A 1,153,433-nucleotide genomic window follows, 5' to 3' on the forward strand; every position below is an offset into this window, starting at 1 on the left:
ATGTACTTTCAGTATTCACTGCAGAATTTAAGCAACAAGTGGCAGGAATACAATAGTCAGTGCTTTACAGATGACAAAATTAAATAGGCTTAATGTATGCTAGACCATCAGTGGCAAAGGTCTTCCATTTTTTTGGACAATGCCAGCACAAAAGTTGAGTAATTGTGGAATGATTACTCTGGGAGACCTATGAAAATGTTTCTCCCAGTACTGGATATGGAAAAGCCTAGCATTCAGAATTACCCAGGTGTAAAACCTCTCTGATGTCTATGAAGTACAAGATAAGGATGAACAGGTATGACAACATATACTATTGTAATTACTTCATTTTTCCCATTTGTTTTCTAAATAGCAATATTAGGGCACTCTTCACTATTGCACCAATAGAATGCTACTCCTCCCGCAAATGTGACTCCTCCCGCAAATTTGCATATCACAGCCACTGGCTTTGAAAAAAGAAAGTGCAGGTAATCACATCCTTACATCTATACAGTATGTTGGCTACAAAATAACCATTATAAATTCTGTAGGCATTTTATAAGCTTACTTATACCCCTTTTACACCAGAGCAAAAACCTGGGTTTTTGCTGGGTCTACCCAGGTCGCAGCTCAGTGGAAAAGGGTCCCTGAAAAATAACCTGGGTCAAGTGACCCAGCAATTCAACCCAGGTAGCTACCAGGGTTAGACCCAGGATGGACCCAGGTAATGATGCAGTGTAAACGGTGCAACCCGGGTTGTCTGACCTGGATCATGCCTAAAATGAGCGGATTGGTGGTTGTCGAGCATTCACCTCCCACTTTTTATGACCTCACAGGTTTAGCAGGGTAGACCTGAATTCAGTGTGAACAGGGCTGACCTGGGAGTAACCCAGATCAAAGGTGCAGTGTAAATGGGTTTGACCTGGGTCTGACCAGGGTTGGAACCATGTCCAAAAACCCAGGTCGGACCTGGGTTTTTGGTGGAAAAGAGGTATTATTTGTTACTCTGGAAGTTGTGCTGTACTGCAGCTTGCCAAATGTAATCTATACAGAGTTTTTACATGATTTTATTTTTATGTGTATAAGGCTGGGTACACACCTAAAGATTTTCTGTCCAACCACCCAACTAGTTGATTGGTTGGAATGAAAATCTGGTAAGGTATGAAAGCAAATGACAATCAGCAATTTGCTCCCAAATGCCGGAAAATGGACAAAAACTGTTGTTTGAACAAATTGTTTAGATCAAACATTTAACAAACTTGTCTGACGATATGTTTTCTGGCATTTAGGAGCAAATTACTGATCATCATTTACTCCCATACGTTACCAGATTTTCATTTAAAACCAATCGACTAGTTGGATGGTTGGACAGAAAATCTTTACGTGTGTACCCAGCCTAACAGTTTACATCACTACTGGGTAAATTACTTTGCTGGACTGACCCTGTTCTCCAATGAGTAAATACTGTATTTTATGTATCTCTTCCATTATTTATTTCTTGAAATCCTTCACTACATACTGGAAAGAGAAATCTGTACCATAAAGATTTTGTAGCAAATTTCTCACCGCACTTCTTATATTTTCTCAGTCAGTTGCAAAACGTCCGAGTATATAAGAAGTACTTGTAGAGCGTATGTGCTCCCTGGAATGCTGTTAGGGTTGATAAATGTCAGTATAATGACTCTTCAGCTCTAGAAGAGCGTGATCCGTTTAAGCCCTACTTTTTTCTGCTGCCAAATTAGACTATGATTTTGCCATTAATATTTTCTTCTGGCTTTAGCTCAAGAAATAAGAAAATGAAAAGATGTTAGTTTAAGTTCTGCTGCATAATTTGCCATGCAATCCATAATACTGCTTCATTATTCTGTGTGATACTTTATTCTTATGCATGTGAGCAACTATTCATAGCTTTATTTTGTTTTCAAAGTAAGAGGTGATGCATATTATCATCTGATTGGTTATCACCCCGTGATCATTTTGGGGCTCATTCGCACGCAAAGAGGCGGCCAGATTTACTACCTTATGCTAATGGGGGTGCTAATGCAGGGTGTTTGTGCATCTCCATGCAGAAACCCATGCCACCCACTGATTTTACCCCAGCTGCCGCAACCGTCATCATTAATATCGGCACCAGCACCATGTTTGGTGCAAGAGATCATCATAAACAGCATTATTGCCCAGAGCTTTTCATACACGCAATGGAAGGGATGCAAATACTTTTTTTTGCCCTTCAAAGTATTTATTACATAGTATAAAATAAAGTCCCTGGTAGGCGTCTGGCTATTGGTTTGGGCTAATCTTGAGAACACTGGACAGATTTTGATGCAGTTGTCACTATTCTGTAGAGCATTTGTGGAGGAATGGGTGTATGACACATTAATGTATGACAAAAGGGAGCAGAGCAGTGACGATTTTAGTGAAGCAAGTCAATGATAAAACGGACGTCCGAGCGCTTTCGCTCCCTAAACCGTTAGCGATATATCACAATGATGGCACTTTATTTTATCCCATGTAGATACTGATACATATTATCCGGTTTCTCCATAAAAATTGATGTAAGCCCTGTTTACTGTCGAAGCTGGAATTTTGCGAATGACCGCCTAAGCGCCATTTTAGATAAACTCACACTTTAGTACATGTGGCGATATTACTATTAGCATCATTCGATTGCATCTGTGACCATCGCCATAAGTTACGGTGATTCATTAAAAAGCCCATTTCATGACTTTATGTAGTTTGGGTGCTCTGGATAAGGTGTGTATATTATTATAATTCCCCTAAAGGATATATTTCAGAAATGGCTGTACAGTATGTCAAAATTGGATTGCATTAGCTAAACAGAGCAAATGGCCATGTGACAACTAGTCTGTGAAGACAAGCTTCATGGACATAACGTCTGCTCTCACTCCAGGTGGCCCTGCTCGAATACAGCAAGAGGGTCGTTTGTAGCACCTTACATTAGCAGGCTTCCTACAATAAAATACCTTCAAAGCCAAGAGTGTTATCTGAGGTTTGGGTCTTGTAGCTGTGCTAATTTGCATTTACACAAGAACCTGGGAGAACAAAGGACTGTACTTTTGAGCCTGGGAAGGGTGGGGGCTGCCAAGAGAGGGGGGCTTGTGGAACTATAATGCTCAGCATTCCACACTGCTAGGTGTTCTCATACACACATTAATACGCACAATTGCGCTGTTAACTAGTCACATATTAGCGAATGCATAAGATCCTGTATGAAAATGCTGTTTACTAGCTTCATGCGCACGCAACTGCCCCAAGTTAACTAGTGTCTTTACATCACACCCGCATACTTACACATTACATATTCACATAAAATGTTTAATAAGCTTTAAAGTATAAGATTTAAGTTTGTTAATTTAGCATAAATGCTGTGAAATAAAGATTATTTGGTAACTAAGGTTTTATACATGATAAGTAAGCCGTGATTGGTATTGTACTGATGAATACTCTTTCCACAGTATTCCAGTACCATCGGTGTGGAGATCGCATCATGCATTCTCAACTTATGGACCGCAGATACTTCAAGCAACAAAATGTACATAATATGAACAACTGTTAGGATGTTGCATGAGGCAGGAAACCAGAGACCCCCAGTTGTTAGAGGCTGGGTTGTGTCTATTTGAATCAACCTGTTAAATGCCTTGTAACATATGTCCTCTCCTTTAGGACCAATGGTATTAGCAACAAACTTCTCTATTGTGTTGTTTATTCCTGGGGGGTATAAATATGTGTGCTCTGATCCTGGGTTCCTAGTCTTTGTGCTGAATGCTGATTGATGAGGGGTTTCTTGCTGAAGCCTAACATCTGGACCAGAGAGCGCTGCGTATGTATAATTGTACTTGGGTCTGTATAATCTCTTTGCGCTAAGATTATATGAGGATCATAGCGTGTAACTGCTGTACTTTTACTTGAATAATACTTTGTGCTTTGGAACCACATGTTCTAGGTCTGGAGTCTTTATTTACTGGATGACTGCATACAAAAATTAGCGTCATCCTTAGAGGTTTATATGTAGGATATTAGAAGGTAGAGACAGGGGTATATAGAGGTTCAAAGGCAGAATCCTTAGTTGGGGGCTCAACGTTAAGTCACTTGCCTACTCACACGGGACATACGGTTATCGATATCTCAGCAAAGGGTGGAGTGGTCACATGCAGGGTTTACCTGCAACCGCTTTGTGCTGAAAGATCGCTATCCATTTTCGTGTGAGACAAGGAAGCTGACTAGAATCCAGGGACAAGAGAGGAAAAAGTTTGTTTTCCTTTGTTGATAGAACCTAACATTTAAAGGGGTGACGCAGTATTGAACACGCGGCTGAGTCGCAGTTTTGCGTACAGTAAAGACGCACTTTTGAGTACGCAGCAAAAATGTTGTCATACAGTTGTGTGGTAGTCGCATTATTGTGTATGTGACTGGTCACACAATAGCGTAAACGTACTTCCGGTTGTGCTGCCACGTGTTTAAATAAAGCCGTTGAGGTTTACATTTTTCAATTGTTATCAATATCTGGGTTACCGTGTATTTTTCTGCACAGGAAAAAGTGTGTAACAGTGAGTATTTGTTGGTAGGGGTAACTTGTTCCCTACAGTTAGAGGTACCGTATGACCTTTAAGGGCTAAGCGCTAGTCGCTCGGTAAGCAGCTTACCGTTCTATACACAGTAGCAGGTGTACATGTTGTCTTTGTTGTAGAGAGGTGCGTGGAATTAGCCTACTTAAACTTCCATAGGTGTGGAAGTTGCCTTCTAAATCTTATCCGGGTGTGGAAGTTGCCTTTTTCAAATCTTATCCAGGTGTGTGGGCGCTGCCGTTTAAATCGTCCACAGGTAAGTGAAAGTATCTTGATTGTCTTTCATCAGTTTAAATCTTTATTGAAAAGCATAGGAGTTGTCTCAGAATGGGAGCCATGCAAACAATAGAGATGTTAGACAATGATGTGCTGCTAATGGAAGCGCCGTTTGGATCGGCCCATCGTATTATGCATACTAAGTATGGTACTTATGCGATAAGGTATTGTGATGTATGGTTTAAAATTACGATGAAGAGTGTTAGACCGTTTCCCAGAATTGGTAGTTTTCCTAAAATTGAACTAGATAATGTCCGGGATCACATCAGTCTGATGCGCTCCCGAGAGAAAAAGGTCAAATATTATGAATGTTTAAAGTTGTGGCAGCATGAAGAGGATGCGTGGCTTAAAAATGCGCAAGCAACGCAAACTAGCGTTGCGAGCGCATTGCCAGAGAATACATACGCGATGCTGAATTGTAATACGGGCGAACCGTAAAATGGCGTGCACGTGCAGCAAGGTAGCTTTGTGGAGAGTATTGCCAGCAGTTCACGCTCACCACCCCCACCTTATGTGGATGGAGGTGCTAGTACAGTTACCAAAAATACCCATAAAAATGTAACAAGCAATTTGTACCCTCTCCTAAGCAACCATAAAGAAAATGTTTATGATGTGGATGATGAGCCTATTGTAATGTCTGACATTTCCCATGCTGTGCAAATGATAGATGCTGCATCACCACAATCACGAGTGGTGCCGCCATCTTCATTGGTAACAGCAAGGGAAGTGCTAACACCCTCTGCACCCGTAGAGGAAGTTGTTAATACCATACGTAGCAGCAACAGATTAAACCCCTAGCCAGGTAACAAGGTCAAAGGTAGCAGCGCTGCCGGTCTGCATCCCATTCAGACAATAACCGCTCTGAATGGAAATGCAGATGCAAACGGTGTAGTGCCCATGAGGGAAGTAGTAATGCATTGTCCCTGGACAAGAGCAGAACTAAATTCCATCATAAATGATTTCCCCGATCCCAAAAAGGAACTAGCCAAATTTAAAAGATTTTTGAGAAATTTGGGTAGTTCTCATGAGCCAACTAATAAAGATTGGCGTGTGGTGTTAAGGGCCTGTCTACCACGCAATACCGACGTGACAAAATTTATCACGGATTGTGTATTGGATGGTGACGTTCCCTTAACAGACCAAGTAAACCAAGGTAACATTCCCCGCATTGTAACTCAATTGGGTATATATTTTCCGGTAGTAGTTAACTGGAACAAAATTTTCACCATTAAGCAAAAAGAGAGTGAATCTGCAGAAGATTATTGCGACCGGGCTCTGCAGGCTATCACCCAGTACACTGGGTTAGAAGATATTACAGATAGCACTCACCACAGGGGAATGATAGTCACGGTACTCATGGACGGTCTGAAAGAGAATTTAAAGACTCGGGTTCAGACCTCACAACCTGGCTGGAGGGGAGTCACAATAGATACCCTCATAGAATCTGCCATAGAACATGATAAAAAAATCTCAAAGAAGAGAGAGACCCAGACCGAAAAACTAATGGCTGTCAGTATACAAGCTCTGGAGGGAAAGACTGTAACATCACAGCCAACAGACGCACTCGCATCTGCACTCACACTTACACCTGAACAGTTATATGCCCTCACTAACCCCATGCAACAACAAACACAGCTCTATTCCACAAACCCTATACAACCACAGGTCAAATACTACTCACAAACCTCATATCCCCCACAATACCCTTACCCTCCCTATCCTTACCCATATCCACCACCTTTACCCTCTGCTCAAACTTCACAACAACACGTGTCTTCACCCGATCCACGAACATGTTTTAATTGTAAACAAACAGGATACTTAAGCAGAAACTGTACAGAAAAAAGAGTAGGAACCCCAAATCAGGGAAGACCTGGACATCCCCATAAGGGATATGCACAGAGACCAGCAAATGTCCAGCAGGCACCAGCTCCAATTGTGGCCGTAAATGCTTTATTGGAGAATGGTAGCCAACGCTAGGGGTCAGGTCATACCTGTAGTCTACAGATAGTCAGGTTAACGGGAAGTACTAGGGAAGAACCGGTCATGATGGTTGATGTAGCTGGTACTGAATATCCTTTTCTTGTAGACATAGGGGCGACCAGGTCAGTGATAAAATCTCCCGTTAATTTACAGGTGACCAACGAGACAGTACCAACAATGGGTGTAACAGGTAAAGTGGAACATTATCCTCTAACAAAGTCCACAGAGGTTACTATTGGGCCATTGCATACCAGGCATTCTTTCCTTCTAGCTGCTGCGACTCCTACTAACCTGCTGGGTAGAGACTTGTTATGTAAGATGGGATGTGTTATATATTGCACCCCTGATGGTGTATTTTAAGATACCCCAGAGAGAGTTGCACATGAGGTATGGGATATGTTGGACACTCCCCAAAGGATAATGTATCATTCTACAAGTTTAAATGAAAATCCATCTCAGGTAGATGAAATGTTGTCCCAAATTCCAGATTCCCTTTGGACTAAGGATGGACAGGACACTGGATTAATGGCAAATGCAATCCCTGTAATGGTAAATTTAAAAAGCGGTAGGCAAGCTCCAAAAATTCCCCAGTACCCACTAAAACAGGAGGTAGAATTAGGGGTTTTTCCAATAATTGAGCGATTATTGCAACAGGGAATTTTAGTTCGTACAGCTAGTGTAGCCAACAGTCCCATCTTCCCGGTGAAGAAGAGTGGTGGGAAGGGTTATAGGCTGGTACAAGACCTTAGAGGTGTTAATAAGGTAGTAGAGAGCCAATTCCCTGTAGTGCCAAATCCAGCTGTCATCCTGATGCAGATCCCACCAAATGCAAACCATTTCACTGTCATTGACCTTTACAGGAATTAGTCTCTTCCTCAAAGCCCAGTCGTGTCATACACACAGAGGAAACAGAGCAGGCTTTTCTTAATCTTAAAGATAGTCTGAAAAAAGCTCCTGCATTGGGAAAACCTGATTATGAAAAACCTTTTGATTTGTATTGTACGGAAGCCGATGGTTGTGCTGCAGGTGTCCTTACACAAAAACATGGTGATGCCAGTAGGCCCCTAGCATACCACAGTGCCCAATTGGACACTGTGGCAAGATCACTCCCCACTTGTTTGAGAAGTGTAGCAGCTACCACTTTGTTGGTGAGTAAAAGTGAGGACGTAGTATTGGGTCATGATATGATTGTCTACACTCCCCATGCTGTATCTGCTCTGTTGAACTCAGCTCAAACCAGACACGTCTCTTCAGCTAGGTTTAGTAAATGGGAACTAGCTCTAATTGCACCCGCAAACATCACTGTTAAACGTTGCGGCATGCTGAATCCAGCAACGTATTTACCATACGTACAACATGATGTACAAAGGGTGGAAGGAGGTGAGTTGCTGGTGGGAGGTGAGTTCAGCGGACATAATGATACACACGATTGTATGGAATATCTGAATCAGACCTTTACTGCTAGACCTGACATACACGACACACCTTTAGAGAATGTGGATGGGAGTTGTCATAGACAAACAGACACAGGTGAATTATGTATAGGTTATGCTGTTGTAAATGACACAGACATCATAGAAGCTAAACCTCTTGGTCCTCCTCACTCAGCCCAGGTGGCAGAGTTAGTAGCACTAACTAGAGCGTGTGAACTGGCAGCAGGCAAATCTGCTAACATTTACACTGACTCGAGGTACACGTTCAGGGTGTTGCACGATTTTGGGGCTCTATGGCGTCTGAGAAATTTTATGACAGCAGCAGGCACACCAATTGCACATTCCCGACACATAAAACATCTTTTAGAAGCAATCCAACTGCCCAAAGTGGTGGCAGTAATTAAATGTAAAGCCCATACATGTGGGGATGATCCGGTGTCACTGGGCAACAACAGAGCCGATGAAGCTGCAAAATGGGCAGCAGGGTTAAAAATGTTTTCTCCAACTAAAAAAATTGTCTTTCCAAACAATTGACATGCTGAAATTAATTGAGATGCAAAATTTGTGTTTAATGCAGGAAAAATCCATTTGGAAGTCCAAGGGATGTGGGCAAGAGTCCTCCGGGCTCTGGAGGGACGGACAAGGTAAACCAGTAGCCCCCAAGGCATATTACCCCAGCCTGACTGAGGAAGCACACGGTCTGACTCATCTGGGAAAACAAGGTATGTGCAAGTTGGTGAGATCATACTGGTGCGCACCAGGTTTTTCTTCACAAGCAGAAAAGATAGCAATGTCCTGTCTGACCTGCTTGAGGAAGAACATAGGGAAAGCGATCCCTACCGAACCGTCCCACATTCCACCGACTGATGGACCTTTCCAGGTGGTACAAATTGATTTCATCCAATTACTACTCTGCAGGAATCTTAAGTATGTATTAGTGTGCACTGATGTATTTTCTAATTGGGTTGAGGCCTACCCAGAGGCCACTAATACTGCTGCATTTACTGCCAAGAAAATAGTTCAGGAATTTGTATGCAGGTACGGTATCCCTAAAATCATTGAGAGTGACAGGGGTACTCATTTCACAGGTGATGTTCTTCAAAATATGTGTAAGCTGATGGGTATTAATAGCCGACTTCACACCCCCTACCGACTGCAAGCAAGTGCCAAGGTAGAGAGGATGAACGGGACTATTAAAAATAAGTTAAGTAAAATCATGGCAGAGACTGGACTAGGATGGCCAGAAGCATTACCTTTGGTCCTACATAGCATAAGGGTCACTCCTAGACCCCCTCTAAATCTGTCCCCATTTGAAATACTATTCGGTAGACAACCTCATTTGATTATAAGTCCCCAGGAAGACTTGAAGGGTAACAACAAGGTAACTGTAAAGTATCTTATATCAATGAGTAAGCAGTTAAAGAAACAGCAGCAGAAACTGAAATTGTTGTCCCATGATATGCCTGAAACTAACTGTCATGATGTTGAACCAGGAGAATATGTTATGATCAGAAATTTCTTGCGTTCAGGTTGTTTGACTGATCTGTGGGAAGGTCCGTACCAGGTGCTGCTGACAAGTCATCTTTGAAGGTGGCTGAGAGAGATACCTGGGTCCATTCCACTCACTGCAAAAAGGTCAATCAACCGGTGGAGAAACAAGTCGGAGACAAAGCTGATAGCTTAGACCTGTCGCTCGCAAGCTTGTTCCGGGAGGATTGAAAAGGTCGTAGTGAGATACCTGAACTAAGAGAAATTGCAGGTCTTGTTGTGACGGGCCTGCTGTGTTCATTTTCATATTCTCTTTTAGAGTGTTCACCATCCTGGTCGGTTCGGGAATATCCAGTTTCTGTGATGGGAGACCGATTGAGGAAATGGGAGCTGATGGCAGTGCTGATGGAGTGGAGTCAGGAGGAGTGCAATGCCAATCAGGGGAGTGTCTGACCAATCTTAGTACTGTTATTGTTAAGAGAGCTGTCATTCCGGATACTCGGGGACGGTGTGGAGGTTTATCATCTGAAGATACCTGTATTTGTGAGCTTTGAGGGTCCCTAGTTGATGAGAACTGTATCCAACGGTGCCAACTAAATATAACCCGTACTGGGGTGGGTATCCTTTAGAGGATTATCATAGCATGGTAGGCAAAGTGTTAATTCAAACTGATTGCTGGGTGTGTTCACATGTACCACAGGGACAGCATAATGTAGGGTTGGGGCCATTTCCACTGAATATCACGGAAATTTTAGAATTACAGAAAGGGAAAACATTGGATGGAAAATTTCTCTCATCTAAACCACCTCATTTCAAACTATATCAATTCCAAGTAGATAGATCACCTTTGTGTTTAAACATAACCAACTCCAATAAACTCAGGAGTTGGGAAGTAATGGGGAATAATCAGACGATGACCTCACAAAGAGCTGATAATGAGTCCATAAACCATGATCTGTTACGCTCAATTAAATCTAGTGGGAAACATTTTAGGTATCGGTATACATTGAGTTCCACCAAAGAAATTATTGGTAAAGTGCCAGATGGTTATTGTGCTAAAATAATACAGCCAGAAACTTGCATGTACCAGATGGAAGACCCAGAAATAGGATTGTTTGCAAGGGAAATGTGCTTAATGATAATGATGCATACCATTCCTTAAACTTTAGATATATTCAGGAACTTGCTAAGTTGATAGATAATATCACCGAGATGTACGATGACACATCCAGGTATACAGGCAGAGAATTGCAAGCGTACAAGAAAGAACTGGTGCAACACAGGCTAGTGTTAAATTATTTAACTGCTGTTACTGGAGGGTATTGCGTAATGTTGGCCACCTAATTTGGAGTAAAATGTTGCACCTATGTCACCAATGACACCAGCGACCCCAAGGAGATGATAGACCGGAAGATGGATGAAATTCTGCAGCTAAAATGGGAGTTTCGTAAGAACCATAACGCTTCAGTGGCTGAAGTAGGGGAGAAGATAAAAGGATGGGTTTCATGGCTGAACCCAGTGAAATGGTTCTCAGATCTAGGGGAATGGGTCCAGGAAATGATCGCCAGTATAGGCAAATTCTTAATCATTATACTGATTGTCATCAGAATAATTGGCATATGTGTCCGGTGTGTTCCTATTGTGTTGAAGTGTGGAAAATATAAAAATAGAGTAAAACGAAGGAACAAAATTATGATGGTGGTCAGTATGAATACCAAGGTAAATACAGAACTGCATTACAACCCTGAACTAGGAAATACCATCATTTAATGTATTATATTTAGACATGCATAGAATGTATTAGTGAAATGTTTTTTTTAAAGACACCTCAGATAATGTAAAGTCTCAATTCCCCGTCAAGACTGCCTTTATAGGACTGGTGTATCCCCACACCTTTCACATGATCTTCGAAGATCAGCGGTGTGCGTATAATAGTAGTTTTATGTCCCCACTCAGAGACACATTATTGATGGATTAAGAACCACCATGTGCCATCCCATAATAATACTAAATAGTATATAAATGTAAGCCTAAATTATATTTTAAAATCAGATTGTGATAGCATGTTGTTCGCTATCAAAGGGTGGACTGTCGAAGCTGGAATTTTGCGAATGGCTGCCTAAGCGCCATTTTATATAAACTCACACTTTAGTACATGCGGCGATATTACTATTAGCATCATGCGATTGCATCTGTGACCATCGCCATAAGTTACGGTGATTCATCAAAAGCCCATTTCATGACTTTATGTAGTTTGGGTGCTGTGGATAAGGTGTGTATATTATTATAATTCCCCTAAAGGATATATTTCAGAAATGGCTGTACAGTATGTCAAAATTGGATTGCATTAGCTAAACAGAGCAAATGGCCATGTGACAACTAGTCTGTGAAGACAAGCTTCATGGACATAATGTCTGCTCTCACTCCAGGTGGCCCTGCTCGAATACAGCAAGAGGGTCATTTGTAGCACCTTACATTAGCAGGCTTCCTACAATAAAATACCTTCAAAGCCAAGAGTGTTATCTGAGGTTTGGGTCTTGTAGCTGTGCTAATTTGCATTTACACAAGAACCTGGGAGAACAAAGGACTGTACTTTTGAGCCTGGGAAGGGTGGCGGCTGCTGAGAGAGGGGGGCGTGTGGAACTATAATGCTCAGCATTCCACACTGCTAGGTGTTCTCATACACACATTAATATGCACAATTGCGCTGTTAACTAGTCACATATTAGCGAATGCATAAGATCCTGTAAGAAAACGCTGTTTATTAGCTTCATGCGTATGCAACTGCCCCAAGTTAACTAGCGTATTTACATCACACCCCGCATACTTACACATTACATATTCACATAAAAGGTTTAATAAGCCTTAAAGTATAAGATTTAAGTTTGTTCATTTAGCATAAATGCTGTGAAATAAAGATTATTTGGTAACTAAGGTTTTATACATGATAAGTAAGCCGTGATTGGTATTGTTCTGATGCATACTCTTTCCACAGTATTCCAGTACCATCGGTGTGGAGATCGCATCATGCATTCTCAACTTATGGACCGCAGATACTTCAAGCAACAAAATGTACATAATATGAACAACTGTTAGGATGTTGCATGAGGCAGGAAACCAGAGACCCCCAGTTGTTAGAGGCTGGGTTGTGTCTATTTGAATCAACCTGTTAAATGCCTTGTAACATATGCTCTCTCCTTTAGGACCAATGGTATTAGCAACAAACTTCTCTATTGTGTTGTTTATTTCTGGGGGGTATAAATATGTGTGCTCTGACCCTGGGTTCCTAGTCTTTGTGCTGAATGCTGATTGACGAGGGGTTTCTTGCTGATGCCTAACATCTGGACCAGAGAGCGCTGCGCATGTATAATTGTACTTGGGTCTGTATAATCTCTTTGCGCTAAGATTATATGAGGATCATAGCGTGTAACTGCTGTACTTTTACTTGAATAATACTTTGTGCTTTGGAACCACATGTTCTAGGTCTGGAGTCTTTATTTACTGGATGACTGCGTACGCAAATTAGCGTCATCCTTAGAGGTTTATAGGTTGGATATTAGAAGGTATAGACCGGGGTATATAGAGGTTCAAAGGCAGAATCCTTATTACTGATACAAAATGTCAGTTTTTCCTTTTTTTTTACTGTTTCTATTTCATTCATATAAAAAACAATTCTTTAATTTCAAAGAAGAGCCTGCTTTGGCGTGACAATAAATAAAGCACAGGAAAAGACACTTTACGTGACTAGAGTTGCCCTAAGTGCAGACTGTTTTGCTCATGGACAACTTCACTTGGCCCTTTTTTGTGTCATGTCAAAGCTAAATCTTGTTGACGTCAGGAGGAAAAACTACTAATGTCGTCTGCAATGCATTCATATAAGACCTCGGTTAAAAAAAAGAGTATAGCCGTAAACTCAAAATTGCTACAATGTGAAGTTCGCTAGTTACGAGATATATACCAGTAAATTGTTTACAATATGCAGTAACCACACAAATTATAATGTGCCTTTTCAAAAAATACCTTTATTGTGAAAGGGAACTAAAACAGGAAAAATGTGGATTCCGCAATAAAAATAACAACATGATAATGCATTTTTTAATTGTTGGTTTGCATTGTCATTGACATCCAGAACATCATGTATAGAAATAATGTAGGTAGTCTAGGAAGACATACTGTTTTAAAAACTAGACTACCTGCTGCATCAAATAAGGGCCCTTTTGAAATCAGGAATTGTAAACCCCAGCCATCCCATGTTCACACTACTGTACTTTGTTTCCTATAATGCAGGGTATTTTTGTCCACCATTTAATAATTACTAAGGGGGCATATGGTTTGAAATGTGGGACGGCTGTCTTTCAAATGAGGAGTCCTCAAATTTCTAGGTACCAGGATGGAGGCGATCTGTGTATTACAACTCCCCAACCCCTTCCCTGGGCTGCAGTTGTGATCACCAAACAATATAACTACTAAAGGACCACATAATTTGAAGAGTGGACTCCCCTCTTTAAAATGAGTGTATTCAAGAGGAAATCCAACCGCATCCCTGGCTTTCTTTGTGTTTTCTGTAGCATCTTAATATCTGGTGATCATCAGGACAATAACATCTAAGTGGCCAAATTGTTTGAAAGTGAAATTGGGGACTCCACTAATAACTGACGTGGTCCGTTTTGTTGCAAATGCAGCCATCTGTACTTCAGCTGACAAGGTGCGACCACACCCCTCGGCTGTGTTTTTGAAGAGAAAATTTGTTCTACACATGTGCAGAACAGATCTTTTCTGACTACCTGGACTTTCCTGGGGACCAGGCAATTTCTGACCGGTTTTGCTGGAAAAATCGTCAGTTAAGTGGTTAAACAAGAGTGTCGCTGAACCCACTGCCCACTCTCTGCCCCTGTCCCTGCCCCTGCTGCACCACAGGATACCCCACTCTCTGCCATTCTCCGTGCTGCAGAAGTGATCACTCTCTTCCCCTGTCTCTACTGCAGGAGTACTCACTCTCTGTCCCTGAATCTGCAGGAGTCCCCACTCTCTGCCCTTGCTTCACTCTCTGCCACTCTCTAACTCTGTCTCTGCTGCAGGAGTGCCCACTCTCTGCCCCTGTTCCTGATCTGGCTCTCAGCTTCCAAAGTCTCTCCAGATTCTTCACTAATTGTCTATAAGCTATAACTATTCCTACGCCCCTGTTCATTACCCATCTATCTGTCTAGGGCCTTAACTAGGGGTGTGTGAGCGGCGGGGCACTGAGATGGGGGTGAATGTATTCTAATAACCTGGGCTTGTTGTGGGGACTCGGGTCCACCCCTCCTCCATAACACAGTCTCTCTCACCAGCACATGCTGCTGTGTGCTGGACTCTGGAGAGTCCAAGGAGGCTGCGTCTGGCTGAGGGGGTGGCCACACCTCCACTGTTAGGCATGCCTCCTCCAGTACCCAGGCCTGACCTTGCTCTATACTGCCCTGAGCGATACTGTCACCCAGGACGCAGGAACCTGGGTGCGGCACCTTTGCTGTTCCACAGCACCTGCATCCGGCTCGCACTATGCCTGGAGTGGCACCCTGAATATAGTTACACTGCTGCAGAGCTGCCAGGAGCATCCTTTGGACGCTTTAGGCACACACCCTGCAGTCTGTAGAGTCAGTGCTCCGGGCAGTGCTGTCCTCCCTGGTGCTGGTGACACACCATGACATCAGTATTTGGGGGTGGGGCCAGCACAGGGAGCCAAATTATCCTGCTCCATCACTGTATCTATCTTTTTATATGCTCATAGAAGTAGCAGGACAGCATACAGAAGGCGATGCCCTCTATGGCACATAGAACAGATATCCGAAGTTAAACTAGTACACAGTATATAATAATGTGCATGCTGTGTGGTTATATAGATAAACCACAGTTCGGCTAGGCCTTGTAAATGACTGCAACTTTAAAAAAACGATCGAGATCAGTCAAAATCCCGCACCACTGGCTGACTCGATCTCCTTTACATCCCACCCTAAATATCTTTAGGTTCAGCTTGTCCAGACATACAGTACATTCTTTGTCTATTGTCCACGTTTTCCTCCTGGCTATATGTTTTCTTGTTTGCTACACACGGTAATGACCGCTATATCGTATCTCTTTCCTTTTTGTTTGTTTCCTTTATCAGACAAACTTTCTTCCCCATAAAAATGAAAAGAAAATCAAGATCAAATTTTGGTCTCACCCCAGGCACCATACTTCCTTTATAAAGCCCGGATTACATCATAATAAATCTATAAATAAATTGCATCCTATGCAAAAGTTTGAGTCTCCCATATCTACATATTCCAAAATTCGGAATATTCCGAACAAGGGATTTTTTGAGCATGAGATAGTGAAACATTTGCTTTCTGATGGTTCGATGCACACAAACTTTCTGTAAGGCACAAATTATTAAAGATTGAATAAAATTATCTTCAGTCTGTGTGCATAAGGTGTACATGAAACATAAATGCTTTCTGTGTTTAGATTTGGGACCCATCCCCTAGTTATCTCATGATGGTAAGCAAATATTCCAAAATACGGAAAAATCCGATATCCAAAATACTTCCGGTCCTAAGCATTTTGGATATGGGAGATTCAACCTGTACATTGAATATGTTCACAAGTGGAAATAAATATTTCAAATAATTTCATCGCTCTTTTGTCCCTGCCAGTCAGCTCTGACATACCGACAGATTAGCGGTTAGACCACGTGTCTTCCACTCTTCCGCTGCTGGAGTCTTTTATAGCTGACTTCTACACCACCGCTGACGGACTACCGTGGATTATACCTGTGAGCCCACAGTGTGGCTGACAGGCCGTGCACCTGCTGCCACACCACTATCAGTGTCTCTGTAGCTGCCATTTGGGACTTTGATAAGTCACCACTTATTATTACACCAGCAGGAGGATGCATATAATTTATTTCTAACAGAATCTGCCAGCATTGCTATTTACTTATATTTATTTATAGGAGCAAAGCTAAAAGCTTTGGACTAATACCTTACAACTGGCATTTGGAAGTGGAAATTGCTACAGCTGTTAACAACTTTTACCATGATTGCTGCTTTTTCCAAACCTGCAGCCATATATTATTTTCTTACAATTAAACGGACAGCAGCGGTTTGACAGGCACCTGCAATACTAAGTTTTGCTCCAGTTCCACACTGTACAGTCTGATACTTTGTTTCAAATATTAACAATATTTTAGCTACATTGATATATTGACTAGTAGCTTGTTTTCCCTTGATTTTAATTGTATTTTTATTTGGATTTTCAAATTAGCATTACATAAACATAAAAATCAAGGAAAATAAATACAAAGACATTGATGACAAATGCTAATGTAGATAAGGAAGGAAAGGGGTAAGGAAAGAAGAGGTAAGGGGGGAATTTGCCTAGGGTCAACAGAGAAAAGTGGGGTATCAAAGTGAAGGAAATGACAGAGCTCTAACCTTCTATGTGGACATACAGCATGTGAGTTCTATGAGGGAGAGGAGTAATTAAACGAGAAGATCCATAATACTTCTGGGAGCAGCATTAATGGGGGGGGGGGGGGGAAGCTGATTTACAGTGAACCAAGGACTCCAAATTTGGATAAATCTGGATGATTTGTTATGAAGATAGCTGCTATATTCTGTATTTTGTTGATAACTGCTTGTATGGAGGGAGGGTCAAAAACCTTCCAATGAGAAGCTATATGGCATCAAGTTACATTAAGATTTTGGGAAACTCTGTGATTTGATGGATCTCTGACAATTATTGAGTGAATCACTTTACTCGCTAGGGCCGCCACCGCATCCCAGAAAACGGAACTCTTTGGGCATGTCCACCAGATATGTATGAAGGTGTCGGTCTCTCCTCAACCTTTCTAACAAAACGGAGCTGTAAATCGGAATATCTTATTCATGCTGGCGGGTATCATATACCAACAGTAATAAACCTTATAGGCATTTTCTTTACTTTGTGTAGAGATGGATGATCGATAGACCTTTCTCAGATTGTGGACCATGAATCCTCCTCTGAAAGATCCACATAAACAACCTCCTATTGTAACTCATATTTTGGAATTGGGGGTTCAGTAGAATGCAATAGCAGGGTGTATAAAAACAGAATCCTACCTGTCATGAGGGAATTATTTAAACATAATCATTCCAACAAGGTCATAGCGTGAGAGTGTACCAAACAGTGGAGGAATGTAACAAAGTGCTTCAGCTGGAGATAAGTAAAAACATATACATCTGGGAAAGAAAACATAAACTGTAAGTCACCATGGCTAATGCAAATGCTGTTTTCCACCACATCTGCCACAAACTTGATACCTCTAGCAATCCAAGGCACAGGGAGAAAACAATGGGTTGCCCCAAAGAGGGGAGGGGGTGGAAAGAAGTTTAAACTGGAGCGTATAATGCTCCCAAATAGTGCAAGTAAAGTTAACTGTTGGGTGAGAATAGACAGACAGTGGGTGGTGTTTTGAGGAGACTCTAACAGAGATAGGAGAAACGAGCTTACAAACAGCAGACTCCAATTCCATCTCAGAGAGGCAGTAGGAGCAAACCATGTCACGGCGTGACTGAGATGTGTAGCCCAATAATATAATTTAATGTCCGGGAACCCTCGGCCACCACTGAAAGTCTCTCTTTGTAAATTAACTAACTGGTCCGAAGGATCTTTTTTTTTTTCCAAACAAACTGAACAAACCATTTGTGGAGTTGGGAGAGGACATTCGTGATTCGCAGAAGGAGATTCATATTAATAGCTATTATTTCACCAAACTAGGAGATAAAGTAAGATTGCCACCTGATTACTGTAGTCTGATTTTATAGATGGATAACGGTGGGTTTCGTTCTGATCGAAATGAAATATTTACACATGTGACCAAAATGAGTGATGTACAAATGAACACACTTTAATTACAAGTAACAAACAAACAACATACAAAGTATACAGTATACTCAACTTTTGTCTATGTATTCAGATGACACCGGTAATTCATCATCTTCAACATAAGATATACCTCATCTTCATCCAGGGAGCCCTCGTTTCACAACGCCCAGGTAGTTCAATTTACATTGCAGGCATCCTAACTGCAGTCTTAAGGTGCCCACACATATAGCGACATTTTACACGATTTGGCCGATTTCGATGAATCGTGACGACAAATCGGGTAAAAAAAGTACAAATCGTGAGTTTATACTCACGAGCACGATGCCGATGCGCGTCCCCACTCGTCGTATATCGCATCTTCTGATCTGCCGTGCTGTAGGGCAGATTAGCCAACCATGAACACGATGGAAGCCAATCGTGAGGGTTTTTTTCATCACAATGAATCGTACGATTCATCACACAATGCGGAATTTGACTGACAGAAGCCTGGACACGCCCCATCGCCATCTTGTGCAGCATCGTGTATGGAGCAAGACAGTCGCACATTGAGGAGCCTGCACACTGGATTCTTGTTTTGGACAAGTTTTGGTGAGTATTGGTACAGTTTAAATACAACCACACTGACCACCAATATGTGCTCCCCACTGCCCACTAATGTGTGCCCCCAGGTAATAAATGCATGACCCAGCCACCGCCCGCCGTATTGAAGCGGGCGGTGGCTGGGTCATGCATTAAGCTCCCACTGCCCACCAATGTGTGCCCTCAGGTAATAAATGCATGACCCAGCCACCGCCCGCCGTATTGAGGTGGGCGGTAGCTGGGTCATGCATTAAGCTTCCACTGCCCATCAATGTGTGCCCTCAGATAATAAATGCATGACCCAGCCACCGCCCGCCGTATTGAGGCGGGCGGTGGCTGGGTCATGCATTAAGCTCCCACTGCCCACCAGTGTGTGCCCTCAGGTAATAAATGCATGACCCAGCCACCGCCTGCCGTATTGAGGCGGGCGGTGGCTGGGTCATGCATTAAGCTCCCCCACTGCCCACCAATGTGTGTAATATATCAAAAAAATAAATAAATAAACACGTATTTTACAAAAAAAATCACCATACATTACATTTAATAACACACATTATTTAAAGTTGGGGGTCTTCTATCTTTCGGTCTCCAGCTGTTGTGGAACTACAGATCCCAGGATGACCTGCCACCCACCTTTGAAACTGTTTTTAGGGCATCCTGGGATCTGTAGTTCTACCACAACGACAGGCCCAAAGGTGGAAAACCCATACTGTCAAACAAAGAAAAACATTATATTACCAAGCAATAAACACATAACATTCCTGTAAAAGAAAACATGATTAGAATACCATAACAAACCTTTAAAAACCTGTAAAAAAGAAAATATTAAAACATTAAAAATGTGAACTATAACAACATTACATTTAACAAAACTATATACACAAATATTTAAATGTCCTTTTTTTTCTTATTCATAGATAATGTCCATGGATTCTGAACGTGAATTCGTTACAGGATTCATTGAAATCCTGCACTCGAAAGAGTGTCTGTGGAAGATCAGTTCTCGGAAGTACCACAATAAGTTGCACAAGTTGGCCGCACTAGAGGAACTGTTGGTGTATTCGAAAAAATACATATCTGATGCAGACCTGAAAACTGTACGGCAAAAGATTCAAAATCTCAGGACAGTGTATATCAAAGAAAAAAAGAAGGTGGATGACTCCAAAAAATCAGGAGCGGCTACAGATGAAATATATACTCCTGCGCTGTGGTACTACCAAATGATGTCATTCATCAGTGAACAAGAGCCTCAAAGGGAATCAATCATCTTGATGTCTGAGCGTGAGGGAGATGAGGAGGTTGCAGAAGTCTTGGTAAGTAGTGACACAGTTTAAACCAAAATCCTTAATGTTTTTGTTGTTAAATCCCAAATGTCCAATTTAGTCAGTAGTTCACAGACAGTCCTCCTGCCATGGTACAGCACCTGGTCCATTGAAATAGGTCATGTACTCCTCCCTCACTTCTTTGGCACGTGTGGTGGATGTTGTTGTAGTTGGTGGTGCAGACACAGATGTCAAATGTTCAATGTCCTCCAGGAGTCCTACATCTTCTGGTGTAGCTGGGACTGGTCCTCATTGAGTAGATTTTCTTCGCAGAAAGTTGTGCAGCACACAGCACGCCATCACGACCCATTCTATCTTCTCCACATGTAGATTGATGGTGGTGTGGAAAATGCGGAAGCGGTTGCTCATTATTCCAAACGCATTTTCCACAATGCGCCGTACCCGGGATAGACGGTAGTTGTATATCCTTTTCTCTCTGGTCAGGCCCCTGTGTGCAAATGGCTTCATCACATGTTCATGTAATGCAAAAGCCTCGTCTGCAACGAAAACGTAATTTAGGCCATGCTTTGTCTGGTCCAGTGAGGGCAGGTTGAGGGTTTTGTTGGCGAGTCTCTGGTAGAAAGCCGTCTTTTTGAAGGACCCACCATCCAAAGCACGGCCATTCTTGCCGACATCCACAAACAGAAATTCGTAGTTGGCATTCACCACTGCCGTGAGAATGATGCTGAAGAATCCTTTGTTGTCGTAGTAGTATGATCCGGTGTTGGCAGGTGGGTTGATGTGGATGTGTTTCCCATCGATGGCTCCTCCGCAGTTAGGGAAATTCCAACGTTGTTCAAAATCTTCCGCGATGCTGGTCCACTCCTCCATGGTGTTAGGAAACTGTAAAAATTGTAAAAAAGATGTTAAAACATGACTATAATATTTTTTAGATCTTTTTTTCCCTATATAGACTCCCACCCAAGACCCTGATTTAGCATCCACACCGGACCTCAGTCTGCTCGGTGGTGATAGTGATCCGGAGAATAACACAGAAGTGGAAACTCAACTTCCACCTGGACCCTCATCTTCTCAACAACCCCAAAAAAAGAAAAAAAAACAAGGCAGAAAGGAGAATTTTACTGAACGTGAGGACCATTTTTTACAAAACGCAGAACGGCTGCTGCAGAAACCCCCAGATGCAATAGATGATTTCACAGCTCATGTGAACAGCACATTGAGAAATCTGGATACAGATATCCAAAGAAATTTTTTAAGGTTAAACTACGACCTCATGAGTCGCTGTATGAGCAAAAATATCTCAAATTCTACATACATTGCAAATCCAATGCTATTTTCCCCTGCCCCAAATAGGTATGTCCGCCCCCCCTGCCCAGTTAGATATTACTCCCCCACCAAGCACCCCAAGCACCAGCACCACCTTGTATAATGCTCTGCTGGATGCAGCAGATGAGTCGCCCCAATATACAGAGATGTAAATTTTTTCTTGCTTTTAATATCACCAAATTTTATGAGTTCAGACTGGCGTCTGACCCACCCTATCACATACAGCCAGCTACCTATTGGGATTCATAAAATTTGGTGATATTTAATTTGGTTGTTTTTTTTGTCTTGCTTTTAATGTCACCAAATTTTATGAATTCTATTAGGTGCTTGCTGCATGGGATAGGGTGGTGATGACGCCATTTGGACAAGGTCACTACGCACATGGCACAAGTACACATTGCTGGAAGCCGGGGCCACAATGTGTACTTGTGCCATATGTGTATTGGCCTGTTCAAACTGGCGTCTGACCCACCCTATCACATACAGCCAGCTACCTATTGGGATTCATAAAATTTGGTGATATTTAATTTGGTTGTTTTTTTGTCTTGCTTTTAATGTCACCAAATTTTATGAATTCTATTAGGTGCTTGCTGCATGGGATAGGGTGGTGATGACACCATTTGGACAAGGTCACTACGCACATGGCACAAGTACACATTGCTGGAAGCCGGGGGGCCACAATGAGTACTTGTGCCATATGTGTTTTGGCCTGTTCAAACTGGCATCTGACCCACCCTATCACATACAGCCGGCTACCTATTGGGATTCATAAAATTTGGTGATAATGTTCTTTTGTAAAGTTGTTATAAACAAAGTATTTTGCACACAGTTTAGTGCACACTTTCAGTTGCCTGCAGGTCAGTGCACATTGTACTAAAAGAAGGATATTTTTTTCTTTGTTTTAGAAAAAAAAAATTTTTTTCTTTACACAAGAAAACAATGTGTGGTGTTTTTTTTTAACTTACCTTGCAATAATGGTACTGTAGCACTTTTACGATGGCTTTGCAGGTCTCCGGAATGATGATGCCCAAGGACTGAGGTGAGATGAGTGTCCCAAACTTCAGGTCTTCCAGTGACCTTCCTGTAGCCAGGTACCTTAGGGTAGCCACCAGTCTGTCTTCAGCAGGGATTGCCTTCCGCCACCTTGTGTCCTGTCTCTTGATGTGGGGGGTCACCAGATGCAGCAATTCTTGGAAGCTGGCGTCATCCATGCGCAGGTAGTTCCCATAGTCGTCCGGGTTGTTCTCCTTGATCTCCATCAGCAGGGACATGTGAGAGCGGGTATCCCTTTGTAGCAGCCACTCCTTAGTCCAGCATGCTCTCGTCCTTCTTCGCTGGGCCCTATTCCTAATCTCCCGGACCCCAGCTTCAGCGACCAACACTCTATACTGATAGGGACGCATCAGTACAGAATTCAGGAACAGGATAGAATGCAGGTAGGTAGCACACACTTGCAGGTAGAATAAACTTTGTATAAGGCAAGCCAAATACAAAGAGCACAGTAGCAATGTACAGGATTCAGCAGGACACACCTAGCCTCATCTAGTAGCAGAGCAGAATGTACACAGAGTTTAAAGGGTTCCTGCTGTTTATACTCCCTAGATAGCCCCTCCCATTGTTATGGCTATTTAAATTTCCCACCAATAGTCAAGAGCCTGATTTATTTATTTTTTCAACTCACGATTATGACCAATCTCAGGATGCGTACGATCCGATAGATCGTGAGATCGTAAGACAGATTGTGTGTCTTTTTTCCAAAATCGTGATCACGACGGCAAGGGAGCTCCCGTGAAAGTTCATGAGGAAATTGGCCATAAAATCGTATCGTGAGCACATTGGCATATGTGTGGGCACCTTTAGCATCATGCACGAGCTAAGAGCCTTTGTCTACCTCTGATTTATATACCCTAGTCTGGGGTGGTGGCTGTCCGGATATTAAGCCCATATTAGTTACATACTGGGTACTGTTCCAAGCACTGATTGGTTCAGGCATAGCATTGACCAACCTTATCTCTCTTGCACATGCTCTATAAGCACTAACATATTACCAGACAAAGACATACAGTAATGACGTATCCTAATGTCTGGAGATAAACTCTATTTCAAAGCTCCTTTGTGTAGAATATGGACAACACTAATAGTTACCCACAATACTTAGCTTCTCTACACATCTTACAATGGAATATGGCTCACTGTCTGCTGATAGTAATGGCAGGTACAAGCTAGGCCCCTCAAATTATGTCTTGTTTGACCTCAAAAGGTTATATCTAACCAGTATGTGCAGACTGCAGCAATATGAATACAATGATCTTCTTCACACCTCAATGGGGCCTAGCAAGGCTTGTGTGTTACAAACTTATATGCCTATGTAGAAATTAATTATTTAACCTACTAGTTACAATAGAGGAGAGGATTTTAGGAATAACACTGTGACTTTTATTGTATTTTACTCCCTTTCATTTATCTGTCAGCTGGCATTTTTTATTTATCATATGTTCTTTGTGACTCAAATTTTTGTCAATATAATTAAGATTTTTTTTATAATTTTCCAGTTTTAATTTAACTGCATTTATATATATGACTTAATTTACCGAAGGATCTGTAACCGATGCTGTGTCTTTGTACACAGCACTTGGATTTGCCATGCCGCCAGTGGTCACCTCAATACAAATCCCGTAGGCTGCAAAATGTTCATTTTCTGCACAGTCTCTGTGTACAATGACGCAGTAGCGGCGGCATTAGCATTCACTCTGAATTAGGCCCTTTAATAAGCATAAGAAGAAAAAAATAAAGTTGGTGAAAATAGTGTAATGATGTTATGATTACAGACATATTCTAAAACCTGATATACAGTACACTTAAACAGATTGTTGCTACTTATACGAGGGTTGTTCAAAAAGTAGTGCCTAAAGGTGCCCACACACATACCGATGTCCTCACGATATGATTTTATGGCCAATTTCCTCATGAACTTTCGCGGGAGCTCCCTTGCCGTCGTGATCACGATTTGGAGTTAAAAATGTCCAATCTGACTAAAGATCTATCTTGCAACCAATGCATTGTATCCCAGATTGGCTAATCTGCCCTACAGCACGGCAGATCAGAAGATGCAATGTACGACGAGCGGGGACGCGCATCGGCATCGTGCTCGTGAGTATAAACTCACGATTTGAACTTTTTTTACCCGATTCGTCGTCACGATTCGTCGAAATCGGCCAAATCGTTTAAAATGTCGCTATGTGTGTGGGCACCTTAAATGCGCACAACTCAAATTTTATTATAGATACAGATTTGAAAATTTGCAGTAAAATACTTTGAGTCTTAGTAACAGAATGACTCTACTCAAAATATTCACCATCTGCCCTCAAACATTTTCTCCACCTCTCAACCCAAGCTGTGAATCCACTTTGGAAAAATTCCAGTGGTTGGTGTTTGACCTAGGAACATATGACGATTTTAACAGCCTCTATGTCTTCAAAATGTTGACCCCGGAGACAGTATTTGAGAGGGCCAAACAGATGAAAGTCAGAAAGGGCCAAATCAGGACTCTATGGTGGATGTGGCATTATTGCCCACCCCATTTTGGCAATGGCCGCAGATGTTGCCATCGAAGTGTGAGGTCTGGCATTGTCATGGTGTAAGATGACATTTGAAAGTGGAATTGTTGACCTTTTTTTGCGGATGGCTGCTTTCAGCTTCTTAAGTGTAATAATGTATTGATCACTGTTGATTGATTGGTTTGGTTCCAAGTAATCGATGAGAATAACACCTCGGCAATCCTAGAAGAATGTGGCCATAACTTTGTTTACGGATTGCTATTATTTAAACTTTTTTGGCCTAGGCGAACTTGGGTGTTTCCATTGTTTTGATTGGGCCTTTGTTTCTGGGTCATAAAGGAATACTCAGGTCTCATCTCCTGTAATGACATTTTCCAAAAATGTCTCAGGGATGGCTTCAAAGTTGATCAAAAGGTCATTGCACACTTCCACCCTCTGGGCCTTATGATCCCTGGTTAATTGCTTTGGAACCCATTTAGCACACACTTTACAATATCCCAAATCATTGATTAGTGTTTCTACAGTGCTATGGCTACTTTCAAGTTCATCACTGATATATCTGATGGTCACACGACAGTCTTTCTGAATCATGGCATCGACTTTGTGTTGGTTCTCTGCTGTCACTGCAGTTGATGGTCTGCCACCACGAGGTTTGTCGCACATGGACGATTCTCCCGATTGAAATAACTTCATCCACCTTCTGACATTGCTATAGTCAATTGTACGCTCACCATACACTTTTTTCAGTCTTCTGTGGATTTCTGTAGCACTGCAGCCTTTTTTTTCCAGAAATTCTATAATGGCTCTTTGTTTCCTCTTGGATTCCATGGTATTTTTTGGACTACCTAAACAAAAATACATATATAGCTAGCAGACATATTAAACTACAAACTGACAAAGTTTCAAATAAATGTTGCATATTGTTTTAGAGTTATGAGTATTTTGGCATTACTTTTTGGACAACCCTCGTATTTACATTTCCATGACACTGATGTCAGTAACACTTACATTTTGAGAAGTTTCATTTTCATAATTAAATTGCTGTCTTCGTGTCTCACAACTGGTGACCTACAGTAATGAGGAATTGATGGTTTGGTGTCACAAGGGCACCATTGAGCACTGCATTTTGTAGTATTCTGAAGCTGTTAAAGGGACACAGAGACTGGCACAGAGTTAGGTGCAAAATGGGTGGAAATTACTCAAAAAAAAAGCACATGTTAAAACAGAGGATTTTCGCCACTATGCCAATATCTCTAATTGTGTCCAGCTCCATATTTGCAGTGCATGTGCCCGGGTTATGCCAAGTCACCATCATTACTGGTGTCTGCTAACAAGTGCAAAGGACACGCCTCCTATCAGTGCCTAGTGGGTCTGCACGAACACGCCTTTACTAGCCTTTGTATTGGCACGGGAGACGGTTACCTCTCGCTGTGGAGAAAGGGATTGTTGACACTTATCGGGCAATCTTACTGGAAAAGATGTGAGTACACATTCGCACGATAATACTTGCAGGGATGACAGGTAAAAAGTACAGGAGAAAATGGTGAAATCAGCCTGTACCCCCCGAAAAAGAAAACTAATATAGGATAACTTTATAAATGACTTTTAGTGGCCATAATCAAGAGGTTTGGGGTTCTTAAATTGTGTCAAATTGCTGTTATATTAATTTTTCTCTAACCGTGAAAAAATTATAGAAAGCCATATTTTTCGCCAAAATAAATGCTGTCGTTAAATTAGGGTTACATAAAAATGGGTGTATTTATATTTTTAAGTAATTTTACGGCACTTTTAAAAATTTTCAAAATACGCATGTCACTTGCATCTGCAATGTTTAAAACACCTGGCACATCCATACAGGCCCCAATATAAATAGAAAATGAAAGTGTAAAATATATTCCAAGTGGAAATATAAAAACTGTATATGAGCCATCAATTTAGAGTCATATACCTAATGAATAAATGGGCAATAATATGGGAGAAGAATAACAAAAGCCTTGAACTGTGAAGTAAAATGGGTCTACAGCTTACATAAAGTATCTAGCATAAATGCGAAGTCAACTATAAAACAAAAAAAAAATAAAAAAAATATATAGTAAGGGATAGGGAGGAGTGATAGGAGTGGGGATTGAAGCCTATCTCCAACAGAAAATATTGGTGCCGTCCCTGACTTCACTTAGAATATAACTTGCTCAATACATTTATTAAAAGATGCATGGTGGACATCCTGTTAAATTGACCATAAATACCCTAACTAATTAGCTTTTAGCCAATCATCGAATCTACATAACCCTTACGTCTGTATATCTAAACATGTCTCTATAGTGTCCCATGTAAAAGTTCTCCCCATCCATAGTCCTGGCATCCAATTTTGCAGCGAACATCCCGTTACGTCACCCGGAAGGAACGTCATCCGGCTTCGTCCACATCTCCGCATCACCGGAATTGATGCGGGTATCCTCCGCCAGGTGGTGATCCGGAAGTCCAGCATCTTCTATTCCTCCCTGTGTCCTGTTCAAACAGGTTCCGCTTGTAAACACTGAGGACCTCATTCAGAGTTGGTCGTTACGGTCGTACGCCGCCTATGTTTGCTATACTGCGCATGCGCAAAGTTTGCAATGCGTGTGCGCAAACTAGCCGCTATGATCAGAAATTTCTCTCTCCTTGAACACAGCCAGGTCGGTAGTTTGAGTGACAGATGGAGGCGTTTGTGGGTGGTAACAGGGGAAGGTGCTTGAAAACGGGGGAGTGGAGATCCGAACCCAGGCATGCCTCATTATGCGAACGGCGTTTTATGGGAGTGCATACGGATTATGGGAGTGCATAATTAACAAAGTAGCGTCATGGCACATGTGACATGGGAGGTTTTTACACTGACATGATCGTAGAGCTTAAGAGAGGGTATGGTCAACCTTAAGCTCTACGACCAGTGCCGATGGTTCCCGATGGTCTCGATTAATCCTTATATGCCCGGAGATGACGTGCAATGCGTACGTGAAGGGGGCGTATTTTTTTGTCTTCCGACCGCTTCCTCCCCTTGGTCGGCCAACTACCGATCCGAACTTAGGGACGCAACTTGCGAGGGAATCATTTGAATATCCGGCCCCTTTTTCCGTACGACCGTGCGGCCGCTTCGACCGACTCTGAATGAGGTCCTGTGTCTCTTAAATCATCTTCCTCAAACAGGAAGTGGTAGAGAACCATCTTTAAGAAGTCCAAAAGTCCATCATATTAAACACAAGACTCTAAATGGATAGGTAAAAACTCTGGGTCATAATCAAAATAAAAGAATCACAAATATATAAGGGGCAATCAAAATGATCTAAAATACATGATATAAAATACTTTATATAAAACCTAGGTAAAATTTATAAAAACCGCTTGCTCTCAAAATATTGTGAATTAATATTTTGTTTGCTGGATGATTTTGATTCCATCACTTGGAAAATACATAGAATACAATAAAATAAGAGAGAGGTTACAAAAACAATTACACTTATTTATAGAGGTTCGAAACTTACTTTATAGGTGACGGTTATGCTATTTACACCACCTCAAGCCACAGGCATAAGCAGCCTCTTAGAGCAGGGTAGAGACTCCTCTAAAGGGTCCAAGCAGTCATCTGTATCATCGGTGCCCCTGCTTAGCGATTGCCCTAGTTACCAAGAAGCAGGGAAAACAGTAAAGGAATTTCGCTGGAACCCTCTGCTCCTTGCAGTGCTCAAAATCACAACAGTGGGAAGATGCAATGATATACAACCCATACTTACCAACTCTCCCTGATTATCAGAGAGACTTCCTGAAATAGTAGCAATCTCCCTGTCTCCCTGAAGAGTCTAGTAATCTCCCTGATTGCACCTGAGCCCCATTATGTAGCTGTTATATAAAAAAAATGAGAGATATATATACATTCAAATAGGATCATTAGTATAATTTCTCTGCAATGGTTATAATAAGACACAATGATCCCTATGGTTACATGCATATTCTAAAAAGTATCAGTGTGTTTTCATCAACAAGTAGATCTTACTAACTGCTTTAGGGCTCATATACATTTGAAAATAAGTCAATGTTATCACACGTTTCTCAGATGTAGCAGTACACGCCCACTTTACCGCCGCACTCATAGGTGCTGCTTTCACAATTGCCCTGAAATGCTTTTACAAAAGTAGGGAAGTATGATACAACTTTGTTATCTACCTCCCTGGAAGTTCCTGTGTTGTCGGCCATTTTAGGCTCACACCGATTTCCTGAAACGTTATTTCTTACAAGAAGTCTGATGACCAATCAGAAATATTTCTTACCATGAGCAAAGCCTCAAATATCCTTTATTCTAATAATATCCTGAAACCTTTACATCTGTTGTGCAAACTGTATTGGCAGCATTTTATATAAAGCACTTTGTATTTTGTGACTACAGGTGGAATAAGCTGCAGTATATTAATTTCACTAGATGTATCAAACAAAGCGGGAATCTTGCATGAGTCGATGCTCCATAGCCTGATATAATGGGCAAGAGCGCAGATCAGAAGATGTCATGATTAGGACACAGTGAGGCATTGTCCTCCATCTGGGGATCTAATGGTTGGTGGTATTTGCTATCAGTTTGTATCGGTGAGCAGTAATATCGCTGCTCTGTGAGAAATGAATACATCACTCAGGGCTCATGCATGCTGTGCAAGCTTTCAGTTCATTAACAATTCTCATAAATTAATCATTTCACCCACATAACCACCGTGATATTTGCTTTCAGTTGTTTTCCTAACCACATTTTGCTTTTGAAAGTAATCCCGCAGCAACAATATTTCATACAGCAGCATGTTAGAAACAGATGTTTGTGTTTGCAAAAAGAAAATTGGCCTCTGTCTTGTGTGAAATGAGAAGGTAAATGTTTCAGGATCAGAGAACACCCAGGGGTTTGTCTGGATAACTAAATCACGCAGTCTGGTCAGCAGGTAGCCTATACAGAGGTAAATGGAGTCATTGGGTGTCCAGATTTTTGCACCTGCTTTTCATATGTGACTACAGTGTAATCAGAAAGATCCATTCATTAAGAACCCATGCACAGCAATTGTGGATTAATTTGTTATAAACAACTGATGCATTGTGACCATCTCCATAGGATGTGCTCAGCAGTCCTCAAAATATAGCTTTCATAGTGCCAAGGGTCTACTTTCTTCAACTTTCTTATAGTTCACTTAACTTAACATCAAGTTAACAAAAACTGAGCTCTTAGGGGTAGAGTTACTAAGCTTTAGAGAGAGATAAAGTGCCAACCATTCAGCTCCTGTAATTTTTCAAACACAGCCCGTAAAGTGACAGTGACAGGAGCTGATTAGTTGGTACTTTGGGGTATATTTACTAAAGTGCATGTTTTTAGAAGTGGAGATGTTGTCCATAGGAACCAATCACATTCTAGCTATTACCTTCTATAAGGTGCTAGATAAATGTTATGGAGAATCTGATTGGTTGCTATGGGCAACATTTCTACTTCTAAAAACCCGCACTTTAGTAAATATACCCCTTTATCTCCATCCACTTTATCTCTCTCCATCGCTTAGTACATAGACCATTTAGAGCCAAATCACTGCATTTTCTAGGGTACAATAATGTCTTTTCACATGAGCATATATTGTATAATAGGTTTTAGATGTTATTAGCCTATCTTCTGCAAATGACAAGGTCTTCTTGACAAATACTTTAAAATAAAGGTAAGGTATTGTTATTATGATTCTAGCTTGTAGAGGCATTCCTAAAGGACTGGAGAGTGCGCTGTAAGTGTACTAGACCAGTGATTCTCAACCATTAAGTACACAACAACAGGCTGTGTTTTGAGGATTTCTGTCTGTAGAAGCAGGTGGGATAATTCCTGACCCAGCAAAATAGATTAACTGATCTGTGCATGATTAAAGAAATCCTCAAAATATGACCTGTTGGAGGTACTTGAGGACTGGAGTTGAGAACCCCTGTACTAGACAGTCCAAGTACTGAAGATGAAGTGGAGCTAAACTAAAACCATTTGTAGATTATGTCCACTATCAGCATATTTCCATATATGAATCAGCCCTGACCACAGATGTAAAAGCACATATCTGTGCTGTAGCACTCTCACTTGCAGTATTGCAGTAATTCAGTGAACTGCATCTTCTGAAAAGCAGTCTATGCACTGCCATAGTAGCTCCATCCCTGGCCTCTGAGGGGTTGAAACTACTCCGTCCCTCAGACAGAGGGAACATTTTACTGATAGACAACTAAATAATATCCAGGGATACCCCTTTGCCACCAAAATCCTGAGTCTGACCCGAGATTTGGAACACGCTTCCTGTCATGTACGCGCTATGGTGATTCTCTGCCACAGGGTTGGAAGACGTGAACTTAGGTTGAGGAGGGAACAGGAGTTCCAGTCACAATGCTGGCACAGGAGATCAACACTAGGAGATAGTACACACTCGATGACTTCAGACGCAGATCTGGCACTGAAGGATGATATTAAACGATGGTACTTGGATGATGTAATAAGTACACCCACTGTGGCTTCAGACGCAGCACTGACACAGGAGAATGGTATCACGAGATGGTACTTGGATGATGTACTGTACTAAGTACATCCGTTGTGGCTTCAGACGCAGCACTGACACAGGAGAATGGTATCACGAGATTGTACTTGGATGATGTACTAAGTACACACGCTGATGATCCAGCCATGGAGCTAATACTGGAGAAGACTCTAACTGATTGTACTCAGAAGATGTTCTGAGTACACACACTGTGGAATCACTAGGAACAAGTCACTAGAAGGAACAGAGCTTGGAACCTGGAACGTTGCAACGGCAAGTTTACACTGGAAGTAACAACTTTTTACAGGCAACTTCCTGTTGTCCAGAGATCAGTTATATACCCTAAGGTAGCAGTCCATTGGAGGACACTGTCAGCTAACAGCAACCAATGCTACCATTGGGTAAAAGGTTAGTCGGGTGAAAACAGACTATTATGGCTGCGTCCATGACGGTAACCGCAGAAACCACATCATGGAACGAGCACATGGATGTCCTAGCAGACCCCAGGTATAATCCTCAGCGCGTCACTCGCCACCTCACCTGGCGTCTGACCACTCTAGATGTTAGGGGAAACTGGCCGATCATAGGCCGCAACCTGACACTTCCAAACCGGGTCAGATCCCTTTCACACCATGGCGCTGACCCAGGTTATCATCTCCAAGCGCAGGGAAATCCGGACCTCCCCATACTGTAAAAGGGACCTGCATCGTCCCACTCAGGTTACCTTTTTACACTGCCCCTTAACCTGGGTCCTTCCCGTGTCCAACCCTGATCACTACCCGGGTTAGATTCCCAGATCACTGGATCTGGGTTATGCAACTCGGGTAGACACAGCAATAACCCACATTATTACGGCAGTGGAAAAGGGGTATTAGTTAGACTCACTGTAAACCTAATAGAGCACCGGAAAACAGTCCTAATGGAACTTGATATGTGGAAACTATAATTACAATTTGTATACTTTTGTATATGAGGTTAAAACTGATTTCAAAGTTAATAGAGAGACAATCAAATTAACTTAGAGGGATAAATTATTTAAAAAACTATATATTATTGTACCAGCAAGTGAGCACATTATTATGTTATATTGTATGCATTACAATGTTAGCATATAAAAGCTTTTTTTCATAAGCCATGTTTATCTAGAACATTATCTGGTAATTTGTAATATATATATATTTTAGGTACTGCACTTATATCACATATTTTTAATGTTTCATGTGAATATATATATGCATGTGTATGTATGTGTGTGTGTGTGTGTATATATATATATATATATATATATATATATATATATATATTATAATATATACACACACAACTTTTATTGATAGGGGCCCCCTCACGTTTGTTGCCCAGGGGCCCCCACAGACCTTAATCTGGGTCTGCCTCGCACAGTGCACGTGCATCAGGCCTGTGTATGTACGGAACAGGCCCCAGTTCTGCTCTTTTAAGAACATAGCAAGGGCCTTAGATGGGTGACCCAGCATTGCCTGGCCAGACTCACCTCTGTGCCCCATTGTAGCCATACCCTCTACTGATACACTCTATGAATACTGCAGGCATATGAAAAGGACCCAGGAGTGGCTAACTGTAGGCACTTTTAATAGTCCTAAAGACAGGAAACATGGTATCCTCATGTCACATATTATAATTTGTGAGGTGTCACTGAGGAATATTTCATAGATATGTAATTGTAAATGTCACTATAAGTTGCCTTATGTAATGCAGCAATTGAGCTGTAGTGGCCCTTTAAGTCTGGTGGTCGCCATGGCAACGTCAGTTTATTTTCAAACTGGCCGTGAGCTCTGAACCCTGATGGTGGCTGATGGTGACGCATCTACCACTGAGGAGCTGCACTACCTGGCTAATTATCTCCATTTATTACTATATTTATATACTTCTCTTATCTATTTTTACATTTTATTATATATTTTTATTACACAACTAATTATTAATATATAATTTGTATATAATATATATAGCTGTTTAGTGGGGTATAACAGTGTAAATCAATTAAAAATACTGAGCTTTACACTGTATTTGTTGATTTTAAATTTACTTCTCTGTTTATTGTTAATTGTTACCTAAACCTTTTTTTTAATACAATTCTTCTATTTGGAGTCGTCCTCTGTTAGGTGTGAGGGAGGACAGTAGCAGAGCACTGGACAGCAGGTGAGTGCAATAAGCCAGTCACTACATATACAGTAGTAGGTTATAGGGTTATAGGAAGAGTTGTGGAGAGGGTAACGCGTGTAAGGGGCTGTCTGTTTACTAAGCCTTGGATGGAGATAAAGTGAAGGGAGATAAAGTACCAGCCAACCAGCTCCTAACTGTCATTTTTCAGACGCAGCCTGTGACATGGAAGTTAGGAGCTGATTGGCTGGTACTTTACTGTATCTCTGTTCATTGTATCTCAATCCAAGGCTTAGTAAATAGACTCAATATATCACTAACTAGGGAAATATAGGATCCGATTCCGAGATTTACGCAATGCCGATATTTAGGTAGATTGACCATAGAGGATTCACTCACAAAGTCAGTGATAGGAAGTCAGCTTTTGGGGGAGGTAATGGAGGTGACTAGGCAAATGCAGATGTGTCAGGAGCGTTTACACTCCGTTTCATGGGCATGCATAAATTAGCAATTGCGATCTCCTTCACAGCACACATTCCCCCCTCCCCAGTACTTACTCCCACACATAGGGATTACAGGTGTCCCAGGCCAGCTCCCCTCCGCTCCATAGTCCATACAATGACATACGCCGCGTTGTCCTCCTACCTGCACACCCCCACTTCCGGCTGGTCAGGGTCGTGGCCAGCTGTTACTCTATGTGACGGCGGCCCGCAGCCAGTAAAAGCAGCAGAGCACAGAGGAGGAGCCCCGCTGATGCTAATCAGCGCTTTGCTCGACCGCTCCTCTGTTACAGTAGGAACAGGGGACAGTGGAGGAGATGTCCCCTTTGAGGCAGGGGGTAGTGTGGGTGGTTAGAGGGGGGGCGCTGTAGAAGTGAGCGGCCTCCCCCTTTCTGCAGAGTGTCCGGGCCCGGGACTGCAGTACCGGCAAGTCCCCCCCCTGTTGGCAGCCCTGTCTGTTCCTATGATGTGTAAAAGTAAAGTGATTGCAAATGGAACCTTCTCCTGATACATTTTTCTGAAAATGTTTTTTAATTTCCCAAGGAGATGTCCCGCAAATATTCTTTGATAAATAGGCCCCTTATTATATACCAGCATCATGCTCCGAATGTCTATAGGGCAGGGCCGTAACTAGGGTAGTGCGACCAGTGCCATGGCACAGGGCAGGGGACGCTGTTTGGGCCTGTCAATTTTCCTGTTTATTATCATTCTTACTTGTAGCTTCCTCTTCTTTTATCCCCAGCATCTCCTGGCCTCCCCTATCTCTTTCCTGGCCCTTCCCCATGAGGACATGGCCCTTTTTCAGGCGCACTATCTTATGTCCCTATTTAAAATATGGGGGGAGAGGGGGGGCAATGCTCTTTCTGGCACACAGCACCAAAAAGTTTAGTTACTGCTCTGCTATAGGGTAAAGCATTGGCTCGCAGGGCTGGGCATATTGTCACTGGGGAATAGGTCACACTTGTGTCAGTGAGGTTACATGTAAAAGGGAACATTTTCCTTATTATACATGGTAACCATTTCCCAGCATTTCCCTGTTGCCAGTAGGAACTATTGCAGAGCGCTGGTGCTGAGCATTTCTAGCTGATAACTCAGGTGTCACATTGTTCTGCAGAAGATGACACTTTGTCACCCGGGTATAGACTATCAGTTTTGTCAGCGTGTTTAAGAAAAATTTATTCCCACATGAGATGGGGAGTTATGTCTGCAGAGAGAGATTAGCAGTGTTACTGATGTCTGTGATGGGTGTGGTATGGAGGTATGATAGATCTACCATCATAATGTTATCATTAATCATGTCAGCACGAGAATGTCGACATGGTCATAATGTCAGCATCGGCAATGTCAATGACAGTTCAACAATGTTGACATGATAACCGTTGCCATTGTGGTGTCGATACTCAGAATGTCGACATTGTAAATGTCAACCTATACTGACTACATCCCCTCTGTGACATATGCTATATCTCAGGCTCTGGTATGGGTAGAAATAGAAATATGTTACTTTTGCAAATGCACTTTATAATAGCAACACTCTAATTTTGTAGCAAACTCTGCATAAGCCCCAGGCAATCATATCTGGCAGTCAGGGGACTGAAAACAGATTCTGGGCCCCACAAGATGTGTATCATTATTCTAGAGCATCTAACAAACTGTGAGCTGATTATGACCCTCAGAATCACTTGTGTGGTCTCATCTAAAATACAGGTTTTTTTTTATAATAGGTGATGAGAGACGACAGTCATCCTGCATGGATAAGAGAGCGAAATATCCACCATGGCTGGGCGATAAGACAATATCCTGGGCGTCCAATCCCAGCTTGTCATCTGTGTGATCCTCCTCAGCAGCCTGGAGTCCCCTCCTGCTCACTGCTCTAAAGCTGCTACATCCAGAGGAGGAAGAAACATCCTAAGAGCAACACGGAGAGAAGTAGACTGTGACGGGTAGAGGCACAGGGTGGCAGGGGGTGACAATCAGTGGCAGCTAGTGGCAGGGGAACAGGGAAAGGCAGAGGGTGACAGGTAGAGGAAGAGGGTGGCAGGGAGAGTCAGAGAGTTGTAGTGAGAGGCAGAGGTTGACAGGTAGAGGTAGAGAGTGGCAGTGAGAGGCAGAGGGTGACAGGTAGAGGAAGAGGGTGGCAGAGAGAGTCAGAGAGTGGCAGTGAGAGTCAGTGGGTGGTAGGGAGATGTAGAGGATAACAGGGAGAGGTGGAGGGTGGTAGGGAGAGACTATAAGTAGCAGGGAGAGGGTGACAGGGAATGGCAGTGGGTGACATGGAGAGGAAGAGGGTGGCAGGGAGAGTTTGGGAGAGGCAGCGGGTGACAGGGAGAGGTAGAGGATGACAGGGAGATGTAGAGGATGACAGGGAGAGGTAGAGGGTGACAGGGAGAGGCAGTGGGTGATTACTATGTCTTTGTTGCCTTGTGTGTCTCATTTCCCCCTTGTCTATCTTACTCGGGGACTAGCTACTTGCCGCTGTTGGCAGCGGAAGTCTGGAGGGATTTGGCCTTTTTGCCTGAACTGATGGACTTAATTTGGCTAATTGGCAATAATAATTAGAATTGTTTTGTCCCCCAGCAGGTTTTTGGTTTTACCTCTGGTCGAGTTTACTTGTGTTATCCTTACTATTCTCTCATCCCCACCCCTCCCCCACTCTCCTACTCTTTTCTCCTCCTGATTCCTCTTTTACCCTCATGTCTCTTTATGTTGCTTCTAATTGGTACTGAAGCTTGTCTTGATTCGGGTTGGAATTTAATTCCACAAATTTTTATTTTTTTTGGCAGACAATCCTTTTTATTAAGTTTTAATTTCAAATTAATTTAAAGTTTTATTATTTCTCTTTATTCATATGTCGTCTGTTGTGTAGTCAATTGTTGGAGTGGCAGATTCTGGACATCATTTCTTTGCATCCATTGTTTCTATCATTTAAGCTTATTTAAATGGTATGTAGTTATGTGACTGCCGCGCGGGATGCCGGCGGTCAAAATCCCGGCGTCGGAATCCCGACCGTGGCCAGAATACCGGTGCTGGAATCCCGACGTCAGTTGAGATGACGATGCCCGAATCCCGACAAACGGCATCCCGAACGTAAGTATAGCGGGTCGCGTTAGCTGTTAGCTATGGGGGAGGGGTTTAAGTTCAGGCACCACGAGGAGTTAGGGTTAGGCTGCGGGAGGGGGAAGGTTAGGGTTAGGCTGTGGACAGGGGGGGTTAGGTTTAGGCACCACCAGGGATGAGATTAGGGTTAGGCACTAAGGGGGGAGGGTTAGATTTAGGCACTAAGGGGGGAGGGTTAGATTTAGGCACTAAGGGGAAATGGTTAGGTTTAGGCACTAATGGGGAGTTTTATGGTTAGGATGCAGGAAGGGAGGGTTATGGTTAGGGGATGAAGGGGGGAGGGTTAGAATATTTACTCAGCCTCTGTCGGGGATTCTGAGTATTGGGATTCCGCTAGACATTTTGACAGTCATCATCCCGACTGTCGGTCTCCCGTACCCAACCAACTTCAATATTAATTATATGTGTTTAATAAATAGCTAACAAATTATTCTGCCAAATTTATGTCTTTATTTCTATTATGGTTTACTTTAGAATGCTTTATAATTATATGGTGTATGCATAGGACACCCCTTAGATGATTGAAGGGTTATAAGAATTCAGGTGGTAAAACAGAATGTCATGTGAGTGGACAAGACCCTTGTTTGTTCATAGTGGGGTCTCGAGAACAATGCAGAATAACTGCTAATGAGTCATTCTTTAGACAGATCCCATATCAAAGCTATTTTGGGCAGAGAAAATTTCTAATCAAGCACCTAATAATTTTGCTTTGAAAAATGTGTTCATACTGTTAGCGTAGATTGGATGTAGAATCTGCCACCAGGTCTTGCAGTAAGATTATATAGACAGTCTGATCTGGAGTCTGATCTCCCGAGGATTGGACAAGTGTGTACCCAGCTTTAGAAGCTGTCAGTAACACTTCATTACACTACTCTGGTTATCTCGCTATAATGCAGGGATGGCCAACCCGGAGATCCCAGATCCATATTCTGGATCGACAATATCATGGGAATAATATTTATATTTTTAAAACCATGATATTAATGCAGTGATATTACCGCCCAGCCTATGCAGGACCTAACTAACGCTGGTTTGTCAACATTATGGACTTGATCTTAATCTTGAGATTTAATCAATGATCAATTTATAAGCAAATGAATTGGTCCATGCATTTCTGATGTGTATAATCTACAGGAACTGACTGAATTATTTTGGAGTTTTGCACTATAAAAGTTAAAGGCAATTAATTAGCAATAGCTGCAATAAATACCTAAAGCATGACGGGCATCTTTACAAAGGAATCAATCTTTTCTCCATCATAAATATTATTTGCAATAGTAGATTAAGAAAGGACAATCTGCATCAGGATGTGAATTTGCACAAATAAAATATACATTGTTTATTCACAATCCACAGAACCATCACCCATAACATAAGACACCTTGGTAATAAACTGTAAACATAATAGATTTAACACATTACAGAAACAGGGTTAATTTATTTTGGAAGACAAAACAGGACAAATTGCAATATGCAACAAGCGTGATGCGCATCCAATTCAGCTATTCCAAACCACCACTGAGGCAATGGTCATTTGTGTATGAATATACAAGCTTGATACATGTGTATAGAAATGTTTTAAATGTCTCATACAGTACAGACATTTAAACATATTATATTAGCATGTGTTTAGTTTATCGCCAAAGTAAATGTAACAGCTGACAGTAAATTCCTTATTTATTTCAATAGTGAAAATTTGTGTTGTTTCATTACACCACAGGTTCTCAAACTCGGTCCTCAGGACCCCACACGGTGCATATTTTCCAGGTCTCTTCACAATCACAAGTGAAATAATTAGCTTCAGCTGTGGATCTTTCAAAATGTGTCAGTGAGTAATTACTACACCTGTGCACCTGCTGGGTGACCTGGAAAACGTGACCTGTGTGGGGTCCTGAGGACCAAGTTTGAGAACCACTGCATTACACCATTTAACAGGATTCCGCATTAATTTTCATTTTGCTAAATATCTATGTTTAATGACATGTAAGTTTTACTTATTAAACTTTGAATGCAGAAAGAGTTAATATTAGAAAAAAAAAGTGATGTGGGGTTATTTTCATAGCCAGTCCTGGTTGTGTAAGTTCAGGGAAAAAATTGCATACTTAGCACAACCACCATCAGGCTCTGAGCCGGTCCTGGTTCTGGAGTTACAGGGGTAAAAATATGTAGGGATCCCCTGTGATTTACATAACCAGCACCGGACCCTCTCTAGCAGGGGGGGGGGGGGGTAATGTCACAGCCCGGGAAACCCTATCACCAAACAATACTCCTGTCAGCTAGTCAGCCCAGGCCGGTAAGATACAGTAAGATACATGCAGGCATCTCACTGCTGTATACACATATATCTGTATCAAATCGAACTGATCATGCTGAAAACGAATGCATGACGTTCTATTCATTTGGGAATATGCAGTCCGAGTTTGAGTTCGTTTTTTATTCGATTTATAAATCAAATGTTAGTACTGTAAATGAAGGGAGCCTATTGTCCTCTATGTGAAAACATCAATGTTTTTCAGAAATTCAATTTAATTTCAAATTCCTTTTTCTGTTCGATTTGACATTTGATTTTGCCTTTTTGTAAATCCTTTCATAAAAAAATCAAACCAAAATCGCATGCAAAATCGAACAGAAAACAAAATCGAACTTTAGTAAATTTACCCCCTGGAGTGGCAACTCTAAAGCTGGGTACACACTACACAATATTGTTAACAATTTGGCCAATTCCGACGCATTGGAATGACAAATCGTTAATATCATGCAATGTGTATTCACCGTACATCGTGCAGTGCGCGCTCCCGCAGGCTCGTCAGTCGCATCGTCTGATCTTTTGTACATGCAGTCAAATCAGGTGATGCGGCTGATGATCCCATGCAGCGCTATGCATGGAGGTCGGCCTATTGGACGGTCGGGCACCAGATCGCTCAGTGTGTACGGATCGTCCAATATGTCGGTCCGCCGTTGGGGGGTCGCGTGTCGCATTGATGGGTACACACGTTGGTTAGTGTGTACCCAACTTAACTGTAGTATTAAAGGTCCCTTAAAATTCAGTTTCATTGTATTAAAATAGTAACAATATGTAAATAAAGCACACACATTTATTCAGTGCCATAGCAAGGCGCTAATACGCCATGGGCCTATCATTACTAATGTGACATAAAACCAAATACAGATGCCAGAAGTGCAGCTTTGCGCCATGAACGGCGGTATCGCACGCACACCTCTAGTTACGGCTTTGGCTTCTTAAATCAACTTTATGTACTGTAATTAAATACTTTCTCAAATCCGCTTAATTGTCACTTTAACAATTATAAAATAACTGTGTTTGTATGGCATAGGGATAGGATCTTAATTTTCTTAAAATATGGTAGCCTGCAGTGAGTAATAGTAATTGTTTTTTTGAGTAAACAAAGCTGCTGTGGGATCCCTGGAATCGCTATGCAGTCCATTTAACCCTATTGCAATCCTAAAATATTTTATTAAGTCTACTTCCTATATTTAAAGAGACCTAAAATACATGTATACCTGTTTAAATAGTAACCTATAGTATGATTATTACATGGAATTTTTGTGACATGTCGCAATGCATCAGTCCTGCCTTGAAGAATGTAATTTCACGGGCTAATGCACTTAATTCCCTTATGTGGAATATCTGTTATTTAAACCCCTCGTGGGTACAAAGTGGACGCACCAATAATCTAAATTAAATGTAAGCTTGTTATAGACTTGATATTAACCGAGTGCTGTTTCTTAACAGTTTGCCTTTTCAGATTTTATAATATAACAATTATACATATTTATATTATTTATTAGTATGGTATATAAATACACGTTTTATTGTATGGGGAAGATATTATTGTAATGAGTGCTTATTTTTTGTTTAGTTTTTTGTTTTTATGAAAAATTAAGCAGTTCATAAAAATTTCCCAAAAAATGCAGTTATGAAGTTCCTTTGGCTTATTACATCACAAAACAGGTTATGTAATGGAAAACCTGTCATGCGAAGTGTGGCACACCATACATGGCATTTGCATATTGCTATGTCTGATCATAAATAGGACTTATACCCTAATATTATACATTTATTACATCATTTTCCGGTTGTCTCTAGAATCACCATACTCTGCTGTGTTGCTATTACTTGCGCTGTGCTTTCGCAACATGTTGAGTTGAATAAGACTTCACAGGGCTCCAATGAGCTCTTACATGTTAGTAACTGACGGTATGCAGCTATGATATAGATAATCATTATATGGATGCCCTATGTGTCAGAGCCACATTCCCTGTACCACTATACCAGCAATGTTAAATATGCTATTTTAACGATGTTGCTATAGTAGAACTTTAAAATTGCTGCTTTTACAGCATGTTTAAGGTTATATTAGCAACACCATTATATTGCTTTAAGTAGCATTTTTACATTGGGCCTTATTCAGAGATGTAGGTTAATGACATCACAGCTGTGATCCCGTGCGCAGCTGCTATGCAAAATTATACAACAGTCACAGACGGAGAGGAATGTATTCAGGCGCCCACCCGTGGCTTTGGACAATCCAAGTATCTGCATATAAGGTAATTCGATTATCGCAGTTCTGTGTAACCCTGTGGTTAATCAGAATGGCCCAGGGAACTGAGACTACAGATACATTTTGATGTGTATGTGATCGAAGACGCAGGCTGTGACACCCTGAAACCGGTGACAACAAACCTGAGTTCATTGCCAACACTCCCCATTACCTCCCACAAATGCTCACTGACTGTCAATCACACTGCAAGTAAAAAGTCGCTGCAAGCAACTACAGTAATGGACCCATGGCCAATTGTGCAATAGCTATCTGGGAGGTATGCAGTGGTGGGCTGTCTCCTGCACCACCTAGCTCTGTGCCCCTGCTCTGACATTCTCTTTTCCATGTCATAAAGCAGACCATAATACTGAACAGGAGCAGCCAGATGATGTGTCACGTGATCGCCTCTGCAAAACCCATGCAGAAAAACAGATTAGGAGTCGTAGTAATACAGCAATGACTTTACCTCCTTCCTCTGCTGTCTCGGGCTGTAAGGGTAAGTGGAGGGTTTGGAATACATGTGGCCTTAGAGGCATGTGAGGTATGTGCCCATGAGGCACTTTGCAGCAAGAGGGAGTCATGTTGGGGGAATTGTGGATCAAGTAGGAAGTCTGATTGGCATATGGGGCGAGCAGAATGGCATGTTGGGAGGTACTGTAGCACATGGGAGAGATTCGGAATACATTTGGCATCTGAAGGCATATGGGATCTGTGCATGTGGTGGGGTTTTGTAGCAAGTGGGAGTCTGAAAGCATATGGGGAAATCTGTAGCCAGTGAAGGGCACAAGGGGATCAGTGATGTGGCAGTGCGGAGGTCCTTTTGTAGGTCTGTTATTTCTTTACTGAAATGAAGGGTAATGAGCTGCCCTGCTGAAGGTGGCTCTGGAAGTATATTAGTTTGCCCATCATTGTTCTAGTCCAAATAGCATCACATTGGGAACATCGCTGTTCTAGTCCAAACGCCATCACATCGGGAACATCGCTGTTCTAGTCCAAATAGCATCACATTGGGAACATCATTGTTCTAGTCCAAACGCTATCACATTGGGAACATCGCTGTTCTAGTCCATACGCCATCACATCGGGAACATCGCTGTTCTAGTCAAAATAGCATCACATTGGGAACATCATTGTTCTAGTCCAAATAGCATCACATTGGGAACATCGCTGTTCTAGTCCATATGCCATCACATTGGGAACATTGCTGTTCTAGTCCAAACGGCATCACATTGGGAACATCGCTGTTCTAGTCCAAATGCCATCACGTTGGGAACATCGCTGTTCTAGTCCAAACGCCATCACATTGGGAACATCCCTGTTCTAGTTGAAAGTTCAAACGCCATCACATTGGGAACATCGCTGTTCTAGTTCAAATGCCATCACTTTGGGAACATCACTGTTCTAATCCAAACGCCATCACATTGGGAACATCGCTGTTCTAGTCCAAACGCCATCACATTGGGAACATCGCTGTTTTAGTTCAAACGCCATCACATTGGTAACACAGCTGGCCTACAGAATATAGCCCTTCTAATTGTTATGTACAATGTTATACAAATTATTGGATGCCCTCAGGTTTTGTCTAATTAAACCGCTTGGAGCTCCTTTAAATATCTACTAAATTGCCATAAAATCTCATTATTGTGCTGCATCTGGTGCATATGAATTCCTGTGATGTAGGAGGTGTTTCCATTGCCTGGCAATGAGTACCATCCCCTGAGGAGGCACAAAACCTACTAATTATTACATAGTAGCCCTTAGCTACTATTATCTCAGAGGACATATATAATGGTATGGGTCTGTATCTGGATGAGCACTACCTTTCATTAGATCATCCTCCCATTTAGTAATGCGGGAATAGTTCTGTTACAATTCTTCTCAGTATGCTGGCTGAAGCCCCAGAGGCAAAGATAAAAGGGAGGAGTAGGACTAAAGTCACATGACTTATATCATAGAGCAGAGGCTCCCAAACTCATTAGCACGGGTGACTTAATTAGTACCTCAGTCAATTTGTTTTAACCATCAGGACTCAAGCATGGATATCCTCAATGGCCAGTTTGGGAATGACACATGGGGAGGTACTGTAGCACATGGGAGAGATTTGGAATACATTTGGCATCTGAAGGCATATGGGATCTGTGCATGTGGTGGGGTTTTGTAGCAAGTGGGAGTCTGAAAGCATATGGGGAAATCTGTAGCCAGTGAAGGGCACAAGGGGATCAGTGATGTGGCAGTGCGGAGGTCCTTTTGTAGGTCTGTTATTTCTTTACTGAAATGAAGGGTAATGAGCTGCCCTGCTGAAGGTGGCTCTGGAAGTATATTAGTTTGCCCATCATTGTTCTAGTCCAAATAGCATCACATTGGGAACATTGCTGTTCTAGTCCAAACGCCATCACATCGGGAACATCGCTGTTCTAGTCCAAATAGCATCACATTGGGAACATCATTGTTCTAGTCCAAATAGCATCACATTGGGAACATCGCTGTTCTAGTCCAAACGCCATCACATCGGGAACATCGCTGTTCTAGTCCAAATAGCATCACATTGGGAACATCATTGTTCTAGTCCAAACACTATCACATTGGGAACATCGCTGTTCTAGTCCATACGCCATCACATTGGAACATCGCTGTTCTAGTCCAAATAGCATCACATTGGGAACATCATTGTTCTAGTCCAAATAGCATCACATTGGGAACATCGCTGTCCTGGTTCATATGCCATCACATTGGGAACATTGCTGTTCTAGTCCAAACGGCATCACACTGGGAACATCGCTGTTCTAGTCCAAATGCCATCACATTGGGAACATCGCTGTTCTAGTCCAAACGCCATCACATTGGGAACATCCCTGTTCTAGTTCAAACGCCATCACATTGGGAACATCCCTGTTCTAGTTCAAATGCCATCACATTGGGAACATCTTTGTTGTAGTGCAAACGCCATCACATTGGGAACATCGCTGTTCTAGTTCAAACGCCATCACATTGGGAACATCGCTGTTCTAGTTCAAATGCCATCACATTGGGAACATCGCTGTTCTAGTCCAAACGCCATCACATTGGGAACATCGCTGTTTTAGTTCAAACGCCATCACATTGGGAACACAGCTGGCCTACAGAATATAGCCCTTCTAATTGTTATGTACAATGTTATTCAAATTATTGGATGCCCTCAGGTTTTGTCTAATTAAACCGCTTGGAGCTCCTTTAAATATCTACTAAATTGCCATAAAATCTCATTATTGTGCTGCATCTGGTGCATATGAATTCCTGTGATGTAGGAGGTGTTTATATTGCCTGGCAATGAGTACCATCCCCTGAGGAGGCACAAAACCTACTAAATATTACATAGTAGCCCTTAGCTACTATTAACTCAGAGGACATATATAATGGTATGGGTCTGTATCTGGATGAGCACTACCTTTCATTAGATCATCCTCCCATTTAGTAATGCGGGAATAGTTCTGTTACAATTCTTCTCAGTATGCTGGTTGTAGCACCAGAGGCAAAGATAAAAGGGAGGAGTAGGACTAAAGTCACATGACTTATATCATAGAGCAGAGGCTCCCAAACTCATTAGCATGGGTGACTTAATTAGTACCTCAGTCAATTGTTTTAACCATCAGGACTCAAGCATGGATATCCTCAATGGCAGAGTTTGGGAACCTCTGTCATAAAGTAAATCATCCTGTCTGTGCCACCAGTCTACAAGATGATGTATAACTTGTCTGGGGCTCATGGACATGGGGGCAAGAAGAGATGATGTTTCTGAAGTTACAGCCTAATCCAGGAACCACTTAAGGGTGCTCCACTAATCCCACAACTGGGGCTTTCATATGATCAGGATTTCTCAAGACAGGTCCTATTCTTCTACAAGAATGGTTTAATGCACAATGCTTATTTCCCTACATCTCATTCATTAAACTTGGAGAATGTTTAGCTTATTTGGCATCTATAAGGAAGTATGGGTGGATTTAGAACTTGAGCTAATTTTAGGTGACATGGGCAATTTGTGTTTTTATTTTTCATTTCAAAATGTTGGGATCTTAACTCTTAACCTATCCGTGTGAGAGACTGAATCATAGTGACGCAGTTTAGGAACAAAAGTACCATTGTAGATGTTCCCTTCTTCATCCAGGTGGCAAGGTGTTGGAGTGAAGGATGCTGTAATGAAAGACCATACAGAACTATAATGGTGACAGGCATTGGATGCAGGAAGCATTGATTTACAGTACACAGGCTACAGGGCATCAGAACTACATAATTTATTGCTTGTTAGGAACTCCATATCCATCAAAGTTACTTAATATTCCTATTTATACACTTTAATACAAATTTAAAGGAAATACATTTCTCACATTAGGCAACTTTATTGTTCTTATCGAAAAAGACATTGTGATATATTTTTATACCTGTATATTCATTTAGACTTATGCCTAAGCCATTAATAAACATAAGTAAATTACATTAACATTCAGAGGGTGCGTGTAGTCAGATTCAGCAATGAATAGTTAGCATAAGCTTAATCATCAGGGGGTTTTAAGATTAAATGCTGGCTTTTGCTTGTTTAAGTACAAGATACCGCAGGAATGTGTGAAATTAAGATTGTAGCATAAGAACGTTCCAAAAATGACCATCAAATTCTATTCTCTTACATTTCCGATACTAGACTTCTAAATTTCCACTTTGATCACTAGACTTACCTTATGGCGGTCTGCTCTGTCCACGGGTCGGTTGTATCACTGTTTGCCAAAGTTGTAGCTAGTTCCAGTCCCCTGTTCTAATAACCACTACCCATGGCAGGAGGAGGAACCTATGTTTGTCCTTAGAGGTGAAGAATAATTACTTTATAGAAGTCCATGTAGTTCTCATATTAATGCTATATTCATATGTCATTTATAACTACAGTATTTTAAATGTATATGTTTGAATTTATATTGAAACTATACCTGCCCTATCTTTGCTTCTTACTGTAAAACAAAAGTCTTTCCCATAAAAGTATTAATTTATTGGAGTCTCCCACAGCTGGGGTATTTCATCTCCGGGTCAGGGTCAGTGATGCTATTATCACGTGACCTGAGGAGTACCCGGTTATAAGGGAACCAGAAAACATAATTTACTGTACCTCTGTCAGCAGAATATGTGCATGATCTAATTATATTATTATTAATCACATACTTGTCTTCAATGTGTGCTTAGGGCCTGATTCAGAGCTGAACGCTTTGACCAGAGCGCTCGCTCTGAATCAGTGCCCTCCTCCATGAAAATGGAGCGGCCTCCTGGCCGCTCGTATAGCTGTGGGTGACCATCCACAGCATATGCGAGCAGCCAAAAAGATGGTCGTGATGGTCTTGACTATCGCGACCATCGGACTTGCGACGGTGACCCTGCGGTAGGGTCTCCCTGCCACAAGCCCTGGAGTGATTTTGGCTCTATCAGAGCCAAAATAACTCCCACTGACATCACTAGTGATGTCAGTGGGGCCGGCTTCAGACGGTAGGCGTTCCCATGGGAACGCCTCCGTCTGGCAGGCACGCCCCGGCACGCCCACCAAAGGGGGCGTGCTGTCAATCAACATCGACAGCACGCCCCCTTTGGTGCGAGACCTGGAGCAATGGAAAGCCCGTCGCTCCCCGGGTCTCGCGCATGCGCAGTGGGGAACATCGACCCGCTTGCGAGCGTACTGATGCTCACGAGCGGGTCTGAATGACCCCCTTAGTTAGCATTAGCAGGACATTCAGTTTACATTATGAAAATAAACAACTAGAATTGCTTACTGGCAAAAAATAATATTAGTGAATAGTTTTCCATTAAAATGTAGAGTTGCTAATTTTCAGGGAGAAGTAAATATGGTTATTATTTATTATGAGTATATTACAATAACTCTGTTTGGGCTGAATACTATCATCTGTCTTCATTTAACTTCTAAAATATAATGAAGTACAATCAGGAATTACATTTAGAAAATAGATTTTAATAAACTGCCTCTGTCATTGCTATGCTGTATATTGCTGTGGATGACTACACATAGGCAAACGCAGGGGGGGGTTCTGTCTGCCTGGAAACCCCCCTCCCCAGCAGATACCATGACCACAGTAGAAATAGTAATATAATAGAATTTTACTAGTGCTACCTGTGGATCTTTTAACATGTATCAGCCAGTAATAAATAACCTGTGCACCAACTAGGTGATCTGGAAAAAATGCACTGTTAGGGATGCACTGCTATAGAGCCCAATATGTACATATATGTCCAGGGAAGTGCAAGGTTCTTCTGCTGCTGCTCCAGGCTCCCGGACTTGCTCTAATGCTCTGGAATAGTGCCCACATCTAAAATAAAAATATTCAGCTCAGGCAGGATGGCCCTACTGCCGCATCTAATGGCTTACTGTGATCCTGTATATGCTGGAATTATGACACACAATACACTTTGTATGACGCATATTAAAGCTGGATAAGTACTAATTCTGCCCTCTTCATGGACTGGCCACACTTGCTCTAAAATCAAGCATTTAGAAACCCCCCTCTAGAAATCCTGCATTTGCCACTGCTGCACCTACTGTAGCTTGCTGTATTTAAGGGACCATTAACTCCAAAACTTACAGTTTCAGTTATGAACCAATGAGGTAATATGCATTGTTCAGTGCCTACCTGACATTACTCTGCACCTCTGATAAGAAGTAAATTATTACCTCCCCACTCATTTACTGTACAAACAGATAGAACTACTCTTACAGCTATAGGACCATGTCCTAATGTGATCTGGGGTCAAAAGGCAGAGACAGTCTGCAGTCATCCGAGTTGCTGTGACATCACTGGCACTGTATGAATGAACCAAACTACAATGAATTTCTACAGAACAGTCTACAAGCCTGACAGTTATTATCTGCTGATTGGTAGAGAAGCACCTCCCCCAAATATGAACCGTGAATGTAAAATACATTGCTAAGGGGCCTATTAATCATCACTTATGTTTCACAAAAGCATGTGAAAATTAACATTTTCACATACTTTAGTAAAAAATAAGTCTCAGGGCCATTCATCAAGTTCCGAAAAAGCATTTTTTTGGAACTTGATGGTGTTACTGAACGCCACTCTGAGATGCTGTTCAGACCCTGATAATCTTCACAGGTTGCTGTTTACACAGCAGCCTTTGAGGATTTACATGGCAGCCACAGCAGAGGCTATTCAGATCCCTCCCTGCTGTGCCTGCACTGCCGAGCAGCTCCAGGGCAGTGCAGACACGTGGCCCGGGCTTACCGAAAGACAGGAGGAGATGCGGCGGCAGGGTGGGACACCCACGGGGGCGTGGAATCAGACACCTGAGGGGGTGGGCCGAATCATACACTCGTGGGGGGGGCGGATCATAGTCCTGAGGGGGAGACGGAGTGTACACCTGCTGGAGGGTGGGGGGGGGGGAAGTGAAGTCTGAAGCCTGTCTTCAAGCTGCGCATGCTTAGTGAAGACAGGCAGTGAAAACTTACCATGTGCAGGAGAACAGTCTTTCACTTCTAAAACTGCTTCGTAGAAACAGCAGTTTTTTGGAAGTGATAGTTTAGGGCAGGAGGCATGATGAATGCCTCCTAAACTGTGTTTGAACTCACATGTGATAATTATGTTTTGATGAATAGGCGCCTTAGTGTCTTCTAGAGATGTGCGCCGACCCTCGTAACGAAACTGGATCAGAACCTCTATATACCCCTGCCTATACCTTCTAAAATCCTTCCTATAAACCTCTAAGAGTAACGCTAATTTGCGTGCGCAGTCTGACCGCAAATAAAGACAGGAGTGGAATCTGTGGTTCCAAAGCACAAGTATTATTCAGGTAAAAGTACAGTCAGTTACACGCAATTGATACATACACAATTTAGGCGTAAAAGGAAATAATACAGACCCAAGTACAGTATACATACGCTGCGCCTCCGGACCCAGAGATAGGCCTCAGAATAGAGACCCTCAGTTCATACAGCATTCAGCATGGACTAAAAAAAACAGTATTCAGGCACACATATTTATCCCCCTCAGACTAAAACAGGACAATGGGGAAGTTTCTTGCTGATGTCATTGGTTCCCAGAGGAGAAGCATATGTTACAGCACATTTAACAGGCTGGTTCAAATAGACTCCCCTGCCTCTAACAGCAGGGGAATCTTTCTAGTAACGCCTTCTGTACATTCCAACAGTTAAACATTTTGTTGCTTGTAAGTTCTGCGATCCATAACTTAAGTTTGCATGATGCGATCTCTCCACCGATAACACTGAAATGCTGCAAAAAGCGTACGCATCAGAACAAAACCAAACACAACTTGCGTATCATGTATAGTACCTCAGTTATCAAAAACCTTTATTTCTCAGCATTTAAACTAACTTAACCAACTTAAATCATACATTTTGATGCTTATTGAACCTTATGTGTGAATATGAAATGTGTGGGTATTCAGGGTTTGATATAAGGACGCTAGTTAACTTGGGGCAGATGCGTGCGCATAAAGCTAATAAAACAGCAGTTTCATACAAAGTCTTATGCATTCGCTAATATGCGACTAGTTAATAGCGCTCTTGTGAGTATTATTGTGTGTATGAAACATGATGAAGGAAGCGATCGCATAGTGCTAATATAAATATCGCCACATGTACTAAAATGTGAGTTTACCTAAAATGGCGCTTAGGCGGCCATTCGCAAAATGGCGTCTTGCGATCCCATTTCTAAAATGGAGTCTTGCGGCCATTCGCAAGATAGCGTCGCTGCGATTAAATTTTAAACTGAACTTGTCTCAGCCAATTATTCAGCTTTGACAGTCCACCCTTTGATAGCAAACATGCTATCACAATCTGCTATTAAAATTTATTTTATTTTTTTAGACCTACATTTACATATTATTTAGTGTTATTATGGGATGGCACAAGGTGGTTCTTAATCCATCAATAATGTGTCTCTGGGTGGGGACATAACACTACTATTATACGCACACTGCGGATCTTGGAAGATCATGTGACAGATGTGGGAATGCTCCAGTCTTATAACAGCAGTCTTGAAGGGGAATTTGAGACTTTACATTGTCTGAGGTGTTCTATAAATAACATTTCAATAATATCTTCTATGCATGTCTAAATATTATACATTTAAATGATGGTACTTCCTAGCTCAGGGTTGTAATGCAGTTCTGTATCTACCTCGGTATACATATTATCATTTCTGACCACCATCATAGTTTCATTCTTTCGTTTCACTCTATTTTTACATTTTCCACACTTCAACACAATAGGAACACACCAGATGCATATGCCAATTACTATGATGACAATTAGTATAAGGATCAAGAATTTGCCTATGCTGTCGATCACTTCCTGGACCCATTCCCCTAGACCTGAGAACCATTTCACTGGGTTCAGCCATGACACCCATCCTTCTATCTTTTCCCCTGCTTCAGCCACTGATGCGTTATGGTTCTTATGAAATTCCCACTTTAGTTGCAGAATCTCATCCATCTTCTGGTCTATCACCTCCTTAGGGTCACTGGTATCATTGGTGACATAAGTGCAACATTTTACTCCAAATTGGGTGGCTAACATTACACAGTACCCTCCAGTAACAGCAGTTAAATAATTCAACACTAGCCTGTGTGGCACTAGTTCTTTTTTGTACGTTTGCAATTCTCTCCCCGTGTACCTGAATGTGTCATCGTACATCTCGGTGATATTATCTATTAATTTAGCAAGTTCCTGGATATATCTAAAATTTAATGTACCCCTAGCAATCCTGGTGGGATCCAGGGCGACTAAAACTTGGAAGCCAGTTGTCTCACTGATTAACTGAGCGGCTTTATGCATATCACCAGGTATCATATTTCTCTTGCCTCTGTGTTCATATTGTGTGTGAAGATATGGTGACGGTGTGTTTTTATGTATTCCCAGCATTTCAACATGTGTGAGGGTCATAACTTCTGGTACTACTCTTCCCAGATAACACAAACCTTCGGAACTCGGGGAGAGCCATTTATACGCTTTTCTTCCACATATAAAATATACATTATCATGGAGAACTTAAGGAATGGTATGCTTCATTATCATTAAACACATTTCCCTTGCAAACAATCCTATCTCAGGCTCTTCCATCTGGTATATACAAGTTTCTGGTTGTATTATTTTAGCACAATAACCATCTGGTACTTTACCAATAATTTCTTTGGTGGAACTCAATGTATACCTGTACCTAAAATGTTTCCCACTTGATTTAATTGAGCGTAACAGATCATAGTTTATAGACGGTCATCGTCTGATTATTCCCCGTCACTTCCCAACCTCCGGGTTTATTGGGGTTGGTTATGTTTAAACACAAAAGTGATCTATCTACTTGGAATTGATAGAGTTTGAAATGAATAAATAATTTGGATGAGAGGTTTGGATGAGAGGAATTTTCCATCCAATGTTTTCCCTTTTTGCAATTCTAAAATTTCCGTGATATTCAGCGGAAATTGCACCAAACCTACATTATGCTGTCCCTGTGGCACATGTGAACACACCCAGCAATCAGTTTGATTTAACACTTTGCCTACCATGCTATGATAATCCTCTAAAGGATATCCTCCCCAGTACGGGTTATATTTAGGTTGGCACTGTTGGATACAGTTCTCATCAACTAGGGACCCACAAAATTCACAAATACAGGAATCTTCAGACGATAAACCTCCACACCTTCCCCGAGTATCCGGAATGACAGCTCTCTTAATAATAACAGTACTAAGATTGGTCAGACACTCCCCTGATCAGCACTGCCATCAGCTCCCGTTTCCTCAATTGGTCCCCCATCACAGATACTGAATATTCCTGAACTGACAAGGATGGTGAACACTCTAAAAGAGAATATGAGAATGAACACAGCAGGCCCGTCCATTTTAACAACAAATCCTGCTAAATTTCTCTCGGTTCAGGTATCTCACTATGACCTTTTCAATCCTCTCGGAACAAGCTCGCGAGCGACAGGTCCACACTATAAGCCTTGTCTCCGCCTTGTTTCTCCACCGGTTGATTGACCAGTTTGCAGTGAGTGGAATGGACCCAGGTATCTCTCTTGGCTACCTTCAAAGATGTAGTACTCGTCAGCAGCACCTGGTATGGACCTTCCCACCGATCAGTCAAACAACCTGAACGCAAGAAATTTCTGATCATTACATATTCTCCTGGTTCAACATCATGACAGTTAGTTTCAGGCATATCATTAGACAACAATTTCAGTTTCTGCTGCTGTTGCTTTAACTGCCTACTCATTGATATAAGATACTTTACAGTTACCTTGTTGTTACCCTTCAAGTCTTCCTGGGGACTTATAATCAAATGAGGTTGTCTGCCGAATAGTATTTCAAATGGGGACAGATTCAGAGGAAGTCTAGGAGTGGTCCTTATGCTATGTAGGACCAAAGGTAATGCTTCTGGCCATCCTAGTCCAGTTTCTGCCATAATTTTACTTAATTTATTTTTAATAGTCCCGTTCATCCTCTCCACCTTGGCACTGGCTTGCGGTCGGTAGGGGGTATGAAGTTGGCTATTAATACCCATCAGCTTACACATATTTTGGAACACATCACCTGTGAAATGAGTACCCCTATCACTCTCGATGATCTTAGGGATACCGTACCTGCATACAAATTCCTGGACTATTTTCTTGGCAGTAAACGCAGCAGTATTAGTGGCCGCTGGGTAGGCCTCAACCCAGTTGGAAAATACGTCTGTGCACACTAGTACATACTTAAGGTTCCTGCAGGGTGGTAATTGGATGAAATCAATTTGTATCACCTGGAAAGGTCCATCAGTAGGTGGAATGTGGGACGGTTCGGTAGGGATTGCTTTCCCTATGTTCTTTCTCAAGCAGGTCAGACAAGACATTGCCATCTTCTCTGCTTGTGAAGAAAAACCTGGTGCGCACCAGTATGCCCTCACCAACTTGCACATACCCTGTTTACCTAGGTGAGTTAGACCGTGTGCTGCCTCAGCCAGGCTGGGGTAATATGCCTTGGGGGCTACTGGCTTACCATGTCCGTCCCTCCAGAGCCCAGAGGACTCTGGCCCACATCCCTTGGACTTCCAAATGGATTTTTCCTGAATTGAACACAAACTTTGCATCTCAATTAATTTCAGCATATTAATGGTTTGGAATGACATAATTGTTTCAATTGGGGAAGACATTTTTAACCCTGATGCCCATTTTGCAGCTTCATCAGCTCTGTTGTTGCCCAGTGACACCGGGTCATCATCACATGTGTGGGCTTTGCATTTAATTACTGCCACTGCTTTGGGCAGTTGGATTGCTTCTAAAAGATGTTTTATGTGTCGGGAATGTGCAACTGGTGTGCCTGCTGCTGTCATAAAATTTCTCAGATGCCATAGAGTACCTCGAGTCAGTGTAAATGTTAGCAGATTTGCCTGCTGCCAGTTCACATGCTCTAGTCAGTGCTACTAACTCTGCCACCTGGGCTGAGTGAGGAGGACTGAGAGGTTTAGCTTCCATGATGTCTGTGTCATTTACAACAGCATAACCTGTACATCATTCACCTGTGTCTGTTTGTCTATGACAACTCCCATCCGTATAGAAAGTTACATCCACATTCTCTAAAGGTGTGTCATGTATGTCAGGTCTAGCAGTAAAGGTCTGATTCAGATATGTCATACAATCGTGAGTATCATCATGTCTGCCGAACTCACCTCCCGCCAGCAACTCCTCTCCTTCCACCCTTTGTACATCATGTTGTACATATGGTAGGTATGTTGCTGGATTCAGCGTACTGCAATGTTTGACAGTAATATTTGCAGGAGCGATTAGAGCTAGTTCCTATTTGGTGAACCTAGCTGAGGAGACGTGTTTGGTTTGAGCTGAGTTCAACAGAGCAGATACAGCATGGGGAGTGTAGACAATCATATCATGGCCCAATACTACGTCCTCACTTTTACTCACCAATAAAGCGGTAGCTGCTACACTTCTCAAACAGGTGGGGAGTGATCTTGCTACCATGTCCAATTGGGCACTGTAGTATGCTACGGGCCTACTGGCATCACCATGTTTTTGTGTAAGGACACCTGCAGCACAACCATCTTCTTCCGTACAATATAAATCAAAAGGTTTTTCATAATCGGGTATTCCCAATGCAGGAGCTTTTGTCAGACTATCCTTAAGATTAAGAAAAGCCTGTTCTGATTCCTCAGTGTGTATGACGCGATCGGGCTTTGAGGAAGAGACTAGTTCCTGTAAAGGCAAGGCCAAAATAGAAAAACCTGGGATCCACAATCTGCAGTATCCACACATTCCCAAGAAGGTATGAATTTGCTGTTGATCCTGTGGCAGTGTCATGTTTTGTATGGCCTGGATTCTATCATTTGTAAGATGTCGTAACCCCTGGGTTAGGCAGTGTCCCAAATATTTTACTCTGGATTGGCACGGTTGTAACTTGTCCTTAGCCACTTTGTGTCCTGTATGCGAGAGATGAAGTAACAAAAGTTTAGTATCATTCAAACATGACATAAACGAGTCAGAACATAGCAATAATTCGTCCACATATTGAATTAGAACTGATCCATTGGCAGGTTGAAAAGCTTGTAAACAGTCATGCAATGCCTGGGAGAAAATACTGGGGCTGTCTATGAAACCTTGGGGCAATCGTGTCCATGTATATTGCACACTTCTGTATGTGAATGCGAATAGGTACTGACAGTCAGGGTGGAGAGGCACAGAGAAGAAAGCAGAACAGAGGTCAATGACAGTGAAATGGGTTTCATTTGGTGGGATCTGCATCAGGATGACAGCTGGATTTGGCACAACAGGGAATTGGCTCTCTACTACCTTATTAACACCTCTAAGGTCTTGCACCAGCCTATAACCCCTCCCACCACTCTTCTTTACTGGAAAGATGGGACTGTTGGCTACACTAGCTGTACGAACTAAAATTCTTTGTTGCAATAATCGCTCAATTATTGGAAACACCCCTAGTTCTACTTCCTGTTTTAGTGGGTACTGGGGAATTTTTGGAGCTTGCCTACCGCCTTTTAAGTTTACCATTACTGGACTGACGTTTGCCATTAATCCAGTGTCCTGTCCATCTTTTGTCCAAAGGGAATCTGGAATTTGGGACAACATTTCATCTACTTGTGATGGATTTTCTTTTAAAACGGTAGAGTGATACATTATCCTTTGAGGAGTGTCTAACATATCCCGCACCTTGTATACCATTCTCTCTGGGATATCTAAATATACACCATCAGGGGTGCAATATATAACACATCCCATTTTACATAACAAGTCTCTGCGCAGCAGGTTAGTAGGAGCCGCGGCAGCCAGTAGAAAAGAATGTCTGGTATGCAACGGCCCAATACTAACCTCTGCAGACTTTGTTATAGGATAATGTTCCACTTTACCTGTCACACCCATTGTTGGTATTGTCTCGTTGGTCACCTGTAAATTAACGGGAGATTTCATCACTGACTTGGTTGCCCCTGTGTCTACAAGAAAAGGATATTCAGTACCAGCTACATCAACCATCAAGACCGGTTCTTCTCTAGTACTTCCAGTTAACCTGACTATCTGTAGACCACAGGTATGACCTGACCCCTAGCGTTGGCTACCATTCTCCAATAAAGCATTTACGGCTACAATTGGAGCTGGTGCTTGCTGAACATTTGCTGGTCTCTGTGCATATCCCTTATGGGGGTATCCAGGTTTCCCTTGATGTGGGGTCCATACTCTTTTCACTGTACAGTTTCTACTTAAGTGTCCTGTTTGTTTACAATTAAAACATGTCCGTGATTCAGGTGAAAGCATGTGTTGTTGTGAAGTTTGAGCAGAGGGTAAGGGTGGTGGATATGGGTAAGGATAGGGAGGGTAAGGGTATTGTGGGGGATAAGAAGTAGGTGGATAGCCTGGGACCTGTGGTTGCATTGGGTTAGTGGGATAGAGTTGTGTTTGTTGTTGAGTGGGGTTAGTGAGAGCACATACTTGTTCTGACATGAGTGTGTGTGCAAGTGCAAGCGTGTCTGTTGGCTGTGATGTTACCGTCATTCCCTCCAGAGCTTGTATACTGACAGCCATTAATTTTTTGCTCTGGGTCTCCCTCTTTTTTGAGATGTTTTTGTCATGTTCTATGGCAGACTCTATGAGGTTATCTATTGTAAGTCCCCTCCATCCAGGCTGTGAGGTCTGAACCCGAGTTTTTAAATTCTCTTTTAAACCGTCCATCAATATCGTGACTATCATTCCCCTGTGGTGAGTGCTATCTTTAATATCTTCTATCCCAGTGTACTGGGTGATAGCCTGCAGAGCCCGGTCGCAAAAGTCTTCTGCAGTTTCACTCTCTTTTTGTTTGATTGTGAAGATTTTGTTCCAGTTAACTACTACTGGAAAATATACACCCAATTGAGTCACAATGCGGGAAATGTTACCTTGGTTTACTTGGTCTGTTAAGGGAACGTCGCCATCCAATACACAATCCGTGATAAATTTTGTCACGTCGGTATTGCGTGGTAGACAGGCCCTTAACACTACACGCCAATCTTTATTAGTGGGCTCATGAGAACTACCCAAATTTCTAAAAAATCTTTGATATTTGGCTAATTCCTTTTTGGGATCAGGGAAATCATTTATGATGGAATTTAGTTCTGCTCTTGTCCATGGACAATGCATTACTACTTCCCTCGTGGGCACTACACCGTTTGCATCCGCATTTCCATTCGGAACAGTTATTGTCCGAATGGGATGCAGACCGACAGCTTTGCTACCTCTGACCTGGTTACCTGGCTGGGGGTTTAATCTGCTGCTGCTACGTATGGTATTAACAGCTTCCTCAATGGGTGCAGAGTGTGTTAACACTTCCCTTGCTGTTACCGATGGAGATGGCGGCACCACCCGTGATTGTGGTGATGCAGCATCTATCATTTGCACAGCATGGGAAATGGCAGACATTACAATAGGCTCATCATCTACATCATAAACATTTTCTTTATGGTTACTTAAGAGGGGGTACAAATTGCTTGTTACATTTTTATTTGTATTTTTGGTAACTGTACTTGCACTTCCATCCACATAAGGTGGGGGAGGTGAGCGTGAACTGCTGGCAATACTCTCAACGATGCAACCTTGCCGCACATGCACGCCAATTTGTGGCTCGCCAGTATTGCAACTCAGCGTCTTGGATGTATTTTCTGGCAATGCGTTCGCAACGCTAGTTTGCGTCGTTTGCACATTTTTAAGCCACGCATCCCCTTCATGCTGCCATAGTTTTAAACATTCAGAATACTTAATATTTTTCTCTCGGGATCGCACCATACTGATGTGATCCTGGACATTGTCTAACACATTTTTGTCAAAACTACCAATTCTGGGAAACGGTCTAACACTCTTCCTCGTCATATTAAACCATAAATCACAATACCTTATTGCATAAGTACCATACTTAGTATGCATAATACGACAGGCCAATCCAATCGGAGCCTCCATTAGCAGCACATCATTGCCTAACATCTCTACTGTTTGCGTGGCTCCCATTCTGAGACAACTCCTACGCTTTTCAATAAAAATTTAAATGGTGAAAGACAATCAAGATACTTTCACTTACCAGTGGACGATTTAAGTCGGCGGCGCCTACACACCTGGATAAGATTTAGTAAGGCAACTTCCACACCAAGATAAGATTTGAAACAGGCAACTTCCACACCCGGATAAGTTTTAGTAAGGCAACTTCCAAACCTATGAGAGTTTATATGTCGGCTACTCTCACGCACCTCTATACAACAAAGACAACATGTACACCTGCTACTGTGTATAGAACGGTAAAGCTGCTTACCGAGCGACTAGGCTAACCCTTGCACCTAGCCCTTAAGGATCATACGATAACCTTAACTTTGTTCAACAAGTATTCACTGTTACACACTTTTTTTCCTGCGCAGAAAAATACACGTTTAAACCAGATATTGGTAATAGAAAAAAATGTAAACCTCAATGGCTTTGTTCAAACAAGTGGCAGCAGAACTGGAAGTGCGTATACGCAATTGTGCGACCATCCGCATACACATTAATGCGACTACCACACAACCGTATAATGACTTTTTAACTGCGTATGCAAAAATGTGTTTTAGCTGCGTACGCAATACTGCGGCACCCCTCTAAACGCAAGGTTCTATCAACAGAGGGAAACAAACTTTTTCCTCTCTTGTCCCTGGATTCTAGTCAGCTTCCTTAATTCACACGGAGACGGATAGCGATATTTCAGCACAAAGTGGTTGCAGGCAAACCCTGCATGTGGCCACTCCACCCTTTGCTGAAATATCGATGACCGTATGTACCGTGTGAGCAGGTAAGTGACTTCTTTACGAGCCCCCAACTAACGAAACTGGATCAGAACCTCTATATACCCCTGCCTATACCTTCTTAAATCCTTCCTATAAACCTCTAAGAATAACGCTAATTTGCGTACGCAGTCTGACCGCAAATAAAGACAGGAGTGGAATCTGTGGTTCCAACGCACAAGTATTATTCAGGTAAAAGTACAGTCAGTTACACGCTATGATCTGTTTACAATAAGCGCAAATAAATACAATGAGAGAGACAGAGACAGAGAGAGAGACAGAGAGAGAGAGAGAGACAAAGAGAGAGACAGAGAGACACAGAGAGAGAGAGAGACAAAGAGAGAGACACACTTTAGGTGCAAAAGGAAATTATACAGACCCCAAGTAACAGTATACATACCCAGAGATAGACCTCAGACTAGAAACCCTCAGTTCATACAACCTTCAGCATGGACTCCTAAACCAGTATATGGGCACATGTATTTATTCCCCCAAGACTAAAGCAGGACAAAGGGAAATTTCCTGCTGATATCATTGGTTCCAAGAGGAGAAGCATATGTTACGGCACATTTAACAGGTTGTTTCAAATAGACTTTCCCTGCCTCTAACAGCCGAAGTCTTTCTGGTAACGCCTCCTGTAACATTTCATCAGCTAAACATTTTGGTGCTTGTAAGTTCTGCGATCCGTAACTTGAGTTTGCATGATGCGATCTCTCCACCGATAACACCGGGATGCTGTAAAAAGCATATGCATCAGAATGAGACCAAACACACCTTGCTTATCATGTATAATACCTTAGTTATCAAAAACCTTTATTTCTTAGCATTTAAACTAACTTAACCAACTTGAATCATACATTTTGATGCTTATGGAACCTTATGTGTGAATATGAAATGTGTGTTTATTCGGGGTTTGATATAAAGACATATTTAATGTGTGTGTGAGGATAAGTGCCTTGTCTCTAACATTTTAGCATGCTGGGCCAGATAGTTCTACATCTCCTGTCAGCAGGCCCTCCCACCTTTCCTGTGTCATTGCAGGAAACTTGCTTATTTATTCTAGCCAGACCACCCGTAGTGAACAAACACTATGCAGGAAACTTATCTACCCAAGCCAGTTGTCACCTGGCCACTTGCTTCATATGATAATGGTCACAGATGCCTTCGCATGATGCTAATGGTATTATCACCACATGTACTAAAATGTGAGTTTATCTAAAATGGCGCTTAGGCGGCCATTCGCAAAATGGCGTCTTGCGATTGCATTTCTAAAATGGAGTCTTGCGGCCAGTCGCAAGATGGCGTCGCTGTGATTGAATTTTAAACTGAACTTGTCTTACTAAATTATTCAGCTTCGACACAACTGATTGCCAATGCTGTGCTCTTAACAGTGTCATATTAGTACCATAAGAACATCCTTAAGTAGAGACACGTAAAGGTGCCCATTCATCTGTAAAAGGATTGTCGCGATGTAGCAATGCGATCGGAAATGCTGATCTTCTGTGTGGAAACACCGACCACCCACCATCGATGTTCAGCGATCGGTCGCAGGATCACTGAATTTTTACATGTTAAATGTCCCGATTAGACAATCACGATCATTTTTTGATTGCGATAGTCAAATCAGGAAAACCGAACATGTTGGATTTCTGCGATCCTGAGATGCCGGGTTACAGCATCGCAGGATCGCGACAATCCATCGCTGATGTATAGGGCCCTTCAAGCATTTGTGCTACATGGCCCTCAATTTAAAGGATGTGTTTCTGTGCCAATCAGACCCGTGCTTTCATTGTCTAACTTCAACTAGACAGATAAAAGATAATTGCCAATTGGTTCCAATGGTTTCATACAAATTAGCACCTAAATGCAGTGTTGGTATATAACTATCATAAAGTAGTAAAAGTCTGATTATCTGCCAACATGAGGCTGTGCGCTTTTGTTTGTTTATTTATACTGACAGACTGAAGAAGGGTTAAACAGGGTAATTCAGTTGCCAGACCACCCGCCTACTCATTACATTCGGAATTCAACACATAAAAGGAATACAAGTTTATATTGCTTACAAGGCTGAATGATGAGAAACAAAGAAACAGACAAACAGTTTGCCAGGCATAAAGTAAAATTCCAGGCTTGACAGAAAGCCACTCTTCTCAGCTAAATAGAATTGAGGATTGCAGGCCTCAGAGGGAGCCGTGCTGTTATCGCAAGTCTCCTTCCTATTCATTAGGCTTAGTGCGTCTTCCACTGAATGCCTTGCGCTAAGCCGCCTTAGACACAATAGACAGAAAAATAGGAGCATCCTATTACTGAACTGAACATCAGAGAAACAAAGGCCTTAGAGTGTGATGAGAACACTTGTTACTAACATCCAGAATCTTCATGCATACAATACCTGAAATATAATTGAACACGCAGATGGGACATCATCCAGTGCTGTACTTTATTTAGATTAGGAAGGTTTACTAAATAGCACAGTTGGCATAAGTGGTTTAACATATCAAACAAGGGTTTACATAAACATGACATTTCCGAGCCTCAATGGATAAACCGTTATTGATTTTACTGGGAAAAAGTGGATGATAATTATAATAAATTAAAAAGCAAAAAAAAAAGGAGAAAAGTAAATGAAATGAAATAGTACTAGGTAAAGTCTTTATACTCTCTATACACCAATGTTTCTCCTAAGGTTGCCCATAATGATAAGGCAAAATGGAGAGAATCCCTGTTTCCTTTGGACTGTTCTCACCAATGACAGTCTAGTTAGAATGTCAATTACCTTAGTCCTTGGGCCATGGATAAGCTTGTTAATGAAAACACTATTAGAACAAAACAGATACCATGTACTGTATACTGTATAAAAGTTCCATAGTTAAAAATTCAGAGGAACCAACAGTGACAACCAAGAAGTGCAGCGTCAACTTTGTGACGTGAGCAGAATTGTCGGCAGCTGGGCTCTAAACCACAGGCGCAAATTATTTTCACTAGAAACTTAAAAAATTCTCTCCATACAGAATAATAACTTTCTGCCACATATTTTGAAAAAATAAAATAGTTGCGCTAAACTTCACACACACAAAAACATAATATGTGCCCGAGTGACAAAGACATCAGCCATTGGTGCAAGTGGAGCGTTTGCAAACCACCAATCACAAGAAATTCGCTGCTGCTGGGAACCATCATCATCATTTGTTATTTGCACCTTGCCCTGATCACCCTCAAATAATATGCTCTTAATATATTAGGTCAATGTGTAGAACGCCCCTGACCCACCTATCCAGCACAAGTAGGCATAACCGCAAGATTCCTGTATATCTGGATGGGAGTAAAATGCAAGCTCCAGGGAAGGCTCAAAGGGCGGGCGGTTTGGAAGGGCTATTGTCTTGGGCACTGCAGCCTAGGAGGCACTGCTGAGGCCGCTGACCACCTTCTAGATGATGCCTGCGATGGCCGCGGGTCTTATTTGCCTCAGCCGCTGCTATCTCAACACTTCTCCCCACTCTCGGCCACAAGAGCACTTGTAGGTTGCAGCTCCTTCTGAGTCCCATCCCCCTCCCTCCTAGCCCAGAAGGCAGAAGCTCTGCCTCCTAGACGAGGAGCTGGCATCTGCTGCTGAGAGAATGGTGGCTCACAGAGTGGGGCTCTGTGTGCATGTGTCCTGCCCTGCCCCTCCACCCCCCAAGAGCAAGAAGCCACCCTCAGTCACCATTTGTGGGGAACTGCCCTGTAGTAGGTATGGACATCGAATATCGAGGGTTGCTAACCATCAATGTTTTTGTTCCGATGGTAGTGGTTTTACTATTCGATGGTGGCCATTCGATGTTTGCCACCATTGAATGGTAATCATTGGATGGTAATCATTGATGGTGCCTCAGAAACGTGACCCTCAGTCCCTCTCTCCCCTCTCTAAGCTGCTACTAGGTAACCAGGCATATTGCTAGCTCTGATTGGCTCTCTGAGACAGTGAGAGCCAATCAGTGTGCAGTGCTCACCCTGCAGTAGCAGCAGCAGAAGTCACTCACACAGGTGCATAGACACACACACTCTCACATGAGTACTGGGTGCTGCTGATGCAAAGTGTCAGCTGTGACACAGCAGCAGCACAACAGTGGCAGTATCTCTCTGTCCTCTGAGACCTCGCTGCCTAGCTCAGCTGGATGTAATGTTACACACTGACTGGACTGACTCACTTCAGCATTGAGCAGGCGTCCATTCCCTGCAGCACAGTGTGGCAGCAGCACTGCTACATAGAGATTCCAGTCACAGTGACAGCAGCATGTATGTTTTTGCTCCAGCGTGGGTCCTGCCCCTAGCCACACCCCTGATCTTGCCCTTAGCCACACCCCTGATCCTGCCCCTAACCACACCCCCAATCCCACCACTTGTTAACCGCACTGCCAGGGAATTTTTCAAATAAATAGTTTTTACATCAAATTCTTTTGATGCAATGGTTAGTTCTAGGATCGGAACAGTTCCGGGGATGCGAAAAGGGATCCCTCCACCGCCTCCGCACTACCTCCCAAGCGACTGTGCGCATGCGTGACCTGGGACGATGGTGAGGAGGTAAGTAACACAGCTACTTCTAGTAGCTGCGATACTAACCGAGGGGACAGCTGCTTCTCGGAACAGCTGTCCCCGCACCTGAGCAATGATGAATTTCTCCGGTGTAATCTATCCCCCGCTGCAATTTGGTTAGTTAAGTATCCCTCACAGCGAGTTCAATACTTCATCATCGGAGGCCATATGGCCTTCGATGATAAATAGACCCCTTCTATTTTAATGCATTAGTTTATTATTATCATCATCATCACCTCTACCAATTATTTGTCATCAGTCATGTGTGGTGTACAGGTATTGTCAGCACACACTGTTTGCCCCATCTGATACAGTAGTCCTGTACATCCAATGACCTACAGAAAAGCAATGTAAGGCCCCTTGATATCCCTAGATCCATAAGAGACCTCCTGTTAGGATTTGCAGTTAGCAAATCATCTTGGTGGCAGTTCCCAGTCATAGTTGTTACTGGGATACTGCATCATGTCCTGTCCTTGTTCTGGCTTTTTGCAGAAAGCTGGAAATCTGTCTTGTCTGTGTCAATTCATAAGACAAAAAAAACTGTAGGAAGAATACATCTGCACACATTGTATGTAGCTGAAAAGAACCCCATAATTGATACATATGATTTATATTTAGATTGGGGGTGCTGCCATCTGACAAATAATAATATTACAAAGATACTTGGAAAGAGAGAAAAAGGATTTGTCCTAATACATGGCACACATGAAGTTTTTAATGTAATGTAAAAAAAATAAATACTTTATTAGATATGCATTAAAAAGTTGGTGCGAATGGCGCCAGGTTCAGCGAAATATTAATAAAAATTAGAAGTGATATAGTGTAGTGTGAAAAAATTTGAAAAATAATTAATGAAAATATTTTTGATATCTCTTTTGTTTTTAACAAAATCAAGAATAATAAATGAATTCCCGCCGTGTGTCTCAATTTGTTGGTCTGTTATATCTTTTGTTCTGGTATATAATCAGATAGAGCAATCATATAGTCACAATATCAGCAGTGGCGTATCTAGGGCAGGGCGGGCGGGTGCGTGCCCTGGGCGCTGTTGGACCGGCCCGCCCGCCCTAGTTAGCCAGTGTAGCGCCAACCACAATGAGTGCGGTCAGCGCTACACATTTACACAGGACCGGCGCTAGGCTTCCAGCGCCGGTCCTGTGCTGCATGCCTGAGCCCATTCCCTCCCCCTGAGCGCTTGCCCAATAGCGCCAGGAGGCGGGCTCAGGCTGTGCATAACACATGCATCGCCGCCAGCGCTGGCGGCGAAGCGTGTGTTAAACAGCAGCCAATGAGAGTCAGATAGACTCTCATTGACTGCTGCAGCACCCACTGCAAGAGCCGGACTTCCGTCCGGCTCCTGCAGTGGGTAATGGAACTGACGTCATGACGTCTGTCCCATAATGCTGAGCGCGCCCGCCCGGGCGGGAGCGGCGTTGCGAGCAGGACCAGGACCAGGAGCAGAGATTCAGGTAAGTATATTTTTATAGATATATATATATATATATTTTTTTTTTACCTATCTGCACAACGGGGGAGGGGGGTGGCTACTACTGGGGGGACCTCTACTGGGGGAGGGGTGGCTACTACTGGGTGGACCTCTACTGGGGGGGTGGCTACTACTGGGGGGACCTCTACTGGGGGAGGGGTGGCTACTACTGGGGGCGCCATTGGGAGGACCTACTCTACTGGGGACTACTACTTGGGGGGAACTACCACTGGGGGCATTATAAAAGGGGCCTACTAGAGGCACTGCACTCGGGGGACCACTACTGGGGGCAATAATAGGAAGGGCCACTACAGGGGGCACTGGATAGGGGGGATCACTACAGGGTGCCTGCATAAGGGGACCACTACTGGGAAAACTGCATGGGGGGTGGGACTACTGCTGGGGGCACTATATAAAGGGCACTGCATAGGGGAGGACTACTACTGGGGGCACCATATAAAGGGTACTGCATAAGGGGATACTGCTTCTGGGCGCACTGCATTGTGGGGACTGCTACTGGGGGCACTGCATAAGGGGGGACACTGCGTGGGGCACTGCATTTGGGGGGCCACTACTGGGGGTACTGAGTAAGGGGAACTAATTGGGGGCTGTATAAGGGGGACCACTACTGGGGATACTGTATAAGGGGCACTACTATGGGCCTGCATAAGAGGGACCACAACTGCATACTGGGGGTACTGTATAAGGGGTACTACTGGGGTTAAGGTGCATATGGATAGGAATGTTCAGCGTGAAAATAAAGGGGTGTGTCAGGTTGACACGCCCCATTTTTAAGTGACCACGCCCATTTTTTTTCCACGCACACACATATCGGTATGTTGGGGGGGGGGGCTCCATTTTCAAATTTGCCCTGGGCTCCAAATACCCTAGTTACGCCACTGAATATCAGTGAATAGAGCTCTACATGAAAGAAAGGGGGAAGGGGGGAGAAAAAGACATCAAAAAATGATAATAAACCCACAGTATATACATATTTCAAGAGATAATTTGGCGTATCATTATGATAATAACCTTGGATGAAGGGGGTACCCTTCTTCCCAATAATATCACACGTATTATTGCTGTTGCAATTATTGATCTGAGTATTTAAATTAGTGTGGTTTACCATAGTTGGTCTTCGATTAACCCTTAATATGAACCTAATCTATCTCACATTTTATTATTATATTATTGATTCATTAGATCAATAAATCATACCAGAGAATATATATAACCTCCTATTGGTTTAATACACCATTGTTATGTTGCAGTAATAAATCATTATATATCATTTATCAACAGAATATTAATCTTATGATGTCTTGTCCACAAATATGTTAGGGGAACAATATTTGATATTTACGGCACAGCGTTAAAACAGTGCACAGGCAACTGTTATTTACAATTACTTTATTGTATAATATCTTATCCCTTGGTGAAATTTACTATTCAGGAATTATTGTTTCACCCCCCATTCCTTAGTGCTGCGCTATGATGGTTAAATCTGTCACCTTGGTAATTAGTTCAATCCTCTAAACTTGAATACATAGGATAGATATTAGCAGGTGGTTGTAGATAATGAGAATTCTCTATATTATGGTTGGTATAACATTAGCTATATTAGTAGCATAACACGTGTACAGGTTGCAACACTGTTGCTATTTCAAGGTTTGTGAGATCACTGAGTTCACTCATACTGCCACATCCTGTCAAAAAGCAGGTTTCTCTTTATGATAATATTAATGGCACAAAACAACAGGTTTAAACATATTGATATAATTTAGACATAGGGCACACATAGTGGGCGTGCCAACGCGCATTTCGCTGTGTGCTTTTCAAAGGCAAGCTGATTGCAAGCATTGCCCAGGCTATATTCATGTAAGCAGACCAATCAGATCGCTTTCTTTGGTCACATGATAACTGGACCAATCATGAGTCATTTAACACTCGCACACTAAGCTCCGTATCTCTTCAATGGAGTGACTAGTCTCTCACACCCTGAACAAGGGGTGTGTTGTTATTAGCCAATCGGATTCTCTTCTTTGATGATTGTATCCTCACGTTAATCTAATCCCTGCAACTGATGTGATATTATACGTTAAAGGTAATGACTGTTTTTTAATACTTTAACAATGCCTCTCCATCTTAGACTAATTTATCAATAATATAAATTAAATATTAAGAATAACAATAGATGGGAATGATTTAGAATAAAGAGATATATAAGAAAAAATATATAATTAAAGAGATAGTAGATTACAATTATTTGGAATAGGAAAACATAAATGGACATTTGGAATACAAGGTTTGAATCACTAATATTTAGGTGAGATATTAATATACACTTTACCTTGTCAAAATTAACCTATTATATTGGTGTAATACATATGATTATTGCATGTTCCACCTAATAACTAAAGAAATATTATATGGGACTTCCTTATAGAAAATACTAATTTCATAAGCTATACTAATAAAATAAAATATAATAATAACCTTATAAATGAGAGTGATATTGTTTGTATAAATATTAGTAATGAATTGATATATACGTAAGTGAGCTTATGAAACAATAATCGTATGATGTGTTGTGAATAAATTTATAATGTATGAAAAAATTAAAAAGATGTGTGAGGAAAAATACGTGAAAAAGGTGAAAAATTTATGTAAATAAAAATAATTGTAAAATAGTGAATAATTTCTCATATTATAAAGTGTTAAAATATATTAAGGACATCATAGGCTTGAAGCTGTAAATAACCAGATTCTGTGTGTACTATGAAACCATATGCATACTTAAATATATACCTGTATATATGTATATATTGAAACAATGTTCACATTCCCTCCTACATTCTAATAAAGTTTTATACCATATTTATTAAACTTCATCATCCAAGACCTATCTAGAAGAATAGTAAGTATAATTTGATTATATAATTTTTTTAGGGCAATCATCATGTTCCTTCTTATATTTTAATTGTATATCACAATTACACGAACATCATGTTCAAAAATGATCCACAGGGATAATAATTATGTTTACATGTAATATAATGTATTTCAATATCTAGTGTTGTATTACAAATACAATTTAATTTAGATCTTCAGAAATAAAAATTCATATTATATTATATGTAAATTACTCTTATCGTTAATAAGTCACAAGGTAATCAATATTCTAATCTCTATATTCTCTTTTTAATTATTATTTAGATTGTCAATTATCATTATTAGAAATTTTCAAAAAAGAAGCTACACAAAGATGTTTATTGTTCCTATCTTCCTATGGACTGAGAGATTATCAGTAATTTCTCAATGTCCTCACATTCTCTCAGAGGAAGAGAGTATAGCTGTTCTTTTCATTAAGCCTTGGGATATAAACTATCCATCAGGAAGATCATTTTGGTTTCTTCTTTCAGAAGTTCTTCATCAAGATTGCCTCCCCTAATCCCCAACTGAATGTGTTTCATTCCAAATGCTCTCAAAGTATGGAAATTGCTCTGATGATATTTAAGAAAGTGTCTAGCAACTGTAGTGAGGGGCTTAAACTTTGCCATATCTTGACTGGCATTGTGGATTGTTCCGACATGCTCAAGTATCCTTACTTTAAGTGGCCTTGATGTCTTACCTACATACCTCTTTCCACAAGGGCATTCAAGGTGATATATTGTCCCTACTGTGGTGCAGGTAATATAGTTTTGAATGGTCCATTTTTTATGGTATTTACAGGCTTTGCAATGTCCGCATCCAAAAGAACCTTTTTGTTGTACATTGGTTTAGCCACCGCAGTTAAATGACTATGTACTAGTCTATCTTTAAGATTGTGAGATCTTCTCCAACTTGTTTGTATTTTCTGTGGCAAAATCAGAGCCAAATCAGTGTCATTTTGCAAAACTGACCAATGCTTCTGAAGAATATTATTTATTTATTTCCAATGTACATTGAAGGTTCCAATGAATCTGATTTTATCCTTCTCCTGTGTTTTTATTTTTGGTTTCAACAAGGCTTCCCTTGGGTATCTTTTAGTTTCCCTTATTGTTTTTCTGATTAGCCTCTTTCTGTATCCCCTATTTTGGAGTCTCTCACTAAGGTCCTGATTCAGAGCCGCTCATAAGCTGCTGCTCGTTCGCTCCGAGCGATGTTCGCACATCTGCGCGTGCGTATGGGTCGTAATGAGTATGCGCCAACCAGTCATTGCGGTTGGAAATCGAGCGCTCACAAAATAGCGAGTGCCTGCTAATTTGAGTGACAGGATGAGGCGTTTGTGGGTGGTAACAGGGGAAGGTTCTTGAAAACGGGGAGTGGTGATCCAAACGCAGGCATGCCAAACGGTCAAAACGGGCGTTTTAAGAGTGTGCATAATTAACAAAGCAGCGTCATCGACCACGTCACTTGGTTGTTTCTTAGCCTGAACTGTTCGCATGATTGCGGTAGGAAAATCCTACCACAAGCACTGCGAGCAGTTCAGATGCCTTTCGATGTACTCAATTAAGCAAATAAATAGCGGAGATGACGTAGGATGCGAGCGGCCAGGGGGCGTCTTTACAAAATAGTGAGCACATGTTTTGTTCGCTCTCTCAGACATAGAGGCGTCAACAGACCGCAAAGAGTGAGTGCTCAATTTAAATAGCCGGCCCCTTTTTCTGAACGAGCGAGCGCAAATAGCGTCCGGCTCTGAATCAAGCCCTAAGTTCCTACTGTCTAATTGCAAATGATTGTGGAGTAGAGCAATTTCTTTTAGTCCGTAATAGTTCACCCTTCGGAATTGCTCGGATGGTAGTAGGTAAGTGGGAGCTGTTTGTGTGCAGAATGCTATTTGTAGTTGTACTTTTCTGGAACATATCATTGTTGATTTGGCCTCCTTCCTCAATCCGTTAGATCCAGGAAGTTGATCTCATTCTGGCTCATGACATGGGTCAATTTTAAATTTAAATCATTAGTATTTAAAGTCAGGGTGAATTCTTCCCATGTCTCCTGGTCACCATCCCATAGTATAAGAATATCATCAATGTATCTGAGATACAATAAGATCTTGTTAGTGTACTGATCATAGCATTCTTGAAAGACCACCTCCTTCTCCCACCACCCCAGGTAGAGGTTGGCATAAGTGGGGGCACAAGCTGTCCCCATTGCCATCCCTCTATCCTGGAGGTAGTGGCTTTCTTTGCATACAAAATAATTTTTGGTTAGAATGAAATTTAATAAGGTGATCACAAAATCGTTGAAATCATTTGATATTTCCATATTAAGGAAATATTTTACTGCTTGTACACCATTTTGATGGTTTATAATGGTGTATAGGTTTTCCACATCACAAGATATTAACCACACTCCAGGGCTTGTGCAAAGATTCTGTAATTTATTGAGTACATCCATCATATCTCTTACATACGATTGTAAAGATAGTACATGTTTGTGTAGATGTTTGGTCCACGAAGATACTAGCTTTCTCTGTTAGATTGCCTACTCCTGAAACGATAGGCCTCTCTGGTGGGGCCCTTTCGTTTTTATGTATCTTAGGATGGACATACAGTGTAGCTGTTTTTGGTTTGTCAATTTGCAGAAAATCAAGGTCACATTTCTTTATTATCCCTTTGTTGAAAGCTGTAGTGATTACGTTTTTGTACTGTATAAGAAAATTTGATGTTGAGTTGAATATAAGTCTTTAATTATATATTTTTACTTATATATCTCTTTATTCTAAATCATTCCCATCTATTGTTATTCTTAATATTTAATTTATATTATTGATAAATTATTCTAAGATGGAGAGGCATTGTTAAAGTATTACAAAACACAGTCATTACCTTTAACATATAATATCACATCAGTTACAGGGATTAGATTAATGTGAGGACACAATCATCAAAGAAGAGAATCCAACTGGCTAACAACAACACACCCCTTGTTCAGGGTGTGAGAGACTAGTCACTCCATTGAAAGAGATACGGAGTTTGGTGTGCGAGTGTTAAATGACTCATGATTAGTCCGGTTGTCACGTGGCCAAAGAAAGCGATCTGATTGGTCTGCTTACATGAATATAGCCTGGGCAATGCTTGCAATCGGCTTGCCTTGAAAAACCACACAGCGAAATGCGCGTCGGCACGCCCGCTTTGTGTGCCCTATGTCTAAATTATATCAATATGTTTAAACCTGTTGTTTTGTGCCATTAATATTATCAAACAGAGAAGCTTTTTGACAGGATGTGGCAGTATGAGTGAACTCAGTGATCTCACAAACCTTGAAATAGCAACAGTGTTGCAACCTGTACACGTGTTATGCTACTAATATAGCTAATGTTATACCAACCATAATATAGAGAATTCTCATTATCTACAACCACCTGCTAATATCTATCCTATGTATTCAAATTTAGAGGATTGAACTAATTACCAAGGTGATTGATTTAACCATCATAGCGCAGCACTAAGGAATGGGGGGTGAAACAATAATTCCTGAATAGTAAATTTCACCAAGGGATAAGATATTATACAATAAAGTAATTGTAAATAACAGTTGCCTGTGCACTGTTTTAACGCTGTGCCATAAATATCAAATATTGTTCCCCTAACATATCTGTGGATAAGACACTATAAGGGCACACCTGCTATGTGTGCTCTATGTCTGAATTGTATTAATATATTTAAACCTGCTGCAATGTGCCATTAATATTATCAACTAGAGAAACCTGCTTCTTGACAGGATGTAGTAGTATGAGAGAACTCAGTGATTTCATAAACCTTCAAACAGCAACAGTGTTGCAACCTGTACACGTGTAATGCTACTATTGTAGTTAATGTTATACCAACCCTAATACAGAGAACTTTCATTATCTGCAACTACCTGCTAATATTTATCCTACTTATTTAAGTTTAGGGGATTGAATAAATTACCAATGTGATTGATTTAACCATCATAGCAAAGCACCAAGGAATGGGGGGTGAAACAATAATTCCTGAATAGTAAATATCACTAAGGGATAAGATATTACACAATCAATATCCCATAGACGAATTACACTGTCAGATAAAGTGATTATCAATAGCAGATGCATGTACACCGTTTTCATGCTGTGCCATAAATACCAAACATTGTTCCCCTAACATATTTGTGGACAAGACATCATAAGATTAATATTCTGTTGATAAATGGTGTATAATGAATTATTACTGCTACATAACAATGGTGTATTAAACCAATAGGAGGTTATTATATTCTGAGGTATGATTTATTGATCTAATGAATCAATAATATAATAATAAAATGTGAGATAGATTAAGTTCATATTAAGGGTTAATCAAAGACCAACTATGGTAAACCACACTAATTTAATTACTCAGGAGATCATATATTGGCAACAGCAATAATACGTGTGATATTATTGGGTAGAAGGGTACCCCCTTCATCCAAGGTTATTATCATAATGATACGCCAAATTATCTCTTGAAATATGTATATACTGTAGGTTTATTATCATTTTTTGAAGTCTTTTTCTCCCGCCCCCCCCTTTAATCATGTAGAGCTCTATTCACTGATATTGTGACTATATGATTGCTCTATCTGATTATATACCAGAACAACAGATATAACAGACCAACAAATTGGGACAAATGGCAGGAATTCGTTTATTATTCTTGATTTTATTAAAAACAAAAAAGATATCAAAAATATTTTCACAATTATTTTTCAAATTTTTTCACACTATATCACTTCTCATTTTTATTAATATTTCGCTGAAACTGGTTCCATTCGCACCAACTTTTTAATGCATATCTAATAAAGTATTTATTCTTTTTACATTAAAATTAAAAACTTCATGTGCGCCATGTATTAGGACAAATCCTTTTTCTTTCTTTCCAAGTATCTCTGTGTCAATTCATACCGTTATTCATGTCTGTCTGTGTGTGTTGTTTCATGTGTTCACTAGTTAATTAGTTAATTAGTGTTCACTAATTAACTAGCTGTCTCTCTGCAGAGCAGGTACACACATGCCTTTGTTTAGGAATAACTCTCCAGGAATTGTTTCTGATTGGACCCTGCTTCCTTTAAGTTTCAGCCAGCCTTTCACTCCATGCCGGTTATACTGTGTGACAACCAGTGTATGCATGTTTCTCTGAAGTCTGAACTTTTGCCGGTCTTCTCAAGTTCCACAGTTCCAGTGTCCTGTACCTATCTATCTGTTTAGTATTAGCCTGTGGAATATACCCTGCTTCTGCCTGTGGCACTTTTCATTCCAGAGTCCAGCCAAGCCATGTCCGTCTGCTTCCTGCCTGTGTTCCTGGCGTGCCAGAGTTCACCTGTCTGCCATATTGCTCCAGACACACCTCAGCCTGCATCTCATCTCGGCTGTTATAGCTGCACCATGGCCAGCAAGGCCGCATCATAGCCTGCATCTCATCTCGGCTGTTATAGCCGCACCACGGCCCACAAGGCCGCATCATAGCCTGCATCTCATCTCAGCTGTCATAGCCGCACCTCAGCCCGTAGGCTGCTTCCTAGCCAAGTATTACCTGGCTCTCAAAGCCACATCTCAGCCCAAAGGCTGCAACTCAGTAAAGTGTCACCCTGCTCTCAAAGCCGCATCCTGGCTGTCTAAATCACCCCACGCCCTCAAGGTCATCTAGTACCTTGTATCTATTTTGTTGTGTCAGTCTAGTTCTTGTCTGTTTTTTGTCAGTCTTGTCATAGTCTATTCTTGTCTTGTCCAGTCCAGTCCAGGCTTGTCTGTTATCCTGCTACATATCAGTCCAGGTCGCTCCTGCCCTGCAGCAATTAGTATTGTCGTGCCACTCATTCCCTGACTACCCAGCTGTACCACTGTCCCTGGACATTCCTGAGACCCATTATCTGTCACTGCTGGTGTATCCTGTCCATTACACCTGTTTCCATACCATTACCTGCAGCCTCACTCCAGTTTGCCAGTTGTGGAAGGACTGCCACATCACCGTCCTGTCTTGTTCTAGTCAGCAGTCCTGCAGTCTCTCGCCAGTTGTGTAAGCCTCCACTGCTAGAGGCATAAATCCAGGTGGCCACCTAAGTACTGGTGTGTAAATAATTCACTAAGGGAACAGCGGGTGGCTGTTATTGGTGGAAGATCCTCTCCCTGGCTCTAGAGGTCTTACACAACCGTGTGTGAACCGTAATACCTCCGCTGTATTAAATGAGGAGATGTGCTGTAGGTTCTAGGCTGCAAGCCTGTATTTATAATAGAAGTACAACGCTCTCTATGAAGTTCTGAACTGGCATAGTGACAGCTGCTTGAGGCAAGCACATTTTATAGTATGTGATACTGCCATGATTGGTCCAAAAACGCTGTCACATGGTATAGCCGGTCTAGTGTGTACCCTGTCTTACTCATATATTTTGTGAGGAATGTCAGACCTGTAATTCATTGCACAATAGCTCAGAATCTGGAGCAGCTAAGAAGGCTGTCATTGTTAGTGATGTCAAAATACCCTGAGCTTTTCCTGAGACATGCAAACTTTCTTTAGAACTGTCAGAATTGTGAGCATTGATCTAGTGCAGGATACAGCACCGGGTCTCTGCTTTGATGTGCCAACAGCAGAAGAAAAGTTATAGAAAGTGTTTCATGTAGTTATTCTGTGTTTGTTATTTAAACTTTGTGTTCTTCTGTTTTTTTACATGACTACTAAAGGGTGTGTACTCGTATGTTTAGAAATACTTTAACTATTGAAAGACGTTAAAGGGCAACTTAAATAAAATATAATGCTGCTGAATTAAAATGATAAAGCTACTTCAGCTTATTGTTATAGGTCATGATACTTTACATAGAGCTCTGGCAGCAACTGCGCATGCTTTCAGGCATATGTCTTCTCTGCGATATCAGGAGATATTCCTCTAAGTTGTAGTATCCAGTCATTTAAACTACGTGATAAAGTTAACATTATGTTCTGTATGTTCGGCTGCCATCTTGTAATATCGGCAGCCATCTTGTACCATTTTGTGCTAGATGTTATTCATGAACCTTTTATTTTTATTAACTTACCTTTGTTACAAGAGAACAGTCTTGACTTCATATTTTTAAGGGGGAAATTTATCAAACTTTCTAAAGAGGACAAGTGGAGGTGTTACCCATAGCAACCAATCAGATTATAGCTATCATTTATCTAATACTTTATATAAAATGAGAGCTATAGTCTGATTGGTTGCTACGGCAACAACTCCACTTGTACTCTTTAGAAGGTACTGTATGATATGTCTCCCCCTGAATGGTAAGGAAGTGTCAATCTTCCTTCTTAAGTACTTCTGCCTCAGGGCGGACAGCGCTACTACATTGCTAAGAATTACCACTGATACTGGCATCTGCCGGCATCACCAATGCTACTACACAATGCAAATAGGAGTTTTCAGATGTCATGCCAGCTCTTCTCTCCTGCAGGCATAGGGCATGTAGTCAGCATGCCGGTGTGCGGGATGCCGACAGCCGAAATACTAGAGTTGAAATCCCGTCAGTATTGGGATCCCGGCACCAGAATCTCGACACAGGCATTCCGAAGGTAGGTATTGTGTGGTAAGGGGAGGGTTAGGCTATAGGGTTAGGCATTAGGGGGAGGATTAGGGTATGGGGTTAGGCATTAGGGGGAGGGTTAGGTTTAGGGTGTGGGGAGGGGGAGGTTAGGTTTAGGCACTAGGGGGGAGGTTAGGTTTAGGCACCGGAGAGGGAGTGTTAGGTTTAGAGTGCGGGGAGGGGAAGGTTAGATTTAGGCACTAGGGGGGTGGTTAGGGTTAGGCACCAGGGCGGGAAGGGTAGGGGTTAGTCTTACCTTGTTTCCTTATGGGTGTCGGGATTCTGACTGTTGGGATGCTGCAGTCAATATTCTGACCAGCGGCATCCCGACCGCCAGGATCTCATACCCAACCCGGTCTGTATAGCTTTCCACAAATTCAGGTTTGAATATAAACAAAATCAAGATAAAATATTACTATTCAAATAAAACTGTTTGTTACAATAGACATGTTTTTAAACTTTTTTTTCCATATATTTTTATTGGTACTTTTAATACCATAGCACATATTGTTGGATACTAGCATATTAGTGAATTCAAAGCATGTTAGAATGTTAACACATTTATGCCTCCAGATATACACAGAAGGTCAAATTGTACTCACTGTACTTTGAGATTCATTTCCATGCTGTATATTGTGTTCGGTGGTGTCCTTGGGTCTAGACCTTGCCACCGCTCACCCTGGTAAAAAACATAAGGGTATACCTTGGCTGTTTGCCAAATAGCCCTATAAAGTAGCCGACTATGGGCCTGATTCAGACACGTTTGCTAGATGTGGCCGCTCGCTCCCTGCGTATGCAAATTCAACTATGTGTCGTCAAGGCAGGCGATCGCACACCAAGGCATAAGCACGCCCACTATGTCTTGGCGAGTGATCACTTTGTGTTTATAGATGCCCACCAGCCTGTATTTAGCCGCCCACTAGAGCAAGTAATCTCCGGGAAGTATATACATCCATCGGTACATCGGGTTTCATCGGATCTGACTGCAGCGCTTGCGGTTGCCTTAACCCTACTGCAAGCACTGCGAACATTCCAGTGTAAAAATCAGCCAGGTGACGTGTACTCTGATGCTGCCTGTTAATTATGCACGCCTCTGAAACTCCAATCCCCCGTTACTACAGCCCTGCCCCTGTTACCACCCACAAACGGCCTCTCCTGTCACTCATTCCACTGGGCTGTCTTTACTGCGCGAGCGAGCGCTTCCCGATCGCTCAAACTAGTTTGTGCATGCGCACTGCGATGCATATGCATGTGCAAATGCGGGTCTGAATGGGCTCCTATGTCTGTGTGTGGCTCTGTGTCCATGTAGATGGATAAATCTTAATCCTTCTGTTTCTCTCTGCTACATTTGATATCATAGTCCATGGGATTCTAATTGAGCGCCTGAAAAATGTCTATGAATGGGATGGCACAGTCCTTAGCTGGTTCAAATAATTCTTATTGGCAGGTAACAGAGAGTGTCTTCATAAGTATAATCATCTAAACCATTTCCACTAGTATGCAGTGATCCAGAGGGTTCTTCTAACCTATCTGCCATGCTATTTCCAGTATACTGGGTGAACATACATCATGGTCTGTTTTACCACTGTTATACAAATTATACTCCACCTGTAACTGTCCTTTGCTTCAGGTATTGAGAATTTAATATCAATTTTAAATGGCTTTCTAGCTGATCTCCAGGAGTGGACGATTGCCAACTGGCTGCAAGTACATCCTGATAAAACAGAGGCTCTTATGATAGGAGTTCACCATCAAATGACAAGACTGTAGCTGTACCAACCAACTGAACCAACAATTAAAGGGTTCAGAGCTGCAAAACACTGACCATGTGTGGTATATAGTGTTGTTCTGGATTGTGGCTAAATACCTAGCAGTCAGCCATTATCAAATCTTCATTATTCCATCTGAGGATCATCTCCAGAATCAAGCACTTGAGTCCCTCAGACAATCTTTTTGCACACATGCAGTTGTAGCCTCATGTCTGGACTACTGAATTGCACTCTACATGGGTCTCTCAGCAAATGAAGTGCACGGTGCAGTGCTTGCATTCTGTACAAAATGCAGCAGCCATGCTGTTAACTAACCAGTCCCATTCCTGCCACATAACACCCATCCTCAAACTCCCATGGGCTGCCTATAAGATGGTGAATCTTGGCTTACAGATTTTCAAAGTCCTAAATAATCAGGGTATTTGGAGCAGCTTCTGATTTCTTACACCCCACTCACTTACTGTAATCTGCAGATGAAGGTCTATTAGTAGTACCTACATTCTCCCATTCCTCATTTAGGGTTGAGATTTTACTTTTGCGGTTCCAACTCTCTGGAAATCACTTCTAAGCATCTCAAGTAACCTAGAATGAAACCACTACTGCAATGCATTGAATAATGTATAAAACAAGATTTATTTCCTACAGGTATTTGTTTCCTTTCTTTTTATTTTTTATTTTAATTATTTATTTTTATTAGTCAGGAAGGAAATAGAAAAAAATTACACATAAATCATGCAATGTAGTAACCAGTGGGTTAAATAATTAATTTCTATATAGGCATATAAATTGTAACACACAACCTGTGCTAGGCCCTATTGAGGTTTGAAAAAGGAGATTGTATTCATGCAGTCTATGCATAGACTGGTCAGATCACCTTGGGGTCAAGACCTAAATTGAGGGGCCAACTTGTACCTATCATTAGTAGTAGATGTATAATGAGCCATTCATAGCTTATCAGTAGACAGTGAGCCACATTCCAGTGGGGTGACCATCATAAGATGTGTACAGATGCTAAGCATTATGGGTTATTCTACACAAAGGAGCTTTGACAGTTCATCTCCAAACATTAGGACACGTCATTACTGTATTTCTATGTCTGGTTGTATATGTTAGTGCTTACAGAGCATGGGCAGGACATAAGAATGGTCCATGGTATGTTGTACCATCAGTGCTTGATACCCAGTTTGTAACTAATATGGGCTTAATATCCGGAAAGCCAACACCAATACTATGGTATATAAATCAAGAGTTAGATAAGGCTCTTCGGCTTGTGCATGGACCTGAGACTGCAGTAGGGTGTCTGCAATGTAAATTGAACTACCTGGGGGTTATTGAAAGGAGTGCTCCCCAGAAGAAGATGAACTACATCTTATGTTGAAGATAATGAATCAGTGGTGTCATCTGAATACATAGACCAAAGTTGAGTATACTGTTTACTTTGTATGTTAATTGTTTGCTTATTGTTTGTTTGTTACTAGTAAATAAAGTGTGTTCATTTGTACTCACTCAAATGGTCATGTGTGTGTTACTAATAATTTCGATCAGAATGAAACCCATCATTATGCAAATGTCTAGTATAACCTGGGTGAAAAATACAACATTTGGTATATCGGCAAAATTATAGAATGTAAGATATAAAAAGAAAATAAGGTACACAGTACCAAGACCAACAGTGTTTGCGCTTCAAACAATAAAAGAGGAAAATAAATTACAAAAAAAAGGGAAACATTAATTTCTAACCATTGTTGTAATGTGTAAGGAGTCCCTGAAGAAATCCCAAGGGTGGGCATGGCTTAATTTTTTTTTATGATTTTCCAGCCAAAGGGAGAAACTGTATCTTAAGAGCCCCACCAACTACTAGTGATGTTTGACCAGTTAAGTGCCAAATTTCTTCAAGGACTTGTATACTATAAGAGATTTAGGCCCTCATTCAGAGCCGTACGCTCTGAGCAGAGCGCACGCTCTGAATGAGGGCCGTCCTCCATAACTATGGAGCGTCCTCCTGGACGCTCGTATAGCTGTGGGTCACCACCCACAGCCTATACGAGCGTGCAGTTTGATGGCCGCGATGGTCGTGACCATCGTGACCATCGAAACTGCGTACAAAAGCCTGTGGTTGAGTTTTTCAACCACAAGGCTCGGAGTGATTTTGGCTCTATCAGAGCCAAAATCACTCCCACTGACATCACTAGTGATGTCAGTGGGCCGGATTCTGACGGGAGGCGTCAGGGAGGCACGCCCCCGGCACGCCCACCAAAGGGGGCGTGCTGTCAGTCAACATCGACAGCACGCCCCCTTTGAAGAGACACTACGAGCGAAGTAAAAACCTTCGCTCGTCGCGTCTGGCGCATGCGCACGACGGAGCTCCCTCCGTCGTGCGCATGCTCAGTGCAGAACATCGACCCACTTGCGAGCGGACAGCCGCTCGCGAGTGGGTCTGAATCAGGCCCTTAGTTGGAAATTTCTGCCAGAACTTGCACTGGTCCTCCACTGGGTCTATTGGGTACTTACCAAATGTCTAGCAGATGGTCCCAAGCCTAGGCAATACTTTGCAAATATATTACTGAAGTTGTCTCTTCAGCTTATCTTTATATAGTAGATTTCCTTTTAGTCTTTAAAAGCAAACAAAAGAAACTGGCACCCCCTGCTACAGTCATAGATACCAGTACTGTTTCACACACTTAGGTCTTTTGAGCAAAACATCTGTGTGTGAACAACCTTTCTACCAGTGGCTGATATGCTTGCATGCAGTGACTACTCTGATTGTGAGGGTTCCTATGACAACGAGTAGTCACATAGAAATCTAAACTAGAGGAGAAATTGTAGTCAGCCATCTTAATTATTGTGGACTCTAGGGATCCTTAAGACTGCATAATAAAGGGAGTGCTGTTAATATTATGAGTAAAATATTACTTCTGGCTGTGCACCTTTCTCTTTAATATGACCTTGACTCCCATTTGATTAGGTTGCTGCGTTCTGGAAGACTGAGCCTAAATTGCTGGCAATTGGATAAGTCTACAGAAGCTGCCTATATATTGCTACTGTATGTAGAGATAATCCAGAACTCCAGTATTTATAGTGCACTGATACAGTATATCTGTGTATGTGGATATATTCCCATAATGAATAAATGTGCTGCATTTAAAGTATTAATGCAGTCTTCAGCTTGGTATGTGACTGAACTTCAAAGACTCTATATATGTCTTGGATAATTAATAGCCTCTTGGATAATTATCCACCACCTGTATATTTAAAATCCTTATGGCTAAAACTGCTATGAATGTAGTATAATACCACTTTCAGACATACAGCAAAAACCCAGGTTTTTGGCTTTGAACGTGCATCAACCCAGGTTTTTGCTATGTGTGAACAGAAATGGCCCGGGTTGAAATCCTGGGTCTACGACCCTGCTCTGTACCAGGGTTTTTCCCGGGTTGCCTCTAGTGTGAACGCATCCAAACTGGGTTTTTAGACCCGGGTTTTTCTCATTGGCTGTTTGGTGCTCCTGCAGATGACATCAACTGCAGGCACCCGGACCACATTACTGGGAAGCAAATACATTTAAGTCTGTATTATTTTCTGTTCAACTTTGTTATGTTTAAATGTTGTTTTTGTATAGGCCGCAACTTTCTAGAAACGATATATTTATAATTTTCTTATATTGTAAGGTAAAAAATATATTTTTTTTTCAATAAAAAAAACATTGGAAACAAAGAAACTTTGTGGTCATTACTCCAAAAATGCTAATTTGTATATTACAGTATGTCATTACTATGAACAAAAAACAAAGCATCCCCTTCAGGTCCGGCTCTAGGCATGTTCCACCTGAGCGGCCTTACAAGGGCACCACCCAGAGTGGGCGCGCTGATTTACTGCTGCCATTTTCTCTCTCTGACAGGCCCTTTAAAGATTTAACTGTCTGTCTGAATCTCCGCTGGCCTGCTCCACCTTCCCCCGCAGGGCACCCCGCTTTCAGGCTTGTGCACATACCCACCAACCTACTGTCAGCCAACCAGGATTGAACAGCGCTGAGCGTGCCAAGCGTGTCGTGACCCCTTAGGAGACAGCGTGTGACATCACACACTATTCCTGCCCGTGCCGTTTCTGACTCCACTCGGGCTATGGCAGGAGCAGTTACTATATTACAATCGGCGGCAGGGTGCGGCCCGCGGTGTCGGGGCCAACGCAGGACTGTGGATAGAGGACACCGTCACCGGTGAGTAGTAGTACTAGCCTCAGCTACACACGATAGGCGGCAGACCGTGGGACTCATACCCTCCTCCTGCTCCTAAAGCAGAGCCGCAGCAAACCGCCTGACCCGAATCCCGATACAGTCCCTTCTCTGTCCCCTCTGTTGCTGGGGCCGATCCCCGTCGCAACGGTCAGGCAGCGATGCGGATGACTCAGATGACATCATCATAACGCTGCTGTCAATGCCATCTGACACAAATGTGCAGTGGCGCCCCAGCTGCTGTACTGTACCTGGTGGAGCGGCAGCGCGAAGGAGCACAACAGTGCAGAGAAAGACTGGTAACCGAGGGGGGACGACAATGTGAGACAGATGGCACTGGCAGAGGGGAGAGGACATTTCAGGACAAAGGACAGGAAGGAGGTAACAATGCAAGAAAGAGGGGAGAGGACAGTGCCAGGCAGAGGGCAGGGGGAGGGACATTGCAAGACAGAGGGCCTGGGGAAGGAGACAATACAAGATATAGAGGGTAAGGGTGGGAGAAGTAGGGTTGCCACTCATTCTGTATTATACACAGGCTTGCCATTATAGCCCTTTAGTCTGGGTCACCTATGATTTACACAGATTCTGATTTATACCAAGTGAAATCCAAGCTTGAATTTATCTAGCTACAGTACCTGTGTAATTCATATGTGTCCCGGATTAAAGGGATATTATGGCAAACCTATGCATATTGCTACATGCAGTATCACTGTCACTAAGAGAGTCACCCTGCATGGCCGTGTAGCAGCAGCGTGCAGGCAAAGGCTGAGGACAGAGCATCTATGCAGCAGCAGCATTACACAACCCCCATGGATGGATGGATCCCTGGCTGCAATAAAGGTGGGATTTGGAGGCTGGGGTGGCAGGAGTCTGGAGTGGCAGAATGCAGTAGAGAGGACACAGGGATAAGGAGGCTGGATAGACATGGGGCAGGAGGCTGCGGAGACAGAAAGGGCAGGAGACTGGAGAGTCACAGGGCGGGAGGATGGAGAGACACAGGAGGCTGGAGAGACACAGGGCAAGAGGCTTGAAAGACAGAGAGCAGGAGGCTGGAGAGACAGGGTCAGGAGGCTGGACAGGACACAGGGGGAACAAGTCAGCAAGTCTTCTTGAACCTCTGCCATATGATAATGACAATGGTTATATTCCTACACAAACAGGTATCTGCCAGACCATGGGATCTCCTACATGAATAGTGATTACCAACTGAAGTCATGGTCTGCTCAGGAAGGATTAATTTCTTCAGAGGTCCCCCATGGCAGAGAAACCACCAGATAGGTAAGATGTATTTTTATTTAGTACACACTAGACCAGAGTTTTCCAAACTCCTCTATTTTAGTCCAGGTTTTAAGGATATGCATGCTTGAGCACAAGTGGCTTAATTAGTTCCTCAGTCAGTTTGATTTAACCATCTGGAATCAAGCATGGATATCCTTAAAACCTGAACTGTTATGGAGTTTGGGAAACTTTTATAGACTTTTTAACACTCCTTGGGTTTTCGAAGGGCCCGGCCGGGGCCTTGGTCAATTGCTGAGGGGGACATTGGCTGCAGCACGCAGTGTCCCCAGCACATTTTAGGCCATACATATGGGGAGACAGACAGCACAATGTAGGACATGCATATGGGGAGATGGACAGCACAATGCAGGACACACATATGGGCAGATGGACAACACAATGCAGGTCGTACATATGGGGAGAAGGACAGCACAATGCAGGACATACATATGGGGAGATGGACAACACAATGCAGGACGTACATATGGGGAAAAGGACAGCACAATGCAGGACACACATATGGGGAGAAGTACAGCACAATGCAGGACATACATATGGTGAGATGGACAGCACAATGCAGACAGACATATGGGGAGATGGACAACACAATGCAGGACGTACATATGGGGAGAAGGACAGCACAATGCAGGACACACATATGGGGAGACAGACAACACAATGCAGGACACACATATGGGGAGACAGACAACACAATGTAGGACACACATATGGGGAGACAGACAACACAATGCAGGACACACATATGGGGAGAAGGACAGCACAATACAGGACAGTGGGATGGGGCAGATAGCACAATGCAGGGTATACATATAGTTGGACCTACAGCACAATGCAGCACATACAGATAGGGAGAGGCAGATAGCACAATTTAGGCTATACAGATGCGTAGGGGGCAGACAGCACAATGCAGTACATACATATGGGGGCACAGAAGGCAAAATGTAGGAGTCATAGGACATACAGATGGGTGGGTAGGCACAATGCCAGACATACAAATGAAAAGGTGAAAGGCAAAGTACAGAATACACAGGTGAGGGATAGCACAATACATAAATATAGGGAGGAGGCTTAGTACAACAAAATCAAGATTTGTCATACTAGGGTCACATCAACAAGGGGTGCTTCCCTTGTTCATTGATAGACTCTCACATTCATCTATTGATATAAGTGCTAGCTGTGCTCTTCACAGTGCTAGCCACACCCCACACTCCCTGTCAGTGGCGTAACTAGGGTATTTGGAGCCCAGGGCAAATTTGAAAAGGGAGCCCCACCCCCCATGTGCGCGTGCCAAAGGCGCGCGTGGCAAAAAAATGGGCGTGGTCACTTAAAAATGGGGCGTGTCAACATGACACACCCCTTTATTTTCAAACTGAACATTCCTATCCATATGCACCTTAACCCCAGTAGTACCCCTTATACAGTACCCCCAGTATGCAGTTGTGGTCCCTCTCATGCAGGCCCATAGTAGTGCCCCTTATACAGTATCCCCAGTAGTGGTCCCTCTTATACAGCCCCCAATTAGTTCCCCTTACTCAGTACCCCCAGTAGTGGCCCCCCCAAATGCAGTGCCCCACGTAGTGTTCCCCCTTATGCAGTGCCCCCAGTAGCAGTCCCCACAATGCAGTGCGCCCAGTAGCGGTATCCCCTTATGCAGTGCCCTTTTATATAGTGCCCCCAGCAGTAGTCCCCCCATGCAGTTTTCCCAGTAGTAGTCCCCTTATGCAGGCACCCTGTAGTGATCCCCCCAATCTAGTGCCCCCTGTAGTGGTCCCCGCAGTGCCCCTAGCAGTAGTGTCCCCCCCTCCCATGCAGTGCCCCCAGTAGTGGTCCCCCTGATACAGGCTCCCAGTAGTGACCCCCCCCCATCCAGTGGTCCCTGTAGTGGCCCTTCCTATTATTGCCCCCATTAGTGGTCCCCCGAGTGCAGTGCCTCTAGTAATACTAGGCCCCTTTTAGAATGCCCCCAGTGGTAGTCCCCCCCCAAGTAGTAGTCCCCAGTAGAGTAGACCCCCCCAGTAGAGGTCCTCCCAATGGCACCCCCAGTAGATGTCCCCCCCAGTAGTAGCCAACCCCTCCCCCGTTGTGCAGATAGGTTTAAAAATAAATAAATGTATATAAAAATATACTTACCTGATTCCACGCTGCTCCTGTCCGCGATGCCGCTCCCACCCTCCAGTCCGGCCGGGCTGGCGCACTCAGCATTATGGGACTGACGTCATGACGTCATGACGTCAGTCCCATTACCCACTGCAGGAGCCGGACGGAAGTCCGGCTCTTGCAGTGGGTGCTGCAGCAGTCAATGAGAGTCTATCTGGATTGATATAATGTGGTGTGGGGGTGTATTAAGTTATAGGATGCATATTAATTATAGCTTGGGGGGGGGAATATTTAACTTTGTGGTAGGGAGTTGTGTATGTGGTACCGTAGTAATGCCACGTGGCAGCTGATGTAGGGACATTAACGAGCACCCTTGTGTAGTATATGTGAAATGATGAATGATTTACTTTATCAATTTCAGGTACATGAGAGATGTTAGAAGCTGGCATATCAGGTGTCACGGCCAGGGTATTTCAGCATGGCGCTAGGCGGGTGTTACCTGTGAGGTCATTGTGGCGCGGGCTGTCTGGTGGCGGAGCTGGTGTCTGGCGGAGGGATTTGGCTGCGCGCATTGTTGTGCGGGCCTGTTGTCACTCTGCGCTGGTGAGGCCTGGGCGCTGCCATCTTGCCTTCTGGCCATGTGATGCAGCTGGCCAATCATCTTGAGTCACATGTTCCCTCCGGCCAGTAACAGCATGGCATGGAGTATTTAGGAAGGGTCAGTGCCTTCCTTCTTTGCCAGTGCAACGTGTATCTCACCCTAGCTGAGAGGGAGTTCTCTGTGCTTATCCTGTTCCTGTGAATTCGCTGTCTGCCAGTCTGCCTGTCAGCTCCTAGATTCCGCTGGACTACCCCGCTTCCTCCATCACCCTTGCCCATACCTGAGTGCCTGAGCCTGCTGACATCCTGCTCATTTTCTTAGTTCACTACCAGCATACCTGGCTATTATTTTCCTGCATCACTACCTGCATACCTGGTTGATTATTTTCAGTCTCACTACCTGCACACCTGGACAGCTCTAATTGTTTCTACTTGGACATTAACCCATTACTCCAACCACAGAACTCTTGTGCACATTTATATATTCCTGGACTTTTATTTACTGCCATATTTTATGTCTTCTCAAGCACTTATTAAAAAACCTAGTTTTTTATTCAAATCCGCTTCTGTGATCGCTCCTGCTACCACCCCGGGTCCACAAACAACCCAGAGCATAACATCAGGGAAACAAGTCAGTTTAAAGTCGGTGCCAATGCCCCATTTCCTGAACAGAGTCCCAGCTTTACAGAGCATTTAAGTGCGCTTGAAGTGCCTTCACTGGTCGACGACATCACTAGTCTGCATGTCCTAATGGAGGTTGCCACAGGGGACTCAGTTCAGGAAACGGAGTGTTTGGTGCTGATTTCATACAGGCCTAATATGCTAGCTTTTATTATCTCTGATGTACAGTACCTGCAATTGATAAAGTAAATCTTTAATTGTTTTAAAAGGACTACACTATCTACGCCCTCTATCCTTTTTTGTTTGAGATTATCAATTTGTTGCCCTTGAGGAAGGGTAAAGTGAGGTGCTGCAATTGGTGTTATTAATATCTTTTTTGACATAACACTATTGACATTCTTTTGTGTTATGATATATATATATATATATATATATATATTACACACAATCATATAGCCCGGGACTCTCATTCATTAGCAATGTAGCTTACTGTGGTGCCCTCCTGGGGTTAATATACCCAATGCATAGTTAGTTTACCCAATGCACCACCATCATCAGGGAACAGTGGGCCTGAATCAGCATGGATCGCAACCCTGCGTGAGTTAATTGTTTAATGTATAGATCGTATGTAGCTATTTTGCTTTGTAGTCATATTATATGCTTCACCTGATTATGAGTAGCAATCATGTACAGACAAATATTTGGATGTATATACTAAATTGAAACTTGTTTGATATAGGCATTCAAAATAAATCATAAAAATGAAGGTCCAAGTGCCAAGCCCAATGTAATATAGAGAACAAAAAATCGACGGCACTCTAGAACAGTTGCACTGACAAAGCGTGTTTATTGTGCAAGTCAGCAACGTTTCAGGCACAATTGGCCCTTTCACACGCTGTAACAGCTTTGTCAGTTCAAATGTTCTAGAGTGCGTCGATTTTTGCTCATCATTTCCTGTGTATAGGAAGCATGCACTCTGTGGGGGCCAATGTGTTTTTTGTTACTGGGGAGTGTGTGTGTGTGTAGGGGGGTAGTTTCACTCTGTGTTGGGGAAAGGGGCGCTCCACAAATTCTATCACAGGGTGCTAGTAGACCTGGGGCCAGCCCTGATCCCCTTTAAATCCACAGTAAATTCCAGGGCAGACTCAGGATCAGTGTGAACATATCTGACCCTGAAACTTCCCGGGTTTATGGTGTACTGTGAAGCCTGTGATAGACCCAGGGCATACTCATGTGTTTCCTGGGTCTTCTGTCTATAAGGGGTATTAATGGGTTTTTTTTTTTATGTTTTTACGTTCTGCAATATGTGTTCTTCTTTAAGGTGTGTAAAGATTGTTTTAATATGTTTTTTTATGTTACACATTCTCATATGGAGAAGTTTGACATAGCCATGAGTGATCATATTAATGTGCCTTTTTTTTTTGCTTTTCAGATTATTATGTAACTTGTTGTACACTGTACTTACTGCGTATAGAAGGAGATTCCCATAGCTACTGTGTGAATGATCATAAAACATCTAAGATTTCTAGATCTAAAGCTTACATGTTTACCTCATAGTTGCTGACTTTCTGGCTGCCCCATCCGGGTTGGCAAAGCAGGGGGCATGGTGGCGGCATAGGTGGTGTAATCGCGTCATCCTGACCTGCCACCACTATACAATGCTGAAATTACTGGCAACGTAAAGCAGAGGGCAGGGCTATGATGGCGAGTTTCAGCGTGAATCGCATCATCAGCACCCTCTGCCCACTTTTGCCAGGTAAGTGGGGGGAAGTGGGGCATTGTGGTAGGGTGGTGGGCAGTCCTGGAGACTTGCCTTCTCTTCTGGGTGACTGAGAGTGCCACACGATTTTTGGGAGCTTCCTGGTCTTTCCGGGAGTCAGATCAGCAGTTATGTACATGATAAATAGTCACTTTGCTCCATCCACAGTATGTCTCACAGGGATGCAGTCATGATGCCGGTGGATGGGATCCCGACATCAGTATACCGACGCCAGAATCCAGATGCCCATCGGAATGCCGACGCCGGAATTCTGAGGAGCTCAAGATACAGACATTGGCATCCCAACGGCCAGCATCCCGAAGCATAGCGTTAGTCCAGGGATAGAGGGGTTGGGTTTAGGGACCTCTCGGGGTGGGTTAGGGTTAGGCACTGATGGGAGGGTTAGGGTTAGGCTGTGGGGAGGGCGCCACCGGGGGGAGGTTAGGCACTACCCTGGGAGGGTTAGGTTTAGGGTGAGGGAAGGGGGGTTAGGGTTAGGCACCACCGGGGGGAGGTTAGGGTTAGGCACCACCAGGGGGAGGTTAAGGTTAGGCTCCACCGCAGGAGGGTTAGGGTAAGGGGGGTAGAGGGGGAGGGTAAGTGTACTTACCGGCCCCTGTCGGGATATTGTTGATTAGGATACCACTGTTGGTCTTTTGACCGCTGGTATCCCGTCTGCCAGCCATTCATACTGATTCCGCCTTACATTGGGTCTAAGCCCCTTACATCCCACCTTTATTCCAGTCTGCCATTAGCCGGACTCAGAAGGGATGCTCGGACTATGATACTTTGTACCAGTTTCCACCCCTTGGAGCAATTCTTGGTACAGTATGTCTAGTTTCTAGGTTTCATACTCATGAATAGATCGAGCTATAGCCCATAGAAAAAGATTGCATGGTTTTATTAGCACAACACTCACACACATCTCAAGTAGCCTTGAAAGAAACCACCTCTGCAATGCATTGAATAATGTATAAAACAAGATTTATTTCCTATTTGCAGGTCTATATACACTTTTACATATTCTTCATGCTTAAGTCCAGTGCTCAGCATTCTAGTCTTTATCAGTTTAAATAATAAACAAGCAGCATTAGTGTATAAAATATTTTATTACTATCAGAAATAATATTAAACTTTTTTTTTCTTCATTTTAACAAATATTATTTGTGCTTGTAAAAAATACCAGCTTGGAAATCGGACATACTGTACATCTATTTATTGAGACATTCAGAAACAGGCGACGCAACATATGGCTCCAGCGAGCTCCTTTTGCAGAACACAGTAATTGCAGCACACCAGGATGCACATTGCCCAATGTTTTCAGGGTGTCCACAAATTAGATTTGACACTCGGAAAATAGCCACAGAAAATGTATTACAAAGATGGCAAACGTCATTTATGGCAAAATAGACAAATCACATTTAAAAGCACATTCAGAATGATTTCACCCACACCCTGTATAACCTCTGCTGGTCTGCAAATCTTATTCTTGTCAAGGGGTTAGTTAATATAATATTTCAAAAAGAACACATGCTGTAACCTGTAGTAACTATACTGGTTTTCATTAGTCTGACTTTATTACACTGGTGAAAGCTGATTGGTCGATATAGGTTAAACTATAGTTCTTCACACCACTAAGTGAAATCAACTTACTTTACTTTTAGTGCATCAGGGTCAAATGAAAATCTAACATGCATAAGAAATTGTCAGTGGTAGTCGGAGAATGCCATGGCCAGGGGGTTCTGGCAATAGCTATCACCGATGTGAGGGCATTTTAAATAAGGAGACAAATTAGGTGTTATCTCCCTATAATGAATATACAATTGAGTCACAATCAGTGCTGAGATGTCATTAAACTGATAATGATGTAATAGAATGTTTATGGATAGACCCATGGTATGACACAGTGTCTGAAAAGTTTTTTAATACTAGCCTAGCTACTTTAAATGCAGTCCCATCACCACCTTTTTTTGAAGTCCACTAATCCCTATTCTGAAATCGTGCTTACTATTTCACTAAGAGTCAGCAGCACTTTATCTATACCTCATCGCAGGGATATGAAATCTAGCAATTTAAATATTATAAATGATACTATAAAAATGTGAAACTACACAGAGTTGGTAAAAATTATGTGATGGATAAACTCAATATTTGCAATTCCTTACTGACTAGAACTTAAAGTTACAAAAGCTGTTGTTTTTGGACTTGTGTGTTGTGGCTGGTTGTATGTTTAACCTATCTTCCTCTATAGCACACATTTATTTAGAAAGTTTTATTTGTGTTGAAAAAAATAATAATAATTTGCTTGATCTTTACATTTCCTGGGTCACTAATGTGAGATTTTAGAGATCTATTTATCATTATTGCGCCAGTGGGTTGCATTCTTTGTTGCAGCAAAACAGAACACAATTTCACAGCAATTTATTAATCAGGGATCCCCATCCTAAGTGGAATTTCTCCCCCTCAGCAGTAACATTAGCGAAGGTCCTAGCAGTATGCACAATGAGATTTGACAAGGAAGGGATCCAGCAATAATTTGAGCCACTTTGCAGACCCGATAGAAGGCTATGAAGACTACACAAGACCATTAAGTAATACTGCGATAATAGAGCGGCCTAAAGAATAAGTGATTTTAACCATTGGTTCCCTCTCATTAAATCGGGAGAAGCAGTAGCAACCCTGCAAAAAAGTGGTTATCACTGCTAGATAAATAGACCCCTAATCCTTTAGGATAGTTCTAGACTTCTGTACAGCTGCATCTCTGATATTACAAAACATGTTTCACTTCATCAATCTCCAGAGGTTTCATCACCTTCAATAGAACTCTATTTTCTCTTTGAGGAGGAAGTAAGCTGCCATCTCAGCCTCTCTGTCTTCAGCAGCCCCCTCACCAATACTTACACCATCCAGCAGCAGCATCTGATTACTGTTTTGCTTTTTCCTTGCCCTTCTGGATTGTAAGCTCATGAGTTAGGCTTTCCTTACAATTTGTTTTGCTTAGTACCTCAACCCAGGACAATAATTAAGTATCAAATACCTCCATATACCACTAGAGGAGATGGATCCCCCAACCCCAGCTGCAGATTTTGGATCAATGTCTGGTCATCTTCTACTTTATGAATTCACCAGAACACACCAAGATCTGCCCAAACCAAGCTTACCGGGGGTGAGATGTCGCACTTTCCTGCCAGGCCCACCTGCCTATTAATATTGAAAATTGTGACTGTTGACAGAAACGGTTTGAACGCTATGGGGTATTTTATCAAACAGTGACAATAAAAAAACATTTTTTATCTCAGTTAATCTCAGCAGCAGGACATCACCTGTTACTGCAATTTTTAAATAATATTTCCTGGGACAGCAGTGTGGTGCTCAGCTCACCAGTCATACTGACGGGCAGCAGTAGAGGATTCTTACCAGTTTGTCAGTTGGTCTTGTGACTTTGTAGCCTCCATGTGCGGTGGAGCTGGAAACCCAGCATGGATAAGTTATTGCCGGAGAGCCTGAAAATACGGCTACCAGTGGTGATACATAGTGATAGCCTCTGCCAGCAATTGCCTTAAATAAATTGGAAAAAACACTCTCTCCATAGAAAAACAGCAGTCTCCGTCAGTGATAAGGCTTGAAATAAAGCCTCTCATAAATAAGCTTTATTTAATATGCTTATGGGGTGTTCCCAAAGCCAGATTAAGACTTCATGGAGCCATAGGCAACATACTGCTTTGGGCCCCCTTCCCAGCTCCATTTCAGAGCGGTAGCACACATGATGTCATGTTCCCCTTACACCCCTAGTTATGGCCATGCTTCATTTGTCAAAAAACAACATAAAAATGGCTGATCTGGGCCCCTCAAAGCCCACACGGTCCTAGGTAGCAGCAGTTGGGACACCTTATGGATGATCCGGCTATGGAGGTTCTACTCACATCTGAAGGGGGATTTAGAAATAAAACCTTACTATCAGAATATAATTAGTGATGTTAAGTAATGTTAGTTAAATTAAAGTGGCAGCATCTTCAAAGCATAACCGTTCCAAATACCAAATAAAATAATCAGTGTAAGAGACAGCTCTCAAGGTGCCGTCATTTTTCCAAGTGTTTTGTCATCTTTTTTTCTAAATAACTTTTACTGCAGGCGCTGACTGTAAGTAGTGAAACTGTTTTTTCAAGAGCTCTGTAGATGAATCACAGACGTGAACCCATCACTCACTAAGAATCTTAAGGCCAAATGCTGCTTTTTTATTGTAAAGTCTTTCTGCAGATGCTAATTTATGATCAGAAGAAAAGCACAATGCTATATTATAGCAGTAAGAACAAAACAATACAATGGATCTTATTTCATGATTCAAAATTTTCTCAGATATTTCTACTAAATTATTAAATTTTCCCAAACCTAATTAAGAGTAAACAAGAGTAATTAATAAAATCCTGTATTAAGGCCTTTGTAGTAGCCTGAAAGTGGCAAACAGGTTAGTTTGCCTGTAAATAAATGTTGCTTTAAACATATGGGCAGGCTTACACGAGTCGCGCCCATGTTTGCAATTTGCAGGCTATTACATAAGAAACAAAAGGAAAAAGAATTGTTGTTGTTCGATGCACTTAAATTAAAACATAGGGCCTGATTCAGAGCGGACGCTCTGACCAGAGCGCTCGCTCTGAATCAGGGCCCTCCTCCATTAAAATGGAGCGTCCTCCTGGACGCTCGTATAGCTGTGGGTCACCACCCACAGCATATACAAGCATCCAAAAAGATGGTCACGATGGTCTTGACCATCGCGACCATCGGACTTGCGACGGAGACCCTGCGGTAGGGTCTCCCTGCCACAAGCCCTGGAGTGATTTTGGCTCTATCAGAGCCAAAATCACTCCCACTGACATCACTAGTGATGTCAGTGGGGCCGGCTTCAGATGGTAGGCGTTCCCATGGGAACGCCTCCATCTGGCCGCCACGCCCCCAGGACGCCCACCAAAGGGGGCGTGCTGTCAATCAACATCGACAGCATGCCCCCTTTGGTGCGAGACCCGGAGCGACAGCTTGGCTGTCGCAGTCCGGGTCTCGCGCATGCGCACGACGGAGCTCCCTCCGTCGTGCGCATGCGCAGTGGGGAACATCGACCCACTTGCGAGCGTAGTGCTGCTTGCAAGTGGGTCTGAATGACCCCCATAATCTTTATTGCTCATAGAATAAAGCTAACTCAGTGTAACGTGCGTCGGCTTATACCGGCCGCACGGGGCTCCACCTAAACCGATGCTTAATATATGAAATAGTTCTTGAAATGTATGTATATGTGAATGACTAGCGGGACTGTGTATGAGACAAATGACTTGTAATGAGGGATATTAATATAGAAATCCCCATATGAATAATACCTTGTGCCTCGAGAACAGTGAGAAGCAGGACTGTGTGGGTGACAAGCAGCTTGCAATGAGGGATCGTAGCACAGTAGTCCCCGTGTGATATGCGCCGTGTCCCAATGACAGTGAGAAACAGCCAGCTTTAGGTGGTGCCTTTCTTGCCCTGGGTCTCTGCAGGTGATAGGTTTTCTACTACTGTCTCTCTGACACTTGCAACGTGTGGAGAGATAGCCGGATACAAGTTATTCCAGTTAAGCAAACGGCATTGTTATAATAAGGATGTAGGGTAGATAGCTGGACCCAAGCTACTCCAATTAAGCAGTGATCGCAAATGCCAATATTTATTAAACAGGCCCCTGAGTTTAATCAACGTTATCCCGGAATTATAACATGTATATCAGGAGATTTACCAGCAATATAGTTAGTACAACCACTAGTATGAAAGTGGATGAGATAATATAATTATAGCAGAGCACCTCTGTATTTACAGTGGATGAACGTACAGTTACTCAGAAATATATATAAGAGCCTCTCTTTATTATCCTGCTAAGTCCCATGTGTAATGCTTCACAATGTTGATGGAAAAATCATATTACAACCGAAGCTAACAAAACAATGTCTCTATGTTAAACAATCACTTGATGAATGATTTGATACTATATTCCTGTTAATAATTCAATATAAAGGACACAAAGTGTCAATTTTTTGATACCCTTGATACTCTGTTTTCTATGCAAATAGTATCTGTGAGGAATATTACTATAGAGAAACAGTATTAAGTATTTTAATTATAATTGAAATAAAAACATTTATACAGGACCACTCAGTTAAAATATATGTTAATTCATCACTGTGGAACATTAAGAACATTATAATTAACAGCAATACAGGTTAACAAGTGAGGCTCCAAACGGCCGGAAGTTATATATAATTTTATTTACACAAATTTCTTTCTATAAACACTATTCTATCCTTTTATACTTCACTGTTTTAATTAAATAATTACCGATATTTTTATTTTATTATATGAGCATTAAAGGTTATGTTTTAATTTGTGTGTCGAACAACAATTCTTTTTTCCTTTTGTTTCTTATATAATTCATCTTTTGTTGAAATATAGCACCCCCCGTCCCTTAATTGAGTATATCTAAATAAATGAAGTGATTTGATATATAAGGGGATAATTAGTATATACACAATTTATTGATCTTTATGAGAACAAGCACCTGTGCGGATGATGTAATTTTTCACACTATTGAATAATGCTATTACATAAGCCTCTTAGGGGTATATTTACTAAAATGCGGATTTTTAAAAATGTAGATGTTGTCCATAGCAACCAATCAAATTCTAGATATCTTCTAGAAGGTGTTAGATAAATGATAAGTAGCATCTGATTGGTTGCTATGGGCAACATCTCCACTTCTAAAAACCTGCACAGTAAATATACCCTTTAGAGTCAGGGGCAATGGAGTCATCTTACATTACTTTATTGCTACTGCATATCTGTTTTCCTAATATTATTGTTAAAGTATAGCGGTCACCTACACAGTGGAGGCAGACATGTTGAGGGCTTACCTGGTGTATTTATGGGAATCTGAATCAATATTTACAATGAAACAGTTACAACAGCGATACACAAAAGTCATGAGAACGTAGCCTATTAATGTAGTAAATTCATAGACTGCATTCTAATAAATCTTAATTTAGCCCACAATATGGCAGCTTCTACTTTATGTTGGTAATGGGTGCATTGTAACATTCAATTTAAATTGTATCTCAAGAGTGTGTGATTTTGAGAGGCAGTATATATTACTGTACTTACTCTGGGTTTGGTGGTGTCGCTGTCAGCTGCACCCCAAAATAATAATTGAAAAAAATATCAATTCTCCTTTTATAATTTAATTTAAATTGTATTTCAATAGTGTGTTATTTTGAGAGGCAGCATATATTACTGTACTTACTGGATAGGGCAGCACAGACGGTGTAATGGTAGCATTACTGCCTCACAGCACTGAGGTTGTGGGTTCAATTCCCACCACGGCCCTAACTGTGTGGAGTTTGTATATTCTCCCTGTGCTTGCGTGGGTTTCCTCCGGGTGCTCCGGTTTCCTCCCACACTCCAAAAATATACTGGTAGGTTAATTGGCTCCCAACAAAAATTAACCCTAGTGTGTATGTGTGTGAGCATGTGGTAGGGAACATAGATTGTAAGCTCCACTGGGGCAGGGACTGATGTGAATGGCCAACTATTCTCTGTAAAGTGCTGCGGAATATGTGTGCGCTATATAAATAACTGGTAATAAAATAAAATAAAATATGTTCATGCACCTCAAAATAAGTGCAAAAAAGTATTTTTTTTCTGGTGTCTAAAGAAATCTCAAGTCTTTTAATAAAATGGTAAAGGTAACAGTTTCACATTTCTATCTCATTGTATGTTCACTTGTTGCGGTAGCAGTTCGGTTCAACTACAGTAGTTTTACTCCTGTCCTGGTGTAAAAAATAAAATCAATTATGTATCAGGCTATAGAACAACAGGAGCAACCCAGTACTAGTGCTGGCAGTCATACTACTTCTTCAACATTTACTTTTAAAGATTTACAAGGTGTAAGAAAAAGATATAAAAAAGGGCACTCCAAATTTAAACAATGTTTGAAAATCTTTAAGAAAACATCACCTCTAACTATGAAGGGAAAAGTTCCTGCCGAAAACGTAAACTCACTAATATGCCAAACACCACACGCGTTGGCAAGGAAAGTCTCAGACCATGACCTTTCTTTGTGAATATGATCCTGCTACTGCTCTTTCATGCACTAGAATGTCTATTGCAGAAGCCACGGCCAAACGCAGTCAGGCATCTTCAATAACCTTGCATGCACCACCTTCTCGCTCTGAGTCTAGATGTGTAGAGCCAAAATCACTCCAGGGCTTGTGGCAGCGAGACCCTACTGCAGGGTCTCCGTCGCAAGCCCGATGGTCGCGATGGTCAAGACCATCGCGTCCATGAGGACGCTCCAAAAAAAGGTAGGAGGGCCCTAATTCAGAGCGAGCGCTCTGGTCAGAGCATTCAGCTCTGAATCAGTCCCAATGTCAGCTCATTCACAGACAGGATACTCTATATCACTGGCTTCACTGAGAAGCATACCGGTACCAATCTGTTAGACAAACTCAGGGATGTGATAGCAAAACGACTTACCCTGCTGAGACTTTCCACAGTATTTATAAAGTCCGAATACAGGGCCTGATTTACAATGGATCGGTAATCTGCTTATACACACGCAACGCAGTTGCTAATATCAGCAGTGATATTTAAATGTTTGCATTCGCATTGCAGTCGCAGCCTGACATAAGGACGCCCACTTTCCCATACTCACATCCGTATACTTGGCCAACATAGAGAAACAATCGGTAACATTGGACCCATACACACAGTTAATGAAGCCCTGACCTCACTCAGGAATTTCTTACTTCTTTGCATGCTATGAGTCTTTAGGCGGTGTCTAGTTTTGCAGTGGCTAATTTATGCATGCCCGCGTTCGCCCGACCACCCCCCCATCACCACCCACAAATGGCACTTCCTGTCAATCACTCTGCCATGGGTCTGCGTAACCTCTGCGATCACAGTCCCGAGCGCAGTGACTAGTTGGCACACGTGCACTGCAATGCATGCGCAGTACACAACAATCAACCGATTGCATGCGTATCAGCAACTGTGGGACTGATTCAGACCCACTCACAAGTGCTATGTGCTCGCAAGCGGGTCGATGGTGGGGCACTGCGCACACGTGGCGTGTGCAATGCGCTTGCATGAGCCCCGGAGCGGGTAAGAAATTCACTCGCTCTGGGGCTCACTACAAATGGGGTGGCTGTCGATGTTGATCGACAGCTCACCCCATTTTGTAGGCGGGGAGGGGGTGGTGGCTGGTCAAACAGAGCATTCCTGAAGGAACGCCTGCCATTTGAGGGCACCATACTGACATCACTTGTGATGTCAGTAGTGGAGCTTCCTGCTCTATTACAGCAGGAAGCTCACTGGGGCTTGCGGGAACAAGACCCTACCACAAGGGTCTCATCACAAGCCTGATGGTCATGACCATCACCTGGCTGCTCGCAAAAGCAGTGGGTGGTCACCCACAGCTTAGCGAGTGGACAGGAGGCCGGCTAAAAAAAAAAAGTGTCCGCCCTGATTCAGAGCGAGCGCTCGCTTTTTGCGAGCGCCTCTGAATCAGGCCCAGTGTTCCTTGCTGAATCAGGTCCACAGAGATAACATTGTACAAGCACTACGACTGAGTGAATTTGGACACATATCATCTTTTGCACTAACAATAAACTTGGTGGTTCAGAATATATTTAAAAATGACTGGTCCATGCAGGAGATGCTGGCTATGGCCCTTAAAATTTCTGGATGTTTTTGGCATTCAGCAACCACATATAGAAGATTGTAGCAGCTGCAAAAAACATTATATTTACCATTCCACCAATTGAAGCAAGAGCTACAGTAGTAACCAGGTGGAATTCCACTTTTTATATGCTTTAGCAACTGGAGGAACCACCCAAATGAACATATGAGAGAGGAGGGGGGTCCTGTTACCTTATTGCAGCACACTGGAGAATACGCTTGTTTTTATGAAAGCTACTGAAACCTTTTAATATAGTAACCAATGAAGTGAGTTCAGACACTGCCAGTCTGAGTCAGGTCATACCCTTAATTAAACTACTTGAAAAGCTGAGGAAGAGATGAAATGATTCAATTAAGTAAGGACCAAAGGGTTTGCAACATCTTGCAAATGGATCACTACATTTTAGCAACCATGCTAGATCCTAGATTTAAATCCAATGCATTGTCTTTCTTTCAAACTGACACAGATCTTGAGATGCAAAGAGCTATTTTCAAGCAAGCTATTAGTTCAGTGGCAGGACATTTACTGCTTCAGTTTCACCTGCAAATGCTGCTGCTAGGAAAAAAATGGCCTTATCCAAGAGAAATATCCATTGGTGATAATGAGACAACTCAGCGCACCAGAGGGAAACATTATGACATCTGGTCAGACTTAAAAGAAATTCCCACATATATTGATACCTTTACCAGGACTCAATCTGATACAGTAGAATGGTGGACTATTACTTTAATGATCATTTATAAATTAGCATCTCACACAGTCCCTTTGAATATTGGGAGGAAAGAATGAAATGCAAGTTGGAGCTCCTTGTACAAACTATCTATGGTGTATTTTAGCACCACCCTCCAGTGTATACTCGGAAAGAGTCTTTGGTACAGACAGAAACCTTGTCACTGATCGGTATAGGAAGTTTCTTCTAAAAAAGTTTAAAAACTGATGTTCATCAAAATGAACTGTTAAATTATATGAGGAAGACCCTTGCTGCCAATTACAACAGAGACTGTAATGGTGGATTCCAGTGGGGATGAGCTAATAATGTGTGATAATTATATTAATAAGAGTGATGAGGGTGATGATGAGAATAATGACATCTTCCAACTGTAAGGATGATTAGCACTGTTAGCCTTAACCCATTAGTAGTTTGGTTTAACCAAACCACCAAGATGTTTTCTTTTGTGTGGGCCCAAACAAACCAAGCACTTTAGCCAGTTCCTGTTGCTGAAGTACTTGGTTTGTTAGACTGTGCATGTACTTTTTAATATACAACATATGGGTGGGTGGGAGGGCCCAAGGACAAATCCATATTGCATCATTTTTCATTATGGTCTTTGCCAAGATTGGGTTTGTTTGCCAGGCTGAATATATTTTTGCAATTTACTGGGTGTTTTTTTGCTCTAAATCAAAAATCTAGTAAAACAAATCAAACTTCTGTCTGCATGTAGACAGGGTTACAAGTGCCCATGCGATTATCACCACTATGCTACTGTACAATGAATGCTAATAGTGATGGTGACAGATATTCATGAAATACTAATAGGTGCCCTCTGGTAATAAGTACAGATCGTCCAAGATGCTAATTTCAACTTTTTCTCCTTCAGTAGATGTTAAAGTATCAGCTTCCACTTGTCAACTCTCTTCTAGAGGTAACGGCAATAGCATACATCTAGTTCTGGACAGTCACTATTCACAGGCATTGATGTCCTGCATATTGTATCTGTATCTTGTATCCGTATGATTTGATTTGGCCTGTGATTTGCTGGTTATAAAAGTTTGTTTTTGACTTATTAATTATCAGTTTTTACAATGATCAATTTCTATTACCTGAGTCCTGTGATTTCCTAATATATTGTGGGCCTATTCATCATTACTTATTTTTCACAAAAGCATGTGAAAATTAAAATTTTTCGGAACTTGATGGTTTTACTGAACACCACTCTGAGATGGTGTTCAGCACCCGATAATCTTCACAGGCTGCTCTGATTTACAGGGCAGCCACAGCAGCAGACCAGGTGTATCTCTCTCCTTACCTGCCCCAAGCAGGTCCATCCTCTTGTGCTGCAGCTTCTCCTGCTGGGGCGCCAGGGGACTGTGGTGGCAGGGAAGGGGGACGGGTTACATGCAGCGGCAGTCAGTGGGACGGAGAGACCTCTGGCGGAGAAGGGGAAGAGTGGTGAGTGGCTATCATCTGGCAGGGGAAGGGCGGCTGTGGGGGGACAGACACGAGGGTGGGATGGACACCGGCAAGGATGGGGGAGAGTGGTAGTAACATCAGGCAAAGGAAGGATGGCTGCGGGTGAACAGACACCGGGGGAGGATTTACATACAGTGGTGGCCACGGGTGGAGGGGGTTTTGAGCTGGGATGAACACTGGCTGTGGAACGGGGAAAGTGGCTAGAACAGCAGGGGCGATCGGCGGGGTAAGGGTGGCTGCCGGTGGGCTGGGACAGGCGGCAGAGGTCGGGGTGTCTGAGGGGAGACACAGGGCTGTGGCTGTGGTTTGGGAGAGGGAAGAAATAGGGCAGGGGATGCAGGCAGGAAGCGGAGGCAGCATAGCTAAAAGGAGGAAAGTATCACAATTCCAAAAAACTGACTCCGCAAAAAGAGCAGTTTTTCGGAAGTGATAATTTAGGTAATGAGGCATGATGAATGCCTCCAAACTGTTCTTTGAACTCGCAGCGAGATCAAAACATAATTATCACAAGTAATAACTATGTAATAATGAATATGTTGTATTGTAATAGGCTTTTACTTTGAGGCTATTAGTTCTTGTTTAATGAAAACATTGTATAGTTTGTTTAACTGCCATCCTGTCTGGCACTGCTGTGCCATGTTTTATTGATGTGCTATATTCACTGTGTTTGTGTTGTGCTGCTGCTCTGTTGCTTAGTTTAGCCAGTCAGCTCGCTGCAGCCTTTGGCAATATAGGTGAAAACTATTTTGTGAGCTGTGAGGAGGTCAGAATTGGCTGGAAATAACTGGGAATTTATGTTATTGATGTTAATAATACTATAGCAATAAAAGCAGGTCCAAATTACACGATTGAAGCTGTTTTTATCAAATTTTAAAGAATCCAAAGCCAAGCAATTGAGGGTGGTTTTGCCAAAACCAAAACTAAAACACAACAATGATTTAGATCCAAAACACAGGGGTCTGTGTAAAGCTCCAATAGTAATGTTATCACATTAGCATTACGTTTATTAACAGATATTTTAGGATACAGATTTTAGATCTCTTGAACCACTGAGTGTTTCTTGATGGACTTTAGAGTATGACCTGTCAGTGTTTTCCCATCTCCAGTCATTAGGGAACCCTAACAGTGCATGTTTTCTATATCTATTTGAGTATTTATTACTGACTTCCACATTTTAAAAGATTTACTAATTATTTCTCTGATGATTCTGTGAGGAGATCTGCAAACCCTGCACTGTAATTGTGCCATGAAGACAGGAAGTGAGAAACACTGACCTACGTTACTGAGAATTGACCAGCTCAAGCGTATCACTTCCACTCCCTTGGTGTAAAGCTCACCGATACCTACAGTATTAAGCAATTTGTGTTGCAAATTTGAATAAAAGGCAGCAGCATATTATCTATACTTCATCAAAGGGATTTAAAAAATCAAACTAGTAATTTAAATAACATATACTAGTACAAAGAGTTGGTATAAATCCTTTACAGCATTAATTCAATTTACAGCATACAATAAATTAATGACCAGAACTTACATTGAACAAATCTGTTGTTTCTGGATTTGTGTGTTGTGGCTGATTGTGTTGAAAAAAACTGTCTGAACCCTTTGTTGGTTTTGTATCTGTCTCCGATTCCTCTTAACTTTGTACTTATTATAAATAGGTGTTTTATAACCACCGGTCCAATCTGCACAGGCTATACCATAATCTGCTCTAGCTATGCGTATCTGGGGGATAATTTAACTGAGTTGGCTACAGATTTTAAACAAAACAAAGCAATTAAATTCCAAATATCAGAAATGGAAAATAAAATGATACAGTAGGTGTAAGAGACAGCTCTCAAAGTGCCGTCATTTTTTCAAGTGTTCTGACATATTTTTTCCTAAATAACTTTTACTGCAGGCGCTGACTGTAAGTAGTGAAACAGTTTTTTTTAGAACTCTGTAGATCAGGCATGTCAAACATGCAACCCGAATAAACATTTTATGAGGCCCGACAGTGTGGGCCCACATATATATATTATGTGGCCCACACCCCTGCACGATTGCCCTTCTGCCCTTTCTGTCCTCCCTGAGCTCGCCTTAGGATCGCTTCAGAGGCCAGCGTTCCCAGTGATGCAGCATGCGGGTGACATCATGACTTCACCCGCGACGAGAAGAGCCTGCTCCTGCCTCTCTGGATCTGATTAGATCCAGTCAGCGGCAGCATGTACGCGGGACAGTGGGAGTGAAGACTGCGCAGACTGTAGCGGTGCCCAGCGGCCATCGTGAAGAAAGGTAAGTACTGCACAGGTGAGGGGGCACAGCATAACGGGCATTACTGGAGGCACAACATAAGGGGCATTACTGGGGGCACTACTAGGGACATTACTGGGGGCTCTGCATAAGGGGCATTTCTGGGGGCACTACTAGGGACATTACTGGGGGCTCTGCATAAGGGACATTACTGGGGCTCTGAATAAGGGGCATTATTGGGGGCTCTGCATAAGGGACATTACTGGGGGTTCTGCATACGGGCCATTTCTGAGGGCACTACTAGGGACATTACTGGGGGCTCTGCATAAGAGGCATTACTAGGGGCTCTGCATAAGGGGCACTACTAAGGACATTACTGGGGGCTCTGCCTAAGGGGCATTTCTGGGGGCACTACTAGGGACATTACTGGGGGCTCTGCATAAGGGACATTACTGGGAGCTCTGAATAAGGGGCACTACTGGGGGCTCTGCATAAAGGGCATTACTGGGGCTCTGTATAAGGGGTATTACTGGGGGCTCTGCATAAGGGGCATTACATAAGGGGCATTACTGGGGGCTCTGCATTAGGGGCAGTACTAGGGACATTACTGGGGGCTCTGCATTAGGGGCATTACTGGGGACTCTATATAAGGGGCATTACATAAGAGGCAGTACTGGGGGCACTGCATAAGGGGCACTACTAGGGACATTACTGGAGCACTGCATAATGGGCACTACTAGGGCATTGTATAAAGGGCATTGCATAATGGGCACAACTTCAGGGGGCATTGAATAAGGGGCTAAGGGCCACTACTACAGGGGGCACTGCATTGATTTTTATTAATAATAAACCTTTCAAAATTGCATTTAGACTTTTTTTTTTGTTGCGGCCCGCACACTCTTAAGACCTTGAATATTTGGCCCGGTTTTATATTTTGAGTTTGACATGCCTGCTGTAGATGAATCACAGACGTGAACCCACCACTCACTAAGAATCTTAACTCCCAAATGCTGCTTTTTTATTGCAAAAGTCTGTCTTCCAATGCAAATTTATGATATAAAAAAATATATTTTAATTGCCATTTCTTAATTTACTTTAGACATCTCCACCACATACTTGCCTACTTTTGAAAAAGCAATTCAGGGAGATTGTGAAATCAGCACCTATGAGTGCAGCTGTAAAGTGGGCGTGTACTGCTACATCTGACAGGTGTCTCAAAAAAACTGACTTACATTGAAATGTAAATGGGGCCTCAAAGCAGTTAGTAAGATCTACTTGTTGATGAAAACACACTGATACTTTTAAGAAAATGTATGTAGCCATAGGGATCATTGGCCCTCATTCAGAGCCGTACGCTCTGAGCAGAGCGCACGCTCTGAATGAGGGCCGGGCTCCATTTTCATGGAGCGTCCTCCTGGACGCTCGTATAGCTGTGGGTCACCGCCCACAGGCTATACGAGCGTGCATTTTGATGGCCACGATGGTCGTGACCATCGCGACCATCGAAATTGCAAGCCGGAGCCTGCGGTTGAGGTTTTCAACCGCAAGCTCCGGAGTGATTTTGGCTCTATCACAGCCAAAATCACTCCCACTGACATCACTAGTGATGTCAGTGGGCCGGCTTCTGACGGGAGGCGTTCCCGTGGGAACGCCCCCGTCAGGGAGGCACGCCCCCGGCACGCCCACCAAAGGGGGCGTGCTGTCAATCAACATTGACAGCACGCCCCCTTTGATCGGACACAACGAGCGAAGGAAAGTCCTTCGCTCGTCGTGTCTGGCGCATGCGCACGACGGAGCTCCCTCCGTCGTGCGCATGCTCAGTGCAGACCATCGACCCACTTGCGAGCGGACAGCCGCTCGCGAGTGGGTCTGAATCAGGCCCATTGTGTCTTATAACCAACACAGGGAAATTATACTAATGATCCAATTTAAATGTATATATCTCTCTATTTTTTTAATATATAACAGCTACATAATGGGGGTAAGGTGCAATCAGGAGGATTACTAGACTTTTCAGAGGGACAGGGAGATTGCTACTATTTCAGGGAGTCTGCCTGACAATCAGGGAGAGTTGGCAAGTATGCTCCACTATATTATTTAATTACAAAACGAATTAATACAATCCTGTCTAGTTGGAGTGTTGAGTATAGGGTGACTGACTGTAGTAGAGTCAGGAGTCATATAGCCCCTTATGGTCCGGGCCATATAGTCCTACACTATTTTATTGCTACTGTATATCTGTTTTTCTAAAAGTATAGCAGTCAACTACGCGGTGGAGGCTGCCATGAAGGGGGCTAAACCAATGTATTTTTGAGATTCTCTACATTAGTATTCTTAATGAAAACTGTGACATCGCTTAGGCACAACAGTCATGAGACAGAAGGCATTTCATATGCCTGGCAGAGTTTAATCTACTAGGCTGTGTCAGAATACATTTAGGAGCAGTGGTTAAAAATGCAAGTGGTGCCCCCATTCTAGGGTGTGATTGTGTAGTCCTATTAAAGTCAAGGGGTGTAGTTTTGGGGCTGAGTTGCTGGTTTATAATAGTGATTTCTTGGGTGCCTCTTTAGGTTACCACCCAACCCACTTGCATATTGTGATTGTCAGATTTATAGTTTTGTGGGAAAGAACGGTAACAGTGGCTGTCTAGCTGTAGGCCCTGAAGTGCTCTCCTTGCCAATGCAAGGGTTCTTCCCTCCTGGGGTTAGCAACACCATCGGTCCCGGTGGACCTTTTTGTGTGTCATTGTCAGGGGAGTTTGGATACCCCGAGTTGTTGGTGATGAGCTGGCAGTTGGCATCTAAAGCTGGGCATACTTTATACAATTATCTGGCTGATCCATCATATATCGGCAGATCTGCCAGATAATTGTACAGTGTATTTGCGTGACTGACCACAAATTATCAGTCTGTCTGACATGTCAAATCGTCTGGCATGTTGGAAAGATCCAATAAGTTGTGAGCTGCTAAATTGGTCATATCTGCAAGTGTATGCACTGCCACGTCCAAGCAACTAACATTTCACCTATTCCTTCACAGGGTAGGAACAAAGAAATGTCTCCTCCCCAGGGGAGGAACACAGATATGATTTAAAGAATCACATTCTGCCATTTGTCTAGTGCAGTTTAAAAATATAACAATGAGCATGATTAATTGATATGGGCAATGCTTTTATTTTGGGCCAGTTTTTATGTCATCCTAAACCTATGTTAAACCTATGACCTTTGTCATCCTAAACCTATGTTAATAAAAACTCTTACACTAGGGGCACTTTGTTAGAGCTGCCACTTATAATCTCTATTTGACCACCTAGCATTATCTTCCCGGTCCTTTCAGCTACCCCCAGAGACTCACTCTTCCTACTAATTTAGGACTATCCCCTTTATTCATTTAAACTTTGACATTTTTCATAATACACAGCTTGGTTTAGCCTCATTGATGTCTAAAATTAACCATGAGCGTTAGTTTTTTTCTTTACATGTGCTACTTTTGTGCATATAAAGATTCTTATTACATTGATCGTAGTGAGCATAGAAATGTGCTTTTCCACAGAAGTGCATCTGGAAGGCGCAAACTGCGGACCATTATAAATAAGGGCACAGGACCTGATCTCCTGCACCTCAGAGGTGGTAAAGTCTTTTACTGTGAACCATTCCTCAATGCAGGGAATTCTCTAGCAGGAAACTCTAGTGATGATTCAACAGTCCCTTGCCAGTGTCTTCTGTGTCTTGTCACAGAATGGGATGATAGGAAGCAATTTGGGTATTCAGAACAAGGACACCCTTCCCATTGGATGCCAAATTATTCCTTGCTCTTTAATGCCTTTAATTATGGTCACTAACAGTGATTAACCACTTGCCTCCTGCTAGCTGTGTATTTACTTCCTGTCTGATGGTGACATCACCTGACAGGACTTTTGTGAACGACCTGCCTGACCAGCGCTGAGATGGGAACCTATTTATCTGGTTTCCAGTAGGGATTGGACATAGCCCTCAATGGTTTTGCAAACAGCAACGTTTTGAGGCCGAGTTCTGATGTATTTGACATTGATGGTGAGAGGTCAATATTTCCCCACCAATATTTGTTCATATTCAACTTTTTTACTTCCTGGCTCCTGCTGTGCTCTGTTTGTCTATGTATCTCCATAATAGATTACTGTTAATGCTGACAATGCTAGCTGGCAAGCTATTACTTGCAATATATCACCGATCTAAATAATTTAACAAGTCAGACATAGGTCAAGCCACTTCTGCAATTGTGTGTGTGTCCTTTCCATTCATTATTTACCAGCCCATCCTGAATGTAATAATCTATGGTTGATAGGCATTAATGAGAAGATATCACACAGAATTAAATTAACCAAAATCTACATCCTCCCAAATTTTTGTCTGTCCACCCCTGGCCCTACTTTCCCTTACTCTCACCCCTCAGATTATTGCACAGTAATGGTGGGATAGCATGGTGAGTGGATAGAGACCACAGGAACAGCACCAAGCAAAGACCATTATTCCATGGCTGTGCAAAAGATAAATGGCAAGGACCCATAGCCTCCCAGGCAGACAGATGGGAGAACTGCCAAGGGCCTAGGAAAAAGCAAGTGGCTATGACATGCTGACTAATACATTAGCGATTAAATTAAAACAGAGGAGGGGCTGGGATGGGAGGGGGTTTCAGGGCTTCGGTCATCCAAGGTCTATTGCTAGAAATCTAATGCTGGACCCCCAGTCCTGGTGGGCCAAGCCTTGGTCAAATACTCCATTTACCCCCATATTAAAACAACCTTACTTGCTCACATGCATCCATCTTTGGTTATTTGAAATGCTGTGAGGTGCATTAGCGATAAGATTAAGGAAATGATAACACTTTTGTGAATTGCTGGAGTGACATTAAAATGAATTAATTTGCAGCAGAACCGCAGTTTTCCCGACATGAATTGCCAAACGTCATACTATTTACAGCTATGCAGATACCTTTAAATTCAATCTGCAAAGACAAAACCCAACATTACACAAACAGGAACAAGAGGAAATCTACAAATGTGATATATTCAAGTCTTGTCATCATCAATTAAAAAGACATATGCAAATGTTCTGTGAAAATTAAATACATGTTGCAAGCTGTTTCGACAGCACAATACATTTTTGTTTGGTATTTGACAAAAAGCCACTTAAAGTACCTGCACTAAAAATGGCATATTGCAAGCTTGGGCGCTCCAGAACCTCAATAAAATGATCTCTTGCTCACATAGATCTGTAGCCATACACATAATAGTATATACAGTCTTTACAATAGGTTTATTCTTTAATAGTGCTGTAACAAAATATTTTCAGGCACAGTGAGTCCCTGCTCCTTAGAGCTTACAATCTAATATTTGGTGCCTGATGCACAGTAATATAAAGTGACTCAACTAAGGTCACAGAATGCCTAAGAGAAATCAACAAACTCTCCTGCTTTCAATTCACTGATGCTTTTGGTATCTTCACTAAATGATCATCTTGTATATTAGGAAAATCGGATACCCCGTCTGAAGAACGGAGATTTGCTCCTGAGCCACAGCTTTCTAAATAGTACTAATGTTGATTATTCTAAATATCTATTTCAAATAATGTGAAAAGTAACATATATTACCTATAAAGAGAGAAGTATAGAGAGTGTGGGACTGGAAGAGAGATGAAAATATAGATAGAGGTAGTGATAAGAGAAACAGAGAGTGAGGGAATGATAAAGAGATAGAGCATAGAGAGAGGGTGAGGGAGAGACAGTTATAAAGAGAGACATACAGAAGATACAGTAGAAGACATAGGGGCCTATTTATTACATCTATCACTCCTGCAACTGCAGTTTCCTCATGTTTTATCTATCCCCACTATGTGCCAAAAGCAGAACACAGGAGATATCACAGATATATCCTGCATTCAGGTAAGTTCTGCAGGACACTGTAGTCTTAATTTTGTTTGTTAGTTTGAACCCTGATGGCTAACACAATCTGTAATGGTGAGATAGTGTCAGTCACTACAGCCTATGGACTACAACGTAGATTTTTTAGCTGTTTGGTACACTACGTTTGCCCATGATCAGACTGGTGCCCGCTCCTGCAAATACTGCTGGATCTTCTTGCCAGTAGTGCTAGGCGGTCGGTGAGGGGAAGAAACAACTTATTTTCACAGGGATTCTGCTTAGAAGAGACCTGGATGGGTTATAGATGAGAAAAACAATCCAAATCACCACTACATGAAATGTTAATTCACGGGGATGCAACACCAATCTTAATAAATATACCCCATAGAGAGATTGACATGCAGGGATAAAAAGAGATAGAGGATAGAGAAACAATGGAGTGAGAGAGAGACTGAGAGAAGGAATAATAAAGAGAGATAGAAGACAGAAAGTGTGATAAAGAGAAACAGGATGTCAGAGTGAAGATGGTGAGATAGAGGGAGTAACAATGAGAGACAAAGGATGCAAAGTGAGGATGGTGAGATAGAGGGAGTAACAACGAGAGACAAAGGATGCAAAGTGAGGATGGTGAGATAGAGGGAGTAACAATGAGAGACAGAGGATGCAAAGTGAGGATGGTGAGATAGAGGGAGTAACAATGAGAGACAGAGGATGCAAAGTGAGGATGGTGAGATAGAGGGAGTAACAATGAGAGACAGAGGATGCAAAGTGAGGATGGTGAGATAGAGGGAGTAACAACGAGAGACAGAGGATGCAAAGTGAGGATGGTGAGATAGAGGGAGTAACAACGAGAGACAGAGGATGCAAAGTGAGGATGGTGAGATAGAGGGAGTAACAATGAGAGACAGAGGATGCAAAGTAAGGATGGTGAGATAGAGGGAGTAACAACGAGAGACAAAGAATGCAAAGTGAGGATGGTGAGATAGAGGGAGTAACAATGAGAGACAGAGGATGCAAAGTGAGGATGGTGAGATAGAGGGAGTAACAATGAGAGACAAAGGATGCAAAGTGAGGATGGTGAGATAGAGGGAGTAACAACGAGAGACAGAGGATGCAAAGTGAGGATGGTGAGATAGAGGGAGTAACAATGAGAGACAGAGGATGCAAAGTGAGGATGGTGAGATAGAGGGAGTAACAACGAGAGACAAAGGATGCAAAGTGAGGATGGTGAGATAGAGGGAGTAACAACGAGAGACAAAGGATGCAAAGTGAGGATGGTGAGATAGAGGGAGTAACAATGAGAGACAAAGGATGCAAAGTGAGGATGGTGAGATAGAGGGAGTAACAACGAGAGACAAAGGATGCAAAGTGAGGATGGTGAGATAGAGGGAGTAACAACGAGAGACAAAGGATGCAAAGTGAGGATGGTGAGATAGAGGGAGTAACAACGAGAGACAAAGGATGCAAAGTGAGGATGGTGAGATAGAGGGAGTAACAACGAGAGACAGAGGATGGAAAGTGAGGATGGTGAGATAGAGGGAGTAACAACGAGAGACAGAGGATGGAAAGTGAGGATGGTGAGATAGAGGGAGTAACAACGAGAGACAGAGGATGCAAAGTGAGGATGGTGAGATAGAGGGAGTAACAACGAGAGACAGAGGATGCAAAGTGAGGCTGGTGAGATAGAGGGAGTAACAACGAGAGACAGAGGATGCAAAGTGAGGATGGTGAGATAGAGGGAGTAACAACGAGAGACAAAGGATGCAAAGTGAGGATGGTGACATAGAGGGAGTAACAATGAGAGACAGAGGATGCAAAGTGAGGATGGTGAGATAGAGGGAGTAACAACGAGAGACAAAGGATGCAAAGTGAGGATGGTGAAGGATGCAAAGTGAGGATGGTGAGATAGAGGGAGTAACAACGAGAGACAAAGGATGCAAAGTGAGGATGGTGAAGGATGCAAAGTGAGGATGGTGAGATAGAGGGAGTAACAATGAGAGACAAAGGATGCAAAGTGAGGATGGTGAGATAGAGGGAGTAACAATGAGAGACAAAGGATGCAAAGTGAGGATGGTGAGATAGAGGGAGTAACAACGAGAGACAGAGGATGCAAAGTGAGGATGGTGAGATAGAGGGAGTAACAATGAGAGACAAAGGATGCAAAGTGAGGATGGTGAGATAGAGGGAGTAACAACGAGAGACAAAGGATGCAAAGTGAGGATGGTGAAGGATGCAAAGTGAGGATGGTGAGATAGAGGGAGTAACAACGAGAGACAAAGGATGCAAAGTGAGGATGGTGAAGGACGCAAAGTGAGGATGGTGAGATAGAGGGAGTAACAACGAGAGACAAAGGATGCAAAGTGAGGATGGTGAGATAGAGGGAGTAACAATGAGAGACAAAGAATGCAAAGTGAGAATGGTGAGATAGAGGGAGTAACAATGAAAGACAGAGGATGCAAAGTGAGGATGGTGAGATAGAGGGAGTAACAATGAAAGACAGAGGATGCAAAGTGAGGATGGTGAGATAGAGGGAGTAACAATGAGAGACAAAGGATGCAAAGTGAGGATGGTGAGATAGAGGGAGTAACACTGAGAAACAAAGAATGCAAAGTGAGGATGGTGAGATAGAGGGAGTAACAATGAAAGACAGAGGATGCAAAGTGAGGATGGTGAGATAGAGGGAGTAACAATGAAAGACAGAGGATGCAAAGTGAGGCTGGTGAGATAGAGGGAGTAACAACGAGAGACAAAGGATGCAAAGTGAGGATGGTGAGATAGAGGGAGTAACAATGAGAGACAAAGGATGCAAAGTGAGGATGGTGAAGGATGCAAAGTGAGGATGGTGAGATAGAGGGAGTAACAACGAGAGACAAAGGATGCAAAGTGAGGATGGTGAAGGATGCAAAGTGAGGATGGTGAGATAGAGGGAGTAACAATGAGAGACAAAGGATGCAAAGTGAGGATGGTGAGATAGAGGGAGTAACAATGAGAGACAAAGGATGCAAAGTGAGGATGGTGAAGGATGCAAAGTGAGGATGGTGAGATAGAGGGAGTAACAACGAGAGACAAAGGATGCAAAGTGAGGATGGTGAAGGATGCAAAGTGAGGATGGTGAGATAGAGGGAGTATCAATGAAAGACAGAGGATGCAAAGTGAGGATGGTGAGATAGAGGGAGTAACAATGAGAGACAAATAATGCAAAGTGAGGATGGTGAGATAGAGGGAGTAACAATGAGAGACAAAGGATGCAAAGTGAGGATGGTGAAGGATGCAAAGTGAGGATGGTGAGATAGAGGGAGTAACAACGAGAGACAAAGGATGCAAAGTGAGGATGGTGAAGGACGCAAAGTGAGGATGGTGAGATAGAGGGAGTAACAACGAGAGACAAAGGATGCAAAGTGAGGATGGTGAGATAGAGGGAGTAACAATGAGAGACAAAGAATGCAAAGTGAGAATGGTGAGATAGAGGGAGTAACAATGAGAGACAAAGGATGCAAAGTGAGGATGGTGAAGGATGCAAAGTGAGGATGGTGAGATAGAGGGAGTAACAATGAGAGACAAAGGATGCAAAGTGAGGATGGTGAAGGATGCAAAGTGAGGATGGTGAGATAGAGGGAGTATCAATGAAAGACAGAGGATGCAAAGTGAGGATGGTGAGATAGAGGGTGTAACAATGAGAGACAAATAATGCAAAGTGAGGATGGTGAGATAGAGGGAGTAACAATGAGAGACAAAGGATGCAAAGTGAGGATGGTGAAGGATGCAAAGTGAGGATGGTGAGATAGAGGGAGTATCAATGAGAGACAGAGGATGCAAAGTGAGGATGGTGAGATAGAGGGAGTATCAATGAAAGACAGAGGATGCAAAGTGAGGATGGTGAGATAGAGGGAGTAACAATGAGAGACAAATAATGCAAAGTGAGGATGGTGAGATAGAGGGAGTAACAATGAGAGACAAAGGATGCAAAGTGAGGATGGTGAAGGATGCAAAGTGAGGATGGTGAGATAGAGGGAGTATCAATGAGAGACAGAGGATGCAAAGTGAGGATGGTGAGATAGAGGGAGTATCAATGAAAGACAGAGGATGCAAAGTGAGGATGGTGAGATAGAGGGAGTAACAATGAGAGACAAATAATGCAAAGTGAGGATGGTGAGATAGAGGGAGTAACAATGAGAGACAAAGGATGCAAAGTGAGGATGGTGAAGGATGCAAAGTGAGGATGGTGAGATAGAGGGAGTATCAATGAGAGACAGAGGATGCAAAGTGAGGATGGTGAGATAGAGGGAGTAACAATGAGAGACAGAGGATGCAAAGTGAGGATGGTGAGAAAGAGGGAGTAACAACGAAAGACAGAGGATGCAAAGTGAGGATGGTGAGATAGAGGGAGTAACAATGAGAGACAAAGGATGCAAAGTGAGGATGGTGAGATAGAGGGAGTAACACTGAGAAACAAAGAATGCAAAGTGAGGATGGTGAGATAGAGGGAGTAACAATGAAAGACAGAGGATGCAAAGTGAGGCTGGTGAGATAGAGGGAGTAACAACGAGAGACAAGGGATGCAAAGTGAGGATGGTGAGATAGAGGGAGTAACAATGAGAGACAAAGGATGCAAAGTGAGGATGGTGAAGGATGCAAAGTGAGGATGGTGAGATAGAGGGAGTAACAATGAGAGACAAAGGATGCAAAGTGAGGATGGTGAAGGATGCAAAGTGAGGATGGTGAGATAGAGGGAGTAACAATGAGAGACAAAGGATACAAAGTGAGGATGGTGAAGGATGCAAAGTGAGGATGGTGAGATAGAGGGAGTATCAATGAAAGACAGAGGATGCAAAGTGAGGATGGTGAGATAGAGGGAGTAACAATGAGAGACAAATAATGCAAAGTGAGGATGGTGAGATAGAGAGAGTAACAATGAGAGACAACGGATGCAAAGTGAGGATGGTGAAGGATGCAAAGTGAGGATGGTGAGATAGAGGGAGTATCAATGAGAGACAGAGGATGCAAAGTGAGGATGGTGAGATAGAGGGAGTAACAATGAGAGACAAATAATGCAAAGTGAGGATGGTGAGATAGAGGGAGTAACAATGAGAGACAAAGGATGCAAAGTGAGGTTGATGAGATAGAGGGGGTAACAACGAGAGACAGAGGATGCAAAGTGAGGATGGTGAGATAGAGGGAGTAACAACGAGAGACAGAGGATGCAAAGTGAGGATGGTGAGATAGAGGGAGTAACAAGGAGAGACAGAGGATGCAGAGTGAGGCTGGTGAGATAGAGGGAGTAACAACGAGAGACAGAGGATGCAAAGTGAGGATGGTGAGATAGAGGGAGTAACAACGAGAGACAGAGGATGCAGAGTGAGGCTGGTGAGATAGAGGGAATAAAAATGAGAGACAGAGGATACCAGTTACATGCGGTGAGGTCAATGGCTGGGGAGGCACACATGGAGATGGGTCTGAGTGCCCAGAGCCTGTCTCACCCTTACTCACTGTAACTATCCCCTCACTACACTAACCTTCAGTGTCCATTGATTCTCCTACAGTACCTGCATCACTGCTGCTGAAGTCCGATCTCTAAACACTGCAGTGCACTTCCTGGTCACATGACACATACAAGGTGTCCATCAGTGCCCAAGGCACACCTCCCATACTCAGAGGCATGCCTCTATTAGCTCTCTTTCTATGCAGCTTACTGCCCGTGGTGTGGCCCCACTCCCAGCTCTGCAAGCAGAGTCTGACTATACAAAAGCGAGGCAGAGCTGTTGCTGCCTCATCTCCCTGCAGTCCCAGAGAGCTCCACAAATGTTTATAAATTATAAATATAATCTTTGTATTATTCTAATCATTTTTAGATCAAATCTCAGGAGTATGACAGGGGAGGCTAAGCCTCCCCTACCTACCGTGACTCCATATCCCTGGAGGATGCAGAGTGAGGATAGTGAGGTAGAGTATCAACGAGACACAGGGGATGCAGAGTGAAGATGAAGAGGGACTACAACAATAGAGAGAGACAGGAGAGAGAAGATGCAGAGTGAGGATGGAGTAATAACAAGAGATAGAAAATGAAGAGGGAGGACTGTAATAAAGAAAGTCAGTAGGGAGTAGAGAGAGGATGGAGAAAGACACCAAGAAGAAATGAAAGAAACAGCCTTTTTTCCACTAACTTCCTTTGATTTACACCTGCATCCTGGTATATGTCCACCTTCAACCACTGTCCTCTATTTCTGATACTTTATTGGAATTAAATACATTGTATACATTTACTTGCATTATCTCCTAACACCATTTATACCAGAAAGAAAATAAATCCTAATAGATAAATGAAATAACTAAATATAAAAAAGAAATAAATCTGTTTGGCAGCAAGCCTTTATGAAACCCCATCCGGAATAATAAAAGAGAAAGATATGCCTGAATGTACTTGAGCAATTACAGAGTATGGTAAAAGCAGATTGGAATGTGCCGAGGAAAGTTGCTCAGGACAGCATGTGACAGAGCATACCATTGGCTGATAGGAATGTACTTCTTCTGGAGAGAGAAGAGAAAACACAAAATGGCATTCTGGAGAGGAAAACAGCATATGCCAAAGAAAAGTAATTCCATTGATTGAAAGCTAAAGGGAAAAGCTTCTCTTCCCCAGTAAAAGAAAACCACTTGCCAAACACAATAAGGCTCAACATTTGTCGTGTCATTCTTCAATCCCTGAAGCTGTATCGGACAGTGGAAATAATTTATAAAGGGAGGACTTTCTTTCCCCAGTTACCATCTTACTATTCGTCACATCATGCTGTCAGGTCAAATGATTAAAACCTTACAGTACTAGCTACTTTCATCTGTGCAAAACATTTTATATCCCTGAAAGTAAATTCTCCAGAATTATAGGTTATTATTTTTTTCTATAAAGTGAAATATATTTTACTATGGTTTTAAATATATATATATATATATATATATATACATACACACACACAAACCAGTTGGGCTCGATACTGTAACATTGAAAAATAGCATTATGATCTATTATGATGTGAGGATGATATGCTATATATTTATATTATACATATAACTAAATATTTCAATTTCCAAATGACAAATATAGACAGATCTTGAAACAAACTAAACAATTAAACTAAATTATTTCAGGTGCATTTAACTAAGAAACATAACATATCAAAATATAGGTATCTTTTCAGAAAAGTTTATGCAGATGTATCATAAAAATATACCCTGAATGTCACAATATTTTACATGTTTAAAAGTCTGGGTTTGATCCAAACGATATTAAATATTATACATTTGGGTTATTTAAGTGCAAAGTTACAAATATGCAACAACCCAGAGCAACCAATCAGACACATTTCCACAGCAACCAATCAGATGCAATAGATGAATCAAAGCCCAATGGTGATTGGTGGTTGTAGGTTATTATATCTATGCAGTAAATAGCACTCTGTATGTCTTTACAGTTAAGCTTAGGAGCACCCAAAATCATACTTACTAATTCAAAGGGACCAAATTAGTGGTACAAATGCAGGACCTATTGGAAGACTCATCAGATACAGTGTAATGTTATATGAACACTTTCAGTATCAATATGTAGCAAATAATAGTTATTAATTGGGATAGGTCAACTCCCGGATTCTGGGCAGGGTTTATAAATGTTTATGAAATGGTAAAATTAGTTTCATGTGACAATTGTGACAGAGAAAGGGAACATTTGTTTTAAAATATTAAAGCTTGCATGTGCATATATTGTAAGCTCTTCTTTCGGTATGCAGATGGCTGTGGGGGAGATGTACTAAGCCTTGGACAGAGATAAAGTGGAGAGAGATAAAGTGCCAATGAATCAGCTCCTAACTGTCACTTTAAAGGCTGTGTTTGAAAAATGACAGTTAGGAGCTGATTGGTTGGTACTTTATATATCTCCACTTTATCTCTCTCCAAGGCTTTGTACATATACCCTATGTATGCTATTGCTGTCTATGATCTTAGGCTGCAAATAAACTTCACCATAGACAAAAGAGCTGCATCTGCATGCTGCAAGAAGGCAGGGCACCTAAAGTTATTCAAAATGTTTGCAGTTTTAGCTATAACTGTTAATTAGATTTTTTCCACTATAAACAACAGGAACTTTATAAAATATAGTTTTGTATAATCTAGAGTGATACTTCCAGTTTTATCTTACATCTCCATATTTATTTTAGGAGTCCCCCCACAATTTTACTTATATATTGTGACATTCAGTAGGTGGCTTTGCAAGCTTACTAGAAAGGCCGCAGCAATGAAAGTTGTTTCATACAGTTTTGCTTTCTTGTCCATCCCTCATACTGGACAAGCGGGAAAAACAGTTACATAAGGCATGCTGTTGGGAAGAAATTTTACAAAACGACTTCCCAATATTCTGAAATAAAGGTGCACCAGCCCCTCTCTTCTCCAGTCATTGGTTGGAGAAACGTTTTCACCATCGAATATGTCTCCTCTTCCTCAGAGCTTCAAATTGTATGTGTGTGAATATACTTTGAAATATAAGCCACATAAAACCTGTATTCAGTGAGCACACCTTTAAATATTACAGCAAGTCAGTGAGAAATAGGATGTTCCATCAGGTCACTGAGATACAGAATGTTCCAGCAGGTCACTGAGATAGAGGACGTTCCATCAGGTCACTTAGACACAGGACATCTAGCAGGTCACTGAGATACAGGATGTTCCATCAGGCCACTGAGATGCAGGACATCCAGCAGGTCATTGAGATACAGGACATCCAGCAGGTCACTGAGATACAGGATGTTCCATCAGGTCACTGAGATACCGGACTTCCAGCAGGTCACTGAGATACAGGATGTGCCATCAGGTCATTGAGATACAGGACATGATGTTCCATCAGATCACTGAGATGAACCTATGTAAACTGTTTCATAACTGTATCATGGTTTACAGAGCCCACTTTGGAGACACAGTCTATGCTTGCCCATAATTAATGAACATGCAGATCTTGTATAATGGTGATAACATCATTAAACATAAAGCAGAGCAGAACACTGTGCTTAAAAGGTGAAGAACTGGGCTCTTGGTTCCTCTACAATTATTTTTCTATCTTCAGACTGTTTAACTGGATCCAAATATGTCCCTTTCTGATTCAGGAGACTGGGGCCGTGATATTTCAAATATTTCTTGGGGCGTCTGGGAGCACCTTCTTGAAGCTAATATTCTTAGTATCTCAGCAAGTTGTTTTTCTAAATTTGTCATTTTTGAGTTCAAGGCTTTAATATCTTCTTTTAACTCATGCTTCACCTCTAACACAGTAGCTTGGAGAGTCTGTTCTGGAATGGGATAAAAAGTGTGTTTAACTTCTGCCTGCACAGGACTTCGATCCTGGGGGCTCCTAGTCTCCCCAACACTGTCTAAACGTAAATCACTTTTTGTTATGCCACTGTCACAGGAATCTGTCTTCTTTAAAGTAGCCTCCCCTGAGGGTTTAGTTCTGTCTGGTAATATTTCCATAGATTCTGCTTTAGATACTTTGTTCCAATCCTCCCCTTTCCCACATGCATCTCTAAACCTGGCCCACCCTTTCCTTTTCACAAACTCCCCAGCCACTTTACCTCCAGCGGTTTCGGATACTGGAGCGTGGAGCTTAGCTCGGTCTGACACGCCAGAGGTTGATGCCGCCTGGAAAGATAATGGCGTGGCGGGACTTTCTGTGACCGTGACGAGGCTAGCTTTTATTGTGTTGCGAGCAGAATGTTCCACCAGTATGTTGCCTTTCTCTATGTCACGGTCGTTGGGGTCTCTTCCTCTCTCGGCTGCCAGTCGTGCCTCTTTCTGCTGTCTAAATCTCTGAAATAGTCGTCGAACAGGATGGTCGGGTGGGAGGATCAGTGGAGCCTCATTTTTACTTTTCATCCACTCCTCTTCCTCCCTTTTCACGTCACTGATCTTTCGGAACACTATCTGGAAGAAAATCAGAAGAGGTTGATCAGTTTCAAAGTCTATTACGTTCCCATAACGATCTAGGAAGGACCTCCATCAACATCACTTATTTACTGTACATTTTATCATTCTGAAATTAACCAAAAAGGAAGGATTTTTAATCCGGCATATGTTATAATGAAACTAGCCTTATGGATGGCGATATAAGAGATACTCCACACAGATTTTTTCCACTATCCTATCTCCCTGTCCATAAGAAGGGCTGTAACCTCAAACATGCTATGTGCGCCTTGCATAAGGGAATGTATATAAGCCTATACCCGGGCTATGAGGAAATGCTGGAGGCTTCGTCTAAAGTAAAAAAAGAACAAAACAGAAAGAACCATTGACTCTCTACTGAATGGTTAAACTTTAATATTTATAGATGAAATAGAAAATAAAAAATAGCACATTTAAGCTACAGAACGTTGGACTTTCCCCACCATTATTTTTACCTTCTTCTGGACATTTGTAGTGGTCATTTTATAAAGATAAATGTTCATCTTATTTATGGTTGTTTCTGTTCAAAACTACACTGAAGTCAATGGAAAAGTGCTTTAGGGGTGTCACACGAGTGTATCTAAATTCTAAACAGATAAATATGCTGAAAAACAAATGCCTATCTGGGAATAACTTTATTATGGAACAGTGCTGACTACAGTTCTCCCAGGGTCATAAATATAAGCTATCCTGAAAAGGAAGGTGGGATAGAGTGAACACCAAAAAAAATATGACCAAGATAATGAAAATGGTTTTATTTGCTGGCACTACTTGCTATTAACCACTTAACTGACAATTTCCTCCTTTAGACAAAGGTGATCCGGAGAAATAGCACTAATGTATGAGATTTAATAAAGATTGATTTTGGATTCTGTTCGATTTGCCATTCGATTTTGACATTGGATATTTACTAAAGCCAAAATTGAATTTCAAATCGAACCTAAAACCGAATTTCACTCAAAATCGAATATAGGCAAAACATCAATGTTTTCCCATAGTCGAAAATAGGATCCTTTCATTTACTAACATCGATTTGCAAGTGGAACGTAACTCGAACTTCAACTCCCCAAATGAATAGAATAATCAGAGAGATGATTTGAGTTTCTAAACTACATTCTATTGGCTGGAAAGTGATTGTTATGCCTTTAAAAGTTCCCAAAAGCATGCGGGGCAGTCTGGCTGTAGGAATAATGGCTGCTCAAGGCTATGCTATGTTGTGCACCTACCTGTGGTATGCAAATCACCACCTGACTGAGAGAACCCAGGAGCATACTGGCTGCTGGTGAGGTCATACAGATGTTCCGCCTCTCACGTTCCAACATCATGAAGCTGTATGACCTCATCAAGACTCAACTTGAGCCAGACACTGCACGGTCACATGACGCATCAGGCCTGCACAAGCTGCTGTGTGCTTTACTTTTTTTTTTGCTACTGGCTCCTTTTAGTCAGTTTCAGGTAGAGTGCTAGGTATTTCCTAGCTTTCCTATAGCAGGCAGCTGACCCAAGTCATGCGGGCATTGATCCCCCTCTGCAACACCTACATCTGCTTTCCCAATCAGGAGTCAAACTGGCACAAACTTAAGGTAGCTTTCTATAGTCACTCAGGCATGCCTAATGTTCTGTGAGCTATAGATTGCCCACACATTGGGCTGAGACCACCCAGGAATACTGCACATGTCTATATCAACAGACATCATACATGTTCCATGAATGTACAGATGGTCTGTGATGCAAAACTAAAAATTTGTGTTGGGACTGGCTATCCTGGTTCATGCCATGATACCTACATCCTCAGCAATTCATCCATCTCTGCAAATGCCAGAGGGATGGTTGTAGGGTAAGTTACTTGTATGTGTTAATTAAGCAGCTAATACTACGGGGCATATTCAATAGGTTGCGAGATTAGCAAAAAACCCGCACCTGCGAGGATTTCCTGCAGGTGCGGGTTTTTTGCTATTCTATTAGGTGCGTATTTTGTTTTAAAACATGCACCGGGAGGATTATTTTTACGCACCTCCTGAGCAAGCATGATTTTTCCTAAAATTGTTGATTTTAGGAGAAATCACCGGGACTTGCTCTGGCACCCTGGTGGCACCCTCCCTGAGGACTAATTAAGCAATTGGAAGTATCCAATTAGCTTAATTAGTCCTTAATTACTTACCTTCTGCAGCATTATCTTCTGCATCTTCTTCATCCAGCATTGGGAGCCGGGTCTTCTGCAGCAGCAGTGAGCATGTCAGTGTGTGTGCTGTATGTGTGTATGAGTGTGTGTGTGTATTAGTGTTGTGTGTGTCCCGATGTCAGTGTGCTCCCCCTGTCTCACTGTGGTCCCTCCAGGATTGGGCGCTGGGAGAACTACATCTCCCAGCAGCCCTTGCCCCTCCCACCATTTCCCAGGACTCCCAGCAGCCCCCTCTCCAGTAAGAAGAGGGGAAGCCACCAGGAGCCGTGGAGAAAGTAGGTAAGTGATTTTTTTTTAATAATTAATTTTCCGCAGCGCGAGGTTTTCAATAATGAAAACCCCGCATCTGCTATTTTTTAAATTGAATCCCACAGGTATCGGGAGCGCGCATACCAGCGGAATTCTGAAATTGGGCGCGAGGGGCACAAGGATTTAGCCTTGCTAATCTTCGCACCCAATTGAATAAGCCCCTACATGTTTATATTGTTCTAATTTTGTTTATTTTCACCCAACAGGTGATTTAGGCTATGGCTGTTACTCCTGGCTTCTGACTCCATTGTCAAATCTGCAAACTCCTGCTGAGCATAAATATAACAAGACACATATAGCTAGCATGTAGTCACCCGATCTGTGATAGAACACACCTTTGGGCTAATAAAAACAAGGTTCAGGTGTATTGATAAATCGGGAGGCATATTATTATATCATCTGGCAAAAGTGTTCGATATTGTGTTTTACTGCTGTATATTGCATAATCTCACATTATTTCATAATCTGGGGGGAGTGGTTGATTTAGACAGTGAGCAGGCAGAGGTTTTGTTACCAACAACTGACTATGTGAGCACAGAAAGTGGAAGGCAGATTAGGGCTACACTTATTGCCAACAATTTCAGCTGTAAGTATCTGTTTTTGTAAATTAAATACAACAAATTCAGATTGTTGGTCCTCAGTCTCCTCCTGATTAGATGCAGCAAGTGCAGGACACTCTCTTCCACCCCCCTCTGCTGCCTTCCCCTACTTATAACAGCTGCCATACTCAGAAATGCTGAAAAACTTGGATACAGCACTCTCTGCACTATGCCATACCTGACAACACCCTTTCCCTTTTCTAGAGTGTGCACATGTTTCCAATTTTTTCCCCTATTAATTAGTGTGCATGTCATACATTTGGCCCAATAGGAAGTAATGAGGAAGTTGAGTTCGATTTTCAATTCGATTTTAATGGGGATTTGAGATTTGATTTTGGAAGGGATTTCATAAACTGAATGCAAAATCCCTTCTTAAAATCAACCAAAATCGAATTCGATTTGAAAATCGAATGCAAATCGAATATTAGTAAATGAGGGATTTGTTAAGGGATTTTGCAGTTTGATTTAAATTCAATTTCAGTTGATATTATCAAAAATTGAGTACCAAATCGAACTTGAGTAAATTTACCCCCTGGTCAGGTAATGCACTCTTGGGTGCGATCACATCTCATGCGTTAGTGCCAGGCAAGGGGTTAAAGGAGAGGTGTCCACAACAACAGTTTAGTGTAGCCAGACATTTACTGTTTTGAATACAATGTTATGTAAAACAATTTAGATAAAAGTTTTGAATTCATCTAACACAGCAAAAATAGAGGGATTGCCAATACAGCCCACTCTTTATCTAATATAATTGTGCTGATATAATCCAATTACTTATGAGCAATCCACGGTCCAGTCGTGCATTAGAATAACTGGTGACATAGGCTTTTACACCGGGGAAACTGATTAATGTTTTCACTTTTAGACAAACTGCTTTACTTATCATATGCAGGACATGAAGTAGCAAGCCAGAGAACCATAGGGATGTATGCTGTTTAATAGGAAATTGTACCGAAGACTTTATTTCCCAAAAGGCCTAGCAAATGGCCATTCGTGGGCACATTTAATGAGTTTCTTCAATCGTTAGGTTACAATGCTTGTCCTATGTTTCCCATAAGAGATATATGCCAGATCAGACTGAGCTGCATTGCAGCTGTCTTAGAATCACAGCACATGCAGTTATCTGCATTATCTATGTGATAACATAGCCATAATTACAGCGTATATCCCAGATTGTGCCGGACAGTAATTCAATTATTCCCATAATGTAATACAGCTATGTGCTTCATAAATGATCCTTCAGAAATGACACATTAAAATAAACATCAGCTGTGCTGACACCATGTTTCACTAACACATTATTAAAACATTAGGAATGAGGGGGTTTATTTGCGAAGTAAAACCCGATACTTTTGTCCGTGTTCATGCCCCATATTTAAAAGGACAGTGCTTTTACTAGCCATATCTTGCTAATAAAAGCACTGCCCTTTTAAATATCGGGCATAAAAGCGAATACACCCAACACTTAAGCTGGGTACACACTACACGATATGTTGTCCTATTTGGCGTTTCAGACCGACATATCGGGCACATTGTCTAGTGTGAACCCACTAAGTCATTGATGATGCACACTCCTGCGGGTCGTCAGTGACATCCTCTGTCGGCCCTACATGCAGTGCTGATGGAAGATATCATTAGCGAGGGCCATGCTGCCGAAATGCAGCATGGGCCCTGCCATTGCTCCATTGCTGTACTTGCCGATGCCGACTCCTCCACCAGGTCATCACTGCCAATGTCAGGCTGGGTACACATCGTCTAGTTTGTACCCAGCCTTAGTAAATAAACCCCAAGAAGTCTTTTGTGAGTCACTTTGCAATGTTAGATGAATAGTTCTATTTCATTCAAATACTTTTTTTTATACGTATGACGTTATTTAAAACAGTTTGTTGTTGTTTAGAATTTGTTGCCAAAATAGTATGATTTGTTTTAGAAATTCCCTTGGTTTTTCTTCTGTCTTAAGGCGGGTATCCACTAATAGATATACAAAACGAGAGCACGATTACGACATTGCAATCGTGCTCTCGTTTGTACATCTAGTGATGTGCCCAGACTGAACGTTCACTATTTCAGTCCAGGCACATCCATCATACCCAAACATGCTGAACCTGACGAGATCGTCAGGTTGACCAGCATGTACGGGCGATGTCGGATGTTGGAAGCGACCAGCACATCGCTGGTCGCTTCCGACCAAAACATGCCATATGCATGCGCGATTTGCAAGCGATTGCATGATAACGACGTCGTTATCGTGCAATCGCTTGGTTAAATCGCTAAGTGGATACCCCCCTTTACTGTAGAAGCTTAATATTTGATAAACATTTAATGAGGAAAGTAATCTCAGGTTCCATCATTTGATGCTACTCCTGTTTTAGAGAAATATAGAACAGCGCAACTTTATACACTGCTATAACTTCCTTATAAATGATGTTCTTCAGATTATCCCTCACACATATGCCAACCTTAGTTTAGACCACTTAACTTGATTTCATGCTCTTTACTGTTGAGAAGAAAAAGTACTTGACAAGTGTACTCTGCACCATGAGACCATCCGAGACTCAGCTGCTTTTAAGCAGTAGACTGCTGTGCTGTCACCATAGGATTAATGATTTTATTTCTACATAAGTTTTAGAACCTGTGTCGGGCCCCATTGAGGTTTGAAAATTAGATTTTATTCATGCAGTTTTACTATGCATATTTTCAGAGTATGGTTAACTTAACCTTTAGGGTCAGACAAGACATATATTGAGAGGCCTATATTCCTGTGTCTGCTAGTACCTAAACCTGTCAGTGGGCTCCTTAAGAGATAGTTAGTACTATCTTATATGGTGTGTTGTGCCACATTACATATGAATGAGCATTATGAGGTTGTAGAGACGCTAAGCAGGTATGTGACTTTTCCCCCATATTCTCTAGACAAAGGGGCTTTGGCAGATAGTGTAACTCTAGACATTCCAGGGCACGTCATTACTGTATATCTGTGAATTGGTTATATGTAACTGCTTGCTGCGTATGTGTAAGAGATAAGAATTGGTATGCTATGTTGTACCAGCCTAGCACTGGCACCAGGCATAGGCATTCTAAGCAAATGCCTAGGGCATCTGGAATGCCTTGGAGGCATCCCACGGCTCTGCAGCTCCCCGCCGCTGCGGTGATCGGAGCTCAGCTCCGATCAGGCAGCACTGCACAGTGGTCAATTGACAGCAGGGGCGGATTTGTGCCATCTGAAGATCTAGAGTATATGTTGCGATTGGCATGTGGCTGTGAATAGGGCTGCATGGGCTTATAATGGTGCTTTACGGAGGCTGGTGGCTCCCCTGAGACTGCCCACCATATCACATGTGATGCTGATCAGCCACAGGCAGCCCTGAGCTCAGGCTGAGCTGTCCTTCCCCTGCTGCACCACGCCCCCTTGGTTCTCTCCCCGACCTGGCTTTGATTTCTACCTCACACGGAACTGAGGAGGAAAGGGACTGGCTGACGGCTATCATATATTTGGTAAGGGCTCAATTTACTTAGTTTATAAACCTTTCTTTGTTTATATTAAAATTGTTAAAAAACCTGGAAGAGAGGGGGAGGGGCGGGGCATCTATAGTGTGTAATGCAGGAGCTGTGCAGACTCTTGTGACAGTGCACTGCCCCTGCCTCCTTCATAGTGCCCCCTCCCCTGTACAAGCCATGGCAGTACCTGCTTCTCAGCCTACAGAGACATTTAGCAACAGGTAACTGGAGGTTATGTGTGTGTGATGTGTGATGTATGTGTGTGTGTAATGTGTGATGTATATGTGATGTATGTGTGTGATGTATGTCTGTATGTGTGTGTGTGTGTGTGATGTATGTATGTATGTGTGATGTATGTGTGTGTGTGATGTATGTCTGTATGTATGTATGTATGTGTGATGTATGTCTGTATGTGTGTGATGTATGTCTGTGTGTGTGTGTGCGATGTCTGTATGTACAGTATGTATGTGTGTGTGTGATGTATGTCTCTGTGTGTGTGTAATGTATGTCTGTGTGTGTGTGTGTGTGTGTGTGATGTATGTCTGTGTGTGTGTGTGTGTGTGTGTGATGTATGTATGTATGTGTGTGATGTATGTCTGTGTGTGTGTGATATATGTATGTATGTGTGTGTGTGATGTATGTCTGTGTGTGTGTGATGTATGTATGTATGTGTGTGTGTGTGTGTGTGTGTGTGTGTGATGTATGTCTGTGTGTGTGTGTGTGTGTGTGTGATGTATGTATGTATGTGTGTGATGTATGTCTCTGTGTGTGTGTGTGATATATGTAAGTATGTGTGTGTGATGTATGTCTGTGTGTGTGTGTGTGTGTGTGTGTGTGTGTGTGTGTGTGTTTGTGTGTGTGTGTGTGATGTATGTATGTGTGTGATGTATGTCTCTGTGTGTGTGTGTGATATATGTATGTGTGTGTGTGTGATGTATGTCTGTGTGTGTGTGTGTGATATATGTATGTATGTGTGTGTGTGTGATGTATGTCTGTGTGTGTGTGTGTGTGTGTGATAATTGGTAAACTTCTGGTACATTTTGTGCTCTAATATTTAAATGCATGCAAACATATGGGGTTACTTTCATTATTTACATTCTGTGGTAACTTTATTAGAATACCAGAGCAACTTTGTCGTTACTCATTTGTTTTAAACCCTTAATTTATCCTGTAAATTCAAAAAATTATAATGAAAATAACTTATCTATAACTGTTAAATCTGCAGCTATTTTTAAATTGCTATAATAGTTCTACAATGTAAAATATATATAGAATTTGTTTAAAAAAACAAAACAAAAAAAAAACCTATGCGTTACTAAATAAGGTTGATCTTTGTATAGTCATCACATCCAGACCAGCTACATCAACAGCAATTGCTGACTTCCCCCTTCCTGTATCTCTCTAAAGGCGGGATGTGCTAAGCATCGCTTCCGCGATGCGGTACTTCCCCCGTGACTTTGAGTACATACTGTGGTTCATTACCACGGTATGTACCAAGAAATTTGCAAAGGACAGCTCTCCTGATAAGAGTGGTCCTTTGCGATGCTGCCGGGCAGAGGGACTTCCGGGGTTAACTTCCAGAAGTCCTTCTGCGCATCATGTGAGGGATCCAATCGAATCCCGCCCAGCCAGGAGCGTTCCGATAAGAAGCCCATAGGCTTCTATTGGGTAATACCACCCGAAGGTGGTGTTACCTAGCAGGGCGAAGCATTGGAATGCAGCGCATTCCAGGTGCTTAGTACAGCATTTTCGGGGGTTTTACCACATTTTTACCTTTAGTACATCCCGCCCTCACTCCCTGGATCACTGTTATCTGTCCCCAACTTAATGTAATTCTTATAACCCCCAATACTTATACCTCTTCCACTTATCATGTACTGTATCGGGGAGGATGGAGGGGCCCAAAAACATTGCAATACTAGGCCCCAAGATTTTCTGTCGCCAGCCCTGACTGCATCATATAGTTAAGCGAAAGTCAGATTTAACATATAGAGAGAGATAAAAAGAAATAGGGGACGCAGATAGTGTAGTATGTTAAAAGCACAATGGGTTACTTAGGATAAATCACGTACATCACAAAAGTTAAAAACTGGCATATCAGGGGTAAACAAGCCTGTTTGTAGAAAGTGCGTCCAGAGGATAAAAGCTGGTTTATGGTTTGAAAACTAAGTGACAGCAATTTCTACTAACAGGTTTGTGTGCCCTGATATGCCACTTATTTAGTTTTCTGATATAGGTGTGATTTATCCTAAGTTACCCATTGTGCTTTTAACATACTACATTATCTGCGGCCCCTATTTCTTTTTGCCTTTGATATTATAGATGCGGCCTTTGAGGAAGGGTAAAGAGAAGAGCTGTGGTTGACATTGTTATTGGACATTATACTGAAAAATATTAATAAATTGTGTCGAATTAACACTGCCTTGATCGAGCAGTTTTGTTACCTGTTTATATAATATCCCTGGCGTTGACATATAAATAAAGTTGAGAATACACTAAACGGTGTGTGTACCCAGCATTGCGATATATGACCCCCCTGCCGATGGGCCATGATATTGGCTGGTCCGTACTGGCCAATATGCCAGCCCCCGTTGCATAGCACTGCATGGGATCATAGGCCGCAAGTCCTTATTGGACTGCATGTACAAAAGATCAGGAAATGCGGCTGATGACCCCACGGGTCATGATATAATGCATACACACTGGACGATTTTAACGATATGTCGCTTTGATGCGTCGGAATCGGCAAAATCGTTAACAAAATCGTCTAGTGTGTAGGGGAGTTAAGATTGGAGGTGGGATTATATGCTAGGGGGCACCATCTAAAATCTTGCCTATGGCACCAAATTGGCTAGGGCCGGCTCTGACCCCGCTTGTAACTAATATGGGGTTAACATCCATCAGTCAATACCCAGATTCTAGTATATGTGCAGGGTCCCTACGCAATAGCCCTCAGCTCATGGCAGAACTGATGGACTGCGGTATCGGTACCTGCTTGTAAATTGATTGAACCAGGTGTGAGGAATGAGGGCTCCCTGGATATATTACATTTTATGAAGATGATTAAGTGGTGTTTTCAGAATGCATAAAGTATTGGTAAGTTGAGTATATACTCTGTTTGTTGTTTATTTGTTACTTATAACAAAGTGTAAGTTGATTTGTACTCACTTCATTGGTCACGTGTATAACTAATCACTTCGATACTGATAAAAGAAAGCCCCACTGTATACATGTGCATTGGCTTGTACTAAGTGTGGACACAAGTTGTGATCACATCAGAATGCATTCACATTTTGTAGACATTTTCCTCACATATACTGTGTATATAATATATATATATATATATATATATATATACACACACAGTATATACACGTATATACAAATGCTGTGTATATATATATATATATATATATATACACAGTATATATTTTGTGTGTATATATATATATATATATATATATATATATACACACACACATATATATATATAAAATACTTTAAAAGTCTAACATTTTTATTTTAGCAATCACATCAGGCACTGAAAAATAGCATGCGTACCAACAATGGTGGTTAGTCCACTGCAGGTTAACAAGTGTAATGGATTTCTGCAGTAAAGCACCAAGTTCTTCCACAGAGTCTCAGAGACCAGGAACGTCACCACTCCAAGCCACGGCCCTACGTGTTTCGTCACATGGACTTCGTCAGAGGGCTGGCATGACATCATCCAGAGACCTTATTTATAGGTCACAAGTAAATGTAGCGTCCAATCAAAAAATTTACGAATTAATCTCTAAATATGAACTAATCAGCTGCTAGCATGTTATATCAAAATGAAAATAAATCACACGAATAAAGAAGCAGTAGTAAAAAACAATGTGATGAATACACATATATAAAAAACCATAAAAAACAAGGAATGGCATAGTTTTATCAGCATATTACATAAGGTACAGTGACTTTCATCATGCTACAAAAGAATATTATTCCTGATCATAAAATGACTGAATACTTTACTTATGGAGTTTTATACAGAATCCTTCGCTAATTAAGGAACTAACAACATACAGCATTTAGAAACACTCACATGTGTCGCCAAATTGCTGGAGACAAAGCAGTGAAGATTTAGGTAAACAAAGGGGTAATCTCAGAACCTTCGTTTAACCCATTTGGGTATAACATATTCAGAGTTACAATCCAAAATGTTTCTCTCCTGCCCAGCCGATTAAGTCTATTTCTTCCCCTTTTATCAACAGGTACATGTTCAAGACCCATACATTTCGGAGTTGTGATTACAAGCATGACATTGTTTAAAATGTTGGGGAACACTGTGATTTTCTACCATATTTTTAATTTTTCTTAAGTGTTCCCAAATTCGAAGTTTTAAGGCTATTTTTGTTTTTCCCACATATCTCTTACCGCATCCACATTCTAACAGGTACATTATATGGGTTATATTACAATTATCCCCTTTATTTTAAATTCTTTTTCAGGTTCTTTTTCACTGCTGAAGGATTTAGTCCCTTTTAAACCATAAGGACACACTTTGCATTTACCACATGTAAAAAACCCATCTGTTTTTCCTAAAGGGAAACCAATATTCATGTTTTCACTTTTACCTAATAATAGACTGGGTGCTAAATATGATTTTAGTGTTTTGGCTCTCCTAAAGACTATGGGGTAAATGTAATAGGTCACGATTTTAAGTAAAATGCCAATTTGCACCTTCTCTCATTGTTTGAAGGTGTGAGTTGGTGCTAGGACTCTCAAATGTAATAGCCTGCAAACTTTTCAGTTCAAGACTGCTACACTATGCGAATCTATGCGAGTATTTATCTATGTAAACTAACACCTTTTAATGCGACTATCATTAAAAGGTGCAAGTTATACAGAAGCCTCCACAGATCAGTGAGATCCGTGAAGGCTTCTGTCTTTGTGTTAAAAAAAAAGACATGCAGCCCTTACCCAGAAGCATAACCATCCCTGGGCTCTGTACAGCCTGTGCTGGTTCTAAAAACACAGGGGCCAAAATGCATAAGGGGTCCCTGTATATTAAGTACCAGCACAGGGCTTATCTGAGCTGGTCCTGGTTGTGGAAAAACGGGACAAAACAAGTAGGGGTCCCCTGTAATTTCCATAACCAGCACTGGACTCTTTCTAGCGGGGAGCTAATGCCACATCCATGGAAACCCTTTCACCGGGTTCCATGGCCCAGCATTACCCCTGCCCACTAGTCAGCCCAGGCCAGGGATCCACAGGCCTAGGCTGATAGCCCGGGGCTATCTCCGGCACCCCTGGCCGTTAGGCGCCGGGTTGATAGTGTTGTGTTCTGTAAAAATTAGAAGTTAAAATATTGTCTTTAACTGTATTACTACACGTCCCAGCTAACCTCCCCCACATGCTGGTACTTGGAAAACCACAAGTACTTGTAGTTCCACAGCCAAAGAAATATTTAAATAAAGACAAGACACACCGTGAAAGTACAATTTTATTTAAATGCACACTCACACTAACTGACACACATACTCACCTAGTATCCCTGATGACATCATGTCCCCTTGTCCAGTAGGATTCCATAGGGGTACCTGTAATGAAAAAATGCAAAACCCCGAAACCATGCCGGACAGGAGGAAAAGTATGTGTTTACAGTGTATCTAATGATGTAACCACAAGGTTCACCTCAAGTAACCTTGTGGTTACATCATTGGATACAATGTAGCGGTTCCCACCATAGACTTCAATGGAGATTTCACAACATTGAAGTCTATGGAGGAGACAGGCTGACCGCACACAGCAAATCGGCGAGCAGCTACGACGGAGACGCCCGCTGATTGGCTGGCGGCTCCTGCAATGATTGGGCACACGTGTGCCCCAGTCATTCGAAAGGGGGAAAGGTATGTGTAAACACATAGACCCAAAAGATTGTTGGATTGCGCTTCAGAGTGAAGCTTAATAAAGTTTACTACAATGTAATAACCACTTGACTTTGAAACAAAATATTTAGACAAGGCTTCTCTTAGTAAAATATAACAAATTTAATATACATAATCAAAATTAGCAATTATGACACATGAGATATATCAAATCTACCACATAATAAAACATAAATGTATAAAATAGTATCCCTTGGACTTAAATCGGTCCTTGTATAAAACGATGTAAAATATAAAACCAGGTAACTTGAGTATAAATTCTCACTAATGAAATGCAATTAGTCACAGTCTCCTGTATAGTTTAGTTGCATATATAAAGTGTGCAATGCTCACCAGCAAGTTGAAAAGCACAAATTGGGATTCCTGTAGCTTGAGCGTATGGGATCCAGAGGAAATGCAATGTTAGTGTCTACCTCCCCGTATAACTTGTGGAGGATGGCGGCAGTGCGTCTCCACTGTATGGCTCTCCTCCTGAGTCTGGGGAACCACAATATCTCTACAGCGGCTGGTGTGGTATCCCAGCACTGATCAAACCGGGTCCTCCCCGTGGGGATCACTTGCCTTTGGTTACAGCCGGTAATAGCCACTTGATACTGGATGCACACGGATGGACCATGGTAAAATTAAAGTCATCCAAATAGTACAGGTCCACACAATGTGACAGGGCAGGTATATCTGGATTGCCTGGATGCAGTTTGTAGGCACTATTATCCTTTTGTAAGACGCATTTTGGCCCCTGTATTTTTAGAACCAGGACATGCTGTACAGAGCCCGGGGCTGGTTATGCTTCTGGGGAGTGGGTGCACGTCTTTTTTATTTAAATTTTAAAAGTGTTTTTATATGTACACACAGAAACATGCACGTATCTCATGGATATGTGCATGTTTCTGTGTTACTCTGACTTGCTCAGGATAAACTCGCTATCCTGAAGCTGGTCTATTATTTTTGCGAGTTCTCAGGCAGTAATATGTGCGAGTGAAGCACTCGCACTCTATTACATTGCCCGAGTTCTATCCAGAGAATGGAAAAACATCTGGATGCGCGAAGTTTGTTATAGTAAAGCCCAAAAATTGCGTGTTTTACTATAGTCGCATCCTATTACATTTGCGAATGAGTAAAAAATGCGAGTTTAGCACAAAACTCGCATTTTTAACAAATTCGCAACCTACTACATTTACCCCTATATCTGGTTATGCAGCAACATGTTCAAATAAAACTGGGTCCATCTGAATAATATGCCAGTACTGCATTAAAGTTTTCTGTATTTCACTATTAGAACAATTATATTGGTTTACAATTATTATTTACCTTATCTTTTCTATTAAATTCGGTGTTTTATATTTGATTAATTGTTTCTGTCTAATTTCTCGGCTTTATCAATCGCTGCATTCATTAACAATAAAGGATATCCTTTTTCACGAAATCTCTTTTTGTAAATTTCTGCTTGTTCTTCAAACTTTTTCACTGAAGTGCAATTCCGTCTGAGCCTGAATAATTGTGAAAATGGTAGATTTTTCTTTCACTTTTTATGATGACAGCTATCAAAATCCAAGTAATTATTGCTGTCAACTTCCTTAAAAAATGTGTATTTCTCTATATTCTTATTATCCTCCTGACAATTATTTGCACTAAGCACTAAATCTAAAAATTAAATTTCTTCTTGTTGGAAGTTAAATGTAAATGATAAGTTAGTCATTCATATTCAAATATTTAACAAATGTTTTAAACAGTTTTTTTGTGTCATGCCATATGACCAATATGTCATCTATGTAACGCTTAAAAAGTACAACATTTGCTGCAAAGGGGTTACATATTTACTCCCCCATATATAAATTTGCAATTCTGGATGCACAAATTGTCCCCATAGCATCTCCACAGATTTGAAGGAAAAATTCTTCCAAGAAGATGAAATAATTATGTTCTAACACAAATCTAAGGGGCATATCCAATTAGCTGCAGAGTTTCACCATCGGCTAATTTTCGGGCTAAAGTTCCGTGATGCGGGGATTAGCTATTCAATAAAATAGCTTTTTCCCAGCGTCAAAAAAACAGGACTTCCACGTGAGGACACACTGATTCAGCGAGAACTGTGGAATCAGTGTGTTATTCGCGCTCGTGCGAGGCCGAATAGGGCGGCCTCACGCAGATTTTACCTCGCACCTACATGAGGTGCGAGGTGAAGCCTGACAGTGGGGAATCGTGCGCAGGGTCTCGGGGATACCAGCGCGTGAAGTCCCCGCTAATTGAGTCCTGACCTGCGCGATAATTAGCCGTGGGGTAAACCCCGCGGCTAATTGGATATGCCCCTGAGACTATCAAAAACATAATTTTATGTGAATACATCTCAGGATCATCAGCAAGCACACTGTCTATACATTGTAACCCCTTATTATGTGGGATAGAGGTATACAGAGACTGCACATCAATAGTCCCCTAACATAGGCCCTCATTCAGAGCCGTACGCTCTGAGCAGAGCGCACGCTCTGAATGAGGGCCGTCCTCCATAACTATGGAGCGTCCTCCTGGACGCTCGTATAGCTGTGGGTCACCACCCACAGCCTATACGAGCGTGCAGTTTGATGGCCCCGATGGTCTTGACCATCGCGACCATCGAAACTGCGAGCCGGAGCCTGCGGTTGAGGTTTTCAACCGCAAGGCCCGGAGTGATTTTGGCTCTATCAGAGCCAAAATCACTCCCACTGACATCACTAGTGATGTCAGTGGGCCGGCTTCTGATGGGAGGCGTTCCCTTAGGAACGCCCCCGTCAGGGAGGCACGCCCACCAAAGGGGGCGTGCTGTCAATCAACATCGACAGCACGCCCCCTTTGATCAGACACAACGAGCGAAGGACTTTCCTTCGCTCGTCGCGTCTGGCGCATGCGCACGACGGAGCTCCCTCCGTCGTGCGCATGCTCAGTGCAGAACATCGACCCACTTGCGAGCGGACAGCCGCTCGCGAGTGGGTCTGAATCAGGCCCATAATTCCTTATCCCAAGTAAAAGTTTCCAATAATTGTAAAACGTGTGTTGAGAATATCACATATGTATCTAACAATGGAACATATTTTTTAAAAAACACATCTGTATATTCAGAAATTCTTGCTGTCAAGGAATCGATGCCTGATACAATCGGATGGCCTGGCGGCTGGTTCCGATTTTTATCTATCTTAGCTAGATAATATATATTGTAGCCACTCTTGGATGTTCATTACACAAATAGCTTTTTCTTTATTTCCTAATAACATTAAATCTCTGAGACTTTGTGGAGGAACTTGGTGCTTTGCTGGAGAAATCCATTATACTTATTAACCTATGGTGGACTAACCGCCATTGTTGGTACGCATGCTATTTTTCAGTGCCTGATGTGATTGCTAAAATAAAAATGTTATACATTAATGCACTATGTGGCGCCCCCTTTATTCAGCTGCTTAGAAATCTTTTCCTGGTTGGATTCGGGTACATTGGGGAGGACGAGAACTGATAACAAGCAGTGTGCAAGCAGACTGAAACTTTTTTTTTTGTTCCTGTGGATGTGGATTGCAGCCTGCAAATGAATTGAGCAATCTATTATTGGACTTGTAGTTCCACAAGGACATTCTGTAAGAAACTGCACTTACGCTCAAGCATATTCCTTTTATTATATATATATATATTTATTACACAATACACTGGCTGCTCACTGTGTCCAGCAGTGATCGGGACAGAGGTGGAGCTTGAACAAGGAGGGGGTATGGATGCCACTGGCTGCTGCAGCACACGGAGCACTGACAGCAGCGCTGGGAGGAGGAGGTGGCAGGCCCGGGGACGCAGAAGCAGCCGCTGCCGGGAAGAGGGAGGAGGTGGCCAGCCCAGGAAGGCAGTAGCAGCCGCCGTGCTGGGAGGAGGTGGCAGGCCCTGGGACGCAGAAGCAGCTGCCACCGCGCTGGGACGAGGAGGGAGGATGTGTCCAGCCCGGGGACGCAGAAGCCGTTGCCGCGCTGGGAGGAGGAGGTAGGAGGTGGCTGGCCTGGGGATGCAGAAGCAGCCGAAGCTGGCAGCTGCGCCAGGAGCAGATGATGCGGCGCTTGCTGCCCGTGGGGAATAGCAGGAGCAGCAGGTCCTGCTTACAACTACTAGGGAGGAGGGTCACGCATGCTGACTGATCACTGCTTGCCACAGTGATCGGGATACACTGGAGCCTGCAGTAGCACCAGGAGGGGGGTGCTGCCAGATGCCTGATCACTGTGGACACGCTGGTGGGGCAGCCACAGTTGCCGGTCCCTCTGATGTAGGCAGCTGCTGGAAGATTAGTTTCCCGCAGCCGCCTAGTGGGCACTTCTGACTGGTTGCATCAGATGCTACCATGTCAGGGAAAGCCCAGCCTGGTGTGGTCGCATCTGATGCGACCATGCCAGGCAAGTGGTTAAGCAAAGGATCATTTATAAAACCATCTCAGACATTTGTCCCATTCTTTGTGACTATATAGCTGGTGTCTCTTAGTGCTGCTGGAGGGCCCACAGAGAAGGAGATCTCCATGTACCTCAGGAGGAGAACAAGCCTGTTATACAGTCAGGTCCATAAATATTGGGACATTGACTGAATTTTCATATTTTGGCCTCTATTCACCACCACAATGGCTTTGAAATGAAACAAACAAGATGTGATTTAACTGCAGACTTTCAGATTTAATTTGAGGGTAATTACATCCAAATCAGGTGAACGGTGTAGGAATTACAACGGTTTCTATATGTGCCTCCCACTTTTTAAGTGGCCAAAAGTAATGGGACAAACTAAACAATCCTAAATCTAACTTTCACTTTTTAATACTTTATTGCAAATCCTTTGCAGGCAATTACAGTCTGAAGTCTGGAACGCATAGACATCACCAGACGCTGTTCTTGGGGCATTTTCCCTTCAGTTTTGTCTTCATCAAGTGAAATGCATGCTCAATCGGATTCAGGTCAGGGAATTGACTTGGCCATTGCATAACATTCCACTTTTTAGCCTTAAAAAACTCTTTGGTTGGTTTTGCAGTATGCTTCGGGTCATTGTCCATCTGCACTGTGAAGCGCCGTCCAATGAGTTCTGAAGTATTTGACTGAATATGAGCATATAATATTGCCCGAAACACTGCTTTTGTCAGCAGTCACATCATCAATAAATACAAGGGAACCAGTTCCATTGGCAGCCATACATGCCCACGCCATGACACTACCACCACCATGCTTCACTGATGAGGTGGTATGTTTTGGATCATGAGCAGTTCCTTTCCTTCTCTTCTCTTCCCATCATTCTGGTACAAGTTGATCTTTGTCTCATCTATCCATAGAATGTTGTTCCAGAACTGTAATGGCTTTTTTAGATGTTGTTTGGCAAACTCTAATCTGGTCTTCCTGTTTTTGTGGCTCACCAATGGTTTGCATCTTGTGGTGAATCCTCTATATTCACTCTTGTGAAGTCTTCTCTTGATTGTTGACTTTGACACATATACATCTACCTCCTGGAGAGTGTTCTTGATTTGGCCAACTGTTGTGAAGGGGTTTTTCTTCACCAGGGAAATAACTCTTTTGTCATCCACCACAGTTGTTTTCCGTGGTGTTCCGGGTCTTTTGGTGTTGCTGAGCTCTCCGGTGCGTTCTTTCTTTTTAAGAATGTTCCAAACAGTTGATTTGACCACACCTAATGTTTTTGCTATCTCTCTGATGGGTTTGTTTTGATTTTTCAGCCTAATGATGGCTTGCTTCACTGATAGTGACAGCTCTTTGGATCTCATATTGAGAGTCGACAGCAACTGATTCCAAATGCAAATGTCACACTTAGAATCAACTCCAGTCCTTTTACCTGCTTAATTGATAATGAAATAACGAGGGAATAGCCCACACCTGTCCATGAAATAGCTTTTGAGTTGATAGTCCCATTACTTTTGGCGCCTTAAAAAGTGGGAGGCACATATTGAAACTGTTGTAATTCCTACACCGTTCACCCGATTTGGATGTAATTACCCTCAAATTAAATCTGAAAGTCTGCAGTTAAAGCACATCTTGTTTGTTTCATTTCAAAACCATTGTGGTGGTGAATAGAGGCCAAAATATGAAATTCTGTCAATGTCCCAATATTTATGGACCTGACTGTATATTTATTGCCTTATTCTCACAATGTAAATGTAAGGTGGATTTCCCCTCACGGTGTAGGTTGCTATAGGTCCGTGGCCAGAGAACTTGACTCTGGGCTCCACAATAAAGATAATTTCATAGGGAGTGATTAAATATTTTTTGGGGTACCCAAAGACAATGGGCGCCCAATGAAGCAATTCAATTGTTGTTCCATTTGGGCGCCGGTGCCATGTGTGTGTGCCCAAAAGCACGGGGTCTAGCCGCATATAGCCACTAACCCCTGGTTTGGGTGCCCAAACTGAAGACTTATCGCACATTTCTGCTCGCCACCTCAGGAGACTGCGAGCAGAAACTTGTCTAACCGCAGCTAATTGGGTGCCCATTAGTTTAGGCATCCTATAAAACAACTGAATCACCCCCATAGTGTCACAAAACTCCAGTGTGACCTTATCTACTCTTGTAATCTATAGTACGTATATCATTTGTTTACTCTTTATATCCTACCACTATAATTGTGCCTACATTACTGTACAGTATACATTTTCCAATAAAGGGAAGATCAGCTTGTCAGGGCATCCTGAGTTATTGTTCTCTACGTACAGCCATGAGGGCAATAAAAACACAAAGGGACATAATGTATCTCAGTATATGTTCACACATGTTTCTAGTATGGTGCACATTACAGCTACTCATTTTGCTAGGTAGTTAATTTTCTATTTCATTTGAGGAAAGAACCTAATACCGATCCAAGGAATCAGCGTAGCATTCAAGGATGTAATGTACTTTGTGAGGTCTAGTTAAGCTTAAAACCAGTTTATAGCCTTAATTGAAAATGAACAAAACCAGCTTTATGACACTAATGAAATAAAGCATTAGCCGTGTTTTGGAACAACACTCTCGGGGAATAGCTGGTAAAGCACTTTACCATGTAATATGTAGCAAATACCTTGTATTGATGTGTTTCATGCTGTGCAACAAATTCCACAGGAAAAGTATCACAAAATATATTTCTAGGAAAGGCTTCTTTCCGCTACTAAGATCATGGTGTGCCATCTCACCAGGCTTCATCAATTCAGTGGTATATCAACAAACAGCACAGCCCACTGATTAATGTCCGGTCGGGCTAATTGCCTAACCATAGCGGTTGTGGGGAACAGGGGGTAAATTTACTAAAGTGTGGGTTGTTAGAAGTGGAGTTGTTGCCCAGTGGCAGAACTAGAGAGTGGTGGGCCCAGGTGCAAGAATATGCTTTGGGCCCCCCTATGCAGTGCTCCACGTAGTGGTACCCCTATGCAGTGCCCCTTATATAGTGCCCCCAGTAGTACTCCCCCGCTATGTGCAGTGCCCCAAGTAGTAGTCCCCCCTATGTGCAGTGCCCCCAGTAGTAAACCCCCCTATGTGCAGTGCCCCCAGTAGTAGTCCCCCCTATGTGTAGTGCCCCCAGTAGTAGTCCTTCCTATGTACAGTGCCCCCAGTAGTAGTCCCCACTATGTGCAGTGCCCCCAGTAGTAGTCCCCCTATGTGCAGTGCCCCCAGTAGTAGTCCCCCCTATGTGTAGTGCCCCCAGTAGTAGTCCTTCCTATGTGCAGTGCCCCAGTAGTAGTCCCCACTATGTGCAGTGCCCCCAGTAGTAGTCCCCCCTATGTGCAGTGCCCCCAGTAGTAGTCCCTGTTATGTGCAGTGCCCCCAGTAGTAGTCCCCGCTATGTGCAGTGCCCCCAGTAGTAGCCCGCCTATAGAACAAACACAAACTTACCTGAATCCCTGCTCCTGCGCCCGCTGTTGTCTGCTCCTTCATCCTCCCGACCCGCTCTCGCTCTGCACTATGGGAGAGACGTCATGATGTCTCTCCCATCACCCACTGCGGGAGTCGGAAGGCGGAGCTCAGGAGGTAGCCTGCCCGGCTCCCTCCGTGGATGTAGATGCCAATGAGAGTCTGTCTGACAGATTGGCTGCCAAAACAAACACACCGTGGCCCGGTAGTACGAGTGTATTACCCAGGGCCAGCGGCGGTGGTTGCTATGTAGTGCAGACCGCACTCACCGCGGTCCGCACTACACTGTGGGGCCCAGGGGACACTGGTGGCGGGTGCAGCGGCACTGTTGGCTGCAGGGGTTATGGGCCCCTGCACCACAGCTGGCCCCAGTGCAAGCCACCAGCTGCACCGCCGCTAGTTCCGCCACTGTTGTTGCCCATAGCAACCAATCAGATTCTACTTATGATTTAGCTACCATCTTCTATAAGATAATAGCTAAAATCTGATTGGTTGCTATGGGTAACAACTCCATTCTAAAAACTTGCACTTTAGTAAATATACCCCCAGCTCTTTATAGTTTTACAAGTTGGAAAGGAGGAATTAACAAGAACACAAAGTAAAATGTGAATTTAGGAAATTAAATAAATACTAGTGTCAAAGGAGAGACTGTGGAAAGAATATTTGGTAGTAAAAATATATACAGTATATTTTTATATTTTAGTGAGCTAAAGCAGCTTTTTTTTTTTAACTGATGCACTGCTTGCTATGGGTAACTTCTCTGCTTGATACATATTCCCCTATATCTCAGTGTTCCATTATTCTAGGAGCTTAAATGTCTGCCTCCATCTCAGTGTTTCATTATTCTGGGAGCTTACATGCAGGCACGCACACAGGGGGGGTTTCCGAGTACCTATTAACCCCCCCTGGCCCAGTGTCAGGCTGGGCTGGGGGGCAGGGTGCCTTGTGCCCCCCGGGCTGCTCAATAGCTGAGCCGCAGATTGAATGCGGCCTAGCCGTCTGCATGGAATCTGCTGAAAATACTCTCCAAAAATGGCCGCAGCCTAATAGGAGACAGTCGCTAGAGGTGCTACTTGACCTCTAGTGTCTGTCAGGGAACACAGAGTGCATATCAGTCGGGAGATGATGCAGAAAGCTGCATCTTCTCCCGTATAACCCCTGGCAACAAGCATGAGGTCCCTGGCAATGAGCATGAGGCCCATGACAACGAGCATGAGGCCCCTGGCGACGAGCATGAACCCCTTGGCAACGAGCATGAAACCCCTGGCAATGAGCATGAGACCCCTGGCAATGAGAAGGTACTAGAAAAGTAATTTGAAGCCTTACTATGGGGAATAAAATGGTGTTAGGGGCATAACTATATGTGGCATAATGTAATGGGCTGTACAGTGTGTAGCATAATGTGTAATGGGAATTACTATAAATTGGAAAAATTATATAAACTGTCTGTGGGGGATGGAGGCGCATTTTTAACTGTTCGCACTAGGAGACATAGGAGCCAAATTGCCTACAAATGGCCCTGCACTAGTATTATCAAAATGCCATGGGGGGAGGGCGCCAAAAACTTTATTTTTGCAGTTGGCGAGCAAAATGTATAGTTACGCCACTGCACTGCTGTGTTCTGACTTTGACTAGTTAGGCACAGTTTCTCCATCTAAACATGACCTCTGTAGCTGCGGCTATCTGAGAACACAGCAGCTCTCACTGATGACCTCACAACACTCCCATAACATGCACATGAGACACACTTTTTGTGTTCACTTCAGGTCACCGCCCAGGAACTCCCATTACTCTGCCGCACCATTTTCAATACCATCTGATCCGATCGCTACAGTGTGTGTACACTCAGGGTAACACATTTGCAGTACTGGCTTTCTGAAGTTTTCGCACATGCGCAGTTGCTAAAAATCACATTGTGCAAGTTTTATGCCCAGATGCCTTGTTATTTATATTACTTATTGTTATTTATATTAAAACACCTGAAGTACACAATAAAGTGTATGTTGCAGGCTTATTCAGGTTAGACTTTTTTGTCATTGGCTCTGTAAGCAATTATTTGGAAACTCCCCTTTCAAAATCCTACATGCCACTGACATGTCACCCTATATCTCAGTGTTCCATTATTCAGGGAGCCTACATGTCACCCTATATCACAGTGGGCCAGATTCAGAGCCAGACGCTATTTGCGCTCGCTCGGTCAGAAAAAGGGGCCGGCTATTTAAATTGAGCGCTCGCTCTTTGCGGTCTGTTGACGCCTCTATGTCTGAGCGAGCGAACGAAACATGCGCTTGCTATTTTGTAAAGACGCCCCCTGGCCGCTCGCATCATACGTCATCTCCGCTATTTATTTGATTAATCGAGTACATTGAAAGGCATCTGAACTGCTCGCAGTGCTTGTGGTAGGTTTATCCTACCGCAATCATGCGAACAGTTCAGGCTAAAAGACAACCAAGTGACGTGGTCGATGACGCTGCTTTGTTAATTATGCACACCCTTAAAACGCCCGTTTTGACCATTTGGCACGCCTGCGTTCGGATCTCCACTCCCCGTTTTCAAGCACCTTCCCCTGTTACCACCCACAAACACCTCATCCTGTCACTCAAATTAGCAGGCACTCGCTATTTGGCGAGCGCTCGATTTCCGATCGCACTGACTGGTTGGCGCATGCGCATTACGACCCATACGCATGCGCAGTTGTGTGAACATTGCTCGGAGCGAACGAGCGGCCGCTTACGAGCGGCTCTGAATCAGGCCCAGTGTTCCATTATTCAGGGAGGTTACATGTCACCCTATAGCTCAGTGTTCCATTATTCTGGGAGTTTACATGTCACCCTGTATCTCAGTGTTTCATTATTCTGGGAGCTTACATGTCACCCTGTATTTCAGTGTTCAATTATTCTGGGAGCCTACATGTCACCTAATATCTCAGTGTTCCATTATTCTGGGAGCTTACATGTCACCCTATATCTCAGTGTTCCATTATTCTGGGAGCTTACATATCTGCCTACATCTCAGTGTTCCATTATTCTGGGAGCTTACATGTCACCCTGTATCTCAGTGTTCCATTATTCTGGGAGCCTACCTGCCACCTAATATCTCAGTGTTCCATTATTCTGGGAGCTTACATGTCACCCTATATCTCAGTGTTCCATTATTCTGGGAGCTTACATGTCTGCCTACATCTCAGTGTTCCATTATTCTGGGAGCCTACATGTCACCCTGTATTTCAGTGTTCCATTATTCTGGGAGCCTACATGTCACCTAATATCTCAGTGTTCCATTATTCTGGGAGCCTACATGTCACCCTATATCACAGTGTTCCATTACTCAGGGAGCTTATATGTCACCTAATATCTCAGTGTTCCATTATTCTGGGATCCTACATGTCACCTAATATCTCAGTGTTCCATTATTCTGGGAACTTACATGTCAACCTATATCTCAGTGTTCCATTATTCTGGGAGCCTACATGTCACCTAATATCTCAGTGTTCCATTATTCTGGGAGCTTACATGTCACCCTATATCTCAGTGTTCCATTATTCTAGGAGCCTACATGTCACCTAATATCTCAGTGTTCCATTATTCTGGGATCCTACATGTCACCTAATATCTCAGTGTTCCATTATTCTGGGAGCTTACATGTCACCCTGTATTTCAGTGTTCCATTATTCTGGGAGCCTACATGTCACCTAATATCTCAGTGTTCCATTATTCTGGGAGCTTACATGTCACCCTGTATCTCAGTGTTCCATTATCCTGGGATTTTACATGTCACCTAATATCTCAGTGTTCCATTATTCTGGGAGCTTACATGTCACCCTATATCTCAGTGTTACATTATTCTGGGAGCGTACATGTCTGCCTACATCTCAGTGTTCCATTATTCTGGGAGCTTACATGTCATCCTATATCACAGTGTTCCATTATTCAGGGAGCTTACATGTCACCCTGTATCTCAGTGTTCCATTATTCTGGGAGCCTACATGTTACCCTATATCACATTGTTCCATTACTCAGGGAGCTTATATGTCACCCTGTATCTCAGTGTTCCATTATTCTGGGAGCCTACATGTCAACCTATATCTCAGTGTTCCATTATTCTGGGAGCCTACATGTCACCCTATATCTCAGTGTTCCATTATTCTGGGAACTTACATGTCACCCTATATCTCAGTGTTCCATTATTCTGGGAGCCTACATGTCACCCTATATCTCAGTGTTCCATTATTCTGGGAGCTTACATGTCACCCTATATCTCAGTGTTCCATTATTCTGGGAACTTACATGTCACCCTATATCTCAGTGTTCCATTATTCTGGGAACTTACATGTCACCCTATATCTCAGTGTTCCATTATTCTGGGAGCCTACATGTCACCCTATATCTCAGTGTTCCATTATTCTGGGAGCCTACATGTCACCCTATATCTCTGGGTCCCATTATTCAGGGAGGTTACATGTCAGTGTATTTTGGGACCTAATAAGAAGTGTTCACCTCTAGAATGTGTCACATTTTTTGCAGTCAGGGTATCAATTCTAATGTACTGTGTATTACAAATAGATGTACAGGGCGGAATTCAATTGTTTTCGCGGCCCGCATCTCCTGTCTAAAGTGACAGGAGTTCGCGGGCCGCTATGCAATTGTTCCAGAATTTCGTGCTGATCGCGTCCAAAGTGGTCGGGTTTAGCCGCGTAAAGCAGCTAAACCTGACCAAATTGCTGGGCGCGATCGTGAAAAGTGATGTTTGGGCGCCCAAACATATCACTTTTCGCACATTTCAGCTCTCACCCCCCTGGGGCTGCGAGCTGAACTGTAGCGCTGTCAGCTGATCGTGCCCGACAGGAGCAAGAATTGAATAGCTCCGTCGGGCGCGATGGGGGCAGGAATCAATTGAATTCCGCCCACTGTAACTGTTGTAACTGACTAGATACTTGTTTGTGCTTAAATTGTTTCCTGCCTCTGCTTTGTGTGTGATGTCACTGACATTAGGAGACCATTAGACCAATAAGATACAGGAAGGAAACAGCTTAATAAATACAAATCTACACCTTTCTAGAACAACTGAACATGATGATGTACAGTATGGTTAGTTTTTTATTCCCAATTGAATAATAATAATAATAATAATAAAAAAAGCCATGATGTTATGATGCCAGGTCTCATTTAATAGATACCATATGCACTAACTTCACTATACTTCTGTGCTCATATTTTCTTCCTAGCATGCAGTATTGTGTACTTAAGAAAGCTATGAAGACATATTGATAATGAAATATAATTTTGCCACTGTGAAGTGTCAATGTCTTAACTAGTTATGCAGGAGAAGAAAGTAAATTGGTCGCTGGGACAACATCAGGCTAATTTTGAAGTAAGGTCGCTTTAGTGTTTGCCAGCTAATAATCTAATAACTACTGCTGATGCGGTTCTTCATTGTCTGGGCTACAAAAACACAATCACATCCATAATAGGCTTTATTCCCAGAAGGCACAGAGAAAGAATAACTGCATGTAACAAGCACTCTCCTGCTCCACAATTACTGGGTTGATGTTGCTTTTGCTGATAATAGGTCAGTGGTGCAATCTTTATTGCCTCACATTACCAATTAATGAGTTTTTGGCAGCAGAACGGGAGAGAAAAGATTTATTCATCTTAAACAGATGAGCAAAGATGGCATATGATATAAAACAAAGGAAAAGGTGCAGAAGTTTTTTGTTATTTAACCAGAGTGTTACACAAGCAAACCCACTAAGCACATCAATCATATATCACCATATTCTGGTGGTTTATTTATATAATAACTGTAGAATTTCTGCTCCATTTCCTCAATGCACGTGTAATGGAAGACTGGGCGTACATCTCAACGGATCCCACTGAGAGAGAGACAGGATAGACCTACTCGCTGTTAGGTATATACAGGGCCGGTGCTACCATTAGGCAGATTTAGGCGGCTGCCTAGGGGCGCTGGTCACTGGAGGGCGCCACTGAGTCCACAATAAAAAAGAAGGATGTCTCTTTCCATCACAGACAGGTTGGTTTAGTGTGTGCGGAGTGGTTTTATTGAGTGCTGACAGGGTTAGTGTATGTGTGTGTGGGTTTAATGAGTGCTGGCAGGGTGAGTGTGTGTATGGGGGTAATGGGTACTGACATATATTGGAGCACAGATGTGTGGCATAAATATCTTGAGGTATGGATGTTTGGCATAATGTATTGGGGCACAGCTGCCTGTATGGCATATAAAGAATCTGGGGCATATGTGTGGCATATGTTCTAGGGGCATTTTTTGGCATAATTCATGGGTATACAATAACTTTGGTGCACGGCTATGTGGCATATGTATTGGGGGCACAAAGTGTGTCACAATTTGTATTGGGGGCATAAACATGTGGCATATTATGCATTAGAGGCACTGATGTATAGCATAATGGGATAAAGCTGTGTGGAATATAATGAATTGAGGAACATAACATATTATTAATTGGGGCAGTGTTATGAGGCACTGTATGATTTTGGGTCTCTGTTGTGTGGCATATTATAAATTAGCGTCACTAATATGTGGCAAAGTATGAATAGGAGGGAGCAGGGGCGGTGGGTGAAAGGTTGCCTAGGGCGGCCATATATCTTGCACCGGCCCCGGGTATATATGGGATCTAGCTGTGGTGGGGGAAGGAGGGAGCTACAGAACATCACAGGGGATGGACGGGGCGGTGTGGTAGTTGGGGGTGGGAGGGGCAGGTTAAAGAATGGTGGGGGGGCACAGGAGTCAGAGCAGAAGAGAGGGGGCAGGGCTGGACAAGGTGGGGGGTGGGGCTGCTGGGCGGTGGCAAGGACTGAAGTGACCCGGCATAGGTCGAGTCCAATAAACTAGTCCATATATTAATTAATTTAAGGTCTGTCCTGTCTCCGTCATGCCCAATGGGACAGCATGCCAAAGACGCATCCACGTCCGAAAAACAGATGTCGGTGGCCATGGGTCCATTGCAGGACCAGGCAAATGACGGGTCAAAAACACATACTTGTGGAGCACTCTATCCATGATTAGTAAGTTATGTGTGTTGTTTTGTTGTGCGTTCCAGTGTGAAGCGCATAATGCAAAACCTAGGCCAGAGTGGAGATGACTTGGCTTTCAGTTTCGTCGGAAATTTCATACATGCTTTGTGCTGAGCCCTGGATTCAACTTTTTATACACCTGTTTGGAATTTAAATATTATTTGTAGATGAAAAGTGTTAGCCTAAATATTGAGGATAGGCAAAGTATATTATATTTTAGGGAAGGTGGATGTGTGATAGGACTTCCTGGGTCTACTAACTGACCCAACTATATTATAAGGGTTTTTATTGTATGGATGTGCTTTCACTGTGCCACTTACAGTATGTAAGAGGAGGTGTTGAAGGACTGAATGTTGAAGCAAGGGACGTGATATTTGTTGAATAAATTATAAATATGAAATTAAGTATTACCCTCTATTTTTTTAATTACATTTGGTGGCTGGATGTCATTCCACACTGAGGATTGTAGCACGCCAGTGGGCTAGATTTTCCTTGATGTGAGTGCATACATTCAATATATATACAATACTGTGCAAAAATTTTAGGCAGGTGTAGAAAATTGGCGGGAGCTGCGCACCTGCAGACGGGGCCTGCCTGTGAGCAGTCTCCCAGATCACAGCAGCAGCAGCTGGATCAGGAGCAGAGATGGAGGCCAAGGAGCTGCTCAGGAGGCTGCTGTGTGGTCACAGAGGAGATGGCGCTGGGGGGCACAACGTAGAAGGCACTGGAGAGACACAGGGCTGTTGCTGGAGAGACACACAGGGAGGGCTGGTGCTGGAGAGGCACATGGGGGATGGCTGGTGCTGGAGACACACGGGGATGGTGCTGGAGAGGTGGTATGGTGGTATTAGAAGGCTAAATTAAGACTTCATCTGTGGGTGTGGTTATAGTCCCTCCTCCAAGGGGCAGCCAATGACACTAAATTGGAAGGCCCCTTTATTAGCATGGGTTATTGCAGGGTCCTAGAAACAAGACACCTGTGGTCAGGGAGTAACTGAAATTTTGGGAACCCCAAAAAAGCATTTTGATGGGGCCTCAAAGGTTTCTAGGGAGTAGCATCTAAATTGTGAATAAAAGAAGTAGTCTTTAATTGGTAGTAAGCAGGACTTCAGAGAGAGTTTTAAAATTAACAAAGAAAATCACCATGTGCACTTTTAAGTTTTAATACATAAAATATAGCAGTATTTTACTTATATTAAACTACATTTGGATGCACATATTTTGTGTAAACTAAATACTCCCTTCCTGCTTCTAGAGACTGACAATTTTCATGGGAACACTGCTATGGCCATCTTATTATACTATGCCAATGTAATGTGTGTCTGAAATGGTTCATTTGCTTCCTAATATATAGTATAATATCACATCAAATGTGTCACATTTATATCAAATGTTGCTGGTTGCTTCACTTATACCAAAGAATGATTCCTATTTTATTCCAGTATGTTAATGGAGGCCGCTGACCCTTAATAACTTTACTTGTAAAGAGGGCCAAGGAGTAAAATCAGATAACTGCTTAGGTCTAGGAATGAAATCAAATAATTGCTTGGCACATATCCCCCTTCACCTCCCTCCACCCCACAGGCATCCATTCTAACCCAGATCAATGTAAACAGATTGTCAAATATAACAACACTGTGTGTAGCAGGGGAGGTAGTACAACACTTGTCTGAACATTTTTTGAAAATATGAAGTATGATATCCGCCAGAAAAGTGGGAGCTTTGCAATTGGTCTTGTTTCAATGTGACTCCTTTTAGTAATAATAATAATAATAATAATAATAATTTTGTTTATATAGCGCTTTTCTCCTAAAGGACTCAAAGTGCTTTACATTTGCAGTACAAAATAAAAAATAAGCTTAAACAAGGGACATTAGTGAAATGCTTTGGGTGAATAGGTGAGTCTTGAGACTATATTTAAAGGATTCTAGAGTGGAGGCCTCTCGAACTGTGCGGGGAAGTGAGTTCGAAAAGGTTGGAGCCACAAAACTGAAAGCTCGACCCCCAGATGAATTTCCGTGATAATAGTCCTTCGTCAACGGAATGCAGTAATCTAGAGGGACGGTAAGGAATCAGAAGCTGCTTCAGGTACCCTGGGTCATGGTCATGTAGGGCTTTGTAAGTTAGTAAGCCAATTTTGAAAACAATTCGCTATCTGACAGGCAGCCAGTGAAGGGAGTAGAGAGTGGGTTTTATGTGGCTGGAACGGGGCTGGTTGGTTAATACCCTGGCAGCTGCGTTTTGTACCATCTACAAGTGGTGCAATTCTTTTGCTGGGAGTCCAAGGTAGAGGGCGTTGCAGTAGTCTAGGCGTGATTATATAAATGCATGTATGAATTTAGGCAGATCTTCTGAGGGAAGTAAGTGCTTGATTCTGGCTATGTTCCCCAGATGAAAGAATGAGGATTTGATTGCGGCTGATACCTGATGTTTAAGTGTCAAGCCACTATCCAGGACAACACCAAGATTCCGCACATGTTTAGTGTTTTGTAATTCTAAACCCCAAGCGTAAGTCCTGTTGGTTGGCTATGCTGTAGCCCTGACTTGTGACCTATCATAAGGACCTCTGTTTTATCAGGGTTCAGTCGCAGCCAACTGGCACTCATCCACTCCTGAAGCTCAGCTAGGCAGCCATTTAGGGTTGTTATTGGGTCCTTTGTACCTGGAGCAAAGGACAGGTACAGTTGTGTATCATCTGCATAGCAGTGGTAGACCAGGCCATGACGTCTGATTATTTCACCCAATGGTAGCATGTATACTGCAAAAAGCATGAGAGATAGTATAGAACCCTGTGGGACACCGCATGGAAGTGGCACTGGTGATGAAGAGTTTACTCCAGAAGAAACTCTCTGTGACCTGCCAGTGAGAAATTATTTGAACCAGCTAAGGACTGTGCCATCCAGTCCACAGAAATTTTTCAGGCGTTCAATTAGAATCCCATGGTCCACGGTATCAAATGCTGCTGAGAGATCCAGAAGGATTAAGATTGAACAATCCTTATTTTATATTAAAAAAATTATTAAAAAGTGATCATTTATGCAATTTCCCTTTAAAAGATATACAAACTTTATTTGCCTTTTGTCTAAAAACATTTAAGCATAAGTATAGGGGGCTACACTGCACTGAGAATAGTCAGGATAGTGCCAGATATATTTATATAAGGTAAATTCTATGAAATGTTGGTAAATACTATGAAATGTGGAATTGCCCCATACAGAATGGTGCAGCAAAAGTGAATGAGCAGATTGTAGTGTCGGGACTTCGCACCTGTCCAGAAATGGGCGTCTGTCTAGCTGTTTATTTGCGTGAAATTTTACAGCAACTGTACTTATCTCTAGTCGCTTGCAATGCTCCTCTATGCCAATCCACACAATCTGTTGCCTGCACACAGCATTTCTGTTACCTAGGAGACTTAGAGATACATTTACTTAAAAGCGGTTTGTAAAAGCTGCCAAATATCGGTGGCTTTGACCAATAGATTTAAAACGGCATTTATTTCTACTGCCATTTTAAAAGTATTGGACAAAGTCGGTGGCAATAACCCGATTAGTATACTTTATCTACTGCTTAGGGTCACTAGAATCTGGAACTGCACTTCACCACAGATATACTGTAGGCAGGAAAGTTCCAATTTGGTGGCTCCATCCCACTATCCAGATCGTAATAGCTTATCGGAGCTATCATGCTCTGCCTCTGTCACACGTTTGTCGCATTTCCTATTTTGAAAAGCTGGGAGGTACTGTATGCTTAATGACCAGCCTCCTCAGTCAATGCCTGATAGCAGGAGAGCTATGAGATAGTTTTGTGCATGGCTGAGACACCCAAGGTGGGACCTCGGAGAGGTAAGTATTAGAAAATATGGATGCAGAGTGTGCGGTCGGGGCCTCCCCCTGGACCCAGGGACCCATGTGCACCGCACACCCTGCACCCATTATAGATATGCCCCTGGTCCCAACATATGATGTGTCACAAAATATGGATGCAATGTTTCAAATCCAAATGAGTCTCCTTTAATGATGTAGCAAAAAAAATTGTCCTCCAATGTCACATAAAATAAAAATATAAAGACAACTGTGTAATACCAGTATTGTCTCAAATGTTACACCCGTGTGTATATAATTGATGTGATGATAGATGAATCCCAGTAGTAATGTAGACCCCAAGTCACCCAGATGAGAGGAAGGATGGGACAAAATAGAAGAGAATGCTTATATAAATGGTGACATAGACATCACAGGTGACAAACTCATAAAGGTTTCGTTAGCAATTCTCCCATCTCTGGGGACTGGACTCTTGAGGATGAAATTTCTTTCCAGAAATAAACATAATGGCCACAATGTAATATATAAAAATACACCATACATTTATTTATTCAAATATAAAGGTACTCGGCACAGTATCTGTACCAGATTAGGTGGTGTCTTACAACACCCAGGCACTCAAACATTTCACATAGTAACAGTTCAGATGTCAACATTACAAACATGTCAACATTCTGAGGATGCCGACATAGAGAATTCAATTGTTTCTAGCCCCCTTCTCGTCCAACGGAGCTATTCAATTGTTGCTCCTGTCGGGCGCGATTAGCTGCCAGCGCCTCATTTCAGCTCGCAGCCCCAGGGGGGTGTGAGCTGAAATCGGCGAAAAGTGACCTGTTTGGGCGCCCAAACGACAATTGTTGCGATCGCGCACAGCACTTTGGTCGGGGGCAGACGATTTACGTGGCTAAACCTGACCACTTTGGGTGTGAGCAGCATGAAAAGCAGTAACAACTGAATAGCGCCCCGCGATCTCCCGTCACTTTATACAGGAGATCCGGACCGCGAAAACAGTTGAATACTGCCCATAGTGTATGTCGACAGTTTTAATCATGTCGACATTGTGGTGTCAACAGAATGAATGTCGATATGGTCAATGTCGACTTTCTGACCAGATACTGGGGAGAGAGGTGGTAGTGTGGCAGGGTGCTCGGGATGTAAGAGTGCAATATGTTTTTTTATTAGAACTTGATTTTATTATAAATATTATTCTTGGTATTACCTTTTTTCTTTTCATCTTTACTATTGTACTTTATGGGACATCCTCACTTTTTTTCAGTGTATATGGCCTGTGCCTCCCTGTGTCCATTTTTCCTTATTTTTTTTTGGTTGTGGATAATGTTGCGATGTTGTTAGTGGTTGATTTCCAGGAATGTCTGTGGTGTTTGATGAATGAGTGTGGGAACTAGCAGAAGATTTTTGAGGCTGCAGGTGTTATGCTGGGACTCCCTGGAAGTGACATTACTGACATAGGTGGGAGGAATCAGAGGGTTCGATTCAGACCCGCTTGCTAGATGAGTTCGCACGCACCCAGCGTATGCAAATCCGGCAAAGGCAGGCGATCGCACGGCAAGGCATTAGCATGTCCACTATGTCTTGGCTTACGATCGCTGTGTGTATGCAGATGCCCACTAGCCCATCTTAAGACGCCCACTTATGCACGTCATCTCTAGGAAGTGTGTGCAGCCATCGGTACCATCAAGTACCATCGGATGCGATCGCAGCACTTGTGATTGACCATACGCTACCTCAAGCACTGCGAGTGCTTTAGTATGAAATTCAACCAAGTGACATGTACTATGAGCCCTGTCATAAGTATGCACGCTTCTGAAACGGCATTGAGACGCTCAGGTATGTCTGCGTGCGCACCACCAATCCCTCATTTTAATTGACCAACCCCTGTTACCATCCACAAACGGCTTGTCCTGTCACTCAGTCTAGCGAGCAGTCTTTGCTTAAGGGGCAATTGCTTCGTGATCGCATAGACTGGTTTGCACACTGCGATGTGTACGCATGCGGAGATTGCAAACATCGGCTGGCTGCGTGCAAACGCATCCTAGTGAGTGGGTCTGAATCAGGCCCAGAGTTCATAGATAGTTGTCATTATCTGTCAAAGTGATTACTTCATTTTTTATCAGCAATTGACTTTATTATATAGATTTGTGAATGTGTGTTCCTATATACTGGATCAACTTGAACTTTAGCTAAGGGTTTTATTTTAGAAAAAGATGTGTCCTTTGTAAGGATTCAAGGTTATAGGAGAAAAACACTTATCTGAAGATATCTGCTCCAGACTATTATATCGTCTACTGATAATATTTTTGAGCATATCAAATGTCGAGTACATTGTGCCATGGATTAAATGTTTAATCTGAAGTGTTCATTGAGCCTGGTTATCAAAAAGAATTTTAGCTGATAAGATTGAACACACAGAAAGATGAAAAATAAGATTTGAAACATTTAAGTAGAGTTGATACATTTTCTAACAGACATTTCTTGCTATAGATTTTATTTTACACAATATGACAAATTAAAATTATATATCTATTACATGTTAATGTACATATGTAAAGTAACCAGCTTTTTTGAACTTCCACTGAACTTATCTGATACTTGGAATAAAAGACTCAAACAATTGTCAGTTTTGAAGGGCAGGTTTGAAGAATTTTTTGTTGAAAATATAAAATAGAAAGAGTACAAATGGGACCTGTAACTGCATACTATAGGGGACAGATCAAAGTGCTTCAACGGCATTATGGGTACAGCACTTGAAAATGTATTTAAAAAAGTAATTAGGGAGTCACAATGGAGGGAATTAATAAAGTGTAGTGGGATATTTCTGAATTCTTTGTGTAATCTCAAAGAAATAAAAGTTTCTGATGCTGAATTTGAATGCATTTGGAGGCAAAACATTTATGAAAAATGTAGTATACAGTATGTGCCAGATTAGTCCTTCTAGCTGCGAGTGTGACTGTACGGCTTATAGCGGTTGAAGCTAAGCAGTTTTGATTGGACTAGACCTATAGTGGTAAAAAAATTGAATGCGAGGCTCTGAGGCTGGGTTATAAAAGGGGCATGGCAAGGCTGAGGGGGCTTTGAGGCTGGTATATAAAGGGACATAGCATGGCTCTGAGGCTTGTATTTAAAGGGGAATAGCATGGCTAAGGGAGTACTAAAGCTGGCATAAAAAGGGACATGGCATGACTAAGGGGTCTCTGAGGCTGGCATATAAATAGGCTTGACTGAGGGGACTCTAAGGCTGGCATATAAAGGGGCATGACTGGAGGGCACTTACGGCTAACGTATAAAGGGGCTTGACCGAGAGTGCTCTGAGGCTGGCATAAAAAGGAGCATGAGGATGCTCTGAGCCAGATAATGGTGCTCTGATGTAGCATGTAATGGCATGAGCAGGCACTGAGGCATATATAGGGGCATGAGGGGTTCTTTATCAGAGTGGAAAACATGTCCTAAAAGCTAACTTATAAAATGTCTGTAACCCTAATGTGGTCTTGGTCACAACCCCCTGTCCAGGAATCTGAAAATGTAAATGTGATAACCCTACCACTCAGCCACATAGCACTCAGCCACATAGTTTGAAGAGCTCAAACCCCGTCCCACGACACCACCCAGGTGAGGGGACTTGTACAATAATACAGCAGTGAACTGTGTCCATTCATTAAGCACCTGCTGCTTAATCTGATTCAAGCATGGTATTGTTAAAATATAACCGTTTGTAGCAGGTCAACATTAGGACTGACGTATAGCCAGAGCAGAATAGGAGAGAATAGACTGTCAGAGATGATTTCTCTTCCAATAGAGGTTTGCTCACTATCTGTATCTCACCCCCTGTCTTCCCAATTTGTATTTATCTATGTACTGTATGTTCAGAACTCTTCCCTTTTTATGTGTATGTGTATCTTGATATGTCTCTATGTCTGTTTTCCCTTCCCCTTGCATTTATGCATCCATTAAGTTTACTTACCTATCCCCCGATGCAACACGGCGATCAGGTGACCAAGCTTCAGAGGCGAAACGTGCGTCCTACTATTCGGACTGCTGCTGTTTAATAGCTAAACTCACACACCATTCAGATATACTTGATCCAAGGACTGTGGACCGGAAGTATTTCCTTTCCCTCTCAATAGCGCTCTCTCATCTGGGCTAGGTCTGTGCTCTCTCCTGCAATGCCCACTCTGGCAACAGTGAAGATGCACAACTAGGTGCCCAGACAGCAGAAGCGCACTCACTGTTGTTTCCTCTTGGTACTGTGGGCCTGATTCAGCAAGGAACGCAGGCTAGCAGACGCACGCACCCAGCTGCTGCGAGAATATGCTAATCAATGCATACACACGGAGACCACATCACAAGAAGCAGACACCCAGCAAAACATAAAGCCGCCCACCTATGCCGTGATTGACAGCGTAAACATCGGGAACATCAAGTGCCATCGAAGACGCGGGCAGGCTAAGGGTAGACCTGACCCTGCAGCAGGACTTGAGAGATTCCTGCACAGAGAGAGGCGCCCGGCTGCGTGCGGCACTGCTGAGATTAATTTATGCACGCCCCTGTAACGGCGTGTGAACGCACAGGCACGCCTGCGTTCGGCTGATCACCCCCCTGTCACCACACACATACGGCACTTCCTGTTAATCAACATCGAATGTCTCTGTGGGCTCCCTGCGTACTCTGAGACAGCCATTACCATACCATACTGTTCGCGCACGCGCAGTGTGATGCATACGCATGCGCAGATCGCAAACATTGGCTCTCACTTGCGTTGCTTGCTGAATCAGGCCCTGTGTTTCCCCCACTCTCTCATCCCTGTTCAATTTTTCAGATAGGAGAAAGCAGAAGTAGATTAACACTTTTTTTACCCAGGGCTTTTCTTCCTTCTATCAAATCCATTCCTCACTGACATCTATTATTTTGGAATTATGTCTAAACTAGTTAAATACAATGTATACATGGAGATACTGCATAGACATTTTGTGTGCTCAGTGATTATATGAGATACCTATATTGCAGCATTATAAATTGTGGTACTTATTTTATTGATCAAATGGTATATGGCTGTAGTACTCCAATCTAAGAAGAGAGAATATTGTAGATTAATCCTGTTACATGTCTGCAATTTATACTGTATTTCTATCTCCTGAAATGTGGATATTCTGAATAATAGGAGACTTAGGCCCTCATTCAGAGCCACTCGCAAACAGCAGTACGCTCGTTGCGTTCCGATGTTGACTAACCACGCATGCGTCGGTGTTACACTGCGCATGTGCGTACGGCAGATTGCGAGCTTTTTATCTGTCGTTCCTAAAATAGCGTACAGGAAGTGACATGTCAAATGTGATTGACAGAACAGGGCGTTTTTGGGTGTTGACGGGGGTGGAGATGGAAAATGTGTTCGGACCGTCACATACGTCACTGGAACATCCTCTTTCCCTTCAAAATGCTCGCACAGTTTAGGGTCTGGATTACTCTACCACATTGGCGATGGCCTTCTCCTCCGTCCCGGGACTCCACGATGTTGCTGCGATTAATCGCGGGTGGTCACAAAAGCAATTAGTGTTGTATTGAAAACCGGCTTGGTATGTGTTTGGAAAGCAGTTTATTGGGATAGCACAAAACCGTACGCAGGTGGAAATCATACCTGCTAATGTCAGGATTACACAATCAATTGGCGTACATTTTTGGGGGGGGTTTTTTGCCTCAATTTGTTGTTTATGGCCTATTGTGACAATAATGTCATCATGTTTTAATTAGCTCCCCCTTTTTTTTTTTAATGTGCAATTTGCATCGTTATGTGTTTTTTTAAACGTTCCTTCAAGAGGCCTTTTTTTTAGACAAATTAAATGGTTTTTGGTGTCCTTTTTTGCCTTTAGGGCCAGGATTAAATGTAACCCATTTGTCCAATAATGTCACAATACAATGTCAGATTTTTGGCATAAATTTATTGTTTAAACACAAACCAATTGGCATAATTTTTTTTTTAGTTTTTCTGCCAAAGATACTTTTTATCCAAAAAAACAAAACAATAACTGATAACATAAACGTACAAAAATAACTTAAAAACATTTCACAAGAAAGGAGAGGGAAGTTTTGACCAGAAAGGAATATGAGCCAAGCACAGAAGGAGTGTGGGAAAAGTCGCCATTGCTGTCACCGTTTTTTCGCCCGTTTGGATGGGGGAGGGTGGGCGCCAGACCGGGTCCGGGATGCCATCGGGCTGGCCTGTCCAGAGGCAGATGTTGTGGCCTCTGGACTAGGCACAGGGCTAGGCACATTTGGAGGATTGGCTGATGTTGTGCCAGAGGTGGAGGATCCTGATGTTCCGGCAGGAAGGGAGGTCGGCTCCACCATGTGCTGGCGAACGAGCTGCTCCAGGGCATCGGCGATGCGGATGTTGGCCCTGGTATTTTCCGCCAGGGCCTGACCAATGGTCACGTTGGCCGCAGCATTTTGCTCCAGGGCCTCAGCCACCCGTAGCAGACTGGCGTCCATCCTCTGCAGAATCTCCGTATGGAAATCCGATTTGAAATTGAGTTCTGTGAGGAGGCCCACTGCCTGCGAGGGGGCACGCCCTGGACTGGCTTCTGCAGGGTCCTCAGCCGGATGTACTGGTTCCTCCCCTGCAGAGCCAGCAGAAATTCTGCGGCCAAGGCTTCCCTCTGGAGCAGACTCATCCGCCTGTGTCTCTGTTTGAAAAATGAGAAAAGAGTCAGATTAGAATCTACATATTGGCACAATAGCATTTCAGAGTTGGTGACATCACAATACTTACCTGGGCCAACATGAGGAGCCGCAAAGTCTGGCATGTCCGTATCCATGTTGGACACGCCAAACACCTCCACAGGCTGCACACACCCCTGTGCCAGCTCTTCTAAATCGGTCAACTCCAATGACACAGGGGTGGGACCCCCACCTGTCCCCCTTGCATGCCTAGCCCTGTCCGCGAGTTTTTGCTTTAGGCGATATTTGAAGTCGCCCCATCTGTGGGGAAAAATGGAAGCCATTATCCTTTGGTTTAAAATGGGGTTTGTTTTTAGGGGGGGCAAGGGTTTACTTACCGCCGTTTGACATCCCGGGCTAGACGGACATAATCACCCACCGTATTGACAGCAACGGCTACCTCTTCCCACATTCTCCACTTCTGGCTTAGACTCATATTCCTGTCTGCCTGTGGCAGGATGTCCACACACTTCTGGATCAAAACCTCCATCTCCTTTCTTGTGAAATGTGGCTGCCTTTTTTTTTTGCCCGCTTTGGCCGGAATACTGGGCCCAGCAGCCTCTTCCATGTCATCCTCCTCACCTATTTGTGTAAAATTACAGAATTCACAAAATCACAACTTGCCTCATCTTATGGTTCAAATTAATCGTTGATAGAAAATGCATGAAAGACTTACCGCCTGACTCTTGGGCATTTTTTCCCTGGTCTGTCGCCATGTCTGCGGTCCAAACAAGAAATACACCAGAATTTGAATGTGTTTTCGTGACGTATTTATACATGCGTCCTTATTTTGCGGCCGCATCATTGATTGTGCGGCCCTATGATCCCTCCTTAATTTGTGCGGGAAACGAAACACTATTTATGGCTTGGTGTGTCTCAAGTCGAGGTGGCGTTTTTGGATTGTTGGAGGTTATCTTGGCTGGAGTGTATTGATTGTGTAGAAAGGAGTTGGAGGTTGTTGAATCGTTTGTTGGTTAGATTTGCGGTTTTTTTCCCGTTATCTTTGTTGGTTTATATTTTTGGGACCTCGTTTGTTGATTTGGTAAGTTTTGTGAAGTCTAACTTTTGTTCAATTGTTGTTTCATTGTGTTTCGTATATTTTGTAATTTTTGGATACCTAATTTATTCTATTTTAGATTTTGTTTTTTTTCGACCCCAAAGACCTTTTGATTTTGCATCTTAGATATTTGCTCTTGGTAAGTCCATTTTTTATCTTGTATTAGCGAACTAATTAGCGCATTTTTAGTAGTTACTCTTGGGACTTGTATTAGCGAACTATTTAGCGCATTTTTAGTAGTTACTCTTGGGACTTGTATTAGCGAACTAATTAGCGCATTTTTAGTAGTTACTCTTGGGACTTGTATTAGCGAACTAATTAGCGCATTTTTAGTAGTTACTCTTGGGACTTGTATTAGCAATCTAATTAGCGCATTTTTAGTAGTTACTCTTGGGACTTGTATTAGCGAACTAATTAGCGCATTTTTAGTAGTTACTCTTGGGACTTGTATTAGCGAACTAATTAGCGCATTTTTAGTAGTTACTCTTGGGACTTGTATTAGCGAACTAATTAGCGCATTTTTAGTAGTTACTCTTGGGACTTGTATTAGCGAACTAATTAGCGCATTTTTAGTAGTTACTCTTGGGACTTGTATTAGCGAACTAATTAGCACATTTTAAACAGCTTAATAATCATTCTAACTTTTGGATGGTTTAGCTTTCGCATTTTTAAGCCAACATTTCGACCCGTTTTGATGTACTGTGTTAAATGTCGCTTTGCGGTTTTGCTAAATGGGTGTTTGGCATATTTGAACTTTGGTCTAGCACAAAATGTATCCACAAAAATGCACAGAGTGAAATGTGTCAAGTAATTTTGTTGTTTATTTTCAGTTTGGACGTATCATGACAATACCCCGGCATGTAAGCAGCAATGGATGCTATCATCAAGCTAAGTTGTTTTAATATAGTTTTGGGGTGGGTCAAAAGCCTTACTTTAACATTTTGGATTTTCAGGTTGATCTGGGGAGGATTGTTCTGGCCATGCTCCCGGAAGCCGACCAACCTCAATCTCATCCCAGGCGTAGGCATCGTAGGCATGCAAGGCCCCAGATATTTCGAACACGTGTCACCCTTTTTGGAATGCCCGATGATGAGGTTTTAAGACGCTACCGTCTACCTCCCAAAATCATCATAGACACTCTCTCATTAATAGAAAGTGATCTTGAGCGGCAAATTGACAATCCAACAGCAATACCACCACTGACGCAATTTATGGCGGTGTTACATTTCTGTGCCTCAGGATCGTTTCAAACAACGGTTGGAATAGTGGCGGGCATCTCCCAATCCTCCTTTTGCCGGATCCTGAGGGCAGTGATGGAGGCACTTTTCAAGCACCTCCATCATTTTATTCAAATGCCTTTGGATATGGGTGCCCTTAGTGTGGCCAAGGCCAATTTTTACCAAATAGCTGGCTTCCCACACATCATAGGGGTTGTGGATGGTACTCACATACCACTTCAGCCTCCAGCACGGCTGGAGGCAATATTTAGAAACAGGAAACACTATCACTCCCTGAATGTAATGGTGGTATGTGATGCCTCCCTCCAGATCCTGTCCCTGAATGCTAAGTTACCAGGAAGTGCACATGACTCCTTCGTCATCCGGCAATCAGGGATATGGCAGAAATTAACCAACCTACAAGCTGGTGATGCGTGGCTTCTGGGTAAGTGGAGACCTTTAGTACATAACAATGTTAAGCTTGATACACAGTGTTCCTGATGTTGTCTCTTATTTTCCACAGGAGACAGTGGATACCCTTGCATGTCCTGGCTGCTCACTCCTTATTTGGCTCCCACACCAGGCCCACAAAGTGAGTATAATTCCGCACTTACAGCCACCAGGCAAGTGGTGGAGCGCTGTATCGGCCTTTTAAAAGGCCGATTCAGATGCCTCCACCGCTCTGGTGGCGAGCTCATGTATTTGCCGGATATGGTGTCGAAAATTGTGGTCCTGTGTGGGATATTTCACAACATCGCCATAAGGAGTGGTGTCCCAATGCAGCCAGAGGATGCCTTACCTGAGGATGGCCCCCCCGAGGTTGGTCGGAGGTCAGTATGTGGGGGGGCCATACGCGATGATGTGGTGGCCAGATTTTTTAGGTAAGTTTGACCCAAACTACAGTGTTTATACCGAATGTGTTTGTGTTTGTTTGCGAACATCTAATTTATTTTTATTTTTGCACCATCTTCTGTTTGTTCACATAATCTTTGCCACTCCAACGCTCACTACTTCCTGCTACCCTTACCAAACCTGGATCTGGTGATTTTGGCCATATATTCTGGAACCCATATCGCAACGCCATGTTTGTGGAATCATGTTGGCATGGTCCTTCGTCAACCAGTTCTTGATTGTTTTTTTAAATTAAATATTTTATTTGTATGTGTTGGATTTGAGATTATCAGTGTTTTTTGGTTTTGGGACTGACCACTTTGATTTCTCATTTAAGTTGTGAATAAATGTTTGGAGAGTGAAATGGTCTTCCTTTTTTTGGACGTTAACAGCAAGTGTAACCAGGTTAACACACCTTACAATTGACTAAGGGGTAATCCAGTACTGACACCAGTTGATGTAAACTGAAATATGTTTGCAGGTTCCCAACCCACACCAAAAGGAAGCCTGTCCAAACCTTTGGATTTTGAAGATTGGCCTAAGCAGCTTGCACACCAACTAGGAACCTGTAAAATGGCGAAAGATCTAATTGACACTACACCCAAAAAGGGAAATGACATTGTTACTGTTATGTGTTTCTTGTGGCTGTTTAACATACAAATACAAAATACAATCTAACTTTTAAAAAATGGAAATCCGTGCAGGAACAGTCTACTTATGTCAGGGAAAACTATTTGTGTTTTCGAAAAAAAGAATGAGCCAGAACGTATATTAGAACTACAAAATTTATTTACAAAACGAATCCAAAAAAAAAAAACTACTGGCGAAGGATGCCAGACAGCCGGTCAAGGGCCACAAGAAGGCCAATTACATGTTGCCGCATCTGGCCAACACAAGCCTCCACCTCTTGACGACGCCTCTGTTCCTCTGTGGGTGAGAAAAGTGTGTGGATTAATAAAACAATAGGGAATCCACATTAAAAAAACAAAAACACAACGAAATCACTCCTAAACCGAAAAAATAAAATCCAAAACAAAAAGGGGGTGCTGGCAAAAATACAAGGCCTATGTACAAATTCACACAGGTGTGATATGTGTATGTTGAAATCAGCAGGAAGAGGTAAAGGCAAACTGCTAAATCAACAAAAGTAAACCAAACAAGCACGAATAAAGGCACGACACATGATTACATACAAACAGTTTGTGGTTAAAAAAAATGAGAAAGAAAAACATACCGGGAGCCAAAACGGGAGCTCCGGAAGTCCATCCATGTTCCTCCTCGGAGGAGCCTTCATTCCCCAAAGAACGGGGAGGGGTAATGATGGACTCCGGGGAGGGGGTAATTGGAAGAGGGGTGGGTGGAGGAGAGGGGGAAGTGGGACGGAGGGGAAGGAGGCCCGCCAGTTCCGGGAGAGGGTCTGGGAAGGCTGGGGAGGAGTGGGGTATAGGGGAAATATTTGGGGTGGAGTGTTGGCTGGGGGTTGGGGATAGTGGCCGGGAACGCCGTCTGGCCGGACGGTGACAGCGTAGTCTTGGCTGTCCTCCTAAAATATGTAATACAAATTGAGGTTAGTTTCTGGGCAAATCCGGGGCCCAAATTTAAAAAAAAAAAACAGCAACAAAAAACATGCAAAAAGGAGTAGAATGAAAAAGACAGAAATAGAGGGAAAACATGCACACGCAGATATGAGGACAAATAATTAATAGGACAGACAGGAAAACATGCAGACGCAGATATGAGGACAAATAATTAATAGGACAGACAGGAAAACATGCACACGCAGATATGAGGACAAATAATTAATAGGACAGACAGGAAAACATGCACACGCAGATATGAGGACAAATAATTAATAGGACAGACAGGAAAACATGCACACGCAGATATGAGGACAAATAATTAATAGGACAGACAGGAAAACATGCACACGCAGATATGAGGACAAATAATTAATAGGACAGACAGGAAAACATGCAGACGCAGATATGCGGACAAATAATTAATAGGACAGACAGGAAAACATGCACACGCAGTTTGCCCCACAAACACAAACATGAAAACCACAATACATAACACTTACTTTCCAGGATCTGCATGCGAAAGCATGCCAGCAAGCGGGGCGTTCGCCGTTGCAGGTCTGACCACCTGCGCTCAAGCTGCCCGATGTTGCGGCGTGAACCCATCGACCACAGGCGGGACCGTGCCTCCGCATACGCGGAGCGCTTCTGCCGGTTGGTGATGGGTGGAGGCTGGCTGGTGATCCGCCTATCCATCACCTCCGTAAGCACCAGCAGCTCGCGCCTGGTGAATGCGGAGGCTCTCATGATGGCAATGGAGTTTTTCATACAAAACATTTTTGATAAAGTGTGGCCCAAATTTCTGATTGGCTAATGTATTTTGGAAATTAACAGGAGCAATTTTATTGGTTAGTGTATGAGTCATGTGTTCAACAGGGCCAGAAATCTCTGGAGAGTTATGATAGGCTTGATGCAGTGACATGCGTTTGCAAATTTAAATAAAGAAATGAACCCCGGAAAATATGCGGGGATCCACAGCAATAGAACAATTGTTTAATTGTGGTTCACATGTTTTTGGAACAATAAAAGCGAATGTTCCATCCGTACGTATTCTGCGGGTAAACACAAACACGGACAAGAGTAAAGTTTCTTGCATTTTGTTGAAAAAAAAAAAAAATGAGCTAATTGATACATTGATTGGCATGATACGATTGAGGGAGGTAGGCAGAATAAAGGAGCAGGTAATCGACATCTGACAAGGCCACTTCCGGTTTCACTTGTGCGTGCGTTCCCTTCAAGCCATTTCGGGGATGTACGCTCGCTATTTCGCACGCTCGTTAGTTAGAGGAGGGGTCGCCTGAGTTTAGGGAGGAATTTTAGATGCGAACGAAAATACGAGCGAGCCATTGAATTTAAATAATTTTGTACGTACGCCTAACGTACGTGCGCCCGCTTGCGAGTGGGTCTGAATGAGGGCCTTAATTAGCTAATTAGCTGATCCTATGCCATCTTTACATAAATTAACGACTTTGAACTGTTGAATTTCAGCATTTGAAATTAAGTAATATGTGTAACACCAATTAGTATCGATATCCTCATTTGTGTGCGCTTTATATTTTTCTATCTATTTTTACTAGGATATACTTAAGGGCATAGCTATATACAAATTAATTCAATGACATTTTTTATGTTATGCTCTCCGGTTCCTCTATATACTTTGTGGTTCATACTCATGCACTAATTTGGCTTCTGGAATAGGATAATGGTGTGTGTCATTTTCCCTGCAAGACATTGACTATTGAATGTGCCAATCAGGGATATATACTGTATGATATATTCTTGCAGAGAAATCTGCATCTATGAGGTGATTTGAGACATGCAAACAAAAAGTATGGTGGTCGCTCACATCAGTTTAATGACATAGCACAGGTGCTTGTAAAGGACGGGGTTTACACTGAACCACAGAAAAAAAGGGATATTCCCTCTAGCACACTGCAGCAATATCAACAAAAATACTTGAATCCTACATGATAATAGAAATTCAAAGGTATTGGTTACATACATTTGCAAATATATGAATAAGCACTGGGGCCAGCGCCAAGGCTCCTCTATACCGGCGTCCATAACATTAAGGGGTTTACGTCCGAGGCGCAGGGTACCCCAAAAGAATCCGGCGCTTATTCATATATTTGCAAATGTATGTAACCAATACCTCTGAATTTCTATTATCATGTAGGATTCAAGTATTTTTTTTGATATTGCTGCAGTGATTTGAGACATGTAAGAATTTAATTGTTTAATTGTGATTTGAAACATATAAGCATTTATTTATTTGTTTGTTTGTAATTGGAGTATACCACTTTCTACTCCTTTTTTAAGGTGTTTTCATTAAAAGTAAAATTTTATTCAACATCCATTCATTACATCAGCTTATTATAACATCAGAATCAAAGAGTGCCCCAAAAAACAAATGTTGTCTTTGTTTGCCTTTATGCAATAAAATATATATGTCTATCACACAATTCTTTTGGGAGCACCACCAACATAGGGTCATCTAATATATCTTTGGACTGATAGACCATCACGTTGGTTCTTGTGAAATTTCCTCTTTTTCCCAAAAAATGTTTTACTAGTGCGGACTCATTATCTATATCATAAACGCCGTACCGTCATCATTATTATCTGTGCTTGCAACAACCAGCCGCATGCTAGGTGCAAGAGATCCATCAGTAACAGGGTCCCCTTCTCCGTACGTATCACTCAGAACTGCACAGTGATTTTACATGTGGTTACATGGGATCGCATTGTCACCGCCCAGCTGCCACACTGAGACGCTCTATTTTACATAAAGAGAGATCCAGCAAAGTTCCCTCTGACTAAGGACAGTATGGAAATACACAAAGATGCGTAAATTCGCTTCTGCATATGCGCTGTAAAGAACCATTTGCTGTGTGTCCCCGTGCTAATAGATCCATCCATCCAACAGAATAAGGCCCATAGACTCCACATGGGCATTATTCTCTGTAGTCTTGTATAGAAAACGAAGGTATCATGAAAAAAAATTATATTTTATTAAAATGAATAGTTCTCAAAACCCTGCATTACCAATCGTTCTCCTCTTCAGTCTCCCAACTTTTAATCCACATGGGAAAGTAAAACAAAGCACATAGATGGGGTAAACTGCCTCTCATGTGGGGTACACACCTGGCCGACACAGCGGGCAGACGACCATCCAGCAGGCCCAGTGACTGATTTGGTAAGCAAATACATAAATCGGCTGCTCGATATACTGTATCTTTCCTGACATCACAGCTTTGCTGGCATTTAAATTTGCCCACCAAGTTGTGATGCCATTGTCGGCAGTTCCTGCGCCCATCATAATGGGTAGGTCGGTCACCCATTCACACCGGCAGATGCACATGATATATATGTAAGATACTGTATATCACATCTGCCATGCTGCACGGCAGACAAGGTATATCTGGGGACAATGGGCCTGATTCAGCAAGGAACGCACGGATGCAGACTCATGCACCCATCCGCTGCGAGAGTATGCTAATCAATGCATACGCACGGAGACCGCAGCACAAGTTGCAGATGCCCAGTCCCATACTAAGCAGCCCATCTCCCTTTACTCACAGCCTGATCAGCACGCAAGATAGCGTATACATCAGTAACATCGGAATCATTAGCATAATAGTCGTTGACCTGACCAGCCACAGGATTTTGCCCACTTCCTGTGTACAGCTTACAGTATGGCTATGTATGCCGCCGCACTGCCTTAATTATGCACGTCCCTAAACTGACATTAAGACGCCTGCGTTCGTCTGACCACCCCCCATCACCACCCACAAATGGCACTACCTGTCAATCAATTTCGGAAGTGTCTGCGTACACACTGCGTGTAGTCTGCGTACCATAACATGATCGCACTGGCAAGTTCGCGCACGCGCAGTGCAATGCATGCGCAGTACAAAAACATCGGCCAAGTGCGTGCGTTCTCTCCTTTCCATTCCTTGCTGAATCAGGCCAATGTCATCCAGAGTGCCATTGCTCTGAATAATCAGAACATGAGAAAGCATCTCTGATTGGTTAGTATCCATCTTGTGGGCTATACTGAAATCAGGGGCGCCAAAGAGGAGGGGGGACAGGTACTAAATTAGCCAGGCCAGTGCTTGTTGGCCTGGTCCGCTACCCCCCCTTCTTAACTCTCAGCAGCAGCAACCTCTCTAATCAGCCAGGCACACCCTGCTGTGTGCTGGGCAGCAGTGAGTCCAGAGAGGCTGCATTATGTGCAGGAGGGGGGGAAGCAATCGCACTGTTCTTCTCCCCCCCATATCTGCCTGTGTGCAGCGCTCGACGCAGCGATACTGTTTTTTTCCATCTTTTTATAAGGACCGTGACCACGCCTCCAGGGTTAGGCCACGCCCCCTACAGTACCTGGGCCCACTCTCTACGACCCTGACTAAAATAAAAGAATGAAAACTATACAATCATAAAGAGCTTATGACATCACTGGGGCATTTATGAACCTGTATTCTTGAAATGCAACAACCTAGGAACATCAGTGAGGCATGAGGCACTTTTTTACAGCATCCTAGTGAATTTATGGCCTGCAGCATTCTCTAGAATACTGGTTCAGCCCACAAAATAGCCATCTATAATTCTGTGTAAGGGACAGAGGCAATTTAAAAGATACATTTATTATTTTCACATCGGAAACATTTTACAGAGGACTATTTGCATTCAGCAGGCAGTCAAGGACATCAGGGCTATGAGCAATTACTGGCCATACGGAGTCTGCTGCTAAGAAATATGCCTGATGCACGCTGAAATTGTTCCCTACACTGTCAGTAAAAGTGTCTCCCATTAGCAATGATTTCCAAACTTCAGCTATAAGTGTTTATTAATGTGATGGTCAGTAGAGTGAGAAAATGGGACATTTTAACAGGCTTCCCAACATAATGCAACAATTCTGCTGCTTCCCAGTTATCAGAGATGTGTCACGACTGCATTCATATTAGCATCAACAAAATGGGAGCCCCTACTGTCAAGGCCATTACACGTTGCTCTGGGTAATTGTCTCTTAAAATATTCCTTCTCTTCTGAAACTATTTGGCAAAGTGTTAAGAAGGGTCCCGATTATGTATTCTCTGCAGGAATGTGCCCACGATAAATTGTACTTATCCTTTACATGTTTCCCTAGATGACAGTGGATATGTTCAACAGAGCCGTAACTAGACTTTTTGGTGCCATGTGCCAGAAAGAGCATTGGCGTCCTCCTCATTTTTCAAAGGGACATAATGCACCCAAAAAAGGGTCATGGCTTCACGGGGAAGGGCAAGGGAATAGAAAGGAGAGGCCAGGTCATGTTGGGGATGAAATAAGAGGAACCTACAAGCAAGAATGATAATAAATAGAAATTTGACAGGCCCAAACAGCGCCCCCTGACCTGTGGTGCCCTGTGTGATGGCACCGGCCGCACTACCCTAGCTACGGCCCTGATCAATAGAAATGTCACAGTTTTGGCCATCAGTTTGGAAATATACAGTACAAGGGAGCAGTTATATTTCTTTTTCAAACTACAAGTAAGATCATTTCTGGCTCATCAGCAATAATGGATGGATCTGGCTTTGTGGAGGATTTCTGCGCTGCATTTTCTGACACACACACACACACACACCTACCCTCCCGGGACCTGCTGGAGGCTCCCGATTTTTCAGGTAACACCCCGCACCCCTGGAAGAGTAGGCACTTTTCCGGTATTCTACCCACTTCCTAGTGAAGTGGGCAGAATGAGGAGAATTACTTTGGGATTGGCGGGTCCTTGAGTAGGGGGCGGGACTTAATGACGTGTTCTATGAGAATCGCATCATTTGGCCACACCCCCTAGTCAAATATGCGTGACTCCCGGCATTTTACTGTGAGGGGGTGGCAGGGTCGTTTCTAGAGAGGAGGGGGCCCGTGTGCAGTCTCCGACACGGGCCCCCTCCTCTCCACCGGGCGGCCGGCAGCGCACTGAGCTGTGCGCGGCCAGCGCCGGACTTATAGACTCTGGGCACTAAAGTGTGCCCAGAGTCTATAATGTATGCACAGATCCCTGGGAAAATGACCGTGGCGGGCATTTTCCCTGTACTGCGCGAATGCGCCGACATGGGACTCCGGAGAGGTAAGTAATATTATGGGTGCAGGGTGTGCGGTGCGGGCCCCCCCTGGTGTTCCCCGCACACCCTGCACCCATTATAGATACGCCCCTGGGGGGTGAGGCTTAATGACGTGGCTATTCTGAATGTCAGTAAGTAACACACACATACACTTTGCTAGTCCAGTCTCAGCCCTTATGCACGTGTGACCCAGGTAGCTGGTACAGTGCAGTGAAACGAAAAGCCCAGACTTGGGATTTCTTTTCTACCTAGTGAACTAAAAAATAAGAAAAAAATAAGAAAACTTTTAATATTGTAAATTAAAAGTAGATTGAAATATTTTTACACATCAAAAAAATGGTATGCGTTCACAATGTCAGCGTTCACAATGTCGACAATCACAATGTTGACAATGATGATGTCAACAAGGTAAAAATATCGACATAATTAATGTCAACACTTGCAAAATGTCAACATTGTCAAAATGCAGACACTTCCAGGTGTTTTAGAGATAGGGTTAGGGTGGCTGTTAAGGTTAGGGCTGCTCAGATTGTCCTTAAGGTTAGGGTTAGGAACAGAGGAGCTCATTCAGACCCGTTTGCTAGATGCGTTCGCTCGCACCAAGTGCATGCAAATCCTGCGCACGCCCAGCAAGGCATTAGCACGCCCACTATATCTTGGCGAGCGATCACTTAGTGTATGCAGATACCCACCAGCCATTCATAAGATGCACACTTGCGCACGTCATCTCCTGGAAGTGCTTTAAACCATTGGTACATCGAGCACCATCGGATGCGATCGCAGCGCTTGAGGTTGACTATACCCTGCCGCATGCACTGCGATCACTTCAGTGTGAAATACAACCAGGTGACTTGTACTATGAGTCTGCCTGTTAATTATGCATGCCTCTGAAACGGCGTTGTAACACTCAGGCACGCCTGCGTTCGCACCTCCACTCCCCCGTTTCTAGCGGCCTGCCCCTGTTTCCACCCACACACGGTATCTCCTGTCACTCATTAAGTTGGGCTGTCTATGCGCAGCGAGTGAATGCTTCCCGATCTCTCGCACTGGTTCGCGCACTGCGATGCATACACATGCGCAGATTGCGAAAATTGGCCAGCTACGAGCAAACGCATCTTAACGAGCAGGTCTGAATCAGCTCCAGAATTAGACGAAAACTACCATGATGAAATGGTAACAATGTCATTATATTATCAGTATTGACATCCTGAATGTCCACATGGTCAATGTTGACATTATGAACATGTTGACATGTTCAGTGATCATACTGCGACCATGTCAGCATTCTCATGTCAACATGATGAAAGTTGACATTGTCGACCAGATACACCACACCCAGAAAAGATGCTTACTGAGATTACAATAACAACGCATGGATTGTGGCAGTAATTGTTCCGTTCCGTGAATTTGTTAAATAGGCTGCACTGTACTTTGCTGCCAAAACCTGGTGAATCTCATCATTTACCAGTGTTATCACCACTTGATGTATAGGGCAAAGCTATACAGTATCACCGGCAAAAACGGGCCATCGGGACGGAGCCATACTGAGAGTGTTGTGACAGTGGCAGTGCAGCTCCCTTGGAACAAAGCCGAGGGTTTGCCACAGCTAACCATTGTTTGCACCAGTCATAAATGGCTGCCCTGAAGTAGTGGCTACCTGTGCTCTGAGAGACAGGGCACGTGACATTATCACATCACAACACTGCAGAGGAGCCACTGTAGAATATGAAGAGCAGATGTAAGTAAATTACCAAAAACCTGGGGTGGGGGGATAAGTACGAGGGCTGGGACGTGCCAGCCACACTCAGGGCACAAAACTTCCCAGGCAAGGTTCTTTGATAAATTGCCCCCTCAACCCTGCTCGTCTGAGCTCTAGCTAAACAACTAGAATTCTTACTATACCACTGATTCCTGAAGGGTACCCATGTACCAAACAACTATTACCAAACATTCTGTTTGTAGCCCCAACCCCTTTGTCTGACATATCCAGATCTTCTCCTCACACAGTCCTCTTACAACCACCTCTTTATTTGCCTGTTACCTAGGCCGTCAGCCAAGGGTGCTGGGGGTGTCTGGCCAGGGAGGTGTAACCATACCCCCTTTATTGCATACACTTTCTCCAAGACGCACCCAATGGAGCATAGCTGCACCTACATCTATCATAGGGGCCTTTTGAAGTTCTCGGCCCTGTAACCGGCTTGAAACTTGTAGTAGGCTATGGATTGTGTAACACCCTGTACTCTTCTCTTATCAAACTCCAATACCTTTTATTCAGCTAATGTGAAAGCTAATTTAACAGAAGTGTCTAAGAATATATATGGTGTATCTTACCCAGCAACACTAAAATTCATATTTCCCTACTACAGGCACACAAATACATCACATTGAATACAAAATATACAATAATAGACATGAAAATTATTTAACAATGTTATTTATTTGCTAAGACATGCAGAACAGCGAAGAAACTGGTAATAAGGTTATTTGCATATGTTTGTTGAGAACATACATCTGTGTCAGGAAAACAGTCTTCCATGTATTCCATGTGGATTACATTACAGGGTGGCACTGTTTCACTGCATATTTTACATATGAACTAAACCTTTGGGTGGCAATGTTCCATTGGTCTATGCTGATAATGTGTCATTCTATGTTGGCATATGACAGCTCCCAAGGGGTAGGGTTAGGGTTGGGGGAGGAGAGGGCAGGGTTATAATACTTACCAGCCCCAGTCGGGATATCCTCCTGTCGGGCTTGTGCAGTGACAACACAGCAAAAAAAGTTTTAATATCAAGTTAGTTTAGAACAGTGATTTTGAACAATATTTCTGAAATTGTACGGCGCAATATTCCACCTATTGGCAACTTTATGCACAAATTTGTTTTTACACGGAATCCTGCTTCCCATTTCCTAATTAGTCTCCCAACCAAATTTGGTGACAATCTGGTTGTTAGATCGAGCTACGGACGGCTCTGGATAGGAGAAGTGTTATTATGGCATGTAAGCAGCATTTCATTAAATACATAGGATAAAATCTGATGGAGTCGGTAGTCTGATGACTAGCATGGAAACCAATCTGTGATCTACAAATCCATCATCTGGGCGAGAATGTACAATCCTGATTTGTTCTGTAGACAAAGCTCAGAAGCATTGAGAGAGAGAGGTGGGGGGGGGGGGGGTAGATTATGTGACACCACTGGCTTTTATTAGTTAACACCCCATGATTTACTATACATTGCTTCAGCCGTTTCTCCTCACTCCTTGATTTATTTATAGTCTGAGAAGAGGAAACAGTATCTGACTTGGTATGACAGCTCCCACTTGTCACTGATTTACCATTATTTTAGAAACCAAGCACTGAAAACAACTGTTTGTGAGAGCAGAGTCTGGGATGCGCTCCCTGTAAATGCTGACTTAGAGAAGAGAAAATGGCAGAGACATTAAGGAGCTGTGGGGCATATCTTGCGTGTTGTCTCACTGCGCATGCCCCGCAACCAAGAGAACGCAGATACAGACGATGCAGAGTTGTACTGTACTGTACATCTGTTGTCTCACTGTGCATGCCCCGCAACCAAGAGAACGCAGATGCAGAGTTGTACTGTACTGTACATCTATTGTCTCACTGCGCATGCCCCGCAACCAAGAGAACGCAGGTACATACGATGCAGAGTTGTACTGTACTGTACATCTGTTGTCTCACTGTGCATGCCCCGCAACCAAGAGAACGCAGATGCAGAGTTGTACTGTACTGTACATCTGTTCTCTCACTGTGCATGCCCCTCAACCAAGAGAACGCAGATGCAGAGTTGTACTGTACTGTACATCTGTTGTCACACTGTGCATGCCCCGCAACCAAGAGAACGCAGATGCAGAGTTGTACTGTACTGTACATCTGTTGTCTCACTGTGCATGCCCCACAACCAAGAGAATGCAGGTACAGACGACGCAGAGTTGTACTGTACTGTACATCTGTTGTCTCACTGTGCATGCCCCACAACCAAGAGAACGCAGATGCAGAGTTGTACTGTACTGTACATCTGTTGTCTCACTGTGCATGCCCCACAACCAAGAGAACGCAGATGCAGAGTTGTACTGTACTGTACATTTGTTGTCTCACTGTGCATGCCCCGCAACCAAGAGAACGCAGATGCAGAGTTGTACTGTACTGTACATCTGTTGTCTCACTGTGCATGCCCCCCAACCAATAGAACGCAGATGCAGAGTTGTACTGTACTGTACATCTGTTGTCTCACTGTGCATGCCCCACAACCAAGAGAACGCAGATGCAGAGTTGTACTGTACTGTACATCTGTTGTCTCACTGTGCATGCCCCGCAACCAAGAGAACGCAGATGCAGAGTTGTACTGTACTGTACATCTGTTGTCTCACTGTGCATGCCCCGCAACCAAGAGAATGCAGGTACAGACGATGCAGAGTTGTACTGTACTGTACATCTGTTGTCTCACTGCGCATGCCCCGCAACCAAGAGAACGCAGATACAGACGATGCAGAGTTGTACTGTACTGTACATCTGTTGTCTCACTGCGTATGCCCCGCAACCAAAAGAATGCAGGCACAGATGATGCAGAGTTGTACTGTACTGTACATCTGTTGTCTCACTGCGCATGCCCCGCAACCAAGAGAATGCAGGCACAGATGATGCAGAGTTGTACTGTACTGTACATCTGTTGTCTCACTGCGCATGCCCCGAAACCAAGAGAATGCAGGTACAGATGATGCAGAGTTGTACTGTACTGTACATCTGTTGTCTCACTGCACATGCCCCGCAGCCAAGAGAATGCAGGTACCGATGATGCAGAGTTGTACTGTACTGTACATCTGTGGTCTAACTGCACATGCCCTGGAACCAAGAGAACGCAGGTACATACGATGCAGAGTTCTACTGTACATCTGTTGTCTCACTGCGCATGCCCCGCAACCAAGAGAACGCAAGTACAGACGATGCAGAGTTGTACTGTACACCTGTTATGTCACTGCGCATGCCCCGCAACCAAGAGAACACAGGTACATACGATGCAGAGTTGTACTGTACATCTGTTGTCTCACTGCGCATGCCCCGCAACCAAGAGAACGCAGGTGCAGACTATGCAGAGTTGTACTGTACTGTACATCTGTTCTCACTGCACATGCCCTGGAACCAAGAGAACACAGGTACAGACGATGCAGAGTTGTACTGTACTGTACATCTGTTATCTCACTGCACATGCCCTGGAACCAAGAGAACACAGGTACAGACAATGCAGAGTTGTACTGTACTGTACATCTGTTATCTCACTGCACATGCCCTGGAACCAAGAGAACACAGGTACATACGATGCAGAGTTGTACTGTACATCTGTTGTCTCACTGCACATGCCCCGCAACCAAGAGAACGCAGGTACAGACTATGCAGAGTTGTACTGTACTGTACATCTGTTCTCACTGCACATGCCCTGGAACCAAGAGAACACAGGTACAGACAATGTAGAGTTGTACTGTACATCTGTTATCTCACTGCACATGCCCTGGAACCAAGAGAACACAGGTACAGACGATGCAGAGTTGTACTGTACTGTACATCTGTTATGTCACTGCACATGCCCCGCAACCAAGAGAACACAGGTACAGACGATGCAGAGTTGTACTGTACTGTACATCTGTTATGTCACTGCACATGCCCCGCAACCAAGAGAACACAGGTACAGACGATGCAGAGTTGTACTGTACTCTACATCTGTTATGTCACTGCACATGCCCCGCAACCAAGAGCACACAGATACATACGATGCAGAGTTGTACTGTACTGTACATCTGTTGTTTCACTGCGCATGGCCCGCAACCTAGAGAACGCAAGTACAGACGATGCAGAGTTGTACTGTACTGTACATCTGTTTTCAGCTGTATCTCCTGCACAAACTTTTATTTCCTGCCCCTTCCTAATTTCTAAATGGAGTTACTCCAGTATGTTGTGCTGGAAAATGGGGAAGGTGTTTGCGTTATCTTATTTTGTATTTCATTACAGCACCTGACATGTCACATCTCACTCCCTTTTCTTACCTTCCATTGCCTAACACTTGTCAGGTTATCTGTCTGTCTGTTTGTCTATCCATTTATTTATCATAAACATTTAATAAAACTTGCCCATACAGTAGTTTCCCTTACAATGTATAATGACTATGAAAACTATAAGCCACAGGTTTTCCCTTTCGGAGCTTGGCCCTGTAACTAAGGTCCAGGAGGCAATACCGCTGGAGAGGGATCTTCTGATCCCTCCCTGGCAGCCTTCATCTTCCTCCCTCTGGCCGTTGTCGCAAACTGATGGCCGCATGAGACAGGCAGGGAAGTGATAGCTCTCGCTGTACTGCCAAGCTCTTCGCTGCGGCAGCCCCTTATCAGAATGCTGCTCCTGCAATCAGTCTTCTAATAAATTGGAACAAAAAATTATTCTGTAGTGCCAATAGTTGCAGTGATAAGTAATTTTAGTTAAAAGCGCCTATTTTTGAAAAGTGATAAATAGTCCCCCTGGTCTCCTCTCCCCCTCATCCTACAAGAAGTCTGAAAAATGTGAAGCTCCAGCGTCTGTTTGTGTTGCTGTGTGATGATAAATGACAGAACCAGTTCCCAGTACAAGCACGGTTCCACCTGGAAAACCCGCAGCTCTCCTAAAGATATTCAAGGATTTTATGCTGCACCCGGAACACACGCCTCTACTCATTTTTTGCTTGTCTGTCTTTTGCATTTTCCAACCTATTAACTTCTATCAGACATCGTGAATCTGTCTGAGCAACTGAATTGTTTAACTTCTCCCAGTCTTCCATCGTTCATATTGTCATCATTAGATGAAGTGAAAACCCCCTCCGACAGCTCCATGCAGGTTTACTGCTGTTACATTACCTGGTTATTAGTAGGCACAGTACCCATGAATGAAGAAGTCGTTGGGCTTCTCTGTGTTTGTTACGAAGCACTTTGATAAACAACAGCGCAATGTTACAGTCGCTGACATTTCTACAGAATTTCCGCTGAGCCAAAACATCACACAGTACAGGCCAGACACGGGCCTGAGATAGACGCAATGGCTATTTTTACGCAGATCGAGAGATTGTTTGCCATTGCGTATGCATATAAGCCACACTGTGCAAGCGCTGTGATTGTCTTGCAATTCCGCATGCACTGAGGAGCCATTGGCAAAGTGAGTGACAGGTAGTCAGAGTGAGGGAGAGGTAACAGGGAGGGTGGGCAGAAACCGCAGGTGCGTCGGACCTTTTAAACGGCGTTACATGGGTGTTCATAAAATAGCCATTGCGATTACATACACAGCATGAGAGTTCTCTACGAGTCAGCAGAGCTGCAGTGTTTGCTGCTGGTCAGACCTGCCGCAAGGCCAAGATGGCCGCTCGATGTGCGTCAATGTTACAGATATTTACGCAGGTAAGCAACGTCATACGCAGATGAGAATGCAGCGGTGGGCGACCCTATGCTCGGGTAAGCTTTGGAACTATTAGCATATCTTCGCAGCTGCGTTCCGTGCGAAATTGCAGCTGCAATTCTATTAGCGTCCATCTCTGAATCAGGCCCACAGTTTAGAGCAAAACTACATGCCATTCACTAAACGTGATTTTACAAAATAAGCATGGAAACAGTTGAAGATAATAAACTATATGGTGTGGGATTGTTATCAATTGCAGTAACAATTAGCATAGGGCCTGATTCAGAGCTGGGAATAGAGAGAGATCTCTCTCTCACCTGATCATCTTGGTGAAACCATGCTGCACTGCAGATGGGGCAGATATAAAATGTGCAGAGAGATTTAGATTTGGGAGGGAGGTGTCCAAACTGACATCTACATTGTAAACATGGTTTGTTCAGGTTCACAGTTGAGAGATATCTCACTCTATTCCCAACTCTGAATCAGGCCCATAGTTCTATCTTGGATAATTATGGCATGGTAGTCTGGATTAATGGAAAGGCGTGGGTGGGTTAAGTTTATAGTGTTAGCCAATAGGATACCAGGGGGGAGGTGGTTAGCATTGGTTAGATATTTAGGGGGGAGATTTATCAAAGCGAGATAAAGTACCAACCAATCACCTCCTGTCATTTTTTAAACACAGCCTGTAAAATGACAGAAGCTGATTAGTACTGATTACTAGTACTTTATCTCTCTCCACTTTATTCCAAGCTTTGATAAATCTCCCCCTTAGGAGGGAATCCAATTGCGGGTGAGCATTAACAAATAAAAAACCACGGGGCTTTGCTATTCAATTAGTTGACTGTAATTGATGTAGTGATTTCTATAGAAATCACAGGTCTTATTTCTCGTACCTCCAGAGCAAGTATGATTTTACCTAAAATCAGGAATTTTAGGAAAAATCAGCGGGACTTGCTCTGGAACCCTCCGCCCTGAGAATTAATTAAGCTATCGGAAGTTTCCAAATAACTTAATTAGTCCTTAATTACTCACCTTCTGAAGCTGTGTCTTCTGCATTGAACATCGGGAGCCGACTCTTCTGCAGCAGGGGGAGTATGTGTTAGTGGTCGTGAGTGTTTACAAGTGTGCATGAGTGAGTGTGTGTGTGTGAGTGACCACCGGTGTGAGTAACCCCCCCCCCCCCCCCGGTGCCCTGAAGACCCCCGGACAGGTGAGTATGATTTTTTTTTTACATTTTTATATACACTGCAGGGTTTTCAGCTCTGGGTCAAGTGAGTGGTAGTCAGGGGTACCAAGAGTGGGGGGGGGGAGTGGGTGCTAATTACCCAGGCCCGGGCTTGCTGGAGGGGCCCGGCAGGGGCCCGTGTCCGGCACCGCACCCCCCCCTCTTACATCACAGCAGCCCAGCACATGATGGTGTGTGCTGGGCTGCACTGGGAGACAGCTCGTGGCTGCTAAGAAGCAGCCACAGCAGTCTCCTATGCCTGTGGGGGGAGCGATGAAGATGATCGCGCCCCCCACTGGTTATGCACTGGTCTGAGGGGGCTCACTGTGCTCCCCTTGCCAGCAAGCTGGAAAATTTTTCTTTGTCACCTAAGGGGGCGTGACCACACCTCCCGTGATTAGGGCATGCCCCTTCTTTTTACCGGGGCCCGGCGCGGCTCTTGGCGGGCCTGGTGGTAGTGGTACTGGCACCGTAGAATGTGTCACTTATCAGTGCAGCTGACGCATAAATGATTTTGTTGCCACCTTTTTCTCATCAGCCCCTTTTCCAATTTATTTTAAATAAATAATTTTCACCAAATACTACTGGGGTTTGCGTGCGTTTACCTAGTGTTGCCATGCGGGGAAAAGGCTAATTAATTGAATAGCTTTTCCCCATGCATCACGATCAATTAGCTGTGGGGTATATCCCGCGGCTAATTTAATTCCCCTTGTGTGTTTATTTGTAGGTTAAGTCATACCTCCTAACATTGCTGAATGCCAGATCGGGATTGTACACGCGTGCCGAAGGTGTGCATAGTATCGTTCCCACTAGGCCATGCCCCCTGGAGTATGCCATTTTGGGGGTGTACCCGCATGTCATACCCCCATTTCATGTCACGCTGGGGTTGAGCTCAGGCTCTGCCTGGCACTAAATTGACAATGCGCGCATATGCCACGGGTGGGACAGTGCCCAAAAAACGGGATTGTTTTGCTGTCCCACTGAAATTGGGGGGTTGAGAGGTGTGTTAAGTGATTACTAGTATAAGGGGTATATTTACTAAAGTGCAGGGTTTTAGAAGAGGAGATGTTATCCTCTAGATGGTGCTATATAAATAAGTAGAATTTGATTGGTTGCTATTGTGCAACATCTCCACATCTAAAACCCCGCACTTTAGTAAATATACCCCTAAGTGTATAATATTACTGCAAAAGTGCAAATTATAAAAATCCTCAACCAAAAGCTGGCTTATGCCATTTGTTTGAATTTTAAAGACTAATCTTTGATACATATCAAGTTATAAGACCAGGGGGCCTATTCATCATCACTTAATTTTCACAAAAGTAGGTGAAAAAGCACATTTTCACCTGCAATTGTGAAAATTAAATTATCGGGTCATTCATTAAGAAGGTAAAGCAGGAGATATCACAGATGTCTCCTACTTACTTCTATTTGCGGAATGGCCCGCTGTCCCCATACACTAGTATGGGGACAGAATTCATCAATCTCCGAAAATATAATATTTTTGGAGCTTGACTGCCTGAGCATTCGCCATCTTCAGATGGCGAATACCCCCGCTTGTGGATCGCTACCCGCTCTTCCCTATGGGAAGAGAGTCCGGGTTGCGAGAAGGGATCCTTTCGGATCCCTCCGCCCCTGTCCGGCTCCTTCTGCCGAACGTCGGGGCTCTTGTACGCATATGTGACCTGTAGGTCGCGCATGCGCACCGCTGTAGTGAAAAGATTCACTGCTCCAAAAGGAGCAGTGAAGCCGTTTGCGGGGGCAGCTGATTTCACATCAGCTGCCACCGCGCCAGAGCAATGCTGAATTGCTTCGGGGGCCGCGGCAAGTTAGAATGTTAATTATCGGGGTCTGTTCGGACCCCGATAATTAACATCATGAATAGGCCCCCAGGAGTGTAAGAATATATGAAACTGGTGTTGGACAGTATAGAGGGACATTTTTAGTGACAGCTTTAAAAGCTGGGACTGTCCCTGGAAAAGAGAGACAGTTTTTAGTAACAGCCACATAACATCAGCTTCTCCACTCTTTTTATATTTTTATTAGCTCCTTCTATTTCCTAGGATAAAATTGTAAGCACTATTCATAGCATACAAATCCACCCACAGTTGTACCCAGGGGTGCTGAGAGGGTGGGGGAGCAGATATTTATGATACCTTGGCCTGTGCCTCTGTAGGGGCACAGGAGTGGAGCGTTAGCATAACTATGACCTTCCATAACCACCCTCCTTGTGAGGTCATGCCCATGCTCCCATACACTAGCATGCCCAAAAGTCTCTGTAGGGCTGGAGATGTACCCCAACCATCATTTCCAACCACTCTTCCATAAGCTACTCCATGCCACCTCTCTTGTTACCCTTTTCACAGTCACTCTTCTGTGATTTCAGAGCTGCCCCTTTCTCTGGAAATATCTTCATGATTATAACTATATAATTGTGCCATAATCCTGCGAAAACTGATTTTTCCTGGTATACTTTACAATCTTTAATAAATAGGCCCCTGATTCACTAGAATAAACAGGTCACTGCCCCTTACAAGATTAGAACACTGTTGTCCTGAAATACTCTGTGTTGCTCTGCACATTCCAGTGATTGCCCACAGGTTTTTCCACACCAGGATAACTTTAGGACAACTTTCACAAATGTACAGTATATAGATGAAGATCAGGATTTATGACAAAGGTCTGACACTTCTCTAACGTACCTTAAGGGACTGTTTTATGTGTTACAGCAACTTCACAGCAGACAGATATATATTTAGTTTTTTCAACCACTGCTAGGAAGCTATAAAATGGGAAACAGTTGGGAAGCCGGTGGACGGAATCCCAACCTGTATTGGTTTTTACTTTTCTTAGAGTTACAGTAAAATGACTTGTAGTATACTTGTCTAAATTCCCTTACTGTAGTATATGATAAACCATGCATTTTATATTTAAAATAGACCTGCATTTAATAGTATCAAACAAGATCTGTATAGTTCATTGCCTACCTCCCAAGTGTCCCCAATATCTACAGGATAATATTGTACAGCTGCTGGCAATGGTGGGAGGTGTCTTTACAGAAGGTGGATTGAGAGCAGCCCAGCAATCCATAAACTTCAGACACTTTCTGCCTGTAACGCCACAGGGCCAATTTTGGGAGATATGTCATTTGTTTTCATTTATCTTACAATCCTGTCTCCAATATAACACAATAATGGCAAAGGTTAGCTGTCTTTTCACACAACTAGAATTTAGACAATGTTGCAGAATCAGTCACCCCTCATTTACATGGGTTATGGATGTGAGTAAAGCTGGGTACACACCTGAATAACGATGCATCCCAGCGATGTAATGGTACATTGCATGCGCCGTACACACTGCACAATCTGGCATACTGTGGCGTGATGTATCGTTAAATGCTGCACCGTCCCATCTGTTGTGCGATAATAGAACGTCCGGAACGACAGATTGGGCATATAAACCATACAATGTGTACGATATATAACTCTGGTTGGAACGATATATATAGTAAGATACATTTTATATTGTGTACCCAGCTTTAGATAGTTAAAATGCGTCACACAAAATTGGGACCCTGTGAGGTAGAACCGGCATGGCAACATGTTTATAATTCCATTGAAACCAGTTTAACAGTGTTAACAGAGCATGACGGTAAAACATGATGGTAGAGCATGATGGTAGAACATGACAGTAAAGCATGATGGTAAAACATGATGGTAAAACATGATGGTAAAGCATGATGGTAGAGCATGATGGTAAAGCATGATGGTAAAGCATGATGGTAGAGCATGATGGTAAAACATAATGGTAAAACATGACAGTAAAGCATGATGGTAAAGCATGATGGTAGAGCATGATGGTAAAGCATAACAGTAGAACATGATGGTAGAGCATGATGGTAGAACATGATGGTAGAGCATGATGGTAGAACATGATGGTAGAGCATGATGGTAAAACATAATGGTAAAACATGCTGGTAAAGCATGATGGTAGAACATGATGGTAAAACATGATGGTAAAGCATGATGGTAGAGCATGATGGTAAAGCATGATGGTAGAGCATGATGGTAAAGCATGATGGTAGAGCATGATTGTAGAACATGATGGTAGAGCATGATTGTAGAACATGATGGTAGAGCATGATGGTAGAGCATGATTGTAGAACATGATGGTAGAGCATGATGGTAGAGCATGATGGTAAAACATGATGGTAAAACATGATGGTAGAGCATGATGGTAGAGCATGATGGTAGAGCATGATTGTAGAACATGATGGTAGAGCATGATGGTAAAACATGATGGTAAAGCATTATGGTAGAGCATGATGGTAAAACATGATGGTAAAACATGATTGTAAAGCATGATGGTAAAGCATGATGGTAAAGCATGATGGTAAAGCATGATGGTAGAGCATGATGGTAAAACATAATGGTAAAACATGACAGTAAAGCATGATGGTAGAGCATGATGGTAAAGCATAACAGTAGAACATGATGGTAGAGCATGATGGTAGAACATGATGGTAGAGCATGATGGTAGAACATGATGGTAGAGCATGATGGTAAAACATAATGGTAAAACATGATGGTAAAGCATGATGGTAGAGCATGATGGTAAAGCATGATGGTAGAGCATGATGGTAGAGCATGATGGTAGAGCATGATTGTAGAGCATGATGGTAGAGCATGATGGTAGAGCATGATTGTAGAACATGATGGTAGAGCATGATGGTAGAGCATGATTGTAGAACATGATGGTAGAGCATGATGGTAGAGCATGATGGTAAAACATGATGGTAAAACATGATGGTAAAGCATGATGGTAGAGCATGATGGTAGAGCATGATGGTAGAGCATGATGGTAAAACATGATGGTAAAGCATTATGGTAGAGCATGATGGTAAAACATGATGGTAAAGCATGATGGTAGAGCATGATGGTAAAGCATGATGGTAAAGCATGATGGTTGAGCATGATGTTAAAGCATGATGGTAGAGCATGATGGTAGAACATGATGGTAGAGCATGATGGCAAACATCATGTTTGAAGTTAATTCTCACTGTTAAAATGCTTTAAATCACACTAATAACATATCGGCATGCCAGGTTCGGCCTCACAGTGTCCTCGTTGTGAGTATCGACATATTAACTCTCTAAGGAGTCTATTCCATCATCACTTCCTTTCTACAAAAGCAGGGCCATTCATCAAGAAGGTAAAGCAGGAGACATCACAGATATCTCCTGCTTACTTTCCTCTCGCGGATTGGCCCACTGTCCCCATACACTAGTATGGGGACAGAATTCATCAAGCACCGAAAATACAATATTTTTGGAGCTTGATTGCGGGAGCATTTTCCATCTTTAGATGGCGAGTGCTCCCACTACTCGCTCCTTCCCTATGGGAAGGAGTCCCGGGTCATGAAGGAGTCCAGGAACCCTCTGCCCCTGCTTGGCTCCTTCCACTGGGGCAATTGTGCGCATGTGTGACCTGTAGGTCACGCATGCACACTTGTCTCACTGCTCCGAAAGGAGCAGTGAAGCCGCTTGCGGAGACAGCTGATTTTCGGACCCCAATAATTAACATCATGAATAGACCCTTAAGACACCACTACATACTTATTTACATACCTGAGCCACTTGCAACAAGTGGTAAATAACAGTAAAAGTTTGAAGTCACAAATTCACAAAAGAGGAATAAAAAAAACATGCTGAGCTTTTGAATCAGAAAATTTTAATTCATAGCATGAGTTGCTTTCAAGACACAATTACAATTTTGCATTTCTTTGTGATAAAACGTAAATGGAAAATAGTGTGTGTGATCATCGTCATTATATGTGAATCAGTATTTATGAAAGGGAGCCCCTAGAAGTAGCTTGCAGGCATTTTGTGCCCTGTGACTGACATTTATGAATACATTATCCTGCAAACCTTCGGGTGTCCAATGTGATCAAAGGGAGACGATATTTGTATTCACCCCTAATATCTACAAAGGCAAAATGCATGTCTTCTCTGATCAATTGCTTTGCCAACTCTTAATCGAGTGCTGTGTGAAACCATGCATTAAATTAGCAAAATAACTTGTTTGACCAATGCACAAAACTGTATTTGTGCCTCTTAACTGGGATGTCACCTGTTAATAGAAGGAGATACAAATATTCCTTCACTCTCTTACCACTACAGATGGGGCTATAGATTTTGCTACATATAAATTACCAATTTTATATGGAGAATACAGAGGAAGTTACTAATATGTAATAGTATCCATTTTATTAACTTTTTGTAAAAATAAGTGTTAGAATGACACCAGCGTTAAGAGGCCCATACATCAGCAATGAATTGCCGCAATTTCCCAACCTGCAGATGTCTGTTGGGTTTCCCTGATTTGCTGACCCCGACCAAAATATGATCAGGATTAGCAAATTGAGGAATTTTAACATGCAGAATTTCCCCAAATCTCTGATGGATCACTGATCATTGATGCCCGGCGATGGGCGGTTTTGAACGCCGATCGACAGATCGGATCGATGTCTGGGGATTAGGAAATTGTGGCGCTAATGTACTGTATGGCCCTCATTACACCAGCTCCGCACCATGCAGTTGTCACAAAGCCGGGACTTGGTCATACTTTCCTTTTCTGGCGGTGCTTTATTAAGGTGGGCCATTCTGTTCCAGTGCCTGTCATTGTCCTACTGAGGATCATGGGCACACCCATATTGATTCTAATCAGGTGAACGCTAGTATCCAGTCTCTACCTGTCTGCTGCGCTCACATGACTGCCTCCTTATATCCCTTACAAGAGTGCCCTATTAAAGACTGCACCTGCCACTAGAACATTGTGCTCAATCACCAGTGTGTTTATGCTACCTCCAATCCACTGGCTGAACCCTTTCTGATGCCTGCTGCATTTCCACAAGCCGCTGCTGCTTCATCCACTCTGCAATCCTGCGCTGTGACCAGTCTTCAGTCTGCAACTTTACCAGCCTGTGCTCAAGCTACTGTTATATTCTCTTCCCATTCCGGTTAAATTTCTGTTACCTCCGATACGAGTCTGGTTCAAGCCTCCGATCCAAGTCTGGTTCAAGCCTCCAGTCCCAATCTGGATCAAGCCTCCAGTCCCAATCTGGTTCAAGCCTCCAATTCCAGTCCGGTTCTATTGCCGTTACCTCCGGTCTCAGTCTGGTTCAAGCCTCCAGTTCCAGTTTGTTTCTCTTGTTGCTTACTTCTGATCTCAATCCAATCATTTAATTTGCCTGTGTCTTCCATTCTGGTTCCACCCTGTGCAGTAGTCTGAAGTATCCTGAGAGTTTCATAGAATATCCTAGTGCTTCAAGTGCCAAGTCTTCTGCCTACAAGCAAGTCTTCTGCTTCAAGCAAGTCCTCTGAGTACAACTCTCCTTCTTATTGCAGGTTCAAAAGGACTTACCTGGATTGCGCTTCAGATTACTTTACAGCTCAGCAAGTGTATTGCTCATTCTCAGCATCGCAGCTCCTAACTTGATTTTGGGACTCTGTACTCACCACACCATTGGTACCATTATCGATGGTGGTTGTTGCTCTGTGGGTCCTTTTTTTGAGTGTTAGGGTTCGTGCTGAGTCTCTGCTTCATTGTTCACTCCAGTTGCTGGGGACTGGGTACTGGATCTAGATTCCTCTTTGACGGTGTAGGCTCCCATCACCCAGTTCTGATAATCAGTTTGCAGAATCTGCTAGCAGATTCCAGATGGGCTACCAATTAACTGTATTACTCACTGCTCTGTCCCCGGAGTTCTCAAACACTGGTTCCAGCCCTATATTCCTGTATTCAGGGTGAGGGGTTGAGTTCCACTCATTTGATTCCAGGGGCAGACTGGGAGCCTTCCAGGTTTCACTGACCTCTTTCAAGGCACCAGGCATTTACCACATTGGTCACCCCCATGAGTAGACTCCTGATACTGTGCAACCACAATTCCATTACAACACATCAGCCCAGTCCAAGGGCCCTAACTCAAATCTGAAAACCCATAATGTGACAGTAGTCTAATAACCCTACTGGAGAACCTTCTTGCTGTAGGGGTTCTGCACATAATGGTAATGACTACTAAATCACTATGAGACAAACCCTTCAGGTTTAGTGGCCTATGCCCCTGATGACAACATTTGGTGACTATAATCACCAGGTCACACAGATGCCGATAGGATCAGTAGATGACCGCTAGGGAAAGCAGAAGCTTAGACAGAGGGGTACTATAGGAGGCCTCAAATCTCTGGGAGGATGGACAGCAGGAAGACACAGATTACCATTGGTGGCAGAGAATTGTCTCTGGCCTGAATTTTTTACCAGTGGACGTATTGCCCATAGCAACCAATCAGATTTTAGCTACAGTAAATGTGGGTGGTAAGGTGGGGGCTTTGGCTGAGAATTAGTTTGTGGAACTACTATACCCAGGAAATCTTGGTATATTGTGTAGTTATGCTGTACATAATTATGTAATTATTGCAAGTACTGTGCTGGAGAGGAAGCCTAAGGAATGTAATTGTAAGTAATAATTCATTGTTTGTGATATGGTCTAGGTTCCATTTTACTCTGACACCTGTTTGCATTGCATCACCACCATGCCACCTTTTTGTTACCATATGAAGGTTGCTGTAATACCCACATGAGCATAATCCCTGTGGTCACGTATGTCCATACCCAAGAGATTTAGTGGGTTTGGTACAGGATGCTGGATCCCGGCGGTCAGAATCCTGACACCAGCATCCCGACAGGGTTAGATTACCGACACCTGTCGGTCAGTATCCTAACCCTCCCCCTCTCCCTACCTCTACAGGTGTCGAGATTCTGGCGCCACCATTCTAAGCTCCAGCATCCCAACTGTCGGTAGTATGACTACATCCCTTGTAAGTTGTCCAAAGGTGATAACCTCGTTAATCCTGATTCAAAAAAAAGAACTACTTAACTATGTAAGGAATTATACTGTATAAATGCCTTAGCAGATTTAGGGGGAAGGGGGTGCGCAAGGCTTGCTTCTTCCCTGCCTAGAAGGGAGCCCACAGCAAGTTGCTGATTCTTGCAGATGTCTGCCTGTGAATAATGGATTCAGGGTATGTAGTGCACCCTTTGCTTAAAGGTGCCCTTACATCAACAATCTAAAAAAAAAATCACAGATTCTGTGAATTTTCCCCCGATTCAAAGATTCCCCAATCTGCGCCAATACATTGCAGATATTTTTTTGTGATTTGCAGATCATTTTCAGCAAATCACAGATCTGCCAATCTTGAAAGGCCCATCCTTTTACTAGTAACGTTCTGGAAATTAATTGATTGTCTCTTTACACTACCAATTTATAGCGTAGATTGATCACTGAACTTCAACATGGACAACCTGATTTAGAGATTCCAATCACTTTTTGTTTGGAATCGGCAATCGGCGAACCCCATACAATGCAGATTTTTGGGGAAATCATCTACAAAACCTCAAACTGCCACAATTAATTGCAGATGTATGGGGACCTTTACTTACCTCCTGTGACTGTCCGCCGCATGCGTACTAGCGCCATATTTCTGAAGACTGTACTGGAAATACAGTATGCGCATGTACAGAAGATTTTGGTGCAGTGGTAAAGCCTCTCATAGTTTGCGCATGCGTCAGCACCAGATTTCTATCCCAGATGTCCACACAGCGCTCCGGTCTTAATATTCTTGGTCTGCATTGATTGTTTCTTCAGCATATGCTGTCATAATAGTGAGTGAGTTCAGTCTCTGAGTATATTTAATAAAATTGCATTCATCTTTAGGCACCAGTGCAAGCACATGATTATAAATGAACCAGCAGTACAAAGCATTTGAACTTCCAGACCTAAAAAGTTGAATACTGTATTGGTAGAGAGGCAAAGTCACATTTTACAGAAAAACTGTCACACCTTTTCAGAGGGGCCTAGGTTTAAGGCTCAGCAGCAGCAGAGGCATCACTGGGTCTGGTAACACCCGGTGTGCACTTTGATTAACTGCGCGCTGGAGGCATGCCCCGATCCCCAAAATGGGGTGTGGTCTAAAATAAAAGGGCGTGGTCTCGTGGGGAATCCCCATGACTTTTTAGTCCGGTGGCAGTCCAGAGAGTGGGCTGTCAGCACTGTCGGCTCCTCTTCTATGACAGGAGCCGAGTGCTGCAAGAGAATGTCACACTGCAGCACCCGGCTCCTGTCACTGCAAGGAGCCAGCATAGACAGGAAAGTCTAAAGCATCTTGGATGAAGCAAAGGTTCTTTCTAATGAGGAATTATTGTTTCCCTGTAAGCAATCCTTAAATGCAGTGGTGAAAGTAGCAGGATGAAATGTAACAGCTGCCAAGGCCGTTCATGTGACCGGCTGACATCATACACAGCCTTTGTGATGTCACTTAGCTCTGGTATAAAATTCAGTGCTGGTAATAGAAAAGTCAGTTATCAGTGTGAGCTGGTAATTATTCATAGATGAATAGAGTATACTGTATATATATATAAGGGGATATGTACTAAGCCTTGGAGAGAATTGGAGAAGTTACCCAAAGCAGCCAATCATATGCTGTCATTTCATAGACTGTGCCAGATAAATGACAGAAGCTGATTCATACTTGCCTACTCTCCCGGAACCAGCAGGAGGCGCCCTATTTTTCGGGTAGCCCCTCGCACCCCCAGAAGAGTAGGCACTCCTCTTACATCCCGCCCACGGAGAAACTTTCTTGGAATCGGAGGATCCGCGAGGAGGAGGTGGGGCCTAATGACGTGATTCTATGTTAATTGCGTCATTTGGCCCCACCCCCTATATAAAGGTGCACGAATTGTGGCATTTTGCCACAAGGGGCGAGGCTTAATGACTCAAGTCGCCCGGCCCTGCCCCCATGACCTCCCATTGGCTTCTCCTCATCGGGTAGGTAAGTATGAGCGCATTGGTTGTTTTGTGTAACTTCTCCACTATATCTCACTCCATGGCTTGATAAAACTCCCCCAGAGAGTGTTGAATTAATGCATATTTCTTTAAATGTCTGGCTGATATGATGTCTCACAGTAAAAGGTTATCTAATTTTATCCAATATGTGATAAGATAATAATATTTCAATTTGGCTACTGATTATGTTTCATTAGCAAAAACTGTTTAACAATGAAGACATTCTTGAAAATTTATTATAAATTGTGCTAATGGGGGAGATGTGTCAAGCCTTGGAGAGAGATAAAGTACCAACCAGTCAGCTCCTAACTATCATTTTTCAAACACAGCCTATAAAATGACAGTCAGAAGCTGATTGGTTGGTACTTTATTTCTCTACACTTTATCTCTCTCCAAGGCTTGATACATCTCCCCCAATGTGTGTTAAGACTAAAAGCTGATTTATAGGCCAGTGATGTTATAATAAAATTATCTGGATGGCTTTTGTATTTTATTTGTACTGTGTATCTTTGAAGTAAATAAAGAAAATGAACATTTTGTCATGAAATCTATAAATCTTTGTGCCTGAAGTATATTTTCTTGTTTTAAAAACTATATTTTGATTGTTTTGCTGAAAAATAAATTTGTTTCCAGCACACTGTTCAGACTTTTTCTTTTCCCTCCCACCAAACATCATAAATTATGGACGTGATGGAAAATATAGGAGTCGGTCAATATGTTTTCCAACTTGTAGGAGATGAGGACAACTACAAATTGGACTTAGAAATTTGTCCTTTGGGAACCTTATTGATGATGTCTCTCACGTTGTTAGTTCCTGTTGCAGAGACTATGCAGCTTTCTGTATTGTATATTAGTCTCTACATGTCACCTATAAATCTATGTCAAAACAAGCACAGGGTGCTGCAAAATGAGAGGGGTTCTAATAGATCGAAAATACTCATGTGTACACATAGGAACACTTTTGACTATTCCTCATCTTGCACAATAGACTTCACGATAAAGCATGGGGAAGCCTATTTATCATGGACAGCGTCTGTACAAGTACTACTGCTGTAGTCTGATTGCTAGTACCATCTCCTCAGGATACCATAAGTGGTGCTCAAAGGAAAAATAATTTTTTAGGGTTTTTGTTTTAAAAAGATAAATAAATTTTTTTCAGGTTTTTTTTTTAAGAAATGGAAAATTTTATTTATTTATGTTTTTTATTTGAATCTCGACCTGGAAGTAAAAGTCAGGCTTCCAGTTCCAGAGGGAGCCTTTAAGTTCTGACAGACAAGTTACTGGCCAGGCAAGTGGTAAAGCTACTCTTACCGCTGTCGCCTAGTGTCGTAGACGCGCTGAGCATTGTGCAGCTGCCCCAGTGACTTTTTGATAAATTGGCTAAATGAATATTTTCTATCGCTGACATGAGAAGTAGTAGAAAATCTTTCTTTTTGAGGGGGTATTAATAAATAGACCCCTAAGTGTTTTTTTTCTCCACCAATGTGGAACAGTGAAGTGTCCAGGAGTCTGGATTTATAGGAGCTTTCACCCTCCCATCATAACTTACCTAGAGGCAATTTCTAGTACTTTAAAAAGCAATTTAGACTTCATGATTAACAACACTGTATGACAAATCTTATACTCATGAATTTGCAGCATGTAAACTTTTCTAAATGCTACCAATGCAAAGTATCATTGTATAACTAAATAATATATTTAATTTAACTGAAAACATTGCTTTGTAGTAATATATATAAATATATAAAGATGTCTGCACTAATCAATACAGTATATAAAGATTCATGCATTAAACATATGCAAGGCATTTTTCTGTCTAGCACTGTGTCCCTGCATATTAATTACTTATAGTACCACGGCATTAAAAAACAATGCTAGTTAAAAGTGTAGAAAAAACCATGGACTAAAGTTATTGGATCTTCTAAAGGGGTTAGGTCGTCCTTTCAGTATTTAACAAACAACGCTAAGCTTAGCTTATTGCTGTTTGTCAATGTACCGCTTATGTGTGATTCGGTCCCCATTGCACATACCCCCATTTCGTCCATTGTGTGTATATAATAGGGGCCCCCACATGTTTGTTGCCCAGGGTTCCCCACAGACTTTAATCCGGCCCTGCTCCTTGGAACGTAATTCATAAAGGGGAGGGAAGTATGAAACCTTCGAAAGAGTAGTGGGGAAGTTGCTTGGTTGCTATGAGTTGGTCATGAATAGCAAAACACTCTGGTCACCATGTGGTTAATAAAGAAATACTGTATAGTTTTAGCTAACTCCATCACTTCTTATATTACTAATATATTTTTGACTGATAAGATTATTTTTAACACTTCGGTGTGTGTTCCCATTTTAATGATCACACTTCTAGTGGTAAAGATCTTTAAAGCATTTATACTGAAACCTCTGTATATTTTATTCACTACTTTATACTCTTGAAGTTCTATTATTACTTCTTCACAAAACACTTCAGCTGATCTGTATTTGGATTTTTGATGTACAGTTTCTTTCCCACTTGCTATACTTAGTAATTATTGCAGAGCTTTGCAACCTTGTGGCGCCCTGAGGATTTTGTCTGTCTTCAGGGCTAAAGAATTTTGCGCTTCATTGAAAAGGCTCCCTTTAAAGTGGAAAGTTATATGTCTGCATTGAAGCAGTAAAGCTGTTAATTAAGACCTATTGGGATGATTTTCTTAGGATCATTGATTTCATAACCATTTCAAGTTACATGTCAACTCCTACATCAATGAAAGCCAGGTTAGACTCTGAAATAAAACTGAAATCAGTCTGCATAGTTACACTTGAACAATTCTCATGACCTTAAATATTGCCTGTAAAGATCAGAAGAAACACAATGGGCCTCATTCATGTTCCGCATCTGATGCACTCCGTAGAATAAACCTTTGGTTGCACATGGATGGTCCGATCAGCACACTTCAAGTTCTGCTCCTGCTCTCTATTGACCGGAGCAGATTCTTCTTAGTGAAAGTGTGTCTCAATGTTCTAAAATTTAGCAGAATCTTTAGGAGGTGCACTGAAAACATCACATACAAGTTCCATCTAACAGAACCCTTCAGTACCACACTTTTTAACTGATGAAACGTTTATTTCTAAAATACTGCTCAGTTTAGCCTTAGTTATGCCAATTATTTTACATGATCTTTTTATGGCCTTATGAGACATACTGTAAGCACTGTCTTTTTTAGACTAGTTACTTTTGAGTGTGCATTGTTTATTTTTATTTCATTGCTACTGGAGGCATATAAGAAAATCCCACAAAAATAACAACATATGCAATATTCAAATAATGAAGAACGATAATAGAATAAAATAATCTCCGAAGCCCTTTCTCACCCATTGTAGTCCACAAAACAAGGCACATACTTTATTTAAAAATGTAAGACATGGTTCAGGTTAGTACAAGCAAGTTGAATGAGATAGAAAAATCATTGCTTTAAGGAATTATATGAAATGATAATGAGTCCATTGTAAACTAGTTATGGTCAACAACTTATCTCCTTAATTTCTAAATTCTCTTGTTGTGAACTGGCAGTTCCTTATCTTTGCCCAACATTAGCAACAGCCCTTCATCAAGTGGTTCCAGTCACTGTTTACTCTCATGTGTGACTACGATCTCAGCTGTGGCAAGCTAAAGAAATGTGTTGCGTGCAAATACTTTCTCTAGACAGTGACAAATAATACTTCCTCTCTCTCATCTCCACTCAGGCTTCTGTCCTCAAGCACTGCTTTAATGCATGTTAATCTAATTTCAACTCTTCCAAATCAACTCATTGACCACAATCAATGCCAATCTTCTTGCTTACTACATTAAGGACAATATTGAGAAGATCTGACGTAACATGGGTTCCACAGGTTATTTGATTGGATGGTCTACACTATATGTATTCCTCTCATTTTTTCGAGTGTACCTTATGAGAGGAGAGACCAAATTTTGAGACATAATATCCTCAGCACAGAGGAGAACTGAAGTTTGGATAAAGTTGTTGTTTCATTGAGAACTATTGATACTGGATGAGGACATTTGTGCTCTATCGATCTTAAGAGAACTGTTTCCGGTATTTCATTCTAATTTTAGTAGTGGCCTTTAGTACCGTGAAGGTTTTTATTATTTTCGTATTTGCGTGTCGTGTTATTGGTTGGGTACCTATAGAAAATCGTTCTGGCTGCTAATCTGACATAAAATGGTATCTCCTTCTCCAAGTAACCACCTGTTAATTTCCTTTCCTATACTCTCACTGTCTACACCAAAGGTGGGCAATAAGTGGCCCACCAAGGAAAATAAAGTATATACCCTCTTCTCCCCCCACACTACAATCTGACTAATTTGCAATGGTATAGGGTCAAGTCAACAATCACTGCTTCTGTACTCATCTTAGTGTTAACCAAAATCTGTACTCTTTCTCTCTCCACTGGTAGCATGTGCTTATTGCCCCTATTCTAACCAATACTCTCTCAGATTACTGTCCCATATCTCAAACCTACTGCCCCACCAACTTTTTGGGAGACATAACTGCACTCTCTACTGGACCCATTTTAAGTCAGGCTTTTTTTTTCCAACACTCCTCAGAGACTGCACTGACTAAGGTGGTCTATGATTTGATCACTGCTAAATCTAAAGTCCACTACTCATTCTACAGTAAGTCTCCTGGAGCTCTCTGCTGCATTTAACACTATTCACATCTAATGCAAATGCTGCATTCTCTACTCCTCCAGGACACTGTCCTATCTTGGTTCTCATCCTACTTATGGGCATAACTACTATAGGTGCAAGGGGTGCAGCTGCTATGAGACCCAGAGCTGAGGGGGCCCCCATCTTCCTTGTCAAAATTACATGTGTTCTATCAGAGATTCCCAAACCTGGACTGTTAGGGTGCCTTAAAGACTGAATTTGGGAACCTCTGTGTTATATACATTTTTCACAATTGGGTGGTACATAGGGGCTCCTACAAACTTTTGCTATGAGGCCTTCAAATACCTAGTTATGCCCCTGATCCTACTTATCACATTGTTACTTCACTGTTAATTTCTCTGGATCCATGTTTTTCTCCTCTTCCTCTATCTGCTGAAGTACCACAGTCAGGAGTAGTAACTTAAAGAGTGGATAAACTATAATCTCACTACTATCACTACTTCTCAGGCTTCATCATCATGAGATCATTCCCTGATGCAGTTGTCTGTCTCTCACTGTGGTAATTAGCCTGAGTGAGGAAATATGATAGGTCACACATGCTTTATATAATGATCTGTGACATTCACAGGTGCCTGGTTATCATGTTCAGATTACTCTGTTTACTACTGCCCCAACCATATTTTTTTTTGGGTCCTTACTCGTTGCAGCAGTGAGATCATCGCCCTCAAGACCTTTATATCACAGATTCAGTACAGTAAGGTTATCTCCCTAAAGACTGTGATGTCACAGACTGTTTAGTGATGGTTACTGTATCTCCCTAGTAACTCTGATGACACAGACTGAGCACAGTAGTGGTTATCTTCTCAGTGCTGTGATGTCACAGACTGAGCATAGTCAGCATCATCTCCATATTGACCCTGATGTCATGGAATGAGCTTCGTGATTTTATGTCACTGGTGACTCTGATGTCACATGCAGCCAGGGCCCGATTAAGGTTTGTGAGGGCCCCAGGGCAACTAAGTTGTTGGGGACCCCACCAATAAAATTCATGCTGACCGCCCCCACTATTATGCTCCTACTAATTAAACAGATCAGTTGGTACATTGGTGGGCAGTGGGACCTCCGGGGAGGGTGGCCTCTGGGCATCCAGGTGCCACCTTGTAGTGCCTGGTTGCCGGCTGAAGCCCCACATCACAGCTGCTGTCATTGCCATGGGCAGGGGGAGGGTAGAGTGTGCACACACACACAGGAGGGGGCCAGGAATTGGGCACGGGTGCATTAATTGTCAGGACCCCAGTGATGGTGATTGGGGAGGATCATGCACTCTGCCGCCAACTTGCTTCTGCTGGAGGTGTTGTCACCGGCAGCAGCAGCCTGGTCTGGGCGAGCAGGGAGCCAGGTGAGCGAACCAAGTGCCTATCACATTCATTTCACACCAGCCAAGGGAAATACGGAAACAGTGAGTGGACTGGAAGGTAAGGAAGTGGGAGGGCTTTTGCAGTTGGGTAGACTGCAATGCTGCCGGCCAGGCGGGGGCAGATAGGGCTGGGTAAGGGCCCCCAATGTGTGGGGGCCCTGGGCAAAGTCCCAATCTAACATGCCTTGTATGCAGCACAGTAGCATTGTCTCACTAGTAATGCTGATGTCACATACTGAGCAGTAACGGTTGTCTCCCCAGTGATGCTTGTGTCACAGACTGAGCACAGTGGGGGTTGTCACAGACTGAGCACAGTGGGGGGTATCTCTCTAGTGATGTTAATGTCACAGTCTGAGCACTGTGGGGGTTATCTCTCTAATGACGCTGATGTAATTTACCATCCCTTTATTATATTCTATCCTACTACCACCCCTGTACACATTTACAATTATTATTTTTCTATAGTAAACAACCCTCTTGCCCTGAAACCAACATTAATGGATCAAATTGTCCCACTAAGCACCACTGCAATCTGACTGAGCTCATATGCACTATGTGGCACTAAACCTTTTATTTTCTTGTAGACTGTAAGGTTGCAAACAGAGCCCTCTTACCTCTTTATCTGTGTGTTAATACCCAGTCTTGTTTTATTACTGTATTTGTTCCCAATTGTAATGTTCTACAGAACATTCTGATGCTTCATAAATAAATGTTAATAATAATAATAATAATAATTGTCAGTGGACTATTGCTGGTTTCAAGCAAGTCCAGGCTGTGTGGGTATGGGTAGGATGGCACAGAAATGCCAAGGGTGGAGGCAGCCAAAAAGGGGCAGTGGTTAGGGTGACCCTAATGCTGTCCCTGTCCCTCACCTTAACTACACCAATTATTCTTTTTATACTGTATATACACTTTCCCTACAATACTGCATACACTCCAACATTGGAGGCCTCTGAAGCAGGACACGACATGCTGTCGGCCACATTTTCTCTAAGGGGCCTATTCATCATCACTAAAATGGCCCGTTACACATACGGAAACACTAGTTTCTGCATATTTAAGGTAACAGGCCAGTCATTAGGGTTCAATAGGAACACCTGATATTCAGCAAACTCTGAAAACGTAAAGAACAAACGCTTGTTTTCGAAGCCCTGATCCTTCCTATGGGAAGGAGTTCCGGGGATGCGAAGAGGGATCTGAGCGGATCCCTCCGCCACCTCCTCACTGCATGACTATCAGCTCTGTGCATGTATGACCTCAGGTTTTTCTAAGCTTTTAGGAGCAGCTGTCCCCACACCGGAGTACTGATGAATTGCACCGGTTAGAAGTATCACCCGTGGCGAAGTGGATACTTCATTATCAATGGCCATACGGCCTCCGATGATGAATGGACCCCTTAGCATGAGACAGTGCAACACTGCCACTTCCCTAAAACATCTGTAAGAAGGTCTGGAAAGTTGGTGAGTATAGTACTGCCAGCCAGGGGTGTAGAGAGCCCAGCTGGGCCCAGGTGAAGAGGGGGCGTGGCCTAATTGCGGGAGGCATGGTCACGCCCCCTTAAGCTTATAAAAAAGTTAACACTTTTGCAGTGGCACTGCGCACTGGTGAGGGGGGCGGTGTGAGCCCCCCAGCCCGATGCAAAGCCAGAGGGGAGGGCGATCAGTATGATCACTCTCCCCCACAGGCATAGGAGACTGCTGCGGCTGCAATCTATTAAAATAAAGAAAAACCCTATTAGAAGTAAGCACTAGTAGACTTGACTGATTCATTTGATAAAGTTATGTTGATTACTTTGATAAAGTAATATTTTTTTTTAGCAGCACTTGTCATTAACTGCAGTACAATATAAGGGTGACACTGAACAACCTATTTTATATTCCCAGTTGATATTGAAAATGCCAGTTGTGTGGTTTAGTGCTATTTAGTGTGTTATTATTATATACCTAAAGAGCTAAACATTTCACTGTAACAATAAGATTTGTATGAAACACGTCACCTGGGTGTTGCTGATTGCCCATTGATTGATATTGATTGTTTATGGATATTCTTACAATAAAGTAGGCATGTCTATGCTATGTTGCTGCAATTTTGTCAATGCAATTAACTTGAAAGGTATGTCTGTAATGATTGCATTTTTCTCTTTCATGTCATTCTGCATGTCACTGTAACTTATGGCTAGTGATTCCACTGTAATACAATACTTATTTCTCCAGGGACAATCCAATTCTATCCATGCCATTTTCTAAGTCAACCACTCAGTTTTACTGCCTATTAATCTGTTTTATGGTTAGGCCTCGTGCACACAAAACAGACAATTCCAGCATAACAATGGCCCTCATTCAGAGCCGTACGCTCTGAGCAGAGCGCACGCTCTGCATGAGGGCCGGGCTCCTTTTTCATGGAGCGTCCTCCTGGACGCTCGTATAGCCTGTGGGTCACCACCCACAGGCTATACGAGCGTGCATTTTGATGGCCGCGATGGTCGTGACCATCGCGACCATCGAAATTGCGAGCCGGAGCCTGCGGTTGAGGTTTTCAACCGCAAGCTCCGGAGTGATTTTGGCTCTATCAGAGCCAAAATCACTCCCACTGACATCACTAGTGATGTCAGTGGGCCGGCTTCTGACGGGAGGCGTTCCCGTTGGAACGCCCCCGTCAGGGAGGCACGCCCCCGGCACGCCCACCAAAGGGGGCGTGCTGTCAATCAACATTGACAGCACGCCCCCTTTGATCGGACACAACGAGCGAAGGAAAGTCCTTCGCTCGTCGTGTCTGGCGCATGTGCACGACGGAGCTCCCTCCGTCGTGCGCATGCTCAGTGCAGACCATCGACCCACTTGCGAGCGTACAGCCGCTCGCGAGTGGGTCTGAATCAGGCCCATTATCTTTTTGCTCCTTAGGGAACTGAAATGAACAAAAACCCAAATATTACAGTACATATATTTTATTAGTACATCGAGGGAGATCGTTTTTTGCCCCTTGCAGATCTATTACACGAGTATGAGAACACTTACTGCCATGGTCAGAATGTTACTAATACCCCTTTTCCACCTAAATTCCGGGTCTGACCCGGAGTTGGAACTAAGTTCCTATCCGGATCAGACCCGGAATTTTGCCGGCGCCGACTCGGGATATTCCCGAGTCAGCGCCACTCACACTGCAGTCGGGTCTGCATAGACCCAGCTTTTGCGGAGTGAAAGTGGTCGTTTGGAGCTGACGTCATCTCCAAGCGCCACTGAAGCCGGACCAATCGGCTAGTTACCTGGGTTGGATTGCCGGGTCACTCGACCTGGCAATCCAACTCTCTCCCCTTTTACACCAGGGAGCTGCCCGGGTTAACCCTTCAAAAACCTGGGTTTTGGCTCGGTGTAAAAGGGGTATAAGCTAGTAATCAGTTTTCAGTCTTCACTAGATTCTCTGTATTACTGAATCAGAAAATTGTGACTAAAATAAATAATATATGTTTGCAGGGGATGTATTCAGCATCCCGGCGTGGTAAGTATCCAGAGTTAGGGGGAGTGTTAGGGTGCAGGTTTAGGGTTAGGCTTTAGGGGGAGGGTTAGGCACTAGGGGGGAGGGTTAGGTTTAGGGTGTGGGGAGAGGGAGGTTAGGTTTAGGCACTAGGGGGAAAGGTTAGGTATAGGCACTGTGGAGGGAGTGTTAGGTTTAGGGTGCGGGGAGGGGGTGGTTAGGTTTAGGCACAAGGGGGGAGATTAGAGTTAGGCACCAGGGAGGGTGGGTTAGGGGTAAGGGTTAGTCTTACCTTCTTTCCTTATGAGTGTTGGGATTCTGACTGTTGGGATGCCACTGTCGGTATTCTGACCAGCGGCATCCTGACCGCCGGGATCTCACACCCAACCCATTTGCAGAATATAGGAGAAGAGTGAAAGGGGTAAATTTACTAAGATTCGAGATGGTCCCGATTTTCAAAGTGATTTATCTTGCTGGAACTTGCCAAAATCGGATGATTTAATCCCTTTTATTTTACCAAATTTACCAATAGGCGATTTGAGGTTAAACGAGCTTGCCGATGGTGAAGCAGAACGAGATATCTCTCCCGAGTAACTCGTTTTGCAGGAGATTAGTCACCCGAGATTGCAGTGTTCTCTCTCTGCAAATCTCTCCCGAGCTAGCAGCCAGCACATATCAGTGAGATATGTGCTGGCTGCTTCTGTGTTAAGACTTGTAAAAAATAGATAAATGTTTTTTTAAAAATATGACGTGAGGTCCCCCCCAAAAGTCTAATCAGCCTCGGGCTTGCAGCCTGTCCTGGTTCTTAATTTACAGGGAAAAAAATGTGTAGGGTTCCACTGTAAATTACGATCCAGCAACAGGCAGCAGGGACAGAGCTGGTTTTAAATATATGGAGCAAAAAATTGACGTGAGGTCCCCTGTATATTTAAAACCAGCCCCGGACCCTTTCTAACAGGGAACTGATGCCACAGCCAGGGGTGTCCTTTCACCGGGCCCCCCAGCCGCAGCATCAGCCCTGACCGTTAGTCAGCCCAGGCCAGGGATCCCTGGAGAGTTGGTGACCCCCCCCACTAAATGGATCACCCTCTCTAGGGCACCCCTGGCCTAGGCTGATAGCCTGGGGCTATCCCCGCCATCCCTGGGTGGTGGGTGGCGGGTTGATAGTGTAAGGTGTAGTGTAAAAATTTGATTTTTCATCATTGTCTTTACAGTGGAACTACTGGTCCCAGCAAGCCTCCCCCGCAAGCTGGTACTTGGAGAACCACAAGTAGTTCACCTGTAAAGAAATGGTTAAAAAGACACACAACACACCGTGATAATAAAGCTTTTAATGCATCCATAAACACACTTACACATACTCACCTGTTTCCAGATGTTCATGTCCCCTTGTCAACGTAAATTATCCATACGAATTACCTGTAAAAAAACATCCAATACTAACCTTTATGTGCCTCGATGTTCTCCGCAGAAATCCAATACGTGGGCCGGATACAGTGTAACAACATGTTTCTGCATGCTGTTACACTGCGCTAATGACAGCTCGTGGGAAAGAGTTCACTTCAGTCCCGGACCGCCAGCCAATCAGCGGCAGCTAACATTAGTGGCCGCCCATTGGCTGGGACCCACGTGGGCTTAGCTAATGAGCGGCTCCTCCATGTGGGTGACCCATTTATTGGGGGGGGTCACCAACTCCCCAGGGATCCCTGACCTGGGCTGACTGTCAGGGCTGATGCTGCGGCTGGGGGGCCGGTGAAAGGGCACTCCTGGCTGTGGCAACAGTCCCCCGTTAGAAAGGGTCCAGGGCTGGTTTTAAATATACGGGGGACCTCACGTAATTTTTTCTCTCTGTATATTTAAAACCAGCTCTGTCCCTGCTGCCTGTTGCTGGTTCGTAATTTACAGTGGAAACCTACATATTTTTTCCCTGTAAATTAAAAACCAGCACAGGCTGGCAAGCCCGAGGCTGGTTAGTCTTTTGTGGGAGGACCTCACGTCATTTTTTAAAGTAAATTAACCATATTTCATCCATTTACAGAAAGAAACATACACTAATCACAATGATTTGTGTATGTTTCTGACCATCTCGCAGCTCAGGGGGTGAGAGTTTGAAAAGTGATTTGACAGAGAGTTGCTCCTATCTCTCCCGAGCTTGTCATCCCGATTTTTGGTAAATTTGAGAGATGTATGTTTTAGGTGAAAAGTACTTCCGATTTGGCCCAATGGTGATAAGATTCGAGATTGCTATCTCACCCGAGTTTTACGAGTGAGATGAGAGAAATCTCTCTCTAACTCACCCGACTTTGCCTTTAGTAAATTTGCAAGCTGGAAAAAAATCAATAAATCACCCGAGATGGTCATCTCGACCTATTTCGATTGTTAGTAAATTTACCCCTAAGATAGTAATAAATATTAATTAAAGAAATTAACTTGTTCAGCATAGAGAACCTTTTTGTTTTGCATATTTGCAGTTAAACACTTAAGAGCCAGCTCTCGTGCTTTAAGAAGTGAAACATCATCCATAGATTCCAAAGACCTATTGTTGTAGAGGCCAGTTTGTCCTATAATAATGGTGAGAACCAGACAGCATCCAGATTGGCCAGGAGCCTGCTGAAGTGGAAATGATGCTCTGGGTAGCACCTCACAAGCCACAACCACTTCATATATGGCATGTTGGTATTTTCACATGATTTTTAAATAAGTAAGCTACAGATGTGTCCACATACATCTTACTTCCTTTGCACGTTAAACAGCCCTTCTAGTCGCACCAAGCTGAGGCGCAACTCGGTAGCATCGAGCGTCTTTCGTGAGACTTTTCCCCTTTAAATGTGTCTTATTGGCAAAGTGATGCACAAGCAGATTCTGCCTATATTCTGTGTGCGCTTGTGGCTGTATCTGCATGGGAAATGCTACCATGCAGCTGACACTGTACTGTAGCATATCTCATGCATGCAGATACAGGTAAAGTCGCCCGAAAAGACGCTCAGCGCTACCGAGTCACACAGCGTTCACACGTTATGTGTAGCGCGACTTGTAGAGCACGGAGGATAGATGTATGTGGATACATCTGTATAAACATAGGAGTATCAGAGATATCTCTGGAGTTAGGAAGGGTTGTGCTGCGGACACCATTTTTCCCATTGCTTGCATGTACATAACTGTGTATATTATATTATGTACCATTTAGTAGAGTTGCACATATCTTGAGGTGCCCCCAACCTATATATGCATACTTAGTTTCCAAACAGTAATCATCACCAGTGCACACTTGCACAAGGCCTATATTAGGCGTAAAAGGTCCTACTCTGTATAGCCCGCAGTTCCTTCCTCACTCTGCCTATATGAAAGTAAGTAAAGGCAGTATTTGACAGTAATATATACTGTATATATATATCAAAGGCTGTGTATAATTGTTCAGTTTACATCTGCTCAGGGGCAGAACTATGGGAGACAATGGAGGCGCCTGCCGCCGGGCTCCAGCACTGAAGGGGCACATCCTCCATTGTCCACAACATATTCACCTCACTTAGGGCTGTAACTATGTACCCGGAGTGTACCGTCACAGCCACCCAATACATGGCACCCCTTCCCGACACCTATGAAGCCACCATACACTAGTGGAGAGCTCCATGTCAGACTGTCAGTTCTGCCTTCGTCTATCTATAGCCTGCATAGTCTGCATACGATTTGCTACATTACAGTGTTGGTGGCTGTGATGGGATAGGGGGGGGCAAAAAATTAGAACTTGCCTCCGGGCATCAGGGATGAACTTATGCCACTGCACCAGCTTGTTAATGGAGATTTCTACCCACCCAAGTTATGTAGCAGAAACTCAACGCATAAAAGAATGTAGCCCTGGGGGAGAGGGAGAGATACGACTGCTCACATCATTCTGCTGTATATAAGCTCTGTTTTACGTTTCAGTCAGCAGAGATGTATCATGCCTCCAGCTTCTGTACCCAGAACCACACAACAGAATTCATGACAATGAACTATCCTTTCAAGACTGTATATTCCCCAAACTTTCTTTGTCACCCCTGTGATATCCATAAATTAGTTGCTTTTACGGCAGGCCCAGCCAATTGATGCTGAAAATATCTCATGTAAAGCACATTCCTACTGTTCGCCCAGTGAATTACAGTATAACATAAAATAGGTATATGTGATATATATCTTGCTGTGGAAAAAGCTATTTATTCAGGTATTCTAGATAAGGTTAAACGTAGACGGCTGCGGAGAAGCTATCATTTTTTTTATAACATGCCGCCATATTCTCAAGTGCTGTTTACTACTAAAAATTGCAATAAAAATAGAATAATAACACAAGTTCATGATGTCATAATTAAACGTGAGCAACATTTTGAAAACTGGTTTGCTAAACATACAGTACATCTAATTCAACATTTTTTTAAAAAACAGAATGACCTTAAATGCATTTGTGAAGCATTTACCGTAATTATTTTGTTCTGGTTGGGGTTAATCCTTGTCGGTATTGTCCCACAGCTTCTGCTTCATGACGTATAATGTTTTGCTGGGGTAATATCTGAACAATGCTTTAAAGGGCTCATGTTAGAAGGCTGCATTAAACAGAGAGGAAGACAGAGACTGAAAATTGGAGTGAGGGGACTGGAGAATAATTGTTCTGCAGAAAGTGATTAAAGTGGCCCATTTATGAGAGGTATCACCAGTACTAGTGCTAATTGCTGCATTGGCCTTTACATTAAAGAGAAGGGGGTACTACCTGGGCCTGGACCTGTGGGAGAGGCACAGCGGAGGCCCAGGCAAGCTGCTGAGTGGGTATAATACTACTTTACAATGATTGTTTTTGGAGGTGGTGGATCCACAACTTCCAGACTTGGCTATGCCCCCTTCGTACTCTGGCCCCGTGGATGTCTCAACTGCCCTGCTGATGACTGGTGTTGATAATCCCACTAGTGGTACATTTTGACTGTAAACCGGCGATGGCTGCCCAAGTGTTTTACAAACAATCATGCTTATTCTATAAATACTACTAAGTACTGGAATTCATACTAGTCAGTGGTCATTGTTTTAAATTATTAAATTATTATTGTAGCCTTCTACTAATGTTACACCAGTCCCTGTGCAACTCCACTTATTCTACGCCAGTCCTACCACAATAGCTTCACAGAGCAAATAAAGGTTATACATGGTGAAATGTAAATTTATAAAAGAATGCAAAATGGCTCTACCCAAAACAAAGCAAAAGTGGATTATGATGACTGTATTAAGGGAAATTCACTTTTACTCTGCTTATCTCTGTTGATAAGCCTGGGCTTTCCAATAGGTAGTCTGTACCTTAAATGAGAACCTCCAATCCAATTTTGTGCCTTCCAGCTTTCTCAAGAACCTCTATATACTGTTATAGTACATAATTTGTTCATGGGATATAGATATAAGATATAAATCAGTTACTGGGTGGTTGATCATGGAACGGTTTGTATGGCAGCCAAAGCTTTTGACAGCTGACTTGACACATACCAAAGACTCCACACTTACTTTGAAACTTCAGGCTGCCATTATAGACACTAGAAAGGATAAGTAACTTCCAAACTAAGTGGTTCTTGGACATTGGACTCTTCACAACAACACAGTACCCACCAGCAGAAAGTATAACTGGAGTTAAATGGCAATGACTCCCGCTCCAAATCTGTGCTTACAGTAGCAAGATACATATTAGATTTCTAGCCCTAGGCAAATCTCAGAGTAAATAATATTATAGCTTATTTAAGCAAAATTCATTCACCAGTAGAGCTATAACTCTTTCATAAACATGTGCTTAGTCATTCTATACAATAGTACCAATCCCTTATCTTCTCTGATAATGATAAATTGTGTTCTCCTTCCTGGATTAACCCTGTACAGCTATTTTGGGTCTGTTGGAGTTGTGGAACGACCGTCAGCTCCAGTACACCATAGCCGACTGCTAAAGCACAAAGTCCTCGTAATTAGAGTCTGACAGATATATCTGCAGATGATGGTCATTCATACACACTGAACGGCCATCATCTGCTTGTGTCCTCGGGTCCCGGCGGCCAGTGGGCGGGTTGGGGGCGGGTGGGGCGGGTCCCGCCCCCCTTCTCTCCTCTGCCGACTGCCCATACACACCTGCCGATGGACAGAAATGTCTGCAGACATATCTGTCCATCGGCTGTGCAGCACAGTCAATGCGATATGTCAAAAAAGTATAAAAACTGGTTATGTCCTTGTACCTCTCTGTCCAACTGCTACACTGGATAGAGAGGTACAAGGACATAACCAGTTTTTATACTTTTTAGATCATTGAATCGACTATTAAAAGATCAGACATTAATTACAAATACCGCAATACACACATCAGTTGTGAGGTTGTACATTACTTGATTTAGAGAATCGTCTAGATTACAGTCAAACCATGACTACATGTATATACACCGATTTTGAGATTTACCCCTGAAGAAGTCTCGGAATGAGACAAAATGCGTAGGGTTTATGTGAAAGGTGGACATTACACTTAAGCATTCCCTCATTTGGAAGGTGTAGAAAAATCAATTTTTATCTTTAAAGTGGATGTTGATATACTACCAAATCTGTGTAAGATTTTTTCTCCATCTGATACTTTGTCATATTTTAATAAAGGCATATTTTAATATTTATGAAATTTCTATTAATGTTGGCCTTGGGCCTATTTCTTGGGTGTTTTCTGGTACGAGGGTATCTTTTGTAGAGCCTCGAGGAAGATTAAGAACAAGCTCAATCTTATGGACTAATTGATCAATATTGTGAACAAGCAGGAATATCGGCGAAATTGCCTTTTCAAAAGAAAAGAATCGGAACCTATAAGCCTCTGAGGGACTATATCATATCGCATAAGGAATATATGTTCCTATTTCAACTTATAATTGGGCCAAATTGAAGTGCCCTATCAGTAAACAGCTTGTTTAATTTCTAGATCAGTCCTACTAACAGAGGACTTACTGAAGGGTACAGCTGTGTTTAATATGAATAGCGCAGATTAAGTGTTTTCTGTGTTATATATATATATATATATCTATTTCAGTTAATGACTGTGTTTCAACCTACAAATGAAAATGATGACCATTATCACCTGTTAGGTATGATTGGTTAATCATACACCTGACTATAATCCTACAAAATACCTGACTTAGTGCAAGTGCACCTAGAAAAATTGATGCTGTTTTGAAGGCAAAGGTTGGTCACACCAAATATTGATTTGATTTAGATTCCTCATCTGTTCATTCATTTTGTATTTTGTTAATTGATAAAAATAAACTATTAACACTTCTATTTTTAAAAGCATTCTTACTTTGCAGCATTTTTCCACACCTGCCTAAAACAGTTGGCTACAACAAAATAAACTGTAGAGGTAAATCTATCAGGTGATCTCCTGCGTTTTATTAAGGGAAGGTCATCTTGAAAAATCTCTTGGGTCTATTTACCTACTGATGAGTCATGTGTTTGAGCTCGACCTCAACAAATCCTTTTATGCCAATGTCAGTCCATTATTGGTACAATGCTTCCTTTTAATTGAAAGTCAAATCAAATTAAATGTGAAAGACGTTGCTTGCAGTCTCAGTTTACTTTCAACAATGCATTAAGTAGCTCTACAGAATGAACATTAGTTTTATAAGAAACAAAACATGTACGCACATTTATATACACAGTATATCCATATGTGTGTTGATGTTTGTGTATATATATATATATATATATTGTGATAGAAGTACTGGAAAAGTGCTGGATGGCATATATGTGTGTCCCAGATTCTTATCATATGTATTTTAAACCCCCAGGAGAAGTCTGTTCTGCTAGGCAGAATGGGGTGTCGGCTTTTGGAAAAGCCGGATAAAGGGTCCTGGGGGTGTGGATGTGAGAAGAGAAGGGAGGGCTCCATTCACAGGGCCGTTCCAGGTCTTGGGCCTTTCAGCCTGAGAGCAGGCTGATTAGTAATTGCACCTGGAAGTGGCTCATATAAGCTGTGTCAAGGTATGGCTAATCGTCTTATACACCTGGGGAGAACAGGCAGTGAGGTTTGTTCAGAGACACTGTGATATACTGGGAAGTGCTGTGTTTGTGCCTACATTTTGTGGGGAGGCAGAAGACCCTGCCACTTTGAGAGAGGGAGTAATTTGTTTAGTTAGTGCCCAAATGGGCTAGGATTTATTTTTATGTTTTGTTTATTTTATTTATATTGCAGAATAAAAACTGGTTCCGAGCACGACTAGCTTGCACGAAAACCCTGGACTGGTGTGCTGTTTCCTGGCTGCTGTGTGTAAGGAGGTGTCCATCTACCCCAGGAGATGGACCCCCTACCCCGATCGTATCACTAAATATATATATATATATATATATATATATATTGTGATATGTATGTATGTATGTATCTTGAGTTCTCAAAATGTACCCAGACAACAAACCTGAATCCTGTTATTAGAATACAATGTGGCGATTCTTTATAGGGCAGCCAAGGGTGCCGGATTTTCCATTAGGCAACCTAGGCGCCTGCCTAGGGCCCGGCGGGTCCTATGGGGCCTGCGTAGGGGCCCACCAAAATCTGGCCCTGATCATCTGGGAAGCTCAGTTGCAGACATATCAGCGGTGCTCGCCGTGCTTGCTGCAATGACAACAGTGATAATAATGAGTCATTATAAAGGAGGATGCGGTCCGGCATGCCTCTTCTCCTCCCCTATCGTCTCTTCTCCTTCTCTTACCTCATCCTCTCTGCAGTGAGGCGGCTGGTGTCTGAGAGGTGGAAGCTTTAGAGGCCAAGGGCTGTGGGATCTGAGCCCATTCCTCCTCCACCACCGCCCATACCACCCAGGGGTCCGACGTCACAATCTAGTGATCGTCCTCATCATGAAAACCAGAGGAGAGGAGTGCTACAGCAACTACACTACAGACAGACTGAGCGAAAGTAAATTTCTTCACTCACATATCTCTCTCTCCTCAATTTACCCCTTCTATCCTTTGCCTATCACACACTGCTTCATCCAACACACTCTCTCTCTCCATCACCCACTGCCCATCACCCTCTGCCTCTCTATCTCCCTTTCACCCACTCTCTGTCACCGTCTTTGTCTCCATTACCCTCTCCCTGTAACACACTGCTTCTCCCTATCACCCTCTGGTTATCACCCCCTCCCTGTCACCCTCTTCCTCTACCTGTCCCCCTCTCCCTGTTACCCACTGCTTCTCCTTTTCACCCTCTCCCATCACCCATTGCCCCTCACCCTCTTTCTTTCACCTACTCTCAGTCACCCTTACTCTCTCTGTCACCCACTGCTTCTCCCTATCGCCCTCTGCTTGTCATCCTCTCCCCGTTACCCACTGCTTCTCACTATCACCCTCTGCTTGTCACCCTTTCCATGTCACCCTCTGCCTATCCGTCACGGTCTCCCTGTCCCCCTCTCTCCGTCACCCTCTGCCTCTCTGATACCCTCTCTCTCTCTCTCCATCACCCTCTCCCTGTCACCCTCTGCCTCTCCGTCACTCTATGCCTTCCCCGTCACCCTCTACCTCCCCCTGTCACCCATAGCAGTGGGGCATATTGTGAAATATATATATTATCCTTCATTTCCACGAGGTTTCCACAGAGCCTAACAAATTACATGAATTGGGAGGGTGGGCCCCAAACCGGTATCTTGCCTAGGCCCCATGATGTCTAAATCTGGCTTTGGGGCAGCCAGTGCATGGACTGCAACTAGCTCACTGGAGGTCGTGGATTTTACTGGGGGGTGGGGTGGGGGGGGCAACTGTAGCCCTTAGGTAAAATATGCCACTGGAAAGAATAATCCCAAAAGAAGAGCAGAGACAATATGAGACTTCTTTATTAACATGGCATGATGATGCCCGTTAGAGCAGAGCAGGAGTCCGGTAACCGGGGGAGACCCTGGATAGTGCCACCTCCAGGTAACAGGGCTTCCCCCGGTATTTTTTCACATTTTATTTTTAGTAACACTCAGGCAGATCGCATTTCCCATTACTATTACGGGAAATGCGATCTGTTTACTAAAATTATGTGATAATTAAGGCTTGGAGTAGAATTTTACGAATTCTACTCCAAACAGAAAAAATGTGAAAACACTTTTTCACTTTATTTTAGTAAAAATAATGTTAATAAATAGAGCTCTAAAACTCTTGCTGCAGGATCACCCTTTCTTGGATATCAGATTTTGTCAATGCCAGTTTGGATACTGTTATTGTATAAGTTTGAGTAAAGAAAATGTGTAGCCAAAAGGAGTTCCTTCCAACACATACAGGGGGTCATTCAGACCCGGTCGTTAGCGCCGATGCGCTTGGACCGGGTCGATGGCCCCCCACAGAGCATGCGCACGACGGCGCCGTCGTGCGCATGCGTGAGACCCGCTACGACTGACAGCGCTGGTCGTAGCGGGTCTCGATCCAAAGGGGGCGAGCTGTTGATGTTGATTGACAGCTCGCCCCGTTTGGAAGGCGGGCCAGGGGGGTGGCAGCCCAAACGGGGGCGTTCCCATGGGAACGCCTACCGTTTGGGGGCGGCCCCACTGACATCACTAGTGATGTCAGTGGAGAGCTTCCGGCTCAGACAGAGCCGAAAGCTCTCCGGGGCTTACGACAAAGTGACCCTACCCTAGGGTCTCGTCGTAAGCCCCGATGGTCGCGATGGTCAAAACCATCGCGACCATCACCTTAGGCGGTCGTAAGGCTGTGGGTGTTAACCCACAGCCTTACCACTGCAAAGGAGGATGTCTTGAAAATTCAAGAGGTCCTCCCCTCATTCAGACCGACCGCACGCTCTGTGCGACCGGCTCTGAATGAGGTCCACAGTAGTTACAGAAATAACATATGCATTATCAATAATAACAAATGTCATCAATCAGATCCACTATTGTATCAAAAGGATCAGCATGTTTCAGGTCACTGTAAGCTGCATTACCACCCAATGACCCTTAATTGCCCTTTTTCTGATAAAAAAAAGATTTTCAAGCAATGATAACAAAAATCGTAATTTCGGAGGGGTCTTATTAAATAGAACCCTTAGTATCATTATACACTTAATGTATATTTAATGTTGCTTCTTATCCTGAGCAGACTGGAAATCACTATCTGTTTGTCATTTGAATTTATGTACTAGTGAAAAACCCACTTTTTGGGCCTGATTCATTACAGATTGCAACTGCGAATGCAATAGTGATTACGCACGCAGTTCAACTGCGATAGTATGCTAATCCATTTTGATTGATATGCCGTCGCTGCACTACATGAGGACGCCCACTTTACCTTACACACATATATAATGTTTAGCAAGACTGTGAAACCATTGGTAACATCGATTACCATCGCAGCCTCATACACACTTACACAAGCTCTGACCTTATTCAGAAGTTGCTAACTTCATCGCACGCTATGTGTCCTCAGGCTGCGTAGGGCATCGCAGTGGATAATTTATGCACGCCCCTGCAACGGCGTTAGCACGCCTGCATTTTTACGTCACCACCCACAAATGGCTCTTCCTGTCAATCACTCTGCGATGGGCCTGTGTAGTCACTGCGATCACAGTGGCCCGGGTCGTGCACGCTCACTGCGATGCGTACGCAGACTGCAACAATCAGTCGAATGTGTGAGTATTAGCAACTGCGGTCCTTGCTGAATCAGGCCCTATATCCGCAAACAATCCCATATTCAGTACTTTACCTGTAAATGTCTTTACTTTGGCACAGAATGTTTGTTTTCTTTGTTTCAGACACAACACCAACATGTTTAATACTGAGATCATCTTTGTAAAGGCATCAGCTGCTGAGTGTCCTCATTACAGTGTCTCAGCATCATGCATAATGCAGCAGAGAGAATATGAATACTTGTACACAAGTTACAGTAACCATATGTATAAACAATCACACAGCTGAAAGCAGGCCAAAGAGTTTTGTTAACTGACCACAGGTAAGAGGTCATGAATTGTTGATGTGTTGAGAGGAAAGAGCGGAAGAATGTTTATGGGGTAGGTTCTAAATGGAATGTAGTAAAAAGGTTGGCAAGTCATAATGCTGACACTTGATAACACAATGTCAACATTGTTAAAATGTCAGACAATGTGTTGACATTGCCAGAATGCCAACATGTGAAGTGTCGACATTGTCAGAATGCCGTCATTAGGGTTAGGCTGGGGGCAGGAAGGTTAGGCTTAGAGGGGGGGGGTAGTTAGGGTTAAGCAGAGAGGGGGGTTAGGGTTAGGCTGAGAGGGGGGAGAGTAGGGTTAAACTGAGATGGGGGGGAGGTTAGGGTTAGGTAAAAAAGGGATAGAAGAGAAATGCCCACCCGATGAGGCACAGGGGGAGATGTACTAATTCTTGGAGAGAGATAAAAGAGATGATGAATGTACATCTCCGATGGTTAGGGGTCTGCGCCTGCGCAAGTGCAGAACAAGTCCTGTGAATACACTCGCAGACCCCCCTAAGCGGCTGCATGATTGACGTGCTATGGCATTTGGGGTGTTGAGCCGGAGCGTGGCTAGTCATTGTTTCTGGAAACAGGGATGTGTCGTCCCTGTTTTCCAGGAGGGACAAGGCCAGGGTCTGCACCGACGGACGCAGATTACTGGCCTATGCAGTGAGCAGCACTCAGTCAGGCTGCCACCACCTTCTGCATTTGCATTAAGATGGACGGAATTGCACAGCTGCTTGTGTGCAGCTCTGCAATTCCGTCCATCTCTGCATCAGGCCCAAAGTACCAACTAATCAGTTCCTGTCAGTTTACAGGCTGTGTTTAAAAAATAAGTTAGGAGCTGATTGGTTGGTACTTTATCTCTCTCCAAGGCATCTACCCCCAAACTGAAAAAGAATCCAAAGGAAAGGAGCTGATTTATTAAATGCAGAACCGCCCTACTGCTGGTGAAACTGGTGTTCTCGTCGGCTATTGTTTTATCTTGCTTCACCCTAAACAACAAAGGATTATTGTTGATGATAACACTACTATACAAGCTAGCCAGCCCACACAATCACATACTTATGCTGGCCATACACGCTGCAATTATCGGGACGATCCGCCCGATAATTGTAGCGTGGGGGGGGCGACCGAGGGTTAAATATTGCTCGGTCGGGCATGCTGGATTGTCCAGCATGCCCGTCCGATGCGATATTTACCCGGTAACTGTCGGCCGCATCGGGCAGTGTATGCCCAGCGCGGCCGACAGACAGACATTTCCTGTGTTCCTTCCTACGGAAGGAACAGGGAAATGTCTCCTCCCCCGGGGGCGGAGCGCGGATGTCGGGCTATACACTGTGAGATTTCTCTCACAGTGTATGCCGCAGACATCTGAGGCTGGCAGCCGGCCAGATAAAATATCTGTCGGTCTGACAGACATTTTATCTTGCCGTGTATGCCCAGCATTACTGAGGCTGGCTCAGAGAAGCGGCAAAGTACCCTTAACGCTTCCGGCTGGTATCCCCAGACAAGTTGAGTATTAATAATAATAATAATAATAATAATAATAATAATAATAATAATAATAGTAATAAAAAAAAAATCATCCTTATCGCCTGAGAAAGAATACTATTTATAAATCAGATCATTAGATAGAAGTGAGTGATTAGGAGTGTGAGGGACAGGAATGAGCAGATAGGAACAGCACTTATAAATGAGTAGTGAGTGTTAGTGACAATGGAAAACCAATGGAGCATTAGGAATAAAAGAGGAATAAGGATTTATAAATGAGGGATGATGGACAAGGATTAAGGATGAAAGGAATTCTCTTTATGAATGAGCTAAAGGGATGAGAAGGTTAGTATGATGGTAAGGAACAAGGGGTGGGACATTACATTTGAAGGATGAGGGATATCGATTTTAGAATGAGGGGTGAACGATAAGGATTAAACGACACATGAGGGAAGAATGAGGTTTGAGGAGTGAGGAAAGTTTAGGGAAACAAGGTTAATGAAAGTAGTTGTCATCAAACATAATGCTCCCATTAATCACATGATTGTATCCAATTCTAAAAAGGATAAAACAGACTTAATAAGAAATCAACTTTCTAATTTGACAATTTCATTCAATTAATACTAAGCACTTGATTGAAAATGGGTAACTATTGCAAAGACTTCATGGCAAATACCCAGAAGGAATATGTTCAGAAAAGTTCATCTAAGCAAACTTAATGAGAGCAGTTTATTTTTTTAATGATACTCATCATGCATTTTTCCCTAGTACTAAATCTACATTAAATTATAATAACTCACATCTAATAGTAATTATGCAAACATGAGATTTTAAATGTACCTAAACGTCAGAGCACATGAAATTCAGTCACTCTGAATATAAAGTAGGGATAAGACACAGAGCAGTAAGTTCTTTTTATTTATTTTGGGAATTGTAACAGTAGCTACTGGTGAATCTTTCCAACAAGGCGGTATTCCTAGCATTGTGATTAAATGGCTACTACTGTATATGTAAAATACATATTGCCTTATACAAAAAAAAAATACACTAATAACATTCATAAATATATTGTTTTTCCGAGATGCATTTGGCATCCCGGCAAACACAATGCCGGCAGTCAGAATCCCATTCCATACTTAATATTTGCGGGTATCCCCCGAAAACGGGTGTTTACGGAGAATACACACCAAATATTAAATAATAAATGGGCTCCTTTATCTCTCTCCACTTTATCTCTCTCCAGGGCTTGGTACATCTCCCCCATAATCCGCTAACGCACACACGCATGCACACACAAACACGCACACACACACACTAGTGTCCAACTTCTCACTCATGACTACAGTCTGTGAGGTAGCAATACTAATCAATGTGACACTGTGTTACTATGTTAAGAAAAGATGTGGACATTAAAAATAAGAAAAGGCTAAACAATAATATCAGTGCTGCTAAACCAATGCAAAATGAAGAATGTGTTAAAAAAAAAGACTAGGAAACTACTGTATGTATTACAATATATAAACATTCTGTTTATAACAACTGTACGGAAGAGACAGAATCTCACATAGGGCTCTATTTATTAACATTATTTTTACTAAATTAAAGTGAAAAAGGGTGTTTTCACACCCTTTTCACATTATTTTAGTATCACCTAAAGTTACTAAAGGGCAGTTGGAGTAGAATTCATAAAATTCTACTCCAAGCCCTAATTATCACTTATTTTTTAGTAATCAGATCGCATTTCCCATAATTGTAATGGGAAATGCAATCTGTGTGCAAGTTACTAAAAATAAATTGTGAAAAAATACAGAGGAAAGCCCTGTGATAATAATGCCACCTGGAGGTGGTGTTATCCAGGGTCTACCTCGGTTACGGGACTCCTTAACCTAAGCCTAAACCTAAATCCCCCGGGTGGGGTGCCTAACCCTAACCTCCCCCCGGGGGGTAGCTAACCCTCCCTTCCCCCAGCCTAAACCTAACTACCCCTCGGGAGCCCCTAACCTATCCCCCCCGCACCGCTGTCCTCACCCGGAGCCCGGGTTACCTTCGATCGGTAAGCCGGGTGCCGAGCTCCCGGCTTAGGTCTAATGACAGGTGTCGGGATTTCGACGCCTGTCATTAGTGCCTTGCGGGGATTAGACAGTCGGGATTACGTCCGTCGGCTTCACGACTGCTTCCCTCTTGGGAGCAGTGATCTCTGCTGCAGGTTACACAGACATCTTTCCAAGGTGAATGATAGAGCAGAGACAGAGGAATAAGGAAAGCCCACATGTATTACTTTCCTGTGACACTGTTATAGAAGGCACAGAAACAAATCACAGATGCACAACTTCAAATTACTGATTATATAAATACATTATGCAATTAAATTTTGCAATAAAGGACAGCCTCGTAAAACTGCATCAGTGTCTGTGTAAGCCTCCCACTTTAGCTGGCAGAAATGGAAGAGAAATTACATTCATTAACACCAAAAGCTGCTTATACTCAACCAGATGCATGATTATTGACACAGTGCAAATGTGGCAGATTTGGCCAGTCACACTTTGCATCCTGTCCCAATTGCTCATTCCTGCTACAATATCAACCTCATTTGGCCAAATTGCCTGACATCACCTGTGCATGTTTTGCCACCAAACGGAAATGTTTTTCAAACTGAAATGTTTCAATGAAGAATTTAAAGGTCACTGCTTTGCATGCATTAATATTTTATGTTCTTCGAGACATTTGTACCTACACATTAACACTATGTAAGAGTTCTGCCTACTCCATTGTGATTGTTCAAGGTGTGCTACAACAGACTGTGCTCTTCTTGCAGCTGCTTCTCTCAATCATCTAGAACTGACTAATACCCCTTTGGTAGACAGATCCCACTTGGATGCAACCCTGGTCAAGTACTGTTTACACTGCATCTTCGACCCGGGTTATTCCCAGGTCGGTCCCGTTCACACGGAACCTGGGCCAGTATTGCAAAACCTATGGATCTCATCAAAGATGGTCTTTTTCTGTCTCACAAAGCTCCAATCAGTGACGATTTCTGAGTCCCGGGTTGGATCCATTCATACTACACCATAATCCAGGTTGACCCTTGTCCAACCCTAGGTCGCTTTTAGACTACCGCTTTTACACAAATGTCCCGGGTCTGACACGGTATGTGGAACAAGGTTCCAAACCAGGTCAGACCCGGGGCATACCCCCTTCAGCCCGTGGAGCCAACTCACAGGTGCAGTGGAACTGGTCTGCTGGTACACGGAATTGACATCATCTCCAAGCGCTAGAAAATCCGGAACTCTCTATCCTGTAAACGGGACCCGTTTACACTGCAGGGTTACATAGGTCGTTCCAGTGTTAAACCATGCAAACTACCTGGTTGGATTACTGGGTCACTTGATTCAGGAATCCAACCCTGGCTCCTTTTACACCTAGCAGCAACCCAGGTTAACCTAGCAATAACCCGGGTTTTAGCTGCGGTGTAAAAGGGGTATTAGCAAAATCCCAGGGTGATGCACGTTCACATGAAATAACCCGGGATTTTGCTAATCTTGAAGGGGTATAAATCAACATCTTAACAAATGACTGATCTCCTCACTATTGAAGTGCAGTATCCAGGACGGGAGGGAAGGGAGTGGTATGGCTGCTGAATGAAATTTAATTATAAATTACAGAATTATATGCAAAAAGTACGTGAAGAAATGAAAAGAGTACAGTTCTTAAAGCTGTTTTTTAAATGCAAATAATAATAATTATATAAGTTTCAGGTTGTCATTTTTATTTGCACAACAGTATACATATTGATGGGAAAACAATAGTTTTCAAGTGGCTTGCTTAAATCAGGATTGGTTTACTTAATGCCAATCTTAAAGGGAACCTGCACTTACGCAATGGACAATATTTTTGAAAGTGGTGGAAAGAAAAAGTCTGACGTTGCACACAGCAACCAATCAGATTCTGTCTTCTGTCATAATTAAAACAAACTCATTGCTTTGGCCATACCTCAACTGTCCCAATTTTGTCAGGACAGTCATGATTTGTGGATCTTAAGGGGTCTATTCATCATCACTTAATTTCTACAAAAGCAGGTCAAAATTAACATTTTCACCTACTTTTGTAGAAATTAAGTTTTGGGGCCATTCATCAAAAAAGTAAAGCAGGAGATACCACAGATATCTCCTGCTTACCTTTCACTCCCGATGTGGCCCGATTTTCAGGACCAGCTGTCTACGCACTGGAGCAATGATGAATTGCTCCTGCACTTGGTGCGAGTTAGAATGATAATTATTAATGGTCCGTCCGGAACTTGATAATTAATTAACATAATGAATATGGCCCTAAAAGATGTAAAGTTTCACCCAAAAGTAGGAATTCTCGGCATATCAAAGGTTGGGCTTATTTTGTCCCGATTTTGCAAGTCTAATGCTGGGTACACACTGCAAAGACATATCTGCAGATGATTGTTGTTCATTCACACTGAACGGCCATCATCTGCTTCTGGCCGCGGGTCCTGCCGGCCAAGGGGTGGGTCGGGGGCATGTCCACCACCGTCCTCGCAGCCTCCGCTGCATGCGCAGCAGATATATCTGCCATCGGCTCTGCAGCTCAGCAGACGCGATATGTCTGTCAACGACGTCGTTCACAGACATATCACTGGTACACACTGGCCAAGGGGCACTAGATATATTGGCCGATCAATTGATTGCCCAATATATCTGTATGTGTGTACCCAGCTTAAGGCAGAGGTAGGTAACCTGGGACGCTCCAGCTGCTGTGGAGCTACACATTGATTTGATGTGACCAGTAGTGCGTAGGGTGGTTCAGACCAGTATGGTGTACTATTAAGAAATTGGTAGCTGGCATGCCATACCTACCCTACCACCATACCATTGCCATTAGCTGCGCTCAGAGCCGGCCCTAGGCATAGGCATTCTAAGCAAATGCCTAGGGCGACTGTAATGCCTAGAAGCATTATACGGCTCTGCAGCTCCCCAACACCATCTACTCACTGCTGCCGCGATCGGAGCTGAGCTCCGATCGGGCAGCGCATCAGTTAGCCTATCAGGCTGCTGCCTGCCGGCCAGGACTGGGAGGAAGATCTAGTAGTAGCTGTTAACAGCTGCAGGCCAGCTGCTCCTTCCGGACTGGTCCCAAAATGTGTCTCCTGTAGATTACACGCGCGCGTGATGTGATGATGTCACGTCATGCGCATTCTGTGTGGCCATGTCTGAGAACGAAGAGCCAAGCATGGGGGAGCAGGAACACCAGCAATCACGTGGCCAGGAACAGGAGTACCAGACACTGATTCACCTGAGGAGGAAGAAGAGCAGGTAGGCAGTGTTCAAGTGACACAAGCGGCAGGACCCACGAGGCTGGAGGGGGACCCAGGTGTCTGTAAGGGACCAAGGAGGCTGGAGGGGACCCAGGAAGCTGGTGGGGATCCAGGAGGCTGGAGGGGACCCAAGAAGATTGAAGGGACCCAGGAGGCTGTGAAGAACCCAGGAGGCTGGGAGGAACCCAGACAGCAGGTACCCAGGAGGCTGGAGGGGACCCAGGAGGTTGGAGCGGACCCAGGAGGATGGAGGGGGCCCAGGAGGATGGAAGGGACCCAAGAGGCTGGACATATGTATATATATATATATATATATATATATATATACACATACATACTAGGGGGGGCCGCACCAGCCATAATTTTGCCTAGGGCACCGAATTGGCTAGGGATGGCTCTGGCTGCGCTGCCAATTGTTTGGCAGTGAGCCGTAGTCCAGGCTGGCTCATGTGAGTGACCGGGGCTTGGGGGCAGCCCAGCAGCTCCTGGAGCACTGGGCATGCCCACAGAGGGCAGAGAAAGAGAGGCGTGTCAAGAGGACACGTCCGTGATGCATGGCCACGCCCCTTGTGACATGACCATGCCCATTTTTGCGCGCATGTCCCTTCCTCTTAAAACAATTATCGACTTGCACCACTGGATGTGACACAATCCAGACAATGAGTAAAGGAATTTTTTCTGATATTGAGCAGTGGAGACCAGTTGAAATTACCCTCTTTCCTGCACTGATATCTCGGACAAGTAGCTCTTACCAAATGTCCAGATCTTATCCTCATAGCCTGCTATGTTGACTGTGCGTGGTACTGGTCAATTAACAAGATGGCATTACTTACAGTATATCGGAAATGGGACCAGCAAACCCAGGCAGCAAGGCTTTGCTTGGTCCCTGCTGAATTTAATTACTACAGTATGCACATGTGTGGCAGGTATGCAGGCCAGCTGGCGGCATGCACATTACACAGGAATGCCTTCTGAGGAAACCGGGAGTTTTGTCTTTACCCGGATAAACGCGTCAAGGATCCACCCCATGCTGCACTAAGATCGTCCACTGCTCACCGGTTATTGCAGAGTCACAGACCTATTCATACACCCAGGCATCTGTGAGCCGCATATCTACTTTACCGGCACACAGCCGAGCATCCGGTGCCTTGCGGGACAGAGAGTGCCAAACCATAAGGGAGTGCGCACTGGACTGGAGCGGAGGTGTCCGAGCCATCCAACGGAGCGTCTCCTTACAGCGGAGAGACGGTCCCTTCATCTGTACGCCGACACACATCTACCGGCTAATTTCTAATAGCCCTTTGGAGAGGCGTTAAATGGACCTCCTGCTGCTAATTCCTGCTGCTAATTCTTCTATTGATATCTCATCCCCGCAAGTATTACTCTCCAGTAACCAGTATTGTTCACTCTTACACTCTCTGATATAATGACATTTACTATGATCAATGAGCAACTATTTTTGGAAACATCTGGATGTCCATTTCTACTCTAGCAATATTGCCATAATATATCGTCAGGGCCGGATTAAAGGGGGGGCGACAGGGGCGATCGTCCCTGGGCCCCAACACCTGAAGGGCTCCCATACCCAGCCATCGGGGTTAAAGTGAACCGGAGGAGACGGAACCAGTTCCGCCTCCTCCGAACACCTAACCCCGGCACCGCAGGGAGGCACCATTGGCCAGGCACCCACTGAGATTGTAACCAGCGGGTGCCCGGCTCCCTCCCCGCAGTGGCAGGCGGGGCTGGAGGCTAGAGCTCACTCGTGAGCTCCGGCTTCCGGCTCAGGCAGTGCACTATGGGAGAGACGTCATAACGTAAGTACGACTTTTTTTTCTTTTTAGTGCAAGCGGCTGTTCCACTGAGGGCATTGCTAGGGGGGCATTACTACTGGGGGGCATTACTACAGGGGGCATTACTCGGCATTACTACAGGGGGCATTACTCGGGAAGGGGCATTACAACTAGGGGCACCATTTCTGGGGGCATTACTATTGGGGACTACCTGAATATAGGACATTACTACTGGGGCACTGGTACAGAGGGAGCATTACTATTAGGGGCACTAATACAGGGGCATTTATACAGAGGGTACTACTACAGGGGGCATTACTACTGGTGCCACTCCCACAGGGGGCATGACTACTGGGGGCACAACTACAAGGGTATTACTACTGAGGGCATTTATACAGGGGACATTACTATTGGGGACACTAGTACAGGGGCATAACTACTGGGGGCATTGCATAGGGTGCATTGCATAAGGGGCAACACTCCTGGGGGCACTACTACTGGGTGCACTGCATAATGGGCACCACTACCGTGGGCTCTGCATATGGGGCACTACCACTGTGGGCACTGACATTACTGGGGTCCCCATTGTGCATACCCCCAGTTCGTCACATTTAATAGGGGCCCCCACATGTTTGTTGCCCAGGGGCCCCCACAGACCTTAATCCGACCCTGTATATCGTGGACTAATTTATGTTATACAGTGCAGCTAATCATTGACTTGCATTTTTATTTTTTAATACCATTTTACAGGAATATATTGGTTCAATTTATTGCGGACCGCTATACTAACAGCGTATTCTACCAGTGACCTGTATTGCAAACTATCCTATAAGAATTTATCTCTCTGACATATTTTTAATGGTTTTTATATATGTCTACATAAGTTCTTAGTAATTGATACAGTCTGTATAATCACATCTTGTTATATTTATCCTTATGCTATTATAGAAATACTATGTATTAATAAATTATTTACTGAATTCTACATGGCGCTTCACTTCTCCTCTTTTTCTGTTCATTTGCCCTTCTGCTCCACAGGAGGTTTCTGTCCTCCCAGAGCTCGCCTTAGGACACCTGCGTTACGGTTTGACAGGTGTACCGCCCCAGCTTAGTGTTGCAGATGAAGTTGAGAAAACCCTTGCAGAGGTGCGGGATTCGGAGCACCGGATTAGTGAAATACAGAGCTACTAAGGTATTACATCTATTTAGATAAATTATATTTCCCTCATTGATAAGCCACTCTCACCTAAGTACATCTACTAACTTCTCTGGTAAAGTTTCCAGGCAACCAGAACACTGTGAACCCCTGACAGCCGCCAGTTTTAGAGCCCATTGAATAATAAAAGGATTATATTAGCTCATCTTTAATGGGATTATGAACCTAAAATAAACTATTTAAAATGATTAAAAAAAAAGATTATCTCCCGCCAAGCTTTATGACAGAGAACTAGTCTAACAAAATGGAAAGCTTATAGCTCCCTGAAAAGTTTATCTCTGATTTTCCTCTGCTGGAATCTATAAAAGGTTTGCACGACAATTCCTGGGCCCTGACTGACCCAGAGAGACTAATCTGCTGTCTGAAAAACCACTGAGACGCAGTTATCAATACTATGGAATTTAATACACTGCCACGTCTATTGTGTGCAGCCACACGCTCAGATGCAGTATGCCATGTAAGCATGATTTGTATTTACAGTGGTCTACAAGCAGTGGAGACAGCCATATTGTGTGCTGAAATGATATTCAGAATGATATCTCAGCAATCTTACATATTACTAGAGAACTAGTGACAGTCTCATAAATATTTTCTTCAGACAACAAAATGATAGTCTGCAGGTTTAATAGGTCACACCTGGGGGTGGACTGGTTAAAGGAATCACCGGAAGCTTTCGCTTTCGCTGTGGGCGGGCAGTTATGGGGCCACTGAAAGCATTTTCTGGTATGTTTCATCTTTTAAAAATACCTTTTTTTTTAACTTAAATGTGTTAGGTGTTAACCAGGACAGGACCCGGCATTTAGAGGACGGCCCGATATCTGGCTTGTTTCATTGGGCTGGTCTCCTTCCCAGGGACCAGCCATCTTGTTAGGCATACATAGCACCTAGCCTTCCTATCCTCACCTAAGCACAGCCCCGTGGTAGCCAGCTCTCAGGCAGAAAGGATCCGACACCTCCCCATATCACCATAGCAGGGTGATATTCTGCCCTTGGCCAGCCCTTCCCCCCAAACATATGCCACTGGGTCCCGGAAGGAGCTCAGTGCCTGGAGAGTCCATTGCCCACCCCTATTTACAGCTCTGCCTCTCCCCGTGTTGTGCGCATCATACAGCAGGGGTATTCAACATGCGGCCCTCAAGCTGTTGTGGACGTACACATCCCAGCAAGCGCTTGCGCATTTTTGCTATTAAAGCATACTAAATGAGAATGTTAACATGGTCATAATATCAACTTCGACCATGTCGACACTCATCATGTAGATGTTAGAATGTCAACATATCGTCCCTGGTGGCCCGGCGGTGACTTACCTGCTCCCAACGGCTGCAGCTGCATTTTCTGGGTACCGGCGATCATGTGACTGACTTCCAGGTAAAACCTCCAATCCTCAGGCGTTAGGGGTATTTCTCCCCTAACCCTTACCCCTCTCTCTAGTACCTAACACAAATCTCCCCCCCGTAGCCTAACCTTAACCTCCCACTGCAGCCTAACCCTAACCTCCCACTGCAGTCTAACCTCCCACTGCAGCCTAACCCATACTTGCCTACTCTCCCAGTAGTAGCGGGAGGCTCGCGATTTTTTGGGGAACCCCCCGCACTCCTGAAATAGTAGGCAAATTTCCCGCATCCCGCCCACTTCCATAGTTAGGCTCTGCCCCCCGAAGATGAGATCAGCAGGTCCTCTCCGGCTGCTCCCGGATAGCTGCAGCGAAAAGTCGGTAAGTATGGCCTAACCCTAACCTCCCACTGCAGCCTAACCCTAACCTCCCACTGCAGCCTAACCCCAACTTCCCACTGCAGCCTAACCCTAACCTCCCGTGCAGCCTAACCTCCCGTGCAGCCTAACCTCCCACTGCAGCCAAACCCTAACCTCCCACTGCAGCCTAACCATAACTTCTCATTGCAGCCTAACCCTAACCTCCCACTGCAGCCTAAGCCTATTGTTGACATTCTTACAATGCCTAGTATCAACATTTTAAAAATGTCGACATCATAACAGGCAACATTGTGTTGTCAACATTATGAATGTCAATATTATTGTTGACCTTTTGACTACATCCCAGGGTATTCAACAGCTGTTGTGGAACTTCACTTCCCAGCATGCCCTGCCACAGTTTCGCTATTAGGGCATGATAAAACTGTGGCAAAGCATGCTGGGATGGATAGTCCTGCAACAGCCGGAGGACCGCATGTTGAATACCCCTGACATACAGCATCCAACTCTCCGCCACCTTGTTATGTGTGCAGCATCCAAATCATGATGTGCGCACACAGCCTTCAACTGATAAGTCAGCATCCACAAGTGACCAACCCCAAGGACCCTTGAAATCAGCTGGGGAGACATGCTCCTGCACATAGGCCCTCAATCAGACCCGCTCGCAAGCGCTATGTGCTCGCAAGCAGGTCGATAGTGGGGCTTTGCGCACACACCGCGTACGCAAGCACCGGAGTGAGAGAGAAATTTTCTCGCTCTGGGGGTCGCTACAAATGGGGCGGCTTTTTGCGAGCGGCTCTGAGTGAGGGCCATAGTCCGCTCCGCACCATGCAGATACACAATGAAGGGGTTAAGGTACAGGTTCCCAAAATCGGTCCGCAAGGAACCCTTACAGTTCAGGTTTTAAGGATATTAATGCTTGACCCCAGGTGACTTAATTAGTGCATCAGTCAATTTGATTTAACCACCGGTGCTCAATCATGGATATCTCTATTTCTCAGCACTGTGGGGCATTCCCAACTCTCTGGGAGCAGCTGGGCTGCCCCCAGTCACTCACAGGCCAGGATACGTCTCACCACCGAGCAGTGGCGTAACTAGGGCAGGGCGAGTGGGGTGCGTGCCCTGGGCACCGTTGGACCGGCGGCGCGGGGGGGCGCCGCCGGCCACGGTACCGGCCCGCCCTTGTTAGCCAGTGTAGCGCCGACCGCAATGAGTGCGGTCAGCGCTACACATGACCGGCGCTAGGCTTCCAGCGCCGGTCCTGTGCTTCACACCTGAGCCCGTTCCCTCCCCCTGAGCGCTTGCCAAATAGCGCTAGGAGGCGGGCTCAGGCTGTGCATAACACCTGCATCGCCGCCAGCGCTGGCGGCGATGCGTGTGTTAAACAGCAGCCAATGAGAGTCAGATAGACTCTCATTGACTGCTGCAGCACCCACTGCAAGAGCCGGACTTCCGTCCGGCTCCTGCAGTGGGTAATGGGACTGACGTCATGACATCTGTCCCATAATGCTGAGCGCGCCAGCCCAGGCGGGAGCGGCGTCGCGAGCAGGACCAGGAGCAGAGATTCAGGTAAGTATATTTTTATGTATCTATATATCTTTTTTTAACCTATCTGCACAATGGGGGAGGGGGGTGGCTACTACTGGGGGGACCTCTACTGGGGGACGGGTGGCTACTACTGGGGGTGCCATTGGGAGGACCTCTACTGGGGGGGGCTACTCTACTGGGGACTACTACTTGGGGGGAACTACCACTGGGGGCATTATAAAAGGGGCCTACTACTAGAGGCACTGCACTCGGGGGACCACTACTGGGGGCAATAATAGGAAGGGCCACTACAGGGGGCACTGGATAGGGGGGATCACTACAGGGTGCCTGCATAAGGGGACCACTACTGGGAAAACTGCATGGGGGGACCTACTCCTGGGGGCACTATATAAAGGGCACTGCATAGGGGGGGGACTACTACTGGGGGCACCATATAAAGGGCACTGCATAAGGGGATACCGCTACTGGGTGCACTGCATTGTGGGGACTGCTACTGGGGGCACTGCATAAGGGGGAACACTACGTGGGGCACTGCATTTGGGGGTGCCACTACTGGGGGTACTGAGTAAGGGGAACTAATTGGGGGCTTTATAAGGGGGACCACTACTGGGGATACTGTATAAGGGGCACTACTATGGGCCAGCATAAGAGGGACCACAACTGCATACTGGGGGTACTGTATAAGGGGTACTACTGGGGTTAAAGTGCATATGGATAGGAATGTTCAGCGTGAAAATAAAGGTGTGTCATGTTGACACGCCCCATTTTTAAGTGACCACGCCCATTTTTTTTCAGCGCGCACACATCTTGGGATTTTAGGGGGGGGCTCCCTTTTCAAAATTTGCCCTGGGCTCCAAATACCCTAGTTACGCCACTGCCACCGAGCACTGTGGCGTGCAGCTAATGACGGCAGTAAGGTGGTCGGGCAGTACGGCCAACCAGTTACTAATTTCTTAATGGTTCGCCGTACCGGCCCAAACCACCTTACTTGCACTACTAGGCATTGCCATCTATAGACAGCATTACCTATTGTACAGAATCTCCAAAGAGTTTAGCTTTCTGGAGCTTGCTTCATAGCGGTACATCGCAGAATTCTATGGGAACTGCTGTGCCGCATGTCCGCAGTGGATTTTTCTAGTTGAATGCTGATCCTTTAAATACATATGGCGGTAAACCTCAGAAAATGACAGTTTTCTGAGATTTTACTGCATTTTTAACTTTTATAAATCCCACCCTGTTGCTAGTGGCAACAAGCACTAGACACCCAGATCATTTGAAGACTAGTAGAAAAATGCTGTCTCTTATATACTGTAATGTATTCTGCAACCATCATGGCAGAAAAAAATAAGCCATATAATACACTAGCTGGGATACCCGGCGTTGCCCGGGTTGAAGACTGGACCCTGAACACCTGCAGCCTATGTTTACATTGTCCTCATCTATAACCTCATTCCATTAATCCAGAAAAGGACCCCACTGCTTGCTAACATGCATGCAAACAGTAGCATAACTACTGTGAGTGCAAGGGGTGTGGCTACTATGGTCCCAAGCTGCCTCTGTAGCCTGCTGCTCCCCCTGCACCCAGTCACGCACACAAGGTGGGCTGGTCCCGTCAGGGCCATCAAGGAGGGCCCTGGTCCCAGTGATGTTGATTTGGTGTCGGCCTGCCAGCTGATTACAGCTGGCGCACTGGCAGGCAGTCATGGAGAGACAGTGTCGCCAGTCACGAGGCAATCAGAGCTTGCGCACCGGTAGCAGGTCAGCAGTGGCAGCTCCTGATTGGCTGCCAGTCCACGGATTCAAATTGCACCGGCGCTGTCTGTCCATGTCCCCCGCACTTGCCGGTGTGCCAGCTGTAATTAGCTAGAGGCCTGGTCACAATTCGACACCTGCTGGCTGCTGATGGCACACAGAGGGAGGTGAGAGGCTGCTGGAGGGCATAATGTGTAAGGGGCACTACTATTATGTGGAATAATGTTATATGGGGCACTATTACTATGTGGCATAATCTGTAAAGGGCATTACTGTGTGGTATAATGTGTAAGGGGAATTACTGTGCAGTGTAAGGGGCATTACTGTATGGTATAATGTATAAGGGGCACAATTACTGCTTGGCATAATGTGTACAAGGGGTACGACTGTGTGGCATAACCTGAAAGGGCTCTGTGTGGCTTAAAATGAATGGGGTCTATGTGTTTAAACATGAATGGGCTCTGTGTGGGCAAATGTATGTGTGAATTTTTTACCTCTGTGGGGCCCTTTTATAATCTTGCTATGTGGCCCACGAAGTTCTAGTTATGCCCATGCATGCAAACACAGAGGCTTCGGATTTAATGTGATCTTGCATGAGTCATTAAGTTTGCTCAGACAGGTTAAAATTGTGCTTTTGTAGCTTTTTCACAGGTTTTTGGCAGACTGCCAATTTCCACTGGAGCCAGCCTCAGAACCTGTATAATTTAGGAGTGTCCCCATTTTAAGGGATTGTGTGACAGTGTGTGGCCCTGACAATGTTCAAACCTAGGCAAAAACCTAATCCTGGTCAAACTACACCCCCATGCCAAATTTGTAGCACATGGAATCTGTGTGTACCATGGGATAGATGAGGTAAATGCACAAGACACGAGAAGGCCTAGGAAGGCAAATGCATTACCAGGCTCTGGATCTCAGATATGGTATGGCAACGTAAGTTTGTATTAGTGTTACTTGTAACTTTGTACCATATGCATTATAGGATTAACCCAACACAGTAAACTTGGTTTTGGCACCAGGTCCAGAATCTTAGAGCATGTAGCAATACCCAGCTAATATATAATCTTTGTCTTCTAATTTAACAAGGCATAAAAATTACAATGTTTTGCCTCACTATGCTGCTTCAAGGTGCCCAACCAATTCCCTCCTCCTCATGACCATAGTTCCATCACATCTCATCTGTATAAAAGAAGTTCAAGAAATTTACCACAGATGTTACTTACACAGGCAGGCATACATAAGAAAACAATATATAATGATTAAACATTAAGGCAGGGCCCTGTTTTGCTGACAAATCTTGCACCCTTGGCCTGTACTTGTCTTGGCTTTCCACAATCTCTACATACACAGAACATAGGGTTCTGCGAAGAAAATATCGGTGCCTTGACTAGGGCAACTAATCTTGGCTATCATTTTTAATTACCCTTATAGCCCTGAAACTATACAGCGATCTTAGAAAAACATCTCAGGACAGGGCTGGATTAAGAGCCACATGGGCCTGGGGCTGAAAATGTTCAAAAGAGCTATGACCAGTGCTGTGTGGGTGTGGCCAGAACAACGTGGGTGAGCACAGCCCTACACTCAGCCCATAATGTCTCCCTAAATACTTAAAAATAGATAAATGAAATTATTTTGTGAGAAAAGTAGAAAAACCTTTTTAATACTTATGATTTAATGCTGAGAGTGTGGCCAGCTGGGGATATGGTCATCATCACGCTGCAATGATGATGGGCCTATTTATATGTGGAAGCCTGGAGCTGTAGCTCCATCTGCCCCATTATTAATCTGGCCCTGTCTAGAGAGCAAAGCATTTTTAACTTTTTAAGCATAAACTATCTAGTTCCTCTTAAATTACAATTCATTTCAGAGAAGTAAAATCGGTGCTGAAAACCCAACTCTCATTATCTCCCTGAAAGATGTTAATAATATTGAGAAGCGGATAGGAGCTGAAATTAATTCCAGGGCATTTCAGGGGCTACACCAATCCTGTCTCCCGGCTACAGACGTATAAATACTAATAGCCTCGGAGACCTCTGCATTATATTATCTTGTTAATTTTTCATATCAGAAAGTTTAACATCTCATTAACCTGCTTCATGGGTTCAGTTACCACTTGATGGGTTTAATAAGCAATTAGTTTAGGTAAATTTATTTTAAATACATTTTCAGCTCTTCAGCTAAATCAGCATATTCTGTAGTTATTGTTCAATATATACAATTTGCTATTGATTGAATGTTAATGCTGTATAACGTAGCACTTATTTCTAAATATATACAATGAGATGAGCCTCAAACAAATCAAGACACATTAAAAATCCATTATGCCCTACCTGTTGGTGTGCTATTCTTATCTCTTACATTGGCCTTGAAAAATATGAGTCTATGCTCCATGTATGGTGGCCTGATGCCTGTTGTGGGACAAAACAGGAATAGCAACTGCACCACGACTCATGGCATCTATAGAGGGTGCAGGGTATGCAGTACACATGGGCCCCTTGGTCTATGAGGGCCCACACCACACACTCTGCACCCATGTTTAATTCTTACCTCTCCGGAGTCCGTGTAGGCACTGCAGAACAGCACAAAGTCTCTGGGAAAATGTCCGCCAGGCCACTTTTCCGGACTTGCGCCCCATGTTACTGGAGACCTGTGCATGCGCAGAGGGCTCTAGCACAATGCAAGGGTCTACTGCACAGCAGAGAAGAGGGGGCCCACACGGAGTATGCACTGGGGCCTCCTCTCTTAAACAGCCCCTGGCTCATGAGACATATGGCCCCTCTGTGAAGTAAAAGGCCGTGCGTGCTTGAGGCTGCCTTGCTCCTTCTTTCTATTTGTGACAGCAGAAAGACCAGTACAGTTTGTGTAGCATTTATTGAAGGGCCCATGAATCAGGAGCACCATGCAATAACATACATTGCTTGTATGAGAATACAGGACATCTGCTTTATGTTTTTAACAGGCCATGCGGGTGTTACACTCTGTAACCCCACAACATCCCTATTATAAACACACAAATCTGCACAGGAAAAGATACGTGTAGCTGGTTTTCTAGGTATTCACAGAAGAACGTTAATCAGTGAGTGCTGATGTAACTTAGTATGGTGTTACCCTTGTTTATGCCAAGTGACTGGTCAGTATATTATAACATAAATTGATACATTATGAAGGAAACCCTTTATTGTGGATTCATTACTTCTATACAGTTGTATAGGGATTTCTGGCGTGGTTTTCAGATGAGATATTTATCATATGCATGATATTATATATATTTTTTAGTATTATTGAGACTGTGTTTTTTATAATTGTACTTTGAACATATTATTGGCGTCTTGGTGTTTATTTCTGTCATGTCAAGGTATAACTTTTTTTATGTGATTCTATTATTAGCGCAACATCACTCCAGTGAATTATAGTCACTTTCACGACTATCTTTGGATAGTTTATGTTTAGTGGTTTACACCAACCTACAGGTGTGTGCTGCTATTTAGTGTATTGATTTTTTTCTTGATTAGCACCCAGCTCAAATTTTGTTGTGGTTGGTATTTATTAATACAGCTAAACTAATCCAGTTTCTGTTCTAAGACTCACTAATGAGAAGACTGGACTAGTTGAAATTCAGGAAAGGGATTAATAGATGATACTTGCTCGTCTATATAACATTATTAAAATATATCAAGAACTTCAAAGGCAATACATTAAAATAAACTTTAATTAAGAAAAGCACAATAAAATCAGGGGAGTACAAATAATTCATTTAAAATGGAACGACCTGATAAAGACAAACATCAAATACATTATTTCCTTGAGAGCACTTTCTATAATAGTACATTTAGGATTTCTTAACTAGAATAGAAAGATATATATATATAATATGTAAGGACTGTATTCAATTCTGACTCTGCAATTACATTTTTAGAAACTCAAAATAATTTTACACAAATATTTAAAACCCAATTAGCTACTCTATATAAACAGCAATAAAAACTGAAATATTTAAGGATGAGGAGGAAAAAAAAAGCTATTCATGTAAAATAAAGGCAGCTGGTGATTTGAGTAAAATTCAAGTCTGTTCTGCAATAGTCACTTGGGGCTCTATTTACTACAATCCGCGTTTGTAATGCAGATTGTAGTGTGATATTATCGACTGAATTCGCATTGCGAATTCAGGCAATATCACAGGGATTTACAACAAATCCCTGGCAGGGACAGAGCTTGCAATAAAGCTCTGTCCATGCAAATCCCCTCCGCACACTAGTCACGGTATTTTCGGAAAAAAAAAAAACGTGACAAAGTACCCGCGCATGCGTTGACCGGCCGCTGCTGCTACCCCCCCGGCGCTCAGCCCCGCCCCATCATTAAGCCCCACCCCTGTTAAGCCCCGCCCATGCGATCGCAGACCCGCCCGCGACCCCCCCTCCCTTAATAGCACTTACCTGCAGTCATCACTGCTCCGGTGATGTCTTCCATGCCTCCGGTCAGCTGATATCCCATACTGCACTGGGACCCGATCACCTGATGACCGGGCCCCAGTGCACCATGGGAGACCAGTCGACCGGAGGGGAGTCATCACCGGAGCCTTGATCACCGGTCAGGTAAGTGAATTTTTTTGTTTACTTTTTTTTTTTTTTTTTTTAGCAGAGATCAGCTTGCGGTCTGTTTAGACCACACAGCTGATCACTGGGACTGGCTCCGGGCTGTGCTCTGCCTTCTAGAGCAGAGTAGGAGTCCAGTAACTGGGGGATACCCTGGATAACGCCACCTCCAGGTGGCATTATTATCACAGGGCTTTCCCCGATATTTTTTTACAATTTATTTTTAGTAACTTTGGCCAGATCACATTTCTCATTACAATTATGGGAAATGCGATCTGCTTACTAAAAATAAGTGATACTTAGGGGTTGGAGTATAATTTTACGAATTCTACTCCAATTGCCCTGTAATAACTATAGGTGATACTAAAATAATGTGAAAAGGGTGTGAAAACACCCTTTTTCACTTTATTTTAGTAAAAATAATAAATAGAGCCCTTGGGGAGATCTGACTTCCTGATATGTAAGTCATTATCAGTTTGTCTTATTATGGCATTAAAAAGCACAGTTTATGTTTTCAATTTATATTGAATATGATAAATCATAGTTTTTGACCCGTAAAGCTGCCCATCCACTACACGACAAGATGATTACAAGATTGTAATTGTGCTGTCGTTTCTATGTCTGTGACGTGCCTACACTGAACGTTCAGTCGTTCAGTGCAGGCTCATCAGTTATCTGGCAACATGCTGAACCTGACGTTATCGTCAGGGTGACCAGCTTGTTTGCCCCATGATAGATGTCCAATACGACCAGCGGGAGCGCGCATCGCTGGTAGTATTAGACATTAAACTGCACGATTTGCGGGCGAATACCAAGCGATTGAGCGATAACTATGGTCGTTATCGCTCAATCACTAGGTTTAATGGCCTAGTGGATGGGCAGCATTAGTATTCTCTAATATAGTCACGATTTGTAGTGATGATATATTAAGCAACAGATCAATTTAACAATAAACTGTTACTGGGCAAGTGGCTCGGATAGCAGGCTGCCCCAGCTATTACTATACTTCCTGTTGCCTCCCAGTCTACCTACTGCACATGCATGGCTATCAGGCAGTGTATGCGCATACAAATTTTAAACACAGAAGGGAAAAAAAAGAGTAGCCTACCAGGGGAGGAATTATCCAGTCTGACTTTCCCTATAGTTCAAAACTCGCTAATGTCATATTTAGCTAAGCTTTTTGAAGCTTGTTAAATAGCCCCATACTGTATCTCCGTCCCCATAGGTAGTCATTGAAACTTTCGTGAACACAGAAACCTCCGCCATTACAGTAGTCATACTGTAATTAAGGCCAATATTTAAGTTTGCCAAAATCATGGCTTAAAATTAAAAGTAGGCTACTATTTGCTTAAGTTGGTCTTTTGTTTTACCATAAGGTAAAGGCACAACGTTTCTAGTGATATACATATATTGCATTGAAAACTGGTAATTTACACATTTTACTTAGAAAATGCCATTTGCTTTTACATAACTCCTCGTTAGTTGGGTAGCACATAATAGCGGAGGAACTGTCCCTGGTGACATCACATGACTGGTTAGCATAGGTGCTGGCAATGATGTCACTTTGCAAGTGGAATGCTGATCATTACTAAAGATGCGTTATTAATGCCCTCTATCCAGCTAATGTCACATGGAGTGAACAAGTTCCTCTTTCCTAGTTGGGGGATATGGATCACATAATTGAGACCACATTTTTTTGGCATGTTTGAAGGGTTGTAATTAAAAATGTTAAAAGCAAGTGTTCATATGATTTTGTATTTATCTATTTTTTGGTGGAGTTTCCACCCTTCATTAGCATTTATATAGCCACACCTGAAAGCAAGGACAGCTCTGATGACCTTTAATTGCAGGTGTCATGCAGTTCTTAATATATAGCAAAAAGGTTTCCTGACCTGTGAGCTACTCAGAAAAGGTGCAATAGGTCACAGCGTTTCATGTGGTTTATGTCAGGATCCCTCTCACAGTCCTCCAAGTTCTTGTACTGATACTAGTATAAGAACAAGGAATCTAGCTGTTTTAAACATTTGCCAGTTTTCCAAAGAAATGGAAAAAAAAAAAAATAATAATTTGAAAATTCCTATAAAAGGTGGATATTTAAATTCAAATAACAAATTAATATTTTAGCCTGATAAAAGCACCCTTGTTATAGAAAATGATACCATATTTACCATAAAAGAAGCACATATTTTATTCCACACAGGCAACCCTGTTAAACCATGATAAATATGTACTGTGTATGTCACGTACCTACGCTCCACTGATCCTTTCTCCTGCGTAGAGAGGTCTTTAATGAAATTGATAGCACCACTGTCAGGGTGCACTGTCCCCCATTCTTTGGGGGAGTGCAGTAATATTTTCAAAGTTTACATATTTCACCTTTCACATAAAATATTTAGTTTTGGGTGGTATTCTCTTTAATATTTTTATTAATAAAATATTTTTTTTTATTTACTAGCTCAAGTACCCGGTGTTGCCCAGGTTTAAATCTTTAAAGTTATTATGTTTTATTATGTGATGTTGTCCAAATCCATCCAGTGGAAGACCCAGAACAGGCTCCCCAGGTCAAAGTTTTGTCCAGTGTACACCAATGGGAGGTCCAACCAGGACTTCAACCCCCTAGTATGTCTTCTGTGATCCAATGTTACCACTCTATGAAGTTTTTGTCCAAATCCATCCAGTGGAAGGCTGAGAACAGGCTCCCCGGGGCAAAGGTCTGCCCAGCGTACACCAACGGGAGGTCCAACCGGGACCCTAACCTCATAAAACCTGGCCAGGATCCAATTGGACCACCTCGCATTGGTTTTATCTCAATTAGTGCAGGAGTGTCCGAATGCATAACCGGACAGCCAAACAAACAGACCAATTAATTTTGTCAACAAACACACAAACAAACTTCTGGATTCAATGATTTCATGATACTAGGACCGCCCCTTTTATTTGGAAACTCTGACTTCCCTTTGCGGTTAAATGTCATGTCGGTATCATTTCTAGTCCTATTTTGTGGCAATCTGGGCTCTCTCCAGTTTTCCCTTTCTCCTCTATATGGGGTGTTAATTTGAGGTTGCCCCCTATATCTTTTCTGGTCCCGTTTAATGTGCCATGTCCTAACCTCATTTCTTTCATAATCATTCTTATCCCTGAGATGTTTACTTAATTTAGTTTCAACAACTTTTTCTTCTATGTTGATAACTTTTTTTTATCTAACTCATCACTGTATACATCAATTCCACATGAGAAGGGTATAAAATAAATACAATTAGAAATGTCCTAAAAAAAGATCATATGATTACATGTCCATGCAAACATATATACATTGGTAAAACGAAAAGAATATTAAAACTCTGCATAATGCAACATGTCCGTAATATAAAAAATGGAGTACTAAATCATAGTCTACCCCATCACTTTAAATGATGTCATAACAGTAACCCTGCAGGACTCACATTTAAAGGCATAGAATTAGTAGCTAAACCGGCCAGGGGGGGGAGATAGAGAGAGAATTGACAAAGAGAGAAACTTTCTGGATCATTACCTTGAATACTATAGTACCTAAAGTGTTAAACGAGGGGTATGAAATTACACCCTTTATAGAGTAATGTAACCTTGTGGAACTTCATCCCTACCTTATATGATATAACCTACTATGGCTGTGAAGCAGATGTAGTGTCAGTAATTTAGAGTTTATTATGCTTATACTAGTTATAAATAGAATATTGTTTTTTCTTAAATTGTTATAACCACATAAATTATGGGTTGTAAATGAGAGGTTTTTATATATAGTTAGGTTTTATATTTCAACTCATTTCAGAGATTTTAGAAATGTACATATACTAATGTGTGAATATACATGTATAAACTTGTGTCTGAACAACACTGATTTGGTACCTAATAGAGACAGACATGCAGGGACGAGGTCTCTGTTTACTTATGTAAATGATTTTGGTGAGCTCAACAGTGATTGGCTGTGGACAACGTTGTAGTTTAGTCAGAGCGTCGGTCAGGCCAGCCCTCTGACGAAGCATCATACGAAATGCGTTAGAGCGGGGTCTGACTGACGCATTGTTCACACCCCCCAGGGTACTCCTTGTCGGCGTGGAGCTCCGCTGGTTCACCCAATCGCGGCTTACAGTGCGGTGTGGAGACCTGGGAGACCAGCGGTGAGACGGAGATAGCGCCGGTGTGGTGCAGTATTTCATGTGGTATCCAGCCCACAGAGCTTTATAATCTGGTACAAGTATACTTATCTCGGTACCTGGAGATGTATGTTTTTACTCTATGTGTCAATTAAACTGATTCATGCACGATAGAGCACCCCCTTTTCCTCTTTATATTCTCCATATATATATATATATATATATGACAATAGGGGTCTATAGATCGATAGAAAAATGGTCAACAATATCTAGATAGTCACCAGATGTTAGACAATCAATAGGTCGACAGGGACAAAAGGTCAACAGGGACAAAAGGTCAACACACTAAAGGTCGATATGTCAGGAGGTTGACAGGAACAAATGGGCGACATGGACAAAATGTCGACACAAAAATGGTAGACACTTCTTTTAGAGTTAGGGTTAGGCACTTACCAGATGGTTAGGCACTTACCCCGACGGTTAGGGTTAGGCACCAGGAAGGGAGGGTTAGGCACTGGAAGGGACGTTTAGGGTCAGAAACCTACCCCGACAGTTAGGGTTAGGCACCAAGGGGAGGGTTAAGGTTAGGGTGAAGATTTGGGTTAGAAAAAAATATGTGTCAACCATTTTACGTCAACATTTTGACCCTGTCCACCTTCTTACATGTCGGCCTTTAGTGTGTCAACCTATTGAGTGTCTAACATCTGGTGTCTATCTAGACATTGTCAACCTTTTTACTGTCTATCCACACCCCAAGAAGAGTAGTATATGAAATGTTTAACAAATGCTGTAGCTGCTGTATAAAGTTCTTGTGCCAAGATGTTTCCTCCCATTATACACTATAAAAGATCACCATGCATTCTCTCCTGTATTTTACAACATATGCTTACAGATTAGTGCATTAATCTTCAAACTTTCATTCAAAAGATGAAAACTCCAGGCAGAAAATAAAATATGGATCCATGCAGAGTAACAAAACCGAGTGTCAAATAAACTGTGCCGCAGAGATTTATTGAAACTCAAGAAAAGATAAATATTGGAAGCGATTTGCACAATGTAACTTGGATTGATATGTCTAAAGATTAATATTAATTTTAATGCACAGCTAAAACCAGGCTTCTGCATTGTAGAATTACAGGAAACCAGAGTGGTAATGTGTCAGTGACTACAGTGATGTACAGATCAATACATCTCTCTATTGATGACAGATTGATTTTGAAACTCAATGGTGATTATTTTCACAAATCTGCATGAGTCACCTTGACAATATTATGTTTGTTGACCTCATGACCTCATGTCAGTGTCGTCCTTTTGGGTGTCGACATTTTGACCATAGTGACATTATGACATTTTGATATCGACCGTATTATTGTCTGTATTTCAATATTTTACAATATGACATCATTCCGCAGCAGCTATTGATAACAACAGAGTGGGGGGGTCTGACAATTGTTCTTAAATCGGCCCTAACACTGCTCTCTGCAGGGGGCCCAGTGTTTATGCAATGAAGCAACAATTGGGCCTTCAAAGACAGAATGTTGGCTTACTGTGTATGCCGCGGCCCCAGCTCATGCTCCAAAGAACATCGCCTAACCAAAAAGATGTTGCTATGGGGCCTGGTGATTATGAGTCACGTCTGTGTATAATATTGTCAGATTGTTACTGCATATCAGAAAGGATTGCTCTGTAAATGTAAGGTGGGCTTGCTACACACGTCACTCTGTTTATCTGCCTTAACTGCCAAATGACTGCCAAGTACATGGAGGATGAAACTGGACAGATCTGGTGAGTTGTAAAGATTCTATAGACTGGTCAGCGGTGACCCAAACAGGAGACCATGTTGTGCATCTTACTTTGTGCAAGGGATTCTATTTGTTTGCCAAGTTCATTACATAGGTACGCACCCACATACCGGTAATACTTAGGGGAACTGCCCATTGCAAAATGTCCCTGAAAATGTTTGAAACGCTGGCAACTAAACTATGGACAGCCTGAGACTCCAGAGAGCAAGTCAGGAACAAATGTTTCCAGGACATATGATCACACTTTGGCAAAAGACATATTTCCGTATATATTATAAACCCTGCTGATCACATGTCGATTGCTTGCACCCTACAGAAATACGAGAGAATAAAAAAAAGACTTCAGACAAAGTGTGAAAAAAACAACCTAACCTCTAGACCAGTGATTCCCAACCACGGTTCTCAAGGCACACTAACAGTCCAGGTTTTAAGGATAGTCATAGTTGAGCACAGGTGACTTAATTAGTACCTCAGTTATTTTGATTTAACCATCTGTGCTGAAGCATGGATATCACTAAAACCAGAACTGTTAGTGTGCCTTGAGGACCGAGGTTGGGAATCACTGCTCTAGACATTATCCCTTTCCCAAAACTAGATGGGAATTTTGGATCTAAATCACAGTTGTGTTTTGGTAAAACTACCCTCAAATGTTTTGGTTTTGGATTTCCTTAAACATAGAAAAAAAACAGCTAAACTCATGTGCTTTGGACCTGTTTTTGTTCCTACAGTATTATAAACATCAATAATATTAAATTTTCAGTCATTTCCAGTCAATTTTTACCATCTCACAATATTGTTTTCATCAATATTGGTGAAAGGCTGGCAGTGTCTGAACTCACTTCATTGGTTACAATTTCAAACGATTTCAGTAGCTTCCATAAAACCGAGAGTATTCTCCAGTTTGCTGCAGTAAGGTAACATGCCCCCCTCTCTCCTTTCAGCTGCTGCTGAAGGCGATACACCCACCCAGTGGGCTTTCACAGTTATGTTATCTTTAGCTTGACCAGTACAGCCCATCCACATATCTGTAGTTAAGATTATAGTCAGTACAATGGCATTTTCTATGCAAAGAATAACTTTTTTGTTTAATGTCCTGGTAATGGTGATAAATCACTGTTCTTATAGAATAGAATCGAGATGGAATTTGGTAGCGTGGACACGACCTAAATTAAATATCTAAAACCTGATGCACTGATGGCTGATATTGTACACAGATATAATGCTAACATAGCTGTTATTCTGTAATTCGCTGTGCAACATGGTGGTGGATGTCATACTTGGTTTCTCTTGCAAATAATTGTTTCACAGAGAATTGTTGTGTGAAACTACTGATCTTCTTGGTCCCCTCCTGTGATGAAGATTCACCCCCAGCAGCAGCCCTAGCGCGCTACAATTTGTCTTGGGTTTTGTGGATAGAGAAGTCAGTTTGACTTTGCAAACTGCATGCAGGACTACCTCCGATCATTAATGAGGTTGATGAAGATGTTGGCCGTGGAGATTTCATGTGCTGCAATCTATCTATGCTGCTGGTAGCTGATGCAGGACTGCTTCTTAATATTTTATATGATTTTCCAGGTTTTGATAAATAATTTAAATGAACTTGCTTCAAATGACGTAACGAGGAGGTGCCTATATAGTTAATGTCCCTAGCTTTATGAGGGTACAGATGCCTTGACAAATGCTGTCAGGATTTGGGTAAAAATAATTCCACATGGAAGAGGTGGTTTATTTGGTCTTTTTCCCAAGCATGAGAATCCACTTTATTTTATCCCTGGCAAGAACTGCAGCCACTGGTGGCTGACTTACTTTGACAAAAACAACATCATCCTCCAGAATTTTATCAACTTGTTCTTCTCTAAAATATTCCTCATCAACATCCTCATTAGTATCAGATACACAATTATCCCCCTCCTGCTGTTGCACTTCTAAGGTAGCATCCTCAATTTCTATGTCTAAAGCATCATCATTATTACTTCTACTACTACTCATTCTCACATTTGCAGAGGGTTCAGAAATGGTGGAAGGAGGCTTCTCTAGTATTGCAATGTCAGAATCAGAAATGTCAGACTCACACATAGCACTTGTGTATATCCTTAGACCTTCCTCAGGAATCTGTGAAGTTTGTGAATACACAATTTGTTCATTAGCCTTAATGTACTATTTGTGCACCGAATTGCCTGTTTTAGAAGTGACACATCTAAGGGTAAATTTACTAAAGTGAGAGTTTTTAGAAGTGAGTTTTAGAAATGATGTTGCCCATAGCAACCATTCAGATTCTACTTAACATTTAACTAGCACCCTCTAGAAGATAATAGCTAGAATCAGATTGGTTGCTATGGGTAACATCACTTTTAAACCTCACTTCTAAAAACTCTCACTTCAATTTACCCCCTAGACTCAGAGAGAAAAAATGGTGCATGCGAGTTTACAGAAGATGCCTGACTGTGTTTGGCCCTGGTTTCCAAAATAGGCATTCAACTGCATGAAAGAGAAGTAGCAGGACCATAGTCTAAGCCTTTCCTTACCACTGAATGTGGTGCATGACATGTTGGCAATTTACGTTTTTCGGCAGTAACTTTTCCCTTCCTAGTTAGAGATGATGTTTTCTTAAAGACTGTCAAACATTGTGTAGATTTGGAGTGCCCTTTCTTACACCTTCTTCTTATCCCTTGACCTTCATTAAAAATAACTGTTGTAGCACCATGACTGCCAGCACTATTACTGGGATTTTTCTGCTCTTCTATAGACTGATTCATGATTGATTTACACTAGGACAGGAGTAAAGCTACTGTAGCTGAACTTAACTGCCACCACACCAAGGGGACTATTCATCATCACTTAATTTATACAAAAGCACATGAAAATTAACACTTTCACATACTTTTGTATAAATTAAGTGTCAGGGCCATTCATCGAGTTCTGAAAAAAATATATTTTTTCAGAACTTGATATTACTGTATGCCATCCTCAGATGGCATTCAGCCCCCGATAATCTTCACAGGCTGCCGAACACAAGGCAGCCTGTGAATATTTACAAGGCAGCCGTATCAGCAAGCAGAGGGATCTATTCAGATCCCTCCCTGCTGTGCGTCACTTCGGGAACTGAGAGCTCCGTGACACCGCAGGGCTGTCTGCGACTCACCTGCTTGCAGTCCTCCTCCCGTCTAGGCTCCACTGCGCCGCTTCAAGAAGAGAGGAGACAGGTGAAGACAGGTGAGTGGAAGTGGTTGGGGGAGGGGGGGGGGGGCAAGGATAGACCGGACACTGGGGAAAGCTAAAAGGAAAACAGCAGGAAGGGAGAGAGGAGGAAGAGATACTTTAGGCATTGAGGCATGATTAATGCTTCCAAACAGTTTTTTTAAACTCGCAGCAAGTTCAAAGCATAATTATCACAAGCGATAATTATGCAATGATGAACAGAACCCCAAGTGAGCGTACAATAAGATAGGGAAATGAGGAACTCGTACCTTTACCATACAGACTTGACATTTTTTTGGACACCAGAAATGATTTTTTTTGCACTTTTATTATTTTGGGGTGCAGTTGGCAGGGACACGACAGTAATATACAGTCCCTCTTAAAATATACACTCTTGAAATATGATTTAAATTAATTATAAAATATATCAGATAATTTTTAACAGGAAAAATGTATTCTATGGGGTACTCACTCAGACACAGCACAGTATGTCACAAGTGACAATATACAGTATACTGCAATGTAGATAGCTATCCTTGTGAAAAACAATAGTAAGTGCAGCTCACTTGTTCAAGTTCACTTCTTCTGCACTAGATTGCAGGTGCTACTAGTAGCCTGTTTGCAGTTTGCTGCACTGGATTACAATTGCTATCTAACAAACACATAAATAGTGACAAAGATACCTGTAGTCTTGTTACACCCACTCCATCTACCTAACACTCTCTCTAATTAGTATTAGTATTGCTAATTGCAGCACAACTACAGCCCACACCCTCACCTTGCATTCTCCTGTGTGAAATGGCACCTGATCACAGGGGAGGGACTCATATGCAATCCAAAACACCCGAGATCCAAGTTTTTCCAGAAAATTACATTTTGCCTCGTTTTGTTTTTCAGATTTCTGCAAAATCAAACTCATCTGTACCCAAAACTTCTGTGTACTACATGTTTACTATTAAAATAAACTTCAAAAATAGAACAGATGTTGAACAGGGGTCAACTTATTCATATATAATTTCACAAGTGTCAGATGTCAGGATACTAGAGGCAAGGTTAGTGCCAGTCGCTGAACCCAGTGATGTTAGGTACATTCTTTCCCTTGAGCATTGTTTGCTTGTCATATCTTCAGTTATATTTAGCCAGATTCCAGGGTACTGGAATGCCTTTCACTATTCGGCTTTGGTTTCAAAATCTATACATGCAATTTAGCAATCTGACAATGGAAACCTCAGATCAATCGGGGCTGCTGGATGTAATTCACTGTCTGTCTCTGTCTCTGTGACAGGTGGACTATTCTGTTGAGGAGTTTAGCCTGCCTTCCATGGGAGGTCTCTCAATATTCCAGGAATCTCCTGGTAAATAAGTGAGGGTAGGCATCTATATATCACAGGCTTCTAGTGAATTGATGGGTGCACATTACAGCAATTGGGATTCTTAATATGTAAGAAATATATATTTTGCCTCTGTAAAAAAACAACATATTTAGAACTCATATGTGAAGGAGGTCAGAATAAGCATTATTCTGAATTAATTAGAATTAGTGCCTAAAATATGCCCAATTGGATCAGGCTTTCTGTGTGATAAATGTACAAATTGCAATCCTTTTTCTAGAGCTTCTGTCTAAATCATTTACACTACATGTACTCTATACACTAAAAGACATCTGCTTAGCAGTTCCATAGTGAAAGGATTTGTATAGAAGCTATGTGATATTATTGCTGGGAAATGCTGTCTTTAACACAGAGGTGACAATAGCTGAACTACAGCAGGCAAAAACAACAGAAGAGCAAACTGAAACATATTCCATTACTGCGTGGAATACACAAGATTTATCTGAAATGTAGCGCTGCTGTGTCATTTTATTTATCAGTAGGTGTCCATCCAGTTTCAGTGATCACTATATTTACACTCCACAATATTTCATACACATTTATATATCACAACTACAGTACCAAGATGAAATAATTTTATCCATGTCCTTTTTCATTGTCCTCTCAAATACCATTCTGTAATGTCTATTTCTGTCAGTAATGTCTGTAATTACCATTAATTTGGTAATTAATGTTAGATACCAGAGACGTGTGAACCATCCAGTGTTTTGATTTTTTTTGTCTTTGTTTCTAAGGGGTCTATTTACTAAGCAGTGTTAGGAGACAGAGTGAAAAGTGATAAGAAAGTGATAAGGTGCCAACCAATCAGCTCCCAACTGTCATCTTTCAGATACAGGCTGTGAGATGACAGTTGGAAGCTGATTGGCTGGCACCTTATCACTTTCTTATCACTTTTTACTCTGTCTCCTAACACTGCTTAGTAAATAGATGCCTAAAACCATGCAGTGTTAAGTTGTCCTTAGTTCTTACATTAGTGATTATATTATTTAAATCTATTTTATAATGATCACCTCACAATTAGACACAATATGAGCTGAAGCAAGCTGGCAGGTTGAATATGTAATCTACACCCAATATTTAAATACTTGAATAAAAGATTGGTGAGAAGCGAGATTGATCTATGCATTCTACACACTGACCTAGTATTTCTTCGCATTTGTTTTCAGACAACATTATTTTACACATAAACGGGTATTTTTTGCTGAAGAGCAAAAAAAAAGGAAACAGACAAATTTTGCCTATTCTGGGGCACTCTTGACATAAATATAAAGTATGTGAATGAGATAATGGATAAGTAAGTTAAAACTTAACATTTAATAAAGAACCTTTAAAAAATTGGTAGAATATTCTCCCAAAAGGCAGAGTATTCAAAATTCATGAAAAAGACAAATTTACATGTAAATCTAAAAATGGTGCATATTCAAATCATATATAGCACATGGTCATGTGCAATTTCTTGAATAAATGTATAATATAATAGATTATAAAAGATATTATACACAAAATAGTAATATATCAAAAAGGTGATCTAAATTGATATAGCAATCAATTATAATCCACAATAATTAGCACGGGTCAGATGTATGATGCATTCATATCAAAAGTAGAAGAGTATTCATCTGACCATTTCACAAATGGCGAAAATATATTTGTACAAATATGGCACACACCCAAATCCCAATAAGTAAGAGTATAGTTATATCAATTATTTGGGAAACACACCGCTTTCAAATATACACCTAGGTGCAGATGATATTCTGCAAATTTAGATAATAAGTTATTTCCCAAAAATATGAGAACTAAAAAATGATGTTGGATGGACCATTGAAGGAAGAAAAGTCCTGGGATATAATTACGAACACTCACTTCTGCTGTCGCCCATCTACATCAAATGGGGGATGAGAGAGTGAGTGATTTGTTAGTCCCAGGTGAAAATATGCAGCAATGCTTCTGCTTTCTGGGATATCATGTACGTCTCTCCCCTGTTGTTATAAACATTGCAGGAGGATATCGTAGAAAGAGAACCCAGATGAGAGAGCTTGATAGAAGTAAAGAGATATAAAAAATGGAGTGAAAATATATATTATTTGAGATGATAAGAAATAGTGTGATAAACTATATAAAAAGGCCCAAAGTATAATACTTTAATAATATAATAGAGATGGACACATATGGGGAACTAATATCCCTTAATAAAGAGAAAGTAATATGCAATGGATAGCTGTTGATAGTATAAAATACTTTGTGTGTGAAAAATGAAAACAAAGTCTGTTATTCTGTGTCGCAGAAATCCTCCTGACTACCTCTGTCTGTATAAGACAGAGGATCAGTGAGTGATGGTGCCGCGAGAATGACAGAGGAAAATAAAGAGCAGTGCTGCTGTGAACGGAGAAGTCAGCTACAGCTCTCCTCTGTTACCAACCGGCATAGCAGAGGGAGCCGCTCACCAAGGGACTCAGCCAGAGCAGTCTGATAGGAGAAAAAAGAAAAGTACTTGGGTCCGTGGTCCAAGAGAGAGGTGTCTGTGCAGCGGGTGACGTGCAGGATGCAAGAGAGAGGTGTCTGTGGGGCGGGTGACGTGCAGGATGCAAATAGCGGCAACACAGGACGTGCGTTTCGCTGGGGAGCTTGATCACCTGATCGCTATCTCTCCCCTGTCTCTCCTTCCTTTTAATGTGCCGACAGTCCAATCGAAAAGGTGAATTTATGAGTGGCTGACAATGTGGCCAATGAGAAAGCTCTCTCCACAGTCTGCAATAATAGCAGCTGCTGGAGAGGAAGTGTGCTAATGAGAGAGTCATTAGCATAAGTAAACAAAGACACAAGCATGAATGAAAGCGAGATTAATTAATATCTACAGGTGGAATAATATTGAAAGTGATACTGATATCACTGCATGAGCAAAAGAGAAAAGGAAAATAATTGTATAAAAAGTGATAATAGTAGGGCTGAATAAATCCCTAGTGAGGAAATTTTTTTTTTTTTAAATTAATACGTGTGGGGTGAAGTTCCAGTTGTGACAGATATAAATAAATAGAGTGCTTTTAGGATGTGTTGAGTCAATAGGACAGTGAAAAAATAAAGCTAGAAAAAGAAGGGGAATATAATATTAAGTGCAAGAGTAAAAAAATATAATAAATAAATAAATAGTAAAAAATAAAATTTGCTTATATGTGAAAAATAAAAAATGATAAAGTGGATGATTAATAATGTAGTGATGAATAACAAAAGTAGATACATAATGAAAGTTGATAAATAATAAAGTAAAAAAGATAATAAAATAATAAAAATATATAATAAGGTTAATGCAATGTGGTATAGTGATCTATGAAGGTATGATCATATAAGGACTGTTATAAATATACAGTTAATCAATGTAGTAAAAATTATGTGAAATAAAAGAACATCTGTGAAAATGAGATGAAGTGATGATTATCAAATGTGAAAACTGAGTGAAAAGTGAAATGTAATAAAAAGTAACCAAGAGAGTTATGATCTGAAATAAATTAGATAGCTGAGAACACTAAGTATAGTGAGTGAAAGATGTGACATGGTGTAATATTGGGGAAATAAGAAATTGTGCACATACATATATATACACATATACGTACGCACATACGTATATATACATATATACACGCATATACACATGCAGATCCATAAGGAAAAAATGGGAGAATGTAAATAGGAAAATGTCTAGAAATCCTTGGATTAAAAGGAGAAAATGAATCCTGAAAACCTCAGGAGGAGATAATAAGATGTAATGGGATAATAGTAAAAAAGAAAGAAATATAGAAGGTCCAAACGGGTGTCATATGTAATTGTCCAAAAGTCTAGAAGATCTGGTTCTAAAGTATATGTTGAGTCTGGGATCAATCTGTAAGGAATACACTGTAATTAATATTCTCATTTAGACCATCAGGCATGATTGTGCCTAACTTAAAAATCCACTCACTTTCTTTTCTCTGAAGGGCATTATTAAGGTCACCACCTCTGAGGCCTAATTGAATCTTTTCAAGGCCAAAAACCTTAAGATCTTGTACCTGTCCAAAATGTTTGTGTTTGAAATGTCTGGCTACAGACGTCAGTTGTTTCATTCTCTGTGTGTCCATATCCGCATTACGTATATTGCCCAGATGTTCAAGAATTCTAATCTTCATCATTCTTGAGGTCATACCTATATATTTTTTATCACAGGTACAGACAATACAATAGATGACGTTTGTAGTTTTACAGTTAAAGAAATCCTTAATTTTGATTTCTTGACCAAATTTATCTTTGATTGTATTGATATTAATTATATGTGAGCAGATTTTACACCCCCCACATGAATAACTTCCAAGTAAGGGAGAGGTTTTCTTGACTTTGGGAATGAAATGACTTTTCACCAACTGATCTTTAAGGTTAGGTGCCCTACGCCAGCTCATATTGACCTTCTCATCCAAGTTCCTGGCCAAATCATTATCTGATTTTAAAATGTGCCAGTATTTCTGTATTATATCCCTCGCTTCTTTCCAGTTGCCACAGAAATCCCCAATAAATCTAATAGTATTGGTTTTCTCTTTTTTAAGTTTGTTACCAAAAATAAGGGAATCTCTATTAGTTTTGAGGACTTCATTTTTAGCACTTTTAATCAGACGTTTACTGTACCCGCGTTCTTGTAATCTGAGGGTTAGGTCTTTGCTCTGAATCTCAAATGATTCTTCCCCTGAACAGTTACGTCGAAGTCTGAGGAATTCTCCTTTAGGGATGTTTTTCACGGTTGGAGGAAAATGGGAGCTGTTGTAGTGAAGTAGACTGTTAGTAGATGTCTCCTTTCTATATATTTCAGTGTGTAATTTATTATTTTCTCCTCTGAAAATCCTGAGGTCCAGAAAAGCGATACTGGTACTACTGAAGTTGTAAGTTAATTTTAGATTGATATCATTGTCATTAAGATGCGTGACAAAGGTATCCAATTCTTGCTGTGAACCATCCCAAATCATCAAGATATCATCTATGTATCACATCCAAGCAATTACATGATGAGTATGAATATCATTGGATTCATGGAAGATGTGTTCTCTCTCCCACCATCCTAGAAAGAGGTTAGTGTATGTGGGTGCGCAGGCCGCCCCCATCGCTGTTCCTCTTATCTGGATGTGGAAACGATTGTTAAATAGAAAATAGTTATGATGTAACACAAAATCCAGAAGTTCAAGAAGAAAGAATTGAAAGTCACCCATTCCTTCCATAGTGAGACAGTACCTGACGGCTTTAATCCCCAATTCATGAATAATAGATGTGTATAGGGATTCTACATCTAGGCTAACGAGAATATGAGTATTCTTAAGTACCACATTGTGTATTTTTTTAAGTACGTCGGTAGTATCTCTGGTATATGACGGAAGACTGAGAACATGGTGTTGTAAGTGAATGTCCAGAAAGCAACTAGCCTTTTCCAGAAGTCCCCCATTCCCTGACATTATTGGTCTACCTGGTGGATTGGTCAGATCTTTGTGGACCTTGGGTAGAAGATAAAGGGTTGGAGTTTTGGGGTGTGATACCCAAAGATAATCATATTCTGTTTTCGTTATTATGCCTTTATAAAAAGCTGCATCAATAATTCTGGAATACCTGGTTTTAAAGTTCTCAGAGGGATCAAAGAGAGTGGTTGTGTAGCATGAAGTATCTCGTAATTGTCTATTGGCTTCCTTAAGATATAAATGGATTGGCCATATGACAATATTGCCACCCTTGTCTGATGGTTTAATAACCACATCGACCCAGTCTTTAATTTCTTTAATTGCTCTTCTCTGTAATGAATTGAGGTTGCCCCCATATTTATGGTGCTTCTGTCGTTTGTGCAAGTCATCAAAATCACGTGATACAAGTTTGAGAAACACACCTACTTCCGGACATATGTTGTCTGGTGGAAAGAAGGTAGAACGCTTTTTACAGGAGGGTCTCTGGTGAGTAGATTGTATGTCAGTGTCAAGGGCCAATTCTTCCAGTGCTGACAGGGCATCTTGTTCCAACTGGGAAAAATTCTCCTCCTGGGGCATATAGTCCATACCCTCCCATTTAGAACTATGGAATTTTGTTAAAAGAAGTTTCCTACCAAACAATTTCAAATTAGTTTCCCATTTAAATCTGTTGACGTAATGGGTTGGTGAGAAAGATAATCCTTTACTCAAAACTTCTGTTTGTACCGTATTAAGGACATGCTCTGATAAATTAATGATTTTAAGAGTAGTGGTAGGTGTTTCTACCTCTTGTTGGTTCTGGTTAGATAATGGTTTGGTGATTGAGTTTCCCATCTTTCTCTTCTTCCTGCCCCCCCGCCTCGTTTGGTGTTTGCGGGGCGTCCACGGGTACCCCTGGTTCCTTCTAAAAAAGTAGTGGGAAAATGTAGGGGGTTATCACTTCTTTGAACCAGTTGGTTTTTAGAATGGAAATTATAATCACCAGGTTCTGCAGTATCTGATATCTCTGCCTCAGATGAAGAGGGTGTATTATCATTAAATCCTGTATTTCTCCTTCTTTTTGTGAATGAGATAATGGATAAGTAAGTTAAAACTTAACATTTAATAAAGAACCTTTAAAAAATTAGTAGAATATTCTCCCAAATGGCAAAGTATTCAAAATTCATGAACAAGACAAATTTACATGTAAATCTAAAATGGTGCATATTCAAATCATATATAGCACATGGTCATGTGTAATTTCTTGAATAAATGTATAATATAATAGATTATAAAAGATATTATACTATTTCTTATCATCTCAAATAATATATGTTTTCACTCCATTTTTTATATCTCTTTACTTCTATCAAGCTCTCTCATCTGGGTTCTCTTTCTACAATATCCTCCTGCAATGCTTATAACAACAGGGGAGAGACGTACATGATATCCCAGAAAGCAGAAGCATTGCTGCATATTTCTAATCAAACATGATAATTTGGTTTTAGAAGAATGCACTAGAGAGGTAGAGAAGCTAGGTCAAACCCTTGAACAATGGGAACAGAATCCCACTTTTCAATCCTCTTTCAATAAAATAAAAAAAGAATTAGAGGAATTTGATAAGATTATAATTGAACGAAAGCGTAATGAATTTATAAGGGACAAACAAGATTGTACTTTAGGAAATATTTTCCGCTGGAATAAACCTCAAAGAAGGAGAAATACAGGATTTAATGATAATACACCCTCTTGCTACACAACCACTCTCTTTGATCCCTCTGAGAACTTTAAAACCAGGTATTCCAGAATTATTGATGCAGCTTTTTGTAAAGGCATAATAACGAAAACAGAACACGATTATCTTTGGGTATCACACCCCAAAACTCCAACCCTTTATCTTCTACCCAAGGTCCACAAAGATCTGACCAATCCACCAGGTAGACCAATAATGTCAGGGAATGGGGGACTTCTGGAAAAGGCTAGTTGCTTTCTGGACATTCACTTACGACACCATGTTCTCAGTCTTCCGTCATATACCAGAGATACTACCAACGTACTAAAAAAAATACACAATGTGGTACTTGAGAATACTCATATTCTCGTTAGCCTAGATGTAGAATCCCTATACACATCTATTATTCACGAATTGGGGATTAAAGCCGTCAAGTACTATCTCACTATGGAAGGAATGGGTGACTTTCAAGTCTTCTTGAACTTCTGGATTTTGTGTTACATCATAACTATTTTCTGTTTAACAACCGTTTCCACATCCAGATAAGAGGAACAGCGATGGGGGCAGCCTGCGCACCCACATACGCTAACCTCTTTCTAGGATGGTGGGAGAGAGAACACGTCTTCCATGAATCCAATGATATTCATACTCATCATGTAATTGCTTGGATGCGATACATAGATGATATCTTGATGATTTGAGATGGTTCACAGCAAGAATTGGATACCTTTGTCACGCATCTTAATGACAATGATATCAATCTAAAATTAACTTACAACTTCAGTAGTACCAGTATCGCTTTTCTGGACCTCAGGATTTTCAGAGGAGAAAATAATAAAATACACACTGAAATATATAGAAAGGAGACATCTACTAACAGTCTACTTCACTACAACAGCTCCCATTTTCCTCCAACCATGAAAAACATCCCTAAAGGAGAATTCCTCAGACTTCGACGTAACTGTTCAGGGGAAGAATCATTTGAGATTCAGAGCAAAGACATAACCCTCAGATTACAAGAACGCGGGTACAGTAAACGTCTGATTAAAAGTGCTAAAAATGAAGTCCTCAAAACTAATAGAGATTCCCTTATTTTTGGTAACAAACTTAAAAAAGAGAAAACCAATACTATTAGATTTATTGGGGATTTCTGTGGCAACTGGAAAGAAGTGAGGGATATAATACAGAAATACTGGCACATTTTAAGATCAGATAATGATTTGGCCAGGAACTTGGATGAGAAGGTCAATATGAGCTGGCGTAGGGCACCTAACCTTAAAGATCAGTTGGTGAAAAGTCATTTCATTCCCAAAGTCAAGAAAACCTCTCCCTTACTTGGAAGTTATTCATGTGGGGGGTGTAAAATCTGCTCACATATAATTAATATCAATACAATCAAAGATAACTTTGGTCAAGAAATCAAAATTAAGGATTTCTTTAACTGTAAAACTACAAACGTCATCTATTGTATTGTCTGTACCTGTGATAAAAAATATATAGGTATGACCTCAAGAATGATGAAGATTAGAATTCTTGAACATCTGGGCAATATACGTAATGCGGATATGGACACACAGAGAATGAAACAACTGATGCCTGTAGCCAGACATTTCAAACACAAACATTTTGGACGGGTACAAGATCTTAAGGTTTTTGGCCTTGAAAAGATTCAATTAGGCCTCAGAGGTGGTGACCTTAATAATGCCCTTCAGAGAAAAGAAAGTGAGTGGATTTTTAAGTTAGGCACAATCATGCCTGATGGTCTAAATGAGAATATTAATTACAGTGTATTCCTTACAGATTGATCCCAGACTCAACATATACTTTAGAACCAGATCTTCTAGACTTTTGGATAATTACATATGACACCCGTTTTGACCTTCTATATTTCTTTCTTTTTTTACTATTATCCCATTACATCTTATTATCTCCTCCTGAGGTTTTCAGGATTCATTTTCTCCTTTTAATCCAAGGATTTCTAGACATTTTCCTATTTACGTTCTCCCATTTTTTCCTTATGGATCTGCATGTGTATATGCGTGTATATATGTATATATACGTATGTGCGTACGTATATGTGTATGTATATATATATATATGTATGTGCACAATTTCTTATTTCCCCAATATTACACCATGTCACATCTTTCACTCACTATACTTAGTGTTCTCAGCTATCTAATTTATTTCAGATCATAACTCTCTTGGTTACTTTTTATTGCATTTCACTTTTCACTCAGTTTTCACATTTGATAATCATCACTTCATCTCATTTTCACAGATGTTCTTTTATTTCACATAATTTTTACTACATAGATTAACTGTGTATTTATTACAGTCCTTATATGATCATACCTTCATAGATCACTATACCACATTGCATTAACCTTATTATATATTTTTATTATTTTATTATCTTTTTTACTTTATTATTTATCAACTTTCATTATGTATCTACTTTTGTTATTCATCACTACATTATTAATCATCCACATTATCATTTTTTATTTTTCACATATAAACAAATTTTCTTTTTTACTATTTATTTATTATATTTTTTTACTCTTGCACTTAATATTATATTCCCCTTCTTTTTCTAGCTTTATTTTTTCACTGTCCTATTGACTCAACACATCCTAAAAGCACTCTATTTATTTATATCTGTCACAACTGGAACTTCACCTCAAACGTATTAACTGTTTTATTTTTTTTTCTCACTAGGGATTTATTCAGCCCTACTATTATTACTTTTTATACAATTATTTTCCTTTTCTCTTTTGCTCATGCAGTGATATCAGTATCACTTTCAATATTATTCCTCCTGTAGATATTAATTAATCTCGCTTTCATTCATGCTTGTGTCTTTGTTTACTTATGCTAATGACTCTCTCATTAGCACACTTCCTCTCCAGCAGCTGCTATTATTGCAGACTGTGGAGAGAGCTTTCTCATTGGCCACATTGTCAGCCACTCATAAATTCACCTTTTCGATTGGACTGTCAGCACGTTAAAAGGAAGGAGAGACAGGGGAGAGATAGCGATCAGGTGATCAAGCTCCCCAGCGAAACGTGCGTCCTGTGTTGCCGCTATTTGCATCCTGCACGTCACCCGCTCCACACCCGCTGCACAGACACCTCTCTCTTGGACCATGGACCCAGGTACTTTTCTTTTTTCTCCTATCAGACTGCTCTGGCTGAGTCCCTCGGCGAGCGGCTCCCTCTGCTATGCCGGTTGGTAACAGAGGAGAGCTGTAGCTGACTTCTCCGTTCACAGCAATGCTGCTCTTTATTTTCCTCTGTCATTCTCGCGGCACCAACACTCACTGATCCTCTGTCTTATACAGACAGAGGTAGTCAGGAGGATTTCTGCGACACAGAATAACAGACTTTGTTTTCATCCTTCACACACAAAGTATTTTATACTATCAACAGCTATCCATTACATATTACTTTCTCTTTATTATGGGGTATTAGTTCCCCATATGTGTCCATCTCTATTATATTATTAAAGAATTATACTTTGGGCCTTTTTATATCGTTTATCACACTATTTCTTATCATCTCAAATAATATATATTTTCACTCCATTTTTTATATATCTTTACTTCTATCAAGCTCTCTCATCTGGGTTCTCTTTCTGCGATATCCTCCTGCAATGTTTATAACAACAGGGGAGAGACGTACATGATATCCCAGAAAGCAGAAGCATTGCTGCATATTTTCACCTGGGACTAACGAATCACTCACTCTCTCATCCCCCATTTGATGTAGATGGGCGACAGCAGAAGTGAGTGTTCGTAATTATATCCCAGGACTTTTCTTCCTTCAATGGTCCATCCAACATCATTTTTTAGTTCTCATATTTTTGGGAAATAACTTATCTAAATTTGCAGAATATCATCTGCACCTAGGTGTATATTTGAAAGCGGTGTGTTTCCCAAATAATTGATATAACTATACTCTTACTTATTGGGAATTGGGTGTGTGCCATATTTGTACAAATATATTTTCGCCATTTGTGAAATGGTCAGATGAATACTCTTCTAATTTTGATATGAATGCATCATACATCTGACCCGTGCTAATTATTGTGGATTATAATTGATTGCTATATCAATTTAGATCACCTTTTTGATACATTACTATTTTGTGTATAATATCTTTTATAATCTATTATATTATACATTTATTCAAGAAATTGCACATGACCATGTGCTATATATGATTTGAATATGCACCATTTTTAGATTTACATGTAAATTTGTCTTTTTCATGAATTTTGAGTACTCTGCCATTCGGGAGAATATTCTACCAATTTTTTAAAGGTTCTTTATTAAATGTTAAGTTTTAACTTACTTATCCATTATCTCATTCACATACTTTATATTTATGTCAAGAGTGCCCCAGAATAGGCAAAATTTGTCTTTTTACTTTTTTTTGCTCTTCAGCAAAAAATACACGTTTATGTGTATAGCACAAATTTTATGGGTGCACCACCAACCAATGGTTATTCAAAAAAAATTTCTAAGTAATAACTTTATATGTTGGTCTTCATAATTAACTTAATTATCTTAATATTAGATTAATGACTAGTGCGGACTCACCTCCCTCCTTATATCTAAACATTATTTTACATTAAGGTAGTTTTATGTCTGCCTGCTAATAAGAGAAGGCATTGGACATAAATGAAACAGTGGCTGTGTGGAGTTTGTATATTCTCCCTGTGCTTGCGTGGGTTTCCTCTGGGTACTCCGGTTTCCTCCCACACTTCAAAAATATACTGGTAGGTTAATTGACTTCCCACAAATTTGACCATAGTGTGTATGTGTGTGAGCATGTGGTAGGGAATATAGATTGTAAGCTCCACTGGGGCAGGGCCAGATGTGAATGGTAAGATATTCTCTGTACAGCGCTGCGGAATATGTGTGCGCTATATAAATAACTGGTAATAAATACAAATAAATAAGTGGTCGGATGGCAGTATAAGATACATTTCCTACTAGTATAACAAGATGGCATTGGATGCAAATAAATGACAGTAACAGCAGCTGCCAACAAGATGGAAGTTTAATAAAAGATACAGATACAGGTGGGTAAAACCTTGCATTCCTTAATAGCACAAGAAGATTGCACTGGACGTAAATGAAACAAATGAAAAGAACAAATACATAAATACATACTGTATGTGTAGACAGATGATAGTGCGCAGGAGATATGAAAACCTAGACTTGAGCTTTCAGGGCCCTTATATAAAAAAACAAAACTGTGTATGTGATGAGTACACATGAATGCTTTGATTGTTATACATGAGAAGGCTTTTCAATGCTAGAAAATAGCTCTACGTTCTATAGCAAGTATAGTTATTTTCATGGGTCATTTTTAAAGCAAGGAAGTCATCTATGAGACTTCAAATAACTATTGCTTTATTGTATCTCAGTGTAACATATATATCACATCTCACTGAACACTCGTACATTGGTACCCCAGCACAACTATATTCATGCTCACTCTTTCTTTATTCCGTTGTCTGGAAAGGTCATACTTCTTCTAGCTGAAGTATGAAAATCAATCAGCTTGTGCTTAGACACCAATAAATGCTGACACTTCTCAAACATATATCAGTTGACTGATGGTGATAAAGCATAAAAAATTAAGTCAGGGTTATTGGTTCACCTGCAAACAGCTAATTCTGCAATAAGGCACATTATCTTATGTACATAGCACAAAACAGGGAACGTCAGCTACTAAGATTACAAACATTGGCTTTCTTGTCTGAGTAACAGTAGTGATTAAACTGGTAATTGGTTGCAGTGGTTTACTGCAAATATTGCACAAAGGGCCGTATTCAATTAGTTTTGCCTGGCAGACATTTTGCCTACATCGCGTATTTTAGCCACGGACACTTATCTTGCGCGTACCCACGATTCGCCCTATTCAATTCCAAAATATGCAAAAACGGAGACACACGAAGTCAGAACAGGCGAAAAGTGGTGTCAGAATTGGGGAAATCGTTTTGAACCCCCCAAACAGATGCAGAACCATAGGGAAACAATGTAGTAGTTCCCAATTAGCCCTAATTAAACTGTTAGGTGTACTTAAGTTGGTACAATTGCCTCTAATTAGCGTCTTTGTACAAGTGGTGAAAAATAACATTAAGCAGTTTTTTGGGGAGAAAATAAGTAGTCCTGGCAAATTTGGGGTACTTGAAAATGGGTGTAAGCATATTTAAAAATTGCTAAAGTGAAGTTATAAAAAATGCACCTTAAGCAAACACCTGCAATAAAAAAACACCTACCTCATACTTGCAGACCCCCAAAAAGGTTTTTTTCGCTACTTTTTGTTTGTACCCCCACTTTGTATTTTTTTGCCCAAAAAAATTCTAACTAATTTTTAGGGGTGTTCCTTACTTTTTTTTTAGTTTTTCTTTTAACGCAGTTGTCCTTTAGGTGCTGTTCCAAGGGTTCTGAGTGGTTTCCCGACCTTTGCACTCCTAAATAAAAAATTAGCACTTCTTTTCTCCTGCTATTCAGAGGCGAATCTTTTTCGCCTATTACATTGCATTGCGTTCTGCATACGTGAAAAGCGGATGGAATCGTATACGGAGATAAGTTTCCATCTGGCGAACAGTCGCAATCGGCTATACTTTTTTGCGAATCTCGGCTTTTTCGCTTCTAATTGCATACGGTCCTTAATTGTCATGTTAGTAAACAGCCTTCAATGGCCATTGCAATGGCTGGCTTTTTGAACTTGTATTTACATTATTACCCAATTGGCAAATAGCTTGTGGACTGTGGGGCTGATTCAGCATTGGACGCAAGTGCAACGCTGAATGCAGATTCCTGATTATCAGGAATCTGCACATGCACAGGACCCATTCTGAAAGTGTGCGGAATGGGTCCTGCATAATCACACGCAGCCCCTTCTATGCCTCTGCCTGATTGATTTAAGGGGCGGTGTGGGGGCGGGGTTGGCCGGCGTTCCCAAAAACGGGGTGATGTTACCAGCCTGCAACCTCAGTCGCAGTGCTGGGATCGCAAATGCACCAGGGGGTGTCGTACACCTCCTGCTGCATTTGCATATTTGCAAGGATGGAATTGCAAAACTGCCTGCGATGCTGAATTACCCCCTGTGTGTTGTGTAGCGCCATTTGTGGGGTAAGAACAGTACTACTGAGAATGGTACAAAGTATTAAAGTTAATGCCTTCTCTCAATATGGGCTAATGGGTTACAAGTGCAGTCCCTACTGACAACCTCATTCACTAAAACAATTAACACTTGAAAACAGTATACAGTGACCTTCTTTCACATTACAGTACTAAAAGTCTTGCCATTTATATTGGTCAGCGTTACTGAATGTCTTTCTGCCATTTGATCTTGGATGTCATCTTGGCACCTCAAACTTAATCTTTCCAAAACAGAGGGCCTGATTCAGAGACGGACGCTCTGAATCAGGGCGTTTTTTGTTTTTTTTGTGTGGCCTCCTTGCCGCTCGCTTAGCTGTGGGTGACCACCCACGGCTATTGCGACCAGCTATTGTGGTAGGGTCTCGTGGCCGCAAGCCCCAGAAAGCTTCCGGCTCTAATAGAGCCGGAAACTCTCCCACTGACATCACTGGTGATGTCAGTGGGGCCGCCCACAAACGTCAGGCGTTCGCTTGGGAACGCCTCCGTTTGTGAAACCACCCCCTCGCCACGCCTACAAAATGGGCAAGCTGTTGATCAACATCACAGCCGCCCCTTTTGTAGTGAGCCACGGAGCTTGCGCACGCGCAGTGCGGCCGCTGAGCGTGCGCAGAGCCCACCATCGACCCGCTTTCGAACGCTCAAGTGCTTGCAAGCAGGTCTGAATCAGGCCCAGAATTACTTATATTTCCACCGGCCAATAGTAGTTACCAACCTGATAACTTGACAATCAACCCCACCCCACAAGCTCGCAGCCTAGATGTAATCATAGACTCTTAAATGTCCTTTGTTGCCCACATACAATCTGTTTCAAGTCCTATTACATATATCTAAAAAACATATCCAGAATACAACTATATCTTACACAAGACACTGTAAATACTTAAATTCATGCTCTCATTACTGATTACTACTGTAGTCCTAACTGGCCTTCCCCAAAAAAGATTTTCACCACAGCAATCCATTTTGAATGCAGCTGCGAGACTGATCTTCCTCGCTAAACGTTCATCATGTGCTGCTCTTCTCTGTCAGTCCCTCCAGTGGTTACCTGTATTCTATCGAATTCAATATAAAACACTTCTACTTACACATAAGGCTATTAGCCAAACTACACCGACATACAATACATCTCTTCACTAATCTTAAAATATCTCTCAGCTTGACCTCTGATGTGGGAGAGTGGGTGTGCAAAGTGTGCCCAGTAATGGAGAGGGGTGCAACATGTGCCCAGTAAGGGAGGGGTGTGCTAAGTGTGCCCAGTAAGGGAGGGGTGGTGCTAAGTGTGCCCAGTTAGGGTGGGGTGGTGCTTAGTGTGCCCAGCTAGGGATGGGTGGTGTTAAGTGTGCCCAGTAAGGGAGGGGGGTGCTAAGTGTGCCAAGTAAGAGAGGGGGTGCTAACTGTGCCCAATAAGGGAGGGTGCGAAGGGGGCAATGACTGTGTGTGAGGCTATGGGAGCAGCATGTGTGTGAGGCTTTGGGTCAGCATGTGTGTGTGTGAGGCTATGGGGCAGAATGTGTGTGTGAGGCTATCTGGGCAGCATGTGTGTGCGAGCCAAAGGAGGCAGTGTGTGTGAGGCTATGGGGGCAGGATGGGGGGCAACAAAGGAAATTCTCACCCTATGTTCTAATTGGTCTAGAACCGGCCCTGCATACTGCCCACCAAGATCCTTTGCAATCTAGCTGGACCAATATGCAATATGTAGCACGTATCTTTGTGTATCAATGACTATTACCCTGTGTTTGAAAAATTATAGTTGGGAGCTGATTGGCTGGCACCTTATCACTTTTCACTCTGTCTCCTAACACTGCTTAGTAAATAGACCCCTCAGTCTTGTTTTATTACTATTTTGTTCCCAATTGTAAAGCACAACTGAATATGCTGACACTATATAAGTACCTGTTAATTAATTAATTAATAAATAAATAAAAGAATAAATAAAAATGTTGCTTTTTAATTGCAACTGGAAAGAAAAGAGTGGGAAACACAGCCCTGCCTATGAGGTCAGAGGAGAGGGGCAGGCAGGCCGGATGGGTGCCGAGCTCCGTGATTAACATCATCGTAGCTGTAAAGTGGTCTGTGTGCAAATCACCACAGGACTCTGGAAAGCTGCAGAAGTGCGACTTTACTCACTACAGTCTTTCTGAACGAAGGCTGCCAAGTCACTTTATGTATAACACTTCCTGTACAACAAACACTTACTGCATAACAAGTGGATGCATACAGCATGTATATACATCATCCTATTTCAACATACAGTAAATAATAATAAATAGGTGTGTGGGTGTAAGACAGTGTGACAGCTGTTGGATGTGGGATAGTGTACAACGAAGAACAAACAAAAAGTGAAACAATGGGAGATTGAATCCTAGAATTTTGGATTAGGCCTGAAAATTCTCCCAGACCTGGTGACAAAGAATGGAGCTAGTGTTGTGTCTGGTGTCTGAATAGGCTCACTACTGGGCATGGCCATGGGAACGTCCTCCACTACAACAGGTGCTTCTTCAGGGGACTCATTGTCCATGATGATGGGTGTTTTGACACCCTCTATTGGAGTCAAGTGAGGTGGAGGTGTTGGCACACAACAACCTAGGAGGTGGTGCCTGTTCTGCTCATACAAAACACTAACAGATTTTACCACATACTGTAGCTGTTGGGCCTGTTGGAAGACCACTGCACAGTCCCAACAGGGGTCTGGATGTAGTTAGTCTGTCTGGGGGGCAACAGTCATAAGCGATATGATTATTTATCATGAGTGGCTTCGAGCTTCTGGTCTAAGGACCTGATTCATTAAGGATCGCTACTACTATCGCAGCTCCGTAATCGCACGCAGATCTGCTGTGAAAATATGCTAATGATTGCTATCCCAATTCCGTTGCACTGCCAGCATATAGACGCCCACTGCCTTCCACTACTGCTATCTCACATCCGTAATACCTTGCAAACCTCCATAAACATCGATAACGAGTACCATCAGGCCCTCACGCAGAATTACAGCAGACCTGACCTTACTTAGAAATTGCTAACCTCATTGCACGCAGTGGATACTCAAGCTGCTTATACAGTCACAATGGCTAATTTATGCACACCCATGCAATGGCGTTCAAACAGACATGCCTACGTTTCTCCGACCATCCCACTGTCATCAGCCCCAAATGCTCTCTGCCTGTCAATCACTCTGAGATGGCTCTGCGTGGTCTGCTTGATCGCAGTGGTGCCTTTGTGATGCATACACATGCGCAGTACTAACAATCGCCCAACTGCGAGCACTGTTGCAGCTGTAATCCTTAATGAATCAGGTTTCTAAGTTTGAACTTAGTGATAAGAATGAAGGTGCAGGTGCGCCTGGTCAGAAGGCATTAAGCAGGTGAGGGAAGTCCATCTCTCAGTATTTCTCAAGTTGAGGAGCACAATAAACATGTCAGAACCATCTCTATAACTTGTCTAACAGGTGCGTCGCAGAATGTACTGCCTTTTCTGCTAGTCCATTGGACTGTGTATAGCAAGGGCTGCTGGTAACATGTGAGATGTCCCATTCATTGGTGAAAGTCTGGAACTCACCACTCATGAACTGCATGGCCTTGTCAGTGAGTAGCTTGTGTGGTATGCTATGTGCAGAAAAGTGTCTTTTCGTTTCGTTGATAACTGTGGCACTTGTCAGTCTGGGAAGATAATCTATCTCAAACCAACCAGAATATGAATCCAGTAACACAAGGTGCTCCTTCCCCCTCCTTTCAAAGCAATTATGGACCAAGGGAAGTAAGGAACTTCATGTAGAGTGAGCAGCTCCTAGGCATGATGGGCCCATAAAGCATTGCAGGGGGCACAGGTAGAGACAACCCGCTCAATGTCAGCTGCCATAGACGGGCAAAACAGGGCATCCTTAGTCCACTGTTTGGTGGTTTCATGCCTGAGAATGCCCCTAGTTTGCCTGCTGAGCACAGAAACCTTGAAGGGAATAAGGTATCATGAAACACTGACCACACAGAAGGATGCAATTTTAGAGGGTTAATACATCGCAGAAGGCGAAGAAAGACTTGGGGTCACAAGACAGTTCTCTGGAGGACAAATAATTTTTATATCCATTTGCATCGAGAGGAGCACTGTGTCCCCATCATTCTCTAATACTTCTCAATAAAACCACTTCTTTGCATCTTACTAGATATGCGTATATTTACCTATTAGGGTGTTAAAACAAGCATTTTGGTTAGACCATCCAGTTCTTAATAACTCATGACCAGTTTATAGCCAACCACAGGCACAAACCTTCCAGTTTAATAGTTAAGAAAGGAGATTTGGATTATCTCTTTAGTGCCCGCTGCTAGCGTTTTCCACACAGGAGTAAGCGCAGGTTCACTATCATCCATATAGCTCTGGAGGATCAAGGTCAGCTATACAAGACAACATGAGACAACCGTTGACAGAGGTCATCCCTGAGTGTCACCTTATGGAGCTCCTCCATGTGCCTGGAGGAGAGGACATCAAACGCCATAACATCCAGGTCATCATCAGCAACACCTAAATCTGTGAGGTGAGCACTTGATAAGACATCAGCAATATGAAAGTGCTTTCCATGTTTGTACACCACATCCAGATGGTACCTTTGAAGCTTGAACATTAAATGTTGAATTTGTGCTGAAGCAGTATGCAAGGGTTTGCAAAGAATAGTAATAAGGGTTTGGTGGTCTGTCTCAACCACCACTGGATGCCCATAGACGAACTTGTAAAACTTTGGCAAGCAAAGACTAGAGACAACAGTTACTTTTCCGAGTTTAAAGCGACTTAGTTTCAGTAAGGGCTTTCGAAGCAAAACTGATGGTTCTGCTGCGTTGCAGGCAGACAGCAGCAAGACTATGCTGGGACGCATTGGCAGAGATCACAACAAGAACATGCTCATTAAAAAATTGGAGCACCGGGCTGCAAGTGAGCATAGGCTTGAGGCAAGAAATAGCAGCAGCATAGCAGTCCAACCAACACCATTCAACGTCATTGTGCAAAAGCTGGCAAAGAGGGACTGCTGCCTCACTGTAGTGTGGCAGAAAGTAGTTTGTCATACCCATGTAAAATGCTGACATTCACAAATGTTGATGTGTTCATGTTGACATTAAACATATCAACACCAGAATGTTGACATACAGAGTTTTGCTTATTTAAGCCTAAGCCCTAAACTCTAACCCTAAAAATAATACATAAATATACTGTTAACATTCTGGTGTCTACAAGTTAAATATCAACATACAGTATGAACATGTTGCCATTTTAAGTCAATCTGATGTACATATCGACATTCTGACTGTCAACATTCAGAACCTGTCGACATTCTGAATGTAACCTAAATGTTATAGTCTGCATACTGCAGGCATCAGCGGAAACCATCATCATAGGGGAAGGGGGGAGACCATTGATGGTTTGTAACCCATCAATGAACTTCCTGCTGTGGGGAATGGTAGTCAGCTAAGCTCCATTACCTCTGTATCGAGGGGCGGAAACAATAGCACCCTGTCCATGACTGATGGTGGAGAACCATTGTAATGGTGGTAAACCATCAATGGTTGTTAACTAATGATAGTCAATGGCCATCCCTAGTCTGGAGCACATTAAAATTAATAGGGCATTGGCCTGCCTCCAGAACATAATATAAATTTCACATTAGGAGGGGGAAAGAAATATTATACACTAGAGTGCAAAACTTTGGAATCAGTAAGAAGTTTCTCAGCTTTTGAAGAATTGATACTTTTTATGAAGGTATCATCAAAATGACAATGTCATAACTTATTTTTTTTATTTCATATGAAATTTCTATTGATCAAACTTTGCATTCATCAAAGAATCCTCTATTTGGAGCAATGACAGCGTTGCAGATGTTGGGCATTCTAGCTGTCAATTTTTGAAGATATTCAGGGGCCCTTTGTAAACCCAGAATTGAACCTTGGAAATGCCAGTACAGTACTGGAGCTTGCAACTCAAGGTAAGATAAATTACTTTCTCTATTGAACAGAATAATAGGTTAGCTGTACTAACACAATTACAATGGTTTTACTAATAACAAATTAACATTTAAACATGATTAATTAAGGATGACCTATGAGAGTTTGCCATTAGCACCCTGGAGTAAAGGCTGCTGAAAACGGGGCTTTGCAGTCATATCCAGAAGCTCCACCTCTTTTAAACATCATGAATAACTAACAAAGGTAACAAAAAACCCAGCTATATGCTGTATCTAATCATTAGATGGCAGAATATTCTCAATTAACCATACATGTATGAAAAAAACTACAAATAAAATTTTGGGGGAAAGTACAGTTTGATCTATTAGTCACAGGTCTCCTTTTTTAACTGTAAGGACAAAACACTAGTTAGGACTAGAACTAGGATACATCATAGGATAGGGGGCCTCATTCAGAGGCGGTCATTGGATGCAAGCGGTCGCTTTGAATCAGGACGGCCGCTTGCATCCTGAACGGCCGCCTCCTTGTCGATCGTTAAGCTGTGGGTGTTAACGACCGACATGGGTGATGGTCGCGATGGTCAAGACCATCGCGACCATCGGGGCTTACGACCAGACCCTAGGGTAGGATCTGGGCACTTGTAAGCCCCAGGGAGCTTCCTGCTCTGTTTGAGCAGGAAGTTCCACACTGAGATTAGCAATAATGTCAATCGGGCCCGCCCCCAAACGGCAAGCGTTCCGACTGGAACGCTTACGTTTGGCCGGGCACGCCTCCGGCCCGCCCAGCAAACGGGTCGAGCTGTCACTCAATATCAACAGCTCGCCCCATCTGCTACAAGACCCCTAACGACGGAACGCCCGTCGTTCGCCGGGCCTTGCGCATGCGCATGACGAAGCCGGCTCCGTCGTGCGCATGCGCTGTGGGGCAACATTGAGACGGTTGTGAGTGCTCAGCGCTCACGACCGACTCTGAATGAGCTCCAGGGTTTGTACTGTAAGCCATCTACTGTACATCTGAATTGCTGATAATGAAATGTTTAGATTATGATGCAATGTTTTTTGTTGGTTTTTCTTTAAAGAAACTGAACCATTATTTGAATTCTTAAAGCAGAACAAAGCAATTTAAAATGTCTAAATACATATAAACCTAAAATAATAATAAATAAAAAAAGTTCCTAACAATGCACTGACTTATATGGTTGTCATGTTAATGGCATTACACAGAATTACATTCTATTTTTGGATTTAGTATAAAAAAACAAACAAAACAAAACATACATTATTAGCTTTTCTCATTACTTAAGTGACTCCCCTGTCAATAAAAAAAGAATAGAGCTCAATGCTTTCAACTGAAATGTAGTAAATAAATCATCAAATAACAGTCATATCATTGTATGAATTAGAAAAGTAAGCAACGATTAGAATCAGTGAAGAGTAACATAGACTGTTATTGACAGGGTCATTTTAATGTAAGACGGCTGCTAGCATGCTTGCTGGTAGCTGAGCCTTCATCCCTGAACCTGCTGGAGATTGCTGACTCTTCAAATGCTATCACAGATCAATCCATAATGGAATAATACTGAGCTGACCTAAATGGAGGCCACAGTGCATTAGCCATTGCCCACTAGTGATTGGGGTGAAGAGTGTATTGTTATTTGTAGCAAGTCCCTTCTGGAGATCATGAGCTTCTTTTGATTGCATAGTTAGTTTTATTGATTTCCCTTGTAGCTAAAAACATTCCTTCCACCAGGACTAAAGAAACATGCGATTATATATTACGGTATACATTATATATATATATATATATATATATATATATATATATATACGATTTTATACTATGATGTAATATCCTGGGTCAAAATGTATTTTCCATTGGTTAGGTTTTATTTTAAAGTCCCTTTTGAGTGCCTTCTTTTCTAAATACTATATATATGTATATATAAATATGTAAATATACAAATATATAATTGTTTTTCTATAACTCCACCCACAGTTCCTTAACCTATTTTTCCAGAAAAATAGCCCTGTGTATATATATATATATATATATATATATATATATATATTTATAATTTATTTATTACTTATACAGTATATATATGTCTAAGATCCTACTTTAGCAAATGGTCAAGTATATATTATTTTATACAACGTAATATAAATTATTTATTTTACATCTAAAACAACTTTTACGGTTTTTTAATAAATAAGATATTACTCGGTAAAGTCTTTTATACTCATAGAATAACTAGACTTCAAATTGTGGCTAGAGATCTTCATGAAACTGCATAGTCAGAATTCCACAGACAGTTTTGTATAGGAGGTTTTTTCTTAACCAAAGTGTGATTAATATCATCTTTGCTTTTGAGATATTAAGCTATGACCAAATTAAAAAAATAGAATAAAGATCCTATTAGCTTTTTAATTGTGTGATCAATTTTGAAAATGGAAGTTCCTGCTTAACTGGTTTTGTTTATTAGAAGCTCACTAGCAGAATGCTTTTGACATTAGCTGCTGCAGAGGAATCATTCTTTACAGGGGAAGTGAATGTACACAGCCCTCATCTGCTGACACAAAGGTTTGAAATTCACAAGATTAAAACCTGTTCACACCAGTGATTCCAGAACTGCTGTGGTCGGCCAATGATGTGATGGTGGGGCCTGTGTTGAGGCAAGGGTAGTTGCAATGTTTGGGGAGGACAGGTTGGTATAATCTCATGGGCATACGGTATTACACAATATGTGTGTGTCAGCCTGATATACACTCGTTAAATGTGGGTACATGCTGAAAAACTTTGTGGGAACACAGGACAGGCTGGTACAATGTTACAGATACAGACAGGTATAATGCAGTGCACAGGCTTCTCCAACATGTACTGTAAGTGTACAGGTGGGTATAATTTAATGAGGATACTGGTAAAGTGTTGTAGAATACAGACTGGTATAATAATATAGTCACACACTGATACAATGTGTGGCTGCACAGGCAGGAATACTATGATTAATATGGATTGGTAATTGGTACGTTCTATACAATGTTTAGTGTACAGATTGCTACAATGGTCAAGAAATGATTCACAGGTTGCACAATATGTGGTGGAACAGGCAGATGTCATGAAGCACAGACTGGTACAATGTGTGAATGCATAGGCTAGTACAATGTATGGAGGCACTAGCTAGTACAATATGTGGAAACACTGGTTAGTACAATGTATAGAGGCAGTGACTAGTACAATGTGTGGATGCACTGACTAGTACACTGTGTGGAGGCACTGGCTAGTACAATGTGTGGAGGCAATTGCTACTACAATATACTGTATGGAGGAACTGGCAGGTACAATGTGTGGAGGCACTGGCTAGTACACTGTGTGGAGGCACTGGCTAGTACAATGTATGGAGGCACTAGCTAGTACAATATGTGGAAGCACTGGTTAGTACAATGTATAGAGGCAGTGACTAGTACAATGTGTGGATGCACTGACTAGTACACTGTGTGGAGGCACTGGCTAGTACAATGTGTGGAGGCAAAGGCTACTACAATATACTGTATGGAGGAACTGGCAGGTACAATGTGTGGAGGCACAGGCTGTAACAATGTGTGGAGGCAAAGGCTGTAACAATGTGTGGAGGCATAGAAAGATATAGAAGGAACAGAAATATACAATGTGTGGAGGAACAGGTTAGTACAATGTGTAGGATACAGGTAGTTACAATCAATGTTTTCATTTTATTTCTACTCCTTACCCTGTCCAATTCCCCCCTCAGCCTGTACATACCTGCTCTTTGCAAACACCCCAAACTCCATCTCGCACTTTGACAGACTAAAAGCCAGGCTACCGAAACATTGGGAGGCCCAGGTGCAAGGGAATAGTGGTCCTCCAAATGTCCAGGCCCGTGTAATTTGTGCCCATTCCCCCTCCCTGCCCGCATACAGTACCCTGTCTAGAAACAATACTTATGCTGCCCATCCACTAGGCGATTTTGACAGGCGATTGCACGATAACGACGTCGTTATCGCGCAATCGCTTGCAAATCGTCCGCAAATCGGATGCACGTGCCCACTGGTCGTTTTTAACATCTATCATCGCCCGAACAGAGTGGTCAACCTGACGACCACCGTCAGGTTGCCATGTTCGGGGATGATTGATCTGCATACACTGAACGTCGTAATCGTGCCGTCGTCCCCGCATCTTGTAGTGGATGGGCAGCTTAATTTTGCACAGCGCATCAGTCTTTCTTACTTTCTATACTATATATAGTGTACTGAAATAGGCTGCACATGTTATATAAGTGCTGGTCCGCAAGTTATTTTCTGTCAGACACCAAATTTCTACCTTTTTCAATAAACTGTATATTCTTAAACAAGAATTATTTTTTTTGTTAGAAATTACATTTTTTTTAACAGTTTTATTTGTGATGTAGCGTATCGTGCGCAGGCAAAAGATGATTCTCCGTCTCTACTTTAACTGAACTACAACTCTCAGCATGGTAATATACTGACACAGCAATCAGAGCATGCTGAGAGATTTTCTTTCTATCTCTGCTTGAGTTAAAACTGAATGAGTAATAAGTCTATAATGTTTATAATGTGTGCAACGTGTTATTTTATGCTGCATATACGATCGTTTTTACATGAATAATCCAGATTAGGTGAGCACTTTTCAAATCCACTTGTGTGCCTAATATCATAAAATCTAGGCATGTGGCAGCGAAAGGCATGAATAATGCATTTTATTTCAATATATATGACATCTGCAAGTTGACAGGAATGAGAATATTTCACCAATGATTAAACAAGAGCAGGGATACATACAGAGGTTGGGAGCAGACACAGATCCACTGGCCTGGCAGAGCAGTCTAGGTGCACTTGGCTGCCCTCAGGGATGGATATATAATTAGAACACATACTAAGCTCCCGGAAAACAAAGACACTAGATAAATTGGGCACTTACATCTCCTGATTTTTTTTTACAATAATTTTAGAATGCTTATTCACAGAATTCAGATTCTTGATATATCTTAGTTACAGTAACAGGATCAACTGTACGCTGATTATGTGCATTTGGTAGCTGTCAAAGTATAGGTAACTTTTTGTACTTCGCATACTGTACTTCATTTCTAAAAGCTACTGTAACTGGCCTTTCTGAGATTATTTATCATTATAGTTATTACACACACTTTGTAGATTTTTATGCATTTTATAAGTTTAGCTGTAAAATTCAAATGACTCCTCTTCCAACTGGAATTTGGTTTTGGCAAAACTGTCCTTGCGTGGTTTGGTTTTGGATCTGTATTTTTTTCTAAAAAATCATAAAAACAGCTAAAATCACATAATTTGGGCCTGTTTTTGTTCCTACAGTATTATTAACCTCAATAACATTAATTTCCACTTGTTTCCAGTCAATTTTGACCACCTCACAATATTGTTTCCAACCAGTTTAAGCCCATAATTTGCACCAAGGTAGCTGGCTGACTAAGCTAAGTGGCAGCAGTGGGTGGCACAAACAAGCGTGGCAGTTCAACTTCAAACATGGCACATAAGGAAACATATGCTTTCATTAATCAAGAGGCCTGAGTAAGATGGAGTATGTATGTTGTTGAAGGCAGGGAAAGGAAGGGCTGATTCATAGTAAATTTAATTTAAGTTTTTGATCCCAAAGCAAATTTATGAGATAAGGAGGCGGAGAGTCATTTTCAAAGAATATTTGCCTTATTCACATCAGTCCTTGTTCCAGTTGAGCTCTTTTGGTGGTCCAATATTTTTTTTTAAAAATGAAAGGGGCATGCAGGAGATGCTGTCTGTGGCAGCACACAAAATGGAAGCTCTGAAAAGGAAGGGGACAGAGGGATTTTTTAAAGTCTGGCACTAAACATCTCTTTTTATTGTGTTCTGGGATTATGGATGGGAAGGCTGGGAGGGAAGAAGAGAGAACATCTCCAGATACCATCACAAAATAGCCCTTCCATTTAATGTTTAGGTTGCATCTGACCAAACATGGCTGTTATGATCAAGGAAAACCAAGGAAAACCAAGCCCACCAGGGTGGTATCTACAAATCAAGGTTGAAAAATGGCATAAGAGTATTTTGCAAGTATACCTATTTGTGATTTTAGTTTAAATAAATACAGTATGAAACTATAAATAAAAAAGTAAATGTCAGAGCAGCAGAACAAAAGCACGGCAGTTTAAAAAAATAGAGGACACCTGTTAAACTTTTGCAACACAACAGTGGCAGGCAGGATGGCAGTTCATAAACTATAAAATGTCAGGCAGCAATGCCCCAAACAGCACATAATGCAAAGAAAAGATGTGCAAGATGGAATTGTCCTTGGGCCCTTCCACCCTTATGTTGGTTAACAAATCAATCACTTCAGTGACAGGGACTGCCAATTGTGGCCGAAGCGATTGGTTTGTTTGGGCCCCCACAAAACAAGCTACCAACGGGCAGCTGACATTGCTGGCAAAGATCTCTCCGTGCACAAACTGGCTTTACAGAGGCAAGATGTTGTCACCATCATCATCTGATTCCTCACCTCATCAGTATGTACATCATCTTCACACAATATTAATTTGTCCCCGCTGGAATCCACCATTACAGCCACAGGTGCCTCTGTAATTTTCTGTAAAGCCAGTTTGTGCAAGGACCTCCAAATTGCCTTTTTTCCTGCCAGTAATGAAACGGAATGTATTGCTCTGATTGGAAGATCCTGACAACCCTTAGATCCTGGCAAAGTGAATAAAGGACTTGATCTACAAGTCTGACAGGCTTAGCGGAATCGCTTCATTTCAGCTACTCCTTCAGTTTCTCATGCTGCTTTTCCAACACTAATGAGGGGAATTACCTGACTCAAGCTGGCAGTGTTAGAGTCTGTGTTTGTCGTGGACCCGGGGTGGTAACAGGAGAAAACACCGGAACAGGTTTAAACTGAAAGGTGGGTTGTTTAATGTGAATGTTGGTAGACATGAACAATAAGATAAACTAAAGTCCAGTAATAAACAAACTAATATATGTGGCAGGAGGGAACTGTAGTGAGTGGGAATAAACGAATGTCCAGATCAGTGACAGAGATGAATGAGGTGAATCCAGATAGACTATCAGAGTGAAGTGGAAATCCTGGTATGCTGAATAGTGGCTGAGCGGGATATCCGGTAATGCTGTGATGATGGCTGAAAGGGAAATCCAGTAATGCTGTGATGATGGCTGAAAGAAGAATCCGGTAATGCTGTGATGATAGCTGAAAGGAGAATCCGGTAATACTGGGAAGATGGCTGCGCAGGAATGGGTTAACTGAGGAGACAGGTTCAGGCAGGAGTGGGTCTGGTGGAAGGTGCAGAGCTGATCACCAGCAGAGTGCAAGGCAAGGCAGAGTGGTGCAGGCTATGCATGGAGCCAGAAGCTGACAAAGAGCTAGGGCAAGCACCGGAGCACAAGACAAAGGTTCAGGAGCACAGAGAACTCTCTCTCACAGCTGACGCAGTGAACACATTGAACTGGCAATTACAGGGCACTCCGAACACCCTTAAGTACCCAGTATGGAACGTGATAGGCCAGAAAAATCAGGTGACCCACAGATGATTGGCCTGCTATATCACATGGCCAAAGACAACATGGTGGCGCCCAGATAGCCATGACGCGGAGATGCCACTAGACTTACCCTTGGCATGACGGCCCAATGCTGGCAGACCTCAGCGTACACGCAATGCCAGTCTTCACACGCCAGCTCCCCCACCAGAACGGCCGCACCACAGCGCCCTCACTGGTAAGGACCGCAAACCTCCACGTCGCGAAACCCGGGTCATGACATGCAGTGTCTGAACTCACTTCACAGGTGACTACTTTGAAGTGAGTCAGCACTCTGCACAACATGGAAAGTATTTTCCACTGAGCTTGAGTAAGGTACAGTCCCCCTCCTCTTCCTCTGTCATACTTCGTTGTGTATCTTTGGATGGCTTTTTGCTGTTCCTCTATCTGCTCAAGCATATAAATGGTGGAGTTCCACCTCGTAAGTACCTCTTGCTTCAGCTGGAGAAGGGCAAAGTCAACATTTCTTGCAGGTGCTGCAATCTTCTACATGCACCTGCTGACTTGCGAAAATGGCCAGAAATTTTGCGGGCCACGGACAGCATCTCCTGCACTGCCCTGTCATTTTTTTTAAAAAATCTGCACCACCAAGTTAATAGTGTGAGCAAAACATGGGATGTGTTGGAATTCACCCAGCTGTAATGCTCTCACAATATTGGTGGCATTGTCAGAAATCACAAATCCCGAGAAGAGTCCAAGCGGGGTAAGCCATTTTGCAATGACTTCCTTGAGTTTTTCTAAGAGGTTGTCAGCAGTATGCCTCTTAGTAAAACTGGTTATACACAGAGTAGCCTGCCTCTGAATAAGCTGCTTTTTTTAGATGCTGCTGCTGCTGCTGCTGCTGTTGGTGCCACTGAAGGTGATACACCCACCCAGTGGGCTGTTACAGTCATGTAATCTTACGTTTGCACTGTTCCACTTGTCCACATATCTGTGGTTAAGTGGAGAGTGGGTAAAACAGCATTTTGGAGGACACTAATTAAGTTTTTTTTAAAGTCCCTGTACAGGCTGGGAATTGCTTTTCTAGTGAAGTGGAACCTACTGTAGATGGGATTTGGTAGGAGGGACAGATGACCTCAATTAACTGTCTAATGGCGGATATCGGACGCACATCTAATACCAGCATAGATGTTATGGCGTCAGTGATCTGCTGTACAACTGCGTGACTGCTGTCATACTTGCTCCCCCTTGCAAAGGATTGTTTAACAGTCAATTGTTTTTTAGAACTACTACTAGTAGTCTTCCTGGTCCCCTTCTGGGATGAAGATCCACTCCCAGCAGCAGAAGGCGTAGTGCTCAAGGATTCTTCTAAGGAATCCAGGATAGGGGAGGACTGAGTTAGCCTTATCAAATTGGATGCAGGACTACTTCCGATCATGATTGAGGATATTGTTGATGAAGGTGTTGGTGGTAAAGATGCCAGGTGCTTTGATCTAACAGAGAGAAGGGAGCTAGTTGATTCTGGACTGCTTGTTGTTACTTTTTAGCCAAAGTTTCTGAATTTTGCAAACACTTTTGATGGATGCACTGCAGATGACGTAACAGGGAGGAGGTTCCAAGATGTTTAAGGTTCCTTACTCTGGTGTGACAATGGATACAGATGGCTTGACAATTGTTGTCCGGATTTGGGTAGAAATTATTCCACACATAAGAAGTGGATTTTTTTGTTTTATGCCCAGAAATGACAATGGGCTTTACCTTATCATGGGCAACAACTGTTTCCACTGGGGCCTGATTTACACAAACAACATCCTCATCAACAATATCCTCATCTTCACCATCCTCATCATCAACATCCTTATTAGTGTCAGCTACACAAATATCCTCCTCATCCTGGTGAACTTCCACAGAAGCATTCTCAATTTCTATGTCAGCATGTTATTTGTGCTGCTTATCCCCACTTTTGCAGAGGACACACAAGTTGTGGAAGGAGGCTCCTCTTCGAGTACAGTTTTGGAAAGATCCAGCTCACACATGGCACCCACTGATACACAAAAGGAGCCTATCCATTAGGCGACCTGAAAGTCTGAACATCTGGCGTTCATACCTTCAGGTCGCCTTCAGGTATGGTACCAACACTGAACAGCGCTCACTGAATGTCATTCAGTGCAGGAGCCCGACCTCCTATCTCTAAACATGCCAAACCTGATGAGAGTCGTCAGGTTGACGGGCATGTTCAGCAGATAGTCAGGTACGGCAAGGACCCAGCGTGCACACGCATCACTGGTGCTTGCCGACTATCCATTACGTGACTTTGTGAACAATGCAACCAAAACCTCCTGGTTTTTGTCGGATTGTTTACAAAGTCGGGTTATGGATAGGCCCTTTTAGACTCTCCTCAGGGATTTGTAACATTTCTGAGCGTACAGTTGGTTCCTGTGTCTTAATGATTTTAATTTCTTTTAAACATCTACACGGAGAAGGGCATACATCATCATAAGAGGCAGAACCACCAGTCATAAATAAAGGCCATGGCCTTAGCCTTTCCTTGCCACTTCGTGTGGTGAAAAACATATTGCCAATTTTATATCTTTCTGCAGCTAACTTTCCCTTTGATGTTTTTTTCTTTACCAATGTAAAAGGTTGTTTCTTTGATTTTAGATGCCCTGACTTAAGCCGTGTATGCCCTTGGGCATCGGCTTTAATAGATGACGTAGACGGACTAGTAACGTCATGACTGGTGGCGCTGGCAGCAGCTCCAGCCCTAGTATGTGGTTCCTGCTCTCCTCTTAACTGATCATTCTCCATATCAACAAACACGAATGAAGTGGGGTACAGCACACCTGTCAATTTGTACCAATTTTAAATATTACACTGCGGTATCAATGACCTACAGTGCCACAATATTTTTTATGAATAAGAAAAGAATAACACACTGCACTAACACTTACAGAGTCACAAGATTTTTTATGAAGAAAAGAATAACACACTGCACTACCACTTAGTGTCACAAGATTTTTCATGAGTAAAACACTGCGCTACCACTTACAGTGTCACAAGATTTTTTATGAGTAAAACACTGCGCTATCACTTACAGTGTCACAAACACTGCGCTACCACTTACAGGGTCACAAGATTTTTTATGAATAAGAAAAGAATAACACACTGCGCTACCATTTACAGTGTCACAAGATTTTTTATGAATAAAACACTGCGCTACCATTTACAGTGTTAAAAGATTATGTAAAATGTTTCTCAAAATTTTAAAGTGGGAGGATAATGGGTTCATAGTTAAAAATTATTTTAAAGCAAGGTAGTTTATTCAAAAAAGCCTGGTGTATTACAAGTAGTAATAGGTAATAATATAATTAATTGGATTTAAAAGTAGGCCCTGATTTTTTCAAATGTAGTGCCTACTCCTGTTTAAAATTATTTTTAACTATGAACCCATTATCCTCCCACTTTTAAATTTTGAAAAAACATTTAACATTAGTATAGACTATTTCCAGAATTTTTTTTTACTTTTTTGTCGATGCACTTTTTGAGATAATCATGATCAAAAATTTAAATTTGAATATGGAAAAAGTTTTTCCTCACAAAGCCTATTGTGTTGTATATCATCGGAAAGGGCATGCAAAACACAGTAAAATGACACCACTTTCCACTCCTCTAGCTTAATTAAGAGAGTTGCTATGGCGATTTGAAAATATACTGGTTGTGCGTTTTTGACAGATTTTTGAAATCTTTACATAGCCATGTTTTGGAAATGGCGTGAGATATTTAAATAAAATTTTGTATTTTTCTTAGACTACTGTACATATATACTCCCCGTATACTAGAGCTGCTGAGGTAATATTTGAACAAGAAGTGTGTTGATCTGACACGGAATGGCCCATACGTGGATGATGAACTACATTCTGGCTGGCACAGTCACCAAACAATAATAGTGTAGCTAGCACACACAAAAAAAAAATGAAAACATATCTTTTTTTTTTTTGTGGAATGCTAATTTAATTTAACTTTTATTTTTTTTACACTGGGGAAAAGCAACCCTGGATGAAGCAGCAGCCCCTTGATGAACAACACAGCACCCCTTTATGCACAACAAATCACCCCTGCGGAGTGCAGATGGACCACCTGCAAAGTCACAAATATGTGGATGATAAACTGCGGTCTGGCCGGCAGTGTCACTGAACAATAATAGCGTAGCTAACACACACACACAAAAAAGATAATTTCTTTTTTTATTTTTTGTGGAATGATAATTATTCATTTTAATTAACTTTTTATTTTTTTACACAGGGGAAGAGCACCCCTGGATTGACAGAGCACCCCTGGATGACACAGCACCCCTTTATGTACTGCAGCCCTAGCCCCTTGATGGACAGGACAACACCTCAGCACCCCTTTATGTACTGCAGCCCCAGGCCCTTTATGGACAACACAGCAGCAGCCCTTTATGTGCTGCAGCCCCTTCATTGGCAGAACAGTGACACAGCAGAACCCCCCCCCCTTTTATGTACTGCAACCCAGACCCTTTATGGACAACACAGCAGCAGCCCTTTTTTTACTGCAGCCGCCCCAGCCCCTTGATTGACAGGACAACAGTAACACAGCAACACCCCCCATTTATGTACTGCAGCCAGAGCCTGACAACACTGCACCAATGAAATGACAGAGCAGCACAGAGCACATCTGTTCTCTGTACACTATCCACAGCTGGACTGAAAATGGCGCAGATCACTGGGACCTTTATAGAATCCAAAACCCATGAGAATCCGACAGCGAGATGATGATGTTTTGCCACGTTTTGGATTTCAAGTTAGGCAGGAAAACCCAAGCCGGACTCGGATCCTACTCGGATCCCCCATGTTTGGGTGGGTTCGGTTCTCTAATTGTGTGTCATCACTACAGCCACTGGATTTACACTGTATTTGGCAGTTACACCTGGATAACACTGGTACAACAGGATCAGTACCCCTACATTATCATACGGGGCAAATCAGATATATCATACCCCTTCCCCATGAGGCGTTGACCCTTTTTCAGGCACGCGTCTTATGTCCCTATTTGATAAATGAAGGGGGGGGCGGCGCTGTCTGCGCCTGCTTTATGCTAGGAAAAATTATTTGTATATGCGCCTGCTCTATGCTAGGAGAATACTTTAGTATATGCGTCTGCTTTATCCCAGGAGAATATTGTAGTATATACACCCGGTTTATGCAGGTAGAAAACAGCATCCACGCCAGATTCACACCAGGAGATCATATGCCAGCAGTAACAAAAGCGTAGATGTGTGGCTAGTGTATAGTACGTACTAAAGTCATGTTAACCAATTTGTACACAATATAATAATGTAATGATGTGTCATATACTTATGATATAATAGTGTCTGGACTCAGTGGCATCACAAAGGGGGTGCGGGCCACACCCGGGTGTCACCTGCCGAGGGGTGACACCAAGGTGCAGACTGACACTCCCCCACAGTGGCAGGAGCCGGGTGTTGCAGCACTGTGAGGGAGCCGATACTGAAACACAAGCAGTCAGCACCCCCTGCACCCCCCCCAGCAATATTAAAAATGGGACCACGGGGGATTGTGATCGGGCCGCGAGGTTACGCCCCCTTCCCACAAGGCCACGCCCATTAGCACGAGGCCACATCCCTTTTTCAGGGGACGCGCGGCTTCGCCGCGCTCAAAACTCCCCTCCCCACACCAGGTGACACCGTGGGGAGGGACGCCACTTTCTGGACTGTTATAAATAAATGAGAAAGTTGCATTTACAGTTTAAAATAGAATTAATTACAGACACAAATACAAAATAAAAGAACAAAGTAAATTAAATACAAACACCTGTTGTAGTCACATTTACAAATTAAATTGGAATGTTCTTAATGGTCTGATAGCAAACATAAATTCAGGGACTGATTCAGAGATGTAGACTAATGCGGCAGCTGCGAATTTGTACGCAGCGGCTGAGTGAAAATATAAAAATGTCGCAGCCACCGTGTTTTGTATTGAGACGCCAACCAGTGGCTTTGCAAATCCGCAGATCAGTCGATTATGGACCTCTGAGTAAGCCTATGGCTGCACAGAATGGCCGCTGGTAAGGATGGGATCGCAGTCACATGCCCCGAAAACGGTAACAACACTCCTTTGTTTGAGACGCTACTGCCCCGTTTGCTGCCGACAAACAGTCCCTACCTGTCATTTAATTTGAAAACAAATCCTCACTGCAAGCAACATCGCCAATGAAACTTGATGCATGCGCAACTGTAACCTGGGAACACCTAAATGAGCAGGGAATGAACACTAGGTAAAAGGGTGCACTGACACTAGTCAAACATGGGGTAATATTTGATTCTTTGCCAAAATAAAAAAAAAAAAATAACCTGCCAATTGCATCACTATACTGTAGGCATAGTTATTTCTTTGAAGAACATTCATGTTCCTTTCATGCACAAAATCCCTGAAAAAATGTTGCTGACATGAGAGTATAGCGTGGCATTATCAACTAATATCTGAAATAATGTTTCTCTTCATCTAGCCTTAATTTAATTAATCGGGTCATGTGACTGACATCAGAAACAAACCAGTGCTTGGCTTTGTCAGTATTCAGGTGCCTGAGAGCAAGTGTGCCTCTACAATATTTATGTCACTGTATTTTGTAGATTTGATATCACAGAGTCTAAGGCAAGCTTAAATATTTGATTGAAAATCCTGCAGCCCCATAACAGGGCGCCGGTGCACCCTGTGTCTGAGTGGTGCCCATACTGTCATAACCCCGCACCCTGGAGGGTGGGTGTACTGGGAGCCACTGCACCAGGTAACCAGGGTGCTGCTCGGACCGTTCAAAGGATGGTCTGAGCTACAGTACAGATCCCACCCCACTGTGACATCTCTCCCCACACAGTGTGGTAGCTGGGAAGAAGAAGCAGCGGAAGGTTAGTATGGCCGGTACCTCCGCCAGGGCATCTCGCCCTATGCGACGACACGGTCTGCAGCGCCTTCCTTACGGCCCTGAAATACTGTATACCACTGAGTTACTTATGCTTTACAAAGTATTTGATAATAGTATTAAAAATGAATTGATGATATATTTTGAAGTTTTAACTGTTTATAATTAAAATATTGTACTTTTTTTTTCAAATTGATTGCCGTTCCCTGAATCCAATGTGTTTTATATTAATACTATTTGTAATGTATCAAAAAGGAATAATTAGCAACTTTTTCCAAGCCTAATAACATGTAAATAAGTGATTGGTCTTAAAATAATGAGTGTAGACAGACAATCAGGAATTGAAATAAACTAAGAAAGGGGAACAAAATGGTTTTAAAAGTGAGATTTATTCACAAATCTAAGGTAATAAATAATAATAAATAATAACTGACTTGTATTTATAGCTAAAATGTCATCACTTATAGAGCTACTAAATCTTAGTTCTAGCACTCAAATAAATCCATAAGTGATGCAATATTATCTATTATATAGAAATCAGTTAAAAGTTATTTTTTAGGATACATCTCAATTTTAAAAACTGCCCCTCCCCTTAATTTCTTATTTAATGGACTTCGAACTAATATGCTATATGGTGGAAGATCAGTATTAGGCAATCTATACTGAAGAGTAATGAAGGAGAACATGTGAAGGGACCCGATATATATCATATCTTCTGGTGAATTTAGATAAACTGATCTTAGTTACCAACTAGTGTTTTTCCTTAGGTATATCACTCGTCATTTCGATATAAAAATTGTTTTCCTTCCAAACAATGTCTGTCTGGAGTGTGTGTCAGTATTGTGTATGCTTAGTAAGTTTATACTTGCCTTCTCTGCTGGAATGTCCAGTAGACTCCAGAATGTCAGAAGAGGCAGAAAATGGAATTCTACCAATTCCCGCTCACTTCACTAGTGACAGGACCACGATTGTGTGAGTTGCATTGTCACTCCCTGGCACTCCCCACTTGAGTTATCTACTTTATTTTTTGTTATAATGCTTTACTCATCTGCAGTGAGATAAGTACATTGTTTGTACCAAGTTCTGTTGGCGGAGGGATCTTTAAAACAATTGTCATTTTTGCTAACTCATATCTGCATGGAGCCATCTACTGTAAAATGGAAACTAATACAACCCTAATCCTGTACCCCAACCAAACCCCCATATTACCTTCAGTTATGCTACCGCACTTTCACCCACCTTCTTCCTGTTTGGTGAAGGCAATACAAGTACAATAGGATCCATAAATTTAACCACTAATTGCAGCCCCCAAAAAAGACACAATGATCTATTTATTAACTTGTCTATTCATACAAAATAATCAGATCTCAAATGTATTGTTCTTTTACAATACAGATCCCTATTCTCTGATCTCTATACAGTGCAGCCTCCTCAAATTCCAGGTGGCTTTATAGTGTAGACACCAGATTTCAGCAGTTGACTTACCCGTCCTCAGTAGAGGAAGTGCCAGGAAGCTGTTGCACTTCGTAGATAACTCCCAGAATTGGTTAGTGAACAGGGCCAGTGATGCACCAATCAGAGACTGTCTAGTGGTCATCTGTCAGCCTGATTAGTGGCCAGTGCTATTAACCAGATTCTCCATCCTGGCAACACCCGACTTAATAGAACAGCCCTGTTCCCGCACCGGTGTACACATCTAAATCCAACCTGGGACATCACATTGTTATGGAATAAGCAATAACTACATCACTTTTGTTGTTATAAATACATACAGTATGAACAGGATGTTCCTGTAGAGCTGAGGTAATTGGAACCAACAATAAGAGGGAATTCATAAGAATGTCTAGAATGTGGCTTCGACACGTGGCCTTTCAATAGCGTGTAGGGATGCATGGTGATCTTTGTCACAAATGGTTGACATTGAATTCATTCTCTCTACAGAGGTAATCCCTGTAATGATTTCATAAAAGAAATGACAAGAAGCCTCTAACTCTCTCTGGATTGACAGAGAATTATAAGATCTGAACTTCATGCCACCTATGTCCTTTCCAGAACTGCAAGCCATGCACAGCTCACAGCTTCTGTACTGACAGATTTCAACTCCTCACAGTCCTCAAGTTTAAAGGCATAAATCTCACAGAGGCCTCTGACTCATTCACTAACCCCAAGCACAAGTTCAGAATTGCTCTCCTGGCATCCTATTAGTGACACAAATGCCATCATTTCTCTTGTTGGCTAAAAATAACGCAAAATAAAAATGTCACCTTTAAAACAATGAACACAATATACATCAGTGAGTCATGGGAAAATCAAAATTCAGTTACTTGTGATAGCTGCATCAAAAAAATATATACAGTATATATAATATATAAATGATAGGCATAAATCTAAAACTCCAGTGATAATTAAGCATATAATTATACATTTACAAACACATTTTATTTTCTTTCTTCATCACTTTGTAATGACACGTTTGGTTTCTTTTACTGGTTCTATCATCAAGTTAGCTGGATATTATACTGGTTTCCCCCCACCACTCGGAAGCTATGCTCCTCCCAGACTTTGAAGCAGTGCCCTCACCCCGCTGCTTCTTATCATGACAGGTGGGAGATGGCCGGGAGGTTAGTTCTTGGTTATGATATCATAGTCACGTTCCGCACTTAAGGCCTGATACAGCTTGGATCGCAGTTGTTAATAGGCACGCAATCAGCCGATTGTTGCATACTGTGCATGCGTATGCATTGCGGTGCGCATGCGCGAACTAGCCATTGCGATCAGGACTGCGAATGCAGCGGCTACACAGACCCATTGCAGAGTGATTGACAGGAAGTGACGCATCTTCGCATAGTAGAAGCTGCTAACTGCTTCTCCTTGATGTTAGTGGCAGCCACTCCATATGGGAGTGGGGTGGGGGCATAAAAATCACTCAGGGGGAGATGTATCAAGCTTTGGAGAGAGCTAAAGTGAATAAGTTGTGCAGAGCAACCAATCAGCTTCTGTCATTTATCTAGCACAGTCTTTGAAATGACAGTTAGACCCTGATTGGTTGCTTTGGGAAAGTACACCACTTGTCTCTTACCAAGACTTGACATATCTCCCCCTATAATAAGTGACATTATGTACAACTTTAACAATACTCTATTGCAAAGTAATACAGCCAGTAGTTAAAATTGCATATTTAGAAGTAAAAATTATTTATATATTTGGACCATTCAATAGTGATAAAATATTGTGAAATATTCCATGGTAAATGCTAATAATCTGTAAAGAAGGAGGCTTAGAATTCTGCTCACCCGTTTCCGCAGGTTATAGGTCAGGATCAGGTTTCGGGAAAAGGAGTGTGAAAAGGCAGTGTAGAACTCCAGCACTTTCTGTAAGGCATCCCTCTTAATGACATGAAGATCACAGTAAGTCAAAGCTCTAACATTCGCACAGGATGGAGCAAGAGTGGTTTCCTTCCAAAATATGTCTCCGAAAACGTCACCTTTACCTGCAAGGACAACAAAACGCATGTTATTTTCAGCAAAAAGGAGGCAGCCATTTTGTGGTCTGAACTAACAAGAGCTTCAGCAATGTCATTATTTCCTAGGGAGTTAATAGGCTGCATTGTATTACGATAAATATACCAAATGCGAGATAGAATAGAGGGAGAATCGAGCTTTTTCCAATCCGAAGCTAACTGACATTTCTTTGCATTAACAATATGGCATCAATTTGTTTTGGTGCCTAGTCAGCGTAGGAAGGTCTAAAGGGAGAAGAAGGATCATAAGGGATAGGTATAGGGAGTAGACGTTTACAAGGCCAATGACTTCCTTCCAAAGACCTGCTATCTTAGGACAAGTCCACCAGATGTGGAGAAAGGTGCCCTCAGCAGAAAAAAACCTCTCCAACACCTATCTGACGTGCCAGGATACATTTTGCTCAATTCGAGAGGGAACATAGTACCATCTATATAATAGCGTGTGTGTATTCTCTTTGATCTTAACATAAATTGAGCCAGAGGCAGCATTATCCCAAACCTTTGTCTATTCCTCATCATCTAAATCCACCTCCCAAGCCTTTTAATGAGAATCATGTTGTGGAGACAACTCCTCAACAAGCATTGTATATACTGTGGGGATGAAATGAAACCTCTGGTTGAGGAGCATCTCAAGCATAAAGCCTTGAAGTTGGAAAGGGGTCTATTAGAAGGTGTTTCACTTTAGAGTTTAAATGCCTAGATTGGAAAAAAGACTTAGAGGGAAGAGCTATATCCACCTGGATCTAAGAGAATTGGTGAAAAGTCGAATCTCTAGTGATATCGTTTAAAGAGAAAATGTTCCTCTTTCCATGGATAAAAAAAAGTATTTTTGTTATCCAATATGAGAGAGAGAGAGAGATCATTGAGGTTGTTGTGGAACACAACAGTGTTATTTTAGATTCCACAGGCATAACTAGGTATTTGAAGGTCCCATAGTAGAAGTTTGTAAGTGTCCCTATGTACACCCAATGGTGCAAAATGAATATAACGCATTTAACTTTGACAAGGAAAATGCCCCCCCTAAGATCTGGGCCCCATAGTATCTGCACCCCTTTCATCTATGATAGTTACGCCCATGCAGACCTTCTGGGAGATTGAGAGAGAGCCCTGAGAGTACTTTAAAAGGTGGACATTTCAATGTAGTCCTTTACCTGAGAGAGAGTCTCTAAGTATGAATGAATTGCATGTGAGCATAGAGGACTGCGAGCAAGAAGACAGCTGGTTTGGATTGTTGTTGGCTAGCTTATCCACACTTCCCTTGCTACAAGACAAATACGTTTTGTATTTCATTTCATACCCTCAGAGCTTGTGTGCACACTACAGACTTGGCTGCTGTTAGTTTATATAAGCTACAACTGTGAGCTGGTTTGGCATACACATACTATTTCAAGCAAACTTATTCCATTTATATCCTGTTTAGAATGCAGATTGTTTGTAGTAGTTCAGCTATAAAGTTCACCAATATCGAAACGGCATCATCTGTAATAATATAAGTTAAATGACCACGATTCACTAATCAGCATGTCCTAATTTATTATCATTCTGATATATTGTCACTTTTTCAAGCAATCATATGTGTGACTGCATGTGAGGCTGAAATACTTTGTAAATCAATACATATAAAATTAAAACCTTGTATGCAATTTTAAAATCTTTGGCAATTTCAACTTAGACGTATAATTTATAGGGTACTTAAAGCCTGTACTGTATTGTTTGTATGCTCTGCATATGGGTGAATGGATGCCATGTGCATACTGTACATCCCTCCCTAAGATACAAGTCTACATTGACATATCTGGTGGCAGCAGGGGATTAGGCATTGACAAAAAGAGGCAAGAAGAGTTATAGCAACTTTCTGGTGCAATTCTAGTCAGTGGTGCAAAAATGGGGGTTTAACCCTTGACGGCAGGAGGAAAGAAGAAGAAGAAGAAGAAGAAGACTATAGTAATACTACTAATAACAAGATAGTAATACTAATTATTGCAAAATGTGAAAATGTGTATATTCCTTCTAATGATGCAACTAATAGAGTGGACGCGGTGTTTACACAGTAAAGCCATCTAGAATGCCAACAGAAACCTGTATAAGCGGTGTGTGCTTGTTCCCAAGCTGTACCTTTGAGGGATGGCACTTGTAGTTTAGTGTTCGCTGAATTATAATTGTACTACATTAGAGAGAGGCAATCACTTCAGCCATGCATTACTACTTACTACATTTCTATAATGACAGCTAGATATTCTTGTTAAATATAATCATAATATTTGTTTTTCATTTATAGTAAATGTAGATATATATATATATATATATATATATATCTACAGCTGTTCTCTCCCATATTGCATGCACAATATAAATGCAGATATTTGCCCACATACTGAGTTATACACAGAGTTATCTGTATGCTTGGTTTCATAGCTGTTACCTTTAATAATGTGGACTTGCACCAGCCTTATCCTGGGTGCAAAAGATACATCTAAAATAAGCGTAATTATCAGTATGAACAACTCTACAAAGTCTGCAATTCTGTCAGCATTCCCTCGCTAAGTTTGTAATTATCTGTAATTGAATAAACAGAGGAGTCCGCACTAGTGGTGAGAGAAATGGTAGTGAATAACGCCTAATACAATTAGATTAGATCAAAAATGAGAAAAACAATGTAATGATCTATCACACATTTTAACAAAAAATTCTGGATGACTCTAATGTTGGTGGTGCACCCATAGGATTTGTGGAATACACATATAATAAATAGTTATGCAAAGAGCAAAAACTAGAAAAAAGACAAATAAGCCTTTGTTGGGGCACTCTTAGAAAGGAAAAGTTTTAATTTCATATAAAAGTTAAGTTTTAATTTCATATAATTCTGTTCATTCATTTTCATGACATTTCCTTTCTAAGAGTGTCCCAACAAAGGCTTATTTGTCTTTTTTCTAGTTTTTGCTCTTTGCATAACTATTTATTATACCTATCTGTAATTGCCCTGTTACCACCCAGTCACGCACCTTCAACCACAAGTGGTGATGCAACTGACTTGCATACAACTAAGCATTGCCCATAGTTGCACAAGCTGGGCGCTGATCAAAAAACAAAGATGACTTGCGCTCAACTCTGCATCAGCTCCTGTGTGTGCATACAAAAGCACCCTTTGGTTCTAACTAGAGATGAGTGCAGACCCTGTCTTTTAGTTTTGGTTCTAAATCATCATCGTGTTTTGGTTTTGTCAAAACCACTCTCAATTATTTTGGTTTTGGATTATTTAAAAATGAAAAAAAAAACACATCTAAATCATGTAATTTGGACCTGTTATTGTTCCTACAGTATTAACATTAATAACATTAATTTCCAGTCATTTCCAGTCAAATTTGATCACCTCGCAGCTCAAAAATATTGTTTTCACCAGTATTAGCCAAAGGCTGCAGTGAGCTGGCTGCCTAAAGTAAGAGACAGAGCAGTGGCACAAACACATGGCAGTTTAAAATAATATAGCATATCTATGAAACATAGGGGCACAGCAGTAGCAGACAGGATGGCAGTTTCATAATTTATACAATTCTATAGAATATTTAATTAAGGCCTAGTAGAAAATATAATATATTACCAACATACTTCTCCAAAAGGCAAATTACAGGCCTCAGGCCAGTACAGGTGATTGCTGCTGGAGTAACATTTAGTAGAAAACTAGATCCCCATCAAACTTGCTTAAAACAACAGTAACTCAAACTTACTCAAAACAGAGTATTTAGTGGAAGATAAAGCATTTATTACTATAAGGAAAAATAAATCTGAAACATACTATTAAAAACCAAGCTTTTAAATGCTAGTTTCAAATGCAAACTGAATCCAAACCGCAAATAACAGGCCTCAAGCAAATACAGGCAATTTAAACCAGAGCATCAGCCTAGTTGAAAAGATAATAAACTTATCCACAACAATTTACAGGCCTCAAGCCAGTACAGGTAAATGGAGATAAAGTAAAAGACTAGCAGTCTTTACACAAATACAGCAAGGAGGGCAAATGAAAGTGGTTCACAATGAAATGGTCTGTGGGTCCTCCCATCCACCAACCCTTAAGTTGTATATTTGTATATTGCAAAGGACATGCACAGTTTAACAAACCAAGCACTTCAGCAACATGGACTGCCACTTTTGTGGCTGACTTTCTTATTTTGTTTGGGTCCTCAGAAAAGAAAACATTTTGGTAGTTAAACCAAGTTACCAATGGGCTTAAGGCTAACTGTGTTAGTCACCCTCAAAGTTGGAAGATGTCATCATCCTCATCATCACCCTCATCACTATTGTTAATATCATCATCACACAATATTAGCTCAATCCCACTGGAATCCACCATTATAGCCTCTGTTTGTAATTTGCAGCAAACGTATTCCTCATAGAATTTGTAATTCATTTCGACGAACACCAGTTTTCCACATTTTTTGGAAATAACACCCTACACCGATCACTCACATGGTTCCCAGGTTTGCTAAACACTTTTTCCGAGTACACATTGGAGGGTGAGCAGTTTAAGTAAACCATAGTTAGTTTGTACAAAAGGCTCCATATTGCTTTTTTTCCACCCATTATTCAAAGGGACTGTGCGAGATTCTAATTTGTACATTATCATTAAAGTAATCTGCCACCATTCTATTGATGCCTACTGTATCATATTGAGCCACGGCAGATGTGTCAATATATGTGTGCATTTCTTTTAAGCCTGACCAGATGTCATAATATTTCACTCTGATGTGCTGAGTTGACTAATCATCATCAGTGGGCCTCTTGAAAAGGTCCGGTTTTTTTCATGGCAGTAGCATTTGCAGTAAAAACTGAGGGCCTGATTCAGACCCACTCGCAAGCGGCTGTCCGCTCGCAAGTGGGTCGATGTTGTGCACTGCGCATGCACACGACGATGGGAGCTCCGTCGTGCGCATGCGCCAGACGCGACGAGCGAAGGACTTTCCTTCGCTCGTTGTGTCTGATCAAAGGGGGCGTGCTGTCAATGTTGATTGACAGCACGCCCCCTTTGGTGGGCGTGCCGGGGGCGTGCCTCCCTGACGGGGGCGTTCCCAAGGGAACGCCTACCATCAGAAGCCAGCCCACTGACATCACTAGTGATGTCAGTGGGAGTGATTTTGGCTCTGATAGAGCCAAAATCACTCCGGGCCTTGCGGTTGAAAACCTCAACCACAGGCTCCGGCTCGCAGTGGCGATGGTCGCGATGGTCAAGACCATCGCGGCCATCAAACTGCATGCTCGTATAGGCTGTGGGTGGTGACCCACAGCTATACGAGCGTCCAGGAGGACGCTCCATAATTATGGAGGGCGGCCCTCATTCAGAGCGTGCGCTCTGCTCAGAGCGTACGGCTCTGAATGAGGGCCTGAAGCAGGAGATGTGTCATGTGCCACTTGAGATGACAACTTGCTTGCAGTTGTAATAAGTAAGACAACACATAGGACTTAAACCTAGGATCAAGCATGATTGCCAAAATATACTGATCCATTTGCAAGATGTTGTAAACCCTTTGGTTCCTGGTAAAGCACATAAAGAACTTAAGCTGAATACTTAGTTTTATCTCTTCCATCAGCTTCTCTAACTGCTTTTCTAGTAGTTTAATTAAGGGTATGACCTGCTGGCAGTGTATCTATAACACATTTTGTTTATAAAACAAAACATTTTGTTCTAGTTTCATGGAAATTGTATTTGTTTCATTTGGAATGTTGTTGTTTTTAAGGTTGACAATTGAGCTCATAAGAATGTCTACAACTCCTACTTTAATTAGAGACCATTACTAACATAGCCAAATACCACTACTAATCTTCTAATGCATGCATTAACTTTTTTTTTTGTCTGTGGCCACAGAATTTAATGTTGGTTGATGTATGCTTGTTTCTTAACAGTATTCCAGATTACATGTCATACTACTTTACATTAATTATTTTTATTAATATTGTGAAAATAAAAAAATGCAATTATATGCCCAGCATCTCAGTAGCAGTGCTCTTATCATTCTCTTTGCTTTATCTTTTTTTTTTTTTTTTAGTAAGATTCCAGGTCATGCTGTTGTAAGTGCAGCAGCTGTGTGCTGTTTATGATAGTCATTGTACATAGCACCCATTCACTTTATCATATATATGGGAGGGGTATCCAGACATTCAGAAGGATGGCAGCCAGAAAGTTGACATGGTCATTAGGTTGACATTCAATATGTAGACATGCATTTAGTTCGACATGATTAAAATGTTGACATGTTCAGAATGTTGACATTTTGTTTGCTGATTTTTAGGGTTAGGTTTAGGGTTATGGTTAGGTTTAGGGTTAGGCTAATGGCATCCTGAAAGTGTCAACATTTTAACCATGTCGACCATAATACATGTCTACATTCGATTGTCAACCTAATAACTGTGTAGACATTTTGGCTGTCGATCTTCTGAATGTTGACAAGTAATACCACACCCCACAGGAGCAGCCTGTATTGCAGATTGCTTGCTACATTGTCTGGACACCCCCAGACACACAGATTAAGGTTCCCCAAAATTTGGTTCTGTCAGATTTCTCATAATACAAAGCACTCATCTCTAGTAATAACACTGGAGATCTATAGGAAAATTCAATTATAGATGTAGATTTACATTTAAACATTTAAAAAGGAAAACCTGATATACAATAATTATCACAGTGGGGATATGTGACTATTGACAGCCTTGACCTTTGTTACAATCCATTCTGTTCACATCTAAATAGCTTCCATCCAAACTGATGCAACAAATCTGGATGCCTGGTTGTACTCCCTAGAAAAGTTTACTGATACTTCGGTTACCTCCCATAATGCACTACATGAAGCTGTGATATGTCAGACAACAGAATTCAAACATCTGCATAGTCAGCTATATGACCTTGATAATAGAGGGAGGGGAAGTTTCTTGAGGAACAGAGGCATTTCTGAGGACATCTGCCAAAGGGCCTCAGACCTTCTCACCAGAATCTTTAACAAAATCTAGACCAATATCCAAGTTCTATACTTTGCACCCACACTGTGCAGCATTTCTTTTATGTGGTAACCACAAACCACAAATCACAAGAGACAATAAAAACAGAATTAAGAAACAGCACAACTCTATGAAGGTATTTTATGTGTCCTCCACCCAATCTTTTGTTGCCGCTCAGAGTATAAATATGGACACATTCAGAATAATCATCCAACCATCAGGTGGCCTCAAAAAAGAAGACATTTTTTCATGTGTAGATAAATGGGAGATATAGAATAAATGTTCTACTCCTACTCACATCAAAGGTATTTGTAGGTCAGCAGAATGTCATCTCCAGGTCCCGTTATATCTAATATACTGAGACATGTAACCTCCAGGGAAGATTAAAAACAGAAATATCCCATAGCGTAATACAGTAACATTTAATCATAAATACCACAAACACATGCAAAGGCTTAAAAACTGTGTACCGACTAAGGCCTTAGAGAAGGCACTATAAGTGAAGAGTCCCGGGCACAAACCCTTCCTCCAGTGCAAATGAAAAAACTTCTTCAGGTCCCAGGTAGGCAGCAGTAGTAGATACACACCAATGCATTTATAGCTAAGTCTTTATCAAGGTGTGTCTCCAAGAGCCACTGACAGGCATTATATACCCTAATAGTCTCTCCTACCCTCTGACCTCATAGTCGGGGTGAGTATTAAAGAATCCCTATGTGGTATCTTTTTTATGTCCTGAAATAACTATATAGTATCCCATCCGCAGAGGAACCTATATAGATTTGCATACAATACCTTTAAGAAATATTTAAAAAACCTTCCATTGGAAGTGAGGTAGCGTTTGTTTATCACTTTCGGATGCTCGCCGTGCCAATCCCCCGCATGCGCACTTCTTTCTAAACAGAGATCATGGAACAATGACTGTTTTTCCTGGCTCTACTTTCACTTGGCGTTCACGTGCGATCTTCTTAGAGGGGGATATCTATACGCATGTATGGCTTATTTGTCTCATAGGTAGGTATCAAATATTAACAAAAGAGGGAATATTCTTTCCTTTTTCTTGGGGATAATTAAATACCACAAAAATCTGATAAAACCTCACAATGTTACATTAGGAGAGACTATTAGGGTATATAATGCCTGTCATTGGCTCTTGGAGACACACCTCGATAAAGACTTACAAGGGTTTTCAATTTGGAGCGAAAATTTCGGAATCGGTGATAAATTATCGCTGATGACGTAATTTTCGCCAATTTCAATTATCCCCATATTCAATTTCAAAGACTTTTCGCAGGTTCGAAAAGTCTTTGAAAAAAAACGGGGATAACTTTTCACCACTGAATAGGTGGCGAAAAAAAGTGCAGAATTGGGGTTTAGGGGTGCAGGGTTAAACAAAATAGCCTGCACCCCTGGGAATTAAATTTTAAAAATAACTGTGTCAAGAAAAGTTTTTAAAAAAAAAAAAAAATAGGGACACCCCAAAAAATTAATAAAAAAATTGGGGTGAAAAAAAAAATGGAAAAAAGTGTTTAAAAATAGGGAAATAAGTTCAGGGCTATTCTGCAAGTATGCGGCAGGTGTTTTCTAGAATAGGCTATTAGCAGCTGGTGCATTTTTGCAGAATTTTTTAAAAATGACTTTAGGGACATAAATATATACTAGTACCCATTTTCATGTACCCCAAATTTGATGGAACCACTTAAAAAAACTAAAAAAATTACCTAAGTGCTCTTTTGCATCATTTCTTCAATGTCGGAAAAAAAACACCTGCCGCGGCTATTTAAAACCCCGACTTTCATTTGCCGGCTAAAACGGGGGTACCCATAGTGATCCCCCATGTTTTGACAGCTTTAGGGGGGGTCCTACAATTTATTCCAGGTAAATCCCGTTTTTTTTCGCCGATCCTATTTCGCCGGCTCCAATTTTCGTAGCTTCTTAATTGAATATGCGGATAAAGCGAGCGCGCGCACGTCCGATACTTTATCACAGGAAAAGCTCAGATGTGGAGCGAAAAGTCCAGCATGGACTTTTCGCTCCCATATTGAATACCCCTGTTATATTGAAATGCATTGGTGTGTGTCTACTACTGCTGCCTATCTGGGAGAAGTTTTTTCATCTGCACTTGAGGAAGGGTTCGTGCCCGAGACTCTTCACTTATAGTGTCTTCTCTAAGGCCTTAGTCGGTACACAGTTTTTAAGCCTTTGCATGTGTGTTTGTGGTATTTATGATTAAATGTTACTGTATTATGCTATGAGAGGTTTCTGGTTTTAATCTTCCCTGGAGGTTACGTGTCTCAGTATATTGAATATAATGGGACCTGGACATGACATTCTGCTGACCTACAAATACCTTCAATGTGAGGAGGAGTAGAAAATGTATTCTATATCTTCCTACACATGACAACATTCTTCTTTTTTGAGGCTACCTGATAGTTGGATTAAGACTCTGAATGTGTCCACATGTATGCTCAGAACGACAAAAAAACACTGGGTCGAGGACGTTTAAAATACTCTGATAGAGTTGCGCTGTTTCTTAATTCTGTTTTTATTTTCTGAGGGATGTGACTTGTCATTTGCATTACTACACCCAGAAAGAGGGCATTCCCCACAATGTCCATCACCAGGAAGGCATTGATATAACTGCAGAGCCTTACAGCCTCTGACTGTGGAGTTGTGCAAGTCAAGTATCAAATACAGATGGGGATTACTGTTCAGTCTATAGGCCTCCTATAATAGCAAAATGTCTACACTTAAGGAGCTCAGTGATCTCCCCTTCTTCTGCACTGATATGGGCATCCCTCTGGCGGTCCTTCCAGACCAGTGAGACCCTCTACTCATTTCCATTCCATCTATCCTTACTTCTGGTGAGAAGGACTGGCAGCTTCTGGATAGGGGCCCGAAACTTCCTACAGGCCTGTGGAACCTGTTGAAATCCATGCCACTGTGAAAGGATTGCACATTGCTTATTGACTCTTGCCCCTATTCCTGGTACCTCTGATTATCTGATAACATATTTGTGTCCCAATGTGCCTTTCCATGGGTATGGGTCTCCCCAGAACTTCTGACATTTGCTCGAAGCCTTGTGAGTATGTTATGCTGTACAGGGGTTGGGGGGTGTTAATAGCAGTGGAAATGGGTATTATGTCTACCACCTTATGAAGATACCAGAGAGTATATAAACAGGCGGGGTGGTCCCAAAAGCCAAACGGATACATGCACAGAAACACACATAGGTGTGACAAGTGCTTCTAAAGCGGGACACACACCACATGACATCACAGTGTATTACAAGGTCTATGACATTACATTTTATTAAGTAATTGTTTTGACCTACAGTACACTTATAACAGACAAACATAGAGAAGAAAGGACAAACAAAGTCCTAGTGAGTTATCACAATGAGTAAATTAATTAATATAGATATTGACAGTAATCTCAGTATAACCTTGGGCTAGTTGTTCAATTGGTATAATCAAAAAGATTCTCTAAAAGCCAGAACAATCTGACATTATGAGATATGTGAAAGACAGCAGAAATATAGGAGAAGGAAATAAGAATATATATAGAAAGTCAAGGGACGCTCAGATTAAAAGAAAAGACACCTACTCACGAATGGCACAATATATATCAAAATTAGCACGTAATCTCTCTCTTGTTCAATGATTGTGTAATATATTTACAAATTAATGATACTAGGGGGTAAATTTACTAAGGTGAGAGTTTTTAGAAGTGGAGATGTTGCCTATAGCAACCAATCAGATTCTAGCTATTATCTTCTAGAAGGTGCTAGTTAAATCATACTTGCCTACTTTAGTTTTTTCCTCCTGGAAGAAGCATGGGGAGAAGTGGGTGGCGATGTCTGCGTAATTAAGCCCCACCCCCTCATGGTAAATTGCCATGATTGGTGCAAATTTAAATAGAGACGGGGCCAAATGACGTGATTCTTGCAGAATCACGTCATTAAGCCCCGCCCCCTACATGGGAATCCGCAATTGCCTTGGAAATTCTCCCCCATTCTGCCTACTTCACTAAGAGGAGGGCAGGAATGCGGAATAAGTGCCTACTCTACCGGGGGTGTGGGAATTTACCCGAAAAATCGGGAGCCTCCTGCGACTTCCGGGAGAGTAGGCATGTATGAGTTAAATGTTAAGTAGAATTTGATTGGTTGCTATGGGCAACTTCTAAAAACTGTCACCTTAGTACATTTACCCCTAGGTATCAAATGAGCACAAACAAAAAAAATATCTGTGTTAAACACTGTCTTAAGCTGGCCACACACTAGACCAACTTACATCCAACCAGCCAACTGGATGATTGGTTGGAATGAAAATCTGGTAAGGTATGAAAGCAAATGACAATCAGCAATTTGCTCCCAAACGCCGGAAACTGGACAAAAATTGTTGTTTGAACAAATTGTTTAGATCAAACATTTAGGAAGTAAAAAACTATTGCATCTCTATAGCGCTCCCTATAGAACAAATTCACATGAAGAAAAAACACCCTGTGAATGTAACACACAAAATGGGATATAATCACCTAAATAGACATATAAGAGTCCCCAATGGTGGAACTACTATGGTAACTTGTCACTCCTTTGGACCTGGATCCATCGATCCAATATACATGTACAGGAGAGAAAAAAATATAATAGTGTAGTAGCCCTTTAAATGTTAGAAGGTTTAATAGTGGTTACACTTACAAACATAGAAGAAATAAAAGCATGTCATTGTATCTCCCAAGGCATATAGCAGGTCCGTGAGTCTTGAAAGCCAGATGGTAAACAGATTAGGTCTCCGGATACCCAGTCTGGATAGGCAAAAAGACAACCACGATCCTCCAATTCCTTGGGACAGCAGAAAGATGGATCCAGGTCCAAAGGAGTGACAAGTTACCATAGTAGTTCCACCATTGGGGACTCTTATATGTCTATTTAGGTGATTATATCCCATTTTGTGTGTTACATTCACAGGGTGTTTTTTCTTCATGTGAATTTGTTCTATAGGGAGCGCTATAGAGATGCAATAGTTTTTCACTTTCTGTTTTGTCTTTATTTGAGTACCATTTGGGTGTGTACTTTCTTTTGCACCTCAGCTGCACCTTATTGTTATTGCGCATTCATTATTGAATTTTTACTTTGTAGATCAAACATTTAACAAACTTGTCTGACGACCAATTTCATCTGTTTTCTGGCATTTAGGAACAAATTGCTGATCATCATTTACTCCCATACGTTACCAGATTTTCATTCCAACCAATCAACTAGTTGGATGGTTGGATGAAAGTTGGTCTAGTGTGTGGCCAGCTTTAGTCTATAAGGTTTAGGTTGTTCAATAAATTACATAAGAACATTAATTAGCAGTGAGGGGTCATCAATAAATTTACAGGTAAACCACATAGGTTCATATTTTGCGAATAAAGCAGGTAATCAGTATATCCCAGGTTTAAGAATACCATATTTAGTCCTCTGAATCATCGGAAAATCATATGTATTCAGTATATGTAAGCATACCATATTACATCATGTGAATCATAAAAGAATCACAGGAAACCAGATGTTGCAGGTACAGTATGTATACTGTATATTCCAGGCTTAAGCATACCAAAGAATAGCCTGTAATGAGGGTCTATATCAAAATGGAGTGCTTATTAGGTACTGCTAAACCACAAAGGACCGAATGTATGCAAATAAAGCATATGTTCAGTATATTCCACGTTTGCTTACCATATTCAATTGTGAGTGACAGGTAAATCCTAATCACAGGAGCATACACATTTTTCAAAGATTTGTCGTTCCGATGTGTTGGAATCAGCCAAATCGTAGTGTGTAGGGGCTTTAATTGTGATCTTACCATCACTCTGTGGAGAGAAGCCCAGGTGGGTATGTGTGTAGATAGATAGATAGATAGATAGATAGATGGATGTTAGGATGTGGGAGATCTGGGCATAGTGTTGGGTGTTATCAAATCATACCCCTGGATTCCAGACACCCGTTAATGTGGGAAACTGTGTTACTGAATGGCCGAGAACTCCCAGCTATTATATACTCAGGGAGTAAACTAACCCTGATCTCAGAGGCTGTCCTGCCCAGGGCGGTGGGAAAGGTGCCAGGGTTAGTTGAAGTACTCTGCATTCATGGATCCACAGAAAACTTATCCCGAGTGAGAGTGAGCCTCACCATAAAGGGGCGCACTTATGAGGTGGTCGTGCGGTTTGTCCTAAGCTCCCAATTCCTATCATATCATTATGAAATTTAGCAAGATTTGTTTAGCTCTTAAAGGAACTACAGGGACAACGCCAATGTAGAGTCTCCAAGACCTCCGAAAAGGGAGAAGAGTGGAAAAGTACGGCCAGTCCTCTTTGGAGAGGGAACATCTGTGCAATTAATGTCTGAGGAAAGAAATCCGCAACACTTTGCCCGGTTACGGCCAGACAAAAATATTGGCAGAGATGTCATGCCCAATACAGATGTTGCCATGGATGTGCTAGAAACCACCACCCCTCAGGTTCCTGGGGGCCGATCTAGTTCGCTTTGCCCTACAGAAGATCTGCTGGCGAACACCTTGTCAGCAAAACAATGAAAAGAAGTGGAAGCCTTAGTTCGCAATAATCAGGATGTGTTTTCTTCTCTTTAGAGGGAGGTGTGTAGAATCCGCACAGGAAAAAAATTATATAAATCTAATATCTAGCCCAGCCTTTGATATTATTCTATTAATAGTCTACATGTGTGTTTTCTGTTCAATCTTACTAATGGCTGGTGGTGCACCATGGGAAAAATCAATATACAACTATATTGGGTGTAGAATCATATAGAAATGATTCAAAAGCAGAAAGTTTTCCCTTTTTGGTGCACTCATTGGTTGACAATAAATTGTCTAAAATATAACTTTTAATAGATATTTATTTCAAATTATTATATGGACTGAATAATACAAACAAACAAAGAACATTCAATAGTACAAACAAGGAGAGAGCTTATACGCAGTCAATTTAAACCATATACATTGCTGCAATATTGTTCTCTCTTGTAATCAGTTAAAAGCTCTGTTATTGAATACACCTGTAACCATGGCAGAATGCCCAACATACAATGATTTATGACTCAAATAGTCTTTCTTAGTTACACATGGTGTAATGAAGCAAAAAAGTAAACTAGTATATTATTATATTAGGTAACCTATAACCCAACTATGCAATTTGCTAAATATTTTACAAGATATATTTACTGTACATATCCTGCTTGGGGTAGGTTATTATGCTGCATAAATCACACCTACATTATTTACCCCATGTTAGCACTTGACTTCAGGCATATTGAATAATAATGTCTCTTAATGTAATCTCCATCAATTCAATTTCAATACTCAATTTTGCATATACATATTAGGAATACATTTCAGCCAACTCCATCAATACCATTTCAATATTCAATTGTACATATACATATTAGATATACATTTCAGCCAGCAATCATACTTTTAACCAGTCATATATTTTGAAGATAGAAATAGATCGTGGGAACCTCTCAATTGGGGTACCCCTATGACTGGTATCTTAAATTTTATAAGACAATGTGTTAGCACATTTGTAGAAATGCAATTTCTAAAAAATCAGTTCATATATCATTGGATACAATATACATATAGAACCTTCTCCTGTAAATGGCCATTTCCTGAGAAGGTTCTATATGTATATTGTATCCAATGATCACGGATCACGCACCTCTGAGGTGGATGCACCTCAACAAAGAAGTTAACCCGCTGCTTCTTAACCATCCAGCAGTACAAGTTTGTCGTACAGCATCGCCCGGGAGCTCAACATAGAAATGCGGACGTGTTGTCCCGGAAGTTTGAGAAAGCTGAGTGGAGTCGGCTGTCGCGAAAGAAAATGTGCGCTTCCCCAAGCTTGGAAAAGCGAAAGGGGGGATGTGCGGTGAGAGGTATTGTCTCTCACTGAATCACCCACATACTGGTGGAGTGAGATCTGTGCTTTAAATACCCCTTGTTACTATATATATATATATATATATATATATATATATATACAGTCAGGTCCATAAATATTGGGACATTGACAGAATTTTTAGATTTTGGCCTCTATTCACCACCACAATGGCTTTGAAATGAAACAAACAAGATGTGCTTTAACTGCAGACTTTCAGATTTAATTTGAGGGTAATTACATCCAAATCAGGTGAACGGTGTAGGAATTACAACGGTTTCTATATGTGCCTCCCACTTTTTAAGGGGCCAAAAGTAGTGGGACAAACTAAACAATCCTAAATCTAACTTTCACTTTTTAATACTTTGTTGCAAATCCTTTGCAGGCAATTACAGCCTGAAGTCTGGAATGCATAGACATCACCAGACGCTGGGTTTCATCCCTGGTGATGCTCTGCCAGGCCTCTACTGCAAATGTCTTCAGTTCCTGCTTGTTCTTGGGGCATTTTCCCTTCAGTTTTGTCTACTTCAAGGGAAATGCATGCTCAATCAGATTCAGGACAGGGAATTGACTTGGCCATTGCATAACATTCCACTTTTTAGCCTTAAAAAACTCTTTGGTTGCTTTTGCAGTATGCTTCGGGTCATTGTCCATCTGCACTGTGAAGTGCCGTCCAATGAGTTCTGAAGCATTTGACTGAATATGAGCATATAATATTGCCCGAAACACTTCAGAATTCATTCTGCTGCTTTTGTCAGCAGTCACATCATCAATAAATACAAGGGAACCAGTTCCACTGGCAGCCATACATGCCCACGCCATGACACTACCACCACCATGCTTCACTGATGAGGTGGTATGTTTTGGATCATGAGCAGTTCCTTTCCTTCTCCATACTCTTCTCTTCCCATCACTCTGGTACAAGTTGATCTTTGTCTCATCTGTCCATAGGATGTTGTTCCAGAACTGTAATGGCTTTTTTAGATGTTGTTTGGCAAACTCTAATCTGGTCTTCCTGTTTTTGTGGCTCACCAATGGTTTGCATCTTGTAGTGAACCCTCTATATTCACTCTTGTGAAGTCTTCTCTTGATTATTGACTTTGACACATATACACCTACCTCCTGGAGAGTGTTCTTGATTTGGCCAACTGTTGTGAAGGAATTTTTCTTCACCAGGGAAATAATTCTTCTGTCATCCACCACAGTTGTTTTCCGTGGTCTTCCGGGTCTTTTGGTGTTGCTGAGCTCTCCGGTACGTTCTTTCTTTTTAAGAATGTTCCAAACAGTTGATTTGGCCACACCTAATGTTTTGCTATCTCTCTGATGGGTTTGTTTTGATTTTTCAGCCTAATGATGGCTTACTTCACTGATAGTGACAGCTCTTTGGATCTCATATTGAGAGTCGACAGCAACTGATGCCAAATGCAAATGTCACACCTAGAATCAACTCCAGACCTTTTACCTGCTTAATTGATAATGAAATAACGAGGGAATAGCCCACACCTGTCCATGAAATAGCTTTTGAGTTGATAGTCCCATTACTTTTGGCCCCTTAAAAAGTGGGAGGCACATATTGAAACTGTTGTAATTCCTACATCGTTCACCCAATTTGGATGTAATTACCCTCAAATTAAATCTGAAAGTCTGCAGTTAAAGCGCATCTTGTTTGTTTAATTTCAAAGCCATTGTGGTGGTGAATAGAAGCCAAAATCTGAAAATTCTGTCAATGTCCCAATATTTATGCACCTGACTGTATATATATATATATATATATATAAATATTTTTTATATCACACATACATTTTTATTGCATAGTTACTCTTCTGTTTTATATGTAAATATTTTACAAAACCACAGGAAAATAACACTAAATGAAATTTTTTTATTATGTGATTAGGTAAGTGAAAAACAATAAAGGCTACATATAATGCAGGTATATATATATATATATATATATATATATATTAAAAACATCTAGTTACAATGAGGTTAAAGTTTAACAGATAATCATTTAATATCCATATATACAATTTCAATAAAAGAGAACCTCCAAAGTATTGGGCGTTAGACTTACAGGAGGCTTTCAAGAGAAAAGAAAACTGACACATTAACGTGGAAGGCCCCATTATCACAGTCTGTGTCCATTTCAATGTGATAATTACCTGTAAGTAACATGAACGTAATCTCCACGCAGAGCAATAGCCGCTCTAGCTAACCACAGAATGCTATCTCCATGCACCAGTCAGTGCCACCCACAAGACAGTATGTTTCCATAGCAACTCTGGGCCTGATTCATTATGAATTACAACTGCAATTATGCAGGGCTTCTCTGAACGAGACTTTAAAGTGAATAAAAACATAGAAGAGTTTGAACAGTCCCTAATACAACAAAAGGAAAATAAACGGAGTCGCGATAAAATAGATTATGAAAGAGGGCACATTAGACACTTCAATAGAGTAAGGAGGGAAGTATCTAGATACCAGTTTAGAGATAATTCTCGGGGTATACCAGTAATAAGAGACAGACAAAAAGATAATAAGTATCAATCTAGACGTGAATCTAATAGGAGGGTCAGCTTCAGGAAAATAATTATAATAATTATCCTCAAAAGCTGGAGACAACAAGATGAGTATTTGGAGAGATTTACTCATAAAAATATTTTTGAACCTCTTAATGAATATGATTGACCGCAAAGTCAGTATGAGACACCAGATTAGAGAACTAATCCTAGAATTCAAACTGAGCAGAGAGTTTTTAGCCCGATAGCAAGAAAAAGTTTTTTTAGGGACAGACACAGATTCCGAGATCACCCGAGGGGAAACCCAGTACAAAATTGGCCCCCGAAAAGGGGAAGAGAAAGAGAAGGAGAGAAACTAGAGGAGGGAGGTCTAAATCCAAACAAAAACCAATGGATGGAATAGGTGAAAAAGGAATATATAATTTATCATCAAATGTACTTAGTAATGCTGATTTGAAACTTCTAAGTAAAGGGATGAATTTCACTCCAGCTTCAAAGCCCAATATGTTTAACCTCTTTGTGGACCTTAATCGCTGTTCGAACCCTGAGTAGGAAAAGATTTTTTGCTATTAAAAAGATAAAAAAACATAACCCGAATGGATCACCCATCATTCTGGATCAGGATGATGAGGGAGTCCTAGATATTTTGGAATCTTTGGACTCTGAATCTAGTTCCCTGGATGAGGGTCTGGACCAAATACAGGTGTTTGATATAAATGGTGAAAATCTTAAAACTACAAATAAATTAAAACAGAGATCAGATTTTTATCCCCTACAATTCAGAGGCCCATACATCAAAAGCTTCTATAAATCTACTTTAGAAGAATTTAGAATCCTCTGTGAAAAGGTAGAAAATGAACAACTAAGAGATAACTTCTCATGGGAAGAACATAAAGCGATGAAGGTCCTGAGATCTGATCCCTGCATCATTATAAAACCTGCTGATAAAGGCGGTGGCATCGTCATACTCAACACGGTTGACTATATTCAAGAAGTCCGTAGGCAACTAAAAAACACAGTACAATATACCGTGTTCGGTGGCAATCCCACCCCCTATTCCAGACTAAGTTAAATGAGCTGTTGTGCAATGCACTGAGTGAAGGGGTGATTAATAAAGACACTTTTAAATTTCTGTTCACTGTGCACCCCTTAGTTCCCACATTTTAGATCCTCCTCAAAATTCACAAGACACTGCACTTTCCACCTGGTAGACCTATTATTTCGGGTGTTGGGTCACAAATAATTTGTCTTATTTTGTTGATACTTTCCTACAAACTCATGATCAGACACTGCGGTCTTATATAAAGGACACAACGCACTTTTTTAAATTTGATTAAAGATATAAAATGGAAAAGTAGTTATCTGTTTGCAACAAACGATGTTGAGTCACTTTATTCAACTATCCCCCATGAGGGTGGAATAAAAGCTGTCAAACATTATCTTAGGAATGATCAGAGTATCACAGAATCACAAGGTAATTTTACTTTATCATCTATTCACTTTATTTTGAAGCACAATTATTTCACGTTTGATTCACGGTTTTACTTGGAAGCACTAGGGACTGCCATGGGAACCAGGTTTGCCCCAAGTTTTGCCACCCTCTATATTGGGAGATTCAGGGAACAACATATATGGAATCGAGAACTCTAAGCAAACCTGGTCCTATATGGCAGGTATATAGATGATCTTTTTTGTGTGGGATGGGGATCTAGTTTCACTTCAAATATTTTTAGATGGTTTTAATCACAATTCTTTTGAGTTGAAGTTTACCAGCACTATTAGTTCAAGTTCTATCAACTATCTTGACATTACACTAAATGTAGAGGCAGATAGTGATGTTGTCAACAAAAAAATATATCAAAGAAGTTGACCAGAGTAAGTATTTCAACTATAAAAGTAATCACTTAAAAATATGTAAAGAAAATATGCCTAAAGGACAGTTCCTTTGGCTAAAAAGGAACTGCTCCAGATCAGAGGATTACGAGAGACAAGCCATGGCACTCTATACATCCTTTTTGGAACAGGGATATCCTGAAAATACACTAAAACTAGCATATAGAGAGATGAGCAGGCTAGATAGGGCAACTGTGATGCAGGGTAAGGGAGGGTCTAATAAGGCGAATGATAGAACTATGGCTTTTGTTACCACCTGTAATTCATACACAAAGGATATACTGTAAGAAGAATCAAGAAAAATCTTCCTTTACTACAATTGGATGCCCACATAGGTCCTTTAGTGGTACCAGAGAAATCGGTGTTCTTTAGAAAATTGGATAACCTAAAGAGAAACCTAGACCCCTGTCACTTTAGAAGAGAAGAGACTAAACAACCCAGTACCCTCAACTGGCTCCCCCCAAAACATCAGGTTACCATAAATGTGGTGCAAATAATCGCACCAAATGTAAACACACTAAAAGGAAAACAACTAATTTTAGGTCCACTGTCTCTAATGAAATTAAGGATTTTTTGAATTGTAGGTCATCGTATGTCATATATATGATGGAATGTGGGTGCAGTCTGCAGTATGTGGGCCGCAAACCATTAGACCTCTGTACATCAGATTTATGGAGCACAGAAGAAATTTCCTAAAAAAAACTAAGAACACATTGACTTTCTAAACATGTAGCTATTTGTCAGGGAGAAACATTGGATAAGGTCACAATAAAATTTATAGACTTTATCAAACCTGCAAAGAGAGGAGGCAATAGGTTTAATGCCCTTTGCAAATGTGAGGCATATTGGATCTTTCAGGATATAGAAAATATGTACAGTGCTTAGTGGTGCTCAGAAATACAAGAGAAATATAATCAAAATCAGAATAGTTTATTGCATATAAAATTGTATCCACTTTGTATATAACTCCCGGGAGTATGTGAATCAATAATAATTGAATAATCTACATATAAGTGGTAAATAAAAATGATAAAAATGAACATAAATAAAATATATAAACAAACAGATCCTTCAGAGAGACAGAGATTACACTAATTAAGCTAGTTGAATAGATACTTCGTAGAGAAGCTCAAAATGAGCCAAAATAGACAAGGTGGCACAGTCATTTGTATCAATCTGGAAGCATACTTAGAATCAGCAGTTACTTAATGTTCCAAGGTGTTTAAAGATATATAAGTGACACAATGTTGCCTTATTTTGTAGAGAAGTTCAATATAAACAAAGTAGCAAAATCTCTTTTGCACATTTTTTCTGTATCCCAATTTTTATGTGTGGAGATTGGCATTCTTCACGCGGTTTGTGCTGGTTGGCTGCTAGAGATACCTGATCAATAACAAAGACAGGTGTCTCATCTAGCGCGAGGTTATTTGTTCTCCTTTTTTAATATTGGAGCTTTCGGCTAAAACCCATGGTCCTACAATGTCTTAATTACACAGTGGAACTTAATAATATAGGCTAAACAAAGTATACTATATTGCCTCCCCTGCTCTGCTAGATACTAAATAGTATCTTGTGTGTGTATATATATATATATATATATATATATATATATAATTTTTTCCCTCTTGTTTCTCTTATAATTTAGACTTACAACAAGTAAATCACAACATAAAAATGCATAAAAAACGTTAATATACTTTTACTGATCATCCACTTTAAAACTTCCTGTATGTCCCTTTGCATGAGATGAAATAAAACAATGGCCACTTGTGTATATATATCACTCCTACTAGAAGATGTAAGTTATTCACTTTAAGAAACACCTCTCATGCACCAATTTACTTTACGTGATTTACTTGTTGTAAGTCTAAATGTATTTTTAGGACAATCATTTATAAAGTAATTTTTATTCCAAAAACTGGCACCTTGCTTATTCTTTCTACCATATCCAATTATAGGTGTAGGAGTAAAAAGATTGTTTATTTAATCTGAAATTCATTTGTAAGGTTAAGAGCGCAAAACTATTGTCTGTAAAATTTCATGTTGGTTTATTAGAGCTGGCCCAAGCTCTTTTTTGTTTTGCTGCTAGTTATGTTTTTTCAATTAATTAGCGCCTCCCCTTTTTTTCACAATACATTCTGAGGAAGCCGTCGACGGGCTGGAAGAGGCGGAGAAACGTGTACACTAATGCCCAGGTGTGGAGAAGCCTGAATACATACGGCTAGTGCTGGATAGTGTGGCTCCCTGTTCCTTTTCTCTGGACACAGTTAAAACATTGCTGCCGGCTAAAGCACATCGTGAACCGTTAAAATATTTGTGATCCTTGATCTAAGATGTCTTATTACCAGGGATGCCACTAGGGATTGAGTTTTGGACTATAAAACCACTATGCATGCAGCTAAATTAAACTCTCCCTAAAACATCCACACCTAATACATTTTTGCTATTTTAAAAGCCTGGATTACCAATTCATATGTTTGGACTGCTTTTTGCTACAAGCCATTTAAACAGCTCATTACTTTTGCTTACAAAAAAGCCTGTCTAAAATTCTTTGGGCTCAAAGATACTTTCCGGTACTTGTGTACTTTACGGACTCATTGCAGAGAGAACCCAAGTGTCCTACGCTCATTATTATTATCCATCATGATGTCTAAATCCCCTTCACGGAGAAGACCCTGACATCATTAGCCAGTGTCCAGCGTCATTCCCTACCATCCAAGTGGACATAGACGGGGAATACAACCTTGTGGCGATAGACGGGGAATATAACCTTGTGGCGAGCCCGCGATGGGAAAACTTTCTTCTTTAGGTGGGGACAACTTTTGGTACTTGTGTACGTAAAGTACACAAATACCATTTAAAACATTTATTTGGGTCTCTCTGCAATGAGTCTGTAAAGTACACAAATCTATGGGAATTCTATGTTCTCTATACAACAGGATACTAATTATAGAAGGAATTTTGCACTTGAATTATTTTACTGTGGCATCGAGCTTTAAGGACATGCTTTTATTCTTTCTATTATGTAGAGTGTATGTTGTTGGATTTTAATTATATTACTGTTTAGTAGAAATATTGTTTCTGTTAAACTGTGGTTGTGCTGATAATTACATTCTAAGATCATCATCTCTTGCATTATGTTGGTGCAATATAATTGTTTTTAATATATTTATTTTATTTTGTATGTTATGATAAATATTTTTACATTTTTCTTCTTTTTTATGTTATTAAAGATTTTTTATTACTGAGCAGCACCTTAAGATTTTATTTCTTACACACACAATCGGCTGATTGTTGCATTCTGCGCATGCGTATGCATCGCAGTGCGCTTGAACGAACCAGCCACTGAGATCGGGACTGCGATCGCAGTGACTACACAGACTTATCGCAGAGAGATTAACAGGAAGTGCAGTTTGTGGGAGGTGACGGGAGGGTGGTCGGCGAAACGCAGGCGTGCCAGTGCGTTTGAACGCTGTTGCATGGGCGTGCATAAATGATCCACTGCGATGCCATGCGCATCTTGAGTACTCACTGCGTGCAACGAGGTTAGCAATTCCTGAGTAAGGTCAGAGCTTGTGCAAATGTGTGTGAGGCTGCGATTGTACTGCACTCGATGTTAGCGATGGTTTTGCAGTCTTGCTAAGGATTACGGATGTGTGTAAGGTAAAGTAAGCATCTTTTATGTTGTGCTGCGATGGCACAGCGATCGTAGTGGATTATCATACTAACGCAGTTAGACTGCGTGCGTATTCGTTAGTGCAATCGCAGTTGCAATCCATAATGAATCAGGCCCTTTAAGCGCAAATAAATAAACATACATCTCTTTGAGTTTGGTGACTTATAAATTGAAAACAAACTAACAATCGACAAACTTAGGGCCTGATTCAGAGCCGCTCGTTCGCTCCGAGCGATGTTTGCCCAACTGCACATGCGTACGGATTTTAATACGCATGCGCGAACCAGTCAGTGCGGCCGAAAATCGTTTGTTCGCTAAATAGCGAATGCCTGCTAATTTGAGTGACAGAATGAGGCGTATGTGGGTGGTAACAGGGGAAGGTGCTTGAAAACGGGGAGTGGAGATCCGAACGCAGGCGTGCTTAAAGGTCAAAACGGGCGTTTTATGGGTGTGCATAATTAATACAGCAGCATCATTGACCACATCACTGGGTTATTTTATAGCCAGAACTGCTCGCAAGATTGTGGTAGCAAAAACCAACCACAAGAATAGCGAGCAGTTCATATGCTGGTCGATGTACTCGATTAATCTAATAAATAGCGGACATGACGTAGGATGCGAGCGGCCAGGGGACGTAGTTATCCAAAAAACGAGTTTTTGTTCGATCGTTCAGACATAGAGGCGTGAACAGACCGCAAAGAGCGAACGGTTCATTTGAATAGCCACCCCCTTTTCCTGAACGACCGTCCGCAAATTGCGTCTGGCTCTGCATCAGGCCCTTAGTAAGATGCTGGAAAATTATTAATAAAAACATTACAAGTATATTTCAGAAATTATATGGTTGCAGACTATAGACAAAGGGCCTGATTCAGACCCACTCGCAAGCGGCTGTCCGCTCGCAAGTGGGTCGATGTTGTGCACTGCGCATGTGCACGACGGCGGGAGCTCCGTCGTGCGCATGCGCCAGACGCGACGAGCGAAGGACTTTCCTTCGCTCGTTGTGTCTGATCAAAGGGGGCGTGCTGTCGATATTGATTGACAGCATGCCCCCTTTGGTGGGCGTGCCGGGGGTGTGCCTCCCTGACGGGGGCGTTCCCAAGGGAACGCCTACCGTCAGAAGCCGGCCCACTGACATCACTAGTGATGTCAGTGGGAGTGATTTTGGCTCTGATAGAGCCAAAATCACTCCGGGCCTTGCGGTTGAAAAAGTCAACCGCAGGCTCCGGCTCACAGTGGCGATGGTTGCGATGGTCAAGACCATCGCGGCCATCAAACTGCACGCTCGTATAGGCTGTGGGTGGTGACCCACAGCTAGATGAGCGTCCAGGAGGACGCTCCATAATTATGGAGGGCGGCCCTCATTCAGAGCGTGCGCTCTGCTCAGAGCGTACGGCTCTGAATGAGGGCCAAAGTGCTGTAAATAGTATCACAATAATCAATGCAATATATAAAGCATGGAAAAAAAATCTTCATGAAATTGTTGCTAAATACCGACATAACTAGCCAATAACACAGCTAAAGATGCCAGTTGCTCTATATTTTGTCCAAGCTGGATATCATGTGGGGTAACCATGACAAAATCCTACTATTGAGTGACACACAATGGATCCACCGCTTCAGTATTCTATCACCAGATGGGCTGAATGATGGATTCAGCTTGACAAGCTATTTATAATACATTTGATATTTACCAATGGTAATTGTGTTGATGTATTGATTATTGAAGAGATAGAATGAAGACTTTAGCCGGTGAGGCTAAGGGTCCTCTCAGCAATTCATTGCTGACATTAATGTATTGGTTTTCCCTATAATCAACTTTATGCAGAAAACACATGTTCATTGCTCTTCCATTACATTCATTGAATAATGTGATACAATTATTTACAGCATTTGTCATTAGTGAAATATAGTATAATGTAATTTAATATAATATATACTGTAGCCAGCCACATCATTTCCGTAATATGATTTGTTTCTGTATACTTTGTAATCTTTCAGCATCTTCCTTGTCTGTCAGTTCTTGCTTTATTATTTTTTGGTTTATATGTGTTTACGTGACATGTATGTTTATGTAATCCCACTTGCATTACTATGGAAACATTTATGCATATGTCGGCACATCACTGACGGCAGGCTCATAGCCTTGGGGACAGCACTAACTGCTTATTAGTGGTGAGCTACGCAGGATGGAGCTGCCTTAGTGACCCGCTTGTCTTCCTTGCATGGAAATAGTAATTTCCCAAGAGCTCCATCATGATTCTGCCCAGTCTCTACCAAAGGGAACACCTGAATCTAAACATAATTTGTAACAAATAAATGGTATTGGCAATGGAGCTTCTCTTTACCACTATGGGGCCTATTTATCAATAAATAATTGCAGGATAATCCCCAAACACAGCCACTTTGGGAGGATACCAAGAAATCACCCGAATGTACCATTGAGGGATATCCAATATCTGCTGTTGTCTCTCCATTTTCGGCAGCAGCCGAAGCCCCTATAGGTTTCCATGGGGGCTCTGAAGCTGTCAGATTTACCAAGATTGACCCCGATAGGTAGGTTATCCTACAGTAGCCACATGGGCTACAATTTGCAAAACTTATCAAGAGAGAGACCCCTCCTCGATAATAGCCGCTTCACTTGCGTGGTCTGCAGATCGCACAGGCGCAGTAGTCCTGATAGAGGTGTGCAGAGACTACTTCACTCCGCACACATTGCAGGGACGAGCTCTTTTAGTTGCCCCCCTCCTCGTTGAACCCGACAATTGATAGATATGCCCCTATATGCACAGAGGTGTTATTAAACCAATACCTCAAAGTGGTACATTGTAATTTCAGCTTGTATAAGTGTAATTATCCTTATATTCACTTATTCTCAGTCATATATTCATATGTCTTTATATAGAATCGTTTTTTGGAATGAAAGGGTTGTAACTATATTATTGCACTTAATAAAAAAGGAATTATAGTGTTAGCCATTGTGATATCGATGAACTAACACCAGTTTATGTATTCTTGGACATAGCAGCAGGGCCATAGAGAGCTGGCCTGGGCACAGGGGAAGGGGACGTGGCCTAATCGTGGGACAGGTGGCCACGTCCCCTTAGAGGAAAATAAAATATCTTTTTTTCAGCGACACCAAGTGGCACCGGGGGGGGGGGGAAAGCAAGCCCTTCAGCCCAGGTGCAAATTCAGTGTGATCACTCCCCGCTCACAGGCAGAAGAGACTCCCACTGCAGCATGTGCTGGGCCGCTGAGAGGTAGGCGGGAGGGGGAGGGCTGGCGTTGGACCCGGGCCCCCATCAGGCCCTTCCAGTAAGCCTGGGCCCGGGTAATTAGTACCCGCTCCCCCCCATTTCGGGGCCCCTGCATAGTAGTATAGGGTAGCACCCCATAGCCAATTCTCCTCCTTGTATGGTTGATTGAGCCAGTGCTTGGTGACAGTGATAGGCTGAGGCTGACACCACTTTGGTGCCATTTGCGCTCTTTAAGCAGAACACTTTAGTATTGGATTATAGGCGTATCATGGCCCTTGATAAAGGTGACGGATTAGTTACTGTAATCTGCAGACTGGCATTTAATGTAACATGTCTGAAATTAATACATTATAGACATTTTACTCACTATTCATTATGTTAATTAAGTAACATTCTGTCTTGCCGCGAGCGCCAGAACAATTCATCATTGCTCTGGTGCGAAGACAACTCTCTCCACAAATCTTTTCATTTTCATAGCAGTGAAAATGAGCTCTGTTGAGTCTGACTCGGCAGTGCTAGTGAGCCTGCATGCTGAACTGGGCCAATTCACACAGGTGGACAAAGCTTCGGCGTCCGTCGGAAGGAGATAGGCAGTGACGAATAGAGCCGAATGTATCCCTCTTTGAAACCCAGGACGCGGAAGCAAACTGCATCTGCAGATGGCGAATGTTCTCGCAGTCAGCTCAGAAAATAATGTTTTTGGAGCTTGATGAATACAGGTCCCCATACACCAGGTCAGCTAGGGAGTGAACGGTAAGCAGGAGATATCTGTAATATCTTATGTTACCTTTATGATGAATGGCCTTGATCCTTAACTTCTACAAAAGTAGATGAAAATTTTAATTTTCACCTATTTTTGTAAAAATTAAGTGATAATGACCCTTAATGTGTGCTGGCTCCCTGGTTTCTGGGACTCCGTTAACAAGTTGGGGCTCATATGCACATAAAATACTGCAGGCTTGCATACACTCCCGATTTTGGCAGGCAAGCCTCCCGGCGGGGCCAAAATGACGCGATTGCGTGGCCACTCCCACAAATGCCCGCCACCCGCCTGACCATTCCTCCTTGTCCCGGGCACGCCCCCCCGCCCGTCTTACTGATCTGACTGCTCCCTCCCAGAAGGAGCAGCCAGAAAGTCAGCAAGTATGAAATACTGGCATGTAAGGGAGTATCTGCTCAGATGGCTTCAGCGTTATCATGAAGAAACTTAGAAAGAATGGTGATTTGTTTAGGATATCCCATTATGGAATAACAATGTGTTTCAGAATGCTAGTTTCTTTTTTAGGTATACTTACAGTGTACAGAGACAAGCTTTAAATATAGCAGTGCTGCAATCAATTTCATTAATAATAATTACTAAAGTGAATCAAACTATAATAAAAGACATGTATAATAGCATTAAATGTACATTAACAAAATTTTATAAAAATATCTCATGTCAGAGAATACATAAAATATGTCCATCAGTATTTATAAATAAACATGAAAACATATTTAATCAATATATTTAATATACTAGAGTACCAGTATGTGAGATAAAATATATGGCCTGATTTAAGAGCAATTAAAAAAAGGAGCAATTTGTACCTTGGCAAAACCATTTTGCACTGCAGGTGGGATAAATTTAAAATGTGCACAATTAAGGGGGGAATTCAATTAGATGCAAAAAGCCGCAATTTTGCGATAGGTTTTCACATGTGCACATTTTTTGCACCAAAATGCGTATCGTGCAATCCTATTCCCGGAGTGCATAAACTCCATAGACAAAAACCAGGGAAAAGTTTTCACCATCTCAGAGCAGGTGAAAAAATTTGCAAAATCCCTATTTTTAGCTAAATATATGGTGACTTGGTTCAGACCCTTTGGACACCCCCCTAATGACTTATTAGGCAAAAATATTTTTTTAAATAATTAATACAAATTTTTAATTAGCTTAATTCCCCCTAATAATGACATGTCATTTTTGGGGTGAAATTTTAAAAAGTGTTGGAAAATGGGTTTCAAGTACTGGGTCAGGTATTTTGGGGGCTGTATGGATGGTACAGGGTTTTTTTTTAGGATTGTAGGGGGTATATTCACTAAAGTGAGAGTTTTTAGAAATGGAGATGTTGCCCATAGCAACCAATCAGATTCTACTTAATATTTTTATATAGCACCTTCTAAAAAAATAATAGCTAGAATCTGATTGGTTGCTATGGGCAACATCTCCATTTCTAAAAACTCTCACTTTAGTAAATATACCCCCAGGTGGCTAGAGCAGGTGTATTTTTAACCTGTTTTAAAACTGCACTTTATAGACACAAAAATATATTAGCACCCATGTTAATGTACCTCCATTTTAACTACAGCAATTATTTTCTCCTAAAAATATTGTTTTTTATAATTTTTCAACACTGATGCAAATATAACAGCCATTTGATAATTTAAGAACCCAATTTATTAGGCTATTAATATACTTCTATATGGATTTCCAATGTCAGACTTTTTATGGGGTACAGACTGATTTCCCAAAAATGTGCTGTACTTTTCACTGGTTTCACCATGCTGCTAACTCTGAATCAGGCCCATAATTTCTAATGAACAGTATAACGAGTGCATGCAATCATTAGCATATGCCAGCAGATGAGATAAAGGCATAAGAGAGGAAAAGGTCAAAGAGGTAAATGAAAACACATTCTCAGAAGGCAGATACAAGCCTTCATTTAAATCCTCAGGGGATGTTGCAGCTTAAAAATCCAATAAGACTCTCCCTGACATAGGTCCTGATTCAGAGAAGGTTGGTAATGCTGCCACGCTCGCAGACGCTCTCATAATAGCGGTTGTGGAAATATGCAAATGCTTATTTCAGCCTTACTTCTGTGCGTGATGCTATGGTGGAGTCTACAGGCAGCCAGACGCCCATTTTCAGGCTGCGTGATCTGTGCATTTGCCATGGAAATTGTAAACACTGAAACATCACAAAACCCACGGTATACTTACATACTCACCTGGAGGTTTCGGGAGGCTCCTAAATTTTTTGGTTTCTACAGCTTATTTATATATGATATACAGTGTGTGTGTGTGTGTATATATATATATATATATATATATATATATATATATATATATTATAAAAACAGAATTGTGCAACACCCAGTGGTGTTAGATTGTGGTTATGTGTAAATTAACCACGCATGTAAGCTCTTTCATGCAGGGCCCTCTACCCTCTTGTGCTTCTCGCTGCTGTAATTTAATTTATCTCTTACTCCCCACTAGGGCAACTAACACTTGGCTGCTTATGTGGGTGTAAAGGTCACTAATATAACAATGTTTATTATAAATGTCCATGTCCTACATTGTATTGCAGTGTAAGTCACTGGTTACTTTTTTGTTTATGTACTTTGTAAGGCGCTGCGGAACACTTGTGGCACCATATAAATAAATGATTATGATGATGATAATAATAATAATAATAATAATAATAATAATTATCTATATAAAAAAGTTTAGATAAAGTATCAGCCACTAGATATAATTAATAATATTTAAAACAGATCTACTCTCAGTTTAATAAATTGCCGCTCCTACACAGTACCTCTGAACAGTACTTATATCGTAACACAAAAATAGGAGATATACACCTTTAAGGAGTGCAACAATTTAGAATAAGAATATACAATTTATTTATAAAGCAGAAAAAAATATAAATATACATGTATACAACCAACATTCAATGAGTTAGTTAAAAAATGTAATCAATAATCTCTGATTAGGAAAACTAATCACTTAAATACAACACTCACTTTTGATATCGCATGACACATAGTATAACATAACATACCATGAGAAAAATAGGCACTAGGATCCGGTGTTTTAGTGGAACTTTGTAAAAGTCCTTTGTTATTACAATAGTCATTTGAGGATTACAGCTGTAAAGTCCGCAAGGTATTGCTCTACAAATCGCTTTGAAAATGGCCATTGCGGCCATTTTCCCGGCGTTTTACGCAGAGAGGAGATCACGGGGAAAATGGCTGCCGGCAGCCGGGCGGAGAGTAGGGGGCACAGGACGCAGACTACACACAGGCCCCTTCCTCTGATAATATGCCCCTGCTTCTTCCCCATGAAAAAAGGGAGATTTGCAGTATAGGTGTTGTTCCTCTAGTATATAAAGTACACTGTAGTCTCCATCATGTAGGGCCTTTTTTTTAGGTAATAGAAAACTTTTTATTTTTCTTTAACTCATTTTAGGGCATCAGAAGGTAATGTATTGGAATAGCCTTTGTTAGAGCTTTTGTATCAAAATTCAAAATAGACAAAGAGATATTCCTAATTCTACTAAAATTTGCAAATGGAATATTCTTGTGCCAGAGAAAATGATGCATGTTGTTGCATGTAGAAAACGAATGCTTGTGACGGTTTGAAGTATGTACAGGTGTTCATCATCTGTCCTCTCATCCTCATTAACATTAGACAGAGAAAATTAATAATTGTCTCTTGTCCTTCTTTGATGTTTGCCCTTTTAAGTTAATGGAATTACATGTTGAATACAGAGAAGGGTCATTATTTGGATGAACAAATTCAGACCGGACACACAGAATTATACCCATATAAAGATTATGCAGCTTTTTCTAATGGGAACAAAACCAACATACTACCAAATTTGAGACTATAATTATTATAATGAAAAGAAAAAGACAATCGTCAGTGCTTGTCCTCCTGAAACTGAAAGTATGAGGTATTCGTTCATATTTTGATCAAAACCTTTTAGTTTGCAGCCCACAGCCCATGTCACCGGTCATCAAAATCATTCAAGTCCTATACTACCATCATGCTTAAGATTTTGTTGAGTAATACAGATTTGCAAAAGTAAATACAAGTCCACACATCAATTGTCTTTTTGTTTTGTATCCAATAGATTTGTATTGTAATTATTATCATTTATATACTGGTTGAGTCTCCCATATCTGACTGAGATAGTGATGTACACAAACATTGTTCACTGCACAAAATTATTAAAAATATTGTATAAAATAAACCTTCAGGCAGGCTGTGTGTATAAGGTGTAGATGAAACATAAATGCACTCTGTGTTTAGACTTGGGTCCCATTTCCAAGATCTCATTAAGATATGCAAATATCCAAAAAATCTGATATCTAAAACACTTCTGGTCCCAAGCATTTTGGATATGGGAGACTCAACCTGTATTAGGCACTACAATGTGTACACAGCGCTGTTATTCAGAGGTGTCCTCATACACTATTGCCGCAGTCGACTCTTCATGCGCAGAGCATGTTTCTTGCATCTTTTTTTCACTTAAATGAGCGTCTCAAGCGCACATCGATGTGTCAAACCACTTCATAAGTAGGACTGCACTGATTAACTTCACATGCAACACAAAGTGCTGCAATGCAGCGTCCACAGCTTTTTTTCACGCTAAGTTCCATTGAGCTTCGTATACAGATTCAGACTCAATTGCACACGGATATACAAGTGTCACATATCAAATTAATCAGTGCAGTCTAATGAAGCAGTTTTTGCGTGTTGCGACTTAGACGCACATTCAAGTGAAAAAGTCACTACACCACTCAGCATGGCTCACTTGCACCAGGCGATTTTGCGATGCATGATGTCATGAGGCTAGATGTATGAGGACACATCTATAATTTGCCATGCAACTGTATCATCTATAATATAGTATGTACCCTCTTGTATAGTGCTACAGAACCTTTGCGGTGTCTTATAAATAAAACTTAATAATAATAATAATGATAAGAGTTTTACGACATGCAACATGGACTCCAACTTGCCAGAGAGTAATATATAATGATCTTAACCACTCATATATACACCAAGCTCAGCAAATGATGGTCTACAAATACATACAACCTAAATCCAACTACATTATAGGTATTCATCCAGTGCTTCTAATTTAGTAACCTATAATAAACAACACATTGCTATGTGTAATAGCTCAACCTCTTTTGCTTTGAATTTTTCCCGATGTAATTCCACCTAAGGGCTGTATTCAATTAGTGGCGTTAAAACTGCAGTTTTTTTCGCCATTGGCGAAAACGGATGTTTTTGCCAAAAAAAATGCGAAATTTTCACCAAAAGACAGGCGAACACGGCAACAGGCGAAAAAAAACTGGAGAACAGTTTTCTCCATCCCAGACCAGATGGAAAAAATGCAAAATCCCTATTTTTGGCTAAAAATGTGAGGATTTCTTTCAGAACCCTTTGGACACTCCCCCTAATGATAAATTACCGGACATTTTTTTTCTTAAGTTGCATACTTTGGCGAAAAACGACTGCACAAATTTTGGTCAAAATAAAAAAAAATGTTGAAAATGGTTTTAACGTATTGGGGCTGATTTTTCGATGGGTGGTATGGATGCATCAAGTGTCTTAAATATCGCACGCAGTCATAGCAGGTGTTTTTTTAACGTTTTTTTAAATTGAGTTTTTACGACACGAAAATATACTTGCACAGATTTTCATGTACCCCCAATTTACGTGGAACAGTAATTTCCCGGAAAAAAATCGCTTTCTATCTTTTTTCAACAGTTTTTTTTTTTTGGCCAAAATATGCGCGGTTGGTTTTTGCCAAAGTACGCAACTTACAATTTTTTTTCCCACTAATTTATCATTAGCAGGGGGTGTCCAAAGGGTTCTGAAAGAAATCCCCACATTTTTTGTAAAAAATAGGGCTTTTGCATTTTTTTTTGCCTGGTCTGGGATGGAGAAAACTTTTTGTTCAGTTTTTTTTTTCAGTTATTGCCATCTTCGCCTGTTTTTTGGCGAATATTTCGCTGTTTTTAGTTGCAAAAACATCTGTTTTTGCCGCTAAACAAATACGGCCCTAAGTCTTTCAAATCTGATTTGTCAGACCACATTTTTTTATTGTAGGAAAATACTGTACAGTATGTTCTGATATGTAATGATTACAACTTTGTTTTTAGATCTAACACATTTTTACCCAAAAGACTTCTCCTGCAAACAAACTGGAAGGAAAAGAGAGAATTGCCAAGACCACCAAGCGGGGACCTGTGAGGGTTTCAAAGACAGCAAAAGAAAAGCCTACAAAAAAGATATGTGAATAATAAAAATATATTTTTAAATCATGATCTATTTGTTGAACTAAAGAGGAAACCTCTGCAACCACTAGACCCAATCTCTTTGAGATGTTTAATGTTTTTTTTTATTATTATTTTTTATCGATATACCAGGAAATTTAGTTTCAAAAGTTGTTCATGTATATGGAATTGGAAAGGAATGAGATATCCCCTTTAAACAGGGGTGATTGCATCTTTTTGAATATTTCACATGCGTTACGTTATAAAAATAATGACATTTTTCTACATGCTTAATGAAAACCAGAATTTTCTACACTAATATAGCTTCAATTCTGCTTAAATAAATTAGGTCTGCAGATATAAACTTCTCAGTGTCTCTGTATAAGCCTGAATCTAGTTATTGTCATGTAAACTCTAAAAGGTCTTTATGTTGAGGCTTTTTACCAATATGGCCTTAAATCTACTAAAATCCTAAAAGCTTCAAGTTGACTGATTTAGAAAGTAAAAGAAATTAAACAAACAACTATTTGATGATACAAACAAACAGATATCTCTAAGTATCAGAATATTTAACAGAGAAATTTACTTTAGAAAGACCAAAACACCCTGCATATTACTAATCACCGTGGGGGACCAATCATTTCAGGATTAGATTCCACTACATTAAATATCTGCTAGTCTGTTCATCTTTACTTGCAACTGATAAGACCCATGAATCTTATTTAAGGGATAAGGAATCTTATTTGAAGGATACTACTCAGTTTCTATCCATTAATGGTGAGACTGATAGAAAATCTGGTTACCTTTGGATTAGCTGTGATATACAATAACTGTATACATACATTAAACACAATTTTATTCCTCCTTATAAACCCCATACCTCATTCCCTTCATTTCTTTTTTATTTTATCAGGTGTCTATAATTTTTTCAATTTTAATTCTGTTTACTACTGTACAGTGCTGTGGCACAACGATGGGCTTCTGATTGCATCACATTCTGCTATTTCACATTTCAGTGGTTAAATTCATAACATCTAGGCCAATTGCCATTTGGCATTAACTTGGTGCTATATTGCTGTTGCCTAAGGGCTCTAATTTGCTATTACTGCCAAAGGACCAAAAACAACCATTATCTTTTTAGATCTATGTTAACCAGGGTGGCATGGTATTTGATCACCTGTGCATACTTCAAACATGTCACATGCAATAATCATTTATTCTAAGGCAAAAATATTGCATTTAGTCAGTTTAGTAGAATTAAGATGACTTCTTCCTCTGTCTTGGATGTTTATAACCAGATGGGATGTTTAGGCAAAGATTATTCTAGATATTTACATATTTTAGCGCTGAGTGGTAAATATATACAAATATATACATACATACATGGGTGATAGAGTAGGAATACATTATAATGTAAAGTAAGGCATGGCAATCCACAGTACAGAAAAGTGTTTATGAGGCTTATGCCGTAATATCCAAGAGGTCATCCTGATCTCTTGGCTGTTGTGCTGTAAGCTTAATAAATACTTTGGAGTACCATGCCTTCCTTTACTCTCTCTATATGTAGTATTTGTATTGTGAAACTGCTGTGTTGTGTGCCACAATATACAGTAAGATTTCTTTCAATTGGAGGTAGCTGAATACCAGCTGGGGGCAAGAGCTTATAGTCACATTTATCTTCTGAAGAAACTTAAGGTCGCATAAACGCATCAAGACTGTGAGAACATTATCTTACCAATATTCTCAGTGGCTGATTTTTTATACACAGCCACATAGAGCAACAAATGTCCTCCTTGTGGAGCTTACACCACCACATGGGCTTTCTACACATCAGCCAAGGCTACTATTCATTCTGTAACAGACAGAAGTTATCATCATCCCGTGCGGAGGCTGAACATACCGTATTCGGATCAGCTTTGTGGAGTTGGTATCACCCTGGAATTATACCCATATTGGCTGACCTCAAGGTGCGTATCCACTAGAGCAGTGATTCCCAAACTGTGCAGGACACTTGCAGGGGCGCCTCAGGTTGGTGGTCCAGCACCAAATCAAATTATTTATGGTCATTGTAATGTAAATATGTGGACAAACAGAAGCTGAAACCTGTCCACAACCACATAACTGACCCTAAGGATGACTGGTCAGCACAATTTAGTTCACTTTACTACTCTGCTAAAAAATTTCACAAACGTTTTGGGGATGAGGGAGGGTGCATGCACTGAATGACATATCGTTCAATGTGGGCACATTAATCACTACACAGGATGAAGAACGATTGCACGATTACAATGTTGTAATCCTACAGTCGTTCCACTCTCGTCTAGTGGATTTATTCCCACTTCATTTACATCTAATTGCTACCACTGTTTATATCTAACTGGTAATACTCTCATTACAGAGACACTATGTTTGTTCTCATTTACAAGCTAATAATTAAGAGGGTCTTATGTATAGTTCCGCAAATATTAGCCTGTAAACTTTATTAAATTCTAATTATCCCAATCTTTTATTACACAGTGTTTAATGCTTTCATGTTGTAGTCAACATGCATGCATGCAATGCATATTTATAATGGTATTGAATCTGTACTGTTCCTTATCCTGTGTCCACTATCTATGTGCTGCAGACAATGTTTGCTCAATTTAATGATATTGAATTGAAATTATAAAAAATGTATTTGATAGCATTTGCTTGGCCATATTAATGTTTTCCAATCCGCTCAGTGTTACAAGTTTTTGTGTTTTTCAGCATATATTGGGAGAGATACTAAACTAATGTTTAAAAGAGCTAATACAATGATATACCCTTAGGAGATACCTATAAAGTCTCCTTTCCGAATCAACTAACCAAAGGTTGTTGTAAATGTGGACGTGATATACAGTATGCCTCCCATGTGGACATAGATGGAATAAGCTCCCAACAGTCAGCTCTAACATCAATAATTCAATACATTCTATCCATAGTCACATAAATTGTAATACCACATTTGTCATTTATGTTCTGGATTGCTATTACAGTCTTCAGCACTACTAAGAGCCTTAAGTCGTGTTTTCTTGAACAGTGCAGAATTGTCCGGAAGGTACAGAATATCTTGTTTAATCAGTGCAGATCCAATTTCAATGTATATTTGATAGGGCTGATGTACTGCCCCACACTAAGGACCTCATTCAGAGCCGGTCGCACAGAGCGTGCGGTTGGTCTGAATGAGGGGAGGACGTCTTCAATTTTCAAGACGTCCTCCTTTGCGGTGGTAAGGCTGTGGGTTACACCCACAGCCTTACGACTGCCTAAGGTGATGGTCGCGATGGTCAAGACCATCGCGACCATCGGGGCTTACGACGAGACCCTAGGGTAGGGTCTCCCTTGTCGTAAGCCCCGGAGAGCTTTCGGCTCTGTCTGAGGCAGAAGCTCTCCACTGACATCACTAGTGATGTCAGTGGGGCCGCCCCCAAATGGCAGGCGTTCCCATGGGAACGCCCCCGTTTGGGCTGCCACCCCACCCGGCCCGCCTTCCAAACGGGGCGAGCTGTCAATCAACATCGACAGCTCGCCCCCTTTGGATCGAGACCCGCTACGACCGGCGCTGTCGGTCATAGCGGGTCTCACGCATGCGCACGACGGCGCCGGCGCCGTCATGCGCATGCTCTGTGGGGGGCCATCGACCCGGTCCGAGTGCATCGGCGCTAACGACCGGGTCTGAATGACCCCCTAAGTGTCTGACAAATTTGGAGCAGCCAGCATAACCAATACTCTTCCAATAATCCAGTCAGATGTGATCTGAAGAACTGAGTTTATTGTTCAATAGAGGAACTTGCGTAGAAATGATAAGTAATGATAAGTGATGATATGACAAGTGATGTGGTAAAACATCGGATGCTGTACCAGGTTGAGCATATGTAATGATGACTGTCTGGGACCATGTGAAAAGGAAAATGGCTGCTTACAGCTCCTTTAGCCCAGAATGCATTGCTAGACTGCTATGGAATGTTAAGAAGGTCAAAATGGATCAGATTTAAACTGCTGCTGTCCTGACCACTAGGTGGGGCTGCTAATGTGATTTGTGCAACATAACAAACCCTATGCTGCAGGCATGACAACTGGATTAACCATTAAGCAAACTAAGCACATGGTTAGGGCATTAAGGGAAGAGGGGAGCACAGAAATTTTCCATTGCCAGATTTATCACGGACCACATGGTACAAGACTGCAAATGGTGCAGCTTAACCAGGTTCCACAAAAAGGGGCTATATAAAATAATAAAAATAATAAAATATTAATAATAGAGGTTAATGATATACTGTATATTAATATTGGGAATGCAAGCAACAAAATTAGAATCTGGTAACTGGTAAACTGCCACATGGACCACAGAGGCTCATGTTATCATTCTTGTCTTGGGCATGTAGGCTGTCCTGTTCAGTAGCTTACTGAGAGTGAGAGCAGTGGCCAGATGGGACGGGGGTGTCCAAATTTTGAGATTTTTAAAGGCCTTGGTGAGAATTTCGTAGATAACTTCTCTGTGGGGAGCAAAATGTATGTGGGAGCACCAAAATCTTTTAATTGCCAAAGGCCTGTAAACCTCTTAATCCGTCCCTGATATCTGACCAATGCATATTATGCCATATTTGACCAATTCTGAATAGATAGCAAATGTGTCTCTCCCCTTCCCTCCCCCTGCATACAACAGGAGCAGATGTGCAAGGAAAACAGGAAGCGTGGATTCAATCTACAAAAAATGGACAAAAACACAGTACCCAATACAGGGACATAACAATAACTGGCAGGAAAATGTAGACAGGTAAAGTTGTTCAAAAACAACTGAACTTCTTAAATCTATTTTAAATAAAAATGTTCTTTCAAAGGATATTTTATGGAATGATATAGTATAACTTCCTATAAAAGATTACAGCTCGCTGCTTCTTGTGCCATTTGTGGGGTGATGAAAGTTTCCAAAGGGAGAAATAATATCAGGAATAAATAATCAGCACTCTTCAGCACATAAAGAAGAATAAAGGCTCAGCATTATTTCTCGAGGTCATACGACCTTGAGAAAGGACTATTGTTAGAACCAAAACTTCAAAAGAAAGGCCAAGTGTTATCACCTTCAATCTTGAAGAATGCTGATCATTTATTCTAAGTTTAAGATGATGTAAAATAGTACTTTATGTATAAAATAATTGTGAAGTAAGCCATTATCAGACCAGTTTCAAAAACATAAATCCTAAAATATCAAAGTAATATTAAATCTAAAGTTCATGAAGCTCAGTGCGGTGGACTCTTGCATGTATTGTATAACAATAAGGGGAGGAACGAAGACCATCAGAAGCAATGATCCCTAAGTGGCATTTATCAGAGACGTGTGATAAGTTTGCATTTGCTGAATGCCAGGAATGACTGGATGTGTGATGTTACAACAGATGGAGAGACACAGGTTATTTTAGCTGGCTATAACTAGCAGTAAGGATTAAATAAATAAAATAACCTGAAATTCATTGCAACGCCCGTAAATAACCCTGATGCAGTTTATTTGTCACCATATTGCTGATGGTTCAATTACGGCAAACTTTAATGTGACAATCCCATGGAGCAAAGTGTAGATTATAGTCCTTAGTCAGCAGATCCTGCAATCTGGTTTTATGCAATAATATAAGGCTGCACATTTATTGAGTTTTTGATGAGTCTTACTGTGCAGTGAGGAATGCTAAGGTCAGAGTAAGGCTGAAACACGTCTATGACTTGATTTTATTATCAAGGAATAGAAGCGCTACAAAATTGACTCTGTAAATTCAAATGTTCTAATGTCATCCTACAGTGCTTGCGTGTTATAAATATATATATATATATATATATATAACAAACATGAGTGCAGCACTCAGAGCTATAGAAACCACAGAAACTACAACACAGCGGGTTGCATACAACGTTTCAATCTTTAAGATTTTCGTCAGGTATATACAGAACATACAAAAAACACCTTACCTTATACTTTATCATACAACAAGTGACACCCAGTGCATCGCGCTCCCGCCCAGAGCGGGTCTCTAAACATGCAATAAGCTCATCAATCTGCTGGATCGCCAATTCCTTCCTACTATTTATCCTCATCAGTCTTATCATCTGAGAGTACGGAATACCCAGTTTTAGACCTCTCGGATGGCAACTACTCGCATGCAAGTAAGTATTGCGATCAGTGTCCTTCCGGAACACCGTGGTCTCCAATACAGTATTGATTAAATTCATCCTAACATCCAAAAACGAGGTGTTACCAGTTGCGTGCCTTAACTAACTGCCTGATGTCCTAAGCATATAAATTTTCAGTGGTACTGCAGTATGCTTTATATTACATTTATTATCTATATGTGCGATATATTTATATATATGTTTGGGGATTTATTTAGTATTATATTGGTATGCGATGCTATTAGTTAGTGCATGGCACTGTTATCTTGATATATTGATTGTTTTTGACTACCGAGGATACATGTATTATGCTGCTTTCAATTGTACTGTTTGTGTATATCTCCATGGTGATGGTCGTGGAAAGCTCCGAAAGCAGCTCTGAGCTCCATGTGTGCGCTGTGCAGGTTGCTGTTGATGCTGCCACTATGAAGGATAAGGTGATGTTAACACGTCCATATCCTCATTGTGCCAGGCAGCGATTCTGATACAGTATGTTGAACATACATATGATTTCGACATCTATAAACTTGTGATTTGAAAGACACTAGTCTTGAAAAAGGTCATAAATTGGACCGAAACGTCAACACAACCAAATATGGTGTCTGACTTTAACGTCTAAAAGTTTTTTGAAGAAAAATGTCTCAATAAAATCAATAATTTTTAAGTGAGTGCCTTCATCTGAGAAATTCACAGATATTTCTTATATTTTGGAACCCAAGGGTTTGGAGAGCACCCTGAACATATAACTTTTTAAGGTGTGAGTGCAGTATATTGGACTATATAATATATATATATATATATATATATATATATATATATATATTGGGCATTCTGTATGATTTACCGCCGGCCGACAGAGGAGGAAATCCCGATCGTCCTAAAGGTAAGTATAAACTAACCTAATTCTACCCCCTAACCCTAACCCTCCTTTAGGGTGCCTAACCCTAATTCCCCCTCTGTGCCTAAACCTAACCCCCCCTTCCCTGCCATCTAAACCTAAGTCCCCTGGGGGGGTGCCTAACCCTAACCTCCCCCTGGGGGTGCCTAACCTTAAATCCCCCTTCCCCTAGCCCGACCCTAACCTCCCGGGGGGGTGCCTAACCCTAAGTCCCCCTGGGAGCCCTACACGAAGTGTCCTTGACTCTTTTTCATTGAGAAATCCCATGAGTGCCGCCTTACTGCTTCTGTGTATATATATATATATATATATATACTTGCTTTGTAGGTCGGCACTCCAAATGCTTAAATCGCCAGCTGCGTCAGGTGCCCTCCTTGTGTGTACCACTGCATCCAGGGCCACAATGTAACAAACAACAGGTAAGTAGGTGGCACTCAGATGACTTGTACAAAATCCACGAAGCCCAGTTCAAATATCAACGTTTCAGAACCTTTATTTGTTCTTTCGTCAGGATAAAGTAAAACCTAACAAAAACATCCCTTATATACTAAACACCAAGTGACAAAACCGGATGTCCATGTGCAACACAGACAAACGGCATTAATTAATTAAAGTGCACCAACACCACCACCAATGAAATTAAAAGAGCACAGCTGTTGATTAAATAGGTAAATCTCCAAATAACATCTAAACATCGTAACACAATAATCTATCACAAATTTAGCAATAAATTAACTCCTAAGTAGTACTGATGCAATACAGCTTAATCAGAACAGCCACTGCATAGTATGATACCTACATTTTCAAAAACCCTTGAATATAATTCCGTCTATGGAACGCTATTCATGGATAACTGCAAGTCCCATCGATGTATATCTAACACATGAAACAAACCAACACACTGTAAACCATTAAAGGAATGCATGTAATCCTAAAGTTTCAATAAGCCCTAACGGAGCCATAGTACCCAAACGAAAAATCCATTCTTGTAATTGACAAGGAGTACAGGAGCTGTCACCCGTGCTCATTGAAACAGGGGCTACCGTACTCTCAATTTCTGCGGCTGCGGCCGCAGAAATTGAGATATATATATTAGGGGTGTGCACCGGCCACTTTTCGTGTTTTGTGTTTTGGTTTTGGATCTGGATCTTTCTTCGTGTTTTGGATCTGGATTGGTTTTGCCAAAACCACCCTTCCGTGTTTTGGGTTCTGGGTTTTGTGTTTTGGATCTGTATTTTTTTTTTAAAAAGCATAAAAACAGCTAAAATAACAGAATTTGTTGGTTTCTCTGCTCCTATGCTATTATTAACCTCAATAACCTTAATTTCCACTCATTTCCAGTCTATTCTGAACACCTCACACCTCACAATAGTGTTTTCATGTCCAAAAGGTTGCACCGAGGTAGCTGGATGACTATGCTAAGCGACACGAGTGGGCGGCACAAACACGTGACCCATCTAGGAGTGACACTGCAGTGGCAGACAGGATGGCAGTTAGAAAAACTAGGCCCCAAACTGTACATAATGCAAAGAAAAAAAAGAAGTGCAAGATGGAATTGTCCTTGGGCCCTCCCACCCACCCTTATGTTGTATAAACAGGACATGCACACTTTAACAAATCAATCATTTCAGCGCCAGGGTCTGCCACACAACTGTGGCTGAAATGATTGGTTCGTTTGGGCCCCCACAAAACAAGCTGGCAATTAATGTGTCCCTGCACAAACTGGCTCTACGGAGGCAAGATGTCATCCTCATCCTCCTCATCCACCGATTCCTCACCCTCTTCAGTGTGTACATCCTCATCCTCACAAAGTATTAACTCGTCCCCACTTGAATCCACCACCACAGGTCCCTCTGTACCTTCTGGAGGCTGGTCTCCCTGGAAGAGCTGATAATTCATTTTGATGAACATCATCTTCTCCACATTCTGTGGAAGCAACCTCCTACGCCTTTCGCTGACAAGGTTCCCGGCTGCACTAAACACTCTTTCGGAGTACACACTGGAGGGGGGGCAACTCAGGTAAAATAGAGCCAGCTTGTACAGGGGCCTCCAAATTGCCTCTTTTTCCTGCCAGTACAGGTATGGACTGTCTGACATGCCTACTTGGATGCTGTCACCGATGTAATCCTCCACCATTCTGTCAATGGTGACAGTATCATATGCAGTGACAGTAGACATGTCAGAAATTGTTGCCAGGTCCTTCAGTCCGGACCAGATGTCCAAACTTGGTCCTGCCTGCCCTGCATCACCGCCAGCGGGTTGCTTAGGATACCTAAGTTTTTTCCTGGCAGCCCCAGTTGCGGGAGAAAATGAAGAAGGAGCCGTTGACGTGTCACGTTCCGCTTCAGCTGACAGTGTGTTCACCAGCAGGTCTTTGCACCTCTGCAGGCTTGTGTCGGCCGGAAAGAGAGACACCACATAGGCTTTAAACCTAGGATCAAGCACGGTGGCCAAAATGTAGTGGTCTGATTTCAACAGATTGACCACCCTGGAATCCTGGCAAAGCGAATGAAGGGCTTCATCCACAAGTCCCACATGCCGAGCGGAATCGCTCTGTCTTAGCTCCTCCTTCACTTTCTCCAGCTGCTTCTGCAAAAGCCTGATGAGGGGAATGACCTGACTCAAGCTGGCTGTGTCTGAACTGACTTCACGTGTGGCAAGTTCGAAGGGCTGGAGAACCTTGCACAACACGGAAATCATTCTCCACTGCGCTTGAGTCAGGTGCATACCCCCTCCTTTGCCTATGTCATAGGTGGATGTATAGGCTTGTATGGCCTTTTGCTGCTCCTCCATCCTCTGAAGCATATAGAGGGTTGAGTTCCACCGCGTCACAACCTCTTGCTTCAGGTGATGGCGGGGCAGGTTCAAGAGTGTTTGCTGGCGCTCCAGTCTTCGGCACGCAGTCGCTGAATGGCGAAAGTGGCCAGAAATTTTTCGGGCCACCCAAAGCGTCTCCTGCACGCCCCTGTCGCTTTTCAGAAAATTCTGCACCACCAAGTTTATTGTGTGAGCAAAACATGTCCCATGTGCTGGAATTTGCCCAGATGTAATGCCCGCACAATATTGGTGGCGTTGTCAGATATCACAAATCCCCAGGAGAGTCTAAGTGGGGTAAGCCACCTGGCGATGATTTCCCTCAGTTTCTCTAAGAGGTTGTCGGTGGTGTGCCTCTTACTGAAACCGGTGATACACAGAGTAGCCTGCCTTGTAACGAGCTGGCGTTTCTGAGATGCTGCTACTGGTGACGCTGCTGCTGTTGCTGCGTAAGGTGATACATCTACCCAGTGGGCTGTCACAGTCATATAGTCCTTAGTCTGCCCTGTTCCACTTGTCCACATGTCCGTGGTTAAGTGGACATTGTGTACAACGGCATTTTTCAGGACACTGAGTACACTTTTTCTGACGTTTCTGTACAGTCTCGGTATCGCCTGCCTAGTGAAGTGGAATCTAGATGGGATTTGGAACCGGGGACACACTACCTCCATCAATTGTCTAAATCCCACTGCACTAATGGCGGATACCGGACGCACGTCTAACACCAACATAGCAGTCAAGGCCTCAGTTATACGTTTTGCTTCAGGATGACTGCTGTCGTACTTCATCCTCCTCGCTAAGGACTGTTGGAGGGTCAATTGTTTAGTAAAAGTAGTGGTGTTCCTACTTCCTCTCTGGGATGATGAACGACTCCCAGCAGCAGCAACAGCAGCAGCGGCAGCAGTAGGCGTAGCAATGCAGGATCCTCCAGAGGAATCCCGGATAGGAGAGTCAGTCATGCCAGTGACATGGCCTGCAGGACTACTTCCGATCCTGACTAAGGAGGAAATTGACAAGGAGGGAGTTGACGGTGTGGTTTGCAGGCGCTTGGATACAACAGGACAACGGGATTTAGGTGTCCCTGGACTGCTTACGGTCTTAGCCAAAGTTTCTGAACTTGACAGTAACTTTTTATGAACGCGCTGCAGGTGCCGTATAAGGGAGGATGTTCCTAGGTGGTTGACGTCCCTACCCCTACTTATTTCACCTTTACATATGGTACATATGGCAAGACAGTTGTTGTCCGGATTTGGATAGAAATATTGCCAGACCAAAGAGGTGGAATGTTTGGTCTTCTGCCCAGGCATGACCGTGATGGGCTTTTTCATCCCACGGACAACAACTGTCTCCCCCGGAGCCTGATTTAAACAAACCACATCACCATCAGAATCCTCCTCGCCAACTTCCTCCTCAGCGCCAGCTACACCAGTATCCTCATCCTGTTGTACTTCAACAGTGACATCTTCAATTTGCATATCAGCAAGTGGACTGTGGGTGCTCCTTTCAGCACTTGCAGGGGGCGTGCAAATGGTGGAAAGAGCCACCTCTTCCCATCCAGTGCTGGGAAGGTCAGGCATCGCAACCACCACCACACTTGGACTCTCCTTGGGGATTTGTGATATCTTCTTAGAAAGCACAGTTCTTCGCTGTGCTTTTGCCAGCTTAACTCTTTTGATTTTTTTAGTGGGAGGAGGGCTTCCATCGTCATGTGAAGCTGAACCACTAGTCATGAACATACTAGGGATCGACCTTAGCCGTTCCTTGCCACTCCGTGTCGTAAATGGCATATTGGCAAGTTTACGTTTCTCTTCAGCTGATTTAAATGTCTTTTTCAAGGTCATTTTCCTGAACTTTGCCATTTGGGATTGTATGTGCCCTCTACTATGACATTGGGCATCGGCCTTGGCAGACGACGTTGATGGCATGTTATCGTCTATGTCATGACTAGTGGCAGCAGCTTCAGCACTAGGAGGAAGTGGTTCTTGATCTTTCTCTATTTTATTTTTATCGGAGAAAGTTTGGTCCTCCATTATGTTATATCGATTTGATATATACGTGCGGCTAAACACAGAAAATAATTTTTTTTTTGGTTTGGACTGGAGTGTACTTTGTGGGTTACAGCACCCTTTAACGGTCAAGCCAGCCGGCCCTTTACTTATGACACAGGCGCACTCTTGGCACTACTTTGTTGATGCACGTGCGGCTACTGCGCACACAATTCACAAACACAGAAAATAATTTTTTTTTGGTTTGGACTGGAGTGTACTTTCGGGGGTTACAGCACCCTTTAATGGTCAAGCCAGCCGGCCCTTTACTTATGACACAGGCGCACGCTTGGCACTACTTTGTTGATGCACGTGCGGCTACTGCGCACACAATTCACAAACACAGAAAATAATTTTTTTTTTGGTTTGGACTTGAGTGTACTTTGGGGGTTACAGCACCCTTTAACGGTCAAGCCAGCCGGCCCTTTACTTATGACACAGGCGCACGCTTGGCACTACTTTGTTGATGCACGTGCGGCTACTGCGCACACAATTCACAAACACAGAAAATATTTTTTTTTTGGTTTGGACTGGAGTGTACTTTCGGGGGTTACAGCACCCTTTAACGGTCAAGCCAGCCGGCCCTTTACTTATGACACAGGCGCACGCTTGGCACTACTTTGTTGATGCACGTGCGGCTACTGCGCACACAATTCACAAACACAGAAAATAATTTTTTTTTTGGTTTGGACTGGAGTGTACTTTGGGGGTTACAGCACCCTTTAACGGTCAAGCCAGCCGGCCCTTTACTTATGACACAGGCGCACGCTTGGCACTACTTTGTTGATGCACGTGCGGCTACTGCGCACACAATTCACAAACACAGAAAATAATTTTTTTTTTGGTTTGGACTGGAGTGTACTTTCGGGGGTTACAGCACCCTTAATGGTCAAGCCAGCCGGCCCTTTACTTATGACACAGGTGCACGCTTGGCACTACTTTGTTGATGCACGTGCGGCTACTGCGCACACAATTCACAAACACAGAAAATAATTTTTTTTTTGGTTTGGACTGGAGTGTACTTTCGGGGGTTACAGCACCCTTAACGGTCAAGCCAGCCGGCCCTTTACTTATGACACAGGCGCACGCTTGGCACTACTTTGTTGATGCACGTGCGGCTACTGCGCACACAATTCACAAACACAGAAAATAATTTTTTTTTTGGTTTGGACTGGAGTGTACTTTCGGGGGTTACAGCACCCTTAACGGTCAAGCCAGCCGGCCCTTTACTTATGACACAGGCGCACGCTTGGCACTACTTTGTTGATGCACGTGCGGCTACTGCGCACACAATTCACAAACACAGAAAATAATTTTTTTTTGGTTTGGACTGGAGTGTACTTTCGGGGGTTACAGCACCCTTTAACGGTCAAGCCAGCCGGCCCTTTACTTATGACACAGGCGCACGCTTGGCACTACTTTGTTGATGCACGTGCGGCTACTGCGCACACAATTCACAAACACAGAAAATAATTTTTTTTTTGGTTTGGACTGGAGTGTACTTTGGGGGTTACAGCACCCTTTAACGGTCAAGCCAGCCGGCCCTTTACTTATGACACAGGCGCACGCTTGGCACTACTTTGTTGATGCATGTGCGGCTACTGCGCACACAATTCACAAACACAGAAAATAATTTTTTTTTTGGTTTGGACTGGAGTGTACTTTGGGGGTTACAGCACCCTTTAACGGTCAAGCCAGCCGGCCCTTTACTTATGACACAGGCGCACGCTTGGCACTACTTTGTTGATGCACGTGCGGCTACTGCGCACACAATTCACAAACACAGAAAATCATTTTTTTTTTGGTTTGGACTGGAGTGTACTTTGGGGGTTACAGCACCCTTTAACGGTCAAGCCAGCCAGCCCTTTACTTATGACACAGGCGCACGCTTGGCACTACTTTGTTGATGCACGTGCGGCTACTGCGCACACAATTCACAAACACAGAAAATATATTATTTTTTTAGCACTTGGGGGGAGCACCCCTGATGGACAGAGCACCCCCTGGACAACACTACAGCACTCCTTTAGGACTGGGACACTGCACAGGACTTTGGAGTGGACACAGCCCCTATGGAGAACTGACTGCACAACACAGTCCAGCCAGCCCCTATGGACTTTGAAGTAGTGGACACAGCCCCTATTAACAACAGCAGCACAGCACAACACAGCCAGCCCCTATGGACTTTGAAGTAGTGGACAACAGCAGCACTACACTACACTACACTACACAGCCCTAACTCCCACCCTCCCTCTTCACTGTCCACAGCCGAGTGAGAAAATGGCGCCGACGCGGGTACCTTATATAGGATCCAAAACCCGCGAGACCCGGAAGGCGGGATGATGACGTTTTGCCTCGATTTCAGATCCGAGTCAGGCGGGAAAAGTCGAGCCTGACTCGGATCGGACTCGGATCGGGGGGGCTCGGGGGGGTTCGGATTTCAGAAATCCGAACCCGCTCACCCCTAATATATATATATATGTATATATATATATAAAAAAACAGAATTTTGCAACACCCAGTGGTGCTAGACCGTGGTTATGTATATTCAATACCTCACCCTTGCGCTCCTGGATAAATATACACACACACACATATACATATATATGTATATATATATATATATATATATATATATTAGATGGCTTCCAAGCACTAGCTAAACACACCACCCCTACTTTATCGCTCGTCTGCTAATCAGGGTCGGAAGCATCGCCCACTGGATCCTACAGTCCTTTATACCTTTCACACAACAAATCAGTCACACCCAAGTAGTGCAGCTGTGTGTGAAACCTTTCCTGCAGTAATAAGCAGCATTCTTAATCCTATCTGCTCCTTTTTTGGGGAAATGAGTTCTGTACTGGACATCAGAACTTGGCAAAGTACCCTCACCACATAATATATATACAGATGTAGCCTTGCTCATTGTTGCTATGATCATGCCATACAGGCAGCCTAGTCGTGCCATAAAAATAGAGCAGGTTGGCAAGCTAAGGCGCACTAAGGCGCAAGAGAATCCACAGCATGCAATTACATAGCTTCACCATATTGGTGGTGATTGCTCTATTAATGGAAACTAGTGGTATCGTTGATGATTGCCATACCCTTTCCCAAGGGAAACCCATTCCCGCTAAGGTCGCTTTTGTGTACAGCTTTTAAAAACTTTGCAGAATTCTGCTCTGTTATTCATTTTAAACTTCAATCTGTTATTCATTTTACACTTCAATGTACATACAGTACTGTACAGTATGATTTACACTGTAATCCTAATATTATTACAACTACTGTCCAGGCGCTGAGCGACATTTTCAGCAGTGCGCTCATACAATGCCGGGACCCCAGATCGATTTATTAGGTCCTCAGCACCCAAATTAACAATATGAACTTCAAATAAAAAGTACTTGCACTCAGTTGTCTGTGTTTAAAAAAACCACGGTGTAAAAAAAAACTAAACAAACAACTTAAAAAAAAAACAACCTTGCCGTTCACTGACATCACCATGTCACTGCAGGTGATGAGCACCAGCTTCTGTGGCTAACATAGCCTAGTGGTAGCACCGATGTTTGCCATGCCCTAACCCGAGGGTTCGATCCCTGCGAAGATCTTTTTTTTTGTACATTTTTTAAAAACCATGCAGATTTATTGCACCCATACTGTACTGTTAGTACAGGCGCTGAATGTCATTTTCTGCAGTGCGCTCAAACAATCCTGAGTCCCCCGATCGCTTTCTATAGTCCTCAGCACCCAAATTAACAATATGAACTTCAAATAAAAAATACTTGCACCTTGTGTGCCTTCAGTTGTCCCTTCCCCCAACATTCATTTACTGTCAGTACAAAAGACCACCTGGGGGTAAATTTACTAAAGGTCGATTTGCAGCTCGATTTGAGGAGTGATTTAGCACTTCTCAAATAGAATGCAGTGAAAACCGTTTTTTCACTGCATTTACTATGATTCGATTTGTTTTGCGATTTGCAAAACAAATTAGATTTGAGTCGGTTTTGAAGAGTGATTTGCAGTTCGATTTGACATGTTTCATGTCCAAATCGAACGGCAAATCACCCTTCAAAATGAACTGCAAATCCCCGACACAAGAACTGCTTCATGCTTTCACTTTCAGCATGAGCAGTTCGTTCTCACACAGATACATTCAGACATCAGTGAGACGCCTGTATGTATCTGCATTGAAAAAGTGTTTTAAAGAGTTAAAATTAAAAAAAAATTAAAAAATGTGAGGTCACCCCCTAAATCAGAACCCAGTTCTGGTTGACTAAGTACAGGGAAAAAATGACGTAGGGTTTCCCTGTACTCAGTACAACCAGCACTGGGCTATGGGAAGCAGGGCTGGTTCTGGATTTACAGGGAAAAATTTGCGTAGGGTTCCCCCTGTAAGATCCAGAACCAGCCCTGGACCCTTTCTAACGGGGGACCAATGCCACAGCCAGGGGAGCCCTATCACCGGGCCCCCCAGCCGCAGCATCATCCCTGACCATTAGTCAGCCCAGGCCAGGGATCCCTGGGGAGTTGGAGACCCCTTCAAAAAAAGGGGTCTCCCTCTCCAGGGCAGGGATGATGAACTGCAGGTCCCAGCAAGCCTCCCCCGCATGCTGGTACTTGGAGAACCACAAGTACCAGCATGTGGGGCATTAAGGGCCCACTAACAGACGCAGTGCGAATCGAATACGTTATCACACTATACGCCATAACGAAGATAGATGAGCATGGCTACATCTGTATAGTACAAATAGTCCTCTTTGTGCACCAACAATTGTTCAAGGTCTTGTAAAAAATGTTTTTGTTCAGCACCATCTTTCACCTCTATGCAATGTAGTACTCCTCTTTCCCCCTCCCCAGGGGCAGTGTCTACTTCCGGAGACAAGAATACAGGATGCACACAACGGTGATGGTAATAAAAAAGTAACAGTTTACTTGTAATATAAAAACTAACATGAAGTTTAAAACACCCTGCCTGGAGATCTGTATTGTAAAAAGCATTCACTCGGTGATGGCTGAACACGCCGCTTAGCTCCCGTTCCGGGTTGCGTTCCAAGCCTCACTCTTTGGGGTATATTTACTAAAGTGAGAGGTTTTAGAATTGGAGATGTTGACCATAGCAACCAATCAAATTCTACTTAACAATTAATTAGCACCTTCTAGAAGATAATAGCTAGAAACTCATTGATTGCTATGGGCAACATCTCCACTTCTAAACACTCTCACTTTAGTAAATTGATCCCTTGGAGGCTTGGACCGTGACTTCACAAAAACTCATTATTGACTTGTAGTTTTGTAATTGGGATTTTCCGTGTAGATTTTGCAGTTTGCATTTGTGCCTAGAGTTTTTTGTTCTCAAGTTGCCAAGAACTCAGAACCTCATTCAGAGTCGGTCATTGCGGCCGCTCGGTTGTTCGCCACCGATGTTCGCTAAACTGTGCATGCGTAAAATTCGCAATGCGCGTGCGCAAACTAGCTAATCCGATCAGAAATTGCTCTCTCCTTGAACACAGCCAGGTCGTTAGTTTGAGTGACAGGATGAGGCGTTTGTGGGTGGTAACAGGGGAAGATGCTTGTGAACGGGGGAGTGGAGATCCGAATGCAGGCGTGCCTGACTATGCAAACGGCGTTTTATGGGAGTGCATAATTAACTAAGTAGTGTCATGGCACATGTGACATGGGAGATTTTTACACGGACATGATCGTAGTGCTTAAGAGAGGGTATGGTCAACCTTAAGCTCTACGACCAGCTCCGATGGTCTCGATTAATCCTTATATGCCCGAGGAGATGACGTGTAATGCGAACAAGAAGGGGGCGTATTTTTAGTCTTACGGCCGCATCCTCCCCTCGCTCGTCCAGCTAACAATCCCATCTTAACGACGCAACTTGCGAGTGCTTCATTTGCATATCCGGCCCCTTTTACCTTACGACAGAACGGCCGCAACGACCGACTATGAATGAGGTCCTCAATTCTTTGATATATCAATTGTACAGAGAAAAACAAAACAAATGACAATGAGTCTGGTTTATGATGTAGTGCCTGTGTAATATACTGCTTTTGGCAGATCTACAAAGCAGAAGTATGTAGCTGTTTATATAGTTTTAGTAGTTGTAATTATAAAAGATAACAACTTAGTAGGTATGTTATGTAATATATCATTTATTGTAGTTTACATGCACTATTGCCATTTTTTATTTTTATGTGAGACATCTAATGCCGTCATGTGCGTACATACAGTCTAGACAGCCCCAGAACACTGCTATCCTGATCATTGTATGTGTACTGAATTTGTGTGTGTGTGTATGTATATATGTATGTGTATATATATATATATATATGTATGTGTATAAACATACATACATACACACACGCACAAACACACACATTAAATATTTAGAAAATATTGCCTTTTCGTTCTGTCATGAGTATACACCCCCAGGTTTAAATAATCTCCAGTGAGAAATCTTTAAAACCTGGGGGTATACTTATGACAGAACAAAAATACAAAAGTAACAAAATGTTAAATATAAATAGATAAAAAGATAGATAGATATCCACAAAATATACCTTTACCCTGGGCATATACGGTAGGTACAAGTCAGCTGCTCCTCTCTGGGAGACCCCTGTTAGTGAGGGCCTACCGAAATAACATTCACAAGCAAACCACTAGAAGGTGAGTATACAATAAACTAAAACTGGCATTCTCTGTTTCCTAATGCTGGGCTTACACAGCCAGATAAAATGTCTGTTAGACCGACAGACATTTTATCTGGCCGGCTGCCAGCCGCAGATGTTCGCCGGCATACACTGTGAGAGAAATCTCACAGTGTATAGCCCGACATCTGCGCTCCGCCCCCGGGGGAGGAGACATTTCCCTGTTCCTTCCGTAGGAAGGAACACAGGAAATGTCTGTCTGTCGGCCGCGCTGGGCATACACTGCCCGATGCGGCCGATAGTTACTGGGTAAATATCGCATCGGACGGGCATGCTGGACAATCCTGCATGCCCGACCAAGCAATATTTAACCCTCGGTCGCCCGCACACACGCTACAATTATCGGGGCGATCCGCCGATATCAGGCGGTACGCCCCGATAATTGTAGCGTGTATGGCCAGCATAAGTGATTATCTGAAGATTTTCTGGTGACTGACAAGGATTAACTTGTTCTAGGGAGCATCTAGTATCTGGAAGTTACAAATCTGCCCCAGCAAACAAGAATACCAAATGTATTTGTATAAAAAACACTTTTCATAATACAAATTACCTCACAATTAGCTGCAGACATTCCACTCTCAAGGTGTAAGATTTTTCCACCCATATTCTAGGGAGTTCGATTGTGTATCCTTATCAGTGGCGCATTTTTCTTAGGAGCTGCATCGCTGCAGCCCCCCCCCAGTAAAATCAGTCCGTGACTGCACTGGCTACACTGACTGTGACTGGAGTTGGCTTCCCATCGGAAGCGCCACTTGCCAGTCACGCACAGGACAGGCAGCACCAGGGGGAGGTGTCTCCTCCCCCTGAGACTGCCAGTCCGGGCAGCGATCAGCAGAGAGCCGCTGCTCTGCCTTTCGGGCAGCCCTACATGGCTTCTCTGGGCTTCAGTCAATGCAGCCCCCAGAAGCCAGTGTTATGAGGTCCCGTCGCTTGCCAGATCTATTGCGCCAGACTAGCCAGGAGCAGTGCCAGCCCCCCTCAGGTAAGAGGGCAGGAGCCGCTGCTGATCCTCATAGTGGATCTCAGAGCCTCTTTACCCTACGCGTATTGTCTCCTTATGAGACTTCATCAGTGGTCTCTATATAGGTGTGTTTGCAACTTGAGCCCATCCCATGTTATGACTGAGAAAAGTATCTTACACCCGGTAACTTTACCACTTGTCACTGTGTTCAAAGTTGTGACTCTGTAAGCTCTTGGAAAAGTGTTATACACACACACACACGCACACGCTATGCAGGTCCACAGATCACCTGAGAATGGCCAGAATCATTAGATTAATCCTTGCCGCACTGGACTTACAGGGATAGATAAGTATATATATTTGCTATAGCTATTTTTACGCCCCTGCTGCTCTACCTGTCAATCGCTAAATACAAAAAAGTAAGTCTGCTAAAAACCTATTCTATACACTATTCTCTTACACTAGTAGTATATTGACCAATACAGCTTGGTTCCATATTGTGACATTACAAAAATCCTGCATGCTTGAAACATAAAAACAAAATTGCAAAAGTAGAATAAAAATACATTTTGTATGAAGCAGAAAAGTGCAGACAAAATTAAATCAGCGGGAATGTTCCAGTGCTCAGCAACCGGCCCACAGAGATGCATAATAGCTGCGATTGTCACAGGAGAGAAAATGGTTCAGTGTTAGATCTGATCATTGCTGGGAGGCTATAATGTTTTACCGTCATGTACAATAGACACATTGTGCACATGATTATAAGGTTCCAAAATACCTGCTCGTCAAGTGTGCTGAATAACTAAGTAAAGATACAAACATATCAATGAGTTTACCAGCCAAATGTAAAGATAAATATGTGCAGATAAAATGTTTGACCTCACCTGATGTTTTATTATAGGAAAATATCCAACCATTGCTGGAGTGAACAATTCAATTAATTATTCTGACAATCTGGTTGAGTTGGATCAGTTTCTAAATTTGCTATGGGCTACAATGGACATCTCCAGCTGGTTGGTGCCGAGGTTACACAACTGGATCACATGAGAAGCTGTTGGTACAGTCAGCAGATGGTCACACACAGAAGCAGACTGAGTCACCGGCTGAATGGATTTACAAGCATGCACAAAACGAATCCTATTTCAGTTCAATGCGGCACAATATTTGGACATACGGCTCCTTCTTGCTCCCAAAGTTTCACTTACTGTGCCTGATATTTTGCTCAATATAATGGGAATGCCTACATGCCAGACCTCGCGTGAAAGAGCAAAGTTTGGTGAGCACAAACATTTTGAGTAGTTGTGATCAACTATGCGCAGCGCTGATTCTTCAGCTGTTTTTGCCGCAGTCTTCTGCCAGCTATTGTGAAGCAAATGCACTAAACGCCAGTGAATGCTGGGACATGTGGTTCCAAAAAACTAAATGAAAATAAAAATTAAATTTAATTGAATAATACACCCCCATACCCATGTTCACCAATTTCTATATACTGTAACAACATTTCTCTTTTCATTCTTTATTGTTATCTAATTGGATCTGTTTCTGTCTTTCTAATCCAATGTCATAATCACACATCAGAACTGAATGCTATTAACTGCACCTAAGTCAGGCAGGCCCCATGCATGCTCAGAAGAGTAGGGTTGGGGCCTAACACACTTGTAATTAATGTGTCCCCTCGCCAGGGCTGTCGATACATCTGGTGGGCCCTGTTGCTAGAGTGTTGCGTGCCCTGAAGAAGATTAAATACAAAGGTTCTTTAGCCTCCATGGCTAGCCCAAGCTCCCGCTAAGCAAGACAAGTCCAGGCCTGAGTAATCAGTACCCATCCCACCTCCCTCTTGGTGCCACTTCCCCCCTCTACTAGGTTCCAAAGTCGCCACACTCATGCAACAGTGGTGGTTCCATAAACTGTGACAAAAAGTGCACCACCACAAAAGTGTGGTCGTGTCATGTTGGAGTGTGTCACATCCCCCAGCAGCATATTTACTGCTTCTAAAGCAGCGGTTCTCAAACTCGGCCCTCGGGAGCCCAAACAGGTCATGTTTTCCGGGTCACCCAGCAGGTGCACAGGTGTATTAATTTCTCACTGAGACATGTTAAAAGATCCACAGATGGAGCTACTTATTTCACTGCGATTCTGTGAGGAGACCTGGAAAACATGCATCGTTTGGGTTCCTGAGGACCGAGTTTGAGAACCTGTGTTCTAAAACAATAAACACGCTTCACTAAAAATAATCCTGCATTTCTGCATGCAGCCGCTACCCCCTTACATTCCCAACAGTAAGAACAATATGACGGTCTCACAAAATTAGGACGATCTTGCCAAACAGTTTTTAGATATGTGATAGATACTCTGTTTTCCCCTAGGCACTTTTATATTCCTCTCCCTCTCCCCAGTATCGTGAAATGCACATAGCGTACAGGGCAGAGGGCCAGGACACATTTTGCATTTGGTGTTACCGCAACGCTAAAGACTACAAGTATTACAAGCTTAATGGCTAATGTGGAAATTTTCTATTAAATGGATATTAAAAAAGCCTAAATGAATTACATGTTGTAGATAGGGTGCGACTGGGGAGGCACTGTGGAAACTTGCTTTGTTTATTTAGAGAGCTGCCATATTTATGTAAAAGTCCCTCCCAGCTTCTAGCCCCTGACTTTGACCAAGCAATGAATAAGTATGCAGCAATGGACACTACTGTAGATATTTTACAGCAAACCCTATATACAGTATTACTATATAAATCTCATCGTAATGTTCAACCCTCATTACAGCTCTGTTTGAGAGAGATCATCAATGCAACACTGAGATGCAAATGTCAGTGTTATGGTAAATACATACTTGTCACATTCATATACAGTATGTGTATGTACAGTACACAGAAAGCATTTTGTGTTATTTGATTATTTTAGGTTTTTTTGCTATTAACTCAACTTTATTTATATGAACAATCCCTCTAAAGTTGGCCGTAGTTATACCGTATTGCGTGCGTGGAACTAAATGTACATTGCCCATATGCAGTATGCAGAGTGTGACTGTAACACCTCTATCAGCACACTTGGGGCCTGATTCAGATCCGTTCGCGAGCGCATAGCTGTGCGAGTGGCCTGGAGGCCGGAATTAAAAAAAATAGGGATGCCCTGATTCAAAGCGACCGTACGCCTCTGAATCAGGCCCTTGGTTTCATATTCATTATTATCATTATCATTGCGCCCAGGTTACAGCCTATCCTGGAGCTTAGAGACCCATCTGAAAACAAATATATTTACGCATATGCACAATATGGGGGGCGGTACTGATTACCCAGGCTTGTTGGAGGGGCCCAACGTTGGCTCAGGTTCGCCGCTCCCCAGCTCTCTTACCTGTCAGTGCCACTGAGCTTAGCAGTGCAGCAGTCTCCTCTACTTGCACTTGATGTGCAGGGGGGGAGGATCTCCCCCTGGAGCTGCCCCGGGCTGAGGTGACTACGGCACCCCCCTGGTGGAGTGCACCAACATTTCCTGACACCACACTTATTATTTTCTAATACTTTTTCTGTAGGAGGCATTTCCACATCCTCTTGATTAGGCCACACCCCCTACAGTACCGGAGCACGGCAGCAGTCTCTACAGCCCTGGTCATCGACATACCCTCAACACACTCTCGCAGAACTTTATCTACGTGCAAATTCCCCATTACCACTCAGTTACACCACTACAAGTGGAAATATGTTGTGTATAACTAAGCATCACCTGTAGTTGTGCGCGCTCGGCTCCTGAGTATGCGCAATGCGAGAACACGCAAGATCTGTCCACAAAACTGACTTGTCTGGCTGATGTACTTAGTTATACGAGTGACAGGCTTATTGTTCAATTTCACCACACACATGGGCTGACACAAACCAGAATACATGCAGCAGCGGGCCGTTGTTGCTTCCAGGAGATGGCCACGCGGACTGACGGAAAATAGTATTTTGTCACCACCTTTCCTGCCATGTCTAATAGGATCATCATGCAGAACGGGGCCACAAATATTGCTCTGTAGGGCTAATAGCTTTGTAATAAGTTTTGATACCACAGTGTGTCTCTTTAAAATTAGTATATAAAGACTATAGTTGTAGTATGTTTAGAAATAGACACTGTTCAATAGCAGAGCAATTACAGTTTGCCAGTGTCTTAACATTTATAGCAGCTAATAAGATAATGCAGTGATTGCAGTTGAACCGTTAATGATATAATGATAGTGAATTGTTTGGTTATATTAATTAATGTGCCTGCAGTTAATGAACATATGAAGTATGACAGTTGGGAGATGACAAATATCCAGCTAGGAATTGAGTAAAGTTTGTTATTTTGAGTGAGCCATGAAAAAGATTCTAGTGACAGAAGTAGTAAGTACCGTACAGTGACTGTCTTAATGTATTTCACAAGTGATGCAGCATCACTAATTAATGCAGTCCTCGGTTCTCAGATGCCTACAGTCATCTAGTGCACCACTTAGTTCTGGACGGACTCCAGCTCAAGCATTTTATAAATCAACCTCATATATTAAAACAAGTGGATTTGTTTGAAAGCTTACGAGCTTTCAAACAAGATCAATTTGGCTCAATCACGTTATCCCATCCACTCAGCAGATTTACGTTATGGGGCAGCACCTCTGCACGGAACATGCAACCTATGTATGGTTGTCCTTGACATTATAACGGTAATTCAGTGGAAGTTTAATGCTGAATTAACACCTCAAGTGAATCTATATGTCATACTGTACAGATATGGACTGATGTGACGGTATTTGCATTCTTCTCTTCATATGGTAAGCTGCCCAGAATAAACAGGCACAAGTCATTTACAAATCAGATACTTGTAGGCCCATGGTGCAAATGACATTTACTTAAATTATCTTTGTGCAAATCGACTTATTTTTATTAGGAAGTGCAGAGATTAAAGGATCAAGAACGGAGGAGGTGCAAAATTTAACAACTTATTTGGTGAGCAAGAGGGCAAAATGTCAGATAGGGCCCTTTTACACTTTCTCCTTCACAGAAGGCATAATATTCAGGATGAGCTAAAACAAGAGCAATTCTGTCAATGTAATAAAAACACTCACAGTACAGTACAGTACAATACCACATAAAGTAAAGACAAGTCTTGGCGGCATATGCAATTAGGTGCAAGGCTGCACACATTTCCTGTTATTATGGTAAATAACATATTGCTTATATTTGCATGCATCTATATGGGACAGGAGGAAAATTAAGTGATGTTTTCCTACCCTAATATTACGAGAAGTGGCGATAGGTGTCCAGCAGAACCTTGCTGCTCAGTGAAACTGCCCCAAGATATGACTTGATGTCCGCAGTGTTTGAGGTGAAGAATGGAAAGATTGAAATGAAGAGGGTGGTACTAAGTGATAACAGGAAAACGATATTTGTGCTCGTTTTTTGTTCACCATTTTCACATGGACCCTAATGGTGAAAACATTTAACATGGGCAGTTAAAAAAAGCTGTATATGTGATGCATGTCCATATTTTTTTCTTTTTGATAAATGGGGCAGATGGGACTACAGCCCTAGGCCTTCAAATAAAAATAGGTCCATCAACATGACAGCATGATGACCAGCAGCAGTGGCGTAAGTTCATGCCAAGTGCCCAGAGGCAAAATAGATGTGTGTCTCTAGCTCCAGCGATCCCCAGTATCTCTCCAGTCAGCTCCATTCTGTCTCTCCAGCCAGCCCCCTTCAGTTTCTAGCCAGCCCCCTTCAGTCTCTAGCCAGCCCCCTGTCAGGAACCGTATAGAAGAAAGCCAGGGGATTAGGGTGGCTAGGGAACAAGCAGGTGAGTGACAGTGCTAGGTCTCCCTATTGCAACTAAATCCAGGTTTGGCTAGACCTGCCCAGAGCCGCGGAGTCTAACTCACTTGGTGGTCTTCACCAGTGACCCCTGCAGTTGGTATATGGGTTTCGCTGCACCAAGTAAGCAGGTCGCGGCCCTCTGGACAGGTACCTGGGAGTGGCAGGAAGACCGGAACTATATTAGAATGAATTAGCACTGGGAACCTAAGAATGTAATAACACTATAGGCCAGTGTGAAAACTGAATAGCTAGGACACAAAGGATCAGTTAGGACTGAATACTTGAACACAGGAGACCGGTGTATAAACTGAATACTTGAACACAGGAGATCAGCGTGAACTGAATACTTGAACACAGTTATCAGCATATGAACAGAATACTTGAACACAGAAGATCGGCAAATTAATGGAATACTTGAGCACAGGAGATCAAGGTATGAACTGAATACTTGAAAACAGGAGATCAGCAATGAACTGAAAACTTGAGCAAAGGGGATCCAGGTGCTGACTTGCACAGAGAAACACAGAGAAATGTGTATGCAGGCACGTACTGGGAATTACTACAGATCCAGATGAGAGCTAACTAGAAATTAGCATGAAAGTTGACATCACAGGAACACAGGGAGGCAGTTAGAGAGCTGAGCAGCACACTTAAAGACAACAAAGAGCTTTACAAGAAACACTGGAGTTCTGTGAGAGAGCTGAAGTAACACGCTGGGAATTAGCATGGGAGCTAACACAAGTAACACTGGTGGTCAGCGTGAGGGCTGAAACAACACACTGTAGATACTTTGATAAAAAACACCGGAAAGCATAACAATCACTGGAACAGCAAAGTTGAACAGCAGTTTCCTGTTCCTGGAGTCAGACTTAAATAGCCCTGGGTAGCTGGTCATTGGATCAGCTGAGTGACCACAGGACTACCATTGGGAGAGACTAGTCTTGACCAACATGGCTGCGCCTATGCCCGGCACCCTGGAAACCAGGACGCATGTACGGAAGCCCTAACAGACCCTGGGGAGAATACTCAGTCACCACTCACCTCCACTCCCAGCGACTGAACACCTAAGCTCAAGGACGCCGGCACGGAGGTGAGTAGCGGCCGATCCCAGGCAACATCCAGATACCACCGCTATCTCACCTGCCAGCCCCCCTTTCATTGCCTTTTCAGCCAGCCCCCACTGTCTCTCCTGCCAGCCCCCCTCTCTTTGTTTCTCCAGCCAGCCTCCATTGTGTCTCCAGCCAGTACCAGTTGTGTCTCCAGCCAGCCCTATTGTGTCACCTGCCAGCCCCCCTCTCTCTCTGTCTCCAGCCTGCTCCCATAGTGTCTCCAGCCAGCCCCCACTGTCTCTGCAGCTAGCCCCAGGCTCCACTTACCTTCTCCTGGGTCTTCTGGCTGCATCGTCCAGCTTCTCTACATGCCACGGCTCCTCTGACTGCTGCAATGCATATCTGGAGGCACCGCCGGTGACTGGTTCAATAAAGTTTCCTCTATTTACTGTAACTCGCAATAAACATAAAAAACTATATTGTACTGCCACCATACACAGCTACCTGAAGAGGAGACAGCGGCTCTACTGATGGACCCCACAAATAGATCCATCTATAATCACTGGCAGAGGTTATAGATGAATTTATCTGTGTGGTTCTGGTGCCCTGCTGACAGCTGGCGCCCGGAGGCCAGTGACTCCACTGCCTCCGAGACATCTGCCTAGCTAGCCACACAGTTGACCATAAAATATTAATTTCAAGTTGTGTTAATATTTTCCTCACAAGAATATGCAATTTCTTATACTTTTACAGATTTAGGTAGACATTGGAGTAACGCACCCGGTGTATTACGTTTAGCACAATAGCTCCAGTACACATTGCTTTCATGCCACACATGGTAATTATTATCAGACACCACTACACACTATGGTCCTGATTCAGAGATGTACGCTAACCCGATGTTTTCCGGGAGGGACGAGGTCAGGCTCTGCATGGGTGCACACAGACTTCCTCGCCTCGCAAGCTGCCAGGACCTGGTCAGTCTGCGGTAATCTTCAGCTATCACAGCCTGGCCGAAGGTGATCCCAGGCTGCGGTCACGCAGATGAAGCAAGGAGGTGTCTGACACCTACTTCTGCATTTGCATTTTAAATGGACGGAATTGCACAGCCGCTTGTGTGCCGCTTTGCAAATCCATCCATCTCTGAATCAGGCCCTATGCTGTGCTGGTCACATCCAGAAGAGGAAGACAAGCTCAGGCTTCACCATTATAATGACCAAAAACTCACAACAACAAAAACGTTCTTATAAAAAAAAAACAGATTTCAGTAAGATATAAATATCTGCACATTTAAGTTTGGAAATACTATAGGATAGTATTTCCCAAAGTCATTCCTCAGGGAGCACTAACAGTGCATGTTTTCCAGGTCTCCTCACAGAATCACAAGTGAAATAATTAGCTCCACCTGTGGATCTTTTAAAATGTGTCAGGCAGTAATGACTACACCTGTGCACCAACTAGGAAAATGGAAACCATGCACTGTTAGTGCTTCCTGAGGAATTAATTTAGGAAACACTACTTCGGAGGTGTCAATTGTATATTTTGTGAGTTGCCAATATGGTCAAAAACTAAAACCAATATGCAGTTTCCCTAAACTTTGTGCAGTGCATTCAGTGTCCCCCGTTCCTGCGCCTAAGAGCATACAAGCCTCCAGATGAAGAGACACACTTCATCTTACTTAGACTTGTGTAACTGAACAATTGGAAATTGTTAGGCTTTGGTTTTATGTATAAAAATAAAAGGCTGTGGAAATGGAATGCTACACACAAATACTGTATAAAATATTTGTCCCTCCTTTGTCACAATGCGTCCCCTGCCAATTCGCCCCTGGCTGTTCTGGCACAGAAGCACTGCTGATGAAAGTTTTTGCATGTGCCCTATTTTCGCTTTTAGGTGTCTACCCTCAATAAAATGAGCTTAGCTTTTACCTAAACAAATATTATTAGAAATAGAGTACACCAACAAGTAATCCAAGGCAGCCGTTTGAAGTAGGGAAAGGGAGGTGCTGATGATTACACAAGAGAGATGGTTTCAAGGATGGCCCAGCTGCAAGACATAGGGGTCTATTCATATAGATGTGCAGCGGTAAATTGCTACTTGCTACTATAGATCGCATCAGTTCGATGCGATCTATAGCTTAGATAAGTAACAATTCATGTAAACTAGGGATGTGCAGGCTCGGATAGGTTCGAGTTTGCACGTGGAGTTCGGATTTTTCCCTCCAAAAAAACGGAACTCAGAAAGAGGCAAAACGTCATCTTACATGGACAAACATCATCATTCCTGGACTTTTGTCCAGGAATGATGATGTTCGTCCATGTAAGATGACGTTTTGCCTCTTTCTGAGTTCCGTTTTTTTGGAGGGAAAAATCCGAACTCCACGTGCAAACTCGAACCTATCCGAGCCTGCACATCCCTAATCTAAACTAGCCTGTTTGGAGAAGCGATGCGGTAAATCCAAGTGCAGCGATCCCATCTTTTTTTTTTTCAGTGACTTTTTGTTTATTTTCCCTTGTACTGCGCATGCGCTGGATCATCTTTATGGCTGTGTGTGTGGGGGGGATTAGGTAGGGGCAGGACGAGGGGGCACTGGCTGAGGCAGCCAGGAGCCATGCCGGGTCACCTGGCGATGGGTACTGTGGGAGGGGGCGCATGGCAGGAGGAAGTGACCAGCCGAATCACCTTACTGATAATAGTGGCTGGGTAGGGGCAGAGAGTGGATGGTTGTGGAGGCAGCGAGGACACCGAGCGGGCAGCAGTGTGAAGTGACCCGGCATATGCTGTGTTACTTCACTATTCTATGCACATAGCGTGGGGGTAGGGCAGAGTGGCTGGATTTGGAGGCAGCAGGGTGCAGAGCGGGCAGCAGTGTGGAGTGCCTGGCATATGCCGGGTCACTTCATTACTCTATATACAGTGCGGCGGGGATGGAGACCGGCCGTGGAGGTAGCAGGGGCAGCAGTGTGAAGTGACCAGGCATATTCATTAATCTATACAGCTAGTATGGCGGCAGGGGAAGGGGCAGCGTGGCTGGTCTTGGGGGCACCAGGCAGACAGCAGTATTTTTCTCCCTGGGCCCCTGTGATTGGCTAGCTGTCAGTGAAGAGGGCAGGGAGAGCAGGGAGGAGGCGGGGAGACAGCAGTCTTCCCTGCTCTTCTCCCCTCAGGAAGCTGTTAACGCTATCCTGAGATGGAAATTTTTTTTCTTAGAAGCGAAACGGAAAACTGAGCTTTCTGTGCTTCTATGAATTGCTCTCCCCATACTACTGTATGGGGAAGCGATGTCTAAACTACTCATGGGAACCGCTGGAGAAATCTCAAGTTTCTCCACGGTGACCTCTTCTATGAATAGGAGAAAGCACTGAAAAGCCCTTTAGCACTGATTAAGGATCTTTCACTGCTACATGAATAGACCCCATAGACAGCAGGATCTTCAAAACTGCTAATGTTTGTTACATTACATTAAATTTTTTGCTGACATATTAAACACCTAACATGTTTGTGCAGATATCGCATTTAAAAGTCAGCAGCCCTAAGCATTGCAGAGTAAGAAATAAATAATATACACATAACATAGTGCAGTGATTCCCAACATCGGTCCTCAGGGCACATCAACAGTCTTACTGATATCCAGCCTTGAGTACAGATGGTTAAATCAAAATGTCTGAGGTGCTAATTAAGTCACCTGTACTCAAGTATGGCTATCCTTAAAACCTGGACTGTGTCCTAGCATAGCGGACAAGATTCAATTAAAACATTTGACACTAAAAGAAACCATAACTTTTTGGCAAATAGTGATGCAAAATGTGTAATATTGGCATCATCGAGTGTTACCGGAGAAGACAAGGGGTAACGGCAGCACACAATTGTAACTTAACAATCAATGAAAACAGGTAAAACAGCACTGAGCACATACAGTACTAGAATAAAGAAGCTTTTTTGACAAAAATATTACAAGACGCAAAACATTTCACCTACTCTCAAACTGAGAGAAGAGTATGCAAAGTAGGGATGAGCGGGTTCGGATTTCTGAAATCCGAACCCCCCTGAGCCCCCCTGATCCGAGTCGTATCCGTGTCAGGCTCGACTTTTCCCACCTGACTCGGATCTGAAATTGAGGCAAAACGTCATCATCCCGCCTTCCGGAACTCGCGGGTTTTGGATTCTATTAAAAGTCCCCGCTTCGGCGCCATTTCTCACTCCGGCTGTGGACAGTGAAGAGGGAGGGTGGGAGCTAGGGCTGGCTGGGCTGTGTTGTGCTGCTGTTGTCCATAGGGGCTGTGACTACTCAGTTCATAGGGGCTGACTGGGCTGTGATGTGCTGCTGTTGTCCATAGGGGCTGGCTGGGCTGTGTTGTGCAGTCAGTTGTCCATAGGGTCTGTGTCCACTCCAAAGTCTATAGCGGCTGGCTGGACTGTGTTGTGCAGTGTCTCGTAAAGGCTGTAGTCCTAGAGGGGCGCTGTAGTGTTGTTCAGGGGGTGATCTGTGCATCAGGGGTGCTCCCCCAAAGTGCACTCCAAAAAAAATTATTTTTTTTTTCTGTGTTTGTGAATTGTGTGCGCAGTAGCCACACGTGCATCAACAAAGAAGCGCCAAGCGTGTGCCTGTGTCATAAATCAAGGGCCGGCTGGCTTGTCTGTTAAAGGGTGCTGTAAAGTGCACTCCAAAAAAAATATATATATTTTTTTTTGTGTTTGTGAATTGTGTGCGCAGTAACCGCACGTGCATCAACAAAGTAGCGCCAAGCGTGCGCCTGTGTCATAAGTAAAGGGCCAGTTGGCTCATCTGTTAAATGGTGCTGTAACCCCCAAAGTGCACTCCAAACAAAATAAAAAATAATTTTCTGTGTTTGTGAATTGTGTGCACTGTGGCTGCAGTCCACGTGCGTCTGTCTGTTAAAGAGTGGTGTAACCCCCAAAGCGTGCGTCTGTCTGTTATAGAGTGGTATAACCCCAAAGTGCGCTCCAACAGAATAAAATAATCTTCTTTTTTTCTGTGTTTGTGTGTGAAATGTATGCGCAGTAGCCGTACCTGCATCCTCAAAGCAGCAGCGCCAAGCGTGCATCTGTCTGTTAAAGGGTGGTGTAACCCCCAAAGTGTGCTCCACAAAAAATAAAAAATTCTTTTTTTCCTGTCTTTGTGAATTGTGTGGGCTGTAGCCGCACCTGCATCCTCAAAGCAGCAGCGCCAAGCGTGCGCCTGTCTGTTAAAGGGTGGTGTAACCCCCAAAGTGCGCTCCAACAAAATAAAATACTCTTCTTTTTTTCTGTGTTTGTGTGTGAAATGTATGCGCATTAGCCGCACCTGCATCCTCAAAGCAGCAGCGCCATGCGTGCGTCTGTCTGTTTTTAGGGTGGTGTAACCCCCAAAGTGCGCTCCACAAAAAATAAAACATTTTCTTCTGTGTTTGTGAATTGTGTGCACTGTACGTGCATCAACAAAGGAGCAGCGCCAAGCGTGCGCCTGTGTCCCATAAGTCTGTTAAAGGGTGGTGTACCCCCAAAGTGCGCTCCACAAAAAAGAAACAATTCTTTTTTTTTTGTGTTTGTGTGCAAAATGTATGCGCAGTAGCCGCACGTGCATCAACACAGCAGCAGCGCCAAGCGTGCATCTGTGTCATAAGTCAAGGGTCGGTTTGGACATCTGATCCGGACTGAAGGACGTGCCAACAATTTCTGACATGTCTGCTGTCACTGCATATGATACTGTCACCATTGACAGAATGGTGGAGGATTACATTGGTAACAGCATCCAAGTAGGCATGTCAGACAGTCCGTACCTGTACTGGCAGGAAAAAGAGGCAATTTGGAGGCCCCTGTACAAACTGACTCTATTTTACCTGAGTTGCCCCCCCTCCAGTGTGTACTCCGAAAGAGTGTTTAGTGCAGCCGGGAACCTTGTCAGCGAAAGGCGTAGGAGGTTGCTTCCACAAAATGTGGAGAAGATGATGTTCATAAAAATGAATTATCAACTCTTCCAGGGAGACCAGCCTCCAGAATGTACAGAGGGACCTGTGGTGGTGGATTCCAGCGGGGACGAATTAATACTCTGTGAGGATGAGGTTGTACACAACACTGAAGAGGGTGAGGAATCGGTGGATGAGGAGGATGAGGACGACATCTTGCCTCCGTAGAGCCAGTTTGTACAGGGACAGATTAATTGCCAGCTTGTTTTGTGGGGGCCCAAATGAACCAATCATTTCAGCCACAGTCATGTGGCAGACCCTGGCGCTGAAATGATTGGTTTGTTAAAGTGTGCATGTCCTGTTTATACAACATAAGGGTGGGTGGGAGGGCCCAAGGACAATTCCATCTTGCACCTCTTTTTTTCTTTGCAATATGTATTGTTTGGGGCCTAGTTTTTCAAACTGCCATCCTGTCTGCCACTGCAATGTCACTCCTAGATGGGCCACGTGTTTGTGCTGCCCACTCGTGTCACTTAACATAGTCATCCAGTTACCTCGGTGCAACCTTGTGGACATAAAAACACTATTGTGAGGTGTGAGGTGTTCAGAATAGACTGGAAATGAGTGGAAATTAAGGTTATTGAGGTTAATAATAGCATAGGAGCAGAAAAACCCACAAATTCTGTGATTTTAGCTGTTCTTATGCTTTTTTTCAAAAAAATACATATCCAAAACACAAAACCCAGAACCCACAACACGGAAGGGTGGTTTTGGCAAAACCAATCCAGATCCAAAACACGAAGAAAGATCCAGATCCAAAACCAAAACACGAAAAGTGGCCGGTGCACACCTATAATGCAAAGAAATCATTTTCGGCACAATCCAACAATATTTGACAACTGAACTGTCCCTTAGCAACCATTGCCATGGTGCTGTAGTCAGCACTGTCCCTTTATAATATATCCAGTTGCCAGCACTTTCTTTTAGCAACCATTGCCAGATTGCTGTTGTCAGCACGGCCTCTATGTATCCATTGTCATGGTGCAGTTGTCAGCACTTTCTTTTTGCAACCATTTCTGTGGTGCAGTTGTCAGCACTGTTCCTTAACTACCATTAATATGGTGAAGTTGACAGTATTGTTCTTAAGCAACCATTGTCATGGTACAGTTGTCTGCACTGCACCTTAGCAACCATTGCCATGGTGCAGTTACCAGCACCTCCCCCTTCCTGAATACACTATGGGCCTGATTCAGACCCGCTCGCGAGCGCATAGTGCTCGGAAGCGGGTCGATGGCCGGGCAGTGCGAACGCGTGGCGTGCGCAAGCCCCGGAGCGAGCGAGAAATCACTCGCCCCGCCCCGTTTTGTAGGCGGGGAAGGGGGGGTGGCTGGCCAAATGGAGGCGTTCCGAAGAAACGCCTGCCGTTTCAGAGCGGCCCTACTGACATCACCAGTGATGTCAGTAGTGAGCTTCCTGCTCTATTAGAGCCGGAAGCTCACTGGGGCTTGAGGCAGACGAGACCCTACCACAAGGGTCTCGTCGCAAGCCCAATGGTTGCGACCATTTCGACCATCACCTGGCCGCTCGCAAAAGCTGTGGGTGGCCACCCACAGTATAGCGAGTGGCCAGAAGGCCAGTCCTAAAAAAAAAAAAAAAAAAACGCCCTTCAGACCTGCGAGCCGCCTCCGGCAGCGAGCGGGTCTGAATCAGGGCCTATGTCAACTGGCTGTCAGAATGTCAACCTACTGCATTCCATAAAAATATTACATCACAGTGAGACATTTTGCAGTAAAAATAAACTGCCCATATTCAAAAAGATAAATAGTGAACTCCTTATTGGTCGCTGTAGATACATTCATGTGTAGTTTAGTCTGTTGCCAATGTGATGTAGACACTCAGCTGCTATAAATTCTGAATAACTTATTTCATTTACATTTTTGCTGTTCCATTCCTTGACCAACTCTAAGAAAAGAGACTTGAGATAAATATATATCTTCCAGCAAAGTCTATTTGAAATCTCAACTGAATAGTACACCGGAGGACCAGAAACTTTTGGCCAACTGCCAAGGTAACACCTGTGAATGTCCCAATATATATCGCGTGCCATCCTATGGTTACCGTTAGCTGCCTATGATGAGGTTGTTTGTTTTGTCCATTAATGTTAAATGTAAAGTAGAATGTAAACTAGATGCAAACATAAGATTTAGATTATAGATGTAATTTGCTTGCATATTTTTGACCAAATATGCTCAAATGTGTTATAAATCCTGCCGAAGCATAGTGCAAAACCCACCAATATACATTATAACGAGGAAGGACTGGTCATAAGTGGTACTAATGCTTACAATTAGCATCTATAAATCATACTAAACAAGGCAGTGATTGACAGTCTGCTGCCATTTCTGAGCGGGGAGGTGGCAGTGACGGCCTCTGTTTCCCAAAACGGAGCCCTGTCACTGCTGCTGGGGAGGAGTGGACAGGCCAGAATCTCCATTGGCTGATGGAGATCTCCTGTTTTACTCATCTGCAGCGGCCAGCTTGCGAGACCCTATGGGTCACTTAGCTGGCCAATGGGATCACAGATGATCCGATGCTGCATCCAAGGATGCAGCTCAGATCAGTAATGCATGCAGGAGGTGTGACGCCTGCTGCTGCATTACCATATTAGTGCTTTTGCAGCTGCTAACATGTTGCGAAAGCCTATTCTTCCGCAGCAGAATCACCTCCTAAGTTCACTCTCTATTGGTGGCCCGCATCTGTATAACAATAAGTCGCTTGGGGTAGTTCTTTTTTGCCCGTCTAAGCAACCATTCCCTTTGTGATTACAAAATTCAACAAAAGAGAGTAAAACAACCATTAGACTTACCCAAAATAGCAACAACTTCATCATCCTGGATAACCTCCAAAGAGCCAGACACCACAAAGCAGAGTGTGTCTATGCTCTCCCCTGCGTGGTATATTAAATCCCCAGGGGCACAGTGCACAGTCTGGAACTCCATGGCGAGCGCCCTCAGGCAACCATCACTAGCTAAGCGGAATGCCGGATGTTCCTTAAAAACTTTCCGGTTAAGGTGGACACAGATATCCGCTCGCATGTCTTTAGGGCAAATCTGCAGAACCTGAAAGGGAAAAAAATGGTCATATAAGTGTATGTTACAAGGGTATTGTAACTTCTAATCAGCCCAGCATTCTTAATATGGTCATGTATCACTTTCAAAACATAGGGCCTGTTTCAGATCTGGATGCAATTGCCGATGTTTATGCAGACTAAGCAATTGTTTTGCCATTGCGCATGCCGCAAAAGCCATGCTGCCCGTGCACAGCGATTGAATTACGATTGGACAGTTAGTCATCGTTTGGGGAAGGTAACGGGGGGTGGCTTGTGTAATGCAAGCGTGTCGCTAGCGTTTAAACACTGTTTCTGGGCATGCATAAATTAGCCACTGCATACTTGCTCGCAGCAGGAGAGCCCTCTGCGTGTTTGAAGACCCGCTCTGACGGCTGATGGCTGCCAGATCTGCGTTCAATGTTTCTGGTTTTGTGCGTGAGCGGTGGATGTGAGATGCTGTCAGTGGATGTCTCTAAGCACTGGACGGCAAGTCATTAGCATATTTTCGCAATTGCGATCCGTGAGAGATGACAATTGCATGCAGATCCGAATCAGGCCCATATTGCGTTGTATTTGGCAGTATTCCTTGTACTCTGGCTGTGGAGATGGGATCTAACATTGCAAAAATTGCAATACTTTTATTTTCTGCAGGAAATGTTCCAATTCCTCTAATGATGAAACTGATATTATATTGCAAATTTAGCTATGTTTGTTATTCAATTGATTAAGTTGAATGCTATATCAATAAAAGGAAATTGTTAAAATTGACAGTTTGGAAAGTTTCAAAATTCACCCGCATATCGCTGACTCTCAGGATCCAAACAGATCCACCGAAATGACCACCGTTCATTAAAATATTTATATATTTATTTTTAAATTTTTTGGCAATTAAAAAATGAACACTGACAAACAGGAGTGAAGTGATAAATCAATCCCACAACATTGTCACATTATAAAAACAGATATAAATGTTGTTCAACTTTTTGTTTTTATAGTATCATAACTAGACAGAAATATACAGTAACAACTTAGGAGCAATAATGTTTAGGAAGGTGTCAGTTGTACAAGTACGTTATAGCCTTCAGGGTATAATGGTTTTTGTTGTTTCTTTACTTTAGTTAGAAAAAACTTTTTTCATCAACAAACTGCCTTTGGGTTCAGACATGTGAAGCAAGTAATAAACAACATATATTAGTACAATATTATGCAATGCTACAGTACTTTCTAACACTCTGTGATTACACCTTGTGTTTTCTTAAAGTTTTATAGTCCAAATAATAGAAAAGGGCTGCCTGGACTTTATTATTTATTTGTCTAGACAATGCTGTGAAAGATGAGTTGGCAACTGTGTTAGGAAAATACTGCAGACATACATAGGGGCATATCCAATCAGCCGCGGGGTTTCACCAGCGGCTAATTCTCCTGCAAAAGTCCCGCGACGCAGGAATTAGCTATTCAATTAAATAGCTTTTTCCCCGCGTCATTAGAACGGGACTCTTGCACGAGAACACACTGAGGGCCTGATTCAGAGCCGGACGCTATTTGCGAACGGTCGTTCAGAAAAAGGGGCCGGCTATTTAAATTGAGCTCTCGCTCTTTGCGTTCTGTTGACGCCTCTATGTCTGAGCGAGCGAACGAAACATGCGCTTGCTATTTTGTAAAGACGCCCCCTGGCTGTTCGCATCATATGTCATCTCCGCTATTTATTAGATTAATCGAGTACATCGAAAGGCGTCTGAACTGCTCGCAGTGCTTGTGGTAGGTTTTACTTCCCGCAATCACTGCGAGCAGTTCAGGCTAAAAGACAACCAAGTGACGTGGTCGATGACGCTGCTTTGTTAATTATGCACACCCATTAAACGCCCGTTCTGACCGTTTGGCACGCCTGCGTTCGGATCTCCACTCCCCGTTTTCAAGCACCTTCCCCTGTTACCACCCACAAACGCTTCATTCTGTCACTCAAATTAGCAGGCCCTCGCTGTTTTGCGAGCGCACGATTTCTGACCGCAATGACTGGTTGGCGAACGAGCGGCTGCTTACGAGCGGCTCTGAATCAGGCCCTGATTCCGCGAGAACTGTGGAATCAGCGTGTTATTCTCTGTCGAACGAGGCCGAACAGGGCGGCTTTACGCTGATTTTACCTCGCACCTACAGCGGGGACTCGCGGACACCCCGGAATCCCCGCTAATTGAATCCCAACCAGTGCGATAATTGGATATGCTCCATAGAATTATGGGGAAATGGCTAGAAAAGGAACCTGCAATTCTCAAAGCAATAAATACAAGATCTGATAGCAGGGACTGGCCATGAATTACAGACCAAATGCAACATCTCTGTAGTGTACGGAAATTATTGGATACTGAACACAAAACATGCACTACTGTAGTAGGTTATAAATGACTACACAGCAAAGCTACAAGTGAATGTTATCACATATGAAGAGACCTGAAGAGATGGGTAAATCTTTTTCCATGCTACATTTATTTCTTTATTAACAGTTTCTTATATAGTGCAAAATATTCCGTTGTGCTTCACAATTGGAAACATTAATAGAAGAAAATTGGGTAATAACAGATAGACAGAGGTAGGAAGGCCCTGCTCGCAAGCTTACAATATATAGGGAGATATAGGTGCTATATATTGCATTTTGGTCCAGCCAGATTGCAGAGTTTCTTGGTGGGCTATATGATCCAGTCACACAGGAATGTTGGCCAAAGGTAAGGAGGATGTGAAAGAAAGACAATGGACCTGATTCAGACCCGTTCACTAGATGCGGCCACTCGCTCCCAGCATATGGAAATTCAGCTAAGTGATGTCAAGGCAGGCGATCGCACGGCAAGGCATTAGCACCCCCACTATGTCTTGGCAAGCGATCACTTTGTTTTTATAGACGACCACCAGCCTGTCTGTAGCTGCCCACTAGCGCATGTCATCTCCAGGAAGTATATACAACCATCGGTACATCGGGTTCCATCGGATCTGACCGCAGTGCTTGCGGTTGCCTTTACCCTACCGCAAGCACTGCGAGCATTTCAGTGTAAAAACCAGCCAGGTGATGTGTGCCTGTTAATTATGCATGCCTCTGAAACGGCATTGAAACAATCAGGCACGCCTGCGTTCTCAACTCCACCCCCCCCTTACTACTGCCATACCCCTGTTACCACCCACAAACGGCCTCTCCTGTCACTCATTCCACTGGGCTGTCTTTGCTGGGTGAGTGAGCGCTTCCCGATTGCTCAAACTAGTTCGCACATGCGCACTGCGATGTATACGCATGCACAAATGCATAACATTGGCTGCGAGCGAGCGGCCGCTTACGAGAGGGTCTGAATCAGGCCCTATGTATGAGGCTATATGTGGACTGTGAAAGGGGATGTAATTGGATATGGAAGCTAGAAAGGTTATGTGGGCGGTTCTGGAGTCTAATAAGCTTGTCTGAAGAGGTGAGTTTGCGTCATACGTGTCAATGGAATGTCTACCCTGTCTCCATCTTGTTTGACAACACTACACTCACCCCTGTTCCCCAAATCCGCTGCCCTCACCTCAACTTCATGCCACACATCCACACACCATTGCGCTGTCTTATCACCTACAGTTCAAAATATTGCCCGAATACACCCCTTTCTCCCTCAGGAAGTTATTCACTCTCTTAATATCTCCCATCTTGACTACCAGAACCTTCTACTGTCTGACCATACTGCACATTTCTATATGCTACAATTCATTCTGAAAAGACTGATAGTCCACTCTTGCTGCTCTACAAACAGTACACCACTCATCACGAGATATAAAGCTACTCACCTTTCATTTGTCCCAGACATCTTCCACTTCTCCACTCTGATAACAACTTCTACTACCTCAAAGAGGTCTCTCATGCTGCTCACCTCTTACAGAACTCTACCCTGCCTAACCAGACTCTGCACGGGATGCACTAAGCATCACATTATGGATGCAGTGCATCCCGCCACTGGTCACATGCATAGCAACATTCAGTAATGCCATATGCATGTACATTTCAGCAAAGGACAACCCGGAGGACCCTGGGAAGGATCCAATTGGATCCCTCTCTGGAAAGTCTCCCATAAGAAGCCCATAGGCTTCTAATAGGCAACACCATCTATAGGTGGTGTTGCCTATTCGCAACAAGCTACGGGGAGTTTTGCTTTCCAGAGTGCTTTCAAGCACTCTTCATTATAGATTATCCCACTCCCATCTGAAACTACTCCTATGCATGATATTACAGCTACATTCCCATGTCTGTTCCGAGTTCCACAAGCTTCTATTGTCTTAACATTGCCGTCTAGCTCTAGATTGCAACGAGCAGGGCCCTCCACCCTCTGTCTCAAGCCTGAACCTTCTTTGTCTACCTTAAATGTATTATTTATTTTTGTGTGTGACATGTATTTTGCAGAATTTGTTACTCTGGGTGACCGGAGCTGTGGAGTTTTGCAGCACCTTACAAATAATTAATGATGATACACATTTCTGGATTTTAGACATTCCCTGTGAATCAGAACAAAGTTACGGGATAAGACATCTACTGTAATGTAAGTGACTTATTTACATATTGGCTCTTATAAGTAGCTTAAAAATTTCCACAACCTTTTCATTGTTACCTTTGTTTTTATAGAGTATCATATGCTTAACAGAAAGCCAGTGGCAAACACAGGATTTCTAGAGAGGGGTTTCCAATGCTTGATTTTAGAATGAAGAGGGCATAATTCGCACTTAACCAGCTTTAATATGTCATACAAAATGTATTGTGTGTTATAATTCCAGCATATATAGGGAGCAGCGATCACAGTAAGCCATAAAATGCAGCAGTAGGGCCATTCTGCCTGAGCTGAATGATTTTATTTCAGATGTGGGTACCTTTCCAGAGCATTGGAGCAAGTCTGGGAGTCTGGGGGAGGAGCAGAAGAACCTAGCACTGCCTTGAACGGAATCGGTATGAAGTAAAGATGGACGGGATGACGGCTGTTAGTACACTGACAGCGGCATCCCGATGGTTCAAATCCCGACAGGGGAATGGTAAGTAATGTTCCCCTGTCCTATTTACCCTCTAACCCTACTTTCCTGCACCCTTATACTAACCCTACCTACCCTGCACCCTAGCCCTCGCGGTAAGTACCTAAACCTAACCCTCCCCCCTTAGTGCCTAACCCTAACCCTCCCCCTTAGTGCCTAACACCCCCTGCCCGGAGCCTAGCCTTAACCTCCCCAATCCCGCAGTCTAACCCTAAGTCCCCCCGGGCTGCCTCAACATAAACACCCCCCCCCCTGTTGCTGATATCTTTCCTATCTCCGGTCTCCTTACGAACAGGATGCCGTCTGCCGGGATTCCGGCATCTGCAACCCCAGTCATGTCAGGATTTCGGCACCAGTGTTGTCTCGGCCATCGGGATTCCAGTGCCGGGGTATCCGGCAGACGGTATCCCGGTTGTCAGGTTCTTAACCGCATCCGGCCTTGGACATATATCTACATATTATTGGTCTCTTATGCACTGGATAGTGTATTATTCTAAGATATTAATAATTAACCCTATTGATGGTCTATAACAATGCAGTTCTAGTAAACTTCTATATTACTATTTCTGTTGTGGTCATGGTGTGGGCTGGGAGGAGGGGTTTCCAGGCAACCGGAAACGGCCCCTGCGTTTCCCTAAACTCTGCTGATGAGTAAATACTGTATGAGGGTGAAACAGTTTCTACGCATTTACTCACAAGGCTGCTAAATAATTGACATTTCCAAGAAGTATGTTTCCTAGTAGTGGTTTATTTGCAGATTGCCACTAGATAATAACTTATATCCAACAAAAAATTGTGCAAATTACACCTTTTAGTAAAAAAGTACAAAAATAATATTTACTCCAAAAAAATACAAATGCTTTTAACTATAGGCAGAACCTATTATGTCGATAGGTGTCAGTGATTTGCGACACACAGCAACAACTTAACCAGGCTTATTGGTTTATTAACAAGCATATACTGTAAATGGATGCAGTGTAACACAGGATTAATGCAGGTATTCACATACAACAGATATAAACATAATCCAGACAGGAGCTTAGGGGGTTAATGCAGGTGATGTTGGCAGATGGAGTAGCACACACCTGTATATATACATTAGGCGGTTGCAGTGGCCCTTTAACAGTGAGCGGTGGTGACACAGTGGTATTTGTAGGGCTTCTGCTGTATGATACAGTCTATGTATGAAAAACAATCAGGGGCACTTCCTCTACAAATGGATGACAGAGAGATAAGATGCACGAAGACGCTGTACACGAGCAGTAGAGCATTTGGGTAGGAGGTCGCGATGTGACGTTAGTGCACCTCCATCTAAGATACGGAATCCGAGACTTGGCACTAGGGGGAGAGACAGCGCTGACCGCACTCCCCTCCTAACATTAACAACTCAGGTAAAAATACAGCTACACTGATAGTGGCAACATTATAATTCATACCATTAATTATGAAAATTCTCCATCATTTTCAATTGTGTGTAATAGATACAACAAAACTTAGATAAAATGTCCCTACATTGATTGCGATGGCTCTTCCTTGCTCAAATTTTATATTACATGGTGAGGTGGTGGACATGTCCTGATGTCCTGTTAATGGCCTAAGTGTTATCTACATGTAGACTTGAAGGCCATTTTGACAGTCCTGTACAGTATAGGGAGGGATGGATAGTGCACCGGTATTAGTCCGCAGCTTTAGAGACTCCCTCTGCTTTGGCACGGGGGCCAGCGCTCGTTCAGTACAGCTGCAATTGGCTTGCCAGGCCTCACACATGTTCAGAAGAGCAGAATGATGGCCTTGTACTAGGTAGAATAAACCCCCTCAGCTCTGGATCCCATAGCAACCGCACTCATGATTATTTTTTTATTCAGTAACATGACCACTTGTCCTGTTGTGGCTTCATGAAACAGTAACGTGAAGATTCTCTGGAAGTAAACAAAACCTTACTCCATACCTCCCAACATGACTCTCTCCAGGACGGACTCATTGCCCCGGGCCTGGACTTCCCTGGTAAGAGGTGGGGCTGCAGCACACTTCAAAATTCAAATGGAGGAACCAACTGTCATTTGACAGGCTGCCAAACACCACTGGCTGGGACTCACTGGCAGTTGGTGTGACTCCCCTATTTGAATTTTGTACTGTACTGCAGCCACATCTCTGGAGCCTCCACCAATCATAAATTACCAGGGAAGTCCAGGACCAGAGCATTGTGTCCCTCCTGGAGAGGGTCGTGTTGGGAGGTATGTTACCCTGAGATTATATTCGGTACATATGTATTAGGGACATCATTCACTGCTGAGAGCAATAACTTACGTTAAATGGTAGAAACGTCACATGGTAAATAGCTTGCGGAATATAAATAACAGAGGACTTTCTAAGAATAATTTATTTTACAGCAAGCCATAATCCAAATGAATTATTTATCCATTAAGAGTCACAGATAGAGTGACATATTCCAAGAGTCACTCTATGTAATGCAGTTATCCCAGGGGCTGTAACTAATGTGCTTATCAAAGGAGCAATCAATATACTACCTCCTCTGGAGAGCAGATATTATTGATTGCCTAATGTATTACCCTTAAAAATAAATAAATAAACTATTGGATTCCTGGAAGAAGGGGATCATCTGAATAATGCTAGGAACACCTCTCACCTTAGCAAAGGATAAACATGTATGCTGCAGGCAATTTACCGAAACAGCCACATTACTTCCCATCCAAGAAGCAAACTCATTATTCAAGTCAGTGGCATGAAAACATCCAGCGTACACCTATCTACGTTCTGTGCGCTCCATACAAAACGAGGAGCAATTTGATACATTAAGTGCTTTACTCAAATGTTCGTGACTTGTAAAAGAAAGTGGAGACAGCCCGCTGCTGCCTAATGCTGGCGGAAAAACTAGATTTAGAGAAATGCATAACACCCATCGGCCTGACACATTAATATTTAAGGGAAACTGCTATACATACAGGAAATGACCACGGTTCTCATGTCTATACTTTTCTTCTGACATTTTTACAATTACTTGGTATTTGCTAGCAAGGTCAATGAAATAAATCTGCTAATTGAAGCCATATTGTCAAGGCAGCCACTTGTGTGTGCCTAACCATGTCCATTTATGACTATGTATAAAAAAGTTAATGTCCAAAAGGGCAACCTTTTAATATCTCCCTGCTCTCTCATTTAATATTCTCCTTTTTTTTGTAATGTTTCCCGATGCCTCTTGTCTACCTAGTATATTTATAGTCTCTGCCCCCCAGCTCCATCCCGTCCCACCCTCCACTTTGTCAGGTACCGCCTCCCTCTCTGCTGTTCTGACCCCCACTGCTCTGTCCCAACCAACACCCCCTTCATTCTGTAAATCAACCACCCTCGCCCTTGTCGCCCTGTTCCTCCGCCTCCTTCAACCCCGGCTCTCATAGTTTCCCTTTCACTGTGGATGGTCCTCCTCTCCGAAATCTATGCCATCTACTTCGCTATCGGAGCTGTTGGTGTTTGTGCCCAGACCACCACTGCATGAGCATTGAGGAAGCGGGACAGACCTCACCTTACACAATTATTATGTGCTTACACACACATACAGATGTGTCCACATACATCTTACCTCCGTGCGCTACATGTCGCACTATTATGTGTGAGTGCCGTGTGACTTGGTAGCGCAGTGCATCTTTTTGTCTGACTTTTTACCTTCAAATGTGTCTTATTCGCAAAGCAATGTGAATAGAACACACAAGCAGCTTCTGCTGATTAAAATGATATGCGGCATGTCTATATTCTGTGTGCAACTGCGGGTGTATCTGCATGCAAAATATTACATTACAGTGTCAGCACCTGTGATACTGTAATGTAGCATTTTGCATGCACATACACCCACAGTTGCACACAGAATATAGGCATGCAGCATATCATTTTAATCAGCAGACGCTGCTCGTGCATCCTATTCACATCACTTTAAGAATAAGACACATTTGAAAGTAAAAAGTCACACAAAAAGATGCTTAGCGCTAACGAGTCATGCCACGACATGGTGCAACTAGAAGAGATGTTTAACGCGCAAGTAAGTAAGATGTATGTGGAGTGGGACAGAGCATCGCCAGACTACTGTAACTGGTCTTGTGGGGTGTACTCGGTATGCAGAAAAAGAAGGCCAACCGGTGAACTGGCGACAAGGTCATGGGCACCGAAAGGGTTATTGATGTACGTGGGGAGTATAGGATAGCCAGTCTGGTCCAATCCCACAAAAGAGCTAGTGTAGCACAAATTGATATAGAAAAAGAGAGATAGTTGTATGGAGCACCAATCACATTTATATGAACTCATAAAATATAACTTTTATTAATTCTTAAATAAAAACTTATTCCAAAAAATTTGATGAAATATTTGTATTACTGTTTTAAATCTTATATATAAAAGACCTATCAAGAGGTTTGTGTATTCAATCCCCCAGAGATTGAAAATTATATGTTGCAGTAATTTCATGTATCATAACATTACTATCTACTACTGCACAGATACTCAAAAGATATTCTCTGTGGCTAAAGCCATCCCATGGCGACATTCAAAATGCTGAAATCACAATGTCAACAGTTATGATACCAACATTGTTGAAATGTTGACTTTGTCCATTTCGGCACTTGCAGAATGTCGTCATGTTCACAACCGGGATAGGCTATGGGATGGGAGGTTTAGGGATAGGCATTAGGGGGAGGGTCAGGGTTAGGCTACTGGAGGGGAGGTTAGGGTAAGGCACTATGGGGATGGTCAGGGTTAGGCTATGAGAGGGGAGGTTAGGGTTAGGCACTAAGGGGAGGGTCTGGGTTAGGCTACGGGAGAGGCGGTTTAGGGTTTGGCAATAGGGGGAGGTTTAGGCTACGCGAGGTGAGGTTAGGGTAAGGCACTAGGGAGAGGGTTGAGGCATAGGATTAGCAATACTCACCACCAGAATCAGGGCTGGATAAATTAGAAGTCATCAGGATGTGATTGCTGGACCAGGAAGACATTGCTGGAGCCGCCATATCAGATAATTCACCACTAGACCACCAGGGTCATTTTGTTGGCATTCTACTATGGACCTGATTCAGCAAGGAACGCAGCTGTTTATATGCACGCAATCGGACAATTGTTGTGCTCTGTGTATGCGTATGCATCAGACCTTCCTTAACTGAGCGTATGGGTCTGATAGTACTCGATTGTACTGATGTTTACTGATGTCACCTATAGTCAATGAGACCTGGCCAGGTTAATCTGCTGGTGTCTCAGGTCCCAGGAAGTAGATGCAGGGAGACTTGGCTCCCTGTATACATTAATTTAAATTATACACATTTTGGATGCACTGTAGTGTTGAATACTATGTATTGGGGGCACTAAGGTGTGGCATTCTATGTATTGGAGGCACTACGGTGTGGCAAACTATGTATTGGGTCACTACAATTTGGCATACTCTGTATTGGGGGCACTACAGTGTAGCAAACTATATATTGGGGAACTGTGTGGCATACTATGTATTGGGTGGCGGCACTGTCATGTGTCATACTATGTATTGGAAGCACTGTATTGTGGCATGCTATGAATTTGGGGCATTACGATATGGCATACTATGAATTGGGGGCATACTATGAATTGGACAAAGGATACGGTCATACATTGAAGTTTGATGGCATATGGAGAAAACCTAAAGCTGGGTACACATGATGCATTCAGCAACATGGCCCCTGCTGATGATATCACCCATCTGACCTGCAACATCACTGACGACGCTCGGGAGCATGCATTGTCAGCAACATAGTGGGTACACACTGCCCGATATGGACAATATATATTGTCTGATCTGCCGGATCAGATGAAATATGGTCTAGTGTGTACCTGGCATTAGAAGCATGAGTTGTCTGCTATAGAAGTTTTCATAAATTTTGGTCACACACTACGGTCTGGCTTCTAAACAGATTTTTGAAAAATTTGTCGACCACTGCCTTATGTTACAGAACATGCAAAGTCACATTAACAATATGTTACAGCCAACAAGTCAATTGTATAGTTAAACCTTACCTTTTCAGTGTCAATACCTCGAGACATGGACCAGGTGGACACAATATAATCCATGACACGCTCGCTCAGACCCTTGGGCACTTGGTAAAGTTTAAGAAAATCTCTCACGCTATTCAACATTTCATGATAACGGTTAGTGTTGGCGTACATTTGTTGGAAGATTGTTGTCACATTACCAAAAATTGTTGCATATAGAAGGGCTGGAAGAAAAAAAAAAGAAACATTTTTATTTATTCTTTTATAAATTTTTACCTTAACATCATAGCAAATTATACATTTCATGTTATTAGCTCCAGACAATTCAGAATGGGGCAAAAACAAGTAATGTACAACAATACAGAGGGAAAATGATTTAGGAAAAACAGCAGTTTTGAAAATGCCTATTGCACTTGATAAATTAGCAAAATGATGAATAGGCAAAATTAATTTGTCTATTGTACTTCAGCAGATTTTTGTAAATGATGATTATCGGGAATCTGCGCATGCGCAGGATCCATTCTGTGGGTGTACAGAATGGATCCTGCGTAGTTGCACGTAGACCCTTGAATGCCTCTGCCTGATTGACAGGCAGAGGCATTTAAGGGGCGGCGTGGGGGGACCGGTTTTTCCCTGAAACGGGGCGTCTCCGCCCAGTTTTCCGGGAGTTGCCGGCCCAGGTTCTGTGTTGATCAACGCAGTGTCCTGGGCTCACAAGCCGGAGGCCCGGCCCTGTCCACCATCGCGACCTTCGACCACCGATGGTCGCGATGGTGCTACCAGCCTGTGATCTCCATCGCAGTGCTGGGATCGGAAATGCAGCAGGGGGTGTCATACACATCCTGCTGCATTTGCATAATAGCAAGGATCGCAATTGCAAAGCTGCCCGCGTGCACCATACTATACTAAACCAGGGCCCGATTCATTATGGATCACTATTGCAATTGCAGCTGCAATTACGCACGCAGATCTGCTGCGAAAATATGCTAATGGATGCAATCGAAAAGCCATTGCGCAGCCAGCATAGAGACGCCCACTACCGCTATCTCACATCCGTCATACCTTGTAGTCCTGTGTATACATCGGGAACATCGAGTAACATCGGCCCCTCACATACAATTACAACAGGTCTGACCTTATTCAGAAATTGTTAACATCATCGCACGCAGTGAGTACACAAGCTGCATATGCCGTCGCAGTGGCTAATTTAAGCACGGCCATGCAATGGCTTTCAACTGGACGGGCACGCCTGAGTTTCTCCGACTACTCCCCCGTCACCACCCCCAAACGCTGACGTCCCGTCTCTCGGTCTGCGATGACTTTGTATCTGCGTTGTTGATCACAGTGTGATCGCAATGCTAACTCACGCACGTGCACATGCATGCGCAGTACGCAGGCGCAGTATGCACCATCGCCTCATCTGCGTATTCTGTAGCAGTTGCGATCCGTAGTGAATCAGGCCCAAAGTCCTAAGTGCACAACTATTCGTGTTTATAAGTTTAGCAATACAAAGCAGGAAACTACAACAAAGCCCATCCGAATCATGAATAGTGGGTGCCCGCCAGGCGCTGTGGACGATGGACAACCTAATTCGTATTAATCCTTCACATGCTAATGTGCATATAAGGATTGATGTGACAGGTACACACAGTATTTAATGTCAGATTCCTATAGAAAAGTACTGAGGATGCGGGCCAGGAACTCATAGGATTTGGGACCTTTAGAAAGCAATTAAAATGTTATTACATAATCGTCCAAGTGGAACAATCTTTAGACCAGGTCTGACAGCTGGCCCATTTCCCAGGCCACTTGTTTAATTGCAAACAGAAAAGTCTGACTAGAGGAAGGAAGTTAGAGATGTCTCTTGCCAACAATTGTAATCTCCCCGGCATCTATAAAGTTTCACGATACATAGTAACAAACCAACAGTATTTTATTATATAGATGGTACAGACAGGTGCTCTCTTGTCTTAAGCTGCATCTCCCATCTAAGGGCCTGATTCAGATCCACTCGCAAGCGGCTGTCCGCTCGCAAGTGGGTCGATGGTGTGCACTGAGCATGCGCACGATGGAGGGAGCTCCGTCGTGCGCATGCGCCAGACGCGACGAGCGAAGGAAAGTCCTTCGCTCGTTGTGTCTGATCAAAGGGGGCGTGCTGTCGATGTTGATTGACAGCACGCCCCCTTTGGTAGGCGTGCCTCCCTGACGGGGGCGTTCCCACGGGAACGCCTCCCGTCAGAAGCCGGCCCACTGACATCACTAGTGATGTCAGTGGGAGTGATTTTGGCTCTGATAGAGCCAAAATCACTCCGGAGCTTGCGGTTGAAAACCTCAACCGCAGGCTCTGGCTCGCAGTTTCAATGGTCGCGATGGTCAAGACCATCGCGGCCATCAAACTGCACGCTCGTATAGCCTGTGGGTGGTGACCCACAGCTATACGAGCGTCCAGGAGGACGCTCCATTTTCATGGAGGGCGGCCCTCATTCAGAGCGTGCGCTCTGCTCAGAGCGTACGGCTCTGAATCAGGCCCTAAATACTGTATATCCCATTTCAATTACATTACATTTCAAAAGTACTCTTGTTTCTGTGGGTGTAATGTAGAAAAGTCTAGACAAATGCAGACACCTTCAACTAAGCTTTTATAGGAAAATACTGCAATATTGTGAATATTAGAAGAGCATACATTTCATAAGGATTCAGTGAACCATTTTCCTCATTCTACATTAAGGCACAGACATTTGCACATTCCTTCTCTGAACTTTATACATTCAATTCCTCCTATAATTCTTATACTGTCCCGATTTCTTCCTCATTATATACCAACCACGCCACAGAGCAGAATTAATTGATATCATTATTGCCCCACCTTTGTGAAAGCAGAATATACACATGCTTGCTAAAGCAGGCCATACACGGTGCGATAAAAAGACGAACAATATGTCTTATAAGATTTCCCTTGAAATATTCCCTTGAAATTTTACATACGATGTGTTCCAAAGGGTGTACGATTTTTCATACGATCCGATGCTTCATTTCACGATTACAAATCGTAAACAAGTGATCGGTTGTGCACATAACCATTACGATGAATCTGCTGGAATGTACTGAGTGCCACGATGTATACTCACTTCACCACACACACGCTGCGATGCGATGCTGCTTCTTGGAATGCCATCTCTCATTACAAATTGGAGGAGGGGAGTAGCTAGGGATTGTTATACACCTCTTAATCAGACATCGGATCGTATTACCTGCCAAAAGTGATACGATGTGTGTCACATCGCGGTAAGAAAGGTCACTCTCATACTGTTTTCCAATATGAGAGGCGATCCAATTATACGACTGCGGGGACGCGCATCGCCATCGTATGTACACCAAAACAACATATGATGTGTACGATCACTCGTTACTATCAATCAAAATTGTACACATCGTATAAAAAAATCTTACCGTGTATGGCCGCCCTAATTCTCTCAGAAAGTACAGGATAGTCCTGAATTTCAGGGGGCTCTCTCGTACTCCAGAAAGAATGGGCCAGTCTCCCGCATACTGGGCCTGAATCAGAGCCGGACGCTATTTGCGCTCGCTCATTCAGAAAAAGGGGCCGGATATTTAAATAGAGCGCTCGCTGTTTGCGGTCTGTTGACGCCTCTATGTCTGAACGAGCGAACGAAACATGTGCTCACTATTTATTTTAAAACGCCCCCTGGCCGCTCGCATCCTACGTCATCTCCGCTATTTATTAGATTAATCGAGTACATCGAAAGGCGTTTGAACTGCTCGCACTGCTTGTGGTTGGATTTTCCTACCAGTTGTGCGAACATCGCTCGGAGCGAACGAGCGGCCGTTTACGAGCGGCTCTGAATCAGGCCCACTGTCCAATGCCAAGTGGACAGCCAGGGAGATTTAATGGCTCAATTTGCATTGAAATGCATCATGGCCACACCCCCTGCTGTTAAATTCCACAAATTTGGACAGCTGGGGGGCGAGCCATGATGCACACAATTGCTATGTCACGTCCATCCCTTTCACACCTTGGACATGGAGAGTCCCAGTGGGGTCTTGCCATAATTCAGCAAGTGTGAATTTACAACTACGATGCGGAATTCCAATCTGTGGAATGGCCTTTCAGAACAGAAATGTAATCTATGGCCTGAAAACCAAATCTCTTCAAAACAGCCTGCAACATTGCGAAATTCGATTTATATGAAAAAATGCCGCAACTTCGCTCATCTGCAGTGTGAATGATTCCTTGTGAGTTATCACAAATGTAACACAAATTTACCCATGACATGCTTTAAAAGGACAATAACAGCTAGACTCGGGGGTCCATTTACTATGCCTTGGATGGAGATAAAGTCAACAAAGATAAGGTGCCAGCCAATCAGCTCCTAACTGTCATTTTTCAAACACAGCCTGTGACATTTCAGCTAGGAGCTAATTGGCTGCTACCTTATCTCCTTTCAGTTTATCTCCATCCAAGGCTTAGTAAATAGGGTTTTGCAAGTTGCTGCTTCTTGGCAGTTTTCACTCTGAACAGCAATAATATTAAATGCAAAACCAGTGTGAATCAGTAGCTTGTAAATGTCGCCACTTGGTAAATCTCGCCAGTCACTCCAAAACTGCAGGTATAAATTTAGACAGTATTTTGTCACTGTAGTTGACTACCTTGCCCTCTAGATGTGCCAATCTCACTGATAAATAATCCATAAATCACTGTATTTTAATAAATTGGGAGGATTGACTTTGACTAAAACTGCACTATTACCGTGATGAATATTTATCTAATAATGTATATACTTATAAAAATATTAAATATATTAATAACTGAAATGGTACGATATTCTAAATTCCATGATTATCATTTGCCCAGTATATTCAGTAAGAATGATACATTAACCTTCAGCTAGTAGAAAACAATAAACAAAATTAATCAGCACAAAGCATTGATGTAATTATGCCCATTAATGTATTTGTTCCTTCACTTCTAATTATAGTTAGTGGTACAAAATAAACATGAAACAAGAAGTTACATTTATCTTAGATATTAAAGGATAATTCCACTTTCCAACAAATGGCTCCTATTACATATATATTAGCCCTAAGCTTACATATTTATACAACAAGGTACTTGTGAGATACAGTACAGTTTAGAAGACCCAGAAATATTTTGCCTCCTGTACAGTAATATTAATGCATACGAATACTTAATTAAGTTTGAGGATAGATAAGCACCCTGTTTGATATTTAAAATTTGTTAGTTAGTTAAGGGTTAAGGCTGGGTAAGGTGTGGTTAGGTAGTGGTCAGTTGATGTGATAAGCCTATCATAGGATTTGTGGGAGGTTACAAATTACCCATATATATTCCTTGGTAAGAGGAGCCATTTTCCTCTTTTCCAGTTTCTTCAAACCAGGCTGGCTAAGTGACCCATAGTATCTGCATAGCTGTATATCTTTGTTTAAATTCTTTCTCTTTTATTTCACATCCTACCTATCTCTTTTATTCTCATCTTTCTCTCACCCCTTTCCTTCCAGCTCCTTCTATCCAGCCCCCCCTTTTTTTGTGTTTAACATCCCATCCACCTGCTGTTTCCAGCCCCCCCCCTCCCTCTGTCCTCTGATTTTACTGCCCCCCCCCTCATTCCTGTTTCATAATGCCCAGACCCCGCCGCTCAGCGCCCCCCCCCCCGCCGATTGATGGAGGCTTCCAGGCCCCTTACATCTGCGGCTCCCCCTCCATCCAGACACTGGCCGCACCACGCTGCAGGCCGTGAGCATGTTTCCGCCCGCGTTCCCGCGAGGGCACCCCCCGCCGGCTCCCGCTCCCTCACCTCCCCCGCTGCCTCTCCGCAATTGATGGCCGCCTGGCTCTCCGGCGGTGCCGCGAGCAGCACGGGCGGCCGTAGCCCAGCGCCTCTCCCCACACTTGCCTCGGCCAGCCCGCGCCCTGTGCCCTCAGTTGGCCCCGCCCACAGGGTCGCGGCGGCCATTTTAAGCCAGGATCCAGCACAGGGGGCCCTATGCATTTCGGCATCCCCCCCTTCAGCCCCCTCTACCCCTGGAGCGAGGGGGCCCCCTCCTCCTCAGCCCTCACCTCTATTATTCAGCCACCAGGGTTCCCCCTGCAGCGTGGCATCAGTTGCAGGGTCCATCAGGACTGGTACCCTAAGTGCCCCCCCCAGCTTGTTATTGCCCATCGCCACCCCCGCACCTATGGGTGGCGGTTACAACATGCAGCAACCCCCCCTTGCATTCAACCCTTTACCAGCGCAGGAGCCCAGCTGGTCACCATATTTCACCGGCCCCTACGCCCCACCCCATTTTTCAAATGCAGCACCTTACTTTTCTGCCCCCATCGGGCTCCACCAGGCCCTGCCCCCCACTATGTTCCAGTACGCCCTCCCTGCGTTAACCCCCGGGCCCGCCCCCCTTCCGCAAGGGTTCGGCCCGTATTACCATGCCCTGCCGCCACCTTTTGCCCTTCCTCCGGCCACTTCTGCAGCATATGCCCAGCCCATGCATATCCCACCCCCCCTTGCCGATAGATGCTTGCCGATGGGATGTTCCATCTCGTGTTCCTTTTTTGAATGTTTTAGCTCCTTTTTGCAATGGTGCTTACAGGCGGGCACAGGGCAAGCGGTGGTTACCCACTACCTAGATGATTTTCTGTTGGTGGGGCCAGCGGATACCCAGGTTTGTGAGGAATTGCTTTTTTCCTTGCAGGCCTTGTTCACAGTGGTAGGCGTTCCTGTTGCCAGGGACAAGACGGAGGGTCCGGTTACACGTTTGACGTATTTGGGCATAGAAATAGATACTGTGCTAGGGTTATGCCGTTTGCCGATTGAAAAGGTGCGACGTTTGGGGGAGTTGCTTGAAGCGTTTGTTTTGTCAAAGAAAGTCTCGCTGAAGCAGATGCAGTCGTTGCTAGGGCTCCTTAACTTTACTTGTAGAGTCATTCCCATGGGTCGGGTTTTTTGTAGGCGGCTTGAAAGAGCCACGGCGGGTTTCAAGAAGCCCCATCACCTCGTTCGAATATCCCAAGATTTGAGGGAAGACCTTCGAGTTTGGTTGCTTTTCCTGCGCGAGTTTAACGGTGTTCAGATATGGCTCCGGGCCCCAGTAGATAATTCAGAGCTTCAGCTATTTACTGACGCGTCCGGTTCCATCGGTTTCGGCGCCTTTTTTGAAGGAGATTGGTGCGTGGAGCCTTGGCCAGAAGTTTGGGGAGTTTTGGGCCTTACGAAGAACATACTGCTCTTAGAACTTTTCCCCATCGTAGTGGCAGTTGAGTTATGGGCTTACAGGCTTTGTAATAGGAGGATCCTTTTTTGGTGCGATAATTTGGGTGTTGTTCAGGCAGTAAATAATCAGAGGGCGGAGTCTCCGTTGGCTTTGAAGTTGTTGAGGCACTTGACGCTTCTTTGCTTACGGAGGAACATTGAGTTTAGCATGTTCCGGGAGTGTCTAATGAGATAGCAGATGCCTTATCTCGTTTGCAGTGGGACAGGTTTCGTTCTCTCACTCCTTACGCTTCTATTCATGGTTTAAACTGCCCCTCCCATGTATGACAGATTGTCGTACCGGCATCAAAGGCCTCGCAATGAAGTCTCTGGCCCCTAGCACGTTAAGGACCTACACGGCAGCTTGGGACAATTGGCAGGGTTTCTTGGCTTCCACACGTGAGGGAGGTAAGACGGTTGACGACCGTATGGCAGAGTTTGTTTGGAACTGGCACGAAAGGGGTCGTTCTAAGGCTGCTATGTCTGCGGCGCTGTCTGGTATCACTTACTTTTCTAAACTACATGGCGTTGAAGATCCCACAAAATCGTTTCTGCTATCCAAAGCGATGAAGGGGTGGGCGAAGGAACACCCTAGCATAGGCGACACGCGTAGACCAATTGACCCGGCTTTGCTTAAAGATCTGATTGTGGCTGTATCAGGGGTTGCTTTAGGCGAGTACGAATCGGCCCTTTTTAGTTTAGCTTTTTCATTGGCATATTTCGGGGCGTTTAGAATCGGCGAGCTTGTAGCGTCTAGTAAGAGTTCCGCGACATCGGGTTTATTGTTTAAACACGTGGTAGTTAAGAAGGAATTGAAACTGTGTAAAATTCATAGGTCCAAGACTGACCAACTTGGCAGGGGTCGTTGGATTTCTATAAAAGAACACTCAGACGCTGTTATCTGCCCAGTTGCCTTGGCGCGGCGTTTTAATGCTCTTCGCCCTCCAAGTGGCGTGCAGTGGCTTGTACATGTTAATCTTACACCTTTATCTAAGTTTCAGTTCCTAAAGCTGTTTCAAAATTGCCTTATAGCCTTAGGCCTGCCCACAGACCAGTTCGGGACACATTCATTTAGGATAGGGGCAGCAACCTGCGCAGCGGTTGATGGTGCTTCGGTCGACACCTTACAAAAGTTGGGTTGATGGAAGTCATCAGCTTATAAAACTTATTTAAGGGAGGATAAGTTGCTTAAGTAGCTGCGCTCCTTGCGAGTTTGTTGGGAAACCCAGGGGCCTTATGCCTACTGCCGCTTTGGAGTTTGAGGGGCTTTTCAGTTTTGCCCTCAAAGAGGTTTTATGTTTTTCACCTTCAGCTGGGTCACCCAACTATTGTTTTCCCTTCCTTAAGATGCATTTATTTGTTATATTGTGATTCAGTTTCTGACTAGGTAACTTTTCTTGCAGGGTTACCCAGGAATGCTAACGGTCGGGTGTGGTTTGTAGGACACTCATTTATATTTTGGGCTGGTCGGCACCCCTTAGCTTTGCAGGCCCCCCTTTTGTTAGGTGCAGATGACGTCCGTTGGTTAGGTTTCCGCGGTATGCGCTGGAAGCGACTACTGGAAGCCTTATGGACCGCAGAGGATAAGTTCGGGGCCCCGGACTGGGTGGTCATTCACTTAGGGGGGAACGATTTGGGCACTTGCAAAGGCATCGAGCTAATACATGCTGTTAGGAATGACTTGCAAGTGCTAGTTAACCGTTGGCCCAATGTGCGCATCGCTTGGTCGGACATTGTTCCACGGCGAGTTTGGCGAGGACCCCAGGGTGGTAAGGCACTAGACGGAGTTCGTCGTAAGGTCAATATGGCAGTTGGCCGTTTTGTCCTCAGTGTGGGTGGCCGCGTCATACGGCATCCACGTTTACGTTATGAAGAAGAGAGCTTCTATAGGCCTGATGGGGTACACCTAACGGGAGTAGGGTTAGAGCTGTTTATCAGTGACTTATGTAGTTTCCTTTAGGTATTGGAGGGTCACAGTTTGGTGGCGGGCCTGGTTCTATGAACCGGGCTTTGGCGGGAAGCAGTGCTCCTGGGCGGCCTATTATTTAGCGCAGGAGTGCCTGGGTAGCATCTTTCCTTTGAGAGCGGCAAGTTGGTCACCGCCCATAAGGGGGGACCTGGTCCCTGTCCAAGGGAAGGGCCGAAGGCTGTGCCAATTAAGGGGGGATGGTACTACCTCAGGCCAGTCTGCGCGGGGCGGGAATCCGCTTCCGTTTATTTATTATTGTTTCCAGCAAGGCTGTGGCCTCGGAGCACTGCTTTTGTCCTGCCACCCATTACCAATTCAAATTCGATCAATAAATTATGGCTGTGACCTCTTTAATTGCATTTCATGTGTCAGTGTGTTCATTTCTAGGCTTAGGTTAAGATAAGTTAACAAATAGAATGATAAAACGAATGGGTGACTTATTTAGTTTGGTTTATATTTGTAACAAATGCTATTTGGCAGCATTGAGACTGTCTGTGTTACCTTCTCCACAGATGTTATCGCTCAGGATTCAAACACTTACTGATACATAGATTGCTCCAAAACTGTCTGACAGTAAAGGTGGGTACACACCAGAGCTGCTCTGTTATTTTGGTGTCACTCCCTCGGATAGTGTCACCGAGCAATGGGCACTGCTCATGGATGATGTGCCTCTGCGTACTGTACGTCATTCATTACACCCCCCTGTGGCCGGAGACGTGACGTGAACAGGGGTGTGATGTGCAGTTTGGCCCCCAAAACCGCACAGAACAGGAGGCATGGCCTTCCACTGCGCCCCCCATAGTGCACGAGCGCGACTTTGGCGCACTCAAGGGATTCATAGTGCCACACCGGGTAGCGCCACACCTGGTGATGCCACTGATAAGTGTATATGCACCAGGAATGCATATTACTCACCCACTCTCACATGCGTTCCGTTTCAGGGCATACGCTGTGTGATGCAGGTAAACCGCATAATACGCCACACAAACAGGCGTACATTCAAGTCTGCATCAACTTCATACTGATTAGTGCTACTGTAGTGTAGACTTGCAGTGGATGATGGGAAGTATAGTGTATTCAGTGGGGTAATAATGGCCCCTGTAGACCCCGCAGTGGCTTTGGGGTCGTTGCTAAGCCACTGCAACTGCGAACGCGGGCCTCTGAAGTGATCAGATGCTAAGGAAGTCTCTGATCACTTCAGAGGCCAGCGTTTCCAGTGATGCAGTGTGCAGGTGACGTCATGTTGTGACCCGCGTTGTGAGGAGCCTGCGCGGCCGCGCTTCTTGAATCAAGTTAGATCCAGTCAGTGCGGCAGTGACAACACAGACGGCGGTTGTGTGGAGTCAGCAATGCCCAGCGTGGACAGGTAAGTACTGGTGTCAGGTAAGTAGTGGGGGCACTATTTTTAGAGGCACTACATAAGGGGTTAAAACTACAGGGGGCACTGCATATGGGCACAACTATAGGGGCACTGCACATGGGAACAACTAAGGGGGCACTGCATATGGGCACAACTATAGGGGCACTGCACATGGGAACAACTAAGGGGGCACTACATATGGGCACAACTATAGGGGCACTGCACATGGGAATAACTACAGGGGCACTGCATATAGGCACAACTACAGGGGCACTGCACATGGGAACAACTACAGGGGGCACAGCATATGGGCTCAACTACAGGGGGCACTGCATATGGGCACAACTATAGGGGAACTGCATATGGACATAACTACAGGGGCACTGCATATGGGTACAACCACAGGGGCACTACATATAGGCACAACTACAGGGGGCCCTGCATATGGGCTCAACTACAGGGGGCACTGCATATGGGCACAACTATAAGGGCACTGCACATGGGAACAACTACAGGGCACTGCATATAGGCACAACTACAGGGGAACTGCATATGGGTATAACTACAGGGGAACTGCACATGGGAACAACTACAGGGGCACTGCATATAGGCACAACTACAGGGGCACTGCATATGGGCATAACTACAGGGGCACTGCGTATGGGCACAACTACAGGGGCACTACATATAGGCACAACTACAGGGGGCCCTGCATATGGGCTCAACTACAGGGGGCAATGCATATGGGCACAACTAAAGGGGGCATTGCATAATGGGTACTGCTACAGGGGGCATTGCATAAGGGACACTAACTTGATACACATAATTTACAGGTTATAAACTATGTTCCCAATAATCTGGTTCTACATGGACATAGAAACTGTGCAACTTGTCTTGAGCTGAGGTGACAGACTGGCGGGAGCAGAAAGGAGAGTTGGTCAGGTAGATCTTCCAGGGTGGGATGTAATAGACAATACTGTGTGGCATAATGTGTAACAGACATTACTGTGTGGCACAATGTGCTATTAGGGGTATTACTTAGTGTGGCATACTGTGTAATAAAGGGCATTACTGTGTGGCATTAAAGTATGTGTTATAAGGGGCATTTTTGTGTGGCATAATGTGTAAGGGGCATTACGGTGTGGCATAATGTGTTATAAGGGGCGTTACTGTATCACGAAACCACACACCTTTTTCGGGAGTGCACATGCCAGAGGCGCAAGCAGAAAAAAAAACTTCATCTTTGGGGCGTTTCCTTTTTTGGGCGGGGTTGGATGAGGGGGCTGGGCGCCAGAAACTTTTTTGGCATGGGAGAGCAAAATTTATAGTTATGTCACTGAGTGTATTGTCACTATCATTGCTCAAGTTCAGGTGCATTGTGAAACAAAGCCAGAAAACAGCTACAGGTACCATGATTCACAGAAACTCCTACAAAAGGTATTTTTGGGAGTCACAATAATGAAACAAAAATACATTTCTCTGGCAAATGTTAGCCTTAATATAGATATTTTGAGTCTGCCTACATCTGTTATACTTGGGAAATGTATTTATCGCTGCTCTATGGAAATATGTGAAGGAGTCCAGTCCCTCAATTGTGAGCTTCCTTGTTTCCAGCAATACAGTATACAGTTATTCGGTAAGTAAATCATTATGTCGACATTCATAAAGTTGATTCCAAAATATCGACATGTTCTGAATGTTGACATTCAGGGCCTTATTCAGAGGCGGTCGGAGGATGCAAGCGGTCGCTCAGAAACTGGGCGGCCGCTTGCATCATGACCGCCCACCTCTGTTTCGGTCGTTAGGCTGTGGGTTTACACCCACAGCTCTAACGACCGCTAGGGTGATGGTCGCGATGGTCAGAGACCATCGCGACCATCGGGGCTTACGACGAGACCCAAGGGTAGGGTCTCACTTGTCGTAAGCCCCGGAGAGCTTCTGGCTCTGTCAGAGCCGGAAGCTCTCCACTGAGATCACTAGTGATGTCAGTGGGGCCTCCCCCAAACGGTAGACGTTCCCATGGGAGCGCCTCCGTTTGGGCTGCCACCCCCCCGGCCCACCTTCCAAACGGGGCGAGCTGTCAATCAACATCGACAGCTCGCCCCCTTTGGAAAGAGACCCGCTACGACCGGCGCTGTCGGTCATAGTGGGTCTCACGCATGCGCACGAAGGAGCCGGCTCCCTCGTGCGCATGTGCACTTGACAAACATCGAGGCGGCCGTGCGGTCGTGGACCGTACGGCCGCCTCTGAATGAAGGCCTCAGCTTGTTGACATATTAAGTTGACAGTAAACAAGTTGACATTTACAAGCATTTAAGTATGGGAGTTGATTCAATTAGACTTATCCTGAGCGTGTAAGTGCGACTATATGTGTGACTATATGCCGCAATTATACAAGATCCAGACTCGCTGACTTCTGTTTGCAGCCCCACAGGGCTGTGTAGGTAAAATCCACAAGGGGTGAGAATGGGCTGCGAGGGGGGCAAAATGAGGTGCCATTGCTGGTTTTACAATGGTTAACTCGCTCCCTACGCAGCTAATTGAATCGACCCTATAGAACTAATAGATGGTAAGTGTACTTACAATGGAACTAATAGATGCTAAGAATGACTAGGGGGTAATTCTGACAAGGCAACACATGATTTCAAGAATACATTTCCTGTGCCATACTTTTTCATCCCTTCAAGTAACTGTCAACGTGATTTATTGTATCTTGGATCAGTCCTAAGGTTTTACCTGATTGCTATGATGCAATTTACTGAAGGGGAGAATGTCGGTAAAGCACCAAATCTGGACTATTTTGGAAGCCACAATTGGTTAGAATTATATAACCTCCCACACCCTTCTGCCTTTCTCTGGGGTCTGTTCATCATCACTTAATTTCTACAAAAACAAGTAAAAATGTAAATTTTCACCTGCAATTGTAGAAATGTAAGTTTTTGGACCATTCATCAAGGAAGTAAAGCAGGAGATACAGTAGCTTACCTTTCTCTCTCGGAATGGCCCACTGTCCCCATACACTAGTATGGGGATAGAATTCATCTAGCTCAGATACAATATTTATTATTTTCGGAGCTTGATTGCAGGATCATTCACCATCTTCAGATGGCGAGTGCTCCCATCACCCACTCCTTCCCCATAGGAAGAAGCCCTGGGTCACGAAAAGGGATCCTTTCAGATACCTCCGCCCCTCTCCGGCTCCTTCCGCAGTACGTTGGGGCCCTTGTGCGCATGGGTGACCTGTAGGTCACGCAGGCACACTAGCTTCACTGCTCCTTTCCGATCAGCTGTCTCCGCACCGGAACAATGATGAATTGCTCCAGCGCTCACGGCGAGTTAGTATGTTAATGATCTGGGTGGTAACAGGGGAAGGTGCTTGAAAACGGGGAGTGGAGATCAGAACGCAGGCGTGCTTAAAGGTCAAAACGGGCGTTTTATGGGTGTGCATATTTAAAACAGCAGCGTCATTGACCACGTCACTGGGTTATTTTATAACCAGAATTGCTCGCAAAATTGTGGTAGCAAAAACCAACCACAAGAATAGCAAGCAGTTCATACCCTGTTCGATGTACTCGATTAATCTAATAAATAGCGGACATGACGTAGGATGCGAGCGGCCAGGGGGCGTAGTTTCCCAAAAAACGACCACAAGTTTTGTTCGCTCGTTCAGACCTAGAGGCGTGAACAGACCGCAAACAGCGAACGGTTCATTTGAATAGCCACCCCTATTTTCTGGACGAGCGAGCGCAAATAGCGACCGGCTCTGAATCAGGCCCTTAGTCTGTGGCGCCTTTCATCTCAGTCAGGCGGCCGCCCTCAGCCAGCCCGGCAGCCTGCTCCTCGTCTTCTCCAAAGGAAGAGGAGGAAATAAGGGGAGGAGAGATCTGGCAGTGGGCGGGTACCATGCTTGTAAACAGCGCATGTCAGTGCTGAAAGTCCGGTTGGACGATGCACAGACCTCGCACTGGCAGTGACCAGTGTAGTGAGGTCATGTGTGTGGGTGACAGAAAGCTGCTGCTGATTAGACCCGGCGGCAGCTGCTGTCAGCACACTGTACAGAAAGGATGTCTTTACTCTTTAGCTTTAAGTTTGACGGGCTCTGGCTCAGCAGCACCCCCCAGTGGCCGGCACCATAGGCACATGCCTAAAGCTGCCTAATGATGGTGCCGCCACTGGATCTATCTATTTAGAAATTCATCAACCTTATACTACATCTCCTGCAGATCTCTCCTACGGGGACTCTCTGCCACAGACGGACCTGGTGACACTCAAAGTAAAAGAAGTATGAAATGATCCTACTCTCTCCATGCTGCACCTTCTGAGTCATACCCCCCAGAACTCTCCCTCTTATTCTCTTACTTTAAAGTCCACACTATCCTTCTATTCTCCACCTTACTGTTGTTGTCATTTGTCACTCCCTATTGTTTTCTTATTCTTTAATCTACCTTTTCTCATACTAGGCAATTTAAACATTAATCGGAGAGAGCTGTCCTTTGCGATTTTGTAAGTACATACTCATTTTTCAAACACAGCCTGTGAGATGGCAGTTAGGAGCTGACTGGCTGACACCTTATCACTTTTCACTCTGTCTCCTAACACTGCTTAGTAAATAGACCCCTCCAGGGGCGTCTTAAGAGAGGAGGGGGCCCGTGTGCACTCCCCGTGTAGGGCCCTCTCCTCTCTCCCCGGTGGCTGACAGCCGACTGACGCGGCTGGCCAGCCACCGGAGCCTTAGTAGACTGGCGGCCATTTTCCGGTGTTCAGTGAATGCGCAGTAGACTTTGGGCACTAGAGTGTGCCCGGAGTCTACTGCGCATGGGCAGAGCATTGGAAAAATGGCCACGGCGGCCATTTTCCGGTGTTCTGAGCAGCGCTGACCCAGGGGCCCGTGTGCCCCGCACACACTGCACCCATTATAGATACACCACTGGACCCCTCAGTGACCGGAGCCAGGTGCTGCAGTGTGACAGTATCCTGCAGCACTCGGCCCCTGTCACAGAGGAGGATCCGGCAGTCCAGCCACAGTCTCCGGGGTACAGGACAGCCCAGCATCTCCCATTTATTATAGGCCATGCTTCTTTTCAGGCTTTTACAGAGTGCCCCTGGTGTCAACACACCTGGTGACGCCTCTGAGTACATCCCGTGGTAACGGTCAGAACTATGGGAGACAATGGAGGTGCCTGCCATTGGGCTCCAGCTCTGAAGGGGCACCTCTTCCATTGTCCACAACATATTCACCCCACTTAGGGCTGTAATTATATACCAACACGGCTGTCCAATACATGGCACCCCTTCCCGGCACCTGAGAAGCCACCATACACTAGAGAGCTCCATGTCAGACAATCAGCTGCCGCCTTCTTCCATCTATAGCCTGTTTGCATGAGAATTGCTACATTACAGTGTCAGCGGCTGTGAAGAGGGGGCAACAAATTATAACTTGCCTCCGGGCGTCTGGGATGAACTTACATGAACTTACACCACTGCGTGGTAATCAACCACTGTATGTACCCGATAAGAGACAGGATGTACTGCATTGCGGAATGGTAGCTTAGTACATCCTGCCCTTTCTCTCCTCTGCTCTCACACAGAAGTGATCAATGATCAGCCTTCAGCAAAGTCTGAGTCACTTCTCCATATTCATCATCATGGAACTCTTTGCTGCTTTCAACAGAGCTGTTCACCCACTTCTCCTGCATTTCATCACTCAATTGACTTTGTGACATCCTTCACTCCAATCACTATTTTATGGGATCCCTCTGGGCTCTGCTTTTCCATCTTTTCTTGCTCATTCCATCTACCGTGCAAACTTTACACTAATGACACCAAAATCTACCTCTTCTCCACTGACCTCTCCCCTTATGTACTACTCCATTATACCAACTGTCTCTCTGCTACTGTATATACATAATAATACCCCAATGTTATCTAAAGCTCAACATGTCCAAAACAGAACTTCTCATCTTTCCTTCCAACAGAGGGCTTGATTCATTACAGATCGCAACTGTGATTACGCACGCAGATCCACTGCAAAATTATCTGAAATATTTGCATTCGCAATGCCGTCGCAGCCTAACATAAGGACGCCGAATTCTCCTTACTCACATCGTAATATGTAGCAAAACAGCGAAACAATTGGTAACATCGAGTACCATCGGAGCCTCACGCACAATTGCACAAGGTCAGACCTCACTCAGAAATTGCTAACCTCATCGCACGCAGTGGGAGCTCAAGCTGCCTATACCATCGCAGTCGCTAATTTATGCATGCCCCTGTAACGGCGTTCAGGAGCACTGACATGCCTGCATTTCACCGACCACCCCCCCCCCCTCACCACCCCCAAATGTGCACTTCCTGTCAATCACTCTGCGCTGGGTCTGAATAGTGTCTGCGATCGCAGTGTGATCACATTGAGACATTCGCGCACTGTGATGCATGTGCAGAACGCAATAATCGTCCATCTGCGCGCGTAATTGCAGCTGCGATCGGTAATTAATCAGGCCCAGAGTCCCCTCCACACCATTGTAAACAACACCACAAGTCTTCAGTCTCACAAACCCACTGTCTTGGTATCACAATTGACTCTGGGCCTGATTCAGCAAGGATCGCTATTCTGCTTATACGCACTCAACGCAGTTGCTAATATTAGCGGTGATATGTAAATGTTTGCATTCGCATTGCGATTGCAGCCTAACATAAAGACGCCCACTTCCCTTAAATCGAGTAACATCAGACCCATAAAGTCAGACCTCACTCAGGAATTGCTTACTTCACCGCATGCTATGAGTCCTCAGGCTATGTATGGTATCGCAGTGGCTAATTTATGCCTGCCTATGCAACGGCGTTGAAACACCCACAAATGGCACTTCCTGTCAATCACTCTGCCATGGGTCTGCGTAGCCTCTCCGATCACAGGGCCTGATTCAGACCCGCTCACGATTGCACAGCGCTCGCAAGCGGGTCGATGGTCCCCCACTGCACATGCGCACGCCGGAGTCCACTCCGGCGTGCGCACGCGCGAGCCCCAGCAACCGACGGCAGCTCCATCGCTCCTGGGCTCACTACAAGAGGGGGCGGCTGTCGATATTGATTGACAGCTCGCCCCGTTTTGTAGGCAAAGAGGGGGGGTGGCTGTGCAAACGGAGGCGTTCTCGAAGGAACGCCTGCCGTTTGGGGGCAGCCCCTCTGACATCACGAGTGATGTCAGTGGTGAGCTTCCGGCTCTATTAGAGCCGGAAGCTCACTGTGGCTTGCGGCAGTCGAGACCCTACCACAAGGGTCTCGTCGCAAGCCCGATGGTCGCGTTCATCGCGACCATCACCTAGCCACTCGTAAAAGCTGTGGGTTGTCACCCACAGCTTAGCGAGCAGCCAGGAGGCCGGCTCCAATAAAAAAAAAAAATGCCCTGATTCAGACCGAGCGCTCTGAAAGAGTGTCCGGCTCTGAATCAGGGCCACAGTCCCAATCGCAGCGTCTCCTTTGCGCACTGCGATGCATACGCCTGCCCAGTGTGAATTAATCGGCCAATTGCGTGCGTATAAGCAACTGCGTTCCTTGCTGAATCAGGCCCTATTTCCTCTCTTGACTCTGCTTTATTCCTCATGTCCAGTATCTCTACAGTCCTGCCACTTCCACATTCAAAATATTACCAGAACTCCTTTCCATGTACTCATTATACCCTGTCTCTGTATAACTTCCTCCAACCTGGCATTCCCCAATCCAATAATGTCACCTTCAGTCTATTTTAAATGCCATGGCCAGACTTATCTTCCCCAGTGCATGTCTGTGGAGGTGCGAAATGTAGCATTTTAGATGGAAGGAGTTGGGTGGATGGTGCTTTTCTTGATAAATGTAGTCTAGGAGAACAAATTCCCTTGTACCCACATGTGGGACTAGACATTTTTAAAGAGGTTTGAGGGCTGGTTTACTGCTTAGTAGATGACCTGAAAACAAGCATTGACCTGTGTTTTCACCTTCCAGGTATACTTTATATGGGATTTATAGGCAGTGGCACACATTGATTAATATAATAAAAGCATTTAAACACACAAAATGGACACATGTAATAAAGGGTATATGGTCATAATCCTGACAGCTGGGATTCCGGTACTCATAATGCTGGCGCCGGAATCCCGAGACCTGCCAGAATCCCGGCGCTGGCATCTTGACCGCCAGAATCCCAAAGGTAGGTACAGGTTGAATCTCCCATATCCAAATATTCCGAAATACGGAATATTTTTAGCATGACTGAGATAATGAAACCTTTGATTTTTGATGGTTCAATGTACACAAACTTTGTCTAAGGCACAAATTATTAAAAATATTGTATAAAATTACCTTCAGGCTGTGTGTATAAGGTGTATATGAAACATAAATGAATTTCATGTATGTACACAAATTTTGTTTGAGCCACAAAATTATTGAAAATATAGTATAAAATTACCTGCAGGCTGTGTGTATAAGGTGTATATAACATACAAATGCATTCTGTGTGTATATTTGGGTCCCATTCCTAAGATATTTCATTATGATATGTAATTATTCCAAAATACGGAATATTCCATTATCCAAAATACCCTTGGTCCCAAGCATTTTGGATATCGGAGACTCAACCTGTAGCAGGGTTAGAGGGACAGTTAGGCTTAGGCACTAAGGTGTGGGTAGGTTTAGGGTGCGGGGAGGGGGAGGTTAGGTTTAGGCTCTAGGGGGGGAGATTAGGTTCAGGCACCGGGAAGGGAGGGTTAGGATACCTACCGACAGGTGTCGGTATCCTTACCCTGTCGGGATGCCAGCATTGGGATTATGACCACCGGATCCCGTACCCAACCCGTAATAAAGATAGTGCTGCTGTAACCTGTGAAAATACTGATCTGTAATTACAGCTTCTTTGTAAGTGAGGACAGTAGGACAAGAACTCAGTAGTCTACATAGGATAATCATAACATGACTTATGTAGCACACCCAAACCAAGGGACAACAGGGAGCATGCACACTGGGACAAGAATGTGAAACCACAGGGTTACAGGCAACATGCAAGCTCACATTGCCAATCAAACATTGCAGAAATCAGTTATACACAGAGCCATACTGGCCAAGGCAACTGCCAGAAGGGCCGATGGTCTGATGGACCGGCCTGGTCTGAAAGCCTGGCCGAGCAGCTCCACCTCCCGGCGCTCTGCTCGGCCGAGATACTGAGAGACGGGGGCGTGCAGTGATGCCAGGCCCTTTTATGTAAGCGTGCGCTCCCTGGTTATACAGTATGTAACTAAGACTTTAGATGCAGTGGAATGATATGTTTGTGTAACTAATAGTGCCTGTCAGCAGCATGAGAATTATTCCACAAATGTAATCTTCTTCATAAATTACCTATCCCACTCTCCGACTAGTGTCTTGGCCAATCCAATCTACAATCATAGTCCCAGTTGTACAATATAACGAAGCTTAATAGTGCCATTGTCATATAATTCTATCAAGTGGTGGTAGTTCAAATCAATTTGTTTAGTAAGTATGTTTATTTTATCTGGGACTATTTTATAAATTCTTGATAGTCGTCCAGAATAGGGATGGGTTACTGCACTTTTATTTCCAAATACATGAAGACTTAACGTAACCAGATAGCTTCTGGGTAAGCTTGACACAGCCGTATTTTCAGCTTCAGTTGATAAAAAAATCGACAATAGCGTTCATTTTCTATTGACCAGTCTGCACTTACATAACCAGGTAACTTTGTCATAGACATCACAGTGAAGTAGAGTGGAGCTTCGTGTACAGTTTTGTGTGTACTCTGAGCTAATCACAGCTTCACAGAAGCATGTGCTAGGGGTGGACTTCGTAAACCCAGCATCGACTGGTTGCCAAGCTTCGAACATCAAATCGAGCGATTGGAATAACCATCGATTGGTTATACTATGTGCATCCACTTCTGCGTATCCGCAACTGCACAGAACAGGTTAGCCATCGGATGGGCATCAGAAAACTGCATTGATGGCTAGCAATCATCAAATACTAGCAATTTGATGGAAAAAGTACATTGATGGATGCTAACAGGGGCGTAGCTAGACCTATGGGGGTCTACAGCAAGCCCCCCCCCCCCTTCCCCGTGCAAATTATTTAGCAGTTTAACCATTGTGATTGTAAATGATCTAATATTTACTAGAGATGAGCAGGTTTGGACTTCTGAGATCCGAACCCCCCCCTATCCGAGCCGGATCCGAGTCAGGTTCGAGTTTTCCCGCCTGACTCGGATCTGAAATCGAGGCAAAACGTCAAAAATCCTGCTGTCGGATTCTTGCGGGTTTTGGATTCTATAAAAGGTTCCCGCGACGGCGCCATTTTTCACTTCGGCTGTGGACAGTGAAGAGGGAGGGTGGGAGTTGTGCTGCTGTTGTCCCACTATGCTTCTGACGAAGGATAATTATATCCGAAACGCGTTAAGCAAGTGGGACGGTGATCATAGGGACGTTGGTATTGGGAGAACGGTGTATCCTGCAAAGCGGTGTTTGGTATCCGGAACCTCTAACACTGCACCTTATTCCATCCAGGATCCTACTGGTATTTCCTATACAACCTACCCTAAGAGTGCATCCAATAGGTGATGCTATATGACTGCTTTGTATTTGTCAAATGTGAGTGTATCAGTTTGGAATAAAAATTGTGTTTTATATGTGGAACATATTGCACTATTTTTTGTTCCTTTCTTTGAGAATCTGATTTTGAAGTGATGAAGAAAGATTGAAATATATTGAACTTTGGGAATACTTCATGTTTTGAATACCTCATCAGAACCTTTGATGTAAGAGTCTTTCCTTTATATTATTTTTTGACAGCGCTGGACTGAAACCCTATATATTTTTGTATTGTTTGCTACTAAGAGACATGTAGGGAGTCTCTATAGGTATCAGTGACTGCAGCGTCTATTGCGCAGATTTGAGAACCATTCTTTGTATACATATATATTTTTCTGTTTGTGACTTGTGTACACTGTAGCCGCACGTGCATCAACAAAGTAGCACCAAGCGTGCGCCTGTGTCATAAGTAAAGGGCCAGCTGGCTCGTCTGTTGAAGGGTGTTGTAACCGCCAAAGTGCCTGAAAAAAAATATTTTTTTTTCTGTTTGTGACTTGTGTGTTTGCTGTAGCAGCACGTGCATCAACAAAGTAGCAGCGCCAAGCGAGCGCCTGTGTCATAAGTCAAGGGCCGGCTGGCGCGTCTGTTGAAGGGTGGTATAACCCCCAAAGTGCTCCAAAGAATAAAAAATAAATATTTTTCTGTGTTTGTGTGCACCTTAGCCACACGTATATCAATATCACAAAAATGGAGGACAAAAATTTGTCCGATAAAAATAAAATAGGGAAAGATCAAGAACCACTTCCTCCTAGAGCTGAAGCTGCTGCCACTAGTCATGACATAGACAATGAAATGGCATCAACGTCGTCTGCCAAGGCCGATGCCCAATGTCATAGTAGAGGGCATATAACATCCGAAATGGCAAAGTTCAGGAAAATGACCTTAAAAAATTAATTTAAATCATCTGAGTAGAAACGTAAACCTGTCAATATGCCATTTACGACACGGAGTGGCAAGGAAGGGCTAAGGTCCTCCCCTATGTTCATGACTAGTGGTTCAGCTTCACATGACAATGGAAGCCATCCTCCCGATAGAAAAATGAAATGAGTTAAGCTGGCAAAAGCACAGCAAAGAACTGTGCATTCTAATTCTAAGAAGATATCACAAATCTCCATGGAGAGTCCAAGTGTGGCGATGGTTGCGATGCCTGCCCTTCCCAACACTGGACGGGAAGAGGTGGCTCTTTTCACCATTTGCACGTCCTCTGCAAGTGCTGGAAGGAGCACCCACAGTCCACTTGCTGATATTCAAATTGAAGATGTCACTGTTGAAGTGCAACATGATGAGGATATTGGTGTAACTGGCGCTGAGGAGGAAGTTGACGAGGAGGATTCTGATGGTGAGGTGGTTTGTTTTAATCAGGCACCGGGGGAGACAGTTGTTGTCCGTGGGATGAAAAATCACATCACGGTCATGCCTAGGCAGAAGACCAAACATTCCACCTCTTTGGTCTGGAAATATTTCTATCCAAATCCGGGCAACAACTGTCTTGCCATATGTACCATATGTAAAGGTGGAATAAGTAGGGGTAGGGACGTTAACCACTTAGGAACAACCTCCCCTATACGTCACCTGCAGCACGTTCATAAAAAGTTATTGTCAAGTTCAGAAACTGTGGCTAAGACCGTAAGCAGTCCAGGGACACCTAAATCCCTTTGTCCTGTTGTATCCAAGCGCCTGCAAACCACACCGTCAACTCCTCGTCAATTTCCTCCTCACTCAACATCGGAAGTAGTCCTGCAGGCTATGTCACTGGCATTACTGACTCTCCTATCCGGGATTCCTCTGGAGGATCCTGCATTGCTACGCCTACTGCTGCCGCTGCTGCTGCTGGGAGTCGTTCACCATCCCAAAGAGGAAGTAAGAACACCACTACTTCTTTTACTAAGCAACTGACCCTCCAACAGTTCTTAGCAAGGAGGATGAAGTACGACAGCATTCATCCTGAAGCAAAGCGGATAACTGAGGCCTTGACAGCTATGTTGGTGTTAGACGTGTGTCCGGTATCCGCCATTCGTGCAGTGGGATTTAGACAATTGATGGAGGTAGTGTGTCCCCGGTACCAAATCCCATCTAGATTCCACTTCACTAGGCAGGCAATACAGAGAATGTACGGAGACGTCAGAAAAAGTGTCCTCAGTGTCCTAAAAATGCGGTTGTACCCAATGTCCACTTAACCACGGACATGTGGACAAGTGGAACAGGGCAGACTAAGGACTATATGACTGTGACAGCCCACTGGGTAGATGTATCGCCTTATGCAGAAACAACAGCAGCGTCACCAGTAGCAGCATCTCAGAAACGCCAGCTCGTTTCAAGGCAGGTTACGCTGTGTATCACCGGTTTCAGTAAGAGGCACACCATCGACAACCTCAGAGAGAAACTGAGGGAAATCATTGCCCAATGGCTTATCCCACAGACTCTCCTGGGAATTTGTGATATCTGACAATGCCACTAATATTGTGCGGGCATTACATCTGGGCAAATTCCAGCACGTCCCATGTTTTGCTCACACAATAAATTTGGTGGTGCAGAATTTTCTGAAAAACGACAGAGGCGTGTGGGAGACGCTTTGGGTGGCCCAAAAAATTTCAGGCGACATTAGCCATTCAGCAACTGCGTGCCGAAGACTGGAGCATCAGCAAACACTCTTGAACCTGCCCTGCCATCACCTGAACCAAGAGATTGTGACGCGGTGGAACTCAACCCTCTATATGCTTCAGAGGATGGAGGAGCAGCAAAAGGCCATTCAAGCCATCCACCTATGACATAGGCAAAGGACCCCCTCCTTTGCCTATGTCATAGGTGGATGGCTTGACTCAAGTGCAGTGGAGAATGATTTCCGTGTTGTGCAAGGTTCTCCAGCCCTTCGAACTTGCCACACGTGAAGTCAGTTCAGACACTGCCAGCTTGAGTCAGGTCATTCCCCTCATCAGGCTTTTGCAGAAGCAGCTGGAGAAAGTAAAGGAGGAGCTAAGACAGAGCGATTCCGCTCGGTATGTGGGATTTGTGGATGAAGCCCTTCAATTGCTTTGCCAGGATTTGAGGGTGGTCAATCTGTTGAATTCAGACCACTACATTTTGGCCACCGTGCTCGCTCCCAGGTTTAAAGCCTATGTGGTGTCTCTCTTTCTGGCGGACACAAGCCTGCAGAGGTGCAAAGACCTGCTCGTGAAAATACTGTCAGCTTAAGCGGAATGTGACATGTCAAAAGCTTCTTCTTCATTTTCTCCTGCAACTGGGTCTGCCAGGAAACAACTTAAGTATTAAGTATCCTAAGCAACCCGCTGGCGGTGATCCAGGGCAGACAGGACCAAGTTTGGACATGTGGACATCCAGACGTCTGGAATGAAGGACCTGCCAACAATTTCTGACATGTCTACTGTCACTGCATATGATACTGTCACCATTGACAGAATGGTGGAGGATTACATCGGTGACAGCATCCAAGTAAGCATGTCAGACAGTCCTTCCCTTTACTGGCAGGAAAAAGAGCCAATTTGGAGGCCCCTGTACAAACTGGCTCTATTTTACCTAAGTTGCCCTCCCTCCTGTGTGTACTTCGAAAGAGTGTTTAGTGCAGCCGGGAACCTTGTCAGCGAAAGGCGTAGGAGGTTGCTTTCACAAAATGTGGAGAAGATGATGTTCATCAAAATGAATTATCAATTCTTCCAGGGAGACCAGCCTCCAGAAAGTACAGAGGGACCTGTCGTGGTGGATTCCAGCGAGGACAAATTAATACTCTGTGAGGATGAGGATGTACACAACACTGAAGAGGGTGAGGAATCGGTGGATGAGGAGGATGAGGACGACATCTTGCCTCCGTAGAGCCAGATTGTGCAGGGACAGATTAATTGCCAGCTTGTTTTGTAGGGGCCCAAACGAACCAATCATTTCAGCCACAGTCGTGTGACAGACCCTGGTGCTGAAATGATTGGTTTGTTAAAGTGTGCATGTCCTGTTTATACAACATAAGGGTGGGTGGGAGAGCCCAAGGACAATTCCATCTTGCACCTCTTTTTTTCTTTGCATTATGTATTGTTTGGGGACTAGTTTTTCAAACTCCCATCCTTGCTGCCACTGCAGTGTCACTCCTAGATGGGCCACGTGTTTGTGCCACCCACTTGTGTCGCTTAGCATAGTCATACAGCTACCTCGGTGCAACCTTTTGGCCTAAAAACAATATTGTGAGATGTTCAGAATAGACTGGAAATTAGTGGAAATTAATGTTATTGAGGTTAATAATAGCATAGGAGCAGAAAAACCCACAAATTCTGTGATTTTAGCTGTTTTTATGTTTTTTTCCAAAAAAATACAGATCCAAAACCCAGAACCCAAAACACGGGAAGGGTGGTTTTGGCAAAACCAATCCAGGTCCAAAACATGAAGAAAGATCCAGATCCAAAACACAAAAGGTGGCCGGTGCACACCCCTAATAGTTACACTATCTGCCTACTTAGTTGACCTGCAGAATTAAATAAATGTTGATTACCATATAGTAAGTATTATAAACCTAAAGTATATTTTCTAAAACTATATATTTTTAGTTTCCATAATCCTAAATGTTTATGATATAATATGGTATATGAGAAGGCTATGATTCACTAATAAATCAGTTAGCTATGAAAGACAGAGGAGGAGCCGTCTGGACCAGTGACAGCAGACACATTGCAGCAGCATCCAGACGCAGTCTGGGTCTGGGACATGTTGCAGCCCCATTCTCTGCACCTACTGTCTGAGATCTGCTGCAAAATTGGACAGGTGTGTAGGCATATATTGGGTGTTGAATTTGATTCCAGGTCTCCAGTAGGATTGTGTCAACAATCTGGTCTGGAGTTGGATTCTCAGAGGATTAAGCCGCGAATCAACTACACAATAAAAGGAACGATAACAACATCGTTATCATTCAATTGTCCGCAATATCGTGCTGTGGATATGCCGTCAACGACCAGCGATGCGCGCTCCCGCTTGTCGTTGACACCTTCGTTCATCGCCCAAACCTGCTGTCCAACCTGACGATATCAGGTTGTGCAGGTTCGGGGACGAGGTAGGGTGCCGGGACTGAACCATATATCATTCAGTGTGGACTCCCTGTCCACTGAACAATATAATGAACGATTGAACGATAACGATGTTGTTATCGTTCAATCGTTCATTTAATCGTGTAGTGGATACGCGGCTTTAGACAAGTGTGTACCCATCTTAAGTCATGCAGCGTCATATCAGATTAATGATTTGCTTAATCCATTGTTTATAAATTAGCAACTGCAGATAAAATGGTGGGAGGTGTCTGAAGGGGTAAGGGTGACAGGCCAAAATTTGTATTATAGTCCTTACCTGAAGATGTTATTCAGATTCTTTTTTTTGAAGATGTTGGTGTTCAGGACCTTTTTGGAAGATGTAGTCCAAAGTCGATATAAGTTGTAGTTATCCAAAGTCGCTTTAAATAATCAGGAACTATTCAGAGAGTATCAAGGTAGGACAAAATGTCACCATAAAATGGCTGCCAGTAGCTGGGCATCCTTTATATAGGGCTGTGACCTGCATTGTGACATCACAATGCATGCAGGCAGCAGCGTGAGGTGGCTGTAGCACTGGTGAGATTAGATGGAAGTGTAATATGGTGCAGGGAGAGGTCCGGGCCTCAGAGTCGGCCTGGGCCCCATACCAGCGGCACACTCTGCACCTACTATAGCTATGCCCTTGGTTGCTAACCATCAGCTGCCGATGTCCATCCCTAGCATGTTCTATGTTCCTCCAAGCAAGGTTCAGCACATTTTCCCCTGACCTCTCCTGATCAGCAGCCTAGAAGTGAGGCTGAGAGATACTGACAAAACTGGGCAGGAGGCCTGACCCATGCAGCAGTGAGATGGATACATGCAAAAAGGGCCATAACTAGGGTAGTGCGACCTGTGCCATGGCACAGGGCAGGTGGCACTGTCTGGGCCTGTCAATTTTTGTGTTTATTATCATTCTCACTTGTAGCTTCCTCTTATTTTATCCCCAGCATCTCCTGGCCTCCCCTATCTCTTCCCTGGCCTTTCCCCATGAGGTCATGGCCTTTTTTGGGGGTATTATCTCCCTATTTAAAAAATAGGGGGGGCACCAGTTAGGAGGTGATGTGTTGCTGTCAGTGAGGCGGTGATGTGCTGCAGTCAGTGAGGAGGTGATGTGCTGCTGTCAGTGAGATGGTGATGTGCTGCCGTCAGTTAGGAGGTGATGTGTTGCTGTCAGTGAGATGGTGATGTGCTGCCGTCAGTTAGGAGGTGATGTGCTGCTGTCAGTGAGATGGTGGTGTGCTGCCGTCAGTTAGGAGGTGATGTGCTGCCGTCAGTTAGGAGGTGATGTGCTGCCGTCAGTTAGGAGGTTATGTGCTGCTGTCAGTTAGGAGGTGCTGTGCTGCCGTCAGTTAGGAGGTGATGTGTTGCTGTCAGGAGGCGGTGATGTGCTGCAGTCAGTGAGGAGGTTATGTGCTGCTGTCAGTGAGATGGTGATGTGCTGCCGTCAGTTAGGAGGTGATGTGCTGCTATCAGTGAGGAGGTGATGTGCTGCTGTCAGTTAGGAGGTGGTGTGCTGCTGTCAGTGAGGAGGTGATGTGCTGCTGTCAGTTAGGAGGTGATGTGTTGCTGTCAGTGAGGCGGTGATGTGCTGCTGTCAGTGAGATGGTGATGTGCTGCCGTCAGTTAGGAGGTGATGTGCTGCTGTCAGTGAGGAGGTGATGTGCTGCTGTCAGTTAGGAGGTGATGTGCTGCTGTCAGTGAGGCGGTGATGTGCTGCTGAAAGTGAGGCGGTGATGTGCTGCCGTCAGTTAGGAGGTGATGTGCTGCTGTCAGTGAGGAGGTGATGTGCTGCTGTCAGTGAGGAGGTGATGTGCTGCTGTCAGTTAGGAGGTGATGTGTTGCCGTCAGTGAGGCGGTGATGTGCTGCTGTCAGTGAGTTGGTGACGTGCTGCAGTCAGTAATTCATGATGTGCTGCCGTCAGTTAGGAGCTGATGTGCTGCTGTCAGTTAGGAGGTGATGTGCTGCTGTCAGTGAGGCGGTCATGTGCTGCAGTCAGTGAGGAGGTGATGTGCTGCTGTCAGTGAGACAGTGAGATGGTGATGTGCTGCCTTCAGTTAGGAGGTGATGTGCTGCTGTCAGTGAGGAGGTGATGTGCTGCCGTCAGTTAGGAGGTGATGTGCTGCCGTCAAGTTAAGAGGTGATGTGCTGCCATAAGTTAGGAGGTGATGTGCTGCTGTCAATGAGGCGAAGATGTGCTGCAGTCAGTGAGGAGGTGATGTGTTGCCATCAGTGAGGAGGTGATGTGCTGCCGTCAGTGAGGAGGTGATGTGCTGCTGTCAGTGAGGAGGTGATGTGCTGCCGTCAGTTAGGAGGTGATGTGCTGCTGTCAGGAGGCGGTGATGTGTTGCCGTCAGTGAGATGGTGATGTGCTGCCGTCAGTTAGGAGGTGATGTGCTGCTGTCAGTGAGGCGAAGATGTGCTGCAGTCAGTGAGGAGGTGATGTGTTGCTGTCAGTGAGGAGGTGATGTGCTGCAGTCAGTGAGTCGGTGACGTGCTGCAGACAGTGAGTCGGTGATGTGCTACCATCAGTTAGGCGGTGATGTGCTGCCGTCAGTGAGGAGGTGATGTGCTGCCGTCAGTGAGGAGGTGATGTGCTACCGTCAGTTAGGAGGTGCTGTGCTACTGTCAGTGAGATGGTGATGTGCTGCCGTCAGTAAGGAGGTGATGTGCTGCCGTCAGTTAGGAAGTGATGTGATGCCGTCAGTGAGGAGGTGCTGTGCTGCCGTCAGTTAGGAGGTGATGTGCTGCCGTCAGTTAGGAGGTGATGTGCTCCCGTCATTGAGGAGGTGATGTGCTGCCGTCAGTTAGGAGGTGCTGTGCTGCCGTCAGTGAGATGGTGATGTGCTGCTGTCAGTTAGGAGGTGATGTGCTGCTGTCAGTTAGGAAGTGATGTGATGCCGTCAGTTAGGAGGTGCTGTGCTGCCGTCAGTTAGGAGGTGATGTGCTGCCGTCAGTTATGAGGTGATGTGCTGCCGTCAGTTAGGATGTTATGTGCTGCTGTCAGTTAGGAGGTGCTGTGCTGCCGTCAGTTAGGAGGTGATGTGTTGCTGTCAGGAGGCGGTGATGTGCTGCAGTCAGTGAGGAGGTGATGTGCTGCTGAAAGTGAGGCGGTGATGTGCTGCCGTCAGTTAGGAGGTGATGTGCTGCTGTCAGTGAGGAGGTGATGTGCTCCTGTCAGTGAGGAGGTGATGTGCTGCTGTCAGTTAGGAGGTGATGTGTTGCCGTCAGTGAGGCGGTGATGTGCTGCTGTCAGTGAGTTGGTGACGTGCTGCAGTCAGTAATTCATGATGTGCTGCCGTCAGTTAGGAGCTGATGTGCTGCTGTCAGTTAGGAGGTGATGTGCTGCTGTCAGTGAGGCGGTCATGTGCTGCAGTCAGTGAGGAGGTGATGTGCTGCTGTCAGTGAGACAGTGAGATGGTGATGTGCTGCCTTCAGTTAGGAGGTGATGTGCTGCTGTCAGTGAGGAGGTGATGTGCTGCCGTCAGTTAGGAGGTGATGTGCTGCTGTCAGGAGGCGGTGATGTGTTGCCGTCAGTGAGATGGTGATGTGCTGCCGTCAGTTAGGAGGTGATGTGCTGCCGTCAAGTTAAGAGGTGATGTGCTGCCATAAGTTAGGAGGTGATGTGCTGCTGTCAATGAGGCGAAGATGTGCTGCAGTCAGTGAGGAGGTGATGTGTTGCCATCAGTGAGGAGGTGATGTGCTGCCGTCAGTGAGGAGGTGATGTGCTGCTGTCAGTGAGGAGGTGATGTGCTGCCGTCAGTTAGGAGGTGATGTGCTGCTGTCAGGAGGCGGTGATGTGTTGCCGTCAGTGAGATGGTGATGTGCTGCCGTCAGTTAGGAGGTGATGTGCTGCTGTCAGTGAGGCGAAGATGTGCTGCAGTCAGTGAGGAGGTGATGTGTTGCTGTCAGTGAGGAGGTGATGTGCTGCCGTCAGTGAGTCGGTGACGTGCTGCAGACAGTGAGTCGGTGATGTGCTACCATCAGTTAGGCGGTGATGTGCTGCCGTCAGTGAGGAGGTGATGTGCTGCCGTCAGTGAGGAGGTGATGTGCTACCGTCAGTTAGGAGGTGCTGTGCTACTGTCAGTGAGATGGTGATGTGCTGCCGTCAGTAAGGAGGTGATGTGCTGCCGTCAGTTAGGAAGTGATGTGATGCCGTCAGTGAGGAGGTGCTGTGCTGCCGTCAGTTAGGAGGTGATGTGCTGCCGTCAGTTAGGAGGTGATGTGCTCCCGTCATTGAGGAGGTGATGTGCTGCCGTCAGTTAGGAGGTGCTGTGCTGCCGTCAGTGAGATGGTGATGTGCTGCTGTCAGTTAGGAGGTGATGTGCTGCCGTCAGTTAGGAGGTGATGTGTTGCTGTCAGGAGGCGGTGATGTGCTGCAGTCAGTGAGGAGGTGATGTGCTGCTGTCAGTGAGATGGTGATGTGCTGCCGCCAGTTAGGAGGTGATGTGCTGCTATCAGTGAGGAGGTGATGTGCTGCTGTCAGTTAGGAGGTGGTGTGCTGCTGTCAGTGAGGAGGTGATGTGCTGCTGTCAGTGAGGAGGTAATGTGCTGCTGTCAGTGAGATGGTGATGTGCTGCTGTCAGTGAGATGGTGATGTGCTGCCGTCAGTTAGGAGGTGATGTGCTGCTGTCAGTGAGGAGGTGATGTGCTGCTGTCAGTTAGGAGGTGTTGTGCTGCTGTCAGTGAGGCGGTGATGTGCTGCTGAAAGTGAGGCGGTGATGTGCTGCCGTCAGTTAGGAGGTGATGTGCTGCTGTCAGTGAGGAGGTGATGTGCTGCTGTCAGTGAGGAGGTGATGTGCTGCCGTCAGTTAGGAGGTGATGTGTTGCCGTCAGTGAGGCGGTGATGTGCTGCTGTCAGTGAGTTGGTGACGTGCTGCAGTCAGTAATTCGTGATGTGCTGCCGTCAGTTAGGAGCTGATGTGCTGCTGTCAGTTAGGAGGTGATGTGCTGCTGTCAGTGAGGCGGTCATGTGCTGCAGTCAGTGAGGAGGTGATGTGCTGCTGTCAGTGAGACAGTGAGATGGTGATGTGCTGCCTTCAGTTAGGAGGTGATGTGCTGCTGTCAGTGAGGAGGTGATGTGCTGCCGTCAGTGAGGAGGTGATGTGCTGCTGTCAGGAGGCGGTGATGTGTTGCCGTCAGTGAGATGGTGATGTGCTGCCGTCAGTTAGGAGGTGATGTGCTGCCGTCAAGTTAAGAGGTGATGTGCTGCCATAAGTTAGGAGGTGATGTGCTGCTGTCAATGAGGCGAAGATGTGCTGCAGTCAGTGAGGAGGTGATGTGTTGCCATCAGTGAGGAGGTGATGTGCTGCCTTCAGTGAGGAGGTGATGTGCTGCTGTCAGTGAGGAGGTGATGTGCTGCCGTCAGTGAGGAGGTGATGTGCTGCTGTCAGGAGGCGGTGATGTGTTGCCGTCAGTGAGATGGTGATGTGCTGCCGTCAGTTAGGAGGTGATGTGCTGCCGTCAGTGAGAAGGTGATGTGTTGCCGTCAGTGAGATGGTGATGTGCTGCCGTCAGTTAGGAGGTGATGTGCTGCTGTCAGTGAGGCGAAGATGTGCTGCAGTCAGTGAGGAGGTGATGTGTTGCTGTCAGTGAGGAGGTGATGTGCTGCAGTCAGTGAGTCGGTGACGTGCTGCAGTCAGTGAGTCGGTGATGTGCTACCATCAGTTAGGCAGTGATGTGCTGCCGTCAGTTAGGAGGTGCTGTGCTGCCGTCAGTGAGATGGTGATGTGCTGCTGTCAGTTAGGAGGTGATGTGCTGCTGTCAGTTAGGAAGTGATGTGATGCCGTCAGTTAGGAGGTGCTGTGCTGCCGTCAGTTAGGAGGTGATGTGCTGTCATCAGTTTGGAGGTGATGTGTTGCCGTCAGTTAGGAGGTGATGTGCTGGGTGATGTGCTGCCATCAGTTAGGAGGTGAAGTGCTGCTGTCAGTTAGGAGGTGATGTGCTGCTGTCAGTGAGATGGTGATGTGCTGCCGTCACTTAGGAGGTGATGTGCTGCCGTCAGTGAGATGGTGATGTGCTGCCGTCAGTGAGATGGTGATGTGCTGCCGTCAGTTAGGAGGTGATGTGCTGCCGTCAGTTAGGAGGTGATGTGCTGCTGTCAGTTAGGAGGTGATGTGCTGCCGTCAGCTAGGAAGTGATGTGATGCCGTCAGTTAGGAGGTGATGTGCTGCCGTCAGTTAAGCGGTGATGTGCTGTCGTCAGTTAGGAGATGATGTGCTGCCGTCAGTTAGGATGTGATGTGCTGCCGTCAGTTAGGAGATGATGTGCTGCCGTCAGTTAGGAGGTGATGTGCTGCCGTCAGTTAGGAGGTGATGTGCTGCCGTCAGTGAGATGGTGATGTGCTGCCGTCAGTTAGGAGGTGATGTGCTGCCGTCAGTGAGATAGTGATGTGCTGCCGTCAGTTAGGAGGTGATGTGCTGCCGTCAGTTAGGAGGTGATGTGCTGCCGTCAGTGAGGAGGTGATGTGTTGCTGTCAGGAGGCGGTGATGTGCTGCAGTCAGTGAGGAGGTGATGTGCTGCTGTCAGTGAGATGGTGATGTGCTGCCGTCAGTTTGGAGGTGATGTGCTGCTGTCAGTGAGGCGGTGATGTGCTGCTGTCAGTGAGGAGGTGATGTGCTGCCATCAGTGAGGAGGTGATGTGCTGCTGTCAGTTAGGAGGTGATGTGCTGCTGTCAGTGAGATGGTGATGAGCTGCCGTCAGTTAGGAGGTGATGTGCTGCCGTCAGTGAGGAGGTGATGTGTTGCTGTCAGGAGGCGGTGATGTGCTGCAGTCAGTGAGGAGGTGATGTGCTGCTGTCAGTGAGATGGTGATGTGCTGCCGTCAGTTTGGAGGTGATGTGCTGCTGTCAGTGAGGCGGTGATGTGCTGCTGTCAGTGAGGAGGTGATGTGCTGCCATCAGTGAGGAGGTGATGTGCTGCTGTCAGTTAGGAGGTGATGTGCTGCTGTCAGTGAGATGGTGATGAGCTGCCGTCAGTTAGGAGGTGATGTGCTGCCGTCAGTGAGATGGTGATGTGCTGCCGTCAGTTAGGAGGTGATGTGCTGCCATCAGTGAGATGGTGATGTGCTGACGTCAGTTAGGAGGTGATGTGCTGCCGTCAGTTAGGAGGTGATGTGCTGCTGTCAGTGCTGCTGTCAGTTAGGAGGTGATGTGATGCCGTCAGTTAGGAGGTGCTGTGCTGCCGTCAGTTAGGAGGTGATGTGCTGCTCTCAGTTAGGAGGTGATGTGCTGCCGTCAGTGAGATGGTGATGTGCTGCTGTCAGTTAGGAAGTGATGTGATGCCGTCAGTTAGGAGGTGATGTGCTGGGTGATGTGCTGCCGTCAGTTAGGAGGTGATGTGCTGCTGTCAGTTAGGAGGTGATGTGCTGCTGTCAGTGAGATGGTTATGTGCTGCCGTCAGTTAGGAGGTGATGTGCTGCCGTCAGTGAGATGGTGATGTGCTGCCGTCAGTTAGGAGGTGATGTGCTGCCGTCAGTGAGGAGGTGATGTGCTGCTGTCAGTTAGGAGGTGATGTGCTGCTGTCAGTGAGGCGGTGATGTGCTGCTGAAAGTGAGGCGGTGATGTGCTGCCGTCAGTTAGGAGGTGATGTGCTGCTGTCAGTGAGGAGGTGATGTGCTGCTATCAGTGAGGAGGTGATGTGCTGCTGTCAGTTAGGAGGTGATGTGTTGCCGTCAGTGAGGCGGTGATGTGCTGCTGTCAGTGAGTTGGTGATGTGCTGCAGTCAGTAATTCATGATGTGCTGCCGTCAGTTAGGAGCTGATGTGCTGCTGTCAGTTAGGAGGTGATGTGCTGCTGTCAGTGAGGCGGTCATGTGCTGCAGTCAGTGAGGAGGTGATGTGCTGCTGTCAGTGAGACAGTGAGATGGTGATGTGCTGCCTTCAGTTAGGAGGTGATGTGCTGCTGTCAGTGAGGAGGTGATGTGCTGCCGTCAGTTAGGAGGTGATGTGCTGCTGTCAGGAGGCGGTGATGTGTTGCCGTCAGTGAGATGGTGATGTGCTGCCGTCAGTTAGGAGGTGATGTGCTGCCGTCAAGTTAAGAGGTGATGTGCTGCCATAAGTTAGGAGGTGATGTGCTGCTGTCAATGAGGCGAAGATGTGCTGCAGTCAGTGAGGAGGTGATGTGTTGCCATCAGTGAGGAGGTGATGTGCTGCCGTCAGTGAGGAGGTGATGTGCTGCTGTCAGTGAGGAGGTGATGTGCTGCCGTCAGTTAGGAGGTGATGTGCTACTGTCAGGAGGCGGTGATGTGTTGCCGTCAGTGAGACGGTGATGTGCTGCCGTCAGTTAGGAGGTGATGTGCTGCTGTCAGTGAGGCGAAGATGTGCTGCAGTCAGTGAGGAGGTGATGTGTTGCTGTCAGTGAGGAGGTGATGTGCTGCAGTCAGTGAGTCGGTGACGTGCTGCAGACAGTGAGTCGGTGATGTGCTACCATCAGTTAGGCGGTGATGTGCTGCCGTCAGTGAGGAGGTGATGTGCTGCCGTCAGTGAGGAGGTGATGTGCTACCGTCAGTTAGGAGGTGCTGTGCTACTGTCAGTGAGATGGTGATGTGCTGCCGTCAGTAAGGAGGTGATGTGCTGCCGTCAGTTAGGAAGTGATGTGATGCCGTCAGTGAGGAGGTGCTGTGCTCCCGTCATTGAGGAGGTGATGTGCTGCCGTCAGTTAGGAGGTGCTGTGCTGCCGTCAGTGAGATGGTGATGTGCTGCTGTCAGTTAGGAGGTGATGTGCTGCTGTCAGTTAGGAAGTGATGTGATGCCGTCAGTTAGGAGGTGCTGTGCTGCCGTCAGTTAGGAGGTGATGTGCTGCCGTCAGTTAGGAGGTGATGTGCTGCCGTCAGTTAGGAGGTTATGTGCTGCTGTCAGTTAGGAGGTGCTGTGCTGCCGTCAGTTAGGAGGTGATGTGTTGCTGTCAGGAGGCGGTGATGTGCTGCAGTCAGTGAGGAGGTGATATGCTGCTGAAAGTGAGGCGGTGATGTGCTGCCGTCAGTTAGGAGGTGATGTGCTGCTGTCAGTGAGGAGGTAATGTGCTGTGTCAGTGAGGAGGTGATGTGCTGCTGTCAGTTAGGAGGTGATGTGTTGCCGTCAGTGAGGCGGTGATGTGCTGCTGTCAGTGAGTTGGTGACGTGCTGCAGTCAGTAATTCATGATGTGCTGCCGTCAGTTAGGAGCTGATGTGCTGCTGTCAGTTAGGAGGTGATGTGCTGCTGTCAGTGAGGCGGTCATGTGCTGCAGTCAGTGAGGAGGTGATGTGCTGCTGTCAGTGAGACAGTGAGATGGTGATGTGCTGCCTTCAGTTAGGAGGTGATGTGCTGCTGTCAGTGAGGAGGTGATGTGCTGCCGTCAGTTAGGAGGTGATGTGCTGCTGTCAGGAGGCGGTGATGTGTTGCCGTCAGTGAGATGGTGATGTGCTGCCGTCAGTTAGGAGGTGATGTGCTGCCGTCAAGTTAAGAGGTGATGTGCTGCCATAAGTTAGGAGGTGATGTGCTGCTGTCAATGAGGCGAAGATGTGCTGCAGTCAGTGAGGAGGTGATGTGTTGCCATCAGTGAGGAGATGATGTGCTGCCGTCAGTGAGGAGGTGATGTGCTGCTGTCAGTGAGGAGGTGATGTGCTGCCGTCAGTTAGGAGGTGATGTGCTGCTGTCAGGAGGCGGTGATGTGTTGCCGTCAGTGAGATGGTGATGTGCTGCCGTCAGTTAGGAGGTGATGTGCTGCTGTCAGTGAGGCGAAGATGTGCTGCAGTCAGTGAGGAGGTGATGTGTTGCTGTCAGTGAGGAGGTGATGTGCTGCAGTCAGTGAGTCGGTGACGTGCTGCAGACAGTGAGTCGGTGATGTGCTACCATCAGTTAGGCGGTGATGTGCTGCTGTCAGTGAGGAGGTGCTGTGCTGCCGTCAGTTAGGAGGTGATGTGCTGCCGTCAGTTAGGAGGTGATGTGCTCCCGTCATTGAGGAGGTGATGTGCTGCCGTCAGTTAGGAGGTGCTGTGCTGCCGTCAGTGAGATGGTGATGTGCTGCTGTCAGTTAGGAGGTGATGTGCTGCTGTCAGTTAGGAAGTGATGTGATGCCGTCAGTTAGGAGGTGCTGTGCTGCCGTCAGTTAGGAGATGATGTGCTGCCGTCAGTTAGGAGGTGATGTGCTGCCGTCAGTTAGGAGGTTATGTGCTGCTGTCAGTTAGGAGGTGCTGTGCTGCCGTCAGTTAGGAGGTGATGTGTTGCTGTCAGGAGGCGGTGATGTGCTGCAGTCAGTGAGGAGGTGATGTGCTGCTGTCAGTGAGATGGTGATGTGCTGCCGTCAGTTAGGAGGTGATGTACTGCTATCAGTGAGGAGGTGATGTGCTGCTGTCAGTTAGGAGGTGGTGTGCTGCTGTCAGTGAGGAGGTGATGTGCTGCTGTCAGTGAGGAGGTGATGTGTTGCTGTCAGTGAGGCGGTGATGTGCTGCTGTCAGTGAGATGGTGATGTGCTGCCGTCAGTTAGGAGGTGATGTGCTGCTGTCAGTGAGGAGGTGATGTGCTGCTGTCAGTTAGGAGGTGTTGTGCTGCTGTCAGTGAGGCGGTGATGTGCTGCTGAAAGTGAGGCGGTGATGTGCTGCCGTCAGTTAGGAGGTGATGTGCTGCTGTCAGTGAGGAGGTGATGTGCTGCTGTCAGTGAGGAGGTGATGTGCTGCCGTCAGTTAGGAGGTGATGTGTTGCCGTCAGTGAGGCGGTGATGTGCTGCTGTCAGTGAGTTGGTGACGTGCTGCAGTCAGTAATTCGTGATGTGCTGCCGTCAGTTAGGAGCTGATGTGCTGCTGTCAGTTAGGAGGTGATGTGCTGCTGTCAGTGAGGCGGTCATGTGCTGCAGTCAGTGAGGAGGTGATGTGCTGCTGTCAGTGAGACAGTGAGATGGTGATGTGCTGCCTTCAGTTAGGAGGTGATGTGCTGCTGTCAGTGAGGAGGTGATGTGCTGCCGTCAGTTAGGAGGTGATGTGCTGCTGTCAGGAGGCGGTGATGTGTTGCCGTCAGTGAGATGGTGATGTGCTGCCGTCAGTTAGGAGGTGATGTGCTGCCGTCAAGTTAAGAGGTGATGTGCTGCCATAAGTTAGGAGGTGATGTGCTGCTGTCAATGAGGCGAAGATGTGCTGCAGTCAGTGAGGAGGTGATGTGTTGCCATCAGTGAGGAGGTGATGTGCTGCCTTCAGTGAGGAGGTGATGTGCTGCTGTCAGTGAGGAGGTGATGTGCTGCCGTCAGTTAGGAGGTGATGTGCTGCTGTCAGGAGGCGGTGATGTGTTGCCGTCAGTGAGATGGTGATGTGCTGCCGTCAGTAATAGGTGATGTGCTGCTGTCAGTGAGGCGAAGATGTGCTGCAGTCAGTGAGGAGGTGATGTGTTGCTGTCAGTGAGGAGGTGATGTGCTGCAGTCAGTGAGTCGGTGACGTGCTGCAGTCAGTGAGTCGGTGATGTGCTACCATCAGTTAGGCGGTGATGTGCTGCCGTCAGTTAGGAGGTGATGTGCTCCCGTCATTGAGGAGGTGATGTGCTGCCGTCAGTTAGGAGGTGCTGTGCTGCCGTCAGTGAGATGGTGATGTGCTGCTGTCAGTTAGGAGGTGATGTGCTGCTGTCAGTTAGGAAGTGATGTGATGCCGTCAGTTAGGAGGTGCTGTGCTGCCGTCAGTTAGGAGGTGATGTGCTGTCGTCAGTTTGGAGGTGATGTGTTGCCGTCAGTTAGGAGGTGATGTGCTGGGTGATGTGCTGCCATCAGTTAGGAGGTGAAGTGCTGCTGTCAGTTAGGAGGTGATGTGCTGCTGTCAGTGAGATGGTGATGTGCTGCCGTCACTTAGGAGGTGATGTGCTGCCGTCAGTGAGATGGTGATGTGCTGCCGTCAGTGAGATGGTGATGTGCTGCCGTCAGTTAGGAGGTGATGTGCTGCCGTCAGTTAGGAGGTGATGTGCTGCCGTCAGTTAGGAGGTGATGTGCTGCTGTCAGTTAGGAGGTGATGTGCTGCCGTCAGTTAGGAAGTGATGTGATGCCGTCAGTTAGGAGGTGATGTGCTGCCGTCAGTTAAGCGGTGATGTGCTGTCGTCAGTTAGGAGATGATGTGCTGCCGTCAGTTAGGATGTGATGTGCTGCCGTCAGTTAGGAGATGATGTGCTGCCGTCAGTTAGGAGGTGATGTGCTGCCGTCAGTTAGGAGGTGATGTGCTGCCGTCAGTGAGATGGTGATGTGCTGCCGTCAGTTAGGAGGTGATGTGCTGCCGTCAGTGAGATAGTGATGTGCTGCCGTCAGTTAGGAGGTGATGTGCTGCCGTCAGTTAGGAGGTGATGTGCTGCCGTCAGTGAGGAGGTGATGTGTTGCTGTCAGGAGGCGGTGATGTGCTGCAGTCAGTGAGGAGGTGATGTGCTGCTGTCAGTGAGATGGTGATGTGCTGCCGTCAGTTTGGAGGTGATGTGCTGCTGTCAGTGAGGCGGTGATGTGCTGCTGTCAGTGAGGAGGTGATGTGCTGCCATCAGTGAGGAGGTGATGTGCTGCTGTCAGTTAGGAGGTGATGTGCTGCTGTCAGTGAGATGGTGATGAGCTGCCGTCAGTTAGGAGGTGATGTGCTGCCGTCAGTGAGGAGGTGATGTGTTGCTGTCAGGAGGCGGTGATGTGCTGCAGTCAGTGAGGAGGTGATGTGCTGCTGTCAGTGAGATGGTGATGTGCTGCCGTCAGTTTGGAGGTGATGTGCTGCTGTCAGTGAGGCGGTGATGTGCTGCTGTCAGTGAGGAGGTGATGTGCTGCCATCAGTGAGGAGGTGATGTGCTGCTGTCAGTTAGGAGGTGATGTGCTGCTGTCAGTGAGATGGTGATGAGCTGCCGTCAGTTAGGAGGTGATGTGCTGCCGTCAGTGAGATGGTGATGTGCTGCCGTCAGTTAGGAGGTGATGTGCTGCCATCAGTGAGATGGTGATGTGCTGACGTCAGTTAGGAGGTGATGTGCTGCCGTCAGTTAGGAGGTGATGTGCTGCTGTCAGTGCTGCTGTCAGTTAGGAGGTGATGTGATGCCGTCAGTTAGGAGGTGCTGTGCTGCCGTCAGTTAGGAGGTGATGTGCTGCTCTCAGTTAGGAGGTGATGTGCTGCCGTCAGTGAGATGGTGATGTGCTGCTGTCAGTTAGGAAGTGATGTGATGCCGTCAGTTAGGAGGTGATGTGCTGGGTGATGTGCTGCCGTCAGTTAGGAGGTGATGTGCTGCTGTCAGTTAGGAGGTGATGTGCTGCTGTCAGTGAGATGGTTATGTGCTGCCGTCAGTTAGGAGGTGATGTGCTGCCGTCAGTGAGATGGTGATGTGCTGCCGTCAGTTAGGAGGTGATGTGCTGCCGTCAGTGAGGAGGTGATGTGCTGCTGTCAGTTAGGAGGTGATGTGCTGCTGTCAGTGAGGCGGTGATGTGCTGCTGAAAGTGAGGCGGTGATGTGCTGCCGTCAGTTAGGAGGTGATGTGCTGCTGTCAGTGAGGAGGTGATGTGCTGCTGTCAGTGAGGAGGTGATGTGCTGCTGTCAGTTAGGAGGTGATGTGTTGCCGTCAGTGAGGCGGTGATGTGCTGCTGTCAGTGAGTTGGTGATGTGCTGCAGTCAGTAATTCATGATGTGTTGCCGTCAGTTAGGAGCTGATGTGCTGCTGTCAGTTAGGAGGTGATGTGCTGCTGTCAGTGAGGCGGTCATGTGCTGCAGTCAGTGAGGAGGTGATGTGCTGCTGTCAGTGAGACAGTGAGATGGTGATGTGCTGCCTTCAGTTAGGAGGTGATGTGCTGCTGTCAGTGAGGAGGTGATGTGCTGCCGTCAGTTAGGAGGTGATGTGCTGCTGTCAGGAGGCGGTGATGTGTTGCCGTCAGTGAGATGGTGATGTGCTGCCGTCAGTTAGGAGGTGATGTGCTGCCGTCAAGTTAAGAGGTGATGTGCTGCCATAAGTTAGGAGGTGATGTGCTGCTGTCAATGAGGCGAAGATGTGCTGCAGTCAGTGAGGAGGTGATGTGTTGCCATCAGTGAGGAGGTGATGTGCTGCCGTCAGTGAGGAGGTGATGTGCTGCTGTCAGTGAGGAGGTGATGTGCTGCCGTCAGTTAGGAGGTGATGTGCTGCTGTCAGGAGGCGGTGATGTGTTGCCGTCAGTGAGATGGTGATGTGCTGCCGTCAGTTAGGAGGTGATGTGCTGCTGTCAGTGAGGCGAAGATGTGCTGCAGTCAGTGAGGAGGTGATGTGTTGCTGTCAGTGAGGAGGTGATGTGCTGCAGTCAGTGAGTCGGTGACGTGCTGCAGACAGTGAGTCGGTGATGTGCTACCATCAGTTAGGCGGTGATGTGCTGCCGTCAGTGAGGAGGTGATGTGCTGCCGTCAGTGAGGAGGTGATGTGCTACCGTCAGTTAGGAGGTGCTGTGCTACTGTCAGTGAGATGGTGATGTGCTGCCGTCAGTAAGGAGGTGATGTGCTGCCGTCAGTTAGGAAGTGATGTGATGCCGTCAGTGAGGAGGTGCTGTGCTCCCGTCATTGAGGAGGTGATGTGCTGCCGTCAGTTAGGAGGTGCTGTGCTGCCGTCAGTGAGATGGTGATGTGCTGCTGTCAGTTAGGAGGTGATGTGCTGCTGTCAGTTAGGAAGTGATGTGATGCCGTCAGTTAGGAGGTGCTGTGCTGCCGTCAGTTAGGAGGTGATGTGCTGCCGTCAGTTAGGAGGTGATGTGCTGCCGTCAGTTAGGAGGTTATGTGCTGCTGTCAGTTAGGAGGTGCTGTGCTGCCGTCAGTTAGGAGGTGATGTGTTGCTGTCAGGAGGCGGTGATGTGCTGCAGTCAGTGAGGAGGTGATGTGCTGCTGAAAGTGAGGCGGTGATGTGCTGCCGTCAGTTAGGAGGTGATGTGCTGCTGTCAGTGAGGAGGTAATGTGCTGTGTCAGTGAGGAGGTGATGTGCTGCTGTCAGTTAGGAGGTGATGTGTTGCCGTCAGTGAGGCGGTGATGTGCTGCTGTCAGTGAGTTGGTGACGTGCTGCAGTCAGTAATTCATGATGTGCTGCCGTCAGTTAGGAGCTGATGTGCTGCTGTCAGTTAGGAGGTGATGTGCTGCTGTCAGTGAGGCGGTCATGTGCTGCAGTCAGTGAGGAGGTGATGTGCTGCTGTCAGTGAGACAGTGAGATGGTGATGTGCTGCCTTCAGTTAGGAGGTGATGTGCTGCTGTCAGTGAGGAGGTGATGTGCTGCCGTCAGTTAGGAGGTGATGTGCTGCTGTCAGGAGGCGGTGATGTGTTGCCGTCAGTGAGATGGTGATGTGCTGCCGTCAGTTAGGAGGTGATGTGCTGCCGTCAAGTTAAGAGGTGATGTGCTGCCATAAGTTAGGAGGTGATGTGCTGCTGTCAATGAGGCGAAGATGTGCTGCAGTCAGTGAGGAGGTGATGTGTTGCCATCAGTGAGGAGGTGATGTGCTGCCGTCAGTGAGGAGGTGATGTGCTGCTGTCAGTGAGGAGGTGATGTGCTGCCGTCAGTTAGGAGGTGATGTGCTGCTGTCAGGAGGCGGTGATGTGTTGCCGTCAGTGAGATGGTGATGTGCTGCCGTCAGTTAGGAGGTGATGTGCTGCTGTCAGTGAGGCGAAGATGTGCTGCAGTCAGTGAGGAGGTGATGTGTTGCTGTCAGTGAGGAGGTGATGTGCTGCAGTCAGTGAGTCGGTGACGTGCTGCAGACAGTGAGTCGGTGATGTGCTACCATCAGTTAGGCGGTGATGTGCTGCTGTCAGTGAGGAGGTGCTGTGCTGCCGTCAGTTAGGAGGTGATGTGCTGCCGTCAGTTAGGAGGTGATGTGCTCCCGTCATTGAGGAGGTGATGTGCTGCCGTCAGTTAGGAGGTGCTGTGCTGCCGTCAGTGAGATGGTGATGTGCTGCTGTCAGTTAGGAGGTGATGTGCTGCTGTCAGTTAGGAAGTGATGTGATGCCGTCAGTTAGGAGGTGCTGTGCTGCCGTCAGTTAGGAGGTGATGTGCTGCCGTCAGTTAGGAGGTGATGTGCTGCCGTCAGTTAGGAGGTTATGTGCTGCTGTCAGTTAGGAGGTGCTGTGCTGCCGTCAGTTAGGAGGTGATGTGTTGCTGTCAGGAGGCGGTGATGTGCTGCAGTCAGTGAGGAGGTGATGTGCTGCTGTCAGTGAGATGGTGATGTGCTGCCGTCAGTTAGGAGGTGATGTGCTGCTATCAGTGAGGAGGTGATGTGCTGCTGTCAGTGAGGAGGTGGTGTGCTGCTGTCAGTGAGGAGGTGATGTGCTGCTGTCAGTGAGGAGGTGATGTGTTGCTGTCAGTGAGGCGGTGATGTGCTGCTGTCAGTGAGATGGTGATGTGCTGCCGTCAGTTAGGAGGTGATGTGCTGCTGTCAGTGAGGAGGTGATGTGCTGCTGTCAGTTAGGAGGTGTTGTGCTGCTGTCAGTGAGGCGGTGATGTGCTGCTGAAAGTGAGGCGGTGATGTGCTGCCGTCAGTTAGGAGGTGATGTGCTGCTGTCAGTGAGGAGGTGATGTGCTGCTGTCAGTGAGGAGGTGATGTGCTGCCGTCAGTTAGGAGGTGATGTGTTGCCGTCAGTGAGGCGGTGATGTGCTGCTGTCAGTGAGTTGGTGACGTGCTGCAGTCAGTAATTCGTGATGTGCTGCCGTCAGTTAGGAGCTGATGTGCTGCTGTCAGTTAGGAGGTGATGTGCTGCTGTCTGTGAGGCAGTCATGTGCTGCAGTCAGTGAGAAGGTGATGTGCTGCTGTCAGTGAGACAGTGAGATGGTGATGTGCTGCCTTCAGTTAGGAGGTGATGTGCTGCTGTCAGTGAGGAGGTGATGTGCTGCCGTCAGTTAGGAGGTGATGTGCTGCTGTCAGGAGGCGGTGATGTGTTGCCGTCAGTGAGATGGTGATGTGCTGCCGTCAGTTTGGAGGTGATGTGCTGCCGTCAAGTTAAGAGGTGATGTGCTGCCATAAGTTAGGAGGTGATGTGCTGCTGTCAATGAGGCGAAGATGTGCTGCAGTCAGTGAGGAGGTGATGTGTTGCCATCAGTGAGGAGGTGATGTGCTGCCTTCAGTGAGGAGGTGATGTGCTGCTGTCAGTGAGGAGGTGATGTGCTGCCGTCAGTTAGGAGGTGATGTGCTGCTGTCAGGAGGCGGTGATGTGTTGCCGTCAGTGAGATGGTGATGTGCTGCCGTCAGTAATAGGTGATGGGCTGCTGTCAGTGAGGCGAAGATGTGCTGCAGTCAGTGAGGAGGTGATGTGTTGCTGTCAGTGAGGAGGTGATGTGCTGCAGTCAGTGAGTCGGTGACGTGCTGCAGTCAGTGAGTCGGTGATGTGCTACCATCAGTTAGGCGGTGATGTGCTGCCGTCAGTTAGGAGGTGATGTGCTCCCGTCATTGAGGAGGTGATGTGCTGCCGTCAGTTAGGAGGTGCTGTGCTGCCGTCATTGAGATGGTGATGTGCTGCTGTCAGTTAGGAGGTGATGTGCTGCTGTCAGTTAGGAAGTGATGTGATGCCGTCAGTTAGGAGGTGCTGTGCTGCCGTCAGTTAGGAGGTGATGTGCTGTCGTCAGTTTGGAGGTGATGTGTTGCCGTCAGTTAGGAGGTGATGTGCTGGGTGATGTGCTGCCATCAGTTAGGAGGTGAAGTGCTGCTGTCAGTTAGGAGGTGATGTGCTGCTGTCAGTGAGATGGTGATGTGCTGCCGTCACTTAGAAGGTGATGTGCTGCCGTCAGTGAGATGGTGATGTGCTGCCGTCAGTGAGATGGTGATGTGCTGCCGTCAGTTAGGAGGTGATGTGCTGCCGTCAGTTAGGAGGTGATGTGCTGCTGTCAGTTAGGAGGTGATGTGCTGCCATCAGTTAGGAAGTGATGTGATGCCGTCAGTTAGGAGGTGATGTGCTGCCGTCAGTTAAGCGGTGATGTGCTGTCGTCAGTTAGGAGATGATGTGCTGCCGTCAGTTAGGATGTGATGTGCTGCCGTCAGTTAGGAGATGATGTGCTGCCGTCAGTTAGGAGGTGATGTGCTGCCGTCAGTTAGGAGGTGATGTGCTGCCGTCAGTGAGATGGTGATGTGCTGCCGTCAGTTAGGAGGTGATGTGCTGCCGTCAGTGAGATAGTGATGTGCTGCCGTCAGTTAGGAGGTGATGTGCTGCCGTCAGTTAGGAGGTGATGTGCTGCCGTCAGTGAGGAGGTGATGTGTTGCTGTCAGGAGGCGGTGATGTGCTGCAGTCAGTGAGGAGGTGATGTGCTGCTGTCAGTGAGATGGTGATGTGCTGCCGTCAGTTTGGAGGTGATGTGCTGCTGTCAGTGAGGCGGTGATGTGCTGCTGTCAGTGAGGAGGTGATGTGCTGCCGTCAGTGAGGAGGTGATGTGCTGCTGTCAGTTAGGAGGTGATGTGCTGCTGTCAGTGAGATGGTGATGAGCTGCCGTCAGTTAGGAGGTGATGTGCTGCCGTCAGTGAGATGGTGATGTGCTGCCGTCAGTTAGGAGGTGATGTGCTGCCGTCAGTGAGATGGTGATGTGCTGCCGTCAGTTAGGAGGTGATGTGCTGCAGTCAGTTAGGAGGTGATGTGCTGCTGTCAGTGCTGCTGTCAGTTAGGAGGTGATGTGATGCCGTCAGTTAGGAGGTGCTGTGCTGCCGTCAGTTAGGAGGTGATGTGCTGCTCTCAGTTAGGAGGTGATGTGCTGCCGTCAGTGAGATGGTGATGTGCTGCTGTCAGTTAGGAGGTGATGTGCTGCTGTCAGTTAGGAAGTGATGTGATGCCGTCAGTTAGGAGGTGATGTGCTGGGTGATGTGCTGCCGTCAGTTAGGAGGTGATGTGCTGCTGTCAGTTAGGAGGTGATGTGCTGCTGTCAGTGAGATGGTTATGTGCTGCCGTCAGTTAGGAGGTGATGTGCTGCCGTCAGTGAGATGGTGATGTGCTGCCGTCAGTTAGGAGGTGATGTGCTGCCGTCAGTTAGGAGGTGATGTGCTGCCGTCAGTTAGGAGGTGATGTGCTGCCGTCAGTTAGGAAGTGATGTGATGCCGTCAGTTAGGAGGTGATGTGCTGCCGTCAGTGAGGAGGTGATGTTTTGCTGTCAGGAGGCGGTGATGTGCTGCTGTCAGTTAGGAGGTGATGTGCTGCTGTCAGTGAGATGGTGATGTGCTGCCGTCAGTTAGGAGGTGATGTGCTGCCGTCAGTGAGATGGTGATGTGCTGCCGTCAGTTAGGAGGTGATGTGCTGCCATCAGTTAGGAGGTGATGTGCTGCTGTCAGTTAGGAGGTGATGTGCTGCTGTCAGTTAGGAGGTGATGTGCTGCCGTCAGTTAGAAGGTAATGTGCTGCCGTCAGTGAGATGGTGATGTGCTGCCGTTTATTAGGAGGTGATGTGCTGCCGTCAGTTAGGAGGTGATGTGCTGCCGTCAGTGAGATGGTGATGTGCTGCCGTCAGTGAGATGGTGATGTGCTGCCGTCAGTGAGATGGTGATGTGCTGCCGTCAGTTAGGAGGTGATGTGCTGCCGTCAGTTAGGAGGTGATGTGCTGCCGTCAGTGATGAGGTGATGTGTTGCTGTCAGGAGGCGGTGATGTGCTGCAGTCAGTGAGGAGGTGATGTGCTGCCGTCAGTGAGATGGTGATGTGCTGCCGTCAGTTAGGAGGTGATGTGCTGCTGTCAGTGAGGCGGTGATGTGCTGCCGTCAGTGAGGAGGTGATGTGCTGCCGTCAGTGAGGAGGTGATGTGCTGCTGTCAGTTAGGAGGTGATGTGCAGCCGTCAGTGAGATGGTGATGTGCTGCCGTCAGTTAGGAGGTGATGTGCTGCCGTCAGTGAGATGGTGATGTGCTGCCGTCAGTTAGGAGGTGATGTGCTGCCGTCAGTTAGGAGGTGATGTGCTGCCGTCAGTTAGGAGGTGATGTGCTGCCGTCAGTGATGAGGTGATGTGTTGCTGTCAGGAGGCGGTGATGTGCTGCCGTCAGTGAGGAGGTGATGTGCTGCCGTCAGTGAGATGGTGATGTGCTGCCGTCAGTTAGGAGGTGATGTGCTGCCGTCAGTTAGGAGGTGATGTGCTGCTGTCAGTTAGGAGGTGATGTGCTGCTGTCAGTTAGGAAGTGATGTGATGCCGTCAGTTAGGAGGTGCTGTGCTGCAGTCAGTTAGGAGGTGATGTGCTGCCGTCAGTTAGGAGGTGATGTGCTGCCGTCAGTGAGATGGTGATGTGCTGCCGTTTGTTAGGAGCTGATGTGCTGCTGTCAGTTAGGAGGTGATGTGCTGCTGTCAGTGAGGCGGTCATGTGCTGCAGTCAGTGAGGAGGTGATGTGCTGCTGTCAGTGAGACAGTGAGATGGTGATGTGCTGCCTTCAGTTAGGAGGTGATGTGCTGCTGTCAGTGAGGAGGTGATGTGTTGCTGTCAGTGAGGAGGTGATGTGCTGCTGTCAGTTAGGAGGTGATGTGCTGCTGTCAGGAGGCGGTGATGTGTTGCTGTCAGTGAGATGGTGATGTGCTGCCGTCAAGTTAAGAGGTGATGTGCTGCCATAAATTAGGAGGTGATGTGCTGCTGTCAATGAGGCGAAGATGTGCTGCAGTCAGTGAGGAGGTGGTGTGTTTCCATCAGTGAGGAGGTGATGTGCTGCCGTCAGTGAGGAGGTGATGTGCTGCTGTCAGTGAGGAGGTGATGTGCTGCCGTCAGTGAGGAGGTGATGTGCTGCTGTCAGGAGGCGGTGATGTGTTGCCGTCAGTGAGATGGTGATGTGCTGCCGTCAGTTAGGAGGTGATGTGCTGTCGTCAGTTAGGAGGTGATGTGCTGCTGTCAGTGAGGCGAAGATGTGCTGCAGTCAGTGAGGAGGTGATGTGTTGCTGTCAGTGAGGAGGTGATGTGCTGCAGTCAGTGAGTGGGTGACGTGCTGCAGTCAGTGAGTCGGTGATGTGCTACCATCAGTTAGGAGGTGATGTGCTGCTGTCAGTGAGGCGGTGATGTGCTGCCGTCAGTGAGGAGGTGATGTGCTGCCGTCAGTTAGGAGGTGATGTGCTGCTGTCAGTTAGGAGGTGATGTGCAGCCGTCAGTGAGATGGTGATGTGCTGCCGTCAGTTAGGAGGTGATGTGCTGCCGTCAGTGAGATGGTGATGTGCTGCCGTCAGTTAGGAGGTGATGTGCTGCCGTCAGTTAGGAGGTGATGTGCTGCCGTCAGTGAGGAGGTGATGTGTTGCTGTCAGGAGGCGGTGATGTGCTGCCGTCAGTGAGGAGGTGATGTGCTGCCGTCAGTGAGATGGTGATGTGCTGCCGTCAGTTAGGAGGTGATGTGCTGCCGTCAGTTAGGAGGTGATGTGCTGCTGTCAGTTAGGAGGTGATGTGCTGCTGTCAGTTAGGGATTGATGTGATGCCGTCAGTTAGGAGGTGCTGTGCTGCCGTCAGTTAGGAGGTGATGTGCTGCCGTCAGTTAGGAGGTGATGTGCTGCCGTCAGTGAGATGGTGATGTGCTGCCGTTTGTTAGGAGCTGAAGTGCTGCTGTCAGTTAGGAGGTGATGTGCTGCTGTCAGTGAGGCGGTCATGTGCTGCAGTCAGTGAGGAGGTGATGTGCTGCTGTCAGTGAGACAGTGAGATGGTGATGTGCTGCCTTCAGTTAGGAGGTGATGTGCTGCTGTCAGTGAGGAGGTGATGTGTTGCTGTCAGTGAGGAGGTGATGTGCTGCTGTCAGTTAGGAGGTGATGTGCTGCTGTCAGGAGGCGTTGATGTGTTGCTGTCAGTGAGATGGTGATGTGCTGCCGTCAAGTTAAGAGGTGATGTGCTGCCATAAATTAGGAGGTGATGTGCTGCTGTCAATGAGGCGAAGATGTGCTGCAGTCAGTGAGGAGGTGATGTGTTTCCATCAGTGAGGAGGTGATGTGCTGCCGTCAGTGAGGAGGTGATGTGCTGCTGTCAGTGAGGAGGTGATGTGCTGCCGTCAGTGAGGAGGTGATGTGCTGCTGTCAGGAGGCGGTGATGTGTTGCCGTCAGTGAGATGGTGATGTGCTGCCGTCAGTTAGGAGGTGATGTGCTGTCATCAGTTAGGAGGTGATGTGCTGCTGTCAGTGAGGCGAAGATGTGCTGCAGTCAGTGAGGAGGTGATGTGTTGCTGTCAGTGAGGAGGTGATGTGCTGCAGTCAGTGAGTCGGTGACGTGCTGCAGTCAGTGAGTCGGTGATGTGCTACCATCAGTTAGGAGGTGATGTGCTGCTGTCAGTTAGGAGGTGATGTGCTGCCGTCAGTTAGGAAGTGATGTGATGCCGTCAGTTAGGAGGTGATGTGCTGCCGTCAGTTAAGCGGTGATGTGCTGCCGTCAGTTAGGAGATGATGTGCTGCCGTCAGTTAGGAGGTGATGTGCTGTCGTCAGTTAGGAGGTGATGTGCTGCTGTCAGTGAGGCGAAGATGTGCTGCAGTCAGTGAGGAGGTGATGTGTTGCTGTCAGTGAGGAGGTGATGTGCTGCAGTCAGTGAGGAGGTGATGTGCTGCAGTCAGTGAGTCGGTGATGTGCTACCATCAGTTAGGCGGTGATGTGCTGCCGTCAGTTAGGAGGTGATGTGCTCCCGTCATTGAGGAGGTGATGTGCTGCCGTCAGTTAGGAGGTGCTGTGCTGCCGTCAGTGAGATGGTGATGTGCTGCTGTCAGTTAGGAGGTGATGTGCTGCTGTCAGTTAGGAAGTGATGTGATGCCGTCAGTTAGGAGGTGCTGTGCTGCCGTCAGTTAGGAGGTGATGTGCTGTCGTCAGTTTGGAGGTGATGTGTTGCCGTCAGTTAGGAGGTGATGTGCTGGGTGATGTGCTGCCATCAGTTAGGAGGTGAAGTGCTGCTGTCAGTTAGGAGGTGATGTGCTGCCGTCAGTGAGATGGTGATGTGCTGCCGTCAGTTAGGAGGTGATGTGCTGCCGTCAGTTAGGAGGTGATGTGCTGCCGTCAGTTAGGAAGTGATGTGATGCCGTCAGTTAGGAGGTGCTGTGCTGCCGTCAGTTAGGAGGTGATGTGCTGCCGTCAGTTAGGAGGTGATGTGCTGCCGTCAGTTAGGAAGTGATGTGATGCCGTCAGTTAGGAGGTGCTGTGCTGCCGTCAGTTAGGATTTGATGTGCTGCCGTCATTGAGGAGGTGATGTGCTGCCGTCAGTTAGGAGGTGCTGTGCTGCTGTCAGTGAGATGGTGATGTGCTGCTGTCAGTTAGGAGGTTATGTGCTGCTGTCAGTTAGGAAGTGATGTGATGCCGTCAGTTAGGAGGTGATGTGCTGGGTGATGTGCTGCCGTCAGTTAGGAGGTGATGTGCTGCTGTCAGTTAGGACGTGATGTGCTGCCGTCAGTGAGATGGTGATGTGCTGCCGTCAGTTTGGAGGTGATGTGCTGCTGTCAGTTAGGAAGTGATGTGATGCCGTCAGTTAGGAGGTGCTGTGCTGCCGTCAGTTAGGAGGTGATGTGCTGCTCTCAGTTAGGAGGTGATGTGCTCCCGTCATTGAGGAGGTGATGTGCTGCCGTCAGTTAGGAGGTGCTGTGCTGCTGTCAGTGAGATGGTGATGTGCTTCTGTCAGTTAGGAGGTGATGTGCTGCTGTCAGTTAGGAAGTGATGTGATGCCGTCAGTTAGGAGTTGATGTGCTGGGTGATGTGCTGCCGTCAGTTAGGAGGTGATGTGCTGCCGTCAGTTAGGAGGTGATGTGCTGCCGTCAGTTAGGAGATGATGTGCTGCCGTCAGTTAGGAAGTGATGTGATGCCGTCAGTTAGGAGGTGCTGTGCTGCCGTCAGTGAGGAGGTGATGTGCTGCTCTCAGTTAGGAGGTGATGTGCTCCCGTCATTGAGGAGGTGATGTGCTGCCGTCAGTTAGGAGGTGCTGTGCTGCTGTCAGTGAGATGGTGATGTGCTGCTGTCAGTTAGGAGGTGATGTGCTGCTGTCAGTTAGGAAGTGATGTGATGCCGTCAGTTAGGAGGTGATGTGCTGGGTGATGTGCTGCCGTCAGTTAGGAGGTGATGTGCTGCTGTCAGTTAGGAGGTGATGTGCTGCCGTCAGTGAGATGGTGATGTGCTGCCGTCAGTTTGGAGGTGATGTGCTGCCGTCAGTGAGATGGTGATGTGCTGCCGTCAGTTAGGAGTTGATGTGCTGCCGTCAGTTAGGAGGTGATGTGCTGCTGTCAGTTAGGAGGTGATGTGCTGCCGTCAGTTAGGAAGTGATGTGTTGCCGTCAGTTAGGAGGTGATGTGCTGCCGTCAGTTAAGCGGTGATGTGCTGCCGTCAGTTAGGAGATGATGTGCTGCCGTCAATTAGGAGGTGATGTGCTGCCGTCAGTTAGGAATTGATGTGCTGCCGTCAGTTAGGAGGTGATGTGCTGCCGTCAGTAAGGAGGTGATGTGCTGCCGTCAGTGAGGAGGTGATGTGTTGCCGTCAGTGAGGAGGTGATGTGCTGCCGTCAGTGAGATGGTGATGTGCTGCCGTCAGTTAGGAGGTGATGTGCTGCCGTCAGTTAGGAGGTGATGTGCTGCCGTCAGTGAGATGGTGATGTGCTGCCGTCAGTTAGGAGGTGATGTGCTGCCGTCAGTTAGGAGGTGATGTGCTGCCGTCAGTGAGCAGGTGATGTGTTGCTGTCAGGAGGAGGTGATGTGCTGCAGTCAGTGAGGAGGTGATGTGCTGCTGTCAGTGAGATGGTGATGTGCTGCCGTCAGTTAGGAGGTGATGTGCTGCTGTCAGTGAGGCGGTGATGTGCTGCCGTCAGTTAGGAGTTGATGTGCTGCCGTCAGTTAGGAGGTGATGTGCTGCTGTCAGTTAGGAGGTGATGTGCTGCTGTCAGTGAGATGGTGATGTGCTGCCGTCAGTTAGGAGGTGATGTGCTGCCGTCAGTGAGATGGTGATGTGCTGCAGTCAGTGAGGAGGTGATGTGCTGCAGTCAGTGAGGAGGTGATGTGCTGCCGTCAGTGAGATGGTGATGTGCTGCCGTCAGTTAGGAGGTGATGTGCTGCCGTCAGTTAGGAGGTGATGTGCTGCCGTCAGTTAGGAGGTGATGTGATGCCGTCAGTTAGGAGGTGCTGTGATGCCGTCAGTTAGGAGGTGATGTGCTGCCGTCAGTTAGGAGGTGATGTGCTGCCGTCAGTGAGGAGGTGATGTGCTGCCGTCAGTGAGGAGGTGATGTGCTGCCGTCAGGGAGGAGGTGATGTGCTGCCGTCAGAGAGGAGGTGATGTGCTGCCGTCAGTGAGGAGGTGCTGTGCTGCTGTCAGTGAGATGGTGATGTGCTGCCGTCAGTTAGGAGGTGATGTGCTGCCGTCAGTGAGATGGTGATGTGTTCCCGTCAGTTAGGAGGAGATGTGCTGCCGTCAGTTAGGAGGTGATGTGCTGCTGTCAGTTAGGAGGTGATGTGCTGCTGTCAGTTAGGAAGTGATGTGATGCCGTCAGTTAGGAAGTGCTGTGCTGCCGTCAGTTAGGAGGTGATGTGCTTCCGTCAGTTAGGAGGTGATGTGCTGCCGTCAGTTAGGAGGTGATGTGCTGCCGTCAGTGAGATGGTGATGTGCTGCCGTCTGTTAGGAGGTGATGTGCTGCCGTCAGTTAGGAGGTGATGTGCTGCCGTCAGTTAGGAGGTGATGTGCTGCAGTCAGTGAGGAGGTGATGTGTTGCTGTCAGGAGGCGGTGATGTGCTGCAGTCAGTGAGGAGGTGATGTGCTGCCGTCAGTGAGATGGTGATGTGCTGCCGTCAGTTAGGAGGTGATGTGCTGCCGTCAGTGAGGCGGTGATGTGCTGCCGTCAGTGAGGAGGTGATGTGCTGCCGTCAGTGAGGAGGTGATGTGCTGCCGTCAGTGAGATGGTGATGTGCTGCCGTCAGTTAGGAGGTGATGTGCTGCCGTCAGTTAGGAAGTGCTGTGCTGCCGTCAGTTAGGAGGTGATGTGCTGCTCTCAGTTAGGAGGTGATGTGCTCCCCTCATTGAGGAGGTGATGTGCTGCCGTCAGTTAGGAGGTGCTGTGCTGCTGTCAGTGAGATGCTGATGTGCTGCTGTCAGTTAGGAGGTGATGTGCTGCTGTCAGTTAGGAAGTGATGTGATGCCGTCAGTTAGGAGGTGATGTGCTGGGTGATGTGCTGCCGTCAGTTAGGAGGTGATGTGCTGCTGTCAGTTAGGAGGTGATGTGCTGCTGTCAGTGAGATGGTGATGTGCTGCCGTCAGTTAGGAGGTGATGTGCTGCCGTCAGTGAGATGGTGATGTGCTGCCGTCAGTTAGGAGGTGATGTGCTGCCATCAGTGAGATGGTGATGTGCTGCCGTCAGTTAGGAGGTGATGTGCTGCCGTCAGTTAGGAGGTGATGTGGTGCCTTCAGTTAGGAGGTGATGTGCTGCCGTCAGTTAGGAGATGATGTGCTGCCGTCAGTTAGGAGGGGATGTGCTGCCGTCAGTTAGGAGGTGATGTGCTGCCATCAGTTAGGAGGTGATGTGCTGCCGTCAGTTAGGAGATGATGTGCTGCTGTCAGTTAGGAAGTGATGTGATGCCGTCAGTTAGGAGGTGCTGTGCTGCCGTCAGTGAGGAGGTGATGTGTTGCTGTCAGGAGGAGGTGATGTGCTGCCGTCAGTGAGACGGTTATGTGCTGCCGTCAGTTAGGAGGTGATGTGCTGCTGTCAGTGAGGCGGTGATGTGCTGCCGTCAGTTAGGAGGTGATGTGCTGCCGTCAGTTAGGAGGTGATGTGCTGCCATCAGTTAGGAAGTGATGTGATGCCGTCAGTTAGGAGGTGCTGTGCTGCCGTCAGTTAGGAGGTGCTGTGCTGCCGTCAGTTAGGAGGTGATGTGCTGCCGTCAGTGAGGAGGTGATGTGCTGCCATCAGTGAGATGGTGATGTGCTGCTCTCAGTTAGGAGGTGATGTGCTGCTGTCAGTTAGGAAGTGATGTGCTGCCGTCAGTGAGGAGGTGATGTGCTGCCGTCAGTTAGGAGGTGCTGTGCTGCTGTCAGTGAGATGGTGATGTGCTGCCGTCAGTTAGGAGGTGATGTGCTGCTGTCAGTTAGGAAGTGATGTGATGCCGTCAGTTAGGAGGTGATGTGCTGGGTGATGTGCTGCCGTCAGTTAGGAGTTGATGTGCTGCCGTCAGTTAGGAGGTGATGTGCTGCCGTCAGTTAGGAGATGATGTGCTGCTGTCAGTTAGGAAGTGATGTGATGCCGTCAGTTAGGAGGTGCTGTGCTGCCGTCAGTTAGGAGGTGATGTGCTGCTCTCAGTTAGGAGGTGATGTGCTCCCGTCATTGAGGAGGTGATGTGCTGCCGTCAGTGAGGAGGTGATGTGCTGCCGTCAGTGAGATGGTGATGTGCTGCCGTCAGTTAGGAGGAGATGTGCTGCCGTCAGTTAGGAGGTGATGTGTTGCTGTCAGGAGGCGGTGATGTGCTGCAGTCAGTGAGGAGGTGATGTGCTGCCGTCAGTGAGATGGTGATGTGCTGCCGTCAGTTAGGAGGTGATGTGCTGCCGTCAGTGAGGCGGTGATGTGCTGCCGTCAGTGAGGAGGTGATGTGCTGCCGTCAGTGAGGTGGTGATGTGCTGCCGTCAGTGAGATGGTGATGTGCTGCCGTCAGTTAGGAGGTGATGTGCTGCCGTCAGTTAGGAAGTGCTGTGCTGCCGTCAGTTAGGAGGTGATGTGCTGCTTTCAGTTAGGAGGTGATGTGCTCCCGTCATTGAGGAGGTGATGTGCTGCCGTCAGTTAGGAGGTGCTGTGCTGCTGTCAGTGAGATGCTGATGTGCTGCTGTCAGTTAGGAGGTGATGTGCTGCTGTCAGTTAGGAAGTGATGTGATGCCGTCAGTTAGGAGGTGATGTGCTGGGTGATGTGCTGCCGTCAGTTAGGAGGTGATGTGCTGCTGTCAGTTAGGAGGTGATGTGCTGCTGTCAGTGAGATGGTGATGTGCTGCCGTCAGTTAGGAGGTGATGTGCTGCCGTCAGTGAGATGGTGATGTGCTGCCGTCAGTTAGGAGGTGATGTGCTGCCGTCAGTTAGGAGGTGATGTGCTGCCGTCAGTTAGGAGGTGATGTGCTGCCGTCAGTTAGGAAGTGATGTGATGCTGTCAGTTAGGAGGTGATGTGCTGCCGTCAGTTAAGCGGTGATGTGCTGCCGTCAGTTAGGAGATGATGTGCTGCCGTCAGTTAGGAAGTGATGTGATGCCGTCAGTTAGGAGGTGATGTGCTGCCGTGAGTTAAGCGGTGATGTGCTGCGGTCAGTTAGGAGGTGATGTGCTGCCGTCAGTTAGGAGGTGATGTGCTGCCGTCAGTTAGGAGGTGATGTGCTGCCGTCAGTTAGGAGGTGATGTGCTGCCGTCAGTGAGATGGTGATGTGCTGCCGTCAGTTAGGAGGTGATGTGCTGCCGTCAGTGAGATGGTGATGTGCTGCCGTCAGTTAGGAGGTGATGTGCTGCCGTCAGTTAGGAGGTGATGTGCTGCCATCAGTGAGGAGGTGATGTGTTGCTGTCAGGAGGTGGTGATGTGCTGCTGTCAGTTAGGAGGTGATGTGCTGCTGTCAGTGAGATGGTGATGTGCTGCTGTCAGTTAGGAGGTGATGTGCTGCCGTCAGTGAGATGGTGATGTGCTGCTGTCAGTTAGGAGGTGATGTGCTGCTGTCAGTTAGGAGGTGATGTGCTGCTGTCAGTTAGGAAGTGATGTGATGCCGTCAGTTAGGAGGTGCTGTGCTGCTGTCAGTTAGGAGGTGATGTGCTGCCGTCAGTTAGGAGGTGATGTGCTGCCGTCAGTTAGGAGGTGATGTGCTGCCGTCAGTGAGATGGTGATGTGCTGCCGTTTGTTAGGAGGTGATGTGCTGCAGTCAGTTAGGAGGTGATGTGCTGCCGTCAGTTAGGTGATGTGCTGCCGTCAGTGAGAAGTTGATGTGCTGCTGTCAGTTAGGAGGTGATGTGCTGCAGTCAGTTAGGAGGTGATGTGATGCCGTCAGTTAGGAGGTGCTGTGCTGCCGTCAGTTAGGAGGTGATGTGCTGCCGTCAGTTAGGAGGTGATGTACTGCCGTCAGTTAGGAAGTGATGTGATGCCGTCAGTTAGGAGGTGCTGTGCTGCTGTCAGTTAGGATTTGATGTGCTGCCGTCAGTTAGGAGGTGATGTGCTGCCGTCAGTGAGGAGGTGATGTGCTGCCGTCAGTGAGGAGGTGCTGTGCTGCTGTCAGTGAGATGGTGATGTGCTGCCGTCAGTTAGGAGGTGATGTGCTGCCGTCAGTTAGGAAGTGATGTGCTGCCGTCAGTGAGGAGGTGATGTGCTGCCGTCAGTGAGGAGGTGCTGTGCTGCCGTCAGTGAGATGGTGATGTGCTGCCGTCAGTTAGGAGGTGATGTGCTGCCGTCAGTTAAGCGGTGATGTGCTGCCGTCAGTTAGGAGGTGATGTGCTGCCGTCAGTTAGGAGATGATGTGCTGCCGTCAGTTAGGAGGTGATGTGCTGCCGTCAGTTAGGAGGTGATGTGCTGCCGTCAGTTAGGAGGTGATGTGCTGCCGTCAGTTAGGAGGTGATGTGCTGCCGTCAGTTAGGAGATGATGTGCTGCTGTCAGTTAGGAAGTGATGTGATGCCGTCAGTTAGGAGGTGCTGTGCGGCCGTCAGTTAGGAGGTGATGTGCTGCCGTCAATTAGGAGGTGATGTGCTGCCGTGAGTTAGGAGGTGATGTGATGCCGTCAGTTAGGAGGTGCTGTGCTGCTGTCAGTTAGGATTTGATGTGCTGCCGTCAGTTAGGAGGTGATGTGCTGCCGTCAGTGAGGAGGTGATGTGTTGCCGTCAGTTAGGAGGTGCTGTGCTGCTGTCAGTGAGATGGTGATGTGCTGCCGTCAGTTAGGAGGTGATGTGCTGCCGTCAGTTAGGAAGTGATGTGCTGCCGTCAGTGAGGAGGTGATGTGCTGCCGTCAGTTAGGAGGTGCTGTGCTGCTGTCAGTGAGATGGTGATGTGCTGCCGTCAGTTAGGAGGTGATGTGCTGCCGTCAGTTAAGCGGTGATGTGCTGCCGTCAGTTAGGAGGTGATGTGCTGCCGTCAGTTAGGAGGTGATGTGCTGCCGTCAGTTAGGAGATGATGTGCTGCCGTCAGTTAGGAGGTGATGTGCTGCCGTCAGTTAGGAGGTGATGTGCTGCCGTCAGTTAGGAGATGATGTGCTGCCGTCAGTTAGGAGGTGATGTGCTGCCGTCAGTTAGGAGGTGATGTGCTGCTGTCAGTTAGGAGATGATGTGCTGCTGTCAGTTAGGAAGTGATGTGATGCCGTCAGTTAGGAGGTGCTGTGCTGCCGTCAGTTAGGAGGTGATGTGCTGCTGTCAGTGAGATGGTGATGTGCTGCCGTCAGTTAGGAGTTGATGTGCTGCCGTCAGTTAGGAGGTGATGTGCTGCTGTCAGTTAGGAGGTGATGTGCTGCCGTCAGTTAGGAAGTGATGTGATGCCGTCAGTTAGGAGGTGATGTGCAGCCGCCAGTTAAGCGGTTATGTGCTGCCGTCAGTTAGGAGATGATGTGCTGCCGACAATTAGGAGGTGATGTGCTGCCGTCAGTAAGGAGGTGATGTGCTGCTGTCAGTGAGATGGTGATGTGCTGCCGTCAGTTAGGAGGTGATGTGCTGCCGTCAGTGAGATGGTGATGTGCTGCCGTGAGTTAGGAGGTGAATTGCTGCCGTCAGTTAGGAGGTGATGTGCTGCCGTCAGTTAGGAGGTGATGTGCTGCCGTCAGTAAGGAGGTGATGTGCTGCTGTCAGTGAGATGGTGATGTGCTGCCGTCAGTTAGGAGGTGATGTGCTGCCGTCAGTGAGATGGTGATGTGCTGCCGTCAGTTAGGAGGTGATGTGCTGCCGTCAGTGAGATGGTGATGTGCTGCCGTCAGTTAGGAGGTGATGTGCTGCCGTCAGTTAGGAGGTGATTTGCTGCCGTCAGTGAGGAGGTGATGTGTTGCTGTCAGGAGGCGGTGATGTGCTGCTGTCAGTGAGATGGTGATGTGCTGCCGTCAGTTAGGAGGTGATGTGCTGCCGTCAGTGAGATGGTGATGTGCTGCCGTCAGTTAGGAGGTGATGTGCTGCCGTCAGTGAGATGGTGATGTGCTGCCGTCAGTTAGGAGGTGATGTGCTGCTGTCAGTTAGGAAGTGATGTGATGCCGTCAGTTAGGAGGTGCTGTGCTGCCGTCAGTTAGGAGTTGATGTGCTGCCGTCAGTTAGGAGGTGATGTGCTGCCGTCAGTTAGGAGATGATGTGCTGCCATCAGTTAGGAGGTGATGTGCTGCAGTCAGTGAGGAGGTGATGTGCTGTCAGTGAGATGGTGATGTACTGCCGTCAGTTAGGAGGTGATGTGCTGCCGTCAGTTAGGAGATGATGTGCTGCCGTCAGTTAGGAGGTGATGTGCTGCTGTCAGTTAGGAGGTGATGTGCTGCTGTCAGTGAGATGGTGATGTGCTGCCGTCAGTTAGGAGGTGATGTGCTGCCGTCAGTGAGATTGTGATGTGCTGCCGTCAGTTAGGAGGTGATGTGCTGCCGTCAGTGAGATGGTGATGTGCTGCCGTTTGTTAGGAGGTGATGTGCTGCCGTCAGTTAGGAGGTGATGTGCTGCCGTCAGTTAGGTGATGTGCTGCCGTCAGTGAGGAGGTGATGTGCTGCCGTCAGTTAGGAGGTGCTGTGCTGCTGTCAGTGAGATGGTGATGTGCTGCTGTCAGTTAGGAGGTGATGTGCTGCTGTCAGTTAGGAAGTGATGTGATGCCGTCAGTTAGGAGGTGCTGTGCTGCCGTCAGTTAGGAGTTGATGTGCTGCCGTCAGTTAGGAGGTGATGTGCTGCCGTCAGTTAGGAGATGATGTGCTGCCATCAGTTAGGAGGTGATGTGCTGCAGTCAGTGAGGAGGTGATGTGCTGTCAGTGAGATGGTGATGTACTGCCGTCAGTTAGGAGGTGATGTGCTGCCGTCAGTTAGGAGATGATGTGCTGCCGTCAGTTAGGAGGTGATGTGCTGCCATCAGTTAGGAGGTGATGTGCTGCAGTCAGTGAGGAGGTGATGTGCTGCTATCAGGAGGCGGTGATGTGCTGCAGTCAGTGAGGAGGTGATGTGCTGCTGTCAGGAGGCGGTGATGTGCTGCAGTCAGGGAGGAGGTGATGTGTTGCTGTCAGATGGCGGTGATGTGCTGCAGTCAGTGAGATGGTGATGTGCTGCTGTCAGTTAGGAGGTTATGTGCTGCCGTCAGTTAGGAGGTGATGTGCTGCTGTCAGTGAGGAGGTGATGTGCTGCCGTTAGTGAGGAGGTGATGTGCTGCTGTCAGGAGGCGGTGATGTGTTGCTGTCAGGAGGCGGTGATGTGTTGCTGTCAGTTAGGAGGTTATGTGCTGCCGTCAGTTAGGAGGTGATGTGCTGCTGTCAGTGAGGAGGTGATGTGCTGCCGTTAGTGAGGAGGTGATGTGTTGCTTTTCTGTGAGGCGATGATGTTCTGCTCTCAGTGAAGCTGTGCTGTGCTGCAGTCAATGAGGTGGCGCTGTGCTGCAGTCAGTGAGGTGGTTGGTGAATCAGACGCAAATGTAGCTGAGTATGGGCGTGTTATTGGGGTTAACAACGTGTTGCTGAAAGTGCTTTCATAAAGAGATGCTGAATCGTACCAAGATGTATAACAGCATCTGTAGATGCTAAAAGTGGGTATACTCAATCCTTGCACATTCAGACACATGGCTGTGCATCATGCAAAGAGTTTTTAGCAACATTAGCATAAGGTTCCAGATGCAACTGCGGCAAAGGATGCAGAGACGAGTGCTGCAGCATCCCACGCAGAATCAGGCCCTATGATAAAATACTAAATAAAATGATTCCCTTAGTCTAATATAGATCTTTAAGGCGCTGCTTAATTCTTGATTTCTGCAAAGCAATATCAATATTATAAATGTGTTGGGCGTTCCTGGGCGGTTACAAGTGGTTGCTCATCAGACGCGCCATTTTCCAGGCGCCCTGCGCATGTGCAGTAGACTCTGAACATACTCTAGTGCCCAGAGTCTACTGATGCTGCGGTGGCCAGTCAGCCGTGTCAGTTGGCTGCCGGCTGCCGGGGAGAGAGGAAGGAGCCCCGGATGGGGAATGCACACGGGCCCCCTCCTCTCTTAAGACGCCCCTGAGGAAATAAATATGCTCTACATATTTTTTGTGACTGATGACATACCAGTAGCAGAAGCTACAGTGGAAATTGTGGCCGGCCCTACTGTGTAGCAGCTCCTACCTGTATCAGGCCTTATGTGTTTGACACATGCAGTGTTATTAAGTGAGGCAATTACAACAGGACAGTTGTATTTTGAACGTTCATTAGTAGAACCTTAATAGAAATTAAAAATAATATTGATGAGACCTGTATATACTGAACAGCGGTGCCTAACCCTAACCTCCCCCGGGCGTGCCTAACCCTAACCCTAACACCCCCTTCCGCATCTTAAACCTAACCCTCCCCAGTTGGTGCCTAACCTCCCCCCAGGTGGTGTATAACCCTAACCCACCCTCCCTGCAGCGTAACCCTAACCCACCACGGTGGGTGCCTAACCAGCCCTGGGGGGGCCCCAAATCCTAACCTCCCCATCCCCAGCCCAATATTAACTTTTCCCCACATGCTTACCTTCGGAATGCCGACGTCGGTATCTTCATCCTTTCGTGATGGCGGCGTCAACTTCTTGATGGGCGTCGGGATTCTGGCGTCAGTATACCGACGTCCGGCATCCCGTCCACCGGCATCTTCACTGCATCCCCTCTCTTGGACACTTGTATGGAACACCTTATAAAACACTATACATGAGCAAGCCCTGAAAAGTATCAATGTGCTTTCATCAACAGATAGATCTTACTAACTGCTTTGGGGCTCATTTACATTTAGATGAAAGTCAGTGTTATGACACGCCTCTAATTTGTATCAGTACACGCCCACTTTACCGCATGCTCATAGGTGCCGTTTTCACAATCTCCCTGAAATGTTTTTTCAAAAGTAGGCAAGTATGTATTGCTATGTGTATACAGTAGTAATCAGTGTATGTATGTATATCAGGTGTGTGACATCAGTGTGACTTGTATGTATCAGGTATATGATGTCAATGTGACCTGTGTACATAATGTTCAGTGTGTGTAGGGTAGAAAAAATAAAGTGGTATCCATGGGCATAACTACCATAGGTTCAAGGGGTGCAGCTGCTATAGGGCCCAGAACGTAGGGGGTCCCATCTTCCTTGTCAAAGTTACATGTGTTATGTACTTTTTTTCACCATTGGGTGACACATAGAGGCCCTTACAAACTGTTGCTGTGGGGCCTTCAAATACCTAGTTACACCAAGTGGCGCAGAGAGTGAGGGGGGTATCTTGCCTACATCCCCATGAAGTCTTAACCCAGTTGTGCTATGTGGGAGCTGTAGTGTGGCATAATGATGTGATATGGTGGCACTGTAGCATAGTGTGGCATAATGTTGTGCTATGGGGATGCTGTAGTGTGGCATAATGCTGTAATATTGGGTACTGTAATGTGACATATGGGGCACTACAGTAGGGCAGAATTTTGTGATATTGGGGCACTGCAGTGCAGGGCCGTAACTAGGGTGGTGTGACCAGTGCCATGGCACAGGGCACCGCAGGGCAGGGGGCGCTGTTTGGGCCTATCAATTTTCCTGTTTATTATCATTCTTCCTATTCTTTTATCCCCAGCATCTCCTGGCCTCCCCTATCTCTTCCCTGGTATTTTCCCATGAGGACATGGCCCTTTTTCAGGTGCACTATCTTATGTCCCTATTTAAAAATGGGGGGGGGTGCACCAGTGTGACATAAGGTTGGGGGATGTGGGTACAAAGTGGCATAATGTGAACCGAGAGAACATTATTTTAAAATCTTATATTGGTCTTTTTCGTAACAACTAATACTTTTTAGAGAAAAACTTCCTGAATGAGTATGTGTGGTAGATCACTGTCAGCTTTGACACTTGAAAGTAGATTACAACCTTTTTGAAGTTGGTCATGCCTGGCATAGTCCATATTTTATTTGCAGTGCTCCGCTCTGTAGAAAGTATATGAGCTGTGTATTCAAATGAATAACAATTATAACAATAATAATGTGTGCAGCACCAAAGGAAGAATTAATGTGCAGAAAGATAGCGGCTCTCTGCTTTGTAACTGTAATGTTTCATTACAAAAGTGAATTAAGCAGTGACTGCTTAATCATAAATGTAGCATCAAAGGACTATATTTACTGCATGAAAGAATAGAAATCTGACCTGAAAACAAATTCTAACACTCGCTTCCCAGTGTTGTACAATTTATATCCAAACTTCTAAGTGATTAAATTATAATTTCACATATAAAGGACCATTAATTGCCTGTAGCTATGTCTGTTTCCAATGAACTATGAGAGTTGAGTAAAGGTTAAATATGTAATCGACGCTCTGGAACGATAGAGTAAAAATATCAATAATGAGAGGGTTACTGAGCCGTTTCACAAATAAAACAGTAAATTACTTATATGTGTCACATTAAGGGGAATATTAATCGTAGCGTAAAAAAAACCCTGGTCAATGAAGAGAAGTATTTTGACCGACAGTAGTAAAATACCCTATATACTAAGTTATCACCATTCCAAGATAGCAATAACAGAAGAAAATTCAGAAAAGAAAATGTTTTATTCTGTGATTTATTTCAATTATTAATTATATATATATATATATATATATATATATATATATATATATATATATACAGTGCATCCGGAAAGTATTCACAACGCTTCACTTTTTCCACATTTTCTTATGTTACAGCCTTATTCCAAAATGGAATTAATTAATTTTTGTCCTCAAAATTCTACACAAAATACCCCATAATGACAACGTGTAAAAAGTTACAAATAAAATTTGCAAAAATCTCAAAAAAACTTTTTGCACATTGTCATTATGGGGTATTGTGTGTAGAATTTTGAGGACAAAAATGTATTTATTCCATTTTGGAATAAGCCTGTAACATAACAAAATGTGGAAACAATGAAGTGTTGTGAATACTTTCCAGAAGAGAGAGAGAGAGAGAGAGAGAGAGAAAGAGAGAGGAGAGAGAGAGACAGAGAGAGAGAGAGAGACTGCTCCTGTCAAGGAGGACACCATCCATCCAAAAGGGACCATCCACATAAGAAAAGAGTAGGGCACTATCCAGTCTTACATTGGCAGGGCACTCACCATTCTTGCAAAAGAGTTTAAAGTGATCCATTTATTAAAGTTCAATAAACCATCACAGGCAGTATAGCCAACGTTTTAATCCTCACTGTGACCTTATTCATGGCACAAATGTATGCCTGCTGCTATTTTGGGATACAAGATTTGCCTGATAGAACTATGGCAGTTGGCCATACATTCCCTAAAGGTACATGTTATCATCCCAATGTAGGCCAATTTTTTTATAATTATTATTTTTTACATTTGTTTTGCTTTTATCTGGAACCATTTTCCAGTGCCTATTTTTACTATTTCCATAAGGAGCAATGCTCAGAGGAGTCACCATGTGTGGTGACATCCGATGCGGCACTCACAGGCCTCTTTCACTCAAAAGTGGCGTGGCCTCGTCTCGGCCTTTATGTTTTTTTGGCTCCAAATGTGGTCACGCCCCATCTTCGTCACCCTGGGGGCTTGCCCCAACCTCTCCGGACACAGGGGTGTGTGGAGTAGTTGTGCTATTTTGGTGTCACTCAATCAAGTGGTGTCACCAGGTGTGGCCCGCACCCCCCTAGTGACGCCACTGGCAATCCTAAACAATTTAAATAGATGGAGAATGGCAGAAGCGGCGTTCTCATAAAATGACTGGCAAAATCTTTATCGGGAAACCTATATGTCCCTCCTATACATTCCAGATAATAGATCCCACACCAATATATTCAAATTAGAGATGTGCGCCAACCCCCGTGTTTTGGTTTTGGTTCTAATTCATCATCGGGTTTTGGTTTTGCCAAAACTATCCTCCAGTTTTTTGGTTTTGTTTTTTTATTTTTGTTTTATAAAAACAGCTAAAATCACATAATTTGGGCCTGTTTTTGTTCTTGCAGTATTCTCAATAACATTTAACTTCCAGTCAATTTTGACCACCTCACAGCGTGTTTACAGAAGCCTGCACAGATCAGTGTGATCTGTGCATTGCTTCTGTGAGTGTAAAAGTAAATATAGTGTTACAAATTAGAAAAAAAATTTATGCCTCCCCCAAAACACAACCGGAACTGGGCTTTTTTGAGCCGATCCTGGTTGTGAAATTATAGGGGGGTTGTCCGTTTTTTACACAACCATCACCAGGTTCCTGAGCTTGTCCTGGTTGTGAAAATATGGGGGGAAAAATTACATAGGGGTCCCAGGCTCTTTCTAGCAGGGGTGTAATGCCAAAGCATGGGGACACACTTCACTGGGTCCTCCTGCCAAAGCATTCAGTACCCTCTACTAGTCAGCCATGGCCAGGGATTCCTCTGGAAGTGGGGACCCCCCCAATAAAGAGGTCCCCCTCCTGGGGGACACCCTAGCCCCAGGCTACACTCACACTACTCACTTTGTCCCTGCTGATCGTCCCTCTTCTACATGTAGGCATCCAAGGGTTTGTATGGCTGCCTGCTAATCAGCAGCCTCTATGATGATAACAGGCCGCTGGTTGGCTAAGAATGGCTGTCACTCAGCCAGCCAGCGCTTCCCCATAGATTTCAATGGGCCCATTGCAGTCTATGGGGATGCTTTGATTGGCTGAGAGACAGCCATTCTCAGCCAACCAGTGGCCTGTTACCATTGTAGCAGCCGCTGGTTAGATCCGATAGTCTGCAACCCGGATTCGAAACACGGGCCGATCCGACACCACGAGGATGGTGTTTTTCCCTGTTTTTGGATCTGGAGCTGGCAAGAAGATCCGAGCTGGGACCAGGAACGATTTGGAACAGGTATGTTCGGGCGGGTTCGTTTTCCAGGAAACCGAACCTGCTCATCTCTAATTCAAATGGATATCTCTTCTTTATATGATAGAGAAGCCCTGTAAGTAGATATTTGTCTTTAACCATATGACTTTCCAACCGAATTAACTTACACTTATTGAATTGCGTCATTTATAATAGATCTTATATGATTAATTCATCCCAGGCTAACTCACAACAACAACTCAGATGGCCTCTATGGGCATTTTAGACCAAACTAGCCTTAAATCACTACATGTATGGGTTCACAACGATTGGGATTAAAGAGAAGTCAACCGGAACGGCTGATGACAGTGTTCTGACAATGTGGGCAGTAATTGGCTTACGCTTGAGAACATGAATCCGCCACTGCTTGGATATCATCAATGATACGCACGGCCGCAGATAAATATCGTCTAGAATAATTTATGTTGACAATTATTATAGTGCCTGAAGGGACAGGAGCATAATGTTTTGTTAATAGTCCTCAGTGGGTTTCTTGGAGTGACCTCTCATTGCCCAGAGCTGAATTGTTAAAGGGGCAAGTAATAGGTTATCACCTCTTTATCTATAGTACCAATAAGTGAAAATGCCTTTTTTTTCCTAGTTCTGGCAGGATTACGTGTTCAAATGAGGGAAGATGTCAAACAAAACACAATATGAACCCAATTCGAGGGACTTTGTGACCTTTCATCAAATCTGGACCTGGGTATTTCATACTAAGATCATGGATATCTTGTAATAAAATACAATACATAAATCAGCAGTTGATCTGTTTAAACAAACACATGGGGCCAAATGTAATAGGGTGAGAGTTTAGAAAGAGTGAGAGTTTAGCAGTAATCTCTCACATTGGTTGAATCAAAATGGGAAAAAATGTTTGTGTACATCTCTCAATGAGGCCCACAGATTGCAATTGCATGCAGAACCATTCCACTCTGATAAGCATTCCTGGGCGATGTCATGGCGGGAAGGGGGGGTGTCATCAGCGGAAGACGCCGTTCCACTAACACCTGAGGCCAAATCCCTTCAGACTTTCTAAGCAATCATAGGGTTGCTCAGAAGTTTGATGGTATGGCCGATGTTCGACCAATGGTGCAACTTTTTGTAACCACGGTGGATTAGAGCAGCAGCCAGTGGGTGTCTCAGTAGGCTGCCCATTAGGTGGAGCATTAGCATAATTTGTTGCAGCCGCTACTACTATAGCATCAACGCACTATGGGCCTGATTCAGAGATGGACGCTAATGAGATCGCAGCTGCGATTTTGTACGCAATGCAGCTGCAAAAATATGCTAATGGGTGCAAAGATGACCCGAGCGTAGGGACACCCACTGCTGCCTTCTCATCTGCGTACAGCATCACTTACCTGCGTAAATATCGATAACATCAACGCACATCGAGCAGCCATCTTGTCCTTAAAGAGAATCTGACCATCCCAAATATTGCAGCTCTCCTCACATGCTGAGAGCTCTCATGCTGTGAATGAAATCATTATGGCTGATTTATCAACGCCCATGAAACAGCATCGAAATGGTCAGATACGTCTGCATTTTTCTAACCCCCCCCCCCCCCGTAACCACCCCCAAATGCTGACTACCTGTCACTCACTTTGCGATTGGATCCTCTATTAGAACGTAATCGCAACGCAATCACGGCACGGGCACAATGCAATTTGCATCACTCGCTCTGCATAAATTTTGCCATTGTGTCAGTCTCTGAATCAGGCCCTATGCTCATGTACTATGCTTTTTGTGTCTTGAGGTCTGACCTTTATTTGAAATTAATCTTGTCTGTTTATGCTCTGTTCACTAACCAAACTTTTTAATCAAAAATTGGTCCACGTGCAGCTCCAGCCAATGAAAGGTCACCCACGGAATATAAGGTTCATTATTGTCGTATATTGTGGCAATAAGGAATCCTTTTTCTCTGGAACGTTTAAAATAACACTCGCCGGGACTTGGGCTCCGATAAGAGCCCGCTCTGACGATCACTAAGAAGGAAAGTGATCACAGCACAGCTACTGCATGATGACTGTGTTATGCGCAACTGGGGAGGGGTGACATTAGCTATGGGCAAAAGAAGTAGCTCAGCATGTTGGAACCAGATAAGGGTCTGCATATTAGCCTGGCACCAGACATATTAGATATGGCACTGCAAGTAACCTTGGCACCAAACAATGAGTCTGCGTTTTAGTCTGGGTACCATATATGGCTGAATTTATCATAACCGTCACAAATCTATTTCTGCATTAAGAAAGTTGGCACCAGATACAGGTCAGTATATTGACCATGGCACCAGATATGAATCATATCTCTCTTGTCTCCTTTCCACCATTCTCACTGTTTGTTTCTGTACTTTTTCCTTACCACTCTTGTTTTTTGACTAACCACACTAATTTTGTTTTGTATATGTTTTATTGTATGCCTTCTATTTCACGTTATACATTTTGTGTTATGTACAGTATTTTGTTAACACTTGTAACCACACTTAATTTTGACTTCTCCTGTACAAACTGTATTGTTAAGCCTAGTGTGCATATAGAGTCACAAAAGCAAATAATAATACACCAGATATATAGTTCAGCGTATTACATTTGTGACCAGACATGGCTCAGCATGCAGTCACTTTTACCTATTGGAGGAATTGTTGAGACCTGCTCATATTTTAAAGGGCAAAGGGCATGATTCAGCAAGGAGCTCTATTCTGCTTATACGCACGCAACGCAATTGCTAATATCAGCGGTGATATGTAAATGTTTGATTCGCATTGCAATCACAGCCTAACATAAGGACGCCCACTTCCCCTTACTCACATCCGTAAACTTTGGCAACATAGCAAAATAGTCGGTAACATCGAGTAACATCGGACCCATACGCACAGTTAAGGCAGGTCAGATCTCACTCAGGAACTGCTAACTTCAGCGCACGCCATGAGACCTCAGGCTGCGTATGGTATAGCAGTGGATAATTTATGCACGCCCATGCAACAGCGTTCAAACATACTGGCACGCCTGCGTTCGCCCGACCCCCCCATCACTACCCACAAACGGCACTTCCTGTCAATCACTCGGCTATGGGTCTGCATAGTCACTGCGATCGCGGTTCTGATCGCAGTGGCTAGTTTGCACACTTGCGCTGCGATGCATACGCATGTGCAGTGCAAAATAATCGGCTGACTGCATGCGTATTAGCAACTGCGTTCTTTGCTGTATCAGGCCCAAAGTTACAATTTACAACTGAAAAAGTGGACTGCAATAATTGTATATTTCCACTTGTGTGCAGAACATGAGATTCATTCTGGTAAAGAGCAGCATTTGCATCAGGTTTATGTCAGGGACACTTAACAAACACTTCCTTCCCACTCGAGCCTTTACAAAACATTTATTATTTAAAACAAACACATTCACTAATAGGCATCACACTATTCTATGCCTGAGGGACAAATAAATCACCATTTGGTGTCAGTGGAGCATTTGCAAACAGCCAATCACAAGCAATTTGCTAGTTCTAGTGACCATCATCATTATCATCCGCTATTTCCACTTTCTCTGACAACCCAGACATAATACGGCTTTCCCAGGCGTATATGCATCTACTTTCTGGTCTGCATGTGTTTGAAATTACATGACCAAGCATTTACACCTGATGGCATTCACTGTCCTAACTACAGGAAAGTGGAAAGGCTGTTTAAGGAGCGGATGGCCCTCCACAGGTCGGTAATACGTGCCGCACTGGAAACAGGACATAGTGACCAGCCGGTTGCCAGGCACTGTCCTTCTGTCCTTTAATCAAGCATGGGGTAGATAGCATTAGATCCAAGATCATTGACCATATACCAGTCCATATTGGGGGAGGGGAAACCGAGCAAAAAATTATTACAGCATTACAGTAGATGGATTTTTAAATTAAATACACTAGCCCCTAGGGGTTCGAATGAGACATTGGGTTTGCAATGTTATCTTTGTTAAAGTTCCTATGAATATATATTTTTATTCTGTAATGAATATGGGGTATTTTTGTGTTCTATTGATTGTAATTTTGTTGATTACGTAACCCATATTTTTACTTTAAGTTGGTGTTTTGTTTAGTCTTTTGGTTATTAAGTCTGGTTGCTACGGCAATGTACAATGTGATTCTCTGATTGGCTCTACGTGGCTGGATGAATTCATCGGTAGTCTCACACTGAGCTCCGGCAGCGTGTGAGCCCGTGGACGTCCAATGGCAGTGGTGCCCAGGTGTGTAACATCAGACAATCACTAAGTCAAATTCCGTATGTATGAATAGTTGTATGGTTGTTTGTAGTTTGTTATCCTTGATGAAGGGTTTGGTCCCGAAACATCAAAGTAATAAACAAGTGTTTGAGTGCCGCCATCCTGTTGCTGCATATATAATAAATATGTGTGTGTATATGCACAATCTACGTATACTTATTATTTTAAAAAACAAATATTAGTTTTAAAGTTTTAAAGATCCACAAGTCATACACACATTACAGTGCATCACAGCATTGACAGACAATTGAAAGAACTGTACCAGTGGCCTACACATAGCGAAAGTAGTAAATCTATGTTATGTACCATTATATATGGAGGACATAGGGCTGTCTCAGCAAAGAGATCAGAAAACCCTATATTTATTATGGACCTGGAATAAATAGTCTCACACCAACATATCAAATGCAGTTTAGGCATCAAATGAGAGGAGCATTGTGGGAGAATGGTGATAGTTTGCATGGACAGCCAATGATACTGTAGCGTTCATCTTACATTGTGTACCATGAATAAAGCCTTCTTGGTCTTTATGAATTACGGAAGGTAAGAGGGGGCTAAACAGTTTGCAAGTATTTTGGTGAAAACTTTAATGTCTGTGTTTATCAAAGAAATCTGTCTGCACCTGGCCACTGTTAAGTGGGTCTCTCCACTGCTTCCATATTATAAACAGAAGCGTCCCTGACCAATTTGCTGCCCTAGGCAAGATTTTAGCTGGTGCCCCCTAAAATGCTAACATTTACAGAGAACCGCTTTTCCTGTCCCCAGCTATTATCCCCCTCAGTTCACATGTTTAGGCCACACATTACTGTCCCCACTTGACGCAGACGTGAACTCTCCCAGCAGCGGCGTTACAGTCAGTGCAGTATGACAATGCCAAAAAAACTACAGCTGAAACGTCATGTCTGCTGGCAGCTCCTTCGGTCAGTGTGTGCTGGACGATGTGTGGATGGGCTGCTGTGTCTGATAGACGTCCCCCTGGAGCAATGGCCCCCAATGCCCAGGGTAACCACTGATCACAACTATGGGCCGGATTCAATTAGAGGCGAAAAGTCGCGATCGGTGAAAAAATTTTCGCCAATTGACGCTTTTTGCGTCTTACGAATTCAATTCCAGGACCAATTCGCCAAAGCGGAAACTCAATGCACTGAAACAGGCGGAAAAGTTTCACCAGTGAATGGCAGGCAGAAAAAAGTGCAAAATCTCTATTTTGGGGTGCAAATGTGGGGAATTGATTCAGAACCCTTTGGACCCCCCAAAGGACAAATCAGCCAAAAAAAATACATTAGAACACCCCAAAAACGACATGTAATTTTTGGGGCAAAAATGAAAAAAAGTGGGGGGACAAGGATAAAAAGTAGCAAAATAGGTTTCTTGGGGAGCTGTATGGATGGGTCAGGTGTTTTTAGGATTGCAGGTGCATGCAGCAGGTGGATTTTTCAATTTTTTTAAAAGTGCACTTTATGACACAAAAATATGCTAGCACCCATTTTCAAGCTCCCCAAATTTGAGTGGACTATTTATTTTCCTCAAAAAATATTGTTTTCTATAATTCTTCACTTTATGCTTCTAGAAAGCTTTTAACACAACTTAAGGACACAAAGTACTTTTATTAGGGCTAATAGTACACATCTGTAATGACTTTCAGAGGTAAATTTACTAAGATTCATGTTACCCCAAGATTGCTATCTCAGGTGAAAATATCACTTTTTTGCTCATAAGGAATTTACTATCATTAAACTCGGGTGATTTTTTTAATCTTTTGGGGGTGAAATCGGGTGAGTTAATGCTGCAAATTCGGCCATTTTTATCATTAGAAGTGAATTCACCATCGGCTCAAATCGGAAATACTTTTAATTCATTTCTGCCTAAGGCCCGTATTCAATTTGAGGCGAAAGGCCAGAATCCACGGAAAAGTTTCGCCGATGACGTAATTTTGCCAGGTGGAAAAGTATCACCGTATTCAATTTGAATTTCCAGAACTGGGGTTTTGGGGTGCAACATTGCGGGCACCCCCGTGCAGCCTTCAGACAGTCCCCCAAAGGTAAACTGTGTACATTTAAAAAAAAAAAACACTTTAAGAACACCCCAATAAATCACTTTGAATTTAGGGGTGAAAAAAACCGATTTATTTTACAGTGGGGGTACTGGTGCCGGCCGCCTGCTGGCACTTGTAGTTCCACAATTGCCAAAGGGCAGGCATGCTGGCACCTGTAGTTCCACTGTAAAATACAATAGTTTAATACTATTTAACACTTCATTACCCCCGTACACACTGCACCAGGGGTGTGGGAAGAGCCCCAGGCTTCAGACCAAGCCTGGGGTTTCGGGAGAGGGGGGACCCCTGTTTTGGGAGGTCCCCACCTCCCCTGAGATCCTGGGCTTGGTCTGACCGGCTTGGGGTAAGAATGCTTTGGCCATGGAGACCCGGTTGGTTTGGGTCCCGTGCTGGTTTTAAATATTGGGGGACCCCTACGCATTTTTTCCCCCCTATATTTAAAACCAGCATTGGCCCTGCAGCCAGGTGCTGGTTCTTAAATGACAGTGGTACCCTCCACGTTTTGTTCCCCGTAATTTTCGGAACCAGGACTGGCTGACCAGTCCGGGGCTGGTTAGCCTTTTGGGGGGGACCCCATGTCAGTTTTTCCCTAAAAATTTACCATTAACATATAAAAAAACTAACAAGCAGCCTGCACATATTTTACTGATATGTGCAGGCTGCTTGTTCGAGAGAAAAAGTCGGTCAGGGAACTCGGGGCTTCAACATGGACAGGATCGATCAAATAAACCATCAAACAAAACGATCCTGTCAAAACCGAGAGCTTGGTAACTTCCCGATTTTTAAAGTGAAAAAAACGTCCGTTTTAGATCGATCCTATCCAAGTTGAAAAATGGGACAAATCGGGACCAATACGAATCTTAGTAAATTTACCCCCCAGTGTCAGAGCATCTTATTATGGGAAAAAGACTGATTCCCCCAATCTATTCAGTACTTTACGATTGTGATGCATTCGCTTATTTGCGTTTTCGCCTGTTCTGTAATTGAATAGGGCAAATCGCGGGGATGTGCATGCCACGATTTTGCATCTCAAACAGGTGAATATGGCGGAAAATACAATAGGCGAAAAGTTTCAGCCTTTTAGCGTCTAATTGAATATGGGCCTATGTGAGCTATGAACCAATTCTGACAAGAAATACAACCTTTCTGTGTATGAATGTACTATGAATTAAACAAAAGAAGTAAGTGTTGGGTTAAGTCCTAAGTCAGTGGTTCCCAAACTGTGCAACACAGCACCCTGGGGTGCCTCGGGACACTTGCAGGGGTGCCTCAGGATCAAATCAAATTCTTTTATGATCAATGTAATGTAAATATGTGGATAAACAGCAGCACAAACCTGTCCACCACTATATAACCAAACCTAAGGATGACAGGTAAGCACAATTTACTTCACTGTACTACTTCACTACATTTTTTCTGAATGTTTCAGTAACAAACTTTTGGCTTAGGGGTGCCGTGAAAACAATGCTGATGCACTAGGGCGCCGTGATTCAAAAAAGTTTGGCAACCACTGCCTAAGTAAAGGATACAGTTATAAAAAAAAGGTCAGGCCCGAGGAGCTTGTTACCTCTTAAGGATCACAGAATTAAGTGAATCTCTTAAATGAGCCACCTCCAGAAAAAGGAGCCTATTTATTAACCTAATCCCCCCCTAAATTCATGCAGAAACATTACTTTCCGAATGATTTAAGTAACTAACCAATTTAACAATGCCTGAATGAAGTAGATATCAGGGATATCTCCTGTGTTGGAATACTAAGCTGCTGACCACAGTGCCCATTTTTTTCAAGTATTAACTAAGGAGAATTCCCTTTTCCTGGGAATTGAATAATGTTAATAAAACAAAATCATGCTCTAACCACGTTTTATTAGGGAGTATAATGTCCCACACTCCAGCCGTTACTCAATCATCAGGCACTCTTCACTTGTAGAGTGCCCCATTTATAAGGCACTGTCACATACAGATGTGTCCACATACATCTATCCTCCGTTCGTTACAAGTCGCGCTATACATAACGCGGGAGCTCCGTGTGGCTCGGTAGCACTGAGCATCTTTTCGTGCGTCTTTTTACCTTCAAATGTGTCTTATTCGCACAGCGATGCAAATATTTAGCACAAGCAGCTTCTGCTAATTAAAATGATATGCAGCATGCCACTGACACTGTAACGTAGCGTTTCGCATGTAGATACACCTGCAGTCGCTCACAGAATATAGGCATGCTGCATATCATTTTAATCAGCAGAAGCTGTTTGTGCTAAATTTTCGCATTAATGTGTGAATAAGACCCATTTGAAGGTTTAAAGTTGAACGAAAAGACGCTGGGCGCTACCAAGTCATGTCACGGCATGACGCGACTAGAAGGGCTGTTAAGCACGCAAGGAAGCAAGATGTATGAGGACATCTGTAGTAGTGCTTTTGAGGAGCTACCACAGGCCCCATCCAAGTTGATTCTCCACTTCATGGTTCCCTATTATTTCATCAACATTATTAAGAATGTCTCTTTATAAGAGACCTATTCATCATCAGGGGCCTTAGGTCCCCGATGATTAAGTATCCAGCTTGCAGCATTGCGGCTGTGATATTTAATTAACGGAGCAGTTCAGTATTGATCCGCTGCGGTGACAGCTGCCCTGAAAAGCAGCTGTCTCTATGATCAGCAACGTTGCTACCGAATTAGCAGTGATACTTACCGGTGCTCTTCCGGCTGATTGAGCATGTGTGTGTCAATGCAGAAGCAGTGGTGGGATCTGCATTAATAGAAAGGAGCAGGGCTCTGGTTATCAATGCCATCTGAAGATCGCGTTAAAGATGGCATTAGTTCCCGCAAACAAACTCAGAAAACTTTCAGTTTTCAGAGTTTGCTGAATAGTGAATGGGTCTGTTACTTAAAACATGCGCAAACTAGCGTTTCTGCATGTGTAACGGGCCATTAGTGATGATGAATAGACCCCTAAATACCACATCTCTTTTTACTAAATACTTTGGAGCATAATTACCTGAAGAAGGTAGACTGGCCTTTAACTTCTTCCACAAACAAAAAACACTTGTGTTCATAGACACACTTCTCTAGTTTTTCCTAAGGCTTCAGGTTCTCACCTTCAAAAGTTTATTGTCAGGTACTAGATTGAAGGCTTACAGGACTTCAAAGCATAACAGAGTGAATATTGTTACCTCAAAACCAATACTATATCCATATATCCGAAGGCTTTGTCACCTTGATGTCCCTTTTCTCCACTAACACCAACCAGATTCTGTCCATCCTTAAAGATTTCACTAAAACATGTTCACACAGGCAATACTAATACTCTTTTAAGAGTAGGTGGCGTGGCTAGCGGGGCCCGCACGCTGGATTAGAGGGGGCACCGAGGAGACGGTCAGAGACCATACTGGCCCCAGAGGGTTGCCCGGGTGGCAGCAGGTGTGGATTTGGAGCTGTACACCCATACCGGCAGATAGCAACCTGCAGCACTTGAGAGACACAGCACCGCTCTCCTACTAATGTGGTGCCAGTCGTGAGCAGTGGCTGCTGGTCTGCGAGTTCCGATTGGCTCGTGACCAGTGCCAGATTCGAATGACAGTGGCACTGTGTCAATGAAGGGCTACGGATGGTTGCCTGCTGCTGCCGGCATGCGGCTCCAAATCCACACCTGTTGATGCAGGCAAGAGGTTGCTGGAGGGACACAGGGGGCATAATGTGAATGGGGCATTACTGTGTGTGGCATAATATGTAAGGGGCATTACTGTGTGTGACATATTGTTTTAAGGGGCATTACTGTGTGTGGCATAATGTTATAAGGGACTTGACATCACACGCGCTGAAGAACAGGGGTAGAGACACAGGCTGCTGCAGTAATACTGGGAGGGGGGCACAACCTGCTGTTTCTGCAAGGACAGAGGGCCTGATTCAGCAAGGAATGCAGTTACTTATATGCACGCAATTGGTCGATTGTTGCATACTGCGCATGAGTATGCATCACGGTGCATGTGCGCAAACTAGCCACTGCACTCGGGACTGCGATAGAGGATACCCAGACCCATGGCAGAGCGAATGACAGGAAGTGCCATTTGTGGATGGTGACAGGGGAGGGGGGGTAGTCGGGCTAACGCAAGCATGCCAGTGCGGTTTAACGGTGCTGCAGGGGCATGCATAAATTAGCCACTGCGATTCCAGAGGCTGTCTAAGGCCTCATAGCGTGCACTGAAGTAAGCAAATCCTGAGTAAGGTCAGGGCTTCATTAACTGTCCAAATGTTACTCGATGTTACCGATTGTTTCTCTATGTTGGCCAAGTATATGAACGTGAGTATGGGGAAGTGGGCATCCTTATATCAGGCTGCGATTGCACTGCAAATGCAAACATTTAAATATCACTGCTGATATTAGCAACTGTGTTGCGTGCGTATAAGCAGAATAGCGACTCCATAGTGAATCAGGCCCAGAATCTATAGTTATGGCGGGCAGGATGCGAAATTACGGCCTTGCCCAGGTGACAAAAATCCTAGTTTCAGCCCTGACCTCATCCCAGACAATAGACTGATAGAACTACTACCCTCTTTAAGCCACACCTCAAAGCCTAATTTATTTAAACAGTTTCTTCCTGTACTTTAACTGTGACATTTATTTCCTCCTTTACTCAAAAATTAATACACTAGAATTGACTTGAGGCAATCATCAATCCTCAGCATCCATCCAATGCTATTTCATTTGCAGGCATCAAGGTTCCCAATTTCCCCAGACTGTGGATATTGCATAAATTCGTATTTGCATATCCTAGAGCCAAATCATCTCTTACATTTTTCTAACCTGTCTACAATACCTGACAATACTTCCTCTACCACACACTTGTGAAGACAGTTTCCATAAAAGAATGCAAAACTACTAAAAGGAAATTAGAGAAACAAATAACAGATCTAGACAGCTTCAATAAGGCATTTCCACCCAAATCTGGTTAATCTAAATTAGCCTAAGTAAGGGACAGATTTCAGACCACCTACAGTACATGACTTAAACAGAAAGTGCATTCGCTACTCTTTGTCACACTTTCTATTACAGATGAGCGGTTTGATTTTATTCGGATATACTCTGATATGTTCGGATCTCAAAAACGGCCTCATATTGGCTATCTGGCTCTCACGTGTTTTGGATCTCCAATCAGATAAATCCGAACTTGCGCTAACTTGGCGATAAGAACTGAATAAAACCGACCCACACATCTCTACTTTCTATACAACAGGTTTAGGAGCTAATAAAGTGCACTGGTCCTTCAGCGTGACCTCAAGACACATCTGTGAAGGATATAAAGCCAGTAAGAGCAGGGCCGAAACTAGGACTTCTGTCACCTGGGGCAAGAAAGTAATTTGCCCACCCCCACAATAAAAATGAAAAAAAACAGCACAAAAGGATGTGTGGTTTTGTGACACAGTAGTGCCCCTTGCACCACATTATACCTTATACTACAGTAATGCCCTTTACAACACATTATGTCACAGTAATGCCCCTTACTACAGATTATGCCACAGTAATGCCCTTTACAACAAATTATGCCACAGTAATGCCCCTTAAGGGTACACATTATGTCACAGTAATGCCCCTTACTACACATTATGTCACAGTAAGGCCCCTTACACATTATGCCACAGTAATGCCCTCCAGTGACAGCAGCCCCTCCCCCAGAACTGACAGATGAAACACTATTAAAATCGTTCTTTCACATTACAATGGGATCTCCCAGTAAGCCAGCTCTGTCCTTTTACCTACCGGGCTGCGTGGTGGGTGAGCTCGGCCGGCGCAGGATGGGACGGAGATGCCACATGCCAGGGATCAGTCAGCGCCACTCATTCTAATGTGGTGCTGGTCACGGACTGATTGTAGCTCGCGGACCGGCAGCCACTGCTGATTGGCTGCTGGTCCGCAAGCTCTGATTGGCTTGTGACCGGCGTCACATTAGACTGATGGCTGCACTGTGTCTCTCAAGGCCAGGGTGCAGGTCGCTGCCTGCAGGTCCCGGCGTGCGGTCCACACCCACACGTGCAACTACCTGGGGCCACCCCACCTTGGCAGCCTCTGCTCGCCACCCCCTCAAGTCCAGCGGCCAGGGCACGTGCCCCCTTAGCCCTCCCATAGTTGCGGCCATGGTAAGAGAAGGGATGAATTTACAGCTTAGAAATATCTAAAAGTGACTGTGTTCATTAAGATAACCTTTAATCTAACTACTGATAACAAACGCTCTAATAGTGTGACTTCAATAGACAGCTGTGATGTACACAAAGCCGGCAATAGACGAGATGAATTTACAACCTAGAAGCATCTAAAAGTGGATGTGTGCACATTCAGCTCAGTGAATAAAGTAGAGATTGTGCAGCAAATGGGGAATTATATAATATTCATAACTAATAGACTTGTGTTTCAGCAAGCCACATTATACTATAGCATATATATAATTGCATATGGTATAAGAGTAATTTCTCTAACACTAAGGGCCATATTCAATTTTGGAGCGAAAAGACAGTGCTGCACTTTTCACTCCACATTGGAGGTTTTTGCAGGGATAAAGTATGGGGCGCTTGCCCGCTTATCCCCGCATTCAATTTGGAGCCGGCAAAAACGGGACCCGGCGGAAAGGTAAGTATTGGGAAATTTGAATACGGGGATAATTAAAACAAGCTAAAAGGACGCTATCGGCAACAGGTTTTCACCTCAAATTGAATACGGCCCTAAGGCTGATATGCACAAGCACAACTAGACCAATAGGGAACAAAAGTTACATTGTTTGCAAAAACCGCTACTAAGATACTATGCAGTTACTAAATTGCAACAATACTGTGACTATAAAAGGAACAGCAAAAACAAATACTATGATTACAAATTGAATGATTCCAGTTGATATAACAGAAAGGAAATAAATTATAACAAATTAATATCACACATTCAATTATTGGAGAATAGAAAAGTATACTGTACAGGTGGATAATAGATTTTATATTCTTATTCACACTGTTTCTAATATCACTACTATATTTTATCAATTCACTGCTTTATATTTTAGAGTATATAATAAAAGTTGATCTATATTAAATTCAAATACACCATAATGTTATAATAAAAGTTACGTTTTATATTAAATTCAAAGACACCATCATGTTGTAATTGGATAATTACAAGAGATAATACTGTATGGCAATAGGAGTAAAGTAATTTGATTCTTCCTATCAGGCTTTGTTTTCCTATGGAGCCATGTTATTTTCAGCATTAATCATGGAATAAAATTTTTTATATGCTATACATTTTTTAATATCAGCAGAATTTGCAAAATTTATAATGCTGGCAGGATAAGATGTTAATTCAGCCATAGGGGCTCTTGGTCATGAACACAACGTGGTTGAGTGACGCTTGTTCATTGACTCCTCAAAAGTCAGGTTAAAAGCGACCTTCATAACAGAAATACATATCCTATTGAACACGCTGCAGACATGAAAGAGTCATATGCCAACATGAAGTTGCTTTTAGAAAAGGTTCAGTATCAGAAATATAAGTGGAGAAGTAAAGGTCAGTGCACCTTCACTAGGATTGCAGCTAGGTTACACCAAGTACTGTTGTCTTTATACAGTATGAGTGTGACAGTAGGAACAAGCAAAACCAGTTCACTTGAGGACCCTGATAAGCACAGGCCGAAATTTCCGAAGGGAGTTGAGCCAGCCAAATATTATTAATATATATTTATGCCTACATATTTACTATATGGGAGAGTGCTTTGAGAGTAAATTATGTCCAATTTGTGCATAAATTAAAACACCACCGTTTTGCTGTACACCATTTTCACCCATAGCCATTCTTACATACTCAATTTGACTATTTGATCAGTAAACAGCGTATATTGGCTCTGATTACAGGTACAAAATAAAATTCCCATGGTGCTTGGTCCCACAGCCAGAACCAAAATGACACTGCTATTCCTTTGATAAAAGTGTCACACAGAAACGTGTCAGGAGAGGAGGTTAGTCTCCTCACTGCTCGCTGGTACTCTCTTTGCAAGCCCGTGGACTTTCACATATTTGATACACAGGAGACACTCAGATGCTCCTCCCCTAGGGGCCTATTCATCATAACTACAATTCTCTGGAGGTAAGTAGGTTTAGGACTCGCCAGGATTTCTACCTAATTACCGGAGGAATTCATCATTCCTAATCTCCATAACTATCTACTTTGAAAAGCTGTCATTTTTGCGATGACAGCTTTTCAGGAAATAGATAGTTTTCCCTGCCTGCTTTAACTTACCGCAGCTGGAATCGGGGGGGTCCGGCGCTGCAAAACGAGTGGAAAATGGCTGCTGTGGCCATTTTCCCGGTGGCCTGTGCATACACTATAGACTCTGGGCACACTCTAGTGCCCAGAGTCTATAACTCCGGCGCTGGCCGTGCACAGCTCAGTGTCTGCCGGCCGCCGGGCGGAGAGGAGGGGGCCCATGTCGGAGACTGCACATGGGCCCCCTCCTCTCTAGAAACGCCCCTGTATATATATATATATATATATATATACTGTATATAATTCATCTACCTGCCTCTTTAAAAGGGTCTCCCTGTCTGAAGTGCATAGCCTTAATTGGGTTGCGTATGGGATTGTCAGAATACAGACATATTTTTGTACGTAGTATAACCCTCCCCCTAACCCTCCCGTCCCACAGCCAAACCCTAACTCTCCCCTCTCGCAGCCTATCCTCAACCCTCCCCCTAGTGCCTAACCCTAAGTCTCCCCCTGATCCTAATACTTACCTCCGCAATCTGTAGAGATTCTGACAGTTGGTATGCCGCTGTCTGTATTGTGACCATTGGCATCCTGACTGTCGGGATGCTGACTACATCTCTCTTAACAGGGATGGACTGGGGCTCCTAATCAGCCCTGGCAGTCCCACTGAGCGCGCATCTGAAGATGGCGCTTGTTCTCGAAGGCATCCTCTGAAAAATGTCAACTTTTCAGTGCTGAATATCAGGTGGTCCTATTCCTATTCCACATGGCCCATTTTTCGTATGATGAATAGGCCCCTAAAGCACAGGTCTATATTACTAGCAAGAAACAAAATGGATTAAAAAGGCAAATGAAGATTTGAAGGTGATTAATTTTTAAAATAAAATATGTAATGTGGAATTTTAAATAGATTATACTTCTAATTAATATGTTCCCAAGCAAAGAAATTCATAAAATATTACCTGTTGGAGGTATATGAGGAAAGGTTAGAGATCTGCAGTGTTAATGAAACCAGTTAAAATTTCAAGTGTTGTTTTATTTTGTCTCAGTTTTCTATCGTGTTCATTTGATTTATATACTATACAAAATTTAATATAGCTTGGCGATGTCCTTGGCTCTATTTAATTCTCTTCCAGCCAGAAAAAAGCGGTGTCTTCTGAAATCAGGAAAATATTAATGAGCTCAGATTAAAGTTTACTAAAGCTTCCAGACGCTTCCTCTAGGATTTAAACAAACAATTATTTCTTCCCTGCCATTTGTAGTGACGCACCGGAGAACTAGAGACTTTATTTTTTAATTAGACTCTTCCAACATAATATTTTACATTTAAAAGTACTGTGTAAATCTGTAGGCTTGGCTGCTTCCTTACACCGACCAACTGTAATGTGTGTGTGGTTTGCGTCAGAGCAAACACATCACTAACTTCAGTGAACTGTAAGACTTTGTTAATTAAATATAGGAAATTTGACCCAGTTTTATGTGAACTAGTAAAACATGTTCTTTTGTCATTAATGGCTATAAGTGCTCCCAAAAGTGATAGTTCAGCTTTTGGTGAAATTCCAGAAATTAAACATTAATTGAGAATCATTATTTATTGGGTCTGGCCTTCCATGATTAATCCAGTGATGATCTTCTTGCTTCTGCCAACTATTGACAACAGAATGGAAAAAAGTCAGGAGCTGGGACAGCATCGCAGAACCATGCCAGACATTGGGGGAGACGCTGAATTGGGTGGAATCACCAATCCCAGATAAGTAATATTCTGGATTAATGTTTTATTTATGGACTGCTACCCAAACCTTATAAGTTCATCATTTATAATGGATGAGCAGGAGCTGGTGTCAGACATAAGATTGAGCATCTGGGTTTCACATCTAGCTGGCACCTTGATAAGCGGCATTGGCTATAAAATGTGCATCACACTATACAAAACCTTTGAAACTTCCCTGGTTCTGCATTTAACTGAATCAATCTGATTCAACCTGACAAAGTGGGCCTTGATTTAGACCCGCTCGCAAGCGCATAGCGCTCGCAAGCGTGTCGATGGTGGGCCAGTGCGCAAGCGCGGTGTGCGAGCCCCGGAGCGAGCGCAAAAAGCACTCGCTCAGGTGCTCGCAACAAACGGGACGGCTGTCGATGTTGATCGACAGCTCGCCCATTTTGTAGGCGGGGAGGGGGTGTGGCTTGGCAAACGGAGGCATTCCTACAGGAACGCCTGCCATTTGTGGGCGGCCCTACTGACATCACTCGTGATGTCAGTAGGTGGACTTCCTGCTCTATTAAAGCAGGAAGTCCACTGGGGCTTCTGGCCACGAGACCCTACTGTAAGGGTCTCTTCGCAAGCCCGATGGTCACGATGGTCTTGACCATCGCAACCATCACCTGGCCGCTCGCATAAGCTATGGGTGGTCACCCACAGCTATGTGAGCGGCCAGGAGGCCGCAACTTAAAAAACGAGCGCCCGCCCTGATTCAGAGCGAGCGCTCGCTTTTTGCGAGCAGCTCTGAATGAGGCCCTCTGTCCCTTCGAGGCAAGCACTTGATAATACCAAATGCAGAATTGATATCATTCACCACATAAATGGACATAAACTACCCTCGGTAGTGCTTGCTGTGGATGCGGAGAAAGCCTTTGATAGGGTCTCTTGGCCGTTCATGACTCAGACTCTTCATTCATTCGGCTTTCAGGGTAAATTCCTACAGGCAATTTGTGCCCTTTACCACAACCCCTTTACTGCAGTCCTTTCTGGATCCTTCCCCTCAGGCTTCTGTATGGAACCACCCTGTTTGCACTGGGTTCAGCTCCCCATGGTACTTGCTTGGACTGCTGCAGGCTTAACCTGTTTCTGATATATACAGTATTAGCTAAATTTGACCCATAGGATTTTGCTGATATTCAAGAGAGGCATTGTGTTACCCACTCGCTTTATCAATACATTCAAATTCAACACTTTGCACACTCTTCATTGGCTTTTACGCCCCTCACATTTAAACACCTTGGTATAGATAGGCCCAAAATAAAAGCACCATTTCCAACTCTATACTAACCTTAGTGGCAGCATCACTAACTGCTCATGAATTGACCTCAGAGTTGGACTTGGGTTACCCTCTGGGGGATGATACATGGGATACAAGCTTATGTGTCTAATGGGGGTATTCAATTAGGTGCGTAAAGTCAGTGTCTGCGGAAAAGTTTTGCCGACGACGTCATTTTGCCAGGTGAAAACTTATCCCCGTATTCAATTCCAAAGACTTTTCGCCGGTGCGAAACCTGTGAAAAAAAGTGCAGAATTGGGGTATTGGGGTGCAAACTTGCAGGAACCACCCAACACCCTTGGGACAATCCTCCAAAGGTAAACTGTGTCAAAAAAAAGTTTTAAAAAAACTGAACACCCCAAAAAAGTACTTTCATTTTGGGGGCGAAAAAAAAAACAAAGTTGGGGACAAACTTAAAAACTAGCGAAAGTGGATTTTTTATGTTTTTTAAAACTTCACATTAGCAACTTTAAAATATGCTAGCCCCCATTTTCATATACCCCAAATTTGCCAGGACTACTTATTTTCTCCAAAAAAACTGCTAAATGCTGTTCTTCACCACTTCTGAAAAGACGCTAATTAGCAGCTATTGAGAGCATTTAAGTACCCCAAATACCTTCATCAGACCTATTCGGGGGTATCTATAGTGATCCCCAATGTCAGTGCTTCTTTTGGGGGGTGTCAGGCTGATTTCCCCAAATCTGACAGGACTTTTTGCTGGTTTCAAATTCACCAGGTTCCGTTTTCTCTGATTTGGAATTGAATACGGGGATAAACGGGGACGAGCACGATACTTTTCCGTATGGAAAACCAGCGATGTCGGCGGAAACTCCGTTGTGGGAAAAGTCCGGGACTTTTAGCACCTAATTGAATACCCCCCTAAATATTCTATCAGCATGGCTATTAGGGAGAATTCTTATAAAATTCCCACCAGGTCAAACACTCAGGACCTCATTCAGAGTCGGTCGTTGCGGCCGCTCGGTCGTAAGGGAAAAGGGTCCGGATATGCAAATGATGCGCTCGCAAGTTGCGTCGTTAAGATGGGATCGTTAGCTGGTCGAGCGAGGGGAGGATGCGGCCGTAAGACTAAAAACACGTCCCCTTCTCGTTCGCAATACACGTCATCTCCGGGCATATAAGGTTTAATCGAGACCATCGGAGTTGGTCATAGAGCTTAAGGTTGACCATACCCTCTCTTAAGCACTACGATCAAGTCAGTGTAAAAACCTCCCATGTCACGTGCCATGACACTACTTAGTTAATTATGCACTCCCATAAAATGCCGTTTGCATAGTCAGGCACGCCTGCGTTCGGATCTCCAGTCCCCCGTTCACAAGCACCTTCCCCTGTTACCACCCACAAACGGCTCAATCTGTCACTCAAACTAACGACCTGGCTGTGTTCATGGAGAGAGCAATTTCTGATTGTAACAGCTAGTTTGCGCATGCGCATTGCGAATTTTACACATGCGCAGTTTAGCGAACATCGTTTGCATACGACCGAGCGGCCGCAATGACCGACTCTGAATGAGGTCTCTCTGTGCCTCCACTAGATCTACCATGGTACCTCTGGAACTGTTTTGGAGACACTGCAGACACACTAGTATGGTGGAGCTGCCCAACAATTATCCAATATTGGAACATGGTTCAGCTGCTCATCACCTCTGTGATGACCCTTGACTCCCCTCTGTCACCTGTCAGTCTGCTCCTTTGTGTCCCTGTTTGTCAGACCACCAACATGTTAGTGTCCATATCTATTGTGCTGCCAAATACAGTATCAGTTGGCTCATCATTGGTAAAGATCTGATGCTCCTGTTCAGGAGCTTTTGAATAGGCTCTAGTTTGTAGATAGAATAGAATATAGAACTAGCCTTATCAACAATACAGTGGACACATTTCACTGTGTTTAGTGCCCACAGAACCCGTAGCACAATGCGACTTCCTGGCCTTGAGTATTTCTTTATTAGTATTGCATCTTTCCCTCAGTTCACTTACATCCACATCCACCCCTCCTACTTCCTTCACCCCCAATCCCCTGCCCCTTATTCCTATCTTCAAAGTATTTACTCTTCTTATTTCTCTAAACAATTATCTCACAAATGTTCCCATTTCTGTAGGGTTACATGACCCAATGTTTACCCCGCCTTATTATTTTCTTGTTGTTTACTTTCTATGCATTTTTCTTACTGTTAGGGACAAAGGGCCTGATTCAGACCCGCTCGCTAGATGCGTTCGCTCGCAGCAGTCAGCTGCCAAAGTATGCAAATCCCGTGATCGCACGGCAAGGCATTAGCACGCCCTCTATGTTTTGGCATGCGAACGCGGTGTGTATTTAGATGCCCACCAGCCTATCTTAAGATGCCCACTTTCCCTTAGTAACTCACGTCATCTCCAGGAACTGTATGTAACATTCGGTAACATCGAGCACCATCGGAACCCATACGCAGCACTTGTGGCTGACTATCACCTACCGCAAGCACTGCGAGTGCTGCTGTGTGTAATTCAGCCATGTGACGTGCATTATGATGCTCCATCTTAATTATGCACGCCTCTGAAATGGCGTTCAGGCGCACAGACACGTATGCATTCGCAACCCACCGTTTCCATCGACTAACCCCTGTCACCACCCACAAACGGCTCGTCCTGTCACTCATTCTAGCGAGGCGTCAATGTACAAGGGGCGAACGCTTTGCGATCGCATGGACTGATTTGTGCACACGCACTGCATCTTATATGCATGCGCAGATTGCAAACATTGGCAGGCTACGTGCAGACTAGACCTAGCGAACTGGTCTGAATCAAGCCCAAAGTTTCTTACAACCTGAGGTTTAAACTAGGTGTACATCATACGATGTGTGACCCAGCGTCAGTATGATGTGATGTAATGGTACATCACACTCGCCGTGCACACTGCACGATCTAGTGTATGACGGTGCAATGTGTCGTTACATGCTGCCTCTAACAGCACTGCACCGCTCACTGCATCATCCCATCTGCTGTGCACAACAGCAGATAGGACAATGCGATGAATGACCGTCCTGAACGACGGATCGTGCGTACACACTATCATATATCGTATAGTGTGTACCCAACTTTGCTTTCTAATTATTGATGTTTGGATAATTGATATCTCTTAATCTATTCCACATACACCTCTTTTACTCATTCCTATTTTATTATTTACTATTGACATTTGTTGTTACTTTCATGTGGTGCAAACTCCAATAAAATAAAATTGTTTTTTTTTAAAAAAACACGTCATAAATAATAATACTTCTTAATAAGCAGTAATTAGTTACTGTTGTCCACCACACATTTTATTGCCACCATACTAAATCAGATTTCATGTGTACTGTGCAGAATAAAAGCCCCTCACTTTTATTAATATTTGAGAGCAAGGGGTAAATTTACTAAAGTGAGAGTTTTTAGAAGTGAGTTTTAGCTATTATCTTCTAGAAGGTGCTAGTTAAATGTTAAGTAGAATGTGATTGGTTGCTATGGGCAACATCACTTCTAAAATTCACTTCTAAAAACTCTCACTTTAGTAAATTTACCCCCAAGGGGCATATTCAAAGAAAAGTCGGAAAGAATTTGCCTGCCATACTTTTGCTGACTTTGCGTGTTTTGGAGGCAAAATTTTTTAGTGCGCAGCCCCGCTTTTCGCCATATTCAATTCCAAAGGACGTGAAAACGGAACCCATCGAAACTCAGTGAAAAGTGCTGTCAGATTTGGGGAAATCAACCTGACACCCCCAAAAGATGCACTAACATTGGGGATCAATGTAGTTGCCCCCGACTTGCCCTGCTGAAGCTATTTGGGGTACTTAGATACTCTCAATAGCTGCTAATTAGCATCTTTGCACAAGTGGTGAAGAACAGCATTTAGCAGCTTTTTTTGGAGAAAATAACTAGTTCCAGCAAATTTGGGGTACATGAAAATGGGTGCAAGAATGGTTAAAAATTGCAAAAGTGAAATATGAAAAAACTTTAAAAATGCACCTTCAGCAAGCACCAGCAATCGAAAACACACCTCCCCCATACTTGCAGACCCCCAAAAAGCTTAGGCCCTCATTCAGAGCCGTACGCTCTGAGCAGAGCGCACGCTCTGAATGAGGGCCGTCCTCAATAACTATGGAGCGTCCTCCTGGACGCTCGTATAGCTGTGGGTCACCACCCACAGCCTATACGAGCGTGCAGTTTGATGGGCGCGATGGTCGTGACCATCGCGACCATCGAAACTGCGTACAAAAGCCTGTGGTTGAGTTTTTCAACCACAAGGCTCAGAGTGATTTTGGCTCTATCAGAGCCAAAATCACTCCCACTGACATCACTAGTGATGTCAGTGGGCCGGCTTCTGACGGGAGGCGTTCCCGTGGGAACGCCCCCGTCAGGGAGGCACGCCCCCGGCACGCCCACCAAAGGGGGCGTGCTGTCAGTCAACATCGACAGCACGCCCCCTTTGAAGAGACACTACGAGCGAAGGAAAATCCTTCGCTCGTCGCGTCTGGCGCATGCGCATGACGGAGCTCCCTCCGTCGTGCGCATGCTCAGTGCAGAACATCGACCCACTTGCGAGCGGACAGCCGCTCGCGAGTGGGTCTGAATCAGGCCCTTATTTCGCTAGTTTGTACCCCCCAGGTGTTCGTTCCCTTTTTCAAAGTCATTTTTGGGGTGTTCTTCAATTTTTTGGTGTTTTTTTATGCAGTTAACCTTTGGGGGCCTGTCCCAAGGGTACAGGGTGGTTTCCCCACCTTTGCACCCCAAAACCGCAATTCTGCACTTTTTTCAGCCTGCTTTCATAGGCAAATCTTTTTCACCTATACCAATGCAGTAACTTTCCGCTTAGGCAAAATGTCTTTGGAATTGTATACGAGGATAAGTTTTTGCCTGGTGAAATGATGTCGAAAATGGCTTTCACTGCTAATTGAATATGCCCCAAAGAGTAATATATAAAATACATTGTAGCCATACTCTTTTGTAGGGGCTTATTTAACAAAAAATGACATACAGCCCCAAAAATTAACAATTCTCATTGCAGCATATGGTGGAAAAAAGGTGAGTGTTTTAGTGGCTATGTAACAAAAATCTCTTGTTAGAGGCTGTCCAGCTATCATTATCACTGCTTTTTCTCACACTGCGCATGCAGTTTCTACATGATCTAATTAAAAAGGGGCCAAATAAATAGGCTCCATAATAGCATAATACGCAGTGTTCATGGCTGCCATGGGATCTATAGGTCCCTGGTCTCGCTTCACATGCAGCCCCACGCACTGACTGGGCACAGTGACAAAAGTTACAGTTATATAAGAATGCAGAGCTGGTTTGTGTTAGTCTCTTACATTTGGATGAGTGAGGTTTAGGCAGAATTAGTGATTGTGACAGCTTCATTTTTCTATACTCAAAGTAATCACGTTAGAATCCACTAGACTACTGCTATGTCCTCTGATATTCATTCTGAGCTCCAGCACAAAGAGCAACATTTTTACAAATTGCAGAGTACACAAAACCAGCACAACGTTGTAGAGCTCTTCATATACCCATGAAAACAGGCATTGGTATATTGTAAATAATGTATGTAACCAGCACCGGGAAGTACAGCACAGCCCATAGCTTCCTTAGGCCACTCCGGGAGGCTGTACAAGCTGCAGGGTGCATGCCCAAAGTGTCCAAAGAACAGGAGTGCTGGCTTCAGGATGACATTTCAGGCACCCTGCAAGCCAAATTCAGGGGCCATGGGGAAGCAACTTCACCGTACCCAGGGCCTTGCTCCCAGGGCAATGGCACCGCTTGCACCCCCTAGTTACAGCCCTGCATTTAATCAAATAACAGTGAAAGAAAACAGTGGGCAGACTAGGCCAAAATTGAACATAAGTGCCTAATGGGGGACACCAGGAACCTAAGATTCCCAGGGGAAATGGGGAGAGGGAAATAGCTGATTTTGGCTGGCAGTCTCCGTTCTCCATTCCCTGCCAGGCATAACCAAGGGTTCCAGGGAGGAGCAAATGGTGTAGGATCTCAAACCCCCCCCTTCAATGAAGGAGATAAAAAGGCATTGGCGAATCTATAATAGGTGCGGTGCACACAGGGTCCTGGAGAACCTACACTAAATACCTTGCATCCATAGATGATACTCACCTGTCCATCGGCACTGCAGAAATCACTGGGGAAATTGTGTGGGCGTCATGTTCCCGGAGAAAAGCACATGCGCAATAGACAGTGCCAGAGTCTACTCGGTGCATGCCCGGCGCGAGAAGGGGGCGTGGTCCGCATGGAGGCTGCTCTCTTAATCTGCCCCTGTCAAAAGATGGGGGTGAGGGTCTGCCTCTATGGCGAGCATAAATTTATCAAAGTTAAATAAAAGCTGCGACCGTTTTTGCCATACAAAATTGTTGTGTTTTTCTTTACAAGGGTTTTTCATGTCTTTTTGTATTTGACTTCTTCATCCAGGCCGAAGTTGCCTACCCGCCCGCATTTTGCGGGAGCCTCCCGAATTAAGGTGGGAGCTCCTGCCACCCCACAAAGTAGGTGCATTGCAACTGCCCCGGATAAAAAGCCGGACTGTGCATGCGCAAGTCCGGAGGTGAAGAGGCGGGGCATGACTGCGTGTAGAGGCAGGGGCATACTCACCAAGCGTGCAGTTGCTACTGGCCCGGAGGTCTCTTGGGCCCGCCTTCCCCTGCACACGGACTGCTGGGAGAGACTGATGCTCCCAGCATTCCCTGGCCAGCCTGTAAACGGAGGAGGAGCCAATGCCGGAGGATTGAAGAGCTGCATGAGACTGTGGGGCCCATTTATCAAAGTGAATTTGAGGTCAATTTCCCGAAAACACATGTTGTCGGGGGTTTACCTCAAATTCTTAGTATCCCCCGAATGTATGAAGGAGGGACCACAGCAGCTATCTCCGATACCTGCTGCGATCCCTCCATTGCCGCCGGCAGCCGCATCCCCCATAGGTTTCTATGGGGGATGCGATGCTGCAAAATGTATCAATATCAGGAATGCTTCGCATTCCCGATATTGGCCCCATCAGCTAACGCTATCTAAACATATCGTTAGCCGCTTGAGTCTATGTGGACTCACCGCATATCAGCCGGCGGAGGGATCTACAAGATCCCTCCGCCGGCAATGGGCGACGCTCATGTGCAGTCCGCGGGACTGCGCATGCGCAGAAGCCCCGACCGCCCTCCAGAGACATCGCAGGGACGGGCTCTTTTCGGAGCCCGTCTCCCTGCATATCCCGGATAATACATCCGGCAGATAGGATCGCATTTTGCAATGCGATCAGGGGCGGTACTGCATGCCCTGATCGCATTGCAAAATGCGATCATTAATAAATGGGCCCCTGTGAGTGTTGCTCACTGTAGCTCCTGCCAAATCTATTCATGTCATGTTGCTGCACAAGAGGAGAGGGGGAGGGTGTGGGGAGATTTATTTGTGTGCGTGACTGTGTGTGTATGTATATTAATGTGAGTGTGTGTGCGCAAGTGACTGTGTGTGAATCTATTCGTGTAAATGTGTGTGTGTGTGTGTATGTATGTGTGTGACTATGTGAATCTATTAATGTACAGTAAATGTGTGTATGTGTGTGTGTGACTGTGAATCTATTCATGTACAATAAATGTGTGTGTGTGTGACTGTATGTGAATCTATTCATGTAAATGTGTGTGTATGTGTGCGTGTGTGTGACTGTATGTGAATCTATTCATGTACAGTAAATGTGTGTGTGGAGAGGATCTATTAGTGTGAATGTGGGGGGAGGATCTATTAATGTAAATGTGGGGGGATCTATTAGTGTCTCATAATGTGGTACCTCCACTATCTATTAATGGGCTAAAATTATGTCTCCACAGGTGCACACTATAGATGAGGGGAAGCAGCCCCACCCCTCCCCCTCAGAACTCTTAGGGGTCTATGTACCAAGGGGAGATAAGGGGGCCAAATGAAAAAGACAGAAAAAATCCCTGTACATATCTCTTCTTAATATGTACTAAAGGGTCTTCTTTCTTCTGCCTGCTAGCGATAACAGCAGGCTAGAATATCGTGCTGCAACCAACGAAAAAGTAATGAAGGTAGCGCTAGTGTCTTAAAGTCGAATGAGATGCTGCCTATGAGGAAGAAATAATTAGGGGCTCACCTTCCCTAAATAGTTAGATAGAAAACAAAACCTCTGGCGCTTCTCATATCAACTATATGTACAAATCAAAATCACAAAATAAGTGAAATAAAAAGATTTAATATGTAAATGAACGATAATTCATATATAGCATAAAACTGGTAAATACCGGTACAAACAAACAACATATAACATAAGACAGTGCAATTCTAATATGATAGAGTATACCAGATACGCCTCTGAGCGTTTTACTCTGTATACCTTGATAAAATGTTGCTATTAATCATATGCTAATGATAGAGTAATCATCTTCAAATGAATAGACTCATCTGGGGTCTAATCCGCTTCCAATGATACTTAATCGTCAGTGAAAAAAAGGAACGGTTTCACCGTTCTGGACTGAGTCCGGTGATGGTTCCGTTGATGGAGGTAGTTTGCTGGCAAACTTTGGGGACCAATGACGCACTGCAAGCATTTCTTCTCCCCCTCTCACGATCATCTACGCGTTTCACCTATGTAAATAGGCTTCCTCAGGATGGTGAGTGTATGATGCCTCCATCTCTTTTATACCTTTAAGTCCGGTCACGTGTGCGCTGTTTCACCCTCCGGACTCGTGACTTCCGCTTCCGGTCATGAGCATGCGGATGTCATCGTGTGTACTGTTTCAGTTGCCGGACTCGTGCCTTCCGCTTCCGGTCACGGGCGCACGGATGTGTGCCGTCCGTCTCTGCAGAAACCACTTCCGCCAATCTCTCTTGCCCGGTCTTGATATTCTTCCGGTACTGGTGGAAAAGTGGGCGTATCCCGAATCCAGTGCCTACACATGTAAAGTCACTATTCCCGTATAGGCAACCACACTTTCAACAAGTACTATGTGGAATTAGTAAGAGTAAAAAATAGAATAAATATTGGTTTAGTTATTAACTCTATATCCACTCGATTGGCTGCATATAAAATATTAAAGAAATATATAAGTGGTGTTGACATACAAAGGACACAACATATAAAAAACTCAAAAATTGCTCAATAAAGATATTCCCTAAAAAAACATAAAAGGAAATAATAATGACTATATCTCTATATTGAAAGAATGAATCAACTTTTAATATCAAGGAGGTTACGTTCTGAGAAATGGTGCCAGTTCAAAGTCGATATTTAGACCTCTTGGTTGCAATGTTCTTAACTCGAATATCATTCTAGTTTCCTCCTTCAGTAAATCATCCTCAAGATTTCCCCCTCTCCATGATGCTTTAACCTGTTTCAATCCCACAAAAGACAGTTTGGATGGATCACTCTTGTGTTTTTCCTGAAAATGTCTGGGTACACTGTGGTTATCTTTATTATTTTTGATATTATTAAGATGTTCATTTATACGTATGGATAATTTTCGTATTGTTTTCCCTACGTATTGGTATCCACGGGGACATGAAAGCATATAAATGATTCCTTTTGAATTGCATGTTATCTTTTGTTTGATTTAAAAAAAAAATTTTTTAGTGGTGAATGATGTAATACTTGATATAGGTTTAGTCGTATGGCTGTTAGTTTTCTTGCATGTAATACATCCTCCACATTTATAAAAGCCAGGGTTATCATTATGTAGCCATGTTTTGATTCGGTTTTCTTCTCCTCTAAGATGACTTTTAACCAGAGTATTTCCTATAGTTGGAGCTCTTCTATAGATAATTCTAGGCTTCTTAGGTATTATGTTACAAAGTTCTTCATCAGCCATTAGTATATACCAGTGTTTTTTCAGGGATTTTTCCAATAATTTGTTATGTCCCGAGAACTCTGTAATAAAAGGAACTTCTTCCTCCTGTTTTTTCAGATTTTTATCTTTATACTTCAAAAGGGTTTCTCTCCTCAGTGAGTTCACTTCTTCCAGATCTTTCTCTAATTTGTCCTTATCATAATGTTTCTGTTCAAAATGGCGAATTAATAGTCTCGATTGTTCCTCCCAATCTTCTTTTTTGGAGCAATTTCTTTTGATTCGCTTTAGTTGTCCCTTCGGTATGTTTGCTATCCATTGATGATGATGGTTACTTTTTGCATCCAAGTAGCTGTTACAGTCTACTGGTTTTGAGTATGTTTTCGTCTCTATCCTGTTGTTTTCTACAAAAATTGTGAGGTCGAGGAAGTTAATTGATGTTTCACTAATCTCACTCGTGAACTCCAAGTTGTCCTCATTCTGATTAATGTAGGAGATAAAATGTTGTAACTCAGTTTTTTTCCCATTCCATATAATGATAACGTCATCAATGTATCGGGCCCAAAGTATTAAATTCTCTTGATAACTATTATTCGTCCAAATCCTCTCCTTCTCCCACTGCGCCAAAAAAAGATTGGCATAGGAGGGTGCAAATGTCGTGCCCATAGCTGTTCCTCTTTTTTGGACATAAAATTTATGGTTAAACCAAAAGAAATTGTGCGTCAAGATAAAAGAGATTCCCTCTAGAATATATTCAATTTGTTGTTTATTCAATCCTGAATCATGCTCCAAAATTCTTTTTACATTCCTACACCCTTTTTCATGGTCTATACATGTGTATAAAGATTTTATATCACAGGTTGCTAGTATATATGTTTCCTGCCAATTTATTGTGCTGATAATTTCTAGGACCTGCGTAGTGTCTTTCAAATATCCACGTTGTGCTTTCACTATTGGTTGCAGGAACTGATCAATATATTTTGACAGACCAGACGTAAGAGAATGAATTCCTGCTACTATCGGTCTGCCCGGTGGATTACTCCGATCTTTATGAAGTTTGGGGATATGGTAGAAGACCGGTATTTTTGGATTTTTTGGGTATAGGAAGTTGAATTCCTTTTTTGTCAATATGTTATTATCTTTGCCCTTTATCAGCATTTCAAGTAGTTCTTTGGTGAATTTACAGGTGGGATCATTTTCAAGGAGTTCATATGTTCCTTCCTCCTGTAGTAGTTTCTCTGCTTCTCTAATATATACTTCTTTATCTAGAACTACTAGTCCCCCTCCTTTGTCTGCTGGTTTCAGAACTATTTTGTCATTCTTTTTAAGTTCTCGTAGAGCTTTTCTCTCATTAAAAGATACATTTGGTTTCCGTGTTTTTCTGGTATGTTCTGGCATGTTCCTAATATCTTCTTCCACCAACTTCTGGAATGTATTAATTTGGTTACCCTTGATATGTTGCGGAAAGAAGACAGATTTTTCTTTCAATGTTGTAAGTATAAACATGTCCTCTTTAGGTTGTTCTATCTTTTGATTTTCTTTCCGATTAAAAACTTTTTGAGCGTAATCTTCCTAGTAAACTTATGGAGGTCTATAAAGGTATTGAACTTATTACTTTTGTTAGTGGGAGTGAATTTTAGCCCCTTGTCGAGTAGTACTAATTCAGCAGGGGTTAGAATATGATGACTTAGGTTGAATACCCCCTGCGTATCCTCTTTTTTGTTACTTTCCTCCTTTCTTTTTTTCCTAGCGACCTTGATTCTAATCTGGCGTCCTCCTCGCTTACCACGCTTGGAGATGTGGAGCCTCTTTTCCTCCGCTCCCTTTTCCTGTTCAAAAGAGTTCCCTCTGTGGTTATTTGTGATAGCCCTATATTGCTGGTGTCTTGGTTCTGATGTACCAGGTCTAAAAAAGCATCCAGAAAACCTTCAGTTTCTTCCATTTGTTCTGTATCCCTTTCATGAGTGTTGCTGCTTCTTCCACCATGTGCTGTATTGAGACGGGTCATAAGGGTTCTTGCTGAAACATTCAGGATTTCTTGCTGGTCTTCCCTTCCACTATTGAAACTTTTAACTAATGTTCTGGTATCTGGATATTCCCTTTTTCGCTGTCCAGAGCTTGGCTCTCTGTACTGATGATGTGGAATCTGTCTTTGTTGTTTTCTGGGAGTTTTCCTTGCTTTGTATTGTTGTTTCATGTGTATACCTTCTTTGTCCCATATTCGGGTATCATCATACCTATTTGATTCTTGTTCTTCTCCCTGTTGGTATTTGGCTAGTTGTTCTTTCTCTCTAACATCTCGTTTTCTATAATCCTCTTTAGTCTCTCGTTGCATACTTCTTCCATGTGATCTCCATGGTATCTCATAATTGTTTTTCTTCCTTTTCGCTTCATTCCAATTTCTATAGTCTCCCCTATAGTCTTCTTCATCTCGTATAAATTTTAATTTCTTTTGTTCTATAATATCATTCTCCATCCTTCTGAGTTTATTCTTAGTCAACTCCTCCAGATTCCTGAAGTCTTGTATTTTTTCTATAGGTTTCAGCTTTCTTCTTATATTTATAATTTCTTGTTCCAAATTTCTCAAGGATATTCCTCTCTCCTCAATAATAAGTCTCATTAATCTAATGGAACATGTATCAAGGATATCGTTCCATTGTTTAGAAAAGAGTTCATTTCTGGATGTGAAGGATGCTTTTTTAATGATTCTCAAACCTCTTGGAATCATACCTTTCTCAATATATTTCGTCAAGGTGGTACTTTCCCACCATTGTCTGATCTCAATGCTCTCTAGCTTCTCCAATTTCGTGTACAGATCACTGAAAGTTTCTTCCGATACTACTGTGTATAGCTCCAATTGTTTGAGACGCTCTTCTCTAGTGTAGGCCATCTATTTATCTGTATAAGGCACAGCTGCTTACCCTTCAGTGGTGATCTTATATAGACTGTTTTGCAACCAAAGAAAAAGTAATGAAGGTAGCGCTAGTGTCTTAAAGTCGAATGAGATGCTGCCTATGAGGAAGAAATAATTAGGGGCTCACCTTCCCTAAATAGATAGATAGAAAACAAAACCTTTGGCGCTTCTCATATCAACTATATGTACAAATCAAAATCACAAAATAAGTGAAATAAAAAGATTTAATATGTAAATGAATGATAATTCATATATAGCATAAAACTGGTAAATACCGGTACAAACAAACAACATATAACATAAGACAGTGCAATTCTAATATGATAGAGTATACCAGATACGCCTCTGAGCATTTTACTCTGTATACCTTGATAAAATGTTGCTATTAATCATATGCTAATGATAGAGTAATCATCTTCAAATGAATAGACTCATCTGTGGTCTAATCCACTTCCAATGATACTTAATCGTCAGTGAAAAAAAGGAATGGTCTCACCGTTCTGGACTGAGTCCAGTGATGGTTCCGTTGATGGAGGTAGTTTGCCGGCAAACTTTGGGGACCAATGACGCACTGCAAGCGTTTCTTCTCCCCCTCTCACGATCATCTACGCGTTTCACCTATGTAAATAGGCTTCCTCAGGATGGTGAGTGTATGATGCCTCCATCTCTTTTATACCTTTAAGTCCGGTCACGTGTGCGCTGTTTCACCCTCCGGACTCGTGACTTCCACTTCCGGTCATGAGCATGCGGATGTCGTCGTGTGTACTGTTTCAGTTGCCGGACTCATGCCTTCCGCTTCCGGTCACGGGCGCACGGATGTGTGCCGTCCGTCTCTGCAGAAACCACTTCCGCCAATCTCTCTTGCCCGGTCTTGATATCCTTCCGGTACTGGTGGAAAAGTGGGCGTATCCCGAATCCAGTGCCTACACATGTAAAGTCACTATTCCCGTATAGGCAACCGCACTTTCATCAAAGTACTATGTGGAATTGGTATACACATGTATAGACCATGAAAAAGGGTGTAGGAATGTAAAAAGAATTTTGGAGCATGATTCAGGATTGAATAAACAACAAATTGAGTATATTCTAGAGGGAATCTCTTTTATCTTGACGCACAATTTCTTTTGGTTTAACCATACATTTTATGTCCAAAAAAGAGGAACAGCTATGGGCATGACATTTGCACCCTCCTATGCCAATCTTTTTTTGGCGCAGTGGGAGAAGGAGAGGATTTGGACGAATAATAGTTATCAAGAGAATTTAATACTTTGGGCCCGATACATTGATGACGTTATCATTATATGGAATGGGAAAAAAACTGAGTTACAACATTTTATCTCCTACATTAATCAGAATGAGGACAACTTGGAGTTCACGAGTGAGATTAGTGAAACATCAATTAACTTCCTCGACCTCACAATTTTTGTAGAAAACAACAGGATAGAGACGAAAACATACTCAAAACCAGTAGACTGTAACAGCTACTTGGATGCAAAAAGTAACCATCATCATCAATGGATAGCAAACATACCGAAGGGACAACTTAAGCGAATCAAAAGAAATTGCTCCAAAAAAGAAGATTGGGAGGAACAATCGAGACTATTGATTCGCCATTTTGAACAGAAACATTATGATAAGGACAAATTAGAGAAAGATCTGGAAGAAGTGAACTCACTGAGGAGAGAAACCCTTTTGAAGTATAAAGATAAAAATCTGAAAAAACAGGAGGAAGAAGTTCCTTTTATTACAGAGTTCTCAGGACATAACAAATTATTGGAAAAATCCCTGAAAAAACACTGGCATATACTAATGGCTGATGAAGAACTTTGTAACGTAATACCTAAGAAGCCTAGAATTATCTATAGAAGAGCTCCAACAATAGGAAATACTCTGGTTAAAAGTCATTTTAGAGGAGAAGAAAACCGAATCAAAACATGGCTACATAATGATAACCCTGGCTTTTATAAATGTGGAGGATGTATTGCATGCAAGAAAACTAACAGCCATACGACTAAACCTATATCAAGTATTACATCATTCACCACTAAAAAAAATTTTTTTTTAAATCAAACAAAAGATAACATGCAATTCAAAAGGAATCATTTATATGCTTTCATGTCCCTGTGGATACCAATACGTAGGGAAAACAATACAAAAATTATCCATACGTATAAATGAACATCTTAATAATATCAAAAATAATAAAGATAACCACAGTGTACCCAGACATTTTCAGGAAAAACACAAGAGTGATCCATCCAAACTGTCTTTTGTGGGATTGAAACAGGTTAAAGCATCATGGAGAGGGGGAAATCTTGAGGATGATTTACTGAAGGAGGAAACTAGAATGATATTCGAGTTAAGAACATTGCAACCAAGAGGTCTAAATATCGACTTTGAACTGGCACCATTTCTCAGAACCTTGATATTAAAAGTTGATTCATTCTTTCAATATAGAGATATAGTCATTATTATTTCCTTTTATGTTTTTTTAGGGAATATCTTTATTGAGCAATTTTTGAGATTTTTATATGTTGTGTCCTTTGTATGTCAACACCACTTATATATTTCTTTAATATTTTATATGCAGCCAATCGAGTGGATATAGAGTTAATAACTAAACCAATATTTATTCTATTTTTTACTCTATCTACTAATTCCACATAGTACTTTGATGAAAGTGTGGTTGCCTATACGGGAATAGTGACTTTAAATGTGTAGGCACTGGATTCGGGATCCGCCCACTTTTCCACCAGTACCGGAAGAATATCAAGACCGGGCAAGAGAGATTGGCGGAAGTGGTTTATGCAGAGGGTGAAACAGCGCACAAGTGACCGGACTTAAAGGTATAAAAGAGATGGAGGCATCATACACTCACCATCCTGAGGAAGCCTATTTACATAGGTGAAACGCGTAGATGATCGTGAGAGGGGGAGAAGAAACGCTTGCAGTGCGTCATTGGTCCCCAAAGTTTGCCGGCAAACTACCTCCATCAACGGAACCATCACCGGACTCAGTCCAGAACAGTGAGACCGTTCCTTTTTTTCACTGATGATTAAGTATCATTGGAAGCGGATTAGACCCCAGATGAGTCTATTCATTTGAAGATGATTACTCTGTCATTAGCATATGATTAATAGCAACATTTTATCAAGGTATACAGAGTAAAACGCTCAGAGGCGTATCTGGTATACTCTATCATATTAGAATTGCACTGTCTTATGTTATATGTTGTTTGTTTGTACCGGTATTTACCAGTTTTATGCTATATATGAATTATCGTTCATTTACATATTAAATCTTTTTATTTCACTTATTTTGTGATTTTGATTTGTACATATAGTTGATATGAGAAGCGCCAGAGGTTTTGTTTTCTAGAATATCGTGCTGCCACAGGCATTTATGGCAGCGTTAAGCATAGTTGCCGACTTTTAGCTGTTGGGCGTCCTCAGCAGGAGGTGTGTTGCATCAAAAGGGGGCATGGCCCAGAACATGACACGTCAATGGGGGTGGAGCATGGGCTGGACAGTGCGATCAGGTCATCGCAGCCCCACCCCCTCTTCACAATGCCGAGATTAATGGCATTTTGAAGCAGGGGGTGGGGTCACTCCCTACCCCCCCTCTGCCAGGGATCATACTGTGGGGGAACGGGAGGCTTGACTGCCTTTCTGGGGGGCCGGGAGTGGCACCCGATTTTCGGGAGACTCCTGGCCGAATCGGGAGAGTAGGCAAGTATGGTGCTAAGTGACCCAGCTATTAATAAGGAGATAGGTCGCTTACTGTCAGCTGTCTTCTCCAGCTCTGGCTTTGTCACCTCCAGCTGCTAGTATCTGCTTCTGTGCACGTGAAGACCAGTGAGAAGCAGGAACTACCAGGAAGTGAGCTCAGTCACTTTTGTCCAGCTCTTAATAAAGTTGTAAAAAAAAATTCTCACTGCTGAATTGAAGCTGCACGGGACGGGTCACAGGACACAAGAGGGGAGATGTATGAACCGCCGAACTGGCATCAGCACATGTTATACCGCTGATACCACTTCTCCCCCATGTATGATTGGGGGGTTGGGTGGTAAATGACATTATCGGTTTTGCTATCTACAAAACAGCAGTGCCGTTAGACAGGGCAATGTACGAACGGTCAGTTCGCCTGACCTTTCCGCCAGCTGCAGCTTTTGATATCGACAGCTGCAGCTTGGCGATGCCCTATTCCCATAGCAGGGACAGCGCTGTCACTGCTGCAGCGGCTGCCCGCTCCGGAGTTGCACGCGGGATCTCGTGATGCTTGCGAGATCGCGCACATGCTCAGTGGAGCCGGCCGGGACTGAGACATAATGCATCGGCACTAGGCTCATGCACTGTGGACTCTAGCGGGGATAACCAGAGGGGGGAGTTATCTCTCCCCAGCTCCGGTCGATGAGATGTTAATACATCTCATCGTTATTGCTTCCTGCTTCGCTTTGGTAAAGCAGGAAGAGTTATTACGGCACGATACATACATCTGCCCCAAGAGGTGACAGTGAGAGGTCACAGTGTCAAGTCATGCGAAGCATCTCTACTGACACCACCAAGGGGGTGACTTTACATTCACTCTCCTCGGCATGGCTAGTTTTAGTGCACATCGCGGTAGCGGTCTCCTGCTTCGCAATGATAACAAGCAAAGCAGGAGCGGCTTTTTCTCCATTATAAGTGGAGTGCTGCTCTTAGGTAGGGCCCATCCCACCTGCCTCTGCCAACATTGCTCCGCCTGCACCCCACCCACAACACACTCTAGTTGAGCATAGCAGGCCCAGTAAAAAGGTAAGAAAAATACAGAAACAGTAATAAAAAGGGAAGAGGGGGAGGAATAGGTGGAGACGGAAGGAATAGGAGAAGACAGGAGGAATGGGGAGGGAATAGGGGAAGACTGGAGGAGTAGGATGAAGAATAGCTGGAGGGATGGTGGAAGGAGTAGGGAAAGACAAGCAAAATACGAGACTCAAGGAATAGGGGGAGACAAGAGAAATAGGGGCAAGAATAGGGGGTGATGGGAGGAATAGGGGGAGATGGGAGAAACAGGGGCAAGAATAGGGGAAGACGAGATGATTAGGGGAAGAAGTAGGGGAAGATGGGAGAAATAGGTGGAATGGGAGGAATAGGGGGAAATGGGAGGAATAAAGGTGAGAATAAGGGGACATGGGAGGAATAAGGGGAGAGAGATGGGAAGGTGGGGGATGAGATAGGAAAATAAACCCTAAACAATAAGCTAGTGACCCGGCAATGCTGGTTCCAACATCTAGTTTACCATAACGGGATTTCACTGTGATCCCTTACAAAAAAAGAAATAAAAAAAACTCTCATATGCAAAGGCAATGATTAATCTGGGTTGGTAAATCTTCAAAATCTAAATTGTCTTGGCTAATTATACAGAAGAGTTGATGAGAAAATCACCATTTGTTTATGATGTTTATGAAAAATATAAAAACAAATAAATGGAGAAATCTTGAGAGAAGTAAAAGTGGTTCAGCAAATGACAATATGCAGCACACAGAGGCTCCATCACCCGAGGCCCAGAGCTGAGCTGTGCTGTGTGCATGCAGCATTCCAGGCACGTTGGAGAGGTGCAGTGGTATAGGGAATAATTATCCCAGAGCTTGCTGCAGTTTCAGTGCATGCAGTCATGGGCACAGTATAACTGAAACGAATGAACAGACTGAACAGCAAAAGTAGTGCCTAAGACATGTACAGTATGGTACAGGAAGGGGGAGCAGAGTATTACAGATTTGTGTGTTAAGGGAGTTTTCAAAACCAATTTTATATTATTAGAGATATTTGTCTCAGTTTTCTTTTTCCCTTTCTTACAATTATTTATCCCCCTAATAAATTATCTCTACTGTATGAAAAACTAACCCAATAATATTGAGCTACTATCCTTTAGCTAACATTTGGATGTATTAATAGAAAACTTATTAATAGAAACCTAACAAAGTACCAACTGTAAGTAGGCTTCTCTCTCTACAGAAATACATTGTTCTTATATAGGGGTTGTAAGTTCAAGTCCTCCACTAAAAACAAAAACTCATTAGGGGAAATGTAATAGGTTGTGATTTTGCAAAAATTGTGATTTCTGGGCAAGATTGTAGTTGCTGCATGTAAGAGAACTAACTCACCAGAATCATGACCCCACCATTTTCAGCACGACACAATCGGCCCCCTAGATGTTTCTAATGTCATGGGATGTAATAGTGTATGAGTTGTAAATAGCTGACATCGTGCAAGAATAACAAGTCACAGAAAAATACACAGCCAAGAGGGCTGCTAGTGCCGCTGTCTCGCTGTGCTGTACATATTTAAATACAATAATAAAATGGGGAAAAAAAGTGTGCGTTCCTCACCAAAGGCTTAACCAGCTCTAGCCCTTCTCCAAGGCTGGTGTAGGAAAATGTGGGGTCCTACCGATTTCTCCTATGCCAGCACTAGGCTTGACCAGCCAGGGCTATTAGAGCTAGGGATGAGCGGGTTTGGTTCCCTGAGAACCGAACCCACCTGAAATTCGGCGATCCGGGGCATCCCTCGGATCTCTCCTCCTGCCCCGGATACCTAATCAAGGCAAAACCTCTCAATCCTCTGTGTCGGATCTCGAGGCTTAGCCTCGAGCGGCCATTTTTAAAAATGCCTTTGCCCTCAATGGGCAAAGCGCAGATTGGCTGACAGAGCCGTCTGTCACGGCTCTCAGACAATCAGCGTTATGGTGCCCATTAGCATGTAGTACGGACCCGGGAGATCCGTGCTACATGCATCTGTGTGATTGACACAGAGCACAGATGGGTCAGTGAGACCCGTCTGTGCTGCTGTGTATTTCAATTACATAGATGCACGCACGGACCAGGAGATCTGTGCTACTTGCATCTGTGTTATTGACTCAGAGCACTGACGGGTCCGTGAGACCAGTCTGTGCTGCCGCGGTAAAAAAAAACCTGTGTAAAAAAAAAAAGAAAAAAATGCCGTGCCCCCCCCCCAAAAAAAGAGCAACCAGCCCTGGCCATTAGTCACTCAGTGCTGGGTGTGCTTAAATACAGGGGACAAATGACGTAGGGGTCCCACGTACTTAAGCACCAGCAGCACCGGGCTAGTCAGAAACAGCCCTGGTTGCCAAAATACGGGGGACAAATGACGTAGGGGTCCCCCGTATTCTGCGCAACCAGCACTGGGCTCTGATCCAGTCCTGGTTCTGGAAATACAGGGGAAAAAGATGAGTAGGGTTCCCTTGTATCTTCCAGAACCAGCACCAAACTATTTATAGCGAGGGGGCTGATGCCACAGCCAGGGGAGTCATATTTGCATCACTTTGTGAATAAGACACATTTCAAGGTTAAGAGTCACATGATTTGTAGCACCTGGAGGTAAAATGTATGTTGAAACATCTGTATATTATTTGTACCTGCTGCTGCACTACTACTGCTGTCTAATCCCTGTGAAGCAATAAAAAAGCATTATGTTGAGTATCTGAATATTTAACATTCCTCTACTTAATGGAACAATTGTGGTCAAAATAAGTGCACTTTCAGAATAATGTCCTATTAAGTTAATCCTGTAAAATCATATAATAATGCTAGGTGTAAAAACATGTTTTAGACAGCTACTGTATTCAAATAACAAGAAGCAGAAATCATGTATCAGTCAGTTGATGTAATTATGGGTCTCGATTACAGATTATAGTGATGATTACGAGTCAGCAACAAATCTTATGTGTAACATATCCTTCGATCTGAGCTGAAGTGAATTTATAAGAAGATTTCTTATGCTAAATAGCAATGGATTGGAGCTGTAATGATGCCACATATTGCTCATTACAGACACATTATTGATTGTTTTTTTTTTTTCTGGGAATGTCTAATTTATTATTGAGTGTTTTTCTACATATCCCTTTCCTGGTACTTCTTGTGAAGTGTAGCCTATAGGCTGCTGTCCCCTGTAGTTACATTCAGAGGATCAGGGTCGGTACTACCACTAGACAACTTTAGGTAGCAGCCTAGGGTGCCAACCTCTGGAGGGCACCGCTGAGTCTATTAAACAAAATAAAGGAGGATGTCTTTGAAAGAGACATTTCTCTTTTACACTGCACTGCTAGGTGGCCCGACACCACGGGGAACCATCACCACATGACCCATCCTCAATGCCGCAGCCAGACTACTGGCAAGTCTCTGCCACGACCACCTGGGTTGTCATCCTCAGCGCTGATGTGTTGTGTGTATAAGAGCGCCTGCCCCGGCCCTATCTCCTCCCCTTCTCTCCCCTCCCCTTCCTTTACAGAAGAGGAGGAGCGAATTATAATGGAACTAGTGATGGAAAATCTAGTTCATTTTGGTGATCAGTTCATTATGATCTAGTTCACTCAAAAGATTAGTACAAAAGAATAATTTATGTAATTCATATAGTTCATTATTTCACTGGCTCTGAAACACTGCAGAGAGCAATGATTGGAAACATAGAACTAGGTATTTCTACTACTAGCACATCGGATGAGTTATTGGGGCCTATTCATCATCACTAATTTTTCACAAAAGCATGTGAAAATTAACATTTTCACATGCTTTTGTGAAAAATAAGTGTTCGGGCTATTCATCATGTTCCAAAAAAGGGGGTTGGACACCTGCAGGGGGGGCCGGATCGTACACCCGCGGGAGGGTTGGGGGGGCAGAATGGATTGTACACCTGAGGGGGGTGGTGGGGGTGTCCGGATCATACACCCGGTTGGGCAGTGAAGTCTGCAGCCTGTCGCGCAGTCCGGATCATACACCCGGTTGGGCAGTGAAGTCTGCAGCCTGTCGCGCAGTCCGGATCATACACCCGGTTGGGCAGTGAAGTCTGCAGCCTGTCGCGCAGTCCGGATCATACACCCGGTTGGGCAGTGAAGTCTGCAGCCTGTCGCGCAGTCTGGATCATTCACCCGGTTGGGCAGTGAAGTCTGCAGCTTGTCGCGCAGTCCGGATCATACACCCGGTTGGGCAGTGAAGTCTGCAGCCTGTCGCGCAGTCCGGATCATACACCCGGTTGGGCAGTGAAGTCTGCAGCCTGTCGCGCAGTCCGGATCATACACCCAGTTGGGCAGTGAAGTCTGCAGCTTGTCGCGCAGTCCGGATCATACACCCGGTTGGGCAGAGAAGTCTGCAGCAGTCGCGCAGTCCGGATCATACACCCGGTTGGGCAGTGAAGTCTGCAGCTTGTCGTGCAGTCCGGATCATACACCCGGTTGGGCAGTGAAGTCTGCAGCAGTCGCGCAGTCCGGATCATACACCTGGTTGGGCAGTGAAGTCTGCAGCAGTCGCGCAGCTTGAAGACAGGCAGGGAAAAGTTTCTCACTTACAAAAAACTGTTTAACAGAAACAGCAGTTTTTCGGAAGTGGTAGTTTAGGACAGGAGGCATGATGAATGCCTCATAAACTGTGTTTGAACTCGCAGCGAGTTCAAACCATAATTATCACATGTGATAATTATGTTTTGATGTACAGGCCCCTCTGTCATTTATCTAGCACAGTCCATAAAATGACAGAAGCTCATTGGTTGCTATGGCCAACTTTTCCACTAGATCTCTCTGGAATGTTTGATATATCTCCCCCTATGTCTTGCGGAGTAAACTGAATATAGTATATACAGATGTGTCCTTTCTGATATAGCCTCAATATGCCACATAACATGATATGTCTGGCATGAATAAACTGTCAGATCTCGTGCGGCGTGCGGCGAGCGTCACCAGGAGACTGTGCTGATTAATTTGATATGTGACACTTGTATATCTGTGTGCAGCTAAGACTGAAAACAGAACTTGGTGTGGAATAAAGCTGCGATCGTTGCATCTTAGCAGTTCGTATAATGATTGAGAGACTTAGGCCCGTATTCAATTTGAGGCGAAAAGCCGGAATCCGCGGAAAAGTTTCGCCGATGACGTAATTTCGCCAGGCGGAAAAGTATCACCGTATTCAATTTGAAAGACTTAACACAATGTAATAGGTGGAAAAGTTTTGCCTATGAATAGCAGGCGGAAAATAGTGCAGAATTGGGGTTTTGGGGTGCAATGTTGCGGGAACCCCTATGCAGCCTTCAGACAGTCCCCCAAAGGTAAACTAAGTAATTAAAAAAAAAAAACACTTAGGGACACCCCAAAAAATCACTTTGAATTTGGGGGCGAAAAAAAAATGCTGGGGGACAAAGTTAAAAACTAGCGAACTAGACTCTGGGGGGTTCCCAAGTATGCCCCATGTGTTTTTTTCATTGCAGGAGTTTGCGGCAGGTGGATTTTTCACGATTTTTTCAACTTAACTTTAGCAACTTTAAAATATGCTGACCCCCATTTTCAAGTACCCCAAATTTGCTGGGATAACTTATTTTCTGCAAAAAATACTCCTGAATACTAGTCTACACCACTTATACAAAAACGCTATTAAGCAGCTATTGAGCCCGTTTAAAAATACCAAATACCTTCAGCAAGCCAAATTGGGGGTAACCATATCTAACCCCCATGTCAGAGAATCTTTTGAGGGGTGTCAGGCTGATTTCCCCAAATCTGACAGTCCTTTCCGCCTGATCAAGTTTCGTCGGGTCCCGTCTTCGTGTACTTTCAAATTGATTACGCGCGATACTTTTCCGCCTACAAACCACGCGATGTAGGCGAAAAGTTCGGGAGGTGGAAAAGTATCACGGGTCCGCTCAAATACAATACGGCTCTAAGTTGCACACAGATATACAAGTGTCACATATCAAATTAATCAACACAGTCTCCTGGTGCGTCCTAGTTGCATCACATTGCTACTTAGATGCATTTCGGCAAAAAAAGACACAAAAACAGACGCCCGGTGCAGAGGCTCACAGGACCAATTGGCACACTGCAGCAAAGAGGACACATCTGTACCATGCAGCACCCAGCACTGTGTCTTGAGCTGATAGGGAGTGGATCTTGTTAACTAATTTACTAGAATGAATCATGACAATATACTGTAGTTCAGTTCCATGCATTGCATATGTCTGAGCGCAGCAGTGCCACATATGGTAGTTTAGAGGTACTAACTCATGATGAATGTATGAGAGAGCTGATGGGAAACAAATGCATCATGTAACTTGTGATTTAAATGAGCCACTCAACTAAATGAGCCAGTGAACTATATGCCAGGAGAATGACTCATCGTGACCATCTAATTCAATCAGCTCCAACAGCGGCTCCTGCCCGCTTACCTGAGGGAGGCTGCTGCTGACTGGCCATGGGCGTCCTGGTCCTGACACCTGTGCAATAGATCTGGCAGGTGCCGGCACCAGCGCATGAGCAGTGGTGGCGTCGTGCATACGCATGACACCGGGTTCTGGGGGCTACTTTCGCTGCAGCCCGAGAAGCCATGTAGGGCTGCCCGAAAGGCTAATTGCAGTCCAGACTGGCAGTGCCAGGGGGAGAAGACAATTCCCCCTGGGGCTGCCTGTTCTGTGCATTGACTGGCAGGTCGCGCTTCCAATGGGAAGCCACCTCCTGTCACAATGCAGCCAGTTCAGTCACGGACTGCACTGGCTCACTGAAGTGGTTGATTTTACTCGCTAGGCTGCAGCCCTAGGTAAAATTGGCCACTGATCAGCTCCACGGAGTCTTCACAATGTCTGAGCATAGCAGAGCCACCTGTGGCAGTTTAGAAGCACTGACTCACGGAATCCCGACGGCGGAAGGCCGCCCTGGGACTAAAGATAGGCATCGAAATGCCGACGCCTATCTTAAGCCCCATGCGGAAATCCCGAAGCCTGGCATTCCGAGCGAGGTATGCCAGGGATAGTTAGGTTGTAGCCGTGGGGGGGCAGGCTAGGTTTAGACACTCCTGGAGGCTAGGGGAAGGGGGGGTTAGAGAGGCACCCCTGGGGGGAGGTTACGGTTAGGCACCCCCCTCCTTGGAGGGTTAAGTTTAGGGTGCGGGAAGGGGGGGTTAGGTTTAGGCACCCATGGGGGGGACTTAGGTTTATGCACCACTGGGGGGAGGTTAGGGTTAGGCACCCCTAAGGGAGGGTTAGGGGAGGGTTAGGTTACAGTACTTACCAGCTGCTGTCGGGATGTCCTCCCTTCCGGCTTCTGGTGTCGGTATGAGAACCGGCGGCTAGTCAGCCGCCTGTATTTCATACATATTCCCATGTAAGAGCTGAAAAGCAGTGCAGCTGTAGTAGCACCAACAAACCTAGTATAAGATTTAGCACAGCAGGTAGGTTCAGGACCAAGTACCAGGACCAGCAGCAAGTGTTCGCACCAGGGTCATAGCAAAACCTATGGGTATCCCATAGCAAAATTTCCACAGGGCCCCCTCTGTGCAAACAATTTTGCAGTTTATCCAATTTGATTGTAAATGATCAAATGTTTGTACAATCTGCCTGCTGTCAGGATTATATGAATGGTGATTAGCATATAGTATTATAAAAGAAAAAATATATTTTCTAAAAAATAAAGAAATCTCTCTAATTCTAAATGTTTATGATATCACGAGTTATATATGAAGGCCATAATTCACTAATAAATCAGTCAGTGAGGAGAGATGGAGGTGGCTGGGCCAGTGACAGTAGATGTTCTGCAACAGCACTCTGGTGAGAATAGAAAAGCCTGGGTTCAGGAGATGGCAGTGTAGGGAGAGGGCAGGGCCCCAGAGGTTGCCTGGGCCCCATAGCAACCCCATTCTCTGCACCTACTGTAGCTATGACCTTGCCTGTGAGTGACAGGCTGTCTGCCAAAGATTGGACAGTGCGTGTACTTTGACACAATCCTTTTAGGAGATTGTTTCAGCATACATAAATCTGAGATCTGCTGCAAAATTAGACAGGAAACTTTGTCCAGGTCTACAGTAGGATTATGTCGACAGTTTGGTCCAGAGTTGGTTCTCCGGAGGATTGGATAAGTGTGTACCCATCTTAAGTCATGCAGCATCATATCAGATGAATAATTTGCTATATCCATTGTTTCTAAATTAAAAACTGCAGATAAAATGGAGGGAGGTGTCTGAAGGGGTAAGGGTATCAGGCCAAAATTTGTTATATAGTCCTTACCTGAAGATGTTATTCCAATTCTTTTTCTGAAGATGTTGCTGTTCAGTACCTTATTGGAAGATGTAATCCAAAGTCCTTATTAGTAGTCGTTATGCAAAGTTGCTTAAATTAAGCGGGAACTACTCAGAGAGTTTCAATGTAGGATAAGATGTCACCACAAAATGGCTACCAGGAGCTTGACATCCTTTAAATAGGGCTGTGACCTATATTGTGACATCAGGCAGGCAGGCAGCAGCTAGAGATAGCTGTAGCTTAGATCAGCTCTGAGCACAGATGCCCTGCAGCAGCACTCTGGTGACAACAAAAGGCAGGGGCTGAGGAGATGGCAGTATAACTCGGAGCAGGTAGAGGACCAGGCCCCAGAGGCAGCATGGGCCTGTAGCAGACGCACTCTCTACACCTGATATAGCTACGCCCTTGGTTCCAGGGCCGGCTCTAAGGGTGTTCGACCTGAGCGGTCGAATAGGGGTGCCACCCATATAGGGCGCACCCTACCCCAGCATCCCAATTTCAGCGGGACAGTACTGTCCCGCTGTTCCACCCGTGGGCTGAAGTGGCCCGTGGGTGGTCAAGTCAGGGGGTTGCAGCTGTGCGGCGGTGTCGGGACCCCGCAGTCCGAATGGATGCTGCGTGCGGCATCCATTCAGTGCCATGGGAGGGCTGGGGGAAGGCCAGCTAGTAAGGCCCCCCAGCCTGACATTATTTGGAAGTGTGCCGTGAGGGCACGCCCCTCAGATAACATCACCTAAGCAGTTGTGGCCTATGGTAATTAGGCCAAGCCCTCAATTTCGGATGCACTCGGCTGGCACAGGGCGCTATTAGCCCTGGAGCCGGCCCTGCTTGGTTCACTCTCTATTTGCTGGGCTATGTTGTACTTTCAACTTAACTTTTACTGCATCAAATTCAGGAACTAAAAATCCAGTGAGAGTGAGACAGTGAGTAAGCCTAATGGAGCTGCTGTGCTCTCACTGCATAATGCCTCCCATTTGCTTTAGTTCCTGATAAACTAATCATTGTCAGAGCTGTAAACTAAATGAACTAGTTCATTTTGAAGATTAGTTCATTTTGAACTGATTATTCATGAACTACCCATCTCTAAATGGAACACAACACATAGGAGTACAAATAAGCATATATGTACATCTCTCTACCTCCAGTGAGGGCTGGGGCTGGGCTGTATCCACCTTTTATTTTTTAATTTGTCGTTGACAGTATTTAACTTGTTTTCCTCATTATAGCTCAGTATTTAGGTCAGTAACAAACAGTCAACACATTTGGTCACACATATGGACAGCTATGGACAGCTATGGGTCCCTCCATTGCGGTCAGGCAATGATACAGGCAGTAAGGCAGCACTTATCCAGCCAAATTGATGAAGATCTGAAAATCTCAATATATTGGTTGATAATGTGTCATATGTCACCAACTGGTAAAATAAATCAAAAAGTAGAAAATAAATAAATATAAAAGATGAATATACATGTCTGTTTCCACAGACTACTAAGGGGTATATTTATCAATTGTCAGGTTTTAGACCGGGTAATAATAATTCTTATTGCCGCTATTCGCGACAATAAGAAATTATGCATCACCCAAAAGTTCTAAAATACACATGCAAGGTGAGATCACTTCACTTCTGTATGGGGATTTAGGGATCCTGCTGCGCTACTGCACATGCGTGGTCTGCTGATCATGCATGTGTGGCGACCATTGCTGGTGTGGGTTTCTACAGAACCCTCTCCTAGTATTGTTTTCATTATTTAACCCATAGACTACAGGAGCTAACTCCATATGAAGATGCCGTTAGCTGCCGGGCCAATCTCCAGAATGCTTTGCTATGGGGGCTGCTTCTGCAGTCAGAAATGTAGTGTCTATAAATCTAAGTTGTGTTTAGCTGCATGGTGAAAGCAACTTCCATGTCATTTAAAATAGAGATCATTGATCCCTATGGAAAATGGTTTGTAGTATACCAAAACCCATAGTGACAATGGGCACTACTTACTGTAGTTTCTTGTGTTCAAAGTACTTCACATTCAATTACAAATGTGGTGCTGTCAGAATTGGGTCTATCAGAACTTTGCAACATGAGCCTCTTATCCATTTATGCTCATGGCCCAATAAGGCTGCAAGCAAATTAAACTACAACTACAGTACTATGTATTGGTGCCATGATTTGGGAGTTACTTACTCCACCAGTAATCATGTGCATGCTCTGGGTACCCCCCCACCCCTCCTTCCCGTGGTCTTAGACATAGACCACTCACTCACTGTACGCTTGTTGTGAAGCATATCTTGTGTGAATTTGCACTACGCATGCTGTGAAAATGAGCGTGGAGGGTGCTAGGCCGAAGCTTTACCTTGGGTGTAGCTGTATGCGAAATACTATAGTACATTACAGTGTCAGCGGCTGTGACACTGGGCTCTATTTACTACAATCCGCATTTTGAATGCAGATTGTAGTGTGATATTACCAACTGAATTCGCATTGCGAATTCAGGCAATATCACAGGGATTTACTAAAAATCCCTTGCAGGGACAGAGCTTGCGATAAAGCTCTGTCCCTGCGAATCCCCTCCGCAGCCTTATCATGGTATTTTCGCAAAAAATACTGTGACAAGTGCCCGAGCATGCGCCGACCGGCCGCTGCTAAGCCCCGTCCCCCGCCGCTAAGCCCCGCCCCCCATGAGCGTGACCACCCCGCTGCTCCCTCTCCCTTAATTACACTTACCTCCGGTGATCGGTGATCTGGTGATTGTCCTCCGTGGCTCTGGTCAGCTGACATCCCATCCTGCACTGGGACCTGGTCAGATGATGACCCGGGACCCAGCGCAGGATGGGAGACCAGCTGACCAGAGCCACGGAGGACAATCACCAGATCACCGATCACCGGAGGTAAGTGTAATTAAGGGAGAGGGAGCAGCGGGGTGGTCACGCTCATGGGGGGCGGGGCTTAGCGGCGGGGTCCTGGACTCTGGTAAGTTTTTTTTTTACTAATTTTTTTTTCTTTTTTTTAGCAGAGATCAGCGTGTGGTCTGTTTAGACCACACAGCTGATCACTGGGGTCGGCTCCGGGCTCTGCTCTGCCTTTTAGAGCAGAGCAGGAGTCCGGTACCCGGGGAAGACCCTGGACAACGCCACCTCCAGGTGGCGTTATTATCACAAGGCTTTCCCTGGTAATTTTTCACAATTTGTCCAGATCACATTTCCCATTACAATTATGGAAAATGCGATCTGCTTACTAAAAATAAGTGATAATTAGGGGTTGGAGTAGAATTTTACGAATTCTACTCCAAAAATAATGTTAATAAATAAAGCCTACTGTAACATAGCATTTTGCATGCAGATACACAAGCAGTTGCACGAACAACATAAGCATGCCGCATATCGTTTTAATCAGCAGAAGCTGCTTATGTATCCTGTACACATCACTTTGTGAATAAGATGCATTTGAAGGTAAAAGTCGCACAAAAAGTCACTCAGCGCTACCGAATCAGGGCTGTTTAACCAGCAAAGAACTAATATGTATGTGGACACATCTGTAATGTTTGCGAATTTCACAGATTAGGGTTCGATTTCACATGTGAGTTCTGTAGTATACCAGATTTGCGACTTCAGTTGCGATAAACCACCAATTTGACTTATCTTGCACACGCCATAACACGACTATTTAAACCATCGAATGACAAAATGCAAGCAAACACGATTCTTGGTAAATGTGCATTTTGATGCGAAAAACGTGCCGGCGATAAGGTGTGAGAATGGATCGCATCCCAACACGATTCTTAGAAAATTTCCCCTTAAGTGAGGACACATCTGTAAAAATAATTTTTACAAATGCAACACTGTGATGTGGAGAAGGAAGGCTGGAGGAGAAAGGTGTCAGCTGAAGGTCATTTGGTGCAGGGATGCAGCATCACTGAGATATTGGGTGGGCCCGTATGCTACGGGGGATGCATTGTGAAAATACAAATGATGCGCACCACCACTAAGCATCAAGGGCCAGGAATCCCCTACAAAAGCTGCTATCAGCACTAGGCTCTGATAGACTGAGGGGCTACACTCTCAGTTTGGGGTACTCATTAATTTTAGGGAATGCCCAACGATTTTGGAAAGAGTAGGCCAGCAAAACCTGGCAGCCATAAACAACTTGTGTTTGCTGGCACTAGAATTACAAACACCAGCATGTCCAGCTATCCACACAAACAGGAGGAGTACATATAAACTCCACACCTGTAGGACATGCGTGGAATCAAATCCATGGCTCCAAACCATTGTATCAACATTCTAGTTATGTCAGCACATTGCTCACAGAGGTATGATGGTGTTGTATATTTTAGGAGGGCATAAATCATACCTTCCAACATTTGGGTAGAGGGGTTCTCAGGGCACTCACGGAGCATGCCCAGGGCTTTCCAAGCAGCCCCCAGCAGTTCCCATCCATTCACTGTTGCAGAGGAGAAATATATTGATCTCTGTCCCATCCCCCGGAACACTATGTGGGACAGTGCCAGAAAATCAGGACTGATCATTCACAAGTGGTACAGGCGGCCATCCTAGTGGGCCTACCTGCTGCCAGTATGTGTTGAACAGAATTCTTTAATTTTGTGTTAGACTCTGCAATGTGAGAAACATGCCTCACAACCTCATAAACTGCAGTCAGACACCTAACACATGGATCTATTGCTCCTGCATAGGAAGCCTTAAGTTCTAACTATATGAAGCTAGTTGTAATGGTCAGTATAAAACCGTTTGGGGGTTGATCATGTAACTGAATGACAAGGTGCACACAAATCACGCTATTACTGATAGCTCACAAGTTAAGTGCATGAATATGATATAGGAGGTTTGGTGTTCAAATCCCTTGCATGGTGTGTTCTGAAAGTATGTGTATGTATACGTTAAAACCAAAATATTTGTATCTTTGAATAAAGCATTTTGTATGTATACATTTTGAAAGTATTAATTTGAAATATATATATATATATATATATATATATATGTTTATTTATTTTTTTTAAGCTTTTGATTAACAGAAATGTTTTTTTGTTTTTTTTTGCTGGGACAGATTGAAGTTGGTGGTTGAGGGCCCAGAACCAATAATTTGCTTATTGCCTCACAAGGTATTTATCCAGCACTGACTGTCTCGCCAAAATTGTCCTGAGGGTATGCTTAAGGGGTTATAAACTTTTTGACTTTGTTACTAAATCTGTAAAATATTTATACATATAAAGCCAACATGTATATTGATAATATATTTTGCATAGGCTCTGCGTGTGGTAGGACTGTCTGCTTTAATCTGTGCCGACTATCTCCTCTGATTTATTTATTTTGTTTTCTGTGGGAAAAGCTGCCAAAAGCCACATGCCTAATGTAAACACACACAGCTACTGTAGCTCTTATATAAGGTGGCATATACATTTTCATGAGAGGCCTCTGGGACAACATTAAAGGAAGCTGTGAGAAAGGAAAGGTGAGTTTAAAGATATCACAGCAGACTGTTTTGCTGAGAGGATGGGTAAGTGATGTCAGTGAGAGTCTGCAGAGAGTACGCACCGTGAAAGAAACAGCCAAACATTGTCAGGCCGTTGTCAAAACAAAATGTCAGCTCAGGTGTGAGAGAGACAGTGTTGGTATGAGAAAAACATTAATACACAGGAATTCTGGTCTGCAGAGACTCTGCTGCGGAATGGAAAAGGAAAACTGGGGTCAGCGCAAAGCAGGTGATAAATAAAGAGATTGTGTAAAAAAAAATACAATATGTGATATAACAGAGTAACCGCCTCAGCTCTACATCCTACCTATAGGTCAGTGATTCCCAACCTCGGTCCTCGAGGCACACTAACAGTCCTGGTTTTATGGATATCCATGATTGTGCACAGATGGTTAAATCAAAATAACTGAGGTACTAATTAAGTCACTTGTGCTCAAGTATGACTATCCCTAAAACCTGGACTGTTAGTGTGCCTAGAGGAACGTGGTTGGGAACCCCTGCTATAGGTGCAACTCAGGAAATTAGTTCTTAATAGGGATGAGCGGGTTAGTTTCTCAGAGAACTGAGCCCATCCGAATTTTGCAGATCCGAGTCGGATCCAAGCAGGCTCGGAGTTTCCCGCCTGACTCGGATCTCGAAACCGAGGCAAAACCATACAGTCGGAAATCTTGTGGTTCGCGAGCTTACGTCTCTATGATCAATGTAGTATATAGGCACCACGCAGCGGACGTCATTTCACTCTGGCTGTGGAGACTGAACAGGGTGGGTGGGTAGTGTAGGGCTAGGAGAGTGGTGCTGTGCAGTCTGCTATGTCCTGGGCTGGTGCACTGCTGATCCATTCTGGGCTGGTGCTGCAGTGCTGATCCATTCTGGGCTGGTGCTCTGCTGTCTGCTGTGTCCATCTGGGCTGGTGCTGCATCCATCTGGGCTGGTGCTGCATCCATCTGGGCCCAAGTTCTGGTCTCCCAAAAAAAAACCATATATATATATATATATATATATATATTTTATTTTATTTTTTTTTGTAAAAAAAAATAAAAACAAATTGTCAATTTTTTTATCTATAACTTTAACTGTCTGTGTGTGTGTATCCGGCCAGCAAAGCAACTTGCAACCTAGTGCTGCCCGACTCCAGTCGTGATCAATCACTGCTTTAGGCCCAAGTTCTGGAGCATAACATTTTTTTAAATCAATTGTCTTTTTTGTATTTTTTACTGTCTGTGTGTGCGTGTTAGGCTTAACAGCACAAGATCCAGCCAGCAATGCAAGTTGCAACCTAGTGCTGCCCGACTCCAGTCGTGATCAATCTGTGCTCTGGGCCCAAGTTCTGGAGCTGAAAATAAAATTAAAAATATATTGTCTTTTGTTTGAAAAAAAAATTTGTGTGCGTCTCAGCCATACCTGGCTGTCACTGTCATTGGCGTAGGTGCGCAGGGGTGCTGTGCTCCTGTCTGTCGAGGGGCTGCTGCCCAAAATAATAAATTAACAATTTTTATTGTGTGCATGTTAGCCTACCTGTCATCGGCGTAGCTGTGCAGGGGTGCTGTGCTGCTGTCTGTCAAGGGCCTGCATGAATATTGCAATGAAAACTTTTTTTTAAGTTATTGCGTTACAAAAAGTTTTTTTATTTTAATCTTAAACATAGCAGAAATGTTATCCTAACAGCTTATATAGTTACATGCTCTAAAAAACTAAGGCCTATATTTATTTACAAACCTATATAGAGTAGACATCCTAAATTCTAAAACTGTTCTATTCAAAAATGTAAACAAAAGCAAAGATTATAAGTCTAGTGTGTTTTAGGGGCCTATTCATCATCACTTAATTGTCACAAATTTTCACCTGCAATTGTGACAATTAAGTATTCGGGCCATCACAGATATCTCCTACTTACCTTCTGTTTGCGGAATGGCCCGCTGTCCCCATACACTAGTATGGGGACAGAATTCATCAAGCTCCAAAAATATTATATTTTCGGAGCCTGACTGCGGGGTCATTCGCCATCTTCAGATGGCGAATACCCCCGCTTGGGGTTCGCAACCCGTTCTTCCCTATGGGAAGTAGGTCCGGGTTGTGAGAAGAAATCCTTTCAGATCCCTCCGCCTCTGTCCGGCTCCTTCCGCTGGACGTCGGGGCTCTTGTGCGCATGTGTGACCTGTAGGTCGCGCATGTTCACCGCCGTCACTGCTTCGACAGGAGCAGTGAAGAGATTCACTGCTCCGAAAGGAGCAGTGAAGCAGCTTGTGGGGGCAGCTGATTTCACATCAGCTGCCACCATGCCGGAGCAATGCTGAATTTCTCCGGTGGCCGCTGCAAATTAGAATGTTAATTATCGGGGTCCGTTCGGACCCCGATAATTAACATCATGAATAGACCCCATAGTGTGTTATTAGAACAAGCGGAACAGAGCATTAAATGTAACATTTCATTTTAAGGTTTAAGTTTTATGTTCTGTCTGGAGATCATTTAGAAAGCAGAAAAAGAGCTCCACCACAAGCGGCAGATGACTAAACTCACACACAAAGGTTTAATAGAAATAGATACAACACCAGATCAGATGTTTACCCTGGAGGATCTGTCTGATTCAACATGGTGCCCCAAGACCAAGATTGTGCAAATTCTGCCAAAAGAGAGACTGACACCACGGCTAAACATAAGAGTCACCTTCTGGATGTGAATTGTCTCATTTGCATGGGGAAAACCCAACCCTCAAATGAGATGGAACTCTGCTACTGGACAATATTGAAATCACCATTAAAAAGTCACAATGCAAGACTACAGTGTGGAGAATCTTTCTTCAGTGTCAGGAGAGGCTTCAGAGAACATGAAAAAAGATGCTCTAGGTACTGAACTTCAAGGGATTTCTCCATCATGTTCTGCAGTGTGGAAAGGTTTCATTCACATGTTTTCTATAAAGCAGTTCAAAGTTACAGCCCTCAAAGTTTCTGGTTATAACACCCACCTTTGCCATCAATTACCAAAGATTATTACAAGCAAAGGATTCATCTGTCCGGAATCTGTCTGGGAATTCATTGATCGTATTTGGCCTGAATGCACTAAGACATCCAGTGATTCTGTCACTGTGTTCTAAAGCCGACTTTATTCCTACCTGAATCGCAAACTGAAATACAGAATAGTAAGCACAGATAACATGGAGGCCTTTGTTATTCTGCTGCCTGCATGCCAACCAATACCTCCTAGACTGCACCCACTGGGGGGACCAGGTCTTGATAATGACCATCCCCATCTGATGCTAGGCCTTTTTCTTCCAAACCATCCATCCTGGACTTCCTGTCCAAAAAGGGTGAGCAGGGTACAGAAAGAGGAGCTAGATGTCCCCGATGACATTTTTTTTTTCCATCTATAATAGATGATGTGGAGAGATAAGAGCTTCAGATGTTGGAAGGGGTTCCTGCCTATTTGGCTTCCCTCCAGAGAACAGAGCTCTGTTCCTCAGGAAGTGATTATGCCTGAGCTGATAGGTAGGTAGTCTCTGTCTGTTGGTAAACACCGTTCAGGAGATGGCAACCCAAAATAACAACAACTATAATAATAATAATAATGTGTCCACTGATAAACTATAATGATAACCAGCCTGATCCCTTAACAGCAACATACCCCATATGGCCAACTCATAACATGACACCCAGTTTGCAGCCTCCTCTTCCTTATGACACTAATCCAGTCACCATGGTTGATCAATCAGCCATGTGTGGTCCACCCAATTTTTGGCCTTCTACATTCTAACATCATATTCACATATCTAAGAGAAGTGGACAGTGGGAACAATGGCAATTTGAAGGCCACTAACTAACTCTGGGCCTGATTCAGACCCACTCGCGAGCGGCTGTCCGCTCGCAAGTGGGTCGATGGTCTGCACTGCGCATGCGCACGACGGAGGGAGCTCCGTCGTGCGCATGCGCGAGACGCGACGAGTGAAGGACTTTCCTTCACTCGTGTCTGATCAAAGGGGGCGTGCTGTCGATGTTGATTGACAGCATGCCCCCTTTGGTGGGCGAGCCGGGGGCGTGCCTCCCAGACAGGGGTGTTCCCAAGGGAACGCCTACCGTCAGAAGCCGGCCCCTGATAGAGCCAAAATCACTCCGGGCCTTGTGGTTGAGAAACTCAACTGCAGGCTTCGGCTCGCAGTGGCGATGGTCGCGATGGTCAAGACCATCGCGACCATCATCCTGCACGCTCGTATATGCTGTGGGTGGTGACCCACAGCTATACGAGCGTCCAGGAGGACGCTCCATAATTATGGAGGTGGGCCCTGATTCAGAGCGAGCGCTCTGGTCAGAGCGTCCGGCTCTGAATCAGGGCCTCTGTTTTTTAATGTCCCTGTACAGGTTAGGAAATTCCTTTAAAGAACAGAAGGTTTGCAAAGGATTATTTAAGTCAATTGTTTATTTATTTTTGGAAAGCACGCTTCCTGGTCCCCTTCTGGGATGAAAACAATCCACTCCCAGCAAGCAGGCATGGCACTCAAAAAAGAGTTCCCAAGACACAACATAAGACTTAAACCTTAAATCTGAAATGTTGCATTTAATGCTCTGTTCCGCTAGTACACATATCTCATATGGTTAAGTGGACAGTGGGAACAACGGCAGTTTAAAGGCCGCTAATTAAATCTGTTTTTTTTTAATGTCCCTGTACAGGTTGGAAAATGCATTTACAGAAGGTTTGCAAAGGATTATTTAAGTCAATTTTTTTTTGGAAAGCACTCTTCCTGGTCCCCTTCTGGGATGAGAAAATCAACTCCCAGCAGCAGCAGCCATGCTCAAGGATTCTTCTGTGGCAAGGACTGATGTAAATGTACTGTATCACATTTTGTTTGTAAATGCCTTCTCCCCTCCTTGGCTCCATCATAAATTTTCTTTGGAATCAAACAACGAAATTAAATTTACTACCAATCAACCCTTCCTGTCCATGCCCTACCTTCAACTACATACATACTCCAACTCCCTCAGGCCTCTCTTGAATAATAAAAGTGTTTCCTGATGTGCCATGTTTGAAGTTGAACTGCCATGTGTTTGTGCCGCTCACTGCTGCAGCTTAGCTTAGTCAGCCAGCTATCTTGGTGCAAATTTTGCGCCTAAACTGGATGAACAAATCATTATTGTGAGCTGTGAGGTGGTCAAAATTGACCGGAAATGAGTGGAAATAAATGTTATTGAGGTTATTAATACTGTAGGAACAAAAGGCAAATTTTATGTGATTTTTAGCTGTTTTTTTATTTTTGAAGAAAAAATCTAGATCCAAAACAAAAACCGAAAAACAAAACAAGGAAGTGAGGTTTTGGCAAAACCAATCCAGATCCAAAAGCAGGGGAGATCCAAAACCAAAACACGGGAGTCGGCGCACATCTCTAGTTCTTAAGATGTTTCCTGATAAATTAGCTCAAATGAAAACAAAATTAAAAATTAAAGTATTTCAATGGATGCAGCATACAAAAATATGATTATAATGCCAAAAAAAAGGTTTATTCTCACCTATTTAAAGTTAAAAATGATTGCATTTACAGATACTCCAACATGACCCATTCCATTAGGTACAATATGCTCTGCTCCTGTACTTCCTTCTTCATTTATGATTACAGCCACCTGTGGTGAAACCTGGCTCATCAATTACCTAGTTCAAAGCAGGTGTCTGCAATCATAAATTAGGCGGGAAGTCCAGGAGCAGAGCATTGTGTACCTTTCTGGAAGGGGTCATGTTGAAGGGTAGTCATTTATGAAAGTATTCCAGTACAATAAATACATTATACACTGTATCTGACAAAGGCAGCTAAAGGGGGAAATTTGTACCTGGACAAACAATGCTGTGATGAAAGGGTGGCAAATGTAATTGTTCTGCATGCATGAAAAATTCTGCCTACTGTATGTGGCATACAAACAGTGAGCAACGTTACGTTTACTCTGGGAAATAGAGTTGTGTTCTTACATAATTCAGTCCCTAATTGCACTAAAATGTATGTTAACAAAAAGCCTTTATACTGTAATAAAATGCATTATAAGTCCTTTATGAACGGCTTAATGTGCGCTTGTCTATCAAGCCCATTTCCTGATCTTGGGTCAATGTTGAAATCAATCTATTCCTAGTTTTGAGTGTTTACTGCAACACCTGAAAACTAGGGATGTCAAGGCTCGGAGTAGTTCGAATTTTCCTGCCAAGTTCAGATTTTTCCCGCCAAAAATCGGGTCTCAGAAAGAGGCAAAACATCATCTTTCATGGACAAACATCATCATTCTTGGACAAAAGTTCATGAAAGATGATGTTTGTCCATGAAAGATGACGTTTTGCCTCTTTCTGAGACCCGATTTTTGGTGGGAAAAATCCGAACTTGTCGTGAAAATTCGAACTAATCTGAGCCTGCACATCCCTACTGAAAACATACCTGGCGGAGAAGCTGAAACCCACTAACGCTTTAACACCACTATTTTATTTATTTCAACTTTGTAGCTTTTCTCCTGAATTTGTAGCTTTTCTCCTGAAAAAAGTAAAAATGCTCAGTTAAGCCAAATTTGTCTTTAATTAAACAAAAGAGGGACGGGCTGTATTAGACGTGTCACTTATGAAGGGTTATATTTTATTAGCATGTATTTTAAAAACAAAAGCTAAAAGTGCTGCTTTCCTGCTGCAAAACTACTGAAAATCAGCAGTTTGTAAGATAAAACAATTAATAAACTCATAGGGGCCTATTCATCATCACTTAATTTTTACAAAAGCAGGTAAAAATGCACATTTTCACCTGCAATTGTGAAAATTAAGTGTTCGGGCCATTCATCACGAAGGTAAAGCAGGAGATATCACAGATATCTCCTACTTACCTTTCTCTTGCGGAATGGCCTGCTGTCCCCATACACTCGTATGGGGACAGAATTCATCAAGCTCTGAAAATATAGGCCCTCATTCAGAGCCGTACGCTCTGAGCAGAGCGCACGCTCTGCATGAGGGCCGGGCTCCATTTTCATGGAGCGTCCTCCTGGACGCTCGTATAGCTGTGGGTCACCACCCACAGGCTATACGAGCGTGCATTTTGATGGCCGCGATGGTCGTGACCATCGCGACCATCGAAATTGCGAGCCGGAGCCTGCGGTTGAGGTTTTCAACCGCAAGCTCCGGAGTGATTTTGGCTCTATCAGAGCCAAAATCACTCCCACTGACATCACTAGTGATGTCAGTGGGCCGGCTTCTGACGGGAGGCGTTCCCGTGGGAACGCCCCCGTCAGGGAGGCACGCCCCCGGCACGCCCACCAAAGGGGGCGTGCTGTCAATCAACATTGACAGCACGCCCCCTTTGATCGGACACAACGAGCGAAGGAAAGTCCTTCGCTCGTCGTGTCTGGCGCATGCGCACGACGGAGCTCCCTCCGTCGTGCGCATGCTCAGTGCAGACCATCGACCCACTTGCGAGCGGACAGCCGCTCGCGAGTGGGTCTGAATCAGGCCCATAATTTTTTCGGAACTTGATTGCGGTAGCATTCATCATTTTCAGATGGCGTTTGCTACGCTACCTGCTCCTCCCCTACGGGAAAGAGTCCCGGGTCGCGAAAAGGGATCTTTTCGTATCCCTCCGCCCCTGTCCGGCTCCTTCCGCCGGATGTCGGGCTCTTGTGTGTGCGTGCGTGACCTGTAGGAAAAGATTCACTGCTTCAAAAGGAGCAGTGAAGCTGCTTGCTGGGACAGCTGATTTTCGAATCAGCTGTCTCAGCGCCGAAGCAATGATGAATTGCTCCGGCATCGGTGGCAAGTCAGTGTGTTAATTATCGGGGTCCGTTTGGACATCGACAATTAACATCTTTAATAGGCCCCATAGTGACTTAATGGGTTATGTTAAATAACATCATCAAGCTGCAAGCAAATTCCCATCCATACAATACACACCTGGCGCTAATCAAAGGTGTGCAATGATTCAGGCATCATGCAGCTCCTAATTAAGCGCTTCTTTTATACTGTTTAAAATTCACATTCATTTTACTTGTGCCTCATGCCTCAGTGTTGTCATAAGATCCCGGAGAATTGAAAGGGTGGATTGGTTGAACCCACAAAATGGCTGCCTCATTGTGAGCAAATGCCAAACAGACTTTAATCGGTCCTGTTTGGACATTTACAGTTTTGTTCTAGGCTCAACACTTTCCAGTGTGTATTAATATAATTTTCTGGGAGCAGATGTTTTTAGAGTCTCAATGTCGGTTATAGCGCATCTGACGTACTTTATTACTGTGACAAGCAGGTGGAACATTACATTCTTTAGCTGTCATTCAAAAGAAGGTCTTAAAAGAGAAGCTCAAATTGAGCATGATTATATTAGGCATGATTATGTTAGAATTATATTAGGCAATATTATGTTATTATTGTTTTTTTTCAGTGGTATGTGCATGTTTGAATTGGACCATCAGCCTATTGCAACCTAAACTAATTCACTAATGTGCAGTAAAAAACTAAGGATATAATAAACAGATGTAATAATTACTGCCAGGAAGGCGTTAGGAATCATTCTACCACATGCGCACACTAAGTTATGTAAATAAACATTATTACTATTATTCGCAGTGTCGAACAATCAGTCACTAAGGGGTTTATTTCCGAATGCCCGATATCTAAAAGGGCAGTGCTTTTACTAGCAAGACCTAGTAAAGGCACTGCCCTTTTAAATATCAGGCGTAAGCATGAACTCAAATTCTTAAAAAACATACTAAGATTTAGGGATCTATGTACTAATAAACGCGGTACTGCCGCGATTGTTATGTATCTAACTTGCCTGGAATATTTAATTTTTAATAAAAATATCCCGGCTATGTACTATGGGGAACTCTCGGGGACAGCGGTTGCGGTAACCGCTGTTCCCGCAAGTCATGTCCCCGGAATTTAGGAGAAGTCTTTCAAAGAAGTGAAAGACTTTCCCGGGGGAAGCTAACACTGCGCATGTGCACACTGTAAGCTTCCAGAACTGGCCGGGGGCTGTGGGGGAGAGATCGAAACATCTCTCTCCTGCCCCTGGAGCATACTTGCCTACCCTCCCAATTTGGTCGGGAGCCTCCCGAAAATCGTGTGCCGCTCCTAACCTTCCGGGAAGGCAGGCAATCCTCCCAGCTGCCGCACACCCCTCCTAACCCCCCCGCATTTACCTTAGAAACCCCCGTAGCAGGGGAGGGGGCGGTGATGCAATTCAGGCTGAATCGTGTCATTTTTGGCTCCGCCCCCCACTTCACAATGCCTGTAATATCGGCATTGTGTTGCAGGGCCGGGGCCAAAGTGACACGTTCGAGTAGCCCTGTCCCCAGCTCCGCCCACAAATGCATGTCTTCTGGTCGGCCATGACTCCGTGCGATGGCCACACCCAATGTCATGCTGTTCTGGCTGCTCCCTCCCGGAAGGGGCAGCCAGAAAGTCGGCAAGCCTGCCCTGGAGCCCCCATAGGCAAACTGTAGTTTATCTGAAGATGGTGTAAACTACCGGTGCTAAACTCTGAAAAGCTTAGCTTCTTGGTGCTTAGTAAATAGGGGTCATATCGTAGTCCCCATTGAAAATAATGGGAACTGTGATCAACAGTGCTAATTAGCACTTTGCCGGAGATATCTGTGGACCCCGGGCTGGTACAGAACAAGAACAGCCCACCCGGCGAGGGTAAGTACCGCAAGGTCCACATAGTCCAGCTTTGCTACCACCGTAGTTACTCTCCCGTCCATTAGCATGAGACAGCCGGCACCCGGAGGCACATAAGGAGCCCCTTCTCCATGAGAATAGCGGCTGGCCACTATTCGCCACCGCAGGAAATTTCACACAGGACAAACATCAATGCTGGACTGTAGCAATACAACATCAGCTACACTGTACTATAAAGGCCATTTACTTTATCACTGGAATCTTACTGGATCCTAACCCTGTTCCCTATTACCTTCCCCCCGCTCTCCTTCACAATACACATCTGTCTATGTCTTTCACCTATACCCAACACACACCCCTCCCTCTGTATAGTCCAGTGTTACCCAGTTTGTCCTGTGTTTATGTTCTGTGGAGCTATTTTCCATACATCCATAGCCGACTGATTAGTATAGAATTTCTTTAGTAAAAAAAGTCTTGAGCGCATTGGCACACACAATAAGTGTTTTATGCTGGGTACACACCGGCAGATATATTGGCCTATCAATTGATCGGCCAACATATCTTTTGGGCGTCGGCCAGTGTGTACAAGCGATATATATGTGAATGACGTCGTACAGCTGAGGCGGCAGGGAGGCATGGCACGTCCCCGGCCAGCGGTACCCACAGCCAGAAGACAGATGATGGTGTAATGCATACACACCTATAGATATATCTGTCCAATCTGTCTGGTGGGAAGGAATGGTAATGTATAGGAACAAACAACAACATAAAATTCCTCCCAAACTCTGGAAAATGAACCATATTTTCCTTCCCAGAGAGATTGGACAGATATATCTAAAGCATACCTGCCAGATCTTTAGGACAGGGGGGGGCAGGGCCGGTACAAGGGGGAGTTGCCGGGCGGGTGACATCACTTGAAGGCGTGGTGGGGGCGGGTCACACGATAAAATAGGCATTGTGTAGCAGGGGCGGGGCCAAAATGACGCAAATCGCGTCACCGGCCCCCTCCGCAGCGGGGGTTGCAGGGGTCATTGCAGGGGCGACAGGAGGGTTGGGCGGCAGCCGGGAGAATTGCCTGCCTTCCCAGGAGGTCGGGAGCGGCACCTGATTTTCGGGAGGCTCCCGACCAAATCGGGAGGGTAGGCAAGTATGATCTAAAGGTGTGTGCGCATAGAACAATCATCATCTGCAGATATATCTGTAATACCCCTTTTACACCAAAGTCCCAGGTCTGATCCGGGATTTGGAACATGTTTCCAGACCCGGGACAGAACCCTTTCACACTGCGGCGCTAACCTGGGTTATCCCCGGGTCAGAGCTGTTTACACCAGACCTGGATCTACAGTGACCCGGGTCTTCCGGCGTTGCAGTGGACGCTTGGAGATGATGTAATCTCCAAACTCCCCTGAAGCCGGCCAATCAGGCAGCATGCAGCATGACGAGACTCATACTGCCCCGGGTTGCGCCGTTTACACTGCAGGGTGACACAGGAACTACCTGTGCCCAACCCTCCAAGCTAGCCTTGTTGGATTCCCGGGTCACTGGACCCGGGGTGATCCGTTTATACTGACAAAAATCCTGGGTTGATGCACATTCACGTGTAAAAATCCAGGATTTTCATGTCAGTGTAAAAGGGGTATAAGGTGTGTACCCAGCTTTAGATGCAGTTCAGCACGCACTGAATTAAATATGCATTTGATTTAAATAGATAGAGATTTTTAATCTAAACAGTGGAGAAGTTGCCCATAGCAATCAATCAGCCTATACCTATCATTTTATAGAATGTACTTGATAAATGAAGGAACATCATAAGAAAGCTTATGTGACTGGGTATTTGTTGTTTTAAAGCACATTACTGTACCTCTATATGTTATGCTGGCCATACACTAGTACGACCAGCATAAGATAAAATTCATCTTACCATTCCCCTTGAACTCCCCGGCAGCTCCTTGGCAGTCCCGGCCGCACGGTTGACACACGATGTTCATCCGATCTCACGTACAATGCATCGTGCGTTCAACCGTCAGCGCGCCGTTATTTGATAAAAAGAAACTGACGCACGCACGGGGAGATCCGTGATGCATGCATCTGTCTTTTAATAAAATAAACACAGATGCAGGGATGGTTCAGTGAGAACCATCCGTGCATCTGTAAAAAAAAAAGTGTTTTTAAAAAAACAAAATGGTGTGCCCACCCCCCAAAGAGTGTCTGAGCATTTATTGACTGAGAGAGATCAGCTCCCGCCTCTCTCAACCAATGAGTTCTTCATTCAGGAGGTATCAACCATCGTAGTTGGCAGAGCTGTAACTAGACTTTTTGGTGCCCTGTGCCAGAAAGAGCATTGGTGCCCCCCTCATTTTTCAAAGGGACATAATGCACCCAAAAAAGGCCCATGACTTCATGGGGAAGGGCCAGGGAAGAGATAGGAGAGGCCAGGAGATGCTGGGGATGAAATAAGAGGAAGCTACAAGCAAGAATGATAATAAAGAGAAATTTGACAGGCCCAAACAGTGCCCCCTGACCTGTGGTGCCCTGTGCGATGGCACTGGCCGCACTACCCTAGCTACGGCCCTGGTAGTTGGTACCTAGTTCGTGGGTCGGTTTTCTCGTGTTTTTGTTTTACCAAGACCAAGGATGCCTACAGGGACAAGAGGACCAGTCCAGGTAATGTAGGTGAGTATGTGTGAGTGTGTGTGTATGTATATGTATGTATTAAAACTATACTGTCACGGTGTGTGTCTTGTGTTTATTTAAACATTTCTTTACAGGTGAACTACAGGTACCAGCGGGCCCTTAATGCTGGTACGTGGTTCTCCAAGTGCCAACATGCGGAGGAGGCTTGCTGGGACCTGCAGTTCTACTCGTAAAAACAATGATTTTTTACACTACATTTATACACTATCAACCCAGCACCCACCGCCTCAGGGGTGCCAGGGATAGCTCCGGGAAATCAGCCTGGGCCTGGGGTGCCCTGGAGGGGGGGCCCCTTTATTGGGGGGTCCCCAGCTCCCCAGGGATCCCCGGCCTGGGCTAACTAGCGGTCAGGGTTGATGCTTTGGCTGGGGGGCTCCCCTGGCTGTGACATCAGCCACCCACTAGAAAAAGTCCGGTGCTGGTTCTGGAAAATACAGGGGGACCAAACACATATTTCCCCCTGTATTTCCAAAACCGGATGAGAGCCCAGTGCTGGTTGCTCAAAATACAGGGGACCCCTACGTTGTTTGTTCCCCGTATTTTGGCAACCAGGGCTGGTTTTGACTAGCCTGGTGCTGGTTGTGCTTACATACGGGGGACTCCTATGTCGTTTGTCCCCCATATATTGCACAACCAGCACTGGGTCAATAAAAGCCCGGGGCTGGTTGCTCTTTGGGGGGCAAGCCGTTGTTTTTTTAAAACACTTTTTTTACATTTTTTTTTCACAGATGCACGGATGGTTCTCACTGAACCATCTCTGCATCTGTGTTTATTTATTAAAGACAGATGCATGCATCACGGATCTCCCCCTGCGTGCATCAGTCTTTTTTTTTTTAACAAATGACACTGGTCGGAAGCACGATGCATCGCATCCGCAAATACATGGCACGATCAACATACGATCACGATAGATAATATGGGCTGCACATCTGATCATATGATATGTTTTAAGAGCTGCGGGAGCGGGCATGGGATCATGGGCCTGATTCAGAGCCGCTCGCTATTTGCGGTCGTTCATTTAAAAAAAAGGGGTGGCTATTCAAATGAACCGTTCGCACTTTGCGGTCTGTTCACGCCTCTAAGTCTGAACGAGCGAGCAAAACTTGCGGTCGAAATTTTGAAAAATACGCCCCCTGGCCGCTCGCATCATACGTCATGTCCGCTATTTATTAGATTAATCGAGTACATCGAACAGCATATGAACTGCTCGCTATTCTTGTGGTTGGTTTTTTCAACCGCTATTATGCGAGTAGTTCTGACTAAAAAAAAAACAAGTGACGTGGTCGCTGACGCTGCTGTATTAATTATGCACACCAATAAAACGCCCGTTTTGACCTTTAAGCACACCTGCGTTCTGAATTCCACTCCTCGTTTTCAAGCACCTTCCCCTGTTACCACCCACATATGCCTCCTTCTGTCACTCAAAATAGCAGACATTCGCTATATTGCGAACAAACGAGTTTCGTCCGCACTGACTGGTTCGCGCATGCGTATTACAATCCGTACACATGCGCAGTTGTGCGAACATCGCTCAGTGCGAACGAGCGGCCGCTTACGAGCGGCTCTGAATCAGGCCCCAAATTCCTAACTAAATGCTACACAATTTCGACACGATTTCGAGACAATTCATCGTACGACGCGTCGCAAATCTGGCAATCGGCCCGAAATCGCACTAGTGTATGGCCAGCTTTAGTTTAAACATGGATAAAAAATGACGCAATATTTAAAAGAAGTGACCAGTTAACTTTCTTGTCACATATGGAAGGCTGCGAAGCAGTGACCATGTGTTCCACACTACCCTGCAGCCGTTATATCTCTACTCTCTCTTCATAATAGCGTTAGGGCCTGGGCCCACAAGCATTCTCTTTGTTTTAATAATGGTTTTCCTTAATGCTTTACCTATTTTTTTTCCTCAGTTCTTTTGTACCTTTTATTATGTTTTTTTCTTCTCAGACTAAAATTAAAGTTCGTAAACATACACAAAAATAAAGCACGAACAGAAAGATTTATAGACTTTTTTTACGCATTTTTTGTGTTTTCTACACTTCAAAGATCATCAAAAAAGAAAATGATAGTTCTTACAATGTACAGTCCAGTCTAAGGGCCTGATTCAGACCCACTCGCGAGCGGCTGTCCGCTCGCAAGTGGGTCGATGTTCTGCACTGAGCATGCGCACGACGGAGGGAGCTCCGTCGTGCGCATGCGCCAGACGCGACGAGCGAAGGACTTTCCTTCGCTCGTTGTGTCTGATCAAAGGGGGCGTGCTGTCGATGTTGATTGACAGCACGCCCCCTTTGGTGGGCGTGCCGGGGGCGTGCCTCCCTGACGGGGGCGTTCCTAAGGGAACGCCTACCGTCAGAAGCCGGCCCACTGACATCACTAGTGATGTCAGTGGGAGTGATTTTGGCTCTGATAGAGCCAAAATCACTCCGGGCCTTGCGGTTGAAAACCTCAACCACAGGCTCCGGCTCGCAGTTTCGATGGTTGCGATGGTCAAGACCATCGCGGCCATCAAACTGCACGCTCGTATAGGCTGTGGGTGGTGACCCACAGCTATACGAGCGTCCAGGAGGACGCTCCATAGTTATGGAGGACGGCCCTCATTCAGAGCGTACGGCTCTGAATGAGGGCCTAAATTCAATGTTAACTCTTTATATATTAACCCTTTCATTCTTTCATATTGCTCAATTTATCGGAAACACTGGATATCACAACATTATTCAGCTGTAGAGTTTGGAATAGGATTTAAAGGGTTTATAAGATTCAAACTAGGGGTGTGCACCGGCCACTTTTCGTGTTTTGTGTTTTGGTTTTGGATCTGGATCTTTCTTCGTGTTTTGGATCTGGATTGGTTTTGCCAAAACCACCCTTCCGTGTTTTGGGTTCTGGGTTTTGTGTTTTGGATCTGTATTTTTTTGAAAAAAAGCATAAAAACAGCTAAAATCACAGAATTTGTAGCTTTTTCTGCTCCTATGCTATTATTAACCTCAATAACCTTAATTTCCACTCATTTCCAGTCTATTCTGAATACCTCACACCTCACAATAGTGTTTTTATGTCCAAAAGGTTGCACCGAGGTAGCTGGATGACTATGCTAAGCGACACGAGTGGGCGGCACAACCACGTGACCCATCTAGGCGTGAAACTGCAGTGGCAGACAGGATGGCATTGAAAAACTAGGCCCCAAACTGTACATAATGCAAAGAAAAAAAAGAGGTGCAAGATGGAATTGTCCTTGGGCCCTCCCACCCACCCTTGTGTTGTATAAACAGGACATGCACACTTTAACAAACCAATCATTTCAGCGCCAGGGTCTGCCACACAACTGTGGCTGAAATGATTGGTTCGTTTGGGCCCCCACAAAACAAGCTGGCAATTAATCTGTCCCTGCACAAACTGGCTCTACGGAGGAAAGATGTCATCCTCATCCTCCTCATCCACCGATTCCTCACCCTCTTCAGTGTGTACATCCTCATCCTCACAGAGTATTAATTTGTCCCTGCTGGAACCACAGGTCCCTCTGTACGTTCTGGAGGCTGGTCTCCCTGGAAGAGTTGATAATTCATTTTATGAACATCATCTTCTCCACATTTTGTGGAAGCAACCTCCTACGCCTTTCGCTGACAAGGTTCCCGGCTGCACTAAACACTCTTTCGGAGTACACACTGGAGTGGGGGCAACTCAGGTAAAATAGAGCCAGTTTGTACAGGGACCTCCAAATTGCTTCTTTTTCCTGCCAGTACAGGTACGGACTGTCTGACATGCCTACTTGGATGCTGTCACCGATGTAATCCTTTAACAGACAGACGCACGCTTGTCGCTGCTGCTTTGAGGATTCAAGTGCGGCTACAGCCCACACATTTCACAAAGACAGAAAAAAAAGAAGAATATTTTTATTGTTTGTGTAGCACACTTTGAGGGTGTCACCACCCTTTAACAGACAGACGCACGCTTGTCGCTGCTGCTTTAAGGATGCAGGTGCGGCTACAGCCCACACAATTCACAAAGACAGAAAAAAGAAGAAGAATATTTTTATTGTTTGTGTAGCACACTTTGAGGGTGTCACCACCCTTTAACAGACAGACGCACGCTTGTCGCTGCTGCTTTGAGGATGCAAGTGCGGCTACAGCCCACACAATTCACAAAGACAGAAAAAAGAAGAATATTTTTATTGTTTGTGTAGCACACTTTGAGGGTGTCACCACCCTTTAACAGACAGACGCACGCTTGTCGCTGCTGCTTTGAGGATGCAAGTGCGGCTACAGCCCACACAATTCACAAAGACAGAAAAAAGAAGAATATTTTTATTGTTTGTGTAGCACACTTTGAGGGTGTCACCACCCTTTAACAGACAGACGCACGCTTGTCGCTGCTGCTTTGAGGATGCAAGTGCGGCTACAGCCCACACAATTCACAAAGACAGAAAAAAGAAGAATATTTTTATTGTTTGTGTAGCACACTTTGAGGGTGTCACCACCCTTTAACAGACAGACGCACGCTTGTCGCTGCTGCTTTAAGGATGCAGGTGCGGCTACAGCCCACACATTTCACAAAGACCGAAAACAAAAGAACAATATTTTAATTGTTTGTGTAGCACACTTTGAGGGTGTCACCACCCTTTAACAGACAGACGCACGCTTGTCGCTGCTGCTTTAAGGATGCAGGTGCGGCTACAGCCCACACAATTCACAAAGACAGAAAAAAGAAGAAGAATATTTTTATTGTTTGTGTAGCACACTTTGAGGGTGTCACCACCCTTTAACAGACAGACGCACGCTTGTCGCTGCTGCTTTGAGGATGCAAGTGCGGCTACATCGCACACAAGTCACAAACACATTACAAAAATAGTTTTTTATTTTTTGGAGCACTTTGAGAGTTACATCACCCTTTAACAGACAGACGCACGCTTGTCGCTGCTGCTTTAAGGATGCAGGTGCGGCTACAGCCCACACATTTCACAAAGACCGAAAAAAAAAGAACAATATTTTAATTGTTTGTGTAGCACACTGTGAGGGTGTCACCACCCTTTAACAGACAGACGCACGCTTGTCGCTGCTGCTTTAAGGATGCAGGTGCGGCTACAGCCCACACAATTCACAAAGACAGAAAAAAGAAGAATATTTTTATTGTTTGTGTAGCACACTTTGAGGGTGTCACCACCCTTTAACAGACAGACGCACGCTTGTCGCTGCTGCTTTGAGGATGCAAGTGTGGCTACATCGCACACAAGTCACAAACACATTAAAAAAAAAAATTTGATTTTTTGGAGCACTTTGAGAGTTACAACACCTTTTAACAGACAGACGCACGCTTGTCGCTGCTGCTTTGAGGATGCAAGTGCGGCTACAGCCCACACAATTCACAAAGACAGAAAAAAAAAGAACAATATTTTAATTGTTTGTGTAGCACACTTTGAGGGTGTCACCACCCTTTAACAGACAGACGCACGCTTGTCGCTGCTGCTTTAAGGATGCAGGTGCGGCTACAGCCCACACATTTCACAAAGACAGAAAAAAAAAGAACAATATTTTAATTGTTTGTGTAGCACACTTTGAGGGTGTCACCACCCTTTAACAGACAGACGCACGCTTGTCGCTGCTGCTTTGAGGATGCAAGTGTGGCTACATCGCACACAAGTCACAAACACATTAAAAAAATTTTTTTGATTTTTTTGGAGCACTTTGAGAGTTACAACACCCTTTAACAGACAGACGCACGCTTGTCGCTGCTGCTTTGAGGATGCAAGTGCGGCTACAGCCCACACAATTCACAAAGACAGAAAAAAAAGAACAATATTTTAATTGTTTGTGTAGCACACTTTGAGGGTGTCACCACCCTTTAACAGACAGACGCACGCTTGTCGCTGCTGCTTTAAGGATGCAGGTGCGGCTACAGCCCACACATTTCACAAAGACAGAAAAAAAAAGAACAATATTTTAATTGTTTGTGTAGCACACTTTGAGGGTGTCACCACCCTTTAACAGACAGACGCACGCTTGTCGCTGCTGCTTTGAGGATGCAGGTGGAATCTAGACGGGATTTGGAACCGAGGACACACTACCTCCATCAATTGTCTAAATCCCACTGCACTAATGTCGGATACCGGACGCACGTCTAACACCAACATAGCAGTCAAGGCCTCAGTTATACGTTTTGCTTCAGGATGACTGCTGTCGTACTTCATCCTCATCGCTAGGGACTGTTGGAGGGTCAATTGTTTAGTAAAAGTAGTGATGTTCCTACTTCCTCTCTGGGATGATGAACAACTCCCAGCAGCAGCAACAGCACTAGGAGGAAGTGGTTCTTGATCTTTCCCTATTTTATTTTTATCGGAGAAAGTTTGGTCCTCCATTTATGTTATATTGATATATATACGTGCGGCTAAAGCGCACACAAACACAGAAAATATTTTTTTATTTTTGCTGGAGAGTAGTGCACTTTGTGGGTTACACCACCCTTTAAGAAATGAGCTAGCCGGCTCTTTACTTATGGGACACAGGCGCACGCTTGGCGCTGCTCCTTTGTTGATGCACGTGCAGCCACAGTGCACACAAGTCACAAACACAGAAAATATATATTTTTTTGGTTTGGAGTGTACTTTGGGGGTTACAGAACCCTTTAACGGTCAAGCCAGCCGGCCCTTTACTTAAGACACAGGCGCACGCTTGGCACTACTTTGTTGATGCACGTGCAGCTGCTGCGCACACAATTCACAAACACAGAAAATAATTTTTTTTTTGGTTTGGACTGGAGTGTACTTTCGGGGGTTACAGCACCCTTTAACGGTCTAGCCAGCCGGCCCTTTACTTATGACACAGGCGCACGCTTGGCACTACTTTGTTGATGCACGTGCGGCTACTGCGCACACAATTCACAAACACAGAAAATAATTTTTTTTTTGGTTTGGACTGGAGTGTACTTTGGGGGTTACAGCACCCTTTAATGGTCAAGCCAGCCGGCCCTTTACTTATGACACAGGCGCACGCTTGGCACTACTTTGTTGATGCACGTGCGGCTACTGCGCACACAATTCACAAACACAGAAAATAATTTTTTTTTTGGTTTGGACTGGAGTGTACTTTGGGGGTTACAGCACCCTTTAACGGTCAAGCCAGCCAGCCCTTTACTTATGACACAGGCGCACGCTTGCACTACTTTGTTGATGCACGTGCGGCTACTGCGCACACAATTCACAAACACAGAAAATAATTTTTTTTTTGGTTTGGACTGGACTGTACTTTCGGGGGTTACAGCACCCTTTAACGGTCAAGCCAGCCGGCCCTTTACTTATGACACAGGCGCACACTTGGCACTACTTTGTTGATGCACTTGCGGCTACTGCGCACACAATTCACAAACACAGAAAATATTTTTTTTTTTGGTTTGGACTGGAGTGTACTTTGGGGGTTACAGCACCCATTAACGGTCAAGCCAGCCGGCCCTTTACTTATGACACAGGCGCACGCTTGGCACTACTTTGTTGATGCACGTGCGGCTACTGCGCACACAATTCACAAACACAGAAAATATATTATTTTTTTAGCACTTGGGGGGAGCACCCCTGATGGACAGAGCACCCCCTGGACAACACTACAGCACTCCTTTAGGACTGGGACACTGCACAGGACTTTGGAGTGGACACAGCCCCTATGGAGAACTGACTGCACAACACAGTCCAGCCAGCCCCTATGGACTTTGAAGTAGTGGACACAGCCCCTATTAACAACAGCAGCACAGCACAACACAGCCAGCCCCTATGGACTTTGAAGTAGTGGACAACAGCAGCACTACACTACACTACACTACACAGCCCTAACTCCCACCCTCCCTCTTCACTGTCCACAGCCGAGTGAGAAAATGGCGCCGACGTGTGTACCTTATATAGGATCCAAAACCCGCGAGACTCGGAAGGCGGGAAGATGACGTTTTGCCTCGATTTCAGATCCGAGTCAGGCGGGAAAAGTCGAGCCTGACTCGGATCGGACTCGGATCGGGGGGGCTCGGGGGGGTTCGGATTTCAGAAATCCGAACCCGCTCACCCCTAATTCAAACCCATATTTCCAAAGACCCATACCACAGTATAATGATTGGAGGTTGCAGCACACTGAGTTAGGCACACAACATGTTAAATGCTGTCGTCTACATGAAATTACTTTCACAGCGTTACTTTCAGCATCATTACATTACACGGCAGAGGGAGCTTTGAATCCTCATTTCTGCTTATTTGTCTTCCTGTAAGAGAGTCCCCAGCTTCTAATAGAAAATATGACAAACTTACTTTCAATCATTTATGATGCAGAGAAAAAGAATCACTGAGAAAATGTGATCAGACTGCAGAGTGGAACGGCCTGCGTGAGACTATTAATCTGTCATTGTTTTACAGGGCCAACAACAGCTTCTTCAAAGAGATGGAAGTGTTTTCCGTTCCCAGCTATAGCTTTCTGTAACCACTACGGCTCTGACATGGCTGTTCCCTGGCTATCATATCCAGAGATTTCCCACTGTAAGCTCTTTTCTGCCTCCTCATAAGTTACATGTTTGCTCCTGAATTCACAACTGGGAACCGGCACTAAGGAATCCTCCGTGCTAGACTTACTGTGTCATACAGAACATAGGGCACCATTTATTAACGAGTCTGCTTGCCAGCGGCATATTTCATTTATAATCACAGTGATATTAACAAATATGCTACTGGTATTCAACATTACTCACCCCTCCCACCGGCGATGTCACCCTCCTCAGTGGCATCTTCCACTCTGTTCTATGGCATGCACATACGGGACAGCCAGTCTGCACATGTGCATGACACTGTCACCTGGCCGGGACACAGCAATCTTAGTTTACTGCTGTTGTTAAATACTGAAAGGAGGACATAACTCCAAGTGCTAAAGGGTTTTTGGACCTCATTCACAGTCGGTCGAAGCGGCCGCTCGGTCGTACGGGAAAAGGGGCCGTATATGCAAATGATTCCCTCGCAAGTTGCGTCCCTAAGTTCGGATCGGTAGCTGGCTGACCAAGGGGAGGAAGCGGTCGGAAGACAAAAAAATACGCCCCCTTCTCGTACGCATTGCACATCATCTCCGGGCATATAAGGATTAATCGAGACCATCGGCAACCATCGAAACTGGTCGTAGAGCTTAAGGTTGACCATACCCTCTCTTAAGCTCTACGATCATGTCAGTGTAAAAACCTCCCATGTCACACGTGCCATGACGCTACTTTGTTAATTATGCACTCCCATAAACCATATGCACTCCCACAAAACGCTGTCTGCATAATTAGGCACGCCTGCGTTCGGATCTCCCCCCCCCCGTTTTCAAGCACCTTCCCCTGTTACCACCCACAAACGCCTCCATCTGTCACTCAAACTACCGACCTGGCTGTGTTCAAGGAGAGGGAAATTTCTGATCATAGCGGCTAGTTTGCACACGCGCATTGCGAACTTTACGCATGCGCAGTATAGCGAACATCGGTGGTGTACGACCGTGCGGCCGCTTCGACCGACTCTGAATGAGGTCCAATGTCTCATTGTTAGATGGGGCCCATAGTTGTACTATAGGTCTTTCTGCAAATGATATCACATTAGGCTCTGATAAATATACATATATAATCGTGAATGGCTGCTTCGGTGGTATGGGACAGTTTCTTGTGCCAGCTCCCAGATCAAACATTACTATAGGTAATGCCGGATTAGCAACAGGTCAGCCTTGGCTGTCACCCAGGGCACCCCCCCCACACATACACACATATGGGGCCCCTACACATAGCTACATCAACAGTGTGGGGGTATTGTGGTATAATGTGAATTTGGGGATCTGTGTGGAATAATGTGAACTGGGAGCACTACAGTGTGTTCTACACATTTATGCAGTGGGGTGTATATACACATAATATTGTATAATAAAATGACCAGAATATCAATTTGACAATTTAATTGTTAGGGTTCCCACATGAGTTAGCTGCCCTGGGGCCTCCACAAACCTTAATCCGGCCTTGCCTACAGCACAATACTCATGCATAATGGACCTGACACATAGTTGCTACATATGCTGCAAAATATTCCCTAAAAGCACAAACACGGAAAAAAAGATTTTATATGCATCATACACATAGAATATATATGCCAGGTTTATGTACAGAGCAACAAGTGTAGCGTAGAGAAAGTGGAAACCCTACACAATATATTAATGTATGAAATATCATATACACAAAAGAGAATAGCGATTGTATAGTGTCATTTACATAAAAACTTTCCTGCCGCAGTACAAATAGAAATCTCAAGTAATGTAAATAGGCATCCGCAACATCATATTAAGGCCCCCATACATCAGCAATTGATTGCAGCAATCGTGCAATTTGCAATCGATTGTGTATAAAAATCTTTCCCTTTTTCAATCGATTACAGATTGCAGAATTGCCACAATCGATTGCAAATTGCACGATTGCTGCAATCAATTGCTGATGTATGGGGGCCTTTACATAGCAGCCACACTAAGGAATTAAGGCCCTCATTCAGAGGCGGTCGCAAGAAGTGATCGCTCTCTCTGAATAAGGGCGGCCGCTTCATTTTTGAAGTGCGGCCTCCTGGTCATTAGTTAAGCTGTGGGTTACCACCCACAGCTTAACGACCGACCAGGTTGATGGTCACGATGGTGATCACCATCGCGACTATCGGGGCTTACGACCAGACCCTAAGGTTGGGTCTGGGCACTCGTAAGCCCCAGAAGGCTTTCTGCTGTGATGGAGCAGGAAGCTCCCCACTGACATCACTGATGATGTCAGTGCGGCCGCCCACAAAACGGTAGGCGTTCGTTAAGGAATGCCTCCATTTTGGAAGCCACCCCCCCGGCCCGCCTACCAAACGGGGCTAGCTGTCGATCAACATCGACAGCCGCCCCTTTGGTAATGAGCTACGGAGCGACAGAGGCACGTGCGCAGGCCAAACCATCGAGTCGAGCGCTCGCGACCGACTCTGAATGAGGTCCTAAGTGCTAACAGGTGGAATGGTGTATCCACAATCATCCAATCAGAAGCAGCTAGCTAGTGGTGCTGATCGCCATCTTCAGTGTGTGCATTCAAAACAGATACAACTCCCATCAGGACATTATATGGGTCTCTGTCCAGATCTAACTAAAGCTGGGTACACACCTATACAATCATCGGGCCGTTCATCCAATATCGAGAGAGCGGCCGTTGGATTGTATAGGTGTGTATGCTGTCCCGATGCAGGAGAGTTAGCCGATAAACGGCTTTTAAGGCTCCAGCAACCATCAGGATCGGGAGGTCGCATCTTATGTACAGTTTAATATTTATCGGTTCGACTTCCCGATCCCATAGAAGCCCGTACACACTGTGCTATGTCTGCACAGTGTGTATACGGCTGACAGGGGGTCACACTCTGGACAGACTGCACAGCTGATCGGGAGAGTTTTACCCGATCAGCCTGCAATCAAAAAAGTGCGTACCCAGCTTTTGTCACAATTATGCAAACACACTTTTACAGTACTCAGCTGTTCTTATCCCTTACTCCTTATCCTTCGTTTTTCCTCTCCAGTCCTCAGGAGTCCTGAGTGTTAGATCTGACTAAGGGCCTAATTCAGACCCGGTCGCGAGCGCTCGCAAGCGCTCGCAAGCGGGTCGATGTTGGCCAAGTGCGCATGCGCATGACGGAGGCGCATGCGCATGACGGAGGCCAAGCCGTCGTTATGGGTCTCGCACCAAAGGGGGCGTGCTGTCGATGGTGATTGACAGCACACCCCCTTTGGTGGGCGTGCCGGGGTCGTGGCTGCACAGACGGAGGCATTCCCATGGGAACACCTACCGTCTGGGGCCGGCCCCACTGACATCACTAGTGATGTCAGTGGGAGTGCTTTTGGCTCTGATAGAGCCAAAAGCACTCCAGGGCTTGCGGCCATCATTTTGGCCGCTCGCTATAGCTGTGGGTGGTCACCCACAGCTATGCGAGCGGCCAGGAGGCTGCTCTTAAATTCAGAGGGACGGCCCTGATTCAGAGAGAGCGCTCTGTCAGAGCGTCCGGCTCTGAATCAGGGCCTAAATCTGTATACAGATGTATGCCTATACGTCTTACACTAATAATGTACGTACAACTCTGCATCATGCGGAAAGTAAGAAATAGAGTACTAGATATATCATTATGTGAAACAGTGCTAGTTAAGCCCAGACCAGAGGCAGATTAGCTCAAATCTCCACAGTAGATAGGAGATTCAATTAAGCAGGAAGTTCCTCTGGAATCTCGGATGATGTGCGGCTGCGAACATAGCGGGTAATTATGGAGGAAAACCTTGCTCCTTTTTGGCTCACACACACCAGTATCGGGCGCTACCACAAACAAGCAAGGTCTTCCTTCCCGGATAACCCCACTGGTTCCGCCATTGCAGATAACCCGTGTAGTATAAACGTGCGAGGTTCCCATGGAACAGTTGATTCCCCTATATACTATGAAGATACTGAGGAATCTTGCAGATAATTGAATCTCCCTTATACTGTATATATAAAAGTAACATACAATTTGATATTGGCAACGGTCACTAGTGGAATAGGATATTGCAGAATCAGAATTAAAAGAAAAATAGCAACTTGTGGAGTCTTTAAAAAGTACTAAAGCATGCAAAACCCAGGGCTTTTTGTTTGTATGAACAAAGGTTCTGTAATCACCTAAAGTCACAATGTGATACAAAATTTATAGTAGCTTACATACTCCGGTCAAGTCTTCAGATGGTTATTTTATTTATTTGTGAAATGCTTTCACAGATTTCTTCCTGGTCCTGGAACTGGTTATAAGAATTAAAATTATATTGGAAAAGTTCCAATACTGCGTACCATTAAGTATCATTAGAAAAGCAGCAATGACAAGACCAATGATTCTATTTTAAATTAGAACTTAGGAAAAATTGGACTAGATGCAGATGCTAAACTAAGGTAAAGAAATGTATGGGAGCCAAGCAAATGAAAGTAATAGAATTATGGGTGGTACATTAATATTTGGTGTAGCTATGTTTGTTTGTTAGGAGAAATGTATGATCCTCCTCATTATTTGTGATAGATGCATGCACTCATCAGGGCCGTAACTAGGCTGGTGCGACCTGTTCCATGGCACAGGGCACCGCAGGGCATCGCAGGGCAGGGGGCGCTGTTTGGGCCTGTCAACTTTCCTGTTTATCATCATTCTCACTTGTAGCTTCTTCTTCTTTTATCCCCAGCTTCTCCTGGCCTCCCCTATCTCTTCCCCATGAGGTCATGGTCCTTTTTCAGGTGCATTATCTTGTGTCCCTATTTAAAGAATGAGGGGGGAGGTGGGGCAATGTTCTCTCTGGCACAGGGCACCAAAAAGTCTAGTTATGGCTCTGGCACTTATACATTAGTGGAAATAAGAAATGTTTTACAAGCCCTACTAAGATTACTACTTTCCAGCTCTTGATGAATTGCCTAACAACATCAGTTATTTATTTACGTGATTACTAAACTTGAGCTAATAAGCAACCTTTAAAGCTAAAGCTGCATACACACGGTACGATCTGTACAACCAACGATATCGCTGAACGATTTCCCTTGAACTTTCTGTAGTGCAGGACAAACGATATTGGGTGTACACACTGAGAGCTGAGAGATGTCTATGATAGATATCTTTCAGTGAAGTCATCCTGCCGCATCTCTGAACAGACAAATCGTGATGAAATCGTCAAGTTGGCCTCCATGTATGGACAACCATAGATATCGTTATCGTCCTTGCAGGAGCACGCATCGTTGGTCGTTCGTTGGTTGTTCACTGCATAAAAATGAACAATATGAACAATTTATCATTGAACGATATCGTTATCGTTCATATCGTTCATAGGGCCTGACTTAGCAAGGATCGCACGGTTGCGTTTGCACACAGACGGTCGATGTTTGCAATCTGTGCATGCGTATGTGCAAACCGGCTGCTGTGATCGGGAAGTAATTGCAGTGAGTACGTAGAGTCTTCACACAGTTATTGACAGGACGTGTCCATTTGGGGGTGGTGATGGGGGGTGGTCAGAGTAATACAGGCGTGCGTGTGCATTTAAACGCCTATACAGGGGCGTGCATAATTAAGCCCCTGCGATTGTATACACTGGCAGAAGTCTAGATGGCGACAGGAAGTTTAGCAGTTTGTGAGGTAGGGTCAGGTCAACCACAACTGTGCACATGGTTCCAATGTTACCGATGTTTTCGCTGACTTGCGGATGCATGTAATGGGAAGTGGGCGGCTTTATACAGTGATGGGCGTATAGGTATAGTGCTGTGGTTGCCATGCGATTGCATTCATTAGCATATTTTCGCAGTTGCTGTATCAGGCCCATAGATATCGTACCGTGTGTACGATACCGTGTGTACGATACCGTGTGTATGCACCTTAAGAATTCAAACACATGTAAGAAATATCAGAAAACAGTGTATTTTTATTCAGCATCAAGGCATTCTGTTTCGAAACATTGCTCAGATTCATTGTTCTTGAATTTCAAAGCAATTGAGAATGTTACTGTACATTGGTTAAGTCTGTGGCGATTTACAAAAGAAATGATCCCAGATCGAGATGTTACGGATTTACTAGTTAAAGACTATTTCTCCATTTTAAAATTAAGGATTGGTACTCCCCCTTTTAACGGTGATTGTGACTATATCCAAGAAAATAATCCTGCAACACTGGACGTCTTGTACGTCTCCCTCTCTTAATGATCGAAAACAAAAATTTACATTTTCATAGACATTCTACTATTCCGCATATTGATAATGGAGTGGTACGGTTTTACCAAAAATGGGGATATTTTATTGACAAACTAGATTCCTCCACTCAAAATTATTTAAGACCCCTACGTCTTTTGTCCCCCGTACTTTCACAACCAGGACCAGCTCTGAATAGCCTGGTGCTGGTTGTACACATCATTTCTTTTTTACATTTTAACACTTTTTCACATTTTTACACACAGAAGCATGCACAGATCTCACTGATCTGTGCATGCACCTGTGTAATTTACACCTGCTCAGGCTAAAATCGCCAGCAGGAAACAGGTCTATTATTTTAGGGATTTTATGTTTGATTTGGAGTTCGATTTCATATTGAATATTAGTAAATCAAGGATTTCTATGTTGGTCTATGTAAAAGTACCAATGTTTTGCCAATGTTCGATTTGGAGTGGGATTCAGTTTTATTTTCGATTTTACATTCGATTTTTCCTTTAGTAAACCTCCAAAGGCAAAATCGAATGAAAACCAAATGCAAATTGAATGTGAAATCACTCAAAACTCAAAATCGAATATTGGTAAATATATCCCTTAGTTCTCCTACTTCCCGCTAGGCTGTTTTAGTGGAGTTATAACATTGAAAACAACGTGTTCTATTTTTAATGGGTTTTTCCTGTTTTGAATTACGAAAAGCTCACTGGAAATGCTTAAATATGTTCAAGCCCTAAATCTGAAATACCTTATATAAAAGAAAACTATACTAATAATTGGCACTCACATAATATACATACTGTATAGTAATTTAGATAATATCTATACACATCCACATGTAGACAGTACATATTAATGTGTGTTATCCCCATGTTTGGATGGGTTTCCTCCGGGTGTCCTGGTTTCTTCCCACAATCCAAAAACATACTGGTACTATAGGTTAATTGGATTCTGACAAAAAAAAAAATACCATGTGCATGTGATATGGAATATAGATTGTAAGCTCCACTGGGGCAGGGACTGATGTGAATGGGCAAATATTCTCTGTAAAGCACTGCATAATATATGTGCGCTATATAGATAACTGTTAATAAATATATACTCACATTTATACAGTATATTTATTTTACATAGCTACATGATTACATTCTGCTTAACATTCGCCTGTGGCATGTTGATTAATAGGTAATTACTAATAATGGCAAATTTATTTATAACGCTTAGCATTAGGTAAACCACAAATGTAACAAGCTGGCTTTATGGTGGGTCGGGAATTTACTGGAAACCGCCATGATTATTTTAACAGCGTTTGTCACAGTATTATGTGACTATTGTCCACTATTTTTTTTTTTTATCAGTGTTTAACCTGCATTCACCTTCTGGCAAACAAACATTAACCCATTGGTGTGCATGGTCCCCCAAAATAGACTGACTGCTGTGATCATGTAGCATACAAGTATCAGAACTGACAGGGAGACCACTGTATATGGAAAGCAGGAGAACCTAATCTGCCTGCGTTCTAGACTCCATTATAATAAGAGTGGCTAACACCTGTGCCATTTTGTTACATTTAAATGCACCATGCTGTATTGTTTTGTCTTGTGCTGGGAATATTATTGGAAGTGACAGGCTTCTGATCACCTCAATCATAATACTCGGCACACATGCTTCACACTGTCACTAGAACTTCCACAGATTGTCTCTATGTTTATATGGAGACTTAGCTTTAAGCAAGGTGATACGGTTATATTCATTTCCTACTTAGTATAATTACTTATTATAACATACAGATAATGAGCCTGATTAAAAGGTGCACACAATACCGTTGTTCATGCATTTGAGTGATTATTTGCTGCTGTGCCTGCACAAAATATTCTGAAAACCCCTATGACGCATGCGTTACCCTGTGTGTACGCACAAATGCGCTTTCGCGTATGGGACCGCTGGCATTTGACGTGGTGAGGAAAAAACGTTGGCGTTCCTGGGTGATGACCTGAAGTGAACGCATAAAAAATGTTGCTTGGGCATGTTATGAGAGCGTCACGGTGTGTCAGTAAAAGAGGCTGCTTTCTCAGACGCCGAGCCGAGGCCATGTTTAGACAGAGTTCAGAAGGAGACACTGCACATGCCATAGGCTGGCGCAACTGTCGGTGGTGCACGCGGTGATGCGCTGATGGGGGACTGTTCAGAACCACCAGCGGTGTTGCAAGAGAACTGAAAGTGGGCGTCTCAGGGCTTGCACATTGCGGCACACACTAGGGGTAGGCTGAAACTACCATTGGTATATTATCGCCACTGTGTCTCCGCAAAAAGACGCAGCCATGGCGGCACCTCTGAATCTGGTATAATGTGGGGTGTGCAACTATAATGGGAAGTGGAGTGGGCATGTTAGAGCATGTAATGTTGCGACATCACTGGTATAGTGTGATTGGGTACAGGCTGGCGGCGCCCTCCCTCCCAGTTTTTATAACAGGGACAGCGCACTATGGGAGAGATGGCGTCTACCCTCACACACTGCGGGAACTGGAAGGCGAGCTCAGGAGTGAGCTCCAGCCTTAGGCTGCAGGGCAGTAGCCGCTAGTCATAAAATGTCAGCGGGCACCCGTCAAATGGAGATGGCAGCGGCGGTGCCTCTCCAGCCTGGCGCTTCCCTGCTGCGCAGGGCCGGGCTGAGTGTATCGCCCTGGCCCTGATTGGGTATATACAGTAGCTAGTAGACTGTGGTGTGGGCATTTGGCTGATAAGTAATGTAGGCTGGTAGTACCTGTTGCGCTATGCATAATACCAGGTAATTATTAATGTCAGTAACATAAGGAGAAAAGGGCTTCCCCTGTAAAATTGTAATCCTGGTTCCTAGCAATGTGTAATATGCTAGATAGTCAGGCATCTGAATTATATTGTGGGGTCATATAATATTTGGGACATTTCAGCTGTGTTATACTACCATGCACATTTTAAGTTTTGTTTTTATTTATTCATGTTATTAATTTTTGGTTATTTTATTGTCATTTCTTTTTAGATTCTTCAACTAATTGAAAATGCAGACAATAGAAGAAAATGGCAACTGGGTTCAAGGTGGGATAAATTGTGCCCAATTGTACATGAAGAAAGACATGTTGTACTTCTATTTGTTCTTTTGCAGTAAAGCACAATTGTAGGCACACATTAAACTATGTAACAATAAGTTTGAAATACAATAATTTTGAAATACACAAAAGTTACAGTCCCTTCACTTCATAGTTGTCGACTTTCTGGCTGCCAGACCGGTACAGAGAGGGGCAGTGCATGGCGCAATATAGGGGACAATACGGGAGACGTGATATGGAATAGGAGGCAGTGTGGGAGCATGACGTCGCAATCACGTCATCGTGGCCACGCCTCCTGCTATACAATGCAGAGATTGTCAGCATTGTACAGACGGGAAGGCATGGCTACGATGATGTAATTCAGCTCAAATAATGTCATCTATTGCCTGGACCTATGATTAACTTAACATATACTGTAAATGAGGCTAAAGTAAGCAATATTTTAGGAAACAAATTGGAAAAGTTTAAATGAATGAATGGGTTATGTGAAAACTAGAAATAGATTGGAGTCTTGGGGGTCTATTTACTAAGCAGTGTTAAGAGACAAAGTGAAATAAGATAAGGTACCAGCCAATCAGCTCCTAACTGCCATGTCACAGGCTGTGTTTGAAAAATGACAGATAGGAGCTGATTGGCTGGCACCTTATCTCCTTTCACTCTGTCTCTTAACACTGCTTAGTAAATAGACCCCTTGGACTTTAATGTGACATTTTTACTGTTCACACTAAGCATAAAAAAAAGTTTGTGCAACCCCCTTTTACTGGGTTGTTCCCAAAAAGTGGGCGCACACCTTTAAATGCACCTAGCAAACAATTAGGTGCACTTGCATAAATAAAAGGAACATGTGCAGGCCTGCATGCTTGCCATACTTACCGACTTTTTGGCTGCCCAGCCGGGGTAGGCTTCCTCGTCACAGCAGAGGGAGGCATGGCGGCTCAAAAGTGTAAACGTGGCCTGGCACTGTAAAGCAAGGGGCGGGGCTACCAAGGTGCTTGCCGGTTCTGCTAGACTTACCTACTCTTCCGAGCGGCCTGGAGCACCCACCACCCGATTTTCAAAAGCCTCCCAGCCGTTCCGGGAGAGTAGGCAAGTATGATGTTTGCTGATTCATAGTTGAGTCCTATTCTGTTTAAGAATGATACACCTGTGTAACCAATTACATCTTCAATGACAGTCATTATTATCATTCCACTGTCACTCATTTTTAAAGGAAATATCTGATCTTTCCATAAACCTCTGAAGTGGCTTTCCATGCTACAGGCAGGCCTGCATTACAATAGAACTAAGGACACGGGAAACTTCCAAGTAGAGCAGGGATGGGGAACCTCAGGCCCTGGGGCCGTATAAGGCCCCCGGAATCATATGGTTTGGCCCTTTGAGCTTTTTCTGCAAGCCTCATCTGGCTAGCAGGGTGCCTAGAATGGCACCCTGCAGCCAAAATCTATGCAGCAGTGACATCTGCAGCATCCTTAGGACGCTTCAAACGGTCACACTGCTGCCTACACAGCTCCGTGGAACATCCTCAGGATGCTTCGGGCATTTCTGTAATCACCGGCGATTGAGGCTCCGCCCAAGTGTGACGTCACACGGATGGGGCGAAGTCTGCATCAGCCCCACGATAATGTTATATATATATATATCAAAATGGCCCTCTGCAAAAAAAAGGTTCCCCACCCCTGAAGTAGAGCTTGTCACCAAAACCTGTGCTCAACATTTCCTTACTGTGTCCATAAAAGGCCTTAAGATTGCGGGAATAAATCTGTCCTGATTTATTAAATAGATTATAATGACAATATTTTACAACTGCAGCGGGTCCAACAAGCACCAAATGCGCCTCGGAATGAGTCATTACACAAGATTACCCTGGCAGAAGAGAAACAGTGAATCTTCCAGTAAGAAAAAGGTTTTGTTCAGTGGGACCTAAAACTGCTAATCATGAATAATAACATATTTATACAAGGACAAATGTTTTCTAAGTCACATTAATACTCTGTAACCTAGCAACACAAGTTTGGCGTGTAATGATGCAAAAAACCTTTATTGTAAAGGTTAAATAGCAAAGATGTATCTTTCAGAGAGGTTCTACTATTATAGACTACAATGTCCACCCTTTCACCTGTCCCTGTCCTCATGTGACCCGCTGTTACTGGAACCATTGCATCGGTGGCTTACTGGCAATATGAAGGAACTGGAGGCAGGACAGGAATTATGTCCTGCTGTCCCTTCTCCATTATATTGTTTCCTTTCCCGAGGTCCCACCACACTGGTTTCTTATCCTTACTCTATTCTGTTTTCTACTTTTTTTTCTCATTCCCTCTTGCTGTGTCTGTTTCTCTTTCTTTCCAGTTATGCTACTCCGGTCTATTGGAAGGAACTTTCCTCCCTCTCTACTTGCGGATTGTAAATTCTGACCACTAATGTGTTTATATTTTGATAGATCTGAGATATTTTGTATATGTTGTTTCTATATCTTTGATTCCTATCTGTTCTGGACGCTGTAACTTAATGTGATCTAGCCAATAAAATATATTTAAAAAAGAAAATAAATAATGTCCTGCTGTTATGTACACCCAACAGTCCACATAAACTCCTAGAATCAGGCTAGAGAGGTCTTCACCTAAAGCAACTGCCTTTCCTTTAGAGATTTTTGTTCTCACAAATACTCAGATGTCCCCAGGTCTAATGGTGCATGCACACGGGACGATCGTCAACGATAATGATATCACTGAATGATCTCCCTGCACGTTCCCAGAGTGCTGGATGATCGATATCAACCCACCAACGATCGTGGGTCCCTATGTAACCTGGTCGATATCGACCAGGTTGGCTTGCAAGCACGGGCGATGGTCGATATCGTTATCGTCCATATGTTCATGCGCAACGCTGGTCGTTTGTGAGTTGGAAGGTACAAAAAAAATGCACAATATGAGCGATAACCATATGATCGATATTGTTATCGTTCATATCGTGTGCTTTTATCGTACCGTGTGTACGCACCATTATACTCAGGATAGTAGGAGCTTATGTATGGACAGCAAGGGGCAGCAAGGAGAAAGCTGAAGGGGAAATCAGGCTGTAATAAAGCAGATGAGTCAGATGAAACTTGCATGTACTCAGCAGTAAGAGCTGAGATCAGGTTATGAACAGACAGGGAGGTGACTCAGGAAGAAGCTGGAAGGTATGCATGCTGAACAGAGGGCTGGGCTGGAGCTTTGGGCAAGGTGCAGGAATATCAGGATGATAGCAGCAAGCCGGAGGTTTACTTGTAGCTGGAACTGAAGCAGGAGAGACAGGATTCCAATAACAAGCAGGAAGATTCAGGGAGCTGGTGACATCTATGACTGGCATGGACGCTATAACTGGCAATGCAGCAAAGCCCTGAGTGTGATTTAACCTCTCAGGGAGCCAATCAGTATACATGCTTACGGCAGGCCCCCTAATGATCTTAACGAAATGCAGCTGTAAGCAGGAGGCAGGGGCAGCATAGAAAAGTGTCCCAGCTGCTAGGCAACTGCTGGAATCAACATGCAATACGGCCGGCGCGTAATACAGTGTTCTGGTCAGAAGCAATGGCTGGGACCAGGAGCAATGCGGCGCCGCGTCATACAGCGTCCAGGTCATCTATTAACGGCTGAGAAGCTGCGGGCAGTGTGAGCCATCGCAATTAGCACAGCGGCTCTTATCACTGAGAACATCTATTCTAAATCAGGCTTTAATTTGTTGGATCTTTATTTCTTTAGGGACACCAACAGAGGGCCTGATTCAGACCAGCTCGCGAGCGCTGACCGCTCGCAAGTGGGTCGATGGTGCCCTAGTGCGCATGCGCATGACGGAGGCTGCTCCGTCGTGCGCATGCGTGAGAACTGGCTAGCGACGGGTCTCGCACCAAAGGGGGCGTGCTGGCGATGTTGATTGACAGCACGCCCCCTTTGGTGGGCGTGCCAGGGGCGTGGCTGCCAGACAGAGGCGTTGCCATGGGAACGCCTACCGTCTGGGTCTGGCCCCACTGACATCACTAGTGATGTCAGTGGGAGTGATTTCGGCTCTGATAGAGCCAAAATCACTCCAGGGCTTGCGGTCACCGAGACCCTACCGCAGGGTCTCGTCGCAAGCCCGATGGTTGCGATGGTCTTGACCATCGCGACCATCTTTTTGGCCGCTCGCATATGCTGTGGGTGGTCACCCACAGCTATGCGAGCAGCCAGGAGGCCTCTCCAAGTTTAAGTAGGAGGGCCCTGATTCAGAGCGAGCGCTCTGGTCAGAGCGTCCGGCTCTGAATCAGGCCCAGAGTACCTGGGGAGGAACCCTCACTGTTCAGATAAGAGGCAGCAATGGAGTTGCTGTTTGATAGATGCTTTTAAAATGTCCAACTCAAAAATGGAAATATGTCTGTTGGGGTATTTGCAAACATATCTAGAAATTTACTTATAGCGGCATATACAATTGGGAGCGAGGTTAAACCTACTTACCAGTCCGGTGGTCTCCATAGACTAGACTATACAGCGCAGATGGACCTGTGACGTCACACCCACGTGACCCGGCCTGAAAGGGGGAGGGGCGGGGATGCTAACGGGGGACCAAAAGTGTCCCCTCACGGGCTCGCTGCGCTCGCCACGCTTCGGGCACGATGGCTCGCTGCGCTCGCCACAGATATTTATTCCCCCTCTATTCTCTAGTGGATGGTAACGCAGGAGTGGTCCAGCCTCCTGCAGCGGTCACGTGGTGGATACGTCACAGAGGTCCTTTCTCCAACTAGGAAATAGCAGCAACCATAGCTCCAGGTCATATCCCCTCCATGTTTGCACTGGGGAGGGGGCTGCTTGTAGTCGAGGGGGCTGCTGGGGGACCAGGGGGCTGCTGGGAGGGGAGGTGGCTGCTGAGAGATGTAGTTCTCCCTGCAGCTGCCTCCGGGGGCTGCTCAGACAAAAACGGGGGTCACACTCACACAGACACTTACACTAGTCACTCACACACACTTACACACACTCACACAACTTACTTACACACACGCTGCTACAGGAGACCGTGTCCTGATGCTGGAGGGAGAAGACAGCTCTTCGGAAGGTGAGTATTTATTGACTAATTAAACTAATTGGAAACTTCCAATTGCTTAATTAGTCATTAGGAGGAGTGCCGCCGGCGCCCCAGAGCATTTCCCAACCATTTTTCCTAAAAATATAGATTTTTTTAAGGTAAAATTGGTCGTGCTCTCCCTGCGCTCAAAAAAAACCCACCCGGCACTAAAAAAAAGTAAAAACCCTGCACCTAAGTGAATAGCAAAAATTCCTCACCTGCAGGAAAAACCCTGCAGGTGTGGGATTTTTGCTATTCTCACACCTAATTGAATACCTCCCTTATACCCCTTTTACACCAGAGCTAAAACCCGGGTTATTGTAGGGTTAACCCGGGCAGCTCCCTGGTGTAAAAGGGGAGAGGGTTGGATCGCCGGGTCGAGTGACCCGGCAATCCAACCTAGGTAAATAGCAGGGTTTAACACGGGCTTAGCCCGTGAAACCCTGCTTTGAGAACAGCGCACTCCGGGTCCGGCTTCAGTGGTGCTTGGAGATGACGTCATCTTCAAGCGTCCACTTTCACGCCGGGAAAGCCGGGTCTATGCAGACCCGAATCCGGTGTGAGCGGTGCCATCTCGGGAATATCCCGAGTCGGCGCCGGCAAAATTCCGGGTCTGATCCGGATAGGAACTCTGTTCCAACTTTTAATTTAAATTTAAAAAAAAACACTATGGTTATGTGATAAACATTAGACAAATGTAACAAGATATCTTTGACTGAATTAATTCAGTGGGCCGAATTCAATTCAGTGCGATGTTGAATAGCCGCGCTGTTTGGGCGGCTAAAGGATTTCTTCTCGCACCCCCCCTGGGGATGCGAGGAGAAATCCGACAAAAGTGCCGGGTGCGCAGCTAACAGCCACGAGCCCGGCACTTTAGTCAGAGAATGCCGGTTACTGCATCTTAGAGCCGTATTCAATTTGAGCGGACCCGCAATACTTTTCCGCCTCCCGGACTTTTTGCCTACTTCTCCTGTTTTGCAGGCAGAAAAGTATCGCGTGCGTGCCCGCGTATCCCCGTATTCAATTTGACAGTACGCGAAAGCGGGACCCGGCGAAACTGAAACAAGCGGAAAGTCCTGTCAGATTTGGGGAAATCAGCCTGACACCCCCCAAAAGATGCTCTGTCATAGCTATGTTACCCCTGATTTGGCGTGCTGAAGGTATTTGGTGTTTTTAAACAGGTTCAATAGCTGCTAAATAGCGTTTTTGTATAAGTGGTGAAGAATACTATTCAGGAGGATTTTTTGTAGAAAATACCTTATCCCAGCAAATTTGGGGTACTTGAAAATGGGGTCCAGCATATTTTAAAGTTGCTAAAGTTAAGTTTAAAAAATTGTGAAAAATCCACCTGCCGCAAGTACCTGCGATGAAAAAAACACATGGGGCATACTTGGGGACCCCCTACAGTCTAGTTCGCTAGGTTGTTTTTTGCCCCCAAAATTAAAGTGATTTTTTTGGGGTGTCCTTAAGTGTTTTTTTATTTTTTATTTTGATGGTTTACCTTTGGGGTACTGTCTCAAGGCTGCACGGGGGTTCCCGCAAACGTTGCTCCCCAAAACCCCAATTCTGCAATTTTTTCCGCCTGCTTTTCATAGGCAAAACTTTTCCGCCTATTACATTGCATTGACTTTCCGCCTAGGCTGAAAGTCTTTCAAATTGAATACGGCGATACTTTTCCACCTGGCGAAATGACGTCATCGGCAAAACTTTTTGAAAAAAAAGGCTTTTCGCCTCAAATTGAATACAGGCCTTAGTCGTTAGAACCGGCATTCTCAGCCTTAACCAATTCCCGACAAGGCAAACAGCGCGTTGAATTGAATTGAATTGAATAGCTGCGGGAGCTCCCTGTCCTTCACCATTCTGTATAGAATAACACATTTAAATAATTAAAATATCTTATTTGCCATGAAATAACTTATTAATACTCAGGATTGTATCACAGCGGGAGCCTGGTTTTGTTAGGTCTAAAGGTGTAAATGTACTTAGTGGCACTTTTCAAAGCTACGTTTCTGGTGGTTTCGGTCGATGGATTTAAAGGGTCACTAATATTAAATACTGGTTTTGTATAAAACATTACTGACCCTTGAAATCCAATTGCCAAAGATGTGGAGGCTTTCAAAGGTGCCATTTAATAAATGTTACCTCTAAATAATAATTGGGCTTGGGTTAGGCTATTTTAGGTAACCATGATTCCTTTATGGTTGAGATTATATTGAAAGCTTCTCTAGTATTCCTCGAATACCTGGGGGCTGATATAAAACTTTATTTGTGTTTCTGAGACTCCTGTAGGAACTCTAACAGCCTTCTGTCCTGAGGGCACAATCCTTGTTGTCCCTTTATTAAAAGTTCCCTGCAATCAATAGATCAATTGAAACAATATGCTTAGTTGCTATGGGATACTGTCATTAATATTTGCATATTTGTACCTGTCTTATAAATGGCCGCGTTGTGGTTCCATGATTTCTATAGCTCTATAATTGTGACAATAATTTCACAACTTTTTTGATGGAGCCCCAGGGTGCCTCTTTGATTACATCAAGGATTGTTCTTTCAGTATGTCTTCCAGATTTAGCCAAGGTCATATCCTTCTGTTTGCCATTGTGTTGCTAATCAAGGCAAATGGAATAGACTTTAAACATTAAAAAATGTACTATAGAGTGAATACCTACAGCACTCAAAAATATGACACTTGCATAGAGATAGGTTATTCTGTATTTCTGGTTACACATAGACCTTTTTGGGCTTGTATAGGGTAATTTGGATATGTGAGGTGAGGCACACAGCCACATTAACAGATTACAGGAGATATGGTGCACCTTTCATATTACAGGTTGCTGTAGTACAATTATCCTACAAATTACCCAGCATTCCTCTCATATCTTGAAAGGGGAATGTGATCAATATCCGGACCGCAGGGATTCCAGCAGTCCGAATGCCGGTGCCGGAGTCCTGACACCTGTCAGCATCCCGAGTGCTGTAATCCCAAAGGTAAGTAGAGGGGTTAGGGGGAGGCTTAGCTTTAGGGGTTATGGTTAGACACTAGGAGGAGGGTTAGGTCTAGGCACCAGGGTGGTTGAGTTAGGGTAGGGAGAGGGTTAGGATACCGACGGAAAGGTGTCTGTATCCTAATCCTGTCTGGATCCCATACCCATCCCCTTGAAAGCTGTGGCAGAATAATATATACTTTGGTCCCAAACTGGCAATATTCAAGACAAAGCACATCATCCTTCATATACCCTCCTACATCTCCATTTTAACTTTCTCCATGTCCTGGCTTTTACTACTTATGTCATTTGACTCTTATTATCATGTGTGATGTGGTGGCATTCTGAGATATTTAGCAACTCAACATGACCTGTGACTATAGTACATATCTACAGTGATATCATTGCTTCTTAGTGAATTGATAGGGTGAATTTTGTCTCAGCCCACAATATGGCTGCTAGCACTGTCGGTAGGGGATTGGTGTACTTTTAAAGACTCTGGAAGTCTGCATAGACTGGGAACATCTTGGCTTTCAGGCTTAAGTGAGCAGTGAATGATTGAATCTGAGCCAGAGAGAGAATATGGGAGAGAGATTAAATCACATTGTGTTGCTGCTCTCTTCAGCCTAGATGAAGTGTGATTAGGTGTCTCTTGATCACTCTTTCTGGTTCCAAAACAAGCATGGTGCTTGATAAATGAAAATCAATTACAATATGATGAGGCACATTGGTAAATGATGACAGAAGATGACTGCTATTGATCTGAGCAGAGTCAGTTTCCAACCACATTAATAGGCTGCAGTTAAAGACTGAAGTGATCTGATCATTTACAATAAATGCAGAATCAAACCGATGTGTTGCCAGCTTTACTATTTTTTATTTTTTAGTCTCTCCCGCTTTAACCTAATTTATTTGTTTTCTTTCCTGTTTGTCAGTGATAAGAGTGGAGATGGAGTCAGCAATTATTTCACTAGTTAAAGTAAAGTTGGCCCTTGACTAACACCTAAGTTTTAAACCAGGAATACTAATATAATTATTAGTAATAATATGGTTACAACATTCAGGGAAGAAATCCCAATTTGATCTCTTGAGCACAGGTTTGGTTTTCATTGGTAAACTTTAACTTTCTCCTTTGTCTGAACAGAAATCTCCTTCCTTGCAGCTCAGAAGCCTCAGTGGAAATAGATGTTCAGACAAAGGGAGAAAGTTAAAGTTTAAACCTTTGAAAACTGCTCAGTTTGAAAGGCTTCACTTACAAAATCAGTTTAAAGCTTAACAGTTAATCCTTATTGGAAGCTGACCTTTAAAAAGCTTCACATATTGTCAAGAATTGTCACTTGAGGATTAAAGAGGAACCTCAACCTATAAAGCATATATTATACACTTTTTTGAGAGGCCTGAGCCACTAAAACCAAACACCCCTGAAGAAGTCACGATTGACGAAACGCATTGGATACCATTTGTCGCTTACAGTGTTTCGAACTGGTCGACAGCAGAACCTTACCACAATGGGGAAATAACAACAGTAAAATCTGTACCTCACAAAGGTGATTTTAATTCTGTATTATGTGAAAATGTTTTATACATTTTTGCTTTTAATGCAATTAAATTGTTTTTAAAAATATTTTATTGAATTTAGAAAAATTGTTTTGGGTGTACTCTGTAGATGTTAAAATTACATACTAATCATATCTTCAGACACCATCATGCAGTTGATTATATAAATATGTTTATTAATTTACAACCATTTATAACCATTGAATATTGGTAAATTAAATATTAACTATTAACAGGCGCTCTCCAAAAACTCCTATATATATAATTTATATATATATTTTCCATCAACAAAGTTTACATGACAGTTCACTATACAAATAATTGACATACATGTAATAAGCATTCAACCCTACCTAGTTGGATAGGGTTACCCCCACATGTTCTACTGAAAAAAGGGAAAGGTGTGCGCCTAATATGTCACTGTGGCCACGGACATGTCATTTCTTACCATCAATTCCCCTTGCTTTTTCTTAACATACCTATTCCAGGGTTTTAGGGGTCTATTTACTAAGCAGTGTTAGGAGAGAGTGAAAAGTGATAAGGTGCCAGCCAATCAGCTCCTAACTGCCATCTCACAGGCTGTGTTTGAAAAATGACAGGATCACCTTATCACTTTTCACTCTGTCTCCTAACACTGCTTAGTAAATAGACCCCTAGACTTTACTGTCTGCTCCACGAAATCTCATTGTTCCTCTTGAACCTCTTTTTTTTTTTAAATCAGGTATTTTTTATTGAAAAAAGTTTCAGTTAACAGAAATTAAAAATACAGACAAAACAAAACAAGGTCATCAGATACTTGCAGACATATTGTATACATGTTATACATGTTATAATATGTACAGCATATTTGAGAAAAAGGAAATAAACAAACCATATTAAAGGCCGTTTCTCATGTTATTGTTATAATACATTCGAAAACTATAAAATATATATTTTGATCAAGCATAATACTCAATACCTTGGATATAGAGTACATAAAATCATCAGAAATATATACTTTAGGTGTACTACATTATCCAACCTGGCATTAAACACAAAAAATTCAAAGTCTACTATATCACAAACCCATCCGGGTTCATCTCATCTTCAATAATTAAATGTATGCATTTATAGCAGTCCCAACTGTTCTACCCAATCTGAATGGTACCATCTATCCCATTTAGCATGAAATTTAGTCATAGCATTTCGAGACTTAAACATATGCTTTTCATGTCCAACGACATCATTTACTAGCACTCTCCACTTAAGCAGCTCAGGGGGATCAGCTGTAAACCACATACGAGCTATAATTACTTTGGCAAGCGTAGAAAGACACATAATATAATGGTACAATGCTAAGGAGTGTGTTTCTTCTAAATGTAGGCCGAATAAACAAATTTCAGGACTAAAGTCCGGCAAAGATGGGTCCGTAACTAAAATATCTCTCCAAACTTGTTTCCAGAATTCATGAACCAATGGGCAACCCAAAAGTAAATGGCAGAAACCAGATTTGTCTTCTCGACATCAAGGACATAAAGAGTCCTCCCTAAGACCAGCTCGATGCAAAAAAACAGGTGTACGATATACTCTATGTAAAACATAAACATTTACCTGTTGATACCTAACACACGGCGTAGTGTATTTAATTGAGCCTAACATTTGTAGCCAGTGCTCATCAGAGATGGGACCGATATCTGTTTTCCATTTTAGCTTAAGAGGAGCAAACAACCTTGGAAACAGCTTATCATTAAGAGCAGCATAGGTAGGGGACACTCTACCCCCAGACCCCAAAGCAGAAAGTAAAGATTTAACAGGGGATGGAGAAAGTATAGGGGTAGTACGGGCAAACTGTGTTTGTACTAGGGGTGAGCGGGTTCGGATTTCTGAAATCCGAACCCCCCCGAGCCCCCCCGATCCGAGTCCGATCCGAGTCAGGCTCGACTTTTCCCGCCTGACTCGGATCTGACATCGAGGCAAAACATCATCATCCCGCCTTCCGAGTCTCGCGGGTTTTGGATCCTATATAAGGTACCCGCGTCGGCGCCATTTTCTCACTCGGCTGTGGACAGTGAAGAGGGAGGGTGGGAGTTAGTGCTGTGTAGTGTAGTGTAGTGTAGTGTAGTGCTGCTGTTGTCCACTACTTCAAAGTCCATAGGGGCTGGCTGTGTTGTGCTGTGCTGCTGTTGTTAATAGGGGCTGTGTCCACTACTTCAAAGTCCATAGGGGCTGGCTGGACTGTGTTGTGCAGTCAGTTCTCCATAGGGGCTGTGTCCACTCCAAAGTCCTGTGCAGTGTCCCAGTCCTAAAGGGGTGCTGTAGTGTTGTCCAGGGGGTGCTCTGTCCATCAGGGGTGCTCCCCCCAAGTGCTAAAAAAATAATATATTTTCTGTGTTTGTGAATTGTGTGCGCAGTAGCCGCACGTGCATCAACAAAGTAGTGCCAAGCGTGCGCCTGTGTCATAAGTAAAGGGCCGGCTGGCTTGACCGTTAAAGGGTGCTGTAACCCCCGAAAGTACACTCCAGTCCAAACCAAAAAAAAATTATTTTCTGTGTTTGTGAATTGTGTGCGCAGTAGCCGCACGTGCATCAACAAAGTAGTGCCAAGCGTGCGCCTGTGTCATAAGTAAAGGGCCGGCTGGCTTGACCGTTAAGGGTGCTGTAACCCCCGAAAGTACACTCCAGTCCAAACCAAAAAAAAAATTATTTTCTGTGTTTGTGAATTGTGTGCGCAGTAGCCGCACGTGCATCAACAAAGTAGTGCCAAGCGTGCGCCTGTGTCATAAGTAAAGGGCCGGCTGGCTTGACCGTTAAGGGTGCTGTAACCCCCGAAAGTACACTCCAGTCCAAACCAAAAAAAAAATTATTTTCTGTGTTTGTGAATTGTGTGCGCAGTAGCCGCACGTGCATCAACAAAGTAGTGCCAAACGTGCGCCTGTGTCATAAGTAAAGGGCCGGCTGGCTTGACCGTTAAGGGTGCTGTAACCCCCGAAAGTACACTCCAGTCCAAACCAAAAAAAAAATTATTTTCTGTGTTTGTGAATTGTGTGCGCAGTAGCCGCACGTGCATCAACAAAGTAGTGCCAAACGTGCGCCTGTGTCATAAGTAAAGGGCCGGCTGGCTTGACCGTTAAGGGTGCTGTAACCCCCGAAAGTACACTCCAGTCCAAACCAAAAAAAAAATTATTTTCTGTGTTTGTGAATTGTGTGCGCAGTAGCCGCACGTGCATCAACAAAGTAGTGCCAAGCGTGCGCCTGTGTCATAAGTAAAGGGCCGGCTGGCTTGACCGTTAAGGGTGCTGTAACCCCCGAAAGTACACTCCAGTCCAAACCAAAAAAAAAATTATTTTCTGTGTTTGTGAATTGTGTGCGCAGTAGCCGCACGTGCATCAACAAAGTAGTGCCAAACGTGCGCCTGTGTCATAAGTAAAGGGCCGGCTGGCTTGACCGTTAAGGGTGCTGTAACCCCCGAAAGTACACTCCAGTCCAAACCAAAAAAAAAATTATTTTCTGTGTTTGTGAATTGTGTGCGCAGTAGCCGCACGTGCATCAACAAAGTAGTGCCAAGCGTGCGCCTGTGTCATAAGTAAAGGGCCGGCTGGCTTGACCGTTAAGGGTGCTGTAACCCCCGAAAGTACACTCCAGTCCAAACCAAAAAAAAAATTATTTTCTGTGTTTGTGAATTGTGTGCGCAGTAGCCGCACGTGCATCAACAAAGTAGTGCCAAACGTGCGCCTGTGTCATAAGTAAAGGGCCGGCTGGCTTGACCGTTAAGGGTGCTGTAACCCCCGAAAGTACACTCCAGTCCAAACCAAAAAAAAAATTATTTTCTGTGTTTGTGAATTGTGTGCGCAGTAGCCGCACGTGCATCAACAAAGTAGTGCCAAACATGCGCCTGTGTCATAAGTAAAGGGCCGGCTGGCTTGACCGTTAAGGGTGCTGTAACCCCCGAAAGTACACTCCAGTCCAAACCAAAAAAAAAATTATTTTCTGTGTTTGTGAATTGTGTGCGCAGTAGCCGCACGTGCATCAACAAAGTAGTGCCAAGCGTGCGCCTGTGTCATAAGTAAAGGGCCGGCTGGCTTGACCGTTAAGGGTGCTGTAACCCCCGAAAGTACACTCCAGTCCAAACCAAAAAAAAAATTATTTTCTGTGTTTGTGAATTGTGTGCGCAGTAGCCGCACGTGCATCAACAAAGTAGTGCCAAGCGTGCGCCTGTGTCATAAGTAAAGGGCCGGCTGGCTTGACCGTTAAGGGTGCTGTAACCCCCGAAAGTACACTCCAGTCCAAACCTAAAAAAAAATTATTTTCTGTGTTTGTGAATTGTGTGCGCAGTAGCCGCACGTGCATCAACAAAGTAGTGCCAAGCGTGCGCCTGTGTCATAAGTAAAGGGCCGGCTGGCTTGACCGTTAAAGGGTGCTGTAACCTCCGAAAGTACACTCCAGTCCAAACCAAAAAAAAATTATTTTCTGTGTTTGTGAATTGTGTGCGCAGTAGCCGCACGTGCATCAACAAAGTAGTGCCAAGCGTGCGCCTGTGTCATAAGTAAAGGGCCGGCTGGCTTGACCGTTAAGGGTGCTGTAACCCCCGAAAGTACACTCCAGTCCAAACCTAAAAAAAAATTATTTTCTGTGTTTGTGAATTGTGTGCGCAGTAGCCGCACGTGCATCAACAAAGTAGTGCCAAGAGTGCGCCTGTGTCATAAGTAAAGGGCCGGCTGGCTTGACCGTTAAAGGGTGCTGTAACCCCCGAAAGTACACTCCAGTCCAAACCAAAAAAAAATTATTTTCTGTGTTTGTGAATTGTGTGCGCAGTAGCCGCACGTGCATCAACAAAGTAGTGCCAAGCGTGCGCCTGTGTCATAAGTAAAGGGCCGGCTGGCTTGACCGTTAAAGGGTGCTGTAACCCCTGAAAGTACACTCCAGTCCAAACCAAAAAAAAATTATTTTCTGTGTTTGTGAATTGTGTGCGCAGTAGCCGCACGTGCATCAACAAAGTAGTGCCAAGCGTGCGCCTGTGTCATAAGTAAAGGGCCGGCTGGCTTGACCGTTAAGGGTGCTGTAACCCCCGAAAGTACACTCCAGTCCAAACCAAAAAAAAAATTATTTTCTGTGTTTAGCCGCACGTATATATCAAATCGATATAACATAAATGGAGGACCAAACTTTCTCCGATAAAAATAAAATAGAGAAAGATCAAGAACCACTTCCTCCTAGTGCTGAAGCTGCTGCCACTAGTCATGACATAGACGATAACATGCCATCAACGTCGTCTGCCAAGGCCGATGCCCAATGTCATAGTAGAGGGCACATACAATCCCAAATGGCAAAGTTCAGGAAAATGACCTTGAAAAAGACATTTAAATCAGCTGAAGAGAAACGTAAACTTGCCAATATGCCATTTACGACACGGAGTGGCAAGGAACGGCTAAGGTCGATCCCTAGTATGTTCATGACTAGTGGTTCAGCTTCACATGACGATGGAAGCACTCCTCCCACTAAAAAAATCAAAAGAGTTAAGCTGGCAAAAGCACAGCGAAGAACTGTGCTTTCTAAGAAGATATCACAAATCCCCAAGGAGAGTCCAAGTGTGGTGGTGGTTGCGATGCCTGACCTTCCCAGCACTGGACGGGAAGAGGTGGCTCTTTCCACCATTTGCACGCCCCCTGCAAGTGCTGAAAGGAGCACCCACAGTCCACTTGCTGATATGCAAATTGAAGATGTCACTGTTGAAGTACAACAGGATGAGGATACTGGTGTAGCTGGCGCTGAGGAGGAAGTTGGCGAGGAGGATTCTGATGGTGATGTGGTTTGTTTAAATCAGGCTCCGGGGGAGACAGTTGTTGTCCGTGGGATGAAAAAGCCCATCACGGTCATGCCTGGGCAGAAGACCAAACATTCCACCTCTTTGGTCTGGCAATATTTCTATCCAAATCCGGACAACAACTGTCTTGCCATATGTACCATATGTAAAGGTGAAATAAGTAGGGGTAGGGACGTCAACCACCTAGGAACATCCTCCCTTATACGGCACCTGCAGCGCGTTCATAAAAAGTTACTGTCAAGTTCAGAAACTTTGGCTCAGACCGTAAGCAGTCCAGGGACACCTAAATCCCGTTGTCCTGTTGTATCCAAGCGCCTGCAAACCACACCGTCAACTCCCTCCTCGTCAATTTCCTCCTTAGTCAGGATCGGAAGTAGTCCTGCAGGCCATATCACTGGCATGACTGACTCTCCTATCCGGGATTCCTCCGGAGGATCCTGCATTGCTACGCCTACTGCTGCCGCTGCTGCTGTTGCTGCTGCTGCTGGGAGTCGTTCATCATCCCAGAGAGGAAGTAGGAACACCACTACTTTTACTAAACAATTGACCCTCCAACAGTCCTTAGCGAGGAGGATGAAGTACGACAGCAGTCATCCTGAAGCAAAACGTATAACTGAGGCCTTGACTGCTATGTTGGTGTTAGACGTGCGTCCGGTATCCGCCATTAGTGCAGTGGGATTTAGACAATTGATGGAGGTAGTGTGTCCCCGGTTCCAAATCCCGTCTAGATTCCACTTCACTAGGCAGGCGATACCGAGACTGTACAGAAACGTCAGAAAAAGTGTCCTCAGTGTCCTGAAAAATGCCGTTGTACACAATGTCCACTTAACCACGGACATGTGGACAAGTGGAACAGGGCAGACTAAGGACTATATGACTGTGACAGCCCACTGGGTAGATGTATCACCTTACGCAGCAACAGCAGCAGCGTCACCAGTAGCAGCATCTCAGAAACGCCAGCTCGTTACAAGGCAGGCTACGCTGTGTATCACCGGTTTCAGTAAGAGGCACACCGCCGACAACCTCTTAGAGAAACTGAGGGAAATCATCGCCCAGTGGCTTACCCCACTTAGACTCTCCTGGGGATTTGTGATATCTGACAACGCCACCAATATTGTGCGGGCATTACATCTGGGCAAATTCCAGCACGTCCCATGTTTTGCTCACACAATAAACTTGGTGGTGCAGAATTTTCTGAAAAGCGACAGGGGCGTGCAGGAGACGCTTTGGGTGGCCCGAAAAATTTCTGGCCACTTTCGCCATTCAGCGACTGCGTGCCGAAGACTGGAGCGCCAGCAAACACTCTTGAACCTGCCCCGCCATCACCTGAAGCAAGAGGTTGTGACGCGGTGGAACTCAACCCTCTATATGCTTCAGAGGATGGAGGAGCAGCAAAAGGCCATACAAGCCTATACATCCACCTATGACATAGGCAAAGGAGGGGGTATGCACCTGACTCAAGCGCAGTGGAGAATGATTTCCGTGTTGTGCAAGGTTCTTCAGCCCTTCGAACTTGCCACACGTGAAGTCAGTTCAGACACTGCCAGCTTGAGTCAGGTCATTCCCCTCATCAGGCTTTTGCAGAAGCAGCTGGAGAAAGTGAAGGAGGAGCTAAGACGGAGCGATTCCGCTCGGCATGTGGGACTTGTGGATGAAGCCCTTCATTCGCTTTGCCAGGATTCCAGGGTGGTCAATCTGTTGAAATCAGACCACTACATTTTGGCCACCGTGCTCGATCCTAGGTTTAAAGCCTATGTGGTGTCTCTCTTTCCGGCCGACACAAGCCTGCAGAGGTGCAAAGACCTGCTGGTGAACACACTGTCAGCTGAAGCGGAACGTGACACGTCAACGGCTCCTTCTTCATTTTCTCCCGCAACTGGGGCTGCCAGGAAAAAACTTAGGTATCCTAAGCAACCCGCTGGCGGTGATGCAGGGCAGGCAGGACCAAGTTTGGACATCTGGTCCGGACTGAAGGACCTGGCAACAATTTCTGACATGTCTACTGTCACTGCATATGATACTGTCACCATTGACAGAATGGTGGAGGATTACATCGGTGACAGCATCCAAGTAGGCATGTCAGACAGTCCATACCTGTACTGGCAGGAAAAAGAGGCAATTTGGAGGCCCCTGTACAAACTGGTTCTATTTTACCTGAGTTGCCCCCCCTCCAGTGTGTACTCCGAAAGAGTGTTTAGTGCAGCCGGGAACCTTGTCAGCGAAAGGCGTAGGAGGTTGCTTCCACAGAATGTGGAGAAGATGATGTTCATCAAAATGAATTATCAGCTCTTCCAGGGAGACCAGCCTCCAGAACGTACAGAGGGACCTGTGGTGGTGGATTCAAGTGGGGACGAGTTAATACTTTGTGAGGATGAGGATGTACACACTGAAGAGGGTGAGGAATCGGTGGATGAGGAGGATGAGGATGACATCTTGCCTCCGTAGAGCCAGTTTGTGCAGGGACACATTAATTGCCAGCTTGTTTTGTGGGGGCCCAAACGAACCAATCATTTCAGCCACAGTTGTGTGGCAGACCCTGGCGCTGAAATGATTGATTTGTTAAAGTGTGCATGTCCTGTTTATACAACATAAGGGTGGGTGGGAGGGCCCAAGGACAATTCCATCTTGCACCTCTTTTTTTCTTTGCATTATGTACAGTTTGGGGCCTAGTTTTTCTAACTGCCATCCTGTCTGCCACTGCAGTGTCACTCCTAGATGGGTCACGTGTTTGTGCCGCCCACTCGTGTCGCTTAGCATAGTCATCCAGCTACCTCGGTGCAACCTTTTGGACATAAAAACACTATTGTGAGGTGTGAGGTGTTCAGAATAGACTGGAAATGAGTGGAAATTAAGGTTATTGAGGTTAATAATAGCATAGGAGCAGAAAAACCTACAAATTCTGTGATTTTAGCTGTTTTTATGCTTTTTTTCAAAAAAATACAGATCCAAAACACAAAACCCAGAACCCAAAACACGGAAGGGTGGTTTTGGCAAAACCAATCCAGATCCAAAACACGAAGAAAGATCCAGATCCAAAACCAAAACACAAAACACGAAAAGTGGCCGGTGCACACCCCTAGTTTGTACAGCATGCCGTAACTGCAAATATTTAAAAAAGGATGTATTAGGAATATTGAACTCAACTTGTAATTGCGGAAATTATTTAAGACTCACATTATCATACAACTGACCCAGAGTCTCAACGCCCCTCAAGAGCCACATGTTATTGGAGGACAGCTTAAACAACTCAGGATAAGAGCTGTTAAACCAAAGAGGGGAGTCAGCATCCACATCAGACCAGTCAAAAAGGGTATGAGCATAACGCCAAACCAACAAGGCCTGACAAAGTAAAGGGGGCAATCCAGAAGTAGACATACCCAGTGTCTGACTGGGTCATGAAGGGCCCACAGGGATAATGCAATGGGAGGGCCCACTGAAGTGAGACGTTGTAAAGCTGAAGGTGTGGCTAGCTGATAGAGGGGGTGTGGCAGAAAGCGTTACAGTGCCAATATTATACAGAGTGGCTGCCATATAATACAGAGACAACGCAGTGACCACCATATTATCCAGAGAGCGGTATTGCCATATAATACAGGGAGCATGCAGTGAATGCAGAGACCATCAGTGCCCCATAATATAACACAGGTAATATGTATACGATCAGCACCATCACGCACACACACACAGCCCAAAGCAGTGACTGTGTGCCTGCTGCTGTCCGCAGGTCCCGATCAGACTCCCACAGCATGGTTATTTCTGGGCAGCCAGCTGTAGTGTGTGTGACTGAAGCACTGTGTGTCGCTGTCTGTATATGCACATAGCTCTGAGAGTTGTAGTTCTTACACCCAGACATCACTACTTCCCAGAACCGTGGGCAGAGTATGGAAACGAAACAACTACCAGCATGCCTTGCGTCTGTGTAATGGCAGAGTGGCATCACCAATTGGAGAGAAGTTGTGTAATAGTACAGTCCATTCCAAGCATCTCCAGTCTCCTCTCCTTTGCCAAAGCACAGTAGATACAGCAGCCCAGCAGTGTGACCCACTGTGTGCCCAGTAGCTGTCCCCTCTAGGCCCCGTCACTGCTCCCCTGTACCCAGTTATTGCCTGCTAAAAAAGAACGGTTACCATCGAAATGCCATCAAACAACACTGACGGTCTGCAACCATCGCATTTTGATGTCCATTCCTACTATACTCTAAATAGCACATACCGCCTGACAATATACAGGTCACAATAGACTGTGCACAACAGACAATACACAGGTCAATATCTTTCTATATATCTATATAAAGATTGTACATGACACACTACACAGGACACAATCACATATATAACAATGCAAAGGTGATAGCAATACATATAAACATATAACAATATACAGGTCATACTAGAGACAATACACAACATAAACACCTATAGCAATGCATAGGCATCACTATATAGTGTACAGCACACATTCACATATATAACAAAGCATAGGTCACACTACACAACACACAATCACATACAGTATATAACAATGCAGTGGTCCTTGTGTACAAAACATACAATACATATAAACATATATAACAATATACAGGTCACACTATACACAACACAAACACCTATAGCTATGCATATGTATCACTTTATAGTGTACAGCACACATACACATATATAACAAAGCATAGGTCACACTACAGTGTATAAAATACATTCACATGTATAACAACATACAGGTCACAGCAGACAGTGTACATTTCAATCACCTACAACAATAAATAGGTTTTTCACTATACAGTACCTAACACCTCAATTCTACCCCTTACCCTCTCACCCCCACTCACCTCTTGCAGATGGATCTTGCGGCTGCAGTCACTGAGCAGGCAGCAGGAGATAACAAGTCCCGCAGCTGGGAGGAGGAGAAGCAGCCATGAGACAAGACAGAGGCAGGGGCACAGCTCCTGTAAGAGCAGTAGCAGCTCCAGGCACGGGCAAGCCGGTCCATTGCCCGGAGCGCTACTGTTTCCGGAGAGCGCAGGAAACGTCCACCACCCGCCCGGTGGTATAGGACAAATTTAAGCACAGGGGGGAGGGAGCGGAGGAGGGAAGGGGCGGCAACACAGGACAGCACTGGGCGCAGCGCAGCGCTGCCTAGCGCCGGCCCTGTGTGAGAGCTCACAGTGGGAGTCAGGTCACTGAGGGCTACAGCTACAGGGCAACTTTTGCTGGCTCCGGGACTGATACAGGCAGGACAAGCTGTCTGTGCGAGCTGCAAGGACCTCCCCTGAGTGCATCACTTATTGCCGAACTGTCTCTGTCTCTGCCAGTTCTTACAGACCCCACACCATCCTGTGCTGAGGCCACTCCCCCTCCTGTGCTGAATGGCTAAAATGCATTCCTGTTTTTAATCTCTAATGCTGAATGGACCACACAAGCAGCAAGCAGTAATGTACAACCTATTATTTACCTGCGCTGCGCTTCTGACACAGCCAGTGCCCAGGACACATGCGGTGCAACATCCTTTGCGCGTGAGCGTGGCCCACTAAGCCCCGCCCCCTCATTGAAAGGGGCGTGGCCACTGAGCAGTGGGGCCCACCGGGGAATTACCCGACTCCCCGCTGGGCCAGTCCAAGCCTGCACATACCTCAAAGTAAGAATAATAAAGGAGTAAGGAAGGATCCAACCCGTTCAGCCAGAAAACCCAGCAGTGTCAAACTAGGGGAGCCAGATACCCAGTCAAACAAAATAACTAATTCAGCAGCTATATAATAGAACATAAGTTTAGAGAGGCCCAAACCGCCAGAAGCTTTAGTTTTACAAAGGGCTTTAATGGACAATCGAACAGGTCCGCAACCCCAGATAAAGGACATAAGAACACTGTCAATGGCAGTAAACACTCTTTTAGGCACATATACTGGAGAATGCTTTAAAATATATAGGTACTTGGGTTGGATAGACATTTTAAATAAATTTATACGCCCTAAAACTTGATAGAGGCAATTTTTTCCAGACATGAGTTTTCGCTTTAAAATTAGTGGTTATGGGATCAATATTTTGTGATATAAAGTCTGAGGCCAGCGGTGTAACCCAAACACCCAGATACTTGAATCTTATGATCCACTGCAGGGGACAAGGCATTTGCTCCTGTTCAGGGATACATCCTGAGATGGGGAATATATTAGACTTATCCCAATTAATATGTAATCCTGAGGTGCAAAACATACTAATAATATGGAACACCGACTCTAATGAATTTCCTGAGTCCTCTAGAAACAGGAGCATATTGTCCGCATACAGAGCCATAATATCCTCAGCCATACCGGACTTAATACCTCTAACATCAGGATCTGCACTGAGTAGACAGGCTAATGGCTCAATAGCCATAGCAAAGAGGACAGGGGACAACGGACAACCCTGACGAGTCCCCCTCATTAAAGGAAAAGAGGCTGACATATAACAATTGACAGACACCCTAGCTGCTGGAGAAGAATACAGGAGTTGAATCCAGTGTATAAAACGGGGTCCAAAGACAAATTTACGAAGCACAGCCCACAGGTAGCACCATTCTACCGAGTCGAAGGCCTTGGCAGCATCCAAAGACACCACCACGGCCTCCTCCCCGAGCAAATTTCCCCTCTGTATGTGGCAAAACAGTCTATGAAGATTCTGGACCATAGACTTCCCCGGCATAAACCCAGTCTGATCAGGGTGAATAAGTGTAGTAATAACTAGATTTAGACGTGTGGCTAGTACTTTGGCTAATATTTTTTATTTCTTTTTTTCTGTAGTTAACAGCGAAATTGGACGATAAGACTCTGAAAGGGTGGGTGAATCCCTCTCCGGCTTAGCTAGTACAATAATTATAGCTTTAGACACAGAGGGAGGAAGGGATCCCTGTTCAAACAAAGAATCAAACAAATTCAGTAAATATGGAATAAAAAAATCTTTAAATTTTCTGTACACCTCCACAGGAATCCCATCACAACCAGGGGCCTTGGAAGCAGGAAGGGAAGAAAAAGCAGCCTCAATTTCCCCCAAAGTAATTGGAGCATCCAGGCACGCAGTCGCCTCCTGGGAAAGCTTTGGCAGGATAACACGATCCAAGTAGTCCTGTAGCTGATCTGATGAATAAGAAACTCTGGAAGTGTACAGAGAAGAGTAGTATTCACAAAACACCTCAGAAATACCAACCCTGGAGTGGCACAACTGGCCTCTGGAATCCATAATACACTGTACAATATTAGCGTGGGGATCTGCTCGTGCTATAAAAGGCAAAAAGCTACCACCAACCTCAGCCTGGGAATATTGGTTGTGTCTAGAGAAGAGTAATCTGCGTTTGGATTTGTCAAGGAGATACTCCGACCACTCCTTTTGAGAATCCAGCCATAATTCACGATTGACTGGTGATCTAGAAATCATATATTGAGCCTCTAGTCGCAAGCATAAGAGCTCAAGATGGGATTCCTCCTTCTTGCTATGCATTTTGATTTCAGAAACCCGTTTAATGAATGAGCCTCGCATATAAGCCTTAAAGGCGTCATGCCTAGTATTCGGATTTGGGTGAGAAAAACTATCTAATTAAAATCCCTCCCATGCCGCAACAAGTTCAGAGCTAGCTCCCATCACAGACAGCCAGAATAAGTGCAATTTCCAAAAATGTACCCCTTATCTTGAGACATGCTTAAGGTAAGCAATACAGGAGAATGATCGGAGATGCCCCTGGACAAATAAACTATGTTGAATACCATAGATACTATAATAGAGGAGAGTAACACTAGGTCTATTCGAGATAACGTCTGATAGGAAGTGGAGTGACATGAATATTGAGTGGCAGATGGATTCCTACAACGCCAAACATCAATACAACCCAGTTCAGCAATAAGATTGGCGAAAGGAGTGGGAGAAGGAGAGGACAAATCAGAATCGACACTCTCACTCCACTTATTAAATCGATGATCCATGACGTTATTAAAGTTACCCATACATATTACAGGGGTGCTAGGAGATTGAGCAACAAATATAGCGGCTTGACACAGGACTTAATTATTATACGGTGGAGGAACATAGACTGCTAATATATGAAGGATGACATGATTAACAGCAGCTCGAAGAAAAACAAACCTACCCTGGGAATCAACCAGACTGGATTCTAAGTGAAAATTTAATGATTTGCTAATAAGAACCGCAACCCCCCTTGCATTATGTGAGAATGTGGAGTGATACATATGTCCTATCTAGGGTTTTGTAAGTGCCAAAAGTTTACCGCTGTATAGATGAGTTTCTGAAAGACATAAAATCTCAGCATGATACTTCTTAATTTGAGACATGACAAGAGAACGCTTATTTCTGTCGTTCGAACCCCGAACATTCCAACTCAGGAGGCAGAGATCACCAGCAGTTGCAATCACGGACTCGCATGTGAAATAGCAAATACAGGATAATGTAAAATTGACAAAAGACAATAATAAAATAAAAAGATAAAGCATAGTCAGATGACCCAGTGTGAGCCCAATCAGCCAATCCAGCGACAGGTAGTGTATTATACCCTGAGAAAAGAAAAATGAGAGCAAAAAAGCTACACATACAGATGTCTTAAACAGAAAAGAAAAAAAACGAATCAAGCAAACTACCCCGTCCCTAACCCACGCTGTATAACCTTCGAAACCTAAGGTATACCTAGTTCCCATGCCCTAAAAACTCCCCCCCTCCCTATATGCTAACCAATAATCCTAAATAAAACCCAATTTAGAGCATAGAATAAAATAATTCCTACTGCTATATTCAGCAGAAAACTCCCTATAAATAGAACTGTAGTCGGTCCCCTGGTGAGACAATCACTGGAACATATACTTATAACAAAATCACAGTAAAATGAAGATTAAACATACAGAATACATTTTACATTATGGGCTGATTGAGTATACCAATCAGCTATAGAATATACACAGTAAAATTTCAAATATTAAAGCATGAAAAACCTGCAGGGATTAGTATATATACTTATGATAACACATAAACACTCCCTCAAAGCAAGCAAAAAGCCACGAGAGATCCAGACAGAGCATAACAAGAGAGAACAAAACAAAATAAATTAAAATATTTCAAAGAGAAGCATGGGGTTGCCGCTCCAACCACGCCTCCGCATCCCTGGGGCTAGCAAAGAAATTGGTATTATTATCATGTACTACTCGTAATCTTGCAGGAAATAGCATGGAATACTGGATATTACAGTCACGGAGTTTGCGCTTGACTTGCAAAAACTGTGACCGACTCTTCTGCACCTCCAGTGCGAAATCAGGAAAAATTTTAATGGAATGATTCTCGAATTGTAATGGACCTTTAGTGTGGGCCAATTGGAGAACAGTGTCCCGATCTTTAAAATGTAGCAGATGGGCAATGAAGGTTCTAGCAGGAACATCGGGTGGAGGAGGTCTGGAGGGAAGCCTATGAGCATGTTCCACAGAAAATTGAGGACTGAACGCCTCTCGGGAGAATAGATGAATTAGCCAGTCCTCAAGAAACTTCTCAGGTGCCGAGCCCTCAGCCCGCTCAGGAAGCCCAACAATGCGGATGTTGTTGCGCCTAAGCCGACCCTCAACATCAGAAAGTTTAGCCTGGATGGACACGACTTGTGAAGATAAATCTTCAACTTTATGCTTTAAGGGCGAGGTAGCATCTTCCAAATCAGAGATGCGGTGCCCTGTTTCCCCAACTCTCTCCCTTATCTTCTGCAAATCCTGATGGAGTAAGGACACGTCAATCTGCACTTGACCAATTTTATCAGTAACTCGTTGCTCAGACGTAGATATAGCCTGCAGAATTTGCTGAGTAAAATGTGACGCATCATTATGGTCAGCATCGCCCTCAACGGATAGGGGAGACGGAGGATAAGCAACACCCTGACTAGATGATTGATGCACCTGAGAATTTCTGGCATACTTTTCTAATCTGGCAGCCGCTCCAGCGGCATTACCAGTTTTCCCCATGGCAGGATAGATATTATGAGGAGTGAGTGAGAATAGCAGGAATCTATAGAAAAGCAATCACAGTATAATCCAGCAATCATCAGCTGATAATGTCTCTTAATATGGATAATGCACTGCAAGAGGATAATAGCAGCTGTGGACAGCGCTGAGCAAGCCAGCTGTAGATGGAGCACAGCAGGGGATTCCAAGATCCTCCCAAGATGGCGTCTGCAGAGGGACTCATCGGACCAAGGACCTAGGAGCAGCAACAAGTGTGAAGTGCCCCCAGCTCCGGTGCCAACAAACCAGGGAGCTCCGGACAGCACACAGCAGCAGAAGGGGAAAGAGACCAGCTGCACTCTCACAATTTGCGCCAGACGGAAGCGTCCAGGGCCAGGAGGGGAACAGACGCCCCAGCACTCCTCAGCACGGAGCAGGTACAATGAGACACCAGACACACCCGCACAGGACACCGGAGGGACCAGGAAGGACTCCCACACCTGCAGGTAAGATGCTGACCCTAGATCACCAGGGGATCAGGATGGATAAGAGGATGATTCGCGGGAGCTACAGCAACTCGCTGTTACTTCATGCTGCGCCAAGCCACGCCCTCCTCCTCTTGAACCTCTTGAACTAACAAGACCTCCCCTACTTGCAGTGCAGCAGTAGGATCCATGTGACAGGCTCCCTCCTGTGGTCATATGACCCACCAGCTGACTCCTGTTGGCTGCTTAATAGTGTTTATTTATTGAATTTTATGATTTTCCCCAAAATGAATTCCAGTCCACCAGAATAGTGCTGCCAATCCTGAAAAATGTTAGTTACCTGCAATTTTCTATTACGATATTGCAAACAACATTACTAATTAATTCCCTTCATTTTGTGGCATTTTGTGTTACCTTAGACATTGCTGAATTATGGACTGACAAAATCATGCCTTTATTCATTACTAACTGTTAGTATTTGCTAACAGTTGGCAATAATGCACTATTCTATTTTATATTTATAAGGAAGTGACAAGTATTAACTTAAAGTTAAGTAATTCCTGTATTGAAGAATATATTTTCAAACTAATAATTTTAAAGGGAATTGCTGTAATAAACTGGCAGAAATGCAGTTATTCTTATACAAAGGAGCATAACAGAACATGCCGTGTCATGCAAATTATTTAGAATAAACAATTTTTATCGAAATGTTTTCCCCATCATAATCTGTAAGTACAGTGCAATAAAATAATGAGACATTCCGCTGTACAGCTTTGTAGTATTGTCTGCGTTAATGAGCAGCAAATGGGATCTAATTACTACTCTGCTGCTGGTAATGCGACAATTAACTGTGTAAAAATTAATGGTGCACACCAACTTGGAAGATATGTTATGGATGCACGTCTGAATAAACACACCCAGTACAAATTTAGCTATTTATCTGGAAATCTATATAATGTACACTGAATGTATTTACATCTTCTTAAATTTGCGAAATAAAAATTAAATGAATTATATTGGAACATACCAAGAATACGATTGCAAGATTTTTTTTTTCATTGATTTCCTACTAATGATTATAATTTGCTTAATGTGCACCCATAATACAATCTATCAATTCACAGGAAATTAGTGACATTAATGATGTATAAGATACCTCAATGATGGCACTAGTCCATAGGCTGTATCAAACCCTCCAACATAATCCCATCCACCTATACAGAAGCCTATGAGCACGGTCCACAGAAAATTGAGGACTGAACGCCTCTTGGGAGAATAGATAAATTAGCCAGTCCTCAAGAAATTTCTCAGGTGCCGAGCCCTCAGCCCGCTCAGGAAGCCCATCAATGCGGATGTTGTTGCGCCTAAGCCGACCCTCAACATCAGAAAGTTTAGCCTGGATGGACACGACTTGTGTATATATATATATATATATATATATACTGTATATCAGAGTTGACATCATCATTATATTTTTTATTACAGGAGAGTGTCATTAGTAAGAATTAAACATCATTAAGAATATATAAATATTCACAAACCATGATGTAACCACAGTCTGAAGCAGCAGCAAATGTGTTAAAAGTAGTACCCAAATTCTACCATCCGGATTTAAGTTCTTAGAAAGTCCATAAAGCCTTTAAATTGTAATTCAAAGTCTACTTGCACATGAGTATAAGTTCACTGTTCGTGTAACACTTATGGGACCTTTTAGGATTCAAATCTCGTCTTCGAATGAAATTACAGTCCGGATCCAATGGTGTAAGCTTACATTCACCTTTGATAAAGGTGCCCTGTTGGCGCATCTTTCTTCCTCCGTGTTCCAGAAGACTGGACGTGCCTCTGGAACTTCCAGTTAAAAGAGCCACACACAGCCATAAAGAGCACTGCAAATACCCTTTACCACCATCGCTCTTATGAAGGAGTATAGCGCCACTAAACCCGGGGCATACACCATCCTGTCACCTAGTGCACTACAGTACATCTCCTACCAATACTCTTACGCTCCAGTCTGCTCCAGTATTGTTATTGTACCTGTTCATCCCTGTGTCTCTATGCCACCTTGTTGTTCTACCTGGTAAAACAAACCTAAGATCTGGTTAAGCTGTAACATGTTTGGACTAACTGCCACCAGCACCTCTATTGCGCAGCTAACTTAATATCCTATACACTCAGGGCCCAGTGTACTCCCAGTGTACTGTCTGTGGTTATATACATATATTTACATCATACCATCTATCAAGTTACGGAACCCAGTGTTCTTCCATGGGCCAACAGGTCACAAGCCCTGGCGCACTAAGCTATGTTATGCTATTACCAACTACAAAACATATAATGCTGACTACATTGCAATAAGGTCAAACATATTTTGAGAGCCTTCAGGTTTATAAAATCAATTTTAAAGCAGGAGGCTTTGTAGAAATGAGAGGCCTGCTAGATCATGTGTATGGTTTTATTGGAGTAAAGCTAAAGCTGGGTATACACTATATGATGTACCGTACAATATATTGTTCAGACTTGGATCGGAACAATATATCATACACATTGTATAGTGTGTACATGTGATCTGTTGTTCACGACGGTCATCCATTGCATGGTCCCATCCAGTGGTGAATTTTGTCTAGGGGCTGCAAGGCTGCATCCCACCCCCCACCCCCCCAGAAAAATCCACCACCTCAGTATAGTCAGTGCAGTCTGTGACTGCACTGGCTACACTGTGTGACTGGCAGTGGCTTCCTATGCCAGTCTCCTCCCCCTTGGTGTCTCCTCCCCTTGGGACTGCCAGTCCAGGCTGCCATTAGCAGAGAGCAGCTTCCAGGAGGCAGACACTACTCTGCCTTCCGCAAGCGCTAACTGACTCATAGGGACTGCAGATAATGCAGCCATTTGGATGCCGGTGGCATACGCGGCTCCCTGCCACTAGTGCGCATGCGCTGGTCCCGGCGCCTGACAGATTGATTGCGCAGGCGCCGGGACCCGGCCAGGACGGGAGCAGTGGGTGAGTAATTGCACCCTCCCTACCTCTCGTTTTCAGCAGTGGCAGCCCCCCTCATCTAGGAGGGTAGGAGCCGCCGCTGGTCCCATCTGCTATTCTGCATAGAAGATGGGAAGATGCAATGAACAATACTGTGTAGTTACACGCATCATGTAATGATACACAGTGCCATCGTATTTACCTTGCTTGCAAAAAAATAAATATATTTTCACCTCTTGCATTGCAGCTTGGTTTGTCCTGGTTTGTCTTTTGTGCTTTACTTCCGAGTCAGAATCAGGCCCAAAGGCTCTAGACTGCATAGGAGAATAAAATAATTACAGATAACTTTTTTAATTAAATGGTATACGCTTATCTAAACTTCACGTCTCCTCTTTGTCCAAAGGGCTAAGATGTATCCCTGCTGTACTTTTACCTCTGATAAATTCAATATCTACAGTATATTAGTCCTTAAAAATTAGTAAGGAAACTTTGAAATGATTTTTGTTCATATGCGTGATTGTCATAGTTTTCCGCTTGTACAGCCTAAACCTTTTCATATTGTATTGTTTGTGTATCATTGTAATGCATTGTAAGGCGCCATTTAAATAAAGGTAAAAATAATAAAATATATAAACATTTAAAGATCAGTTGACAATAAATCAGAAATTTATACTGATTATTTGGATTTGGACTTCCCCTTAAATACTGTAGTTCATACTTCTTTCAAAAACCCATCACATATTTTTCCCTACTGTTGCTAGGGGATGGGTATGGGATGCCGGCTCTCGGGATCCCGGCAGTCAGAATCAAGACGCCGGCATCCCAACAGGGTTAGAATACCGATACTTGTCAGTATTCTAACCCTTCCCCTCTCCCTACCCTAACCTTCCCTCCCTGATGCCTGACCCTAACCTTCCCCACCTAGTGCCTAAACCTAACCTCCCCCTCCCCACACACTAAACTTAACACCCCCCCATTAGTGCCTAACCCTCCTCTGAGTGCCTAACCCTAACACCTAACCCTCCCCCCAACCCCGCTATTTACCACTGGGATGTCGGCTGTCAGGTGACTGGATTCTGGTGCCGACATTCTAAGCCCAGCATCCCAACTGTCTGGATTTTAAACGCATCTCGTTGCTAGAGATGATACGTTGAATCTTATGGTGCTGAGTGGTAGTGATGATGGTGAGGCTAATTAATCTTAATAAAGACAGGTATTACCTTTGAAATGTAAATAAACCACAGAATTCAATATTCGATTAATTGCCTAAGGTTCATAAGACATACGCCTTAGGAGAGTGATACTGACTTTAAAGACCAGTGGGGCAGCTGACTTGTGATAAGGAGAGTCTGTGGTCCAGTTATCTTCATCCACCATACAGTAGGCCTATTTAGAGTTTGGAGTAAATCTAGTTAGAAGGTACAATCCTGCACCTTGTTAAAGCCATACTGCAATGAGGGGGAGGGGGATTTAAAATGGCAACAGACTAATTAGGATCTGATGCCTGACGTCTCTCCCATTGTGCACAGTTGCACACTGCAGAAGCCGGAGCTCAGGAGTGAACTCCAGCCTCCGGCTGCCAAGGTAGGGAAGGAGCTGTGGGTGCCCGCTGGTAACAAAATCTCAGCGGGCGTCCGGCAACTCCCTGTGGCACAGTGCTGACAGGCTGGGTAAGGTGGGCTGGAGGAGGTGGAACTGGTTCCGTCTCCAAATAGAACTGATGGAACGCAGTTCTGCCCCGTTATGGTCCACTTTAACCCCTGGGTGATAGTAGTGACCCTTAGAGGTACCATCTTTTCTCAAATACTATTACCATGCTCGTCTGCACACATTACTCCCCCGCATACCAACATAAACCCAAACATACCCCTTGCACAACAACATAAGTCTGACCACCCCCTGCACACCGACATGACTCCTCCTGCACACCAACATGCTCCTCCACTGCACACCAACATGCCCCCACTGTATATCACACATGCACTCTCCTGCACAACAACAAGCCCCCCTGCTGCACACCACACATGCCCACCTCCTGCACAACAACATGCCCCCTTCCTACATATCACATACATTATGCCCAATCTTCACACCAACATGTTCCCTCCTGCACATAAAACATGCGTTGTTAGGTGTATGGGCCCATTACCTTTCTCAGGGATGTTTACAGAGATCGGGCTGTGAGCGCACATCTTGAATTACATTTGGCTAATACACAATCGAGTCACATTATGCTAATAGCCAGAGTAATCGCTTTGTGAGGCACGGACAGCAGCTAGATGGGCTGGGAGTGACTCAGTAAGGTGCTGGTAGTTTGGCACAGGAATCTGGAGCCATGCTGACTGCAGTGCATCCCGCAGCTGCTGGAGGGTGTGTCATGCAGTATCCATAGAGCAAACACAACGATTGAAGTGGTCCCACAGATGCTCAATTGGGTTCAAATCCAGGGAATTAGGGGGCCAGGGAATTACTTGGAAGTCTTGGTTGTGCTAGTCCAAACACTTGCGGACATTTCTAGCCACATGACATGTTGCATTGTCTTGCTGGGATATCCCATCAGCCTCAGGGAAGACAATCAGCATGTTTGGGTGCACAGTACGTGCTCTGCAAGGATGGATTCATAACCAAATCGGTTGAGGGTGCTTTCCACATGGATTCATGGGCCCAGATAATGCCATGAAAACATTCCCTAGACCATAACGCTGCCACCATCAGCTTGTGTTTTTCCTGCAATGGTTGCAAGGTGTGTGTTCCTCGCCTGACACGCCAACGTCCATGCATTCGATGAAGCAGAAAACATGACTCATTGGAGAAGGCAACCCATCGCCAATCAGTGGAAGTCCAATTCCTATGCAGGCATGAAAATGTAAGACTTTTCTACCGATGCACCTTCGTTAGCATAGGTACAATGACTATCCATTTGCTTTGGAGCCCAATACGCAGAAGGGTTCGCTGAACTGTCACTTTAGACACATGTCTGGTGGCCTCCAGGTTCATTTTGATGGTGAGCTGCTTCACTGTAATGTGATGGTCAGCACTCACGCACCTTCATAGCCGACATTCACCTCTCACATCAATGGCAAATGGTGCTCTGCAGTTTCCACGTTGGTTATTCGTGATGGTGCCATTTGTCCAGTCACAATACAACTTCATCACAGGAGCATGCGAACAGTTCACAAACTGAGCTGTTTCAGAAATACAAAAGCCAATAATCATCCCTTTTTGAAACTCGGATAATCACCCCTTTTGCCCATGACATCAATGAATGATATGCATGCAGACGGCCTATTACACACCTTATATACCCACCAATCCAGTGGACGGCACGTGACGTACTTTGTGGGCTACGTGCTGCCGATGCTAAATGTAGGAGGTGGTCATAATAATATGACTCGACTGTTTAATTAGGTGCAAATAAAAAAAGCAGAAATTTTGCACTCACTGATCCACACAGGGACACACAACTCATGGGTTGAGTTTGCAGCCATCTTGGGAACAATTGAGGCACGGGTTACCCCACAATCTACTTGCTTTGGAGCCCCCACAATTCTTAATCCAGCCATGTTTGTTATTCTGGGCATACACTGTCTGTCAGACCGATTTACATTTTATCTGGCAGCCTGAACCCATCCGATACCGTGGCCATACAGTCTGATATATTTCCTATGATATCTGAAAGAGACATTTCCCCATTCCTCCCATCCCATGTAAAGGAACAGGGGAAATATTGGGCAATCAGCCATGGCCGGGCATACACTGCAAGATGCGACAGACTAATGATCGGATCAGTCGGGCATGTTGAAAGATTTTCATGCCCGACTGTCCGATTATAACTAATCGGTTGCGGCTATACACTAGGCAGTAATAATTGTATAATGGAAGCCCGGCTTTAATGACCATAAATGACACTTCTTACCAACCTGCAGAGGCCATGGTTATTCAATAAGGCAAAGGGAGACAACACTATAGCCACACACTCACTTGTTGCTGTCTTACTCTCTCCACACTCCACACCCAACATGCAATATAGTGTAGCACCAGTATCTCATCTAACCATATGTATATTGTGCTGTGTGGGAGTCCCAGTCTCTGTAGCAGCAGTTCAATAAGTAAATAATAAGGGATTAGACAGATGAAGAACACTGCATAGCCAAATTCCACTACACAATTATGGGGGAGGGTGTGGTGATGCTGCTCCAACCTCCCCACCCCCACTCTGCCCTCTATATTTTGATTTTACATCATGGTACATCCCTCCTGTGCTCTTCTGCAATCACCTCCTCTACTGTTACTCCACCAGAGGTAATAAGGCAGTGCCTCTGTGATTTTTATATGTGAAGTCCATTCCACAACCTTAGTCTTTCACTTCTGTAAGTATTTCATGGATAATTCTGAGGTGTGTTTTGTAGACATTAATTTCAGTGATAAGGTCTAGCAGTGTCGGACTGGGGCATGAAGGGCCCACCAGGGGAATGCAGTGGTAGGGGCCCATGCTTAAGGGGTGTGGCCAGTCACCAGAGGGGGTGTGACTAGTCAACACAGACGCAATAGGCAAATCTTGGTGTAGTTTCTATAGAAAGGTACCAAGCACCCATCATCAGTGGTATTATTTCACCAGGTAACTGACCATCTAATAGAGCAGTTGTTCTCAAACTTGGTCCTCACGACCCCACACATGTCACGTTTTCCAGGTGCACAGGTGCATTCATTACTCACTGATACATTTTGAAAGATCAACAAGTGGAGCTAATTATTTCACTTGTGATTCTGTGAGGAGACATGGAAAACATGCACTGTTTGGGGTCCTGAGGACTGAGGGCCTGATTCAGAGATGGACGCTCTGAAAGAGCGCTCACTCTGAATCAGGTTGATGGTCGTGATCGGGCTTGCGATGAGACCCTTGTGGTAGGGTTTCGTGGCCGCAAGCCCCAGAGAGCTTCTGGCTCTAATAGAGCCGGAAGCTCTCCCACTGACATCACTGGTGATGTCAGTGGGGCCGCCCACAAACGGCAGGCGTTCGCGCTTGGGAACGCCTCCGTTTGTGAAGCCACCCCCTGGCCACGGCTACCAAATGGGGCGAGCTGTCAATCACCATCGACAGCTCGCCCCATTTGGTGCGAGATCCGGAGCGACGGAGCACCTGGAGCTAGCCGGGTCTTGCGCATGTGCACGATGGGGCCGGCTCCGTTGTGTGCATGCCCAGTGGCCAAACATCGATTCAGTTGCGAGTGCTCAGTGTTTGCGACCGGGTCTGTATCAGGCCCTGAGTTTGAGAACCTGTGTAATAGAGTAACAATGTTTGATTTGAGGTCTGAAACCCGAAACCTAATAGGCAGTTGGGGCCACATCGGATTTCCCCTGTACCCCTGTGAGTCAGTCCAACCCTGGGTTCTAGTTATGGTTTCCATCTGGCACCTCTCATTATAGATCTTTTTTCTGTACGTAACACTGTAGTGAGAACCTGTGGACCACTCATCTGCTGTTACCTAAACCTTTCTGCAGGTCTATTGCAGTAGAATGTGGGTTCTGACCAGTTTATGAGCAATCCTAGCATATATTTTTATTGTGTCTTTCAAATCTTGCCTTGCCTTCCTCACTTCCCCTTTTATTCCTTAATGCTGTTTCTAATAATGGAAATTCCAAGCTGGGAGCTCTCAGATATCTTTTAAGCATCTTCCCTGGTTTTGTAACAGTTATTTTAGTTTCCAGTCTTCTGTTAGCTGCTTACAAGAGACAAGGGTTGCTGAGAGTAGGTGCAATATCCTGCGAGGTTACAAGGGTTATGTATTCAACTAAGGAATTGTCTTCACATGGCTTAATTTAATACCTGATGACTCAAGCAGGGTTTGAAGCTTTAGCAAAAGTACTAATTAATTGACTGGGCGGATGCTTAAATTTTTGCACATACCAGATTCAATGTGCTGTTTTAAAAAAAAAATCTGTGTTCATGTTTAAGCTTGTACATTATTTTCACTTACAGATTTAGAAAATACACACAATTTGTACAGAAGTGCCCGAACCCATGCTGGCCGACATTAAACAAGCCTTTTCTGGGAGAATCCCATGGTGGGCAACCATGACTTGGTACAAGGGGACGGTGCCACAACTGCATTATCATGGCTCCGCCCCCAATTGTGCAAAGCTGCAATCTGTAACATTTTGCAACTGCAGTCAGGGCCATGATGATACGAATCACATCATTAAACCCCAGAGCCACCAACTTCATTCGGCAAATAGACGGCATGCAGGAGACTGCCCCACTTTAGGCTGGGTACACACCTAAAGATTTTCTGTCCAACCATCCAACTAGTTGATGGGTTGGAATGAAAATCTGGTAAGGTATGAAAGCAAATGACAATCAGCAATTTGCTCCCAAACGCCGGAAAATGGACAAAAACTGTTGTTTGAACAATTGTTTAGATCAAACATTTGCCGTTTTCTGGCATTTAGGAGCAAATTGCTGATCATCATTTACTCCCATACGTTACCAGATTTTCATTCCAACCAATCAACTAGTTGGATGGTTGGACAGAAAATCTTTAGGTGTGTACCCAGCCTTAGGGAGAGCTGAGCCACCCAACATTCAGGACTCTCTCAGACATCCCAGGAGAGTTGGAAAGCATGTCTCAATAAAAATACAGCTGGTCCTGGCTATTTGTACATTTGTTTTATACACCACAAAAGTCACCAGAGTGCCATCTTTTAAAAACATGCAGAGTTGCTGGCAAAATGGACGTACAATTTAATGAGCACAGAAAACAGATAATCTCCATCCATAAACAAAGCCGTACACATTATATATATATATATATATATATATATATATATATATATATATATATATATATATATATATAGTCATGCTGGGTTTTGCCTTTCAGTAAATCGTTGAAAATATACAATTAACAATATGCAGCTCAATTTATTTAGCCATATGGCTTCATGTATATAGACACCTTGGGGTATATTTACTAAAGTGTGGGTTTTTAGAAATCGAGATGTTGCCCATAGAAACCAATCAGATTTTACTTAACATTTAACTAGCACCTTCTAGATTCAGTGGAGAACCTGTGGCTTTCCAGCTGCTGTGGAACTACACATCCCAGCATGTCCTGCCACAGTTTTGCTGTTAGGGCATGTAAAAACTGTGGCATGGCATGCTGAGATGTGTAGTTCCACAGCAGCTGGAGGGTCGTTTATTCCCCACCCCTAATTAGCTAGAATCTGATTTGTTGCTATGGGCAACATCTACACTTCTAAAAACTCTCACTTTAGTAAATAAAGCCTTGTGGGTGAAGCCATTAAATTATCTTTATTTTTCTTTCTTCTTGTTCACTCTCTTTTTAAATTCTTAAATGTAATGCACACCCCATCCCCCACCCCTTGCAATTATTGCTTAATGTTATTAGAGCAATCTAACCAGCCTACTAATAGTTATTTGGATGTAGTGTGAAAATCAACCTTTTTATAACACATTACTGTATAACATTTGGCTTTTTTTGTTCTGCTGTTAATTGTATATAATGTTCTGTAAGAAACATGTAGTGAAAAATGTTATCTCCCCTTTTAAGCTGCTTCTTATAAATTCCTCCCTAAGGGGCCCATTTATCAATATTCACATACTCAATGTGATCTGGGCAGAATATTGTTGCACCAATGATCGCATTGCAGTATGCAATATTAGCGTCAGAATGTATTAAACTGCACATACAGGGACAGGAGCTCTGAAAGGAGCCCATCCCAGCATTGTGCTCGTAGAGAAGTGACCGCATCAGCATACGCGGATTACAGACCATGCATGTGCGCCGGCCACTGCCGGTAATGTGTGCAAACTGTAGTACACCTGGTGAATACTTAATATTTGGGATATCCCCCGAAAACAGGTGTTTTTGGTGAATATACGGCGCAGATATGTATGGTAAATAGGCCCCTATCAGAGTAAACAGTGCACTGAAAATAGTGCTATATGCATATATGTTTATATTTATAAAGTTATTGTACTTGCAGCATAAATAAAGTCTAAACAATATTTGAAAGAGAGAAAGAATACAAGCATGTGATTTTCCATATAGTTTCCATGTGTTACTAAGTTGCAGTTTGATATTGTGTAGCACTTTCTATGGTATATCAAAGACTTATTTTAACAACAATTCATATTGCTATACCATAATATCTGTATGTGATGGACAAACAGGGGCTAATGATGGTGACCAGACTAGCGAACCTCTTAATCTTGGCTGTTTGCGCTGCTGACAATTGGCACAAGTGGCATGTGTCTTTGACGTGTGCCTGACATAAATCAGATGCATGTGCTGTGAAACATCTCAAGCATATGTGTGGAAATTCTCTGTTTTTGCATGTGCTATTTATTTTTAATTTAATTTAATTTTTAAAACAATGTATGTCCATTTTGTGCCCTACTCTGCAACAGTCCCCACAGTTGGTGATCCGCCAGGAGATTGCTCCTTATAATAATGGTTTTATTTGGGGTCTTTTGCGTGTACCATGGTCTGTTTGCCTCCCTTAGCTAAACAACTTATTACACTAGTGGTTGATGGTAGATATTTTAATGTTTTTTTTTATGTTTTTGAGAAAATGTATAATATAGTATTTTATTGAATTAATTTTCTAGTCCATTGTTCTCTGTGATATATTAGACTTATATACTGTATACCATATTGTAAATGCAATTTGAAGACCTATTGCTACTGTACATCCAATGTTGCAATAATAAAACTTCAACAAAAAAAACCCTCAATGTCCTTAAAATGACAAGTGGCTTTAATATTAGTCTGCTATTTGCATTTCTGTGGCACCTACATAGTTATTTCCGCAGAATTAAATCTGGCACCTTACAGTATATAAGGAAAAGTAATAGTGCAGCTTGGCTCTTAGCAACACATTCTGGTTCATTAATGCTACAGGAAATGTCCGTTCTCAGCAAATATAATTTGATCAAAATGTCAAATGTTCCGCCTAGACCAAAAATTACGTAAAGTATGTAACTATGGCCCTCATTCAGAGCCGCTCGTTAGCGGCAGTACGCTCGTTCCGAGCGATGTTTGCACATCTGCGCATGCGTACGGTTTTTAGTACGCATGCGCGAACCAGTCAGTGCGGCCGAAAATCGTTTGTACGCTATATAGCGAGTGCCTGCTATTTTGAGTGACAGAATGAGGCGTATGTGGGTGGTAACAGGGGAAGGTGCTTGAAAATGGGGAGTGGAGAACCGAACGCAGGCGTGCTTAAAGGTCAAAACGGGCGTTTTATGGGTGTGTATATTTAAAACAGCAGCGTCAGTGACCACGTCACTTGGTTATTTTAGAGCCAGAACTGCTCGCAAATTTGTGGTAGCAAACACCAACCACAAGAATAGCGAGCAGTTCATACACTGGTCGATGTACTCGATTAATCTAATAAATAGCGGACATGACGTATGGTGCGAGCGGCCAGGGGGCGTTTTTAACAAATAAACGAGCGTATGTTTTGCTCGCTCGTTCAGACTTAGAGGTGTGAACAGACTGCAATGTGCGTACGGTTCATTTGAATAGCCACCCCTTGTTTTTAAACGAACGACCGCAAATAGCGAACGGCTCTGAATCAGGCCCTATGACTTTATAACACACTGCTCTCCAACTTCTTTCTCTCCTGACTTTATTTCTCCATCTCTAAATCAATGCAAGTTACTACTCGGGGGTTCATAAACAAGCTCTTGCAAATTGGACCTCATAATATGGTTATAACTTACATATAACTTACATATAACTTACATGAACTTTCTCATTGTCCCTGTTCGGTTCTCTGTCTGAATGCGTCGTGACTTGGTTGCCTGTTCTCGTCTTGGGAAGAATTCTGCCAGAGCAACTAGCAATGAGGTGCTGCAGCAGCTACAGATTACCCTAGAAACAGTAGTGGTGCCTGGTGGTAGCATTCCATTACCCTCCTGGAAACACCATGTTCTTGTGCAAATGATGCTTACAGTCAAGCTGGCAGGGCAATAATGCCATGTCTAGTTGCTAAATGCCAGCACCCAAATAGCATAGGGAGCATGGTGACAAAGTACTGTAAATGTTACTTGTCACAACTACTCCCACCAACATTTTTTTTTTTTTGTCAGCATCACATTATCCTTTACAACAAGAGTCTTCCCAACAACAACAGACCATGCAATCCAACCATCTCCATATGTATATCTCTATTCACATTTGTGGCCCAATAGCCTTCTCTATCCACATTTGGCACTTTCGTTTAACACCTCTCACTTTCAATATCTGCATTTCAGCACCTGACTACCCTCTCCAATATTCCTCTCCATCAGCACCTGACTACCTTCTCCAATATTCCTCTCCATCAGCATCTGACTACCCTCTCCAATATTCCTCTCCATCAGCATCTGACTACCCTCTCCAATATTCCTCTCCATCAGCATCTGACTACCCTCTCCAACATGCCTCTCCATCAGCATCTGACTACTTCTCTAACATGCCTCACCATCAGCATCTGACTGCCTTTTCCAGCATGCTTCTCCATCCTGACTCCTCTCTCCATAATGCATCTTCATCAGCATCTGACTACTCTCTCCAACATGTATCTATATCAACATATGACTGCCTTCGCCAACAAGCCTCTCCATCAGCATCTGACTCCTCTCTCCTTCATGCATCTCCATAAGCATCTGACTCCTCTCTCCATCATGCGTCTCCATCAGCATCTGACTCCTCTCTCCATCATGCATCAATATCAACATCTGACTACCGTCTCCAACATGCATAAGCATATAGCTACTCTCTCCAAAATGATCTCCATGAGCATCTGGCTACTCTCTCCAACATGTCTCTGTATCAACATCTGACTACCCTCTCCAACATGCCTCTCCATCAGCATCTGATTCTTCTCTCCATCATGCATCAGCATCTAGCTACTGTCTCTAACATGCACCTATATCGATATCTGACTACCCTCTCCAACATGCATCTCCAGTTACATCTGATCCATTTACATCTACCCTCTACAACAAGCATCTCCATCAGCGTCTGTCTGCCCTTTCCAACATGCCTCTCCATCAGCATCTGACTACGCTCTCCAACATGCATCTCCACCAGCATCTGACTACCCTCTTCAACATGCATCTCCATCAACATCTGACTACCCTCTTCAACATGCATCTACACTAGCATCTGACTAATCTCTACAACATGCCTCTCCATCAGCTTCTGACTATCCTCTCCAACATGCCTCTCCATCAACATTTGATTACCCTCTCCAACATGCATCTCCTCCAGTATCTGACTATCCGCTCAAACAAGAATCTCCATCAACATCTGACTATCCTCTCAAACAAGCATCCCCATCAACATATTACTGCCCTGGCTAACATGACGCTTCTGATGAAGGACAACAGGGTCCGAAACGTGTTGAGCGGTTGAGATCTGGGATTCTTTTGCACTGTGAACCAGTGGACAGTACAAGAAGAGGGTGGGTGTCCGGGATCCCCCCTTATCCATTGATGTTATCATCTAGAGATTCGCTGGTATCCATGTCCCCATGTTGTGCATGCATTCCTTTGTGTCATGCGATATGCATTATGTTTTTAATCTAATGTGAGTTTAATCATGTATTAAATTTATCTTTCTGTGTATCATACAATATTGTGTTATGATATTTTGTCTTCTTGTTTAAGAGTAAAATCCTGACTTCATTTGAATAAGGTGAAACAAAGAATCGTCACTTTGGAATATAACTCTTGAAATTTTAAAGGAAAAATTCCTGGTGAACCTACTATGAAAGTAAGAGACTGATTTTATTTACGTCATTTAAACCAGGAACATTGACAGCACCGGAGTGGAAGTCTTTTTGTCTACATTACTCCCTAACATGTCTATCAGCATCAGAATACCCTTTCCAACGTTTGTCTCTATCAACAACAGACTACTCTCTTCAGCATATTTTTATTAACATCTGAGTACTCACCATCAACTGTCTCTACAGTCTCTAATAACATCTGAGTACAGGATCCATCACCAGTCTGTGATTACAGACCACAACACCAGCAGCTCTAGCACATCTCTATTAAAGTTTGTCTACCTACGCCAAAGACTCTAGCAACATGTCTACATACTTCAACATCTAACAGATTTTGCTTCACAAATCTAAGCATTCCCAAAATTGCTCTAGTATGGTCATGGTGATTGCACCAACTCTTTACGGTCCTTACAGTTGTTTAAAAATTGTAATAAATAAGAATTAAATAAGTAAATAAATAAGAAGCATTAAATAAAGTGCTGAGATAAGCAGAATTATTATCAAAATAGGAAGCAAAATAAGCAATATGTATACAGCTAAAGTGCCCATGTGGAACATATATCAAGGGTGTTACACTATTTTACTACTAGGCCTTCTACAACTAACATCTGAAAGTTTTTATTTATTGTATGCATCCAGTACCTGGATGATATAGATTCAATATATATGACCTTGTGGGTTTCTTTCCATTGCATGTGATGATAGTACAGTGTGTAGAATACCATTACTTTACATGGTTTCCTGTGTTTGGAATCTATGCCAATGACCCTGGGAATGGTACTCTAACTTTTAAATATAGAGATTCCCTATGTCCTGATTGTCACAGGTACTAGAGGGCTGCATGACGGCCAGGAAAGAGGGCTTGTGACTATAAAGGTATTTGCCTTATTTCAACCATGGGGACTTTTTTGCCCCATATTCGGATTCAATCCAAACATAATTTACACAGATATATTAATCACTGGAGATAAGTTGATAATATTTTTCCATGCAACTGCTTCTTTTTCTGTAATAGAACGGACATTATTAACACTGGGTTTCATTTATTTGACATCGAGCTGATATTGAAACATAATGCACCAATGCTACACTGTTATTTCTGCTATGATTATGTTGTATACATATGTATAATTGTTTCCAACATTACTTGTATAAGCAATTTAAACAACGCTATATAATCAGAGTACTAATTAGATGCTCCCATTTTTATGTACTAGTATTTTTATTTTTATGCATATTTTATTAGCATTTTATATGTTAGAGTAGCAATAAATATTTATACGTGATATATCAATTGCGGTCTAGGACATTTGTTTACCAGCGCAATCCTTTCTCCTTCTTTAAGTACAAAAATGGGAGGTATCTCATATTAGTGGGAACTTTGCACGATTCACAGGTCACCTTTTCCTGCATGCCCCGAATTCACATCAGATCTCTTTTCTGCAGGAGGTTTGTACTGAGATCCAAAAGGTTAATAAAGGTTCCCTTATGATTTGTGGAGATTTTAATATTGCCCCTGATCCTCGTCTTGATAGATCTGGTGTCTCTAGGTTAGGTCTCTGCCCCAGGTATTCTGGTCCTTCGATAGCTTTTAAAAAAATACTTGCGGAATTTGATATTTATGATATATAGCGGACCGAAAATCCTAAGGTACGAGACTATACTACCTTAGCCTTCCTATCTCAATATACTGACACTAACTCCCCTGAGGATACTTCTGTTTTTAATTACTGGTGTGCTTTGAAGGATATACTGCGAGGTACGGCCATTCAGCAGGGAGCTCGGTTAAAGAAACAATACCTGCATTTGCAGAAAGAGCTAGAATCCCAACTCACTGCACTAGAATCTCAGAATCAAAGCCATCCCTCTAGGGAACTTTAAAAACAGTTTAGATTAGATCAAGATTGCAGAAGCTCTTTATGGATCGCATGCAGGCAGCCCTTACTAAAAGTCAGTACAAGTTTTACACTGCAGGTAATAAATGTGAGGTTCTGAATTTGTTGTGGACCCGGGGTGGTGATAGGAGCAGACACAGAAGCAGACTTAATTGAAAAAGTGGAGTTTTTAATAAGTGACCTAGAAGACATGGGAATGGCAAATGAAAAAGTCCAGGTATAGCACTAAAGTGCACTTGATAACTGTAGTGTGAGTTAATGAGAAAATGTCCAGATAGTGACAGGCAGGAACAGTCCAGTATACAAGTATGGTGAGCTGAAAACAGAATGCAGGTATGATGAGCTGTAACTGAATACAGGTATGATGAGCTGTAACTGAATGCAGGTATGGTGAGCTGTAACTGATGCAGGCAGAGGTAGTGAAGTCCAGATGGGATTGAAATGAGGTAAGGTGCAGGGAAACAGCAGGTTCAGGTACTCAGGCAGGTAAGAAGGTATATGGAGGGTGCAGGGTAAGTCCAGCAGGTTGGAGCAGGCAAGGTTCAGGCTAGAAGCATATAACAAGCACGCATATAAGGCACAGGTACTCTCTCTCAGCCGCAGCTGAGAAACACGTTGCACTGGCAAAGGAAGGAAGGCTCTGGACCTCCCTAAATACTCAGTGTCACGCTGTGACTGGCTGGAATGAGCACATGACCTACCAGGATTGGACAGCTGGAATCACATGGCCGCAGGCAAGATGGCGGCGCCCATGCCAACAGAACAGAAATACCGCCAGACCTCACCAGGCCTAGTGACAATGTGCCCGCACAGAACCATGTGCAGCCAATGCCCCTCGTCAAACACCAGCACTGCTGCCAGAGAGCCCCCCCGCCACAACGACTTCACAGGTAATACCTGGTGACTACCATGCCGAGAAACCCTGGCCGTGACAATAAAGCTGATAGAATGCTAGCTCTTAAGATACGTGGTGAGCGGGCACGAAATAGAGTTCACTGCTTGACTGAAGGCCAGAACCAAAAGACGTCCAATCCCCAACACATTTCCAACCATTTTGCACAATATTATGCTACTCTTTATAACTTGCCATTTGAAGCTGCGACTCCCCAACCTACTTGCGATACTATTTCCTCATTTCTTTCCGGCTTGAAATTGCCATCTTTGTCTAAGGATGATTTAACTTAACTTAATGCCCCTTGAACTATTGAGGAAGCCGAGTTTGTTATTAAATATCTCCCTAACGGCAAGGATCCCTATCATGACGGCTTTATCATTTTTTTCTATACTTCTTTCTCCAATGTTCTAGCTCCCATCCTCACAAACCTCTGCAATGAAGCCACTAAACTAGGCCGCCTCCCTGCTGAACTTTTGGAAGCTCAAATAGTTACTATCCCTAAACCGGGTAATATCTATCAGATTGTAGAAACTATAGGCCGATAGCTTTATTAAATGCAGATGTCAAAATATATGCCTGGCCCATAGCAAACTGATTCTCTCCCCTTCTTTCACAGCTTATACATCCTGACCAGATTGGATTTGTGTTGGATCGACAAGCCTCTGATAATACTCGCAGAGTGTTTAATATAATTCAATTGCTGTCTCACTCCCTGGAACAATTTGTGTTGCTTTCTTAGGATGCTGAGAAGGCCTTTGGCCGGCTTAATTGGAACTATATCAGGCAAACGCTCTCTCTCTTTGGATTTCGTGGAGCCATTCTTGATTCTATAATGGATTTATATCAACACCCCTCTGCACGGGTTTTTAGCAGCGTCTTTCTTTCCAACACATTTCCTCTCTTTAATGGCACCAGGCAGTGCTGTCCGCTTTCTCTTCTTATTTTTGTTCTCGCTATGGAACCCTTAGCTCAGAAAGCTAGAGACTCTACAGAATTCCCCGGGCTACCTCACTCAGAGTGGTCCTCACAAACTCTGTCTTTTTGCTGACAACGTGCTTTTATTTGTTACCAAACCCGAATCTCTCTACCTGTTTTATATAATATTATTGATGATTTTAGTGCGGCTTCTTTTAATAAACTGACTACATCTAAAATCTGAAACCCTTCCAATTAATATTTCTCTGTCCTCATTATCCTTTCTTAAACTGAATTTTCACTATACTTGGAAGACTACGTCTCTTACTTACCTTGGTTTGCAGATTCCAACTCACATAAAAGATGTTTCGTAACTGGTTCCTGCCTCCTGGAGTTAAGCCCTGGGTTGACCTAGAACGTAACAGATCTACTTTGGCTCCCAAAATTAATATCACCCTCTCCCTCAGTTCTGTTTACTACCCATTACTGACTCTCTCTACGCTTTTGGGACACTGTTGTTCTTCCTAAAGCAGATTGGGGTCTGCCTTCTAAAAATGTATCAATTAAAGCCCTGAGTTTTATAATTACCCATTTGTCTCTTACCACTTAGTCCTCCCAAGGGATATCTACTCTTAATGACCTCCTTTTAGGTGACACTCTATTACCCTTTTCCCAACTTCAATCATCTTTTGTAGTTCTCACTACATCCCACTATTCATACCTCCAAATTGGCCATTAGTTTCATGCCATACATAAATTACCTAGAGCCCTGTCCCTACCTCCAACAATGATCTTGAGTAAACTATCTTCGCAAGCTTCTAAAGGGGATATTTCCTTCTGGTATTTGTTTATACAATCTGAACCTGTTGACAAGTCTACAGCCCAACACCACTGGGAATCTGATTTACAGTGTACTTTTACCCCCCTATAATGAGAAAGTATTTACAATAATTCATTTCATATATCTAGGTGTGCTAATCCTATAGAGATGCACTTTAAATTACTCCACCGACATTATTTTACTCCAGGCCCGTATTCAATTTGAGGCGAAAAGTCCAGACTTTACGCCTGCTGGACTTTTCGCCTCCTTTGCCTGTTTTCCAGGCAAAAATGTATCGCGCACGTGCCCGATATTCCCCGTATTCAATTTCAAAGTAGGCGAAAACGGGACCCGGCGAAACAGGAAGCGGCAAAAAAAATATGGAAATTTTCGAGAAATCATCCTTGGCCCCCCCCTAAAGATGTCCTGACATGGGGGATCACTATTGGTACCCCAGTTTTTGCCTGCTGAAGGAAGTCAGGTTTTTAAAATGCCGCAGCAGGTGCATAAATGCGGCTTTGAAGAAGGTGATGCAGAAGAGTATTTAGCCTTTTTGGGGGGGAAAAATAACTATGCCTATCAAATTTGGGGTACTTGAAATGGGTGCAAGCATAGTTTTAAGTCCCTAAACTGATTTTTTAAAATTTTGCAAAAATGAACCTGCAACTGTCACCCGCATTGAAGAAAACTCCTGCCGCATACTTTTTAAAAAAAAACTTTTTTTGACATACATTAATTTTTGGTACCATTCCCAGGGGTGCAGGCTATTTTTTATGAGCCTGCACCCCTAAACCCCAATCATGCGCTTTTTTTCGCCAGCTAAAGGCTGGCGAAAAATTATCCCTGTTTTTTTACATTGACTTTTCGCACCGGCGAAAAGTCTTTGTAATTGAATACAGGGATAATGACAATAGGTGAAAATGACGTCATCGGCGATAAATTATTGCCGATAACGGGTTTTCGCCTCAAATTGAATATGGCCCTAAGTTGCATAAAATGTGTTCCTCCCACTCAAAATTTTGCTGGAGGAAATGTCCGCAGGAGGGTACTCTTTCATGTTTTCTGGGATTGTCCAGTCCTGTAATATTTGGATTGAGGTTTTTGATTTACTATCCAAAGTTCTTAAGTTGACTGTTAACCCGAATCCGGTTCTTGCACTGCTTAACTAGTTCCCCCCTTCTCTTTTCCTGTATTTGGAAACATTTTCAATAAATATTATTGATGTTAAAAAAAAAAGGAAAAGGAAGAATAGGTTGCTACAACTGTTTTGCCATATTCCCTAATGACCCAAAGAGAAAGTTCCGTTAGATTTTAGGGCTTGAACAAATTTCAAGTAACATGTATGTCCCTTCTTTATTTTTTTAGTAGCCCTAAACATACAGTAGTGCATAATGGCATAGTGATAACCAGAGAGTAATACCGCAATACTGTATTTTAACATAGTTACATAAATGTCGGACTGGGGCATGTAGGGCCTACTGGGGGAATGCAGTGGTAGGTGCCCAAGCTTAAGGGGAACAGAGCCTGCAGACAACATGGATACTATAGTGCATGGTATGGGCAAGGGATAGCCATTGACCATCGATAGTTAAAAACATTGATGGTTAACCACCGATGGTTGATGGTTTTGCCATCGATAACAGAGATTGATGATTTTAAGAATACGATACAATCCAATGAAGCGTGGAACAAATTTCATGCTTGGAACCTTTAATTGAAAGTTCTTAGTTGACAGCCACACCCTATCTCCAAACTTCAGAAGAGTAACGGCCAGACATTTTCAATCCGCAAACTTTTTGTAATTACTAGAAGATTTTTTCAAAGATGAATGAATGTTTTTCCAAGTATCAGACAATGATTTCACAAGATTAGTGACAGCAGGCACTTACATGGGAGGTAAATCTTGGAAATCTGGAAAATGTGGATGTTTTCCATAAACTGCAAAAAACGGAGTAGCCTTTGAAAAAGAGTGGTACAGCGTTCCCGCTAGGCTGTTTTAGCGGGGCGCGGCGCCCTGCCCTCCTTCTGGAGGGCAAAAAGCACCCTGCCCTCCAGAAGGAGGGCAAAAAGCGCCCTGCCCTCACAGCCTGCGGGTGCCGTCTTCACCCGCGGGACACAGTGTCCCGCGGGTGGAGAAATGTCTCCCTGTCTGCAGTGCTTGGGGGCCGTCCGGCGTGTCTGTAAGTGCCGGGCACGCCCCCAAGTATGACGAAAAAGGGGACGCGTCTTGTAGACATGCCCCCTTTTATGGCCACGCCCCCTTCTCAAACGCGCACACGCCTACAGCGCGCGCACAAAGTTGCCCTCTCTGGCTCCGGCGCCCTGCCTGCCGCCGGAGCTAAAGTGAACACTATGGTACCTAAAATTGTGGGCAAACTCTGCCCACGACAATAATCGAGCCAGTCATCTTGAGAAGAAGAAACAAAAAGTCTCAGAAATGTCTACAATTCCTGATTTATCATCTCAGTTTGGCCATTTGTCTGTGGGTGATAGGCAGAGGAAAACTTCAGTTTAATACCACAAGAGGCACATAAAGCCCTCCAGAATGTGGCCACAAATTGCACACCTTGGTCCGACACTATCCCCTTGGGTAGTCCATGAAGATGGAAGATGTCACGAATAAACATTTTGGCCAACTGTGGAGCAGAAGGAAGTCCCACCAAGGGAATAAAATGGGCCATTTTCAAAAATAGGTCCACTACCCCCAGATGGTATTATGGAGTCGGTCGAAGCGGCCGCACGGTCGTATGGGAAAAGGGGCCGGATATGCAAATGAGTCCCTAAGTTAGGATCGGTAGCTGACCTCCCTAGGGGAGGAAGCGGTCGGAAGACAAAAAAATACGCCCCCTTCTCGTACGCATTACACGTCATCTCCGGGCATACAAGGATTAATCAAGACCATCGGGAACCATCGGAACTGGTCGTAGAGCTTAAGGTTGACCATACCCTCTCTTAAGCTCTACGATCATGTCAGTGTAAAAACCTCCCATGTCACATGTGCCATGACGCTACTTTGTTAATTATGCACTCCCATAAACCGTATGCACTCCCATAAAACGCTGTTCGCATAATGAGGCACGCCTGCGTTCGGATCTCCACTCCCCCGTTTTCAAGCACCTTCCCCTGTTACCACCCACAAACGCCTCCATCTGTCACTCAAACTACCGACCTGGCTGTGTTCAAGGAGAGAGAAATTTCTGATCATAGTGGCTAGTTTGCGCACGCGCATTGTGAACTTTACGCATGCGCAGTATAGCGAACATCGGTGGCGTACTACCGTGCGGCCGCTTCGACCAACTCTGAATGAGGTCCTATGTCCTTTGGAGGGTGGTAACTCAGAGATAAAAATTAGTCCAAGGAAAATCAGGAATAGGCAAAGTACGCAAAGGGCCAACCAGATTTATGCTGGGTACACTTGGCTCAGGAGACAATAAAATCCCGGACATCTTTCATAGTGGACCACCAGTAGAAATGCTATAAAAATGTCTTGAGAATGCCCGAGTGACCAGCAAACAAGGAGGCATGAGCCCAAGTTAATAGGTTCTTACTCAACTGAGGTGCCACAAAGATCTTGCCAGGAGGTGGAGGAGGAGGAGGAGGAGGAGGAGGAGGAGGAGGAGGAGGAGGAGGAAGCAACTGGTGTGAGTGAAGATGAGAGGTTCTAAAATAGTATGAACTTGAGATTGTTCTTCCTCATCCTGTGGAGGCAAAAAGGAGTGGGAGAGTGCATCAGCCTTTTTATTTAGTATGCCAGGCCAAACTTGTACATTAAAATCAAACCTGGAATAGAAAGAGACCAGCGAGCATGCCTGGCATTCAAATGATGAGCTGTCTTGAGATCAAGAAGATTCTTGTGATCCCTGATGATAGTAATAGGAAATTTAGCACCTTCCAAAAGGTGTCTCATCTCCTCTAGTGCCAATCTCATTGCCAGCACTTCATGATCCCCATGGCATAATTATTTCAGCTGGAGAGAATTTGCGAGAAATAAAACCACAAGGATGATTCCATCCATCTTCAGCCATTTGAGACAGTACAGCTCCCACTCCTACCGAAGAGGCATCGACTTCTAATGTGAAGGGTTTTGCTAGTTGTGGTTGACAAAGCATTGGAGCAGTAGAAAAAGCTGTTTTGAGGGCTTGGAAAGTCGCCACTGCTGCAGGAGGCCAATGGGATGGGTTAGCACCCTTCTTGGTGAGAGCCCTGATGGGAGCAACAATCGTAGAAAAGTTTAAAATTAACCTCCTATAATAATTTGAAAAGCCAAGAAATCGTTGAGTGGCTTTTAAGGAGTGCGGTTGGGGCCAATCTTGGATGGCTTTTAGCTTGTCTGAATCCATTTGAAGAGAATTCCCTGATATAATGTGCCCCAAAAATGGCACAGAGAACTGTTCAAATAGGCATTTAGAAATTTTCCCGCAGAGATGATGACTTCGAAGATGAGACAGGACCTCCCTGACATGAAGGTGATGAGATTGCAGGTTCTCTGAAAAAATGTAAATGTTGTCTAGATAAACTACAACCAATTTGTAAAGGACATCTCGGAATATTTCGTAGACGTAACTTTGAAAGACTGCTGGTGATTTACATAAGCCGAAAGGCATCACCAAGTATTCATAACGGCCGTTTTGCGTATTAAAATTGGTTTTCCACTTGTTTCCTGTCTTTTATATGAATTAAATTGTAGGCTCCCTGGAGATCCAAATTATTGACAATGGTCGTTCCACGAACCTTGTCAAAAAGTTCCAAAATAAGTGGCAAAGGATACCTATTCTTTACGGTGATTTGACTCAGCCCACAGTGTGAGACCTCTGTCTTTTTTCCCAACAAAATAAAATCCGGCCCAGCAGGAGAAGAAGATGGTCTTATAAAACCCTTGGCTAGGTTTTCTTTTATGTAGTTGGAGAGCTGCCATTCCGGGACCGAAAGAGGATAGATACTACCACAAGGTGGCATCTTCCCAGGGATAAGATCGATGCCACAGTCCCAAGGGCTATGGGAAGGCAATTTGTCCACAGCTTGTTCACAAAAAATGTCAGCAAAATCTTGATATGGTTTGGGTAGACAGTAATCTGGTTTAGAACTTAATTGGTCAGACGTAGAAAGCTTTGAGGAGGATTTGGTACAGACTTGTTGGGTTCGTACTAGAACAACTTGAGGAAGACACTGGTGAAAACACATGGATCCCCAGGCCTGACCCTCCGGAAGTATTCCAAATATCACACACATCTGTAAGTGGCACATAGGACCTCATTCAGAGCCGGACGCTATTTGCGCTCGCTCGTTCAGAAAAAAGGGGTGGCTATTCAAATGAACCGTTCGCTCTTTGCGGTCTGTTCACGCCTCTAGGTCTGAACGAGCGTACAAAACATGCGGACGTTTTTTGGAAAACTACGCCCCCTGGCCGCTCGCATCCTACGTCATGTCCGCTATTTATTAGATTAATCGAGTACATCGACCAACGTATGAACTGCTCGTTATTCTTGTGGTTGGTTTTTCCTACCGCAATCTTGCGAGCAGTTCTGACTATAAAATAACCCAGTGACGTGGTCAATGACGCTGCTGTATTAATTATGCACACCCATAAAACGCCCGTTTTGACCTTTAAGCCCGTCTGCGTTCGGATCTCCACTCCTCGTTTTCAAGCACCTTCCCCTGTTACCACCCACATACGCCTCCTCCTGTCACTCAAAATAGCAGGCATTCGCTAGTTAGCGAACAAACGATTTTCGGCCGCACTGACTGGTTTGCGCATGCGTATTACGATCCGTACGCATGCGCAGTTGTGCAAACATCGCTCGGAACGAACGAGCGGCCGCTTACGAGCGGCTCTGAATCAGGCCCATAATTCACTAGTTGTTCAAGGGCATATTTTCTCACTTTCAACCAAAAGGTTCCAGAAGTAGTGGTACAAATTAGCAACATCAGACTGACAGCGAAGGCAGGAGGCAGAGGAAGACATACCCACTAAATATTGCCTATGTGGGGAGAAATATGCTTTATGAAAAATATTCATAAACATTTCCTGATATTGGATAGCCGGGAGTACATTACGTGATAAGAGAAGAGATTTTATCAAAATCTCACATGATAAAGAGGGAATCACCTGCGTCCACCTGTTCATCCCAGTGTGTACCGCCTCATGTTGTAATGGTATTCGTAAAAAGGAATAATGAATAGATATCGCCTTTTTGGATGCCGGTTCCGAAAGGAGCATATTATTAAATACGTTATCCCAATCTAAATCTGAAAAACATCTAATGACTGAAGTCAAATAATGTTTAGCTTGCATAAAACTAAGGATGGTTACGAAAAGTGGGAAATTTTTCCAGTGCCTCCCGATAATTAAGTGTGCATTTTAATGTCAAGTTGAGAAGGGAACCTACATTTCTCACTCCTTCCCTATTCAATTTCGTAAAGGGAAATGATGCTGTACCCCCCTGAAATTCTGGATTTCCTATAAAAGGTAGAAATACCGACTTATAAGAGTCCATCCGACCACGGTGGCGCAGGATATGCCACACCTTACGAGTGGACCATAGGAGAGGGTTATCTCGTATAATGGTTCAGAATTTCTGCATCCTGCATATGCAAAAAGCTTATCAAGTTACAATCCTCCAAAAATTGGCCTTCTATTGAGGTATTTGCATAAAGGTCTTGATCATGCATCCAATCTCGAAGATACTTTCAAATTGCTGCATGATTATAGTTCAATATTTGAGCAAAGTTGATTCCCCCGTTAGCCTTGGTTTGCTGCAGCTTAATTAACCCAATCTTTGGGCGTTTGAGTTTCCAAATGAATTTTCTGAAGAGAGAATTCAACAGTCGAAGATCCCTTTGGGTCAATAGAAGGGGAAGGAGCTTGGAACAGATATAACAGCCTTGTGAAAGTTTCCATCTTTATTAGATTGGCTCTGCCCATATAGGATAAGCATAGATGCTTCCATCCCCCCCATTCCCTTGTTATCTGCATGATAGCTTTTGAAAAATTAAGTTTATACAGTTCAGTTGGAAATTTGGGTAGTTGAATCCCCAAGTAGTCAATGCTATTCTTAGCCCATCTCAAAGGTAGATGAGAACCCCAACGTGGTACTTGCATTTTTGGATGAAGATAAAGGTCCACCGATTTTGACAAATTCACCTCATAACCCGATATCTTACCAAAATCCGAAAGTTTAGACAATATCTTCCCCAGGGAAGACTCAGGTTCATCAATATATAATAGCCAGTCGTCCACGAAGGTAGATAGCTTAATTTCCGCCGCCCCCACCATTATACCTCGGAATTCTGACCACCTCTGTAGATTGCAAAATAAAGGATCGATACACAGGTTGAATAACAACGGGGAAAAGGGGCAACCCTGGCGGGTTCCCCTATACATTGTAATCGGATCCCCCCAAACCGCGTTAACCAACAGAGTGGTAGTGGGATGAGATTAGAAATTCCGTATTAATTCTATAAATAAAGAATCAAATCCTCTTTTTTCTAAAACAGCAAATAGATGCGGCCAGGCCACTGAATCAAAGGCTTTATGTGTATCAAGGCTGAGCAACATGCCGCATGTTTTTTTTTTACCTGTAGCCTCCAAGACCTCCCAGAAGATGACTCTTAATAAATTGTACTCAGAAGGCGTTCTGAGTACACACACCGTGGAACAAGTCACTAGAAGACACGGAGCTTGGAACCTGGAACGCTGCAACAGCACGTTAACACTGGAAGTAACGATGTTGTACAGGCAACTTCCTGTTGTCCAGAGCCCGGTTATATACCCTAAGGTAGCAGTCCATTAGAGGACACTGTCAGCTGACTGCAACCAACATTACCATTGGGTTAATCAGGTGATAACAGACTGTCATGGCTGCATCCATGAGGGTAACTACAGAAAACACATCACGGAGCGAGCACATGGATGTCCTAGCAGACCCCAGGTATAATCCTCAGAGCGTCACTTGCCACTGCACCTGGCATCTGACCGCTCTAGAGATCAGGGGAAGCTGGCACTGAGGTGAGTAATGGCCGATTCTAGGTTGCAGCCTGGCAAGTGGTCACTATAGGAAAGATACAAGCAAGGGGGAGCTATACATAAAATACAAAGGGGACCACAAGACACATAGTTTTGAAGGGGCAACATTTTTTTATTTGCCCTGGGCATCCTTGACCTTAGTTATGTCTCTGATTATGCCTTAAACCTAATGGTTGAGGGGACATCAGAACTGTCTTTATTATATGTTTAAAGTTATAACCCACCCCACCCAATGGTCCCAGTTTCTGATGGACAGGAGCATTGTGGCCTAGTGGAAAAGCAGTATGGGCTGGGCAGATCAGGACAATATTTTCTAATTTCCATCCTGAATTATTTGGAGGTATGATGATAGCTGATTGTGTCAGGATAAAGGGTACAGGGTACAGGATAAAGGGTACATTTATGCATATCAGTCTTCCTATTTGAAAGACTAGTGAACAACACTAGCCATTTACAGCTCTAAATGGTGATAACAGAGGACAACAGCCTGCAGTCAGCTGCACAGAAAGGACACGGAACAAAGTGTTTAGCTTAAGAGTAGTAAAATAAATGTCTGCTCTATGAACAATTTTCAATAGCTGTGATACAGTACTTGCCTGTGATCACTCTCCAAGCAAGGACGCTCACCAGAGATGTGTATGAGTTATAGTAATGAGCCTAATAATGGAGGGCACACAAATCCATTCTTCATTGTCATGAAATAAAGGTGGACAGAGGTGTACAAGGCTTGATCAGCATTCAGCTGCACAGCTCTGCTCTCAGGGTTATCACTGCTATCATCACACTTGATAAATCCAAGAGGCTGAAACAGACTCAATCAGTAGTTATACAGGGTTCTAAGGGCCTGAGTCAGAGATGGACGGAATTGCAGAGCCGCACACAAGGAGCTGCGCAATTCTGTCCATCTCACATGTTAATACAGAAGGAGATGTCAGACAGCTGCTGCATTTGTGATCCCAGCACTGTGACCGACGTTGCAGGCTGGGATCACCATTGTAATTATTGCCACCGATGGTCGCAATGGTTGCTCCTTTGATCAAGCTACGGATTAGACTGCAAGAGTTTCCCGCAGCCTGACCGGGTGCTGATCATTTAAGAATGCATCCTGCTCAGGCCCGTCAACATCAGTGGGTCCTGCTCAGGCCCCTCAACATCAGAAATGTACATTAATAATCAGATTAACATACATCTCTGAATCAGGCTCTAAATCTACAGTAAGTCACAACTTGTTCCACTGTGAAAAGCTATTGTGTAACATTCACAAATGTGAAGCCTATTTACACCTTTTAAGGCTTGTCTTTCTATTGCAGAACATGGTAGTGCAGCTTCTGTCTAACAGACTTGTAGTTCCACAATCATTAGAGACCCACTAGTTACCGAAGCTTGGTACAACCTGGTATAATACAGTCCTGGTGTGAGAACAATGCTTTAGGTTGCTAACTGATGAATTTTAGAACATCGTAAAGGATTACAGTAACCATAGCCAGCAACACTGATGCTTATCAGCACATAAGCGCAATCACTACAAAGACCAGAACCAAATTATTCACAAGGATGATGGGACTGCAGCCCCAGGCCTCCATCAGGGCCCATCAGTAGTGTGGTAACTATGGGGCTTAAAAATGGGGCAAGTGGAGCTAGCTACAGCTGCGCCACCCGCCTAATTGGGCACATGAGCAGCGTTGTTCCTTTTTTCTTAATAGTGCTGAATAGGCCAAAACATGGCCGCTTGGGAGAACTTACACCCTCTCTGCACTGCAGTGTATTGCAGCTCCGCCCCTGAGACCTCCATGTGATGTGTGACATCACAAGCCGCCGCCCACTCCATGCAGTAGTAGAGCCAGAGACTGGGACAGCCCAGCAGTTGCAGCCAGAGAGGAACACGCACACCAATGTTGAATTCAAATTTTATGATTAAACTGTTTCATGTCTGTACACTGTATCCCTTACAAGCGACCTTGACCTTGAGAGCTGGGATTTTTATGACGTATTATTATGCAAAATATGTACAGAAATATGTAGTAATATCTGCTGAAACATGTAACTAAATATTTAGATAATGCTAAAATATAATAATAATAATATTATTATTATTATTATTATTATTATTATTATTATTATTATTATCCTACTTTTAGGACATTTCTTTTCACAAGCAATTAAATAACCAGGAGTAAAAAAATACATTTACATACAGTATAAATCCAAGATCCACTAATTATGCCTCTTTGTCCATGGTAAAAAGGAGACTATCATATAAACAACTGGACTGTTAGGAGGTTTACTCCTCATTTAATCCTCTCTGGCATCATACTGTACCCAGAACTACACCCCTAGCACACGTACATGACTGTCCAGGCACTACACTGCAGTGGTGCAGAGACAGAAACATGTTGTCAGACAACAACTCCCAAATGGCCGGTGAATATTGCATTCCGTCAGCAGATGTGAGGAGAGTATGCCAGACGCCGCCGGCCTCTCCTTGTTCTTACTGAGCCAGCACATTTTTACAGGCAGGTAAAATTATGTCCACTGACAATGTGAGGGGAGCAGCTGCAGGTACTTGGATGGTGTCTGGGGACCTCCTGGAAACCCCAAACAGTTGATTCCTCGTAACTAACATTTGGGGATCAGGCATCAGTTATATATACCAGTAAATGCTGAATTTAATTGGCTTTAGGCACTTGCATGATACAGTAATGAATGCAGATTGTAAAGCTGCGTACACACGGTACGATGACAACGATCAGATAATGATCAGACGATCGTTGTCTGATTGTCCTGCATGTGTTGGATGTTCATCCAACACATGTAGTAACCCCTTAACGACTATAACAACCCGCGAACTACGTTCACGGGTCCCTATAGTAAGCAGACTGACCTGGTCGATATCGACCAGGTCTGACTGCTTGCACAGACGACAGTAGTTGGTCGATAATGACCATACGTGGCCGCGTATCGACCATCGTATGGTCGTTTGCAGGGGCCAGAAACTGTCAGATTTTAACGATAACATTTGGATCATTATCGTTAAAATCTGGCAGCTTATCGTACTGTGTGTACGCAGCATAAGACTCAAATATTCTGAGCACCAAGATTTGCAGCGTAATCTGAATGATATGATGCCAGATAGATTATTCTGTGAAGGACTCCTGTCTTGTCTGGGTAAATGGGTCTGAATCATGTTTTTAGTTACTAACACAAAGAGATGAGCACTGTGCCAGGACAGTGTGCACACGAACAACCAATAATTATGTCACAAAATAAGATTGGATTTGAAGTGGTACATTGCAGAACTTGAGAGTTTACTGCAGACTTTTATTAATCTTAGAAGTGTTATTCAAGGGTACTTAGCAATTGATAGGTGCAAGAGATTTCTTGTCTAAGACACGGCTGCTGCTTCCATCTTGGAAGATGTCAATTATTCTGCCCTATTAAGTCACCTTCTGCAACAAAGACCATTGTGATTACTCATCAGCTTGTTGACTGAATTCAATATTTCCCAAGAGAGTAACTACTTCAGACTCTCAATTAAAAACACTTATTTCCTGGCTCATCCAATGTCAACAATAAGGACATTGGTATATAATACTATAATTTAAGAGGGGATGTAGTCAGCATCCCTGAGCAGACAATGTCAGTGGACAGTATCCTGGCTCCAGAATCCCGATGGTGAGCATTAGGGTTAGGGTGAGGTTTAGGGTTAGGCACTAGGGGGGGGGGTTAGGGTTTAAATGTGGGAGGGGACGGTTAGGGTTAAGCTGCAGGGGGTGGCAGGAATGGTTTGGGTTAGGATGTCAAAGGGAAAGGTTAGGGTTAGGCTGCGGGAAAGGTGGGGTAGGGTTAGGGAAAGGGTTGGAAGGGTTAGAATACTTCCATGTATGCGTAGGGATTTCACTGTTGGGATTGCGCTGCTTGGATTCTGTAAATGTGTTTCCAACATACAGCTGTATCAACAAAGTAATGACCTCACTGCTTCTGTTCATTACAGGGGCTTCATTCTTACTCAGAATTCAGCTAAGGATACACAGACTGAGCAGCAGGCAATGCCACACTCTGATGCATCTCACCCATGATGCTGCTGCTGCTAATCTCCATGGGTCAGAGAAGTATGTGATGAGCTCCACCAATCAGAGCTCAGTAGATGCCTCTCTGACCTTTTGTGGTGTCTCATAGGACAGCACCCAGTGTGCCCCTGGTCTCTCTCCAATGGTGGGGGAGGGAAAGTGCGAGAAAAAAAAAAGTATTTATAACGGGGCAACAGTTATTGTTTTATGTGTACCATTTAAAGCGGCATACAATAAATGTTGCACCCATCATATATTAAAAAAGAAATTTGGCCCCATTAGCAACCAGTTAATATTTCTAACTATTTCCAACTTAATATTATTAATAAATCATATTGCTCTAGTAATATAATTTATTTAATTTGGGCCCCTAATATATTTATTAAATAATAATGTTTTATTGTCCTGTTACTTTAAATACGTAAAGATTGCACTCATAATAAATGTAGTGAGACTCCTCATCGACTTATTGTTTTACTGGTTTTTCGACAGTGCTTGATAAATATGGTGGTTTCTGTTCTTTACAGGTGAAAATTTAGATGGTGTAATGTGGGATTTTTGAAAAACTGAGATTTTGCCACAGCTTTGTGTTAGTTTTGCAGTTAGCAAATCCAGCGACTTTGAAATCACCAGAAAAAAAGACCAAGGAACTGCAATTTTGACAAACTGCTCTTTACTTCATTTCCCCCCACTGGGATACATGCGTAGTGCCGACATGGAGCATACTTATGTAGAGCACAACTGTCTAGAGATGTTGAGCTTGCAATAAGTATTCAGATACAAAACACCAAGCTATATCCCCTTGTTCTCAGTTACATCTTTTTTTGTACATTTAACTGTGCAACAATAATAAACAAAATGATGTCATCCAGAACATTTAATACCATATTGTTACAAAAATACACACATTTGTATTAATATGTAATTTAGGCCCGCGGTGACCTACATAGTTAATCGCTTATTACCGCACTAAACATTGCTCCCATGCAGACCTACTGAATGGAAAATGAGAGCTGCTTTAAAGCAGTTTTCTTAGCACAGAAAGTCAAGGGTGAAAGTGTTTAGTGCAAGAAAAGACATAATCAGCGAATGCACAAAATCTACTCCCACACGGCCAGTCCCCTAGTGTGTCAGCGTTGGCTGCCTGCAATATGGCACACACATTAACACATTAGGTCATATTACTGGAACTTCACCTCTTTAACAAACACATGTGTTGATCCATGATAAATGAGAAATATTTTTTTCTTTACCTTTATGTAACAATAAGTAAAGTTTTCTTACATCTGAACATTACTTAGACTTGGGAACAGGTCAGACTATACAGTTTACCCCCCAGGACCCGTTCTGCACTGACCCATTTCACTGTATATTTTATGCGGCAAATAAATACATAGACATAATGCAGCCCTAATTGATTTCATTGTTGAATATTTAGTTTATAAAAGAATTATTAGTATACACATTCATACATAAAAATAAAATTATTGGCAAAGTGATTTGAGTCTAGAGAGCTTATTAACACTTTTACATGTAGGACATAGTAGACAACATGTGTTCTATAGTAATGACTGTTAGCTGCTAAACACATCACACATAGTACTGTCTACTCAAGATGGACCTTGGTGGCCCATAACATCCATAATAACATGTTCATTACACCTGCTTGCACTGTCATAGTTTGTATTGTAAAGAGATTTACTCCTAATTCCAAAAATATTATATAGTGAGAAATGTAACCTTTATTGAAAATAGGAGAAATTGTAATTTCCAGACACTTTAAACACTGAGGGTACAGTTGTCAACTATGGGTTAGTTCCAGATTTTATTTATAGATTTTAAAAGGTCCACATGACCAGCAAAGATTGGGCCACACAGAGGGCCTGATTCAGACCTGGACGCTATTTGCGGACGGTCGTTCCAAAAAAGGGGCCGGTTATTTAAATTGAGCGTTCGCTCTTTGCAGTTTGTTGACGCCTCTATGTCTGAGCGAGCAAACTAAAAATGCGCTCGCTATTTTGTAAAGACGCACCTTTGCATCACACGTCATCTCTGGTATTTATTAGATTAATTGGGTACATCGAAAGGCATCTGAATTGCTCGCAGTGCTTGTGGTAGGTTTTTCCTACCGCTATCACTGCGAGCAGTTCAGGCTAAAAGACAACCAAGTGACATGGTCGATGACGCTCCTTTACTAATTATGCACTCCCATTAAACGACGTTTTCACCGTTAGGCATGCCTGCGTTCGGATCTCCACTTCCCCGTTTTCAAGCACCTTCCCCTGTTACCACCCACAAATGGTACATTCTGTCAATCAAATTAGCAGCCCCTCGCTGTTTTGCGAGCGCACAATTTCTGACTGCCATGACTGGTTTGCGCATGCGCATTACGACCCATACGCATGCGCAGTTGTGCGAACATCGCTCAGAGCGAACGAGCAGCCGCTTACGAGCGGCTCTGAATCAGGCCCAGAGTCCACATTGTGGCCCGTCTTACTGTTGAATATAAAGACGCCCCAATTGTATATGATCAAAAATTTATTTATTTTACACATTTGCATTTGCAAACCTGTAGCTTTTGTTGCATCGTATTAATATACATTTTCTGCACTCTTAAATATAGCATAGAAATACGTCATCATCATTAACTCTCGTACTGGCACCCGGTTAATGTTTGACAATATTTATATCTTGTAAAACTTATGTGAAATGCTTATTAAATGGGCATGCTTAACTTCTGCTGCCCTTACCACACTGTGCTAGCACATTAATGTCCCTAATATGCCTCTCTGTAAACAGGGGGATACAAAAGCAATATATGTGTTACTCTAAATATGGACACAAGTTGTACAGATTCACAATGAGACAATGCTGCACCAGGACCAAATATATTTTAAGCTCACTTATTGTTTCGGACATGTAGGATTAATGAAAGTCGCACAAGGCTCAGACACAGATATGGATTCAATCATGCATGACACTGATAGATGGACCCCTTAATAATATCTGCTGTGTAAATTAAAGTAGTTCTTATAAACAACCTTGGCTTGTACTGGCCTTGCAACAAACGTTTCCCATAAATAGCAAGCTACAGACATAGCATGAAGCAATAAATTAAAATACAAGTCATCACCCTTTATTAATCATCTCAATGTAAGAACAAAATGCTGTATTTTCCTTTAAATCCTAGTGAACTGAAGCAGAAGGATATCGGATCTATATATATATATATGTGATCCTTGATTGTAGGTGACAATATTCCAAAGCAAAAACCATTTGTACTCATCTAATAAGTATCTCTATCCTCATGTACTAGTATTATAGTGTTGCTGGTGACAGTGTTTATATGGTTGTAGAATGTGCAGGGGAGAAGAAAATGAGGAGTTGTCCATTAGTTGTCTAACATCGACTGGCGGAAGATAATAAATAACAATACATGAAAGCACAGTATGAATATACTATGATCAAATGTAACAAGGTGATAATTAGTTCTATTCTCGGCTGTCTTATATTCCCACAGACTAAAATGTTTCCCTTTTATATTTACTATACTGTACGTGAAACCATTGTGTGCGTTAGACAGGACGAGTCAGTTCTCACTGTACATTGTGGATGATGGTAACCTGACAACGGTAGAGTACAACAGTCACATGAGAGGAACAACCATATTAATAAAAGATGCTTTGTTATTTACTTTGGACTCCTGGACAGGCCCCAAATTATTACAAAAACACTCGGTCACCAATACTTATTTGTATATATTGTATGCAGACATATATCAGATCAATATCTTATAAACAAATGCCAGTAATATTACCACTCTCTATATTTTCCAGCTTCCCTGACAAACAGGAGGTCATTTACAGAGTGCACAAAAGCTTCTTCACACCACAATTACAGGCTGGACCCACAGTGCACCTCTAGTTGTGCACGTGTGAGTAGATTTTCACCAGGGTGCACAGGGTTGAAAAGCAATATGGCTGCATGTGTGGAGAAGCAGGAGTCTAAACAGGCTGACGTGAAGGGTTAGGAAAGAGTAAAGGTGTTCCTAGCCAAATACATAGTACAGTAGGCACACCAGTGTATCTCATTTTGCGGAGCAGTGCAGGAACAAGAGATCATTTTATTGTAATGAGATAATGAGACAGATCGTTCTCAGGGTTTATTTAATCCATACATAAGGATAACGCAAGTAGTATTTTGCAAGACAATTAGAAAATATTATTTTGAAGAGTTAAGAGGTTGGTCTTTGATGTACCATTTCTATTATTGTGTAGTGGGCCTCCGAAGATTCTTCCGCTTCTCTGTGACAGTAGGTATGTGCCTTGATGGGCACTGGGTGGACCACTGGCATGCACTGGTGCAAAACCAAGAAGATATTTTGCTATCTAACTTGAGTGCACTATGTAAATGGCTTCCATTGATCAAAGGACTAATTTGAACTAATCTCGCAGAAGTAGGGTGCCAGTAAGGGTAGTATAAGATAAAACAGAGAATGTAAATTTAATTTAAAACAAACAGCAATCTACCTGCCACAAATGCATTATAAATTATACAACACAAACACCATCTCCAAGAAACTGTAGCCAAGAATGCTACTGAAATGCCTTAAATATAATCCACCATTATTTATAAGCAAAGTAAAATATGAATTCCTTACTGCAAAAACTGTATTACACATCCTGCAAAACCCTGAAAAACAACTTTATATACATTATATACTGTAGGATTAAGTAACTTCAATATTACAAGGCCATTTAGAATGAGCACAGACAATCTTTGCCCAATCTTTCCATGAAACATATAATTATAGTTCTAATTTTTACTTTTCACAACAAAATAGATATTTGTTCAGCCAAAACTATTCAGTCCGCTGTAACACAAGTTCACTATACATTGTAAAATTGATGAAGGTAGCATACTCACATCCAATCATCATCATAGCCACAGCAAAGATCTTCTCTCCATCCGTAGTCGGTGCAATATTCCCAAATCCAACACTAGTGAGACTGGTCATAGTAAAATACAGTGAGGAGATATAGACAGAATCCTTGCTTGGCCCACCTTCCCACTTCCCGGAACCCGATAAGTTAAACCGATAAGGAGATCCAATGGTCATTCCCAACTGACAGAGCCAACTTTCATTTCTAATGGTGTTTGTGTCCTCGTTAATGACTTCATAATCTCCGATACTGTACCAGATGCAAGCCAACCAGTGAGCCGCCAGACCAAACACACAGACCAGTAGGACCAAGACAGCTGCCCCGTACTCGATGTAATGATCCAACTTCCGTGCCACACGTCCCAGGCGTAAGAGTCTCACTACTTTTAATGAGCTGAAAAGGCTGCTGAGACCCTAGGAAAATGCAAGAAAATAATAAGATTAATTGTTTCATTCCAAAGTAATACTTTCCATGGCTTTATTGTATATTGTGTTTGGATTATATTTTAGGACTTGCCAGCGGTGGCAGAACTACCATGGGTGCAGATGGTATGACCACTATGTGGCCCGGAGATGAGGGGTGCAATACAATACATTGTTCCCTGCCCTACCCCCCTCCTAGGCTCCTGTACATCTCTGCCCAGGTACCCACAGCACTCTATGTGGTGGGAGCATAGTCCTGTTATTCTAGACTTACATACTCACAAGTGGCTCCCTCTCTGCTGTTTTCAAAGAAGAGCAAGGGTCAGTTTGGACCACTACCCTTTTGCTATGAGACGAGACAATGCTCTATTCCACCCTTGCTTGTCATTGTCAAGTCAGAAAACATATTTTTTTCTTATATTTACAGTTTCTTTTCTTGAGGTAAGATTAATTTAAACTTATTTTCTGCATAAATTACTGTAACCATAAAAAGGAATTACTGCCATTTTGATACATATATCATATATCTTACATGTGTGCCTGCAGGGATTCAAACTCATGTAAAATGCTGACTATTCATCATCTTTAATATTTCATGCAAAGTCTGAGCTTATATGCCTGGCATGATATATATACTTTTTTAATGTATGTATTTATTTTCTGGCAAAACATGTCACATTTATTCTTGCCCCACCTATGATTATATTGTGTATTTATACTGTTACACCTTTCAAGAGAAACTTAGGTCAGAAGTAGACTACCTCAGTATCTCCAGCTGATGTTGAACAACAAGAGCCAGCATGCTAGCACTTCTAGTTTCACAAGAGCTGGAGTGCCACAAGTTTCATGACGTGCCATTGGGCAGTATATGACACATTCTTTATTATGTTTATTTTACACCTCCTCCAGTGCTGTGTTTGAAATTCTAACAAAATTAACTTAATAGTACATTACCATAAATAAAACATCATCTTTGTGTTATATTTAAAAGAAGAAAAAAGTGCTGAAAAAAGTAATGCCAGATTCTTCAGATAATGTTGCTTGCAGTAAATATTTCCATGCACTAACTTAGACACCCTTACTTGACATTATAAAGAGTTTGGCTTATGAATAAAATACCCAGCACCATACCGGTTCACCACGTAGAATAACATCCATACTTACAAATGTGTGTAAGCCTATACAGTGAATGTTTTTTACTTCCCATCATACTCCTCCCAGATGATGACATATATGCAATAAAAGATTCAGAGAAGAATCTAGTGCAACACTGTATTTTAGTATTGTTGTGATAACAATCATTATTTTGCACTCACATTTAAAATTTAAAAACAACAGCATGTAGAAATATCTTTTTTAAAAAATCAAGAAGTGTGTCAAATAAAGTTAGGGTTTGTTTGCGGGGCTCCGCCAATCCCTGCTCTCACCCACAGTCCTTAAAGTAGTTCGATAATATAGCTTTATCAAAAGCTACTCAAAGGACCCTAACAATACAGGTTTTAAGGATGTCCATGTTTAAGCACAGGCAGGGCCGCCATCAGGGGGGGACTGCCGGAACTATAGTCCCGGGCCCGGACAGAAAGGGGGCCCGGGTAGCAGCGGAGTAGCCAAGTGCCGGCGGTATTTTAAATTTGGAGCCGGCCGCAAGCTGATCTGAGCTTGTGGACCGGCAGCCAATCAGGAGTGGCCGCAGTTGCGGCTCCTGAGTGGTCTGCCGGTCTGCAAGCTCTGATTGGCTTGCGGCCAGTGTTATATTCAAAATGCGTTGCCTGCCCCCCGGGTCCCTCTCTCTGTCCGGGTAAATGTGAGCGCCGAGCAGGAGCAGCAGGGAGAGGCCGTGCAAGGAAGACAACAGCCGGAGACAGAGGGAGCAGCAGCTGCGGGCGGAGAAGCTACTTACAGCCACCGCGTGTGGTGCAGAGGAAGGACGGCAGGAGCAGGAGAGGCTGGAGACTGGTCAGGTACATAGACTCCAGCTCTCTCACTCACACCCTCACCCTGCTCTCACTCTCACCCTGCTCTCTCACACCCTCACCATGCTCTCTCACACCCTCACCCTGCTCTCTCACACCCTCACCCTGCTCTCTCACAAGCTCACCCTGCTCTCACATCCTCACCCTGCTCTCTCACTCACACCCTCACCCTGCTCTCTCACACCCTCACCCTGCTCTCTCACCCTCACCCTGCTCTCTCACTCACACCCTCACCCTGCTCTCTCACCCTCACCCTCACCTTGCTCTCTCACCCTCACTTGTCGCCCTGCTCTCACACCCTCACCCTGCTCTCACACCCTCACCCTCACCCTGCTCTCACACCCTTACCCTCACCCTGCTCTCACACCCTCACCCTGCTCTCACACCCTCATCCTGCTCTCACAACCTCACCCTCCTCTCACACCCTCACCCTCACCCTGCTCTCACACTCACACCCTCACCCTGCTCTCTCACACCCTCACCCTGCTCTCTCACACCCTCACCCTGCTCTCACATCCTCACCCTGCTCTCTCACTCACACCCTCACCCTGCTCTCTCACTCACACCCTCACCCTGCTCTCTCACTCACACCCTCACCCTGCTCTCTCACTCACACCCTCACCCTGCTCTCTCACTCACACCCTCACCCTGCTCTCACACCCTCACCCTCACCCTGCTCTCACACTCACACCCTCACCCTGCTCTCACACCCTCACCCTGCTCTCATACCCTCACCCTGCTCTCACACCCTCACCTTGCTCTCATACCGTCACCCTGCTCTCACACCCTCACCCTACTCTCACACCCTCACCCTGCTCTCACACCCTCACCCTGCTCTCAGTCTTACACCCTCACCCTGCTTTCACACCCTCACCCTGCTCTCATACCCTCACCCTGCTCTCACACTCACACCCTCACCTTGCTCTCATACCATCACCCTGCTCTCACACTCACATCCTCACCCTGCTCTCACACCCTCACCCTCACCCTGCTCTCACATCTTTACCCTCCCACGGCTTACACCCTCACCCTCGCGTTGCTCTCACACCCTCAATCTGCTCTCACACCTTCACCCTCCCACGGCTCACACCCTCACCATCATGCTGTTCACCCACATTATCCACAGCGACGCCCACCTCTGACAAACTGCCCCCCCCCCACCTAAGATGAGGGGCCCTGCCTCTTTTGTCAGTCCCGGGCCCCATCATTTCTGATGGCAGCCCTGAGCACAGGTGATTTAATCAGTACCACAATCAGTTTGATTTAACCATAAGTGCTCAAGTTTGGATGTCTTAAAACGTGGACGCCTTGAGGACCAAGTTCAGGAAACACTGCCGGACAGCATTATTTAAGGAATTAAATGAATTAGCACCTTTTACTGTATTTCTGAAAATCATCTATGGTCGAAGCTCAGATCCCAGATCAGCATTTTGGTCATGTCATGTCAGTACTGTTTCAACACTATATTCTGGGCATCCATAAATTAGCCACTGCATTCTAGCATGTTTAACACACAAAGGGGTCTATTTACTAAGCAGTGTTGGGAGACAGAGTGAAAAGTGATAAGGTACCAGCCAATCAGCTCCTAACTGTCATCTTTCAAACACAGCCTGTGAGATGGCAGTTAGGAGCTGATTGGCTGGCACCTTATCACTTTTCACTCTGGGCCTGATTCAGAGCCAGACGCTCTGACAAGAGCGCTCGCTCTGTATCAGGGCCCTCCTACCTAAAATTGCGAGCGGGTCAGAATCAGGCCCTCTGTCTCCTAACACTGCTTAGGAAATAGACCCCAGAGCCTGATACAGAGTTCTATGCTATTGCCACCACATCTGCGAACCCGTATGCAGCTGCTGTGCGAAAATACACAAATGTAGCAGATGCCGAGGAATGTATTGAGAAGCCCACCTGCGGCTTTGCAAATCTGCATACAAAGACGCAGCATCGGTCACAGATCCTTCTATATTCGGTCTTCTGAGTTACCCTGTGGTCACGCAGAATAGCTGCGGGAACTGGGTAGCAGAAGCCACGGAGCCACTTTTCTTGCACCTGGAATCGCAGAAGCAGGATGTGACACGCTCCACACAGCCCCAAAATGGTTGCGATACACCTGTGTTCTTTGGCACCACTCCCATTACCTCCCCCAAATGTTCCCTGTCAATCATACTGCAAGTAAATAGTACCTGCAAGAGACTACGCTAAATGTGCGACTTAGACGCATGTGTAAATATCAGTCTAGCGTACTTCTCTGAATCAGGCCCATAGTCAATTAAAAAACATCAGATTTGCTTTTATAAAGGCACCTAACTGTACATTAATGTGGAAATGACCGTCCAATATGAGCGTGTATACCCAGTACAAAATGCTCTGCTCCCAAACTTAACACTTTATTTACTGAATTAATGTGGAGGGTTATATTTTTCCAATCGATTAATCCAATCAATCAGGCATATGAAATGCAGCAGTAAATGAATCATCAAGTTCAGGAGCAATTAATCTTGTACCTGATGGAAGGGGTCATGTTGGAGGCTCCCCCCAATCTATAAAAAGCATAAAACAGTTCCTTCATCTATTTACAGTCTAGCGTTTATCATACTATTGTCCCAGGCATAGTACACAAATGTGTTGTAATGAGCTGGCACAACTCTGACTGTGAAGAATGATATCCTCACCCTACCAAATGACAACACCTGTCAGCACAATTCTCTTCCCATTTGGCAGCTAAGTGTCTGACAGAGCCCTGATTACACTGCAGATCGGTGATACATCTGTTATCTGAAAGGTGACTGACAGGAAAACGCAGGAGATTGTCTAATAAGTGTACATCCTATAATTATCTGAAATAATCCCCTATCAAATGAGCAGTTTGTACTAACAAGGGCCAAGGGTCCAATGCGCTCTATAAATGAACACATTGAGCCAAGAAACGAGTAATGTTTACTACTTGCAAAATGCAACTTATTCAAACCTACTTTGATGTTTAATAAGACGGGTCATTCCATGGTTACTCACATTGCAGGGTGACGTGGTAAGTCTGTGCATGGCTGTCAACAGCAAAAGGAGTTTGTGTGAGGTTGGTTTCAATTGCTGGGAAAGTGATGAGACGGGTCATGATTTGGAAGACTGTATACAGGAGTTGCTGATTGTTTGCTATGTCACTTTGTAACGTGAGTTACCATGGACTGACCCAGAAGATACTGTAAAAGGGGCTTGATTCTGAGTCGGACGTAAAGTATTCACGTGTCTGCCAGCTTTACATGCTACATTATGCTATTGGGAGCATCCATCCATCTATGTGAGTATCCTCATGGCTTCATGAGTATTCACTGCTTCTCCCCGTTTTCCCGGTCACAGCCATCATCACTTGAATAGGCACTTACACCCACCCCATGCGTCCAATCTCCTTCTGTATGCCTCAAATAGGTCGGGCTACACACCCACGACTTTCCCATGACATAGCCAATAAAAAAATCTGCCCCATGCCTACACACGTTAACCACCCAGTTGCTGCCTAAAAAAGCCCATTTCAAATGAAAAAAAATAAGTAATTCCAGTTATGTGGGATTTCCCCCTTCCGTGGGCTGTTGGATAGTGCACACCCTCATGCAACTGTTGCTTTTTGTTTTTTTCTTGCTTACTTATAGGCTTTTTTCTGGCATGAATCTGTATCTACTGTCTGATACAACTGTACCAATGCAAAGCTGTATCGTCTCCTGGGCAACAAAAGTAAACAAACTTTCTTTGAATATTTAAATTAATGAAAACACAGAAGGGGCATAGCGAAAGATGGTTAGTAGAAATTGCAAGATAACAATTGAAATTAAACTGTATTGAATGATGATAAATATTTTTACTGTATATTTATAGGATTTGGATGGATACTTGACAACATTTTTATTGAAAACCTTAGAAATCAAATCTACCAAGGCAAATGTAAAGAGCAAAGTTATTCCTACAAAAAAACAATCATAGTAAAGAACATGCAATAAATGTATGGGGACACGCCTCTATACATGTGCAGGGCCAAGGAGTCATTGGCCAGGCCTGGGTACTGGGGAGAGTGAGCACTGGAGGGGACGCAGCTACACCATGTCTGGGAGGCGTGGCTATCGCATTACCATGGACCCTGACAGGGATCCGGGCACTGCCCACCCCCAATGGTGCTCCAGTAAACAAGTACATCTTTAAGTCCCAATAAACAATTAAAACAGTCTGAAAATATAAGTTACCTGATTGCCTATTTATATTGTTCAAAGTGTATATATTGCTATGATGAATCTAAATGTTTTTTGCCAGAGGCTCAAAATTTAGCAGCTAGTTAAGATCTGTTACAATGAGGAAATGTGTCTTGAGTTTTGTTATTAAATTGAATTATGATACTGAAATGTAATTTTCTTTCCTCACAATGATGTGTTCTTATGCATTTCTTATCTTTCACATCTCAATAGAAATGTATGTTTACACTATCTAGACATACAATATCTATACAGTGGTGTGGGAAAAAAAAATGCCCTCTTCCTGATTTCTTATATTTGTGCATATTTGTCACCCTTAATTGTTTCAGATCCTCAAACAAAACAAAATATAAGACAACTATGAGAAACACATAATCTAATTCTTAAATGATCATTTCATTTATTAAAGGAAAAAAGTTATCCAACATAAACTGGCCCTGTGTGAAAAAGTAATTGCCCCCTTACTGTAATTACTATTTAAACAAATAAACCAAAATGCTGCATAATGTGCTCAGACTAGGAGAAAAACCTTCCTTATAGTGGAGCAAGCAATATATGAATTTGTCCAAAATGCTATTTGTTTTGAAATATTAATTTTAAATATTCAAAAATAATTAAAGGAAAAAAGCTATTAAACATAAACTGGCCCTGTGTGAAATAGTAATTGCCCCCTTACTGTAATTACTATTTAAACCAATAAACCAAAATGCTGCATAATGTGCTCAGACTAAGAGAAAAACATTCCTTATAGTGGAACAAGCATTATTTGAATTGGTCCATAATGCTAATTGTTTTGAAATATTAATTTTGCTTATGCATTTTTAAATTGCAGCTTACAATTATTTATTTTATTCCGTACACTTCCACCAACATATAACCATTACTATACACTATGGTGCTGATTCAGAGATTTACACAATGCTGATATTTACGCATATTGAGCTGTTTTTAGTCATGAAAGCCCTACCGGGCACACGCAGCAATTTGTTTGTGAATATGACCTCACAGAGGATTCACTTGCAAAGGGGCTAGGTAAACGCAGGCGCGTTGGGACCGTTTAAACGCTATTTCATGGACATGCATATATTAGCCATTGCGATTTCCTTTGCAGCATAAGAGCATGTCAAGAAAGATACAGTGTTTGAAATAGGTCAGACTTCACTCAGAGCCTGTGTTGCTGCTCGATCTGCGTCGATGTTACCGATGTTTGTGCTGATGCACGTCGTCGGACAGATATGAGAAGGCAGCAGTGGGCATCTCTATGCTTGGGTAAGCTTTGCAAGACATTAACATAGTTTTGCTAATGCGATCCGTAACAGATTGCAGTTGCAAACTTGGTGAAAAGAGCTGTGCCGGGACTCGGTTCTAATCAGAACCCCAAAGTGATCCGAGCCAGAACTCTGGGCCTAATTCAGACCCGCTCACGAGTGCTGAGCGCTCGCAAGCGGGTCGATGGTGCCCAAGTGCGCATGCGCACGACGGATGCAGCTCCGTCCTGCGCATGCGCGAGACCCGAATAACGACGGCCAAGCCGTCGTTATGGGTCTCGCACCAAAGGGGGCGTGCTGCCGATGGTGATTGACAGCACGCCCCCTTTGGTGGGCGTGCCGGGGGCGTGGCTGCCCAGACGGAGGCGTTCCCATGGGAACGCCTACCTTCTGGGGCCGACCCCACTGACATCACTAGTGATGTCAGTGGGAGTGCTTTTGGCTCTGATAGAGCCAAAAGCACTCCTGGGCTTGCGGCAGCGAGACCCTACCGAAGGGTCTCGTTGCAAGCCCGATGGTTGCGATGGTCTTGACCATCGCGACCATCATTTTGGCCGCTCGCTATAGCTGTGGGTGGTCACCCACAGCTATGTGAGCGGCCAGGAGGCCGCTCCAAAAGGTAGGAGGGACGGCCCTGATTCAGAACGAGCGCTCTGTCAGAGCGTCCGGCTCTGAATCAGGGTTTCAGTTCGACTTGGAACCCCAAAGTTTAGGTGTGTTTGGTTTTCAGCAAAACCAAACCGCTCATCTCTAATATACAGGTATATATCCACACTGTCCGGCCTCTGTTATTGGTGCATTATGGTTTGGCATATTATCCATCGGGGCATTACCGTGTGACATATTATCAATTGAGGGCATTACTGTGTGGCATATTTTCAATTGGGGCATTACTGTGTGGAATATTATGAGTTGGGAGCACAGATGTGTGGCATTTCAATTGGGGGCACTAATGTGGCATATTATGCATGTCATCACAGTGAGCAAAATTTAAATCTAAATGATTAAAAATATGTTTATTTCAACATATTATTATTAGTTTTAATGTTTCTTAAAATAAGATTTACTCAACAAAAAACCTTTACCTAACTGCTGGGAGGCTGTGAGAAAAAAATGTCCCTCAGTTCAAAATAATTTTCTGGATATAGCACTTCAAGAAAAACATAATTTTGAAAGCTCCTGATTAAGATAGCCAGCTAGTTGCTCATTGTATGTTGCCCAGTCTATGTTTCATTACTGACTTGGAGTAAATAAATTGTGCTGTTGGAAGCAATAAAAGCCACAGTAAATATTTTATCTGTGCACTTAATTACACAACTTTAAAGAAAGAATCTCGGCAATGAGAAAAGCATCGCCTCATTACAGAATTGTACTTGCTCTCAGTTTATACATCTCATTGTCTCCACATAAACAAATCACGTGGATAAACAATACAGACAATTTATTAACAATCCCGCACATCCAAACAGGTATCAAATTCCCAAAAGAAATCTTTTACAAAGTAATAATTTTTCATATGACATCTATTCCTCTTAATAACACTGGGGATGTTACCTTTTACTGTGTTAGAAACTACACTTGCTCTTGGCTAGAATCTTAAATCTTATACACGAGTAACCTACATTTTCTTGGAACCAGTAATCTATATTCTTAGCAGATTATCAGTACTAGAACTCCCCTCGGTGGTGCCTTAGGCAGTTTAAATATTCGTGAACAATATTATTCATGCACATAAACATAGTAGAAAAGACCATCTTGAATTTTAAAGCTAGATAAAGTTAGTGTTAATGTTCTACCAGGATTCAATCTATACATTCTAGCTGTCTCTGCTAATACATTGTACAATATGAACTAGTTGGCACTATTGTATATGTTTTACATCACATTACTACTGTACTTATATCATACTGCCTACTCTGCCGGAATGTCCGGACAAAAAATTTTGTCGAGTTCATACACACTCCCAAATATTAGACCGGACTCATGGGTCTCACTCACTTCTCCAGTGAGGTGGGCAGTCCAAAGGCTTGATGATGTGACTCGCAGTGCATGGCTTTGCCCTCTGATGCCCGAGGCTGCAATTTGTGTCATTGCACACTGAGGGTAGGAACATGATGATGTGATTCATGGCATTCCCCCTGCACTTCCCACTTCTAACTGTGCCCCAAGATCTCTGAGTGGAGCATCTAAATGGGGTGTGACTAAGTTAGTTCCCTTTAAAAAATCTATGTGCCATCGTGAGGTGGGCATGGTGGCATCATCTTGGGGGCATGGCTATACCTCCTTGGCAAACTACCAAGTGAGACTTTGTACACCCCTTTGTGGCAACCCTGACTTTATTACTTAATTATTACTTTATGTTGGCTTTGCGTAGTAGTCGATCTGCTTCTTTCTTGTGGGATTTTGCAGGTAAGTTACACAGCAATCAGCTTTGGTCATATATTTTACTGTGTGACTCTATTTTGCATACATTTGCAGAGGAAAAAAAAATTGCAGAGCCTGATTTTTTAAATGATTTACAAATGTATTTATATAGGAGCAGTTATTTCTGTGTAACAATCATTTACACTCCTCAAAAGGACTAAAGAGCATTTTGCACCAACTAAAACTGAGTACACACTATAGGATATGTTGATTAATGACCATCGTATAGTGTTTACCCCCAATTACACCCAAATCATTGATGAATTGTGTGATCACATCTTCCAAACTGATGTGCTGCATGTCAGATGGGAAGATGCGATGGACGATGTAGTTTAGTTACATTAAGCATGTAACAATACAGTATATTGCTTTGTCTTATGGCGGGTTGTGTGGCATGTACGGTGATGCGATATATGGATACATCCAGGGCTGGCACTAGGCTTCTCTGCACCCAGCACCATCCTGTGCTACTGCCACACCCCTTCCCTCCCCCGCTCCCTCCCCCTGAGCATTTACCCAATAATGCCAGGGGGTGGGTGTAGGGTGGGATTTTCCATAGCCAGATGGTGGTGAGTGCCTCTGTTCAGACAGGACGCAGGGCTGTGCCCTTCAGGCTACGGCGCTCTGGGTGATGGCCCTGCTAGCCCATGCCTTGAGCCACCACTGGATACATCGCATTGTAGTGTCGCTGAAGTATGTATCCAGCTTAAGAGTTGGAGATCTTTGGTTCTCACCCTATAGAGGGAACTTTTGAGACTCTATGGGGCATATTCAATAGGCTGCGAGAATAGCAAAAAACCCGCACCTGCAAGGTTTTTCCTGCAGGTGCAGGTTTTTTGCTATTCTATTAGGTGCGTGTTTTTTTATTAAACACGCGTCAGGAGGTTCTTTCCACGCACCTCTTGAGCAAGCGTGATTTTTCCTAAAGTCGTTGATTTTAGGTTAAATCACCGACACTTGCTCTGACACCCCCGCAGTATCCCCCCTAAGGACTAATTAAGCAATTGGATGTATCCAATTAGATTAATTAGTCCTTAATTACTTTCCTCCAGCAGCGCTGTCATCTTCATCCTGCGTGGGGAGCCGGCTCTTCTGCAGCAGTGGTGAGTATATGAGAGTGTGTGGTGTATGTAAGTGTGTATGAGTGTGTGTGTGCATGAGTGTGTGTGTCCCAGTTCAGTGTGCCCCTGCAGTGCTAGTGTGGCCCCCCGGAATGGGCACTAGGAGAACTACATCTCCCAGCAGCAATTGTTTCTCCCACCAGCCACCTCTCCAGTAAGAAACGAGAGGGGAGGCCGTCGGGAGCCATGGAGACTACTGGAGACTCCCGGAAAGGTAAGTGGTGGGGTTTTCTTTCAGCAAAACATACACGCCACAGGGTGTTCAGAACTGAAAACCCCACGACCAGTATTTTTGGAATTGAATACCGCAGGTATCGGGAGCGCGCGTACCCGCGGTATTTCTAAATTGGGCTCGAGGTTTTTACCTCACAAAACCTCACGCCCAATTGGATATGCCCCTAAGTTGCAATTCGTAAAGAAAATTTCTCCTTGTACTCCAAGTATATCTGCAAGTTATAATACACTTGTACCCTCATGCTATAAACACAGCTAAACAGAACAGAATTTTAGGAGTAAATAAGTGAAAAATTGATTTTAATGACAGGGACTGTATGACAGGTCTGACAATCAGGTCACTCAAGAAACTGATTCTGGGACCCAACGTGTTACTAACCCACAGGTTATGCACCTTAAGTGATATATTGTATAACATCTTAAGGGATCTTGTAGGATAGAAGGTTCATCACAATATCTGGTGACATCCAGAAATGAAATGCTAAATAATGTATTTATAGAAATGTGCATAAATGCTTCTGATAAAAGAAACAGCATATTATTAAAGGAAACAAAATAAAGTTTCACTTTCAATTGTCCCCTGGTTGTTCTCATCTTAACTTCCAGCACAATTATATATTACAGCATCTGACAGCACACTTACTCCTACAGTATGGCTTGCAGCCACATAGCTGTATGTACACTATAGCTAAACTTTGCAGGAACAAGCAAACACAGGGATTGGAAAAAAGCCCTTAAGGCAGCTGTCACATGTAATTGTTACTGTTATTTTTACTATGCGGTTCAATTACATAGTGTAGATAGGAATCAAAATATATCTCATTCATACGTTTATAAAAAAAAAAAAAGGTAATTGCATTTGATATTTACACAAGCACCTCTATTATTATTAGCAAAGTCATTATTACAGTGAACATGTCATTTGCAAACATGTATGTTATAAAGGAATTCATTAAAATCAAATATAGAGTATGTAGCTGTGCTTGTGAATATATGAATATCTCTCATACACAATGAGATCAGCAGTTCCAAGGACAGACAGGTAACATGAAAAATGTTTTATTTAAAAAAATTGCATATTTTAAAGAGTTTGTATCTTGCTGCCTCGGACACAAGGTGGCTGCCTAAGGTGACAAGGAGCAGACCCTGGTACTTAAAACTACAGTAAGGACTCCGCCATGTACAGTACAGTATCTCAGAATCATTTTGTGCCATTGATTATTGAGCATCTTCTAGTTTATTTAGAACTCCCATATGACCAGTTTTTCTTACTGGAAATGAGTTAAACTGAATATGTTTTTTTCCTAGAATGTAGATAATTATTTAATTCCATACAAGGGTAGATATGGTCACTTGTCTACACACATATGTGTACAAATCAGTGAGACATAACTGTGATGTATAGTACATAGGGCTGGTTTATAATCGCACATTAGAACAGGTAATTCATCATCCCTTGGCATTTTTCTCAGGTCCCAATCCCTTTGAGATGTGCATAAGGGTTGGTAATCATTTTAAGCCCACAAACGCTGTGACTTGAATTTCATTGTGTGTGTGGACACCTTACCAGCATTAGTGACAGTGACTTCCCAATGTTGTTTTTCTAACACAGTGAAAAGGAATCACAGGATAGATTGAATTAACTCTATGAATGTCAGATCACAAAGGTGTCCTTGTTTTAAAATATGGGACCCTTAAGTATTCACGATGGCATTTTGTTCTTGTCTTTGGCTGTAGCTGTCCATATGATGAGTTATTGTCCCATCTGTGTCGTGGTAATTGCAGAAGAAGAATTACACACAAAAGCTGGTGCAGACTGTCTGCAGGACCTCTGAACATTCATAATTTTGGCAATTGCTTACTTTTGTAAATGTAACTTTTAGGAATCTTTAACAGATATGGCAGAAAAAAAGAACAATCTAAGGAATGTCCTACAGGAATTATCCTCTCATTATTGCAGATGTTCAGGAAAGTGTTAAAAAAACACAGTTTGATGGCAATGATTAAAATATTAAAGGCATGAGTTTTAGGGGAATAAAGGGTGGGGAGGGGGTGCAAAGTTTATTATATATATAATAAACAAGTACTGTTACGTCTACATGAAAAGTAGGTGAGCAGTAAAAGATTTTGATACTCTTTCAGCACATGGTGAACTGTTTAGTTTGGTTAGTTGCCGGTTTGTTAGTGCAATTGCTGATCATTTACATTTCAGCACCCAGGACAGTGACTGACTACTCAGCTTGTAGGTTGCTAGAACAAAACTCCCACTTAGGGCCGTATTCAATTAGAAGTGAAAAGCCAAGATCCGCGAAAAAGAATCGCCGATTGCGGCTTTTCGCCAGTCGGAAACTTATCTCCGTATTCAATTACAAATACTTTTCGCGTACGCGGAAAGTCAATGCAATGTAATACGCGTAAAAGATTCGCCTCTGAATAGCAGGAGAAAAAAAGTGCATTTCTTTTATTTTGGGGTGCAAAGGTGGGGAAACCACTCAGAACTCTTGGAACAGCCCCCCAAAGGGCAACTGTGTCAAAAAATTCCTAAACAAAAGTGAGTAACACCCCTAAAAAGTAGTTTGCATTTGGGGGTGAAAAAGTACAAAGTGGGGGTACAAACATAAAAAGTACTGAAATACACTTTTTGGGGGTCTGTAAGTATGGGTGAGGAGTTTTTTTTATTGCAGGTGCTTGCTTCAGGTGCGTGTTTTACGTTTTTTAAAACTTCAATTTAGCGACTTTAAAATATGCTTGCACCCATTTTCAAGTATCCCAAATTTGACAGGACTACTTATTTTCTCCAAAAAAAACTGCTTAATGCCATGCTTCACTACTTGTGCAAAAATGCTAATTAGAAGCAATTGACACAACTTAAGTACCCCAAATAGCTTTATTAGGGCTATTCGGGCTCATCTATATTGATCCCCAATGTTAGTGCATCTTTTTGGGGGTGACAGGCTGGTTTCTCCAATTCTGTCAGCACTTTTTGCCTGTTTCACATTCGCCGGGACGCGTTTTTGCTTCTTTTGGAATTGTATACGGCGAATAGCGGGGACGCGCACAATAAGTTTCTGCGGCCAAAAGACGCGATGTAGGCAAAAAGTCCGGCAGGCGGAACTTTATCGTGGGTGTGAAACTAATTGAATACGGCCCAAAGTAGGAAACTTGCAGTGTGCATCACAGCTACATATAAACAATATTACCTGGTGCACACCCTCATTAAGCAAGCTCCTGGTCTGTCTGAGCAAACATTGCGCACAATGGGTCTGATTCAGTACGGATCACAATCCGATTGCAAAAGTGATTCCGCATGCAGTCTCATTGCAAAGATATGCTAATCCTTTGCGATCGCTATGCCGTCATAGCACAACATAAGGACGCCCACCTTACCTTACACACATCCGTAATACTTCGGTAACATCGAGTACAATCTCACCCTCATGCACACTTGCACAAGCTCTGACCTTACTCAGGAATTGATAACCTCATCGCATGCAGTGAGTACACAAGCTGCGTATGGCATCGCGGTGGCTAATTTATGCACGCCCCTGCAACGGTGTTCAAATCCACTTGCACACCTGCATTTTGCCGACCATCCCTCCATCACCAACCCCTGTCAATCACTTTGTGATGGGTCTGTGTAGCCACTGCGATCGCAGTCCCGATCCCAGTGGAGTGTATGCGCACTGCAAAGCATACGCATGCGCAGAACGCAACAAGCAGCCGATTGCATGCGTAATTGCAGTTGCGTTCCTTGCTGAATCGGGCCCATTGCTTGTACATTTTGTTCTGTGGACCCACATTAGCAATCTAAAAAAAAAACAATTCACAGATTCTGTGTTTTTTCCCCGCATTAAAGATTCTCCAAAGCACCACTCTGCGCTCATACATTACAGACATTTTTCAGTGATTTGCAGATCATTTTCAGCAGATCACAGATCAGCCAATCATGAAAGGCTCATCATTTTACTAATAACGGTCACCAAATTGGCTGATCATCTCCATACACTACCAATCTAAAGTCCTGCTTGATGCCTGAAATTCTACATGTTGGACAACCAGATACAGCAACTCCAATCACTTTTTGATTGGAATTGGCAATTGGTGAACCCCATACATTGTAAATTTTTTTGAGACAATCATCTGCAAAAGGCAAAATTGCCCCAAATAAGCACAGATGTATGGGGACCTTAAGGTAAACACAGCACCACAAGGCACTTTCCACATTTAGACCATGTTCACCATGTGAACATGGTAAATGGTGACTTCTGCCTGACTAGCAAATATAACATTATTCCATATTCCAAATATAACCATATTCCATAAGAATGGTTAGGCCAGGCAACACCATCCCTAAAGAGGCTATGTCATGAGAATACACTAGCATCACTTTAAATTCTTTAAACTTCTCCTTTTTCCTTCTAAATTACTTGTTGCTTACCCGTACATTCCTGGTCACCTGGCATCCATACACTGCCAATCACTATATCATCATTTACGAGGGTGTACATTCAGGCACATGCTTATGATGTCATCAGGTCTATGTAGAGTGACACTGCTCTTTCACCACTGTCTGAATAACAGGTCCTGAACCTTTGTGTAACAACATGGCCTGTCGACTGTTTGTGACCCTGATCCTCTATTGTGTTTTGCCTTAGTTGCCCTTGACCTCAGACTGGATTCTGAACTTGGGCTTCCTATCCTGAACTTTGGCTGAATCCACCTTTTGTGTGTCTATCAGCAGTCACCTAGTAAGACCAGCCTGGGGGCTTAAAGGCTTGTGTGGGTTTAGTTATCAAGTGTATGCAGGAGGAAGCACCCTGCAATTGGTCCGTGTGTTACTGTGTGCTTCCTTAGACAGTGGCTCTATGCAGGGCTGTAGAGAGCCTGGCCAAACCCAGGTACTGACAAGGGGCATGGCTTAATGTAAGGAGGCATGGCAACATCCCCTTAAAAAAAAAAATATCTGCGGCTTTGCGAGGCGATGTCTCTCGCTCCACAGGGGGGGGGTGTCGTTCTGCCCCTCAGCCAGGGGCAGATCCAGGGGGGGCATGATCAATATGATCGATCTCCCCCCTCCTATCAAGTGCAGGCAGGGGAGACTGGAATTCATGTTTCATCAAGTATGTATATAAGGAATTTGTTTATTAGTGATAGTGGTTATTTAATTAGATTAAGTTATTCTGGTGTGACAACTCAGTTCAGTAAACCTGACACAATCCCCTAACAGTTCTGAGAACAGAAATAAACTGAAAAAAAACAAAAACAAAGTGAAATGTTACTTACCTCATCCACATTTTCAAAGGCATTGATGACATCATACGGCAAACAAGACAAAAGATCGATGACAAACCATGTCTTCAAGTAGTTCATGCGTATTAGCTTTGGGTCAGAAATGACCTCACCAGCAGGTCCAACAAAGGTAGTGTGAAAATTGAGCACAATGTCCACCAAAAATATTACATCCACGATGCTGTCCAGGACCAGCCACGCAACATTGTTCTGTTTGGTTTTGAAGGACACATTGTAAGGGACCAGAATAGCAGTGTAAAAAGTTAATATCAAGATGACCCAGTCCCAGGTGGTTTTGAAAACACAGTAATGAAGAATGATATGTGGTGGGGTCTTCGGTGCTTCTTGTTTGTATTGCGGAAGAATTTCAGAACCCAATTGCAACACCTAGAACATACACAGAACAATTAATTATTTGAAATTGCTAAGAAAAATGAAATCATCGTGACAGTTGTAATATCACTATAGATTATTAATAATAGTTGCTTTGTAAGAGTCATCTTAGCCATATATGCCAAATACATTCTACAGATGTTGTAGTGCCACATGTGACTATTAGGTGAAAATATTTTCCATCTGTTCTAGTTACTGATTACCGTCAATGTCCCCCCTAAACTCAATATAGATACATAAAGGGGTAGTACATTAAATCTCTAAGGCTCACAAATAATTGTGTAATTATTTTGCAGACTCCTCGTTAACGGAAATACCAATTGGTTGAGTCTGATCACTGAGATCAAAGTGGTAACCTGTGTAGGAACCACATGAACCTGAGTTTCACGTCAATGTTGGTGGAATCAATTATTTTCATACACTGGCGCATTTCCTAACAATAAAAAAATTTGCACAAAACCATAACAACCAATCAGATACTTGCTTTCATTGTGTAACTAGATAGAAGAAAGGTAATTACTGATTGGTTAATATGGCTAAGTACAAATTTTGTAATTAATTGAAAGGCAGCTAAACGATCTCCCTGAATTACTCTCACATCCCCATGTGCATCCTTTATCTTGTACACTTAACTGAGCAAATGGAACTGCACTTAAGCTAGTGACAAATGCAGTATTGAAGGTAATGCTAGAATTAAGGTACATTGTGCATTTGCTGCATAAATTGGCAAACTCCTTCCCTGTAACTTGTTTTTGCAATTATGCCACCTAGATTGGACCATTAATGGAACTTATTGTCATGCATCCACAATACCTTGGTCACACAATATCCAAAGCAAACAATGGCTCCTTCACAGAAGACAGCATCTTGCTGCAGAAAGCCATTAGCGGGACTGCATACAGCCAGGCAAAAACGATGGAAAATCAGTTGCATGACAGAAGACAAATGATTTTAACTGGATAGTGCTGCGCTCAGTCTGGTATTTAATTATCACCAACATGGGTTACTCTACATTATCTACGGCCACTTATAGAACAACAAATTGTTCTATAACATATCGCATCTCTTTGGCAGTAAAACCCAGTAGTGTATCTTCATTGCAGCATATATTTACTATGCTGTTTTGATTCTTTAATAATTGGCTGCAGATTAATTGATCTATAAAAGCATTATAAGGTTCCCCCATACAGGAATATATTACAAGCTGTATATTTCCAATTACCTCTCTCAGTAATGACCACTATTAAGAATGCTTGGTAATTATTTATAAATGCTCATGTATGTCAATAAGAGGTAAATTTACTAAAGTGAGAATTTTTAGAAGTGAGTTTTAGAAGTGATGTTGCCCATAGGAACCAATCAGATTCTACTTAACATTTATCTAGCACCTTCTAGAAGATAATAGCTAGAATCTGATTGGTTGCTATGGGCAACATCTCTTTTAAAACTCACTTCTAAAAACTCTCACTTTAGTAAATGTACCCCTAAGTGTGCAGTGGGGAATTAATATCCTTAACAATCAATCATAATCTTAATCATACAAATAGTAATGTATAGGATAAAAAGGTGTTATATCTTGTTCGTAATGTATTAAAGTGTACATAGATAGGTATAATTATGTTGTTTGGTCAGTGCCACATAATACAAAGATATTGAAAACAAAATATTGTACTAGACAAATAAACATGTACATACATACAGGATATGTAGTACATTGAAAATTGAAAGAGGAAGCGCCATTATATTCTCATATTTGTTTCTTTGTTCTGTCATAATCTTAGATGGGATGAAGTCAGGATTCCGACCGTCAGAATGCCGACGGTCACAATCCCGACAATAAGTATTAGGGTTAGGATTATGTTTAGGGTTAGGCACTAGGGGGAGGGTTAGGCTGCAGGAAGGGTGGGTTAGGGTTAGGCACTAGGGGGAGGGTTAGGGTTAGGCTGCGGGAGGGGTGGGTTAGTGTTAGGGGAGAGGGTTAGGCTGCGGGAGGGGTGGGTTAGGGTTATGCACTAGGGGGAGGGTTAGGGTTAGGCTGCGGGAGGGGTGGGTTCGGGTTAGACCGTGATACAGGACAGTTAGGGTTACGCTGTAGGAGGGGTGGGTTAGGGTAAGGGTTAAAATACTTACTAAAATCCGTTGGCATTTTGACCATCGGGATGCCGCTGACGGGATTCTGACCATCGGCACTGTGACCATCGGGATCCCGTACTCAACCTTTTTTAGATGCATATTTTTAGTTATCAATGCAGTATTTAAATCATATTCTTCATACACTCTCAAAATAAACCTTAATTTAACTTTCTTAGTTCTAACATTAGTTCAAGGGGCTTATGTAATAGTTTCCAAAATGAAGAAAGCAGTGTGATTTCTGCAAGTTCTCCACTAAATTTAAAGCGGCATTCAGTTATAAGGCTAAACGAGCCATGTATCTATAACGGCAAACTCGCCAAAATCACACCGGTTCCTTCATCTCGGAACAAAATACATAAGACCCCAAGCATTAAATCTAAACCTACCCCAAACTTTTTCCATACACATAACACCACTCGACATCTGTGATCTAAATGAATGTCTAATACTCTGAACTCTGAAATCTAGCAAGTTAAATGTATTAAACTTTTTATAGTGAGGTATATCTGACATTACAATTTTCAGGGAACCCTGCTCTTTCCGCTATCTAAATCTCAGTCTGTGGTTACCCACTTGCTTACATTATGAGACTCAGCCTGTCAGATACAGCCTAATCCATTAACATAACAAAGGACTGGGGAGGTCACTGGTACCACAAGGGCAGCTCACCTCCTGCTAGGTGATGAGTTTGATGATTTGATTGGTTTCCATTTGTGCTATACCCAGGCCTGGCGACATGGGGGTACAAAGGGGACACTTGTACTGGGACCAGAGTTTCCAAGGGCCCCCATGACCTCAGGGATCTTGGAAGCCCAGTTTTTGTGTCCCCCTTGCCTCTTCTGCTGCCAGCAATGCGGGGCACAGGTAGAGGGAGGGAGGCTGCCTGCCTGGTGCAGCACGTGACATCATGGTGTCGCTCCGCTGGATCAGAGAGGAGCCAGGTCCGAGCCGCAGGTGAGGAACAGTACAGCAAGCAGCAGTTAGGTGTTAGCTGGGCTGGGGGGAGATACAGGTTGGGTGGTGGGGGCTGTAGATGAAGGGCGGGGAGAGGGAGGGAGCGGGTGACAGAGCTGAAGACAGTACTGGGAATACACGGGTTGGGTTGAGGCTGAGAGACACACGGGCTGGGGAATGAAGGTGAGAGACACAGGGGCTGGGGAATGAAGATGAGAAACAGGGCGTGGAATGAGGCTGAGAGACACAGTGGAGAAGGTGAAGCTGAGAGACACAGGGTGGGGAGGGATGAAACTGAGAGATATGTGGAGGAATAATGATGCTGAGACACAGGGGAGATTAGTGGATGGCTGGAGATGGAGAGACACAGGGGGATGAGACTAGAGACAGGGATATATCTGGTGAGACACAGGTGAGGATGAGCAGGGGCGCCGAGAGGGAGCGGGTACTAATTACCCGGTCTTGTTGGAGAGGCACGGCGGGGGCCCAAGTCCGACACTGCCCACCCCTCCCTCTCATCTGTCAGCAGCCCAGCACACTCTGCTGTGTGTTGGGCTGCAGTGGGAAGAGGGAGACTGCTACCGCTGAGCTGCAGCTGTCTCCTCTCCTCTGCCTGTGGGGAGGAGTGATCACACTGATCTCCCCCCCTGTATTTACAGTAGTATTTTTTCCTAAGGGGGCGTGGCCACACCTCCCACGATTTGGTCACTTCCTATGAGTACCCGGGCCTGAGGCGGCTCTTGGTGGACATGAGGATGAAGCTGGAGAGACAAGGGCTGAGGCTAGTGCAACACAGACGAGGATAAGGTTGAGAGACACTGTTGGGGATGAGGCTGGAGAGACACAGGGGATGAACCAATGGCCGACCTCCATGTACCTACTGGAAGGGGATAGGGGGCCCCAGAAACATGAGTGTGATGGGCCCTAAAATTTCTGTTGCTAGCCCTGTCTATACCCACCTATTTCAAAGCATTGCAAAAGAGCAGGACTTGAATATTGTCTATATGATAATGAGCTATGGTCTCTCCTGAGACTCATATGCACAGTTGGTTTGTGTGCAATCTAATTAGGAAAATATGTTTTGTTTTAGTCTTTTACTGCTCCCTGCAGAGTTGCTAGTACCCCACTGTGTATTGCAAATGGGTAGTATGAGGCCCAAAAATATTGTCTTTGCTATGAACCCTCTTAAGCAGTGGTTCCCAAACTTTCTTGAATCACGACGCTCTAGACCTGTGTTTCCCAAACTCATTTCTCAGGGAGCACTAACAGTGTATGTTTTCCAGGTCTCCTCACAGAATCACAAGTGAAATAATTAGCTCCACCTGTGAATCTTTTAAAATGTGTCAGCCAGTAATGAATACACCTGTGCACCAACTAGGGAAAATGGAAACTGTGCACTGTTAGTGGTCCCTGAGAAATGAGTTTGGGAAACACTGGTCTAGACTATCAGAGTTCTTTTCATGGCACCCCTAGACCATTGAGTGATTCAGAAATTAAATTAAGTAAACTGGTCTCACCTGTCATCCTTAGCTTCAGTTATGTGGTGGTGGAGAGGGTTGCGCATTTGTGTATCCACATATGTTATGATTGGCAACCAACGGAACTGACTTTTCCTTATTTCATTGATTAGAAATAGATTTGGCCCTGGACCTCTCACCCATGGCACCCCTGCAAGTGGGCACCTAGTTTGGGAACCACTGCTCTAAAGTCTTAACGTAGCCATGATCACCCACTCAATGCTGTCTTATCTCTATGTTGCTGACCTGTGTAGATTTTGGAGTACTTTTGGAATTATGTGCATTTTGTTACCTTAATACAAACATTTTCAGACTATTTAGTCAACTTATTTGAAGACCCTCTTATACTGTAGGTCCCAAGTTGACATTATTTAACATATTTAAAACAAGGAAAGCATCCTTTGATCACATACAGCCATTAATAAAATTATACATAAAGTATTATAAGTATTATATTTTTATCTCTACAGTGGGCCCTTTTAATGGGCCTAATGGAAGACCATGCATATCCCAGTCCCATTTCAAGTAATTGTTCATGTTACAATCTGTTTGCACAATTCCTGCCAGCATTCACAGTTTGACATTCAGGACAAAATTCAGGCCACATTCTCAGATTGGAAAGCTATACTCGCAAATGTCAGCCACTGAGCTCAAATTGTGTGATGGGGGGGACAGAGCGGAACTCTTTACATTTTCTGGCCCTGTCATTTCTATTTAAGCAGCTGTTTAATACTATAGTATATAATATGTATATAATATGTAGCTGTGCCACTGGTAATTGTTTCATAGAAATATATTTAGGTTCAATTTAGTATTCATTAAGATTTTAAAAGCTGTTGAATCTCTTGTACGCAACCTATGTTGTAACATTCAGGGAGAATCGGGGAAAGACAGAAAATGTAACAGGAAGGTCCTTGGAGGCTTGAACACATGTCATTTCCATTGCACTATTCAGCATTAATGTAATCTCTGAGAGAAGACAAGGTCCATCAGATACACTACAGGAAGGGATCTGGCAATTCACAAGGGTAACAGATGTCAACTAGTTGAAATGACATTTTAAACATTAAACTGTGCTCTTTCTGTGCTATTTGTTTGAGGTTTCATCACTGCAGTTTTTCAAATTCATGGTTATCTAAAACAAGTCATCTGAAATAGAAACAAATACACCTGATGCAGCTTTTCCTAAAGAAAGATAAATACAGCTTTAATACACCTGGGTTCCTCATCGTGTATTTACAATTTTTTTTTTTTCTCTGTCTGCCTGTATGTAGCCACTTGTCATTCTTCTACAGGGCAACCCGCTTCTCATCATGCTACCCTGTGCTAAAAGCTAACCCAAGGTTAAAAAGAACTACACACGATACTACTACTACTATACTACTACTACTACTACTATACTATTACTACTACTACTACTATTACTACAACTATACTACTACTATACTATTACTACAACTATACTACTACTACTATACTATTACTACTACTATACTATTACTACTTCTATACTTCTACTACTATACTATTACTACTACTATACTACTACTACTATACTATTACTACAACTATACTACTACTATACTATTACTACAACTATACTACTACTACTATACTATTACTACTTCTATACTTCTACTACTATACTATTACTACTACTATACTACTACTACTATTCTATTACTACTACTATACTACTAATACTATATTACGCAGGGCCATAGGACAAAGGGCGCTATTCAGGCCTCTCAATTTTCTGTTTATTATCATTCTCACTTGTAGCTTCCCATTTATTTCATCCCTAGCATTTCCTGGTGTCCCCTATCTCTTCCCTGGCCCTTCCCCAGGAGGCCATTCCCCTTATTTGGGAACATTATGTACCTATTTGAAAAATTGAGGGAGGGAGGGGTGCCAATGCTCTTTCTGGCACATGGCACCAAAAAGTCTAGTTACGGCTATACTACTACTATAAATACTATACTACTGCTACACTACTACTACTAACCAGCAGGGCTGCCATTAGGGGAGTACACCCGGTACTAATGTACCAACCCGGGGCAAGAGAGAGGCCTGCAGAATGCAGATGACCCCGCCTTTGAATGTCTACCTGTGAGTAAAAAGCAGATTGTTGTTAGGATAAGCTGTACGCTGTGGGCCCCCTCTCAGTGTCAGTGTTAAGACTACTGACTAGCGGGAGCTGCCGGGCCCCTTCTCATTGGAGGGCAAAGCAGAGGCTGCAGACGTGTCCCATACTTGTCATCTGCAGGGCAGATGAGACGAGTTAAATACCCTCTCCCCACCCCAAGTCCCCGCACCCTTCTGCTTTGCCCATCCTCCCGAGCAAAGTGAGTGTGAAGTCCCCTCTCCCAGCCCCGAGTCCCCACCTCCTCCTGCTTTGCCCATCCTCCCGAGCAACCTGAGTGTGAAGTCCCCTCTCCCCACCCCCTCCTGCTTTGCCCATCCTCCCAAGCAAGCTAAGTGTGAAGTCCCCCCCCTGCCCCGAGTCCCCGCCCCCTCCTACTTGCCCATGCTCTTGAGCAAGCAGAGTGTGAAGTCCCCTCTCCCTGCCTCCTACCAGTCCCCACCACAAGGCCCCACCACCTCCTGCTCTGCCTGGACTGCCCTTCCCTTCCTTCTCCCCAACAGGCAGGTTCTGGTGTGTGTGGGAAGACAGTGGGCAATGCTGCAAACACAGGTAAGTACCTAAGGATGGCACTGTATTCATTCTATGGGGGGTGTAATTTACACCTCTAAACCTAAGTTGGTGAAGGGGGTGAGGCAGCTTGAGAGGTGTAAATTATCAAGGGGGGTGTAAACATCAACATATTATTTGGTAGGGGAGGTAGGTTGGGGGGTGTAGTAATGTATTGTGGGTTTTGTTTACTAATTGTTAAGGCACGTGCATGACTCTTTAGAGTATAGTCCTGCAAAAACCTTGAGGGCTGGAATTCTTGGCTGGATGCAGCCGTGAAACAGCTTTGAGAGCTGGATGTAACTTGGCTAGATAGGCCTGAGGGCCGTGTATACCTTGGCTAGCTGTGGCCAGTGGGCCATAGAATATGAAGCAGCCTTTGGGCCATGCAGCAGCCTTGATAGCTGGTATACCTTGGCTAGCTGTGGCCGGTGGGCCGTAGCATGAAGTGGCCTTTGGGCCGAGCAGCAGCCTTGAGGGCTGGTATACCTTGGCTAGCTGTTCCCAGTGGGCCATAGAATAAGAAGTGGTCTTTGGGCCGTGCAGCAGCCTTGAGGGATGAAATAACTTGGCAAGATGCAGCAGCAGAAGGGCAGTGCAATAATAAGGCACTGGTGTTGGTACGCAGGATTGCGCACTGAAGTCACTGTAATGCGGCTTGTGCCACCAAGTTGACACAAGCAGCTGACGCGATAATGTGGCCTGTGCCACCGGGTTGACACAAGCAGCTGATACTGTAGTGCATATTTCGAACAGGGAGTACTGTCTGTGCTGCCTGGATGGCACAAACGGCAGAGGACAGATTTGCGGACCGTGCCACCTGGATGACACTAACGGCAGCTAGATAATATGCAAACCGTGCCGCCTGGATAACACAAGTGGCAGAATAACAATATAGAAGGCAGGAAAAGTGGAGCTTGACTGGGTGACAGGAGACAAAGCCAGAACAGGAAACATGAAAACTCTATCACCGGCATCGGAGCAGTATTCGCACCAGCAGGATATAGATGCAGGAGTCAATCTGGAGTAATCCCAGAGATTACATACCTGTATGGCTTTATCTTCTGGAACAGACAACGCATATAATCTGCCCTTAGGAAGCCTGGCACCCGGTATCAAATCGATAGTGCAGTTGAAAGGACGGTGAGGCAGCAGAACGTCAGCCTTCTTTTTAGAAAAAACCTTGGCCAAATCACAGTAAAATTCAGGAATAGATGAGGACACAGCTGAGACAATGGCAGCAATACAAACAGGACAGGACAGACATCTGGAGAAGCAGGTCAGTACCCACTCAAGAATTACACCAGTTTGCCACTGGATCATGGATTGTGTTTTTTCAGCCAAGGTAACACCAGGACGACTGGGGCCAGTGGACACTGGAGAAGTAGGAACGACAATTCCTCCTGATGCAGAGCTCCAATGGCAAATTGTAATGAAGGGGTCTGGCTGACTACAGGAAGTTTGGAAAGATTTGACCCGTCCAGACCAATAACTGACACAGGTGTGGATAAGATCTCAGGCTTCAGGCCCAAGGTCTTAAAAAAGATTATGTCCATAAAATTCTCCGCAGCTCTGCTATCAATGAACGCAGGAACAGAGACTTGATCGTTGGATAAAGTGATGACTGCAGTAATAAGGGCTGAATTTTCCGGTGAGATGGATGCAAGGCCTAGATGTACCTCCCCTAGCTCATCTAGACCTTGCCTTTTCCTGATTTCAATGGGCAAAGCTGGGCCACATGTCCTCTACTGCTGCAGTAAAAGCACAGACCCAACAAACATCTCCTCCATTTCTCTTCAGCTGGAAGATGAAACGCTCCTAGTTGCATCAGTTCCTCAGATTCGGGCAGAGCTACCCATAACAGAGATCGCGAAGGCAGGGAAGGCAATTTCTTTTCAACTCTGTGCTCTCGGAGCCGCTGCTCGATGTGAATAACCAGGTTCATGAGGTCATACAGGGAATTCGGGGCAGGATACTGGACTAAGATATCCTTAATTTCCTCTGACAGTCTGCAAAGAAACTGACTATGCAATGCTGGGTCATTCCAGCCGGAATCGACAGCCCATCTCCGGAACTCTACAGTAGTCCTCAGTGGCTTTGTTCTCCTGTTTCAGGGACCTGAGACTAGCCTCTGCCATAGCCACTATATCCGAGTCATAGAGGAGATCCAATGTGGCAAAGAATGATTCAACTGTCAGTAGTGCAGGGCTAGTTGAGGGGAGACCAAAGGCCCAGGGTTGCGGATCACCCTGTAATAATGAGATAATTATCCCTACTTGTTGAGCTTCAGAACCCGAGGACCTGGGTCGGAGCCTAAAGTAGAGCTTGCAGCTCTCTTTGAAATGTAAAAAATCCTTACTGTTACCTGAGAACCAATCAGGCAGATTTAACTTAGTTCTACTACAGTAGGGACTGTAGGGCCTCGAGTTTCTTCGACCCGGAGGGAAAGTTATTGAACTTTCTGCGTTACAACCTGGATCTGCGCAGCCAGAATTTGAGCAGGATCTTGACCAGGCTCCATGATAGGATCAACTATACCCTAAGAAAATATGTGTTGGCCGGTGATAATGTTAAGGCATGACTCTTTAGAGTGTAGTCCTGCAACAACCTTGAGGCCTGAACTTCTGGCTGGATGAATTTTTTCTATTACTAATAGATGTGATTCTTCACAAGAATTATTTCCTCTTTGAGAATACTTTCCACTTACAATTACAAGGCACGGCGATGGGGTCAAACATGGCCCCTAATTATGCCAACATTTACATGTACGATTATGCATCTATACATATTTTCAAAAACATAAATTTTTCGAAATGTATTATTTTTTATGTTAGATTTATTGACAATATTTTCTTTTTGTGGACTGGTGGAGAGGAAGAACTTGGAGAGTTTATAGCTAAATTGAACAATATTGTTAGCAAAATATGCTTTACATGCTCTAGCAGCCCTTGTACCCTGAACTTTCTTGATGTTGCAATCTCAATTGTGAATGATAAATTTGAGACTAACATCTATAAAAAAACCTACGGATTTAAACACAATCCTGATTGCTGAGAGTTTCCAACCCAAATCCCTTAAGAAAGGCTTGCCTTTTTCCCAACTGATCCGAGTGGCTAGGATTACCTCGAACAGAGAGAATCTACCCAAGGCCCTAAGGAAGATGGGTGACAACTTTATTAAACGTGGATATGACAAACGTGCGGTCGATGCAGCTATTTTACGATGCTTGGAGATGGACAGAGACTCATTACTTATGCCAAAACCTGCGGAGACTACAATTAATCGAGTGGTTTTTCCAACTACGTTCTTCATTTCCTCACAAAAGATAAGGGATTCAATACTTTGCCATTGACATATTATTAAGACAGATCCTATTCTTAAAGTGTCTTGTCAGAATAATCCACTCTTTGCATATAAAAAAAGTAGTAACTTAAAAGACCTGGTGACGAATGCAGATGTGAGTATTAGACAGCACAATGAGAACTGGCTTACACCTAAAAATGGTTCTTTCTGCTGTAGAGGCAGTGTGAATTGCCATTATCTTCTCACAGGTGAAACTTTTGTACACCCATCTATTGGACTACACCACCGATTGGGGCACCGTATGACCTGTGAGAGTAGATATGTTGTCTACCTCATTACCTGCCCTTGCCATCTGTTATACATTGGCAAGACTACTCAAATGCTGAAAGAGCGCATAGCTATGCATCGTTCCTCAATTAATAAAACGTCTACTTTAATTGATCATACCACACCTCCGGTTCCGAGACACTTTCACGCTATGGGCCACACCATTAGTGACTTTCGGTTTATGCCACTGGATCAGATCAAACCTCTTAAAAGAGGAGGAGATAGGGGGAAACTTCTCATGCAGAGAGAATGTAAATTTATCTACAAATTTGAAACATAATGACCAAAAGGGCTCAATGAAGAGATCTCTTTTGGGGTCTTTTTATAATCTCTATCTAAACATTGACTGTTGACGTATAAAAGAATTATATTGTCGTATACATGGTAGTGGATGCTGTGTTTTACAGTTTTTGTTAATTTATAGTTATCTTTTGGTTAGTGGATGATTTTTTGATTATTTCTACATATATTATTTTTTGGTATTATTTTTTATTCTTTATTTTAGTGGTAGCACACGTCCTTTTGTTTTCTATGTGGTCAATTTTTTATTTTAGTTATTTAGATACTACTATGTGGATATAAATAGATCATTTATGTTTATGATTTCATTTAAAAACTTTGGTGGTTAGGTATTCTTTATTATTGTCTTGACATGTCCATATTACTAGAGGGGCGCCAGCCAAACTTTCAAGCAGGCACTCACGGTGTGGGTTAGAAATGTATCAGATGAGAGTTTATTTCTGTTGCCTAGGCTACCGCCATGACACAGTACTGAACCCGAGCCTCACGCCAGCGCTGATCCCAGTGCCACATTCGGATCTGGGCGGGATGACGTCAGCAATGCGACACAACGTTTTCATGCTGGGGTCCGAGGAGACACTTCCGGGACGCATTGTCTCATGGACCATGGCTCAGGTGAGTGTCTACTTTGATTCTCAGGTTGGCGCCCTTTCTAGTATTTATACAGTAGTGCATTTGAGGGTGTCGGGCCGACACCACTCACTGCATTTTAAGTCACCAGGCTATAGATGAGTATACTACCATTTGTTATTGGTCCACGCTATTCATTTACAATACACTCCAAGTGTTTATTCTGGACCGTTCAACTAGTACCATTGCCGTTTTCATTAGAAGTGACATGCTCTTTGTGGATTGCTACATACTGTATTTTTATATAATACACTATGACTATCATGTCTTTTTTGCATCTTAAGAAGTGTGCTGGTCTTTTCTTCTGTGCGCAAGCACTGGATACTTATATATATATATATATATATATATACATATACACAGTATATGGATGTAGTCATATTGCTGGTGGACGGAATGCCGGGCGTCCAAATCCCACTACCCGGCAATATGCAGATGCTGATATCCCAAAGGTGAACAGGATACTGACGTCAGCATTTCGAAGAGCAGGAATCCCGATCATCTGAGTTAGATTTAGGCACCCCGGGGGTCGGTTAGGGTTAGGCACCCCAGGGGAGGGTTGGGGTAGGGGGAGGTTAGGGTTAGGCACCACTGGGGGGAGGTTAGGGCTAAGCACCCCCCAGGAGGGTTAAGTATAGGGTGCGGGAAGGGGGGGTTAGGATTAGGACCCCAGGGGGAGGTTAGGGTTAGGCCCCCCTGAGGAGGTTAAGGTTAGGCAGCCCCAAGGGAGGGTTAGGAGGGGGTAAGGGGGAGGTTAGGGTACTTACCTACTGCTGTCGGGATTCTGAACCATGGGTCAGGATTTTGATGCCTATCTTTAGTCCCATCTTGGTATTTAGATGCCGGGATTTAGACAGACGGCCTCCTGGCTGATGGCATTTTGACTGTATCTCCCTTGTATGTATATATATATATATATATATATAAAATATATACACACACAGACAGACACAGTATATTTATATATATATATATATGTTTATGTGTGTGTGGGGGGGGATGCTTTGGGCAGTGGTGCACTTCCAGGTGCTGGCGGCCCCATCCCCTATGCTTGATATCATGATGTTATGCACCTAGGGAGTGGGGGTGTCACGTCATTCTGGAGCCTTTTTACGCATTTAATATGGCTGTTTCTCAATTTAAAGGGTTATTAACAGCAATAAGATTTGCTTTTTCATGTTTTTACGTAGCTGTGTTTGTTTGTTTATTGTGTATGGCTCCATGCTACACCTCTGCATCCACTGAGCAAAAGGAGGAGGGGGGTGGTAGTGGTTCAGTGAGTTGAGTAGGTGGGGGGCCCTGCTTATTTCGTTTGTACTGGGCCCCACAATATCTGATGGCAGCCCTGTCTACTACTACTTTACTACTACTACTTTACTACTATTACTACTACTACTAGTACTACTACTACTATACTACTACTACTATACTACTTCAACTATTACTACTACTATACTACTATTACTACTATTACTAGTACTACTACTACTATACTACTACAACTATTACTACTACTGTACTACTATTACTAGTACTACTACCAGGGCTGTCTTAACAGCAGTGTGAGCCATGGGCAAAGCAATGCACTGGGACCCCTACCCACCCATTCATGGGAAAAAAATGCAGTGCCCCTTTTATAGTGCCCTCAGTAGTAATCCCTTTATATAGTGCCCCCAGTAGTAGTCCCCCCCTATGCAGGGCCCTCAGTAGTGGTACCCCCTATGCAGTGCCCTTTATATAGTGCCACCAGTAGTAGTCCCCCCATTAGTGCTCCCAATAGTGGTACCCCTTATGTAGTGCCCTTTAAATAGTGGCCCCAGTTTTAGTCCCCCCCTATGCAGTACCCCCAGTATTGCCCTTTATATAGAGCCCACAATAGTGGTCCCCCAATGCAGTGCCCCCAGTGGTAGTCCCCCCATGCAGTGCCCCTAGTAGTAGTCCCCTCCCCTTGCAGTGCCCCTAGTAGTAGTACCCCCCTTGTAGTGCCCCTAGTCCCCCTTTTAGTCATGATGTCTCTCCCATTACCCACTGTGAGAGCCAGAAGATGGAGCTCATGAGTGAGCTCAAGCCCGGCTCCGGCAGTGGGCGTAACAGCCAATGAGAGTCTGACAGACTGTCATTGGCTGCTAATTAAAAGAAACACACAGCTGCCGGTGCCGGCAGCTGTGTGTTTGTCACTGTGTAGACTCCATCCGGTCAGCACTACACGCGCGGTGCAGCTGTGTCACAGAGACACAGACTGCTCGCGGCCCGCATGGTCGCAGCTGAACCGTCATCGCCCTCCACTATGTGGCACCCTATTTGGCTGCGTACCGGGGGGGCCTTCATCACGGGGGGAGGGCTGGTGGACAGTGTTTTAAAAAAAAAACATTTACTCACTGGCCGCGGCTGCAGGGGGCTAGAGAGCCTCTTGAAGCTTCGGGCCCTTGGGCAACTGCCCTAAAAACCCAATGGAAGAGACGGCTCTGACTACTACTACTATACTACTGCTACTACTATTACTAGTACTACTGCTACTATACTACCACTATTACTAATATACTGCTACAACTATTACTACTATGCTACTAAAACTATTACTACTACTATACTACTACTACTACTACTACTACTAATATACTACTAGTACAACTATTATTATTACTACTAGTGATAATAACAATCTCTGAATTGAAAATAAGATGATTTGCAAATTATTTGAATTAAAAAATGTTTGCTGTTTTCGGTGGAAAAATAATATGTTCCTAGCACATCTACTTGTGAGCTGAAGATTTCTGCTTACATATTTCAATTCAGTTTGAAAAAGTAGCTGTCTGAGATTTCACACCTTTTCCTATTCACTGCAATAGAACATGCCAAGCAACGAGGACTATTGTTTTTCTATCATAAGACCAAAAATAAAGTTATCACTTTATTTCATTACTAATTGGCAGACATGAATTTACATGAGAAAATTATGATTCTTTTAAAATGGCAAGCCCACAAATACCTCTGCATTTATTATACAATGCACTATGTCCAGATTTATGTTGCACATTTTCTGCTACTACTGTACTTGACTCCATAGAGAGTTATTTAATAGACTGGGACATAAGCTAATTTCATGAGCAGGAGGAACCTTCCTCACGGCCATAATTAATAGGATATGGCAAGTGTATTGATTAGAATTTATTACGAGTGTTCTTCATGATTGTCCAATTCAATTTCAAACTACTTCCCATTTCCCTTCCCCACTTCCTCAAAGATATCTTTGGCCTGCATGTATGGACGATGAAAGATATCTTTAATGTCCATGCGGGAACGCGCTTCGTTTATCATTGACAGGTTGGTAAGTACATAAAAATGACTGATATGAATGATAACAATATGAACGATATTGGTATAGTTCATATCGCTCACTTTTATCGCTCCATGTGTACGCACCATAACAAGGTCTCATATGTCTGCATGTTATTTGCTCATATAGGGCATATTTAATAGTTATCGGGAAATGGTTGCTGATAACTATAAAATCTTTCTGCTTATCATGGCTATAAGCAGACTGTACTGGCAAGGAAACCTACAGATTTCTCTCCCAGAAACGTTTGTGGGATGTAGCCCAAACAAGGCGTTATCTACCAGAGCCATTCTAGAGATTTCAAATTTGGCATTTTAGTAGCCCCATATGGGGGCTGCTTTTGCAATCAAAAATGGGGGAGTTCAGAAGATATTTCTGATATAGGAGATATCTGCTGCGGTCCCCTGTACATACTGTATATTCCAGAGATGCTTAATATTCCGCGGGTTCTGTCTGAAAACGTCTGTTTTCGGGGGATATGAAGCAATTTTTATATGATAAATATTTGCCATGAACTTGTACCTAACTTATTAGGAGAACTACTGTTGCAGTGACTTGATGGAACTGCAATTTTTCCCTTCTCTCTCTCTTCTGTACCACCCCTTATTCCCTTAAGAATGTTGCTTTGAAAAGTCTTTAAATATATTTAAAAAAATATTACAAAATTTAACTTAGTCATGGAGGTCCACATCCATCGGCGTATCTATAATGGGTCCAGCGGAGCTCACACCTCACACCATACGGAATCGGTATGAATCACCGCCAGACCTAAGCGCGGAAAATTAAATACCGATGCCAGAAGGCCGGCAGCTGAAGATCCCAACTGAGGTAAGTAACACCCCTAACCTCCCTCCCCGCACCCTAAACCTAACCCTCCCAGGGGGCACCTAAACCTAACCTCCCCCCGGTGGTGCCTGACCTTAATCCCCCTTTCCTTTACCCTAGCCTAAACCTTTCCCTCCCAGGGCGAAGCCTAGCCCTAAGTCCCCCCAAGTCCCTAATCCTAACCCTCCTCCCCCACGGCTAAGCGCTCCCAACGCCTAGCTTACCTACGATTGGTATGCCGGGCGTTGGGATTTCAGTGTGGGGCTGATGATAGGCGATCGGTTACTAACTACATCCCCACCATACACCCATTCACTATGTATACCTCTCCATCGACGCCACAGATTTCATCAGGAACATGGAGCATGCACACTCTAAAAATCACCGGAGTAATTGTTCCTGTGCCATTTTGCCAGAGATTGGTGCATGTACAGTGGAGGTTGGCACAGCATCAAAGTCTACAGGGGACATGCACTGGTCAGAGAGAGAGAAGTGGGCTGCACATGGGCCCCCCTTTCCTGAAGCACCCCTGTCCATATAACAGACCTCCATTGCTACCTTTTCCAGGAACTGATTCCAAGGGGAAGACCAAAGCTATCTCCACGTAGTAGCCAGGTATGTCACTAATGCATCAAGCGAAGAGACTGGGCCAACATTCCATCTCATCAAGGGGAGATGTAGCACACCTTATAAAGAGGATAAGTGGAGGTATTGCCCAACCAATCAGCTTCTAGCTATCATTTATCAAGTACAAGTTATAAAATGACAGCTAGAAGCTGATTGTTTGCTTTGGGGAACTTCTTTACTTGTCCTCTCTAGATTGTTTGATACATCTACCCTTGAGTTAAATTTTAGTTGGAATCCTTTCACCCATAGCAGACATGATACTTAGTGCTAGCGGTGATAGAGCTTATGGACACAACATGGACACAGGTACCGGCAAGAAATCCCAAGGGAACAGCATGTTGGTGCTTAGGGCTTGATTCAACAAGGAACGCAATTCTGCGTATACGCACGCACCGCAGTTGCTAATATCAGCGGTGCTATTTAAATGTGCACATTCACATTGCGTACGCAGTCTGACATAAGGATGCCCACCTTCCCTTACATCCGAATACTAGGACAACATAGCAAAGCAATCGGTAACATTGAGTAACATCGCAACCATGCGCACAGTTAAGGAAACCCAGACCTCACTCAGGAATTGCTTACTTCTGCACACGCTAAGAGTCCTCAGGCTGCATCAAGTAGCGCAGTGGCCAATCTATGCACACCCATTCAACGCCGTTGAAACGCACTTGCACGCCTGCCATTCGCCCGACCACCCCCCGTCATCACCCACAAACGGCACTCCCTGTCAATCACTCTGTAAACAGTCTGCGTACGCATTTCTGAAGGGAGCGTCTGGCTCAAGCACGCACAATGCATACGCATGCGCAGTGCAAATTAATTGACCAATTGCGTGCGTATAGGCAACTGCGTTCCTTGCTGAATCCCTTAATCACTTTTGGGTGGTGCACCATTGAAAAATAATGAAATTACATATTTAAAGGGAATTAATATTACTTACAATATGCAGATTACATTATTCTACAAAATATACAGTTGTATAAATTACCTAACCATTTTAGATTTTAATTTCTTAATGTTTGCACTTCTGTGAAGGTGGATGTCCCCTATTGTTATTCTCACCAGTAGCACCGTCAGCACGGATTACTAATTCATAGGGGATCGTCACTAAATATAGTGCACGTCATTGATTAAACAATGTCATCCCTCTGCTTACACAGAGATAATCAGTCCTGTCATCTACTGTGAATTACTTTCTATTGTTTCCAGACATTGGTTTAGTTACCATGTCCCTGTTTATGGAACGTTGTGAAGATTACGCTTATGTCCCTATTTATGGAACGTTGTGAAGATTACGCTTAGTAACCTTGGGTTTGTAAAGGAAGCTTTAGTGGGCAAGTTGCCTGTGACTTATAATTCAAGAACGTTTGGGACTTGGAGGGCCATTGACTAGAAAAAAATATTAGCATCTAAATTAAAGAAAAAATAATTGCTTCAGATCTAATCAGATAGAAAATTCTATAAATAGAATGTTTACTCTATTTTCCATCTCGCTTTGTGTAATTATCAGTCCTACCCACTAATAATGACTCATCACATACTAAATGAAAAATGCTAAACTCTGTACAAAAAGTTAATTACAATGATTACCACTGTTACTGACCTATTTATTAAGCTACGGCGAAAAGGCTGACTTTCTATCTCTTCTTATGGAGACGATTAAATAAAATAATTGTATTATTAAATTATTTATTATTATTATTAAAATATTGCCAGGCAGAGAGTGATACTCAGCTACTGTACTTGGTGATACTGGCCAGGAGCGGAAAAGCTATATTTCCTCTTCATGGAACCAGCCTCTGGGAATATGATCATGCTTGAGGTTTATGCATGCCCAGTAGAACTAAAAGCCCAGGCTTGGAATTTCAGTTCAACTTAAAAAAAAATAAAATATGAAAACTATAATTAATATGTAATGTTATTGACAATAAAAAAAATTGCTTTATTGAAATACTAAAGTATTTTTAATTCATTATCTCCTGAGTTGGCAAGATCAGAAGAAAACAAGTAATTGTACTGCTGCAATCTGTGCTAAATAGGCTTCCCTGCAAATCGTTTCTCTGTTTGATAAATAAGCCAGATAGCCTCCCTCCTCCTCCTCCTCTAAATCAAACTTAAAAAAGTCTCTGGACATTACAGTCAAAAGAAGCAAGGTAAGAATCAGTCCATACAATAGAAGACACAATGCAACACAAAACTGAATGCAACAAATGATTTAGGGCCTCATTTATGATAAAACTTGTTGCATATGACAATCAGCACCCAACTGTCATCTGTTCGAAAAATAACAGTTGGGAGCTGATTGGCTGGAGCACCATTTTCACTCATTGTGAACGATAAAACTCGTTGATAAATGAGGCCCTAAGTACTTTAAAGCTAGGTACACACACGATGCGATGATCATCCCTATTCCCCTTGAAACCGAGAACAAACGATATACTGCGCACACACTGTAATCTTTTAAACGACAGGACCATATATCTTGCGTCATTTGGTCGTTAAATTGTTAACTATGTAACATTAACATATCGCCTGGTCGTCCATTAGGGAGTACACACTAGACGATGTAAATAAAATCATCGAAGAGGCAGATCTGAAGATGCAATGAACGACACAAGGGAACACGCAACAGTGTGTACACACTGACGATGTGGTCCATTTGTTGTTCCGATTCACCTCAAAACGACAATTCGTCCAATATATAGTTTAGTGTGTATCCAGCTTTAGGGATCGCCCTGATTGAAGCCAGGCACATCCCACAGGGAAGGTCCCAAGGCACATTTAATACACATTTTATACTGAGCAATTATATCTCCCAGTTGGCCTGGGGATAACACAGAATGATACATCATCAGTCAGATACAGTATTGGGAGATAGAAGTCTGGGTTCGATGATGAAGATGACATTGAATGTAACATATAACACTTATGCAGAGAGAGCCATGAAACTGGAGAAAAACGGTAAATACAATTTTTATTTAATAGCTGTTGGTGAAATTGGGATGTTGAAATTAAATTAATGTTTTGTTAAGGGTTTTTTCCTCCCTAATCTAACTGGTTTTGTGGTCAAACTAGGCGGTAAATTTACTAAAGTGAGAGTTTTTAGAAATGGAGATGTTGCCCATAACAACCAATCAGATTTTAGCTATTATCTTCTAAAAGGTGCTAGTTAAATGTTAAGTAGAATCTGATTGGTTGCTATGGGCAACATCTCCACTTCTAAAAACTCTCACTTTAGTAAATATACCCCCAAGTGTCTAAAACCAGTGAGTTTATATTCTGGTAGATTTTATTTTCAGCGTTTTGGCATTTCAAAGTGTCCTGAAATAGGGATGCTTTGACAATCTATAATAGCTAACATAAAATCTAACAGCATAAATTTCAATGTGCAGATCCATTTCTTGCATTTGGGGCATCCAATTATTACTGTAAATAAAATATTCAGTCAACATGGAGATTACACCTTAAGGAAGCAACCCCCATGTAGCAATGTAGTGGTTTATCCCCCTCCCCAGAACTCAGCCTCTTTTTGCTATAATTGTTGTTGAAACCTCTGCAGGTTTTCTTATATCTTCTGTTAGCTTTGCAGGTTCTGGAGAAGTTGAGCCAAGCAAGTGCTGCTATTAGTGCACACACTAATGCTGAATACACACCTGTCAGACATATCTGAGGACCAGCCGATCTGGTAAGCCATACACATTTGCCAATCAGCCGCTCGATGTGTCTGTGTTGACATCATAACTAGGTGGGCATTTGAATATGCTCGCCCAGTGGAGATGTCACTCACCAGCCTGCAGCAAGTGTACGGTTGCCCATACTCACAGCAAGATGCACCGATATATCTGCAGATATATCAGTCATCGGCTGTGCACACCCGCCGATCCGCAAACAATATATCGTCTGTTCTATCGAATCTTCAGTGGTTGTTCCACATGCTCACATCTGACATGGCACCACAATCATGGGGGCACCTCCACCCCTATGGTGCTCTGAAGATGGCAGTGTCTGGCAGTTCCAGCAGTAATTATACTTTAGGGAACAGGGTCCAAGAGGCATTTCAGCTTTCTTAGATGGAAAACGCCATGTTTTCTGGAACTCTTTAAGTTTTACTTGCCCTGTTTTTATGTATTTATTCTTACATTGCCTTCCTATCACTAGTGTATACCCTGTCCCTTCACTGGCTTATTGCGCTGTACAATATTCCCAATTTAAACAGTAAATGAGTTTGTAGCTGGAGCCGCTATCACCAGTGTAGCTGATGATTAATCACAGGAGATGATATATTCCGTGTAGAAGCAAAGCAATGCGACCCCTTGCATGTGTTCCCCCTGTTAAGCCATGCTCCTTTGTAATGTGCGCAGGGCTCTGTAAGGTCTTCAGAATGAAGGGCTATTTATATGCCTTCTTTTATCTCCATCATAGCAAGTGCCAGTCAAGTGTGTCTGAACAAGCTGTGTCTGTGAAAGCGAATGCATCATAATCACTAATGTCTTAAACAAGAAAGAGGGAAAATATTAAAGAAAACATGAAGTATTACAGCTCGGATAGAGTGTTCCAGCTCCTGCCCCCATCAACACCTTATTCATTTCAAATATATCTCTATTACTAACTTCAGTTTGACAATCATACGCTGTGCATCATTATAAGTAAAAAGCAGGGATGCGGAATAGGCAGAAGTGCAACCACTGGTGCATTTAAAAGAAAATAAGAAATTAAATAGCTTTTTTTCATTTGTATACAAATAGCTTTTTTGTACCATATAACATATATGCTGCTGTATGTTCAATATGACTTTATTAAGCTTGTTTTTTCTTCTTTTGAAGCAATCAGTGTTATGCTTAAACTGATTTGCTGTTAAAGTATAACACTTGCTTACATGTGGTGGAGGCAACCATTCTGACGACTGAACCAATATCATACTTGCCGACTATCTGGCTGCCCCTTCCGGGAGGGAGCAGCCAGATCGGCTTGACTGGGGGGGCGTGGCCAGCAAACGGTGGTGGGGCCGGCCAGATGACACTAGTTTGTGGGCGGGGCAGGGGCGGAGCCATGCGGTCGCGTCATTTTGGACCCACACCCCGCCACACACTGCCGATATTACAGGCAGTGTGAAGCAGGGGGCGGAGCCAAAATTACGCGATTCGGCGTGAATCGTGTCACAGGCCCCCCGCTGCCGGGGATTTTCTTGTAATTGCGGTGGTGGATAGGAGGGGTCGGCAGCTGCCGGGAGACTTGCCTGCCTTCCTGGGAGGTCGGGAGCGGCACCCGATTTTCAGAAGGCTCCCGACCAAATCGCGAGGGTAGGCAAGTATGACCAATATTCACCTTATCCACCACTGGTAAGTCGTGGTGTCACTGAGGCATGAGGCACAATAGCTGAATGAATTTATATGGAGATTGGTTCAGCCCGCTAATAGGTGTCTCCCGTGTATGTAGGTGAGGGGTGCTATTTTAGCTGTAAATTACCTCAGCGAGCCGGGAATGTTTATGCACATTCTCCCCCTTATGGACTGTGGGAGCGAGCTGTTGCAGGACCCCTCTACTGCTTGTTAGCGCTCTTGTCAAGCGTGCTAGCTTTCCCCAACCTGCAAAGAAAAATAAACATAGTAAATATATGACATTTATTATTATTATTATTATTATTATTATTATTATTATTATTATTAGACATATTTAAACAACACCATAAAAATATGTTATTTGAAAAGCAATTCAAATATTTGTGTTCTATTATAGCACAGAACAAATTGCAGTCTCAGGGGTAGATGGAAAGCTATAAAAAGTACCAACCTATCAGCTCCTAACTGTCATTTTTCAAACTTTGGGGTCTATTTACTAAGCCTTGAATGGAGATAAAGTGAAGGGAGATACAGTGCCAGCCAATCAGCTCCTGTCTGTCATGTCACAGGCTGTGTGAAAAATGACAGGAGCTGAACGGTTGGTACTCTATATCAGTCCACTTTATCTCCATCCAAAGCTTAGTAAATAGACCCCAAAGCCTGAAAAATGACGGTTAGGAGCGGATTGGTTGGCACTTTATCACTCTCCACTTTCTCTCTCCCCTAGGGCTCTATTCATCATCATGTAGGGCCTGATTCCGCAAGGATCAAAATTTTAATACGAATTTATGCCAATCCATAGCGATCGCAATGCTGCCGCAGCACTACATAAGGCTGCCCACTTCATCTACACGCACATCCATAATGTTTAACAAGACTGAGAAAACATTGGTACAATCAAGTGTCATCAAAAGGAGCAGTGACAAAACTTGTAGAGACAGCTGATTTTCGGATCAGCTGTCTCCGCGCCCCGTGCAATGATGAATTTCTCTGGTGCTCGCATCGCGTATAAATGTTAAATATCGTGGTCTGACCTTGATAATTAACATGTTGAATAGAGAGCCCCAAGGCTTAGTACATCTCCCCCTCAGAATGTCAGCTTTAGTGGCACATGTATTACAAATTTCAGTCTGCACTCAAAAATAAAAATTCCCTATTGCCTCTGCTCGAAGGCCACTGGAATCATGGGACCCTGGGCAGCTGCCTATACATTAAGATAGCCCTGTTTGTACTGTTCTAAGGGACCTATTTACTAAAGTCAATTTCCCCAAACATGATGAGGAAACAGCAGATTCTGCATTTTAGATCTTATAGATGTTATGAAATAAGGGCAGATAGCCGCTACTTTTTGCTGGCATACAGTCAGGCCCACCAAGAGCCGTGGCGGGCCTGGGTAATAGGGGGCATGACCTAATCATGGGAGGCTTGACCACGCCCCCTTCGGGAAAAAACGGAAAAAGATTTTCAGCGCCGCTAAGTGGAGCTGCACACTGGGGAGGGGCGCTCTGAGCTGGGCTGCTGTGAGGGAGGGGGGGCGGCGTCGGAACCGGCCCCCGCCAGGCCCCTCTGGAAGCCCGGGCCCAGGTAATTTGTACGTGCTCTCCCACCCCCCCCTCTCGGCGCCCCTGCATACAGTATAAAAGGGTTGGGTATGGGATTCTGGCACTGGGGATCCTAGAATCCTGACGCTGGGAGAGAGTACCAACACCTGACGGTCAGTATCCTAACCCTCTCCTTACCCTGAACCCTCCCTCCCTGCTACCTAAACCTAACCTCCGCCCCCCAACACCCTAAACCTAACCCCCTCCTCTTAGTGCCTAGCCCTATCTCTCCCCATAGTGCCTAACTCTAACCCTCACCCTAACCCCAGTACTTACCGTTGGGATGATGGTAGTTGTGATGCCGACACTGGGATTCTAAGCGCCGGGATCCCGACTGTATGACTGTATTGAATTGTTGTTCTAAGTACATAATCATGTTTGCCATGAGAGCTGCTGTCCATAAGTATCATATGAATGACCGCCGGATGTTAGTCCGGCGGTCAAAATCCCGACGCCAGCAGCCCGATGGGTGAAGATCCCGTAAGTATACTGTCCCTACCCCTTTCCCCCCCCTAACCCTAACCCTTCCTTAGGGACGCCAAACCCTAACCTCCCCCCTACTGCCTACCCCGAACCTCCCCCCCATGGGTGCCTAAACCTAACCTCCCCTCCCCGCACCCTAAAACTAACCCTCCCGGGGGGGTGCCTAACCCTAATCTCCCCCTGGGGGTGCCTAACCCTAATCCCCCTTCCCCTAGCCTAAACCTAACCCTCCCGGGGGGGTGCCTAACCCTAAGTCCCCCCGGGAGCCCTGATACCTAACCCTATACGCGGCTGTCCGCTCTCAATGCGCGGCTTACCTTCGTTCGGTATGCCAGGCATCGGGATATAGGTGGGTGGATAATGATAGGCGTCGGGATTTCGATGCCTATCATCAGTACCATGCCAGAATTTAACAGTCAGGAAGCCGGCGGACGGAATTTCCACCGGTGGTTTCCTGACTACATCCCTCTGAATCATGCACCTCTGTCAGGTCTGCGATTTATTATGTAACAAGTGGATGTATTCCTGTGCTGTGCATTTTTATTGGCTGACTGGAAGCTGCCATTGTGTCTCTGTAACAAGCTGCTATTTGATTAACTCCTTTACAGAAGACACATTTTTTAAAGGCAAAATAAATACTTCTTTTTGCAAATAAAGTAATAGTGAATGACTACAGAAAGCATTATTCAGTGCACAGGGCAGTCTTAGGATCTCATTAGCAGCAGAGATAAAAGGCTAGAAATGGCTTTGTAAATGCTATACGGGTCACATGTTGGCAGAAGAAAGAACTCTGCTGTTGGAGTGAATGAGAATGAGTCATTTTTGCTTTTGGAAGCGTGAGGTACAGCAGGTGCCGTCGCCAAAATAAATGTATAAATCTCACTTTCATAGCCTCTGCCTTTCCCTGTTCAAACTCATTTCATTTCATTTGTAAAAATTACTACAGGAACATTTCAAAATATTCTTCCTATTGCAATTTTGTTCCAACATTTATCATTATAAAGCAAAAAAAGCTGGATAGTTTTATGGTATCCTATTGCACATGTGTTTATTAGAGCCTGAAACGGCACCCTGCAGCCAGTAACACTGAGGAAGTGCTGCCCATATTATCCTTTGGACGGAATCTGTGATATACCGCTGGACAGGATGCTGGCGGTAAGAAGAACAACAGCGGCATCCCGATCTTCAATATCCCGACAGGGGCCAGTAAATAACCTAATCCTCCCCCTCTCCCCCCCTAACCCTAACCCTCTCCCGGTGGTGCCTATCCCTAACTTACCCCCAGTGGTTGCTAACCCTAACCCACCCTCCTCGCAGCCTAACCCTCTCCTAACCCTAACTCACCCTGGGGTTCCCTAATCCTAACTCCCCCATCCCCAGGTTAACGCTAGTATACTTACCTTCGGGATGCCGGCGTTCAGGATGCAGACGTCGGTATCTTTATCCCATTGGGATCATGGCGTCGGCTTCCTGATGGGCGTAAGACTTTTGGCATCGGTATACTGATGTTTGGCATCCTGTCCGCCAGCATTCCCCTCTGGACATGACAGGCAGGCACCGTGCCATGTAAACAGCTGCACGGAGCATCCTCTAGCTGCTTTGCTCACTGTCGCACTTCCGGATGCTGGCTGGCCCGGCTGGCCCCGCCTCCTATGTGCAACATCATGGCATCATGCACAAAGGGGGCGGGGTGGCACAGGACACATTAATGTCTTGTTATGGCACTACCCCTCATAGCCCTTCCTTCTGCACTGTGTGGACCCCTGATAAAACTGATGTCATCGCAAAGGGGTCCAGGGGGTAGATTTACTAAAGCTTCTAAAAGTTAAAATGACAGTGTTACCCATAGCAACCAAGCAAATTCTAGCAATAATTTCTCTATTGCATCCAAGAAAATGATAGACAGAATGGTTGCTATGGGCAACACCACCACTTTTCATTTTAAGAAGCTTTAGTAAATCTACTCCCTGGTCTGTTGTATTATTCGTCATTGGTACCGCCAACACCCTCAGCATCATCATGCCAGACCATGGTCATGTAATTGCAGCACAGTCCTGTCGGGAGACACCTATCATGCAGGTGCTGGAGAGCTGGTGCAGTGATACACAATGATGGTGGCTGTCAGCAGGAAATCCAGCAATCCCTGATTGGCCGATTGCATAAGAATCTACAGTCTACATTAGTGTGGCCGATATATTAAATAAAGTCACGGGCACCTATTTGTATTATGTAATTGATATTTCCATTTATTTGTACTACAGCAGGTAAGAAGATTCACATTTGATTCTTACATTAGAAAATAACAGATATTTGTATTGAATTGAACATAATATGTATTTTCTTGCATTTGTGTGTAATATCATTTTAGATGGTAGTGACTCACATTTAATAATAACTGTTCAGACAATAGTCTCAGTTGTCAAAAGAAAATGTAGAGAATCCTGCGCTTCAACTTAACAGTGCAGCAACAAATGCAACCAGGTTGTCACAAATCCCTGGTAATAATGTCAGGAAAAGAGAGTACTTGCAATAGTGCGCACCCTCCGGGGTATTCTCGCTTCAAAGACAAAGTTCTTGTATTGTTTCCTCCAGAAAGTGGATTTCCTATTCTTTTATGATAGTTTTCCTTATCTTCTTCTCTGGTGAGAGGAGCAGTAATCCAGATGGAGGTAGCAGATGACTGTGGTCGACATACAGGACCTGAAGCAGTTCCAGTGCCTATACTCGGGAGGTTACTGGTAAAGATTCTCATATGCGTGTAAGGGTGTGTTAAGATAGCACCCCATTCATTCTGGTACGCTGCTCTGCTTGTCAGTTTGGTAACATTTTGTTTGAATGTTTTAATTGAATTTATTGGATCAATAAACAGGACTTCACTATATATACTTTATTTCTTGTTTTATGTGTATATGGAGGAGAATAGGAGGATTTTTACATTCCAGAGAAGATAAGCAAAACCCACCTATCGTAAAAGAATAGGAAATCCACTTTCTGGAGGAAACAACACCAAGAACTTTGGGTCTCATTCAAACCCGCTCGCAAGCGCCTGAGCGCTCACAAGCGGGTCGATGTTTGGCTGTGCGCATGCGCAGCGGCCGCACTGCGCGTGCGCAAGCCCCAGAGCGAGAGAGAAATTCTCTCGCTCCGTGGCTCACTACAAAAGGGGCGGCAGACGATGTTGATCGACAGCTCGACCCGTTTTGTAGGCGTGGCGGCAGAGTGGCTTCACAAACGGAGGTGTTCCCAAGCGAACGCCTGCCGTTTGTGGGCGGCCCACTGACATCACCAGTGATGTCAGTGGGAGAGCTTCCGGCTCTATTAGAGCCGAAAGCTCTCTGGGGCTTGCGGAAAATGAGATCCTACCACAAGGCTCTCATCGCAAGCCCCAATGGTCGCGATAGTCTTGACCATCGCGACTATCATCCTGGCCACTTGTTAAGGCCGGATCATTTTTTAGATGCGGCCGCCCTCATTCAGAGCGAGCGCTCACATTTTGCGAGCCGCTCTGAATGAGGTCCTTTGTCTTTGAAGCAACAATACCCCGCAGGGTGCGCACTATTGCAAGTACTCTCTTGTACTAGTCTCAGCTGTGTCTATGACACTTTATATTATTATATTGTGTATAAATAGCATGATGTGACTTTCACTTTTACTACCAACACAGCCAAACCACATCCGCTTTCTGTATGCTATCACAGGGAGCAAGGTATACACACTTTTTACTACTGACATACACCTGGTGCAAATCGTAGATTTACTGAAGCTTCCAAAAATGAGTAGTATATTGGTGTTTCCCATAGTACCCAATCAAATTCTGTCTATCATTTTCTAGAAATGGTAGCTACAATCTGATTGGTTGCCATTGGCAACACCACCACTTTTCATTTTTTAGAAGCTTTAGTAAATCTGCCCTGTAGTGTTGTACACCTGGGTGCATCATGAGATGCATCCAATTGAACATATCCATGTAAATGATTTTTTTTTATATGTGTGTCTTTGCCTTTTCTATAATTGAGCATCTAAGAATTCACATTAGGTGAGAACTACACTTTTATTGTTACATTAATTGCATGTAATATATACATATTTTCTGTACTATGTTTCTCTTTAATGTGCAACATTCACTTGTGGTTCTCCTGCTTCGCAGTCTGATACACTGGCGTCCATTGCATCCAAGAATATATTTCTCAATCTGAATATCTATTTCTAAATACATTTGTTTAGTGTTACTTATACCTATGCTTTTTTTATTATCATTAAGGGCCATATTCAATTAGAAGCGAAACGTCAGAGGCCGGACTTTTCGCCGTCATCGGAGGTTTTGCCAGCGAAAAATAATAGTGCGCGTCCCCGCGTATCCCCGTATTCAATTGCAAATGTGCAAAAACGGGACCCGGCAAACTGAAATCGGCAAAAACTTCTGTCAGTTTTGGGGAAATCAGCCTGACACCCCCCAAAAGATGCACTGACATGGGGGATCACTATGGGTACCCCGGAATAGCCCTGCTAAAGGTATTTGGGTTTTTTAAATGGTCTCAATAGGCGCTATTTAGCGTCTTTCAGCAAGTGGTGAAGAATAACATTTTGCTACTTTTTGGGGGGGAAATAATTATTCCCATCAAATTTTGGTACTTGAAAATGGGTGCAAGCATATTTTAAAGTTGCTGAAGTCAAGCATTAAAAAGCAACAAAAAAGTACCTTCAGCATACACCTGCAGGGCCGCCATCAGGGGGGGTCTGCCGGGCCTGGAGTCCCGGGCCCGGAGAGAGCGGGGGCCCGGTGACAAGCGGACAATGAAATCGGGCTTCGGCAGCCTGGGAGAAACGGCGCAGCGCCGCCGCCAGTATTTGATGCATGGCACCATCTGCGAGCATTACAGCTTGCGGAACGGCGGCCAATCAGGAGTGGCCGCTATGGCCGCTCCTGATTGGCTGCTGGTACGCGAGCTGTGATTGGCTCGCGGCCAACGCCATATTTGAAATGCCGCCGGCAGCGCTGCGCTGTTTCTCCCAGGCTGCCGTTGTGTGTCTGCGCCGCTGACTCCCGGGGCCGGGCCCGCTGACACTGAGAAACAAGGTAGGACCCGGAGTCCCTGCCGTATGCCCCTCCACCTAGTGCAGCTGGCCTTCCCTACCCTAACCCCCTACTCCAGCCAGCCTTCGCCTGCCTTGTGCTCCCCTTGTCTAGGCAGCCTTCTCTTCCCTGTACCCCCCCAGTCCAGCCAGCCTTTCCTTCCTCCGTCTAATCATGCCACCCTTCCCTTCCCTGTGCTCACCCTAAACCAGCTATCCTTCCCTGCCCTGTGCCCTCTAATCCAGCCAGTCTTTTCTGCCTTGTCCCCCCTTCCCAGTCCAGCCTTCCCTGCCCTGTGCTACCTCTAATCAAGCCAGCCTTCCCTTCCCTGTGCTCACCCTAAACCAGCCATCCTTCCCTGCCCTGTGCCCTCTAATCCAGCCAGTCTTTTCTGCCTTGTCCCCCCTTCCCAGTCCAGCCTTCCCTGCCCTGTGCCTCCCCCCTAGTACACCTAGCCTTCCCTGCCCTGCCCCCCTCTAGTCCAGTCAGCTATCCCTGCCCTGTGCCCCCCAATTAAGGTCCAGCCTTCCCTGCCCTGTGCACCCCCAGTCCAGCCTTCTCTGTGCCCTCCCAGTCCAGGCTTCCCAGCTGTATGTCCCCATGTCCATCACATGTCCCCATGTTTGGGGTTTCCTTCCCGACCCCAAACTTTGAGAATGTTTACTTTAAACTGGTTTAATCACCAATTGATGTCCCACCCCGAGTGTAACTCCACCCACATTATACAAAGCTCCGCCCACCTCTGTGCCATCCCCGGGGGGGCCCTGCCTATTTTGTCAGTACCGGGCCCCACGATTTCTGATGGCAGCCCTGTACACCTGCAATCAAAAAACACCTCCCCCATACTTGCAGACCCCCCAAAAGCTATTTTGCTAGTTTTTGAATATGTACCCCCACTTTGATTATTTTTGCCCATTTTTTCAAAGTGCTTTTTTGGGGTGTCCTTTGTGGATTATTTAGCATTTTTTGATACAGTTAGCGTCAGGGGGGTGTCCAAAGGGTGCAAGGTCGTTCCCGCAACATTGTACCCCAAAAGCCCAATTCTGCACTTTTTTCCGCCAGGTGTTCATAGGCAAAACTTTTTCTCCTATTACATTGCATTGAGTTATCGCGCCGGCGAAAAGACGCTACAATTGAATACGGGGATAAATGAAATTGGCGAAAATGACGTCATCGGCAAAAAAGTATCGCAGAAACTGACTTTTTGCTTCTATTTGAATACGGCCCTAAGTGTGGCTACACTTTTTCGATAGTTTTGATGTATGTCTCTTTAACATTATTAAATGCAATTCTTGTTTATGGATAGATGCATCTAATTGGCAGAGACTGGATAACATCAGATGTATTTGCAGCATACTGCAATCGTATGAGAGAATCTCACATCAGGGTGACTACAAATCAATCATGTAGCAGATATACCAATTAGATTCTAGCTATCATTTTCTAGACTAGGTAAATGATAGCTAGAATATGATTGGTATACTGTAGGTAACACTTGCACTTTTCCTTTTTTACATTTTAGTAACCTACCCCTTAATCTTAAATTTGTACACTTCACCTAATACTACGTTTTAAGTTCTTACTTAACTTTCTTTAATTTAATTGACTACTTTCACCCTCATCATGTTAGCTGGGCTCTCTCTTAGGGGCATATTTATCAAAGCATATTTGCAGGAGATGCCCTGAAAACATTTTTTGGGGGGTGGGGGTCCTGAAAATATTAAGTATCCCCTGAATATTTTTAATTGTAAAAGCAGCCCCATAGGTTTATATGGAGGCTGTTTAAATGCTATGCCTTCTGGAGCTTGGCACTGGAAGTTAAAGCAATCTTCATGGCATTAGCCAATGTAGCCTATGTGCCACAGGGCCTGATTCAGAGCCGCTCGTAAGCGGCCACTCGCTCGTTCCTACCGATGTTCGCACAACTGCGCATGCGTACGGATTTTAATACGCATGCGCGAACCAGTCAGTGCGGCCGAAAATCGTGTGCATAATTAACAAAGCAGCGTCATCGACCATGTCACTTGGTTGTTTTATAGTCAGAACTGCTCGCATGATTGTGGTAGGAAAAACCAACCACAAGAATAGCGAGCAATTCAGACGCCTTTCGATGTACTCGATTAATCTAATAAATAGCGGACATGACGTATGATGCGAGCGGCCAGGGGGGCGTTTTTTTCAAAATTACGTTCGCATGTTTTGTTCGCTCGTTCAGACATAGAGGCGTGAACAGACCGCAAAGAGCGAACGGTTCATTTAAGTAGCCAGCCCCTTTTTCTGAACGAGCGAGCGCAAATAGCGTCCGGCTCTGAATCAGGCCCACAGGTCACCGTAGGATCCCTCCCTAGCATTCTCCACTTGCACATATGCCGTCTTCAGACCACACATGCACAGTAGCAGTTGGCGCCCGAGACTCAAAGTAAACACATTAGCGATCACTTTAGTTTTACACATCAGAGGAATGTGCTCCTATCCCTGGATGTGATATTTTTTACATATCCCAGCGGTGTATACTGTACTTTCTTATCAGTGCAATAAGCAGCACACAAAAAATAATTATTGGGTCTAAAACCTGCTAATTAATATGTAAACCTCACTGTAACTTACTTTTCATGGATTTATGTGCTATTTGGAATCCCTCGTATAACCTTTAAGATCAAGACTTCCCATTATGAATAATATGAATCAATAATAAATATTAGCCAGTCATAATAATTAGCAATCAATAATAAATATTAGCCAGTCACCAGTACCAGCAATGTGCTACTGGAAATATATGCTTATAACAAAATCGGTATGTTTGACCGCCGGACCTCAGCCCGGCGGATTAAATCCCGATGCTGGAAGGCCGGCAGATGAAGATCTCGACTAAGGTAAGTAACTACCCTAACCCTCTCCCCACCCCTAACCCTAACCCTCCTTTAGTGGTGCCTAACCCTAACCTCGTCCCCTAGTGCCTAACCCTAACCTCCCCCCAAGGGGTACCTAAACCCCCCTCCCTGCAACACAAACCTAACCCTCCGGGGGGGGTACCAACCCTAACCTCCCCCCGGAGGTGCCTGACCTTAACCCCCCTTTTCCTAGCCTAACCCTCCCGTTTACGTATTATCGGAATGTCGGGCGTCAGGATTTTGGCGTGGGGCTAATGATAGGCGTCGGTATGTAGATGCCTATCATTAGTCCCATGCCGGGATTTCAGTGTCGGGAAGTCGGCGGTCAGCATTTCGACCGTTGGCTTCGGCTACATCCCGCTTATAGCAATCAAGAAAGAAAGAAGGCAATATTTGCATAAAGTGATTATCTACAAGGGATGCAGCAGCAGCTACAAGCTGACATCACCAGGGGTGAGGGGAGGATATCTGAAAATAATTCCTGTTCCCGCAAAATATGCGACAAATGATAATAGAGAAAGGCCATCAGGCTGATATAGCTGCACCACATAATCATTTCTGCAGCATTGCTGAAAATGAATAGGAACAACACACATCCTCACATTCCATCTCGTTACATGAGTATAAAAGATGTTCTATACAAACCCTTGGTTGAATCATCTTCAATTGGTTGTTTAAAAGCTGTGATGTCACTAAAAGTGCAAAGAAACAATACGACTTTGTCCTGTTCATTTCGAATCGGAGCAATCTTCACAAAGAACCACACAGGCGTCCCTGAAATAGGAGTGTGCGTGTTAGGGATTTGTAGAAGACTTTTTGTCACATGCTCACATGTGGAAGAACACATTTAGGATTGCAATTGAAGTTAATGTCAACGTTTTGTCTGCAGTAGGAAATGAGACATAAGGAGAAAAAATACCACTAGTTCATGGTAGAGGGATTCTATTTACTAATGAAGGACAGTTTTGCGACGGGAGAGGAAATACTATTTGCACTATCTCACTTTAACTTTGATGAACAGGGTCATTACTTTGGCTTACAGCAGTGGTTCCCAAACTTTCTTGAATCACGGCGCCCTAGAGTATCAGCATTGTCTCCACAACGCCCCAAAGCCAAAAGTTTCTATATAACCTATTAAATTAAGTAAACTGTGCTACCTGTCATCCTCAGGTTCAGTTATATGTAGGTGGACAGCAGGGACGTGCAGTCAGTGTAGGCAGGGGAGGCAGAGCCTCTTATATCATGCTCGTGAGATTTGATATAAAAATTATTAGAAAAATACAACTTATAAACATCTTCTTTGTTTATTGTAATCATTTTTATAGTTAACACTAACCAGCATTGTGGAGCTCCCTGGGACTGCAGGAAGATGAGAGATTAGGCAGCAATAGCTGAGCCTCGCTTCTGTATAGTCAGACACTGCTTGCAGAGCTGGGAGCTGGACTACACCATGGGCAATAAGCTGCACAGAAAGAGAGCTAATAGAAGCATGTCTCTGAGTATGTGGGGCTTGTCTTGAGCAATGATGGACACCTTGGATGTGTCATGTGACCAGGAAGTGCACTAGGGTAGTGAGGGGAGAGTTACAGTGAGTAGGAGGTGAGACAGGCTCCCAGTACTCAGACCCATCTCCTTGTGTGCCTTCCCAGCCATTGACCTCACTGCACATCACTGGCAGACAGAGTTGCAATAATGTTTGTCCTTATATTTTATAAGTGTCAGCCAACAGCACTGGTTTTGCCTATCACATGGACCATTAATCATTTAATTTGGTCCTGGATCAACAACCCCTGGCACCCCTGCAAACACCCAGTTTGGGAACCACTGGCTAAAAGCATAAATTGATTTCCTATCTCAACATCTCTTCAACTCCAAAAAAACAACAAAAACAAAGTATTGCTATATTAGAAGTTTAATTAGTTACAGCACATAGACATAAGATTCATTAGGGGGGGAGCACATAAGGGTTTTTCTCCCCAGTGTCAGCAATTAGACACATTACTTATTTCCAGGCGCTAACATTTCTTGTTACAGCTCTGGAACAAACCAAATATTTAAATGAACAAGGAACTAGCTATAACTATCCTGCAGGAGTACATACTATGGGCCTCATTTACTAACGAGTTTTATCACCAAAACGAGTGATAAATGTCACTGTGTATGATAAATGGTGCTCCAGCCAATCAACTCCCAACTGTCAACTGTTAGAAAAATGACAGTTGGGAGCTGACACAGTGAAATTTATCACTCGTTTTGGTGATAAAACTCGTTAGTAAATGGGGGCCTATATATGTTCCCATAACAGTCTCTTAATGTAAATATTTGGGTGGTCCTTCCATAGGCCATTTACTAATATTAGCCCCCATAAATAAAAGGTACACAGCCCATACCAGGGCACATTTACATATAATATAGATCTGTTGTCTCATCTAAAGATGACCAGGTACACATCAATTTTGCAATCAAGTTTTTTTTTAATCCAACCATTTTTACATCATAAATCAAACAATGAGTGATTGATTAACACAAATTAAAAATAAAGAGTGCAGAGGGATCTTTTCAGTACATGCAGTTGCAGCATTGTTAAACTACTATATAATTGTACAATTTCAATTCACATCTCTTCTAAGCTCTAATAGAAGTTTGATTACATTTATACTAGTAACTATGACCTCTAATAATTCATGTAGATTGCCCAGCAAACAGATCAGGCAAGCAGATGCAATTTGTGTGAGACAATGTTACGCACAGACTGCATTCTTCCCTTAGTAGCACTGCAGATAGATTAGCATGAACACAGCTCTGAACCAGCAGAAAATAATGAGCAGAGGTGATTTAACAATTTACCAATCATGCAGAACCCAGTTCTTTAACTCTCACTGCAGTACTAAATAAAGCGTAAAAAAGAAATAATACAATTATATTAGCTGTCGTGCAACAGTACAAAGGAGCATAAAAATAAACTTGACTACATTATATTTAAATTAAAAAAAATGTGAATATTGAAGCAGAACTTACTGTTTTTCTTATACATTAAAATTTCAAAGGAGTTCATCTCATAATTTTCAAATGTCTGTCTTACTTTTTCTATGGTCTCTTTGTCTGTCAACTCCCCGTACATAAAGCTGTAATAAAGTGATGCATACATTGTAAAACTTTTGAAGTTGTTTATGGTAATTTGCTTTAAAAACGTCTGGAATGGATATATAAAGAAAAGAACAAATTAACTTTTGCCACAATATCTCCTGATCATACCTCTGTTTACCTTTGAGAAAGGTGAAGGCAGCGCTGAAACGCGTAAGGTGGAGGATTTACAGAATACATTGTTTGCAGGCCAAACAGCAGTGACTGAAAATTGCACTCTTTCATTTGGATTCCTAAAAGGATCATTTGCCACTGGAACTGCTATGTTTGGAGCGACTGTTAATCATTTGCATTCCAGATTAAAGTCCGTCAATTTACAAGACTTTATAATTAATCTGGCCAACTACAATAATATTCATTCAAAGTGCAATAAACGGATTGTTTCAGAAATATGAACATCCATTTTAGATGGTTCTATTTATGGTGCAATGTTGTTTTTAAACCCAGGACACAGAGTTGTTCCTAATGTAATAATTTTATAACACTGTGTATTGTGTGTTTGTTGATTAATTGTTTATAATAATCTAAAGTGATGTGTATATATGAAATAATTTTTTGAACTAAGTCAACTCTGAGATTCTTACATATTTGTTAGTATAGTGATTCTTTTTATATGGCTGGTTTATAAGCATGGGTTTTGTGGTGTCATTGGAATGGATACATAACTTTTACTTGTGTGGAAAAACAGCCGCCAAATGCCCCTCATTTGCTGTACACTGCAAGGGGTGCAGGAAAGTTTTGAAAAGTTGTTATTTTGATACTTGTAACTCAGTAGGATCCCTCCCTGGTAATCAATGCTCTCACATGTGTGGTTAGATGAAACAACATGCACAGTAGTGCAGCCAGGTCCCAAACCCGGAAGTAAAGTTATAGCATTAGCAATGACTTTACTTCTAACAAATTGATGGGACAGGCTCCTGCCATAGCGACTGTCTCTGGATGTGAATATTAATAGGATAGGCAAGGTAAGAAGTAATTATTGGGACTAATACCCAATAATTAAAAAATATGTCCCTTAAAGATTTAATATGTGTGTTTGGCTGAAAGATTATTAAAGTAGAACCTCAATGGAAATCTCAATTAGCAAGTGAGGCTCCTTGGCATCTGTAGGACATTACTGGTGTCTAAAACAATGAAGTTCCTTGTTTGAATTTAAGAAAAAAAACACACAAAAAAAACAAGTTATACCCCTTTCAGACATACAACCCGGGAAATTTCCTGCTCAGACCCGGGAATTTCTCCTGTGCAAATTCCCGGGTATTTGGTCGAGACCCCCCTTTCACACTACAGTGTCTACCTGGGAAATTCCCAGGTAGACCCCTTTCAGACAAGAGCAGGGTTTTTCTGCTTACCTGCCTCTTCTCTGCCGTCTGCTCCTCCTAGCCTATCCCCTCTCTGGCTGATGATGATGTCATCATTCAGCAGCCAAAAGCCGGCCAATCGTAATGCAGTTTTTTTTTTATTATAATTTTTTTAAACATATATTTTAATTCCCTGGTGGTCCAGTGGGAGTGCGGGTGGCCCGCTGTGGCACAGCCGGCCGGTGCTGGGGGTGGTGAGCAGCATCGCTGAGCGTCCTATAGGACGCTCTGCGCTGTCAGCTCAAAGCAGCAGCGCTGAGCGTCCTATAGGACGCTCTGCGCTGTCAGCTACATGCAAAAGCTGCTTGGTGCTGCCCGGGAGTAGTAAATTCCTGGGTAGCACCATTCAGACAGTAGCAGGGTAATTTCCCAGGACTTAAGTCCCGGGAAAAAAACCCTGGTCGATTGCAGGGGCGGCTACCCGGGAACGTGTTCCCGGGTAGGTACCTTTCACACAGACATGAGACCCGGGAATTTTGGCCGAGGCAGGCCAAACTCCCGGGAATCTCAGTATGTCTGAAAGGGGTATTAGTTCCTGCATTCAATTTTACCCTTCTGCTCAACGGGAAGTTTCTGTCCTCCCTGAGCTCGCCTTTGTACACCTGCGTTGCGGTTTGACATTAAATTTAATAGTTTGTATGTAGTCTAAAACACATTTTTTAAGATCTGCCTATGTTTTAATGAACTTTGGCTTCAACAAATTGGCCTCTGTTATACATCTTACCTACGTTTCGGCTCTAGTGTTTTTTTGTGACTTTTTATTAAAATAGAATAAGTATGTTGCCTGTGTAGTTTCTTACTGCTGACAGTGTTATGAAGCACTACGTGTGCAACTGTAACTCTAATGGTATTGTTTGTATTATATTAATTGCATGTGAGGAGAGATTAGAGTTAATTTTGTAAAGATGTTTTCGTTTTCAAAATAGAGTTATTAAAATTATGTTATTATCTATGTGGGTTTTTTATATTAATTGACAGCTTACTTTATGCTTCATTTTTTATATTTGACTTTATTCATATTTAACTTACACATTGTATTTCTCTAATTCTATATTCTAATTCTATATTTATTGCATCATGTGCTTTTTTGCTTTGGTCTATAATAAACCATTTGGAAATCCAGCAATTGTTCCTGAATGCCCATAATTGTGCCTTTTCCATGCTTTGAATCATATTTATATCTTTCATGCAACCATTTTGATGTGACTTTTAATGATCATATATTTTTTATATGCTTTCTGTATCCCCTGTTCATGTCTGTGTTTCCTCTTGTTTTTATTTGTTTTTCTTTTTGTTTTGCTGTTTTATTATTGAAAAACTTTCAATAAAAATATTTGATATAAAAAAAAAATTTTGTCCCACAAAAAAGACTTTTAATTTTATATGTGGATGCATAACCAGGTGCCTTCAATGCTTTCTCCAGCATCAAGCAAGGAGCTCTCTAGTATACACCAAAAGGGACCAATCAGAAAGACCTCCGCATACGCTGCTACTGTATATGTAAATTGCATATGCACTGTGGGAGATACATGTTTTCTACTTTAGTAAATTACCCTTTGTGCAAAATTGTAACATCATAAATCTGACAGCAGTTATTTCAATAAATAAATTATGTACAGTGTCAATGATCGTTTGATTTTAAGTCTACATGCATAGGAAATAGGAATAAAATGAGATCAATAGATTAAAATGAGCAACAAGGCAGGAGATCAATACAATGTTTCATTACCTGCATGTGCTACTTTTTTGCATAACTTCAGCTCGATGGTATCCTGATAACTTGCAGAACCCGTCATTGCTGTAGACAATAGGCCAATCCACTATCTGGGCATTACCCAAGACAAAATTAGTATCTGTTCCAAAAGACATGAGAAATATTTTACTGGCATAACTATTACATCTAGTCAGTATCACGCATTAGCTACAGTATTTCCTCTGGTCTGCTCAATAAAGCGTGTACTGATAAGCTCATCTCTCATACAGTACGGGATACTTGTACATATACATTGACAGGACAAATCGGGGAATGGGAATTTTCTTTCACACTGCTCACTTGCTTATAAAGGTGCCTGCAACATTAAAATTGAGACTATGGGGCATGTTTACTAAAGTGCAGGTTTTTAGAAGTGGAGATGTTGCCCCTAGCAACCAATCAGATTCTAGCTATTATCTTCTAGAAGGCACTAGTTAAATAATAAGTAAAATCTGATTGGTTGCTACGGGCAACATCTCAACTTCTAAAAACCCGCACCTTAGTAAATATACCCCTGAGTTTCTATTTTCAAGTATTGAGAGAAATGTGCGCCACAAATAGATATGTCACACTATTTCTTCTTTCCCGTAAGTTTTACATTATGAGTTAGGTATAGATGTAAAATAGGGACATTTAATATGAATCATTATAATTTAATTATTTTTGTTGTATTTTATTTTTTTATTTTTTTTAAATCAATTAATGAATCAGGGTGGCATTAAAATATTACATAAACCTAAATATTATGAGTGATTCAGAAATGCAAACTTTTTAGTTAAAAGTCTACAGTTCAAAGTACAGTCTCCTATAAGTTTATAACGACCTCTTTCAGTTAATGCAAATTTTCATCTCCTAAAGCACTGCTCAGTTAATCATATGAGTGAGCGAACACTGAGACTGCCTAATCTGCATGTGGCACTTTTGTGAGTTTGAATGTTTTTGTTTGTTTGTTTTATTTAGGGCAAAGTACATCTAAATAGCACTTCTACAGCAAAATTCAAATCTCAGTACATACAGGCAAATAAAGTCGCATGGAGTCACCAGAGTATTTTGTCCTGTTCCTCATATGTAGGTGACAGGTGTCTCATTCTTGCTCAATGGCAGTATGTAGTGAGATGATTTATACTACAGATGAGGGGTTCGGTTTTGTTGAAAACCAAATACACCTGAACTTTGAGGTTATGAGTCAAACCGAGTCCCGGCTCGGATCACTTTTGAGACTCGGCTCTAGCCGAGTAAATCAGAACTCGCATTTAAATCCGAATCTCTGATTTTGGATTGCATGTAAACAGGTCCAAATTACATGATTTTAGCTGTTTTTATCAATTTTAAACACACTCAACACCAAAGCTGAACCAAAACACTTGTGGGTGGTTTTTCCCAAGCCATAATATTTGAGGGTGCTTTTGCCAAAAGCAAAACATGGGGGTCCGCGCACATCTCTAATATATACCCACCATATCTGGACACTATACAGCTTGGCTTGAATTCATGAAATGTAACAGGGTAATACGGATATATGCTGTTTTAAGACCAGATGGCCATGGCATTCTGATGACGGGCGTGTGATGATAGGTGAATGGGGGTTGCTCTCCTTCTGTCACCAAAGAAATATTCCACTATTAAAGTAACGCATCAAGCTTTCTGGCCAATTCGCGGTAACATTACGACTGAGCATATCATTGCTTCAGAACACTGTGGTTTCCTAGTTCACCCTTGTGACCTGGATGCTTTGCAGAGCCAGTGATGTATTACCAGAAATGAGTCAGTTACTTTGCACTTGACTACATGTGGCATAATGCGGTGGTAGGAATGTCTGTTATGTGTGTTTAGAGATCACCTCTAGTCAAAAAGTGTGCAGATGGGTACTGCAAGTCCTCCAAGTGGGGGCAGCTAGGTCAGCGATGCTGGTGGGCGTTACACAGTTAAGTCGGTGGTGTGGAGGACGTGATGCTGTGCTTGTGTCATTGTGGCCCAGCACTCGCTGTACAATTGATGTGATTACCTTCATTGAAAGCATGGCGTGGGGCCACGATATTGAGATTCTGCACACTCCTTAGAAAAGCTAAATATATCTTTATCTGTTAGTTTTCAGATGTAAATTGTGCACCTACTGTACCCAAAGCTTTAGATTGAAGATTACTGTTGTAGCTTTGATAATTAAAAACAATTGATGTATATTCAGGTTAGGGGTGCCGTCTCCTGGGGTAACCGCCAGCAGCCAATCAGCAGCACCAGTCCAAGTGCCTCAGTACAAGTAGTTTTATTTAGCAGCCTAAAATAAAGCATAAAAGTAAATCCTAGCTTGTCCAGCTAACTAACCTAGAGGAGTCAATTCAATTAGGTATGAGTTTGGTTCTGCAAGTCATTCTCACTGCAAACTCGTACCACAAATTTTAGTTTAATTTCATTTGTAATCTCACAATTTGTTTTTTTCAGAGGAAATTTGCATTTGTTTGTACACAGCCCCCTGAGCAGGTGACAAGGTAGAGAATATCTTTATTTTAAGGTAAAAATGTTGGTACACAGTGCAGAACCTATAATACACCCTTTCTAATGAATAATCATGCATTTGGAAGGGTTTAAATAGCATAATTTGGCCAATATAGACATGTCAGTTTTCAGGTCACTTGCTCTAAAAAGATCAATAATGGGTTAAATAATGGGGGACAGGTATGTGGAGGCGTAAACAATGTGTGACAGGTATGTGGAGGTGTAAATGATGTGGGACAGGTATGTGGAGGTGTAAATGATGTGGGACAGGTATGTGGAGATGTAAATGATGTGGGACAGGTACATGGAGGTGTAAAGGATATGGGACAGGTACGTGGAGGTGTAAATGATGTGGGACAGGTACGTGGAGGTGTAAATGATGTGGGACAGGTACGTGGAGGTGTATATGATGTGAGACAGGTATATGGAGGTGTAAATGATGTGGGACAGGTATGTGGAGGTGTAAATTATGTGGGACAGGTATGTGGAGGTGTTAATGATGTGAGACATGTATGTGGAGGTGTAAATTATGCGGGACAGGTATGTGGAGGTGTAAATGATGTGGGACAGGTATGTGGAGGTGTAAATTATGTGCAGAGCCGTAACTAGACTTTTTGGTGCCCTGTGCCAGAAAGAGCATTGGCGCCCCCCTAATTTTTAAAGGGACATAATGCACTCAAAAAAGGGCCATGGCTTCATGGGGAAGGACCAGGGAAGAGATAGGAGAGGCCAGGAGATGCTGGGGATGAAATAAGAGGAAGCAACAAGCAATAATGATAATAAACAGAAATTTGACAGGCCCAAACAGCGCCCCCTGACCTGTGGTGCCCTGTGAGATGGCACCGGCCGCACTACCCTAGCTACGGCCCTGATGATGTGGGACAGGTATGTGGAGGTGTTGTATTGATGGGAGAGGGGTTTTTGTACTTGCAGATGGGAGCTAAAAGTGTTTATTCAAACTTTTTACAAACTTGTATAAAAATACAGCAAAATCACAGTACAAGCATTTTCCTGTATCCCAAAAGACTTGAATTAATTAAAAATACTTGCTTCCTCTCATATTTCAACCATTCAAAAGTCCAAAAAACTGCCATTTGACACCATTTCAGAGCCTCCAGTAGTTTTGTTATGGCCACGAACAGCCTTTTATATAGTTCTGTTATCTCAGTTGTCATTTTTGTGGGGTCCAGAATGGTTTCCCACTTTTTCATGCTCTTCTCCCAGTTCACTTATTGTACAAAATGTGTGAAATCTTGCCGTGAGTAGCACAAATTGGCATTTTTAAATGGATAGAGTGTTTCTTTGGAGCATGCATCAGTGCGAAACTTCATGAAACAAACTCATATTCGCAAACTCGCAGATAATTGAATTGACCCCAAAGTTCCCTCTCTCAGGGTGGAAGGACCTAGTGTTGAACTCCCAAACAAAACATCAATTTTAGTACAGTACCTACAATCACAATCAAATGTCTCTCTCTCTCTCTCTCTTTCAGCAGAAATCACTGAGGTGTCAGTGGAAGGTGAATGATAATGATAGGGCATTTATGTCTTTTGGGTAGTATTCCAATTGCCACAATCAGGCACGACAGTGACTTATCTGATTGCTGACAATCTAATTTCTCAAGCAGTTAGTCAGGCAACCAACTTAAAAGGACATAGGCCCTGATTCAGAGGTGCTCGCTACTTGCGAGCGCTCGCTCTGAATCAGGGCGGGCTGGGTTTTTTTTCCCTCGGCCTCCAGGCAGCTCGCTAAGCTGTGGGTGACCACCTCAGCTTTAGCGGGTGGCCTGGCGATGGTCGCGATTATCAACAACCATCGGGCTTGCGACAAGACCCTTGTGGTAGGGTCTCGTCCACCGCAAGCCCCAGTGAACTTCCTGCTCTGATATAGCAGGAAGTTCACTACTGACATCACGTGTGATGTCAGTTGGGCTGCCCACAAACGGCAGGCATTCCTTCGGGAATGCCTCCGTTTGTGCACCCCCAGCCACGCCCCCCCCGACCCTCGAGCGGGTCTGAATCAGGTCCATAATTTTAGATTTGATTATAAGGGGTATATTTACTAGTGAGGGTTTTTAGAAGTGGAGATGTTACCCATATCAACCAATCGGATTCTACTTAACATTTAACTAGCACCTTCTAGAAGATAATAGCTAGAATCCAATTGGTTGCTATGGGCAACATCTTCACTTCTACAAACCCACACTTTAGTGTCTATGAGGCATAATTATTCAGTATTGGGACTTGGTCCCAATAACTATAATTTCTACTACAGTATAATATCTGCTGTGGTCCTTGTACATAGATTCAGGAGACCCTTATGTATTTGCGGGTAGCCCTCCAGCCCCCCTAGCACAAGCCATGAAAATGTGTGTTCTTGAGAGCTATCCTGCAAATTTTGGTTTATAAATATGCCACCATAGGAGGGAACTTGGAGTCTAATGATCATTAGTAATTGTGTTTTAATATACAGTACAAACAGCAGTAAAGCAGATTTGCACCAATGAGAAACGTGTTTAATAACAGCTAATTATGTGCAGAAAGCCTAGATAATATTTCTCACACCTCTATTTTTTAGTCTGTAAAAGGGGGACAAAATGTAATCTAGCTAAAATAGTAAAATTACACATTTTAAATCATAGTAAGAAAAAACAAAAGCAAAGTGGTTTGTATATATTAATGGAGACAAAGAAATCGCAGATAGCCTAAATAACTACATATGCCATATATTCACTGTTAAAAATGTCCTCACCTTCATTACAAAGCAAAAATAGGCAACAGGAAAGAACAAATAAATAACTATAGATCTATGAGCCAAACAAATTACAGGTCCATCGCAACATGGATTTGCTGCTAGAAAATCATGTCAAACAAATTTAGTAGAATATTTGGCTCAGTAATTAAAGTGATAGATCACGATGGATCAGTGGATCAATGTATACACAGCAGATTGTTTTGAGTTTAACAAGGCATTGAATACAGTCACCCACAATAAATGAATTGAACTCTTGGGATTGCCATAAATATGTAGGAATGTATAAAGGTTCGGGTAAAGGACAGGAGACAATTTGTATAAGGTTGTATAAAGGTTCGGGTAAAGGACAGGAGACAAAGACTGCTTTAAACAGTGGTGTAAAGGACTGGTAACCAGTGGAGAATGTCAGAGATCAGTACTGGATCATGTTTTGTTTATCGTACACATGATCGATCTTACTAGGTAAACATGTAGTGATTTAGATTACATTGAGGAATGGAATGTTAATATTATGCATGTGGGATCCAAATATCCAGAATGAAAGGTGACAGGTTCAGGCTCAGGAAGGCAGTTTTTAAAATAAAAGGATTTCTAGAACAAGGGCGGCACACTTTCAAAGTGGAAGGAAGAAGACTGAAAAATAATATAAGATAAGGCTATCTTTCTGGAGATACTTTCAATATCCCGGCAGATGGAATTCCGGTGGTCAGGATGCCGGCGCCTCTCGTACCCATCCCGTCTTACAGAATGGAGGAGAACTACATGGAACAGTAACTCTAACAGTTGTGGTGGAAAATTCTAGAATAAAATAATTTAAAAAATACATGGGGCAATCATATACTACGAGGGTTGCCCAAAAGTAATGCCTAAATGCTCATAACTCTGAAATAATAAGCAACATTTACTTGAAATTTTGTCAGTTTTTAGTTTAATATGTCTGCTAACTATATATGTAGTTTTGTTTAGGTAGTTAAAGAAATATCATGGAATACAAGATGAAACAAAGAGCCATAATTGTATTTCTGGAAAGAGAAGGCTGCAGTGCTACAGAAATCCACAGAAGACAGAAAAAAGTGTATGGTGAGAGTACAAATGACTATAGCAATGTGAGAAGGTGGATGAAGCATTTTCAATCGGGAGAATCGTCCGTGTGCGACAAACCTCGTGGTGGCAGACCATCAACTGCAGTGACAGCAGAGAACCGACACAAAGTTGATGCCATGATTCAGAAAGACCATCGTGTGACCATTAGAGATATCAGTGATGAACTTGAATGTAGCCAACACTAATCAATGATTTGGGATATCGTAAAGTGTGTGCTAAATGGGTTCCAAAGCAATTAACCAGGGATCATAAGGCCCAGAGGGTGGAAGTGTGCAATGACCTTTTGACCAACTTTGAAGCCAACCCTGAGACATTTTTGGAAAATGTCATTACAGGAGATGACACCTGGGTATTCCTTTATGAACCAGAAACAAAGGCCCAATCAAAGCAATGGAAACACCCAAGTTCACCTAGGCCAAAAAAGTTTAATCACAGCGATCCATAAACAAAGTCATGGCCACATTCTTCTGGGATTGCCGAGGTGTTATTCTCATCGATTACTTGGAACCAAACCAATCAATCAACAGTGATTGATACATTATTACACTTAAGAAGCTGAAAGAAGCCATCCGCAAAAAAAGGTCAACAATTCCACTGTCAAATGTCATGTTACACCACAACAATGCCAGACCCCACACTTCGATGGCAACATCTGCGGCCATTGCCAAAATGGGGTGGGCAATAATGCCACATCCACCATACAGTCCTGATTTGGCCCCTTCTGACTTTCATCTGTTTGGCCCTCTCAAATACTGTCTACAGGGTCAACATATTGAAGACATAGAGGTTGTTCCTGGGTCAAACACCAACTACTGGAATTTTTCCAAAGTGCATTCACAGCTTGGGTTGAGAGGTGGAGAAAATGTTTGAGGGCAGATAGTGAATTTTTTGAGTAGAGTCATTCTGTTACTAAAACTTCAAAGTATATTACTGCAAAAAATTTTCAAATCTGTATCTATAATAACGTTTGAGTTGTGAGCATTTAGGCATTACTTTTTGAACAACCCTCGTATCGATTCAAATGTAAATAAAATAGAACAAGAAACAAAAATACACACAAATTGTAGATTAGATGGACCAAAGGGCAGATTGGCCATAAACCATACCATAAGTTTCCTACAGGATGACGTCTAGACCATGATAGCAGGGGGTCCCTTGGGGTAGGGGTGCCCTGGTCTCATCACAAATTCTATAAATTAGGCTGGCATCTCTTTACACAGGCAGCACTGTGTCTATTCCTGTACACCTGTGCATCCCCTCCCCCATCTCTGCTTGCCCTCTATTCTCTCCCTCCAGATATGTGCTACCTCCCCTTTGTGTGTGTATCTCTGAACAATCTTCAGTATGGGTTTCTTTGCCCCTCCTTTTTTCTGTGCATTGTATATATGTGCCCCCTTTACAGGTGTGTAACTCTTTCCCTACTTGTGTGTGAGAAGATTTTGGATGTGGCAACATGAACAAAATGCCCATAGGGTTTTTCAACAAAAACTAAGGGGGCATTTTGTATTAGGATTTGAGCATTTTAACTTTTTAGTTACATTGTTTTAAGTCTGCATAGAAAAGCACTATTCCTGTATAAACTGCAACCGGATGGTGTAAAAGTAATCCAATGGACAGTAGTGACAGATCCCCGATTTCTAGCCCTCTAGATGAAATATAATCAAGGCTTTTTGTGTGGCTAAAATAACTCTACTCCTACCTGCTGAACTGGGAATGCCCGCTTCTGCCATTATTACAATCCTCCCCTCTTATAGTTGAATTAAGCATGTTGGGTCTGATTCAGAGATGGATGCTATTGGCAATGCTGCTGAGTCTTTGTACGCAGCATCTATGCAAAAATATGCAAAAGCTGCAGGAGGTGTCTTATGTAAAAATACACCCACTGCCAGCTTCTCTGATCCACTGCTGCACCCAAAGATGCAGCATCTAATCAGCAGCACGAGCATTGGGCAGGTATCGGCCATCAAAGTCCTCTTAAGGTTACTCGGAATGGCTGCTACCATCTCTGCTGACGAGGCCAGTAAATCTGCGTCATTAGCCTAGGCATTACCACAAAACAGAGGTGACACCCCCCCTGATTTGTGCAATTGTCCCTACCCTAAAAGGCCACTGCCTGTCAATCCAGCATCAATCTCTGAATCATCTCCATTGTCAATATTAAATCATTTGGAATTGTGTGTATGACCAGGCATCTCCCCAATTACCATAATCCTGATATGCCAAGCCGCATTATTTCCCCAAACAATTATGTAACCCTCCATTATAGGCACACAATGTCACAAAGCAGGGCAATATGCTATTTATGCTGTTGTCTGCAATTTTGTGACTTTGCTGATGATCGTTTCTGTTTATATTTTCTCTGTCAATGTCTCTTTCACCTCGGCTTAGCAAGCTCTTCAGTTTTGAAAAACTATCTTATGTTGGTGAATTAAAAGGTCTCAGACACCAGGAACTGGCCCCAGTCCAGACCAAAGTCCATATCAATTCCCTTTTAATGGAAATAAATCTTTTATGCAAGACAGCTATGACCTGGGTCTTGTTTAAGAAAGCCCAAAGCTTCTTAAGTGATTAAGGTGCTACATTATTACATCACAATCAAGTGTGTACTGAGATTACACCAGAAGAAAACTACAGATGAGAGCACAATAGTTTTAGAAGTCTGAGTCTGCCTAGTAAATAGAATTAATCTGCTTGTGGATGTTAACCTCAAATGATTTTGGAAATGTAGGTAATAGAAAATAAATGTATCAAATCATATGTAACTTCTGCTCCTTAATAGCCAATTAATGTAGGTTAAAGAAAAAAAACACACAATTTTAACAATTTCACCTGTGGAAATTAAACATAACACAAAGCATGTTGTTTACTAACATTTCACAAACTGCAAATGAGGACCAAACAATAGCAACCAATCAGACATCTGTCTTCAGTATCTAACTTGCATGGGACAGATAAAAGCTAAATGTTCACTGGTTGTTAAGGTTTAACTGCAGATTCATACCTTTGAGGAATATTAATAATTAACCTGCAAAAACTTAATTTATTAAGGAGCCTAATTATATCTACATCCATATAATGCCCTAAAGCCCAACAGTAATGCCCATTCCTGCATCATATATTCTCTGGTAAAATTCACCCTTGAAATTAAATAAAAAATCTATTGGTTTTCCATTTTATTCCATGAGGCTTGACTAATGTAAAATGATGATTGCTGAAATTTATGAATTTATGAATTTATACATAATACGATTTTTACATTTGTACCTATACAATTGCTTTTTATAGCATTCAGTTGTATTTAATATAGAAATACATTCTTGGAGAATTACAATGACCTTTTATGATATACAGTATATAGCTATAGATTTATTTGCAAAGGCACTCTCCCTCTGCTAAATATTTTCCACTGTCTAGTTAATAAAGTATTTCTATCCGGGAAAAGTTTGGAAGTAAGGGAGTATCATTCCGTCAGAATATAACCATGCAATATTCACCATGAATTTATTTTTCCCTGAGAAATAAATATTTTTGGGCAATCTATGGTAGCAACAGTCCCAACTGGGGTTCACACTGCCTGAGGGGCAGTTATATCGTTTCACAGCTTTAGGGCTCAATCCAATTGTCTGCAATGATCTGACGGGTGCGAGTCATCACGACAACAGCCACACTGGACGGCAGCCCGAATTCAAATTCACATAAAAGTGCATAGCCCCATATGGCTCTGAGCAAATTTCTGCAAATTCGGGCTTGGAGCGGGCAGCGAGGGGTGCGAGATGCGGTGCCGTTGTCAGCGTTTTAACGCCGTGGCAACGTGACATTGTGCCCTTCGCAAATATTTGGATTGCTCCCTTAGTAATGTTATATTTGTATATTACACATGCATTTCATGTTATTTTTAGTAGCTCTATTAAAAGACAAATAGCACAAAAGAAAACAAAACAAAATCACGTACATATACATACACATTTAGAGGATTGCAGAAGGAGGACTGAAAATACCTAAAATACACATACAAATAATGGAAGCATTTCACAGTGAATCTATTCAGTAGAGATCTCACCAGAAGAATAATTCCTGAGCAATGTAAAAATCCACTATGCAGGGTTGCCCTGACCAGCAGATCCTTAATGCAGCCCATTCAATTAAACTTTAAATTTCCTGTTGTTCAAATTGCTCAGATGGAGCACTGGCACATTTCAAAAGATAACTTTCAGAGCACATCGCTGTACAAGTTGCACTGAAATATAATATAACATAATAATAACAAGAATAATATTTGCCCAAAATAGGCTGTTGCATTATTTTTTTGTTCTAGATATAAAAGTTCCTTAATGAATGTCTTACTGTGCTATTTTCTATACTTCAATTGGTTTGATCTTCTTTTGAATAGACAGCACCTTATTAGTTAAAACAAAGGACTTACAAGTGGGGTCGGCTGGGACATATACACAGGTATGAACTTGCATTACTAAACACACTCTACAAACATTAATATAGTAGTTCTATGCCAACATTTGTTATTTTACAAGAAGTTATACATAGTACAATATACACAGGAAGTGTACAATAAACATTTGCATTGCTAAAACACTTTAACAATTGACTTACTAGGCTTGACAATCAATAGCAAGGCCTTTTTGTCATACAGTGATTTGTAAATTAACAGAAATTGGTACAGAACAAATGTGGCAGAAGGGGATGGATTTAGGAGGAAGCTTTCATGGACACATTATAACCGCAGAGCACCATTGATATACCTGTCTGTCTATGGGATAATGTCCAGACTGAAAGTTAGAAAAGAAAACATGTTAAAACATAAGTGATAATCAAAGAAAAAATTGTCAATTAAATATTTAGTAAATGGTCTGATTTATTCATAACATGGAAACAAAACATATTTATACAAATGCTCAGGTTTTTCGCATGACGTTAGGGGGCTTCCTTTTACAACTTGTAAAATCAGATTAAAATACATACAAGAAATTACCCCTCCCACAAATCCTCAGCTAAAAATACTGCTTAAGAAAAAATGCCAATACTAACCATTCTTCTAATGTTTTACTAGGTCATTGTGTACTATTTTCGGGTAAGAGGATTATACACTATTTGTATTTGTCCTTTGAATGTTAATGTTGAGATGACATGTACTATATACTTGGTAGTTGGGATTATTATTATCATTTATTATTATCATTTATTTATATGGCGCCACAAGTGTTCCGCAGCGCCTTACAAAGTACATAAACAAATTGTAGACAAGTGACTTACAGAACAATACAATATAGGACATGGATAATATATATTGCTACATTAGCGACCATATCACCCAGATAAGCAACAGCGCAAAAGCAACTAAGTGTTAGGTGCCCTAGTGGTGAGTAAGAAGTAAATGACACTAAAGTAAGGGTAGATGGCCCTGCTTGTAAGAGCTTACATTCTAAAAGCTTAGATTAGCTTAGAACTTACATTCTAAAAGTTGGGATGAGCAATTGTGAAAGCTGAATCCACTACCAAGTATATATACCTATCAGAGGGTATCCAGTGGCCTTCCCCAATAGCAAGGCTCATAGGGCCTCATTTATCAATGAGTTTTATCATTCACAATGAATGATAAAACTTGTTGTGTATGATAAATTTCTGAGGGGCTATCGTGCGGTACAGAGTGATCCAGAGTTCGTCATTGAGACTGCCCGGTCTCGCACCATTTACAGTCAAGGTGGTTTGTTTTTTCCCTTTTATTTTATTTCTGAAATTGTGAGTCATTTGTGTGAAACCTTTTATTGTAACATTATTAAATCTTGTAATTTTTGTAACTCAGCGTTGAAGATTTTCTTGAATTAAAACATTAATTCTAGTTCTGGAACTGTGTTTTTATGACCCAAGGCCTCATTTAGCCCATGTTACCTATTTGCATAATTGTTTAGCAGATAAGAGCAAAGGCTTACCCTGTATTTAACACTAAAGTTCCACTTTGCTATAGCAGCTATCAGGTTTATTTAACCACATGTGCTGAGTTAACTTGTAAAAGTCACGGGCGGCGATTCTCGGATTGGCCGGAGATCCATGACAATTGGTCACAATTGGTCCCGCCCATCCACTTAGCTCAACAAATGCATGCTGCCTCTCTTGCCAACTGATTACTTCCTCCCACTCCAGCCTCCAAGATTTTGCCTGTGCTGCTCCCTAACTTTGGAACTCTCTCCCTCTCCCTATCAGACTCTCCACCTCACTGCATATCTTCAAACGGGCTCTCAAGACCCACTACTTCATCAAGGCCTTCCAGCTCTCATCCTAACCCACATAATGCTCTCTCCTTCCTATCTTCTCTTTCTGTGTCACACCTGTCTGTCTGCCCCTCCCCTTTAGAATGTGAGCTCTCACGAGCAGGGACCTCTTCCCTCATGTGCTTCTCCTTACACTTTCTTCTACTCCTTACTCCTCATAAGAGCACCTAACACGTCTCTGCCAACTCCCTGCTGCTTATTGTGAGTGTTTTAATCACTATTGCAGCAATGTATACAATGTCCTTCACTATAATGTACTTTAAGTTACTTGTTTTTTTTTCACTTATTAGTTTTATGTACTATGTAAGGCGCTGCGGAACACTTGTGGCGCCATATAAATAAAGGATAATAATAATAATAATAATAATAATAATAAAAAATGCTGCTCCAGCCAATCAGCTCCCAACTGTCATTTTTCAAACAGATGACAGTTGGGAGCTGAATAGCTGGAGCACCATTATCATACACAACCAGTATTATCACTTGTTGTGAATTGAGGCCCATGTTGTAGCGGACATGGATAGCAAAATATTTGTTTGTTTTACTCTTTCTGTCCTATCAATACACTACTCCTTTATTACATCTTATTCTGAATCAGAAAAATGAAAACCAATCCTGAACAAATTATTTTATAGACAATCAGTTTCATATATCACAGCTACTGTGGTATATTCACATATTATTAACAATATTAGCAACTCTCTTTGTATAAGTACAATACAACTCCACATATATACAGAGCACACTCCTTCTAACAATTAAAAAACCTAAATTGTGACAAAAAAATCTTTGCCCACTATCTGCTCATATAAAACCTCTGGACCAACCACTCCCACATCTCTGCAAAGCCACACCCACTTTCCAATAGGCTCCCTTCAGACTGAGTGAACGCCATACTGCATGCTAGACTTCCTGGAAGTAATATTACTGGCAGGAGCATAACTAGACCTAGGGGGGCCCCATAGAAAAATTTTCATGGCCACCCCCTCCGCACTCCACCCCCCCCCAATCCTGCCTCACTCCCCGACTTATCGGCTCCAGAGTCGCGCTGCGCAGGACAGGCACACCTCCTCTCTCGGTCGGCTCACTCGGTGTGGGGGGGGGAGTGCGTCGGGGAGGGGGCAGCGGATAGAGGCCTGGCATAGGTGAAGGGGGAGGGCTGGGCCCCAGGCCAGTCCGGGCACCATAGCAGCGGCACCCCCTGCACCTCTGGGGATGGGGCTATTAATTAAATGTACAATAACAATTAATTTAGCTAAAGTCAATTTGTTACACACACAAACATCTATTTTGTGGGCTGATACAATATTAATCCCATTAAAGCTTTCCTGACCAAAATTTTAACGATAACAATAAAGTTTTAATAATGAAAATTCCGACAAAATCTGTGTTCAATTTCAAATAAAAGACTAAAACTAAATTTAAAATCCTTGTCAAAATTAACATTGCTCTGGCCCTAGATTTACTTGCAAATTGCAATGCCTGCGTCACAAGCTTTTGCTGAGCGGGTGTTTAGTGTTACACAGGGGTCCTGACAAGAGCCCATCACAACAGTTCAAGGGTCATCTTGGAGAGAAGTGCCATCTTAAAACTAAACCGAGATAAGCGAACTGTATTACGTAAAATACAGGAAAATCACAGATTAGCTAACGTGCATTATTCTGATTATTTGCAGTTTCAGCAATTTGGCTGTAATCAGTAAGTTTGTATTTTTTAATACTGTCTTTTATACAGTTTTCTTTCTATGTGTATGTACAACATACACTACTTTCTATTTTTGAAATAAGGTTATTTTAATGTTTTAAAGAACACTTATGTGTTATAGATATTTGAAGAAAATAAATATGACCTGTGAAGGAAATATGATTGCATATTGCACTTGTTTCTAACAAATTTAAGGCATTAATTTGTATATGATATATGGGAGGAGTACTACAGTAAGTCATACACATTCTCAGTCAGCCTACTGAGCCTAGGTAACAGTACTGAGCCTAGATTACTAGTTAACAGTACTGAGCCTAGATTACTAGTTAACAGTACTGAGCCTAGATTACTAGTTTACAGTACTGAGCCTAGATTACTAGTTTACAGTACTGAGCCTAGGTTACTAGTTAACGGTACTGAGCCTAGATTACTAGTTTACAGTACTGAGCCTAGGTTACTAGTTAACGGTACTGAGCCTAGACTACCAGTTAAAATTATAACTAAAACATTGACTAAAATTAAAATGAGGTCCACTGACTAAATCTTGACTAAAAGCAAAAAAAGAGACTAAAATGTGAATTTAAAATAACTACAATTTGAAATAAGCGACTAAGACTAAACCTAAATTTGCACACTGTCCCAGACACTCATTTTCATGTTTCCGTAACATAATAAATTGAATTAAGCCCTAGTTATATTAGGACATCTTATTTTAATCATTTTCTAAATTTTACATTTTATGTTCAAAACTAGTATGCCCGTGGCGAACATTTCGCCAATTTGAACCCAGAACATACGTATGGAAAATGCTTTGCTAGATAATGGTTAGATCATAAAAGATGTGTGGGAAATAACTGGCTAGGCTACGCCTTTTATGTTTTTGGGGGATTTTTTTATTGTAACATTTCGCCAATTCACAAGTATGATGATATATTTGTCCATGGACTCTGAAGCAAAATGGTCAATTTCCAGGAGGTATTGCAAGCTGAGCCCCTATAGATACAAATAATAATGCACTGTTACTCTGCCTCACTGTCTCCTGTCTCCCAGCCTCCCACCAATCAGCGGCTGCTGATGGCTCTCGTGGAAAGCAGAGAAAAGAGGTGTTGCTTTCGAGGCACAAACCCGGTGCTGATTGGCTGGGAGTTGAGATCATGGAATCGACGTGTTGATATATTTGTCCATGGACTCTGAAGCAAAATGGACTGTTTCCTGGGGGTATTGAAAGCTGAGCCCCTATAGATGCAAATGATAATGCACTGTTACTCCGCCTCACCGTCTCCCAGCCTCCCGCCAATCAGCGGCTGCCGGCAGCTCTCCTGGAAAGCAGAGAAAAGAGGCGTTGCTTTCGAGGCGCAAACCCAGTGCTGATTGGCTGGGAGTTGCGAGCCTGGAATCGACGTGTTGGAAAAAGTAGGTGAGGGAAGTGCACCCCCTATGGCAGCTGCCTCGAGTGTTGTGGTGCCCACGTGCCCTCCCTCATTATGTAACGGCTACGTCACTCTGCCAGGCGGCCAGTGAGGAGCCGAACTGGGCAGAATGTAAACAGTGTCCGCACATGGCTAGGGCACCGGGTCCATGTGAGAGCACAGACCACCAGTAGTGCGTGAGAACAGCAGCCGGCGGCAGTCACCCCTATCCCGCTTCCCCTGGATCACTGTTCCGGTTCTGTGTTCTGGTAGTTTTCTTGACATTTTAAGGTTAGCTATGCTACTGCATTTACTATGGTTTTTGTCGATTTTTTTTTCCATCAAATTTTATACAGTTTTATTCCAAATTCTGTAATGTATTGCTGATTGAAATCCGTCGCAAAAGAATTACATTAATATCTTAACTAGTCTTTGAGATATTCAAATTCAAAGAGCGTTCCGGACAAAGGGACTAAGCAAATTATATATATAAGACTATTGCATACAGTATTCTAGAAAATACATAATCACACAATTATAGACACACAGTAAATCTACACATTCAGAACTTCAATACATATGTCACTTCACTGTAAGGACATTCATTAAACAGGTGTACAAGTGACTGTGTAATAAAGAAACCAATCAGTTTATGGGGCTTATGTAATAGGGTGCAACTTCAAGTTGCACTCTATTACACAAGCCCCTATGTCTACTATTTTTAAATATTGTTTAGGAAATTAAAACAACCATCTGATTGGTTCCCATAATAACATTACTTTATTTACACAGTTACTGTGCATCACTTTTATGGAATGTAGTTAATAGACCAGCGGACGCGATGCCACCGGTCTAAATCCTGACTCATCCTGCCCGACAAGGGATTTAAGATAGCCGTGGAATTGCCAACACCTATCTTAATCTCAACGTTGGTAGACCGACCCCCGCCATCCCGATCATCCTCTGACGGGTAAGTAGAACACTTAGCCCGTGGATGGGGGGTTAGGTTTAGGGACCCCCGGGGGACTTAGGGTTAGGCACCCCCACCCCTGGGGAAGGTTATGGTTGGGCTAGGGGAAGGTGGTGTTAGGGTTAGGCACTAGGGGGGGAAGTTAGGGTTAGGCACCCCCCGAGGGGGCTAGGTTTAGGCTCCCCTGCAGGGAAGTTAGGGTTAGGCACCCCTAAAGGAGGGTTAGGGGGGGAGAGGAGAGGGTTAGGTTACTTACCTTTCCCTGTCAGGATTTCTCCCCGCCGGGCTGACGCTGACGGTATTTGATCATGGTGCCCACCAAGTAGACCGTGGAGTCTCTGATTTTAAATTTTTGTTTAAGCATGTTCACTCAAGATGTCTTCCAATGCCTAAAACTGCACTGATCTGAAGGTACAGGCTGATCTGTACCAGTGGGGCCAGACAAAACTCCAACAAAAGAGATAAAGTTGGAGGATCAACTGTCACACTACACCTGCACTGACAGTTACTGATTTCCTCCAAGCACATTTTCATATGCCCTGGTCTCCAATACTGGTCTGCAATGTATAAAATGAAGACTGCAGATATGCTTCAAGGTCCATTCTTCAACCCGAGCATGCCAGGTATCCCAGCTGGTAGTATATAAATGTCCATTGCTGTTGTGGAATAAAAGTACAATACAACCTGCCAGTCAGAGACTGAGACATGTAGATCCACAACAGCTGAAGAGCCATTTGTTGCCTCTCTTTGGTTCAAAGCAACAAGGAAAAATCATAACATATATATAGTCAGACTATGCTGGACAATAGGATAAATATTAACACCCCCATCCCCCCTGACATGATTGGTTTATCTAGATAAGAAATTTCTATTGAGTAATAGTGGCAACTGATATAGAGCAACTCTGTTTACTTGGCATCAAATATGGTACAATGTATTATACCAGACCCAAGATATGGCTCTGCATATTATACTTGGTACCAAATATGGCTCAGCATATTATACAAGATATGGCTCTGCATATTATACAATACAGTATATGGCTCTTTATATTGTAGATGGCTTCAGATATGGCTGAACTTTGCATATTTGGCACCGGATATGGTTTGTATACTATACTTTCACCAGGTGAGGCTCAGCATACCATACTTGGAAAATAAATGGCTCAGTACACTATACTTGGAACCAGATATGACTTAGCATACATTGGCACCTAACGTAAATGGTGGAGCTGACTCCGAGATTTTCACTTTTGTTTAGGCCTGTTGATACTGAGAACACCTCCAACATCTGCCCTGCTAGTTGTGTTTTAAACCCGTTATGTGCAATGCAGGTAGGTAATATTTCTGGCATGGACATGTTAAATTGCACTAATCTACAGTTCCAAGTCTAGAGCCTACCATGACTTCGGCCCTGGCCTCTAGTTTTGTGTAAGACTGTTCCAGCAATACAAAGTGTGGTCATTATTTGGATATATTTGGTCCCAGATGTTGTGTAGACTGTAGACACAAAATTTCCATTTTCTCCTGAAGTTATGCCATTGTATCCTCTTTTACCCTATGCATATCTGCTTTGTTGGAAACAAACATGAAATGGAAACAAACATAAAATGTAACAACTTGCATATAAGAGAGCATCTTTCAGATGGACTGTCAGATAATTATATGTGATAATCCAATACAAACTTCCTGTTTGTCTTAATTATTTATTTATTACCAGTTATTTATTACCAGTTATTTATATAGTGCACACATATTCTGCTAAGCTTTACAGAGAATATTTGACCATTCACATCCATCCCTGCCCCAGTGGAGCTTACAATCTATATTATCTACCACTTGTACACACACACAAATACACTAGGGGTAATTTTGTTAGGAGCCAATTAGCCTACCAGTATATTTTTGGAGTGTGGGAGGAAACCCGGAGCAACCGGAGGAAACCTATGCCAGCAAAGGGAGAATATACAAACTCCACACAGTTAGGACCGTAGTGGAAATCGAACCCACAACCTCAGTGCTGTGAGGCAGTAATACTAACCATTACACCCTCTGTGTGCTTATCTGGTTTAGGAAAAGTTGCATGAGAAAAAAAAAATCCTTCAATTATTTGTGGAGATTGATTTACATTAACGTTGCCTTGTTATGTGTAAACTTACCTTTTGTATTTATGTGTTGAAGCTAAGTGGAGAAGATGTTACCACACAAATATACGTGACATCTTTGGCTCACTTATTGCGGCCTGAGTGTTCGGCACAATTATGCTGGGGAGCAAAGAAACATACGTGACTTTTTCAAAGGTTTCTAATTTGTATTTAGATTTAATGACCTTAAAAAATATATTTTATTTATTATATTAGTCAGCACTTTAGCTCATTGTGACCTTTTCCTTGTTTCTCTGTCTATTCACTACTCCTAAATAAGCATATGTCATTTGTAGTTGAGGTAGCTGGTAATGAAAATGCCCACTTAAGTGGCACTCAATGAGAACCTTTCGAAATGTCCTATATCTGACTATCATAAACAACTATGATCTATGGCCCTCATTCAGAGCCGTACGCTGAGCAGAGCGCACGCTCTGAATGAGGGCCGGGCTCCATTTTCATGGAGCGTCCTCCTGGACGCTCGTATAGCTGTGGGTCACCACCCACAGGCTATACGAGCGTGCATTGTGATGGTCGCGATGGTCGAGACCATCGCGACCATCGAATTTGCGAGACGGAGCCTGCGGTTGAGGTTTTCAACCGCAAGCTCCGGAGTGATTTTGGCTCTATCAGAGCCAAAATCACTCCCACTGACATCACTAGTGATGTCAGTGGGCCGGCTTCTGACGGGAGGCGTTCCCGTGGGAACGCCCCCGTCAGGGAGGCACGCCCCCGGCACGCCCACCAAAGGGGGCGTGCTGTCAATCAACATTGACAGCACGCCCCCTTTGATCGGACACAACGAGTGAAGGACTTTCCTTCGCTCGTCGCGTCTGGCGCATGCGCACGACGGAGCTCCCTCCGTCGTGCGCATGCTCAGTCCATAACATCGACCCACTTGCGAGCGGACAGCCGCTCGCGAGTGGGTCTGAATCAGGCCCTATGTTTTTAAATATGGAGTACTTTCAATGTTTTTTCTACATTTTAGTATAATGCAATCAGGTGTCGCTATAAAGAATTAATACAAGTTGGTATAAGTAACAAATAATTGTTGTTTGCACACAGTGGAGGCAGCAAATTGAGGGATAAACTAATAATTCAACAGTACAATTGTGACAACTGAGGAATCACAATTTGTGGAGATCAAAGGGAGCGGCTCTACTGAAGATAGGATGAGGTATCACAGCAATTGGATGTGGCAGGGAGTGATGGTTTGTGTGTGTCTTAGGTAGTGATTATATTAATATTACGAGTTATAGTAAAGGAATCTGGCATATGCTGGGTCTGCTGCTGCTCCGCCCCATCCCGCCCTGCCCCGTTTCTCTGTCTCACTCCATCCACCTCTGTCCGCTGCTCAGCTCCATCCTGTCATGCCCTGCTCTTTCACAATCTGCCCCCTCTTTGTCCGCTGCTATGCCCCACTCCACCCCCATTCTCCATCTCATCCCCTCCCTCCGGTGGCTGCATGCCAGTGGCGTAACTAGGGTATATGGAGCCCAGGGCAAATTGAAAATGGAGCCCCTCTCTCTTCCCTATATACGTGCACCAAAAAATGGGCATGGTCACGTGCCACAAGGGGCGTAGCCACTGAAAAATGGGGCATGTCAACATTACACACACCCCTTTCTCATCACTCTGGGAACATTCCTTAACATTCCATATGCACCTTAATGCCCAGAATAGTAGTGCCCCTCTTGCAATACCCACTGTAGTAGTGCCCCTTATGCAATGTCCCCAGTAGCAGTGCCCCATGTAGTAGTGCCCTTTGTAAAGTGCCCCAGTAGTGCACCCTTATACAGTACCCCCAGTAGTGCCCTTCATACAGTGCCTCCAGTAGTGCACCCTTATACAGTGCCCCCCATGCAGTGCCCCTTATACAGTCCCCCTATGCAGTGCCCCCAGTAGTGGTCCCTCTTATGCAAGTCCCCAGTAGTGCCCTTTATACAGTACCCCCAGTAGTGGCCCCCCTTATGCAGGCCCCCAGTAATGCCCCTTATACAGTACCCCCAGTAGTGGTCCCCCTTATGCAGGCCCCCAGTAATACCCCTTATACAGTACCCCCAGTGTGCAGTGCCCCCAGTAGTGGTCCCTCTTATGCAAGCCCCCAGTAGTGACCTTTATACAGTACTCCCAGTAGTGGCCCCCCTTATGCAGGCCCCCAGTAGTGACCCTTATACAGTGCCCCCAATATTGGTCCCCCTTATGCAGGCCTCCAGTAGTGCCCCTTATACAGTGGCCCCAGTAGTGCTCCCCCCTATGCTGTGCCCCTTATACAGTGCCCCCAGTAGTGGCCCCCCTTATGCCGGCCTCCAGTAGTGCCCCTTATACAGTGGCCCCAGTAGTGATCCGTCCTATGCTGTGCCCCTTATACAGTGCCCCCAGTAGTGGCCCCCCTTATGCAGGCCTCCAGTAGTGCCCCTTATACAGTGGCCCCAGTAGTGATCCCCCTATGCTGTGCCCCTTATACAGTACCCCCAGTAGTGGCCCCCCTTATGCAGGCCCCCCGTAGTGACCCTTATACAGTGCCCCCAATATTGATCCCCCTTATGCAGGCCTCCAGTAATGCCCCTTATACAGTGGCTCCAGTAGTGATCCCCCCTATGCTGTGCCCCTTATACAGTGCCCCCAGTAGTGGTCCCATTTATGCAGGCCCCCAATAGTGATCCCCCCTAAGAGTTGCCTCTTATACAGTGCCTTCCATAGTGCATAAAACACACAGACAGACATACACACATAACACTAACTTGACTTACCTGAATCCCCCGCGCCCGCCACTGTCTGCTTCTCCGCCCTCCCACTGGGTCCCATTCGGTTCTATGGGAGAGACGTCATAATGACATGATGTCTCTCCCATCACCCACTGCAGGAGCCGGAAGCCGGAGCTCATGAGTGAGCTACAGCCCGGCTCCGGTAGTGGGCGCAGCAGCCAATGAGAGTCTGTCTGACTCATTGGCTGCCGAAACACACACATGTGTGTGTAACAGTGTAGTACGGACCGCACTCACTGTGGTCTGCACTACACTGGCTGACTAGGGCGGGCCTGTGCCATGGCCGGTGGCGACACACACCCCCGTGCTGCCGCCGGTCCCACAACACCCAGGGCACGAGCCCCGGCGGCCATGCCCTAGTTATGCCACTGCTGCATGCTATTACTTAATTGTTCCAGGAGGTCCTTCTCCTATTTGGCTAGGGTCTATCCCGTCGCTCTAGCAGTGGGAGCCATTGAAGGGGGCACATACATGTATGAGATGAGACAGACCTTAGAGCATTATTATATAGATTAATATTATTAATGTTAATATTGTTTAAGTTGACAGAATGCATCCACTGCAAACAGCAGTATTTTATTTATATGGGGGAGACTAACTTACATCTGAAATCCACCATAAATAATAGTAACACTTTCTAATATACAAGTGAATGAGGTCTTATGTTTCTTTCCACTAAATTCACAGGCTGTGTGGTTTGCATTCTTGAGAACATTGGGTGACTTATTTAGGTGGGGCTGTGTCAAGTATCATAGAATAAGGTTTAGCATTGAAGTTATTCAGCAAATGTTCCTTTATGTTTGCATTGTACGACTGGTAATGCAGGAATGCTGAGAATACTCAAGTTCTGTCTGTAAAGACTTCTTATCTAAATATATCATTAGACAGCAGAATCCTGTTGGCAGGTCTCCAGTCCTTTAGAACAGCGGCAGAGTTAAAAGTCATGAAGTTATATTTTACACACACAACAAAAGAAGAAAAAACCCTTGAAGGTGTCAGTTTTTCATGTCTATTATAGCTCTGTTTATTCTGTGTGTTAGAAATGCAGTGCCACATTATAAGTTGTGCTATTACCCGACAGTGGTATGTAAAACTATGGGGCTTATTCAGAGATGTGCGCTAACTGTATCTGTGCAGTACTGGTCCTGTGTGTTCGCACGCAGAGCAACAGGAGACTGTCGGTGATTGACAGTCTGCTGCCGCTTATGGGTGGGGAGGCGACGGCGACGTCCTTCGATTCCAGAAATGGTGGCATTTCAACACCGTTGGGGGCAAGGGAAGAGGCCAGGATCTCCATCGGCCAACGGAGATTTCCTGGCCTCTTTTGAGCAACTGCGTTTGCAAGCTTGAGTGACCCCATAGTCATTCAAGCTTCCGGAGGATCTCGCAGATGTTCCAATGCTGCATCCATGGACACAGCTCAAAACAGTAATGAATGCAGAAGGCAGGATGCCTCCTTCTGCATTATTGTAATTGTGCTAACAAAGCTGCTGCCATGGCAGCAGCTGCGATAGCAATAGCGTGGGACCTTGAATCACCCCCTATGTCCATTTCTATACTGGCAGTGGTGCATGGTCTTTTCTGTGCTCTCTGCTTTGGTTGCAGCTTAAATCACAGATGGAAACTGGAAACAAAAATCGTTATGTGCTGCACAGTTGCACGAGGACAGTGACAGACTGGTGCATGAAGGGCCCTCCAGGTGAATACGGTGGTAGGGGCCCATGCTTAAGGGGTATGTTCAGCCACCAACCAGAGGGGATGTGGCCAGCCACCATATAGAGGCTTGGCTAACCATTAGAGAGTGCATGGCCTGGGCCCCTATATTAATGTATATAGGGCCTGATTCAGCTTGGATCGCAGTTGCTAATACGCATGCAATTGGCCGATTGTTGCATTCTGCGCATGCACATGCATCGCAGTGCGCGTGCGCGACCTCTACAATCGCAGAGGCTACGCAGGCCCATCGCAGAGTGATTGACAGGAAGTATTTTTGGTAAGTGATAATATATGGGAACAACAGGAAAAGGTGTGTAAAGAAAACTGAATTCATCCTTGGAGATAATCTTATTTTCCCGTGCTCCATCAAGGAGGGAATGTAGTTCAAGCAAAAAGCTTTTTGTGGGGTCATGAGGAAGTTTCTCATAAAATGATATATCCCCCAACTGTCTCAATGCTTCCGAGACATAATCAATTTTGTTTTGGACAATGATCCCCCCTCCCTTATCAGCCTCCTTGATCACTAAGGAGGGATCTTTCATCAATTTTTTAAGAGCCTTTTCCTCCCATTTATTCAAGTTAGATTTCCTATGGTTAGATTTATTATTCCCGCAAAGCATCCGGAAGTCATCCAGAGTGGTTTTGTAAAAGCATTCTACATTAGGGCTCTTGTGCCTAATGTGAAAAAACTCGGACCTCAATCTGAATTGATCTCTGTTGATGTCAAAAATCTGGGCTGTCTCATCATTGTGTGGGTCTGTACTGTTTTCCTCCCATAATTCACCAAGTGCATTAATTGCTGGGATGTCAGTAGAGTCCAACACAATGGGAAAGGCCTCCACAGACTGTTTGGAGATAGATTTATTAGCAAAATACCTTTTTCTGCAGAGGTCCTGAATGAATCTGTTAAGATCTACAAAAAGATGAAAGATATTAGGTGTCACTAATATTGTGTTCTATATATACCCGTATCACGTGACATATTTAGGTATCATGTGAACGGGAGTGTTTGTAAACATTCAGCAGTTGCAGCACATGATCAGAAACAGACCATGTGAGCACCGCTGAACCACTTACATACAATAGAAGACTTACACTTACGTCACTTCCTCCCCACATCCACGTGTGTGTGTTTACATCACGTGGACGGAGAGGATCGTGATCGGTAAGTACCAACAATCTTGGTTATAATGTATGCCACAAAATACTTGAACCCATATCTTTCAGAAAGGTCTGTCTACCTTAAGCTATTTATTTATGCTATCACCATTGTCTAAATATTTTCTGATGTAAATGGAAAGTTTAAAATACAACAGCTGCTAATCAGCAGCCACTTTGGATTATGAGTATAAACTGCCTGTTTAGCCATAATACCCTTACCTTTGATAAAGCTGTGACCTTAGCACAGCGAAACGCGTTGGGCTTGGCTACTACACACTGCAATACTCCTCCTGACCCAGAGACGAGCTCCTTGGATTTTATCGCCTATTGAAGTGTTGATGATTCCAGACTATCATTGGACCGGTGCCCTGGGGACCCCATTGTGCGAATCGCTGCAATCGCTAATTGGACCCTGTCATATTTGGACACCGGACCTGTCCCAAGAAGCCATACACACAATTTGCGGTCTGGGATACCTATTGCATCCAATACATCTGCAATTATTATACGGACCCCACACCGCTGTGGATATTGGACTGGGTAAATATTCTGCTGGATCATATATTTTACCACTACTTCCATATAGACACTGATTCGCCATCTCAATGATCAGGACTGAGTAACTAGTGTGTACACTCATTTACTGTTTTAAATTCATGAATGTGATTCTACCATATATATTAAATATTTTAAATATATACTTTAGAGCGCTGTTTATCTTTGTTTGTTAGAATGTGAGACAACACAGGGTCAATACAGCACAACGCAGGAACATGTAGTATAAGACATCCGGTCAGGAGTGGGTTTAATGCAGGTAGTGTGTGGTGGAATAGAGCATGCACCTGCAGATACATGCAGTGGCAGTAGTGGAATATATCGGGCCATAAGTGGTGGTGACACAGTCGCTTATAAGTGTATCCAGCAGTGTCTGACACAATCTCCTCTTGGGAGACACTCAGGGACACATCCTTACTATTCGGAGGACATTAGAGAAAGATGTGCGGTGATGGCGTGCATGCACAGAAGGTGCATTGGGTCAGAGGTTGCGCATGCAGAAGCACACAACCGTTACTATGGGGACTGCATAGCGCTCCCCTCAACACTAATACCTTGCCTTAATTCCTGTATAAGCAACATCTGCTTCCATATAAAGCAGTGGTTGTGAGACCTCATGTTTGTGGTTTCTTATAATAACAGAAGCAAAAACTAATAATTCATTAGTACAGTCTGGTACATTCACCAGTGTTCCTGGTTGGTGGCCCACTTGTTGTGTTGGATCTCGGCCCTTTGACTAAGATCAGGTGTAAATAACATGTACGCTGTGTATCTTAAAAGCTCCACTAGTAGTTTATGTGCCGTCATCTGGTCCTCTGGCCTGTCTGGAGCCCATGGTGCTGTCTGTGTAGGGGTGCCTGGAGATGTACGGGTGATGGGCTACTACACCTGATGGCCTACGCCTGCACCTCTGCACAGAGTATGACACTCTGCACTATGAACTTTTAATATTCAGTTTTATATACTTTTGCTCTGCTCAGCCTTCTGCCCCGGACAAGGACAATATTTACATTCCCAGCTGAAAGGCTGAGGCCTTATGGCACTATTCATCTATTGTCCATTTCTGTTTGTTTTCTTTGAGTGCATTTTTGTTTTTTGGAGAGGTTTGGGGTGACCATTGAAAGCTAAGCTTTCTCCAAGTCATTGGGATCTGGTACTAGAGGGCATGGTCAAGCATTGGGGGGGCATGGCCACATTCCGTTGACAATACCAGGGCCCTCTTTACATGATGCGCCACCCGCTTGCTGGTGAAGTCCCACTCTCCCCCCATAAGCTTACACCTTTGTAGGTTTGCAAACTTGTGAAGTACATGTACCTTTATCCAAACCACTCAGCTAAACATTAACCAAACGGAACCTATGAAACACATCAGCAGAATGAGGATAACACTGAGTACAATGTAAAATGTTAACAAAAATCAACTGTCTGTATTATCTCCAAGAAGGGAAATATTTCAAACCTTAGAGACAGATAAAGATAATAAGTTGCCCATAGCAAACAATCAACTTTTAATGCTGGCTACACACTATGCGACCCACCAATGCGACGCCCGATGGTTTGACTGAACGATATATCGGGCAGGCGGTACACACTGCACGATTAGGTGTACAACCGCCCGATATATCATTCACCATGCACCTGCCTGGATTTGTTTTATTTAAAAAACTTGCAAACCAATACATCATAAATTGCAAACCAATACATCATAAATACATCATAAATGCATAAATTCACATAAAATTTTACAAATCCAATTAACACACTTCACCTTATCCCACAACCTGCCCCATTCTACCCCATCCCCCTACCTTAACTCCCTACTGTCCCCACCTACTCTACACACTCCCGACTAACACCATAGACGCTAAGCCCTAACCCTTAAGTGGCAGAAAGAGAAGCAAAGCTTTCTGGGTGTATGCAAATCACTCACATCACAACATTTTCAACACCCAGGAATGTGATAGAAGAAAGTCATAAGATCAATAAAGGAAAGGACTTCTGCCACCTACTCGGGGGCTTCAGATGGCGCCACAACCAGGACTAACTGACAGCATCCATCCTTCCCTTATCAATATCCATCAACCATCTCACCTCATGCAGAATTTCCTCCACCATCATCTCACAGAGGAGGACTTTGCCCCTAACGGAAACCTGACAGCGTGAATACCATGTGCAAAATCTAACTGCTAAACTAACTTAAAAAAATGGTGCTCAAATCAAACCTCCTATATGCCTTAAATGCTCCATAAGCCCATTCAGGGTAACTCAACCCTGAAAGGCATGGGATACGTAAAGCTCTTGAAACTGCTCTATAAACCTTTATGTTAAAGGGGCACTCACAGAAGAAGTGGTCCATGGTCTGCTCCTCCCCTTGACATTCCTCCCTTGGACAACCACGATCATCGGCACTTCTACACCCCCTCACATAAAGTCTTCCATGGAAAGAGAGCCAGACAATGTCCCTAAGCTTCAGTGGGATCCTCTGGCAATTAATCACAGTCAGTTCAGCTGAGCAAACATCACCCGGGCAGGCCTTCAGTGATAGCGGGACATGAAAGTAGGCCCACAGAATGCTCATCCTAAACTCCCCTCTGGATGAGTTTCTTACATCACCCACCTCCAGTCCCCAACGTCTTCTCACTCTCAGGCCCAGGATCATGTAGAGGGGAAGTTTCCAAAAACAGATTCCAAAGATTAAGTTTTAAAAAAGTTGTTACAATAATAAGATAAGATAGGTGGTAGCTAGTAGCTAATCCCCTCCAAGGAGTGCAAATGTACAAAATGGACACAAAAGGTTTATATCGCACTATGCCCATATCATAACTACAGTACAGTTAGGGGCTGATTCTGAGTTGGGAGCAGCAGCGGCTCCTACCCTCTTGGATGTCAGGGGCTGTCGCTGCCTGGATCTTGGCACCTGCTCCTTGGATCTGGCAGATGGCTGGACCGGCGCATGCACACAAGCGGCGGCGGCTCCACACATGCACAAATTATCGGCTGCACCGGAAGCAACGGACTGCAACTGGCTCACCGAGGTGGCGGATTGGCGGATTTTACTGGGGGAGGAGGGGTCAGCTGCAGCCCCTAGGTAAAATCCCCCACTGGTTGGGAGCTAATAGAAAAAAGCAAGTAACTTTGTATCTGGAACAAACCATGTTTGCAATTACATTTATATATTTTTGCATGCAGGGTAAATACTGGCTGCTTTTGCATGTAGCCCACAAATGCTGGAAATCTTTATTTTACACTGCAATATAAATTTGCATTTGGACATGCCCCTCTCAAATCTAAAGCTCTTTGCACATTTTAAGTCTGTCCTTCATGCAGTGCAACATGGTTTGGCCCAAGTGCAAAGTTACTTGTTCTTTTGCTTTGCTCCCAACTAAGGGGTATATTTACTAAGGTGCGGGTTTATAGAAGTGGTATATTCACTAAGGTGCGGGTTTATAGAAGTGGTATATTTACTAAGGTGCGGGTTTATAGAAGTGGTATATTTACTAAAGTGTGGGTTTATAGAAATGGAGATGTTGCCCATAGCAACAAATTTGATTCTACTTATCATTTATGTAGCACCTTCTAGAAGATAATAGCTAGAATCTGATTGGTTGCTACGGGCAACATCTCCACTTCCATAAACCTGCATTTTAGTAAATGTATACCTCAAAAGGCACACATCCACTAGCAGATGAGGTCGTTATCGGACCGTCGTTCCCCATCCCCTGCAGTGCCTACACTGAACGATTAGTCATTCAGTGTAGGCACCCTCCATCATCCCTGAACATGGCCAATCTGTCGTTATTGGCAGATTGACCAGCATGTTCAGCCGATGATTGATGTCTGAAACGACCAGCGGCAAAGGCAAACGCAGGGGGGTTTCCATCTGCCTGGAAACCCCCCTCCCCAGCACACACCATGACCACAATAGAAATAGTAATATAATAGAATATTACTAGTGCTGCATGTTCTTCTCAGTATCACAAATGAAATGATTAGCAGCAACTGTGGAATTTTGCAAATGTGTCAGCTAGTAATAAATATACCTGTGCACCAACTAGGACATGTGGAAAACATGCACTGTTAGGGGTGCACTGCTATAGACCATCAATAGGGTTAATTATTAATACTGTATAATAATAATACACTATCCAGGACATAAGGAGACCAATATGTACATAAATATGTCCAGGGCAGTGCTAAGTTCTTCTGCCGCTCCCCCAGACTCCCGGTCTTGCTCCAAAGCTCTGGAATGATGCTGGCATCTGAAGAAAAAAATTCAGCTCAGACAGGATGGACCTATTGCTGCATCTAATGGCTTACTGTAATCGCTGGTCCGGTATATGCTGGAATTATCCAACACAATACACTATGTATGACACATATCAGGCATTCCCAACCACGGTCCTCAAGGCACACTAACAGTCCTGGTTTTAAGGATAGCCATACTTTAGCACAGGTGATTTAATCAGTACCTCAGTTATTTTGATTGAACCATCTGTGCTTAAGCATGGATATCACTAAAACCAGGACTGTTAGTGTGCCTTGAGGACCGAGGTTGGGAATCACTGACACATATAATGGGTTACTGTGATCGCTGGTCCTGTATATGCTGGAAATATGCAACACAATATACTTTGTATGTAACATATTAAAGCTGGTTAAGTACTACTTCTGCCCTCTTCATGGACTGTCCACACTCGCTCTAAAATCAAGCATTTGGAAACCACCCTCTAGAAATCCAGCATTTGTCACTGAGCGGGAGCGCGCATCGCTGGTCGTTTTTGACATTATAGTGCACGATTTGAGCACGATTAATGAGCGATTGCATGATTACGATGTTGTAATCGTGCAATCGCTCATTAATATCTGCTAGTGGATACGCAGCATTAGTGTACCCAGCAGAGGCTCTTCTCTAGGTCTGATTTCTATTTGTACAAGTAACAAAATGTAAACTTGTAATTCAACCCCTTCCATTCATTTACTTTACATGATTTCTATCTAAGGGCCTGATTCAGCAAGGAACGCACGCTAGCAGACGCACGCACCTGTCCGCTGCAAGTATATGCTAATCAATGCATACGAACGGAGACCACAGCACAAGTTGCAGACGCCCAGTCCCATTCTAAGCCGCCCATCTCCCTTTACTCACAGCCTGATCAGCACGCAAGATAGCGTAAACATCGGTAACATCGAGAACCATCGGACCCATTAGCATAATAGTGGTTGACCTGACCTGCCGCAGGATTTTGGCCGCTTCCTGTGTACAGCTTACAGTATGACTGCGTATGCCGCCACACTGCCTTAATTATGCACGCCCCTATAACGGCGTTATAAAGCCTGCGTTCGCCTGACCACCCCCCGTCACCACCCACATATGGCACTTCCAGTCAATCAGTTTCAGCCTGCGTACACACTGCGTGTAGTCTGCGTACCATAATCTGATCGCACTGGCAAGCTCTACACATGCGCAGAGCAATAACATCGACCAAGCGCTTGCGTTCTCTCCTGTGCGTTCCATGCTGAATCAGGCCCTAAGTTTGTCTGAGTAGTGCCACAAAGTGTGTGCCTTACAATATTACAAAAACGATACATATTGCATGACTGCGTGCCATGGAGAATAGAAATGATGATCTACATAATGAGATACATAGAGCAACAGAAAAGTCCAAGTGCATAAAACAAATTTATGAGTGCTATAACTAAAATAACAATTAACAGTAAGCGCAATCAGAAAGCAGGATGTTTTAAAGTACTATTCAATATTACATTTATAGCAGGAGCAGAGGTCGCTCCAGAATTTATGGGATTACAGCCCTTACCATGGTGTCATTTGGCAGGAAATTTAGGAAATTTAGCAGGAAGAAGAAGGCAGCTAATTCACAGGAATGAACTAACCTCTAGGGACACATGGAGAATGAAGAAACTAAATATGAGAAGATCTGTATAGTGCTTTGAAGGGGAGAATGAGAATATGGTGGATGACAGGAAAAAAGTAAGTAGGAAGGCACCTGGGGTAGGAAGGCTCAATCGTGCGTTCACGTGTGTCATCAGCGGGGTCGTCCCATCTGATGAGCTGCACGCCAGATGGGCCGACCATGCGAACGATGGCATGCAGGTGAATGCGAGATGTAAGGGTATAATAAGCGGTCGTACACCAGATCGTGCAGTGTGTACGGCTGTCTGATACAGTATATCCTTCCATCGGGCATCAGGTCGGCAGGGATACATGTTGTTCTGATGTGTACATAGCCTTAAATACTGGAAGGAACAGGGTCTCTCAGCAGCGCAGAGTATGCCAAGAGATGAATGATGTATTAGTGTGGACAGGGTTGTATGTGACAGGGGAAGTGTCATGATCTGCGGATGTTAATGGAAGCTGCAGGAAACCACAAACCTGATAGTTATATAGTAGGTGTAACAGGTCCTCCAAGCACCACAGTGTACATCAGGAGGTGAGTAATGTGTTAGTGAGGGCAGGACTGCATGTGACACGGCAGTGTCATTAGGTCAGGAGGGGAATGGAGCTAGCAGGAAGCCATAGACTGAAAGTTATACAATGGAAGAAGCAGGGCCTCCAAGCAGCACAGAGCACATCAGGAGATGAGTGATGTGTTAGGACAGTGGGGGTCATTCAGACCCGGTCGCAAGCGTTGATAGCTCCCAACCTGGTCGATGTTCCCCCACTGGGCATGCGCACGTCATAAGTGATGTCAGTGGGGAGCTTCCTGCTCGATCAGAGCAGGAAGCTTCCTGGGGCTTGCGAGTGCCGAGGCCCAACCTTAGGGTCTCGTCGCAAGCCCCGATGGCCACGATGGTCGGTTGTTAGAGCTGTGGGTGGTAACCCACAGTTTAGCAATCGACCAAGAGGCGGCACTACAAGCTGCAAGCGGCCGCCCTCATTCAGAGCGACCGCTTGCATCTAACGACCGCCTCTGAATGAGGTCCAGTATGTGACAGGGACAGTGTCATAGTGTGATGGTGGGAATGGAGGCAGCAGGAGCCACAGACTGAAAGTTAGAAAGTGGAAGGAGCAGGGTCCTCCAGCAACACTGAGCAGAGAGATGAGGCTCCTATCACATTGAAGCAAGTTAACTGCATTATCACACTTCTACATGAAATAAAGTTCATGCATTCAATTTGATCACATTGTATCAAACTTTCTTCAAGATACATTGGTCCTCATTCAGACCCGCTCGCAAGCGCTATGCGCTTGCAAGCGGGTCAATGGTGGGGCACTGCGCATGCGCCGCGTGTGCATGCGCAAGCCCCGTAGCGAGTGAGAAATTCACTTGCGCTGGGGCTTGCTACAAACGGGGCGGTTGTAGTTGTTGATCGACAGCTCGCCCCGTTATGTAGGCAGGGAGGGGTGTGGCTGGACAAATGGAGGCGTTCCTGAAGGAACGCCTGCCTTTTGTGGTCGGCCCTACTGACATCACTCGTGATGTCAGTAGTGAGCTTCCTGCTCTATTTGAGCAGGAAGCTCACTGGGGCTTGCGGCAGACGAGACCCTACCACAAGGGTCTCGTTGCAAGCCTGATGGTCACGATAATCGCGACTATCACCTGGCCGCTCGCAAAAGCTGTGGGTGGTCACCCACAGCTTAGCGAGTGGCCAGGAGGCCGGTTTAAATAAAAAAGCGGCGCCCTCATTCAGTGCGAGTTCTCACTTTTTGCGAGCGCCTCTCAATGAGGTCCATAGTCTGCTAAATCTGCAGAGTGGTCAATTCAGCTATAAGGGGTATTACAAATACAGCTATAAGGGGTAATGCAAATCAGTAACAAGTTTTGCAGATCATTTGATTTTCCTCAGGAGAATAAGGCTTTTTATACTCCCCAAAAATGTAATGAACATCTCCTTGAATCAACATTGGGCTGTCTGCATAAAAATAGTCAGTTTTTCATAGATCTACTTAATAATAGTAGTTCATTTCAATCTATCTCATGTGGTCTCCTAGAGAAAATGTGTATGGTGAGAATAGTAATATACCCAGAAGGAAGCTGTGAGGCACCACTACAGATCGGGGGAAATAAAATTGAGCAGTGTAACAAAAGCTGTATGAAGTCACATTATTGAAGTGCCTAATTATCAAGATCTTCAGCCCTGATCATCATGCGGAAACAACAGTTTCTGGAGAATTTTCTCTAAATAAAAAAAAAGATGGTCAATTCAGTTATTCTCAGGGGTAAAAGGGAAGGGGGGAGGCAAATTGGTATCTCCTCTTGCCCCCTGTTGTGGCCCAGTATCACTGAGTTTTATACACAGACCTTTGGGGTAGCAAACAAGAATCAGTGGGTCCAGAGCTAACGTAAGTGTGGCATATATCATACGGACTCATGGCAAGTTAATTGAATCAACCCCTAAGTGCGACATGCCCAGGAACACTGCTGGGACAGAACCCGGTAGCGTAAACTTCCATTGCTGTGTATAGTGGCAAAAGAAGGTAATCGCTGTCACTACACAGAGTAGTCTCATTTACACTTGCAACCCAAAAGGTTGGCGGTGTTTTATACACAGCGGAACCTTGTACTATAAACACTCCTAAAAGTGTATAATAGAATGGAAACTCTGTGGTAATTACCTGGAACATAGGTCTGCATTGTTGAATACGTACGTGGAACATAGCAGCAAACTCTATCTAAGGCATTATCAATCCTTAGAAGGTTACATGATTACATATGGACTCCAGTCTAGTATTGATCTTGACCTACAAGTGAATCTTCTTGGCTTTATCTCAACCACCATTGTCATCCTTCATTTATCTGTAGCTCTGTGTTGGAAGTGTGCCTTTTACTAGCCAATCAATAATTAGATCACTGAGCCTCTGGGTAGTAATGTAATCATACAGGCATTGGACAACATGTGAGTTTGTGCTGTAGTGTATTATTATTATTATTATTATTATTATTATTATTATTATTATTATTATTATTATTTAGAATTATTTGTCACTGGCACAAGATGAATCAAAATATTCTGTTTACTATTTGCAATGACTCTCGTCTCATCAGTTATACAAACTTACATAAACCTTTTAGTATTAGTGTAGAGCACATAATATCATGCACATGACATTACCAGCACAGGTTCAGTGAATTTGTGGTTTAAGAGTTATTTCTACAGTCTATTCTCCTGAAGGATAACACCATTGTCCTCACAAGGACAAACCATTGCGGCCCCTTCACCAGGATCCTTGTGGTTATCAAGGTACTTAATCTGGGAGCATCCTGCCTGATTCCCTCTCTAGATTGCTACAGCTACACAATGTAGAAAGTGAGCAAAGCCTGCCATGTTTGAGCTAAATGCCAAGACAATGACGATTGGGCAACCCATTGCATTCCGTGGCTTCTCCAATTACCAGTGTCTCAATAACTGGACATTTTCAAATTGCTAGGCAGCAAAATAAGAGCCAGCTTTTAAAAATGACTGGGGATGCTCTTGTTACAATGGCCCAGCCACTGTGACTTATCAATAGCATACAAATCAGAAAGCAGTGTTTTTGGCGCTTTCCACCCCTGCAAATCTGTATGCAGCTAGCAACTAAAATCATTGGCGATTTTGTTTAAATTTTGTAAAAAAAAAAAAAATGAAGCTTGTATCTAACCTCTGCATACATACAGATTTTCAGTGGTAGTGATAGCACCAACAACAATTGTCTTTATGTTTTGTATTGACATATGGCATTAATACCACACAATTGGTGCCTTGTACAATATGGGTCAAACTGAGAGTGGGCATATCTATTTTCTGTCCTTGTTTTAAAAATGCATGCATGCATAGAAATGGTTAGTGGCAGTGGTAGGACAAATACTGAGGGTTACTCAAGCACCCACAGCACCCACAGCACCCACAGAACTGGTTCCTATGTCAAATGCTTTATCCTTAAAGGTAGATTATGCTGAGCTGTGCAGATAATGGAATAGCCCTGGAATCTGGAATAAAAGATCTGGATTAAACAAAAACTCCTGTGATTTAACAATATGTAAGTAGACTACTTTCACACTGCCAAGAAAAATCCAATAATACAATAGTGGTGTAATCAAGAATATCAATAGGGGAGGCCAAGGACTTCTTAATACTGTAAGTATCCCCTGAACATCAGTACTGATAGATTCAGTGTAACAAGATGCTAATAACAGTGTACCTAACTAGTCCACGTAGGATGGATGTATGTTGTCCTTTGCAACTTTGTTTTACACTTTTGTGTGCTCATTGTTGTATGTTTGCTGTTTTTCCTCATTGCAAAAGCAATGTCTGGTTCCAGTACTGTCTGTAATCCCACCTCCCATTAAATGTAACTTTCACTGATTTATTAAACTGTACTTATTGTCTTCCTCTTTATTCATTATTAATTGACTCAGTAAAGAAAGCGGCTGTTGGGGCTGGTTCCTGTATTTATCGAGTGGTTTTAGAATCAATGCCAAGGTATTTTTCAACTACCGTACAAAATATAAGCTACAAAGCTTGTCCTATACTTCCAGTGTAAATCATTTAAATATCTTGGGCCTCATATAGAGGCCTATTTATCAAATAATATTGGTGGGATATCCCTCAGAAAAGACCCTTTTTGGGGGATACCAGCAAATATTAAGGATGCCCTGAATGTAACATGGAGAAACATCAACAGATTTCTCCAATATCTGCTGCGGTCCCTCCACTTCTGACCTCAGAAGCTGACCCTATATGTTTCTATGGGAGCAGCTAGGCTGTCAAACTTACTAAGCATTTCCAGGGTTTGGCCCTGGCAGCTAATTCCATCTTCAGATGGCGTTAGCCGCTATAGCATTTTGGGTTACTTACACCAGAAATTACAGGAACCCTCCCGGTAATGGTGATCACGCATGCGCTGTGGGGTCCTGAAACAAAAGTAAAGTGATCACTTCACTGCTAGCACATCACAGGGACGGGCGTCTGTCAGAGCCTCTGTCCCTGGATGTGATTTGGTTTGCATTCGTGTGGATCTTAATTTCTTATTGGTGCAAATAACAGTAATAATAAATTACAATTATCAGGTCTAAAACCCAATCATTGATAAATATGCCCCATAGAGTTGACTTGCGCTATTGTAGCACATACAGAGGGAGGAACAGCAGCAGACACATCTGTTGGGAGGTGTATTTGTTGTGGGTGTTCGACTCTCAATGCAAGATATGTGCTAATGATGATTACCTTGATGATGATGATGACCTTGCTAGAGTTAAAAAATATATTTATTTTTTTTATTAAATCATGTCTCCTACCTAAAATAATAATATCACTAGCCTTCCCAGCGTAGGCTGGTAGCGACAATTGCCGAATGCTACAAACACTAAACTATGACAAACTGGACTGATGAGATGACACTATACAAGGAAAACCTACAACATGGAGTGTCCCTGTCATTGTGTTCCATAGGCTCTGCCTGCTTAGCAGAGACTTAATTCCCTAAGAAAAAGGGACCAACAAAAAAAAAAGCTCCATTCTGACAGTTATAAGGCTCATCCCAAAACCTCTGCTGGTGGTTGTTTGGGTAATAAATATTTTTGGTTACTAGCCAATCAGAGAGGCTTACTCATTCTCTATCCAATCAGAGCAAAGTCACTCTGTTTGGTTATCTAATAATTTGAGTATAAACTAGACAGAAGTCAGAAGATGAACCCATCTATGCATGCATACATATATACATGTATAATAAATTGTTTATTTTAATAAAGATTTTTTTGTAGTGTTCTTAACCAGCAATCTCTGGCAGCCATCGGTATGCTGGCTCTTAAGCTGGATATACACTGAGATGATGTTGTTATGATTTGGCAAATTTGGCCAAACTATAACAACATATTGTGCAGTGTGTATGCACGATATCCACGCTCCTGCTGTTGCATGCGATGTCATCAGGTTTGATGTGCTGCATGTTGATGAAGGATGGAACAAACGGTCATTCCACCATTCATTACATCGTTCTAATGTGTACCCAGGCAGTGTGTACCCAGCTTTATAAAGTTCTACAAGCACAGCATACCCTATCAGTTAATGGCTTTCTAGAACCAGTAGTGCTTCAGGACAGAATGCAGATTTCTCTATGTTAGACTGTTTATAACCTTATAACTTACTGCAGTGAGTGTTGGGAGGAGACCCAATGCATCCAGCACATGGCTGTTTTTATTTTCTAGGGTTACGGTGGGGGAGACATTGCCTTTTGGTGCAGAGTAGGCTGCAGATTTCCCTGTTATAGTGTCACTAGCTCAGCCTCTGCAATTACTGCTACCGGCTCAGGCTGATGCTGTGATTCATTTTTTTACATTTCTTTCTTAATTGAGCATTAAACTGGCAGTCATCACCATCAGCCAACATGGTTTGCCCATGTGCAAAGATACTTGCTTTTTTCATTTTGCTTGCTCTCAACATAGAATCACAACCATCTGGGCCTACCTATCAAGGAATATTTGGTATATCCCCCGAAAACACCCATTTTCTGGTAGTACCCACAATTATTAAGTATCCCCTGGATGTACAGTATCTAAGGGGGACAGCAGCAGATTTCAGAAATATCTGCTGTGATCCCCCATTTTTTATCTCAAAAGCATCTGCGTGCTGCTTATTTGCCGAAGCTGCAGAATATCCAAGTCTCCAGATGACGTTAGCTGTTGTAACCTATAGGCTACAGTAGAGGTATCCAAACTCGGTCCTCAAGGCACCCCAACAGTCCAGGGTTGAGAGATACCTTTGCTTCTCCACCAGTGACTTAATTAGTACCTTAGTCATTTTGAATTATCCACATGTGCTCAACCATGGATATCTCTAAATCTTGAACTGTTGGGGTGCCTTAAGCACCGCTTTTGGGAATCTCTGGGCTACAGTCTGAAAAAGGTTTGAGATAGGGATCCATAGGATACCTATTAAGCACTCTCTACTCGCGCATGTGTGGTCAGCTCTGCTCTCTATCAGAGTCCCTGTCCCTGCACGTATCATTTAATACAGTCAGGTGATCTTTAATGTCTTATTACCATGATAAGCAGTGATGTGAATTTATAATTATTGGGTCTAGAACTTGATAGTAAATATGGCCAATAGTCTGGAAATCAAGAGTGATGCACAATATAATGGTGACTGGACTTTTCAGGCCAATTTGCAGGTCCATATTATCCTTTGTCATCCTTTAAAAATAGACCTTCCTTTAAATAACCAAAATCTCCACCCTACCAGCTCTGATTTTTATGGACCTAGTGTATCATTTGTGCTTTGCCTGTAGGAGTAATACACACTTATAACTGCACCCAGCTCTGTCCATCTAGGGGCAAATTTTGGTAATTTGATAACAGTAAACAGACACAAATCCATGTATGGCCATGGATGTTCACTGTGCACTGTAGTTCACCTTTGTAAGTTATCCAAATCCCCCCCCCCCCTCTTCACACACACACACACACACACACACACACACTATATATGAGACTATGGCAAAATTGTAAATAAAACATGAAAATGACAATCGAGAAATGATCAATTCTAAATAGCTTGTGGTCCTCATTTATTTTCTGAAACCAAGATGAACAGACTTCTTCTGTGCAAAACTCAGGAAGAGTTAGAAGTACAAAGTAAAGTTGTATCTCACATGCCCAGGAATTACAATTGCTTATTAAATATTTGTATACGTATCAATATCTGGGCACAGAAACCTTTACATATGTAGTCTCCTATTCAGTAGCCACTTGAGCTTTAATGATAATTTATCTGTAAGCCTGCAAATTTTCTTGCCATAACTATGGAATATTTTATGAAAAAGTGATGGGAATGGAACAAACCTTTTATTTATTGCTTCGCAGTGGAACCCATAGTGCAACTAGTTTAATCAATTAATGACCTAGAAAACACAAAATTGCTTTCCGAGTCATGTGTTTATAAATAAACTAAAACACTTTGCACAATTCATTCTCCACTGTGACTGGGGAGAAGACTGCCAAGCAGGGCTGATGTAAGAGATTAAACAAATGTAGAGCAATATATTCATTGGTCTCAGAGACTCAATTAGTATTCAGAGATCATAAAGTATTTCCTATTTATTCAAAATGAATATATGTTAGTGGCTGAGTATTCATATAGTCTTAGTTAATGCAATTTAATACATCAGTCCTAAGTTTACTGTAACAAGAACTGTATTTGTGTGACACCTGTAAAAACGTATTTTGACTGAAACTATGACAGTATCTGCATATATTTCTTTGCCAATTTTAATCTGGGGCTTTCATAAAGTTTTATTGTAACTGATATAACTGTATTGCTATCAACATAAAGTTTTATTGTAACTGATATAACTGTATTGCTATCAACATAAAGTTTTATTGTAACTGATATAACTGTATTGCTATCAACATAAAGTTTCATTGCAACAAATATAAATGTATTGCTATCAACATAAAGTTTTATTGTAACATATATAAATGTATTTCTATCAACATAAAGTTGGATACTATAGGCTATAGGAGAAATCTGCATGAAATAATTTTACACTGGACCGGATAACTTTTGTAGCAGAACATTGATATCATGATTAATCATATGTCCAATCAGCAACTCAACTACTAATGCCACTTACAGTACATTATCAAATAATAGGGTCCATGAAACAATATAACTAGTGTATGATCTTAATACTGCTGGTAAGTGTAGAGAGATGAACAGCTTATGAAGACACCCTACTTACCTTAACTATACATACACTGAAACAGTATAAGCAAGATTTGACTCTGTTTTTGAACTATAAGGTCCGGCATGCCTTTGGCTGGCAGGACATGCTAGCTCCAAAACAGCTGGGACAGCACAGGTCGCCGCATTAATATACAGTATGTGCAGTGTCTGAAGTGAAGGGTTGTACAAAAGAAAAAAATAGAAGATTCTACCATTGACCATTATTTACTTCCCTTAGACATCAACATAGCAAGACCAGACTCCACAAGACTGGAACGCTAGACACAAGACACAATAAGCTCCTCTATGACACAACCCCCTTTTCACTAGAGAAAGATAGAATGGATTGATATAACTGCAGGTGTAAGAAACCATTTGTATGAATAGAGATCAATGCAGCACTATGACAGTCTAACTGAAAACCAAGATCACAGGAACAAGGATATTCAAACTCGTGACCTCCAGTGTGATTTGGGGAGATGGATCTCTAACCAATAGCTGTCTATACTATATGAATGCAGAGCCGCAGTCTACAGGACTTATGGAATGACAAGTGCCAATGAGGATAAATGAGGCGAACTGTTTGTCTCTGACGAGCCTTGTTACTACTTTCTAATAATTGCTGTGACATCTGCCTGCTGTACAGCTTCTACAATTACCAGACAGGACCACTAAAAGACGGTCCAACACCAAATATGTCTGCAGTGCAAAGACAATCACTGCTCTCCCAAATAATGGGCTGAGAGACATGGTCTATAACAGAGGAAGAAGACTTTATTGAAACATTTAACTCGCTTCGCCGACCAATTAACACCAATTTAATAAATAATTATTAAAGTTTTTGTCCCATTTGAAGTGAATGGGAATTACACCGCAGGAAGTGTAATAAAGGCTCCTCTTCGGCACATGCTATTATGTACAGTACAGTAATAGTGTAAATATAACAAAGAGCTAGAACAGTCAATAAAGAACCATTATCTGTAGCCAACATCAAGTTAAACCAAAGATCACATTTGTTGTGTACCCAGTACAACGCAATTCTGGTATATGCTTATGGTGCTTACAGGGAATTGGTTGTAGAGTTAATTTCTTTATAGACTACAAGTACGGTATATCTCCCATACAGACAGACTTGTTCTTTTGTACGTCACCTAAACATTGTGAAGTCGGGAGATCTGCAGTAATCCATCCAGACAAACAATACAAACCTTCAGAATCAAGATGTGATATCTGTATTACCTTCTAGTGGGATGTATCACTTTGGGTGATTAAACAGGTTGAATAATATTCCCTTAACCCCCTTCGCTGCCACAGGGTTGAGAAATGCATACTGCGCCTTGCCGGTCATCTCTGGTGGCTAAAGGGTTAAACTGCAAAAGTAAGAAATCCCAGGCTAGTGAAGTGAACCATTCATTGGGAGGCACATCCTTGGCCAGGTTAATCACCTTTATGAAAAATTCCTCCTGCTGCTTTCTAATGAAATGCCTCTCTGTCCTGGACAAAGAATGGAAGTGAGATGGCTTTTCCAGGTCCTTACCATTAGATCTCCTGACAATATTCTCCAAAAATGTATTTTGAGGTGCCACTAGTCCTCTCCGGCCCCCTGCCATGGTCATAGCAGCTGCCGTCCAAAAGCTGGGGGGTTTCAGGGTAGTGGTGGGATGGGGAGAGCAGGGGCTCCTGTTATTCCTTTAAGTCGTGAGGTCCTCATTGTCCTGAGTGGGTTCCAGCTGCTGCAGCAACAGAAGAAGCGATGGATGAAGGAGCAGCTCTCCCAGCCATCTTCTCCAGCACTTCTCTTCCACCTCACTCACTCCCCCCTGCCCCTATTCAGCCCCTGCACACCTCCCACCTAGTCTCCCCTGTTCCCATGAGTTTCCCAGGCGCTCAGGAGCGAGCTCTCCTTGGTTCTCCAGGGTCCTGAAATGAGCAGCCCTGCGCAGCGCTGGCTCAGACTGGAGATTTGCCCACACTGTCTGCTGGTGACTGCAAACTGGATTAATTAACCTTATCTCTGCCTCTGCAAAATCCCAGCACATCGTTGCATATGAAGGGAGATGTCATTAAAGCATCTCCCACAATATGCAATCTCCCACAATATCCACCTATGTTAAAAAATTAACCCTAGCAGCTAACATAGAGTGGGGTTAGTTAACCAATAACGCTGCAGCCTAGTAGTTGTGGAGCTATAAGTGCCAGCACACTCTACCATCCGGAGACTTCCGTGCCCTGAAAGTGTCTGGATGGTAGAATGTGCTGGCACTTTTAGTTCCACAGCTACTGGGTTTAACTAGCTCGAAATTACAGCTCTTGTGATGTAGAAATGCTGCAGTATATCTCAGTTTGTAGTATACAACTGAATTTCACAATGCTTTAATTGATGGTGCTAAATGTATCTGCTTTTATAGCTGTCAAACAGTAACATTGTGTTTTACAGAATTTGATCAGTTTGAACCACATGCAGCTGGGTTCATGGCATACCATGAGTTAAACGACCAGCAGGCAACCCCTCACTCACCGGGGATGCCATGCACTATCCTCAGGCAGCCCCCCTCCCCCTCACTATAGTAGCAGTTTCCACCTACTCTCGACAGGATTCCCCGTTACTGCACACTTTGATGCGAACTGTCTCTGAGAAAATAAACTGATAGAAGTAATTCTTCTACTGGGGTTGTGCTGTGATAAGCCACAGCAATGCGTGCAGATCAGGTAGTGACATCACTGGGTCAATTTGTAGAACATGTTACAGATAGAATATACTGCAAAGCCACAAGTCTAGATAATATTTCTGTTTTCATGTATCTACAGCATGATATGTAACACATTTGCTGCTGCCATACGCTCTAACCATCTGCAGCAAATGTTCTAGAATCTAGATGGTAAGTTCTTGTGGCCAGTGCCCACTAATTTTATAATATTCTGTAGTTGTAATCATTCGTGTAGGTGGGAGATTTTGGTAATTCAGAAATCTATATTAATAATGTTGACTTTTGCCATTAGTATATGTTTATCCCTATACACATAGAGACTTTAAAAGGCTGTACTCTGCAGTTACAGAGCTCATTGCAATCCGTAACCAACTACATTATTTGCACAGTCTGAAATAATTCATTTGACATGAAAATCAGCTGGTAACAACGTAATGTTTCAGGACCATGGAAAGCTCTGAAGTGCGCAATCTCCATAACTAAAAAGCTATCTCAACAGGGGACATCCTACAACTGCTAGAGTTTCCCTAAAGTGTCAGCACAGCGCCCCCTGCTGGACTCGATGGCTCTGCTGACTCTCTTCCAAGATGCGCGCTGTTCTGAGCAGGTGCTGCAATATACACAATGATCATGACAGCCTCTGAGAAAGGCAAGTGTGAGTACAGTGTAGGTTATGCCACATCTCCACCTGCTGGTAAAGGGGAAGCAATATTTATCTTCCACGTTATTTATCTTTGCAGCACTTTTCTACTCAGAAATGTAAAAACCATGGTTTACAGATTGCAGTTAATCATGTGACCGTGTAAGGTAAATGCAATTAAAATAGATATAAAGATACAAATAGCATTCAAAGGGCTAAGCTACACTAGTGACCTGTTAGCGGAGAAAAATTGTGACTGACAATTTGCATGTTTTTTTACCAAGCCTAGAAATTGGCTGATGTTTCGTCTTACTGCACCTTTGTGAGGTCGCACTTGCTGTTGCAACAAAGAACAGTCATTGGAGGTTATCTATGATGTGCATCGGATGCATTCTGTAAATCTATTCCACAAGGGCATAACACCAAAGATGCCTGGCAATGCCTCTCAAACAGTAGCATATCTAGGGTGGGGCAGGTGGGGTCAGGCCTGGCAACAGGATGGGACTAGCATTCTGATTCAGCTTTAGGAATAGAGTGAGAAAGAGCACATAACTGTGAACCAGAACAAGCCATGTTGCAATGCAAGGGGTACACATACATACATTTTATTTTGCATGTAGGGTAAATACTGGCTGCTTTTGCATGTAGCCCACAAATACTGCACAGCTTTATTTATACACTACAATTTAGATGTCAGTTTGGACACACTTCTCCCAAATCTAAATCTCTCTGCACATTTTACATCTGCCCCACCTGCAGTGTAGCATGGCTTCACCAAGATGATCAGTTACATGCTGTTTCTCACTCTATTCCCAAAGCTGAATCAGGCCCTAGATGCACAGTTGTACCGGGTCCAAGGATCTAGGTGGCCCCGGAGGGGCCCACTAATAAATCTAGTTCTAACCGCTGCCTGCACTGCTGCAGTGATCAGCAGGGTGCAGGTATGTATGGGATCTACCCGGGGAGCTGCTGTAACTTCATTGCACAGGCAAGTTTTCTCTGTTTATTATGTTATGATGTCATGCAGTGCTGCACTGCTGAAAGACAGGAGCCGTTGCAGGCAGTCAGAAGATATAAATTAAGGTAAGTGTGGTGGCTGGAGAGACACTGTTGGGGCTGTAGACAAAATGTGGGGCTGGAGGGAATCTTGGGGCATGTAGAGACACTGGAGGCTGGGGGGACACTGTGGGGGCTGGAGGAGCACTGTGGGGACTGAAAGGACACTGTGGGGATGGAGAAATTTTTTTTGGAGGGGGGCACCATTTTTATCCTACTGGTTTTATGTCTGGGTATGTGTGTTTGTAGGGATGAGTCATGTGGTGGTTTTCTGCTGATCAGAGCAATAGTACCAGGAGAGAGTTTGGAAGGGAGAAGTTGATGGAAACTGGTAACTAGTTTCATGTACATACTGTAGGACTGCATCATGTGTCAACAAAAGGAGGAATGGAAATTAAAGTGAGGCGCAGATAAGAGGTAGAGAAAGGTTCTGGCAACATTGAAAGGTTTTTGGAAGGGCTGTGTATTGTAAATGAGGGCTCAGAGGAGGTTGTGATGTCATGATTTGGGGGCATTTGCACTAATTCTGAGTCAGGTTTTGTCTAAGTTTAATCTATAACACCATACTGATTTTTTTGCCTTTCTCTCAAATGCCCCTAATTTGGGTTTCCAGTGTGTACACCAGATTTCAAAATATGCCACTTTCTTATTGCCCAGGGCATCATCAACCTTAGTTATGACTCTACTCTCAAAAGCCTGGTGTGCCTGTGCTCTCTTTTGTCTGCTGTCACGTCCATGAGTTCCCAACAGGGTTTCGCTCGGCATCCGCTGACTTCTGCACATGCTATGCAGAAGAGTGGACTGGGGGAGAAGCATAGCTGGGCCCACCCTCACAAGCGGCTTATTGTTCCAACCCCTGCTCTATTGGTTTGAACTCTGTCTTTAAGGTGCACACCATGGACCTATCTTAAGAAATGGACGCATTTCCTACATTTCAAACCAACTGCACTGAAAACAGGTTGTATGAATGCGCTTAAACAATGTACCCGAAGTAGCCGGTAGTTACATCTGTGTTTGTCAATCTCAAGCGAATGTAGACTAACATCAAGTGGGCGTTTCTGAGCTGTAACTGGGCAGCGAGGATTAAGACACATGGAACAGCTGCGTCTGATGCTTCTGATGGGAGTGTCAAGCAAGTGTCTGTGGCATGTGGGCATGTAGCTAGACTTCTGTGCTAGTTTAGGTGTTCAGACACAGTTGGGATGCCTGGTTCAGACAGATCTTTTACATGCAGCCAAGATAATAATGATGATGGCTGCGGCATGCAGCAAAAGAAAGTGGGCGGGACTCATGAAATCAAACAAATAAACACATAGGTGGCAATCCAATTAGGTGCGAGTTTGCAAAAGGGAGTTTGTTTTATGAAACATTACGCGAATGTGCACTCCCAAGAAAAGCGATATCCAATTAGAAATGCCTATTCGCGCTACTCGCAAGGATGTGTGAATTTGCGGTAAAATGTGACTTGGGAGAAGCATGAAATAGTAGGAAAACCATTCTGGACCCCAAAAAAGTGACAGCTTTGTTACCAGAATCAGAAAGAAGGCATAAGGAAAGTGCTGGAGGTTTTTTAAACTGTGTCAAATGGCTGATTTCTGCATTTTTATTTAAAAAGCAAAAGAATTATAAAAAGCTATGTTTTTTCATTTAATCACAAACAAATGAAACAAAAAATGCAAAAAAAGTAGAAAAAAATATAATTTTCTGGTAATTTGAGGCCACTTTAATTTTTTTTAACAAAATGATAAAAAATCAATTATTATCATTTTAAAGAATACTTTAATTCAATTTGGGGACCATAAACTAACAAAATAGTTGATTTTGGGGTAATTTGAGGCCATTTTTTTTAACACCCAAAAACGACATGTAATTGTTGGGCCAATTCTGCAAAAACTTTCAAATGCCTAATTACTCAAGAGGGGGGGAACCAAGAGGTTTTGCACTGTTTCTGTCATTTTTACCTTAAAAATGAAGATTTTCCACACTGTTAGGGAGTGCTCACATAAAAATTTGATTTTTCGCTGAAACAAAATGAAAGTTTGGCATTGGCTTGCAACTGCACTTCCCAGTGCAAGTTTGCCATGAACACTGCACGCAGGACCCAACTCGCACGTAATTGGATTGCCTCCATAGACAGACAGATTGCTTAATTAGCATATCTTTGTCCGTAGGCTGATGCGGCTGGAAGCAAATTTGGATGTAGCTACATCCCACTAAGAATTGCCCCCTGGTCTATGAAGACCAGAAGTGTGGCTAGATTTCTTGCCAGTCAGAAAATTCTGAAGATGTGCACTGTGAATATTGTAAATGTTACATTGATGTCTATCACTTTACAACCACCCCTTTCATTAAATAAATCACCTGTTTTCTTGTAAAATTTGTTATGATGCCCTTTGCTCTGCTACTTCACCTAAGAAGTGTTAGCAGTCTGCGGGTTGTGGGGGAGTTGCCCACTTTTCCGGGAACCTGAAGACTCTCAATCAGGTTGTGGCCTAGAATTGGCTGTTACTCACCTCAGTGCCAGCTTTCCCTGACCTCTTGAATGGTCAGACGCCAGGTGCGGCAGCGAGTGATGCACTGAGGATTATGCCTGGGGTCTGCTAGGACATCCATCTGCTGCTCCGTGGTTTGGTTCCTGCGGTTACCATCATGGACGCAGCCATGACAGTCTACATCACCTGATTAGCCCTTTACCCAATGGTAGCATTGGTTGCTGTTGGCTGACACTGTGGACTGCAACCTTAGGGTATTTAACCGGGATCTGGACAACAGGAAGTTGCCTGTACAACGTCATTACTTCCAGTGAATACTTGCTGTTGCAGCATTCCAGGTCCCAAGCTCCTTTCTTCAAGTGATATATTCCTGGTGTTAATAAACAGTGTGTGTACTCAGTACGTCATCAGAGTACTATCTCCTATGTGTCAAACTCCTGTGCCAGTTCTACATCTGGAACCACAGTATGTGTACTCAGTACGTCATCCGAGTACAATCTCCTAGTGTCATCCTCCTGTGCCAGTTCTGCATCTGGATCCACAGTGTGTGTACTCAGTACGTCATCCGAGTACCATCACCTAAGTATCATTCTCCTGTGCCAGTTCTGTGTCTGGATCCACAGTGTGTGTACTCATACCGTCATCCAAGTACCATCTCCTAAGTGTGTTTCTCCTGTGCCAGTTGTGCATCTGGATCCACAGTGTGTGTACTCAGTACATCATCTGAGTACTATCTCTTAAGTGTCATTCTCCAGGACCAGTTCTGCATTTGGATCCACAGTGTACGTATTCAGTACATCTTCCGAGTATTATGTTCTAGTGCCATTCTCCTGTACTAGCTCTGCATCTGGATCTACAGTGTATGTACTCAGTACGTCATCCAAGTGCAAACTCCCAGTGTCGTTCCCCTGTGCTTTCCCTGCAGTTGTATTCTTCCGTTTCCCACTTGCACCAGATACATGACCAAAGGACCGCAACCTGCTTGCTTGGTGCTGCTTAAACCCAAATCCCAATTGGAGGGGTCACTGGTGAACACCTCCCAGTAAGTTAGACTCTGTGCCTTTGGTCAGGTCTAGCCAACATCCGATACTTGTGGATGAGGAAGATATCCAGGCCCCTCGCTTCCGGTTCCTTTCCCAACCTGGGACCCCGACTTCCAATCCCTCAGTAGAGGATCTCCATAGCCCTAACATGACACTCTCATCAAATTTGTGACTCTGACAGAGGTTCAGGGAGAGTGGGCAAGTATGGTTTGCATATACAAGTGCTTAGAGAGACCCTATCCAGAGTGACAAAAGAGGACAGTAGTCTGTACAAATGATCGTACTGAATGTTAGCTTGGAACTGGCTGACCAAACCGCGAAAAATCCTTGGGGTAAAATCAATGTGAGAAGGGGAGAAAGAAACACGGCACTGCCGTGCTGGAAGAGGCCACAGATGATGTCATTTCATATGAGGACAGTTTCCCAAAAATATCTTGTAAGGTATCATCTTACTGATTAAACATGTTTAAGGTTTTTAGTACAGTTAAGAGTCAAGAGAAGTATTCCCAACCTGCTGGGGATGCAATTTATTTTATATTGGAAAATGTCCTGTTGTACTGAGTAAGTACCTTCAAAGGAGAGAGGATAGAACAGCTAATGGTTCCAAAGTTATATATTTTACTGGTACTAATAATGACACATTCTCATGTATGTGGGGAGCCATCCTGGAAAGGATAAACCAGCAGGTTTGCGTAGGTTCTATTGGCCTGGAATCCATGTACAGGTAAGAGATACTGCTGGACTAGATAGATAGATAGATAGATAGATAGATAGATAGATAGATAGATAGATAGATAGATAGATAGATAGATAGATAGATAGATAGATAGATAGACAGACATACAAAGATATATATAAATCACATAGCAACATTAATTCAGTTTTACTTTTTAGAACTTATTAATTCTTTATCGGTTAATAAGTTGTAAGATTTCAAGACACCTAAAAGACAAGATCAGTGATCATTGCTGTCAAACCAGGGGGACCATTGTTTTTGGGCCTATGCCTCTTTGGACCTATCACCTCTGGAGTGGAGTACGTTGACCTGTGTATATACCAAATTGGTCAATGGTAGGCAGACCGGACTGTGACGCAGCTATACCTGCAGTACATTCCACGCAATTGTTTCTACCTTTCCTATCCTGTGTAAATATAGCGGGAATGCTGCCTGTTGGGAAAAATGGTGACTTTCCTCCTTTTGAATAATTCAAAACAAACTATGGGGGTCATTCAGACCCACTCGCGAGTGCAGGACGCTCGCAAGCGGGTCGATGTTACCTCAATGCGCATGCGCACGATGGAGGGAGCTCCGTCGTGCGCATGCGCGAGACCCGGACAGCGAGAGCCAAGCTGTCGCTCCGGGTCTCGTACCAAAGGGGGCATGCTGTCGATGGTGACTGACAGCACGCCCCCTGTGGTGGGCGTGCTGGGGGCGTGGCTGCCAGACGGAGGTGTTCCCATGGGAACGCCTACCGTCTGGGTCCGGCCCCACTGACATCACTAGTGATGTCAGTGGGAGTGATTTTGGCTCTGATAGAGCCAAAATCACTCCAGGGCTTGCGGTCACCGAGACCCTACCGCAGGGTCTCGTCGCAAGCCCGATGGCCGCGATGGTCTTGACCATCGCGACCATCTTTTTGGCCGCTCGCATATGCTGTGGGTGGTCACCCACAGCTATGCGAGCGGACAGGAGGCCGCTCCATTTTTAGGTAGGAGGGCACTGATTCAGAGCGAGCGCTCTGGTCAGAGCGTCCGGCTCTGAATCAGGCCCTATGTTCAAAGTTGCAAAATATCCGCTATGTATGTAAGCATTAGGTAATTTGTAATTCACATGTGTGGATGTATATATGTGCGTGGTGTACACCTGGTCCATAACAGGGGAAATATGCCGGGCCTGCCCCTGAGCATGCAATGTCATGATGACGCGCGCATGGCGTCATTACGTCACCCAAAAGGGGCGGGGTTGGTAGCACTGGCAATTGCAGGGCTGATGGGGGCAATGAAGACACCTGGTCAGCTACACAGACTGCAGTATACCCATCTGGGGTGTCCACAGGAAGGCACCCTGCTTGCCAGAACCAAAGGCCATGGGGAGGCAATGGTGCCACCCTCCTAGCCCTTGCGCTTTAGTTACAGCCCTGGTGTACACTTCCATAAAAATAGAGTAAACCAAATTAAGAATCCTTTCAGAACTAACCATATACCATGAATAACAGGTTTCTCAGCTGTTATTTCAACAAGTTAAGCAAACAAAACCCAGTCATCCTAATACAATTGATCAGTGCTTTTTTATGACTAATAATTAAGGATGTGCAGGCTCGGATTAGTTCGGATTTTCCCGCCAAATTCACATTTTTCCCGCCAAAAATCGGTTCTCAGAAAGAGGCATAACGTCATCTTTGTGGACAAACATCATCTTTCATGGACTTTTGTCCAGGGATTATGAGGTTTGTCCATGAAAGATGACGTTTTGCCTCTTTCCGAGACCAGATTTTTGGCAGGAAAAATCAGAATTTGGCTGCAAAATCCAAACTAATCCGAGCCTGCACATCCCTACTAATAATAGGTATGGGTACTATGAAGAAAAGGTACCAGTATTCGCCTAGACTGCTGACGGTCTTGTGGCTAAGTTAGTGTCTCCCTGGTCTATTATGTAGCTGGAATGGACTAGTCTGGTGATATAAGTCCCAGGAAGGAGTGTGAATATACACTAACAATGGGCCTGATGCATTACAGATCGCTGCAGCAAGGGCTACTGGGAGATTTAGCTCTCCCAGCGCCCATTACAGGGGGCACATAGACACTGGGGGGCACACACACCAGGGGTCACACACACATACACAACACTCATACACTTACTCATATTGCGATTACAGCTGCGATTACGCGCGCAGATCTGCTGCAAAAATATGCTAATGAGTACTATCGCAATACCGTCGCACAGCCAGCATAGAGACGCCCACTACCTCCCACTACAGATTGAGTACTCAAACTGTGTATGCCATCGCAGTGGCTAATTTATGCACGCCCAAGTAACGGCGGTCAAATGGACAGGCACGCTTGTGTTTCTCTGACCACTCCTCTGTCACCACCCTCAAATGCTGACCTGACGTCACTCACTCTGCGATGGCTTTGTATCTGCGTGAGCGATCGCAGAGCAATGCCAAGTCACGCACGTGCACTGCGGTGCATACGTATGCGCAGTACACAACAATCAACTATCTGCGTACGCTATCGCAATAGCGATCCATGCTGAATCAGGCCCAATGACTGTAGAAGAAATTTCTGTCCAGAAAAATAAAGGTGCCGGTTGAGTCAGTGTTGGCACAAGTAACAAATAACTCTAAATTGGATGCAAATATAAATAAAAATATATAATATTAAAATAAAAAAAGGAAAGAATACAAACTACTCTCTTCATATATGATATACAGTATAAAAACAATTTCAAGTCCCATGATTGACCACAGTGTCTAAAGAGGTGAACTAAAGATTTGCACTTTAATGGCATTAAACTTGCAAGGAGAAAAGTCATTTTAATAAAGACTCACTTTTTGCTAATGGAGGGCCTGATTCATTACCGATTGCAACTGTGATTACGCACGCAATCCGACGATTGTTGCGTACTGCGCATGCGTATGCATCGCAGTGCACGAGCCGGCCACTGCGCTCGGGACTGCGATTGCAGTGACTACGCAGAACCATCGCAGAGTGATTGACAGGAAGAGCCGTTTGTGGGTGGTGACAGGGGGGTGTTTGGCGAAACACAGGCATGCCAGTGCATTTGGACGCCATTGCATGGGCGTGAATAAATTATACACTGCGATGCCGTACACAGCCCGACGTCTCATAGCGTGCGATGAAGTTAGCAATTTCTGAGTAAGGTCAGACCTTGTGTAAGTGTGCGTGAGGCTGCGATGGTAGTCGATTGTACCGATGGTTTCGCAGTCTTGCTAAATATTACAGATGTGTGTAAGGTAAAGTGTGCGTCTTTATGTAGAACTGCGGCGGCATAGCGATTGCAATGGATTAGCATACTATCGCAGATGAACTACGTGCGTAATCGCTATTGCAATTGAAGATGCGATCGTTAGTGAATCAGGCCCTCAGTTCTTATATCCACACTGGTTCTCTATATAGGAAAGTAGTTACTAGCCAGTTAAATTGTTTTACTTTTTATTCCCATAATATTAGTCCTAGATGTGGCTGGTGGCTGCTATTTCCTGGAGATCACAAGCAGCTTGTATGATTTCTTCAGAGGTTCTGGTCCACCACTTGTTGCGATTAGATCCCCCTGTGCACATGCATGGTAGTTCTGTTCAAGGAGCAGGTGTGGTATCCCAGGTGTTGGTGTGGGCACAAAGAAATTTGATTTAGATTGTACCTTATAGCTGAGACTGCAACTCCAGCGGATCTTCCTACTTCTCTGGCAACGGACCCCTGAACTTATCCATCTCAGACTGTTGCAGAAAGGCTTGCCCCATACACAAAACAATTACATAATGCATCAGCCTTGATAAATAGAATATTCAAGTAGATTTATTAAAGGGGGTGTAAGAGGATGTGAATCCAGGGCATATCACTGCATGGAGAAAATAATAATCACCATACAAATGACAGGCAGTTTCGGCACAAATGGAATATGACAAGTGTAAAACAGTAGTTTGCAATACATTAGGCAATAACTCTTTTGAGTAGTGAAATAGGCTTCTTTAACTTAACTGCTGCAGAACTTCTTTGGCTATGACTAGGAAAAATGCAGATTCTCAATTCCTCCAATATACTAGATTCTAAACACACAATAACCTTCAAAAAAATACATATAATGAAATAGCAAAACAGATTATTCTCAGCAAACTAGCAAAACTCAAGACTGCTCAGTCATTAACTTTAAAGTGAATACAAAGGTCTGTCTTTGGAGTACTCATTTGCTAGGTTCTCACGGTCCTATAATATGCATGTACTTGTAGGCAAAAGTAATAGGATTAGCATCTAATACTGCTTTTTCTTGATTCCAGAGAACAATATCATTACTAGAGATGTGCGGGTTCAATTCTTTTCACCACATTAGCGCAAGTTTGGATTAGTTTGGATTTATCTTATTGGCTATCCAGCTCTCATATGTTTTGGATAGCCAATAAAATAAATCTGAACTAATCCGAACTTGCGATAATCTGGTATCACAGTGTATAATTTATGCATGCCCATGCAATGGCGTCGATACGCACTGGCACGCCTGCGTTCGCACGACCACCCCCCATCACCACCCACAAACGGCACTTCCGGTTAATCACTCTGTTATTCGTCTGCGTAGCCTCTGAGTACGCAGTTCTGACTGCAGCATCTGACTCGTGCACACACACTGCGATGCATATGCAAGCGCAGTGCAAATTAATCAACGATTGCGTTCATATACACAACTGCGTTCCTTGCTGAATTAGGCCCTTAAACATGACATATATCCTATCTCTAACTTAGGGCCTGATTCAGACCCACTCGCAAGCGGCTGTCCACTCGCAAGTGGGTCGATGGTGTGCACTGCGCATGCGCACAATGGAGGGAGCTCCGTCGTGCGCATGCGCCAGACGCGACGAGCGAAGGACTTTCCTTCGCTCGTTGTGTCTGATCAAAGAGGGTGTGCTGTCGATGTTGATTGACAGCACGCCCCCTTTGGTGGGCGTGCCGGGGGCGTGCCTCCCAGACGGGGGCGTTCCCAAGGGGACGCCTACCGTCAGAAGCCGGCCCACTGACATCACTAGTGATGTCAGTGGGAGTGATTTTGGCTCTGATAGAGCCAAAATCACTCCGGGCCTTGCGGTTGAGAAACTCAACCACAGGCTCCGTCTCGCAGTGGCGATGGTCGCGATGGTCAAGACCATCGCGGCCATCAACCTCCACGCTTGTATAGGCTGTAGGTGGTGACCCACAGCTATACGAGCGTCCAGGAGGACGCTCCATAATTATGGAGGACGGCCCTCATTCAGAGTGTGCGCTCTGCTCAGAGCGTCCGGATCTGAATGAGGGCCTTAGTCTCTTGTATTTGTTAGGGTTGCTCAGAACTTTCAATATGCTTTCAATAGGCCCTCAACATGTTCTCAATATGCTCTCAATAGGGACTTCTCCCTTTAACAGCTTTAACTCACACAGCTTCCCCAGAACTGTGCTGCAGCTCCCAATGCTGCCACATTGTCTCCGGATCTCAGACTTACTCTGCTGGTGCTTCTGCAGCAAACCCCAGTGCACCATTAGTGGGTATTCAGTGGACCTTGGCACTGGGCACCACTTTAGTGTGGTCGCATGCCCAGTCTCTCTCCTCAGACCTGCGGCACCTCAACGCGCTCTCCTGTTCTGCTCCTCAGTGCCTCTCAGTCTCTACCTCACATGTGCAACCACTGAATTCCTTTTTTGTTGCGGTCTTGTCCCTTTTTGATGCATTGCGGCTCCGCCTAGTGGTAGCCTCCTAGATTACAGTGTCCATTGGCTCCAATAGAGGGGTATTACACAGGGATAGCTTGCTTCCACAATTTCCTTGTGGCTGCACTCGCCTCTACCAAATTTCAAAAACTTTGGGATTGCTGCATTAGTAACACTGTAATCAGGATATGTTCTCAGTGCCTGTAAACATGAAAGTGAGTTATAATAACTGAAAGATATCCATGATGTTTGTCCTTATCTATGAAGAGCACACAGCCATTTCCATTCCACAAAAAAGATTGGGTGCCTTTTCCCCTTCCCCTTAGTATGTAAGCTCTTAAGAGCAGGGCCCTTCACTCTTTTGTACCTGCTTTGCACTATTCATGTCACCAGTGCTCCGTCTCTCCTTCAGTGACCCTTGCTCAATTTGTTTGTCCATATGCTGGGTACATGAGCAATTGACTCCTGCCCGCAACTTGCCACCAGGTCCCGTGCGACTCTGCTAGCGTCTGGCTTCTTGTTTTGCGCATTTTTGACCAAAATGCATCTTAGTCGCAATTCGCATACTAGTAGGCACCAGCAGACTGTGGTGACTAATTTGATATGAAACACTTGTATAACTGTGTGCGACTGAGTCTCTATACCAGGGGTGGGCAATAAGCAGCCCCCCAGATGTTGTAAAACTACACATCCCAGCGTGTCCTACCACATTTTTACTATTTGGCCATGCTAAAAATGTTGCAATGCATACTGGGATTAGTAGTTCAACAACAGCTGTAGGGCTTACTGCCCACCCCTGCTCTATACACAGCACAACAGAGCTTAGCGTTGAAAAAACTGCAGCCTCTGCACCCTACACTTCGTCTATAGATCCAGAGACTCAGTAGCACACAGATATACAAGTGTCACCTATCAAATTAATTGCGACTAAGACACATTTTTGGAAAAAATCACAGGGGACCTGATGCCCCAAGAGGGGCTGTTTGGCGTGACTGCAGCAATGATGTATGAGGACACATCTGTAACTTCAGTGTCTTGCATACTTCCTGACTTTTAGTTGCTCCTCTCCTGGGAGCGGGGCCAGGCTCTTTGTGTCATTAGGCCCTGCACAATGTTGTGAATCGTGAGTCTGTGGGGAAGGGGTGGGGCTAAATCACACAATTTTACTGAGCCACAATTCTTGATATTACCTCCGTATCTTGGCCAATTCACTAGGAAGTGGACAGGATGATGGAGATCCACCCACTCTTCCAGAGGTGCGACAGACTACCTGAAAAATCTAGACCCTCCCGCATCTTCTGGGAGCATAGGCAAGTATAGTGTGTTGCCCAACCATTGCCCCATCATTTGTCCTAACCAGTCTGTGGTACGATATTAATGTTTGGCGTTCCTTGCTGAATTAGGCCCTTAAACATGACATATATCCTGCTGTCAGCATATTCAGATCTCTATCTTAGGGCCTGATTCAGACCCACTCGCAAGCGGCTGTCCACTCGCAAGTGGGTCGATGGTGTGCACTGCGCATGCGCACAATGGAGGGAGCTCCGTCGTGCGCATGCGCCAGACGCGACGAGCGAAGGACTTTCCTTCGCTCGTTGTGTCTGATCAAAGGGGGCGTGCTGTCGATGTTGATTGACAGCACGCCCCCTTTGGTGGGCATGCCGGGGGCGTGCCTCCCAGACGGGGGCGTTCCCAAGGGAACGCCTACCGTCAGAAGCCGGCCCACTGACATCACTAGTGATGTCAGTGGGAGTGATTTTGGCTCTGATAGAGCCAAAATCACTCCGGGCCTTGCGGTTGAGAAACTCAACCGCAGGCTCCGGCTCACAGTGGCGATGGTCGCGATGGTCAAGACCATCACGGCCATCAACCTCCACGCTCCTATAGGCTGTAGGTGGTGACCCACAGCTATACGAGCGTCCAGGAGGACGCTCCATAATTATGGAGGACGGCCCTCATTCAGAGCGTGCGCTCTGCACAGAGCGTCCGGATCTGAATGAGGGCCTTAGTCTTTTGTATTTGTTAGGGTTGCTCAGAACTTTCAATATGCTTTCAATAGGCCCTCAACATGTTCTCAATATGCTCTCAATAGGGACTTCTCCCTTTAACAGCTTTAACTCACACAGCTTCCCCAGAACTGTGCTGCAGCTCCCAATGCTGCCACATTGTCTCCGGATCTCAGACTTACTCTGCTGGTGCTTCTGCAGCAAACCCCAGTGCACCATTAGTGGGTATTCAGTGGACCTTGGCACTGGGCACCACTTTAGTGTGGTCGCATGCCCAGTCTCTCTCCTCAGACCTGCGGCACCTCAACGCGCTCTCCTGCTCTGCTCCTCAGTGCCTCTCAGTCTCTACCTCACATGTGCAACCACTGAATTCCTCTTTTGTTGCGGTCTTGTCCCTTTTTGATGCATTGCGGCTCCGCCTAGTGGTAGCCTTCTAGATTACAGTGTCCATTGGCTCCAATAGAGGGGTATTACACAGGGATAGCTTGCTTCCACAATTTCCTTGTGGCTGCACTCGCCTCTACCAAATTTCAAAAACTTTGGGATTGCTGCATTAGTAACACTGTAATCAGGATATGTTCTCAGTGCCTGTAAACATGAAGCTGAGTTATAATAACTGAAAGATATCCATGATGTTTGTCCTTATCTATGAAGAGCACACAGCCATTTCCATTCCACAAAAAAGATTGGGTGCCTTTTCCCCTTCCCCTTAGTATGTAAGCTCTTAAGAGCAGGGCCCTTCACTCTCTTGTACCTGCTCTGCCCTATTCATGTCACCAGTGCTCCGTCTCTCCTTCAGTGACCCTTGCTCAATTTGTTTGTCCATATGCTGGGTACATGAGCAATTGACTCCTGCCCGCAACTTGCCACCAGGTCCCGTGCAACTCTGCTAGCGTCTGGCTTCTTGTTTTGCGCATTTTTGACCAAAATGCATCTTAGTCGCAATTCGCATACTAGTAGGCACCAGCAGACTGTGGTGACTAATTTGATATGAAACACTTGTATAACTGTGTGCGACTGAGTCTCTATACCAGGGATACCAGGGGTGGGCAATAAGCAGCCCCCCAGATGTTGTAAAACTACACATCCCAGCGTGTCCTACCACATTTTTACTATTTGGCCATGCTAAAAATGTTGCAATGCATACTGGGATTAGTAGTTCAACAACAGCTGTAGGGCTTACTGCCCACCCCTGCTCTATACACAGCACAACAGAGCTTAGCGTTGAAAAAACTGCAGCCTCTGCACCCTACACTTCGTCTATAGATCCAGAGACTCAGTAGCACACAGATATACAAGTGTCACCTATCAAATTAATTGCGACTAAGACACATTTTTGGAAAAAATCACAGGGGACCTGATGCGCCAAGAGGGGCTGTTTGGCGTGACTGCAGCAATGATGTATGAGGACACATCTGTAACTTCAGTGTCTTGCATACTTCCTGACTTTTAGTTGCTCCTCTCCTGGGAGCGGGGCCAGGCTCTTTGTGTCATTAGGCCCTGCACAATGTTGTGAATCGTGAGTCTGTGGGGAAGGGGTGGGGCTAAATCACACAATTTTACTGAGCCACAATTCTTGATATTACCTCCGTATCTTGGCCAATTCACTAGGAAGTGGACAGGATGATGGAGATCCACCCACTCTTCCAGAGGTGCGACAGACTACCTGAAAAATCTAGACCCTCCCGCATCTTCTGGGAGCACAGGCAAGTATAGTGTGTTGCCCAACCATTGCCCCATCATTTGTCCTAACCAGTCTGTGGTACGATATTAATGTTTGGCGTTCCTTGCTGAATTAGGCCCTTAAACATGACATATATCCTGCTGTCAGCATATTCAGATCTCTAACTTAGGGCCTGATTCAGACCCACTCGCAAGCGGCTGTCCGCTCGCAAGTGGGTCGATGGTGTGCACTGCGCATGCGCACAATGGAGGGAGCTCCGTCGTGCGCATGCGCCAGACGCGACGAGCGAAGGACTTTCCTTCGCTCGTTGTGTCTGATCAAAGGGGGCGTGCTGTCGATGTTGATTGACAGCACGCCCCCTTTGGTGGGCGTGCCGGAGGCGTGCCTCTCAGACGGGGGCGTTCCCAAGGGAACGCCTACCGTCAGAAGCCGGCCCACTGACATCACTAGTGATGTCAGTGGGAGTGATTTTGGCTCTGATAGAGCCAAAATCACTCCGGGCCTTGCGGTTGAGAAACTCAACCGCAGGCTCCGGCTCGCAGTGGCGATGGTCGCGATGGTCAAGACCATCACGGCCATCAACCTCCACGCTCCTATAGGCTGTAGGTGGTGACCCACAGCTATACGAGCGTCCAGGAGGACGCTCCATAATTATGGAGGACGGCCCTCATTCAGAGCGTGCGCTCTGCTCAGAGCGTCCGGATCTGAATGAGGGCCTTAGTCTTTTGTATTTGTTAGGGTTGCTCAGAACTTTCAATATGCTTTCAATAGGCCCTCAACATGTTCTCAATATGCTCTCAATAGGGACTTCTCCCTTTAACAGCTTTAACTCACACAGCTTCCCCAGAACTGTGCTGCAGCTCCCAATGCTGCCACATTGTCTCCGGATCTCAGACTTACTCTGCTGGTGCTTCTGCAGCAAACCCCAGTGCACCATTAGTGGGTATTCAGTGGACCTTGGCACTGGGCACCACTTTAGTGTGGTCGCATGCCCAGTCTCTCTCCTCAGACCTGCGGCACCTCAACGCGATCTCCGGCTCTGCTCCTCAGTGCCTCTCAGTCTCTACCTCACATGTGCAACCACTGAATTCCTCTTTTGTTGCGGTCTTGTCCCTTTTTGATGCATTGCGGCTCCGCCTAGTGGTAGCCTTCTAGATTACAGTGTCCATTGGCTCCAATAGAGGGGTATTACACAGGGATAGCTTGCTTCCACAATTTCCTTGTGGCTGCACTCGCCTCTACCAAATTTCAAAAACTTTGGGATTGCTGCATTAGTAACACTGTAATCAGGATATGTTCTCAGTGCCTGTAAACATGAAGCTGAGTTATAATAACTGAAAGATATCCATGATGTTTGTCCTTATCTATGAAGAGCACACAGCCATTTCCATTCCACAAAAAAGATTGGGTGCCTTTTCCCCTTCCCCTTAGTATGTAAGCTCTTAAGAGCAGGGCCCTTCACTCTCTTGTACCTGCTTTGCCCTATTCATGTCACCAGTGCTCCGTCTCTCCTTCAGTGACCCTTGCTCAATTTGTTTGTCCATATGCTGGGTACATGAGCAATTGACTCCTGCCCGCAACTTGCCACCAGGTCCCGTGCAACTCTGCTAGCGTCTGGCTTCTTGTTTTGCGCATTTTTGACCAAAATGCATCTTAGTCGCAATTCGCATACTAGTAGGCACCAGCAGACTGTGGTGACTAATTTGATATGAAACACTTGTATAACTGTGTGCGACTGAGTCTCTATACCAGGGGTGGGCAATAAGCAGCCCCCCAGATGTTGTAAAACTACACATCCCAGCGTGTCCTACCACAGTTTTACTATTTGGCCATGCTAAAAATGTTGCAATGCATACTGGGATTAGTAGTTCAACAACAGCTGTAGGGCTTATTGCCCACCCCTGCTCTATACACAGCACAACGGAGCTTAGCGTTGAAAAAACTGCAGCCTCTGCACCCTACACTTCGTATATAGATCCAGAGACGCAGTAGCACACAGATATACAAGTGTCACCTATCAAATTAATTGCGACTAAGACGCATTTTTGGAAAAAATCACAGGGGACTTGATGCGCCAAGAGGGGCTGTTTGGCGTGACTGCAGCAATGATGTATGAGGACACATCTGTAACTTCAGTGTCTTGCATACTTCCTGACTTTTAGTTGCTCCTCTCCTGGGAGCGGGGCCAGACTCTTCGTGTCATTAGGCCCTGCACAATGTTGTGAATCGTGAGTCTGTGGGGAAGGGGTGGGGCTAAATCACACAATTTTACTGAGCCACAATTCTTGATATTACCTCCGTATCTTGGCCAATTCACTAGGAAGTGGGCAGGATGATGGAGATCCACCCACTCTTCCAGAGGTGCGACAGACTACCTGAAAACTCTAGACCCTCCCGCATCTTCTGGGAGCATAGGCAAGTATAGTGTGTTGCCCAACCATTGCCCCGTCATTTGTCCTAACCAGTCTGTGGTACGATATTAATGTTTGGTACTTATGCTATGTACTTAAGCTCTGGTCTCCCATTGTGTATTGTATTTATGTTATGATACCTTTTTTTTCCTCAGTTTACCCCGTATGGCGCTTTGTGGTGCCTTATAAATAATAGTTACTAATAATATAATAGTAATAATAATGATAAGCAAAAGCTTCTAACACAAAACAGTTGTGTCCTACTGTCCTCTCACTCTTACATTTACTTTTAGCCATACTGCAATCGGGCTAATCCAAGCGGTATTTTATGGGAATAATTTAGATCAGTTCTTCAGTTGCATATTCACAAGGAAGGAATTGCAAATCTGCTTCTGTGCGGCTTTGCAATTATGTCCTATGCTGAATAACCCCTAAATTCTCTACGTACTATGCTCCACAGTGACATCTTGTGGTCATAAGAAAATATGCAAAGAAAAGGTTTATGCAAATTTTTAATATCTAGATTTTAGATAGAAGTTCTGATAATGTACTACACTGAACAAGTCAATTTATTTTATGTAGTGGTGGCTTAAATAACTGTAATCTATCAAATTCTACTGACAGGATCTTCTATTAAAGGAAAATTAACCTAAAATAAAGCCGTCCTTATATCAAAGGGTTACTAATAATTGTATGCTCTCTTGCTTGGGTTTTACCCATACGTGCCTACTCTCCCGATTCGGCCGGAAGTGATGGGGGGGTGATGATGCAACTCGTACTGAATCATGTCATCAGAACACAGCCCCCCGCTTCCCAATGACAGTAATCTCTGCATGCATTGTGTAGTGCAGAGCTGCAACTGCAGCTCGCGCCACCCGATGCAGGCCACGCCCCTCTATGTGATGTCACGTGGCAGGGGCGAGACTATGGACACCAAGTATTACAGCAATGCCCGAAGCATCCTCAGGATGCTCCGGGCGGCTCTTAGGTTAGCGATATGCACGTCTGGAGCATTTTAGGGACGCGCCAGGCGGCACTGCTGCATAGATTTTGGCTGCAGGGTGCCATTCCAGGCACCCTGCTAGCCAGATACAGAAGCCGTGGGTGAGAGGCGGTGCCGCCCACAGTGCGCTGCGCTTGCATACCCCTAGTTATGACCCTGATGTAGCGGGGGTGGGGTATGACAATATTACGGGGTAATATTCCTGGCCGCACCCCCCTATGCCACCGCGCCACGATTGGCCGACCTGGCTGCCCCCTCCTTGAGGAGGCTGCCAGAATGTTGGCAAGCTTGGTATTACCTTGCCTTTCACTACATTAACCCAGCTAGTCCATCAGAGTAGGATGAACGTAATTAACTTTTGCCTTTATTTCAACCTTGTTTAATATGTAATAACATTCTAAATATTTATGATCAAAATGTCAGGACTTTATTCATCCTAAAGATATTTTAATTAAAGTTGTGTTCCTGAAGAATTTGATCAGTACATTGGGCCGATGTGCAACAGGGGGCAGGACTGAGATCTTTGGGACAAGTGCAGGGTTTTCAAAGTTATACCAATGCAGGAAGAACCTGCCTATATCATACTGAATGCAGGGAGACCACTAGCCAAGGGTCCTTTTGCATGCTGCTGCTGCATTCCAAATAAGATATAATGTTTAGTTGGATATGAGGAGAGTAGCTAGAGAAGACCCTAGGCAACCGCAAATGTTGATGGTGCGACCAATGTTGCGTCAGTGCTGGAGTGTTTACACTCTCCATCGCAAATGCACATAACACACAGCATGAAAGTGACGTCTCAGCACACACTTTATCACACCACTGAGCACAAAAGGAAGGCTGAGATTAGCATTTGCATATTCCTCAATAACTTTTGAGAACTACAATAGAATCAGACTTGGTCATGACCACGGCACCCATGCTATATGTCTTCATAGGAACAATGCTATTATATATTTATTTCTATTTTAACCATGTTTTCTTTAACCTCTTAACTGGCTAATATTTTTTCCAACAACCGCTCAGAAATTGTCAGTTTTTTTTAATGATTCAATTAGGTCAAGAACACCTATTTAACATTTGTAACACTTGTCCAACACAATTTAGAATAGAAAGATATGACATATTTTCTAACCAAATTATCTTACTAAAGAAACAAGAAAATGTCAGCAACAGAAACATTTTGAGAAGTTTTAATACTCATTTTTAATGTTTGCACAAATTGTCTTTAACTTTGTCTGTTCTATGGGGAGTGCGCAGGACCCGCTCTGCGAATGTGCAGAACGGGTCCTAGTGATCACACGCAGCTCCTTCTATGCCTCTGCCTGATTGACAGGCAGAGGCATTTAAGGGGTGGTGTGGGTGCAGGGTCAGCAGGTGTTCCTGGAAATGGGGGCGTGTCCACCACATTTTTGGGGATTGGTAAGGACAGGGGCTGCGTCAACAAACGCAGTTTCCTGACCTCGCAAACTGGCCAGCCTGTGTAAGCTGAGGCTTACTCAGCTGGCCGGCGCCACAGCGCCATCCATCATGACCACGATGGTGATCTCTGCCTGCGACCTCAGTCACAGTGCTGGGATCGAAAATGCAGCAAGTGGTGTCATACACCTCGTGATGCATTTGCATGTGTGCAAAGATGCAATTGCAAAGCTGCCTGCATGCGGCTTTGCAATTCTGTTCCAAGCTGAATCACCCCCTATGTGTTTAAGATCTAACCTTTTTTTCTGTATTTGGAACTTATTTCTCCTGTTTCCTAGTTTTTCTCTCAAACCTATTATCAAGGTCTGTATCATCCTTTTTATTTTAAATTGGTCTTTACAAATCTATACTTTACACTTCACTATAACCTTTTTTCCCTTTTTCGTGTGATGCCCTGGCGATGGTCCGTGGCTGGATTCTTTTGGAGTGCACTGTGCCTCAGACGTGAACCCCTGAATGTTAGGGATGCCGGTACAGAGGAGCCTCGATGCTGGCCCAGCGCTTAATCATATATTTGCAAATGTATGTAACTAATATCACTGAGTTTCTATTATCATGTAGGATTCAAGTATTTTTTCTGATATTATTGCAGTGTGCTGGAGGGAATATCCTTTTTTTCTGACAATCACATTCATGTTGGTCTAGGATTTTAACCATCACCTCTATCTCCCTTCCAGTCATTGCTTCAGCTCTTCTTCCATCTGCTGCCATATCTTCTTAACCGTCTTCAAAACCACTATCTGCAACCCTTCCTTCACTCTTCTCTTCTCCTTCTCTCACCTTCTCATGTACAGTACCTCTGTAGACAGTCTGGCTCCTCCTGTTTATCGAGAATAATCTATGAAGACATGGTGGGCGGTGGCAGTTGGTATGGACCAATCACATCCCATTTTAGAATGTCCTAAAAGAATGATCATTAGCCATAAACATCCATCTTCAGGAGAACGTTAAATTTCAGTGACTGCAATTATGTGGATTTTATATTACTTTTATATTTATTTATATTATTACTTTATATTTCATAAATGTTTTCATGCATATCTATATGGATGCTTTTAATTTGTGCCAAATCTTGTTTCATAACAGCTGTTGTACAACTGGTTGCCTATAACTCTATGCATATTTATATCTATATATATATATATATGTATATATATATATATATATATCTATATATACAGTACTGTGCAAAAGGTTTAGGCAGGTGTGGAAAAATGCTGAAAAGTAACAATGCTTTCAAAAATAGAAGTGTTAATAGTTTATTTTTATCACTTAACAAAATGCAAAGTGAATGAACAGAAGGGAAATCTAAATCAAATCAATATTTGGTGTGACCACCCTTTGCCTTCAAAACAGCATCAATTATGCTAGGTACACTTGCACTTTTTGAAAGATCTCGGCAGGGAGGTTGTTCCAAACGTCTTGGAGAACTAACCACAGATCTTCTGTGGATGTATGCTTGCTCAAATCCTTCTGTCTCTTCATGTAATCCTAGACAGACTCGATGATGTTGAGATCGGAGCTCTGTGGGGACCATTTCATCACTTCTAGGATTCCTTGTTCTTCCTTACGCTGAAGATAGTTCTTAATGACATTGGGTGTGTGTTTGGGTTCGTTGTCCTGCTGCAGAATACATTTGGAGCCAATCAGAAGCCTCCCTGATGGTATTGCATGATGGATAAGTACCTGCCTGTATTTCTCGGCATTTAGGGCACCATTAATCCTGACCAAATCCCCAACTCCATTTGCTGAAATGCAGCCCCAAACTTGCAAGGAACCTCCACCATACTTCACTGTTGCCTGCAGACACTCATTATTGTACTGCTCTCCAGCCTTTCGGTGAACAACTGTCTTCTGTTACAGCCAAATATTTAAAATTTTGACTAATCAGTCCAGAGCACCTGCTGCCATTTTTCTGCACCCCAGTTCCTATGTTTTCATGCATAGTTGAGTCGCCTGGCCTTGGTTCCACGTCAAAGGTATGGCTTTTTGGGCATGAATTCTTCCATGAAAACCACTTCTGGCCAGACTTCTCCGAACAGTAGATGGGTGTAACTAAGTTCCACTGGATTCTGGCAGTTCTGAGCTGTTGGCACTGCTGGACATCTTTCGATTTCATAGGGAAGTAAGCATGATGTGTCTTTCATCTGATCCACTAAGTAATCTTGGTCGATTTCTGCATCTGTGGTCCTCAATGTTGCCCGTTTCTTTGTGCTTCTTCAAAAGAGCTTGTCTTGAAACTCCAGTTTGCTTTAAAACCCTTGCCTGGGAGAGACCTTGCTGATGCAGTATAACTACCTTGTGCCTTGTTGCTGTGCTCAGTCTTGTCATGGTGTATCACTTGTCACATGAAACTGTCTTCCACAACCTCACCTTTGTAACAGAGTTTGGCTGTTCCTCACCCAGTTTTAAGCCTCCTACACAGCTGTTTCTGTTTCAGTTAATTACTGTGTTTCAACCGGAATCGGTATGAAATACCGATGGACGGGATGCCAGCTGTCAGTACATTGACAGCGGCATCCCGATGGTTCAAATCCTGACAGGGGAACGGTAAATAATATTTCCCTGTCCTATTTACTCCCTAACCCTTTTTTCCTGCACCCTTATACTAACCCTTCCTACCTCACACCCTAACCCTCCCGGTAAATGCCTAAACCTAACCCTCCCCCCTTAGTGCCTAACTCTACCCCCCACCCCCTGGTGGTGTAAACCTAACTCCCCTCCCCTGCAGCTGATACTTACTTTTCTCCGGTGTCCTTATGATCAGGATACCATCTACCGGGATCGACATCCTGGCGTCGGCATCCCAAGTCATGTTGGGATTTTGGCGCTGGTGTTGTCTCCACGATCGGGATTCTGGTTCAAGAAGACGGCATCCCAGTTGTCTGGTTCTTAACCGTATCCCGTTTCAAAGTATTGGTTTTCACAAAGTTTGCTGCTTTAGTATTTTTAGACCTTTTTGCCAGATGTTACTATGGTATACTGAACTAAAATTACAAGCATTTCATAAGTGTCAAAGGTTTTTATTGACAATTACATAAAATTTATGCAAAGAGTCAATTTATGCAAAGAGTCAATATTTGCAGTGTTGACCCTTCTTTTTCAAGACCTCTGTAATTTGCCTGGTATGCAGTCAATCAACTTCTGGGCCACATACTGACGGCCGCCCATTCTTGCCTAATCAATGCTTGCAGTTTGTCAGAATTTGTGGAGTATTGTTTGTCCATCCGCCTCTTGAGAATTGACCACAAGTTCTCAATGGGTATAAGGTCTGGGGAGTTTCCTGGCCATGGACCCAAAATTTTGATGTTTTGCTCCCCGATGTCACGCTTGGCGCTGGGGGAGTGGAAACTCTGGGTCCGGGTTGCGGGAGGAAACGAAGGCGAGGGGCCTGGATATATGTTCTCCTCATCCACAGCTCTCGAGTGTTGACGAGACCTGGGCAATGGTGCGGAGTCTAACCCACAGGATGGTGTTCGCCAGTGACCCCTCCAATCGGGATTTGGGCTTAGCTGCACCCTGTGGGCAGGTCGCGGTCCTTTGACCAGGTACCCGAGCTCAGTGGGAATTGGAGACACAAATAACTGTGGCCCTAATAAGAGATCCCTAAGGTTTAAGGCACTGTGGAGTGATCCACAAACAACGTAAAGAAGTCTGGTAATACTGTAGCACAAAGTTCACTAGTGACACGTTTAACACACAGGCAGATATGGTAATTCACTGTTGTATGAAGTTCACTAGAGGCTCGTTTAGCACACAGGCAGATGGTAATTAACTGTTGCACCTGGTTCACTAGAGACTTGTTTAGCACACAGGCAGATGGTAATATACTGTTGCATGAAGTTCACTAGAGACACGTTTAGCACACAGGCAGATGGTAATTCACTGTTGCACAAGGTTCACTAGAGACACGTTTTAGCACACAGGCAGATGGTAATTCACTGTTGTACAAGGTTCACTAGAGACATGTTTAGCACACAGGCAGATGGTAATACACTGTTGCAAGAAGTTCACTAGAGACACGTTTAGCACACAGGCAGATGGTAACTCACTGTTGCACAGGGATCATAGTAACGTCTTGGCACACAGGCAGAGATGGAACTCACTGTAGAGGAAATAGAATGCCAGGAACCTGGACCGGAACTCAACTAGGGACTAGGAGACAACCGTTGTTCAGGCAGTTTGCAGAAACGTGGAAGCAGGCTATATACCCCACAGAACCCTTTGATAGGTGCACAGCGATCAGCTGAGGCTCACCTATCCCAAGACAGAAGTACAGTCACATGGGCCGACTGACATGGCGGCGCCCATGCCGGGAACCCCGAGTCCAGACACCGGACCGCCCGCAGTCCCCTACGCACAGGGAGAATGCTCAGCGTCCTCTCAGCCACCGCGCCAGCTGCCCGACCGCCCGGGAGATCAAAGGAAGCTGGCGAGGAGGTAAGGCCGCGCTGATCCCCGGCAGAGCCCTGACACCCGAGCCACTTAGTTATCACTTTTGCCTTATGGCAAGGTGCTCCATCATGCTGGAAAAGCCATTGTTCATCACCAAACTGTTCTTGGATGGTTGGGAGAAGTTGCTCTTGGAGAATGTTTTGGTACCATTCTTTATTCAGCTTCCATTTTCACTGCGGTGTGTCGGACCACATCTGCTACAGCAATGGAGTCCCTAGGAGTGTAGATGGCATCAGCAAGGTCCCGCTCTAAAGAGTTTCATCATAGACTTCATCAAAGTGTGTGTATATACCATATATATATACATACAGTATATATATATATATATATATATATATATATACGACAGCATGACAGCGGCACTCCGGAGACTTGCACAGAAATGATACAAACAGTGACTGAAATACCTTATAGTGCCCATCATAGTGTCACCCCCGCAGTCCACCGGTTCTCTGACTATCCACTTCCGGAAGTGACATCATCCGGCACCCGGCAGGTTGCCTGGGGGACGCTATTAACAAAAATAGAAAGTGCATAAGTGCATGAAGCATATTAATTGTAAAAACAATGATAAGAACAGACCACTAATGTCTGTATACACCACACAAATACAGTAATGTAACATATTTCAAAATAAAAAAGTAAAAGTGACGTATGTGACATCGAATATCGCCATCGGGTGGACAAAAACCAAAACTGCATTAAGATCTGAGAGAGTCTCAGAAACACAACTATAAACCAGTGCCACCACTGCATGTAAAAAAATACATTATTAAAAATGTGTAAACAGTGACTAATGCTGTGATGCTAATAACAATCTATTCATATATTCCTAACATACAATATTGTTAAAAAATTATCATATATAAAAAGATCATACGTATTTATAATTAATTATAATATATCATTAGGTATGCCCTGCCATCACAAAAAATTATTATAAGGTATAATATACAAAACTGCCATAACTGTATACTGTCTCATAGTATCAATATCCCATAAACATTTACCACTCATTAAACGCCAATCAAGGCAGGAATAAATAAATAAATACTGATACCATCAATCGCTTATTATAGAACATTTATGCTGGTTCTAAAAAAAAATGTTTACAATTTTTTTTTTTAAATGACAGAAGTTATTAATTAACTGTATATAACTATAGGTAAGAGGCCAGAAAAGAGGACAACTTCACAAAACGTTATGGAGGCCCAGAGATTCATTGAGGCCCCTAGGTGTCATAGTATCTAAACGGTGAATCCATCTTGATTCTCTCTGTAGGAGCTTCTTGGATCTATTACCCCCCCCCCCCCCGATAGAAACGGGGATATGATTCACAATGCACTAACTTAATGTCGCCATGCCGTGTTTAAGTTTGTCAAAGTGGCTAGCCACTGGTTCCTCACTTTGACCACTCACCAAGGCCACCCTAATGGCCGACCTATGCTGGGCCATCCTCTCTTTCAATTGACGTTCTGTCTTGCCCATGTAGTGCAACCCACTTGGGCAAGACAGAACATAAATGACAAACCTGGAAGTACAGGAAAGACTCCACTGGATTTTGAATTTCTTGCCTGTATACGGATGTGCAATATACTCACTGGCAATTAAATAAATAGTTGCAGGTGGTACACCCAAGGCATCTGAAACAACCCTTTCTACATTGCAAAAAAACAGTAGAAACTCTAGATTCTGTCTTAAATCCTGTAATATCCGTTTTTACAAGCCAATCTCTAATGCTTTTATTTGTAGTATAACTAGGCATAATTCTAGAAGCATTAAGCAAAGACAACTCGGGGTCCGTGGAAATCAGCGGCCAGAGTTTCTTTGCCATCTTACTTGTACGATTGCAATTCACCGTTTAGATACTATGACACCTAGGGGCCTCAATGAATCTCTGGGCCTCCATAACTTTTTGTGAAGTTGTCCTCTTTTCTGGCCTCTTGCCTATAATTATATACAGTTAATTAATAACTTCTCTCATTTTAAAAAAAAAAAATAAAATTTTTTTTTAGCACCAGCATAAATGTTCTATAATAAGCGATTGATGGTATCAGTATTTATTTATTTATTCTGCCTTGATTGGTGTTTAATGAGTGGTAAATGTTTATGGGATATTGATACTATGAGACAGTTATGGAGTTATGGCAGTTTTGTATATTATAACTTATTATAGTTTTTTGTGATGGCAGGGCCTACCTAATGATATATTATAATTAATTATAAATACGTATGATATATAATAATTTTTTAACAATATTGTGTTAAGAATATATGAATAGATTGTTATTAGTATCACATCATTAGTCACTGTTTACACATTTTTAATAATGTATTTTTTTTACATACAGTGGTGGCACTGGTTTATAGTTGTGTTTCTGGGACTCTCTCAGATCTTAATGCAGTTTTAGTTTTTGTCCACCTGATGGCGATATTCGCTGTCACATAAGTCACTATTACTTTTTTATTTTGAAATATGTTACATTACTGTATTTGTGTGGTCTATACAGACATTAGTGGTCTGTTCCTATCATTGTTTTTACAATTAATATGCTTCACGCACTTATGCACTTTCTATTTTTGTTAATAGCGTCCCCCAGACAACCAGCCGGGTGTCGGATGATGTCACTTCCGGGTCTCGGATGCTGCGACCGGAAGTGGATAGTCAGAGCGCCGGTGGACTGTGGGGGTGACACTACGATGAGCACTATAAGGTATTTCAGTCATTGTTTGTATCATTTCTGTTATTGTGTGTGTTCCTGAGGAAGGGGGTGTACCCCAAAACATAGAATAAAAAGACACCTGTTTACACTACTGTGCAAGTCTCCGGAGTGCCGCTGACATGCTGTCGTCTGCAGTAAGGGCGTGATCTCCATTGCTGAGGGCACCCGGAGCTAGTTAAAGACCTCCAGTGTGGTCTGCAGAGTGCCGGGTCTTTTGATATATTATATATATATATATATATATATATATAGTGATATGGTCATGGTAGCGGGTCCCTCTACTGGGGTAGATGGACACCACCTTACACACAGCAGCCAGGAAACAGCACTCCAGTCATGGATTTTTGTGCAAGCTGAATGGTGCCAGTTTTCATTGTGCGATTTCAACAATCAAATAGACAAAACATAAAATAAACCCTTGCCTGGCTGGGCACTAACTAGACAGCAAGTTCCCTATCTAACAGAACACTAAACAAAATTCCCATCCACAGTACCTTCTGGTTTAAAGCCAATAGTGTCTCAGAGCAAGCTAACCTGTGGCCTGTTCGCCCATGTATGAGACCCTCAGCTACAACTGAACACAGCTTAAATCAGCCAGTTCCAGGTGTAAGCCCTAATGAGCCTGCTACCAGGCTGAAAGGCCCAAAACCTGGAGTGGCCTGTGGATGGAGCACTCCCTCTCCTCACCTCCACACCCCCAGGACCCAAACCGGCTTTTCCAAAAGCCGATACTCTGGTCTATTTACAAAACAGACTTCTCCTGGATGTTTTTAGAACACATAGGCCAAAAACCTAGGACAAACCTACCTGCCATTGACCACTTTACCACTGCTTCTATCACAATATATATTTACATATAGTGACTTAGTCATGGAATAACAGATATTTAATTATAAAACATATTTTTTTAAATACAATAACTGTATTGAAACCAAGGGGTATATTTAGTAAGCAATGGAAATACTAGGAAATGCAAAATCAGTGAAGTTTTGCAAAAAATATTATTGCCTTTTTTATATCTTGCAGAAAAAATCTGGATGAAGTTAAGGTTTTTAATACCCACTGATCATTAAATATACCCTCATGTGTCTAGAACACATTACCAAGACACTTGATTGACACTCATCAACCATCAATGGCAACTGAAATGAAAGATTATCAAAATGAAAAATCAATATCAAATATTGACATTTATATTGTTATTACACAGCCATCTCTGTCCCTCAAGGAGGGGACATCTGCTACTACACACGAAGCTGCTGAGACACCATCTTTCACCCACTTTACAATCCCTACCACACAGCAACCTGGCTTGTACTTCAAGAGGGGAAGGAAAAGGCCACGTGAAGCAGGGAACAGCACTGAGGTCATGACTCAGCCGGTTGCAGACAGTAAGAGAGTGAGGGGTCTATTTACTAAGCAGTGTTAGGAGAAGTGAAAAAGAGTGAAAAGTGATAAGGTGCCAGCCAATCATCTCCTAACTGCCATCTCACAGGCTGTGTTTGAAAAATGACAGTTAGGAGCTGATTGGCTGGCACCTTATCACTTTTCACTTCTCCTAACACTGCTTAGTAAATAGACCCCTGAGTAACCTAGGGTTCCTTTGTAGATAGTAAAGGGGGTTACACGTTGCTCCTTCAGGATGTGAATATGTGATTAACAGCCTAATCTGTAGAATTTGAAGCAGGAAACATTGTTTATGGTGATTATAATTTCTCATTGTTTTTTTCATATCAAAGTAGTGAGTGCTCTATTTTTGACTACATTATTGTGGATGCACAGAGACTGTGGGTTCTTTTCCTGTCACAATTTAAACTGTTGACTGTTTGCCTGTAAAGAAAAAAAAAAATTTGTTAATTTTTTTGTTTTATTTTTTAAACAGAGTACCTTAGTGTATTTCTGCACATAATCGACTACTTCGTTTAAACATTTATCATATCTGTCCATGAACTTTAGACTACCCTTGTTGTACTCGTCTGCCTCCAGTACATTGATCCAGTTCCTGACTGACAGCTTCAACTCATCATCACTTCCAAAACATTTTCCATCCAGGAACTCTTTGAGCTTTGTAAAAAGGTGAAAATCGCTTGGAGCAAGGTCCGGACTGTAGGGTGGGTTATCTGGAAACCTCCCACCCAAAACTATGACAAGTGATGGGCATCCTTGTCAGTGATCGCAAAATATGTGCTATAGCGCGTATTTACACGATACAGGAGGTGAGGGACTCAGTTTTTAAAATTGACTGGGTCCCACAGGATGCTATGTGTGCGCGCTTCAGTGCAGCCAATAACCGCCAGCGGCAGCACTGCCTTAGTCAGTAAATCCTGCTCTGGAGTGTGTCAGCCAATCAGCGTCTGTCCAGCGCGCCTGAAAGTTGTTGGAGCAGTGTGTGCTGTTTGCAGTAATGGGAGGCTCAGGCTGATCTTCCTTCCGCCCATGGGCTCTGGGCTTAATTCAGACCCGCTCACGAGCGCTGAGCGCTCGCAAGCGAGTCGATGGTGCCCTAATGCGAATGCGTACGACGGAGGGAGCTCCGTCGTGCGCATGCGCGAGACCCGCATAGCGACAGCCAAGCTGTCGCTATGGGTCTCGCACCAAAGGGGGCATGCTGTTGATGGTGACTGACAGCACGCCCCCTTTGGTGGGCGTGCCGGGGGCGTTGCTGCCCAGCAGAGGCGTTCCCATGGGAACGCCTTCCGTCTGGAGCCGGCCCCTCTGACATCACTAGTGATGTCAGTGGGAGTGCTTTTGGCTCTGATAGAGCCAAAAGCACTCCTGGGCTTGCGGCAGCGAGACCCTACCGCAGGGTCTCGTCGCAAGCCCGATGGTTGCGATGGTCTTGACCATCGCGACCATCTTTTTGGCCGCTTGCATAAGTTGTGGGTGGTCACCCACCGCTATGCGAGCGGCCAGGAGGCCGCTCCATTTTTAGGTAGGAGGGCCCTGATTCAGAGGATATCCGGGCTTCCCCCAGCATCCAGAGCCCCACATACATGCCTGGATGTGCGTGCAGTAGCACACCATGCATCCTGTCCTCTAGCTGCCACATAGAAGGTACGGGGCAGGGGCGACGGCAGGATGGGCATGGGCAGGGCTGCCATCAGTGGGTACAGCCGGCCCCTATCTAGGCCCGTAGTGCTCAGTGGATCTTGCCTGCTGTTTTTTTTCTGCCTGTGACTCACAGGCTGTGACTAATAAGTAGTTGCTGCCGGCCCGGGATCATAAGCGTGCTACTGGTTCCCTGTCTCCATTCTCTCCCAGATACCAGTTTGTAGGGCGATATGGGAGGAAAATGGAATACAGGAAAATGGAAGCGAAGGAAGATGTGTCACTTAAAGAGCATCTTTTCCACAAGTGGATCCAGGAATGCATTGTGAATACAGGAGTTATATGTGAGTAATCCTGGCTGGACATGTGATAACCAGTGCCCTGGGTCAGAAACCAGATTCGAGTCAGAGGAGTTAAGCTGGTGATGAGGGTCACTAATGTTTGGGGGCACTTTAAGATTAACCACTGCCTTGCCATAGGGAATGTTAATGGACCCCATAACTCCCCCGATGCTGCACAGTGGCAGGGCATGCTGTGACTTCTAGTACATGGTGGTAAGCACGGGTTGTCTAACCCTGCTATGGTATATGACTTTACCTCTTTGGTCATGGGCCACAGATCTAACCAAGAAGTTAAAGTTGGAGGTTATACTCAATATTGATGTAAAGTGTTTGTGATGTGGGAATGTCTGAATGAGGAGGGGCTTGAGGTGCATGTTAGTACTGTGAGGCCACCTTTATGCCCCCTGTTCCCTCTCCCCAGGACTGTACCCCTTCTGCTCTCCTGTGGACTCTGCTCTCCCACCTCTGTGCCCAGTTTCCCTCTCCCCATGTTTGTACCCCTTCTACTCTCCTGTGCCCCCTCTTCCCCTCTCTTCATGTCTGTACCCCTTCTGCTCTCCAGTGTACTCTCCCCTCCCACCTCTGTGCCCCATGTTCCCCTCTCCATGTCTGTACCTTTGCTGCTCTCCAGTGTACTCTCCCCTCCCACACCTGTGCCCCCTGTTCCCCTCTCTTCATGTTTATACCCCTTCTGCTCTCCAGTGTACTCTCCCCTCCCACACCTGTGCCCCCTGTTCCCCTCTCCATGTCTGTACCTCAGCTGCTCTCCAGTGTACTCTCTCCTCCCACACCTGTGCCCCCTGTTCCCCTATCTTCATGTCTGTACCCCTTCTGCTCTCCAGTGTACTCTCCCCTCCCACCTCTGTGCCCCCTGTTCCCCTCTCTCCATGTCTGTACCTTTGCTGCTCTCCAGTGTTCTCTCCCCTCCCACACCTGTGCCCCCTGTTCCCCTCTCTCCATGTCTGTACCTTTGCTGCTCTCCAGTGTTCTCTCCCCTCCCACACCTGTGCCCCCTGTTCCCCTCTCTCCATGTCTGTACCTCAGCTGCTCTTCAGTGTACTCTCTCCTCCCACACCTGTACCCCCTGTTCCCCTCTCTTCATGTCTATACCCCTTCTGCTCTCCAGTGTACTCTCTCCTCCCACACCTGTACCCCCTGTTCCCCTCTCTTCATGTCTATACCCCTTCTGCTCTCCAGTGTGCTCTGCCCTCCCACACCTGTGCCCCCTGTTCCCCTCTCCATGTCTGCACCTCTGCTGCTCTCCAGTGTACTCGCCCCTCCCACACCTGTGCCCCCTGTTCCCTTCTCCCATTGTATTTTTCAGTGCAAAATATGCTTTATAGTGCATTTTAATGTGGTACAGGCAGTGAGGCATAAATTAATTGTGATGGGACCAAGAAATTGTGGATTAGGCCTCCAATTTTTTTAATAATGGGTCCCCGGGACCCACATTTTTGCTCGCTCACCGCGATTACTGTTTGTTGATCTTCGTCATGCATGTTTGTTTGTCCATTAGTGAACATTCACTCTCCATATCACCATACACCTGTTTTAATTTGCAATACATTTTGGCATATCTCACATTCAAGAATCGAATAACACTCCACACTTCACAGTTGGTGGCATTTTGGATTGTAGCCATTAATTTTAACAATGCAGAACATCACCAAAAACTTAGAAAACAGGTTAGGGAGACCACCTGATCATGAATTGGGGAAGATTAATGCATTCTGGATCATATGTATGTGTACCTAGAAAATCTAGTACCGTATTAAAGCCACCCAATATCAATACAGCACCGACACTAACGTAACCTCAACCTCATCTAATCAGCACGTAAGGATGAAATATCTGCAATTCACATCCTCATGTTGGCTAATAAGGACAAAGGAGCAGTCACGAGCAGGGCTATTTTTCTGGAAAAATAGGTTCAGAAACTGTGGAGCTACTAGTGGTGGAGCTACTAGTGGTGGAGCTACAGAAAAACAATTATATACATATTATATATATGTATATATATATATATATATATATATATATACATACATACACCCACACACAGGTTGAGTCTCCCATATCCAAATATTCCGAAATACAGAATTTTTTTGGCATGACTGAGATAATGAAACCTTTAATTTTTGATGGTTCAATGTGCACAAACTTTGTCTAAGACACAAATTATTAAAAATATTGTATAAAATTACCTTCAGGCTTTGTGTATAAGGTGTATATGAAACAAATTAATTTAATTTCTGTACACAAATTTAGTTTGAGCCACAAAATTATTGAATATATTGTATAAAATAGGAAAATAAATGGATACTAGCGCACCAAGAAATTCAGAGGGTATGAAATGCAAGCGAGCTGCTGTATGGGATATCTGACTGAGTCCCTAAATAGTAACAGAAAAAAAGATATACTGCGCTCAGCTGGCATATAGTATTAACCGTATGGTGTCTGTGAACCGAGTATGAAGTTTATCTTGTTTAACACGGATGATATGACAAGACAGTAAGTAGCAAAATCCTATTAGACACTGCAAATATTATGTAGTAAAAATGAATTTATTATCAAAGTGGCTAAACCATAAAGAACAGAAAACCTGCACATGCACACAAAAATATCCTACCAGATTAGTCAGGAATGAAATCAAAGATAACTGCAAAAAAAAAACCATAGGATATATGCATGTGAAGAATGAGCGGGTGGGTAGTAAATATCAGACCAAGGGCTAATATTAATGTGAATGATATAGTGCACTGAGGTGCACGATCCCAAAATAAATCTGGGTGCTTTGTGTCAGTCTCATTGATCAGAGAGCGGCGTCCCGCTGTATAGGATACAAGAAGTCTACCTGAGACAGGTAAGTCACCGGTACAGGGGGAGACACACGGCACGCTACTCAAGCGAGCGGTGGTGCCGGGCAGTCTCCCGTTGGATACAGTGTCATCCACGGTGTTATAGGTCGGAGGCGGCTTGGTCATTCAGGCAACCTCCGATACTGACACTGTGAGCGGATCACACCTAACCAGGAGGCTACTGCTCCCCGGCATTACACCGTACTCTTATCCCCGAAAAGATCATCCCAGGCATCATACCTCAGACTGAACTTAGACTTCTTGTATCCTATACAGCGGGACGCCGCTCTCTGATCAATGAGACTGACACAAAGCTCCCAGATTTATTTTGGGATCGTGCACCTCAGTGCACTATATCATTCACACTAATATTAGCCCTTGGTCTGATATTTACTACCCACCCGCTCATTCTTCACATGCATATATCCTATGGGTTTTTTTCGCAGTTATCTTTGATTTCATTCTTGACTAATCTGGTAGGATATTTTTGTGTGCATGTGCAGGTTTTCTGTTCTTTATGGTTTAGCCACTCTGATAATAAATACATTTTTACTACATAATATTTGCAGTGTCTAATAGGATTTTGCTACTTACTGTCTTGTCATATCATCCGTGTTAAACAAGATAAACTTCATGCTCGGTTCACAGACACCATACGGTTAATACTATATGCCAGCTGAGCGCAGTATATCTTTTTTTCTATTGTATAAATAACCTGCAGGCTGTGTGTATAAGGTGTAAATAACATATAAATGCATTATGTGTGTATATTTGGGTCCTATTCCCAAGATAATTCATTATGGTATGCAATTATTCCAAAATACGGAATATTCTGTTATCCAAAATACCCCTGGTCCCAAGCATTTTGGATATGGGAGACTCAACCTGTATATATACATATTTAGAAAATAAGGCACTCAAAAGGGACTTTAAAATAAAAAACTTATCTTGTGGAAAATATATTTTGGCCCAGGACATTATGTCATGGTTAATTAGAGATTTAGGAACTGAGGAGCTGATTCAGACCCGTTCGCTAGGATGCGCTCGCTCATAGCTGGCCGATATTTGCAATCTGCGCATGCGCATACATCGCAATGCGCGTTCGTGAACCACTGCAAAAGATCGGGAAGCGCTCGCTTGCCCAACATAGACAGCCCAGTTGAATGAGTGACAGGAGAGGCCGTTTGTGGGTGGTAACAGGGGCAGGCCACTAGAAACGGGGGAGTGGAGGTATGAACGCAGGCATGCCTGAGTGGTACAACACCGTTTCAGAGGCATGCATAATTAACAGGCAGACTCATAGTACACGTCACCTGGTTGTATTTCACACTGAAGTTATCGCAGTGCTTGCTGAAAGGTATAGTCAACCTCAAGTGCTGCGAGCACATCCGATGGTGCTCAATGTACCAATGGTTTCATTCACTTCCAGGAGATGATGTGCGCAAGTGGGTGTCTTATGAATGGCTGGTGGGCGTCTGTATACACTAAGTGATCTCACGCCAAGACATAGTGGGCGTGCTAGTGCCTTGCCGTACGATCGCCTGCCTTGCTGGGCGTGCGTTAGATTTGCATATGCTGGGAGCGAGGGAAAGCATCTAGTGAGCGGGTCTGAATCAGCTCCTGAGTACCTGCTCCTTCTTGCTGAAAAAAGCCCCGGTCACAAGAAATAAGAATAGCCAGTAGCTTTTTTTATGTTGCCCAGTTGCGATATAACAGTGAGGAAACTTAAAGCTGGTGAATAAAGGGGGAGAGGTCTTATAGTTTTAAAGTGAGTTTCCTGTACAGCCGTTATATAAGCTCTTGATTTAGCGAAGAGGTTTAAGGCTAGTTTCCATTTATAGGGAATGATTCGAAGTTGTACACTAATCGCATCGCCGCTGCTTCTTTGTATCTCTCCTTAAAAAGAAAACGCTTCAAAATATAACATATTATCCGTAATGTACATGGCCTGCACGTTATAACAATATCACAAATTCAGAGAACAGAGAACAGGAAGAAGAATGCGAACTTTAGAACTATAAAGTAAGAACACAGCTGAATATGACACCAGAACTCAACATAAAAATATGCATCCTACCAATAGCACAGCATTATGTAATTCCAATAAGAAAGCCATAGGTCATAGCAGATGACATTATATAAAGCAATAAAGTCCAAAAAAAAGTTAAATAGAATGCAATATGACAGTGTAATGAGAGGTGTGAAGAAGGAATAGACATTGTCTGCAGGGGACATTGTGAAGTCATCCTGTATGCCCCATTGTGGACCATTCCTGCTGGATCATAAGGCTAGAACAGGCCTGGCCAACCTGTGGCTCTCCAGCTGTTGTAAAACTACAAGTCCCACCATGCGTAGCTACAGGTTTGCTATTAGGGTATGCTGGCATGCTGGAACTTGTAGTTTCACAACAGCTGGAGAGCCATAGGTTGGCCAGGCCTGGGCTAGAACAACTATGCAGAGTAGTCCTATAAATGTTTCAAGAGTCGAATAGATTGATGCCCTCCTCAGGAGTAGAGATGATTCGCAGCAGTACCATTGTGAGAGACAATCAACCTGATTGGAAATCCCCACCTGTAAGGAATATTTACTTTTTTCAGAGCATTAGCTTGTAAGATTGACGCTGGGCAAGAGTGCAGAAAGATCTGCAAAGACCAGATGATCTCCCAGGGCCAATGCAGAATCCAAAGCGGGTCTAGTGACTCTAAGAATTACTTTTTCAATATGAGAGTAGTGCATCCTCATGTGGGTGTCTCTGGGTGCACACCGAGGCCGGTACAAGGTTTCTATGTTCCCTAGGCAAAACTTCAAACTACTGCCCCTGCTCCCCCTAATAAGCTCTTTCCAGCCATATACATAAAACCACACTCACATGCTTTTGAGCAAGTCTTAGATGCAATTGGCCTGGTTCTGAGTTGAATGCAAAGTAGCTGTATTTGCGTGATGCTGCAGAGCTAGATTCAATAACTAATGTGAGTAACAGTAAGGTTGATGCTAGAATCTGTACTGCTTCCAGTGGGAAGCCGCACCACCCACTGTTTTATGTCCACAGCCACAACCCTCATTTCGCATACAGAAAAGGTGCTCCTTCACTTTATGAGCGACTCCGAATAGAACAGAATTATTGCTACATGCCCACGAAACAGATCTCTTCCTTGTGATCACAACATTGCTACCTGTCACAAGCCGCCACACTGCGAATGCAGGGCAAGACGCACCCCGGGCGAGCATTCACTGAAACTCCTCCTAACTCCTGTCCATTATTCCGGGAGTACTCTGAATTGGCTCCTGCATCTATTTCCTCCTGGTGCTAACGCTTCTCCGATGCCGGAGATAGTGTTTTCGTGTTTCCGGTTCTGGCATTGTCACCTGTTATCCAGTCGAGTTCCAGTTCTCCTGTCTATATTGTTATACTACTGTTTGTGTCATCCAAGCGGCATGGTTCGTATACCATCTATCCGCCGTTTGTGTCATCTAGGCGGCACGGTCTGCATATCTGTCCTCTGCTGTTTGTGTCATCCAGGTGGCACAGACAGTACTCTGTGTCTATAGTATGCAGCCCAGCGTACGCTGCATGTGTCAACCCGGTGGCACAGGCTGCACTCCAGCGTCAGCTGCTTGTGTCAACCCGGCGGCACAGGCCGCACTCCTGCGTCAGCTGCTTGTGTCAACCCGGCAGCACAGGCCACACTCCAGAGTCAGCTGCTTGTGTCAACCCGGCGGCACAGGCCACACTCCAGCGTCAGCTACTTGTGTCAACCTGGCAGCACAGGCCGCACTCCAGTGTCAGCTGCTTGTGTCAACCCAGCGGCACAGGCCGCACTCCAGTGTCCAAAGTACGCAATCCTGTGTACCAATGCCTGTGTCACTCCAGTGGCACCTATCTTTCATCTGCCACATCTAGCCAAGCCATACCAGCCCACAAGGCTGCTACATGGCCTAAAGGCCGCATCTCGTCCTACGGTCCACAGGCCACAGCTAGCCAAGGCATACCAGCCCTCAAGGCTGCTGCATGGCCCAAAGGCCACATCTTATTCTTCGGCGCACAGGCCACAGCCAGCCAAGGCATACCAGCCCTCAAGGCTGCTACACGGCCCAAAGGCCGCATCTTGTCTTATGGCCCACAGGCCCATCAAACCAAGGCATATCAGCTCTCAAAGCAGCTTCATGGCCGCATCTAGCCAAGAAATACCATTTTGCTCTCCCATTGCTGTCCAGCAGGGAAAACCCATACCTTCCCTCCAGGTATGGAGTATTCAATTTCTTGTGTTATATGTACTGTTTTAGGCATAATCAGTAGAGATCCTATTGGCTGGTCTTGCGCTAGTTGTAATCTGGAATGTACCAACAAAGCCACCACATATTTCCCTGCCTCAACTCTGGTTTCTGTAGGTTCCCAGGAACAGGTTGTCATTATGGGCCTTATAGGGGTGAAATATATGACCTCACCTTCCTGTAACTCTAAGATACCTGTGCCAAATGCCAACACAACCACTGGTTCATCTTTATATTCTCTTGGGGGAATATCCTTTGCATAAACCTCTGAAAATGGAGAATACATGGTGACTGCATGTTCACAGATAACATCCAAATGTCTTTTGGTTCTGATTGTGACCATATGAGGCCTTGGGTTGGGAGGTGTTAAAAGCCTCTGATATGGGGTCCAGTCACTTCCTACTGACCTATCATTCAGACAACTCACAGACCCTCCCAAAACTTTGTCCCAACCCCTCAATGTGTGAATGGCGTTCTCTTCCTGAACCACTCCTGCAGGAGCCCATTCATCCTCTCAATCAAGCCAGCAGCCTGTGGATAATAAGGAATGTGGTAAAGCCAGTACACCCCCCACTCAGCTGCCCATAGCTTGAATTGTTTGCCAGTGAAATGAGTGCCATTATCCGATTGTATTTCTAAGGGGTCTCCATAATGCAGAGTCAAATCTTCCAGCATTTTGATTATAGCTTGCTGATCTGCATGAGCTGAGGGGCGTGCAACAAGTACCCCAGAATAGATATCCACCACAGTGCAGCAGAATTGTACCCCCCACGTCCAGTGGGCAATAGGTCACTGAAATCAATCTGCCACACCCGTCCTGCATGCTCTCCTCGATAGATGGATCTCACATATCCAGTGAGTTTCTTGCGGAAGTTAAGCAACTAGCAGGTTTCACACTTTTCCACAATCTCTCTTGCCATCTGCTGTGTCATTGGAATGCCTTTTCTTTGTGCCCAAGCATAGGTTCCTTCTGCTCCTCTGTGTCCAATCTGGGTATGTGTCCACTCTCCCAGGTTGTACAAGTCTGTTTGTTCTTCCGGAGTGAGAGCCACAGTTTTTACTTGAACCAGAGCGCCTGCAACATCATTGCCTTGTAGTCCAGTATGAGCATTGACATGGCCCACCAACACATGCCTTCTGTTGCACTGATTCCATTCCACAGAGTTGTGCCTCCCCAGATTACTTTGTCATGAAATTTCCAGTTGTTCTGTTTCCAGGTTGGCAAGTGGTTAGACCTTGGAACACAGCCCAGCTGTATGTGTAGATAATTAGAGGACCTTTGCTTTCTTCCAGTACCATTAGAAGAGCCCACAATTCTGCATATTGACTTGATCCACCTTCACCATTCTCATGTAACAGTTCTTGTGTAACAGGCTGATATGCTGCTGCAGCCCAACAATGCCCTTGTGATGTCAAAATAAGCTGATCCATCTGTAAACCAGGCATGTCATGGCCAGGGTTACTCGGCATGGTAGTCACCGGGTATTACGTCTGAGGTTGTTATGGCGGGGGGTCTCTGGCAGCGGTGCTGGTGTTTGGCGAGGGGCATTGGCTGCGCATGGTTCTGTGTGTCACTAGACCTGGTGAGGTCTGGCGGTTGTTTCGTTTTGTTGGCATGGGCGCCTCCATCTTGCCTGCGGCCATGTGATTCCAGCTGTCCAATCCTGGTAGGTCATGTGCTCATTCCAGCCAGTCACAGTACAGCACTGAGTATTTAGGAAGGTCCAGAGCCTTCCTTCCTTTGTGAGTGCAATGTGTTTCTCAGCTGCGGCTGAGAGAGAGTACCTATGCCTTACCTGCCTGCTTGTAAAATGTTCCTAGCCTGAGCCTTGCCTGCTCCAACCTGCTGGACTTACCCTGCACCCTCCATATACCTTCTCACCTGCCTGAGTACCTGAACCTGCTGTTTCCCTGCACCTTGCTTCATTTCACTCCCAGCTGGACTTCACTACCTCTGCCTGCATCAGTTATAGATCACCATATCTGCATTCAGTTACAGCTCATCATACCTGTATTCAGCTACAGCTCATCATACCTGCATTCTGTTTCAGCTCACCATACTTGTATACTGGACTGTTCCTGCTTGTCACTATCTGGACATTTTCTCATTAACCCTCACTACAGTTATCAAGTGCACTTTAGTGCTATACCTGGACTTTTTATTTGTCATTCCCATGTCTTCTAAGTCAATTATTAAAAACTCCACTTTTTCATTTAAGTCTGCTTCTGTGTCTGCTCCTATCACCACCCCAGGTCCAAACAAATTCAGAACCTCACAAGGCATATTTCTGCTGCTCTCTTGACAGTTGATCATAAGGTTCAGCAACTTGCACAGGACCTCCTCCAAACTGCAGGGGTGGTAATTCAGTTTCTGTGCTTTCAAAATTCACTAGACCTGCAATCTTAGTCACCACTTGTGAAGGGTCTTGACTGGATATTCCTCCCCTCTTAGACAGACACCACTTCCACTTCTGCAGGGTTTGCTTCTGAGCCACTGCTGTGTGGGCCCCTGGTCCTTCTTGTCACACCCACCCTGCCACTGCCAAATCAGTTCAAACAGTAACTGCTTGTTGCTTTGTTGTGCTCTCCACATGCTGCATGCTCCACTGGTACACACCATTGGAGAAGAACTGGTCTGGGCAGGTGCAAATTATTTTGCCCAGAAACCTATTGGAATCTTCTTTTCACCACTGTTGGTGCTCTCCTGCCATAGGTCCCATGACATGACATGTTCTGTCACATCCAGGTAGAAAGGTTGGTTTACCTGAATTGGGCCCAGGGCATTATGCGCTTGGATAGTTTGCTTAGCAGCTTGAAAGGAATCTTCTTACTCAGCTATCCAGACAAACTCAGTCTTTTTCCTGGTGACATTGTAGATAGGCCTTAGAATAAGACCCAAGTGTGGTACAAATGATCTCCAGTATCCCAAAGTTCCCAGCACTTTCTGTGCTTCTTTTGCAGATGTTGGAGTTTTCATTTATGCAATTGCTTCCCACTGGCTGTGGAATGGTTCTTTTAGGGCCAGTCCAGATCATTTCCAGGGACTTGATGCTTTGGGTTGGACCCTGCACCTTGTCTTTGTTTATGGTCCAGCCTCTATTCTCCATGTATTGCACCAGCCATCGTAAATCTTATCCCACTACTTCTGCAGACAGTCCTGACAGCATGATATCATCAATGTAGTGATAGGCTGTACATTGCAGTTGTGGGGTGATCATCTCTAGGTCCCTGGAGAATAATCTATGGCTTATAACCTTGAGCGAGAACAGTAGGGGTTAACTGGCATCCATCCCAGGTAAAGAAAAACTGGTCTTTACACTCTGGGGCCACGGGAATAGAAGAGAATGCATTTGCAAGGACTATTACAGCATGCCATTCACCTGATGTGTCTTGAATTTTCTCCACAATTGTGATCATGTCTGGCACAGCTGCTGCTAAAGGAGGAGTCACTTTGTTGACCCCCCGATAGTCAATGGTGAGTCTGTATGTCTCATCTGATTTCCGCAGAAGGTACATTGTAGGGGATACTGGCTTTTCTGAACACCCCAGCTTTGAGCAATCCTTCAATTGTTTTGGTGATTTCTTCATGCACTCCATGAATGTGGTACTGCTTCAGCTTCACTGGGTGTGCTGGCAGAGACATGTACACTGGGTCCCATTTTGCATTCCCTCTAACTACTGATTTTACCACAGACACTGTAAAGGCCTTTACAAAGCATCCAAACATATAAGGGCTGGATGGGGTGTCTATGGACACCCCCCTCAGTAAATCCTTTCCAATTATATTGTCTGGAAGCTTAGAAACCAATACTTCGGCATGGAAGCAACTTGGGCCGCCCACATCTGTGTACCTCCTAAACCTTCTACTGCTACCCAGCTACTGCTGCCCTTGGGTACCTGTGACCTACGGAAAAGAGACACCTCTGCACAATGCTGTGAACTGTGTGTAAGTTCCCTCCCCCATTGTACATTACAATTAACATAAGGGCATCGATCCTTGGCTTTCATGGCACATATGTCATAACACACTGCCTTCTGGGGGGACTGTGCCAAGGATCCACCATCCCATCATGGGTTGCGTTGAGACACACACCATTGAGTGGACAATGTTGAGGGATCACCACCCTGGGCTTCCCATCCATTATTATGCAGGGCCTCTGCTGTCTCTGCATAAGGGGATGGCTTGGGCGGGGCTGATGGCTGAACTGGGATCTGTGTTACTTCCTCCTCCACATCACTCTTTGCTATGCACTTGGACCATGCTGATCCCCCACCCTTCCCTTTGTTCTTCTCCTGTAATGCTTGCCACTTCTTAAAACATCTCTGCAGTAGATATACCATGTATCTGCTCTTATAGTACTCCTGCATTCAAAAAGTCATAAAACATCTGGTGTCTGGAAACCTTATATCTGACAGGCTGCTTTTCCCCAGCATTTGTCTTTTCAATAGGACACTGTACTTCCTTTCCTCCCCCACTCCCTGACTCAATGCTGCCAGTTGTCCCAGAGACTCACACACTTGCCATACATGCTTCTCTGTACCAGCCACTGACAACATAGTAAACAGGGATGATTTATACACAGAAGGAGCATATTGCAACAACATTGAAGTCATTCTCTGTGTAACTACAGCCATGTTACGACCTTCCCAATTAGGATCAGTGATCATCATTTCAGTTCTAACCTGTGTCACTGGATCTGTCTCAGTCACAATTGCCATATCCATGCAATCCATGCATCCAAGCACTCGCAACCTGTGCATCCCTTCCCCAATATCATGCCATGGTTTATAGGGGGCCAAATCACTAGGATAAGGGTACACTTTTCTGATTGAATCACATATCAAATACAACAATGAAAAATTTCCCTGTGTAGTATTTGCACGTTGCATGTATAATCGTACTCTTGGATCAATGCACAGCGCCCCCATCTGGGAAGCTTCTTTTCAATCCAAAAATCACACTGTCTGCCCCCTCCTCCCATAAACGTAACAACCACTCAAGGAGGGGCTCTCCTGATTTCTGTCTGAAATGACTACCTAAACTCTGCAATCAGCAGCAGTATATGACAGCTGCTCCTCTGTCCATTTATGTGCAGCAGCGGCTGAGGAATTTGACAATTGGAAGCTGGTAGAACCTGCTCCCTATTCAGTTACAGTCACATCTTTAGATCTATGCTGTGTCACAATAGGCAACTATTCACCAGCAGTTCCCTCTGTAAATTCAACCTCATCACCTGAAGAATCCACCTCAAACTCTGCAAATTCCCCCAATCCTATTGTACAATCAATGTGCAGAATTTTGCTGAGGGCACACCCTTTCTCCCCCTCTGCTTTTGTTTTTTATTTACAACATATGTTTCGAACTGCTGCTTTAGTGTTTCCGCGTCATTTTCTTGAATACAAATGCAAGACTTTAATATTGTATTCTGTTGTCGCAAATCATGTTGCTCTGTAATCATATCCAGCTGTGCCTGATGGTAGCTTCCAGAGCCTGTACAGCTATGCTTAACACTGCAGCAGCAACTCGAAATTCATTGTTTGAATACACAGTTAAATCAATTGCTTGCAAAACTTCACAAGGCATTTCACATTTCAGAGGCTGAATATATTTACAACACTCCCTCATTAAGAACAGTATTGTCCAGAACTACTGAACCATGAAGGTTATTTACAACAGTCTGCATGACCTTTTAACCATCGGCTACACATCCCTAGCATGTTTATGACTATTAATTCTCTGTATCCCACTTCTGACACCACTTTAATGTTCTCGGTGGAACAAAATAAGAATCTTGGATACAAAGAGTTAATTAAGCCACACAAAACAATATTTTACAAAAATTATATTACAACTTAACAAATAAAGATAATACGTTACATAGCTTTGGGATATAAAATGGTTAGATACTCTTTATCCAGGAGCATTGAAACCCATAAAATGGAGCTGAATTTCAAAGTCAGCACTTTCTGGTCACCAACTGCAGATAAGGTCCAGGTAAATGCAAAGACAAAGGCTACTTGTATGCTGATGAATTACATTTTATATAGGCTGAAAACTCCTGAATAACATTTTAATAGGTATAAAGGTCATTTTTTGGGAAATATACATAATATTAATAGTCAGTAGGGGACACTTTGTCTCAATTATAAATGTTGGAACAACTATTTATAAGGTTGATTTTCAGATTTAACTGAAGATAAGACAATATTTACTTGGGATTAACTATGTCTGGTAACATGTCTGGAAACAATGAGACAATATTTATTTGGGATTAAACAGTGAACCTTGTCCATTCCTAACCTTTTTCTGACACAGCAACTTATATATACACATATATTTCACCATGACTGTTGCTTAAAATACACCATTTATATTTGAATCACAAACCATCATTCTTCTAGTTGTATTATATACAAAACATATAAATAATTACCAAACAATATTATGAACATAAATGAAACTGCTGAAAAAGACACTCTAAATCTAACACAGATGTATATAGCTAAAAACAATTCCTTGCCTGATACAACACCTAATGGCTGATATAGATATAAAGACAACGAATAGACATGGCTGTAAATAGTCATTTTGCTTTCCCATTACAGATACATAAATTTTTATTTTTTATGCTCTATAGCAAACACTGTTTACTAATAGAGTGGTATCCTTTGATTGTGCACATAGCTACACAAGCTTGCAACTTGCCTTTTTTACTTACTGCCTGTGACTGTAACTGTACACTCCAGTCCCAGTGTGTCAGGATGCGGCCTGGGATCAGCCGATACTCACCTCCGTGCCAGCATCCTTGGGCTTAGGTGTTCAGTCGCTGGGAGTGGAGGTGAGTGGTGGCTGAGTATTCTCCCTGTGGTCTGCTAGGGCTTCCATGCATGCATCCAGGTTCCCGGGGTTCCGGGCACTGGTGCAGCCATGTTGGCCCATATCACCTGACTAGTCTCTCCCAATGGTAGTCCTGCAGTCACTCAGCTGATCCTCTGATCCAATGACCAGCTACCCAGGGGTATTTAGTCTGACTCCAGGAACAGGATATTGCTGTTCAACTTCGCTATTCCAGTGACTGTGATACTCAGCAGTGTTTCTCCATGTAAAATCCTCAGTGTGTTGCTTCAGCTTTCTCGCTGTCCTCCAGTGTTATTTGTATCAGCTCCCATGCTGACTCCCAGTGTGTCACTTCAGTTTTTTCAGTGAACTCCAGTTCTTCATGTAATAGCTCTTGTGTTGTTTATTATTGTGCTGTTCAGTTCCCCAGCTGCCTCCCTGTATTACAGGTGTCAGCTTTCATGCTGATTACTAGTTAGCTCTCAGTTGAATTCCTGTGTTACACTCTCCTGTGTTCTTCAGAACAAATCTGCGACTGGATCCATAACAAATCTCAGTGCATTTCTGTGTTACACTTTCCAGTGTTCTTCAAAGCAAGCCTGCGACTGGATTCCTAACAAATCCTCAGTGCATTTCTGTTATACTTTCCTGTGTTCTTCAGTGCAAGTCTGTTACTGGATCTCTTACAATCTTCAGTACACCTGTGTCTACATTCCCAGTGCTCCTTGGAGCAAGGCTGCAGCTGGATCATCTCCAGTAACCATCTCATTTCCTAGTGTTAATGCATTTCTAGTGTTCTCAGTGGTAACTCTCTTAACTATAGTTTCTGGTCTTCCTGCCACTCCCATGTACCTGTCTAGAGGGCCGTGACCTGCTCACTTGGTGCAGCGAAACCCATATCCCAACTGGAGGGGTCACTGGTGAAGACCACCAAGTGAGTTAGACTCCGCGCCTCTGGGCAGGTCTAGCCAAACCTGGGTTTGGCCGCAATAGGGAGACCTAGTCACTGTCACTCAGGATTCCCTGGCCACCCTAAACCCCTGGCTTTTGTCCTCACATGAGGAACCTCCTGTATGGATCGTGACAGTTTGAACAGCCCAAACATGCAAGCCTCCGGGTTTCAGGGTGAAGTGGTTTTTCAAAGCCTATTTCTTCATGTGAATACTCAGGAAACAACTCAGCAACTCATGAGACAGCAGCTGCAAGAACTTTCTAGTCAATTGAAGGTTATAAATTTTGTTCTTTCTGCTTTGACTCCAGTCACATCACAAGTCCCACCTGTGAATTCTCCTGTGTCTTCTCTGGAGTTTTGTTCTCAAGTTTCAACTACTTCTATGGAAGAACATTTTTCTGTTCTACTAGTCAACCTCTCAAGTGTCCTCTGGCCTCCCAGTTATCTGATATTTGTGACCTTGAACATTTCAAGAGTTTCTACGGGCTTCTTGAACAACTACAAAGTCTCCTCCCAAAATTTTTTCAAGTTATTCCCAAGCTTTCTAGTGCTGCTTCTGACTCGACTAAAATCTCTTCACAGCAGACTAAAGTAAGACATCAAAGTTTCCTGCACCCTAAATTTACTGAGGTTTGATAAGGAAATGATCAGAAAAACGATGAAGTCTCCTTGAAGATTTTATTATGTACGCCAGTACAGAGCTGGCAAAAATATAATTGCAAGCTGGCAATACATCGATTGTACAAGAATTATAGACCAAATATGATTTCTTACATAAACCAATCAAACAATTGTCATTGTCATACTCCCATAAAGGCATAAAACCAATCAAATTATAGTTATACACTTCTGACTGCTAGGTCATATAATGAACTTTTTTTAAATGTATATCATAGGACTTATTCGTCCCCGCACAGATGATATAGAATGGGTTTATCCAATTCCCACAATTCCCCTAGACGTGCCAAAGAGGAGGCTGACCTTTATCATTGTCTGTGGGAGTGAGCGCAAGGTTTCTGGAGGTGGGTACTGTGGGAGAACCACTTGGTCAAATTTGTGCCATTTACTCCAGAGTGGGCCGTGATGGATATCTTTCTGAGGGGTCAGAGACTTACCCTGGGTAGTAGGAAACTGTTACTCACTATAAGTGCTGCAGCAAAAAAAGACCATTTTGCAGGATTGGATACACCCAACCTCTATTAATTTTCAATTTTACAGGGAGAAACTAACTTTTATTTTTGGACTGGGTTCAAACAATGTTTGAAAAAGAAAAAAAGGCTGCTTTTTTCTTTGACACTTGGGAAAGTTTTATTGCGACTCTGCCAATTTCAACACAAACCCAGATTCTTCTTAGCATGCGTCTGACCCAGTGGTATGAAACTAAAATTATTTTGGGTAATCTTCCTATCACGTTGCCTGGTGAATGAGTGCCGGACATTTTTTATTTATTTTCTTCCATTTATTTGTTATTATTTATTTACTTTTTATTATTTGCGCTTATATCTCAGTCCTATGGGACATATTCAATTAGCCGCGAAAAGTTCCGGACTTTTCGCATGCCAGACTTTTCACCGACATCGCTGGTTTTGCATGCGAAAGAGTATTGCGCTTGTCCCCGCTTATCCCTGTATTCAAATCAGCAAAAACGGAACCCGGCGAATTCAAAACCAGCGAAAAATCCTATCAGATTTGGGGAAATCAGCCTGACACCCCCCAAAAGATGCACTAACATTGGGGATCACTTTAGATACCCCCGATAAGGCATGCTGAAGGTATTTAGGGTACTTAAATGCTCTCAATAGCTGCTAATTAGCGTCTTTTCAGAAGCGGTGAAGAATAGCATTTAGCAGTTTTTTTTGCAGAAAATAAGTAGTCCCAGCAAATTTGGGGTACATGAAAATGGTGAAGTGAAGTTTTAAAAACATTAAAAATCCACCTGCAGCAACCACCTGCAAACTTAAAAACACCTGGGGCATACTTGGGAACCCCCTGGAGTCTATTTTGCTAGTGTTTTAGTTTGCCCCCCAACTTAGTTTTTTTTTTGCCCCCAAAATGGAAGTACTTTTTTGGGGTGTACTTAGGTTTTTTTTTTTTTTACAGTTTACCTTTGGTGGGCTGTCCCAAGGGTGCAGGGTGGTTCCTGCAAGTTTGCACCCCAAAACCCCAATTATACACTTTTTTCCGCCTACTTTCATAGGCAAATCTTTTTCGCCTATTCCAACGCATTGACTTTCCGCACCTGCGAAAAGTCTTTCGAATTGAATATGGGGATAAGTTTTCGCCTGGTGAAATGACGTCACCGGCGTAAACTTTTTGCCGAAAATGGCTTATCGCTGCTAATTGAATATGCCCCTATGTTGCGATAAATCTTGGGCCAAATGAATGCTTGTATAATGTATAGGTCCATGTACATGGACTGCAATGTTTATTGTATGCTATTTGACACTGTATGCACTGTTTCCCTTTGTGTACTGGATTTTTACACTTATGTCTTGCTAAATTGATGTATGGTGTTTTTGCTTCAAAAAAAAGTTATATTTTATTAGACATATCTCTTTCAAGTGTATCCCCACACAGAATCCCTTCTTTCCACCTTTCATCCAAGATATCCATCCCAGGAATATCTAGCCCCAGTGTACCATTGTTTCTGCAAACACCCGTATTGCTGATTTCTGCTGTCCTGCTCTCTATTGTTTTCTGATGTTCCCATTCATTTCTACTTTTGTTAATCATAGCACATTCCTGTTACTGTTATGTTTTGCACATTGCTTAGCAAGTTACTACAGGTGTGAGGGACTGGTGTGATACTGATTGACAGCTGCATGCAGTGTGGCTGTTTACCTCAGGAAACAGCACTCCTTAACCTAAATCCTAGCCTGTCTGGCTGTAACTAAGCAGAAGTCTCCCTCTCACACCTATATAACACCCGATAACAGGTGATCAGGCCGATGATTGTATAGGTGTGTATGCAGGACCGTTAGTCAATAAACAGTTTATAATGCTCCTGTAACGGTTGGGATCTGGAGGTTGCATGTTATGTCCTGTTCAATATTTCCTCGTCCCGACCTCCCGATCCCATAGTAGCCCGTACACGCCGAGCTATGTCTAACACAGTATGTACGGGGCTGCAGTCAGCTGGCAGGGGATGATGCTGGGGATACACGGCACAGCTAATCAGAAGCGGTTAACCTGATCTGTGGATTGGAAAGGTGTGTACCTAGCTTAAGGTTGGGAGGACATAATGTCCAACTCACACAAAGCAGCATTTAAATACAACACTTACTTAAAGCCATAGCAACAGGTCTGTCAGCCTGTTCCCCAGGTATTGAGACTGCCCAGAGAAACTAACACACCTCTTATAAGCCACTCACTGATGGTCTGGTAATCATGGCCGTTCATTACCTTTATAATTACCACAAAGAAGTTAAGAACCAGGAACATATATACCTCCCATCAACAACCTCCCCATGGTTTTGTCACGAATATATATATGGACCTACTTTGGTGAGTCCTTTATGTTCATTTCCCTGCACGCCAGCAGGAACAGCATTCCCACTGCACTGCCTCTGTGCAGGTACAGGTGCACAGGGACATCCAGCTGCTTCACATTTATCCAAGCAGTATCACCAACTGGGATACCCAGAGGATATTGCCGCACTGAATGGGAATGCATGATCTTTTTGTGCTCCCCACCAAGGATTATTTATAGATGCAACCATCATCGGTTCTCTGGTACCCAGGAGGAAGCCATTACTAAGAGCCACATATAACATAATAGCCATACTGAATGGTATATAAGATAAATAGTAATCTGGTCAATGGAAGTGTCCCAGCCCATTAGAGAGGAGGGGTTTAATGTAAAGGGTATATAGGCTGAACGCCTAGCCTAGGGTAACACACCTTGAAAAAGACTTAAGCTGGCCACACATCTAAAGATTATCTGCCCAACCAGCCAACTAGTTGATTGTATTCCTTACCAGATTTTCATTCCAACCAATCAGCAATTTGCTCCCAAACGCTGGAAAATGGACCAAAACTGTTGTTTGAACAATAGTTTAGATCAAACATTTAGCAAACTTGTCTGAACAACCATTTTCATGTTTTCTGGCATTTAGGAGCAAATTTACTGATCATCATTTACTCCCATACGTTACCAAATTTTCATTCCAACCAAGATTTTCATTCCAACCAATCAACAAGTTGGCTGGTTGGATGTAAGTTGGTCTAGTGTGTGTCCCAGCTTTACAGTTGAAATGCATAGGTGAAGGGCTTCGGTGTCTAAGTTCAACAGGAGACTTATCATCTGTGTGAGAATAGTCCAGACTTTTTTTCATACTTCAGGTGATATGACCTTTTCCATTTTCTACTGTTGAACCTTGGACCAATGTGTTATTTGCTGTTTTTAGAACCTAAATAAAGTGTTTCTAAGTTTCCATACTCATTACGCTATTCCCCATGTGTTTATACTTTGCATACCCCAGCTGTGGGGCTCTGAGGGATAAGGAGAGATAAAGAGGAGAATGCGAGACAATAAGGACTTAAAATTAAAAGAAACTGTTATGAATATGTATCTACAAGGCTTATTGTAAGTAAGGTACACCATTCCATATTCTTTACATGGGTGTGACTGTGGCTTCTTATATTGTGATTAAAGAACCGCGGGCAAAGATACCTTTTTTGGGAGGATAACTCTGTGTCAGAGTGAGTATGGTATGATAATTTATGCTGTATCAGAAGGGTGAAGGGAATAACCATTCATCCTCATGAGACTATATTATACGCTGATCAGACATTACCTGACATTTGTTTTTTGATATTATGTTCTTTCCAGTGTGATATATGGTAGAGCGCAATTAGGGAAAATCGCTTTGTTTTATGTTGATGCTGTTTCAGTAGTGGATGACCCACTTGTTGATATTCCCCAGTTGCCGCCACTAGAGTGCGCAGTGATCTTATATATTACCTTTTTCCTTTATACAATAAATATTATTTATTTGTATGTAGTTTGTGTGTGTGTAGCGCCACTCATTTTGTCTCTAATTGGTCATTTCTGTTTGAGAGTATAGGCATTTATCTTAAGGTATGTCCAGTAGCTTCTTAGTAATTTAGAATAATAGTATTTCCTGGTGCCATGATTTTTTTTCTTTTTTAAACTTGTTGCCAAGTAGGAACATGTACCATTGAATACCCTGTACTATTGGAGAACTATCCTGGCCAGGTTTTTCCATATAGATGTATATATTGAATCCCAGAGGAAGGACTGGTATCTGAAACGTTGGCTTATACCATAGGTTAGGTGTAATAGGGCGTGTGAATTCTAGGTGACATTAAACCCGCCAGCGAGTTTGCACAGTAACTCGCCAGATGTAATAGCCTGTGATTTAAGAAGCTACTACTGTTATTCTTCCGCGGCTTCCAGCGTGTTTGCACAAGCTAAACACAGGGGCTTTTCCTGACAGAAACCATTGCATGCACTGGGAGATGGAAGTCCAGAGTTTGACCTAATTAACCTTTTATAAGCCTTGTTTGTACATATTTTTTATTGCATTTGAATTTTCTTAAACATTAAAGTTTATGCTCAAATTTTTTATTGTTTCATTGCTAAAAAATCCTATAGAACACACTTAATTGTAGTTGGCTTTAAACTGTAACAGATATAGAGCAAGCATTACACTGCGTCTGCCAAATTACTTACAAAATATGAAACCATCAAACTTCTAGTTTTCAGACATTTATCAAAGAACAATTTTGATATTGCTTAAAGATGGCACTTTACATGAAGAATGGTTGTACAGCTTTATTTATTTAAAGATGTATTTAAAAAGGAGAGTTATGGTAGACTTAACTTGATTAACTCTCTTTCTTCAAAGTCCATGGGGTCCACAGGGAGACAATTGCGGTGTATCTGGTATTTGGAGGACCGGACACCAACAGCAAAGCTTTTTTCAATTCCAGGAAGCTCCGGTCCTTCTCCCTATACCCCGCCCACAGCCTAAAGGCAACTCCTTTTTGTTAACAAGCCCAAGGCAAGAGCAGGAGAGGAGAGAAGACTGGTACACTGAAGAATCACACTCTCACACAGAGAAGGAAACAATTGACCCAATAGAAGAAACCCATAGAAGCCAGGTGCATCAGAGCGGGTGCGCTGTTTACTATAACTCTCCTTTTCTTCTTCAGGGTCCATAGGGCTCCACAGGGGAGACAATGGGGATGTCCCAAAGCAGTTGTTCAAGGGCGGTCCCGCTGCTGAGCTGAGAATCTGACACCCAAAAGGAAGAATTCTGAGAGGCAAAGGTATCAAAGGCACAGAACCTAAGGAAGGTGTGGACAGAAGACCACGTGGCCACCTTGCATAGTTGTTCGACAGATGCGCCACGGTGGGCTGCCTACGAGGGACCCACAGAGCGAGTAGAATGAGCAGATACTGTAGCTGTCACAGGAAGGCTAGTCTGCATGTAAGCCTGTGAAATAGTCATGCGAAGCCATCTGGCCAGAGTCTGTTTGTTAGCTGGCCAGCCCTTTTTGTGGAATCCATATAGGACAAAGAGGGAATCTGTTTTCCTGAAGGAACAAGGATGGTCCACATAGATCCTCAGAGCACGGACCACATCTAAGGAAGCCTCACCTGCCGAGAGGTCTGGTGATTGGAAGGCCGGAACTACAATTTCCTCATTAATGTGGAAATGAGAGACCACCTTGGGAAGGAAGCCAGGGCGAGTTCAAAGAACAGCCCTGTCCTGATGAAAAATCATAAATGGAGCGACAGGATAGCGCCTCCAAATCTGACACCCTACGGGCAGACGTGATAGCCAGAAGAAAAAGTCTAGACTAGATGGGCTGCATCCATGATGTTTGAGATGTAGGACAGCTGTTCCCGAGAAACATCAGAGGGAAATGAGTTCTCTAGAGCATCTGCCCAGCTCTCTATGGCTTCAGCCACCCAGGCAGTAGCCATAGCAGGACGAGTAATAGCTCCTGTAAGAGAATACAGCTTTCAGGCAAGCTTTAATCCTTCTATCCATTGACTCCATTAAGGAGGCTGCTTATAAGTAAAGTAGAGCTTTTAACTAGACATGTCACGTGGGAATCCACCACTGGCGGAACTTCCCATTTAGTGCAATCAGCTGCTGGAATAGCATAAAAAGAAACCAGGCATTTTGGCAGCTGGAACTTTGTACTCTGTGTATTTCATGCCTCGCTCATGAGTTCAGAAAGCTGATCAGAGTGAGGAAATTCCACCAAAACCACTTTGTCGCTTAGAGTGGCTCTTTTGCCTTAGGAATGGGCTCTGTATCTTCTATTTGAAGAATTGATTTGACAGCACTCACTAGTGCAGGTACATGCAATTTAGACTGAAGCTCCTCCTCCCCGAGGGGGACTTGGTGAGTGAGATCTGCTTCTTCTGCCTCCCCAGACGATACCTCAGAATCTGAGAACTGTAGGGTAATACAGCACATTTAGTAGTTTTACTGGGTAAGGGCCTCTCACTTGCAACATTTGTTGAAAAGCTGTAGAAGTAGCCGCTAGACTCTGCACTGAGGTAGAGAGCATGTCTACCCATGGAGGAGGCATAGGAGTTACTGGTATCAGTGGGTATATCTGTTGTGGCAATCCCATAGGGGGAGCTACTGCAGGGACTGCTAGGCGGTCTGCAATTTTTGCCAACACCTGTGAAAAGGAAGCCCAGGGGGGTTCCTGAGCAGGGGCTGACTGGCCTGGTGCAGTATAACAAGATGCACATAGACCATCTTGAATTAAATCCTCCTCGGTTAATCCTGCTGAACAGGACCTGCAAGTGACCAGTATTATTAGCAGCAGCCTGCTTGTTACCCTTGTCTTTGCTAGACATAGCTGCAAGCATAGTTTAACACACAATATGGCACTGAGCAGCATGCAACCCACGTAGTATGTGACAGCCTTCACAAATACAGGTGATGTGAAGTACAGTGAACCCCTTATACACCAGTATCCCAGAAAGTGAAAGCTATAAGCTGACAGTAAATAGATTAAACAGACAGCAGTGCTAGCACAAGTCACATACAATGCAGAGTATAAAATAGAACTGCAATGGGCACTAGATTCAACTACACAGACCGCAGTGGCTGATAGGAAATAGCTCTGTATAACCTGGCTCCTAGGATAGGTATTTAGGGAGACTAGACCCAGCGTTTCTGGAGTCCTGTGGCTGCTTTGAAGAAAATTGCCACCGAGTCTCTTAGGGGCCGGAGGGCGGAGGAGCAGCTCAGGCGTGGAAAGACCACAATGGAATGGCGCCCTGAGCCAGGGAAGGGGCCGCAGTGAGAGGGCTAACCTCCCCTATGTTGACATCAACCATCGGGGCCCTGGCCTCTGTTTATACTCTGCGCCAATATAATTTTATGCCCTGGTGGTCTAGTGGAGTCCTGAACAAACCGGTGTCTACATCAGCACCTCCGTTCTGTCTCCTTAGACCAGAGGGAAGACTGTGCAGATGCGGATTCCCGCCTTACCTTTCCCGAGTCCCGGCTGCAGTCTGGGGTCCTCCCGTGGAGAAACGCTAGCCAGGCCCCTGGGTGCCCCGCTGTAAGTACCAAGCCTGGGGCTGAGAGTTACAGTGCCGCAGAGGGGTTATGCAGCAGCAATGCTGGCATCCAGTGGACTGCCTAGCGCTGCCTGCTCAGTAAAACCAAATAAAAAAAAACATAAAATAAATCTTGGCCTGCTTAAAACCAGCCCCACTGTGTAAACAGTGATCCAGCTCCTACCGGACACCAACAACAAACTGAATTGCCTTAGTCTGTGGGCGGGGTATAGGGTGGAAGGACCTGAGCATCCTGGGACAGAAAAGCTTTAACTGTTGGTATTCAGTCCTCCTAACCACCACCTATACCCCTTTGTCTCCCCTATGGAGCCCTATGGATCCCGAAGAAATAACATTATTAACATAGTCTGTGGGCAGGGTATAGGGTGGAAGGACCTGAGCATCCTGGGACAGAAAAGCTTTAACTGTTGGTGTTCAGTCCTCCTAACCACCACCTATACCCCTTTGTCTCCCCTGTGGAGCCCTATGGACCCTGAAGAAATAACATTATTAACATTAAAGCATAGCAAGTGCTTTTTTTTGTAGTGTAATGGCTTGTGGGCTAGTCTCGAGCCTTTGAATATGTTAAAATAGGCCACTTATGTGAGATAATATGACTTAAGATGGCGATACAAGAAACCAACTTTCATCCAATTTGTTGGCTGATTGGAATGAAAATCAGGTAATGGCTGTGAGCAAATGAAAATCAGTAATTTGCTCCCAATCCCCAAAAAACTGACAAAACGGTCGTTCAGACAAATCAAACAGATTTAACCAACTATCTGAATAACCATTTATGTCTGTTTTCCAGCATTGGGGAGAACAACAAGAGATATGGTAAGAACTTACCTTTGTTATCTCTGTTTCTACGAAGTTCATAGGGTCCACAGGGTTGACCTTGGGGTATAGGTTGGGAACCAAATTCAGGCACCACGCAGTTAAAGCTTTTAGCTCCCAGGATGCACTTGGGTCCACTCTCCCTATAACCCCACCCCCAAGCCAGAGGCACCCCAGTTTGTAAGTAGCCAAAGGCCGGAGGAGGAGAGAAAAAGAGAGAGAAAACTGGAACACTCGATAACCATACTCACAGAAATGGGAGACGGAAAACCGGTGACCAGTCACACAGCCCATTTGAAGCCAGGTGCGTCAGGGCGGGCGCCCTGTGGACTTCGTAGAAACAGAGATAACAAAGGTAAGTTCTTACCATATCTCTTGTTTTCTACTTCAGGGTCCATAGGGGGTCCACAGGGTTGACCTTGGGGATGTCCCAAAGCAGTTCAACCAAGGGAGGGGACGTTCCTGTGCTGAGAGGAGAATCCGCCGCCAAAAAGGAAGCATCCTGAGAGGCAAAGGAAAACAATGCCTAGAACCTTAAAAAGGTGTGGACAGAAGACCACGTGGCCACCTATCAAGGCAAAACAGCCAAGGCACCACAGCGAGCCACCCACGAGGGTTACATGGCCCGAGAAAAAACAAGCATCAACAACAGAAAGGTCTACCCATGGGTAGGCCCCTGAAGAAGACAGACGAGGCCGTCCAGCCAACATTTGGCCATAGGCCGGCCATCCTTTCCTGTTAAAACCAGAAATCTCAGACCACCAATAAGGAGTCTGATTTCCATCAGGAACTTGAACGGATCACATAAATCCACAGAGGCCGGACCACAGTCAATGAGGCCACACCAGCCGAGAGGACTGGGGACTGAATGGCCGCACCATAAGTTCCAGAATAATATGGAACCTAAAAATCACTAAGAAGAAACACAGGGTGAGAGCAACTCACACCCTGACAAGATGCCCTCCAGAAGAGGGAGCCACATGAGAACGCTCCCAATTCCGACACTCACCTGGTTGATATAAACTCCCTGAGAGAAAGAGAAAGAGAGAAAGCCAAAGCAATAGACCATGTAATGGCTATCACAACCAGCGGTTCCATTAACTTTCCCTGGAGTTAACGAAGAACTACTACTAACTCCCAAGGAGTCCCTAGGGAGGACAAATGGAGGCATAATCCAGAAAACACTCCAAAGGATGAACTGGATATCAGAGCGGAGCAATTCCATATCTTAATCATACTGACAGTGTAGAGATCTGCACTGTCAGGAAGGCCAGGCCGAGGGTGAAACCCACGCCGGCCGGAAGGAATGTCAGAATATCTGGAAATCCTGGACACCAGAGGATCGTATCGACAGGTATAATACCATAAGAATTATGGCTGCCACAGTTTGTGGTAGGTCCCAGCAAAAGCTGATCCATGTGCTCTAATCATTCCAACGATGACAAAGCCAGGGAAGCCGTAAGACCACTGTAGGGACGCAGTCAAAGACAAACGACCCAGGTCCAAGGCAAACCCCAGGACCCTGAGACAACAGGTCTGGGCAGTGAAGCATCAGGAATGGAGTATCGATGGAGAGACTCCGAAAAACCAAGTACCCCTGACATCTGGGGCAATCAGGAGCCACCAGCAGGAAAGCATCTCCGTCTCGATTGAAACACTTCCCTCGAGGAAGAATGGAGACTGGAGAACACAGGTACGCAAATTGGAAGAACCACTTCACCGACAAAGAGTCACTGAAGGTTGCTTCAGAATCCCCAGAGTTGGACTGTAACACCATAGTGTGACAGAGTCAGAAGGCCATGAGTGTTACCTCAGGAGGGCCCCCCCCCTGCTCACCAGGAGATGAAACCTCTCTTGGGGAAGAGACTAGTCCCCGGGATGCACGTCGTGATGGCTGAGGACTCCCGCTTCCCAATGGAGAGCACCTGAAATGAACACTGTCGAGATGGTCGGGAGGAGACCCTCAGACAATGTCCGAATGTATGACATACCTGACATTGCCACCCAACGAACAGTATTGCTAAAAAGGAAGCCACTGTTCTGACCCTGTCGGACTGAACTTTTTCAGGTTCACCGGGAAACAAGGGCTATGCCAGAGTGAAGGCCCAAGACAGGCTAAAGTTCCAACAAGTTAATTGACAGGGTGGAATCGACAGACATCCAACTGCACTGAAATGGATGCGAACCAGACACTGTCCTTAGCAAAGAATACCCTGGACGAGGTGGTCATAGTCACCCGAAAAGGGACCGACTTGCCTCCGGGGAGAGCATCATCGTTTGAACAGTGATCAGACAGAAAAAACTTGTTCCATCTGGAAATAAGCCAATTATGGAAAGGCCTGGAATGGAACTAAGCCCATTCCACCCTTCCAAAGGCAGACACTGAATAGTGGACCATGCATCCCAGAGTGTAAAGACATATGTCGACTGCGCAGACATCCATGTACTCCTAATGGAAGAGTGGAGATGCCGTCTTACGCCAGAAGAATTCTCAGATTCTGAGAATCCAGCAGGGCTCCTAGGTGAAGAATGCCCAGAGAGGGATGCAGGGAGGACTTTTTCCCCATTAATTAAACGTCTGCACCCTGAAGAAGCCACAGTCAACCTGACCCGGCTGTAAAGTACCCCGGTGATCCTGCTAACAGCAGGAGGCCATCCAGGTACAGGAGCATTTGGATATACTGAACAGAAGAACTGTCAGAAAATCCAAAACGCTGGTAAACCCCCGTGGGGCTGAGAACAGTCCCAAGAGGCAGAGCCCGAAAAACCGTAAGTGCTGTGATACAGCAAACCTCAGTCCATGCTGAGGCAAGGTCTCTGTAAGTACCCGTAGGCACGCGTCCTCTATATCCAGTGATACCATAACATCCCCAGGTTCCAAACATAGTATGATGGAGCATAGGGATTGCCTCCTGAGCCCAGGTAGCTTTAGGAACTGGTTCAGGGAATTGAGACAGAGAATAGGCCAAAGAGGACCATTCAGCCACCGCACCAGAAAGAAAGCAGAACAACCAGTCCCTTGCTGAGAAAGTGGGGATGGCCCAATTAGCTCCGCTTACCGCAACAACTGTATAGCTTTCTTGATTCGTAAGGCCCTGTTCGGGTACGAATAAGGGCCTGCGTACCATCACATGGAAATAGGCCGCCTGAGCAAAGAGAGGGCGTACCCTCCTACCCACATAGCCATGGCAACTAGACACTAGTACCGGGCAAACTGAGAAAATCGCCATCTCCCAGTGGTAGGCCTGTCTCGTCATGCTGACGATATATCCGTAGGTTCAGAAGCAGGATCGGCTGGCAGTCCAGGCCTGCTCGGTTGAAGAAACAGACCTTTAGGCTGACCCAGAGGACAAAAAGACTTAATAGACTTAGTCTGAGGCCCTGTAGTGGGCATAGCTGAAAGCGGGAAATTTGTACTGCCACTGTCAAAGTCAGGACCCAACAAGATCTATCCTATAGATGGTATCTGCACCTCTGCATTCCCAGAGCGCAGCCATAGGGTATTACGGAGGATACCGTCGCAGCCAGAACTCTGAAAGTTAGGAGACTGGTATCCAATATAGGCATGTCCACCTATGACAACTGCATATATTACGTGAGCGACCAAATACATTTGAACCCCAGACGTGTTGGAGGGGAAAAAACATTACAAATGCATCAGCTCAGTATGCAATAGTATTAACCAACCATGCTATAGCCATGGTAGGATGGGTAACAACCCCTGAAAGTGAGTATACTGATTTCAGGCAGAGTTACCACCTACGGATCAGAAGAATCCGACCACGCAGGAATGGGATGCGTAGTAACGTCTGTAATCCGACGAGTAACACGCCCATCCACCCCAGGAGGGGCTTGTGATGACCCTCAGGGAATTTGGGACAGGAGGCCAAACACTGTTGTAATACCCCATAACTGGCAACAGCCAGAGTCCCGCCATGCGATCCCCCCGCTAGTCAGCAACAGGGAACCAGAAGGCACGTAATATTGAGGGTGTATGATACAGGTGCAGGTCAACATTCACTCTAACCATAATGGACCTGCCACCAGCCCTAAAGCAGGGATAATAATACTTGAAATAGGCTTCCCCCCGTGTAAGAGGGAAAGAGCCCAAAACAGTATCCAGTTCACGGCAGAGCCAACTGGGAAGTAACCACAGGGCGTCAACCACGCCAATTTGCGTTTCGTAGAAAAACGACATCCACCCAGGGTGGTTGTTGTGGTAATCCCTGCAAGGGGCATGACAGGCTATTGTGACACCAGGGAGAATTCATATACTCGAAAAACCCCTGCAGGGAGCGATAGTCTGTGTCACAGGGGAAGAGTGCAAGAAACTGCGAGATACCCTGAGATGAAAAAGGGCAGTATGGTGAAGTAACCCCAAGTGAGGTACAACAATGGGGCCCGCCCGGCGATCCGCAATTAAGAGGATCCCGAGAAAACAAACCGCCCAAGGGGGTTGTGAAAGGGGCCGGCACCCGATGACGCCACATACAGAACCCTTTAAGAGTTAAATCCTCCGCACTAACACCTGCAGCACATGGCTTGCAGGATAGTAAAAATGGGTGCAGTATAACGCTCTATCTCCTGGTCAGACATATCTGACCAAGCCTTGCGATCAAGCAGCGCTATACTGGTCCTGACTGATACTAAAAATTAGCTGCAGGGACCAATTTTTAGCGTATGCAACACACAGTTCCACTCAAAATATGGTAACGTGCAGCACGCAACCGTATGTGACAAACCTCACAAATATTAACAAGTATATAAATGTGAGGTCTCAGAACCACCCCAAGTACAGCTGTATTAGGGCAGATAAGGAAAAGGGATAGATATACACTGACAGGTGAGAGAATAAAGTACAGACAGTCAGCACTAGCATAAGTCACATACAATGCAGATATACACATATATACATTAACAATGTCATATAATATACTGCACTATTACACTGCATGCAACTTACCCAGATTCAGTGTCTGGGAAGGCTACAGCGCTGTGTACACTGACCTGATGGTGAGGTACGCAGGGGGACTGGACTCACTGCCATCTCCAGAGATTTCTGCTGCACCACAAGAAAATGGCCGCTGGAGACCTCAGAAGAAGCGTGGCCCGCGGAGGAAGCAGCTCAGCGACGCCAGACTATAGATACTGAAAGGCGCGCTGAGCTGAGGAGCCGCTGTAACAGGGAAGGCTGCCTCCCCTGGCCGGCTATTAACCCCCGGGACGCCGGCTCCCTGCACCGAACACTAAGTCCCTGGTGGTCTAGTGGACACACGGGGTATGGGGGGCCCGCCGCCACTGCCGACGCCTCCAGTCTGTCCCCAGAGGCCGGAGGCACAGGACTGCATTTCAAATGCGCGGATCACCGCAAGCGGTGACCCGCGCCTTACCTGCTCCCCGTGGATCCGGCAGTAGTCCTGGGCGCCCGCAGAGTCCGGCTAGTACAGACTCTGGGGTTCCGCTGAGATCCCCAGATCTGTACTGGCGTCTCAGTCCTATGGACAGTCTGACGCTGCCGCTCTGAAGAATCCAAAGTAAAAATAAAAAAACTTTGTCCTTTAGAAAAAATAAAGCTTAGGGGCTGCTAATCAGCTCCCCACTGCACTAAACGGTGACCCAACTCCGGCCGGGCACCAACTTAAACTGAGGTGAATCTGGCTTGGATGTGGGGTTATAGGGAGAGTGGACCCAAGTGCATCCTGGGAGCTAAAAGCTTTAACTGCGTGGTGCCCGGATTTGGTTCCCAACCTATACCCCAAGGTCAACCCTGTGGACCCCCTATGGACCCTGAAGTAGAAATTGATGATAATCATTTGCTTCAATACATTACCAGATTTTCATTCCATCCAACCAACAAGTTGGATGGTTGGTGAAAGTTGTTTGGTCAGCTTTAAATGTCAAATGTCATCAATCTCGCTGTCCTTAGGACAATCTATTGTATGGCAAGTTATTCTGGTGAGTTTACAACTTGCTTCATATTACATCCAGCCAGTTGCATAACATTAAAAACAGCTGGAGGGTGTATTGCGTTTCAACAAGAATAGTTGATGCGAGATTTGGGTGAGTTAGCATGTACTCACATTCTACAAGGGTGGTTCAATAAGTAAGGTGACGACCTCTCACATGTGTAATGTTCTTTATTTGGTTCTAATTTCTCACCAGGTCAGAGCAGGTAGACCACTGCTTTCCCTCATGGCCATTAGACTGCACCTCATATCAGTCATACTGTCCCAACATCAGTTATAAGATGGCGGGGCAGGGTGAAACATGGTCAAACACTGAGAGGCGTAGTGTGATTTGATTTCTGTGTCTAAAGGGCACATCAGCAGCTGAAATTAATCGACAACTTGACGCGGTGTACATTGATGTCATGTCACAGAAACAAGTTTGATGCACTTCCTTTGATAACGGTAGGACAGATGTTCACTATGAGCAGCGGCCGACCAAGCATGCCCTTCACAGATGACAATTTGTGCCACATTGAAGGTCTGAATCAGGAGGACAGACGCATTAGAGTAATTGATATTGCTGACAAACTGAACAACTCAGTGGGTACTGTGCCCAACATCATTCATGAGCAACTGGGGTACAGAAACAAAACTGTTCACACTGAGGACCTGATTCAGACCTGCTCGCTAGATGCGGCTGCTCGTTCCCAGTGTTTGGAAATTCAGCTAAGTGACGTCAAGGCAGACGATCGTACGACAAGGCATTAGCACGCCCACTATGTCTTGGAGAGCGATCACTTTGTGTATGTAGACGCCCACCAGCCTGTCTAAAGAAGCCCACTTGCGCACATCTCCTGGAAGTGTATGCAACCATCGGAACTGACCGCACCACTAGTGGTAGATTGTACCCTACCGCAAGCGCTGCGAGCACTTCAGTGTATAAATCAACCAGGTGATGTTTACTATGACGCTGCCTGTTAATTATGCACACCTCTGAAACGGCGGTAAAATGCTCAGGCACGCCTGCGTTCGCAACTCCACTTCCCCGTTTCCTGTGGCCTGCCCTAGTTAACCACCAACAAACGGCCTCTCCTGTCACTCATTCTACTGGGCTGTCTTTGCAGGGCGAGTGAGCACTTCCCGATCGCACGTACTAGTTTGTGCACGCGCACTGTGAAGTATACGCATGCGCACATTTGCAAACATCGCCAGCAACAAACGATCGCTTGCTAGCGAGTAGGTCTGCCTCAGGTCCTGAGTACCAAAGCAACACACAGAAGTTCACAAAACCAATCAGATGGGATTGCCTCTAGTGTGCTTGACATGGTACCATGAGGGACTGCAGTTCCTGCAGCGTATGGTTTCAGAAGATAAAACATGGGTGCATCATGTGACACCAGAGACATGGAAACAAGCATCGCCCCCACCCTCAAAGAAATTCAAAACAATGCCATTAGCAAAATAGGTCATGGTGGCTGTAGTTTGGGATCACAATGGCATGCTTCCTTTTGATATCCTCATCAAGGGAGATAGGCCCTCATTCAGAGCCGTACGCTATTTGCGGTCGTTCGTTTAAAAACAAGGGGTGGCTATTCAAATGATCCGTACGCACATTGCAGTCTGTGCACACCTCTAAGTCTGAACGAACGAGCAAAACATACGCTCGTTTATTTGTTAAAAACGCCCCCTGGCCGCACGCATCCTACGTCATGTCCGCTATTTATTAGATTAATCGAGTACATCGACCAGCGTATGAACTGCTCGCTATTCTTGTGGTTGGTGTTTGCTGCCACAAATTTGCGTGAAGTTCTGGCTATAAAATAACCCAGTGACGTGGTCAATGACGCTGCTGTTTTAAATATACACACCCATAAAACGCCCGCTTTGACCTTTAAGCACGCCTGCGTTCGGATCTCCACTCCCCATTTTCAAGCACCTTCCCCTGTTACCACCCACATACGCCTCATTCTGTCACTCAAAGTAGCAGGCACTCGCTATATAGCGAACAAACGATTTTCGGCCGCACTGACTGGTTCGCGCATGCGTACTAAAAAGCGTACGCATGCGCAGATGTGCAAACATCGCTCGGAACGAGCGTACTGCCGCTAACGAGCGGCTCTGAATGAGGGCCATAGTGTGAATGCTGTCTGCTATTGTGACACATTGAGCTGGTTTGCAGAAGTCAATTCAACGAAAACAAGGCGTTGTATTGCTGCACGATAATACCGGGCCAACCGCCCGCATGAGTTGTTATACTGCTACCATTCGGAGTTACTGGACCATCCTTCCTACACAGCCCTAACCTGGCACCAAGTGATTTCTATTTCTTTAGATCATTAAGAAAGCACTTGTGTGGAAGACGATTCGCAACCAACAGTGAAGTTCAACAAGCCCTCATTTTCTGGCATGAGGCGCTTGACGCCGATTTCTTCTGTGCCAGGATAGATGCTTTGGTGTACCGTTGGAACAAATGCTTAGACATGTATGGGGAAAAAAAATCTGTACCAAGGCCATACTATTGACTATACGCATATGTACGAGTTTAATAATTTTACGCAAATGGTGGTCTTGTTGAACCACACTCGTATTTCACACATTTATCAAATTTGCACTAGAGATGGCCATCGACCATTGATGATTCAAAATGTATTTGACATCGATGGAGGGAGAACTAGATGGTTTCCCTCCATCGATGTAAAAGCATAACTGAATGGGCTTTTTATTTTAAACCAAGTGCCAGGACACTGAGCACAGTTTCCCCCCCCCCCCCCTCCTGGCACCTGCAAAGCCCTGCCCCCATGTTTTGATTGGCCTACGGACAGTCAAAAGACAAGGATGACCAACAGTTGGTGAAACCATTGATGGTCATCCAGTGGATGGTTTCTTGCTATCTTACCATCGATAGTTACACCACCGATGGCCATCCCTACCTTGCACTCTATTACATTTACCCCTGTGTCTTCTTTCTGTACAAGTTCTGTGAGTGCCATCGTGGAGGAAAGTATAATATATATATATATATATATATATATATATATATTTTTTTTTATTATAATAAGGCTAGCCCAGCAGTGTAGATATTTATATATAGTAAGGAGTGGTCGAAATGTACATTTTCAAGTGGGGGTATGGAAATATCAGGGGGGCTTTACTTGGGCTCAGGATTTGGGCTTGCCTAAGTAAAGCCCCCCTGATATTTCCATACCTCCACTTCCTCCCCTACCCTCACAGTGCACACCTCACCTACCTTCACAGCAAACACCTCACAGCTTGCAGCCCACCGCTTCCTTCCCCTCAGAGTGCTCAGACTCACTCCTCTTCCTCAGCATTTTCCAATTTGGCGCTGGCCGCCAGCCAATGATGGTTTGCAGCCTGGCAGCCAATTAGGGGCAGCCACGTAAAAACAATTAAATCACAAATAAAATTCCTGTGTTCATCACTTCGACTAGAGTCATTGTTTAAAAATTCCCTACAAGATAAAACCCACTTTTCATGTACAATCGAAGTGTACAAAGACTGTATGTCAATGGTGGCCCACATATAACTATATTTCCAGATTACCACCTTTAAAATTTGTAAAACCGCAGTAGTATCCTTAATATAGGAACTCAAATCCTTAACATATTTATTTAGAAATACCTGACATTCTGAGGTTTCAGCTGTTAAGGAATCAATATCCAATATGATCGGTCTTCCTGGAGGACTTATTGTTTATGAATCTTCGGTAAAAAATAAATCCTCACTGGCAGTTGGTGTGGTTCCCCTATTTGAATTTTGGACTGTGCTGTTGACTAGGGTTGTGAACAGCTGGCCTTTGCATGCGTGTACAGCTGGCCTGGATGCTAATGGCGAACACTCTCAACACTTGCTATGACTTCTCATAGACCAAGGTACGTCTGTGCCACATTTCACTAAATTACAACAATTACCTTAAAAGTTAGAAAACTTTGGGGTCAATAGCAAGTGAAACACCCTGTATAAACGTGTATAAGGATAGCGCAGCAGAATAATTTTTTAATATAATATATATATATATATCTCCAATGGGCAACCACACACACATCACATAATAAATCACATAATAAAACAGTATAACCAACTTAAGTTTCAGAAAAGAAACAAAAAGAAGGAAGACCAGCACACCACCTTCTTGCAAAAATGATCAAAATTATTGTATTGAAAATACAGCCATATTGAAATTCATCCAAAGTGCATGTCACAATAGTAAAAAACAGCATGTAGTAGCAGCCAGAGAAATGTGCAAATAATGCATGAGTGCATGGCAGAATATACTTAGCAACTGCCTGGTGACAATGGGCCTGATTCACACCCGTTCGCAAACAGACGCTCGCTCGTTCCTGGCCGATGTTATGCAATTGCGTATGCATTGTAGTGCGCGAACTAGTCCGAGCGATCGGGAAGCAATCTCTCGCCCAGCAGAATGAGAGACAGGTCAAGCCGTTTGTGGGTGGTAACAGAGGCAGGCCACTGGAAACGGGGCGTGGAGGTGCCTGAGCATCTTATCGCCATTTCAGGTGTGCATAATTAAAAGTCAACCGCAAGCGCTGATGTCAGTTCCAATGGAACCCGATGTACCGATGGTTGTACATACTTCCTGGAGATGACGTTCGCTAGTGGGCGGCTAAAGACAGGCTGGTGGGCGTCTGCATACACAAAGTGATTGTACGCCAAGACACAGTGGGCGTGCTTATGCCTTGCCGTGCGATCGCCTCCCTTGACGTCTCTTAGCTGAATTTGCATACGCTGGGTGCGAGCCTCTGCATCTAGTGCATCTAGGCTGGGTGCAGCTTTTTTTCTAAGTGCAGTTTTTTAAGTGCATAACTAGCGTTAGACCTGCGTTATTTTTTATTAGTTAATTCTTCTGCTGATCCTGAATGAATTGACACCGCCTCTCTCCCAATCTACAGGTAACTGAAGTTGACTGTGACTGCAAAGTGTTTCACCTCCTGTGCCTCCTTTATTAATTATAATCATAGGTAACTGAAGTTGACTGTGACTGCAAAGTGTTTCACCTCCTGTGCCTCCTTTATTAATTATAATCATAGGTAACTGAAGTTGACTGTGACTGCAAAGTGTTTCACCTCCTGTGCCTCCTTTATTAATTATAATCATAGGTAACTGAAGTTGACTGTGACTGCAAAGTGTTTCACCTCCTGTGCCTCCTTTATTAATTATAATCATAGGTAACTAGCTTATTCTTTACTGAATCCTTATGCTTTTGTTTCTAATGCCTTATGATTTGTAATAGTTACATTGTTTTAAGGATTCTCTCAGTTTATTGACTAAAGTGAATGCTTGATTTATTTGTAGCCTAATGGAGCGTACACACGGTCAGATTTGTCAGACTTGTCAGATGAACGACTGAACGATTAAACGATTTGAACGATTTGACCAAAGTTTTGAACGATTTGAACGATTGAACGATTTTTGACTGCATTAAAATGAATGGAATCGTCCAAGTCTGACTGCAAACCCATCAGATGTCAGATATCGTTATCTGACAAACGGGAACGCGCATCGTTGATCGTCCATCGTTCAGGCATGTCAGATATGAACGATTTTCCTTCAGATATGAACGACTGAACGATTTTTAAATCGTTATCGTCCATATCTGAAGAAAAAATCTGATCGTGTGTATGCACCATTAGATGTATGGTATGTGGTCATTGTTGACTTAAGCCATTTTTATTGCTAGCTTTCTCTGGCTGGCCAATTGGGGGTTTTCATTAATTAGTGTCCACACTTGCCTGCTTCCCTGTATAAGTGTCAGTAGTTTGGCTGGGGAAGCCTTGGCTAGGTGCAGCTTTTTTTCTAAGTGCAGTTTTTTAAGTGCATAACTAGCATTAGACCTGCGTTATACCGAGGAAAAACAGAAGGAGAAAAAAGGTCCATCACGCAACAAACCCCAACAATCTAAAGACTCAGACTACAACTGGACTCCCTGTACAATCACGGCAAGAACACTTCTAATGCTATTAATAATGCTGGCCTTCTGATTCTAGCATACAATTCAATGCTTATCGTACTTTTCCCCATGTCAGTTTAGATCTATCAACTTTGAAACACTGTCCTTTATCTCAGCTCTCTTGCCTAGCCTCACATCCTCTGTCTGCTTACAATCTGCGTTATTTTTCACATTCTGCACACTTTAGAACCCCACTTTTATTTCTCCCTATAACAATCTTGTTAATCTGCATACATATTGATACACTGTTCTTTGATACGTCACTGTTTTCTTACTTGCATTCCTACAAATCTCTTGCACTCATATCTCATTTAAATTTCCAAATTTCTTTCCTCTTGTTTACTTATAAACACCATGACAAGGTTTTCGTCAACTCCCTCCTTCCCTTTGTCTCTACCTAATCCTCTGTTCTGCCCCCTGCTTCCACCTTTATCCTTTCCCCCTTATCTCTTCCACCTCCTCCTCCCCTTCTCCCCCCTCCTCTGTCTGCCTACTCTTCACTCCTCACCCATTACTCCACTTTCTTCCTGTTCTACCCCCCCTCTGTCCTACTACCCCACCACCAAACCCTCCTCCTACACTCCTCTCCCTGTCACTTCACCCCACTGCCATCCACATCTCCCTCCCTGCTCACCTCCTATTGGTTCCCTTTCCAGCTCAGGTGCCCGCACCATCACTAAACTCTATTCATATCGGTCCCCCAAATTAATCTCACCTCCACGTTACAGCAACCCGGACAATCTCATTCACATCTCCCCCACAAATGCTATCTCTCTATCCTGTGCCCTCTGGAACGCCAGGTCAGTCTGTAATAAACTGGTCCCCACCCATGACCTTTTTATCTCCAACTCTCTGAATCTCCTAGCCATCACTGAAACTTGGATCTCACCCTCTGACACCACTTCTCCTGCTGCTCTATCCTCTGGGGGCTTTGCCTTCTCCCACACCCCCCGGCCTGGGGGTCGCCATGGTGGTGGAGTTGGGGTCCTTCTATCCACCAGTTACTCATACCAGCTAATACCCTCTGAACCTTCCCTTGCATTCCCCACATTTGAGGTTCATGCTATACGACTCTTCCAACCAGTAAACCTCAGAGTAGCTGTCATTTACCGTCCCCCTGGCTCTCCCTCCAAATTCCTTGACAACTTCGCTTCCTGGCTCCCTCACTTTCTCTCCTCAGATCTTCCCTCCATTATCCTAGGTGATTTTAATATTCCTATTGACATTCCCACAGAATCCTCTGCAGCTAAACTCCTTACCCTCACCTCTTCATTTGGTCTCGCCCAATGGACCTCCTCACCCTCCCATGTGAGTGGGCACTCACTTGACCTGGTCTTTACGCACCGTTGTGATATTTCTGATTACTCCAATTGCCCATTCCCCCTCTCTGACCATCACCTTCTCTCTTTTAACCTATCCCTCTCTCCTTGCCCTCCTCTAACTCCTAAGGCTACCATTACTAAGCGTAATATTGAGGCTATTGACACTGTTGCTTTTTCCTCCCTGCTGGACTCTCTTCTCTCCCCTATCATTTCTCTCTCCTGTCCTGAACAAGCTACTTCCCTGTACAATTCCTCCCTTGCTTCTGCTCTTGATTCTGTTGCTCCAGCAATAACCACTCACCCTCGCAGATCCACACCACAACCCTGGCATTCCAAATGCACCAGATACCTACAAAAGTGTTCAAGAATTGCGGAGCGTCAGTGGAGAAAGTCACGCTCTAAGGCTGACTTCCTCCATTTCAAATTTATTCTCTCCTCCTACAGTGCTTCCCTGTCTCTCTCCAAACAAACATATTTCAAGAACCTCATCTCCTCCCAGTCCTCAAACCCCCGGCGTCTCTTTGCCACTTTCAACTCCCTACTCTGCCCTTCCCCTCCTCGCCTTCCCTCCTCGCTCTCTGCCCTCGACTTTGCCACCTACTTTACATCTAAAATTGACTCCATACGTGAGGACATCATATCCCATCAGACCCTTAGCACTCCTCTCCCTCCTTGCCCTTACCACCCCTCCCCTTCTGTCTCACCAACTCTGACATCCTTCTCCCCTGCTTCTGGAGAGGAAGTCCTGGCCCTCATCCGGTCCTCCCCTCCTTCCACCTCCCCTCTTGACCCTATCCCTTCCCGTCTCCTCTCCCACTTGTCTCCTTCTGCCTGTTCCCATCTGGCTCACCTCCTTAATCTTTCCCTATCATCTGGCACTGTCCCTTCTGCATTCAAACATGCTCTTGTCTCCCCCATTCTTAAAAAACCTACCCTTGATCCTAACATACTTTCAAACTATCGACCCATCTCTCTTCTCCCTTTTGCTTCCAAACTCCTTGAGCGTATTGTCTACAACTGCCTTACCACCTTTCTTTCCTCCCACTCCCTCCTTGACTCATTTCAATCTGGCTTCCGATCTCTCCACTCCACGGAAACTGCCCTCACGAAAGTCAGCAACGACCTCCTTGCTGCCAAATCCAAGGGTCACTACTCTCTGCTCATTCTCCTTGACCTCTCTGCTGCATTTGACACTGTAGACCACCCTCTCCTCCTGCAAATCCTTTACTCTCTCGGTTTACGTGAAACTGCCCTCTCCTGGCTTTCCTCCTACCTCTCTGATCGTTCCTTCGCTGTGTCCTCTCATGACTCCTCTTCCCCTCCACTTCCACTAAAGGTAGGAGTTCCCCAAGGTTCTGTTCTTGGACCTCTCCTTTTCTCCCTATATACATCCTCTTTAGGTGAACTCATTAACTCCTTTGACCGCCAATATCATCTCTATGCAGATGATACTCAAATTTACCTTTCCACCCCTGAGCTCCTTACCCGTATCTCCAACTGTCTCTCTGCTGTCTCTTCGTGGATGTCCCAGCGCTTTCTTAAACTTAACATGTCTAAGACTGAGCTGATCATCTTCCCACCCTCTTCCACTACATCACTTTCCACAATTTCGTTATCTATTGATGGCACAACTATCTCCTCTAGCCCCAAAGTGCGCTGTCTTGGAGTTATCCTAGACTCCTCCCTCTCCTTTAAACCGCACATTCAGCACATCTCGCAGTCCTGCCGTTTTCACCTAAAAAATATCTCCAGGATTAGACCCTTCCTCACCCAGGATGCCACTAAAACCCTCATCCACTCACTGGTCATATCCAGATTGGACTACTGTAACCTTCTCCTAGCTGGCCTCCCAGTCTCTCACCTCTCTCCACTACAATCTGTTCTCAATGCTGCTGCTCGGCTCATCTTCCTCTCCAGACGTTCTATATCTGCTTCCCCTCTCCTTCAAGCCCTACACTGGCTCCCCTTCCCCTTCAGATGCCAATTCAAGGTTCTTACATTCACCTACAAAGCCCTCACCAAATCCTCTCCCGCATACATTTCTGACCTTCTCTCCCTTCACACTCCCACCCGCCCACTTCGCTCAACTAATGCATGCCGCTTCTCTTGCCAACTGATTACTTCCTCCCACTCCCGCATCCGAGATTTTGCCCGTGCTGCTCCCTACCTTTGGAATGCTCTCCCTCTCAGACTCTCCACCTCTCTACAAATCTTCAAACGGGCTCTCAAGACCCACTACTTCATCAAGGCCTTCCAGCACTCCTCCTAACCCACCTCATGCTCTTTCCTTCCTATCTTCCCCTTCTGTGTCACGCCTGTCTGTCTTCCCCCCCCCTTAGAATGTAAGCTCTCATGAGCAGGGACCTCTTCCCTCATGTGCTTCTCTTTACATTTTCTTCTACTCTCTACTCCCCATTAGGGCACCTAACACGGGACCGCCAACTCCCGGCAGCTTATTGTGAGTGCTTTAATCACTATTTCAGCAATGTATATAAGTTGTGTCCCTGTCCTGCACTGTAAGTTACTTGTTTCTTGTTCACTTATTAGTTCTATGTACTATGTAAGGCGCTGCGGAACACTTGTGGCGCCATATAAATAAAGGATAATAATAATAATAGTGAGCGGGTCTGAATCAGGCCCAATATGCGATCCAAATAAGTGGCCCAACGACCGTTTCGGTGTTCCTACACCTTCATCATGGGCACAATTAAAACATACCGACAAGCCGTATTTAAGGAGAAATGGGCGCCAACCTGAAATTGAGCAATAATACTCACCCACGAAGGAACTTATCTCCGATACATGCGATGCCGCATTCCGGAAGTGTCCCTCCAGACTCTTATCAGGAAGTCAACAAAGCATGCAGCTGAAGTCATTGCGCAGACGATAGTGGTTCAAATGAAGGACCCTGAAGGGCCCGAAGAACTACCGCCAAATCCCAAGGAGCCACTGGGGAGGACAAAGGGAGGTTAAATCCGGAGGACACCCTGGAGGAAGGTGGGGATATCCAGAAGCGGACCAATTCTACGTTGGAACCACACTGACAGTGCAGAAATATGCACATTCAACGAGGCCAGGCATAGGCCAAGGTCCAATCAAGCTTGAAGGAATGCTATGATTCTGGAAATTCGAAACACCTGAGGGTCGTAATCGCTTGTACACCAGTGGAAATACGAATGCCACACACGGTGTTAAATCCGGGCAGAGTAGAAAAAGGGGAGGGGGGGGTTAACCCTCTATTGTTCCTCAGCACACTGAATTATACTTGCAACAATATATGAAGACTATATGGTAATAGAAATTCAGAGATATTAGTTGCATGCATTTGCAAATACATGGGAAGCTGCTAGGCCACGTCACGGCTTCTCTGTCACTAGCAGCCCCTAACACTAAGGGGTTCACGTCCAGGGCGCAGGACACCCCAAAAAAGGTCCAGCCCCCCAGGGCATCACATGAAAAATGGAAAAAGGGTTGCAGTGCAGTGTAATGTATAGATGCTCTATGCCCAAACGCTCACCCCAAATGAAATGTAATGTATACCAATTATAAGGCCTCATGATAAAGGCACATATCAATTGAGAGCCAGCTTACCTGGAAGTCACCCGTGGGAACTCCAACTTGGAGTTCCCAGGGGTGACTCCCAGGTAATATGGCTCTCAGTTTGGATGCATTTATGTATGTGCCTTTATTGTGAGGCCTTACATTTGCCAAAACTTATAATAGGGGTTTAACCCCCCCTTTTTTTACTTGGTATGACCCCTCCCTTTCATGCACATGAAAAGTACTGCCAGATTGATTGAGCAGCTGCCATTTTTTGTTTGAAATCCTGGCAGAGGCAGGCTTTTACGCTCTAAGCATCATGTTGATGACCGAGCTAGAGAATCCTTTGGACCTTAGGAGGGATGTCTCAAGAGCCACGCAGTCAAAGATAGACGATCCAGGTCCGGGTAAAGGCAAGGACCCTGAGACAACAGGTCCGGACGTTGAAGCAGCAGGAATGGAGTGTCGATGGGGAGACTCCGAAGATCTGAGTACCAATGACGTCTGGGCCAAGCTGAAGCCACCAGCAGGACAGTGCCGCCGTCTTGCTTGAACTTCCAAAGAACCCGAGGAAGCAGTGAGACTGGAGAAAATAGGTACGCAAACTGGAAGGTCTATTTCACTGACAGAGTATCCACAAGGCTTGCTTCAGCATCTCTTGTTCTGGACCCGTACACTGGTAACTTGTGATTGTGTCGGGAGGCCATGTGGTCCACCTCTTGGCAAACCCATTTGTCCATTAGGAGTTGAAACACCTCTTGGTGAAGAGACCATTCCCCTGGATGCACGTCGTGACGGTTGAGGTAGTCCGCTTCCCAATTGAGAACTCCCGGAATAAACACTGCCGAAAAGGCCGGGAGATGAGATTCTGCCGTCAGAATGCGTGACCCTTCTGTCATTGCTACCCAACTTAGAGTGCCTCCTTGATGGTTGATGTAAGCCACTGTGGTGGCATTGTCGGACTGAACCTGCACGGGCTTCCGTGAAGAATGTGCTTTGCCATCATGAGGGCCTTGTACACAGCCCGAATTTCCAATACGTTGATGGGCAGGGATGCCTCTACCATTGTCCACCAGCCCTGAAAGGAGTGTGGACAAGTCACTGCACCCCATCCCTGGAGACTGGCGTCCGTTGTTAGGAGTATCCATTCCGGGATCCAAAAGGGGTGTCCCTTGGTCAGATGAGACGTCAATAGCCACCAAGACAGAGACAGGCGCACCTCCGGAGAGAGTACTATCGTCTGAGCCCTGATCAAGTGGGGTAATCCGTTCCACCTGGAGATCAGCCCCTGCAGGGGCCTGGAATGAAACTGAGCATATTCCACCATGTCGAATGTGGACACCATGAACCTGTATTGCTGAGTGGATTGACACCCGGTGACTGCAGACATCTGCGTACTTGCAGCTGCAGCGTGGACATCTTTTCTGGAGTAAGAAAGATTCTCTGCTGGTGAGAATCCGGAAGGGCTCCCAAATGAACCATACTCTGTGGGGGAATTAGGGAGGACTTTTTCTTGTAGACAAGCAACTGTCAGTTGCAGGTGGTGGTGCACCTCTGGAGAACTCGCCAACAAGAGGAGGTCGTCCAGATATGGTAGGAGCCGGATACCCTGACTCCACAGATGGGCTGCCATGATAGCCATAATTTTGGTAAATACCCTTGAAGCCGTGGATAGGCCAAAATGCAGCACCCGAAACTGGAAGTGCTGTTGCAGTATAGCAAACCGCATATAACGCTGGTGAGGAGTTGAGGGAATATGTAGGTATGCATCTTGAATGTCCAGTGATACCATGTAATCCCCAAATTCCATAGCCAGTATGATGGATAGTAAGGTTTCCACCCTGAACCTCGGCACCCTGAGGAACATGTTCAGAGATTTGAGGATAGGCCAATGAGACCCATTCGGTTTCTGAACCAGAAAGAGTGTAGAATAACAACCAGTCCCTCGTTGAAATCGTCGAACTGGTACAATTACCCCTGCTTGCAGCAAGGACTGTATGGCTTTCTGGATCTGCAAGGCCTTGCTCCTGTCCAAGGGACGGCCTGTGCAGAAAAACTGGTAGGGAGACCTTCGAAGGAATGAGACAGCATAACCCTGAGAGACCACTTCTCTTACCCAAGCATCCTTGGTGGTTTGACACCAGCACTGGGCGAACTGAAGTCGGCCTCCCATTCTGGAGTCCCCCAGAGGGAGGCCTGCCCAGTCAGGCTGCGGGTTTATCCTCTGGTTTGGAGACCGGGCATCTTGTGCTCCACGCCTGTTTCTTAGGCTTGGCAGCAGATTGCCTAGGAAAGGACTGCCTTTGGATTTTCCTTGGGGACGAAAGGACCTAAAGGAGTAGCTTCGAGACTTTCCAGGAGCAGATGCTGAGAGCAAAAATGCAGATTTGGCCAACGTGTCAACGATCTTGTCCAGGTCTGGACCAAACAAAATCTTCCGATTATAGGGCAAGGCCTCCAGGCCTTTCTTAGAATCGGCATCCGTGCTCTAATAGCGTAGCCACAGGAAACGGCAAGCAGACGCGGCCGCAGCCGAGACCCTAGATGTCAGTAGACTAGCATCCAGAGCGGCCTCACCAATATATGCAGCCGCCCAGTGACACCTGATTCTCTGGAACTTCCAAGGAGTCCTCAAGTGTATCGGCCCAACTCTATATAGCCTTAGCTACCCAGGAGATAGCCATGGACGGGCGGGCAACAGCTCCTGAAAGAGAGTTCATAGAATTTAGGCAAGTTACCACCTTCCTATCCGAAGGATCCTTCAGGGAGGAAATGGAAAGCATAGGTAATGTTGCACTTTTAATTAACAATGTAATGTGAGAATCCACTGCAGGGGGTGATTCCCACTTCTTACAATGAGCCTCAGGAAACGGGTAACAGGAGGTCAAACTTTTTTGAGGTTGATACCTCTTACTAGGCGATTGCCATGCATCAGCCATGTGATCCACCAGCTGAAGTGACAGAGGGAATACTGCCGAAGTCACCTTCAACTGTTTAAACAGGGGGTGTTTTTATTTAGGGGCTGGTTCGTCATCCTCGAACTAAAATGGATCTGACCGCACGCTCCAAGGCAGGAATATTAATCCTTGACTTAGGCTCCGCCTCTTGCCAAGGGGAGTCGGGGTTAGAGGCATCACCCACCTCCTCATCAATTGACATCTCAGATTCTGACAGCTGTGTAAATTGAGATAACAACACAGGATGCTTAGCTAGTCGTACAGGTTTCTCACTCTGAATGTAAATCACCTCCAAGCGCTCCCCCAATCACAAGTGCACATAAGTGACAGGAAAACAAAAGAAAAATAATAATCACCATAAATCAAACCCTCTCGGTATAGGATCATATAACCATACAGAATTCGCAATTTTGATGGTAAATAAACAGAGCTTGTATTGTCCTCCGACAAATATGCGCTGATCACAGCAATCCTCATATATGTAAATATAAAGAAAATACAAACATAGTGTAGATCATACTAAAAACATAATCAGTTTAATAATAAGGTACACTCACAAATTGCAGAAATAAATCAGGCATGTAAAATCCATTAAAGGTGGCAATGCAGCAACATTCACATAGGCTCCCTTCTTGTAGTCCTTAGTTGGTAACAGGAAGGCAAGAAACACCGGCTCCAGATGCAGGGGTATGCCCAAGATGAAGCAAGTGAAGTAAGTTGTCCACCACACAGTAACAGATACATTCATAAAAGCCCACGCTTAACGCGTTTCAGACCTATTAGTCCTTCTTCAGAAGCGCTTGTTACCAACTAAGGACTACAAGAAGGGAGCCTATGTGAATGTTGCTGCATTACCACCTTTAATGGATTTTACATGCCTGATTTATTTCTGCAATTTGTGAGTGTACCTTATTATTAAACTGATTGTTTTTAGTATGACCTACACTGTTTGTATTTTCTTTATTTTTACATATATGAGGATTGCTGTGATCAGCGCATATTTATCCAGCGGACAAGCTCTGTTTATTTACCATCAAAATTGCGAATTCTGTATAGTTATATGATCCTATACCGAAAGAATTCGATTTATGATTATTTTTTTTCCTGTCACTTATGTACACTTGTGATTGGGGGAGCGCTAGGAGGTGATTTACATTCATTTTTTTGTGCATGTTCTTCTGGAGTAGTGGGTGTCTACTCATTTGTATTTTCACCCTTTGCTGCATCCTTGATTTTATTGCGCACTTGTTATCACTTTTGTTTAAAAGGTTTCTCACTCTGCAACATGGTCTGAATGGCCATAGAGGTCGCAGCCAGACTCTGTACTGAGGTAGAGAAAACATCCACCCATGGTGGAGGTCCACCCTGTAGTAATCCCACTGTGGGAATGACCACCTGCTGTGGTACAGGAGGGGTCTGCATAATCAGTAATAGTCCCTGTGAGGGAGGGAGGGTCTGCTGTGGTACCCCTATAGGAGAATCAACAGCCGGGACCACCAGACAGTCCACAATGGAGCACAGCATCTGTGAAAAAACCGCCCAAGGTAACTCCTGTACTGGTGTCGGGGGGATCGAGGTACATGGTGGGTTATAACACCTCACACTTAACCTATCCTGAACCGCATCCTCCTCACTGAAAACTGCAGTACATAATATACAAGATTGCGGCATGAGCACAGGAATGTGTTCATTACCCTTGTCAGATATGTCTGCAGGGTAAAATGACGCACAATATGGTACTGGGTACAAAGCAACCACGAGTATGTATAAATACTAACAGGAAGCAATATACTGGTCCTGTCTTATGCAAGCTGCAGGTACCTGTTGCCTAAATATGGGGCACAGTACAGTACACAATATGTGACAGACCCCACAAATATTGTGGGTGTAATATATAGGTCAGGTATGAACAACACCTGTATTAGGGCAGAATGAGAAAAAGGGTATAGCCGTAAGCTGACAGAAAAAAGAAACAGACAGGCAGCGCTAGTACAAGTCACATACAAAGCAGGAGAGACGCTGCAAAGCGGCACTATGCTCAACTACACAGACTCAGTGTCTGGTAGGCAAGAGTGCTACATATGCTGACCCTGGGGAGAGGTATGCAGGGTGACCGGACCACACGTCGTCCTGGGAGAACTGCGACTGCACCATGAGAAAACGGCCGCCGGAGACCTCAAAGGGGGCGTGTCCGGAGGAGAGCAGCTCTGGTAAAGCCAGACCGCAGTGGAAAGGCGCGCTGAGCTGAGGAGCCGCTTAAACATTTAAGCTGTCTCCCCTGGCTGATTATTAACCCCTGGGATGCTGGTTTCCAGCACCAAATTGTCTCTGGTGGTCCAGTGGAGCGTGATGGCTGGAGCCTGCGTCCACACTCAGCCACCTCTGGTCTGTCCTGAGACCGGAGGTATCGACTGCCATAACGCGCTCGCGGTGACCCTTCTGACCTGTCCCCTGATGTCCAAATGCAGTCTGGGTCCTCTCTGGGGGGCGCTGGCTAGCGCTGACCCCCGGAACGCCCGCCGAGATCCCCAGATCAGTACTAGCGTTGCACCGGAGGGGTGACGGAGAAGCATCGCAGATGTCCCACGGACAGTCTGCTGCTGCGTGCTCTATTCTTTGCAAAATTAACATAAAGAAAATGCTTTAGGGGATGCATAAACAGCCCCCTTGCAAAATAGTGACCTGACTCCAGCTGGGCACCAACAAAACTGAGGTGCCTCTGGCTCGGGGTATAGGGAGAGTGCACCCTGGGAGCTGAAAGCTTTAACTGCGTGGATTGATTCCCATCTCCTCCACCCCAAGGTCTCCCTGTGGAGCCTCTGGACCCTGAAGAAGATATATAGATATACACAGGCAACGAGAGAGGGGGGTTGGTATTAATTACCCAGGCCTCTTCAATGAGTCCAAGCCAGCTGTTGATGGTGACAAGTGCTCCCCATCATATAGTATTTTTCATTGATTTTTTTCAGAAACTCCGGCCATGTAATCTGGGGTGCAGGTTTACGACGATATGCAATCAGGAGCAGCAGTGGCACAGGGCACACAGTAGCCCTGTTACGGGGCTGTGTCCGTGCTATTAGTATCACCCAGGCCCGCGGCATATCTCGATGGCCCTATAGCTATCTATAATATATGAATAATAAGGGCTCGTTGGACCTCTTAATCCAACAGGCAAGAAGATGAGGGGGCCATGTCTGTTACATCTGTACTGGACCCCTCGATTCTGATGCCAGCCATATGTACAATATATAATTATATATACATAAAAGGCGAACGCTGCTCCTCACCTCTAAGGGGGGAGGGGGGGATTTCAAGTATGTTGCGCACTAGCGGACACTAAATGGCACCCAACAAAGCAACTGAATTGTTGCTAAGTACGGGCGCGCAAGGCGGCTGGTGCTGCCATTTCTACTTACAACCCGTAGAGCTGGCGAGCAGACATGACCAAAAAGTGACCTGTTTGAGCGCTCAAATGGGACTTGTCGTGTCCACGACAACGTCACGTCATTTTGACGGGTTGCTAACTAATAACAATATAACCAGAGAGCTATAATAATGAGATAGAGAATAATAAACAAAAATAGATTAGCCCAGCAGCAGTGCCCGGCAGGCTTCCCTCTCCCAGCAGCAGCAGTGCCCGACCGGCAGGCTCCCCTCTCTCAGCAGTAGCACCGCTGGCACGTCACTCGCAGCCGTGTCACACCGCACCAGGACACCTCACGGCGGCCGCTTCCACCAGGTCAAAGAGTTCAGCGACCGTGGAACCCGAACGCCCGGGCACGGCGAGCTCCGCTGCCTGTCACACGGCCACTGCTCGCCGCCTCGCGTAACCTCACTTCCCCCTCCGATCACCCTGCGTCGCTCGAGAGGTGTAGGCAGGACCCGCTCGGCCGGCGCAGTGATACATACCCCTCGCCTGATGGAGTGCTGAGGCTGCGTGTGAGTGCGCTGCTAGCAGCCCCGGACTATCCTCTCTCTACCACCACTAACGAGTCCCCGACGACCACCCCGGGAGCCGCCATGCCGGGCATGATGGAGAGAAGCACCGACTTCCTGACTAAGAGCCGCTCCAACGGCACCAAGAGCCCGTCCAGCGCCTCCAACGGACTCTGCTCGGAGGAGAGCGGCAGCGACGACGAGCACGGTGGTAGCCTCGGACTGAGTGAATGAGCCTCCCCCGTCCCCCCCTCTCCCGCCTGAGTGTGAGTGTGTGGCCGGGTCTGGCCGGCCTGCTCCGCTATAGCCGTCTCCTGTTTTCCTTTGCAGATGTAGGCATGAGGGTGGGAGCAGACTTCCAGGCCCGGATCCCCGAGAGTGAGCCCGGTACGTACCCCATTGTATCTCTCTTTCCCCAGGGCTGCGGCCGGGGTGGTAGCCTCGGTGTAGTGGGAGGGTCCCTGGCCAGCCAGGGTGTCCTTATACCCTAATATTCTATATTTTATGCCTCCCTAGATGGACCATGAGCTGGAAAATAGAGCCCTTTATTCCACTGTAATCCTATATATCAGTATGACATCCAGCATTGTGTCTGTAGGGCTACTACCCTCCATTTTATATGTAATAATGAGCTTATGATTTTTGTCCCTCTAGGGCTTGTATGCTCAGACTGCTGCACACAACATTAATACATGATAATGACAAGTCCTGCAACGTATACACAGATATATTTGCATTATTATTTTTAATTGCATGTCTCATTTCTGCAACACAGTATGCTCTGTATTATGCTTGCTGAGGGTAGTAAACTGCTGCAGACAGGGTCCAGGTCACCGGTTAGATTGACCCATCTTTTATTAATATTATTACTTTTTTTTTTTTTTTTGGTCTGAACAATATTCTCTTTGCAGGCAAAACGGAAGAGTCCATATGCCAGGCTGCTCTGGAAGCTTAATGGTTATCAGGAGTGGTTCAGTTAGTTCCTGTGACCTGGATCCGTCTGGTAGTTTAATGGCAGATCCAGGAATTTTTGCAGGATGAATTGGAGTCTGTGGGAGTTGAGATGTCCTATGTGAGTGGTAGCTGATAGGTGAAACTGTATTGGCGCGCTAATTGTGTGTAATTTGTCCCAGTAAATTAGAAGCCTTTACTTCGCTGATCGTATGGGCACCAGCTATTTATTAGTAAAATGTGAATTCTGTTGCAAAATAATTTCATATTGTTTTATGTTCATACACAATTGGCTGATGTTGAATGATCTGTTTATGATAATGTCTCTGCTGCCTTTTCTTATACACTACATGGACTTTATAAGCATTGCTTACCTTCCAACATGACCCATATATCTATGGGAGTCTTTCTGCTCCAATTTTCCCATCTTTAACAAGTAAAATAACCTAGGGTAAATTAAATAGTTTGTTTAAAAAAAAAAAAAAAAGAGGGGATCCTTTAGTGGTTATTAGGGAAACACTGTTTCTCTGTTCCACACTCATGGTTGAAGCACCTTCGTGAGATAAATAAACTATATTTACTGTTCAATGTAATATTGCACTGTACAACAAATTTCTCTAAGAGAGAGGCCAGCACCAAGTTAGGAGACGGCAAATTGTAAGAGAAAAAGTACACACATGTGGGGTGAATCCTCGGTCGGCTATGCAGCAACAGCGAGAAGGACCAGCTACATGGCTATATCTAGACCAGGGGTGGGCACTCCTAATCTAGAGTGTTGCCCACTCCTAATCTAGACTGTTAGCTTAGTCTCACTGCAGTCATGTCTCTCGCAGTAGACTAATGCTGGGTACATACTTGAACGACTGATCTTTTCAGAAGACTGATCCGCTGTCCGAGCGGCCGATTTGCAAACTATACACACCAATTGGCTGCCTGATATGTCTGGCCTGACATCACAACTAGGTGGGCATTTTAATTTGCACGTCTAGTTGTGTGATGTCAGTGTCGGCAGGTCTTGCGGCCAGCGTACGGGTCGGCCGTCTGCAGATGCACTGTTATATCTTTCAGTTATATTTGCAACGGCTGTGCTGCAGGGCTGACCTGATATGTCTGTGAACGACGTTAACAGACTTATTGGGTGTACACACCCGCCGATGCACTTGCAATATATAATTAGTCGAATTGTGTACTCGCCGTAAGCGGTAAATTTACTATACAGGTTGAGTCTCCCATATCCAAAATGCTTGGGACCAGGGGTATTTTGGATAACGGAATATTCCGTATTTTGGAATATTTGCATGTCATAATGAAATATCTTGGGAATGGGACCCAAATATGCACACAGAATGCATTTGTGTGTTATATACACCTTATACACACAGCCTGCAGGTCATTTTATACAATATTTTCAATCTTTTTGTGGCTCAAGCAAAGTTTGTGTACATACATGAAATTCATTACGTTTCATATACACCTTATACACACAGCCTGAAGGTAATTGTATACAATATTTTGAATAATTTGTGCCTTAGACAAAGTTTGTGTACATTGTACCATCAAAAATCAAAGGTTTCATTACCTCAGTCGTGCCAAAATTATTCCGTATTTCGGAATATTCCGTATTTCGGAATATTTGGATATGGGAGACTCAACCTGTACTACACTTTTCAAAGCCATTGAGACTTTGGTATTGACTGGATTTAAAGAGACAATAATATTAAATACGAAAACATGCTTGTTATTTTTTTAAAATTATTGTTCCTATCCAGTTGGCATTAGGGTTAATAAATATATCCCTAAGAATTCCATAATGCTATGGATTCTCCTCCCCCCCCCCCCCCTCGAGTTAAAGGCGTTGAATACATGTAGTTTGGACAGAAGTGCTACAGAGGGACCTAGGACAGCCAGGGGTATTTTCTAGTAGGCGGTCTACATGTCTAGGAACAGTTCTGCCTGGTTGGAAGTCAAAATTAGTGCTTCTGCATTGTGGCCGTAAGTCCTAGTGTTGTCCCAATGTGAAATCTACAAGCAGGCCTGGTTACCTAGCTGTAGAGTACGGGATGCAATCGGGAAGCCGGCTGACATTATCCTGACAGCCAGCTTCCCGACTGTCATATCCGGGCGAGGGTGAAATGACCGTCATCTACATGTAGACGCTGCTCATTTCACCGACGCCGGGAGACCGGCATCCCGATCGAAGGGATGCCGGGAGCGGACAGCCGCGGGGGGGAGGGTTAGTTTTAGGGCTCCCGGGGGTCTTAGGGTTAGGCACCCCCACGGGAGGTTAGGGTTAGGCTAGGGAGGTGGATTAGGGTTAGGCACCCCTGGGGGGAGGTTAGGGTTAGGCACCCCCCCGGGTTGCTTACTCCAAATTCTGACTCTTGTTGCAGCAGAAATCGCAGTGTTTTTTTCAGTCTTCGCAACTGCCCAGTTTCGAGGCACCCGTGCCCATCTTAGCCTCAGTTTTCTGTTCTTAACTGACTGGTATAGAACCAGATGTGGTTTTCTCCTGCTGTAGCCTATTCACTTCAATATTCAACATGCTGGGTATTCTGAGATGCTCTTCTGCGTAACATTGTAACGTATAGTAATGAGTTATTGTTACCATCTTTTCAGCTTGAAAGTCTGGCCATTCTAATATGACTTCTCATTAACTAGGTATTTTTGCCCACTGTTTTGCTGCTCAGTGGATATTTCTCTGTTTTGTGCACCATTCCCAGTAAAACTGTAGAGATTGTTGTGCTTAAATCCCAGGAAATCAGCAGTTTCTGAGATGATCAAATCACTCTGTCTGGCACCAACATTCATTCCACAAACAAAGGGGACTATTTACTAAGCCTTGGATGGCGAGAAAGTATTAACCAACCAACTCTTAACTGTCATTTTTCAAACACAGCCTGTGCATTGGCAGTTAGGAACTGACTTTCTCCGTTCACTTTATCTCCATCCAAGGCTTAGTAAATAGACCCCAAAGTTGCTTACTACCTTGTGTTAATGCGAGTATCTGCCCTTTTTCATGTTTATTGTCGACCCGCCAACTGTTATTCAGTCCACACCCGTCAACATTAGTTTAAGCACTTACATCTATCCCTTGCTGGGTGAAAAAGATCTGCTAGAAACAGGCATCCCATCTCCGTAGGCACACCTCAAACTAGCACGGAAGCCGATGACACTCCCACGAGTTGGATCTTTCTGTGTGTTAGCGAGGAGGCTGGCTCGAAACACCCATTTCATGGACGGAGATATCCAGCCACACACACAGCATTCTGAATGCTCTCATATCTTCTGAGGTTACTAGACCTTTAAGCAGGTAATACACGGTGCAAGTACAATATGTCTGATAAGATTTCCCTTGAAATTTACGTACGATGTGTTTAAAAAGGTGTATGATATTTCATACGATCTGATGCTTCGTTTCATGATTACAAATCGTAAACGAGAGATCGGTTGTGCACATAACCATTACGATGAATCTGCTCACTTCAACACACACGCGATGCTGCTGCTCGGAACGCCGTCTCTCATGACAAAATGGAGGAGGGGAGTGGCTAGTGATTTTTATACACCTCGTATTCAGACATCGGATCGTTTTACCTGCCAAAAGTGATACGATGTTTGTCACATCGTGGTAAGATAGGTCGCCCTCGTACGGTTTTTCCAGTACGAGAGGCGATCCAATTATACGACTGGCGGGACGCGCATCGCCATCGTATGTACACCAAAACAAGATACGATGTGTACGATCGCTCGTTACTATCGATCGAAACCGTACACATCGTATATAAAAAAATCTTACCGTGTATGGCCGCCCTTTAATCAGGAGTCTGTTGAATTGTTAATTCATTACTTAAACAAAGCTTCCTCTTGAATATAAGTTATGCTACATCGCAAATTGGATCTGTTAAGTTTTCATTTTACCCACATAACTGGCAAATATTTTTCTTCCTACCAAATCATGTAAATAACTATTTAAACCTGATTCAGTATAATTTTACAAACAAATATGCAGATTTATTAATAAAATTATAGTGAATAAGGTTTAAATAGCTATTATATTTACATGATTTGAGGGGAAAAAAATACATTTTGGGACATCTTTGAAAAAAAAAAAAAAAAAAACAGCTTTATACAGTAATATAAAGACTTTACGGTGTACATATACAGTCAGGTGCATAAATATTGGGACATTGTCAGAATTTTCATATTTTGGCCTCTATTCACCACCACAATGGCTTTGAAATGAAACAAGCAAGATGTGCTTTAACTGCAGACTTTCAGATTTAATTTGAGGGTAATTACATCCAAATCGGGTGAACGGTGTAGGAATTACAACGGTTTCTATATGTGCCTCACACTTTTTAAGGGGCCAAAAGTAATGGGACAAACTAAACAATCCTAAATCTAACTTTCACTTTTTAATACTTTGTTGCAAATCCTTTGCTGGCAATTACAGCCTGAAGTCTGGAACGCATAGACATCACCAGACGCTGAGTTTCATCCCTGGTGATGCTCTGCCAGGCCTCTACTGCAAATGTCTTCAGTTCCTGCTTGTTCTTGGGGCATTTTCCCTTCAGTTTTGTCTTCATCAAGTGAAATGCATGCTCAATCGGATTCAGGTCAGGGGATTGACTTGGCCATTACATAACATTCCACTTTTTAGCCTTAAAAAACTCTTTGGTTGCTTTTGCAGTATGCTTCGGGTCATTGTCCATCTGCACTGTGAAGCGCCGTCCAATGAGTTCTGAAGCATTTGACTGAATATGAGCATATAATATTGCCCGAAATACTTCAGAATTCATTCTGCTGCTTTTGTCAGCAGTCACATCATCCGTAAATACAAGGGAACCAGTTCCATTGGCAGCCATACATGCCCACGCCACCACACTACTACCACCACCATGCTTCACTGATGAGGTGGTATGTTTTGGATCATGATCAGTTCCTTTCCTTCTCCATACTCTTCTCTTCCCATCACTCTGGTACAAGTTGATCTTTGTCTCATCTGTCCATAGGATGTTGTTCCAGAACTGTAATGGATTTTTTAGATGTTGTTTGGCAAACTCTAATCTGGTCTTCCTGTTTTTGAGGCTCACCAATGGTTTACATCTTGTGGTGAACCCTCTATATTCACTCTTGTGAAGTCTTCTCTTGTTTGTTGACTTTGACACATATACACCTACCTCCGGGAGAGTGTTCTTGATTTGGTCAACTGTTGTGAAGGGGTTTTTCTTCACCAGGGAAATAATTATTCTGTCATCCACCGCAGTTGTTTTCCGTGGTCTTCCGGGTCTTTTGGTGTTGCTGAGCTCTCTGGAACATTCTTAAAAAGAAAGAACGCACCAAACAGTTGATTTGGCCACACCTAATGTTTTTGCTATCTCTCTGATGGGTTTGTTTTGATTTTTCAGCCTAATGATGGCTTGCTTCACTGATAGTGACAGCTCCTTGGATCTCATATTGAGAGTCAACAGCAGCTGATTCCAAATGCAAATGTCACACCTAGAATCAACTCCAGACCTTTTACCTGCTTAATTGATAATGAAATAACGAGGGAATAGTCCACACCTGTCCATGAAATAGCTTTTGAGTTGATAGTCCCATTACTTTTGGCCCCTTAAAAAGTGGGAGGCACATATAGAAACCGTTGTGATTCCTACACCGTTCACCTGATTTGGATGTAATTACCCTCAAATTAAATCTGAAAGTCTGCAGTTAAAGCACATCTTGTTTGTTTCATTTCAAAGCCATTGTGGTGGTGAATAGAGGCCAAAATATGAAAATTCTGTCAATGTCCCAATATTTATGCACCTGACTGTGTATGTGTGTGTGTGTATATGTATATATATATATGTATGTATATATATATATATATATTATAATTTACTGTTTCAGATGGTGCGCCCTGCCTAACTTTAAAATACTAAAGTGCGCCCTACCCTTATGAAGGCACCCCACTGATCGCATGCTAACCTCAGTGGGCCTGTAGTGCCACACTGTCCCACGTCCTCTCATTTAGGGGTGCTGCAATGTCTTCTACACTTTCATCCTGGCTCCTAGATTTTAAAAAAAGTTTGTCCAGCCCTGATATACACACACATGAAGGTGGCACTCAGGGACTTAGTAGTTCAATAATCAAACGGGAGTTAAAATTTGGTTTAATCCTAAACCGTCGTCATGCTTTTTTTCTACTTCAGGGTCCATAGGGTATCCACAGGATACCTTGGGTATAGGTGTGACGTCAGTCATCGGGCACCAAAGAGTTAAGCTTTCAGCCTCCCAGGATGCACTAGGTCCCCCTTCTATACCCCGCCCCCGAGCCAAGGCACCTCAGTTTAGTTTGGTGCCCGGCCGGAGTCGGGTGCACCTGTCGGAGTGGGGGCTAGAAGAGCCCCTGAAGCTTTCTTCTATGCAGCTGTGGCTGCACATCTGGATGTACAGCATGGACAGTCAGTCCTGACGTCCATGCTGTCTTCCCTACACCCCCGCCGGTACCAGAACGCCGGTACCGATCCGGGGATGCTGGTGAGCATCTGGGGTCACAGCTAGCGGTGACCCCAGATGTTCCGGACCATGGCCGGATTCAAGGGAGACAAAGGTAAGCAGCGGGGTCCCGCGGTGGGTCCCCGCTGATCACATGGTCCTGAGTCCCCAGGCAGGGGGCTCCCTGGGGACTGGCTGCAGCGTGGAGCCAGGCGACCAACCTGCGCTTCCACTACCCCCTGGGACAGCGGACCGCAGCAGAGCGGTAGCGCTGCGGTGTCCCAGGGGTTAAATGCATGCCAGGGGAGCGCGCCTTCCCTGTCTCACAGCCGGCGCCTCCCCCGCTGCACACAGCCCTCTCTGCACGCTGCCGACTGGTCCTGTGGCAGCGCTTCTCCCCCAGGCCAGCCTCCCCTCTGCTCCTCGGCGGCCATCTTCCTCTGAACGCATGGTGAACGCTGCTGGAAGCCTGGACGGAAGCATCGTGGTCTGGGTCCCCCCGCATACCTCTCCTCCGATTTGGGTCAGGTCTGTGTATGCTGCGCTGTGTCCTACCAGGCCCTGTGTCTGCGTAGTTGATTGATCAGCGCTGTTAGTGCAGGAATTGATATTTGTTTGCATTGTATGTGACTGTGCTAGCGCTGCTGCCTGTAACTTTTCTTCTAAACTGTCAGCTTTATTACTATCCCTGTTCTTTCTGCTAAGCCCTTGCGGTGCGGTGCTGCAGGGTGGTCTCTCGCCTATTTGATATATAATTGGTGAGAGGGGTCACATACTTGGTGCCATCATGTCTGAAAGTGATTTCCCTCTCCGGCTACAGTGTACTACGTGTAAAGTACCGTTAGCGGAGGGGGAGGGTAGCGCGGAGGGCCTCTGCCGGCAGTGTTTGTCCATGGCGCGGCCTCTTACGGTTACAGCACCGGTACAGGAGCCGCCCTGGGCTTGTTTCGCTCAGGCGCTTACAACCTTAGTGGGCCAGTTCGCTCCGTAACCCGCGTTTACACCGATGGGTTTGTCCCAGCAGTCAATGGTGTTGTCACCCATGCAGGGTTTCCCACGACAATTGGTGGTACCCCACAGTCTCCCTATTTCCCCGCTCCCGGTTTCTCAGGAGCCGGCGTGGGTTAACTCCCTGACGAGTTCTGTACAGCACTTGTCGGATGTGTTGCAAGGGGAGTCTGTGATCCGGCCACATAAACGGCCGGTGGCGTCTCTGTCTGCTCCTTATGAGGATGACGAGGGGACGTCTGATGATGGGGAGATTCTGGATCCTTACGATCAGGAACCTCTCCATACTAAGGACGCTGACGCTAAGTCCAAGGTATATATTCCTGGACTTATTCGGGCAGTCCGCACAGCCTTGGTGATTGAGGACGAAGTTCCCCCAGCGGCTAAATCTAAGTACGCCTTTTTTAAAGATGTGAAGGGCGATGCCACAGTCTTTCCTCTTTCAGGTCAGTTAGTGGACCATTTAGAGGAGGCGTGGAAACAGCCTGGCAAAAGATACCAGCCGCAGAGGCGCCTGGCGGTGGCTAATCCGTTCGCGGATAATTATTTTGCAAAGTGGGAATCCCCTCCACAGGTGGATTCTCACGTGACCCGTCTTGTCCGTAGTGCCACATTGCCGATGCCATCCATGTCCTCCCTTAAGGATGCTACGGACCGCAAGGTGGAGATCTGCCTGAAGTCCGCTTATTCCTTTGCGGGGGGGGGGGCAGCACGACCGGCTATGGCCATTTGCTGGGTTGCCAGAGCGATGGAGCGCTGGGCGGATTCATTAGAGGCATCTTTTGATTCCGACTGTCCGGCCGAACAGGCGGAGTTGATAGGTAATCTCCGTGATTCGGCCAATTATATCAACGAGGCGGCCTTAGACATTAGTACTCTGGTGTCTAGAATTTCTTCAGCAGCGGTGGCTGCTCGTCGCACCTTGTGGCTGCGATCCTGGAAGGCAGACGCAGATTCCAAAAGGGGTCTGGAGGCGTTGGCATTTACCGGAGAAGTTCTCTTCGGTCCAGATCTGGATAAGATTGTGGCCACGCTGGCGGCAGCCAAATCGGCTTGTCTCTCGTCGGCCGCTGCTCCTTCTGGTTCTGGACCATCGTCCTTTCGGTCATCTAGGGCCCAGGGCAGGCCCAAACCACAGTCTTTTCCTCGACAGGCTGGCCCTAAGAAATCGGCCAAGCCTCGGAAGCAGGCATGGAGTACCAGACGTCCGGCCCCCAAGCCAGATGACAAGCCTGCGGCCTGACGGTCCGGGCCTCCCTTTGGGGGATCCCAAAGTGGGAGGCTGCCTGCTGCAGTTCGCCCAGTGTTGGTCGGTCACTACGACAGACACTTGGGTTCTCGTGGTGGTCTCCCACGGGTACGCCCTCTCCTTCCGGCACAGACCCCCGGCTCGATTCTTCACCACGGGTCTACCATCAGACCGGAACAAGGCTATGGAGCTGCGGAAGGTATTGCACACTATGCTCCAGGCTGGAGTTATAGTGCCTGTTCCATTCTCCCAGAGGTGCCAGGGTTTCTATTCAAATCTTTTTTTGGTACAGAAACCCAATGGGTCGTATCGTCCGATCCTCAACCTCAAAGCTCTCAACAGGTCTTTGCGGGTGCCGAAGTTTCGGATGGAGACCCTACGGTCCATCATTCTGGCGCTGGAACCTGGGAACTACATGGTATCATTGGACATACAGGACGCTTACCTGCATGTCCCTATTCTTTTGCGCCATCAACAGTTCCTCAGGTTTGCAATCCGCAGCGCCCACTTCCAGTTTCGGGCATTACCTTTTGGCCTGGCGACAGCACCGCGTGTGTTCACCAAGGTGATGGCGGTCATGGCGGCTTCTCTGCGGCTGCAGGGAGTCCGCATGTTACCGTACTTGGACGACCTTTTATTGGTGGCAGGATCTCCAGAGCTCCTTCTACGCCACTTGGGTCTGACCATTGCGCTACTGCAACGGCACGGCTGGATAATCAACTGGCAGAAGTCCACTCTAATCCCGTCTCGGAGGATTCTGCACCTCGGAGCCTTATTGGACTCGGAACAGCAGAGGATCTTCGTGACGGAGGCAAAGATCTCTGCTTTACAGTCGAGGGTGCGCAGTTGTCTGCTCAGTCGCCGGGTGTCTACACTCGGCGATGAGGTTACTGGGCTCCATGGTGTCTGTGTTCGACATGGTGGAATATGCCCAGTTTCACTCCAGACCTCTGCAGCACAAGATTCTGTCCAAGTGGAACGGGCTGCCGCAGTCTCTGAAGTCCCAGACAATTGTGCTCACCCCGGAGGTTCGCCTGTCCCTTGCCTGGTGGTTACAGACGACCCATCTCAGCGGGGGACGTCCGTTCTGGGTTCCAAATTGGGTCCTGTTGACAACGGACGCCAGTCTTCGGGGCTGGGGAGCAGTTTCGGGTCCACACTTGTTCCAGGGCAGGTGGACACCGACAGAAGCGGAGCTTCCAATCAATATCTCGGAACTCTGTGCGGTCTTCAATGCTCTCCAGCAGGCACATCGGGTTCTCCAGGGTCGCCCGGTACAGGTCCAGTCGGACAACGCTACCACCGTGGCCTACATAAACAGACAAGGTGGAACCCGAAATCGGGCGGCTCGTGGAGGTCTCTCGGATCCTGGTATGGGCGGAGCGCAATCTTCCGGCCATATCAGCGGTCTTCATCCCGGGAGTGCTAAATTGGGAGGCGGACTTTCTAAGTCATCAGGACGTTCATCCGGGGGAATGGTCCCTGCACCCGGACGTTTTTCAACTGCTGGTGGACAGATGGGGTCTTCCAGAGATCGACCTCATGGCATCCCGGCACAACAACAAGTTGCCGGTGTACGGGTCTCGCACAAGAGATGAAGGGGCGTCTCTGGTGGATGCTCTGTCCGTCCGGTGGACGTTCCGGTTCTCATACCTGTTCCCTCCGGTCTCCCTTCTTCCACGGGTAATCCGGAAATTCAAACAGGAAGGAGGGACGCTCCTGTTGATAGCTCCCGCGTGGCCCAGACGGCACTGGTTCTCAGACCTTCAGGGTCTGTCCGTGGACAGTCCTCTGCGGTTGCCGCTACGACCGGACCTTCTGTCTCAGGGTCCTTGCCTTCACCCGGACCTGACTCGGCTGTCTTTGACGGCGTGGCTGTTGAGATGGCCATGCTGAGGTCCCGGGGGTTTTCCAGCTCTGTAGTGCGTACCATGTTGCGAGCTCGGAAACCGTCTTCCGCGAGGATATACCATCGCGTGTGGCATACGTTCTTCCAGTGGTGTCGACCGAGAGGTTATGCACCGCGGGAGTTTCGTCTGTCTCGGATTGTCGCCTTCCTACAAGCGGGACTAGATCATGGGCTTCGCCTTGCTTCTTTGAAGGTACAGGTTTCGGCCCTGTCTGTCTGGTTTCACCGTAGGATTGCTACAATCCCGGATGTGCGCACCTTTATGCAAGGTGTTCTCAGCATTCAGCCGCCCTTTGTTCCACCTGTGGTGCCTTGGGATTTGGCTGTGGTCCTGAGGGCTCTCCAAGGACCGCTGTTTGAACCACTGGGCTCAGTGGATCTTAAATGGTTAACAGCTAAGACTGTTTTCCTTCTGGCTATTGCTTCGGCCAGACGTGTTTCTGATTTAGGGGCTCTTTCTTGTAGACCCCCTTTCTTGGTTTTTCATGGGAGCAGGGCAGTGCTCCGCACTCGGCCCGAGTTTCTTCCCAAAGTTGTTTCCCAGTTTCATATTAACGAGGAAATCGTTGTTCCGGCCTTTAACTCACCGGGTCTTTCCGTGGCTGAGGCCTCTTTGAATGTTGTGCGGGCCTTAAGGACTTATGTTGACCGCACTTCTTCGTTTAGGAAGTCGGACGCTTTGTTTGTCCTCTATGGCTTCCGTAAAAAGGGTTGGCCTGCCTCAAAGCAAACTTTGGCAGCCTGGATCCGTATGGCTATTTCTGAAGCTTATCTTCATGAAGGCCTACCGGTTCTCTTCATGAAGGCCTACCGGTTCCTCCTTCTCTGAAGGCTCATTCCACTAGGTCTGTGGGTCCTTCGTGGGCAGTTCGACGTGGTGCCTCTGCAGTCCAGATCTGCAAGGCTGCTACGTGGTCCTCTGTCCATCCCTTCGTGAGGTATTACTGGTTTGACACCTTCGCCTCTCAGGATGCTTCTTTCGGGCGGCGGATTCTCCTTTCTGCACAGGAGCGTCCCCACCCTTAAAGGATACTGCTTTGGGACATCCCCAAGGTATCCTGTGGATACCCTATGGACCCTGAAGTAGAAAATATGAGATATGGTAAGAACTTGCCCTTGTTATCTCTATTTCTACGACGTCCATAGGGTTCCACAGGACTCCCGCCCTGTCGCACCTGTGCTGCAGATGGGCTTTGCTCTGGTCACCGGTTTTTCCGTCTCCCTCTGGTGAGAATGTGATTCTTGTGTGTGTCCAGATCTTTTTTCTCTCTCTTCCTTCTCCTCCTCCGGCCTATGGCTTGGTAACTAACTGAGGTGCCTTGGCTCGGGGGCGGGGTATAGGAGGGGGACCTAGTGCATCCTGGGAGGCTGAAAGCTTAACTCTTTGGTGCCCGATGACTGACGTCACACCTATACCCAAGGTATCCTGTGGAACCCTATGGACTTCGTAGAAATAGAGATAACAAGGGTAAGTTCTTACCATATCTCATATTTTATTTATTTAACCTTATAAAACTCTCCCCAGTTACACTTCTCACAGGACTACACAGTTCTGCAAGGATAGCAGCCAGCAGCAGGGGGTGGGTGACTGTGTCAGGGAAAGCCCAGCATTGCGTGGTTGTGCATTCGGTATGATTTACCGCCGGCCGCATGGCTGACAGAGGAGGAAAACCCTAACCCATCCCGTGCCTAAACCTAAGTTCCCCAGGGGGGTGCCTAACCCTAACCTTTCCCCGGGGGTGCCTAACCCTAACCCCCCCTTCCCTAACCTCCCGGTGCCTAACCCTAAGTCCCCCCCTCCGGGAGCCCTAAATCTAACCCTCCCCCCAAGCGGCTGTCGGCGTCCGGCATCCCTTCGATCAGGATGTTGGGCGCCGGTCTCCCGGCATCGGTAAAATGACAGACGTCAGGATTTAGACGCCTGTCATTTAACCCTCGCCCAGATTAAGTAGTCTGGAAGCTGGCGGTTGGCATTGTGTCCGCCGGCTTCTTGAACGTATACCGTGGTTGCATCTCATGCGACCATGCCAGGCAAATGGTTAATGCTAAGAACAGACATTTCAAACTGTAGAACTTTTGTAATATAAATGAAGTTTAACCGATGTAACAGGCTTTGTTTTGCTTATTTAAGTTGGACTATACATTATTTAGATCATCACAGCTGCTGTTTATCTGCCTTTACAACGAAGTTAGAACCAGGTATATATTGTAGCTCCTTGCTGTATAGTCCTTACAAAAGGCGCATAAGCTGGTTAATTTTTAGTTACTGGTATTGATGCCCTCTATATACATTTCTGGTTTTAAGGGATCTTATTAAAAATCTTGTGGCACCATCACATTTGTGACTAAAAGTGACCTAGAAATAAAAAAAAATGTAAGAAAAAAGAAAATGCATGAATCCAGGAGTTTTATGCAAAGAATACATTTATGAACAAAATAATCTTGTTACAGTGGAGTCAACATTGCACACCACCATTTCTCATCACTCTGTGAACATTCATTTTCATTCCATATGCATCTTAATGCCCCCTGTAGTGGTGCCCCTTATGCAGTGTCCCCAGTAGTGGTAGACCCCCCCCCCCCCCCTATGTAGAGCACCCAGTAGGGAATCGGTAAAATACCGCCGCCCCCCAAGTGCCTAACCCCCCCTTCCCTGCTGCCTAAACCTAAGTCCCCCGGGGGGTGCCTAACCCTAAGTCTGCTCGCAGCGCCCAGCATCCCTTCGATCGAGATGCCGGGCGCCTGTCTCCCGGCCTTTGGGAAAATGACAGGCGTCTGGATATAGACGCCCGGCATTTCATCCTCGCCGGGATATGACAGTCGGGAAGCCGGCTGTCTGTATTAAGGCAGCCGGTTTCCCGATTGTATACCCCCAGTAGTGTCTCTTATACAGTGCACCCAGTAGTCCCCCCTATGCAGTGCCCCAGTAGTGGTCCCCATTATGTAATGCCCCCAGAAGTGGTCCCCATTATGTAGTGCCCCTTACTTAGTGCCCACAGTAGTGGTCCCCATTATGTAGTGCTCCTTCCATATACAAAGACAACAACAAAAAACAATACTTAACCTGAATGCCCGCCGAAAATCGTTTGTTCGCTAAATAGCGAATGCCTGCTATTTTGAGTGACAGAATGAGGCGTATGTGGGTGGTAACAGGGGTGCTTGAAAACGGGGAGTGGAGATCCGAACGCAGGCGTGCTTAAAGGTCAAAATGGGCATTTTAAGGGTGTGCATAAATAATACAGCAGCGTCATTGACCACGTCACTGGGTTATTTTATAGCCAGAACTGCTCGCAAAATTGTGGTAGCAAAAACCAACCACAAGAATAGCGAGCAGTTCATACCCTGGTCGATGTACTCGATTAATCTAATAAATAGCGGACATGACGTAGGATGCGAGCGGCCAGGGGGCGTATTTTTCCAAAAAACGACCGCAAGTTTTGTTCGCTCGTTCAGACATAGAGGCGTGAACAGACCGCAAAGAGCGAACGGTTCATTTGAATAGCCACCCCTATTTTCTGAACGAGCGAGCGCAAATAGCGTCCGGCTCTGAATCAGGCCCTTAGCCCGCTCAGCATTATGGAAGAGACGTCATAACGTCTCTCCCTTCACCCACTGTGGGAGCCGGAAGGCGGAACTCATGAGTGCGCTCCAGCCGTGGGTGCAGCATCCAATGAGAGTCTGTCTGGTTCTAATTGGCTGCTAAAACAAACACACCGCTGCCAGGTAGTACGAGTGTATTACCCGGCGGTATGTCTGTTATGCTGTGTAGTGCGGACCGCACTATACTGACTGAAACGGACCTGGACTGCACCCAGGACATGAGTCCTGGTCGACCCCCCCCCCCCCTTAGTTACGCCACTGCTTGTTCAAGTACTGGTATCAAATTACTTGCTATTGTGGCAGCTCCATGTACCCAATTCTTCTGGAAAGCAAGGGGACACATTTTGGCTTTACTTGGATCAGCTTCTAAAATGTACTCTAACCATGGTTAGACAGATACTGAGATGGCTTCAGTCCGTACACTCAGTGACTTAAAGTTTGTTATCTTACTCTTTCCATTAGCACATCCTCACGATCAGTGCAAGCCTGTCTGTCTAGGAAAGGGTCCTAGAATCTCTAATTGTCGGTAGTTGGCTGATCTGAGACTGTAACATCCTGGAACTTATTCCTCTCTCATTGGACCTCAGAATTTGTTAGTTTTGCTTGTCAAAATACAGTCACACAATGGTAGAAAAAATGTGACATCTATAAATCACCAGGTGGTACCCGGGGCTTGTTTGCAGTTTCAGGAGTGACCAGGATCCTCATGTTGTAGGGTGTTTTTTTTTTTTTTTTATTCCTGCTGTCTTCGGTACGCAATCTTTAGGTCAAAAACTGGTTTGATTTTATTTTTAATTGTAAACATGAAGCCCCTGAAGGCTAATCTTTACTTTTGGAGGTCTTCAACCACATTGTCATGGTTGGCGGTTGTCATATGTGGACATGGTGACATCCAATTCAAAACCTTCATATTTTGGTTGAGACACCCACTGATCGTCATCACTGTTACCATGGAACAAATGGATTTACATATTTCCTTTATTCTGGCCCAATAGGGCCTGGTATGTGAATGTTTTGGACAGCTTCCCAAACTGTTCTAATAGTGTTCATTCTAGGTCCGGCGCGTGGCAGGACGCCAGACTGTAGAAAGGGCACTCTCACGCACGACAAAGGCGTGTGTGTGCCCGAAAAGTGGGCGACATGCTGGGCTGCCCCCAAGCTCCTATCTCACTGTGAATAGATGCCGTGCGCATGGGCTTTTTTCAAGCTGAGGTTCTGCGTGTTGGTGATTTCTTGGAGTCAGTCTTCTAGACTATACTGAAGCCTCGCATTTACTATTGGACCTTTACTGTTCTGTGAAATGGAAACCTACCAATACTTATCCCATGCCACATTCTATGGCTTTTTGTTCAATCTGGCCTGGATTAGAAATTTAGACTAAATTTAATTTGAAGGGCTGAGATCTTGGATCTGTTAGGTTTGTTTCAGTAGGCTTTAGTGGTCCCTGTTAGTACTTGAGCATCCCTTAAATTCCAGCACTCATGTTTCTCCATAGACTGGCACATCTAGACCCCCTCTTAGAAACGTCCCATGGATCACTGACATTTAAATTAGAGATGTGCGGTTCAGCTTTACTCTGATATATTTGGATCTCAAACGGCATCATATTGGCTATCCGGCTGTCACGTGTTTTGGATAGCCAATAAGAGAAATCCGAGCTTGCGATAATTTGGCGATAAGAACCAAATAAAACCGTACTCATACATCTCTTTAAATCTAGTTTTGGACACTGTCCAGGAGTTTATCTTCGATTTCTTAGCTACACTTCTCTCCAGCTCCTTTTCTAGAAGGTCACCTTTTTTGGTGGATAATAGATGCCAGAAGGTTCTTTAAGCTGGTGCCCCTCTTGTCACACCACCCTACATGGGTGGGAATTCAATTGTTTTCGCTGGCGTCTCTATGGGCGTCCGACAGAGCAATTCAATTGTTGCTCTGATCGGGCATGAGAACCAGTGGTGCCAGACATTTCTGATTGCATCCCTTCTTAGGTGGCGAGCAGAAATGTGCGAAAAGTCCATGGACTTTAGACTGGTTTAGCTGTTTTATGTGGCTAAACCCCATCTAATTGGCTGCGATATGTGCGAAAATGCATGGGGCACCCAAAAGCAATAGAATATCGCCCCCTCAATCTCCTGTCACTTTAGACGGGAGAGAGGCTGCATTAAAACAATTGAATCGCACCCATGGTGCTTTTATCTCTGGACAAGGCTATAGTTTACCCAGTTCCTGAGTTTCTGTCTAAAGTTACTGAGCAGTTTTGTGTTTATCCATCATGGCTTATTTGCATTGTACTGATCCTAAGTCTGTGATTTTGGGGACAGTAATTATTATTAGTGTAAGATATGCTCTGTCATGCTCATGCCGACGAAAAGAGTAGATCTGTAGATGCGGAACAGAGGAGGGAAGTGGTGTGTAAATCTAGGCCAACTACAGTAAAGGGGGGTATCCACTAGATGATTAAGTTGAACGATAACGATCGTTCAATCGTCTGCAAATCGTTTGCAAAAGTGTCTAAAACGACCAGCGATGCGCGTGCCCGCTGGTCGTTTAGACATCTATCATCTTTCCAACATGCTGGTCAACTTGACGATATCGTCAGGTTCAGCATGTTTCCAGATGATTGATGACCCTGCACTGAACGACTGTTTGTTCAGTGCAGGCTCATCACATGACTGACAAACGACTACAATGTCGTAATCGTGCAGTCGGTTTCAGATCTTGTATTCTAGTAAATGTTCTCTGCTTAGAGGGAGAGAAGGCTTATACAATATGTTGCGGGAGCTACAACTCTGGAGCGTAGATCCGTGCTGCTAATGATGATCAGCACAGACCCTTGTAGTGTTTGAACATTTTAGAAAGAAAATGAACAGTTGTCCACATTCAAAGTCTAATCTCAATTAACTACATTGATACATTGTAGTTCATTGATATACTGGGGCTTCTCCCAACACCTCTGTCGTTGGGTGTTTTGGTAATAAGGTGTTAAATGATAGGGGGGAAAAAGCATTTTTATTCTATGTGGCACTACTCCTTTAAAGTGTTGCTAGTGTGAGCAATGAAAAAAGCTGCTGGTACAGACCGTACTGAAGAAGGATGTAGGATGGCTACACGGTTCTGTAAAAAGAATTACTGAAGAGGTGGGAAACGTCACAGTCCTAATGCAAAATAAAGTGTTTCTAGATCAATATACAGAATGAATGTCTAATAGAAATGTTCAGAATATTTGTGTTAGTTATCCTCTCTTTATTGCAAAGAGCAACATAAGGAAGTTTAAAACATATCAAGTCAGTCTAAAAATTCCACATATCGTATGGTCATCTACAGATGCAGCAGGCAAACGTTATTTCCCTGTTTTGCCTTAAAAGGGATTACATTGTGTTTGACTACATTCTCGTTCCATAGCTTTGTATAAATTACTTTGTATTTTTTTTTCTATTTCATTTACCGGAGTCCGTCCCGTGCTGTGTAGTTGGATAATAACAAGACATCCCATTACTAGCATAATAATAATCGGTATCCTTGGAACATTAGCATTACATACAGTATTATTCCAGTTTTTTGATTAGTAATTTAATGAAATCAAATTACTTGGCTGCTAACAAAAGACTTTGCATTTAAGGTGCTACCAAGTACACAGATAAAGACAATGGAGGGATGCTGGTGTGGTCTCCATATCATAATATACCAGATCTGAAATGTAAGTGTTTATTATTTACATACAAAACAACTATTACCGTAATGCATAATTTGTTACTGCTGTGTGTATTGTGACAAATGCCTAGTTGTTATATACTTTTAATCTTCTAAGACCCCGTAACTATTGATAATTGTAATATGTTGTGTAATATGAAATAGTTTTCTAGAACAATATAACAGACAATTCCAACCATAATGTCCATAGGATGTCTAGGAAACGTGAGATTAATATTAATTATTGTAACTATAATTATTTAGATATTTCAGGAGACATGACACAATTAAATGTACCTAATGTTGTTCTATAACATATTATTAAAGCATATCTGTTGATGTTAATAATAACCAATATAGGCAGTAACTTGTACACAAATCTGAAACTATGTAATGTATGGCCTGAAAGCTCCTTTGTACATCTATTTACAGTGGATGAATATATAGCAATTGCAAAAGAAAAACATGGGTACAACGTGGAGCAAGTATGTATTATCGAATAATAACCTGTCACTTACCATGTATCTATTGTGCATGTTACATTGTTAAGATCCTAGTTCCACAATTTATGCTGTGGTGACTGCATATGAGGTAGTATAAGGTAGTTTCTTTTTAGTTATGCATCACTGTTCTCCCCAGAAATTCTCCAAAGTTAGGTGGGGGGGAGGGGATTTTTATAAAAGCCTCAAGTCTGCAACACCATTTTAAAATCACAGTGCAACAAATAATAGCCGCACTGTAGCCAAAGACTGCTTTTGTACCTGTAACATTTTAAATCCGCTCCCTTGGTTTTCAGCATAAGGTATAATGAGATCCTCCTGAAATGACTGTTGCTCTGGCGACCTCTGGTAGGCCCCCACACATTCTCCTGCCTCATGTAAAGTAAAATGGGCAGCAGGTGCAGTGATAATGCATTCATAGCCCCGAACAAATCGGTCAGAGCTGTGCTGCTTCGCCTGCTTTCCATGGAAGGTGTTCCCTCAGCGTTTGCAATGCCTGCAGTCTGCCTCCAGTGCAGGGTGGGCTGAGGTCCCGCGCAGTGAGCACCTCGGGCACTGGGCGGAGCACCCAGCAAAAAGGTCCTGGGGAGAACACTCTTCATTGGGCCTCATTTGTGAAGCATACTTTGTGCACACAACTTAGTTTTGCAACTGTATGGATGCTCCTATACATTCATTGTAAGATACATGCCTATTCTGTATAAATCTCGCACTTTTTAAATTTTTCAGTGTCCAACATTTTAAGCACAGCCATTTACCAACATGGCCCAAAATGATATAATCGTTCTATCACTGGACACCAGGTTCATTTTGGGTTTCCACACATTGCGGTTGGCTGGTATCGGCAGCGATTACAGAACTAGGTGAAGTTTTGCTATTTTGCCTACATAGATTATATTCCATGGCAACATCAGGAATATATAGGGATTCTAGTATATAATTTTATCTGTAAAAGCCCAAAATATGATTCCTCCGCAAAGCTTGGTGTCAGTGTGACCAGCAGATTAGCGTTAAACTACACCTAAATTGATCTTTTATTAGCTTCACAAAGTAAAACCATTGGTCTGACATGGATCTGCAAGTATACAGGGTCTGTGATAAGCAGTCCATTGGCTTCCCTTTCTATCCCCATAACACATATCCCCTTCCCCATGTGTTATGTGACCTAGGTCAGCTTCAGGAAGGAAAATCCCTATGCTGTCTGATTTGTCAATCATCTCTAAAATCCATGGTAGGGTGTATCTGGTAGTTTGCGAAACAGCATGGAGGGGGAAAGAAACCGATTTAGCAGACTACTTGACTGAGAGGAAAACTGAAAGAGGCAGATTGAGGAAGTTAGGGAGATTGTGATACAGAAATATATAGATAGACTTGTTGGCAGTTTTATTTTGTCCACCAAATGGCCCAAAAAATAAACAAGGTAGTTTGTAAACACAATAAATGTATAACATGTAAATCATCAGGAGGAATTGCAAAAAAACGTGTTCAATATTAATTGCATGATTCATTATTTTCTTGCTGGAACTTTACATGTCACAGCTTCTGTGACTTCATGAGCCTGTCTTCATGCCAACATACATTTGTGTGGTTTAGTGCCTCAAGGTCACGGATGAAAAGTTCCACCCTTATGCAAAAGCAATATTTAGTACTGCTGGGTCAGATTTTTAAATGATGCCCGCAGAGCCTTATTCCTACAATTAGTTTTGTGATGTAATTGAGCTCAGTCTCTAAACTAATCCGTGGGGGTGCCTTTTGAAACTATTGAGTGTTCAGCATACAAATGCACATTCAAAGAGATAAAGAAAAGTTGTAGTTGAATTGATTGGAGAATGTAAATTGGAAGTTGCATTTTAAATTTTTCAACTATGCACATTGCTTTCTGGGCCTGCAAATGATTAGACACAATGTTGCACAGAGGTTTTTCCTGCAGAGGGAGAATAGGGCTTGCACGCCCAGGAAGGTCAAAAGGGCACATTTCTGTAAAGTTAAATGTGCTGCTAGACTGATATTTTTTGTTAATGGATTTTTCTGTATATACATGTTCATACGTGTTGGGTACGGGATCCTAGCAGTCAGAATCTCAACAGGGTTAGGACACTTGTCGGTCAGTATCCTACACCCAACCCTCCCTCACCGCTGCCTGAACTAAGCCCTTCACCCCAGTGCCTACACCTAAACTCCTCCCCGCACCCTAAACTTAACCCTCCACCCCTAGTGCCTGACTATAATTCTCCCTCTAGGGCTTAAATAACCCAGTACTATACCGTGGGGAGACAGGTGCCGGGATTATGCCGGTGCCAGGATTTTGACAGATGTCTGCATTCTAAGCTCCGGCATTCTGACTGTCGGTATTATAACTGCATCCCGTTCATACGATATTTTTCACATAAACAAGTGGCCATACAAGTCAGCGATTCCTGTGGTGGGTATGACAAAAATCGCATGGTGTATGTAAATCCCCATAAACTAGTCATACACATCTTTCAGTCCATTTTGAGTTTTTTCAACAGTCACCTTGCATATACATGTTTATGATGCAGTGGCCACAGTGATCATTGTTTCTTATGGCCTCACATTGGCCAGTTACAAGGTTTGTATGCATTTATCTTCCCATTGTATTCTAAATGTTTATCCAGGACTAAATAACGTAAATTCAGCCAATATGCAATCACGGCGTATATAAATGAGTTTTTATTGGTTCTGTCTATCTCTAGAATCATAAACCACAGTTTTATTCATGAACATTGATGCTCAGGACAGAAGTGCGCACTCATTCATTACACTAGACAACAAAAAAAGTTATTGTCAGCTACTGAGGAAAATCCAGGTGTTCTTGACTAATTTCTGTGCTAATTCTGAATCTGAACTCCAAATTGTCCTATCACGTCAGGAACTAACGTTCAAGTTTTGCTGGTTTCTGTACAGGGAAATAAATACAACACATAAGCACAAGAGTGAGTCCCCAAAGCATTTTTTAATATATTCATCTAATGTGTAAACATATTTTATATGTAACCCAAGCTGTGTTATTGATAATTTCACAGGTCTGCAAAATTTAAGGTTTTGAAAGCTTTTTTAATAATACTTTTATATTCTTAATTTGTACATAAGGATATTAGTATACAGTATAAAAAAAAAATTAACACATCACATTTAACTATAAGGGGTTACATACATTTTTCAGAAAAAAATAAAATTTTAATTGTTTTTGACATATTTATTGTGAAATACGAAGAAGTGTAGATGATATCACTGTGGTTTTGTCTTAATTACATAATAAAATAACAATAAAATCAAACAATAGAAACAAAACCATAATTATTGGAAAAAAAACTTTAATATCTTGTATTTTTTGTCTTCAAATTTTTTGTTTGTTGCTGTTTTCTTATAAGCTTTTTCTGTCTCGTCTCTGTGTATGATCCAACAGTAGTCAGCCATCATGCTGACGTCACAACGACCCTGGTATTTTCTTTCTACATCTTTAACGTCTTGGTGGAACCGTTCACCCTGTTCTTCACTGTAGTCTCCGAGATTATTCGGAAAATGCTCAATATGGGAATTCAAAAAATGTACCTTTAAACTCATATTGCAGCCAAGGTTTCTGTAACTATTAAGCATGTCCCTGACTATTTCTTTATAGTTTGGATCCTTGACATTGCCTAAAAATGTTGAATTCACTTGTTTGAACGAAGTCCACACCGAAAGTTACACGCCCTAAATGTTCATCTTTTATTAACTTTCTAATGTCAGGGCCTGTAAAAATGCCTTCCTTCAGTTTAGCATCGGATAGGTTAGGGAATTTGCTGCTGCATGAAGCCTGGCACTGTAATTTGTTCTATGATGGCTATTTGATGAGTAGCATCAATTAGTGTGTGTGTACTGTATGAGTGGTGTGTACTGTATATGTACTGTGTGTGTATGTGGTGGTAGGCAGGGGGTTAAAATGAGCCGGCACAGGGTAAAACTGTGTTGTATTTGGTTCCACCTTCACCAGCTCACCTTGTAGTTGTGTATATGCAATGTTCCTTTAGACAGTATGGGGTTTAGGCCCTTTGTAAATTTCAGCTCAGGCCCATGTGAACCTTAATCGGGCACTGGGCGGGGGGAAGTTTTATGATGAGAACTGAATTGCAACGTTCTATACTACCGACTGAATTCATTTAAGACAATGTATTCTAATGTAGGCAGAATACATTTATTACTTTAAAGAATATGAAAAAAATGACTTCTTCATAAATACAAGTTTTGCAAAAAAAATGTGATGAGATATGTAAAATCGGGAGTAATTTTCGTGTTCAGAAGCCAAAAATTTCTAAGTATCACATAAATTCGTTAAAAAAGCTTTTTATTGCAGATCTGTGTTTTTAATGTTTAAGTAAAATAATGCTGTTTAAGTTTCATTTGTGTAAAATAGCAAATACTATATGAAATGTGTACAAATTAAACGTTGGTAATGTCTATAACTTGAAATCCTGATGTGATAGGTAAATTTAGATTTCAGATTTGGAATCCGCACACCCAAATTAGCCTAGAGCACCAAGAGTTTTCCTAGTAGCAACAATGTTGTTTTACAGTCTTATACACTAGGTAAAAGACGGATAGTGCTTTTTATAGGGTAATACTTGTTATGTGAAAAACAGGTTCTGGGCTGTAGAATTACAGGACATGTCTTTCTCCTCTCAAGGCACTTGGCATGCTGTTTTGGCACAAACACAACATTGAAAAATCTCTTGCTGATTTGCCCAATTTTACACCTTTCCCCGATGAATGGACAGTTGAAGATAAAGTTCTTTTTGAACAAGCATTTAGTTTCCATGGGAAAAGTTTCCATAGAATTCAGCAAATGGTAAGATATTGCTATCATTTTGGTTGCTATATATAATGAGACTCTACCATTTGTTACGCTCACTATGTTGGCGCTACTATTTGTGTGTTCCAGTTTAGTATTTGTATTTATATAGTGGTGAAGTCTATATACAGGAACTTCCACCCTCAGATGACAATAGCAGAGTACCAATAACCATGAAATAGTCTGTATATTATGTGCCTTTTTCATTTTACCACCACACTTACACTAAACTCACACTTTTCAATTCGAGAGGTAGTTGTTGTCCCAATTTAGATGCATTTAAATTGGAAGCATATTAAAATCCCTCTTCCCCTTTTTAAGCTTCCAGATAAGACCATAGCAAGCCTTGTAAAGTATTACTACTCTTGGAAAAAAACACGATCCCGGACAAGTTTGATGGACAGACAAGCACGGAAGTTAGCCAGCAAAAACAATACTGGAGAAAGGTATTGTATGTCATTTTATTCATGGAAGGTAGCAAGACTTAGGTGCCTATGTATCTAGCCATTTTTTACATAAAATTATGCAGAAACTGCAGTGTCTGCATCATTTTATGTATAGATCCTATGTACTAATAGCACAATGCAGGAGATTTCACAGAAATCTGTGGCAAAGTGCTAATTAGCGCTGCAGATCAGTCCCCTTTATTATCGATGGAGACTACGAACTGACCCCTATGTACTAAACTCCAAAAAGCTAAGCTTTTCAGAGTTTAGCACCGGTGGTTTACACCATCCTTAGATGGTGTAACTACTGTTTGTCTATGGGGGCTCCAGGGGCAGGAGAGAGATCTTTCAATCTTCAAGCTGATACATAGACCCCTTAATGTCTTTGACATAACTTATCACTCAACTTTCACTTTTTTTTTTGTGGTAATCTAAAGATCATTGTTTGTTGTTGGTGTCACAAAACACTGCTGTGCAGGGCAACCAGTATAGCAAATAGTATCTAGAAGCAGAACAATAACATATGAAGCAGCGTGCAGACATGAAATGGAGGATACAGAGGACCCTATCTGTGAAAGCTTGCAATCTTTTCGGAGATCGATGTCAGTGTTAGTTTTATGGCCCTATTAGGAATGTGTTGTCATTTTACAGAAATAGTAATTCTTAGACTAATACAAATAATTGGGTGTTCTCTGCATCACTATTACGATCACACAACTTTGCACAAGGTGAGTTATGGTCTTCAGACACTGCTACACAGCATAGATTGGGGTTCTGTATTTCCTAACATCATATCTGGTCCAGCATTGTGGGAAACAAATTAATCTTTTAAATGTTTGTTCACTCTTACTATTATCTACCTTTAGTATCCTAAAAATAAACAAGCGAAGATAGGCTTGTGTTGAATAAAAAAAAATTAAAGGTTGTGGTGTTGGTTTTTTTTCCCCAGGACACTTGTAGGGCATTTGTTATAAATGGAAATTAAATTATGTAGTTTTATTGTTAGGTGGGCTTCGGTATGTAATGCCGACTGTCGGGATGCCTCCTTGTCAGAGTACAGACAGCGGCATCCCGATGGTTGGGTCGGGTAGGTATACTCCCTTTTTGTAGCCTAACCCTAACCCTCCCCACCCTGCATCCTTCCCGTTAGTGTATGTAGTTGAAGTTGAGTTTTGCACAGGACACAACTGAAAGATGGGAGGGGGGTTTTTGTGTAGAGATCTTAGATTAACACTGCCCTAGCAAGTTCAAATTTTTGACAGAAAGCTAGCATAGTGAAAGGTATAGTTTTGAAAACCAACTTGTTGGATTGTAATGCCGTAATTCGGATAATAAATCTTTGGAGTTGGCGGTGCTCCCCAGAGTCAGAACAACAAGATATATGGAAAAAGAAGACTCTTTGTTGGAGGCACTCAAAATATAATTGAAAATTTAAAATTTAACTTTTAATAATTATATTTCTAAAATATAGGGTTGACATACCACATATAGCATATAAAGTTGACATACAAAATACGTATAATATCTGTAGTTATAGACAAATATATGCCAAAAAAGGGAACTTATGAGAGATTTATACTCATAAAGTTAGATATTCTGGATGATGGCGAATATTAGTAGGTAAAAGTCAATCTGTTCATAAAGGTACTTCAGATATCCGTAGATAAATATAACCATAAATTAGTATAAGTCAGAAAAGTCTCCAGAACAATGATTGACACATATAATGTAGACAAATACAAGCATAAAATGCCTTCCTGCTCAGAGGATTCCTCAATGCACCCACTTAGGACAATATAATTTATATAGATACACACGTCATATCCTAATGCCTGTGGGAAGAAGCATTTAGTAGAACAGCATACGTTGATGTTCCAAAATAAATAGACATGTGATAAGATATTGAAATATATCAGTCCCACTTATTAGGATAAAGTGGTAGCAGCAGAATTGTCACCTATGGAGCATGAAATGGGTTAGATATAACAATGTCAGAATAAATATCTGAACGTAAAAAATCAGTGGGTATTCCGTGTCATAAGTATCACAATAGTAAAGGAGAGGTGCCCGGATCCTGACTACCCCACTTCTGCTGTCACCGAGTCTTGTATGAAACAGAGGACATGGGATGAGAGAGTGGGGTTGGCAGCTGGTAGGAAGGAAGGGATATGAGCACTTCTGCTGTCAGTGTGCACAAACCCTGGCTATCCTGATATCAAGGACATTGCAGGACAGGCGGGGCCGGTCGGCTGATGAGAGAGTGCGAAAAATGAAATAAGATGCAGTATAAGGGATAATTAAATGCAGTTAAGTCACAAGATGAAAAGGATATTCAAAAAGATTATTTGCCGATATATATCAGGCAATCCAAAAGGATCAAGGCTAGTTAATGATGGATTCAGTAACTGCTAAGCATATGCTAGATATACAGTCAGGTGCGTGCATAAATATTGGGACATTGACAGAATTTTCATATTTTGGCCTCTATTCACCACCACAATGGCTTTGAGATGAAACAAACAAGATGTGCTTTAACTGCAGACTTTCAGATTTAATTTGAGGGTAATTACATCCAAATCAGTTGAACGGTGTAGGAATTATCACGGTTCCTAAATGTGCCTCCTGCTTTTTAAGGGGACAAAAGTAATGGGACAAAATAAACAATCCTAAATCAAACTTTCACTTTTTAATACTTTGTTGCAAATCCTTTGCAGGCAATTACAGCCTGAAGTCTGGAACGCAAAGACATCACCAGACGCTGGGTTTCATCCCTGGTGATGCTCTGCCAGACCTCTACTGCAAATGTCTTCAGTTCCTGCTTGTTCTTGGGGCATTTTCCTTTCAGTTTTGACTTCATCAAGTGAAATGCATGCTCAATCGGATTCAGATCAGGGGATTGACTTGGCCATTTGATAATATTCCACTTTTTAGCCTTAAAAAACTCTTTGGTTGCTTTTGCAGTATGCTTCGGGTCATTGTCCATCTGCACTGTGAAGCACCGTCCAATGAGTTCTGAAGCATTTGACTGAATATGAGCATATAATATTGCCCGAAACACTTGCGAATTCATTCTGCTGCTTTTGTCAGCAGTCACATCATCAATAAATAGAAGGGAACCAGTACCATTGGCAGCCATACATGCCCACGCCATGACACTACTACCACCATGCTTCACTGATGAGGTGGTATGTTTTGGATCATGATCAGTTCCTTTCCTTCTCCATACTCTTCTCTTCCCATCACTCTGGTACAAGTTGATCTTTGTTCCAGAACTGTAATGGCTTTTTTAGATGTTGTTTGGCAAACTCTAATCTGGTCTTCCTGTTTTTTGAGGCTCACCAATGGTTTACATCTTGTGGTGAACCCTCTATATTCACTCTTGTGAATTCTTCTCTTGATTGTTGACTTTGACACATATACACCTACCTCCTGGAGAGTGTTCTTGATTTGGCCAACTGTTGTGAAGGGGTTTTTCTTCACCAGGGAAATAATTCTTCTGTCATCCACCACAGTTGTTTTCCGTCGTCTTCCAGGTCTTTTGGTGTTGCTGAGCTCTCCGGTGCGTTCTTTCTTTTTAAGAATGTTCCAAACAGTTGATTTGGCCACACCTTATGTTTTTGCTATCTCTCTGATGGGTTTGTTTTGATTTTTCAGCCTAATGATGGCTTGCTTCACTGATAGTGACAGCTCTTTGGATCTCATATTGAGAGTCGACAGCAACTGATTCCAAATGCAAATGTCACACCTAGAATCAACTCCAGACCTTTTACGTGCTTAATTGATAATGAAATAACGGGGGAATAGCCCACACCTGTTGATAGTCCCATTACTTTTGGCCCCTTAAAAAGTGGGAGGCACATATAGAAACCATTGTAATTACTACACCGTTCACCTAATTTGGATGTAATTACCCTCAAATTAATTCTGAAAGTCTGCAGTTAAAGCACATCTTGTTTGTTTTATTTCAAAGCCATTGTGGTGGTGAATAGAGGCCAAAATATGAAAATTCTGTCAATGTCCCAATATTTATGCACCTGACTGTATATAGGAACATATGCTGGAAAATGGTATCCCAGAGTCAATAATCTGTTGGTCCCCAGCGTTATGCAAACACCAGAAGGGCTGAGTATATAATTCTCTCTATTACCTGTAGTATCTAACTGAAGTCCTATTCCTAGCAGTGGAAGGACTATGTGACACAAAATACCTGAAAGTCACAACTCTTAGAGATTGACTGAGTCCTGAGCGGGTGTGCTGTAATCACCGCACAGCTCCGTGTGATGCCTGTAAGTGCGGGGAATCCAAATACCTCATGCGGCTGCACAGCGTGCAGAACAGGGCAGCTTGTAATGAAATGTGGCCATGGAGGACAGGCAGTCGCGGCTGCCGTCCTGTGATCGGGCGGCGGTGAGGTGCAGGGGAAATCCCTAATGCGCATCAGTCGGGAGGGTGCCCTGCCTTCCGGATCACATGACCATGTTGATGACGTATGTTTCGCCTGTTGAAAGGCTTGTTCACATACAGCAAAGTGTGATGTGTTCAAATGGTATTTATACTCTGCCTGGTTATAGTAAAATACTAGTCTAATTAACAATTAAGACCTAGCGTTCGTGCCCAGAGAGATAATAATTATTGATTTATAATGGTATCCAAGGACATAAATGAAAAGCATATCATTGCCATATAAATAGAGATATTGGGATAAAGTAATTGTTAGAGGGTATTATTCTAGTGATAAAAAGTTAATCAGTGTAATAATTAGGATGTGATGGTAAGCAAACATAACAAGCACAGTTTTTTTTTACCACAAGAACAGACAAATCCCCTGATTTATCTATTGACCAGGGAGTTCATGGGAAGTGCATGTATTAGCATATATGTACACATATGCGCAATATATACATACACATACATAAACACACACATACCCACAAACATCTCCATTGGATAGAGTTATACATGTTTTCAATCAGTTCTATTCCAAATCAATAAGGTAAAAAAAAACCGGGGGAGACGGTAAAGAGATCACTATTCCAAAAGGATCTACATATAAGGATCTATCTATATATATATATATATATTATATATATATATATATATATATATATATATATATATATATTGGTTCTTAATGACAGTGTGAGTCCCTTACTCATTAAACTTTTGTACATTTGTATGGACAGATGTATATCAAATCATTGGTTCTAAAACCTTAAATAATGAGGAGAAAGCATTATATATGGAAACAAAACGGCAGTGGTAGATAAGTAGACAGATGAAGGGAGAAAGCACTGGATATTAATATATACCTTTTAATTAGCAAATGTAGTGATTAGTATCCAAGGTTACTAATAATTGTACAGTATAGAGACTGTAAAATGCATATACACATCTGTATGTATACCTTAAGGTACACGATGCTTAAATGCATGTGTATCTATAGGTGCAAAAAGGGGAGGTGCAGTATCTAATTCGGGATGTTACAGAAACGAACTATAGTTAATATTTCTACTTCAGGGTCCATAGGGGGTCCACAGGGTTGACCTTGGGTATAGGTTGGGAACCAAATCCGGGCACCACGCAGTTAAAGCTTTTAGCTCCCAGGATGCACTGGGTCCACTCTCCCTATAACCCCACCCCCAAGCCAGAGGCACCTCAGTTTAAGTTGGTGCCCGGCCGGAGTCGGGTCACCGTTAGCGCAGGGGGAGCTGATTAGCAGCCCCTAAGCTTATTTTATTTTTTTAGGGACAAAGTTTTTTCCATGGACTTTGGACTCTTCAGAGCGGCAGCGTCGGACTGTCCATAGGACGTCTAAGCTGCCGCTCCGTCACCCCGCTGGCGCTGAGACGCCAGTACAGATCTGGGGATCTCAGCGGGACCCCAGAGTCTGTACTAGCCGGACTCTGTGGGCGCCCAGGACTGCTGCCGGATCCACGGGGAGCAGGTAAGGTCGCGGATCACCGCTTGCGGTGATCCGCGCATTTCAAATGCAGTCCTGTGCCTCCGGTCTCAGGGGACAGACCGGAGGCGCCGGCAGTGGCGGCGGGCCCCCCATACCCCGTGTGTCCACTAGACCACCAGGGACTTAACGATCGGTGCAGGGAGCCGGCGTCCCGGGGGTTAATAGCCGGCCAGGGGAGGCAGCCTTCCCTGTTACAGCGGCTCCTCCCCTCAGCTCAGCGCGCCTTTCAGTATCCATAGTCTGGCGTCGCTGAGCTGCTTCCTCCGCGGGCCACGCTTCCTCTGAGGTCTCCAGCGGCCATTTTATCTCTGTGGTGCAGCAGAAATCTCTCAGGATGGCAGTGAGTCCAGTCCCCCTGCGTACCTCACCATCAGGTCAGTGTACACAGCACTGTAGCCTTCCCAGACACTGAATCTGGGCAGTTGAATGCAGTGTAATAGTGCAGTATATTATATGACATGTTTATGTATATATGTGTATATCTGCATTGTATGTGACTTATGCTAGTGCTGACTGTACTTTATTCTCTCACCTGTCAGTGTATATCTATCCCTTTTCTTTATCTGCCCTAATACAGCTGTACTTAGGGTGGTTCTGAGACCTCACATTTATATACTTGTTAATATTTGTGTGGTTTGTCACATACTGTTGCGTGCTGCACGTTGCCATATTTTAGATGGAACTGTGTGTTGCATACGCTGAAAATGGGTCCCTGCAGCTAATTTTTGGCATCAGTCAGGACCAGTATAGCGCTGCTTAATATTTCCGCCAAGATGGGTCAGATATGTCTGACCAGGAGATAGAGCGTTATACTGCACCCATTTTTACTATCCTGCAAGTCATGTGCTGCAGGTGTTAGTGCGGAGGATTTGACTCATAAAGGGTTCTGTATGTGGCGTCATCTGGTGCCGGCCTCTTTCACGACCCCCTTGGGCGGTTTGTTTTCTCGGGATCCTCTCAATTGCGGATCGCCGGGCGGGCCCCATTGTTGTACCTCACTTGGGGTTACTTCACCATACTGCCCTTTTCATCTCAGGGTATCTCGCAGCTTCTTGCTCTCTTCCCCTGTGACACAGACTACCGCTCCCTGCAGGGGTTTTTCGCAGTATATGAATTCCCCCTGGTGCCACAATAGTCTGTCATTCCCCTTGCAGGGATTACCACAACAGCCACCCTGGGTGGATGTCGTTTTCTACGAAACGCTAATTGGCGTGGTTGACGCCCTGTGGTTACTTCCCAGTTGGCTCTGCCGTGAACTGGGTACTGTTCGGGGCTCTTTCCCTCTTACACGGGGGGAAGCCTATTTCAGGTATTATTATCCCTGCTTTAGGGCTGGTAGCAGGTCCATTCTGGTTAGAGTGAATGTTGACCTGCACCTGTATCATACACCCTCAGTATTGCGTGCCTTCGGGTTCCCTGTTGCTGACTAGCGGGTGGATCGCATAGCGGGACTCTGGCTGTTGCCAGATAGGAGGTGTTACAACAGTGTTTGGCCTCCTGTCCCAAATTCCCTGAGGGTCATCACGAGCCCCTCCTGGGGGGGATGGGCGTGTTACTCGTCTGATTACAGACGTTACTACGCCTCCCATTCCTGCGTGGTCGGATTCTTCGGATCCGTAGGTGGTAACTCTGCCTGAAATCAGTATACTTGCTTTCAGGAGTTGTTATCCATCCTACCATGGCTATAGCATGGTTGGTTAATACTATTGCATATTGGGTTGATGCATTTGTAACGTTTTTTCCCCTCCAACACGTCGGGGGTTCAAATGTATTTGGTCGCTCACGTAATATATGCTGTTGTCATAGGTGGAAATGCCTATATTGGATACCAGTCTCCTAACTTTCAGAGTTCCGGCTGCGACTGTATCCTCCGTAATAACCTATGGCTGCGCTCTGGGAATGCAGATACCATCTTTAGGGTTGATATTGTTTGGTCCTGACCTTGACAAGATTGTAGTAACATTGGCAGTATTACTAACGACAAGTTTACCGCTTTCAGCTATGCCCACTACAAGGCCTCAGACTAAGTCTGTTAAGTCTTTTTTGTCCTCTGGGTCAGCCTAAAGGTCTGTTTCTTCGTAGACTGTCGGCATCTACAAGGGCCGACATATCCAGTACCGAGCAGGCCTGGACTGCCAGCCGATCCTGCTTCTGAACCTACGGATATCTCTTCAGCCTGACGGGACAGGCCTACAACTGGGAGATACCGATTTTCTCAGTTCGCCCGGTATTAGTGTCAAGTTGCCGCGGCTACGTGGGTAGGAGGGTACGCCCTCTTTACAAGGGCCTTACAGATCCAGAAAGCTATGCAGTTGTTGCGGTAAGCGGAGCTAATTAGGCCATCCCCACTATCTCAGTGAGGGACTGGTTGTTCTGCTTTCTTTCTGGTGCGGTGGCTGAATGGTCCTCTTTGGCCTATTCTCTGTCTCAATTCCCTGAACCAGTTCCTAAAGCTACCTGGGCTCAGGAGGAAATCCCTATGCTCCATCATACGATGTTTGGAACCTGGGGACTTTATGGTATCACTGGATATACAGGACGCGTGCCTACGGGTACTTACAGAGACCTTTCCTCAGCATGGGCTGAGGTTTGCTGTATCACAGCAACACTTACAATTTTTCGGGCTCTGCCTGTTGGGACTGTCCTCAGCCCCACAGGGGTTTACCAGCGTTTTGGATTTTCTGACAGTTCTTCTGTTCAGTATATCCCAATGCTCCTGTACCTGGACGGCCTCCTGCTCTTAGCGGGATCACCGGGGTACTTTACGGCCAGGTCAGGATGACTGTGGCTTCTTCAGGGTGCAGACGTTTAATCAACGGGGAAAAAGTCCTCCCTGCATCCCTCTCTGGGTATTCTTCATCTAGGATCCCTGCTGGATTCTCAGAATCTGAGAATTCTTCTGGCGTAAGACGGAATCTCCTCTCTTCCATTAGGAGTACATGGTTGTCTGCGCAGTCGACAGATGTCTTTACACTCTGGGATGCATGGTGGAATGGGCTCAGTTCCATTCCAGGCCTTTCCATAATTGGCTCATCTCCAGATGGAATGAGTTTTTTCTGTCGGATAACTGTTCAAACGATGATGCTCTCTCCGGAGGCAAGTCGGTCCCTGTCCGGGTGGCTATGGCCATCTCGTCCAGGGTTTTCTTTGCTATGGACAGTGTCTGGATCGAATCCTTTTCAGTGCAGTTGGACGTCTGTCGATTCCACCCTGTCAATTAACTTACTCTGGCATAACTCTTGTTTCCCGGTGAACCTGAAAAGGTTCAGTCCGACAGGGTCAGGACAGTGGCTTCCTTTTTAGCAACACTGTTCGTTGGGTGGCAATGACAGGTATGTCACATATTCGGACATAGTCCGAGGGTCTCCTCCCGACCATCTCGGCAGCGTTCATTTCAGGAGCTCTCCATTGGGAAGCGGGAGTCCTCAGCCGTCACGACGTGCATCCCGGGGACTAGTCTCTTCCCCAAGAGAGGTTTCATCTCCTGGTGAGCAGGGGGGGCCCCCCTGAGGTGACCCTCATGGCCTTCTGACTTTATCACACTATGGTGTTACAGTTCAGCTTTGGGGATTCTGAAGCAACCTTCAGCGACTCTTTGTCGGTGAAGTGGTCCTTCCACTTTGTGTACCTGTGTTCTCCGGTCTCCCTTCTTCCTCAAGGTCTTTGGAAGTGTTTTCAATCGAGACGGAGATGCTTTCCTGCTGGTGGCTCCTGATTGCCCCAGATGTCAGGGGTACTTGGATCTTCGGAGTCTCTACATCGATACTCCATCCCTGATGCTTCACTGCCCGGACCTGTTGTCTCAGGGTCTTTGGTTTTGCCTTGGACCTGGGTCGTTTGTCTTTGACTGTGTCCTTACAGTGGTCTTACGGCTTCCCTGGCTTTGTCATCGTTGGAATGATTAGAGCACATGGATCAGCTTTTGCTGGGACCTACCACAAACTGTGGCAGCCATAAATCTTATGGTATTGTACCTGTCGATACAATCCTCCGGTGTCCAGGATTTCCAGATATTCTGGCATTCCTTCCGGCTGGCTTGGGTTTCACACTTGGCCTGGTCTTCCTGACAGTGCGGATCTCTACACTGTCAGTATGGTTAAGATATGGAATTGCTCCACTCTGGTATCCAGTTCATCCTTTGGAGTGTTTTCTTGATTATGCCTCCATTTGTCCTCCCTAGGGACTCCTGGGGAGTAAGTAGTGGTTCTTCGTTACCTCCGGGGACAGTCAATGGAACCGCTGGTTGTGATAGCCATTACATGGTCTATTGCTTAGGCTCTCTCTTTCTCTCAGGGTGTTTATATCAACCAGGAGAGTGTCTGAATTGGGAGCGTTCTCATGTGGCTCCCTCTTCTGGAGGGCATCATGTCAGGGTGGGAGTTGCTCTCGCCCTGTGTTGCTTCTTAGTGGTTTTCAGGTTCCATATTGTTCTGGAACTTATGGTACGGCCATTCTGTCCCCAGTCCTCTCGGCTGGTGTGGCCTCATTGACTGTGGTCTGGCCTCTTTGGATTTTTGTGATCCGTTCAGGTTCCTTACGGAAATCGGACTCCTTATTGGTGGTCTGAGATTTCTGGTTTTCACAGGAAAGGATGGCCGGCCTATAACCAAATGTTGGCTGGATGGCCTCGTAGGTCTTCCTCAGGGGCCTACCCATGGGTAGGCCTTCCTGTTGTTGATGCTTGTTTTTTCTCGGGCCATGTGTGCGGCTCGCTGTGGCGCCTCGGCTGTTTTACCTTACTAGGTGGCCACGTGGTCTTCTGTCCACACCTTTTTAAGGTTCTAGGCATTGGTTTCCTTTGCCTCTCAGGATGCTTCCTTTTTGGCGACGGATTCTCCTCTCAGCACAGGAGCGTCCCCACCCTTGGTTGAACTGCTTTGGGACATCCCCAAGGTCAACCCTGTGGACCCCCTATGGACCCTGAAGTAGAAAACAAGAGATATGGTAAGAACTTACCTTTGTTATCTCTGTTTCTACGAAGTCCATAGGGTCCACAGGGCGCCCGCCCTGACGCACCTGGCTTCATATGGGCTGTGTGGCTGGTCACCGGTTTTCCGTCTCCCATTTCGGTGAGTATGGTTATTGAGTGTTCCAGTTTTCTCTCTCTTTTTCTCTCCTCCTCCGGCCTTTGGCTACTTACAAACTGAGGTGCCTCTGGCTTGGGGGTGGGGTTATAGGGAGAGTGGACCCAGTGCATCCTGGGAGCTAAAAGCTTTAACTGCGTGGTGCCCGGATTTGGTTCCCAACCTATACCCAAGGTCAACCCTGTGGACCCTATGGACTTCGTAGAAACAGAGATAACAAAGGTAAGTTCTTACCATATCTCTTGTTATTTAATCCTCCTGGTGTAAGGGTGCCCAGTTTGAAAGTCCATTGGCTTTCCCGTCTAAGTAGTTCCTTTGTAAGGTCACCACCTCTTATGCCAAGTTTGACTTCCTCTAACCCAAAGGCTTTGAAATATTTTAAATTTCCTTTATGGGTATGATCGAAGTGCCTGGCCACTGACGTGAGTTTCTTCATTCTCAAAGAGTCCTGATGGGCATTTCTAATAGTGCCAATGTGTTCCAGGATCCTTTCTTTGAGCATCCTCGTTGTCATACCCACATATCTCATACCACATTCACAAGTAATGCAATAGACCACTCCTTTGGTTCTACGGTTGATATAGTTCTTAATTGATGTGACTTGGTCATATTTATCGCTTACTTGTTTCTTTTTAATCATGTGGGGACAGGCCTTACATGATCCACAAGGGTATGAGCCTTCCATTGGAGGTGGTACGTCTATAGTGGCTTTGGGTGAGGTTATCCCGTAGGTTCTGAGATCGTCTCCAGCTCATCGAGACATTGTCACCTAGGTTAGATGATAAATCCTTATCCAGATGTAGAATATGCCAATGTTTCTGGATAACGTTCTTTATCGTTTTCCATTCATGACAAAAGTCTCCCACAAATCGAATAGTGGGCCTGATTCAGAGCCGGACGCTCTGACCAGAGCGCTCGCTCTGAATCAGGGCCCTCCTACTTAAAAATGGAGTGGCCTCTTGGACGCTCGCATAGCTGTGAGTGTTATGCGAGCGTCCATGATGGTCGCGCTGGTCTAGACCATCGCGACCATCGGGCTTGCGACGCGACCCTGCGGTAGGGTCTCGGTGACCGCAAGCCCTGGAGTGATTTTGGCTCTATCAGAGCCAAAATCACTCCCAGTGATGTCAATGGGGCGGACCCAGACGCCTCCGTCTGGCAGCCACGCCCCCGGCACGCCCGCCAAAGGGGGCGTGCTGTCACTCACCATCGACAGCATGCCCCCTTTGATGCGAGACCTGGAGCGACAGCTTGGCTGTCGCTATCCGGATCTCGCACATGCGCACGACGGAGCTCCCTCCGTCATGCGCATGCGCATTTGGGTACCATCGACCCGCTTGCGAGCATCCTGCGCTCGCGAGCGGGTCTGAATGAGACCCAGTATCCTTTGTACCTATTCCAATTTTATATTTATCTGTGAAGATAAGATCTTCTCTGTTGGTTCTCAAGGTATATCTCAGTGCCTTTTTGATAGACCTATTGCTGTATCCTCTTTCCTTGAGTCTAGATGACAAAGCTACACTTTGTTGTTTAAAAGTTTGAGGATCAGAGCAGTTCCTATGAAGGCGGAGGAATTCACCTTTGGGGATGTTTTCCACAGTTGGTGGAAAATGTGAACTAGTTTGATGCAATACACATCGTTAACTAGCCTTGATCCTTTTGGATTGCCTAACTGATATATATCGGCAAATAATCTTTTTGAGTATCCTTTTCATCTTGTGACTTAACTGCATTTAATTATCCCTTATACTGCATCTTATTTCATTTTTCGCACTCTCTCATCAGCCGACCGGCCCCGCCTGTCCTGCAATATCCTTGATATCAGGATAGCCAGGGTTTGCGCACACTGGCAGCAGAAGTGCTCATATCCCTTCCTTCCTACCAGCTGCCAACCCCACTCTCTCATCCCATGTCCCCTGTTTCATACAAGACTCGGTGACAGCAGAAGTGGGGTAGTCAGGATCTGGGCACCTCTCCTTTACTATTGTGATACTTATGACACGGTATACCCACTGATTTTTTACGTTCAGATATTTATTCTGACATTGTTATATCTAACCCATTTCATGCTCCATAGGTGACAATTCTGCTGCTACCACTTTATCCTAATAAGTGGGACTGATATATTTCAATTTCTTATCACATGTCTATTTATTTTGGAACATCAACGTATGCTATTCTACTAAATGCTTCTTCCCACAGGCATTAGGATATGACGTGTGTATCTATATAAATTGTATTGTCCTAAGGGGGTGCATTGAGGGATCCTCTGAGCAGGAAGGCATTTTATGCTTGTATTTGTCTACATTATATGTGTCAATCATTGTTCTGGAGACTTTTCTGACTTATACTAATTTATGGTTATATTTATCTACGTATATCTGAAGTACCTTTTATGAACAGATTGACTTTTACCTACTAATATTCGCCATCATCCAGAATATCTAACTTTATGAGTATAAATCTCTCATAAGTTTCCTTTTTTGGCATATATTTGTCTATAACTACAGATATTATATGTATGTTGTATGTCAACTTTATATACTATATGTTGTATGTCAACCTTATATTTTAGAAATATAACTATTAAAAGTTAAATTTAAAATTTTCAATTATATTTTGAGTGCCTCCAACAAAGAGTCTTCTTTTTCTTCTTTTTCCATATATCCTTCCCGTTAGTGCCTAAACCTAAGTCTCCCCCCTACTTGCCTAAACCTAACCCCCTCCAGTGGTGCCTAACCTCACCCCCGCAGTTAACGCTAAGGACGCCCCGGACTTGCCATGTTTGGGCTGGCATTCCGGCGTCTGCATTTTGATGCCTATCTTAAGTCCCTTGTCGGGATTCCCCTGTCAGTATTGAGACCGGCGGCCTCATAACTACATCCCTTTAGGTGAATACTTGCCAAGCTATCCCTGTGGGACTGGGCCCGTCTCATTATTAGACTCTGCCTCCTTGTGGCATAATGCTGCAAATAGAAGGCTAGTAAAGAGGGGGCGTGGCCAAGATGATGCCATTTTCTCCCAGTTCCCTAAGATGTGGGAGGGTGTTTTTCTCTTCTGGGAGTTGGTGGGACTTCCGAAATATTCAGGAGTTCCCCGAACAATTTGGTAGAATAGGAAAATATGGTTAGTGATGATGACCTCATTTAAAATATATGTCAACAAATAAATGAATCAAAGTGATCGCAAAATACGATCTATAGCGCGTTTTTAAGCGGTACAGGTATTGAGGGACTCCATTTTTAAAAATGAGTGGGTCCCGCAGGATGCGCTGTCACTGACCTGTGCTCGCCTCTGCAGTCAATAACAGATTTCATTGTCTCCCCAATCAATCACAGCCGGCAGGGCTTGTCCAATCGCCGCCCCAATGGCGGCTGCATTGTAATCGGCCGGCCCTTCAGTGTCACGTTAGTCAGGGCCGGTGCAAGGGCCGTTCCATTGCAGCTGCCACTGGGACCTTGACTTGTGCTGAATCCCAGCCGCCGGCAACAACACCTGGGTCCAGAGCAGGTGACACTGTCAGTGCACCACAGCCCAGCACACCCTGCCTCCTTCTGACCCGCAGCTTCCAGTTCCTCTGTCTGGCTGCGGCATTTGCGCCCTTCCTCCCATTATGTGATGACTTCCTGGCTAGTAGAATCATTCCGTGTCAAATCAACACACTGATTTTACCTCACCAGCTCAGATTTTGTTAAAATTTGGTAAATGGAGAGTATATATGTAGTCTAAGAAAAACACAAAATATTATTTAAATATATCATGCAGTTTCCAAAAATCTGTCAAAAACGCACAACCAGCATATTTTCAAATCGCCATAGCAGCTCTCCTAATTAAGCTAGAGGTGGAAGTGGTGTCATTTTACAGTTTTTTTATGCCCTTTCCTAAGATATACAACACAATAGGCTTTGTGAGGAAAACTTTCCAAATTCAAACAGAAATTTTGGATCATGATTAACTCAAAAAGTGCGTCGTAAAAAATTCTGGAAATAGTTACTACTAATGTTAAATGTTTGTCAAATTTTAAAGTGGGAGGATAATTCATAGTTAAAAATAATTTTAGACAGGAGGAGGCACTACGTTTGAAAAAATCAGGGCCTACTTTTGAATCCAAATATATGATGGAACAACTAAAATTAGCCCAACACTCAATATTTGAATTAAATGTACGGTAAATTCTCTTACTTTTTGTCAATATCTACATGTGAGAATATATAATAGATATTATATATTCTCACATGTTGAGATTGTCAAAACGTAATTAAGAGAATTTACAAAAATTCTAATATTGTAGGCCTATTTATAAAAGTTCCCATATGACTTTATTAACAAAAAACGATGAATAATGCTTGCAAGAAAATACTGATCTTCAATAATGTTAATGCATTGTTTATGAATCATGCTCTTGAATCATTGTTCTCATGAATCAATGGTCAGGAATAATGCTCAGTATTGCAGGACAGTTTGTAGCATGTCTGCGCAAACTGTGCAAGAAAAACTTCACAAACTTGTATTGTCATTATGATGAAAAATTTCAGTTTGAATTTGGGAAAAGTTTTTCCTCACAAAGCCTATTGTTTTAGATCATAAAAAGGGCATAAAAAACACACTCCCACCTCTTTAGCTTAATTAGGAGAGCTGCTATGGCGAAAATATGCTGGTTGTGCGTTTTTGACAGATTTTTAAAAAAACTTTACAGATATATTTTGGAAACGGCATGAGATATTTAAATAAAATGTTGTATTTTTCTTAGACTATATACTCTCCATATACCAAATATGAACAAAATCTGAGCTGGTGAGGTAAAAATTTTAACAAAAAGTGTGTTTATTTGACACGGAATGACATTCTAGCATGAGGGCCTCTCTCCACAGTCCATGGGACATCACTCAAACAGTTACCCCCCTCCTTGCCCCCCCCCAATACTGCCCCAGCTGTTATCTATCCTTCCTTACCCCGTCCCTACCCCCAGTACTGCCTGCCGTTAACCCCCTCGCCTCCAGTACTGCCCTTGCTGTTATTTGCCCTTACCCCCACTCTACCACCAGTACTGCCTGCCACTAACCTGCTTCTTGCCCCCAGTACTGCCCTAGCTGCTATCTACCCTTACCCCCTATCTACCCCCAGTACTGCCTGCCCTTAATCCCTCCTTGCCCCCAGTGTTGTCTTAAGTGCTTCCTGCACTTTCCCCCTTCCTGCACTTTCCCCCCAATATTTTAAAGTGAGGGGTCTCTGGGACCCACAAATTTTTGCACTCGTAAGGCTAAAAGAAAAATTTAGTTCATTAAAAAAAAGAAATACATTTAACAATAAACTAACTTCCAGCTAAAGGTATCAAATTTCTACTAAAAGGTTCCACTGTACAGTTTTGTGCATATATTTCATTTTATTTGCTTATTTTTGTGTGCATGTGTCTGTGAAGATGTACGTGTCCATTGTGTGCATGCCTCTTCCCAAGTCTCACAGCTGAGTATGCAAGGACCCTTTCCTGGCCTCAAGTTTGTTAATTTCAGGACAAGATAGTTATTACCACATTTCTGCTCAAAGAGTTGTTGACAAACAGCTTTAGTATCTACCTTTTACAAGCGTCATGGATAGTACATGCTGACCTTGTGCCCACAAAGTGCACGCCGACCTAGTGGACATAGATTCTCATGGTCACAGTGCCTTGTCTTTTAATTTTATATAAACTTTATCTTTCTCCTTCATCCTGGTTCATTGGTACCCAACATGGTCATTTTTTTTTTAATTACTTACACATAGTAGCAATTTCATTTGAACACTCCCTGTGCCCACTACCATTCACTGTATTTAGGTCTAAACTTTAGATCAGTCTGCGATGCTCAGCTATCTTCGTATCTGCAAAGATCTGACCATGATTTCAGGATCTGGCTAATTGCACTGAGAAGGAGCCTCCTCATATTACTATTATTGAGAAGGGAAAGGAATTAGTAAAATAAATATATATTTGAAAGTGTAAAACCTCTTTAAATCCTTTTATTTAAACATGTAGTTTTAACCCATATAAATTAACATTACTTCCTTTAAATCATTAAATAAAGGATTTTCTAGAGCTGAGAATTTTAAAATGAGTTGTAACCCAAAAATGTTATTCCCATTTGATTGGGTCGCATGGCAGTCTTTCTACAAAATGTTTGTGTGTTACAGTCTATGAAATAAAAAATGTAGAGAGAGTTTTATTTAATTATTTACGAGTACCTCATTTCCAACAGTTGTACTTTTTGTGAACATACTTAAATAGAACATTTTAAAATGTATGAATATATTTACTAAAGTAAAAAAAATTTTTTTTTTCATGTGACCATTATTAATGATAACATTGAAAATCTCCAAGCCAGACTGCTGGTAGTTACTGAGTGTACAACCAGTGCTATTTTTCAGCAGGAACTCCGTTCCTGAACCTCTAATTAACTACGACGTAATGTCCTGGGCCAAAATGCATTTTCCATGAGATAAGTTTATTTTAAAGTCCTATTTTCTAAATAATATATATATTTGTTTTTCTATAGCTCCACCCCCCAGTAGCAACACTCACAGTTCCTGGACCTATTTTTCCAGAAAAAATAGCCCTACGTACAACATGGCTTTCTTCAAAACATTTTAATAGGCAGCTATTGGTCTCAGGTATTATGGAATCAAACACCAGAAACTACCTACATAGAATTATAAACATATATAAAAATAAAGTTTGCTACATAGTCTTGGATCCTTAGGATATTCCAGTCATTGAAGATTTTGGTGATATTGAGTTGGACAATAGAGATCTAAAAATAACAGCCATTGCTGATAACCTCATAACCTGCAGTGTAATCACTGTAGTAACCTGGTGCTTGTTTGTACTTACATTACAAATCAGTGCTTGCTGCAAGTAATACGGGTTTGGTTAGAACCCTAAAGATCACAATCAATGGAAAAATCAATGAAACAAAGTTTACTGCGCTAAGCACTGTAAATAACACGGTATAATATATATTTATTATATATATCACATGTCAATCAATAATAAACCTATATCAATTAAAAACAATAAATTAAAAATCAAATAAAAAAAAAATATGAAAAAAATCTTTCCTAAATTCTTAATGTACCTGTTCAAATTTGTTTCATACCTGGATGACAACAGAACAGGTACATTAAGAATTTAGGAAAGATAATCATTTTTATTAAGCAGGAAACTGGCAGGCTCTTCCAGCTATGCATTTCATCCAATACATTTCTAATAAGCTGTTATATTTACATAGTAATTTGTGCTATTTTTTTTAAACTTGTACCCCCAGCCATGTTAAGGACAACTTCATAGTGTTGTACCAGTTTGATTTGGTGTTAAAGCTGTACATTTCTCTTGGTTCACTGCAAAGCCCGAGCATTCTTTTATTTATCCAGAATCCAAGAGAGGGAATTGCTGCAAGTAATACGGGTTTAGTTAGAACCCTAGAGATCACAATCTCTGCTGGAAAAAAAATCAATGAAACAAAGTTTACTGCGCTAAGCACTGTAAACAACACGGTGTGTGTATATGTGTATATATATATATATATATATATATATATATAAAAAACACATAGGTTTGCTATCTGTTGATAAACTGGAGGCTTAAGTGAAGTATAAAATTTAATATATATCTCGCATGTCAATAATAATAAACCTATATCAATTAAAAACATTAAACGAAAAATCAAATGAAAAATATGTATGAAGTAAGCAGTCAGATGATCAGGAGACTCGCCGGAAGGTTGACTCGAGTTTTGAGAAAGTCTCGGTGATTGACGGGACGAAACGTGTTGACGTCATCCAGGCAGACAAGGTCCCCACACTACCACATATTATGTATTGCACTGCAACCTTCCAGCGAGTCCCGATCATCTGACCGCTTACTTCATACAGCTCACCCGCTCACAGCAGCCTGCAATTCCTCCGGCGGTAGCTCCACACAGCCAGACACAAGCAGAGTCAAGACGGACAATAGCGTGGACACGCTATACAAGGTTTACCAATTTCATTGCATACAAAGTAAGTTGACATACAAGTGAGGATATTATTCTCACACTGGGACGCCAGTAGTGAGGACACGTTCTTATTAGCGGAACTTTGCTGCCAACAATTGTCTGTGGTTTTTATTGACAGTGGAATTGTTGCTAAAATGATACATGAATACACACATAATGTCTTGGGACTCCTGTTCACTTCAGATACATCAGTATCATGCTATCTAAAGTTTCTCAGCGAGCGATGGTCAAACTGCCACTTACTATCCTGTGATTGCAATCCATTTTTCATATTTTTAATTTGATTTTTCATTTATTGTTTTCAATTGATATAGGTTTATTATTGATTGACATGTGATATATATATAATACATTTTATAATTCACTTAAGCCTCCTGTTTATCAACAGATAGCAAACTTATTATATTATACAACCAAAACCAACCTGCGCTATATTAAAAACAGCCGCACATTTCAGTGAGTCCTCTGTTAGTAGGACCAACACATAAATACAAAACAATTACTTCAAGGGCGCTACTACACACTTAATAATACAGATAATCTTTATATTCTTCGTAAATAACAATCCCTTCAGGGTTAATAGGCTCCAGTTAGTTCTGTTTTGTGAATGTAGATAACTTTCGTGTTCGCTTTTTCAGAGCTGATCGGAGAGTTCATATGAAAAAACTTGTTTTAACGTCCTTGAGGTTCTATAAGATACCATCATACCAGAAAAACACCCAAGATAGGCCCAAAGGCCAACATTAATACAATATAAAGCAATCTTTATTAAAAAATTTGCAAATTCAGATAGGTAAATGTATAAATATGTTAATACATCAACATCTTTTATACAGATAAAAATAGATTTTCCACACCTTACAAATGAATGAAGGTTTATAACATAATGTCCACCATTAGTGTAAACCCTACGCGTTTCGTCAAGACTTCATCAGGGGTAGATCTATAAAATACATATATGAATGTATTGGGTGTTTCTGGTACAAGAAACAAAATACACATAAAAAGTTCATATCACGGGTAACGTACCTCGAAATACATATATTTAAGGATATAGTATGACAGTGATCAGAACGTCTCTCGGAATCAATAATTAACCTATTTGGAATTTAAAATATAGATTCCATCAGTTCATAACTGTAACTTATCAACATTCATCTTTCATCAATTTTAAACTTGAGCTACATACCTCACACTTGTTGTATATATTGAGATAAATCAGATCTTTAGATCATCAACATTAGGTTATACAACACCTGTAGATATTAAAAGGTATAAATTCTTAATTATATGTCTCAATAACCTTATACTTTCTCATTATTATCACTAAATTAATAATAGCCCTCTAATAATTACTTATTTTCAAACTTTACACAAATAACATCTGTTGTTTGGATACTTTTGATCTATATCATACATTAATCAAAGCTCCCATAATTTAAAAAATTATTATTTAGTGCAAATAAGCACAATTAAATCACATAAACTCGCTTATAGTGTTTCTCTTAAATTTATCTTAAACAACAAGGCTATATAAATTCTATCACAAAAATAAAATAAAATTCCAACCCAGAACATAACTGGAACATTCCTTTAGTTAATCAATGCACCACTCACTTTTTAGGTCCTTCTTCCTCTCAATCCCACTGCCACAATGAACAACCCTTCACTGTTCATCCTTATAAACCCTTAAAGCTGTGACATCACTTCCTCCCAAATCTTATTGGAGTATGGAACATATATAAAACAACCTCTTTTAAATATGATTCAAATAAACCCAGTTCCCCAAACTAAATAGCAAAACATTTCTACTAGTAGAGCGCTTATCCATTTATAATCTTATTGTACTAAATGGATGTAATAAAGTAAATGACAAATCAATCCCAGCTTCACTTTTGTTTTTGTAGTTCTCTCATAATTGGTTAAACAGAGCTCATGTGATCGTTCATAGCTCTATGTCCGGCTAATATCACCATAGTAACGGAAATAAACAAAGTCGCGTGGTGTGCCCCAAAAATCACTACCCGGCTCGTGGCGATCGGCGTTCTTTCCTGCCTTAGGGCTATCTCTCCCCGATCTATATCCCTACTCCATTGAAGTGGGGAGAACACTTACTCCTTACTAAGATTGTGTTTAAACCGCTTCAGCGGTGACTGAACACTTGGCATCCGTTACCCTGGAAACCGGCGCCATTTTAAATGTCAATCACATGTTGTTTTTTTGCGCATAACGTCCGTATCCTAGAAACCGGCACCATTTTCAATGTTAATCACATGTTATTTTTGCATATAGTAACCTTAGCAATGGGAGTGATCGCATAACTCTTGTATAGACTAAGCTTCTTATCATATGGTGTTGATCACTAACCTTATGGAACGATATAATCCTCCATATTAATATATATTCTTACATATTTTTTCATATTTTTCTGCTTATAAAAATGAAACAATGTCCCATTTTTTTTATTATTTATTCAAGTATAATAGCCACTATATTTAATGATATGTATAACTAAACTCCCGCTCACATTAACTACTATTTATGACCCCTATATATTAAGTTAAACCTTACACCTTTAGACAATCATATATAAACAATAAACAAATTACAAATATTAAGTGATTATATACCTTATTGATAAATATGTGAAACCTCTATATCATATATTATATAGGGTCAATATATTTACTCGATGCTAAGACACCTACCCCATGAATAATACTCCCCATATTAATATTATAACCCATTTAATTATTATTATTTTAACAATAATTTAATAACTATTATTAATATTTAATTATAATTCCACCGTTTTAAATAAACCCCCATATCAAACCCTTATATCAATATTATTATAAACTTAATTATCCAAAAAAATATTCCAATTTTACATTAAATTATCTACATACCATATAATATACATTACATAGCTTACATTACTTGATTTACATACCATACAATATACATTACATAGCTTAATCACCAGATTCATATATATACCTTATAGAAACCAATAACTTTATAAAACAGAAACTATGTTGATCCCTTCATTCAAACCGTTCGGAACGAGGGTATTCAATGTATATATCCCATATGTCTCTCTTTTGGATAATTTTAATTCTCTATTACCCCCTCTTGGATCATCCACTACATGTTCTAAAACCGTGAAGGTTAACCCTTTTGTTTCTGATTTATGTATTTCAGAAAAATGTCTAGGCAGACTATGATTCTTAACATTATTTTTGATGTTACGTAGGTGTTCCTGTATACGTAGTTTCAAACACCTTTTAGTCTTCCCTATATATGCTAACCCGCATTTACAGGTGATTCTATAGACTACAAAATTAGTTAAGCAGGTGACTACTCCTTGCAATGTATATTTCTTCCCATTCTCACTTAAATGTGTAAAGTTAATTTTTTCCATAAATTTACAGCATATACATTTATTACAGGGGTAACATCCAGGTTAATATATTCGCCCCTAGTAGATTGAGATCAACAAAAAATATAGCTGATTGTGATCAAAATAGGAATGAGGGACATTTTCTCGTCAAGAAACCTGGATGTTACCCCTGTAATAAATGTATATGATGTAAATTTATGGAAAAAATTAACTTTACACATTTAAGTGAGAATGGGAAGAAATATACATTGCAAGGAATAGTCACCTGCTTAACTAATTTTGTAGTCTATAGAATCACCTGTGAATTCGGGTTAGCATATATAGGGAAGACTAAAAGGTGTTTGAAACTACGTATACAGGAACACCTACGTAACATCAAAAATAATGTTAAGAATCATAGTCTGCCTAGACATTTTTCTGAAATACATAAATCAGAAACAAAAGGGTTAACCTTTACGGTTTTAGAACATATAGTGGATGATCCAAGAGTGGGTAATAGAGAATTAAAATTATCCAAAAGAGAGACATATTGGATATATACATTGAATACCCTCGTTCCGGAGGGTTTGAATGAAGGGATCGACATAGTTTCTTTTTTATAAAGTTATTGGTTTCTATAAGGTGTATATATATATATGTGTATATATATATATGAATCTGGTGATTAAGCTATGTAATGTATATTGTATGGTATGTAAATCATGTAATGCAAAACTGGAATATTTTTTCGGATAAATAGGTTTATAATAATATTGATATAAGGGTTTGATATGGGGGTTTATTTAAAATGGTGGAATTATAATTCAATTAAATATTAATAATAGTTATTAAATTATTGTTAAAATAATAAATGGGTTATAATATTAATATGGGGAGTATTATTCATGGGGTAGGTGTCTTAGTATCGAGTAAATATATTGACCCTATATAATATATGATATAGAGGTTTCACATGTTTATCAATAAGGTATATAATCACTTAATATTTGTAATTTGTTTATTGTTTATATATGATTGTCTAAAGGTGTAAGGTTTAGCTTAATATATAGGGGTCATTAATAGTAGTTAATGTGAGCGGGAGTTTAGTTATACATATCATTAAATATAGTGGCTATTATAATTGAATAAATAATTAAAAAAATAGGACATTGTTTCTTTTTTATAAGCAGAAAAATATGAAAAAATATGTAAGAATATACATTAATATGGAGGATTATATCGTTCCATAAGGTTAGTGATCAATACATATGATAAGAAGCTTAGTCTATACAAGAGTTATGCGATCACTCCCATTGCTAAGGTTACTATATGCAAAAATAACATGTGATTAACATTGAAAATGGTGCCGGTTTCTAGGATACGGACGTTATGCGCAAGAAAACAACATGTGATTGACATTTAAAATGGCGCTGGTTTCCAGGGTAACGGACGCCAAGTGTTCAGTCACCGCTGAAGCGGTTTAAACACAATCTTAGTAAGGAGTAAGTGTTCTCCCCACTTCAATGGAGTAGGGATATAGATCGGGGAGAGATAGCCCTAAGGCAGGAAAGAACGCCGATCGCCACGAGCCGGGTAGTGATTTTTGGGACACACCACGCGACTTTGTTTATTTCCGTTACTATGGTGATATTAGCCGGACATAAAGCTATGAACGATCACATGAGCTCTGTTTAACCAATTATGAGAGAACTACAAAAACGACGGGGAAGCTGGGATTGATTTGTCATTTACTTTATTACATCCATTTTAGTACAATAAGATTATAAATGGATAAGCGCTCTACTAGTAGAAATGTTTTGCTATTTAGTTTGGGGAACTGGGTTTATTAGAATCATATTTAAAAGAGGTTGTTTTATATATGTTCCATACTCCAATAAGATTTGGGAGGAAGTGATGTCACAGCTTTAAGGGTTTATAAGGATGAACAGTGAAGGGTTGTTCATTGTGGCAGTGGGATTGAGAGGAAGAAGGATCTAAAAAGTGAGTGGTGCATTGATTAACTAAAGGAATGTTCCAGTTATGTTCTGGGTTGGAATTTTATTTTATTTTTGTGATAGAATTTTATAGTCTTGTTGTTTAAGATAAATTTAAGAGAAACACTATAAGTGAGTTTATGTGATTTAATTGTGCTTATTTGCACTAAATAATAATTTTTTAAATTATGGGAGCTTTGATTAATGTATGATATAGATCAAAGTATCCAAACAACAGATGTTATTTGTGTAAAGTTTGAAAATAAGTAATTATTAGAGGGCTATTATTAATTTAGTGATAATAATGAGAAAGTATAAGGTTATTGAGACATATAATTAAGAATTTATACCTTTTAATATCTACAGGTGTTGTATAACCTAATGTTGATGATCTAAAGATCTGATTTATCTCAATATATACAACAAGTGTGAGGTATGTAGTTCAAGTTTAAAATTGATGAAAGATGAATGTTGATAAGTTACAATTATGAACTGATGGAATCTATATTTTAAATTCCAAATAGGTTAATTATTGATTCCGAGAGACGTTCTGATCACTGTCATACTATATCCTTAAATATATGTATTTCAAGGTACGTTACCTGTGATATGAACTTTTTATGTGTATTTTGTTTCTTGTATCAGAAACACCCAATACATTCGTATAAATATGTATTCTATAGATCTACCCCTGATGAAGTCTTGACGTAAGACGAAACGCATAGGATTTACACTAATGGTTGACATTATGTTATAAACCTTCATTCATTTGTAAGGTGTGGAAAATCTATTTTTATCTGTATAAAAGATGTTGATGTATTAACATATTTATACATTTATCTATCTGAATTTGAAATTTTTTTAATAAAGATTGCTTTATATTGTATTAATGTTGGCCTTTGGGCCTATCTTGGGTGTTTTTCTGGTATGAGGGTATCTTATAGAACCTCAAGAAGGACGTTAAAACAAGTTTTTTCATATGAACTCGCTGATCAGCTCTGAAAGCGAGCACGAAAGTTATCTACATTCACAAAACAGAAATAACTGGAGCCTATTAACCCTGAAGGGATTGTTATTTACGAAGAATATAAAGATTGTCTGTATTATTAAATGTGTAGTAGCGCCCTTGAAGTAATTGTTTTGTGTATGTGTGTATATATATATATATATATATATATGTGTGTGTGTGTATATATATATTATATTCCGTGTTATTTACAGTGCTTAGCACAGTAAACTTTGTTTCATTTATTTGTTTTTTCCAGCAGAGATTGTGATCTCTAGGGTTCTAACTAAACCCGTATTATTTGCAGCAATTCCCTCTCTCTGATTCTGGATAAATAAAAGAATGCTCGGGCTTTGCAGTGAACTAAGAGAAATGTACAGCTTTAACACCAAATCAAACTGGCACAACACTATGAAATTGTCCTTAACATGGTTGGGGGTACAAGTTTAAAAAAAAGAGCACAAATTACTATGTAAATATAACAGCTTATTAGAAATGTATTGGATGAAATTAATAGCTGAAAGAGCCTGCCAGGTTTCCTGCTTAATCAAAATGATTATCTTTCCTAAATTCTTAATGTACCTGTTCTGTTGTCATCCAGGGATGAGAAAAATTTGAACGATGAGTTTCGCACATTCATGTTATGCTCCGGGAAAGCTCTACTGAGGGTGACTTTAACTTTCCTAACCTTAAACTTTAGAATTTTGCTAGTATACAGTAGACTATAAAAGACTGGCTGCATTTTACCACCCTATACAGGAATACACATACAGAGCAATTGTTTAGTCGCTGAGATGAACTTATTATTATTCATGATAATCGCAAGTCCGAGATACTGCAATGATCTTTAATAACCCCTTTTTGATGTCTCCATAGACGACTTGGAAAAGTCTGTAAAAAATAAATAAATACTTACAGCCACCATTCATTGTTCTTACCACTTACAGCAAATCCTGAATCTGTAATGGAATGGCCTCCTATTCTTTGAGATCTCGTCATTGGTAGACTTGTCTGGGAAAAATTCCCTGAATAGTAACTGAAATTTAATGGAATTGAAAACTATGGAATCCCTCTACACAAGTGTTTACTGTTTATCAGACCAAATATCGCCACAAAACTTTCTCCCCCTCTGATTGGTTTAATAGTCTATCCAAGCCTCTTATCTGGAGGGAGGGCTATTTCCGAACAGTATAAACCCATCCACCTAACCTTTGCCAACACTATGGTGAAAATTAGGCTTTTTCTATTGGTTGGAAATATTTCCAGGCTTATCCTTAGAGCAAAGGTTACAGACCAGTTCATATGCTGTTCTGCGCTCACTGCCATTTATACAGTATAGGGAGATGATTATCATTGTTTTATCATAGGTCATTTATCTCTCCAGTATTGTTGTCTGAGAGGCTTTAAAGGCACTAGCGCATTTCTAAAATATGACTAGTGAGCTGCATCCTTCTTGCAATGCTTGTGGCGTTTACGGAGACTGGTACAGCTAAATGCCACAAACATATTGTTAAACTATGCCCCCCTGTCTCCAGAGTAGGCAGTAGTACTGGGTGTGCTTGGCCTGTCTGACCAGAGGTAGTAGAAAACTTCTATTAGATTTTTTTTTTTCCTGCCAAAAGTATCATCTTGCAGGCGTAGATCAAGCAACACTCACCTACTATGTGTTCTTTTCTTATTGAGAATATAATAGGTGCAAACCTTTTGCATAACATACCAAAACATTTTTGAGATTTGGTGGAGCTAAAATGAAAAGTTTGCCATGTGTATTGCGGTCACAAGTGCATTGTTGCTTCAGAAATACAACCTGGTATTAGGCGAGGTTCTCCTGGAAGATCTTCCAATCTAATTGGTCTAAAGCGGCCACGCCTGATAGGGGTTAGAGTAAGAGAGAATTTCATATTTTGGGAGCAGCACTAATATTGACTGACGTTACCCATCTATATACTTTGACTTCCTTGTATCCTGGCTGCTGCAATATACTTTGTACATAATGGGTTTTTACAGTTTGATGGCATACTACCAAGCCATCAGATACAGTGAGAGGCATCAACCACACATGGAGCCATGTACACCCTCATGGGGCTGTGACTCGTTATTTTATATTGTCTTTTAATACTTAACTCAGTGGTTCCCAAACTTTTTTGAATCACGGTGCTCTATTGCATCAGCATTGTTTTCACGGCACCCCTAAGCCAAAAGTTTGTTATTGAGAAATTCAGAAAAAGATGTGGTAAAGTGCAGTCAATTGTGCTTACCCGTCATCCTTAGGTTCAGTTATGTGGTGGTGGACAGGTTTGCACTTCTGTTTGTCCACATATTTACATTTAATTGACCATAAATAATTTGATTTGTTGCTGGACCACCAACCTGAGGCACCCCTGCAAGTGTCCCGAGGCGCCCTAGGGTGCAGGTCAGTTTGGGAACCACTGACTTAACTTGTCCTTTGATTATTAATATTGCTGAATTCACTACCGCTAACTCCTCTGCCTTTATGCACCATTCCATGCAACACCTACAACTCAGACCTAATCCTCACAACGTTGTTTATTATCATACATTTGATGTAAATGTTTGTTGTTCCCCGTGATCTCTATAAGCCCAATAAAAAATGTTTAACTATTCTCATATGATTAGACATATTATGTATATACAGAAGCTAGTTGTATAAGGAGAGCCAACCATGACCAAAAGGAGGAGGGAAGTCCCGCCTCACAGAGCTCTCATTAGGGTAGATGTATTAAGCTCTGAAAAGTGATAAAGTGCAGAGTGAAAAACGACCAGCCACTCAGCTCCTAACTGTCATCTTACAGGCTGTGTTTGAAAAATGACAGCAGCTGATTGGTTGGTCGTTTATCACTCTCCACTCTACCACTTTCCAGAGCTTAATACATCTGCCCTATTGTCTGCTAGGGACAGAAGGAGTAGTAGGAGTAAATCCGGCTAGTAGACTTTTGCACCTTGGCAAAGCCATTTTATTGTTGGCGGTGTAGTACAAAAATGTTGCATTGCATAGTTGGATTTGCTGCTTATGCACAGTGGAAGTAGTATGTCGGTTTAGCTAATATTTATGGTAAATAAATAAAGCATTGCATAATTCACTAGGAATTAGTGACATCATTGAGAAAGCTGCTTCTGACACTTGTCAATAAATCGATCTGCATCTGTAGTGAAAACACCATAGTAGCAATTATTTATTATTTTGTTGTAGTCCTAGAAAACCTGAATTATAAATCCTTGACGGTCCTGCCTGCCAGAGTGGGTAGAGCTCAAAAGATTGCCTAAATCTGCTGTAGGAATGTAGTATACTGCTAAATTATTCATGGAAAAAGTTACTTTCTATAAACAAGTCCAATAATGTATGAAATACAAAGAATCTCTTTGGCACAATGTCTTGAGACTTGTAGATTTACAAAAGTCAGAGAACCGCTGGTTACTGCAGGAACGTAACAGTGAATATTTTTATGAACCGTCACTTCACATTAAATAGTAATCATACTAATTAATACACTTAATTGTGACAAGTGTTTAGTATCCTTATGCAGGGCATACACTGCCAGATAAAATGTCTGTCAGACCGACAGACATTTTATCTGGCTGCCTGCCAGCCGCAGATGTCGCCGGCATACACTGTGAGAGAAATCTCACAGTGTATAGCCCGACATCCGCGCTCCGCCCCCGGGGAAGGAGACATTTCCCTGTTCCTATTTAACCCTCGGTCGCCCGCATACACGCTGCAATTATCGCGGCGATCCGCCGATATCGGGCGGATCGTCCCGATAATTGCAGAGTGTATGGCCAGCATTACTGTTTTTAGTTGTAATTGAAATAAAATGGTATAATGCTGACAAGTGGCAGTTGTGTTTGATACTAGTTGGGTCTTAGCTAATATTACTAGTTAATCAATTATCTTGACACTGGCAAATAACAATGATGACTGATCAAGTCAGGTGTCTGCGTCAGTCATTCCTCACAATGCTAACTGATATTGGATTTAATATTTAAGTATGTATGTAAATTGACAGTTGACTGAAATGTTTTAAGAACCTCAACCACAATTTAAGCCATATTATAGATCATTAAAAGCCATTTATTGGCACAATATTGTAATTCAAATATGATTCAGAAATCAAAATTTCATCAATTTATTTTTGTTTTGTTTTTCTTTAGTCAAAACAATGTTTGTTTAAGCATCACTTTGTCAAGTTGTAATGTGGTCTGCTAAAAACCTGTCCTAGGAGAAACTCCACTCAATTGAAAATATGTTGTGTTTCTACTCAGTGATGAGGACGTTGAGGAAACGAATCCTAAGGATGCAAATGATAGCGATTATGATCCTAAAAAAGAAACAAAAAAAGAGGTGAGTAAAATTCTGTTTATTTTTCCAATATAACCACTCTTTAAAATCCATTCAGTGCTCTTGTCAGTTTGTTCCAGATCTAATTTAGTATAAAATATCTTCCCATTCATTGCTAATATCTTTCCTTAGTAGAAACATTTTCAAGCTAGTTTAAAAATACACTTTTGGAGAGAATGTGTAAGTGGTGAATAGTGTGATAATGAGTGTCAGAGACAATAGTAAAAAGATAACGGTGGACATTGTGAAGTGCGTGAGCATTGCTCTGGGAAATGTATAAAGAATTTTAGGGATAAATTTATCAAGGCCGTCGATCAGCTGTGGTTTTTACCATTAGTTTTAAAACTGCAATAAAAATAAATGCTAAACAAGTCTGGTTTAGCATTTATCCCAATTTCAGGTGTTCTAGGCTCATGTAGTTGTCCACACATCCTAGGGAGTCAAGCAGGGATTATCCCTCCCCCATCCCTTCATTGAGAGCCACTGAAAGCTGCTCCTGGGTCTCTGACCAAGGCCCTTTATCCCCTCAGCTGCACCCAATAAACCGTCTTGGCCTCAATGCCTGGCGTGATCGCTATGATTCAGGTGGTAGCTTCCTTGGAGAGGATTATGACTACAGCCATCATTTCTAGGCCACAGAAATGTCACTGAAGTGTCTGCTTCAGGGGGTTCTTCAGGTTTTAACTTCCTCCCAGGAGAAAGGAGAAGGTGGCACAATGTTCCATCTTCAGTCTACGTTACAGATTAGATGAGTCAAATCTCCTAGTAAATGTGACTGAGCTAGGATTGTTTTCATCTTTTATCAGCGAGATAGGGCAATCAAAATCCATTCCAACAATTTCCACGGTCATGGCTTACGTAAGTCATCAAGGGGCGCACCATGAGTGCCCTGTCCATGAGAGATACCAGCAGTATCATGCTTTAGGCACATCAACATATTCCAATAATTTCAATGGTTTTCATCCCTGTGCTGGAAAACTGGAAAGTGAACATCTTCAGCTGGCTAACCCTTCACTCCTGGGAAAAGTTATTTTATCCAGAGGTCTTTAAACAGCTGGTCAACAAATGGGGGAAACTATCTGTTGACATAATGGTGTCTCTCTGTTGCACCAAAGGAGGTAGCACCTATGTTCCAGGAAGATGGATCCAACGGGCATTTCTGGTAGACTCTATGCATGTCCTTTAGAGCTTTCATCTGATATACCATTTTTTTCCGGTAGCGTTGCTTACACTCTGATCACAAACACAAGATGATTGCAGGTAGGAAACAGTAGTTTTAATACAGCACAACTACAGCAACTTTTGGGCCACTGTTCCTCCAATTATGTATTGAAGCAACTTAATTGTTTACTAGCTGGGATACCGAGTGCTGCCCGGGTTGAAGAATGGTCCCTGAAGTACCAGAAGTAAAAAGAGAGACCGTTCATACAAGGATGGTGCTATGTTGGTGTATCAAAAAAAAAATATATATATATATATACAATACGTTCCTTTTTCAAGTAAACAGTATCCCCAAGATATTCTTCTCCTCCTATTGATGATGAATCACTCCACTCCCGATACGGTTTACATAGAAATAATACAAACGGACAAAATCCAATGTGTTGTATTTTATTCATTCATCGAATAAAGTCCCATATGAAGTGCGGTTAGGTGTATTGGTATAAACATGTACGTACCCCACTCACAGTATAACACCAATTATGCGTGCATGTAAAGGTTTCTTTTCAGCTGCTGCAGTTAATCACGTGCCTGCACAGTCACCCAGCCTTTTGAAAACCAAACTCACTCACATAAGGGGAGGTCAAAGGAAAGTATGTAAAGGTATCTTTTAGGGATATGGTAACCTCAATATCGACTGATTCAGCATACCCCACTCGCAATTAGTCTAGCGTTCTCTTCCACATCAAGGTATCTTTGCCGGCAGAGACGTTTATAAGCTCCACCGAATATTCCTTGGTGCTCAGGGTGTAGTAATTCCCCCAGAAAAAAATGAAGGAAAGTATGCTCCAAATAGGTGTATATGATGCAAAAAACAAGTTATTTATTCATTTACATAAAATCCTAATGAATGGGATGTGGCCAGAGAGATAAAGTACCAAACAATCACCTATCATTTTTCAAACACAACATGTAAAGTGACATTAGGAGCTGATTGGTTGGTACTTTCTCTGTTCACTTTATCTCTCTCCAAGGCTTAGTACATAGACCCCTGTGTTTGAAAAATGACAGACAGGAACAGTTTGGTTGGCACTTGATCGTTCACATTCATGAACGGATCATTCAGTGTGTACCCAGCTTTATACACTGTTACCTCAACACTGAGGTATAAACAATAAGGGCTAAGATGTGAAAAGATCTAAACTTAGTATGAATGTGTTATACGAAGCGGAAAGCTTTGACAAGGAACACAGAAGTCATTCACACCTGGATAACAATGCAATTTAGCAGTAAATGACAGTGCAGGCAGGTGTATTCTCTGACTGTTTGGAATGGGGTATATCAGGAGCAGGACACAAATCAGCGCAACAGAATATGCTGCGCTATATAAGAAACTGTTAATAAATAAATAAATCGGCATAACTTCCCAAATCACTGCGGTTTCAGAAATCACTACAGAATAGAAATTACTGCAGAAAAGAAATCATTGCCGAGCAAAAATCTGCTGACCAACATTGGAGACCAGGGCATATGAAACTGTTTGGAGGAAATTAGTAACCGTCAGTGCAGGTGTAGTGTGACAGTTCATCCTCCAACTCACTGCTCTTCCGTTGGAGCTCTTCCTGCTGGTACATATCACCCTGTGCCTACAGATCAGTGCAATCTTAAGCCGCGTATCCACTACACAATAAAATTAATGATTAACGATCAATCGTCCGCAATATCATGCAGTTGATATGCCTTCAACGACCAGCGATGTGTGCTCCCGCTGGTCGTTGATGCCATCGCTCACCGCCCCAACCTGCTGTTCAACCTGACGATATCGTCAGGTTGTGCAGTTTATCAGAGACTCTACAGCCTACTGTAGACCTCCATGGCCCTGACGAACTTCAAACATAGCCACAAACCTAATATTGGTCAGACTACACCACCATAGCAAATTTGTTCGCGCTAGATACATACCTCTGGCCATGTATAAAGGGAAAACAGGCACACACATGCACACACACTTTCTCGCAAAACCCATATTTTTTTCACTTCATTTTATTTTACTTGGGCATCAATTATTTAATAATTGGGGTCAATTTAGAAAATTCCCCTCTGACTTTGTATACCTGCTGCTTCTCTTAATACCAAAATCTTTCATGGGCTGATACAATTCTGTAGTATGTAAGAGAGTGTGTTAGTGTAGGCAAATCTTCTTGGTAATCATTTATATGAAACATAATCAAAGGTACTGTACCAGAATAAAATATCTATGCTCATTATAGACTGTATTGAACACCTGTATACTGTTCAGGATAAAGAAAGAACAGTGGAAATTCAGTACTGAGCCAAGCACTGATCTTTCTACATCCTGAATTGAGTACCAATTGGAATGGCGTATTTTTGTACATTTGTACTCTTTGATGAGCATATATATTTTCACTTCTGGTCCATGTGATTGTGTTGTTACCCATTCTCTTGTGACATAGTATTAGTCATTCCCTGGATTTTGTATCCTTCTCTGATTTATATTACCAGAGTGTCTATGTGAAATGCCTCATGTTTACCAATGTGTTTTCAGCTTTTTCCTCTATTTGTAATTTCGTCCCGCTGTGTCCCTGGCCCTGCATTTTGTTACCTGCCTCCTTTACGTTGAATAACTTCTCTACCTGTGTGATGTTATGCTTCAATAAGGAAAAGTATAAAGGAAAAAATAATAATAAAATGTATCCACACTATGGGCCCTTTCATTTCCTTACACTGTATATATCTGTCTACAAGGTCCACAGCAAATACAAACTGCACAATATGTAATACGTGTGTGTGTGTGTTTTATTTATTTTTATGTTTCTTCCCTCAGTCAACTGCAGAATCCTGTATTCAGCCTGTCAAGGTTGCTCTTGGTAGAAGAGAATACCAAAGTTTACAACATCGTCATCACTCTCAGAGATCTAAATGTCGGCCCCCGAAGGGCATGTATATAAGTAAGGAGGATGTTGTAGCCGTGTCCTGTAGTCCCAACGCTGCCAATACGATTCTCCGTCAATTGGACTCAGAATTAATATCCTTGAAGCGTCAGGTAGTACTTGTTTTTGTGAATACTGTATACATTTGTACTAAGCTTCTATGTCATGTGAGGGTTTTTTTATATCATAAGAAAAAGATTTTTAGCCTATAGAATAAAGTTGGTAATACACAAACACCTAAAAAAATTAATAAGCCGTGGAAATTTTTATATTCAATATATGTATACATTGTTTTATGATTAGTAATCATTTTTTGTTTATATGGTGCCACAAGAGTGCCGTACAAAGGCTAGAACATCTAGCAATTACATAGGCAAAAGGTGATTTATTTAGAGATGGGGAGCAGCGTAGGAGAAATCCTGATAGCGGGAATGGCAAGTGGTGATCGTGGGTTCATGGAGGAGGCAGTTGTTGGCAGAGTGGGGCGGGAGGGAGTGTGTATGTAGGAATGAGTTAGGAGATGTATGGGGAGAAGAGTGGTTAAGGGCTCTGTAGAAGAGTGATCGGTGCATGAATTTGTTCCTGTATGGGATAGGGAGCCAGTGAAGGGACTGGCAGAGGTGCAGTGGCAAGAGAAGAAAATGAGGCATGCAGCGATTTTGAGGATGGGCCAGAGAGGGGCAACAGTGGGATGGGCCAGACAGGGGTAAGTTACAGCAGACAAGGCAGAAGATGTAAGGGTGTGGATGATATTTTTTTCTTTTGTTTTTTTTATTAAGTTTATTGTAGTTTTGCAATTTACAAGGAATACAAATCAAACAGCAAAGCTGAAAACCGAAGAAAAAAAGTATTCTAACATCTATAGAAATAATGTAACCCAACATTTGCCATTTCTTATGCAAAGTAACCTACTTATAAATGAATAAGGCCTACCTTAAATAAACCGGTATATACGCATTAAAAAAAAGTTGCATTAGATGCAGAGCAGGAAGTTTATAGTACAGTCCGCACCATAAAATAAAACCAAGGTTTTGGCCAAGTCATTTTGCTGGCGACACTGTCCCATATTATTATCCCTTCAATCCAAGGTCTGAGGAGTAGCAGATTTGGCATAGGTAGAGTCCAACCATTTAGACCATATTCGGTCAAATTTGGATCTTTCCTTCCTTTTCATGCCCAAGCAATAAAGACTTTGGTCAGCATCAATGCATTAAACATATCTAGTCTACGTATCCAAGAGGTCTTTGTCAAGAATTCCCAATAAACACACTCTAAGAGCCGAGAGAGAAGCATACCTGTAAATGATATTGCCCCCAATACCCTTTTCCAAAGTGCTTTTACTTTAGGACTCAACCATTGAAGAAGTCAGAAGGCCGCAACCGGGGCTAAACATTTGGAACATTCAAAGCCACTCCTCTACATATTTACATAGTTTTACAGGGGTAAGATATGTTCTGTAGAGAGTATAAAGCTCAATTTCTTTAAAACGAAGCACAACGTTAGCCTCGTGTGATTCTTTAGTGGTTCATTACATTTCTCATCACCCAATGGACCCATATCATTCTCTCAGCGATTCTTCAGATAAAACAAATTATCAATATAATCAGCACTTAACAGGTATGGATAAATAAAATAATTTCCTAGAACCCAAACTTCAGAAACATCTTGATAGTGGAGTCCTGAAACACTTGGGAAATTGGACATGAAGGGCATGTCTATTTGTACATAACAAAAAAAAAAATGTTCCCTTGGGATAGCACAATGGAATGTCAGGAGAGAATGTCATTGGGCAATTATATAATGCTTGTCCCAGTTAATTTGAAGACTGGACAGAGGGCCAAAATGGTCTACAACCTGCAAGTACCAATAACAGAGGTAAACGAATTGGTAAAAAAAAAAAGCAGTAAATCATCGGCATACAAAGCTCCTTAATACCTGATGAATTCGTTTTGTACATGTCAGCTCACTTGCTATAGCAAAAATAGAGAGGGAGAAGGGACACTCCTGGTGAGTGCCTTGGGACAAAGGAAACTGCGCAGAAACAAAACCATTAACACACACCTGGGTGGTAGAAGCAGAATACAAAAGCTTAACCAAGATGATAAAAACAGAACATATATCAACCCATGACAGTCTCCCAGAGGAAGAGACAATCTAATGCTTTTGCAAGATTTAAAGGAACCACAACTGCAGTGACCTCTTCCTCATTGCCATACCTGGTGGTGGGTGCAAAGTTTCATGAGGTTAACAGAAGTGGGATTGTGGACAGGCATGAAGCCATCCTGGACTGGGTGGAGGTCACGAGGATTTTAGCAAACACGTTAACATCAGTATGTAGCAATAATCTAGGGCGATGAGAGTTTGGAAGCATAGGGTCCTTTGGTTTTGGCAACACTATAATCTGTGCTTCGGACATGAACTGAGGCAGAGTGGCCAACTCCTGCAATCCATTAAACAACTCAAGCAACCTAGGGACATAGGATACATTATGTGTGGCTTCCCCACTTAATAGGTAAAATGTGGCCAATGACATGCATAAAGATAGATGATGAAAAGTATGAGGTAATGGACATAAAAAGGGTGGAGCTACTGATGTCAGAGTAAAGAGGTGGAAGAGAACCAGGTCAGAGGTGTGGCCACAGTGGTGGGACAGGGACTAGGTCTATTGAGGGAGGCCAGATGAGGAAGAGAGGGAGAGAAGTTTGGATGCAGTAGGGTTAGTGGGATCGTCATTTAGAATGATTAATTCCTCCAGGATGAGGGAAGGGAGGTCAGAAGAGAAAAAGTGAGCCAAGCAGAGAAGTGATCCATGAATTGGGAAACAGGCTCACTGTAATGATTAATGGCGTGGACAGGCAGATAAATGAGAAGGAACAGACTGATGAAGTGGACCTAGAAGGAGGAGAATTATCCTGAAGGAGGAAAAAAGGACCCTACCTCCTTCTCCTTGACGGTAATTGGGATCAATTTATCGATTTGAGAGAGCAGCAGGAAAGGTTATGTCTGTGGAAAAGCCAAGTTTCAGTATGACAAAGGTGGTCAAGGGAGTTGGAGATGAAGAGGTCGTCGATGGGGGTCAGGTAAATCATGGCAAGACCATGAAGTTTGGGGGTTGAAATGGTCAAATAGTGCAAGGGGGGAGAGGGGTTGGGCCGGTGTAAATAGATGGAAAGACCTTATGTTGGAGAAGAAAGGAGAACAGAGTGTAAGGAGTGAGAACATAAACCTATAAGGAATTGGGCACGGCAGGTGAAAACTTGTCTATTAATGTACTAAATGGAAATTGATAATTGTACTAGTCAAAGTTTACTAAATGGAAGTTGCCAGGATGGCCAGCATTGTGTTGTTCTACTTATACTGTACTTATACTGTACCCCGATACGTTTCTGTCCCTAGCTGTAATACCAAACATGTAATATTTTGTCCTGGCTGCAATGTTAGTTGTAGAATACACTGAAGCTTGTCATGGGAATGTTTCGGAAAAACATGCATTTATTTGGATTTTCTTCATTTTGCACCACTGTTGCAGGCAACTGGGATTAACAGACCAATATTCGGATAGGTTACTTGCCATTCCACTGAGTTATTTATTTCTGTTGTATATAAATCATTTGATGTAATGATTCCTGTGATGGTGGATCTAGGCAAAAATAGAAGGTTTTAAAAAGGCAGTTCTATAAGGCCTGTGTACTTTTCTTGTGAAAAAGTGATTTAGTGTATCTTATATCCCTTTTCCACTGGCCAAAATACCTGGGTTATTGCAGTGTCAACCCAGGTAGCGGCTCAGTGGAAAAGGCTCCTAGAAAAAAATCCCAGGTCGAGTAACTCGGCATTTCTTCCCGGGTATAGAGCAGGGTTTTCAGTGGGTTAAACCCTTGTCAGGCTCAGTGGAAACGGTTAACCCGTTTCCAGCAAGGTGTTTGGGTGATATTTGGAAGCTGTCTGTGTGACAGCAGTCACCGGGGAGGGAGAGATTAGTCTCCCCGTATTGTTCCGGGCCATTCCGGTTTTCACCCCATCCCCACTTCGTATGGGGGGTTGTAATCTCTCCCTGCCTGTTTCCCCGGTGACCAGGGGCTGGCTGGCAACTTTTAGCCTGGGGGGCAAATGCATGCAGGCGGCCCTGGCAAAGGAGTAGCGTGTAGCCAGGGTGTCCAAAGAATATGCGTGCTACGGCGCCCCCCCCCCCCCCTCAAGTGTTTCAGGGAGGAGGCGGGTCCATATGGGATTAATGTAAGGTAAAAATAAAGATTAGGGCAGCCCCCTGTCGTAGTGCCCATATGCAGTGCCCCCGTGTGCCACAGGAGAGAACACCCTTATGCAGGCCTCCAGTAGTGCCCCCAGTAGTAGTCCCCCTCCTTGTAGTGCCCCCAGTAGTAGTAGTCCCCCACCTTGTAGTGCCCCCAGTAGTGGTAGTCCCTCCCCCTGTAGTGTCCCCAGTAGTAGTCCCCCCCCTTGTAGTAGTCCCCCCCATTGTAGTGTCCCCAGTAGTAGTAGTCCCCCCCCCCCTTGTAGTGTCCCCAGTAGTAGTAGTCCCCCACCCCCCTTGTAGTGCCCCCAGTAGTAGTAGTCCCCTTATAGTGCCCCCAGTAGTAGTAGTGCCCTCAGTAATAGTCCCCACTTGTAGTGCCCCCAGTAGTAGTAGTCCCCCCTTGTAATGCCCCCAGTAGTAGTAGTCCCCCCCCTTGTAGTGCCCCCAGTAGTAGTAGTCCCCTCCCCCTTGTAGTGCCCCCAGTAGTAGTAGTCCCCACTTGTAGTGCCCCCAGTAGTTGTAGTCCCCCACCCCCCCTTGTAATGCCCCCAGTAGTAGTAGTCCCCCCCCCTTTGTAGTGCCCCCAGTAGTGCCAGACCCCCCCCCATGGTAGACACACATAATATAAAAAACAAAATAAATAAAAAAAACACCTGAATCCCCGCTCCCGCTGCCGCCATCTGCTCCTCCGTCTGTCCTCCCGGGCCGGGCCGCTCTGCATTATGGGAGAGACGTCATATGACGTCATGACGCCTCTCCCATTGCCCACTGCGGGAGCCGGAAGATGGAGCGGCTCCTGCAGTGGGCGCAGCAGCAGCTAATGAGAGTCTGACAGACTCTCATTGGCTGCTGATCTAAACAAACACACAGCTGCCGGAGCTGGCGGCTGTGTGTTTGTCAGTGTAGCGCTGACCGAACTCCGTCCGGTCAGCGCTACACACGCGGTGCAGTCTGTGTCACAGTGACACAGACTGCACCGGCCCGCATGACGCTGCGGCCCGGGGGGCACATGGCACCCTGCCCCCCGGCCCAGCCCGCCACTGCCGGTGACACCTGCAACATCACAGCCTCCTGAAAGGACACCCCTCCCCACTCCCGAGAAAGACCCTCTCTGGTCTGACGTCCAGGGGAGAGCTGGAGTTTCCAGTGCTTGGTGATGACATCATCTCCAAGCGCCAGCACTGCACACTTGTGCAGTGAGAACTGCACCAACCACGGGATATTCACGGGTTGACGCCGCAGTTGAAATGGGGTAAATCCTGAGTCTGACCCGGCTAGGAGCCATGTTCCATTTCCCGGGTCAGACCTGGGATTTTGGTGGAAACGGGGTATAATGAATCTGTTACTTGTGCAGGATGGACAACACTACTGTAATTTTCCTAGCATTTCCTTATGGACAATAGTAAATTTCTCCCAACACTAATCCTATATATTGATTTTTGTATTTAAATTCATTGTAATGTATACATGAAGGGATGAATGCATACATATGTTCTGTATATACGGCTGCTAGTAACTTTACTTACAGACTTTACAATTCAGTACATTAATACTGGATACACACTGGCCGATATATTGGCCAATCAATTGATCATATATATATCTGCTGGCCATCGGCCAGTGTGTACAGGGAGATATGTCTGTTAACCGTGTACACACACAGCGGCAGCCGCTAGGAAGGGGGCGGTACCCGCCTCCCTGCCAGCGGGTCCCGCGGCTGCCGGATAGATGATGGCTGTTCAGTGTGTATGAATGACCATCATCTAAAGATACACAGTGCATCCGGAAAGTATTCACAACGCTTCATTTTTTCCACATTTTGTTATGTTACAGCCTTATTCCAAAATGGAATAAATTAATTTTTGTCCTCAAAATTCTACACACAATACCCCATAATGACAATGTATAAAAAGTTTTTTTGCGATGTTTGCAAATTTAATTAAAAAAAAACTAAGAAATAACATGTACAATGCCTTGCAAATGTATTCACACACCTTGGCTTTTTACCTTTTTTGTTACATTACAACCTGTATTTTTTTTTTATCTGCATTTTATGTGATGGATTTGCACAAAATAGTCTAATTTGGTGAAGTGAAATGAGAAAAATATATATAATAAAAATAATCTTTATAAATAAAATTCTGAAAATTGGCATGTGCACATGTAATCACCCCCTCTGCTATGAAGCCCCTCAAAAGTTCTGGTGCAACCAATTACCTTCAGAAGTCACATAATTAGTGAAATGAAGTCCACCTGTGTGAAATCTAAGTATCACATGATCTGTCAGTATAAACACACCTTTTCTGAAAGGCCCCAGAGGCTGCAACACCACAAAGCAAGAGGCATCACACCATGAAGACCAAGGAGCTCTCCAAACAAGTCAGGGACAAAGTTGTTGAGAAGTACAATTCTGGGTTGGGTTATATAAAAAAAAAAAAAATATCCAAATCTTTGATGATCCCCCGGAGCACCATCAAATCCATCATCATCAAATGGAAACAACATGGTACCACAACAAACCTGCCAAGAGAGAGCCGCCCACCAAAACTCACAGACCGGGCAAGGAGGGCATTAATCGGAGAGGCAGCACAGAGACCAAAGGTAACTTTGAAGGAGCTGCAGAGTTCCACAGCAGAGACTGGTGTATCTGTGCATGTGACCACAATAAGCTGTACATTCCATAGAGAGGGCTTTATGGAAGAGTGGCCAGAAAAAAGCTTAGTGATAAAAATAAGAAGACCCGATTTGAGTTTGCCAAAAGGCATGTGGGCGACTCCCCAAATGTATGGAGGAAGGTGCTCTGGTCAGATGAGACTAAAATTTTACTTTTCGACCACCAAGGAAAACACTGTCTGGTGCAAACCCAACACATCCCATCACCCAAAGAACACCATCCCCACAGTGAAACCTGGTGGTGGCAGCATCATGCTGTGGGATGTTTTTCAGCAGCAGGGACTGGGAAACTGGTTCAAGTCGAGGGAAAGATGGATGGTGCTAAATACAGGGATATTCTTGAGCAAAACCTGTTTCAGTCTGTCTGTGATTTGAGAATGGGACGGAGGTTCACCTTCCAGCAGGACAATGACCCGAAGCAAATCGCTAAAGCAACACTCTAGTGGGTTAAGGGGAAACGTTTAAATGTGTTGGAATGACCTAGTCAAAGCCCAGATCTCAATCCAATTGAGAATCTGTGGTCAGACTTGAAGATTGCTGTTCACAAGCGGAAACCATCCAACTTGAAGGAGCTGGAGCAGTTTTGCCTTGAGGAATGGGCAAAAATCCCAGGGGCAAGATGTGGCAAGCTCATACAGACTTATCCAAAGCGACTTGCAGCTGTAATTTCCGCAAAAGGTGGCTCGACAAAGTACTGACTTTAGGGGGGTGAATAGTTATGCACGCTGAAGTTTTCTGTTATGTTGTCCTAAATGTTGTATGATTCACAATAAAAAAAAAACAGAACTTCACAGTTGTAGGCATGTTATGTGAATGAAATGATGCACACCACAATCCATTTTAATTCCAGGTTGTGAGGCAACAAAACATGAAAAATGCAAAGGGGTGAATACTTTTGCAAGGCACTGTACATAAGTATTCACAACCTTTACTCAATACATTGTTGATGCACCTTTTGGCAGCAATTACAGCCTCAAGTCTTTTTGAATATGATGCCACAAGCTTGGCACACCTATCTTTGGGCAGTTTCGCCCATTCCTCTTTGCAACATCTCTCAAGCTCCATCAGTGTGGATGGGAAGCGTCGGTGCACAGCCATTTTCAGATCTCTCCACAGATATTCAATCGGATTCAAGTCTGGGCTCTGGCTGGGCTACTCAAGGACATTCACAGAGTTTGTACTGAAGCCATTCCTTTGATATCTTAGCTTTGTGCTCAGGGTCGTTGTCCTGCTGAAAGATGAACAGTCGCCCCAGTCTGAGGTCAAGAGCGCTCTAGAGCAGGTTTTCATCCAGGATGTGTCTGTACATAGCTGTATTCATTTTTCCCACTATCCTGACTAGTCTCCCAGCTCCTGCCACTGAAAAACATCCTCACAGCATGATGCTGCCACCACCATGCTTAACTGTAGGGATGGTATTGGCCTGGTAATGAGCGGTGCCTGGTTTCCTCCAAACATAACGCCTGGCATTCACGCCAAAGAGTTCAATCTTTGTCTCATTATGGTCTGAGAGTCCTTCAGGTGCATTTTGGCAAACTCCAGACGGACTGCCATGTGCTTTTTACTAAGGAGAGGCTTCAGTCTGGCCACTCTACCATACAGGCCTGATTGGTGGATTGCTGCAGAGATGGTTGTCCTTCTGGAAGGTTCTCCTCTCTCCACAGAGGAATGCTGTAGCTCTGACAGAGTGACCATCAGGTTCTTGGTCACCTCCCTGACTAGGGCCCTTCTCCTCCGATCGCTCAGTCTAGATGGCCGGCCAACTCTAGAAAGAGTCCTGGTGGTTCCGAACTTCGTCCATTTACGGATGATGGAGGCCAGTGTGTTCATTGTGAATTTCAAAGCAGCAGATAATTTATTGTGCCCATCCCCAGATTTGTGCCTCGAGACAATAGTGTCTCGGAGGTCTACAGACAATTCCTTGGACTTCATGCTTGGTTTGTGCTCTGATATGCACAGTCAAGTGTGGGACCTTATATAGACAGGTGTATGCCTTTCAAAATCATGTCCAATTTACCACAGGTGGGCAATTAAACTGTAGGAACATCTCAAGGATGATCAATAGAAATAGGATGCACCTCAGTTCAATTTTGAGCTTCATGGCAAAGGCCGTGAATACTTATGTACATGTGATTTCTTAGTGTTTTGTTTTGGGTTTTTTTTATTAAATTTGCAAAAATCTCAAAAAAACTTTTTACACATTGTGATTATGGGGTATTGTGTGTACAATTTTGAGGACAAAAATGAATTTATTACATTTTGGAATAAGGCTGTAACATAACAAAATGTGGAAAAAGTGAAGCATTGTGAATACTTTCCGGATGCACTGTATCTGTAGATCACTCAATCTGCAGATATAACCTTAACCATTATTTATCTCCTAGATCTCTCCTATCAGACTTCGAGATGTGATAATCCTCCCACAATACAATAGTCTGAGGGACATTTCCTTCTGGCAAGATGCACAGCACAAAAACAACTCGTTGTACCCCCTCCTTTGTCATAGTTGGATTGTTTGCTTTATAATTTAGTTTTATGTTTCTATTATATTACTGTCTAAGGGAGACTTTTGCTTGCATTTAAAGGTTCAGAATGCTAAGCAAATTAACAGTGCACTTAAGCAGAAGCTGGAAGGCGGCATAGAGGAGTTCAAACCACCAGAGGTAAAGCGGACCGCATATGTATGAGTGCATACTATCATTCAAGGCTGGATTTTTCAGACACTGTAGATCTTTCTGTGTTCACTTTTTATTTATTTTACCTTTTTACAGTTAAATCAGAAAATAAATGCCCGTTGGACTACAGAAGAGCAGCTTCTTGCTGTGCAAGGTAAATATTTACTAAACGACTCTATGGTGAGAAATATAATTTGTTTATTTTGCTTTTAAATGTAGTATATTGACCTTAAATCATATTACTAAAATAAAATGCGAAGTTCATGTTTTTCACTTTTTTTATTCTCTCCAATTTTAAATGGCTACCTGTACAGTTCCCATAAATACGCTTTTCACAGCCCCTCATGCTTATTTGGTAATAACTCTTGCTCCATTCACACAATGGGCCTACTACAGACTGTACTGGGGCTAGTACGGTCAGCTAAGTAGCCACAAATCAATTGCCTATTATTATTAAAGCACAGTAATAACTAAATGGCCTTTAAGGTGGGTACACACTAGGATGACCGATCGGTCTTCCGGCTGATCCGCCATCTTATCTGATGATTGGTAGGTGCATACACACTTGCCAATAGTCAGCCCGATGTGTCATGCCTAACATCACAACTGAGTGGGCATTCACATGTGCTCGCCCAATTGTGATGTCAGTCACCTGCGGCCTCTGCAGCAAGTGTACAGGCGGTTGGCTGACCGCCAGTACTCTCAGCACGATCAGCCAATCTATTTGCAGATATATCAGCCATTTGCTGTGCTGCACAGCTGACGCAATATGTCTGTGAACGACATCGTTTGCAGACATATAGTCTGTGCACACTGGCCAACGTTCACACGATATATCAGGCGTTCAATTGAAAGGCGTGTATATCTGCCACTGTGTACCCAGCATCAGAGTCAATCTTATCTAGCATAATGACAACAAACTAGCAATATGTAGAAAAGCCACCTAATTAAATTTAATTTTTTGCTGAGTCGGTTTCTTGTTCTTGATTCACTAAAATCCTGTCCTCTACAGTGCAATAAACTTGATTTTTTTTTTATACATGAAACCTCATGTGCCATGTATCTAGCTCCTCTATAGATGTAAATTGTTTTTAGAGATAATTGGCATACTTGCCTACATATAAACAATCTGTCAACAAAATAGAACCAGGAAACATATCTTCAGTATTTTTGGAGAATATTTTCTTTTCATCATTGCCTGTTCCCTATTATAATTGTCTTTGCAAAGCAGATCTCAGTCTGCATGATTATATAGATGCATAAACTTAAGCAACTTTCTAGAAGCAAATCAACACAGGCAAATGGTTTTACATATCTTTTCCTTCCTCCCGCCTGCCCTTCCATACTCCTACCTGATCTTTCTCCCGCCTTCCCTTCCTTTCTCCTACCTGATCTTTCTCCTGCCTGCCCTTCCTTTGTCCTACGTGATCTTTCTCCTACCTGCCCTTCCTTTCTCCTACCTGATCTTTCTCCTGCCTGCCCTTCCTTTCTGCTACCAGATCTTTCTCCTGCCCGCCCTTCCATTCTCCTACCTGATCTTTCTCCTGCCTGCCCTTCCTTTCTCCTACCTGCCCTTCCTTTCTCCTACCTGATCTTTCTCCTGCCTGCCCTTCCTTTCTCCTGCCTGATTTTTCTCCTGCCCTCCCTTCCTTTCTCCTACCTGATCTTTCTCCTGCCTGCCCTTCCTTTCTCCTACCTGATCTTTCTCCTGCCTACCCTTCCTTCCTCCTACCAGATCTTTCTCCTACCTGCCCTTCCTTTCTCCTACCTGATGTTTCTACCGCCCGACCTTCCTTTCTCCTACCTGCCCTTCCTTTCTCCTACCTGATCTTTCTCCTGCCTGCCCTTCCTTTCTCCTGCCTGATTTTTCTCCTGCCCGCCCTTCCTTTCTCCTACCTGATCTTTCTCCTGCCTGCCCTTCCTTTCTCCTACCTGATCTTTCTCCTACCTGCCCTCCCTTCCTTTCTCCTACCTGATTTTTCTCCTGCCCGCCCTTCCTTTCTCCTACCTGATCTTTCTCCTGCCTGCCCTTCCTTTCTCCTACCTGATCTTTCTCCTACCTGCCCTTCCTTCCTCCTACCAGATCTTTCTCCTACCTGCCCTTCCTTTCTCCTACCTGATGTTTCTACCGCCGACCTTCCTTTCTCCTACCTGATCTCTCTCCTGCCAGCCCTTCCTTTCTGCTTCCAGATCTTTCTCCTGCCCGCCCTTCCTTCCTCTTACCAGATCTTTCTCCTGCCCGCCCTTCCTTCCTCCTACCAGATATTTCTCCTGCCTGCCCTTCCTTTCTCCGACCTGATCTTTCTCCCGCCTGCACTTCCTTCCACCTACCTGATCTTTGTCCCGCCTGCCCTTCCTTCCTCTTGTCTGCCCTTATTTGAGCAACATTCTAGAAGAAAATCAACAATTGTGAATGGTTTTACATTTCTTTCCTGTCCTTCCTTCCGTCCATACTTCTTTCAACCCCTTCATATTGCTATTCCGATAAATATAATATATATTACTTTCAAATATTGTGTCCACCTATGTGGTGTTGGCCAATCGATTAGCATCAATTTGTTCTAACGTGGAGTGCACACTAGCTGAAAAATATCCAGACAACAATATTCATCATTCAATGCAGCTCTCAGCAACTTATCAACTTAAACCTATTATATTTTATTTCACCGACCCATCACTCGTAAAAACTTGTCTGAATTTGAATAAACAGACTTTTCATTTTCATGTTTTGTACAAAAGATGCATACGCCAAGTCAAATCTCCATAGGGCCTTGTACATAGTGATTAGCATAATGTCATTACTGAACCTGCAGCTGCTTTTCTCTTCATTTAGTGAGTAACTTTTAAGATACAAGATAAGATACAGCAAACTTTTATAGGGGCTCCATTTAATTTAAAAAAAAAATTATAAGGTGTGGAATGCTGTAGGATATATATATCCTTTTTATTACCCTTTTAAGAATCATGTAAAAGACACTTTCACAAATGTTTTCTCCAAACTGAAAAGGATATACTAGAACCGTATTAGATTCTTTTTACTGCTTTGATATCTGTTGTAGTGTCAAAATTTCCATCTGCTGATGTATTTTTTTTAGTACATAATGTTTCGGATGAAGTCAGAAATGTGATTAAGATACCTGTAAGAAAAGTTTTCTACTGATAATGTCTTGGTAACTTTGGGGGAGATGTATGGAGATGTTCTTAACGTTCGGTAACATCATGGCCTTGCTTTGCCCATTATCGAGGCGAACCAGGGCCTATTATTTCGACATCTGACTACTGCTTGCAGGGAATCTGCGTATGCACCGATCAGGTATCCCACCAGGCACCCGTGCCCTTATTGGAAAAAAAAACTTTTTGTATACACAGTCCCTGGCTACATATTCCAACATCCAGGGACTGTGCTGTGGTGGGGCAACGGCGCTGCAGCTGTCAAAATCAATAGTTGCAGTTGTCTGAGTGTTCGGTGCCACTGACCGTTCATAACTTGCCACACCACTTCCACGCCCTATTTGTGTATAGTGGCGCCGATATTGACATGTCCCTGTCATTCTGATCACTTACTTGTATTATTAAATGCAGGGAAGCGGTGACTGCAGCACATAACGTGCGCAATTACCGATTTTGCAGCTAACACCCCTTCATACATCTTCCCCTTTGTTCTGTTTGGAATATGGGTTAATGATAAGTGAGTACATTGATTGGAACATTGTGGGAGAAGGGATCACTCTGAGCGACTTGTTTAGTACTCTGTACACACTATAGCTCATGCCAATTGTTCATCTAATTATTTTGCACAAACATTACACTTTGTTTGGTGCTCTTAATCTGCATGTGAGGTTACATTGTACAGGTTGAGTCTCCCATATCCAAAATGCTTGGGACCAGGGGTATTTTGGATATCAGAATATTCCATATTTTGGAATATTTGCATAAAATAATGAAATATCTTGGGAATGGGACCCAAATCTAAACACAGAATGCATTTATGTGTTATATACACCTTATGCACACAGCCTGCAGGTCATTTTATACTATATTTTTAATAATTTTGTGTATAAAAAAAAATTGTGTACATACATGAAATTCATTTATGTTTCAAATACACCTTATACACGCAGCCTGAAGGTTATTTTATAATATATTTTTAATAATTTGTGCTTTAAACAAAGTTTGTGTACATTGAACCATCAGAAAGCAAAGATTTCACTTTCTCAGTCATGCTAAAAATATTCCGTATTTCGGAATATTTGGATATGGGAGACTCATCCTGTATAACAATCAGGTTAAAAGATTTTAACAGAGAGGTCATAATTAAGTAGATAATTACCTACCTCAATTATAGCCTCCCTCTTGTTTCCTGATTTCTTACATTGAATTGTTTGTTTTACAGTACAATCATTAAGGTATTATTTGACCTGGGAAAGTAAGGGGACATCATTAACAGCTGCTGTTTGGTAATAAATGCTTCCACAACACACATGTAAAGGTCCACATTACAGTACCTCGGTATGAAAAGTTGTAATTAAACTTTGCAGGACTCTTCTCATGCTATTTATACAGTAAAGGCTGCTGCTACTCATATCTACGGGCATTGCTTTTTGTCTGATGGTACTCAACAATACTTAGCACCAACACCTTTTTTTCTATATCATTTTCAGTTTTAAAAATTAGTTCCAGGCACAGGAAGAAATCGGCGACATTATTTGAATGAATTAAATAAGCAGGGTATGGTTACGGCTGAATGCCCATGGTTATAGGTAGGGTTTGTGTTTATTGTCTTTTTTTTTTTTAATGCTAATATCTCTGGAGTTTGCTGTGGACCTCATCTAGTTCAAATTACAGTCACAAAATAAATAATATTTCACAATTTCCAGGAAGGATTTGGATAGTCTGGGATTATCCAGATAGTGCCTCCATCATCTAATTCAGACATTATCCTTAGCATATGCATCATTCTAGTATTAAAGAAAATCTGTAACTAGGTTGTAGATTTTAAACAAACCGGATGCGCAGTGACCAGGTTTCTACAGTAGTTGACCCGCCTTCCAGGTGTAGTTAATTGCTGCCCTTTCTGTCTCCCTGGCCGTTAGCAAGGCAGAGGAACCTTGATGTTTAAAATATTTTTCAAACTGTCCCAGGTAACCTGGTCAATTTCCATTTTTATTTTCATAAATGAATATTACACAGAGTTCTATGAGATGTATAAATCAAATGCCTATGCAGAATCTGGTGACAGATTCTTTTTAAATGTAAATAAAAACAAACATGTTAATTCCATTTTTTTTTTTACTGTGAAATATGGAATCACATTTAATTATATTAACTGAAGGTATTGCATGGAAACTTATTTTATATAGGAAATATTTACCAAGATGCTTTTAAGTAATGTACTATCCTTTTATATTGCAAGATGCACTTATTGGATACTAGATTTTCAGAAAACAGCCTTAATGAAAAGGGAAGGCATTCCAGGAGAAAATACAGTGTGTTGTTGGGCATTCTCTTGTGAGTAGGCTGTATTTATACGAGTGTCCCTGAATATCTGAATAGGATTCCAAAAAAGAAAAAAAGCAATTTTTGTACCCACAAGGATATATAATCCAAGCTATTCTACAGTGTATACAGAGACCAGAATTATAATTTGTTTGTTTTAGAGTTGGTACTATATTGTGTTAATTTTCCCATTTCATAAAATTCCAGTTACATGTTACCAGATTATAGGATGTACAATTATAGTGATATACTAATATAAATTAAAAGCTGTAGTTTTAGGTAGAGTTGTGATTTACAGATATTCCTAATTGTAGATTATCTTGTTGTATGTATTCATTGGATTACTAATGCTGGCCATACACGCTACAATTATCGGGGCGATCCGGCTGATATCGTCGGATCGCCCCGATAATTGTAGCGTGTGTGCGGGCGACCGAGGTTTAAATATTGCTCGCTCGGGCATGCAGGATTGTCCAGCATGCCCGTCCAATGCGATATTTACCTGGTAACTGTCGGCCGCATCGGGCAGTGTATGCCCAGCGCGGCCGACAGACAGACATTTCCTGTGTTCCTTCCGTAGGAAGGAACACAGAAATGTCTCCTCCCCTGGGGGCGGAGCGCGGATATCGGGCTATACACTGTGAGATTTCTCTCACAGTGTATGCCGGCGACATCTGCGGCTGGCAGCCGGCCAGATAAAATGTCTGTCGGTCTGACAGACATTTTATCTGGCCGTGTATGCCCAGCATAAGAATTATTTGTTAGTCACTTTACACTGATGATATCCTGATCCTTCACAAACCCTCATGTTACCCTCACCAGTCTCCTATTTGATCTACAGGCTTTCACGGCTCTCGCCAATTATAAATTGAACCCCAGTAAATCTAAAATTCTTAATCTCAATCTCTCCCCTCCTATTTGATAACACTTGAAGTCTATTAATTTCGATGGCAACTACACAAGTTAAAGTATCTCGGCGTACATATAATCAAATCCTATAGCCAACCTTATGCGACAAACGTCGTCTCTCGCCCCCTCTGTTTTGAAGCCATTAAATCGGGCATTGTCAAATTTAACTATATGCTTATCGCCTGGATAGAGAGGATCATTTCTTTGAAAATGAATATTCTCCCCCATTTATTCTCCCTCTTTCAAACCGTGGCAGGCAATGTAGGCCACCAAATTTATCTGGTCTGCTCGGAAGCCTAGAATACACCTAGAGACCCTTTGTAAATCATTTCAGGATGGTAGTCTCCTAACTTTCTAAAATACTATAAAGCTACACATTCAACTCAATTGATAATTCTCAACTCCCCCCTGGCATGAGAATCTGGGTTGCTGTAGGAGCTCCCATCCTTTTCCCTCCATCATCTTTACTTTGGTTCAAACTGCAAAACAGACCTCCCCAGTCAAAGATCTTTCCTATCTGGCCTTCTTCTCCTTATCCCTTTTGGACTACCACAACTATGCATAAAAAGCTTATGCCCCCCTCCCGTCATCTAACGCCCTTGTGGAATAGTTCCCAATTCCCTCCAGACATAAGCATGTCAACCTTTTCTCATTGGTCCTGTCACAATGTTTTATTTCTCTGATCTAGCTCTGCACTCTTGCCTTGCCTTATATATAAGTAAGCTTTGGTATCTCTTATCCTGTTTCCCCCAATACATCCAACTGTGCTACTTTTATTCTTCAGTCCACAAAGTCTTCTGCAATTTTATAGGCCCATCAAGGATCGCCACATGCTCCGATTATAGGAGGACATAGGGCAATCCCTTGACTTTGAAGAGTTTGACCAGATTTGGGCTAACCTCTCAAAAACCTCTGTTGGCGTGAAAATGCTTACCAAATATTCTACCACTGGTAAACATTTGCACTCTATTTTCCCGAAAATGTCCCCTCTTTACAGTCGTCTTTGTGGCAATGATGATACTTTCTCACATTTAATGTGCAACAAGTAAGTAAAAATTCATATCAAGGGATTATTTGTGCCTAATGGCCCAATATTTTCCTCAGGTCTTAATATATTTTCTATGCATCTAAGTATGAGCGCCCTTTCCACGCTCCTTCAAAATTACAAGCTGGAAGAGGTTGCAGGAGCAATGGCCTACTATACACTTCACACATTTTCTTTTTACTGTTTATAGGATTGTCTGAAGTCCCTCCTTTGGACAACCTGTCTCACAAACTCATGTTTTAACCTGTAGTTGCTCAGTGTATCTAAATAATTTTTCCTCATTTCTGGTGAAAAAGTCTCCCAGTAGTCTGCATTATGAAATTGATGGCTCTCACCTCTGAGTTGGGTACCCATTATTTCTGAATTTAACCTCTGCGAATGGCGTTTCATATCTGCTGATCGTATAAATGTAGAAAATTTGTGTATATGATGATTGGCAAGGCACGATCCATAGACATTGAGGGCATGTAGATTCTGTCAATGTATGTACACAAACAGTTCAGAAATACTATGTATTGGAGAAAATGTCACAGTGCGCAAGCAACTTTTCTGAAAAATGATGTTAGCTCTTAGTGAGCAAATAATAATGTTTTTTATAAGGCAATTAAATATAACTGGATTAGTTCAGGCACTTAGGAAAGATGAATGTGCACATTATAGTGGTTATATTCCAACTGGATTTACCAACATGCCTGGTAATAAAGCTACTGAGTTTGGTTGGATGATGATTGGTCTAAATGTGTAGGCATGATGAGATATGGGAAGAAAATGGGTCTTTGTGCAGTTTGTGTATAAGTGCAATAATTGTAGGTCAAATAAAAAGTGTTTCTAAAGAATGGAAATGTATGCGAATCAGTAATCACTCTCCGGAAAAGGAAGCCTTTTTTATATAACACTCTTCCCAACTCACCCCTTTTGTCTGTGCACAGTCCTGCTCCTCCACAATGGGCGCGATGCTGAATACCCCCGGAGCTATTCAATTTACAGAGCTGTTTGGTCCGACAGTTGCCACTTAAGTCGGAGAATGCCAGTTCTCGTGACTTAACATGGGTGTTAAGTCACGAGAACCGGCATTCACTGACTAAAATGATGGCCGTGCGGCTGTTAGCGCTGCGCTAAGTCGGAAAACAGCAGCGCGGCCTCCACTTTTGTCAGATTTCCTTAAGCTGGACCAAACAGCATGGTGAATTGAATGGCTTCGGCAGCTCCCTCCTGCTGCTATTCAGCATTGCACTGAATTGAATTGAGCCCCATATATCACATTGTTGCGTCATATATGCAGGCACCAATGCGGAGATCTGGACTGACTTGAGCAAATCAAGGCCCACATACAACTGCTTTTTACAATGTGCATTGAATTTTTTTAATTTTTTTTTACTACTACTACGAGGCATCATCCCATAATTTGTAATGTTTCCCCATGTTGTTGCACTTCAGTGTATGAGCGCACTTCAAGCAATGTCGTAAACCAGTGGTTCTCAAACTCAGTCCTCAGGACCCCAAACGGATCACGTTTTCCAGGTCACCCAGCAGGTGCACAGACGTGTTCATTACTCACTGACACATTTTAAAAAATCTACAGGTGGGGATAATTATTTCACTTATGATTCTGTGAGGAGACCTGGAAAACATGCACTACGTGGGGTCCTGAGGACCGAGTTTGAGAACCTGTGTCATAAACAATTACACGCACACATTTAAAATGTATTGGGTACGACTTGAACAACAGTGTATGAGGACACTTATGTAAATCAATATACTTATACAGAACTAATGTCAATATATTAAGTCACTTTTTGGGGTGGGGATTATTCTGTCTGGCAAGGTGTTCTCTGAATACAGTATAAATAAATATTGGATACCTATCACTTAAGAATTAGTCGTTTTAAATAGCTGTCTTGTATAAACAGAAATTGATGTTGATGTCCATTTACCACCCATTATAGACTGGACAATGTGTTATCATTGATCTTAAACATTGATCTGAACAATGCTCTGCCTAAAACATTATTTGAATTACACTATAACAGGGGTCAGGGAACTTTTTTTACCCTTCACCCCAAAATATATTTAGATACGCCGACGTTACCCCCTTGATTTGAAGGAGGGAAATCATATAGTAGTGCCCCCATAGTTATGACCCTGTAGTAGTGCCCCCATATAATGCCCCTTTAGTGCCGCCTGTACAAAAAAACCCACTTACCTTAATCCCCGCTCCTGCATCCACCGTCGTCCTGTCCGCCGGGCGCCTGTTGGTAATAACATATCAGCGGGCGTCCGTCTTAGAGCCTCCCTGCAGCAGAGCCGGGCATGCATATGAATCATTCTATATTATAGAATGATTCATATGCTTGCCCGGCTGTCTGTCCGTCCATTACCCCCAGGAATTACATTTTTACCCCATGTGGGATAATTTACCCGTTCCCTGACCACTGCACTATAAACTCCAAAACCACGGCACGGCTATTTGTATGTGTTTACAGTCTTATTTGGTTATTTTGCTTTCCCATTAGTTTTAGGTAGGCTTGCTACATCATCCCTTTAATTTGGAAAATATGAATTACACAGATTCTGTGGCTGACTGATTTCAAGTCTCCATTTCACCTGGTTTTAATCAGTCACAGAACCATTGGTCGAATTATTTTGAAGCATACTTTGGCTAAATATTTCCGCATTTCCTGCTGAAGTTCCATTATGGGTCCGTTCTCCCACTGAGGCATCACAAGTGTTATCTGTAGAAGTGGCGATTTTACCTTTTTTTTTTTTAATACTGTGTCTTCAGTTTCTGTGATTACTCTATTATGCGAGCCGAACTTTCTGCATAGAACTTTTTACTCATTATATTTAGTGAGAGTTGTAAAAGGCGTATTGCTGTTTCCACACACCTACATACAGCAGTGGCGCCTAGTAACCAAATTATCATTATTTTTTAACTCCTCAAATAATTGTGCTAATAAATGTGACTTTGAGTTGTCCATACACCCAGGAGGCAGCCATTTTGTAGGCCAAACCAATACTCTGTGCCAAATCTATGTATTAGCAACCAATTGCAATCACATTCGCACATAGGCTGCATTCACAAAGTGTACGTCCTTCTCCATTGTGTATTGATAAGAGTGTCAACTATTATATACATTGCCTTGCTGCGCAGGCACATATCCGCTCGCACACATCCGTATACAGATTTAGTTTCATATTAATCTTGAGAGACAGAACGGGTGGGAAGTGGCTGGCTACACAATAAGGATGTATTCCCATAATAGCTATCAAGTTAAACCCGGCCATTGATGCGTATGGGTCGGTTTTGTATCTGTTGCTATTGTAGCAAGTTATGATAAGTAGCGTAGCACATAAGTAGCAAATGCACAGTAGTAAAATATGTCCCTGCAATATTAAATGAAGTGTTGGGACTACGTATGTAAGTCTGTGCATCACATAATATATCGCATTTCATAGCTTCAGTAAGATAACATTAGAGCTGTAGGACAGTAGTGAAAGATTGTACTCCAGTCCAGCACTGCTCTCCAGATCAATGGGATATTGAATTCCACCCTCCTTAATGTCCTTGTATCTGCCGGCATTCAACTTGACTATTGTGTGACTTGTTGCCTTTTAATTGCGTAGGTGAACTTCTGTTTTATTAGGTTTAGCATCTAGTTAATATAAATTGGGTCTCCACACTGTTGGACAGCAAGATCGATGCATGTTCTGTCTCTAGGATTAGGAATTGTGCTCTGAAACTCCCATTTGGCCAAAGTAAAGTTTTCTGGTGTTTTCTTGCTCCCTCAATTATCAGGTTGTTTTAGGGTGTAATGGAAAGCTAATTAGAACTGTTTCTTTCAAGTCATATGTTATATTTTAGTGTCTGCACACTGGTCTATATTATAGTCCAGGACTCCTGTATTGTCACTTTACCTTGTTCACTGTGCTCATACAAAATATTATAACGAGACCTTTATCTTACAGTACCTATTCAGTTTCTGCACTGAATCACAGACCTTTTAATTCCCAGATATTTTGTTGGTCAATGTGACATTTTTTTCCTTTTACCAATATATTTTTTGTTTTGAACATAAGAAGCCCTGCAGTTTTTTAAACATGAGCGATGGGTGTTATAAAGATTTTATTTTATTTTTTATTCCAGCTCATGGCAAATATGTATTAGCTTTTTAATATATACCTCCTTATTATTTCATCATGGCCATATCTGCTGTGGCCTGTTGTAATCTATTTCCCCTACTGCACAGTGAATTTCATGTTTTTGAATACCACATGTAATGAAACATCTGCATATATGATAGCAAACTCTTTGCATAGGATTGACGGAACACTTAGGAATAATGACCGCCATCGTCTAGGTATTTAATATGTAGAAGCCAAGAGATCATCCTTGCACATTTGTTGACATACAAAGCACCGAATGAGTCTATCGTCTTTGGTGAATATTGTACTTTGCCTTCCAGGTGTCCGCAAATATGGTAAAGATTTTCAAGCTATTGCAGATGTAATTGGCAACAAGACTGTTGGTCAAGTGAAGAACTTCTTTGTAAACTACAGGCGTCGGTTTAACTTAGAGGAGGTATTGCAGGAATGGGAAGCAGAACAAGGAACCCAGACCTCTAATGGTGATGCTTCTACTTTAGGGGATGACACAAAAAACACTTCTCATGTGCCATCAGGAAAGAGCACTGATGAAGAGGATGAGGTGTGTTTGTGTACCCACAGAGAAGTTTTTCTTTTTCCAGTTACTCATAAATGACAAATAGATAAAGGTAGTATTCAGCAGTATAAACATCTAATCTGGTAACTGCCTACTGCCCAATGTATTGTATATATCTAGAACTATAGCTGTTTATTGAACATTATTTAATAGATACAAAAACATTGTATATCGCTGTATACTTTTTGTATTTCAATAATGCATAGAACTTTTTTTCAGTTTGTAAAGAAAATTGTTTCTTTGTTTTAACCATGTTCACTTAAAATACAATTTCCTTTTGTGTTTCTTTTTTTTGTTTTAGACACAGACCAGCCAGACAGTTCCCCCAGCAGGACAGTCACCTCCACCACCGTCTTCTGCCCCAGCTCCAGCAGCCTCAGTAACAGCCTTGAACCAGCCTCCACCACTTCTGCGTCCGACGCTACCAGCTGCCCCAGCATTGCACAGGCAGCCTCCACCTCTTCAGCAGCAAGCCCGGTTTGTTCAGCCAAGGCCCACTCTCAACCAACCCCCACCACCTTTAATTCGCCCAGCTAGTTCTTTGCCTCCTCGTCTAAATCCAAGGCCAGTAGTGACCACAAGCGCTGGTCAACAGCCATCATCTCTTATCGGGATCCAGACTGAAATGCAGCCCACAATGCATTGATTCAAGGACCTAAATTCCCAGAATGGAATCAGAAACTTTGTCTTAAAATTCTTGAGAGAGAAGTTTTGGAGCCATTCCCCCAAGTTACAAGGCAATGTTTCGATATGTGCTACTTCTAAAGAAGGTCATCATATTTAGACATTAAAGCGTATTTTTTTTTTATGTACCACACACTAAACTGATCCAGAATGTAATCTAGCTTCTTTTATATACATAAAAGCGTAAACATTCTGTAAACCAAAGTGTTTTTCCAAGTCAAAATTCATTGGTTATGTGTTATTGTGTGTCATATTTCAGGTCTCGTATGCAATAAATCCCCAGCGTCCATTAATTGTGAACGTTTAATGATGTGCAGTCTAATTTTTGTCAACCAGTGTTAAAGCAAAGTGATCATCTACACCCAATGTTGGTTAAGCCCACGAAATAGCAACCCCCGCCACGTGTTCACGTTAAAAAGATCACAGGTCTTAATTTCCATTTTCGTTGCTCCTATTTGTTATAACATAAACTGTTATTTTAAACAGTGTAAATAGCTTAACCTGTATTGTTTCATATTATTATGTCAATATTTTATTTGATCATGTTTCTTAAAAACAATTGTATTTTCATGGTCCTAAAGTTCGAAGCCATCGTCATTATGTGGGTCTGCTCTATATTTTAGCTGTTGGTGTACATTACAATTCTGTTACATGTTTGACCTGAAATAACTCTCCTGTCACTGTTCATGGAAAACTTGTGATGTTTGTTTTTATTTTATTTTTTTCAGCTTGCACATATCACCTTATATTCATAGAACAGACCTTAACACTTATGTAGAAGAAATATGCTAGATTTTTCATGTTACTGTTTATTTATTTACTGTATGTGATCTGATGAAAAATGTCTATGTGACTGTCGCATCTAAATTGTCAGCTGTGTTTCCAGTTTACACAACCGTGTGTAACGTTTCTGACTTCTGTTTCCCTTTCTGAAAAGGGTTCATTTTATTCTCCCAATTTTTTTTTAAAATAAATTATTTATTGCATTAACATTTAGGTACTAGACTGTTCATATACTGTACTTGCCTGGTCAATGAACAACTGGCAGTTGCTTATTTTGTGGGGGGGATTGTTTTCTTAGTTCAAGGATTATTCATAGAAAGTGCTCTTATGTGACGGTTTGCTCATTTTAGTGTTGCAAAGTGTTACAAATCAATTACTTCCTCAGTATTGATCAGCCACAAATCTTTTACATATGATCACACCACTATTCTGCAAGCTTTGTAAAATATCCCCAGTATGTGTAATGTGATTTTTAACTGTAATATTGGCAATGTAATTGATAGTTTCCCTTTCCATAGTATTTTATATCTATATTCGTTTCCAATCAACTTGAAAATGTATTAAATGCTGTGTAAGTAACTGTAAGGTTAACTTGATTTTCTCACACGTATTCAAATATGGCAAAAGTAAAATCTGAATTGACTACTGGAAACAAAACTGAAGTTGCTAATTTGGAAAAAAATAAGATTTTATTTGTATAGACCCCAAGGCATGGCTATATGACTTAATTTTAGTGTTTCCCTAATTATTGTACTTATTTAATATACTTTCTAACCCGTAAAATGTAAAATGCAGTTTGTAACATTCACAATTCTATATGTAAAAGTTGCTTTACAGTGGATGTTCTCAGCCTCAACCCTCAAGTTTTCCCAACTGGTCAGGTTTTGAGGATTTCTGTCTGTGGAAGCAGGTGGGATAATTAATTGCCCAGCAAAATACATGAACTCACCTGGGCATGATTAATCTACAAAACATGACCTGTTGGTGGTACCTGAGGACTAAAGTTGAGATCCCCTGCTGTACAGGAATTCAAACCATATACACATGGAATTTAAACTTATGCAACAGGAGTATTATGATACACCGATTTCATTATTTCCATTTTTTTGGTTCCTTGAAGCCAAACCCACCTTAATTTTACTATATTTAAGGCAAGTTCAAAGGTTTTACCTGACAGGATTATGTACAATCCCAAACACATCACTAGAAGATCTAGGGCTCGATCAATTTAGGTGCGAATTGCAAGTAGCGAGTTTGTTTCTTTAAACTCGCACACTTTGCAGCGAAGCGCGCTCACAAGAATTCTCCAATCCAATGAAAAATGCCTATTCGCACTACTCGCAGCGGAGGGGTGCGAATTGACTGCCAAATGAGATTTTCGAGAAATTAATGAAAATGTGGGGAGACCATCCTGGAACTCCCAAAATGGATAATTTCGTTAGCAGGACTGTATAGACGGCTGTTTGTGGCCATTAGGAAGTTACTGTAGGTTTTGAAATGGTGTCAAATGGTTGATTTGGGCTTTTTTTTTTAAAAGCAAGAAAATGATAAAAAACAAACCTTTTTTCATTTAATCTCAAATGAAGTAAACGAAAAATGCAAAAAAAAGTACGAAAAAGGGTGATTTTGGGGTACTTTGAGGGCACCGTGAAAAATGGGAAAAAAATTATTTTTCAGCTAAAAAATTATTGTAATTAAATTTGGGGTGCCTAAACTAATGAAAAAGTTGATTTGGGGGTAATTTGAGGGCTTGTAATTTTTTGGGGTAAAAAATTTTGGCAAATATTTAACTAGGCTAATTAGAAACTTCCAATTGCCTAATTGGTGATTTGGGGGGGGGGGGGGGGGGATTGTCCAAGGGGTTTATGCGAATTCAAAGTGAAAATCGCATCTCGCTATTCGCACCTAATAGGATTGACCCCCTAGTTCAGTGCTGCTTGGACGTAATAACCGTAGTCACTGGTACCATATTAAATACTGAACATTGAGCAAGTTCTAATGATTTATATCATGTTTGAGCAGCCTAACTCCTTGCATGCTATTGTCTTCTGTTATTGGCAATGCTTATTGTAATTTCTTACTAGAATGAAGTCATGTGCACAGGAAAAAAGCCATCACCTGTGATCAAAATATAATGGTCATGAGCAACTTTTACATATAGATTGAATGTCATTAGTGGCTTTTTTTTAATTAATATTACTTGTATAGTGTCCCTTTTAATTAAAAGTTTGAAGTGTGCCTCATGCCACAGAATTGTCACTAGTTAATGCTCCACATATAGCCTGTAATCTTGGATAAGGCCACGCAATGGCCCCTCTATGGTGCACGGGCACCCAGTGCATTTTCTGAATGTCTGCAAATTTATTATCTTCCAACATGCAAAACAAGGCTCCAGAGGCCTTGGTTTTAAAACTTGAGCTATAGAAATGCGTAAAGCACAATTCTTTGCACAGTGTGTAATGTGTTCATAAAGGCAGTTTTGTAAATTCCTATTGAAGAAAATAATTTCCAAACCAGTCAGATTATGTAAAAGAAAATTTGCCTAAATAAAATGCCTTATGAAAAATACACTGCAGCCTCTGTAGTTTCTGCCATGTAGTTAGAGTAGCAGTTAATTATTGCCATTAGTGACTTAAGTGTTTCATTGCTACTAATTGCATTCATTATGTATTTTGTCATTTAACATTAACACGGTGGTAAAAGCAGAATGTAAGAAACAGTGTAAATTTATTTGATGTTTTATAAATGTATTTAATCGTCTGCCATGTCGTAATTTGCAAACTTGCTGTAGTTTTATGACTCCCCTTAGAATAACAAAGTATAGCAAGAGCAGTGCTTACAAATGAGTTGTCATATTTATGTGCCGATAAGTCATAAATATAGTACTTTGTCTTGTTTTAGTGTTTTCATTTGTTTGTCTGTTTTTATTTTTTTATGTCAAATTGTTATATGCTGGATGCTTTGGTCATAGGATTAAAGTTTTGAATATGCATTTGTGTTGTGTTCTGTATTTTAGGTCTTTGCCCATCATCAAAAATCAATGAAAACACCTTGTGTGCCCTTGTCCAGTTCCTAAAAAGGTTTGAGGCTTTTGTCTTGTTTTTTGTTTTTTAACTTAAAATTTTGAAATTAAAATTTTGCTCATATGTAAAAATTAGTTTTGTTTCTTTAACATATCATGCTGATTACATGTAAGAAGACAGATATTTGTTCATATTTCTTTTTTTATTCAATCTGGAATAAATTATTTAGTTTGCTCAGTGTCCTGTAGTTTACCATGGCAATTAGTCACATGCCATATAATATAGCTAGCAGAGAGGCTTGAATACCCTTCTTATTGGAATAGATACCCCTACCCTCTTTCCTCTGCATCACATGCCTACTAAGGAGCTTCATGAATGACTGGCTCAGAGATCAGGTTAAACATCTTGTGAAGTGAAAACCATAGGATTCCATGTGAGAGAGATTTTTGCAGTGGCAGAAATATATGAATTCCCTTTTCAATAGGCCAACGCAGCCCTTACAATGAGCGGAATCATTTTTAAGAAAGGGACTGGAATCTAAAAACACACTCTCGGATGGTACACAAGGCGAACCTCTGTTCTCCCGTGTCTTTTCCAAGCATCTGGTCTTTAACTAGTTTCTGCATAGTTTTATGAAACATTGCCTTGATATATAGGACTTATTTTTATTGCATTTGGTTTTAAGAAGTAGGCAACTTGTAGATAATATTTAAAAATAAAGCACAATTTCTGTGCTGGGGCTGTTCACCAGAGTGGGATACTACTGCAAAACAAGCATTACTTCTACAACAATGAGCATATACCAACTATGCCCTTCTCTGTCCATTGTATGAGAGCACATCTGGCTGTTTGCAAATACTGTACATCAATTTTACAAGGGTGGATTTAATTAGCCTTGTTGTTTTAGCGAGCAAGGAAAAGGGTGATAGCCTCTGACTTTTCCACCCAAGGCTTTTCAATTAAAAGCCCTTTTCCTTGTGTGGTAAATCTGCCACTAATGCACATTAACACATAGTTTTCGGGATACGTACCCGAAGCTTTGGGTTAACATGTTCGTGGCTGCCGCGATAAAGGGGCCTATCCATTAGCAGATCTTTCTCTACAATGAAAGACTAAAGATTTATCCCTTGAAAATTCCTGGGGCTGCGGTGACAGATATCTGTCATGTACATGACAGATTTTTGCAAACGATGAATGATATTGCATGACATTATTCAGGGAGTGGATTTTTTTAATGTTTCTATTAATTTTCATTAAAAATATCATTCGTCGTTCACTGCTTATAAACTGAAAGATATTTCTAATATCTGTCAGCGATAAGCGATAATTGACCAACATGTTGGAGAGACGAAAGACACAATTTGTCGGCCGCGGGAGTGCGCATCTGTCATCGTTCAGGGCCTATCCATGACAGATACATCTTTCATTGTTCAAATTTATCTGCTAACGGATAGGCCCTTTAAGAGTGACAACAGATTTCTGTTTGAGTATAACGAGGAGGTATAGAGAAATTACTAAGTGGCTGCCACGGGCTATAATTGAATAGCCCCCGGGCACTGCATCGCGGGTAGTCATTCGAGGCTAATTGAATTTGGCCCTCAGAGTTTCCACTGACCAAAATCCCAGGTTGATGCTCATTCACATTTAGGATTTTCAGGTGAGTGGAAAAGGGGTATCAGTTACGTTTGAGGTCTATAACTGATTTCCGCTCACAGCCTATGGGGATGCCAGCAAAAATCTGCTATCGTAATTGTGCCTATGCTCGGAGCACAAAGTGCCTCCTGTTTAATTCTGTCACTTAGTGTTCTGGCAATGAGAAATTAATATTACTAGGGTTCAGCAAAAACATATTGAGACCATCTCTCATCCCTGACAAAACCACTAAGACAATCTTATACCTTAGCACATGAGGTTCCCAACCACGGTCCTCAAGGCACACCAACAGTCCAGGTTTAAAGGATAGCCATACTTGAGCACAGGTGACTTAATTAGTACCTCAGTTATTTTGATTTAACTATCTGTTCTTTAGCATGGATATCACTAAAACCAGGACTGTTAGTGCTCCTTGAGGCCTGAGGTTGGGAATCACTGCCTTAGCGCTTGAGGTGGAAGCAATTTGATTACTAATTGCAGGGTCTCATATTCACCTAGAACGATGTCCAGTCGCCTATGTTTAATGATTTAAAGTTTTATTATTTTTATATATTTAGCGATTTTATGCTCCATTACATGGCTTACCCTTCACTGCAATTGGATTTAGAAAATAAAGTATGCAAAAATCCTGTGAGTGTTTTATTAATGTCATTTTAAGAAACCAATAGGTACTAGTGTAGAAAATTTTAGTATAATTTTCCCATGCGCCTGGCCAGAGCAACATGCACAAAATAAGATAGCCCGATTTTCAATGCGACATACGCTGAATCGTGTAGAAATCATGTATTTTTAAAGGAGGATACGATCCGATGCGCGCTCCCGCAGCTCCTAAAACGGATCGTATGATCAGATGTGCAGCCCATATTATCCATCGTATCGTGTGCAGATCGTACCGTATATTTTGTGCATGCGATGCATCGTGCGTCCATTCATGTCATTTCAATTACTTTTTCCTGATGAGCGCGTGAGGCACACGATCGATCATATGACAGATAGTGTGCAAAGAAAAACAATCGAGCCGCCGGGACTGCCAGGGAGTCGTAAGGTGAATCTTATCTGATGCTCGTAATTGTGTATGGCCAGCATTACTCTTCTGACCTTTCTGTCTCCTTACCATAAACCGAAGTCCTAAATATAACCATCCCAAGATTCAACTCTAAATCTATTCAAAGTTTAGGCCCTAATCCAACCTTTATAACTGTAAATTTAAACCAAGCTCTAATATTATTAGTCCTAATTGAGTCCTCCTGATCTTTCCTCAAAGGAGGGAATTCAACATGAGAGCCATGAAGTGCCTCAGGAAAGGTCGGACGAAGCTACTTCATAGCCAGTAGCATTGCTAATTTGTCTTCGCTCAGGGGCGTAGCCAGAACTTTGTGGGCCCCATAGCAACATCTTGAAGTGGCCCATGCCCTATAGCTTCTAAACAAATCTCTCTGCAGTGGTTGTTCATTTTATGCCCCATAGTAATACCCTAGTTTATTTTGTGCACCATAGTAGTGCCCTAGTTCACATTATATCACACACTACCTCCAGTTCATACTATGCCACATTGTGGTGCCCCCAGTTCATCATACATCACAATGTAGTGCTACCAGTACACATTATGCTACATATTTAATCCAGGTCATATTACACATTGTAAACAGTACATATAACATATTGTAGTGCTCCAAGTTTAGACCACACTAGTGCCCCAGTTAATTTTGTGCCACACTGTAGTGTCTCCACTCCATATTGTGCCACATCGCAGTGCCCAAGTTCATATTATGTAACATTACAGTGCCATTCAATAATCATATGCTAATTACAGTGCCCCCCGATTAAGATTATGCCCCCATTATGTAAATTCATTACATATCCCTGTTGCCTTTATAACATCCATTGCACACACCACTCAGTGAAATTAGAATGTCTCCCCATTAGTGAGCCTTATCCTACAAAAAAAAGTCTGGTAAGGGATTATATTCCATTAATCTCTTATCTTCAGGTTATGTGCCAATGGTGATGTTTCAAGTGCTAAATCCCTATTGCCAGATTTTGAATACTACATGGCAGCCCCATGTCTGCAAGGCCTGCAGAGGAGACCAGTCAGCTCCTATTTCCTAATACAGAAAATTCTACTTCATTTCAGCACACTGTCACTTTCTGTGACAATCCTAATCTCAGAGTTCAATCTCCGCTCCCAGCTCACTTTACAAAGGCAGTAATCAGGGGATGCAGTCAGGAAGCCGACGGTCGAAATGTCGACCGCCGGCTTCCCGACTGTGAAATCCCGGCAGAGTACTAATGACAGGCGTCGAAATCCTGACGCCTGTCATTAGACCTACGCCGGGAGCCCGACGCCCAGCATACCGAACGAAGGTAAGCTGGGCATGGACAGCAGTGGGGGGGGAGCGGGTTAGGTTTCAGGGCCCCTGGGGGGACCCCCCCTGGGACGATTAGGCTACGGGAAGGGCGGGTTAGGGATAGGCACCCCCGGGGGGAAGTTAAGGTTAGGCCCCTCCCCCCCGGGAGACTTAGGTTTAGGCTGTGGGGACGGGGGGGGTTAGGTTTTGGCACTTAGTGGGGGGTTACTGTTAGGCACTAGAGCGGGAGGTTAGGGTTAGACACCCTTAAGGGAGTGTTAGGTGGGGGGCAGGGTTAGTAGTACTTCACCCCTGCCAGGTTTCTCGCGTCGGGATTTGAACCGCCGGCCAGCGATAATACATACTGATTCTGTAATCGGTAATCGGTTTTCGTTAATTTTATTTTGAATACGGGGATAAGCGGGAGCGCGCACCAAAACTCCGATATGAAACGTTAACTTCGCCAGGGAAGTTAACCTTTCATATTGAAAACCCCTCTTTTACAAGTAAAAATAACAAGGGTTCAGTATAGAAACCGAATGCAAAAGTCTTTTAACTGATAGACAAGCATTCCTAATAGTGCCCCATAGTGGTGTAGTCAGTTATTGCAGAACAAGCACTTTATTTTGGGCAGATGGAGTGAACCTGTGGCTCTTTGTTGTGTGGGCAAGTCGTACATACAAGAGCTGCCCGCACACTGCTTGATGCACAGTGATGATGATGTGATGATGGTATATATAGCTTCCAGGCTGCTGAGCTTTGTTTCCTATGCACTAAACACCGCCCTGAGCAGTCAACTTTAAACAAATCAGCCGCAGCAGAGCACTTCCCCCCGCCCTCATCTGGGTTAAAGCGAAAATAAGACTAGTCCCAGGTACTGCGGTCACACACTCAGCGGATGCGATGCAGGCGCAGTACAACACACAGATGAGTCCTGACTCCTGACAGCCACTTTCGGGGAGCAAGCCAGGAGCTCTGTGCTAGAGAGATACGGTAAGATTACCCTCCCCACACTGTGTCCGTGACGCCTGCGTAGTGCTACGATTACTTTGGACATATACGTCTATAGCGATTGTATATTCTAAACCGAAGCTTTTATTATTGTTTTGTGTCAGCTCTATGCAACAGCAAGTACATTGTATACTGTGCCCTGCAGTGTGCAGAAGGAAGGCAACCTGTAGAGGCAGCCTCTACTACAACGTGAGAGTATGCTGGGACTTGTAGTCCCCCAACAACTGCAGCACCAAAGTTTGCTTCTTGTATGGTGTTTCATTTACCTTAGCTCATTGCGTACATAACACAGAGGCTTGGAGGCATTGCATACATAACACAGAGGTTTGGCTTGGAACATTATATATACATTTCATGTAGTATGAGTACTGTTCTCTAATCTAGATATTGAACAATGAATCAGTGCTTTGTTGACATGCTATGGGTTATTAACATATACCAGCTCCCCCTTGCTAGGTACTTGTTGATGCATTTTGGGCAGCTTGTTTCTCACTTGGAAGTACGTAGACTATATTTATACTTCTTCCTTCCTAAACGTGCATTTTCATTTAATCTTTTCCTGTTAGAAAAACAAATATTCCCAAAGAGGTCACTTATGTGTAAGGAAAGCGCATGGAATGTCAGGAAGTATTATATCGGTTCAGGGGATCCCCAGAGGGTATACTGACTGAGTAGAGATAACACTTTTAAGCACCTCATTATGAAAACGTGTTTGCCGCAAAGTTCAGATGCACAGAAGTGCCATTATAGGGTTCTTCCAAGATACTGTACTACAGAATCCCATTGAAACACTGGGCCTGATTCAGAGCCGGACGCTATTTGCGGACGGTCGTTCCAAAAAAGTGGCCGGCTATTTAAATTGAGCGCTCGCTCATTGCGGTTTGTTGACGCCTCTATGTCTGACCGAGCGAACAAAAAATGCACTCGCTATTTTGTAAAGACGCCCATTTGCCGTTCGCATCACACGTCATTTCCGGTATTTATTTGATTAATCGGGTACATCGAAAGGCATCTGAACTGCTCGCAGTGCTTGTGGTTGGATTTTCTTACTGCAATCACTGCGAGCAGTTCAGGCTAAAAGACAACCAAGTGAAGTGGTCGATGACGCTCCTTTACTAATTATGCACTCCCATTAAACGCCCTTTTGAACGTTAGGCACGCCTGCGTTCGGATCTCCACTCCCCGGTTTTCAAGCACCATCCCCTGTTACCACCCACAAACGGTACATTCTGTCAATCAACTTAGCAGCCCCTCGCTGTTTTGCGAGCGCTCGATTTCCAACCGCAATGACTGGTTTGCGCATGCGCATTAAGACCCATACGCATGCGCAGTTGTGCGAACATCGCTCATAGCGAACGAGCGGCTGCTTACGAGCGGCTCTGAATCAGGCCCACTGTTCCCCTAGTGTTCATTCTAGCACCCTTCACCTATCACAACTAGTGCAGTTCCTCTTTCCTGGCTGGGGTGTTGCTCTCTGCTCTGGTGCTTCTAGCACACTCAGGTGATGCAAGAAAATGTTGAGATACAGACCAGAGTGTGCTAGAAGCACCAGAGCAGAGAGCGACACCCCAGCCAGGAGAGAGCAAGTTCAGCCTTGAAAAAGCTTATTCAGTGAAACGTGCGTCGGCAGCGGCGTGTCTGTGTCTAATATGTCTATGTAATGTTACTAATATGCACTAAATTATACCAATGGACTAGTCATGTGGATATGACCACATGCATTCATGCTGATATTAGTTATACAGATATTAGGGAATCAGCATGAATGACTGCCGGACGTCAGCCTGGCGGTTCAAATCCTGATGCCGGCAGCCCAATGGGTGAAAATCCAGACAGCATAGGTAAGTATACTATCCCTACCCCTCCCCTCCCTCCCTAACCCCCCCTCCCCGCACCCTAAACCTAACCTTCCCGGGGGGGGGTCCTAACCCCCCCCCCCTCCCCTTACCTAATCATAGTCTTCCCCGGGGGGGGGGGTGCCTAACCCTAACACCCCCATCCCCTGCTAAGTGTATAGTCATCACCGGCAGAGGATGATCGGTCCGGGATTCCGGCATCAAGATTAACACAGGCTTCAGTATTTCGACGCCTATGTTAAATCCCTTGCCGGGATTACAGTGTCGGGCCGCATGGCCGCCGGTCTCATAACTACATCCTGATATTAGCAGATGGCAATGTGGAATTTTCTCTCCTAAGAATTAGATAACAATGTTGCTAATAGGGGGGCACAAATGTTACTGATAATAATCACTACCACAGTAATATGCACCCGTTGAGTTTCACTTCTGCCTTATAACTGAATGAAGACTCATACTACAGTCATTATTCTGATATTAGATCTAAGCTATAACAGGCGGGATAAATGTATGTTTTATTAAAATGGCTAATTGGCTGTGAAATAAGGTGCCCCTTTATCACAGTGATTTGTCCTATATATGATAAACATATGAATGTATGACATATGGTATAAGTGATACACTCCATAAGAACATATCAGTTTATCTATGTTGTATTTAAAATGGCCAGGTGGCTGTGAGATAAAGTGCTCCTTTATCACAGTGAACTATCTAAAGGTGCATAATATGTACAAATCGTCACGATGCCGCTGCGCGTCCCCGGTCGTACATCGCATCGTCAGATCTTGCCTACTGAAGGCAATATCTGCCAATCTCATACACGATCGGGCAGTATATAGTTCAGTGTTTATGCCTGAACGATATGTAGTTCGGATCCGCATACGATGCTTGCAGGCATGGATCAGGGAGATCCGTGCTGCAAGCATGAAGACATAGATGCACGGAGGGATCTCTGTCCATGTTTGATGAATAACCTGTTTAAAAAAAAAAAAAAAAAAATGGCGTGCCCCCCACCTCCAAAAAAAGATCAACCAGCCCCTGGCTTTAGTGGCCGAGTGCCGATTATGCAAAATATGGGAGATAAACGACGTAGGGGTCCCCCGTATTTAACTACAACCAGCATCAGGCTAGTCAGAACCAGTCCTGGCTGCCAAAATACAGGGGACTTATGATGTAGGGTCCCCCGTATTTTGCGCAACCAGCACTGGGCTCTGATCCAGTCCTGGCTCTTGAAATACAGCGTGAAAAAAATTAGTAGGGTTCCCCTGTATTTACCAAAACCAGCACCAGACTTTTTCTAATGGGGGGATAATGCCACAACCAGGGGAGCCCATTCAACGGGTCCCCTGGCCGAAACATTAACCCTGAGGCCGGGTAACCCCCCCCCCAATAAAGGGGTCCCCCTCGCCAGAGCACCCCAGGCCTAGGCTGATAGCCCGGGGCTATCCCCGGCACACGTGGCCAATGGGTACCGGGTTGATTGTGTGTGTTTGTAGTGCATTTGATTAAAGTAAAAATATTGTCTTTTTTTGCTGTGGAACTACAGGTCCCAGCAAGCCTCCCCTGCATGCTGGTACTTGGAGAACCACAAGTACCAGCATGCAGGGCATTACGGGCCAGCTGGTACCTGTAGTTCCACAGCAAAAGCAATATTAAAAAAACAGAACACACCGTAGACAGTAACATTTTATTAAAACATAGTTATTAAAATATTTTTTACTTTTATCAAATGCACTACACACACAATCAACCCGGTACCCACTGGCCACAGGTGCCGGGGATAGACCCGGGCTATAAACTTAGCCCTGGAGAGGGGGACCTCTTTCTTGGGGGTTGTCCCCAGGGATCCCCGGCCTGGGCTGACTAGCGGTCAGGTTAATGCTTCGGCCAGGGGACCCGGTGAAAGGGCTCCCCTGGTTGTGGCATTAGCCCCCCACTAGACCAAGTCCGGTTCTGGTAAATTCATGGGGACCTTACTCATTTTTTTTCCCCTGCATTTCTATATCCAGGACAGGATCAGAACCCAGTGCTTGTTGCACAAAATATGGTGGACCCCTACATCGTTTGTCCCCTGTATTGTGGCAACCAGGGCTGGTTCTGCTTAAATACGGGGGGATCCCTACGTTGTTTGTCCCCCGTGCGTGCATCTGTGTTTATGTTTTTAAAGACAGATGCATGCATCATGGATCTCCTTGATCCGTGCAAGCATCTGTCTGCTATCCTGCACGATCTAAAGATCGGCAAATCTTTAGATCGTGCACGATAGATCTTGTGACACATTGTGCAGCTCTTGCTGCACATCGTTTCCTGGAGTGCCAGGGAGAGTTAAAGGGAAATTGCTCACAATATCGCATTGTGAGAACATCATCTAGTGTGTACGCACCTTAAAACATAAACATATGGATGTGAAGACAAGATTTGTGGTATGAGTGATATATCTTATCTGTAACATATATTTGTAAAATATAAATTATCAAGATTAATCAAATGCTTGGATGTGATATAGATTTCTTTCACCATAAAGAGTAAATAACCATTGGGCAATTGCAAAGATAGATCTAATAAAAGATCAGACACAGTAAGATAGACATCTACAAACAAGGGAAACGGGGGAAGGGAAACACAATTGCACAGGAGTAATTTTTATCATATTTCCTTTCTATACATCTTTCTGTAATTTTTTCTCTCTCCGGGGAGTGCCTCATACAAGGAGTTCTTTTTCTCTTTGCTCTCCTACATACAGTAAGATAGACAACCTGTTTCCTATTTTAATCAACACATTCTTTATTTTCTTGATCACCTATTCTAGTTCATTTCTCTATCCTTTTAACATTTATATTTCACTCTGGTAGGACCTAAACAATAGAATACGGGATGGTTGCTTTTTAATTGTATTAATAAAAGTGATTATTATTTTTTTTAAAGTAATTAGTTTCAGTGTGCCTCATATAGAAACCCCTTTTTTTCTCTTGACCTGATGATCAGGAAAGAGGAACTGCATGAGTTGTGACAGGTGCAAGGTGCTAGAATGAACACTAGTTCCCCTACCACTCTGTTATAGACATGCAATGAGCTTCACAGCACAAATTTGGTTGCTGTGTCCAGCTATTAAGCTCTGTTGGGCAAAATCACTTGGGGGTTCCTAGTTCTATGGGCCACCGAGTGAAGCTGCTTCACGAGTCAGCCCTTCCCTTGAACGCCAATGTACGACATCTTTTGCATATGGGCAAAGCCCTGACTCCCTAAAACTGGAAATCTATTTCTGCTCCTTCTATTACAACAAATATTATAAAACTTCACTTTTATTGCACCTATTAATATGACATAGATAAAGCTCAGAAAATAATTGGACCTACAAACATACAAAGTGGCATGTGTTCACCATTAATGGATAAATGGGAAAAGGTATCTATGATGGTACAGGGTTAGGCAAAATAGGAGCGAAAAGTGGTTTGTGAGAAAGTGTAAACAAACATACACTTATTACATCACGTTTCAAAGATGTGTACTAAATATTTCCGGAAATTCTCTTGATAAGTAAGCCGTGTAGGCGATCCCTTTTTAGCACAAATATAGGGCAATCAAAAGACTGATGGGTATATTTACTAAAGGTGGATTTTAATTTATTTAAAATCGATTAACATCGATCTTGTGTATCCAGGGCTAAATCACACATTTTTAGTATTAGTAAATGTGTGATTTAGCCCCAGAAACACAACATCGATGTTAATGATTTTTATTGATTTTAAATCGATTAATTATTTCTAAGTAAGTTTGAAAAATAGAAAACTGGGTTAGGTGTACTTCAGCCTCCGTCGGTTGCCATGTGCATATAGCAGTGAACAATGATCGAGGCTACACATACCAATGAACATGTTTGGAAAGGTTAGATGTCATCTACAGAGAAAAAAATAAAGTCCATCATGGTCAATTACTTGTTCGGTGCTGATGAAAGTGTACCTGGGAAAACTTTAGAAAGGTGTACTTTGTATATGGAAGTTAGGGTATAGCTGCTGGAACTGAGGGCCTGATTCAGAGCCGCTCGTAAGCGGCCGCTCGTTCGTTCCGAGCGATGTATGCACAACTGCGCATGCGTACGGATCGTAATACTCATGCGCGAACCAGTCAGTGAGGCCGAAAATAGTTTGTTCGCTAAATAGCGAATGCCTGCTATTTTGAGTGACAGGAGGAGGCGTATGTGGGTGGTAACAGGGGAAGGTGCTTGAAAACGGGGAGTGGAGATCAGAACGCAGGCGTGCTTAAAGGTCAAAATGGGCGTTTTAAGGGTGTGCATAATTAATACAGCAGCCTCATTGACCACGTCACTGGGTTATTTTATAGCCAGAACTGCTCGCAAGATTGCGGTAGGAAAAACCAACCACAAGAATAGCGAGCAGTTCATACGCTGGTCGATGTACTCGATTAATCTAATAAATAGTGGACATGACGTAGGATGTGAGCGGCCAGGGGGCGTAGTTTTCCAAAAAATGACCGCATGTTTTGTACGCTCGTTCAGACCTAGAGGCGTGAACAGACCGCAAAGAGCGAACGGTTCATTTGAATAGCCACCCCTTTTTTCTGAACGAGCGAGCGCAAATAGCATCCGGCTCTGAATCAGGCCCTGATTCAGAGCCGGACACTCTAACAGAGCGCTCGCTCTGAATCAGGGCCGTCCCTCCTCCTTTTTGGAGCGGCCCCCTGGCCGCTCGCATAGCTGTGGGTGACCACCCACAGCTATAGCGAGCGGCCAAAATGATTGTCGCGATGGTCAAGACCATCGCGACCATCAGGCTTGCGACGAGACCCTTGCGGTAGGGTCCCGCTGCCGCAAGCCCTGGAGTGCTTTTGGCTCTATCAGAGCCAAAAGCACTCCCACTGATGTCAGTGGGGCCGGACCCAGACGGTAGGCGTTCCCATGGGAACGCCTCCGTCTGGGCAGCTGCGCCCCCGGCACGCCCACCAGAGGGGGCGTGCTGTCAATCACCATCGACAGCACGCCCCCTTTGGTGCAAGACCCATAATGACGGCTTGGCCGTCGTTATTCGGGTCTCGCGCACGACGGAGCCGCCTCCGTCGTGGGCATGCGCACTTGGGCAACATCGACCCACTTGTGAGCGGGTCTGAATTAGGCCCTGAGTTTTAAGGTGGGGTCCTGGTGTGTTCACAGCGGGAACCCCTTTATGGACTACACGCGTTTCGACAAATCTGGCTTGGGGCCTGATTCAGAGCAGCTCATAAGCGGCCGCTCGTTCGCTCCGAGCGATGTTTGCCCAACTGCGCATGCGTACGGATCGTAATACGCATGCGCGAACCAGTGAGTGCGGCCGAAAATCGTTTGTTCGCTAAATAGCGAATGCCTGCTATTTTGAGTGACAGAATGAGGCGTATGTGGGTGGTAACGGGGGAAGGTGCTTGAAACGGGGAGTGGAGATCCGATCGCAGGCGTGCTTAAAGGTCAAAACGGGCATTTTATGGGTGTGCATAATTAAAACAGCAGCGTCATTGACCACGTCACTGGGTTATTTTATAGCCAGAACTGCTCGCAAAATTGTGGTATCAAAAACCAACCACAAGAATAGCGAGCAGTTCATACCCTGGTCGATGTACTTGATTAATCTAATAAATAGCGGACATGACGTAGGATGCGAGCGGCCAGGGGGCATATTTTTTCTAAAAACGACTGCAAGTTTTGTTAGCTCGTTCAGACATAGAGGCGTGAACAGACCGCAAAGAGCGAACGGTTCATTTGAATAGCCACCATTTTTCTACTTCAGGGTCCATAGGGTATCCACAGGATACCTTGGGGTATAGGTGTGACGTCAGTCGCAGGGCACCAAAGAGTTAAGCTTTCAGCCTCCCAGGATGCCCTAGGTCCCCCTCCTATACCCCGCCCCCGGGCCAAGGCACCTCAGTTTAGTTTGGTGCCCGGCCGGCGTCGGGTGCACCTGTCGGAGTGGGGGCTAGAAGAGCCCCTGAAGCTTTCTTCAGTGCAGCTGTGGCTGCACATCTGGATGTACAGCATGGACAGTCAGTCCTGACGTCCATGCTGTCTTCCCTACACCCCCGCCGGTACCAGAACGCCGGTACCGATCCGGGGATGCTGGTGAGCATCTGGGGTCACAGCTAGCGGTGACCCCAGATGTTCCGGACCATGGCCGGATCCAAGGGGGACAAAGGTAAGCAGCGGGGTCCCCGCTGGTCACATGGTCCTAAGTCCCCAGGCAGGGGGCTCCCTGGGGACTGGCTGCAGCGTGGAGCCAGGTACTGAACCTGCGCTTTCCACTACTCCCTGGGACAGCGGACCGCAGCAGAGCGGTAGCGCTGCGGCGTCCCAGGGGTTAAATGCATGCCAGGGGAGCGCGCCTTCCCTGTCTCACAGCCGGCGCCTCCCCCGCTGCACACAGCCCTCTCTGCACTGTGCTGACTGGTCCTGTGTCAGCGCTCCTCCCCCAGGCCAGCTTCTCTCTGCTCCTCGGCGGCCATCTTCTCTGCAACGCATGGTGAACGCTGCTGGAAGTCTGGAAGGAAGCATCGTGGTCTGGGTCCCCCCGCATACCTCTCCTCCGCTGTGGCTCAGGTCTGTGTATGCAGCGCTGTGTCCTACCAGGCCCTGTGTCTGTGTAGTTGAGTGATCAGCGCTGTTAGTGCAGGAATTGTTATTTCTCTGCATTGTATGTGACTGTGCTAGCGCTGCCTGTAACTTTTCTTCTCTAAACTGTCAGCTTTATTACTGTCCCTGTTCTTTCTGCTAAAGCCCTTGCGGTGCGGTGCTGCAGGGTGGTCTCTCGCCTATTTAATACTTAATTGGTGAGAGAGGTCACATACGTGGTGCCATCATGTCTGCAAGTGATTTTCCCCTCCGGCTACAGTGTACCACGTGCAAAGTACCATTAGCGGAGGGGGAGGGTAGCGCGGAGGGCCTTTGCCGGCAGTGTTTGTCCATGGCGCGGCCTATTACGGTTACAGCACCGGTACAGGAGCCGCCCTGGACTTGTTTCGCTCAGGCGTTAACAGCTTTAGTGGGCCAGTTAGCTCCGCAGCCCGCGTTTACTCCGATGGGTTTGTCCCAGCAGTCTGGTGTCGTCACCCATGCAGGGGTTCCCACGACAATTGGTGGTACCCCACAGTCTCCCTATTTCCCCGCTCCCGGGTTCTCAGGAGCCAGCGTGGGTTAACTCCCTGACGAGTTCTGTACAGCACTTGTCGGATGTGTTGCAAGGGGAGTCTGTGATGCGGCCTCATAAAAGGCCGGTGGCGTCTCTGTCCGCTCCTTATGAGGATCACGAAGGGACGTCTGATGATGGGGAGATTCTGGATCCTTACGATCAGGAACCTCTCCATACTAAGGACGCTGATGCTAAGTCCAAAGTATATATTCCTGGACTTATTCGGGCGGTCCGCACAGCCTTGGTGATTGAGGACGAAGTTCCCCCAGCGGCTAAATCTAAGTATGCCTTTTTCAAAGATGTGAAGGGCGATGCCACAGTCTTTCCTCTTTCGGGTCAGTTGGTGGACCATTTAGAGGAGGCGTGGAAACAACCTGGCAAAAGATACCAGCCGCAGAGACGCCTGGCGGTGGCTTATCCGTTCGCGGATAATTATTTTGCTAAGTGGGAATCCCCTCCACAGGTGGATTCTCACGTGACCCGTCTTGTCCGTAGTGCCTCATTGCCGATGCCATCCATGTCCTCCCTTAAGGATGCTACGGACCGCAAGGTAGAAATCTGCCTGAAGTCCGCTTATTCCCTTGCAGGGGGGGCAGCACGGCCGGCTATGGCCATTTGCTGGGTTGCCAGAGCGATGGAGCGCTGGGCGGATTCATTAGAGGCTTCTTTTGAATCCGACTGTCCGGCCGAACAGGCGGAGTTGATTGGCAATCTCCGTGATTCGGCCACCTACATCAACGAGGCGGCTCTAGACATTAGTACTCTGGTGTCTAGAATTTCTTCAGCAGCGGTAGCTGCTCATCGCACCTTGTGGCTGCGATCCTGGAAGGCGGACGCAGATTCCAAGAAAGGTCTGGAAGCCTTGCCGTTTACCGGAGAAGTTCTCTTCGGTCCGGATCTGGATAAGATTGTGGCCACGCTGGCGGCAGCCAAATCTGCTTGTCTCCCGTCGGCCGCTGCTCCTTCTGGTTCTGGACCATCGTCCTTTCGGTCATCTAGGGCCCAGGGCAGGCCCAAACCACAGTCGTTTCCTCGACAGGCTGGCCCTAAGAAATCGGTCAAGCCCCGGAAATAGGCATGGAGTACCAGACGTCCGGCCCCCAAGCCAGATGACAAGCCTGCGGCCTGATGGTCCGGGTCTCCCCTTGGGGGATCCCAGGGTGGGAGGCCGCCTGCTGCAGTTCTCCCGGTGTTGGTCGTTCACTACGACAGACACTTGGGTTCTGGAGGTGGTCTCCCACGGGTACGCCCTCTCCTTCCGGCACAGACCCCCGGCTCGATTCTTCACCACGGGTCTACCATCAGACCGGAACAAGGCTACGGAGCTGCGGAAGGTATTGCACACTATGCTCCAGGCTGGAGTTATAGTGCCTGTTCCATTCTCCCAGAGGGGCCAGGGTTTCTATTCAAATCTATTTTTGGTACAGAAACCCAATGGGTCATATCGTCCGATTCTCAACCTCAAAGCACTCAACAAGTCTTTGCGGGTCCCGAAGTTTCGGATGGAGACCCTACGGTCCATCATTCTGGCGCTGGAACCTGGGGACTACATGGTGTCATTGGACATACAGGACGCTTACCTGCATGTCCCTATTCTTTTGCGCCATCAAGAGTTCCTTCGGTTTGCAATCCGCAGCGACCACTTCCAGTTTCGGGCGTTACCTTTTGGCCTGGCGACAGCACCACGTGTTTTCACCAAGGTGATGGCGGTCATGGCGGCTTCTCTGCGGCTGCAAGGAGTCCGCATGTTGCCGTACTTGGACGACCTGTTATTGGTGGCAGGATCTCCAGAGCTCCTGTTACACCACTTGGACCTGACCATTGCACTGCTGCAACGGCACGGCTGGCTAATCAACTGGCAGAAGTCCACTCTAATCCCGTCTCGGAGGATTCTGCATCTTGGAGCCTTATTGGACTCGGGACAGCAAAGGATCTTCGTGACGGAGGACAAGATCTCTGCTTTACAGTCAAGGGTGCGCAGTTGTCTGCACAGCCGCCGGGTGTCCTTACACTCGGCGATGAGGTTACTGGGCTCCATGGTGTCGGTGTTCGACATGGTGGAATACGCCTAGTTTCACTCCAGACCTCTGCAGCACCTGATCCTGTCCAAGTGGAACGGGCTGCCTCAGTCTCTGAAGTTCCAGACGATTGTGCTCACCCCGGAGGTTCGCCTGTCCCTTGCGTGGTGGTTAAAGACGACCCACTTCAACAAGGGACGTCCGTTCTGGGTTCCAAATTGGGTCCTGTTGACAACGGACGCCAGTCTTCGGGGCTGGGGAGCAGTTTCGGGTCCACACTTGTTCCAGGGCAGGTGGACGCCGACAGAAGCGGAGCTTCCAATAAATATCTTGGAACTCCGTGCGGTCTTCAATGCTCTCCTGCAGGCACAGCGGTTTCTCCAGGGTCACCCGGTGCAGGTCCAGTCGGACAACGCTACCACCGTGGCCTACATAAACAGGCAAGGAGGAACTCACAGTCGGGCGGCTCTCGTAGAGGTCTCTCGGATCCTGGTTTGGGCGGAGCGCAATCTTCCGGCCATATCAGCGGTCTTCATCCCGGGAGTGCTAAATTGGGAGGCGGACTTTCTAAGTCGCCAGGACGTTCATCCAGGGGAATGGTCCCTGCACCCGGACGTTTTTCAACTACTGGTGGACAGGTGGGGTCTTCCAGAAATCGACCTCATGGCGTCCCGGCACAACAAGTTGCCGGTGTACGGGTCTCGCACAAGAGACAAAGGGGCGTCTCTGGTGGATGCTCTGTCCGTCCGGTGGACGTTCCGGTTCGCATACCTGTTCCCTCCGGTCTCCCTTCTTCCACGGGTAATCCGGAAATTCAAACAGGAAGGAGGGACGCTCCTGTTGATAGCTCCCGCGTGGCCCAGACGGCACTGGTTCTCAGACCTTCAGGGTCTGTCCGTGGACAGTCCTCTGCGGTTGCCGCTACGACCGGACCTTCTGTCTCAGGGTCCTTGTCTTCACCCGGACCTGACTCGGCTGTCTTTGACGGCGTGGCTGTTGAGACGGCCATGCTGAGGTCCCGGGGGTTTTCCAGCTCTGTGGTGCGTACCATGTTACGAGCTCGGAAACCGTCTTCCGCGAGGATATACCATCGCGTGTGGCATACGTTCTTCCAGTGGTGTCGACCGAGAGGTTATGCACCGCGGGAGTTTCGTCTGTCTCGGATTCTCGCCTTCCTGCAAGCGGGACTAGATCATGGGCTTCGCCTTGCTTCTTTGAAGGTACAGGTTTCGGCCCTATCTGTCTGGTTTCACCGTAGGATTGCTACAATCCCGGATGTGCGCACCTTTATGCAAGGTGTTCTCCGTATTCAGCCGCCCTTTGTTCCACCTGTGGCGCCTTGGGATTTGGCTGTGGTCCTGAGGGCTCTCCAAGGACCGCCGTTTGAACCACTGGGCTCAGTGGATATTAAATGGCTAACAGCTAAGACTGTTTTCCTTCTGGCCATTGCTTCGGCCAGACCTGTTTCTGAGTTAGGGGCTCTTTCTTGTAGACCCCCTTTCTTGGTTTTTCATGGGAACAGGGCAGTGCTCCGCACTCGGCCCGAGTTTCTTCCCAAAGTTGTTTCCCAGTTTCATGTTAACGAGGAAATAGTTGTTCCGGCCTTTAACTCACCGGGTCTTTCCGTGGGTGAGGCCTCTTTGGATGTTGTGCGGGCCTTAAGGACTTATGTTGACCGCACTTCTTCGTTTAGGAAGTCGGACGCTTTGTTTGTCCTCTATGGCTTCCGTAAAAAGGGTTGGCCTGCTTCAAAGCAAACTTTGGCAGCCTGGATCCGTATGGCTATTTCTGAAGCTTACCTTCATGAAGGCCTACCGGTCCCTCCTTCTCTGAAGGCTCATTCCACTAGGTCTGTGGGTCCTTCATGGGCAGCTCGACGTGGTGCCTCGGCAGTTCAGATCTGCAAGGCTGCTACGTGGTCTTCTGTCCATACCTTCGTGAGGTATTACAGGTTTGACACCTTCGCCTCTCAGGATGCTTCCTTCGGGCGGCGGATTCTCCTTTCTGCAAAGGAGCGTCCCCACCCTTAAAGGATACTGCTTTGGGACATCCCCAAGGTATCCTGTGGATACCCTATGGACCCTGAAGTAGAAAATATGAGATATGGTAAGAACTTACCCTTGTTATCTCTATTTCTACGAAGTCCATAGGGTTCCACAGGACTCCCGCCCTGTCGCACCTGTGCTGCAGATGGGCTTTGCTCTGGTCACCGGTTTTCCGTCTCCCTCTGGTGAGAATGTGATTCTTGTATGTGTCCAGATCTTTGTTCTCTCTCTTCCTTCTCCTCCTCCGGCCTATGGCTTGGTAACTAACTGAGGTGCCTTGGACTGGGGCGGGGTATAGGAGGGGGACCTAGTGCATCCTGGGAGGCTGAAAGCTTAACTCTTTGGTGCCCTGCGACTGACGTCACACCTATACCCCAAGGTATCCTGTGGAACCCTATGGACTTCGTAGAAATAGAGATAACAAGGGTAAGTTCTTACCATATCTCATATTTTTTTGAATGAACGACCGCAAATAGCGACCGGCTCTGAATCAGGCCCTTAGTCTTTGAGTAAGTTTGGTTTGCAAGGCATCAACCTGACTAGTTTATGGTTTCAAGAGACCAGTTAGCAGCCTTTAATCGTATGAGATGTACAGCCATGAAGACATATATACAGCTTCCTGACGCCCATGGCGAAAGTCCAAATACTCTTTATATTATAAGAACTGTTAATGAAAGTTGTGTGTGTGATCTACCTGCTCTACCTATTTTTTTGTGCGGCAGTTATGTACATGCAGTAATAATGTTACATCTGCATGTTAAAATAGATTGGAAACAGACACATCCCTACAGATTAAATGTTAGAAATTACAAATAAAGCAGCAATTTGTTGTTTTGTTTTGTTTTCTTTAATCAGAGGAAAGGCAGATTATCATTGCTAAGCTCACGTCTGCTTTTTGATCTGTTTTCAAAAGTATAAAAATGTTGATAGATGTATGAATTGATGACTATACATGAAGTCTTACAATGGGGGAGATTTTATCATATCTTCGAGAGAGAAGTATCAACCAATCAGCTTTTAACTGTCATTTTTCTAGCATAGCTGATTGGCTGGTACTTTATCTCTCTCCGTGATTTGATAAATCTCCCCCAATATGTGCTGTTTTCTGGGTAATTCTATTTTAAGCACATCAGCTTCTCTAAAACATTAACAGATAAAGGACACTAACCTCAAATTTTTTGATTAGCGAGTTGTTCCCACTACATGTGCATTTACTAGACCTCCTCTGTGTAAGCAATGAGCAGAGTTGTCTGTTACATCATTGGTTGCACTGTCCAGAATTGGGGCCTTCTATACCCACCTGGATGCAGGCACAGGTGCACTTCCCGCGGGTTGGCCCATATTTTTAAAGTGACAATATTTTAAAAGGCAAGCTTGGTTTTGCCTTTTAATGATTAATGTTTTAAAAATACAGACTAACTCATCAGAGTGACACCCCTGCCTACATCTCTCAGGCTGTTATATAAGGCTCAAGTGGTCTCTGATCTTCTGGTCGCTGATATGGAGGGGCAGCAGCTTGGAACAGGTAAGGAGGTCCGGGGACAGGAGAGGCCACCACAACAGTGATTTCATACCATGTTTCTAATGATGCCATACTTATTCCCAAACTATTGTATTGAGAAAGGATTATCGTGATTCAATAAGATTGACAGGAAAGCTCATGGAAGAGCTAAAGGGATATTGAGAAAAAGGCAATTATTGGCAACTGTACCAAATAATGAGCTCTGCAAGCATGCTAGCCATGCCCCTTTCTGTACAGCATCTGGCCCCACTCCCCACTGTTGCCACACCATGTAGCAACATATCCTCTACCCCAGCTATCCGTTGTAACACATTACCTTCTTCACTTCTGTAACCCCCCCCCCCCAATGCCCCAATGCCAACTGTGACCTGTACCATGTTTCCCACTCCAACTCTGCTGTAACACATTTCTTCCCCATCACTCCCCTGTAATCCATTACACCTCCCCTGTAGGAACACATTACTGTCCATCCCTCCCCTGTAATCCATTAAGCCTACCCTGTAGGAACACTTTTCTTCCCCATTCCTCCCCTCTAGCACATTACACCTCCCCTCTAGGAACACATTTCTTCCCCATCCCTCCCCTGTAATCCATTACACCTCCCCTCTAGGAACACATTACTGCCCATCCCTCTCCTGTAATCCATTACACCTCCCCTGTAGGAACACATTACTGTCCATCCCTCCCCTGTAATCCATTAAACCTACCCTGTAAGAACACTTTTCTTCCCCATTCCTCCCCTCTAGCACATTACACCTCCCCTGTAGGAACACGTTTCTTCCCCATCCCTCCCCTGTAATCCATTACACCTCCCCAGTAGGAACACATTACTGCCCATCCCTCTCCTGTAGCACATTACACCTCCCCTGTAGGAACACATTACTGCCCATCCCTCCCCTCTAGCACATTACACCTCCCCTGTAGGAACACATTTCTTCCCCATTCCTCCCCTCTAGCACATTACACCTCCCCAGTAGGAACACATTACTGCCCATCCCTCTCCTGTAGCACATTACACCTCCCCTCTAGGAACACATTACTGCCCATCCCTTCCCTGTAATCCATTACACCTCCCCTCTAGGAACACATTACTGCCCATCCCTCTCCTGTAGCACATTACACCTCCCCTCTAGGAACACATTTCTGCCCATCCCTCTCCTGTAGCACATTACACCTCCCCTCTAGGAACACATTTCTGCCCATCCCTCTCCTGTAGCACATTACACCTCCCCTCTAGGAACACATTACTGCCCGTCCCTCTCCTGTAGCACATTACACCTCCCCTCTAGGAACACATTACTGCCCATCCCTCTCCTGTAGCACATTACACCTCCCCTGTAGGAACACATTACTGCCCATCCCTCTCCTGTAGCACATTACACCTCCCTTGTAGGAACACATTACTGCCCATCCGTCTCCTGTAGCACATTACACCTCCCCTGCAGGAACACATTACTGCCCATCCCTCTCCTGTAATCCATTACACCTCCCCTGTAGAAACACATTACTGCCCATCCCTCTCCTGTAGCACATTACACCTCCCCTCTAGGAACACATTACTGCCCATCCCTTCCCTGTAATCCATTACACATCCCCTGTAGGAACACATTACTGCCCATCCCTCTCCTGTAGCACATTACACCTCCCCTGTAGGAACACGTTTCTTCCCCATTCCTCCCCTCTAGCACATTACACCTCCCCTCTAGGAACACATTACTGCCCATCCCTCTCCTGTAGCACATTACACCTCCCCTCTAGGAACACATTTCTGCCCATCCCTCTCCTGTAGCACATTACACCTCCCCTCTAGGAACACATTTCTGCCCATCCCTCTCCTGTAGCACATTACACCTCCCCTCTAGGAACACATTTCTGCCCATCCCTCTCCTGTAGCACATTACACCTCCCCTCTAGGAACACATTTCTTCCCCATCCCTCCCCTGTAATCCATTACACCTCCCCTCTAGGAACACATTACTGCCCATCCCTCTCCTGTAATCCATTACACCTCCCCTGTAGGAACACATTACTGTCCATCCCTCCCCTGTAATCCATTAAACCTACCCTGTAAGAACACTTTTCTTCCCCATTCCTCCCCTCTAGCACATTACACCTCCCCTGTAGGAACACGTTTCTTCCCCATCCCTCCCCTGTAATCCATTACACCTCCCCAGTAGGAACACATTACTGCCCATCCCTCTCCTGTAGCACATTACACCTCCCCTGTAGGAACACATTACTGCCCATCCCTCCCCTCTAGCACATTACACCTCCCCTGTAGGAACACATTTCTTCCCCATTCCTCCCCTCTAGCACATTACACCTCCCCAGTAGGAACACATTACTGCCCATCCCTCTCCTGTAGCACATTACACCTCCCCTCTAGGAACACATTACTGCCCATCCCTTCCCTGTAATCCATTACACCTCCCCTCTAGGAACACATTACTGCCCATCCCTCTCCTGTAGCACATTACACCTCCCCTCTAGGAACACATTTCTGCCCATCCCTCTCCTGTAGCACATTACACCTCCCCTCTAGGAACACATTTCTGCCCATCCCTCTCCTGTAGCACATTACACCTCCCCTCTAGGAACACATTACTGCCCGTCCCTCTCCTGTAGCACATTACACCTCCCCTCTAGGAACACATTACTGCCCATCCCTCTCCTGTAGCACATTACACCTCCCCTGTAGGAACACATTACTGCCCATCCCTCTCCTGTAGCACATTACACCTCCCTTGTAGGAACACATTACTGCCCATCCGTCTCCTGTAGCACATTACACCTCCCCTGCAGGAACACATTACTGCCCATCCCTCTCCTGTAATCCATTACACCTCCCCTGTAGAAACACATTACTGCCCATCCCTCTCCTGTAGCACATTACACCTCCCCTCTAGGAACACATTACTGCCCATCCCTTCCCTGTAATCCATTACACATCCCCTGTAGGAACACATTACTGCCCATCCCTCTCCTGTAGCACATTACACCTCCCCTGTAGGAACACGTTTCTTCCCCATTCCTCCCCTCTAGCACATTACACCTCCCCTCTAGGAACACATTACTGCCCATCCCTCTCCTGTAGCACATTACACCTCCCCTCTAGGAACACATTTCTGCCCATCCCTCTCCTGTAGCACATTACACCTCCCCTCTAGGAACACATTTCTGCCCATCCCTCTCCTGTAGCACATTACACCTCCCCTCTAGGAACACATTTCTGCCCATCCCTCTCCTGTAGCACATTACACCTCCCCTCTAGGAACACATTTCTGCCCATCCCTCTCCTGTAGCACATTACACCTCCCCTCTAGGAACACATTACTGCCCGTCCCTCTCCTGTAGCACATTACACCTCCCCTCTAGGAACACATTACTGCCCATCCCTCTCCTGTAGCACATTACACCTCCCCTGTAGGAACACATTACTGCCCATCCCTCTCCTGTAGCACATTACACCTCCCCTGCAGGAACACATTACTGCCCATCCCTCTCCTGTAATCCATTACACCTCCCCTGTAGAAACACATTACTGCCCATCCCTCTCCTGTAGCACATTACACCTCCCCTCTAGGAACACATTACTGCCCATCCCTTCCCTGTAATCCATTACACATCCCCTGTAGGAACACATTACTGCCCATCCCTCTCCTGTAGCACATTACACCTCCCCTGTAGGAACACGTTTCTTCCCCATTCCTCCCCTCTAGCACATTACACCTCCCCTCTAGGAACACATTACTGCCCATCCCTCTCCTGTAGCACATTACACCTCCCCTCTAGGAACACATTTCTGCCCATCCCTCTCCTGTAGCACATTACACCTCCCCTCTAGGAACACATTTCTGCCCATCCCTCTCCTGTAGCACATTACACCTCCCCTCTAGGAACACATTACTGTCCATCCCTCTCCTGTAGCACATTACACCTCCCCTCTAGGAACACATTACTGCCCATCCCTCTCCTGTAGCACATTACACCTCCCCTCTAGGAACACATTTCTGCCCATCCCTCTCCTCTAGCACATTACACCTCCCCTGTAGGAACACGTTTCTTCCCCATTCCTCCCCTCTAGCACATTACACCTCCCCTCTAGGAACACATTACTGCCCATCCCTCTCCTGTAGCACAATACACCTCCCCTCTAGGAACACATTTCTGCCCATCCCTCTCCTGTAGCACATTACACCTCCCCTCTAGGAACACATTTCTGCCCATCCCTCTCCTGTAGCACATTACACCTCCCCTCTAGGAACACATTACTGCCCATCCCTCTCCTGTAGCACATTACACCTCCCCTGTAGGAACACATTACTGCCCATCCCTCTCCTGTAATCCATTACACCTCCCCTGTAGAAACACATTACTGCCCATCCCTCTCCTGTAGCACATTACACCTCCCCTCTAGGAACACATTACTGCCCATCCCTTCCCTGTAATCCATTACACATCCCCTGTAGGAACACATTACTGCTCATCTCTCTCCTGTAGCACATTACACCTCCCCTGTAGGAACACGTTTCTTCCCCATTCCTCCCCTCTAGCACATTACACCTCCCCTCTAGGAACACATTACTGCCCATCCCTCTCCTGTAACACGGGATGCAGTCATAATCCCGACTGTGGGATTCCGTCGCTCAGAATGCCGGCACCAGAATCCGACACCTGTCAGAATCCTGACACCGGCATCCCGACCGCCGGAATCCCGAAGGTAAGTAGCAGGGTTAGGGAGAGGGTTAGTGTTAGGCACTAGAGTGTGGGGAGGGGAGGTTAGGTTTAGGCACTGGGGGGGAGGTTAGGTTTAGGCACTAGGGGGGGGAGGTTAGGTTCAGGCACTAGGGAGGGGGAGGGTTAGGATACCCATCAACAGGTGTCCGTATCCTAACCCTGTTGGGATTCTGGCCGCTGGGATCCAGAGCGCCGGCAACCCTTACCCAACCCCTGTAACGCATTACACTTTCCCTGTAGGAACACATTACTACTCATTCATCCCCTGTGACCCATTACACTTGTAATGAGGGGGCGCCCAGGCAACCAACCTGTCACAAGATGAGACTTTACTTAAATCTCACTTGAAACCTGCAAGACTAAGCCCCGCGAGTACAGTGATATTATGTCAGTGAATCAGAATACACTTGTTACATTGTGATTCACTGACACTAAGATATTTGACAAGTTATTTTGTGTCAGGTAGGTAAACGGGAGGAATGTGCAGTCCCACAACAGGATATTTTTAAACTGACTTGAGAAATATCAAGAGTTCTCCATCACACAAGTATATATTGCTAGTAGAAGAGAGAATAAATAATAATATTAAGTAGCAAATCATATTTTTATGAAGTGGGAAATATGAAAAAATAGAAAATGTTTTTGAAATAAATAGCTTATTCAGCAAATACATCTAGCCAGCTCAAAACTATGTTAAAGGGTGTGGAACTACACATCTCAGCATTCCCTGTCCGTTTTAGCATGGTAATGTCTAAATCCCCTTCACCGAGAGGACCCTGATGTCATCAGCCAGTGTCCAGCGTCATTCCCTGCCATCCAAGTGGGCATAGAAGGGGAATATAACCATGTGGCGAGCGTAGCGAGCCACCGTGCCCGAAGCGTGGCTATGCCACACGTAGTAATGCCCTTTATCAATACACTATGCCACACGCAGTAATGCCCTTTTTAACACATTATACCACACGCGGTAATGCCCTTTATAACACATTATGCCACACGCAGTAATGCCCTTTATAACACATTATGCCACACGCAGTAATGCCCTTTATAACACATTATGCGACACACAGTAATGCCCTTTATAACACATTATGCGACACACAGTAATGCCCTGTATAACACATTATGCTATATGCAGTAATAACCTGTATAACACATTATGCCACATGCAGTAATGCTCTGTATAATACATTGTGCCACACACAGTAATTACCTTTATAATACATTATCCCCAATTCAAATTACACCACACAGTAGTCCCTTATGTTATGACACAAAGTGGTGCCCCTTTTACATAATGCCAAAATTAGTGTACCTTATACACAAGGCCCACAGTAGTAGTGCCCCTTATACAATGCCCACAGCAGTGGTGCCCCTTACACAATGGCCCCAGTAGTGGTGCCCCCAGTGGTAATGCCCCCAGTAGTAATGTCCCCTATAGTAGTTCCCCCAGTAGTGAAGCTCCACAGTAGTAATCCCCGAATTAGTAATGCCCCCCATTAGTAATGCTCCCCAGTAGTAATCCCTCCATTAGTAATGTCCCCTATAGTAGTGCCCCCATTAGTAATCCCCCCATTAGTAATGCCCCCTATAGTAGTGCCCCCAGTAGTAATGCCCCCTATTGTAGTGCTCCCATTAGTAATGCCCACTGTAGTAATGCTGCCCACTAGTACTGCCTCCATTAGTAATGCCCCTATAGTAGTTCCCACTGTAGTAATGTCCCCAGTAGTAGTGCCCCCATTAGTAATGCCCCCAGAAATAATGCCCCCTGTAGTTGTGCCCACTAGTCGTAATGCCCCCTATAGTCATCCCTCAGTAGTAATGCCCCTATAATCGTGCCCCCAGTGCCTCCAGTGCTTCCGACTGAAAAAAAACAAAGCACAATACCTACCTTTAGCCCCGCTCCTGCTTCCACTGCCGTCTGGTCCGACCGCGGCTCCTCGGATCTATGACATCATGACGTCCTCCCATAGTACTCTCTCTGCCGGAAGCCGGAGCTCAGGATTGAGCTCCGGCTTTCGGCTGCCGCTGCAGGGAGGGAGCCGGGTGCCTGCTGATAACAAATATCAGCGGGCGCCCGGCAAATGCAGCCTCCCGGCGGCGGCTGGGGGGGGGGGATTTGGGACCGGCGTATTTTTTTAACATTTTTTTTTTCTTCTACCTTTTTTTTTTCGGGGGGGGGGGCTCAGTGGCACCCTCTAGGTGTCGGCGCTCCGGGCGACGGCCCTGTTTGCCCGCACCTAGAACCGTCACTGGAAATACTCCTGGTATACATGACTAATGACTAGGGGTCTATTTCTTTTTTATCAGGTATTTTTCTTTATCCATAGATAACAATCACTTTTGCACTGTTTAGCTCCAATTTATCAGAGCAATGTAACAATGCTTGCTAGCTGGGACAGTGCTTCTGCAATAGGCATCCCAGCAAACCACTTTTTCCCCGTTGCACAGTTTGCAAGCAAAAAAAACGTAACTTCCTACTTTTTTGGGAGAATAGGTTTAATAAGTGGGCCAAGTCCTCAGCGAATACATGCCCATCTACTCCCAGGTCATTTTTATATTATGAGGCTGATGTTATTTTCCACGTCCCCTGTCTGCACATCATTTACTGTACATAAGTAAATAAACTGGTTACTTGTAATACAGGTTGAGTCTCCCATATCCAAATATTCCGAATTATCGACTATTCCAAAATAAAAATTTTTTTTTTTGCATGACACAAACTTTGTTTACGGCACAAAATTATTAAAAATATTGTATAAAGGTGTATATGAAACATAAATGAGTTTCATGCACGTACACAAACTTTGTTTGAGCCACAAAATGATTGAAAATATTGTGTAAAATTACCTGCAGGATATGTGTATAAGGTCAAAAATTAGATACAAACAATAAGACTGCGCTAACCAACCCAGGTTAGAAATTATATGTAGTGAATAGTTCTCAATATAGACTAATATAAAATCTACGTACAATATCAGTGCAGCAGTTTCTCTGACGAAGCTATGACGGACAGAGAAACGCATTAGGCGGACCCCACATGTCCCAGATGATTCTCATTACAACCTGGTTCATTGCACTACTAACAAAGAAATTCGCTCCGGTCCTACTGAGCCATACCTACCCAAAATTGCTCCAGGAGTACAGGCATACCCCAAGCGGGACGGCACAAAGCTGCAGGAAGCCCTGGTTCTCTGGCTGAAATATTACCATTCTCCCTTCACGGGACTGCACAGAGCTGCAGGAATTATTTCACCCCCAAGTACATCTTTACTGGATGGTATGGACATGTGCCTCAGGATACGGCAATCCATCTAATATACCTACCTGCAGGTTAGGTTGGACTGTTTTTTGAACCAGTGTTTTGTCAACTTATTGTTGGAACATTTTATGCAGATTTTTAAATATTTTACAGTATTTTTCTTTTTGTACATATGAGTATATGCCAGATACTTTTTTTAAGTAATAAATTCTGATTTATTTGTTTGATCCATTGAGTGCAGTGCTTTTGCCTACCTACAGTAGCTTTGCGCAGTTTCTATTTTCTATATGTGTGCATAAGGTGTATGTAAAACATAAATGCATTCTGTGTTTAGATTTGGGTGCCAATCCCAAGATATCTCATTATGATATGCAAGTATTCCAAATTACAGAAGATTCCAATATCCAAAATACCCCTAGTCCCAAGCATTTTGGATATGGGAGAAAAATGAAAGATTCCGCATGGCACACATTGAAGACATTGTAAAACCTTTCATGTTCATGGTGGTATTTTTCCTCATAAACATAGTTTTACATAGTGAATCACAGTAGGTATAGACCAAAATGACCCCCCCCCCTCCCCCTTGCATCAATAAGACTTTTCTTTTATTACCACTTATCGTTTCTAAAAAAAAAATCCCATGTTTGTGAAATAAATCACCGATGCAGCTGGGCGAGACTCTGATGTCACATACTCAGATGTTGGTATTGTCTGGAGTAGTAACGTGTACATTTTTTCCGTCTCTGTGTCAGTCTGTGTGCATACATGACCTGGCTGAAGCGTGCACAGTAGATTTGAGTTTTTGATTACACTAATGTGGGAAAAAAAAAAAAAATTAGCTATTATAATAGGTTTTATTTAAAAGTAAAAAAAAAAAATCACAAATCCATTTAAATAAAAAAAAATGCTTTTTTTCTAAGAATTGCATTATGAGGCTGACCATTAAGTCATTTTACAGATTACTTGCACAATTACTCATAAACACGCAACATTTATTACATATAAAAAAGCCAGTGTGGTGTAACACCATGATATCAGTTTACAGAAATAAAATAATTTATAATCAATCATTTTGGACCATGAAAAGGGATCACCCCATGGCACTAACTGACAATGTTATTCCCTTACATGCTTAGGAAGGCATTTTTCATAGACATAAGATAAGTGTGGGTGTATGAAAATGTAAGTGTCATAGAATATATTCCTTTTTTCAATCCATAAGTATTTCTTAACATTACTAATGGAGATCTCATAGCTATGATACTTTAATATACTGAGGTCTAAGGGGTCTAGGTATCAATATCCAGCTGCCAGTGAAGAGTTACAGTGAGATGCGCATACACAGCCATGGTGCACTCACTGATCTCAAGATGGCATATACCTAGCTACAAAAAGTTATCAGTACCATGGTAGCTCTATTCAGGACTCTTACTTGGGAGATCCCAGAGGGAAGGTCCAAGGGACATGTATGGGAGCATGATCTATCCCTGCCCCTCCAATGCAAAATACTGCGATTTGTAGCATAACCATGATGACAAGGTGCACAGTAGATGTCATTATCATGGCCCTACCTACCATTGGGGAGGGTATTCTTTCCCAGGAGAGGTCCCAAATATTTGGGAATCTCCCAGATATTCCGGGAGAGTAGGCAGCTGTTCTCTGGACCACTACAATCCTCACCATGACAAGGTTACACAGTGTACTAAGCCTTGGAGAGAGAAAGTGGACGGAGATAAAGTACCAACCAATCAGCTCCTACCTGCCATTTTTCAAACACAGCCTGTAAAGTCACAGGAGCTGATTGGTTGGTACTTTATCTCTCTCCAAGGCTGTGGGGGAATTCAATTGCACACGATAATTATTCATGCGTTCAAAACTGGACTTTACAACTATTTTTTTTTCCGGGCAATTCAATTACCCTCCATTTGTAAAGAAATTTCCCATTTTCCCGTTCTCGGCCAAAAACACACAGGATCTGGGATAAGTTCTCAGATCCGTGTGTTTTTGCAATTGCGGCTGCGAAAAAAATGCACTCATTTGGGATTTTGTTTCGCCCGCCTCTGGCAGGTAGAAAAAAATCTCTGATAGAGACTGTTATACGGACAAATGAATAACCCCCGAGGGATCAATTAGCCACAGTAATTTACTGCTGCTAATTGAATTCCCCTTTAGTATTTTAAATACTCCTTCAATAGCAGTTTAAGAGTTAGAACGCAGAGAATAAGAATGGATAGTAAGGGGTACATTTACTAAAGTGAGAGTTTTTAAAAGTGTAGATGTTGCCCATAGCAACCAATCAGATACTAGCATATTATATTCTAGAAGGTGTTAGCAACCAATCAGATTGTACTTAACATTTAAATAACACCTTCTAGAATATAATAGCTAGAATCTGATTGGTTGCTATGGGCAACATCTAAAAGTACCCCCTAAGAATTGCATCTAAGAGGCAGAAAAAAAGGAATAGAATTGTGCATTTGGTCAATGTTAAAAGAGACCTTTGCAGGAGCAAAATTATTAATTCATTGAACTGTTTCTGGAAAGAAGGGAGAGTTGAAAGCTATGTGCGCAGACGATAATGCTACGTATACACAGTACGATGGCAACGATCAGACGATCGTCTGATCGTCCTGCATGTGTTGGATGTTCATCCAACACATGCAGTAACCCCTTAGCGACTATAACGACCCGCGAACTACGTTGACAGGTCCCTATAGTAAGCAGGCTAACCTGGTCGATATCGACCATGTCTGACTGCTTGCACAGACGACGGTAGTTGGTCGATAACGACCATACGTGGCTGCGCATCGACCATCGTATGGTCGTTTGCAGGGGCCAGAAACTGTCAGATTTTAACAATAGGATCGTTATCGTTAAAATCTGACAGTTTATCGTACCATGAGTACGCAGCATAAGAGCACTTTTCAGCCAAGCTACCGTGTTTCCCCGATAATAAGACCTACCCTGAAAATAAGCCCTACCCTTACTTTTGTAGCCCGGTCTAAAATAAGCCCTACCCCGAAAATAAGACCTACCTTTTTTTCTTTTTGAGCTGGGAATGCTGCAGAGACCAGCGTTCCCAGTCATGCAGTGCGCGGGTGACGTCATGACGTCACCCGCGCGCTGAGGATCCTGTGCGGCCGCGCCTGCTGGATCATATTAGATCCAGTCAGCGCGCAAGTGAGAGGGACATCTCGGACGGCGGCGACGTAGGTAAGTACCGTACTTGCACTGCAATAAGGGGGCCTGCATAAAGGACACTGCTACAGGGGGGGGGCTGCATAAGGGGCACTGCTACACAAGGGAGGCTGCATAAGGGGCACTGCTACAGGGGGAGGCCTGCATAAGGGGCACTGCTACACAAGGGAGGCTGCATAAGGGGCACTGTTACAGGGGGGGGCCTGCATCAGGGGCACTGTTACAGGGGGGGGCCTGCATAAGGGGCACTGCTGTCAATGTTAGTTAAAATAAGACCTACCCCAAAAATAAGCCCTATGGTGTTTTTTGGAACCAAAAAAAAAAATAAGACCGTGTCTTATTATCGGGGAAACACGGTATATCAGCAGTCTACCCTGCAAAGTGCTAATAGAAGCAAGTAAGAATTTCCACCTGCACAAAGACTATACAGTATCAGTTGTGGCTTGTATGGAAATGTTTACACATACAGTATCTGTGAATTCAAAGTACATTAGTGATATTCACTTGTGTTTTCATTTTTCCACAGCATATTTCTACTTTTTTACCCTTTAACCACAGAGCAATTTGGTCCGACAGCCTCATCTGTCAACAGGAAACTGATTCAGTGCTATTAGCAAGTTTATAATAGTTTCCTATTTTAGGGGCAGGATATGTTACTGTGGAGGTGGCTGAATTCTCCATTCAGTTTCATAGCTTATACTGATGCGGAGTGTGGTGCATGGTGAATGTGTATGTAATTGCAATGCAATCCCGGCAAAATGTCACTTATCATTCACATTCATCTGTTAATTTGTGATCTGTGCAGTATAATATTATATGATCACTCTGTATTTTTAATGTATATTCCCCAATTGATAATTAGATGATTTTCAAATATTGGTTGTCATTTTCCGCTCCCATTTTGAGTGTTAAAAAAAAGAAATATGTACTGTAAATAAATTGTCTTCTCTGGAGAACTATCGGTGATCTAGCAGTAGTCTAGCCATACTGTACTTGTCTACTCTCAGGAACGTCCCCAGTGAAGTGGGTGGTCCAAGGGTTGATGGTGCAGGGGATGAGTGGCAATTATTCCTAGTCATACCCCATACCCACTGACCAGTCTGGGACTGGTTTTCTCCATAGGGGACCACACACTTTTATCTCATACAAGTATGGGACTATACCCAATCTCTGCCACAAAATTAACAGAAACCAATTTAATATTTAAAATAACATCAACAATATGCAATAGACATTAGATAGCTGTTGAAAGAGGCCAAATTATGTTTTTGTACTGAGATTACCTGTCACATAACAAAATATATACTAGCTTAGTGTTACCAATTGACACCCCGTTTTTTTTTTTGTATGACATTTTCTCTTTTTGCATTGCCAGGAATGTATTTTTTTCAATTTTGTCATGATTTTTGTAGCTCACAAACTACCAGTGCTTTGACACCACTTAATACTATGTAACTAATGTATTATATTATATGCATTACACTTTCCTAAAGTCTGTAACTATGGGGGTCATTCAGACCCGCTCGTGAGCGGCAGTACGCTCGCAAGCGGGTCGATGTTCCCCCACTGCGCATGCCCATGACGGAGGGAGCTCCGTCGTGCGCATGCGCGAGACCCGGCGAGCGACGGGCTCTCCATCGCTCCAGGTCTCGCACCAAAGGGGGTGTGCTGTCGATGTTGATTGACAGCACGCCCCCTTTGGTGGGCATGCCTGCCAGATGGAGGCGTTCCCATGGGAACGCCTACCGTCTCAAGATAGAGCCAAAATCACTCCAGGGATTGCGGCAGCGAGACCCTACCGCAGGGTCTCCGTCGCAAGCCCGATGGTCAAGACCATCGCGACCAACATCATGGACGCTGGTTATAGCTGTGGGTGGTAACCCACAGCTATGCGAGCGTCCATGAGAACGCTCCAAAAAAAGGTAGGAGGGCCCTGATTCAGAGCGAGCGCTCTGGTTGGAGCGTTCAGCTCTGAATCAGGCCCTAAATTCCTATTTAGTTACAGACTTTATTCTAGTCTCCAAACTTTCAATTGTTCCCTGAAAACTCACCTCTTCTAACAGTCTTATGGGTCATTATTATTATCCTTAATTTATATGGTGCCACATCATCACTTAATTTCTACAAAAATGAAAATTTTCATCTGCAATTGTAGAAATTAAGTATTTGGGCCATTCATCAAGAAGGTAAAGCAGGAGATATCACAGATGTCCTGCTTACCTTCCTCTTGCGGAATGGCCTGCTGTCCCCATACACTAGAATTAGGGGTGAGCGGGTTCGGATTTCTGAAATCCGAACCCCCCTGAGCCCCCCCGATCCGAGTCCGATCCGAGTCAGGCTCGACTTTTCCCGCCTGACTCGGATCTGAAATCGAGGCAAAACGTCATCATCCCGCCTTCCGAGTCTCGCGGGTTTTGGATCCTATATAAGGTACCCGCGTCGGCGCCATCTTCTCACTCGCCTGTGGACAGTGAAGAGGGAGGGTGGGAGTTAGGGCTGGCTGGGCTGTGTAGTGTAGTGTAGTGCTGCTGTTGTCCACTACTTCAAAGTCCATAGGGGCTGGCTGGACTGTGTTGTGCAGTCAGTTCTCCATAGGGGCTGTGTCCACTCCAAAGTCCTGTGCAGTGTCCCAGTCCTAAAGGGGTGCTGTAGTGTTGTCCAGGGGGTGCTCTGTCCATCAGGGATGCTCCCCCCAAGTGCTAAAAAAATAATATATTTTCTGTGTTTGTGAATTGTGTGCGCAGTAGCCGCACGTGCATCAACAAAGTAGTGCCAAGCGTGCGCCTGTGTCATAAGTAAAGGGCCGGCTGGCTTGACCGTTAAAGGGTGCTGTAACCCGGAAAGTACACTCCAGTCCAAACCAAAAAAAAATTTATTTTCTGTGTTTGTGAATTGTGTGCGCAGTAGCCGCACGTGCATCAACAAAGTAGTGCCAAGCGTGCGCCTGTGTCATAAGTAAAGGGCCGGCTGGCTTGACCATTAAAGGGTGCTGTAACCCCCAAAGTACACTCCAGTCCAAACCAAAAAAAAAATTATTTTCTGTGTTTGTGAATTGTGTGCGCTGTAGCCGCACGTGCATCAACAAAGTAGTGCCAAGCGTGCGCCTGTGTCATAAGTAAAGGGCCGGCTGGCTTGACCGTTAAAGGGTGCTGTAACCCCCAAAGTACACTCCAGTCCAAACCAAAAAAATATATATTTTCTGTGTTTGTGAATTGTGTGCGCAGTAGCCGCACGTGCATCAACAAAGTAGTGCCAAGCGTGCGCCTGTGTCATAAGTAAAGGGGCGGCTGGCTTGACCGTTAAAGGGTGCTGTAACCCCCAAAGTACACTCCAGTCCAAACCAAAAAAAAATATATTTTCTGTGTTTGTGACTTGTGTGCACTGTGGCTGCACGTGCATCAACAAAGGAGCAGCACGAAGCGTGCGCCTGTGTCCCATAAGTAAAGAGCCGGCTGGCTCATTTCTTAAAGGGTGGTGTAACCCACAAAGTGCACTACTCTCCAAAAATAAAAAAATATTTTCTGTGTTTGTGTGCGCTTTAGCCGCACGTATATATCAATATAACATAAATGGAGGACCAAACTTTCTCCGATAAAAATAAAATAGGGAAAGATCAAGAACCACTTCCTCCTAGTGCTGTTGCTGCTGCTGGGAGTTGTTCATCATCCCAGAGAGGAAGTAGGAACATCACTACTTTTACTAAACAATTGACCCTCCAACAGTCCCTAGCGATGAGGATGAAGTACGACAGCAGTCATCCTGAAGCAAAACGTATAACTGTGGCCTTGACTGCTATGTTGGTGTTAGACGTGCGTCCGGTATCCGCCATTAGTGCAGTGGGATTTAGACAATTGATGGAGGTAGTGTGTCCCCAGTTCCAAATCCCGTCTAGATTCCACCTGCATCCTCAAAGCAGCAGCGACAAGCGTGCGTCTGTCTGTTAAAGGGTGGTGACACCCTCAAAGTGTGCTACACAAACAATAAAAATATTGTTCTTTTTTTTTCGGTCTTTGTGAAATGTGTGGGCTGTAGCCGCACCTGCATCCTTAAAGCAGCAGCGACAAGCGTGCGTCTGTCTGTTAAAGGGTGGTGACACCCTCAAAGTGTGCTACACAAACAATAAAAATAGTTTTTTTTTTCTGTCTTTGTGAATTGTGTGGGCTGTAGCCGCACTTGCATCCTCAAAGCAGCAGCGACAAGCGTGCGTCTGTCTGTTAAAGGATTACATCGGTGACAGCATCCAAGTAGGCATGTCAGACAGTCCGTACCTGTACTGGCAGGAAAAAGAAGCAATTTGGAGGTCCCTGTACAAACTGGCTCTATTTTACCTGAGTTGCCCCCCCTCCAGTGTGTACTCCGAAAGAGTGTTTAGTGCAGCCGGGAACCTTGTCAGCGAAAGGCGTAGGAGGTTGCTTCCACAAAATGTGGAGAAGATGATGTTCATAAAATGAATTATCAACTCTTCCAGGGAGACCAGCCTCCAGAACGTACAGAGGGACCTGTGGTTCCAGCGGGGACAAATTAATACTCTGTGAGGATGAGGATGTACACACTGAAGAGGGTGAGGAATCGGTGGATGAGGATGACATCTTGCCTCCGTAGAGCCAGTTTGTGCAGGGACAGATTAATTGCCAGCTTGTTTTGTGGGGGCCCAAACGAACCAATCATTTCAGCCACAGTTGTGTGGCAGACCCTGGTGCTGAAATGATTGGTTTGTTAAAGTGTGCATGTCCTGTTTATACAACATAAGGGTGGGTGGGAGGGCCCAAGGACAATTCCATCTTGCACCTCTTTTTTTTCTTTGCATTATGTACAGTTTGGGGCCTAGTTTTTCAAACTGCCATCCTGTCTGCAACTGCAGTTTCACGCCTAGATGGGTCACGTGTTTGTGCCGCCCACTCGTGTCGCTTAGCATAGTCATCCAGCTACATCGGTGCAACCTTTTGGACATAAAAACACTATTGTGAGGTGTTCAGAATAGACTGGAAATGAGTGGAAATTAAGGTTATTGAGGTTAATAATAGAATAGGAGCAGAAAAACCTACAAATTCTGTGATTTTAGCTGTTTTTATGCTTTTTTTCAAAAAAATACAGATACAAAACCCAGAACCCAAAACACGGAAGGGTGGTTTTGGCAAAACCAATCCAGATCCAAAACACGAAGAAAGATCCAGATCCAAAACCAAAACACGAAAAGTGGCCGGTGCACACCCCTAACTAGAATTAATCAAGGTTCGACAATACAACATTTTTCTTTCATCCACTAGGGGACACTGGAGGCTATTACACTGGAGTATAGAGGCGTTTCTCATCATAATTAAAATAGTAGACATCAAGACTTTACATTTTTTTATGCAAAAAAAGAAAAGTTTTAAAATATAAATATAGATCTGGCACTGAAAATAATTTAAAAGTGTGAAGCTCCTCCCCCTCTATGCCCAGAGAGAGAGAGAGACACTCCAGTAAGCGGCACTCAGTGGTCTTAGTAAATACTCTCCAGAGGTCCTTAAAGCAACGTTTCAGGCTTTATTGCCCTTCGTCAGACTGCATACGTAGGTATACAGCCTGACAAAGGGCCATAAAGCCAGAAACGTTGCTTTAAGGACCTCTGGAGAGTCTTTATTTACTAAGACCACAGACTCCCGCTTACTGGAGTATATATGGATGAAATATTAGCGGGCACCGTGGCTGATGTATTTTGGAAGGAGAATGCTGTGCCACTGGGACTGTTTTTTGTTTTCCTCTTTTCATTCTTTTACAATAACAAATTAGGGACCCTACGCCACCTCACTAAAAGGTGTGGGTCCGGGTCCCTGGCGCTCTGACTCAAGAGTCAGGCAGGAGTGCGCAGGGGCCAGGGCTTACATTAAAAGCTCCTGACAGCTCCTCACCGCTGCAGCTACAGAAGGAATGTGCGTGCCCTGATCGGAGAAGCGCAGTGAGTATCAGCTGCGCGTCCTCCGTATACTGCCTAAAGCCTCCCTTTACCTCCTCTACAAACGCCGACAGGGAGCTGCGCTAGCGCGGCTCTCACTAGCAGTGGAGGAAGAACATAGGGCTGTGAGTACAACACCTTCTCCTGATGCCGCGGGGAAGGAGCGCTAGGCTGCGCGGCACTAGGCGGCTGTGCTCAAGAGTGGGACAGTCGGTTCCTGTTATACTGAGGTTGGCAGGGGAGCCATCTTGGCGCCGGGGCGGGGAGGAAGAAGGGGCAGGAGCTCGACAGAGCGGGCTCTCTCTGCGCGTCAACAAGCGGCTGTCTGAGGGCTGCTGATTATAGTAACACACGTTTCTGCCTGCTCTCCCTACAGGCTGAGTACAGGTGCAGGTTTACTGAAGGCTACTTGATTTTCCTGGCATCTGACATCCCTTCTACAACAGAATATTTTGAAAGGGCTGTGAGTACACTGGGGTGTTATAATTGGCTGATGCTGCATGGAATCCAGTAAATAGAGGGAGTCTCCCCCTCTGTGTCCCATTACCCTTCTGCTTATTCTGTTTCTACTGTAATTATGTGAGTGAATTGTGTGTCTCTAACATGACAGACAGGGCCACTAAGGCTTCACAAAAAATGTTTGTTCACAGTGCAATAACAAACAAAGCAAAATGCTACTGGCTCAACAACGTGTGATGCTTGTACGATAATAGATCCGCCAGTTATTGTAACTACCTCGCCAGTTACCACGCCCACTCCTCCGTGGGCCTCTGACCTAGTGCGAGTTATGGCGGACTTAACGTCAGAGTTGGCAGGCGACAGGCATGGCCAAACCAGTGGAAAGCCATGTACAGATCATGGGTTCCACTAGTAACATGTCCTCTACTTCCTATCAAAATCCGTCACAAAAATGTCCACTACCGGCTGTACTCCAGTCGGATGCTTCAGACAACGAATTCCCCTCACAAGAGGAAAATGAGGAGGGTGAATTGGAAGATGATGTGTGCCCTCCGCCAGATTTAAAAACTGGTTCTCAAGGGGTGAAGCCATTAATCCGGCCGATCAGGCAGGTCCTTAATTTACCTGTGGACATAGTACCTGAAACTCAGGAGTTTAATTTATTTGGTAAACAACAAAAGAGGTCTGTTGTTTTTCCCTTCACGCAACAGCTTCAAGACTAACTTTCAGTGGCCTGGAAACAACCGGATAAGCGTTTCCAGATTCCATGACGCTTCACCTCCAGTTATCCATTTCCATCATCTATGATGGAAAAGTGAAAAACACCTCTTCCAGTGGATGCATCCACAGAATCTAAGTGAGCGGTTGAGGGTTTGCAGTTCACTGGTGATATGCTTTTTGGTCCAGAACTGGACAAATGGATATCCCAAGCCACTAGGGTTAAGTCTACTTTCCTCCCTTCAACTGCCCTGAGACCCAGGAGGACTTACACTGTATCCATGTTTCAATCCTATTGCCCCCGTAGCCCTTTTATAGTAGAGCCAGAGCTGCTCCCAAACAGGCTAGAGGTAGAGGTCGCCCACAGTCGGTCGCACGTCGACAGGAACAAAAGCCAGTTGAAAAACAGGTGGCATGACGGTCTCCCGTCCGACCTGGGATCTACGGTAGGAGCTCACTTAAAGACTTTTCAACAGGGTTGGAACCAGACCTCTTAGGATCCGTGGATTCTCAGATTACTCTCCGTAGGGTACAGGATAGATTTCGAAGTTTCACCTCCAAATCGTTTCTTCACTACGGGACTGTCAGTGTCAGCAGAGAAGGCCAAGGCTCTGCAAGAGGCAATTCAGTCTTTACTACAATCAGCAGTGCTGGTTCCGGTACATCAGCAGGGTCTGGGGTTCTACTCCAACTTTTTTATGGTACCCAAGCCGGATGGGTCTGTCAGGCCTATCCTGAACCTCAAGTCTTTGAATCGATTAAACCATCAGATTCTGATTTAATCAGTCATTGCGAGCTTGGAACTGGCGGAGTTTCTAATTTCTATGGATATAGAGGATGCATATCTGCATGTTCCAATTTGGGAACCACATTAAGCTTTCCTGCGTTTGCAAGAACATTATCAGTTTTGGGTGTTGCCGTTCGGTTTATCCTCGGCACCCCGTGTCTCCACCAAGGTCTTGCCTGTCATGATTGCACACCTACGGACATCAGGTGTGACAGTAATTCTTTACTTAGACGACCTGTTGATCAAGGCCCCATCAAAATCTCTTCTCTTGGACCACGCATTACTGTCATACCATACTTTGACACAAGACGGCTGGATGATCAATTTTAAAAAATCCAACCTAATTCCGTATCAGAGACTCCAGTTTCTGGGGATGATCCTGGATACGAGGAAGAACAAGCACAAGACATTCGACTACTTGTCCAGCTAGTTCTCAGACCGAAGAAGGTGTCTTTACTGGTTTGTCTTCATCTCTTAGGAAAGATGGTAGCTGCCTTCGAGGCTTTACAATTCGGACGCTTCCACTCCCGTCTGTTCCAGCTGGACCTCCTAACACGGATCAGGGTCTCATTTACTACTACATCGGATGATCCGGTTGACCCCGCCTACCAGGGTGGCTCTTCTCTGGTGGATGCAACCCACCAACCTCTTGACGGGTCGAAGACTCGGAGTGTGGGATTGGATATTCATGACGGATGCCAGTCTCAGAGGATGGGGAGCAATGGTCCTAGACTGTCTCTAGAGGACGTTGGTCTCCAGAGGAAAGACGGTGGCACAAAAATGTGTTGGAACTCAGAGCAATTTACAACACTCTGGGCTCGATTCAGACCCTCTCGCTAGATGCGTACGCTCACACCCAGCGTATGCAAATTCGGCACACACCCAGCAAGGCAGACGATCGCACAGCAAGGCACAAGCATGCTCACTATGTCTTGGCATGCGATCGCTTTGTGTCTGTAGACACCCATCAGCCTGTCTTAAGACGCTCACTTGCGCACATCTCCAGGAAGTGTATGCAACCAACGGTATATTGGGTACCATCTGAAGCGAATGCAGTGCTTGAGGCAGACCATACCCTACCGCAATCACTGCGAGCACTTCAGTGTAAAAACCAGCCAGGTGACGTGTACTGTGACGCTTCCTCTTAATTATGCACGCCTCTGAAAGGGTGTTAAGACGCTCAGGCATGCCTGCGTTCGCACCTCCACTCCCCCATTTATAATGTCCAGCCCCTGTCACCACCCACAAACGGCTTCTGTCACTCACTGCTGGGCTGTCTATGTGCAGTGAGCGAATGCTTCCCGGTCTCTTTCACTGGTTTGCGCACTGCAATGCATACTCATGCGCACAATGTGAAAATCGGCCAGCTACGAGTGAACGCATCCTAGCGAGCGGGTCTGAATCAGGTCCTCTGCTCGAAGCTGCACACTTACTAAGGTCTCATCCGGTGAGGGTGCAGTCGAACAACGCGACAGCCGTCGCTTATATCAATCGACAGGGCAGAACTTTCAGGTGGGCCGAGAGTTGGTCAATGATCCTGTCGGCTGTGTTCATCCCGGGAGTGGACAACTGGGAAGTAGATTATCTCAGTCGCCAGGATTTCCACCCCGGGGAATGGATGCATCACCCAGACGTATTCAAGCCTTGGTTTGTTGTTGGGGTCGTCCTCAGATGGAACTCATGGCATCTCGATTGAACCTTCAGCTACCAAGATACGTGTCCAGAACTCTGGATCCGGCTGCACAGGTAGTGGATGCGCTAACTGTTCCATGGACCTACGACTTGGTTTACCTATTTCCTTCAATTCCACTACTTCGCATCTACTAAAGCAGATAAAACATGAGTCGGCCTCAGTCATTCTCGTGGCACCGGACTGGCCTCGGAGGAGTTGATTCTCGGACCTTCGTACTCTATTAGCAGATGACCCGTGGCCCTTACCACTTTGTCCGGACCTCCTGCAACAGGGTCCTTTCGTGCACCCCAATCTAGCGTGGCTGCGTTAAACAGAGTGGCCGCTATCTTAAGACGCAAAGGCATCCCAGAATCTGTTATCCCCACTATGCTTCGTGCCAGAAAGCCGGTTACGGCTGCACATTACCACCGCATTTGGCGGTCTTATGTGGCATGGTATGACGGTTGGGGGCCTTCCGTCTAGGACTCTTCGTTTATCCAGGTTATTGCTTTTTCTTCAAACAGAGCTTGATGCTGGTCTCCGTTTGGGGTCTTTTAAAGGTGCAGATTTCTGCCCTTTCTATTTTCTTTCAACGCAAATTGGCCCTCATACCTGAAGTGCAGACTTTTCTTCAGGGAGTATTGTGGGTGTAGCCACCTTTTTTGTTCCTCCCATAGCTCCCTGGGCCCTGAATTTGGTTCTTACATTTCTTCAGTCTTCCATGTTTGAGCCGCTTGATGAGGTCGATATCAAGTATTTGGCTGGGAAGACTGTTCTCCTTCTGGCTTTGGCCTGTCGAGTTTCGGAGTTGGGGGCCCTGTCTTGTAAGCCCTCGTCCCTTATCTCTCATGTAGATAGGGCGGAACTTCGGACACAAGCCACTTACTTCCTAAGGTTGTGTCGGCTTTCCACATAAATCAACCTATTGTGGTGCCTTCCTTGGTTGAGGACTCAGGAGTATCCTCATCTCTGGATGTGGTTAGAGCTCTCAATGTCTATGTGGATCGGACAGCGTCTTTCTGTAAGACTGATTCGCTTTTGTTCTGTATGATGCTGTTCGGAGGGGTTGGCCAGCATCAAAAAGACTTTGGCGAGGTGGATTCAGCTAACTATACGACAGGCTTATGTTAGCAGGCAACCACCTCCGTCTATTTCAGCGCATTCCGCATGTTCTGTGGGTACGTCATCGGCGGCACGTCAGGGTGCTTCCTCCATGTAATTGTGCCATGCGGCTACTTGGTCCTCGGTACATACCTTCTGAAGTTTTATCGGTTTGACACGTTTGCGACTTCAGCTTCACGCTTTGGCCGCCTTGTTCTGCAGGCCCCTCAGGGCGCTCCCGCCCGTGGGTAAAACTTTGGGACGTTCCCAGCGTAATAGCCTCCAGTGTCCCCTAGTGGATGAAAGAGAAAATGTGATTTTGGTATTTATTGGTAAATCCTTTTCTCTGATTCCACAGAGGCCACTGGACGCCCACCTCAGTGCTCTTCGCCTGCCTGTTAGTTTGGTTCTGTTTGTTGTGTGACTTTCACTTCTCTTTGCTCCTCTTGTTCTCCATCTCCTCTCGGTTTTCATTGTTCGAAACTGAGGGCCTGCGGGGCATAGAGGGGGAGGAGCTTCACACTTCTAAATTATTTAAAGTGCCAGCTCCAGCTATCCACGCCTCTATACCCCAGTGTAATAGCCTCCAGTGTCCCCTGTGGAATCAGAGAAAAGGATTTACCGGTTAAGTACCAAAATCCCATTTTTTTTAGCTTGATTGCGGGAGTATTCGCCATCATCAGATGGCGAGTGCTCACGCTACCAAGAGGCATCCTTTCGGTTCCTTCCGCTTTTGTCTTGCTCCTTCTGCCGGACGTCGGGGCTCTTGTGCACATGCGTGCCTGTAGGTCATGCATGCGCAGTTGTTACACTGCTTCGATAGGAGCAGTGAAAAGACTCACTGCTCTGAAAGCCGCTCATGGGGACAGCAGATTTTTGGATCACTTGTCTCCGCGCCAGACCAATGAAGAATTGCTCCGGCATCCACGGCAAGTTACAATGTTCATTTTGTTAATTATCCGTTCGGACCCCGATAATAACATAATGAATAGACCCAGTAGACAAGTAAGTGAACAAGAAACCAGTGACATACAGTGCAGGACAAGGACACGGTCTATACACATTGCTGCATTAGCAATCATAACACTCAAATAAGCAACCAGATGTTAGGTGCCCGAATGAGAAGTAGATGAAAGTATAAGTAACGAAAAGCATAAGAGGTTCGAGGGCCCTGCTTGTGAGAGCTTACATTCCATGGTAACTCACTTTACAAAGGACAAAGCAAGTATATGCATGGCTATCAACAGCAAGAGGATTATATGTGAAATTAATTGTATTTACTGAGAATATAATAAGACAGGTCATGCTTTAAAAAACTGTTTACAGGAATTGTTAATTGTTTGCTATGTCACTTTGTGACGTGAGTTGCCATGGAATGACCCTTATCAAATTTCTGAACCACCCACTGAACCTCCATAAGCTTCTACCAAACTACTTTCCGTCTACACTATTCACATAAAACTTACATGTGGTCATTTTCTGTACTCAAATGTTCATCTGACTCCAGTCCCACTTTGTTGTGTAACTGGCTCATATAGCCCACTAAACACTTTTTACCCTGGAGATATATAGCACTTAATCTTATGGGATCTATTTACTAAGCAGTGTTAGGATACAGAGTGATAAGGTGCCAGCCAATCAGCTCCTAACTGCCATCTCACAGGCTGTGTTTGAAAAATGACAGTTGGGAGCTGATTGGCTGGCACCTTATCACTTTTCACTCTGTCTCTTAACACTGCTTAGCAAATAGACCCCCTTAGGTATTATACTCCTGTTACCCTATAGATTGTAAGCTTGTGTACAGGACCCGCTTACCTCTTTGTGTTTCTGTTGATACCGCTCCTTTTATTACTTTGGGGTCTATTTACTAAGCAGTGTTGGGAGACAGAGTGAAAAGTGATAAGGTGCCAGCCAATCAGCTCCCAACTGTCATTTTTCAAACACAGCCTGTGAGATGGCAGTTAGGAGCTGATTGGCTGGCACTTTATGACTTTTCACTCTGTCTCGTAACACTGCTTAGTAAATAGACCCCTTTGTTTGAAATCAACTGTAAATTGCTATGGCTTTTGCTGGCATTCTATAAATAATTGTTGTTAATAATAGTCTTCATTTAGTGGTGTGGGTGGTTTTAAAAGTCTGGTTTAAAGGACATAGAGAAGTATTTTCCTTTTGAGGTACAGTGAATTTTTTTTTTAATATATATTCAAATATTTTGTATTAAAAAGTTGTAGCATATCTTTAGCGTTCCCGCTAGGCTGTTTTAGCGGGGCGCGGCGCCCTGCCCTCCTTCTGGAGGGCAAAAAGCACCCTGCCCTCCAGGAGGAGGGCAAAAAGCGCCCTGCCCTCACAGCCTGCGGGAGCCGTTCTCACCCGCGGGACGCAGCGTTCCGCGGGTGGAGAAACATGCGGTGACGCGGTCACCGCCGGAGAATAGACGCCGGGCGCATGCGCCCGGCATCTATTCTCCCTGTCTGCAGGGCTTGGGGGCTGCCCGGCGTGTCCGTAAGTGCCGGGCACGCCCCCAAGAGTGACGAAAAGGGGACGCGTCTTATAGACACGCCCCCTTTTCCGATGACCACGCCCCCTTCTCGGTCGCGCGCGCGTGGGCATGCCCTCTCTAGCTCCGGCGCCCTGCCTCCCGCCGGAGCTAGAGGGAACACTATATCTTAAATTATTCAAAATGTTCCTGGCTACCTGCTCTTCTGTGTTGGAGACTATGTGGAGATAAGGCTGACATGATACATATATTCTGCCATTGTCCCATGCTAAAATTGCTCTGGAAGGCCACGTATAACCTAATCAATGTAGCACTACTATTTCTCCACAATCCAGTTTAGCCATTATCCATTGCTATCCCACAGACTGGAGTTGTAATACTAAATATGTAGTAAGTCGTATCCTTCTGGCCACCAAATCAACTATAACTGAACAGTGGAGATCCCCTATCCCACCTACGCTGGAGAAAATTTTAAACGAGTTACATTTTTGTTACAAAATAGAGACTATGGGCACCTATGGAAGAACCAGTGGGAACTTTTGGGCAGCCGTCCAGGATTAAAGTTTTGTTGTATGCAAAATGTAGCCGGTATTTCAATGAAGGGAACTTTATGCAAGCAATGGCCGCCACTACCTAATTCTATGTGGAACATATGCTCAAGTCTTGGTCACAAAGTTTAAATCTAGGTCAAGCTTTACATATTTCCAGGTCCTAACCGAGCTTCAGTCTTGCCTCCCGAAATTCTAACAACTTGGATTTATGCATGTCGTTTTATGTAGTGATATTTTTGACAGATACTTTTGGGAAGTCCTGCTTTTTCCATTACCTAACTCTGTGGTTCGCCTACTTGCCTGAACTCCCTTCCTCAAATTCGTCAATACCCTTGCTATAGGCAACACTGCCATTTCCTCTACAACTACATTGGTGGACAGGCCACTGGCTTCCACAATATGAGCATACTCACCTTATGAAATGTTCTGTGTTGCTGTGAGCATTCTTATCATCTGATAAGCCTTCAGTTGCAAGTTACCTTTAGGTTTCTAACAAAGTGTCAGTTAAAGTCTACAGATATGATCTTTGCCTCGGTCACTGTAGTGCTTGTTAATATACAATAAAATTGCATCATATATTGATTGATGTAAATTTAAAATGAGCACTATATAACATGATCACCACATTCCTGTCTGTCTCCTTACAGTTCGGCTATGGCATGTGAGGATATGCCCTTGCATCCCACAGCGCTCAACAGGCAGAGCTCCAGTGCAGTGATGTCACTTGACTTTGAACCAAAGCAGGAATACGTGTTTGTTGAAAATCTGCAAGACCGATACAAGTGCGCAAATTGCCATCTGGTTCTTCACAATCCTCACCAAACAGGATGTGGTCACCGATTCTGTGAGAAATGTGTTTTGTGTCTGAAGTGAGTGTTACCAGGACTAGAATCTCTCTCTTACACTATAATACGTATCTATACAGGTGGCACTTTTACACCTGTGCATTTGGTAACTTTTCTCCCGACAGGGTTAGGATACTGACACTTGTTGGTAGGTATCCTAACCCTCCCATAACCCTAAACCTAACCCTTCCCCTAGTGCCTAACCCCTAATGCTAACTCTCCCCCTAACCCTGCTACTTAACTTTGGGATTCCGACAGTCAAGATGCCATCGCCGGGATTCTGACAAGTGTCGGGATTCCAGCGCTGGAATCCCCACAGTCGGGATATTGACTGCATCCCAATTGGAACAACAGGAGTATTAAGTATTTAAATTGACAGGGTCTAGATCTCAGAACAGCAGCCGCTGGGTGCTGCAACCATTGCGTTAGCTCTGACACACTGACCGAAACTTTTAAAATGTCCCAGTTATCATGCTCATTGTGTTTTTGTAGTGAAACCACAGTGCGAGGGGACATCTGTGCTAGGTGACATATTATAAATGGTTTATGTACGTTACTATCTCATATATTGCATGACTGCTGGGCATAGTCGAGTACAATAATTCTGTAATACAATACAGTTGTAAAGTACTAGCCTACTAGTAAGCAGTGCATAACATAATGAAAAATGTATTTATAAAATGTGGCAGTGGGTGAAAGTCCCAGGATACTAGGACATGGCACTTATTGGGTGTAACAGATTTATTGGACAAAATGCTCTGCTTCCCTTGAAAACTACTTTTTTATTTTCAAATTCTACCAGGAGAAGGATGCAGGCTTAGCAGAGAATGTATGTGCCAGCCAAAACTAAGCTGAAAGTGACAACTAAGAGGTCTTAGGAGATGAGTCACAAATATACATATTACAAAGGGGTTGGGTATGGGATTCCGGCAATCGGGATCCCAGCTGTTAGAATCCCGACACTGGCATCCCGTCAGGGCTAGCATACTGACACTTTTTGTTTGGTATTCTAACCCTCTTCCTACCCTAACCCTCCCTCTTTGGTGCCTAACCCCCCCTCCCCGCACCCTAAATCTGAAACTCCCCCCTTAGTGCCTAATCCACCCCCTAGTTCCTAACCCCTAAAATTTCCCTCCACCCCGCTACTTACCTTTTGTATGCCGGCGGTTGAGATGCCGGCATCGGTATTGTGAGAGGCGTCAGGATTCCAACGCCGGTAATATCAAAGCCAGCATCACGGCCGCTGGGATACTGACTGTATCCCATCACAAAGATCCCATAGACCAGTGGTTCTCAACTCTAAAGTTTTCCCAACTGGTGATATTTTGAGGATTTCTGTCTGTAAATAATTACTGACCCAGTAAATTAGATAAACTCACCTGTGCATGATTAAAGTAATCCACAAAACATGACCTGTTGGTGCACTTGAGGACTGTAGTTGAGAACCCATACCATAGACGATTGTTATATTGATGGGACCAGGAAATGCACCACACTTAGAAGACCATATAAAGCCCAAACCATCGAGGTGCTGGAGCGTGGATGTATCCGTTTATTCTCACCCCCAGGGCTAATGGTGTTGCACCTTGAGCAAGTGAATTCAAGCCAGAGGACTACGTTAACGTTTTTGTTCATGTGCTATTTATATTAGTTTTCTGGGACAACACAAGTTTCAAATTAATTAAAAATGTTGCGGTTTTACATCTATTGCTCTATTGTTATAGAGACAGAACAAAATAAACATAAATAAATGTAGTATGAACTAAGGGCCTGATTCAGACCTGGACGCTATTTGCGGACGGTCGTTCAGGAAAAGGGGCCGGCTATTTAAATAGAGCGCTCGCTCTTTGCGGTCTGTTGACGCCTCTATGTCTGAGCTAGCGAACGAAACATGCGCTCGCTATTTTGTAAAGATGCCCCCTGGCCATTCGCATCATACGTCATCTCCGCTATTTATTAGATTAATCGAGTACATCGAAAGGCGTCTGAACTGCTCGCAGTGCTTGTGGTTGGATTTTCTTACCGCAATCATGCGAGACAACCAAGTGACGTGGTCGATGACGCTGCTTTGTTAATTATGCACACCCTTAAAACGTCCGTTTTGACAGTTTGGCACGCCTGCATTCTGATCTCCACTCCCCGTTTTCAAGCACCTTTCCCTGTTACCACCCACAAACGCCTCATCCTGTCACTCAAATTAGCAGGCCCTCGCTATTTTGCGATCGCACGATTTCCGACCGCACTGACTGGTTGGTGCATGCGCATTACGACCCATACGCTTGCGCAGATGTGCGAACATCGCTCAGAGCGAACGAGCGGCCGCTTACGAGCGGCTCTGAATCAGGCCCTGACTTCCTTACTGTAGCCTGATGTGTTTTTTTTTTGTAAGGCTTCCTGCATTGCTTGTAATGTACAGCATTGTACTGTATCTGTTATTCACAGAGTGAAAATGTAAATGTGACTAATATCCTTTTTTAAATTATTCTATGCAGTGAATTGTATGAAATACCACAGTGTCCTATAGACAAGGAAACCATTAAACCACAAGAGGTAAGGGAAACAAGTGTCTATATTCAAAAGCAAATCAACATTTTTCTGTAATAAAATACTGACATCTTTGAAAGTGTCTTATTATGTATGTTTCATTCAGTGTAGGTACAAAGAATTACAGTATTTAGTGGAGAGCGTTACGCTGCCTTTAAAGGGCTGCACATATTCATTGTGGTTAAAGTTTAGTATTTTGTCATTGAGGATTGGTTTAGAGCACAGGTCCTCAAACTCAGCCCTCAGGACCCCACACAGTGCATGTTTTCCATGTCTCCTCACAGAATCACAAGTGAAATAATTTGCTCCACCTGTGGATCTTTTAAAATGTGTCAATGAGTAATGAATACACCTGTGCACCTGCTGGATGACCTGGAAAACGTGACCTGTGTGGGGTCCTGAGGACCGAGTTTGAGAACCACTGGTTTAGAGAACCATTAGAGCAAAGAATGGAGGTTAGTCTCACTCACACTGACATCATTTCAGAGATTTTTGTTTTATCACATAGTTTAAAGTTAATTTTATTTTTGAATCTCTACATGTGTTCTATTTATATCTATTTGTTATTTTAGCACCTATATTATTTTTAGCTGATCAGTTTATAGACGATCATTAGAGCTGCTTATTGCAGTTCGCTTCCCCAAAATGTTTATTTTAAAATTAAAAATACAACGGTACCAATAGATCACTCTGCAACTTACTGCAGGATTGGATTATGACCTGTAGTTATTCTTCCCTTACTTCATACTACTATCACAGTAATGAGGCCCTTACATCAGCGATCGCAAACTAAGAGATTCACAGATTCTGCGTTTTGTTTCCCGATTTAAGATTCTCCAATTCACTAACATTGCTGATATGTCACAGTGATTCGCAAATCATTTTCATCCAAAGATCAGATCTGCAAATCATGAAAGTGCCCATTTTGCCCGGATGGCAAATCGTCTGCTTGTTACCATACACTAGCAATCTACAGCCCCGATTGGTCTATGTGAAATCCAACATGTTGAACAACCTGACTCACCGATTCCGATCACTTTTTTGTTGGAATCGGTGACGGTGAACCCCATATGGTGAAGCCCATACATTGCCAATTTTTTATTCAATCGTACTCAAAATACAATATTGCCACAGTTGATTGCTGATGTGTGGTTCCGAATCGGTCTTGTGTGTGGATGTATGTGCCGTAGATGGGATATACGTTTTGACAAATGATTTTGCATGATAGTTACTGTAGGAATGTGTAAAAATGCACAAATGTCAGCATCAGGTGTTGCAGACTTCCTGGAAATAAAATCGTAATCACTTTGGTTTTGGTTACTTGATACAGCTGAATATAACAACTTCTAGTTATATCTAAGCTACATGTTGTATTACTGTAGCTCAGTAAAAATATAGTTGTACTTGTTAAAATTACTTTCCAGATATTTAAAGACAATTGCTGTAAACGAGAAGTCCTAAATTTACTGGTGTACTGCAGAAATGCTCCTGACTGTGATGTGAAAGTGACACTGGGAAGGTTCCAGGTAAGTGATTTTATCTACTTAATGACAGTTAAACCCCAAAATTTAAATGTTTACATATGGACCATGAAGGCTGTTCGTTGTTAATGGCTTATTCCACCCAAAGCATGATATTTATTTTTGTGAGTACTTTACTTACCTGTGCTCTGTAGATCTGGCTAGACTTGTTTGGGGAAGGGGCCTTGACAGCTGCGATATTACTGAAAACTGTACGATCTGGGCAGGAGAAATGCCATTTGTGGGGCCCCTTTGTTTAACACAGCGTATGTAAGACAAATTTGGTGTTTCATTCCTTCTTACATAGTTCCTGACAAACCATTGTATACTCACAACGATGGTGGTTGTCAGGGTGATAAGATGCCATTTATATACTGCAATTTGAGTCCCCATACCTGGAACCTGGTGTCGACGACAGGTCAAAGTTCTATGCAAGTGGCCAGGAACCTTCACTAGATAGAAGGGGTAGCTTTCTGGATTTGCATTAATTGAGTAAAAGCTACTAGTGATCCACCTCAGCAAATTTGAATTTACGGCGGTAGTCTTTTTTTCAACCGAAGTCTTTATTTATAAGATTATCTTGCAGATGAAATTCGTCGTTTTTACTTCCTAACATCAACATGAAAAGATTTAGTTTTGACATGACTCGCAAAAGGGATCAAAGAGAAAACGGTTTCCACTTGTGTCAACTCCAGTCACTTTAAGTGTCTGTCCCTGTGCTTTATTTGGTGTCATGCCAAGGCAGACTCTTACCATTAATTGTACGCGTTTGAAATTAAAGATTGTTTTTCACATGATCTGTAAAATAAAAAAAAGGTGAAAACTGAAATTTTGTGTCAGTAAACAGGGCTTACCTCAATTTTTCATGAGAAACCAGATAATACATATCAATCTCTACATGGTATAAAATAATGCAAATAGATAAAGATACAGCGCTAATTATAGTGGGTCTGTTAAAATATAATTAACCATATGAAGTGTGATTAATAAGAAAAAAATCACTTTTAATAATATAAATGAATTGAAATAATAAGCATTAAATAAATATAAATTTAAAACTGCGTACATATAAAAACATGCAGGCCAATCTGTGGTACAACTACCCCTGTATATATAAGATACTGTTATTGGATATAATGTCAGTAACTTGGAGTTCTGGGACTCCTTTCAGGAACAAATGTGGCAAAGTACTTTAACTTCCCAATATTGATTAGTCTCCACCAACTCACGATAAATAGGGATCCAGGTTTTTCCAAGACATCATTGTGCCAATATAGTGTCCCTTGGAGTGGTGAAACAGAAGAATATCCAGAAAGCACCTTTGATAAAGCTGGGGGTTACACAGCGAAACGCGTCAGTAGATTCAACACCACACTTTTAAGAAGATACATTTTGGACTCTATTTTCCTGCTGTCAGTCTTCACTTTGGAATATACTTTGTGGACCATACAAGTCACTTGTTTGGGCAATCATCAAGCATCGGATGAACCTACAAGCTGTTCCCATAGAAACCTTTCTGGATAGTCTTCTGTTTCACCACTCCAAGGGACACTATATTGGCACAATGATGTCTTGGAAAAACCTGGATCCCTATTTATCGTGAGTTGGTGGAGACTAATCAATATTGGGAAGTTAAAGTACTTTGCCACATTTGTTCCTGAAAGGAGTCCCAGAACTCCAAGTTACTGACATTATATCCAATAACAGTATCTTATATATACAGGGGTAGTTGTACCACAGATTGGCCTGCATGTTTTTATATGTACGCAGTTTTATATTTATATTTATTTAATGTTTATTATTTCAATTCATTTATATTATTAAAAGTGATTTTTTTTCTTATTAATCACACTTCATCTGGTAAATTATATTTTTACAGACCCACTATAATTAGCGCTGTAACTTTATCTATTTGCATTTCTCCCTTTGAGTGAGACTACACTCATTTATTACAGCTGCTGTGGAAATCGTGCACACCTGAGCGCTTGTTGTGAGGTTTTCCTCACATTAGTTAATTTATTTTACACATGGTATAAAATAATGTCCATCGTTGTGAAATATACTTAACGGTTTATGCATCGCAAGCCAAGAAAGCGCTTGAACGTCTGTTTTTTCCATTGACTTACTTCACTAAAATATTCACTGCTCGGCTCCCTTTTGTCATACATTAGTGTGTCATACACCTACACTTTCCTCCATAAATGCTCTATAAAATAGCGAAAACTGCATCAAAATCCGGCCAGTGGTTCTCGAGATTAGCCTGAATCAAAAGACGGACGTCTACCAGGGCCTTTATTTTATACTGTGTATAGATGTTCACAAAAGATGGTCATCAGCAACTCCTAAAAAAAAAAATTGTTGTAAAGAATAAAAAACTCCATAAAATCAGTGACATGATGTGATTGCTGCATGCAATTTATCCTTCCGCTCATTTCTAACCTTCTTAGATTTTCAGACAAGACTGTAAGAGATCCTTGTCAAAAATGGTTGCACAGTTTAGGGTATCGGTAGAAAAATATGTGGCTAACATTCCCTGTCTATGTGGCATCCTAGCTTCAAGAGACAGACATGTAATGAGATCTGCACTATTAGATAACCTGTGGTAACCACAAATGGGGGAGTTCACATAAACACATCAGGTTTAGACATATAAAACACACTTAGTCAAAATGCATAACATCACAATAACCATGGGCCTCATTCAGAGGCAGTCGTTAGATGCAAGCGGTCACTCTGAATCAGGGCGGCCGCTTGCATTCTGAACGGCCGCCTCGTCGATCTCTAACGACCGACATGGGTGATGGTCAATATCATCGTGACCATCGGGGCTTACGACCAGACCCTAGGATAGGGTCTGGGCACTCGTAAGCCCCTGGGAGCTTCCTGCTCTGTTTGAGCAGGAAGTTCCCCACTGACATCAGCAATGATGTCAGTGGGGCCGTGTCCCCAAACGGCAAGCGTTCCAACTGCAACGCCTCCGTTTGGCCGGGCACGCCCCCGGCCCGCCCAGCAAACGGGGCGAGCTGCCACTCAACATCGACAGCTCGCCCCGTCTGCTACGAGACCCCTAACGACGGAGTGTCCGTCGTTAGCCGGGTCTTGCTCATGCGCACGACGGAGCCGGCTCCGTCGTGCGCATGCACTGTGGGGCAACATCGAGTCGGTTGTGAGCGCTCAGCGCTCACGACCGACTCTGAATGAGCTCCCATGTCCCATACAGTGGTTTGCAAAAGTACTCAGCCCCGTAAAATGTCAACAGATTTGTTTGTATTACAAATGACACAGGTAAGCTCTAAAAGTTAATTTTTAAAATCATAATTATTTGCATATTAAAAAAAAATGTAAAATAGTTTTTTTGGGTTTCTTTTGCCCCTTTTTCCTTGCAGACTTGCCCCAGGTTGTTCAGGTTGGCTGAATGATGACTGGACTGCAATTTTCAAATTATGGCTAAGATTCTCAATTGGATTGAGATTTGTACTTTGGGCCTGATTCACTACGGAACGCAATACTGCGTACGCACGCAGTTCAACTGAGAAAGTATGCTATTCCATTGCGATCGCAATCTCCACACAACATAAGGACGCCCACTTTACATTGCATACATCCGTAATGTTTAGTAAGACTGTGAAACATCGGTACAATCGAGAACCATCGCAGCCTCATGCACACTTGCACAAGCCCTGACTTTACTCACAAATTGTTAACAACCACGCACGCTATGAGACCTCAGGCTGCGTAGGGCATCACAGTGGCTAATTTATGCACGCCCCTGCAACACCGTTGAAATGCACTGGCACGCCTGCGTTCGCCCGACCAACCCCCGTTACCACCCACAAACGGCACTTTCTGTCAATCACTCTGCGATGGATCTGCATAGTCACTGCGATCTCAGTCCCAATCGCAATGGCTAGTTCACACACTGTATATGCAGTACGCAACAATCGGCCAATTGCGTGCGTATTAGCAACTGCGTTCCTTGCTGAATCAGGCCCTTTGACTTGACCAGAGTCATAACATTATTTGTTTTGTTGTTCAACAACGATCCTTGTCCTGCTGAAAGGTGAACTTTCCCACAACTTTAGTTTTCTAGTAGACTGAGTAGGTGGACTTGCAGGATCTCCCTGTATATTGCACCATCTATCAAGCCTTTGATTTAACAAGATGCCCAGTCCCTGATGAGGAAAAGCATCCCCACAACATAATGCTACCCCCCTCGTACTTCACTTTGGGGATGGTGTTAGTTAGGTCACTTTGATGTTTAATGCCAAACTCCAGACGTGTTTCGATGTGTTTTTTATTCCGTAATTCCTTCTTTCTAGCCACCCTAACATACAAGCCAGTTGTATGCACAGCTCTTGGTATGGTTGACTGGTACAACTTCATTCCCATCAGTCAATGAACTCTAGTTTCTTCAGAGTGATAGCTGGCTTCCCTTACAACTCTCCTCCTGCTCTGATGCTGAGTATTGAGCGGTGGTCTTGTTTAGGTAGTACCTGGGTTTTATGATGCAGGTTCCATTTCCTCACAATTTAAACAGTACTCACTGGAATATCCAAGAACTTTGATGTTATTTTGTAGCCTTTTCCTATCCTGTGCATGTCTATAACATTCTTTCATTTTCTTAGAATGCTCTTTTGTGTTTAATTTCACAGTTTTCGTTCAGATTCACAGTATGACCAATGTTATTCGAATTAGGTTGTATTTTATCCATAAAAAACTGATCTTTTATAATGATTTATGGGTAGAGGCTAATTAAAGTCAATTGTTAGGACAATATCTTTCATATACATAAACTTGGAACTCCCACAGCACATGGGATGAATCGGAGGCATATTAAGTGAGGAGGGGGCCCATGTGCAGTCTCCGTCCGGGGCCCCCTCCTGTCTCTCCTGCGGCTGACAACGCTTTGACCACAGCACCGTATTAGTAGACTCTGGGCACTAGTCTGTGCCTAGAGACTACTCTGCATGCGCAGCTCACTTGGAAAATGGCGCGGCAGCCATTTCCCAGTGATTTCCCTACTGCGCATGCACAAAATGCCGGGGACATGGACGCGGCGGTCATTTTACAGGCGATTTTTACAGCGCTGATATCGCTGACGTGGGACTCTGGAGAGGTAAGTATTTGAATTATGGGTGCAGAGTGTCAGGGCCGGATTGAGGGCCACATGGGCCTGGAGCTGAAAATGACCAAGGGCCTATTATGAGAAGCAGAGGAGGCATGACCAGTGCTGTGTGGGTGTGGCCAGTGCCAAGTGGGCGTGTACACCTCTATACACTCAGCCCCAATGTCCCCCCTAATTACGTAAAAGAAAAAAAATGCCTCATTTTGTGAGGTAAATAGAAATACAGTTTTATTACAATATGATTTATGATTGCAGTGTGGAGAGCAGATGGCCAGTCAACATCATGTTGTCATGACAATGGGCCTATTTTTATGTGGAGGCCTGGAGCTGTAGCTCCATCCGCCCCATTGTTATTCTGGCCCTGCAGAGTGTGCAATGTGGGGCCCCCGCACAGCCTGCACCCATTATAGATACGCATCTGGGATGAATACTTACACAAGTAGCATTTTTTTATTAATAAATAAATCTGCAGATAAATAATGATGAGTTTGAAAATGTATTTTAAGAGCCTACTGGTTCACAATGTTATTTGATCACAGGATCATCTTGCCCAGTGTTTGTATGAAACGGTCACCTGCAGTAACTCTGGATGTCATGACGAGGTGTCCAGAAAAGACTTGGAGACTCACTTAAAAACACAGTGTGAACTCCGAGACGAAACCTGCATTTACTGCAACAAAAGCATGGCATTGATTGATCTGCAGGTAATACTAGAAGTCTATACATCTTTGTTTTCCAATCTGAAGCTTGTGGATATCTTAATGTGTTCTCCTGCACCCATCCTCTTTGCGCCATGCGGCGTGAGACGGATGGCGCAACTTAGAGACTGTGTCACAGGTAGAGATTCTCCATATTTCGCACCTATATCCTTCATTTATCGCCTGTGTTGCATCGTAGTTGCATCCAAAGTAATTTATAATGTACCTGGTGATTAGGATTAGTATCTTCTGTAATGTCTGAATCATTCAGTTGGAGAAAAGTTGGCTGATCTGAACAAAAAATTGGTTTATAGGGAGAACACTTCATGATTTTTTTGGACAGATAATATGTGGCCGTCTTTAGATTATTGCAGCGTTAAAGGAGGTAAAGAGCATATTATCAGAATAAATTGGGGTAATCCTTCCCCCCCCCCCAAAAAAAAAAGATATATACTTGCCACAATATTTGCAGTTTTTATTTTTGTCCTACATTCTGTGCTGTTTGTTACAGTTCTCATTTAGCTGTTATAGATGAGGGATCTTTATTAATATGAAACATAGCATTTATACAATGTTCCTACAGGAAGAATTGGCCACTTCCTAATTACTAGAACTCCAAGGTGAAACATTGGGACCAATTGCACAGATAAAACCTCAGGTCCTGCTAAATGGGGAACAGCTTCAAAACTGCAAATCTACAGCCTTTGTTCAGCTCATTTTTATTATTCCATCTTGTCATAATGAAATCTCATTTTTAATGGAAGCCATTGGCTTATTCGCTACTGCACTACATTTTCTGCTTCACGTTTTAGGCTTAGATTTGATTTTGCGATGTATCTCTGGTGAAGACACTCATTAAAAGATATGAGAGATTTTCACACATCATGTATGTAGTATATGATTGGGATGTTTGATTTATTAAGTTCAATATGATCATTGAATTTTGCACTTTTCCTTCAGATACATGCAAGAAAGTATTGTCCGCTATTTCCAGTTCTGTGTCCCAATGACTGCAATAATACATGTCCAAGAGATGAGGTAAAGTATTGGCCATTTTTAGAGAAAACAAAACAAACATCATTATTGTCTATAGCGTTGCCACAGGGTTCCGTCTGTAAGCTATGTGTTCGGGGCGTAACTAGGCATTTGAATGCCCCATAGCAAAAGTTTGCAATGGCCCATATGTACCATCCAATGGTGAAAACAGGGGCAGATCTATGGGAGACAATGGAGGCGCCTGCTGCCGGGCTCCAGCTCTGAAGGGGCACCTCCTCCATTGTCCACAACATATTCACCCCACTTAGGGCTGTAACTATGTACCAGGAGTGTACCGTCACAGCCACCCAATACATGGCACCTCTTCACGGCACCTGAGAAGCCATCATACACTAGTGGGGAGATCCATGTCAGACTGTCAGTTCTGCCTTCGTCTATCTATCTATAGCCTATCTGCATACTAATTGCTACATTACAGTGTCAGCGGCTGTGATGGGGGGGGTCGACCAAATTATAACTTTCCTCCGGGCGCCTGGGATGAGCTTACACCACTGAGTGAAAAATGTATATAACACATGTAACTTTGACAAGGAAGATGCCACCACCTCTCCAGGATCACTTTAAGCCCTGTCGCCACTTATCGGGTACATACTGGTGTTAATAATGTTGGTTTGTACCTAGAATTGTGATTAAAATCACAAAGGACAGCCGTTACGAAAGAGTTGTCCTTTGCAAAGATGGGACTTCTGGGTTTATTACCCAGAAGTCTCATATACAAAAAACAGAGTTGCAGATGCACTATGCGATCATTACTGTATACATTTAAATGTATTATATAGAATTTCAGAGGTAGTTTGCATATCAATGGCCACTGATACGGGCCTGCCCACCAGCGTCAAGGTCACCTCATTGAGCAGGTCCCTAACACTCTGGGGTTCACATCTGGAATGCATATGTTATAATAATAATAAGGGTAGAATGTGTGTGAAAAAATACATAAATAATAAACAAACATGAAAGTGTTTATTATTTATGTATTTTTTCACACACATATTCTACCCTTATCATTATTATAACACTTGTTAATTACTTTACACACCTGATACTTTAACACTTCACTGTCACCCTTTTTTCGTGTGATGCCCTGGGGAGGTCTTTGGCTGGGCTGACTTTTGGGATTTAAAATGTCAGCATGATAGCACCTTTCATTACTATTAGGGTGTGCAGTCTAGAGCCCCGCCTTATTACCCAGAAGTCTCTCTGCGCATGCGTCATATGATGCGTGCACCGCAGGGGATGCTGAAAGGGATCCAAATGAATCCCTCCCAGGGCACAGCGTGAAAAGAAGCTCATAGGTTTCTATTGGTTGCCCACTGGGTCCAAGCTCCGGAAGGTAACCGTGACTTGTACATATGGGAATGCGGAGAAACACCGAAAACAGCAGTTTTTGACTTTTTGTCCGCATTTTCCCTTTAGTACATAATAACGATAACATGGCTGATCCAATCTGTGTTCATAGACCAGTTGCAGACTGTATTATAGATATGTAATTGTTCCTCACACTTCTCTGGAGAAACTGGTATTGGTATTGTAACTCTTTATATACTGTAACACCAACCTATTTCACAGCACCTTACAGACAGAGAATGTCTGATCACCCACATCAGTCCCTCCCCCAATGGAGCTGACTTTCTTTGTTCTCAGCCGCACAAACACACACTAACATTAGGCTACCAGTATGTTATTACATTGTGTGAGGAAACTGGAGCAGTCAGAGGAAGAACATACAAACATCACACCTATGTTACTCCGTTTGCAGTGGACGTCAGCGCTGTGAGGCAGTAATGCTAACCACTGTGCCACCACACTGAAAACCACCTTAATTTTGCACATATTGTCAAAATGAAGGATCTAGATTGGGAGAAGAAAGCATTTTGAGAAAGAACATGTCACGTTGGAAGGTCAGCTATAGGCATCATGTGTCATTTTCTTACCAGTAATAGAAACAAATCATGCTGGAATGTGCTTGTTGGCACAAATAACAGGATGTTTCTGAGCACAAATGCCCTTTTCCCCATTGTGTTACATGCGTTATGTAACAGGGTTATGCAGTCAGAGAAGATATGAGATTTACTGCATGTGCAATGCCTGCTATATACAGTAGTTATTATAGACAAAGCACCGCTGTCCATAAAATTAATTTAAGTGCAACAAGTCACTGATAACAGCAATAAAACATTTGTCCATTTTCACAATGTTTTCACATTGTATGAGGCCATATCCATTTCATTGGTGAATTTTTGTACTCATTGTTTTTTCCCGGTGAATCCTGCTCCCCATGTCCTAATCCAGGCCTAGCCAACCTGTGGCTCTCCATCTGTTGAGGCTCCAGCTGTTGTGTTGTCCCAGCATATCCTCCAACCGAACAGCTGGTAAAGCATGCTGGGACTTGAAGTTTCACAGCAGTTGAAGGCCAGGCCGGTAAACCATTATTATCACAAGTGTGGCTTCTGTACCTGAAAAAAATTTCCTGCAGGAAGGAGTCCTCTAGTTGCTTGTCTGTTTTTACCTGACACTTAGGGGTATATTTACTAAAGTGCAGGTTTGTTGAAGTAGAGATGTTGCCCATAGCAACCAATCTGATTCTAGCCATTATCTTCTAGAAGGTGCTAGATAAATGTTAAGTAGACTCTGATTGGTTGCTATGGGCAACATCTCCAAATCTAAAAACCCTCACTTTAGTAAATATACCCTTAGAGCAGTGTTTCCCAACCTCGGTCCTCAAGGCACACTTAACAGTCCAGGTTTTAGTGATATCCATGCTTGAGCACAGACAGTTAAATCTAACTGAGATACTAATTAAAACACCTGTGCTCAAGTATCCTTAAAACATGGACTGTTAGTGTGCCTTGAGGACCGTGGTTGTGAACCCCTGACTTCGTTCCTAACGATATCGGTCAGAATTGGCTTAATCGGAACAACAAATCGGGCATATCGTGCAGTGTGTATGCCCGATTTGCGCGCTCCCGCGGTCACATCCATATCATGTGATTGCCCGTGCTGCACAGTCAATCACACGGCATCGCATTTGAGGCTGTACATATGTATGAAGGACGTTCTGTCGTTGTGTACCGGCTATCATGCAATGTCCAGGGTGATGACAAATCGCCCTGAACATCGGCATGATTACCGGTCGTTTAGGTGTGTACCCACCCTTAGAGTAAGTGAATAAATACAATGACGCCAAACTGTTATTCATGAAAGTTCTAGATATATATTTGACCCTTGGCATGTATTTTACAAACCCTTCTACACCACAGGAGTACATTGGTACAGCACATGCCATTGCTGGACATATGCTGTAACTAAGTGTGAGAGCTGCAGGGGACAAAGATGACATGCGGGTAGTGAAGTGGCACCTGATCCTCATTGGACAAGTGGTATTACCATCCAGTAAGGAGCCAGCTGTCATTACGAACCAGGTTTTTTTGTTTCTTCAGCTTTTCTACTGTACTTTGCAGAATTCTGCTGTTTCATTGAGCACATAACACTGGACATTGACCACATTGTACCATATACTAGTTTGGGATAACCTGCTGTATGTATAAATGATTTACATGTTTACATTATTCTGTGAGCTGCAATTATTATCTAATTTACAGCTGGATGAGCACCTTGCTGTATGCACTGAGGCTGAAGTAGATTGTGCCTTCGCCAATTATGGCTGCTCCATAAAGGTAATTATCTGCTCTACTCTCAGTCAGTGCCGTAACTAGGGTCTTTGGAGCAAGTTTAAGAACGGTGCCCCCCCCCCCCCCACCACACAGCAAAATATTTTTGCACACCGAAGGCACGCAGAAAAAAAATGGGCGTGGTCACATGTTGTAGGGGCGTGGCCACTGAAAATGGTGTGTGCCAACATGACATGCCACCCATTTCTCGTCACTCTGGGAATATTCCTTTCCAGTCTGTATGCACCTTACCTATATGGTATTCACTATCATGTAGATGACATCGTCCGGAAGATGCCTGTTTGTGTAGGAATATTAAGAAGGTCATCATCATACAATAGCGGTTCAACCAGACTCGTTCCCCCTGAGCCTCTATGCCACACAATAACCCCCTGCATCATCTCAGCACACCATGACCTCCCCACCTGCGTCATCTCTCTGCACACCATCACCTTGCCCCCTGCATCGTTTCAGCCACACCATCACCTCCCCCCTGCGTCATCTCTCAGCCACACCATCGCCTCCCCCCCTGTGTCGTCTCTCAGCCACACCATCGCCACCCCCTGCATCGTCTCTCAGCACACATCACCTCCCTCCCTGCATCGTCTCTTAGCTACACCATTACCTCCCCCCCTGTGTCATCTCTCAGCCACACCATTGCCTACCCACCTCCCCCCGTGTCGTCTCAGCACACCATTACCTCCCCCCCTGCATCATCTCCTATCCACAGCACCGCCTCCCCCCCCTGTGTTTTCTCTCAGCCACACCATCACAGCAGCACACACACAGACACTGATACAGATACACACATACACTGACACACACACATTGATACAGAGGAATCGGTATGAAATACCGTTTCCCGGCAGCAGCTGCCCGACAGATGAACAGATCCCGGCAGCGCTGGAAATCCCGATCGTGCTCACATTGTTTCTGCCCAATTATTACTCAGGAATGTCCAGTTAGCGGCCGCAGAGATCAGCCCACTCTTCATTATGCGCACCTGCGCAGGGATGTGTGTGCAGCCCTCAACGCTATGCGGAATATCGCTAGTGGTGTTCGCAATCCGGAGTGTGAGCACTGCACTGGCTGATCGGAGTAAGCACCAAAAGCTTCAATGTAAAAATGAAAAACAGCAGATACACAAAGGTATAAAAGACCTCAAAAGTAAATGTTCTATGTCGTTGTTTGGAAATGAGTATTCAGGAAATGATTTTAACTATAGTTTTTTAAACATTCTCATGTATTTTTGTATGATTGGTAGGTAAAAAGAGGAGAATTAAAAGCACATGAGGATACGTTCCTCAGAGACCATATGCTGTATGTTTTGAATAGAAATACTAAGCTTGAGCAGCAGGTAAGTGTATGAGAGTGCAATGTACATATTTATTGCATGTCCCTCATTACATGTTATAAGGCCTTCCCTACCCACCTCCACCCAGACGGCGTGATGCGATGTAATGATATATCACGTAAACGCCGTACACGCTGCATGATCCAGTGTACGACGGCCAATGTGGCATTACATGCACCGGGTCGTTCATGGTATTGTCCCATCCACTGCAGCACAGTAGATGAGATGATGCGATGAACAACCACCGTATGATATATCATTTTGATGCGGATAGGAATGATATATCATATAGTGTGTACTCGGCTTTAGGGAATCTTACAGGTATAATGAAGACCCAGCTGTTTTGAATACTGTATTTATGTTTGAAAAAGTTAGTTATAAAGTATCTAATTTAATCTGTACAATAAACACATGACCTTTTTTGCCTAATATATTAAACTATGTACATAAACACATTTTAAAACCGACCGGCTCATATGCTGGGTACACACTTTGCGATGTGTACGGAGCATGACATCGCCGGCGACGGGACCTGGTATGCGGCAAGTGCATACACATTTGCAGATGCCTGGTCCGATGGGGGGAGGGACGTGTTACGCTGCCATCTTCAACATGGCATAGTTAGCGCCATCCCCCGTCAGCCCTGCGGTAGGGGAGACGGACGATGTTGCGATAGCATGCATATCATGGATAAACACTAGACGATGTACCCAATATATTGCTCCAATCCACGGCATCGGACAACATATTGTCCAGTGTGTACCCAGCATTAGATTTAGGGGTTTATTTACGAAGTGTCGTGTTCTGAAACCTGGCACTTTGATCGTGTTTATGACTGGAATGTAAAAGGGCAATGGTTTTACATTGCATAACTAGCAAAACATGGCTAGTAAAACCATTGCCCTTTTACAATTTGGGCATGAAGACGATCGGAAGTGCCGGGATGTAGAATGTTGTATCCTACTGTGGGCTGCAAAAATCATTGTATTTATGCACCAATGGAGTAAGATAAAGTGGAATTTGGAGTTATACGTAACTTGATGTTACCGCCTTGGTTTTAATGGTGTGACCGATGGGGGCGTCTAATTGATATTGCTGTGTGTACAGACACTGACAGACTTGCACATTCGGATGCACAGATGTACACAATGGAAAGAGTTTTTGTCGATATTTGCTAAAAGTCACACCTCTGAATCCGCTTCAAAATATTTTTGATTTGTATATTTTGAATTTGCATATACAAGTATAGCGATACAGCTTAGGATGGATTGTTAGCTGGGCCTAGTCATTTCAGCTTACAATCATGTGTACGTGTATGGAAACTTAAATGTGGTTAATTAATACATACACTATGTAGACAAAAGTGATTGGACACTGACAACAAATAGATCAACAAGATTTTATTAACGTCAGTACTTTGTAGGTCCACCACATGCAGTGATTACTGCAGACACCCTTCTTGGCAAACTGCCCACAAGTTCCTGTACAACAGTAGGCGGTATGTTTTGCCATTTCACCTTAAGTACAGTGACCAACTGTGACACTGAAGAAGGGCAGGTCGTCCAAGAATGCACCCGTCACTCCAATTCATCCCAGAGGTTCTCAGTGGGCTCTGAGCTGGCCAGTCTATCCGGGTTACCGAATTTTCTTTATACCAGTCCAGCATTGCCCTGGAAACATTACAGTGGCATTGTCGTCCTGATAAAAACATTTGTTGTTTCCGCAGAACTGTTCTTGTCAAAACCGCAACATTAGAGGCCATTTGGAACTAGTGTGCAATGGTACGCATTTTGCTTGCATGGGGGGGTATCCAATTATTTGTGTCTACATAGTTATCACATTTAGTGTAAAAGTGCAAGTATAAGTGTAGTTTTATTATTCAGCCTTATTTTTGTGTGTTACCATTCATTTCTTTTCTTTCTTCTCCTAGATGCTGGAATTAAAACAAACTATGGAAATGAAAGAAAGCAAAATCCAGCAACTCTCTAACACTGTTAAATGGTGTGAGAAGGAATGCCGGCAATTCAGCGGGACAAACGGCAGTAACCTATTCACTACCCAAGTAAGCGTCCACTTTTCCTGTGCACACTTCCTGCCTGTAAACCTATAATGAAGGGCAGTTATACACAATCTTCTAATGCCAGAACAGGCTGGTAACACAGGACAGTAGGGCTTATTTACTAACCCCAGGCTATACAACCTCGTGGAGCGTTTATTTTTGCGTAAATGCAACTTTTCTCCACAATTGTGTCCTGAATTATGGGTAGCACAGGACAGTGGTGCTCTCTAGTACATGTGTCACTGTTGTAAATGAGCTTCCCCATGTAATGTGCACCTATCTGGTACAAGAGGTGTCCCATTAAATATATAGATCGATACTGTAACTGAATAATTGAAAAATTGGGTCATTTCGTTGGAGAAAAATATTCTGTGGCCAGCTGACAGACCGCAAACATGCACCTATTCTATTGGCACCCTACGAAGTGGATATTAATATAATTTTCCCCAACACGCTTTTAGTAAATACACAATGTTTTTGTGGCTCATTTTGCCTCTCCCTCCTTCTACAGAAGGTCCCAATCTGCATAGCACCTCTCAGGCAGTGAATCCATATTCTGCATCACCGTTATCAGTAGCTTGACTTGCAAAGGAATGTAGTTGTAAATGTGCAGAATTAATCAGCAATGGGCATGACATGACAAAAGATCCTGTGCGCCGATGCTATTGCTGCCCGCCTTTTTCACCCAAAAATGGGTCTTATTCACAATGTGATGTAACTAAGATGCACCAGGAGACTGTGCTGACAAATTTATTTGCGACACTTATACGTATATTGGTGTGCAACTGATTCTGTATACGAAGCACAATGGAACTTGGAAAAAAGCCGTGGCCAGTGCACTGTAGCACTTCGTATACAGATTCAGACTAAGGGCGGTATCCAATTAGCCCCGAACATTGTTCGGGCTCTAATGGATCCCCGGGGCTATCTAATTAGCCCTGAAGTCCAGGCGGATGCCAGCACTTATCGGGGATTTTTTTTCGGGACCTGATGTGTTCCGATCCCCGAAAAGTGCAGTTTTTTCACCAGTGCAATGGCAAAAACACAAGTTTACGGACCGATCACAGATCCTATGCGTTTTCAGGTGAATTATCCCATTTGTTCGTCCAAACAAATAGGATAGGAGGGAAAATAAATCAGCAAAAAACGAGGATTGGTGAAAATCCCCTTCTTTCGGCCCCCAAAAAATAATCAGGTCTAATTGGATGCCGCCCTAAGCTGCACACAGATATACACGCATCTTATATCAAATTACTCAGCACAATCTCCTGGGGCGTCCTAGTTGTATCACATTACGACTAAGACGCATTTTCGGGCAAATAAGATCCCCGATGCTAACAGAGTAGCATGGGACCTGGTGCACCAAGATGGGCTTTTGGCACGACTGCAGCAAAGATGAGTGAGAACAGGGGAGGAGATAAGCGTGGAGATTTAGAGGGAGGAATGATGGCAGGCTCTAATGTAAAGGTATGTTCTGAGTGAATATTTGAAGCTGTGAGATGGGGAGAAAGTCTGACTTACGAGTGCAAGACGAATGGGGCTGAGCAGGAGAAATCTTGGGAGACGAGCGTGAGAGGTGGCAGAGATCCATGGCATATCTATGTTCTATATCATCATTCTTTGTCTGCCCATCCATGTCTCATCTATCTCAGATCTATTGATCAACTGCACATTAGTTCCACTTCATTATGTTCTAGCTTTATTGAAAAGTCTTTATACACTCCTGGCATTGTGAAAGCACTTGTCCCCACCATGCTATAACAGCCGCAGGGACACATCTACAGAACCACAAGTTGCTCAGACTTATCTTCGCACATCTGTTAAATGCTTGCACATAGAGGTTGTACCCAGTTTGAATAAACATGTTTTTCCTTCCATTGTACTTAGGCACTTGTCAGTCACATAGAGAAAGCGTCTTGGCTGGAAGATCAAGTGATGCAGCTAGTGCAGCTGATCAGTGAAGAACAGAGCCGACATGATCTCAGGCCATTGATAGAGGCGATAGAGAGCATCAAGCTGACGGTAACAAGCATGGAGAGCTACAAAGACCGTTTAGGTATGTTCCCTGGTGTGACATTGGGCAAGCCATTCTGTGCGCCAGTTCCACATGAAACAAGCTTTAAAGGACCATTATACCCTAATGTTCAGATATGAACGCTAAAAGGTAAAACACATTGTTTAGTGTTACCCTGCAGCTCTGTATTCCCAACTCCACTACAGACAGCTGATTGGACCCCATTCACGTCAATAGCTGAGACTACATTCATTTGTGCTGCTGTGCCACCAGCACCTGTGCATGAATCCAGCTATCCACACGTTCTGTCTGTTTAATTAGAGAAGCGCCTCCCTCCTAATATGGCAGCCTGCTACAGAGGAGTGACGTAGAGCATGATAGACAGATTTGGGCTCAGTAACTGGCAGCCTTTGCTATATATTAATATCAGACCAAGGCTTTACTTGTTTTTTAAATAAGCTTTGTGTAGTAGACTAGCTGTAGCTTTCCACTCTCACTATTCAGATCAGAATAAATGCAGAGTTGTACGCAAAGCCCGATGGTTTACGTACAACTCCTGTGTTTGGCGATCTGCTCATGTGCAGGATCTATACTCTGTCAGATCATCTTCTGCGAGATCGATTGCAGTGCCTGGGCTGCAGCCCTGTGTAGGCGGGAGCAGCATCAGGCAGCATCCCAGAAAACAAGGGGGTGTTTGCCCCGTTTTCTGGGTGTGCTGAAGCCGGTGGCTACGTCCTTGCGCTGAGCCAAAAATTGGCTTCAGCTGTGCAAAATCATTGACCATCCTGTGCGAAATCATTGACCATCTTAGCGTAGTAGCTGCGTCCATTTCTGAATCATGCCCAATGTTAACAGGGTCATTCAGAAAGAGCAAGGCTTATACCGTGCAGTGACTCTATGGGCCATATTCCATTAGAGGGGAAAAGCCTTTTTCGCCTCCCCAGAAAATTTAAGGACAATTTCGCCTAAGCGGAAACTCGATGCATTGAATTCTCCAATCACTAACAGGTGAAAAGAAGTGCAAAATCTTTATTTTGGGGTGCAAACGTGGGGAAACAACTCAGAATCCTTGGGACAGCCCCCCCAAAAGACAAATCTGCAAAAAAACAAAAACCTAAGAACACACCAAAAAAGACACGTCATTTTGGGGGTAAAAATGCAAAACGTGGGGGGACAAACATAAAAACTAGCGAAATAGGCTTCTTGGGGGGCTGCAAGGATGGGTCGGGTGGTTTTGGGATTGCAGGTGCATGCAGCAGGTGGATTTTTCACGTTTTTTTAAAAGTTCACTTTAGAGACATAAAAATATGCTAGCACCCATTTTCAAGTGCCCCAAATTTGCCTGGAGTACTTATTTTTACCAAAAAATACTGCTTAATACTATTCTTCACCACTCTTACAAGGACGCTAATAGCAAGCAATTTACACAACTTAAATACGCAAAATAGCTTTATTAGGGCTATTAGTACACATCTATATTAATTGCCCATGTTAGTGCATCTTTATCTCGGGTACAGACTGATTTTCCCAATTCTTTCAGTACTTTTCGCCTATTTCCGTTTTCGGCTGTTTTGCAATTAAATTAGGTGAAAAGCGGGGGACGCTCATGGAATGATTTTGCCTCTGAAACAGGCGAAAAGTCGGACAGGCAAACATTTTCTGACTTTTCGTATCTAATTGACTACCCTTCTGTGTATGTACTATTACACTAGTGCATACAAGCCCACATGCGGCCCAGCTATAATCCACGTGTGCATCCTATATGCACAATCATTACACAACTGCAAATGTCAGCATTAAGCATGCTCTGTGGCGGCCACGTTAAATAATCTTCCCTGCAGAGGAGATGTACCACCATGGACTTCATTAAAATTACACAATAAGCTTTTCTGCCGTCTGAGGTGCTGTCATTAGCTTGGCAGCTCCATGCAGATTCAGGAATTCCCTCATGAATGCACATATCGCCATCTCATTCTATAAAATGAAATCTCATTTGTACGGATCTGCAACGGCGTTTCATTTACCTTTCCCATTGCAGTAAGAGACATCATTGTCAACCCTGAGGGGTCTATTTACTAAGCAGTGTTAGGAGACAGAGTGAAAAGTGATAAGGTGCCAGCCAATCAGCTCCCAACTGTCATTTTTCAAACACAGCCTGTGAGGATGACAGTTGGGAGCTGATTGGCTGGCACATTATCTCTTTCTTATCACTTCTCACTCTGTCTCCTAACACTGCTTAGTAAACAGACCACTTAATCTGTACAATTGCTCATTGTGCTGCTGGAATGCACACACCATCACATAGTAACACGCACTTCATCTGGAAATTACCTTTTGTGGCGGTAGTTTTGGAAAAAGTGGCTCATGTTTTTTAACTTTGGAAAGTTACATGTCGCCTTGGCTTTATTTCCAGCATATGGGTACAGATAACTAATAGTGAGAAAGTAAATTATGGAGATAAAATTGGGTGCTGTGCGAAGTTTACAGTATAGTGCACACTACACTTACTGCTGAGCACTGGATTAATGGGTGCTCCAGTCACATAAAAAAGTCCCAGCTCCCCAGTCTGGGAACTTGATGCAATTTGCTACAAATCGAGTCATCATTGTGGCCTTGCCCCTCCTTGCTGTGTGCTAGCGCAAATTGCGGTATTGCCTTTATGCGATTTTATGGTGCCACGTCCCCACTTAAAAATCAGGAAAACATGGTTTAACATTACCCTGTGACTATCACCAGGGATACAGCTCAGTTAGGCTGGCATTCTTGACCTATGAACATATGTGCACACTGTTGCTCCTGGTGGTATCCATAAGGTAAATGAAGGGTACACGGAATGGGCTTATAACAATGTGAAAAGAGTATCTCAATTACAGTGTGGGAAATAAACATAATCAATGTAAATAAAATACAGTAAAAAAAATATATAAATCTAGCAGCATGGTAGATGTAAATATAAAGGTACATTTATTCACATAACATACAATAAAACATGGGTCTCACTTTGAAGAAACCATGGATATGTAAAAAGATCTATATCTGATGAATAATAAAAAAGGAAGAAAGTTATGATAAATAATGAATAATAAAAAAAAAAAATTGGTATTAAATAAAAAGTCCAAATGGAATATATTGTGTACATAATCCCGGATTTATCTTAGTATGATGCACATCACTGGAATGAATAGTTTTTGTGACCTAACCTGCAGGTAGGTAAAATGCTGGTCACTGTGTCCAGTAGTATCATTCAAAAGCCCTCTCACAGGTGCTGTCCCTTGGTGTCCAAAAATCTTACGCAGCTCTGTCAAATACACTCAGGGGTTCATATTTATCCTGTGTCTTGTAGAATATTAGGACAGAAGGCTCACGCGAGGAGAATCCTGATGATCCAGTGAATTCTTGTGTAGGAAATCCGGGTTCTGTGTACTGAGTCCAACTAACGCGTTTCTCTATGTCAGAGGCTTAATGACCCTGTCTCTGCTTTTCTCCGTTTTAAATACCCTCCTGAATAATTACAATTAACTGCAGATGTTCACATGGCAAGAGGATTGGTTAGCGGTTGATACATATGAAAGGATAGAATATTATATATATATATATATATACACACACACACACACACATATATATATATATATATATATAAAACCAAGTACATACAAATGACAATGTAAGAGTATCCATATATATCTTGACAATCTCCCGGAGAGATGTATACTCACAGCCCTTTCGATTCTTTACGAGGAAGTGTTTGTATAAATATAAACCTGTATCTGGCAAGATCCCTTCCAGGTTTCCACGGGAACAAGTGACGCATAGGTCACATGGGGAGCTGCCGCCATTCAAGAAACGTCATTGGGCCTGACGTGTTTATGTTACTTGAGCGCATCTTAAGGCTTACCGAGCTGCTGGCTCGTTTCTTTGTTGACAACACGTGATCTGTTGTCGCTTAGCAGTATAAATACACTCCCATTGAATAACAATGTGTACACTTAGTATAATTTTTTCTAGATTCAGTTGCCCTGGTAATTGTTTCAGGTTTAAAGATTCGTCCAGAACAATCAGAGAGGCTGTGAGGAACACATAATTTTCACATTTCCCAATCAATATATAATCTTACGTTTGGTGTACCTATACGGTGCTCTGGGTCATTGCGTGGCCATTTAGTGTAAACAGTCTTGGTATGATCTGTCCTACAGCTATGATCAGATGATGTGTACGTCATGACATTTCTTATTCTAGAACATTAATTTTTCTTCAGATAACCTGGAGGGTCAATCCAGCAAACACGATGTGCAGATGAATATCCATAAAACCCAGCTGAGCAGCAATGAAGAACGGTTTAGACTTCTAGAAGGGACATGTTACAACGGAAAACTCATATGGAAAATCACAGACTACGAGAGAAAGAAAAAGGAAGCCGTGGAAGGTCGCGTGGTCTCCATTTACAGCCAGCAGTTCTACACAAGCCGCTGTGGTTATCGTTTATGTGCTCGGGCCTACCTCAACGGGGATGGCTCAGGTAAAGGTTCCTATTTATCCTTGTACTTTGTGGTCATGAAAGGGGAGTTTGACTCGCTTCTGCCATGGCCATTCAAGCAGAAGGTCACACTGATGTTACTTGACCAAAGCGGAAAGAAGAATCATATATTAGAGGTCTTCAAAGCTGACCCACACAGCAGCAGCTTTAAAAGACCTGAAGGGGAAATGAACATCGCCTCAGGGTGTCCACGTTTTGTCTCTCACGCCCCGCTGGAGAGTCCAAGGAATGGCTGCTACATTAAAGATGATACATTGTTTATTAAAGTTGCTGTGGATCTAACGGACCTTGAAGAACTATGAAACCAAGAACGCATAGTTTAAATAATCTCTATGGATTATATATTTTTTTTTGTAAATTTGATTTTAATATATTGTTGAACCTGTAAAAAGAAATCTTGAAATATAAATTATTATTTTACTAACCATTGCTGTGGATTCAGTTTGCAAAATGTGTAAGAAGCAAGTTTAAAAGCAGATCTTTGTTACATTGCGGGATAGCACACACCAATTAGCACAGGAACATGGCACTGAGCAAAAATGTGTATATATCATAGTAAAATCAGTTCAAGCTGGAGAGAGCTGAAGTGATATGCACAATTAACCTCCCAATGCTGTCCCGTTAGTAGACACTTTGCCCAGTTGAGCTCATGTGTACTGGTCACACCCAGAGAGGTTAAAGCTATTATGTGGGCAGGGAGAATATTTATGGTAATACAGTCTGAAACAGGAATCACTGATAGGAGTAGGAGAGAGACCACCCACAGCTACTGATCACTGTATGCCTGGGCACTAATTCACAAGCACACAATGCTTGGGGACAGATTCAGCTAGTGGCGAGGCTCCATGGGAACCTTGCACACTACTATAATGTATATTTAGCCAGAAATAACTTCATATATGCGCAGTGCAAGGGGTTGAAGGAGCCTCAAGCTTAATTGAATCTGCCCATTGAAATAGCCAAAACTATTTGGACAGTGTGACAGGCTGAGTTTCCCAATAAGAAATTCTTGGCCTAGGGGTACCGTGGTAAAATTTTGATATTCTAGTACACCATGATACAAATACGTTTGTGAACCACTGCCTTAAGCTTGGTACACACCTATACAATCAACAACCCGATCACCCAGAGTATATGCAGGATCGTTAAACTGTGTAATATGCTCCTGCGACAATCGTAATTGGGAGGTCACATCTTATGTTCTCTTTAATATTTATCTACCCAACCTCCACATCCCATAGAAGTCCATACACACTGATCAATTTCTAGCTCTGGGTGTATTGGGCTCACAGGGAGTCAAGCTGGGTACACACTGCTCGGCTGATCGAGAGCGTTTAACCCGATTGGTCGAAGAGCGCAAAGCTGTGTACCCAGTTTAAGTGTGTGTGTCGACAATTTGTAAGTGCATACATACTTATCAATCGTCTGACTGATGTGCTGGGCTTGACATCACAACTAGCTGGGCATTTAAATTTGCCCACCCAATTGAGTTGTCACTCACCGGCGGATCCCTACAGCATTTGTACAGGTGATCAGCGGGTCGCCCCGTACACACCAGCAGATGACCGATATCTTTCAGCTCTATCGGTGATTTGCTGTGCTGCAAGGCCAAATCGATAAAACAACATCGTTCACAGACATACCGGGGTGTACACACCCACCATACCCTATACCCCATTGTCTCCCCTGTGGAGTCCTATGGACCCTGCAGAAGAAAATTCTTAAGTACACAATATATAGCAAGCTGGAATAATTAAACCTTGCCTGATGACCAATCGAAAGATTAGATTGGTCACTGCACTAAAGCTATACTTCCATGTTGAGGCGGCCATACACTGTGCAATGATCAGGCCAATCATTGATCAGGCCGATAATTGCAGTGTATGGTCCCAACCAAGCACCAATTATCGCTTTGTCAGGCATAAAAAGCCTTTCAGAATGCCTGACAGATGTGATAATTGGTGCTCGGATTTTATATATTTTTTTTATATTATATATACTCACCATCAAACAAGGACCAATTATCTGACACTGTATGGAAGGGGTTCCCAACCATAGTCCTCAAGGCACACTAACAGTCCAGGTTTTAAGGATAGCCATACTTGAGCACAAGTGACTTAATTAGTACCTCAGTTATCACTAAAACCAGGACTGTTAGTGTGCCTTGAGGACCGGGGTTGGGAATCTATGCTGTATGGATCATCAGATAATTGGTCTGTTTGTCTGATGGCGAGTTTTGTCACAGTGAATAGTTAGCATTAGTTACCCATATAATCTATAAAGATTTCCATAAGGTATCAACGGCAAAACCTTATTTGACAGGTGCATTGGACAAACAATCCAGCGGTTATCACTTACCTGACTCCTTTGTACCATCTCCAGCCACTACTCAAACACTAAACTAAAAAAGTATTCCTGCATTGGGTAGGTCCCAGAAGATATGAATCTTTTTATATCCCAAATGTAACCACCTTTCCCTGTGTAACTATCTATTGCTTTTACGCCACCTCAAAATCCAGTGTTCCAGAAGAATCACATCCTCCTTTTGTGTTAATGTTTTGTTGCTCACATTGACTTAGTTTCTACTTAAACTTACTTACACATGGACATGCAGGAGTTGCCTGAAATTAAATACTCTGTGCTGCTGTTAACATTCGAATTCTCTAAGACCCAACCATTTCAGCTCCCAATTGTCTGCTTGCTCCATTCAGAAGAATGGATTTGACACGGTACTCAGGGCCTGATTCAGCCTGGATCACACAGCTGCGTTCACACGCATCCGCTAGCTACGAAAAATATGAGATATGGTAAGAACTTACCTTTGTTATCTCTATTTCTACGAAGTCCATAGGGTTCCACAGGATACCTTGGGGTATAGGTGTGATGTCAGTCATCGGGCACCATAGAGTTAAGCTTTCAGCCTCCCAGGATGCACTAGGGTCCCCCTCCTATACCCCGCCCACGAGCCAAGGCATCTCAGTTTTGTACCAAGCCATAGGCGGGAGGAGGAGAAGGAAGAGAGAGAAAAAAGATCTGGATACACACAAGAATCACATTCTCACCAGAGGGAGACGGAAAAACCGGTGACCAGAGCAAAGCCCATCTTCAGCACAGGTGCGACAGGGCGGGAGTCCTGTGGAACCCTATGGACTTCGTAGAAAGAGAGATAACAAAGGTAAGTTCTTACCATATCTCATATTTTCTACTTCAAGGTCGATAGGGTATCCACAGGATACCTTGGGGATGTCCCAAAGCAGTATCCTATAAGGGTGGGGACGCTCCTGTGCTGAAAGGAGAATCCGCCGCCCGAAGGAAGCATCCTGAGAGGCGAAGGTGTCAAACCTGTAATGCCTCACGAAGGTATGGACAGAGGACCACGTAGCAGCCTTGCAGATCTGGACTGCAGAGGCACCACGTCGAGCTGCCCACGAAGGACCCACATACCTAGTGGAATGAGCCTTCACAGAAGGAGGAACCGGCAGGCCTTCATGAAGATAAGCTTCAGAAATAGCCATACGGATCCAGGCTGCCAAAGTTTGCTTTGAAGCAGGCCAACCCTTTTTACGGAAGCCATAGAGGACAAACAAGGCGTCCGACTTAATAAACGAAGAAGAATTGCGGTCAACATAAGTCCTCAAGGCCCGCACAACATGCAAAGTGGCCTCACCCACTGAAAGGCCAGGTGAGTTAAAAGCCGGTACAACTATTTCCTCGTTAACATGAAACTGGGAAACAACTTTGGGAAGAAATTCAGGACAAGTGCGTAACACTGCCCTGTTCCCATGAAAAATCAAGAAAGGGGGTCTACAAGAAAGCGCCCCTAAATCAGAAACACGTCTGGCCGAAGCTATGGCCAGAAGGAAAACAGTCTTAGCTGTTAGCCATTTAAGATCCATTGAGCCCAGTGGTTCAAACGGCGGTCCTTGGAGAGCCCTCAGGACCACAGTCAAGTCCCAAGGCGCAACAGGTGGAACAAAAGGCGGCTGAATTCGCAGAACGCCCTGCATAAAGGTGCGCACATCAGGGATTGTAGCAATCCTACGTTGAAACCAGACAGACTGGGCCGAAAACCTGTACCTTCAAAGAAGCAAGGCGAAGCCCATGGTCTAGTCCCGCTTGTAGGAAGGAGAGTATCCGAGACAGACGAAACTCCCGCGGTGCATAACCTCTCGGTCGACACCACTGGAAGAACGTATGCCACACGCGATGGTATATCCTCGCGGAAGACTGTTTCCGAGCTCGTAACATGGTACGCACTACAGAGCTGGAAAACCCCCTGGACCTTAACATGGCTGTCTCAACAGCCACGCCGTCAAAGACAGCAGAGTCAGGTCCGGGTGAAGACAAGGACCCTGCGACAGAAGGTCCGGTCGTAGCGGCAACCGCAGAGGACTGTCCATGGACAGACCCTGAATGTCTGAGAACCAGTGCCGTCTGGGCCACGCGGGAGCTATCAACAGGAGCGTCCCTCCTTCCCGTTTGAATTTCCGGATTACCCGTGGAAGAAGGGAAACCGGAGGAAACAGGTAAGCGAACCGGAACGTCCACCGGACGGACAGAGCATCCACCAGAGACGCCTTTTCGTCTCTTGTGCGAGATCCGTACACCAGTAACTTGTTGTTGTGCCGGGACGCCATGAGGTCGATCTCTGGAAGACCCCACTTGTCCACCAGCAGTTGAAAAACGTCCGGGTGCAGGGACCATTCCCCCGGATGAACGTCCTGGCGACTGAGAAAGTCCGCCTCCCAATTTAGCACTCCCAGGATGAAGACAGCTGATATAGCCGGAAGTTGCGCTCCGCCCATACCAGGATCCGAGACACCTCTACGAGAGCCGCCCGACTTCGGGTTCCTCCTTGCCGGTTTATGTAGGCCACGGTGGTAGCGTTGTCCGACTGGACCTGCACTGGGCGACCCTGGAGAACCCGATGTGCCTGCTGGAGAGCATTGAAAACCGCTCGGAGTTCCAAGATGTTTATTGGAAGCTCTGCTTCTGTCAGAGTCCACCTGCCCTGGAACAAGTGTGGACCCGAAACTGCGTCAGTTGTCAACAGGACCCAATTCGGTACCCAGAACGGACGTCCCATGTTGAGATGGGTCGTCTGCAACCACCAGGCAAGGGACAGGCGAACCTCCGGGGTGAGCACTATCGTCTGGGATTTTAGAGACTGAGGCGGTCCGTTCCATTTGGACAGGATCAGGTGCTGCAGAGGTCTGGAGTGAAACTGGGCATATTCCACCATGTCGAACACCGACACCATGGAGCCCAGTAACCTCATCGCCGAGTGTAGAGACACCCGGCGGCTGTGCAGACAACTGCGCACCCTCGACTGTAAGGCAGAGATCTTTTCCCCCGTCACAAAGATCCTTTGCTGTCCCGAGTCCAATAAGGCTCCGAGGTGCAGAATCCGCTGAGACAGGATTAGAGTGGACTTCTGCCAGTTTATCAACCAGCCGTGACGGTGCAGTAGGGCAATGGTCAGGTCCAGGTGACGCAGAAGGAGCTCCGGTGATACTGCCACTAAGAGAAGGTCGTCCAAGTACGGCAACATGCGGACTCCCTGCAGCCGCAGAGAAGCCCCCATGACCGCCATCACCTTGGTGAACACACGCGGTGCTGTCACCAGGCCAAAAGGCAATGCCCGAAACTGAAAGTGGTCCCTGCGGATTGCAAACCTGAGGAACTGTTGATGGCGCAAAAGAATAGGGACATGCAGGTAAGCGTCCTGTATGTCCAATGACACCATGTAGTCCCCAGGTTCCAGCGCCAGAATGATGGACCGTAGGGTCTCCATCCGAAACTTCGGCACCCGCAAAGACTTGTTGGAAGCCTTGAGGTTGAGAATCGGACGATACGACCCATTGGGTTTCTGCACCAAAAAGAGATTGGAATAGAAACCCTGGCCCCTCTGGGAGAATGGAACAGCCACTATAACTCCAGCCTGGAGCATAGTGTGCAAGACCTTCCGCAGCTCCGTGGCCTTGTTCCGGTCTGATGGTAGACCCGTGGTGAAAAATCGAGCCGGGGGTCTGTGCCGGAAGGAGAGGGCATACCCGTGGGAGACCACCTCGAGAACCCAAGTGTCTGTCGTGGTGACCGACCAACACCGGGCGAACTGCAGCAGGCGGCCTCCCACTTTGGGATCCCCCAAAGGGAGGCCCGGACCGTCAGGCCGCAGGCTTGTCATCTGGCTTAGGGGCCGGACGTCTGGTACTCCAGGCCTGCTTCCGGGGCTTGGCCGATTTCTTGGGGCCAGCCTGTCGGGGAAAAGACTGTGGTTTGGGCCTGCCCTGGGCCCTACAAGACCGAAAGGACGATGTACCTGAACCAGAAGGAACAGCAGCCGACGGGAGACATGCCGATTTAGCTGCCGCCAGTGTGGCTACAATCTTCTCCAGATCTGGACTGAAGAGAACTTCTCCATTAAAGGGCAACGTCTCCAAACCCTTTTTGGAATCAGCCTTCCAGGATCGCAACCACAAGGTGCGACGAGCAGCCACCGCTGCCGAAGAAATTCGAGACGCCAGGGTACTAATGTCTAAGGTCGCCTCGTTGATATAAGTGGCCGAATCACGGAGATTACCAATCAACTCCGCCTGCTCAGCCGGACAGTCGGAATCGAAGGACGCCTCCAAAGTATCCGCCCAGCAAATGGCCATAGCCAGCCACGCTGCCCCCCCCCGCAAGTGAATAAGCGGACTTCAGGCAGATCTCCACCTTGCGGTCCGTAGCATCCTTAAGGGAGGACATGGATGGCATTGGTAATGTGGCACTACGGACAAGACGTGTCACATGAGAATCCACCTGTGGAGGGGATTCCCACTTAGCAAAATAATTATCCACGAACGGATAAGCCACCGCCAGACGCCACTGAGGCTGGTATCGCTTACCAGGCTGTTTCCACGCCTCCTCTAAATGGTCCACCAACTGACCCGAAAGAGGAAAGACTGTGGCGTCACCCTTCACATCCTTAAAAAAGGCACATTTGGATTTAGCCGCTGGGGGAACTTCGTCCTCAATCACCAAGGCTGTGCGGACTGCCCGAATAAGTCCAGGAATATACACCTTGGACCTAGCGTCCGCTTCCTTAGTACGGAGAGGTTCCTGATCGGAAAGATCCAGAATCTCCCAGTCATCAGACGTCACTTCGTCATCCTCATAAGGAGCCGACAGAGACGCCACCGGCCGTTTATGTGGCCGCATCAGACTCCCCTTGCAACGCCGGCTCCTGAGAAACCGGGAGTGGGGAAATAGGGAGACTGCGGGGTACCACCAATTGTCTTGGGAAACCCTGCATGGGTGACGACACCACTGATTGCTGGGACAAACCCATCTGCGTAAACGCGGGCTGTGGAGCTAACTGGCCCACTAAGGTTGTAAGCGCCTGAGCGAAACAAGCCCAGGGTGGCTCCTGTACCGATGCTGTAACCGTAATAGGCTGCGCCAACAACAAACACTGCCTGCATAGGCCCTCCGCGCTACCCTCCCCCTCCGCTAAAGGTACTTTACACGTAGTACACTGCAGCCGGAGAAGAAAGTCACTTTCAGAAATGATGGTAGAAAGTATGTGACCCCTCTCACCAATTTTTTTAAAAAGGCGAGAGACCACCCTGCAGCACCGCACCGCAAGGGCTTTAGCAGAAAGAACAAGGACAGTAATAAGGCTGACAGTCAGAAAGGAAAGTACAGGCAGCAGCCTGGGGACTTCTGGACCTTGTATCAGCGGGGACCCACCGCGGGACCCCGCTGCTTACCTTGCTGCCCCCCTTGAGTCCGGCCATGGTCCTAAACATCTGGGGTCACCGCTAGCTGTGACCCCAGGTGCTTACCAGCATCCCCGGATCGGTACCGGCGGGGGTGTAGGGAAGACAGCATGGACGTCAAAACTGACTGTCCATGCTGTACTTCCAGATGTGCAGCCACAGCTGCAAAACGAAAACTTCAGGGGCTCTTCATGGCCCCCCTCTAACAGGTGCCTCCGACTCCGGCCGGGCACCGAACTAAACTGAGATGCCTTGGCTCGGGGGCGGGGTATAGGAGGGGGACCCTAGTACATCCTGGGAGGCTGAAAGCTTAACTCTATGGTGCCCGATGACTGACGTCACACCTATACCCCAAGGTATCCTGTGGATACCGTATGGACCCTGAAGTAGAAATATGCTAATGAATGAAATCGTACGGCAACCACAGCACTATACCAAGCCGCCCACAACCCATCTGCAAGTCAGCGAAAACATCGGAAACATTCCCACAGATGTGGTTGACCTGACCCTACCTCAAACTGCTAAACTTTCTGTCGCCATCTAGACCTCTGCCAGCGTATACAATCGCAGGGGCTTAATTATGCACACCCCTGCAACGGCGTTCAAACGCACAGGCACGCCTACGTTCCTTCGACCATCCCCCCCTCTCCACACTCAAACGGTCACTTCGTGTCAATCACTATGCGATTGAACTGCGTGCTCACCGCGATCACTTCCCGCACTGCGATGCATGCGCAGAGCACAAACATTGACCGGCTGCGTGCGAAAGCAGCCGTGCGATCCAAGCGGCATCAGACCCCCAGACCCTGGACAAATGCACTAAAAATGTCATGTTCTTATATATGTTGCAAACAAATATGCAATCAGAGAAAATACATTTAATAGATTTCAACTACATGTATTACAGAAATCAAGTTATTGTCCATTTCTTGGTGACATTTAAATGATTTAAGTGATCTCCCAAGTATTTGTGTTCAGGGAAGTTTGCTATCTTCCGGGCACTCAGCTCCTGGAATTCTCTGTACCTCCGCGCAGCAGCATGGCGGAACTCCTGGTCTTTGGTCATATAGGGCCGGCTTATCCAGTACTCTGTCTCCGCTTCTATCTCCAGCCTCTTAATCATCGACATTTTCATCTGCCAGGTGACCACCCGAGGTCGCCTGTACTTCCCAATCCACTGACGACCAGGTATCCCCTTTCTGAGGAGGACATTCGTCAAGAACATCTTTGCTTAGTTGCTGAAAATAAACAGATTAGAGCCATAAGTAAAATAAAGATCCAGGATATGTCTGAAATGTTCCTATAAGCAAGAAAAGTGTACCTGTTACCTGTACATATTGAAGGCGGCCATTTTGTGGTGTGAAAGTATCCCCATCAGTTCATATAGAGACGCTATCTACACCGAGTGACCAATAGAACAGGACTTGGGGCAGGGATGGACAATAAGCAGCTGCCATAAGGAGTTTTGAGCCCTGACTCCTGATGTCCTCTTCCCCTCTGCACTAGAAGTCAGCTCTAAGGGGTCTATTTACTAAGCAGTGTTAGGAGTCGAGTGAAAAGTGATAAGGTGCCAGCCAATCAGCTCCTAACTGACATCTCACAGGCTGTGTTTGAAAAATGACAGTTGGGAGCTGATTGGCTGGCACCTTATCACTTTTCACTCTGTCTCTTAACACTGCTTAGTAAATAGACCCCTAAATAACAGCTCTCTCCCATGTGCTGGCTCCCGGTGAATACATCTTCCAGGCAGTTATAGTAAGGTTGGGCTGGCAATACATTTGTGACGTACATGCTGTCATTGGTAAGTTGCTATCTTTCCATCATGTCACCTCAAACTGTTTCATCCTAAATTGCTGGCTGCTAACTTGCCTCACATGTCATTTTACGTTGCTGGATAAAAAGTGGTATTACTGTCAGTTTTCAGCATAATGCGTGAAGGACTTGCCATAATGAAGACCTGTCAGAGGGGACTAAGGACCTCATTCAGAGGCGGTCGCTCGGGAGCTATCGGTCGCACCCAAAGTGATTGAGAATATGCAAAATGAGTGCTCAATCACAACGCACATTTGCAGGTGGCAACCTACGTAAGCACGATTAACACCAGTTACAGTGTTAATTGCCTACAGACATCGGTTGAGGCAGAAACCATCGCCTGCACTCGCAATGCTTAAGGTAGACCCTGGGCTACCTTTAGCACTACGAGCAGTAGCAGCGTTATTGCAACGAGATGACGTGTGTGATGACTCACTCAGTAATATATGCACGCCCTTAAAACGCCCTTTTTAAGGTCAACCACGCCTGCGTGCGCACCACCACACCCCCGTTCACAAGCACCTCCCCCTGTAACCACCCACAAACTGCACAAAATGTCAATCACAGCTACAACCTCGTAGTGACTAGCGAGCAAGAGGATTGCGGTCGGAAAGAAAGGCTTGCGCACGCGCACTGCCATGTACACGCATGCGCAGTTGAAAAAACATTGCTCGCTACGACCAATTGCTCCGTGCAACAGTCTCTGAATGAGGTCCTAAAAGTGTCAATGCTTCAGGTAACCTCTTCAAAACTAGAGGTTGTTTACACTTTTGAGACCAGGACTTTTCAGATTTACATTGTATCGGTTCTACCAGATATTACTTTTGGATTGCTCAATCTGTCCCATTAGAACACCAAAATAGCAATCCCAGAAAAAAGGCAAATACAGTAATACAAACAGGAGGGTTCCCAAATATATGTATTCATAATTAAGGCCTTAGTAAGTTATCTAGCCCCATTGCTGCACTGAAATTATTCTGTATGGAAAAGGGGACAACCCATTCACACCAGTGATTTGTTTTTTTCTAGTTGTCATGGCAACCAAGACTTGTTCAGCCAGGATAACGAATTCGGAGGGGGCAAAGGCTGATATGAAGTAATTTTTTTGACTGGTGTGAAATAATGATTTTTGTGGCACAGTCTGGTTTGTCACCACTTCTCGCACACAAGCTGAGGCTGGTAAGGTTGTCCGGCAGAACCGCTGGGTATCACGCACAATGCTGCAATGAGCACATCTTTTTGGGCAAATTATACAGGTCAGGTATTTAATAAAAAGAGCTCATTTTGCTATAGTAATGTAAAATTTTCAGAAAATCTACGCACCAAAATGCAGCAGCAAATTACTTGTGCAATTCGCTGTCTTATACATATATCAGTTTTGCTCCCATGATGCACCCATGGACCTATTTGGCACTAATTTTAAATAAGCAAGTTTTGTACCAGATGGTGACTATCCCAGGACATACTGCCATTTCTCTGTCTTTCCTTTTGCTCAACATGCAATTGTGAGAATCAGTTTCCCATCTGGAAAGATGAGGATCTATTTAGTAAGCCTAGGATGGAGATAAAATCGACAGAGATAAGGTGCCAGCCAACCAGCTCCTAACTGTCATTTTTCAAACACAACCTGTCACATGGCAGTTAGGAACTGATTGGCTGGTACCTTATTCTCCATTAACTTTATCTCCATCCAAGGCTTAGAAAATAGACCTGTTGGTTTCAGATCTGATGTTTGTTTGTGAAAAGGTGGTCACATAAATAAGAAACCTACATTTATACACAGTCGAGTCACATTATTATGACCACCAGCTAATAGCCAGAGCATCTGCCGTGTGCAGCACTGTCAGCAGCTAGACGGGCTGGGAGTGACTCAATAAGGTGCTGGTAGGTTGGCACAGGTATGTGGAGCCATGCTGACTGCAGTGCATCCCACAGCTGCTGGAGGATGCGTGGTGGAGTATTCATAGAACACAACAATTGAGGTGGTCCCACAGATGCTTAATTGGGTTCAAGTCCGGGGAATTAGGGGGCCAGGGAAGTACTTGGAAGTCTTGGTTGTGCTCGTCCAACCACTGTCAGACATTTCTAGCCATGTGACATGTCGCATTGTCTTGCTGCAAGACCCCAATCTCCTCAGGGAAGACAATCAGCATGTATGGGTGTACATGCTCTGCAAGCATGGATTCATAACCAAATCAGTTGAGGGTGCCTTCCACATGGATGAGTGGGCCCAGAAAATGCCATGAAAACATTCCCCAGACCATACCGCTGCCTCCACCATCTTGTGTTCTTCCAGCAATGGTTGCCTGGTGTTCTCCGATGTTTCTCGCCTGACACGCCAGCATCCATTCGTTCGATGAAGCAGAAACCGTGATCCATCGGAGAAGGCAACCCTTCGCCAATCAACAAAGGGACAATTCCAATACAGGCGTGAAAATTTAAGCCTTTTCCGCCGATGCACCTTCGTTAGCATAGGTGCAGTGACCATCAGTTTGCTTCGGAGCCCCATACACAGCAGGGTTCGCTGAACTGTCGTTTTAGACACACGTCTGGTGGCCCACAGGTTTATTTTGACAGAGAGCTGCTCCACTGTAGCGTGACAGTCGACCCTCACGCACCTTCGTAGCCGACGTTCACCTCTCACATAAATGGCATGTGATGCTCCGCTCTTTCCACGTCAGTTATTCACAATGGTGCCATTTGTCCAGTCACGATACACCTTCACCACAGCAGCACATGAACAGTTCACAAACTGCGCTGTTTTAGAAATACTGCCACCCTTGGCCCAAAAGCCAATAATCATCCCTTTTTGCAAATCAGAGATATCACCCCTTTTACCCATGACAGCAGTGATATGTGTGCAGATGGCCTATCGCACACCGTATATACCCACCAAGCCAGCGAACAACACGCAACGTACTTCATGGGCTATGCGCTGCCGACGTCAAATGTAGGAGGTGGTCATAATAATGTAACTGGACTGTGTATATATTAGCAGTACTCACTATAGGGTTGATTGGATTAGCAGCGACTAGGAGCAGCAATATGCCGCACCTATGGTGCCGCAAGACTCACAGATTTTTGTTCGCTACCCATAGGGGTCCATACAAAAATCCACAAGTCTGGGGCAAGATTGGCCCGCGAGGGGGTGAGTTGCAATGTCGTTGGCGGTGTTTCCATACCAAATTTCTAACCTTGCATCTAACTGAATTGACTCCTGTGTTTTCACAGCCAAGTATAATGGGATGAGGGAGATCACAGAGAAAATATGAGATATGGTAAGAACTTACCCTTGTTATCTCTATTTCTACGAAGTCCATAGGGTTCCACAGGATACCTTGGGGTATAGGCGATGGCGGCAGACATCCAGGCACCACAGAGTTAAATTTTCAGCCTCCCAGGATGCACTGGGGTCTCTCTCCTATACCCCGCCCCTGAGCCTCAGGCCACTCAGTTTCGTAACAAGCCATAGGCCGGAGGAGGAGCAAAAAAGAGAGAGAAGACAGTCTGGAACACACAAGAATCACATTCTCACCAGAAGGAGACGGAGAAACCGGTGACCAGATCAAAGCCCATCTGCAGTACAGGTGCGACAGGGCGGGAGTCCTGTGGAACCCTATGGACTTCGCAGAAATAGAGATAACAAGGGTAAGTTCTTACCATATCTCATATTTTCTACTTCAGGGTCCATAGGGTATCCACAGGATACCTTGGGGATGTCCCAAAGCAGTATCCTTTAAGGGTGGGGACGCTCCTGTGCTGTAAGGAGAATCCGCCGCCGAAAGGAAGCATCCTGAGAGGCGAAGGTATCAAAAGCATAATACCTTACAAAAATATGGACAGATGACCACGTGGCTGCCAATCACCGCTGAGGCGCCACGTCGAGCTGCCCACGAAGGACCCACAGACCTAGTGGAAGCGCTTTAATAGAGAATGGAACAGGAAGACCTGTGAATCCATCCTGCCAAAGTTAGCGTAGTGGCAGGCCAACCCTTTTTATGGAAATCAGAAAGGACAAAACCGAGAGTCTGATTTCCTAAATGGACTGGTACGGTCAACTTAAATTCTTAGCGCCAGTACCAAATAGGCCTCACCAGCAGACAGGACTGGGGAAGTAAAGGCAAGCACTGCCCTGTTCCTAGGAAAGATGAGAAAAAGGGAGGTCTACATGACAGAGCCTCCCATTCTGAGATCCTACTGGCCAAATTAAGAGCCAGAAGGAATACAGTCCTAGCCGTAAGCCATTTGAAATCCACTGAGCCCAGTGGATCAAATGGCGGTCCTCAGAGAGCCCTAAGGACCACAGCCAAATCCCAAGGAGCCACAGGTGGAACAAAGGGATGCTGAATATAACGTACACCCTGCACAAAGGTGCGGACATCAGGAAGAGTAGCAATCCTACACTGAAACCATACTAACAGGGCAGAAACCTGCACCTTCAGGCAAGCAAGGCGAAGACCATCATCTAAGCCCACCTGTAGGAAAGCCAACCTCTGGATATCCGGAATACCCGAGGAGCCTAGCCTCTAGGGCGACACCTGAAAGAAAGTATACCATACCTAATGGTAAATTCGTGCAGATAAAAACTTCCGAGCTCTTAGCATGGACAGAGCCCCTGTTAACTATAGAGCTGGAAAAACTCCTAGACCTTAAGAGGGCAGTCTCCACCGCCACACCGTCAAGGACAGACAACCCAGGTCTGGGTATCAGCCAGGATCCTGAGACAACAGGTCCGGGCGTAGAGGCAACAACTTCGGAGTGTTAACTGAGAGGCTCCGAAGATCTGAGTAATAGTGCCATCTGGCCTACGCTGGAGCTATCAGCAGGAGCGTGCCTCCTTCTTGCTATTACTGGAGGAAGAAGGGATAACGGAGGGATGAGGTACACAACTTGGAAGGTCCACTGGACCTACCTACGTCTATCAGAAGAGTCTCATCTCTGAAAGGCTCCACTTGTTCACCAGAAGATTGAACACCTCCTGATAAAGAGGACATTTCCCTGAATGCACGTCTTGACGGCTGAGAAAGCCTGCTTTCCATCTGAGGATTCCTGAATGAACACTGCCGATGACGGCAGGGATATAGCCTTCCACCCAAGCCAGAATGCGGGACACCACTGTTAGTGTCTCCTGACTTCGGGGAACCTCCTAGGTGGCTTACATAAGCCATCATGAGGGCGTTGTCAGACTGTACCTGCACGGTATTTCCGTGGAGGACCTGTCCTGCATGCTGGAGAACCTTGAATACTGCTCAGAGTTCTCAGATGTTTATGGGAAGCGCAAAAACTACTGGTGTCCACCTGCCCTGGAACAAGTGTGGACCCGTCACTGCTTCCCAGCCACGGATACTGGCGTCCGTCGTCAGAAGGACCCTGTCCGCAATCCCAAAGGGGGTGCCCCTTGTTTAGGTGAGCTTTCTGCAGCCACCAGGCCAGAGAGAGACAAACCTCCGGGGAAAGCCTATTGACTTTATCCTATGGGGCAACCCATCCCATCCGGAGAGGATCAAGTTCTTTAGAGTGAAGCTGGGTACTCTCCACCATGTCGAACAGCGACATCCTGGAACCCAGGAACCACATTGCCAAGTGAATAGACACTCGGCGACTCTGCAGGCAACTGCGTACCTTTGCCTGTAATGCAGAGATCTTTTCCTCAAATCACAAAGATCCTCAGATGTTGGGATATGGAGCATCCTCTGTGAAGAATCAGAGAGGACCATTTCCAGTTTATCAGTCAGCCCTAACGTAGCAACACAGATATTGTCCGTTGCATCTGGCACTGAAGTATCTCTGGAGACCGTGGTAACAACAGGAGGTCACTCGGATAGGGTAATAAGCGGATCCCCTGCATCCGCAGGTGGGCTGCCATAACTACCATGACCCTGGTAAACCGTGAGGCGCGGAGGCCAGACCAAGGGGCAATGCCAGAAACTGGAAACTCTTATCGACCACTGCAAACCTGAGGAAAACACTGGTATGCTAAGAAAAGAGGGATATTCAGGTAGTCACCCTGAATATATCCAACGACACCACAAAATTCCCAGGTTCCATTGAATGATGGAATGCAGGGTCCCCCTCCCGAACCGAGGAACCCTTAAGAATTTGTTGAAGGATTCGAAGTTGAGAATGTCCTGGTAAGCCCCATTGGGTGTCTGTACCAGAAAGAGGATGGAGTAATACCTCGTTCCCCTTTGGGGCAACGGAATAGGTACTATAACTCCTGCCTGGAGCATAGAGTGTAACACCCTCAAAAATTACAGGGCCTTGTCCTGAATTGACAGAAGACCTGTAACGAAAAACCGTCTGGGAGGCTTTTACCGGGAAGAGAGGACATACCTTCAAGAAAATACTTCTCTTACCCCAGTGTCCGTGGTGGTCAGACACCAGCACTGGGCGAACTGGAGAAGCCGGCCTCCAACTCTGGGGGCTCCCGAGAGGAGGCCCGTCCCGTGAGGCTGAAGGCTTATAGTCCAACTTGGGAGTAGGACGTCTTGTACTCCAAGCCTGTTCTTATGGCTGAGCAGATTTCCTGGCTACTGACTGTCTTGGAAAGCTGTATTTTAGACTTACCCTGGCCTCACAGGGCCGAAAAGACAAAGTCCCAGACCCTGATGGGACTGTAGCCGATGGCAGACACGCAGACGTAGCTGCTGCCTGCAGGGCCACAACTGCGTCCAGACGAGGGCCAAACAGGACTTGTCCCGTAAAAGGCAAAGCATTCCAAATGGAATCTGCGTCCGCTTTCCAAGAGCGCAACCACAGGGAGCGGCAAGCCGTTACTGCTGCCAAGGAGATTCTGGAAAGGAGTAGGCTATATGTAAGACCGTCTCATTATGAACGTGGCAAAGTCTCTGAGAATTTGCCACTCTCCACCTGCTCTGCTGGAGAGTCAGTGTGCAGAGATCCAGTTACCTACTCAGTGTTCCACGGCTCTGGCCCCCCAGCACACGGCCATAGCCGGCCTGGAAGCCCCTCCAGCAAGGGAATATTGGATTTTAGATATATTTGCACCTTGCAATCTGGAACCTCCTTCAAAGAGGACCTGGAGGGCATGGGCAACGTAGCACTCCTCACTAGGCGTGTAACATGAGAATCTACCCGTAAAGGTAACTCCCATTCGGAAATGTAATTATCCGCAAAAGGGGTATGCAAAAGGTCAACCGTTTTTGAGGCTGGAACCGCTTACCCGGAATTTCCACGCCTCCTCTAAATGATCCACCTGACCAGATAGAGGAATTACAGTGGCAACACCCTTATCCTTAAAAAAGGCATATTTGGATTTAGCCACGGGGGATATGTAATAAGCAAAGCCGCACGGACTGCCCGTAGAAGGCCAGGTATATAGACTTTAGACCCAGACTACGCCTCCTTTGCACTAAGGGGCTCGTGTCTGAAAAAGTCAATAATGTCACCGTCATCAGACGTCATGTCTTTACCCGTCTGAGACCCGAAAGGCCGTTTAGAAGGCCAAAATGGTGACTCCCCCTGTAAAACGTCCATCAGGTGCTATACCATTTGGACAATAAATTCACCCACACAGGCTCCTGCGAGACCTGGGGGGGCGAAAAACAGGATACACTGGGGTACCATCAACTGTCCAGGGACCCCTGCATGTGATGAGACCACCACAGGCTGCGATAACCCCTATGGGGAAACGCAGGGGGCGTTGCCCACAAAGGCTGTAAGCATCTTAGCCAGCCGAGGGCGGTCCCCTTTTTTTTTTTTGTGCAGGCACAGTGACAGAAATGGGGCGTGATATACAATACAACATGCCCTCCATAAACCCTCAGCGTCTACATATCCCTCCGCTAACTGCACATGATATCAGTACATTATAGCTGGAAGAGGATATCCTCGTTCACTTTCCGACATGAGGAGTGTGAACGGAGCGTATGTGACCTCCCACACAGAAAAACCACGTTTACTGTGAGGTAATAAACACCCTGCGACACCGCACCGCAAGGGCTGTAGCAGAAGAACAGGGATAGGAAAAGGCTGACAGTCAGAAATGAAAGTACAGGCAAACAGCGCTAGCATTTAAGTCACATACAATGCACAGATAACATCCTGCATTACAAGCACTGCGATCAACTACACAGACCAGAGCCTGGTAGGAAACAGTGCTGCATACACTGACCTTAATTGAAGGAAAGGTATGCGGGGGACCCGGACCGCAATGGCATCTCTATCAGCTTCCAGCAGCGTTTGCCATCCCCAGCACATGTAGTGAGAAAATGGCCACCGAGGAGCAGAGAGAAGACAGGGCCCGGGGGAGGAGCGCTGACACAGCCCACTCAGACCGCTGTGGAATGGCACTGTGCAGCGGGGGAGACACCGGCTGTGAGACAGGGAAGGCGTTCTCCCCTGGCGTGCTATTAACCCCTGGGACGCCGCGCTGTACCGCACATGCTGCGGCCCGCTGTCCCTGGTGGTCTAGTGGAAGGCGCAGGATCAGTACCTGGCCCAACGCGCAGCCGGTCCCCAGGGAGCCCCCTGCCTGGGGACCAAACAGGACTGTGTTACCGGCGGGTGCCCACCGCGGGACCCCGTCGCTTACCTTGTTCCCCGTGCATCCGGCCACAGTCCAGGTAGCCGGGGATCACCGCTAGCTGTGACCCCAGCTACCTACCAGCATCCCCGGATCGGTACCGGCGTTCTGGTACCGGCGGGGTGTAGGAGTGACAGCATGGACGTCAATACTGACTGTCCTATGCTGGAGCACTCTAGTTGTGCAGCCACAGCTGCGAAGAAATATTCAGGGGCCTTAAAAAGACCCCCCTCTGTACGGTGCGACTGGTCCGGCCAGGCACCTACGAAAACTGAGTCGCCTGAGGCTCAGGGGCGGGGTATAGGAGAGGGACCCCAGTGCATCCTGGGAGGCTGAAAAATTAACTCTGTGGTGCCTGGATGTCTGCCGCCATCGCCTATACCCCAAGGTATCCTGTGGATACCCTATGGACCCTGAAGTAGAAACCTTCATTAATAAAATATTTATAGGGGGCTAAGGGCCTGATTCAGAGCTGAACGCTCTGACCAGAGCGCTCGCTCTGAATCAGGGCCCTCCTACCTGTTTTAGGAGCGTCCTCATGGACGCTCGCATAGCTGTGGGTTACCACCCACAGCTTATGCGAGCGTCCATGATGATGGTCGCGATGGTCAAGACCATCGCGGCCATCGGGCTTGCGACGGAGACCCTACGGTAGGGTCTCGCTGCCGCAAGCCCTGGAGTGATTTTGGCTCTATCAGTGCCAAAATCACTCCGACTGACATCACAGTGGGGCCGGCTTCAGACAGTAGGCGTTCCCATGGGAATGCCTCCGTCTGGCAGGCACGCCCACCAAAGGGGGCGTGCTGTCAATCAACATCGACAGCACGCCCCCTTTGGTGCGAGACCCGGAGCGACGGAAAGCCCGTCGCTCCCCGGGTCTCGCGCATGTGCACGACGGCGCTCCCTCCGTCGTGTGCATGCGCAGTGGGGAACATCGACCCGCTTGCGAGCGTACTGCCGCTCGCGAGCGGGTCTGAATGACCCCCTAAGTCAAGCTGCATCTGATAGCTGGCAACCATCGAATACCTGCAATTCAATGGAAAAAGTACTTCCATTGAATCACAGCCATCGATGGTTGCTAAACACCGGCTTCCAATGTCCATCCGTAATCGGAAGCACATGTGGCATGTTCCTGCCAGTACATGAAATGCTCACATTTTCTTTAACACTAAAGAACAGTGTTTATTCCCGATGGTACGAACAGCACCAACACTTTTTGGGTTTGCTAGAATTTTTCTTTTTCTTCCTGTTTATGGATCTAAGAAGATCCATAAACAGAAAAAAAAAAAATCAGTGAGCTAGTTACAGAAAAAAAAAAATGAAAACAAGCATCTGTAGACTTGAACAGAATATGGAATCTACTCTAAATCTCATATCAACTTATAAGTACAGGTGGAATAATGCCAGCCAGAAGGTGTAACCATGCTGACAACCAATATAATGCCAATATACCTTCCCATAGCTTTTACAATTTGTGTTTAGGATTGGTAAAGAGACCAGTGCGGGAACCACACACCTTAATCCATGTGTGTGCTTTACCCTATGCCATTAGGAGCTGACATCTTTCATGTACCCGTGTGGGTACCGCTGGGCATGATGAATTGAAGGTGTTGATCTCTCACCTCTTTGGGATCCTGAAGATCAGGCCCTCTCTCGCCGTCCGGGCAGGCGCTACAAGTTGTGCGTGTGTGTGTTGCCCTTCACTGTGCAGGACGCTATTAGAAACCGGAAGACCCTAATCGGCCATACTTGAGTGGGGCAAGAGACCACAATAAGCAGGGAAAGGATAACGTATGTCCCTAAGCGTTATTTTACACAACCACTAGAAGGTGTTAACTATACAAATGTAATATTTTACCTTTGTAGCTCTCTAGAGAATTACAATCATCCACCATCCGCCAGATCTAAAAATGGCGGCTGCTGCGGTAACGTTTACAGAAGCACTTCCTGTATGCGAGGTTAGGGCGGAAGTGATGGACAGAAGCGCCATGGCGGCGGAGGGAAGCTGGGCTGAGTGGTGATATTTGGATATTATAATTGCACTTCCTAGTTGTGTATTGCTCTTGATAGACAGGTTAGTCAGTAATCATTATTGGGGGATGGGTGCTGTAAGCCAAGCTAATGCCACCTGTGGCCCTCGAGTTGTCTGCCAGAGATCTGTATGGGAAATATACTGTAAGCCTATCACTATCCATGGAACAACAAGTCCCAGCATGGCCTGCAAGTATTAGCCCCTATTCTTCAAAGCATGGTGCAATTAGCAGCTGGGACTTGTAGTTACATGGTAGTTGGACAGGTTATCTCCCTGGAATGTGACACAGTAATAACATGTAGGTTATATTCTTGCAATAGTTGAGAGCAGGTTGCCCTTAAATGCATTTAGTAAAGCATTGAATAGTGTAAAACTAGTTACTTTAGTTACAGTGCATGTTTTCCAGGTCTCCTCACAGAATCACAAGTGAAATAATTAGCTCCACCTGTGGATCTTGTAAAATGTGTCAGTGAGTAATGACTACACCTGTGCACCTGCTGGGTGACCGGGAAAACATGACCTGTATGGGGTCCTGAGGACCGAGTTTGAGAACTGCAGCTTTAGGACATTTCATAAAACTGGAACGTTGCTCAAGTATTCCAGCTCCCCCTGAGAAGCCTATAGACCACCACTGTGCCCTTTGTGTTCAATGTAAGAAAAGTTACTATTAGCACAGTGGTTAGCATTGCTGCTTCACAGTGATGGTTCATAAGTTTGATTCCAACCATGGCCCTATCTGTGTGGTGTTTGTAGGTTCACATACTATAAATAACTGTTGGCATTCATCGTGTCCTGATCTGCTTTTTCTACTGTAGCTGGCATAGAATAGGTGGAGCCTTCCCATATGTGGGCCCCATAGCACTTATGGTTGTTACACCCGGGATACGTTTAGGAAGCCGGCGGCCGCAATCCCGACCGCCGGCTTCCCGAATCCTCTATCCCGCCTAGGGATAAATGACCGGCGTCTAAAATCTAGACGCCTGTCATTTTCCCGGCGCCGGGAGACAGGCGCCCAGCATCCCAATCGAAAGGATGCCGGGCGCCGCGAGCTGACAGCCGCGGGGAGGAGGGTTAGGTTTAGGGCACCCGGGGGATAATTAGGGTTAGGCACCCCCCGGGAGGGTTAGGCTAGGGGGAGGGAGGGTTAGGCACCCCCGGGGGGGACTTAGGGTTAGGCCAGCGGGGAAGGGGGGGGGGGTTAGGCACCCCTAAGGAGGGTTAGGGGGTTGATTAGATTAGTAAGTACTTACCTTAGGGACGATCGGGATTTCCAGCGCTGTCGGGCTTCCGCTGCCAGGCTCTGCTGTTTTGTTGGGCTGCCGCAGCCGGGAATCGTACTGCCGGGCAGCCGGCTATTCATACCGAATGCGTTACACCCTTGTCCCAAAGGTTTCTTTTACTGCCTCGTGGTTACTGATCACTTCCATGGAATCTAATGTATAACTCTTTTTTATTGTATTGTGACCATGTAAATAAGGCCTGTGGGTGGCCCTTAGGAGCTGAACCTTCCATTGTATCAGTGGCTATTTCGAAGACTATTAATTGCGCTAGTAGTAATCTGGTACATTCTTCTAATTATACATGCAGACCTATTTTACCAGGGGTGTTTGATGCATTTATCTGATGACTTGTCAGACGTAACAAAAATCCTCTTTATTTTATGCCGATTGAGCAGATTAATAGATGTAAAAAAAAATTATTTTGCTTTCGGGGTTGTTTGAACAAACCACATTTTCTATTTATGACAGTATTCATTTGCAACTAAGTAATAGGTACCAACCAACTGACTATTTATAGTTTAACTTAACTCCAAAATGCAAAAAATGGTAACCCATCTAATGAATACGATATAATTATGGGTCTTCTTTTTCTGCAATGTTTATGTTCTACAGGCATGTCCGACAGAATCAGTGATAGAGCCAGGATCCGGTCTTCATCCTCCTGTGAAGAGAGAGGTATTTTTTGTAGTTTTATTTTCAGAATATCTAAGCGCACTGTATAAATGTTGTAACATTTAACCCCTTCACTGCTAAGGGTTAATGCCTGATCTGGCACTTCTTCTATATGGAGATGCAGAAACCATTCTCTTCTCTCTCCCCCAGGAAGGGATAAGAAGAAAAGGAAACGCAGTCGTAGCAGATCATCATCTGTGTCTTCCACCTCCTCCTCCTCCTCCTCCTCTTCTTCATCGTCGTCGTCACATTCGTCTTCCTCCTCTTCCCGCTCATCCTCATCTTCCACCAGTGGAAGCAGCGCCAGTAGCAGAGGTACTTTCTTTAACGTCCTGAGTTTTAATTTTATGCCCTGGTCCTTGGTCAACTCAAGCAGTACTCCTGGTATTTTTTAACATATATAGCCAAGCGTCATTGCCATTTTGTATACAGCAAACACACTGTCACCCCTGTATATATACCAAACAAAATTGAGGCAACTGGAGACAAAATGGCAAAAGTGTCGCCAAAAAAACACACAGGATGGTCAGCCAAATAGACCAAAAGATCTAATAATATGAAAGTCACATATATGCATATATAACCAGAATGTGCACAGAACATGTAAAGATATATAACATAAATAACAGCGGTGTGTGGCCACAGTATGAAACAAACTTGCCATCTCACAGTCTAAGACAGTGGTTCCCAATCTTTTGTGAATCGCGGCGCCCTAGTGTATCAGAATTGTTTTCACAGCACCCCTAAACCAAAAGTTTGTTATTGAGAAATTCAGAAAAAAATGTAGTGCAGTAAATTGTGCTTACTTGTTATCCTTAGGTTCAGTTATGTGGTGGGGACAGGTTTGAGCTTCTGTTTGTCCACATATTTACATTACATTGACCATAAATAAATAGATTTGGTACTGGACCACCAACCTGAGGCACCCCTGCAAGTGTCCCGAGGCACCCCAGGGTGCCACGGCGCACAGTTTGGGAACCACTGGTCTAAGACAAGTAGGCAAAAATCTAGACGTTAGTCTGCACATGTGCAACACCATGGGTTCCACTATATATCAGAAAACAAAACATTCAGTGTGACTGTCCATGTATTTTATGATTACGCTCCACTCCGGACTGCAAAACAATCCTATTGAGCCAACCCAATCACAGGAAAAAGCATGTCACAGAGGTAAATATGCGCATCCGGAGTCTGGAACGCAATCAACATGTGGCTAGCTTGTCCCATCATGCTTCCATCAGACCTGATGGAAAAAATCATAATAATACAGTATGAGTCACATAACATGTTATAAATGTGCTCCATTCTGGGACGTGAAGAACATGTGACTGTCCCTCCGAGAGTCCTGCACACCCGGGGATAAAAGCATGTCAATCCAGTGCAAATAGTAAAGCACCACAAGCAACCTGAAAGAGAAAAAAAAATTAAACTGTAATAGAAAGTGTAAATTAACAACAAATATCATAACATCTCCAAGGCTTAGGAGAAAAGGACATATATGCTTATAAAAGCTTCAATGTGAGCTCCACATGCGAGGATCTCTAGTCTATGGTATGGCGCACAGGTGATACCACTGCACAATAATAAATGATGCGCAATATAGTCCCAACTCTGGGGCATCATCAATAATAACAATAGTAGACTGAGATTCCTCTTAGGGGAAAATATAACCCAATTGTACTTGGATTTCCAAATGTACCCACAGTAGGGTCTATGGCAAAATACACCTATAAGTTTCGCATCAGAGCAAAATATCTATATCGGACCAATAATTGCAGTATACTAAAGACCGTTACCAAGCTTCCAGAAGATCAATGTATTAAAAACAACACTTGAGGGGCGTGGCCACAGCTGCAATGGAGTAGGAAGCTACTTGCTGGAGCTCCCTGACCAATTATCCCTGACCTGTCATCCTAAGCCCAGAAACCTGGCTGTCTGTTGGTGTGCAGCACTTCTATCCTGTGATTGACACTGTTGGAGTGTCCTGGAGCTGTTTAGAATGAGTGGTGAGCCTGTGCAGAACCCCTCTCCCCGTCTGAGTCCTCACTGCCATACTTGTGGAGGTGCCTGTGTTTACTGCTTGTAGTGCAGAACAACCAGCTCCCTCTCCTTGTTATCAAACACTGCAGCTACGAATATAACTACAGAGCTGCCCCCTTTCCTGTGGTTATTATTGGCAACATAAAAAACTTGTCTCCTTCTCCCTTTTGCTGCTAGTACATATATACTGAGCTGCTTTCTTTCACTCCCCCCTTACTGTGAACACTGTTGGCAACACATGCTACATGCTACAGTTGTGACCTGGGATCATTGTGTTCACATACAGTCACCTCTTCTTGCCCTCCTGTGCTGAATCTTTGTTTATCTCCTGCTGCTAAGCTGGAAAAATATGCACGCTCTTCTGCCCACAGCCGCCCCCTGGAGGTGCTGCCCCAGGCTGCTATTCACCCCCTACTTCTACATCTTCTGGCTCTGAGCAGATTTCTACACCTGAAGTTACCCTGAAGCAGATTCTAGAAGATGTCGCCTCCTCCAAAAAGCATCTGCTTGATAAAATGGAGAAGGTACAACTGGATCTTTCTTTATTACGCCAAGATCTTCAAAGAGTTTGGGAATGGGTTAGGGAGGCTGAGAAACGCATCTCCAAACTAGAGGAATCTCACTCTCATTTAAAAGAACAGGTCACCACCTTGGCGACTCAGATGACTGCCATGCACAGTAACATTTTGGATATGGAAGGCCGTCTGAGGCGGAACAACGTGCGTTTTATAGGTCTTCCTGAAAAAGAAGGTTCTGCCCCAGAGGATTTTCTGGTGAAATTGCTGGTTGATACATTTGACCGTGAATCTTTTACTCCTCAACTGACTGTGGAAAGAGCACATTGCATACCTTCCAGGCCTCTCCCACCAGACGCTTCTCCACATACTTTCATTGCAAATTTCTACATTACCAAGATCGGGACACGGTGCTTCGACTGGCCCACATCGGTCCACTTGAGCAAAATGGAGTCCGTATCTCTGTCTTCCCTGATTTTGCGATTGATGTCCAGAAGGATAGGGCCCAGTTTCTTCCTATAAAACGGCGTCTTCGTGAATTGAACTTGCCATATGCTATGTTGTTCTCATCAAAACTTTGTGTGGTAGTTAATGGTAAAACCAAGGATTTTGCGACCCTAAGAGAAGCATCGGCATGGTTAGATCGATATACACCAGGAAGAAGGCAACTCGCTGAGGACTGATCCTCTGACTCTCCTTTGGAATACATTTGTATCTTTGGATAGTGGAGCTGGTTTACGGGTTTTGCTGTTTTCTTGCATACGAAGCTCAAACATTTCTCTATTGCTTCTGATTGATTGGTTTGCATAATACATATTGTTGTATATAGCTGCATCACGAGAAAAAATTTCATTTGATGTATATTATGTTTGCCAGGTTTTTCTATTTCAGGGGGCTCTCATTGCAATGGTGGTTATTATAATTCATTGTCTCCTAATTTTTCTATTTTTGTCTCTTTGTTTTTTTTTTTCTGTCTCTATTTTGGTTAGGTTTATGTTTAGTCTTATACGGTTTATAGGGATTTAGAATTTTAGATGTATTCTAAGTTTTTTATTTATTTTTATTTTTTTAGGGTTATATGCTTAGGGTGGGGAAGTTTCGGGGTTTTCTCACTTCTTTTGTTTTTCATTTTTTTTCTTCTTTCTTTTTTGTTGTACTGCAAATATGTTCAAGCTTGAAGAACACTCAACTATTGGGTAGTTTAAATCTGCACCGGTTTTTCCAAAAATCCATTTTCCATTCCTATCGGCTACAACAAAGTACAGGGACTTGACATTTCAGTAATTTTCTGTGTGTTTTCAGGTGGTATATGCAGGGACTTTTCTACTATATATTCTTTCACAAGAGGCTGAGGTCTGGCCCAATTAATGTTTTGAAATATTTTGTTCTGTTGCACTGCTGTTTTTGTTTTTATTTTTTTTTATGCATGTTGTTTTGTCCATTTGATGCGTATTCAATGCTATGGTATTGTTTATACTTATACTTGTATATCTTGATTTGTTATGAGTCTGTTTTTTAAAATGTTTTAAGAGTTGCCCATTCTGAAGGTTATTAGATTATTGCCCCTGTCAATATCGTGGTCTTATTATCCTTTATTTGGGGTGGGTAGGGGGAATGGGGGTGCCTTTAGGTAGTTTAGTGTAGTTGGGGAGTGTGACGGGATCCACGTATGCCTATGTTGGGGTTAGGTTATACAGGCTGGGGGGGGTCAAGGGGAAGGTTTGTTTTAAGGGGTTTTTGTTAAGTTTTGGTAGATGTGGTCTTTTTATTTATATATAATCTCACTATTTTTGTTTTGGTGTGTATATATGTATGTATGTGTGTGTATGTATGTGTATGTATATATATATATATATATATATATATATATATATATATATATATGTATATATATAATACTACCGTTCAATAGTTTGGGGTCACTCAGAAATGTCCTTAGTTTTGAAAGAAAACCACTGTTTTTTTGTTTTTTTCAATGAAGATAACATTAAATTAATCAGAAATACATCTATGCATTGTTAATGTGGTAAATTACTATACTAACGTCTGGTTTTGAAAGGAATATCTACATAGGTGTATAGAGGCCCATTTCCAGCAACCATCACTCCAGTGTTCTAATGGTACATTGTGTTTGCTAAGCGCGTTAGAAGACCAATGGATGATTAGAAAACTCTTGAAAACCCTTGTGCAATGTTGTTAGCACAGCTGAAAACAAGTTTGCGCGTTGGAGAAGTTATAAAAATGGCCTTCCATTGAGCTAGTTGAGTATCTTTAACATCACAATTTTGGGTTTGATTATACTCTCCAAATGGCCAGAAAAAGAAAACTTTCATGTGAAACTCGACAGTCTATTCTTGTTCTTAGAAATGAAGGCTATTCCATGCGAGAAGTTGTCAAGAAACTGAACATTTCCTACAACGGTGTGTACTACTCCATTCAGAGAACAACACTAACAGGCTCTAACCAGAGTAGAAAGAGAAGTGGGAGGTCCCAGTGCACAACTGTGCAAGAAGACAAGTACATTAGAGTCTCTAGTTTGAGAAATAGACGCTTCACAAGTCCGCAACTGGCAGCTTCATTAAATGGTACCTGCAAAACGTCAGTGTCAACGTCTACAGTGAAGAGACGACTCCGGGATGCTGGCCTTCTAGGCAGAGTGGCAAAGAAAAAGCCATATCTGAGACTGGCCAATAAAAGGAAAAGATTAATATGGGCAAAAGAACACAGACATTGGACAGAGGAAGATTGGAAAAAAAATGTTATGCACAGACGAATCGAAGTTTGAGGTGTTTGGATCACACAGAAGAACATTTGTGAGACGCAGAACAAGTGAAAAGATGCTGGAAGAGTGCCTGACGCCATCTGTCAAGCATGGTGGAGATAATGTGATGGTCTGGGGCAGTTTTGGTGCTGGTAAAGTGGGAGATTTGTACAAGGTAAAATGGATTTTGAATAAGGAAGGTAATCACTCATTTTGCCACACCATGCCATACCCTGTGGACAGCGCTTGATTGGAGCCAATTTCCTCCTCCAACAGGACAATGACCCATAGCACACCTCCAAATTATGCAAGAGCTATTTAGGGAAGAAGCAGGCTGGAATTCTGTCTGTAATGGAGTGGCCAGCACAGTCACCAAATCTCCACCCCATTGAGCTGTTTTGGGAGCAGCTTGACCGTATGGTACGCAAGAAGTGCCCATCAAGCCAATCCAACTTGTGGGAGGTGCTTCGGGAAGCGTGGGGTGAAATTTCTTCAGATTACCTCAACAAACCAACAGCTAGAATGCCAAAGGTCTGCAATGCTGTAATTGCTGCAAAAGGAGCATTCAAAGTTTGAAGGACAAAATCATTATTTAAAATAAAAATCATTATTTCTAACCTTGCCAATGTCTTGACTATACTGTATGTTCTATTCATTTTGCAACTCATTTGATAAATAAGTCAGTTTTCATGTAAAACACAAAATTGTCTGGGTGACCCCAAACTGTTGAACGGTAGTGTGTGTATATGTATATATATATATATATATATATATATATGTATGTATGTATATATGTACACATACAGTCCAAGAATGGAGGCACTCACGAGTCTTTCCTTAGATACCAATAAAAGGACTTGTATTGGTGTCTAAGGAAAGACTCGTGAGTGCCTCCATTCTTGGACTGTTTATATATAATATAAATATATATATATATACTATATATACTATGTTTAGTAACTATGTGGGCAGGATAATTGTGTCATTTACATTGTGCCATTTACTGTGTTTTTTGTATGCTTCTTTATTTTGGTACAGGGTTGGCTGGTTTAAACCACCTCTGTTTAAACCAAATGGTTTTAAAAAAAAAAAAAAAAAAACACTCTGGTTTTTTATTATGCTGTGACTACAGGCACAATGCTGTAACTGGTATTCCACATTCTTGATGCTTGTGGTCTTTATCTGAGTAAGCTGAACCAATGCAGTAAATCACACACACTACAAAGATATAGGGAGGATGAACCAGATAAGAGAGGCGCTAAATCTGCCTTGCATCAAGCTAATGGTGCATACACACGGTCAGATCTGTCAGTTGAACGATTTTACCAACGATTTTAACGATTTCAGACTGTATTAAAAGGAATGGAATCGTTCAAATCTGATTGCAAACACATCAGATGTCAGATATCGTTATCTGACAATCGGGAATGCGCATCGTTCATCGTTGTATGCTCACGTCAGATTTTCTTTCAGATATGAATGGTTTTTAAAATCGTTATCGTTCAGATCTGACAGAAAATCTGACCATGTGTATGCACCATAAGACTTCTCCCCCGTCAATCCCATAGGGCAGGTAAAAAAACCACAGCTAACATTCTCAATCTTAAAGAGTAAACACCAAAACATAACACATGCAATACACAGAGAAACACCACATGGTTTAATCTCCATGTCAACCTTTGTATTTCATTTCAAAACCTTCAGTCCTATTGAGATGAGTGCTAGAAAGAAAGACTTAGGGGTAAATTTACTAAAGTGAGAGTTTTTAGAAGTGAGTTTTAGAAGAGATGTTGCCCATAGCAACCAATCAGATTCTACTTAACATTTAACTAGCACCTTCTAGAAGATAAGAGCTAGAATCTGATTGGTTGCTATGAGCAACATCTCTTCTGAAAATTCTCACTTTAGTAAATTTACCCCACAGTCTCTGTGGTGTCACAAGTATCATCTTATGAATGGATGAGCAAAAAAAAGCACAATGTATTTCCCATTTATTTAACAACTTCTGACTGCTCAAGCATCTTTGGTTAGTGTAGAATTTTTTTTTCTTTCGGTTTAGTTCATACGAAGCTTCGAAACAGACTGGGGAGCTGAAAAGGCCTCTAAACTAGTGTGTTTTTTTTTTACAAGTTTATTTTTAGATTTTACAGAAGTAAAATAATACAACTATACATGCATACTCAAATAAAGAGGTATATGAAATACTCAGACCAACAGAATAGCATGATATCATATTAACACATATATCAACAATCCATTCCAATTAGAATAAATCATATATAGCAATACAAAATATAAAACATTGAGAAAATATGAATGTAAAGCAGAACTACTTAGGGGGGTAGAGAGAGGAAAAAGAAGAAGAAAGAAAAGGAAATAGGAAAAAGAAGGGGGAAAGTATGTTGGGGGGGACATGGGAGTTAAGGAGGAGACTGAGTCCAGATTTATACAAATAATAGGTGGATTATGATCATTAAAGTAGTAGGTTCGAAAAGCCTGAGGGTAGGGATCCATGTGGTGTGGTGTCATTATAAAGAAACCAGTCACCCCAAACTATAAGAAACTTATGGGAGGTGTTGTGGAGATAAGCTGATATTTTCTCCATGGCCGCCACATGCCAGATTTTATTTCTGAGTTGTTGGCGAGGAGGAGGGTTGATATCTTTCCAGTGCCTTGCAACTAAACATCAAGCTGCGTTTAAAATATGTGAAGAAAGCTTATCAGCATGTGGGTTAAGGCCCTCGAGTGGACAGCCAAGGAGAAAAGACCAGGGAGATTTAGTCAGTGGTACTTTAAGAATTTCCGAAAGGAGGACAGCAACCTCATCCCAAAATTGAGCTATTTTAGGACATGACCACCATATATGAATGTAGGTGCCTGCCTCACCGCAATCTCTCCAGCAACGATCAGAGGCTAGATGAATACATTCTATGCAGGCGGGTAGGCACCAGGTACCATCTGTAATATATCTTGTAAGCATTTTCCTTTATTAAGGTGCAAATAGAAGATTTGGATACCCTCTCCCGCACCACAGACCATGTGCCCTCATCCGGTGGGCTCCCCAGATCCTTTTCCCACTGAAGTTCATGGTCAGGTGTATCTGGTAAATTAACATACAATAAAAGATAAATTACAGATATAATGCCTTTCATGAGAGGATTGCGGAGACATAAAGTGTTAGAGAACTATCAATTGAATTAATGGGAAAAATGACGTATTTGAATATACGCTAAAGTATTGACAGAAGATATATTAAATTTATTCTGTAGGGAATCCAGAGAGGCGCATCCACCCGACTCAAAAACATCAGATACCACTCTAACCCCACCCTTAATCCATGCAGAAAAGCGGGCAAGGTTGAAACCTGGAGAAAATGTTGGGTTCGACCATATAGGGGTTCTAAACTAGTGTTCTTATTCAAAATGTTTAATGCCAGTGACATTTCCAGTTCTAATGCTTAACTCCTAATTTTGTGTTTCTCTGAAAAGAGCTTTTACATGTTTTAATTATGTTTAGTCTAAACTTGGTTTTATTGAAAGATGTCAAATCATATAAAACCCTAATAACTTTGGTTTGTTAATGTTAGAAAGCATTAAAACGTGATTTGATCAAGGTTTCTTACATAGCAAGATGAATTATTTTTTTCATTTAAACATTAATGCAAAAAAACTGGTTTACACCAAAAAAACAGGATTTATTTTTATTTTTTTTTCCAACCCTGTTTTGGTATGAGTGCCCGAATGGCGCCTTCAGGTACTTGCCATGCTTTATTTATATGATATACAGTCATATGTATATCCTGATTTGTATATACTGCTCTTATATTACGCTCTGCCACACATTTTTATGTATACCATGTTTATCTACATGTCTGCCACATTTAATTAATTTTTTTATTTACATATATGGGGTTTATTGTATTTTCATAAAACTCAAAAACAACTTAGTTTAAAAAAAAAAAAAAAAAAACACCACCTATAAGGCTCAAATAAAAAAAACAGTTAAAAGTATACGCTGGTATAGTACAGGGACCCTGATACAATAGACAAACAGCTCCCAAATGCATTAAGAAGCAGAAAACGGTCGATTGTAAGGGGTTATATATTTATGTAGGCCTCTAGGGGCCGCTGTGTCCAGACGGTTAATCCAGCCACTCTCTCACTGATGTAATTTCTTAGTCCGGTCACCGCCACGAACAAGAGGGGATTCCCAATCCATAATCCTGCACTTGAAGTTCTTTGGCTAGGAAGTGTCTAGCTGCTGCCTTGTCAGATATTTTAGTTTGTAGAGCAGATCTGGCAGAACTCCAGTACAATCATGTAAGTTTCAGAATGGGAGGGGAGGTGTGGCTGTGAGGTCCTAGGATAAATTGGATTTTGTATAATTTTGGCTTATTTGCTTTATAGTGAATGAAAGAGCATGTTATTTTTGTGATCTCAACAAATATTCATGTGCTTGCAGCCTATCAATTCACTAGCAATGAATGACTTCATTGAGGCACAGATTATATACAGCTGTGATTGTTCATGAGAAAACAGAGCTGTGTGTGTCATGTACCAGTAGATTGCCACAGACAGTCACCTAATGGAAATAGCAGGGTCCCCCAGCGGCATTGAGCAAGCGATGTGATGCTAAAGATGCACCTTTTACATGAAACAAAATGTATATATCCAACTTATTTTTCTGCTTGAGGGTGGTTTGATTTTTGGACCTTGCAGTCTTCACACTGTCACAATCTCTGTCATTAATTTCCAATAAGTAGTAGACAGTTGTCATATATATTTTGACCACATGAGGGCGTACTGCTACAATTATATTTGATGAACTATGCAGATAAAATAGGTCAGGCAGCTTGTTACATAGGACTGTTCTCTCTGCCTAATTTGCATTTAGAAGGACATATTCCATTATTTTGCTGTTGCCATGTGATGCGGTAATAGTTATTAGCATGGCTTGCTTTTTCCCTCTTTGTAGTGTATCATGTAATTGATGTCTGATTATTCTGTTCCCATTGTGAGACTTTCTTTGTAGTTAGGGAGATTCCCAGGTGTGATGTAAAATATGAAAATAGAAATTAATATGTAGCTTGACAGTTCTCTTTTTTTTTTTGTCTTCATTTAGATTTGCCAAAATGTAAATCTAAGAAAGTATCTAAGGAAAAACACAATAAGAAGGTAAAGTCCTTGGCCTTATACTCTTATTTTTTCTTATTTAGTTTGTTTTGTGACTTTACATTTACTTGTCTCTGGTTGTAGAGGTAACCAGCTACTTAGGGATATTTTATTTTGATTTATATAGAAGAAAAGAACATATATAGGAAAAAAAAAATTTCTACATCAGTCTGTCCTTTTATTATTTAAAAACGATCAATACAACCCCAAAGATTTTTCCTTTACATTTTTTTTATTGTCTTATAATGTGCATTGAGATATAAAATGTTTACTTTATCATACATTTGGTCTGTGTGCGGACTATGATATAATGAATAGGTTATATTATATTTGCTTCCTTTTTTCCCTTTCTGTACAAAGCCTATGTTAGAGCATGCAAGCATATGCTTCACCACTAATTTCACTACGGGAGAGCTGCTCTAGGTCATACAAGTTCCAGATACTCCTTTTAGGAAGCCCATTGTGTTACACAGCCCCATAAGTGGCTCTAGCTGCACAGCAAAGATCCCTACTGTACTGACTGCAATTAAAGCCACAGGGTGGATAACAGCCATTAGTAGAAGCTTCATCTATGTTCCAGGAAGCAAAGTTAGTGTTACAGCCATTGTGCTCACTGATAACTAAACCCAAAATTGAAAATTTATATGTATAAAGCAGTAAGAAAAAATTGTTAATTACTCGGACCCTCTGATGCAGCTTTTTTAAGCATTGTGTGTATTTCCTCTCATCTCCCAAACAAACTGCAAATCAACTTCTAAAATGTTTCTTATATTGGTCAAAAAACTTAAATAACAAACATATCAGTTGTTTCCCATCATACTTCTTTCTATTCACATTCCGTTGCGCTTTATAATTGGGGAAAAAACCTGTAATAAAACAAGACTGTGTAATAACAGACAGACAACATAAGAGGTCCCTGCTTACAATTTATATAATATGCTGGCAGTAACATTCTTGTCTTTGCGTGTGAATCCACTATCATTCGTAATGTCATTTTAATCACGCATTTGCGAGAGATGAAGAATAGACCACTGTACCCACTAAATACCTTTTTGGAGATGCCAACTGTATATACAGTAGGTGTATAGTGGGTGCAGAAGGTATGTCTGAAATCAGGCGTATTCACAGTGCGTAGCCCACAGTTGAGTAAACTGTGCCCACGTGAGAACGCCCACTTACACCTCTGCTGTCATAAGTGGAGAAGTGGCTGGATGCACACAAGCTCTGCATACAACGTACTTGCGTGCACATAGTTCTGGAGGTTGCATGGTGTGAAAAAAAACAAGATGCTCTGCATCAGCTTCGTTGTGTTTAGTATAACTGTGTAATTACTCCAAGCATATAATATAGCAGGCGTGCTTACATGCTTATGTGTAATTACTCCAAGCATATAATATAGCAGGCGTGCTTACATGCTTATGTGTAATTACTCCAAGCATATAATATAGCAGGCGTGCTTACATGCTTATGTGTAATTACTCCAAGCATATAATATAGCAGGCGTGCTTACATGCTTATGTGTAATCACTCCAAGCATATAATATAGCAGGCGTGCTTACATGCTTATGTGTAATTACTCCAAGCATATAATATAGCAGGCGTGCTTACATGCTTATGTGTAATTACTCCAAGCATATAATCTAGCAGGCGTGCTTACATGCTTATGTGTAATTACTCCAAGCATATAATCTAGCAGGCGTGCTTACATGCTTATGTGTAATTACTCCAAGCATATAATATAGCAGGCGTGCTTACATGCTTATGTGTAATTACTCCAAGCATATAATATAGCAGGCGTGCTTACATGCTTATGTGTAATTACTCCAAGCATATAATATAGCAGGCGTGCTTACATGCTTATGTGTAATTACTCCAAGCATATAATATAGCAGGCGTGCTTACATGCTTATGTGTAATTACTCCAAGCATATAATATAGCAGGCGTGCTTACATGCTTATGTGTAATTACTCCAAGCATATAATATAGCAGGCGTGCTTACATGCTTATGTGTAACTACTCCAAGCATATAATATAGCAGGCGTGCTTACATGCTTATGTGTAACTACTCCAAGCATATAATATAGCAGACGTGCTTACATGCTTATGTGTAATTACTCCAAGCATATAATATAGCAGGCATGCTTACATGCTTATGTGTAATTACTCCAAGCATATAATATAGCAGGCGTGCTTACATGCTTATGTGTAATTACTCCAAGCATAAAATATAGCAGGCGTGCTTACATGCTTATGTGTAATTACTCCAAGCATATAATATAGCAGGCATGCTTATGTGTAATTACTCCAAGCATATAATATAGCAGGCGTGCTTATGTGTAATTACTCCAAGCATATAATATAGCAGGCGTGCTTACATGCTTATGTGTAACTACTCCAAGCATATAATATAGCAGGCGTGCTTACATGCTTATGTGTAATTACTCCAAGCATATAATATAGCAGGCGTGCTTACATGCTTATGTGTAATTACTCCAAGCATATAATATAGCAGGCGTGCTTACATGCTTATGTGTAATTACTCCAAGCATATAATATAGCAGGCGTGCTTACATGCTTATGTGTATTTTTTTTTTTGTAGCTACAAAAAAGACAAGTTGTTGTTTTTTGTGGGTTTATGAAGGCACGCGACCATGAAAGAGTAACAATGTCCTTTATTTCTACAGAAGAGAAAAAAAGACGACAAGGTAAAGAAAAAGAAAGAAAAGAAAAAGAAACAAGAGGAAGACAAACCTGTACAGATATCCAAGGTGTGACCTGTCCCTGCATTTTGTATATATGTCCCTATTATATAACGTCAGTAAGTAAAACACTAAAGCTGGCCACACACCAGGACGATATCATTCTGACCAGCCAACTAGTTGGCTGGTTGGAATGATAATCATCTAGTGTGTGGGAGCAAACGATAATCAGCTGGTTATTCCCACGCGCTGAAAAACAGCCTCAAACGGTCGTTCCAACTAGTTGTGTAATTTTCACCAACTATCGTTCTAGCGTAGGGAGAAAGTTCCCACCAACTGAACGATGAGTAGGCGGACAATGCCTGCCATATAAAATGGCCCTTAGCAGAAAGAAGGTTCCCCACCCACCCCTGGTGTAGAGGCTTATATTAAGCGCCTGATATTACTCATATTCCCCATACTGTGGACATGTGTCCTGAAAAATATCGAGAATCTAACTTTACCATGTGCACTTTTGGTACATGTATATGTTCGTGTGCCTATTGCAAGATGTCAAACTATGGAATGGGTAAATGAATGTTCCTGTATTATTGAGGTAATACACAAGTGACATGAATATAGGTTATTTATTGTGTAAACATATTTCCTTATATTTGGGGAGTAGTGATCTCAGTTGTGTCACATGACTTTTTGTGACTGAGGGGGAGATTTATCAAAGCTTGGAGAGCGATAAAGTACTAACCAATCATCTCCTAACACAGCCTGTAAAATGGCAGGAGCTAATTGGTTAGTACTTGTATCAATTCTTGGAGAGGGATAATCTCCCCTGTGTTCCCTAATGGACAGTGTCTGGATTATACATTTCCATAAGCATGATTAAGCAAAACGTTTATACTCCTTCACGTTCATCGATAAAAAAACAGACGTTCTAAGCAGTTGCTGCGTCTTACAATAACTAGTTATCCCTCTGCACCAGATTTCATACTCCTTACACTTATGCCACAACTACTTCTGCTGCTCTTAGAGCCTGTCTGCAAATGTATTTATTTTCTTATAGTTTCTGAAAGAAAAAAAGAAGAATAAAAACTACAGTATGATCACAGGGAAGAAGATAAAAATGAAAGTAAAGAAAAGCAAAGAAGACAAAGAGGTAAATTGCACAGAAGCTATTTAATGATATTGGCTTTGTACGTGGCTTGTTCACCTGCAAACGATCCCCGTCTCCTACCAACCCCTTCCAGTACAATGTGGCCGTGTCACCTGTTCTGTTCTAGGGCGGTGCTGTATGGGGAGAGAGAAACACTGATACAGACACTGTTACTCTAGTGGTAAAATGTAAAGTAAAATGTGTATAAATAGGATCCTCCTCTTAGTCTGTCAGGAAGTTGTTTCCTGCACTCAGCATTTGAGGATTTCTGTTCAGGAGTAAAATTAAATATTGACATAGATTGAATGTTGTTGGAACACTGTAGTTCAGGGGTGGTCATAAAAGATTTGTAGCTGTAAAAGTAAATTGTCCAGTATCTACAGTAGTGTGATAATGGGGCGTGAGCTCGAAGCAAGGGGCGTGGGGACTGTCATGCCGAAGTCACACATTGGCCCCCACCATAAAAAAAAATAAACACTTTGGACCCCACCGGGTAAAAAAAAAGACACACATTTTCACTCACAGCAAATAAATCCAAACACAATGTTCCCCCAGGCAAAACATTGTCCCTCACATACAGAAAAATAAGCCTACATTAAATTGCCCTAGCCCCCCATAGAATACTGACCTGTCTGAGAGATAGGAGCTCCAAGTCTCTCCATGCCCTTCGTCGTGGGCAGGGACAGTGAAGGCCCGCCAATCTTGATCGATCCTTTCCAGGGTGCAGTACTGCCCCCCTCCTTTTGGGTTTGGCACCTTTAAGCCGGTCCTGCCCCTGTGGCCCGCCTTAGCCCGGCTCTGCTCTACCCTGTCACTACCCTCCCTGACTGTATTCTTCTATTGAACCTGCTGTCCCTGACCAGGACACCAAGTGACACTGCGGTCCAAGGGGCAAATGGTGCCCTGCCCCCCAGTCCCTGGACGCTGCTAACTGCTGCTGGACCGCGATCAAAATAGCATAAAAATTGTGGTTTTCCCATATTTTCTCTAAACTCATCTCTTCATTTGCAATTGTAAACACTGTAACACATCCACCGCTATTCTGCTGTCTCTCTGGCTGCTTCACATAACCTCTCTCACATGTCTCCCAAAATGCTACCAGCTGTCTTCACATCTAACATGAAATCCTGCTGCAGTAGTACAATATAATCCATGTCCAGCTCAAGCATAACATCCACTTACGTTCTAAACAGCTCTATGGCATAAAATTAAAAGGTTAATACAGGGGGAATACTGTATTTAGTTACACACCAATCCCACCCCTATGTGGATTTCTGCCACAGATCACTTAATAAATCCAAAAAGACATTCAGCCAGTGCACACTAGTACAGTGCAGAAGAGGGACAAGCCTTATATGTCTATAAGCAGTGCTAAATGATGGTTTGCATAGGGCTGAATGAAAGCATGTGACATTTTGTCATATAGTCATTATACTCAGAGTGGATAAAATATTGTAAAATGGCAAAACCTCCAGGAGGCTACAGCGAATCTGTTCATACATGGCATGGCAAGTCACTTCTAGGGCTATATTTACTAAAGTGAGGGTTTTTAGAAGTGGAGATGTTGCCCATAGCAACTAATCAGATTCTAGCTATTATCTTCTAGAAGGTGTGTGCTAAATGTTAAGTGGAATCTATTTGCTATGGGCAACATCTCCACTTTTAAAAACCTGCACTTTAGTAAATATACCCCCTAGTCTTTAATCTTTTTCTGTAGTTCTGTTCTTAGTATGGGGTTTGCATGGCCATTTTAACTAAGTATAATAATGCTGGTTGGTGGCACCTGTTTGATCGATCATGATGCAAATTTATGTAGATTTTTTTAACTTATTGGTTTTTAATCAAAAAATAAAGGACTGTACATGTAATACTATATACATGCACTATGCCGCCTAGCTTGTGTCTGGTAGTTAAATACAGCACTAGCATATTGCCAATAAATGTACATTTTCATGTAGTTCTGTTCTTAGTATGGGGTTTGCATGGAAATTTTATCATCAGGAAAACCTACTGTAATCATATTTGAAATTAAAAATGAAGTACAACTCTCAAGTGAAGGTGTATTATCTTACTGGTGAATCTTCTACTTGTAATCAACGGACCTAGCCATAAACACCATGCAGTCATTTCTTTTCTATGCCTTGAAATACAAGATTTAACGTAAGCACTGTAGGAAGACTTTTGCAGGACCTAGATGGACATTTGTGGATCCCTAAAGAGCAGGATAGTTCTCTGATAATATCTTGTACTTTGTTTTTTCCCACAGAGAGACAGAAACCGCGCAGAACTGCTGGAATTCCTAAACTCTTCCATGTGACTTAAGTCCAATACGGTCATTTCTTTGCTGTTTCATTTCAAAGCAGCGGCTTGCCAGAGATATAGATATATATATATATATATATATATATATATATATATATATATATATTTATATTTATATTTCTACTGTGTTTAAAATAAGAGAGAATTATTATGGTTGCACTATGTGTATACTTAGATAATCTATTGCCAACATAATTAGCTGTTAAATTCCTGTTACTGAATAATAACATCTTGTGACCAAATAATGTATACTTAAATGGTCTCACTAGTGTGTCTAATAATCCACATTGGTTCCATTGTATCAAAGGGGAATGTTCCATTTTGAAACTACGCTTTAGTGTAATTTTGTTTTTGGTTTTTATTATGTTCTTGTTGCTTTATAGTTTATGAAACAGAGCTGTAAGGAACCCACTAAACCTAAAATATAAGGTTTTTCTTTTTTTGTTACAAAATAAATGTATATGTTTGGATCAACATTCTATAAAGTACAGCAATTGTACCAATTAAAGGGAGGGTGAAATTTAAAGAAATTTGCTTTCCTTTTATGTTTTTTTTTTTTAATTATTTATTTATATATATAATTTTTATTTTTTTTTTATTTTCCCATCCACTATTTGATACCGTTGTATGCCTAACATTAAAACTTTGTTAGGTTTGGTCAGTGTGTCTCTTACATTTATAGGTTTTATAACAAAAATGATAACCTCCCCTAGAGCTACTCTTGAGATAACCTGCACATTAGATAACACATACATATTATTATAGCTAGAGAATCTTTAATTAATTTAAAAAAAAAAATTTTTAGCCCCCACTGTTTGGCATCAGTAAGGTCACCACCGTGCGCTGGTGGGCTGCAGGCTCATGTAAAGCAAGCTGCTGAGGTCCATGCTGTTCTTGGTCTTGCATATAACTGTACACAGTGGTCTTTGGAGACAGATATTTCATCTCCTGTATGTATGCTATATCACATCTGTCTAATGACATTGCGGGAGAACTCTGTACAATTATTTGGTGATGGGCTGGAGTATTGGCTCCTCGTTTCCTCCTCTCGCTGACATTTGTGTTCAAGGCTGTGATGTCATTTGTAAATATTTTGTACTTTCATAAGAAATGGACATATTTCTTGAAAAAGTAAATTTTACTTTGTCTCTGAAGTTAAGAAATAAAACCTTTCATTTCTGATGTTATATCTATGGGGTCTGTGTGAAAGATCTTTATAAAAAAAAAAAGTTCCAGGACTGAACACCCTATTCTTAAGTAATTAAAGGATTACTATCAGGGGCATCGGAACAATTTTATGTTGGAGGGGGGTAACATAAGATCGTTCCGACGCCCCTGCGTCCCTCCTTCCCTCCCTTTTACTTGGTAGCGCAGGGACTCTAGCGGTGGATGGTTAGGGTCTATGCTTTATAGCAATAGACTGCACAGCCCCTGCGCAATATTTGAGGGAAGCCGTCCCCTTGCCCCCCCCCCATCATGATTGCTACAAACCTAAACAAGATATTCCTTATAATCTCAACCAGCGACTGCTCCTTACCTGTCTGGACGGGGTGTCTGCACGTCAAAGGCAGTGTATGCAGCCCTCTCCTCCCTGTCATCCCGGTGATTGATAGCTGATGTCACTGGGAGGTGGGGCTTACATCTGGCTGCCACAAGGGCGGAGCCTAATGAGGGGCATGGCTTAATCCTGGAGCTGCCAGCAGTCAGGCTGGTTTATAGGGGCTGCATAAGTTGCAGTCCCTAGAAGCCAGATAGGGCTGCCGTATGAGCAACTGCGGGTGTATCTGCAAGTGAAATGCTACGTTACAGTGTCAGCGACTGTAACGTAGCATTTCGTATGCAATACACCCACAGTCGCACACAAAACATAGGCATGCCGCATATTTTAATCAGCAGAAGCTGCTTGTGCTAAATATTCGCATCACTGTGCGAATAAGACGTATTTGTAGGCAAAAAGACGCTCGGCACTACAGAGTCACACTGAGCTCCCGCGTTATGTGTAGCGTGACTTGTAGCGCACGGAGGACAGATGTTTGTGGACACATCTGTATGCTTGTATGTAGCTTACAGATTGCCCCAGCAAACGAAACCTTAGTATTTACAGGCATAATCTTATTTATTACGTTTTAATGGGAAAGGTGCATGAACATATAAAAAAAAGTGTGTAGATATCTACTGTACATCCAACAAGGTACAAAACAAGTCCAAACCATCTGAAATTAGTACAGTAGGCAGTATGAAAACAGAATATGTCCGTACATGTTTTGTAAGCGACATCCCAGTTTAGTGGTCTAAGACATGTAAGAATTAATGAGCTAGAGTCTACATACTCTTAAGGCTGTAAGACGATTACTTGACGACTAATTGATCAAAATTATTCGAATCTCTACAAAATACAATTCTGCTAAAAAGTCCTTTTTTTTTTTTCCCCCCCCTTTTTTTGTTTAAAAAATTAGACTTTTGTTTCTCAGCAAGTGCAAATAAGGCCCAAATTGTTTGTTGGTTGTCTTGTGAATTTATTCATCTTTCGTTGTGCGAAATTCCGGCATGCTCCACACTCGCCTGGTGGGTTCTACTTCTCGCTCAACATCCTCAGAGATGGTCTTAATGTTACTCATGAAAGGATAGATCCTGGCTCGAGACTTGAAGGTGGTGAGGGACAAACTCATAGTTCGCTTCGAGTTCCACTGCTTGGCAAGTTTCTTTGCTTCCTCCTCCTCTTTCATTTTCTCAGAAGCTTCCTGCAGAACCGATCGGAAGAGACGGGGGACTTCCTGCACGTCTGGATCATACTCTGCCACCATCTGCCGGAATCTGTAGATAAGAAGATCATTAGGGAACTGCATTGGAAAGATTTATCTTTGTAAACAAGAAGTCTGGACGTCAGTTTCATGGTGAGTTTGAAAGAGACACAAGGTAGTTCAGTATTTTAGTTACTAGCTCTGATCTATAACAGTGACGGGCAACATACGTCCCTAGGACTTCATTCAGCCCAGGGCCGGATTACTAATGGGGTGGGAGGAGCTACAGCTCCAGGCCCACCCATGCAAATAGGCCCACAGCTTTCTCAGACAGTGTTGACAGGATTTTTTTTTTTCCTGTCACCACCCCAATCACTCACCTCCCGGCTGCCTGAAGCAGCACCCGTTCACACAGAAATAACTCAGCTCAGTCCCCCAGCCGCCTGAAGCCCCGCCTACTCACAGGTCTGTCCGAAGCTCCGCCCCCCAGACTGGCTGAAGCTTCTCAACATGGATTCTGAATCGCCGTCCTCAAATCACCCAAAGCTCCGCCCCCTCAGATCGTTCTAAGCTCCTGTCACCACCCTGATCACCCACCAAGCAGCACCCATTCAGACAGATATACCTGAGCCCCCCGGCCGTCTGAAGCCCCGCCTACTCACAGGTCCGTGCGAAGCTCCGCCCTGGCCGGACTGACTGAAGTTTCTCAACATGCAATATGAAGCCCCACCCCCAAACCACCCGTAGCTCCGCCCCCAAATCACCCGTAGCTCTGCCCCTCAGATCTTTCATGCTCCACCACTATTCTGGGACTGGCAGTGAAACAAGGAGGCGGCAAGGTATAGCGAACTGGGCTGTCACTAAATGGGGCAGGTGGGCTCCCGCAGTAAAATATTTTTTGCCAGCCAGCTTGAGATGGCATCTTTCACAGCACAGCAGATTGCAGGGCTCTGCTGTCAGTCTGCTGGTAGCAGCTCTGCTAATGAGCAATGAATGGAATAAGGAGTCAGCGTTTAGCAAGAGGAGCAGAGATACCGGCATCTAAGAACAGCTCAAGGGACCAATAAGAGACGAGTGTGTGCAAGGAATGGGAGTCCACATGAGGAGGAGAGCAGAATCAGTGCCTGCTGGTTCGTCCAGGTCTGGGGGTGCAGGGAGAAGTGAAACCTGCTCTGGGACAGAATGAAGGGAGTGTCTTATCTATGTATTGTGTGTAACACCTACCAAATCGGCCGCCTGGTCGGCAGGACTGCCAGTCGGCCACCGAATCAGGGTGTCTTTTTTTTTTTTTTTTCATGGAGCGGCCTCCTGGCCGCTCGCATTGCTGTGGGTTGCCACCCACAGCTAATGCGAACGGCCAGGATGATGGTTGCGATAGTCAAGACCATCACGACTGTCAGGCTTGCGACGAGACCCTTGTGGTAGGGTCTCGTGGCTGCAAGCCCCAGAGAGCTTTCGGCTCAAACAGAGCCGAAAGCTCTCCCACTGACATCACTTGTGTCAGTGGGGTCGTCCCCAGACGGTAGGCGTTCTCATGGGAACACCTCCATCTGGGCAGCCACCCCCCCCTGCCCGCCCACCAAAGGGGGCGTGCTGTCACTCAACATCGACAGCACGCCCCCTTTGGTGCGAGACCCGGAGCGACGGATTGCCCGTCGCTATCCGGGTCTCGCGCATGCGCACGACGGAGCCGGCTCCGTCGTGCACATGCGCTCTGGTCCACCATTGACCCGGTTGCGAGCGTTCAGCGCTTGCGACAGGGTCTGAATCAGGCCCAGAGTGAAAACTGATAAGGTGCCAGCCAATCCGCTCCTAACTGTCATCTCACAGGCTGTGTTTGAAAAATGACAGTTGGGAGCTGATTGGCTGGCACCTTATTACTTTTCACTCTGTCTCCTCTCCTCCTAACACTGCTTAGTAAATAGACCCTGTGTTTGTACTCAGATTAAGGCATCATATTTGATGTAGCTGTGGCCTAAAATTATAGCCACTCTCCCTTGCATGGTGGTCATCCCCACTTTAATGGCATAATGTGGAACCCCCCCCCTCTAGAAATCCTGCGTTTGTCTCTGTATAGGCAGATAGATTTATTCCACTGCAGGGGCCATGGTGTGTAGCTGTGTATAACAATCACTTTGACGCTTGGTGTATTATATGATGTGTACTGACATTCTTTGTATTATACTGTATGGCAATCACTGCAATTCTGTTTTATATGGCGGTCACTGTAATGCACTCTGTATTTGTATATGGTGGTCACAGCGATGCTCAGTGCATTATATGGCAGTCACCGAGATGCTTTCCGTATTATATGACGGTGACAGTAGCAATGCCCTCTATGGAGTTAGCCACACCCACTGCACATGCCAGACTCCTTGTGTAGACCACACCCACACCACACTGGTCATACCCCCGCATCACTAGTCACACCGACACGGCGCTTGTCACACTCCCCTGCAGAGGCACACAATAGGCCCTTTATAAATGTCAGCTCCAGGCCCATGTGTACCTTAATCTGGCACTGATTCAGCCTTACGAGCCTTCACCTGTGTCACCAACTCCATCGTGTGCTGTATTGTCAGATTTGTGTGTTCTAGCTTGTAACACTTGTTTAAAATGTCTGCTCTTTATTGAAATGTATTGTTCTGAGATTAAGGCCCGTATTCAATTAGAGGTGAAAAGCCGCGATCCGCAAGATATTTTCGCCACTTTCAGAAATATCGCCCTATTCAATTCAAGAACGTTTTCGCATGTGTTAAATTTCCACGGGCAAAAAGAGGCAAAGAAGTTTCTCCACCCAAAGGCAGGAAATAAGATGTACAAAATCCCTATTTTAAGCTACAAAAGTGAGGACTTGGGCCCTCATTCAGAGCCGCTCGCTATTTGCGGTCGTTCGTTCTAAAACAAGGGGTGGCTATTCAAATGAACCGTTCGCTAATTGCGGTCTGTTCACGCCTCTAAGTCTGAACGAGCGAGCAAAACTTGCGGTTGTAATTTTGAAAAATATGCCCCCTTGCCGCTCGCACCATACGTCATGTCCGCTATTTATTAGATTAATCGAGTATATCGAACAGCGTATGAACTGCTCGCTATTCTTGTGGCTGGTTTTTTCAACCGCTATTTTGCGAGCAGTTCTGAGTAAAAAAAAAACAAGTGACGTGGTCAATGACGCTGCTGTATTAATTATGCACTCCCTTAAAACGCCCGTTTTGACCTTTAAGCACGCCTGCATTCGAATTCCACACCCTCGTTTTCAAGCACCTTCCCCTGTTACCACCCACATACGCCGCCTCCTGTCACTCAAAATAGCAGGCACTCGCTATATAGCGAACAAACGATTTTCGGCCGCACTGACTGGTTCGCGCATGCGTATTAAAATCCGTACGCATGTGCAGATGTGCGAACATCGGTCAGAACGAACGAGCAGCCGCTTACGAGCGGCTCTGAATCAGGGCCTTGGTTCAGAACCTTTTGGACACCCCCCTAATGACTAATTGGTTTAAAAAAAAAAAAAAATCACTCCAAAAAAGACGTAATTTTTGGGGGCGAAAATGTGGCTGGGTAAGGTATTTTGGGGTGCTCTATGGATGGGACAGGTGTTATTAGGATTGCAGGAGGCTGCAGCAGGTGCATTTAAAAATAAAAAAAATTAAATTGGCACTTTACAGACACAAAAATATACTAGTACCCATTTACAGTTACCCCCAATTTAACTACAGCAATTATGTCTCACAAAAGACATTGCTTAATATTTTTTCGACACTTATGCAAATATGTATATAACAGCCCTTTGACTCCATATAAGATCCCTAATTACTTAGGGCTATTAATACACTTCTATATTGATTCCCCAGGTCAGTTAAGTTTTTTAGGGGGTACAGACTGATTTCCCCCCAAAAAAAACAGTTCTTTTCGCTATTCGCTGCATTAGTTTCCGCCTGTTTTGCAATTGAATAGGGCGAAAAGTGGGAGTGCGCATTGTGTAAGTAGGCGAAAACTTTGCCTCAAAACAGATGAATGAGGCGAAAACCTTGCGCTTATCGCCAAACTCAGCTTTTTGCTGCCAATTGAATACGGGCCTATGGGTGATGTGCGGCCCTTTGGAAGGTTAGAGGTCGACCCATCCTGCAACCTGAAGTGTGTCATGTCGCCTATCACTAATCTGGAAGAAGGCAAATCAAAAGTATTAGCGAGGCTGCAGCCATTCAGTTACATACACCAAACTGCACCAAGATCTTCATGTCTGACACTCTGGGCCTGATTCTGACTTGGTCAATCTGTGGCCACCGTTCAATGTGGCCGCAGTAGCCTGCCAACTACCTTATGCTAATGCATGCATCCGCCTGTCTATGCCGATTATCTGTCCATCTTCATGCAAAAGGCCGCGCCGCTCAGTATTGTTCCATCCGCAGCCTCCATCATTAGTATCTGGACGTACATCCACCCCATGCCTGAGTGCAGTAGATCCCTCAAAAACATGCATCCCATCTCTGTCCGCAAGTTCCATACAAGCACGGAAGTTGGCCTACAGAATACTCCCATGTGTTCCGTGCATCTGTACGGTAACCGCTCGGAAATGCCCAGATGATGCAAAGAGGGTTCTGTCAATGGACGCACTTACAACCTGCATCCATGTGTGTGCGTAGTATGACGCATGCGCAATTTCTGCTTTCTGCGGAACACGCACAGTCTGAAAATATCCAAGGGATCCGTCCGCATTTGGACGTGTATTCGACTTAGAACCTTTTGGGCCTGATTAGAGATGGACGGAATTGCAGAGTGGCTGCGCAATTTGGTCCATCTAAAATGCTAATACTGCAGGAGGTGTCTGTAGGATACAGACACCTCCTTGCTGCATCTGCGATCCCAGCATTGCGACTGGCATCACCATCGCAACCATCTCAAACGATGGTTGCTCCTTTTGACCAGTCTACGGAATCTGAAGCTTACAAGCAGCCTGGCCAGTTCCCGGTCACTTGCGAGGCCAGGAAATCTGCATCCACCAACGCAGACCCTGGCCTTGTCCCTCCCAGAAAACCGCACCCAGCCAGGCCCCTGATCCGCCCCCCAAACGCTGCGGACATGATCGCAGGACCCGTTCTGCACAAACCACTCGTCGTTGGAGATTGGGTAGATTGAGAGATTAGTGTAGATCTCTGAATCAGGCCTTTGTGTGTGCCACAGGCTCTGCCTGTGTATGGCCAGCTAAAAGTTGCCCTCATATGGTTTAGTTTTGACCAGTGTGCTTATTTATGTGCACTTCAAACAATATGATAAACATACAAAAGTCAGGTTCGGTGTGCCGTTGATGTGGCATGTTTATGGTTTCAGCACTATGCATCTGCCAAACTTGGTGTAGATTCATTTTTGAGGGGTGGTTTTAGAGACACTGAACTGACTGTGCCCTTTGACATGCACTAAGTGGGTATAAAGAAGCGTTAGGAGACTGAGGTTCATAAATTAGCCACACAGCGGATCCTACGTATGCAGGACACTGATAAATATTTACATCACGCAGCGAACGTAAGTCATTCCTTTCATGTTCCTTTCTGATGTATCGTATTGTTCATCTCTGTGTGATCTTCAACACTGATTAACCTGTTTTTGTTCTATAGGAAACAGCAGACCATTCAGTGCATGTAAAGTAGTGATCTTGTAACTCGTTTCATTGCATGAAAATTTAAATAATTCAATACATTATTTACAATTTTTATTGAACAACATTGTGATCACTGAAAGTTAAAAGCAGACATGTTGCAAGACCAGATGCTTTACAGACAACCCCAGACATTAATTGCATCTTCTGCGCTTCCAACGTAGTTGTTTTTAAGGGATCAGTATGAAATACCGGCGGAAGTTCAAAACTCGACAGGAGAAGCCCAACGGCAGGATATCCCGACGCCGGCTGGTAAGTACCCTAACCCTCCCCTCTCCCCCCCCAACCCTAACCCTCACTTAGGGGTGCCTAACTCTAAAACTCCCAAGGTGGTGCCTAAACCTAATTGCCCCCCCCCCCCCCCCGCTTCCCGCACCCTAAACATAACCCTCCCGGGGAGGGGGGGTGGCTAACCCTATCCTACCCCCAGGGGTGCCTAGCCTTTCCCTCTAGGAGTGCCTAACCTCCCACCCCCCAAAACCTAGCCCTGCTACACTCCCTAACCCTCTCCCCCCCCCCCACGGCTAACGCTAAGGACGCCCCGGACTTACCTCGTTCGTGTTGTCGTCCTTCGGCATACCGGCATCGGCATTAAGATGGGCGTCTGTATTTTCAAGCCTATTCTCCTGTCGGGATATAGACCGCGGCATTTAGTCCGCCGGTCTATAAACTGCATCCCGTTTTTAAGCCCGTAATAGAGTTGTATATGTTTACTAATATTCCTAGATTTTATATGATACATGTTATAAAGTGTTTCAAGTAGTTAATAACTTTTTACAATATCCTTAAGCTCTTTTGAACATTATCTGTTTAAGCCATTCACTGTGAGAGACAACCATCCCCCCTGATTTAGTAACTTCCCCAGTGTTCTAAGTGTGGATTGTAGACAACAGACTGTCCTCTTTTATATGTGGTCCAGTATGCGACACATGCTGACCTTGCAACGTGGAATGCATGGGAGCCGGAAATAGTAAAAACTACATGACCGCTAGTGGTGAGTGAGGCCAAATACACGGGATGTAGTCAGCTTCCCAACAGTCACAAAACCGACAAATTGCGGAGCTAAGTATTCAGGTAAGGCACTATGGGGGAGGGTTATGGTTAGGCTGCAGGAGGGGAGGGTTAGGGTTAGGCTGTGGGAGGTTAGGGTTAGGCTGCGGGAGGGGAGGGTTAGGGTTAGGCTGTGGGAGGTTAGGGTTAAGCTGCGGGAGGGTTAGGCTGTGGGAGGTTAGGGTTAGGCTGTGGGAGGTTAGGGTTAGGCTGCGGGAGGGGAGGGTTAGGGTTAGGCTGTGGGAGGTTAGGGTTAGGCTGTGGGAGGGGAGGGATAGGGATACCTGGTTTACATGTGCCCGTCCAGTTGTGATGTCAGTCACCTTTGGCCTCTGCAGCAAGTGTACGGGCAGTCGGCTGACTGTCTGTACACACACAGCACAATGTGCCGATATATCTGCGGATATATCGCCCATTGGCTGTGCTGCACAGCCGACAGGATATGTCTGTAAACTACGTCGTTCACAGACATATCGCTGTTACACACCGACAATATATTGGCCAATATATCAGCCAGTGCGTAACCGTATTACACAATCAGGTGTGCCCTCATATGAAAGAGGGCAGTCCCCTTTTTCAAATGATGTATCCCTATAGTAGTTATTGTCAGGTGATCAGACAATAACACCCTAAACAACAGAAAGTGTTAGGAAATCCAGAGGGGTCTAATGCCCAGATCACCCATATCCTAGTATTAAAAAACACAGGGGTTATTTATATTCTGTTAGCCTGGCCCTGCACACAATGGAATGGTTCATCAGTTTAATAATATTGATTCAATGTCTTGTATAGATTTAAAATCTATTTATGACCCTTTGTTTTTTTAATTATAATTTATATACCTTGCATTGACTTTATCATATTTATTCTAACTTGTATAATATGCTTATATATACGCTATTTCTTTGCCGCCCATGTGTCTTATTTGCTATTTATTATATTATTAAAGTAATTTTTGTCGTTTTAAGAAAAAATTAACATACCGTATATACTCGAGTATAAGCCGAGTTTTTCAGCACTTTTTTTGTGCTGAAAAAGCACCCCCTCGGCTTATACTCGAGTGACGACGTCTCTCCCATAATGCAAAGCGGCCGGAGGAGCTGATAGCAGCGGCGGGACCAGGAGCGGGGTTTCAGGTAAGTGTTTTTTGTTTTTTTTTTATTAGGACTACTGAGGGCACTACCAGGGGCGGTTACTTCTGGGGGCACTACCAGGGGGAATTAATTCTGGGGGCACTACCAGGGGGGGATTACTTCTGGGGGCACTACCAGGGGGGGATTACTTCTGGGGGCACTACCAGGGGGGGAATTACTTCTGGGGGCACTACCAGGGGGAATTAATTCTGGGGGCACTACCAGGGGGGGGATTACTACTGGGGGCACTACCAGGGGGGATTAATTCTGGGGGCACTACTAGGGGGGATTACTACTGGGGGCACTACCAGCTGCTGCATTTCCCACCCTAGGCTTATACTCGAGTCAATAAGTTTTCCCAGTTTTTTGGGGTAAAATTAGGTACCTCGGCTAATATTCGGGTCAACGTATATATGGTAACTCAAAAAAAAATACACGAGTTTAACTGCTATCGGCCAACATCCTGAGAAAGCATCAGCTTTCTCTGGAGAATGATTATCGTCACTCTTTGTCCAATTTATAAATGGCTAACGCCAGCTAAACATAGGGGTGTAGTAAGTATTACCGCATGGCCGGCGGTTCAAATCCCGGCAGCCCGGCAAGGGTGAAGATCCCGATCGTCCCTAAGGTAAGTATCGCTAACCTAATTCTACCCCCTAACCCTCCCTTAGGGGTGCCTAACCCTAATCCCCCCTTCCACGCTGCCTAAACCTAAGTCTCCTGGGGGGGGGGCCTAACCCTAATCTCCCCCTGGGGGTGCCTAACCTTAACCTCCCCCCCTTCCCCTCGCCTAATCTCCCCCTGGGATGCCTAACCCCCCCTTCCCCTAGACTAACCTCCCCCCTGGGGGTACCTAACCCTAAGTCCCCCTGGGAGCCCTAAACCTAACCCTCCCCCCTTCCCGTGGCTGTCCGCGCCCGGCTTACCTGTCTTCCGGCATATGGTTAATGACAGGCGTCGAGTTTTCGCCGGGATTAGAGAGTCTGGAAGCCGACGGTCGGCATTTAGACCGGCATTTAGACAGTCGGCTTCCAGACTACATCCCAAATATAGAATATTTATTTATATATATATATATATATATATATATCTATATCAAATGTCAACCACATCACCCAGTTGGCAGAACGAGGGGTTGTCATTGCCTGGAAACTCTGCAGATCTGAGAAACTCACAGGGTTTTGGTTATAACTTGCTTGACACAGTGGAGGATTTAGCATTAATTCCCTGTAAATGTGGTGAGAAAGCTGATTAAATAGCAGTCCGGGTAGGGCCACATGGTGGTGTTAGCTGCCACCCCCTCTAGTGGTTTTTTATTCCGTTAACACTATCATTGCCAAGTCGCTCTGCTCAGAGGGAATAGGGCAATAGCAGGATTTTCAGTCTATTAAGTACAGTGCTTACGCTAGCAATATCTAGGTCATTAGGAGCTGTTTGTTCCTGGTATAAAAGCCGTGTGGCACTTCCTTACTACAGAGCCTGTCTAACTTCACATTCTATTTTTCTGAGCTTGCATAAATGGATTTTATAACCAATTGCTCTCTGCTGTGTCCTCACAAGTTGTTTATGACATGGGGTGTTGTTACAAATGTAATATAAAAAAGATATGGGGAGCCAATCGGTAGAATTAAGGATTTGGACTGAAATAAAGGTAAAGTCTATTTAAATAGTGACACAGCTGAAATAAACCCAAATGTAGGATCTTTTTTTTTATGTTAAAGGTAAATACATCCATTGATAAGTAGGGTAGTACATTACTTTATTTTCCGATACATACTTAGTTACCAATATCTATAGGCTATTCTACTTTCTGCATTTGTCATTTCTTACCATAGTAATAGATTTATCTGCTCATGGCCTGGTGAAGGATTCTGTGTGCCTTAGACACCCCTCTAATTCAGGTGCCCTCCGCAGACTCATAATGATGCTCATCAGGCACTATGCCCTGTCCCTCACTCTGTGCAATGGTGCTGCACAGAAATATAAATGCAGGCATGAAGTCACTCATTTGGTGTATTGTGCACAGCAGAAATGTTAGGGCTATAAGTAACTGCTTTAGTTCACTGTTCCGATATCCACTGCAGGGTCCTACCCAACAGCGCTATTACTTAAAACGTTTGCTTTGTACGGACCTGCTAAAACTACCACAATGTAGAAACCATTACTCCATATCTTGCAGTGATGAGATCTAAAAAGATTGAAATATATGGTTCTACAAATCTGAATGTATCTGCAATTAAACTTGTATTCAGTATGACTAGTTGGCCAGTAATGTCATCTAAGGAACGAATTTCATGTTTCATGTCTCGAAAGGATTAAATAAAAAATTATTTCTTCTTCGAGGACCATGGGGTCCACAGCAAATACGTTGTGGTATGTGGTTGGAGTGATCCAGGCACCAAACAGTTAAACAAGCTCTCAGCTCCCAGGATGCACTGGGTCCTCCCCCATATATACTCCACTTGGCTACAGGCAGTCAGTTGTTCTGTTTGGTGCGAGAAGGCACCCTATTGACAGTGGGACTGCGGGAGCAGTCCCAAAGGACAAGTTTTCTTTCTTCCTTTCCTGAGCAAGCGGCGAGTGCTGACTAAGGGGAGACCTGAAGCCGCTAAGCGTCCGGTTCGACGCCCATGTCGCTGCTCCATCTACCCCCGCCATCGCCGCAACACTGGTGTGAAGCCAGTGATTTCAGTAGGGGCATAGGGCCCTGGAGTGCAAGTGGGAAGCATGGGGTTGCAGGTAAGGTGGTTCGTCCTCCGGCGGTGGAGACTGGCTGGGGGAACGCTGTAGTGAGGAGCCCGGTAAACGGCCTCCCACACAGACCACTGGGACTTGAGGAATTCCTGGCAGCCGGGGACTAGAAGTCGGCGGCATGTCAGTGAGCCGGGTGGATCCATACAGCATAGGGGAGGTTCGCTCTCCCCGGCGACCCCTCCCCCCAATCCTCACACCGGCCCAGTTCAAGGTTCCCACGTCTGGGTTGCTCCTCTCAGCCTCCCTCTATAGGAGTCGGCCAGAGACCAGGTGCTCTCGGTAACTGTGCACTCAGGAGGTTGGGTCAGTCTCCCTGTATACCTCTCCTACGGTGGCAGGTTTTACCCGAGCTCTATATCCTACTTGGCCTGAGGCTGTTCATAGTTGACCAAGAGCTTAAAATGCATATACTCCTATAAAGGGAATATATTATGCATTGCATGTGACTTATGAAAATCTGCTGTGTGTGGTGCTGTCTTTTTATGTTTAAATAACTATCAGCTATAACCTATCACTGCTGTTTCTCATACCATTTAGTACTGACTCCCCTCTCCAGTCCCCCCCCCCCCCCCCAATGTAAACAGCAGCAGCGAGGGTGAGCTCGGGAGAATGTAACAGCAACCCCCATTAGTTAGCTGCAGGGGTGGGTATGGAATTTGAGAGTATCTATAAGTTCCTGATATATCAGGGAGTGTGGAGCCCCTATAGCTGTGAGCTATAGCTGTGAGCCCAGTACAAGGAACCCCCACCCAGCAGTCATTACTCCATGCATTTAATGTCCCACTTACCCCAAAGCAGCAGCAGCCAGATGCACCAGCAGCCCGCACTCCTCATCCACAGGGTGAAGTGGTCCCACCGCCTGATACCCGGGTGTGATAATACTGCACCAGCCCCGGTGGTGAGATGTGTGTCAGAGACCCGGGGAGAATGCGCGCAGTCCAGGTGACCGGGTAAGATGGGTTTAGAGCCTGCGGGCCCCCACTGCCATATGCCTGGAGTAGTCCGCACCCAGCCTGCCCGCCGCTGTCTATCCTGCAGCTTCACGTGTTCCTCCATCGATGGAGCAGTCTCCCGGCAACCTGAGGACGCCGCCTGTCCCTGGCCGGCCCCTACTGGCACTCTGTGCGCACTGCAGCTCGGGGAGAGGTGCCACGTCAGGATGGGGCCCTGTCAGCCAATAGGGTAAGTGGGGAGGAGAGACCTGTGAGACTCTGCAGCATGGAGCTGAGCGCAGTGGCTGCGGTCAGGGCCGTTGAGAGCCCTGCCGGGCCCCGGTAAAGAGGGGGCATGGCCTAATCGCGGGAGGCGTGGCCACGCCCCCTCGAATTAAAAAGTAGAACAAAGTATATATTTGCAGCGCCGTGTCGGGGAGGGGGGCGCTGGGAGCCCCTCAGCCCGGCGCAAAGCCAGGGGGGGCGCGATCAGTGTGATCGCTCCCCCCCTCAGGCATAGGAGATTGCTTGCGGCTGCTAAGCAGCAGCCACAGCAATCTCCCACTGGATCTCTCTGGAAGCCTGGGCCCGGGTAAATTGTACCCGCTCCCCACCCCTCTCGGCGCCCCTGGCTGCGGTACACAGCTGAGCTGACTGGAAAGAGCGTCTGTAGGATGAACTGCCCGGACACTGTATGTGCATCCCGTCGGTCACACTGGAAGTAGCAGTGTGCTAGGGGTGGTGATATCACCCCCCTTCCCCCCCCTGGATCCGCCACTGACTACAGGTGTGTGGGAATTTTGGGTGTGAAACATTGTCACATGGGTACTCAGAACTTTGCATAATTGTAAAAATCAGTGTTATGTCCAAAGAATCTGAAAGACAGGTGGCTGAAACCCCTGTGCTGGTGTCATGTATGGCCTGCAAAGCGGGGTTATCCCCATAGGATTTCATACAAAATGGATGAGGTGGTCACTGTGTTAAGGAGTCACCACATTAGTCAAACCTACCAGCTTCTGGACAGGAACTCCCTGGGGATTCCTTTTCCCAGATCATGCACCTGTATACCTCTGCTTGGGTGGCCAGGTTATACAGAGCTCAATATCCTACTAAGCTGGTGTGCTTTTTGTAGTTGATTAAGAGCCTATGGCAAATATATTGCTTAAATGTATTAAGTTTTGCTGAGTTATGCTGCCTTTGTTTTTTCTGGAAAGACTGTCAGTTATAACTGTACTTCACATTTATTAGATATTTGTGAAGGTGATCACATTACATTGTTGCCTTTGTAAAGGAAGTGCTCCAATTGGCCCCCAGCTGCAGGCTGTAGGGGCTAAATTGTAATTCATATATACTGGTGAAAACTGGGCTGCCCATCCCCCTCTCTCCTAATTAATTCTACTTCAAACATACTCTTTGAGCCTGACGAAAGTGCCACAATAAAGGGCACTGAAACGTTGCCAAAGTGCATGTCGCCCCAAGAGTCTGTTATTAAGTCGCTGCACCATCGTCATATGTATTTATATATATATATATATATATATATATATATATAGAGCAGCAGGAAGACAGCGGCACTCCAGGACTTATAATAAATCCAGATTCAAATCTTTAATGCGTGCCCATTGACACCGACGTTTCAGGGCCACGCAGGACCCTTTTCTCAAGGCTGACACCACACATAAATACACGCATATTTATGTGTGGTGCCAGCCTTGAGAAAAGGGTCCTGCGTGGCCCTGAAACGTCTGTCAATGGGCACACATTAAAGATTTGAATCTGGAGTGCCGCTGTTTTCCTGCTGCTCTGTTTTACGTTATTGCAGAAGGCACCCAGGCCATGAACATTTTTTATTCAGTCAGAGTGCCGATTCGTGTTTGAGCTATTTATATATATATATATATATATATATATATATATATATATATAATGTGTGTGTATAGTTTTATATATCTGTGTGCATTGCATGTGACTTAAGAAATCTGCCGTGTTATGCTGCCTTGTCAGTCATAACCTATCACTGCTGTTTGTCCTCATTAACCCTCTACGACAGGTGTGTGGGATATATTGGGTGTGAAACGATTGTCACATTGATACTCAGACTTTGGATAACTTTAGAGATATTGTTATGTCCACAGAAACTGAAAGACAGGTGGCTGAAGACCCTGGGCTGGTGTCATGTATGACCTGTAAGCGGGGTTGTCCTCACAGGATTTAATACAAGATGGATTATGTTTTAAGGAGTCACCACAGCGGTCAAATCTACCAGCTTCTGGACAGGAGCCTCCTTGGGTTGCCTTTGCAGAGATCATGGCCCAGGTTGCAGGCAGGTTTGCAGCTCCTATGCCGACCCTGATAATGGGGTACCCTCAGCAGCTGCAGCTTACTATGTTTATGCCCCCCATGCATCCGGCCTGGAGGGACATGTATGGTCACTCGGGTCAGAATGTGGCTTCGTCCTCAGCAGCTTTCCAGCAACCGCGACAAGCAGCTAGGCCAATACAGCCAAATACCAGAAGGCGGTCGGTTTCACATGCCGTCCAGCCATCAGATTCTGGTGATTAGGGGGATACACGGGTCTCCTCTCAAGAGTCACTCAGGAGAGGATGACCATTTTCCAACAGTACATGTCCCCTCTCTGATTTGAGCGGTCAAAGCTGTGCTAAACATAAATGATGTGGAGCCGGTACAGAGAAAGGTTCCAGTATTCAAACGCCACAGAGTTGTGAAAGCTCAATTTCCCAAATCTGAGCACCTATTCGGAACTTAGGGAGGGAGTATGGAGTTATCCGGACAGGAAAATCCATATTACAAGAAAGGTTGAGGCCTTATATCCCTTTCCAGTTCCATCTGCATCTGTCTTTAAATGTTCCACTGATAAGAGACTTGAAGCCTGTCTCAAGGCAGTCTTTTCTCTATCAGGAGCTGTTATTTGCCCGGCCATGGCTACGGCCTGGGTTTCCAAATGAAGGCACAGACGATCTGTCTCTCGCCAGAAGTGCGACTGTTCCTGTCATGGTTGTTGCAGACGTACCGTCTTGTATTGGGATAGCAAAATGGCTACTGACAGCCATTTCTATTCATGGTTCTTATGTGTGTATCAGACATGAAGTGGTATCAGGCATGAAATGGTACAGGAATGCGGAAGCAGACAGGCCATAAATCCTTTAGGCGTTGTCTACTGCGATGTACACTTGCGTTAAGTTTTAGAAGTCCTTATCAGCAGTTAACCAATAAAGTAGTTTGAAGTAGGTTATGCCCATACTAGTAAGAGTTAGATGGGTATGCAAGTAGGATACTATATAAACGAAGAACAAAGGAGATTCCAGTGGCCTGCCCTATGCCTGGACCAGAGACTGCAGCTGGTGGCCAGGGTATTGTTCGTTCCAGCTCTATTCTGAGAGGAGGCTCCTGGATCGTGTAACCATCTTATATTCCGAAGCTAAGTAACTATTATTCTTCCATATCTTGTTATCTGTTGTAATAAATTATATCTTTTTTCAAGATACTGGCTTAATTAACCTTCTGTATCCAAGAACCTTATCTCGTTCCACCGGGAACATGTCTGAACAAGGGTCGCCCATTCTGGATCCAGATTGGGTACTCCTCACGAACGATGCCAGCCTCTGCGGATTTGGAGCAGTGACAGGTCGACACACGTTTCAAGGAAAATAGACGACAACGGAAAGCCATCTGACGATGAACGTCCTGGAGCTAAGGGTAGTATTCAAGAGCTCTTGTTCAAGCTCAGGAAATACTAAAGGGGCAGGCCTGTCCAGGTACAATCCAACAACGCCACCGTAGTAGCCATTCTTCATCCATCAGGGAGGAATGTGGGGCCAGGCTGCCATGGCGAAAGTATCAAACATTCTGATTTGGGAGGAATGTCATTTTCCTGGGAGATCAGCTGTGTTCATACCAGGAGTCCTCAATTTGGAAGCGGACTTCCTAAGCCAGCAGGATATGAATGCCAGAGAGTGGGCTCTTCATCCACAGGTATTTCAGAGCCTTGTGGACAGATAGGGTCTTCCAGAGGTAGACCTCATGACCTCAAGTCACAACCACAGGATCCCCAGGTACGGGTCCAGGACCAGGGATCCTGCAGCTGAGTTTATGGACGCTCTGGCAGTAGAGTGGAACTTCAGACTGGCGTATTTGTCTCTTCCATTTTCCCTTCTTCCAAGGGTTATCAGGAAATACAAGCAGGAGAGTGCAACACTAATACTGATAGCCCCTGCTTGGCCCGGACGCCATTGGTTCACCGACCTATAAAGTCTCTCCATAGACAATCCGTGGCCTCTTCCGCCAAGGTCGGACCTGTTAATACAGGGCCCCTGCCTGTATCCAGATCTTTCTTGTCTGTTTTTGACGGCGTGGCTGTTGAGACCTCCGTCTTAAAGGGAAAAGGTTTTCCAATTCTGTAATTCAGAGGGCACAGAAACCTTCCTCTGGCCGCATTTATTACAACATTTGGCACTCGTATTTTCAGCGGTGTGAACTGAGAAAATGTGACCCTACGGTGGTTAGGGTTTCCCGAGTATTTTCTTTTTGTCAGGCTGGTTTAGACCAGGGTCTCCGTCTGGGCACCCTGAGAGTTCAGGCTCCTGCACTTTCAGTTTGGTTCAGCAAAGGATCGCCCCATTGCCTGATGTTAGAATATTTTTTCAGGGTCTTCTGAGGGTTCAGCCTCCCTTTGTCCCCCCGGTAGCCCGTGGGGTTTGACATTGGTTCTCAGGACTTTGCAGGCTCCTTCATTTGAACCCTTGAAATTAGTAGACCTAAAGTGGTTGACGGTGAAGACAGATTTTCTTCTGGCTATCGCTTTACCCGTAGGGTCTCTGATTTGGCAGCCCTGTCTTTTCGCTCTCCTTTGTTGATATTTCATCAGGTTAGAGCTGTTTTTCGTACTAGGGCCGGGTACCTAGGGTGGTATCCCGGTTTCATGTGAAATGAAGAAATTGTGGTTCCGGCTTTGCAAGCTTTACGCCTTTCGGCTGGTGAAGTATCACTGGATGTTGTCTGTGCATTACGTATCTATGTAGATCGCACCAACTCCATTAGAAGTAAGATTCTTTATTTGTGTTGTATCGCTGTCATAAGCGAGGCTGGCCAGCTAACAAACAGACTTTGGCCAGATGGTTGTGTATGACAATTTGTCAAGCGTACACACAAGCTGATCTTGTTGGGCCGAACACGGTCACAGCACATTCTACTCGATCTGTGGGTCCATCGTGGGCGATGCGTCGTGGAGCCTCTGCTGAACAGTTGTGCAAGGCAGCCACGTTGTCTTCCATCCACACCTTTGTCAAATTCTACGTATTTGACACTTTTGCCTCTCAGCATGCTTCCTTCGGGCGCAGGATTCTCCTTTCTACTGAAACACAGGAGCGTCCCCGCTCTTAAGGGAACTGCTGTGGGACACTCCCAACGCATTTGCTGTGGACCCCATGGACCCCGAAGAAGAAATAACAAAGGTATGTTATACCATAACTCTAACTCTTTTTCTTCGAGGTCCATGGGGTCCACAGGACACCCACCCTAAAGCACCTGGTGTTATTGGGTAATCTTTTGTATTTTCTATGATTCCCTCTTCTTAGAGAGGTTTCCTGAAGTACAAGGGTCCTTCCTTCTCATCTTTGTTTTGCCTTCTCCTGCTTGGGCTTGATAACAAACTGACTGCCTGTAGCCAGGGGTGGGGCATATATGGGGGAGGACCCAGTGCATCCTGGGAGCTGAGAGCTTGTTTAACGGTTTGGTGCCTGGATCACTCCAACCACATACCCCAACGTATTTGCTGTGGACCCCATGAACCCCTTGAAGAAAAAGAGTTAACAGAGGTATGTTATACCATAATTTTTATTTTTTTAGGTTTTAAGAATCATTGTTGACTTTATAAAAGAAACATGCTACCTTCTGATTTAGGCAAACTACATTTTCTAAACCAGGGGAATACAACATGTGACTTTCCAGATTCTTTAGAAATACATATCCCCAGCATGCCCTGTCGCAGTTTTGCTATTAGGACATGCTAAAACTGTTGCAGGGCATGTTGGAAGGTGTAGTTCCTCGGCAGCTGGAAGGTTACATGTTGAATACCCCTGTTCTAAACCATTGTTCCTCTGTACAGATGATGGATAAAAAAGCTGCACATTGTATGCATTGCTGATCAATAGAGACCTGTTATGCTGGGTACACCCTGGACGATATGTCGCTCCAATCCGCCGAATCAGACGACATATCGGGCACATCGTCTAGTGTGTGCCCGCTATGTCGCTGACGATGCGTGTTTTGCGCATGTGCAGTAGGGAAATCATTGGAAAAATGGTTGTCGTGCCATTTTCCCGGTGACCTGCACATACGCAGTAGTCTCAGGGCACAGACTAGTGCCCACAGTCTACTGCTGCTGCACTCAGTGCGCTGCCGGCCACTGGAGAGAGACTGCACAGTGGCATCCTCCTCTCTTAATATGCCCCTGGGGATGTCGTTAGTGAGGGCCATGCTGCAAGGAACAGCATAGCCCCCACCATCGCACCATCATTGCCCGCATCTGCAAGTGTGTATGCACTTGCCGGCGCTGAAGATGTCTGGCTGGGTACACATCGTCTAGTGTGTACCCAGCCTAAGGTACTGTTTGTGCATTTCTGCTTCTAAACTAAATCCCTAATTTTTAGTTTTTGTGAATCAATGCAATTCTTTGCAGGATCTTCTAAATATCTTCTATATTTAAGAAGGCTATTACTGTACTGTATATTGCAATAACTTCTGGATAAATCAATGCTTCATTCTGAAGTCACTGCTGAGCAAACCACATACAAGCAGTGCCTTACTGAATCTAATATAATATATACTTCTTCTACCATACAAGACCATATATAAGACTGCACCAACATACATCTTGCTTCAAAATATCTCTCAACTCAACCCTGATGCCCTGCACAAGATCTGCGCCTCTCATCCACACTCATTACCTTCCACTCTGGCATGGCCTTTCTCACACTACAAGACTTTACTCTAACCTCCAAACCTTCAAGCATTCCCTGAAAACATAGGTAGTCCAGAAAGTTTCCACATTCCTGCCGCACAGATCTTTCACCATCAGGGCCGGATTAAGGGGGGGCGACAGGGGCGGTCGTCCCTGGGCCCCCTCTAGCAGCGGTGCAGCCGGTGGCTTCACCCGCCGCTAGTGTCCCCGCCGCTAGTGCAGTGTAGACCGTGCAGTGAGCGCGGCCACACTACACAGTGACAAACACACAGCTGCCGGCGGCAGCTGTGTGTATGTTACAGCAGCCGATGAGAGTCAGACAGACTTTCATTAGCTGCTGCTTCAATGGAGGGAGCCGGCTGGAGCTCACTTATGAGCTCCGTCTTCCGGCTCCCCCTCAGGTGATGATGGGAGTGATGTCATGACGCTGACGTCTCTCCCATACTGCAGGAGAAGAGGAGCCGGAGCGGACAGCGGCGGTTGCGTCAGGAGCGGGGTTTCAGGTAAGTCGTGGTTTTTTTTTGTGTGTGTAAGGGGCACTGCATAGGGGGGGCCGCTTCATGGGGCACTGAATAGGGGTGGGCTACTACTGGGGGCAGTGTATAGGGGGGACTACTGGGGGCACTATATAAGGGGCACTGCATAGGGGGGACCACTACTGGGTCTGGGGGCACTATATAAGGGCACCACTACTGGGGAGTTATATAAGGGGCACTATATAAGGGCACCACTACTGGGGAGTTATATAAGGGGCGCTGCATAGGGGGACCACTATTGGGTCTGGGGGCACTGTATAGGGGGCACTGCATAGGGGGGGACACTATATAAGGTGCACTAATGGGGGCACTGTATAGGGGGACCACTACTGGGGCATTATATAAGGGGCACTGCATAGGGGGGACCACTACTGGGTTTGGGAGCACTATATAAGGGGGACTGCATAAGGGGCATTACTACAGGAGACGGTGGTATGTAGAGGCCCTCACAAGTTTTCTAAGTGCTCTGTGAATGGCATGCTGTTATAGTTGTTTTGTGTAGTTAAAATGAACTCTACGATACAAATTCCCTCTGAATTATTATTTGATTCTTGAGTGCGCACAAAGTGACATCTGACAAAATTTATTGTCAATTAAAGCAGGTGTGTTGTGATAAGAGAAAGTAGGGTGAAGTGTGCAATAATGGACTAATGAACGTGCATGACGGGATGCGGTCAATCGACCGACGCCTGGGATTCCGACTGCCGGGGTCCCGATCAGCTGGAGATGCCGACGCCCGGGATCCCAATCAGCTGGAGATGTCTACTACCTATTTTGTTTAATTTACTAAGTTTCCAGTTGTACAGAGCAATGGAATATGCTGGCGCTATGTATATTATAAAAATATGTTAATAATAAGTACTAACCATATTTTTCCATGAAAGATGGCTTGCTTTCAAAAAAGTAAGAAATTGTTGGACCCTTGAAACAAAAATATTTTTGAATGTTTATTGCTTTTAAATCTAGGGTTCTGTCAGTTTCCCTTTTACATTTATTTTGGAATCACTGTGTTCTCAGGTTCTCACCCTTGGCAAGAAGCATTGAGAAGTAACCAGTCCCATTTACAGAAAATATAATCTTTTTCATTTAGTTATACTCACAGGTAGGAGTTGATGATAATAATTCATTGCGATGTCACGATTTATATTGTCCTCTAAGACCAGTGTAGTAGTATTGATTAATAGACCAATATTAATTTTATTTTTAAGACAATGTGGGCTAAATATGCCTCTTATTATGCTGAAGATAACATAAAACTAATTGTTCTTGGGACATTACTCATAGATTAAATTACATGATCAGGACCAGTTCTCTGTTGTCATGGCGACACAAGCAATTTATAAACCACAGTTGTAGCTCGATGATTTGCAAGACAAGAGATTCTTAATTCAAAGCTTGTTTACTGGAGATAAAAATAGGTCACTAATACCAAGAACTTCATCTAAAAAAGGTGCTGATTCATTGTACATGTCCAAAAAGTCCAACACAAGTTTAGTAAACAATAACACGGACATTAATGAAAACGAGTACACCGGTAACAATGCAAATACATGCCGTTTCCCATAGCAACCAATCAGATAATTATATTAAATAATCTTATCTCTACTGGTAAAACATACATTTATAGGCTAGTTGATTGTCATGGCAACTGTGTAGCAGTTTACATAAATGTGTGTATGAAGAATGAGTTGTGTCAGCAAAGTAGTGAAAATTATTTAGTTCAGATAATCCTGTTAGGTTACCTAATAATTTAGGTTTCAAAGTACTAGCACTGCCAGTTCAACCAATCACATTGCAGCTGTGCTTTTTCTAGTACAGTTTACAGGGGGAAAAAAAGCAAAGGTCTGATTGGTAGATATGAGCGATGATGCATTTTATCTGTGCATCAGTCCCTGTTACATGCTGTCATTTTCATGTAAAAAGAGATGCAACTCCTATATTGTTGAAAAGTTAGCATGGATTTCATGGCCATAGCCCCTTAATTAACTAGAACCTGACCTTTTTTGTTGTTATTATTACTGATTTGTTTATGTATACAGCGGTTTGAAGTGGGTGGGGATAGAACCACCTGTAGCCAATCAGATCATCAGAACAATCACTATGCGATGAATGTGCTAATCTTGTGGGATGCAGTGACAAGCCCACTCGGGATTTTGTTTACTGACAGCAGGGTTTGAGTAGTGTATTGTTGTCAGGAGGGGAACAGGGGCAAATAGAAAGCCACAGACTGAGAGTTAGTTAGAGGAGGAAGCAAGGTTCTCACAGCACAGAGCCATGGGGTTTGGTACCCGGACAGGATTAACATACCGGCACTTGTTGGTCGGTATGCCAACCCTCTCCCTACCCTAACCCACCCTCTTTGGTGCCTAACGCTAACCTCCCCACTAGTGCCTGAACATAATCTCCCCCTCCCCGCACCCTGAACCTAACCTTCCTCCCTTAGTGCCTAACCCACCCTCCAGCCCTGCTACTTACCTTCGGTATCCCGACCGACTGGATGCAGAGCCCATCCCGAGGCATGATATGAGCTGCATATACTGTACTTATATACATATACAGACACATGGGTATAATATGCTTAGTACTATTTGTCCTGTTCTTTACACTGGGATTCATGATGACTTATTAGGAGGAATTGGGACAAATGAGTTATCTGAGACTATGGACTGGGGTCCTGATTCAGAGATGTACGGTATGCCGATGTGTTTGCACGGTGAGTGATTATTGGCCACCTGCACATGGATCTGAGTCGCACTGCGCATGCGCCAAAGTACATTACTGTTGTTGCTTGCAGCAACGATTTATTTGCAGTGTGATTGACAGGGAGCGTTTGGGGGAGGTAACAGGGAGGGGCAGCTAATAACGCAGGTGTGTCCAGACCGTACACCAGTGATATAGCTGTGTCACCTCATTTCCCCTGGCCATTCAGCATGACCATAGGGTTTCTCAGCACAGCTAACATTGAAGGATCAGCGACTGGTGCTGCGTCTTTGTATACAGATGCTTGGATTTGCAAAAAGGCCGGTGGTCGTGTCAACACATACCCCGGTGGCTGCGATCGCAGCTGCGGTGGTAATAGCGCACATCTCTGAATCGGGCCCTGTGTATGGATGACCTCCTGCAAGCTCATACACGTTTCTGCATTCAGACACAGCTGTCATTGACCGTGCTATTTCGTATAGACATGCCCCATATTTATATACACCATTATGAAGCCGGTTTCTACAACACAATTTTAACGTGGCCTCATTTTCAGTATAGATATTGCCGGAGAAGGACAGTGCTGTGCAATGCCTAGCTCTCCTATATTAATGCATATTTCTCTATAACACTCGCCTTCCCTATGGGAATTGCTACGTCTCCTGGTGACTAGGATCACGGTGCTGACGTGTTTAGTATGTCTCCGGCTGTGGCGTTAACACTGCTTATGAAGCTTTTTGTATCTGTTTCACAAGTTCTATTATATGTATTTTGTACATAAATAATCATAGCTCAAACCAATTGTAAACACATTACATAGGTCACTGGTAGAAACACTTCATTACCTGAGGATAACAGGCCCACAATATGATGGGTGGATATTGCTGCAGGTATCCTCCAACTGTAACCTCTCTCCTGGGCTGATGTCATAATTGTGCTTTGGGTAACTAACCAGCCAGCTGTAGTCCACCCCGGTCTTAATCTTGCGATATTCATTCTCCTTTTCACGCTGTTGTTTCTCTGCTTCCTTCATCTGCCAGCTGAGCTCCATCATTAGTGTCTCCACCACCATATCAGTGGGATTCCTCTGGGAAAGTCTCAAGTTAGACTCATTCCACCTAAACCAGGATGTAAGGTCCATCACTCACTGGGAATTAGGCCTAAAATACACAAATGATCAAACTGAGCTGAGTTTAGGTTTGTTATACCATACATGTTCAAAAAACATATGGCTGGAGGTTATTCTGTCTACACAACCCTAATCCTCTGGATGGAGTCAGGTCAGTTTTTTTGTTTTTTTTTATCTGGAGACACAACTCTGAGAAGTCTTACACAGAAACTTTTTCCAGTCCTCTCACTGTGATCCTGCCATCTCACATCTATTGTTTGGCTTATGTGCTAGGCAGGGACTATTCAAGGCTACCCTTGCAGACAGGATTTCTATCCCTCTCTGCAACACTCACTCTGAGAATTCACCAGCTAAACCCCATTACCTGATGCAAACCCCAGATAAGACTCACCACCTCTATAACTATAATACTAAATCCATGGCACACAGTGCTGTTGACAGGGGATTAAATGCCGCTGGTCTATATCACGACACGAGAAGCCCGACAGGGGACTTCAGATAGGCGTCAGAATCCCAACGCTAAAGGACGACAGCCCGAACGAGGTAAGTCCGGGGTGTCCTTAGCGTCAGCCGCAGGGAGGAGGGTTAGGTTTAGGGAGTTTAGCGGAGTTAGGGTTAGGTTTTGGCGGGGATGATTAGGGTTATGCGCCCCCCCCGGCAGGGTTAGGTTTAGGCATCCCAGGGGGGGACTTAGGGTTAGGCACCGCCCCAGGAGTTTTAGGGTTATGCACCCCTAAGGGAGGGATAGGGTATTTGCCAGCTAGCATTGGGATCTCCTGCTGACAGGCTTCTCGTGTCGGGATTTGAACCAGCAGCTAAACAGTCTTTCCCTTCAAATAGGAGAGTCATAATAAAGATTACTTTCCACCATGTTTCTAACAGTATATACGCAAAAATAAGTTAGATACTGTATATGTCTTGTGTTTCATAAAGAGATTCTTCTCCACTCATACACCACTCCTCTCTTGATATATTCTGTGCTGCTAGTGGGCCCCTGCTATTTCCATACCTCACAAAATATGGGATTGTAAAGTAGGTACACCGCACACCCGTTTCCATCACTGCATGCCCTGCATCAATGATGTCCCTCCCCACGCTGTCACTCGGTGCGGGGAGGGACGGTGTGCATGGGGCGTGACCACCGTCCCGAACCCCCATGCCTATTACTTAGGGAGGAAGGGGGGTGCAGGAGGTCCCTGCGTGGAGTGCCGGCCGGCTCCCACAGTGACAGGAGACCTGTGCTGCACTTAATGCTACAGTGCAGCACACGGCTCCTGTCATTGAGGGGGAGTCTGCACCTTGGTGTCACCCCCTCGGCGGGTGACACCCGGGTGCAGGCTGCACCAACCACACCCCCCTTGTGACGCCACTGCCCGGAACTTCCGGATATGCTCTATGGCCACCAGGCTCTACCCCACAATGTGTAGATGCCGTGTGCATGCGCATAGCATCTATTCACCTGTTGCTTTGCTTTATGTTATGTTATGCTGGCCCGCGGGTGGGACGGTAGGAAAGTCTCTGATAAACGGGAGTGTTCCGATATGTGCACCAGCCAGTGTGCATACGATATGTCTGTGAACTACGTATTTCACAGATATATTGTGTCAGCTGTGCAGCACAGACGATGGCAGATATATCTGCACATTTTGCGGTGTGTACGGGCGGTCAGACGACCCTTGGTGCACAAGCAGCCCGGGAGGTAGGAGCGACGCGACCCCCAGCCAGCAGGACCCGCGGCCAGATGGCAGTGATGGTTGTTCAGGGTGTATGAACAACCATCATCTGCAGATATATCTTTCAAGTGTGTACCCAGCTTAACTCTTGGTCTGTGGTTTCATTCCCCTCCTCATAAAATGACACTGCCTTGTCACATTTACCTCTGTCCTCTCTCAGTTACATGAGTGATCTGGGCTCACATAAGATCAGCACACTTATCAATGAAAAGCCACTGCAATCACTGTAGGCTCACTTTTGGGGGATTTTTACTGGGGGGGGGGGGAACTGCACTAACACTGACTACAGTGTATTGGCACTGTTATTTGCATGCACTATCAGTATTTCATATATATTTATAAAGGAGTTCAGAAAATGCACTCTATAGATGGTTAACCAAACCCCTGTAGTGATTGGCCACACCCCCTCTGGCAGCTGGCCACACCCCTTAGGCATGGGCCCATATCACTGTATTCACCCGATGGACCCTTCATGTCCCAGCCAAACACTGCAAACTTGCTATAGACAACATTTATGCATTATAAAATTGATCCCCCCTCCAGTAACCTGCTATTCCTCATGCGTGGCCCGATGGCCATCCATGCACATAAAAGAAGCTGAAAGTAAAAACCAGTGTTAACTATCACTTTTTACCCTTTGCTGAATGTTAGTGACCAATCTAATGAAGTTCACCATGACGTGGTGAATGGACAAGCATTTTTGGCCAAACGTGCTGAGAACATCATTTGTTCTCCATTTTATTAATCAATACTGATAATCACAATGGATTTGATTATCAGTATTCTTAGTGCTTAGATTGTGCACCTGCATTTTCCTTTTCCTGCATGAATGTGAAGTATGGTCTGTTCAATGTTATTTACTTATTTATTTATTTAAATCATGAAGGCTTTCTTCTTACACAACTGTCTAAAGCATAAAGCCCCGTCACAGAGCAGGTGGTCAGATGATGGATTACAGTTACATTAATCCTATGTACTGGGGAAGGCTACAGTCTGGCTACATCTGTAATCTTATCCCTAAAAGGGCTAATAGGTGCCGATCTTAAAACCATTAATAACACACAGTCTGCATGCGATCTGCAGTTCAGCCATCCGCAGATATAAAGAATCTCACTTTTGATTTTAATGGGAAATATAGTCATACATACAATTTAATTTTGCACTATAAAATGTGACATAGCTGTTGCTTAATGTTGAGCAAAATTATGGGAAGAATATTGTGTAAAAAATTGTGTTTTCTCTATTGCAAGCAAGATAAACATAAGTTATTCTAGTTTAGGTAAATGTAGAATGTACATGGATGACAAAACAATAGAAAAGCAGAGAGAGACAGAGCAGGGTGTAAACCAGAGAGAATAAAGAGTGTGATGTATATTTAGGGGTATATGTACTAAAGTGCGGGCTTATAGAATTGGAGTGACCATATCAACCAAACAGGTTCTATCTATTATCTTCTAGAAGGTGCTAGATAAATGATAATTAGAATCTGATTGGTTGCTATGGGCAACAACACTACTAAAAAAGCACTTTAGTAAATATAACCTATAGAGTTGATCATTGAAGTTGGCCATTTGCAGAGATATACATCAGTTATACTTACCAACTTTAAATCTCCTCTCTGGGAGAAGCACGGTGAGAGGAGATGTAACTGGCCACTTCGGGGGGGCGGAGCTGGGCTTCTATATCATTAGCCCCGCCCATGTCACAGGAAACTGCTGTGGGACGGCGAGGAGGGAGTGGGGCTAAATGACGCAAAATTTATTGAGTCATTTAGCCCCACCCCGCTCTATACAGAGCCACAATTCCTGCCAATTATCTTCCAATCCTGCCCCCTTCACTAGGAAGTGGGAAGGATGTGGGACATCCGGACACTCTTCCGGGGGCACAGGGGCTACCCAAAAGTTCGGGAGCCTCCCGCAACTCCTGTGAGAGTAGGCAAGAATGCACTTCCAGTTACATGTCTGTATTTGAGTTCCATGCATCTGAAGATATGATCAATCTAATTTAAGCATGTAGATCCGCCCAGAGCAGATATGTGCCAATCATCATCAATTCGAAAACTTGTGTAGGTGCAACATTTGCACTTGGTAAGGAATGCATTGCAAAGATAGGTGTAACCCAGAATAAGGGTATACATTCATCAAGTCAGCATTCACACTGGTGATTTCGATAATGTGGACACCACAATATCAACCATTATTATGCTGACACGGCTACAAAGGGGGACTTGTGCTCCACTCAGCATCTGGCCCAGGCCTCTCCAACAATTAATACCTGCCCCCCCCCACCCTCTCAGTGTCCCTGAACATGCCAAACTCACATGCACCAATCTTTAAAATACATAATATGATTTTGCTTTGTTGAGAGTGTTTAATTACAAAAGTTATTTTTTGTTTTAAATCTTTTTTTTCCCAAAGCACAATGAGAGGGAATATAATTTATCTTACATTTCAAAAAAAGCTGCTGAGTCTATGAGACAGATTTATCAAAGTGCCCCCAATTGTGGAATTTAGCCTTTTTTTTTTAGCACAGCGACAATAAATCAACTATCGCAACAATTTAATATCACCAGGGCATCTGAGTGATATTGTCCCCGAGTGGTAAGGGTTGGTTGACTGCTTAGTCAGGTCAGTGTGTGCATACAGTAGGCATGCACAGTAGTACTAACACCCCATATTTGGGTTTTAAGTTCTACATGTAAAAATGTAAAAAAAAAAAAAAAAAAAATATTGATAAAATTATTTTTAAAAAAATGCTATAAAAAATGCTTTATTTAAAGACCCTGCAATTTTTTTTTTTTTTTATGCTTTCTAACTGTTATCTTCATCCTGAGGCATGGGGAAACTTCACCGGCAATAGGAGATTTTTTTTTGTTATGTAAAATTGACACTTTCATATTCATGAGAAATGAATATAGCCTTTGAATTCACTAGTTACCAATGACATTACAATTCCTCGGGAACCAGTGATGTCATGGAAGCGCACTGAACCTCATTCATATCAGTGCTTCCCAGTAAAAAATTCAAAGGCTGCTCTTTTCAGGAATATTGTCTATCCACGAACACTTGGGGCCAAATGTAATAGGCGTAATAGTTTTAATTTGAGAGATTAGCAGTAAAACTCTCACTTTTTAAACTCTGCTAATGTTATAGCATCAGAGAATATGCAAACTCTCATGTTTTTACACTCAAAAAACTCTCACGATTTAAACTCTCATCCAGGTGTTTCCCATTTTGTAGATAAAACTTGACCAAAAAACTTACTGCTAATAAATTACTGCTAATCTCTTGCACTTTCTAAACTCTCACCCTATTACATTTGGCCCTTGGAATTTTCATGACAAAAGTAATAAAGATTTATAAAACAAGTTGTATATTGTGAAACAACTCTGACATGTCAATAAAAACTTGCAGAGGCTGTAGCACAAATACACATCTCTAAATATGGGTTGGGTATGAGATCCTGGCGCTCTCAATCCCAATGGTCAGAATCCCGACAACGGATTCCCGAAGGTTGGACACCCCTACACATGCATGTAAGTAATTTAACTCTTCCCCTAACCATACACCTACTACTAACCCTCCTTTTCCACAGCCTAACCCTCCCCTCCTGCAGCATAATCCTAACACTCCCCCTAGTGCCTAACCCCTAAACCTAACCTTAATACCTTTGGGATCGTAGCACCCGGGATTCTGACTCCTGACGTGATTCCCGCGCTGGGATTCTGAGCACCAGGATGCCAAGTACATCTCTTAAATAGTATATAAAAATATAGTAAAATCATAACCAATGAACACAATCGATGTATTTATGTGCATAACGTATTGTACCTTTTAAGGGTGCAGCAACTACAACAAAGCAGTAATATTCATATAGAAAATCCCATAGATAGCTGGAAGCAGGGTTGGACTGGCTCACATAGGTGTACAGGGGAAATCCCCATTGCCCAAGTGCCTTCCCCCCACCCACTTCTAGAGGTCAGGTTCCAGACCATGCACTCAAATTATACATTGTTTCTCTACTAGCGGGTCAGTAATTTGGTAGTGCAAGATCATGGATGAACTTAGGGCCTTGGTTTCTTTATATGGCAACTGCACCAAGATTACGCCTCCTGCCAATCAAAGTGGGAAGTCCTGACTCACCCCTCTCCCCTCCTTTGAAAAGGAGCATGTTCTTCGCAGGCTACGGGGTAAATGTAATACACTGCAGGCATCGGCGAGACCATGTGACACTGCCCGATGTTTTAAAGTAGCAGTCATTTAAAGCAGGTTGATTTCGTCTTTTAAATGACTGCTACTTTAAAATATGAGGCAGTCTCTCACAGAAATCTCTGATGCATCATGTATGCAGTCCGCAAGCTATTACATTTACCCCTATGCCCTCTCTAATCGTTGACCAAGCCCCTTTATGGTGGCTGCGCACACCCCTTAGCTTGGGCCCCTACCACTGCATTCCACAATGGGCCCTTCATGCTGTAGTCCAACACTGGCTGGAAGACAATTTATACAATTTTTTTCACATACGCTGTAAATAAGTTTGTAGTAATGATAGTAAATGGCTGAAATTGATTTCGGCAATCACCAGTGCCAAAAACATAGATACTGTTCTTTCAGGACCCAAAAATGTACAGCTCACCGTACAGACCAATGTTCCAAAGGAATCCTGGTCACTTGAGGTGAAGACTTATAAATAATGATCCTCCGTCAAACTTGCACACAGATAACGGATAACCGCAATGGACAGAAGGCCTGTGAAGGTACAGGGAACTCTAACACCAAGGGCCTGATTCAGATATGGACATATGCCGATGTTTACACAGTTGAGCGTATATCGGTATTTGCGCATGCCTCTGAGTCTCTTCGTTCGCAGTGAAAATGTATTCACAAAGTAATTGACCGGCAGAGACCGTTTATGGGCGGCAATGGGGAGATGGCGACTCATGCAAGCATATCACAACCTTTTTTGGGGAGTGTCTCAGCCTGCAACTGTGACCCCGTATACAGTAAGAATGGCTCAGGCGCCTCAGTTCCAGCGGTTATTCTGCGTGACAATAGGGTTACTCAAAAGTCAGATAATCAACAAATCTATGTACGCCGTCGCCTAGATTTGTGAAGTCGCTGGTGGGCATCTCAATACAAATCCCACAAAAGCTCTGGTGGCTAAAATTAGCGTAATCTCTGCATTAACTCCCAAGTACAGAGATGTGGAACAAGCATCCTAGCTCCAGCAGTGAGCACGATGCCAAAGAAAAACCCCAGTCAGATAGCTACTCCAAGCTTGCGGATAACCACAAGGTGAGGGCAGAGGGGTATATTAATGAGCACAGGACAATCAGGGATGGTCATCAGGCACATCCACTTCCCATTTCACAGCAAATTACAGAAGGGAGCAGGACAAGCTCTTGACTCTGTTGCCATTAACCCTGCGCCTAAACCAGATGCCAATGCAACATGAATGTAAAAGCCTTCTCCAGGCCCATGACAAGAAGGAAAGCCAATTAATATAACTAGAGGAGGACAGTCACAATTGCTAGTAACTGGCTGTTAAGATTTCGAACAGTCTGGTTTATCTTTCATGTCTCCACCTCGCACTGTCACATTTCCACTGTACTCACCACCCGTAGCAGCACAGAGATGCCAGTCACCAATGGCTGCTTTATTACTGGGCGCTAAGAATGCTTCTGGCTTACAGTAGCCACATGGGCTTTACCCACCAGTTGTGGCTTATTCCGCTGCCTTATGTATCAAATGTTTCTTACACCTTTTAGATTATTAGCTCATTGTGGGGAGATGTATCAAGCCTTGATAGAGAGAAGTTGCCCATAGCAACCAATCTGCTTCTAACTGTAATTACAAAAATGTCATATGCTAGATAAATTACAGTTAGAAGGTAATAGGTTGCTATGGGCAACTTCTCCACTTTATCTTTCTAAAAAACTTGATACATCTGCCCTATGGTCAGGGTCATCTTTATATTTGGTTTTGTGTCATTGTATGTAATTATTTATATCATGATTCCTCACTGTTCAGTGCTACATAAAGATATAATAATCTATTTCAGCAGGAATACATATGCATTAGAGCTGAAAGGTAAATGACTCTGTTTTGTAAGAGACGTTGGCACTAAGGTAAGCACGAGGGTCCCTAATGACTGATGTACAGCATCACAGAGCTGATTATTTTTACTGTCTCAAGGGAAAAGTAAAATGAAGGTGAAGACAAAAGATTAACAGACAAACAACAGTTCAGTAAATATACATACGGTACGTTCCAACATGACTCACTGCATCCAGTATGAAATAAAACGCTCCTATTAACACATACTTCCTACTGCATTAGCATGGGCTGAATCAAATGAGTAACATTCATTATTTTGATGTTGTATATTATGTCAACATGAGAATTCACATGGTCATAATATCGACATTGGACACATCGACATTGCTCGTGCCGAAACTGATGAAATGTCGACTTGATTAGAATGTCAAAAAATGTCTCTGGTGGTCCAGTGGTGACTTACCTGGTATGGCGAGCACGGCGGCTACAGCATTGTCTTCCGGTTCCAGTGGTGATATCAGGGTGACTTCCAGCGGATCCTGTGTCATTCCGGGGGTAAATAATCCTAACCACTAGCCCTACCCCTAGTCCTTAATCCAAACCTCCCCTACATGAGCCAAACCCCCCCTAGTGCCTAACCCTAACTCTCCCCCTAGTCCCTAACCCTAATCTCCTCTCGTAGCCTAACCCTAATCCTCCACTGCCGGTCCGTTGCAGAATGTCAACTTTTCACATGTTGACATTGTGAATAATTAAAATGTTAACAATGTCAATATCATAAGTGTCGCCATTATGAATGCCACCATGTCATATAAAACATGCTCTAATACACCACTTTCCTGTGTAAGCCATGCCCCATTTAGGGGACTGTCCTGCTCTGTAATCAGGGCTGTCCTGCCTCATTCTGGCAGTTGTGAGGGAATTGGTATGAAATACCGCCGGCGGTTCGATTCCCGTCAGCGGCAGCCCGACAGAAGCAGAGTGCGACGCAGCGGAAGCCCGACAGCGCTGGAAATCCCGATCGTGGATAGGTAAGTATCCCCTAACCTAACAACCCTAACCCTCCTTAGGGGTGCCTAACCCTAACTTCCCCCCCAAATACCTAACCCTAATCCCCCCTCTAAGTGCCTAACCCTAACCACCCCCTTCCCCGCTGCCTAAACCTAAGTCCCCCAGGGAGGGGCCTAACCCTTAGTCCCCCCCGGGGGTGCCTAACCCTAACCCTCCCTCCCCCTAGCCTAACCCTAAGTCCCCCCCGGAGGCCTAAACCTAACCCTCCCCCCCAGCGGCTGTCCGCTCGTGGCGCCCGGCCTCACTACGATCGTGAAGCCGGGCGCCGGTCTCCCGGCGTCGGGGAAATGCGGGCGTCTACATCTAGACGCCCGGCATTTTACCCTTGCCGGGATAAGACAGTCGGGAAGCCGGCTGCCGGTATTTAGGCAGGCGGCTTCCCGATTGCCTCCCGTTGTGAGGTAAACTTATTTCATACATTTCCATTACAGATGAAACAAGCAAAAATACAAATGTACTTTTTGTGTGTGTGAAATGCAGATGAGTAATATGTTATCCTGCCTTGGCTGATATCATGAGTTGCTCATTCTGGATTTACTTATTTTTGAGGTTATACTCTTTTTGGTTACTTGTCTGCCTGACTATCATTTAGTTTCTATAACCTCAGCTATATGGACTTCATTCTGTACCAGATTTCTGTAAGATATCTACAACTAGGGTTGCCACCTAAACACAGTGACCTCTGCAACATGTATCCCAATGAAGCGCAGTCATGCCCTCACATGCGTGGCCATGCCCCCTAGTACTGGAGTCTGGTGTATCTCCCGGAAACCCTTTCTACCACTTACTGACCATTCTCCTTGTTGTATTAACTGGTGCTATAACCTCTGACGAAACAGCCGGTTCCATTAGGCTGAGAAACTAGTCAGGACGTCACCTCCTTTACTTTTATGCACCTAGGACTCCTATACTCAGCACCACTGCGGTAATTTCAGATCCACACGGAGCAGCTATACAGCAGAACCTGTTGTTACCACGCAGACTTAGAGCCGTATTCAATTTGGCGCCGTGTTTCGCCGATGATGGCGAAATCCCGTTTTTGCCGTCATCGCTTGTAGCAGAAAGTTTCCGCCGGGTCCGTTTCCGCCTAATTCAAATTGAATTGAATTACAGCTGACTTTTCTGTTCACTGAACTGTCCGTACTTCACTGCAGAGCAGTGATCAAGCCACTCGTGCACAACCAACGGCATTTGTCAGACATCACGGATCCCATCGGAGGTATACGTAGGAGAGGCCTCTCCACTTTCAGTGCTGGTTTAGCACAATCACGGCAGGATTGTTTTGCAATTTTCTCATGAGAGACTTCTGAGACACGGACACACTTGAAGATCACAGGTACACATCCACCAATGTGGATTATTAATTGTGTTACCTACTAATTGTTCCCCGCTTGCAGGAAATTTACTAAGCATTCATCTGTCATACTAAAAATGTATTCTAATTAAGTTACAAGTACTACAAACTGTGGGCCTGATTCAGACCCGCTCGCGAGCACATAGCGCTCGCAAGTGGGTTGATGGTGGGCCATTGCGCATGGGTGGGGTGCGCACCGCGCGTGCGCGAACCCCCGGAGCGAGTGAGAACGTCACTCGCTCCGACGCCCGCTACAAGACGGGGCAGCTGTCGATGTTGATCGACAGCTCGCCCGTTTTGTAGGCGGGTAGGGGGGGTGGCTGGAAAAACGGAGGTGTTCCCGAAGGAACGCCTGCCGTTTGTGGGCGGCCCTACTGAAATCACTCGTGATGTCAGTAGTGGACTTACTGCTCTATTAGAGCTGGAAGTCCACTTGACATTGTGAATGCTGAGACCCTACCACAAGGCAGGGCCGCAACTAGGGGGGGGCTAGAGGTGCATGTGCACCGGGTGCCGGAATGCAGGGGGTGAAAAAGGGATGACTCACGGTGGCTTGGAGGCTGGAGAGTCAGAAAACGGCCATCCAAAAATGGCCGCTGCCAAGGAGGAGACAGATGCTAGAGGTCCTTACTGGACCTCTAGTGTCTGTTAGGCCAGCTGAAGTGCTGGGAGAAGATGCTGAAAGCTGCATCTTCTCCCGTGAAACCCCCTGGCAACGAGCATGGAACCCCTGGCAATGAGCATAAAACCCCTGACAACGAGCAGGTAATTTTAAAGTAATTAGAAGTCTTACTGTGGGGCATAAAATAGTGTCTGGCAAATATGTAAGTGGCACTTTGGTAATAGGCATTACAGTGTGTGGTATAAGGTGTAATGGGCATTATTGTGTGTGGAATAATGTAAGTCACTATACCAGGGACGTTTGACTAGTGCACTGCCTTATGGAGGAGCAAGGACAAAATCCAGGTACAGTAAGGGAGGGGGCACAAAATTGCTACCTTGCACCGGGTGACAGATATCCTAGTTTCGGCCCTGCACAAGGGTCTCCTCGCAATGCCCATGGTCGCGAAAATTGCGACCATCGCCAGGCCGCTCGCACAAGCTGTGGGTGGTCACCCCAGCTGTGCAAGTGGCCTGGAGGCCGGAATTTTAAGAAATAGGGACGCCCTGATTCAGAGCGAGCGCAAGCAAATAGCGTGCACCTCTGAATCAGGCCCTGTATCCATCCCTGCACTGCTGGATCATTACTCCAATTGGATTTTACCTGTGCTCTTTATTACGTGACTTTTGCTGTTGTACTAAAGGAGCTATATTCTTGATCCTCATCGGTTCTCTGTGGACTATTTTTCATATATATTTTTTTTTATTTATTTATTTATTTTTTTATGGTTATTTTTATGTGGCCACATTGTTGCTTACTTATTTAGTTATTCCAGTGCTATCAGCTACTCATGTTCACCTAAGTCCATTAGGTCAGACATTTACTATTATTATATTGTATCTATAGGATTTGTTTTTTTAATTCTGTGCTCACATTCATATTTTATATTTAGTATTTTAGACATTAAATACATTCATACTGGTACCACAGCGCTCCTAATATTTGTTTTCTTTGTTTTTTCTATAACAATGGTTTGGTGATTCTAGAGGACTTTCTTTTTGGCTTACTGCAGTATGGCAGTTGACCATTGTTACGCTCCCTGTTTATACCTGGAAGCTATCTTTGTTTACCTGAGATTTTCCTGTTCTATGTCCATTATATTCCCGACCAATTTGGTAAAGTTACCAAGTAAGCAGTATAAATTCGGACAAATATGAAAGAAACATGTTTTTGCTGTGAGGGAATGCACTTACATGTATTACTATGGATGGAGGACCTGGTGGTAATCAGTTGACAAATGAAACATAAAAAAGCAATAACTATATAATGGGCATTTTATAAAGGAGATATTGTGCCATTAACTAAACCCTTCCCAGTGCTTACTCCTAATACAAGAAGAGGTAGCAGAAACATTGTGCTATAACATTAGAATGTGTGGTACAATGAAAGACAATACTAAAACATAGATATTCATGGAAACGTTACATATGCATAATTGAGGCTACCATGATGTAAGGTGAGCTTCTTGACTCAGGCTTGGAGAAGCAACAAAACAGCGCTCTTTATAGTGTTTCAGTTATTTATTGCTATCAACCTCTCTCTCGTCCAATTAAAGGCCCACCTCCTGGATATTTATTAAGCCATACCCGGCCCTTGCTTTAGTGATGGGTATAAGCTTTCAGTTAGGCTCTGGGAGACAAGCAGCCAGCAATAAGTTACCAGCTTGGCTCCTGAAGCATCACTATGACTGAGGCAAGTGACCACTGTCAGACTCAACCGGGAGTTAAAGTGGGCAGGAATGGGGTGGTGTCCCACAGACAGAGCCACTCTCTGTCTGCCTAGGGAGGCTCAATTTCGTCAGAGAAATCAGCAGAATCAAGCGAAGGCAATACATAGGGGTTGCAAAAAAAATTGGGCATCCAAGTGACACAGACTAGTATGTGGGACCCCATAAAAAACACCTCAGAGGCATGGCAGAAAAATAACACTGAGTGATCTAACATTGTAGTCTCAGCTGATGGCAGGAGGGCTCAAAAAGCATCTAAAATGTATTTCACACTGTCATAGCCCCCAAAGCTTCTGGGGGCCTTGGCGGACCCCAGCCATTCACTTTACCATTTCCTTTACACAACAATGTGTGTGCAGGGGAGTAGTGAGGAACCTGAGCTCCTGGCACCAAAATGGACTGAGGGCGCCATCCAAGGTTCCGGAATTCATGGGGCGCTGCACAGTGTGACGACCGCCTGTTAGTTTTATCTCTGTTTGCTCTATATCCTAAATAAGTTACGGATCTGAGATCTGTTTCTACATTTCATGCTTCCTCAAGCTGCCCAGATTGCCTCCTCTCAGGCCCTCTCTCCTCTGTGATCATCTTCAGTCACATCCCCTTTCCTGTCAGATTGATTACATTCACTTCTCGCCTCTTTAACTCCCTCCCCTATCTACCCTGCGATCTGCTCTTTGCCCCTGTCCATCCTTTCTTATTGGCTTCTGTCACCACCCCTCTCTGATCAACTCTTTGCCCCTCCCCTCTCCTTTCTTATTGGCTTCTGTCACCACCCCTCTCTGATCAACTCTTTGCCCCTCCCCTCTCCTTTCTTAATGGCTTCTGTCACCACCCCTCTCCTTTCTTGTTGGCCTCTGTCACCACCTCTCTTCTCTCCTTTTCTTATTTGCTTCTGTGACCACCACCTCTCCAGGACCACTTTAAGCCCTGGACTCAACGCTTGGGGGAAGGAGTGTAGGAGTGTGGAGGAAGGCAGGCCGCAGTAAGGCCTGCCTCAGGTGGCAGTATATACTGGAGCACAGAACAAAGCTTCAATGGAAAGGCACAATAGGGGTAGTGCTTGCAAATATGTGCCATTTAAATAAAAAGACCCATCTGTTATAAAATGGTTACACGTAAATACGGCGGGAGAGATGCCACAGTTTATAACTAATGATATTATTACACCACGTTCTAGGTTTCATTAAAACGAGTCCGGAGCAGCTGAGACCAGAACCTGAGGCATATAAGCTGCCAGAAGAATGATTGTGCCCTGTTGTCTCTTCAACTTTCTAGGCTTCATATTCATAGTGGTTTTGGCAGACATACCTGTTGTTTACCAGACACCTAGTCATCTGCGTGCATCATTATCATTATACAGCTATAAACCCAGAGTAACCTCTTCTATCAGATCATAGAGCCATTGTCCCTTAATCTAAACTAGACTGTTTCCTTGTTCCCGATCATCCACATACTTACACATTATTATAAATACATGTTTAACCAATTATTGTCCAAAACTACCACTGTGGTTTTTTTTTTCTTTTTCGCTTCACTTTGATCCCCCCACATGCTGGTGTATTTCTGTGGGGGGGCGCCGTAGCATTAATTTGGTGATATGACCTGACTACACGCCTCTTATGGAGACGTATCCATGGAACATTGAGGAACGTTTATAATTTTTTTTAGTTTTTCTTGCAACCAATTCCTGTTACAGGTTCCGTGGGTAGAATTAGTCTCCATAGTAGACAATTAGCCCTTATCTGCATATAGTAGAAGATGACATTTAACATCTCCGTTCTCTTTATCTCTATCCAAGGCTTAGTAAATAGACCCCCATTACCACTTATTCAGTGTCTCTATTATAGCGATATTTGCCTCAGAGGCGAGGGTGGTGGCGCAGTGTCTAGGGCACTTAGTCTGGCCCTGATGTTCGCACTTGATCATCCTACTTTAAATGCTGTAACACTTCTACTTCAGGGCCGGATTATAGGCGGGGTGGACGGGGCGGTCGTCCTGGGGCCCCCACACATAGAGGGCCCCCACACACTGACAAACACCCCCACTACTATGGAGGCCAATTCTGGGATCGGGGTTATCCTGGGATTTTAGGCCAAATACGTCGGGATTACAATCCCGGGATTGACCTGCGCATTGCACAGTTTGGCCGGGCAGCGCGGTTAAGCACATTGCTTAAAGCGTGCTGCCTGTCCCTCGGCAGCCAGCATGCAGTGCACAGGGCAGGCTGTGTATAGCTGAGCGGGCGTGACATCAGAGGTCACGCAGCACGCTGCGCAGCCCCACGCCGGCCCTCCCCCCTCAGCGGCTGCAGAGGTGAGCTGCACTGCAGATCTGGGGACTGGGAGAGCCCGAGAAGGAGTGCCGGGACCGCCTCCTTAGCTGGACTGTCACCGCCGCTGCCGCCACTGAAGGAAAAGGATTGAGGAGCAGAACAAGGCTAATCTCTGTGCTGCACTGCCTGGAAGGTGAGTTTGTTAATGTTTTTTATTTTTCATTAGTGTGGTGCAGTGGCGGATCCAGGGGGGGCGATCGCCGATCGCCATAACCATAACAGAAAGTGACAACCACCGCAATATGAAAGTTGTGTTTTGATGCTGCAGAAGTGCAGCTCCGGCTCCGAGCAGATAGGTGAGCTGTGGCACCCGGCCGGAGCAGGACTACACACCCCCATCCAACTCCTCCAACATTGTCTCTTGGAGGCAGACCCTGCACACATGATGGGATCTCTGGGAAGTGTCAAGGGGGAACAAAATAGTGGCTGGCTGCCTGCCTGCTGTGCTGGTCTGGTAGCTGACTCTGTGGTCCCCCGACGGAACACAGAGACAGCAAGGGATGGACTAGGCTGGAGGGCATGCAGGCAGAGGCTGCTCCCCGGCCGCTCCAATTGTACAATGATAGCGATTGGGCAGCATCTTCTCCCTGTCACTGACACTCACCGCTGACTGATTGCACTGTTTCACACAGAGCAATCGCAGCATCTGTCGGGCTGCCGCTTTGCAGTCATCGGTGTGCCGCTGCACAATACTGATTGGTGAATGGCTCCAGCCATTCACCAATCAAAGTGGTGGGATGTATTCACACACTGATTGGTGAATGGCTGGAACTATTCACCAACCAGCGCAGGAGCTGCAGGCTTCATGAGCAACACAGCGATGACGGGACCAACCAAAGGCAGCCAGGTGAGAATTTGAGATTTTAGACATTCTGATATTTAACAAGAGGTGGACAGAAAGTGCAGGGTTTTTAATCAGTGAATGGGGGCATTGCAATTTTGGGGTATGTCTTTCAACGATGAATGGTAAATTGAATATTTAGGGTACTATGTTTATGAGTGAACCGCCCCCGCCTACTCTAGTGCGCCATGATTCTAAAAAGTTTGGAAACCACTGCAATAACCTATGTAACTGTCCAGATTTCAATGGGGCAGTTCAGCTTTAAGTCCTTAGTCTGGACTTGGGACAGGGGCAGAACTATGGGAGACAATGGAGGCGTCTGCCGCCGGGCGCCAGCACTGCAGGGGCTCCTCCTCCATTGCCCACAATATAGGGCTGTAAATATGTACCCGGAGTGTACCGTCACAGTTGCCCAACACGTGGCACCTCTTCCCGGAACCTGAGAAGCTACCAACACCATATACTAGTGGAGAGCTCCATGTCAGACCATCAGGTGCCGCTTCCGTCTATCTATAGCCTGTCCTATTTTTTTAAGGGGGGGGCACCAAATGATAACTTGCCTCCGGGTGTCTGAGATGAACTTACTCCACTGACTTGGGAGGTATGTGCGGTAATTCAAATGGTGTTATCAGGAGATAGGGATGGACTTGCCCTAGTCAGATGTACCAGATACACCTCCAGAGGAAATTAAGTTGAATTTATTAATTAAATATTATTAGTAATTGGAAAAAGTTGGAAAAGAACTAGCAGACAATTGTTCATGAAATTTAATTCTACATTTTGAAAGGTTTGTGACCTGAAACTAAACTTCAGATACCACCAAGTGGTCTTATTTTGATTATGGGTTAAATGTGCTAATTATTTCAGAAATAAAACCTGCCCTCACAATTTTATACTAACGAGACATTATTATGTAACTATTTTGACAAATAACAAGTAGGATTTTTTTTGGACATTGTATTCTGCTAAATACGTTTATCTTTAAAAGTGTTTTGAAGTTCGAAGTTCTTGTCAGAACAAATGTTTACAGTGAAAAACAATAATTCATATGTAGCTCATGTCCCAATGCAACGTTCTGTAAGAGTTCACCCCAGCAGCAATAAACCTTACATCAGACCTTATCGCCACAATCTATACATAGGACACTTACAGGGGCGGTTTAAGAAGAGGAGAGGGCCATTGTGCAGCCTCCGTGCGGGCTCCCTCCTCGCGCTATGTTCTCGGAGACCACTATTATCCATGTGCAAATCTCCGGGAAAATGGCCGCCATGTCATTAGCCTGGCGCTTTCTGTCTGCAAGGCTGGCCAACACTGGACTCCAGAGAGGTATGTATACACCCATTATAGATACACCAATGGACACATTGAAAAATAGACAAATAGTGTAAAAATATTAATGTTCTCTAAAAGATTCAGCGGTGCACATGGTGTCGATGCCAAACAATGTTTTCAGTGCGCGTTTTAGTCCTGGTCGCACTACGCATGTGTCCTGATGGTCACCACCGGGGCCGCAGAACTAATCTGGCCTAGGTGGGCGTTTCTGGGTAGTAACAGGGGCAGTGGCATAACTATAAATTTTGCTCCCCCATGCCAAAAAAGTTTCAGCCTCCCCCCCCCCCTCAAAACAAAAATCAAAGACAACGTTTAAGGTGTGTGGTTACACGATACAGTAAAGTGCCTTACACATTATGACACACTAAGCAATGCCACTTATAACACAGTGTGCCACACCGGAATGCCCCTTTAACACATTATGCCACACCATAATACCCCTTACAATATTATGCCACACAGCAATGCCCCTTACACATGCCACACAATAATGCCACATATAACACATGACATACAGTAATGCCCTTATAACAAATTATGCCACGCCGTAATGCCCCTATTTCACATTATGCCACACCGTAATGCCACATACAACACATTATGCCACACAGTAATGCCCCTTACTCATTATCCACACAGTAATGCCCCTAACAGCACATTGTGCACACAGTAATGCTAAATACACATTATGCCAAACAGTAATGCCCATTACATCCCACCCTGACAGATCTACTTCACCAACCCTCCTCTCTGCTCCTGCCAGTCTGTCACCTCAGCTCAAGACAGGTTGCACAGTTTCAATGTCCGTGTAGATCCAGATTATTGGGAACATAGTTTATAACCTGTAAACTGTGTGTAACAAGTTAGTGCCCCTTATACAGTGCCCCCTGTAGTTGTGCCCCATATGCAATGCCCCTGTACTAGTGCCCCATATGCAATTCTCCCTGTAGTAGTGCCCATTATGCAGGGCCCCCTGTAGTTGTGCCCATTAAAGTAGTGCCCCCTGTAGTTGTGCCCATATGCAGTGTGCCCCTGTAGTTGTGCCCCTTCAAGTAGTGCCCCTCAAGTAGTGCCCCCTGTAGTTGTGCTCCTTCAAGTAGTGCCCCCTGCAGTTGTGCTCCTTCAAGTAGTGCCCCCTGTAGTTGTGCCCCCTGTAGTTGTGTCCCCTGAAGTTGTGCTCCTTCAAGTGTGCCCCCTGTAGTTGTGCCCCCTGTAGTTGTGCCCCTTCAAGTGTGCCCCCTGTAGTTGTGGCCTCTGCTCTAGTCCTGCCCCCCCTCAAACCTCTCCACCCCCCCATACTTACCTGACTCCGCGCGGCTATCATCCGGGCTGTCTCTCCTGCTGCCACGATGACTGGATCTAAATTGATCCAGCAGACGCGGCTGCTCAGGTTCCTCAGCGCGAGGTGATGTCATGACGTCACCCGCGCACTGCATTGCTGGGAACGATGCCTCTGAAGTGATCGGAGGCCTCCGATCACTTCAGAGGCCAGCGCTCACAGTTGCAGTGGCAAAGCTACTGCCATCGGCGCCCCCACCCTACCTGGCGCCTCCGTGCCACCGAGGGGGCTGCGGGGGCAGCAGTTACACAACTGAACAGGGGGCTAGCTAGCCAGACGCGGGCGTGTTGTGGTCAGCGACTGCGGCTGAAAATGCTGTTGCACTGATACAGGCGGCCATGTTCAGACATAGACTTTGCGCCTCCATAGAGCTGGTGCTATCTCCCATGGTGCATCTTAATATGCATAGTAGTGGGTTAGCGACGTAGGCAGGGGGCCGCTACTATGCTGCGGCATTAGCATGAAGACGCAGTGGCAGCTGCAATAGCGTGCATCTCTGAACCAGTTCCAGTATCTCCAACTCAGAGGGAACATGAACAGTTCTACACATTATGGCAAATATATTAAACACAAGCACATTATAATTTGCATAGATATATACAGTATGCAAGGATTATATACCAATTAGAATATATTAAGTGCTAGTGTCATCTTTTAGTAAGTTGATTCTATGAAGAGCAGTTTGCAGAATATAATACAATGCACTAATTTAGCCACAACCATACGCAGAACAGACTGACTGACCTATTTCCATCCAGGATATAAACAGTACATTTTGTCTTGAACTGTTAGTAGAAAAAAAAGTCTATAAAGTTCCAGCAAATCCCCATCTTATCTAATCTAATACTTTAAACACGTAAAGAATATCATACACGTTTTTTGTTAACACATATAAATAAATATACATACAGGTAAAACAGAATTATTAACAAGAAATAAACAAACAACCAAACCTTACACTTGCAAATAATGAAACATCTATTTACCTTATTCCTGATGCCACAAAAGCTCAGTCAGTGAGGAGGAGAAGGATTTTAGTTTTGTGTGGTGCCCTCCTCTCGCAGGGTTAGTAATGCACACAGGGTGGGCAGCACTGGCACATCAGCTCAGTGTTTGCAGTGAGTCTAGTACCACAGGTACATCATGTTGCTGCTGAAGGCGAGGATGAAGTTGGTAATATCATTAAACATCTCTAGACTCTGTATGAAGGTGCTGGGGTGGCAGAGAAGTAGCTGTGGGAGTGCATTGGGACCCCTTGTGGCTCCACTGGATGCAGCTGAAGTCTGTGAGAGTAGCAGGCTGAGAGGTTCCACTAGTACAGGATAATAATAATAATGTGTAGTCAGGGTGAGTCAGCTGGAGAAGTACAGTCTCTGCTAATGCAGATTACAGCTTGGCAGGCAGCTGTCTGATTCTGTCTGGGGCAGGTCATGGGAGAGAGGCATGTGTGCGATAGCACTGGTAATAACAGACTATTAGTACTGTAATATTCATAGGGCAAATCTACCAATCAGACTCTCCCTTCTTTATGGAAGGATATCTCAGCCTTTCTTTGCCGGACACTAGTGGGAGACTATATATTATATATATATATATATATATATATATATATATATATATGTAACATGTAATATATAACGTGTATATACCCGATATATATTTGTTTTCGCTAAAACATATCTCATTCCCCAAATTTCTAAATTCCCTCTTACAGACAGCTGAAGGAGGAATTAAAACAATATAACTGTTATTTTACAGCAACATACACTCACACAGGGTCAGATTGGCCCACAAGGGTACAGGGGAAACCCCCAGATGGCCCCACTGCCTGAGGTTGGGTACGGAATGCCAGCGCTCAAGAACAGTAGGCAAGTTTCCTGGAGCCTTCTGGCACCTTTCCGTACCCGCCCCCCCGAAGTTTATAACCTGCTTGCACTCCCGCCCCCGTGGCCTCCCACTTACTGAGCAAGAGTGGCCAGTCCGTGGGGGCTCGTAGGCCCGCCCTCCGCTTTTCAGTGCCTGTAATATTGGCACTGTATAGTGGGGGGCGGGGCCACAATGATGCCTTCGAGCCACCATGTATCCCTGCTGTGATGAGGAAGCCGACCTGGCTGCCCCCTCCCAGAGGGGGCAGCCAGAAAGTCGGTAAGTATGACACACATGCACCCAATGCACTGTAGTATCCATGTTGCCTGCAGGCTGTGTTCTCTCTAATGCCTAGCCAAGTCTCTGTGGTGGCTGACTGCACCCTTTAAGCATGGGCCCTTACCACTACAATCCTCTAGTGGGCCCTTCATGCCCCAGTCCAACACTGCACTCACAAATGTATAGGGAAAAGTCTTGAGTTAGAATTTAGGATATGCAGAGCTCATTTATGCTCATTAGCGAATACACACTACTCACAATTACCAATGCACTCAATTTAGCCCCTATTACACCTGGAGCTTGTGCTGTGGGCACCAGCTGACCTATTGAGTGCTCCACAGGTGCCAATCTACTTTCCTGCCCAGTTTTGAGTCTGACACACATTCTGCATGAGTGTCCCCTAAGGATGAACATCAATAATCAATGGTTTGCCATCAATATCTTCCGATGGTGATGCAGCAATGTTTTTTTTCTCAATGCACTCTGCTTAGCTTCAACCTCCCTTTATCCATTCCTTAGCCCTGCCGTCCTTCTCTGATTGGCCTGCTGCTGTCACATGCCTCCAAATGTGCCACAGACCGAAGGCATTCTGTTTATGGTTTCCTGCCATTCATGAGAAATACCTATGGTGCCACTGCCATCAATAAAGACCAAGATCAATGGTGAACCATTCAATGGCCCTCTTTAATGCCTTCTTCCTCCACATTGTTTGGCACCTGAGACTTATGATGCCATCCTCAGTCACTGATGGGCTGACAGCATAGTGACAAGGTTACTGCAATCCCAGCCTATCAGTGACACGGAACTGTAGTATCAGGTGCATGAGCAACTCCAGAACCTCTATCTGTGTTGTATCACTGTGTAAGCTAAGAAGTGGCAGATCATAGGTTGATAGGATGGTGTGGGGGGTGATGGGAATGGGGATATGGATTGGTAGGGGTATCATGGGAACATGCTACACCATTGCCACATCCCTATTACTACTATTATGTACTAGTTCAGATATATATTTAAACCCTGAGGTTGCAGGCAGCTTTAACATGTAATCAAAATATGAGGGTGGTTCCATAAGTAAGGTAACAAGACCTCTCACGTGTGTAATGTTCTCTATTTCATTCTAATTTCCTGCCAGGCCAGAGCAGGTAGACCACTGCTTCCCCTCACGGCCATTAGACTGCACCTATTATCAGTCACTGTCTCAACATCAGTAGTAAGATGGCCGGGCTGGTGGAAACATGTTCAAACATTGAGGTGAGTAGTGTGATCAGATTTCTGCACCTAAAGGGCACATCAGCAACTGAAATTAATCGTCAACTTGTCGAGGTGTACGGTGATAATGTCATGTCATGGAAACAGGTTTGGGTTTGGTGCACTACATATGATAATGGCAGGACAAACGTTCAAGATGAGCAGCGGCTGGCCGGCCAAGCACATCCACCACAGATGACAATTTGTGCCGCATTGAAAGTCTGATTCAGGAGGACAGACGCATTCCAGTTAGTGATATTGCTGATGAACTGAACATCTCAGTGGGTACTGTGCACAATATCATTCATGGGCAACTGGGGTACAGTAAAAAGTGTTCACGCTGGGTACCGAAGTAACTCCCAGAAGTTCACAAAACCTATAGGATGGGATTGTCTCTCATGCAATTGTTGCGTTTCCATGAGGAGGGAGAGCAGTTCCTGCAGCGTATTGTTACAGGTGATGAAACATGGGTGCACCATGTGACACCGGAGACGAAGCAAGCATCCATGACATGGAAACACACATTGCCCCTTCCTTCAAACAAATTCAAAACGACTCCATCAGCAAAGAAGGTCATGGCAACCGTGTTTTGGGACCACAATGACATGCTTCTTGTTGATTTCCTCACCAAGGGAGATACTGTACACCTATTGTCCGCTATTGTGATACATTGAGCTGGTTGCGGAGCGCAATTAGTTGAAAACAACCTGGGTTGCTGCGAACAGGCGTTGTATTGCTGCACGATAACACCAGGCCACACTCAGCCGACCACACGTGTGAGTTGGTACGGCACTACCATTGGGATGTACTGGACCATTCTCCCTACAGCCCTTACCTGGCAACGAGTGGTCTTCATCTCTTTGGACCACTGAAGAAGCACTTGGGTTGAAGGTGATTCGCAACCGACGGTGAAGTTCAGTATGCCATCATATCTTGGCTTCAGGTTCATGACACTGATAGGGATAGATGCCTTGGTGTACCACTGGAACAAATACTAAGACAAGTATGGAGTCTATGTGGAAAAATAATCTACATCAAGATTTACCTGGAGGAAATATTTATTGTGAACCCAGCTATTGTACATATATTGGTGGGTTAAATTGGGTTATTTAAAGTTTTGGAGTAAAATGCATGGTAAAAGAAAAAGACTTCAGCTTTGATAATTTTATAGCCAGTGTGAAAGGTGAAAGTCAAACATGGGACAAGAGCATTGCTCAATGTGCTTGATGGGATTTTAAGGGGCATATTCAATTGGACGCGAGGTTTAGCGAGGCTAAATCCTTGCGCCCCTCGCACCCAATTTCGGAATCCCGCGGGTATGCGCGCTCCCGATACCCACAGGTTTCAATTAAATAAACAGTGGACGTGGGGTTTTCATCACTGAAAACCACAAGCTGTGTAAATAATTTTTTTTTTTTTTAAAGTAACTTACCTGCACGGGAGTTCCCGGTGGTCTCCATGGATCCCGGTAGCTTCCCCTCCCTCTTCTTACTGGAGAGGGGGTTGCTGGGAATCCCAGGGGCTCCTGGGAGGCTCCAGGGGCTGGTGGGTTAGGCAAGGGCTGCTGGGAGATGTAGTTCTCCCAGCGCCCATTACGGGGGGCCACAGTGACACTGGAGGGGGCACACTGACACCTGGACACACAATCATACATACTTACAAACACCACACACACTCATATACTCACCCCTGTTGCAGAAGAGCCGGCTCCCGATGCAGGATGAAGAAGACAGCGCTGCCGAAGGTAAGTAATTAAGGACTAATTAAGCTACTTGGATACTTCCAATTGCTTAATTAGTCCTCAGGAGGGGGTGTCAGAGCAAGTCCTGGTGATTTTACCCAGGGGCGCCGAGAGGGGGGGGAGCAGGTACAGATTACCGGGGCCCGGGCTTCCTGAGGGGCCCGGCGGGGGCCCGGGTTCGGCGCCGCCCCCTCTCCCTCACAGCAGCCCAGCACACAGCGTGGGGTGCAGTGTGGGGCCCCCCTGGACCCGGGGGCCCGTGTGCCCCGCACCCATTATAAAAACCCACTGAGCCTAATAACCCTATAAACTCTGTAAACATGCAAAATTGTATTGCTGGTCTGTCCCTATTGCAGTAGACTGATAAACCCCCCAAAATATAGAATATATATTGAATTCATTTTTTTTTTATTAAATGTTACTATTTCGAGAACACACTAAACAGATACAAAACAGAGAGACTCCTGTACTGGATTGAATTAGCTTAGTTCAAGGGAAAATGCTAATTGTAATACCCACTTTAATACCATACCTATAAATAAAATAAAGTGAACTGCCAGTTTTATTTCACCCCACTTACCTTAATCACCTTCAATTTATATTATTTTGTTTATAGGTATAATAGTATATATATTTATAATACCATTTTTAAGGCAGACTATAAAGGTTATGTTCTAAGGGTCTCATTCAGACCCGCTCGCGAGCGCAGGATGCACGCAAGCGGGTCGATGTTACCCCAATGCGCATGCGCACGATGGAGGGAGCTCCGTCGTGCGCATGCGCGAGACCCATCACTAGTGATGTCAGTGGGAGTGATTTTGGCTCTGATAGAGCCAAAATCACTCCAGGGCTTGCGGCCACGAGACCCTAATGCAGGGTCTCGTCGCAAGCCCGATGGTCGCGATGGTCTTGATCATCACGACCATCATCATGGACGGTCGCATAAGCTGAGCTGTGGTAACCCACAGCTATGCGAGCTTCCAAAACGCCGCTCCACATTTAAATAGGAAGGCCCTGATTCAGAGCGAGCGCTCTGGTCAGAGCGTCCGGCTCTGAATCAGGGCCTAAATTCTATATATTAGTGTGCCCCTAATTAGCTACTGTGTTTTTTTCTTTACATTTCTACTATTTCTAGTACATAAAACTGTTCCATTTATCAGTGCACTATAGCTGCATTACATGCTCGCTTTTGTCCTATGTAATCTTGCAATGACTAGCTGGGTAAGTGCCATTTTAGTTACATCGGATCCTTTTGCAACAGGTTCTTACTAGTGCATGTGTGATCTGTGCATGTTCTGATTCCAGCTACTGTCTGCTCTGGGAGATTGGGGAGGGGAGGGGTGGTGGCTGAGGGCGGGGGCTTTAATATCTCCCTAAAGTATAACCTGAGAGACCAAGCACTGCAGTTTATCATTCTCAGCTACCATGGAGACCAATCTAAGCCTATTTATCCACTATGAGCATTATCAACTGAGAGACATGTGTAGCGCGAACTTCACGGGGAAAAAAACCAGGGGATCAGATTAACTGCGCAGGAGGTGCTTTACGCGGCATCTTAACCTCTTGTTTGTCACCGACAATGAGAACTGTGAACTTATATTTCTGCATGTACCTGTTTATTTAAATCTGTCCAATACAACATGTTATTGTCATTTATTTTGTATGGCATTGTGAAGTCCATATATGCTGCTGATAATACGTATTTTATGATTTGTGCACAGACAAATATTTATTTATATGAGTTTTATTTTTAATGCAATAAAAGGGAAATGTTCACCCTCACAATATAACATTCCCCTTCCATCTAATGACTATGGGAAACAATTGGGGCTCAAGTGAAAATCTTTTTTTAATTATTATTATCATTTATTTATAAAGCGACTTAAAAGTCCTCAGCGACACATACAGTGAGGATGTAAAGCATATAACAAATGTCTAGGGGCCAAGTAGCATATAAGAAGCATAATAATGTGCATAAGTAATAATAGTTATATAACAGGTGTCATAGAGAACATAGAGAGAAAAACGCACAGGTGGATGAGACGGGAGCAGCCACAAAAACCAGGAAGATAGAGGGCCCTGCTTATGAAAGCTTACAATCTATTCATGAAGGGTGAGGATGAGACATTTAAGGGTGACAGAGTGAGAATGGGGGCATATGAAGGTTGGACCAGCAAGGGTTATAGTAGGAAGACTAGCAGGCTTTTATAAGTAGGGGGAAGGGACTGTGGAGCGAGATAAGATAGGAGTAGATGCTGAGAACTAGGTCAGGGTGAGAAGTTAGAATTGTGGGCCTGATGCAGACCCGCTCGCTAGGATGCGTTCGCATACAGCCAACCGATTGTTTGCATTCTGCGCATGCAAACCCATCGCAATGGACGTGCGCGAACCAGTGCGAGCGATCAGGAAGCTTTTGCTCGCTACGCATAGACAGCAAGGCTGAATGAGTGATAGGAGAAGCCGTTTGTGGGTAGTGACAGGGGCTGGTCGCTAGAAATGGAGGAGTGGAGTTGCGAATGCAGGCATGCCTGAGCGTCTTAACGGCGTTTCAGAGGCTTGCATAATTAAGAGGCAGCATCATAGTACACATCACATGGTTGAAATTTACACTGAAGCGCTCACAGTGCTTGCGGTAGGGTATGGTCAGCTACAAGCGATGCGTTCTCTTCCGATGGTACTCGATGTTACCGATCCTTCCATACACTTCCTGGAGGTGATGTGCGCAAGTGGGCGTCTTAAGATAGGCTGGTGGGTGTCTGCATACACAATGCGATTGCTTGTTAAAACATAGTGGGCGTGCTAATGCCTTGCCCTGCGATTGCCTGCCTTGTAGAATTTACATACGCATCTAGCGAGCGGGTCTGAATCAAGCCCTGTATTCTATACGGAATGCTGAACCAACATAAAGACTGGCAGATCCAGCAAACCAGACCAGAGTGGTAGGAAAATCAGTCTTGCTGCAGTATTGAGGATGGATTGAATTTGGGCGAGATGGGTGAGGAGGAAGGTAGTGTGAAGGAGGTTGCAGTTGTCAAGGCACAAGCTATTGAGAGTGGATAAGAGTTTTGGGAGTATCATTGGCAATGAAGGATCTAATTCCGATGTTTCAAAGGTGGAAGCAACAGGCTTTGTCAAGGATGACACCCAGACAGCGGACATGTTGAGAATGTAGTGTTGTGTGTAGTGTTGTCCATGGACCATGAGAGATGTGAGGAGGTCTGGTCATGCTAGAGGGAAGATGATGAGGAGTGACTGAATTATAACACTGATCCAGAAGCTGCAGTAGAAATAATCTCCCAGCCTCAGCTCATGGTCAGGGTTATAATGCTCCATGAACTGAAAGCAATAATCAGGCTTCGCTGTACACAGCACCCCACCACCCCATGCATGCTCAGAGGAGCAGGAAGATGAATGTGCATCATTGGCCCTTACTCCCTTGGGACTCAGTCACTGCACCCCCTGCAATAGACATAGATCTGCCACTGGAAATGTTGGGTTGGCTATGTCAAAATGGAGTTTTCTAAAAAAAAAAAAAAAACATAAGTGGACCGGGCCACAAGATTTCTGTTGCCTGTCCGGGAGTGCTAAAATTTTAAATGCAGCTATAACCCATTGTGTTTTTTATTTTCCAGATGAAACACATACATTAAGAACCAGCTGCCATCAAGAATTACATTAAATTCCCCCCCTTCCTCCTTGGCTGACAATGGGAAGAGAATGGTGGGTTTAATGAACTAATATGGTTTGAATGACCACACAGATTTTGTTGTCAGCTGCTGCTCCTCTGTCAGTGATAGGCTAGTAGCATGGCATTGCACAGTGATGTCACAGCACAGCTCAATTCTCCCAGCCTATCACTGAGAAGTCAGCAACATGAGGTATATGAAACATCTGCTAATTGACATTCCTCCTCTGCCCAGCTGCCCCATACAGTAATATGCGGTGGGGCATACACATTGACATTCAGTAATTCCACTCCTCCTGTCAGTTTTTCCCCTGCTTCCATGCTCTTATTGGTATTATTCTCGTATGCTGACCGGTCACCACACATCTCCATCTGTCAGCAGGCCAGGGCTAACGTAATGGCAATACTGGACTTTGCCAGAAGGGCAGGAGTGACAGCTCCGTGATGGCATGTGACTGATCTGACTTTGAGCGCATACATTAATTTGGTGTCCTGGATCTGCCTGTTCTCAAACCCAGGTCACTGCAAATCAGACTTTGTGCATTGACCCCAATACTCACTCAACAAGTTGCTGACATATCATGGGCCTGATTCAGAGGTGGACCCAATGCAGATGTTTGCACAATTGGGCGATTATTTGCTACTGCGCATGCATGACAAGTCCTGGAAACCCCTACGGCACATGCGTTACACAAAAGGTATGCTGACGCCGCTATTGCAAACGGAATCAGATGCATTACAACTGGTGGCGCAAGACCATGGGCGTTCCTAGGAGGTGGCTGAGGGGTGGCCTGAAGTGAAGGCAAAAAAAGGCAGTCTCATGGGCGTGTAATGGAAGTGTCACGGGCGTGTCCATGGACGTGGCTGTATTCCCAAACACAGAGCTGCTCCCACTGAGGCCATGTTTACAACAATTTCAGAAGGATACACTGGTATGGGATTGAAATGCCGCCGGCTGTTTAGCCACCGGTTCAAATCCCAACAGGTGCTGCCCGACAGGATGAAATTCCCGACAGAGGCAGGTAAGTATGCTAACCTCTCCTGCCCCCCCCCCTAACACTAAACCTTGCTTAGTGGTGCCTAACCCTAACCTCCCCCACTATTATTATTATTATTATTATTATTATTATTATTATTATTATTAACAGTTTCTTATATACCGCAGCATATTCCGTTGCGCTTTACAATTGGAAACATTTATAGAACAAAACAGGGTAATAACAGACAGACATAGAGGTGAGAGGGCCCTGCTTGCAAGCTTACAATCTATAGGGAAATAGGCATTGATACACAGGGATAGGTGCTATATATTGCAATTTGGTCCGGCCAGAATGCAGAGTTTCTTGGTGGGCTGCATGATCCAGTCACACAGGAATGTCGGCCAAATGTCAGGAGTATGTGAAAGAAAGATAATATGTGAGGTTATGTGTGGACTGTGAGAGGGGATGTAATAAGACATGGAAGCTATGAAGGTTATGTGGTCAGTTCTGGAATCTGATAAGCTTGCCTGAAGAGGTGAGTTTTCAGGGAACACTTGAAGGATTGAAGACTAGAGGTAAGTCTTATTGTGTGTGGTAAGGCATTCCATAGAGTGGGTGCAGCCCAAAGAAAGTCCTGTAATCATAAATGGGAGCAAGTAATGCGCGGGGATGAGAGAGACGCAGATCTTGTGCTGAGCAGAGAGGTCGGGTTGGGAGATATTTTGAGATGAGTGACGAGATGTATGTTGGTGTAATTTGGTTAATGGCCTTATGTGTAAGTAACAGTATTTTGTATTGAATACAGTAGAAAACCGGCAACCAATGGAGGGACTGAGAGAGCGGGGCAGCAGACGATGAACATTTGACAAGGAAGATAAGCCCGGCAGCTGCATTCATAATGGATTGTAATGGCGATAGCCTGTTTTTGGGAAGACCAGTAAGGAGACTATTGCAATAGTCAATGCGGGAAATAATGAGTGCATGGATTAGAGAATTTACAGTGTCTTCTGTGAGATATGGTCGAATTTTGTATATGTTTTTTAGATGTATGTAACATGATTTTGAGACAGATTGAATGTGTGGAACAAAGGACAGTTCAGAATCAAGGATGACACCAAGGCAGCGAGCTTGTGGGGTGGGGTGGATTGTTGAGTTATCAACAGTGATAAAGAGATCAGATTGGTAACTGTTATTGGCCGGTGGAAATATAATTAATTCTGTTTTAGAAATATTAAGTTTCAGGTGGCGAGATGACATCCAAGATAAAATGGCAGATACATTCAGTGACATGGACCAATACAGATGGTGATAAATCTGGAGAGGATAGGTAGATTTGAGTATCATCCGCATACAGATGGTACTGAAATCCAAAAGAGCTGATTAGTTTGCCAAGAGAGGTGGTATAGATTGAGAATAGCAAAGGACCTAAGACAGAGCCTTGCGGTACTCCAACTGATAGAGGTAGCGAAGAGGAGGCAGAATCAGAAAAACGAGCAGAAAAAGGGCGATCAGATAGGTAGGAAGAGAACCAAGAAAGAGCTGTGTCCTTAAGACCTAGGGATTGTAATGTTTGTATGAGAAGAGAGTGGTCAACAGTGTCAAAAGCAGCAGAGAGATCTAGAAGAATTAGGAGTGAGTAATGGCCTTTAGCCTTGGCAGTGACCAGATCTGTCTCTGTGGAGTGACCAGTGATGTCTCTGTGGAGTGCTGGGAACGAAAGCCAGACTGAAATGAGTCCAATAAGTTGTTGGTGTTGACCACTAGTGCCTAACCCTAACCTCCCCCCTAGTGCCTAACCCTAACCTCCCCCCCTAGTGCCTAACCTTAACCTCCCCCCTAGTGCCTAACCTTAACCTCCCTCCATAGTGCCTAACCCTAACCCCCCTACCGCTCCCTAAACCTAACCCTCCTGGGGGATGCCTAACCCTAACCTCTCCCTGAGGGTGCCTAACCCTAACCCTCCCCCCTAAGGGTGCCTAACCCTGACCACCCCCCCAAAACCTAATGCTAACCCCCCTAGCTGCCCTAAACCTAACCCTCCCCCCCCTGCGGCTATCTGGATGGGCACCCCGGACTTACCTCTTTCGAGCTTGTGTCATCCTGGATTCTGGCATTGGGATTATGATAGGTGTCGGTATTTCAACGCCTATCATAAATCCATAGAAGCTGGAAGTGTCAATAGTGTTTGCGATGGTGCGCTGATGGGGCACTGATAGTGGAGTGTTTGAGACCACCGGCGGATTTGCGCTGTCCACAGGCATTGAAAGTGCTTGCACTGTCCAGCGCGTATTAGTACATAAGGGGGAGGCTGAAACTAGCCTTTGCATAGTAGTGCCGCTGCAACTCCACAAATAATCTGGATAAGGGTCAATAACAGCAAATTACTCTCAATAAATTGCCAGTACCTGATGCACATTCTTCATCCTCCAGACCTATATAACTGCTTCCTTCGATGCACTTGCTTAGTGGTTCTGTTCTTTATTTCTGTCACCTGAAAGGAGTGGAGCTTTTACCTGTTTTTACTCACTAAGCCTTATCCATCACCCTTATGGACGTACTGTACTACTCTGCTGGGGCTCAATCTGATTATTTTACATTATACAAAGTCAGTTAGCATTCCTACTTTTTTTAGTGACACCCAGTGGAGCTTCAGACCTGTTTCTTTCTCGAATGCCCCAAGAATCTGTATTTCACAAACAGCTCTGGGTCCATTAGTAACTTATTTAGTCTTACACTGCCCCAAATCTGTTAACACCACCTGATACAGCTCCTCAAATCCAGGTACTGATTCTCCCTGCTCTGGGTCCATCTGTACCATCTGATATGGGTCCTGATCTAATGCCATCAGGTCCAGCCTCTCCTGTTCCATTGACTGAAGAGCAAACTGTCTGGAAACTGCTATGAAAGACAGGTAGATTAATATCCATTTTTTAAACTGAGCTGCCAGCAACTGATTCTGGGTCACCACATTCCAAGCTTGGACAGTTAGGAGGTAATGGTATTTGACGGCTCTCATGAAACTTCCTGTATGCTCTGTCAGGACCCGATTTATTGTGTATTACAGTGGTTTTTCAAACCTGACTTTAAATACTTCTAGCATTGCACATATTGCAGATCACGTCACATACAGTTTTTGGGTCATGACAGCATAGAGAACCAGTCATGTGATCAACATGTATATCTGCCATGTTCTTGTATCCCAGCAGTTAGGTATACAACACAGTCATAATCATGTGCCCATCTAATGAGCTAAAAAACTCAGCCCTCATTCAGAGGCAGTCGCAAGAAGTGATCGCTCTCTCTGAATGAGGACGGCCTCTTCTTTTTTTTAGTGCGGCCTCCTGGTTGCTAGCTAAGCTGTGGGTTACCACCCACAGCTTAGCGACTGACCAGGTTGATGGTCGCGATGGTCAAGACCATCCCGACCATCGGGGCTTGCGACGAGACCCTAAGGTTGGGTCTCGGCAACCGCAATCCCCAGGGAGTTTCCTGCTCTGATCGAGCAGGAATCTCCCCACTGACATCACTGCTGATGTCAGTGCGGCCGCCCACAAAATGGCAGGCGTTCGCTTGGGAATGCCTCTGTTTGTGTAGCCAATCCCCCGCCCTGCCTACAAAACAGGACGAGCTGTCGATCAACATCGACAGCCACCCCTTTTGTAGTGAGCTCCGGAGCGAGAGAAATTCTCTCTTGCTTAGGGGCTCACGCACGCGCAGTGCGGCTGCTGCGCGTGTGCAGGGCCTTAACATCGACCTGGTTGCGCGCAATTAGCGCTTGCGACCGGGTCTGAATGAGGTCCTCAGTCTTAGTCATGTGACCAACCAGTGAGGTTTACAGCTCAGTCATAGTCATGTGACCATCATGTCAGGTTCACAACTCAGTTATACCCCTTTTCCACCAAAATCCCGGGTCTGACTCAGGATTTGGTACCCAGTTCCAAGCTGGGTCAGACCCGAGATTTACCCCGTTCCCACTTTGGCGCCGACCAAGGAATATTCCGGGTCGGTGCCGTTCACACTGCACACAGGTGCAGTGGCGGCACTTGGAGATGATGTCATCACCAAGCTCCGGAAACCCCCACTCTCCCCTGTACGCAAGACCGGAGCGGATTGGCGACCAGGGGAGAGTGCCCTTCGGTGGGGGGGGTTGTCTAATGTCACAGCTGTCACCGGAGACATGGGCAGGGAGAGATTACAGCCTCCCCGTATGAAGCGGGGATGGGGTAAAAACCTCAACAGTCCAGACCATATTGGGAGGCTGTTATCTCTCCCTCCCTGGTGACAGCTGTCACAGACTGCTTCCGAATTCATCCAATCATCATGCTGTAAAAGGGTCCCGGGTTACCCGTTTACACTGAGCGAGACCCGGATTTTACCTGTATAGAACCCTGCTCGGGACCCGGGAAGAAATACCAGGTCAATCGACCCTGGATTTTTTCCTAGGACCCTTGTCCACTGAGCCGCAACCCGGGTTGACACGGCAATAACCCAGGTTTTTGTGGCTGTGGAAAAGGGGTATTATAGTCATATGACCATCTAGTCATGGGTGTAACTACCATAGGGGGCCAGGGGTGCAGCTGCTATTGGGCCCAGAGCTGAGGGGGGCCCATCTTCCTTGTCAAAGTTACACGAATAATATACATTTTTCACCATTGGGTGGTACATAGGGGCCCTAGCAAACTTTTGCTATGGGGCCTTGAAATACCTAGTTACGCCCCTGCATCTAGTCTAGTGTGGTACACAATTTCATTACATTCCTAGTGATGTCCTGATTCCAGAAAGTTATACAGTACAACATCTGCAACGTGTGTTGTCATTTGCAACAAATGTTGTTATGACTATTAATAATGTATTTTTCTATTTCACATGTGCCTTTCATGATTACAAAAGACTAGCACACAGTGTTTATCCTCCAGGACACTTAGATTTCACACTCACAGCAGAAATATTTTTATTTCTAATTAAAAGTTGTTAAAATTATTTACTATAAAATCTGATTTAGTCATGTAGCTGCCGGTAATTGCTGGCAAAAGATCAGTCTGGACAAGTTCGAACAGCACCTGACAATGCCGAGGAGAGAGACACCTGAGGGCTTCTTACTTTTTCCTTGTGTCTATAGGGATAGTACAGTACTTCTAGCCCTTATCACATAATGACACATACCACCTGCAACATGTTAAATATCATTCTCTATATGATAATGTAACATAATGTTGTACTCAGTGGTGTATTCCCCAAAATCTGCACTCTGTGCATGTCTAGCAGGCTGTCCCTATTTTTTATCTGTAGAACCACCTATTATGCTGTCACATGTTTGGTTCCACTTGCTGAGGTCAGCAGGCACCAGGTTCAATCATTCGCTTAGTGGAGCTGATTCAGACCCGCTCACTAGGATGCGATCAATCATAGCTGGCCGATATTTGCACTCTGCGCATGCGTATGTATCGCAATGCGTGTGCGTGAACCACTGCGAAAGATTGGGAAGCTCTCTCTCGCCCAGCATAGACAGCCCAGTTGAATGAGTGACAGGAGAGGCCGTTTGTGGGTGGTAACAGGGGCAGGCCACTAGAAACGGGGGAGTGGAGGTATGAACGAACGTGTGCCTGAGTGTTTCAACGCCGTTTCAGAGGCGTGCATAAATAACAGGCAGCGTCATAGTACACGTCACCTGGTTGAATTTCACACTGAAGTGATCGCAGTGCTTGCGGAAGGGTATAGTCTACCTCAAGCGCTGCTAGCACATCCGATGGTGCTCGATGTACCAATGTTTTCAAGCACTTCCAGAAGATGACGTGCGCAAGTGAGTGTCTTATGAATGGCTGGTGGGCGTCTGCATACACTAAGTGATCACACGCCAAGACATAGTGGGCGCGCTAGTGCCTTGCCGTATGATCGCCTTCTTTGCACGCTGCGCACTGCTGTGCAATGTCTCTCTGAATATATTAAAGTGGCTGTGTCCAGACTAGAGTGGCTCTGCTGGTAAAGTGACTGTAGGGGGCACACTGCACGCTGATGTATGCTGTGCTACTCTGCTGATTAAAGAGTCTGTAGTAGCCTGTGTCCACTCCAGACTCCAGACTCACAAGTGGCTGTGCTGTTAAGTGGCTGTGTATAGGGGGCACACTGCACGCTGATGTATGCTGCGCTACTCTGCTGATTAAAGTGGCTGTAGCCTGTGTCCAGACTCCATACTCACAAGTGACTGTGTATAGGGGGGCACACTGCATGGCACGCTGATGTATACAGCACTATACTCTACTGATTAAAGGGGATGTAGTTAAGCGGGCGCCGGCAGTCTCAATCCCAACGGTCCCGGCTAGGGATTTATGACAGGCATCAAGATACAGACACCTGTCATAATCCCGACGCCGGAATCCAGGATGACGTGGGACCGAATGAGGTAAGTCCGGGCGCCTGTCCTCTTAGCCGCGGGGGGAGGGTTAGGTTAGGGGGCTCCTGGGGGGGACTTAGGGTTAGACACTAGTAGGGGAGGTTAGGGTTAGGCATCCCTAAAGGAGGGTTGGGGGGGAGAGGGGAGGGTTAGTATTACTTACCTCCGCTGTTGGGATTTCCTTCTTTTGGCTCCACGTTGTCGGGATAAACAGCCGCTGGCTTTACAATCCCATTCCGATTAAAGTGGTTGTGTCTAGACTCAAAAGTGGCTGTTTGCTACAAGGCATGCTGATGTATGCTGAGCTGTACTCATGCCCATCTGCTCCAGTGTAAAAAAAGAGTAAAATAATATTTTTTAAAAAAGTATAAAAAAAGTAAAAACATTTTTTAATAAAAGTTTAAAAAAAATAGTTTTTTTGTGCTGTATCCCACTGTGTACTGTATACAAGCACTGTGACTCCTTGGGCCATAGCCCTCTGTGTATAAAAGCATCATGACTCCTTGGGCCATAACCCTTTGTGTATACTGTATACAAGCACCATGACTCCTTTGACCATAGCCCTATGTGTATACAAGCACTGTGACTCCTTGGGCCTTAGTCTTCTGTGTATACAAGCACTGTGACTCCTTGGGCTGTAGCCCTCTGTGTATACAAGCACTGTGACTCCTTGGGCCTTATCCCTCTGTGTAAATAAGCACTGTGACTCCTTGGGCCGTAGCCCTCTGTGCATACAAGCACTGTGACTCCTTGTGCCTTATCCATCTGTGTAAGCAAGCACTGTGACTCCTTGGGCCATAGCCTTCTGTGCATACAAGCACTGTGACTCCTTGGGCCGTAGCCCTCTGTGTATACTGTATACAAGCACTGTGACTCAATGGGTCTTAATCTACTGTGTATGGAAGTACTGTGACTCTGCTGGCCGTACCTTACTTCCCGAGGACAAATCCATCTTGCACTACATTACATTTCTGCCACTGCTGTGTGGCAATGTTTCATCTAATGTGCTTTAAACTGTGGTGTCTATGCCGCTGCTCTGTCACTTAGTAACCAGCCAGCTCACTGCAGCCTTTGGCCAATAATGGTGAAAACAATATTTTGAGCTGTGAGGTAGTCTAAATTGACTGTAAATGACTAGAAATTAATGTTATTGAGGTTAATAATACATTAGGAACAAAAAAAGCCCAAATTATGTGATTTTCTTTTATTTTGTAAATTTTTGTAAAACATCCAAATCCAAAACCATTCATGGCAGTTCAGCAAATCCAAAGCTGGATGACAAATCAGAGCCAGATCCACATCCAAAACCAGCAAAAATGGTGTGGCGCACATCTCTAATAAATATACACAATTATAAAACAGATACTGACAGACAGTGAACGGATTTGGACACCAATCCTCTTATAAAACCAACAAATGACATTGGCGCTTGTTATACTCCTTAGAGTCACTACAATCACTATTATGTTATAATTTAAAGAAACTATATGTCTCTTGATAACCTTCTAGTTAAACAGCTGCATGCCCACACTTTAGGTGAGTTCACACGTATATAAAGAAACTGAATAAACAACAGACAGACGGGACTGCGCTTTAGATACCCAAATTGTGAGATGGCAGATATACTATATAGAAGTCAAGAAAATTTAGTCACATATAAAAGTCATATAAATATACATAATAATAAAATAATGAAAATACATAGCATGCTAATTTACTGATAAATAAACTGCTGATTGATAGGTATCTGGATGTCAATCCAGGCTATCATTCAAATAATCAATATAAAATATAAAATATTGTCCTGCAAGAATATATCATACTAAGGAAAGTGTATAGTAGATCTCCTTAGGATACATATAAGTTCATTAAGTTCATTGATTTGCTGTTTAAAACTTTCAATTGAAGAAATGTAAGAATCCGTGATAGACGGTGTGCACACAGATTTGATATCTCATGAAGTAATGTCCATCTCCACAGGATAAGATTATTATGTATATTTATTATTTATATGACTTTTACCAAAGTTTCTTGGTAAATCCTGACTGCTATATAGTATTTCTGCCATCTCACAATTTGGGTATCTAGAGCACAGTCCTGTCTGTCTGTTGTTTACCAATCCTCTTATACCACATTCATGAACTAATCTTGAGAGCTCCTTATTACATTATCCTTTATTTATATATTTTTTTTAAATCACACATTTCTTAGCAGTAATACCAAGGGGTAAATTTACTAAGATGGGAGTTCTATTAAGAAGTGTTGTTGTCCATAGCAACCAATCATATTCCAGGTATTATCTTCTAGAAGGTGCTAGATAAAGGAGAAGTAGAATCTGATTGGTTGCTATGGGCAACATTGCTTCTTAATAGAACTCCCATCTTAGTAAATTTACCTCCAAGACTTGAACCCAGCACCTCTCACATTGATAGACAGGAAGTACAGGAGAATATGTGCATCTTCAGTTACAACATACTTACTGACATTTAAGAACTCCTTTCAGGGAACAGCCAGAGTGGAGCAGTTTATCTCAAACTATCGGCATCATTAGGCCCCGTCTCCTTTACATGAAAACTCCGCTATTTGCAGGTCTGTGAGGAGGGGCGGGGCTAAATGATGCGATTTGCATCATTTAGCCACGCCCCCTCCTAACGGACCCGCAAATGTCTCTGGAAATCTCCCCATTCTGCCCACTTCACTAGGAAGCGGGTAGAATGTGGGAGATCTGCCTACACTTCTGGGGGTGTGGGGGGTTACCCGAAAAATCGGAAGCCTCCAGCGACTCCCGCGAGAGTAGCCAACCTCCTATTTAAACACACACACTTCTCAATATTGTTCAGACGTTTAGATCATTAATGATATGTTGTTTGCTTTCTAAACACCTGATAACCATCTTAAAGATTTCTTCCAAATTTAAATAGGCGGCTGTACTTTCTATAGGGTATATAAAGCAGGTGCCATTTTAGTTCAGTGCAATTTTGCTCTGTGACTAGTGATGCTTGGTGTATACCTGCTGAATTGAGTAGAGAGAGCACTTTATGTGCAGGAACGAGCTTAAACCCCTAGAGATTTGGGAGAATAGATAGGATTAATTGTAGTAGAGTGGATAGGGTTAAATTTGGTGTTAGTTGTCAGCCTAATAGCCTCGAGTGGGTCATAGCTGGTGGGAGGAGTTTGTTTTACTTAGTTCAGTGTTAGGCAGGGCTCTACCTCTTTTTCCTTGGACTTTAATATTCGCTGCGTTCTTTCAAGCTATTTCATGTCTTTCTTTCCTTTTATTCTTACCTTCCTTTTCCTTTCTTTCTTGTTTTCTTTCATTTCCCTCTCTAGCTTTCCCCCACTCTGAGCATGTCTAGGCCCCAGCAGTCAGCCCCCGTCCCAGCGTGATATGCAGAGTCCCTGGGGGCTTTCCCAGTTGCTGCCCGCAGACGTGCCTCCTCCTGTCTGGCTGGGGAGAGAGCTAACAGAGTTTCCTTTGGCCTCTCCCCGGCTGCGGATGCTATGTCTTCCCCGCCAGGTGCTCAGCCTCCGGACATAGCATCTGTAGTTGATGCTGTGGTTCGCGGGTGGGGGAGTTGCCAGAGTGCTCCAGTCTCCTCCCCCAACAGTAGCAGGTGGTCAGATAATGGGGGGGTCCCGGCAGCCCATGGCACTACGGTCACACGTAGCCGATGATATGGCGCTAGGGTCCAGCAGAGATGCCGGCGCCATCTTGAATTTAGCTGGCGGCAGACATTTTGATAGTGATTTATCTGGCGAATCTCCTGATACTCCTGTGCCACTGGGATATAGTGAATCTCCTGAGCCTGCGCCCAGCAGACTTAGGGGCAGTGGGGTATGTCAGGTAACCACTCAGCTTGCCTCCGGACGGGTTCTGTACACCCATGGAGTTATGGGGATCAGGGGGTCTTCACGTTCCAGTGCCAGGCGTCGCATAGGTGCCCCTCAGGCCAGTTAGCTCCTGCTCCCACACCCATGGCTTCCCCAGATATGGGGGCGCTGGCAGGCATGTTAGTCTTCCTCGTAAGTGTTTTGACCACCTTGTTGGGCACAGATGGAGGTGGGGCATCCGTTGCTGGGTGTCAGGGTTCTGATATGTGGACACAGTTGGCAACTCTCGTTGCGCAATTGTCTGCGATGTGTGGCCCCCCTGTGGCTGCAGCTCTCCGATCTGCTTCTACTCCTGTTTTTTCTCTTCCTGCTGACTGTCCCCGGCCCTCATCCTCTAGCAGCTCTGCCCGGGGTGTAACTGGCAGGAATGCCTGCATGTCGTCTCTGGCCTCTTCTTTTTCTGTTGCAGGTCTGTCCAGGGAATCCAGGTCTTGTATGGAAGTGGAGATTTGCAGTTCTGGTGGGGCTCTACAGGCTGATAATTCAGGTATTTCTGGTGAGTTGGATAGTGATTAGGTTCTGAGCACAGAGTCAAGTGCTGGTCGAAGTCGCCTGCATCACAGTAAGGCTAAGAGGCCATGTCACGGCCGCTCATCCCGGCGGTCGCGGCCAGTGGGCGTCTCTGGTCCTCTAGTAGTAGTGAGGAATCGAGCATTAGCCTGGGAGATGTAGTGCATTGTGCAATATGGTGGTTCTTTGTGGTTTGCGACCTCGTATGCGCAAGAAGATCAACAACAGAAGGTTTTGGAGCTTACTTGGAGGGTTCTTGGTCTGCTTCCCCTTGGCCCTCTTCGTGGGTCATGGGGGTCTGACCAAGAACCTTCTGTTGTTAGAACTTTTTCCCATAGTTGTTGCTTTGGAATTGTGGGGTTATCGGCTTAGAAACCGGCATGTTATTTTCTGGTGTGATAACTTGGGGGTAGTCCATGCCATTAACCAGCAGTGATCTGCTTCGTTGACAGTCCTCGGGCTCCTTGCGCAGCTGGTTTTGTGTTGTCTTGCTTGCAATATTCGCTTTGAGGCGCGAAGTTCTAACAACAGAAGGTTTTGGAGCTTACTTGGAGGGTTCTTGGTCCGTTTCCCCTTGGCCCTCTTCGTGGGTTGTGGGGGTCTGACCAAGAACCTTCTGTTGCTAGAACTTTTTCCCATAGTTGTTGCTTTTGGAATTGTGGGGTGATCGGCTTAGAAACCAGCATGTTATTTTCTGGTGTGATAACTTGGGGGTAGTCCATGCCATTAACCGGCAGCAATCTACTTCGTTGCCAGTCCTCAGGCTCCTTGCGCAGCTGGTTTTGCGTTGTCTTGCTTGCAATTTTCGCTTCGAGGCGTGACATGTCCCGGGTATGGATAACTCCATCGCGGATGAACTATCCCGATTTCATGGGGTAGGTTTCGAGCGCTAGCACCTTCCGCGTCTGCAGTTGGTGATATTTGCCCCCCTCATTGTTGGCAGGTTATTTGTCCGGAATGGAGCAGCAATCTCTAGCTCCTGGTACGTTGAGATCTTACCACTCAGCATGGAACCAGTGGGAGTCTTTTTTGTCGCGTAAGCGTGACAGAGGTAAGCACGTTTACCAGATATTTATGTCTTTCATTTGGGGTCTCTATGCATCCGGTCTAGGGCAGTTGTGACTCATGTTATTTCCGGTGTTTCGTTTTTCTTGCGCATGCATGGTTGTCGGGATTTTACTAAGGGTTTCTTGGTCTAGAGGGCTGTTAATGGCTGGGCTCGCATGGCCCCTGTTCCAGATGACCACAGACGCCCAGTTGCAATTTCGTTGCTTGTTAAGTTTGTTTTGGTTTTGTCTTGTGTTTGTGTTTCTTATTCCGAAACTGTCCTGATTTTGCAATGCCTTTCATGGGGCTTTTCACATCAGCGAGTTGGTAGCGGCCTCCCTTTGCGTGCCCCCTCCATTGCTTTTGGTTCACGTTATAATTTCTCAGTCGCTGCTCTGTAAGCTTCGTCGATCCAAAACGGATCAACTGGATCGGGGGCGTTGGTTGTCCTTAGCATCATGTGCTGATGTGCGTATTTGCCCGGTGGCATTGGCCAGAGAATACATGAGCCTGAGACCAAAGGTTCCCGGTGCTTAGTTGATGCATGGCGATGGCTCTCCATTGACCATGTATCAATTCCATGCCGTGCTTAAGCGTTGCATTGAGTCCCTCAGTTTGCCACGCGGCATTTACGGTTCCCATTCCTTCAGGATTGGGGCTGCTACTGCCATAGCCTGCTCCAGATGGTCAGTGTCAGAGAGTAAAGCTCTAGGGCGCTGGATGTTTATTAGTGCTACGTCTGGTATTAGACATTTATTATTTTTCTTTTTATGCACTGTGTACAATTTCTTGTCTTGACTATTGTTTATTTAGCTTGGATTTTTTTTTCTGCCGCTCGTAACCTTTATCGGTGCGGACCCTGAGGGATTTTGCCCTGTTTTTGCCATGAACCACGGAAACTGATTGGCTATTGTTTGTTTGTTTTTAAGATCTGTTTATTTTGGATTTTCAAAAATCAAGTGACAGAATAAATAGAAAATGTTACAGGCAGATATCAATAACAGTAAATTACAATGTGCAATAGTTATACAAAGGTAACATGGAAAAAGCAAACTGGTGTGTAGATTCAGCTGCTAAACATATAGTAGGGAGGTAGAAATGTAGTCCCAGTTTGAATAACAATTGTATAATACTACAAAAATAGCCCATGAACAATATAATATCCAAAGAAAAGTAAAACAATACATATGGATATCTGGATCAAAATCCAAAACACAAAGATAACAGCAAAAAATACAAATATTAGAAAAAAGGAGGGAGGTGGAGGAAGGAAGGAAGGAAGGAAGGAGGGAAGGAAAGAAGGAAGGAAGGAAGGAAGGAAGGAAGGAAGGAAGGAAGGAAGGAAGGAAGGAAGGAAGGAAGGAAGGAAGGAAGGAAGGAAAGAAAAGCAGCATTGCAATAGAATCAATGAAGAGAGAATATGTGGTCAATATCAGGGTGATGTACAGAGCATGTCCCCTGAGAATACATACTATATATAGGAACATCCAGGTTTACAATAGATCAAAAGGAAATACTATACATAAGAATTTCCATATCAATATAACTGTAAATACCATGAGGTAGTCTCAAACACCTTCAAAATCTGAACTTGTGTAGGGGAGTCGAGTGATTCAATATATACGGCCCATTTTTTATACAAGGATGTTTCCAGTGTAGGGAAAACTGCTTGTCTATCATAATACAGGGTCTGGAGCATAATAGACTTAACTGTTCCCAAAAAGGGAGGGGAAGGGGAGGTCCAAGCACATAAAATGGCTTTTTTAGCTATGGTGACAATGACAGTCAGTAATGGGACTATGCGAGATTTATCAGGGCACAAATCCCAGTTTCTGAAATTAGCACATAATAAGGCCAGCGGATCACTTAATTGGCTACTGTTATCCGGGCAGGTGTTTTCATGTTTCCACCTCGGGCCACGTTAATCTCCCTTTGATAAAGTTTTGAAAAAGAAAAAAGAATATAGCCACAGGCGCTGAAAAATTGGATTTCTAATATACACAAATGTAAACACAAAAACAGTGTTCCACGCTGCTGTTAAAAGGTAGCCAACCAAAAGTAATAAATAAAAAGAAAAATCTGTATCCAATGGTGCAGAACACCTCGTCCCCAATGTAATGGGGCAATGCATGGAGGATCTGGTCTCCTGTTTATAGCAGGAACTGCCTTCTCCCGCTGCGTCCTCAACTGTATAAGGCTGGTGAGAGGCACCTGCCGTATATTAGTTTAGCCGCGTCCTCGGCTGGATAATTGATCAGTCTGCCATGTGTCAGTATAGCCGCGTTCTCGGCTTGATGGTTTTTTAATAAGCTCCTTCACTGGACAGCTTAGCAGGAACTCAGGCTAAATCCCACATCAATGTTCAAACAAATAATAAAGTTCTCTAACGCGTTTCTTCACACAGGGATTTCCTCAGAGGGGTGTGTGATTTTTTTTTTGTGACTAATTTACACCGCAGACTGGAATGGATTACAATTATAAACAGAAGGCTATATAAATTGTGGAACCCATAGCAGCTAACTCATATGAAGAATTTAGCAACTTTGTGTATTATTGTGTCAGTTCTGCACCATTGGATACAGATTCACCACTCTGCTGAACTGTTTAATTATCAACTGTGGTATAGATAACACACAAATATCCTCTGGTAATTCTACATCAGTGTATTTCCAATTTGCATTTAGCCTTGTTTTTATATAATTGATTATATGTATTTAATAATAAATTGGAATATTAATTATTAATATTTTTTTTAATGGCATAACTGATTTTTATTGTTCTGGTACATGGTTATTTATATCATCATTTGTATGTTTATTTATTGATCTTTGTTGTCCAGAGCACTGTTATTTTTCTTTTTATTTCTTACCTGTTTCGACCTGATGGGGTTCAACTTAAGGAGGAAGGGATTTTTCTTTTCCTAGATAACATTTTTAGGGTTTGATCAGCTTAGCTTAGGCTGGTGGCGGGCCCATCTTTAGGAGGTGTCGCCGGGCGTGATGGGATAGAGCATCAGGATAGTGGTTATTTTCACTGCATTTAATTATGGGTGCAGTCTGCATCATTACACGGCTGATTTTACCCTACTAGGGTCAGCTGCACTAGCTTACTGACTGGGCCTTTTTCGGGTGTATTGGTGGAAGATTTGGAGACCCTAAAATGTTACTTGCTTAAAGGACAATTGGCCCTGCAAGTATGGTGGAGGATAGTGGAATTGTTTTACGTGCATTAGTCATTTGTCTGATGCCACTCTTTCTTTCCGCCACCAGCAGATTGAGATTGTTGAATTTTAAAGTAAAAAAGGCTGATCAAAGTTTTTTATTCGCAATAAAGTTGTCTGTGTCTTTAATTTAAATAAGTTAGTGTAAGTGATTGTTATTATATAGGGCGTTTATATTTTACTGCTTTCCTTTGTTTTGCTTGCCTAAACAAAGTGTGTCTATACTTCTCTTATGATGGATAATTTTTGCTATCAAGTGATGACATCATATGCTGCAGCTGTGGTGTTAGCTGATAGGGAGAGTGCTCACAGTAGGAGAAGACTCATTGGGGCCATCAGCAGCACACAGGAGAGTACAGGGGTTCACTACATGTATACACATCAGCAGCTAATATTGGGGTCATCAGGAGCACACAGGGGAGTACAGGGGTTCACTATACACATGCACATCAGCAGCTAATATTGGGATCATCAGGAGCACACAGGGGAGTACAGGGGTTCACTATACACATGCACATCAGCAGCTAATATTGGGGTCATCAGGAGCACACAGGGGAGTACGGGGGTTCACTATACACCTGCACATCAGCAGCTAATATTGGGGTCATCAGGAGCACACAGGGGAGTACAGGGGTTCACTATACACATGCACATCAGCAGCTAATATTGGGGTCATCAGGAGCACACAGGGGAGTACAGGGGTTCACTATACACCTGCACATCAGCAGCAAATATTGGGGTCATCAAGAGCACACAGCAGTTTAGTCTGATTGAAGATGCGGCAGTAGACACCATGGGAGCACGTGTAGCGTGTACATACTTGACTATGTGAACGATTTGATGTTCCAATCCGTTGGCATCAGGCATATTGTCTGAGAAAACGTCTAATGTGTACCCAGCTAAAGATCTGCTCAGTTGCAATGGTTACTTTTTACTGACAATTACAAGTAGCTCATATATTTAGAATGCGCAGGTTTCCTTTGCAGGAGCAGATCGCTCCATGAGTAAGGTGTCTGACTGCCATGTGAGTGATGACGGGTTCGAATCCAAGGTATGACAGTATTGTAAAATATGTGTGTAAAATTAAGGACAATGTTACTGAAAGTATTTAGGATCGGATGGGGTGATGGCAATGCAGCTGAGGGAAAGAAGCACTGCAAGTATGTGTGTGAATGATTAAGGAACAGCACCCCCTGCCTTCCACGGTTTGTGCCGTGGTGCATGTCTCACCATGTTAAGGCTCTCTTAACCACGCATGTGCAAGCAGGCATTGCCAGGGAGGAATGCTTCAGATCCCGCTCCCAGTACATTGTGCAGAATGTATTCTATAGGTTACAATGGCTAACACCATCTAAAGATGGCGATAGCTACTGGGGCCAAGCTCTGCGGTGGTGCCTATATTTAAATTTGGTTCCCTCAGTTCAATACCTTATTTTAGCAATATCTCTTTGAATAGCATCTTATAGTTGATCTGAGTTATTTGCATTATTAACATATTCTATTTGTAGCACTTAAATATTGATGATCAATCAACAAAGTTTACCCGTGATGGTGATCTTTAAATTGTCCAGAGTCTGACTGGCTCACCAGGTACTCGCTGCCAGTCCATGTATGCTAGTGCAGTTTTAGGGGCACACGGCTCACTGCACTTGCTCCCGCACATAGAATTGGCATAGCTGAAGTTACAGTTCATCAGTGATGCCAATTGTAGATTTGGGTGCGGAGAAAAGCCTGGTGCTTCTAAACATTGTACCAGCACTGGCAGCAGATCCCCGGTGAGCAAGTTAGACAGTGGCTGCGATGATTGGAGGAATGTTGGAGGCTGCTAACTTGGGCAGGTTTAAAGTTAAGCTGCATACACACTACACAATGTATCGTATGATATATCGTTCTGATGCAGATCAGAACGATTTCTCGTACACATAGTAAAGTGTGTACACATGATCTGTGGTTCCCTGCCGTCGTTCACTGCATTGTCCCATCTGCTATCCTGCATGGCTGATGGTTGATGCAATGAATGACATGATGCTGTTACAGGCAGCATATAACGATACATCACGCCGATGTATGACAGATTGTACAGTGTGTACGGTGCGTGCAATGTATCGTTGCATCGGTCTCCACAATTAATAGCATGGTGCATACTTAGCATCATCCCATCTGCTATGCAGCACAGTCGATTGGACGATGTAATAAACGACTGGCGTGCACACTCAATAGAGCGTACACACTATGTGATCCATGCATATATATGTTCTGATCCCTGTCAGAACGGTATATTGTACGATATACAGGCTTGTACTGGGCCGCCGGAGATTCGGGTAATTCCCCGGTGGGCCCTCCTGCTTTGAAGCTCCACCCACTTTAACATGGGGGCGGGCCATGCATCAGGGGGTTACAGGCAGCACAAACTTTGCACAAAGTTACACGAAGCCCCCATCCTCAGTTCCAGCGTGCCCTCTCCCCCGTATAAGCACCAGCAACAGCGGGCTCCCCAACCCCTCCTGAACAGCAGCGGGCCCCCTCCTGCGCACCGGCAGCAGCGGACTCCTCTCCCCTCCTGAGCGCTGATAGCAACCAGCACTCGTTATCTGCTGCGGGATGCCTCCAATATATTTGGCCCCCAGCTAAGCGCCTGCAATAGCGCCCTCCCTTTCTAAGCAGTGGGCCACGCACATCCCCCTAAACATGATGTTACATTGAGAGCAGCCCTCCCCATCCTGAGGGCTGGCAGCGGGCCCCCCACCCATCCTGGGCACCGGAAGCAGCGCCCCTCCCACCCATCCTGAGCGCTGGCAGCAGTAGGCCCCCCAACTGTCCTGAGTGCCGGCAGCAGCGGGCCCCCCTCCCCTCCTGAGCGCCGGCAGCAGCCAGCACCCGACAGGTGGCAGCTCCATAGTGCTATTTTGGTCAGGGAGCTGCTCCTGTGCTTCTCTATGCTGCGGGATGCATCCAATATACTGATTACTGATTGGTGGGACAGCAACTGGGACTGGTAAGTGAATATTACTAATATACTGTACATGCAGACAGACTGACTAATGTAGCTTTAATTATGGACATGTGCTTATCCCACCACCCAACATAAGAGCTTATGCTGTGCCCATATTAAACCTGGGCTTTTAATTCCATGTGGCCATCATCTAATGTGTACCTATCAACACACAGCCTGGTGTTGCAGTCAGACTGTGGACCCAGTATCCAGGTATCAATTGAGGCTCTGATCTCTACACCCCACTGATCCCTGCACATGTCTGTTACCCACACTCTTCTGACCCCTACACAAATATGATCCCTGCAGTACTCTGACCCCTACACTACTATCATCAGCACCGCCAGCAGTGGGTCCAGTCATCAGCGTCAGAATGAGGGGTGGTAGTTGGAGGGATTAGATCTCATCTCTCTGGGGGGCCCCCAGACCAGCTGTACTTCTTTCCTCTCCATATGACCCATCTAGCTTCTCCTACCTCTTCCATTTGTCAGACCTTTAATGTGCATGCACTGTAAACCCCTAAGGTCAGGCACAGTGTGTCTCTAGGCCCTAAGGACAGTCACAGTATGTATATTCTGTCCCTTCACCAGCTGTCCCACTGCTCATCTTCCCTAGCTGTCCCTTTGCCCCTCTCACTGGCTGTTCTTTTGTTCCTTTCCCAGGCTGTCCCTCTGCCAACTTCCTCAGCTGTCCCTCTGCCCACCTTCCCCAGCTGTCCCTCTGCCAGCCTTCCCCAGCTGCCTTCTGCCCGCCTACCCTGGCTGTCCCTCTGCCCACCTACCCCGACTGTCCCTCTGCCAACTTCCTCAGCTGTTCCTCTGCCCGCCTTCCTCGGCTGTCCCTCTTCCAGCCTTCCTCGGCTGTCCCTCTGCCAACTTCCTCAGCTGTCCCTCTGCCCGCCTTCCTCGTCTGTCCCTCTGCCCGCCTTCCTCGTCTGTCCCTCTGCCACTTTTCCCACCTTCCCCTCTGACACTTTCCCCACCTGTCCTATGCCACTTTACACATTATTATCGATTATTATTTGTATTATTATTGTTATTATTATTATTATTATTATTATTATAATAATGCAACTGATTATTATTATTAGATTAAAGGGGGCACAGATAACATGTGTTAGACTAAATGCATAATATTATGCTGTTTTCTTTGTGGGACGGTCGTGCCCCTCCCGTTAATGATCACACCTACCTAATGGTTGGTCACACCCCTTTGGCGGGCCCCTGCCTCTGCATTTCTCTGGTGGGCCTTTAATGACCCAGTCCGACACTGACGATATATCTTATAGTGTGTACCCGGCTTTAGGAGCTGATTGGTTGGTACTTTATCTCTCTCCAAGGCTTGATTCATCACCCACACAGTACTATAAGTGACTTATGAAACCCATAAAATGTCTGTTACAGCCAGGTATTGGGAAATATGACATTTGCTGGAATGAATAGTTTGGCAAACGTGTGATATAAGAAATTTGCTTCTTGTTTTAATGACTTTGGGGCCTATTCATCATTGGAGGCTGTATGGCCTCTGATGATGAAGTATCCAACTGGCAGTGGGGGAAACGTGACACCGGAGCATTTCATCATTGCTCCGATGAGGGGACAGCTGTTCCGAAAAGCAGTTGTCCCCGTGGCTAGTATCGCAGCTACAGAAGTAGTTTTGTAACTTACCTGCTCCCGTTGCATGACCTCGGGTCATGCATGCGAAAAGCCGCTGGGGAGGTAGTGAGGAGGTGGTGGAGGGATCCCTCTTTGCATCCCCGGAACTCCTTCCCAATGGTAGGAGCGGGGATCCATCTGAAGATGGCGTTTGTTCTCGGAACCAAACTCCGAAAACGTTCAGTTTTCAGAGTTTGCTGAATATCAGAGGGTCCCATCGGACCCCTGATGATGAATAGCCCGGTGACCTAAATATGTGGAAACTAGCATTTTCGCATGGTTACCAGGCCATTTATCGTATGATGAATAGGCCCCACTGTTCCTGTAAGTTGTGAAACACAACACGACAGGATGTCATGTAGTGCCTGGCTCACTCCCATATGTGGTTTATTTACTTTTCTAACTGCTTTTCAGGGTCTTCCAGCAAAAGCCCGACAGAGCTTTATTAAATATATAACACACAGAATGATGTAACTATCTCTCACACTCAGTATAACTAATAACTTAGATGCAAAGGTAATTTTTCTTTATCCTCATACTGAATGAATAGCAATTTCACACAATGCACATAATAGCCACAAATGCAGCTTAAGTAGACTATATAACAGGCTGATAGCTACTTATCAGGACAGAGGCGAGTATTAGCAAAGTCTGTCCCTATAATCTGTCTGCAGCCTTTTATCTAAATTACCGGCAGTATGAATGGATGTCATTTTCTTCCATCATCTAATACAGTTTCTTTTTCCAGATCTCAAAAGACTTCTACTTCTGCAAATATTTTCTTACAGGATCTAACCCCCCTCTTTAGTCTAGATGAACAATCAGCCCCAGGCCTCCACATAACAAATAGCGTAATGATGGCCCGTTGCCCAGCTGGCTATATGGTCAGCCATAAAGAGTATTAAAATTGTATTTCTGTTTTACTCAATCATTTTTCTACATTTACATATTAGGGGAGACATTGGAGCTGATAGTGTAGGGGTGTACATACCCACATGACAGTGGCCACACCCACTCAGCACTAGTCACACCTCCTCCACTTCTCACAATAGGCCTTTGATCATATTCAGCCCCAGGCCTATGAGCCCCATAATCTGGCCCTGTTCTTAGTTCTGCACTGTGTAATGTTATGTCAAGTGCCGTAACAGTGCTGCAATGCGCCCTGTGCCTGCCCTGCCCCCTGAATGCATGACTTCATGATGTCACGCGGAGGAGCCAGAGCACTAGTACAGCCATGGGCGCCGAGAGGGAGGGGAGCGGGTACAGTTTACCCAGGCCCGGGTTTGCTGGAGGGGCCCGGTGGGGCCCGGGTCCGGCGTCGCACCCCCCTCCCTCACAGCAGCTCAGCACACGGATTGTGCTGGGCTGCTGTGTGAGACTGCTCGCGGCTGCTGCAGCAGCCGGAGCAGTCTCCTATGGCTGTGGGGGGGAGCAATCACACTGATCGCGCCCCCCCTGGGGGCTTATGGCACCCCCCTCCCCAGCGCGCTGCGCCACTGAAAAAATGAAAAAATAATTGTTATTTCTTTTTTTTCAAGGGGCGTGGCCACGCCTCCCCTATTAGGCCATGCCCCCTCCATTACCCGGGCCCGGCCAGGCTCTCAACGGCCCTGAGTACAACAGTGCCCAGAGCTTCCTTAGGATGCTCCGGGTGGCTGTACAGAATGCAGGGTGCTATTCCAAGCACCCTGCTAGCCAAATACAAGGGCCATGGAGGCAGCAATGATTCTGCCCACAGAGCCCTGCATTATGTACGACGGCATAGCTGGCACACCCCTAGTCACTGTCCTGGTTATGTCATGTCATGCTGTTCATTTTTATATAACATAGAGGGAGAGATGTACCAATTCTTGGTGACATATTTATTAATTATTCTGATTTAGACCCGTTACACGGGTGTACAAAAATAAACTTTTTTTCTTTCACAAGAACTAAATAAAATGAATTTGAATATGCATGGAGAGTTTTTCCATCAGGCAGGGTTTTTTTGTGACATACGTTTAAAGTTTATAAAATTAGCCTTTACATAAGTCTAAATGATAAATATACAGCTATAAAACAACTACAACATTGTAGATGATGATTTTCGGGCATATTTTGCCTTTGGGATGTCTCTCTGTATGGTCCAGCAATAGTCAGCCAGCATACTGGAACTCCAGTTTCCTTGGTATCTCTTTTCCATCGTAGTAATCTGCTTCTGAAAACACTCGCCATGCTCATCACTGACAGCCCAAGATTTCCTGGTAAGCAGATATTTGTAATTCCTCTAATGTTAAGGCGGGTTGGTATCCAATACCCAATAAATGAGAGCGATTGAACGATACCGACATCGTTATCTTTCAACTGTTTATTAATCAGGCACAAATAGGGCAGCTTAATGTAAAAAATTACCAGCGATGCGCGCTCCTGCTGGTTGTTTTTGACATCTATCATCGCCCCGAACATGCTGGTCAATCTGCCGATCATGACAGATTGGCCATGTTCTGCGTCTGAGTCGCACAGCGCATGCATCCCGATGGTTACCGCCAGGAGACGCAAATCAGACACAGAGAGTGGCAATTTCGGTGCTCATTCATGGGAGGTAATGGTGGGTTGGCTAGCCAGACGCAGGCATGTCGCTGCCAATGACTGTGTCTATTGCTGCAGTGGCACTGTGAGATGTACAGAGAAGCCCTGGAAGAGCCACAGGGAGGAGGGGCCGCTGGGGAAATTTTTTTCCTAGGTGGTGATGCAGCCAAGGCTATTGGGCCAGATTCAGAGATGTCTGCTAACTCCATTGCTGTGTACGCAGTGGCTCTGCTAAATTATGCAAAACTTCCCAGCCGCCAGGATGTGCCGTGAGCCATCAACCGTTGATTACACGAATCCAAACGACTGCATACAAGTCGCAGCATCTGTCGCAGATCAATCAATTATTTGCGTTCTGAGTAACCCTATGATCTCGCAGAATGGACATGGGAACTGAGACGCTGAAGCCATATTATCTGTTTAATAGTTCACAGTAGCAATCTGCAACCCCCCCAAAATGGTGACGACACGCCTGTGTATTCGTCGCCACTCCATCACCTACCCCAAAGGGTCCCTGATGGTCAATTACACTGTGGCCAAATCCTCGCTGTGACCACCCACGGTAATGTAGCATGATGTGTGGGACTCATACGCATGCACAGATTACCAATAATCACTATACTGCATAAATATTGGCATTACATGCATCTCTGAATCAGGCCCATTGTTTGAATGTCTCCTTACCATGTTCTTCTTCTTCTTAAAGAGGACAGTAAGGACATCTAGTGGTAGGTTGTAAACATTGCACAAAGTATTAAAAGAACAGACTTGTTCCTTGTTCCCAGCCATGGGCCTGATTCTGAGCCGGACGATATTCTGATATTCACATAAACAGATAATGCTTTTTCCTTTGTGCACGTGTCCCTGTTTTGAAGAATCTCAGTGGCGGAACAGTGGCTGAAAGTCAATCATGACAAATCAGGATCACAGGGATTTACGGTGCCTAGCAACCACAAATCAGTTCCAAACGCGTCAGGAACTGCTCCAACTGTACAATGCCAGACCCAGCCAAACACTGTCAGAACGAACACTTCAGCGCAAACTACATGAGTTATGAATTTTCAGTCATATAGCCCCGGGTGCTTCCCAGATTAACAACATTAGCAACCATCTTAAACAAACAGTGTTTGACATAGGCCAAACAGCATCATCACTGGGCCATTGAATAGTGGAGATGCATCATATGGTCTGATGAAGGGACTGGCTGGCAACTTTTAGCCTGGGGGGCAAATGCATGCAGGTGGCCCTGGCAGAGGAGTAGCGTGTAGCCAGGGTGCCCGGAGCACGTGTGTGCTATGGCGCCCCCCCCCCTCAAGTGTTCCAGGGAGGAGGCGGATCCATATGAAATTAATGTAAAGTAAAAATAAAGATTAGGAGCAGCCCCCTGTAGTGGTGCCCATATGCAGTGCCTCCTGTGCCCCAGGAGATAACCCCCTATGCAGGCCTCCAGTAGTGATCCCCCCTATGCAGTGCCCCTTATACAGTGCCCCCAGTAGTGGTCCCCCCTATGCAGTGCCCCTTGTGCCCCCAGTAGTAAGCCCCTTATATAGTGCCCCCAGTAGTGGTACCCCCTATGCAGTGCCCCCAGTAGTAGTCCCCCCCTTGTAGTGCTCTCCCCCTTGTAGTGCCACCAGTAGTGCTCTCCCCCTTGTAGTGTCCCCAGTAGTCCCCCCTTGTAGTGCCACCAGTGGTGCTCTCCCCCTTGTAGTGCCCCCAGTAGTCCCCCCCTTATAGTGCCCCCAGTAGTGCTCTCCCCCTTGTTGTGCCCCCAGTAGTGCTCTCCCCCTTGTAGTGTCCCCAGTAGTCCCCCCCTTGTAGTGCCACCAGTAGTGGTCTCCCCCTTGTAGTGCCCCCAGTAGTGCTCTCCCCCTTGTAGTGCCACCAGTAGTGCTCTCCCCCTTGTAGTGTCCCCAGTAGTCCCCCCCTTGTAGTGCCACCAGTAGTGCTCTCCCCCTTGTAGTGCCCCCAGTAGTCCCCCCCTTATAGTGCCCCCAGTAGTGCTCTCCCCCTTGTAGTGCCCCCAGTAGTAGTTCCCCCCCTCTTGTAGTGCCCCCAGTAGTGGTCTCCCCCTTGTAGTGCCCCCAGTAGTGCTCTCCCCCTTGTAGTGCCGCCAGTAGTGCCCCCAGTAGTAGTCCCCCCCTTGTAGTGCCCCCAGTAGTAGTTCCCCCCCTCTTGTAGTGCCCCCAGTAGTCCCCCCCTTATAGTGCCCCCAGTAGTGCTCTCCCCCTTGTAGTGCCCCCAGTAGTAGTTCCCCCCCTCTTGTAGTGCCCCCAGTAGTGGTCTCCCCCTTGTAGTGCCCCCAGTAGTGCTCTCCCCCTTGTAGTGCCGCCAGTAGTGCCCCCAGTAGTAGTCCCCCCCTTGTAGTGCCCACAGTAGTGCTCTCCCTCTTGTAGTGTCCCCAGTAGTAGTATCCCCATTGTAGTGCCCTCAGTAGTAGTCCCCACCCCCCTGTAGTGCCCCCAGTAGTGCTCTCCCCCTTGTAGTGCCCCCCAGTAGTGGTCCCTCCGCCCTTGTGGTGCCCTCAGTAGTGATCTCCCCCTTGTAGTGCGGTAAACATACTTAATAAAAGAAAAAAAAAAACACTTACCTGAATCCCCGCTCCCGTTGCCACCATCCGCTCCTCCGTTCGTCCTCCCGGGCCGGGCTGCTCTGCATCATGGGAGAGACGTCCAGACGTCTCTCCCATTACCCACTGCAGGAGCCGGAAGATGGAGCAGCTCCTGCAGTGGGCGCAGCAGCAGTCAGTGAGAGTCTGACAGACTCTCATTGGCTGCCACGCAAAACAAACACACAGCACTCCGTCTGGTCAGCGCTACACACACGGTGCAGCTGTGTCACAGAGACACAGACTGTCCGCGGCCCGTGGCCTGCATGGTACTGAGGCCCGGGGGGCACATAACCCAGCCGCCATTGGTCTGATGAATCCAGATTTAGCTTATACTCCAATGACGACTGCTCCAGAGTCAGGAGGGGGCTGGGGAAACTTTCCAACCAGACTGTGTCCAACGAGCTGTGCAGAAAGGAGGTAGAAGAGTCATGTTTTGGGGGTGTATTTTGAGTGCTGGAGCTGGACCCTTGGTCGACGTGTCCAATCGAATGAAAGCGGTGAACTATGTGACATTGTTGGATCATGCGGTTTTGCCATTTGTCCAGTTTCTGAAAGACGAAGACCATCTCATGGATCCACTGTTTCAGGATGATAACTGTACTGTCCATAGCGCTAGAATTGTGCAGGATTGGTTTGCAGAGCAACAGACTGATGTGTCACATCTCATGTGGCCCTCCAATTCGCCCGATCTCAATGTTATTGAGAAAATTTGGGATAGATATTGGAATGTGCTGTGAAGAAGAAACACAAACACGCTCCGAATTTGGCAGCATTGAAGAACCACTTGGTCGTGGAATGGGCGCAATGCAATATGAATGTGATCTAGAGTTATATTGATAGCATGCCTCTGAAAATCTGAGCTGTCATTACAGCAGGTGGTGATGTAACACCATATTAACATGTGGGCATTCCATATTATTTTGTCTGGTGTGTTTTTGTATGCATCACCATGCCAGGCAGACTGAGGCCCTGATTCACATGAATTAGCGGATAACAGGGAAACATTTATTGTAGCTATCCATAATCTTATAGGATGTAAACTAACGAGCTCTGTCTGTCATTACCCAGTGTTTATATTACTGTGTGCTAATTTAAGGAGCAACATAATATGTTAGTACTGTATAAATAATAATTATATATATACAGTCAGGGCCATAAATATTGGGACATTGACAGAATTCTCAGATTTTGGCCTCTGTTCACCACCACAATGGTTTTGAAATGAAACAAACAAGATGTGCTTTAACTGCAGACTTTCAGATTTAATTTGAGGGTAATTACATCCAAATCGGGTGAACGGTGTAGGAATTACAACAGTTTCAATATGTGCCTCCCACTTTTTAAGGGGCCAAAAGTAATGGTACTATCAACTCAAAAGCTATTTCATGGACAGGTGTGGGCTATTCCCTCGTTATTTCATTATCAATTAAGCAGGTAAAAGGTCTGGAATTGATTCTAGGTGTGACATTTGCATTTGGAATCAGTTGCTGTCGACTCTCAATATGAGATCCAAAGAGCTGTCACTATCAGTGAAGCAAGCCATCATTAGGCTGAAAAATCAAAACAAACCCGTCAGACAGATAGCAAAAACATTAGGTGTGGCCAAATCAACTGTTTGTAACATAAAAAGAAAGAATGCTCCGGAGAGCTCCGCAACACCAAAAGACCCAGAAGACCATGGAAAACAACTGTGGTGGATGACAAAATAATTATTTCTCTGGTGAAGAAAAACCCCTTCACGACAGTTGGCCAAATCAAGAACACTCTCCAGGAGGTAGATGTATATGTGTCAAAGTCAACAATCAAGAGAAGAGTTCACAAGAGTGAATATAGAGGGTTCACCACAAGATGCAAATCATTGGTGAGCCACAAAAACAGGAAGACCAGATTAGAGTTTGCCAAACAACATCTAAAAAAGCCATTACAGTTCTGGAACAACATCCTATGGACAGATGAGACAAAGATCAACTTGTACCAGAGTGATGGGAAGAGAAGAGAAGGAAAGGAACATACCACCTCATCAGTGAAGCATGGTGGTGGTAGTGTCATGGTGTGGGCATGTATGGCTGCCAATGGAACTGATTCCCTTGTATTTATTGATGATGTGACTGCTGACAAAAGCAGCAGAATGAATTCTGAAGTGTTTCGGGCAATATTATATGCTCATATTCAGTCAAATGCTTCAGAACTCATTGGACGGCGCTTCACAGTGCAGATGGGCAATGACCCGAAGCATACTGCAAAAGCAACCAAAGAGTTTTTTAAGGCTAAAAAGTGGAATGTTATGCAATGGCCAAGTCAATCCCCTGACCTGAATCCCATTGAGCATGCATTTCACTTGATGAAGACAAAACTGAAGGGAAAATGCCCCAAGAACAAGCAGGCCTGGCAGAGCATCACCAGGGATGAAACCCAGCGTCTGGTGATGTCTATGCGTTCCAGACTTCAGGCTGTAATTGCCTGCAAAGGATTTGCAACAAAGTATTAATAAGTGAAAGTTAGATTTAGGATTGTTTAGTTTGTCCCATTACTTTTGGCCCCTTAAAAAGTGGGAGGCACATATAGAAACCGTTGTAATTCCTACACCGTTCACCTGATTTGGATGTAATTACCCTCATATTAAATCTGAAAATCTGCAGTTAAATCACATCTTGTTTGTTTCATTTCAAAGCCACTGTGGTGAACAGAGGCCAAAATCTGAAAATTCTGTCAATGTCCCAATATTTATGGACCTGACTGTATGTGTGTATATATATATATATATATATATATATATATACTGTATATATAGTAAATATTCATATAGTAAATATTCAGCTTCCAAAGAAACAGAAAAAAGAACCAGCACACTGTGTTAAATGCAAAAAGGTAATCAGTTTATATATATATAAAAAATACAGCCAAATTTGATTATATACACAGTGCATGTCACACTAAAAACAAGCATAAGTTAGCAGCCAGTAGGAAAGTGCAAAAAGTGCAGAATGGCATAGCAGCCAATACCTTCAATATGATGACCTGGTGACAATGGACCTGATTCAGACCCGCTTGCTAAATGCGATCGTTCGCACCCAGCGTATGCAAATTCAGCTAAGTGATGGCATGGCAGGCGCTCGCTCGGAAAGGCATAAGCACACCCACTTTGTTTTGGCGAGTGATCACTTTGTCTCTATAGATGCCCTTTAGCTTAGGAGGAGACACCCACTGACGCACGTCATCTCCAGGAAGTGTATTAAAACATTGGTACATCGAGGACCATCGGAAGTGATCGCAGCGCTTGTGGTTGCCTTACCCTACCGCAAGCACTGTGAGGACTTCAGTGTAAAAAACAGGCATTTGACATGTACTATGATGCTGGCTGTTAATTATGCACACCTCAGAAATGCCATTAAAACACTCAGGCACGCCTGCGTTCGCACCTCCACTCCCCCGTTATTAGAGTCCTGCCCCTGCTACCACCCACCAACGGCTCTCTCTCTTGCCACTCATTACACTGGGCTGTCTTTGCTGGGCGAGCGAGCGGATTCCAATTGCTCCGAGTAGTTCACGCACGCGCAGAACGAAGCGTACGCATGCACGGTCTCTTACCATTGGCCGCGAACGAGCGAGTGGCCACTTGCGAGCGGCTCTGAATAAGCTCCAATATGCGGTGTGGTATCAGTGGCCTGACGGTCGTTTTGGTGTTAATACACCTTCATCATGGGCACAGTCATTTACTGACAACCAGCTATATTTATAACGAGTGTGTTTCTACATTTATCTTCTTATGGAAACACAACATTTTTAAGTCCTATCATAGCAATTTCAATCATGATTGAAACTGCTATGACAGGACTTCAAAATTATAATTTTTTTTGATTGTGTGTTTTCATAAGAAGATAAATGTATAAACACACTTGTTATAGGTGACATAAGGACTTCTTTGGAAGCAATAATTTGTCATCTTGTTAACTATCGTTAATCATTGTATTTATTCTTAATTGGTTTGCTTTGATAGTATTTAGATATGTTTATATGCACATGGATATTTTTCTTTTCATTTCTTTCTTTTTTCTGCAATATGATCTAAAATTATTTGGAGTAGTATTGGTAGTTGTTTGTAGATATCACACCTAAGGGTATATAATTTCTTATACAGTAGGTTTTGGTTCTTTTTTCTTATCATTGTGTTTATTTTCAATGGTAGAGTTGGGTGCCAGCTAGACTTTATAGCAGAGTTTTGCTCACTTGTATTATTATATTAGCATGGGGGTCCGCAAGCTACTTTTGTGAGACATGCCCCAGATACAGACTTAAAACCATGTTCAGGGCATTCTTAATATAACTTAGATGGGCCGTTCATTAGATTTTCAGTTGTTTACTAATGTTCCCCCAGCAACGGTGACGTCACATCACGCGCTTGATACCTGCGCCGACGCTGGTCCCAGAATGACGCTAGTCTCTTGCTGATGACGTCAGCCGCGAGCCATGCTCGTTTTCTTACAGTGTCCAGATGGGCACTTTCGGGACACAACGTCACACGTGCACAGAGGTATCTTCTCCAGAGGTGAGTAACTTTGCTTGATTTCAGTTGGCTCCCACTCTCCCTTAAATACAGCTGTATGACTCATATTATAGCTGTTTAAATGTTAATGATGCCCTCTTCATGGACTGGCTCGCTCTAAAATCAAGCATTTGGAAACCCCCCTGTAGAAATCCTGCGTTTGCCACTGGCTTGGTACATGCTGGAGGCTTGAGGTGGTGTGGTAGAGCATGTCTTGATACAATTTAATAATATTCATTTGTATCGGGGAGATGGTGTGCACCTTAGTCCTGCAGGTGGGGCTGTTTTTCTGGAAAGTATTTTCTGCTGGTTACGGGGTTTCTGTTTGGAGGTTTGAGCTATGGTGTCAGCGCATTGGTTTAGGCCTCGCTTGGTGGAAAAGAACGGCACTTGGTTAGTTATGTTAATTGTTAAGCTTAGTGGGTGCGCTCTCCTTGAAAGTGGAGTAAGGTGTCAGCCAATTGTCCTGGATGGGAAATAACTTTACCACCCTGACGGGTACTTAGAAGAAAGGAGAGTTGATCACCAATGCTTGGCTTGTGTGTGTGTTTGTTTGATCTGTTTGATATGTTATTGTCATGTGCGTTCTTTTTGTGCCGTCACCAATATTAGTTTAACTTATGGTCAAAAATCTAGTGTTTGTCAAAATAAAATTGACAAAGATTTAAAACGCTGTTGTCTGTGTCTTTATTTTTAGGAGTTAAGTTGCATTATTTATAAGGTATAATAAGGGTACACAAAAAAATGCATGTTAGTGAGTTTATGATCAGTGCACCACATTACAATTTCTGAATATAATTATAACCAACTGTTCTGGTGTAAGGACTTACTGCAAATAACCAATAAGGAGCTGTATACTGAGATGTAGGAGTGGCTGTGCTTTCCCTGTAACTGTGGCCACTTAGAACAAGCACTGTGTACACTGGTGTTAGCAGTATGATGAGGTGTCTCATTCACTGCACTGAGTACAGCTTGCTGCTGTACCTGGGTAGCTCTCACTGATGTAGTAGGTACACTGACACACTGGTCTAATCCTGTCCTGCACTTGTGTGTACCTGGGTAGCTCTCACTGATGTAGTAGGTACACTGACACACTGGTCTAATCCTGTCCTGCACTTGTGTGTAACTGGGTAACTGTCACCGATGCAGTAGGTACACTGACACACTGGTCTAATCCTATCCTGCACTTGTGTGTAACTGGGTAACTGTCACCGATGCAGTAGGTACACTGACACACTGGTCTAATCCTAACCTGCACTTGTGTGTAAATGGGGAACTGTCACCGATGTAGCAGGTACACTGACACACTGGTATAATCCTATCCTACACTTGTGTGTAACTGGGTAACTGTCACTGATGTAGCAGGTACACTGACACACTGGTATAATCCTGTCCTGCACTTGTGTGTAACTGGGTAACTGTCACTGATGTAGCAGGTACACTGACACACTGGTATAATCCTGTCCTGCACTTGTGTGTAACTGGGTAACTGTCACTGATGTAGCAGGTACACTGACACACTGGTATAATCCTGTCCTGCACTTGTGTGTAACTGGGTAACTGTCACTGATGTAGCAGGTACACTGACACACTGGTCTAATCCTGTCCTGCACTTGTGTGTAACTGGGTAACTGTCACCGATGCAGTAGGTACACTGACACACTGGTCTAATCCTGTCCTGCACTTGTGTGTAACTGGGTAACTGTCACCGATGCAGTAGGTACACTGACACACTGGTCTAATCCTGTCCTGCACTTGTGTGCACTGGGACTGTCCTTGTTGCAGAAAACAATGGAATCAACTCTTGAGCTTACTTCTCATAGTATGTCTGTACAGGCTTGTCTCTGATGGAACAAAGTATGCTGGCTATGACTGCTGTAACTTTGTGTCAGTTCTGGTAATGGTTACTCACTATGGGACCTATTCATCAACACTAAAATAACGGTTTTAAGGACATTTTCCTTAATTACCATTTTTTAGCATTCATGAACAAACTTAACACAGGATATATCACTGATATCTCCTGGTTAAGTCCGCCTGTGTTAATTTCCACACTCCCCATACATTAGTATGGGGATGTAGAAATTAGGCTATTCATCAAATTCCAAAAATATATGTATTTGCAGAATTTGATGGTGTTACTATACGCCACTCTGAGGTGGCATAAAACGGGTTACACGTACCTGCTTTCAGCTGGGCAGGTCCTCCTTGGCTCCCTCCAGCGCTCCCTGGTCCCTCCTCCAGCACCAGCTGCTGCTCTGACACTGTGTTCTCCCGGCAGAACACAGTAAAGTTTAATAAAAACACGTTTTTTTTTCCTTTCTCTCTGGAAATGTCGCTGGCACTGTTTCTGCATGCCTGGCAAAAGTAACCAGCTACGATGTGCCTGACCCTGCACCTGTGCCCACCCCCCTAGTTCAGCCAGCCTTCCCTGACGTTGGACAGAAAAGTGTACAGTACATGAATTACTAAACATCACTATATATTGCATCAATGTGATGCGATATACTGTATAGTGATATTTTTCAGTAGACACATCATTTTCTACATGAACTATAGGGAAGGAGTCGCCGGATGGCTGCTGGTAACAACATCTCTGCGGGTGCATGGCAAATGTAGAAGGTGGTGGTGCCTCTCCAACCTGCTGCCTCCCTGTATTGCAGAGCCCACTTACCTTAACGCGCCAGTCCTGGGTATACCTGATCACTTTTCCCATCCTTCAATGCAGAGGTTCTCAAACTCGGTCCTCAGGACCACACACAGTTCGTGTTTTCCAGGTCATCCATCAGGTGCAAAGTTGCTTTCATTACTCACTGACACATTTTAAAAGTTTTAAAAGTTCTACTAGTGGAGCTAATTATTTCACTTGTGATTCTGTGAGGAGACCTGGAAAACATGCACTGTTTGGGGTCCTGAGGGCCGAGTTTGACAACTGCAAATGATGGGTTAGAACTGCGCTCTGCTGTATGGGCAGATGGGATGTGAGATGTATTGTTTGTGTCGGGGTGCTGCACCTTCCTAAAAGCAGGAGTACCAGGTCCTGTGTAACGATATAATGGGGTAGAGGGTGCGGAGGGTGCGCTCGCCCTATGGGTGTAATGCTGGAGTAATAGTGTGTTGTGGTCTTTTGTGTTCGATGTTGTTTGTGGAGTGATGGGGTGTAGGGAGGGAAGGGGGTCTAATGGACTGGAGGTGGTGGGTGAGGAAATGAAGACAGAGGCAGAAATGGGGGCCAAAGGGTTTATTGGAAAAAAACAGTACTAATCCTGTTTGGTCCCAGGCACCCAGGTGGGGTGAGCGATCCACTTGGGGGTGTGTGTGGGTGGAGACTGGGGAGGTGAGTGGACCCTTTTAGGGGGCTCCTTTCTGTGCAGTTCAATAGACCGGCACGTTACCCCTGCTGGACCTTTGGTCAACAGTCTTAGGATGTCTCGGGGGGAGGGGAGTGGTGGGTTGGCAGTGGGTCTGGCGGTTGTGGATGTACACCCTGGCGGCGTCCCACGCAGGGGTATAAGTCTCGGAGTCACTTACCTACCGGTAGGATTTGTTGGTGAAAAAGGCTTGGGCTGCTGGTAGCTGGTGTTAGTTTCCTTTTGCAGATGCGGTGTTGGATGGCTGTTGCGGTGTCAGCGGTTGGAGGAAGCTCTGTGTGTGGTAGTGGCTTGCTGGTGCACTCTGGGGCTTGGTGCACCGCGTTGCTGGCGTTCTGTTCCCGCTGCCTGGTGGGTGCCTGCTGGTGTGGATCGCTTAGGGATTGCTGCTGGACGAACAGCTGTGAGTGGAGCTGGTGTTGGTTGCTCCCAGGGGGCGGTGCGTGGTCGCCTGGGTCTAGCAGGTGGAGTGGTGATCAAGAGGGGTGCGAAGGGCTTTGCTAGGTGTGATGCCCAGCGCGGCCCTGCGGGTGGTGGGTAGAGAGGGTTCTGGAAGCAGCAAGGCTCGACCGAGAGCTCTGGTGTAAGCTGGCTGTGGTGTCAGAATGTAGGGGGTCTCCAACGCGTTTCGGCAGGGGCTCTGCCTTCTTCAAGGAGGTAAGAAGTGTGGCTATGCATGTGTGAGGTTTAAATGTGGAACTTCCGGGTTCTGTGCTTGTCAGGTGGTGGAGATGACCAATCAGGGCTAAAAGTGGGTGTGGCCCATGTATCTGATAGGTCGTAGGTGATTGTGCGAGGCTAAGCCTGTGGTTGGGTGATAACGTCACGTGGTTTGGGCAGCCAATGGTTTACTGTGCAGTTGTGGTTGTGTTAGCTGGAGATCGTGTCTGGGTGCATATGTGGCTGCTATGGGGATTGTGACCGGCTGTGAATGGTCAGCGGCGGTCATGTGGTGTTGGCAGCCAATCGTGTGCTGTGTAGGGTTTCCGTATGTTTACATGGGTTAAGGTGACAGCTGGCTCTGGCGTGCGTTGGGCGGAGGAGGTATGTGGAGTGTTTTGTGCTGTGTGGAGGATTTAATGAGCGGGCAGGGGCATGTGGCGAGTAGGGTGGGGGTCAAGGGCACCGGGGTGTGTAAGGCAATTATTGTGGAGGTGGGGATGTGAAACAGCATTGTCGTGGTAGTTTAGTCCCGTGGTGCAGGCGGCCAAACGTGTGTGTGTGGGGGGGTTTATGAGGGTGATGGTTGGTGGGTCGGGTGACCGCAGGGGTCCGGGGAGGTGTGGATGGGCATCTCTCCGGGGATGGTGGCTAGGTGATCGGGCAGGGGGAGATGGAATAAGACTGGTGCGTGTGGCATGTGTCAAGCTGGCAGTGCTGTAGTGGACATTCGTATAATGGTGTCTAGATGATGGCCGCGTGTAGTGGGAGGGTGGGAGTAGTGGTTAGTATCGCTAACCTGTATGATGTGTGGAATGCCAGGGTTGTGTAAGTATATATGTGGTGTGGGCAAGTGGTTAAATCGACTGACACGGGGAAGTGTGTGTCAACGTGTGGTGAGGAGGAGTAAGGTTGGTGTGTTGACTAATAGGTTCTTAGTGTGTGGAATGTGTTTGGTGCAGTAGTGTGTAAATAGTCTTGTTGTGGAGATGGGGGGGGAAGGGGTGCCGTCTTGGGGTGGTGTGGTCACTATAGAGGCAGGAATGTGTGTGGGGGCTGGGATAAAATGTAGCGTGAGGGGGGGTAGGGGGCAGGTGTGTGTTCATGTTACGGATCGGTGATGTGTGTCAGACAGGAGCCATAGCAACATAGAGAAGCGGGGGGCGGGGTGTGTCTTAAATGTGTGTGGCAGTGGGGTGTAATGGGTGCTTAATGTGCTGGGCGATGAGGTGAGGGGGACGGGGGTGGCTCGGATGAGGTCGTGACTAGGTGTATAAGTGTGAGGGCCGCTGTCTGTTGTGTCGGGGGGAGTCCGTTTGGGATGTGGGTGGGGGTGTTGGAATTGGTGGTGCGGGCGATATAAAGGGTATGGGGGTGGTAGTGATCAAGGTGTCAGGGTGTGTATGTGTTAGGGCAGGGTTGGTTGGGGAAGGGGATGTCAAGGTAACGGTGATGCGGGGGGTGAATGGGGATCACTGATTCTGGGTGTCAGCATTTGAAGGTGAGTATGGCTTGATGGGGGCGGTAGGGGGAGGTGGTAGATGATTTAGTGGAGGGGGGGTTTGGATGGTCAGAGGGTGGAAGGTCGGATTGTCTTGACATTTTAAGAGGTTGAGTACGTGGGGTTGCGTGGGGATCAGTGTTGTTAATGTGTCAAGTATATGGTGGCCGTGTTCATTTGGAGATGACTGATTTAATCTCATTATCGATGTTTAGTCCTTTGGGTGCTAGTGTTTTGAGGGTGAAGATCCACCGGAGTTCTTCCTTGTTTAGGGTCTTGGTGTGGTCCCCTCCCCTCCAGTTTTTCTTGATGTGTTTAATGCCTGTGAATCTGATGCCTGTCGTGTTGCTATGGTGGTGTTCTTGGAAGTGTATCGGTATGCTGTGGTTGTCTGTCTGTTTCGTGATGATTCTGAGGTGTTCTTGGATCCTGGTTTTAAGTGGTCTGGTGGTTCTGCCGATGTATTGTTGGTTGCAGGGGCATTGTATAAGATATATGACGTTCGTGGTGTTGCATGTTATGTGTTCCTGTATTTTGTATGTTTCTCCTGTCTGTGTTGATGTGAATGATGTGGTGGGTCGGGTGCTGCGATATTTCAAGGTGGTACAGTTGGTGCACGTACCGCAGTGGAAAAAACCTTGTGTGGGTCTAGAGTTGTCCAGGGTAGTTTGTGAATGTTGCAGGGGTGGGATGTGATTGCGTACCAGTTGGTTCTGTATGTTAGGGGCTTTCCTGTAGATGACTTTTGGTTTGCTGGGTAAGATGTCGATGAGTTGTTCATCTTGTAGTAGTAGGTGCCAATGTTTGTTCACGATGCGTTTTATGCTGTTTGCGTGTGTGTTGTATTGCGTGATAAATGGGATGTTGTTCTGTATATCTTGTGGTTTTTGTTTGTAGTCAAGAAGTGGCTGTCTGTCTTCTTTACCTATTTGTATGAGGGTGCGTTCTAACTTGTCTGGTTTGTATGCTTTGTCCAAAAATTGTTTTTTGAGGGTGTTGGCTTGTTCCTTGTAGTCTGTGAGTCTTGTGCAGTTGCGTCTAATGCGTTTGAATTGTCCTGTGGGGATATTGTCAAGCCAGGTGGGGTGGTGACCACTGGTGGATAGGATGTAGCTGTTGACGTCCACTGGTTTTTGGTAGGTTCTGGTATGTATCTGTTGGTTTTCAATGAAGACTTCCAAGTCAAGGAAGTTGACTGATGTCTGGCTGTAGTGTGTCGTGAAATGGAGGTTTCTATCGTTATCATTGATGTACTTGATGAAGTCAAGTAATGTGTTGAGGGGGCCTTTCCAGATGCAGAGGACGTCGTCAATGTACCTCGTCCATAGGACCAAGTTCGCGTCCCAGCCATGGCCCGTCCATATGTGGGAGTCTTCCCAGCTACTCATGAACAGGTTCGCATAGCTGGGCGCGAACTTCGTCCCCATGGCGGTGCCCATCCTCTGCAGGAAAAACTCCCCATTGAACAAGAAATAGTTATGTGAAAGGATGTAGTCAATGCCTTGTAGAATGAAGGATAATTGGTCTGGTTCCAGTGAATCATCGTGTTTGAGGTGTTCGTTGATGCTGTCGAGTCCTTGTGTGTGATTGATTACAGTGTAGAGTGATGTAACATCGCTGGTGACCAGCCAGTGGTCATCACCCCATGTTATGTTGTCGAGGATTTTGAGTACATGGGTGGTGTCCTGGAGGTGTGATCATTGGCGTTTGACGTGTGGTTGCAGGAAATGGTCAATGTATTGTGAGAGGTTGCTTGATATGGAATTGATGCCGGATATGATTGGTCTGCCTGGTGGATTGGTGATGCTTTTGTGTATTTTCGGGAGATAGTAGAAAACTGGAATGATGGGGTTGGAGTTGTATATGAAGTTGTATTCGTGTTTGTTCAAGATACCTTTGTCTAGTCCGTTTTGGAGTATGTGTTTGAGTGTCATGTTAAAGTTATGTGTGGGATCTGTCCTAAGGGTCTCGTAAGTGTTTGTGTCTTGTAGTATGCGTAGGGATTCTGTGATGTAATCGGTTTTGTTCAAGAGTACTATTCCCCCTCCCTTATCAGCTGGTTTAATTATGAGGTTGGTGTCAGTTTTGAGTTCTTTGAGTGCACTGCGTTCATCTGCCGTGAGGTTAGGGTTGCGGTGTTTGATTCGGGTGTCAAGTTTGTTCATGTCTTCCATTACCATGTGTTCGAAGGTGTTGATGAAATGTCCTTTAAGATGGCTGGGGAAGAATTTGGAAGGTGGTCTTAGTGTTGTGTGCTTGAATTTGTCAGGGTTGGTTTCTGAGGTGGTTTTGTTGGATAGGAAGTACTTTTTTAAGGTTAGTTTGCGGACAAATCTGTTGATGTCTAGGTAGGTTTCGAATTTGTTAAGGTGGTTGTTGGGTGCGAACTTGAGGCCTTTGTTGAGGAGAATGATGTCTTTTGGTGTGAGGATGCGTGAGCTGAGGTTGAAGATGCCATTGTTGTTGGGTGTGACCATTCACAGCCGGTCACAATCCCCATAGCAGCCACATATGCACCCAGACACGAGCTCCAGCTAACACAACCACAACTGCACAGTAAACCATTGGCTGCCCAAACCACGTGACGTTATCACCCAACCACAGGCTTAGCCTCGCACAATCACCTACGACCTATCAGATATATGGGCCACACCCACTTTTAGCCCTGATTGGTCATCTCCACCACCTGACAAACACAGAACCCGGAAGTTCCACATTTAAACCTCACACATGCATAGCCACACTTCTTACCTCCTTGAAGAAGGCAGAGCCCCTGCCGAAACGCGTTGGAGACCCCCTACATTCTGACACCACAGCCAGCTTACACCAGAGCTCTTCATTCCTGCGGAGAACTCGGTCGAGCCTTGCTGCTTCCAGAACCCTCTCTACCCACCACCCGCAGGGCCGCGCTGGGCATCACACCTAGCAAAGCCCTTCGCACCCCTCTTGATCACCACTCCACCTGCTAGACCCAGGCGACCACGCATCGCCCCCTGGGAGCAACCAACACCAGCTCCACTCACAGCTGTTCGTCCAGCAGCAATCCCTAAGCGATCCACACCAGCAGGCACCCACCAGGCAGCGGGAACAGAATGCCAGCAACGCGGTGCACCAAGCCCCACAGTGCACCAGCAAGCCACTACCACACACAGAGCTTCCTCCAACCGCTGACACCGCAACAGCCATCCAACACCGCATCTGCAAAAGAAAACTAACACCAGCTATCAGCAGCCCAAGCCTTTTTCACCAACAAATCCTACCGGTAGGTAAGTGACTCCGAGACTTATACCCCTGCGCGGGACGCCGCCAGGGTGTACATCCACAACCGCCAGACCCGCTGCCAACCCACCACTCCCCTCCCCCCGAGACATCCTAAGACTGTTGACCAAAGGTCCAGCAGGGGTAACGTGCCGGTCTATTGAACTGCACGGAAAGGAGCCCCCTAAAAGGGTCCACTCACCTCCCCAGTCTCCACCCACACACACCCCCAAGTGGATCGCTCACCCCACCTGGGTGCCTGGGACCAAACAGGCAGAGTTTGACAACCTGTGCTTCAATCATACATGCCTACTCTCCCGGGATGGCCAGGAGTCTCCCGAAAATTGGGTGGCTATCCCACTCCCTGGAGAAATAGGCAAATCTCCCGGCCACCGTCACCTCCCTGCAATCCCTGCATCGCCCCAGACCCCCCCGTATCCCAATACATACACCCCCGCACCGGGGGGGTGATGCGTTTCACACTGAATCTCGTCATCGTGGCCCCGCCCCCTGCTTTACAATGCCATTAACCATGGCATTGTGAAGAGGGGGCGGGCCACAATTACGTGATTGTGGGTAACTCCCCAGCCCCGCCCCTAATACTACATCATTGCTGCATTCCGACCCCTTCTGCCACACCACGACCCCTTGCAGTAGAAGCCTAATTCAGCTCCCTCCCGAAAGGAGAGAGATAAATGTCGGTAAGTATGGCTTTAATGTATCCTCCCCATTGGATGAGCTCCCAAAGGATGTCTTAGCCTGGTTATTTGTACCCAAACACACTTCTTAGTGCTTGTGCTTATAGCCTTCAGTCTTATCCACTACGTGACCTGAAAGTCTGAACGTCTAGCGTTCAGACCTTCAGGTCACCGAGGTGCGTTGCCCGCACTGAACGGTGTTCACTGAACGTCATTCTGTGAAGGAGCCAGCCCTCCTTTCTCTGAACATGCCGAACCTGACGAGCATCGTCAGGTTGATGGGCATGTTCAGTAGACAGTCGGGGACGGCAAGGACCCAGCGTGCACGCGCATCGCTGGTCCTAGCCAGCTATCCATTACCCGACTTTGTGAACAATGCGACCAGAACCTCCTGGTTTTGGTCGGATTGTTCACAAAGTCAAGTAATGGATAGGCCCGTTTAATGGACTTTATTATTGCTGGAAATCATATATTATAATTTTATGGATTACCACTAGTTGGTATATCAAAATAATTACCTTATAATCAGTGCTGTAGATTTGATCCTTAATCCCAATTTATATTTATTGAGTATTATTTATAAAACAGGGATAATCAGTTTATTACTCATAAGCATTTTATTTACATGCGTCTGTATATCAATTAGTAAATGTAGCACATCTGCCCCCGTAATTGAACGGTATTTAAGGTAATGTAGTTATGTTTGATGTTATGCATTTGATATTGTAAGCGTCACCAGGCGTGTGCACAAGTGTTTTTATTTCATTTGTCATGTTTACACATTTTAATTTTATTGGTTTTTTTTCTCTGCCTGTACATGTGCTTTCTCCTATAACATGACCATGCATGGTTGGTAATATAATATATATATTGGGCACTTTCATGGTCAATCACTGTCACCTCAGACTAAAAATGTACAAATCAAGTAATTTTGCAGTTGTAACTCAGCTCTGACATTACCATAACCACCGTAGCTGGCACAAACACAAATGTATACAGTACAGTCTCTACAATTCACCACATGCACATTCTCTACAGGTTGAAATTTATTACAAAATAAATAATATTATTTTTGCATTTGGAGATAGAATCAGGTATATTAATTCAACCCTAATTTACATAGCAATTCCCATTAAAAGGAAACAAAAATGTTTCTCCCTCACATCAGCAGCCATCTTGAATTGCTGAGATTACTATACCTCATGGAGGAGCAGATAGTGCTACTCACACTACCCCCCTGATAAGTTAAATGACCCAGGAGATGATCCGATTCTGCGTCCTCTATGCAGCAGCTGACCAGAGTCACAGTGCAGGAGCCCAAAGAACATCACCGGAGCACCGATCACCGGTCTCTGGTTACAGGTAAGTGAGTTTTTTAAACTTTTTTTTTGCCGTGATCACCTTTTGGTCTATTTAGTACACACAGCTGATCACTGGAGCCCGGCTCCTGGCTCTACTCTGCCTGTCAGAGCAGAGCAGGAGTCAGGGAACTGGGGGAAACCCAGGATGACGCCATCTCTGGGTATTTTTTCATAATATATTTTTAGTAAATCTGGGCAGATCACATTTCCCATTACAAGTATGGGAAATGCGATCTGTTTAGTAAAAATTGTTAGGATCCGCGATAGCGGATCATCTTGGTGGCAGGTCCCAGCTATAGTTTTAACTGGGATACTGCATCTTGTCCTGATCCATGTTCCGGCTATTGCAGGCAGCCGGATTCCTGTCTTTTCTGTATACAGCTCTAGCTGTTTGTCTGTGTGCTGGATTCCGCTGCACACTATATAATCATGTCTTGTCTGTGTGCACAGCTCAGGTGTACACTAGCAGTCACTAGGAAGGGCTCTCTGCAGGAAATGCCTTTGATTGGATTCTGCATTGCATAAGTTACAGCCAGCCCTTCACTCCATGCCGGCTATAGCGTTTGTTTGTGGCTTCCGGTTCTAGTGAGTAGTTCATCCTCCTGTGTGTTCCCTCTCCTCGTGTTCCAGCATCTGTGTACTCCCTGCAAGTTACATCTAAGCAGTGGCAGCTGCTTTCCAGCATGTGTGTGATTTACCTGCAAGTAACAACAGAGCAGTGCCTGACACACCTCAGTGTCTGTGTAGATTCCCAGCAAGTACATTAAAGCAGTGTCAGCTGCACTGCAGTACTGTAAACTTTTGGTTTATTCATTCCAGCACTCTCAGCATCTTCTCTGTGTCTGTGTGGAAATCAGCTAAACAACACCCAGCTGTCTGCACTGCTATTCAGTGCTATGTGCACTATATCCAATGTACAACTCCTCAGTTTCAGTTGCAATTCATTGTCTATTTATTCAAGCAAGCAATTAACTTTTACAGCAATACCTCAGTGCATACCAGCTATTCAGGCTGCAACTTGCCAAGTGCATACCAGTCCTCAAGAATGCAACTAGCCAAGTGCATACCAGCTATTCAGGCTGCACCTAGCCAAGTGCATACCAGTCCTCAAGACTGCAACTAGCCAAGTGCATACCAGCTATTCAGGCTGCAACTAGCCAAGTGCATTTCAAGTTGTTTCAACCCTCTAGGTCACATTTCAACTAGGAGCCATTTTGTCCTCACAATTCCTTATCAATCGACTCTTTAAGTATCTATTAACAATTGACTCTTGATCAAAAAATTTACTATACTCTCCTGAGCTTCATGTTCTTGGTATGATTAAATTGTGAATCTTCTCTGATTCATTACAAAAATATGTGATAATTAGGATTTGGAATAGAATTTTGCAAATACTACAATTGCCTTTTAGTAAATTCATGTGATACTAAAATAATGTGAAAAAGGTGTGAAAATACCCATTTTCACATTATTTTAGTAAAAATAATGTTAATAAATAGGTGAGGAAATCAACAAGAAACATGGCCTTGTGGTCTCAAAGCACGATCGCCATGACCATCTTTGCTGATGGAGTTGTTTTTAATTTCTTTGAATGTGGGGACGATGCATGTTTCAATGTGACATCTCCGGTGTCACATGATGCACCCACATTTCATTGCCTGAATCAATACACTGCAGGAATTGCACTCCCTCCTCATGGTACCACATAAAGTGCACAAAAGACATTCCGATCTTATTGGTTATGTGAATTTCTTTGAGTTGCTTTGGTACTAGGCATGAACCCTTTTTCCTGTACCGCAGTTGCTCGTGAACGATGTTGTGCACAGTACCCACTAAGATGTTCAGGTCATCAGCAATATCACTAACTGAAATGCGTCTGTCCTCCTGAATCATCCCTTCAATGTGGCACAAATTGTCATCTGTGGTGGATGTACTTGGCCGGCTGGATCGCTGCTCATCTGTACTGCCATTATCAAAGGCAGAGCATTACACCCAAACCTGTCTCTGTGACATGACGTTATCACCGTACACCTCAACAGAAATCTGATCATGCTACAAATCTCAATGCTTGACCATGTTTACACCAGCCCCGCCATTTTACAACTGATATTGGGACAGTATGACTGATATGAGGCGCAGTCTAATGGCCGTGAGGGGAATCAGTGGTCTACCTGCTCTGGCCTGGCAGAACCGCACCTTATATCACCCAATTAAGAGCGTAGCTATAGTGGTACAGTGGGGCTGTCTCTCCCCCTACACCCAGGTACACTGCCAGTGGGCGGGCATTCACCTTCCTGAGCCCCGTGGATGGCTTTTCATTTCTTACCAGTGTGCTGCTTGCAAGGCAGAATGTCTGCTGTCCCGGGTGGATCTGCTGTCTCGGTGTGACTATGCTAAACCTGCTGGGACCAAGGCCGGCGAGAGCCACGCCTGACCCAGATGACAAGGGGCGTGGCCTAATCACGGGAGGCGTGGCCATCCCCCTTAGAAAAAATTTAAAATATATATTTCCTGGGGTGGGGGGCACTGTGTGCCCCTCAGCCCGGCGCACAGCCAATGGGGGGCGCGATAAGCGTGATCGCTGCCCCATAGGCATAGGAGACTGCTCCGCCATGAGCAGTCTCCCAGTGCAGCCCAGCACACAGCAGCATGTGCTGGGTTGCTGTGACTTAAGAGGGAGGGGGAGCAGTGCCCGACCTGGGCCCCCATCGGGCCCCTGCAGCAAGCTGGGGCCCGGATAATTTGTACACGCTCCCCCCCTCTCGGCGCCCGTGGCTGGGACGTCCCCGGACCATAGCCACGCCTCCTCACAGCATCAATGAGAAGATCCAGAGACGTCCCAGTGTACCCTGCAAGCAGTACACTGGTAAGAAATGCTCACCTCCTTACCCCCGTGGATGGTTTTTCATCTGACCTGCACTGAGTAGTGTTGTTTTGGAGCGAGAGTTGGTAATGTGTTGAGAAATCAGATTTTTTTTCCAAAGCCAGTTAGCTAAATAGTTAACAGATTTTCAGGCATATTTATTAATTATCAGGTTCTAGACCTAATAATTGAAATTTCTTATCACCACTATTCGCAGTAATTAGAAATGATTGATTGCTGGAATGTATGCAAAGTCAGCTGTAAGGACAGTGGCTCCGAAAAAGCCCGTCCATGCAATGTGTTAGAAGTGTAGTGATTGGGCGGTTGTACACCAGATCATGCAGTGCGTATGCGTCTGCCATCACTGGGTACATACATTGTCTAGTATGTACCCAGCTTTAGAGTCCATTATAAAAAAAATCTGCTACATATTTCTTTATTGCACTATTTTTAGCACTGTTTGTAACTAAAGAAATTGATGTAGTGTTTCATCCAAATAAGTGATTCATTGAGAGTGCTTGTTACTGATTCATGAGGCGGAACCAAGTAAATGCCAATGTAATGGTATCTTCCTGATGAGTCATTTCTTTGCAATACAAAATGCAGTAATCAAGGAAGCAATTATGGTCAGAGAGGTAGGTAGAGAAAATGACATTAGATTATAGTGGTGGAATGGCTAATCAGTGAACAAGCGTTGGGGATGCTCATTATAGTTTCCTGGCTGATTAATGACAACTACACTTGTAGAGTGATCGAAAAGTAATAAAGAGATACCAAACTCAAGGGGCGATTCAGTTGTTTTAGACGCCCGCTGTTGGGTGTGTATACTAATTGTTGCTCCATTCGGACGCCTAAAGCTGCAGGGGGACACATTTCTTCTCACAGACTCCTGAGGTGCCAGAAGAAATGTGTGTACAGTCCGTTTTTTGGGGCGCCCTAATGGAGGTTTGGGAGGCCTAGCCACTTCTTTAGTTGGGTTTAGCCGCTTTGTGCAGCTTTACCCAATACGTTTAGCAGCATTATATACTAACGGGTGCCTGAATGTAGAAACAATTGAATTGCTCCATCGGGCACCTATTCATATAGACGTTCAGCAGGGGGCGCGAAAAACATGTTAATAGCAGCCTATGAGTGATATTTCAAAAAGTAACATAATCAATATCCAAAACAATTCATAATTTATTAAAGCTGGGTACACACTATGATATATCGTGTGAATCACATAGTATGTACTCTCGATTGTGCGTGCATGGCGGTCATTCATCGCAACGCCCCATTGGATGTGCTGCAGATAGGATGATATAATGAACTATGTCATGCTGCTACGTGCAGCATGGAATCATATATATCGCCCCGTCGTACACAGGATCGTTCAGTGTGTATGGTGCATGTGATATATTGTTATGTTGCGTTGTTGCATTCTTGGTATGCACATCGTATTGTGTACACCCAGTTTAAGCTTTAAAAATTGAAGCCCGAAACACTCTTCAAAGTCCATGAATTACTTCACAACAGCACCGAAAATATTTAATTCAGAAAAAATTATGTTTTTTTTAAATATTTTACAGAAATAAATGTTACTTTAAACATCAGTTTATAAAGAATAAAGAGATTGAATAAATTTGTATATAATGTGTTAAACACTTTTGCTTGAGCTGTTCCTGTTTTCCGCCATGATTTTTAGCCAAATCATTGCTGACCTGACCTAATACACAACCTGATTCTCCTCTTGATCATGACTGGGCTCTGATGGGACAAAAAGTTAAAGAAAAAATGGTATTCCTAATATGGGGCACTCTAAATATTTCTTATATTTTTATATTATATATAAAAAATGTGAATACGTGAATTAAAAATAATGTTATCCACAAGAATTATTTGTTTCTTTCTTATTTATTCATGAGTATACACATCACACTGTTAAGGTTTTAGTGAAATAAAGTGTTCTGAATGTGGTCAAGCTAGATAGTCTTGGAATCTTAGCTATTTGCAGAATTCCATTAATTGGGTTACACTAGGAGAGAGCTGTAGTATATGTGGCTTGGTAACAATAGGAGAGAACAGTAGTATATGTGCCTGGGTTACACCAGGAAAGAACAGTAGTATATGTGCCTGGGTTACACCAGGAGAGAACAGTAGTATATGTGCCTGGGTTACACCAGGAGAGAACAATAGTATATGTGCCTGGGTTACACCAGGAGAGAACAATAGTATATGTGCCTGGGTTACACCAGGAGAGAACAATTGTATATGTGTCTGGGTTACACCAGGAGAGAACAGTAGTATATGAGCCTGAATTACACCAGGAGAGAACAGTAGTATATTTGCCTGGGTTACACCAGGAAAGAACAGTAGTATATGTGCCTGAGTTACACCTGGAGAAAATGGTAGTATATGTGCCTGGGTTACTAGGAGAGAACAGTAGTACATGTGTCTGGGTTACTAGGAGAGAACAGTAGTATATGTGCCTGGGTTACACCAGGAGAGAACAGTAGTATATATGCCTGGGTTACACCAGGAGAAAATGGTAGTATATGCACCTGAGTTACTAGGAGAGAACAGTAGTATATGTGCCTGGGTTACACCAGGAGAGAACAGTAGTATATGTGCCTGGGTTACACCAGGAGAGAACAGTAGTATATGTGCCTGGGTTACACCAGGAAAGAACAGTAGTATATGTGCCTGGGTTACACCAGGAGAGAACAGTAGTATATGTGCCTGGGTTACACCAGGAGAGAACAATAGTATATGTGCCTGGGTTACACCAGGAGAGAACAATAGTATATGTGCCTGGGTTACACCAGGAGAGAACAATAGTATATGTGTCTGGGTTACACCAGGAGAGAACAGTAGTATATGAGCCTGAATTACACCAGGAGAGAACAGTAGTATATTTGCCTGGGTTACACCAGGAAAGAACAGTAGTATATGTGCCTGAGTTACACCTGGAGAAAATGGTAGTATATGTGCCTGGGTTACTAGGAGAGAACAGTAGTACATGTGTCTGGGTTACTAGGAGAGAACAGTAGTATATGTGCCTGGGTTACACCAGGAGAGAACAGTAGTATATATGCCTGGGTTACACCAGGAGAAAATGGTAGTATATGCACCTGAGTTACTAGGAGAGAACAGTAGTATATGTGCCTGGGTTACACCAGGAGAGAACAGTAGTATATGTGCCTGGGTTACACCAGGAGAGAACTGTAGTATATATGCCTGGGTTACACTAGGAGAGAACAGTAGTATATGTGCCTGGGTTACACCAGGAGAGAACTGTAGTATATATGCCTGGGTTACACTAGGAGAGAACAGTAGTATATGTGCCTGGGTTACACCAGGAGAGAACAGTAGTATATGTGCCTGGGTTACACCAGGAGAGAACAGTAGTATATATGCCTGGGTTACACCAGGAGAGAACAGTAGTATATATGCCTGGGTTACACCAGGAGAAAATGGTAGTATATACGCCTGGGTTACTAGGAGAGAACAGTAGTATATGTGTCTGGGTTACTAGGAGAGAACAGTAGTATATGTGCCTGGGTTACACCTGGAGAAAATGGTAGTATATATGCCTGGGTTACTAGGAGAGAACAGTAGTACATGTGCCTGAGTTACACCTGGAGAAAATGGTAGTATATGTGCCTGGGTTACTAGGAGAGAACAGTAGTACATGTGTCTGGGATACTAGGAGAGAACAGTAGTATATGTGCCTGGGTTACACCAGGAGAGAACAGTAGTATATATGCCTGGGTTACACCAGGAGAAAATGGTAGTATATGCACCTGGGTTACTAGGAGAGAACAGTAGTATATGCGCCTGGGTTACACCAGGATAGAACAGTAGTATATGTTTCTGGGTTACACCAGGAGAGAACTGTAGTATATATGCCTGGGTTACACTAGGAGAGAACAGTAGTATATGTGCCTGGGTTACACCAGGAGAGAATTGTAGTATATATGCCTGGGTTACACTAGGAGAGAACAGTAGTATATGTGCCTGGGTTACACCAGGATAGAACAGTAGTATATGTGCCTGGGTTACACCAGGAGAGAACAGTAGTAAGTATATATGCCTGGGTTACACCAGGAGAGAACAGTAGTATATATGCCTGGGTTACACCAGGAGAAAATGGTAGTATATACGCCTGGGTTACTAAGAGAGAACAGTAGTATATGCACCTGAGTTACTAGGAGAGAACAGAAGTATATGTGTCTGGGTTACTAGGAGAGAACAGTAGTATATGTGCCTGGGTTACACCATGAGAGAACAGTAGTATATGTGCCTGGGTTACACCATGAGAGAACAGTAGTATATGTGCCTGGGTTACTAAGAGAGAACAGCAGTATATGTGCCTGAGTTACCCCTGGAGAAAATGGTAGTATATGTGCCTGGGTTACTAGGAGAGAACAGTAGTATATGTGCCTGGGTTACACCAGGAGAGAACAGTAGTATATATGCCTAGGTTACACCAGGAGAAAATGGTAGTATATGCACCTGGGCAGTGGCATAACTAGGGGGGGTCGAGCGGGGCTTGTTGTGCCCTGGGCGATGTGGCAGGCCCAGCAGAGGGGGGCGCCAGCCAGGGCAGTGTTACCCGCACCGCCCGCTCTCCACTCCCCCTCCCCCCGCACCGCCCGCTCTCTGCGCCCCCCCCCCGCTTCCCCTGACGAAATCTACTACTGGACACAGTACAGTGTAGTGAGTGACTAGCAGCAGCAAGCTGCTGGTGCTGACTGTAGGGGGAGCTGCAGAAGAGACACGCAGCCCCTCCAAGGCAGTTCTCCTGGTATTCTGCAGCATGCTGACCCTGAGAGGCTGGTAGCTACTGCCGGCGCCGGGTGACACGGATAGTGAAAGTTCGCCTTCCCCAGCGCTCTGCAGCTTCACCACTGGTAAGTATTGGGGGGAGGGAGCAGCATGTCAGCATGTGTGTATATGCATCAGCGTGTGTATATATATATGTGTCAGCGTGTGTATCTGTTTCAGCATGTGCATGTGTGTATCTGTGTCAGCATGTGTGTATCTGTGTCAGCATGTGTGTGCATGTGTCAGAATGTGTGTATCTGTGTCAGCATGTGTGTATCTGTGTCAGCATGTGTGTATATGTGTCATCATGTATGTATATGTGTCAGCATATGTGTATATATGTGTCAGCATGTATGTATCTGTGTCAGCATGTATCTGTGTCAGCATGTATGTATCTGTGTCAGCATGTGTGTATCTGTGTCAGCATGTGTGTATCTGTGTTACTGTCAGCATGCATGTATCTGTGTCAGCATGTGTCAGCATGTATGTATATGTGTCAGCATGTATGTATATGTGTCAGCTTGTGTGTATATATGTGTCAGCATGTATGTATCTGTGTCAGCATGTGTGTATCTGTGTCAGCATGTATGTATCTGTGTCAGCATGTGTGTATCTGTGTCAGCATGTATGTATATGTGTCAGCATGTATGTATCTGTGTCAGCATGTGTGTATTTGTGTCAGCATGTGTGTATCTGTGTCAGCATGTATGTATCTGTGTCAGCGTGTGTGTATCTGTGTCAGCGTGGCATGGGTGTAATTGTGCCACCGTGTGTGTGTGTATCTCTGTCAGTGTGTGTGTATCTGTGTCAGCGTGTGTGTATCTGTGTGTGTCTGTATGCGTCTGTGTTAGCGTGTGTGTGTGCGTATCTGTGTTAGTGTGTGTCTGTGTCAGTGTGTGTATGTGTATATGTCAGTGTGTGTGTATATGTGTCAGTATGTACTGTATGTGTATTTGTCAGTGTGTACTGTATGTGTATATGTCAGTGTGTATGTTTGTGTATATGTCAGTGTATGTATATGTGTCAGTGTGTGTATATGTGTCAGTATGTACTGTATGTGTATATGTCAGTGTGTATATGTCAGTGTGTGTGTATATGTGTCAGTGTGAATATATGTCAGTGTGTGTATGTGTATATGTCAGTGTGTGCAGCACCGTAGCAGGACGGCAGTGCGCCCTGTGCTGCACTTCTGCCCCTCTCGCTCACCCCCGCCCCCCTCCTCCCCCTGAGCGCTTACCTTTTCCTCTCGGAGGTGGGTGGGGGGCGGGGATCTTCGCCGGCATCGCTGGTGTGCGCCGCGCAGCACTGCAGGTCACTTTCTGCAGACCCCTCCGGAGTCGGGCAGTTCGTAGCCGGTGCCTCTAGAGGATTCTGCCCTGTGCGGAGGCACCGGCCGCACCACCCTCCCTACGGCCCTGAGTGTGTGTTTATGTGTCAGTATGTACTGTGGGCCTGATTCAGAGCCGCTCGTAAGCGGACGCTCGTGCGCTCCGAGCGATGTTCGCACATCTGCGTATGCGTATGGGTTGTAATACGCATGCGCGAACCAGTCATTGCGGTCGGAAATTGTGTGCTCGCAAAAAAGCGAATGCCTGCTAATTTGAGTGACAGAATGAGGGGTTTGTGGGTGGTAACAGGGGAAGGTGCTTGAAAACGGGGAGTGGAGATCCGAACGCAGGCGTGCCAAACGGTCAAAACGGGCGTTTTAAGGGTGTGCATAATTAACAAAGCAGCGTCATTGACCACGTCACTTGGTTGTTTCTTAGCCTGAACTGTTCGCATGATTGCGGTAGGAAAATCCAACCACAAGCACTGCGAGCAGTTCATAGGCCTTTCGATGTACTCGATTAATCTAATAAATAGCGGAGATGACGTAGGATGCGAGCGGCCAGGGGGCATTTTAAAAAAAATAGCGAGCGCATGTTTCCTTCGCTCGTTCAGACATACAGGCGTCAACAGACCGCAAAGAGCGAGCGCTCTCTTTAAATATCCGGCCCCTTTTTCTGAACGAACGAGCGCAAATAGCGTCCGGCTCTGAATCAGGCCCTGTATGTGTATATGTCAGTGTGTATGTATTGGTGTATGTCAGTGTGTGTGTGTGTATATATATATATATGTGTGTGTGTGTGTGTATACATGTGTTAGTGTGTGTGTAACTGTATATATATATGTGTCAGTGTGTGTATCTGTGTCAGTGTGTCTGTGCTGAGAGACAACGCAGGGGGAAGATGATCGCCTGACTGAGAGACGACGCAGGGAGGGAGCTGATCGCCTGGCTGAGAGACGACGCAGGGGGGAGCTGATCGCCTGACTGAGAGATGACGAAGGAGGGGGAGGTGACGGTATGTTGAGAGATTAGGCAGGGGGGAGATGATGGTGTGCTGAGAGTTGACACAGGGTGGCGGTGATGGTGTACTGTGAGACGACACAGGGGGGAGGCTATGGTGTGGCTGACGGATGATGCAGTGGGATGACGGTGTGGCTGAGAGACGCAGGGGAAAGGAAGTTACACAGGAGACATGAGGCTGGTTGAACCGCTGTTGTATGATGATGACACTGTTATTATTCCCACACGAACAGGCATCTTCCGGACGATGTGACCTACATGAATAGTGAATACCGACTGAAGACGCCATCGTCCCAGGGAGGATACATTTCATCAGAGGTTCCACGTTGTGAGAAACCACCGCAGAGGTAAGGTGCATATGTAATGTAAAGGAATGTGCCAAAATATGGGTGTCGTGTCATGTTGGCACGCCCCATATTCAGTAGCCACGCCCCTTCTGGTAGGTGACCACACCCATATTTTTGGCACGCGCCTTCGGCGCGCAAGATATATTTGTAGTGTGTGTGGGGGGGCGCCAATCTGAAACTTGCCCTGGGCTCCGCAGATCCTAGTTACGCCACTGCACCTGGGTTACTAGGAGAGAACAGTAGTATATGTGCCTGGGTTACACCAGGAGAGAACAGTAGATATGTGCCTGGGTTACACGAGGAGAGAACAGTAGTATATGCGCCTGAGTTACACCAGGAGAGAACTGTAGTATATATGCCTGGGTTACACCTGGAGAGAACAGTAGTAAATGCCCATGGGTTACCTCTGGGAGGGCGCAGCCAGGTCAGCAGAGAGGAGGTGTCCGTCCATCTCACCCTGTCCGTCCGTCCTTCTCTCACCATCCTCTCTCTCTCCCTCCCTGTCTGTCCATCGCTCTCTCTCTCTCAACGCTGCAGCACAATCCCATGATGAGTACAATCCTGGGTGGAGAAGCCCTCAGGCGGACATTTTAAAAAATCTAAATGATTTTATTCCCCAATAATATTTTTTTTATATTTTGAAGTGGCCAGTAGAAAAGTTTATTTTAATAAAAAGATACTAATGTCTTTTTATCTGTTTGTAGGTCCAGTCCCTGTTATACAGATTCTTCTCAACCCAGGCTTGTATTCAGCATGGGTGTGTTCTTCACAGTGCAAACAACATATCTATATATATGGAGTTGTGTGATAGGATAGCGCACAAAGTTAATGTTTCCTCAAATTACTAGTTTATGAAAACAAAATGCATAAAGATATATACAAGATGGTAAATAGTGGTTGAATAGGTGTAACAAGTCACTAGTAAAAGGCGGCAGCAGTCTTGTTAGAGAGTCCTGTTTTGGCTTGCGGATAGGATGATTCTGTTGATAAAGATTAAAAAGACATGCGCCTGATAGTGTAGTAGTTTAAATTGTGATATAAAGGTGCTCAAATTAATTGTGCATACCAAAAGTAAATTCTTTAACGCTTATCTGAATTCCCATTGAAGAGTTCCTCGCTGAATGAAGCAGCACCTGGAGCTCGACAACTGAAAAACCTTTAGAGGGGCTCACATAGGCCCATCAGAAAAGATAGTAATATAGTGTAGTACTTCTTCCACACAAGTATAATGAAAGTGGACAATATGGCTGCGTACCAGATATTGCTGAAATTACAGCATGTAGTTATCTATTCCTGGATGTTCCTGCAGTGTCCGTCTAGTAATCCATACCCATGTACATCATAGTCAGATGGTGGGCTTCAATCCAAATCTAGATGATCTATCGGTATATTCAAAGGTTTTTATTGGATATAATAACATGATGTAGGGAAACATAGGATAGAAAATAAAATGAAAATGCTTATCTTATTAAGAATTGATGAAGATCCTGTAGGTAGCAGCAGTCCACACAATGGAGAGGTTAGGTCAGTGGGGCCCAACGCATTTCGTCCTAATAGGACTTCCTCAGGGGTCTATATATATCTATATATGTGTATACACACAGTATATAAATATATATATATTTTATTAATAGGATAGGATGCTGTTGGACTGGCATTCTCTGTAAAATAGCAGCCACCTGAGTGCCTTTCCCAATATTTAACAGCTTGATGTAGTGAACAGCCCCACCAGGGGTTAAACACAGCACTGCACTTCAGGGATTTTCATGCAAAAACATATTTATTCATACAATGTAATAATATATATGTATGTATGTAAGTATGTATGTGTGTGTGTGTATATATATATATATATATATATATATATATATATATATATAGAACAAATGTGATGGCTATGGCGCCAGCCAACAACAGTGAATAAAGTGCTAGAAATAATTTAAACTGTAATAAACGAATATAGTGAAAGGTATATATATGTAACAAGACGCACTACCTAAAGGTGTCAGCTGAATACCAATAAGAGGGATTAGGGCAAATCCCAAACGAAAATGTGGGAGAAGTGAATGATACAGCGACAGGCGTCACTTAGAAAGTGCACAGTGCAATAAATATATAAAAAAGATTTTTAATCAAAAGTTCAAAAGGACACACTGACATGAATACATGAAATAAAAACGCACATATTACATATGACTTTAAATGTCAAGCTAATATCTAAAAAAAAAAAAAAAAAAAAAAAAATTTAAGGAGCAAAGATATTAATAGTATTAAATGACTGAGTTAAAAAGCAGATGAAGAAATTTCAACACCACAATATTGGAATAAAGTGCAAATTTCAAAATGGTAAGTATTGCACAGGCCCAATAATATAAATAAAAAACAAAAGAACTGAGAATAAGGTTCTAAAAGCAGAAATGAGTTCAAAGGTGCTTATCTTAGTAACTCAAAGGCAAGAGTGCAGCTTCACCAACGCGTTTCATCCAATGGGACTTTTTCAAGGGATGTTAGCTAGCAGGCATGAGTCCATATTTATACCAAGCTTAAACAGAACTAATTAGTCAGCCTCATTACAATTAGTGACCTCATATCCGGTCTGACGGAGTGATTTAGCAGAGGAAACTTCCAAACCACTCCTATGAGTGAGTTAAATTATTTATAACATAAATGGGATTCCAGTAATGTCCAGATCTTTCTAATATTAAGTAGAACTTAGCGTGAAACTTAGCGGTACTTCCGCCCAAATGACTCCAAGTTTCCACCCTCAGTATCAACATCCGCCCGCTTCCGGGTCTTAGGCAGTAGGATCGGCGACTGCTGTAACTTCCGCCCTCACTTCTGGCTCCACGCGGCATCCGTACATCAATGTCCGGGAATGGTATCGCGGGTGGTCAACTCCCGTCCAGTCCACGTGACCCCCGCGCAGATTCCAATGCTCGTCATCTCTGCAAGTACCCGCCCATGGACGACATCATCGAGACCTCACTCAGGTCTCGCGCTTCCAGAAATAGGCACTGCCGTGGGTCTGCGGAAGCAAAAAAACTCAGTCATTTTAAGACACTTAAAAGCGCCATTTTGAGAAAGGGTAACTTAGCCCAAACTGTTAATGTTAATGGATACACCAATAGTTTTAAAATTATTTTCTAAACCTTTTAGTAAGACCCTTGCTTGTCTTTTACTACTATTTTTTAATCAGCCAGTGTTTTCTTATGTTCTTCTTTTTTATCTACTTTTTTTTTTTTTTTTTCTTCATTAATATTATTCTTAACCAGTTAGTGATTTGTACCATGTCGTCAATTTTATTACATTCCAAATTACACAATTATTTTTCTATTACTCCATCTTCCTTTTTGCCATTTAGAACTTGATGCTGTATTTTTAAAACCTGCTGCTAGATTTGAGGCTTATTGTTTTACAATGCCACTTGCACTTTATGTTTATCCAATTGGTGTATCCATTAACATTAACAGTTTGGGCTAAGTTACCCTTTCTCAAAATGGCGCTTTTAAGTTTTTTTTGCTTCCGCAGACCCACGGCAGTGCCTATTTCTGGAAGCGCGAGACCTGAGTGAGGTCTCGATGATGTCGTCCATGGGCGGGTACTTGCAGAGATGACGAGCATTGGAATCTGCGCGGGGGTCACGTGGACTGGACGGGAGTTGACCACCCGCGATACCATTCCCGGACATTGATGTACGGATGCCGCGTGGAGCCAGAAGTGAGGGCGGAAGTTACAGCAGTCGCCGATCCTACTGCCTAAGACCCGGAAGCGGGCGGATGTTGATACTGAGGGTGGAAACTTGGAGTCATTTGGGCGGAAGTACCGCTAAGTTTCACGCTAAGTTCTACTTAATATTAGAAAGATCTGGACATTACTGGAATCCCATTTACGTTATAAATAATTTAACTCATTCATAGGAGTGGTCTGGAAGTTTCCTCTGCTAAATCACTCCGTCAGACCGGATATGAGGTCACTAATTGTAATGAGGCTGACTAATTAGTTCTGTTTAAGCTTGGTATAAATATGGACTCATGCCTGCTAGCTAACATCCCTTGAAAAAGTCCCATTGGATGAAACGCGTTGGTGAAGCTGCACTCTTGCCTTTGAGTTACTAAGATAAGCACCTTTGAACTCATTTCTGCTTTTAGAACCTTATTCTCAGTTCTTTTGTTTTTTATTTATATTATTGGGCCTGTGCAATACTTACCATTTTGAAATTTGCACTTTATTCCAATATTGTGGTGTTGAAAATTCTTCATCTGCTTTTTAACTCAGTCATTTAATACTATTAATATCTTTGCTCCTTAAATTATTTTTTTTTTTTTAGATATTAGCTTGACATTTAAAGTCATATGTAATATGTGCGTTTTTATTTCATGTATTCATGTCAGTGTGTCCTTTTGAACTTTTGATTAAAAATCTTTTTTATATATTTATTGCACTGTGCACTTTCTAAGTGACGCCTGTCGCTGTATCATTCACTTCTCCCATATATATATATATATATATATATATATATATATATATAAAAAAGTTGCATAGAGGCTGGTTGTGGCTCCCACTGACAGTGCATCACAATGGTCATATCTCCCCCCCACAGGTCACAGATCACAGATCTAGCTGGCAGGGGCACCTGTATTAACCCCCTACACCCCCCTCACACACGGGGAATGACTTCTGCTGGCTAGGGTTCCCACTGTTAGCTCCCTCACATCAGATCACATCATCCCCCTCCCCAGGTCAAAGCTCCGGCTCCCGCACACCACCTCTTTCCCCCCGCCCCCCAAGTCGCAACCATCGCGACCATCTGGGTTTGCGATGAGACCTGCGATGAGACCCTTGTGGTAGGGTCTCGTGGCCGCAAGCCCAGAGAGATTTCGGCTCTAACAGCCGGAATCTCTCCACTGACATCACTCGTGATGTCAGTGGGGCCGCCCCCAAACGGCATGCATTCTCATGGGAATGCCTCCGTTTGGGTAGCCACCCCCCCCCGGCCCGCCCACCAATGGGGGCGAGCTGTCACTCAACATTGACAGCTCGCCCCCTTTGGTGCGAGACCCGGAGCAACGGATTGCCTGTCGCTAGCCGGGTCTCACGCATGCACACGACGGAGCAGGCTCCATCGTGCGCATGCGCTGTGGGCTACCATCAACCCTGTTGTGAGCACTCAGCGCTTGCGACCGGGTCTGAATCAGGCCCTCTGATCTTTAGTTCTTTCCATAGATTTTCAGTTGGATTCAAGTCAGGTGATTGGCTGGGCCATTCTAGCTGCTTAAATCTTTCTCTGAAACCAATTGGAGAGTGTCCTTGGCTGTGTGTTTGGGATCATTGTCTTGCTGAAATGTCCACCCTCGTTTCATCTTCAGCATCCTGGTAGATGGAGGCAGATTTTTATCAATAATGTCGCAGTACAGTTTTCCATTCATCTTTCCTTCAATCATACGAAGTATGTCAGTACCGTATGCTAAAAAAACAGTCCCACATCATGATGTTCCCACCTCCAAACTTCACTGTTGGTATGGTGTTTTTGGGGTGATGTGCAGTGCCATTTCTCCTCCAAACATGGTGTGTATTATGGCATCCAAAGAGTACAATTTTGGTCTAATCTGACCAGACTATATTCTCCCAGTATTTCACAGGCTTGTCCAAATGTTGTGCAGCAAACTTTAAACAAGCTTCAACATGCTTTTTTTTCAGCAATGGAGTCTAGCGTGATGAGCGTGCATACAGGCCATGGCGGTTGAGTGCATTACTTATTGTTTTCTTTGAAACAATTGTACCTGTGCTGATTCCAGGTCTTTCTGAAGCTCTCCACAAGTGGTCCTTGGCTCTTGGACAACTCTTTTGATAATTCTTTTCACTCCTCTGTCAGAAATCTTGCGAGGAGCACCTGGTTGTGGCCGGTTTATGGTGAAATAATGTTCTTTCCACTTCCGGATTATGGCCCCAACAGTGCTCACTGGATCATTCAGAAGTTTAGAAATCCTTCTGTAACCAATGCCATCAGTATGTTTTGCAACAATAAGGTTGCCAAGGTCTTGAGAGAGCTCTTTGCTTTTACCCATCATGAGATGTTTCTTGTGTGACACCTTGGTAATGAGACACCTTTTTATAGTCCATCAGTTGAGACTTAACCAGCTTATATTAATTAGCACTGACAAGGGGCAGGATTGCTTTCTAATTACTGATAGAATTCAGCTGGAGTCTTGGCTTTCCATACCTTTTTGCACCTCCCTTTCTTCATGTGTGCAATACATTTTCCCTGTGTCATTTCACATTATTACACATAACTTACTTTATGGATATCTATGATTTGATTTCTTTACATGTGTGGATTGCATGGGTTGTTGCTGACATTTGGTGAAAATGTAATTACAATAGCCCTATTACAAATATATAAACTGAGAAAAACGTTGATGTGTTCAATACTTATTTTACCCGCTATATATATAGGTCCCTAGGCTCCAGAAGGTCTCACAAAGAACCCTCTACCAGGAAAATACTGGTTAGCAATTATAAGGTTAAATCTTTCGTAACTCTTAAGTCCCATACACACTGGACGATGTGTGTACGGAGCGATATTGGCAGTTCCGGGCCTGGCGAGCGTGTCGGCATCGTTAAGTGCATCCACACTTGCCGATGCCGGCAACGATGATCATCAGGGGGAGGGGGGCCATGATGCATTCGGCAGCATGGCATCGTTAACGATATCCCCAGATTGGACTGCATGCACAGATGACTGGGGATATCGTTAACAACCCGTGGGAGCACGCATTGTTTGTCATACACACTGGACGATTTGAACGATATATCTTTGAATGATTTCGTTATCATTCATAAAAATCGTCCAGTGTGTAAGGGGGTTTAGAATAATTACGCTCTGGGACCAGTAATGAAAGTGTTTCTTTTATAATGTAAGTATTTTACTGATGTCATAAAGAGCCTCCTATACTTACTACTACTATAACTACTGTTGCAATGAGATACGCTTTCATTTTTTTTTGGTTGCTGAAAGCTATCTAATTGAATTAAAGATACTAATGTTTAAGCCTCTTCTGTTAACTATATAAGAAGTACACAAGTATGAACTTTTCTATAGCAAGGTAAATGGTGTGTTGTACTTATGATTAACTTTAGTGACAGGTACATTTCTGTAATGACCTGCCATCCCTGTATCTTTGGTTGTGTCTTATTATTGACATGAGTGCTTTGTATAATGGGAGCCATCTGACTCAGGACCTGATTCAGAGGTGGATGGATTTGCAGAGCGGCACACAAGCGCCTGTGCAAATCCGTCCATCTACGATGCAAATGCAGAAAGAGATGTTAGACACCTCCTTGCTGCATTTATGATCCCAGCACTGCAACCGACATCACAGGCTAGGATCACCATCGCAACCGACTCAACCGATGGTCACAAATCACGTTGGTTACTCCTTTGGTCAGGCTGCAGGAGCTGAAGCTTCCCGCAGCCTGACCGGGTGTTGGTCATGTAAGAGGCCAAAGTGAGAAAAAAGAAAAAGATACTTACCAGTCTGGTGGTCTCTGCAGCTCCCGGTCATCTCCCCTCCATCTTTGCACTGGGGAAGAGACTGCTGGGGGGAAGGGGCTACTGGGAGATGTAATTCTCCCTGATGCTGCCTCCTAGGATTTACACACGTACCCATGGGGGACACACACACTCACACATACTTACACACACTCACACATACTTACACATAATACACACACTCACACATACTTACACACTCCGCTGCTGCAGAAGACTGGATCCCAAAGCTGGAGGAAGAAGACAGCACTTCAGAAGGTGAGTCATTTCTGACTAATTAAGCTAATTGGAAACCTCCAATTGCTTAATTAGCCATTAGGGGAGGGGAGTGGGCTGCAGGTGTCCCAGAGCAATTCCCAACCATTTTTCCTAAATATATGGATTTTAGGAAAAATTGTCGCGCTCTGGGGCTGCGAGAGAAAAAAACCTCCTGCCGCCCAAATAATGAAAAACCCTGCACCTAATTGAACAGCAAAAATCCCGCACCTGCAGGAAAACCCTTCCGATGCAGAATTTGTGCTATTCTTGCACTTAATTGAATACCCCCTTTTGTGAATCTTTAGCTGGCTCAGTATGATTGGGCGGCCGGCGGTTCAAATCCCGACAGTGGCATCCTGGCAGCAGTGAAAATCCTGATCGTCGAAGGTAAGTATTCTCGAACCTAATTCTTCTACCCCGTAACCCTCCTTTAGGAGTGCCTCACCTTAACCTCCCCCCCAAGTGCCTAACCCTAATCCCCCCATTCTCTGCCGCCTAAACCTAAGTCCCCTGTGGGGGTGCCTAACCCTATCCTCCCCCCGGGGGTGCCTAACCCTAACTCTCCCCTCCCCTAGCCTAACCCTAACCTCCCAAGTGGGTGCTTAACCCTAAGTCCTCCCCCCCCCCCGGGAACCCTAAACCTAACCCTCCCCCCTGCGGCTGTCCGCGGGGGGCCCGACTTACCTTCGATCGGTAAGCCGGGTGTCGGGCTCCCGGAGTAGGTAAAATGACAGGTGTCGGGATTTTGATGCCTGTTATTTAACCCCTTGTCGGGATTTGACAGACGGGAAGCCACGGTCGGGATTCTGTCCGTCAGCTTCCCGACTGTTTACCCTTTAGCTGTAACTATCGGTTGCATTATCAAAACTTGTACCAATCTAATCTGAGCTCATACAGTACTTGTAGCAGTAATGCTTTGATCGACTTGTACTTTTATCAGCTCAGCTGAACTATACTTATTATTGCACTTGTAAATGCATTTCAGGTACATATACAATGTGTATGTAAAGGGAATGCAGTTTATATTCATTTTTATTGTTTTTTAACATGTGATCCAAAACACTTTGCAAACGCCAGTATGTACATAACTGAAACTAAAGAGGATATTTTTCTTAGTGTGGAAAACAATGTACACACTTTTGCTTCTATGGATACTGATGTCGCCTAGAAAGAAAGTTATTTACAACTGCAACAATTTGTTTCTCATTTGTGAAGTGGATATTTCAGATACCAGAAGTTATTCCAGAGAATTGCAGTATAGTTACAAAATAATTTTTGAGTGGAGCTACACTACAGCCAGCAAATTGTATGCAATAACATATGACTAACATTTATCTTCCAAAATCAGATATACACAAGTCATGTGTTATGTGACTAATATATATATATATATATATATATATATATATAAATAAATAAATATATATATCTCTAGCTCTCTTTCTCTCTCTCTCTCTATATATAGTGACAAAAGCATATGAAAAGCTGTAAATAGGAACTATGGTCCTAATTCAGATTTGGAAATAGAGTAAGATATAGCAAGTCACTGTGTACACCATGTTGCATAATACATAATACATAAAAAAAATTGCATGCAGGGTAAATACTGTCTGCTTTTGCATGTAGCCCACAGATGCTGGACAGCTATATTTTTACACTGCAATTTAGATTTCAGTTTGGACACACCCACATTTTAAATCTTCCCCACCTGCAGTGCAACATGGTTTTACCAGGATGCACAGTTACCTGCTCTTTCTTATGCTGGGTATACACTATACAATTATCAGTGTTTTGGGGGGAATTCAATTCAACGCGATGTTGAATAGCCGCCGGAGGGAGCTCCTGCAGCTATTCAATACACCACGCTGTTTGGGTGCGCTAAGGATTTCTTCTCGCACCCCCCTAGGGATGCGAGGAGAAATCCGACCAAAGTGCCGAGCGCGCAGCAGTTTTTCTGCATAGCGCAGCGCTAAAAGCCTTGACCTTTTGGCACGCCTGCGTTCGGATCTCCACTCCCCGTTTTCAAGCACCTTCCCCTGTTACCACCCACAAACGCCTCATCCTGTCACTCAAATTAGCAGGCATTTGCTATTTTGCGAGCATACAATTTTCGGCCGCACTGACTGGTTCACGAATGCGTACTAAAACCCATACGCATGCGCAGATGTGCGAACATCACTCGGAGCGAACGGATCGGCCGCTTACAAGGGGCTCTGAATCAGGCCCTAAGGCTTCTGCTTCTTTTCACAGTCCTGCTGACAAGGTGTCCACCAGCGGAACTTCTGTAGGGCCAGGCGAACTAAAGTAGCCCCCAGGAGCCTGAGGGGTGGTGGTTTCCAGCACATCCATGGCAACATCTGTATTGGGTATAACATCTCTGCAAATATTTTGGTCTGACTGTAACTGGGCAAAATGTTGCAGATTTCTTTCCTCCAATATTAATTGGGCAGAGGTTCTCTATCCAAAGAGGACTGGCCGTGCTTTTCCACTCTTCTCCCTTTTCGGAGGTAGGGTCTTAAAGACTTTACCGTGGCTTTGTCTCTACGGTTCCTGTAAGTGTTCAACAAATCCTGGAAAATTCTCCCGGAGACTCGCACATTCGCAGTAGATTCTGTTGCTAAGCCAGAATCTACTGCCAGTGCTGCACTGCGGGACCGCCGGAGAGAGGAGGGGGCCGCACTGGGCCTGCACACCGGCCCCCACCTTTCTTGAAACGCCCCTGCTAGTCCACCTTTCAAGATTGGCAGATCTGTATTTGTTGAAAGTTATATGCAAATCCCTGAAAAAGATCTGTAATGTATGGGCACAGATTGCTAGATTGGGAAATCCTAAAATCGGGAAACGAATCTTCAAATTATTCAATTGTTGTGGTATTCTCATTGCTAATGTATGTGGGCCTTAAGCCAGAGGTTCCCAAATGCGGTCCTCAAGGCACCCCAACAGGTCAGGTTTCAGAGATATCCATGGTTGAGCACAGGTGGTTAAATCAAATTGACTGAGGAACTAATTAGCCCTCATTCAGAGCCACTCGCTAGCGGCAGTACGCTCGTTCCGAGCGATGTTCGCACATCTGCGCATGCGTACGGATCGTTATACGCATGCGCGAACCAGTCAGTGCGGCCGAAATTCATGTGCTCGCAATATAGCGAATGCCTGCTATTTTGAGTGACAGAATGAGGCGTATGTGGGTGGTAACAGGGGAAGGTGCTTGAAAATGGGGAGTGGAGATCCAAACGCAGGCGTGCTTAAAGGTCAAAACGGGCGTTTTATGGGTGTGCATAATTAATACAGCAGCGTCATTGACCACGTCACTGGGTTATTTTATAGCCAGAACTGCTCGCAAGATTGTGGTAGCAAAAACCAACCACAAGAATAGCGAGCAGTTCATACGCTGGTCGATGTACTCGATTAATCTAATAAATAGCGGACATGACGTATGGTGCGTGTGGCCAGGGGGCGTTTTTAACAAATAAACGAGCGTATGTTTTGCTCGCTCATTCAGACTTAGAGGTGTGAACAGACTGCAATTTGCGAACTGATCATTTGAATAGCCATCCCTTGTTTTTGAACGAACGACCGCAAATAGCGAACGGCTCTGAATCAGGCCCAAAGTCACCTGTGATTAAGCATGGATATCCTTAAAACCTGGACTGTTAGGGTGCCTTGAGGATTGAGTTTGGGAACCTCTGTGCTAAGCAATTGGGGTATAGTTCATGGCTAGTTAGGTACAAATACCAGGCTGTATATATCAGTCACTTATTTATAAAGCCCACACTCTATGCCACAATATATCATATACCCCTTTCACATCAAAATGCTGTGTCGCACCCGGTATTTTGCTCTCGCGACCAGTCTGAGGCCCCTTTCAGGCAGGAGACCTGACCCGGCTTATTGCCAGGTCAATTACATCACCGCCATCACATGCTCTTTACCAGGGTTGAAATGCCAGGTCGCTCCACCCGGCTTATTTCAACCTGAGCCTTTAACACTGCACAGTGGTTACTGCACCAAGTGTGAAAGAAGTAATAGAAAATAGAAAAGTGTAATACCTACGAGGCAATTCAAACTCATCTGGAAAACAATCCATCTTTAAGACTATTTTATTGCTTTGTTCGAATCCCTTTTAAAACTATATATTAATTTTATATATTAATGCTAAGGTGTGTTATGTTGTTATGTCAGATGTTTGGGAGACACCCATCCATGCACAGAAAAGATTGAGGGCCTGATTCAGACTTGGGAATAGAGGGCCTGATTCAGATCCGGTCGCAAGCGCTGAGCGCTCGCAACCGGGTCGATGGTGGCCCACAGCGCATGCGCACGTTGGAGCCGGCTCCGTCGTGTGCATGCGCGAGACCTGGCCAGCGACGGGCAATCCGTCGCTCCGGGTCTCGCACCAAAGGGGGCGAGCTGTCAATGTTGAGTGACAGCTCGCCCCGTTTGGTGGGCGGGCCGGGGGGGTGGCTGCCCAAACGGAGGTGTTCCCATGAGAACGCCTGCCGTTTGGGGGCGGCCCCATGTCAGTGGAGAGATTCCGGCTCTGTTAGAGCTGAAATCTCTCTGGGGCTTGAGGCCACGAGACCCTACCACAAGGGTCTCGTCGCAAGCCCGATGGTCGCGATGGTCTTGACCATCGCGACCATCATCATGGCCGCTCGCAATAGCTGTGGGTGGTCATCCACAGCGGCCGTTCCAAAAAAAAAAAAAAGCCCGTCCCTGATTCAGAGCAAGCGCTCTGTCAGAGCGACTGGGTCTGAATCAGGCCCAGAGAGAGATATCTCTCTCAACTAATCATCTTGGTGAAACCATGCTGCACTGCAGGTGGGGCAGATTTAAAATGTGCAGAGAGATTTAGGTTTGGGAGGGAGGTGTCCAAACAGACATCAAAATTGTACAGTAATAATAAAGCTGTGCAGTATTTGTGGGCTACATGTAAAAGCAGCCAGCATTTACCCTACATGCAAAACAAAAATTATGTATTTACACCCCTTGCATTGCAACATGGTTTGTCCAGGTACACAGCTAAGTGCTATCTCTCTCTCTATTCCCAACTCTGAATCAGGCCCTGAGTCTTCAGTCAAATTTACTGGCGTTGCCTCCTAAAAATTTTAAATCACAATGAAAATATAAAACATGAATATTCATTGTGTCAGGTTGTAATTTACACTAGAATTAGGAGGAACATGATAACTAAACAGCCTCCCCCCTTGGATAAATTTGTGACCAATGCCAGACGCACACGAGTTTCAGTATGTGAGGAACTCTATCAATTACCATGTTTACATATTATAAGGGCACAGTCGTGCCTTTATATTAAGGCTGAATTGAAAAAAATTTAATTCTCCATTGAGAATTCTGGAGGGGGGTCATGGTGTTTAAGGGGCTACACCTCAAAAGCTATTGAACGTACCGGGCTGAAATTTGGCATGGACGGGTAGAACTGTCACTCGGTTTTGTATGACAAATTTCAGGGCAAAAAAAAAATTGAGGATTTGGGAGTAATCTAAAGTTTAAAATGTCAGTTTTTTCTGACACTCTCAATTAGGACCACTTTCTGTAGTCTATGGGGGATATTTGGGATGGCATAAGTTAGGGTAGGGATGGAATTTAGACTTGGGGTTTATTTTATTAGGGAGCTGTTGTTCCAGGGTAGGGCCTTTTGGGGTTCAGGTAATTGAGAAAGTTACAGTTTTTAAACTATTACCTCACAAATGCCCCATTATAGAGATATGGAGCTTCAACTTGCTGCACAGCCTCAGTAGGTGCCTCCAAGCAGGAGGGTGTACACACTGTGGCATCACTTGGGTGCACAAAGATGGCTGTCCTTTGTGGGACTCAGGGAGAAGGAAGCGGGCATTCGCTGTGGCCAGGACCCGGTGGAGGCAGCGGGCGTTAGCAGTGGCAATGCGGGCATTAGCGGCGGGACCCATTGGCGGTCCGGGCTGTGGGACCCATCAGTGGTGCGGGCTGCAAGACCCCCCCAATAAAGGGGTCCCCCTCTCCAGGGCACCCCAGGCCTAGGTTGATAGCTCGGGGCTATCCCCGGCACCCCTGGCCAGTGGGTGCCGGGTTGATAGTGTAGTGTGGTGCATTTTAAAGCGTTAAAACTATTGTTTTTTGCTGTGGAACTACAGGTCCCAGCAAGCCTCCCCCACATGCTGGTACTTGGAAAACCACAAGTACCAGCACGCGGGGCATTACAGGCTCGCTGGTACCTGTATTTCCACAGCAAAATAAATGTGAAAATAAACACAAGACACACACTCCATTGAAAGTAAAAAAATTTTAAAACATACACACGCACACACACACACACACACACACACACTCACACAGTATCCTTGAAGACCATCACATCCACTTGTCCATGTAGAATCCATAGGGTGCCTGTAAAAAAAAAAATTCATACTTGCCTCCTTCTATGTGTGGATTACGTCCTCTTCATTCCATGTAGAATCCCCGACCTTGGCAAAAAAAACCTAAATTACACGGACCACCAAACTTAATCCCGGAGAGGCGAGCCCTCTGTCTCTCAGCCAATAAGTGGATCTCACCATTAACTTCAATGGTGAGAACCATGAAAGTAACTTAAGGTTACTTTCATGCCCATTTAAAAAATGGACACACACACACTCTGTCTCTCTGGGATGCCGGTGGTCAGAATCCAGATGCCGGCATCCTGACCAAGTTACAATCCTGAAGGCTCTAGGTAAATAACCCTAACCTATGCCATAACCCTAGCCCTACCCCTCCCTCCCTGGTGCCTAAACATAATCACCCCCTCCCCGCACCTTAACCTCCCCTCCTTAGTGCCTAACCCTAACCCTCCCCATATGAAATAATTAGCTTCACCTGTGGATCTTGTCAAATGTGTCAGTGAGTTATGAATACACCTGTGCACCTGCTGAGTGACCTGGTAAACATGAACTGTGTGGGGTCCCGAGGCCCGAATTTTAGAACCACTGATCTAGGACACAGGTTCGCAAACTCGTTTCTCAGGACCCCAAATAGTACATGTTTTTCAGGTCTCCTCACAGGACTGAGCTAGGTCATAGATTTTTAAGGAGACCTGTCCTTTGGCCACAATTTTTCTGCTCTGAAGAAAGGATTTAGTGCAAGTGTTTGTGGAATGCAAGAAATACCATACAATAGTTTTCTGCATCCAGTAATCAGTAAGGAGGCTACTTCCGGGAACGCCCCCCCCACCGCCCCTTAAATGCCCCTGCCTATCAATCAGGCAGAGACATAGAAGGGCCTGCGTCCAATCACGCAGGACCCATTCTGCATACTCGCAGAACAGGTTCTGCGCACGCGCAAATCCTGATAATCGGGAATCTGAGTTCAGTATTGCACAAACGCGCAATGCAGAATCAGCCCCATGATGTCATATATAGTGGTAATTACCAGTAGCCATTTCACTTTATACATGAATAGGCCCCCTGGACTGTTATGGTGTCTTGAGGACTGAGGACCTGACTCAGCAGGTGTTTGGGAATCTGCGCAGGCGCCAGACCTGTTCTGTGTAGGTGCGTGATGCCTCCTGCTGCATTACCATATCTGCAAAGGATCGCAATTGCTCAGCTGCCTGAGTGCAGCTTGCAATTACAATCCTTACAGAATCAGGCCCTGAGTTTGGGAAACCCTGTCCTAGATATACAGAAGGAAGACAGAAAAATGAATTAATGTAGTTAGTAGTTAGTAAAAGTAATCGGAAGTCATGTACAAAGGAATAAATTAATCTGAAGGTGAGTAACTGCTAATATTACAGGGAGATAAAATATAAACATGCCCAGAGCCGGTACTATGGACCTCATTCAGAGTCGGTCGAAGCGGCCGCACGGTCGTACGGAAAAAGGGGCCGGATATGCAAATGATTCCCTCGCAAGTTGCGTCCCTAAGTTCGGATCGGTAGTTGGCCGACCAAGGGGAGGAAGCGGTCGGAAGACAAAAAAATACGCCCCCTTCTCATACGCATTGCACGTCATCTCCGGGCATATAAGGATTAATCGAGACCATCGGGAACCATCGGAACTGGTCGTAGAGCTTAAGGTTGACCATACCCTCTCTTAAGCTCTACGATCATGTCAGTGTAAAAACCTCCCATGTCACATGTGCCATGACGCTACTTTGTTCATTATGCACTCCCATAAACCGTATGCACTCCCATAAAATGCCGTTAGCATAATGAGGCACGCCTGCGTTTGGATCTCCACTCCCCCGTTTTCAAGCACCTTCCCCTGTTACCACCCACAAACGCCTCCATCTGTCACTCAAACTACCGACCTGGCTGTGTTCAAGGAGAGAGAAATTTCTGATCGTAGCGGCTAGTTTGCGCACGCACATTGCGAACTTTACGCATGTGCAGTATAGCGAACATCGGTGGCGTACGACCGTGCGGGCGCAACGACCGACTCTGAATGAGGTCCTATGTGTGTGTGAGCTATGCCGCTGTCCAGAGCACAAGGCAGAGGGGATGGCACTATCTGTTCCCAGATGGCAACTGTATTCGGGTTGTAGTGTGTCTGGACCGGAAACCTTGCAGTATGGAGAGCCACCCAGCGCATCCTTAGGACATGCCCAGAGCTCAGCTTCCTAGTTCCGACCCCCTCTTCCATAACATCACATATGATGGAGGTGGATTAGGGCTGTGATGTGGCACTCCTTATATATCTATTTCCCTCTCCGCCTGGACTGTACTAATAGGTAAAAATTGGCTAATGCCATCTTCAGATGGTGTTAGCTATCGGAGACAAGTTACAAAAAGTTAATCTTTTTCGAAGCTCACTAAAAAAACATTTTGCCATTGAGAACTATGAGGCTGGCAGCACTTTAGTGAACATTGAAGATATCTGTGAAAAAAATCAATTTGCATCGGATTTATGACATACTTCTCTTTAATCAGTGGGTCCCATATAACTACTTGTAGATGTCAGTCACTGGCCATCTGCCAGCTCTCAAAATTGTGCCACCACATACTACCCAATAGTTTATTTACTATAAACAGTTAATTGAATAAGCACTTACAAGTGCCACCGGTGAACTTACAGAGGGGAAACGCTTTCCATTAGCAGCAGCATGCGGTGGTGGGGAGAACACAGGAAAGTAAAAAAAATAAAATAAATAAATCTATAGCCCCCTCTGCCCAGCTCATTTATAAGCATCTCCTGCAGCCTATGACAGCCGGGTAGACACGGCCGGGAAGGTGGGGAGTGCGGGGGACATAGGGTGCGGGGGGAAGGCCGGAGCCACACCGCTGACGACAGATCTTGGTACAGTGGATGGAGAGGGCAACAGTGGGGGGCAGGTCCTGCAGCTGTTACATTCAAGCCGGGCAGACTAGCAGCTGCAGCATGTACAGAGCCGGGAGACAGGTAGAGGATGCAGGCAGGGAGGGAAAATATCTATTTTCAGAAAAGTTGTCATCGAAAAATGACAGCTTTTCGGAATAGATACTTATGGAGAGGAGGAATGATGAATTCTTCCGGTAATTAGGTAGAACTCCCTACGAGTTCTAAAGCTAATTATGTAAAAAGAAATTTAAGTAATGATGAATAGACCCCTGATCAGAGGCGTAACTAGGGTATTTGGAGCCCAGGACAAATTTAAAAAAGGCGAAGGCGCACACCGAAAAATGGGCATGGCCACATGCCACGAGGGGCGTGGCCACTGAAAATGGGGCATGTCAATATGACAACCCCCCCCTTTCTCATCACTCTGGGAACATTCCTTTCCATTCCATATGCACCTTAATGCAGTGCCCCTTATACAGTCCCCCCTATGCAGTGCCCCCAGTAGTGGTCTCCCTTATGCAGGCCCCCAGTACTGCCCCTTATACAGTAGCCCCAAGTATGAAGTGCCCCCAGTAGTGGTTCCCCTTATGCAGGCCTCCATTAGTGACCCTTATATAGTACCCCAATAGTGATCCCCCTTATGCAGGCCCCAGAAGTGCCCCTTATACAGTGCCCCCAGTAGTGGTTCCCCTTATGCAGGCCTCCATTAGTGACCCTTATACAGTACCCCAATAGTGGTCCCCCTTATGCAGGCCCCAGAAGTGCCCCTTATACAGTGCCCCCAGTAGTGGTTCCCCTTATGCAGGCCTCCATTAGTGACCCTTATACAGTACCCCAATAGTGGTCCCCCTTATGCAGGCCCCAGAAGTGTCCCGTATACAGTGCCCTCAGTAGTGGTCCCCTTTATGAAGCCAGGCCCCCATTAGTGCCCCTTACACAGTGCCCCCCCAGTAGTGGTCCCCCTTCTGCAGGACCCCATTAGTGTCCAGTGCCCCCATTAGTGCCCCTTACACAGTAGTGGTCCCCCTTATGCAGGCACCCAGTAGTTATCACACACAGACATACACACACAAAACATAAAAAAACAGGCTTACCTGCTCGTACCCGCTCTGCATTATGGGAGAGACGTCAACACGTCTCTCCCATCACCCACTGCAGGAGCCGGAAGGCGGAGCTCACGAGTGAGCTCCAGCCCGGCTCTGTCAGTGGGCGCAGCAGCCAATGAGAGTCTGCCTGACTCTCATTGGCTGCTAACACACATACATCGCCGCTGGGTAGCACCGCCGGCGGCGATGTGTTTGTAAATGTGTAGTGCGACCACACTCAGGGCCTGATTCAGACCCGGACGCTATGCGCTCGCTATTGCCGATGGTTGCTAATCTGCACATGCGTATGCATCGCAGTGCGCATGCGCAAACTACACAGTGCGTTTGCAGATCCCTCGCTCGCCCAGCAAAGCCAGCCCAGCAGAGTGAGTGACAGGAGAGGCCATTTGTGGTTGGTGACAGGGGCAGCCCAGTAAAAATGGGGGAGTGGAGGTGCAAACGCAGGCGTGCCTGGGTGTTTAAACGCCGTTTTATAGGCGTGCATAAATAACAGGCAGCGTCATAGTACACATCACCAGCAATTTTTTTACTCTGTCTTCCTCGCAATGCTTGCGGTACAAAAAAGCTACCACAAGCACTGCGTTCACTTCCGATAGCGGAATTGGAATGTACCAATGTTTTCATAAACTTCCAGGAGATGACGTGGGGCAGTGGGCATCTCTGCATACGCTAAGGGGAGTCGGCATACACAAAGCGAACGCTTGTACAGGTAAGATGGGCGTGTTTATGCCTTGGCGAGCGATCGCTCCCCGCCGCGTCACCTTCAAATATTTGCATACGCATCGAGCGAGCATACACTCATAGCGACCGGGTCTGAATCAGGCCCTCACTGCGGTCTGCACTACACTGGCTGACTAGGGCGGGCCTGTACCATGGCCGACGGCGCCCTCCACGCCGCCGGTCCCACGGCGCCAAGGGCATGAGCAGCGGCGTCCCTGCCCTAGTTATGCCACTGCCCCCGATTTTGTCCCTGCCCTAGTTACGCCACTGCCCCCGATTTGTGTGTGTATGTCTGTGTGCCGTTAGCATAATGAGGCACGCCTGCGTTTGGATCTCCACTCCCCCGTTTTCAAGCACCTTCCCCTGTTACCACCCACAAACGCCTCCATCTGTCACTCAAACTACCGACCTGGCTGTGTTCAAGGAGAGAGAAATTTCTGATCGTAGCGGCTAGTTTGCGCACGCACATTGCGAACTTTACGCATGTGCAGTATAGCGAACATCGGTGGCGTACGACCGTGCGGGCGCAACGACCGACTCTGAATGAGGTCCTATGTGTGTGTGAGCTATGCCGCTGTCCAGAGCACAAGGCAGAGGGGATGGCACTATCTGTTCCCAGATGGCAACTGTATTCGGGTTGTAGTGTGTCTGGACCGGAAACCTTGCAGTATGGAGAGCCACCCAGCGCATCCTTAGGACATGCCCAGAGCTCAGCTTCCTAGTTCCGACCCCCTCTTCCATGACATCACATATGATGGAGGTGGATTAGGGCTGTGATGTGGCACTCCTTATATATCTATTTCCCTCTCCGCCTGGACTGTACTAATAGGTAAAAATTGGCTAATGCCATCTTCAGATGGTGTTAGCTATCGGAGACAAGTTACAAAAAGTTAATCTTTTTCGAAGCTCACTAAAAAAACATTTTGCCATTGAGAACTATGAGGCTGGCAGCACTTTAGTGAACATTGAAGATATCTGTGAAAAAAATCAATTTGCATCGGATTTATGACATACTTCTCTTTAATCAGTGGGTCCCATATAACTACTTGTAGATGTCAGTCACTGGCCATCTGCCAGCTCTCAAAATTGTGCCACCACATACTACCCAATAGTTTATTTACTATAAACAGTTAATTGAATAAGCACTTACAAGTGCCACCGGTGAACTTACAGAGGGGAAACGCTTTCCATTAGCAGCAGCATGCGGTGGTGGGGAGAACACAGGAAAGTAAAAAAAATAAAATAAATAAATCTATAGCCCCCTCTGCCCAGCTCATTTATAAGCATCTCCTGCAGCCTATGACAGCCGGGTAGACACGGCCGGGAAGGTGGGGAGTGCGGGGGACATAGGGTGCGGGGGGAAGGCCGGAGCCACACCGCTGACGACAGATCTTGGTACAGTGGATGGAGAGGGCAACAGTGGGGGGCAGGTCCTGCAGCTGTTACATTCAAGCCGGGCAGACTAGCAGCTGCAGCATGTACAGAGCCGGGAGACAGGTAGAGGATGCAGGCAGGGAGGGAAAGTATCTATTTTCAGAAAAGTTGTCATCGAAAAATGACAGCTTTTCGGAATAGATACTTATGGAGAGGAGGAATGATGAATTCTTCCGGTAATTAGGTAGAACTCCCTACGAGTTCTAAAGCTAATTATGTAAAAAGAAATTTAAGTAATGATGAATAGACCCCTGATCAGAGGCGTAACTAGGGTATTTGGAGCCCAGGACAAATTTAAAAAAGGCGAAGGCGCACACCGAAAAATGGGCATGGCCACATGCCACGAGGGGCGTGGCCACTGAAAATGGGGCATGTCAATATGACAACCCCCCCCTTTCTCATCACTCTGGGAACATTCCTTTCCATTCCATATGCACCTTAATGCAGTGCCCCTTATACAGTCCCCCCTATGCAGTGCCCCCAGTAGTGGTCTCCCTTATGCAGGCCCCCAGTACTGCCCCTTATACAGTAGCCCCAAGTATGAAGTGCCCCCAGTAGTGGTTCCCCTTATGCAGGCCTCCATTAGTGACCCTTATATAGTACCCCAATAGTGATCCCCCTTATGCAGGCCCCAGAAGTGCCCCTTATACAGTGCCCCCAGTAGTGGTTCCCCTTATGCAGGCCTCCATTAGTGACCCTTATACAGTACCCCAATAGTGGTCCCCCTTATGCAGGCCCCAGAAGTGCCCCTTATACAGTGCCCCCAGTAGTGGTTCCCCTTATGCAGGCCTCCATTAGTGACCCTTATACAGTACCCCAATAGTGGTCCCCCTTATGCAGGCCCCAGAAGTGTCCCGTATACAGTGCCCTCAGTAGTGGTCCCCTTTATGAAGCCAGGCCCCCATTAGTGCCCCTTACACAGTGCCCCCCCAGTAGTGGTCCCCCTTCTGCAGGACCCCATTAGTGTCCAGTGCCCCCATTAGTGCCCCTTACACAGTAGTGGTCCCCCTTATGCAGGCACCCAGTAGTTATCACACACAGACATACACACACAAAACATAAAAAAACAGGCTTACCTGCTCGTACCCGCTCTGCATTATGGGAGAGACGTCAACACGTCTCTCCCATCACCCACTGCAGGAGCCGGAAGGCGGAGCTCACGAGTGAGCTCCAGCCCGGCTCTGTCAGTGGGCGCAGCAGCCAATGAGAGTCTGCCTGACTCTCATTGGCTGCTAACACACATACATCGCCGCTGGGTAGCACCGCCGGCGGCGATGTGTTTGTAAATGTGTAGTGCGACCACACTCAGGGCCTGATTCAGACCCGGACGCTATGCGCTCGCTATTGCCGATGGTTGCTAATCTGCACATGCGTATGCATCGCAGTGCGCATGCGCAAACTACACAGTGCGTTTGCAGATCCCTCGCTCGCCCAGCAAAGCCAGCCCAGCAGAGTGAGTGACAGGAGAGGCCATTTGTGGTTGGTGACAGGGGCAGCCCAGTAAAAATGGGGGAGTGGAGGTGCAAACGCAGGCGTGCCTGGGTGTTTAAACGCCGTTTTATAGGCGTGCATAAATAACAGGCAGCGTCATAGTACACATCACCAGCAATTTTTTTACTCTGTCTTCCTCGCAATGCTTGCGGTACAAAAAAGCTACCACAAGCACTGCGTTCACTTCCGATAGCGGAATTGGAATGTACCAATGTTTTCATAAACTTCCAGGAGATGACGTGGGGCAGTGGGCATCTCTGCATACGCTAAGGGGAGTCGGCATACACAAAGCGAACGCTTGTACAGGTAAGATGGGCGTGTTTATGCCTTGGCGAGCGATCGCTCCCCGCCGCGTCACCTTCAAATATTTGCATACGCATCGAGCGAGCATACACTCATAGCGACCGGGTCTGAATCAGGCCCTCACTGCGGTCTGCACTACACTGGCTGACTAGGGCGGGCCTGTACCATGGCCGACGGCGCCCTCCACGCCGCCGGTCCCACGGCGCCAAGGGCATGAGCAGCGGCGTCCCTGCCCTAGTTATGCCACTGCCCCCGATTTTGTCCCTGCCCTAGTTACGCCACTGCCCCCGATTTACAATGGAATACACAGACCACGACAAGGATGTATAAGAATCATTAGGAATGTAATGCAAGCCTCAGTCATATGACTCACATCTACCAGTTGCTATTAATCATGTCCTATATACTGCTGTTATACAAGTGTTCTGTCATACATTCTGGAAAGCCTCCAATTACAGAGAAACCACGAGATTTGTTTGTCCTCTGAGCCCAGTGAGGAATAACAGATCTAATTGTTTAATGCAGTTTGTGCTGCTTATTCAATAGAAAAGTGTTTTTAATATGTGGCTTAATGGACAAGGTCATTTGGTTGTGTTCTGCAATATTATACTTCAAGCAGCAAGTGAACCGAGTTTAATTATGCAAAGTATAATACTCAAATTCCCTGGGGACAGATACCAAAATTATTAGCATTTATTTGCCTTTGCACTTGTACTTAATTGTACATATTCCTGCATTATGCCATCAATTTACTGATTTACTTTACTTTTGTCCAAATTTTTACATTTTATATACATTTACATATTTGTGTAGGTAAAATAGCAACCAATCAGGTTCTGTAACTTTTGTAGTGAAGTTTAGAATAAATAACTAACATCTGATTGGTTATAAGGTGGCAGGTCTACTCGCAACTTTTGCAAGAGAATTGTTGGAGTGCCCCCCCCATACAACTATGGGCCTGATTCATTAAGGATCGCAGCTGCAATTACGCAGGCAGGTCTCGGTTGCGAAAATATGATAATGACTGCAATCGCAAAGCTATTATAGAGACGCCCAAAGCCAGCATAGAGACGCCCTCTACCGTCAGCAATCCTGTGTATACATCGGGAACATCGAGTAACATCGGTCCCTCATACACAATTACAACAGGTCTGACCTTACTCAGAAATTGCTAACCTCATCGCATGCAGTGAGTACACAAGCTGCGTATGCTGCCGCAGTGGCTAATTTATGCACGCCCCTGCAACAGCGTTCAAACGGACTGACACGCCTGCGTTTCGCCGACCACCTCCCCATCAGCACCCCCAAACGCTCTCTTCCTGTCAATCAGTCTGCAATGGGTCTGCGTGGTCTCTGTGATCTCACTGCTATAGCAGTGGTGCCTTAGCGCAGGAGCACTGTGATGCATACGCATGTGCAGTACGCAACAAACATCCGTCTGCGTGCATAATTGCAATAGCGATCCGTGATGAATTAGGCCCTTTGTTCATAATGAATACTATCAAACAAAGAAATTATGACCCCACAGGAAAGAAAACACACATTGGCTGCCACAGGAAAAAAACACACACATACACTCACACAGGAAAGAAAACTCACATTGGCTCCCACAGGAAAAAAACACACATACACTCACACATGAAAAAAAACTCACATTGGCTCCCACAGGAAAAAAACACACTTTGGCCTCACAGGAAAAAAAAAAGACACACAGATACACTCCCTCAGAAAAAAAACACACATTGGCTCCCACAGGAAAAAAAAACACACTTTGGTCTCACAGGAAAAAAAAAGACACACAGATACACTCCCACAGAAAAAAAACACACATTGGCTCCCATATGAAAAAAAAACACACATTGGCCCCTTACAGAAAAAAAACACACATTGGCACCACAGAAGTCTTACATATTTACTTCATATGAGTTGAAGACACAGGCCTGTTTCCTGTAGTGCTGAGCTGTCTCACTCACCACGTATATGATGGCGACGGGGGCGAGCTCCTTATGATGACTGCAAGTGCAGCTGCTTAAAATGTCTCCTTGATGAGGGGAACGGGATGTAGTTATGAGATCAGCGGCCTTAATACCGACACCCGAATCAAGGACAAGGGACTTAAGATAGGCGTTGAAATACCAAGGCCTATCTTAATCCCAATGGCGGAATGCTGAAGGATGCTGGACCGAAGGAGGTAAGTCCGGGGCGCTCTTAGCGTTAGCCGTCTAGGTTTAGGGAGCACAGCAGCATTAGGGTTAGATTTTGGGGGGGTTAGGGTTAGGCACACCCGGGGGGAGGTTAGGGTTAGGCAATAGGGGGGGTGGTTAGGGTTAGGCACCTCTAAGGGAGGGTTAGGGGGGGAGAGGGGTAGGGATAGGGTACTTACTTGCCCTGTCGGGATCGTCTTCCTACGGGCTGCCGGCATCGGGAAATTCAGCAGCCGGGACTTCATATCCAAGGGGAACGTATGGAAGAAATAAAAGCTCCTTTAGGGCTGTCTGTACTGTGCCGCTGCTAGCCTCCCCCCCTCCCCCCTCCCACCCTTTCGCCCTTACTGCATCGTGCAGCTGTGTGACCTCCAAGACTTCATGGAGCTGCATCAAAGATGGCCCATGGCCTGGTTGGGCCAAGTCTGAGCAGGAAGATGAGCCAACCGTGACCCGGGCCCATGCAGCCGCGCTGCTTGAATGAGCCTCTAGCCAGCCTTGGGTGTTAGTATGCCTTTTTCCTCTACACACCGTTATGTATTTTATAATACTCATTTGACTACATTTGGCGAGGTCACCTGCAAATGCTTTTCTCAACCGAATAAGTCCCATTAAAGGTTTAGGGCACTCAGGAGGGATGTTACGAAAATGCAGAAAAACAATGAAAACATAGATATATGAGGTATAACAAGGCTGCACTCAGCGTTCAAAAGGGAACTTTTAGGGAAAGGAAAAGGGACAGGTCCAATGTGTTAGTGTTGTTCACTTCCCCGTGACATGTAACTATGGGCCAGATTCAGAGACGGACGCAATGGCGGTTACGTATGCAGACCGAGTGATTGTTTGCCATCGCGTATGTGTATAAGCCACACTGCGCATTGCGATTACAGACACACAGCATTTGGCTTAGTGACGGGGGTGGGCAGAAGGTACCAGCATAATGTACAAAATAATATAAAAAGCAAAAAAAAATCAGTAACAGAGAGCGAAAAAGCACACTTCACTACTGTATGTCGTGAGCTAGGTAATGTCAACCAACTAAAAAACAATACAGACAAAGGGCCTGATTCAGTACGGATTGCACTAGCGATTACGCATGCAGTCTCAGTGCGAAGATATGGTAATGATTGAGATCGCAATGCCATACAAAGCCTAACATAAGGATGCCCACTTTACCTTACACACAACCGTAATACTCAGCAAGTCTGCGAAACCATCGGCAACATTGAGTACAATCGCAGCCTCACGCACACTTACACAAGGTCTAACCTTACTCAGGAATTGCTAACCTCATCGCACGCAGTGCAAGCCCAAGTTGCGTATGGCATCGCAATGGCTAATTTATGCACGCCCCTGCAATGACATTCAAACACACTGGCACACCTGCATTTCGCCAACCACCCCCAAATGGTACTTCCTGTCAATCACTCTGTGATGGAACTGCATAGTCACTGCGAATGCAATCCCGATCGCAGTGGAGTGTTCGGGCACTGCGATGCATACGCATGTGCAGAACGCAACAATTGTCCGATTGCGTGCGTAATCGCAGTTGCAATCGCTGCTGAATCAGGCCCAAAGTTATAGTACAACCTACTTAACCCTCAGTAACAGATATGCCAACTGTACCACTTCATCTGGAAAAAGGCGGGAGAGGTCGAATCATAGGCATAATTACAATGGGTGCAGGGTGAGCATAGAGTATTTCTACGTTGTGCCGGCAAGCAGGTACCCTTCTCCCGGGCATCTTTTTTCCAGTGACATCTTCGGAAGGATGCTGCCGCACAGTGATACAAAGACTCGGGCACTGTGCCGGAGCCATTGCGATCTTGTATCATACTTTACCGACCAGGGCCGGCTCTAGGGGTGTTTGACCAGTGCCGTCGCGCCGGGGCGCCACCCGTAGAGGGGCGGCACCCCTCCCCAGCATCCCGATTTCAGCGGGACAGTATGAAGTGGCCCGCGGCTGGTCAAATCGGGAGGTTGGGGACCCCCACCGCCGCAGCTGTGCGGCGGTGCCGGACCCCCAGAGTGTGAATGGATACCACACGCATGCGCGTGGCAACCATTCACTGACGGGAGAGGGCTGGGGGAAGCCCAGCCAGTGACGGAGTACTGGGCTTTACCCCCAGCCTCACGTTATTTGGAGGCGTGCCATGCGGGCAAGTCTCCAAATAACGACACGCAGGGGGTGTGGTCAATGGTAATTAGGCCACGCCCCCAAATTCTGTCGCTCGCGATGTTAGGGCGCCTTCTCAAGAGCTGGCACAGTGTGCTCAGAAACCAAAAACTTTGCAGGGCACATTCCGGGAGCAGCCAGAGGACCTGCTTCTTTCATCTTCAGGGGGTGGGGCCAGACAATAGCTGACATTAATCCCTGCCCCTTTACAGGAAACTCTGCTATTTGTGGGTCCGCGAGAAGGGGGCGGGGTTAAATTACATGATTCACATCATTTAGCCACGCCCCCTCCAATACGGACCCGCAAACATCTTGAAAAATCTCCCCATCCTGCCCAAGTGTGCGGGATGCATGAGATTTGCCTACTCTTCCAGGGGTGCGGGGGGTTGCCTGAAAAATTGGGAGCCTCCTGCGACTCTCGGGATAGTAGGCAAGTATGTCCTGTGTGCATGCACCATCTTCCTGGATATCACAGGGAAGATGGAGCTGTGAGGAGGGTGACCTGCTTGCCAGCACCAGGTAGAATGAGGAAGGGACGAGGGGACCTGCTGTTCAGAAGAGGGCGCCAACTGCACACGGGCCTACTCAGGTGTTAATTCACCTCTAAGTCAAATACATGCAGTTCAATGTCTCCATTTTAAACATATTATGAACTTTAGAAATAACTATGTAAATGGGGAAGCAAGTCTTGTTTCCAAAACTGAGCAGTGGCCGCCTTTGTGGAGAGAAGACTATGGCCTAAGTCATATCTAAAATGTTGGGGAATTTGTGTTTCAAAGACATGGGAAAGTCTTGGTAAAATGTAGCTGTGAAAGTTTAATGTAAGTGGATTTTCTTTTATAAGGTAACTTTGCACATGTGTTAGTAAGAAGAAGGCAACCAGGCAAAAATAGCAGAATATTGTAAGCAGGTATTTCGGGAATAGAGCATTTTCTACTGGATGGATTAGAAGTTAGGACATTTCACATGGGTGAACAAATATTAGGGTCCTGTGGCGTCACATATACCAAAAAGCTGCCAGATTTCCAATGCCAGCTTCTGATGTCACATGGATCTGTCACATGAATCAGTCGGCTACAAGGACTTGCACAAGATGCTGGTCCCTGTGTCACATGACATGTGCGGTCACTGTACCAGTCGGCATTTCAGCAGCTTCTTGGCTTGTGCTCAGAGCTGTGTCTGTTCCTGTGTGAAATAACAGTAGTCCTGCCAAATGTACTTACATAAAATTACACATTCATGTGTAAACACATTGAGATTACTCAGCTGATTTAACAGAAGAGAATATATAGGTTCACTAATGAGATAAAAGCAGAGGGGTGAAAAAGAGAAAAAACCTGAAGTAAGAATTCACAGCAGTGGAACCCAGGTTTAAATAGAGGAAGAAACTTCCACAAAACAAATAAAATATATAAACTAACTATACAGGAAGTTACAGAGGCCCGGGCAATGATATTTTAAAGTTAGAAATTATTATTATTACAATCTATATGTCACACAGTCTGTCTCATCTCCTGAGCGCGCAGTGGGAGACGGAAGTCGCGTGCACGAACAGCTTTCACTGCGATGGAAATGGGACAGACTAGGGATGGACATCGCAAGCCCGGCATCGAATGGTTGCTGGCATTCCAACATCAAAACATGCGATGCGATGGTAACTAGCCATTGCATAGCAACAATTCGATATTATAACCATTGCAATGGTTATACTACCGTCAGAAAAGGGGCGGATCCTGTGTGAAAGGTGGCTGAGCCTCACGGCACCACCAGCCCGCGTCACTCTGGGCGGGGGTGCATAGACTCTCACTGTGGGCATAGACTCTCCAAGATGCCCCCAGTCTCCCCCTACACTAGAGTAGATACCGTGCTCATGCGCACAGCATCTATTCTCCTGCTTCTCACCTGCTGCTCTGCTGTGCAGCAGCGGTGTGTGCTCCCCCTCCACTGCCAGCCATCGGATGGGCATCGGAAAGCTGCATACGATGGATAGCAACCATCGAATTTCCGATATTCGATGGAAAAAGTACTTCCATCAAAACTGAAACATTGATGGTTGCTGACCAATGGCTTCCGATGTTCATCCCTAGGACCGCCGGCTTCCCGACAGTGAAAGCCCAGCATGGGACTAATGATAGGCGTCTAAATGCCAAAGCCTATCATTAGCCCCACGCCGAAATCCCGACGGCCGGCATACCGAACGTAGGTAAGCCGGGCGTCGGGAGCGGTTAGCCGCAGGGGGGAGGGTTAGGTGTAGGGACTCCAGGAGGGACTTAGGGTTAGACACCCCCCCCAGAGGGTTAGGGTTAGGCTAGGGGAAGGGGGGGTTAGCATCAGGCACCCCCAGGGGGAGGTTAGGGTTAGGGTGCGGGGAGGGGGGGTTAGGTTTAGGCACCAGGGGGGGAGGTTAGGCTTAGGCACTAGGGGGGAGGTTAGGGTTAGGCAACACTGAGAGAGGGTTAGGGGGAGGGAGGGAAGGGATATGGTTAATACTTACCCTGTCGGTAAGTTAAACTTAAGAGCATAGAGCTCGCAAGCGGGTCGATGGTGGGGTACTGCGTACGCGCGCCACGTGCATGCGCAAGCCCCGGAACGAGAGAGAAATTCTCTCACTCCGGCACTCACTACAAAAGAGGCGGCTGTTGATCGACAGCTCGCCCTGTTTTGTAGGCGGAGCGGGGGGTGGCTACACAAACGGAGGCATTCCCGAAGGAATGCCTGCCATTTGTGGGAGGCACCACTCACATCACCAGTGATGTCAGTGGAGAGCTTCCTGCTCTGTTAGAGCAGGAAGCTCTCTGGGGCTTGTGACGGACGAGACCCTACCACAAGGGTCTCGTCGCAAGCCCCGATGGTCGCGACCATCACGACCATCACCTGGCTGCCCGCAAAAGCTGTGGGTGGTCACCCACAGCTTAGCGAGTGGCCAGGAGGCTGCAACAAAAAAAAATGCCCTGATTCAGAGCGAGCGCTCTTAAAGAGCGTCCGGCTCTGAATCAGGCCCTGAGTACAGCAGACTTCGGCACTAGAATAGACTCTAGTGCTATGCCGGAGTCTACTGCACAAAACACCGGCAAATGGCCACCACAGCCATTTTCCCTGCATTTTGTTCATGTGCAGTGAGGAAAAGGGCAGCCGCGCCATTTCCCGGTGACCTGCGTGTGCACAGTAGTCTCTGGGCACAAACTAGTGCCCACAGTCTACTGCTGCTGCGGTCAGCAGACAGTCTGCTGCCGGCCACCGGGGCTAGAGGAGGGGGCCCGGGACGGGGAATGCACACGGGCCCCGTCTTCTCTTAATACTACCCTGTAGCAGATAGTTATGGAATTAAAACCATGCTCGTTTTTGCTTGCACCACTATAAAGTGCAAGCAAAAACAAGCAAGGTTGCATTAGCAGTGGCGTAACTATAAATTTTGCTACCCCATACCAAAAAAGTTTCAGGTGCCCCACCCCCCTCTCCCCACACCCAAAGATCAAACACACCCAAATACGACGTTTATGGTGGTTACATGATACAGCAACGTGCCTTACACATTATGATACACTAAGTAATGCCACTTATAACACAGTGTGCCACACCAGAATGCCCCTTACAACACATTATGCCACTCTGGAATGCCCCTTACAACACATTATGCCAAACAGGAATGCCCCTTACACATGTCACACAATAATGCCAAGTATAACACATAATGACATACAGTAAAGCCCTTATAACAAATTTATGCCATTTATTTCACATTATGCCACACTGTAATGTCACATACAACACATTATGCCACACAGTAATGCCCCTTACACATTATGCCACACAGTAATGCCCCTAATAGCACATTGTGCACACAGTAATGCCAAATACACATCATGCCAAGCAGTAATTACCATTACATCCCATCATGACAGATCTACTTCACCAAGCCTCCTCTCTGCTCCTGCCAGTCTGTCACCTCAGCTCAAGACAGGTTGCACAGATTTTATGTCCGTGTAGAACCAGATTATTGGGAACATAGTTTATAACCTGTAAACTGTGTGTATCAAGTTAGTGCCCCTTATACAGTGCCGCCTGTAGTTGTTCCCCAAAATGCAATGCCCCCTATACTAGTGCCCCTTATGCAATTCCCCCTGTAATAGTGCCCCTTATGCAATGTCCCCTGTAGTAGTGTCCATTATGCAGGGCCCCCTGTAATTGTGCCCATTAAAGTAGTGCCCCCTGTAGTTGTGCCCATTTGCAGTGCCCCTTGTAGTTGTGCCCCTTCAAGTAGTGCCCCCTGTAGTTGTGCCCCTTCTAGTAGTGCCCCCTGTAGTTGTGCCCATTTTAGTAGTGCCCCCTGTAGTTGCCCTCTGTAGTGAGCCCCCTGTAGTGAGCCCCCTGTAGTTGCACCCAGTAGTTGCCCCTTGTAGTTGCCCCCAGTAGTGAGCACCCAGTAGTTGCCCCCAGTAGTGAGCCCCCTGTAGTTGCCCCCAGTAGTGAGCCCCCTGTGGTTGCCCCCAGTAGTGAGCCCCCTGTAGTTGCCCCCAGTAGTGAGCCCCCTGTAGTTGCACCTAGTTGATCCCAATAGTGAGCCCCCTGTAGTGAGCTCCCTGTAGTGAGCCCCCTGTAGTTTCCCCCAGTAGTGAGCCCCTGGTAGTTGCACCTAGTTGATCCCAATAGTGAGCCCCCAGTAGTGAGCCCCCTGTAGTGAGCCCCCTGTAGTAGCCCCCAGTAGTGAGCTCCCTGTAGTTGGCCCCAGTAGTTAGCCCCCTGTAGTTGCTCCCCCCCCCCGCGCGCACACAAACATACACAAAAAAATAAATAAAAAAAAACACTTACCTTTATCCCCGCTCCAGTGCTGCTGCCGTCCATACCCCGGCGTCCGCTCCTCGGCACTATGGGAGTGACATCATGACGTCACTCTCATAGTGCTCTGCGGGACCCGGAAGACGGAGCTCACTCCTGAGCTCCGTCCCCGGCGTCCGCTCCTCTGCACTATGGGAGTGACGTCATGACGTCACTCCCATAGTGCCCTGCGGGACCCGGAAGACGGAGGGATCTTCATCCTCCGGCTGCCGCCGGGGGTTTGAATAGGAGCCGGGCGCCCACTGGTAACACACTCAGCAGGCGCCCGGGAGATGGAGGGTGCAGGGGGTGCGACTGCACCCTCCGTAGTTACGGGAGTTCCGCCACTGAGTGGCGTAACTACTGCCCCAGTCGCCCCCAAGCTACCCAGCGCCTCCAAGCCACTGCGGGGACTGCGGGGGCTGCGGGGGCAGTAGTTTTGCCACTGTGTATTAGCATACATTCTGACAGAAACTCACCACAAACTGTGGCCCTGATTCAGAGCCGGACGCTCTGACAGAGCGCTCGCTCTGAATCAGGGCGTCTTTTTTTTTTATGGAGCGGCCTCCTGGGCACTCGCATTGCTGTGGGTTGCCACCCACAGCTAATGCGAGCGGCCAGGATGACGGTCGCGATGGTCAAGACCATCGCGACCATCGGACTTGCGACAAGACCCTTGTGGTAGGGTCTCGTGGCCACAAGCCCCAGAGAGCTTTCGGCTCAGAGCCGAAAGCTCTCCCACTGACATCACTTGTGATGTCAGTGGGGCCGCCCCCAAACGGTAGGCATTCTCATGGGAACGCCTCCGTCTGGGCAGCCACCCCCCTGCCCGCCCACCAAAGGGAGCGTGCTGTCACTCAACATCGACAGCACGCCCCCTTTGGTGTGAGACCCGGAGCGACGGATTGCCTGTCGATATCCAGGTCTCCGTCGTGCGCATCCACTCTGGGCCACCATCGACCCGGTTGCGAGCGCTCAGCGCTTGCGACCAGGTCTGAATCAGGCCCTGTATCTACTCCTTGGCCTAAGGAAAATGCGAAAAAATTGCTGAGAGCTTAAGGAAGCTGGGCCTGATTCAGAGACGGACAGTAATGCATACGCAACTGCATACTCTCACGGATCGCAGTTGCTAATATATGCTAAGGCTTTCCAAAACGAATCCGGGCATAGAGACGCCGACTGCTGCCTTCTCATATCCCTATGCCGACGTGCAACAAACATCTGTACCATCGACGCAAAGCAGGCAGCCATGCTTCATGTGCAGCAGGTCTGACCAGCTGCAAACTCGGCAGCTCTCCTGACACGTAGTGAGATCTCATGCCGCTAAAGAGATCGCAATACCTAATTTATGCATGTCCATGAAACGCCATTTAAACGGCCAGAATATGCCTGCATTTTTCTAACCGCTACCCCCCATTACCATCACCAAACGCTGACTACCTGTCACTCACTTTGCGAGCTGGTACTCTGTGCGTACGTAATTGCAATGCAGTACAGCGTTCGCACATGCGCATTAGCAAACAATCGCTCTATCTGCAGAAAAATCGCTATTGTGTTTGTCTCAAAATCCGTCCCGTTGTGTGAAACGTGACAGTTTTAGGCACAACTGCCATTAAGCTAGAGATAAGCTGTCCGGATTCTGTGGAATCTGGACCGCTCCGAACATGGGGGATCTGAGCCCACGCAAGTTCGGGTGTTCCCACCGATTTGTATCCCCCGGCGAGTCTGAACGTCATGTGAATTACGTCGGATTCTCGCAAGACTTATTTTTCTATATAAGGCACCGTGTCCTGTTCGCGGCGCCTTGTATAAAAAAACACAGGAGGCACACGCACGCTGCGCACCGCTCTGCTAAGGGGACACGCTGCGCTATACTATGCTGATGGCTATGTATAGGGGCACTGACTGCACGCTGCAGTATACTCTGATGATGGTGGCTATGTATAGGGGCACTGACAGCACGCTGCACTATAGTATGCTTATGGCTATGTATAGGGGCACTGACAGCACGCTGCGTGATACTCTGCTGATGGTAGCTATGTATAGGGGCAGGTCCGAAACTAGGATACCTGTCACCCGGTGCAAGGCAGCAATTTTGCACCCCCTCCCTTCCCGTACCTGGATTTGTCCTTGCTCCTCCATAAGGAAGTGCACTAGTCAGACGTCCCTGGTATAGTGACATACATTATTCCACACACCATAATGCCCATTACACATTATGCCACACACTGTAATGCCTATTACCAAAGTGCCACTTATATATTTGCCCGACACCATTTTATGCCCCACAGTAAGGCTTCTAATTACTTTAAAATTACAGGCTCGTTTTCAGGGGTTTTATGCTCATTGCCAGGGGGTTTCATGTTCGTTGCCAGGGGGATTCATGCTCGTTGCTATGGGGTTTATGCTCATTGCCAGGGGTTACATGCTCGTTGCCATGGGGTTTATGCTCATTGCCAGGGGGTTTCACAGGAGAGGATGCAGCTTTCAGCATCTTTTCCCCGCACTTGCGCTGGCCTAACAGACACTAGAGGTCGAGTAAGGACCTCTAGCATCTGTCTCCTCCTTGGCGGCGGCCATTTTTGGATGGCCGTTTTCTGACTCTCCAGCCTCCTAGCCACTGTGAGTCACCCCTTTTTCACCCCCTGCATTCTGGCACCCAGTGCACGTGCACCTCTAGCCCCCCCCTAGTTGCGGCCCTGATAGGGGCACTGATAGCACGCTGCGCTATACAATGATGATGGTGGCTATGTATAGGGGCACTGAGCACGCTGATGTATGCTGCACTATGCTCTGCTGATTAAAGTGGTTGTGTCCAAAGACTCCAGACTTACAAGTGGCTGTGTGTACAAAAAAAATGTTTAAATAAAAAGCAAAAAAAATTAAATAAAAACCTTCAAGAAAGTTAAAAGTTGAAAAAAAAATCTGCTGTACCCCACGTGTATACATTACAAGCACCATGACTCCTTGGGCCATACCCCACTGTGTATACAAGCACTGGGACTGTTTGGGCATAAGACCACTGTGTATACAAGCACCATGACTCCTTGGGCCATACCGCACTGTGTATACAAGCACTGTGACTGCTTGGGCATAAGACCACTGTGTATACAAGCACCATAACCATCTTGCGCTACCTTTCAATTCTGCCACTGCTGTGTGGCGATGTTTCATAGATGTGCTTTAAAAAACTGTGGCTCTGTCACTTAGTAACCAGCCAGCTCACTGCAACCTTTGGTAAGTAAAGGTGAAAACAATATTGTGAGCTGTGAGGTGATCTAAAATGACTGTAAATTACTGGAAATTAATGTTATTAAGGTTATTAATACTCTAGGAACAAAAAAAAGCCCAATTTATGTGATTTTAGCTTTTTTGGTAATTTTTTGTAAAAAATCCAAATCCAAAGCCGGACGACGAATTAGAACCAAATCCAAATCCGGCAAAAATGATCCGGCGCACATCCCTACTGATTAAGCATAGTTGAAAACCAAAAGTCAAACATTTAGGGGTCTATTTACTAAGCTGTGTTAGGAGATAAAATGTACGGTGATAAGGTGCCAGCCAATCAGCTCCTAACTGCTATTTTTCAAACAGCCTGTGACATGGCAGTTAGGAGCTGATTGGCTGGTACCTTATCACTGTTCACTTTATCTCCTAATACAGCTTAGTAAATAGACCCCTTAAATACTATTACTAATCTCGCTTATTTAGTAATTCCATATTTCTTGATAATCACTCTTAGACATTGTTCTGATAGTGTCTGTTTGACTCTGTCTTGTTGTTCTGCATTTGCACCTTTAGTCACACTCTCTAAGAGATGCCTAAAAACTGAATTGCTAGTTTATATTTGTATATAATTACCTTTCATCTGCTCCATGCAGATATAGGTAACTCTGTTATTTTTATAACCCATGTTAATAATACATTTGCTTGCATATCTTACAGAATAGCTTTGACAAATTATAGTGGACAACATTTTTTGTCAATGAGACAGGAAGTTATTCATTAGTAAGGTTAATATTGGTCTATAAATGGTACAAAGTAACTCATTACAAGGGTAATCCATTATAATTAGAAAGAGGGTAATCCCACTAATTGATTGCTTCATAAAGTGCATGACAGTTATTTAAAAAATGCCATTGGAAGCCAAGGATCACTGCTCCTGTTTAATTGTATTTATACAGTGGATCTTTAGGATCTGCCCATTTAGAATCAGCCTAATGCCGGCCATACACGGTTTTCTGACGTTAAGATGCGTTGTATGATTTCCCCTGAAATTCTTCCATTGAAATTCTCTCTACGATGTGTACAAATGGTGTACTATTGGACATACGATAATAATACGATACGATACATTGTTTCCAAATTTTATTTGTTTTTTGTTTGATTCTAGTTTCCAACATTGAGGGAGGACTGGAAGACCATTGGTGATGATTTTTAAAGTCGTTGGAATTTCCCAAATTGCGGAGGAGCCATCGATGGCAAACATATACACATTATGCCGCCTGCCCAAAACGGCTCCTTTTATTTCAATTATAAGGGATTTCACAGTATTGTGCTGATGGCGGTTTTAAATGCCTACTATCAATTTCTTTATGTTGATGTGGGGAAAAATGGCCGTGCTGCCAATGGTGGATCCTTCAAACCAACGGAATTTTATCATAGACTTTTCACCAACCATCTAAAATTGCCTACAACAGCGGTTACGAAGCACAGCCTGAACTATGTGTTTGTGGCAGACGAGGCATTTGCTCTACATGAGCATTTAATGAAGCCGTATGGACAAAGGGGACTGACCAAACAGAAACGCATTTTCAACTATCACCTATCCAGGGCCCGGCGCATAGATGAAAATGCTTTTGGAATGTGTAGTCGGTTCTGGATATTCCATACTTGTGGACAAAATTGATTCTGTGGTCATGGTCTGTTGTGTTCTAAACAATTTTTTGCGGGCCAAAAATGCAATATAACAGGGACAAACAGGTATGACCGTGGACGACCAGGAGCAACCACACGAGGGTGTCCAAATGCCCTCTGTCGCAACACCCACAGTGAGGAAGACACTACCAAGTGTACAGGCAAAACAGGTCAGGGAGCAATACATGACCTACTTTAATGGAGTGGGGGCAGTACCATGGCAGGAGGACAGTATACGTCAAAGTACTTTATAAAGACAATAATAAACTTACCAGATCCAGAGAGGACGCTGGTTCACTCCCTGAGTTCTCCAAAGACTTCTCCTCGGGGACCGTGTGCACTAAAAGACTTCTAGAGGTTTGCTGGGGCTCCACTTCATGGAGGAATGCCAGTAGATTATAATACCATAAGGTGTTACTGTAGATGTCATCTGCCCCCGCTCCAGATGCCCGCGAGTCACTTTCCTTCTTCCTCTCCTTCACATATACGGTCCGCAGGTTCTGGATCCGCTGTTTCACCCACTTAAGGGTTGCCTCGTCATGGTACCTGAGGCTGAAGGTCACCATGTCGTCGATAGCAGCAGCCTCTTTCTGTTTGTTGCTGTAGTCCCTGGTTTTGATACGCCAAAGGCACTCATGGGACCTATACATCTCCAGGAAGCCTGTTTTCATTTCTGTTAACAAAAAAACATAAACTTAGTTGATATACTGTATATGCTTTCTATTGGACTACTGAAAAAAGGTATGCTTTTACACAGTTTGTTTTTAAATGTTTATCACGGTTTCATTTTTAATGTTTCTACTGTTGACTAGTTTATATCTAAACAATGGTGTGCCAGGGGAATAAACTTTGGTGGGACAGTGGTATAAACAATGGTGTGTTGGGGAATACACATTGGTGGCACAATGGTATAAACAGGGATGTGGCAGGGGAATAAACATTAGTGGCACAGTGGTATAAACAAGGATGTGCCAGGGTAAAAAAAAAACATTGGTGCCACAGTGGTATAAACAATGGTGTGCCAGGGGAATAAACATTGGTGGCACAGTGGTTACAGGGTGTACAATGAGGCTGTATATTACATATATACTCACTTGGCAATGTTCACAGACGATGTACACGATGCTGCTGGCTCTTCTCCATTTCGTCGTCTTTCACAAATCACAAAATGGAGAAGGGGAGTGACCAGGGATTTTACAAGTCCTCGTACATCGGATCGTAAATCAAGAAAAACTACGGCGATGTGTGTCACATCGTACACGTTAGGTCGTAATCTTACGGTTTTCCCATAAGATGTACGAAGCAGATTTACGACGGCGGGAACGCGCATCGGCATCGTAAATGTACAAAAACCAGATACAATGTGCACGATTGATCGTTACAATCTATCTAAATCGGCCAGATCATGCAAAAGATCGCACCATGTATGGGCTGCATAAAGATAGATAAAAGCATTGGGGTAACTACTATAGTTACATAGGCCACAGAGAGACTGGAGGTCTTACACCTCAGAGATGGTTCATGTGATGTTAATGTGGTGTGTTTCAGGGTACAACACAGACACTGGATCCAGTGCCAAATGTTTCATGGCTCAATATTGGGCCTGGAACATGGCATCATCGGGCCCCAGCAAAATTTTTGGGGGGGCAACATTGATATCGGGCCACGCACTCAATGCCTCCATGCTGGTCTTCTGAGCAGTCGTGATGGCAGCACATTCACAGTGAAACTTGGTTTATAAAAAATGAATGAAGAAGCCAGTTGTAGATCACATTGGTGGCACAGTGGTTACAGGGTGTACAATGAGGCTGTATATTACATATATACTCACTTGGCAATGTTCACAGACGATGTACACGATGCTGCTGGCTCTTCTCCATTTCGTCGTCTTTCACAAATCACAAAATGGAGAAGGGGAGTGACCAGGGATTTTACAAGTCCTCGTACATCGAATCGTAAATCAAGAAAAACTACGGCGATGTGTGTCACATCGTACACGTTAGGTCGTAATCTTACGGTTTTCCCATAAGATGTACGATGCAGATTTACGACGGCGGGAACGCGCATCGGCATCGTAAATGTACAAAAACCAGATACAATGTGCACGATTGATCGTTACAATCTATCTAAATCGGCCAGATCATGCAAAAGATCGCACCATGTATGGGCTGCATAAAGATAGATAAAAGCATTGGGGTAACTACTATAGTTACATAGGCCACAGAGAGACTGGAGGTCTTACACCTCAGAGATGGTTCATGTGATGTTAATGTGGTGTGTTTCAGGGTACAACACAGACACTGGATCCAGTGCCAAATGTTTCATGGCTCAATATTGGGCCTGGAACATGGCATCATCGGGCCCCAGCAAAATTTTTTGGGGGGCAACATTGATATCGGGCCATGCACTCAATGCCTCCATTCTGGTCTTCTGAGCAGTCGTGATGGCAGCACATTCACAGTGAAACTTGGTTTATAAAAAATTAATGAAGAAGCCAGTTGTAGATCACTATGTTGACCAGAACCTGATTCATAGGTGGACGTAGTTTAGATTTGGTTGCAACTTTCTAATGTTTTGCCTACTGCACATGTGTCTGATGGTCTTGCAATGGCGGTTGCAGTGTGGATTTAGATGCAGGGTGATTGACAGACTGCAACCATTTGAGGGACGTAATGGGGTAGTGGCAACAAAATCGCAGGCATGTCACGACCGTTTCGGTTGGCTTGTTGCAGCGAGTGACTACGTCTTCAAATGCAGTGTCACTGGCCCCGACACCTTACTTGCGACAAACAATCTGAGCAACCATAGGGCTGCATAGAGATCTGATGGCGCAACCGATGTTTCCTATGCTTATCCAATGCTGCATCTTTGTATGCAAGCGGCAGATCTGACAAGCCGGTGGTGGGCATCTCTCGTACAAAACATGGTGTCTGCAATATTTGCATATTTTCTCAGATCCATTGTGAACAATGATGCAGTGAGGACGGGCTTTGCATCCATTTCTGAATCAGGTCGAAATAACATATACATTTTGAAAATAATTATATCGGCATAAAAAGTAAAAAAAATATAAAAACGGTTAAAACTTATTATGACCAAAGAAGGATGAATGATGGAAGTCCAGACCTGTAGAAATATGTTTTTTTAAAGAAAAAAAACAAAAAACGTCAAGTGGTAAATGGTTTTCATCTATTAAATAACAAAATCTGCAATGAAAGGCAGCAAAAAATCCCCAAACAAAAAAAAAAAATGAAGATTAAGATAGATTCAGTTCTAGATAACAAAATATTTGTGAATATTTATAAAATAAGAATTTACATAAACTATGCATCTCCAAAAGGTCATGATTCCACATACACTCCTACAATCACTGTCAGGCACCATGAGACTTTAGCAAATATTTACCTGGTGATGTCAGATGCTGCTGTCTCCTGGGGCTTCCGTACAAGAGCCTTACTTTTGATATGATCAAAATGTTTCTTTAAGTTTTTAAACAAACTAACAATGTATGGGTAATTTGTCCCTCACTTGAGAGAAAATGTTCCTCTAAGGGTACATTTTGGTGCACCCCGAGTCAAGGGGTATGTATAGATAGATAAATAGCAAATACAAGTAGAAAAGAAATTATTTTCTGAGGCACTCTTTTACAATAATCAACTTCTAAAATATAACTTTTATTACATTAGTTAAAAGATAATAGTTACTAATATCCAAGAAGTAATAGTTAATATCATATGATGGGATATATCAATATAAGGCTGAGAGACACGGGAGGGGGGTGAGGCTAAGAGGCACAGGGGAAATGAGACATGGGGATTATTGCTGAGAGTTACAGGGAGCATGTGGCTAGATCAGGCATGTCAAACATGCGGCCCACGGGAATAAACATTTTATTAGGTCCGACAGTGTGGGCCCACATATATATAATATGCGTCCCACACCCCTGCCATGATCGAAGCTCAGCTCCAATCGGGCAGTGTTTACATTATTTAAAGCTGGCAATGCTGGTCTCTGAAGCGATCAGAAGCCTCTGATCACTTCAGGCTAGCGTTCTCAGTGATGCAGCGATGTGAGGAGCCTGCGCCTGCCGCTCGGGATCTAATTAGATCCAGTCAGCGGCAGCATCTACGCGGGACGGTGGGAGTGAAGACAGCGTGGACTGGAGCGGTGCACAGCTGCCATTGTGAAGAAAGGTAAGTACTGCACAGGTGAGTGGGGCCTGTTCTATACTGGGAGAGGGCACAGCATAAAGGGCATTACTGGGGGCACAACATAAGGAACTCTGCATAAGGGGCACTACTAAGGACATTACTGGTGGCTCTGCATAAGGGGCATTACTGGGGGAACAACATAAGAGGTATTACCGGGGGCACTGCATAAAAGGCACTACTGGGGGCACTACTAGGGACATTACATGGGGCTCTGCATAAGGGGCATTACTGGGGGCTCTGCATAAGGGGCACAACATAAGGGGCATTACTGAGGGCACTACTAGGGACATTACATGGGGCTCTGCATAAGGGGCATTACTGGGGGCACTGCGTAAGGGGCATTACTGGGGGCTCTGCATAAGGGGCATTACTGGGGGCACTGCGTAAGGGGCATTACTGGGGGCTCTGCATAAGGGGCACAACATAAGGGGCATTACTGGAGGCACTACTAGGGACATTACTGGGGGCTCTGCATAAGGGGCATTACTGGGGGCTCTGCATAAGGGGCATTACTGTGGGCACTACTAGGGACATTACTGGGGACTCTGCATAAAGGGCACTACTAAGGACATTACTGGGGGCTCTGCATAAGGGGCATTACTGGGGGCTCTGCATAAGGGGCATTACTTGGGGCACTACTAGGGACATTACTGGGGGCACAACAGAAGGGGCATTACTGGGGCACTGCATAAAGGGCATTGCATAAGGGGCACTGCATTGGTTTTTATTAATAATAAGCCTTTCAAAATTGCATAATAGCCTTTTTTTTTGTTGCGACTCACACACTCTTAAGACCTTAGATATTTGGCGCGGTTGGTATTTTGAGTTTGACATGCCTGGGCTAGAAACATGGGGGATGAGGCTAAGCGACACAGGGGGTTGAGGCTGCGAGAAACGAGAGTATGAGGCTGGAGAGACACAGAGTGATAAGGCTTAGAGACATGGGGGATGACCCTGAGAAACATGGGAAGGGGATGAGGTTGAGAGACACGGGAGGATGGTGCTTAAAATGCACGGAGACATGGGATTTGTTGGATAGACACAGAGGAGATGAGGCTGAGAGACAAAGAGGGTTGAGTTTGAGAGATAAAAGGGGAATGGTGCTAAAGACACTGCTGGGGAGACACAGTGGGATGTGCTGGAGAGACACAGGGTGTGAAGGAGAGACTGGGTGATGGAGCTGATAATTACAGGGCTGATTAGGCTGATAAATATGGGAGGATGAGGCTGAAGATGAGGGAAAGATAAGCTGGTGGCCGACTGGTCTGAACCTACCGGAAAGGAATGGGGGGCCTCATAAACATGACTGTACTGGGCCCTAAGATTTCAGTTGCCAGCCCTGATTATATTATGTAATAATAGTAAAATAAGAAAGGTTCTCAGGGCACAGAGCAAAACACCTGTTTAGGAGGCGCCATTCAAAACTTCATATTTTTGCGAAATTTTAGTGCTATTAAATGAAATGCAAAATTTTTTAAAGTGGCATAGCAAGTGATGAGATCATTGTTTCACCAGATCATTTTTGCCTTTAACTAAAAAGTCTACATTTTTCAGATGTGCAAAAGTAATTGCGCATTAGGAAATGTGTAATAATTATAGTTAATGTGCACCATTTACAATGCACCCATTTTTTTCTTTAAATGTGTTTATGCACAAGTGAAAGTACTCTGAAGGGTAAATTTAGTAAGCGTTGTTTTTTTTTAGGGCTTTTGAAACCCATGGGAAATTTAAGCACCAAACCACTCTATTTAATATTCAGCGGTTTTGATGGGGTTTTGTAAAACCACCGTCAATGTGCTGTTTTATGTCGGTTTTGTGGGGGGGATTTCTACCAAATTGTCATAAAACCACCAACAAACTGACTCTATCTGACAAATCTCTCTGGCCAATCAGAAGGAGAGGAACAACCTTATAATGATGTCATATACTATATATTGCAAAAGAAGCCAGAAACTGTTACATTCTCTTATGAGGGAAATACTATTTTATTAATATATTAGTTGAATACACGCGTTGGTCAGCGGGAGGTGTGCCACTCTTACCACTCAGGAGGACTTGCTCTTTGCACCCATAGGATGTCTGGACTTCCATTCAGATCAGTGCTAAGAAGCTATCCTTCAGCTCTGGTATAAGTGTACACTTTTAGTTATTTTTTACCATTCTGTATATTTGTGTATTAAAGTTTTTTTATGTGCTAAACCATGGAGTTCTCTTATGTTTATTTGCATATGGAGTTGGTTTGGTTTTAAAGAGTATTCCAAGTAAGCATCTGTTGAAGTAAGAAAAATGACTGGATTAGTGAGACGTGCACCAGGGGTGACAATGCTAGATACATAAAGATACATTTATAATAATTATATGCTTCATTTATCGTTATCTGTGTAAGCATATTACTTTGACGTGGGGATTTCCCAGAGAAATACTGGTTATGGTGATACTGTGATGCAGGGCCGTAACTAGGGTAGTGCGACCAGTGCCATGGCACAGGGCACCGCAGGGCAGGGGGCGCTGTTTGGGTCTATCAATTTTCCTGTTTATTATCATTCCCACTTGTAAATTCCTCTTCTTTTATCCCCAGCATCTCCTGGCCTCTCCTATCTCTTCCCTGGCCCTACCCCATGAGGCCATGGCCAGTTTTCAGGTGCACTATCTTTTGTCCCTATTTAAAAAATGGGGGGGAGGAGCGCCAATGCTCTCTCTGGCACAGGGCATCAAAAAGTCTAGTTACGGCTCTGCTGTGATGTTTTAAAGATACTTTTATAGGATACAGCACATTTGTCACATATAAGCATACATGTGAGTCAGAAATAACTTTTAATGGTGGAGGAATATTTAATAGACGCCAGTTTTTGAAGCAAAATGCTGGAGATACACAAAAGGGTGTTATTTATTCTGTATATCTATCAACGCAGTACTGTATATTGTTTGTGTTTTTATATTTTTTACATATGGATTATTGCTGGAGAATGTATGGAAGTTTGACCTGCAACAACTAAAACTAAATGGACTTTTGCTATTTTTATTTGGATGGACATATATATTGAAACAGACAGAGCGCCGACGGTTTGGTATATATTTATTTTGGATTTGTATGCATTTGCGAATTAGGTGGTTCCCTCATATACTAAGCGTGGCAGCTAGTTTTTTGTGCCTTTGAAACCTATCCAAACCTACATCCTTTCATAGCCCTTAGAAAGCCTTTTATATTTATATATTATTACCAGGAGAAGGGTGACAATACTTGTAATAATGGGGAGAGACCTATAAACTGATACTGTGGGCCTAGGCCCTGATTCAGAGCCGCTCGCAAGCAGGCCGATGTTTAGGCACTGCGCATGCGCCGTGTCCAGCGTGCGTGTGTGCGAGCCACGTCAATCGACTGAAGTTCAGTCGCTACGGGGCTCGCAACAAGACGGGGCGGCTGTCGATGGTGAGTGACAGCTCGCCCCATCTTGTGGGCGGGTAGGGGGGGTGGGTGGACAAACGCAGACGTTCCCTTAGGAATGCCTGGCGTTTGTAGGGAGGTCTTACTGACATCACTACTGATGTCAGTAGTGGACTTACTGCTCTATTAGAGCAGGAAGTCCACTCGGCCTTGTGACAGCATGTACCCTACCGTAGGGTCTCATCACAAGTTCGATGGTCGCGATTATAGCGATGGTCTCCTGGCCACTTGCACAAGCTGTGGGTGGTCTCCCACAGCTTTGCGAGCGGCCGGAGATAAAAAAAAAACGCCCACAATCCCAGTGTGCTTGCAGCGGCAGCGGGCGGCTGAATCAGGGCCCTAGTTCAGAGGTGGACCCAGTGTCGGTGTTGGACACAAGTGGTGGATTATTTCAGTCTGCGCATGCAGCCCGCACTGCACATGAGCCCCGATGGTTAATGCCAGGGAAAGCATAACAAATTTGGATGCAGAGAGGGGCAATGTCAGTGGGCATTCCTGGGTGGTAACAGTGGCGTGGCTAGTCAGACATGGGTGTGCCATGGTCAGCAATTGCAACTTTTTGCAATTATTTCGGTGGCCGAGTTCAGACGGACATTTTGGGCTCTCTATGGTGCTAGTGCAATGTTTGTTAGTGTGACTGATGGTGCGCCTTAATATGCAAAGCGTCGGATTAGCGCAATAGCCTGTGGGCGTCTCTGTACAAATCCTATTGGCTGCGGCATTGTCATAATGGCGCAGTCGTGGCTGCATTAGCATCCACCTTTGTATCAGGCCCTATATCTCCCAGAGCTCAGTACCAGCACATATCACTGTATATAAATATCAGATAATCGCTACCGTAAGAGCTGGAAAATAATTGGCTCCATTTCAAATAACAGGCATTTAAATAGATGAGTAAGAATTTGGACTAAAATAACTTGATTATAGGTTTCCAGGCTGAAATCATTTGTCATGCTGCTGGAATTCATTTCCGTTTGTCACTGGTTATGTGGGTTACAATAAGCCACTGGGAAATTACACTGTGATCATTCAAATTACGACCAGCTACAATCAATAATATAATCCAGTCCTGTCAAGCTTGCAGTGTATAGAATATATATATACTCCTACTTGCATGTGTGTCATTATCCAACCATCCTGACCATAAAATGAGGGGGGAGAGCGAACAGAGGGCAAGAGAGAAGAACGAGGGGATGAGAGGGAGACAGATGGGGTAGAAACTAGAGATGTGCGCCGACCCTCGTGTTATGGTTTTGGATCTGGATCTCCCCTGGTTTTGGATCTGAATCTGTTTTTCTTTTGGATTTTTTTTCCTTGGTGTTTTGTTTTTGTGTTTTGGTTTTGGATCTGGATTTTTTTCTGTAAAAACCATAAAAACAGCTAAAATCACATAAAATGGGCATGTTTTTGTTCTTACAGTATAATTAACCTCAATAACATTTATTTCCAGAAATTTCCAATCAATTTTGACCACCTCACAATATTATTTGCTTCATCTAGTTAAGGCCAAAAGGTTGCATCCAGCTAGCTGGCTGACTAAGCTAAGTGACACAGTGGGCGGCGCTAACATGTGGCAGTTCAGCTTCTATTTTCCAGCACGGATACAGTGTGTTATACAGTGTGGGTTGGATACACCAATAGTGCACTTACTGTGACAGCAGTGTCGGCAGAGCGGGGTTGCTGACGGTGTCCTCAGTACAAGGAATGGCAGTGCTGTGGTGCTGGCAGTGTCCTCAGTGAAGGGCACCGGTGATGTCGGCAGTGCGGGGGTGCCAGCGGTGTCTTTGGTGCAGGTTTGCTGGCTGTGTTGGCAGTGCGGGGGTGCCAGCGGTGTCTTTAGTGCAGGTTTGCTGGCTGTTTCGTCAGTGTGGGGGTGCAGCGGCGTCTTAGTGCAGGTTTGCTGGCTGTGTCGGCAGTGCAGGGGTGTTCTCAATGCAGGGTGTCGGCAGAGCAAGGGTGCCAGCGGTGTCCTCAGTGCAGGATTGCTGACTGTGTCAGCAGCAGTGGCGTAACTAGGGTATTTGGAGCCCAGGGCAAATTTGAAAACGGAGCCCCCCCCCCCTAACACAGCGATATGTGCATAAGGCGCGCGCGGCAAAAAATGGGCGTGGTCACTTAAAAATGGGGCGTGTCAACATGACACGTGTGTCAACTTTATTTTCACGCTGAACATTCCTATCCATATACATCTTAACCCCAGTAGTACCCCTTATACAGTACCCCCAGTATGCAGTTGTGGTCCCTCTTATGCAGGCCCATAGTAGTGCCCCTTATACAGTACCCCCAGTAGTGGCCCCCAAAATGCAGTGCCCCACATAGTGTTCCCCTTATGCAGTGCCCCCAGTAGCAGTCCCCACAATGCAGTGCGCCCAGTAGCAGTATCCCCTTATGCAGTGCCCTTTATATGGTGCCCCCAGTAGTAGTCCCCCCCTATGCAGTGCCCTTTATATAGTGCCCCCAGCAGTAGTCCCCCCCCATGCAGTTTTCCCAGTAGTGGTCCCCTTATGCAGGCACCCTGTAGTGATCCCCCCTATCCAGTGCCCCCTGTAGTGGCCCTTCCTATTATTGCCCCCAGTAGTGGTCCCCCGAGTGCAGTGCCTCTAGTAGGCCCCTTTCATAATGCCCCCAGTGGTAGTTCCCCCCCAAGTAGTAGTCCCCAGTAGAGTAGGTGCTCCCAATGGTGCCCCCAGTAGTAGCCACCCCTCCCCCAGTAGAGGTCCCCCCAGTAGTAGCCACCCCTCCCCCAGTAGAGGTCCCCCCAGTAGTAGCCACCCCTCCCCCAGTAGAGGTCCCCCCAGTAGTAGTCACCCCTCCCCCAGTAGAGGTCCCCCCGGTAGTAGCCACCCCCTCCCCCGTTGTGCAGATAGGTTACAAAAAAAAAAATATATATATATATCTATAAAAATATACTTACCTGAATCTCTGCTCCTGGTCCTGATCGCGACGCTGCTCCCGCCCGGGTGGGCGCGCTCAGCATTATGGGACTGACGTCATGACGTCATGACGTCAGTCCCATTACCCACTGCAGGAGCCGGACGGAAGTCCGGCTCTTGCAGTGGGTGCTGCAGCAGTCAATGAGAGTCTATCTGACTCTCATTGGCTGCTGTTTAACACACGCATCGCCGCCAGCGCTGGTGGCGATGTGTGTGTTATGCACAGCCTGAGCCCGCCTCCTGGGGGAGGGAACGGGCTCAGGCGTGCAGCACAGGACCGGCGCTGGAAGCCTAGCGCCGGTCCTGTGTAAATGTGTAGCGCTGACCGCAGTCATTGCGGTCGGCGCTACACTGGCTAACTAGGGCGGGTGGGCCGGTACCGTGGCCGGCGGCGCCCCCCCGCGCCGCCGGTCCAACGGCGCCCAGGGCATGAACCCCGCCCGCCCTGCCCTAGTTACGCCACTGGTCAGCAGTGCAGGGGTGCTGGTGGTGTCCTCAGTATGGGAGTGTCGGCAGTGTGGGGGTCGCTGACGGTGTCCTCAGTACATTGGGCAGCAGTGCAGGAGTATCAGCAGCGGTGGTGTCAGCAGCGGGGGATGCTGCCAGTGGGGGTGCCGGTGTTGTCTGCAGCGGGGGTTGCCGGCGGTGTCAGATGGCGGGCGCCATCTTCTTTTTATCCTTTGTGCTGTTTTCAATGGGCTTAACACTGATTGGCTGAGAGCTGTGACAGACGGCTCTCTCAGCCAATCAGCGTTAAGCCCGCTCAAAACAAAACCTTGCGACTCGACAGAGGGGTCGCGAGGTTTTGCCTCGGGTCAGGGATCCGGGGCAGGCAGGGAGATCCAAGCTGCGCTCGGATTGCCCCGGATCCCTGAAATTCGGGTGGGTTTGGATCTCTGAGATTCGAACCCGCTCATCTCTAGTCGAAACAGAGAGAGAGAGAAACAATATTGGGTGCTCATGACCCAGTGAATGACAGGTCCATAATATTAGTATCCTTATTTAAAATGAGAAGCAGAATATACTAAGTGACAACGCGAGAGAATGGAGGGAGTTGTGAACTATTGCAAGATTTAGGACACCCAGAATTAGACTGTAGGCTTTTCCAGTAAGTGAGACTGCAGAAAGTAGAATTTATAATAGTGTATCTCACACCAAAATTGAAAACTCAAGGTCGAGGCTAATGTTTTAAATGCAAATCCATTTATACTATAATGCAAACACCATACCTCAAACATTTGTCATGGCCAGAGTGGGACAGCAGTGCGCATGCTGCTGCAAAGGGCCTGAGGGGTGAGGCCATGCATAAAGGTGGCATGCCCTGCACTCCCCACACCCTGTTCCCTTACCTTTGAGTGCCCAGCAGCGGTGAATGACACTTACCTCCCCATCTAAGGGTGTAAGTAGAAATTTGCCTTATAGCAACATTTTGAAAGGGCTCTAAATATTTCTACAGAGTCACCTTTCTTTGCAGCAGTTGCCAATTTTATGCACCATATTAGTGTCCTAGTTAATTTTATGCCAAATAATGTGCCCTAGTTCACATTATACCACACTGTGCCCAAGTTTACATTATACCACACTGTGCCCAAGTTCACATTATACCACACTATGCCCTAGTTCACATTATACCACACTGTGCCCTAGTTCACATTATACCACACTGTGCCCTAGTTCACATTATACCACACTGTGCCCTAGTTCACATTATACCACACTGTGCCCTAGTTCACATTATACCACACTGTGCCCTAGTTCACATTATACCACACTGTGCCCTAGTTCACATTATACCACACTGTGCCCTAGTTCACATTATACCACACTGTGCCCAAGTTCACATTATGCCACATTGTAAAGCTCCCAGTTCACATTATGCCACACCATTCCCCCAGTTCATATCATGCCACATTATAGTACCTCCAGTTCACATTATGCCAGTGTCATTATGCCACAGTGTCCTCAGTTCATGTTATATCACATTATAGTGTTCCCAGTTTATAATATGACACATACAGTTCATATTACCCCACACTGTAGTGCCCCTAGTTCATATTATTCCAGATCGTAGCGCCTTCCATTTTACATTATGTCACACAGTGCTCTCATTTCACAGTAGGACATAATGCCACTGCTACTCACATCACTTCTAGTCCACTCCACTGCCACTCTCCTCAGATTATATATGGCAGGATTTCGTTTAGCCCTTCAACCTCATGTACTTACAAAATGCACTATTAAGAATGTGTCGAAGCCGGATGATTGGCTGAGACCTAAATTGTAACAATAATATCTGCACGACACCATTTTGCATTGTCTATATGATACCCCGTGTACAGCGTTATGATTATTAGCGTTGTGCGTCTACCACTGCCCCAGGTTAAAAGTCTTCATTATACAAATACGTACATTTATTACTACATATAATATGAACAACCGCGCAAAGCACGTACCATGGTGTACTAAACAAACACGTAGACGCACAACGCATACTAGCGTCTTTTCTTAATATCCCCACACCGACACTCTTCATACTTACACATAAAGGTTCCCTAGCATTAAGGTTAATATTAGAGGTTTTACTTATTATCAATTATGTTGTGAAATGCAGGTATTTGATATCTATGGTTTAGTACATGATAAGCAGACCGTGTTTGGTGCTATTCTAAACCGCTGTTAATTTACAGATCTCCGGTTCCATCGGCAAGGAGATCACAACATGCGTCTGCGAATTATGGATCATAAAGAGATAGGCATTGAAATGTACTCTGTAATGTAATGTTTATTAGCCAGTTTAGACTTGTTCTTCGGCGGGAAAACGCACACAAAGAGCTGTTGGAGGGCTGAAGTATTACAATACAAACTGACCTATGAACTGTATCGTAAAAGAAGAACCAGGAGGTAGAACCAATGGGATTATGCCAACTCATACTATTGTATTGCCTATCTCTGCAATGGTACATATGCAAGGACTCTAGATCTGGTAGTTAGTCATCTTTCTTTTTCTGTTGGCGGAGGTTTCATAGTTGATGCCGGGAAATCTGGATCCAGAGCGCATCCGTATGTATCGACTGTACTTTGTATTTTGTATAACCTTTGCACTAATTGTGTTATAGATCAAGGCCTGTAACTATATGCTTTTATGTGAATAATATCTTTTTTGTGCTTTGGAACCATAATCAAAGTCTGGAAAGCAATTATTTCTTATGCGACTTACAACGCTAAATAGCGACTTTAGGGTATAGAGGTTAATAGGAATTCATAAAGGGACTTGTGGACTGACTACAAATTTGTCTCCATGATCTAGTGTGTTAAATACACTGTATTAAACACACTAGTATTGGGGCAAGTGGCTTGCAGACTATCCCTTTCTGTAGTGGTTTCAATAGAGTTTGTTGACTACAGGAGCGTATCTATACTGGGTGCAGGCTGTGCGGTGCACACGGGCCCCCGGGTCCAGGGGGCCCGCACCGCAAACCCTGCATCCATATTATGAAAAACTTAGCTCTCCGAGATCCCATGTCGGGTCTCCCAGCGCTGCTCAAATGCTGGAAAATGGCCCCCGCAACCATTTTTCTGGTGTTTTGCGCATGCGCTGTGAGGAAATCGCCAGAAAAATGACGGCCGTGCCATTTCCCCGGCGATCTGCGCATGCACAATAGACTTTGGGCACACTTTAGTGCCCAGAGTCTATTGATTCTGTGGTGGCCGGCCAGCCGAGTCAGTCAGCTGCCGGCCGCCGGAGTGAGAGGAGGGGGCCCATGACGGGGGATGCACACGGGCCCCCTCCACTCTAAAGACGCCCCTGATTGAATATAGGGATGCTGACTGTCTACCAGACACAAACAGCATCTAGCGAAGTGCAGAGGTTCCTGAGGCCGGCTGCATAGCAACAGCACCCCCTGTACCCACTGCACTTACGCTCCTGTCTCCATCTACCTGGATGATCAGGACAATGCAGAAGTGGAACAGAACACTCAAATTGGGACTGTCCCACCTACTATAAGTCAGGATTATTGGAAGGTATGCACACACAACATGTTGTGCACACACAAATTATTCATGTTGTACAGTATGTGTAGCATAGTAAGGGCTTGATTTCAGAGGTGGAAGTTCACTTGTAATCACTGCCCAGGCACACCCATCACTTTTCTGCTCAATTTCTGATACCGTCTGTCCCGATTGCAACTGCATCTTTGTGCGTACACTCTGTTTCACACATGCGCATTAGGGGTTTTCAGAAATCTTTGTGTATGCACAGTTGCAAATGATCAATCAACTACATGAACATCAGCATGTGTGTGGCTTGCGTGCGCATTAGAAAATAAACCTAATTGAGATTTTGCATTTAAGACACAATGAGATAGGTGCTTAGTATCGTGTAGGATCCCTCAAGCCCAGCAAAATCCAGCTACTCAACGTGGAATAGATTCCACAAGTGGACAGAAGATCTCTGGAGAGGTGTTGACCTATGCCGTCTGGATAGCTCCCACAGCTTACAAATATTTGTAGGTGCAGAATCTTGGATGTGAATAGACCTTTCCACCATGTCTCATAAATGCTCGATTGGGTTCATGCCAGACGAACGTCGTGGCCACACCATTCGTCGGAACTCTCCAGAATACTTCTCTAACCATTTCTGGACAACTTAGGCCCTGTTATGAATCTCACAGAAGATTCACAATTGAATCATACAAGGAACATGAAATTCAGGAGAGTATAGTGAATTGGTTGATCAAGAGTCAATTGTTCATAGATACTTAAAAAGTCAATTGATAAGGAGTTGTGAGGATTTGATGGCTCCTTACTTGAATGTGGCCTTAAGGGCTGATATGCTTGGTTGGTTGCAGCCTTGAGAGCTGGTATGCACTTGGCTAGTTACAGCCCGAATAGCTGGTATGCACTTAGCTAGTTGCAGTCTTGAGGACTGGTATGCACTTGGCTAGTTGCAGCCTGAATAGCTGGTATGCACTTGGCTAGTTGCAGTCTTGATGACTGGTATGCACTTGGCTAGTTGCAGCCTGAATAGCTGGTATGCACTTGGCTAGTTGCAGTTTTCTTGAGAACTGGTATGCAGTTGGCTAGTTGCAACCTGAGTAATTGGTATGCACTTGGCTAGTTGCAACCTGAATAACTGGTATGCACTTGGCTAGTTGCAGTCATGAGGACTGGTATGCACTTGGCTAGTTGCATCCTGAATAGCTGATATGCAGTTGGCTAGTTGCAGCCTGAATAGCTGGTATGCACGTGGCTAGTTGCAGTCTTGAGGACTGGTATGCACTTGGCTAGTTGCATCCTGAATAGCTAATATGCAGTTGGCTAGTGGCAGCCTGAATAGCTGGTATGCACGTGGCTAGTAGCAGTCTTGAGGACTGGTATGCACTTGGCTAGTTGCAGCCTGAATAGCTGGTATGCACTGAGGGATATCAGGAATTGTTGTAAAAGTTTATTGCTTGCATGAATATACAGACAATGAATTGCAATTGAAACAGAGAGGTTGCAAATTGCACTGAATAGCAGTACAGACAGATGGGTGTTAATTTAGCGGATTGTCCACACAGCCACAGAGAAGCTGCTGAGAGTGCTGGAATGAATAAACAAAAGTTCACAGAACTGAAGTGCAGAATCCACATGAACACTGAAATGTGGCAGGCTCTGCCTTATTGTCACTTGCAAGTAGATCACACACACACTAGATCACACACACACATATCACAGATATCTCCTTGCTAAGTTCCCCTGCGTTAATTTCCACACTCCCCATACATTAGTATGGGGATGTGGAAATTGTGGTATTCATCAAATTCCGAAAATTATCAATTTTCGGAATTTGATGCAGTTACTATTCGCCACTGTGAGGTGGCGAATAGCAGAATCCACTTACCTGTATCCGCGTGTGCAGGTCCCCCGACGAGTCCCTCCGGCGCTCTGCTCCGTCCTCAGGCTCCGGAGGCTGGTCTGTCAAAAATGACAGCTTTTCGGAATAGATACTTATGGAGAGGTGGAATGATGAATTCCACCTATAATTAGCTAGAACTCCATGAGAGTTCTAAAGCTAATTATCTCCAGAGAATTTTAATGTTTAATGAATAGGCCCCTATAACTGGAAGCCACAACAAACGCTATAGTTGGCATGGAGTGAAGGGCTGGCTGTAACTTGTGCGATGCAGCATCCAATCAAAGGCATTTCCTGCAGAGAGCCCTTCCTAGTGACTGCTAGTGTGCACCTGAGCTGTGCACACAGACAAGACATGATTAATTAGTGTGCAATTGAATCCACCCAAACCCTACCATCAGCCTGAAACAACTGGAACCATAACTCATCGTACCACACCACATGTTGCCGCTTCTACAGGGTCCAGTATCGTAGAGTTAACATGGGTACTCTGGTGGGTCTTCTGCTCTCATATGCCATGGAAACTAAATAACGCTGCGCTGACCTGCTGGGTATGCGTCAGGTACCTCCTGCATTGAATGTGATTTCAGCCAGTGTCGCTTGTCTGTTACCACGGACAATTCTGTCCAGATGCCACTGGTCACTATCATTAAGCACCTGTGGTCGGCCACTACACTGTCAACGGTGAGTGGTAATACCTTCTGTGAAGTATTCCCCATACACACGTCACGTGGCACCATAAATCGAGGAGTGTTGAATGTCCGCACAACTTCAGAAATGGATTGTCCCATCTGTCGGGCACCTGCTTTCATGCCCTGTTCGATAATTTGCCTCACCTTGCCCTGAGCAGCCTAGCTGGTGTTCAAACTGACATGAGATGTCAGATTACAAATGATGCAGGTTAGGGCTTCTCCAAAATGTCACAGGCATCACCTACCATTACCTTTACATATTGCTATCCCATGACTTTTGGCACTTTAGTGTAAAAATTGGCATAAATGTGTACCTGCATCACAAAGGCCAGTGTAAAAATTGGCATAAATGTGTACCTGCATCCAGGCCCACCGAGAGCCGCGGCAGGCCCGGGCAAAGGGGCGTGGCCTAATCACGGAAGGCGTGGCCATGCCCCCTTCGAGGAAAACAAGTTTTACAGAGCTCGCTCTGAGCTACCTCAGCCCGGCGCATAACCAGTGGGGGGCGCGATCAGCTTGATCGCTCTCCCAACAGGCATAGGAGACTGCTGTGGCTGCTTCATAGCAGCCACAAGCAGTCTCCCAGTGCAGCCCAGCACACAGCAGCATGTGCTGGGCTGCTGTGATGAAAGAGGAGGGGGGACTGGTACCGGACCCGGGCCCCCGCTGGGCCCCTCCAGCAAGCCCAGGCTCGGGTAATTTGTACCTATCCCCCCCCCTCTCTGCGCCACCGCCTGCATCACAAAGGCCAATCATTACCCTCCTGTGGCATAGTTTGTCACGTTTATACCTGTAGTGTATTGCTCCTGTATTTACAGACATGTACCAACAACACTGCAACGTGGTATCCATTGTGGAAAGTGCAGAATTTGCTCTTTATGATGAGTGGTGCTGATCAGAGAAGTTGAATATTGTATATATGCAATGGTTCACCTGATTCTGAACATACAGTATGTGCCAAAACAACATTTCTTCTGAGGCACAAGATATTCTATGTATGTATTCTGTTTATTTATCTATGCCATAACTAGAGCACCACAAACCTGGGGCCTGTCAATTTTCTGTTTCTAATCATTCTCACTTGTCGCTTGTTCTTTTATCCCTGGCATCTCCTGGTCGCCCCTATCTCCTCCCTGGTTGACTCCCCCTCCATCTGGCCACCTCCCCAAGCACCACACACAATTCATAATACTGTCATACCCGGGACTCAAACATGTCACCTCTCACATTGCAGTCAGACACCTTACACATGGTGCTATCTGCCCCACAATTTTTGATGGCAACCCTGAACACAGCCACCGAATCCTGACCCAATTGTTACTGGCACACCTCGAATACCTTTGCCATTGAGATTAGCTTCAAGTGCAGGGCACATACAATGACCTCTCCACCGCTGATATTTGCTGCATACAGTATACCCTGCAAATAGCGCTCTTCTATACCTTCAGTTGCTGATCCACACTGCCGGCTCCAGGCTTGTGCACGGCTATTCTGATGGACAAATCCTGCAGGTGCAGCTTCACCAGCGCCCTCCTATATATAGACTTGGGGCTCTATTTATTAACATTATTTTGACTAAAATAAAGTGAAAGAGGGTGTTTTCACATCCTTTTCACATTATATTAGTATCACCTAAAGTTATTACAAGGCAATTGAAGTAGTTTTCGTTAAATTCTACTCCAATCACTAAGTATCACTTAGGGATGGCTGGTTACTAAAAATAATTTGGGAAAAAAAATACCTAGGGAGGCCCTGTGATAATAACGCCACCTGGAGGTGGCATTATCCAGTGTCTCCCCCGGTTACCGGACTCCTACTCTGCTCTAACGGGGAGAGCAGAGCCGGGAGTCGGTCCCAGTAATCAGCTGCGTGGTCTAAACAGACCGCAAGCTGATTCACTGCAAAAAAAAATTTTTTTAAAAAATAGCAAAAAAAAATTAACTTACCTGACTCCAGGGACCGGTGGCCGGGGCTCTGGGTGATGTCCTCACTCTGGTCAGCTGGTCTCCCATGCTGCACTGCGGCCCTGTCATCAGATCCCAGTGCAGTATGGGATATCACCTGACCGGAGGCATGGAGGACATCACCGGAGGCCCGGATCATGTAGGTAAGTGTAATCAAGGGAGGGGGGGACGCGGGGGGGGGGGGTCGCAGGGGGGGAGAGGGACTTAGCACCGGGGGGGTAGCAGCGGCGGCCGGCCGGTGCATACGCGGGCACTTTATCGCAGTATTTTTTCTGAGAATACCGTGACTAGTGTGCGGATGGGATTCGCATGGACAGAGCTTTATCGCAAGCTCTGACCCTGCAAGGGATTTGTAGTAAATCCCTGTGATATTGCTCGGATCAGAGCGGATCGGATTGCTCGGACGCTCGGATCAGAGCGCTCGCTCTGAATCAGGGCCCTCCTACCTAAAAATGGAGCGGCCTCCTGGCCGCTCGCACAGCTGTGGGTGACCACCCACAGCTATAGCGAGCGGCCAAAAAGATGGTCGCGATGGTCAAGACCATCGCGACCATCGGGCTTGCGATGAGACCCTGCGGTAGGGTCGCGCTGCCGCAAGCCCAGGAGTGCTTTTGGCTCTATCAGAGCCAAAAGCACTCCCATTGACATCACTAGTGATGTCAATGGGGCCGGACCCAGACGGAAGGCGTTCCCATGGGAACACCTCCGTCTGGCAGCCACGCCCCTGGAACGCCCACCAAAGGGGGCATGCTGTCACTCACCATCGACAGCACGCCCCCTTTGGTGCGAGACCCATAGCGACAGCTTGGCTGTCGCAATGCGGGTCTCGCGCATGTGTTCGACGGAGCTCCCTCTGTCGTGCGCATGCGCACTAGGGCACCATCGACCCGCTTGCGAGCGCTCAGCGCTCGCGAGCGGGTCTGAATTAGGCCCTCAGTCGTTAATATCACACTACAATCTGCATTCAATATGCGGATTGTAGTAAATAGAGCCCTTGGTGAGTTATACTGCATAATTATTGTGTGTCATCAAGGCAGCCATTGGATAAACACTGCCAATGCTCTTTCTGGCACATGGCACCAAAAAGTCTAGTTACGACTCATCTATCTATCTATCTATCTATCTATCTATCTATCTATCTATCTATCTATCTATCTATCGCCGGATTAACAATAGAGCGTCTATCAAAATAGGCCAAATGTCCTGTTACAGCCTGCTAGCGGCCATTTGAGTACCCAGAAACCCCCCAACAGACCGATTTTTTTTTTAACCCTGTCCGCAGTGAGGGGCGGGACCAATATGACTAGCCCCTCCCCATTTCCTCCGAATTATGGTATTCTGCTGGGAGGGGGAAGGCTAAGTATGTGAAGTGCTTACCCCCATCAGCAACCTCAAGAAGCTGCTGCATTAAAAGTGTAAACAGGTATGTATGTGATGTATATGTTATACAGTATATGTGTTTGGGAAGGTGGTCTGGACTGATCTTTAAGTGTCTGTATCATTGGCTTCTGCTGACTGTGGGGTGTCCTGCTGGCTGCTGCTACTTTTCAGTGTATGTCCTGCAGACTGAGGCCCTGATTCAGAGCCGGACGCTCTTTGTTTCAGGGCGTTTTATTTTTTTTTACTCCCCCCTGCCTCCAGGCCGCTCGCTAAGCTGTGGGTGACCACCCACAGCTTTAGCGGGCGGCCTGGCGATTGTCGCGATTATCGCGACCATCCGGCTTGCTACGAGATCCTTGTGGTAGTGTCTTGTCCACCGCAAGCCCCAGTGAACTTCCTGCTCTATTAGAGCAGGAAGTTCACTACTGACATCACTGGTGATGTCAGTAGGGCCGCCCACAAACGGCAGGCGTTCCTTCAGGAACGCCTCCGTTTGTCCAGCCATCCCCCCTGCACGCCTACAAAACGGGGCGAGCTGTCAATCACAATCGACAGCCGCCCCGTCTTGTAGTGAGTTTCTGCAGCGAGTGAAAATTCACTCGCTACAGGGCTCGCGCACGCACAGTGCGCACAACTGCCCGGCCATCGACCCGCTTGCGAGCGCTGTGCGCTCGCGAGCGGGTCTGAGTCAGTCCCTGAGACTTAGGGCTTTATTCAGAGGCGGCCGTACGGCTCCTTCGTGCGCATGCGTGAGACCCGCTACGACCGACAGCGCCGGTCGTAGCGGGTCTCTTTCCAAAGGGGGCGAGCTGTCGATGTTGATTGACAGCTCGCCCCGTTTGGAAGGCGGGCCGGGGGGGCGGCAGCCCAAACGGAGGCGTTCCCATGGGAACGCCTGTCGTTTCGGGGAGGCCCCACTGACATCACTAGTGATGTCAGTGGAGAGCTTCCGGCTCTGACAGAGCCAGAAGCTCTCCGCGGCTTACGACAAGTGAGACCCTACCCTAGGGTCTCGTCGTAAGTCCGATGGTCGCGATGGTCAATGACCATCGCGACCATCACCCTAGTGGTCGTTAGAGCTGTGGGTGTTAACCCACAGCCTAATGACCGAAACAGAGGCGGCCGGTCAGGATGCAAGCGGCCGCCCAGTTTCTGAGCGACCGCTTGCATCCTCCGACCGCCTCTGAATGAGGCCCTTAGTACCTATAAAAAGGTATGCAGCCACTGACATACTGTGAGCTTTTGGTAAATATTTTTTGGACCAGTTTCTAAAAACCAGATCTCGCGTGTTTGTGATTGCATGCAAGTCCCTTCCTTGCGATTTCAGATGCCAAATTGGTCAAAATTTACTGGAAATAAATGGTGGCAGTGGGTGCAGGGTTAATGTGTCAAAGATAGAAATAATATTGTCCTCTATAGTGGGACTACAGGTACCACCAAGACTGCCCCGGCATGAGGGCACTTGAAGAACCACAAGTGCCAGCAGGCCTGGACAGTGGCCCCTGGCACCTGTACCCCCACTGTAAATAAAATATTTTAAAAAGACATTACCCTTCATTACACACTCTCCCTCACAAGACATACTTACCTCCTCCAGGTAGAAACCCAAGGTCTTATTACAAAAAAAAAAGATTTCCCATGCACTATAGCCCTGATTTGCTAATAGTCAGACCGCTCTCATCCAATCAGCAGGCGCTGTCATAGAAACCGTCCGCTAATCTAATGGCTGAGAGTGGTCTAACTCTTAGCCATTCAGCGCTAAGGTGCAGGTAACCATGTGGGTCCTGTCCGCGGGCATGGTAGATTGCGTTTTTTTGTTTTATGAAGACCTTGAACTTCTGTCTGGAGAAGGGGACCAACCACCTCCAGGGAGAAGATAAGTATGTAGTGTGAGTATGCATGAGTGTGCAATATGGGTTAAATCATACAGTGTGTGTACTGTATTGTTTTAATATTTTCTTTACAGTGGGGGTACAGGTGTCAGCAGTCACTTACTGTCCTAACCTGCTGGCACTTGTGGTTCTCAAAGTGCTCGCATGCTGGGGCAGACTTGCTGGGACATGTAGTTCCACTGTAAAGAACAATTATTTCTATCTTTGACACATTAATCCTGCACCCACCACCACCAGGAGTGCAAGGAGTAGCTCTGGGCTTTCAGTCAAGGGTGGTTGATCCATGGGGTCCTCACTTTCTGACCAGTTTGGGGCATAATGCTTTGGCAGGGGGACCCCACGCTGTGTGCTCCCATGCTATGGCATTACCACCCTGGCTGCTTATAGGAAAATAGGGGAAACCACGACAGATTTTCCTGTACTAGACCAGGCTGAAAGGTCCAGGGATGATTATGGATTTAGGTGGGGGACTCCACACAGTTGTTTTTTTTTAACTATTTAATTTCTTTTAAGACTAAGTAGCCTGCACAGATCATAGAGATCTGTGCAGTGCTTCTTTTTTGGACGGGTTTGCTATCGTGTTTCAACTTCAATTTGCCATTGATTTTAAACGGAAAGTTCAAAACTGATGGCATTTAGAAGTGCAAAATCCGACTGACATCGGTGTCTGGATTCAATTGAAGTTGAAATCCGACAGATGATAAATATGCATATTTTGCTTTAAATTGATTTAAAACCGATCTAAAACCAACCTTTAGTAAATTTTACCCTAAATGTGGGAAGTGAAATAACCATTGATGCCAATGCTTTTGTAAGTCAGGAACCATCCTGTATTAGTGTAGTAGTAACATGTAACAAACATGCCGTCTATTTTTTGCTCTCTCTCTATTATTATTATTATTATTATCCTTTATTTATATGGCGCCACAAGTGTTCCGCAGCACCTTACATAGTACATAGAACTAATAGGTGAACAGGAAACAAGTAACTTACAGTACTACAGTGCAGGACAAGGACATGATTTATATACATTGCTGCAATAGCGATTAAAGAACTCACAATAAGCAGCCGGGAGTTGGCAGTAACGTGTTAGGTGCCCTAATGGGGAGTAAAGAGTAGAAGAAAATGTAAAGAGAAGCACATGAGGTAAGAGGTCCCTGCTATTGAGAGCTTACATTCTAAAGGGGAGGGGCAGACAGACAAGCGTGACACAGAAGGGGAAGATAGGGAGTAAAAAGCTGGGTGGGTTAGGATGAGTGCTGGAAGGCCTTGATGAAGTAGTGGGTCTTGAGAGCCCGTTTGAAGATTTGTAGAGAGGTGGAGAGTCTGATGGGGAGAGGAAGAGCATTCCAAAGGTAGGGAGCAGCATGGGCAAAATCTTGGATGCGGGAGTGGGAGGAAGTAATCAGTTGGCAAGAGAGGCGGCATGCATTTGTTGAGCGAAGTGGACGGGCGGGAGTGTGAAGGGAGAGAAGGTCAGAAATGTATGCGGGAGAGGATTTGGTGAGGGCTTTGTAGGCGAGTGTAAGAGCCTTGTATTGGCATCTGAATGGGAAAGGGGAGCCAGTGTAGGGCTTGAAGGAGAGGGGAAGCAGATATAGAACGTCTGGAGAGGAAGATGAGCCGAGCAGCAGCATTGAGAACCGATTATAGTGGAGAGAGGTGAGAGACTGGGAGGCCAGCTAGGAGAAGGTTACAGTAGTCCACTCTGGAGATGACAGTGAGTGGATGAGGGTTTTAGTGGCATCCTGGGTGATATCCTGTAGATATTTTTTAGGTGGAAACGGCAGGCCTGCGAGAGGTGCTGAATGTGTGGTTTAAAGGAAAGGGAGGAGTCTAGGATAACACTAACATAAGACAGTGCACTTTGGGGCTAGAGGAGATAGTTGTGCCATCAATGGATAATGAAATTGTGGGGAGTGCTGTAGTGGAAGAGGGTGGGAAGATGATCTATAATATATACAAGGGTGGTTCAATAAATAAGGTAACAAGACCTCTCATTGTGGAAATTTATTAAACTGGCACTCATTTGTATACGACCTTGGTACAGATGATATTTCCACATAGTCCCCATACTTGTTTAAGCATGTGTTCCAACGGTGCACCAAGGCATCTATCCCGGCATAGAAGAAATCAGTGTCAAGCGCCTGAACTTCACCGTCAGTTGCGAATTGACTTCCACCCAGGTGCTTCTTCAATGGTCCAAAGAGACTGAAATCATTCTGTGCCAGGTCAGGGCTGTAGGGAGGATGGTCCAGTAACTCCCAATGTTAGCGCCATAACAACTCACATGTGCGGTTGGCTGAGTGTGGTCGGGGTGTGGGGGGGGGGGGCAGAGAGAGAGAGAGAGAGAGAGAGACTGCACTCTGGAACAGTTGCAATAAGAAAGGTATGTTCACTGTGAAAGTCAGCAGCGTTTCAGATACAAGTGGCCCTTTTTAAACACACTTGTTCCTTGTAACAGCTTGAGAGAGTGCAATTTGTGTCTGAAACTTTGCTAACTTGCGCAAAAGACACACATTGTTTATTGCAACGGTTCCAGAGTGCCATCTATTTTACTCTATCTCTATTTGTGGCACTTATTGACTCTTTTTTTAGTTCTCAGTATAGCTATGAACAAGGTCAGATCTCTCTTCTTTTATATAGAGAGATTTCACATTCATAACATCACTAAGTAACGCCTCTATTAGTAAATGGGTTTCACATTTACATCAGTACTGTGATGCCATCTTTAATTTTTGGCATATTTTGGTCACATTAACAATTGGTGTTTCCCTTGTTCAAAAACAGTGCCAGCTCCCTCACAGTGTCAGGAGCCGAGTGCTGCACTTAAAACTACAGTGCAGCACTCAGCTCCTGTCACTGAGGGGGGAGGCTGCACCGTGGTTTCACCCCTCGGCGGATGACACCAGGGTGCGGCAAGCACCCCTCTTGAGAAGCCACTGACAATTATTAAATAGACAATGAAACTACAAAAAGTAGAAAAAAAACAATAAATTGAAATTCAAAGAAGAAATGAATGAATTTCAAAATGAATTCACTTTATTAGTAAAAATGTAACTAATAAATACATACATACACATATATATATATATATATATATATATATGTGGGATGCAATCGGGAAGCCGTCTGACATTGTACCGGCAGCCGGCTTCCCGACTGTCATATCCCGGCGAGGGTGTAATGCCCGGCGTCTAGATGTAGACGCCACTCATTTCCCTGATGCCGGGAGACCGGCGCCCGGCATCCTGATCGAAGGGATGCCGGGCGCCGCGAGAGGACAGCCGCTGGGGGGGAGGGTTAGGTTTAGGGCTCCCGGGGGGGACTTAGGGTTAGGCACCCCCCCGGGAGGATAGGGTTAGGCTAGGGGAGGGAGGGTTAGGGTTAGGCACCCTCGGGGAGAGGTTAGGGTTAGGCACCCCCCGGGGACTTAGGTTTAGGCAGCGGGGAAGGGGGGGTTAGGTTTAGGCACTTAGAGGGGGGATTAGGGTTAGGCACTTGGAGGGGGAGGTTAGGGTGTATATTTCAAATTAAGTAATTAAACAAGCAGTCTCTGCACTAAATCTCTATAAAGATGCTATTTGATTTAATATATACAGTTGTAACTAGTGTTTATATATATATATATATATATATATATATAAAAATATATTTATATTCATCTGTTTTTATATCTAGCTATCTGTGCTAATTGCATGTTCTAAGAGTATCAGAAAAACGCTGCATGTGCAGTAATTGTCTGTATGTTGGGGGTAGAGTCAGTACCACGGTAATCCCCTGGAGAGTCGTGTTATGGTTTAAGTGACAGTTCTGCTGCTGAGAGAAATCTGACTGGTAAATCAGGAATGCTTAATCCCTACAGCAAACCAACCGGATAGGTAATAAAACAAGTGCATTCCACTCCCACCCAGCTGCTCCCATGTTTTCCTCACCCTGTATTACAAACTATCATATACATTGTGCACAGATGTTCCTTCTTACACTACATTCCCCTATATGCACTTTGCGTAAAAAAGTAGGATTATCTCTGTAGTAAATTATACATCTAGTATAATCCCACACACAGGGTCGTTTGGTGATGATTGCATACAGAATACTCGTATATTTGCTGAGGATATTTAGCAAACCTGTGAAGCTTGTTAACCTGTTTCTGAATTGTGCTATCTGCTATAAGCATATGCTAATAAGGCCACAACACTGGATCCCATGACTATACCTCCAGTAGCTGTGGGTGTAACAGAACCGTACCTCCAGTAGCTGTGGGTGTAACAGAACCGTACCTCCAGTAGCTGTGGGTGTAACAGAACAGTACCTCCAGTAGCTGTGGGTGTAACAGAACCGTACCTCCAGTAGCTGTGGGTGTAACAGAACCGTACCTCCAGTAGCTGTGGGTGTAACAGAACAGTACCTCCAGTAGCTGTGGGTGTAACGTAACAGTACCTCCAGTAGCTGTGGGTGTAACGTAACAGTACCTCCAGTAGCTGTGGGTGTAACATCACAGTACCTCCAGTAGCTGTAGGTGTAACATCACAGTACCTCAAGTAGCTGTAGGTGTCCGCAGGTGAATTTACCTAATTAACATCACATGACTATCAGAAACAAACATGCGATGATGACAACCATCGCATCCTGGCATCAAACGGAAAAGAACATTTCCATTAAGTCGGGGAAATCATTAGAAGCCAACCATTGGTTTCCAATTTACATACCAACATCGATTGCTGGAGTCACACCCCGAGCATAGAATCGTTGTTGACCTGTCTGACAACTGCCATGGAGGAGCGCCACCAAATAAAGGAATAAAATAAGAAATGACTGAGGCAATTCTGGGCAGATCAGCTAGTAAAATATAATTATAATGTATGCTCCAGCATCATATCCAATTACATCCACTGAGAAGGAAGCTAGTGCGAACTGGGATCTCCGTAAAAGATCCCCAAAAGCTGTAATTAACCAAGCAATGAGACCCATTTTGTCACCAGAAAAGTGTAAAAGTGACTGTCCACGCTATACTATATACCTGTCAAGTTACAGGGGCACAGAAGAGCATATAAAGGGGCTGATACTCAGTGAGGGTCACATTTATTTTAGTGAGCGCTACACACATCTTCCATTGGAAGAAACTATATAAATCTTAAATGTTTTATTATTCTTTATTAATTCAGATTATTGCTGAATTTTAAAACCAATTCGAGAAAAGGGAGAACCCCACATTATGTTCAATAATTCCAAGTTTGGCTAATACGCTATTCTTTATATAGCGTCACAAAGTGTCCATAGTGCAGTACAGGGATATAACAATAAAATAGCCAAATAATATAATCACGACCATCACCTAGTCACTCGGTAAAGCTGTGGGTGGTAACCCACAGCTTAGCGAGCGGCCAGGAGGCTGCCTTTCAAAAGAAAAGCGGCCGCCCTCATCCAGAGCGAGCACTCGCATTTTGCCAGTGGCTCTGAATGAGGTCCTCAGTCGGTAATATCACACTACAATCTGCATTCAAAAAGCGGATTGTAGTAAATAGAGCCCTTAGTATTCGCTTCTATTTTTGGATTCTGGATCTACTTTCTTCATTTTGAACCTTTGTATATTTTGACCTTACTTCACTATAAGACTTATCTCTGTTTTTTATGAACAACTTTGAAGCTCCAAAAGACTTTAACAGAGGTTTCGCACAGGAGAATCAAGGAGGGTAATATTTGTATCACTATGTACGAAATTTGAAATGGTCCCTTTAGTGGAGCGCGATACAATATTTTCTGTCGCTTTTACTGCTGAACACTCAGCACAGAGCACACTGCCCAGGCAGGCTTAGCAGCTGCACGAGACGTTAGAGGTCATGGTGCGCAGCCCCATGCCAGCCCGTCCCTTCAACAGCCGCGCCCGCCCACTTAAGCAGAGGTGAGCCAACCCGGCGAGGTGACAGTGCATGTCGCAGACATGTGTGTGGCGAGCAACACAGTGTTAATGTGTCATGCAGTGTCTGAGGGCGGCTGAACGGCGCCTGCAGCCGGACTATCACTGCTCTGAGTGAATTGTTAGAGTTCTCAGGCTTGGAGCGAGGAGGACTGGGTGGACTCTCACAGGTAGTCGGCGCTGACATTGGGTACCTGCTGCGCCAGAGAAGTGAGTGCCTGGGCTGGCCTGCCTGCACTCTCTGCTCTGCCAATTTGTGCTGCACTGGCAGTGGCACTGCAAGGGGATTGATTGCTAAAACTGAGGAGACTGTGTGTGTGAAAACAATACTCTTCCAATATTTGGCTGACCATCTGCCACTCACAAGTAAGGGTGTAGCTACAGTAGGTGGAGAGAATGGGACTGCTAAGAAGCCCAGGCCGCCTCCGGGCATGGCCTTCTCCCTGCTCAGAGTTATACTGCTCACCCCCGGCTTTTCTGTTGTCACCAGAGTGCTGCTGAAGGGCATCTAGGTCCAAAGCTGATCTAAGCTACAGCCATCTCTAGCTGCTGCCTGCATGCATTGTGATGTCACAATGCAGGTCACAGCCCTATATAAAGGATGCCAAGCTGCTGGCAGCCATTTTGGGGTGACATTTTATTCTACATTGATACTCTTTGAGTAGTTTCTGCTTTATTTAAGTGACCTAGGTTAACAAATACTGATATGGACTTTGGATTACATCTACCGATAAGGTCCTGAACAGCAACATTTTCAGAAAAAGAATCAGAATAACATCTTCAGGTAAGGACTATATAACACATTTTGCCTGTCACCCTTACCCCTTCAGACACCTCCCTCCATTTTATTTGCAGTTTTTAATTTAGAAACAATGGATATAGCAAATGATGCTTGTCCAATCCTCTAGGGATCCAACTCCAGACCCAATCCTACTGCAGACCTTGACTCAGATTCAACACCTAATATATGCCTCCACACCGGTCCAATTTTGCAGCAGATCCCAGATCTGCATCTGCTAAAACAATCTACTGAAAGAATTGTGTCACCGTACATACTCTTCCAATCTTTGGCAGACCAGCTGGCACTCACAGAAAAGGATGTAGCTATAGTATGTGCAGAGAATGGGGCTGCTATGAAGCCTAGGTCACCTCTGGGGCCTAGTTCTCTCCCTGGACCAAGTGCTATCTCCACAGCCCCAGCTTTTTTGTTGTCAACAGAGTGCTGCTGCAGGGCATCTGGGCCCACAGCTGACCTAAGCTACAGCCATCTCTAGCTGCTGCCTGCATGCATTGTGATGTCACAATGCAGGTCACAGTCCTATATAAAGGATGCCCAGCTACTGGCAGCCATTTTGTGGTGACATTTTGTCCTACATTGATAGTCTCTGAGTAGTTCCCGCTTAATTTAAATGACTTTGATTAATAACTACTGATATGGACTTTGGATTACGTCTTTCACAGCAACAGCAACATCTTCAGAAAATTAATCTGAATAACATCTTCTTCAGGTAAGGACTATATAACAAATTTTGGCATGACACCTCCCTGCAGTTTTTAATTTAGAAACAATAGATAAAGCAAATTATTAATCTGATATGACTAGGGAGGCCAATCTTAGGATCGGGATTGGCCAAAAAACATCGGGATTTGAATTCCCGGATTGGGGCTTCCAATTCTGGGATTGAAGTGCGCATTCACAGTTTATCCCGGCAGCGCTGAGCACCACAAATATGGCTGCCAGGAGCTGGGCATCCTTTATATAGGACTGTGACCTGCATTGTAACATCACAATGCAAGCAGGCAAGCTGAGATACTGCGCATGATGTCACAGGTCACACTGCACAGCCCTAGGCCAGCCCGCCCCTTCAATATCCATGCCTGTTCGCTTAAGCGGAGGTGAGCCAGCCGGTGAGGTGACAATGAGTGCCGCAGCCACGTGTGTGGTGAGTGACACAGCGAGTGACACTGTTGCTGTGTCACACAGTGTCTGAGGGTGGCTGCAGCTGGACTAGCACTACTCTGAGTGACTTGTTGGAGGCTAAGTTCTCAGGCTTGGAGCGATGCGGAGTCGCAGTAGCAATTGAGTGTCATGGGAGTGTCGTGGGTGTGTCGCATTACTGGTTGCGAACTCAAGCTCTTGATTGCTTACATTAGAGGTCATACCCTATAAGACAATCTGTACCTAGCATGGGACTGGTACTAGTTTTGATGGTGTATCCGATGGTAGTTTCTAAACCATGTTAACATTATAGTGTCGAATTGTGGTGTCGATATTATGAATGTCAACATGGTAAATGTGGACCATTTGAACGGATCCCGCTTTTAGAACTGTCCTGTTCTGTAGAAGATTGAGAGTAATGTTCATTGTTTTATTACTCGGAGTTTTATATCTTGAACTTTTGGTTTGAAAGACCATGCATTCATTAAGCCTTCCTTCAAAAAAGATTATTAAATAGAATACACTACTAAACAATAACTCATGAATGTTTACACTAGTGATACTCTTGGGTAGCGTCATGCTTGTGTGGTTTAAATTAATGATTAGTGATACGGTTTGGCTCAGATCTTCCCACCAAGTTTGGATCTCAGAACAAGGCAAAACGTCATCTTTCAGATGTCCATGAAAGATGATGTTTTGTCTCGTTCTGAAATCCGAACTTGGTGGGAAGGTCTGAGCCAAAACAGAACTCTAGTTTAAATATGTTGCATGGATATCAGAAAAATAAAAGATAACCCATTTGTTGCCTTATAAAACTAATTATTGCTATTGAGGTTTTTGCCAAATCCACAAAGTTTTACAGAAAGAAATAAGGAAGCCAGATCACTTATTTTACATTAGTCATAGAAAAAACTCTTTTAGTAAAAAGACATCCCTTCTACCGACTAATGCAGGCCTGGCCAACTTGTTGTGAAACTACAAATCCCAGCTGATCGGTGGAAGGGTATGCTGGGACTTGTATTTTCACAACAGCTGGAGAGTCACATATTGGCCAGCCTGAATGCCTCCAACTCGAATGATTGCATTTATGCAAGGCTTTATACTGAACATATGCTATACGGCTGGGTACACACCAGGACGACGGATCGGTCAGCAGACCATAACACCATCAGAGTGGCTGATTGGTAACCTATGAACACTTACCAATCGGCCACTCAATGTGTCTGGGCTGACATCACAACTAGACGGGCAGTTGAGATGTCAGTGTTGGCCGTCCCGGCAGCCAGTGTACGGGCGGTCGGTGGGTCGCTCGTACACACAGCCAGATTCACCAGTATATCTTTCAGATATATCGGCATCGGCTATTGTCATTTACAGACATATCGGGTGTACATACCCATCGATGCACTCGTGATATATCACTCGTCAATAAAACGATATATTGCCAAGTGTGTAGCCAGCATAAGAAAACCAAAGGCTAGAAACTCTGGATCTAAAGCTCCTGATATTTCTTTAAATTAATCCACCAAGTGCGTCATTAATTCCCAATGAATGCAGGGTTTGTTTACAGTGGCACTTTGCTATGTCTACTTATTAATATGTATACTGATTATTCTGTAAAAAAAAAAAAAGCATTTTAGTCCATGGGGCGTATTAAGATCGTAGCTGACTCGTGTGTGGACGTCCATTGGACACCTCCCCGATGGGGAGAAAAACAGGCGCCGGCGCATATTTCCAGTATAGTTTTTGGAAATATGGTGTCCTATAGACAGGAGGTAAGTAAAGCAATGGGTGCAGGGTGTGCAGTGTGGGGCCCCTGTGCACTGCATTCCCTGCACTCATTATAGTTACGCCACTAATTATTTCTCCCATCCTTATAAGGGGATGTTGTTGCCATCCTGACAGTCAGGATGCTGGCGCCAGAAAACCAAATAAAAGTCAAAATCCTGGCTCCAGGATCCCGACGGTAAATATTAGGGTTAGGTTTAGGGCTAGGCACTAGCATACCATCCAACTCTACCGATTTAGCCGGTACAGTACAGTTTTTTAATACACTGTACCGACAAAGAGGGGCTGTACCGTTTGTACCGAGTACCTGATTCTTTTAGCAGCAGTGCTGCTGAGTGACAGGCGGCTCCGCTCCGCCCTCCATGGTTCTCTGCAATGACGCTGACATAATCACCCCAGCGCCGGTGTACAAAAGATAAATCAGCCTGCGCTGGATGCTTCCGGACTCCGCCTACAGTAATAGTGGACACGCCCTCTATCTTTTACCATGTCACTTTTTTGTCTGTGGTCACGCCCCTGTACCGGATTCTTAATGTGAAATGTTGGAGGGTATGGGCACTAGGGGGAGGGTTAGGTTGTGGAGAGGGGAGAGATTTAGGTTTAGGCTTTGGGAGGGGAGAGTTAGGTTAAGGCTGCTTTAGGTTTAGGAGTAGGGTTATAGTACTTACCTACAGGTGTTGCTATTTCTAACCAGTCGGGGCTTCGTAGAAATTCTGAGTGCCAGATCCTGTAACCAACCCCCTATACTGTAAGTGTTACCCGTTTTCTGTCTGTCTTTCGCATCTATAAAATCATCCTTTCCAGAGCTGGATTAAGGCTTTAGGGGGCAGGGGCATTTAAGACTGGGACGTCCTAAATAGCATAATTTGGGACACAAATGAAACGAGGGCATGGCTGCACACCACGTTCCCATTTAATTATACAATGGGGGTGTGTAAATCACTTTCCCAACCTCACATCAGGTGAGAGAGTTAAGGTGGCCATACACGGTGAGATTCAAAAGTTGGTCAGATCAGTTGTACGATTTCCCTTGAAAATTCTTCTCTTCAGATACAGGACGATTTGTATTTAAAATGCAACTATTTCACATAAGACCATACGATTTGATCAATAACATCACATAATGTGTGTCAATTCCTACATGATCAGTTGAGATCTTTCTGCAAAACCATCTGATCTGCGATCCAACTAGACGATGGTGGGGACACGCATTGGGGTCGCAGAAGACTCAAAATACAACTATTTTCAAAAGATTGGTCTGTCCAACCTGTAGAAACTGCCAAATTCGTGTGATAAATCGTCCCGTGTATAGCAAGCATTCCCTTCCTACCTTTCCTCCTGTCATGCGGAACAATCCCTACAAAATTGCGGTGGTTGTGGAGTATGCATACTGTGACAAGGTCGGGGTAGGGGGTCCCTCTCCTGGGGTAGACGGACACCACCTTACACACAGCAGCTAGGAAATAGCACTCCAATCATGAGTTTTTGTACAAGCTGGTCGGTGCCAGTTTTTATTGTGCAATATCAAAAATTAAAGGAACAAAACACAAAATAAAACCTAGCCCGGCTGGGCACTAACTAGACATCAAGTTCCCTCACTAATAGAACACTAAATAAATCTCCATCCACCGTACCTTCTGGTTTGTAGCCAGCAGTGTCTCAGAGCAAGCTAACCTGCAAGCCTGCTCTCCCAGGTATGAGACACTCAGCCCTAACTAGACCCAGCATATATTAGCCACTTCCAGGTGCAAGCCCTGATGAGCCTGCTACAAGGCTGAAAGGCCCAAGACCTGGAGTGGCCTGTAGATGGAGCCCTCCCTTTCCTCACATCCACACCCCCAGGACCCATTCCTGCTTTTCACAGATGCCGACATTACTAGTCTGCTTTTCTAACAGACTTCTCCTGGGGGTTTTAAAAGACATAAGATAGGAATCTGGGACAAATATAGAAGCCATTCCACACTTCTCCAGTGCTTCTATCACATATCCCCCCCCTTTGTTTCGACTTGTGGGGCGGAACAACTGCAGCCCCCAGACAATGGACACGTGACAAAGCATCTGCATTGGCCAGCTGGCTTCCTGGCCTGTGTTCTACTGTAAATTTAAAGGTTTGTAAGGCCAAGAACCATCTCGTTATTCTCGCATTGCTGTCTTTGTTATCTGACATCCACTTCAGAGGGGCATGGTCAGTGATCAATCTGAACTTCCTTCCCACCAAATAGTACCTGAGAGTTTCTAATGCCCATTTTATGGCCAATGCTTCTTTCTCGACCGTAGCATAGTTTCTCTCATGTACATTTAATTTCGGGCTTAAGAAAAAAATTGGGTGTTCTTCACCCTCTTTGCTTTGGGACAGGATTGCTCCTATGCCTACATCTGACGCATCAGTTTGTACAACAAACTCTCTGTCAAAATCACAGGTTACCAGAACTGGTTGGGTACATAACGCTATTTTTAACTCCTGGAAAGCCTTCTCTGCTTCAGGACTCCATTCCACCATGACTTTCTGCCTTTGGTAAGGTCAGTCAGTGGGACTGCAATGGTGGCAAAATTGGGTATAAACCTATAATACCCAGGGATCCCTAAGAAGGCTCTCACCTGCTTTATATTCAGGAGTCGTGGCCAGTTTTGTATTGCCTCAATCTTATTGAGCTGTGGCTTTATCAAACCTCTGCCAATGGTGTATCCAAGATACTTTACTTCTTTCATCCCTAGACAACACTTTTTTGGGTTAGCTGTCAAACCTGCCTTATAGATGGAGTCCAACACTACTTGTACTCTGGGCAAGTGAGACTGCCAATCGGGACTATGAATGACCACATCATCCAGATAAGCAGCAGCATACTGTATTATGGGGCCTTAGAATCCTATCCATCATTCTTTGAAGGGTAGCAGGTGCCCCATGTAGCCCAAAGGACAACATCTTGTATTGAAACAACCCTTCTGGTGCAGAAAAAGTTGTCTTTTCTTTGGCGTTCTCAGTTAACGCCACTTGCCAATACCCTTTGCTTAAGTAAAGAGTAGTTAAATATCTGGCGGTCCCCAGCCTTTCAATTAGTTAATCCACCCTAGGCATAGGGAAGGCGTCGAAGTTTGACACATTGTTCAATTTCCGGAAGTCATTGCAGAATCGCACACTCCCATCGGGCTTAGGAATGAGCACAATGGGACTTGACCACTCACTATGCGATTCTTCATTAACACCCAACTCTAACATTTTTTTTATTTCCTTCTACACTGACTCTCTTTGGGCTTCTGGTAACCTATAGGGCTTTAGGTTAACCTTAACCCCTGGGTCAGTGATTATGTCATGTTTAATGACCGTGGTTTTCCCTGGAATGTCAGAAAGCAGCACCCTATTTCTGATCAGAAATTCCTTTACTTCCTGCTGTTGACTGGCTGACAGGGTTTTTGCCACTGTCACTTCGGGTACCACGGGCCCTGGGTTTACTGGAGGGGCTCAGATGGCTGACAGTGCTGCTCTATCCTTCCAGGGTTTTATAAGATTTACATGGTATATCTGTTCTGGCTTTCTTTTCCCCGGCTGGTAAACTTTATAATTGACCTGCCCCACTTTTTCTAAGATTTCAAAGGGTCCTTGCCATTTAGCCAAAGTTTACTTTCTACTGTGGGCACCAACACCAACACTCTGTTCCCAGGAGCAAAGTTGCGTAAGTGAGCATTGCGGTTGTACACCCTCTGCTGTGCCTGTTGTGCCTGTTCCAAGTGCTCTCTTACTATCGGCACCACAGCAGCAATTTTTTCTTGCATTTGGGAAACATGCTCAATAACTGTTTTATACGGACTGGACTGCCCCTCCCATGTCTGTTTGGCAATGTCAAGTAATCCCCTTGGATGTCTCTCGTACAATAAATAAAAAGGGGAAAACACTGTGGAGGAATGGGGAACCTGTCTTATGGCCAACAGCAAATAAGGTAACAAGTAATCCCAGTCTCTACCATCTTTGTCCACTACTTTCCTTAGCATGTGTTTAAAGTTTTATTAAACTTCTCCACTAACCCTTCGGTCTGGGGATGGTACACAGAGGTTTTTAACTGATCAATTTTAAAAAGGCGGCATAACTCTTTCATGATTTTTGACATGAATGGGCTACCTTGGTCACTCAGGATCTCCTTAGGTATTCCCAGCCTGCTAAAGACATGGACTAATTCTCTAGCAATGGACTTGGTTGACGTATTGCGCAATGGTATCGCTTCCGGGTACCTGGTAGCGTAATCCATTATCACCAGAATATATTGATGGCCCCAGGCAGATTTCATTAATGGCCCAACCAAATCCATAGCTATTCTTTCAAATAAAACCTCAATAATGGGTAACGGAACCAGGGGACTTTTGAAATGTGGCCTTGGAGCATGATACTGACACTCAGGGCAGGACGCACAATAGTCAGATACCTCTTTATGGATCCCGGGCCAGAAAAACCTCTGCATAATTCACCCAGTGGTTTTCTCTACCCCTAGGTGGCCATGACCATGGGCCAGATCCAACACTGTTCTTCTGTAAGCTTTGGGAACTATTAATTGTTACACAATATCTTCCCCCTTCTTAGTAACTTGATAAAACAAATCCTGACATACTGGCTTGTGAGGATATGACAAAGGACTATCGGGGGCTACAGGTTTACCATTGATCACCTTGACATTCTCCCTGGCTTTTACCAGAGTAGGGTCATTTAACTGCTCCATGGCAAAGACCTCTCTTCTGACCTCTAAATCAGGCAGACGATCAACTGGCTCAACAAAACTTCCCACCTCAGTGGGAGGCACATCACTTGGCGAGCCACCATCACGCTCCGCATTCTCTAGTTCGCCAATCATACTAGAAAATGGGAACATCTCGGACTCTGAAGAAACTTCCTCTGCTACTACACCAGTAACCAGGGGCGTAACTACCCATTGGCCAGGATGGCACTTGCCAGGGGCGCCAGCCAAGGAGGGGGCGCCGCCTGGTGGTGCCACCCGTGGCCAGTGGGTAGTGAACTTGCCTAAATCGATTCCAGTGAGGAGAGTGACGCGTCCCCTGCGGCTAATCCCAGGCTCCTGATCACATGACTCATGTGACGTCTCCCTGGCCTGGCAGTATCCGGCTCTATTGGGACAAGCGACCCCGGCACCCGACAGGAAGACAGCCATTACGGCCCCGGCGGGAAGATGGCTCCGGCATGATAGCAGCCCCGGCACCCGACAGGAAGACAGCCATGACGGCCCCAGCGGGAAGATGGCTCCGGCATGATAGCGGCCCCGGCACCCGATAGGAAGACAGCCATGACGGCCCCAGCGGGAACATGGCTCTGCCATGATAGCGGCCCCTGCGGCGGCACACAACGGGAGGATAGCCCCAGCATGATAATGGCCCCCCGGCGGGAAGATGGCCCCCAGCACTCAGCAGGATGACCGTACCGGTGGAAGGACGGCCCCAGCACCTGGCAAGAGGAACTGTGCAGGATTGTTCAAGTATGTAATCACCGGGTGGGGGTTGCTTTGGTGCTGCGGGTTAATGGGTGGCTGTGCTGTGGCAGGTGGGGGGCTGAGCATAACTTTCTGCTGTTGCTGGCACTGTGAATAGTGGCATGCAGGCAGCCAAAAGGGGGTATATTTAGCAAACGATGTAGTGGGGTAAGGGTCAGCTGCTCTGCTACTACTACTTTAGGCTACCTTTCTATATACCCTGATCCCCTCCCTACCCCCAGCACTGTCTGCCTCTGACATCTCCTTTCCCCCCGGTATTGCACCGGCTATCTATCCTGACCCCCTCCTTCCCCCAGCACTGTCTTCCCCAACCCCTCCTTGTCCCCCAGAACTGCACCAGTTTCTATCTACCCTTACCCCCTCCTTGTCCCTAGCACTGTCTGCCCCAACCCCTCCTTGCCCTCCAGTACTTCACCAGCTGCTATATACTTTTACTCCCTCCCTACCCCCAGAACTGCCTGCCTCTAACCCCCTCCTTGCCCCCAGTACTGCCACAGCTGCTATCTACCCTTGCCCCCTTCTATCCTCCAAAACTACCTGGGGGGGCGCCAGTCCCTTACTTTGCCAGGGGTGCTCGGACTCATAGATACACCCCTGCCAGTAACCTTCTCAAATGGGTCAGGGTTATTTACCTCTGTGCAAAATCAGCTTTCCCACAACTTCCAGAAGTGAACAAAGTCTCTCCCCAATATGGTGTCATACATTAAGCCATGTACCAAACTCACAGAGACTATCGCGGAAACACATTGTGTCTCGATATTCACTTCTGCAGTAATATAATACAGAGTATCCCCATGTATGCAGGTCACACCAACAGTTTTCCCCTTACGCTTCAAGGGGTCCACCAGCTCAGCTTTCATAAATGTCACCAGGCTACCAGCTCGACTAACTGGTCTGTGGATTTAGGGTCTGCATGGCTCATCCACTTCTGCAGAGATGCAGGTAGCGATCGTAGATACCGGTCCATCACGACTCTCTCCACAATCTGTGGTCCTGTCAGCGTCTCGGGCTGTAGCCATTTTGTGGATAGATGGACGAGGTCATGTGTCTGTGAGCATGGAGGCTTGTCCATTTGGAACTCCCAGCGGTGGACTCGTTGGGTACGAACAAATGAGGTGACTCCCAAGCGAGTTAGGATCTTGCGTTTTAACTTGACATAGTCCTTTGCATCAGCCAGGCACAGATCATAGTAGGCCTTTTGTGGTTCTTCAGACAGGAAGGGTGCCACAAGACTTGCCCACTGTTCCTTGGGCCAACTCTCCTTTTCTGCGGTTCTCTCAAAGCCCGTAAGATACGCCTCCACGTCATCACTCGGGGTCATCTTCTGCAAAAAATGACTGGCGATTATGGAGCGAGTGTGGGTTGGACGGTCAGTGGAAGCATCTCCAGTCCGGGCTACTAGGTGTTGTGTCACCTCTTTTATGGCTGTTCTCAGCTATGGCCTGGCAGGTTTCCTCAAGGGTAACTTGTTGCTGCCTCTGGGCCGCCTCCAAGGCCAACAGTTGCACCTGGGTGGATTCCTGCTGAGCTCTGGTAGCTTCCTGCTGAGCCCTGGTAGCTTCTTGCTGAGCGGACATAGCCTGAAGCAAGGCCTTTACAACGTCCTCCATGTTGTCCTTAGGGTTACGCTGGAAGCAGAACCAGGCCTCTCGGAGTATCTGCTAACGCCACCTTCATGGATTCCACAATTTGTGCCTGTCCCTTTAAATTTTAAAGGACACGAAAGCATTTACTTTTTTTTCCCTGACTCTACTACTCCAGCTTCTAAGGAGCAGTATGGATACAAATACACAATACACCAATACACGTTAGCTCTGATTACAGGTTTCATCATTTTGCAAGACAGAATTTTCAAGTGAAATAATGCTGCTATGGCCTGGCCATCGACCAATGATGGTTTGCAATCATCTATGGTTGATTACAAGTGTTTATATACACACACACATAGGATCTTGTGGATTCAGAGGTATGTCTATACAGCGTAACTGCGTCTTTATTTTAATGCCTCAGCTGATGGCCTTCCTACTGAGATGCCCACCAGCTCCGGTGCTAAAGCGGCACCATCTGAGATTGCACCAGCCCTATCCAGGGAGCAATTTCTCCATCTGAACATGGCTGCCTATGTCAGTGCAACTGCGGCAAAAGATGCAGTTGCTGACCGCGACATGCATGCAACATGCTCGCTCTGGTTAGCCACACCCCTTGTAACCACCCAGAAACGCCTACTGTAATTTCCTCTCCCTGCATCCAATTTCGCTCAGCGTCTCCCGGCGTTAACCATCAGGATAAATGCGCAGTGTGACTAGGATTCATGCACAGTACTTCCAACATCGGCCAACTCCGTAATATTGGCATTGCATGCACTTAGCATGGTACCCATGTTCAGCCTCCTTAAAAATGTCTTCTTGACTACCAGATTAATTGTGTGGATTCAGTATGATATACCGAATCCCTAACCTCCCCCCGGGGGTGCCTAACCCTAACCCCCCCTTCCCCTAGCATAAACCTAACCTCCCAGGGGGGTGCCTAACCCTAAATCCCCCCAGGAACCCTAAACGTAACCCTCCCCCCCGCCGCTGTCCGCGACTGTCGCCCGGCTTACCTTCGATCGGTAAGCTGGGTGTCAGTCTCCCGACATAGGGAAAATGACAGGCGTCGGGATTATACAGTCGGGAAGCCGGCGGTCGGGATTCCATCCATCGCTTCCCGTCTGTTTCCCTAATTGTGTGTAGCAATGAAATGCCTTTATCTACACAATAGTTCCATTGTCCCAGGGGGCCTGTGAGCCTATACTGTTCTTGATAACTATATTTCCTGTGGCAGAGGTCGCACAGAGTTTTCTTAGATAATGTTATTTGCTGTACTCTATATAATATTCTGGCCACAGTGTATTGTAAAACCCGGCCGCCATTCAGAAGACATCCCCGTGAAACATTGAACAATGCATCTCTTTAACCTCCATCACATCACTTTAAATCATGGGTAAGTCACGGGCAGGCTCCTTTTCCACACGCAAACTAACAACTATTTGATATCGTTAAGCTTTACATCCTCTTAAATGGTCAGTCTACAGAAATGTATGTTAATCTGCTTTATTTCAACTAATCTTTTAAAATAGGCTGTAAGATATTGACAGTCACACAAAGTACTATGCAACAGCAGTGAGCAAGGTCGATTATTGCAGGTCACTGAGGAGATAATTGGCCCAGGATCTAGGGTAGGCCTGCCCTAGGCAATCAGATTAGGGTTACATAGGTTAGATGATCCTCCAAGAGTTGTAGTAATAATTCATGATGCTCTAGGCCAATGTTAATAAATTATTATTATTTATTATCATTTTCTTGCTGCACTGCTGAACACTTAATGTTCTACATGAGTTTCACTGAAAAAAAATGTTCTCTATAGCCATTCAATGGTGCTTCTGTAGGCTTACGTCTCCAAACAGATGTATTGTAATGAATATCCTTGACTATATTCCTATGGTTCGTCCATGTTTTTGTACTATGAGAATATTAACTTGCTCTCCCTGGGCCCCATAGAAACGTTTTGGGGGATGGCAGTGTGTGTTATCACATTGGAACTGAAAATCCAAACAGGGCTCCACTAAACATGCAACTGGATGCCACATGTGCGCAGAAATGCAGAGCAGAGACCTGGGCCGGTCATGGAGGTGCAGCCATGCTTCCAATTTCGCATGGTCCCATCCCATTCAGCATGTACAGAGGGGCTAGTATTCTCAAAAGGGTTTGGCCATGGCCCCAGCACACTTGGCCACATTTCTAGAACCGGGCCCCGAAAGATCTCCTGGCTGCCCTGAGTTAGGGTTGCTGTATTTAAAAAATAAAAACCCCGGACACACTGGGGACGTGGCCAACTCAGGGAGGCATGGTCATGCCCCTCTCACAAAAATTAAAAAAAAATACAATATGTGGCGCCGCATTCTCAGCACAGGAGCGGCTTCAGGACCCCTATGCAAGCACTCAGAGCAACAGCACAGTATCCCACACAGTAGCAGTGCCCTTTATACACAGCATTCCACACAGTAGTAGTGCCCTTTATACAAAGCCTTCCACGCAGTAGTAGTGCCTTTATACACAGCATTCCACACAGTAGTGCCCTTTTTACAGAGTATGCTACACAGTAGTAGTGCCCTTTATACACAGTATGCTACACAGCAGTAGTGCCCTTTATACACAGCATTCCACACAGTAGTAGTGCCTTTATATACAGCATTCCACACAGTAGAAGTGCCCTTTATTCACAGTATGCCACACAGTAGTGCCCTTTTTACAGAGCATGCCACACAGTAGTGCCCTTTATACAGTATGCTACACAGCAGTAGTGCCCTTTATACACAGTATGCCACACAGAATAGATCCTTATTCACATTAAAGTGCAGGTAGGTAAGGGGGGGCTCTACTGTCTGGCATAATGTGATTAAGGAGCTTTATGCCACACAGTAGAGACTCCCCCTTACCTGTCTGCCACTAAAGAGTGGACTGGGTCTAATGCCTTGCCACTCACCAGGGACTCTGGCCATTGCCTGCCTACCATAGGGCATATAAAGTGAACTGGACCTGATGCCCAGAGTAACTTATACTCGTGGCACGAGCCCTCTGCCCGCCTAACATGTCCCACAGGCATGAGGCCTGATTGCGCCTACTAGCATAATGCCTGACACCTTACTGGTGGCCTACCCGTAAGCTGGGAGAGGCTGCAGTGGGGAACTTCATTTAGCTCTTTGCTTCCCACCATCTGCAGCCCCCTCGGTCCTCATCTCCTTTCTTCTACCGATGTGCCAGTGCCACTAATCTTCCTTCTTCATCCGCCGTCTTCTATGAATGACTATCCGCCTCAGAACTGAAGACTCCACTAGGAGGCGTCTGACATCAGACGCTGAGATCAGGCGGAGCTATGATGTGGCAAGCCGTGAATTGGCTCATCGCGTTTGCTTCTCTTAAGCTGACGATTTGTGACTGGCACCAAATTTAAACTGACACCACCACCCGCTTGCCTTCCGCCCCTGCCTCCACCCGAGCAGGTGCCATTCGGCTCCTCGCAAAACCGAGACAATTGGGCGTCCTGAAGAATGTCGCCAGCACAGAGGGTACGTTCCCGGGAAAACCGGGATGTATAGAAACTCTACCCTGAGTACATACACACATGGCGCCCTGGCCTCCTTACTGCCTGGCCTCATAGCAACCATATGGGCTGCTCTTATGGTAGTTATAAACCTGTGGAACACACTGAGGCCTATTAGTGTGATTAGTAGATGAGTAACACACATTTCTATGGTCATCAAACAGATTCAGCTGTGAACATGCCCAATATCTCATCGGTATTATTGGGGATCACACTAGTTATGTACACGTGTCAGTATTAGTACTTTTGAATGATATTATGGCAGGTGTGACGCACTTGTCTTTTATGTATTGTGTTAATATGCTTAGAAAATGGATCACTTGACAAAAAAGCCCATCCTCTATATGTCTTGTTAGCCCACCGCAAGAGGGGGCGCATCTTTGATTGGAGGGGCAGGGTTAGGATTAGGGACTCCCGGGGGGAGTTAGGGTTAGGCACCTCTCCAGGAGGGTTAGGTTTAGGCTAGGGGAAGGGGGGGTCAAGGTCAGGTACCACCAGGGGGAGGGTTAGGTTTAGGCACCCATAAGGGAGGGTTAGGGTTAAGGGGGGGGGGAAGGGGAGTGTTGGCGGTGTTACCTCAGTCGGGATCTTCAGTTGCCGGCAGCTGTATTTCATCCGCCGGGCTTAGGTCGGACGGTGATTTCATACTGATTCTGTGCCACATGTCATCACTCATATGTGCACGCATATATGTGAGGAGCAGCCCAAGCAAGAAACTTGCTTAGATTTCTGTAGGCTCAAGTCATACACATTTGTAGATACTAATAGAGCTGAATAGCCACGAAGCATGTTACAAGCCTGTCATCTGACTGCCTTAACATTTTCCACTGACCTCTGGACATTGCTCCCATTCAATGTGAGATAGTTTTCTTGAAGTTACAATCAAGGTTACACATGCCCATTATTTGTAGTTAGGAATATCTTTAAAAAGTTACCAGACACTTTGTAGCTGTGGAATCTGGGCCTTATTCAGGTTGGTTCGCACGCAGCCGGTTTATGTTTGTGCTCTGCGCATGCGGGAAGCGATCGCAGTGACCACGTAATCCAGTCGCATAGTGATTGGCATGAAGTGACCGTTTGGGGGTGGAAAGGGGGCGTGATTGTGATTGCATTCATTAGCATAATTTCGCAGCGAGCGCGTGCGAACACATCCTTGCGATCCGTGCTGAATCAGGCCCTCTGTTCCATGGTATGATCTAAGTAAACTCCAGTACTTAATGGTTCTTCCTCTCTTTCTCAAAGTGTGTGTTTGTATCCGCCTGCATGCCCCAGAACCCCGTGCGCCCCCACAAACACCCCCCGCAACGTGGCCGATGACGAGATTCGCACTCAGGGCCTGATTCAGAGCTGAACGCTCTGACCAGAGCGCTCGCTCTGAATCAGGGCCTTCCTACCTTTTTTTGGAGCGTCCTCATGGACGCTCGCATAGCTGTGGGTTACCACCCACAGCTATAGCGAGCGTCCATGATGATGGTCACGATGGTCTTGACCATCGCGACCATCGGGCTTGCGACGGAGACCCTGCGGTAGGGTCTCGCTGCCGCAAGCCCTGGAGTGATATCAGAGCCAAAATCACTCCCACTGACATCACTAGTGATGTCAGTGGGGCCGGCTTGAGACAGTAGGCGTTCCCATGGGAACGCCTCCGTCTGGCAGGCACGCCCACCAAAGGGGGCGTGCTGTCAATGAACATCGACAGCACGCCCCCTTTGGTGCGAGACCCGGAGCGATGGTGAGCCCGTCGCTCACCGGGTCTCGCGCATGTGCACAACGGAGCTCCCTCCGTCGTGCGCATGCGCAGTGGGGAACTCGACCCGCTTGCGAGCGTCCTGCCGCTCACGAGCGGGTCTGAATGACCCCCTCAATCCCATCATCGATGACGTGATAGTGCGGTCACACCCCCGCTCTGCCCCTAATGCAGCGTCATGTCCCTGGCCATGCATCCATATGCCGTGTCACGCCCCCCACTGTGCTGACCTGACCGCCAGAATATCTGCAAGTATGTATATATAGGTGTGAATGTCGGCAAGTATGTATATATATATATATATATATATATATTATATATATATATATTAGGGGTGAGCGGGTTCGGATTTCTGAAATCCGAACCCCCCCGATCCGAGGCCGATCCGAGTCAGGCTCGACTTTTCCTGCCTGACTCAGATCTGAAATCGAGGCAAAACGTCATCATCCCGCCTCCCGTTCCGGGTCTCGCGGGTTTTGGATTCTATATAAGGTACCCGCGTCGGCGCCATTTTCTCACTCGGCTGTGGACAGTGAAGAGGGAGGTTGGGAGCTAGGGCTGGCTGGGCTGTGTAGTGTAGTGTAGTGCAGTGCAGTGCAGTGTTGTGCTGTGCTGCTGTTGTCCATAGGGGCTGTGTCCACTCCTCCAAAGTCCATAGGGGCTGGCTGTGTTGTGCTGTGCTGCTGTTGTCCATAGGGGCTGTGTCCACTCCTCCAAAGTCCATAGGGGCTGGCTGTGTTGTGCTGTGCTGCTGTTGTCCATAGGGGCTGTGTCCACTCCTCCAAAGTCCATAGGGGCTGGCTGTGTTGTGCTGTGCTGCTGTTGTCCATAGGGGCTGTGTCCACTCCTCCAAAGTCCATAGGGGCTGGCTGGACTGTGTTGTGCAGTCAGTTGTCCATAGGGGCTGTGTCCACTCCAAAGTCCTGTGCAGTGTCCCAGTCCTAAAGGGGTGCTGTAGTGTTGTCCAGGGGGTGCTATGTCCATCAGGGGTGCTCCCTCCACGTGCATCAACAAAGTAGCGCCAAGCGTGCGCCTGTGTCATAAGTAAAGGGCCGGCTGGCTTGACCGTTAAAGGGTGCTGTAACCCCCAAAGTGCACTCCAAACCAAATAAAAACATATTTTCTGTGTTTGTGAATTGTGTGCACTGTGGCTGACGTGCATCAACAAAGGAGCAGCGCCAAGCGTGCGCCTGTGTCCCATAAGTAAAGGGCGGCTAGCTCATTTCTTAAAGGGTGGTGTAACCCACAAAGTGCACTAGTCTCCAGCAAAAATAAAAAAATATTTTCTGTGTCTGTGTGCGCCTTAGCCGCACGTATATATCAATATAACATAAATGGAGGACCAAACTTTCTCCGATAAAAATAAAATAGGGAAAGATCAAGAACCACTTCCTCCTAGTGCTGTTACTGCTGCTGGGAGTTGTTCATCATCCCAGAGAGGAAGTAGGAACACCACTACTTTTACTAAACAATTGACCCTCCAACAGTCCTTAGCGATGAGGATGAAGTACGACAGCAGTCATCCTGAAGCAAAACGTATAACTGAGGCCTTGACTGCTATGTTGGTGTTAGACGTGCATCCGGTATCCGCCATTAGTGCAGTGGGATTTAGACAATTGATGGAGGTAGTGTGTCCCCGGTTCCAAATCCCATCTAGATTCCACTTCACTAGGCAGGCGATACCGAGACTGTACAGAAACGTCAGAAAAAGTGTCCTCAGTGTCCTGAAAAATGCGGTTGTACCCAATGTCCACTTAACCACGGACATGTGGACAAGTGGAATAGGGCAGACTAAGGACTATATGACTGTGACAGCCAACTGGGTAAATGTAGCACCTTACGCAGCAACCACAGCAGCGTCACCAGTAGCAGCATCTCAGAAACGCCAGCTCGTTCCAAGGCAGGCTACGCTGTGTATCACCGGTTTCAGTAAGAGGCACACCGTCGACAACCTCTTAGAGAAACTGAGGGAAATCATCGCCCAGTGGCTTACCCCACTTAGACTCTCCTGGGGATTTGTGATATCTGACAACGCCACCAATATTGTGCGGGCATTACATCTGAGCAAGTTCCAGCACGTCCCATGTTTTGCTCACACAATAAACTTGGTGGTGCAGAATTTTCTGAAAAGCGACAGGGGCATGCAGGAGACGCTTTGGGTGGGCCGAAAAATTTCTGGCCACTTTTGCCATTCAGCGACTGCGTGCGCCTGTGTCATAAGTAAAGGGCCAGCTGGCTTGTCCGTTAAAGGGTGCTGTAACCCCCAAAGTGCGCTCCAAACAAAATATATATATATTTTTTTTCTGTCTTTGTGAAATGTGTGGGCTGTAGCCGCACCTGCATCCTCAAAGCAGCAGCGACAAGCGTGCGTCTGTCTGTTAAAGGGTGGTGTAACCCCCAAAGTGCGCTTCACAAACAATAAAAAAATTCTTCTTTTTTTTTCTGTCTTTGTGAATTGTGTGGGCTGTAGCCGCACCTGCATCCTCAAAGCAGCAGCGACAAGCGTGCATCTGTCTGTTAAAGGGTGGTGTAACCCTCAAAGTGTGCTCCACAAACAATAAAAAATAAATATTTTTTTTCTGTCTTTGTGAATTGTGTGGGCTGTAGCCGCACCTGCATCCTCAAAGCAGCAGCGACAAGCGTGCGTCTGTCTGTTAAAGGATTACATCGGTGACAGCATCCAAGTAGGCATGTCAGACAGTCTGTACCTGTACTGGCAGGAAAAAGAGGCAATTTGGAGGCCCCTGTACAAACTGGCTCTATTTTACCTGAGTTGCCCCCCCTCCAGTGTGTACTCCGAAAGAGTGTTTAGTGCAGCCGGGAACCTTGTCAGCGAAAGGTGTAGGAGGTTGCTTCCACAAAATGTGGAGAAGATGATGTTCATCAAAATGAATTATCAACTCTTCCAGGGAGACCAGCCTCCAGAACGTACAGAGGGACCTGTGGTGGTAAATTCCAGCGGGGACGAATTAATACTCTGAGGATGAGGATGTACACAACACTGAAGAGGGTGAGGAATCGGTGAATGAGGAGGATGAGGACGACATCTTGCATCCGTAGAGCCAGTTTGTGCAGGGACAGATTATTTGCCAGCTTGTTTTGTGGGGGCCCAAACGAACCAATCATTTCAGATACAGTCATGTGGCAGACCCTGGCGCTGAAATGATTGGTTTGTTAAAGTGTGCATGTCCTGTTATTACAACATAAGGGCGGGTGGGAGGGCCCAAGGACAATTCCATCTTGCACCTCTTTTTCTTTGCATTATGTACTGTTTGCGGCCGAGTTTTTCAAACTGCCATCCTGTCTGCCACTGCAATGTCACTCCTAGATGGGCCACTTGTTTGTGCCGCCCACTCGTGTCGCTTAGCATAGTCATCCATCTACCTCGGTGCAACCTTTTGGACATAAAAGCACTATTGTGAGGTGTTCAGAATAGACTGGAAATTAAGGTTTTTGAGGTTAATAATAGCATAGGAGCAGAAAAATCAACACATTCTGTGATTTTAGCTGTTTTTTTAAAAAAATATACAGATCCAAAACACAAAACACCGAAGGGTGGTTTTGGCAAAACCAATCCAGATCCAAAACACGAAAAGTGGCCGGGGGGGGGGGGGGGGGGGGGAGAGAGAGAGGGAGGGAGAGAGGGAGAGGGGGAGAGAGAGAGAGAGACACCAGAATGTCGGCAAGTATGTATATATAGGTGTGAATGTCGGCAGGCATGCATGTATGTATGTATGTATGTATGTATGTATGTATGTATGTATATATATTAATATATATATATATATATATATATACAGTCAGGTCCATAAATATTGGGACATTGACAGAATTTTCAGATTTTGACCTCTATTCACCACCACAATGGTTTTGAAATGAAACAAACAAGATGTGCTTTAACTGCAGACTTTCAGATTTAATTTGAGGGTAATTACATCTAAATCGGGTGAACGGTGTAGGAATTACAACAGTTTCAATATGTGCCTCCCACTTTTTAAGGGGCCAAAAGTAATGGGACTATCAACTCAAAAGCTATTTCATGGACAGGTGTGGGCTATTCCCTCGTTATTTCATTATCAATTAAGCAGGTAAAGGGTCTGGAGTTGATTCTAGGTGTGACATTTGCATTTGGAATCAGTTGCTGTCAACTCTCAATATGAGATCCAAAGAGCTGTCACTATCAGTGAAGCAAGCCATCATTAGGCTGAAAAATCAAAACAAACCCATCAGAGAGATAGCAAAAACATTAGGTGTGGCCAAATCAACTGTTTGGAACATTCTTAAAAAAGAAAGAACGCACTGGAGAGCTGAGCAACACCAAAAGACCCGAAAGAGCACGGAAAATAACTGTGGTGGATGACAGAAGAATTATTTCCCTGGTGAAGAAAAACCCTTCAAAACAGTTGGCCAAATCAAGAACACTCTCCAGGAGGTAGATGTATATGTGTCAAAGTCAACAATCAAGAGAAGACTTCACAAGAGTGGATATAGAGGGTTCACCACAAGATGCAAACCATTGGTGAGCCACAAAAACAGGAAGACCAGATTAGAGTTTGCCAAACAACATCTAAAAAAGCCATTACAGTTCTGGAACAACATCCTATGGACAGATGAGACAAAGATCAACTTGTACCAGAGTGATGGGAAGAGAAGAGAAGGAAACGATCTGCTCATGATCCAAAACATACCACCTCATCAGTGAAGCATGGTGGTGGTAGTGTCGTGGCGTGGGCATGTATGGCTGCCAATGGAACTGGTTCCCTTGTATTTATTGATGATGTGACTGCTGACAAAAGCAGCAGAATGAATTCTGAAGTGTTTCGGGCAATATTATATGCTCATATTCAGTCAAATGCTTCAGAACTCATTGGACGGCACTTCACAGTGCAGATGGACAATGACCCGAAGCATACTGCAAAAGCAACCAAAGAGTTTTTTAAGGCTAAAAAGTGGAATGTTATGCAATGGCCAAGTCAATCCCCTGACCTGAATCCGATTGAGCATGCATTTCACTTGATGAAGACAAAACTGAAGGGAAAATGCCCCAAGATCAAGCAGGAACTGAAGACATTTGCAGTAGAGGCCTGGCAGAGCATCACCAGGGATGAAACCCAGCGTATGGTGATGTCTATGCGTTCCAGACTTCAGGCTGTAATTGCCTGCAAAGTATTTGCAACAAAGTAAACAATCCTAAATCTAACTTTCACTTTTTAATAGTGTGTCCCATTACTTTTGGCCCCTTAAAAAGTGGGAGGCACATATAGAAACAGTTGTAATTCCTACAACGTTCACCTGATTTGGATGTAATTACCCTCAAATTAAATCTGAAAGTCTGCAGTTAAATCACATCTTGTTTGTTTCATTTCAAAGCCATTGTGGTGGTGAATAGAGGCCAAAATATGAAAATCCTGTCAATGTCCCAATATTTGTGGACCTGACTGTATATATATATATATATATATATATATATATATATATATATATATATATATATAGAGGTGTGTCCACCAGAATGTCGGCAAGTATGTATATATAAATAAAACTATTATCTGCGCGGTCCACAGGGGTGCACCATTTTGCTCCTCAGTCAGGGCCAGATCTGAGGGGAAGGGGCACGATCCTCTCCCTGTACTCACTACAGCCCAGCACACAGCAGTAATGCCCCTTATAACATTATGTCACACACAGTAATGCCCTTTATAAGGGGTCCTGTCTCTCCAGCAGCCTCTAAGGAGTAGACAAAATATTTTTTAAAAAATAAACTCAAATTGACCCTTTTTGATAGTGAGAAAAATTAGTAATAAAAAAAAAAAATATTAAAAATAGGAGTTACCGCCATTACAGACTACATGCAAGCACCTCATTCCCTGCAAGCTGCAGCCAGAAAAATTGCCTTACCTGGGAAATGCAAAGCGATATAAATTGCTTTAATCAAGCTCTCCGATGCAGCCCCCAAGGGTCTCGCGCATGCACACGACGGAGCTCCCTCCGTCGTGCGCATGCGCAGTGATGCTATCTTTTCTAGCATTGTGCATGTTTTAATTGTGGATTTTTTCCCCTGTACTTTTTTTACTGCATGCGCAATGGATAGGGGACCTGATTCAGCAAGGATCGCAGTTGCTTATACGCACGAAATCGGCCAATTGTTGCGTGCGCGGACTAGCTATTGCGATCGGGAGTGCGATCGCAGAGGCTACGCAGACCCATGGCAAAATGATGTGGGTGGTGACGGGGGGGTGGTCAGGCGAATACAGGAGGTCTCATAGAGCTTGCTGAAGTAAGCAATTCCTGAGTGAAGTCTGACCTGCCTTAACTGTGCATATGGGTCAGATGTTACCGATTGTTTCACTATGTTGCCAAAGTATGCGGATGTGAGTAAAGGGAAGTGAGCGTCCTTATATTAGGCTGTGATCGCAATGCAAACATTTATATATCACCGCTGATATTAGCAACTGCGCTGCGTGCGTATAAGCAGAATAGCGATCCATGCTGAATCAGGCCCAGGGACAGGAAAGCATGTTGCAGCCGAGACGTTGGACTGTATCCAGGGCATACCCCTCATAGCAGTGGAACTTTCTTGAATCACGGCACCCTATAATATCAGCCTTCAAGACACCCCTCAGTCAAAAGTTTCTTATTGAGAAAGTCTGAAAAAATTATTACATAAAGTAAAATGTGCTTACCTGCCATCATAAGGTTCAGTTAGGTGATGGTGGACTAGTTTGTGCTCCGGATTGTCCACATATCTAATGATTAGGCAAAACCAGTGATAGTGGCTGCCATCGAGTTAAACATAAATAATTTGATTTAGGCTTGGACCACCAACCTGTGGCACCCTGTAAGTACCCCGAAGCATCTCAGGTCGCCATAGCACCCAGTTTGGGAACCACCGCCCCATAGTAGAAAAGGTAGGAACCTTTTCGGTCGAGATGGTTCAGATGGTAGTCGCAGTGCTGGGATCGCAAATGCAACAAGGATATGTCCGACACCTTTTTCTGCATTTGCATCGGAGATGGACGGATTTGCACAGGCGCTTGCCTGCAGCTGTGTAAATCCGGCCATCTCTGAATCAGGCCCTCAGTTCTCAAGGCACCCTAACAATCCAGGTTTTAAGTATATCCATGCTTGAGCACAGGGACCTTAATGAGTACCTCAATCATGTTTATTTAACCATCTTGGTTGAAGCATGGATATCCATAAATCCTGGACTGTTAGGGTGCTTTGAAGACTGAGGGCTTGATTCAGCAGTGCACTCCTGAACGCAGATTCCCAATTATCGGGAATCTGCGCATGTGCAAGGACCCGTTCTGCGAGTGTGCAGAATGGGTCCTGCTCAAACGCACGCAAGCCCTTGAATTTCTCTGCCTGATTGACAGGCAGAGGCATTTAAGAGGCAGTGCGGGGACGGGGGCAGCTGGCGTTCCCAGAAATGGGGTGTGTCCTCCCAGTTTTCCAGGAGTGGTCGGCCCAGAGACTGCATGGATGTACGCAGTCTTCTGGGCTCGCAAGCCGGCCAGTGTGTGTAAGCTTTGCAATTGCGATTATTGCTGAATCAGGCCCTGAATCGGGAGATATACTCATGAATAATAAGAACTCATCTAGAATCCAGGGCACTGGGAACAGGCGGCTAGAGCTACTAAGGCACTGAAGCAAGGGGTTGGAAGATAAATGTCCCGTTACAGGAATCATGCTGACTCCAGTCTGGTACCCTTGAGATGGCTTCCTTGATAGAAGAGTGACAGAAGATTAAATGAGACTCTTCATGCAGACTGACTACTAAAGGATGGATGTGGTACTGGAAGTGGACAGACAGCTGCAGGCCGTTAGTACAGAGTCGCTGATGATACTGAGCAGGCAGGAACAGATATCCCAAAGTATACTGACAATACTGCACTCAAGAGCAGATAACAAGGAGTTGCTGAGAACTGCTTAGCTTGGAGAAGGTAACACAGAGATGCTGACTACTGCACAGTCTGAGATGCTGACTACTGCACAATCTGGATTAGGTTACACGGATATGCTGATTACTGCACCACAAAGAATTTATAACACAGAGATGCTGAATGCTGCACCGCGCAAGGAGCATGCAACACAGAACTGCTGAATGCTGCACCGCAAGGAGCATGTAACACAAAACTGCTGAATACTGGTCAGCCAGGAGCAGGTAAAGTGGAGATCCTGATTTCTGGTCAGCCAGGAGCAGGCAACACAGAACTACTGAATACTGGTCAGCCAGGAGCAGGTAACACAGAGCTGCTGAATACTGGTCAGCCAGGAGCAGGTAACACAAAACTGCTGATTACTGGTCAGCCAGGAGCAAGTAAACCAAGAGATCCTGAAAACTGGTCAGCCAGGAGCATGTAACACAGAGATCCTGAATGCTGCACAGCTAGGGGGCAGGTCTCTGTACAGAGTTGTTCTGGCACGGAACCCTGTACAATACCAGGTTTAAGTAGGGTGCATATATAAAGCACAAGGGAAAAGAAGACTCCTATTGTGGGGCACACTCTGATTAGAGTGGATGGGAAAGTATTATAAAATATAACTTTTATTAAATGTCACGACTAAAATAAACACTACTAGGCAAAAATAATCAATATGGGGGGGCGGCAAAAATATGCACACAAATGTATAAACAGACGAGAGACAATAACACACTATCAGACAGAAAACACAAGTAATAAATCTAGAAAAATACAATAGTATGATCACAAATGTCTACAATAATATGAGGTCAAAAATGACCTAAACATTGGGTTAGTAAATAGCAATAGTTACATACATCCTGGTATTGTTGAGGTATATCCCCAAAAAATGTATATATATATATATATATATATATATATAATGTAGGGATATATAATGCCAAATACTAAAGTATGTAAATATAATGCAATACAGTTATAGATCAATTGATTATCTTATGTGGAATGAGGCGAAATATTAAAACATATCAGACATATAACGAAGAGACATACACATATAATTAAAATAGCTGAACACCATAATCAATATTATTTACCAATAAGAGGATTAAATTGGAGGCGTCCCTCCCTTCTATGTGGGAGAATGAAGTTCAATATTTGACTAAATAGTCGTGAAGAGTAAGAGTTGTGCACTTACTAGTTAGATGCTGCTTTCTCACGTCTTACAAGTATCAGACGTGGAATGAGTGTCACTAACATATGGCACATGAAGCTAGTATAGTTTGCTTCTGCTGTTAGTGTCCGCATAACCTAGGGTCCCTGTTACCTATGGCAGCGCAAGGAACCTGGTGAGGGACAGCTAATGAGAGAGCAATGAATAGAAGAAAGTATAGATAACTTACTCTAACTCCCAGATAGGATCGTGGTGTAGGGGTCCAACAGTGCGCACTGAGTCCCCTCCAGCTGTAAGGCCGATGCGCGTTTCGCCGGAGGCTTTTTCAATTACAGCTTCCTTGAAAAAGCCTCAGGCGAAACGCGCATCGGCCTTACAGCTGGAGGGGACTCAGTGCGCACTGTAGGACCCCTACACCACGATCCTATCTGGGAGTTAGAGTAAGGTATCTATACTTTCTTCTATTCATTGCTCTCTCATTAGCTGTCCCTTACCAGGTTCCTTGCGCTGCCATAGCTAACAGGGACCCTAGGTTATGCGGACACTAACAGCAGAAGCAAACTATACTAGCTTCATGTGCCATATGTTAGTGACACTCATTCCAGGTCTGATACTTGTAAGACGTGAGAAAGCAGCATCTAACTAGTAAGTGCACAACTCTTACTCTTCACGACTATTTAGTCAAATATTGAACTTCATTCTCCCACATAGAAGGGAGGGACGCATCCAATTTAATCCTCTTATTGGTAAATAATATTGATTATGGTGTTCAGCTATTTTAATTATATGTGTATGTCTCTTCGTTATATGTCTGATATGTTTTAATATTTCGCCTCATTCCACATAAGATAATCAATTGATCTATAACTGTATTGCATTATATTTACATACTTTAGTATTTGGCATTATATATCCCTACATATATATATATATACACATTTTTTGGGGATATACCTCAACAATACCAGGATGTATGTAACTATTGCTATTTACTAACCCAATGTTTAGGTCATTTTTGACCTCATATTATTGTAGACATTTGTGATCATACTATTGTATTTTTCTAGATTTATTACTTGTGTTTTCTGTCTGATAGTGTGTTATTGTCTCTCGTCTGTTTATACATTTGTGTGCATATTTTTGCCGCCCCCCCATATTGATTATTTTTGCCTAGTAGTGTTTATTTTAGTCGTGACATTTAATAAAAGTTATATTTTATAATACTTTCCCATCCACTCTAATCAGAGTGTGCCCCACAATAGGAGTCTTCTTTTCCCTTGTGCTTTATATATGTTATATTGACTCTGAGGGAGCACCTCTGTATATCACACCATATTTACAGACCCTTATATTATTGTATCAATACGATTGTTCCTGTGGAGTTGATTATTTTTCCCGTTCCCCTTCCCCTTAACTTTCCTGTTTTCATAAATTAAGTAGGGTGCAGTAAGCATTGATTGGCTGAATATCCATGGATAGCACACAGGAGTCCCCGTCAGATTGATTGATGGGGACTAAGGGGTGGATTTACTACTGTGCAGGTTTTTAGAAGTGGCGTTGTTGCCCATAGCAACCAATCAGATTCTTGCTATTATCTTCTAGAAAATGCTGGATAAATAAGTAGAATCTGATTGGTTACTATGGGCAACAACTCCACTTCTAAAAAACTACACTTTAGTAAATATACCCCTAAGTCCTTCAAGTGTGACAGCACCCCCCTCCTTTTGTGAGTGACCACTTATGTAGCTCCCAAACCAAATCTGGTGCATGTGCATCAGAGACCTTTATCTATGCTCTTTCATCCGGCCCATATGCTTTTCACTCAATAATATATTGGAGGTGTCCATGCTCTTAACCTCATATTCTACACCATGTTGAGTCTGCATTTTTGGAGTCTTCTGTGAGGCAACTGTAATTTGAAGGCATACTGGATTGATCATCTGCGTTATATGAAATGGACTGATTTGGTGGAAAGCAAATTTCATAGACGTAACTCTGATTTCGGGTAGATAGCTAGATCTTGTCTCTAGGTTGCAAACTATGGATGGCTCTGCGTTTCTTATCAGCTTGGATTTTATAACGCTGGGATGCTTTGATTAGGGAAAGCCAGACACATTGCCAATTCTGAGCGATATTAAGAAGACTAGATTCTGAGGTTAAAACAGAAACTGAAGGCAATGGGATGAAGGCCGGTACTCAAGGTTTTAACCCGTACAGTGATAAATGGACTGGAAGCAGACCACTCATGATAGTGATTTTTATGAGCGAATTCTGCCCAAGGAAGAAGATCCGACCACTTGCCCTGGGAGGATGAGATTATAGTAGGAAAATAATTGGTGGTGATGATGCGTTAGGAAAATACCTAAATATTGATTTTTTGTTTATGCCAGTTAAACGGAATAGAAGCCCCTAGAAAGACTTTAGTTGGTCCAGGAACATAAAAGTCAAGCACTTCTGTTTTGCTCATATTGATTTTATAACCTGAATAACCAGAGTAAAAGGTCAACTTCAGCAAGGAAAGGTTGCAGAGAGCGAGCCGGATTCCCAAGGGATATTATAACATCATCTGCCTATAACACAGTTTATGCTCAGAGGAGCCAGCTTTTACACCAATAATATCCAAATTATTTTGAATCCTAGCGGTCAGGGGTTCCATGACTAGGGTGAAAGAGGGGAAAGAGGACATCCCTGTCTGGTACCATTGACAATTCCGAATGGGGAAGAAGTAGTGCAATTGACAGAGGGCCTGATCCAGAGCCGGACGCTATTTGCGGTCGGTCGTTCCAAAAAAGGGGCCGTCTATTTAAATTGAGCACTCGCTCTTTGCTGTTTGTTGACACCTCTATGTCTGAGCGAGCGAACGAAAAATGCGCTCGCTATTTTGTAAAGACGCCCCTTTGCCGTTCGCATCACACGTCATCTCCGGTATTTATTAATCGGGAACATCGAAAGGCATCTGAACTGCTCGCAGTGCTTGTGGTAGCTTTTTCTTACCGCTATCACTGCGAGCAGTTCAGGCTAAAAGACAACCAAGTGACGTGGTCGATGACGCTCTTTTACTAATTATGCACTCCCATTAAACGCCCTCTTGACCGTTTGGCACGCCTGCGTTCGGATCTCCACTCCCCCGTTTTCAAGCACCTTCCCGTTACCACCCACAAACGGTACATTCTGTCGAATTAGCAGCCCCTCGCTGTTTTGCGAGCGTACGATTTCCGACCGCAATGACTGGTTGGCGCATGCGCATTACGACCCATACGCATGCGCAGTTGTGCGAACATCGCTCAGAGCAAACAAGCGGCCGCTTACGAGCGGCTCTGAATCAGGCCCAGAGACCGTAGCAGTGGGGGAATCGATAGAGAGCAGAGATATCATCCAAAACTTTTCCAGAGAACCCCATTTTCTGGAGTACCCCGAAAACGAAGGGCCAAGACATACGGTCGAAAGCCTTCTCGGCATCCAGTTCCATTATTAGCAACGGAATTTTCTGGTAATGAATAGAATGAATCAGGTCTATAGCTCTCCTAGTATTGTCAGACACCTGACGACCTAGAATAAAACCCACCTGATCTGGGTGGACCAGGTGACTAAGGAGAGGGGCTAACCGATTAGCTTTTTTTTTAATAATTAAAAAAAAACTTTACTAAATAGCCGCGGGATGCATCAAAAGATGTCCCACTTCCTCTATCCTGTATCAGACTGTCAATGTGATCTGCACTCTGCAGCGGACGCTCATCTGAATTTGCCCGCGCAGTTGAGTGGTCAGTCACCGGCGGCCCCTGCAGCCGGGTGTACGGGCAGTTGGCTGACCACCCATACACACAACCAGATGTGCTAATATATCTGCAGATATATTGGCCATCTGCAGTACTGCAGAGCAGATGTGTCTGTGAATGACGTTGTCCACTGACATATTGGAGGTACACACCCATTGGCATGCTTGCAATATATCACCCAGCAGGGGATACTCAAGAGGGAGATGGGGCAGCTCCTGTCACACCTGGAAGGCTTAAAAGCTGCAGCTTTTCTCACAAAAAAACACCTCTGATGTTCTTCAGGAGAGAGACGAAAATGATTAACTTGCAAAGGTTCCTTAATACCAGGAGACTGTGGGAGAAAACTGGGAAGTGGATGAGCTTTAAAGCATTCACTTCTTTCTCCTTCTTGAGCCCTTTCTTGGAAGCGGATGTCCGCTCTATTGAAAAGTGAGATTAGTTTGTCAAGGTTGACTGGTAACCCTCTAGAAACCATTTACCCTTCACCTGACCCGATTGGCCCTGCCAGAAAGCTTTGACAAGCACCTTATCATTCCACCTGAGCTCAGAAGATAGCGTACAGAACTGGACATCATCTTGTCATATGGTGCGAGTCCCGAAGTCGCTTAAGGTCATTAGCCGCTTCTACCCGGTTCATCGAAGACTATAATCGCATAAGATAGGATCAGATCTTTCTCAAAGAGGAGATGCCCAAGCAATTTTAGTTCTTGCAGTGGGGAAATTCCCGGGTTGCAGTTCAAAATGGATGCTACACTGGCTAGGGAATCCTGTATGGGTCTTAGAACTCCCATCATTTTTATCCAGTGTTGGAAGGTGAAGTCTGGATACAGAGGATGGAGAACTGGGTCTTAGAGAGACAGGGAGGTCTGAATTTAACCCATTCGAGTAGACAAATTTTGGGAGGAACTGTCCTTGGGGTTTGTTCCCTTGAACAAACTGTCACATTACAGGAATCACACTGACTCTGGTCTGATACCCTATGGTTGGCTTCTTTGATAGGAGGGTGAATGAAGCTGGGAGGCTTAATGAGACTCCTCATGCACACTGTCACTAGAGGATGGATGTGGTACTGAAAGTTGACAGACGGCTGTCGGCCGATAGTACAGAGTCACTGATGATACTGAGCAGGCAGCAATGGAGCGGTAACACAGAGATGCCGAATACTGCACCACCAGGAGCAGATAACAAGAGATGCTGAATACTACCCAGCCAGGAGCAGGTAACACGGAGAGGATGGGTATGGGATGCCAGTGTTAGGAACAGACACCTGTCGTTAAGTATCGTAACCTTCTCCCTAACCCTACCTCCCTGGTGCCTGAACCTAACATCCCCCCATAGTGCCTAAACCAAACCTCCCCCTTAGTGCCTAATCCTCCCCCTAAGCCTGCTACTTACCTCTGGGATTCCAGTGGTCGGGATGCTGGCGCCGGCATTCTGAGAGAAGGAATCCCTGCAGTCAGGATATTGACCACCTCCCACCACGGAGATACTTAATACTGCTCACCCAGAAGCAAGTAAAATAGAGATACTATATACTGCACAGCAAGGAAAAGGTAACACAGATGCTAAATACTGCCCAACCAACCAGGTGCCAAGTAGCAGGTCTTTTTTTAGAACGAAGTTGTTCTGGCACTGAACCATTCTATACCAGGCTTAAGTAGGGCGCAGTAAGCTCCATTTGGCAGGACCGCTCAGTTGCGGATGCTGGTTGGCGGACGGTAGTCAGAGAATCATTGTCAAGACAGCGGCCATGCACCACAACTGCGGGAACCTGTCAAAGCTGAATAATTGAGTGAGACAAGTTCAGTTTAAAATTTAATCGCAGCGACGCCATCTTGCGAATGGCCACAAGACTCCATTTTGGAAATGAGATCACAAGACACCATTTTGTGTGGTCAGCATTAATTCAAGTTATAACCCATTAACTAAGAACAGATGGCAATGTTTTTGTTAACACCAAGGGCAACAGGAAAAACCAGCTTTCTAAGTAGAAGTAAATAAGGAGAGACAATGGGTATTTTTACATACAAATTGGGAATCCCGGGATGCAGATAAAGTATAGTTGTGGCAATTGTAATATAATATCTACACAATTGGATTTGCCTGAATTCTAGACAAGATGGCTCTAAATCCCATAGTTTGAGGTGATAATACATTTGCACTTCACACAAGTGTCTGTGAGAACAAAAGAGGTTTTGTTTTCCTTTGAACACAGCAGGTGGGGGCCTGCTGACAGAGGGCATGTGGAATTACAACCCTCAGCCATCCACACTGCTGGATGTTCACTTCGTGTATGAGAGATTATGCACTTAAATCTCACCCATTAATAACTAGCGTCCTTATATCAAACCCCGAATACCCACACACTACATATTCGCACATAAGGTTCCATAAGCATCAAAATGTATGATTCAAGTTGGTTAAGTTAGTTTAAATGCTAAGAAATAGAGGTTTTTGATATCTAAGGTATTATATATGATAAGCAAGGTATGTTTGATCTCGTTCTGATGCCTACGCTTTTTACAGAATCCCGGTGTTATCGGTGGAGAGATCGCATCATGCAAACTCAAGTTATGGATCACAGAACTTAAAAGCAACAAAATGTTTTAGTTGATGGAATGCTACAGGAGGCGTTACCAGAAAGACCCCGGCTGTTAGAGGCAGGAAAAGTCTATTTGAAACAACCTGTTAAATGTGTCGTTACATATGCTCCTCCTCTGGGAACCAATGAGATCAGCAGGAAGTTTCCCCTTTGTCCTGTTTCAGTCTTGGTGGGAATAAATACATGTGTCCAAACACTGGTTTGGCAGTTCATGCTGAATTTTGGGTGAGCTGAGGATATCTAGTCAGAAGTATATCTCTGGATCCAGAGGCGCAGCGTATGTATAACCGTACTTGGTCTGTATTATTTCCTTTTACGCCTAACTTGTGTATGTATAGATTGCGTGTAACTGACTGTACTTTTACCTGAATAATACTTGTGCGTTGGAAACACAGATTCCACTCCTGTCTTTATTTGCGGTTAAACTGCGTACGCAATTAGCGTTCTGTTTAGAGGTTACAGGCAGGGTTTTGTCTTAGAGGTTTTAGGAAGGTGAATCTTAGAGGTTTATAGGAAGGAATATATTATAAGGTTATTTACAATTTAACAAACCGTAAAGAGACGAACGCTGACCCTGAGAGCAGTGCAAACAGACCTCTGTCAGGGACGCCGCAGGAGGACATGGCTGGCACCCAGGAGACCCCGCCGGGAAAACAGGGACTAATACCTGATTCAGAGATGGATGCAAATGCGATAGCAGCTGCATTTTCACACGCAACACAGCAGCGAAAATATGCTATTTGCAAAGACCACCCAAGCATAAAGATGGCCACTGCTGCCTTACCTGCGTGCGATGACGCATACATGCACAAATATCGTAACATCGACACACAAACTGCTATCTTGCGGGAGGTCTGACCAGCCGCACCCTTGGCAGCTCTCCCCTCACGCAGAGGGCTCTCATGCTGCGTAGGCAATCGCAATGGATAATTTATGCACGCCCATGAAACGGCGTTCAAACGTACAGGCACGCCTGCATTTTTCTGACCAACCCCCCAAACACTGACAACCTGTCAATCACTGTATTCCTGTGCGTTTCGTAAGTGCAATGCGATCACAGCGCACGCGCAGTGCAACTTAAAAGTATGCGCGATGGCAAACAATCGCTAGAGCTACGTATGGAACCGCCATTGCATTCATCTCCGAATCAGGCCCTAAATGCCTGAAGTGTGACAGTAAACTTGTGGACTTCTGAAGACATAAATAGGCTGTAGTTTGATATACTAAATAAACTTTTTTTTAGATACTTTTCTTTCTACTATTTTAAGCTAACCTCTTTTAAAGCTTGCAAAAGACTTAAGCCCAATACCTTAGTCATATGAGGGAAGAAAACGCAAAATTCCTATTTATAATAGAACAAAACCAGGTTTATTGTTTGACAGAAGTTACTAAAACCAGCCGCACAAAACTACACTTCGTGCAGTGTCCTGAAATCTAAACACTAATCTATTTTCTGGGTTGTAGAGAGGAGGCAAACAGAGTCACTTAGGGGCAGGATGGATAGCCACTCATTTTTAATAATGACAGTCACTTAAAGCCATGTATCAGTTTCATTCATTCATCAAGTCTTATTTAAATCCAGTTTATAACACTTGCGTGTACAGGCAAAGTCTCTAGATCAGTGTTTCTTAAACTCTGGCCCTGATTCAGACCCGCTCGCAAGCAGGTCGATGGTGGCCCAGTGCGCATGCGCGAGACCCGGATAGCGACGGGCAGTCGCTCCGGATCTCGTACCAAAGGGAGCATGCTGTCGATGGGGCGTGCTGTCACGCCCCCTTTGGTGGGCGTGCCAGGGGAGTGGCCGCCCAAACGGAGGCGTTCCCATGTGAACGCCTCCGTTTGGGGGCGGCCCCACTGACATCACGAGTGATGTCAGTGGAAGAGATTTCGGCTCTGTGAGAGCCGAAATCTCTCTGGGGCTTGCGGCAACGAGAACCTACCACAAGGGGCTCGTCGCAAGCCCGATGGTCACGATGGTCTTGACCATCGCGGCCATCTATCTGGCCGTTCGCTATAGCTGTGGGTGGTCACCCACAGCTATACGAGCGGCCAGGAGGCCGCTCTAAAAAATAAGAAGGCCGGCCCTGAGTCAGGAACCCACACAGTTCACATTTTCCATGTCACCCAGCAGGAGCACAGGTATAGTCATTACTCTCTGACACATTATAAAAGATCCACAAGTGGAGCTAATTATTTCACTTGTGATTCTGTGAGCCCTGGAAAACATGCACTGTTGGACCGAGTTTGAGAACCTGTGCTCTACGTCATCTAAAGAGTTATTTATTTCCATTGCTGTTGGTTGTAACACATCTCGGCTCCGCACAATGGGTACAATTTTTACAGAGCAATTGGTTTCCTATTTATGACCAATGGTACGTGAAGTCGGACAGGTAAAACAACGCAAGTAGTAAAAGTTAGGGGAGGAAAAGTTCAAACCAGTAAATTCTAATTATCTGAAGGTGGAAACCCATTTAACTTTAGGGTGTCAGGGCTGTGTTTACATAATTGCTTTGAAGTGTTATACCTACAAGTAGTAGCTGAAGGCACCCTCTGTAGTGTTGATTTACTCCTGCATGGATTTGAGCTGGGGTATCATTTAGCAGCCCTATCTATGACATTATTATATCTCAGAATGCAGATTGCAAAAAATGTAAAGCAGCAATCCCAGAAGTTCTTTTTTTTTCACATTTCCCAAACAGCAAGTACCTTTTAAGCATGCATCTAATAGGGATTGTTCTAAGCTATCCTACAGATCATCTGTTTTTCAATACATCCCTAAAAGTAAAAACAGAGCCGTAACTAGACTTTTTGGTGCCCTGTGCCAGAAAGAGCATTGGCGTCCCCCTCATTTTTCAAAGGGACATAATGCACCCAAAAAAGGACCATGGCTTCATGGGGAAGGGCCAGGGAAGAGATAGGAGAGGCCAGGAGATGCTGGGGATGAAATAAGAGGAAGCTACAAGCAAGAATGATAATAAACTGAAATTTGACAGGCCCAAACAGTACCCCCTGACCTGTGGTGCCCTGTGCGATGGCACCGGCTGCACTGCCCTAGCTACGGCCCTGAGTAAAAACATAGATGTGGCTGCCATTGTATCAGCTTTCAGCATGACATGTGATGGCAAAAGGGGGAAAGGAGGGAGTGGATGTTGCAGTGAAAGCAGCTCATTTCACAGTTGTGTATAGATCCCCTTCTGTAGATGTACTGGACATGATGTGGAATGAGGGCGGAAGTGCAGTTCCATGCCTTGACAGCGCTGTTATTTTGTCTCCACTGTAGGATCTGGCCACCAATAGTAGAAATTTGTACGCTCATCACAGGTTACTATTCTCGCTCTATGTCCACGTGGATAGTAACTGATGGAGTCACGGTACATCTACTGAAGGATCTATCCACAACCGGCATGTCACAGCCTCTCTGCTCACTTCATATGCCATGTGACAGTCACGATAGTCACAAAACCGGAATAATTTGAAGAATCAATGATCATTAATAGCAGGATGAAAAGGAAAAACAAAATCTAATCTATTTAATGGATTTGCTGCTTTGAACTATTTCAGTACAACACATTAATTTAAAGGGAGGAGAACAACAAAAGGTTGAGGTGATAAAAGTCTATCACACATCTTTGCACTGAAGCAATAATGGTACAGATTGTAGTGCAACAAGTGATATCCCAGAGTGGTGGTTAGACAGACACTAAATTGTGAGTGAGGTAGTTTGTAGAATTGGCAAAACATGAGTGTTCTCATCTACATGGTCTAAACACACAAATGCAGACAAAGTGCAGACTGAAACAACTATCATCATGTGACCATTTTATTCCTGGAAGAGTATCAGGCTAGATTAGATTAATATCCCTGTTTATGTATTTATTTTTCTGTAATCAAATGAGGTTAAAAAGTAAACTGAGACAGGTGAAAAGAGTCAGCCGTGACTGCTTGTGAATTAGGTCTAAGGAACATAAAAGTTAGGGTGGTTACACATTAGGTCGACAACCTCAACTGAGCAGCCATTAAAATGCCTGCCCAGTTGAGCTGTCAATCACTGGCAGGTCCCTGCAGCTTGTGTACAGGTGATAGGCAGGTCCCCTGAACACAACAGCAGATGAACGATATAGCTTTCAGATATATCGGCCATCTGCTGTGCCGCAGAGCGGATATGTCTGTGAACGACATCGTTCATATACATATCCGCTGTACACACCTGGCAATGCACTACAGATATATCACCCCTTCAATGGAACTGGTGATATAATGGAGGCAGCTGTATTTATGGTCTGGACGATTAATAGAAAAGGCAGTGGCTGAGTAATGTCACTGGATACCATTACATTGATAGGGTGCATGATTTAGCCCACAATATGCATGCGATAGGTCCATTTCACATAATGCCTCTGTAAAGAGCCAATTTCCAGGTAAAATACAGCAACTAGTTTGTGTTCAGGTAATCTGGTTTTCCCTGGTATAATCATAGATTTCATATAACCACAAAGTGCAGACGCTTAGCCAGGTTTTTAACTCTCCTGTTTATTTCAAAAACAGCCTTCAGTGTTTATATTTAAGTTATCCATGGTTACCGCTCTATTCTCAGATTATCCAATGACACCACAATAGATTGCTGGAGATGGAGAGTTTATGAGGAAATATTACACTTGGAGTTATGTAGGAAATCCAGGCGGTCAGGTCAGTCATTGATAAACATCTGTCACCAAATTTATGCAGACAGGGGGGGGGGGATGTAAACGACTAGTTTATGGGAGGTATACAGGCAGGAGATTTAAACTTACTGGCATGTTATAGCAACTGTACAGGTGAAATGCTCGACGTAGCATTTCAGCCATCTCGGGATCTAGGTGCAGGCAGAGGTCAATATTGTTACTGTCGACAGTCACTGTCGATCTCCCGTACCAAACTCTTTAAGGATCTCCATTGACACACAGGCAGCAGTCATTTTATAAGTAGAACGCCGGCAGCCCGAAGGGAGAATATCCCGACAGGACAGGTAAGTATTCTATCCCTACCCCTCTCCCCCCTTCAGCGTTCCAGCATTGGGATTGAGATAGGAGTCAGTATTTCGACGCCTTTCTTAAATCCCAAATCAAGATTTGGATGTAGGTATTGAGACCACTGGCCGCTACATCCCCCCCTAGAACATGCCATCTAGTTCCCTCAAGATCACAGCTTTCTTTCGGCTGGATAAAAAAAAGTTAATTCACTTGTCGATCTCTCCTGAAAGAGCCGGGAAAAACGGTGACTTGAAGTTTTAAGGTATAGCTAGTGGGAGCTTACACACCCATCCTCTGTTTTGAGGTAGTTTACTTGAAAAGGAATTTAGGAATGCAGTTATGGAATTAGTACTCATATGAAATTTTTTAAACAAGCCGTAAATTCAAACCAAACACAGGGTTTAAAATGTTATAGCTCATAATAGTTATGTTGGAAGTAGGAACTTTGTGGCTGATTCCATTATCGGTGATATTTGGCTGCACACGTTTGGCCGTTCCGGTACCCTCAACATTAAAGCTCTCAGATTGTGTGAATATTAACAAAATAATTTATTACAGGCTGTGGACATAGCATGGAATGGATTGTTTTCTAAATCTACAAAAAGTCACCATTAGGAATTACATGATGTTGCACAACATTAAGAATTTGACAAAACATCAAAAAAAAAAAAAGGAGCTGCCTGTGGAGAGGCAGATAGGGATGCCCTAAGTCAGTCTTCTAGGATTCAGCCAATTCCCCAATTATTTCTGCTCCATATTGCAACCATGACGAGCATTATTAAACTTAGGCAGGAGTGGCTTAAATAAGGTCAGACTTTAATTTTTTGAAAAAAACAACATCTTTTATAAATATATTATAATACAATAAACATTGGAAAATGTAGATTGGTTTGGCTGAATCCTGTGGCACTGCCTTAGGGTTGTTAAGTATAGTATTTCCTCCACACAGAATGCAACATGAGCAAAATTGTTGCAAATATCACACAGCAGTTAGGATTACTGTCCAATTTTACGGCATTTGGGGTTATCCCACAGATTTGACTAGAGACTGTGTGAACAGTAGACACATGCAGGCACTGGAGGCCATAATCCCCTGTGTCTGCACAATCACATTGTGCTCCAGTTAGCACAGCACGTGGGAATATTCTAACTAAAAAAGAAATCTAAATAGCAAGATACCTTTGGATAAGTTGCAAATCTCTGTGGCAATATAGTGCACTCTATTCTTTATGAGTGCATTTCCAATACTGCAGTAGAAAATAAGTGTTTAAGTCACTAGCAAATAAGTACTATGCAATACAAACTCCCTTTGTTTGATTGGTCCTAGAAAAACGCAACAACATGTTATGGGAGTAATGACTATTAGGAGGCCCAACGCAAACTAAAGACTGTAAGGAAGATACTGATCGACAGAAAGTGGTTGTGACTATGAAGTAAAATATTACATACATATGGCATATGAAAAGAAAAGTCTAATACGGTGTTCCCCAAATAGCTCACTAATGTACAGGAAGGGGTACAGTTAAAGTAGACCAACAACTGTAGTTCAGTTGTTTTATGCAAGTACTACTCAAGTAGGTTATTCATTCCGTTCAAGTCATTTATAAAATGATGCATACAAAAGGACAGTAAAAAAAACACAAAAAAAAAAACTTTATAACAGTGCTTAATTTTGTCTTTAAAGGTTTTCAATCACAAATGTGCTGCTGACACATTGTATATTACATTCATGACATTTTCTTTTCAAGTGGGCGCACACTGGTGGCAGCCATTTTGTGGCTTGATTCAGTACTCAGCCTATCAACGGATTAAGAACTAGGATCCTTGTGTGTCATTCCCCATAAGTAGTAATAACAACTTATCGTATGTATAGTGAGTGATAAATTACAATAATAATAGCTTACATTCTCATGAATATTTTACAGTCCACAATATGGCTGCCTCTACGATCAGTGACCATTCCACTTAAAGCTTGCTTTGGCAACATATGAATTAACTAGCACTTGTTGCATTAGCAGTTTGGCCTTGGAAAGGGTGTAGCTTTTGCATGTAAGTGTTTCGCAGCCTGAATGATGACAATTCATAGCTCACACATTATCAGTACTCTGCAATTCTCAGTACCAACGTGCAAACAAGAGATTAGAGCTTGGAACACAAGGAAACAATAAAAGTGCAATTTAATTTCAATGCCGTTTCTGAATAGGTGCACTCAAGAGGTCAGGTGGGGGGAAGTCAGTCACTTTTTTTTTTTAAGTCTTCAAAAGTGCATTATGTAAAAATTTGTTGCGGAGGCCATCGGGAAGCTAATGTTACACAGATTTTGCAAAAACCATAGGCTGCACAACGCACTTCTATTAAAAGCCTGAATGAAAAGTTACCTTTATAGATATCGTAACAGTTATAAAAGTGCTGTATTAGCCAATGCTATGATCATCCCGAGACAAAAGGAATCAGCTGGGATTTTAAAACACAGCTTCTTGTACAAGTGTTGAATCAACTGCTGTCAACATCTGACTAAAGGATCTCTTAAAAACCAACAGGAACAATATAAAACGAAAATAAAGCTTACACTATACGACAGTCTCACTACAAATGCAGTTTGGATGACAATGTCCTGGCCAAATACAAAGAAAAATAAAATGTAACATTGACAAATTGTAGACTATCTACAGAATCAAAGACTACCAAATATTTTCGTTGTGACAAGTGGAATTTTGAACATAAAGCATCCTGAAACTAATCTATTTCTTTACAGTCGTGCTAATCAATATTGCCAAACTGCGAGTTCAGGAAATAAGTTACTAGGGAACAACTTCAATGAGTTTTCCCCAGCTCGAACCATCGTTTTTAGGTTTTCTTTTTATTAATTTGCTGGAGCTACTCAAACAGCAGAGTCCACATCTATCTTCAGTTCATTAATAGGCTTCTCAGAAGCATTAGTTCTCTTGGTTTTATGCTCAGGAGATTCACTAATCATTTCTAAGGCTGCTGCTCCACAGCCGGACTTTTTCCCCGAAGCGTTCTTTTCCGAGCTGCCGCAGCACTGCTTTGGGGCGCACTGAGTTCTGCAGGACAGTTCACAAAGGGATATTCTAGACCCAGATTCCACACTGGAAAATTCAGGTTGGATAGTCGTAGCATGGATTCCTTCATCGTGAAAGAAGTCTTTAATACGCTTTGCCACATCCATATAAGCGGTGGGATCGTGGCATTTTATGTGTGCCGTGGCAATGATTCGGCTTTCAGCCAACTGCCAAATGTGCAGCTCGTGAACAGCTTCGACGCCTTCCAGATTTTTCAGCTTTTGTTTCAAGGAGTAAATATCGATTTGTTTAGGAACGGTTTGGAGAAGTATGAGTGCAGACTCTTTGAGAAGTGGATAAGTTGTATATAGCAATATGCATACCATAATAACACATAAAGAGGGATCTAGATACAACACCCAGCAAGGTCCAGCAATTTTGATTTCCGGTTGTTCTGCGCTGCTGTTCAGTGCAGCCGAGGTATGATTTACCTCTGAATGGTCACTGCAGTGGTCATGAATACACGGGTTGATACACTTTTCATCAGATGGACAAGGGTTAAAGACAAAATAAAAAATCACAGCATTCACAACAACAATCACGGAGCCCAAGGCATCACCGAGAACGTGCAGAAACACTCCTCGCATGTTTAGTTGAGTACCATCCTCATGTATTTCTGCCACACTGTTTTGGACAATGTTTCCATTCAATCGCTCTTCTACTGGGGTCTCCACCAAAGCATCTGTTTAAAACAAAAAAAACAAAACGAAAAAACAAAAAGTTTTATTACATATAGTTAAACCCTAACAGAAACATTCCTACATGTAGAAATAGAGAAATTAATTAGTTAACGCAGAAGACTAAGTTGGCTGATAAGAATTTGGAGAGAAGGACTGAAAAAAAAAAAAAAAAAAACACATGAGCATCGGCAAATTGTATAATAATGTAAAATCCACGACATATCGAAATTCTATTGGTGCATACACACGGTCAGATTTTTCTTCAGATCTGAACAATAATGATTTCAAAGATCGTTCATATCTGAAGGAAAAGCTGACATATCTGAACGATTCGCGTTCCCACTTCTCAGATAACAATATCTGACATCTGATGTGTTTGCAGTCAGTTTTGGACGATTTCAGTCATTGTAATGCAGTCAAAAATCGTTCATAGCTCAAACCGTTCATCTGACAAATCTGACCGTGTGTATGCTCCATAAGAAGCCAGAACTCAAAACCACACAAGGACAAATAAATGTAATAAATAAAAATATATATATATATATATATATATATATATATATATATATATAAATTTATTTTTTTAAGAGGAGAGAAGGAGCAAATCTATTTTGTATGGTTACAGTATAACTACAAAATTACATGGTGTGTTTACAAATTTGTTCACAAATAAATAGTAAGTCTCTGAATTTGCTGGTTACTTCACATTTGTGGCCACTTACGTTACCTTGCATAACATTTCCAGTAGCTAATACCTTGACATGACCGTGTGCTATTTGACACAGTCTTATCAGAACATCAAAAACTAATAATCAACAAGTTACAACCAGAGGACTGTGGTCTGCCGGTACTACTTGCCAAATCCTAATTGCAATCTATTTTATAGTCAAGCCATAGCAAAGACCAACATACTCTCCGCGAGTGAATTATTCTCAGTTTAGCGAACCATAGTAGGAAAAATGTCACAGGGGCCTATGCATCAAGCTATTTTTTTTTTACATAAAATGATGCAGAAACTGCAGTTTCTGCATAATTGTATGTATTGTTGCCATGTACCAATGGCACAATGCAGGAGATATCGCAGGAATCTCCATCAAAGTGCTAATTAGCATTTCAGATAGCAGCCCCCTTTATGATCAATAATCCGACCACTATAATTAAACTGACCCCTATTTACCAAACTCAAAAAAGCTAAGCTTTTCAGAGTTTGGCCCCGGTAGTTTACACCATCTTCAGATGGTGTAAACTGCTTTAAGTCTATGGCGGCTCTAGGAGCAGGAGAGAGATCTTACGATCTGTCTCTCACAGCCCCCGGCGGGCTCCGGAAGCTGACACTAGGCCTGATTCAGACCCGGTCGCAAGCGCTGAGCGCTCGCAACCGGGTCGATGGTGGCCCAGAGCGCATGCGCACAACGGAGCCGGCTCCATCGTGCGCATGCGCGAGACCCGGATAGCGACGGGCAATCCGTCGCTCCGGGTCACGCACCAAGAGGGGGCGTGCTGTCGATGTTGAGTGACAGCACGTCCCTTTGGTGGGCGGGCCGGGGGGGGGGGGTGGTGGGAGTGGTGTCAGTGGGAGAGCTTTCGGCTCTGTTTGAGCCGAAAGCTCTCTGGGGCTTGCGGCCACGAGACCCTACCACAAGGGTCTCGTCGCAAGCCCGATGGTCGCGATGGTCTTGACCGTCGCAACCATCATCCTGGCTGCTCGCATTAGCTGTGGCAACCCACAGTAATGCGAGCGGCCAGGAGGCCACTCCATATAAAAAAAAAAAAAAAAAAAAAAAAAAAAAGATGCCCTGATTCAGAGCGAGCGAGCCCCAGAGCATCCGACTCTGAATCAGGGCCACTGTAAGCATAACCAGTGACAGCTTCCCCCAGAGAAGTCTTTCACTTCTGTGAAAGACTTCTACAATTTGCCAGGGATATAACGAGCAGGGACAGCAGTTACCGCAATCTCTCCGTGCGAGTTCCCCTTTCCTTTGTACATGACGGGGATGTTTTCATTAAAAATGAAAATATCCCATGCAAGATGGATACATAACAGTCGCGGAAGTACTGCAATTATTAGTAAAAGTAAATTACTAAAGTTTCTCCTTGTACCTGGCTAGTTTTCATTTTCTCTATACAACTAAAATAAATAAAATCTATGGTGTCCAACTCCCCAAACTTACAATGTAAAAAATAAACCCTCATCCACATAAGACAATACAGATTCCTATAGGACCATTTAAAGCAAGAGCAACCAACTGACTTGGTCGAAAGCTAAATGGTTTCTTTTACAACAATGTTGTATCAATTAAAATTGAGAAATTTAGGAACAAGAATTTCTTATCTGTAACTTTGAATTTTTGCACTATAAATGTAATTCTGTAAACCCTTCATATTTCCCCTTGCGCTGTATTCCTAGTTACTCAGTGTGGTTTACCACTAAAAGTCAACAAGACATTAACAGACCAGGGAACTGACCGACTGTAACCAGTGGATTAAAACGTAAACTCTTTGGCAGACAAGTACAGTTTGTGTATCCCTTGGTGATCCTCAGGTCACCATGGTTGTAGTAACACCAGAGAACTTGTTGAAGATTAGCAGCTTCTTTTATGACTTCCTAAATCTATGACAACCCGCAGAGACGGAAACCAACTTTTTGAGCATTTAAAAAAAAAATAAAAAAAAAATTCACATGTAAATGTTACATTTCATTGCATCGCACTGATTAAATCACTGTGAATTGTAATGCAAGTTAAGGCTACAATATATTTAAGGAAAATAAAAAATACAAACTACACTTGAAAGCTGACAGGAGAAATCCACGTCTTTCTCTTAAAAATACTATTATAAGGAATTCATACCACAAATAATACACAAATGGGAACATTAGAGGCAAATTGAATATGCCAAACTAAGACTACCAGAGTGCCAAGTCTTACAAATACCTGAAATGAGGCTGGCAAGCTGATCTATATTTATCGGCAACTGATGCTATCACTAGTCAGACTGTGGATTCCTTATTCAATTTTTGGAGGTCATAATCTCAACCAAAGGGAATGAACGCAAATTAACAAATACACTTGATATTGATGCAAGAACACTATACTGTACATGTGGTTTCAGGGCAGGATAGCAGAGGAGACCATCCAATTCCTTATGTCTTTAGAGACACTAGTGGCCAACATATCATCAGAAATGGACTGATTAGATAAGCAAGACTTAAATGAATGAACATGACTGCTAAACCCCAAAAGAATGAGATATGTGCTAAACTACCCTCACCATTACACACTACTCTTTATATCTAGGGGGGATTTAGAAGATAATTCAATTTTAGGAAGCACCACAGCTACAGTATTACTTTCCTATATAGGGCGGTATTCAATTGTTTTATCGCACCTGATCTCCCGTCTAAAGTGACAGGAGATCACGCAACGCGCTATTCAATTGATGCCGATTATCGCGCCCATAGAGGTCGGGTTTAGCCGCATAAAACAGCTACACTTGACCAAAGTGCTGGGTGCGATCGCGAAAAGTGCCATTTGGGACCAGTGACTCCTGGGGGTGCAAGCTGAAATGCCGGTGCCAGTCAGCTGATCGCGCCGACAGGAGCGCGATGGGGGGGGGGGGCTGAAACAATTGAATTCCACCCATAGAATTTAGAGGGACAGAAATGCATTTTAACCATTAGGGTTTTACAGCTTTAAACATGCCGGTAAGTGTGGGATCCCGGCGCTAGCATTGCAAGGTCAATATACTCACTGTGGACATAGTGAGTTTCGTTCAACATCCTGACCGCATCCCCTATGGAGTATATAAAGAAGAGAAGACATACACTGCTAGTTATGTTGTGGAGTATACAGAGAAGAAGGCATTGCCTTTGACAGTTACTACACAGCCATCTATCCTATGGAACATATAGGTAGGCACGGATTGCCAGTCAGAAGACAGACACTGCAAAGTACACTATGGAGTATTTAGGAGGTGCAGGCATTGTCTGTCAAATGACCTACACAGCTAGCTACCCAGATGACTAACAATGCTAGCTACCCTACTGAGGGGCAGATATTGCCTGTCAGAGGACCTATGGAGGGGCAGATATCGCCTGTCAGATGACCTACACAGCTTGCTACCCTATGGAGGGGTAGCTATTGCCTGTCAGAAGAGATATATATAGAAGGGCAAGTGTTAGAAATCCTATTGCTCAATTATATTTTCTATAGACTATTTAGAGGGCAGACACTGTCAGTGAGACCTCACAATTACGGCTCCTATGTGATAATATACCCTCCCCCCAAGCGGAGGTCATGTGATAGACTGAAGTAGAGAGAGGGAGGGGGTCTGGCTGCCAGGGGCCCCCACAGCTAGGTCGTGGCAGTGCCCACCACACAGTGGCACCGGGGTCCCCTGCTGCCTGCTCACCGTGCTTCCCGGGCACCACCTCCACCCCGGGGACGTTGGGGCCGGCGCAGTTCTCCACCAGGTTGTTGGTCTCTTCCCGGTCCAGGGCCACCCCATCTCCGGCAGCCCGGTCCCGGCTCCGGTGCGCCTTCTTTGGTCCATGTGAGTGCCCGTGCCCGGATCCCCCTCCTCCTCCTCCTCCATGAGAGTGTCCGTGGCCGGCCCCGGCGCTGTCACGGAACATGCACAGCCCGATGAGGTTGATGAGCAGCCCGCCGGCCCCGACCCCGATAACCACCAGCGGTTGCTCGATGGCCTGCGGCTCGGTGAAGCGCTCGATGGCCTCCAGCACGATGGTGAAGCAGAGGGCGGTGAGGAAGATAGCGTTGACCAGAGCCCCCATCACCCCGGCCCGGATCCAGCCGAACGTGTTCTTGTCCGTCGATCGGGTCTTCTGGGCGAATCGCACGGCGATCAGGCCGACCACCAGCGCGATGACATCGGACAGCATGTGGAAGGAGTCGGAGAGCATCGCCAGGGAGCCGGTGATCCGGCTCACCACCACCTCCACCACAAAGAAGACGAAGGTCAGGCCGAGCATACACAGCAGCCGCACCCGGCTGGAGCTCCACATCGCGGCGGCGGCCCGGACTCTCTACCGATCCGAATGGGGGGTCCAAAGGTCAGCGCGGCGTCTCCCAGAGAGCGGCGGGGGGGGCCCGGCGGCTGCAGGAGGCCGCGGATCGTTGACGGGGAAAGGGAGGACCGGGGACCGGCGGCAGCGGAGGCTTCTCCCTCACTGGGCATCTCTGACGTCCGGAGCAGGAAAATAATACAAACTTTTGCACCCGAAACCGTCTTTTCCACACGGAGCAAGATGCAGGGTCCCGCCCCGCCGCTTGCTGGGGATTGGCCGAGCCGGGGATGGGGTGTGATAGGCCGCGCTCAGCAGCTCACTGTAACCCGGCGACAGCACAGCCGCCATTCCCTGACAGAGCCCGCAGCCGGCACTGTGCCCATGGCAACAGCCTCAGGACTCGCCCCCGGACCCTGAGCTGCCCCTCTGTTACAGCCATAATACCCTATATCTGCCTGTGATGTATCACTCTCATCCCATTACTTCACTTAATATTTTCTCCTGGTGTGTGTCATTCATCCATTACATCACTTATATACCTCCCAGCTGCCCCCCTCTGTTACTTGTATACTGTACCTCTACTTACCCTAGATCTTTCCCTGGTCATTGTTGAATGTTTCATTCTCATCCCATTATACCATTTACACGTCCCAGTTTCCCCTTTGTTACAGCCAAACCTACCCCATATCTGACCCTGGGGTATCACTCTCATCTCATTACCTCACTCATATATCCCAGCTGCCCCTCTAACATTGCCAAACGTACCCCATAGCTCTTCTGCCCCTGGTGTACCAATCTCATCCCATTACCCCAATTATACCTCCCCACTGCCCCACTATTACTTCTATATCTACCTCCCGGTATTTGTCACATTCATCCCCTTATACCTCCCAGATGCCCCTCTGTTTATGCCAATGTTATCCCATATCTGCCCCCGGGTATCACTTTCATCTTTTTACCTCACTTATACATCCCAGCTTCCCCTCTGTCACTACCAACCATACCCCATAGCTCATCTGCCCCTGGTGTATCACTCTACCCATTAGCTCACTTTAGGGCCTGATTCAGAGTTGAACGGTTTGCCGATTTTCACGCAGTTGAGAGATTATCAGTGTTTGCACGTGTTACAGCCGCATTGCGCACGTGCAATGAATGAGTTGCTATCAAGCTCGCTGTGAGGTTTCACTCGCAATTGATGGGACAGGAAGAGACTGTTTTGAGGGTGATACGGGGAGTTCTGGCCATAACACGGGCGTGTTGGGGTCGTTTCCTGGGCGTGTACTAGCCAGTGTCTGCGATTGCGTACACAGAGAACAAAACTCCAGCGTCTCAGTTACCACGTCCATTTTGAGTGACCAAAGACTCACTCGGGGAGTCAATGTTTTACAGGATCTGCGTCCAATGCTGCATTTGTGTATGTAGTTGCGGGCAGCTGCGAGGGCTCCGGTGGGCAAATTTCACCGGCTGATGCATTAGCATATTTTAGCAATTGCGGCATAATTCGCAAATGCGTTTGCATTAGCGTTCAACTCTGAATCAGGCCCTTGTACCTCCCAACTGCCTCTCTGTTGCTGCCAAACTTACACCATAGCTCATCTGCCCCTGGTGCGTCACTCTCATGCCATTACATTTCTCATACCTCCTAGCTACCCCTCTTATTGCCAAACTTACTACATATCTTATTTGCCCCTGGTGTATCATTCTCATCCCATTCACTATATATCCCGGTTACCCCTCTGTTACTGCCAAACTTACCCCATAGCTCATCTGTCCCTAGTGTATCATCACTCTCATGCCATTACATCACTTATATCTCCCAGCTGACCCTCTGTTACCCATAAACTCACCCCCAGCGACCCCCATACCGTACATTGACCCTCAGATTACAATGTGTTTTTTACTTACCCCATATCTTATATACCTCTGGTGTATCACTAGATTCTCATCCCATTACCTTACTTATACCTCCCTGTTGACTCTGTTACCCCTAAAAAAAATCACCCCCAGCTTCCCTATACTCCCAAATCCAGCCAATATTACCCTGTGTTACTGCTCTACTTAACCCATATCTTCCTCTGGTGTATTGCTAGGGCTATATTTACTATAGTGCGGGTATATAGAAGTCGAGGAGTTGCCCATAACAACCAATCAGATTCTACTTATTTATCTAGCACCTTCTAGAAGATAATAGCTAGAATCTGATTGGTTGCTATGGGCAACAACTCCACTTCTATAAACCACACTTTAGTATATATACCCCCTAGACCACTGGTTCCTAAACTCGGCCCTCAAGGTACCCTAACAGTCCAGGTTTCGATGCTTGACCACAGGTGACTTAATTAGTACCTGTGCTCAATCAATGATATCTCTAAAACCTGAACTGTCGGGGTGCCTTCAGGACCACATTTGGGAACCTCTGACCTAGACTGATTCCATTACCTCAGGTATGCCTCCCAGCTCACACATTGTTACCCATATACGCGACCCTTATACCACCGGATCCAGCCCATACTCCCAGAATACCCTGTGTTGCTGCTGTTTTACCCAACATCTCACCTGCCCTAGTGTATAATTCCATAATATCACTTATACCTCACAACTGCCCTTCTGTTATCCATAATAGCAGTAAATGCTCCCCCCTAGACTACCAGATTTCAAAACTTGGCTCTCAGCTATGCCTATGTCACCACTATACACACCCCATGTATCAGCTGCCCCTGTATGTATCAGTAACTCCCATCAATTACACACCTCCCAGCTGCCCCATGAACTCATCCCAGCAACTCCCCACCTATACCACCAGATTAAGCCCATGGCCCTCATCTTTCTATTATTGCCGTTATACTTACCCCATGACTCAGCTGCCCCTGATGTATCACCCATTCCTGTTACTTACCCCTCCCAGCTGCCCTTTATTACTCATAAGCTCACTCTCAGGGGCTTACTTATCAAAGACCGACAAAAGGGCTTATTTTTGCATTTCCCTATATACTAAGGGGTTTTACACATTTTACTGGCAATAATCCCATTTTCAATGGAATTGGCACAACATAATACCTATTTATCAAACTGCAAAAAGATTTTTTTTTTACACAATTTTTAGTATGTTTTATTAATAGGGGGTCACGGTACACATTTACAAAATGAAAAAGTTAATACACAATACAGAGCTATATAACAGAGTACATAACAAATTATACAAATAATGACATAAGAATAGTGAGCCTGATACAGATATGTATGTAAGCCCGATGATTTACGTACATCCGTTAGTTGGGGGGGTCTGTGCATGTGCAGAACGTGTCCTGCATGATCGCTTGCAGTACAGTCCCTCCCTAACTGCAGCATGATTGACATGCTGCTGCTTTTTCGGAGCGGCCACCAGGACCTTTCTACAAAAAGGGGGGATGTTGCTCCCATTTTTTATGCGTGCCAAGGTCTGCGTCGCCACAACAGACTTCCTGGACCTGGCAGAAGGGTTCCGCAGGCCAGGCTGAGTAAGCCTTGTCACGATGGTGATCTGTAGCAGATGCTGCACTTGGATCGGAGATGCATGCAGAAGGTGACTATTTCCTACAGACACCTTCTGCTGCATTATCATATTAGTTGGATGGTATTGCACAGCCGCTTCCCTGTGGCTGTGCAATACCGTCCACATTGGAATCAGGCCCAGTGAGCATACATAGACACATATAAGCAGAACAATAAATGCATGGTTGCAATTTGCAGAACAAATGACGTAGCATGCAGAAAATATTTAGCATCAGGCTTAACAGGAAGAAATGAGGACAAAGATTGGTCCTCTGTACTCCCAGCCTGCACTCTGCCCATCTTGTTCATGGTAACGAAAACAGCGGAGTGGCTCCTGCGGGACTTTGGATTTCGTCTGCAGCACCAGCTCCCTAATTCTGCTAAAGGTAACTAAATCCTAGCTGGGACGTCCAGAGCCGGATTAAGGGCGTGATTCAGCACGGATCTCAACACTGCGTTTGCACGCACCCGGACGATATTTGCAATCTGCTTCGCAGTGCGCAACCCGGCCGCTGCGATCGGGAAGCGATTGTAGTGAGCGCGCAGAGTCTTCACACAGTGATTGACAGGAAGTGTCCGTTTGTGGGTGGTGAAGGGGGGGTGGTCTGCGCATTTGAACGCAGTTACAGGGGCATGCATAATTAAGCCCCTACGTCGGCATACGCAGCCTGAGCTCTCACTGCGTGCAGGAAATTTAGCAGTTTGTGAGTGAAGGTCAGGTCAGCCACAACTGTGCGTATGGGTCCGATAGTTCTCGATGTTACTGATGTTTTCGTTGTCTTGCTAAGTAATGCGGATGTAAGTAAAGGTAAGGGGGCGGCTTTATGCTGTGCTGGGTGTCTGCATCTTGCAGCAGTGCGATCGTATTCATTTACATAATTTTGCATCAGCTGTGTGCGTGCGAACGCAAATTTGTGATCTGTGCTGTCTGCAATTCCCCTCACCTATTTATCCCTGCTTCAATCTGCCCCAAATGCTTTGGCAAGACTGATTAGGCCTCTCTCACCATTCCACATTTGCTGCACTATTCTGCAGACCTCTACACCTGGTTCCCATATCATCCAGAAACCAGAACCTATCCGACTGTCCATCAAAATACACTTTATTAGAGCACACCCTACTTCCATGTATATTATACACACTAATGCAGCATCCCAACCTATACTATGAGCCATGCTCACTTCTCAGCTGCTTCAGTGTTGCCAACACTGAAATGGAAAACAAGCAACGTATATGTAAAAAACAAGCTCCATCCATTATGCCATTGTCAGCATCTGGGTCGTTCCATCGGCCCTACATGCAGGCCGACGAAATGACCCCGATGGACGACCCGCAGGAGTGCGCAGGGTCACACATAGTGGGTACACACTGGCCGATATGGACGATATGTCAGCCCAATCAGCAGGATCAGGCGACATACGGTCTAGTGTGTACCCACCTTTCCTTTACCTGACTCCCCATTCCTCTCACTCCTCTTCTTTACCTCCTTCATTCCTGTCACCTGTCTAAATCCATTATCCCGTCTTTTTAACAGCCAGTAATTTTACCTCCCCCCCATGTACCTGCCTCATTTCTATCATCTAGTTTACCTCTCCTTCTTCCCTGCCCCCTCCAACTTCACCCTGTCCACTGGCTACTGCCCTCTATTCCCCAGACACAACCTTCCCCCCTCCCTCAGTCACTACCAGTGCAAAAAACACACACATTTACTTACCTCCAGGGGTGCCTCGGCAATGCACCTTAAAAAAAACAAGCCCAAAAACAAGCATCACACAACTTGCAATAAAAGAAGTCCAATTCTGCTTGTTATAAGCGTGCTTGGCAACTATGCGCCCACCCCCCCAAGGGCTAGATTCAGTTAAGCACGGAAGCCACCAAAATGGCTTTGCACGTTACCTCACTAAAGGCGGATTCCAGGGCCGGATTAACACTGGGGCGGATGGAGCTGCAGCTCCATGCCTCCCTTTGAAAATAGGCTCGCATACACCAACTGTGGTGTAGACAGAAAAAAATAATTTTCTATTTCCTGTCACCACCCAACAGCCCCTGAGCCCAACACACTCACCTCCCGGCCGGTCGAAAATTAGCCCATTCTCGCATCCCCTTGGCCCCCTCCCTTTGGCTGGTGAAACAGCTGTATGATGCCCCTCCCACATCTGACCCACCGAAACCCCGCCCAGAGTCATCCGAAGCTTCTCCCCCAGACTCCTGATGTAAAGCTGTGTCCACTGTCCAGTGATCTAGCTCAGGTGGGAAGGCAGCCCAGCATGTCCAGATTAACTTTGCACAGGTCAGTGTAATGTCTGGCCCCTATGAGAGTGGTGTTTGGGGGGAAGGACAGAGGATCTCATTCAGAGTCGGTCGTTGCGGCCGCTCGGTCGTAAGGGAAAAGGGGCCGGATATGCAAATGAAGCGCTCGCAAGTTGCGTCGTTAAGATGGGATCGTTAGCTGGACGAGCGAGGGGAGGATGCGGCCGTAAGACTAAAAACACGCCCCCTTCTCGTTCGCAATACACGTCATCTACAGGCATATAAGGATTAAATCAAGACCATCGGGAACCATCGGAGCTGGTCGTAGAGCTTAAGGTTGACCATACCCTCTCTTAAGCACTACGATCATGTCAGTGTAAAAACCTCCTGTGTCACATGTGCCATTACACTATTTAGTTAATTATGCACTCCCATAAAACGCCGTTTGCATAGTCAGGCACGCCTGCGTTCGTATCTCCACTCCCCAGTTCACAAGCACCTTCCCCTATTACCACCCACAAACACCTCATCCTGTCACTCAAACTAACGAACTGGCCAAGTTGAAGGAGAGAGAAATTTCTGATTGCAACAGCTAGTTTGCGCACGCGCATTGCGAAACTTACACATGCGCTGTTTTGCGAACATCGCTGGGTACGACCGAGCGGCCGCTTACGACCGACTCTGAATGAGGTCCTGAGAGTGGCGGAGTTCCAACATACATTGCATCTCCAGAAAATATGTAATGTATGTAAGCTTGTAAAACATTTATTATTGAAAGAAAGAGAGTATGCCTACAGGAACTACGCCATCATCAATCTAACTGTGTATAAAGGGGAGCGTTTTTGTTTCTGATATATCCATTGCCGTCATTCGTTGGAAAATTGACCTTTACCAATATCTAATGGAATAATAGTTGAACAAAGGTTTAGGGGCAAATGTAATTACTACTGATTACATTTCATAATTGAGATAGACATATTTGTCTGTCAGAGTGCCCTCTCAAATCTATTTTCCTGCAC

The 1,153,433-nt window shown here is 44.3% G+C and overlaps 7 protein-coding genes across 14 annotated transcripts; 3 read left to right on the top strand and 4 right to left on the bottom strand.

The window, feature by feature from the left end:
- Positions 1–117,709: 117,709 nt before the first annotated feature.
- KCNH1 (potassium voltage-gated channel subfamily H member 1) lies at positions 117,710–658,753 on the bottom strand. 2 transcript variants are annotated; one of them, XM_088477542.1, is made up of 12 exons: positions 658,617–658,753; positions 628,469–628,495; positions 617,337–617,460; positions 614,121–614,227; positions 611,748–611,876; positions 601,181–601,299; positions 578,668–579,060; positions 561,694–562,123; positions 356,545–356,744; positions 345,235–345,487; positions 276,436–276,632; positions 117,710–118,555 (listed from the first exon to the last, which is right to left on the bottom strand). In XM_088477542.1, the coding sequence occupies exons 1-12, from the start codon at positions 658,693–658,695 to the stop codon at positions 117,710–117,712; spliced, it is 2,904 nt and encodes a 967-aa protein (XP_088333668.1). In that variant the 5' UTR covers positions 658,696–658,753. The 2 variants fall into 2 exon arrangements, with proteins under 2 accessions (XP_088333668.1, XP_088333669.1); XM_088477543.1 differs by lacking the exon at positions 628,469–628,495.
- A 79,600-nt stretch (positions 658,754–738,353) lies between these two features.
- On the top strand, positions 738,354–822,258 carry RCOR3 (REST corepressor 3). Of its 4 annotated transcripts, none has more exons than XM_088477302.1 (12): positions 738,354–738,796; positions 738,916–738,972; positions 757,402–757,479; positions 757,905–757,957; positions 762,657–762,818; positions 763,143–763,267; positions 793,001–793,079; positions 797,083–797,301; positions 806,699–806,776; positions 806,885–806,942; positions 818,702–818,943; positions 819,260–822,257. In XM_088477302.1, exons 1-12 carry the CDS (start codon positions 738,670–738,672, stop codon positions 819,602–819,604), a joined length of 1,623 nt encoding a protein of 540 aa, XP_088333428.1. In that variant the 5' UTR covers positions 738,354–738,669; the 3' UTR covers positions 819,605–822,257. The 4 variants fall into 4 exon arrangements, with proteins under 4 accessions (XP_088333428.1, XP_088333429.1, XP_088333430.1 ...); XM_088477303.1 differs by having other exon boundaries at positions 738,354–738,793; XM_088477304.1 differs by lacking the exon at positions 806,699–806,776 and having other exon boundaries at positions 819,260–822,258.
- Positions 822,259–828,291: 6,033 nt separating this feature from the next.
- Positions 828,292–893,785, top strand: TRAF5 (TNF receptor associated factor 5). Its single transcript, XM_088477307.1, has 11 exons — positions 828,292–828,442; positions 868,631–868,852; positions 871,321–871,378; positions 872,797–872,898; positions 878,557–878,721; positions 879,676–879,753; positions 883,374–883,448; positions 884,707–884,799; positions 886,727–886,858; positions 888,743–888,911; positions 893,128–893,785. Exons 2-11 carry the CDS (start codon positions 868,638–868,640, stop codon positions 893,706–893,708), a joined length of 1,668 nt encoding a protein of 555 aa, XP_088333433.1. The 5' UTR covers positions 828,292–828,442; positions 868,631–868,637; the 3' UTR covers positions 893,709–893,785.
- An 8,242-nt stretch (positions 893,786–902,027) lies between these two features.
- Positions 902,028–913,278, bottom strand: MRPL57 (mitochondrial ribosomal protein L57). The gene is made up of 2 exons (XM_088477544.1): positions 913,149–913,278; positions 902,028–902,407 (listed from the first exon to the last, which is right to left on the bottom strand). Exon 2 carries the CDS (start codon positions 902,392–902,394, stop codon positions 902,080–902,082), a length of 315 nt encoding a protein of 104 aa, XP_088333670.1. The 5' UTR covers positions 902,395–902,407; positions 913,149–913,278; the 3' UTR covers positions 902,028–902,079.
- A 172-nt stretch (positions 913,279–913,450) lies between these two features.
- Positions 913,451–933,353, top strand: LOC148518273 (uncharacterized). Of its 2 annotated transcripts, none has more exons than XM_088477546.1 (7): positions 913,451–913,600; positions 915,451–915,513; positions 915,661–915,825; positions 925,948–926,000; positions 928,683–928,703; positions 929,755–929,847; positions 932,111–933,353. In XM_088477546.1, the coding sequence occupies exons 2-7, from the start codon at positions 915,453–915,455 to the stop codon at positions 932,159–932,161; spliced, it is 444 nt and encodes a 147-aa protein (XP_088333672.1). In that variant the 5' UTR covers positions 913,451–913,600; positions 915,451–915,452; the 3' UTR covers positions 932,162–933,353. The 2 variants fall into 2 exon arrangements, with proteins under 2 accessions (XP_088333672.1, XP_088333671.1); XM_088477545.1 differs by having other exon boundaries at positions 913,453–913,600; positions 928,683–928,766.
- A 920-nt stretch (positions 933,354–934,273) lies between these two features.
- On the bottom strand, positions 934,274–977,617 carry RD3 (RD3 regulator of GUCY2D). Of its 2 annotated transcripts, none has more exons than XM_088477548.1 (3): positions 977,208–977,617; positions 957,493–957,765; positions 934,274–934,980 (listed from the first exon to the last, which is right to left on the bottom strand). In XM_088477548.1, exons 2-3 carry the CDS (start codon positions 957,717–957,719, stop codon positions 934,683–934,685), a joined length of 525 nt encoding a protein of 174 aa, XP_088333674.1. In that variant the 5' UTR covers positions 957,720–957,765; positions 977,208–977,617; the 3' UTR covers positions 934,274–934,682. The 2 variants fall into 2 exon arrangements, with proteins under 2 accessions (XP_088333674.1, XP_088333673.1); XM_088477547.1 differs by having other exon boundaries at positions 957,493–957,807.
- Positions 977,618–1,139,479: 161,862 nt separating this feature from the next.
- On the bottom strand, positions 1,139,480–1,146,967 carry SLC30A1 (solute carrier family 30 member 1). Of its 2 annotated transcripts, XM_088477308.1 has the most exons (3): positions 1,146,018–1,146,967; positions 1,145,358–1,145,399; positions 1,139,480–1,141,609 (listed from the first exon to the last, which is right to left on the bottom strand). In XM_088477308.1, exons 1-3 carry the CDS (start codon positions 1,146,628–1,146,630, stop codon positions 1,140,726–1,140,728), a joined length of 1,539 nt encoding a protein of 512 aa, XP_088333434.1. In that variant the 5' UTR covers positions 1,146,631–1,146,967; the 3' UTR covers positions 1,139,480–1,140,725. The 2 variants fall into 2 exon arrangements, with proteins under 2 accessions (XP_088333434.1, XP_088333435.1); XM_088477309.1 differs by lacking the exon at positions 1,145,358–1,145,399 and having other exon boundaries at positions 1,146,018–1,146,965.
- Positions 1,146,968–1,153,433: the final 6,466 nt, after the last annotated feature.

Source organism: Taudactylus pleione, unplaced genomic scaffold, assembly GCF_031769625.1.
Source record: "Taudactylus pleione unplaced genomic scaffold, aTauple2 ptg000201l, whole genome shotgun sequence".
NCBI lineage: Eukaryota > Metazoa > Chordata > Amphibia > Anura > Myobatrachidae > Taudactylus > Taudactylus pleione.

Excerpts from the sequence above, each read along its gene's own strand:
- RCOR3 (XM_088477302.1), top strand. The coding sequence starts at position 738,670 with ATGCCGGGCATGATGGAGAGAAGCACCGACTTCCTGACTAAGAGCCGC. Across the intron at positions 762,819-763,142 it reads TCCATAGAATTCAGCAAATG|CTTCCAGATAAGACCATAGC; the intron begins GTAAGATATTGC and ends CCCCTTTTTAAG. Across the intron at positions 793,080-797,082 it reads AAAAAGAAACAAAAAAAGAG|TCAACTGCAGAATCCTGTAT; the intron begins GTGAGTAAAATT and ends TTCTTCCCTCAG.
- KCNH1 (XM_088477542.1), bottom strand. The coding sequence starts at position 658,695 with ATGACCATGGCAGGGGGCCGGAGAGGACTAGTGGCACCTCAAAATACA. Across the intron at positions 614,228-617,336 it reads CAAAAAAGTAGCACATGCAG|CTTTATGTACGGGGAGTTGA; the intron begins GTAATGAAACAT and ends ACTTTATTACAG. Across the intron at positions 611,877-614,120 it reads TTTAATGTATAAGAAAAACA|GGACGCCTGTGTGGTTCTTT; the intron begins GTAAGTTCTGCT and ends CTCCTATTTCAG.
- RD3 (XM_088477547.1), bottom strand. The coding sequence starts at position 957,788 with ATGGACCTTACATCCTGGTTTAGGTGGAATGAGTCTAACTTGAGACTT. Across the intron at positions 934,981-957,492 it reads TGTGGGCCTGTTATCCTCAG|ATTCCGGCAGATGGTGGCAG; the intron begins GTAATGAAGTGT and ends TCTTATCTACAG.
- TRAF5 (XM_088477307.1), top strand. The coding sequence starts at position 868,638 with ATGGCATGTGAGGATATGCCCTTGCATCCCACAGCGCTCAACAGGCAG. Across the intron at positions 868,853-871,320 it reads AAATGTGTTTTGTGTCTGAA|TGAATTGTATGAAATACCAC; the intron begins GTGAGTGTTACC and ends TATTCTATGCAG. Across the intron at positions 878,722-879,675 it reads TGGCATTGATTGATCTGCAG|ATACATGCAAGAAAGTATTG; the intron begins GTAATACTAGAA and ends CTTTTCCTTCAG.
- SLC30A1 (XM_088477308.1), bottom strand. The coding sequence starts at position 1,146,630 with ATGTGGAGCTCCAGCCGGGTGCGGCTGCTGTGTATGCTCGGCCTGACC. Across the intron at positions 1,145,400-1,146,017 it reads GGTGGTGCCCGGGAAGCACG|GGGATGCGGTCAGGATGTTG; the intron begins GTGAGCAGGCAG and ends TATACTCCATAG. Across the intron at positions 1,141,610-1,145,357 it reads CGAAACTCACTATGTCCACA|ATGCTTTGGTGGAGACCCCA; the intron begins GTGAGTATATTG and ends TGTTTTAAACAG.
- MRPL57 (XM_088477544.1), bottom strand. The coding sequence starts at position 902,394 with ATGTTCTTGACGAATGTCCTCCTCAGAAAGGGGATACCTGGTCGTCAG.
- LOC148518273 (XM_088477545.1), top strand. The coding sequence starts at position 915,453 with ATGTCCGACAGAATCAGTGATAGAGCCAGGATCCGGTCTTCATCCTCC. Across the intron at positions 915,826-925,947 it reads AAGCAGCGCCAGTAGCAGAG|ATTTGCCAAAATGTAAATCT; the intron begins GTACTTTCTTTA and ends GTCTTCATTTAG. Across the intron at positions 928,767-929,754 it reads AACCTGTACAGATATCCAAG|TTTCTGAAAGAAAAAAAGAA; the intron begins GTGTGACCTGTC and ends ATTTTCTTATAG.